General features: G+C 43.5%; 2 protein-coding genes and 4 pseudogenes across 2 annotated transcripts; 2 read left to right on the top strand and 4 right to left on the bottom strand.

Moving 5' to 3' along the window:
* Nucleotides 1–29,051: 29,051 nt before the first annotated feature.
* LOC126458614 (ribonuclease Z, mitochondrial) lies at nucleotides 29,052–163,831 on the bottom strand. Its single transcript, XM_050095780.1, has 11 exons — nucleotides 163,383–163,831; nucleotides 151,182–151,368; nucleotides 117,082–117,364; nucleotides 107,317–107,577; nucleotides 75,885–76,029; nucleotides 71,207–71,488; nucleotides 62,800–63,006; nucleotides 58,952–59,267; nucleotides 52,908–53,097; nucleotides 45,444–45,667; nucleotides 29,052–29,261 (listed from the first exon to the last, which is right to left on the bottom strand). Exons 1-11 carry the CDS (start codon nucleotides 163,673–163,675, stop codon nucleotides 29,112–29,114), a joined length of 2,538 nt encoding a protein of 845 aa, XP_049951737.1. The 5' UTR covers nucleotides 163,676–163,831; the 3' UTR covers nucleotides 29,052–29,111.
* Nucleotides 163,832–237,853: 74,022 nt separating this feature from the next.
* LOC126456684 (uncharacterized) lies at nucleotides 237,854–1,093,979 on the bottom strand. Its single transcript, XM_050092426.1, has 5 exons — nucleotides 1,093,339–1,093,979; nucleotides 729,945–729,997; nucleotides 365,086–365,201; nucleotides 247,080–248,337; nucleotides 237,854–241,614 (listed from the first exon to the last, which is right to left on the bottom strand). The coding sequence occupies exons 4-5, from the start codon at nucleotides 248,141–248,143 to the stop codon at nucleotides 240,636–240,638; spliced, it is 2,043 nt and encodes a 680-aa protein (XP_049948383.1). The 5' UTR covers nucleotides 248,144–248,337; nucleotides 365,086–365,201; nucleotides 729,945–729,997; nucleotides 1,093,339–1,093,979; the 3' UTR covers nucleotides 237,854–240,635.
* LOC126459572 (5S ribosomal RNA) lies at nucleotides 407,135–407,252 on the top strand (annotated as a pseudogene).
* LOC126458825 (5S ribosomal RNA) lies at nucleotides 735,707–735,824 on the bottom strand (annotated as a pseudogene).
* Nucleotides 858,504–858,621, bottom strand: LOC126458887 (5S ribosomal RNA; annotated as a pseudogene).
* On the top strand, nucleotides 1,080,575–1,080,692 carry LOC126459393 (5S ribosomal RNA; annotated as a pseudogene).
* Nucleotides 1,093,980–1,130,689: the final 36,710 nt, after the last annotated feature.

Below are 1,130,689 nucleotides of genomic sequence, written 5' to 3'. Positions count from 1 at the left end.
ATCCTTTCTTACATCTCTTGGATTCTGTATTTGTCCCGCGTCATTATACGAAGTATTTCTTGTAAAGGTAGTGTGAATTGAGATAGCATGGACATTATTTGGGAGAATGCTTTTTTATGCCAGCATATGGTCTTGCTTTTACACAAATAAAATAGCATTTGGTCATGCCTATCATTGCTAGACACCTGTTCACAGCTGAAAAACTAGATTGAATAATGGAGCTCTTGCTACTGACACACTGGCTCGGAAATGTTTAAGGGGAGACAGGTGCGAGCCATCTTCCTATGCCAGCAATGCTAATTTCCAAGGTATTCAGGCACTGTTTCTGAACAAACTATTAAACATAGAACCTTGAAACTTTGTATGCATATTTTCAGTAATAATTGCTTTAATCTAGTGAAAATTCAGGCACATCGAATTTGTAGAGACCGTCTGACATTTTTTCAAACATTTGGTTCTTTTATAAAATTTATAATTGTTTTTGGCCTACCTCAAACGAAAGACATGCACAGTGCCAAATGTGCATGTGTTTGTTCACCTTATGGGAACCTTTATATTTTATGAAGTAACAGCCTTTTCATGAGATGAGAAAACATTTTATTTTCCAAGCACAGATCAAAAACTAACAAGAATAAACAACTCGTAACCGCTAGACCACCACGGCCGGCAAACAAAGGAATGCGAGAGAGATAAACATTGACCTTGTCAAAGGCATAAGTGTTTTTTGACTTTTTTTAAAAAAAATCTCACGAGATAGAATAAACTGATCCTACTTTATTAAGCAATATCTTGTCAAAAGCCAAGAAGCGATTGTTCTTAATGTTCTAGCTCCCTTCAGTACGTAATAAGTGTTTTTTGACTTTTTAAAAAAAAATCTCACAAGATAGAATAAACTGATCCTACTTTATTAAGCAGCTCCCTTCAGTATCTAATAAGTGTTTTTTGGCTTAAAAAAAAAATCTCACGAGATAGAATAAACTGATCCTACTTTATTAAGCAATAGTGTTTTTTTGGCTTTTTAAAAAAAATCTCACGAGATAGAATAAACTGATCCTACTTTATTAAGCAATAGTGTTTTTTAGGCTTTTTTAAAAAAAATCTCACGAGATAGAATAAACTGATCCTACTTTATTAAGCAATATCTTGTCAAAAGCCGAGAAGCGATTTTTCTAGTGTTGTAGCTGCCTTCAGTAGCTGATAAGTGTTTTTTGGCTTTAAAAAAAAAAATCTCACGAGATAGAATAAACTGATCCTACTTTATTAAGTAATCAGTAAAAAACGAAATTGAAACATAACAGCAAAAGCTTATTAGAACACAGAACTGCTTTATTATCTATGCCTCGAAGTGAAGCCATTAAGATCTATGACTAAGGAATGACGTTATGACGTCACACACCACAACACGCTTACGTCACGGGTCAAAGCCGACGAGTAAGATCGGAGGTTTCTGTTGACCCGGCTAATGTATGTAAGGCTCTGAGTACTTGTGACGGAGTATTGTCGCCCAAATCTTTGTATGCGAAAATTTTTTGTAGTCGCAAATCTGGTGACAAGGTATAATGTTGTATGAGAGCTTCCTTTAGCACAAAGTAATTTTGTTGCGACAAGGTTTCTTCTACTTGCTCTATCACTTCTAAATTTAGATGTGAAACCACTATATTAAATTTGTCAATGTTAGACACCCCACGCTGCCGAAATATGCATTCAGCCTGCGTAAACCAAAGCTGGGGACGCGTCGGCCAGAACGCGGAAAGCTTAGCATTTCCGTGTCGCGCGTAGGTACTCCCATCTTTTGCGTTAACATCTGTCGTTCCGTTTTGTGGCGAATCAAAGGGCATGGACCGCGATCCTTGGTCGAACAGACTGTAGTCTTCAATCTTGATCCCACTGCCCCATGCTTTTGTCTCTGAATTCATTATTCTCGTCGGTATATATATTCTTTATGCTTCTGCTACGATTTTTCGGGGTCACCACTATGTGAGCCTTTATATATGAAGTAACAGCCTTTTCATGAGATATGAAAACATTTTATTTTCCACGCACAGATCAAAAACTAACAAGAATAAACAACTCGTAACCAAGCCGACTACGGCAAAGATAAATATCTATCAGCTGCAGCTTTCACCCGCTGTTTTTGGCGCAGTGGATAAATGACGTCGCCACAACTTGTCATGGAACAACTGCACAAAATTTCAAGGTTCTGCGGCTAACCATTCAGGAAATAATGGTACCTACAGGATAAAAAATGTAGTTTTGAGAAAACATGCTTTAAAGTTTTATTTGTATATTATTTACAAATTTTTGTTACAGTACATACAATTAATTTTTCCTGCACCATATTCAGCATCATCTGAATTGTAGGCATCCTCCCTTCTTTTAGTCTTGGCTCCTTCTTTTTATGTCTTCTTTTGTGCAATTGAGAGCAGCTATGGTCTCTTTATGAGTTCTGGAAAAATCGATATCACACAACCCCAGTCTAGTGTTTGCACGTGCATTTACTCCAAGTCTCTCCAGCACCTCAATTTTTCTTGATGTTCCATTATTAAAACACAAAACAGCGTCTAATACCCCAAATTTTAAAGTTTGATAGTGTATAAAGACCATTTTCAGTAGTCAATTCCAAATTACAGAATTCAAACTTTCATTCAAATTTTGAGTTTTTCCATGTAAGCACTTTGTGAGTAGATCAGTACTAGCCAAGTCCCTAGATATAGTTTTTATTGCACTCATAACTGCTAGAGGTAAAGTGTGTTTCAGAACCGTTTGGGCAAAGGCTGTGTTGTGGGTCTTCATCACTTGATACTTTATGGAAAAATATTTCCCATACAGATCTTCTCATATTTTCCAAATCATTACAGTTCCTTCTTATGGCTAACCCATAGTAAACTTGCAGCTTGTCTATTTCACAGTTTGTAAGATGCCCTTTCCTCCAAGTTTTTTTTTTTTTCCATCTTCTAATTTGTTTCCTGCCTTTTCCTTTAGAAGCTTTCTCAGCCTTGAGCCAAGTCTTTTCTGAACATGTCCTGTGCATTGTAGTTTTGTAATCTGAACGTCAGGGCAATATGGCTTCTCTTTGCAGACTTTTGCAAAGGCTTTACTGTCACCATCACCGAGATATTTCATGTACATGACACCTCTTGCACTGACAGAGCGCTGAAATATTTTTCATACTCCAGTTACCTCCATACCCCCACTTGGTCCACTACAATTTTTTTCACAGATGTGTTTTGCTGCTGGGTCATTTTGACAAACAAAGCAAAATTTACTCATCACTTCTACATCTAAAACTTTTCCTGTGTCAAAAGATGTGACAGAAACGATGCCATTGAGAGAGATATGCTCTCGTTTCTGCCATGAACAATCAAAACAAGCTGTTATGTGTATGGAATTATCTTCGGTGTTTTCATTTATTGCTTGCTGAGCTGTTGCTTTCATTGACAAGTTACACACCTCACTGACAGCTGAACCAATGACTTTATTATAAACTGAAAATCATGTGGGAGGCTGAGGAACAAATGAAAGTGCACAGAAAATCTTTCCTGTGTGCATACCTTTACCTATTGATCTGAGTCCATATACAAGGCGTATATTATTGTCATATAACTTCGTTGGACCTAAGCTAGACATCATTGTTGCCACAGTATATTTGCACTTAGCATATTCTGAAACTAGCTGACTCACAATACCCTTGCGAATATTTCTGTTCTCTCAAAGATATACCACCACACTCCTTACATCGTGTACGTGAACTGATAAATTCACTCAGTATCTCCCAAGTCAGTTATAGTATTTCCACAGTTTTCTCTGTTTTGAAGGTTTATGTGACAGTCAAACACAGAATAAAGTTTTACTTTCAACTTTATTCTTGATGCGCTTAACGAGTTGCTTGTTGGAAGTACCTAAAAGCAGACGTTCTTTTGCTATTTTGTCTAAAACTGACATGGTGAGACTGTGGCTGTGTACAATTAATGTAGGTTGATCCTTACAAGGAAGAAGACAGCAACCAGCCACTATTAATACTGCTATTTATTTAAGTAAATAGCACTGTAACCAGTTTTGAACTGACAAGTTCGTCATCAGATGGCTGTTCACAAGATTTACAAGATGCAATTTACATAATCATCAGTTTTCAATTTTCATTCTTCCACTGTGGCGAAATTTTCTTGGCGTGTTGGTGCCTTATGGTAGAAAAGTGGTGTTAGAAGCACCCTATGTGAACATAACTAACCTCCAAACAATGAAATACAGAGTAAACAAATATGTGAGGTTAAGTGGTTATGGTACTTACATAGAAAATTCTGCGCAATTTTGTTGCGAAGTTGCAGTGTTGTATTTTTCAAATATTCCAAAATAAAAGCAGCACTTATGTATTTGCCACATGTGAAGTTGATACAAAGATTGCAGTTTTACAAATACAACAGTGCCAGAGATGTTCTCTCTGAGATATTACAATATACAGATTGCTTTGATTTCACAGTATGACTGTTTTTAAAGAATAGATGTAACATAATGAACATTAAAACACAAAGATAAATCTTACATTATGAGCATATAATATTACAGATGAAGTTGACTGATGTAGTAATCAGCTTGTGTGAATGCTACTTACATGGTATTATGTAAATACTGTGCTATATACAGGGAGCAACATAGAGGTGAAATAAAATGAATAATGACAGTAACACTTATATTATCATATGGTGCACTGAAATTTTGAATCAAGTATAGTTGCAATAAAGTATGACTAAGGAGGCAGCTATATTTTGGAGTAAAGCATTGCCAAAAAAAGTTCTTGTATTACAATATATACATTGCTTTAATTTGACAGTGAAAATTTTTTTCCCAAAGAATCAAGGTATCATTACAAGTATTTATATTACAAAGAATAAAGGTTACACTGTGAGCATACCATATTCAGTGAGCATTAATTACAAATAAATTGGGAAAATGTTGTGGCCAGTTTGTATGAATGTTACTTGTATGGTATTGTGTAAATAAAACGCCATAAACAGGCAACAACATATACACGAGATACATGAATGATGTGACAGTAGAAATTATATTAACGTAGTATGGCACACTTTTTTTTTCTTTTTTTTTTTTTAAATCAATTTTTACAGTTGCAGTAATGTGAGACTGAGCAGGCAGCCATATTATGATGTAGTACTTTGTTTGGATTATTGATTACATATAGTTGTTAAAAGGAGTAGCATTTATTTATGTTTTAAACTTAATAATAGGTGAGTGAAATTTTGTTGAAAGGTTGCATTGGCTAGCTCTGTCTGTTCACTGAGAATATGCAGTGATTTGCTTTCATGTGTATGTATCTCTCTCTCTTCAAGCAGATTGATGAGGCTACCTTTCTCAGAATGATGCAATATTTGGCTGTGGTCTTCAATATTTCTTACTCCATGTTTACTGAGAGTTGTGTGCATTGCAAATGCAGATTTTGAAGGATTGTTCAAACTTATAGCATCTAAATGTTCTTTGAATCGAATTTCAAAGTTTCTCCTAGTCTGTCCAATATAGAAGCAGGGGCATTTTTGGCATCCGAGTTTATATATGCCTGATCTTTCGTATGGGGAGTTGTTATTCTTTGTGTTACAAATGGTTAGCTGCTGAAGTTTATGGTTTGTGTGGAAGCTTATGTTTGTTTGTTTTTAAAAAGATTACTTATTTTACGGGATATGCTCCCTAGAAAAGGAAATTACATATTTTCTGCTGCTTTCTACAGACTTTTTGTAGACTGCATAGGTGTCTGGTGTGAGGCTTTGTTGTCTGCTGTTTTTGGATTTTTTGTGATAATTTATCAATCATGTGAGGGTTATATCCATTGTTTAGAGCTATGGTATTGATATAGGTTTCTTTATGTTGTTCAACTGGTTCCAGAGGAATTTTATGCAGGTGATTAAGCAGGGACCTGAAGTATGCCATCTTATGTTGGTTTGGATGGTAAGATGAGCTGTTGATGCACAAATCTGTAGCTGTTTGCCTTCTGTAAATTTCACAGTGATGTTTCTGGTTTTTGCTTGAAATTTTTAAATCTAAGAAATTGATGCCATTATTGGATACATGTTCAACAGTGAATTTGATGTTATTGTGCATGCTGCTCAGCTTGGTTGCTACATTTCAGATGTTTTACGACCCGTGGCTCTACCCTTTATTCTATCCCTGCAAAACCCTACATTTCAGCAGGATAATGCACAACCGCATGTTGCAGGTCCTGTACGGGCCTTTCTGGATACAGAAAATGTTCGACTACTGCCCTGGCCAGCACATTCTCCAGATCCCTCACCAATTGAAAACGTCTGGTCAATGGTGGCCGAGCAACTGGCTCGTCACAATACGCCAGTCACTACTCTTGATGAACTGTGGTATTGTGTTGAAGCTGCATGGGCAGCTATACCTGTACACACCATCCAAGCTCTGTTTGTCTCAGTGCCAAGGCATATCAAGGCCGTTATTACAGCCAGACGTGCTTGTTCTGGGTACTGATTTCTCAGGATCTATGCACCCAAATTGCGTGAAAATGTCAGTTCTAGTATAATATATTTGTCCAATGAATACCTGTTTATCATCTGCATTTCTTCTTGGTGTAGCAATTTTAATGGCTAGTAGTGTACATACCTTTTATAGTAGATGATTTTGCTGTTGATATGACTTAGTTTTGAAAAATGTGTGCTGTAAGTGGTTAATGTAAATGTCTGCTAACTTCCCAGCTAGGCTGCTACCCATTGCCAACCCATCATTCTGTTTGCTGCTTTCATTACTTGTGTACCGATTTCCTCTGAATCTTGTCTTTGGTGGAAACTTCTTTATTCTCGGCATTTTCTTTGCAAAAATGAATCACAACAGCAGTTCACGTGTGTAAATAAACAAAACGAAGTGATCACTGTCTGTTGTCAAATTACGTTCAATTGTCACCCTGATTACAGTCTGGAAAACCATTGAAATGTAAATCAAGGATACTAACATTGTAAGGGCATACCATGAGGTCATATGCACGAAATATCACAGTAACACGAAAATGGATGTGGCATTTGATGGACAACATATTGTAAAATTGACGATATCTTGGAAAATTAGCATCAGATTTGCATGAAACAAAGCTCATTTTACAAAGACAACTACAAAGTATTATTTGAAATGTCCATAAAAGAAATTTTGATTTTTTTGAGCTGATTTCCCGCATGTCTCCCCCTAAAAGTTTAAGCTTTAATTCGTGACTAACAAATTCTGTAATTAACTTGTTTCTTGCTCCACTTGAAAGAAAGTCTTATGCTCCATGTATTGTCGGGATCAACTGGTCATGTTAATCTAATCTAGGGAACAATGTGGCCAAAATGAAAATGTACTTAATGTGTTTATTTGTGCCACAAATATGATGTGACATTCACCCAACAAACTGTAATACTAAATAATTGAAATATGCATTCATGGTTGGAAACAGTAATTTTGAAGTTTACAATTTGAAGTTTGGATTAATGACGTTATAATCTTCCAAAATAATTAACATGCTGACAGTTGCGACTGCCACAATACATGAAGTACCTTGCCACAATGTTTGATATTTACATGAACCTGGTTCAAGTTTCTCCGTACAAATTTTGTTAATACAAGTTTCAACAGTCATAAATATTTTCAGATATAAACTATATTTCAGCATATTTCATTCAACTAAATTGTTAAAACATGTAAACATTTTGTTGTGTACAACACAAGATAATATCTGGTTCTATGATATGGTCTGTATCAAAGTCTTTGTTAAGTGTCATCCCACTCTTAATTTACAAACTGCAATAAAGTTAAGTGGCAAGATTGGAGACCATGAAAGGTGGCCCAGCTGCTTGAATTGGGAAAGTGTGTTCTGTACTTTGCACTGTTGGCACATTTCCTTACGGTGGGTTTTTTTTTGGTTTTTTTTTTTTTTTTTTTGGGGAGGGGGGAGGAGGCAGGCATGCGTGCAGGAGCAGGATGAAGAAGATAAGGGAGAGGGTGAAACCCAGTGCCAGTATTTAATAGCACCAAGGGGGCTGCTGAGCTTAGCGTCCCCATCCAACAGACACATCACCATCAACAGTATTGCATGCCCTCACTTCGAGACATGGGAGAGTTTTGGAATGTAATCCATGACAGTGCAAAGAAAACGCTGCCAACAGCTTGCGGCATACCTGTTGTCACCCAGCCAAGTACTGGCCACACCTGCTCTGATGTGTCCACTGCAGCACAATTGTTGGGCTCAGCTGCAGTGAATATGTTAAGACTGAATTAAAGAAATTTGTTGGACTACAGAGAAGAGTTTCTTCAAAATATTCCTAAAATTTAGGTTGTTTACTGTTAGCACTGTCATACAATGTATATTTCATAATGCAGGCACTTCCGTGATGTAACAACACATTCTAGGCACCTACACAACATTAATCAAAAATGAAAATTTATAGTTATCTAATTGTACTAGTTCATGGAATTACTGGGTGGTGGGGTTGGAATGGCCTTCTTGGAAACCATTATAAAGGAATTAGACATGTTTTCAGGGGTCACATACAACTGGAAAAGCTGAGTAATTAATAAGCAAGAATAGAATATACACTGATTAGCTAAAACATTATGATCCCTGCCCACCATGATGTTGGTTTGGTGTTGGGGAATTATTCTAGTGGTGATAGAAGCCACAATTTGAGGAATCCACTGACATCAGTGACTTGTCAAAATGCAGATTGTTACTATCTGGCTTCTGGGAATGAGCATCTTGGAAATGACGAAGCTGGTTGGCTGTTCACACGCTACTGTCACGATTATCTATTGGATAGCCACTCCTCATCACAGAACATGAAAGTCAGAGGCTCATTAGCTCTGTACAGCAACATAGGTCGCAATATGTGGTTGATCGGATGACAGAGTATGATGCTGGTGTCCTGGAGTACATTGTTGAACATTAGGCTCCGCAACAGATGAGCCCTCCATGTTCCCATGCAGATCCCACTACATTGCGACGTACAATTGTATTGGGCAGGGATCATCAGGATTGGACCACGAGCCAATGGAAATGTGTCAGCTTGTCAGAAGAATGATATGATGGTCATTTCCAAATGCACCATCATCCAGGCAAATGGCTGCTCAAAATATGCACCACATCATGGACACAAGCTGCTGGGCCCATTATTACGCTATAGGTGACGTTGACCTGGGCTTCCGTGGAACCACTAGTAGTAATCAAAGATATGACTAACATTATTGTGGACCTCCATGTCATACCTTCACTGAAGGCGACGGTACCTTCCAATGAAACATACTGCACACTGTTGCACACCAGCTCTTAAGTTCCAAACCAACTGTCCTATAATTTACGAGAATTGCGAGACCTGTGCATATACATCTGGTGCCACACATCTCCAGAAACCTCCCAAGGACTTGCCGAATCCAAGCCCAGCAGAATTGCTCATGTAGTGTGTTCCACAAGTGGACCAAGATGCTGTTAAGTAGGTAGTCATAATATTTTAGCTGATCAGTGAACAGTCATAAAAGAGTTAAAATTACTGCAAGATGTTATGAAAACTGCATCCCAGTGAGCATCAGTAGGAACTTGAATCAGATCAGGCATTTGAGAAATATATTTTTGTTGTGAATATAGATATCTTAGATGGGCGAAATACCAATAAACTTAAAGAAGAATGTGACAGTTCTAAATCTGTGAGTCATTAGTTCAATAAGTCATGTTAGCTGAATGAAAATTATTTACTGGGGGATGGAAAGACTGGTAGGTGCCAACCTGAGGAAAGTCAGTCTGGTTTCACATAAATGTAGAACATGCGAGGCAAAATGCAGTGCTTTCTGTTCGTATGTCTATTGTTGTGCATTAGCAGATACACCAAAGTGGCACACAACTTTAAAGCATTGGAAGCGATTTTCTGCCAGCTATCCATGTTTTACTTGCAGACTATCCAATTTCCCAAGATGGCAATGCCTCACTGGGCAAACATTAAGTCCTACAAATACTCCCAGTGTTTGTTAGTTAAAGAGTCTGTAAAGTAATTGTGTTAGTTGCTGCAGTATATGCAAGGCTGTGGTGAAGCATACTTGTCATGCCATTGAGCTGCCACTACTGTAGTGTGAGGTTATCACCTATTCACCAGCGAAGAATGGCAACTTTGTATTCACATTCCAATATACCACTACTGCATTCAGTTGCAAGTAGAGGGCAATAATATGAGAAACTGTAAGTGAAAGCTGGATACAGAAGATGCTATCAATAAGTGAACAATGAAATGTATTGTACATTTTAACAATAAATGAAAAATTGATTAGTTTGAATAAATTTTGTTGGAAAGAATGATGAATGAAATAAAACTACTTTAATAGCTATAGCTGCTGGCCAAGATCTCATTGCTATTTCAGTCATTTGCTTGGACCATCAATGGTTCTATTGCTATGTTGAGACAGTGGGCTTTGTGCCTAACTGTTTTCAGGGTTTTTTATACAAGATTCACCGAATTCCTCCAGACACTTTGGAGAACACTTTCCATAGACAACAGTAAGGTATAGTTGATTTTAAAATAGTCATCTCCTTTGCAAATTTGTTACTTGACAAATCCCCAAACAAGTTCAATGGCGTTGAATTCACAGTGTGCCACAGGCAACCACAGAAGTTTAATTTCCTTGTCCAATGAGTGCAATACACTTTCCAGAAGGTATTCTTGTGACCTGATGTATGGCCATGTGCACACCAGTAGGCCACCTTTAGTAAATGATGTGGCATTATTACTTTCCAGCTATTCACTAATAGAATCCTTTCTCCATTTGATACAAATATTTCATGATACTGGCTTTTATCATTGTGCACTATGAGGCTTGATCTAAAACAATAGCAGATTTGTTGGGTAAGTTTTCGAGAATGCACCCAAACTGCTCACAGTGCCCTGCATCTTCTCAGAATGATAATACATCTACATCTACATCTATACTCCGCGAGCCACCTTACGGTGTGTGGCGGAGGGTACTTATTGTACCACTATCTGATCCCCCCTTCCCTGTTCCATTCACGAATTGTGCGTGGGAAGAACGACTGCTTGTAAGTCTCCGTATTTGCTCTAATTTCTCGGATCTTTTCGTTGTGATCATTACACGAGATATATGTGGGCGGTAGTAATATGTTGCCCATCTCTTCCCGGAATGTGCTCTCTCGTAATTTCGATAATAAACCTCTCCGTATTGCGTAACGCCTTTCTTGAAGTGTCCGCCACTGGAGCTTGTTCAGCATCTCCGTAACGCTCTCGCGCTGACTAAATGTCCCCATGACGAATCGCGCTGCTTTTCGCTGGATCATGTCTATCTCTTCTATTAATCCAACCTGGTAAGGGTCCCATACTGATGAGCAATACTCAAGAATCGGACGAACAAGCGTTTTGTAAGCTACTTCTTTCGTCGATGAGTCACATTTTCTTAGAATTCTTCCTATGAATCTCAACCTGGCGCCTGCTTTTCCCACTATTTGTTTTATGTGATCATTCCACTTCAGATCGCTCCGGATAGTAACTCCTAAGTATTTTACGGTCGTTACCGCTTCCAATGATTTACCACCTATGGCATAATCGTACTGGAATGGATTTCTGCCCCTATGTATGCGCATTATATTACATTTATCTACGTTTAGGGAAAGCTGCCAGCTGTCGCACCATGCATTAATCCTCTGCAGGTCCTCCTGGAGTACGTACGAGTCTTCTGATGTTGCTACTTTCTTGTAGACAACCGTGTCATCTGCAAATAGCCTCACGGAGCTACCGATGTTGTCAACTAAGTCATTTATGTATATTGTAAACAATAAAGGTCCTATCACGCTTCCCTGTGGTACTCCCGAAATTACCTCTACATCTGCAGATTTTGAACCGTTAAGAATGACATGTTGTGTTCTTTCTTCTAGGAAATCCTGAATCCAATCACAAACCTGGTCCGATATTCCGTAAGCTCGTATTTTTTTCACTAAACGTAAGTGCGGAACCGTATCAAATGCCTTCCTGAAGTCCAGGAATACGGCATCAATCTGCTCGCCAGTGTCTACGGCACTGTGAATTTCTTGGGCAAATAGGGCGAGCTGAGTTTCACATGATCTCTGTTTGCGGAATCCATGTTGGTTATGATGAAGGAGATTTGTTTTATCTTAGAACGTCATAATACGAGAACACAAAACATGTTCCATTATTCTACAACAGATTGACGTAAGCGAAATAGGCCTATAATTATTCGCATCTGATTTATGACCCTTCTTGAAAATGGGAACGACCTGCGCTTTCTTCCAGTCGCTAGGTACTTTACGTTCTTCCAGCGATCTACGATAAATTGCTGATAGAAAGGGGGCAAGTTCTTTAGCATAATCACTGTAGAATCTTAAGGGTATCTCGTCTGGTCCGGATGCTTTTCCGCTACTAAGTGATAGCAGTTGTTTTTCAATTCCGATATCGTTTATTTCAATATTTTCCATTTTGGCGTCCGTGCGACGGCTGAAGTCAGGGACCGTGTTACGATTTTCCGCAGTGAAACAGTTTCGGAACACTGAATTCAGTATTTCTGCCTTTCTTCGGTCGTCCTCTGTTTCGGTGCCATCGTGGTCAACGAGTGACTGAATAGGGGATTTAGATCCGCTTACCGATTTTACATATGACCAAAACTTTTTAGGGTTCTTGTTTAGATTGTTTGCCAATGTTTTATGTTCGAATTCGTTGAATGCTTCTGTCATTGCTCTCTTTACGCTCTTTTTCGCTTCGTTCAGCTTTTCCTTATCAGCTATGATTCGACTACTCTTAAACCTATGATGAAGCTTTCTTTGTTTCCGTAGTACCTTTCGTACATGATTGTTATACCACGGTGGATCTTTTCCCTCGCTTTGGACCTTAGTCGGTACGAACTTATCTAAGGCGTACTGGACGATGTTTCTGAATTTTTTCCATTTTTGTTCCACATCCTCTTCCTCAGAAATGAACGTTTGATGGTGGTCACTCAGATATTCTGCGATTTGTGCCCTATCACTCTTGTTAAGCAAATATATTTTCCTTCCTTTCTTGGCATTTCTTATTACACTTGTAGTCATTGATGCAACCACTGACTTATGATCACTGATACCCTCTTCTACATTCACGGAGTCGAAAAGTTCCGGTCTATTTGTTGCTATGAGGTCTAAAACGTTAGCTTCACGAGTTGGTTCTCTAACTATCTGCTCGAAGTAATTCTCGGACAAGGCAGTCAGGATAATGTCACAAGAGTCTCTGTCCCTGGCTCCAGTTCTGATTGTGTGACTATCCCATTCTATACCTGGTAGATTGAAGTCTCCCCCTATTACAATAGTATGATCACGAAACTTCTTCACGACGTTCTGCAGGTTCTCTCTGAGGCGCTCAACTACTACGGTTGCTGATGCAGGTGGTCTATAGAAGCATTCGACTATCGTATCTGACCCACCTTTGATACTTAACTTAACCCAGATTATTTCACATTCGCATTCACTAATAACTTCACTGGATATTACTGAATTCTTTACTGCTATAAATACTCCTCCACCATTGGCGTTTATCCTATCCTTGCGGTATATATTCCATTCTGTGTCTAGGATTTCGTTACTGTTCACTTCCGGTTTTAACCAACTTTCCGTTCCTAATACTGTATGCGCACTATTTCCTTCAATACGAGATACTAATTCAGGAACCTTGCCCTGGATACTCCTGCAGTTTACCAATATTACGTTAACTTTTCCTGTTTTTGGTCTCTGAGGATGGACGTTCTTTATCAACGATGATAATGTCCTCTCTGGTAAGCCGTCAGGTATTTTATCGTTTCGCCCAAGGGGGGGTCCCTCTAACCTAAAAAAAACCCCCGTGTGCACGCCACACGTACTCTGCTACCCTAGTAGCTGCTTCCGGTGTGTAGTGCACGCCTGACCTGTCTAGGGGGGCCCTACAGTTCTCCACCCAATAACGGAGGTCGATGAATTTGCAACCATTATAGTCGCAGAGTCGTCTGAGCCTCTGGTTTAGACCCTCCACACGGCTCCAAACCAGAGGACCGCGATCGACTCTGGGCACTATGCTGCAGATATTAAGCTCAGCTTGCACTCCGCGTGCGATGCTGGTTGTCTTCACCAAATCAGCCAGCCGCCGGAAGGAACCAAGGATGGCCTCAGAACCCAAGCGGCAGGCGTCATTCGTTCCGACATGTGCTACTATCTGCAGCCGGTCACACCCAGTGCGTTCAATAGCTGCCGGAAGGGCCTCCTCCACATTACGGACGAGACCCCCCGGCAAGCACACCGAGTGCACACTGGCATTCTTCCCCGACCTACCCGCTATTTTCCTAAGGGGCTCCATAACCCGCCTAATGTTGGAGCTCCCTATAACTAATAAGCCCGCCCTCTGTGACTGTCGGGACCTTGCCGGAGAATCGGCCACTGGCCCAACAGGCGAGGCATCCTGTGGTGGCTCGGAAACGATGTCATCACCACTAGGAAGCACCCCGTACCTGTTGGAAAGGGGTAAGGCAGCTGCCACGCGGCCAGATCCCACCTTCGCCTTTCGGCCAGGCACGCACGAGCCCACCACTGTCCGCCATTCACCCTGGAGTGATGGCTGACCGGTAAGATGCTCACTGCCGGAAGACGCAGCGACATCAGGGGTTCCATGCGATTCCAAGGCCACCGAAGTAGGCATAGGTCTCACCACAGTTGCCCCAACGCCACCACGAGCCGACGCCTGCGCCTCGAGCTCGATGAGCCTAACAGACAAAGCCTCCACCTGCCCCCGAAGAGTGGCCAATTCTCCTTGCGTCCGCTCACAACAACCACAGTCCCTACACATGACTATGTTTACCCTACAAGCGAACGGTGTACTCGCCTTATTAGCAGCAGGAAATCGAAGTGCTCTCTCACTGACGGTCTAACCGACACTGAGCTGTTCTAACCAAACAAACAAAAGCCTGTACGATACGAGGGTCGATAGCAACGGCGATACTGTACACTACACTGTTATTAAAATAAACGGTTGTGTCTAGTAGGCACTCAAACACGCAAGAAATTACAAAAATAAAATAGTAACTACCCAGATAACTGAAAATAAGTTGTACCTGTTTGAAGCTCGCAAAAATGTGTAACAAGCGAACGGTGTACTCGCCTTATTAGCAGCAGGAAATCGAAGTGCTCTCTCACTGACGGTCTAACCTTCATTTTGGCCAATAAGATATAAGCCAGCATTTTGGATGAACACATCTTATGATGATTCTTTTTCCAGAACTGGATGGTGTTTGAATGAATCCTTCCTAGCAGTTCCTTTCTTGAACATTTCCTCACTGATAGTCATATACATCTTTTGATGCACAAGGCATTTCTTGTTTCTGTCTCTCGTTTCTGGAATGATTTGCACCATACCAACTCTCACCAGCATAATAATATTCAGTCCAGTGTTTTGCACAAAAACTCATCATTCTATTCTGTTACTCTTGTCTTCCATCAGCACTGGTGGTTTTTTAACTGTTTGTTTCTGAAGCAAATTTCCGAATAGCACACCAAAGGATTCTTTCACTCATCTCGGAAAAGTCTTTCACTTCAGTCTTCAACTTTTTCAATACAGCTGCAACTTTTGGAAACTGCTTTTCCACACAGAAGTTGTAGATTCACCTCCTTATGATTCCTGGTGTAAACTCGTCCAATGCAAACTTCTGCCACCTGATAGAATTCTTTTGTGGTACAAGACATGAAGTTTCTCTAAATTCTCCCAAAATTCACTTTTTTGTACTTTCACTAATACCAAGACATTCAGTAGTTCTCTTCACTGGCTGTGATACGGAACTGCTCATGCCCCGCTTTTTTTCAGCCTCAAAGCAAGCGTGCACACTGATCGCTATAGACTTTTCACAACTCCATAAATGACGCATGGTTTCACACAAGTACCTGTACATGGCAACTAATTATGTTACGAGGACTGTCTCACTCAAGCATTAACAACGAGTAAGAGCAAGATTGTTGGTACCTGACAGGAAGCCCTGATGTAAACACTTCAACGATGAAGTGGAAATGCTGTTCAGAGGTCTGGCAACATAGCATACACAAGCACGCAACACAGAAAGACACATAAGCAAATAAATTAAAAGAGGTGTGGTGATATAAGCTCTTTTTTTGGATTTATGTGCTTTAAAAAAAAAAAAAAAAAAAAAAAAAAACAGCTCTAAAAGGCAACTACAGAACATCCAATCACACTTTTCGTCCTGTTAATACGATCACCATCACGCAAATGCGGCAGTCTACACCCGTCATTATTACAACAAAATGATTAATTGGAAAGCAACAAAAGTTCACCTGTAAGTATAGAATTATTGTATCTTTAAACCATGCCACGGAAATTCTCTCCCTTAATTATGGCCTGACTTCTGTGACTCCTCAAAGTGGACACTTGCCAAAAAATGCTCAAAAAGCCATGCTTTCTCTTAAATATTGCCACATATGTAGACCTCATTGCAACTAAAATGTAATAGTCATACACATAATAGAAGTAGGCATTTCTGTGATTCTGAGAAGGTACAATACGTCAATGTTCATCATGAGATGTAATGAATATGAGCTCAAAGTCAGGGGTCAATCATTATGAAATGGATGGAATGGTAACTCTTACTGGCTTGTGGTTGTACTGGAGATACGAAATCTGCCAGATGAAGCTTGAAGTTGTTCTTTGAATAACACCCAATAAAACCCAGAGTAAGGACAATGTCCACTGGCATACACGACAGATTAGCACTACCTTGTGTGTTCGGTGCTAGTGTTACACAAGTCCTTTGGTATGAAGCTGGTAAGCTGTGATGTAGTAGTGGTGGACAGCTCAAAGCTTATGTAGCTCTGAGAAGAGTACGAGCTTGAACTGGCAGCCCTGATGATAATTGTCAACACTGGGCAGCCAAATAAGATTCTGACAATTGTATGAACACACCTGCTGTTGTTACCAGCAAGTATGTCAACAAAACACCGTGGCTGACGAATATACCTGTAACCTTCTGATTGCGGCTGTGGCCGACCAGACCAAGGTGGACATGCTGTAACCGAACTTTCGGTATTTTGTGCTGCCCCTGCTTTGGATGTAAGTGTCACCCAGTCTTGCGGTGCCGGTAAGCTGTGCATGTTTGAGTCCACAGTTTGTAGTCCACATAAGGCTAGATAAATTGGTCCATGACAAGCTTAGCAGTAGGGCATGCCCAAGGTGTGATAGTCAATGTAAGCTATCAAAGAGAACCTTCCTCATAGATAGCAGAACTAGTGAGCAGTGTTGTTGTGTCACACCAGACTTGGGTGGTGGAACCAGGGATGGTGTGCCACTCCAGTTTCAATCCAGTCGTAGTATCTTGTAGAAGTTCATAGATTTGCGGATCCTGTTGTTGACCTGTGGTGGGATCTTCATAGCTGATGGTAACCAACAGTGTATTGACATGAGACAGGTAATTCATGACGACAACATCTTTGTTATTGAGGTGCTGATTATCAGTTGTACATTGTCCGACAAAACTCAGGTAATAGAACCATCATGGAGAACTGTCTTTTGAGGATTGTGTATGGAATTCACTAGCAGTCAGTGGTCTGTGGAAAATGTTTGTGGCCTACCCTTGAAGTCTTCTTAGAAGTGCTCCATGGACTTTGTAAGACCACTAGCAGCTCTCTGTCTTAGCTGACTTCTTACGGTGAGACTCAGCTTTTGTGAAAAGAAATGTAACAGCTTGTGGTCACCTGTAACCATTTGCCAACTGCAGTTTCACTTGTGTCCTAGGTAATCAACAAGGGAGCTTCTGTGACAGGATGGGTTAATATTGTGGTGGCTTGTAGCAAGCTGAGCATAATGTGGCCGAAGGCCTGTTACTCTCTGAGAGTTCGAATTGGAGTGTGTTTTTCAAAAGTGCTACCAGTCCTTTTAGCCTAATGAGCGCATAGGGAGTCAAAAAGAATGGGGTATTACGGTTGAGCAGCTCCTTATAAGCCATACATGTCTGTAGTCAGTGCTAAGCGATGCTCAAGGTTGTGTAAAGAGCAACACCACTGGACAGTGGATGACTGGACATGAGCATTGAATCATGTTATCCCTGTGGCAATCCAATGGAAGGGTTTGGGTTTGGCAGATGCCTGGAGAATGTTTTCCAGCATAATGTCTAAAGTGAACACTCAAGTATGGAGGAAATGGTGTTACAGTTTGGGGGGGGGGGGGGGGTTCTTTGTTTAGGGTGTGATTGTCTTAGGGGCATATGGAAACACTAAATGCAGAAAAGGTTGTGTTCTGAGTACAGTACAGGAACAGTTTGGAGATGACTGCTAGTATTTGTATGACAATGTACCTTGTCATAAAGCAGTAAATGTGAGGCAATGGTTTGTGGACAATGACATCCTGAAATGGAGTGGCCTGGTCATGGTCCCACTCTGAACCCAAAGGTACATCTTTTGGATGCGTTAGAGGTTCAACAGTGCTCCAGACATCATATTCAACATCACTACCTTCTCTGGTTTCAGCTCTTGAGGGAAAATGGACTGCCATTCCCCTGCAGACGTTCAGATACCATACTGAAAGGATCCCCAGCATCATAAAGGTGAAGGGTGGACACACATTGTGCTAATGTTCACTAGCACGTGTCTACATACTTTTCATTGGATAGTGTATGTGGCAATATGTGTGCTCTCTAATGGCATTTGTGGCTAATAATGAAAGTGGTCTTAGGATGAAATGTGCAATTCACAACCAATATATTAGAAGTAAAAACAATCACCAAATAAATATCTTTACTTGAGAGTTCAGAATGGTGTATTATATGGTGATGCACAAGTCTGTAAAAAGTTACTTGAAGACTTCAGGTAGGAAAACCCCTATCCAGAAACCACCCCACACCTAAAATAATACTTCAATACCTACTTCTACTCTTTACCAGAATATTTTGACTCAGAAATGAAAATTCCACACATTGTAATATTTACATTACATACATTCCGACTTCGCCTGTATTTAGACAACTGATAAAGTGTTTTGTATGTTATATAAAAGTATTATTTGAAGTACATACAAGGTTAAAACAGCAGCTGAACGGTGGAAGTGGAGCAGTGGCCTTTTTCCAGAGTAGCTGTTTAGTTTTTGTAGTAGTTCCCCCAATTACCAGCATGTGTAGATGAGTACTAGTCATAATTTGTTGTTGAGTATATTTTACTACAGAAGCAGCCTAGAGGGGCGGTTTCACCTACTAATGTGTAAGTTATTTAGTTTCACTTCCCTGAAGGCTCTCCTTCATGATGGTATTCAAGCAAGGTGATGTATGTATGAATTTATATTCCACTTAAATAATAAATCTATTGTAGTATACATTCTGCAGTGCAAACAAACAACAACTGTAGTACAGATTACACCTACCCACTCTTGACTACAACCCTGCTCAATACAATTCTGAACCACCGGACAGACAATCCGCTCTGATTTCTTCGCCTCTATATTCTCCTTGTCAAGTATTCAGAATGTGCTTCCCTATCAGTATTGTGTTCTTTACATGAATTGTTAATAATTTTACCTTCAGATATGTACTGGTCATAAAGGAAATTTGAAATAAAGAATATATATTTTTTTAGTGTATCATTAAGAGCCCTTCACACTTCGCAATAACTGAGATGCTATGCTTGGACCCTTTGAAGAAATACGTCAAACTTTTAAGTGAATCCAAATAACACAGTGTTACTGTCATTTTCTCTGTAGAAATGTAATGTATTTATAATTAGTGTTTGGTTTCTTTACTATTGGTTCAGTCATGAGCATCCTCAGAAATTTATCCAGGGGGCAGCAAGACTATAAACTGCCATTTTTATGTAAATGAGTTGCCAGTTATCCCAGAGAATTTATGGTTAGCCAGGGTGTATGACAATTCTTTAATGAATAGAAACTCGGTACTCCAGATTCCAGGTTTACGCCTATGGGTACAATCAAACAGACCAAACTCTGTACTCCAGATTCCAGGTTGACACCTATGGGTTCAATCAAACAGACCAAACGTTCGAAGTATTATGACATGCAATAAAAATGTTATAACATTCCGTCACTTTTATTTGGTGTCACCCAACTTCTGGTTGGTTCGATGTGGCCTGCCACCTGCCACAAATGCATCTCCCATGCTGACTACTACATCTCAGAGTAGCACTTGTACCCAACATCCTCTTATCTGTTGGATATAATCTCGGCACGCTGCTATAGCTTTTAACCTCTAAAATTCCCTCCAGTACCATAGAAGTCATTCTCTGCTGATGTAATGTATGTCCTATCAACCCATCCCTTCTTCTTGTCAATGTTTTCCACATTTCTCTCATTGGGATTGGTTGAACCTCCGCATTCCTTATTTGCTCCGTCCAACTAATTTTCTACATCTCAAATGCTTTGCTTCTTTTCTTTTCCACTATTCCTGCAGGCAGTTACTCACTAGCATACAACTCTGAGCATCAAATGTACATTCTCAGAAATTTCTCTCTCAAATTAAGGCCAATGATGTTCGATTCCAGTAGGCTTCGTTTGGCCAGGAATGCCTTCTTTGCCCATGTGTCCACTTTTTATGTCCTCCTCACATCATGCAGTGTTGTTTTGCTTCCAAGGTGACCTAATTCCTTCATGGCTCCTGATGTTGATAGGTTTCTCACTAATCTCATTTTTACTCCTCATTACTTACGTCTTTCTTCAGTTTACTCCCACTCCACATTTTGAGATCAGTAAACTGTTCATTCCCTTCATGTGTCCTCGCTGAGTTTGGCAAGGTCATCAGTGAATCTTATTATGGGTATACTACTGATATAAATTACTTAAAAGATTATTTCCACAATATTTCTTTTGGCTTTTCATTGGTGGTGTCATCCACTGATTACGTTTTCTTTGTTTTCCCACCTTCAGCTGATGACAAAAATCTGCAAAACCAACAATTACAATTTTCAGAGTTTTGTCTTCCATTTTTACTAATGTGCAAACTCAGTGGTACAATGTTGTGCACCTACAAACAGACTGTTTCATTCTGCACAGTTCTGTGCACTTCTACATTGCCCTGTGCCACGTGTTCGTACATGGCGTGCCAAATCCACACTCACAAATAATATGGCTAATGTCTGGTCTAAAATGCATCTCAGAATCAGATAAAAACTGAAACAACCATTTTATGACTTTGGATACCAGAAATCAATACATTATGCACTAAGTCTATGACACTAATACATGAATAAAGAATCATAATACATCCATCTGAAGGCAAGAAAGAATGTTGTTGTTGTTGTTGTTGTTGTGGTCTTCAGTCCTGAGACTGGTTTGATGCAGCTCTCCATGCTACTCTATCCTGTGCAAGCTTCATCATCTCCCAGTACCTACTGCAACCCACCTCCTTCTGAATCTGCTTAATGTATTTATCTCTTGGTCTCCCTCTACATTTTTACCCTCCAATGCTAAATTTGTGATCCATTGATGCCTCAGAACATGTCCTACTAACCGGTCCCTTCTTTCTGTCAAGTTGTGCCACATGCTCCTCTTCTCCCCAATTCTATTCAATACTTCGTCATTAGTTATGTGATCTACCGATCTAATCTTCAGCATTCTTCTGTAGCACCACATTTCGAATGTTCTATTCTCTTCTTGTCCAAACTATTTATTGTCCATGTTTCACTTTCATACATGGCTACACTCCATACAAATAATACTTTCAGAAATGACTTCCTGACACTTAAATCAATACTGGATGTTAACAAATTTCTCTTCTTCAGAAACGCTTTCCTTGCCATTGTCAGTCTACATTTTACATCTTCTCTACTTCGACCATCATCAGTTATTTTGCTCCCCAAATAGCAAAACTCCTTTACTACTTTAAGTGTCTCATTTCCTAATCTAATTCCCTCAGCATCACCCAACTTAATTTGACCACATTCCATTATCCTCGTTTTGCTTTTGTTGATGTTCATCTTATATCCTCCTTTCAAGACACTGTCCATTCCGTTCAGCTGCTCCTCCAGGTCCTTTGCAATCTCTGACTGAATTACAATGTCATCGGCGAACCTCAAAGTTTTTATTTCTTCTCCATGGATTTTAATACCTACTCCGAATTTTTCTTTTGTTTCCTTTACTGCTTGCTCAATATACAGATTGAATAACATTGAGGAATTCGTGTTAGTATTTTGCAGCTGTGACTTATTAAACTGAATAGTACATTACAAAATTAAACGCCTGATCTCTAGCTGAAGAAATTTTTCATGAATAGTATTTAACTCGGTTGCCTTACTCAAGAGTTTTTCTCAACCAGAATCTTGTACACGAATAAACAAGTCTGTGATCACATAACCTCAGTTATTTGTTTTGTGCGTTATTCCACTGCTCTACACCTCTTCCATCAAATTAGCAGCAACAGAAATTAAGCTTCAACTTTGTCTGCAGTAACCACATTGCATAGTAGTTCATATGTGCAGAATCTCTACCTTAAAATTTCATCTTTTACTAGTGCAGTCACAGTTGTTATATTTTAGAAGAAACTTGCCACAGCTTTAAGAATACGGTCCTACCTCATATGAAACACTAGTAACCTTTTAAACCTTAGGAATTGGAAGGAACCGGTAATTTAGTCAACTGAGCCCATGGTACAGTTCAGCATGTATCCCTGTCAATTACTGAGAACAGAAGCAAAAATTATGTACATATTTTACTTGCTGAAAGATACTATATGGAAAGACTGTCACTGAATATTAATGCATATTAATGAAGTAAACCTGTTCTAAACCTACACGTCACTTTGAACATCACAGTTCTTTAATAGGAATGATACTATTGCAGCTACTACATCTTTCATTTCCTATGACCTCTAAACTGCTTCAGCAAATGAATAATTGGGAACCTATGATTCAATTTATTTTAACCAATTACACAAAATGACTCCTCTTTAATGGATCTCCAATGTGGCAGTACTTGCAAACATTTTTTTCTTGTTGGACACAAATTACAATAAAAGAACCATAAAATATGGTATTGTATTTCCAGAATCATGAAAAAAGTAGGTAGTGTGTGTGGCCTGTTTTACATCAGCCCTTTACAATACATAAGTAATGGCATGCTTCTGGTCAGACATGATTAGAAATGAATCCTTAAGGCTGGAGAGGTGGCTTGATGTTAACAAGTGCTAATAGTTTAAAATCATGTTGTTACTTTTACTGGCCTTGTTGCTAAGGAGTACAGGTCTATAGAAGGTAATGCACATATGCATCACGCAGCAGTAAAGAAGAAATTTCTTGTAAATGAAGATATAGCTTGCACTGTTGTTATATAGACATGTGTGTTAGATATCTATAGACCAGTGTTACTTCCAAACACAGTTCCAAAACTATTCCGATTCTGAATCATCTCTTTGACTGAAAGGAAGAAGTGGCTTTGTAGAATAATAATTTTTCACACTAATTTAGTTGTTAAGGCAGTGATTTTCAGATGATTATTTCTTGTATGTATTTTTGTACCAGGAAATCAACTGTTAACTAGTATATTCTTCCCTGTTCCATGTCGGAAAGCCTAGCACTTACTCAGACCCACGTTCCTGGGATTCTGGCACCCTGTTACAGATTTCTCCTCTTTTAACTACATCTAATTTTCTGACACCAAAGTAAATATTAGTAACAATACCATATGACATTATTATGGAAAGGGTGTCACCATATAGAGGAGATGTAGAATTGCAGACAGACAGACATACATTTGAGTCTTTGACCACAAGGCCTTCTTCTAAAGTAGCAAACACACAGACAGATACGCAAGCACAACTTACACACACATGACCACTGTCTGTGGCCACTGAGGCTGGACTGCATAGTGTGTCTGCTCAATGGGAAAGCAATCTGTGGATGGAGGGGAGGGAGGGGGGGGGTAAGAGAGAGGTTGGAGAGGGGAAGGGGATAGTTGGGGAGTGGGGAGGGGAAGGGAGTGCAGCGATAGCAGGGTAGGGAGGGAAAGCATAGTGCTGCTTGTGGGAGCAAGGTGGGGGACAGGGTAGGGTTGCTAGGTGCAGTTGAGAGGTCGCAATGGGTAGAAGCAAAATGGGAGAGAAGCACACAAGGTGAAAAATTAGTTTATAGTTTCACAGGTGGCACTACCTTAGGTCGGATAGGATACGTCTTTGACTGGGCTGAAGTAGGTGGCAGTGGGAGGATGCATGGGACATGTCTTAAGTCCAAGTCTATTGCAGGAGTACAAACCATGAGCCGAGGGGTCTGGGAACAGGGGTAGAGTAGCGATGGACAAGGATATTGTGTAGGTTTGGTAAGTGGTGGAAAACAAGTGTGGGACGGTTGGGGAAGACAGTGGTTAGAATATTAATCATTTCGGGGTATGACAAGAGGTAGTCTAAACCCTGGCAGAGAATGTGATTCAGTTGCTCCAGCCCTGGCTGGAACTGAGTCATGAGCGAAGTGCTTCTCTGTGGCCACATGGTGGTTGTGTGGGTGGTGGTAGGTGACTGGAGAGGCAAGGCAGACGAAGTCTGTTACTGTACATGGTTGGGTCAGTAATTTAGGTCTTTGTAGGCCTTGGTGAGACACTGGGTATATTTGTACAGAGACTGGTCACTACAGATTGCAGTTGACAAAAATATTGTATCTACTGAGGTCGAAGTAGAGAGTGATTGTGAAGTTATCTGGACACGTTTAACAGGGCTAGGGGAAATAAAGTTAATTGTGGGATGTTATTACTGGCCACCAGGTTCCACCGTGACAGTTCTCGAATCATTCAAAGGGAGTCTACATTCTGTATCGCAGAAGTACTCGGATCATGCTACCTAGTATAGACTGGGATGTCTTTGGATTCATTATAGGTGGTACAGACAAGCCATCGTGTGAATTACTTTTGAATACATTACCCGAAAACTGTCTTGAGCAGCTAAATCGATAGCAAACACGAAATGGAAATATTTTAGATCTAGTAGCCATGAACAGACCAGACCTCCTCGAGGGTGTCAGTGTTGAGACAGGGATTAGTGATCATGATGTTGTCATTACGACTATGGTTACGAAAGTTGAAAAGTTGGTCAAGAAGGCTAGGAGAGTATTCCTACCAGAAAGAGCAGATAAGCAGTTGTTAGCATCCCACTTAGTAAATGAATCGACTTCATTTACTTCCGGTACAATGGACGTGGAAGAATTATGGGCACATTTTAAACACATTGTAAATCACACATTGGACAAGTATGTGCCAAAAAAGTGGGTTACAGACGAAAAAGACTCACTGTGGTTTAACAGCGCAATTCGGAGAATGCTCAGGAAGCAAAGGCAGTTGCACTCGCGGTACAAGAAAGATCGGGAGAATGAGGACAGGCAAAAGTTAGTAGAGATTCGTGCTGCTGTAAAAAGAGTGATGCGCGAAGCATTCAACCACTACCACTGTCATACCTTAGCAACAGATCTTGCTGAAAACCCAAGGAAATTCTGTTCTTACGTAAAATTGGTAAGCGGGTCGAAGGCTTCCATCCAGTCACTCACTGATCAGTCTGGCCTGGCAACGGAAGACAGCAAAACAAAAGCTGAAATTTTAAATTTAGCATTTGAGAAATCTTTCACGCAGGAGGATCATACAAACATACTGCCATTTGAGTCTCGTACAGATTCCTGTATGGACGACATAGTGATGGATATCCCTGCAGTTGTGAAGCAGCTGAATGGGTTGAAAATAAATAAATCTCCAGGTCCTGATGGGATTCCAATTCAGTTTTCCAGAGAGTACTCTACTGCATTGGCTCCTTACTTAGCTTGCATTTATCGCGAATCTCTTGCCCAACGTAAAGTCTTGAGCAATTGGAAAAAAGCGAAGGTGACGCCTGTATATAAGAAGGGTAGAAGGACGGATCCTCAAAATTACAGACCAATATCCTTAACATCGGTTTGTCGCAGGATTCTCGAACATATTCTCAGTTCGAATATAATGAATTTCCTTGAGACAATGAAGTTGCTGTCCATATGTCAGCACGGCTTTAGAAAGCATCGCTCCTGTGAAACGCAACTTGCCCTTTTTTCACATGATATCTTGCGGACCATGGATGAAGGGTATCAGACGGATGCCATATTCCTTGACTTCCAGAAAGCGTTTGACTTGGTGCCCCACTGCAGACTCCTAACTAAGGTACGAGCATATGGGATTGGTTCCCAAGTATGCGAGTGGCTCGAAGACTTCTTAAGTAATAGAACCCAGTACGTTGTCCTCGATGGTGAGTGTTTATTGGAGGTGAGGGTATCATCTGGAGTGCCCCAGGGAAGTGTAGTAGGTCTGCTGTTGTTTTCTATCTACATAAATGATCTTCTGGATAGGGTGGATAGCAATGTGCGGCTGTTTACTGATGATGCTGTGTTGTACGGGAAGGTGTCGTCGTTGAGGGACTGTAGGAGAATACAAGATGACTTGGACAGGATTTGTGATTGGTGTAAAGAATGGCAGCTAACTCTAAATAAAGATAAATGTAAATTAATGCAGATGAATAGGAAAAATAATTCTGTAACGTTTGAATACTCCATTAGTAGTGTAGTGCTTGACAGTCAGGTCGATTAAATATTTGGGCGTAACATTGCAGAGCGATATGAAGTGGGACAAGCATGTAATGGCAGTTGTGGGGAAGGTGGATAGTCGTCTTCGGTTCATTGGTAGAATTTTGGGAAGGTGTGGTTCAGCTGTAAAGGAGAACACTTATAAAACACTAATATGACCTATTCTTGAGTACTGCTCGAGTGTTTGGGATCCCTATCAGGTCGGATTGAGGGAGGACATAGAAGCAATTCAGAGGCGGGCTGCTAGAGGTAGGTTTGATCATCACGCGAGTTTTACGGAAATGCTTCAGGAACTCGGGTGGGAGTCTCTAGAGGAAAGGAGGCGTTCTTTTCGTGAATCGCTACTGAGGAAATTTAGAGAACCAGCATTTGAGGCTGACTGCAGTACAATTTTGCTGCCACCAACTTACATTTCGCGGAAAGACCACAAAGATAAGAGAGATTAGGGCTCGTACAGAGGCACAGAGGCATATAGGCAGTCATTTTTTCCTTGTTCTGTTTGGGAGTGGAACAGGGAGAGAAGATGCTGGTTGTGGTAAGAGGTAACCTCCGCCACGCACCGTATGGTGGATTGCAGAGTACATATGTAGACGTAGATGTGACGGCCAGGGTGGCTACACTGTATGGAAGAGACACCTCAGTATGGAATGGGTAATAGCTGACAAAGCAGAGGTATTGCTGGTGGTTGAAATGTTTGATACGGGTGAAGGTACTAATGTAACCATCCTCGAGGAAGATGGTTTGTTAAGTTGAGGATTACCAGGTGATGCAAATAGGTGAGCAAGTATTGAGGTTCTGGAGGAATGTGAATAGGATGCCCTAACCCTCAGTCCAGATCATGAAGACGTCAACAATGAATCTGAACCAGGTAAGGGGTTAGGAATTCTGGGTGGTTAGGAAGGAGTCCTCGAGATAGACCATGAATGGATTGGCATAGGATGATGCCATGCGGATAGCCACTGATGTACTATGTATTAGTTTGTAGGTGATACCTTCAAAGGAGAAGTAATTATGTGTTAAAATATAACAATATTATGAAAAGGAAAATTGCCACTCACCATATAGTGGAGATGCTGTCACATTTAGGTACAACAAAAAGACTGTCACAAATAAAGCTTTCAGCCAGTAACGCTTTGTCAAAAATAGAAGACACACACACACACACACACACACACACACACACACACACACACACACACACACACACACACACGACTGCATTCAGTTGCCTGAGACTGCAGTTGTGTGTGTGTGTGTGTGTGTGTGTGTGTGTGTGTGTGTGTGTGTTTGTGACAAAGGCCTTATTGGCTGCAAGCTTTATTTGTGACAGTCTCTTTGTTGTACCTTCGTGTGACTCAGCACTTCTGCTATGGTGAGTGGCAACTTTCCTTTTCATAATATTGATACTCTCCATCCTGGATTGTGCGAGGTCATAGTTGGTCATGGTGACCAGGAAGGTTATAGTTTCGGAGTCAGTAACATGTTGGGAAAGGTAGTGTTCAGTAGCAGCAAGGCGAAGGCCATTAGGGATGTTAGTCTAGAGAGAACTGGCATCAATAGTGATGAGTAGGGCACCATATAGTGAAGGAAAAGGAACTGTAGAGGGTTGGTGGGGAAAAGGTTGCGTAACAGCTGAAAGTTGGTCCACGAGAGCAGAGATTTTTTCATCGGGGGCACAATAACCAACTAATTGGAGCATCCTGGTTGGTTGGTTGGTTTTATGGACTTGAAGAAACATGTACAAAGTAGGAGCAGGGGGAGTGGTAGGTGTGAGGAGAGAGATATGCTCAGGGAAGAGATTCTAGTGTGGGCCTAAGGACTTGAGGAGAGACTGGAAATGCTGTTGGATTTCTGGAATGGGGTCACTGTGAAAGGTTTGTAGGTGGACAAATTTGACAGCTGGCAGAGTCCCTCCTCCAGCTAATCACTGCGGTATAAAACTACAGTGGTGGAGCTTTTGGTGGCATGTAGGACTGTACGGTTGGGAACATATTTTAAGTAGTGGAATGAGGTTCTTTCTGCAGATGTAAGATTGGTTTCCCTGTTGAGTGATTTGGGGAAAGATGGTGGAGCAAGGTTTGAGATTGAAAAACTCCAAAATGTTAATAAAAGGTGATTTTGGGGCAGTGGGGATAGCTCACAATTAGATGGTGGGGTGAATTGAGTCAGGCAGGATTCGACATTGGCTTTGTGTTGAGTCTGATTGGGAAGGTTTGTGGTGAAAATGTGTTTCCACTGTAGGGACTGGGGGAAGGTCTTCAAGAAGACCAGCATGATCAAATTTGGTGGGAAAGGTAAAGCCTTTGGAAAGGACTGATAATTCTGTGGGACTAAGGCTTTTTGAAGAAAGATTCATGGCTGTGTTTTAAGTTTATTTAGTTTCTGATAGGGAGTTTCTGAATGCGTGGTAAAAGTAGTAGGTCTGTGAGCCAGGGTTTGTTGGCTAAGGGGGATATGATTCTTAAGACAACAGATATGAAAACAAAAGTTTCACATAAATACAAAACAGATTTTAGAGCTTTATTTCTGGTATGAACAAACATGCCATTCATGATTCTGACTGCTTTTGCTGAGCAGCACGCTCAGCGCGCAGTTGACGTCGTACAGCTCGCTGTTCCAGTTCTTCGTAATCTTCAGCAAACATCAGCTTCAGAACAGGGTAAAACAAAGGTAGCACTGGCAAGTCTCCCAGTCGAACCTGAGAAAAGACTTACAGGTTAATCTTCAGCTGCAGCCTCTTAAACTTAGCAAAAATATCATTAAAAGGATAATTAACTTAAGGAAATGGTAAAATTGGAGAGACAAAGTGGCTAGCCATTAATTACCTTCAGGAGACATTATTCTAAATACTGCTGATGAACACATTAAAAGTAGGGAAAAGGCTATTACCTACCTTTTGGAACTATTAATTCCTTCCCCTGGGAGGAAGAGGAGACAGATCTGGTAATGTTTGGAAGAAGAAGAAGATCATCCCGACTTCAGGTTGAGAGAGATCCACATGTTCTGAGGAGAAGGGGAGAGGAAGATAAAGGGTGAAGTGTCAAGAGAGTAAGAAGTCATACATAGTACACTGGTAAATGCCGTGTCAAGGTCAGTCAGTAAACAGGTCAAAGCCAACTATTCAATCATTTCATGATCATAGTGGCACTGAAATGGAGGATGACAGAGACAGACCAAATACTAAATTCTGTTTTCTAAATTTGTTTTATGGCAGAAGAAGGTGTAGTGAAGGAATTTATTGTAAATTAAAATATAATTGCAGTGTTGCTATATAGAAATGTGTGTTAGGAATCTATTGACCAGTAATTCCTCTGAAATCCACTCCAAAACTGACAGCTGACCCTCAACATAAACAAATGTAATGTATTGTCTACAAGTATGTAGAAATCCCTGATACTTTTTAATCGTCAAATAAATACTAAAATGAAATATGATTTTGAAGTAAGCAACCATGGGACAGAAATCCAACTAAACTGTTCAACAGAGGGAAGAAGACTGGACCTGATGGGATATCATATGACATTACGAAGAGTAAGTAAGAGAACTTGGTCCTCTTCTAGTAACAGCCTACCACAGGTTGCTGGAGCAAAGAAGCATTCCAAGTCATTAGAAAAATGTGCAGATCATTCCTGTTCAAAGAAGGGTCATCAAACAGAAAAACTTAACTATAGACATATATTGCCGACATTAGTCCATCTTGCTCTGGATGATGCTGATGTAAACAGCATAACTTCGATTTCACATTCTCCGATTTTACATTTTTTGCAATTCTATGTCACAAATTCGTAGCTTCTGTGAAAAACCCATTAACATCAATGCTGAAAATTCCCCAATTTTACGTTTCTTGCTAGTAAGGTTTACTTTGATTCTACATTTTTACTCAACATCATGCTTGACTTCATCCTGTTTTCTTCTTCATTTGATGTGACTGAACAACTTGTAAGTGGCACAGAAGACAGATGGTTTGCACTGCAGGTGGTGGCAGAGTTAAGGGGTTATTTTAGGCCATTGTGGAGAGGGGAGATGTGAGAGAGGAAATGCTGACATAATCTATGATTGGCATTGCCAAAATAACTTGCAACATTTAGCTTCACCCACAATTTTGATACAAACACTAGGTGGTCGTGGCAGCAAAGGAAAAATAGGGCGGTCGATGTGAAGTGTTCCAGACCGAACCAATATGTGACGAAGGGGTCCAGCCCCCACCTTTTCTTATGCCACTTATAACTCAGTCTCATCATATTGTACGTATTTCTGATGTACTATATTCAGTGACTATATCACTCATTAACCTTTTAAATTCAAACAATAATATGCTTGGTCATAATCAAGGAAATTGGCCATTTCTGGCTAGTGAGCTCTTATTGGCTGGTGACTTGTTACATCACCCAACAGCCAACGCAGCCACCAGACCACACTAATATACATAAAATGAGCTTGCCTGCTGGATGTGTGGAGAGGGGGAGTAGTCTTTCAATGATGTGAGTGCAGGCAGGGGTGAAAGCATTTTGTGAAGTGCTGAAAATATACTTTTTGCGCACATCATGTGCTGTGGGACAGATGTGACACAGAAATAGAACAAGGGTTTTGCAATAACATGTTTTCAAGACTTTCATGTTCAAATGTGACACGATAAAGTTGCGACTACATACACTACTCATATATATACGAGTACTTTGCACCACACACTGTAGATCGTAGAGATTGGCAGCAATGACAGAAGGCTGAAACGAAACTGTAGCACTTGAGCTTTCTTGTAGATTTACATTTTAAACAGTGTACAGCCTACTTCTAATAAGCTTGTAATTGTAACTGGGGAAGTAAACTCATTTTTCATGTCTCTGTTTCTCTCACTGAGCATAGAATAACACTTTTTTGGATTGGAGGATATGAAACGCAGTGAGCATGAAGTGCGGCTCATAAGAAAAACATTAAACAATAACAGCAATGGTGACAAAGTTTGTTATTATGCAGATGCCCACATTTATGCTATTGGTTTACCACTTAGCTGCTGTGATATTTTATATTTTTCTTTTCAACTTTATTTCAGTTAAAGTAAAAATTACTGTATGTCCTAACATATTTTACAAAATTGACGAAGACACTTTAACGTGTAGCTGCTGAAAATTTTCATGTCCGGACCGATTCCTTTTCGCTGAAGACCACATAATCGTATTGTATTTACAATACTTCTTATATCTACACAGAACCCATCACAATATCACCTTCCAACCTAAACTAGACCTATGTTTATAGCACGCAATCTGATATTTTAATTTTGAAAGTATTTCACATTCTGGTGCACCATTTCTAACACACCTTCCAACCTGACCTAAACCTACTGTTTGTAGTGTGAGAGATAATATTTTAAGTTTAAAAGTATTCCACATTACGGTGTGTGATTTTTAACAGCAGGTATGATTTCCTTCAGCTGCTATGTGTAGACTTTGGAAACATGCTGATTTGGAGTCTTGCAACTATTTTACTCATACTTGCAAACTTTATATTTAACAACATACATTTTTATTTCAAATTGCAAAACACTGCTAATACAAAATGCAAACAAGGTAAAACAAGTGCACTATGTAATATACAGTGATGAGTGAGGACCAAAGGCCATGTACTGTTGACTGCACAGTGCAGACCAAAGAATTTACATGGTGTGTACATACTCTGGACAGTACTGGCTCCCCTATTGTTGGGGGAGTGAGCACTTGGTTGCTGTGGAGGGGGCTGACTGGGCAGGATTTGTTCCAGGTCAAAAGCTACTGCTAACGTTTCTTTCCTAGCTGGACTAAGCTGCTTTTATGTGAAAGCCAAAGGCCAAACTCAAAACAAAAAAAATGACAAACACTCAGATTAAGTGATGAAAGCCCCCTGCCCAAATAAAATGCAAAACTAAGCCTGCCATGGCAGTGTCATCTGTTAAAAGGGCAGGGAGTGTATCAGGCTGCGCAAATTTCTGCCTGAGCACAGTTAAAGGGGACAGGCCAACAAAATGTGGACCACTGTCAAAGCCAACCCACAACGACATAGAGGCGGGTCCTCATGGCGCAGTAAATAGCTGTGTGTCAAGCGGGTGTGGCCAATGCGGAGCCAACAAAGGACGACTGATTCCCTGTGAGTGACTCGCATGTATGACCGCCACACATTCCTCGTCTCCTTGATAGTACGGAGTTTGTTTCGTGTGGTCAGGTTGCACCATTCAGTGTCCCAAATCTCGAAAACTTTGCGGCATAAGACTGCTCGCAAATCAGTCTCCGGGAGGCCAATGTCCAGAGATGGTTTACTGGTGGCCTGTTTGGCCAAGCGGCCAACATGTTCATTGCCTGGTATCCCAACATAGCCTGGGGTCCAAATGAAGGTCACTGAGCGTCCACTCCTGTAGAGGGCATAAAGAGACTTCTGAATTAACAATACCAAAGGATGCCTAGGGAAGTACTTGTCGAGGGCTTGTAGGCTGCTTAAGGAGTCACTACAAATGACTTAGGACTCACCAGAGCAGGAGCAGATATGTTCAAGAGCGTGATAGATGGCAACCAGCTCTGTAGTGAATACGCTGCAGCCAACCAGCAAGGAGCATAGTACTGTATGGTCAATGTGAGCGTAAGCAAAGCCAACAACACTGTCGACCAGTGAGCCATCAGTGTAGATGATGTCTGAGCCCCCAAACTCGCTAAGAACAAAGAGAAAATTCCGGTGGACGACCTCAGGTGGGACTGAGCCTTTGGGGCCAAGCAATAGGTTCAGTCGAAGCTGTGGCCGAGGTATTGACCATGGAGGGGTATGGGAACGAGGCTGCTGTAAAGGTGGTAGGGGGAAAGTGTCAAGGTCATGAAGAAGTGACCGAACACGGACAGCGAAGGGATTCCCAATTCTGGGCCGCCGTTGCAGGAGATGGACCGCCGTGTTTGGGAAAAGAAGACAGTAATTTGGGTGGCAAGGTGAACTATGGATGTGTGCGGTATAGTTTATGAGTAATAGTTGCCGCCGGAGCCACAATGGAGGAACGCCCGCTTCTACAAGGAGGCTGTTCACGGGGCTAGATTGAAAGGCTCCTGTAGCGAGGCGAACTCCACATTGGTGGACAGGGTCTAGTAGATACAGTACAGAAGGGGCGGCTGAACCACACACCACGTCTCCGTAATCAACACGGGACTGCACAACAGCTTGGTACAGCCACAGTAGTGTACGACGATCAGCACCCCAGTCGGTGTGGCTCAGGCACTGAAGGAGATTGAGATGCCGCCAGCACTTGTCTTTAAGCTGACGAATATGGGGAACCCAACTTAAGTGGGCATCGAACACCAGTCCCAGGAAGCGGTAAGTCTCCACTACGTCTAGTAGTTGGTCATCAAGGTAAAGTTTGGGATGGGGGTGCACCGTACGGCGGTGACAGAAGTGCATCACACAAGTTTTGGTGGCCAAAAACTGGAAGCCGTGGTTGAGGGCCCGTGACTGCGCCTTCCGTATAGCCCCCTGCAGATGGCGTTCAGCTACAAAGTAGGAGAGGAGCAGAAAGAAATACAAAAACCATCAGCATAGAGGAGAGGAGAGACTGACGATCCTACTGAGAGCGAAAGACCATTGATGGCAATGAGAAAGAGTGGGACGCTCAGGACAGAGCCTTGCGGGACCCTATTCTCTTGTGTATGGGGAGCACCATGGGAAGCACCAACGCGAACTCAGAAAGTGCGATAGGATAAAAAGTTCTGTATAAAAATCGGGAGTGATCCCCGAAGACCCCACTCATGCAGAGTAGCGAGAATGTGGTGTCGCCATAAAGTTGTATCGAAGGCCTTCGTGAGATCGAAAAAGATGGCGACGAGGTGTTTTCGCCGGGAAAAGGCTGACCAAATGGCAGACTCCAGGTACACCAAGTTGTCGATGGTGGAGCGTCCTTGGCGAAAACCGCCCTGGGACGGAGCCAGGAGGTTCCGAGACTCAAGGAGCCAACTCAACCACCGGCTCACCATGTGTTCGAGCAACTTGCAAAGAACATTGGAGAGGCTAATGGGGTGGTAGCTGTCCACCTCCAGTGAGTTCTTGCCAGGTTTCAGAACGGGGATTACGATGCTTTTCCGCCATTGCGATGGGAACTCGCCCTCAACCCAGATACGGTTGTAAAGGTCTAGGAGGCGCTGCTGGCAGTCCACCGAGAGGCGTTTGAGCATCTGACAGTGGATGCGTTCTGGTCTGGGAGCTGTATCAGGGCAAGCAGCTAGAGCACTTGGGAATTCCCACTCACTGAACGGAACATTGTACAATTCAGGGTGGCGTGTGTGGAAGGAAATGCTCTGACACTCCAACCACTCTTTCAGGGAGCGGAAGCAGAACTCTAAGCAAAATGCTCTGCTAAGCGGTTTGCAATGGTGTCGGATTTAGTAGAGACTGCTCCATTCAGTGAAAGCGCAGGGACACTGACGGGGGTCCGATAGCCATAGAGTCACCTAATCTTGGCCCAAACCTGCGATGGTAGAGACATATCTTTCCCAGCACTCCTGCTTGTGTTGGTGAATGATGTGGCAGGCCTGCGCACGGAGCCGTTTAAGCTCAATGAGGTGTTCTAAAGAGGGATGCCACTTGTGACGCTGGAGTGCCCACCTGAGATCTTTAATCGCCTCAGCGATCTCAGGCGACCACCAAGGCACAGTCCTCCGCCGAGGGGACCCAGAAGAACGGGGAATGGCAAAGTCTGCGGCAGTAATGATGCCGGTGGTGGCCGAGTGAACCACTACATCGATGGCGTCATTGGAAAGAGACGCAATAGTGGCAATGGAGGAGAACAAGTTCCAGTCAGCCTTATTCATAGCCCATCTGCAGGGGTGCCCAGAAGAGTGACACTGTGGCAGTGACAGAAAGATTGGAAAGTGGTCACTACCGCACAAGTTGTCGTGCACACTCCAATGGACAGACGGTAAGAGGCTAGGGCTGCAGATCGAAAGGTCGATTGCCGAGTACGTGCCATGTGCCACACTGAAATGTGTGAAGGCACCATCATTTAAAAGGGAAAGGTCGAGTTGTGCCAATACATGCTCAATGGTGCTGCCTCGGCCTGTTGCCACTGATCCACCCCACAGAGGGTTATGGGCATTGACGTCACCCAGTAACAGGAAAGGTGGTGGCAATTGGGCAATCAGCATAACCAGGACATGCCGCGGGACATCACCATCCAGTGGAAGATACAGACTGCAGACAGTAACGGTCTGAGGCATCCACACCCGAACAGCGACAGCCTCTAAAGGTGTTTGTAGAGGGACAGACTCGCTGTGAAGGGAGTGAAGGACGTAGACACAGACACAACCAGATACCCTTTTGTAAGTTGCCCGGTTCCTATAATAACCCCGATAGCCACGGTGGGCAGGGATTCGCATCACCTGAATCAAGTTTCTTGAAGAGGAATTCACAGGAAAAGATGAAGGCTGAGAAGTTGCCTGAGCTCAGCAAGATGGTGGAAAAAGCTGCTGCAGTTCCACTGGAGGATAACACTGTCCATGGCTGAGAAAGGCGTGAAGGGACTGGAGAGGCAGATTACGCCGCTGGGTCACCTGCTGCCACCTGTGCAAGTGCTATCCATTGTGTTTGAGGGACCGGTGATATCTAGGTCCTCAGTGGACACCAGGATCTCCACCTCATCCTCAGACGCAGAGCTTGAAGGTTGCGGTGGGGTGGGTGCCACCGCACATTCCTTGGTCTTAGAGGTCTTTTTCTTGGACTTGGCTGGGAGGGCTTCACCGATCCAGTCTCCAGGACAGAGGAGGAACGTGAAGCCCTAAGACCAGCTGGTTGTGGGCAATTATGCCTCTGTCGGGCGTCAGCCTTCCCGCTTATGGAAACCTGGGAAGGGAGGGACCCAAGGGACCCCTTGCGAGCAAGAGGAGCCCAAGAAGGTGGACGCTTCTCCGGCTTAGAATCGGGTACGGACGTCCCCTACGGGCAAGGGGGCATGTGTTGTATGGTTCGGTGATCCGACTGGAATTCGCTGAACGGATGGGGCTAACACAGCTGTTGTAGCAGCGGCATATGAAGATGTCATTCGAACAGGATGTAGTCAGTCATATTTCCTCTTAGCCTCAGCATAGGTCAGTCGGTTCAGGGTCTTATATTCCATGATTTTTCGTAAGATCCTGCACTCTGGTGAGCAAGGTGAATGATGCTCTCCACAGTTGACACAGATGGGAGGCAGGGCACATGGAGTATTGGGATGTGATGGGTGTCCACAATCTCGACATGTGAGGCTGGAAGTACAGCGGGAAGACATATGGCCGAACTTCCAGCACTTAAAGCACCGCATCAGGAGAGGGATATAAGGCTTGACATCACAATGGTAGACCATCACCTTGACCTTCTCCGGTAATGCATCACCCTCGAAGGCCAAGATGAAGGCACCGGTAGCAATCTGATTATCCTCCGGATCCCGATAAACACGCCGGGTGAAATGAACACCTTAATGCTCTAAATTGGCGCGCAGCTCGTCATCAGACTGCAAAACAAGGTCCCTACGGTAAATAATACCCTGGACCATATTTAAACTCTTATGGGGTGTGATGGTAACGGAAACATCCCCCAACTTGTCACAAGCAAGTAACGTTCATGACTGGACAGAGGATGCCGTTTTTATCAGCACTGACCCAGACCGCATTTTGGACAAGCCCTCCACCTCCTCAAACTTGTCCTCTTAAATTCTCTACGAAGAACTGAGGCTTTGTGGACATGAAAGACTTACCATCAGCTCTCTTACAAACCAGGAACCGGGGCGGATAACTGTCACTGCCATCCTGAGACATGGTGTGGCCATGGAGGGGAACGTTTTGGGATCGTATTTCTGAGCGTTAAATTGAGCCCGAGAACGCTTAGAGACTGTTGGCGGCTGGCCACCAGTGAAAGAAGATGTACCATGCTTCACTGCAGGTCATCCACCCTGATGCCACCCATTCCTACCAAGGGCCCTCCCCACAGGCGCCACCCAGCCTCAGCAAGGACCACCTGGCAGGATGGCCATTGCTGGAAGTCCCGATGCCCCAGGCAGATAGGCATCTACTCCTTGGCATACGTAGGGAGTTAACGGCGCAGGCATCAGCAGAGCGATCCCTGTGTTGTCAGGGGGCTACAACTAACAGGGTACATGGCGGCCCCACCACAATGGACTGGCTACCGTGCTGGATATTAGGTGACAAGTAGTCCATGGTCGTCATCTGTGCAGAAAGTGGCACTGCACATTGCATGGCGGAAAGTGCACACAGAAATGTATCCATGTCCAAGAGATGGATAGTGGGCAGGACTGCAATGCAACGATGAATAAGCTGGCAAAAGGTCTCAATGCACAATGGACGTATTGCATCAAGTAAGGCGCCCTTCCCCAATTGGCTCACTCTTCGGAAGAATTGAGAGATATGGAGGTCAAACCCCAACAGGGGACCATCACATAAAGGCCGAAACATTTGAGACTCCTTTTAGTCGCCTCTTACGACAGGCAGGAATACCAGGGCCTATTCTTACCCCCCGAACCCGCAGGGGGGTGCTCCTCCTTGCCTTGAGCGTATTCCAAACCTGTCCTCACCTGCAACAATTGGTTCTGCCATGTCCACAGGCATGTGTGTTATAGAATGTGTGTGTGTGTGTGTGTAACTAACTTCTACTAGAGAAAGAGCAAGAGCTCAAAAGCTAGAATAAATAGTTTTCTGTTGCATATCTCTATGTGCCACACATCAGTCACCTATAGGTGAGAAGTTAATTATTTGGAATTCATAAACGAAAGAACAGGCAAAAATTCTGAGATCTGCTAATAGAAATCTTGAGAAGTCTCTAACTGAAGGTGGTCTCCAGAATAAAGAACACAAGAAATTTTTATTAAACTTACAAAGATAACTTAATGATGTGTCTACTGCAAAGAGCATATTTTAAAAGAGAAAACAATAAAGAAGCTATTAACAATAAATAAAGCTGTAAAAAGCTCATCAACCATGAGAAACCAGTTAACATCTTTTGATAGAGTAGAACCTGAAATTCTTTTCCCAAATTCAAAACCACCAGATAAATTGAAATTGAGGATACAAGAAAAGAATCCAAAATAACAAGGCTTCTGGAGAGGATCCAGTTGTTGCAGCAATGTGGAAAAATGTCAGCAATGACATAATTGAAAGAATTTCAAAATTTCTTGGAGGAAATTTGGGAAACAGAGAAAATTCCAGAAGACTGGAAATGCACTCTCACACATTCATTGCCCAAGAATGGACACAAGGGAGATGTTAATAACTGTAGAGAATCTCTTTAGTGGCTGTTATGCACAAAGTCCTAAGCAAACCCCTTCAAAATCACTTCGAGGAGAAATTAAACCTTCAGTTCCATAAATGCCAAGGGGGATTTAGAAGAGGCTCGACACGCATAGAACAGATTATGAATCTGAACCTGTTCACAGGAACCATTTGGCAATAATTAAAGAAACATTGACAGGAACAAAGTCCAAAATAAAATGAAAGTAGTTATTAACATCTCCCTTGTTTCTTTTCTTAAGAAATGAATGTGTGGGAGTGCATTTCCAGTCTTCTGGAATTTTCTCTGTTTCCCAAATTACCTCCAAGAAATTTTGAAGTTTTTTCAATCATGTCATCGCTGGCATGTTTGCACATGTCTGTGGAGAAATTTCAAACCGTTTGAAATAACAACTGGTGTAAGACAAGGTGATGGCCTCTCCCTATTGCTCTTCAAGCGCATTTTGCAAAAGTTAGTAAGGGAATAGAATCCTCTACTTCAAGAAACAGGTATCCCAAAAATGAGACAGAGATGTAAAAACTACGAGGGCTATCCACAAAGTACATTACGTTTTGGAATTAAAAATAAATAAAGTACTGTAAATTTTTTTAATTATATACAGATGAAAGCCACACTTCAATACTACTTTTCTACATAGTTGCCATTTAAATTAAGGCACTTATCGTAGCGATGGACGAGCTTGGAAATTCCTTCATCGTAAAATTTGGCCGCCTGCGCCTTCAACCACATGGTTACCTCTTCTTGAAGCTGTGCGTCGTCATCAAAACGGTGCATAGTCAACCGCTTCTTCATTGCTGGGAATAAGTGGAAGTCGCTCGGTGCCAGGTCGGGACTGTACGGCGGATGAGGAAACAACTCCCACTTAAAAGATTCGAGAACTTCACGAGTGGCATTAGCCGTGTGGGCCTGGGCGTTGTCGTGAACCAGCAAGATCTTTGAGCCCAACTTTCCCCTGCGCTTATTTTGTATTGCTCTTCTGAGGTTGTGCAGAGTTTGGCAATACCTTTGAGAGTTTATTGTAGTGCCTCTTTCCAGAAAATCCACAAAAATCGTATTTCTATCGGGTTACTGATTAACCATGTGGTTGAAAGCGCAGGCGGCCGAATTTTATGACGAAGGAATTTCCAAGCTCATCCATCGCTACAATAAGTGCCTTAATTTAAATGGCAACTATGTAGAAAAGTAGTATTTAAGTGTGGCTTTCATCTGTATATAATAGAAAAAATTTCCAATACTTTATTTATTTTTAATTCCAAAACGTAATGTACTTTGTGGATAGCCCTCGTATAATCTCAAACTGAACCTTCTAGCTTTTGCTGATGACTTTGTAACATTATCGAAAAACGCTTGTACAGCAACTGAGCATATCAAAGAAAAAGATGCAGCTGGAAAGACTGCATTTTTTTTTTTTTTTGTTGACAAGACAGAATTCATAATGAAAATTAAAAATGCTCAAAACTTCCTAAGATACAGCGGACTCAACTGAGTGAATAAATTTAAGTACATAGGGGAAATAATACAGCCAAATGGTCTACATAAAGAAACAAACAATAATAGAGCTCCGAAAATGGAAATGGCTTATCAATTAATGTAGGAAATTTACCACAAAAAATCACTCTCAGTAAAAGAGAACGCCACAGCACTGTCATAAAACCAGAGTCCCTTTATGCAGCACAATGTTTTTTTTAATTAAAAAAAAAAAAAAAAAAAAAAAAAAAAAAAAAAAAAAAAAAAAATATTGGAACTGAAGAGTTGGAGAGAAAGGAAAGCGAGGTACTAGAGGTACTACTGAAAATATTACGTGTACAAAAGGAGTACATAGATCGGAAAAAGTAAGGAAGAAATCTACATCCAAACAGAAAAACTATCTGATACTCAAGGGAAATGAGAATTCTGTTTTATGGTCACTTGGTTCAAATGAACCCCGAAAGACTGACTAGAAAAATATTTGAGCATTTTGACAAAAATAGCAATGGGAATATAAGCTGAAGCAATGAATTAAAATTTGTGCCACGACCAAGACTTGAACAAGGATCTCCTGCTTACTACACAGATGTGGTAATCACTACACTCCAGTAGCACCGTGGCTACTACAGCTGCATGGACTACCCGATCCATGACCTTCCCACACCCTCAGCCTTAGCAATTCCAACAATTTAAGAATGGGAAAAAGGACTGAAGATGTGAACTGAAGTTTATGTTAGTGAGGGCATTGGACTAGGCTAGTCGACACAGCTATGGTAGCTACTATGTCACTGTCGTGTAGTGGTTGGCACATCTTCCTAATAAGCAGAAGACCTGTGTTCAAGTCCCAACTGTGGCACAAATTTTTATTCATTACTTCAACTTCTATCCTTACCTGGGACTCCAGATGTCTCCAGGAAAATGTAATTCCACCAAATCAGTTGGTTCAGGGAAGTAGAAAAGGACTTAGCAGCAATCAACATCACAAAAGCAAAAATTCTAGGAATGCCATCTTTTCGAAATAAGATAATGAACTTCAGAGTGTTTTCAGCAAAAGGTCAGAAAGTGCATCACTTTATGGACTGATGAAAGAAGAAAACAACACATCGAATGAAAGAAGAAAGGAGTACAGTGAATGAAAGAAGAAAAGAGCACAATGAAGGAATGAACAAATACTGGCAAGATCGAAAATCAGGAATGAAGACAACATCAAGAGGAAGTATGTGAATATACTGCTGACAAAATCTTCTTGGCCTTCAATTTGGGTGGCTGCATCAAAATTCTGCAACATTTCGATGAGTGTCACTTTCATCATCTTTTGGCAAAGAGTTAAGATTGCGATGAGTGTCATTCTCAACTTCTGGTGAAACGTCGAGGCCACCATTCGAGTCTCGATGAATTGAGGCTGGCCCAGAATTGCAAAGTGTCAACTACTGTTTATGTTCTTGGCATACAGCTGTTAGTGCTGGGTTCCATGCTCATTTTGCTGGTAGTTCTCGTCCCATGGTGATAAGATTGTCATGGAGTCTTATCTCAAGCGATTCCTTGAAAAAAGTCACTAGCTCAGCACAGAATTTTTGTTTTCTCAAACTCAAACACATCTCCCTTGTTGAGCCTGTGTTCTGCCACTGCTGATTTATCACTATGTCCCAGATGTGTACGGACCTAATGTGTTACGTGCAGTGTTGTGAGATGCTATGTACTGGTGGCCACACTCTCAAGGAATGCTGTATATACTGGGTACTTATAGCTTGTCCTTTACTGTGCCTAGCATATCTTTAGTTTTTGTGGTGTTCAAAAGATGGCCTTGATGTTTGTTTTTTTCCAAGGATTTTCACAATTCTGGCTGAGGGAGGCCTAGTATGGGGGAAGAAAAGTAAGTTTCGCTTCCTATTTCTCTACCTCTTCTCTGAGGATGGCTGTATTATTAATTTTCTTTATGCATGTCTGACGCATGCTTCACTGTACCCATTTTGACAAAACACAGATCTAAGGTGTTGCAGCTCAACTGAGAGACTGTCTTTGTCACAAATAGCACATGTTCTGTGTACTAGGGTTGTAAGAAAAGTGTATTGCTGAGCTGGATGATGACAGGGGTTGAACTGGAAAAAACACACTGAAGATCTGCTGAAACGTTTGAGTTCAGCTACTTATGCTATTAGGGTCAGTGCAAATTTTGGCAATATACATCTCAGTAAATTAGCTTACCACGCCTATTTTCATTCTCCGCTTTTGTATGGCATCATATTCTGGGGTAGCTCATCATTGAGTAAAAGAGTGTTCATTACACAAAAGCGTGTAATCAGAATAATTGCTGGAGCTAATCCAAGATCATCCTGCAGACACTTATTTAAAGAGCTAGAGATCTTCACTGTAGCCTCACAATATATATATTCACTTATGATATTTGTTATTAACAATCCGAACAAATTCAAAAGTAATAGCAGTGTACATGGCTACAACACTTGGATTATCTTCACAACTCAAGGTTAAATCTAGCTTTGGCTCAGAAGGGGGTAATTTATGCTGCTACAACAGTCTTTGGTCACTTACCCAAAAGCATCAAAAATCTGACAGATAGCCATATAGCATTTAAAAGGAAATTAAAAGAATTTCTTAATGGCAACTACTCCTAGTCATTAGATGAATTTTTGGATATAGTAAGTGGGTAATTTCTCCATCCCCCACAAAAAAATTAAAAATATCAAGTTTCATGTAATATTTTGTGTAATGTAATATCTTGTATAGACACCTTTTATTAACCTGACACGTTCCACATCATTGCGAAGTGTCGTATTCATAATCTTTGGAACAACTACTAATCTAATATAATCTACAGCTCGTTGCACAAGGGTACAGATCTGTGTTACTTCACACGATTCATAGATGACCGAAATCGGAGAAAGTGGTTGGTTACTATGTAATTTCAATAAGAAATTACTTGTATTTATCAATGTGAAGTTAAATACAAAGATAATTGGAGGAATTGCATAATACTTCAAAGCAATGTTTTAGCTCCCAAACTGGTGACAAACTATACAGTAAGATATCCTGTAGCAACATTTGAAATAATTATTCAGTGTGAACACATTATAAAGAGTTGCACTTTGATAAGGCATTCAAGATACTTTAACTGCTGAAAAAAAGTATTCTGGCAAAGAAAAGCCACACAAAACAACAAACAAAATTTAATTACAACAAGATGGTAACAAACGGTGTCTGTGGCACTTTACCAAATGGCTTGCAAGATTGTTAGTTTGGAAAAGTACACACTATAAAATCATAAACCACCTCAAACTACAGCAGCTATTTACAATAACGAAATCACAAATCAATCATATTTATTATAGGGAAGTGAATGGCAGCAGTATCTAAAAATAGACATGTACAGCACCCCAGTGTTCTATATGATTACTTGTGAAGAAAAGACTAAAGTAATACTAAGGAAATACAAAAGTATAGATAAAGAAAATGTCTTTACAAAATAGCAGCACAGATAGCCATTTCCAAACAGTCATAAGGAAGTGGGGAAAAATTAGGATTCATTCTGGTAACTGAATGAAGCTACATTACCAAAATAAATTGGAAGAAATGAAAATAAATGCAAAGACTGAAGACTTCATATGGAGGAACATGTATCTCAATGTCCAATAAAAATGAAAAACATTGTACAAGAGATATACGGGGTGTTCAAAAAGTCTCCGCAGTGCCGTATGATTGTTAGCCGTGCGTGCCGTATACCGCAGTGAATATACCAAAATGAAACTCAGTGAAATAAAAGTTACTAATTTATTGGATATTCATTTTTACTTACAAATTTTCACTTTAAATGTTGACAGTGTCCCCCCAGTTGTTGATTACACAATTCAATTCGTCTAATCATGTTCCAAACACAAGCTGTAACATATGTTCTGTAACAGAAGCAGTGAAAGTGGATATTGCAGTTTTCAGTTCATCAATGCATTTTGGACGCTTTTTATAGACAGTTGCTTTTGCTGCACCCCAGAAGAGAAAGTCAGGTGGTGTTAGGTCAGGCGATCATGGAGGCCAAAGTCCCTGTGAAATTATGCGACCACCAAAAACATCAGCAAGCAGTGACATTGAAATGCAAGCTGTATGCGCGGTTGTACCATCTTGTTGAAAATAAATGTTCAGTATTTTTTATTTCACTTAACACAAGTTTCCTATGAATGGGTAAAGAGTATCACTGCAATATAGTTGTGTGTTTATTGTTTCATTGAAAAATACAGGACCCACAATCCAACATCTAGAAATTGCAATCCAAACTCCTATTTTCACAGAATGAAGTGGTTCCTCATGAATACACAATGGATTTACAGTACTCCACATACGAGAGTTCACATACCCGGATAAATGAAACCATGCCTCATCAGTGAAAAATGTTTCATTAAGAATATCCCTTCAATTTTGTTGAACAAAAATTTTGAACCATTGGAAATAAATCAGTCTCTTGCCATGATAAGTATTTTTCAGTTCTTGAATGACTGTCACTTTGTATGGGAAATGTTCTAATTTTTTCCTTACAGCTGTGTGGGCCGTTCCGACACTAACATTGATTTCCTGGGCGAGTTTTCTTACTGAGTTGTTTGGACTCCGGGCATTTTATCGGAAATATCGAGTAGTTTATCCTCAGACAAAACGCTAGGATGACCACTTCTCGGTGCATCTGTCACTGAACCTGTACTTTGAAATTTGTTAATCAAATCTCACACAGTATCACGATAAGGGAGTGTTGTCTCTGGGAAAAGTAAATTAAATGTTTGACGAACTGAAACTGTGTATTTACTGCCAACTTTGAACACCTGTTTGACTAAAAACACAAATTCTTAAATAGTTATTATTTTAACAGTGACAAAAACGAAACAAACGAACAAAGGAACTAAACCTAAAGGTTCACGTCAACACGTAACAACACACACCAATGATACCACTGACGCTGGCCGAGATAAACTAAACAGTGGAATGTTGGGAGAGTCCACCTGAAGGGAAGTAACCCAGGCAGGTGAACAATCATAAGGCACGTGCAGCTAACAATCATATGGCACTGTGGAGAGACTTTTTGCACATCTCGTATAAGCAGCTGTTCTGTGTCTTATACATGTATGTACAACAAATTACACACCTGCATGTTGTCAAAAGCGATGCCCACATTAGATGTAAAATTGTTGTTAAAACGTGGTAATTTTGCATATCTTTGGCTGAAATGGGTCAAAATAGTGAATTTTGCACCCATTTTCTGACCAGTTTCTATTGCTTCTGATGTCGTAGAGTGCATCTTTAAGCGTGCCTCAGAGACTAGCTCATCTTCCATGGTAGCTTCATGGATGAGAAGATCACTGTTCTGACCTATGGACAGCATAATATTTTTTTCAATCATCACAGTAGTTGCATTTTTAATATGTAAGCTTAGGAATCCATATATTAAACTACATTGTAAATATTGAATAAAAAAGAAATTGTGTATATTAACTTATTTATCTGACTATAAGATGATATGAATGTAATGATGATCCCTTTTTTAAAGTGGTTTCTCAAAAAAAAAAATTATTCTCAACATATTCTGACTAATCAAAACTACAAAGTGTTTTATAGATATAAAGTATCTATCTAAAAAGTTAAAATTATACCTATGCCAAACTTATGCAATCTATTAATTTTCTACATTTTTCTAGTACAAGCAGAAATAAAGTACATAAAAAGAAATTACTTGCATAAATTTTTATCTTCACTTCCTTTATTGCTTACTACCACAGTCATTCATTTTAATGACAGTAATACCAATAACAATAACAATAACAACAACAACAATAATAATAATAATAATAATAATAATAATAATAATAATATCACACCACCACCACCACCACCACCACCACCACGTTCAATTCCATGGGAATGATTCTGTCCCATGACCCTGATGCAATCCAGGACAGAAAGAAGTTTAGCATTGGCCACAATATCAGCGGTCTTTTTTTACTGGAGATCTAGATTTCCACTGAGAGTGCAGCTATTATCAGTGTGTTACAGGTAGTCAAATAGTCTCACATAATTATAGCAACACCAATTCCAATATAACTTAGGCACGTACAAGTTTTAGTTGGACTAATGCTTGTACATGCCTATGTTATATTGGAATATGTTTTGTTACAATTACATCATTCTATATGATTACCTATAAATGCTGATCAAACAATGAAACGGCCATGCTGGAATATCAACAATATAAGGAAAAGACAGATTGTTACTCACTGTGAAGATGACACATTGAGCTGCAGACAGGCACAGTTAAAAGACTGTTACACTTTTAACTTTCGGCCAAAGCCTTCTTCAGAAAAGAAACACATACACAAGCAGGCGCACATCACATCCACACGACTACCATCCACGGCAGCTCAGACTGGAACGCCGGTCCGAGCTGCCAGAGCTGGCAGTCATGTGTGTGAGAGGTATGCTTGCTTGTGTGAATGAATGTGAATGTATGTTTCCTTTTCTGAATAAGGCTTTGGTCGAAAACTAAAAGTGTAACAGTCTTTTAATTGAGCCTGTCTGCAGCTCAATGTGTCATATTCACAGTGAGTAGCAATCCTCCTTTTCCTTACAACAATATTAGAGAAGGAAAGTTGCTACTCACCATATAACGGAGAGGCTGAGCCGCTACAGGCACAACAAAAAGATTCACACAATTATAGCTTTCGGCCGTAAGGCCTTTGTCAGCAAAACACACACACACACACACACACACACACACACACACACACATTTGCAGCCTCAGACAACTGAGACCACACTGCGAGCAGCAGCACCAGGGCATGATGGGAGTGGCGGCTGGGTGGGGGTAAGGAGGAGGCTGGGGCAGGGAGAGGGAGGGATAGTATGGTGGGGGTGGAGGACAGTGAAGTGCTGCAGTTTAGACAAAGGGCAGGAGAGAAGGTGGGGGGAGGAAGTAGCAGAAAGGAGAGAAATAAAAAGAAATTAAAAGACAGGGTGTGGTGGTGAAATGACGGCTGTGCAGTGCTGGAATGGGAACAGGGAGGGGGCTGGATGGGTGAGGACAGGGACTAATGAAGGTCGAGGGAATGTAGGATGTACTGCAGGGAAAGTTCCCACCTGCGCAATTCAGATACGCTGGTATTAGTGGGAGAAATGTCCTGCCCACTTTCCTTCCCACCCCTCCTACAGTGGTATTCCACTGTCCACCGAACCTTCATAATACATTCATCCATACTTACACAACCTCTGCTCCCAATCCCTTACCTCATGGCTCATACCCCTGTAATAGACCTAGATGCAAGACCTGACCCATACATCCTCCTACCACCACCTACTGCACTCCGGTCACTAACATCACCTATCCCATCAAAGGCAGGGCTACCTGTGAAACCAGTCACGTGATTTACAAGCTTAGCTGCAACCACTGTGCTGCAATCTATGTGGGCATGACAACCAACAAGCTGTCTGTCCGCATGAATGGCCACCGACAAACTGCAGCCAAAAAACAAGAGGACCACCCTGTTGCTGAATACGCTGCCAAACATATCTCAATGACTGTTTCACAGCCTATGCCATATGGATCCTTCCCACCAACATCAGCTTTTCTGAACTGTGCAGGTGAGAACTTTCCCTGCAATACATCCTACGTTCCCGTAACCCTCCTGGCCTCACCCTTCGTTAGTCACTGTCCTCACCCATCCAGCCCCCTCCCTGTTCCCATTCCAGCACTACACAGCCGTCGTTTCACTGCCACACACAGTTTTTTAATTTATTTGTATTTCTCTCCTTTCCGCTACCCCCCCCCCCCTCCCCCCCGCCCCACAGACACACACACCTGAGACTGCAGACGTGTGTGCAAGTTGCGTTTGTATGATTGTGTGTATGTGCACGTGTGTGTTTGTGTCTATTGCTGACAAAGACCTTAATGGCCAAAAGCTTTTGTTGTGCCTATCGCGACTCAGCATCTCTGCTATATGGTGAGTAGCAACTTTCCTTCTCTAATATTGTTACATTCCATCCTGGATTTTCCTTATAACACACAGACAAGAACTGCACTGTCAGCTGCAGCAAAATAAGACAGATGATATTATAACCAATTCTGACCTTCTCTCTGTCCTGGAATAATAATAATGATAATAATAATAACCACCCCTACCCCACCACCATCATAGTTATTGTCGTAGTTTAATCTGCATATTTAATGTGACTCTGTACTTTTCAAATGATGAATTTGGGGAAAAAAGCTCGTCTTATAGGTGAGTACCTATGATACTATTTTTTTTATTTCTATAAAATTGTTTGCTCGCTTTCGCCAGTACCAAATGGTCACTGATGACAAAAATATATACTACATATATAGAAAGCCAAGTTCATAACAGAAGCGAATATATGATCCAACAATCCATTTTCTATTCGGAAAACTGGCAGACAAAGAGACAGAAATTCTTCTTCTAACGTTTCACTGGAAAAATTGTATACACCAAGAGATATCACTTGTTATCATAACGTTTGTTGTACGTTACAATGACATTCATCATACATGCACCGATACTAAAGTCATAATCAAATGTTTCATGTACAAGCTTGAAATGTAAGGCACAGACAGAAATCTCACTCACTCTTGATATCATTCACCTTCATACTATCCACATTCTTAGCTACATACTACTACTCTCTTATATAGGGTGAGACGATGTGTGTGAACTACATATTAGTATAGCCAATTTTTATTCATTCTATGTAAATAACAACACCCGATCACTGGCCAATTCAATGTGACAACGTTGTTCACAGCTACTGTATTCCGATTCACTAACAATGGTGGTCCGTGCATGTCGAGGCACAGATGTGGACTCCAGAGTTGCTGGTTCCAAGTGACAATTGCAGTACACGCATAAGGGGCTTTGTGCTTAGAGAAAGCATGGATCCTCAAAATTATGTCTCTTACTTGATTATGTATATCATCATAATCAGCCATGACAACTTGCAACAAATGGAATAAAAATTCCCTAAATAAGTCAGTATGACTACACTTAATGCTCGCAATGATTAAGACATTCACAGCTGTGTGCTGAGAATACTACTGAACGTTCCCTGGCTGTCACAGAGAGTACACTGTCAGGTCTAAGGGTGAGCCTAAACTCAACTGACACTGTTTGTGACTCCAACTATAATTTTTTTTTAATCCTACTTCAATTTTCGCAGACTGCTAATCTGTCATAACAGAACTGAATTGTATCTGTAAGATTATACTCCTGAACATCCTTTATGGCCAGAGCTGCAATTGAAGTAGCAATTAATTCAACAGTCTTAATCAAAACACCACTAAAAATTCTCTATGTTTATTGTGTTTATTTTGCACTGTCGTATTAAATAAATCCACCCAGAATGTTATGTAAAACTTTGCTCTAGACTGTTGAATTTGAAGGCAATTTGCTAAACCTTACTGAGAGAAAAGGACTTATACAACTGTTACACAGGTACCTGTGGATGTGTTACAATGTTTCATCCACTACAACATTTGAAGCTTTACTGAGCACAGAGCAACTTAATATTCTAGAAACAGTGTAGCCAGGCCTCCAAAAAATGTAACAATATCTACTTGACTACACTAGTTGCTATGATGACATCTTGACATCACTGTCGCTGGGTGCCTCATGTGGAAAAATGGAAATGTCGTGTGGCTAGGGCCTCCCGTCGGGTAGACCGTTCGCCTGGTGCAGGTCTTTCGATTTGACGCCACTTCGGCGACCTGCGCGTCGATGGAGATGAAATGATGATGATTAGGACAACACAACACCCAGTCCCTGAGCGGAGAAAATTTCCGACCCAGCCGGGAATCGAACCCGGGCCCTTAGGATTGACAGTCTGTCACGCTGACCACTCAGCTACCGGGGCGGACGCCTCATGTGGAGATTAGCCCATCTTGGTTTCCAGCATTTTGACATAGGTATTTGAGCTAGTTCACAAGTTCTATCTGAAGTTCACTATACACAAGAATGAAAAACAAGAAAAACACAGTGTTAATGTTTGTGTGATGTACAGATTAATCCTTTTGCTTCTCTTGGTACCATAGGAAGATGCAGTGAAAGTTAATATTTCAACTCAAATGGCCTTTTGATATTCATGGAAACAAAAGTGGGTAATTAACTGCAATAGCAGTTTACACCTGAATAAAGCTGAAAATAAGAGTGGCCGTGATGATGTGTATAAGGTAAGATTATGCATGTGATTAGCTGAGTTTGCCATAATCCCACATTCAGTTAAAACAACAACTCTTATTATTGTTGTTGTTGTTGTGGTCTTCAGTCCTGAGACTGGTTTGATGCAGCTCTCCATGCTACTCTATCCTGTGCAAGCTTTTTCATCTCCCAGTACCTACTGCAACCTACATCCTTCTGAATCTGATTAGTGTATTCATCTCTTGGTCTCCCTCTACGATTTTTACCCTCCACGCTGCCCTCCAATACTAAATTGGTGATCCCTTGATGCCTCAGAACATGTCCTACCAACTGATCCCTTCTTCTGGTCAAGTTGTGCCACAAACTTCTCTTCTCCCCAATCCTATTCAATACTTCCTCATTAGTTATGTGATCTACCCATCTAATCTTCAGCATTCTTCTGTAGCACCACATTTCGAAAGCTTCTATTCTCTTCTTGTCCAAACTATTTATCGTCCATGTTTCACTTCCATACATGGCTACACTCCATACGAATACTTTCAGAAATGACTTCCTGACACTTAAATCAATACTGGATGTTAACAAATTTCTCTTCTTCAGAAACGCTTTCCTTGCCATTGCCAGCCTACATTTTATATCCTCTCTACTTCGACCATCATCAGTTATTTTGCTCCCCAAATAGCAAAACTCCTTTACTACTTTAAGTGCCTCATTTCCTAATCTAATTCCCTCAGCATCACCCCACTTAATTAGACTACATTCCATTATCCTTGTTTTGCTTTTGTTGATGTTCATCTTATATCCTCCTTTCAAGACACTGTCCATTCCATTCAACTGCTCTTCCAAGTCCTTTGCTGTCTCTGACAGAATTACAATGTCATCGGCGAACCTCAACATTTTTATTTCTTCTCCATGAATTTTAATACCTACCCCGTATTTTTCTTTTGTTTCCTTTACTGCTTGCTCAATATACAGATTGAACAACATCGGGGAGAGGCTACAACCCTGTCTTACTCCCTTCCCAACCACTGCTTCCCTTTCATGTCTCTCGACTCTTATAACTGCCATCTGGTTTCTGTACAAATTGTAAATAGCCTTTCGCTCCCTGTAATTTACCCCTGCCACCTTTAGAATTTGAAAGAGAGTATTCCAGTCAACATTGTCAAAAGCTTTCTCTAAGTCTACAAATGCTAGAAACGTAGGTTTGCCTTTCCTTAATCTTTCTTCTAAGATAAGTCGTAAGGTCAGTATTGCCTCACGTGTTCCAGTGTTTCTACGGAATCCAAACTGATCTTCCCTGAGGTTGGCTTCTACTAGTTTTTCCATTGGTCTGTAAAGAATTCGTGTTAGTATTTTGCAGCTGTGACTTATTAAGCTGATAGTTCGGTAATTTTCACATCTGTCAACACCTGCTTTCTTTGGGATTGGAATTATTATATTCTTCTTGAAGTCTGAGGGTATTTCGCCTGTTTCATACATCTTGCTCACCAGATGGTGGAGTTTTGTCAGGACTGGCTCTCCCACGGCCGTCAGTAGTTCCAATGGAATATTGTCTACTCCGGGGGCCTTCTTTCGACTCAGGTCTTTCAGTGCTCTGTCAAACTCTTCGCGCAGTATCATATCTCCCATTTCATCTTCATCTACATCCTCTTCCATTTCCATAATATTGTCCTCAAGTACATCGCCCTTGTATAGACCCTCTATATAATCCTTCCACCTTTCTGCTTTCCCTTCTTTGCTTAGAACTGGGTTTCCATCTGAGCTCTTGATATTCATACAAGTCGTTCTCTTATCTCCAAAGGTCTCTTTAATTTTCCTGTAGGCGGTATCTATCTTACCCCTAGTGAGATAGGCCTCTACATCCTTACATTTGTCCTATAGCCATCCCTGCTTAGCCATTTTGCACTTCCTGTCGATCTCATTTTTGAGACGTTTGTATTCCTTTTTGCCTGTTTCACTTACTGCATTTTTATATTTTCTCCTTTCATCAATTAAATTCAACATTTCTTCTGTTACCCAAGGATTTCTACTAGCCCTCGTCTTTTTACCTACTTGATCCTCTGCTGCCTTCACTACTTCATCCCTCAAAGCTACCCATTCTTCTTCTACTGTATTTATTTCCCCTATTCCTGTCAATTGCTCCCTTATGCTCTCCCTGAATCTCTGTACAACCTCTGGTTCTTTTAGTTTATCCAGGTCCCATCTCCTTAAATTCCCACCTTTTTGCAGTTTCTTCAGTTTTAATCTACAGGTCATAACCAATAGATTGTGGTCAGAGTCCACATCTGCCCCTGGAAATGTCTTACAATTTAAAACCTGGTTCCTAAATCTCTGTCTTACCATTATATAATCTATCTGATACCTTTTAGTATCTCCAGGGTTCTTCTTATTAGGAACTAAAATTAAGTTCTTACCTAACTTAATGAGCTGTGGGCAAGGCATAGTATCTCCTGAGTACGTTATCTTCCAACCGGATGAATGAGTAAGTGCGACACCAAACGCATTTGGGCAGTGTTTGACAGGCACTGTGCTGATATCTTTCATTTCTAATGCTTCCATGAGCTTTTTGGAAGATTCAGCATCCAGCCCAAATTTTTCCATTTCCTGCAAAGATGGCCATTCATTATGTAACTGCCTTCAACAGTAACTATGTAGAAACTGAACAACTAGAACAACACTGCACAGATCACTTCTTAAGAAATAATTACAAGAATGAAGTTTTATGAGACGATGATGTAAAATTACATCAACACTTTTAAACTAATGGAAATGAGGCAATAAAAATGCCCAATTCAAATAAGATGTAACAGACGTATTCTTATTGAAGGAATCATTCAACAGTTTGTTCAGTGCAATTTAAAGAAATATTGGGAATTCTAAATTATAACTGTTGATGGTGGTTTGCATTCTCTTTTTCTAAATCTGAAATGTGTAACATACAAACAGATGTTTTTTTTCACTTACTTTTGGCCAACAACACAATTTCTGATTATTCATTCATTAGGTTCTCCAAAATTCTAATGTGAAGAAGAGCCTTCAGGGATGTAGAATGAGTCCAAAAGGCAGAAGCAGCCAATGTAGGCTACTTCTGTAAAGTATACTAACACTTACTTACAACTAGTGCTAATCTACTCAGACGGTGAATTACAGGAATAACTTATAGGAATTTTTAAATAATGTGCATTAAAGCCACTTCTCTTCCTCTTACACTACCCTGCTGCTGTTTTTATTTGTTACTAATTTGTGTTAAGTATTTATATATTTTTACTGATTTTAGAAGACTGTCAGCTTCCTATACATTGCAAAAGTTAAAACCTGTTTAAAATGATCATGTTAACAGGAAATTACACCCACATATTGAAGTATTCTGATAAATTATGGATGCAGTGGCTAATAACATACTTTCTTACTTTACTTCTTAGTATCTGAGGACCATCACATTTCTGTGCCATGTCTGCTGGCAAACTATTAAAGACTTTTGCATCACAGTATAAAACCTACATTGGGAACTCTACAACAAGAACACAAAATCTGTGTGAAAAGCATTTATGCTCCTAGTATTGTTGTTGTGAATTTCACAGTTAATCCTAAATCCACTATTATTATTAACCCCAAATATCATTAGAAGGAAAATACTTGGGGAGTTGAGTGTAAGAATCCCAAGATTCCTACAACATGTTCACTTATTAAATTTACACTACATGCTGCACACTTCTGTAGAGTAAATAGTTTCTTAACCTGGCTACATTGTTCTTGAAGATTATGCCACCAGACTGCACCCCGACTCTGCAGGTCAACAGAATTAGAGTTCAAACCAGGCAGATCTGAACTGTTTCTCAACTTATCCATGTGGCAGACTAGGCACTTCACACATGGACCTTCATTTATGGTGTGCGCACTGATCTCCACTTTTAATACCCGTATTTCATTTTCATTTGTTTTGAACTGAATAATGAGTTTTGTTATTGTGGTCTTCGGTCCAAAGACTGGTTTGATAGAACTCTCTAAGCTACACTATCCTGTGCAAGCAAGATATAATTTCCCAAATTCGTTTTTGAAAGAATTAAACAAGCATTAACACATTGGCATCTTACATGAGCTTGCCAAGGCCTTTGATTTTATAGAACTTAAAATTGTACCAGAGTAAAAGCATTCCATTTGCATGGCTGGAAACACATCTCAACAACAAAAATCTGAGGGTCACATTAACAAGTAGTACTATACGACATACTGTAAATTCAGAGTGCAGAAAGATTAAATAGAGTGACCTGCAAGATTTGCTATTTGTTTCACTCTTATTGATGACAAACTGAAGGACCTTTCAGAAGCTGTAGTGTTTGCTGATCACTCATGCATACTGCCAAAAACCAAACATTAGTTTTACATAAAACTCATTGTTTATGGTTACTGGTTATGAACAGTAGAGTAAAACATTGCAAAGTGGCAGGGAATTAAGGAGATGGGCCCTGTATAAGTTGAAAGAAATAGACATTGTTGAGAGTTTCTGAGGAAGCATTAGGGAATGATGGACTAGAATGGGGGAAAGGAATACAGTAGAAGATGAGTGGGTAGCCTTGAGAGATGAAATAGTGAAGCCAGCAGAGGATCAAATAGGTAAAAAGACAAGGCCTTGTAGATATTCTTGGATATCACAGGAGATATTGAATTTAATTGATGAAAGGAGGGAATATAAAAATCCAGCCAATGAAGCAGATGAAAGATAATACAAATGTCTAAAAAATGAGATTGACAGGAAAGTGCAAAATGGCTAAGCAGGAATGGTTAGAGGACAAATGTAAGGCTTTAGAAGTATACAACACTAGGAGAAAGACAGATACTGACTACAAGAAAATTTGGAAGGCCTTTGCAGAAAAGATAAGCAGCTGAATGAATATCAAGAGCTCAGATGGGAAACCAATCTTAAGAAAAGAAGGAAAAGCTGAAAGGTGGAAGGAGTATATACAGACTTTATACAACGGAGATGAACTTGAAGGCAGTACTGTGGAAAGGGAAGAGGATGTTGATCAAGGTGACATGGGAGATATGATATTGTGAGAAGAATATGACACGGCACTGAAAGACTTAAGTTGAAACAAGGTCTCGAGTGTAGGCAACATTCCATCAGAACTACTAATAGCCTTGGAAAAGCCAGCCATGACAAAATATTCCACCTGGTGTGCAAGATGCATGAGACAAGTGAAATACCCTCAGACTTCAAGGAGAATAAAATAATTCCAATTCCAAAAAAAGCAGATGCTGACAGGTGTGAACATGCCAAACGATCAATTTAATAAAACTATCAATTTCATAAGTCATGGTTGCAAAATACTAACACAGATTCTTTACAGAAGAATGGAAAAACTGGTACAAGCCAACTTTGAGGAAGTTCAGTTCGGATTCTGGAAAAATTTAGGAACACACAAGGAAATACTGACCCTGCAGCTTATTTTAGAAGAATTTTGAGAATAGCTGGGCTACAATACATTAAGCAAAAGGCTATTTACAGCTTGTACAGAAGGCAGACAGCAGTTATATGAGTTAAGGGGCACGAAAGGGAAGCAGTGGTTAAGAATGGAGTGAGAGAGGATTGCAGCCTATCCTCGATATTATTCAGTCTGTGCATTGAACACTTAGTACAGGAAACCAAAGAAAAATTTGGAGTAGGAATTAAAGTTCATGGAGAAGAAATAAAAGCCTTGAGGTTTGCCAATGACACTGTAATTCCGTCAGAGACTGCAAAGAAATTGGAAGAGTAGTTAAAAGGAATGGGCAGTGTCTTGAAAGGGGGATATAAGAAAAAGACAAAAGCGGAGATGCTGAGTCGTAGATAGGCACAACAACCCATATGACACCAGAGAGGACGGGGCTGTCTATGTCCAAGGCATACCAAAAGCACCATGGTAAACACTGCCTATTTACATACAAGATAATGGAAACAGACAATCCGAGCACTACTTCCTGCAGAGGGAGCTCAAGTCACGGCCTGCAAGATGTATCACTACACCAAAACCTGATTGGCTGGAGACAGCTATTTAGGGGCTAGAACCAGTCCCGAAGTTCAGTTCACTCCAGATGCCGACCTCGTGGACTTCGACTGCTGAAGATTACGTCTTCGTCTCTGAATTGTATGGAAAATTAGAAGTGAACTTTTGTTTGCCTCAATTAGGAGACTTTTACTGGCATCGTTGTTACATTTCTTTGGTTGTTCAGTCATCAACCTTGTAAACACACATAAATAAAAGTCAAGTTTGTGAAAAATTGCAAATTGTCAATCACAACACTATGGGTGATGGGCAACAGGCAGATTCCATTCTTGTAGATTTCCGAAAAGCGTTTGACACAGTGCCCCACTGCAGACTGTAATTGAAGGTACAAGCATATAGAATAGATTCCCAGATATGTGAGTGGCTCGAAGACTTCTTAAGTATTAGAACTCAATATGTTGTCCTCATTGGCAGGTGTTTATCACAGACAAGGATATAATCAGGAGTGACTTACAGAAGTGCAATAGGACCACTATAAGTTTCTCTACACATAAATGATCTGGCAGACAGAGTGGGCAGCATTCTTTGGTTATTCGCTGATGATGCTCTGGTGTATGAGATGATGTCAAAGTTGAATGACCACAGCAGGGTACAAAATAACTTCAGACAAAATTCCTAGTTGGTGTGATGAATGGCAGCCAGCTCTAGATGTAGACAAATGTAAGTTAATGTGGATGATTAGAAAAACTAACTCATTATGTTTGAATACAGCATTAACAGTGTCCAGCTTGATAGTCACATCGTTTAAATGTCTGGCTGTAGCATTGTAAAGCAATATGAAATGGAATGTGCATGTGAGGATTGTGATAGGGAAAGCAGATGATTGATTTATTGGGAGCATTTTATGAAATTGTGGTTCATCTGTAACAGAGTCTGTATAAAGGATGCTAGTGTGACCTATTCTTGAGTGCTACTGAAGTGTTTGGGGTCCACACTAGGTCATATTAAAGGAAGACACCAATGCAATTCAGAGACATGCTGCTAGATTTGTTACTGGTAGGCTCAACCAGCATGGAGATGCTTTGTGAAGTTGAATCGGAATCCCTCGAGGGAAGATGACACTCTAATCACAAGGTAGTATTGTGGAAATTTAGAGAACCAGCAAGTGAGGCCAACTGCAGAATGATCCTATTACTGCCTACATACATTATGCCTAAGGATCATAATGATAAAATACGAAAATTAGGGCTCATAATGAGGCATGTAGACAGTCGCTTTTCCCCTCGTTCTATTAGTGGGTGGAACATGAAAGTGGTACAGGGTACCCTCCACCACGCACTATATGGTAGCTTGCAGAGTATGGATGTAGATGTAGATTATGGGAGATGGGTCAATAATAGGACCCCCCTGCCTATCTTCACTTTTATAAATCAATGTTATAACGAAAGATTTCAGTCCTTCAGTAAATATATCTCTACTCGTTGAGTTAGACTAACTTCATTGGGGCACAATCGTGCCAGCAAAAGAGATCAGTACTTTGGTTAAGTCCTGTGGCTTAATGATTATTGTGGATTCTCTTATGGCTGATTCAGGAAAATGTTGGTGGTGACTGCAATGACTTTCAAAGTAAACCTAATGCATCTCTTTCTACAGAGTCGAGCTTTTTCACATTTTTAGCATTCCATGTAACCATGCTTCACAAATCTTTTCAATACATGTCATGACATCATCCCATATTGCAATTATATCATTTTTACTTGTTTAGACCCAGCCAAACTGTGTGTTGCACACTGTATGCTACAAAAACTTCTTAGCACATTAGAATTGAATGCCAGACATGGGTTCGAATTCAGAAACTTGCCTTCTGCAGGCAATGCTCTTACTGACTGAGCTGCCTAGCCACAAACCCAGGTCTATCCTCATAGTTTCACTTCTGCCAGTACATCTCTCCTACCTTCTGGTAAGAGCACTGCCTGTGCGAGGCAATGTTCCTAGCTTTGTCTGGCACACTGTTTTAGTCTGCCAGGAAATTTTGAAACAGCATAAACTTCATTCATGAGTGAAAGATTTATTCTGAAAAGTACGCTACAAGCATAGCACAAAAACCAATTTTTTATTTATCGAAAAGTCCCCAAGATGGTCTCTGAGCACTTACGTAACAGCTGCTTATGTAACACCAGCAATGGCAGCACTGTTGGCATTTACAAGCAGTGCGAGACACTGAACCTCAATCATTTAGACCTTGCGGTCTGTTCACCATCAGGAAGAAAGAAAAATGCATGAAACACTGAATGTTCATCCATGAAATGAGAAGTAACACACAATAATACATTGAAATGAAGAGTAAAAATTAACACTTATTTTCCCATGGTTCACAGCACTCTACTCATTTCTATTATCCTCAAAATATACATACTTAAGAATAAATAAACAAAATATTAGCTTTACTTTAACATTCTGTAAATTAACAGTACCAGAGCAGAGTTTGGCACAAGTTGTATTTCATGCAACAGAGGCTGAAATCTCCTGTGGTAGAAGCTGAGCCAGGCCATTATTTGTTTAGGAGCGAGAACTATCAGAGGTGGAAAAGAGCTGGCGCCTGCAGCCCAGTATGCCCTTCGCCGAGCATGAATGAGGCCCACCAAACCTAAATGGTGGTCTGCATGTAGGTGGGATACGTATACACACTGAAGTTTCCGCAGTATTTCTTCAGCACCGTCCACACCATAAAATCGCCACAGCTGACCGAGGGTGCCTTCACCACAATCGAGCATCAGTACTTTGGAGTCACTAGAATGTAAAAGGGACAAAGTAAATATTATACTAATCAATGTTAAGCACTTCAGAAAATTAATTTAACTTCAACCAAATACATTAATAATGTGCACACATTTACATGCATACCCCATAAAGCCACGATGAGTAAATGGTAAAAAGATATCCTGTACCGGCACCGTTGTTAATCACATTGCTGTATCATCAACAAATTTTACAAAGAAACCGTGCCATACATACGTCTCCAACTTTATGCCCTTTTGACCGTTTAACCCTCCCGTTACCAAGCTTTTTCACACCTCTATTTTACCAAGCGGGGTATTTGGACTACCCCAAAAGAGTTTTGTGTTTTATTGTAATATTTGTTCTCAGATTTCGTTATTTCCATTGAATGGGTTTATTTAGTATTGAAAAACAGCTTTTCAGGTTATTAGAAGTATTTAATCAGATCACAGATACAAAGCACAAAAAAAAATTATATCTTTCACTAAATTCAGTACTCAACGAACAGAAAATTAATAATTATGTACCTCAACAGTCACTGCAGTAAAATAACACAAGACATTTTTCAACTTTTCAGTCAAGTACATTTTTGCACTGCATGCACTTCACAGTAACAGTTTCTTCTCTGTGTATATTACAAACAGGTTTCTTGCACGTTACACAACAGACTCTTGTTTTCCGATCTTCGCTTCTCTTGCAATCTTGACATCGTTGTGGCGTTGGTAACTTGGAACACTGGGTCTGGATCACTGCTGTAGGAAATGCAATACCACAAGCTTTCCGTGCATCTTGTACATCTTTATGAAGACCATTGATATTTTTGGCTCTCTCTTCCATGTTGCCTTTGCTGAATCCAAATGCCAGTTAAGTCGTGAAGAGTTTACGTTGGCTTCGGTTATTCTTCTGCCATTCAGGAAATCTCTGAGTGTACAGAATATATGCATTCAGTGCTGCAATATCTATCATTTCCATGAAGATTCTTAGTGAGCACCGCCTCGTTCCTCTAACACAACTGTATTCTCTTGTAATTTTGTCCCCATTATCTACAGCACCTTTGGTTTTGTTGTAGTGCAGTATGATTTCGGGTTTGTGTTCACTTTCTTCACCACTCACTTGTTCTCATTATGCTGAGTAGAGAGTAGTATTACTGCCGTTCCCTTCTTTGGAACATAGGAAACTAGGGTCAAGTCATTTTTGAAACCAAACATTGAAGAGTGAACTTCTCTCTTTCTGTTTAGCAAGAATTCCTTCGGAATCTCTTTCTTATTGGAACACAAGGTACCAAGCAATGTCGTGTTTCGTTTCAGTAGTTCAACAGCCAATGGAAAATTGGTGAAAAAATTATCAGTTGTTACACCATGACCGTTAGTCAGAAATGGTTCCATCAGATTCAAAACAACTCTCTGCCCTTGATTCACTTCCCGAGTATTGTCCACCATTCCTGTGTAAATTTGGATCCGTAATAAGTAAGATGTCTTCACATCAGCACAAACCCAAATTTTAATGCCATACTTTCCAGGCTTGCTCTTCATATAAACCCTAAAAGGGCAGTTTCCTCGGTACATTGCTAATCGTTCATCAATAGTCACGTATTCATAAGGATAGAAGTTCTTGCACAAGTTAGATTGAAATTTGTCGAACACTACCCTGATGGCTTGTAGCTTGTCCTTGGTTTCTTCAATTCTCTGTGCTCTTGTGTCTCTGTTGTCAAACTGCAAGAATTTCAGTACAGACAAAAATCAGTTTCTTGACATGGCAGCAGAAAAGAATGGTCGCCGAAAGGCAACATTACCTCCCCGTGGATCGGAAACACTTGTGCGATGTCCACGAGTTCAACCAGTTCCTATTAGAATTGCTAGTATAGTGTACACTAAAGTTGCATTTATATCTCTCCATGTCGTTTTGTTCGAAGGATGAGCTGCATTCCACAAAGAAATTACTCGTTTGGGTTCCCTGTTCGTTTCTTCTACAATGACGCTCACGATTTCCGGTGAGATAAATAACAGAAATGACTCTGTTATTGTTTTGATTGTTTTTCCATCATTTACTGGGCCAGGTGTTACGTTCAAAATGTTGCGACGTTGACGCCACCCACCTTTTGGTGGTTCACTAGAAAATTGTAGTCCACTTCTAGAAACAAACAAATCTCCAGTATCTTCTTCTTCTTCTTCTTCTTCTTCATCCTCTTCTTCTTCTACTTGTTCACGTGAATGTGTAGTGTCTTCTGATATTTCATCATGGTCTTTGTCAAGAGGTTCCATATATTCATTCAGTTCATTATCAATGTCTCATTCATTTTCATTGCCACAGACAGCAGAATTGTATAGAATTTCCATGATCTCTTCACTAGAAAGCCCCTTGGACATCCTTACTTGCGGGTGAAATACTGACTCGTGTAATGTCAGTTCAACAGTGAACGTCAAATTCAACTCAACAATAGTAACCAGCAACAATAACAAACATTGGATCTATGGCAAAACTCAACAAAGAAGATGAATGACAGATATATTTCGCAAAATCATCCTTTTCTACAAATAAGAAAATAAGACGTTTCATACCAAGTGGGGTAGTCTCACAATCCCACCAATAAATGACTTGAATAACAATGATAAAGCCAAAAAATTAGACAGTCATGAGTGTGAATTCAACGTCAATCATTTTAGTACAAAGTCATGAAACCACAGGCATAAGGTCCTTCAGATAACATTATTATAGGGAAAAAAATCAACCTGGGGTAGTCAGAATACTCCGCTCGGTAATGCGAGGGTTGAGAATTCTTTTCATCAGGTTCACATCAAGAAGATACTACATGTCAGTCATGGAGATTAACACTTTCAAATGCCTTACAAAACTAAGTAGGCAAAATCTATTTGTCCTGTTGTATATCGATCTACACAAAATTAATGTGAAGCGCATCTGTTGCCTTTCACTTAAGTTCATTGTCACTATTCCTGCTGTAGTGATTACAGAACTATCCAATGCCACTAATTTGTGTTCATAGCTGTGGGTGTCAATTCGCTTCACTCACCATTGCTTTGATGGGATGGCAGGACTACTTTCATAATGCCCTATTTGATATTACACAGAATCAACAATATAGCAGGACACTATAAAAGTCTACTAGACTTTTACATTCCACATTAACCTAAAAACTTATAATTTGTATCTCTTTAACCTAACAGTTAAAATTGAAAACAAAAATATTTTAACAGAAGTGTCAATCACAGCAACCTGTGTTCTTCCTGCCATACTTCAAACTTGCGAAAATAAGCAGTTTGATAATAAGCGGATAAGACCTTGAAAAATTCAACACACAAGCTACATGAGGAAACACTAATAGATGCTTTTCTTTGAACAGAACTTCCTTATACTTCCTCAACAAAACATTGCAACATTAAGAAGGTCATTGATGACAAGACAAACAGCAAAGAGAAGTAAATGATAAATGGGAATAATTAGAATTTTTGTGAAGTTGTGACATCTTTGAGCTAAATAAATTAAATTCATTCCTGTGTCATGATTTCAGTACCTTAAATCCACTCACCTCACTTCCAAGACAATTCCACTTGTATTTCTAGTTTTATTTGGAATGCAAGAACCTGTTCCAAGAAAGACAATCTTAGGATATGGTGCAATGTCTTTGTCATATGATTTTAACTGATCTTGCAATTCAGCTAGTGCTTCCGAGAAACCTTCAATACCATTTATCTCTTCAATAAAAGATTTAACATTTATCTTCACGGTAGATTCACTAGAAGAAAAAAATCGAATTAGCCCTTCATAATTTAATATTTATAGTAATTATTGTTATGGCTGATTGTTATCAGTATATCTAATCATTACACAAATACATTTTTAAATCTTTCGTAAAAATTATGCAACATAAAGAATGAAGATCAAGGTGAGAATGGGAACAAGCCTATCATATTAAATGTAGATGTGCGTCCCCCCGGTAGCTGAGTGGTCAGCGCGACAGAATGTCAATCGTAAGGGCCCAGGTTCGATTCCCGGCTGGGTCGGAGGTTTTCTCCACTCAGGTGTCAAATCAAAAGACCTGCACCCGGAAAACGGTCTACCCAACGGGAGGCCCTAGTCACATGACATTTACATTTTAATGAAGATTAGTAAAACTCAGGCACATTGCTGTGTGTTGTAAGTGGGCGAGAACATTGTTACAGGATGGCTCAGAAGTCCAGCATTCATAGTAACTGGGTACAAAGCATTTGTAGTTTGGCAGGCAACAAGTAAACACAGGAAGGTGGAGAAAGAAAAGAACAGACACTGAACTAAGTAATGCAATGAAGAACAGTAACAAAGGGATGAAGCACTGGGCTGTAGGGCAGAACAGAAGCAACTAGTGAAAATGAAATACTGGAAAATTCCGGTAAGTGCTCTATACAACAAATTAGTTTACATTTAAATGTGTGTGTTTTCTGTGCAGTGGCTCCAACAAGTGGTGCATAGCAACCTAGCCTATTTCATATTGTTATTTCATCCTGGGTCATCCATTGTTTAAATGTAGATAATGAACATAAGCCTGTCATTATATATATAAAATAGTTACCAAGACCCGATCAAATACATTAGCTGTCATAAACTTGGAAAATAGAACAGGACATGTGTCTCCAACAAATACTGATATGTACTAACTCATTACACACTGGTGCGAACAAGTATTTCAAAAATTACATATCCGAAAAGTGTCTCACTGCATTTTGACATAGAAAGAAGAGAGCAAATAAACTAGAGCTTATAAATAACTGCCAGAATGTTCTTATACATGATGGAAACATGTCATGTTCTGATTATGAAGATTATTCAGATTATGTATTTGTCAACTTCTTAATAAACACCTGTGTTTGTTATAATATATTTTATTTCTTTCCTCACACTAACCTCACTCTTGTTATTTACTTCCATGATGGGTACATTTTCTTAAGAGAAATGACAAGTCTTGAAATCTGTTTTCATGTCCAAATGTATTTACGTGGTTTTGACTTTACAACTTAAATGCTAGTTTACACCAGAAATCACTTGATATACATTACTCATATTTTTTGGTATCACTTGAAAAATGGCAAACTGTGATGCAGTAACAAGTTTTAATTTTTTGTGAGACCTTACAGATTGTCAGAACCATGGTTTTAACTTTTAATAAGTTCATAGAATGAATTCTCTATTTAGAAATTGTAACAGGTAACTTACATTTTGTCTTCGTTACTATATGTTTGTTTCACATTTTCACCCTAACCAGTACTAAAGAGCATCATACTAAATGCGTGATCCTCATCTATGAGTATTACATTCAAATATAATTGTAAGTTTTAGATCTGCTGGCCTTAGTTCTACAACAGCTTCTTTGTTTCTTTTAACAGATGATTAGCAAACATCACACACATTATAATGATCTTCAGCCCTAGTATCCTAATATTCATTAGAAATTCTACATTATTTGGAGAATGTATACAGCAATTAGCTCATTTTGGTCTACTGAACGTTTCCTTAATGACTGACATCTTCTATTGCCAAAGTAGAATAGCTGATGTTATTGTCAGAAAAGGATATCTAAATGAATGACACATCAATCAGTTTGATCTGAGAGAAAATTATAATCCTCCAAATACAATTTTTGTATTTCATCACCATTTCTAATTGTCATCTGCACTCCCCCCCCCCCCCCCCCCTTCCATATGCATACTTTTCTGAGGGAAGCACAAACACTTTTCAGTAGTAGTTCAGCTGAGAAGTGTTAAGCACAAGAGCAGAACTCAACAGTGCATACTTGAGAACTAGGTTAACAAACTAAAGTACAGAACTGTCATCTGAAAACTAAGCTATTGCCCGGGAATGCATCATGATTAATAAATACAAATGTCAGGGATTAGTTAGAGAATTTTTTGAAAGGCAATAGTATTTCCACTGTGATTGTATAATTGCATTGAACCAAACCTGAAAAAAGCCAGTTACACCATTTCTACATCTACAAGTACAACCATACTGTGCAAACAACTGTGAAGTGCATGGTAGATCGTACATTTCATTGTACCACTTATCAGGGCTTCTTTCCACTCCCTCGGTACACAGGGCATGGGAAGGAGGACTGTCATAGCGCCTCTGTGTGCTCAGTAACTAGTCTACTCTTGTCTTCACAATTGCTATGGGGGCATTAAGTAGGGAGTTGTAGTGTAGTCATATATTCCTCCCTTGAAGCGGGTTATTGAGATTTTGTAAATAATCTTTCATGAGTTGGATGGCATTTATTTTCTAGTGTCTGCCATCTCAAGTTTTTAGCATTTCCATGACACTTTCCCATGTGTCAAACAGTCCTGTGACCTTTCATGCTGCCCTTCTCTATGTAAATTCAATACCCCTCCCTCCCCTCACCCGAAAAAAAGGAAAAAAAAAATCACTCCAATTTGGTGTAGATCTAACAAACTTGAGCAATATTTTATGATGTGTCACAAGTATCTTGTAACCAATCTCCCTTGCAGACTGATAGTATTCCCCCAGAATCCTACCAACAAACAAAGGCCTGCCATCTGCTTTACTCAAGATTGAGCCTATTTGATCATCCCACTTCATGTACCCACAAATTGTAATAGCCAAATATTTATATGAGTTAACAGATGCCAATTGTGAACGTTTTAAAGCAAGTTACCAATCTCTGAGCCACTTTTAAATCTTATCAAGATGATCAGAAATTTATGCTTTTTTGCCTTTTTTCTTTAGGTAATAGTTCATACAGATACTGTATCATCAGGATAAAGTCTGAGATTACTGCTAGTACTGTCTACCAGGTCAATGTTTGAGGTACGAACACATCACAAGATCTTACAACAGATGTATGTCTAAGATCTTTAATAAGAGTACCAGTAGTATGGATTGCTCCCTTATTGTACACTCGTGTGAACTGTGCTTTCTTCCAACTGCTGGACACAGATATTTGTCTGGGGGCTCTACAGCACATTATGGTTAAAAAGAAGAGGTAACTACAATACAAATTCTATATGGAATCTGATAGGGATTGTTTAGTTATGATGCTTTCATTGGTTTCATTATGATGCTTTCAGCTGTTTCTCAATGCCACTGACATTAAATCTACATCACTTACATTTGCAAGAGTGTGAAAATTTCACTGGGGCAGTACTCCCAGATTTTCCTTTGTAAAGGAACATTTGAAAATGAGGTCCATCATTTCTGCTATAGCTTTGCTGCCATCAATTTCTGTGCCTGTGTCATCTAAAATGTGAGTGGACACTAATTTGTGTGCCACTGACCACTTTTATGTATGACCAGAATTTCTTTTGGTTTTGTCAGGGGTTTTTCCAGTATGATTCTACAATGGTAGTCACTGAATTCTTCATGCATTGCCCTACTAACAGCCAAACATTTCTTTTAGCCTTCCTCTGTCTATGACCCTATGCGTTGTTTTACACATGCCGTGCAGCAGTTGCCTTTAGTTTACAAAGACTGTATACTACGGAGGGAGCACAAAAATCATGAATACTCTACTAGGTACACATCTATTAAGCACTTGGTCAAAAATTTTCTTATCTTGTGTCATAGTTCCTCTAAATGCTCCTGCCCAGAGGTAAAGGTTTCAGGTTCCTCATTGGCATTAGCACTACTGCCTCTTTACCTATTTTAGAGAACATGTAAATATTTCTACTGGTTTTAGTTTGCCTGTGGAACTATGGTAATCATTTTTGCTACAACCACCTCATGATCACCAATAACAGTTACCATGCAGACATCTTCGACGATGTCCATTCTATTTTTTTGCGATTAGAAATAATATAGGACCATCATAAGTGGGCTTCAAAATCATTTGTTTCAGGCAGTTTTCTGAGAAGGCATTTAATACTGTTTCACAATATGTCTGTCACACCCACTACTTACAAAACTGTTGTTGTTGTTGTTGTTGTGGTCTTCAGTCCTGAGACTGGTTTGATGCAGCTCTCCATGCCACTCTATCCTGTGCAAGCTTTTTCATCTCCCAGTACCTACTGCAACCTACATCCTTCTGAATCTGCTTAGTGTATTCATCTCTTGGTCTCCCTCTACGATTTTTACCCTCCACGCTGCCCTCCAATACTAAATTGGTGATCCCTTGATGCCTCAGAACATGTCCTACCAACTGATCCCTTCTTCTGGTCAAGTTGTGCCACAAACTTCTCTTCTCCCCAATCCTATTCAATACTTCCTCATTAGTTATGTGATCTACCCATCTAATCTTCAGCATTCTTCTGTAGCACCACATTTCGAAAGCTTCTATTCTCTTCTTGTCCAAACTATTTATCGTCCATGTTTCACTTCCATACATGGCTACACTCCATACGAATACTTTCAGAAATGACTTCCTGACACTTAAATCAATACTGGATGTTAACAAATTTCTCTTCTTCAGAAACGCTTTCCTTGCCATTGCCAGCCTACATTTTATATCCTCTCTACTTCGACCATCATCAGTTATTTTGCTCCCCAAATAGCAAAACTCCTTTACTACTTTAAGTGCCTCATTTCCTAATCTAATTCCCTAAGCATCACCCCACTTAATTAGACTACATTCCATTATCCTTGTTTTGCTTTTGTTGATGTTCATCTTATATCCTCCTTTCAAGACACTGTCCATTCCATTCAACTGCTCTTCCAAGTCCTTTGCTGTCTCTGACAGAATTACAATGTCATCGGCGAACCTCAACATTTTTATTTCTTCTCCATGAATTTTAATACCTACCCCGTATTTTTCTTTTGTTTCCTTTACTGCTTGCTCAATATACAGATTGAACAACATCGGGGAGAGGCTACAACCCTGTCTTACTCCCTTCCCAACCACTGCTTCCCTTTCATGTCTCTCGACTCTTATAACTGCCATCTGGTTTCTGTACAAATTGTAAATAGTCTTTCGCTCCCTGTATTTTACCCCTGCCACCTTCAGAATTTGAAAGAGAGTATTCCAGTCAACATTGTCAAAAGCTTTCTCTAAGTCTACAAATGCTAGAAACGTATGTTTGCCTTTCCTTAATCTTTCTTCTAAGATAAGTCGTAAGGTCAGTATTGCCTCACGTGTTCCAGTGTTTCTACGGAATCCAAACTGATCTTCCCCGAGGTTGGCTTCTACCAGTTTTTCCATTCGTCTTTAAAGAATTCGTGTTAGTATTTTGCAGCTGTGACTTATTAAGCTGACAGTTCGGTAATTTTCACATCTGTCAACACCTGCTTTCTTTGGGATTGGAATTATTATATTCTTCTTGAAGTCTGAGGGTATTTCGCCTGTTTCATACATCTTGCTCACCAGATGGTAGAGTTTTGTCAGGACTGGCTCTCCCACGGCCGTCAGTAGTTCCAATGGAATATTGTCTACTCCGGGGGCCTTGTTTCGACTCAGGTCTTTCAGTGCTCTGTCAAACTCTTCACGCAGTATCTTCTCTCCCATTTCATCTTCATCTACATCCCCTTCCATTTCCATAATATTGTCCTCAACTACATCGCCCTTGTATAGACCCTCTATATACTCCTTCCACCTTTCTGCTTTCCCTTCTTTGCTTAGAACTGGGTTTCCATCTGAGCTCTTGATATTCATACAAGTGGTTCTCTTCTCTCCAAAGGTCTCTTTAATTTTCCTGTAGGCAGTATCTATCTTACCCCTAGTGAGACAGGCCTCTACATCCTTACATTTGTCCTCTAGCCATCCCTGCTTAGCCATTTTGCACTTCCTGTCGATCTCATTTTTGAGACGTTTGTATTCCTTTTTGCCTGTTTCATTTACTGCATTTTTATATTTTCTCCTTTCATCAATTAAATTCAATATTTCTTCTGTTACCCAAGGATTTCTACTAGCCCTCGTCTTTTTACCTACTTGATCCTCTGCTGCCTTCACTACTTCATCCCTCAAAGCTACCCATTCTTCTTCTACTGTATTTATTTCCCCCATTCCTGTCAATTGCTCCCTTATGCTCTCCCTGAATCTCTGTACAACCTCTGGTTCTTTCAGTTTATCCAGGTCCCATCTCCTTAAATTCCCACCTTTTTGCAGTTTCTTCAGTTTTAATCTACAGGTCATAACCAATAGATTGTGGTCAGAGTCCACATCTGCCCCTGGAAATGTCTTACAATTTAAAACCTGGTTCCTAAATCTCTGTCTTACCATTATATAATCTATCTGTTACCTTTTAGTATCTCCAGGGTTCTTCCATGTATACAACCTTCTTTCATGATTCTTAAACCAAGTGTTAGTTATGATTATGTTGTGTTCTGTGCAAAATTCTACCAGGCGGCTTCCTCTTTCATTTCTGTCCCCCAATCCATATTCACCTACTATGTTTCCTTCTCTCCCTTTTCCTACACTCGAATTCCAGTCATCCATGACTATAAAATTTTCGTCTCCCTTCACAATCTGAATAATTTCTTTTATTTCATCATACATTTCTTCAATTTCTTCGTCATCTGCAGAGCTAGTTGGCATATAAACTTGTACTACTGTAGTAGGTGTGGGCTTCGTATCTATCTTGGCCACAATAATGCGTTCACTATGCTGTTTGTAGTAGCTTACCCGCATTCCTATTTTCCTATTCATTATTAAACCTACTCCTGCATTCCCCCTATTTGATTTTGTGTTTATAACCCTGTAGTCACCTGACCAGAAGTCTTGTTCCTCCTGCCACCGAACTTCACTAATTCCCACTATATCTAACTTCAACCTATCCATTTCCCTTTTTAAATTTTCTAACCTTACAAAACTGTAACTATCCCAATCAACTGTTGGGCAGTTGATGATATGACTGGGGAACACATACCAGTGAGCTGAGATATTCTCATAGGTTTTTGGTTACATCTGAGAATAAGGACTAAATTGTAAAGTTTTTGCTCACCCTTGATATTGGGAGTCTCACCCAAACAACCTCACATGTAGTATCAATTTTTCTCTTAGTGGCTATGAGTTTGCAGTCTACTGCAACAAATACAGCTCTCCCATTTCCCATTAGTCTATCATTTTAATATAAACTCAGATTTAGGCAAAACACTTCACTCTTATCAATTTAAGGTTTTTGCTATATTTCTGTGTCTAGTATTACGGGAACTCCACTGATTTCTACGAGTGCTTCAAACTCTTGTCATTTCATTGCAAATGCTTTGGTAGCTGATCATTAGTATTTTAAGTCTCATCTACAGGGGCACTGGATGTTACATTGATACTTTGTAGTCTTCTAGGTTATCCTATTTGGACTGTATGGAGAATGGCCTACTCTAATCAAAAATTAACCTTGTATGCACCCCACACACAGTCAGCCAAAGTAGGACCCCTCATGTGTAGTACTCCCCTGATCCATGTAGGTGGAGCCTTCTGTCTTTGCAGAAAAGTGTGTGTGTGTGTGTGTGTGTGTGTGTGTGTGTGTGTGTGTGTGTCTACTTTCGTATTTCTTTTTATTTTTAAAAATCATAATTGCTACACTCTTATACACTGACCAATCTCTTGTCTACAAGACAGGTGGTTGATTTTTGTTATGCCATTACTTATTCATATTGTTTCCAGGTTTCCCACTATAGTTTTTAAAACATTTTAATGTTCTTAATTTTAAATTTTACTCTCGGTTAATTAGAAAATATTAGAAATTGGGAGCAAAAAACATCAAACTTTATCATAATAAATCATAATAGTGTTCATCAAACTTTATCATAATAAATCAAAATAGTGTTCATCAAACTTTATCATAATAAATCATAATAGTGTTACGTATTTTCGTGGACATAAATGTTTTACAAGCAAAAGTATTATCACAAAAAATAAAAAATAAATAAAAAATACCATGATTTATTTAAACTCAATTAAAATAAATTCAATCAAATGTAAAGATGATTTTGTTACAAAAGAATCGTGTCCCTCCGCAATGAAGTTTCCTTTATTCAACATCTCGTGTGAAAATAATGGGAAAATCAAGGGGTACACAAACCTGTCTAGCATCCTGTTCGGCCTTAAATTAACCGAACACAATGTCCTGGCCTGTATTACATTCTGTTGCACAGCTACTGCAGTCGGTGATGATGTTGTTGTCTCAGGTTCCACTTCTTCATGGAGTATCCCAGAATCATTAAGCAATGGGAAGATAAATGGATGAAGCTGGTGCAATTTATTCTGGATGCGATGCACTGCTATGCTTCCTGTACAAGTACTTCCTTCATTAATTGCTAGGTGGAAAGTACTTTGTGAGAATGCATCCATCCATTTGCGGTACCTGTTAAAATGACATATACATAGTGTCTGAGCAGTCTTTTTTGGACAGTGAATTCTATAAATAGTTCAAAATTGTGAAAAGGTTATACTTCTTGTGTGTTCATGGTATGATCAAATTGCAAAGCAGTTTCTATTAAGGACAGACTCTTCTTTTTCTGTTTTAGTAAAACTCTTGCTCACTTATCTGTCACACAAAAGAAATAAATGCTGTATCATTCAGCACAATGTTTCATTACTGTTTTTATTTACATACAGATATGTCAGGGCTAAGGGAAGAAGCATGGAGGGAATTGAACATAGCTCCGAAAGTGAAGGCTTCTATCTTGTTGTTGTTGTTGTCTTTAGTCCACACTACTCTATCCTGTGCAAGCCTCATCTCCAAGTAACTACTGCAACCTTCACCCTTCTGAACCTGTTTACCATATTCATCTCTAGCTTGATCTCCCTCTATGATTTTTATCCCACTTTTCCTTCCAGTACCAAATTGGTGATCCCTTGAAGCCTTAGAATGTGTCCAACCGACAAATACCTTCTTCTAGTCAGGTTGTCCACAAAGTTCTTTTCTCTCCAATTCCATTAAAGCACCTCCTCATTAGTCACGTGATTTACCCATTTTCTCTTCAGCAGTCTTCTGTAGCAGCATATTTCAAAAGCTTTCTAGTCTAAACTATTTATTGCCCATCTTTCACTTCCATACATGGCTACATTCTACACATATCCTTTCTGAAAAAAAACTTCGATACCTAACCCTATACTTTATTTTAAAAATTTCACTTCTTCAGAAACAGTTTTCTTGTCATTGCCAGTCTACATATTATATACTCTCTACTTCGAAAATCATCAGTTTTTTCCTGCCTGCCCATATAGCAAAACTCATCTACCACTTTAAGTGTCTCGTTTGCTAAACTAATTCCCTTGACATCACCTAATTTAATTAAACTTTATTAAATTATTCTTGTTTTGCTTTTGCTGAAGTTCATCTTATATCCTCCTTTCGAAACAATGTCCGTTCCGTTCAGATGCTCTTTCAAATCCTTTGCTGTCTGAAAGAATTACAATGTCATCAGCAAACACCAAAATTTTTGTTTCTTCTCCCAGGAATTTAATTTCTACTCCAAATTTTTCTTTGGGTTCTTTTACTGCTGGCTCAATGTACAGACTGAATAACCCTGTCTCACTCCAACCCTGTCTCACTCCTTTCTCAACCACTGCTTCCCCTTCATGCCCCTAAACTCATTAACTGCTGTCTAGCTTCTGTACAAGCTGTAAATAGCCTTTCGCTCACTGCATTTTGGCCCAACTACCCTCAAAATTTCAAAGAGCGAACCACAGTCAACATTGTCAAAAGCTTGCTTTAAGACTACAAATGCCATATTTGTTAAGTTTGTATTTCCTTAACATATCTTCTAACATAAGTTGCAGGCTCAGTATTTCCTTGGCTCGTACCAATTTTTCCATTCTTCTGTAAAGAATGTGAGTTAGTGCTTTGCAACCATGACTTATTAAACTGATAGTTTGGTAATATTCACACCTGTCAGCATCTGCTTTCTTTGGAATTGGAATTATTTTATTCTACTTGAAGTCTGAGGGTATTTAAAATGTCTCATACATCTTGAAAATGAGGTGGAATATTTTTGTCATGGCTGACTCTACCAAGGCTATCAGTAGTTCTTACAAAATGTCACCTACTCTGAAGTCTTCGTTTCAACTTAGGTGTTTCAGAGCTGTGTCAAATTCTTCTCACAGAATCGTGTCTCCCACGTCATTTTCATCTGTATCCTCTTCCCTCCTACGTTATTGCTTTTACGTTCAACTCCCTTGTATAAATCCTCTATATACTCCTTCCACATTTCAGCTTTCCCTCCTTTGCTTAGGATTGATTTCCCATCTGAGCTCTTGATATTCACACAGCTGCTTCTCTTTTCTCCCGAAGCCTCTTTAGTTGTCCCTTAGGTGGTATCTGTCTTTCTTCTAGTGTTATATACTTCTAATCCTTACATCTGCTCTCTAGCCATTCCTTCTTAGTCATTTTGCTCTTCTTGCCAATCTCATTTTTTTGATGTTTGTATTCCCCTTCACCTATTTCATTTACTGCATTTTTATATTTCCTCCTTTCATCAATTAAATTCAATACCTCCCACGTTAGCCAAAGAGTCCTACTAGGCCTTGTCTTTTTAACTATCTGATCCTCTGCTGCCTTCACTATTTCGGGGGAGGAGGAGGAGGAGGAGGAGGAGGAGAAGATTAGCGTTTAAAGTCCTGTCGACAATGAGGTCATTAGATATGGAACAGAAGCTTGGATTAGGAAAGGATGGGGAAGAAAATTGGCTGTGCCCCTTCAAAGGAACCATACCGGCATTTACCTGAAGCGAAATCACGGAAAACATAAATCAAGAAGGTTGACTGCAGGTTTGAACAGTTATCCTCCCGAATGCGAGTCCAGTGTGCTAACCATTGCACCATCTAGCTTGGTTTTCGCTATTTCATCTCTCAAAGCTACTTATTCATCTTCTACTGTATTTCTTTCCTTTCTTGTCAATCGTGACTAATGCTTCCTTAGAAATACCCCGTAACCACTGGTTCTTATCTAGGTTCCGTCTCCTTAATTCTCTACCTTTTTGAAATTTCTTCAGTTTCAGTCTCCAGTTCATAACCAATTAACTGAGGTCAAGGTACACATGTACCCCTGGAAATGTTTCACTATTTAAAACCTGGTTCCATAATTTCTGTCTTACCTTTATATTATCAATCTGAAACCTTCCAGTATCTCCAAGTCCCTTCCAGGTGTATAACCTTTTTTCATAATACTTAAACAAGGTGTTAGCGATGATTAAATTAGGCTCTGTGCAAAATTCTACCAGGTGGTTTCTTCTTTGATTCATTTCCCCAATCCATTTTTCACCTACTATTTTTCCTTCTCTTCCTTTTAGTGCTAACGAATTCCAATTGCCCAACACTAGTAAATTTTCATCTCCCTTAACTATCTAAATAATTTCTTTTGTTTCACCATACATTTCTTCAATCTCCTCATCTGCAGAGCTAGTTGGCATATAAACCCTTACCACTGTGATGGATGCAGGCTTTGTGTCTATCTTGTCTACAATAATGCATTCACTATGCTGTTCATAGTAGTTTACCTGCACTCTAATTTTCTTATTCATTATTCAACCTGCTCCTGCATCACACCTATATGATTTTGTATTTTCAATCTTGTATTCAAGTTTTTCCTCCTGCCACCAAACTTCACTAATTCCAACTACATACAACTTTAATCTATTTTCTGACCTACTTGCCCGATTAAGGGCTCAAACATTCCATGCTCTGATTTTTGGAACGCCAGTTCTGTTTCTCCTGACGATGACATCCTTCTGAGTAGACCCTGCCAAGAGATCTGAATGTGGGACTATTTTACCTCCAGAATATTTTACACAAGAGGATGTCATCATAATTTAATCATACAGTAGAGCTGCATGTCTTCAGGGAAAAATTAAAGGCATAGTTTCCCCTTGCTTCCAGCTGTTCACAGTACCAGCACAGCAAGGTCATTTTGGTTGATGTTACAAGACCAGAGCAGTCAGTCATCCAGACAGTAACCCCTGCAACTACTGAAAAAAGGCTGCTGCCTCTCTTCAGGAACCACATATTTGTATGGCCTCTCAACAGAGGCACCTCCAGGATGGAAAGGTGGTCAAGCACTGGTCTTCATGTCATTTATCAAAAATTGCCCTGCAGTTCTAGACTCCAACTGTCAGTGCAGCTATCATAAGTGTGTTATAAGTAGTCATGCAGACTGAACGTATTTGTAATGACACACATTCCAATACAACTCAGGCATGTACATGCATTAGTCCAACTAATGCTTGCACACGCTTGAGTTAGACTGGTATGTGTGTCGTTATTATTATGAAAACAATAAGAGTGATGTGGATGGCTGGAATCAAATGTCAATGTCAAAAACAACAAACCAAAGGTTTTGGGAGGGAGGGAAGCATGACAAACCATGAGCACAGAAGAGGTGTGAGTGGTGAAGACAAGTGTAAAGACAAAGTTTACAATATTTAACTGGTGCTACTGATCAAGAAGCGAAGTAAGTGAGGGTGGAGGAGGGAAGAATTCAAATGAGAGAAATGGAAATTACTAGATCCCTCCTATTGCTTTGCAGCATTTGTTGTGGTAAATATGCGAATGAAACACTGACTCATTCCTGAAAACGTATGCTTTCTGTTTGATAGAAACACGTGTGAAATGCTTGTATAGACCACTCTCCAATTTTTCTATATTCTTACAACCCACTGGGGCTGAATTTTTAACTTTTCAATTTAAGAGCCAAACTAGTGCATGTATGATACAGGTCAATTACTAAAATTGTTAAGAAATTCACAAAAGAAGTAACAAACCTTACATCGTTCATGACCTCTGGTGGTGTAAAGTGTACAACGAGGTAAGCCAGATCTTCGTCCTTCTCTGCTACTGCTTGATGCTCTCGAAACATGGGGTTATTGATGAATGAGTCCAGAAAGCTATCAGATGGACATTCCACAACTGCAAGCAAAATTCACTGTTGTTTTAAAAATTTTTAAGATTTTTTCATTTCAAACATTATAAAATTGGAAAAGACAAAGGGCTGAATACCCTGTTTGTAAATATGAATTAGAAATTTTTAATGTGGAAAAATTACTTTCCATTCAGTGTGTATATACATTTGTTTGGGGAGGGGGGCATCAATTGAAAGCCATTCCATGTTGTTTATGTGCTTGTCTATTCTTGTAATTCCGCCAGACGTATTGACGAATTACCCGATACAAATATATATATGTCCAAGTATTACTGCTGAGGTTGACATTTTTACCTTGTTTAGTAGAATATGTAGTGGTCACCTTTACATTTAAAAATGAAGCTTTGGCTATTGAAGTCATGTGCAGATTTATTTTGAAGAATTCAGAAGGGCAGGGCTGGGCAAACAGTACTCACATTCAAACAGGCTCAAGATTTCCCGATATGCAGAAATGCTCAATACAGTATCGGCATTGCTTGAACAATTAAGTGACATTTGCTTCAAGTAGTGCTATTGCATGGGATATGCAAGAAACTATGAACTAGCCACAACAACACTCTATTGTTCCGCTTAGAATATGACAGTTCTGTGAAACACAAGAGGACATAGTACTAAATTCTATCAATTTACTTACAAACTCTTCTTATGTTTGAACAGATTTACAATAAAATTTGTGGATGCCATATACAAACATTAATGCTGCTTTTTAAGTAAAGATAACATTCAAAAGCTGACATGTTGCCCTTCAAAAAACAGTATTCGATTTTGAACCCAGATCAATGTTTTATTTAATTATGAGAGACTGTAATGATAAGGGTTGCAAAGGAGGAATACGGTCACTGTACAGGTATTTGAATGAATGAATGAATGAAAATAGCCTGTGTTGTCCCACTGAAGGCAAAGGCCTCCTACAAGTGGCAGTATCTGCTTTTAAAGACTCGCGTGTTGAGCTAGTCTGCATAAGAGGGTACCACACTCAATGCACACTACACACTGAATTACACTTGATTACTTAGTTGTAGTTTCTCCTTTCAGTTTCTGGCTATGTTGGTCCACTGTCTTCCTGCTTGTTTTATCAATAAGTCTGACTATTTGTGTCTTGGTCTTCCTGGGAGTCTCTTGCCGATGTAGGGGTCTCATGTGGTAGTTCGTGCCATCCATCCGTCATCTTGCAGCCTCGCCACGTGGCCGCGCCATTTCCATTTGGTCTTCATAGCCTGTTGTGCTATGCCTATTGTTGCTGTCATCTTGTGTATCGAGGTGTTCAATATTATGTCTTTCAGAGAGATGCCAAGGATCTTCCTCTGCATTTTTCTTTGGGATATCTGTAGAGTGTTTCTCCCTTTGGCTTTGAGAGTCCATGTGTGACATCCGTATAATAACACTGGAAAAACACAGCTTTTGGGTGCCTCCATTTTGAGCCTCCTATTCAAGGTTCTGTCTAGCAATATGAACTTTAAGGCCCAGAAAGCTTTCCAAGCTAAGGAAATTCTTAGTCTTATTTCTTTTTCCATTTTGTTGTTAATTATTTGGCCTAGGTACATGTATTGTGATGCACACATTAGTTCTGTTCCTTCAAGGTGTACTGGGGTTTCTAATTCATTTGTCATTACTTGTGTTTTAGATTTGTTCATTGTGAGTCCTACCATCTCGATTGCAATTCCCTCGCAATTTTGACGAAGAGGACTATGTAGTCACCGAACCTCAAATTTGTTAGTCTCTTGCCGTTGAGGCATATTCCGTCTTTCTTATTCCATTTTAGTTTCCGGAATATGTCCTCCAGTATGCAGGTAAACAATTTTGGGAAGATGGGATCCCCTTGTCTAACTCCTCTTTCCACGCGGAAAGGTTGGCATGTCTTTTCGGTTTTAACTCTAGCAAAGCTGTAGTTTTGAATGTTTCTTAGTAATTGGATGTATTTTGCTTCTACTCCTTGATTTCTTAGTGCTTGAAATATGTTTGGGTGTTCGACGGTAACAAATGCTTTGCTGTAATCAACAAAAGCAAGGTATATTTTGAGGTGGTGGTGATCTGATTTTTCTATTATCTGATTAATGGTTTGAATATTTGTCTAGTTTTGCATATTCTTCTTTATCCCTGTCTGAATATCTCTAGTTTTTAACATTGTCGACCTGTGGTCAATTAGCTGTATGGTACTCTGGCTTAATTTGCTTCGACTTTTCTTCATTTGCTCGTCTTTGCTTGTGTCCTTGTGAGCTTGGTATATGTATTTTCTAGTGCATTATACACTTCTTGTGTGTGTGTGTGTGTGTGTGTGTGTGTGTGTGTGTGTGTGTGTGTTTTTACAGACTTCTGGGCTCCGTATCAGTATGTTCCTTCCTTGTTTTCTTCTTTGTTTAGTGTAATTCCACAACCTCTCCTGTTGCTCTTCTTGTGGATCAAAAGAAGTGAAATCAGTGTATTAATGTGCACTCAGGCCAGAAATCTGAATTTCGTGATTTCTAGGTATCCAAAGGGAATTCCCACTTTGAAGGCTTTTTTGTTTCCTAATGTGTGTAGTTCCTCACATTCTAAAGGACCCATTATTCCGTTATTTAACAGATTTTTTATCACTATTTCATTCATAGTGCTTTTCTTGAGATTGCTGATGTATAACCATGGTGTTTTGTCTGCTGCTTGCATGTCCTGGTCCTTTTTCGTCCCTTTTATGGTGTTCCTGTGGTTCGTATTTCTTCCTTCATGTCTTCTTTTCCATGTGACTGTTTCCCATTGCTGTTCCTCCTGTTCATTTCCTTCATTTTGGGTTTCTTCATTTTGGTACTCCCCTTCAGGTGCTTCTTGTTGTTGTTGTGCTTTTCGTCCTATTGGCGGTTCCATTTTCTCTCTATTTTCTTCTGATCCTATTTTTCTACCATCCCTCTTTAATATTTCAGTTCCCTTCTGTAGTGAGCGCTTTTCCTCTTCTATGGTTTTCTTCACTTATTCGACTATTATATTTCCTAGTTTCCTTGTGAAGAAGTCAATTATGTCTTCTACTTTTTGTGCCATCTTTTCGACCTCTGTTGGTTTCTCGTTTTTCATTTTTATTGTTGCTTGATTCTTGCAGGTACATGCATCTGATTGTAAATCTGTTCCGCTTTAAACCTCCGTGGACTCCTCTTACCTGGTTTCCGTTTCATGGTTTCTGTCAGTAAGAGCAGCTGCCTGTACTGCCGTTTCGTGTTTGTCATTCCTCTCTAGTCTGGCAGGTATTAGAATACTGGGTAAAAATGTTATCGGTTTTTAACCAGCTTTAGAACATGGTGGTGATATTCACAGGAAACAATAAGGAAAATTAATCCAGAATGAAATAAATCATATTAAACTGTAACTGCTGTCGCAAGAAAAAGTTAGAATGGCAAGAAGCACCATGGAGATAGTACCAATAGACATTAGTAGATGGGGGTATGAGTGTAGTTCGAGAACCGGACTGAATCGTGACTGTGATCTTTTATTTATGTTTTAGTTGCTGTTGTTACATATGACTTAAACACTAGAAGATATTGCACATAAGAACAAAATTCAAACCGAGAAAGACATCTTTTAAGACAGCTGTCATGATGTTTCATTGCAGCAAAAGTACAGACAGCAGTCATACAGAAATCGGTCTTTTCATGAAGAGTCTGCATACTATGACAGTGAAGTTGTAGGATTGTTAGAAGGAATAGATCCCCATCACACAAGAGCATTTCATACTAAATTTTACTTATCACTTATACAATCATTTCACTTCTACATTCTCTGCCACGATTGTTCATTTATTTAATTTATTTTTTATTGAGATACATACATAAACCCCTCTCCTGCAACTCAGGTGTAGTTAGTAGAGTTTTTGCATAATTATTGTAATATAAAAGTAAAACACGGGCAATGGAGTGTAATCCAGTTAAATCAATTGGGGCTGACAGAATTTGACAGGGATATGTGACACTACAAGAAGCTGTTGTGCTTTGTTATTTGAGTGCCAAGAAACTGATGATGAATTACAAACAATAAGCTATTCACACAAGAATGGAACAAAAGATAATGAAATGTGGTGCTACAGAAGAATGTTGAAAATTTGATAGGAAGAGTGAATGACTAACAGGGGGTACTGAATCAAACTGCGTAAAAAAGAAAGTTGTGGATAGTTTGACTAAAAGAAGGGATCGGTTGACAGGACATATCCTGTGGTATCAAGGAATCATCAATTTGGCAATAGAAGTAAGTGTAGGGGCTAAAAATTGTAAGAGAAGTGCTAAACTTGAAAACAAAAAGCAGGTGCAAATACATGTATGTTGCAGTAGTTATGAAGAGAAAAAGGCTTGTACAGGTTAGACTAGCGCAGAGAACCATGTAAAACCAGTCTTTGGACTGAAGACCACAGCAGCAACATTGTCATTGAACATTTTAATTAATTAATTAAAAAAAAAAAAAAAAAAAAAAAAAAAAAAAAGCACACATGACAACATAAACACTGCCTAGTGATGTCTGTTAACGCAAGCAGCATGACAGTTCATGAATCCCAAGTTGTGTATGTTGACACATTCTGTGGCGTAACAGTTAGATGCACACATTAAATAATACTTGGCAGTATTATAGCTACATTTAATACTACAATAATATTTTAATACATACACATGTAATTGCAGTTTAATATGAAACTGGTATTTAATAAATGTGATTTTTCTAAAATCAGTGTATGTAGATCACTTCTTTTATGTGATTCCAAACACACTGAAGACCAACTCTGTTATCCATCCCTGTCCTGGGTCATTCCATGCCAAGTGGTCTAGAGGTTCCCACATGACCCTCATGGATTTTGATGAAATTTTGTATGAACATTCATACATGTTCTCAATGAACACTGGTAAAATTTCAGTTTCAGAAATTCAATACTTTCAGAGATACATTCACTCGTTTAAGTCCATAGCACAGCTTTCTATAGTGCGTCCTTGAATTTTCAGCAACTTTGAGATGAGATATCTCTGTAAGTATTTGTATGAAAGAAACAAAACTTGGCCATCTTATACAGCTTCTAAAACTCTTTAAAGTAAAATATTAAGAAAAGGATTTCTGAGCAATTTTCATGTAGATAATTTGAAGCAAAGTTGGGCAAAAAAATAGCTGTTAAAAAAATGTGAACTTTAGTTTTTTGTATCTCCAAAAGTAATTGTGGGATGTACATGAAACTTTGCACACCATAACTCACCAAAACAAGGTCTTAGAATATAAAATTTCATTCTCCTATTGCTTTCCATTATTCACAAATCTAGGATAAAGCTGACGATTTTTCAAAAAGTGCTAAAATGGGTATTCTTAGTCAAATTTTTCAAAAAAGTGTTTTCTCCAAACTCTTCTAAGCTATGGTCATTAGAAAGAGCATATTCTAAACTATCTAGAAAAGTGGATTTGGTTTTGCAATGCAAGCATATAAGGCCCTAAAAAGTAGCATCATCAAAGAGGCGCACTGGAAGTTCGAACACATTTTTCTGGCACTCAAATTATACCTAACGTCTTTTATTTTGCCTTACACATGTTTATTAATGTCTGGGATAAGTGAAATAAGAAGTCCTGATGAATAGGACCCAGCTTAAGTTCGAATAGCAAAAGAATAAAAATAGAAACAATGTTATTTCTTAATTGTCGCCTCCCCCCCCCTCCCCCCCCCCCCCAATCTCTCTCTCTCTCTCTCTCTCTTTTACAAATGAGAAGAGTTTTATGCAGATGAACACTTACGATAAAAGCAGAAGGGCTACTTCTCATAGTTTTGAAGTTTTTCTGACAGTCTCATTGCCTATTTACTAGATCTTTTTATTTCAATTATTCAAGGCATTAATAAATATTTATTAGGCATAATAAAAGGTTTCAGGTATAATTTGAGTGCCAGAAAAATGTGTTCAAACTTCCAGTGCACCTCTTTGATGATGCTACTTTTTAGGGCCTTATATGCTTGCATTGCAAAACCAAATCCACTTTTCTAGATAGTTTAGAATATGCTCTTTCTAATGACCATAGTTTAGAAGAGTTTGGAGAAAACACTTTTTTGAAAAATTTGACTAAAAATACCCATTTTTAGCACTTTTTGAAAAATCGTCAACTTCATCCTAGATTTGTGAAATAATGGAAAGCAATAGGAGAATGGAATTTTATATTCTAACACCCTGTGTTGGTGAGTTATGGTGTGCAAAGTTTCATGTACATCCCACAATTACTTTTCGAGATTAAAAAACTAAAGTTTGCATTTTTTTTAAACAGCTATTTTTTCGCCCAACTTTGCTTCAAATAATCTATATGAAAATTGCTCAGAAATCCTTTTCTTAATATTTTACTTTAAAGAGCTCTAAAAGTTGTATAAGATGGCCAAGTTTTGTTTCTTTCATGCAAATACTTACAGAGATATCTCGTCTCAAAGTTGCTGAAAATTCAAGGATGCACTATTGGAAGCTGTGCTATGGTTTCAAACAAGTGACTATATCTCTGCAAGTATTAAATTTCTGAAACTGAAGCAATACCAGTGTTCATTGAGAACATGTGTGAATGTTCATAAAAAATTTCATCAAAATCCATGATGGTCATGTGGGAACATTTCTCGATATTAGACCACTTGGCACGGAATGGCCCTCCTATGACAATTTTACAACTACTTAAACCTTGATCTGTGGCCTGAGTTGGGTTGCCAGATTTTGTAAAATAAAATAAGTGACAACTCATTATCTGTTTATAACAATACTTTCAAAACTAAAACACACTTATATACATCACACAAAGAACTACATAGCCCCTATAGACATTTAATAGAGTGCAAAAGATATTAATAGTGTGGAAGCACACATCTAAAGAAAACAAGAAGTACATATTTATCGTTTTCAAGGACTAGTAAATCAGATTCAGATTGACTCAAATTTATTTCACTGAGCTTTCAGTTCTTTTTACTATTTGAATATCATTCTTTTTCCGATGAGTCTTTGATATATCTTCTTCATGAAGACTAATGGAATAAGAACATACACTGAACCATGCTTGAATCAGACTGGAGACGTTACGGAAAACAAACTATAACAAAGTTGTTTTTCAAGAAGATAAGTTTCTAGCTTATATTTATTCCATAAAATATAATTCATAATAGATTTGAATACAAAAGTGGAGAATTATAACTCTGTATAAAAAGTAAGTGGAGGAAAAAAATTTAGGTGAAAAAACAAAGAATCCATTAATAACGGAGTCTCTGTTAATTCTACACCTGAGTGACATTCTAAAATGCTACCTAATTACATTCTTAGTTATAAAGCCTGGCTCTCTATTGCTGAATGAAGGAAACTCTGGTTTCAAAAGTCATATGTTACTTGAATTTATGTTTGTCACTCTGCCTTCTGCAATGTCATAAGATAAGATTTTTTTTGTCCACATTTTAGTCTAGTTTTGAATTGACATGGATTCATTATACGTATTTTTAATTACAATTACAAATAAAAGTGGAAAATACTAGACAGGGGATAAAAATATGAACTGAGGAAAGATAAACAGTAATTTTACACTGGGAAGCAGCGAGCAGTGATAAGGTACTTGAAAACATGATGATTAATATTGTCAGACAATCAACCTTGCTTTCTTCTCCGAGAGTGTAACCTCACCTAGTTCCTTAAAACATATGAAGAACTCTATGCCATTATTAAGGATTATCTAGTTTCTATTAACAATAAATCATTTTCCATTACATCTTTGTCGGAGTCAAGGCTATTCCTAGGCTACCTGCTTTACTTCCCATTCCTTACTCATAATTAGTCGCACTACAAAAGCTCTGAGCTATACCAACGTAAATAATTATGCTGTTAAGAGAATTGCTGCGTTTGAAAGCAACAAGGAATTAATCATCACTTGCATAAATAGTAGGAATTTAAGGAGATGGGACCTGGATAAACTGAAAGAACTAGAGGTTGTAGAGTGTTTCAGAGGAGGCATCAGGATGGAAATGGAAGAGGATGCAGATGAAGATGAGATGGATGATATGATAAGGCATGAAGAATTTGACAGAGCACTGAAAGATCTAAGCTGAAACAAGTCCCAGGGAGTAGACAACATTCCATTAGAACTACCGACAACCTTGGGAGAGCCAACCATGATAAAACTCTTCCATCTGGTGAGCAAGATGTACGAGACTTCAAGAAGAATATAATAATTCCTATTCAGGGTGTATACGTGGACAAGGAAAAAAAATTCCCGGATTTCCTGGTTAAAAATACACTTTCTCCCGGGTGAAAACATACTTTTCCCCTGTAAACTGACACTATATTTTCTCTCGGAACTGTATAACTTATAAGTCCTTTGAATGGTTGTGGTTTTATACCCGGGAGTAGAATTTCCCGGCGCTTCAGAAAACTAAACACAGGGGGAAAAAACGCGTTTTGCAAATATCTTTGATGTGCAGCAACATGTATGCATTGAAATCTAGATTGCGATCCGCTTTTGTAAGCCAGTCATAGCTCATGTCACGTGATCTCGCCAGCCGATGACCGCGGGTATTCAGAACTTAGGGCACGTGATGTAGTCATCCAGTAGCAACATCACTGTTAACTAGCGCGAACGCACAAACAGAAGAAGTCAATGGTTTAAATAAATAATACATAGTGTTGCTACACGAAACGCAAAGCTTTCACATATAATATTGGTCTGTAAGATCAATACGCTGCAAGAGAAGCTAAGCTTTCACATACAATGTTGGTCTTTTATGCGCGTATTACAATTTAAGATATATCACATAAATGCGCCCGTAAGATTAGATTAGATTAATACTAGTTCCATGGATCATGAATACGATATTTCGTAATGATGTGGAACGAGTCGAATTTTCTAATACATGACATAATTAGGTTAATTTAACAACATACTTAAGTTAATATAACAACTATATTTTTTGTGTTTTTTTGTTTTTCTTTATTTTTATTTTATTTTTTTAATTTTTTTTCTTAATTTATATCTAAAAATTCCTCTATGGAGTAGAAGGAGTTGTCATTCAGAAATTCTTTTAATTTCTTCTTAAATACTTGTTGGTTATCTGTCCGACTTTTGATACTATTTGGTAAGTGACCAAAGACTTTAGTGCCAGTATAATTCACCCCTTTCTGTGAATAAGTTAGATTTAATCTTGAATAGTGAAGATCGTCCTTTCTCCTAGTATTGTAGTTATGCACACTGCTATTACTTTTGAATTGGGTTTGGTTGTTAATAATAAATTTCATAAGAGAGTATATATACTGAGAAGCTACTGTGAATATCCCTAGATCCTTAAATAAATGTCTGCAGGATGATCTTGGGTGGACTCCAGCTATTATTCTGATTACACGCTTTTGTGCAATAAATACTTTATTCCTCAGTGATGAATTACTCCAAAATATGATGCCATATGAAAGCAATGAGTGAAAATAGGCGTAGTAAGCTAATTTATTAAGATGTTTATCACCAAAATTTGCAATGACCCTTATTGCATAAGTAGCTGAACTCAAACATTTCAGCAGATCATCAATGTGTTTCTTCCAATTTAATCTCTCATCAATGGACATACCTAAAAATTTGGAATATTCTACCTTAGCTATATGCTTCTGATTAAGGTCTATATTTATTAATGGCGTCATACCATTCACTGTACGGAACTGTATGTACTGTGTCTTATCAAAATTCAGTGAGAGTCCGTTTACAAGGAACCACTTAGTAATTTTCTGAAAGACAGTATTGACAATTTCATCGGTTAATTCTTGTTTCTCAGGTATGATTACTATACTTGTATCATCAGTGAAGAGAACTAACTTTGCCTCTTTATGAATATAGAATGGCAAGTCATTAATATATAATAAGAACAACAAAGGACCCAAGACTGACCCTTGTGGAACCCCATTCTTGATAGTTTCCCAGTTTGAGGAATGTGCTGATCTTTGCATGTTACGAGAACTACTTATTTCAACTTTCTGCACTCTTCCAGTTAGGTACGAATTAAACCATTTGTGCACTGTCCCTCTCATGCCACAATACTTGAGCTTGTCTAGCAGAATTTCATGATTTACACAATCAAAAGCCTTTGAGAGATCACAAAAAATCCCAATGGGTGGTGTTCGGTTATTCAGATCATTCAAAATTTGACTGGTGAAAGCATATATGGCATTTTCTGTTGAAAAACCTTTCTGGAAACCAAACTGACATTTTGTTAGTACTTCATTTTTACAGATATGTGAAGCTACTCTTGAATACATTACTTTCTCAAAAATTTTGGATAAAGCTGTTAGAAGGGAGATTGGACGGTAATTGTTGACATCAGATCTATCCCCCCTTTTTATGCAAAGGTATAACAATAGCATATTTCAGTCTATCAGGGAAAATGCCCTGTTCCAGAGAGCTATTACACAGGTGGCTGAGAATCTTACTTATCTGTTGAGAACAAGCTTTTAGTATTTTGCTGGAAATACCATCAATTCCATGTGAGTTTTTGCTTTTAAGCAAGTTTATTATTTTCCTAATTTCAGAGGGAGAAGTGGGTGAGATTTCAATTGCATCAAATTGCATAGGTATGGCCTCTTCCATTAACAGCCTAGCATCTTCTAATGAACACCTGGACCCTACTATATCCACAACATTTAGAAAATGATTATTAAAAATATTTTCAACTTCTGACTTTTTGTTCGTAAAGTTTTCATTCAATTTGATGGTAATACTGTCTTCCTGTGCTCTTGGTTGACCTGTTTCTCTTTTAATAATATTCCAAATTGTTTTAATTTTATTATCAGAGTTGCTATTTTTTTAATAGCGACATAAACGATATTCTGGGCTCGAAATTCATGTAAATGGCTCGTCATCAAAGAGTTGATCTTTAAATGAGAGTCAAACGCTCATCGTACATTATCGCACATAGTTCCGGTGTAACTGTCAGAATGGTACTTTGATGGTAACGCTTTTCAAACCATCATTAGGAATATTTTCCCGTGACCTGTTAGAAATAGGTTCGTTTCCGCGCGCCAGATGACAGGTGTCACGGCGCTTGTGCAGCTACGATGTCATAGGGAGCCCGTATGTTCGTACGTGTAAAACATTAAAAGATCGTACATTATGTCATAAAAGAAACAAGACATCAGAGGATACTCCAAGGGCATCGGAATTCCGTGACCCATATTAAAATGTGCACATTTAAAGTGCACATTCGTATGTCCATATTCCCAGTTAAGTAGGCCACGACCTGATATTAAGCTTTTCAATGTGGTTTTCGGGACGTAAATTTTCTTGGAGTACAAGTACTGTGTTATCTCATGTTTGGTTCTTAATTATGGCATAATGCCATACGTGCTAGAAGTTGAAAACGTGCACTTGAATTGCAGCGAACAGTGTCTGAAATTAAACACTTCGTTTCAAATATATTGTCTGCCCCAGCGGAAAAGATTAACAGAAGTAAATTTATTTAGCAAACCGACAAAAATAACTTCACTGTGCTGCAAGGCAATTTATGCTTGACTGTCAGAAAGGTGGAAACCAGAAATCTGTTTTGTTTTCAATTTGACATGAGAGTAGTAAACGAAGAGGAAACAGCAAAATCACTAAATGTAAACACAGGTCACATAGAGACTACCCACTTCCCCACTCTAACACAGACTGCTCTGCGTATCAGCCCCGGATCTACGGTATTTCCGAACCGGCAGAATACCCCGCCACTCGCTCGAGCGTTTGAGATAGGACGTCGAACATTTTTTTTAAAAAATCGAATTTTGAAAAATATGTTCATTTTGTAGCGCACATCTTTCTGAAGAGTCTGATGCATAAAACATATGTGTTCGAGGAAACGTAAGACATGCTATTTAGTCTTAAGTGTGCCAGAAGTGCAGTGCCACCCCTCTTCACTCAGCATTCTTCTATCGCACGTCACTGTACATCGCTCTGTGGAACTGAAATGTGTATATTTTGTAATGGATGCCATCAAACCACATTCAGGACAGTGGAAATTAAAACGTCCTCTGGTGCCTCTCCTGCTTACAATCGGTCGGTTTGACATCCTGTCCCTCCTTTTTTTATATAGATATATTTAAAAAATGAACACTTCAGAAAATTTGCACTCTTTATTCCCTATCCGCTAACAATTTGCTGCTTTGTGTGACATTAAATTAAATATAGGATACATAAACCCAGTAAAGACATGAGACAAACAAGACAATACACATTTCTCCAGTCCTTAGCTCCTAGAATTTTTTTCTCTTTAATCTTGCTACAGTTTTACATAGCGTGCTTTCCTTTCTGCGAAAGAATCTATTATCTCATCAAAGTTCGTCAAACGTTTTGCTACATGAAAAGTCGTTGTCTAACAATGAAAAAGCTGTTAATGCAAATAGGATCCAAGACTGGTGTGGTTTTCCAATCTGATTACGTCTGTTTTGTCACTGTCTGCTAGATAAAAAAAAATTAGCCTTTCTAATACTGCAACAATTGTAATACACACCAAATAGACGAGACTGTTTTGGCACAAACGCCTTTTTTGTAACGACAGAATATAATTCACAAAGTACCAATATCAAATACCTATTAGGCATCCTATAAGCAAAAAGCCTTACGTTAGGAAATAGTTTCACACTTCATTCATACGCTCCAGTTTCTCAAGTATGAGATCGAAAGGTACTAGTACAAATTTTTTATACAAATTTGGAATCGTCATATTGTTCCATAATTTGTGTGATGTCCCCGTTTCTTCTCCTTCCTCGTTCTAACAAACAGTGTTGTTATCACTAATTCTGTAACTATTCCTGCCAATGTCAAAGCTTCTTCGCAGGTTAACTCCACTAACTCTGCCAGAATTACCGATTTAGTTATCCCGCGATTATTCTCCGGTTAGGCGTTGCTACAACGCGTTTGCCGCGCTTCTTCCACAATAGAATTTAAAGCGGCTGCTAGCCGGGGACTGTACAACTGGCCCTTACTAGTACAGCGATCTGGCCAAAATTTTTCTGTCAAAATTTCATTTTCTTGGATACAACGAGAAGGTGATACGTAATCTTTCTTACCTGTTATTCGTTTATTTCCACTCCTGTAGTCTGAATCTATGGACTTAGCTAGTAATTATAACAACGCTCGTCATTCGCAAACCCAATCAACCACACAATCAGACAGCGGTTGGCATTCATCCGTTCGGCCTTACTCCGCTCAGCTCGTGTAGCACCTTTTGTCTGTAGGAAAGTTTGTGTCTCCATGCAACGAGGATTCCCCTGACAGAGACATCATGTACACTATGTACGTAAACACAAATCAACTTACGATTCATTCAGAAATCAAGTTAGAATGTGTTCAAAATGTTCAAAAACCAACAGGGATGCCTTTCAAAGTCATGTGAATAATCGATAGACTAACGTGCGCTGGATGCTAGTTGCTTTGTGAAACAAGGATTTTTCCCTCAAGAGTATGAATTTTCCCCCCTAGAACTGGGCCTGCTGCGCATGCAAGAATCTGGTTGCTTGGGCGTTCCCGTAAAATTTTTCCCGGTAGGATCTAGCTGCCTGCTGCGACTGCTTACACAGCCGACAGCCACATTTCTGTAGCCAGACGCGAGAGAAAGTACCACCACTGTGGTACCACTGAACTGCGCACGCGCATGATCCCGCTCCTAACTGCTAAAACGAATCTCATGTAAACAGTTGTGACGTCATGCTCGTCGGAAGCAATTTGTTGTTACGGAACATTGTATAGTCTTCCTAAAGCCTTTGACACATTTTGCTGTTGGCAGACTCTTGTATGAGCACTGTGTTTTGTTGCTGTATATGGTGCATTTACTTTGCTATTTAAGTTTTATTTTCGTTTTTTTCTCTCGTTAATGTTTTATTGCTGCAGTATTATTCTGCAGTAATATCCTTTGTTAGAGTATCGGTTCTTACCAGCCAAAATTACAGAAATTTAACTGAAAACAAAAACAACGAAAAATTCCCGGAATTCTAAAAAATTCCCGGGTTTTTCCCGGTTTTTTCCCGGATGAAAAAATTCCCGGGCTTTTCCCGGATCGTATACACCCCGCTATTCCAAAGAATTCAGGCGTTAACAGGCGTGGAAACTACCGAACTGTCAGTTTAATAAGTCTTGGTTGCAAAATACTAACACGAATTCTTTACAGATGAATGGAAAAACTGGTAGAAGCTGACCTTGGGGAAGATCAGTTTGGATTCCAAAAAAATGTAGTAACACGTGAGGCAATACTGACCTTACGACTTCCCATGGAAGATAGGTGAACGAAATGCAAACATGTCTATAGCATTTGTAGACTTAGAGACACAGGATGCATAGGCGGACAAGGGGGAAAAATAAAAAATAAAAATTCCAGAATTTTTCTGATAAAAAATGTACTTTTTCCTGGGTAAAGTGCATTTTTCCGTGTTAAGTGACAGTATATTTTCCCTCGTTTTACAACTTATCAGTCTTTTGAATGGTTAAGGTTTTAGACATCAGTGTAAAACTTCCTGGTACATTAGAAAAAAAACACCAACGTGGGGGGGGGGGGGGGGCGGGGAATATGTTTTGGAAAGATCTTTGATGTACGGCAATATATACACTGCACATTTTCGTATTACGAAGGTATATATTCAAATTCCACCAAACACAGCATGCTAGTTTCCAAAGCACTGAAATCGAGATAGTGACGTGCTCTTGTGAGACAATCATAGCTCATGTCACATGATCTCACCAGCCGATGACAGTAGATATTCAGAGCATGGGCACATGATGTAGTCAGCCTATTGCAACATCACTGTTAAGTAGTGCAAATACACATATTGTTGTTGTTGTTGTTGTTTTGCTGTTGTTGTCTTCAGTCCTGAGACTGGTTTGATGCAGCTCTCCATGCTACTCTATCCTGTGCAAGCTTCTTCATCTCCCAGTACTTAGTGCATCCTACATCCGTCTGAATCATCTGCTTAGTGTATTCATCTCTTGGTCTCCCTCTACGATTTTTACCCTCCACACTGCCCTCCAATGCTAAATTTGTGATCCCTCGATGCCTCAGAACATGTCCTACCAACTGATCCCTTCTTCTTGTCAAGTTGTGCCACAAACTCCTCTTCTCCCCAATTCTATTCAATACCTCCTCATTAGTTACGTGATCTACCCATCTAATCTTCAGCATTCTTCTGTAGCACCACATTTCGAAAGTTCTATTCTCTTCTTGTCCAAACTATTTATCGTCCATGTTTCACTTTCATACATGGTTACACTCCATACAAATAATACTTTCAGAAATGACTTCCTGACACTTAAATCTATACTCGATGTTAACAAATTTCTCTTCTTCAGAAACGCTTTCCTTGCCATTGCCAGTCTACATTTTATATCCTCTCTACTTCGACCATCATGTTATTTTGCTCCCCAAATAGCAAAACTCCTTTACTACTTTCAACTGCTCTTCCAGGTCCTATGCTGTCTCTGACAGAATTACAACATCATCGGCGAACCTCAACATTTTTATTTCTTCTCCATGGATTTTAATACCTACTCCGAATTTTTCTTTTGTTTCCTTTACTGCTTGCTCAATATACAGATTGAATAACATGGGGGACAGGCTAAAACCCTGTTTCACTCCCTTCCCAACCACTGCTTCCCTTTCATGCCCCTTGACTCTCATAACTGCCATCTGGTTTCTGTACAAATTGTAAATAGCCTTTCGCTCCCTGTATTTTACCCCTGCCACCTTTAGAATTTGAAAGAGAGTATTCCAGTCAACATTGTCGAAAGCTTTCTCTAAGTCTACAAATGCTAGAAATGTAGGTTTGCCTTTCCTTAATCTATTTTCTAAGATAAGTCGTAGGGTCAGTATTGCCTGCGGAATCCAAACGGATCTTCCCCGAGGTCCGCTTCTACCAGTTCTTCCATTCGTCTGTAAAGAATTGGCGTTAGTATTTTGCAGCTGTGACTTATTAAACTGATAGTTCGGTAATTTTCACATCTGTCAACACCTGCTTTCTTTGGGATTGGAATTATTATATTCTTCTTGAAGTCTGAGGGTATTTCGCCTGTCTCATACATCTTGCTCACCAAATGGTAGAGTTTTGTCAGGGCTGGCTTTCCCAAGGCCGTCAGTAGTTCCAATGGAATGTTGTCTACTCCCGGAGCCTTGTTTCGACTCAGGTCTTACAGTGCTCTGTCAAACTCTTCACGCAGTATCTTATCTCCCATTTCATCTTCATCTACATCCTCTTCAATTTCCATAATATTGTCCTCAAGTACATCACCCTTGTATAGACCCTCTATATACTCCTTCCACCTTTCTGCTTTCCCTTCTTTGCTTAGAACTGGTTTTCCATCTGAGCTCTTGATATTCATACAAGTGGCTCTCTTTTCTCCAAAGGTCTCTCTAATTTTCCTGTAGGCAGTATCTATCTTACCCCTAGTGAGATATGCCTCTACATTCTTACATTGGTCCTCTAGCCATCCCTGCTTAGTCATTTTGCACTTCCTGTCAATCTCATTTTTGAGAAGTTTGTATTCCTTTTTGCCTGCTTCATTTACTGCATTTTTATATTTTCTCCTTTCATCAATTAAATTCAATATTTCTTCTGTTACCCAAGGATTTCTACTAGACCTTGTCTTTTTACCTACTTGATCCTCTGCCGCCTTCACTACTTCATCCCTCAGAGCTACCCATTCTTCTTCTACTGTATTTATTTCCCCCATTCCTGTCAAATGCTCCCTTATCCTCTCCCTGAAACTCTGTACAACCTCTGGTTTAGTCAGTTAATCCAGGTCCCATCTCCTTAAATTACCATTTTTTTGCAGTTTCTTCAGTTTTAATCTACAGTTCATAACCAATAGATTGTGGTCAGAGTCCACATCTGCCCCTGGAAACGTCTTACAATTTAAAACCAGGTTCCTAAATCTCTGTCTTACCATTATACAATCTATCTGATACCTTCTACTAGCTCCAGGATTCTTCCATGTATACAACCTTCTTTTATGATTCTTGAACCAAGTGTTAGCTTTGATTAATTTATGCTCTGTTCAAAATTCTACCAGACGGCTTCCTCTTTCATTTCTCTCCCCCAATCCATATTCACCCACTATGTTTCCTTCTCTCCCTTTTCCTACTCTCGATTTCCAGTCACCCATGACTATTAAATTTTCGTCTCCCTTCACTACCTGAATAATTTCTTTTATCTCATCATACATTTCATCAATTTCTTCATCATCTGCAGACCCAGTTGGCATATAAACTTGTACTACTGTAGTAGGCATGGGCTTTGTGGCCATCTTGGCCACAATAATGCGTTCACTATGCTGTTTGTAGTAGCTTACACGCACTCCTGTACTTTTTATTCATTATTAAACCTCGTTTTTAAATTTTCTAACCTACCTGCCCGATTAAGGGATCTGACATTCCACGCTCCGATCCGTAGAACGCCAGTTTTCTTTCTCTTGATAACGACATCCTCTTGAGTAGTCCCCGCCCGGAGATCCGAATGGGGGACTATTTTAGCTCCGGAATATTTTACCCAAGAGGACGCCATCATCATTTACTCATACAGTAAAGCTGCATGCCCTCGGGAAAAATTACAGCTGTAGTTTCCCCTTGCTTTCAGCCGTTCGCAGTATCAGCACAGCAAGGCCGTTTTGGTTATTGTTACAAGGCCAGATCAGTCAATCATCCAGACTGTTGCCCCTGCAACTACTGAAAAGGCTGCTGCCCCTCTTCAGAAACCACACGTTTGTCTGGCCTCTCAACAGATACCCCTCCGTTGTGGTTGCACCTACAGTACGGCCATCTGTATCGCTGAGGCACGCAAGCCTCCCCACCAACGGCAAGGTCCATGGGGGTAGGAAATACACATATAGGAAAAGTTAATGGTTTAAATTAATATACACGATGTAGCTGCAAGAATAGCTAAGCTTCCACATATAATATTGGTCTTTTTTTGCCTGTGTTCCACTTTAAGACACATCAGACAAATGTGACAGTAACATTTTAAATAATGACATAAATGTCTGGTCTTCTTGGCTCGAAATTCTTCTAACTGGCTAGCCCTCAAAGTGTTAAGCTTTAAATGAGAATCAAATTCTCTGTGATTTAAGAAATTCAAAGCACGTTTGCACACGTAACATAATTCATCTTTTGTAAAATGAAATTTACTTTGAAAGTGAGGCTTTTCAAGCCATCATTCACAATATTTTTCCACAACCTGTTAGAATTCATTTCAGCAGTTATCAGAGTGTCAGAAAATGGCATTACTGTGCATATGCATCTATGACGACACAGGAAGCCCGTATGTTCATACATTTATAGCATTAATCTTAAATTATGTCATAAACAAAGTAGGACATCAGAGGATACTCCAAGTGCATCGGAATTTTGTAAACCATACTAAAATGCATAATTTGGTTTAAAGTGCACATTCGTATGTCCAGATTCACGAAGAAGGCCCCAACCTGATATTAAGCTTTTCAGTGTAGACTTCGGGATGTAAATTTTCTTTGAGTACCAGTACTGCATTATCTCATGCTTGGTTCTTTATTATGGCATAATGCCATATGTGCCAAAAGATAAAAACGTGCACTTGAAATTCAGCAAATAGTTGACACTAGCCAACAGTGTTTCAAATAAACAGACTGCCTCTGCAGAAAAGATTAATAAAAGCTAAATTTCTTTGGCAAATTGACAAAAATAACTTCATTGTTCTGCAAGGCAATTAATGCCTGACTGCCAAAAACCTGGAAATAAAATTGGACAATAAACTAGTAACAGCCTTCCATAATTATGTAAATGTATTTTAATTCACTTGATAGCTCCCGGCCACAGAAATCCGTTTTGTTTTCATTTGATGTGAGAGCTGTAAATGAGGAGGAAACAGCAAAATCACTAAACATAAACACAGGTCACGTGGAGACTACTCCCCTCCTCACTACAAATCAGACTGCTCTGCGCATGCATATGTCTGGTAGCTTTGGTGCACCACAAAAAATTTTCTGGATAGCATCTGGTTGGTTTGGGGTATAAAGGGACCAAACTACAGGGTCATCAGTTTCTTTTTCCTCAAGCAAACAAGTCTCAAGGGAAAATAAATGAGTTGGGGGAAGTAAAAGATCGTAAAACTAATTGGGAACCACACCAAAAGAAAAAACGAAAGAGGCAAACCAAAGGGGGAAACGGACATTAAAACAAAAGGTAGAGGAAGGTAATAAAATCACAAAGCAGATGGCCTGGGCTGGCTGATCAAGAGGATGAAAAAGAATGCGCTGGCCACTCTGCCACATACTAAAATCCCCAGCCTGAAAGACAAGGCGAGAAGTACACACATAGGGAAAAGATAAACACCAAGGCAAACAAAATCAAAGAAACAGTAACGAAGAAGTAAAAAGGAGGATTGGTGCAGCTCTAGGAGCAAAGGCCAGATGCCCAACCTTAGATTGTACGATAAAAATCCCCTCATGAATGAAATGTAAAACTAAATCAGCCATGGAGGCTTTGTCACCCAACACCATAGGTAGGGTGCTGGAAAGGTTAAAAGTCCACCACAGAGCGGCTAAAATTGGGCAGTCCAGCAAGAGATGGACAACAGTCATACAGGAGCCACAGTAACACCAAATTGGGTCCTCGTGACGGAGGAGGTTACCGGGTGTGAGCCACGTATGGCTCATGCAGAGCCGGCAAAGGACAACAGAGTCCCTGTGAGGGTCTCGAATGGATGACCGCCAGACATTCGTTGTCTCCTTGATAACACGGAATTTATTTGGGGTATTGACGGTGCACCATTTGGTATCCCAGATTGCGAAAACTTTGCGGCGAAAGACCGATTGGAGATCAGTCTCCGGCAGGTCGATCTCCACAGTTGGCTTACTGGTAGCCTGCATGGCCAGGCTATCAGCAAGTTCATTGCCCAGTATCCCAACATGTCCGGGGGTCCACATGAAGGTCACTGAACATCTGCTGTTCTCAAGGGCATAAAAACTCATGGACAGTCATTACCAAAGGATGTTGAGGGAAGCACTGATCGAGAGCTTGTTGGCTGCTTAAGAAGTCACAACAGATGACGAAGGACTTACCAGCGCAGGAGCAGATATGCTCAAGAGCACGACAGGTGGCTACCAACTTCTCAGTGAAAACACTGCAGCCATCCGGCAAGGATGACTGTTTAGTATGGCCAACTTCAGTGTAAGCAAATCCAACAAGACTGTAGACAATTAATCCACCCGTGTAGACTGTTTCTGAGCCCTCAAACTCATTGACACGAGAGAGAAATTGGCGGCAGAGGGCCTCTGGTGGAACGGAACCTTTTGGGCCTAGCAATAGGTCCAGCCAAAGCCATGGCCAAGGTATGAACCATGGGGGTGTACATAAGTGGACTCACAGGAAAGGTGGTAGAGGGGAAGCATTGAATTCATTAAGAAGTGACCAGACATGGACAGAGAGGGGATTCCCAGTTCTGGGTTGCTGCTGTGGGAGATGGATCACCATATTCAGGAAAAGGAGGGCAATTTGGATGACAAGGTGAACTATGAACGTAGGCAGAATAATTTGTAAGTAGTACTTGCTGCTGGAGCCACAATGGAGGAACACCAGCTTCCACAAGGAGGCTGTTCACGGGGCTCTTTCAGAAGACTCCTGTCATGAGCCTAACTCCACAGTGGTGGACAGGGTCCAGCAGATGCAGTGTGAGGGCGATGCTGAACCATAGACCAGGCTCCCATAGTCAAATACAAGGACTCTGTGCAGCTGCAGCGGTGTAGGATGATCAGTCGGTGTGGCTAAGGCACTGAATAATATTAAGATGCTGCCAGCACTTGTCCTTAAGCTGATGAAGATGGGGAAGCCAAGCTAAATGGGTGTTGAAGACCAGTCCCAAAAAGCAGTAAGTCTCCACATCATATAGTAGTTGGTCATCGAGGTTAAGTTCTGGATGCGGGTGGACAGTACAATGACAGAAGTGTGTGACAAATCTTGGTGGCTGAAAACTGAAATTTGTGAGTGAGGGCCCATGACTGTGCCTTTCCAAGTAGGTCACTGTAGTAGGTGTTCAGCCACACCAACAGAAGAGGAGCAGAAGGAAATACAAAAAATATCAGCATATAGGAGGGGAGAGACTGACAACCCTACTGCTAATGTGAGACCATCGACAGCAATTAAAGAGAGTGGGTCACTCAGGACAGAGCCCTGCGGAACCACATTCTCTTGTATATGGGGCGCACTGTCCGAAGCACCAACACAAACTCAAAGTGCGGAATGACAACCTTTGTCAGGTCGAAAAAGTTGGCAGTCAGGTGTTGTCGCCAGGAAAAGGCCGATTGAATGGCAGTCTCCTGGTGGACCGAGTAGTCAATGGTGGAGTGCCCTCGGCAAAAATTGCCCTGGGATGGAGTCACAAGGCACTGAGACTCAAGAAGCCAACACAACCGCAGGCTCACCATACATTCTAGTAGTAGTAGTAGTAGTTGTTGTTGTCTTCAGTCCTGAGACTGGTTTGATGCAGCTCTCCATGCTACTCTATCCTGTGCAAGCGTCTTCATCTCCCAGTACCTACTGCAACCTACATCCTTCTGAATCTGTTTAGTGTATTCATCTCTTGGTCTCCCTCTACGATTTTTACCCTCCACGCTGCCCTCCAATACTAAATTGGTGATCCCTTGATGCCTCAGAACATGCCCTAACAACTGATCCCTTCTTCTAGTCAAGTTGTGCCACAAACTTCTCTTCTCCCCAATCCTATTCAATACCTCCTCATTAGTTATATGATCTACCCATCTAATCTTCAGCATTATTCTGTAGCACCGCATTTAAAAAGCTTCTATTCTCTTCTTGTCCAATCTATTTATCGTCCATGTTTCACTTCCATACATGGCTACACTCCATACAAATACTTTCAGAAACGACTTCCTGACACTGAAATCTATACTCGATGTTAACAAATTTCTCTTCTTCAGAAACACTTTCCTTGCCATTGCCAGTCTACATTTGATATCCTCTGTACTTCGACCAACATCAGTTATTTTGCTCCCCAAATAGCAAAACTCCTTTACTACTTTAAGTGTCTCATTTCCTAATCTAATTCCCTCAGCATCACCTGACTTAATTCGACTACATTCCATTATCCTCGTTTTGCTTTTGTCGATGTTCATCTTATATCCTCCTTTCAAGACACTATCCATTCCGTTCAACTGCTCTTCCTAGTCCTTTGCTTCGAGTAGCTTGCACATAATATTGGTGAGGCTGATAAGACGATAGCTATGAACATTTAGAGGGTTCTTACCAGGCCGTAGCACTGGGACGATGATACTTTCCCCCTATTGTGATGGGAATTCGCCATCACTCCAGATGTGGTTGAAAATGGCAAGTAGGTGGCACTGGGAATCTATTGACAGATGTTTAAGAATTTGAGAATGGATGCAGTCTGGGCCAGGGTATGTGTCAGGACAGTCAGCAAGTGCACTGAGAAATTTCCACTCACTGAAGGGAGCATTATACGGCTCAGGGTGGCATGAAGCAGAAGAGAGGTGTTGTTGTTACATCCCCTGTTTGAGGAGATGAAAGAGGTGGTGGTAATTTTCAGATGCAGAGGTGAAAGCATAAAGCTCATCAAGACGCTCTGTGATTACATCTGCGTCAACAGATACAGCTACATTTGTGGAAATTCCAGGTACACCTGCAGGGGTCTGATAGCCGTAAAATCTGCGGAGCTTAATCCAAACCTGGGAGGGGTAGGTTCACGACGTTCCAATGGTGGAGCCATAGCGTTCCCAATACTCCTGCTTCCGTCATTTGATGAGGAGGCGAATCTGGGCACAAAACTGTTTGAAGGCATTGAGGTTCTCCAGGGTGGGGTAGCGCTTATGACGTTGGAGGACTCGCCAATGGTCTCTAATAGTCGCAGCGATTTCTGGCGACCAACAAGACAGTGACTTTCACCGGGGACAACCGGAGGAACAAGGGATTGCAGATTCAGCTGCAGCAATAATGGTATGAGTGATGGCGTGGACCACCTCATTAATGGTGATAGTGGAGGTGAAAGTGTCCCAGTCAGCCTTGGGAAGAGTCCATCTGTGTAAGCGCCGAGATGAGGGACACTGAGGTAGGGACAGGAAGAGTGGAAAGTGATCACTACCAAACAAGTCGTCATGAGCTCTCCAGTGGATAGATGGGAGAAGGCCAGGACTGCAAACCCAGAAATCTATGGCCGAGTTCGTGCCATGTGCCACACTGAAATGCGTGAAGACACCTGTTTAGGAGGCAAAGGTCGAGTTGAGTTAGTAGGTCCTCAACATCTTTGCCATGGCTAGTAACCTTGGTTTCACCCCACAAAGGGTTATAGGCATTAAAATCACCTGGAAGGAGGAAGGGTGGAGGGAGATGCGAAAAGAGTGCAGCCAATACATGGGGCAGTGCATCACCGTCTGGAGCGAGGTAGATATTACAGATGGCAATTTCCTGCATTGTCTTCACTTTGACAGTCACAGCTTCAAAAGGCGTTTGAAGGGGCACAGATTTGCTACACACAGAGGTAAGGACAAAGTTACAAATTCCACCTGACGATCTGTCACAGGCAGGACAGTTTTTGTAGTAACCCCGATAGCCACGAAGGGTGGAGGTCTGCATTGCGGGAAACCAGATTTCCTGGAGGACAATGCAAAAAGGAGGTTTAATACATAAAAGTTGACGTAACAGCCAGGTGGGAGAAAAGACCACTGCAGTTCCACTGGAGAATAACACTTTCTGTCATCTGGGAAGGCATGAAGTGACCAAGAAGGCAAATTAAGCCTCAATGTCACATGCCACCACTGGCTGAGTGTTGGCATCCAGTGCCACTGCGGCCGAGGTGTCGGTGAGATCTAGATCCTCAGGGAACGCCAGAATCTTCACCTCATCCTCAGACTCAGACGCAGAGCCGTGGGGGAGTGGTAGTGCAGGGGCTACTGGAGGCTCCCGTTTCTTAGTGGACTACTTCTTTGATGGTGACTGTCACAGGCAGGACAGTTTTTGTAGTAACCCCGATAGCCACGAAGGGTGGAGGTCCGCATTGCGGGAAACCAGATTTCCTGGAGGACAATGCAAAAAGCAGGTTTAATACATAAAAGTTGACATGACTGGGGGGGCTTCTCAGAAGTAGTTTCAGGGACAGAGGAAGAACGCCTCCACAGGGGACACCACCTTAACATAGCACTGTCTGGTGGGTGAGGTGGTTTGCGTGCTCTGGATCCAGAGGGCTATGCCAGCAGTAGCGTAGCTACCAGCAGTATCACCCATGCCGGACAGGCCAAAGGGGAGGAGTCAGACGAAGTGTGTCCCACAACGACCTATTATTAGCCTGTCTCCTATCCTATGCTAAACCTCTCCTTTTTCCTTACCATTATCAAACCCTTGCCAGGGGTACGGCAAAGTCCTTAACGGCAGCTACGGCGGAGAAGAACATCTTTGGTACGGCACGGCTGGCGGAGGAGGCATCCTTTCCCTCCTAAGGGCAAATGAGGAGTGGAACCACTGCCTTGTGATGAAGAGGGATCTTCAAAGGCTGAGGGAGTAAACCCTGAAAGAAAATCCTCGGATGTGTTAGGCTTAGCAGGCCAGCAGGTGAGAAAAAGTTGTCATTGCTTTCAATCAAAGAACGACCCTCGGATTAAAAATACCTAATGTAGACAGCACTTCTTGTTTCCCTGGAACGAATGACAGCTCTTCACAGCCTGAAGAAAAATCAGTTGCGAGTGGGAATAATAAATGTAATAACCTTGACAGGAAAGACTGAAGACATTGTAGACGTGATGGAGAGGAGAAAGATTCATATCCTTGGATTGAGCGAGACCAAGTGGAAGGAAAAAACTCTAAATTGCTGAGAGGAGGGTACAAATTATACTGGTAGGGTCACAATAAGAGGCAAAAAATGGAGTGGGGTTTGTGTTTCACAAAGACATTGACCCAGTTAAAGATGTGAGCTTTGTAAGTGAAAGGATAATTAGAGCAAGAGTGAACTTGGGAAAGAATAGTTTTACAATACTCCAAGGGTACACACCTCAGCAAGGGCCCAGTGAGGAAGAAAAAATGAAATTCTTTGACGAACTGGAAGACTAAGTAAGAGAAGATAATGTTATGATAATTGGGGATCTGAGTGCTCAGATAGCCCCAGATAGAAATGGATATGAGGAGGTGATGGGCCCTTTTGGATACAGAAGATGAAATGTTGAGGGCGAAGAAATTCTAAATCTGTGCATAAGGAATCATGTTCTAGTGAAGAACACATTCTCCAAGAAACAAGATAGCCATATGATTACTAGATTTGGCTGGGATGGCAAATATAAGACAGTTATAGACTATATATTAACAGACAAATTAATTGGAGGAAAAGAAAGGGACACTAAAGTCATACCCAGTGAGCACTTGGGTAGCGATCACGGGTTACTAGTAGCTGATCTAAATTATAAGATAAAAAGTTTGAATGCTGTACAAAGAACACCAAAAATTAAGGAGTGGAAGTTGAAAATCTAGTAGCACAAAAACTGTCAAACACTGAAAGGCATAGTGTAGAGGAAGAGGGGAACCTATTAAAAACATCAATAGTCAACAGTGCTGTGCAGATATGTGGCAAAACAAGGTGACAACACTGGAGAAGGAATACTGACAAAAAAAACTCCAAGCAAAGAAAATTGTGAAATAAGAAAAGGGGAAGAGCTGGGAAATATTCACCCAGAAACTAGAGCAGGATAGCAAAGGGAACCAAAAACTGCTATATGGGTTATTGAAAAGTAAAATATCTGATAGAGAAGACATAAAAGCGATTGAAACAGAGAATGGGGATATTATCAGGGACATGGAGGGTATCAGAGAAGAGATGAATTATTTTGAAATCTTACTGAATGGGAAAGGTGCATAAGAAAGTGACACCAAAGGGGAAGCGATGTCCCTAGCATTTGGGGGGAGGGGGAGTGATGCTCCCAAAGTAGAAGCTTTGGGAGCAACCGACGAAGACATTCCCCCAGCCAGCTGGAGGGGGGGAGGAAGATGGGTGGCCCTGAGAGCCCACTGGAGGAAGCTTAGGTGAGGGGCATAATGGTGTCATCAATAGTGATGCTGCTATAGTGGCAGCATAAATATATAGCATTCAAATGGGGTTCAACCTTTCGAATTTTAGTTTAGCCTCAAGGTAAAACAGCCTGTCCAGGGTCTTGTACCCCATAATTTTCCACTCCTTTTGGAGTACTGGGCAGTCCGGCGAGCAGGGGGAGTGGTGCTCTCCACAGCTGACACAGGTGGGAGGAGGCGAACATGGAGTATTCAGACGCAGCAAACGCCTGCAGTCTCTACATGTGGTGCTGGAATTGCATCGGGAGGACACGTGCCCCATTTCCAGCACTTAAAGCACCGCATAGGGGGAGGGAGGTAAGGTTTGACGTCACATCAGTATACCATCACCTTGACCTTTTCACGTAACGAATCCTTCACAAAGGCTAAGATGAAGGCACCGGTGTAGCCCTATTGTCTTTGGCCCCCTAAAGGTGCGTTGAAATGAATGCCCCATCGTCCCAAATGGGCGCATAGCTCATCGTCAGTCTGCAACAGGAGGTTGCAATGAAAAATAATTCCCTGGACCATGTCGAGGCTTTTATGGGGAGTGATCGAAACAGGTATATCACCCAGCTTGACACAGGCAAGTAACACCCGGGACTGGGTTGGGGATGCTGTCTGAATCAAAACCAACCCATTGCGCATTTTGGACAGTGCTGTCACTTCCCCAAACTTATCTTCCAGGTGCTCAACAAAAAAAACAGAGGCTTCATAGACTGAAAGGAGTTCCCATCAGTTCTGCTGGACAATAAGTATGGAGGCAAATATGGATCTTTGTGTTCTGTAGTCCTACATTCTTCCCATATTGTTGCTAGGGAGGGGAACAATTTAGGGTCATACCTGTCAGCATTGTAACCAACCTTCCCTTTCTTAAAGACCACTGGGGCCATTTGGTCCCCATCAGAAGATGACTTGGTCCGCTTCATTACGGGTCATCCACCCTGATGCCATCCACTCTGATCAGGGGCTCCCCCACGTGCACCATCCAGCTACAGCAAAGCCCACCTGGCACGATTGTCTTTGCCGGGAATCCTGATGCCCCAAGAAGATGGGCATCTACTCCTTGGCACACATGGAGAGTTTGGAGCTCTGGCATCAGCAGTTCAATGCCTGAGTGTCAGGGGGCTACCACCACACAGGTATATCACCCAGCTTGACACAATGGGCTGGCTACAGTGCTGGATGTTGGGTGCCGAGAAATCTAATATTGTCTTAGGGTAAAAGATGATAATGGACTAGGGAAGGAGATGATGTATCCTGTAAGGTGTCCTTTCCCAGATGACTGGATTGCAGGTGGGGGTGCAGATCCAGGATGATATGATGTGCAGAAGGTCTAATTGCTCACTGGATGTATGGTGCACTACGTAAGGTGTTCATCCCCAAATGGCCCACACTTTGGATAATTCTGAAAGAGGTGTAGGTGAAACCCTGAAAAGGGACCACAACTGATTTGGCCAAAAAGTTGGAGAATCCTTTTACTCACCTCATACGACAGGCAGGAATACCTTGGGCCTATTGTAACCCCTGGGTCCACATGGGAACAGCGTCTGGCTGCTTGTTGCTACTGCTGATACACCTAACAGCCACACTTCAAGTAGCCAGAAGGGGGAGAAGGTACTGCTCATACACGGCTCAACTGCTCATGCGCATCAGCCCACGCATGAACCTAATGTAAACCGTTGTGAAGTTACTCTCTTCGGAAGCAGTTTGTTGTTATGGCACATTTTGCTGTTGGCAGACACTCGTTAGAGCACTGTGTTTTGTTGTTGTAAATGGTGCATTCCCTTTGCAACTTAAATTTTATTTATTTATTTTTCCCCTGTTTATGCTTTATTGCTGCAGTATTATTCTGCAACAGTGGGCTTAAGTAAAATTCTTTGCTGGAGTATCAGTTCTTACCAACCAAACCAACAAAAATTTAACTGAAAAGTAAAACAATGAAAAATTTCAAGAATTCTAAAAAAAAAATCCTGAGTTTTTCCTGGTTTTCTCCTGGATGAAAAAATTCCCAGGGTTTTCCCAGATGTGCTGGTTGTCCCTGGACATATACATCCTGAAAAAGCTTTTGACGATGTCAACTGGAATACTCTCTCTCAAATTCTAAAGATGGTAGGGATAGAATACATGGAGCAAAAAGCTACTTACAATTTGTGCAGAAACCAGATGGCAGTTGTAAGAGTCAATGGGCACGAAAGGGAAGCAGTGGTTGAGAAGAGAGGGAGACAGGGTTGGATTGTAGCCTATCCCCAATTTTATTCAATCTGTGTACGGAGCAAGCATTAAAGTCAACAAAAGAAAAATTTCGAGTATGAATTAAAGTTCAGGGAGAAGAAATAAAAGTTTTGAGGTTTGCCAAAGTCACTTAGTCTGCCAGAGGCAGCAAAGAGCAGTTGAACAGAACAGACAGTGTCTTGAAAGGAGGGTATAAGATGAGCATCAACACAAGCACAATGAGGATAAAGGAATGTAGTCAAATTAAATCAGTTGATGCTGGGGGTATTAGATTAGGAATAAGACACTTAAAGTAGTAGATGAGTTATGCTGTTTGGGCACCAAAATAACTGATGATGGCTGAAGTAGAGAGGATTCATAATGAAGGCGGCAATGGCAAGGAAAGTGTTTCTGAAGAAGATGTAAAGCCGGAAATGCATATCCTCCTATTTCCATCTACTGTACTATAAATTTTTTCCTTATTTTGTTACCTGAAGTTATGACATTTCTGTGTCTTTATATATTGTAATTGTTTTACTATTTGTATATATGTACATTTATGCATTTATGTCAATGTATAATTAGTTTGTTTTGTAAACATTATTTGTATTTTTACACTAGGTCTGGCCTAGGGAAAACTATGCTATCGAACGATTACATCAATAGGTCGTGTGGAGAACCAAAGTGTTTAGGATCTTTGGTAGTGAACTCTGCCGCGTGGAGTGCGGGCAGAGGGGGAGTCTGGCTGGAGTAGGGCGGTGGAGCAGGTGTGTTGTGTGACGCTCCCGCGAGTTGCCGCACTTTCGGGGTTTGAGAGCACGTAATTGCGCTCGACTTGCTATGATAGTTTCTGACACTGTGTCGCGGACGGGAAGCTTTAGCTGGCGCACATCAAGAGCCCGTTTCGCCTGGTCACCGTGTCGAGAAGAAGGCGCGTCAACATCCAGCTTTTGCAACAGCGACGGCCGACAATGAGTGACTGTCGCCACCTCCTCGATCGACGACTTCAAACCTTCAATCAACCAACAAGGAAGACTGGAAGCACGGAAAGTTTTAGAACTGTATGGCAGACCTCAGCTTTTCAAACTATTCCATTAGCAAAATACAGCAACTTAGCATGAACCTTTGTTGCTCATTGTCCCAATTGCATTACCAAGCAGGGTCCCCTCCTTTTCCGGAATGAACCCGAGTGTCGTTGAAATTCAAACGCCAGCATTAAAGTAATATCATTCCATTTCACTGCTTTAATTTCAAAGTTCAGTTAAAGTATTCATAGCTGGCTACAATATTTAGATTACACAGGCACAAATTATGAGTGCGAGTTTTGTTACCATATTTTAGCTTACCTGTGACTGCAGCTCAGCTTGGTACGTACTAAATTTTACTATTGTTAATCAGAATCATTTAATTCAAGTTCAAAGTTAAATCTCTTATTTCTAAATTGCATAGACTCAAGTAGCTTTTGAAATGATTGTTGAGGTAGCCCAAGACTAACCTCATTTTATTGAATTTCGTCACTAAATTAACTTTCAATTTTCCAGTTTTATTAATTTTTTTTTGATAAATTAAGTCAGAGTGTAGCGAAATTTATTACTTCTGACAAACATTCAGTTTTCACACGACACGTGTCAACCTTCAGTTGCCACGCTTTTAGTGCTAAATATATGTGCATTAAACTTTCATTTTCAGTTATTATAGTAGTTGTCCATGGGACTGGCGACCGTAATTTTCCCAAAATCTCAAATATCTAATTAACGCCAATTAATTGCTAACGTAACGACTGCACATTTACTTTCTTTATTAATTTTACCCCTTTCTCAACATTAATTTCCACCAATTTCATTTGCATTTTTCCTTTCATTTAGATGTAACCCTTTCCTCCCTCTTTACCGACAAATTAACTTCGGTGACAATTGCTTTTCCTAAATTTCCATTAGGTGCATGCGCTTTAATTTTTCACTGTCATTAAGGTCGATAAGTGAGGGGGAGGTTACAAAGAGAAGCATTGAGATAGATTTAAGTGTTAGGAAGTCTTTTCTCAAAGAATTTTTATGGACTGTAGACATGTATGGAAGTGAAACATGGATGATAAGTAGTTTAGACAAGAAGAGAATAGAAACTTTAGAAACGTGGTGCTACGAAAGAATGCTGAAGATTAGATGGGTAGATCATGTAACTATTGAGGAGGTAATGAACAGAGCTGAGGAGATGAGTAATTTGTGGAACAACCTGACTAGAAGAAGGGATCAATTGGTAGGACACATTATGAGGCATCAAAGGGTTACTGGAAGGAAGTGTGGGGGTAAAAATCATTGAGGGAGACCATGAGATGAGTACTGTAAGCAAATTTAGATGGATGTAGTTTGCTGTAGTTACTCGGAGATGAAGAGGCTTGCACATGATAGAGTAGTGTGGAGAGCTGCATCAAACCAGTCTCTGGAATGATGCCATAACAACAATATTCTTTATATTATAGTTACTCAACCCACATGTAAAAATACCACCAAATGAAACCTTATGTTAATATAACATTCTTGTTGTACACAAATGAATCAGCTCCTCCAACACAAAGGCTAAACTTTCAACTGTACAGGTTACAGGCACCACACTTTTATTCCACACCTCTCACTCTTCCTGGTAAGCATGCCCTTTTGCAACTATCATTTGCAATTTCCCAGATTTCAATATTCTATCTGTTCTGTTGCTTTAGCTATCATAATGCTCTGCCAAATGTAATAAACGTACAAAACATGTTAATATTCCTGAGACAGTTAATAGTGTTTTAGTTCTGACATACATTATGGATATGTCTAATAATGTATGTAGTTTACAGAAAGACAGTATTTGCATACAAATATACATTACGTTATATGTCAATACAAAAATCTCTCTCTCGTTCTATTAAACACACAAAATGATCTTATCCACCACATATGACATCCTTAGTATTTATATGCATTAGTTTCTGTCTTGAATATCATACTCATCATCATGAAACTATTTTAATTTGCATCAAAATGACATAGAATTATTTTTTTTATGTACTCACCAAGGAAAACAGGTCCTGGGTCATCCGGAAAGCACACTTCAGCTGACTTTACAACTGATCCATCCTCTAGTTCAACATCTTCACCAGATTTCAGACGTCCAAGTAATGGGCCTGGGGGTACTCCTTTCTCAACACATTTTTCTAGATTGAGGCTTCCTGGGCGAGGTTTTAAACGACAGATGTATGACACTGCCATACTGCAAACGGAACTGATGGTAGTAGCTTTAGGTGACTCTGGACTCTTACATAGTCTCTTGCGGTCTGGAATGGAAACAGTCTGGCTAGTATATATACTGTTGCAATGAAAGTGGTAGTACTCTGATGTACTGGTACATGGGGAAAAAGACTTATGACAAAACTTACATGAAGAGCCTTTGGTTTTAAGTGATTGGAATGGTATTTCTCTTTTAGCTAATCTGTGAGATGAAATTCATAGAATTGTATGCAGTTCATCAAGTCCTACAATGAAATGTTGGCATCAAAGAACTTGAATGTAAGTCCATCTACTTGATCATTTGATAACTGCTTAATTAGTACAAATGTGTACTGCAGAAGGAAACTGTTCTTAGGTGCTCCAGGGAGGATGGTGATTGTTGAACAATTACTGATGCAGTGGGATCACCAAAAATCTGTTACACTGACAGAAATGGAAAGTATCACATAGCAAGCACCTTGACTGCTACTGTGTCTTTAGACCATATGCCACACTTCTCCAACTTTTGGATGTGTAGAGCTACTGGGTGTGACTGATATGGTAATTGTTTAAGGGAGGCTGAATGTTCTCCAATAAAAGACAAGAATGGTAAATCTTGTTGTCAAACCCTTTGTTGGCAGGGTAGAAAAATGGCATATTCCAGAGGACCAATGTAAGATTCCACAATGCAGTTCATACCTACACATCTTAAGGAAAGTATAAATCCTTGATTGGCCGGCTCCCTCCCTCAATTTGTCACCCATTTTGCGATAAATGCGAATATAGGTGTGAATTCTGCTTCAAAATGCGAAACTTGAAATCTACATCTACATCTACATGGATACTCTGCAAATCACATTTAAGTGTCTGGTAGAGGATTCATCGAACCACCTTCACAATTCTCTATTATTCCAACCTCGTATAGTGCGCAGAAAGAATGAACACCTATATCTTTCCGCACGAGCTCTGATTTCCCTTATTTTACTGTGGTGATCGTTCCTCCCTATGTAAGTTGGTGCCAACAAAATATTTTCGCATTCGGAGGAGAAAGTTGGTAATTGGAATTTTGTGAGAAGATTCCGTCGCAATGAAAAATGCCTCTCTTTTAATGATGTCCAGCTCAAATCATGTATCATTTCTGTGACACCCTCTCCCATATTTCGCAATAATACAAAACATGCTGTCTTTCTTTGAACTTTTTCAATGTACTCCGTCAGTTCTATCTGGTAAGGATCCCACACCGCGCAGCAGTATTGTAAAAGAGGACGGACAAGTGTAGTGTAGGCAGTCTCCTTAGTAGGTCTGTTACATTTTCTAAGTGTCCTGCCAATAAAACGCAGTCTTTCGTTAGTCTTCCCACAACATTTTCTGTGTGTTCCTTCCAATTGAAGTTGTTCGTAATTGTAACACCTAGGTATTTAGTTGAATTTACAGCTTTTAGATTAGACTGATTTATTGTGTAACCAAAGTTTAATGAGTTCCTTTTAGCAACTCACAAGGTGGAACATGAGAGATGTGGGGTCACGATATCTACATGCAACTGTGGACACCATAGTTGAATAAATAAGCACAGCAAATCATCTAGTAATTTATACCCCTGAAATCTATGCACAGTAATTATTAACATTACTTTTAATTCTTTTATACAAAATATTAATCCTACATTTTTACAGCTTGACAGCTTCAGATACTAGTTTACATTGTTAACTTTTCGTAAAAATCTTTGTGAGAAAATGGTGGCTTCGCCATTATTTATAACCATTCTACCAGTTTGATTAAAGAAGTAGATTGTGCACATTAACATCAATAATCTTGAGTTTTATGTTTTTGTAGGGATGGTAAAAATGGGTGAGACAATCAAAACCAGATTGAAAAATTTTACTGTACAAGTGAAACTGTTAACTACATATCATTATCAACATTGAGTCACAAGAGGAAGATGAGATGAGTAAGAGTTGAGAATGAAATTGACCTAGACCTTTTCTGAGGATGATTTTTGTGATTTGGTGGAAAACTTAAATTAGAATGGCCATGCAGAGTGATTTCTATCTCCCTCCCCTGCCGCTGACAACTGATGATGAAATAATGCTCTTTATCAATATTCCTAAGTAGATGGCTTATATGCTAGCAAACATTTTTCCTTCCTAAACTGTAGCTACATACCAACTTTCAACACTCTTCCTGCTCACATTAATTGTCTTTACCCAAATAAATAACTACCTACCCCTGGAATATAATCATTAGAGGAGTTATACAATCATGGAGCCCTGATTGCCTACCTTTTAGATTTCCTTATGTTAAAGGACCATTAGTCTCTGGTCATTTACTCAAATGCATGCGTGGCAAAATCACAACAATATCATCTGTTAAAATTCCTTGGAAAATATAATTCTTTCTTTCAGCAATTTTTTAACTCAGTGCATTTGCAGTGACACTGACTTCCCTCTCATTTATGGTCTACTCTTCAGCTACATTAAACATGAAGCACACCCTCTTATTTTGACTACCCAAGAAATGCTTTCTACAACATATTATACGACTAACTCCACTTGCTACAATTCCATTCCTTAAATAAATAATGGTTCTTGTTTTCCATTATACACTTGATCACAAGCTTCCTATTGCCTGACATTTCAAGGTATCTACTCTTTCCATTAGGTCACTGGCATTTGTTGCACACCTGATAGTTATGCTTTCTTCTCCCTTTCTTTGTATAGCCCAGCATTAATCTTTCCATTCCTCTTTGATTTACTATGAATTTTCTGACTCTGAACACAATGGACATGTCTCAAAGCCATAATTTATTACTGGTAGTACACACTGATAAAAAACCGTTTTCTTCAACTCAACTGACTTCTTACACATAAAAACTGACTAGTATCTTCCGTAAGCTTTCCACACAAATTTAATATGTTAAAATAATTATGGTTTTAAGCCACCTTTCATATTTTAAAGTTGACTAAAACAGACATATTCTCCAAACTTCTGCACTTGTGTACATCCAATATATATTTCTCTTCAGTGTCCATTCACTTAGCATGATCTTTGCTTTATAGTAATTCATTATTAGACTAACTTCAGAGCAGACTACAGCCACTTCACTAATTAGTATCAGAAAGTTGTTCTATATTATCTGCCCAGAACAACACCAGGAACAAATTTTTGGTTATTTAATCTCTTTCTCAGAATACAGATTCTATTTGTTTTCCAATTAAACTCAGACACAGCTTTTCTAGGACTGCTGAAAATAGTTTCAGAGATACAGTCTCCTTGTTTTACATCCTTTTCAATGGTAAATTCATTAACTTCTTCAACAACATTCATAAATGGTGTAGAGGTATTGCATATGTTATATATGATTTAATATGTCCCTGATTTACTCCTTATTCTGTTAAGAGCCTCAAACAGAGCAGGATGATTGATCAAATTTAATGTCTCTTCAAAATCTATAAAGGCAAGGCAAAGAGGTAGGTGTTCTATTATTTGTTTCGTGTAGAGTGAGGATATGGTGAACTGTAATAAATCCTGTGCGGAACTCAGCTTGCTCAATGGGCTGAGCCATGTCAACTGCAGAGTTCAATGTGGTAGTCAGAATTCTAGGGAAAGCTTGTACAGTTTGGACAGAAGGCTGATAGGGCAACAGTTCTACATAATCTGCACATCACTACTTTGGTTGTGTGTGTGTGTGTGTGTGTGTGTGTGTGTGTGTGTGTGTGTGTTTGTGTTTTTGACAAATGCCTTGTTGGCTGAAAGCTAACATTCTGACAGTCTTTTTGTTGTGCCTTTCTGTGACTCATCATCTCCGCTATATGGTGAGTAGCAACCATCCTTTTCATTATATTGTTATATTCCATCCTGGATTTTCCATTGTTGATATTACCTATATTTTTTCCGTTTTCTGATTGTACAGCTGTAGTTATTTAAGATAACTTCACTACCTATAGTATTTTATTTTTGTATGTTGTACTTTTTCTGTCTTTTATGAGGCTAAGAAACAGGTCAGCAACACTTTGATTGCAGATCTTTTTCTATCTAAATTATCTACAAAAATATATGGCCTCCCTTACACACACTAGGTTCCTCCTTACATTTACATCTACAATATGCAAGTGTGGCACAGTGTACACATGATACTACTCATACTATCATTTCTACCTTTCCTGTTCCACTCACAAATAACACATGTGAAGAATGACTGTTGGCAAGTCTCCACAGGAGATCTAATTTCTCTGATTTTTCCGTTGGTGATAATTTCACAAGATGTAGGTGGGGGGATCTAATACGTAGTCCGATTTCTATTGGAATGTCACTTTCGGACACAGTTCTGTGTCTTTTGTGTAGTTCACCAAAACACATTTTCCAAATCTCATTTTATTTTATACACAGACGACCCCTTGATTCCAGAACACTGTGAGCCTTTCATCTTCTTCAACAGTTATGTTAAGCAGTTCCCATCCAGAGAGATCATATTATCTGCATTTTATTACCAAAAGAGGAATTGTTTACACTGCTAATGCTAGACAAAGGCAAGTTAAAGAAGTAAACACAAGAGGAGCATACAAACACAAAAATGAACATGTTTTGAGAGATCTTCAGTGCACTGTATCACTGAAGCTGCTTATTTTCAGAATACAGAAGTATAAACACTAAATCCACCAAATATGGCATGATAGCTTCGGAAATCATGAAACTGAGATTTCTGTGTCTGGTGTGGTTTTGTTAGACAACCAGAACACAGTGCATGGATCTCATCAGCCAATCACAACACACACATGGCATGTGATGTAATCAGCCAATCATATCATCACATTTTCAATGTGCAAACACACAAATGACAAAAAGTTTTAAGCGCGAGACAGGAATAAAGTAGATTTCCCAAAGTAACATACAGAGTGCACAATACCAAGCAAAGTGATGCTGTAACATACCTTTCTTAGTGAGGAAAGTGATGGTGCTGACTTCCCTAGTCATGCTTGCATGCAGCATTCTATGAAAGAATTATTGCATCACAGTTCCACTGGGCAGGTAAAGTTTATCCACTTCAACAAAAAAGTGATGTAATATTTCTTTCAAGTGATATGTTCCGTGGAACATATACTCAGCTATGTAATGCACATAACGTTTGGTCTTTCTGCCATATCAAGGGATGCTACCTCTGACATCTTACAACATTCTCTCCACATTCTGTGTGTGAAGAGAATGATCTTTTGGATCTACAAAGTTCAGAATATGGTTCACTCGAAGGTGCTGGACCTCTAATACCTAGAGCATTTTATGAACTGAAGCAGCTGCTAACAAATGTCATCTGAGAGGGGGATCTTTTCTTAGATTATTCTCATCAAGTCTCGTTTAGTTCGAAATTCAACAGGCTCAAGCAAGAATTTTTTCAACCCTCACTGAATTTTACCAAACACCTAATTTTCAATGATTTCACAGTCTTTGCTGTGTTTCCTTTTCCCATGTTTTACCTTGTCTATTTCAACCATTACTCATGCCCCCCCCCCCCCCCCCCAACTGTTATGCATTATTTATCTCCTGCTCAATACACAGTTCATGACAGGAGGAAGACAGTCAGTCACCATGTGCGAACACATTCCAAAATTTGTGAGAAGTCTCGCCATCTTTGGACAACAAATGGAGACACACATGGCAGAGAAGTCAGAGATTTTTTAGACTATCACTCGCAGAACACCGAACTGTGTGCAGATCCTGGCACTCTGCTTGAACATGCATTGCACATTTAGCATGCAACTACCATTCCACACCCTCCATCAGCACTAGAAATGGAGAGTACTTGTTCAGTAAAAAATTACATGGCATACGGCACCTGCTTTAGTCCATTGGCTGTGGTAGTAAATCATACTTCACCCATCATGACCATAATCCACAAAATCCAACTTCACCTAGAAAGCACTAAAGGCACTCCATTTTAAAGACTGAACAAAAACTAGGGAATGATACTTGCCTTCAAATGGGCCCAAATTTCACAATATGTCACAGTGCTTGATACGTTATTGACTTTGGTTGCACAATAACATCACATTTGACTTATATGGAGCAAGCGCTATGGATATGCTACAAACTAGCCATGACAAGCTATAATTCTGCTTAAATACTGACAGTTTCCTGAAACAAATTTACTAGCTAAGTTACAACAACTAGTTGTCTCCACAAATTGAAGTTGTGCTCTTAGTTTCCTGCCTATCCATACCCTCATAAAGTGCAATATATTTTGGAAAATAGCTGAATATTCTTGACAAGCAAGCAAAATTAGACATCTCTTTGCTATGTAACAAGCTACAGTTATCAGTACATCCAGGTTTTATAGCTTTCACATATGTTGGCTTCACCAACTAATAACCAAATTGCAACCTTCCAACCTAACCTCAACCGTGGGGTATGATAGTGATAAGTTTATCACCACAACAAGATTTTTGTGCCAATTCAAGCTGTGCTCCCATCTCAGCCTAACCACATCCTTGGAAATCGCATGATAAAAAGAAACATTTTCTTTATAGCAGGTGCACAGCAATAGATTTGTTAAAAGAAGGTGCCATTTTCCACTTTCACTACAGTAATTTTATTTGTTCACAATTAGTTTCATCCTTCTAGGCCATTCTCAAGTGATTTTGTGGATCTGTACAAAATAGAATATGTTATATTACCTCCAAGAATAGAAATGTAATTAAGTGAATGTAAATGATTTTAAATACATTTACCTCACAATTTATTTTATATACTTCAATATTTATGTTTATTTTATTTTTTACTCTTATTTCTTGCTATTTTTTAACTTTCCTCAACAATAGGCATATAGTCACAGTATTTGAAATTATTATTCCATTTATTACACGTTTAGCTTTACTCTTTGATCAATATAATACCTTTGTAAATGTCAAGTTGTCAAGCCAAAAAGATAGCAATGAATAGAAAACACAAATTTAAAGATGGCGACAATGCAAAACGCAATGTATAGTTTTCTGTTGCAGATAAATACATTTAAATTAGGTTTACAGTAATACAATATATCTATTTTGTACAGAACCACAAAATGACTTGAGAATGGCCTGCATGGCTGAAACTAGTTATGAATGAGTACAATTAACATAGCAAAAATTAAAAATACCACTCTCTTTCAGTAAAAACAGCCTAACTCCACTCTGGACATTGGACGTATTCAGAGACCAGCAGCCAAATATATGTGTCAACGAAGAATTTAAATGTCATTGCTTCATTTCCAGCAATTAAAGCTGTGTTGTTACATCCAAACCTAACAATACCCTTCAAAATGGTGATATACAAACAGCGACATACGAGGTCTGTTCAAAAAATTCTGAAATCTTCTCCACAAAATTTTTCTACACTTACCTTTCACTTATTGTGTACAGTCTCCTTCGAAATACTCTCCTCCACAATTGATGAACCACTCCCAATGCCATTTCCACTTCTGCAAGCAGTCTTGGTAGGCCTCTTGCTGGATCGCATGAAACGCTGTCTGCAAATTTTCTTTTATCCTGTCTATCATTGCAAATATTCATCCTTTTAATGAGGTTTTCAACTTCGGAAATTATGTTTCTCTTAAGAAACATCTCGTTCTCACTGGCACGATCCAAAAGCTCTTCATAGATTGTGAGATGGATATCTTTCCGGTCTTAACTTATGAGCTGTGGAATGAACTTGGCAGCAACATAATGCATTCCAGGATGCTGTGTCAGGATTTCATGACATGATCCAACTGAAATGTTACATCCTTCTATGATCTCTCGGACAGTCTTCAATTGCCATGCACAATTTCATTGATGTTCTTGACATGAGCGTTGTCGGCAGACGTCGAAGGGCATCCTGAACGAGGGTCATCTAACTCCCATCTGGCCATTTTTAAACTCTGTGAACCATCCGTAAGACCGAGTGTGGCTTAAACACTCATCGCTGTAGGCTTGCTGCATCATTTGATGTGTGTCTGTCAAGGTTTTCTCAAGTTTCACACACAATTTAATGCAGATGTGTTGCTCCTCTAACTCTGCCATCTTGAAATCCGCAAACTGTGCAACACAACATTCCTTATTACAGCACTGAACAATAACTAAGACATACAACAATGAAACTTCTGTCAGTTACACATTAAACACAGGCATGTGCAATGGTGCCAGCCACATTTTGCTCCGATACACCATTGGCAAAAAATTACAAATACTGTGGAATATTTTGAACAGACCTCATACTTCGGGAAAAAACAGCCAAACATTTCTCGCAAACAGAATAGGAATGTCATTGCTTCACTCAGAGCAATTTAAGCTGTGCTCTTCCATCTGAGACTAATCACATCCCTGAAAAAGCATCAGCCAATAATTGCGACAACCAAAATTACACATGAAGGCAAAGCTCTGCTTGCTTCTATACTGTGTGTATATTAATTTGTGTATGCACATGAAGAAGAAGTCGTGTTATAATTGGCTGAGTTGGTCACACCTGCTGTGCTCGCTGTAACTGGCAGGTAGCAGCAAATCGAGCCGCCGCCATCTTAATTTCAGCGTTTTGGAAGCTATTTGGTGGATATTGTATTTAAACTTGTGTATTCTAAAAACATGCAGCTTCAGTGATACAGCACATTAAATACCTTGTCAAGGTGTGTTGTTTGCAGTATAGTTTGTTTATTGTGCTACAATGGCAGAAAGTCTGATACCAGTACATAAAAATTTTATCCACAGAAACAGATACAATATTTACCATACTTCATTCACATGTGACATAAGTTAAGGCAAATGATGAAGGCATGAAATATTCTCTTTCTTGTACAAGGAGCTTGTGGACAGTGAACGGAGCGAAATGCAATTATACTGAACAGGAAAATCACAATCGAGGTATGAACTGCAGCACCCAGTCATTTATTTATGTTAAACTTTACCGACCTGTGGTGTTTTCATACACATTTATGGATGGTGTACACTTAGAAGTACCATAAAATAGTTATTAGTTCTAATATTTGTTCTTAATACCTGCATTTTCTTCTTCCTTTTAGTGTGATTATAGAAATGTTAGCATACTGTTTTGAACAGTTTGTAGGTACTTTACAAACAAGTTTAAAGGGTTGTGTGAGAGCTAAGAAGACATATTAGATCTACTACTTGTTATGTGGAATAACTTAAGTGTATGTCTTCTATTTAATAAGTGAATACATCCAAAATCAATAAAGTATAAAAAATAAATTTGATAACATAAATAGTGACTTGTTACTGCAAACCCTTCTTCATGAATGTAACAGTCCTCCATCCATTACAGAAAAAGATCATTGTTGCAGGCATTGAGCACTCAGATGATGAAACCTCATAACTGAGTGACTTTATTTGCAACATCTCTTCCCCAACACTCGCCCTCATAAAAAAGAGGAACAGTGATTTCAAGGACAATCATAAGTTTGTCATGAGTGAGTGCCAAGATAGTTTCGTGCTTTGCCATTGATGGATACACAATCTACCAACCTCAAAAGTTGTATCCTACAGGATTCCTTTACAAAATTTCTCTCCTATGACAAAAATACAAATATTTACAAAATATTTTCAAAACAATTTTACCTTTTGATCTTGAAGAACTACGAGCACGTTTTTTCTCATGTGCGTAATAATCAATATCATCTGTCTCATCTGATGAGTTCCCATCAAGTATACTAGAAACATTTCTTGAGTTAAAAGTGTTTGTTATATCAGACTTGTTTTCATCGTCTAACTGGGCCTCAAATATGGGCACATATTTAACAGTCATGACATTGTCTTCAAATTCTTGATTCTGCAAGTCTGCCAGCTGAACTGTTAAATCTTTCAGAACTACAAATCGACGTGTTGCTGAAAATATTTCATCCTACAAAAAGAAGAAATGTTATTTTAGAAATACAGACATATAAATTTACATTATTTCTTTTACTATTAACATTGGGTAAGTGATAGATAAAAATCCTAGGACTGCCCGGAGATCGAATCCAGACCTTTGGATTTGTAATCCGGCATTTTACCACAGAGCCACCAAGTGTAAATATGAAAACTAAATAATGGTACAAAAAAAGACAAGTATTCAATGAACAGACACAATATTGGAGAGGAGACAAGCATAAACGAGGGTTGGAACTTTAATAGTGGCAACTATTTATTTACAGCTTGTATAAAATAGATAAATGTTTCAAAGTTTTACTCACCTTCAAAGTAGTTACCAGCATTGTGTATAACCCGTTGCCAACAATATGGAAGTCGTAGGATACTCTTAGCAGTGCCAGTTGTGTTGACAGTTTGAGCGGTGCAGTCTATTGCTCGACAAATTTGTAGCAGTTCCAAAGTGAATGCTGTGAAGTGTTTCCTTCAGTTTAGAAATCGAGCTGAACTAACGAGGGCTTAAGTCAGAGGAGTGCAGTAGGTGGTATAGCACTTAACAGCCCCATCAGTCAAACTAATCAGTAACAGCTGGCACTGTACATGCTTGAGCATTGTCCTGTAGAAAGAGGTCAGGTCCTGCAGAAAGTGTCATCATTTCTGTCTCTATGCCATTCATTTTTGGAACACACTCTACAAGCAACTTAGAAGCAGAAGTGATAACACTTTCTGCAGGACCTGACCATCATTTTGCAGGACAATGCTTAAGCACGTACGGTGCAAGCTGTTACTGATTTGTTTGACTGATGGGGCTGCTAAGTGCTATACCATCTACTGCACTCCCCTGACTTAAGCCCTCGTGAGTTCAACTCGATTTGTAAGCTGAAGGGAACACTTCACGGCATTCACTTCAGAACTGCTTCAAATTCGTCGGGCAATAGACCGCGCCGCTCGAACTGTCAATACAATTGTCACTGCTAAGAGTATCCTACGACTTCCACATTGCTAACAATGGGTTATACACAACGCTGGTAACTACTTTGAAGGTGAGTAAAACTTCGAAACACTTGTCTATTTTATACAAGCTCTAAATAAATAGTTGCCACTATTAAAGTTCCAACCCTCGTAAGTAAGTGTTATCCACTTATTTCATTTTTTATTCCACCTACCAATAACCAACCAAATAAAGATGCATTAGATTCATTTTGGGAACTGCTGCATACCCTATCAACAGACAGTTTCAAAAATACAATCCTTATTTTGGTCACAGAATTTAATGGAAACCCAGCTCTAAGCAAAGAAGGGAAAGCAGAAAGGTGGAAGGAGTATATACAGGGTCTATAAAGGGGCGATGTTCTTGAGGACAATATTATGGAAATGGAAGAGGAGGTAGATGAAGATGAAATGGGAGATACGATATTGCGTGAAGAGTTTGACAGAGCACTGAAAGACCTAAGTCGAAACAAGGCCCCGGGAGTAGACAACATTTCATTAGAACTACTGACGGCCTTGGGAGAGCCAGTCCTGACAAAACTCTACCATCTGGTGAGCAAGATGTATCAGACGAAATTCCCTCAGACTTCAAGAAGAATATAATAATTCCAATCCAGCAGGTGTTGACAGATGTGAAAATTACCGAACTATCTGTTTAATAAGTCACAGCTGCAAAATACTAATGCGAATTCTTTACAGACGAATGGAAAAACTGGTGGAAACCGACCTCGGGGAAGATCAGTTTGGATTCCGTAGAAATGTTGGAACACATGAGGCAATACTGACCCTATGACTTATCTTAGAAAATAGATTAAGGAAAGGCAAACCTACATTACTAGCATTTGTAGACTTCGAGAAAGCTTTTGGCAATGCTGACTGGATTACTCTCTTCAAATTCTGAAGGGGGTAGGGGTAAAATACAGGGACTAAAAGTCTATTTACAATTTGTACAGAAAACAGATGGTAGCTATAAGAGTCGAGGGACATGAAAGGGAAGCAGTGGTTGGGAAGGGAGTGAGACAGGGTTGTAGCCTCTCCCCGATGCTATTCAATCTGTATATTGAGCAAGCAGTAAAGGAAACAAAAGAAAAGTTCGGAGTAGGTATTAACACCCATGGAGAACAAATAAAAACTTTGAGGTTCGCCGATGACATTGTAATTCGGTCAGAGACAGCAAAGGACTTGGAAGAGCAGTTGAACGGAATGGATAGTGTCTTGAAAGGAGCGTATAAGATGAACATCAACAAAAGCTAAACGAGGATAATGGAATGTAGTCGAATTAAGTCGGATGATGCTGAGGGAATTAGATTAGGAAATGAGACACTTAAACTAGTAAAGGAGTTTTGCTATTTGGGGAGCAAAATAACTGATGATGGTTGAAGTAGAGAGGATATAAAATGTAGACTGGCAATGGCAAGGAAAGCGTTTCTGAAGAAGAGAAATTTGTTAACATCGAGTATTGATTTAAGTGTCAGGAAGTCGTTTCTGAAAGTATTTGTATGGAGTGTAGCCATGTATGGAAGTGAAACATGGACGATAAATAGTTTAGGCAAAAAGAGAATAGAAGCTTTCGAAATGTGGTGCTACAGAAGAATGCTGAAGATTAGATGGGTAGATCACATAACTAATGTGGAGGTATTGAATAGAATTGGGGAGAAGAGGAGTTTATGGCACAACTTGACTAGAAGAAGGGAACAGTTGGTAGGACATGTTCTGAGGCATCAAGGGATCACAAATTTAGTACTGGAGGGCAGCGTGGAGGGTAAAAATCGTAGAGGGAGACCAAGAGATGAATACACTAAGCAGATTCAGAAGGATGTAGGCTGCAGTAGGTACTGGGAGATGAAGAAGGTTGCACAGGTAAGAGTAGCATGGAGAGCTGCATCAAACCAGTCTCAGGACTGAAGACAACAACAACAACAACAACAACATCAACAATTTAATGGACACTAAAAAGTGATAACTTTACTGGTAGCCAGTAGAGTTACCACTTTGTAGTGCCCTGAATGCTGTATTTTTGACACTGTGAATTATTTTAGGAATAAAGCAGACAACTCACTGAAAGGCAGAAGTACTGCATCAAACAAAAAGTACAAAGCTAGACCAGCTTTTGGAATGTACTTCCTTTTTCAAGCTCAACACACACACACACACACACACAACTATTGGGTGGGGGTTGGAGGAGGCCAGTGAGGAAGGTTATAGGAGTGAAGGATGGACTGTAAGGATAACTCCCACCTGTGCAGCCCAGCAAAGCTAGTGGTGCTGGAGAGGATCCAGATGGCACAAATTGTGAACCAGCTAATGAAATCTTGCATGTTATGCTCTGCTGCATGCTGTGCCACTGGGTGGTCCACCTTGTTTTTGACAACAGTTTTGCAGTGGCCATTCATTCACATTAGCAGCTGGTTGGTTGTCATAACAGTGTAAAACACTGTGCAGCAGAGTGGGTATACAACATGGCAGCTTTCACAAGTGGCCCGGCCTCTGATGGGGTAAGGTAAGCCTCTGACGGGACTGGAGTAGATAGTGTTGGGTGGGTGGTTTGGGCAGACCTTGCATATGAGTCTTCGGCAGGGTTATGATCCCTGTGGCAGGGGATTGGGGGTGGGAGTGGCATAGGGAGGGATTAGGATGTTGTTGAGGTTGGGTGGGAGGCAGAACAACACTTTGGTAGGGGTTGGAAGTATCTTGGGTAGGATATCCCTCATTTCAGGGCATGATGATAGGTAATCAAAGCCTTGGTGAAGGACATGGTTCAGTCTTTCCAGTCATAGGTGGTATTGGGTGACAAGAGGGTCGCATCTTTGAGGCTGGTTCTTGGGATGGGTGTGAGGATCAGGTGTGTGTGTGTGTGTGTGTGTGTGTGTGTGTGTGTGTGTGTGTGAGGATACAGCACAGGAGACCAGTTTGTGAATTTGGTCTGGAGGGTACTGCCTGTCTGCAGGCCTCTGTGAGGCTGTTGGCATACTTGGCGATGGAGTTCTCATCACTGCAATCCATGGCTGTATGGGAGGGACTTTTTTGGTGTTGAAAGCGTGGCAGCTGGCAAAATGCAGGTACCGTTCATGATTGGTGGGTTTTATGTGGACCAAGGTGTGGATGGAGCCATCTAGTGGAGGAGATTGATGGGTGGAGGAGGATCAGGTGAAGTGGATGGAAGAGAAGGTGTTGAGGTTATGGAGGAATGAAGATAATCTGTTCTGGCCTTGGGTCCAGATTATAAGGATGTCATCAATAAACCTTGACCAGACCAGGGGTCTCAGGTTTTGGCAAGCTAGAAATGTATTCTCTAGGTTGCCCATGAAAAGGTAGGCATAGGAGGGTGAAGTGTGGGTGTCTATAGCTGTGCCACAAATTTATGTAGTTGGTTAAGTGTACAAGGAATGAAGTGGTGAGTTTGGGATCTGCAGGGCGTTGGAAGGGGTAGTGTTCATTCACGGCAAGGTCATGGGTGTGAGGTATGTTGGTGTATAGGGAGGTTGCATTAGCAGTGATGCGTAGGTATCCGGGAAGTAAGGTTGTGGGGATGGCAGAGAGCCGATGCAGAAAGTGACTAGTGTTGATCAACAAGGGCCCACCTTGTTTTGGTGGGGGCACTGTAACCAGCCATAATGGGCCATCCAGGGTTGTTAGGTTTGTGGATTTTCGGGAGAATGTAGAAGGCTGGTGTTGATCAACAGGCGTCGAGTTTCTTTTGGTGGTGGCACAGTAACCAGCCATAATGGGGTATCGACGACTGTTAGGTTTGTGGATTTTGGGGAGAATGTAGAAGGTAGATGTGTGGGCTGTTTTTGGCTTGAGTCGGAAGATGAATTCAGAAGAGAGGTTGTGGGAAGGGCCTAAGGGGTTCCACGAGGATTGCAGGTTATGTTGGACTTCATGGTTAGGGCTATTTTGTAGATTTTGTAGGTGGATGTGTCGCACAACTGGAAAAGGCCCTCTGCCAGGTAATCACTCTGGTTCATCATAACAGTAGTGGAACCTCTGACTGCCAGGATTATGATCAGGTCAGGGTCCATTTTCAGGTTGTGTAGGACAGTTCTTTCTTCTGTTGAAAGGTGGTTGTTCTGAGAGAGGAACATGGGGAAGGTGAGGCCAGATTGGAAGTGAATTCCTGGAAGCCGACCAGGGATGGTTGGGTGGGAGTGTGCGAGGGTCACAGTTGGATGGTGGTACGAATTGGGACAAGCTAGGTTCTATGTTGGGATTGGATTGGCTTTGTTTGGAGGGGGTTGGTGGCAAAAAAGTGTTTTCACTGAAGGGAGCAGCAGAAGTCCAATATGGTAAAACCTGGGAGTATGGCTGAATGTGAGGCCTTTAGATAGCACAAACTTCTGTGGGACTGAGGATTTTGGTGAAAAGGTTAACAACCGTGTTATGGGACTGTTGCAGCTCTGGATTTCATGGAGCATTGGTAGGGAGTTTTGGAGGATTTGGTAGGTTGAAAACGTCAGCTAGGAAAGATCTGGGCGCATGAGGTGTTGATGAGGAACAAAACCGTGGATAGGATGGTGTTGGATAGTAGTGCCCCAAGGCAGGAGTAGGATGACAGCAGGCTGCATAATTTGTGGAGGTGGTGTTTTTAATGTTCTTCTAGGCATTGGAGTGTCAGGATTTCAACATGGGTGATGAGGCGTAGGTAGTGGAGATTGCATAGTAACGGTATTTTGCAGAGGGAACTGAGGTGGTTCAGGGATGCTTGCACCCCAGTGACGTGTTTTTGTAGAACCAGATTTGTGACAGTAATACACAGGCAAAATCTGAAAAGACGAAGATCACTATGAAAAGAGAGGTGGGAGTCACAAATTGAGATTTTTATGAGCAGATCATTCAGGGGAATTCCACGGCCTAGACAGCATTTAAGGAACAGAATTTAGGACAGGGTTTTGGCTAGGGATATTGAAACTTTTCTGAACTGGTGCAGATAAATAGAGCAGGGTGTGGGAGGGGGCAGGAATAGTGCTGGGGAAAGAAGTTGGCACTGGAAGTGGTGAGTAAATGTGTCAGGTGGTTAAAGTGGGAGTTGAATAATGTTGACAGGTGTAAGGAATGAAAGGATTTGCGTTGGGACAGGGGGTAGTGTTGTGACCAGGGTATACCTAATTGCGCGTGATATGTCATCACATGGAAGAACCCTGGAGATACTAAAAGGTATCAGATAGATTATATAATGGTAAGACAAAGATTTAGGAACCAGGTTTTAAATTGTAAGACATTTCCAGGGGCAGATGTGGACTCTGACCACAATCTATTGGTTATGACCTGTAGATTAAAACTGAAGAAACTGCAAAAAGGTGGGAATTTAAGGAGATGGGACCTGGATAAACTAAAAGAACCAGAGGTTGTACAGAGATTCAGGGAGAGCATAAGGGAGCAATTGACAGGAATGGGGGAAATAAATACAGTAGAAGAAGAATGGGTAGCTTTGAGGGATGAAGTAGTGACAGCAGCAGAGGATCAAGTAGGTAAAAAGACGAGGGCTAGTAGAAATCCTTGGGTAACAGAAGAAATATTGAATTTAATTGATGAAAGGAGAAAATATAAAAATGCAGTAAGTGAAACAGGCAAAAAGGAATACAAACGTCTCAAAAATGAGATCGACAGTAAGTGCAAAATGGCTAAGCAGGGATGGCTAGAGGACAAATGTAAGGATGTAGAGGCCTATCTCACTAGGGGTAAGATAGATACCGCCTACAGGAAAATTAAAGAGACCTTTGGAGATAAGAGAACGACTTGTATGAATATCAAGAGCTCAGATGGAAACCCAGTTCTAAGCAAAGAAGGGAAAGCAGAAAGGTGGAAGGAGTATATAGAGGGTCTATACAAGGGCGATGTACTTGAGGACAATATTATGGAAATGGAAGAGGATGTAGATGAAGATGAAATGGGAGATATGATACTGCGTGAAGAGTTTGACAGAGCACTGAAAGACCTGAGTCGAAACAAGGCCCCCGGAGTAGACAATATTCCATTGGAACTACTGACGGCCGTGGGAGAGCCAGTCCTGACAAAACTCTACCATCTGGTGAGCAAGATGTATGAAACAGGCGAAATACCCTCAGACTTCAAGAAGAATATAATAATTCCAATCCCAAAGAAAGCGGGTGTTGACAGATGTGAAAATTACCGAACTATCAGCTTAATAAGTCACAGCTGCAAAATACTAACACGAATTCTTTACAGACGAATGGAAAAACTAGTAGAAGCCAACCTCGGGGAAGATCAGTTTGGATTCCGTAGAAACACTGGAACACGTGAGGCAATACTGACCTTACGACTTATCTTAGAAGAAAGATTAAGGAAAGGCAAACCTACGTTTCTAGCATTTGTAGACTTAGAGAAAGCTTTTGATAATGTTGACTGGAATACTCTCTTTCAAATTCTAAAGGTGGCAGGGGTAAAATACAGGGAGCGAAAGGCTATTTACAATTTGTACAGAAACCAGATGGCAGTTATAAGAGTCGAGGGACATGAAAGGGAAGCAGTGGTTGGGAAGGGAGTAAGACAGGGTCGTAGCCTCTCCCCGATGTTGTTCAATCTGTATATTGAGCAAGCAGTAAAGGAAACAAAAGAAAAATTCGGAGTAGGTATTAAAATTCATGGAGAAGAAATAAAAACTTTGAGGTTCGCTGATGACATTGTAATTCTGTCAGAGGCAGCAAAGGACTTGGAAGAGCAGTTGAATGGAATGGACAGTGTCTTGAAAGGAGGATATAAGATGAACATCAACAAAAGCAAAACAAGGATAATGGAATGTAGTCTAATTAAGTGGGGTGATGCTGAGGGAATTAGATTAGGAAATGAGGCACTTAAAGTAGTAAAGGAGTTTTGCTATTTGGGGAGCAAAATAACTGATGATGGTCGAAGTAGAGAGGATATAAAATGTAGGCTGGCAATGGCAAGGAAAGCGTTTCTGAAGAAGAGAAATTTGTTAACATCCAGTATTGATTTAAGTGTCAGGAAGTCATTTCTGAAAGTATTCGTATGGAGTGTAGCCATGTATGGAAGTGAAACATGGAAGATAAATAGTTTGGACAAGAAGAGAATAGAAGCTTTCGAAATGTGGTGCTACAGAAGAATGCTAAAGATTAGATGGGTAGATCACTTAACTAATGAGGAAGTATTGAATAGGATTGGGGAGAAGAGAAGTTTGTGGCACAACTTGACCAGAAGAAGGGATCGGTTGGTAGGACATGTTCTGAGGCATCAAGGGATCACCAATTTAGTATTGGAGGGCAGCGTGGAGGGTAAAAATCGTAGAGGTAGACCAAGAGATGAATACACTAAGCAGATTCAGAAGGATGTAGGTTGCAGTAGGTACTGGGAGATGAAAAAGCTTGCACAGGATAGAGTAGCATGGAGAGCTGCATCAAACCAGTCTCAGGACTGAAGACCACAACAACAACAACAACAACAACAACAACATGTCATCACATGCCTGAAACAAATTCGATCGTGCATCATTTATCGTCATGCATGAGAGATATAAGGAAACAAGGACAGGCAGATCTTGAGTGATATATGAGGGAGGGAGGATTTTGAGTTTCTAGAAGTGTGTTATGCTGTTATCAGGAGTCACACAGCACGTTGATTTGTATGCGCGGCTCTTGTAACAGATGCGGCTGATACTACAGGGTGTAACAAAAGTTGTGTGTGACCACATGTGTTGCAGCCGTTACGGAGTATATCATAAAGTCAAGGGGGAAGAATGTAAGAGAAACAAATGGATGGCTAACAGAGGGGAGATAAATAAAGGGGACAGTAACAAAGGATGGACAACATGAGATTTGGATATAAGGGGGCCAATAGGCCCTGTAATAATGTACAGAAAGTTCTGGTTGAGAATCACAAATTATTTAGGAATATTGAGATGACTCACCAAAAGGTAGCAGCACTGTGTCAACAACATGTACACAAACAAAAGGCACAGAGCTCTACTAGCTTTCGGAATGCACTTCCTTTTTTCCTTTTTGAAGCTGGTAGGGAAAAAAAGGCACTCCCCCCCACACACACACAACTGTCTTCCTACATTGTGCTCAGTCTACAGCCAGCTCTTTTCTTGGTGAGTATACTGGGATAAGGTGGGAGTGTGGTGGATGGAGATGGGCAGGGGGGCAGATATGGGGTTGGGGGCAGGGGGAGTGTCAAGCAGCTCATAGGAGAGTGGGGAGCTGTCTATGGGCTAGCTAGGGGTGCAGGTAGAGGGGGCAGGTGGCACACAGCTGGGCATGCGATTTCATGGACTAGGGCGTGAGATAACTGCACACAATTTGTTGATGTGGGGACACAGATTGGGCGGTGTTACTGTGGCAGGAGATGGTGCATGCACACATGCATGCAGGTGCGCACATCCACACTCACATTCATGCCCGCCCCCCCCCCCACACACACACACACACAAACACCAATTAGGACGTGCTCTAAGCATAGCTCCCATCTGTGCAGCTCAGAGGAGTTGATGGTGATAGGAAGGACCTAAGATGGCATGGGTTGTGAAGCAGCCATTGAGATCTCACATGTTGTGCTCTGTTGAATGTTTTTGGCAACGTTTAGGCAGTGGGCATTTGTTCTAGTTGATGGCTTGTTGGTTGTCATGCCAATGTAAAATGCTGTGCAGTGGTTGCAGCAGAGCTGATACATAAGATGGCTGTCTTCACAGTGGCCCGGCCTCTGATGGGGTAGGATAAGCCTTTGACGGGACTGGAGTAGATGATGCTGGATGATTGGATTGGGCAGGTTTTGCATCTGGGTCTTCCACAGGGATATGGTCCATGAGGCAGGGGATTCCAAACCTGGTTCTACAAATACACACTTCACTGCACAGGCATCCATGAACCACATCCACTCACTCCGCAAAATACTGTTACTATGCAATCCCCACTGCCCTCATCACTCAAATTGACATCCTTATACTCCAACACTTAAAGGAACATTTCAAACACCACCTCCACAAGTTATCCAGCCTGCTGACATTCTACTTCTGCCTTGGGGCACCACTATCCAACCCCCATCCTACCCACAGTGTTCCTCGTCGTCAACCCCTCACAGTACCCAGATCCAGCCTAGCTCATCTTTTCAATCTACTACAACATCCAGAAAGCCCCTACCAACACCCCACAAGAACTACAGCTGCAACAATCCCACTACACTGTTAACCTTCCCACCAAAATCAACAGCCCCTCAGAAGTTTCAGTCCCATCCGAATGCCTCACATCAGCTCTACTCCCAGGTTTAACCATGTTGGACTTGTGAATGACCTACTCTCCTTCTGCCACTCCCTACAGTGGAAATACTTCTTTGCCACCAGCCCCCCTGCAATGAAAGCCAAGCCAATCCACTCCCAACATCGAACCCTGCCTGTCCCAATTCGTACCACCATCCAACTGTCACCCTCCTACACTAGTGCCTAACCATCCCCTGGTCACCTTCCAGGAATTCCTAACTTCCAACTTGGTCTCACCATCCTTCCCTAGATTCCTCCCTAAGAACAACCACATTTTAACAGCAGATAGGAATGCCCTATAAAACCTAAAAATGAATTCTGACCACTGTTTTGATGCACCGGGGCTACCTGGCAGAGGGCCTTCACCAATTGTCCAACATTTTCACTTACAAGTTCTGCCAAAGTGACCCTGTTGCAGAAGTCCAGCTTAACCTCCAATCCCTGCTGAATTCCTTCTGCCCTTCCCACAATCTCTCTCCTGAATCCATCTTCCTACTCAACCTAACAATAGCCCACTCCATTGTGGCTGGTTACAGTGATCCATCAAAAGAATCTTGGCCCTTGTTGATCAATATCTCCAACAACTGTCCAAAATCTAGCCTCCCACATTAAAGATACCAACCATTTCCTGCACCAGCTCTCCGCAATCCACACACCCTTACCTCTTGGATCCCTACTAGTCATTTTTGGTGTAAACCCCATATACACCTAAGTCCCTCACACTCATGGCCTTGCTGTGATTGAACAGTATCTCTCCCAATGCCCTGCAGATTCCAAACTCACCACTTCATTCCTCGTACACCTAACCAATTACGACGTTGGTTCAAAAAGTTCTTGGAATCACCACGAGAGGTCAGTGCTAGTGCAATGAGTTGTTCACATGATATTCATCGGACTGTTGCCTGTAAACAAGTGCCGCACCAGTGCTCTCGGAAGAGAGCTGTGGCGGTGACATGGCTCTGTTGTTGTTCTCACATAGTGATTTGAAAAGATGGGAAAAAAAAAATCGAGATGCAAGCAACCACCTCGAAGCAGCAATTCTGTGCAGCTGGAGAGGCTTGTGTGTTCACGTGAAGCTGAGGCCTATGCTGGCTGTGGGGACCTATGGTCGGTAAGGTCTTGGCCGACGGACCAGACTAAGTGTGATCCACAATGATCTGTCATCCCACATTCATTCCTTGTCCTTTCCCAACTCCTCAATCCCCAACCCAAGGTGTGATGCGATCCGTGCCAAGAGATGGGAAGATGTGTCGTGAATGGAGCCTCAGGGATACCGGGTGAGCTCCCTGGGTAATTTTTTCCTTGCGCCGCATGGGGTTTCCATGGTGTGGACCGATTAGATCCCCAAGTCTTGTGGGACCAAAATTGACACCAAAAAATAGCAATACTGAGGGGCAAGTTGAGACCTCAGACACCCAAACACAGGGGCTGGAACCAATGAAACCATCCCCTCAACTGAACAGGGGTACAGACCTGTTCCAGAAGTGGGAATGGTTACTAAGAAGTTGGACCAGATTAAGATTAAAGACATGTTGGAGCCTGAGGTGAGCAAACTTCTTAGAGAACAAAAGCTAAAGGAAGGAAAAGAGTGGCTTCCTAAATAAAAGTGGATGGGACTAAAAGGGCTTGAGCCCAAGACCTCTAGGAAAAACCTGTCTCAGTACGAAAGGGGTGTACAAATCCCTTCTACATCAAGGACAGGCAGTAAGAGAACAGGGGAGGAATCTAAGACTCCCACTTCGCAGGATAAGCATATCCAGAAAAAGCCAAGGCAAGAAATATGGAAACAGATCTATAATACTGCAGTCTCGGTTTGTAAGATGGCGGTTATCCAGCAAGACTATCCACTGGTCAAGATCACCTTGCAGCAGGAGCAGCTCATGCAGATGGCTACCTTTAAGAAGATTCGGGGGACGCTGGCCCAGGACCCAAATTCAGGAGAGTATCCGGATCACGATGCTCTTGATTTTTGTCTGTGAAGGGGTGGGTAAAGTGGACTGGCTTAAGGAAAAGGTGCCCCTGATATCATCGTGGGAGCATGTGAAGCTGCTGGTAAAGACAGCAACTGACCTCTTCAAAAGCACAAAGATATTAATCTGGGTACCAAAACTCCTTAAGGATATCTCTCCAGAGACTCTGACTGAGCAAACAGGATCTCAAAACTCGAAAGTCTTGACAGAGGATGGGAAGGTAATCAATTGGAAGCTTGCACCATAGGGCCAAACCCTTGTGGTGGAAGTCGGAGAGAAGTCCCTGAAGGCAATGCGGGAACAGGACCTGAGACTATTCTTGGGGTTCTCACAGGTTGCTGTCAGGGTAACAAAGACATCAGAAGTGACAATGGTGGCAAGATGGAGACTGAATGTGCTGCAGATAAATCTGCAACACAGTAAAGGGACCATTGTTGTCCTGAGTCGTCTTCTGGGAAGACAAGAAGTGGACGTGGCCCTGATTCAGGAACCCTATTTATATAAAGGGGGTGTATCGGGTCTCGGCGGCACTGGAGGTAAGCTGGATTATGCTAGAAATGTAAGAAAAGTTATGCCAAACAATGGCATGTGGCTTTAGAGCCATCCTCATCAGACCACATGTATATTAAGTTTGAGGCTGAAATGGGCATTAGACAGACTATGTTCTATAGGAATCCCAGGAAAACGGACTGGGAAGCATATAAGAGGGACCTCGACTCAAGCCTATAGGAAGTCAGCACTTCAATAAGGAATCTAGTACAGTTTGAGGAGGTAACAGAGGCAGTGACCTCTGTCATCATGACCTCATACCATGACAACTGCTCAATCACCAAGAAGTGCATGAATAGGAATGTAGCTTGGTGGAACAACAACTTGGAATCACAGAGGAAACAGGTACGAAGACTGTTCAACTGTGCGAGAAGGAAAGAACAATGGGCAGAATATCAGGAGGCCCTTGTCAAATACAATCTTGCAATTAAGCAAGCAAAGCAGGCGGCCTGGAAGGTATTCTGTGAGGAGGTAGAGGGTACGGCTATTCAGGCCAGACTTCACAAAATCCTCACTACGATACCCACTAATCCAGGAGGAACTTAGGGAAAGAGGATGGGGAGTATACAAGGACAGCACATGAAATGCTGGAACTACTACTCAAGGCTCATTTTCGTCAATGTACTCTGACAGACAACATAGACCAGGATGAAATCCCTGTGAGAATCATTTTTCAGGTATTTGAAAGGGGAACTGGGAATCTGCCAGAGAATGTATTGACCAGAGTAAAATCCAATGAGCGGTGAGAACATTCCAACTGTTCAAGTCACCTGGTGCATATGGAATTTTTCCAATGCTCCTGCAACAAGCAGGAGTGAACTTAATAAGAGTCCTATGCAGGTTATTTAGGGTTAGCTTAGCAACAGGAATCATTCCTATTGTCGGGAGGGCAGTGAAGGTTGTCTTCATTCCAAAGCCAGGGAGAATTGATCATACCAAGGTCAAGGATACAAGACTAATCAGCCTGTCCTCCTCACTTCTTAAAAAATTAGAAAAACTGGTCAACATGCATGTTAGAGAGAGGAGGTTAACTAGGGCCCCTCTACACATACACGAACATGCATGCCAAACAGGAAAATTGTGTGAAATTGTACTTCACCAACTTGCACTACACTTTCAGGAAGTAGCCCTCTGCATCTTCTTGGACATCAAAGGGGCTTTTAGCAACACGACCTTAGAATCCGTGGTTAAGGCAGCTGAGGTGCATGGCTTGGAGACCACCATTTGCAGGTGGATTAGAGCCATGCTCAGAGGTAGAAAGGTAGAAGCCACAATGATGCAAGAAAAAATGGTAATCAACACCACCAGAGGCTGTCCACAAGGAGTGGTCCTGTTCCTCTACTGTGGAACCTTGTGATGAAGAACTTATTGTAGAATTAAACTCTAGACAGTACTTTTGCCAGGGACACGCAGATGATCTTGTCATAGTAATACTTGGCAAATTTTCAAGTACAGAGCTATGGCACAAGCAGCATTGAACACTGCGCAAAATTGGTGCAGGAAACAGGATCTAAGGGTCTGTCCTAAGAACACTGTTGTAGTACCACTTACAAGGAAGCAGATCCAAGGCAAATATTGGAATCTCCAGCTTCTTGGTGAAACTCTACCAGTGAAAGGGATAGTGAAATATCTAGGGGTAACAATGGATGAGAAACTATTGTGGACCCCTCACGTAAGGAGGACCTGTTCCAAGGCAAAAGGTACTGAATGCGTACCAGGAGAGCTTGTGGTAAAAACTGGGGCTTCAGCCCCGAGAGTATGTACAGGATGTGCACCACACTAGTAAGACCTATGATCACTTATGGGGCAATAGTGTGGTGAAAAAAAAAACTAGGCCAGCAAGTAGCTGCAAGGATCTTGCTAAGGTGCAGAGATTGCCCTGCTTTGCCATGGGACGGGAACCATGCTGAACATGCTCCCATTACTCCTGTCGGTGAAGATGGAGGCAGCAGCTGGAGCACACAGGCAAAAAACTGGAACTCACTGGGGTATCCAGGATCTCTCAGAAAAATACTGAGTGAGGTAGACATAGGTATGTTTGGGGAAATGCCGGCTGACTATATACTAACTCCTAGCTGCTTCAACAAGCCTTTCAATGAACTAACTAGAAGTAGAGGGCTCTGGGAGAACAAATTTCGACACCATACTGGTAACTGGAAGTATAGAGCTCTGGGAGAACAAATTTCAACACTGTATTGGGGACACAGTCTGGTTCACTGACAGTTCGAAAACTGACCAAGGTGTTGAGGCCGAGGTATATGGAGTGCAGCCTAGGCTGGAGAGTGCAATCTCTCTAGGGAAGACGGCCACTGTGTTTCAAGCAGAAATATCTGCTAGCAGGGTGTGTGTGGAGCAGGATTTGTGTAGGTGCTACAGAGGTCATAGCATTTCATTTATTCAGACAGCCAAGCAGCCCTGAAAGCACTGGCAGCCTCTGCAACAAGATCAAAGATTGTGGCAGAAAGCCACAAAGTCCTTGTGGAGCTAGGAGAAAGCAATAGGGTAAACCTATTGTGGGTCCCTGGTCACTCAGGGATTAAAGGTAATGAGAAAGTCAATAGGTTGGCCAAGATAGGGGTGATGACACCCTTTATTAGACCAGAACTTGTCCTGACAATCACCAAGGCCATGATCAAAATAAAACTATGAGACTGGACAAAGAGACAGCATGTAGAATATTGGGCTAAAGTCCAAAAGAAAAAACATGGCAAGGTATTGACGCCGAAGCCACGTTCTAAGAGAAGTCTCTCAATCCTGGACTTGAACAGGAGAGAAATGAAACTCATGGTTGGACTATTGACAGGCCGTGAGAATTTAAGAAAAACACCTACATATTCCGTAGAAACACTGGAACACGTGAGGCAATACTGACCTTACGACTTATCTTAGAAGAAAGATTAAGGAAAGGCAAACCTACGTTTCTAGCATTTGTAGACTTAGAGAAAGCTTTTGACAATGTTGACTGGAATACTCTCTTTCAAATTCTAAAGGTGGCAGGGGTAAAATACAGGGAGCGAAAGGCTATTTACAATTTGTACAGAAACCAGATGGCAGTTATAAGAGTCGAGGGACATGAAAGGGAAGCAGTGGTTGGGAAGGGAGTAAGACAGGGTCGTAGCCTCTCCCCGATGTTGTTCAATCTGTATATTGAGCAAGCAATAAAGGAAACAAAAGAAAAATTCGGAGTAGGTATTAAAATTCATGGAGAAGAAATAAAAACTTTTGAGGTTCGCCGATGACATTGTAATTCGGTCAGAGACAGCAAAGGACTTGGAAGAGCAGTTGAATGGAAGGACAGTGTCTTGAAAGGAGGATATAAGATGAACATCAACAAAAGCAAAACAAGGATAATGGGATGTAGTATAATTAAGTCGGGTGATGCTGAGGGAATTAGATTAGGAAATGAGGCACTTAAAGTAGCAAAGGAGTTTTGCTATTTGGGGAGCAAAATAACTGATGATGGTCGAAGTAGAGAGGATATAAAATGTAGGCTGGCAATGGCAAGGAAAGCGTTTCTGAAGAAGAGAAATTTGTTAACATCCAGTATTGATTTAAGTGTCAGGAAGTCATATCTGAAAGTATTCGTATGGAGTGTAGCCATGTATGGAAGTGAAACATGGACGATAAATAGTTTGGACAAGAAGAGAATAGAAGCTTTTGAAATGTGGTGCTACAGAAGAATGCTGAAGATTAGATGGGTAGATCACATAACTAATGAGGAAGTATTGAATAGGATTGGGGAGAAGAGAAGTTTGTGGCACAACTTGACCAGAAGAAGGGATCGGTTGGTAGGACATGTTCTGAGGCATCAAGGGATCACCAATTTAGTATTGGAGGGCAGCGTGGAGGGTAAAAATCGTAGAGGGAGACCAAGAGATGAATACACTAAACAGATTCAGAAGGATGTAGGTTGCAGTATATACTGGGAGATGAAGAAGCTTGCACAGTATAGAGTAGCATGGAGAGCTGCATCAAACCAGTCTCAGAACTGAAGACCACAACAACAACAACCTACATATAATGAGAATAATAAAAGAGGACCCCAAATGTAGGAGATGTGGAGTGGGAGAGGAAACTGCATCACATTTGATCTTTGAATGTGAGACACCGGAAATTAAAAGACACAGAATATTCGTATCAACCAGACCTGAAGAAATTGTGTCAAGCAAAGCACTGATAAAGGATCTCCTTGCACTGTTCAAGGGCATTGGCTGGCTTTACTAGAGACACAGGGAACGATACAGCACAGTAAACTCTGTTTCAGTGAGGGCAGCGGGGGGCTTGGCCAATGTTGTTTTTGCTTCCCTAATAAAATAAAATCAAATCAAGTACTTCGTAAAGATAGGTATGAAAGCAAAGGACATTCATTCATGCCGATTTCCAGAGTACACTGGGGGACTCTGCCCCTTCATATTCAACTGTTGCCAAGTGGACAAATGAATTTAAATTTGATCAGGAGAGCTTAGATGATGATCCACGCAGTGGTCAGCCAAGGTGTGTCACAACTCCAGAAATCATTGCAAAATTGCACAAAATAGTGATGGAGGATCGGAGACAAAGCGCATGAAATTGCTCAAGCTTGCCAGATGTCATCTGAAAAAGTACATCACATTTTAATTGAAGAATTAAAAATGAAAAAATTATCTGCAAGATGGGTGCCGCTACCCTCGACGCTGGATCAATGCGCACCCACACACATGTGCTGTTGCCGTGGAAAAATTACACGAACCGAGATATGAATTGTTGCCACACCCGCCTTATATTCAACTGATATGACTCCATCAGACTTCCATCTCTACCCAAAACTGAAAATTTTTCTTGGTGGATACAGATTCACTTCAAATGAAGAACTGATATCCAAAGATGAGAACTATTTTGCAGGCCTGCAGGAAGCTCATTTTCAAGATGGGATCAAGGCACTGGAACACTGCTGAACCAATTGCATTAATCTACAAGGAGACTACATTGAAAAATAAAAAGTTTCAGTGAAGTTCGTACTTTTTTTTTTTCTATTCCGTTCCGAGAACTTTTCAAACCCCCATCGTACATCCTAATCCATAACTACTTCACCCGTGCTATGCCAACCTTTTCGTAGGCCAGCTACAGGATACATTCCTTGCTCCTAAATATCCCAAACTCATGGTCTGACTCAGGTTTATTGATGACATCTTTATAATCTGGACACAAGACCAGGGCACCTTATCCTCATTTTCCACAATCTCAACACCTTCTCTCCCATCCACTTCACCTGGTCCTCCTCCACCCATCACGCCACCTTCCTAGATGTCAATTTCCTCCTCTTAGATGGATCCATCCACACAAAGGCCTCTGGACCAAATTCACAAACAAATCTCCCATGCCATATCCTCACACGCACCCGATTCTCACACCTATCCCAAGAACCAACCACAAAGAACCACCCCCTTGTCACCCAATACCTCTCCAGACTGGAAAGACTGAACCACGTCCTTCATCAGTTAATCCATTCCTATGCTACTCTCACCCCCAATCCCCTGCCACAGGGATCATAACCCTACGGAAGACCCAGATGCAAGGTCTGCCCAATCCAGCCGCACAGCACTATCTACTCCAGTACCGTCAGAGGCTTATCCTACCCCATCAAAGGCCGGGCCACCTATGAAAACAGCCATGTTATATACTAGCTCTGCTGCAAACACTGCACAATGTTTTACAGTGGTATTACAACCACCCAGCCGTCAAACAGAATGAATGACCATCGCCAAACTGTTGCCAAAAACAAACTGGACCACTGAGTGGCAAAACATGCATCATAGCACAACGTGTAAGATTTCATTCGCTGCTTCACAATCCGTGCCATTTGGATCCTTCCCACCATCACTAGCTTTCCTGAGCTGCACAGGTGGGAGCTATCCTTACAGCCCATCCTCCACTCCCATAATCTTTCTCCACCCTCCCCCACCCCCTCAGCTCCAATAGTGTGTGTGTGTGTGTGTGTGTGTGTGTGTGTGTGTTTGGGCACATGCGCGCTTGCGTGTGCTGATGGTGCATGCAGGATCTAACAAAATGAATGGTGTTTCTGACGGTATATTAACATTGCACTGACTTTCCTGAATTATGCTTCAGCTACCTTTGAAATCAATGTCATGCCTCATGACAGACTTAATTTTGCTGTAGTAATTAGAGAGCTATTTCACTGTCTAGAGTCTTTTCAAAAAATTTTTAAGAAAGTCATCTATGATAGATGACTTTATTTTCTGAGCACAATTTGTTTGTCGTCTCCCAGTTTGGCTTCCTAAAATACTTTTTTTTATCAACAAGCTGACATAATAAATCCTATCATCCATGTGACAAATACTTCCATGTTTCAGTTTTTCCTGCTCTATGCCTTGCCGTTGGTGGGGAGGCTTGCGTGCCTCAGCGATACAGATAGCTGTACTGTAGGTGCAACCACAACAGAGGGTTATCTGTTGAGAGGCGGGACAAACGTGTTGTTCCTGAAGAGAGGCAGCAGACTTTTCAGTAGTTGCAGGGGCAAGAGTCTGGATGATTGACTGATCTGGCCTTGCAACTGTTGTGACTCGCCGATCTTTCAAAGTGCCGCCACGCAGTTACGCGCAGCAGCCGCGCCACCTAAGTGGTCAAGCAGCCAGCGGCCGCCAGACTTGGACTCAGTGCTGATTTGAATGTTACCGTGTTCACATGTCTTGTTTTGTCAACTTGCTCTGTGACTTACATGTGTTGTGCCGTTTTGATATATATGTGTTCAACTTGACGTTACAACAATTGGCGACGAGGTAGTGAATTTTTCTTTTTCATCGTTGACCCACAGGTTTCCATGGCTACTTTAGAGCAACTATTGCAAGGTCTCATTGAACAGCTAATGCTTCCCACATCGGCGATTCGCGATTTCGTCGCGGCATTCAATGCGGGCCGTTTCTCGTCGTTGTTTATACCTCCTTTTCCTCCTTACGACGAGACGGCGGAAGACTGGTCTGATTACGAAAAACATCTTCGACTACACTTCTTGGCATTTCATGTCACAGACGAACAAACATTTAAGTCTCTGTTCCTTTCATGGATTTCACCTCAAATGTATCAATCGTTGTCACAATTGGCTCCTTTGAAAGATCCTGCATCTTTGTCCTTTGCTGAAATGTGCTCACTTCTGTCCGTATATTTTCATAAGCAAACACATGTGGTAGCCTCTCATGTTGCCTTTTATCACTGTCAAAAACAACCGAATCAATCCTATCGCACTTGGGCTGCTGAGCTTCACGGCCTCAGTCAAAAGTTTTTTCGGGCTCGGCCCATTCCTGTGGCCCTTCGTGATCAGGTAAAACGGAAGCTGGAATGTCTCACTATTTCAGGGGTCTTGCTTCCTGTCACTTCCAGTCAGTGGTCCTCTCCTGTCGTCGTCATTACTAAGCCCAATGGTGATATTAATTTCTGTGGCGATTTTAAAGCCACTGTAAATGCGCAATACCTCATCGACACTTACCCTATGCCCCGACTTGAAGAATTGTTCACTAAACTTGCGGGAGGCCAGTATTTTTCTAAACTTGACCTGTCCGAAGCTTATCATCAACTTCCTCTCGACGCTGCTTCCCGGCAGTTTCTGGTCCTTAACATGCCTTTCGGCCTCTATCAATATCAACGATTGCCATTCAGGGTTGCCAGCGCCACTGCTCTCTTTCAACGATTCTTGGAACAATTGTTGTTCCCTGTCCCTGGGTGTATCAATTACATGGACGACATTGTTGTCACTGGCTCCACCCACTGAAGAACATCTTCAGAATCTCCGCACACTTTTTCATGTCTTACAGACTGCCGGTCTTAAGTGTAATCTTCAGAAATCACAATTTTTTCAGGCATCTATCACGTACTTGGGGTTTCAACTCTCTCGGGATGGTATTCGTCTGCTTCAGCAAACTGTCGCTGCGATCGATGCCCTTCCTCGCCCTACATCTGTTAAGGAACTGCAGGCCTTCTTGGGGAAAATAGCACACTATCACAGGTTTTTACTGTGTGCTGCTTCGGTGGCTCAGCCGCTGCATCGCCTGTTGCATAAAAATGTGCCTTTTCACTGGTCGGCGTCATGCGATGCAGCTTTCCAGAAATTAAAGACTATGCTGAAACAGGCCCCGTGCCTGGCTACTTATCGACCTGGCCAACATCTCGTTCTTGCCATGGACGCCTCTCAATACGGGGTTGGTGCAGTCCTTGCGCACCATTTTTCTGACGATTCTGAACAACCCATTGCTTATGCCTCCAAAACGCTCACGGATGCCCAACGAAAATACTCTCAAATTGAAAAAGAAGCTTTGGCCATTATTTATGCTCTTCATAAGTTTGGTGTTTTTCTCTATGAGTCCAAATTTCATCTTGTTACAGACCACAAACCACTTGTTTCCTTGTTTCATCCATCAACGTCACTTCCCGACAAGGCTGCACACCGCCTCCAGCGTTGGGCTCCTTACTTGTCTCGTTTCAATTATGAGATTCATTTCCGGCCGACGGCTCAACATGCAAATGCTGATGCACTGTCTCGCCTTCCCATGGGTCCTGATCTGGCATTTGATAGGGACAAACTTTTGTGTTTCCACCTGGATGTTTCCGAGCAGTGGGTTGTGGACGGGTTCCCCATCACCGGGGACCGGCTGGTGGCTGCTAAGGGTTCTGATCCTACCCTCTCCCGGGTTTTACGCTGTATTCAGAAGAGTTCGCCAGATCATCCGTCTGCTAAGACTTCTGATCCGCTGCGAACTACTACGCTTTGCATTACCGCCTCACGGCTAGGGATGGTGTTATCCTCCTTTCCACTGAAAATGCTTTGACGTGTGTTGTGGTACCTGCGTTTTTGCATGCTTTGGTCTTGCGCCTCCTTCACCAAAGGCACTGGGGTGTCTCTCGCACAAAATCTGTGGCACGCCATCATGTGTACTGGCCCGGCATCGACTCTGAAATAGTGCACATGGTCGCTGCCTGCGGCCCTTATGCGTCACAGACCGCCGCCCCGAAGTCATCTTTGTCACCGTGGCCTTCACCTGCAAAGCCCTGGGAGCGCATTCATGCTGACTTCGTGGGACCTTTTTTAGGTACTTATCGGCTCCTCGTAATTGACGCCTACTCTAACTTTCCTTTCATTGTCTGTTGCACGTCGCCTACCACCGCAGCAACCACAAGTGCTCTTGCCCACATTTTCCCTTTGGAAGGCCTTCCCTCTACTCTTGTTACTGATAATGGTCCGCAATTTGCCTCTTCCGAATTTGTGGATTTTTGTGCTGGTCATGGTGTCATGCATGTCACGGCCCCTCCGTTCCATCCACAATCCCCTCCGTTCCATCCACAATCAAATGGTGAGGCTGAACAACTGGTCCGCACATTTAAGGCTCAGATGAGGAATCTCCTGACTTCTTCTGCTGCTGATGATGCGCTTCTCCAATTTCTGGCTTCTTACCGTTTCACTCCCACGGGTGACCACAGCCCGGCTGAGCTCTTACATGGCCGACAGCCCCGCACACTACTTCAACTTCTGCGGCCTTCCACTTCACGGTCACGGGTGCCTTCCCTCGGCCGGTTCACCGCCGGCGACCTTGTATGGGTATGGGGATATGGCAGGCGGCCAAAATGGAGTCCGGGCCGCATCTCACGACACCGTGGCTGATGCCTGTATGAAATCCAGATGGACACGGGTGTTGGAGTGCATCATTCGGACCAGCTTCGGCCTCGTGTGCCAGCAACACCTGTTCCAAATGCCACTACACCACCTTCGGCTCTACCTGATGCTCGGGATCTTGGCATCTCTCATTACTCACAATGCAGCCCTCTCACCGTCATCTCGGTGCCAGCACAAGAACGGTTGCCACCAGGAGACGTGCCCATGCAGGAACCGGATGACCATCATCTATCAGAGCAACTCTACTCGCCTCCTTCTCCTACGGATGCCGGCACATCGCCCATGTCTCCTGTTATATCAACGGGCAGATTGGTGAACAGGGCCCCAGCAGATTCGACCCCTACGTCTCCTGTCATCTCAACCTGTTATCATCGGGGACACTTCCGTCCGTACGGGAAGCCTCCTCCTTGAGACTTTACGGCAAGTCGAACAACACTTATGGACGTTAACAATCTACAGGCCACCTCCATCAAGACCAGTGCAAAAAATTCAAAGGGGGGAAAAGTGTTGTGACTCGCTGATCTTTCAAAGTGCCGCCGCGCAGTTACGTGCATCCTCTATATGCGGCGCTGCCTGCCAGCCATGCAGCAGCCGCGCCACCTAAGCGGCCAAGCAGCCAGCGGCCGACAGACTTGGACTCAGTGCTGATTTGAATGTTACCGTGTTCACATGTCTTGTTTTGTCAACTTGCTCTGTGACTTACATGTGTTGTGTCATTTTGAAATATATGTGTTCAACTTGACGTTATAACAGTAACACTAACCAAAACAGTCTTTCTGTGCTGGTACTGCGAACGGCTGGAAGCAAGGGGAAATTACAGCCATAATTTTTCCTGAGGGCATCCAGCTTCACTATATGGTTAAATGACGATGGCGTCCTCTCGGGTAAAATATTCTGGAGGTAAAATAGTCCCCCATTCGGATTTCTGGGTGGGGACTACTCAGGAGGACATTGTTATCAGGAGAAAGAAAACTGGTGTTCTACGGACCTGAGCGTGGAATGTCAGATCCCTTAATCGGGCAGGTGGGTTAGAAAATTTAAAAAGGGAAATGGATAGGTTAAAGTGAGATATAGTGGTAATTAGTGAAGTTCGGTGGCAGGAGGAACAAGACTTCAGGTCAGGTGAATACGGGGTTGTTGTTGTTGTTGTTGTTGTTGTGGTCTTCAGTCCTGAGACTGGTTTGATGCAGCTCTCCATGCTACTCTATCCTGTGCAAGCTTTTTCATCTCCCAGTACCTACTGCAACCTACATCCTTCTGAATCTGCTTAGTGTATTCATCTCTTGGTCTCCCTCTACGATTTTTACCCTCCACGCTGCCCTCCAGTACTAAATTGGTGATCCCTTGATGCCTCAGAACATGTCCTACCAACCGATCCCTTCTTCTGGTCAAGTTGCGCCACAAACTTCTCTTCTCCCCAATCCTATTCAATACTTCCTCATTAGTTATGTGATCTACCCATCTAATCTTCAGCATTCTTCTGTAGCACCACATTTCGAAAGCTTCTATTCTCTTCTTGTCCAAACTATTTATCGTCCATGTTTCACTTCCATACATGGCTACACTCCATACAAACACTTTCAGAAATGACTTCCTGACACTTAAATCAATACTGGATGTTAACAAATTTCTCTTCTTCAGAAACGCTTTCCTTGCCATTGCCAGCCTACATTTTATATCCTCTCTACTTCGACCATCATCAGCTATTTTGCTCCCCAAATAGCAAAACTCCTTTACTACTTTAAGTGTCTCATTTCCTAATCTAATTCCCTCAGCATCACCCGACTTAATTCGACTACATTCCATTATCCTTGTTTTGCTTTTGTTGATGTTCATCTTATATCCTCCTTTCAAGACACTGTCCATTCCATTCAACTGCTCTTCCAAGTCCTTTGCTGTCTCTGACAGAATTACAATGTCATCGGCAAACCTCAAAGTTTTTATTTCTTCTCCATGAATTTTAATACCTACTCCGAATTTTTCTTTTGTTTCCTTTACTGCTTGCTCAATATACAGATTGAACAACATCGGGGAGAGGCTACAACCCTGTCTTACTCCCTTCCCAACCACTGCTTCCCTTTCATGTCCCTCGACTCTTATAACTGCCATCTGGTTTCTGTACAAATTGTAAATAGCCTTTCGCTCCCTGTATTTTACCCCTGCCACCTTTAGAATTTGAAAGAGAGTATTCCAGTCAACATTGTCAAAAGCTTTCTCTAAGTCTACAAATGCTAGAAACGTAGGTTTGCCTTTCCTTAATCTTTCTTCTAAGATAAGTCGTAAGGTCAGTATTGCCTCACGTGTTCCAGTGTTTCTACGGAATCCAAACTGATCTTCCCCGAGGTTGGCTTCTACTCATGTAATCATACAGTAAAGCTGCATGCCCTCGGGAAAAATTACGGCTGTAGTTTCCCCTTGCTTTCAGCCGTTCGCAGTACCGGCACGGCAATGCCGTTTTGGTTATTGTTACAAGGCCAGATCAGTCAATCATCCAGACTGTTGCCCTTGCAACTACTGAAAAGGCTGCTGCCCCTCTTCAGGAACCACACGTTTGTCTGGCCTCTCAACAGATACCCCTCCGTTGTGGTTGCACCTACGGTACGGCTATCTGTATCGCTGAGGCACGCAAGCCTCCCCACCAACGGCAAGGTCCATGGTTCATGGGGGGGGATATGGGGTTATAAATACAAAATCAAATAGGGATAATGCTGGAATAGGTATAACAATGAATGAAAAAATAGGAGTGCGGGTAAGCTACTACAAACAGCATAGTGAACGCATTATTGTGGCCAAGATAGATATGAAGCGCATGCCTACCACAGCAGTACAAGTTTATATGCCAATTAGCTCCGCAGATGATGAAGAGATTGATGAAACGTATGATGAGATAAAAGAAATTATTCAGAAAGGGAAGGGAGACGAAAATTTAACAGTCATGGGTGACTGGAACTCGAGAGTAGGAAAAGGAAGAGAAGGAAACGTAGTAGGTGAATATGGAATGGTGGTAAGAAATGAAAGAGGAAGTCGCCTGGTAGAATTCTGCACAAATCATAACTTAATCATAGCTAACACTTGGTTCAAGAATTATAAAAGAAGGTTGTATACATGGAAGAGGCCTAGAGATACTCGAACGTTTCAGATACATTATATAATGGTAAGACAGAGACTTAGGAATCAGGTTTTAAATTGTAAGACATTTCCAGGGGCAGATGTGGACTCTGACCACAATCAATTGGTTATGAACTGTAGATTAAAAATGAAGAAACTGCAAAAAGGTGGGAATTTAAGGAGATGGGATCTGGATAAACTGACAGAACCAAAGGCTGTAGAGTGTTTTAGGGAGAACATTAGGGAGCGATTGACAGGAATGGGGGAAATAAATACAGCAGAAGAAGAATGGGTAGCTTTGAGGGGTGAAATAGTGAAGACGGCAGGGGATCAAGTAGGTAAAAAGACGAGGGCTAGTAGAAATCCTTGGTAACAGAACATATATTGAATTTAATTGATGAAAGGAGAAAATATAAAAATACAGTAAATGAAGCAGGCAAAAAGGAATACAAACGTCTCAGAAATGAGATTGACAGGAAGTGCAAAATGACTAAGCAGGGATGGCTAGAGGACCAATGTAAGGATGTAGAGGCTTACTCCACCAGGGGTGAGATAGATACTACCTACAGGAAAATTAAAGAGACCTTTGGAGAAAAGAGAACCACTTGTATGAATATCAAGAGCTCAGATGGAAATGTAGTTCTAAGCAAAGAAGGGAAAGCAGAAAGGTGGAAAGAGTATATAGAGGGTCTGTAGAAGGGTGATGTACTTGAGGACAGTATTTTGGAAATGGAAGAGGATGTAGAATGAAGATGAAATGGGAGATATGATACTGCGTGAAGAGTTTGACAGAGCACTGAAAGACCTAAGCCGAACAAGGCCCCAGGAGTAGACAACATTCCATTAGAACTACTGATAGCCTTAGGAGAGCCAGCCCTGGTAAAACTCTACCATCTGGTGAGCAGGATGTATGAGACAGGTGAACTACCCTCAGACTTCAAGAAGAATATAATAATTCCAATCCCAAAGAAAGCAAGTGTTGACAGATGTGAAAATTTTTGAACTATCAGTTTAATAAGCCATTGCTGCAAAATACTAACACAAATTATTTATAGATGAATGGAAAAACTTGTAGAAGCTGGCCTCGAGGAATATCAGTTTGGATTCTGTAGAAATGTTGGAACAAATGAGGCAATACTGACCCTATGACTTATCTTAGAAGATAGATTAAGGAAAGGCAAACCTACGTTTCTAGCATTTGTAGACTTTGAGAAAGCTTTTGACAATGCTGACTGGCATACTCTCTTTCAAATTCTGAAGGTGGCAGGGGTAAAATACAGGGAACGAAAGGCTATTTACAATTTGTACAGAAACAACCAGATGGCAGTTATAAGAGTCGAGGGACATGAAAGGGAGGCAGTGGTTGGGAAGAGAGTGAGACAGGGTTATAGCCTCTCCCCGATGTTATTCAATCTGTATATTGAGCAAGCAGTAAAGGAAACAAAATAAAAATTCAGAGTAGGAATTAAAATCCATGGAGAAGAAATAAAAACTTTGAGGTTCGCCGATGACATTGTAATTCAGTCAGAGACAGCAAAGGACCTGGAGGAGCAGCTGAACGGAATGGACAGTGTCTTGAAAGGAGGATATAAGATTAACATCAACAAAGGCAAAATGAGGATAATGGAATGTAGTCGAATTAAGTCGGGTGATGCTGAGGGAATTAGATTAGAAAATGAGACGCTTAAAGTAGTTTTGCTATTTGGGGAGCAAAGTAACTGATGATGGTCGAAGTAGAGAGGATATAAAATGTAGACTGGCAATGGCAAGGAAAGCGTTTCTGAAGAAGAGATTCAAGTGTCAGGAAGTTCGTTTCTGAAAGTATTTGTATGGAATGTAGCCATGTATGGAAGTGAAACATAGACGATAAATAGTTTGGACAAGAAGAGAATAGAAGCTTTTGAAATGTGGTGCTACAGAAGAATGCTGAAGAGGTATTGAATAGAATTGGGGAGAAGAGGAGTTTGTGGCACAACTTGACTAGAAGAAGGGACCGGTTGGTAGGACATGTTCTGAGGCATTGAGGGATCACCAATTTAGTATTGGAAGGCAGTGTGGAGGGTAAAAATCGTAGAGGGAGACCAAGAGATGAATACATTAAGCAGATTCAGAAGGATGTAGGTTGCAGTAGGTACTGGGAGATGAAGGAGCTTGCACAGGATAGAGTAACATGGAGAGCCGCATCAAACCAGTCTCTGGACTGAAGACCACAACAACAACATGCTTTATTAGATACAAAGCTATCTTTAGATACCTATGGCTGTTTGGATTCCATCCCAAGATGTTCCACTGAACAGATCATGGCACCCAAAACAAAGGAAGTATAAATTACAAGTGTAATGCTTCTAAACTAACTTGTATTGAAAAATTGTAGTACTTTTCTGCAGGCTGAATGAGAACATTTATCAACTGTTCATCATTTTTTGGCCTTTTCGGCTGACCACAAATAAAACTAGGATCTACTTCATATTTTTGTTATATCGGATTTATTGGATAAAAGTGTATATTTTCTTGTACACATCATATTTCTGTCCAGAATCTTGGACAGATAGATGAGACTTATTACTACTGTGGAAAAATATTGCTGTCTCTTTTCTTTGCATTCTGATCTGCTTAATATGACAATATTTGACATATAATTCGTAGATATTCTTTGATGTTCCAGATTAAGTTACTTACATTGAAGAGTATCACATTGAATGCAATGACTTGGGTATGGTGGAGAAGTAGGTAGCCAGCACAGTTTCTATTACTCAGTTGGTGTTGTGAAAATTAACACACTGGCTCTCAGAACTAATCTTCCCATGCTGTTTTTCCCAGTGTGTGTCAGTACTTCCTTCTGATGCACAGGGCATCTGCAGGAAATATATCTCGTGAATTGTCTTGGTTTCTGTAGCAACTTCTAATAAATAATACATAGCACATTCTTTGCTTGGACAAACACAGATATTTAGATATTTGGTATCAATACATTCACTGTGCATTCACCCAAGAAAAAAGTCTTTATATTTGGAGTTTATATCTGACAGGGGTGCAGCTGAGTGGGGAAGTTACAACTTAACAGGAAGTCATACAGTCTCATATAATGTGTTTTTAACATCTGATAAAATTCCATGTTACTACTAAAATGAAATTACAGGAAATTAAGAAGCAGCCGTGTGCATAAGGGAGGCAAAGATAATAAATGATGTTTACCCTTTGATAAGTAAATGAAAGGCGAAAATATGAAACAGTAAAGCACAATATAAAAGACAAATCAAAAGAAGGTGCAACAGACAAATAAAATGAAAAGCAACCTGCGCAAAGAAATTGAAATATAACATTTCATTAACAGCAAATACTAATATTACGCATCAAATAAGGAGCTGCAATGCCTTCTAAAATATCACACACACACACACACACACACACACACACACACACACACACACACACACACACGCAACTTGCACACACATCAGCAGCCTCAAAGAGCTGAGACCACACTGCGAACAGCAGCACCAGTGCATTATGGGAGTGGCGACTGGTTGGGGGTAAGGAGGAGGCTGGGGCGGGGAGGGGGAGGGATAGTATGGTGGCAAACAGTCAAGTCTTGCAGTTTAGATGGAGGGCAGGAGAGAAGGTGCGGAGGGGGGAGGGGGTAAGTAGCGGAAAGGAGAGAAATAAAAGAAATTAAAAGACTGGGTGTGGCGGTGAAATGATGGCTGTGCAGTGCTGGAATGGGAACAGGGAGTGGGCTGGATGGGTGAGGACAGTGACTAACGAAGGTTGAGGCCAGGAGGGTTATGGGAACATAGGATGTACTGCAGGGAAAGTTCCTGTAGTAACCAAAACCAAATGCGGGAACGCCTTGGGCTGCGGATCAGAGCCGCCAGGCGGGGAAGCGACCAGCGGTGGAGCACGCACCACCGGGTAAACACAGGACGAGTTGGGTGACAGACCAACGACAACTGACAACAACCGACCACGACCGACTATGACCGACACAATAAGGAAGAGATAAACAACGGAGGCTTGTGGAAACCACAACATCAAACACCAACAGTAAATCCACTCGGAACCAGAGCCAGGCAAATGTCAACAACAAGCAACGACCAGAACGCAGTACCGCCGAGATAGAAACGAAATCCAGAGCGAGTACTAGACTGACTGGACTAGGGCAGAGCGGATCCCTGTATACGAAACCGGAGGGAGCGGCTATTGGCCACTGTCTGCACATGGCGTAGCGGTGGTGCCCTTGCTGCGTGAGAGCCGCTGCGTGGAATAGCTGCCGCGGAGGCGGAGCTCTCTATGGACTGACCACGTCCATTTCTTCTGACGTGTGTTCGACTTCCGCAGCGGAAGGTGCTAGAGTTCCCACCTGCACAATTCAGAAAAACTGGTGTTGGTGGGAAGGATCCATATGGCACAGGCTGTGAAGCAGTCATTGAGATGAGGGGTATCATGTTTGGCAGCGTGTCCAGCAACACCGTGGTCAACTTGTTTCTTGGCTACAGTTTTTTGGTGGCCATTCATGCAGACAGATACCTTGTTGGTTGTCATGCCTACATAGAATGCAGCACAGAGATTGCAGCTTAGCTTGTAAATCACACGACTGGTTTCACACGTAGCCCTGCCTCTGACGGGATAGGTGATGTAAGTGACTGGACTGCAGTAGGTGGTGGTAGGAGGATGTATGGGACAGGTCTTGCATCTAGGTCTATTACAGGGGTATGAGCTATGAGGTAAGGGATTGGGAGCAGGGGTTGGATGAGTATATTGAGTAGGTTCAGTGGACAGTGGAATACCACTGTAGGAGCGGTGGGAACGATAGTGGGCAGACATTTCCCATTTCAGGGCACGACGAGAGGTAGTCGAAACCCTGGCAGAGAATGTAATTCAGTTGCTCCGGTCCTGAATAGTACTGAGTTACGAGGGGAATGCTCCTCTGCTGCCGGACTGTGGGACTTTGGGAGGTGGTGGGAGACTGGAAAGATAAGGCACGGGAGATTTGTTTTTGTACAAGGATGGGGGGATAATTACGGTCAGTGAAGGCTTCAGTGAGACTCTCAGCATATTTTGAGAGGGACTGCTCCTCATTACAGATGCGACAACCATGAGTGGCTAGGCTGTACAGAAGGGACTTCTTGGTATGGAATGGGTGGCAGCTGTCGAAGTGGAGGTATTGCTGGTGTTTATTAGGTTTGATCTGGACGGAGGTACTGATGTAGCCATCTCTGAGGTGAAGATCAACATCTAGGAAGGTGGCTTGTTGGGTTGAGTAGGACCAGATGAAGCAAATGGGGGAGAAGTAGTTGAGGCTCTGGAGGAATGTGAATAAGGTGTCCTCACCTTCAATCCAGATAGTAAAGATATCAATGAATCTGAACCAGGTGAGGGGTTTAGGATTCTAGGTTTTTAGGAAGGATTCCTCTAGAAGGCCCATGAATAGGTTAGCATAGGATGGTGCCATGCGGGTGCCCATAGCCATAGCACAGATTTGTTTGTAGGTAATGCCTTCAAAGGAGAAGTAATTGTGGGTGAGGACATGGTTGGTCATGGAGACTAGGAAGGAGGTTGTTGGTTTGGAATCCATAGGGCGTCTGGAAAGGTAGTGTTTGACAGCAGTAAGGCCATGGGCATTAGGAATGTTAGTGTACAGGGAGGTGGCATCAATAGTGACGAGCAGGGCACCATGTGGTAAAGGGACAGGAACTGTAGAGAGTCAGTCAAGGAAATTGTCGGTATCTTTTATATAGGAGGATAGGTTCCAGGTAATAGGTTGAAGATGTCGGTCTGCAAGAGCAGTGATTCTCTCAGTGCGGGCACAGTAACCGGCCACAATGGGGCATCCTGGGTGGTTGGGTTTATGGACTTTAGGAAGTATGTAGAAGGTGGGAGTGTGGGGAGTGATACAGGTAAGTAGAGAGATGGACTCTGGGGAGAGGTTCTGGGATGGGCCAACGGATTTGAGTAGTGACTGGAGATCCTGCTGGATTACTGGAATGGGATCACTGTGGCATGGTTTGTAGGTGGAAGTATCTAACAACTGACGGAGTGCTTCTGCCATGTAATCCTTGTGGTTCAAAACAACGGTGGTGGAGACTTTGTCAGCAGGCAGGATTATAAGGTCGGGATCAGTTTTTAGATGGTGGACTGCAGTTCTTTCTGTGGATGTAAGGACAGTTTGCATGTTGAGGGATTTGGGGAATAACGTTGAGGCGAGGTTCGAGGTTAAGAAATTCTGGAAAGTTAATGGGGGGTGGTTTGGAGGCAGTGGGGGTGGGTCACAAGTGGTTGGAGGAGTGAACTGAGTTAGGCAAGGTTCAATATTGGTCTTTAGTTGAGTTTGATTGGTTGGGTTGGTAGCAAAAAAGTGTTTCCATTGTAGGAACTGGGAGAAGGAGAGAAGGTCTTTAACTACTCCAGCATGGTTGAATTTGGGAGTGGGGCAAAAGGTGAGGACTGATATTTCTGTGGGACTAAGGCTTCTGGAGGAAAGGTTCATAACTGTGTTGTGGGTCTGTTTAGGTTCTGGGTTCTGTGTGGTGGTTGGAGGGATTTTTGGAGGGTGAGGTAAATGTAGTAGGTCTGCGAGACAGGATTTGTCAGCTGTGAGGGAAGTTTGGAGGTGGTTGTAGAAGTGGTGGGCAGTGGTACTCCGAGGCGAGAGTAGGAAGTGAGTAGGATGGAGAGCTTTTTTTTGTGCATGTTGCTCAAGTTCCTGCATGGCAAGGGTTTCAATGTGTGTTCTGGGTTCCAGGAATTTGGGATTGCATAGCAGGAGAATTTTGAGGATGGAGAGGAGATACTGCAAGGAGGATTGGGCTTGGTTGATATGGTTTTGCAGGACTACGTTGGTGAGGGCTACGGATTGGTGGAATCTGAACAGGTGGAGGCCATTGCGGAAGGAGGGGTGGCAACCAGAGACGGGTAATTTGATGGTAAGGCCATTAGGGGGGATTTCATGAGCCAAGCAACAATGCAGGAACAGTATGTGGGACTGAGATCTGGCTAGGAATAAGGAAACTTTTCAGTATTGATGCAGATGAAAGGAGCATGGATCCATGGTGGTGCAAAAAATGCGAAAAATTACGTAAGAAAGTAGGATTACGACCGAAAAATTATGCAAAAGTATGCCCAAATACGAGTGAAAAGTACAAAAAGGACGAAATTGATGCACAAGGGGGGAAAAAACGAGATGAAATCTGAGCAAGACGACGATAGTGAAAGGCGAAAACTCACCAAAATTTGCGAGAAGTCACAAGGGTCAAATTAGAAAATAACTAATCAATAAGAAATATATGTATATTACTGTGGGTAGCAGGTTAAGGGTGGATAGGCGTAAGGGGGATGGCAGATGTGACTGAAAGAGGTGGATTTAGTGGGTGTGAACAGGCATAGAATGGGGAAAGTGTGGGGGTGGGGAGAGATCATAGTTAGAGATGTAAGATCCTGTGGCACCGGAAAAGTGCGGGAGACAACACGCAAAAATCTGGGAATTGACACAGGGAGCGTGATCAGTTTGAAGGTATAGGCGTGATCAGTTTGAAGGTATAGGCTCCATTATATCGATGGGAGTAATGTGGGACCTAAGGTGCTGCACTAACAATCAGTGTGGTCTTGATGCCGTCTGTTGCGCGCAGTCGAGACGGTTGATACAGTGTGGCTCATAAGTGGAGCGTGCAGTGCGGTTTGTAAGGCAACAAGAGAAACACAGGAAAGAAAAGGAAGAAGGAAGGAATGACATTAAGTATAGCAGATGCAAAAGAATTTAGTTACAAATGAAAACAGCACAGGGTTAGGATCGAAGGAAAGCTGTCAGGCATAAATCAAACAATGGAAAATCCAGGATGGAATGTAACAATACCAGAGAAGGAAAGTTGCTACTCACCATATAACGGAGATGCTGAGTCGCGATAGGCCACACCCAGTCTTTTAATTTCTTTTATTTCTCTCCTTTCCGCTACTTATCCCCTCCCCCCTCTGCACCTTCTCTCCTGCCCTCCGTCTAAACTGCAACACTTGACTGTCTGCCACTCCCACCACACTATCCCTCCCCCTCCCCACCCCAGCCTCCTCCTTACCCCCAACCAGTCGCCACTCCCATCATGCACTAGTGCTGCTGTTCACAGTGTGGTCTCAGCTCTCTGAGACTGCTGATGTGTGTGCAAGTTGCATTTATGTGAGTGTATATGTCCACTGCTGACAAAGGCCTTAATGGCCGAAAGCTTTAATTGTGTGAATCTTTTATTGAAGCTATCGCGACTCAGCAATTCTTCTAGATATTTTCACTTGTATAAATTCAGAAAACAATATATACGAAACTTACTGTTCCTGGTGGGCCATGCAATATAATTTCTGGAACTCCTACATCCTGTATTGTCAGGGCAACTCCAGGTAGTCCTCCGATGTTGTCCCATGAAAGGTGAGTAATAAAAATATGTTCTAGTTTAGACAGCTTTGCTTTGTGCTCATGTGCCAGTCGCTGAGTACCTTCACCACAGTTGAACAGGTACCTAGAATAAGAAGTGGATAATGTAGATGTGTAAAAGCTAGGTTAGTACATCATTCACTTCAAAGACCTAGAGTAAGGAGATCCTCGGGGATGTAGTCGACATTACATTAGGTAAAGAAATCATTAACAGTAACACATATTTACAAAACAATTCATATGCTAATGGTTCCTTCCACAGGCAGCGAGAGATGGCTTTCAAGAAAGTGGGGGCAAGGGGAGAGAGGAGGAGGACAAGGAGCAAGACAAGGACGAGGATAAATACTGTCACACCTGTCTGTTTTCACCAGTGATGTCATAGTGGATTCAAAGATGCAACACATCCCAGATTTCAATGTGATGACGGACACTTGCAAACATTTCCATGGAACCAAAATGTATTCATGAATTATAGAGTCACACGAAATTCTTAATATAAATAACCCATGAACCATGGACCTAGCCTTCAGTGGGTTGGCTCACGTGCCTCAGCAATGATTGCAGCAGATTGCTGTACTGTAGGTGAAACCAAAATGGACAGTTTCTGTTGAGATGCCATGCCAGACAAACATGTGGTTTCTGAAGAGAGGCAGTAGGCTTTTCAGTACTTGCAGAGGCAACATTGACTGATCTGGCCTTGTAACATCAACCAAAATGGCTTGCTGTACAGGTACTGTTGATGTGTACACATCGACGTAGCACTTATCGATCCCATCTGGCATAAAGTTTGCCTATAAAGTGAGCGCCTGAGGCGAGCCACAAGAGAGAGAGAGAGAGAGAGAGAGAGAGAGAGAGAGAGAGAGAGAGAGAGTGAACACAGAGCCGCTAGGAGGCATGAGTCGCGCGTGCACTGTGTTTGGAAGCACGCTGGGTGGCAGACTAAGCTGGCAACGCGTAGAACTGAGACTGTTGCTACTGGCGTTAGTGATTCTGACATTCAGTGGCTGATGGGACTCTTGAGTGGACAGCCTTGTTTCTGCTCACGACGGCACTGGAACCATGGACAGTCTTTTCTTTGTGAGTAAATTTCAGCCCATGTACTGTGGTAACAATGCTTCTTGCTGCCTCATTCAAAATTCTCATCAGCTACTTCAATCTGTGCTGTGGGTATTGCCAGCTGCCAGTCCTGAACAGTTTCCTTAGTAGTGAAATGGCCATGTTTTGATGGTTTATCAAGTGTGGTTAAATTTTTTTGTTATTTTATTTACTGGACGAATTAGTTGCTTGAAGTTTTCCAGGCCATAGTTTAAATTGTCATTATTGTCTGGCCTGTATTCCCTGAGCACGCATAAACACGTTTTTGAGGCTTGTTGAATTAAAACCATCTGTCTGTGTGTTTTAGAAGCTTGTCTTGTTACTTTGTGTTCTCTCCCATTTGTACAATGACCTGTCTGAGGAGACGAGCGAGCTGGCCCTGTAGATTGTTGGAGAGTAAAAGGGCTCCTGCCAAGAGCGGCAGTTCATGTGTAATGTAAGGAAACCTGTGTAATCCTGCTTTAAGTATACACCTCCAATTATAACCATTATCTCTTGATGCATTTGCAGTTGTGTGAGTGGTGGCTTAATGTTAAAACCATGAGTTTGTTTAATGATCCTGTGTTGAATTATTACAGAAGTTAACTCTACAGCCATTTACTTGTCAACTTGAATTTGTTTTAGAGATTTCTATATTTCATTAGAGTAATGTTTTCATGAGTAACTTTGTCTTATAATTTTACACTCTATTTCTTTTTTTTATTTTTTATTTTAATTGTGAGCTCATTGGTAGAGTAAGACCAAAGGTGGTATTCTGGCCTAGCTATTTTTCTAGTTGAAGTACCAGCCTTGTTGGATTCTGATTGCTTTGGTAGTGGTTGTTTAAATATTACTGCTTGGTAAAATATGTTTTAGTCTTTTATTATTTTAATAGCTTGCCTAAAAGTTTAACGCTAATGAGCTGATGTTTGTCTACCCTTGCTTAAGACCAAGTCCGGAAGCGCAATCATTCTGTATATATTTTTTTTAATACGTACCAAGGAATGAAACTTGCTCAGAGAGTTATATTGTAATAAAGTCAATTATGTTTGAGAATTGTGGCCTAGTCCTTTCATTAACTGAACTTTTCCTGTGCTAGCGTAAAGTTGCACTACAACTGTGAAAGCAAGAGGAAACTACAGCTATAATTTTTCCTGGGAGTGTGCAGCTCTACTGTGTGATTAAATTATGATTAGATTAGATTAATACTTGTTCCATAGATCATGAATACGACACTTCGTAATGATGTGGAACGTGTCAGTTTAATAAAAGATGTCTGTACAAGATATTACATTACACAAAATATTGCATGACACTAATGTTTTTTTTCCCCCTCCCTTAATTTATATCTAAAAATTCAGCCAATGAGTAGGAGTAGTTGTCATCTAGAAATTCTTTTAATTTATTTTTAAATGTTGGTTGGCTATCTGTCAGGCTTTTGATGTTGTTTGGTAGATGACCAAAGACTTTTGTGGCAGCATAATTTACCCCTTCTGTGCCAAAGTCAGATTTAACCCTGCATAGTGAAGATCATGCTTTCTCCTGGTGTTATAGCTATGCACACTGCTATTACTTTTGAACTGGGTTGGATTATTAACAACAAATTTCATAAGTGAATATATATACTGTGAGGTTACTGTGAGGATCCCTAGATCCTTAAATAGATGTCTGCAGGATGACCGTGGGTGGGCTCCAGCAATTATTCTGATTACACGTTTTTGAGCAATGAATACTTTTCTACTAAACGATGAATTACCCCAGAATATGATGCCATATGAAAGCAGTGAATGAAAGTAGGCATAGTAAGCTAATTTACTGAGATTCTTATCACCAAAATTTGCAATAACCCTAATAGCATACGTAGCTGAACTCAGACGTTTCAGCAGACCATCAGTGCGTTGCTTCCAGTTTAACCTCTCATCAATGGACACACCTAAAAATTTTGAAAATTCTACCTTAGCTACAGACTTCTGTTCAAAGTCTATATTTATTACTGGAGTTGTGCCATTTACTGTACGGAACTGTATATACTGTGTTTTATCAAAATTTAAAGAGTGTCCATTTGCTGAGAATCACTTAATAATTTTGTGAAAAACATCATTTACAATTACATCACTTAGTTCTTGGTTTTTGGATGTTATTACTATACTTGTATCATCAGCAAAAAGAACTAACTTTGCATCTTCATCAATGTGGAATGGTAAGTCATTAATGTATATCAAGAACAGTAAAGGACCTAAGACCGAACTCTGTGGGACCCCGTACTTGATAGTCCCCCAGTTTGAGGAATCAGCTGTTGTTTTAACATTACATGAACCACTTATTTCAACTTTCTGCATTCTTCCAGTTAAGTATGAATTAAACCATTTGTGCACTGCCCCCCTCAAACCATAATGATTTAGCTTATCTAAAAGAATTCCATGATTTACACAATCAAAGGCCTTTGAGAGATCACAAAAAATACCAATGGGTGATGTCCGGTTATTCAGAGCATTTAATATTTGATCAGTGAAAGCGTATATAGCATTTTCTGTTGAAAAGCCTTTCTGAAAACCAAACTGACATTTTGTTAGTACTTTATTTTTACAAATATGGGAGGCTACTCTTGAATACATTACTTTCTCAAAAATTTCTGATAGAGCTGTCAGAAGAGAGATTCGGCGATAGATGCTGACATCCGACGTATCCCCCTTTTTATGCAATGGTTTTACAATGGCATATTTCAGTCTATCGGGGAAAACACCCTGCTCCAAAGAGCTATTACATATGTGGCTGAGAATCCTACTTATCTGTGGGGAACAAGCTTTAAGTACCTTGTTGGAAATGCCATCAATTCCGTAAGAGCTTTTACTTTTCAGTAAGTTTATTATTTTACTGATTTCAGAGGGAGAGGTTGGTGGAATTACAGTTGTTTCAAACTGTACAGGTATGGCCTCTTCTATTAGTAGCCTTGCCTCTTCTAGTGAAGATCTAGATCCTATTTTCTCCACAACATTTAAAAAATAATTATTGAAAATATTTTCAATTTCTGATTGTTTGTTAGTACACTTGTGATTCAGTTTTATGGCACTACAGTCTTCTTGTGCTCTTGGTTGCCCTGTTTCCCTTTCAATAATATTCCAAATTGCTTTAATTTTATTATCGGAGTTACTGATCTCAGACATGGTACACATGCTTCTGGACTTTTTAATAACTTTTCTTAGTACCGCACAATAGTTTTTATAATATTGAACAATTTTGGGGTCAGTACTCCCTCTTGCTGTTAGATACAGTTCTCTTTTACGGTTGCAAGATATTCTTATTCCTTTAGTTAGCCAAGGTTTTTTTATATGTTTTCTTGGAATTATGTTTAACTATTTTCTTGGGAAAACAATTTTCAAATACCCTTAAAAATGTATCGTGAAATAAGTTATATTTCAAGTTTGCATCGGGTTCCTTATACACTTCATCCCAGTCTATCTGCTGTAGGCTTTCCGTAAAGTTTGCAATATTTATATTGTTAATTGAACGCACTGCTTTGAAATTCTGATTTGGTATACTGCATGGAGCTATGTCACGTACTGTAACTAACTGTGCACCATGATCTGAAAGACCATTCTCAACAGGGTAAGCATTTATGTCCTTAAACTTACTTGGTCTATAAAAAAACTTACTTGGTCTATAAAAAAGTTATCTATCAATGTCCTGCCTCTTCGGTAAAATATTCTGAAGGTAAAATAGTCCCTCATTCGGATCGCTGGGCGGGAAGTATTTAGGAGGAAGTTGTCAACAGGAGAACCAAAACTGGCATTCTATAAATTGGAGTGTGAGATGTTAGATCCTTTAATCGAGTGGGTAGATTAAAAAATTTAAAAAGGGAAATGGATAGGTTGAAGTCAAATACAGTGGGAATTAATGAAGTTCGGTGGCAGGAGAAACTGGACTTCTGGCCAGCTGAATACAGGGTTACAAAGTCGAACACAAGTAATGCAGGAGTGGGACTAATAATGAATAAGAAAATAGCAATGCGGGTAAGCTTCTATGAACAGCATATCAAATGCATTATCTAAGCAAGATAGAGATGAATCTCACACGTGTCACAGTAGTACAAAGTTATATTGCCAACTAGCACTACAGACAATGAAGTGATTGAAGAAATATATGATACGATAAAAGAAATGATTCAGATAGTTAAGACTGATGAAAATTTAATTGTGATGGGGGACTGGAATGCAACAGTAGGAAAAGGAAGAGAAGGATGAATAGTAGGTGAATATGGACTGAGGGAAAGGAATTAAAGAGGGAGCCACCTGGTAGAATTTTGTACAGAGCATAATTTAACCATTGCTAACAATTGGTTTTAAAATCGCGAAAGAAGACTGTAAAGGAGGAAGAGACCTTGAGACACCAGAAGGTTTCAGATTCATTATGCAGGGTGAACATTAATAAAACCGACAAACTGTAGGGACAGATTACTGACTGGAAGTAGAGGGAGAAAAGTTCTATGAAGATGTGTCTGGAAATCCATTGTTGCCTAGGTAGACAGTACTGATGAATGAAAGTTACTCTTGCCACAAGCTGTGTGTTCCTTGAGTGCTGCAGGATGTGTGATTGACACAGTGTAGTTTAGCAGCTGCATGGTCTGGTATTCATGTCAGGAACAAGCTGAGATGCTGTTTGTGTCTGGCCAAGCAGGTGGAAATGGTTAAGAGGCAGCATTGCTATACCAAAACAATTACCCTCACAGACACCAACCACATCGGACAACATGTACAGCCATTTTTTGCTGTTTGTAAGATCATGGGTTCTTCCAGACAGACAAACATGCAGTGAGGCTGCAGACTGTGTGTACACCAGATTTGGAGAACTGGATTCTACAAGTTCCAGACTATGATTATGTATATCTTGCATGACAACTGCTACTATCCCTATCACCTACAACAAGAGCAAGGATTATCAGCATGGGGTTTCCCTCTACAGGAAAGATTTTGTTGATGATTTTTGCACCAGACCATCACAATTATGGTTTTCTGACATCAGTCCTCTTTACTGATGAAGCAACATTTACTAGAACTAGCTTCATCAATATGCATCATTGTCATCTTTGGGCTACAGACAACACTCGGGGAAAAGTTGAAGCATCTCATTGGCATCAGTTCAGCATCAATGTGAAGGCATGGATTCTAGGTGATCACGTAGTTGGACCAGTTATTATTCCACATCGCCTCGAGGGAGGAATGGCCAAAATGCACAAAAGAGTGTGGCAATCCATGATGCAGCACGTGAACACATATGTGGACTCTGGCTGCAATTTATTAATTATGAACTTAGATTAAAACTGAAGAAAATGCAAAGGTAGGAAATTAAGCAGATGGGATCTGGATAAGTTGATAGAACCAGGGGTTGTTGACAGTCTCAGAGGGAACATTAGGCAAAGGTTGACTACAAAAGTAGAAAGGAATACAGTGGAAGATGAATGAGTAGCTTTAATATTAATGTGCTAATAGTAAACTGCAGGAGCGTCTACAGAAAGGTCCCAGAACTGCTCTCATTATTAAACGGTCACTACGCCCATATAGTACTAGGGACAGAAAGTTGGCTGAAACCAGATGTAAACAGTAATGAAATCCTAAACTCAGATTGGAATGTATACCGCACAGACAGGCTGGACAGTGAAGCGGGAGACGTGTTTATAGCGATAAGAAGTGCAATAGTATCGAAGGAAATTGACGGAGATCCGAAATGTGAAATGATTTGGGTGAAGGTCACGGTTAAAGCAGGCTCAGACATGGTAATTGGATGTCTCTATAGGCCCCCTGGCTCAGCAGCTGTTGTGGCTGAACACCTGAAGGATAATTTGGAAAATATTTCGAGTAGATTTCCCCACCATGTTATAGTTCTGGGTGGAGATTTTAATTTGCCGGATATAGACTGGGAGACTCAGACGTTCATAACGGGTGGCAGGGACAAAGAATCCAGTGAAATTTTTTTAAGTGCTTTATCTCAAAACTACCTTGAGCAGTTAAACAGAGAACCGACTCATGGCGATAACATATTAGACCTTCTGGTGACAAACAGACCCGAACTATTTGAAAAAGTTAACACAGAACAGGGAATCAGCGATCATAAAGCGGTTACGGCATCGATGATTTCAGCCGTAAATAGGAATATTAAAAAGGGTAGGAAGATTTTTCTGTTTAGAAAAAGTGACAAAAAGCAGATTTCAGAGTACCTGTTGGCTCAACACAAAAGTTTTGTCTCAAGTACAGATAGTGTTGAGGATCAATGGACAAAGTTCAAAACCGTCGTACATAATGCGTTAGATGAGTATGTGCCAAGCAAGATCGTAAGAGATAGAAAAGAGCCACCGTGGTACAACAACCGAGTTAGAAAACTGCTGCGGAAGCAAAGGGAACTTCACAGCAAACATAAACATAGCCAAAGCCTTGCAGACAAACAAAAATTACGCGAAGCGAAATGTAGTGTGAGGAGGGCTACGTGAGAGGCGTTCAATGAATTCGAAAGTAAAGTTCTATGTACTGACTTGGTAGAAAATCCTAAGAAATTTTGGTCTTATGTCAAAGCGGTAGGTGGGTCAAAACAAAATGTCCAGACACTCTGTGACCAAAATGGTACTGAAACAGAGGATGACAGACTAAAGGCCGAAATACTAAATGCCTTTTTCCAAAGTTGTTTCACAGAGGAAGATTGCACTGTAGTTCCTTCTCTAGATTGTCGCACAGATGACAAAATGGTATATATCGAAATAGACGACAGAAGGATAGAGAAACAATTAAAATCGCTCAAAAGAGGAAAGGCCTCTGGACCTGATGGGATACCAGTTCAGTTTTACACAGAGTACGCGTAGGAACTTGCCCCCCTTCTTGCAGCAGTGTACCGTAGGTCTCTAGAAGAGCGTAGCGTTCCAAAGGATTGGAAAAGGGCACAGGTCATCCCCGTTTTCAAGAAGGGACGTCGAGCAGATGTGCAGAACTATAGACCTATATCTCTAATGTCGATCAGTTGTAGAATTTTGGAACACGTATTGTGTTAGAGTATAATGACTTTTCTGGAGACAAGAAATCTACTCTGTAGGAATCAGCATGGGTTTCGAAAAAGACGGTCGTGTGAAACCCAGCTCGCGCTATTCGTCCACGAGACTCAGAGGGCCATAGACACGGGTTCACAGGTAGATGCCGTGTTTCTTGACTTCCGCAAGGCATTCGATACAGTTCCCCACAGTCGTTTAATGAACAAAGTAAGAGCATATGGACTATCAGACCAATTGTGTGATTGGATTGAGGAGTTCCTAGATAACAGGACGCAGCATGTCATTCTCAATGGAGAGAAGTCTTCCGAAGTAAGAGTGATTTCAGGTGTGCCGCAGGGGAGTGTCATAGGACCGTTGCTATTCACAATATACATAAATGACCTTGTGGATGACATTGGAAGTTCACCGAGGCTTTTTGCGGATGATGCTGTGGTGTATCGAGAGGTTGTAACAATGGAAAACTGTACTGAAATGCAGGAGGATCTGCAGCGAATTGACGCATGGTGCAGGGAATGGCAATTGAATCTCAATGTAGACAAGTGTAATGTGCTGCGAATACACAGAAAGAAAGATCCCTTATCATTTAGCTACAATATAGCAGGTCAGCAACTGGAAGCAGTTAATACCATAAATTATCTGGGAGTACACATTAGGAGTGATTTAAAATGGAATGATCATATAATGTTAAAACTTCCTGGCAGATTAAAACTGTGTGCCCGACCGAGACTCGAACTCGGGACCTTTGCCTTTCGCGGGCAAGTGCTCTACCAACTGAGCTACCGAAGCACGACTCACGCCCGGTACTCACAGCTTTACTTCTGCCAGTACCTCGTAAAGCTGTGAGTACCGGGCGTGAGTCGTGCTTCGGTAGCTCAGTTGGTAGAGCACTTGCCCGCGAAAGGCAAAGGTCCCGAGTTCGAGTCTCGGTCGGGCACACAGTTTTAATCTGCCAGGAAGTTTCATATCAGCGCACACACCGCTGCAGAGTGAAAATCTCATTCTGGAATCATATAATGTTGATCGTCGGTAAAGCAGATGCCAGACTGAGATTCATTGGAAGAATCCTAAGGAAATGCAATCCAAAAACAAAGGAAGTAGGTTACAGTACGCTTGTTCGCCCACTGCTTGAATACTGCTCAGCAGTGTGGGATCCGTACCAGATAGGGTTGATAGAAGATATAGAGAAGATCCAAAGGAGAGCAGCGCGCTTCGTTACAGGATCATTTAGTAATCGCGAAAGCGTTACGGAGATGATAGATAAACTCCAGTGGAAGACTCTGCAGGAGAGACGCTCAGTAGCTCGGTACGGGCTTTTGTCAAAGTTTCGAGAACATACCTTCACCGAAGAGTCAAGCAGTATATTGCTCCCTCCTACGTATATCTCGCGAAGAGACCATGAGGATAAAATCAGAGAGATTAGAGCCCACACAGAGGCATACCGACAATCCTTCTTTCCACGAACAATACGAGACTGGAATAGAAGGGAGATCCGATAGAGGTACTCAAGGTACCCTCCGCCACACACCGTCGGGTGGCTTGTGGAGTATGGATGTAGATGTAGATGTAGAAGAGATGAAATAGTGAAGGCAGCAGAGGATCAAATGGGTAAAAAGATGAAGTCCAGTAGAAATCACTGGATAACAAAGAAGACAATGAATTTTACTGACAAAAGGAGGAAATATAAAAACAAAGTAAATGAAGCAGGCGAAAGGGAATACAAATGTGTAAAAAATTAGATTGACAGGAAGTGCAAATGGCTAAGCAGGAAAAGCCAGACACAAATATAAGGATTTATAAGTATATTTCACCAAGGGAAAGGCAGATACAATGTACAGGAAAATTAAAGAGGCCTTTGGAGAAAAGAGAAGCAGCTGTATCAACATCAAGAGCTCACATGGAAAACCAGTCCTAAGCAAAGGAGGGGAATCTGAAAGGTGGAACGAATACGTATAGGATCTATACAAGGGAGTTGAACTTAAAGGCAATATTATAGAAATGGAAGAGGACATAGATGAAGATGAGATGGGAGATATGATACTGCGAGAAGAATTTGACATAGCACTGAATGACGTGAATTGAAACAAGGCCCCGGGAGTAGACGACATTCTGTCAGAACTACTACCAGTCTTGGGTGAGCCATCCATGACAAAATTCTTCCATCTGGTGTGCAAGATGCAAAAGACAGGCAACATAACCTCACAATTCAAGAAGAATGTAATGTAAGAAGAAGGCAGATGCTGACAGGTGCGAAAATTATCATTTTAATAAGTCTTGGTTGCAAAATACGAACATGAATTCTTGGGACTAGTGTAGCAGGGGATACAACCTGTCGGCTTTGGACAATCACGTCACAAGTCGCCAAACGAGAAGCGATTCTTCTTAGTGTTGTAGCTCCCTTCAGTAGCTGATAAGTGTTTTTTGGCTTTTTTTAAAAAAAAAAAAATCTCACGAGATAGAATAAACAGATCCACTTTATTAAGCAATCAGTAAAAAAACGAAATTGAAACATAACAGCAAAAGCGAAAATGGTAAACTGCTCTCTGGCGACTTGTGACGTCATTGTCCAAAGCCGACGGGTTGTATCCCCTGCTACCCTAGCCCCAAATTCTTTACAGAAGAATGGAAACACTGGTAGAAGCCAACCTCAGGGAAGATCAGTTTGGATTCTGAATATGATAGGACCACATGAGGCAGTACTGACGCCATGATTTATTTTAGAAGATAGGTTAAGAAAGGGCAAACCCACATTTATAGCATTTGTAGACTTTGAGACAGCTTTTGACAATGTTGACTGGAATACTCTCTGAAATGGAGAAGCCATTAAGGGTAAAACACATGGAGCGAAATGCTATTTACACCTTCTATAGAGGCCAGACAGCAGTTATATGAATTAAGGAGCATGAAAGGGAAGCCACAATTGAGAAGGGAGCGAGACAAAGTTGTAACGTATCCCTGACATTATTCAATCTGTACACTGAGCACACAGTAAACGAAACAAAAATTTGGAGAAGGAAATTAAGTGCAGGGAGAAGAAACAAAAACTTTAGGTTTGACAATGAAATTGTACTTCCATCAGAGACTAAAAAGGACTTGGACGAGCAGATGAACAGAACTGTCTTGGAAAGAGGTATATAAGATGAACATCAACAAAAGCAAACCAAGGATAACAGAATGTAGTTAAATTAAGTTAGGTGATGCTGAGGGAATTAGATTAGGAAATGAGACACTTAAAGTAGTACAAGAGTTTTGTTGTTTGGGTTGCAAAACAACTGATGATGGCTGAAGTAGAGAGGATATAAAATGTAGACCAGTAGCGGCAAGGAAAACATTTCTGAAGAACAGAATTTTGTTAACATTGAATATAAAAATTTTCCGTTAGGAAGTCTTTTCTGAAAGTATTTGCATGGAGTGCAGCCACGTGCTGATGTGAAACATGGATGATTAACAGTTTAGAAAATAATACAATCTTTTGAAATGTGTTGCTACAGAGCAACACTTACGTTTAGATGTGTAGATAATGTAACAATGTAAATGATATGTGATCATGTAACCTGCACAAGATGTAATTTTAACTCCAAATAAAGTCTCATGACAACCACGTTCAGATGTCGTCAGTCATGGCAGTCAACACAGACTCTGCTACAGCATGGCTTGTTTTCAAAGCTATCTTTGCCATTTCACACAAATACTTAGAACCTATCTCAACATTAGCTCCCTTCCCTACTGCTTGACAACCCACCCCCTAATCGGTCCACTCGTTGGTGAGATCTTTAGAAAGTGACCCTATCTCCTCCTTAATCTAAGATCAGCAATTATTTTAACATGTTCCCTTGTAATCTGGTTCTCGTTCATCTTTCAACACTTGATCACGAGATCTAGCATGAGACTCAAGTTTCTAACGAAACGACTCTTTTTTTTTTTTTAAAGGCAGTCAGTCATTAGACGATAAAATTTTACTTCATAGAATTGCATTTTTAATATGTATATTTACGTACCTTGACTGATCCGTGAATACATACAATGACCGCGACGTCCCTTTTGCACCACTTCCAAGTACTTTAATGCTAACTGTACCAGGCACATACTTCTTCCCTTTTTCTTTCAGCTTTTGTCTCTGCTGTTTCAGGACGGCGGTATGGTTTGGAACTTTCGGCATGTTCAACAATAAGTTGTTTAATGTTTCTGACAGCCTACTCTGGCTATATGAAATAAGTGGTAATTTCAAAATTCTGATAATATTCTGGTTCAAGATTACCTCATGAAATTTGTAATGTCGGAACATATGCATTGATGTTTTGTAATTCTACGGCTACCGTGGTGGAAATAGGATAAGATGTCGCCTAAACGAAATAACAGTCATTTTGCACTAAATTTCAAGCCCCTCGCATCATTCAAACTAAATTTCGTACACCACATTGAAGATTTCGCAAAGGTAATATAACACTGTCAATGTTTACATCTTCAAGAGTTTAGCGAACCTCCTTGGAGTTCTCTGACCAAAGATTTTCTCTCCATCAGTGGTTGTAAGCAAAGCTAAAAACAAAACAAACTAGGAAGGAACGGAAGTACATGTAGTGCTAAGGAAATAGATGGGTGGTATAATCTGATACCAATAAAAGCTGTGTCGTAGTTTAACAGACTCTGAACAAAGAAATCATCAGTTTAGTTTGTACGTGATGTGTATTACTACAATATTGCAATACTACGTCTTGTGACATCAACCAGCTGACTGAGAACTGTCATGGACGCTGAAATAAATAACTTGCTGGAGGCGAGACCTATCCGTTTTTTCTAGGAGGAACATACATCAAACACGCAGGAAAAACTGACACTTACAGAAATAACGATGTCGGGAAGTTATTACTTTGTTATAGTTGGCCATATGGACAATCCAGTGTTTGAAATGGAATTTACACCAGCAACGAAAGACGTCAAGAAAGAAGATCATAGACACCTCAATCAATTTATTGCCCATGCTGCCCTTGACTTAGTGGATGAACATATGTGGAAGACAAACAGTATGTACTTAAAGTCCATTGATAAGTTCAATCAGTGGTTCGTATCAGCGTTTGTTACTGCAAGTCACATGAGGTTTGTTATGGTTCACGACGTGAAGAACGAAGACGGCATTAAGAACTTTTTCATGGAGATGTATGAAACATACATAAAATATCTAATGAATCCGTTTTATAAGCCGAATACTCAAATTCATTGTCCATCATTTGATAGGAAAGCACAGTTGTATGGGAAGAAGTATTTGACAGCTTGAAGTTTACTACACAAAGGAATATTGTTCACTGTTCATAGTAATGTGCAGTTCAGTTCATTTATCGGCTAATGGCGTTATTACCTTAATATGTAGATTATTGTACCGTACATCTACCTGTTTGAAGTGATTGCTATTTGTACAGAATTTATAATGTGTGATATATTAAATAATGCATTTCTTGCTGCTCACATATTTCTACACTATAATATTGCTAAAACGCAAAATTGTCGTAGTTGTCACCAGTATCATTACTATGAATCTTAAATTTATGGACAGTGCAACTGATATTTCTGAGTTATTTTTAAATTTCCAAAGACAGCCTATATTAGGTGAATGGTTAATTGCAGGAGTACTTGGATGAAGGATACACCAGACTGAATAGCCAAGCAAATGCTCGACTACTTTGATGCTAAGTGGTACATTAATGAAATGTTGTGATTGCCTAAAAAGAGTTTAAATTGGAACACTGTGGATATTCTTGTCATGCTGCAGTTCCTGTCCTAATCAAAAGTAAACTGACCATGTGTTTCTACTAGCTTAGGAATAGGGAATTTCTTCCATATGACTACCTTGACTTCAGTGGGCTTGCTTTACAAGTTGTCACTTATTTTCAACTTTTGATAATTCCATGTGGATTCTTGCAGGTTCAGTAACTCCAGTTTGTGTGATGGGATCAGTGTAGTAAGAGAATCTTTTTCTGGTAGAAAGTGTTAGTTGTGAAACTAAATTTTCTGTTTGATAAGTTACTGCCATTAGACTGTCAAGAGTTGCAGTGAACTGTAACTCTGAATATGCTGTAATCCTCATAAAAAGTGTCTGTCTCTGTGGAAAGAAAATGATGGCAATGTTGTGTTTTTAGGAGTTGAGCAGTCTCCTGTCATCCTTTCTTCAACAGAGCAACACTTTCATTTGCCATATGGTACTTTGTGAAACATGTACAAGTTCTTGCATTTTCAGCAATAACTTTTGGTAAATAAGCCATGTTTTGTGGTATGTAGGCCTTAACGTATTTCATACTACTTTTTTTACTGTGCTTACTTTGTCATGTTCACAGAACTTTGTCGTATGATGATGCTGAGAAATTCCGTTCTACTGAAGGAATAGAAAGTTATTATGTGATTTTTGTAATTTTGGAATGTTGTGTTCCTGTGTTTATACTGGGTAGTAAATCCATCCGAAAGTAATACAGATTTTATGCACAAGTTAAAAGTCCACACATCATAATGTGCCAGATTCATTTCTTCGCTAATGACAACTATGGATAATATCATCCACCCAGCTTGTGCCACACCTGCTGTATCCAGGCAACTGTTTTGAGCAGTGCTGCAGAATATTTGACAATGTCTGCTTCAAATTTTATATTGGCACACACAAGAATAATTTTCAGCTACATCAATCTAAAAATAATAATAATAATAATTACAAGTACCATAGCAGATTACAAAGCAGCTTCAAATATTTGGATTATGGCTGTTTATTTAAAAAGGCTTCGCATTATTGAAGAGAACGTACTGCAGGCATATATTTGAAATGGCCATGAACTATATTGTTCTGAAAGGTTTTTTTAGATGTTTCAAACCAGATTCCACATTCATAATGTGCTAAACACTGCAAAACTAGTGAATTTGGCAATACAGACATTGGAGTGAGTGCTTTTCATAGTAGGTATCAACTTAAATACAGTGTGAAATATAGTGAAGGAGATTCATAGAATCAGAGGTGAGGAGCAACATATAGCATTAGCATTAAAAATTTAGCATTTCGTAACTGTTGTGAGTATGCTTTGGGTTTGTTGATTCTTATCGGCACAATATTTTGGTAACATTGCCCATTTAAATATTCTGCCAATAACACAGCAATCCGGCAGCATATCTGTAAGAACCTTTTATATAAGCAACACTGGCTAAACAAGATCTTACATTTCACAACTGTTACTGAAAAATTTAAAGTTATTTGTGTAACCAGTCACTGATCACTGGAACTTTCCCAATTGGTTGAAATAAGCTGAAGTTTAGCCTCTGTGTAAAAAAGGGTGTAAAGAAAGATCATCAAACATCCAACAAATTTCAGTTTTGCCACCATGCTCAAAAATGTTACACTTCTTGACCATCTGACTACCTATAATCAGCATTAGGGAAACATCCAATTTCACCCATCTGCTTGACCCATAATGTCATCAGTTGGTGGAAACACCTACTTCCAGTGTATACAAAATGGTGACGATGTTGTCAATACATACACATGCCAACAAACGTGAACAAAAATAAAAATGACACAGGAACATCTCACTCTGATAGTAAAATGAAACTAATGGGGCAACTGCTAGAAGAATGGGGTTTAGGATGGGGATAAACTAAATATATAACAAAACACAGCACTATCTCAATACAAATATTATAAAAAAAATTCTCTTCTTACAGCATGATGCTACAGCCACAAAACCAGCAGGAACCGTACACTTCATTTGACCTATATAGCTCAAATGAAGCCCATGACACCAAAAAACCAACATCTGCAGCTGTGAAATCCAGAACCAGACATTTCCCTTGACCTTTAAATCTCAAACGCAGTCTTCGGTACCTGCTGACAAACCCCAAATAAAAAAGCCACAAACTTCACACATCCGCATAACTTACAAAACACCACCGAAACTAGAACACAACTATCTTAAAACCAAAGAAGCCCCATATCCACTAGCTCAACTAAAACACAACTGAAATACTAATGATAGAAAACAGACAAAATATCACAATTATTATAGAACAAAAAGAAAAAAAAAAGACTTACCAAGGAAGGCTCCTGACAAATTCACTTTGGTGTGTGACCCACTGACTACCCAGACTCAAGTAAACCCATGGTACCATAGTGATAACCAAGACTCAAGTGAACCCAGTGCTCCACGTTAAACTCAACATGTCAATATCCGTCACCAAAGGTGCCATCAAATGCAACAGGACAATATCTAGAAACACAAACCAAATCAAAAACACTGCGCCATAGTGATGTCACACACACCACCACCATTACATCGTGGGTCACAAGCAGGCAGGTGGAATTGGATACTTCCAGTGATCAGTCTGTTTTCTAATCATAGTTTGGATTTTTAGTAGGTTTCATTATTGAAAAGGTTATTTACATTTATAGTGAGAATGTAGTACATAAAACAGCACACTCAGTTTAGGTCTTAGGCCTGTTCAAAGTGCAGACTGCTACCCACAAGACAGTACAAGGAGAAATCTACAATTGTTATTGCCTGATCCTGATAATTCTGCTGCTTGTATGTTAAAGTACTTGTAGATTCTCATTTGGCTTCACAAGGATTGAGTGGATCCTACACCAGACTCCCCTACCTTAGAAAAAATCTGAGAAAGTACTGGGACTCGACCTCAGTAGAAGAGAGTCCCATGGTAAGCTATCATTCATTATCCAACTCTGAACTAATTACATGTGGTGTCCCAAAAGTTCCCATGTTAAGGCCCTTACTTTTTCTTATGCATGTTAATGATCTTTTTTCAGTGACCTTACCACATGTTAATACTTTCTCTTTGCAGGTGATACAAGTCTTGCAACAAAAATCTATTCAAATATACTTTTAGAAAATGTGGTTCATAAATATTTCGTGGACATTAGAAAATGGTCACTAAACGTTGGAAAGATGCACTATACATGGTTTAGAACCTCTAAGAGATTTCCTCATTGTCAGCCACAAGAAGAGGCTGACAGTGTTAAATTCTTGGGATTATAACTTGACAATAAATTCAGTCAGAGGAGCATATCACAGAACTGCAGCAGCATTTAAACAGTTTTTATTTGCAATAAAGATTTTGCCTTATTTACAGTTCAATGATGTCATATGGCATCATTTTTTAGGCTTTGTTATCTTGTCAGTTTCCTGAGTGCAGAAGCATGAATACAATTTATTGGTGGTGTAAACTCAAAAGCACCACACAGAAGTCCAGTCAAGGAACTGGGTATACTAACTACTACTTTACAGTACATTTATTCATTAATAAAATTGACCATAGGTAGACTAACAGTTCAGTTCATGAAAACAATGCAACAAATAAGAATAATCTATATGAAGGTTTAAAGTCAATTTGGTCCTGAAATGTGTCCATTATTGAGAAACACACATTTTCAGTGACTTGCCAGCAGCCATAGAAAGTCTAATTACTAATTAAAATGAGGGGACCCCAAACAATTTATTGGTGGCCAACTTCTCTTACACAACTGAAAAATTTCATAATAGAGTTGTCTGATGTATATATTAATATTAAAAATAATATCAAATAACATGAGTGTTATGTCAAATCTGACTTGTGCATGTCTTCAGAACAGTAATGTGATCACTGTAAATATGTGCTGTAAATTGCTTTCCATTTGTTGATAGGTGTCTACAGTATCCTAAGAATTATCCTATGACTCCAGTGTTTATACATTTACTTGTCTTTGACAGCTTTGGCATTACTTCTTAACTATTTCACTTAGGGTCTGTTTAAGAAATGTTGGTGTATTTCTTTCTTGTAAGTATAGTAAGGAAAGTTCTGGCATAAAGGAGACCACTCATCAAATAGAATAAGCATTAAGTTAGGTTAGGGTAGCTAGCAGCTGGCTTGGAATGCAGGAGGGAGGGGTGGCAGGTGCGTGGGCTAGGCATGTGATGTACTGGGTACCAGAGCTGTTAAGGGGTGGGGTTTTATGAAGATGAAGTGGAGGTGTGGATTGGGAGGAGTGATAGGACAGAGGAAGAGGAGACCGTTGAGTTGAGTGGGGGGACAGTGGGATTATGGAAGTAAAGGATGTGTTGTAAGTGTAGTTCATAAAAGCTGGTGCTGGAGGGTAGAATCCCAATGGCATGGATATGTTGTATGCAGCAGCATTTTATGTCACAGGATGACTAACCTTGTTCTTGGCCACTGTTGGCAGTGGCCATTCATTCTGGTGAACAGCTGGTTGGTTGTCATGCCCGTATAAAATGCTGTGCAGTGATTGCAGCAGAGTTGGTAAATGACATGGCTGCTTACACAGGAGGCCCTGCCTGTGATGGGGTAGGGTATGCATTGACAGGACTGGAGTAGGAAATGCTGGGTGGCTGAATTGGATAGGTCTTCCACAGGGATATGACCCATGTGTGGAGTCATTGGGAATGGGAGTGGCATATGGATGGACCAGGATGTGTTATAGATTGGGTAGGCAATGGAATACCATTTTAAGAGGGGTGGGAAGATCTTGGGTAGGATGTCCGTCATTTGAGGGCGTGATGATAAATGGTCGAAGCAGTGGCAAAGGAAATGGATCAGGTGCTCCAGTTGAGGGTGAAATTGAGTGACTATGGAGGGAGGTGCTCCTATGTAGCTGATTCTTAGAGTGGTATGAGAAGATGGCACAAGAAATGTGTTTGTACTCTACTTTTTGGGGCAGCGCCTGTCCATGGAGGCCTTCATATGACCTCCAGCCTACTGGCCAAGGCAATTCTCATCACTGCAGTTATATCATCCTCAGGTGGCCAGGTTGTTTGGGAGTGATTATTTCATGTGGGAGAGGTGACAGCTGTCAAAATACTGGTACTGTTGGGGGTTTAATGTAAAATTGTGTTACATTTTCTTGTTTTACGGCATGTTCTGCATTCTTTAGATCTCCTCACTGTTGATCTACGGAACAAAATGTATATACACTGAAGGGCCAAAGAAACTGGTAAACCTGCCTAATATCGTGTAGGGCCCCTGCGAGCATGCAGAAGTGTTGCGACATGACATGACATGGACTCGACTAATGTCTGAAGTAGAGCTGAAGGGAACTGACACTGGGAATCCTGGAGGGCTGTCCACAAATCTATAAGAGCATGAGGGGGTGGAGATATCTTCTGAACAGTGTGTTGCAAGGAATCCCAGATATGCTCAAAAATGTCCACATCTGGGGAGTTTGGTGGCCAGCAGAAGTGTTTATACTCAGAGGAGTGTTCCTGGAGCCACTCTAGCAATTCTGGACGTGTAGGGTGTCGCACTGTCCTGCTGGAATTGCTCGTCTGTCAGAATGCACAATGGACGTAAGTGAATGCAGGTGATTAGACAGGATGCTTATGTACATGTCACCTGTCAGAGTCATAGCTAGACATATCAGGGGTCCCATGTCACTCCAACTACACACACCCCACACCATTGCAGAGCCTCTGCCAGCTTGAATAGTTCCCTGCTGACATGCAGGGTTCATGAGGTTGTCTCCATACCCATACACATCCATCTGCTCGATACAATTTGGAACGAGACTGGCCCGACCAGGCAACAAGTTTCCAGTCATCAACAGTACAATGTCGGTGTTGAAGGGCCCAGGCCCAGGTGAGGCATAAAGCTTTGTATCGTGCAGTCATCAAGGGTACATGAGTGCATCTTCGAATGATGTTTTATTGAATGGTTCACACACTGACACTTGTTAATGGCCCAGCATTGAAATTTGCAGAAGGATTGCATTTTTGTGACGGTGAACAATTCTCTAGTTGTTGTTGGTCTCGTTCGTGCAGGATCTTTTTCTGGCTGCAGCGATGTCAGAGATTTGATGTTTTACTGGATTCCTGATATTCATGGTGCACTCGTGAAATTGTCGTACAGGAAAATCCCCACTTCATCGCTACCTTGGAGATGCTGCGTCCCATCACTCATACACTGACTATAACATCATGTTCAGACTCGCTTAAGTCTTGATAACCTGCCAATGTAGCTGCAGTGACCAATCTAACGCTGTGCCAGACACATGCTGTCTTATATAGGCATTGCCGACTACAGTGCCATATTCTGTCTGTTTACATATCTCTGTATTCGAATACAGATGCCTAGATCAGTTTCTTTGGTGCTTCAGTGTCTAACATAACTCTAAAACGAATCAAAACTTTCTACTGACTGCATTACAAGTTTTATTGTAATCAATGTACATTTGACAGCACAAAAAATGGTTGTGGTTAAAATTTGAATTATGTTCCATGTTACACAGGAGCCAGTTATGTTACAGGGTGTACTTATCTGCTCACAAAAGTAGAGAACACTTGTAATTGTGAGTGGAGTAGAAGTATTAACACATTTTTGACACTTACCGTAAGGATACACCCACTTAAAACAACCAAGAAAATTGTGCCACATCTGGTGTAGCACTGCAGATCTACTAAAGTCAAAGGTGGTAAGAAATATTCAAATGTGACAGCTGCTGCATAATACACTCCTGGAAATTGAAATAAGAACACCGTGAATTCATTGTCCCAGGAAGGGGAAACTTTATTGACACATTCCTGGGGTCAGATACATCACATGATCACACTGACAGAACCACAGGCACATAGACACAGGCAACAGAGCATGCACAATGTCGGCACTAGTACAGTGTATATCCACCTTTCGCAGCAATGCAGGCTGCTATTCTCCCATGGAGACGATCGTAGAGATGCTGGATGTAGTCCTGTGGAACGGCTTGCCATGCCATTTCCACCTGGCGCCTCAGTTGGACCAGCGTTCGTGCTGGACGTGCAGACCGCGTGAGACGACGCTTCATCCAGTCCCAAACATGCTCAATGGGGGACAGATCCGGAGATATTGCTGGCCAGGGTAGTTGACTTACACCTTCTAGAGCACGTTGGGTGGCACGGGATACATGCGGACGTGCATTGTCCTATTGGAACAGCAAGTTCCCTTGCCAGTCTAGGAATGGTAGAACGATGGGTTCGATGACGGTTTGGATGAACCGTGCACTATTCAGTGTCCCCTCGACAATCACCAGTGGTGTACGGCCAGTGTAGGAGATCGCTCCCCACACCATGATGCCGGGTGTTGGCCCTGTGTGCCTCGGTCGTATGCAGTTCTGATTGTGGCGCTCACCTGCACGGCGCCAAACACGCATACGACCATCATTGGCACCAAGGCAGAAGCGACTCTCATCGCTGAAGACGACACATCTCCATTCGTCCCTCCATTCACGCCTGTCGCGACACCACTGGAGGCGGGCTGCACGATGTTGGGGCGTGAGCGGAAGACGGCCTAACGGTGTGCGGGACCGTAGCCCAGCTTCATGGAGACGGTTGCGAATGGTCCTCGCCGATACCCCAGGAGCAACAGTGTCCCTAATTTGCTGGGAAGTGGCGGTGCGGTACTGCGTAGGATCCTACGGTCTTGGCGTGCATCCGTGCGTCGCTGTAGTCCGGTTCCAGGTCAATGGGCACGTGCACCTTCCGCCGACCACTGGCGACAACATCGATGTACTGTGGAGACCTCACGCCCCACGTGTTGAGCAATTCGGCGGTACATCCACCCGGCCTCCCGCATGCCCACTATACGCCCTCGCTCAAAGTCCGTCAACTGCACATACGGTTCACGTCCACGCTGTCGCGGCATGCTACCAGTGTTAAAGACTGCGATGGAGCTCCGTATGCCACGGCAAACTGGCTGACACTGACGGCGGCGGTGCACAAATGCTGCGCAGCTAGCGCCATTCGACGGCCAACACCGCGGTTCCTGGTGTGTCCGCTGTGCCGTGCGTGTGATCATTGCTTGTACAGCCCTCTCGCAGTGTCCGGAGCAAGTATGGTGGGTCTGACACACCGGTGTCAATGTGTTCTTTTTTCCATTTCCAGGAGTGTACATTTGTAGCTCAGTGACATAGTTAGAGGTCTAGTAGACAACTGCCTGGTGACAGGGTTTGGTTTCTATCTGTCACTGTACAATTATTTTTTCATTACTCTGTTAATTTGTTTAGCCTGTATAAATCACAAAATTAATAGAATAGACAGTTCACAGTTCTTATGAAGATATTTTCAGCCCTCAAAAGTGCACAGCATCTGGTTTCTTTACATTTGATATCCCAACCAAAGGCCATCGACTTGAATGACTGTTTGCAATCTGTGAGGAAGGGAGTCCACAAGGTGCGTAATGAATTTTCCATTTTCTGCTACCTCTTCAAAGGCAGTTACGGTGACTTTCTGAAGATCATTGGCATGGTGTCAGACCAGTTTTCTTGCCTGGCCTGTTTTGTCTTTGCCCATATGCTTTCAATAGGGCTTAGGTCTGGTACAGGATGAGGCTAAATGAGAAGAGGAATCTCGCTCTGTTCGGCAAACCACTTCTACGCCATCACTGACATGTGGGTAGGAGACTGTTTGTGCTGGAAACAGGTTTCTTCATCCAGATATATACTCATCACACTGATGGGACCATAATGTTACTCTTAATATGAGTATATCGGGCAGCATGTATTCTGTGAAGCTTTCCACATCCATGGGAACACATCCAACTCTAAATAGCCACAGACACTTGGCCACCATGCAATGACACATGGATGTGTTTGGAGTCAAAATGAGCACCTTGTAACCTGTGTATTCATACTGGACCACTCTTTGCTGAGGACAATATTGATTCATAAGAAAATGACATGTTGTGCCCATCACAATTCACACTGTCATGTGTAAATGTTCGCTAACCAGTGTAGTCAATGATCATCACAGAGTTACTGCTTGGTGACTGCTTATTTGCTATGTTATCCAGGCTCAAAAAACCAGTGCCAAACCATATCCATTGACCCAGGAAAAACAGTAGTATCTTTCAACTGCACCACATTTTAAAAAAAGGATTTTGCTGTGATGTGTTGACAAGTTCATTATCCTGGACAGGTGTTACATGCCGAAGTCCATTCCCTAACACTTACAGAATTCTCGAGTATGTTGATAATGTTTAATCCACCGTCATGCAGTATGCTCAGGAATGCCATACTGTGCCCCAGCCTGCGATGCCATCAAATTTTCTTCCTCCACAAGAGCAGCGACGTGGTCACAAATGGCCTGTTGATATGACATGGTGCATGAATGATGTGACTCGCCTGCAAGTGATGTGGTGCTGGTGCTGTTGCTCATGTACTGTCATTGGTTATTGTAAAACAAATGGCGTGCTTGCAGATGTAACTCTTTGTGACAGACTATCAATCTTTTAGTGTATAATACCAATGAAACTGAATAATTCTCCCATATATGCAATAGAGGTAGTAAATATAAGTTTTTGGCTCCAGAGAGCCAGTCTCCACTAGAAGTGACTCTTGTTTATTTACAGCCACAGTTCCATCACGTTTTCTGTGGGAAATCAGCTGTCACAATATAGAGAGAAAGAGTAAATCACATGGATTTGAACATGACACTTTGTGTGTAAAGTTTGCATATTGTTTATTCAGCTAGAGTTATCATTTGTGAAATTATATTTATTTAGTTTACATGCAATATATCTATAGATAATACCAGCATATTCTGCTTGCAGATTTTGTACCTTCTTGGAACAGATCTGGAATATGGACAAGACAGTTTTCTGTACTTTTTGAACTAATATTTCCTTGTCTGCATGTTCCCAAGGTAAATAGAAAAAATGTACCATGTTGCAGGTCTGGTACAGCACTGATATAAATTATCAGTGCTGTACCAGACCTTAACTCTGGATGAAATTTTTATGCTATCAAGTTTATGTGCCATGACAGATGTTCTGTTTGCAGGACTTATCTAGAGTATGAAAGAGTTATTACAAACGTAATTAGGTGCAGTGGGGGTTGACTTTATAATTTCTCTTTTCCTCGCATTTATAAATTTCATGTCAGTCACTCTCCTTTAACAGTTTTTGTATTAGATTCATGACGGTTGTTACATAGCTGTTCAAAATGCAAGATTGACCATGTAACACAACCTAGCACAAGGTTTGCTATTGTGCATTAATGGGAACTTCAGAATGGATTTTATATTTGTATGAGGGTTACTCACCAAAGAGAGGAGGCAGTGAGTTGTAGTTGGACACACACAGAAAACAAAATTAGTCAGCTTATGTAAAATGTTTTTCTTCAGAGCTAACAAAAGTATAGAAAGCTAACAATTTATGATATTTTCCAACATACTTGGCTGCTACTCAGCATCTCTTCTATTTCATGATTTTTATCCATACCCAAATACTTATCTAAAATACATATTTAAAACACCTTAAAATGAATTGGAGTTGTTCTTAAGGATGTGAAATAAGTGTAAAAATGATAACAAATTTATAGTTAATATGCACAGTAATTTACCACATACTGAAGTACACGCCTGCAGGTAAGAAAATTTTTAAAAAAGTTTACAAATTTTATTTCCATTAGTCATATTGCTGCACCTGATTTATGTAAAAGTTTAATGTTGGACGGTACTCACAATTTGTTATTTTATAACAATAATGAAAATTCATGGATGGAACAAAATGTAAAATTAGGGACAGACAACCACTTGTCTGTGATGGTTTGTGTGTGGAGCACTGAAGAGTTGTCAGGAAGCAATGTTCATGCTACCTTTTGAGCTTGCTCTTTTTCTAGTGAGAGCACACACAGACACCTAAATGCCAAGGCAACAGTGCTTATTGTTTATTGATTATCGAAAACTGTTATCTGGCCAGAAGGAGATGGGAAGGGGCTAAGGAAATATTCAAGGAGGGAGTAATGGGGGGAAAAAAGCAGGTTTTTTAACTTGTGACTCAGCAGCTGCATAGCAAGATGAAAGGCATACAGAGAGTAGAGTATATGAGATGTAGATAGATGGAAAAGGAAGAGGAAAAAGTAGAGGAAAGTGGAGATGAAGGGGTAGACAGAGAGAGGACCAAGAAAGGAAGAGGGGTAAAGGGAAAGGGGGGGGGGGAGAATGCCCATAAGAAGGGAAGAAGAGTGGTGGGAGAAGGCAGTACCCAATCTGGACAGGGGAGTGGCGTGGACAGAAGCAAGAACGGAAAAGGTGAGGTGAGGCAGTGGGAAACAGGTTAGCGCAGGTAGGCCTACAGGTCATAGGAATGCAGGTGCACAGGATATGGTGGGAAGATAATTCCCCTGTGGGAAGTTCAGAAAAACTTTTGGTTGGAAGAATTATCCAAATGCCCCTCACAGTGAAGGAGTTGTTGAAGTCATTTGTGTTGTGATGTGCAGCATGACCAGCAACTGCATGAGCAAGGTTCCTACAATTTGGCAGTGGCCATCCATGCAAATGGACAGTTGGTTACTTGTCATGCCCACATAGAATGCTTAGTTAAACACACTTCAGGTATACAGTCCAACATTGGAAGCAGATGATGAAGAGAGAGAGAAAGTATATGAGGATATTAAAATGGGTAATTCAGTATGTAAAGGGAGATGAGAGTTTAATAGCCATGGGGAATTGGAATGTGGTTGTAGAGAAAGGAGTAGAAAAAGGGTTATGCGAGGATATGGGCTTGGTAGTGGGAATGAGAGAGGAGGGAGATTAATTGAGCAACAAATTTCAGGTGGTAATAGCAGAAAGATCACTGCAAAGAAGTAGGATATGGAAGTATTAAGGAATGAAAAGATACACTTTGAGACTATAAATAATGTGGTAATGATTAGCCCAATAGGCATTTCAGTTGAAGAGGAATGGACATCTCTAAAAAAGGCAATCACAGAAGTTGGAGAGAAAAACAAAAATACTAGGAAGATAACAGTGATGAAACCATGGGTAACTGAAGAAATACTTCAGTTGATTGAGAAATGAAGGGAGTACAAAAATGTCCAGGGAAATTCAGGAATGCAAAAATACATGTCACTTAGGAATGAAATAAATAGTAAGTACAGGGAAGCTAAGGTGAAATGGCTGCTTGAAAAATGTCAGAAGGATTGACGTAGTATAGAGAAAAATCAAAACAAATTAAAAGCAAGAGTAGTAACATTAAGAGTGCAATGGGAATTCCATTCTTAAATTCAGAAGAGATAGTGGATAGGTGAAAAGAGTACTTAGAGGGCCTCTATCAGGGGGAGACTTATCTAATGACATGAAAGTACAAAAAATACGAGTTCACAGGGAATAGATAGAAACTACAGCATTAGAATCAGAATTTAGAAGAGTTTTGTAAGACTTAAAATAAAATAAGACACAGGAGATGGATAATGTTCCATCAGAATTTCTAAAATTATTGTGGAAAGTGGCAACAAAATAATTACTCACATTGTTGTGTAGAATGTATGCGACTGGTAACATACCATCAGACTTTCAGAAAAACGTCATGAACACAATTCCCAGGACTGCATGAGCTGACAAGTGCGAGAATTTTGAGGATCTACTAGATGATGATCAGTTTGGCTTTAGGAATGGTAAAGGCACCAGAAAGGCAGTTCTGACATTGTGGTTGATAATAGAACCAAGACTGAAGGAAAATCAAGACATATTCACAGGATTTGTCAACTTGGAAAAGTCATTCGACAATGTTAAATGCCACAGGGGGCTCGTCACTTTTTAGTGAGTTCATGCTTGACTACCACGGGGTCCCAGCCTTTGCAACATCTTTTCCATTCTGTGCTGCATGTCTATCCTGTTGTATTCCTTTCCCCTCCCTTGGGGAACATGTCTGGGTGTTTTTGAGAATATGTTCGACATTTTCAGTAATTGACATAAGAAGGGTTTCGCCATTGTTTTTCGTTCCTTTTTTCCTTTCTTTGTTCACCTTCTCCTATCCTTCCTCCGCTTCGGTATTTCAGGCTCCTCTTTTTCTTCTTCCTCCCTGTGTGTTCCTGAAGACCGGCCCACACATATGAAATGTAACAGGTGACTCGGTAACACGTAATTCTCAGCCCTGGGTTGACAGGTATGGTTCGCACGTGCCCCCTGTACAGGCCAGGCCAAGGAGGGGTGATTCCCTGGCTGCTACCTTCCCAAATTGCCAATTGGTCCCTCTGTCTGATGTTCAGGAGGTGTGACCTAAGGTGTGAACAATCACCTAAGGCAGGTGAAGCCCCCCTCTCATGGGGGGTGGGATCCCCAGTTGGAAGGCACACCATTGGAGATGCTGGCAATCAAGGGTAATTTTCTCGCAATGAGCCAATCATCATCTTTGTAGTCCACATCTACCAAATGTAAACGGAGTGAAGGTCCCAATTCAAAGGCTTTACCAGCTGCACCAAGGTTCCTCATGGTTTCACTGACTTTGCAATGGTAAATCTGTCTCTTATTCAGAAAGGTGGTGATGCAACTGTTGGCCCTGTGAAATCCTGCTCTCATTTATGCAATTGTACTTTACTTTTAGAGATTACTTACGATTCTCAGGCACAACAGCCGCTTTGCTTCTACCCTGTTCGTGCTGAGGCCCATAGATCTCTGAATTCTTTCCATGTTGTTATGTACACTAGGTTGCTTGATGGTCTGAGTGAGGCAGAAACCCAAACATACCACTCTGATCAGGGTGTAATTGTTGTTCATCAGGTGATGAAAAGGGTAGATGCATCCTTAGTGCCCACATGCACTCTTTTTCTCACCTTTGACAGAGTGGTTCTCCCATCCAAGATCAAAGCAGGCTAAGAAATTACCACAGTCCGACTGTACATTCCGCACCCAATGCACTGCTATCAGTGTCATTATTTGAATCACACCCAAATGTCTTGTCAACACCCGGCAAAATGTGTAAACTGTGGTAGGGGTGCACACGAGAGCAATTGTCCAACCCCTCCTCCCCGCTGTATCAATGGCAATGGTGACCATGCCGCCTCCTCTCAAATTTGTCCCATGTATCTCAATGAGCAGGCTGTCCAGATCTGGATAAATGAAAAAGTGCCTTACCTGGTCCCTTGCAAGTTCTACCACCTGTGCTCTACCATTTGGCACTTACAGTACTGTTGTTGCTACATCTCGCTCCATGAAGGACATGGCCATGGAGACATGCTGCCTCAAATTCAGCACTGCTGTTGTGAGTCACCCAGTGTCATTACAGCATTGCCGTCTCCTCATCCAGCTGTGCAACAAGCCACCAAACATTCGCCTCCTGAAGCGAAGTCCCCTGCTACACAATCAGCAGGCCAGAAAGGACAGAAGAAAAACTACCACGAAGACTTCCTATGTCCTTCCAGGCAACAAACATCTGTATCTTCCTCTGCCAACTGGAAAGGCTCCAAGAAGTCAAACAAAGGCAAAAGGTCTTCACCTTTGCCGACTCAGAGATGCTCTTCGACAGTGTCGCCATGTGATACCCTAGTCTGGCCAACTTCTGTGTTGCAGGTGTGCACCGCCAACCTGTTTTCTGCCCTGAACTCCGCAGATCGACAGAAGCAGAATGCTGATGCCTCAGTGGATCTCATGGAGCAGTATCGTCTAGCCTCAGCGCCCTGTTACAGGGAGTCTTTGAAGGCTGGCATTCGGCAGCTGCCGAGGTGACACCCCTTCATGTTTTTCCTCCTCCCCTTTCCTCATTATGACTTCCATTTAATGGAACGTTCATGGCCTTCCATCAAATAAAGAGGATTTACAGCTGCACTTAGATTCGCAGCATCCGCATTTTCTCTGCCTCCTGGAAACAAAATTTTGTCCTCACAACCGCTTTGAGCTCCCGCATTTCTTCCCAGTCCATTTTGACCTTCTGCCTGATGACGGCATTCCATCTCATAGAGGAATCGTGCTGCTCATACAGGATGATGTTCATCGTCAACTCATCACCCTGATTACCCACCTCCAAGTTGTTGCAGTTTTCCTTTTCTTCCTCAGTTGATCTTTTCCCTTTATACCATTTACATTCCTACATTATTCGACATCACCAGGTCAGACTTCCTCCAGCCTATTGGGCAGCTACTTCACCCCTTTCTGCTGCTAGGTGACTTTAATGCGAACCATCCCTTTTGGGGTTCTCCCAGAATGTGCCCAAAAGATGCCCTTTTGGCTGACCTTCTCAATCAACTTAAAATTCTCTGCCTTAACACAGGAGCACCCATGCTCTTTTCAGACTCCATGCATACGGATCTGTCCTTCTGCACTGCGCAGCTTGCCGATCGTCTCGAGTGGTCTGTTCTCTCTGACAAATACTCAAGCAACCATTTCCTGTACGCTATCCATTTGCTGACTCCTAAGCCAACTATGTGCACACCCAAATGGCTGCTTAATAAGGCCAACTGGAGGCTTTACTCCTCCCTGGTGACCTTCGACGAACTACATTTCCCCAGTTGTGATGACCAGGTAGAATATCTTACAAACATTATCCTTACTCCTGCAGAATGTTCCATTCCTCACATTTCCTCTTTACCACGCTGTGTCCTAGTCCCTTGGTGAACTGAGGGACACTGTGATGCAATTCACATGCTGATACATGCTCTCTGCATTTTTAAGCATCATCCTATGATGGCGAACTGCATTCATTATAAACAGTTGTGTGCACGGTGTCGTCATGTTCTTCAGGATAGCAAAAAAGCTAGTTGAATTTCATTCACTAGTTCTTTTAACAGTTCCACTCCCTCGTCCATTGTGTGAGCCAAACTCCGATGGCTCCCTGGGACCAAGATCCATTCCCCAATTTCTGGCCTGACAGTAGCAGACAATATCATAGTAGATCCTACTGCTATCTTCAACACCTTGGCCCGCCATTTTGCAGAGATTTCGTGCTCCTCCCACTATCATCCTGCCTCCCTCCACCAGAAAGGAGTGGAGGAGGCTCAGGCGATACCCTTCTCTTCTCAGAATAGTGAGTTCAACAATGCTGCCTTTACTACGAGGGAGCTAGGCCACTCTCTCACTTCACTCCGATCCTCTGCCCTAGGGCCAGACGATGTTCACATTCAGATGTTGCACCATCTTTCTCTTGTGGGCAAGCACTTTCTGCCTCGTACATACAACCACATCTGGGCAGAGGGTACGTTTCCCAGATGTTGACATGAAGCCACTGTCATACCCATACCTAAGCCTGGTAAGGAGAAACACATTCCTTCTAGCTACCATCTTATTTCTCTCCCCAGCTGTGTTTGCAAGGTGATGGAACATATGATTCATGCCCGACTGGTGTGGTGGCTCGAGTCTCAATTTACTAACCACTGCACAGTGTGGATTTCGAGTATGCAGCGTGGATTTCGAGTATGCCATTCTGCAGTTGACCATCTCCTCACTTTGTCCGCGCATGTAATGAATGGTTTCCTGTAGACATCTCAGAATGTGGCTGTGTTTTTCAGTTTGGAGGGAACCTACGACACCTGCTGGAGGACTGGTATCCTCCGTACTCTCTACATTTTCAGTTTCTTTTGCCACATGACCCGTTCCTTCAGGAATTTTTAAGAGACTGATTTTTCATGGTATGTGTGGGTTTGCTTTGTCAAGCATCTTTATCCAGGGAAACAGTTTGCCTCAGGGTTCTGTCCTGAGCATCATCGTCTTTGTTATCACCATTCCCTATAACGGCCTGTCTCCTGCCGGGCATCTCGGGCTCCCTTTTCGATGATGATTTTTTCATCTATTGCAGTTCTCCATGGACTTGTCTTCTTGAGCGCCATCTTCAGTGAGGTGTTGATAATCTTCACTCATGGAGCATCGACAATGGCTTTAGTTTTTCTACTGACAAATTTGCATGAATTTCTGGCAGCACAATTGGTTTCTTCCACCATCCTTACATATTGGACCTGTTGCTTTTCCGTTCTTTGAAACTACGAAATTCCTGGGCTCGTGCTTGATAGGAAACTTTCTTGATCCTCCCATATGTCTTACCTGGCAGCCCGCTGTATGTGGTCCCTCAGTGTTCTACATGTCGTCAGTGGTACTTCCTGGGGAGCAGATCGAATCACCCTCCTCTGTTTGTACCAGTTCATTGTCCATTCAAAACTAGACTATGGATGTTTTGTTTATGCATCTGTACATACGTCCCTATTATGCTGTCTCAATACTATCCACCATTGTGTCATCCGTTTGGCCATCGGCGCCTTTTACACTAGCCCAGTTGAGAGTCTGTATACAGAAGCTGCCAGACTACCACTGTCCTCAAACTGTGACCTTGTTCCTCAGCAGATATGCCTGCCATTTGTCTGCCATGCATGGCCACCCATCCTGTGCCTCCTTCTCTGACGATTCCTTTGCTCGGCAGAGTGGGGCGCGTCCCTCTTCTCTGTTCCCTCCTGGAGTTCGCTTTCGGCTCTTGCTCCGGCAGCTTAACTTCACTCCGCCTGCAACTTTCCAGGTGGGTGTGAGCCCTTCACCATCTGGGCTTTGCGTCGTGGCCTCGGTTTATCTTGGCCTTCATTTGCTTCCTAAGGACACTACTCCAGCCTCGCTCTATTGCCTTCAGTTTCACGACATTCACACGGAACTTCCTGATAGTAGCTTTGTGTACACTGATGGCTCTTGGACTGACCGTGGTGTTGGGTGTGCCTCCGTCATTGCGACTGACATTTTTTGGTATCGACTTCCGCAACACTGCTCAGTATTTACAGCAGAGCTCTTCGCCTTGTATCAGGCCACGCAGTATGAGTATGTTGTCAGAAGTGTTTGTTCAGATCATGTTTTGCCACATTTTGTGAAAGTGCATGTGAGTTGAAATAGTGAGTGGAGATTTGTGAAAAACTGAATGAAAACAATGCACTAAATAGCATGAATGAAAACAATGCACTAAATAGCAGTTGATCGAGACACCAACCAGAGACACGAAACAGGATTAAAAATTTTGCAGGTGACTTGCTGTCAAAAAAACGATGAAAACAAGCACTAAAACCAGTGTATAATAAAACAGTTCAGTTAGCGACGTAATTTTAAGAAATAAAAATTTGACCCAAACAAGATGATACTTAGGTGTTGAAACATGTCTGGGTAAATATAAAAATAAACTAATTGTGTTTGCATAAGGCTGAATTTCAAAACAACCAAGTTTTTAAATCGCAAACATGGAAGAACATAAAGAGGAGCTTCAAACAGTAGTAAAATGAGTGCCATGCAGTACATCTGGTGACACCAGTGTTCGATTTGTGCTTTTACCAGTGGGGGGGATGTCTTAGGGGGTTAGTATAATTACATATGTTACTAGCTCGGACCATGGTGTTACCTATGGTTCAACAGTTATTTATAAATAGATGTTAATGCTGAAACTCACTATTCACGTGTAAGCACTATCAGAAAAGCCATCCCTTGTTATATCTTTAAAAGTACATTATAAGTAAAGCTTATTTACAGAATCATCTACATACAGGTATACGAGGGGAATTCAAAAAGTAAAGGCACATTTGTGAAAAGCTGTACTTATTCTGATGATAGAAAACTGAAACATGCATTATTTTTCTACGCAACCTCCCTGGACTTCAATGCAGTTTTCCTGACGTTTTACAAGTTTTTTTTATTTCATCAGAAAATACGTTTATCGTTTGCATCTGTAACCAATTTTGCACTGCAGCAATGACGTCTTCATCACTTTCAAATCTTCTTCCCTATAGTGCTTCCGTTAAGGGTCCAAACATGTGAAAATCGCTTGCAGCCAGGTCTGGACTGTATGGTGGATATTCCAGCACCTCGAATCTAAACTCCTTTATTGCATCAGCTGTCCGTTTGGCAGAATGTGGGCGAGTGTTATCTTGCTGCAGGATGACACCTCTTCACAGTTTTCCACGACATATGGATCTGATTGCAGGTTTTAGTTTCGTAGGCAACACATCCACCATACAATACAGACCTGGCTCTAAAGCCTTGTTTACGCTGGGGCGACGTCTTGCAACATTGTGGCATGCTACGGAAATGTGGCATGCGTCGTCTTGTCGTTTAGTTCTAAATGTTTTGAAATGCTTACCTACTACATAACACTTTTTCAAAATTAATAAGCAAACATATTAATAGTATTCTGTACTAAAAACTTTCAGTGTTCGGCTCCACAAATTTAAATTATATGTGAAGTTTTACTCCAGTGCGTGGGAAATAAACATCTCAGGTTGGGATGCATAAACTAAAACCAGAGGAGGGGATGGTCTGATGCAGAGGGGGGGAAATCCCCCCCATCCCCCCCTGCAAATCGCACACTGGGTGACACAGGCTTTTCAATCGTGTCATCTGCTCCAACTCTCTCTGTAGCCTTTAAAGCCTCAGTGTGCTGTACACAGTCCATCCCTTAGTGCAACATGTCCATGAAAGCTGTCACTCGCTCACTCTTGGTGGAGCCACTGTGATGTTTATGGGGGTTACTGGTCACATCGGTCTGACAGGAAACGAGGCCACTGCTGCTTCTGCCAAGGCTGCAGTCTTTGTACCTCAGCCTGCTATTCTTATAGTCCCTCCGATGATCTCTCTGCTGCTGTCTGTCAGCAGGTGGTGTCACTTTGGCATCACCCCTGGTCCTCCCTTCATGGGAACAAGCTCCGGTTTATTAAAGTCTCTCCCAGCGACTTGGACGACCTCCTCTCAGCCCTCTTGCTAAGAGAAGATCATTTTAGCTAGGTTGCATATTGTTTACCATCTTTTTAGCTATTGTTATTTGTTAAGTTGTGCGCCTCCACCATTTTGTGCTCAACCTTTGACAGTCCACCATTTCCTGATGGAATAACCTTTTTTAACCACTTACATTCTCGTTTATGTTTGCCATTTGAGTTATAGGCCATTTTAGCGAACAATGCGCAGGCTGTTGACCACGTTTTGCTTTTTATCTGTCGTTGCAGTGTGGTGAAAGCCATTTAATTTTTAGTTCGGGACCTCCTTTTCTCTTTGGTGTATCTTATAGACCTTTCTTGACGTCCCTGTTTTTAGCTGTCTTCTCTTCTGTCTGTTGGTATTAATGTATTTTCATTTTTAACTCATCCCTTTGTCTTCGTTTTCTACAGTTTTGACTTGGGCGTGTATGACCCTGGTTGTATTTGTGCCCTAAAACAAAAAAGAAAGGTTGAAGAGTGGGATTAAAATTCGAAGAGAAAGGATATCGACGTTAAGATTAACTGATAACATTGCTATCCTCACTGCAAGTGAAGATTAATTACAGGATCTTTTGAATGGAATGAACAGTGTAATGAGATCAGAAAACAGATTCAGATTAAATTAAAGAAAGATGAAAGTAATGAGAAGTGCAGAAGTGAGAACAGCTAGAAACTTATTATCATAATTGATCATAATGAACTAGATGAAATTAAGGAATTCTGCTACCTAGGCGCAGAATGACCCCTGAGGGACGGAGCAAGGACGACGTAAAAAACAGACCTGCACTGCCAAAAAGGGCATTCTTGGCCAAGCGAAGTCGACTGGTATCATATGTAGGTCTTAATTTGAAGAAGAAATTTCTGAGAAAGTACATTTGGAGCACAGAATTGTATGGCAGTGAGACATGGGCTATGGGAAAACTGGAACATAAGTGAAAAGAAGCATTTAAGATGTAGTGCTACAGAAGAATATTGAAAATTAGATGGACTGATAAGTTAAGGAGTGAGGAGTTTCTCTGCAGAATCGACGAGGAAATGAATATATGGAAACCACTGAAAAGAAGAAGGGTTAGGGTGATAGGCCATCTGTTAATACATATGGAAATAACTACCATGGTACTAGGTGGAGCTGTAGCGGGTAAGAACTGTTGAGGAAGGCAGAGATTGGATTTCATTCAGCAAATGATTGAAGACATAGGTTGCAAGTGCTATTCTGAGATCAAAAAGTTGGCACAGGAGGAATTCATGGTGGCCCACATTAAACCAGTCAGAAGACTGACTTAAAAAAAAGTAACATAGCTGATATATAATATGGCGGCATTCATAAGTGGCCCTGCCTTTTCTGTATCAGCTATGCTGCAATTATTGTACAGAATTCTGTGTGGTAATGAAAAGGAACAACTGTCTACTTATACGGTTGACAACCATCAAACTGTGGCACACCACAAACATGACAGTCCAGTTTTTTTTAAAAAAAAAAAAAAAAAAAAAGGAGAGAGAGAGAGAGAAGAAGAGACTTCAACAGGTGCTTCACAATGCAGGCCATTTGGATACTTCCTGCCAGCATAATGTTCTCTGAACTTCCCATTTGGGAATTGTCTCTCCAACATTTCATGTGCTCTCGCTATCCCCCTGGCCCAAACTTCCACCAACCTATTTCCTACTGCCTCACCTTAATCCTCTCTTCTGTCCACATCATTTCCCTGTCCAGATCATGTACTTACCTCTTTCCCTCTTCTCCCCCATGCTCTCTCTCTCTCTCTCTCTCTCTCTCTCTCTCTCTCCTCTCCCTCTTCATCTCCACCTTCCTCTCCTTTTCCCTCCCCCCCCTCTGCTCCCACTTCCTATATCTCTTTTGTGCTCTGCCCTCTCTAGTCTTTTCATCTTGTTGTGCAGCTGCTAAGTGATATCCCAAAAGTCCTGCCTCTTTCCCACTACCCTACTTTCCCCTGCATCCTCCCCTACCTGCTTCCCTACGTCCTTCAGCCCAAGTAACTGCTTTCAGTCACTGACAGTCAATAACCAGTGTCACCATGGCCACAAAAGTGTGTGCTTGGGTGTCTTTGTGTGTAATTGTGCATCCTTTATTCCTTAATATGTCTATACTTTCTTCTCCTCTACAATACCTACCTTCAAAACACTACCGGTCATCCTCTGTTACGAATCTGAATGGCCACTTTTGTAACGGCCCTCCAAGCTAAGTACAGCTTCCACCTCATGTGGTGACAGCCGCCTATCCAACATTTAATTCCACTGCTGTTTATAATGTTTTCTCTACTACTGACTCCTGCAGCCCAACCTGATTGTTAGCCGATTGCATGTGTTTGTTTACTACTGTATTGTGCGATCACATGTGTTTATTACTGTCACAGTGTATGATCACACATGTTCATTTGCAATAATGCATGTCAGTTTGTGATAGAATATATTTATTTATGAGTGCACTCACTACTTCATGCTTCCTTAAAACTTTTTCTCACCTTGCCTCTAACTCCTACAAAGATCTCTGTATAGTATCCACCATTTATTTCCTTTATAACACATCGACATTAGTTTTCACCTTATTTTCAACCTTTTGCAACTATTTTTCAGTCACTATTATTTTCTCCCAACAGTCCAACCATGAATCCCTGCTCTTTCTACCTTCATCATTTCTGAAAACTCTCCTTTGACCTTGAAAAACTACAGTCACACACCTCTTTCTAAAATCCTGTCTGGCATGGGGTATCACACCTAATGGGCTGACCATTAAAATTGTTATCCTATTGCAAGAACCTTCACCTTTCCAAATTCCATCAGTCCCTAACCCTCACCAGTCTGATCCTTCATAATCATACAAAGTGCAAACTTTGGTTGACAACCTCTATTCTCTTCACAAAACCCTTTCACTTAGTGACCACAACTTGCTAAAAGCCATTAGTGTAATAGAAACTCTTATCCTTCAATGACTGGAACAGCATTTCTAGCAGCATCTGTCCCACCTACTCCTGTCTTATGCCCACATGGGATTATCTATAGCCAAGAAAGGGCCTACCACATGATCCAACACCCCCAGCCTTCCGGTCCTTGTCAACCCCTCAGAGGGACTCAGCTATGCCTTGCTGACTTACTCCAGCTTGTACATCACCAAAAACTTACTCTGCCCTCCCCGAAACACACTGCTCCTGAACACCCATCCCGTAGGACTGTTCTCAACATTTCTGCCAAAACTCTGAACCCTACAGAAGTCTCAGTACTTTCTAAACACCGTGTCTTCAGCCTCAAACGTAAGTCCAACCATACTGGACTTGTAAAGGATTTTCTTTCCCTTATTCGTTCTGTCCAGTGGAAAAATTTCTTTGCCACATACCCCACTGACAACAGCCAAACAAAACCCCCGCATAATTGTTTAAAACAGTTCCATCCTCCCTCCAAACATGATCCTCCTCCCAGTCCACCCTGGCAGTCTTTCAGGAATTCCTTACTTCTAGCCTGGCCTCACCTTTCTTTCCTAAGTACCTCCCCAGTCAGTCCATCATTGCTTCTGTCGAACACACAGCTATCCATATCGTAACCTGAAAACGAATCCAGACCTTATAATACTTCCCACATCCAAAGACTCCACCACTGTGGTCATGAATCATAGTCACTATGTGCTGAGGGTCTCTGCCAACTTTCCAACAACTCTGCATACAAACCTTATGACCGTGATTCCATTCCAGAGGACCAACACAACCTCTAGTACCTCCTCAAGGCCTTAGGCCCCTTCCAAAACCTGACACCTGACTCCCTCTTCCTCCCCACACCAGCAATCCCCCACACTCCTACCTTCTACCTATTCCACAAACACAGTCCCACATATCTCCCTACTGTTCGTGTCTTTGTGGGTGAATATTGTGTTCCCACAGAACGAACATCCGCCTTTGCTGATAAACACTTCCAAACTTTCGTCCATAACCTCCCATCCTCCATTCAAGACACTGTTCACTTTCTGCACCATCTCTCTACAGCAGGCTCATCCAAGAATTGCGCCCGGCGGGCGTGCCCGCGCCCCGCGGGCGGAAGGCAGTGTAGTTCAGCGCCCTGTCCGCGACCGCGTGTCGCTAGTGTCGCCATAGGAGCGAGAGAGAGAGCTACGGAGCGAGTGAGCCTGCACACCACTGCTCTGCACTGGACTGTCATGCGGTCAGATCCCACGCAAACAAAAGAACAGAGGAAGCGCACCTCTGTAAAAGAGGCTGATGAGTGGTAAAACAAGCAAACAATTTACCATTTAGGTAGCAACTAGAGTAACGCTTTAGACAACAATATCCAAAACAAGAATTGAAGAACATCTTACAAGGGGAGGCCGCCAATTGTGAAATTCAGATTCAATTCATATTGCGCATAATAAAAGCTCATGGCCAGAGGTGTAATGTGGCAAAGCACCAAGATGCACTTCTCAGCTGTTGTCGAGAAAATCGACAGTTAAAAGAAACCGTTGCAGTGAAATACCCTCTACGATTAATAACTTTCTACAGCGTCGTGGTGCAGCGGTAAGTGCTCATGCATGCTTGTGTCTGTATGTGTGGATGGATATGTGCATGTGTGCGAGTGTATACCTGTCCTTTTTTCCCCCTAAGGTAAGTCTTTCCGCTCCCGGGATTGGAATGACTCCTTACCCTCTCCCTTAAAACCCACTTCCTTTCGTCTTCCCCTCTCCTTCCCTCTTTCCTGATGAGGCAACAGTTTGTTGCGAAAGCTTGAATTTTGTGTGTATGTTTGTGTGTCTATCGACCTGCCAGCGCTTTTGTTCGGTAAGTCACCTCATCTTTGTTTTTTATATATATATATATATATATATAAGGTCTGGATTCGTTTTCAGGTTACGATATGGATAGCTGTGTGTTTGACAGAAGCAATGATGGACTGACTGGGGAGGTACTTAGGAAAGAAAGGTGAGGCCAGGCTAGAAGTAAGGAATTCCTGAAAGACTGCCAGTGGTGGAGTCTTTGGATGTGGGAAGTATTATAAGGTCTGGATTCGTTTTCAGGTTACGATATATATATATCTGTGTGTGTGTGTGTGTGTGTGTGTGAGAGAGAGAGAGAGAGTTGTATTTCACAGATATTATTAATTGTCTTCATAATGTTAACCACGTATAGTTAACGGAAGACGTAGAAACGATATTCCGAAACGAATACGTATAGCGTAAGTCAAACATTCGAAATAGAATAGAGACCCCACGAACACAAATTTGCTGTGGCAGGTATGAAATATAAACTACGTTACTCGCTCGTTACCCTTGAAGGACAGATGTTGAATGGGCCGAAACGAGCCGCCGCATAACAGCGTAGTTGCCTGCTAACTTCGAAAGAAGGTAGATGCGGTCCCTAGCGCAACTTATAACATCGTCGAAAATCAGTGCGGACGGGAGAGCTTTGGTACACCCTGTTAAACAAACGTAAAAATGGAGGCGGTACAATTGGAGAGCGATCCGCCTTCACCAACATGCTTAAGCAATTCATTAATAGTATACAAAAAACTAATAATAAAAAAAAAATTGCATGGCGCGAGTTTCGATCCGGCGACCTTCGGATTTCTAACCCGAGATATTACTGCTGCGCCACGACGCTGTAGAAAGCTGTTAATCGTAGAGAGTATTTCACCGCAACAGTTTCTTTTAACTGTCGATTTTCTCGACAACGGCTGAGAAGTGCATCTTGGTGCTTTGCCACATTACACCTCTGGCCATGAGCTTTTATTATGCGCAGTATGAATCGAATCTGAATTTCACAATTGGCGGCCTCCCCTTGTTAGTTGTTTTCTGACCCACAGGTTCATTCTATTAGTACTGCACATGCACACTCATCATATGTACAATAGGCATCTTCTGAAAGTTTCTTAAATGAACTAGAGTCATAAATATTCTATTTCAGAAATAACTTTATGTAAGGGATATAGAGTCTCATTCTTACTGTTAGCAGTTACAAGTAAACATTTTTTGTTATGCTTCGGGCTACATCTCCTTGTATCCCTTTTCAGAGTTTAGAAATTGGATCCTTAGTTTGCTGTTTTGTACATAATAATTTTAGCCGACCAAGTTTGAAAACTTGTTAAAAATAGAATTGAGGTTATAAAGCTCTTTAATTCTCACAGTCAACATTGTTAAAGAAGACAATTAACATTATACACTTTTTTTCTTTTTCGAGGAAATGGTTTCGTCAATGTTTGGTACAATACTCCCTGAGACTGATAACCTCAAAGAATTAGTCAAATTTTTATCACCAAGTAATGAACGATTCTTAGTTTTAGCAAGCTTTAAAACAGAGGAAAAGAGCTCACAGATATACGTGGAACCAAACATTGAGAGAACTTAGGCCACTTGCTTGTGCAAAAGAGGATATTTCTCTTGTGGAAGACAGCTGTAAAAGTCATTCAAAGTTTTACACATGAGAAAGCGGTCCTTCGGGCGGATATCACACTGCAGGTCAATCAGCTCTAGTTGAAGAACTTGTGAGACGTCCTGTGCCGAAGGCAAACGGGCTAACAAATATATATGTAAGGCCGATTGAAGCTCACTTATCTCCAAAACCTGTTTTATAACCGTTCTTGTAATTCGCAAATAATTGCAACATAATCTGAAAAATCCACATCTTCTTTAATGCTGTCTAGTGCAGGAAAGTGTCCACAATTCTTCTTGCGCAATTGTTTTCCCCACAAAATAAGTGGTTTTTTTTTTTTTTAAAAATGCTTGAATCGTCTGCACTAAATCAACTGCATAGTGATTTTCCTGTTGGAGTGAAATGTTCAAAGTATTTAAATGACCAGTAAGGTCACTCAAAAAAAGCCAAATTCGCCACCCACTTAGGATCTGGACGTCCTTTCATTTCCAAAAATGTATTTATTTCGCCCCTCAAGGAGAAAAACCGATGAAGCACCTTTCCTCTGCTCAGCCATCTTACTTCGGTGTGGTAGGGGATGTCCGGGTATTCCTCTTCAATCTCAGCTAGAAATTCTTTAAATTGGCGATGTGTGAGTCCATGCGAGCGAAGATAATTAACTGTTCAAAGAACTGTGTCCATAACATTTTATATGTTGACAATCTTCACACAAAGTGCCTCCTGGTGTTTCAGACAATGGACTGACGTGAATAAGGAACAGCCAACTTCAGCCATTTTTGACCTCAAGTAACTCAGAAATCCAGTGTGTATCCCTCGTAGCACAAGGGCTCCATCCCTTGTTACACTGGTCAGGCATTCCCATTTTAAACCGACTGACTCAAACACATTTTCCACAGCTAGAAAAATATCCAAACCCTTGGTTGTGTCTTTTAATGGTATAAGATTAAGAAATTCTTCGGTGACACGCAGATTGTCGTCGACACCTCGAATGAACATGGCGAGCTGAGATATGTCTGCAACGTCTGCGGACTGTTTAAGGGCGATAGAAAGTGAAATGAAGTTTGCCGCTGTCTCCATTAATTACTGCTCCATATCTGAGACCATATTTCGACTCTGTGAGCAACAGTTTGATGCGAAAGAACTATTTTTTTCAAATTTTTCCTTGAGGTCTGGTGGACAAATACAAGCCGCCGAGTCTACCAGGCAATCCTTGATGAGATGCCCAGCAGCAAAGGGTTTCCCTGCTTTCCCAATTCTGAGTGATCATTTGTAACTTGCGCACAAACTTTGTCCACCTGTTTCCTGCTCATACCACGCCAAAAAAGAACATACAATTAACTTTGTACAATCCTGTTTTTAAAACACTTTTATCACTTTAACAATTAATTGTTTCATTCAGTAAAACAAATAAAAAACTAACAAAAAAGATTGGTTGTAGATGCGTTTTCTCCCAGTTCCGCTTAAAAGGAGAGCGATGGGTGGTCACAAAATAAATTTTTATCTATTGCAATATTTGCGTACAGCGGCATGGCGAGGCTCGGCGGGCAGTCTGCATGGCCAGCTAAGCGACATGACTCGGCCACTGTGACAACATAGGAATTCGCCCTCGGCGCTGGCCGCGAGCAATCGCAGGCGCTAGCGCCTCAGGGGCACAGTTTGGACGAGCCTGCTCTACAGTTTCTGTCCAATTACCACCAGGAGAAAGAAAACTGGCATTCTACGGATCAGAGCATGGAATGTCAGATCCCTTAATTGGGCAGGTATGTTAGAAAATTTAAAAAGGGAAATGGATAAGTTAAAGTTAGATATAGTGGGGATTAGTGAAGTTCGGTGGCAGGAGGAACAGGAATTCTGGTCAGGTGAATACAGGGTTATATATACAAAATCAAATAGGGGTAATGCAGGAGTAGGTTTAATAATGAATAGGAAAATAGGAAACAGGAATGCGGGTAAGCTACTACAAACAGCATAGTGAACGCATTATTATGGACAAGATAGATATGAAGCCCACGCCAACCACAGTAGTACAAGTTTATATGCCAACTAGCTCCGCAGATGACAAAGAGATTGATGAAATGTATGATGAAATAAAAGAAATTATTCAGATAGTCAAGGGAGACAATTTAATAGTCATGGGTGACTGGAACTCGATAGTAGGAAAAGGAAGAGAAGGAAACGTAGTAGGTGAATATGGAATGGGAGCAAGGAATGAAAGAGGAAGCCGCCTGGTAGAATTTTGCACAGAGCATAATTTAATCATAGCTAACACTTGGTTCAAAAATCATAAAAGAAGGTTGTATACATGGAAGAAGCCTGGAGATACCGTAAGGTGTCAGATAGATTATATAATGGTAAGACAGAGATTCAGGAACCAGGTTTTAAATTGTAAGACATTTCCAGGGGCAGACGTGGACTCTGACCACAATCTATTGGTTATGAACTGTAGATTAAAACTGAAGAAACTGCAAAAAGCTGGGAATTTGAGGAGATGGGACCCGGACAAACTGAAAGAACCAGAGGTTGTAGAGGGCTTCAGGGAGAACATCGGGGAACTTTGACCTCTGAGAGGTGAAATAGTCAGGGTAGCAGAGGATCAAGTAAGTAAAAAGACAAGGGCTGATAGAAATCCTTGGGTAACAGAAGAGATTATGAATTTAATTGATGAAAGGAGAAAACATAAAAATGCAGTAAATGAAGCACGCAAAAAGGAATACATACATTTCAAAAATGAGATCAACAGGAAGTGCAAACTGGCTTAGCAGAGATGGCTAGAGGACAAATGTAAGGATGTAGAGACGCATATCACTAGGGATAAGACAGATACTGCCTACGGGAAAATTAAAGAGACCTTTGGAGAAAAGAGAACCACTTGCATGAATATCAAGAGCTCAGATGGAAACCCAGTTCTAAGCAAAGAAGGGAAAGTAGAAAGGTGGAAGGAGTATATAGAGGGTCTATACAAGGGTGATGTTCTTGAGGACAATGTTATAGAAATGGAATAGAATGTAGATGAAGATGAAATAGGAGATGTGATACTGTGTGAAGAATTTGACAGAGTACTGAAAGACCTAAGTTGAAACAAAGCCCCGGAAGTAGACAACATTCCATTAGAACTACTGATAGCCTTGGGAGAGCCAGGCCTAACAAAACTCTACCATCTAGTGAGCAAGATGTATGAGACAGGCGAAATACCCTCAGACTTCAAGAAGGATGTAATAATACCAATCCCAAAGAAAGCAGGTGTTGACAGATGTGAAAATTACCGAACTATCAGTTTAATAAGCCACAGCTGCAAAATACTAACCCGAATTGCTTACAAATGAATGGAAAAACTGGTAGAAGCAGACCTCAGGGAAGATCAGTTTGGATTTTGTAGAAATGTTGGAACACGTGAGGCAATACTTTCCCTATGACTTATCTTAGAAAATAGATTAAGGAAAGGCAAACCTACATTTCTAGCATTTGTAGACTTAGAAAAAGCTTTTGACAAAGTTGAGTGGAATACTCTATTTCAAAATCTGAAGGTGGCAGGGGTAAAATACAGGGAGTGAGAGGCTATTTACAATTTCTACAGAAACCATATGGCAATTATAAGAGTCGAGGGGCATGAAAGGGAAGCAGTGGTTGGGAAGGGAGTGAGACAGGGTTGTAGCCTATCCCCAACGTTATTCAATCTGTATATTGAGCGAGCGGTAAAGGAAACAAAAGAAACATTTGGAGTAGGAATTAAAATCCATGGAGGAGAAATAAGGACTTTGAGGTTCACCTATGACATTGTAATTCTGTCAGAGACAGCAAAGGACCTGGAAGAGCAGCTGAACGGAATGGACAGTGTCTTGAAAGGAGGATGTAAGATGAACATTGACAAAAGCAAAACGAGGATAATGGAATGTAGTTGAATTAAGTTGGGTGATGCTGAGGGAATTATTTATTTATTTATTCTTTGCCCATGGACTCCAGCTGAAAATCCAGCTGAGAGTATTGGGTGTGTCATACAATAGCCTATTAACATCAAACTTGATTTCAATATATATATAAATGAAACAAATGATTAAACAGAAATAGTCCATAATCATACAAAGGTTTTACATGTTTCACATTATACGTACACACAAATAAAAAAAACATACAGAAATGATAATTTTTACAGGTACATTTCAGTAATGATATATTTAAACACCATCTTAGTATTCACTCAAACTGTATATACATTTCTCTGTGAGATATAGTTTCAAATGATTTTTAAAACATTTTAGATCTGTTTCTTTTTTAATGATTTTGGGGAGTTTATTAAAAAACCTTTTGCCTGCTTCTTCTGGGGCAGTCATAGACAGTTTTAGATTTCTGTTTATCATGTAGTAATTTTCATTTCCTCTTGTACCATGTTTGTGTACATCTTTATTTAGGAGGTGTTTATCACTTGACCTTACCACCATTATGCTTTGGTATATATACAGTGAATATACTGTCATAATATTATAGTGTACAAAAGCTTGCCTACAGGTCTGTCTTGGTGGTATTTTTGCAATGCATCTCACTGCCCTTTTTTGAATTGTGAATATTCTTTTTAGGTAGCCAGCTTGTGCATTTCCCCATATATGAACTGAATAAGACAAATGTGGGAAGACAAGTCCATAATACATTGATCTGAGGACTTTATCATCCACAGTCTTAGCTGTTTTATGCATGATGAAGATCTGTTTGTTTATCTTTTTACACAGTGCATCTATGTGCTCCCCCCATGCCAAATGTTTGTCTATTATAGTTCCTAGAAAATTTGTGCTGGTTACTTCTTTAATAGTCTTTCCATTTATATTAACATTTATATTATAATTTTCACTGTGCTTGGTCTGAAATACTACATTCATTGTTTTAGACTGATTCATAAACAGGTTGTTTTGTGTTAAATATTTATTTGCATTTTCAATAGTCAGGAGTGCTTCCTTCTCAAGCTCCTCCTTTGTGTCAGCTGTGCAAATGATTGTTGTGTCATCAGCATACATTATAAGTTTCTGATTTATATAGCTAGGGAAGTCATTTACGTAGAGTATAAATAGTATTGGCCCAAGCACAGATCCTTGCGGCACACCGTGTTTAACTGTTTGTAATTCTGATATGTAGCTTGTTATATCTCCCCCACTAGTATGTCTGATACTGTGCATTGTTTCCTATTTGTAATGTATGATTTAAGTATGTCATAGCATTTTCCTCTAATTCCATACTGATATAATTTCATCATTAATTTTGAGTGGTTCACACAATCAAATGCCTTGGATAGGTCCATAAAAATCCCACAAGTCTTTTGCTGCCTGTCAAGTAAATTAAGAATGTGCTCAATTATATCTGTTGATGCTGTTTTTGTTGACTTCCCTTCTCTGAAACCATGTTGTGATGAATGCAGTATACTGTGCTTTGTTATAAAACTTACAATTCTGTTCTTTATTATCATTTCATAGATTTTAGCAAATGTTGAGATCAATGATATTGGCCTGTAATTTCCTAATTCATCCCTGTTCCCTTTCTTAAATATTGGCTTCACTTTACTTACTTTCAGTGAATCTGGGAATATACCTTCTTCTATCGCAGCATTCAGCATGTGTGTCAATGGTTTTAATATACATTCTCTGCATTCCTTTATGAGATGTGATGTAACATCATCCAAGCCAGAAGAGTGTTTAATTTTAAGTTGTTTTATTAGGTTTGACACTTCTGCATCTGTTGTAGGTATGAAAACCATAGTATGATTTGTATGTGGGGGGTTTAACAATTTACTTACTGCATTTGTTTTATTTTGACTTATTAATTCGTCTGCTACAGTAATATAATATCTGTTAAAAGTATTGGCTACTTCTAGAGGGTTTGCGTTGCTTTTCCCACTCATCAGTGGGCAGATGTCCTCTGCCCGATTTGTTACTTTTCCTCTCTCTCCATTAATGAACGACCATAAACCTTTTGAGTAGTTCTTTCCCTTATCTATAGACATCCTGATGAATGATGCTTTAGTTTCTCTGATAAAACTACAGTACTCTTTCTTTTTTATTTTATACAGGGTGTTGTAGGCCTCATTATTTTTTTGTTTGGAGAGGTCATAATACACTCTCAGATTATTTCTGGCATGGATTACTTCTCCAGTCACCCAGCTTTTCTTTTTTTGTTGCTGTTTGACAAGCCTTTTAGATTAGGAAATGAAACACTTAAAGTTGTAAAGGAGTTTTGCTATTTGGGGAGCAAAATAACTGATGATGGTTGAAGTAGAGAGGATATAAAATGTAGAGTGGCAATGGCAAGGAAAGCGTTTCTGAATAAGAGATATTTGTTAACATCGAGTATAGATTTAAGTGTCAGGAAGTCGTTTCTGAATGTATTTGTATGGAGTGAAGCCATGTATGGAAGTGAAATGCGGATGATTAATAGTTTAGACAAGAAGAGAATAGAAGCATTTGAAATGTGGTGCTACAGAAGAATGCTGAAGATTAGATGGGTAGATCACATAACTAAAGAGGAGGTATTGAATAGAACTGAAGAAAGAAGAAATTTGTGGCACAACTTGACTAGAATAAGGGATCGGTTGGTAGGGCATATTCTGAGGCATCAAGGGATCACCAATTTAGTATTGGAGGGCAGCGTGGAGGGTAAAAATTGTAGAGGGAGACCAAGTGACGAATACGCTAAACAGATTCAGAAGGATGTAGGTTGCAGTAGGTACTGGGAGATGAAGAAGCTTGCACAGGATAGAGTAGCATGAAGATGTTAAGGAAATATTTTTGTTTTTAGTTATAGATAAATATAATCCTGATCCACAATTATTTCATTTTCAAAGGCCAAATCTATAAATAAATCAATGTTACTGTCTTGGGCACTCATATGGCATCCTAAGCCAACTTATATAAGGCCATCTGGATGAATCCTTCCTATCCAATCAACACCTAAAAGCGCTTGTCTGTTTCAGATTCGTTGATGACATTTTCATAATCTGGATTCATTACAAGGACAGCCTTTGCTCTGTGTTGCATAACCTCAACACTTACTCCCAAAACCCCTTCACCTGGTTCTTCTTTGTTCAACTAGTCATCTTCCTAAATGTGTGATCTTAAGCTTTCCCAACTAGTTGACTGTCTGTAGTGTTCTTGGGTGTCCAGCCAAGTGCTGTCATTTTTATGACATGATATTTTGATGACACCTTGCCATCATTTTCAGGTGATACCTGTCGAATTTTCATATTCACTACATCCTGCTCCCATTATACTGTGATCACTCCCTACCCCTTCCACCCTTCAGTTGCTGCCGTGTTGGATAGAGCGGTGGGGAGCTGGGTACAAAACCCATGTCCGTCAGTGCTTCTGTAGTGCCCTTCAGGTGAGAAAGTAACTCTCGGTCGACATTGTGACTTTAGTAGGCTGAACAACAGGTCCCATGCTTTACATAGGGTTTAGCCACTGACTGTATTGTTCATCCTGTTGTCCACTTGGCTTTCAGCAACCTCCTTCAGAACACAGTTCCAAAATGACGAGATCTGTCTTGACACTTAAGTTTCTTCATACTTCTTTGAGTCCCCCCTAGCCATGCAATCTTCTGCAACTGCAGATTTTGTTGGTTGCTTAAGTTTGATTCGTCTTCTTGTTCCTTGCATCTTTCTTTTGAGTATTCTCACATTCTGTCGAATGTATGCCTTACCACATTTACATGGAATACAGTAAACGCCAGGTTTATGGAACTGCAAGTCATCTTTCACCATACTAATAGTGCACGCATTTTTGGAAGTGGATGGAAAATGCCTTTAATGTTATGTCGAGCCAGGATTCCGCCAATTTTGTTCACTTCTTTGCTGGCTTATGGCATATATGCCATTTTCTTATCCTGCTCATTGTGTGTTATTTGCTATGCCTGTACATTCTACCTGCAAGCATGTCTTTCTTTGTACAATACTGTATGGCTCTGTGGTACCAATGTGTGTAGCACACCCTCACATTGTTAAGGATGGTGGCAGATGGAAGTGTGGAGATAGAAATCGGGGTGGGTGGCTTTCCTGTACACGCTATCTGCTGTCAGTTTTGTGCTTGACTAGAAAGTGAATTCGCCATTCTCCTCCATCTCCATGGTGATTTTGATACTTTGGTGCAGAGAATTCAGATGTGGGAGGAAATACTGAAGCTTTTCATTGCCATGTGACCACACTACAAATGTGTCAACAATATATCTGAATAAGCATGTAGGCTTAAGTGCAACTGTTTCCAGAGCTTTTTCTTCAAAATCCTCTGTAAACAATTTTGGCACAGCTGGTAGCAGAGAACACCCCATGGTGACACCATTTGTTTATTCATAACAATAAGTGATGAAGGGAAAGAATGTTGATGTGAGGACAAAGTTGAAGAGATTAGTCATCTTTGGGTTGAATTTCTTCCTGATCAATTTGAGGGAATCAGCAAGTGGCATGTGGTGAAGAGGGAGACCACATCAAAGCTCACCGTAACATCGTGGTCATGAAGGCTTAGTTCTTGCAGCTATTGAATAAAATGCACACAGTTTCTGATGTGGGCTTAATACTGTCTTTTTTGGTCAGCTGATACATAAGTGTGGCACTGTTGATCACAATTGGACATAGAGGAACATCTTGTTTGTCACACTCCTCGAATGGAGGAGTAGGGGGATTGTTCTGAAGTATATTACTGTAATACCAGTGACTGATGCGCTGACCAACAGACATAGAGGGTATATCCTAAGCAAAGCTGGCACACAGTGCTCAGCCAACTAAAATCATAGTGTCAGCTGAGAAGCACTTTCATGTGTGACGGGTGCTATAAAAGCACTGAGGGACCAAGCTTCATCCTTAGCCCTTGACAATCTCACACCCCATCACTTCAGCCGAAGGCGTATGACCAGAGAATGGGTAAGAGATGGGGAGCGTTGGCAGTATAAAGGAGGAGGGATTTATTGAAGAAGCTCATTCTATGGGTATCACCTGAAGATGAGAGCAAGATATGCTGTTGAAATGTTGTGTTACAAAAATGCCTGCACCCATCTGGACACCCAAGAACAGTAGAAACAGTCAAGCCTAAGATCATATGTCAGATTCCTCCACAGGGGGAGATATATCAAATACTTAAGAAGCTGAATAAGCCTTGTGACAGCAAAGAGCATTGACTCAGCTCTCTTGCCTTTCTGACGAGGTGCCATGACTGTACCATAATACCAACATCACAAGGTTCTAGTCCAGCTATAGTAAGGGAAAGGATCCAGTACACACATCATTGACTGGACACAACAGCTAAAGAATTTCTCACACTCAACTTAGAGATGGCTACTCTACGCATGCCTGATTCTTGGGAGTAGGTTGATGCAATCGCTTGGGCTGGGCTCAGATGGACCGATCTCCATACAGTGCTGCTACCGAACAAGTCTCCAAGCTTGAACATCTGGCAGGAAGAAAGCAACAGTTGCAAGAAGGGCAACAATAAACTGGCATCAGCCTCACAGGGAAAGAGATTTATGACGCAACAAAATCAGTTCTTGGAGACGGACTCAACTTCATAGCAGCACCAACTGCTGCCTTTATCAGTGGTATATAACAAGTAATTTCTGCTCTCTCCAGTGAGAATGGAGAAGACACACATCAGCAAATGTGCTGCATGCTCACCAGAGCCGAACCACTGAGGATGAACATCATGGAGGTGGAAAGAACTCCATTCAAATGATCCTGAAATAGTCATTCTACCTGTGGACAAAGAGAATGCTGCTGTACTACTCCTGCTGTCAGAGTACAATAGCAAAATTTACAACCGACTCAAGGATCCAGCATACACAAAATTGAAGGGAGACCCAACCAGCAAAGTGAAGAAGAAGACCATTGAGCAGATATGGCAGCCCCTGTTGAAGGAAATCATCAAGAAGCTTCGACCGTGTGCTGCTACACCGCCCAGGCTCTATGGTTTACCAAAGGTTCTCAAACAGGATGTTCCTCTACGTTTAATTGTCAGCAACATTGGCACACCTACGTACTGACTGGAGAAACATCTAATGCCATTATTAAGCCCTTATGTTGGTAAATGTCAGCACCACATCAAGAACTCTGTACATTTCATTCAATAGCTACAAGAATGATACCTCAATGACCAGGATGTTACAGTGAGCTTTGATGTGGTCTCCCTCCTCACCACATGCCACTTGCTGATTCCCTCAAGTTGATCAGGGAGAAATTCAATCCAACAATGACTAATCTCTTTGAATTTGTCTTCACATCAACATTCTTTTTCTTCAACAGTGACTGTTGTGACCAGATGGATGGTGTTGTCATGGGGTGCCCTCTTCACCAGTTGTGCCAAAATTGTTTATGGGAGATTTTAAAGGGAAAACTCTGGAAACAGCTGCATTGAAGTCTACATGCTTTTATGGAAGATTTTGAAGGGAAAACTCTGGAAATAGCTGCATTGAATCCTACATGCTTTTTCAGATATGTTGTTGACATGTTTGTTGTGTGGCCACATGGGAGTGAAAAACTTCAGGATTTCCCATAACATCTGAACTCCCTGCTCCCAGTTTCAAACTCACCCTGAGGTGGAATAGACCTTTGTGGACATCTTAGTCAAGCACAAAACTGACAGCACTAAAGGACATTACATGTACAGGAAAGCCACCACCCTCACTGATTTATATCCCCACACTGCTAGCTGCCACCATCCTTAACACTGTGAGGGTATGCTACATATGTTGGTACACAGAGCCCGTGCAGTATTGGACAAAGGAAACCTACCAAGGGAACTCAACTACAGTAAGGATGTATCCAACAACAATGGGTATGATGGGAGATAAAATTGATGTGCTTGCAGGCAGAAGATACAGGCACAGCAAATAAAATATGATGAGGAAGATAAGACAATGGTATATATGCCAGAAGCTGGCAAAGCAGTGAACGAAATCAGCAGAATCCTGGCTCGATGTAACATTAAATACATTTTCCGTCCACCTCCAAAAATGTGTGCACTGTTAGGTATGGTGAAAGATGACTTGTGGTTTCAGAAACCTGGTGTTTACTGTATTCCATGTAAATGTGGTAAGGCATACTTTGGGCAGATGGTATGGACACTCAAAGAAAGTTGCAAGGAATAAGAAGACATACCAAATTTAAGCAACCAACAAAATCTGCAGTTGCAGAACATTGCGTGGCTACAAAGGACTCAATATAAAGTATTAAGAATAAGAAGTATAAAGACAGACATTGTCATTTTGGGACTCTGTTCTGAAGTAGACTATTGAAATACATTCAGCCAATGGGCTGTTCAACAGAGAGAGGAGAGTGGCTACACCCTACGCAAAGCTTTGGACCCAGTGCTCAGCCAACTAAAGTCACAGTGTTGGCTGAGAGCACTTCTGTGCCTGATGTGGAATACAGAAGATCTGAGGGGTCTGGGTCCATGCCCAGCCTTCAGTGATCCTGTCCCCTCCATTCCACTTGATGCTGCATGCAATCGGATAGTGGGGAACTGGGTGTGGAGCAATCGCACTATAAAGGAGGCAGGATGTAACAAAGACACTCATTCTACAGGTATCACCTGCAGATGATGGCCAATTGTGCTGTTGTCATATCAAATTACGAAGACAACTGCACTTGGCTGGACCCCTGAGAACGGTATCAACGTATTCCTAGATGTTGATCTCCATCTCTCAGATAGTTCCATAGGTACATCTGTCCTTATCAAGTGCACCAACCACCAACAGTACCTCCATTTTGAGAACAGTCACCCATTTCATATCAAAAAATCTCTTCCTTATAGCCTCATCACATGCTGGTGCCATATCTGCAGTGGAAAGCAAGAGTGTAAAATCATACTGACTGCCTTACCAAAACCTTTATTGATAGCCAATATCCTACCCAGCTCATCTATAAATGGATCACCCATGCCATCTCCAACTCTGACACCAGTAAACATGTTAACCAGTGACTGATCAACTCTCCTTTGATCACACGATACCACCTCAGCGTTGAAAAGCTCAACCACATCCTTCAGCAGAGCTTCAACAATCTTCTACCCACATGACCCTTAGTAGTCTTCCACTGCCCATTCAACTTGCAGAATGTCTGGAACTATGTTGGAAAAACTGTAGAAGAAAAAGTGCTGATAGTGAATTGCTGTTTGATAAAATAATGAACAATTTACACCAAACTACAAAGAAGAGACAAGTTTGAAATACTTGCAATGATTCTGAATACTGTAACACTTGTCTTACTCTGACATAACAAATAATAAAAGTTCAAAATTTCAATAATGTGTTGTTAATATCCATATTTTTGTCATTCCCATGCAAATCATAAAGAGGACATGTTCCCTTTAATAATTTAGTAATCTAATACTTAGTTCGAATTCTTCAGGGGAGATGAATATTCACTCAGACTTCAAATTATACAGAATGTGTAGCTATCTTTATAAATCAAACAGAGTCATGCAGGTAGCACCAGTTAAATCATGTTGGCAAAATTTTCTTGTGAGTTACCTGTTCTATATTTTGCCTTCAAAATAATCATCTAATGGACAATACATTTTGTTTTCACAATGATTACATTACAACTTCTTTTCAGAAAAAAAAACCAACTACATACTACCCAGACAGTTTTCATTTACAGTAATTGTTACAATAAAATGTATTATACCATTAGTCATTGTAAGCAAAAAAGAGAGAGTGATAGCATTCACATTATTATCAAACAAATTACTTTTGTAGCTTTTCTATAAATTTATGTAAAAATATAAAAAGTTAAAGAAAATATTATTGCAGGTTGTAGCATAAGTTTTATATAATTTCATTTTTAAATTACTAATTATTAGAATAATTTAACCCATAATAATACATTACTTATACTTGAAAATTAATTTATGGATGTGTTTTATTATTTTATTGCTGTCATTGTTGATATACAGTGTGTCAGTAGACACTTATAGTGTTGAAGTTGATTTCATCACAATACTCAGGTTGGCATGTAATGTAGCAGAACTGACACTACATCAAGAACAGATCAATGCCAGTTCTATTGCAAACTATGGTACCCCTATAACCCACTGCATGTATGAAGTACATTCAGTTTTCTGCATTTTGTATCAATGTTACACATATAATGCATATTGCCTCTTATTTCAATAAATTTGCATGAATAATGTACTGTAACGATCTTTGTAGTTGCCAAGTAATGTAAATAAACACAGCTACTGATATATTTTAAATACTAGAACAAGCAGTAATAAATGTACCAGATAGTACATAACAAGCTTATAGCAAAGACATGAGAGGAACATTTACTTTTCACAATATTGAAGTAATAACATTTTTATGTAGAGCATTGTTTGGACAAATAAGATCTCATATTTGCACAAGTTAGCCAATGAAATTCTATTAAATTATCATCAAATATGAAAATCCATACAAAATTGTATCTGCTTTTGCTAATCAGCCATTCAAAATTGTAAAATATTAATTGTAATTTGTGAAATGTACTCAAGTGTTTGATGTTCTGTAGTTTCCGAGTGGCAACTCCTTCCCCAGTGGAACGGCTCTGGTGAATGCTGACATGCCTTGTTGTAAAATTATACAGGATGAGTCAGGAGGAAAGGTACATGCTGTGAGGAGTGATAGTATCAGCGCTTCTGAACAAAAAACTTCATATGGACGTATGCCCTATTCCGAATGGTTTCCAAGATAGAACACATTTAATATCACTTTTCTATGTTTTTCTTGAATAACTCAAAAACTGCATGCTCCAGTGAAAATGTGTCGCAGTACTAAATTAAACTGTATTAAATTTCCTACAAAAAAGGTCCTATTCAATTTTTTTCTCTAGAACTAATGGTTTGTGCGAAGAGAGTGCGAGAATGTTGAAAAACTCACTCAACGCGTGTGTGTTGTAGCTCACATAGTTTTTGTAGGCCAATCTGACGAGTTTCCTGACTTGATAGACCACAAGTGTCATGTATCAAACTGTTCATCGCAGCTTGATCTACACTACTGTGGTACATTGTAAACCTCAAATTGGCCTAAAAAAATTACGTGAGCTACAACGCATGAGCATTGAGTGAGGTTTCCAACATCCTGACGTTCTCTTTGTAAAAACCATTAGTTCTAGAGAAAAAATTGAATAGCACCTTTTTTGTACGAAATTTAATATGGTTTAATTTTGTACTGCGACACGTTTTCGCTGGAGGGTGTGGTTTTAGAGTTATTCAAGAAAAACGTACAAAAGTGATATTAAAAGTGTTTAATCTTGGAAACCGTTCGGAATAGGGCATACGTCCATATGAAGTTTTTTGTCCAGAAGCACTGATACTATCACCCCTCATAGCATGTTCCTTTCCTCCTGACTCTCACTGTGTAAGCAGTAACTCTGAAAATAAATACATTTGTACTGAATGCCTACTGAAACCAGATTACAACAGCTTACAGATAGACCATGTCCACTACATAGTAGTTTGAGAAAGATCAAGAGTCAGCTCACATGTCATCTGAGTCCTCAGTCACAATTTGACACTTTTCACACATGCATCTAATAATGATATGCTTCTTACAAACAAAACTCTTACATGAATCACATTTTATTGCTGTGTTAATATTCTTGGCCCTTCCGCTAACAACACAGCATCCTCATTTCTTAGGAGAAAGCTCCTCAATTTTCTCAGATGTCACCAGGTACTTGAAGGAACAGCATAATATCCTTAGGAACACTCGAATTTTGGTTCTTTCTATTAGATGCACTTTTGTGAGATCATAAGTCAGGTTCTTCAGGAAAATCCTCCTAGCAACCCCATGATTTTCTCCAGTTGATTAAAAAAGTTTCTGAGCATTAATGCCTGCAATGTCCATTATAGTGAAAAAGATTACCAAAGGCTGTCTTCTTGTTATACAAACCATGTACCACACATCTGGTTGACTGTACCCGCAACACCCCCGACCCCTTTGTGGTATTGTAATCTAATATGCTATATGGCTTTCAAGAATCCTCATTGGTAGCACATTAATCATTCTTAGTTTACAGCATCAGAAACCCTTGTTCTTCTTTGGCACATACAAAACCAATGTCATATCATTCTTATATCCAAAGAGGGACAAATCTGGTGCTCCAGCCTTCCTTAGGCAAGAATTTCAAGGGAATTTATTGTTTATTCTGAGTGTCCCAATAGACATAAACCTTTTCTCTCACAGTGATGCAGCAAGGGGCAACTTATGTTGCAATTGTCCAGTGTTATATTCCTGTTGGATTCCTCTACATGACTCACTGGTCTGTGAACAATTTCTGAAGCTGAATTTCAGACTCTGTTGGGTCTTTTAGGCTGCTTTCCATAAGATACCACAATGTCGCTTGTAAAAAATGTTTTCTTATAACAAAGTCCAAATATCTTAATGCCATATTTGGCAGGTAAGTTGGGAATATATTGTACAAATTCATGACAATCCCAAGAGGTTAAAGTTTCTCATCAGTGGTTACAAACTTACTGAAATTATATGTACTTTTACAATTGGTCACAAACTCATCCAAAATTGAATGTACTGCAGCCATCTTATCAGTTTTCCTTCTCTCTTCTGTGGTTGTTTTATCATCAAAGTGAACACAACTTAGCAGGAAAAGGAATCACTTGTAGCTGTGACAGCTCTTACAACTTCAATTCGTGATCCATTGGTACTCCACAGTTCCATCACATTCATGTGGCTAGCTTTCTTCATCCTGAAAAGGTAAAGCAAACCAAGGAGTGCCAATATTTCACTTCTTGTCATTTCTTCGTAATCTCTTTCTCTCTGATAATCATAAAATTCTGGTTTGAGCTGAATGTTTTCTGTTCATATATTTTACAATGTCATCAATCATTTCCATGCTAATTATCTTACTGAACCCAGAAATCTAAGTTGCTACACCCTCGCTATAGCTGTGGGTCCTGGAAAAAATTTTATAATATTTTTACTTTCTGGTGTGCTTGTGGCTGAGCTAACAGTTTTCCTCCATGTAGAAGTTTTGTCCCTTCCCACAAACCGTTCACCAGTAGAACTTGACTGACACACATTATCTTCAGTTTCATATGAGTCATACTCTTGTTTACTTTCGGTGTCATCATCACTATGAATAATTATCACCTTTTCCCCACCAGTATACTGCCTACATCTTTGTTAAAATCTAAATTGTCATTCATGAGCCACTCAAGTTCCTCATTAGTTAAACACTTTCTTGCCCTAAAATAAAAAGTACTAGTGAGCATGGGTCATAGGAATAATTTAACTAAAACATAACAATATGTTTGAGGAAGTAACATAATACTTACATGACTAGTTGCACCGTGCTCTGAGTGCACTGTTGTGACATTATTACACAAAATTTCCTGTTAAGCAAATTATTTAATACTGAGAATTACTAGACTGCACAGAAAAATAGTCACGATACTGAAGGAATAGCTAGAGTTTGAAATGTCTCCATTGTTGCCAACATGATGAATACAGTTTTTATGTAAGTTTGGTGCACTCTGTACTCTGGTGTGCCTGCTCTAGGATTAAATGTGCCATTTAAACTGGTAACATTTCAGACAAATACAGAATATTTTTAAAGAAAAGGGTTTCTTCTCAGAGCCAAACTTGAAAAGAGGGAAGAAATTGAAGCCTGAATTAATTAATTTGGGAATTATTTTTTACCAAAATATGGAAGATGTGGTAAGCATTGAGAAAAAGCAGCGTGGAAGAAAACAGTTGATTTTAGGCAATTTACACAATATTTATTCAAATTTTAAAAGTGAATATCTGGAAACTAAGGCAGGTTTTTCTAACTTGTGTTCATTTTCCCCCAATTGGTGTTTTTCATGTGTTGACAACCTATCAGTTATATTTGTGCACCTTTCATCAGAACATAATTTCACTAATGGATGCAGCATCATTAATTTCTTCATGGACGGGTTTCTCAGTCTCATTTAGAGTATACAGTGTCATTTGAAGAAAACTGTAAAGCTCTCCTAAAAATCCTAGTATGTGAAAACATGATGTCCATATGAATGCTCTGGCACAGCAGTGAATGCTCTCCTAAGAAACACTGTTATGTTTCCCAGAAAAAAATAATTGAAAACTGTGATGAAGATGAACAATTGAATTTCATCAGTTGGTTTCAAGTGTCAGAAAATAAATTATCACATGTATTCCAAACTTTATTGAGGGTCAGAGTTGGAAAAACCTATTCTACATTCTTATAATGCCAAGTCTCACTCAAAATATTGTCAGCCACTTAAAGAATCATTTTATGTAAACATTGCCACAGTATCAAAGAACTCTCTGACAACTGTATCCAAGATCCTATTAAAATTAATCTGAAAAATACTGAAAGTGAAAGATTAGCTTAATGTCTTTGTGTTTTATATGACAACATGAAACTGACTATACAGGGTGTCCCACTCAAACCTCTCTGATTTCAAGGACCCGGGAGAGAAAAACCACAGTAATATGACAATGAAAATTGCACTAAATTGTAGAGCAACTCATAGAATTTATATTCCCACATCAGAAGTGCCAAGTATCGTCCCCAGAGTGCAGCATGGTCATATGAAGTGAAAATGGCAACTCCACAGCAGTGCGCACAAGCAGTAGAGTGGCTCGCAGAAACAAAATCGCCTATTACTGTGCAAAGAAATTATCGCCATGTGTATGAATGTGATCCATCTGATTTGAAAACAATTAAGGAATGGCACAGGAAGTTTCTGGCTACAGGAACTGTACTGAAACATTCTGGCAGTACATGTTACAGAGTTTCAGAAGAGACAGTGGAGGACATCAGACAAACATTTCTCAGAAGTCCATGTAAGTAAATTTGTCAAGCATCTAGGCAAGTTGATGTACCTCGATCAACATTGCATTGTGTAGTTCACCAGCGTCTTCTTATGTGTGCCTACAAAGTGCAAATTCTGCAACATCTGATGCCGAACAACAAACCACGCTGACAACAATTTGCTGCAAATATGCTGCAGTGTATTGATATGGATGCCAGCTTCCTGAAAAGATGTTTATCCTCAGATGAGGCAACCTTTCATCTATCAGGAAGGGTTAATAGGCATAATGTTCAGATTTGGGGTTTGCAAAATCTGCACATTATCATTGAACGTGTTTATGGTAGCCCTAAACTAAACATCTGGTGTGGGCTAATGCATGACAGGATTGTTGGACCATTTTTCTTTGTGGGAATGGGTCAGTGTATCTGGACATGTTGAAGTGTTTGTGTGCCCTCAGATACAAGACTTGCAACCGAAGATCATTTTTCAACAATATGGATCTCCGCTGCATTGGTCAACGGCTGTTCGCAAGTTCCTGGATAGGAAATTTTCCAATCGTTGGATTGGACGCGGAGGTCCTATTGCCTGGCCACCATTTTCACCTGACATTATATCGCTTGATTTCTTCGTGTGGGGATTCATGAAGGAACATGTGTATGCGACCAAAGTAGATGATATTCCTGCATTGCAACACCTTATCACTAATGCAGTTGCAAAATAACAAATGAAATGTTACAAAGAACTTGGCAAGAAATTGAATATAGACTCAATATTCTTCGTGCTACATATGGTTAACACGTAGAAGTGTACTGATGATAAATACACTCCTGGAAATGGAAAAAAGAACACATTGACACCGGTGTGTCAGACCCACCATACTTGCTCCGGACACTGCGAGAGGGCTGTACAAGCAATGATCACACGCACGGCACAGCGGACACACCAGGAACCGCGGTGTTGGCCGTCGAATGGTGCTAGCTGCGCAGCATTTGTGCACCGCCGCCGTCAGTGTCAGCCAGTTTGCCGTGGCATACGGAGCTCCATCGCAGTCTTTAACACTGGTAGCATGCCGCGACAGCGTGGACGTGAACCGTATGTGCAGTTGACGGACTTTGAGCGAGGGCGTATAGTGGGCATGCGGGAGGCCAGGTGGACGTACCGCCGAATTGCTCAACACGTGGGGCATGAGGTCTCCACAGTACATCGATGTTGTCGCCAGTGGTCGGCGGAAGGTGCACGTGCCCGTCGACCTGGGACCAGACCGCAGCGACGCATGGATGCACGCCAAGACCGTAGGATCCTACGCAGTGCCGTAGGGGACCGCACCGCCACTTCCCAGCAAATTAGGGACACTGTTGCTCCTGGGGTATCGGCGAGGACCATTCGCAACCGTCTCCATGAAGCTGGGCTACGGTCCTGCACACCGTTAGGCCGTCTTCCGCTCAGCGATGAGAGTCGCTTCTGCCTTGGTGCCAATGATGGTCGTATGCGTGTTTGGCGCCGTGCAGGTGAGCGCCACAATCAGGACTGCATACGACCGAGGCACACAGGGCCAACACCCGGCATCATGGTGTGGGGAGCGATCTCCTACACTGGCCGTACACCACTGGTGATCGTCGAGGGGACACTGAATAGTGCACGGTACATCCAAACCGTCATCGAACCCATCGTTCTACCATTCCTAGACCGGCAAGGGAACTTGCTGTTCCAACAGGACAATGCACGTCCGCATGTATCCCGTGCCACCCAACGTGCTCTAGAAGGTGTAAGTCAACTACCCTGGCCAGCAAGATCTCCGGATCTGTCCCCCATTGAGCATGTTTGGGACTGGATGAAGCGTCGTCTCACGTGGTCTACACGTCCAGCACGAACGCTGGTCCATCTGAGGCGCCAGGTGGAAATGGCATGGCAAGCCGTTCCACAGGACTACATCCAGCATCTCTACGATCGTCTCCATGGGAGAATAGCAGCCTGCATTGCTGCGAAAGGTGGATATACACTGTACTAGTGCCGACATTGTGCATGCTCTGTTGCCTGTGCCTATGTGCCTGTGGTTCTGTCAGTGTGATCATTTGATGTATCTGACCCCAGGAATGTGTCAATAAAGTTTCCCCTTCCTGAACAATGAATTCACGGTGTTCTTATTTCAATTTCCAGGAGTGTAAATTAATTCTTTGAGATGCTCTACAATGTGGTGCATTTTTCATTCCCATATCTACTGTTTTTTATTCCTGGGTCTTTGAAATCAGGGAGGTTTGAGTGGGACACACTGTACAGTCCACAAGGAACCATGGGAGTACATATACTTATAGTTCTTGTTTTTTTTTATGATGACTGTGCAGGACAATACAAATATTAATTTAATTTATACACCAATATCTGCATTATAAAGGTTATTATGTCAGTGCTGTTGGTCACTCTTTACAACTAGCCATGGAAAACTGAGTGTGATTTCGTAGGAGGTACAGTTAAAAAATTATCATGAAAGGAAAGTTTACTAAGATCTCTAGAAAATCAAATGTTATCTGCATAATTTTGTAACATTAACATCACCAAAGTTACATTTTATTTCTGAAGAGGCTGTAAGTCAGACACAGTCTAACTTTGCAGAATTTCAAGCACTTCACGGAAACAGAAATTTCCACAACTTTAAGCCATTAGATGTTTTAGGAAAGTTGGAAGCAAGGCATGTGAGTAGTGATGTGGAGCTCATTTTGAAATAAAATTTAAGTAAGAAATTGATTCCCATCGATATATGTAGTTTGTAAATATTCCAATGTGTGGTACTTTGGGATAATCCCTGAGTTAAATACAACAGAACATGATTGTACTGTCCAGTTTATGCATCTTTCAGAACCATCACAATCATTCCATTGGCCCAGTGAGAGTATACTTGCCCAATTCTAATTTATCATATACCGTCTGTTGTTGGATCTCCCGAAACAAAGACTAGATGAAATTACAAATTTTCACAGGTGTGAACATGCTCTATTCAGAAAGAAAAGTTACTGTTATGAATTACATTTGTTGTATGTAGTGCTGAATTAATTTGACCTAATTTTTAAAACACTGTGGGTTGAGTCTGTTTATTTTATATGTTTAATAACTTCAAATTTCAATTTTCTCAAAAGTATATTCTTCTGGACCTTTGAAATTATGGCAGTTTTCTTAAATTCTCAAGAAAAATTAAAACTATTATCTTTTACAAAACAAAAAGTAACAGATGTACGAAAACCATTAATTTTATTTTCCCATCCCAAATGACATCCATTGCTTAAGAGAGAGAGAGAGAGAGAGAGAGTGTGTTGTGTGTGTGTGTGTGTGTGTGTGTGTGTGTTTGTGTTAAAATGTGGTATGGTTATTTATCATAGGGAGAACAAAGAAGCCAAGTTTTGTACAAATGTGTGATGGCGGATGAGAAATTCCTTTTTTCTGGTTGAACTGATATGGAATATTCCTGATTCCAGTTGTATCTCATTGATGTTGCAGTCATGCAATACTACATTTTCACATTTTGTGTAATGCATAATTTTACACTTCTGAACAGTTAAAGCAAGCTGCCTATCTTTGCTCTTCTTTGAAATCTTCTAGAGTTCTGTCTGAATATATGAGCTGCTATTTCATATAGTACTTCATTGTAGATAATGGAATCACTTGCGAAAAGTCTGAGATTACTTTTAATATTGTTTGTCAAGGCATTAACATAAAATGTGAGTAGTAAAGATACTGGCACAGCTACCTGGTGCACACTTGAAGTTACTTCTACACCTGTCAATGACTCTTCATCCAATGCAACATGCCGCGTGCTTCCTACCGAGAAATTCTCAATCCATTCACAATTTTGTTTGATAATGCACATTGCCACACTTTCATTATTAACTTTTGGTGTTATACGGGACAAATGCTTTTCAAAAATCCAGAAATACTGCATCCATACGATTGCTTTGATCCATGGCATGTGACAGAAGTGTGAGTTGGGTTTTACATTACTGATGTTTTTGGAATCCATACATGTTAGCATTGTGGAGATGTTGGGCTTGGTGGTCTAGAGGTAAAGTGCATCACTGGAAACTGAAAGGTCATGGGTTCAAATCTTGGTTGACCATGAAATACTTTAGACTGCCTTTAACCTAACCTTCACCTCTCAATGATGTGGAGATTCACCAGAAATGACACTTTTTTTGGATGCACTTTAAACTGTAGGTTCTCTTTTCTCAATACAATTACTGGGCTAGGTTATGGACACGTGCATTTCTGAAGTAGCATTCAATTGAAAGACTTGTTCTTTGAATTATTATTCTGGTGCTGGTCATTCTCTTCAAGGTACCACATTTCATTTGAGCTCAAAATGCTGTTGTGGTCTTCAATCTGAAGACTGGTTTGATGCAGCTCTTCATGCTACACTATCATGGGCAAGCATCTTCATTTCCAAATAACTAGTGCAGCCTACATACATTTGTACCCACTCATTGTACAAGGTCTGTTCAAAAAGTTCTGAAACTTTGGAGAAAACATTTTTGTGTGATTACACTTTACTTAACTGGGTATGGTCTCCTCTACAATTGATACACCACTCCCAATGCCATTTCCGTTTCCAGAAGCAGTCTTGGTACACCTCTTGCTGGATTGCATTTAGTGCTGTCTGCAATTTTTTTTAAATCTTGTCTATTACTGCAAATCTTTGTCCTTCAACAAGGTTTTTTAACTTTGGAAATAAAGAAAAGTCTACAGGGGCCAGGTCTGGACTATGAGTTCGTTTTTTGTGCAATAATCACGCACCAACAGGGATGAATATGTAGGTGTATTATCATGATGCAAGAGCAATGTATTGTGTTGTCACGTTTCAGGCCATTTCCTTCTCACGTTTTCTTGCAGACATTGCAACACGTCCTGATAGTACCATCGATTAACAGTTTGTCCTTGTGGCACAAATTCATGATGAACTATCGTTTGAAGTCAAAGAAAACTATCAGCATGACTTTGATGTTTTTCCTGACCTGACAAGCTTTTTTGGTCTTGGAGAACCTTTCCCAACCCATTGTGAAGACTGAACCTTGGTCTCAGTATCGTAACTGTAGACTCATGTCTCATCACCAATTATGATTCTCTTAAGGAGCATCTTGTTCTCATTTGTGTGATTCAAAAGGTCCCAAGATGCTGTGTCAGGATTTCATTACATGATGCAACTGAAATGTTACAATCTCTTGGGCAGTCAGTCTTCAATTGGCAGGCACAATTTTGTTGACGTTTCTGACCTGAGCATCGTCAGTAGTCATCGAAGGGTGTCCTGAACATGGGTCATCTTTAACTTCTGTCTGGCCATTTTTAAACTGTTTGAACCATTTGTAACACTGGGTATGACTTGAGCACTCATCACCGTGCACTTCCTGCATCTTTTGGTGTGTCTCTGGAAAAGATTTCTTGAGTTTCACACAGAATTTAATGCAGACGCATTGCTCCTCTAACTCTGCTATCTCGAAATTTGCAAACTGTGCAACATAGTATTCTACTCAATAGAGCCAACAACAATGAAACTTCTGACAGATGCACATTAAACACAGGTGAGTGCAGGGATGCTAACCGCATTTCACTCCAACACACCATTGGTGCGAAATTACAAATGTTCTAGACTTTTTTGAACAGACCTTGTATTTGCTCTACAATCTGCTCCTCACCCCCCCCCCCCCCCCCCGCCCCACCCCCCCCACCCCCACTCCCACTCACTATCCTCCAATACTAAACTGAAGATTCTCTCATGTCTCAGAAGTTACCATCCAGTCCCTTCAATTAGTTAAGTTTTGCCATAAATGCCTTTTCTCCCTGATTCTATTCAGTAATACTTCATTATTTACATGATCTACTCATCCAATCTTCAGCATTCTTCTGTAGCAACACATTTCAAAAGCTTGTTCTCTTCTTGTTTCATTTCTGTACAAGGCTACATTTCTAACACCGCTGTTCTGTATATCCAGTTAAAACATCTTTGATAAAATATTGTTGCTGACACATTTGCATAAAACAATCTCGTCAAATGAACACAAAGGTACTACGAAAAAATAAACACTATAATAACCTAAAAGTTTTCTCAGACAATTTTGGAAGAGGGTTAGCTATAAAACTGAAAACAGATGATGCAGCAGGAAAAATACCACCTCTGCAGTCCTTGAAATAGTTAGACATTAACTGCATTTGAAAGTAAACAAACAGTCTCACTTGAACTTTATGATCTGAGTAAGGCATTTGATTGTATCCCCTTTGACGTCCTTGTAGCTAAACTAAAGTATTATGCTATAAATAATACAGAGTTGGAAATATTCAACTCTTATTTAAATAACAGGAGACAATTTGTGTCAGTTCAAAATAGACACTCTTCAATGAATAATGTCACATGTGGTGTACCTCAGGGCTCTGCCCTTGGTCGTTTCTTCTTCATTGTTGCAATTAATTATTTGCCATCGTATGGTGGGCCTGAGTCAGTTATCTGTTATGCAGCTGATACAACCTTAATCAACACAGATCGAGATTTAGCAAAGATACACCAGAAATCACAGGACACTCTAACGTTAACACTAAACTGGTTCTTGGTTAACAAACTTCTATGTAACCCAGAGAGAACTCAGCATCTGCAGTTGGGACTGGCTAATGAGGTAGAACCAAAATCCATAAAACTACTCAGAATACACATTGATTTCAAACTTAACTGGCAACCCCATATCAACCAGGTCTGAAAAAAATTATCAAGGGTGTGCTATTTCATCTGGAAAGTGTCTGATCTAGTGAGTAACAAATATCTCAGAACAGCTTACGTTGGACTTTTTCAGTCTCATATATCTTATGGGCTGTTACTTTGGGGCCACTCATGTCATGTCAGTGATGTACTACTGATGCAGAAACAGGTGCTACGAATAATGTGCAAGGTTGGTCCAAGGGAGCACTGCCGTCCATTATTCATCAAAATGAAAATAATGACAGTAATAAATCTTTATATTTATGCATCACTGAGATATGATAAAAAAATAAAATAAAATAAGAAAGAACAAAATTTAACACCAGAGAGAACATACACTATCATGACACCAAAAACAAAGAGAGTATTGACATTCCTAGACATAGGCTATCGAAAACAGGCAACCCACACAAAATGAACTGTTAGAAGTTATTTAACAAATTACCACACATTGCACTCAATACATCTTTCAATAATTTTAAAAGTAAACTGCACAAATGGTTAATAGACAATTCATACAACAGTCTCTCATAATTCTTGGATACTTGTAACGTAGGAATTGAGTTTTAAGTCTATGATTGCAATACTGTACAATTGATTAATGTAGCATAAATTATTTGTACTTGTAATGTTAAAAAAATGGCTCTGAGCACTATGGGACTTAACTTCTGAGGTCATCAGTCCCCTAGAACTTAGAACTACTTAAACCTAACTAACCTAAGGACATCACACACATCCATGCCCGAGACAGGATTCGAACCTGCGACCGTAGCAGTCGCACGGGTCCAGACTGTAGTGCCTAGAACTGCTCGGCCACTCCGACCAGCACTTGTAATGTAAACGCTAACTAATATAGTAACTTATTATGTATCTTGACATCATTATAAAGCCTATTTCACTGCATGTGGTCATTGGCAAAAAAAGAATCTGAATCTGATCCAAGTAACCAAGTTGAGTGTTCTCCCCAACATAAACTTCAAGTACTTAGCATGCCGCTGCGCGCCGCTGGGACCTGAGAGGGTTTCGAGGTGTATCGTGCAGGGGAGCTCAGCCTCCTCCTGTTTGCAGAATAACTGAGCGAACGCTTGCGTGTTTCATCAGCTTGTTTCCCCCCTACATTGTCACTATTGCCAGGGGCCTCCAGCATTGGAATAACACCCCAGTGCTGGATGTAATGGGGAAGTCCTGTTTGAGCATTGTGCACTTTGTTAAAGAGAGTCCTTCCCATGACAAGATTGGAGGATATTACAGAAGATGAGTTCCAGAAATGTTACCATCAATGGCAGAAGCGCTCAAAAAAGTGTGTGCAATCAGAAGGGAACTACTTTGAAGGAGACAACAATAAACTTGACTAAAACGTTAAGCAACATTTTTTTCACATCAGTCTCATTACTTTATTGTCGCACCTGGTACACTGCCAGAGAAAAAAATTAGTACTCCTGGAAAGACGAAGCGATGACAGTATATTCCACCTGGGGGACAGCAGATGTACCGATAATGGTTTCAACGTCGTCTGCCAACAGATAGCCTAGTGGCGCAGCTTCCAGAGCGCCACCTGTGTTTACTGTTTAATAGGGAGTAACGCTCACGAATTGAAGGCACAGTGTGGTGAAACATCTGAAGCAAGCAGGTAAACACGTCACGGAGACGCATTTGTGCTTCTAACACCAACAAACATCAGTTTTCTTGTAGTTCTCGAAAAATATTGAAAAATATAGGCGATTTAATATCAGTTCATCTTTAAATTGTGTTGCCGTGTGGTTGTGGCCCCATCACATCCCTTCGCAGCGCTCCGGCAAGCGAGTGCGGCAGCAGTGTCGGCGGCAGCTCGGGTGCCTGCGGACACCGGTTCACACTCTCAACGTCTTCAACAATCTTCGAAGAAAAACTGTGAGTAAAATGACAACGGCCAACAGAAAAACTACCGTACAGTGTATCTCTGACAGAACTATAGTTAGGCCCTCACCATTTGAAATTAATGAGTGGATCTTTAAAGAACTCGTAATTGTAGAATACGATATATTTGGTATTCAAGTAGATATCACACAGAACTCTGGGTTATAAGATTTAAAGATGCTAAAATTGTGAGAAACTCATGACTGGAGTTTTCAATACATGCAAATTCAAGCATCTTGATGGTCCAGTCAGTAATGTTGCTGTAGTACATGCAGGTTACGGAATCCGGAATATAAAAGTTTATAATGTATGTTTTGAATACCCAGATGAGGTCATACTGTTTAAGGTACTGCACCATTTCGGAAACTGAAAATGACAAATGGTCTGGCACTTTCGGATATCAAATCGACAGTGGTGTGTGAAACACTCGGACGGAATTAAAAAGACACATTCCGTCTTACGCATCAACTGTGGGAAATAGAGTGTTTATGATTCCCCATGTACCATGGACCTTGCCGTTGGTGAGGAGGCTTGCGTGCTCAGCAATACAGATAGCCGTACCGTAGGTGTAACCACAACGGAGGGGTATCTGTTGAGAGGCCAGACAAACGTGTGGTTCCTGAAGAGGGGCAGCAGTCTTTTCAGTAGTTGCAGGGGCAACAGTCTGGATGATTGACTGACCTGGCCTTGAAACATTAACCAAAATGGCCTTGCTGTGCTGGTACTGCGAATGGCTGAGAGCAAGGGGAAACTACTGCCGTAATTTTTCCCGAGGGCATGCAGCTTTACTGTATGGATAAATGATGATGGCGTCCTCTTGGGTAAAATATTCCGAAGATAAAATAGTCCCCCATTTGGATCTCTGGGAGGGGACTACTCAAGAGGACGTCGTTATCAGGAGAAAGAAAACTGGCGTTCTGCGGATCGGAGAGTGGAATGTCAGATCCCTTAATCAGGCAGGTGGGTTAGAAAATTTAAAAAGGGAAATGGATAAGTTAAAGTGAGATACAGTGGGAATTAGTGAAGTTCAGTGGCAGGAGGAAAAAGACTTTTGGTCAGGTGAATACAGGGTTATAAACACAAAATCAAATAGGGGCAATGCAGGAGTAGGTTTTTAATGAATAAAAAATTAGGAGTGCGGGTAAGCTACTACAAACAACATAGTGAATGCATTATGGTGGCCAAGATAGACACGAAGCCCACGCCTACTACAGTAGTACCGGTACAAGTTTATATGCCAACTAGCTCTGCAGATGATGAAGAAATTGATGAAATGTATGATGAGATAAAAGAAATTATTCAGGTAGTGAAGGGAGATGAAAATTTAATAGTCATGGGTGACTAGAAATCGAGAGTAGGAAAAGGGAGAGAAGGAAACATAGTAGGTGAATATGGATTGGGGCTAAGAAATGAAAGAGGAAGCCGCCTGGTAGAATTTTGCACAGAGCATAACTTAATCATAGCTAACACTTGGTTCAAGAATCATGAAAGAAGATTGTGTACATGGAAGAATCCTGGAGATACTGGAAGGTATCAGATAGATTATATAATGGTAAGACAGAGATTTAGGAACCAAGTTTTAAATTGTAAGACATTTCCAGGGGCAGATGTGGACTCTGACCACAATCTGTTGGTTATGAACTGTAGATTAAAACTGAGGAAACTGCAAAAAGGTGGGAATTTAAGGAGATGGGACCTGGATAAACTGAAAGAACCAGAGGTTGTACAGAGTTTCAGGGAGAGCATAAGGGAACAATTGACAGGAATGGGGAAAAGATGTACAGTAGAAGAAGAATGGGTAGCTCTGAGGGATGAAGTAGTGAAGGCAGCAGATGATCAAGTAGGTAAAAAGACAAGGGCTGATAGAAATCCTTGGGTAACAGAAGAGATTATGAATTTCATTCATGAAAGGAGAAAATATAAAAATGCAGTAAATGAAGCAGGCAAAAAGGAATACATAAGTCTCAAAAACGAGATTGACAGGAAGTGCAAAATGGCTAAGCAGGGATGGCTAGAGGACAAATGTAAGGATGTAGAAGTGCATATCACTAGGGGTAAGATAGATACTGCCTACAGGAAAATTAAAGAGACCTTTGGAGAAAAGAGAGCCACTTGTATGAATATCAAGAGCTCAGATGGAAACCCAGTTCTAAGCAAAGAAGGGAAACTAAAAAGGTGGAAGGAGTATATAGAGGGTCTATACAAGGGCGATGTACTTGAGGACAGTATTATGGAAATGGAAGAGGATGTAGATGAAGATGAAATGGGAGATACGATACTGCATGAAGAGTTTGACAGAGCACTGAAAGACCTGAGTGAAAACAAGACCCCGGGAGAAGACAACATTCCATTAGAACTACTGATGGCCTTGGGAGAGCCAGTCCTGACAAAACTCTACCATCTGGTGAGCAAGATGTGTGAGACAGGCGAAATTCCCTCAGACCTCAAGAAGAATATAATAATTCCAATCCCAAAGAAAGCAGGTGTTGACAGATGTGAAAATTACCGAACTATCAGTTTAATAAGTCACAGCTGCAAAATACTAACCCGAATTGCTTACAAATGAATGGAAAAACTGGTAGAAGCCGACCTCAGGGAAGATCAGTTTGGATTCTGTAGAAATGTTGGAACACGTGAGGCAGTACTTTCCCTACGACTTATCTTAGAAAATAGATTAAGGAAAGGCAAACCTACATTTCTAGCATTTGTAGACTTAGAAAAAGCTTTTGACAGAGTTGAGTGGAATACTCTATTTCAAAATCTGAAGGTGGCAAGGGTAAAATACAGGGAGTGAGAGGCTATTTACAATTTGTACAGAAAGCAGATGGCAGTTATAGTAGTCGAGGGGTATGAAAGGGAAGCAGTGGTTGGGAAGGGAGTGAGACAGGGTTGTAGCCCCTCCCCGATGTTATTCAATCTGTATATTGAGCAAGCAGTAAAGGAAACAAAAGAAAAATTTGGAGTAGGTATTAAAATCCATGGAGAAGAAATAAAAATGTTGAGGTTCGCCGATGACATTGTAATTCTGTCAGAGACAGCAAAGGACCTGGAAGAGCAGTTGAATGGAATGGACAGTGTCTTGAAAGGAGGATATAAGATGAACATCAACAAAAGCAAAACGAGGATAATGGAATGTAGTCGAATTAAATCGGGTGATGCTGAAGGAATTAGATTAGGAAATGAGACGCTTTAAGTAGTAAATGAGTTTTCTATTTGGGGAGCATAATAACTGGTGATGGTCTAAGTAGAGAAGATATAAAATGTAGACTGGGAATGGCAAGGAAAGCGTTCCTGAAGAAGAGAAATTTGTTAACAATGAGTATAGATTTAAGTGTCAGGAAGTCGTTTCTGAAAGTATTCGTATGGAGTGTAGCCATGTATGGAAGTGAAACATGGACGATAAATAGTTTGGACAAGAAGAGAATAGAAGCTTTCGAAATGTGGTGCTACAGAAGAATGCTGAAGATTAGATGGGTAGATCACATAACTAATGATGAAGTACTGAATAGAATTGGGGAGAAGAGGAGTATGTGGCACAACTTGACAAAAAGAAGGTTCTGGTTGGTAGGACATGTTCTGAGACATCAAGGGATCACAAATTTAGCATTGGAGGGCAGCATGGAGGGTAAAAATCGTAGAGGGAGACCAAGGGATGAATATACTAAGCATATTCAGAAGGATGTAGGTTGCAGTAAGTACTGGGAGATGAAGAAGCTTGCACAGGATAGAGTAGCATGGACAGCTGCATCAAACCAGTCTCAGGACTGAAGACCACAACAACAACAACAACATGATATGGAGGGTGTTACAAAAAGGTACGGCCAAACTTTCAGGAAACATTCCTCACACACAAATAAAGAAAAGATGTTATGTGGACATGCGTCCGGAAACGCTTAATTTCCATGTTAGAGCTCATTTTAGTTTCGTCAGTGTGTAATGTACTTCCTCGATTCACCACCAGTTGGCCCAATTGAAGGAAGGTAATGTTGACTTCAGTGCTTGTGTTGACATGCGACTCATTGCTCTACAGTACTAGCATCAAGCACATCAGTACGTAGCATCAACAGGTTAGTGTTCATCACGAACGTGGTTTTGCAGTCAGTGCAATGTTTACAAATGCAGAGTTGGCAGATGCCCATTTAATGTATGGATTAGCACGGGGCAGTAGCCGTGTCGCGGTACATTTGTATCGAGACGGATTTCCAGAACGAAGGTGTCCTGACAGGAAGACGTTCGAAGCAATTGATCGGCGTCTTAGGGAGCACGGAACATTCCACCCTATGTTCGCGACTGGGGAAGACCTAGAACGAGGAGGACACCTGCAATGGACGAGGCCTAATGCATGACAAATTTCATGAACTAAAACTTCAACTAGATTTCTCTGGTATTTTGGCATATTCCAATCAATCTCCTAGTATCATCCATATGCATCTCTGCTGGATTATTATGCAATTTGAAAAATAAAGCCTGACCATTCTCATTACCTCTTACATCTAGATCTTTTGAACGTTGGTGACCAGATATTTAATACATGTGAAATTGCCTTTTATGTGTAATTAAAACATCAGGATTACTGCTATCACAAAACACTATATATCAAAATATTTTTGTCATTAACTAAATGCTGCCTCTGTTACTTCTAATAATTTTTTATTTGCTCCTTTGTAATCGTGTTTTATATTTTTTATTCAGTTTATACATATTGGTTCTATAGCTACCAAATGTATCTTTTATGCCACATCTAGGCCTATTCATAAAACTTGAAGTCTCTTCATTTAATCCACCATTTATCTCAAGATTATGTCTTAACTGAAATAATGTTAATCCTTCCCAGCATCATTCACTTGCGTTGATCCAGCTGTTGATGGAATATCTAAATAACCAAAATCATTCAAGTATTTTATTGCTTTACTCTATCATCTGCTACTACTATTTCCACAAACAACAATAGTAGAAGTACCTTCATTTATATAAACTTAACGTATTATAAGATGTGATGATTCTAAGTAATATTTCTGATAAAAAAGTTCTCTATTAAATCTTTTATCCATTATAGATGAGGATCACTGTGACTGTGACTAATAAAGGGTTCTCGATATTACTGCAACCACTCTCCTTTTGTTTTATTCTTCAATTTTGTTATCCCTTTACCAGTTTCGAACCACCTAGCAATTTGTCACTAGATGATACATATTTATTGATTATTTGCAGGAGTGTGGGAGTTGTATAGCTGTGGCAAGATGTAGAATGTTTATTCATCTTGCAACAGCTACATGCCTTCCACACTGCTGCAGACTATCAATAAATATGATGATGAATCATTGGGTGGTTCAAAACTGGTAATTGCATAATAAAAATTGAAGCACAAAACAAAAGATTACTGGTGGCAGTAATTTCAAGAAAGTTTTCTGTTAGTTAGGATCAGTTATAAATCTCATCAGTAACAAGTTTGCATACAGTGGTAAGCAAATATTTGTGATTATTGATGAAAAGAATAATCCTAAAGAAATGTATCAATGTTAAATAACTCACTTGGAAAATTTAAATAAAATTCGAGAAAATCATATATAAAATTTACAGGAATAGTTGATAACACTAGAGGAATAAGTGACAGAGACAGAGAAATAGGTACATCGCTGCCTCACATTATATCCAAAAAAATTCAGTAAACCTACACTAGAGATCACCATCATCATTATCATTTAAGACTGATTATGCCTTTCAGCGTTCAGTCTGGAGCATAGCCCCCCTTATAAAATACACTAGAGAATGAAAGAAAATTTACATTGTTGGCTATGGTAATTATTTCAATATTTTGAATGATTATACATAAGAAGAGTTGATTAATGGTATGATTAGTATTGATCATACTAAGATAGTGTAGCAATTGCAGTGATATCGACTTCTGAAACTTTTATGATTTATTGATTATTGTATTTCATTGTTTTTGAAGCCTGACCTAAATTCCAGGTGTCAAATCTTTGGCACCTGCGAATTGTAATTACAATCTTTAAATAACATTTCTACACATTGGACAATAAGAATGGTCTGTTAACCATTTATGAACACTTTAGTTACGAAATATAGGACTTCATTTTGATTTCACAAATTGATGATTTTGATCGATTAAAGATAGAAAACATTTGCTGCCTTCAGGCTGCTCCATTATTTCATAAGGTGCTTTATTTTTTGTTTAGAAGATTTAGATAAATTTTGTCATTTCAAAATGCTATCCCAGCCAACTTTATGTTTCAATTCTGTTATAAAATGTTCAGACAATACTTGATCATTTGATACACCCTCCCAATTTAATTTGTCTTCAAACTCTCTCATAAAATGTTCAGATATATTTTGCATTACTGATATAGTGTTTCAATTTATTTTGTCTTGAAAGTCTGTCACAGAATCTTCTGATAATTGTTGTCCACTTGAAATATCATCCCAATCTGATTTGTCTTCAAAGTCTCTCATAAATCTTCAGATAATTTTTATTATCATATGATATAAATCTCCAATGTACTTTATCCTGAAATTTTCATATGAAGTCTTGAGATAATTTTTCATTCCTTGATACACATAGTCAATCTAATTCATCTTTAAATTCTTTTATTAAATTTTTACTTAAGTCTTGTTGTGATATTACATTCCAGTTTATTCTATCTTGAAATTCTTGGATACAATCCACAGGTAAATTTCGTTTAGTTGAGACAATATCCCAATTAATTTTAACATTAAGTTCTTCTACAAAATCTGTAAATAAATTTTGATGTGATATATCAGTAGTTCCTGAATTTATTTTGTCTTGAAATTCTCTTATATAATCTACAGATAATTTTTGTTCAGTTGATTAAATAACTTTACTCCTACTTATTTCAGTTTTTTAATACAATTTATATAACTCTTCAAAGCATATATTCCAAAAATCATAATCAGTCCATGCAATAAGTTCTTTCTTTTTTAGTCTAGAATATCCCTTTATTCCCAATTCTCTTGCTATAGCTTTTAGATATTTTGCAGTAGATTTTGTCTGTTTATTGTTTTGTGTTTGTGGTTGATGATGATGATGTTGATGGTGTTGATTTTTGTGAGATCAATAAGTTGTTATTTTCTCATTTTAGAATATCCTCTACATCCTAAATCTTTTGCTCTAGTTTTAAATTAACTGACTTTAATAGCTTGTTGTTTATGAGATTTATTTTATAATAAGAAAATGAAAAACTGTGTATTTGCAGGTAGTAAATATTTACAAGCTGTAATTATGCTAATACTGCAGAGGAAACAAATTATGCCCATGAAGGTACTACTGTTTTCATGAAAACTTTGTGCACAGAAAAAACGATCACTGAATTTTTTAAAAACGTGAATTGATCATGAATGATAGTTCATGTTTATTATATGATATTCCCAAGTTCAAATATCTGGATGTGGCAAATTTTATATTTTTTATTCATTTTGGCTGATGTGAGGTCAACATCTGAAAATTATTCAAATATCAAAAGATTACTTACAATATTTTAGCTTTTTTATATGGACCTCTGGAGGAAGAATATTCTCCCATGAGGATTTTTAAATACCCTAAAAGAAAGTGTTGCTCACAACTGATATTTATATTTCGTTAGTTATGGAACAGAGGATATGAAGGGATCCACTGCAAATATGAATGTTATTAAAACGAATATCATTAAATCCTTAAGAAACTACAATCTTGACTATACTAAATTAAAAGATGATAACAAATTATACAGGACATGAAAAAAATAATAAAAAAGTAAAATAAGTCCAGTTTTATTAAGTTTTTAAATTATTACAACCTAGATCACACAGAAATAAAATACAATGATTCCCTTGCTTTAGAAAACAAATTTATTCAAAATATTTTTTCCTATTCAATTTTGTTTCCTTATAAATGAAACCAATTTCAAGTACATCTAATGGTATATCAACTATCATCAATATATTTGAATTTATTCAGAACAACATGAATATTTATAACAATAAAGAAGTGCTTGTGATCATTAATAAAGAGAATAATCCTTGGTTTAAAACAAAGGATGTTGAAGAGATTTTTGAATAAGAAGATGCTGATGATGCACTTCGAAAACATGAACAGTGATGATAAATAAAGCACAATTTGAAAAAGTATCGAGGCCTGATGGTTCATCAGGACCAACTTATAATGAAAAAAGAACCATATTTGTCACTGAATCTGGGCTATGCAAGCTGATATTCTCATCAGATTTGCCCCTTGTTGAAAAGTTAACTAAATTGACAACAAAAAAAGTTTTGCCATCAATTCAAAAACATAGCAGGGTACAAACTACAAGAAACAAATGAAAACTTACAAGAACAAATTGAAGATTTACAAATTGATAAAGAAATGTTTTTGTGTGCAGAAGACAAGAAATTCAAAACTTAAAAAGACAAGGGGAGAAGTTGTACCAACTGCAAATATTGATTTGAGAAAAGTGTAATTAGGTTTGTTGTTCTACAATTATTTGATGATGTATTTGGGTATGGTACTATGTGATTAGACGGCAAAGAAGAAAGTTACAAACACAATTATATATACCTGTCAATATACATCCAAACTATAAAGAAATAAGAAGAATAAAAAATAATCCAAAACCAGTCAACGTGAAGAAGAATTAAATCAAAATATTAATTTTTACATAACAGCTTTTAATTAGTTGACAGATATATTGAGCAACAACTTTTCAAGATGTAAGAAATCTTTTATAAATTAGTTTTATATTTTTTACCTAACTATTCTGCAAGTTCTCAAACCCCAGCCTTTTGTCATAGACTTTATCTCCTTTCTTTCTCAATTTTTTTCAGTAAGATATATATTAGGAAAATTATGTTTTGTAGCTCTTGTTCATATTAATCTCCTTTCACTTCTTCTCCACCCATTGCCATCAGAAAATTTCTTTTGACCAATTAGCAGTATAATTTTTTCGAAAAGTCTTTTAAGTTTACTAATTCTAACTTTATCTTCCGTTTATAATTTTGGTTTAACTTCGGATGAAATGGCAGTTGGCTTATAATTTTTGTCATTAACCTCATTGGGCTTAATTTTTGTTGTTGAATATTTTGTATTACTGTATTTATTAAATGGTTTTATAACTTAAAGTACCCACTTATAATTTCCTTGAAAAGCTTATAAAAATTGATTCATACAGAAAATTGAAATATCCACATTAAGGCAGATACACATTTAAATAGAGTTAATATTGAAAATGTTGTTAACTGTGTATGGATCTAAATGATAGTATTGGAAGTGTGCTTGGATTTAGTGGCCAAACTATTCTTCCTAATGAAAGACTGTTGCTAACAATGTTCCTAAATTTGTTCCATTCAAGCTAATCTACGTAAGTTTTGATCTAGCTGATGGAATGTTTGTGAAGCATACTGATCACTTTCACCAAGAAACTAATATTATTGCTTCATGCAAGCATAATGCTCAATTTGGTGGAGCACTAATTCACGAACCACATTATCCTATATATATTCCAGTCACAATAAAATTCGGGATTTAGAAATAACTATAACTGATGAAAATGAAAATTTAATTGATTTCAATTGTACTTGTCTGACAGTTGTTTTAGAATGCTCTAATAAAATTTGATCATTATTAAATGAATGAGATTGAAATCTACGAGTTTTACTCATTACCTATGAGTGAGAAAAGTAAATATAATCAAAATGTTCCTAACAGGCTTAATGAAATGCACATCCATATTGTAGGTTGGTGGCTCTATCCTAATTATAGTCAATTGTATATTATCTTTAGGATTGTTAAAGCTGATGGACCTGATTACCCAACATATAATGGAAAATACAGTAAAAATTAATCAATTATTACATAGTAAAACTATTTGATATTACAACCATGAAGAAAGGGTATTTTGTTTTATCTAGAAGCGAACATCATTTTATTTTATCAACAGGTGGTGGTTAGTGTTTAACGTCCTGTCGACAACGAAGTCATTAGAGACGGAGCGGAAGCTCGGGTTAGGGAAGGATTGGGAAGGAAATTGGCCGTGCCCTTTCAAAGGAACCATCCCGGCATTTGCCTGAAACGATTTAGGGAAATCACGGAAAACCTAAATCAGGATGGCTGGAGACGGGATTGAACCGTCGTCCTCCCGAATGCGAGTCCAGTGTGCTAACCACTGCGCCACCTCGCTCGGTATTTTATCAACACTTTTGTTGCATTTGACTTCATTTCTTGCTGATAAAATAAGTGTGGAACATCATATACTTAATAATGGAAAAACAAACAGCACGAAAAATGAAGTGCATTATCAGCTTGGAATGCTTGGTAGATTTTTAAAAGATTATAGGGGGCTACATTACAGGGTAATCTTTCTGAAATATTTATGTGGTCTTCAAGTGCTGCACATACTGTTCTTACATGGTCTGATTATAATGATGTTGGAATTAAAATAAAAGCCATTCTTCTATATGAGGGTAGAATTGTTGTAGATCCTATGGAAATTCGTGTTAAATATGAACCTAGTTATGAGCTTGACCAATGAGAAAATATTTGTAAAAATCCAAAAATTCTGATACATATTTATGAACTACAAACTGTGGTAGTCAGTGCATTGAGTGGTAAGAAGAATTTTGATTTAGATATTATGAATTTCTATAACTCGGCGGAATTTGATATACCTTACTTTGTATTCGATACATTTCAGGCAAATCGAAAAAATAATCAATTGTTTGATTCATCGTTATCTGATCACATTAAACTATACTCGCTTTATCTTATGAATGAGAGGTTTTTCCGCAAGAAATGAGGAACTTAGACCCACCAAATAATTATTTGATGGCTTTCAATTCTTTTATGGATTGTAAATGAGATACACAATTGACAGGTGATGTTGGTATAAATCCATATAATTTCATAGTGAATTATCCAATTTATTTCACAAATATGAGTTGTAGAAAGAATGTAGTTGAACTCAGAAAACAATGATGAAACTTTGTGCAAACTTTAATGATAAAATTCCTGCAGCTACACTTGCTTACATAATTATGTGTGGTAAAAAGAGTCTTTCATATGATGCACTGCACAGAATATTAAGTGAAAATTTTTAATTGTATAAATGAATAAAAAACATTTCCTTTGCAAAGCAATAACAGTATGATATCTATTATTATTTCTCTGGATATCCCTTTTCGTGTGGATTATACTAGCTTTTTGTATTTTTAAAATTGGTTGTTATTTGGCTGAGAAATAAACAAAAATTGATCTATTCTGGAGCTCAGAAGTGGTGCTGCCAGTATGTAGGTACTGCTTGTGTGAAACAAGTGACTCGACTGGTTGAATCAGTAATTGTGCATGGCTGCCACACTCGTTTATCACTATCAAACCACAGTTCCCTCTGTGTCTCTTCCACGAAAGATAAGCTTGTCACACAGTACTACTTCAGGGAGTTGCTAACAGATGCCCCATTTTGTATTCTTGAATCAACTTTGTCATTCGAAATCCAACAACATATACAATTTGTAAATGGTTTCTGCTAGCCAATATGAGCATAGCTGATACTTTAGCTAATCGTTTGGGTGGTCATTACTAAACCCTTTGCTGTCCTGCAATCATCAATAACATCTGGCAGCTCTTACGTGGAGCACAGTAACCTATATACATAAGAAATTGGGACAGTAAAGTGTTGCAAAAAGAAAAAACTAACACAACAGCAGCACCAGAAAACACGTGGGGGGTGAAAACAAGAAGCAACCAAGAAACATCAAGAAAAAACCGTCCAGGTTTCTCTGATCTGGCCTGTAGTTTTGTTAAATTTTATTAATAAAAATTTTTGTGTGTAATTGGTACCTCTATTCGAGGAGCTCTATAATGCAAGCAATTTTAATTAGTTTTTAATAGATTAGTGAGCTGGAAGTAAATATTTTGTATAATGTTATTGGATATGAATATTTTAATTCTGGATGAGGAGAAAAAATTGGTATGGAAATTAAGAATGAATTAAAAATTCTTTTGCCAGAGAGGTATTTGAAATTAATAACTAACTGGAATTTTCAGTGTTTTGAAGATGGACACATTAAATTGAGTTACAATGAATTAGAGAAAATGTAAAAAAAAAGAATTTCATGATTAGAAATTTTTAGTTTCATTGAAACTGTTTATGATCTGCTGCTGTGCTAGCGCATTTTCTCCTCTCCCAAGTGCACTCAGTGTGCTCACTTACTACTGATAAAATAAAAAATAGAACATAAAAGTATGTATTACACCCAAAATTGGTCATTTATCTATCTACTGACAAAAAGAATGTTCAATAAAATATAATAAAATAAAATAAAAATGTCTATGCAGGGTGTCAAATTCTTGACAACCTGGAAATTGTCATAAATAAAATTACCTAAAACTGGTCATTTCCCTGCTTATTTACTTTTTTATTATTCTTAGACTGAGAAGAATCAATTGAAAGAAAGTAAGAAAGTAGGATAAATTTATAGATTCAGGGTCATTTTTTCCGTAAGAAAAATAACACAGACTGCGTTTCTCAGTCTGGGGGACGGCTGCTGGGAGTGTGTTATTTATTTATTTATTATTTAGCTTGCAAGACTGTAGCTTTACTGTAAGAGCAAGTGCCACATAGCAATAGTCTATTAAAAGAGAGTCTGACAGCTGTACATAACAAACCTTGTAGAATACTCAGCTAAGAGACGAGGCCGCTGGACAAAGTGTGGATGGCCTTTGTTCATTCACTCTACAACACATACAATGTGGGTGTTGTATGTAAATGGTATGTTGAAGCTTAAGTCTATTTTTCTCAAACCAGGATCTTGTTAAAATGATATCCCCCGTATCAGAATTCTGTTTGAAGAAATGTGCCAAACAGGTTTAAACCATTTCCTACTACAAATTTCGTAATGCAGCAATTTGGCCACTGCAGTGGGGGTGGGGGGTGGGGGGGTGGGGGGTGGAAGGCACTGATGAGACACAAAGGATGGCTTATGTAGAAGTACACTTCCAGACGCTACAGAGAAAAGATTATTATATATGTTGTGTATGTCTACAGTCTTAATTATATACTTATAAAAAAAGGAAGAGATTGTTAGGCTACACATATATTATACAGAAGCTGTACTAGTATTTTTTCATATTTCCTAGTAGTATTTACAGTACACCCCATGCTTCTCTTGTGATGTAAACTGGTAAGCATCAGTTCACTTACTGAAGTGCTAAAATCTTCAGTTCTACTCGTATACACACAAGAATGTAGGGAGAATAGTTTATGACATGCTCCTTCTCTCAAGCCATTTTATTAATGATATTAGATTAGTGGAGTGTGATTTTTCAGATGCTCTTTATTTGGATTCTGAATGCTGTGGCAGTCTTTACCAATACCTGTGAGATGTTTATCATACATATTTGGAATCATAAAATATTTGGATGTAACCACCCAATGCAGTCTGAATGAATGATTCCATAAAACTAACTGCAAGGAGAAAAATGCAATAAACATGGAACACATATCGACGCTGTTAACATCACGAGGAGACTGCCGATAAGAGGGTGTGGAATATAAGAGGAAGAAAGTGTTCTATGTGCATGTGCAACGAGAGTGGCAAAGACCCAGCAGCAAATATCCAGTGACTTACCATTAATATAGGAATAGAATAGCAGTGGGCTCTTCATTTATTTATGTGCAGTACCTTAGATGTAGCTGTAGCAATCATGCTCTGCAAATTCTCTACTAGATACAAGCCACTGAAAATGTATTTCAATGCAAAATAGAAAAAAATGAAGTTGCATTCCCTCTTGACGTTATAGAGTCTATGAGATGAAGATGTAGGACTTCCCTGTTAACGTATGTTGCACGAATTGTGTGTAATACCCTACACCATACATACATACATACGTAAATAATCAAATTCTGTAAACGACACTCGACTACAAATAAATAGGTTTATGCACGTTTTCTCCTAACCTGTATACCCTCGAATCACATAAAAACAAAATCATGCACTCTTCCTTCTTTTACTTTTTGGACACAATTGCTTTCCTTCTTTGTACTGCAGCTAATCGTTCATTACTTTCAGTATGAGGAATAGTTGGTGAATGTAATGCTGGTCTGAACACCAGATCAGTTTATACTTGTATGGTGATAATGTGATCATTACATCACTTACAATTACGACTCCTAAAATTAGAACACATATTGGCACTACAGATGAAATCACAGTACGTGGATGGTTTGTGATGTTCGATGCGTGTTAGTTGCTGATGCTGTCACCCACATATCAGAGTCCTTACTGCTCTAATGCTGCAAATGCATGTCTGTATATGTGAAAATGTGTTTAGTCCCCAATCAGTTATTGGCAATAAGCTGCCACAAAATACTTAAGATTACACGTCTGGACAGATCTTATCAGAATTATTTAACACATGCACGACACATTTCAGGGAATGAGTCCGATTTTTAGGTGCATATTTCGTGTATTATTCGTAGTGTGCGTTTTCCAAAGTACTGCAGATGATGAGAAAGGAAGTACACTCAAAGAGACTGATAAATAATACCATGCAATGGGAAGTGTATGCTTTCCACTTGTTATGTATGCATCAGGCTTTTTTAGCTCCGACTTGGTGAACCACCTTTGCCCAGCTCCAAACTCACCAAGAATAGTCTGTAATGTGTGTAGGAAATGAGACATGGAAAATGTTACACAAGGCTTCACAATCTTAATGAAGGACCATAAAAATTTTATTATTGATTTTTAGCTTTCGTTTTTTCTTCTTAGAGAATTATCATAGGTATCAAGGTTTGTCAATGTATTGTAGCAATCAATGTGAGGGCAGTCCTTGCAGAATGGTATGCGATATACGATTGTCACCAGAAGCTTATGGTACATCGCTGTGTATGTAGATAAGATGCAGATGTACTAATTCCATCATGGTTAAGCTGGCACCAGAAAACAATTTGTTGTACAATTTTCATTGGCAATGTCACAGCAGGTTTTATAGTACGCTCGATTCAAATTTTTTGAAAAATGTTACTGTACAGATGAGCTTTGATAGTAGTAGTAGTGAAATGTCAAGGCGATTAAATGTTAATAAAGAGTCAGAACAATATCTTTCATCCCATAGATCCTCATGCATACGAATCAATTACACCTCTGCGGCTCAGTATACATGTTAAGAGTTCATTCTAGTGTTGAACCAAGCAATGCGTGATTTGCGTTTAGCACAGAAGGCTACCCTAATGATAACACGTCCACAATCAAAATGTCTGCTCATTCTTACCTGCTACTCTGTTCTCAGATCATGTCAATAATACTGATATCAATCTGGCAGCTTCTTATCATTCTAGATCACTTTATCCCATCCCGAACTCCATCACGCATGTTTTTCTGCAGTCGGTTTATCGTTTGGGTGTTAGAGCAGGTTTCTGCAATCATTTCTCAAGAGCAAGATGTTTGTCTCTTGAGAAAATTTGTCGTACACATCTAGCATTTACTAACAACTGTAAATCAGCAACAAGTTGAGAAGGATAACGGTTTGTGGCCCTTGCTTTGTGCAAAAGGAACCGTTTCAGTGCCTCAAGTATTTTTCTACTTAGTCCATATATACCGTTCTGTCCATATTGTGTGTTCAATCTAATGAAATTATCAATCACTGTAATTGAGCAGATCAACTTCTTGCCAGTTTAATGATTAGAGTCCCGTTTCCTTGTACACACTGCTTTTTGCTTTTTCCTCTCATGATGACTGTTTACCGAATGGCATTGTCACAATCGTGGTTTATGTGTTAGACTGCTCTAACGCAGTCTTGCAGAGGCGTCATTGGTCAATAATGCAGACATTGTGCTAATTGTATCACTTTGGTTATCTGAATTGTTGTTAAAATACCACACCGTGCTAAACATTTAAAGTACAGTTTTTAGATGCGCCTTTGATTGGCAACCTGGGAAAGTGGCAGAAAATCGGTCAAAATCATTGTGAAATTGTAAGTGGCAGTAAGAGATGATCATGTGTTGGAGTTCTTACAGAAAGTGCCATGATGTCGTTAAATCACAGTAATTCAACTGTGCCCCAACGAATTTCCAAGTCACACACTTTTATGTCTAAATGTCTTATGTCATAAATTATGGTAATATTTATCTCAATTTTTAAACACATTAACTCTACAGCTGATCTCTCTAATGAATCTTTCACTACAGAATACAGTACCCAAATCACAAGGCTCACACAACTAGAATAGTAATAAAAGGGCGAGGAGGAGGAGTTGGTTTTCTGCCTTTTTCAAGTCATCCTATTGGTCTAAATAGAGGAGAGGGAGGTGACCTTGATTTTAATTTCCGTACTGGTACAGTGGAGGTGTAACTTTGCACTGGGGCGTATCTTGACATGTAGCAGGTGTCTTGTTACATCCTGACGTTGGTTATGTCACACGTAATTGCCCAAGAGGTATGGGTGGCAGATGCTTCACCAACTGATGCCTACCTGCGGTTGAGTCGGTGCTGATTCACTACCGTCGCCAAGAGAACAACAAATATTGCAACACGCTTTTCTGAAAAAGATTTTCTCAGATCGTGGCAGAGTAGTGCAATTTTTATTAAGTTGACTATCAGATTGCAATCGATAGCTTAAATATTTTTTATTGTTCTGATTGAAAACAGTTGCAGTTTGTCCGGCAGTTTGAGTAGTGTTTTTATGTTTTTCAGTGCTGTATAATAATTTTGCTTGGTGTTATTTCCGAGTGGACGTCACTCGAAGTGTGACTAACAGGAACAAAATTTGTACACAAAATAGAGTACTTTCTCTCTGTAACTTATTTGTCTATCTTATAATCTGCAATGGTTTCTACAAGTTAGGTAAAAAGTGCAAAATAGAACGATTCTATCAACAAGATCTCGTAGTAGTGGTGGTGGCCAGCCAGGTTACAGGCACACACTGCCATGCGCTGACCTGCACTCACCTGTTTGATCTGGCGAGTCAGCGAGTTCAGCGGCACTGCAGTGTGTAAACTCACCTGCTTTCGTTTCACTACACAAGCTCTGAGGCTGCACAGCATCTGGTGACACATTCGTACATTCTGAATGGAAGGGCATGTCAGGGAAGAGGTTGACTGGCCAGCAAATAAATACCAAACTCGTCTGGTAAAAACAGACTGTATTGTTGAAATCTTGTATCTTCCAATTAAGTCTGATTTATATTCAGATTCTGTCAGTGAACTGTAAATATTGTACTGCCTATTTTCCAGCGTAGTACACAGTAATTTATTCTCTACCTAATATTACATTACTACACAATATTATTTCATAAGTAAGTGTGGACATGGAAATGAAATATCACTGACACATGTTAAATTTGCCATGTAGGAACAATCATTTGACAAGAATATTCTGATTTTATATTTGTGAGTTCTGCATCTAGGAATTTTCACAATTAGTATGTGGGAGTGACAAGTCGATGGTCGACAGGACACTGAAAGATTCTCTTGTGAGCAAGTCCTGCTTTACGCCATTTTGTTGTTTGGTGCAGTGGCTGGAACCCAAATTCACAACTTACAACATTACACATATTTTTATTTGATACGTAATGTTTTGGATACCGTCAGCTTATTTGAAGTTGTTTCTTGTTTTGAGTTGCACACTTCTATCAAGTGAATAAATTTCGACAACACAAGTGTGACCGTACAGACAGAGAGAGAGAGAGAGAGAGAGAGAGAGAGAGAGAGAGAGATAGAGAGAGAGAGAGAGAGAGAGAGGAGTGGGTTGAGTTAATCAGTTTCCCTCCTTCCTATTCCATTCATGTGTAATTGAACACAAACCATCACACCTCCATGTAGGCCTGGTTACCATCGTGGCTAACATGAGAGACATAAAACGGAGGAATTAATATACTACCTTAACTGTCTTACAATATCTGCTCCAAAAATTTTAAATATCAGCTCTTCTACGTTGCACTGTGTTTACCTTGTCGTGTCACTCAAGAATTTTGAATGTTTCTGGGATACCAACATTGTATTAATAAAGCCTAAGATTTAATAGTTAGTACATAAGATGATTACTTTTAGAAAACTTTTTCTGTGCCTAAAGGTGTATTCATAAGGTGTTAAAATAGATAATTTCTAAAGGCATTTTTAATTTCTGTAGGAAAAATTTTTTAGTCAGTCAGATGTAAGATACTAAAATGATTTGTGTTTAAATATGTAAGCATTCCTGAGTAGCATTCAGAATCATGTTTATGAATGACATTATGTGATGCGAATTAATTCCCTGACTCAGTTGTCACCAAAACGTATAACCACACACATTACAAAAGTCATTGAAAAAAGGGGCCAAGAGTATGTCTACTATGTGATTTCCAATCCAATTTATCAGAACACACATCAGGAAGTCTTCAAGATGCTCTTTTACATATTGCTTTTCCTTAGTCCTTTACTGATACTGACAAGGGTACATCCTATCTGTTTTTTGTGTTATCTTTTGCTCATTGACACCTATTTTTAAAATGTTTATGTTGGTAATTCCTTCATAGAGCTTATCATTATATTTGTGTCATAATTAAACATTATTACTTATATGATGAAAGGACACTCAAGTATACTGTAAATAAGAGTAAATCCAATCTTAAGCCCCATGACATACCAATAGCACTTTGTTCCTTGTTAGCTATCTAAACTGATAGAGCTGTGAAATGTTACACTCTGCTTCCTATTAGGTAAATATCAAGTAAACCTGTTATCAGTTTACTGACAGTTCAAACTTTCAATATAAAGCAATTTTAATTGATTGAAAATTTTATGTTTGTAGTAGTGTCCAACCACTTTTGGGTACATTAACTTCAACAGAACTTTTGAGAGAAATTGAAATAATTCCATTTACTAATTCTTGATATCTATTTAATACATATTTTAATTTGTTCCTAAACATACTTTGCCTGTGTAGTACACGGAATGTCTTGGGAGGAAAAGCAAAGAGTAGTATATAGTATGCAGTAATTGGTACTCCAGCATACAGTCAGTACAGTTTGCATATACTGCTTGCACAAAAACACTTAAAACTGATGAAATCCTGATAAATGTCCTCTTCAGTGCCTGTAGATGTTAAAAGCTCATTGCAGTTACATGAAGAATCTCTCTGTTTACTGTTAAATCTGTCTCTCTTTGATGAAATCACTGTTATGTCAACATTGTTTCTTTAAGGAATTTCTTGAAGGAGAGAATAAGACTGACACCTCAGTAATTCCATAAAAAAGTGAATGTATATTTAATTGTTGGTTATGATGTATAATCTTCATTTGTGGATCCATACCCTTCTGCATGAGATCTGGCATTTTTCATTTGCTGAAACCATCTCAGAAATATGCAGTATGAGAAGTACATAAATGTTGCTGTTTATGTAAATAATTTTCTTTTTCTAAGTCCATTTGTTGCCTCAGCAGCCAGCACACTTCTAGCACAGTTCTTCATTACATTGTGCCATTTTGGAGGTCAAAATGTGACACCATTGAGGCTACTGCCTAGTAATTTGACAGGAGAGTAATGAAATGTATATATGAATGCTTAAGTATTGTCACTATCCAGTGAGTGAGTAACGTGTCATCCATATAAGATGGAGTGGTCCTGTTGTGAGGCGCCTTATTTTTGTGTTAATTCTTTATCACTGAAACATTTGACAGTGAAATGTAGTTGAAGATAAAATCAGTATGTGGTAATATGTAAGGGTTTTATGACATCTGTGCACACAAATAAACATATTGATCTCGCAGTTCTGTGACTGAGATATTCAGAGAAAAAAAAAAAAAAAAAAAAAACGAGATTGATTTGCCTCTATTAATACTCTCCTAGGGTTCTGCAAATAAATTGAGACAATAAATAATGTTGGCAATAACATACGGCATGGTGTGTTTGGTGTAAAAATATAAATGTTGTCACATACTCAGTGTAGAGGGCTATCTTTGCCTGTCTTAAGTACAAAATGATTGTTGCAAACAGATAAAAATAGAAATGTGGAGTAGTTATAGAGATCTCTGAAAAACACGTCTACAAAGGAGTATGACATTTGCAAATATTTTATGAGTTTCAAACATTTAGCCTTATTAATGAAAGTTATTTTGTTGTGGGACAGTAAATAAAAACAGTCACTAATTGTGTAAAAATATTATTAATCTGGTAAAAAAGATACAGTTGTATGTAATTTGAAGGACATTGACACTCTTTAAGTTTTAACTAACGCTAAGAAACAGTTCACTTATTTCAGTCTGTTCTGTATTTTATTATATATTTTATGATATGGAAAACAGTGCTGCAATCATATATGCATAGCCATAAAAATCTTTATTTTCTTTGTATTTTAATATCTCATAAATAAAATATCTTAAATTGTATAACAACATTTATTACACATATATAAACATTATATAAAAATATGAATTGGCAACAAATGTTTGGCCTTCATAACTGCTATACCTAATATAATTACCTCAACTGATTGGGAAAAATAGTATACATATTATAGGATTTGTCTAAATGATCTCACTCATTACACCATTTTCACTTGATATGCACCACTGCTTCACCTCAAACACAAGGATGATCAGTTATTTACTCTCTTTGTGATTAAGTCTTAATTTTCAATGACAGTTTGATATGTTTGTGCTTTGTGATGTTGAGATGAAAATGTCAGTTGCTATTAAAGTCTGACAAATACTCTGGTGATCAAATGGGCTACAATAAATAACGTGATTCACAAGAGAGATAGTGAGTTTCTTACACAGTCACGAAAATAATTTCAAGGAGAAGAATATGTCATTGCTGTGTGGACATGTGGAGAAATGAAAGTGATACTTATAGTAAATATAAACTGATAGTTGTAGCTACATAAAGTAATCTCAGTTATGCATATTTAAAACAGTATGTTTACTCCCAGTGTACTGAACAATATTATGAAGGAACTACCAGCAACAGTTTAATCATAGGCCTGCTTTGTAAGGGTAGTGTTTTCTTTGCTCTTTTTTGTGAATGACATGGAGGAAATAATTCTGCTGAAATATCACCCAGTGTTGTATATGGATTATCAAATACTGGAAAACTACAGAAATTACTAACTATACCAATAACCATGACCACCAAAAATAGATGAATTATAAAATTTTGAAGAATTTATGGGGCTGTGAAATTATCAGTGAAATGAAGAAAGATGCTCACAACAAGAAAAACATCCCCAGTCTTCCAGAGGCAATGCCATGGTGTACACACAGAAATACTTGGAACTGCTGGCTTATATGAGTAATGCATTAAACAGCAATTAAGTTGAAATTAATTGTGTGTGTGTGTGTGTGTGTGTGTGTGTGTGTGTGTGTGTGTGTGTGTGTGTGTGTGTGTGTGTACAGACATTGTCTATGAAGTGATGAATATGTTATTTTAGAGAAGATAAGTACCTACATTTATAATACTGATTAGCAGATCACACCTTGTGGCTGAAATAGGTTCTCATCTTTCAAGAAATAGCTATCATAACTGCACTCAATTGTACTGGAGTATGTTACAGTTTCATGTCTAGACATGTCAAAATTTACTGTTTTGGATATGATTTCTGGAGACATAGTAGTGTTGTATGATATTTTTGTACTTATTTGTGTTTAACAGCTTCAATTAGTTTCTCTTTTTAAAATCCAAATATATTTTTATGGCACATGACTCTCTCAGCTTTTTTATGCAATGCTTTTATGTTACTGAGCTATTACAAGTGATCCATGTCAGAGAGGCAGTTAACAACACAGGCAAATTAGGAGTAGGTAAGTGCGGATTTGCACACATTATGATATCAAAATATTTAGTTATGCTAGTGATATTGCTATTACTAGTTACACCAGTGATATTATTATTGTTTTGCACCGATATGTGGAACTCAGAAGTACTGAGAACATTATAAGAAATCGTAATAAGCACAAACAGTAGTTGCTTACGTTCATTAATCTATGCAAACGTAATATACAGAGTGTTCCAAAGTTTTTGCATGAAACTTGTGAGGGCGACAGATCACGTGATTTGGAACAACTTTTGCTAGAGGTGCTTCCCCAATGCTAGGCGTTTTTTATTGTATTTGCGGGCCATAGGATGATGAGATTTCACCGAACGAGCAAGACGCATAACCAGTACAAGATGGCCCCCAGCACTGTGAGGAAGCGTCAGCGACCATTATGTCTCTAACGACAGTTGCCCACGACGTGATCGATCACCACTAGAGTTTGATTTATGTTTGAAACACCTTCTATTTGTGATAACTGAATAAATTTGGTTAACTATGAAGCTGGAGTCGAAACAAACCATCTGAGACACTTTCCACTTTATTGAATGATTATTTTTCTGTCACATTGCTCCACACACTAGCATATCTCAGAAAAGCAGAAGGCATTACCTTATGTCAAGGATGTTCTGGTCTCACTATGGAATTTCTCCACATGTTACTCTTTATTCTTCATATGATTTTGTCGTAGTTTTCTGGAAAGAATATTGTAACAAAATTATATTTTTCTTTTTCGAGTAGTATAATATTCCAGCGCTTATGGAAGAATACTGACATCTGTGTTTTCAGCAAAAATGCTTGATAAAATGTGAACGAGTCATTTTTGTGCTACTCCGTGAAGTTTTGGACAGTGGTTTGGTATGGTCATCTTCATCGCCTCCGCCGAAATTATCGTTGTGATATAATTATTTACATTTATACGAAACTTAAAAACAAGTATTAAATAATAACAATAAAATAATAATAGTAATAATACTGAGAGATCAGCAGGAGTAAAAAGAAAAACGGGACGTTTATAACTTTCCACACTTATTGAAATTCACAGGGGCATCTATAAACTAAAATATGCAGTGTAGTTTATATAAAATGCACTGTGTGTCCACGAGATAAAAAAAAAATTACATTTGCTAATAACAGTGACGTAGTTGGTGACTCGGAAATACGGACTGACCTACAAAGCCAAATGCTCTGAAGATGGTAACATTAGTGCCAACACAGCCACTGGACAGAAAGTCTGTTTCGGAGCCTGCTGCGACCGTTTTAGAGGAGAAGGAGCCGTCCGAGCCGCAGTAATCACGAGGCCTTGGGGGCGGCGTACCGGTTCTTGTTGGTGGACGGCTTGGAGACGCCGCTGCCGCCTCCGCAGCCGCTGCCGCCGCCTCCGCCTCCGCCCGGTGTCAGATTCTTCTGCGCGATGTGTGTCTGGTAGTGCTTGGCGAGGTGCGCCTTCTGGCGGAAGCTCTTGCCGCACAGCGTGCAGGAGAAGGGCTTCTCGCCGGTGTGCGTCCGGATGTGCACGTTCACCGAGTACTTGTCCTTGAAGCCCTTGCTGCAGATGCTGCAGTAGTGCAGCGAGCGCTCCTTGCGCGCGCCCGGCGTGCTGCCGGCCGCACCCTGCTGCGCTGCCCCCTTGGCCGCGGAGCTCTGCTTCTTGGAGTACTTCTTGGCCCTCGGCGGCGCCTGCGGCGGCGGCGGCGGCGGCGGCGTCTGGTGCTGCGGTGCGGGCGGCGACGCCAGCGCGTGGTGGTGCGGCTGCTGGTGGGGGTGGTGCTGTTGGTGGTGGTGGTGGTGCTGGTGGTGGTGGTGGTGCTGGTGGTGGTGGTTCAGAGGGATCAGCGCGAGCCCGTCGTGGGTGGGTGGCGGGAGCCGCGCCATGTACATGGACGCGTGGTGCTGGTCGTGCGGCTGCTGCTCCATCACGCAGAACCGCTTCGCCGACTCCACGACCTCGTTCGTGATGTTCCGTATCTTCTCGTCGAAGCCTCCCGGGAACGAGAAGAGGATGTCGTCGACGCTGGTGGCGGGCGGGGAGTGGTGGTCGCCGTCGTCGAACATGGCGGCCCTGCCCGCCGGCCCGCTGTCCAGCTGGAGGTGCTGCACCAGCGGCTTCTTGTCGGCGCTGTCCTCCGCCGCCTCGGGCACGAACACCGGCGACTCGGCCGCCGTCGGCGTCTTGGAGCCGCTGCCGTGGCTGCCGGGCGGCGTGGACAGCGCGCGGCGCAGCTCCGTGTGGCCGTCCTTGAGGCAGTCGCTCTTGTGCACGCCGTTGTACCTGCACAAGGGGCAACGTTCTCTCGTTAGTGGCGCAACTGAGCTGTGGCAACCGGGGCGCGTGTTTCCGAGGGCCAGCACTTTTGTCACGGGTCAAAGAAAAAGGACAATGGAAGAGTGGGAGGGGAGGGAGGACGCAGAAGAAGAAGAGGAGGAAAAGAAATGACTGGAGACCGATGAAATGAAAAGAGGCAAAGGTGTGTATAAGAAAATCGTGAGTTCGCACTAGACTATGTTGAGTAACAGTTTTCAGGAAAATACATGACCTCACAAGAGAAACTGGAATTTGAATTATTGTTGTTGTTGTCTTCAGTCCTGAGACTGGTTTGATGCAGCTCTCCATGCTACTCTATCCTGTGCAAGCTTCTTCATCTCCCAGTACCTACTGCAACCTACATCCTTCAGAATCTGCTTAGTGTATTCATCTCTTGGTTTCCCTCTACGATTTTTACCCTCCACGCTGCCCTCCAATGCTAAATTTGTGATCCCTTGATGCCTCGGAACATGTCCTACCAACCGCTCCCTTCTTCTAGTCAAGTTGTGCCACAAACTCCTCTTCTCCCCAATTCTATTCAATACCTCCTCATTAGTCATGTGATCTACGCATGTAACCTTCAGCATTCTTCTGTAGCACCACATTTCGAAAGCTTCTATTCTCTTCCTGTCCAAACTGTTTATCGTCCATGTTTCACTTCCATACATGGCTACACTCCATACAAATACTTTCAGAAACGACTTTCTGACACTTAAATCTATACTCGATGTTAACAAATTTCTCTTCTTCAGAAACGCTTTCCTTGCCATTGCCAGTCTACATTTTATATCCTCTCTACTTCGACCATCATCGGTTATTTTGCTCCCCAAATAGCAAAACTCCTTTACTACTTTAAGTGTCTTATTTCCTAATCTAATTGCCTCAGCATCGCCCGACTTAATTCTACTACATTCCATTATCCTCCTTTTGCTTTTGTTGATGTTCATCTTATATCCTCCTTTCAAGACACTGTCCATTCCGTTCAACTGCTCTTCCAAGACCTTTGCTCTCTCTGACAGAATTACAATGTCATCGTCGAACCTCAACGTTTTTATTTCTTCTCCATGGACTTTAATAGCTACTCCGAATTTTTCTTTTGTTTCCTTTACTGCTTGCTCAATATACAGTTATTAGGGTCATTTAAAAAATTCTGCGCACACTTTCAGACAGAAATGAAGAAAATAATTTATTTTACAAGATACGTATACAGGCCATCAATATAATCACCATTCTTGCTCGTGACAGCTTCCCATCGGTTTGGGAACGTCTGTACTGTGCATAGGGCATCATCATTGTTGACCTGCCTGTTTACTCAGGTCACCTCACCGGAATTTTCACCAATTGTAACAAAAGATTTTTCACCGAGTTGTTCCTTCAATTTAGGAAACAAATCAAAGTCTCGTGGGCTCATATCAGCACTGTATCCCTACGGTTGGTGAGGAAGTATTTGCCATCCATATTTGTCGAGCGTTTCTATCACTGGCTGGGCAGTGTGCGGTCTTGCACTATCGTGCAAAATGAGGTCACCAACTGCAAGTATGTCAGGCCTTCTTTGACGAATTTTCGGGCGCAAAACATCTTGCAGAAGCAGCTTGTGGTACGCGCCTTTTACACATGTCTCCTTGGCCACTCTATTTGTAGCTATGAGTCTATTCATGTCACACGCAAAGATCATCGTCAGTTTCATCATTGAATGTTGGCGGCATAACTTTTTTGGGGGTGGAGAGACGGAACTTTTTCATTGTGACGACTGAGACTTCAGTTCTGGCTCAAAATCTCGTATTCAGGTTTCGCCAACTGCAATAACCCTTTTCAGAAACTGTTCTCCTTCTGTTCGATAACACTGAAGCAATCTTTTTGCGATTCTTTTGCGAACTGCTCTTCCCTCAGGTCATACGCAACCCATCTGGCAGCAACTTTTCTCCTCTGCAACTTTTCCGTTACGATTATGTTAACTGAAGTGACAAAAAACCTGACCTCGTATGCAGTTTCCTCACATGCTTTTTTGTCAATCCTCTCCCAAAATATCATCAACAATAACTTGAGAGGTGTACTCTGTTCCAGTTGATGGCTCTCCACTTCCTGGGTTGTCCACAGTGCTCAGCCGGCCTTCGCGGAAACGAGCACACTACCGTGATACTGTGCTACGGTCCAGTACACTGTTCCCGCATACTTCTCTCAAAGCGTTGTGCATTTTCGTTGCGTTCTTTCCACCTAGGGATTCGATTTGGTTGCAGAAACGCTGGCTGGTCACTCCGTGCAACCCGACCTGACTCGATTTTAGCTTCTATTTTAAAAATGAATTATCCACTAGACAGTAACGCGAACCAGCAAACACGAACGTCACGCCTCAAGTCTCGCAGACATTCGTCATGAATTTCAACTTGATGACGCCACCGTAACGGTTGTGCTTTTGCAGTGAGCAGGACTTTTGAAATGACACTCGTAAAAGAAGAGCAGCAGACTTCTGTACTGTAGTGGATATTTTTATAGATATTGCAATCCTATGACATTTAATGACCAATGAAGACTTTAACAAAAAGAGCAAAAACAGATTTGCCAAATGCGAGCTTAAAATAATCAGTCCAAAGACGGAGACAGAGAGTGACCTGTGACAAATGATCACCCAGAAGATATCACAAAAGATTGCAGAGCCTTTGCAACATCAGTAACTCAAACTTAAGAAGATTACGCACGTAGGCAGACTGCTGCGACCGGAATCAGTTAATATAAAAGTTCATTAGGGTTTGAGCTGCTTCATTGTGTACAATAACTTTCACTAAAAAACCGTTTATTGTTAGGTAGCAGTGTCTTTCCTTTGGGTCTAGCAACTGAGAAACTGATTAGGAACTACGTAGACGAATGTCCACTTTTATTTAGTTATAACCCTTCTACTGGGCATTGCATCACGTCACAGTTTAACAAAAATGCTATTTCGACACACTTCCTACTGTCAAATGAACAGGAAATTTTATTTGAAATTATTCAAACTTACAATTCTGAAGATAGTTACAATGCCACATCCAGGCAAATGTAAGTGGACATTCTACCGCACAGTACATCAGGTAATATACGTTACATACCGCCTTTTGCGACTCTAATAAAAGACTTTTTTTGGACCATATTGGGCATTTCGCTTTATTTCAAAGCATTCTCAGTTAACACTGTAACAATTTGGATTTTATCACAAATCTGCTTGTCAATCCGTAAACAGTTCTCATGTTGTTACATTACTACTGTTAGACAATATTCAATTATAATCATTAATTATGATCTTTTGCTTCCTACGTCGTTCTTAATGTTCTTCCACACTTAGATGCCCGATTTTCAGAACACTGTACTTCACTAATGCTAGATATATTTACATTTTCTTGCTGTGTAGATACATTTACACCTTGTGTAGTTTGTTTTGATATTGTATGGTATGACAGTCGTTTGTTTTGTTTCCAATGGTTGTGGGAGTGTGCGTGACCTTATATTTTTTGACTAGTGTGTGTGTGCGTGCGTGTGTGTGTGTGTGTGTGTGTGTGTGTGTGTGTGTGTGTGTGTGTGTGCAATCAGTTCTGGGTTGAGAGCTGAGTTACGAATTTTAACCTTAGATTACTGAAACCTCGTAAAATTTACGATCTCAGTAGGGTATAAGTCAGGACTTTTGTAGTATTTATCAAACCATTGGGGATCTAATAACTGTACTTAAGTAATGTATAACGTGTAAAATATGTCTTCCCTTGAATAAAATTTGGTGTAGTAATATTTAATTGTTTAGTAGGAATGTAGAATTTTCCCCTCTTCAGTGTTACTAGGGTTAACTTGACAGAGTCACTGAGAGTGGTGTAATGTAAAACATGAGAACTGCTAACGACCCTGACAAAAATATTTGAAAAAAAAAAAAGTTCTTGCAGTAAGCACTGAAGATCTTTTGCAATAAATTGATACTCTTATGGTCTAAATAAGACCTATTACAGTCGCAAAAGACAGTATGTAACCTGTATTACTTGTATAACTGCGAATGCTTAAGAAAGGAGGCCTAAAACCAAAAAAAGACATGTACAGTACATCAATTTCTCCATTGGTGGACGAATAGCAAAAGCATTGCAACCGTAGCCAAAATCGGCAGTTTTTTCTATTTTGTAGACGTATTTCTCTAAAGTTATTACACACCACTCTTACAGCATTACTCCCAACCAGCTTCCACAACAGATATGTTATCCAGAGAGGGTCTCCTGCTCTCTAACTGCGACAGGAAGTCACCTGGCCATGGAATGGGCTATGAACTGTGTGTTAATTGTGCTATTAAAATCATCGCACGTGCGTAAATAACCATTTCTTGACGATGACGACTAGCGTTACACAGTTGCTTGTGGCATTTTCTCGGTGACTTTCGTTTCTAGTAAGCTGTCGAGTTTGTTCTAGAGACAATAGAGATAGTTCGGTATAGGCTGCCAACGGAAAACCTTAGGAGTAATGGTCTGTATGCATATAAATGTGGTTTCGAACTGAGACGAACATCCTTAGCTAGTACAAAGAGGTGCACAAATTCTTGTTCCAACCCTGCCTGCCCCTTTCTCCCCCGCATCCATTAAAGCAGCTCAGCCTGTCACAGCGGAAACACAAGAGTACGTCTGTACTGAAGCACACCGGTCAAAACAGGGCAACTTGGCTTTCCACAAGCCTGGCAAATTTCACGGGACCCCGTTCAGCCTGCTGCATCTGACCACAGCTTGTTCTATTAATCCATCGTGACTATAGAATAGCCAGCTATATGTTTGCGTAGATAGTTTCACTGCAGCTTAGTTATCTTAACTGTGGAAGCAGCAAGATGGGACAAACCAAACTTAAGGGAGACTCAGGAGAAATTAAGAACTGGGAAATATGCATCAGTCACGAAACAAGACTCAAGTCCGGCAGGTGAAAAGCTTTAGTGTGTTAGTGACACAGCTTCAGACAAATAGGTAGGTGTCTCACAATGCATTTTTGTGTAAAAAATATACTAACCACACATTCGGAAACCTCGAGTACGTTACGATGTGTTTGTAAATTTGACCAAAAGTTTCGTCATTCCATAAATATTTTCAAAGAGGACAAGCAGTTAGTGGGTGAAAAATGTTTGTCAATGTGTGCTAAAGACTTGAGACAGTACAGAGGAAAACAACTTTCTAAATTTTGGACAAACATTGTTGGCAATAGAAAAAACTGGTGCAGTGGATATTAAAAACTACATTTGTGTAGTATGCAACGCAGTGGAAAGAAAACATAGTATGAATGAAAAGATTCTCTTTTTCAGACATGAGGGTTTTACATTAACATAATGTGAAAAAGAAAGTTCTCGTTTGTTAAAATGCATTTGTGGAAGTTAAAACGAACTATTTTGACCACTTAGAATGAGTGCGGGGAAAAGACTCCCAAAGAAATGAATAAGATATAAAATTTACCTGTTCAAGAAGGCCCCTTTGCCTTGAAGCGCACTCCTCAGCAGCGAGTCGACATTGGTGCCGCTGTTGTTGTCGCCAATCTTCCAGTCGTTGTTGTTGTTGGAAGCCGCGGTCTGGCCCGTGGCGCCACCAAACGTTTCGGCGTCGCCGCTGGTCTCCATCATCGGCGACGACTCGGAGATGTGCTCGTAGCTGTACTGCTGCTGCTGCTGCTCCGTCTTGATCTCGTGGGCCATGGCCTGGTGCGGGCTGAGCGTGCTGGCGTCCTGGTGGCTGTGCGGCTGGTGCGGGTGGTAGCCGTTGGAGTGGAAGGGCGGGCCGCTGGTCCGCGCGTGGCCGTCGCCGGGCACGATGCTGAGGATGGCGTCGATGTCGAGCGCCGCCTGCGGCTGCTGCGGCTGCGGCTGCTGCTGCTGGGCGGCCATCTGCCGCAGGCCGGCCTCCGGGGCGCCGCCGGCGGGGGCGGCGGAGGCGGCGCCGCGGTCGCCCTTGGCGGCCGCCGCCTCCGGGGGGCGGTACCACGTGGCGGCGGCGGCGCCGGCCGGCTGCGGCTCGTTGCCGTGCAGCACCGTCAGCGTGTAGATGGCGCCGTCCGTGTTGCCGCCGCCGGCCGCCCCCGGCCGCCCGCCGCCCCCGGGCGTGGCCGCCTCCTTGTGGCTGGACGAGCCCGACGCGTCGCTGTCCTGGCTCCAGCAGTACGTGTTGAGGTCCTCGAAGAAGGCCGTCTCGAGGCGCACCGTCTCCTTGTCGCACTGCGGCGGCGACGACCAGAAGCCGTGCTCGGAGAAGGCGAGCGCCCCCGGGTCTCCGCCGGCGTTGGCGGCGCCCGCCGCGGACGCCATCACCAGGTGGTTGTTGTTGGCCTCCTTGAGCTCCTGGAACGCACCCATCTGGGCGGCGCCGCTGTTCACCGAGGAGTTCTCGATGAATATGCCCATGGACTTCATCAGCGAGCGGTTGAAGGTCAGCGCGTGCGGCGGGTCACCCACGTCGGGGGCCACGACGAAATCGAAGAAGTCCGTCTTTGATATGTCTTCTGCTCTGAAAGCTTCTGTGATATCCATTATCACGTGGGATGGGGTCCTCCAACAAATGTGCGTTCTGGTACACGGAAGACTCTCCAGTGTCAACTCTGCTCTGGATTCTCGGTGTCCTCCGCCTCTTATTCCATAACGCTGCGATCGCTGCAAGCGAGGTGGTGCTGTCTACGTCAGCGGCAAAATGCAGTCACGCCTTTCTCGTTTCATCACGTCTCCACCTGCGAAACAAACAATGAACTGTTATAATTTTTGTTTACCTTAGCAAAACTGTTTTCTGATGTAAACACATTATGTTTCGATTTAAGGAAAGAGTATAAAAACACACAGACTCTATTGCAATGTAATTTAGCCAATGTAACTACAAATGTGCATTATCCAGCAAATAACACGCATTCCATGAAACCGAATACAACTGATGCTCTGAAAATAAAGACCAAAGTTTGAAAACAACTATAAACAGCATTATCTAATATCAGGATCATTAATAATCAATTCGTTTCAAGTGATCAGAGAACTCGGTAATTTAGGAGTAAAGGGAATCGAAGAAAAATTTGGAGTCAGAAGAAATATAAATCCTCAGGTTTGGCAATGGCATTGAATTCTGTCAAAGATTGCAAACGACTTGGATGAGCAGTTGAACGGATTGTACAGTTTCTTGAAATCGGGATATAAGATGAACATGAGCAGAAGCAAGACAAGAATAATGGAATGCAGTTGAATCAAATCAGGTGATGCTGAGGGAAACATTAGGAAACGAGACACTTAAAGAAGTAGACAGATTTTGATATTTGGGCAGCAAAGTAACTGATGATGGCCGAAGTAGAGTGGATAGAAAATGTAGTCTGGCAACGGCAAGAAAGGCGTCTCTGAAGGAGAGAAATTTGTTAACGTCGAATATAGACTTCACCGTTAGGACGTCTTTTCTGAGGGTATCTGTCTGGAGAGTAGCCATGCATGGAAGTGTAACATCGGCGATAAACAGTTTAGACAAGAAGAGAACAGAAGCTTTTGAAATACAGCGCTACAGAAGAATGCTAAAAGATTAAATGAGTACATAAATAGCTAATGAGAGTTACTGAACAGAACTGGAGAGACAAGAAATTTGTGGTACAACTTGAGTAAAAGAAGGGAACGGTTCATAGGATTATCAGCTTAGTACTGGAGGAAGTGTGAGGAGTAAAAATCGTAGAGGGAGACCAAGAGATGAGTACAATAAGCAGATTCAGAAGCATGTAGGTTGCAGTACCTATTCGGAGATGAAGAGGCTTGCACAGGATAGAGAAGCATGGAGGGCTGTATTAAACCAGTCTTTGGACAGATCACAACAACAACAACACAAAGTCAACTATGGAAAGGCGATATAGTTCGTATCTCTCCTTGGAACGCGTGAGCTCAAGCGCCCCCCCCCCCCCCCCACACACATACACAAACACATATACACCAAAAGGCTCACATGACGCCAGTCTGTAATATAAGACTATTCGGCATCGTCACCAACAGAGCATCACGCTAAGAGGAGAACGTGGGTTTCACAAATGTCGACTCGTCTCAATTAAACATGACGTGAAAAGTTCAACTGCTTCTGCCCTCGTACCAACTACACGATGTTCACTAAATAGACAATCACAAGCACTTTAGAAACATGACTTCTGCTAATTATTATTTAGTAATAATAGACTACAGAACTTCAATATCCAAAGCTAGGTTAGTGGAATTTTGAGTTCATTTGGTTATCAGTAGATTTCACCTTTCGCGCACTACGACCTCTTTCCTCGCGGTGTATAAGAGCTGTGTCTTAAGTGTATCTGTCGAGTACAGGTGACTGAAAAAGATGTGTGTATAGTGTGATATCATTTTTGTACTCCTTGATAACAAGAGAAGGGAGAGGTTGAAGCCTAGTGTGTCTCGAGTAGCATTAAGGAGGTCACCGAACTTAACCTCAACAACGTAGCACAGCTGCATCAACGGTCTCGCTAAGCCTTCCCTCTCCAAGACGCAACGCGAAGGTGTTTGGAGCTTGTTTCAGGACAGTCCGGCCATCAGGAACTTAATAATATCGGTCTAATATTCCGAAATACTTAGTGCAAAGATCACTAAAAGTGATTAGCTAGAGTTTCTCGTGTATTTCAATTAATAATCATAACAGTGACGATACAACCTAATCTCAAATGTTCGCATTTAAAGATGTATTATCAAATATGGAGCAAGACCTATGGTCGGTCTGTAGTCCTCTGGACGAACGGCTTACAAAAAGGCGTGTGGGTCTTGGAAACCCAGTTTAGTGCCATTTATTTCTACTGAATTTGATTCCGTTGATTTATTTACTCTTGGAGCCTATCAATTTTACGAGATCCCATCGGATCTGAGAGGAGGCTTCATTGAATGACATGTTAGCGGCTGGTGTAGGACTCATGGATACTCCAGAACGCGTACTGAAGCCGTGCTACCAGACAAAATTTTTGATTACAGCAAGTGAACGCGTTTCGTCGATCAGTTCATGTTTCTGGACGCAGAAGCAATGAATCGACAACCGAGTTCACCTTTGCGATTCGGGAGACGTTCAATGACGGGTTTCAGTTGTATTTCAGCAATAACAGGAAAACGGTACGTTTACGAACAATAATTCCTGTTCACAATGACACCTCTTTAGTCCCTATTAGAAGCTCTTAAACTGCATGTTTGGGACTTCACGAACATCCCAAATTCAACTGGCTCTGACACAGAGAGTTTTCGGGCTCCGGTCTCGAGGTTCTCAGAATTACTCTTACGTCTGTGGGAAACAGCGAAGTTCCTACCTTGATGCGAGGAGATTTGGATCTTAAGTGAACGGTGCGCGCAGCCATATTAACGTAGCGAGTCTTCTCAGTGCCGAGTGGAACAGCACCTGTCCTACTACTGTAGATACGTATATCGGCCCGACAATTCGTTTGACATGAGAGGCAGTGAGCAGTGCGCCATCCAAACTTCACGGCTGTGCGCATGCTCACCATATGTGGATAGCGGCCAATTAACCGTAGCAGACGGAAAAAGCCCTACACGCACAGGCAACGCAGCTACTGGTAGAGTGCGTTCTCGCACGTGCATACCCGTGCAAGAAAGCGTGGATGCACCTGTGTTACGAACGCCGTTCCTGCAGGGTTCTGGGAGCTGCTCTCCCCTTATGAAGCTTCCTCGTGTCCAGGAACGTACACCTACCTACAGCAGAAATGTATCTAGGAGGCATCGTAAGGGATACAGAGGCAATCAGAAGGCTGCCGGTCGCATATGGAGGGTTCGAGCGCTAGTTGTGGGAGAACTTCAAACCCCAAATTACGTCGTGCGAGGGTGGAGAGGCAACAGCATGGTGAACTAATGCCTTGAGCTACGGCAGTGGCTGATGTAGAGGAGACTGATGAGAGATTCGTCTGTCGCCATCTCCAATACTCGTTTCGTCAACTGATGCAAGTTTTATGTTGTAAATACCTAGATTCTTTCTTAGCCCCTTTCTTACCAAAGTGAGCTGGTATTTAATATACAGTGTAGTAACCTCTTTACTGAGCAGACCCATTTTCGGCCGTCCCTAGAAGGCCCTTAGGTCCGTGGCCACTTTGAGGTTTTTCGAGAACAGCAGATTATGTGAAGACACCAGTTTCACCCTCTGAGTTCCATTCATTCCCGACTCATCAACAGCCATCAACCACAAGTCCATACTTCGTAAGTAGTCATTCCACTCTTCCAGTCTACTTATGTAACAGGACATCTACATTAGTATGAAGACAATGATTATGGTCACGGTGAATAAGTCTACGCCTAGAAATCACCTAGATTTTGAACCAGGCACTGAGGGCTCACTGACTATGGTTCAAATGACTCTGAGCACTATGGGACTTAACATCTGAGGTCATCAGTCCCGTAGAACTTAGAACTACTTAAACCTAACTAACTTCAGGACATCACACAACACCCAGCCATCACGAGGCAGGACTCTAACCTGCGACCGTAGCGGTCGCGCGGGTCCAGACTGAAGCGCCTAGAACCGTTCGGCCACACCGGCCGGCCCTCATTGGCTATCCTCTGCTAAGATTCGTTCTCTCCTCTGTCGACCTTGCTGGTGGTACTTCAAGCCCCCACCACCTTCGTCTCAAATCCGTTTCACGAAGACTGCACAGTGTCAGACTGTACTCCCAGAAGTCAGTGCGATAGCTTCTCCAATTCTCACACGTTTTCATACCAGGTACGGCACTAAAGTGCATATAATTTTTACCCGGTTATTTTCATAAGACTTGCCCTTTAGGCAACCATTGCGGATTAGACCTTACAAGCTACATAAAAAACGCTAGCCTGAGGTTTTTGAATGGTTTCCCGAATTTTTATGGAGTCCCACAAGCCTCCAACATCTATAAGAACAGTTTACATTAATATTGAGCTCAGTGCTACCTAATTAAAATAAGCACGTAACAAAGAAATTATTATTGCGTAATGCATTGGAAGTGTGTTAGTGAAAGCACCTACAGCGTTGAGTTACGCGTCATTTTCGCTGTCTTTTGAGTCACTGTACTCACGCGTGTCGTGAAGAGGGTGTTGAACGTCGTGATGAGGCCGAAATGGCGGTGTTATTAAACTAATGCTGGTTCATTATAACAAAGATTCTAGCTAGTAGCTGCTGCGGATATGGTTGGGAGTATGTACTGGGATGTTACAACTAGTTTCAAGTTGATCACTCATAACAGGTATATAAAAGTGTGACCTCAGACGGTATAATCAATCCAAGGGCATTATGTATCTTCGTAGAAGGGCCAGTCGAAAATAAACGATATTATACGATGATCATCGGCTCCACCACCATCATAATGAGCGTCATCATGCGTCGTGATCCTCCTCTTTACGTCTCACCCAGCATTTTTATTTTGCTCCTTCTTATTTTCTTCTGCCCTTCCACTGTTGTCAGCATTCCTTTTCCTCGCAGTTTTTGTCTCATCTAATTTGTTTTCCCCTTTTAAAACAGGGTTACGAGAGTTATGCGTTCTTTTCCGTTACTTCACTATTTCTCACTTTGTTCATCTACTTTACTTTATCCACATTGAACTAACGTTTCCCTCAACTCTAACGCCATCCTGCGGCATAACAACCGTTTAGTTTCCTGGAAAGCTTGCTTTGCCATTGCAGTTATTGATTTTATTTTCACTTGTCCAGTAATCAGCATGGTTCCCAAATATCAGTACTGTACAACCTGTTCTTTGTCATGTTCTCAAATCACCTTAGTTTTCTTTGTTTTGGTTTTCGTTCCGTTGCGTTACAATCCTTCGTTAAATGTGGATGGTGTTATTTGAAGAGCTGTCGTTTTATCTTCAAGCAGTAGCATGTCAGTAACAAATCTGATGCAGTTGATCTTCCGACCTCCAATGCTTACTCCTTCCATCTCTACTTCTAGCGCCTCCAAAGCATCTTTTTTTTTAGATTCCCTCTTTGCATATCCATCAACTGGGGCTCTCAGCTGTATTTTGTTAATCGTACGCTAGGTAAATCTCCTCTCTTCTGTCTTTAATTTAAGATAGCCATATCATTGCATCAATTTTGGCAGTAAACCAATTCGGTTTTTTTGTGGTTAATCGAAATCCGCGAATGCCATCCAAACACAGTGACGTTTTGGAGTAGATGGCGTATGCGGATCCCGATTAATCAGAGCACCTATATGGACTTTCTGAAGATGAGATTGTACAATACGGTAATGGGTCAAGTAACATGATGTTTTTTGAGTCATTGGGCTTCTGACTGGTTTGATACGGCCCTCCATTAATTCGTCTCCTGTGCCAAACTTTTCATCTCACAGCAGCAGTTGCGACATTCGTCCTCAATTATTTGCTGGATGTATTCCAATCTCTCCCTTTGTCTACAGTTTTTACTCTCTACAGCTCGCCCTAGTGCCATGGGAGATATTCCCTGATGTCTTAGCAGATGTCCTGTCATACTGTACAGGTGCAGACAGATTGAGTACGGGAGTCCTTTATTTTCAATAAAAGAAAAGGGAAATTTTTTTTAAGTGCGTGAGCTATGGATGGCAAGGGATCTTCACAAAGCCGTGCTCGGGCCCTGGGTTGGCGACACATCAGATTTTTCGAGTATGTGCCGCTATCCCACGGCTTGTTCACGTGCTCGACGAACAAACAACCTTTCTGCTGACGGGGTGACGCTTAGGGAAGCGTCGCTTGCCTAGGCAGAGCTCCTACAGCAGCCAATCAGAAAGGTCCGGGAGATCACGTGTGAGCGCCAGGCCCCTGACGAGATCAGGCGCATTGGCCGGTTGCCTCCGTGCACTTTTCGAGCCCCGGCTCAATCTGTTTGCGCCTTAGGGCCGCTAAACTCACATAATGTACCCTGGCCAGGTCAATCAGTAAATGTTTTCTCAATAAACCGGAGTTGAAAAATTAACACTTGTTCTTTTTTAGACTCCACTTCCACCTCAGCCACATCCTGACATGCACAATACTGTCCCTTCTCCTTGACAGTGTTCTCCATGTATCCCTTTCCTCGCTGATTCTGCCGGAGAACCTCCCCATTCCTTACCTTATCAGTCCACCTAATTATCAACATTCTTTTGTTGGACCACATCTATTCTCTTCTATTCCGGTTTTCCCACGGTTCACGTTTCACTACCATACGTAAATTCTCAGAACTTTCCTCCTCAAAGTAAGGCCTATGTTTGATACTAATAGACTTCTCGTGACCAGGAAAGCCCTTTTTGCCACTGTCAGTTTGCTTTTCATGTCTTCCATGCTCCGTCCGTGATGAGTTATTTTACTGCCTAGGTTGCAGAATACCTTAACTTCACCTACTTCATGATCACCATTCCTGATGTTACATTTCTTGCTATTTTCATCTTTGCTACTTCTCATTACTTTCGTCTTTCTACAGTTTATATTCAATCCATATTCTGTCTCATTAGACTGTCAATGCCATTCAACACATCATGTACTGCTTCTTCACTTCCACTGAGGATACCTTCACTTTCACTGAGGATACCAATGTCATCAGCGAACCTTATCACTGATATCCTTTCAGCCTGCATTGTAACCCACTTTTGAACGTTTCCTTTTTCCAGTCATTGATTCTTCAACATCTACATTCAGCAGTAGGGACGAAAAACTGTACCCTTGTCTTACACTCTTTTTAATCCGAGAACTTCGATCTTGGCCTTCCAGTCTTATTGTTGCTTCTTGGTTTTTGTACATACTGTATATTACCCATCTTTCCCAGTAGCATATTCCTATTATTCTCAGGATCTAGAACGTGTTGCACCATTTTACATTGTCAAACGCTTTATCCAGGTCGACAAATCCTATGAACGCGTCCTGATTTTTCTTCAGTCCTGCTTCTAAAACCGCGAAGTCGGAACTGCCTCTCTGGTGATTTTTCCTTTCCTACAGCCAAACTGATCGTCATTAACACAGCGTCAATTTTCTTTTCCATTCTCACGTATATTATTCTTGTCAGCAGTTTCAGTGCACGAGCTGTTAAGCTGACTGTGCGATAATTCTCACACTTCTCAGCTATTGCTACCTTCGAAATTCTGTGACTGATGGTTTTCCGGAAATCTGCTGGAATATCGCCATTGTGATACATTCTACACACCGATCTGTATAGTCGTTTTGTTGCCACTTACTCCAGTGATTTTAGAAATTCCGATAGAATGTTATCTACCCCTTCTACCTTATTCGATCTTAAGTCGTCCAATGCTCTTTTATATTCTGATTCTAATACTGGGTCCCCTATCTCTTCCCTATCGAGCCCTGTTTCTTCTTCTATCGCGTCACCAGACAAGTTTTCCCGCTCAAGTGGCCTTCAGTGTACTCTTTCCACATACCCATTCTCTCCTCTGCATTTAACAGTGGAATTTGCACTGCATTCTTAACGTTAGCGCTCTTGCTTTTAATTTAATCGAAGGTTGTTTTAACTTTTCCATATGATGAATCAATCCGTCCGACAACCATTTCTTTTTCGATTTCTTCACATTTCTCATGCACCCATTTCGCCTTATCTTCCCTTCACTTCCTGTTTATTTTATTCCTGACGGACGTGTATTTCTGTACTCCTGAATTTCCCTGAACGTTTTCGTATCTCCTTCTTTCGTCGATCCATTGAAGTATTTCTTCTGTTATCCATCGTTCCTTCGCAGTTCCCTTCCTTTTACCTTAAATTAAAGACAAGTGAGTCGAAATTTACCCAGTGTACTTTTCTTCTAAACGTCTTGAACAGAAAAAAAAAAAAAGTTTATACGCAACCAGTTAAAGACACTCTTCGGCCAAAAGCGTGGTGGGTGTGGTGCCCACAGGCCCGTACACCAACAGGGCGGGCCCCGTCGATATGCCCGAGGCGGCAGCCAGGGCGGCTTGTAATTCGCCGCATTAATTACGAACGACCCGCCGGGACAAGAACACTTTGCAAAAAAGAATAAGAAGGAAAATGAAAGCGAAGAAAAGTGCCAGAAACTGCTCACCAAATTGCGGTTGTGTTCCGACCGGAGATATTTATTATCATTGGAACTAGCATGGCGGCTGCGATAAAAATTATGTAGATTTTATACCCAGCTTATCGCAGCGATGACTAAAGCAGTATTAGCTGGCCTGTCCACTGCTGCGACGCTATTAACATAACTCGAAGACAGGGACCAGGTGTTCCACATCGACAGTTTAGCTCGGAGAGAACGTCGTTACGGGGCGTCGCACTGGAAATTACGGAACACAGGCCGATAAAGTGGAGTATTCCGAAATCACTGGTCCCGTAGATTAAGCTGCTGCGATTAGCTTTCTATACACCATAAATTACAAGCAGCGTTTACCGCCTTATAAGTAACCTCCTGATCGTAATAATAAATCGCAAATCGCCAATCGGTGCGGCATTTGTGACGGAGCACGGCGGAAACAATGAAGTCCTGAGTGCAAAATACCCGTCACGTAATACATACGACTACTTGACAGCAAAGACCTCTTCCACGATGTTCACGCAGACTCGAATATGCAATCGTGCTGCATTTGTAGCAACAACACTAAAAGGATACAAAGAGCTACAAAAATAGCCGGTCTATATGTTCATTACAATGCATAAAGAACAGATTTCATCATTCAGTTTGGTTAATGAACTTGTAGAGGAACAGTGACTCCAGTTCAAGTGAAGAGTCCATCGTGCCCTGGAGGAGTGTGTATCCATCAAAATAACTAAAACTCGTCACCATGGCCGAGGTCGATAATGGACTCCTGTGCAGTGCTGCTCGACTTGTAGGCAGACGGATTGTGCTCAGGTGGTGGGGAGTAGACTTCCATCGACGGTATGGGACACACAGGTGCTGGCGCCAAGTTCTCGATCGCCGAACCTTGTGCCAATGTCCTGGCTTAAATTTAAAAACCTTCCGCAGTAGCATGAGGCGATGTTGATGATGATGATCTGTGTCGGATACTGACAGCAGACTGACGATTCGTACGAGGGCTACTCCGGTCAAGTGTGACTGCCTGTTCCGAGATTTCGCCTGATTTCATGCTGCCCGCATAACGTAACTGTCGTCCATTTCCTTCTTCGTGACCATTCTCGGCTGCACACTGCAGGGGCAATGAAAAACCTCCCGCAACATTTTCGGTGGGAAGTGTTTTGAGTTTCGTCTCTGCTCACACGATCCGCTGCTCATGGCGACAACGGCTTGGCACAGACAACGAGCTGCAGACCAGCGTACAGAATTGCAAAAAGCACAGACGGCTGCCCTCTGGAAAGTTGGTACAATGCTACGACAAATCTCAAAGTCGGAGCGGCGACTTTGCAGAGAAGTAGCAAATAAAACGTTTTTGATTTTCACTGTGGTTTCCATTGCGCAACCGATCGGACTTAATAAACGAACAGCCCTCGTATGTATGGTTTTTATGAGTAGCCTTTGGCAGTGTCTGGATGGAGAGGACGAAAAACTATTACGTCCTTCAAAGTTACCTGAATGTTTCCATTGCATAGGTAAGAAATAATATAAACCACTGGAAGGGGTTTATGTTTATGTCACTGCGTCTCTCGACTGGACATGAGTCGCCAAAGTATCTCGGCTTCTATACTGACAAGAAACCTAAGTGGACTTTCTGTATTTCTGATGCAAGTAGCTATTTAACTATGTCACTTTCTGAAATGGAACGGTCTCAACACCTTCCACTGAACGAGAGTAACCGATAGAAAATTTATTACGGCCATGTTTTTAACACACGGTCCGAGCCACATCTCTCTCTCGCTCTTTCTCTCTGTCCCCCCCCCCCCCCCACCCCTCCTTTGTTTTACCCGGTGTCTCTCCTATGGATCGCCAGGCGCATTTTGTCTGGGGTTTCAGCAGATGCTTGCAATTCCGTTTACGCAACCTGTAGCTGGTGTCAACCCCATCAAATTCTCCTCTTCACGTCTTTCATACGACGCCCAGGGTTGTGGGAAAGAGTCGGTTTGTTTCCCATTACAAAGAAAATTATTTTTAAACAGGAATTTTAAATGCCTGTTCGATACAGCGCTCCCAGATCGGTCTAGTGCCTTTTCCATCTTACTGATATATATTAACAGATTCTTCTTTGGAAACAAGCTAGTTCCATTCATTCACGGCACACTTGCCGTTGACAACAATAATCCCCACTGTACTTTTGCTAGGCCTGTTAGTACACTCAAGTAAAACGAATATCATGGGACCACTCGGTCGAATGGCCACGTAAAATACCACTTTAAAAATGATTTCGTTTGTAACGGGAAACAACTGGCGGTCTTTTATCGACGCTAGATGGCGTATGAAAGACGTTATGCGCAGCCTTTTTTTTTTGCGCTGACTCCAGCTAAAAGTTGCAAAAACAAAATTGTGAATATCTGCTGAAACGCCAGAGAAAATGCTCCTGACGACTGTTAGGAGAGACACCCAGTATATATAATGCGTGTGAGTGTGTGTGTGTGTGTGTGTGTGTGTGTGTGTGTGAACGCGCCATGATGCAAATTACCCCATGGTTTCGATCGACCTTTGTTACGAGGCCCTTATCGGGGTTCTGTTACACATTTAACAGCATTTTATTGGTGCTTCGTGTCAATAAATAATGGCAGCTTCAAATCCTGCCAAAAATGTTATAGTTCAACATTATCTTTCCCTTTTTATTGATCAAAGATTGTGGTTTATATTAGTGATTCCAGGTAAGGAATTGCTCTAGACATATTGCATTGCGGAAGTGCATCTCCGGTATTAGTCTTAAATATACCGTTACAGAGAAATTTTGTGCAACCTTAAGCAAACACCGTTCACCACCACAGCTTGGATAATGTCGGTATATCACAAGGCGGGTCGACATCTGGTTGTCTTTTCTCATCTTGGGTACGAAGGCAGAACCAGAAGTGAACTGAGAAGCAACTGACAAGTAGGCAGATTTGGCACACACACGGATACATTCCTGCACCTAGAACGGCACCTCTCTTCTTACAGCAGCCGTGAACTGTGACAGCTCGGAAAAAGTCGCTTGTAGCGGATGGCTATAAATCAGGACTGAGGCCGGCAGCCAAATTAGAAGTATTAGCGCTTAGCTCGGTTTTCTGCCTGGGAATACCGAAACTTTCTACGCCGTGCGTCTGCCGTTCTTAAGCGTGTCGGAACGGTGAGCAAAGGCGGGCAGGTGAAAAGCTCTGGAGGGAAGACGAAACAGAACGCGACGGGGTGGGACGTGGGAGAGAAGTTGGGAAAACCCCAACCAGTGCACGGATCTAAAAAGAAAAGCGTAACCTTGAATTGAGAAGGCTTATGCTCTCCGGACGAGTTATTTGTAGCAAATACAGGTTTTCCTTTTTTTGCTAGCAATAATTTTAATCAAACCTTAGGAAAGGCGAGTGACAACTTCTTCGTTACAAATTACCTGTAGCGGTTTAGCTTGTGCTGTTGCTTCCACGCTTATATTTGATGCTTGATTGCCTGTTGGAATCTTATAGTGCAGCTATTTCAGAAAACTGACATTCATAGTAGAAGTCCTATTAATGCTGCCGTTTTATAAAATAACGAAATTAAAAAAATATAAAACAAATGTAAGCACACCGGGAAAAGAATGGATCACCCCCATGAGAGACCACGGTAATACCGTGTAACATCGCTTCTCGCATTGGTAATGGTCTCGGTTCCGTGGGCACAACACTATAAAAGTTTCTTCAGGATGCCGTATCCAGGTGAAGCAATTCACTGATGATGATACGCTGCAGAGTGACCAAAAGTATATAGCTGTTGATTGCTATTTTCCACCCGCCATTCGAAAAAGTCTTAAAAGGAGGCCAAACAGCAATGGGATTTGTATATATTTTTAAAAAAAATATTTGTAGTACATGAAGTTCAGAACTCAAACGTCAATTGCCAAAACAGTTCAAAGGAACTCTCAAAAATTCTCGAGGAAAGCGACTTTGAAATAACCCGTGTGGCACTGTTGTTAAATGTTCACCTGCCACGTGAGTGGCACACCTTCGATTCCTGGTTGATGCTAATTTTCAAACAAAGGTGCATTTTCTAAGAGCACATCCGTGAAGCGTAAAATACAGTGATGAAAAAAAAAAAATCCCAAGACCAAGAATGGGTTGTGCGAGATAAACAGAAGTTGGTAGGCTTGTTTCTACATCTGGAAGAGTTGTGCGAGATAAACAGAAGTTGATGGGCGTGTTTCTACATCTGGAAGAGTTGTCTATTCAGATTTCGCGCCATTCGCATAAGAGCGGCGCCGGTAGCGGACTATGAGGATGCAAATCAGATTTGCCTTAAACAGGCGCTGTACCGGCTCTATTGACCGGCCGAGTGCAACAGGCATTCAACATTCTGGCGATTACACCAGTTACTAATGTACCAGAAATTCACATTTGCAACGGCTTTTCTTGTGCTTACATTAACCTGTGAAACTGCAACGTTAATCACTTAAATATACTACCTAGACAAATGTGTTCCCGAAAATTCATTACTCTGCATTAGTTATTTCTTGGTGATGGGATTTTTTCCGCCAGTGTACATAAAGATGAAAAAACAAAAAATAATTGGTAGCGGTCTAGACTGGCAATTAATGTATCTCTGGTTCGTATCTCATTTTGGTCACTACTTTTTTCGTTCTATTCAAATACACACCTGTTTTAAATAAGAAATCCACCAGACATCCGCTGCTTAACACATATCTGTCATTTTACTGAAAAATGCACGTCTTCTTATATTTATTTGCATACCACACACAAAAATCCAATTTTCATTGCAAATATAAATTCTTATTTAGTGATCTTTGATAAAAGATTGTTAAAAAAACAGCTATATGTATTTTATGCTTGACGGAAAAGCTAGAAGAAAACTCACCTTTGTTTAAAAATTTGCATCAACTAGGAATCGAACGCTGACCACCCACCTTGTAGATGACCGTTCTATCACGGAACCACATGCCACAGCGAAATGTTGTCCTTTTTTTAATGAATTAAAGATGCTCCGAAAACTTCAAAGCTGATTTTCTTAAGAATTTTTGAGAGTTGCATCACTTATCACAAATACAAAAAAAAGAAAGTACAAAAATACAGTGTGACTGAGATTTGGTGATTTAGGGATTTGGGAGAGACTCGACGTGTGATACGATTCCTGTGCGTTCATCGAACGCGGTGCGTATGCACGCATCTGTGTTAACACGGCAGTTACCTCGAAAGATGAGAGTGTCGACAGCGACCATGAAACTGGTTGTCTACAAGAAAGTAGCGACATCAGAAGACTCGTACGTACTCCAGGAGGACCTGCAGAGGATTAATGCATGGTGCGACAGCTGGCAGCTTTCCCTAAACGTAGATAAATGTAATATAATGCGCATACATAGTGGCAGAAATCCATTCCAGTACGATTATGCCATAGGTAGTAAATCATTGGAAGCGGTAACGACCGTAAAATACTTAGGAGTTACTATCCGGAGCGATCTGAAGTGGAATGATCACATAAAACAAATAGTGGGAAAAGCAGGCGCCAGGTTGAGATTCATAGGAAGAATTCTAAGAAAATGTGACTCATCGACGAAAGAAGTAGCTTACAAAACGCTTGTTCGTCCGATTCTTGAGTATTGCTCATCAGTATGGGACCCTTACCAGGTTGGATTAATAGAAGAGTTAGACATGATCCAGCGAAAAGCAGCGCGATTCGTCATGGGGACATTTAGTCAGCGCGAGATCGTTACGGAGATGCTGAACAAGCTCCAGTGGCGGACACTTCAAGAAAGGCGTTACGCAATACGGAGAGGTTTATTATCGAAATTACGAGAGAGCACATTCCGGGAAGAGATGGGCAACATATTACTACCGCCCACATATATCTCGCGTAATGATCACAACGAAAAGATCCGAGAAATTAGAGCAAATACGGAGACTTACAAGCAGTCGTTCTTCCCACGCACAATTCGTGAATGGAACAGGGAAGGGGGGATCAGATAGTGGTACAATAAGTACCCTCCGCCACACACCGTAAGGTGGCTCGCGGAGTATAGATGTAGATGTAGATGTAGATGTAGAAGAAAGAACAACACTAGTTCTCCGAGAATGCTGAAATGAACATCCTATCATAGAACTATCTCCGACCTGGACCTCACCCCACACTCAGAGGATTAAACACTTCTAAGAGCCATCGATGTATTCACTGCCTTGCGTAAGTTGAGTGAGGCGAAATCGTGACTGGTTGGTATAGCTACTTGCTTCTAGTAAGCTACTGTCCAAGTTTTTATATTGTCTGGCTCGCTGAGGAAGTCTGTCTTTACGTGCTGCTGTAAGCAATGGTTTTTGAGAGCTTTATTTATTCTCATATAAGGACATATTATATACACAGTTATGACTATATTACTTTTGCTCACAAGGGAACCTCCCCATCGCACCCCCCTCAGATTTAGTTATAAGTTGCCATAGTGGATAGGCCTTGTAAAACTGAACACAGATCACTCGAGAAAACAGGAAGAAGTTGTGTGGAACTATGAAATAATAAGCAAAATATACAAACTGAGTAGTCCATGTGCAACATATACAACATCAAGGATACTGTGAGCTCAAGAGCGCTGTGGTCACGTGGTTAGCGTGAGCAGCTGCGGAATGAGAGGTCATTGGTTCAAGTCTTTCTTTGAGTGAAAATTTTAGTTTTTTTATTTTCGCAAAGTTATGATCTGTCCGTTCGTTCATTGACGTCTCTGTTCACTGCAATAAGTTTAGTGTCTGTGTTTTGCGACCGCACCGCAAAACCGTGCGATTAGTATATAAAAGGCCGTGCCTCTCCAATGGGAACCGAAACCATTTGATCGCAAGGTTATAGGTCAACCGATTCCTCCACAGGAAAACATGTCTGATATATTCTATACGACACTGGTGACGGCATGTGCGTCAAATGACACGAATATGTTGTCAAACCACCTAACTTGTACACTTGGCGAATGGGTAAAAAGATTCTTCTACCTTGCCCGACTTAGGTTTTCTTGCTGATGTGATAATCACTCCCAAAAAAGTGATGAAAACATAAAGAGTTTGTCACATAAACTGAAAATAAAAAAAATAAACTTTTCAATTGAGAGAAGATTTGAACCTGGGACCTCTTGTTCCGCAGTTGCTCACGCTAACCACGGGACCACGGCGCTCCTGAGCTCACAGCGTACTTGATGTTAATTATCTTGCGCATGGACTACTCAGTTTGTATATTTTGCTTATTTTTTCAAAGTTCCACACGACTTCTTCCTGTTTCCTCGATCGATCTGTGTTCAGTTTTTCAAGGCCTATCCACTGTGCCAACTTATAACTAAATCTGAGGGGGGTGCGATGGGGAGGTTCCCTTGTCAGAACATTGGCCGGCCGGAGTGGCCGAGCGGTTCTAGGCGCTACAGTCTGGAACCGCGTGACAGCTACGGTTGCAGGTTCGAATCCTGCCTCGGGCATGGATGTGTGATGTCCTTAGGTTAGTTAGGTTTAAGTAGTTCTAAGTTCTATGGGACTGATGACCTCAGATGTTAAGTCCGATAGCTCTCAGAGCCATTTGAACCATTTTCAGAACATTGGACACTTCCGATGCATTTTCCGCTCCTCGATGAAGTTGTTCTCAGTCGGCAGTGAAGGATAAGACGAACAGTCTTTTCTTCTCAACAGTCGCACTGAATATCTTCTCGACCAGTGTAGCCCCCCGTCTTACCCAAGACTTTTGACCTGCCAACTCAAGCTCGCAGTTTGTTCAGAAACTTCAGAGTCACCCAGTTTTCATCACAGTCAGAAGGTAGGGTCTCTGAAACTCTATTCCAGCCACGGACAAGGTAGGCCGTAGCCCTCCATAGTTGCTACCCAGAATGCAGTTCCCTTCGCACTGTTGGCTCGGCAATTGGTTGAGATGGACCTGCAGTCACGGAAAGCACCAATTCGTTTCGGGTTTGAACTAACTGTCATCTCTGATACCCATCGATTAGGACCTTCTACAGACGATTTTTCTCACTTTGTGTTACGCAGTTGCGAGTGGTACAGCAGTTCTTGTGGACAAGTTGGGCAGTTGCCGTCGATTCTCTGTGTCTGTCAATTACATTTACGGTGTGGTTACGCGTACGCGGGAAGCCGACAGCCCTTTTCTGCCATTCTCTCTCGTCTCCACGTCGACGCCCCTTACTCCGTTCAGTCCACGCAACCGACTGTCACAGACACACCGCGTCAGCGACATCAGTTACGTCAGCTGCGGAGGTCTCGAGTTTCGCAATTTCTCGACTACATGTGTATGCTATTTTAAACAAATACTAACAGGTTGCAGTGAAAGTAGACGGAGGTGCGCGGCAGTGTGCGGCTGGCTGGATTGCCGCGCGCGGCCGGAGGCGCGTGGGGCCGGTGACGCGGCCGACACACCTACGGGCGGGTCCCGCGTGACGTCACGCGCCCGCCGCTGACTGACCTGAGCCAACGTCGGCGACCGGTCCGGCTGGCCGCCGCTGCATCCGCGGGCGCTGACCGCCGCGCCGCGCCGCGCTGCGCTGGCATGCGGCTCCGGGCCTGCGCGCCGCCCCTCCCCGATTCAGCTCTCGCGGTCACTCCGATCTTCAGTTTCGAACCGGAATGCTAGCGACACACGACGGCGGTATGCTGTAGCAGAGCAATGTTACAGGAGGCGGCATTCCCATAGCGCTCCTCGTGTTTCTTGCTGTCTGCGTCAAGACACGATGTCTGACACCACATCCAGCCTCGACACGACCGTACGTCCCAGCAGCTACCTTCCAGACGGATACAGAATACCTTCCTAGTAGTGAGACAGCAGGAAAGAGGAAAAAAACATTAACTGTCTTCCGTGGACTGACAGAGCTACTTGGGGCACGGATGCATGTTTGAAGCGTGTAGTTACTGCATGTCAGTCGTCGTTTGTACAGAAACAGAGTAAAAAAAAAGACAGACATGAATGCGTAGACTGAACTCGAACACCGGCAGCAAAATTTTGTTGATTGTTCTCGGATATGTTCGGTGTAAAGAACTAGTAGTCCCCAGTGTTTCTTTTCGGAGCTTCTACATCTACATGTATACTCTGCAAATCACATTTAAGTGTCTGGCAGAGGGTTCACCGAACCATCTTCACAATTCTCTATTACTACAATCTCGTATAGCGCCTGGAAAGAACGAACACCTATATCTGTCGGTACGAGCTCTGATTTCCCTTATTTTATCATGGTGTGCGTTTCTCCCTATGTAGGTCGGTGTCAACAAAATATATTTCTATTCGGAGGAGAAAATTTGTGATTGGAATTTCGTGAGAAGATTGCCCCGCAACGAAAAACATCTTTGTTTTAATGATGTCCATCCCAAATCCTGTATCATTTCTGTGACACTCTCTCCCCCATTTGGCGATAATACAAGAAGTGCTGCCCTTCTTTGAACTTTCTGGATGTACTATCTGGTAAGGATCCCACACTGCGCAGCAGTATTCTAAAAGAGGACGGACAAGCGTGGTGCAGGCAGATCTGTTACATTTCCGAAATGTCCTGCCAATAAAAGGCAGTCTTTGATTAGCCTTCCCCACAAAAATTTTGATATGTTCCTTCCAATTTGCCGGCCGCTGTGGCCGAGCGACTCTAGGCGCTTCAGTCCGGAACCGCGCTGCTGCTACGGTCGCAGGTTGGAATCCTGCCTCGGGCATGGATGTGTGTGATGTCCTTAGGTTAGTCAGGTTTAAGTAGCTCTAAGTCTAGGGGACTGACGACCTCAGATGTTAGGTCCCACAGTGCTTACAGCCATCTGAACCTTCCAATTTAAGCTGTTCGTAATCGTAATTCCTAGGTATTCCTAGCAACAGCATTTAGTTTGATTTCTTAACCCCATTTATCTTCTTGTCTTTATTGCACAAAATATCTCCACAATAGTGCAAATGGGACTGTATGCACTGTGTCTTGTTTGGAAACAAACTTGGTCCACGCACTCAAGGCAGTTGATGTTGAGAACAGTTATCCCCACTACATTCTTACCCCTCAAGATCGCTTGCAGAACTGCTCTGTACTGCCTCGGTTTTGTTTTCCTACCAGTGTATGCTGTGTGTTAGCAGTGTGGATAATTTACTAACGAAGAGTTGGCCAATGTGCACCTCGGTTATAGGTTCACTGCATGCAGTGCAACAGCGGTACTGGCGTATTCCACATTGCCAGCAACAGTGTCACAGTAATTTTGCATCTGTGGGTTATTAGATTACTGTGTGTTTTCTGTTCTACATTTTGGTAATTGTGTATTAGAGGATTTTTCATTGCTGCGAGGGTATTTTCATAGAGACATAGATATTTGTGGTAACAAAGGGAATAAATCATAACCCCAGTACTATACTACAGCGAGCCACTGGAGACCGCGGCTCCCACATATAGGCATACACATGTGCATACACAGAAAGTATACCTGAACAACCCCCGAAATTTTGCCGGCACAGTTTTGGTTCATCCTGTATGCATGTGTCTGTCTGGCTGTAAATGCGACGAATGCATTGAAGGTAGCTGAGAGGAACACTGGTGAGCTAGCTGTCAGGTCGGCTAGCCAAACCAATTTTTTTTAAATTTCTGTTTCTGTGACAGATAGAAAAAAATACTGTATCTGTTTGCTGTAAGCACAACGGAACATATTAAAACACTCGAGAGGTACTAGGTCTCTGACACATGTTGCACTTGCATGTGACGGTGTTTTGTGGAAACCGAACGGAATTTGACTGTATTCAAAAGTTCTTAATAAATATTGAGGACACTACAGCAAAATGTTGCCTGGGGAGGAAATGCTTATTGTTACAATTTAAGTAATCGTTCCATGACGACGCAAAAAAGAAATTATCTCCTGCGACCACGACAGGAAATGAGACAATTTGGGCTTTTTCGGAGGAGTCCAGCAATCGCTTCTAACGTCCACTGTCTCCCTACGGACTGTGAAACAGCGGGGTGAGGGGAGGGCGTACGGGCTGCAGAGTAGCGACGTAGATTCTTATTGTCTGAAACCTCTCCTGTTTCGAGGTATGATGAAGTACGCCGAGAGAGCAGGGGCAGTCACTAACACACTGATTTTGTACTGGGAAGGAACGAGGTTCAAAATCCTCTCTGTTCATGGAGGTCTGAGATTTCCAGGGTTTCTGTAAGTCGCGAAAGGCATTAATGCCGGGAAAGTTACATAGAAAAGCGGCATTGCTGAATACGTTTACCAACCTTTTCCATTATCTGTCACTAACGACGTTGTTATAGATAACACGTTTCCCATTTTCGTGTGATGAAGTGTTGTCCGAGGACAATAACTCAAAAACGCAACCAGATCTTACCAATATCCCAACACGGTATTAAGAGTTGCAAAAATTCTAAAAGAATGTGGAGTTATTTAGTTTTTTCGAAGTGTAAAAATACAATACAGTTGAATTGCAGAATTATTGCCTCGATTGGTAAAGGTATCCGAGAATACGAAATATATGGTAGCATAATAAAGGTTCAGTGGTAGCTAAAAGAATTGACAGGCCAATACCGACAAAAAAAATAAAAAATTAAAAAAAATGAACTGACCTACCATCGAAGTAAAATTTGACTAAAACCCATCTTAGAAAATTCCAAAAATGGTAGTGTTTAGTCTCTGTCGCCTGTGAAAGGGCAACAATAAAAAAAAGTAAAAGTCTGAGGCACAACGCTCTGGCCGGACTATCGGCCTAAGTGTAGCCGGAGTGCAGGCTTTGTTAGCCGCGGCACTAGGAGGAGCAGATTTGGTGGCCCATCATCCCGGCCGCCTTTTACCCTCGAGAGAGACTCCCTGTACTTATTTGGCAGCCTTGTGACTGGACCTGCGGCTATCGTGGAGGGACTGAAACGAGGAAGAATCCCCGTCCCTCTGCGAGATTGAACCGGGGGGGGGGGGGGGGGGGTCTCCAGAGCCGGAATCTAGTGCTCAATCCGTTAGACCATCACGAAACAACAGCAGTAGATTTGGAAAATAGAAAATGCAGTGGAACTTGTGTCAAGGACCTGGAGTAAGGCCGTGTGCTTAGAATTTACTACGATATGTACTCGTGAGTTTGAGGTCATTCTACTACTTGTAATAAGCTGTGCTTAGTAACCCACTCAATGTAGTACGGGGACATTATTCTGACTGGGGAGAAACCACCTACAGGGTCCCCCAAGGGTCGATCTTAAGACCACTATTATTCGTCGTTTATGTAAACGATTTTCGTTCTAGTATACCATGAGCAGAATTTCTTATTTTTCCTGTTAACACTAGTATTGTCCTCAATCCAAGCATACATGCAGAAACAGAAGAAATGGTAAAGAATTTCGTAAAATTGCTCATTACTGCTTTTCTGCGATTGGGCTCACCCCCAGTTTTAAAGAGACCCCACGTATTCAGTTCTGCACACCTGGAGGCGGGCGCCGACGGCCCGGCCTTGCCGCGGCGGCCGCACCGCCTCCCGTCAGATCACAGAAGTCATGCGCTGTCGGGTTGGTCCAGCACTTGGATGGGTGGCCATCCGGTCTGCCGAGCGCTGTTGGCAAGCGGGGTCCACTCAGCCCTTGTGAGGCAAACTGAGGACCTACTTGACTGAGAAGTCTCGTAAACTGACACACGGCCGGGAGAGCGGTGTGCTGATCACATGCCCCTCCATCTTCGCATTTAGTGGTGCCTTTGGGCTGAGGATAACACGGTGGCCGGTCGGTACCGTTGGGCCTTCGTGGCCTTTTCGGGCGGAGTTCAGTTTAGGTTTTACATCAAGAGGTACTACAGCAATGATAAGTGTCACACATTGTGAGGAAATAATAAATATGGTGGAAACTTCAAAATTCTTAGCTGTCCATATTCATGAGAATTTATACTGGAACAAGCATATTTTGGAACTCTTAAAACAACAAAGTCAGCTACATTTGCGCTTAGAATGATAGCAAATCTTGGGGAGAGACAAATCAGTAAGTTAACATATTTCCCATGTTTTTATTCAATAATGTCATATGAAATAATGTTCTGAGAAAACTCATCTTCAAGAAAGAAAGTATTCATTGCTCAAAAACTGCCTGTAAGAATAATATGTGGTGCTCACCCACGATCATTTTATACACATCTCTTTAAGGAGTCGGGCATTCTGACTACTGCTTCACAGTACACTTATTCCTTGATGAAGTTTGTTGTAAATAATCCAGTGCAATTAAAAATGGACAATGATGTACGTAATTACAATACCAGAAGGAAAAATGACATTCATTACTACACATTAAAGCTGCCTTTAGCACAAAAAAGGGGGCGCACAATGCTGCGAGTGAAATTTTTAAGTCCGCAGCTCGTGGTCGTGCGGTAGCGTTTTCGCTTCCCACGCCCGGGTTCGATTCCCGGCGGGGTCAGAGATTTTCTCTGCCTCGTGATGACTGGGTGTTGTGTGATGTCCTTAGGTTAGTTAGGTTTAAGTAGTTCTAAGTTCTAGGGTACTGATCACCATGGATGTTAAGTCCCATAGTGCTCAGAGCCATTTGAACCATTTTTTTTTTTGAAATTTTTAAAAATTCTGATAGACAGCAAAGTACAATACGAAAACAAACTGGAAAAGTTTCTCCTTGCCAACTCCTTCTAGTCCGAAAAAGTATTTCCATTATTGTAATGTATAAAAGGTGGTGAGAAGGGATTACTAACTCACATATTTATTTTAAAAAATCTCATAAATGGTTAGCATGTTGCCATATTCACAAATCAATTTGCTATGAGAATGTAAAATGACTCACTCCGTATCATTGCAATGTATCGTGCAAAATGAACCATAGAACATGAAACTAACAAACTGGTAGCTATTGTAAATGACATAATAATTATCAATACAGGTGTTTAGACTTTTTTGCGTTGTTAATAATGTTTAATCCTCAACATGCGACGTACATACTGGCAGGATATATAATTTAACACAGGCTTTGGAGTATTAAGAGTTCAATCTCGAGTGACATCCTGCAGACAGGACATAAAATTTTCAGTTGATATATTGTTTGGGCACGAAACAGAATCGCCCGAACTCAGGCGTTCGGTCAGGGCGTTGCTGGCACCTCCTTCACGGGCGTCTGCGCTGTGACGTAATTCCGCGCGGGCAGCAGTGGCCGACCCACTTATGTGAGCTCAGAACCAGTTCCAGCCAATGGCCGCTAACGCGTCGCTTCTGCACCTGTGAAGTCCTTGAGCATCCGCCGGCGAAGAACGCCTCCTGAATTTAGAAGAGACTTCCCTCTTGATACTTTTAACGAAGTATCGGCCGATCCGAAACCAACAGAAATAGAGAAAGATCAGCATTCAGAAACATTTGCAAAGACTATTTACATTTTTCACCCAGAGGCGGCACGGTAATGCTCCCCGAGTTTCATCAGTTGTTATTTCAAGACATTTTCTGCTTGATACAAATAGACGTTGCTATTGGGTGATTCGAGAGCAGACGAAGAGCACTTTACACTTAGTGGTGTTGAATTTATATCCAACTGTGACCTGTGTTACACCAGTTAACTGCAGTCTGTGGCTAGTTTGCATTGTTGTCTGCCATTGTAGTGTTGGGCAGCGGCAGCTGGAGTGAACAGCGCGTAGCGTTGCGCAGTTGGAGGTGAGCCGCCAGCAGTGGTGGATGTGGGGAGAGAGATGGCGGAGTTTTGAAATTTGTAAGACTGGATGTCATGAACTGCTATGTATATTATGAGTTTTCAACACTATTAAGGTAAATACATTGTTTGTTCTCTATTAAAATCTTTCATTTGCTAACTATGCCTATCAGTAGTTGGTGCCTTCCGTAGTTTGAATCTTTTATTTAGTTGGCAGTAGTGGCGCTCGCTGTATTGCAGTAGTTAGAGTAACGAAGATTTTTGTGAGGTAAGTGATTTGTGAAAGGTATAGGTTAATGTCAGTCAGGGCCATTCTTTTGTAGGGATTACTGAAAGTCAGATTGCGTTGCGCTAAAAATATTGTGTGTCAGTTTAAGCACAGTCTTGTATAAATTGTTCAAAGGGGACGTTTCACATTTAATGTTAAATAGAGGTCAAGACAGACTACACGCTTGGAACGGACAAGAATGGGGACGGAAATAGATCGTGTTCTTCTTAATCGGACATTTTTCTTTGACTAATTCTGGAAAGCCACAGAAGACTTGAATCTGAATGGCCGGACTGCGGCCTGAATACTGCTTCTCCGGAATGTTAAGCCCATTTAAGTTACGGGCAGCCGCAGCCAAATTTCCACACTTTCAATGAGATGATCCGCACTTGCTGTAAAATACTTTTTGTTAGAAGTCACGACCGCCTTGTCTGCTGCTGCTGCTCGAACACCTTCGTGCCCGCGGCGCGGGTCCGGTATCCCCTTCATTTCGACAATGGAGTACGGCTATTTGTTTACAACTTGACGTCAGTGGTGAGGAGTGGCCCCAAGGCAGTTACCTTCCTGCTATGACTTGTTACAAAGAATCTCTGTCACCTGAGGCTGCGTCTTCAGTTGACGCGAAAGCCTTTGTGTCTTTTAATGCAAGGTATTTTACAGCCAGTGTGGATAATTTCATTCGAAAAAGTCCATTTAACCACACCATCTCTGTGGGCTTCATCATCGGCATCTATCACATGTATTTCTGATTTTTATGAGCAACCCACAGCACGTTGTTTTCTCGTTTTATGTGACTTTTACATCACATTCCACATTTAAATAATGTTACCAGGTAGAGGCTCATAACCGTTTTATGATTCCGAGACCAAAGCGAACTCTGTAGTCGACCTGTAGAATGGAGGAAAATATGTTGCGTCTTAACACATCTATCCCACATCTTATTGTTAGAAGTACCATCCGAACACTTGTTGCTATCATCACTTGTTGCGAAAATGATGCTTTTTCTTCTCCATTCCCTCTATGGGGGATGCTTGGCGAACCCCGGAGATTATGTTAGTACAAATTATCTTTTGGTTTTATCTGACCTTTTAATTTAAAGAAGCATATTGTTCAACCTCTGTGCATGATATGAATGTCAGAACAGTGCACGGAAAAAATGAAGAAAATAACAAGGAAGTAGACTAGGAGGTGAAGGTAATCGTGTGACACAAAAGGAAAATAATGATGGCATCTCCTCAGAGCAGGCGCAGACGTTTCTTTACCACTCTTTTGCTGCCAATGAACTGGATAAGAAACCAGGTGTTGGAGAAAGCCGATTAAGTCGACGTGAAGACGATCTAAGAAGCAAGAACGTGCAACTGAGTTAGTGAACTGGAAACCGCTGCTTGGAGCAGGTCTGCTAACGGATACTAACAGCAATAAGTCGTCAGAATTAGAGCAAAAAGCTAAGAAATACGGTCGGAGGCAGGTGACAAAGCATGGGGTAGCACAGATTTTGCTATTAAAATCCTATATTTAATGTTTTATTTTCTTCAAATTATCATTCACTTCTGCGCACCAATGTTGAAATATTAGCTGCTGTCTACGTTTAATTCCCTTAAGAAAGAGCCATTCTGTCAGGGAGACAATAAATCTAAAGAAACCTGCTATCATAATTTGGAGTAACCACCATAAAAAGTAGTGTTAGTCAGTGATCAATGTCCCATCGCTGACGACGATATAAGAGACGGCAAACTCGCCAGTTGCTCCCACAGTGCAAACAGCAGTATTTACGTAAATTCGATAAGAACTGTTATATGAATAGCGACGTCCTCTGTATACTTGCCGTGGAATACTGTTTACTTATGCATATGATATGAAATACGTAAATGTCGCAGGTCTTCATGACTTTCCAGAAAGTAGAACAGAACTATTGAACGGTGTCGTGGTGACGCCATGAAACTCATACGGACAGAACGAAAATTTCAGCACTCTGCTTGTGTTTCACAGGAACGCAAAAGCGAAATGGTTCACGAGCCACGTATGCTGCTGTCGCCCCCAGACGCTATCTATTAGCATTTTAAATAGTTTCTGTGTACAGCCACGAATGGACCACCTAATTTATGATAGTGAAAACCCACCAACCAGCCACGATTGCAAGTCCGATCACATTCTTAAACAGTCACATTCTTAAACTTGTCAGCCGCTCTCTACCACAACGCATGTAATTTTCCACATCCGACCTTCTCCTACAAGTACAAGGCTAAAACCCTTCCTACAAGGCCTGAAATGCTTTTTCGTATCATATAGGCGCACCATTCCATCTGAACAACTCGCTGTGTCTTAAACCCAAGACAGAAAATCTGCTTCATCACAATTGTCCTCCAAAATATCCAGCCTTTCGAGCAACCCCATATCCTTCAAAAAGTCAAGGTGACTGCTCGTCCTGTAATTCATCTACATCTACATCTACATCCATACTCCGCAAGCCACCTGACGGTGTGTGGCGGAGGGTGCCTTGAGTACCTCTATCGGTTCTCCCTTCTATTCCAGTCTCGTATTGTTCGTGGAAAGAAAGGTTGTTGGTATGCTTCTGTTTGGGCTCTAATCTCTCTGATTTTATCCTCATGGTCTCTTCGCGAAATATATGTAGGAGGGATCAATATACTGCTTGACTCCTCGCTGAAGGTATGTTCTCGAAACTTCAACAAAAGCCCGTACCGAGCTACTGAGCGTCTCTCTTGCAGAGTCTTCCACTGGAGTCTCCGTAACGCTTTCGCGATTACTAAATGATCCTGTAACGAAGCGCGCTGCTCTCCGTTGGATCTCTTCTATCAACCCTATCTGGTACGGATCCCACACCGGTGAGCAGTATTCAAGCAGTGGGCGAACAAGCGTACTGTAACCTACTTCCTTTGTTTTCGGATTGCATTTCCTTAGGATTCTTCCAATGAATCTCAGTCTGGCATCTGCTTTACCAACGATCAACTTTATATGGTCATTCCATTTTAAATCACTCCTAATGCCTACTCCCAGATAATTTATGGAATTGACTGCTTCCAGTTACTGACCTGCTATATTGTAAGAGAGATCTTTCTTTCTATGTGTTCGCAGGACATTACACTTGTCTACATTGAGATTCAATTGCCATTCCCTGCACCATGCGTCAATTCGTTGCACATACTCCTGCATTTCAGTACACTTTTCCACTGTTACAACCTCTCGATATACTACAGCATCATCCGCAAAAAGCCTCAGAGAAGTTCAGATGTTATCCACAAGGTCATTTATATATATTGTGAATAGCAACGGTCCTACGACACTCCTCTGCGGCACATCTGAAATCACTTTTACTTCCACCTCTTGGAAATGGTTGTTATCTGAAGTAGATAGTGGAACAAAGTGGTGAATAGCAGACCACAGCTCGCTAGCCCCACCCAGTGGTGTCAACCAAAGTGAAAAAGGGACGAAAAGGCACACATGGCAGAACTAGCTCCATCTGAATGGGATCTCTCAGTACTTCACCCTTCAGCCTGGTCACTAGGTCTTTCGTTATCCCAGAAATGACCAGCTCGCGCTGAATATTAAATACGGTGGATACTGGAGCAGGAATGACCTGGAAGTACCTGCAAACACGGGCGGCTTGGCGGGGAGACTGGAGGGAACGCCTGGCAGGCTCCGTCAAGCATCGCTTGAGGAAGGCATTTGGTCGCCGTCAGGTGGATGAAGAATGCTTAAATACTTTTTCGATATAAACAGAAGCCGCAATAAATTCGAGAACCATCACTCAAGGAGAGAGTGGTGCGTCGTTGACAGCAGCCCACTTCGTAAATGATGGCAAAACTGGTGACTATTCCATGTGTAGCAGAAGAAGAACCGAGAACTGGAGAAGTTGTTCTATGAGGAGCGATCAAAAAGTTTCTGTTCGAAGGCCGTACAGTCCGGAAGCAGTATGCCAGTCAGGCAAAACCGCTTTGAGCATTGGAGCAATCATCCCACAGACGCAACAGGTGGCGGATACCTGTTGCTAAGATACCGTGACCTGCTGCGCGAATTAGTCCTTAACTGCCTGCCGCACATCCTCGTTCGACAGCAATCATCGAGCTGTCGAGGCCTTTTCCAGGGGACGGAACGCCTGGGGAGAGACCAGGACTACAGAGAGGGCGGGTGGGCACTCGAGTGTCTCCCAGATGGACGGCGTCTTGTGTCGAACCGCGACCAGCTCGGAACTTGGCGCACCATTCCACAACGATGTTTTTCAACAGGCATCCTGTCCCACACACATTCTTCATTCTCTGATGGATGGTCTGCCGGAGATTGTCATTCAGTAGCAAAGAAAAGAAAAACAAAGCGTTTGTCCTGTTTGGACGCGTTTGGTAATAACGTCGCCATAGCTCACGTTTCGGCATTTAGTACACGCACGTCGGAAAGACAAGAATCGCACACTAGTCCGTTGCCTACATCTTTGTGCTTGTATGCTCGCTTCGGAGTTGCGCTACGTTGCGTATAAGCTGCGGCGATGCCCTTAAACGGAACTTTTTAGATTACCCCTTGTATTACAGGTCACCAATGCACGGCACTTGTGGAAGAGAGCAGTGGAGAAAGAGGTGCGGCATAGTAGAGACAACAAAATAAGATGCACAGTTCCACGGCCGCCGGATGGAACGAAAATTTGTCGTCCGATCGACCTGGTCATTCCCTTTGAAGTAGACCAGGCTGGTGAGAATGTCGGGAAATAAGAGACTCTTACGCCATATGTTGAAATATTATAGGAAACTGCTCTCTGCAGCAAGTGTGTGTGTGTGTGTGTGTGTGTGTGTGTGTGTGTGTGTGCGTGTGTGTGTGCGTGTGTGTGTGTGTCTGCGTCTGTGTGATATAACGAAAACTGTGCACACACTGAAGAGCCAAACAAACTGGTACACCTGCATAATACCATGTGCGCCGCAACACGACGTGGTATGCACTCGACTAATGTCTGAACTAGTGCTGGAGGGAACTGACACCATGAATCCTGCACGACTGTCCGTAAATCTATTGGAGTACGAGGGGGTCGCAGATCTCTTCTGAACAGCACGTTGCCAGGCGTCCCACGTTTGCTCAATAATGTTCATGTCTCGGGAGTTCGCTGGTCAGCGGAAGTCTTTAAATTCAGAATAATGTTACCTGAGCCACTCTGTAGCAATGCTGGACGTGTGGGGTGTGGCGCATTGTCCTGCTGGAATTTCCCAAGTCCGTCGGAATGCACAATAGACATGAAAGGATGCAGGTGATCAGACAGGATGCTTACGTACCTGTCACCTGTCAGAGTCGTATCTAGACGTATCAGGGGTCCCATATCACAACAACTGCACATAACCCACACCATTACAGAGCCTGCACCAGCTTGAACAGTCGATGCTAATATGCAGAATGCATGGATTGATGAGGTTGTCTCCTTACCCGTACACGTCCATCCGCTCAATACAACTTGAAACGAGACTCGTCCGACCAGGCAACATGTTTCCAGTCATCAACAGTCCAATGTCGGTGTTGAGGGACCCAGGCGAGGGGTAAAGCTTTGTGTAGTGGGGTCATCAAGGCTGGACCAGTGGGCTTTCGGCTCCGAAAGCCCATATCGATGACATTTCGTTGAATGGTTCGCAGGCTGCAACTTGTTGATGACCCAGCACTGGAATCTGCAGCAATTTGCGGAAGGGTTGCACTTCTGTCACGTTGAACGATTCTCTTCAGTCGTCGTTGGTCCCGTTCTTGAAGGGTCTTTTTCCGGCCGCAGCAATGTAGGAGATTTGATGTTTTACCGGATTCCTGATATTGACTGTAGGCTCGTGAAATGGTCGTACGGGGAAATTCTTACTTCATCGCTACCGCGGAGATGCTGTGTCCCATCGCTTGTGCGGCGACGATAACACCACCTCCAAACTCACTCAAATTTTGATAACCTACTGTTGTAGCAGCAGTAACCGATCTAACAAATGCGCCAGACACTTGTTGTCTTATATAGGTGTTGCCGACCGCAGGGCCGTGTTCTGCCTGTTTACATCTCTCTGTATTTGAATCCGATGGCTGTACCAGTTTCTCTGGCACTTCAGTGTGGATGCTGTGTCTAAATTGTGTGTGCTAAGTTTACAGTTTTGGAATCCTCTGAACAGTAGTAAGCAGCACCGCTCGCATCGAGTACCGAATGGAGAAGAACAGTGGGTCAGCGGCGGGACAGAGCCGCAAAACGGTGCTGGCCACGGCGAATGTCTGGCTGGCGGCCGGCGCCCAGGGGGGGAGAAAGCGGCTGGCAGGCGTCACTCTCGTCACACGGCGACAGCAGACAGCCGACAGCCGACAGCAAGACAGCCGACAGCACGACAGCGGCGTTTAGCGCGCCGGCCACCGGCCACGTCTTCCTGGCCACTCGGCCCTCTCCAGCCGCGCCACAGGTTGTCTTTCCTTTTTCTCTCCTCCTGTCGGACGAACAAAGTGCGCGGTTTCGAAATATGATGATGTCCGAGCCGTAAGCCGAGTGTCCCGGAAGTCGCGTCGCTAAGCAATTAAGGACGATTCGTACTGGGTGCGGAAGTGCAACGTCTCGTGATCGGGGCAAGCCAGAATACATCACTTTGCCCTGAAGTCGAGACTCGGTGTTCGGTTATAAGGAAGGTCTCGTCCGTTGCAAAGAAGATTGGGTTTTTGTCTCAACATTAAGGGGGGGGAGGGGGTTATGGCTTAATCCAGCGTTTATATTTTCGGCTAAAGCCGAGGAGGAGGCTACAGAGTTTTTAAGTTATGGCGTGCTGAATTTCGAAGTTCGAGTAGGCATATCTCAAAGATATTCCCTTGATCCCTCTCTTGTTATCCTCACATAGTAGTATTAAATGTGGTGTGAATTCAGACCTACATCTGTCTTGAGAAAAGCAATTAAAATAATCAACAGTGACAAGAGCACGAATGTCGACTCTGCAGGAGCGCCAATGGTCCTCTTACTGCCGCGTGTCACTGTCCCAAGCGCGAGTCACACGTTGACCTGACCGTGACAGCAGAGGATAGGCCTGCACTGGACCAGGCGGCCACGACATGTCGCTCGCCTCGGCAGCGCAGCTCCCCGACATTCCGGCAGCCAACTCTTGGCGTGGTCTGGAGTGACGTTTACGTTCCGTTACGTTGGCGCTTAGCTCGAATGTGGCCATTTAAATTACAGGGCAATCGTTTAGTGCCACGTGACGTGACGGTGATGTTATTTTCAGTGTGAATTGACAGTTAGTTATAAACTAGTGCCTCAGAACTCTGGCCACATTTCAGAAAAAATTTAACAGCGAAGCTGACTAAATGCGATTGGCACACAACTATTTACTTAGTTCTAAACTGGTTTTCGGCTTCTTAAATTCATTTGAAGGGTATGAAAGCAGAAGTTGAACGGAAGGTAGAAGGAAGAAATGTAGGGACAGGTTTTGATACGAGCATGGAACACAGGTGATCAGTGATGTGTGCTGCAGTAACTATGCTGAAATGAAGAGCACAGCTGGTCTGGCAAGGTACAAAAATGGAGCGCTGCATCAAACCACCCTTAGACTTAAATTCTAAACGACGAGTCAATGAAAGAGCCATGGCTGCGGATATCACATGTGCAGCTTTAATTCGGAAACACGCTTAATTTTTTGTTCTTTCTGTTGAACCCTTCCGTACAGTTTACATTGACCCCAGCGCTGGAGTACCCAGTGATCAAAAAGTCAGTATAAATTTGAAAACTGAATAAATCACGGAATAATGTAGATAGAGAGGTACAAATTGACACACATGCTAGGAATGACATGGGGTTTTATTAGAACAAAAACAAAAAAAATACAAACGTTCAAAAAATGACCGACAGATGGCGCTTCATCTGATCAGAATAGCAATAATCAGCATAACAAAGTAAGACAAAGCAAAGATGATGTTCTTTACAGGAAATGCTCATTATGTCCACCATCATTCCTCAACAATAGCTGTAGTCGAGGAATAATGTTGTTAACAGCACTGTAAAGCATGTCCAGAGTTATGGGGTGACACTGGCGTCGGATGTTGTCTTTCAGCATCTCTAGAGATGTCGGTCGATCACGATACACTTGCGACTTCAGGTAACACCAAAGCCAATAATCGCACGGACTGAGGTCTGGGGGCCTGGGAGGCCAAGCATGACGAAAGTGGCGGCTGAGCACACGATCATCACCAAACGACGCGCGCAAGCAAACTTTCTTTTTTCTTTTGGTTCTAATAAAACCCCATGTCATTCCAAGCATGTGTTTCAATTTTGACCTCTCTATCTAGATTATTCCGTGCTTTATTAAGTTTTCAAATTTGTACTGACTTTTGATCACCCGGTACATCTTCTCACTACCTCGGTTCCTTTCTGATATTTAATTATACAGAAAGGAAACTTCAAACATATTTTAAGATATGATCTTTGTTAATGTTTTCGCCTTTCATTGCGTTACAGCAACTGCAATTATTCGTGCAGACACACTGCGTCGCTAGTACACGACCACTATGTTTCGAAACCTCTGACGTGTGTGACTCGTCGCCTTGATTAATTTATACAGTGACAGTAGAGCATTGCTTTGGCGCTGATCCAGCTCGTGCCGTTGGCGGATGGAAACATGGAAGCAGTCGCTGAAACCAGTTTTCTTCCGGCCTGAATTGGAGGCCCGGCCACTGCCACACACGTGACAGTATGTAAACGTCGACCAATTGGCAACTGTCCGAAGGCCTACCACTTAGAGGGCGGTGTGCCTTGGACAAAATGAGTCAACGTGACGTCTTGGTGACCCGGCTGCCAAGGATTGCAGCACCAGTGTTCGTCCCGCTTTTAGCCATTACCTCGCTCTCTCTCTCTCTCTCTCTCTCTCTCTCTCTGTCCCTCTCTCGCACACGAGACTTTACGCAGAGCTTCCTCTGCAGTCTCACATATAATCAGGGATCTCTGGAATCACTGTCTGTTAGTTGATGAAAACAACAGGAAGAAAGACAAACCTAAGTTCATAGCGTTTTTAGATTTAGAGAAAGTTTTTGGCAATGTTGACTGGAACACATACATTAAAATTCTGGAGGCAGCAAGGATGAAATACAGCCAGTGAAAGCTTATCTACAAATAGTGTTCAAAACCGTAATGCAGTTATAAGAGTGGAAGGACTTGAAAAGAAAACACAAGTTGAGAAGGAGACTTGTTTGTAGCCTACCCTCGATGTTAATCTGAACATTGAGTAAACAGCAAATGAAATCAAGAACGAGTTTGGAAAATACATTATTCAGGAAAATATAATTTGAACTGTGAGATTTGCCGATGACAGTGTAATTCTGTCAGAGAAGGCAAAAAACAGTTGAATATCCGTTGAAACGGAATGAATAGTAATACTTAAAATAAGGTTAATGAAATGTAGTCGAATTAAATCAAGAGATGCTGAGGAAATTTGACTGGGAAATGAGAGGCTGAAAGTAGTGAATGCGTTTTGCTATTTGGGAAGACAAATAATTAACGACAGCCGAAATAAAGAGTATACAAAATGGAGGGGGGCAACAGCAAGAAAAAAATTTCCGAAATGAGAAATGTGTTAACGTCGAATATAAATTTAAATGTTGGGAATACGTTTCTGAAGGTATTTATTTCGAATGTAGCCTTTGACTGAAGTGTGGGCGATAGTTCAGACGAGAAGAGAACAGAAGCTTCTGAAATATATTACTATAGGAGGATGCTGAAGTTTATATGGGTAGATCTGGTACCCAGGTACTGAATCGAATTGGAAGGAATAAGTTAATGGCACAGCTTATCTCAAAGGAGGGATTAGTTGCCAGGACACGTCCTGAGACATCGAGGAACCGTCAGTTTCGTAGTGGGAGGAAGTGGAAGGGGTACAAACTGGAGAGGCAGACTAGGGCCTGAATACAGCAAGCCGGTTCAATTGTATTGGGCTTGCAGTAGTTACCTGTGACATGAAGAGGTTTATACTGGATGGACTAGTCTGGAGAACTGTACCAAACCGATCTCTGAACTAAAGAACACAACAGAAATAATCAGGAAGGCAATTTCTTACCCCATAGAATATGCAGGGTGGTCAGCAACAGTTTGAAAACCTTGTAAGAGTGTTGCAGGATTGGTTGAGCTGAGACTAAAGCGTTGACCCTGCAAATGAATGGAATAGGACCTTTGTTCTGTAAATTATCTGTAATTTCTGCAGGCAACGTTTCCCTACACGTCGAAAAATCATACTGTATACAGAGAAGAGCAGTCTTTGTCATCCCAACGTAGGGCACTACTTTTGTTTGTGGCGAACATTCTCTGTCTGGAGTAGCGTAGTGGCTTGAATATGAGACGTACATAGAACTTCAGCGGTGCTCCATATGTTCATAACTTTGGTATCAGTCGACAGTGTGGGACATTGTCTAGCATCTTTCGGTAGGTACGAAATCTACAATTGGTTCGCCTCTTACTTTAAGAACAGAAAGCAGAAGGTAATTCTCCGCAATATTGAGAGTGGTAGTGATGTTCAGTCCCAATGGGGTACTGTTAAGTGGGGCGTTCCCCAAGGGTCGGTGCTGGGGCCACTGCTGTTTCTTATTTATATAAATAATATGCCTTCTAGTATTACAGGTAATTCAAAAATATTTCTGTTTGCTGATGACACCAGCTTGGTAGTGAAGTATCTTGTGTGTAATATTGAAACAGTATCAAATAATGTAGTTCATGAAATAAGTTCGTGGCTTGTGGAAAATAATTTGATGCTAAATCACAGTAAGACTCAGTTTTTACAGTTTCTAACTCACAATTCAACAAGAACTGATATTTTGATCAGAGAGAATGGGCATATTATAAGCGAGACGCAACAGTTCAAGTTCCTAGGCGTTCGGATAGATAGTAAGCTGTTGTGGAAAGCCCATGTCCAGGATCTTGTTCAGAAACTACATGCTGCTTTATTTACCATTACAACAGTATCTGAAATAAGTGACACTTCAACACGAAAAGTAGTCTACTTCGCATATTTTCATACGCTAATGTCGTATGGTATTATTTTTGGGGGTAATTCTTCTGATTCAAAAAGGGTATTTTTGGCTCAAAAACGTGGTGTTCGAGCTATATGTGGTGTAAGTTCGAGAACCTCTTGTCGACCCCTATTCAATAGTCTGGGAATTCTGACATTGCTCTCACAGTATATATTTTCTTTAATGTCGTTTGTTGTTAGCAATATTAGCCTATTCCCAAGAGTTAGCAGCTTTCACTCAGTTAATGCTAGGCAGAAATGCAATCTGCATGTGGAATGCACTTCCTTGACTCTTGTGCAGAAAGGAGTGCAGTATTCTGCTGCATCCATTTTCAATAAGCTACCACAAGAACTCAAAAATCTTAACAGTAGCCCAAACTCTTTTAAGTCTAAACTGAAGAGTTTCCTCATGGCTCACTTCTTCTATTCTGTCGAGGAGTTCCTGGAAGAGCTAAAAAATTAAGCAAATTTCAGTGTTACATTGTTGATTTTCTTTATTTAAATTTACGACTTGTCACCTGAATATGTTTTTTTTATATTTCATTTTATCTGTTTCTAATATCGTGTAATAATTTCATGTATTGACTCGTTCCATGACCATGGAGACTTCTCCCTAATTTGGTCCCATGGAACAATAAATAAACAAATAAATCTGCCTCTTTGCTTGCTCGGCATTTAGAGTGATGGATTAATACAGGACTACTTAGAAGTATCTGCTGGAACTGAGAAGATGACTACGCGAAAACGAAGAGGAATACGGAAAAATGTCTGACATCAGTGGACACAGCATGTCTCCGAGTTTCGATTCGTAATGCGCGCCGAGGCACAGTTGTACCAGGGGCAGGCGTGTCGAGACACGTATAACACTTTGTAGGCAGATGAAATGGAATGATCACATAGGTTCAGTCGTGGGTAAAGCAGGTGGTAGACTTCGGTTTATCGGTAGAATACTGGGGAAGTGCAACCAGTCTACAAAAGGGATTGCTTACAAATGAGTGCGACCCACCCTAGAATATTGCTCAAGTGTGTAGGACCCGTACCATATAGGACTCACTGGGGATTTCGAACGTACGGAGAGAAGGTCAGCGCGAATGGCCACAGATTTGTTTAATCCATGGTAGAGTGTCAAAGACAAACTGAAGCAACTGAGCTGGCAAGCTCTTAAAGGCAGACGTAAACTATCCGAGAAAGTCTATTAACAAAGTTTGAAGAACGGGCTTTAAATGATTACTCTAGGGGTATGCTAAACCCCTACGAATCGGTCACGAAGGGATCGTGAGGATAAGATTAGAATAATTACTGCACGCACAGGGGCATTCGAACAATCATTCTTCCCGCGCGCCATACTTTAACGGAACAGGAAGAAGCCCTAATAACTGGTACAATGGGACGTACCCACTGCCATGCACCTCACAGTGTTTTGCAGAGTATAGATGTAAATGTTGGTGTAGCAATCAAGCGCTCCATATTGTCGCATCGAATCAGTCCGCCCTAGTAGATATGCAACCCAATGAACACATTTCCAAAGCCGGCTGCTGTTGCGCCTTCCCAGGCAATTCTAGTCAGTGACTTTATTGAACTGCAAACACATATGTGGTCCAGTCACAATAATGTAACCACTGTCTATGTTCGATAACGACATATAATAACCATTCACAGACAGCAGGTAGCAACACTAGCAGTGGAAGGTTGTTGTTGTTTTGGTCTTCAGTCCTGAGACTGGTTTGATGCAGCTGTCCATGCTACTCTATCCTGTGCAAGCTTCTTCATCTCCCAGTAGTTACTGCAACGTACATCCTTCTGAATCTGCTAAGTATATTCATCTCTTGGTCTCCCTCTACGATTTTTACCCTCCACGCTGCCTTCCAATGCTAAATTTGTGATCCCTTGATGCCTCAGAACATGTCCTACCAACCGGTCCCTTCTTCTAGTCAAGTTGTGCCACAAACTCCTCCCCAATTCTATTCAATACCTCCTCATTAGTCATGTGATCTACCCATCTAATCTTCAGCATTCTTCTGTAGCACCACATTTCGAAAGCTTCTATTCTCTTCTTGTCCAAACTGTTTATCGTCCATGTTTCACTTCCATGCAAATACTTTCAGAAACGACTTCCTGACACTTAAATCTATACTCGATTTAACAAATTTCTCTTCTTCAGAAACGCTTTCCTTGCCATTGCCAGTCTACATTTTATATCCTCTCTACTTCGACCATCATCAGTTATTTTACTCCCCAAATAGCAAAACACCTTTACTACTTTAAGTGTCTCATTTCCTAATATAATTCCCTCAGCATCACCCGACTTATTTCGACTACATTCCATTATTCTCGTTTTGGGGAGGGTATGTATTGTAGATTGTGTCAGGGACACGCGAAAAACAGCGCAGTCGTTGTCGTAATGAGTAAACTGAGCGATTTATGTGACGTCCAAATGGACATGATCATTGGATTTCGGGACAAGGAGGAAGAATTTCTGAAACGTCTAAGTTTGTAAGCTGTTCGTATGCCGCTGGGGTCAAATGGCGCTGTCCAAACCCGGCGCCGAGGCAACTCCAGTGCACCACGAGCAGTAGGTGACAGGTGAACGATGGCTGCGCTGCGGAAACGTGTGTGTGTGTGTGTGTGTGTGTGTGTGTGTGTGTGTGTGTGTGTGTGTGTGTGTGGGTGGGTGAACAGACGAGCAACTTCTGAGCAACTGATCACCCAGAGGAACCGAGGCGCTGCCAGTCCTGTCTCCTCAAAGACCTTTGAGTGAACGTTTGTGTGTGTGTGGGCCTCTTGTAGCAGGCACCTTGTTCGTGCACCCTAGACGACTGATGTTCATCGACGACGAAGGCCGCAATTTGTGGGCCAGTTCCGCAACTGTACGTCCACTGAGCGGTGATGAATCACTTTTTGTGCTCCATTGGACAGATAGTCGTCGGCGTGTACGGCGTGCAATGTCTGGAAGCAAACCGGGAGGGTGCGTTGTAGGCTGTGGAATGTTTTCGTTGCATTCTCTGGGTGACCCCGTCGTTCTGGAACACACAGTGGATCAACACAAGTATGCATGTATCCTTGGGGCCCGTGTCCACCCATACATGCAGTTTTTTATTCCTCAGCACGATGGCATTTACCAACAGGACTGTGCAACGTTTCACTCAGCTCGTAGGGCGCGTGCATAGTTCTAAGAGCATCACGATAAGTTTACCGTTCTTCCCTGGCCACCAAAACTCCCCGGATTTAAACCCAGTCGACGATCTGTGAGACTACCTAGATCGGGCTGTTCGCACCGTGGATCCTCAACAGAGAAACGTAGGGCGGTTGGACGTGTCACTGGAGTGGGCTCCACGTCTCCGTCGCTTTCTTCCAGAATCTCACTGACTTCTTCCCGCTATGCAAAAGGTGGTTACTGAGGTTTTTGACCGGTGGTCAGATTAATGTGGCTAGAGAGTGTATTTACGTTTATCATGTCACAAATGGCGCCCGTACTGAGCACCTGTGTTGTGAAGAAAAAAGTTGGAGAGGTGCTCTATCCGCTGACATGTCTTGCTGCTTTCAAGCAGTTGCCTTCTGAAACCCAGAGGCTACTTATGAATATCTCTGCAGATAGGAAAGTTCTCAAGCTACGGCCCAGAGACTGTACTTCGTAACCCAGGTTGATGACACATGTTCATGTTGTTGTTGTGGTCTTCAGTACTGAGACTGGTCTGATGCAGCTCTCCATGCTACTCTATCCTGTGCAAGCTTCTTCATCTCTCAGTAACTACAGCAACCTACATCCTTCTGAATCTGCTTGGTGTAATCATGTCTTGGTCTCCCTCTACGATTTTTACCCTCCACGCTGCCCTCCAATAGTAAATTGGTGATCCCTTGATGCCTCAGAACATGTCCTACCAACCGATCGCTTCTTCATAGTAAGATGAAATTTTCATCGCCAGTATTTTTCCGATAAGGAGAGTAGACGTCATAGCGTAATGGTCTTGACTACCATATTTTGCGCCATTATCTTGTCTTAAGAAAATTTGCATCATAATATCCACATAGCTGTGAGTGGTGAACTATTCTGCAGACATTAGAGCAAGCGGAGGCTCATAACTGCGTATAACATTTGATGGCTCATGGCACAGGCCCACAGTACCCGGCCTAGTGACTAGGTCTTCTTTACTCTGACCATCTCATGATAACGTCCGTCTTCGTAGCTGACTGGTCACAGTAGATGGCTACCAAGCGGAGAACCAGGGTTCTATTCTCGGTACTACCAATGACCTTTCCTTGGTGGGAGGTCCGGTACGGTGTGCACTTCGCCACTTGAAGCCAAATGAGACGCTGTTTCATATGCAGCGGCTCCACGGCCTGGAAAGTCTGGAAAACATCTGGGAAAACGGTGTGCTGAACACATGCGCCTCCAGACGGCACCTGCATGACACTGCAAGGCAGAGGATGACAATCCTTGGTAGACATCCCTTGCACCTCTACGCTTATATGATGATAACGCTATGTACGAGGTAAATACGTCGCTGAATAACGCAATGCCATACCGCAGCTTTTCCGCTGGCCATGTTTTCCACTCTGTAGTGTCTCCTGCAGTGATGGCAAGTGACAATCCTCGAGATGATTCGTCCATGAGTTTGGCGGCTCCTTCGACAATGGACTTCAAAAAATTAATCATCCACACGACACAGAAGTGCACTCCACTCTTTATAACAGGCTGGAGAAGGCAACAGCAAGCGACTTCTACTAGTACTTTGTCCAAGACAGCTATATAGAATTCTTGTCACTCGCCTCAACGTTCAGTTTATCAAGTGGACTGGCTCTCTACTTGGTGTGCTCGACGTTGGGAATCCAAAATATGAGTATGGCTGATTATCGATACTATCCCAAGTACACTACTGGCCATTAAAATTGCTACACCACGAAGATGAAGTTTAACCGACAGGAAGAAGACGCTGTGATATGCATATGATTAGCTTCTCAGAGCATTCACACAAGGTTGGCGCCGGTGGCGACACCTATAACGTGCAGACATGAGGAAAGTTTCTCAACCGATTTCTCATACACAATCAGCAGCTGACCGGCGTTGCCAGGTGAAACGTTGTTGTGATGGATGGTGTAAGGAGGAGAAATGCGTACCACCACGTTTCCGACTTTGATAAAGGTCGGATTGTAGCCTATCGCGATTGCGGTTTATCGTATCGCGACACTGCTGCTCGCGTTGGTCGAGATCCGATGACTGTTAGCAGAATATGGAATCGGTGGGCTCAGGAGGGTAATAAGGAACGCCGTGCTGGATCCCAAAGGCCTCGTATCACTATCAGTCGAGATGACAGGCATCTTATCCGCATGGCTGTAACGGATCGTGGAGCCACGTCTCGATCCCTGAGTCAACAGATGGGGACGTTTACAAGACAACAACCATCTGCACGAACAGTTCGACGACGTTTGCAGCAGCATGGACTATCAGCTCGGATACAATGGCTGTGGTTAGCCTTGAGGCTGCATCACAGACAGGAGCGACTGCGATGGTGTACTCAACGACGAACCTGGGTGCACGAATAGCAAAACGTCATTTTTTCGGATGAATCCAGGTTCTGTTTACAGCATCATGATGGTCGCATACGTGTTTGGCGACATCGCGGTGAATGCACGTTGGAAGCGTGTATTCGTCATCGCCATACTGGCGTATCACCCGGCGAGGTGGTATGGGGTGCCATTTGTTACACATCTCGGTCACCTCTTGTTCGCATTGACGGCACTTTGAACAGTGGACGTTACATTTCAGATGTGTTACGACCCGTGGCGGCTACCCTTCGTTCGATCCCTACGAAACCCTACATTTCAGCAGGATAATGCACGACCGCATGTTGCAGGTCCTGTACGGGCCTTTCTGGATACAGATAATGTTCGACTGCTGCCCTGGCCAGCACATTCTCCAGATCTCTCACCAACTGAAAACGTCTGGTCAATGGTGGCCGAGCAACTAGCTCGTCACAATACGCCAGTCACAACTCTTGATGAACTGTGGTATCGTGTTGAAGCTCCATGGGCAGCTGTACCTGTACACGCCATCCAAGCTCTGTTTGACTCAATGCGCAGGCGTATCAAGGCCGTTATTACGGCCAGAGGTGGTTGTTCTGGGTACTGATTTCTCAGGATCTATGCACCGAAATTGCGTGAAAATGTACATCACATGTCAGTTCTAGTATAATATATGTGTCGAATGAATACCCGTCTATCATCTGCGTTTCTTCTTGGTGTAGCAATTTTAATGGCCAGTAGTGTATTTGTAACGTCCAGATTTCGAGATTAGAGACATAACTTGTGGACATGACTACTAATTTAGAACGTGAATGTTTTCCGATGTTGATATGCATTGCCTCCATGAGTTCATTAGGTTTCTTTTGGGTTTTAGTTGTATATTTTATTTTGTAACAGCAAATATGAACGGTAACGCTGAAGGCGTTTGAGGAAGAAAACCACTTGGCCTCAATGTCTTCTACAAAGGGCCGCGGGAGTGACGCCGATTTCGATATTGGCTTCATGCAGCTGGAAATTCGGTGCAAGTTTTCACGGTGCGATGATCAGAGAATTGCTACTTAGGGAGGTTATTGTTGTTTCATGACGCGGCAGAACTCGCGACTCACGAACGGCGGCCCCCGCGTTCTCGGAAGAGCCAGGTGGTCGGCTGGGCGCTGAGCCGGCCATCAGATGGCGAATAAGGCGCGACCCGCCCGCGCGGAATTAGGCTGATACCCGCCGCGGCTAATTGTCGGCCCCTCGGCGCGCCTCTGCCATTACCGTAATTACGAGCGGCGGCGAGGGGAGGCCCCGGCCGGCGAATTAGGCACGTGCGGTGCAGGACGGCGGCAGCGAACCTCGGAGGTACGTACGCGACACGGCGTGGCGGGCGTCCTCCGCGTGATCGACTGTTCGTGCGGAAATGCGCCGTCGTGTACTTCTCTCTACTGCGGTGGCTGCCCTGTAAGCCGGCAGTCTCGGTTCGCTATTCAGAGTTCGAGTCATAAGAAAGTTTTCTCCGCGCACCGTACAGAGCTGTCTGCAACGGACTGTTTTCGTTATACACTCTTCTAAAGAACGTATAACGTTGAAGCTTTCACGTAAACATAGTTTTACCAAAAGTATAATACAAAACTGATGTTCACTATGCTGTACTAGCACAGAGTGCTGGTAACCGGGCTAACTTTACTCGTCCAGCTTCTGTAGATGACAGTAAACGAACAGAATTATAAGGAAAATGCACATCTGTCGTCCAGTCAGTCGGCTTCAGTTGAAGCTTCGTGCGAGTCCAGTGTGCACCAACAAACAGAAAGAAAAAGTGGTTCAAATGGCTCTGAGCACTATGGGACTTAACTTCTGAGGTCATCAGTCCCCTAGAACTTAGAACTACTTAAACCTAACTAGCCTAAGGACATCACACACATGCATGTCCGAGGCAGGATTCGAACCTGCGACCGTAGCGGTCGCGCGGTTCCAACGAACAGAAGGTAGAAATTTTACGCATGACAGAATGACGGGTATGCATTTCTGTTTGTTTACCGGCAACGCCATATCATCTTGTTTACGAGAATGGCTCACTGTGATGCGTTTTTGAGCTGCTTTTGAGCACAGGAAGTGGATTACAAAATAAAAAATATAGAGTCCTATATAAAAAAGAGGTACTCCAATTCATACCTTGTTAACGAACAAAATTACAGGAAAGACAGTCATGCTGGTTAATGTGCCCCTGGTGGCTAAGAGACATTTGCTTGGTAGTTTCTTATTATGCTGTTGGGTAAAAAGTTATTTGGGGTGGTAAACGTAAATGCTGCACCCTATATACACTGACGGAAGAACAAAACAGCAACACCAAGAAGGAGTTGTGAAACATAGATGAAAGTAGGTAGGCCTGTTCCTACACCTGAAAAATGATATCTATTCAAATTTCTCCCCTGTCGCATAAGAGTGGCGCCAGGAGCACCTCTATGAGGATGCAAAGCAGGTTTGCATGTCGTGAGCGTTAGTTACCTCTGAGATTGGACATGGTGAGTTTATATTAGTCAAGAACGCCTTTAAGGCGACAAAGATGCCACTATCAACACCGCACTGCGTTTGAACTAGGTCGTGTAATACGGCTACGAGAAGCTGGATGTTCCACTATGGGACTTAACATCTGAGGTCATCAGTCCCCTAGACTTAGAACTACTTAAACCTAACTAACCTAAGGACATCACACACATCCATGCCCGAGGCAGGATTCGAACCTGCGACCGTAGCAGCAGCGCGGTTCCAGACTGCAGCGCCTAGAACCGCACGGTCACAGTGGCCGGCGAACGGTATCCGTTCTTATCAGCTTATCATGAAGGTAAAAGCACGTGAAGTTGAGGGAAAACTATTTTGTCTTCTTTTGCTTTAGAGCACTTACGAAGCCCATACTGATTGAGGAGTGTACGAACCAAAACTATTGTCTGTCTCGAAAATATTATAAGAATATTAGCTTTTGGATGCCATTTTGTAACGTTCCGTTCTCCAGGTGGTATCAGGAATTAGTTTTTATAAAATGTTGATTAAGGAAGATGTGCGAACACTGCCGTCACACGGTCCATCGCCAACAATCAGAGCGGCACCATTCTTGTTATGGTGACGGTCTGAAAGCCTTTAAGGGATCCACGAATAGACAGCTGGATGCAGAAAATTACTACGCTACGTAAGAGGATACTGACTCTGCAGCTCCATGTTCTTTTGTTCTATTAGCGCCTTCGAATAGCAGCATTTTGGTCAAACCTGCGGACATAACTCACGTTTTCTTCGATTGTCTCAATTTCTTAGTCTACGTTATTACTTACCGTTTGATTTTGAACCTTTAGACAATGGATTTAGATCACCTGTTTTCTGTCGACTGTGTTGGACGTCTATCAAGCATTTCGAAGTCAAAATGACATCAAGTTTTACTTTTTTGTGGAGCAGGAAAGTAGGTAACAATTGCTGTGTTTCCGAATTTGCGAAAAATGCAATGCGGAACGCGATAAAGCGCCTAAAATGCTAATCTGAGTCGACGATGCACAACGAGGCATTTATTGATAGTCGATGTCTTACAATAGTAGTTTTCAGTTAAGTGGTGGATATGTCATCTTACACAGTCTCTGCTTTTAGGTTGTGCTTGATATTCGCAAGTGTTGATAAAGGCCAAATTCTTCGCATAATATGCATAATGCATTACTCTTTCTCTTACGCAATAGTGACCAATGAGCTACCAACTATTTTACCGTACACTTCCGATTAACTCTATCGCTGCCCAATTACTTCACCCTAATTCGACGCACAAACCTGCAAATTATCATACGCTACTGCTAATAGTACTAACAACGGTGACGTGGTATATTTCCAGTACCAACACTTGTATAAAATCCGAGTAATACTTGCATTTCTTTTACTTAACGGGCATTCATATTTTATACATGTAGTGATAAGCAGCTGGTATACGTTTCAACTGGTTCGCATGAGAGAATAAATGTGCTGCTGAAAACAAGAGGTTTTCCGTCTGTAACAGTCCCCGAGCGCAGCCACGTTAGCAGCGATTACAACTTCGTTTGTACGAGATGTTCTTGATAATCGCACACATCTCCTTATGAGGCAGGAAAAATGTGAGCACTGCGGACGGAGATGGAATTATGAGAACCTATCGACACGACTGATGCCGACCGTTGTCGGCGTTCCCCCGCGGTCTATTGAGCGCTGAGCGGCGGACAACTTCCTCGCCCGATACGTCAGACCCATTTATCTCCCGGCTCGAGCGTAAAAAGTACCCTTTGATCCTCGCCGAGTGCGACACTCTCCTATGCTGCACGTCGCCTCCATTACTGCCCTGGGACGCCAGCTCGGACGGACAATTGTTTTCACAGCGGCATGCTCCTTCTCTCCATATCCGTCGGCGGTGGCGTAAGCCGCGTAACGCACAGTGCGGAGCGAAGCTCTCGCTTTACGCTCACAGCAGATAGCAACTCATATCAAACTTCGCCTGGACGTTAACGGCTGCACGTTCACCCGACGTGCAAGGAGCGTTGCCGTCATCAGAAGACGGCATTCGACGACTGACACTCGTGGAAATAGCCAATTGAGGTGATCAAGGGTAACTGCTAGTAGATGGGACAACAGCGGAATGAACCAATGAGTTCCAAATTGACATTCCATGCCATTAATGCGATGAACTCTCTATTCTTCTTTCTCAATAATTCCACCCCTCATTTAATCGTCGGCTAGCACCTATATCTGCGGCGGGGTGCATTTCCTAGCGTTACAACGTCGTATTAATCCGAACTTTCTGGCTCACAACGCCACTGTCTACAGAAAACTAACGTCGCCGGATGACCAGAAAATGTAGACTCAGTGTTTCCACGTGGTGTACCGAAGATAGCTATAAGCACTCGTGGGCTCTGTCAAAGATGATTTGCTGCTCCGAAAATATGGAGTTTACAAAATTCCATGTGAATGTGGCCTTTCTTACATTGGACAGACAACTCGTACTGTCCAAGAAATATGTACAGAACACCGGAGGTACACACAGCTTTTACAACCTAACAAGTCAGCAGTGGCAGAACACTGTACTGACACTGGTCACAGTATGTTGTATGACAACGTCGAAATTTTGGTAACTACATCATCTTTTTGGGACTCGATAGTCAAGGAGGCAATTGAAATTCGCTTGACGTCGAATTTAATTGATAGAGATAGTGGTTTCAACCTTGATAAATCATGGAATCCGGGGCTTGCTGTAATAAACTCACAAAGACGCCGTCACAGTGCAGCTCACAATGATATATCGACATGCCAACACAGATAGACTGCGGCGTCATAGATGTAACTCGCGCATTGTGCACATCTCTGCCGCCGACCAACGTCTCTAGCGCATTAGCATCTGTGGCCGCATACACGAGTATAAAGGGACAAAGCGAGCAGTGGAGCGGCAGTCTTGCGGCTCACTCTGAAGATGGCTGAACGTTATACGGCCGAAATATTAGAAGAAGAAGGAGGAGAATTCTTGCGGCTGCACATCCGAAACTTAATAGGACAGAGCTTTAAGTAGTTTGGATAATTAGAAGGTGGAACCTACAATAAAGAGAAGGAATCCAACAGTGTCCAATTACAAGCGGTAAAACAAACATTTAGTGGTATCAAACAAACAAGTGTAATAAGTAGAAACGAAGGCTAAAAATATTTGCTTGTACAAAATATTCTGTGCCTTTTTGGCCTCTTGACGTTTGGATAAATGCTTGAGAAGTTAAGCTTCTATTGATTTACAATGCTGTCAATGTTATTCGATATTTTTTCCCAAGATTTACCGTAACTGATGTAAAACCAAAAAGAAGACGACAAATCTCCACCGACAAATAAAGTACGTATCAGTACCAGTGATTGCCAGTATTTAACTAAAATATACGAGGGGCGTTCAGAAAGTAAGCTCCGATCGGTCGCGAAATGGAAACGACTATGAAAATCCGATAAAGCTTTGCACAGATGTGTTGGGTAGTGTCTCTAGTATAACCCCAGTTAGCATCACGTCGCTCTTCTCATTTCTGAGCTCGCAGTGAGTGCGTAAAGATGTCTAGAAAATAGTGTCTGCCGCCAAGTACGAGGGTCTGGTGAGAAATTTCGCCTGAAGCTATGCAGCTAACATTACATAACTGTCGTGCTGTTTCGTCTTCACGACAATTCTCAGCCGCATTCTGCAGGGGCAATGAAGATGCTCCTGCATCGTTTTCAAATGGAAATGTTAGATTACCCACAATACAGTCCGCAATTGTCTCCCCCTGAGTTTCATCTCTGGTCACATGAACCGCTGTCTTTGAAGACAACATTTTGACACAGACAACGAGGTGTAGGCCAGCGTGGAGAATTGGCGGAAAGCACTGGCGGCTGCCTTCTATGATGAGGCTATTGAAAAGTTGGTACAACGCTATGACAAAAGTCTAAGTCAGAACGGCGACTACGTAGAGAAGTAGCTGAAAGGTGTAGCTAATTGTTACAAGTAAAACATTTCTGATGTTCACTGTGGTTTCAATTTGGCAATCAATCGGAGCTTACTTTCTGAACAGGCCTCGTATTATAATTTGCTGTACTGAACTCATGTACACCTAAACAAAAAGCGTCTATGAAAGCGAGCTGCACTTGGTGTAGGCGAGAGAACGGGCCAGGGGCCGCAAAATCGGCAGGGGGAGCAGCCCCCAGCAGAGTTTGTGGGAGGCCCGCCTCGCGTAGACACACGGCACCACGCCGGAGGGTCGGGCTCGACAGCGCCTTGAAAGAAGCCACCTCGACGCCAGATGGGCCCAAATCACAATGCGGATTATATTTCCAGGCTGTGCTGGGACAACGGAGACTGTTTTTAGTGAGGTGTGCACGGTTCGGGCATGCGTGCCGTTTTTGGCAGAGTCCTGAAAGATCACCTACTGCGGACAGAACTGCAGGAAGTCAGAATTCGTTCAAACACAGGGGTCCTGAAAATAACATCTTAGAGACTGGAATGGGAACAGAAAAGTTTATGGCGCATTTGAAACACGCGAGATGCCGACACCACGTTCAAGGCCCACAAGACAGAATGTTCAACAAGACGTAAAGACAGCTGCAGTTGAACTAATTCAGGAGTAATAAAGGCTGTTCTTACAGAGGTCCACACTTACTGGCCAGCACACGAACGCAGACATAGGGAGGGAGAGAGTGGGACAAAGCTTTGGAGCGCGAAATATAACGAATTTGAAACTGGATAACCAGCTGAAATAAGAGCAATGGAGGGAGACCGGGGCCTTTTAACACAACTTGCAATATCTATCCTTCAACCAGTCATAATTACTTGACGATAGAAAAATCCAGAGAGACGAATCTTCCACGTCGAAAGAGAACTGCAGCTGTTGAAATATGTCATTGATTTTAAGGCAACAGTTTTAATTGCAATTTTATTAAAAAAAACCTTTATTACAATACCGAGGACTGTTCGGATTTATATATACAGGGGCAGCCATGTTCTTGGCATGGGGGAGCAGTGTCTTGGAAGATATTTTGCAAGAAGCATGTAACTGCTTAAGTAAGATGTATGTCAGTGTTGTAAGCATGTCAGTATAATTATGAAGTGATTTATAGTAAAGGTTCTGAAACATAATGTTTGTACTGATCATTCCGGGTGTAAAAACCATGCTACAGTCAACAACATGAGGCTGCGGCAGCAGCAGATATAAAGCAAATGGATAAGTATACGCTACAAAACTCGATGGGTAGACTACACTTTGGAGACGACATGGTTCCCATCCGCCTGAGATGAACTCAGATGCAGACGCAAGTTGTAGACACAGAGCTAATTGATTTTGCAGTCGCTTCAGCTGCCACTTGCAGATTATGTATGTGGTGAGATCCATCTGCAACAGCGAGGCGATCTGCAGGCAACATTGATTCGCTTCAGTGATTTGTACGTTCGTTCTGAAGAACTGTTTGCAGTTACAGGTTCAACATGCTTTCAACTCCGGCTACAGATGGAAACGCATAACATTCTGCAGTGTTTTCTATATTTACAGAGTAAGCAACAGCGATCACTGTACGACTTATGTGAATATACACGGTCCAGTCCCACTAATGTGGCCAGCACTTGCGTTCAACGTCTACGTGCAACGGCCATTCTCAGACAGGTGTGTAAAGTGTGTCGGGGGACGCAGAAAACAGTGCTGTCTTTGTCGTAATGTGGAAATGGAGCAATTTATCTGACGTGCAAAGGGTCACGATCGTTGGCTTTCTGGCCAAGAGTAAAAGCGTTTCTGAAACACCTAAGCCTGCATACTGTTCACGTACCATTGTGGTTCCAAAACCAGCGCCGAAGCAACTGCGGTGCACCACAGGCCACGGGTAACAGGGCTGAGGGCGGTTGCGGAGCTGTGCGTGGAGAAACAGACGTTCAACTGTTGGATGCAACCGACCGGCGAGATGAACCAGGGGGCTGCGAACAGTGTCTCCTCAACGAGTGTTGAGCGAAAGTTGCCGAGTATGTGCCTCGTCCGTGCACTCATGTTGACTTCTGTTCACTGGCGACGAAGCTTGGGATTTGCAAGCCGGTACCACAAATGAATATCAACTAAGGGACGAGTGGTGGCCTCTTCAAGTGCATCGCGTTTTACGCTTCATCGGACAGATGGCCGTTGGCGTGTACGACGTGAAACGGCTGAAAGCGAACACCCTGTAACAATTGTCTCTCGGTGGAGCGAGCATTACCGTCTGCGGAACATTTTCGTAGCATTTCCTAGATGACTTCGTAATTCTGGAAAGCGCAATGGATGAGGAGAAGTGTGCATCTATCCTTGGAGACCAAGCGCACCTCTAAATGCAGTTTGGTCAAATGGCTCTGAGCACTATGGGACTTAACATCTGAGGTCGTCAGTCCCCTTGAACTTAGAACTACTTAAACCTAACTAAGCTAAGGACATCACACACATCCATGCCCGAGGCAGGACTCGAACCTGCGACCGTAGCCGACTGAAGCGCCTGGAACGGCTCAGCCACCGCAGCCGGCTTGCAGTTTGCTTTCCTTTGGCGCTGTGGCATCTACCACTAGGACAATCCAGTGCCACACACACACACACACACACACACACACACACACACACACACACACACACACATCTCCTAGTGAACGTGCGTATTTCGAAGAGCATCGGCACGAGTTTATCGTACTTCCTGGTCACCAAACCCCCCGGATTTAAACCCAATCGAGAATCTGTGGGACCACCTCGCGCCGTGGATCCTCAACCGTGAAATCTGTTGCAGATGGCCACGGAACTCGAGGTGGCATGGCTCCAGTTCTTGTCGCTATCTTCCAGAATCTCACTCACTCTCCTCCTGCACGTCTCGCAGCTTCTGACAGGTGACTGGACAGTGTAATTGTTTCATTCACATATGCGTTCATTTGATTCACATTCCAGATCCCTTGTTCAGGTTTGTCAAGGTATTAGGTTATTACTGTCAGTGACTGTTAAACCATTTCTTTGGAATTTACGTGTAACAAACTCAGGTAATTTCGTAGCAGAACGAATTTCCTTACCATTGTTTTGGTGGATGGCTATTCACTTATGTCAATATACCGGGCTAAATTAGTATGTTCAGTTAAATATTCATTATAAAAGTAAGTCAAACCCAGCGACAGCTTACATCATCGTCAGGAGGGAGACGTAGCAGCTAAACATGAAAACGAAGGAGACTGCTGAAATTTCGAGATTTTAGTCGAACTTGATACGGCAAGAGAAGCGAGGATCCAAAATGCGGAGAGGAAGTTAAGAATGACGGCAATCCAGAAGAGAACAATCTGAAAATGGATAATGGCGATTGTTGGAGGAGCACTGAATTTAGCTGAGTAGCCGCGCGGGATTAGCCGAGCGGTCTTTGGCGCTGCAGTCATGGACTGTGCGGCTGGTCCCGGCGGAGGTTCGAGTCCTCCCTCGGACTGTGTGTTTGTCCTTAGGGTAATTTAGGTCAAGTAGTGTGTAAGCTTAGGGACTGATGACCTTAGCAGTTAAGTCCCATAAGATTTCACACACATTAGAACATTTTTTTTCTTTTTTAGCTGAGTATTTACTGACGTATTACGAAGAGTAGTAGCCAAAGGAAAGCAGTTGTTCAAATAGCTGAAGCAGTAAAAAACGGGCTGGCCGGGGTGGCCGAGCGGTTCTAGGCGCTACAGTCTGGAACCGCGCGACCGCTACGGTCGCAGGCTCGAAGCCTGCCTGGAGCATGGATGTGTGTGATGTCCTTAGGTTAGTTAGGTTTAATTAGTTCTAAGTTCTAGGAGACTGATGACCTCAGAAGCTGAGTCCCATAGTGCTCAGAGGCATTTGAACCATTTAGCCAGTAAAAAACGGCAAGAAAGAGTGAAAAAAGTGGATACATTTTGGTGGATAACAAACGAATGACTGTCGATTATCGAAGACTGTTTATGCCTCACTTATTGGTGCTGTTGTTGATGGTACGGTGGCAGATGCAAGTCAAAGGAAGCTAAAAATAGTGAAACCTACCAAAAAGATATTTAGTGGTACGTTGCGTAAGGAGGCCTGGCTGGAGCAGCAGGATCGGCCGCCGGCGGCCGGAGCTCGCTGCAGCGGCTGGAGGCAGGCTGGACGGCTGGAGCGCCGCCGCCGCTACCGTACGCCCGCCTCCGGAACCGGTCGGACAACATGCTGGATGCACCGAGCCACTCGGGCCGGGGCAAGAAAGTAAGAGCAAACACGGGGCTTCAATTAGGCCAGCCCGCGGGCCCCCGAGGGTCGCCTGCAGTTATTAATGTGGCACACGCTGACGGAACAAAGTACACGGCGTGCCGCAGGCTTCTTCCTGCTCCGACCGTTTCTCTCGCAGACTCGTCATCTTGACAATGGACTGTGGAAACAGTATTCGCTACTGTCATGCAGAGCGGTGCAAAAGGCGATCTTTCAGTCAGTGGTATTGTTTTTAACTCTTTTATGGTTTCGTACCTCAGTCGGGTGAAACGGAACCCTTACTGGATCACTTTGTTGCCCGTCTGCCTGTGTGTCTGCCGATTGTTGAAAACTCTTTAGTCATGAACTGGTAGACAGGTCGTGTTGAAATCTGTGTCACATACTAAGAGTTGCGGTAACTTGGTGGTGTAACAGTTGAAGCTTCTACAGCAAAGCAATCAAAAGATAAGGCAATTTATGTCACATACTCGGAAACTCATTAATCAAAACCTATACGGTAATTTCTGCTGACCTAGAATCATGAAAACTGATGCAGCGTCATGAAATTTGATTCACCAACACTGTTGTTGATAACAATCAGAGCGGTACCTTTCTTGTGACAGTGATGATCTGCAAGCCTTTAAGATAATGAATAACTACTTGGTTGGAAAAAAAAATAATAATAATACGACGTTACATATGAGGATACAGACTCTGGAGCTCCATCTTTTTTTTTTGTTTTATCACCTTCTAATGGCAGCATTTTGATGATAACACGCGGACAGTCTCACAGTAGAAGTTGAAGGAAAAATACAAAACGGTTCAAAAATGGTTCAAATGGCTCTGAGCACTATAGGACTTAACATCTGAGGTCATCAGTCCCCTAGAACTTAGAACTACTTAAACCTAACTAACCTAAGGACATCACACACATCCATGCTCCAGGCAGGATTCGAAACTGCGACCGTAGCAGTCGCGCGGTTCCAGACTGAAGCACCTAGAACCCTCGGCCACCGCGGCCGGCGATCTTTCCAAGTGTTTGACTGTGTATGTAATGTTACTTCCTTAGAAAAACTCAAGTTTTATGGTACTGATTGCTTCAGACACACCTGATTTGAATCATACTTAACAAACAGAATGCAAAAGGTTGCGCTGAATAATTCATGCAATACCGGAAAGGCAGAAAATTTTGATGACTTGAGGGGGGGGGGGGGGGGGGGATATGATCCCGAAGGGTTTCAATTTTGGGTCCACTCCGATTCCTTAGATATGCACAGATTATTCTAGTTTTATAATAAATCCCAATAGAGAGAAAGCAAAGGAAGACTTGCTGAATGATATTTTTCAAAGAATTTTCAAGTGGTTTTCCGAAGATTGATTCTCCCTAAATTTGAAAAATAACTCACTACATTCAAATCTGTACAACAAATGAAATCGTACCAACAGTTGATTTAGCACATGAGGAGCAGTCAGCAAATAGGATAGAATGCTCCTGATTTTTGGGTGTACATCTTGATGAAACCTTGAGCTGGAAGAAGCATATTACTGAGCTTCTCAAACAATCAAGTTCAGCTACTTTCGCTCTCGGGAACAAATGTATCAACCTCCTGACATATTTTGCATATATCCCTCAATAACGTCTTACGGAATAATTTTCTGGGATAACTCATCACTTAGAAAGAAAGTATTGCTTGCAAAAAGCCAGCAGTAAGAATAATATGTTGTGTTCACCTAAGGGCGTCAAGTAGATACCTCGTCCTGGAGCTCGGCATTTTAACCGCGCAGGCACAATACATATCTTCGCTAATGAAATTCGTCATAAATAACCCATCATAATTTGAGAAGAACAGTGATGTTCATTACTTGCAACACTAAATGGAAAAATGACCTCTATTACCCACTGCTAAAGTTATCAGTGGCTCAGAAAGGAGTTCAATATGCAGCAACAAAAATTTTTGACCATTTGCCCAATAACATACAACGTCTGACAGGTAGCGAACAAGTTTTAAATCTAATTTCAAATCATTTCTCCTGCACAGCTCTTTCTATTCCACTGATGTATTTCTTCTTAAAAATTGGTAGCCAGTATAAAAAAATGAAATGGTGTTGAATGGGTAGGACTAAAAACAACGCTAATCGTTCATACATATCCTGTAAACTGACTTGTTCTATATCATTTCGATAGCAGACTCTTTCAAATGATCTTTGTAATATGTAACTAACTGTCTAACTGACAGTCTATCATCCACGCAAATCGTTAATAAATTAACAGAAAGGGGAGAAATGATAATGGTACCAAAAGTTCAGTGTCTCCCGCCACGCAACATGAGATGATTTGTGGAGTATAGGTGTACATGCAGAAGTCAGCATAAACCTGAGGTTAAAAGACCGACGTCTAATATCCTTCAGTCGAATCAGTCTCATTCCTGGCTGTGTCACTGCGCTAAACGTATCTCCCAAAACAGGCCACACTTAGTCTGACGTCAAAGACAGATGCAGTTCTTTCGGTGCAGTGCGTTAGACACTACACTAGTGGTATATTAATAATTTTTACTTATGGACCGTCTGACAGCAACTGAATAAAACACAATTTTAGTGCCATACGCGTTTCGCCATTATTTTCCGCAAGGCATCATCAGTGGCAGATTGCGTGGACAATTTCCTACATATTACGCTCCTGTTGCATTTTTGGTGTTGTTCTTCTTCTTATGAACGCCAATTTGCGGTTTTTTTCCCATTCCACAACACTATGCACTGAACGCTTGTTTTAAAGCAATGTTTTGGTTTCTGTTACCGACTGTCAAATGATTGTCAAATGACAAATGTAGGAAATTGTCCACTCAACCTGCCACTGATGATGCCTTGCAGAAAATAAAGGCGAAACGCGTATGGCACTAACATTGTGTTTTATTCAGTTGCTTTCAGACGGTCCATAAGTAAAAATTATTAATATACCGTAATATTACACGCAACTGAGGAAGACAGGACTATAAAAGTTGAAGAACTACACTAGTGGGGTCGCATCCTGCTCAGACAACTGTTGTTCGGCTTTTCAGAGGTTTCACATTGAATGCACCTGTATGTAAGGTGATCATCTCGACCAGACCCACTCGGAACCCGAGCTTCAGTGCGAGTCCAGTGGACAGGAACACACCGTATTGCGTTATTTTTCTGTGTTATATAGATTATAATCTGCTGAAATTACAGTTTATCCTGATGTTTGCGCACGTGTTTACCTTTCAGAAGCCACGTACATTCTAGCGATGCAACATCCATTAACCTAAGTGCATATGTACTTGAAAAGACCATTTAGTCGAAATCGAATAAGTTATTTTATTTGTGACGACAGAGAGCCTATCTGGAAACAAGACTTGTTTTGATAACTGTGACACTACGTTACAACTATACACCAACATAGTATTTGGAAGTGGCGAATACAGTAGTTGCGAAAAGACCTATATTACAGCGAGTCACTCAGCTACCCACTGAAACCATAGCTCTAAAACACACCAGGGCCTTAGGTCTTGATTGCTTGCTTCGGAAGTTCGGATGAGATTCGTATCTTCCAACATTAACGACCACAGCTTGGCTGTGTCATAGGGTACAAGTCAGATCTTGCCATGAAATTCAGTTTTTTTTTTGTTTTTTTGGTAAATGTAACGTGTGTAATTTGAAACACCACACTGAAAGCAGTTCTCTGCAGAGCTTAACACTAACTGACATTCGACGTAAGGCTTCCGTAAATGCACCGCAGGCATTTTGCTCCATCATCTCACTACGGGTTCATGAACAAACCCTGCACTGTGAAAGCAGGTGTGAGTAGAAAGAGGATGCGTATGTTTCACGACCGTCCAGAACATAAAGACCTCGAAGAGTACCGGTGCACCACCCAAGAAGAAAGTCAGGCTGTGGAATTCGTTGAAAAGAGTGCCGGGGGAGCTACGGACAGCTTAGAGAAACAGAGCACCATGGAAGAGGGACAGATCTTGTGCGGATGTGACGGACTTCAGTCAACGTTCCCCATAATGAACTCACTCTTTGTTTCCTGTAAGCACACTTGACTTATCCAAGCAGGTTTAGATGCCATCAGCAGAGAAGTAAATCTTTGTAAATACTCTGTAATTGATTTATGCACTGTATTTTTTATTTCTAAGTTGCTATTCACTTATTCTACTCTCAGCAATAAAGTAGGAAAGGAAGTGATTTCTGGAGAATTCCAAAGCTTTCGTTTTGACAAGGTCACCTCCGCTTACTTTCCTTTGCTATGACAGCAAAGGCGATCCTGATTTTGACGAAACGCTAAATTCTCTGCTTTTCTTTATTTTTAGACATGGTTAAAGCCATAAAAACACTGTAGCGAATCATTATGATTACGGTTCACAGTCTAAAAGATTGCATAACGTATACCCTACACATTAATTTTTACTCTACATCGCGTCAATATCAATAGTCATGCTGGCGATTTCTTCCCGTTCCCAGCAAACGATGGAAAATCTGATACTCGAATGTGGGCCAGGAGCTGTGCAAATCAAAACGGAAAGAAAAAAAGGAAAAAAAAAGAGAATGGACCCTCCCTGCATGCTAATATCAGCGCCAACAAGGGTGATTTACCGTTCCCATCAAAGAAGCCTATCAGTAGTGGTCCTTTTCTTTATGGACTGAACGTACCGTCGGCGACGAGGTAATTACTAACTCGGAGTGGCAGGAAAGTGACAAGGAACGCGCCGTGACTTTGTTAAAGGAACCAGTCCCGCCTGAATTCATTTTCAGAGACACAAGGAAACGAAAATCAGAAAGTTCGGACCGGATTTCGCAGTCGATTTTTCCTGAAACGGGTCCAGAGAGTTGCCCAATCCGCCACATCGCTCGGCTTCTCATTAATTGAGCAAAGAAGAGGAATGAGACACTTACATCATCTGGTAAATGTGTTCCGAAAGTGGAGACGAGTGGAAGATGATGTCGACGGTAGAGCTGATAGCGAGCGTCTGGCGAATCATTTGTCTTTAACCACCGTCATTTAGAGCCGTTACATCCTGTAACACCTCTGAAGTCTACGCACGAGAACAATAAAAAACTTGTGACAGCAATAATTGTAGCGAAATTTCTCTCCTGAATGTCAAACGACAAATGGTGACTGATTTCAGTAACATCCCCGTTCCTTCTCTGCCTCTTAATAAAACGAAGCTCCGTTACCTAAATCCCCCCTCCCTCGTAGCTCACCAAAAATTTCATCCCCGTAAATACAGTTACGACGTTGGAAAGTGCGCGACCTGACTATGTATGAGTCCGGTGACTCGCTCACTTGCTACAGAAGGGGACGGACAAACGTAGTGTACGCAGTTAGTCTATTTAGTATATCTTTTACATTTTCTCAGTGTTCTCCCAACAAATCGCAGCATTTGGTTCGCTTTCCTCACAACTTATGTACGTGATAGTTCGAATTTAGGTTATTAGTAATTGTAATCCCTAAGTATTTAGTTGAATTTACAGCCTTTAGATAAGTGTGACGTATAGTGTAATCGAAATTTGGCAGATTCCTTTTAGCACTGATGTGCATGATTTCCCACTTTTCTTTATTTAGGGTCAATTGCCACTTTTGCACTGTACAGATATCTTGTCTAAATTATTTTACAGTTGGTTTTGATCATCTGATGACTTTATAAGACAGTAAACGACAGTATCATATGCAGAAAATCTAAGTGGCGGCTCATACCGTCTCCTTAATCGTTTATATAGACCACGAACAGCGTGCCTTGGGGAACGCCAGATATCCCTTCTGTGTTTCTCGATGACTCTCAGTCAGTTAGAACGAAGTGTGATGTTTCAGATAGAAAATCACGAATCCAGTCGCACAAGTGAGATAATACACGAGGCACGCAATCTGATTAGAAGTAGCTTGTGAGGAACGGTGTCAAAAGCCTTCTGGATACCTAAAATTATGGAATCAATTTGACATAATTACTTCGCAAGAATAAAGAGCTAGCTGTATTTCGCAAGAACAATTTTCTCTGAATCCGTGTTGGATATTTGTCAATAGATGGTTTTGTTTGACATAACTAATAATGTTTGAACATAGTACATGTCCCAAAATCCTACTACAAATTGATGTCATTCATACGGATCTGTATTTCATCCGATTAGCCTACTCCTACTTCCTTTCTTGAGTATTGCTGTAACCTGTGCAACTTCACTGTATGTAGGTACGGATTTTTCGAGGAGCGAGCGATTGTATATTATTGCTAAGTATGAAATTATTGTATCAGCGTACTCTGAAAGGAACGTGACGTATAAAATCTGGAACGGAGGTCTTGCCTTTATTGAGCTGCTTCACTGTATCGAGAATATCTACTTCTGAGTTACTTATGTTGGCAGTTACTCTTGATTCGAATTGTGGAATATTTGCTTCGTCGTCTTTAGTGACGGAATTTCTGAAAAGCGTGTACAGTAAGTCTGCTTTAGTGGCACTGTCATCAGATGCATTACCACTGCTATAGCACAGTAAAGGCATTGATTGCGTGTTGCCGCTGATATACTTTACATACTATCAGAATCTCTTTGGGTATTTGTCATATCTCGAGGCAGAGTCTCGTTGTGGAAACTATTAAAAGCATCTCGCATTGAAGATCGCACTAAATTTCAAGCTTCTGTAGAACTTTGCAAATCCTGCATGTTTGCGTTGTTTTAAATTTGGCATGCTTTTGGCTTTGCTTCTGCAACAGTGTTCCGACCTGTTTATTTGGTATATAGCTCTCAATTGCCGTCGACATTATTTGTCTGAATTTAAAGTACATTTAGTCTACACTTACGTAGACAGATCTTTTTTTCTTTTCTTTTCTCTTTCTTTTTAATTGGCTTTCGGGACGAGCCCACACAGCCATCTACAGAGTGAAATGTGAATTATGACGATACGGACGTAAGGACAACACAAAACCCAGTACCCGAGCGGAGAAAATCCCCGACCCGTCCGTGACTCGAACCAAGGGCTCTTCCGTTAGGAATACACCACAGTGACGGCTCAGCTACCAAGGCGGACACATAATCGGATTGGAAGGAGTGGAGACTGCCTCTTCGAAAAGTGGAAGCGAATTTTTATCTGCTTTTTTTAAAACAGCTCTATTTTGCATTTATTTTGGTGGATTTGGATGTTAAGTATTCAGTCCTGCTACCTTATGGCAACTGAACCCTGTATCCAGCATGATGCTGCCTTTCTGCTCAGGATTATTTGTAACATGTTTGGAGCTTTGTGGTAAAATCCTATGGGACTAAACTGCTGAGGTCATCGGTCCCTAGGCTTACACACTACTTAATCTAACGTAAACTGACTTACGCAAGGACAACACACACACCCATGCCCGAGGGAGGACTCGAACCTCCGACAGGGGGAGCCGCGCGAACCGTGGCAGGGCGCCTCAGACCGTGCGGCAAAAGAAGGAAATCATCGTGTGGCATTGGTGGCTGTTACATGTTATTCGTGCTTACGTTCTGCATTCGTATGTAGGCTAGTGGCCGATATATGTTAGAGAATGTCGCACTCCTGTCCTCAATGTTTTGGCCGCACTTGTCGTTGGACATGGCATTAAAATCAAGTTACCACATTCTCGATACGAATTTGGGATCGAATTGAGGTATTTTCTTGCTATCTGCAATTGCGGTGGATATCTTTTTACTGATGGCAGAATATACGCCGAGAGCTAGAAGTGATTGTGGGAGAACCTCTGAGGATATCTAGTGCCAAAGCGAAGTTGTGAGTCAGCCCGTGAAGTGTGTTCGACTGGCTCAGTTGTTAAGAGTGCTAACTGTGTAACGTTGGCATTTCGGTTCAGGGGCAGCCACGATTTTTACAAGGTGTAACAAAAAGGAAAGAGCGAACTTTCAGGATACACACAGAACAAGAAGGTGTTACTTGGACATGGATCTGGAAATACTATTTCTTTCATCACGTCTACTCGTACTTTTTCTTTTAGTCAGTAAATACAAGTACGGATGGTATGTGGCAACACGTGACGCGAGCGGTACCGGCGAGTAACTGCCGCCGCCCGCCGCGCGGCCCGCGTCCACTAGGAGGAAAACCGCGGTCACGTTTCATTCGCCAATGAGCACCAGCCACAGCAAGCAACACAGGTAACAACAGGGGACAGCCGACTCCCACTCCCTACACAATAGCAATCTATTGTAATACAGTTCCGCCTCAAGCGCCCAATCTTAACAATGAAATGAAATGATCGCATGGCATTGTTGGTCGGGAGGCCCCATGCGGGGCAGTTCGGCCGCCGTATTGCAAGTTCTTTTTAGTCGACGCCACTTCGGCGACTTGCGAGTCAATGATGATGAAAGACACACAACAACCAGTCATCACGAGGCAGAGAAAATCCCCTACGCCGCCGGGAATCGAACCCGGGACCCCGTGCGCGGGAAGCGGGAACGCTACCGCAAGACCACGAGCTGCGGACATCTTAACAATGACCGTTTAAAACTAAGTCGTAACGTCGTGCTGAGTGATCAGCAGTGACAAAATATAACCAGCTCCACACAGCTAAAGCGCTTCATTAGACCAAGAAGAAGGCCGCTATGGCCATGTCCGAAACGTCGGTTTCTCCAGCACCGGTTTGTTTTCCCATTATGGCGCAGTACGATACTCAGAAAGCTTTTGTGTCAATTTTTGCGATAATTTTCTATACTCAATACATTCGTAGTTAAAGGCGAATGGTGGTTAGGGGACAGATGTGGGAGAGATGGGGAGGGAGAACTCGTGTGCTGAGTTTATTTGATTTGCAAATACGCCAGCTTTCTTTCCTACCTCCGAGGTTTCTCTCCCTCCTGAATCGTTTTCTGCGGCTCGGTCCTTGAGCTGTGGATGCGCGTTTAGCACAACGCCAGAGGAAAATAGCACTGTGACATTTTCATCGGACGTGGATAGATGTAGTCATAAACGTAGGGCCGTTTTGTTCTTATCCTCGTAGCGATGAGGCGTAATTCGCAAAATGAGCGTTTTTGACAAGTCGGCGGCTTTTGCACAGGCGAGGGAAAGCCGGGGATCTCGTGTGCGCGTGCGCGGTACAGGTTTCTGCCTGTTTAACGACTGGCCGGCGATAAGCGGCGGTGTGTGGGGCGACCGGAGCGGCGGCGCCGTTTCGCCGGCAGGCTTTTTCTCGTTGCTGCGGAATGCCGCGCGTACGAGACCGCCGCTCGACCCTCATTAATCTGTCGATCTGGCCGCCGCCGCGAAATGGACATAACGACGAGGTGGCGTCTGCAGCGCACAAGGAAAGCGGTGCACTTCCTGCTGCCTGCCGTGGCTCGCGTTGCGACATTCCCGCAGCCGCCGGCCCCCGCTGCTTAATTAAACGCCCATAGCGGCCGCCGTAATTGGGTCCTTATGTGAGCTGTCCACCGGGCACGTGACCCGCAAGCGAGACGAGGCTGCCCGAGCCGCCGGGTCGGGTTCGAACCCGAACGCGGTCCCCCGCGGTAGTACCTGTCGGCAGAGCCGAGCTCCGTACTTGTTCTTCGACTGAGGTAACAGACAGCTCGTTGTGATAGCTCCTAGCGTTGCCAACCACACCCATTCGCAGGATGTCACAAATATTCCAAGACGCAAGACTGAAAAGAATTCCTAAGGGACCAAACTGCTGAGGTCATCGATCCCTAGACTTACACACTACTTAAAATAACTTTGTTGTTGTTGTTGTGGTCTTCAGTCCTGAGACTGGTTTGATGCAGCTCTCCATGCTACTCCATCCTGTGCAGGCTTCTTTATCTCCCAGTATCTACTGCAACCTACGTCCTTCTGAATCTGCTTAGTGTATTCATCTCTTGATCTGCCTCTACGATTTTTACCCTCCACGCTGCCCTCCAATGCTAAATTTGTGATCCCTTGATGCCTCAGAACATGTCCTACCAACCGGTCCCTTCTTCTAGTCAAGTTGCACCACAAATTTCTCTTCTCCCCAATTCTATTCAATACCTCCTCATTAGTAATGTGATCTACCCATCTAATCTTCAGCATTCTTCTGTAGCACCACATTTCGAAAGCTTCTATTCTCTTCTTGTCCGAATTATTTATCGTCCATGTTTCAGTTCCATACATCTCTACACTCCATACATATTTTCCAGCTGTGACTTATTAAACTGATAGTTCGCTAATTTTCACATCTGTCAACACCTTTCTTTGGGATTGGAATTATTATATTCTTCTTGAAGTCTGAAGGAATTTCGCCTGTCTCATACATCTTGCTCACCAGATGGTAGAGTTTTGTCAGGACTGGCTCTTCCAAGGCCGTCAGTAGTTCCAATGGAATGTTGTCTATTCCCAGGGCCTTGTTTCGACACAGGTCTTTCAGTGCTCTGTCAAACTCTTCACGCAGTATCGTACCTCCCATTTCATCTTCATCTACATCCTCTTCCATTTCCATAATATTGTCCTCCAGAACATCACCCTTGTATAGACCCTCTGTATACTCCTTCCACCTTTACGCTTTCCCATCTTTGCTTAGAACTGGGTTTCCATCAAAGCTCTTGATATTCATGCAAGTGGTTCTCTTTTCTACAAAGGACTCTTTAATTTTCCTGTAGGCAGTATCTATCTTACCCCTCGTGAGATAAGCCTCTACATCCTTACATTTGTCCTCTAGCCATGCCCGAGGGAGGTCTCGAACCTCCGGCGGGAGGGACCGCGCGATTTGTGACATTGCGCCTTGAACCGCCAGGCCACTCCGCGCGGCCGGAAGACTATCACTTAGAATCTTGACCACTGACGAAGTGAACATGTGTCAGATGACGTAAATATTATGACGGCTATACCGTTATAGTCGTGGCCGTATTTTCAAACGTAGTCAATTTTGATTACCAGAATATGCTACATGAGAATACAAAATCTATCGAGTTACAACTACGATACTGTCCCAGATTGATAAGAGAAATATCTATCGGAAATAAAACGAATCGAGTGTCGAGGTGCATAAGACACGCAGGACGAACTCAAAAAAAGGAAATATTATTGTGTGTGCAGACTGAAGCGACGAATGAAAATTTATACCAAGGCTGGGACTCGAGCCTGGATCTGCTGCTCTGTAGGCAGGTGCACTAACCACTACGCCACCCTAGCACAGAACCTTTGTACAAGTGCACGGAATACCTCCTCGACTGAAATTGCCACTCACGCCTCGGCCAACTTGGTGTTCCTCCTAAAGTCTAACACCAGTGCACAGGCTCTCCGGCTGTGTTGCTGAATAACACATCAGCATCGACCGAAACGGGGGATCCTGCCTGAAGGTCTTTGCGACCATGCACTTTCAATTGGAATTTTGAACTATGTATCAGCAGTAAATTGACACATTATGACAGGAACATTTACAGACATTTATCAGAAAGGAAATGGATCCAGTAAAGCAAAAAAACACCACGTTGCAAAGTTTAAATTTAAAAGAAACTGAGGTAAAGAAAAAAGACTGATGAATCGATGCCGTAATAGAATTCCAGCGTAAATGAAACAGATAATATTATGGTTTTCGTAGAAAGCAAAGTACAAAAAAGTAGTAATTTACCTCCAAATCAAGGAAAATACTATAACCGATAGACATACAAAGACGTCACTGTGTTCTACAGCATCCTCAGTGGATAAGCTTAGTACGCTATACAGAAAATTAAGATCAAAATTCGCGCCAAGAAATAACGTCACAGCAGCCATTGTCATTACTTCAATGGCCAAAACCGATTCATCTTGATCTCGACGGGCCGTTACAGATAAAGCATGAGCTCGAAGGACAAAACAAGAAGAACGATTAGAGTTTAATGTACCGACGACAGCGTCATAATTAGAGATGGAGCACAAGCTCTGATTACGAAAAGGTGGGGAAGGAAATCGGCCGTGCTCTTTTCAAAGGAACGATTCCGGAGTACGCCTCGAGCGACTTAGGTAAATGACGGAAAGCCCAAATCTGGATGGAACAGTCGTCTTCCCGAATGCGAGTCCAGCGCGATCACTACAGCGGCTCCGCGATCAGTTTTCTAGAACCCTCCCTGTTTCCCGGTGATATCAAAATCTGCGACAGAAAGTGAGAAGAGAGACGTCCCGAAATGTCGTGGAGATCTTACTTACAGTTCAACTACAAACGAAAAGGCCCTGAAAGGGGTGCGAAGGGAAACATTAATGTTGTAGGTGGCTGAAGTCCAAGAACATTTCCCAGTGAACATTGCCATAGTACTTTTATTGTGTCTCAGTTGCTGCGAACCTATACTGCTACATGAATTATAGGCCTATAAAAAGAGTTGTTAATAATGATTTCGTACGGCTCAATTATACTGACGGAAAAAAATCACAACCCCAAAAAAATAATTACATTAATGTAGAGTAATGAATTTCGGGAATATATTTGTCTGGGTAACACATTTAAATGCCTAACATTGCAAGATCACAGGTTAAAGCAAACACGAGATACGCCTCTGCAAATGTGAAATGCTGGTACATTAATAATCAGTGTTACAGCGAGAATGTTGAATGTAAACATGAATGCACTGTGTTGTACAGGTGGTGGTGGTGGTGATTAGTGTTTAACGTCCCGTCGACAACGAGGTCATTAGAGACGGAGCGCAAGCTCGGGTTAGGGAAGGATTGGAAAGGAAATCGGCCGTGCCCTTTCAAAGGAACCATCCCGGCATTTGCCTGAAACGATTTAGGGAAATCACGGAAAACCTAAATCAGAATGGCCGGAGACGGGATTGAACCGTCGTCCTCCCGAATGCGAGTCCAGTGTGCTAACCACTGTGCCACCTCGCTCGGTTTGTACAGGTACCAGATGTCAATTTGTGGGATGAAGTTCCATGTCTGTTGCACTTGTCGGTCAGTATAGGGACGGTTAATGCTGTACGACGATGGTGCTGGTGGCGTCGTTCCATGATGTCTCATACGTGCTCGACTGGAGGCAGGTCGGGTGATCGAGCAAGCCGAGGCAATAAGTCGACACCTTGGCCAGCATATTGGGTTACAATACCAGTATGCGGGCGAGGGTTATCGTGCGGAAAACACACCCTGGAATACTGTTGATGAATGGCAGCACAACAAGTGAAATCAGGAGACTAACGCACAGTTTTGCAGCCAGCGTGCGTGGGATAAACACGAATTCGCACCTCAGACCATAAATCCGTGTGTAGGGTTAGCGTGTTCAGCACGCGGACAAGTTGGTTGCAGGCACTCAACTGGCCTCAAGCTAACCAACACAGGGCCATCACTGGCACCTGGGCAGAACCAGTTTTCATCAGAAACCACAACAGACCTCCGCCCTGGCCTGCAATGAGATCTCGCTTGAAACTGCTGAAGTCCGAAATGAGTGTTGTTTGGGATCAGTGGAATGCACGCTACAGGGAGTCTGGCACGGAGCTATAATTGAAGTAAGCTATTTGTAGCAGTTCATTGTGTCACTAAGGTGCCAACTGCTACTCAGATTGCTGCTGCAGATGCATAACTATGCTCCAGAGCCATACGCCGAACACGATGGTCTTCCCTCTCGGTAGTGCCACGTGGCCGTCGCAGGAGACCGTACATTCTGGTGACCACCTCTGCCAGCAGTCATGTACAGTGGTTACGTTCGTGCCAAGTCTTACTGCAGAATCGGAGGTGGAACATCCAGTTTCTTGACATCAGTTCAGACTTACTGAGGTGTCGGTAATGGCGTCTTTGTCGCCTTAAAGGCGTTCTTCACTGGCGTCAACTCACCACGTCCAGTCTCAAAGGTAACTAGCGGTCGCGACCGTTACAGCATGTATTTAAAGCAAGTGTTATCTTTACCGTCATAGTGTCGCTACTAGCGTCACTTTTACACAACTGTCGCGAAAGTTTAATAGACACAATTTCTTCAGATGTAGAAACAGGCCTACCAACTTTAGCTCATGCTGTACGACTTCTTCTCCGTGTTGCGATTTTTTTTTTCAGATGTAGAAACACGCCTACCAACTTTAGCTCATGCTGTACGACTTCTTCTCCGTGCTGCGAATTTTTTTTTTTTCGTCAGTGTATTTCGATTGGACACCACTTAGGCGACTTGCCTGCCTCTGAGACAGCCCAGATATCTCACTTATAAACGGTGTCTGTAGTTTAACGTGAAGTCGGAACCACACGTCATCCCCTGCGGGTCCTCACACCGTTGAGACATGAATGCTGTGTTACAGGGATTGGATCCTGCGATTTCTAGGTTTCCAGACACACGCTAAAGCACCGGGCCCGACCGCAAGTTCTCGACATGTAACAAGTTAAAAAAACCAAGAGCTGGACCGCGACACAGGATACATAGCTAGAGCAGTCTGCCAACTGTGCTGTCCGTAAACAATCTGAATCAATGCTTCAGCTAATAGCAGGCTTCCACTAAGGGCGTCTGAACTTCGCAGAAATCTCCCTCGTTGCTGCGGGGCTCACAGGAGAGAAATATTTGTTTCTTCACGGCGTCAGTGTTGGTACTGAGTTAGTTTTCTTTACTCTTCAGGGTAGACGAGAGGCAGGATCCCACCTCAAAAATCACGTTCACAAATGATGTCAACTTTTGCAGAGAGTGAGATCAGTTTCTTTCGGAATCGTAGGTGACATGAGGATTATCAATTTCTTTCCTAAAATCTTTAGTCCGTTATGACGATCAATTCTGGTTCGCACCCAAAGACGCGTTCCATAACGTCTGTAGCCGAGGTCTTCCGGATACGTACTGAGCTAAACGGTTCTCCAAATCCGATATTTGTAAAAGAGCGGTTTGCAACCATCTGAGGAAGCCATAGTTCTTTATCGTTCACCAGTACTTTTTTTTCTTTTTTCATTTTGTTCGATATAGTTCGTTGCGTTTGGTCTGGGCGGACGCCACAAGACATTCGTTCAAGTTGATCGTTGGTTCCTTCACTCAGTTTTTTTTATTACATGTACTCGAGGCACAAGCATAATGTTTAGGCATCGTCGAAGTGTCACATAAATTTTTAACGAACTGCAGCGGGAGGTGTTACAGAATAGACGTGCAGAGCCTTACTGTTGGTATTCCAACAGCCGTCGTTCCAAAATGAGTCACAAAACACACTTTCTTCAGCGTATTTCTCATGAATTACGCATGGCGCTGCAGTAAGGCAATTCGGGTTTATATATTATTCAGTGAAATGTATGTGGACAGCTTTTAGCGTACATCGCCTTTTGGTGACTTTAGTTCTCTACTGGGCATACTTTCAGTAAGGTATCCGCATGTCTGTGGCAGCCCACTAGTCCCCAAAAGCTGAAACCGAAGAAGGAAGTGTTGTTGGACGCTGCACTCTGAAACGAAGTCTACATTCTAAACTCATCCCAAAGGTGCTCCTTCGGCTCATGTCAGGACTCGGGGCAGGACAGACCGTTTCAGGAATGTTATCGTCCAGAAACCAATGTCTGATAGCTGCTGCTTTCCACAGGGCGCACAATCATGCTGGTACAATCATCATCTTCGAACCCTACTGTATGCAGTACAGTGCTGTGAAATGTGGTCATAACCTTCCACATTCAGCATTTTCTTCAGCCTAATAAGAGGACCATACTCAATCACAGAACCGTAACAACGTCTGCTCCACGCTTCCACACACAGTGTCAGCTAACGTCCTCCACACATTTGCCAACCCCATTTGTCGGATTGCCACAGGGTATAGAGTGATTTATCGCTCATTTCCAGCCATCCACTGTCCACTGGCGTCTCTTAGCAGTGGCTACGTGGCTCATGAAGAGCTTCTCGACCAGTATTTTTAACCCACTTTGCAGAGACATTCTACTGGCTGGACTGCAGGGAGCACTCTGGAACTAACGAGTGGTTCCCTCCTCTGATTTCACGCAAATTGTAACAGCCTTCCTCCGCAATGCTCCATGGTCCCCGTTCGTCAGTACATCAGGTCTCTCTGGTCTAGCTTTCTTTACGATTGTTCCTTCACGTTTCCACTCGACAATCTCATCTACAACAAGCGACTTGGGCAGCATTAAGAGGACGGAAATGCCCCCCCGGTGGATTTGTTGCTGAGGTAACATCCAGTGGCTAGTCGACGTTCGGAAGCCGCTGAACTCACCTGACCCATCCATTCTGCTGTACCTGATTTTCTGCTGACAACCGAATACCGATCGCCGCCTTTTAGACTGGCGGATCCGACTCTTGTGGCATCTAGTGGTCAATTCCGCATTACGTAGGGGGTCGACACACTTTTGATCAGCGAAGTAAGTGGCATAGGAAAGAGATAAAATGGATCCGACACATTATGTACTCTTCACCACAATCCGTGCATGGCTTGCGGAGTAAAAAAAAAAAAAAAATGACGAATTGAAGATGTTTAGTTCCTTCCTCATCATGAGCGAGAGTTGGTTTTTCGGCGCTCTTTGCCAAATGCATTCTCTTAATTTGCGTTTTGTTTCATCCCCGCACAATATCTATTATTTCAGATGGATGTAGAGCATAATCCTGTAGCTGAAACTAGCGTTGCCTTTGGTCAGACTGTGTCTGTTGGCAACGAAGCGAAATAAGTTACTTTGAATAACACGATTCTCGCTATCTTGCCCACGCGCTGCACGTTATTCTGGATTCGTACGCTAAATAGCGCCGTGATGTGAATTACATTTAGTATGTGGAAAGCTGCCAGCTGAGAAAACGCTCGCCGGCCTTGCGACTACCGATATCCATTAGAACTGCGGAGTGAAACTGCTGTGTACAAAGGAAAAAATCCTCAGGACGTCATTTGAGCTGAAGGAAGCCGAACGGCGAAACTGTACATTCGCATCTATTCCATGTCCTCATTAGACCTGGCACCTCTGTTTCCTCGAGAGTCGGTTATTTGCTGAAAAGTGTGTCATGCCAGCATTAATGCGATAGTTGCACTGAAGGATGAAGCTAAGGAAATCACGATTTTCACCGGAAGGAGACTGCAAGGGACCTTCATGCCATGTCATGAAAAGTTATTAGTTAATAATTTATGTCATAAGACAAACCCATTTCGAAGATTTCACTTTTCAATACTGTACTGAGATTTCATAACGTTTTTAACAAGTTAATTGTTCCGAATGCATACAGGTTACTATTCATAATGATTACAAAGACAGGAAAGTCAAATTTGTTCTTTAGTATTCCGGTGGTGCGACGCTGTATTATTTCATCAAAAATCAAGTGTAATTTGCTCCAAAATTTCATTCTTCACATTTTGTACTTCTTGCTTTTTCAACTAATTTTTTTGCACCGATGAAAGTTCTCAAACAGAAACTTCAAGTTGTTCTCATTTACTTCTGTAAAAGAGAACTGAGACCTCTTTACCAATAGTTATCGCTTATGTCTCTATGTTTCTCATTCAAAGTGGTTTTTTGAGAGAAATTTTGATAAATCTGATTATGAAATAACCATAACATGTCCCAGTGTGCTATTTAGTACCTTCTACGCTTCTCTTTAATATTAATCAGATTTCATTTTTACTTGTCGTATGTTCGAACTATCCGTGAAGTACAAGAAAATCCGGGAAGGAATATGGATAGGCGTTAGAAGCCAATTTTGTATTTGTGGGTTGTGTAAAGTTATTTCTGGCTTCAGGTTATGGCAAGCTAATTCTGTCTTCTGTGAAAGAACGCCATCTACGTATTTAAATATACACAATATGAATTCACTGAAAACCATGGTAAAGTACGTAGTGGGGATTAATCCACTAATATCTCCCATTCAAACGCGGAGCGAAGGAGAAACTGACTTTCTGTATGCTTCCTTTTGCGCCCTGAGTCTGAAACAGATATAAAGCATCACTTCAGTTTCCTTCAAGTGCTATTCAGATGGATGTACGGGAATGCCGTACAGTATATATGTACCTACGTTTTCTCTATTAACAGCGGAAGTAGCGATTTAATCAGGGAGCTATTAAATGGTGTACTTTGATGAGGTAAAACTGATTTGTATCCATTAAAGTGATTGATTCTGGCAGAACTTTGCTTACCATTTTCGTTTTGTATGAGTAAGGGTTCCGATTTGCTCGAACATATATCTTCACCTAGGTCTTTTCATCCTTGAAAACGCTACTATACGCGTTGGAAACGACCAGTGTTGAGAACGCAGTGTTCAGTTCGCATTCAGTGCTCGCAGTAATTAAAGGTGCAAGCAGCCTCTCACGTGCTGCGTTTAGACGCAGCCCATCACGCGTGTGGCGTGTGACCAATTGAAGTGTGGAGAGCTGTAGACAGACCCTCTCTGGCTAAAGATGGATATTTCAAGCAACGAGTAACAAGGCTAATTCATCATTATCAACTCGATGACAGCAATATTATAAAGTATACTGGACATTTTTCTTTGTCCCGAGTTGCTGATGGTGATACAATCACGCATCTGCGTAACCAGCAGGTTTATTACACCCCTTCCAATGCGGAGGCTGTAATTCTGCCGCAGTGTCAATTTGTTCCCTCTTGACTTTAAATGAGAGGCGAGACTTCCTTTCATTACTAGATAAAACGGGAAGCGCGTCTAAGCACCTACGTATTTTCTCACTTAGCGGAAGTGTGTACAAATTGAAAGTCACTGTACAGGACGTGAGTCTTGAGATAATGTGGTCACGTCGCTCAGTTGCGCTATTACCTCATATGTCACAACTACTTTTATGTAAACAGTCTCCATGGAATTTCAGGCAGTTCTTACCTTATTCGAAAAACTTTTGTTAAGTTAACAATATGTTGTTACGAAGGAACTGTTTGTAAGTAAGTAGATACGTGTAGAGCTGTATGTGTCGTCACTGTTATTAGATTTGGGTTCAGTTGACAGGAATGGCAGAAGCGACCACGGCCAGTTTAAGTACCCATCCTCCGAATTTCCTCCAGTGATTTAGGAAAATAATGGAAAACAGAAGCAGTTTCGGCGCAGAGGAACCTAAACCGTCCTCCTCCAGAGGTCAATCCCAGTGCCTCATATACGGCGTCATTTCATCTGGACGATTGCGACAGAAAACTCCAAAGTGCAAGGGCGGTGAAGTCACGATAAAGGGACGCCTACAATAATCTAACCTTACAAGGAGAAAATTACATGCTACTCGTTGTACCTCAATCTCGTCCTGCAATATGTAGCATTAAGGTTCTGGTAATACTGCATCGCCCGTTTGCAGAGACAAGGTTATGGAGGGCTAATTAGAACTATTTGTTATTTGACACTGACGTGACGCCTTGGAACTCTCAGTAACACACACCTACAGTACGCTGTTGAAAATGTGTCGTAACAAAGCGCCATTTCATAGCAGCTGATTCACCAGCAACGAGTGCCATTTAACAGTTAATAATACACTACTGAACCCTGCCAGCCGCCTGTTTGCTGTCGCTCACTGCAGCGGGCGACAATGTGCTCTACCGGACGTGTCGCACCTAGTACGTCAACGCTTAACGGCGCACGAAAGGCGTCAACTAACAATTAGATTTAATTACAGTGAGTGGAAGTTAACGAGGCCACATGTAACCGTCTGAGGACACCTGGAAATAGGCTCCATAGGTGGTGAGCCACTGAATTCGTACAGGAACTTGTTTCAAATTCTAGCCACTCTCTTACTGGGTTTAGAACTTGGCTGATTTAGACGGTGCTCTCGATGACCTATTTGGTTTTACAGTCGATCGGGAAGTGCCCAAAGGATACCGCTGCGGCGATCCCCATCATCATGTGAGAAAGCTACAGATTCTGTTCAGTGAATGCATAGCACGAGTGTGACAGGCCACGAGCCCCAGTTACGCAGAACCACTTACTGTCGAGTCCAGAATCCCTCCCTAAACATGCCAGGAACGAGCCCAAGATTAATTTAATAGGTCCAAAACGAAAACCAGGGCTCTCCAGGTTCTTAACGTGTTAGGAGCCAAGTATAAAACTCGCTGGGTCATCAAGGGGGACTATATTCCTAACACCCTTTACGGGCAGTTCTCCCAAGACATAAGACATGTGGAGATAACTTTCTGTCCTGCACGTGTCCTTTTGCAGTAAGCGACTGGGTGAAAGGAACTGAATTAAGCGTCCATCTCTTCTGGGATCTCAAATTCTTCAACCATTATTCATGGCTATCCTTCGAGATGCTAGAAAGCAGTCAACAATCCGCAATAGGCTCGCTAAATCTTTACGTACTCGACAGCGCAAGCGCTGCCTAATATGTTCCAAAACGCCATGGTTCAAATGGCTCTGAGCACTATGGGACTTAACTTTTGAGGTCATCAGTCCCCTAGATCTTAGAACTACTTAAACCTAACTAACCTAAGGACATCACACTGATCCATGCCCGAGGCAGGATTCGAACCTGCGACCGTAGCGGTCGCGTGGTTTCGGACTGTAGCGCCTAGAACCGCTCGGTCACCTCGGCCGGCCAAAACGCGATCCTCCAAATGTTCATTGTCAGGAATTTGTTCCTTAAATTAAGACCTGTATTTGTTACTAGGAGACTTCTCTTGGCCAGGAATGCCCTTTTTGCCAGTGTTGCTGCCTGGGTAGCAAAATTCCATTCAACGGGTTCTGTAATTCTTCTTCATTTTCACTGAGGATAACAATGACATGAGCGAATCTTAACGTCGATATCCATTTACCTCGAATTTTAATTCCGCTCTTGAACTTTTCTTTTATTTCCGTCATTGCTTCTTCAACGTATTGAATAGAAGGGAAGAAAAACTGCATCCCTGTTTACACCCTTTTTCAAATGGTTCAAATCGCTCTAAGCACTGTGGGACTCAACATCTGAGGTCATCAGTCCCCTAGAACTTGGAACTACTTAAACCTAACTAACCTAAGGACATCACACACATCCATGCCCGAGATAGGATTCGAACCTGCGACCGCAACAGCAGCGCGGTTCCGGATTGAAGCGCCTAGAACTGCTCGGCCACAGCGGCCGGCTACACCCTTTTTAATCCGTGCAGCCGCGCGGGATTAGCCGAGCGGTCTAAGGCGCTGCAGTCATGGACTGTGCGGCTGGTCCCGGCGGAGGTTCGAGTCCTCCCTCGGGCATGGGTGTGTGTGTTTGTCCTTAGGATAATTTAAGTAGTGTGTAAGCTTAGGGACTGATGATCTTAGCAGTGAAGTCCCATACGATTTCACAGACATTTGAACATTAATCCGTGCACATCATTCTTGGTCTTCCTCTCTTACTGGTCCCTCTTGGTTTTTGTACATATTGTATATTACTTATCTTTTCCTACAGCTTAGTCCTATTTTTCTGAGGATGTCCTACATCTTTCATAATTCTACATTGTCGAACTCTTTTATTAGGTTAACAAATCCTGTGAACGTGTCTTGATTTTTCTTCAGTCTTGCTTCCATTATCAACCGCAACGTCAGAACTGCCTCTCTGGTGCCTTTCTTTACGTTTCCCGAAGCCAAACTGATCGTCGTCTGACACGTCCTCGATTTTCCTTTCCATTCGACTGTGTATTCTTCTTCTCACCATCTTGGAAGATTGGACTGTTAAGCTGATTGTGCGAATATTCTCCCACTTGTCGGCACTTGTTAACTTCAGAATTGTGTGGACGATGAAACTTCCTGGCAGATTAAAACTGTGTGCCGGACCGAGACTCGAACTCGGGATCTTTGCCTTTCGCGGGCAAGTGCTCTACCAACTGAGCTACCCAAGCACGACTCACGCCCCATCCTCACAGCTTTAATTGCGCCAAGTTCGAGTCTCGGTCCAGCACGTAGTTTTAATCCGCCAGGAAGTTTCATATCAGCGCACACTCCGCTGTAGAGTGAAAATTTCATTCTGTGTGGACGATGTTATCCGAAAGTCTGACGGTACATCGCCAGCCTTTTCGCCAGTTTTCCCAATGACTTTAGAAATTCCGATGGAATTTTATCCAGCTCCTCTGTCTCACTTGATCTCAGGTCTTCCAAAGCTCTTCTAAATTCTGATTCTAATACTGGATCCGCTATGTCTTTCCCATCGACTCCTGTTCCTTCACCTCTTACGTCATCGGACAAGTCTCATAGATGCCTTCAGTGTACTCTTTCCAGCCATTCACTGTCTCTCTCTCTCTCTATTAATGCTGCCGCCGTTGCTTTTAATTTCACACAAGTTATGAGAGCTTGTGGGAGTGCGAGGTGACTTGCACGTCAAAAGGAGCGCGAATATGTTCGCATGCCAAAATTTTTCGGATGTATTTTTAAAGGTGCTCAAGGTGGTAGAATGAAGCAGCAGCTGGTACCGCACTTTTCAGTCAGTCTTTTATTGAACAGCAGCGCATTCGCCCTTTATCTGCTCCGATAGGAGCTTTTTGCTCTGGTCCCTAGATGTCTAGGTACCTCCCAGGCCGCACTCTGGACGCCTCCAGCAGCGTTCAGACAGCCCCGTCCAGGAAGCCGCGGCAGGGTCCCAGAGAGGCCCGGGATGTGGGAGAGTGGTACGTGGCCGCGGGCCGCGCTCTCGGGAAACGCCCGCGGCGACAATTAGCGCGGCGAGAGTGGTGGAGGGGGAGCCCATCGGCCGCCGGCCGGTGTTCGCCTAATTTAGATGGTGCAGTAGAAAGCCGCAGCCGCAGCCGCGAAGAAAGTGCAGCCGGCCGGCACCGCACGGCACCGCATGACGCAGGGCTCGCCGCCCCATACCACACACCTCCCCCCCGCCGCCCCCACGGCCGGCGCTGTCCGCCGATGCTGCTGAAAGGGCGGGGCCGCTCCTGAAAGCCCGTGCATCCGCCGCATGCCGCCGTAAATAACACCGCCACGTGCCGAGCGACGACGACGCTTCAGAACGCGCGCTATCAACTTGTGTCAGGCCCTACTCACCCTGTGCTGCCAGTGAAAGATACACGGAAGTTTCTCAGCCACCTCTGATTCCGCGAGGAATTGCGTTGCAGTGCGAGGGTAGACCGTACACTGATCAGCCAGGACATTATGGCCACCTACCTATCGGGCAGTCTGTCCTCTTTTGGCACAGGTAACAGCGGCGACGGCCTTGGTAGGTCGCTGCAGGGTGTTGGCACCACGTCTGCACACGCAAGTTACCTAAATCCCGTAAATTCCGGGAGGGGGGGGGGGGGGGGGGACAAGATGAGGTCTGAAGCTCGTTCCATCAGCCCAACGTTCCATCGGGTTCAGACCTGGCGAGCTGCGGGGAGGGCGGCGTCTGGGGAGCCAACACATCAAATGGAACCCGCCACTGTATTCTTCTAACCACTCGATCACACACCTGGTCTTATGGCATGGGGCATTATCTTGCTGAAAACTGCAATGAAACATGATGGTTATGAAGGAGCTACGTGGTCACCAACCAGTGTAAGCCTTGGCGGTCATGGCGCCTTGCACGACCTCCACCGGACTCACGAATGCTCATCTGAATCTTCCCCAGAGCATAATGGAACCGCGCCCAGCCGGTCTCCGTTAGGTGTCAAGGAGCTGTTCCCCTAGAAGACGACCGATTCGCGCTCTCCCATCGGCACGTTCAATAATATATAGGGATTCGTCTCACCGTGCAACACTCTGCCACTTCCCCAACGTACAGTCCGATGGTCACATGACAGTTTCAGTCGTAGTTGCGATGTCATGGTGTTACCACTGGAACATACACTACTGGCCATTAAAATTGCTTCACCAAGAAGAAATGCAAAAAATGGTTCAAATGGCTCTGAGCACTATGCGACTCAACATCTTAGGTCATAAGTCCCCTAGAACTTAGAACTACTTAAACCTAACTAACCTAAGGACATCACACACCCATGCCCGAGGCAGGATTCGAACCTGCGACCGTAGCAGTCCCGCGGTTCCGGACTGCAGCGCCAGAACCGCGAGACCACCGCGGCCGGCGAAGAAATGCAGATCATATACGGGTATTCATTGGACAACTACATTTACCAGAACCAACATGTGATTATATTTTCACGCAATTTGGGTACATAGATCCTGAGAAATCAGTACCCAGAACAACCACCTCTAGCCGTAATAACGGCCTTGATACGCCTGGGCATTGAGTCAAACAGAGCTTGGATGGCGTGTACAGGTACAGCTGCCCATGCTGCTTCAACACGATACAATAGTTCCTCAAGAGTAGTGACTGGCGTATTGTGACGAGCCAGTTGCTCGGCCACCATTGACCAGACGTTTTCGATTGGTGAGAGATCTGGAGAATGTGCTGGCCAGGGCAGCAGTCGAACATTTCCTGTATCCTTTCTGGCCCGTACAGGACTTGCAACATGCGGTCGTGCATTATCCTGCTGAAATGTAGGGTTTCGCAGGGATCGAATGAAGCGTAGAGCCACGGGTCGTAATACATCTCAAATGTAACGTCCACTGTTCAAAGTGCCGTCAATGCGAAGAAGAGGTGACCCAGACCTGTAACCAATGGCACCCCATACCATCACGCCGGGTGATATGCCAGTATGGCGATGACGAATACACGCTTCCAATGTGCATTCACCGCGATGTCGCCAAACACGTATGCGACCATCATGATGCTGTAAACAGAACGTGGATTCATCCGAAAAAATGACGTTTTGGCATTCGTGCAGCCAGGATGGTCGTTGAGTACACCATCGCAGTCGCTCCTGTCTGTGATGCAGCGTCAAGGGTAACCGCAGCCATGGTCTCCGAGGTGATAGTCCATGCTGCTGCAAACGTCGGCCAACTGTTCGTGCAGATGGTTGTTGTCTTGCAAACGTCCCCATCTGTTGACTCAGGTATCGAGACGTGGCTGCACGATCCGTTACAGCCATGCGGATAAGATGCCTGTCATCTAGACTGCTAGTGATACGAGGCCATTGGGATCCAGCACGGCGTTCCGTATTACCCTCCTGAACCCAGCGATTCCATATTCTGCTAAAAGTCATTGGATCTCGTGGGCACGTTGTAGGTGTCGCCACCGGCGCCAACCTTGTGTGAATGTTCTGAAAAGTTAATCATTTCCATATCACAGGATCTTCTTCCTGTCGGTTAAATTTCGCGTCTGTACATGTCATCTTCGTGGTGTAGCAATTTTAATGGCCAGTAGTGTAGATGGGTCCTCGGTGCGCTAGGTGTTTAGACACATTTCTCCTCTGACCAGCGTCAAAGTCTGATGTTAGTTCCGCCATAGTTCGCCCCTGTCCTGTTTCACCAGTCTGCTCGAAATGCGGTTTCACGTTAGTTTCTCCACGTGCTCAAGGCACTCACCCAGCACTCCTCGAACACCGACAACTCTTGCAGTTTCCGAAATGCTCCAAACTCACACAGATTGCGCGCCTTCCCCGCTCAACACACGGACAGCAGTCTCGCTGATACTACAGTCACCATGGGTGTGTCTCAGTACTCATTCCTCGCCGGGCAACGCTGTTGTCGCCTGGATGGGTTTGTATGGATGGCAGGTCGGAGGTCATAATTTTCTGGCTGATCAGTGCAGGTACAAGAGGTTGACAGAGTTAAATTTCTGGTATTACAATCGATAATAAATTCAGCTGGGAGAGGCAAACCACAGAATTGCTGAAACACTTAAACAAGTCTATATTTGCAGTAAGAAGTATATCAGATGTAGGAGATTTGAATATATCGTATGGGAACATATTTTGGGGTAAATCGTCAAACTGAGCAAAAGTTCTTAGAGTGCCAAAGCGCGTAATGAGACTCATTTGTGGTGTAAATTCAAGGACACTGTGTACGAACCTGTTCAAGGAATTGTGTGTTCTAACCACTGCTTCTCAGAATATTTATTCCTTAATGAAATTTGTTGCAAATAACATGTCTCTATTTCCAACCGATAGCTCGATACATAGTATCAACACTAACAATAAAAACAATCTAAATAAAGACCTAAAATCACTAATCTTGGTCCAAAAGAGGCCTCCAGTATTCAGGAACACACATTATCAATAAATTCTCAGCAACCATTAAAAACTTTGTTTCAGATAAAGCACAGTTTAAACAAATTTTGAAAGACTTTTTGATAGGCAGCTCCTTCAACTCTGTAGATGAATATCTTAACAGTGACTGTTAAACCAGCTTAAGTAAAAATGTCTGTTACAATTTAGTTTTGGCACCACTTGGTCACAACACTCAAGATTGCGTATTTTGTGCATCACAAATTTATTACGAGTGGATAACTACGTTTCATTCTGAAAGTGTATTAATTCTGCAAATGTTAGCAGTACCAGTTTACTGTAAAGTATTCACATATTTTGACAGTTTCATGACAAATGATCAGGGGATTGAATATTATATCCGAATTTTCTATGCTTTCTTATGTTACGTTCTGATGTGTTCCGCATCCATCTCATTTTTTAGTCTATAGAACGAGAACTGAATCTAATCGAAACTTGGTTTAGCAACGACGTTGCTTTAGAATGCCCACAGTCGACTTGTGTTAGTGAAGCTACAACGAGCTGTAACAAAACTTGTTTCCCAGGCCGTGATCTATGGCCGTTAGAGGCTTGATGCAAAGACTGTGTAAAACCCTGCAGTCACGTCAGTGTGACAATGTTGTTTTGCAAGTCTACATTTGTTTCGAAACACTGAAGGCGAGACGTAAATTGCAAAGTGATAATCTGCTCTCGCTTGTTTTTGTTATCATTCTGGATACGTGACTACTGGTAAACGGCGTTTCGACAAATGCGGTGTTCGAGGATATTTGAAAGCTTCGGCCTATTCCAGCCCCGTTGACAGTGTCTTTGAATTCCGGGAAGGCACCGAGGAGGATTGCCAACGCATTCTGAACACGCTTGAGATTTTTGAGCGAGTACGGGCGTCGATGGAGACGTGCCTCAGCCTGCCTTCACGTGAATGGGCGGCTATAGAGGTAGCTCGGCTCGGTATGTCTGCAGGGGACTTCCAGCAGTGGTGGATGTGGGAAGAGGGACGGCAGAATTTTGAGAGCGGACAATCTGGACGTGTGTCCATCAGAAAAAGGAAATTTGTAAGAGTGGATGTCATGAACTGATATATATATATATATATATATATATATATATATATATATATATAATGACTTTTGAAACTATTAAGGTAAATACATTGTTTGTTTTATATCAAAATCTTTCATTTGCTAACTATGCCTATCAGTAGTTAGTGCCTTCAGTAGTTAGAATCTTTTATTTAGCTGGCAGTATTGGCGCTCGCTGGATTGCAGTAGTTTGAATAACGAAGATTTTTGTGAGGCAAGTGATTCATGTAAGGTATAGGTTATTGTTAGTCAGGGCCATTCTTTTGTAGGGATTATTGAAAGTCACATTGCGTTGCGCTGAAAAAAATATTCTGTGTCGGTTTACTGTTGATCACAATAAGTAAAGAGAGAAATGTGTGAGTACGTTCAGTATTGCTCAGCTGTTTGAAAATCAAATAACGTAAGAGGTTTACCAGCACAGACATTTATAAATTATTTCCAAGGGGACGTTACAGTTGGAACAACGTTACGGCAAGTGTCTTAAGTCGGAGCGGCGAATATGTAGAGAAGTAGCTTGGAAGGTGTAGCTAACTGTTGCAAATAAAACATTTCTGATTTTCAGTGTGGATTCCATTTCGCGACCGATAGGACCTTAATAGTCTAATAGTCGTCATACATCTGTTAACTAAGTATTTCATACTGTATGAAGTGGTGGCTGCACATTCGCAGTTATTTCGAAAATTGCCAGTTGTCGTTCTACTTTTACTAGAACATCTTTGCATTTACTATCGTACATTTTCATCCGCGACAGATTTCGGTGTTAATTATATTTCCTACAAGAGCACGAGGGATCCTGTTAGATGTTCTATTGGTCCACTTTTCTATGATGAAAATAGGCATAACAACATGGAGTGTATAAAGTAAGTACACTTAAACAAAAGCACATTGTGAACATATAATTCACAAAGTGTAGTAGGTAAACAAGATTGTTATTTTATCCATGTCGGGCATAGCATTGAAATTGTTATCGATGTTGTAGCTAAGCACTGACTAAGGCTCAAACAGATATTGCCCTAACTGAAGCTGGGTGAAAGCCGGAAACGCATGTTAACTTAAATAAAAATACAGAAGAAAGTGCCCGGTTGCTGTATTTATTAAAATAACTTGTGATGTATTTCGAAGTTACTAGGTTGCCTAATTGCGGTCGTCTCACGTAGTGACTTTTATGTCATGGAATGCACATTAAGGACAACTGTCAGTTTAATTTATAATTACATCGTACGGCAGGACTTGGGAAATTAGGACCAGACTCCTGGCGCTCCCTTCGAGTTGTTACGAAAGCTGCTACGGAGGACTCGCTCGTTTCTGTCGCGGTGATCACAAGAGTGAAAGAACGTAGAAGTAAAGTCGCACCATTTTCCTCCTCGCCTCTCATTGTCAAGGGTTAGTGTACACGAAGCGTGGATAAAAAACGGACATCTCTCGCTGTGCAGCAGAACATCGCCCGCTGAATAGCAATTTGCATGTGAATATAGTACGCCGGCGGGAATATTATTCATGAGGCTCGGAGTTAACATCGCACCGGGTACTCGCATGCTGCAGTAGGCCCGGCCGCGCTCAACAGCGCCGATCTGGCACCGTATAATTAACAAGACAAGCTCGGCCGCGGGAGAAAACCGCGCTGGGAAATCTGACGTGTGAGGAGGGAGGCGCGGGGGTGGGGAAAGGTTGCACCGGTAGTGCACGCCGTCTCTGCTCGTTACCTCTCTTTTACCTCCCATTACAAAGTGAGCGAACGATCGACCGCAGAAGAGAGGAGGCGAGTGCTAGCGTAGTAGAGGCTGGCGGGTAATTCTCCTTACAAGTACACAGGATCAACCCGAACTCTCCGACAGGCATTGTGAGGCTGTCTTGGGATACTTTCTGACTATGTTAACACAAGGGACCAGCTGTCTTCGGTGGCGTGTTACAGAGTACGGTGTCGGCCGTCATCCGGTCGGACGCACTGCTAACGTACGACTAACACTACCCGAGACAAAACGGAGCAGTAGTGAATGAAGACTTAAAGTAGGAGCTACTGTCGTCAACAGCAAGTACCGTGAATGAACGGGACAACTTTGTTTCCAAAGAAGAAGCTGTTAGTATATATCGATAAAACAAATATCGCACTACACTGATTTCTTACTTATGTCTTGTACGTTTGGTGCTCTGCAGCTACAAATTTTAAATATGCCATATTATTAATTAATTGCTCGACAGCATCTGCTTTGTGGTAGTATTTTATTTCATCATACTAGTTTAAGCCGCTACCCATGGTCAGTGGTATCTGTATTACAAATAATACAGCGGAAATTTCGCTAGTATACTTTAATGAAAACACATTTCTTTGTTAGATTAACAGAGGTAGTACAGAATGTGAACAACCATCAGTTGTATAATGGAATGACGACAGTGAAGATGTGTGCCGGACAGAGACTCAAAGCCGGAGTTTCCACTTTAAGCGGGAGGGGGGAGGGGCAGGGGGGGGGCATTCATTACTCATACTCATGAGCGACGTGGAGATATAGCTTTGCTTGCAAATACGTGCGCCAATGCATACCACCCTACATCCGCCACCGCGACACGGCGGCGCCGCCACGAACAAAACGAGATGCAAGCATCCCGTCTCCGGAGCTCCAGCGGCGGGTGTATTCAAGTTCGAACATTCGCGGACTGAGCCTATTTTGTGTGTTTTCCAGTTGAACAACATTTACAGGCTTTCATAGTGGCCAGGGCTCGTTATCAACTGAGTAGTTATTGCATTGAAAAGTGACAGATTAAAAAATGGCTCTTAGCACTATGGGACTTAACATCGGAGGTCATCAGTCCCCTAGAACTTAGAACTACTTAAACCTAACTAAACTAAGGACATCACAAACATTCATGCCCGAGGCAGGATTCGAACCTGCGACCGTAGCGGTTCCAGACTGCAGCGCCTAGAACCGCTCGGCCACTCTGGCCGGCGAAAAGTGACAGATTTATAAATCTTTCGTATCTGTATATAATTCTACATTCAGATCTATTGTTAGCAACAGACGCTGCAAATTCAGGAAGAAAATTATGTGCTGTTTTCTATTAGATGTACAATAAATTAATAGCCGAATTCTCTGTTCATGAACGACATCTGTTCCTCGCTCTTGTATCCACTAAAGAACCACGCAGGGTGCAAAGTAAGTCATAAGACAAATAATGCAGTTATAATTTATTCGGTTTGTGAACCAAGTTACCTTCGATTCTGTGAAAATACTTTAAAAACAGTGGAAAGCCAGTAATTTGCAAACACGGAAACGTTGGACCGCTCTGAAGCGCATTTAATGAATCAATTCACGACATGTATTTCGACCAACTCTTCATGAGTAAACCTTTTAATATTGCTGTGTATCACTGTTAACGTACGATTAACACTACCCGAGACAGAACAGAGCAGTACTGAATGCAGACTTTAGGGTGAAAAGTAAACTACGAGTTACTGTCGTCAAAAGCAAGTACCCTGAATGAACGGAACAACTTTGTTTCCAAAGAAGAAGCTGTTATTATACATCGATAAAACAAATATCACAGTACACTGATTTGCAACCGCTCTATTAAATGGGCACGCAAACCTCCGCTTTAAAAATAATTTTGTTTGTAAAGGGGAACAAACCGACGCTTTCCGTCCACTCTGGGTGTCGTATCAAAGACGTGATGAGAATTATTTGTGTAGGCGGCCATTCTTCGTTCCTGCGGCACAAACGCTACTCGCACACACATTATGTAACTAGCGTACAGGGCAGGATACTTATTAACTGAAAGTCGCTGCCTGCATGGCCAAAGGAGCTTTGCATCGTTCTCCTTAACGACGAAGGACGACAATATGATAGAGATAATACAAATTAGTAGTGGTATTATGTATATTCCACGATGTATTCCAACGGTAATCTTTCCCTGTAGTCAATTGGGAATGATAGCTGCACATATTTCATAAAAAAATTCCGTATGCTGATTACACATACGTGTATACAAATCATGTAATAGCATTGTTGCATGAACAGTGTGAAATATTGTCATTGGGATACCCTAGAGCACATCACATATAAAGCAAATTCAACTACAATTAACTGAAAAACCACTTACGCGTAAAACACTACAATATACACTATTACGTAACTTATTATAAGAAATATGTGCCTTTTGCGTAATGCAGATGCTGCTCATGGTGGACAACGTCCGAAACTAGTCCTGTGAAATAAAATACTACCACAAAACAGCTTTTTTCGAACAGTTAATTAATAATATGACATACCCACTAGTTCTTAATTGTATTATTAATGAAGGAAATAAATTCCCTAAACGTGTCTTTGGTTACTAGTAATTTTCGCGAATAAAGCTCGCGTAAAATTTTTCACTTACTGCAAATTTTTCACTACTATCTTCTTCGTAAAACGAAGCTCAGTGTCAGTCGCAATAAAAACTTCTGCCCAAGTGGGAATTTTGAGATGACAGCCTGCTTAGGCGTAAGTGTTATTGCCGCTGACTTTGAACTCTGTTTTACGAGTTCTGAGTTTTGAGCTATGATAGCACCAGCCGGAAATCAAAACATGTTACTTGCTTCATCTGACGGCACGCATCCACTGGGAATACATCATAGGAGACAAATGGTTCAAACGGCTCTGAGCACTATGGGACTTAACATCTATGGTCATCAGTCCCCTAGAACTTAGAACTACTTAAACCTAACTAACCTAAGGACAGCACACAACACCCAGCCATCACGAGGCAGAGAAAATCCCTGACCCCGCCGGGAATCGAACCCGGGAACCCGGGCGTGGGAAGCGAGAACGCATCACAGGAGACACTCAACCCTTTCCTGGTTACAATTCATTTTGCACGTAACTGAAATGCAAAAGATGAGGAACTGTAGTCCTTTGTGCTAAATAATACACTTTCACTACCAAAAAATTTTAAGCTGACCGATTTTGAAAATCGGCGACGTGGGACCCGTGTGTACAACGAACCTAACAAAATTCAGGTTTTCATGTGAACCTAGCATTTCCAGGGCAAAATTTTTTTTGTTTTAAAATGATTTTACCAGGATGACTACTATGGAAGAAAGTGTAACAAATAAGCACAAAACACATTTATCCTCCTGACAATAAAACACATGAAATGTCGGACACAAATTTTCAACATAACATTTGAAGGTGATTTTCACGTACCACATACCAACTTTTCTGCATTTTGTGAAGATTTCTCTGGCATATACGTTTCACTACATACAAGTTACATAGAACTACCAAAAAAAAATTGGCTCCAAGCACTGTGGGACTTAACATCTGCGGTCATCAGTCCCCTAGACTTAGAACTACTTAAACCTAACTAAGCTAAGGACATCACACACATCCATGTCCTAGGCAGGATTGGAACCTGCGACCGTAGCAGTATCACGGTTCTGGACTGAAGCGCCTAGAACCGCTCGGCCACCGTCGCCGGCCCTAAAACTACTGAGGTACGTACTAATGTTTCAGATCACTATATATGATGTTTAAGAAAACTCAGTTAGATACTTCAGATATTCTTGAATGGAAAATATGGTGATTCGATCTGATTTTCGTGGAAGAGACGCAATGTGACAATGATGATTCAATTTGATTTTCATGAAAACAAACGCAATTCGCCATCAATAAACACAAACATGCTTCCGTAGTATTTTTCTCCAAATTCCGAAGGAATTCCTACATGCTAGCACTAGACAGGTATGAAATATAGGCATCCAAACGCTCAAAACGGCAAATTATTTCAGTGGGACATATGTGTCCCATCAACAACGACAGGTTTAATGTGGTGCAGCTGGGGACGCAGCGGCTTAGGGCTTTCGCTCTCGGGATCCGCACGAATACCCCGCGGCTGCAGCCTGGGGGCGTGCATGTGTCCGAGATTGCGTGCCTCTGTCTGCTGGCGGCGTTGCGTGCGGAGTGCAGGCTGCGGGAGAAACCGTGCGTTGCGGGAAGCGTTCACCGCGAAACGTTTCTTGTCTCTTGGCGGTAAGCTGCTAATTCAAAGCACAAATAAAATAAGACTAGGCATCACTGATTAATGTAATGTTCCATCTTGCTTTTTTAAAATTCTATTTTAACAGCTATACAGCTTTGATCTCTGGAATAGGCTCTTTTAGTTTATGAAGGTAGCAGGGTTAAAACGCAAGGAGCGAAAGGTTATTTACAACTTGTACAGAAACCAGGTCGCAGTTATAAGGGTCGAAGGGCATGAAGGTAGTGGTTGAGAAGCGAGAGACGAGGTTGCAGCCTATGCCCAATGTCATTCAGTCTGTACAATGAGCAAGCTTTTAAGGGAAACAAGAAGAAAGTTAATTAATGTTTAGGGAGAAGACTTTGCAGTTTGCCTATGACATCATAATTCTGTCAGAGACAGCTGGGGACTTTCAAGTGTATTCGAACGGAATAGATGTTATTCAATTTGTATATTGAGCAAGCAGTGAAGGAAACAAAAGCAAAATTCGGAGTAGGTAGTAAAATCCATGGAGAAGAAATAAAAACATTGAGGTTCGCCGATGACATTGTAATTCTGTCACAGACAGCAAAGGACTTGGAAGAAGTGGATAGTGTCTTGAAAGGGGGATATAAGATGAACATCAACAAAAGCAAAACGAGGATAATGGAATGTAGTCGAATCAAGTTAGGTGATGATGAGGGAATTAGATTAGGAAATGAAACACTTAAAGTAGTAAAGGAGTTTTGCTATTTGGGGAGCAAAATAACTGATGATGGTCGAAGTAGAAAGGATATAAAATGTAGACTGGCAATGGCAAGGATTGCGTCTCTGAAGAAGAGATTCAAGTGTCAGGAAGTTCGTTTCTGAAAGTATTTGTATGGAGTGTACCCATGTATGGAAGTGAAACATGGACGATAAATAGTTTCGACAAGAAGAGAATAGAAGCTTCCGAAATGTGGTGCTACAGAAGAATGCTGACGATTAGATGGGTGGATCACATAACTAATGAGGAAGTACTGAATAGGATTGGGGAGAAGAGAAGTTTGTGGCAGAAATTGAGTAGAAGAATGGATCGGTTGGTAGGGCATGTTCTGAGGCATCGAGGGATCACCAATTTAGTATTGGAGGGCAGCGTGGAGGGTAAAAATCATAGAAGGAGACCAAGAGATGAATACACTAAGCAGATTCAGAAGGATGTAGGTTGCAGTAGTTACTGGGGGATGAAGAAGCTTTCACAGAGTAGCATGGGGAGCTGCCTCAAACCAGTCTCAGGACTGAAGACCACAACAACAACAGGTAGTGTATTGAAAGAAGGATATAAGATCGACATTAACAAAAACAAAATAAAGATAATGGAAAGTAGTCGAATTACATCAGGCGATGATGACAGAATTGCCGGCCGTGGTGGCCGAGCGGTTCTAGGCGCAACAGTCCGGAACCGCGCGACCGCTACGGTCGCAGGTTCGAATCCTGCCTTGGGCATGGATGTGTGAGATGTCCTTAGTGTATTTACGTTTAAGCAATTTTAAGTTCTAGGGGACTGATGACCTTAGAAGTTAAGTCCCATAGTGCTCAGAGCCATTTTCTTGCTGACGCAGTTACATTAGGAAATGGGATACAAAGAGCAGTAGATGAGCTCTGTTATTTGGACACTAGAATAGCAATGGCGAAGAAAGCGTTTCTGAAGAAGAGAAATTTGTTAACAACGAATATGAGCAACTTATTGTACAAAACAGAAAACGGAGAATCTCTCTGTCGTAGAAACAGTAAAAAAATGAACTTGAATTGACATTACTGAAGGGAACTGCTGGAATTAGTTTTACTAACCAGGTTGTGTACAAGGTAGCCTCTTTTTAAGACGGCAAGAAGTCTCGTGTTAAATTGAGTAAGTAGAATTGCTGTGTTTGCTAGCCGACTTCTGGATAACTGCGCGCTTCTTTGGCGCGTTCTCTCTGTGCGCTTCCTCATCCGGATTCCCATCTCTGTTACGAAGTTAGTAGGTCTGCGCCAGCCATGGGGTTTAGTCGTGTGTTCCGGCCATTTCCACGGTAATTGCTGTATTTAATCCGCTGCCAATTTGGCCACCGCGCGCTGCTCCGCAGAGAAGCGCATTAGATCAGAATTTCCCCGTGCAGTCGCGCAGATGCTTGCTAGGATTTAATAGAGGCAGAACCGCGGAACGGTCGTTCTCTTACGGAACTCGTATTTATCTGCGTCCCTCGTTACACCCGGTATAAAAAGTGAGCGGCCATCGTGTCCCGGCAGACTGTAATCAGTCTGATACGAATTTTCCACTGTTTATCTTCTCTGCGGCGAAGACGGCAGTAGAAAGGACTGTCTTCATTTAATTTACTTTTTGGTTGCGTTTCTGCTCTAGTAAAGTAATCTTCTTTTTTCTCTCCTGGAATTCTCGAGACGGACTTAAGATCGAGATAAATGAGCATATTTTAATAAGCAATTTCTCTAGGTGTGAGTCGAACATACGTGCAGCTACCTTCATATTAATGAGTACGAGACATAACTATCACCTCGCAAAAATCAGGCTGCTACGATGAATCGTAATGATTACGTTTGTCCTCCTCTAGGCATTCACCGTTCAATGCGACAAATTTTCCCAACGATGAATGTCTTCATGAAGATCTTAGTTGTAGAGGTCTGCGTTTTAGCTGTTCACGAAATGATCCACTTCGAAAATTATTTCGTTCTCATTCTGGAAATATCCGCCATGCAATGGTTTCTTCTTTCGAGGAAATAGGAAGTATTCCCTGGAGGACTAATTATTATAGCATTTTGGGTAATACGTTTTTACGTTGGGTAGCACCTCCAAGTGCGCAAGGCTCAAGCCAGCCATTAACACTCATTTCGCTCTGGGCAGCGGGTCAGGTACTAAGCGAACACCACATTACTCGACCTGGCCTCCAGTGGCTGTTATCGGAAACACGCGGTGACTTTACGGTAAACAAGTAGAGTGATGACTGGGGAACGTGCTTCGCCCTGAATGATTTTAAGATAGTTGTGCACGTACTGTCAAGCCGTTCGTCGTATCCTAGTGAAACAGGGCGACAAAAACTCACGATAAGGCGACCGAAGCTTCCTCGCTCTCACGTGCAATAATTTTGTGGTCAACTAATACTGAGGTGTGCACGTGTGGCCGTAAAAAAGTCTCTACTGACAGGCTTTGTCCACTTGGCGGTGCAGTTCCAACTGTGCGGGGAACATAAAGTAATAAATAATGTGATGCGCTTGCAGGATGACCACTAGACGCAGAGAAAAAGCTACCTACACGCTGAAGTGAGTACATATTAAGGTAACAATATCTGTACCTGTGGTGTGCGTACTGTAAGACCTTCGGTACACACACCATCAGATTATTTGATTCGTCGCTCTAACGAAGTAGGCGAGTGTCAGCAATATGTCTCGTGGTCTTATCGTGGCGTGTTTATTTTCTGCCGTTAGGTCAGACGATAGAAATGCCACTTGCACGCTTAGAGTGGCAGATTGACGGTGACCATCTTTAAACAGAACTTGATTAATTTTCACACACATTTATTAAAATAATAAAAAGCATAGAAATTACTTAACTTGATTCTGGATGCTATTTACAATTGACAATCTGAAGTCCCTTTGGTCTTGGTACGTTAATCTTATTCTCACATATCTCTGATACTTGACAAAGTGTCTATACATTTCTCTTCATGGCTGTCTACAGGAATATGATTAATCTTATTAGGCGCAAACTAAAACTAGACTACAGACTAATGCAGACTGATGCAGACTGGTGCAGACTGACTAATCGGAGGTCTGTACTCTCGTTATAATACTTCGAGCGTTCAGGTATCACTGCGCGAATGTAATCCGCGAGGAGAAAAGGTTCTACGTTAGCAGCAATCTCATTGGCTGCGTGACATATTAATAAGCGGATCGGCGGAAGCAGAATTTGGTCCGTCTCTAAGGCAGCGCCATCTCGTAGTGCGGAGACGGACGAGCGCTGCGCCTGCGCTGTTGTGCTTAGCGGGGCGCGCTCTAGTGGGAAAGTTGTGTACGCGCTGACTACGCGGAACTATGTACGCAACAGTACCCATACCCCATCCACCGATAAGTGCAAAGTCAAAAGCAACATCTTTCACAACCAGTCACCACTTTGTATCGGCCAAGTCTTTCTGACAGCAATCCCTCCGTCATTTACCTTCACGGTTCACGGAGTGTGGAAAACCTAAATCAGGATGGCTGCGCGGAGAACAAGTCTGCCGCCCTCCCCAATGCGGGTCCAGTGTCTTACGACTGCACAGACTCACGCGGCGCTCCTAGCGGCGTGTACATCGAACTGCTATGGTATTTCAGAGTTATTTCTTTTACGAGTGATTACTGGCTTTCGCAACTGCTAATCAGACACAATTTGGAGAGCTCCATTAAAAACGAGTTACAGAAATTACTACTAAACCTGTAGCTGTAATTCGGTCTGGAAATGGGTCGAACTAGCGGAATAGCCTAGCATGGTATTTGTGCCACGTCAGGACGTAAAGTTATAACGCAAAGCGATTTGGAAAGCGCTTGCCGTACCGATAAACAAGCAATCAAATCTCAAAGAATCCTGTGTGTATAGAGGATGGTGCCCTAATTAGAAACTTTTAGGCAGGTTGGAACTGCGTGCCCGATCTGGACGAGAACCTGGAACTTTTGCCCTTCGTGAGAAAGATCCCTAGCGACTGATTTCATGCAGCAGGGCACTTGAACGCGTAACGCAGAGCTCCCTGCTTTGTGTCGCGGTCTGGCACAGTTTTAATCTGCCGTGAAGTTTCAAGCATTTTAATACCTGTGAATGACTACAGGTTTGACGATTCAGCACATTGGTAAAATAATTTCTTACTCTGACGCTTCCAAGATATTAGTCTGTGATAATGCGCCTGCCACCACTTATAGAGGATTTAGGATATTCTGTTTTGGTGGTGCCATATCAGATATCATCACTATCCCATACTATCCTCAAACTTCGCTTGCAGAATGTGTTAATAATATCCTCAAATCAGCGCTGATTACCTATCACAGCCAATCTGAAGAGCAGATCAGGCCCACAGCGAGCAAGCAGGCAAAATTTCTCCCAAACTCTTGCCACGTTTTGTTAGAGCACGTGAAATTCTAGAGTTGCCCTTCCCAATTAGTCTCCTAATTATAAATGTACTTGCCGGTAAATCCCACAGGAAAGGTGGAGAGAGTCAGTAATCAGAATGAGATTTCAGCGGAGTGTGCGCGGAGTGTGCGCTGATATGAAACTCCCTGGCAGATTAAAACTGCGTGCCGGACCGAGCAAGTGCTCTATCATCTGAGCTACCCAAGCACGACTCACGCCCCGTCCTCACAGCTTGCCCGTGAAAGGCAAAGGTCCCAAGTTCGAGTCTCGGTCCTGCACACATCTTTAATCTGCCAGGAAGTTTCATATCAGCGCACACTCCGCTGCAGAGTGAAAATCTCATTCTGGAAACATCCCCGAAGCCGTGGCTAAGCCATGTCTGCGCAAGATCCTTTCTTTCAGAAATGCTAGTCCTGCAAGGTTCGCAGGAGAGTTTCTGTAAAGTTTGGAAGGTAGGAGACGAGGTAGTGGCGGATAGGTAAAGCTGTGAGGAGGGGGCGTCAGTAGTGCTTGAGTAGCTCAGATGGTAGAGCACTTGACCGCGAAAAGCAAAGGTCCCGAGTTCGAGTCTCGGTCCGGCACACACTGTTAATCTGCCAGGAACTTTCGGACTCAGTAATGTCAAGATGGTCCTTCTTTAAAACGAGGAAACTATTTTCTCGCCGAGCTCTGTCCAGTGGGACTATCCCTATACACCGCGCAAATGTTTCCGGTCGCCTCCGCTGCTGTCATAAATCTATTGGGTTCAAACAGAAGAATATGTTGGAAATGTTCCGATTTCTCTGCTTTGGACTCCATTTTTCTGGCGCAAACAGCTCCACTCACTACCTCGAAATGACAAAGTGACAGTATATGAACTCAAATAACAACAGTGAAAATGACAAAACAGAAACGTTTCGAACTTATGCACCAACCTAATACGAAGCCACTCGCTTTCTACGTGAATGGAATGCACTGGACTCTCACTTATATACCGGAGTACCGGATGAATCTTACCTGTGCTATATACCATAACTATAGCTGTCGTCAAGCTCCACGGGTAACTGCAATCCGGCGAAGGCCACTGGACCTGATGGGATACTAGTTCGATTTTACACAGAGTACGCGAAGAAACTTGCCCCCCCCCCCCTTCTTGCAGCGGTGTACCGTAGGTCTCTAGAAGAGCGTAGCGTTCCAAAGGATTGGAAAAGGGCACAGGTCGTCCCCGTTTTCAAGAAGGGACGTCGAACAGATGTGCAGAACTATAGAACTATATCTCTAACGTCGATCAGTTGCAGAATTTTGGAACACGTATTATGTTCGAGTATAATGACTTTTCTGGAGACTAGAAATCTACTCTGTAGGAATCAGCATGGGTTTCGAAAAAGACGGTCGTGTGAAACCCAGCTCGCGCTATTCGTCCACGAGATTCAGAGGGCCATAGACACGGGTTTCTTGACTTCCGCAAGGCGTTTCATACAGTTCCCCACAGTCGTTTACTGAACAAAATAAGAGCATATGGACTATCAGACCAATTGTGTGATTGGATTGAAGAGTTCCTAGATAACAGGACGCAGCATGTCATTCTCAATGGAGAGAAGTCTTCCGAAATAAGAGCGATTTCAGGTGTGCCGCAGGGGAGTGTCGTAGGACCGTTGCTATTCACAATATACATAAATGACCTTGTGGATGACATCGGAAGTTCACTGAGGCTTTTTGCAGATGATGCTGTCGTGTATCGAGAGGTTGTAACAATCGAAAATTGTACTGAAATGCAAGAGGATCTGCAGCGAATTGACGCATGGTGCAGGGAATGGCAATTGAATCTCAATGTAGACAAGTGTAATGTGCTGCGAGTACATAGAAAGAAAGATCCCTTATCATTTATCTACAGTTTAGCAGGTCAGCAACTGGAAGCAGTTAATTCCATAAATTATCTGGGAGTAGGCATTAGGAGTGATTTAAAATGGAATGAGCATATAAAGTTGATCGTCGGTAAAGCAGATGCCAGACTGAGATTCATTGGAAGAATCCTAAGGAAATGCAATCCAAAAACAAAGGAAGTAGGTTACAGTACACTTGTTCGCCCACTGCTTGAATACTACTCACCGGTGTGGGATCCGTTCCAATATAGGGTTGATAGAAAAGATAGAGAAGATTCAACGAACAATACGAGACTGGAATAGAAGGGAGAACCGATAGAGGTACTCAGGGTACCCTCCGCCACACACCGTCAGGTGGCTTGCGGAGTATGGATGTAGATGTAGATGTAGATGGAAGAACCAACAAAATGATGAACTATCTCTGTTGTAAATTGTAGAGTAGGGACTGTAACAATGAGTCTGCCCACAGGGTCGTTTGTATATTATAAAGATGACCTTCCCAGTCAGTCACGTACACGATAGATGGGGGTAGGGACGACAGCCAGAATTACTTATTTGCAGGGCACGCCGCTACCTGTGAGGGAAACGGTTTGGTGGCGGAGAACAGACTTCGGATGTTGTGGCATTATGAAAACTCGTCGTCACAAGAGCTGAAACATGTGGCGGGGACAGGCACGTCGCGGCCGTTACGTAACGCAGTAACTTTCTTTTCCAGACATCGATAGCCGGCCCGGACAGAGGTGCCGGAGCACCGTCGGCCGCAGCGACCGGAACCGCCGGCCCCAGCACTGAGCCGCGAGGACTTCCTTGTCGCCGGAGAAAGCGCCCGCCCGCACCACGGGCTGGCTGACCCGCGGCGCGCTTCCTGCCCTTGCCGGCGACGGACAACACGCTGATTTCAGGGCGTAAGCCACGGAGGAGCAGCCGAACTGCTGGGAAGGGACACGACTCCACAGAGGCCGCCGCCGGTACTGTAAGGAGCAATCCGCTCGTCTCAGAAAACCGCGCTTTACGCACTGGGTATGCTCCAGACTCCACCTGACGTACATCGCAAGGACGCAATTCCCTCACAGTCATCTCCGCAGGACAGGCATTAGAGACTCCCCAACTAGACTGTGCCACTCCGTATGACACGAATTACGTGTAAGTCGCACGCTCGTTTCGTGTGGGCGGTTCTGTGATCATTAGAGACGGGCAAACTCGTTCATCCTTGGGAACTAGTTCACTGCTGATCGTTCTTTTTTGGGAACCGTTCATTTTTACTCGTTCACCGTTCATTTGTGCTTGGTATATGGTTCTTATAAAAAAACCGAAAACTAGTAGTGTAGGTGACTGAAGGATGGAGGGCACCAAGAGGGGGCACTTGCCTCCCCCTGGAGTATAGAGTTTTTATTCATTACAGAATTCTTACACAGTTTTAGAAGTAATTTCTGTGATTCTGCGGAACCTCTCGTTTAGCCAACTGTAGCGTTGTGTGGCTGATCGCAGGGAAATAATATTGGGTGGCGCACGGAAAACCGGCCCCGAGTACAGACTGCTCGCCAATTACGGACGACGTGTTGCCCGTTACGAGCAGATACAACAAACAGACAAACATGTAATAATTAGGCAGTGAAGAAATAACAAATTAGTGCAAACAACAGTGGCGATACAATCGATGACGATGTGTAGAGAGCTGGAGAAGAGAACATGAAAATCTCACGCGACGTGCATGAGCTATAGCACATGTAGTCTTGTAAACCTTTTGGTGGCTGTTTCCCAACTTAATAGACCACAAGTGTCTCGTATAAAATTCTTCGTTTCGACTTCCACTACACAGCTATGCTACGTTGTAAACAATAATCGTTTACACCCTATATATACTTCACTTTGTCTCTGAGTTCGTAGGCGAAGTAGACTTTATGGAAGCATAAAATAAAATGTGGTTTTCTCATCATACTTGCGTCACACGCTTAGTAAAAATTAGGTTTTTATGTTGCATTATTAAAGTTAATGCAGCAATAATAAGAATAATAATTAAGTTCGCAGTAATAAAGTTTTTGGTTCGAAAGCTCCTTCTGAACAAATGTTTTTGAGATAATAAGTAAATACTATTTTATGGCACTCTATGTCTTTTCAAATGGAGAGGCACCGCTTTTCCTACTGAGCTAAAATGACCCATATCCCACTTCTTTTTTTTTTTTTTTTCAAAGAAACCAAACTAGCAGGTAATGCAAATTGGAAACAACCAAACTTAAAAATAATTAGCCTTCCTAAATGTAATGTTTTGTATATGAAAGATACACGAAAATCATTTTATATGAATTTTCTTACACTAAAAATTAAGCAAATTGTTGAAAGTTAGTTGCTAAATCAAGTCGATGAAACCAAAAAATATATGAATAACAAAAAAAAACTGCCTAGTTATAAGTATGTCTTCTGCTGTTCATCGATATAATGAAGTGAGCTGATATGCCCTTTTGTTACCTGAAAAGACGTACCTATTATATACAACGTAATTTTTATGTAATTTACGTAACTATAAAATACTTTTTGATTACTGGTCGTGGACGCTGAATAGCCATACCCCAGTGCAAGAACAGTTTGGAACACATGTAAAACAGGCGAGCGCAGTGAACGAAACGAACAACTGGATACTGAACTAACTAGGAGCAGTCGGCAGTGGAACTGAGACAGGTGGTCATGCGAAGAACGACGAGTGCGGCCGAGGGAGACCGAGACTGAGACGAGCACGCGACCGAGGCTGGAACGACAACTGCCGAAGTGACCGCCGCGACCGAAGTGAACTATGAATCGATCGTTCCTCGTTCCCGGGAACTATTAGTAGACCACCGCGACCGAAGTGAACTATGAACCGATCGTTCATTGGAATTCGTTCCTCGGTCCTTTCGTTCATGTTGGTGAACCGTTCTTTGCACCCGTTCGTTCGCGAACTACCCATCTCTAGTGATCAGCAAGTCACTGTGTGAAAGAAACTAAACAGAGCACCTAGATTCAGAAGACGCCGTTGGTGCGTATGTTCTGTGTCTTCACCTGCGAGGAATTCATCCGTCATAGCGTCTCGTTACGAACGGGATGAAATTCGCACCAACTTCATCTCTGTCAGCGCTAATTTGTATTCACATGTTGCACCTTATTTAAGAGGATCTCTGCTACTAAAATCTACAACATTTATTGGAGCAGGCTTCACCGTAGCGACGTCTGGAGCTATTTAATGTTCAGAGGTTTCATATCCACTTAATCCAACATTGTTCAAGAACTTGTGTTTTTACTGTTTTATTCCACAGATTGTCAGAATTGTAAAGCAGTTCTCCCTTGTATTTGGCGGAATCTGTTGCTGGGCAAATTAAAACTTGGATGTTCTTTTTAGAGGAAAGGGTAATTGCATAGGCGCGATACGTGCAATATAAAAGTAAACAAAACTGACCATCTAGTGACTGACGAACTATTAACGTCTGACAATCTCGTTACTTCTTTTTAGACGCACATAGTTTCACCTCTTACGTGGAGCATTGCATTTATTTTGTTTTATTACTTTTCGGCAATAAAATTCAAAAGAATTTCTTGAGGGATAGCCATTTTTAATAACGAAATAATTCGAAACAAAAAATTTTGACAGCTACTCTTTCCTTAGTACTAGGAAGTGTTTCTGAAACGTTAATATGAGCACAAAGTGTCCAAAGATTAGAGTAATAAAATAGGCAGTAAAAATATACAAGCACACTGTAACACGCTCATATGTAATCCACTTTATTGCCAATTTTATTGCTACGTGAAGTCGGTGTGTCTTTATGGCGATATTTTATGGAAGAGGCGTTAAGCAGTGTTAGGCTGCCATCTCAGTAAAATGTCTCTTTTGGTGAGATATAGGCTAATCCAAACTGTCATTCCGCGTAACTATTTTAATGACATTTAATCAACGCTTTTATTCCTGTGGGTGATTAATGTGAGTGTTCTAGCAGAGGCATTGCTTTTAGAAAAGATATTCGATTCGGTGTGTATTGTTTGAATGGAGTCAATGAGTATTCGCAGAAAACGGGCTGTAGGCGATCGGAAGTCCGAGTATTGGCTCGCGGAGTTGTTGAAGAAGCCATGATTCACAATCAAGTGTGCAGCTACAGATGGAGAAGAAGAAATATTTGTTAGCACCACTGTAAATAACAAAAGGGAAACTGTAAAAAAAATCTAGTGTACATAGTAACCACGATATGTGCATCTTCCCATCGTACACAATTCCTGTGTGCATTAGTGAGTCTACCGGATTTGAACAAGGTTGACTGCAGCATGCATAAATCGACTTATAGCTCGAACTACGATGTAATTACGACGTGATTTTTAATACATGCTGACCCGTGAATGCTAAAGATAGGAGGCGATTCATAAATATTTATTACCCGCCCCGCGTACGGGAGATAAATTTTGCTTATATAATATTAATGGGTCTAATAAATTCACATACGCGTGTAACAATTCACGCTGGCGGGATCGGCCACGAGAATCGGTCTTCGCTGCGGGGAAGAGCGCCTGACGTGGCCCAGCACGCGTGCGTGCGAGGAATGCACGATCTGCAACGGGTGGCATCCGGAACACGCGCGCGAGCTGTAATAGGTGTAGCAGCAGGAAGTATTCCAACATTTCTGAGGCATTCGCATCCCGATACAGAAGACATGGCGCAGTGTGTTCGAATATGACGGCCAACCATAAAAGTTCTCTCTAGAGACGGACGGTTGCTTTCTCTCTTACCGGATTCGCCATTAGCATAGAGAGACAGAGCCGAAGTGTTGCTCAGAGTTTGTTATTAATCGAAGGCAGCAATATTAATGAATAATCGTGACAGGTTTAGGAGTTACGGAAACAGTATTTGATTTGTGTTGAACAAGGAAAGCGAGTCTTAGGATTTATGCAAATGCAGGCCTCAGCGAACGCAATGAGTGATTGAACACGTTCTACAAGGGAATGACTCATCTAAACACCTGCTTCATGATCTCCAGTCAGATGGCGTCACTGGCAGCGTGCGATCTCTTAATAATTTATAAGAGAAGTCACTGCTGGGCGGCTCGCAGGGGCGTCAGAAAAACAAGCGATGTTTACTATGGACACGGTTTGATTTATCGTCGAAAGTGGAGAACCCTGATCCTACGTCTGCTTTCCCCTTTGTCTGTGTGAATTACGTAAGTTCGTCTGAATAACGCGGTTGTCAGTGTAAGTAGGCGGAATAACGCAAGTGAAATGTGTCTGAACGATAGTCCGATTGTTCTGAGTACCATCGATGGCTAATGCAGGATATTCAGAAACTGTAGTAATAACCCATTGAAATAGCAAAGAAGTAATACAGAGAGGTCCAAAAAAAGTATCCACTGTTTAAAAGTCCATAACTTGCAAACTAATTGACGGAGTTGTCTCATTTTTGGTGAAAGTGTAGCTTAAAGTCCAACTTAAAGATATCACTGTAGGCGTTCGAAATGGTCACCATTAACATCCACACACAAACGATGCCGCCGAACTGCAGCACGAACTACTGACTGCAACACGTGTTCAGTTGGATGTTTGCACATGAATGTACGATGAATTCTCGAAGTTAATCCAATGTGCGTGGCTTTTGTCGATAAACGACGTCCTTTAGTGTTCCCCACAGGTAAAAGTCCAGAGGAGTTAGGTCTGGGAAACGTGGTGGATACTCAACAGCACCTCTACAGCCTATCCATCTTCCTGGTAGATTTTCGGCGAGATACGCCCTAACACGATTTTGGTAGTGGGCTGGGGAACCAATCTGTTGAAAGTAAACTCTTCCGTCTCCATACAAGTCTCGGATGTCAGGTAAAATGGATGTCTGAAGCTTCTGAAGATACACTTCACCGTTAACTGTGCCGTCAAAGGAGAATGGCCCAATCAAGCCCCAGTAAGACAACCCACACCACACATTTACTCCTGGCAAATTCACGTCTCTGTCTACATGGACGTTCGGATTTTCAGCGGCCCAGTAGATGCAATTGTGGCGATTTACTGTACCATTGAGTTTGAAGTGTGCCTCATCCGACCACACAATCATCTCTGCGAACTCTTCATCGTTGCGCACCATGTTAGTAAACCACTCGCAGTACTCCATTCTACGATCTGGGTCGTCCTCGTTCATTGCGTGTAGCAGTCGTTGGATGTAGCACTTCCGCTTTGCTGTCTTCTAAATTCGCCGAACACTTGAGCGACTCACTCCAGTTTCACGGGTACACTGTCTCACAGACTTCTGTGGTGAGCGAGTGAATTGTTGTAACAGACGACGGGAGTTAGCTGGACTTGTTACTGTTACAGGTCGACCAGATCGTTGTTTATGTACATCTTTAACACAGCCTTCGGCTTCAAATTTTTCTCGAATGCGACGCCGGCCATGGTGGCCGAGCGGTTCTAGGCGCTTCAGTCTGGAACCGTGCGACCGCTGCGGTCGCAGGTTCGAATCCTGCCTCGGGCATGGATGTGTGTGATGTCCTTAGGTTAGTTAGGTTTAAGTAGGTCTAAGTTCTAGGGGACTGATGACCTCAGCTGTTAAGTCCCATAGTGCTCAGAGCCATTTGAACCATTTTTTTCGAATGCGACGAATCGTTAAACGTGTCGGTGGCTCCGTTTGATACTCATTTCGCCATTGCCGTTGAACCGCATTAATGTTTTCGTACTTAAAATACCACTTCAAAACTGACTTCCTTTCATCGAATGTAAGCCTTGCGCCATCCATGTTTACTCGAGTAACTAGGTGCAACTAAGAACAAAACACTGACTATCTGGCGACTGTCATCTGACAAAACAAAACAACGCAATACAACGCTTGTGTGGCGAATGCCGGAACTACAAACTATTACACTACCAAAGATGAGACCACTCCGTCAATCAGTTTGCCAGTTATAGGCTTTTAAACAGTGGATACATTTTTTTGGACCCCCTGTATAGTGGTCGAGTGGGGTTCAAATGCTAATAGGGCTATTCCGATTACAATTTTCCACAGTTTTCATACGAGTAAAATTACCGAATGGATACTGTGACCGTACCGTCAGCAGTCCATTCTCATGTGTTTCAAGTTAACAAACGCTTTCTCTGTAACGACTTCTGTTTCACGAGGAGTCAAATTCTGTCTCAGCTGCTGCTCCTGCTGTTTGGTTGGTTGGTTGGGGGGGGGGGGGGGGGGGAGGGGACCAAACAGCGAGGTCATCGGCCCCATCGGATCAGGGAAGGAAGTCGGCAGTGCCCATTTCAAAGGAACCATCCCGGCATTTGTCTGAAGTGATTTAAAGAAATCACGGAAAACCTAAATCTGAATGGCAGGAAGCGGGTTTGAACCGTCGTCCTCCCGAATGAGAATCCAGTGTGCTGACCACTCCGCCATCTCGCTCGGTGCTCTGGTCTGATAACGAGTTTAATTTTCAGTAAGGATCGGTGAAACGCGTAAGAAATCGCTTCTAAAATAATTAAGTAGAGCTGATTAATCCCGAGATCAGCTGTACGAAGTTATAATAGGAAAGCATGCTTGAAAGTAAGGCCTCCAGGTTTTTAATGTGAAAAGTGTAAAGGCTTTTTAAATTAAATAAGCGTTATGAACATTCTACATCTTAATTGTTTATGTCTAAATATTTATTTCTCAATTTAGTCACCCTAGGGCCGAACGTATTTCCCCCAATGAGAGACAAGTTTGTTCGCCGCAACCTCATGTCTGTTTGCACCGCTTCATACTATCAAAATGAAGTCCTCGTAAGTGTTCCTTAAGTTTCGGAATGGGCCCTAGTCGGGACGAAAAAATGGTTCAAATGGCTCTGAGCACTATGGGACGTAACTGCTGTGGTCATCAGTCCCCTAGAACTTAGAACTACTTAAACCTAACTAACCTAAGGACATCACACACATCCATGCCCGAGGCAGGATTCGAACCTGCGACCGTAGTGGTCACGCGGCTCCAGACTGTAGCGCCTAGAACCGCTCGGCCACTCCGGCCGGCCTAGTCGGGACGGTATGGAGGATGATCGATGAAGTGAACCCGAGGCATCGGACTGTTGTGGGTGTCGCAGCGCTCGTGTGTGTGTGGTCTGGCACTGACATGGTGAAGGAGAGCGGGCTCCGTGTGTGGAAGAGTTCTCCGAATTCGAACTTCGATTGCGGCACGCTGATTCTCACGCTCCGACACAACAAAAAACGGGCAAGTCGTAAGTCTTCTACATCTACATCTACATCTATAATCCGCGAGCCACCTTACGGTGTGTGGCGGAGGGTACTTATTGTACCACTATCTGATCCCCCCTTCCCTGTTCCATTCACGAATTGTGCGTGGAAAGAACGACTGCTTGTAAGTCTCCGTATTTGCTCTAATTTCTCGGATCTTTTCGTTGTGATCATTACGCGAGATATATGTGGGCGGTAGTAATATGTTGCCCATCTCTTCCCGGAATGTGCTCTCTCGTAATTTCGATAATAAACCTCTCCGTATTGCGTAACGCCTTTCTTGAAGTGTCCGCCACTGGAGCTTGTTCAGCATCTCCGTAACGCTCTCGCGCTGACTAAATGTCCCCATGACGAATCGCGCTGCTTTTCGCTGGATCATGTCTATCTCTTCTATTAATCCAACCTGGTAAGGGTCCCATACTGATGAGCAATACTCAAGAATCGGACGAACAAGCGTTTTGTAAGCTACTTCTTTCGTCGATGAGTCACATTTTCTTAGAATTCTTCCTATGAATCTCAACCTGGCGCCTGCTTTTCCCACTATTTGTTTTATGTGATCATTCCACTTCAGATCGCTCCGGATAGTAACTCCTAAGTATTTTACGGTCGTTACCGCTTCCAATGATTTACCACCTATGGCATAATCGTACTGGAATGGATTTCTGCCCCTATGTATGCGCATTATATTACATTTATCTACGTTTAGGGAAAGCTGCCAGCTGTCGCACCATGCATTAATCCTCTGCAGGTCCTCCTGGAGTACGTACGAGTCTTCTAATGTTGCTACTTTCTTGTAGACAACCGTGTCATCTGCAAATAGCCTCACGGAGCTACCGATGTTGTCAACTAAGTCATTTATGTATATTGTAAACAATAAAGGTCCTATCACGCTTCCCTGCGGTACTCCCGAAATTACCTCTACATCTGCAGATTTTGAACCGTTAAGAATGACATGTTGTGTTCTTTCTTCTAGGAAATCCTGAATCCAATCACAAACCTGGTCCGATATTCCGTAAGCTCGTATTTTTTTCACTAAACGTAAGTGCGGAACCGTATCAAATGCCTTCCTGAAGTCCAGGAATACGGCATCAATCTGCTCGCCAGTGTCTACGGCACTGTGAATTTCTTGGGCAAATAGGGCGAGCTGAGTTTCACATGATCTCTGTTTGCGGAATCCATGTTGGTTATGATGAAGGAGATTTGTATTATCTAAGAACGTCATAATACGAGAACACAAAACATGTTCCATTATTCTACAACAGATTGACGTAAGCGAAATAGGCCTATAATTATTCGCATCTGATTTATGACCCTTCTTGAAAATGGGAACGACCTGCGCTTTCTTCCAGTCGCTAGGTACTTTACGTTCTTCCAGCGATCTACGATAAATTGCTGATAGAAAGGGGGCAAGTTCTTTAGCATAATCACTGTAGAATCTTAAGGGTATCTCGTCTGGTCCGGATGCTTTTCCGCTACTAAGTGATAGCAGTTGTTTTTCAATTCCGATATCGTTTATTTCAATATTTTCCATTTTGGCGTCCGTGCGACGGCTGAAGTCAGGGACCGTGTTACGATTTTCCGCAGTGAAACAGTTTCGGAACACTGAATTCAGTATTTCTGCCTTCTAGGAGGCAGGCCCATCATATGGCTTAACCGATACTGTGCTAAAGGCTGGTAACCTATACAGAAGACATTCACTGTTACTCGTCAATGTCATATACAGAGGAAGCTGGACAGATTTACAAGACGGCGGCGTAGACAAGCATTCTTTTTTTATGGCGAGCATACTTTGGAGCAGAGCAGATGTACGGGGAGACAATTACTGAACTACTTGAAATAAAATCGTCTTAACTTCTGAATGAGTGACTGTGTGTCGTGCAATGTCCAGTTACGGAATAATAGATGCGATATTCCTCGATGGCACGGTGGCTAACGAACGGGACTTGAAAGTTTTGAAAGAGGATTTCATCCCCCATTATCCAAAGTGACTCTGATTTCGACAAGATGTGGTTCATGCAAGACGGAGCTCGACCGCGTCGAGGCAGGACAGTGTTTGATGTCCTGGAGGACCACTTTGGGTACCGCATTCTGGCTCCGGGGTACTGAGAGGCCACTGGCATGAGCCTCGACTGGCCGCCATATTCTCCGGATCTGAACACATGCGACTCTTTTTTGAGGGGCTACATTAAAGACAAGGTGTACAGCAATAACCCCAAAACCATTATTATTATTATTATTATGCAGTATTCTGCCTAGTGGCAGGTCCATGTCTTCGTACGGACAATTTTTGATTCCACTGTTCCCTGTCTTCAGCTTCTTCCTTCAGTCTGTTGTATCTCCTTCCATCTTTCATGTCGTCCAGATGTTGAATTCTTCTTCTACCTCGTCCTGCGTTTCCTCTGAGTTTCCCTCCGATGACATCATGTATGAGTCCCTCGTGTCTAAGTACATGTCCAATCCAGTTGGCCTTTCTCTGAATAATTGTACGCAGAATACTTCTCTTCTCTCCTACTCTTCGATGTACATCGTCATTTTTTATGCAATCTGTCCACTTGATCTTCTCCATTCTCCTCAAGCACCACATTTCAATGCTCTCTAAGTATTTTTTCTCCTTCTTTCTCATGATCCATGTGTCTGCTCCATCCAGTGCAATGCTCCAGTTATCAGTTTTTTCCTCAATGGCAAACTCAACTTGCTGGTCAGCAGAGTCCTCTTCTTGTTGAAAGCAGCTTTGGCCATGGCGATTCTTGCTCAGATTTCGTTGGTGCAGTGGGCATCCTTTGTGATAAAACTCCCCAGGTACTTGAACTGATTAACATTTTACAGTTCCCGATTGTCAACAGTTATCCTGAAGTGTTTCTCACGTTTTGATATGCGCATCACTTTTGATTTCTCGATGTTGATTTCCATGCCGTATTTCCTTCCCGTTCCCACCAAATTGTTCGTCATGTGTTGCAGCTGTCTCCGATTTTTGGCGAGCACTACCAGGTCGTCTGCGTACTTGACGGTGTTAATGAGACGTCCTCCTACTTTGAAGTTCCCGCATCGTTTCAGCGCTTCTCTCGCCAGGATTTCTCCGTACAGGTTGAAGAGACTTGGCGACAGACAACATCCTTGTCTCATTCCCCTTCCTATTTCCACACTGTTCGTTTGTCCATAGTTCAGTCGTAGCTTTACCCTTTGTCCCAGGTACAAGTTCCTTATAAGTCTCCGATCTCTCCAGTTGATTCCTATTTCCTTAAGGATGTTCATCAATATATTCCAACTGATTCTGTCGAAGGCGTTCTGCCAGTCTATAAAACAAGCGCAAACTTTTTCGTTAACGGCCAGAACCCCGTCTGACAATATCCTCATCATGCGAATGGCGTCTCAGGTCCATTTTCCTTTCCTGAAGCCAAACTGGTTCTTCTCCCATCACTTCTTCAATTTTGTTTTCCAACCGTCTATTTAGTATTCTTGCAATGATCTTTGGCACATGCGATATCAGACTAATTGTTCTATGATCACTACACTTCTTTTTCTTCTCAAGAGTAACCATTGTTGAGCTGTAAACACCCATTCAGGAGGTCATCGACAGCATCGATGTTCCGACACTTCAGCGCATGCAGTGATGCAGAATTTTGCTATTCGTCTGCACCACATCATCGCCAATGATGGCAGGCATATCGAACATATCGTAGCCTAAATCCGAGTATCTGTAGCGAGGTTTACATGCGGAATAAAGTGTGGTGCACGCCGTAGTTTGTAACGAACTTACTTTTTATTCGTATAGTCCAATGACTGCCACCCTGTGTAAAGGCGACCCCGGCTCTTGCTGGCGGCTGCCCCAAGGCCCCAGGCCGGAGCGCCGCCGGCTGCGGCCCTCACAGGCGCAGCAGCCGCAGCAGCAGCAGCCCCTGGCCACAGGCCGGCGAGGCGCGGCCAGATGCGGCGCGCAGATTGTGCCGCTCTGCCGCCTGCTGGCCGGTCCGGTCCTAGCGCACGCACCAGGCGTGTCCCACGGCACTCCGCGCCGCCACAGAGTTTATTAGCTGTTGCGCCGGCCCGCACCCGCGGCTCTCGGGAAAATGGAGACTTGCGATCCATCTCGCGGTCTGCCTCACACTAGGGTTAATCACGCACCGGGTGATTCAAAACGGAAGAACAGATTTCAATTATCTCTTATAGCCAAACTCTAAAAGATAGAAACACAGTGCGCACGTCAATACAGAGAGGAACGTTAAAAGTTTTGACAACTTTTACTCTGTTCTTTGTTCGAAGGAACTTAGCGACTAGCCCACAAGAGAAACTATTTTGGGTGCTGGAATCTGCGCTAAGTCAGTCCATTGTTGAAGTGCAACGTCCCATTTCGGAATTGATTCAGCAAGAAACCGCCTCTGCACAAGCAGGTTTACGACTGAAATACAAAATTATTGGAAGTTAGTTGCATACGCAAAGGGAAGAGCACTGGTCGGCCACGCACGTCTGATGAAACTTTCGGACGTATCCGAGGTGCGTGCACACGGACTCCTCGCAAGTCGGCCAGGCCAGGGACTTCAGTTTACTTAAACAACAGTGTGGCGTCTTCCGAAACGACGCCTGCGTATCAACCGTTACGAGTTGCAGTCACTGCAGCAGCTGCGCGCCCGCGACCATGGCATGACCGTTCTCCAGGATATTGCAGAAGACCCTTCTCCTGAACGACTCATCATTTCGCACGAATCGGCTTTTCATCTAGCGCCGGCCGTGGTGGCCGAGCGGTTCTAGGCGCTACAGTCTAGCCGCTAAGGTCGCAGGTTTGAATCCTGCCTCGGGCATGGATGTGTGTGATGTCCTTAGGTTACTTAGGTTTAAGTAATTCTAAGTTAAGTCCCATAGTGCTCAGAGCCATTTGAACCATTTTTTCATCTAGCAGGTAAAGTAAACAGCCATAATGTAAGAATTTTGTGGTCACAGAATCCTTCCATGGAAGAGACTCGCCGAAACTGAATGTGCTTCGTGACGTTTCTGCTCAAAAATTTTCAGGACGTTTCTTTTTTGCGGAGGAAACTGTGATATGGATGTCGTACCTGGACATGCTGCAAATCTGGTTGTTTCCTCAACTCCATGAAGATCCCACGTTGATTGCTTTTGGCGTCCTAGGTCACCGGACCTCACACCTTGCGGTTTGTCTCTGTGGCAGTTTGCAAAAAGAGAGAATCTTTCTCCCCCGTATGGCAGCTGCTCTTGAAGAGCTGGGAAATCAGATTGTTGCAGCTGTCGATTCGATATACAAGGCCCTGCTGATTCGTGTGTAGAATAAAGTGGACTACCGTTTCGATATTTCTCGAGCAACGCATGGTGCTAACCGCGAGTGTCTGGTACAGTGTCTGTGCGAACATAAAAGTTTGAACCTCCCTCTATGCGGTGACACGCACAATCTGTTTCTATTTTTATAATTTGTCTGTAATAAACAACTGAAAACTATTTTTTCTTTTTGAATCACCCTGTATTTACAGTGCGAACGACGAGTCACCTACCATATCGCTGCTCGTCTGCATCTTATCCCAAAGGGGCAGGGGGGGGGGGGGAGGGTGCTCTCAAAGTCTTAGTTGTCAAATTGAAAAAAAGAAGCGAAATTACTATTTTCTGTCTTTATGTTAGTTGTCAGTATATGTCTGTAAAGGGAAAAAAGCCATATATTCTCCGGGAGTTGAAGAAAAGTGTACTCACGTCGCGGAGATGACATCATAGAACGAAATCAGCTACCTGTTGTACAAATTGTGCTATGTAACTGGAATAAAGACGCAAACAGTACTTAAGCTCTTCGAAAGAGAAGCCAGACAATATGGTGTAGCCCATCGATAGAGTATAGCATGATGATTAGTTTTTGGCAGCAGTGGACATGTTGCAATCCAGACGGCTAAAGGAGTCATCTTCCAATGCCTGATATGGCTGATACATTGCTGCTGCTGCTGCAGGAAACGAATTACGGCACGACACTCTGCTTTGTCAGTGAGGTGAGCCATTTCGTTTTCGTTCCGCTAGCGGCTTGCTACGGTGCTGTGGTGTGGAGATTTCAGTGTGTACCAGGACTGGAAAGAATGTTTACTCTGCAGCGGAGTGTGCGCTGATTTGAAACTCCCTGGCAGACGAAAGCTGTGTGCCGGATTGGGACTCGAAAGTGGGACCTTTGCCTTACGTGGGTAAGTGCTCACCGATTGAGCTATTCAAGCTTTACACCTTTATGCCCGCCAGCACTTCACCTCCTACCTTTCAGGCAGCATACCTTGCATGTCTAACACATGTGGAAGAAAAGATACTGCGCGCGACTGCTGCGGTCGCAGGTTCGAATCCTGCCTCGGGCATGGATGTGTGTGATGTCCTTAGGTTATTTAGGTTTAAGTAGTTCTACGTTCTAGGGGACTGATGAGCACAGCTGTTAAGTCCCATAGTGCTCAGAGCCATTTGAACCATTTGAAAAGATACTGCAGAGACGTGATTCAGCCACAGCCTCGGGGGATTGTTTGCAGGATGAATTTTCGGTCTGCGGCCGACACTGCGCCGACCTGGAACTCCCTGGCAGATCACAGTTGTGCACCAGACGGGCACTCAAACCTGTGACCTACATTCGACTACCAAATCACCACACAGTTTTAATCTGCCAGCAAGTTTCTGTATCAGAACGGCAGACATATGTCTGATATATATATATATATATATATATGAGCTTTAACTACTCTCATTTTCTCTATTGTGGTTCTTCTTGGAAAAGCTGACACTAGAATTTTTTAGGCATATCTGTAACACTCTCGTACTTACTAAACCAATCTGTGACCAAATGTACTGCTGTTCTTTGGATATTCTTCTTTGGATCTTCTCTGTTTCCTCTGATAGTCACATTTTTCCTCTACATTGTTACTAACAAGAGCAGTGACAACTGAGTAGAAAATCACTCTGGCAAAGAACACACAATAATGAGCAGGACTCGAACGATAGGTTCAGCAAGTGTTTTGTAAGCCACTTTCTTCACATATGAGACACATTTTCTAAGCTGTCTCCCAATAGACCTCAGAAAGGCGCCTACTTTCCCTACAATTAATTTTACCTGGATGTACCATTTTAGATTCTACTTTCCCTACAATTAATTTTATCTGGATGTACCATTTTAGATTACTACGGACACATACTCATACGTATTTCATTGTTATTCTATTCGGTTACTGACTACCAATCGTGTAATCGAAAAACAGTCTTCTAGCCTCTTTATGTGCAATACACTCGACGAGAACACACTTCCCTTGTAGCTCCTTTCATGAATAAGCGGCGGGGATTTCGCGGGCAATTGTTTCACGTCTATCAGTACCAAGATCGAAGACCAAATTTCAATTGCACTCATTTCCATCCTGTTTAAAACCAATTGCTCCAGCGAGTTGCAGATTTTTGGTACGAAAAGATTCTCTCATTTTCTTAAAGATATAAAAGTGCAGAAGAGACAGCTGCAACTGAGAACATCTTGGGAGAGAACCATCGAAGACAGAAGAGTCACCAACAACCAACTGGACGAGTATGTAGTAGGTGCAACGAGCATATATCCCCCTATTTATTTCATGCGTTATTTCTCAGGGTGCGATAGTCCTCGATTCGAGTCCCCATGTGCGAACATCTCAGCAGATTTTTTTTTATTCTAATTGCATGCTAAAGGAGACAGCAAAGGTCATCAGTCTCCTATTCAATCCCCGCTCCCAAAGGACAGAAGCAGCGTGCCTAATCTGCCTGCGTATGGAGTCATTCTGTGTGCAAATGTGAGAAAATGTTCTAAATGCTTGAGTGGCTTCTGCGTGAGGCGTAAGATGGTGATCAGAGCGCGTCGGAAATTTCGTAACGACAATGCATAATGTTTTGAGGGTGAAATGTAAGCTCGTTTGTCATGGAGAAACCGGACAATCTGATGGAAGTTAAATATATTAGTGATCAGCGAAGTGAAGCAGAGACAGGAAAAATGCGTCTGGTGAGGTCAGTGTGCGAGCGTTTGGCGTTACAGGAGTTGCATTCGTTAGAAAACAACGGGACTCCTAACAGCTGGCGTTCGGGCCGAGTTTGAATCCGGCTGCTCTCGAATACCTATCGTGCCTGTACTGCTGCACCAACCAAACCCGTCTGCACGCTCTTAGATTTAATTATTGGAATTTTGATACCGCAAAAGAAATGCAGCGCTAATGGCGTACGTCACGATTCCCTTTGCTGTTTTCTTGTAACCTTCTCGACATCTAAAGGCGTTTGTGATGAGTCATGTTGATAGTAATCGTGTTATAAACTTTATATTTACTTGCGACATATTTCGTATGAAATTAAAAGTACATTCTCTATTTTTTGTCGACACAGTTTTACTATTATTTTACATGTAGTCCAGCAGATTTTTCTATTGCTGATTTAATTAATGCCGTAAAACTGTGTATTTCACTTAATCCACTGGTTTATCTTGGTAGCTTATAATCACAATCCTCTATCGCCTGTCTCATGTGTGATTAGAGCTGATTGGTTTGCGTCAGGTCTGGCAGTAATATAGAGAAATGCGGAAAAGCCAGCTGTGCTGTCTGCATCACGAACATCAGAGACATTCGTCCAACAAAACATTTGACTAAGCACGCAATTATTCTGTCATGTGGGACGTTACTTCTGACGCAGCGTTTACTGCTGAATACAAGCCGCCGAGAGAGGCAGTTACTGCAGCAAACATCGTGACTGAGTACTAAGTGAACACTTGAATTCGGTTTTTCGAGTAACACTTAACTCTGAATACTGCTCGCCAGCTACTAGAGAGCGAGATGAGTGTGGCATGGAACTAAGGACGCGACAAAATATCTTTTTGTAGTTTATAAGAGAAGAGATGGGAGACGCTTGGAAAACGCAGTATACGAACAGTAACGCAATGCGTCCCAGGTGCGTTAGCAATGACATGCGGATGCAAGATATCCTGTCACGTAAGTACGATGTGTTCAAATGGTCAGGTGTATTGGCAAATAAAGCAAACGTATCGTTCTGTTTGAAATCACCTGCTGCAGTTCTGGCTGTGGGCACTCACCTTGTGTTAGTGAAGCACCAAAGTACCAAAACGGGGAACAGATTCCAGTAAATCTATTTATTGTTCTTTGCACGAAGAAATGACCTCTACCAAATCACTCGACAGCATGTGAAAACAAAGTGGAAATATACTAAAAATGGAGAACTCTACTTGGTAAGTTGTGCTATAGTTACTCTGTGGCTCAGTCGTAGCGATAGTTTTCGTCTATCGTTCGAGTCAAGTTGTTTGACACCTATGTAGCTACACACACTGCTTGCTCAACTTCAAGTGTTCAGTCCATCCATACGAGGTAGAGTTCGTTTGCCAATTATAATGTAACATATAAGACCTCTAGTTGGAACTAGAACGCTCTTTTGAATAGAATTGGTAGGCAACACATTATTGTATTTGAAATGAGGATAATTTTAAAAAAGACGAAACTGATGAAGAGCAGTAGAAAGGAGTGTAGCGACTAACTTGGAAAAGACACACTAGAAGTAAATGAAGAATGCATGATATGTCTGCGAGACCAGACAGAGGTAGGAGAAAAAACTTTCTTTGAAAAAAATAGGTCCTAAAGTTATCGAATAGTGGTGTAGTAACGACGTAGAAATTTCTTAAACTGTACGCCTGAAGCGCAGCATTTTTTTATTTTTTATTATTTCTTTTAAAATTTTTTTTTTGGATGCACGAAGTGAACAGAAGGACGTTACGAATTTAGCGTGCTGGTGATGTAAGAAATGAAGAAGTACAGTGAAGAGTATAAGAACGATGTATGCAACCTTAAGAGAGAAGGGGAATGTTACTCGGTGTGTGCTTAACTTGACAGTTAACACAGCGACACCTGGGGACCATCGTAGAGGCAGACAAAGTCTAAGGTATAAAAATGATCATTAGGAAGTTGCAAGCCATAGGAGTGCATATATGAAAATATTAGCACAAGTAAAAGAAAAGGGTATTGACGTGGTAAAAAAAAAGAACGTACCGTATCTCACCGTGTTGGCTTTTACGTATCCCTAATCAGCATCATGTTCCCGAAACACAGACGTTAATAGCGGTGTCTGTTATGCTGCTAAATGTTGAAAGAGTAAAACCTCGGATGTGTTACGAGAACACACCAGATGATAGTTCTGACACAGAAAGACTACACTTACGGGGATATTAGCTGCAAATTATGCAGCGTATTTCCTTTTCGTGACCAGTGGAGACGTTGGTCGTAAATTGAGGAATGTACTTGCTTTTACTGGGCGGCGGTGAATGCGAGAAACTATTGCTTCACCATCTGCGAGACTCTAAACGGAGCAAGGCAACACTCTTCTAATGCAACACGGAAAACACTCAGCCAACATTCCAAAGAAACTTGACAGAACACTATACCATCCGGCTGTCGTCATCGCATTTGTCTGGTAAATATGACAGCTTGTTGAAGCCCGGTGGAAAAACAGAGAACAGTCATGTTATGTCTCAAAGGCACGAATTTCGGTGAGGACATCGCCAATTCTCCTCACGCGAAAACCAACGACTGGATTTCAGAAGTAACTTAAGTTCCAAAGCCACGGAAATAATGTCAGAATGTTATCACCGAAGTGAGACAATAAAATGGCACAGGAAATCGGATGTCAGTGGTGGTTGTCACTGAGCTATACTCGTATTCAGCAATGCAGGGTTATTATAAATACAGTTTGGAGGGGGGCTCCTTTCCAATGTTTACATTTAACTTAAAGTATTTTCTTTCAACTTGCTTGTCCTTGAGTGACTCCCTCTTACAAAAAATGTGCTCAAACGTCACAATTTTTCATCTTAAAGTCGGTGATGCGTAAATGAGTTTGTCTTGTGACAGAAATTTGATCTGTGAGATCTCACAAGTGGTTTTTCGACGATGGAAAACGTATCGCTGCAGCGTGGCTTCAAGCGTGTTAAGATATTCCATGGATTCAGTGGATAAGTAATCAGTACCTAAGCACACAATGAATCCTAGCAGCAACATCCTCTGTGATCATTAATACTCCCCACTCCACTTATTACTATTGCACAATGAAAGATTCACTGGCTATACGCACAAATGAAAAAGAGAAGGAACGCAGCGCCAAACGCAGTTCATAACCATAGACCGTTTACACTATCAGTGATGTACTGAGTGGGTCACTTTGTTTCTGAATACCAAAACGGTTTTTAATTGCAGCTGCATCGATGATGATCGACTAGTGTCACGCTTCAGTGCAGCAACTGAACTTTAATGTATAAATCCTTGCAGTTTCAAAAGTAGTAGAGTACGTTACTTTTTGTTTTTATGCGGGTATTTACTCCTTTTTAATTTGTCACTTACAAAAATTGCCATACAGTGGCACTTGAGCTTATTGACTTGAATACTGTTTTACGAATACCTTGTTACAACGACGTTTTTCAACTGAATTGCTATAACCGGTTTACAACTGGGAGTTGAACCTCTAGGCTAACGTCTTCTGAATGTGAAAAGTAGGTTTACGACTTAGTTCCTGAGCTTTCGGCCGATGAAAGCTTTAATACCAACCACGATAAATTTCTTGTGGTGGGCAGGAAACAAACGAGATCATTACTCCACAGGAAAAGTTGACTAGAGGCACTAGATCACTGTTTCGCTCAAGTTACGATATCTTACAAATATTGTTTTAATGACAAGAAAAAATATGAGATGTCTCTCTTCGCCAATATTTCATGGTTTTACGCATAGAATAAAATACTTTTTCCTAGCACATTACTAAAGCACTCTAGTCTATACCTGCTTATAATCAGTTGCAATTTAAGCAATTTCTTTCGTCAGAGATACTGAGATATTCCACTCCATTTAGAGTTCAACTTCCTAGATCTGACTCGAGAAGTGCATGCACGTCATCTCTATTTTTTAAGTGTGTAATATGTCTTCCTCTTATTGATTGCCTCCTACGAATAGTGCAGCGGCAAACTTTCCGGTCTCTCACTGCCCATGCGTTTGTCATTGTCTACAGTTACAGTTGTGTCAATATGCTTTAGACCATATAACCACAGCTTGTCTAAAAGGAGGGATCGGTTGATAAAACACATCCTGAGGTGCTTAGGAAACGTTGGTTTGGTAATGGAGGGAAGCGTGGGAGGTAGGAATTGTAGAGGGAGACCAAGGTATGAATACAGCAAACAGGTTCAAATGGTGTAGGTTGCAGTAATTATTCAGAGATGAAGAGGACTTTACGGGATATAGTAGTGCTGAGAGCTGCATAGCTGGCAGCCACAAAACTCCTCTGTTTACTATATCTGTTTGTAATGCATTTCGAGCTCTGGGAGCCCATCTTTTTGAAATTAATGGTTAACTTACGCATTACAGTACTGTTAACACAAAATTGTTAACAGCTAAGAGTGATGTTTGGCATTTCCGCTGAAAATTCTGGTGCCAACTTATCTGACGTATGTTACCTCGCAGTCACATCTACGATGTTTACTGCACAGTATTGTTGCTGCCAGTCACCATTATCCAGCCGCACGGTAGCTTCAACTGTGTTATGGTCTTCTATAAATACAGTGGAAGAGTAAACAGTGCCTAAACGCACAATGAGCCATAGTTACATCATCTTCTATGACCTCTGATACCGCCATGCAGGAATTATCACATTTGAGACAATAAACCACTTTATGTCCACCTTACGATGACGGAAATTTTTAAGCATATGAACTGTGCTACATCATGTAGTACGTTACTGGCCTCTTGTGGCCTGGGGCTAATTTTAACTGTCTCCAATATCAAACATTGAGGAGCTAATACAAGATAAGCTAGTGGAATACTTTTTTCGACTTGTGTGTGGGAACAGGTCTACCACGCAGACATAAATAGTTTTTAAATATATCACACATTTACCGACGCACCTGTTAGTAATGTAACAGCCACGAGATACTTGGCTGGCGTTGCTAGGCTTGAAAGCTACTGTTGTTTTCCCTGTTTGTGAATTGAAGTTGGATTACTAAAACTCCGTCTTCTGCGAAACACATTATATTCGTTGTTTCTTTACCCAGGCGTGTTTCGACATCTGTAGTATCAACGATCAGTTTGGCTTTAGAAAAGGCAAAGTCGCCCGACAGGCAATTCTGACGTTGCGGTTGATGTAGGAAGCAAGACTAAAGAAAAATCAAGACACGTCAGTAGGATTTGTTGTCCTGGAAAAAGTGTTTGACAATGTAAAATCGTGAAAGATGTTCGAAATTACGAGAAAAATAGGGGAAAGCTATAGGGAGAGACGGGTAATGTGCAATACGTGAAAGAGCCAAGAACGAAGCTCTCGGATTAAGAAGGCTGTAAGACAGGGATGTGGTCTTTCGCTCTGCTGTGCAATCTGTACATCGATCTGTACATCGAAGAAGGAAGAATGGAAGTAAAACAAAGGTTCAGCAGTGGGATTAAAACTCAAGGTGAAAGGATATCAGTGACAAAAGTGGCTGATGACATTGCTATCCTTCGTGAAAGTAAAGGACAGTTACGTGATCCGCTGTATGGAATGAACAGGCTAATGAAAACAGAATATGGATTGAGAGTAAATCGAAGAAAGGCGGAAGTAATGAGAAGCAGTAGCAATGAGAACAACGAGAAACTTAACATCAGGCTTGTAGTCACGAAGTAGATGAAGTTTGGGAACCCCACTACCTAGGCAGCAAAATAACCCATGACGGACGGAACAAGGAGGACATCAAAAGCAGACTAGCAATAGCTAAAAGGGCATTCCTGACCAAGAGAAGTCTACTAGTACCAAACATAGGCCTCAATTTGATTAAGAAATTTCGGAGAATATACGTTTGGAGCAGAGCACGGTATGGTAGTGAAACATGGGCTGTTGGAAAACTAAAACAGAAGAGAATAGAATCATTTGAGGTGTGGTGCTACAGACGAATGTTGAAAATTACGTGGACTGATGAGGTAAGGAATGAGGAGGTTCTGCGCAGAATCGAAGAGGAAAGTAATACAAGAAGAATGGACATCTGTTAAGACATCAGCGAATGACTTCCATTGTACTGTAGGGAGCTGTGGAGGGTAAAAACTGTAGAGGAAGACAGAGATTGGAACATATCAAGCAAGTAATTGAGGACGTAGGTTGCAAGTACTACTCTGAGATGAAGAGGTTGGCACAGGAAAGAAATTCGTGGCGGGCCACTTCAAACCACTGAAAAGACTGATGACTCAAAAGAAAAAAAAAATGTTATCTACGTTGAATAACATTTTCTTTCGATAAAAATATTATACAAAATTCAGGGTTGGTTTTCCATTTCACGCCTAAAAACTATACCATGTGCATTTTTATTTTGTTTTAATGGCTCACCTGAAACGAAATTTAAGACCTACATTTTTCTAAATCTCGATTGTATATATGAAAACGCGTGATACTAGGTGAGAGAGGAGTGAAAAGGATTGAAAATCATAGCCTGTGACTGCAAACAACAAAGAGAAGCCACTGTTATGCGAATGGGAAACTTAGCACAAAACATGAACCACTGTTACTCTCGGAAAAAGTATTCAAAAATAACAACTGTGAGAAAGTATCGTTTCAAGTATCACAATACAACCATTTTGCTTACTCGAGAGATCGTTTTGGTGTAGTTAGGGCTAACCAGTGGATTAATGGTTTTGTACATCACAGCTTCAGACTTCTAAACTGTGATGGCAGTACCATTATGATAACGGAAAGAATAGTTTACTACAGCAAACTTCTAACTGATATGAAGAAAACTAAGGATCCTAGGAAGTTATAGGGATACTTCTCTAATGAGGAGGAAATGAAAAGTTTTTTGGAATATTATATATAACTGTAGCACCACTAATAAGAACTGAATTGAGAATTTTTATTTTCATTTTCATTTAAGAAGTATTGTCCAAGTGTTAGCATACTTTTCGTGTGAAAATTGGACAGAATTTATTGGTACTGTAAATGTTTAAAGTAGATACACAATTGAGTAAATGCTATGAGTGGAATTTTGGTTTTTCTTAAAACAAGAGTAAAATGTTGTTCATTCAGCTTTGAAATCCCGTACGTCACACAGTCTTAAACTTTCGTATAGGGAATTTTGAAAATAATTAAAGTTGATGTCATACTTCTATGACTCTCTTAGACAAGTATTAATTCTCAGATGCAAAATAGTTTATAAATAGTTTTTAGTTTATCCAGCAATCAGTTTTACCTGTTTTCTCACAAGTTTACGTGGCGTGACTTACAGGGATTGAAAAATATCTGATTGAAATGTAGTTTCAGGTGACTAACAAAATAAAATTAAGAATGCACATGTTATTGTTGTTAGACATAAAACAGAAAAACCAGCCACTAACTTTCCAGATTATTTTCACAGAAACAGAATGAGACCTACTGCAGAAGATAGGTAGGTCTCGAAACAAATTTCGGTCTGGAACCGTAAACAGAAATACATTGTGCTCTGCAGAAGGCGGAGTTTTTATAAACCTGAAATTGCTGGTAATTTAAATTGTAAGTTGTTTAGGTTACAAAAAAAAAAAAAAACTAAATATTCCCTTCGGACCATTAGTTCGTTACCTCAAAATTCTCAATTTGGGATCCTGTAGCATCTGCATAATTTTTAGCCGTAAGCATAGCAATACCAAGGCATTCTAAATAGCACGCAAAAATCAGAGCGTGGGAGGGAGGGGAGAAGGGGTACCACAAAAAATTCATTTTGTTGAACTGTATTAAAAACACGCTTGTTGAAGAGGTCGAGATACGTAAGTCGGATCCAAATTCTGAAAATACTTTTTAGGACACTCTTAGCAATAGCGACGCACTATCAATAATGCGTACTATCGACTTTATGACCATCACAAAAGATAAAAAATATTTAAAAAATCCATATTTCGTTCACTGCTTTGGACCTCTACTCTCAAAACATGTAAGTATGGCCCTGAACCTGGAAATACTGAATACGACATTCGTCAGGGAAAGTAATATCTGCTTCTGAGACTTAAATCTTTGGGTTAAGTTTAACTAAAAAATTTAAAACGTTATGGAATACCGTAGAATAATTCATTAAACACAATAAATACACTGCCGTAAAAGAATTAGTACTCGTGGAAAGACGTCGATGTTGATCCGATGACGACATACGCCACCTGGGGTTAGCAGATATACTGGTAAAGGTTTCAGGCTCGTCCGCCAGCAGATACCGTGGTGGCATAGCTACCAGAGCGCCATCTGTGTCTGCCCTTTAGTAGGGAATGCTCGTAGCCAGAGGGCTGAGTGTGGCGCAAACGTGTGAAGCAAGCAGGCAACCGTGCCACAGAGATGCACTCGTGCTTGCTGCAGCCAACTGAGCGATCCTGAAACGGGGGCTGGTCCTTTCGTAGAATTACAAGGTTGGACGTGCTGCGCCAGTTGTGCAACGATGCCGGTACCAGCCGTAGGTGAGATTCTGGACGTCCACACAGTATGGACGCCGTCACAGTCGTCGTACCGTAAGGTCAGCAGCGGCGGATCGTACAGCTACCACAGCACAGGTAAGAGGGCATGGGAGTCCTGACGTGTCAACACGAATTACTTGTGATCGGATTATTAGCAGTGGGAGTACGGGCACACAGACCTGTAGCTCGTCTTGAGTCACACAACAGCATCGACGCGCACGGCTCGACTGGTGCGTCAGAGGGTCAGTTGGAAGATGGAGCGGCGCGCCGAGGTCTTCAACAGTGAAACCAGATTCTGCCTGCACGCGTACGACGTATATCTAGTGACGGCTGTCTCGCACAGTGCATTCGTCCAAGGCACACTGGTCGCATCGCAGGTCTTGTGGTCTGGGGTGCGAAGAGCTACAACTCTCGTTCACATTCGGCACGTGCAGAATGTTGTTAGATCCGTTCTTTTGCTTTTCTTGCAACAAGAAGGTGATTTGACATGTGGGATAATCGGGTCTACTGCCGGATGTTTGTGTCGCTCTGGCAAAATATTTCGGCCACGTAACACCGGGGAAGAGACAACACATTACATGCAGCGCCAGGCGGGCGCGGACGGCAAAGAGAGCACCCAGCGCCCTCTGGGCATAAATACTGGACAAGATCCTCCAATACGGTAGTCTCAGGTAGCACCTGAAGAAGGCAACGAGTTACGTGGCCGGAATATTGTGCCGGAGCGACAGAAACATCCGGCAGTAGATCCGGTTATCCCACATGTCAAGATCTCGCCGGGAAAGCCTGAAGAGTTACAAGAAGGTGATTTGTTGTTCCAGTAAGATAACGCTCACCCATAGACTGTCTGCGACATTCCAGGTGCTCAGCAAGGCGCGCAGCAACTTCCCTGGCCACTACAATCTCCGGACATCTCTCCAATGGAGCACGTGTCGGATATGATGGGACGGGAAGTGACTCGTTCGTCTCGTTAACCAACAACTCTTACAGAACTACTTGAACAGGTCGGGCAGGCGTGGCATAACGTATCCTGGAACAGTATTCGCCATCTACACGATCGACTGGATGCCACAGTCAGCGCCTACATTGCCGTCCGTGGAGGCTGCACCATCTATTGTACTGATGTGGGTGTTTCAGCACGGATCGATACCAAGTACCTCACAACCGTTGTGCTACTGATCTGCAAATGTAATTATTTCATGTACTCCATATGCAATGTTGCGAAAATAAATCTTGAATGAACTGGAAACCTCCAAAAGGGTGTGCCAATTTTTTGCGGCAGTGCTTCGTCTCAAAATTTTAAAGTACAACGTAACTGACTACGTTACAATATTTCCAAAAGGTGGTACTGCGAGGCTTAACATTAGGACGTCTTGTACAGTAATAGTTTTCATACTAAAATGTAGAGTTTAACGGCCGGAAATGTCACGTCCAATATAATTATCCGGGCTGTCATGCCGTGGTCGGTTGATGAATTCTGTGTCAATTCCCAACGTTTTGTCCCCGTCTGCGGAGGACATCTTCAAGTGGGTCTGTAGCTCGATGGAAGGTCCAACACACCCGCTGGCTCGCTACTGACTGACTGAGCCAGTGGGTGTGCTGGACCTTCCATCGAGCTACAGACGCACTTGAAGATGTCCTCCGCAGACGGGGACGAAACGTTGGGAATTGACACAGAATTCATCAACCGACCACGGCATGACAGCCCGGATAATTATAATGGACATGAGTAAGAGTTTTCATCCACAAAGGCGCTTCGTGTGGGTACGACTGGTTCGTTTCCCTGTACAGTCTGCTGCTCGGAGTTTTTTAGGAAGCCACGCGTCACCCACAGGAACAGCAACGTCCGCGCCGTGATCCAGCGCGCCAGCTGCCGGCCCGCCAAGTCCATCAGAGGAGCGGCGCGTGACACCGCGGGCCGGCTAATTAGGCGACCCGCCGCCCCGCCCGTGCTTTAATTAGGCGCCGGCTTTGGGCTGGAGCACAGTTTTGTTTAATTAAGGCGGTCGGCCGGCGCGTGCGCGAGCGCAGCCGGGGAAATGAGTCGGCGCGCGGACCGGGCCACTGACCTGGATGCTGCTGCTGGCCGCCCCGGCTCTGGTGATGCGCTAAAGCCGGCCGCTCCGAGACCTCCGGCACACGCCCATGGAGCCGCCTGCTCGCAGCCGTCGGCCGACGTGGTCGCCTGCAACAGAGGAAAGCCACCTAAGGGTCTGCGCCGACGAGCAGTCGCCTTTTACTGCTGCAAAATGCGCTCCCTCTCTGTCCGATCAGGTCTCGGAAGGTTGGTTAGTTAGTCACGTGTTCCATTGATCCATAGCACGGAAAAACCTTTATGATGTGGAACGCGTCAAATGCACAAGAAATGCGCACAGGAAACAAGCTTTTTTTCCCCTTTGTAGTGTTATACCTAAATATTTCTATTATCTATCCCATTCCCTTAAATGCCACAAAATTCAAGAATTCATCTACGGTATAGAAGGGGTTGTCAAGGAGATATCATTTCAATTTGGTTTTGAAACTATTACTACTGTCTGTCAGACATTTTATTTCATCGGGTAATTTATCAAAAAGTTTTATGGCAGCATATTTTACCCCATTCTGTGGCAAACTTAGGTTAAGTAAAGGATAGTGTAGGTCTCTCTTTTTTCTGGTATTGTAATCATGAATGTCGCTGTTGATTTTAAACTGGCCCGTGTTCAGAAAAAATGTCATTACAGACTAAATGACTGTGAAGCAGCTGTAAGAATTCCTAACATTTTAAACAGATGCCTACAAGATGTGCGACTATGAACGCCTCACATTATTCTAACTGATTTCTTTTGAGCACTGAAGACCTTTTGCCTAAGCGTTGAGTTGCCCCAGAATATTATTCCGTATGACATCAGAGAGTGGAAGTACGTAAAGTTTGTTAGCTTACTAATTTATACATCCTCAAAATTAGCAATTATTCTGATTGCAAAAGTTGCTGAACCTAGTCGCTTTAGGAGATCCAGTTAAGATTCTCATCTATATGTAAACCCAAAAACTTAGTATGCTCTTCCCCGGCTACTGACCGACCAGAGCTCGGTTCATCCTCAGCCGACAGGTGTGTCTGGATGCGAACGTGGAGGGGCGCGTGGTCAGCACACCGCTCCTCTGGCCGCTGTCACTTTTCGTGAGCAGTGTCGCTACTTCTCAATCAAGTAGCTCCTCAATTGGCTTGAGTGCAACCTGCTTCCCAAACGCCCTCGGCAAACCCACCAAGAGCTAGCCAAGCCCTGCAACGCTTACCTTCGCGGAAACGGTGTTGCCACTGCGACAAGGCCGTTGTCATAAAATAAGCTCATCCCCCCAAAAATTTGTCACTCCTAGAGAAACCGTTACACGCATCATTTATTCATTCCAATTTCACCCTGGAATGATAAACACCTGGATTCGGTTAGGGAGCGAGTCCGTACGGTTGTGCACGTACATAATCATATCCATGTTAAGACACTCACTCAGGATTTGATCGCCCAGTTCCGCCAAATTTTGGGGGATGCTGATATCGGCGTTTTCAGAATGAGGTTTTCACTCTGCAGCGGAGTGTGCGCTGATATGAAACTTCCTGACAGATTAAAACTGTGTGCCGGACACACACTCGAACTCGGGACCTTTGCCTTTCGCGGGCAAGTGCTCTACCAAGTGAGCTACCCAAGCACGACTCACGACCCGTTCTCACAGCCTTTCTTCCAGGCGTCCTAGTTCTGCAAGGTTCGCAGAAGAGCTTCTGTGAAGTTTGGGAGGTAGGAGACGAGGTACTGGCAGAAGTAAAGCTGTGAGGACGGGTCGCGAGTCGTGCTTGGGTAGCTCAGTTGGTAGAGCACTTGCCCACGAAAGGCAAACGTCTCGAGTTCGAGTCTGGGCCCGGAACACAGTTTTAATCTCTCAGGAAGTGTCATATCGGCGTTTTATTCGATGCTCCATGTCCCACAGATTTTCTGTGGGTTTCAAGAAATCGGACTTCGTAGGCCAATAGAGATGTAATAAGGTGGGGGAGTGTTCAGAAAAGTAGTCAAGTTTTCATGAAATGTACGTGCAACTGCATGTGTGGACAACCATAAGCTGTATAACGCAATGACGACAATGAAGATTTCTGCCGGGCCAGGACTCCAACCCGGATTTTCCGCTTGTCGCGAGCAGTCACCTTACTATTAGGCTGTCCGAGCAGGCTCCACAGCTAGACACAAACTTCCATATGTCGTCAAAGGCATATGCAAACTGCACTTGCACGTTCATTATATATACTCCCGTATGGGGCAGGCCTTTTAATTGAAACTATTGCACACCGTTATCAAGCTGACGGTTGTCCATATTCGCAACTGCGAATACATTTCAGGTACTTCATAACGCTGTAGTCGCCGCAGTTCTCACTTCTTCACACACGGATCTGTGTCCGAAGGAATATTGCATCGTACTTCTCAACAACACGGGCACTGCAATGTCGTAGTCACCTATTCCCCAGACCGACGAACTTTGCTGTTGTCGTCTTGAAAAATAGTGGTATCAGTAGCACACTCGTCGTGCAGGCAGCACCCGATCATTCAGAATGTTCAAATAAACATACCGGTTCATGTCAGTAACCACATCACCGAGCGGGCCCATCTTTTGTTGAGTAAAACTCCCCCAGAACATCACAAACCCACCTCTGACTTCAACTTGTCCTTGGACACATTGATGATGAAAAGCTTCATTAAGCCTTCGCTGCACTCGACGATGTGCGTCATATGAATATAGGCAAAAGCGTCATTCGTCTCACGAATAATGGGAGCAGTATGGGCCTAATGAGCCTAGGACACCCCTGCCAGCCCTTGTTGCGCGGTGTAGATAGCAAAGTGTGACACGTAGGAAAAGCTTCAAAATGCCATTGTTTTTATAGCGCACGCAGATATCATTCTTTCCCTGTCCAACAGTGGAGCCAACTAACCACAGTTAATATTTGTTTTTTATATAGGCATTTGTCCTGGGTATTAGATGAGAGCAGGCTGGGATTTCGACACTTTGAATAAGTGTTCGACAACTGATTAATAAACAACCAGGAATGTATAGGTTAATAATCAGGTCGTATTGAGTTACTTAACATGCGTTTTCGTACACTGATGTGACAAAAGTCATGGGATAACGTACGCGCATATACAGATGGCGTACACGAGGCTGGTTCAAATGGCTCTCAGCACTATGCGACTTAACTTCGGAGGTCATCAGTCGCCTAGAACATAGAACTAATTAAACCTAACTAACCTAAGGACATCACACACATCCCTGCCCAAGGCAGGATTCGAACCTGCGACCGTAACGGTCGCTCGGCTCCAGACTGTAGCGCCTAGAACCGCACGGCCACTCCGGCCGGCTTACACGAGGTATAAAACGGCGATGCATTAGTTGAGCTATCATTTGCACGGGTAATTCACATGAATAGATTTCCAACGTGACTATGCCACACGATGGGAGTTACTAGACTTTGTAAGGAAATGGTACCTGGAGCTAGACGCATGGAACATTCCGCTTCGGAAATTCTTAGCAAATTCAGTATTCTGAGATTCAAAATGTCAAAAGTACGCCGAGAACACCAAATTTCAGGCATTACCTCTCGCCACGGGCAATTCAGTGGCCGACAGCCTTCACTTGATGACCGGGAGCCGTGGCGTTTGCGTAGAGTTGTCAGTGGTAATAGACAATTTGTAGCCATTCATGGACTTCACGTTCCCATGACAATGCGCCAGGTCACAGGACCACAACTGTTCGCCATCTGGCTGAAGAACATTCTGGACAATTCGAGCGAATGATCTGTCCTCCGAGATCGCCTGACATGAATTCCAGCGAACATTTATGGGACATAATCGAGAGGTCTACATCTACATCTACATTTATACTCCGCAAGCCACCCGACGCTGTGTGGCGGAGGGCACTTTACGTGCCACTGTCATTACCTCCCTTTCATTTTCCCGTCGCGTATGGTTCGCGGGAAGAACGACTGCCGGAAAGCCTCCGTGCACGCTCGAATCTCTCTAATCTTACATCCGTGATCTCCTCGGGAGGTATAGGTAGGGGGAAGCAATATGTTCGATACCTCATCCAGAAACGCACCCTCTCGAAACCTGGACAGCAAGCTACACCGCGATGCAGAGCGCCTCTCTTGCAGAGTCTGCCACTTGAGTTTGCTAAACATCTCCGTAACGCTATCACGCTTACCAAATAACCCTGTGACGAAACACGCCGCTCTTCTTTGGATCTTCTCTATCTCCTTCGTCAAACCGATCTGGTACGGATCCCACACTGATGAGCAATACTCAAGTATAGACCGAACGAGAGTTTTGTACGCCACCTCCTTTGTTGATGGACTACATCTTCTAAGCACTCTTCCAATGAATCTCAACCTGGCACCCGCCTTACCAACAATTAATTTTATATGATCATTCCACTTCAAATCGTTCCACACGCATACTCCCAGATATTTTACAGAAGTAACTGCTACCAGTGTTTGTTCCGCTATCATATAATCATACATAAAGGATCCTTCTTTCTATGTATTCGCAATACATTACATTTGTCTATGTTGAGGGTCAGTTGCCACTCCCTGCACCAAGTGCCTATCCGCTGCAGATGTTCCTGCATTTCGCTGCAATTTTCTAATGCTGCAACTTCTCTGTATACTACAGCATCATCCGCGAAAAGCCGCATGGACTTCCGACACTATCTACTAGGTCATCTATATGTTGCTGTGGTTGTGGTGTTCAGTCCTGAGACTGGTTTGATGCAGCTCTCCATGCTACTCTATCCTGTGCAAGCTTCTTCATCTCCCAGTACCTACTGCAACATACATCCTTCTGAATCTGCTTAGTGTATTGATCTCTTGGTCTCGTTCTACAATTTTTACCCTCCACGCTGCCCTCCAATACTAAATTTGTGATCCCTTGATGCCTCAGAACATGTCCTACCAACCGGTCCCTTCTTCCTGTCAAGTTGTGCCACAAACTCCTCTTGTCTCCAATTCTATTCAATACCTCCTCATTAGTTATGTGATCTACCCATCTAATCTCCAGCATTCTTCTGTAGCACCACATTTCGAAAGCTTCTATTCTCTTCTTGTCCAAACTATTTATCGTCCATGTTTCACTTCCATACATGGCTACACTCCATACAAATACTTTCAGAAACGACTTCCTGACACTTAAATCTATACTCGATGTTAACAAATTTCTCTTCTTCAGAAACGCTTTCCTTGCTATTGCCAGTCTACATTTTATATGCTCTCTACTTCGACCATCATCAGTTATTTTGCTCCCAAAATAGCAAAACTCCTTTACTACTTTAAGTGTCTCATTTCCAAATCTAATTCCCTCAGCATCACCCGACTTAATTCGACTACATTCCATTATTCTCGTTTTGCTTTTGTTGATGTTCATCTTATATCCTCCTTTCAAGACACCATCCATTCCGTTCAACTGCTCTTCCAATCCTTTGCTGTGTCTGACAGAAATACAATGTCATCGGCGAACCTCAAAGTTTTTATTTCTTCTCCATGGATGTTAATACCTACTCCGAACTTTTCTTTCATTTCCTTTACTGCTTGCTCAATATACAGATTGAATAACATCGGGGAGAGGCTACAACCCTGTCTTACTCCCTTCCCAACCACTGTTTCCCTTTCATGTCCGTCGACTCTTGTACCAGCCATCTGGTTTCTGTACAAATTGTAAATAGCCTTTTGCTCCCTATATTTTACCCCTGCCATCTTCAAGAATTTGAAAGAGAGTATTCCAGTCAACATTGTCGAAAGCTTTCTCTAAGGCTACAAATGCTAGAAACGTAGGTTTGTCTTTGCTTAATCCTTCTTCTAAGATAAGTCGCAGGGTCAGTATTGCCTCACGTGTTCCATTTATATATATATATATATATATATATTGTGAAAAGCAATGGTCCCATAACACTCTCCTGTGGCACGCCAGAGGTTACTTTAACGTCTGTAGACGTCTCTGCATTGAGAACAACATGCTGTGTTCTGTTTGCTAAAAACTCTTCAATCCACCCAGACAGCTGGTCTGATATTCCGTAGGCTCTTACTTTGTTTATCAGGTCAGTTTATGCACGATACCCTGCGCCGGTCACACTTTCGCAATTGTGGACGTTTATAGAGGCAACATGGCTCGGTATTTCTGCAGGGGACTTCCAACGACTTGTTGTGACCCTACCACGTCGAGCTGCATGCAGACGTCTTTTTACAATGTACAGTCCGCCCCGGTAGCTGAGTGGTCAGCGTGACAGACTGTCAATCCTAAGGGATAAAACTGGCCCCAACCTGTTGGCGCCAGTTATGACTGCATTATGTTAACGTGAAAAAAAAAAAACACCCACACACACAACGATGGTAAACACCGAAACCGCCTCAGATAATGGTCCTTCGAATGGTCGACGCAGGAGAAATAAATACCGCCCACACTGGCAGAAATGGTCAAGATTATATGGCTTTCTGCCAGGTTTATGATGCGACACCGCGTGCTGCAGGGATTGTGATGCAAATTGTTTTTGCTGTCTCGATACTTTTCTTATCCCTAGGACAGCACAATTGTACAAATAAAGATTGTTTGTTTACCTGCCTTCCTGTTCACAAAAAAAAAAAAAAAAAAAGTGGTCGCATTGTTGGACCATAAAGCGGAGGAACCGCGTTTTTATTTTTATTTTATTTTATCAACAAAAAAAAAGGTAGAGCACTTGCCCGCGAAAGGCAAAAAAAAACAAAAAACAAAAAGCGTAATGAGTAGCCTGGAAAAAAAAGGGCCCGGGTTCGATTCCCGGCTGGGTCGGAAATTTTCTCCGCTCAGGGACTGGGTGTTGTGATGTCCTAATCATCATCATTTCATCCCCATCGACGCGCAGGTCGCCGAAGTGGCGTCAAATCGAAAACCTGCATCAGGCGAACGGTCTACCCGACGTGAGGCCCAGCCACACGACATTTCCATTTTTTACAATGCACAGCCCTGACCGTGTCAGGGTAGCTTTCGTCCTGCCCCCACAGAAGGAAGAGTGCAGCGCCGACCACATCAGAACGGAGGGGGCGTTATAGGAGGACAGCGTGCGGCCGCCCCGTTTGCAGCGGGGGGCGGCTCCCCTGGTATCCGGATGTGAGCGGCGGCTGTGTCGGGCGACACGCTCCCCGCCCCCGCCCCCGCCCCCCGGCGCCTGCGCGGCGAATCTCCGCGGCAGCTCAGCCCGCAATTCGCCGCGGCGGCGCCGGCGCCGCTAATGAGACGCGGGCCGCGGCAGGTGGGCGGCCAGGCCCGGCCGCGCCCCTCCACCTCCACCTCTGCTCTTCCTGGTACACCTGCCGCAAACCGGCCGGCTCTTCGGCCCAACCGCCTCATTCTCCCGTGTGTACACTACACGTATCGGACTGTTCTGGCGCACAGTCGGTCATTTACACGATTGGCAGCACACCAGCTCCAGGCGCCCAAACGTTACTATTCATTCCCTGCTATCGCTGATAGTTGCTTCCCAGGTGGCAAGTGGATAGTCGCTAACGGCTGCCTAAAATGTCGGAGATGGTTCAAATGGCTCTGAGCACTATGGGACTTAACATCTATGGTCATCAGTCCCCTAGAACTTAGAACTACTTAAACCTAACTAACCTAAGGACATCACACAACACCCAGCCAACACGAGGCAGAGAAAATCCCTGACCCCGCCGGGAATCGAACCCGGGAACCCGGGCGTGGGAAGCGAGAACGCTACCGCACGACCACGAGATGCGGGCCCCAATGTCGGAGATGTTATTAGCGAACAACAGTTTAACATCTCGCGTAGAAAAGAGACCACGTCACACATACCTATAATATAAGAAAGTAGTACTAAGCCACTGAACTTCCGTTCACTATCAGTTACATATTTCTATCAGTTACATATATTTATAGCAGAGCACTGGAGCGTACTCTCAGTTCAAACATCATTACCTATCTTGAATACAATAATATTCTTCATGGGAATCATCGTCGATTATGCGAAACTGAACTCGTACTCTCAATATACGGACCATGGACAACGTATCAGTTTGTTACTGTGTTTACAGACTGTCGCAGTGTTATAACTGAATATTATATCAACGGGTTATGAAGACGACAAAGTTCCTTGGCCCATGTAACCAGGTTCGCGACATTAATGAAGTCTGGAGGCAGTACATCATACTCGACTTCAGACTGTAGACACTGAAGTAATACGTACTGTTTCCCGGAGCCTGTAACAGTGCTATACGTTAAAGACTTGACGACTATATTAGTTGCAACCTTGGTGTTTTCACAGATTATGCGGGACTGTGCGCAAATTATGTCCCCTAAATGTTGCTATGAGTTTCTGTGAGACCTCGCCAAGATATAAACCTGATCCCAAGACTGTTAAGTTGCTCTTGTTGCCCAAAAATGTAAACCTATGCACTTCATGAAACCTGAAAGTGTGCTATCCTTTCACCGTAAGGTTACTGCGTAACAACTAAAGACTAACATGCCATTGGAAGTTGCATAAAAAGCAATTGTCTGTCAGTACCAGACTGCTGCTCCAAGCTGTGAAATCTGTATTACGCTATGTCATCTAGCATGTGGAAGAAGTGGCGTGCGGGTGGTGACAGCCTCGTCAGACAGGCTCGTAACTGTAACACAAATGTTGCAAATTCTACCTGGAGGACTCTCGAAGACAGACGCCTCTAATCTCACGAGAGACTCCCCAGAAAAGTTCAAGAATTGTCTTTCAAAGCGGAAGCTACGAATATTCCTCAGTCTCCATAACCCATCCCAAAGAGAACAGGCAGATAAAATTAGGCAAACAATAACTCGCGCGGATTTCTGCCAATAAAGAGAACACCAAATTGTATACACCCCTGACATCAAATCGAGTGCTTTGTTTACAGACGAGACTGCCTTCACAGAGGAAGGTACGATCAGCAGCTACAGTAGACTTTTCCACTAGGCGGCAAATCCCACGGTAGCTCGTGTGTTCCAACGCCAACAGAGATTTACCATAAATGTGTGGTTGGGCTGTTGATAAACTATCCATATACTGATATTTTTCCAGTAAGTATCTATATATATCCGCGATAATTTTCCCCGATATATTGATATCGAAATGCCAATATCGAGTGCCGATATTTTTATCTTATATTATATTTTTTTGCAGTTTTCGGTAAATATCTGAAATTACTCTTTTGAAACTATAGTAGAACACAATTTTGCTTTCACTGTGTGAAGGGGTCTTACTATTTTTTGAGCTTTTATCACGTACAGTCTTTCTCTCTGACTGTGTCAAACAAGTGCAAGTGGGAATGGGAAGAAGAAGAAGTTCGATTTCACCGGGAAAGGGGGGGGGGGGGGGGTGTTGTGGTGTGAATAGAATAACAAGATTTCCGATGTTAAGAAATAGCACACCAGTTGCGTTAAAAATTGACTTTTAACGCAACTAGTGTGCTCTTTATTCGAACTGGCATTCTTCAAAAACTGTTGCTGAAAATGATGAACGAAAATCTAAATGACATGACTGGCCTTTGGGGTGGGCGGAGACGTGTGAGGAGAAATGATGACGTAATCGGCGCTCGGCGCTACCAACAGAAACTGAAACTTTTAACTTGACCCGCAGTTCTGACGGTACAACTGCTGTGTGTCTGGTGTTTACAGAAATGAAAAAATAAGGATGTCGACATGAAGTGTTCCGGACGAGTCCGGTATGTGGCGAAACCGAATGACGGACCCATCGGACAGCTTTTATTGTCCCGCTTACAGGCAGTTACCATTTTTAGCAAAGTGGCTATCGTCAAGCGTGAACGTGCACAGTTTCCCTTTTAATTCCTGTTCTAAGGAGGATAAGCAGGCTGCTAACTTGGTGATGTACAAATAAATATGCAGGCTGCTGTTTCTTACGATCATCTGATTTGGCTGTAACTTCTGCTTAACGTGCTCCGTGGAGGAAATTACCGCATCGTTGTTTTGGAGGTACTGCTGGAAATGTTTGAGAACGTCTTGCTAGCAGCCAAGCAACGATTTTGATTCCAGAATGACGGGACTCTACCATAGTTTCTCTTTAGTGTCAGAGGACCATCTTTTGCCTAGTTGTTGACTGAGACAGGTGTGGGCCAGTAGTGTAGCCGCAACGTACCCCCGATATAACTCCTACGAAATTCCTTTTGTGTGAAGGGAAGTGAAGGGAGGTGTGGGGGGAGGGGGGGGGGGGGGGCGAGAATGAATCGTTTGGTGTACGAAACACCGACAGACACTCCAGGCAGCTCAGCTTCTGACATCCGGATACGGGGCCTCCTGCTATTCCTTCCAAAGGGGACAGACGTACGGTGTCAGCTCTTCCTGTCATAGTACCCAACTTTAATACGGTGTCGGGTGCTACTCGTATTACATATGACAGCAGGAGCACTCTCGTGGTTATCCCGCGCACACTGACTGCAAAACTGTACGCCAGTCTGGTGATTCGATGTGCTGTGCTACCATTCATGAACAGCATACCAGGGGGTATTTTCCAGCAGGATAACACTCTCCCACATACCGCTGTTGTAACCCAGCATGCTCTACAGGGTGTCGACTTGTTGCCTTGACCTGCTCGAGCACCAGATGTGTCTCCAATCGAGCACATACGGGACATCATCATACGGCAAATCCAGCGTACTCCACAGCCAACATGACCGTCCCTGTACTGGTCGGTTAAGTTCGACAGGCACGGAACTCCATCCACAAACTGACTTCCGACGCCTGTACAACACAATGCGTGCACGTTTGTATGTCTGCATTGAACAGTTTGGTTGTTACGCCGGTTATTAATGTTTGACATTTGCAATGGCGTGAGTCGTGCTTGGGTAGCTCAGTCGGTAGAGCACTTGCCCGCGAAAGGCAAAGGTCCCGAGTTCGAGTCTCGGTCCGGCACACAGTTTTAATCTAACAGGAAAGTTTCATATCAGCGCACACTCCGCTGTAGAGTGAAAATCTCATTTTCAGAATCTCAAATGGCTCTGACCACTGTGGGGCTTAAGTTCTAAGGTCATCAGTCCTCTAGAACTTAGGACTACTTAAACCTAACTAACCTAAGGACATGACACACACCCATGGCCGAGGCAGGATTCGAACCTGAGACTGTAGCGGTCGCGCGCTTTCAGACTGAAGCGCCTAGAACCGCTCGGCCACTCCGGCCGACAAAATTTCATTCTAATGGCTTATCTCGCTTGTAGTCTTGCAATGTCAGTCTCTACAATATGTTAGTTTGACAAATGTGTTCCCGTAATTTTATTACTCTAAAGTAATTATTTTTTAGTGTTGCGATTTTTTCAGTCACTGAGCAGCAGGAAAGAGAACGCTAGAAGTGTCTAGGGGGTCATACGGTCAGCGCTGTGCCCTTCTCCGTAAGACAGGTGTGCGGAAAAAATCGTCCTCATTTGGAATCGACAATGATGTTGCAGATCGCTACGGATAAAAGAGCGCACGGATGACAGAACTGTGTTCTGAAAGCGACTAATCTGGCCGCTGAAGCGGAACCCACACAATGGGCGAGCAGGAGGCAGAGGCATCTCCGGCGGCCGGCAACAGACCCCGCGCGGTATCGGAAGAGCAGCCGGCCGCCCCGAGCCTTTGTTGGAGCGCCGAGACAATGGCGAGCGCGCGTGGGCGGGGTCTCGCCGTCGCCGGCCACTGGCCGCGCTTCTTCGGTCCAGTTATTAAATATAAAAGCGCCTGCAGCGGCGCATCTGCACACCCCAGATGAGTATCTGGCGGACGCCGTGGTCCACCTCTCTCTCTCTCTCTCTCTCTCTCTCTCTCTCTTCCTCGCTCTCTTCCGAGCCTCCCCCTCCCTGCGCGCCTCTTTCACCTTGACTCAGCGAATCTCCACTACTGCGGGCCGCCTAGCAGCTAAATAATGACGGCGGAGCGCCGACAAAAAGACATTTCTCTCGCGGACCGCTTTTGTCGGAAATTAATAAACCTCTCCGGCGGAGAAAACAGCGAGTCACGGAACGTCAATAATTGTAAACAGGTCTGCTGGCGGACATTCCGACCCCGCCAGCGACGCATGTGACAAGACGGCGGCGAGAGACCGCCCCACTTTGGATCGCATTCTGCCGCACAAACACGGCAGCGGCGACAATGGGCGGACACCTACGTGGACGGCGGCGCAATCCCCGTTCACGGTGACCGCAGTCAATTATTTATTTTGCGTCCCCTGTAAACGTGTACCTTTGTGCCCGCCCGTGATTGCGGCCGGACGAGAAGCGTGCGACCCGATTTGGGCTGTCCCCAATCTCCACGAAAGGAGCGGGCTCTGAGTGCATTCCGGCGGCGGAGCGGCGTGAAGACGTCTCGTTAGGCTGGCAGCTTGCTTCTTTTTGTGCCACCAGAGAAGCTGCTCATCACACCGTACTCGACAAACTCGGCTTTTTGTACGTACTTTGTTCCCCGCATTGCTGTGCAATGCACGTTTGTAGCAGCGAGACCATAAATACTTCCCCACAAATTCTTCTGGAAAGCAGCCTTAAAGTTGTATCTGCCGAACTCCCGACCTTTTGCAGCCAAGGAAAATCAAATATTTTGCATTTCTTATCCCTTACAACTGCCTTTACTGTGACCACATATTAAGACACCAGATGCTGTTCGCTATCTAAGACTATTAATAATGCCTGGGAACTGATGGAAACTGCCTACGGCAGTTCTTATTTTTAGTTGACGAGGTGAAATCTCCATTAATTAAAACTGCCGGGCTGAATTGCCGTGGTCCATATATAAAACTTCTTCTCCTTCCTGACGTTTCGTTGCCTGCTGCGGGCAACATCTTTTGAGGTCGCCGACTCACCTCAGAAGATGTTGCCCGCAGCAGGCAACGAAACGTCAGGAAGGAGAAGAAATTTTATATATGGACCACGGCAATTCAGTCAGGAAGTTTTAATTAATGAAGACGCCGGCCGTGAAAGCTTACATGTTATGATAAGGTGAAATTTGTAGAGACAGGTGGCTGTTGTGCTCGTATTGACGTGGAGTGGCCAGCTTAGCAGTATGGCACTTCTTCTTTTTCTTCTGGCTTTGTCACGCATTGGCGCAGGGTCGGCACGGTTATCAAGGGATGATTTAAAGGGGAACCGGACGGCCTCCGTGTCGCCACCCCGTTACACTTCAGGACGGAATTGTGTACCACGACTCTCTGCCGGTAGTGTCCGAAAGTTTCCTAAATGTTTGCGAATCGTGTAAATGACCCAGGACTTGGGTGCCGGCTGCTTTCACATAGTGCGATGTGGGAAACCAACCCGCTCAGCGCCCCCCGACCCGAAAGCAGCGCTTTAACACTCTCGGATGTGTGAGCTGGTCGACATGACACTTATACATGTATTAAGAGAACATTTGTTTCTTTTAGTGTATGTAGTTCCTTAACAGCCTTTTCTCCTTCGTATAATTTCTTACCAACTCTACAAATTCGGTCGTTGTTTCTCTATATTTACTGCATCTTCATGGATTACGACTATCGTCAAGAACGGTGCAGGGCAGAGGGAATCACAATTCTGTTTGCTCATTAATGCTATCGACAAGAGATATTCTATTCACCTTTCGCCCTTCGTGTCGAGCAGCTACGAAGCTTCGCAGTCCAAACTTCGCAAAGCTGTCGAGTAATTAAATATCATGTATTTTACATATACTTGTTGATAGGACAAATGCACATTTTGATCAAAGTTTTGCCTCGTCTGCTTATTACGGACTAGGAGTCGCAGAAGCAAAAGAATATTGCGCTAAGGATAATGCGAAGACGGCAACTAAACACCGATTTTGAACAGCCTGAGTAGTTACGCGAAACATCTTTAATATTGCTGTACTTGAAACTAGAGAGCGTTCGCTTTCGCCTGAACACAGACTGGCGTGGTAACACTTCCACGTAAGAGACTGTCTTGGAAATTTCGCTATTGTCTGCGTCGAATCGATTTTACTTCTGACTGATAACTCAGAGGAACATGAGTGGACAGCTGCTTAAACATTGTTGGTGGTTAACAGTAACGCATGAAGTCCACACTGATCGAGGTCTAAAACGCGGGCGAATCATTTCTGGGAAAAATAGTAACTGGTGAGGACACTCGCTGTTATCAGTACAAACCTACCACAAAGCGACAAACTGCAGAAATTTGCATCGAAGGTCAACGCTTTTACAACATAACTGACATTCAGTCCAATGAGTTAACAACATCCTAAAGAAAGACGTGCGTGATAGTCTTACGTGCTTGTATGAACGTTCTGTGCGTTGTACTCAAGTGGAAGGAAACTATGTAGAGCACCTGAACCAATTTAAATCAGCATCTTAATCTTAACTTTTTTCTGTTTTTAATTAATGCAATGGCTAAACCTTTTGGACAGACGGGGTATGTTTCACCAAATGCCAAACCTCTTAAGAGTCTTTTATGGAATGGAGGCATGTCATTCCGTCAATTGTGATACGTTTACCACATAGAAATATTAAGGTTACTATTCTACAGGAACGTATCAGTTTTATCCTTTCGTTTCGTACTTACAAAAACACAGCTCTACACTGCCAAGGCATTCGCGAGCTCAATTTAAAGGTGTGAGAAAGACAAGGCAAATCATATCCGCTAGGGAGTTACCTAAGAAACATCGCAGTATTTTTGCCCTGCACTTCTACATTTTCACTGATTTCGGGGCTGACTTCCACCTATGCAGCAAGGTCAGCTAATGACGACATAACCGTGTTGAGCAAAAGTCTGAGGTCACTTTGTAGTATTGTGCAGGAGGCGTGTGAAATGGCCGCTGACGACTAGCACCAAAGAACGGTTTTTACCTGCTGTGAAGCGTATTCTAACGTCTTTCTCGTTTTCGTGTCGCCAGACTCCCTATTAGTATTATACAGGCTTCGTATTCATATTAGCTCTTTTTAAGTGAATAGCCATATAACACTAGTTTCCATTGCTTTATTTCTGTCTGACATTGAGTGTCATTGTGGAACGCAAAAGCACTTGCTTAGCGGGTAAGTCTAAAAGAAGGGGTCCCTGCCGATAACGTGTCAACTTTCATATATGCAATACCGGGAATTGAGACATTCACATAAAAGACGACATTCAGGATACGGTTCATTTACGCTGGTAGGTAGAAAACTGATTGATTGACGAAAGTAATGGGATAGCGATACACACGCATACAGGTGGCAGTAGTATCGCGTACACCAAATATAAAAGGGCAGTAAATTAGTGAAGCTGTCATTTGTAGCCAGATGGTTCGTATGAAATGGTTTCCGACATGATTATAGCCCCACAACGGGAATTAACAGACTCTGAACGCAAAATGGCAATTGGAGCTACACTCGTGGGACACTCCGTTTCGGAAATCGTCAGGGAATTCAATATTCCGAGAGCCACAGTATCAAGAGTGCCGAGGGTACTAAATTTCAAGCATTACCTCTCACCACGGACAATACAGTGGCCGATGGCCTTCAGTTAACGATCGAGAGCAGCGGTGTTTGCGTACAGCTGCCAGTGCTAAGAGACAAGAAACACGGCGTGAAATAGCCGCAGAAATTAATGTAGGACGTTCGACGAACGTATACCTTAGGACAGTGCGGAGAAATTTGACGTTAATGGGTTTTGGCAGCAGGCGACTGACGCGACTGCCGTTACTAACTGCACAACACTGCCTGCAGCACAACTCACTGACTCGTGACCGTATCAGTCGGACCCTAGACGACTGGGAAACCGTGCCCTGGTCAGGTGATTGTCGATTTCAGTTGGTAAGAGCTGACAGTAGGGTTCGAATGTGGCGCAGACCCCACGAAGCCGTGGACACGAGCTGTCCACAAGGCACTGTCCAAGCCGGTAGTGGCCATGTAGCGGTGTGGGCTGTGTTTACATGGAATGGACTCGGCCATCTGCTCCAACTGAACCGATCATTGACTGCAAATGGTTATATTGGGCTGCGATTTTTCGATTCATAAATCGCTATTGTTGAAATTGTGAAGGAAAAAGGAATGCAGGAACGAAAATTAGAACATCGAGATTGTACTTCACATTTTAAGTGGACTTGACTGTAGACTGTCCACAGTAAGATATTGCAAGGTAACTTCTGTTTGATTTAAGAGGGACACATTTAAAAAGAAAATCTCATTGTAGAAGGGACACATTCTCACGAAGACAGTCCAGTTCTGTAAGGTTCAAATGGCTCTAAGCGCTATGGGACTTAACATGTGAGGTCATAAGTCCCCTAGACTTAGAACTACTTAAACCTAACTAACGTAAGGACATCACACACACGTCCGTGCCCGAGGCACGATTCGAACCTGCGACCGTAGCAGTCGCGCGGTTCCGGACAGAAGCGCCTAGAACTGCTCGGCCACAGCTGCCGGCCCAGTTCCCTAAGCCCACTGCCATTAAAGAAAAGGCGAGGATCGAGGAATTCATTGTGGCCTTCAAAGAATTACAAGGATACTTTTGTAAAGATTCTGAGGACACTGTCAGTCTCACATCTGTTGCCGAGCTGTTTTCTTCAGTTGAAAGCTTCCCTGCGCATGTGCAGGCGTAACTGATTGACCTTCAAGGTGATTCCAGGTTTAATGACAATTCTTTCTCAGTTAAAAATGTCCAGGACATTTATAGTACCTTCCTCAGGTATAGCATCCAAATCATCGTAATGAGGCTGCAAAAGTGCTACAACATTTCGATCAACATATTTGTTTGAAAGACCTTTCTTGATCTTGGCACTACATAAGTCACGATTAAGTGGAAACTTGAGAGCGAAGCTGTGCAAGTGTTTCCATCTTATCTGTATGCCGAAAATCTGAACGAGATAACTGTTATATTTAGTCTTCAGCGCGCCGACTATAATCAAAGAATACTGAAAATCTGTTTCGTTTGTGACCTATGTTGTTGAGAAATACGAAATATAAAAGCAAGTAGTATGCAGTGCGACTGCACTGCCATTTAAATGCGGCGCGTTCGCAGTTTCCCCTCTCCCCTCTCCTCCTGGTCAGACAGGGTGGTGCGACAGTGGGGAGGATGTGAAGCGAGGCTGACCCCCTTGGCCGCCCCTCTGCTTTTGTAAATAAGAATTAACACGTTATCATGCATGATGGAAATCCAGCACAATTCAGTCTTAGCGTTCAAGACGCGATAATTGGTATCTACCATGACAGACGGTTAGGTAGAGAAGGACCAGTTCCATCGCCTGCTCGTTTTCCAACCGCAATCTTTTAATATATTAGTAAATGCGTCGGCACGTTAAACAATTTGTTTAAGCAGCATACCATCCGGATGCAGAAATTCTTAATCGACGGGTCACAGAAGCTACAAAACCATTCGAAACCATTCGTGATTCGACGAGTGCATGCGTATCTAGAACCATGAGGAGGACGTTTCGAGCATTTATTATGAGTTTCAATGTTGATGAACTCGAATCACCTAAATTGTAAACTTCCATAATAATCTAAAACGAAGGATTTTCGAGAATGTACACTACTGGCCATTAAAATTGCTGCACCACGAAGGTGACGTGTTACAGACGCGAAATTTAACCGACAGGAACAAGATGCTGTGATATGCAAATGATTAGCTTTTCCGAGCATTCACACAAGGTTGGCGCCGCTGGCAACACCTACAACGTGCTGACATGAGGACAGTTTCCAACCGATTTCTCGTACACAAACAGCAGTTGACCGGGTAGCCTGGTGAAACGTTGTTGTGATTCCTCGTGTAAGGAGAAGAAATGCGTACCATCACGTTTCCGACTTTAATAAAGGTCGGATTGTAGCCTATCGCGACTGCGGTTTATCGTATCGCGACATTGCTGCTCGCATTGGTCTCAATCCAATGACTGTTAGTAGAATATGTAATCGGTGGGTTCAGAACGGTAATACGGAACGCCGTGCTGCATCCCAACGGCCTCGTATCACTAGCAATTGAGATGACAGGCATCTTATCCGCATGACTGTAACGGATGGTGCAGCCACGTCTCGATACCTGAGTCAACAGATGGGGACGTTTACAAGACAATAACCATCTGCACGAACAGTTCGACGACGTTTGCAGCATCATGGACTATCAGCATGGAGACCATGGCTGCGGTTACCCTTGACGTCACATCACAGACAGGAGCGCCTGCGATGGTGTACTCAACGACGAACCTGGGTGCACGAATGGCAAAACGTCATTTTTTCGGATGAATCCAGCTTCTGTTTACAGCATCATGTTGGTCGCATCCGTGTTTGGCGACATCGCGGTGAACGCACATTCGTCATCGGCATACTGGCGTATCACCCGGCGTGATGGTATGGGGTGCGATTGGTTACACGTCTCGGTCACCTCTTGTCCTCGTTGACGGCACTTTGAACAGTGGACGTTACATTTCAGATGTGTTACGACCCGTGGCTCTACCCTCCATTCGATCGCTGCGAAACCCTACATTTGAGCAGGATGATGCACGACCGCATGTTGCAGGTCCTGTACGGGCCTTTCTGGATACAGAAAATGTTCGACTGCTGCCCTGGCCGCCACATTCTTCAGATCCATCACCGATTGAAAACGTCTGGTCAATGGTGGCCGAACAACTGGCTCGTCACAATACGCCAGTCACTACTCTCGATGAACTGTGGTATCGTGTTGAAGCTGCACGGGCAGCTGTACCTGTACACGCCATCCAAGCTCTGTTTGACTCCATGCCCAGGCGTTGTCAAGGCCGTTGTTACGGCCAGGGGTGGTTGTTCTGGGTACTGATTTCTCAGGATCTATGCACCCAAATTGAGTGAAAATGTAATCACATGTCAGTTCTAGTATAATACAGGGTGTTTCAAAATGAACATACCGGTTTTAAGGCGTTGTAGCATTTATTACGTTCAACTTACAGTTGTAAATAATACACCGAATGAAAGAGCAACTCAGACAGTTTTGTTTGTATACCTGTGCGCAGTGGGAAGAATGTGTACGACAAAGAGTGACTGAAAAACGTGTTGAACGAGTGCGTGTCTTTCTCGCTTAGCCCCAAGAAATATCCCCGCGGAAAGTTTATGGGCCTTTCTTTTTCTGTTAATCAACTGCAACTGATGTTTCTTATCTTGATGTGCTACAGCTATAGCCCGTGCCTCTATGGAAAGATGCTGAACAACACATCTTTATTTGGGAGCAAGATGGTGCGCCGGCTCACTGTCATAACTCAGTACGTGACTGGTTAAGCGACGTTGTATCCGACCGGTGGATTGGGCGTAAGGTGCCGGTTGACACAGCATTTTATGCACGACCTTCGCATTCACACACGATCTGCCTCCGATACCAGCTGATCTATCCGACTTCAGAAACAATGTTATTTCAACAGTTACTCCTGACACATTGACCAAGGTTTCAGAACAACTCGTCCATCGCCTCGATGTGTGATCACTGTCCACACTGAATAATTGTAAGGAAAAACTGTTTGTGTTTCTCTTTCATTTGGTTTATTATTGATAATTGTAAGGTGAATGTAATATGTGCTAAAAAGCCTTAAAACCTGTATATTCATTTTGAAACACCCTGTATATTTGTCCAATGAATACCCGTTTATCATCTGCATTTCTTCTTGGTGTAGCAATTTTAGTGGCCAGTATAGTGTATTTCTGAAACACCGAGTGCACACTTATCACCATCGTTAACACTCTTGCTCGAGGCAAAGAATTGCGGTACTGCAGTGTCAAGTCAATGAGGAAGGTACGCTCCGCCGGCTGAAATTGCGGAGGCACAATTTAAATTCACGGTGCACACTAACGTATTATCCTCAGGAGGATTACGGCATGTTTACTTTCGGGAATGGCAAGTGCGTAGAAAAACAGCAGGTGTGTTCTGAATATATAGTGCGGTGGCGTACGGAAACTGTACCGCTACGGACGCGTGTAACGGCGTCCCTCGCCTACGGCCGTAGGCGCGTGAATCCGCGCCAACTTAAATGCAAATCCGGCGCCGGCGCGCCCAGCACGGCCGAGCGACGCACGCCCCCAAGGCGCCACTCCTAGCACGGCCGTGGCCACCCGGACCGAGATGTCCGCGAAAGTAGAACTGAGCCATCTTCCTCCGGCTGCTTTCCTTTTTCTCTCTCTCTCTGGCCACCTTCCTCGAGTTTTCTTTAGGACCGCCTAACACGGTGAGGCATCCTACTTTCCTCTTATTGCCGCGCCATCCCGCAACTATTACTGCGGGCCGCAGGGACAGGAGAACTGCACGTAATGGTGTAAACAGCTTTCTGGGAGCGGCTACTAATTTTTGTAGTCTGCTACGCGTGTCGCCTGCGCGTAGTGGGCTCAGTATTCTGATGCGGAGAGGCGTGAGGTAAAAATTTCAAAGCTTCTTTCGTGGCACCCGCCTAATGGAATGTCGTGCTCACAAATAATAATAAATGGTCAAAATTACAGTCTATTTAAGATTACGCTTCTCTGTCAGAACATATTCTGTAAGAGGCATAGGCAAAATACGTAATACACTCAGCTTCTCTATTGTGTGTTATTCTCAACAGCTTTTCTTCTCCTGTTGTGGCATTGATTTGTTGAGACACTAACTACTGAATGGTTTCTTGTATCTTGTGGGCGAAAACATTGGCAAAAAAAAAAAAAAAGGCAGGGTATTGGCTACGTCGATATGGTAGAACCCGAAAGTATACGACTAAAATATTAGTGGTGATCATCTAGAGCACGTCTTATCTTCTGTAACAAAGGGTAATACTAAAAAGCGATATGAAAGGGGACGCTCATGTATTACAAAAGGGAAACGGATGATGTACATCTGTCAGAAGGGTTCAGGGAAAGTTCAGATCATCTGGAAAGCAAGTCGCATACAAGGAGACAGTGCGACCAGTTCTAGAGTACTGTTTCAACAGGGTGGAGTCCTTATCAAGTAGACACGACAGTGGACTTCGAGAAAGTCAGAGATGAGCTGCTTAGGATCGTAACAGATCGATGTATCCAATACGAAAGTGTAGCAGAGATGCTCCGGGAATTTAAATAGTAGTATATGAGGGGGGAAAAAAAGGACAGTTCTTTTCACTTGACAACACATGCGTAGCTTTCTTCTTCTAACAACTTGTGTTGCTTTAACTGGATCTTTGCCAACTGACGACTCTCACTTCGCCGTAAGTCGCTTTTGTTTGCTACATGTTATTAATTTTTGTTTCGAGTACTGGCACTGTATATACTTTTATGTCGCTTTACGACTGTCTTTGTGCATTCGTACGCCCTTTTCCTTTCAGAAATTGATCGACCTGACGATGACCTAAAAGAGGGTTGGACCCTGTTATTCGATAAAATAAAAAAGCGACTTGACGCCATTTGTCTTTCTAGACATTAGAAGTCGTCAATGAACCCTGCAGACATTATGTATTCAGTTACGACATTTTAAACTAGAAATATATAGAGGTATTAAATTGGGTTTACAAAGTTAGGGAAGATATTCTTCAGGTTTCAAGTCTTAACATTTGAAAACAGTTCTGTCCAATGTACTGCAAGACTCTACTGGCATTACGGCTATACTTTACTAAATGAGTGTTTGATATGCACCGAGTATCCTTTCTCGATATGCAAATCGCTTCTCTATGATTCAGACGTAGGGCAATCATTTAAGTACAAGCAAACGGAAGGGAAGACTGGCCCTGACATGTGAACCGCAGTTGTGAGTCTTATAAGAACGTAAAATGTGACAGTAGCATTGTGCACCGATGTCTAATGGAATGAGACAGGAACTCAGAAACTTTATGATTTATTGACAATACAGCTGACTGTAGAATACCACCAAACAAAAATAAGTAAACAATTCTGTCTCAGAAGAAGTGAGGGCAGAACCTAACTTCACGGAAGAAAGTACGTTAAACTGTTACTGTGAGCGTTATGTGTCAATAAAAGGGTGGAGTTTACCCTAGTAACAAAGCTCCGCGCAGAGTCTAACTGAATCTAACCGTGGGGTTGTTCTGATTCTGATGACTGCATCGCATTGGTAGAGTGTTCGTGAGATTGTGAGAACACCCAACAACAAAGTCATGGCCAAGAGGTCAAAGACGAAGCGTGAGCGACTGACACCAAGTGAGATCAAAGCGAGCCATTCCCTGGCAAGTGTTGCTCTCCCGCTGTACCGCTGGGCAACGCAACCGAGGCTAAACGGTGCCAAGCTGGGAGGAGCCGGCAGTGGGTGTTGGTCTGCCGGGTACGCATCGCATCGGTTTCTGCGCTCTGCTGCTCTCTCCTGATGTGTCTCCCAAGACAGTTTCATCCCTAATGTCTCTGAAGGAGACTCCGTTTATAAAGCCTCTGAGAATTTGCGCTCTCCACTTCCGCCCTCAGCATTAGATATCAGACGTGCAACGAAGGTAAGTGACATCATGAAAAGAGTAAATATCTTGAAATGAGAGTGGTCTGGTCATGTCGCTCTAAGAAAGGATGACAGATGATCAAAACAAATACTAGATTGTAGACCAGTTTTCCAAAAACGCCGGAGGAGGGGGGAAGGGGAGGAGAAGGGAAAGGTGGGAGGGGGAGGGGGGGTGGAACTACAGGACAGATGGGACACAGACTTAAGAATGTGTGATTCAGTTGGCTATACGAAGCTCAAGATAGGCAGAAATGGAAGAGCCTGTTCAATAGGCGTTCGGAGTAGGACAGAAATCCGCTAATATTCATATGCGCATAGTACGCAGTGACTAGAATAGTATTATTTCTAGGAGGAGATATTAACCCCCACGTAGCATCAATGAAGGACAAACGGAGAGGATACACTATGTACTTTTTCCCCCGCATCGTAGAGTGCCTTGTGCACTACGAATGTAGATTGTGACTTTTGTTCACTTACTTTATAATATTTTTGTCTACGTGTCAAGATAATATCTGACAATTTCTTACATCGTCAAACATGAGTTTACCTGCACGTCTCACTTCATAGTTTCCGTGTACTAAACGAGTATTCACATTGGTTAATCCAGATGTTTGTTTGCCTTTTATCTGTGCCACCCACACTCGACATGAGTTCTCTGATGGCTTGGCGATGTGTACACTATTGTCATAATTAACTACTGTCAGCGGTGTAGCGAAGAACAAATGTATTTGATACTAATTTACTCAAGTTTGGTTCCACAATCCAGATATCGTCTGAATGACTGATTTTTCCGCTAATACTTTGCATTTAGTGAAAGTGTGAGCCGACGTCGGCTACAGAAAAACCTTAAAATAGTTTAGCAGATGCACAGCAATGAATGTAGCTCACACGATATTTAAAACGTGGAGCAGTACTGATCAAAAAGCGATGCACATTTCATGTGACGGTGGAAGAAAGACCTAGCACTCGTAGTAGTTAGGCATTTCAAACCCCCGTTCGGTCAGCCACATTTAGTTCCGTGTTTTCCCTAGTAGATTACGGTTAATGGCAGGATGGTACCTTTGAAAAAGAAAATGTCGATTCCGTTCTCCTGTCCGAGCTTGTGCTGCAGTGACGTCACCATCGATAGGATGCTACACCCCTAAATCTTCTTTCCATCCTTTCTTGCACTAGTAAAGGGAGGATGGCGCTAAGAGTATTGTGAACAGTAATACTGAAGTTTTGCTGGTTCTGTGCGAGACATGTAGTGGCGCTGCACAGATACAACATAATTTTGCCGCGATCTCTGCTACGAGAATAGGACGGAATTTGCGAGACGAGCCGTCTTCCTCGTTGCTCTTCTAAATCTTAATATTCCTGGAGACGAGCCGAGTGCTTTCCTCAGATGGCCATGCAGGAGGACTCGGCGGGCCGTGCAGGGCACGTTTAAGCAGGCGGTGCGCTATTCACATGTAAATCGCGAGGGAAAGGGCGCCGCTGTAGGTGCGGGGGAGAGCTGAATGGCAGCTGCCGCCAACTCAGGCGAGGCGCCGGCCTGCCCAGCTGAATCGGCTGCAGCTCGTCCTCTTTTACTTCCCTCTCTTCTTTGTAGCAAACTGGCTGCTAATTTCTTTCCCTTGTGGCAAGCTAAGGTCCACAAGTTAGAATGAATTTGCATATACAGGGTGTCCCATTTATCTTGACCTCCAAAACCTACTTTCTGTGGAGTAGCAAAACAAAAAATCTATCAGTTGAATGTTGTTTAGCTACCAGGGTGAAATTAGCAAATATAATTGCATACGGACACGATTACGGCTTTTTAAAAAATAGAACGATATTATTTTTTATTCGGCAGTCCAATTCCTCTCCTCAAAACCTGTTCAAAATTGTATCACAGTGTACCATTCATGAAAAAAAGAAACATTAAAGCAAACAAAGTGGAGGTGTCCAAGGTGTTGAAAGTCGTCTACTTGCTGGAGTTCACAATAAAGAAATGGAAACACTAGGAAAATGCACGCCTGTCATTCATTCATTCGTCTTCAGTTGAAGGTTCGAATGAGTACACTGTACACCAACGAAGAGAGTGTAGAAATCCTACTCATCTATAAAGAATGTAATTTATAAGAACAGTAACTGCAATAATAATAATCTTTTTTTACAAAACGGGTGCCGATAGTACAGTACTTCAAATGGCTCTGAGCACTATGGGACTTAACATCTGAGTTCTTCAGTCCCCTAGAACTTAGAACTACTTAAAACCAACTAACCTAAGGACATCGCACACATCCATGCCCGAGGCAGCATTCGAACCTGCGACCGTAACAGTCACGCGGAGTACAGTACTGTAATACAGTTAGACGAGATGTTGTGTACAGGCAAGCCACTATTTCTACCTTGCCTCCGTTGGTGTACATTGTACTCACTCAAGTCTTCAACTGAAGACGGTTGACCAAATGACCGGTGTGCTTTGTCCTTGTGTGTTCATTTGTATACTTGCAGTTCCAGCTAATAGAGAGCTACTTTGTACTGGATACCTACACTGCACTGCAGCAGAGTCAAAGTCGGAATTTCCGTTGCATTTTTAAATAACGTCATTTCCACATGAATGGTACACGATGATATATTTTTGAATAGATATTGAGAGGAGGAACTGAATTACCTAACAAAAGATACAGGGTGCGATTTAAAAAAAAGGAACATACCGCTGTTCATATCTTCGTAATCAACAAAGTTACAAAATAGGCACCCACGCCGACCAACGTCGAGCCTTGCTGGATGATGTGGTCCGAGACCTGTTCCGCACTACATTCAGGACTATCGGCTATATTCGATTTGTGTAAGGCAGCTCTGGTTCCGGCATGGCCTGTTCGGAACATTTTTGAGAACCAAATCTTACCACAGAAGTGTTTTGCATGTAGAGCCGAGTCACGTAAAAATTATTGTCACTGGATGAACAAATGCGTCGTTTCCGCTGCATCTGCATGTGACCTTATTGTGGGTCTACCTGTCAATTGACTGTGGCCCCACTTACAGTAAATCTTCTTGCATAGTCAAGACCTCGGAGCTGCTAGGAACATAACAGTGTCGCTGTGGTCATTACGATGGAAACCTATTTCCATCTCTCCTCTCGTGAATTCTCCAGGACAAAGGATTGATGCTGCAGCAGGACATCTTGTTACCAGACCGTTCCACGGGAATACTAGCGTATGGGGCGAACGTTTTGACGTGGATTTTACAGTTACAGTGCTGTTTGAAGGCACAGCTCTGGGGAGGCTACATAATTTTTTCTCCTTTATTATTTCGTTTTATTCATTATATTCAGTAATAAATGACGCTCCATTAAAATGTTACAAATATGTCTATCTGAACATAAATGTTGCAATGCATCTATATTTGTGCTTGCTATAAGAGAATAAAAGCATAGCACCTTACTTTCGCCACACTATCTCGGAATTCTGCACCCAGGTGACACGCAGCCAAAGCGGACTTTATGACAGAGAATGCTTAGTAGAATCTGATTCTCAGTTGCGTAAGTTATGTATCACGTGGTTTCTATTTAAAATAAAATGTTGTTCCACCTAGGTGGCAGCACAATTAACCTAATATGAAAAACGTATGTTTTGGGTGGTATGCGTATACTTTTGATCACATAGTGTATTTATTTAATTTTCTCTATCCTCCGTTTGCCACACATCAGTAATGGTACAGGGAAAATCTTTGTCAACAGCTTTTTTGAATTTGAGATGGTCAGTATATTTAATTTCATCCTTTTTACCTCAAAATACCACATGTGCAATTAATCACTCTTGACTAACACACTTAAGTTCATTCAGTCTAATATAACGAGTTGATTCCATGCCCATTAAAACTGTTTACATAAGTATTTAGGTCGACAATCCTGCATTTAGGTGTACATCTAAATTATGGTGCCCCTGCTCCTCCGCCATACTGGTACACAATACTTTGCAAGACAATGTCCTGACTTATTATTGTTAGATGTAATGTTTTCTCTTCTTTGTAGCGAAAGCTACCATCATTCAACCTGCGTAATGGAAATACTATAGGTGTTCCTTGTTGTTTCAGACCCGACTTCCCATCTGCTAAACAAGAGAAGTGTTGTGCGGGCAGTCTTAGTGCCTATATACATACACTCCTGGAAATGGAAAAAAGAACACATTGACACCGGTGTGTCAGACCAACCAGACTTGCTCCGGACACTGCGAGAGGGCTGTACAAGCAATGATCACACGCACGGCACAGCGGACACACCAGGAACCGCGGTGTTGGCCATCGAATGGCGCTAGCTGCGCAGCATTTGTGCACCGCCGCCGTCAGTGTCAGCCAGTTTGCCGTGGCATACGGAGCTCCATCGCAGTCTTTAACACTGGTAGCATGCCGCGACAGCGTGGACGTGAACCGTATGTGCAGTTGACGGACTTTGAGCGAGGGCGTATAGTGGGCATGCGGGAGGCCGGGTGGACGTACCGCCGAATTGCTCAACACGTGGGGCGTGAGGTCTCCACAGTACATCGATGTTGTCGCCAGTGGTCGGCGGAAGGTGCACGTGCCCGTCGACCTGGGACCGGACCGCACCGACGCACGGATGCACGCCAAGACCGTAGGATCCTACGCAGTGCCGTAGGGGACCGCACCGCCACTTCCCAGCAAATTAGGGACACTGTTGCTCCTGGGGTATCGGCGAGGACCATTCGCAACCGTCTCCATGAAGCTGGGCTACGGTCCCGCACACCGTTAGGCCGTCTTCCGCTCACGCCCCAACATCGTGCAGCCCACCTCCAGTGGTGTCGCGACAGGCGTGAATGGAGGGACGAATGGAGACGTGTCGTCTTCAGCGATGAGAGTCGCTTCTGCCTTGGTGCCAATGATGGTCGTATGCGTGTTTGGCGCCGTGCAGGTGAGCGCCACAATCAGGACTGCATACGACCGAGGCACACAGGGCCAACACCCGGCATCATGGTGTGGGGAGCGATCTCCTACACTGGCCGTACACCACTGGTGATCGTCGAGGGGACACTGAATAGTGCACGGTACATCCAAACCGTCATCGAACCCATCGTTCTACCATTCCTAGACCGGCAAGGGAACTTGCTGTTCCAACAGGACAATGCACGTCCGCATGTATCCCGTGCCACCCAACGTGCTCTAGAAGGTGTAAGTCAACTACCCTGGCCAGCAAGATCTCCGGATCTGTCCCCCATTGAGCATGTTTGGGACTGGATGAAGCGTCGTCTCACGCGGTCTGCACGTCCAGCACGAACGCTGGTCCAACTGAGGCGCCAGGTGGAAATGGCATGGCAAGCCGTTCCACAGGACTACATCCAGCATCTCTACGATCGTCTCCATGGGAGAATAGCAGCCTGCATTGCTGCGAAAGGTGGATATACACTGTACTAGTGCCGACATTGTGCATGCTCTGTTGCCTGTGTCTATGTGCCTGTGGTTCTGTCAGTGTGATCATGTGATGTATCTGACCCCAGGAATGTGTCAATAAAGTTTCCCCTTCCTGGGACAATGAATTCACGGTGTTCTTATTTCAATTTCCAGGAGTGTACTTCGTATTTTCGCGTCCCCTTATACTAGCGAAACGCCAGTCACAAGTATTTTATAGTTCATGTTCCGAAGTAAGGGAGGATGAGTGTACTCCAAATTCCTAAGCGCAGAAGAAATCCTTTTTAGCCGGCCGCGGTGGTCTCGCGGTTGTAGGCGCTCAGTCCGGAACCGCGCGACTGTTACGGTCGCAGGTTCGAATCCTGTCCTTAGGTTAGTTAGGTTTAAGTAGTTCCAAGTTCTAAGGAACTGATGACCACAGATGTTAAGTCCCATAGTGCTCAGAGCCATTTGAATCCTTTTTACCCTATAAGCAAAACTGAAACATAATCTAATTAAACTAAGTGTACAAAAAGAGTTAATGAAAGGCAACACTGCCTCACAAAGACATAAAATCACCAACGTTCGAACTGTGTTGGGCACTGTACAGTGATTTAAATGTGGCACTGAACATTCCGCATGCACAGCTGCAACTAGCGGAGATGAAGCTGCGTCTGCAAAGGCCAAGACCAGATGGCCACACGTCACACTGAGGATGCAGAGCGACTTCACTCGTGTGCAGTGGTTTGGTGTTCCAGCGGTAGCACGTCCTACTTACTGGAATGTAAACTAGGGGGTGCGGCATCAGGCAGCTCTCACTTTAGGCCAGGGAGAATACTACCGTCACAGTTCTGGATTACCTAAAGGGTTAAAGTGGTTTACAAATTTCAGTATCCGTAGATGCGGATGACGACTTGCAGATGCGAATCTTATTTTCCTTATCCGTGCATATCTCCTGTTTTGTTTTGTACCAAGATGTGTTAAGAGTATGTATTCTGCACACTCAAAGCTACAGAAATTGGTGGTACACTCTTTATTTTTGCAGGTGCCTCATAGAGACAGAACCACTAGCCAAACACTACGGAATCTCATCTGAAGGTCCTCAGGTAAACCAATAGTCAGGCCCGAAACTAACAATGTAGAAATCTTTCCCCATTTAGAACTCAGTAATACAAGGGGCAGAAGTTGATAAATGAAAATGTAACAGACCACTGTTGGCCACACTTAACAAACTATATACAGACACTTTCTCAAAGATAACCTTATGCTCAAGCATCTCATACTGTTCAAATCTGTTTTCTCTTACCGGACGTTTTCGTTTGAGCCTATATCAGACATAATGAACACATATGATTTAAAGTGGGACACGCAAGCTGCAGATGTGATTTAATGTCTTTGTACAGTCTGGAGTGTAATATAAGTTTTTAGATTAGAGGTTTTAGCATGTTGCGGAGTGACCATATCGTACATTTTTAGTTCAGGAGAGTCGCGTTATGGTATGCGAGGAAACTGTTTTTGATTGTTGTTCGTCTGAATCCAGAATGACTGCGCATCTTGCTGGCTGTCACTATTCATTACAATAGATGTAGCAGAGACTTGCAAGGAAGTGTCGTACATGACGTGAAGAGCCCATGTCACACTTTGGAGCAGGTAAAACTACTTCACAGGCGGCTGCAAGTCGCTTACATTTTATTGGCTCCTGTACACATATTTCAGAAGCACAAAATAAAATTACCGCATATATTATATCGCTCATCTTCAGCAAATAAAGCAGAAAGAGAAAAAATAGTATCAAATGTCTTCCGCCACACACTGGCACTCGCCAGTGATGTACAGATGTTGTGAAGAAATGCATCGCGTCACTCGCTGTGCGGGTGCAAAGGTCTTATGTTACCTCTCAAGAAACATGTTTGTCAACGAAGCACTCCGCTTTCGTTCATAAGGTGCAGTAAGTACCACAGAAGATATTCTGCTGTGAAAAAAGCTATATGCGTAGAGAGACTCGAACACTGCCTCGCAACCAGCAGCAAATTATGCCGGCCACTAAACGGTTGAGGCTACTTGTGAAGCAGTTCCACTTACAAAGGCGAGAAAGTGACCCAGAAGCAATTTCAGCCCGCTTGCAGCAGTAAAGATTATTGTCTTGCTGTAAAGGGAGCAGGAAAGACTCAGACTTAGACCAGCTGGTGGTACGGCGGGAATACCGCCACGTGTAAATGTGCGCAGAACCAGGGAAGGGAGATGAATATGGCGCCACCTTTAGCCCTTGCAGATGTGAACACACCCTCTAGGAGGCTCCGCACTGAAGTTAACTGGAAGTTTAGTAAATAGTCTTTTCCTTATTGGTTACCAGCAGCTCTTTGGAATGCGTTCTGTATTGTTTAGGCAACAGCCGGCTTGAATGTTACCTCGAAATGAGTTGAGCTGATATACCAGACCGTCTCCGATCGAGATTCTGTACGACTGAACGTGAACCACGAATAATTACGAAAGTCAGCGAAAGGAGCTGTACCAATGTTTAAAATAAAACTCGGAACGCCGAGAATACGTTAAATTGTCTCACTCACTACGAGATCGACGTTTTATTGTGCTTGATACTGATTATGAACTTCTTAATTTTTATGTTGGGCATTGAATTAAAATTTTCCCACACAGTCAATCACATTGTGTCAGTAAGATGAACAATTGTGTATAGACTGATTTCTAGTAAACATTACCTTTGACGACCACGCTGTGCAGAAATATGAATGGCACGTGACTTTTTGACGATACAAGGACAATGTATCCACGTCTGCTACTATACCCGCCTCCATTACTATACTGTGGATGCACTTGAGAATGGGCAGTATCCGAAACTGGTAGCGCAAATAAAATAATGTAAAACACAGCTTGGTGGAACAATGTCCTCCTTCAAACTGGCGCTGTCGTTTAACTTTTAACTACAAAATAATTATTATTGCGGAAATGTACAGATATATCCGCAGAGATCCACCTCAACGCAGCCTTTCATCCGCAAAAACCTAGGATGGCCTCGGATCTACGCAACTGTGCAGACCTGTACCAACAGCCACCATTAATTTTGCAAACAAGAAAAAAATTGCAAGGTCCATTCAACAAACAACTGGAAAAGCTGTATAAGAAATACAAAACTTCGTCAGAGTTTGCGTTTCTGTGTTATTTATTGATCGTGTCCTACAACTATGGGAGGGGGCTGCCACGCCTGCTTAGCGAACGGGATGCTGGGAATCAGTGAAACAAGATGACGGAAACCTTGCGGCTTTTCAACAACGTGCACAACGAAATGCCTTTAAATTTCTCTCAGCTGAAGGTCTGAAATGAATCGAAATACACCGCCGGCTGGCTGTGTGACGTGGTGAAAGTTGATTAAGTCGAAAACAAGTGTACGAGTGGGTAGATAATTTAAAACGAGGTGTAACAAGTGTTCAAAATTCGCCACCTCCGACTGTCTGTGCAGTCACGGAGAACAATATTGCGAGAGCTGATGAATTGATACGGGAAAACAGGCGTATTACGGTGAATGATATTACAGCAACGATGAAAATTAGTGTCGGATCAGCCCACGATATTGTTCATGATCTACTGATGTTCAAGAAAGTATATGCGAGGTGGGTTCCAAATTACTTGATATCGTAAGTCTGTACATAAAGTAGCAAACCACATTAAGTACAGCCTCACGGTGGCGCCACTTATCACGGTATAAGTGTATATTTTTATTTTTTGTAATTATGTACCTTACGATTTTGGTTGGGGTGGCTTTAAGTATTGTGGGCTAGCATGAGACTTTTAATTAACTTATACCGCGATAACACTCGTACGGACATCGACTGCCCCGAAGTACGTACGATATAATACACAGCGCCCGACTCACCGCCTTCTAATAAATAGTTTGCGTAACCGCTGCTATTTAGAAAAGCAAATATGCGTATTCTTACGCAAACTGTAATTATTAATATGAGTCTCAGGGGCTACTGGTTATTCATGCACCAAATTACATAAAGATTAACTGAGATATTGCGTAATGTAATGATTTTCAATATTTCTTTTTCATTATTTGCAAGGCAAAACTGGAGAGAATCTCGTTTGCCGTTAGGCGGCCGAAATGAAACATACTGAACTCACTCAGTATTCTAAATATTACGAGAACGGAATATAAAACTCATTTATTTTTCAACGTAATGCCCCTCAACTTCTATGCACTTACGCCAGCGGTGGACAAGCGCAAAGTACTCTTGGAGACGCGTGTGTAACCAGTCATGCACTGCTGCCTCAACTTACTCATCTTCAGCGAACCTTCGGCCACTAAGACCTACTTTCAGTGGGTTAAAGATGAGACATTCTAAAGCTGCCAGATACTGGAGATATGGGGTGGGGCAAGCAGATGAATTTCAGATCTTCGTGCACAAATCGACGCGCCTTTCATTTGTGATTGTGACGGTACGTCACATAAATGGACATTTGGAGAAATAGAAAGGAAGTTTTTGTTATGAGAACTGTGAATTATAAATTATTTCAAGACTGTCTACGTGTGCGCGATCTGTAACAAATAGTAAAGAACGTATATTATTATTATTATTATTATTATTATTATTATTATTATCAAAACACAAATATCGATGTAATTAACAAAACACAATTTTTTTTTTGCTATAATCTCTGTGTAACGTAGGCCATGAAGATCAGAGACAATACTTTGATTGAACTAGCTCTCCTGTTTTGTTTCGTGTTGCGGTAATCCGCCATTGTAGTGCTGTCTGATAATTAACGTAAGTTTTATCTATATTTTGAAAAATATAATAGAAATTGTAATTAGAAAGTGTGTATTATTGACTTAGTTGTCACCTCTCATGATTGCAACCATTAATTATAATTAACAAAATTTTTACAGAACTTCGTAGTGCAGGGGGTTCGTCTCCTCTAGCAGGATTTAGTCGGCCATTACGCTGATTGTATATTTAATTAAAATTTCAAGTCATAATATTAAATGTAAATGCGAGAGACTTCTGAATTTTGATCTTTCATTAATTTCAAAGTTAAAAAGAGTCAAAATAGATTCTTTACAAAATCCGGTTTATTTATTGAATGACCCTTATACAACGCTCCACGGCCCGTGACGCGGCTCTCCCTGTCTCTCTCTCTCCGCCCTGGTGCCGCCCCTTCCCCTCCCTGGAGCAGGGTCAGCTTCCGCGTGGAAAGCGGGGGCGCCGGCGCAGCGGGGTAGCCCCGGCGCTCCTCTCACCCTGAAGTGTGTTAAGGAGTCGCTTCAGCTAGGAGCACCGAGCACCGGCCACTTCTGGCCGCTCCGAGGCCGGCCGGGTACAGTTACCGCCGCCTCGCACACATCTGCACACTCACCACGGCCCCAACCTATAAACTGGCTGCCAGCTCTAGCCGATCCGCTCATCGGGGGCAACCCATTTGTGTAGGCTGCATTCGTAGTAGCTCACGTACACAAACAGACTACTACTTCTGTGCGGGGAAACATCCGGCCCACTGTAATAAAGTACTGTGGATTTGTCTCCTTTCTTGTGCACCTTCAGATCGGCAAATGGAGCGGGGGCTGCAATCAGAGGAAGAAGAACCGAGACTGAGAAAGGAAAAGACGAGCCAAGAATTGCTTATTTATGCTACGCAGTCCTGTTCTTCGGATCTGCAGACTCAGATGGAAACACGGCATCAGGCGTATTTCGATTTCGTCAACAATAATAATACGATCTAGGTCTCTGAAAGCAGGGATGTGGAGCACATTTCGTTCAAATGTGGCACGACTCGGGCGCGGCTAGCTGTTGTAACAGTCGAGAAGAGGCGCTCGGAATTAAAGCTGTGAGGACAGGGCGTGAGTCGTGCTTGGGTAGCTCAGATGATAGAGCACTTGGCCGCGAAAGGCAAAGGTCCCGAGTTCGAATCTCGGTCCGGCACACAGTTTTAATCCGCCAGGAAGTTTCAGGCGCTCGGAACATCAGCGACACACCCGACTGACAGGACCGAACCGATCAGCTGTTGCCGAGCTACGCGGACTTACCGACCGTGGAGTTTGCTGCCCTACTGCAGGTGCCACCTCCGACCAATCGCTTCTGCACCGTGGCGTTTCGGACCAGAGCCCCCCGCCACTGCTGTAAGTAGGCTGTTTAGGTTCTTATATTGGTAACGCCATCGCCACCCAGCGCTCTGTCTGAAAATCACTGGCTGTGCTGTGTGCAGTCTGTGGCTGGTTTGCATTGTTGTTGGCTATTGTAGTGTTGGGCAGTTGGCTGTTAACAGCGCGTAGCGTTATGCGGTTGGAGGTGAGCCGCCAGCAGTGGTGGATGTGGGGAGAGAAATGGCGGAGTTTTGAGAGCGGATGATCTGGACAGAGACAGTAAATTTCTAAGACTGGATGTCATGAACTGATATATATATATATATATATATATATATATATATATATATATATATATATATATATATATAATGACTTTTGAACACTGTTAAGGTAAATACATTGTTTGTTCTTTATCAAAATCTTTCATTTGCTAACTATGCCTATTCGGTAGTTTCAATCTTTTATTTAGCTGGCAGTATTCGCGCTCGCTGTATTGCAGTAGTTTGAGTAACGAAGATTTTTGTGAGGTAAGTGATTCATGAAAGGTATAGGCTATTGTTAGTCAGGGCCATTTTCTTGTAGGGATTATTTAAAGTCAGATTGCGTTGCGCTAAAAGTACTGTGTGTCAGTTTAAGCAGAGTCATTTATAATTTTTCTAAGGGGACGTTTCACTGCTTGTTAACTGCAGCGGATTTGTTCCAGAATGAAATATTTCCCTTTGCAGCGGATTGTGCGCTGATACGATTATCTTTCTGTCAGATCAAAACTGTGTGCCGGACGGAGACTCGAACTCGGGACCTTTGCCTTTCGCGGGCAAGTGCTCTACCGACTGAGCTGCCCAAGGGTGACTCACGCCCCGTCCTCACAGAAGGCAGGAGACGAGATATTGGCGGAAGTACAGCTGTGAGGAGGGGTCGTGAGTCGTGCTTCGGTAGCTTAGTCGGTAGAGAATTTGCCCGCAGAAGGCAAAGGTCCCGAGTTCGAGTCTCAGTCCGGCAAACAGTTTCAATCTGAAAGGAAGTTTCATCTCAGCGGATTTGTTGTCATCGTGCGAGGCAGTGCCCTCGCAAACATCCTTCTCTCCAGTGCAAATTCGTGCGCTACTCGCGATCTATATAACGTATAATGGAAACGAAACAGAAGCCGTGTCTTTTGAATGGTGGTCATCGCTACCAAGCGCACAGAAAATTGTTTGCGCCGTGAATTCCGAACGGAGAAAGAGCCGAGACCGTTTAAAAGTGCAAATGGCAGAATCATGGCTGAACAGTAACATTCTAGACCACTCGACGAAAAAGATACCCAAATTAAAAAACGAAAGTGTAACTGCGGCAGAAGGTTTTGCGAAGAAAAAAAAGAAAGTTCGACTTTCCCCAATTTGTGAATAGGAGTTTCAAGATTTTGCAGATAAAGGTATAGATTTCGTAGCAAATATGTAAAATTATGAGAATTCCAAGACTAGTTTGTGTAGAGCGAGCAAACAAGTTTTTAAGACGACCCAGAAATACGGCTGTAGTTCGGACGTTCAACTGAGCGAAGACATTTTGAAATTAACTGATGCTGTTAGTTTTTTGAAAATTGATGTTTGGTGCTGCCATGGAAAAAAACTGATGTTCAGTTGAGAAGAGGCGGAACATATCATGTGAGATAATGGAACGTTTCTTATTGACGGGATATTTGACAGCTGTTCGAAACTTTTAGAACGAATTTGTACAAAACGAATTTGCACGGAAGAAGCGACGAAATTGTTTCCATTTTTATTTGCCTTACTCTCAGATAAAATTCAAAATACGTATGTACTTCTTACACATTCTTAAGTAAGATGCATGCGTGATTATAGAAAACTGCAGTGTTAGACTTGGAAATGGCTACAATTAAACAGGTTATCTGAAACATCCCTTTCCGTCTGCAGTTTTCTCTTCCACCAATGTCCGTGGAAGAAAATAAAACAACGTGGTTTAACCGAGGAATACAGGGATACAAGTCCGACTGTTTGCCGCATGTGTTCTGCGTTAGCTGTACTGCGTTCGCTGTACTGCTGTTTTCGTTGGCCAGTCCTGTTGCAATTCAGCAAAAGAAGTCCTTTCTACAACGATTGTATTACACCTTCTGCAGGTGAATTTGAAGAAACAGGAGCCCCATTAGGTTGTACCTGTTGATTGTAGGCTTACGAATAACGAAGTAACCTTGCGACCCTCGCGCGTGATGTGTTCGTATCTAACGTCTTGGACGAAGAGCACCCTTTTGCACATGTAGTGAGGCTCGATATATTATGACGCCAACTTAGACCCAGTCCTATTCTGTGGACTACTCAAAACGGCTGTCAAGTAGAAACATGAAAAGTTCTGACGTGTTTGACTTTTACATACATCACAGTAACGTGTACTGTCTCAATGTGTATACAACTGTCAGTGACCATTGAATACCTGAATTCTGCTCTTAGCGATCGCATCATAATCTTTTAGCTGTTGCAATTGGAGAAATTTATGTTAACAATAACATGTATTTAACCGTTTAGTTGTGGGAATCTCGTTCTGCCACTAGCGGATGAGATCTTTATTAACAGTTTGTACGGTGGCATCCACGAAGAAGTCGTTATGAAAAACAAATCAAGAAGAGCGTTAAGTGCCTCTCTTTTTCCCAGAGGAAGGTACCGGTAGTGGTCTTAGCAGTTTCAGTCCCGCAGCGAGGCAGTGGGCGTAGCTGCGATGAGAATTTCTGCCCAATTACTTCGAAATGTAGGATGAGATTACGGTAGGAATCAACAGTGTATTATTTTCTAGCAGTCTGCTGGCAATTTCCGGAGAAAAATGTCACAAACACTGTGCCAGTTTTCACTGAAGTTCGAGCTCTTCTTCCCTCTTGAAATGAAGTCAGTGCGCGATATGAAGAGCAACTTTGTGCTCACAGTAAAATTCACCGGATTACCTCCTCGTTGTTTGAGGGCCAGTTGGACTTGTGCTTCGCGTTTAGAGCAGATTTTCCAACAAATTACTGCTTTACGGCTCCTGCGCTTCGCGCCGCGCGGGCACCGCTCGTTAACGGAGAGACCACTTGGTCACGCCAGTGCTCCAGGGGAATTCCGGGCCGGCACTCGGGCTGATGGAAGGCCGCGCCGCGCCGCGCCTCCCACGCCTGGGGCCATCATCTGCCGTTTCGGCTTCCAGCAGCAACGTCATCATCGTCATCGCCATCCCAGTGAGAAAGCTCCGCTCCGCTAAACCTGCTACGGCACTCTCACTGTGCATTCTCGGCAGGCGAGCACGCCCTTACGCAGAGCTATTTTCTGTCAGCGCCGCACATTCGTCGCATTATTTATTTGTCAGTCACTTCAGGGAATTTGATCTGCTAATGGATGGGGAAACAGGTAAATATCGCGCGTGCATGAATAATGTAGGTCAACTAAGCCGTGTTATGGCAATTCCGTCTCACTGAGTTGGACTGGAATCTAGGAAAGTACTGACAGACGTATGTTTTCTTTAATTTTTTTATATTTTTGTAAGAGTGTACGGTGCGATGTCTCGAAAATATTGAGACGAACAACTCAAAAATTTAACCTTTTTTTTTTTTTTTGGTGTGTTTCCGGCGCAGTAGTTCAGATTCTGCTTGCAAAAAGACAGCTATCCGGAATCGAATCTCAATCCAGCAAACAAAAGTTTCTCACAAATGAGGAAAATAGTGATGTATGCATCCTTTACATTCACTTCAGTGTGCAACGATACTTTGAATTAACGGAAATTAATCGAAAAATAACAAACATATTGTGTCAAGAGCGTTCCGCACTGCTTACCCGACTGAGTCAGCCGTCCTGAGTTTCTAAATCGTAAGTTTACAAAATAATTCTTTGGTAATGTCGGCCATCACCAACGGCTTATCCAGTGGTCTATAAAATTTCTTGAAAGCTGTCGGATGTTTGTACGTTTCTGCCACGATATTACAGTACGGACTCTTCTGATCAACTTCAGTTATATCTTAGAAAAGCAGTCTGAGTTCCTCTTTTGATCGAACAATCAATACACTGGAAACGTTTCAAACGTCACAGCTTTCCCAAGCATTGCTGAATGTTTACCAACGTACAATAAAGTAAGTTTTTGTGATGAATGTTTATTAACGTTATTCACATTTTTATTTTCGTTTTGACATTTTACAGTTCAACGTTTAATCACGTGTTACAGATACGTATTTCCAATGCAAAAACAAATCAAAATAAAATACGAAACACTAAGCTGTAAAAATGAGCTGACATAGGCCTGGTCCTTTCCTGCGTTCGGATCACAGTCATGTAGAATTTTTTGAAATAAATTTCCCCCATTTGATTGTTAATTGTTCCTTTATTTTACAAAATCATGATTTCGACTATATATCAATTCTCAAGTGCATGTTGAAATGTTAAAATATGTCTGACCTGTCTGTGACATGTCATCTTCGAAAAAACATATTTCTGGTCTTATAGACCGGTTTTTGTATTACAGCATATGCGTAGATATCGAAGATACGTAATATGGCTGACATTGTGCACAGTGAAAAACCATTAATACACAGTATGGCGTATTTAACAGCCAATATATTCCTGTGACCTCAGCTGATGAACAGAAGTGGCGATGACATATCACAGGCTGGTCAGACATATTTTGACATTTCAGCATGCACCTGATAAATGTCTATAAATCCGAAATCGCGATTGTGTGAAATCAATGAACAATTAATAGTCAAATGGCGTAAATTTCCGTCAAAAAGATACACCCGGTTGTCATGGAAGTACCGTTGTTAAGGAATTGCTACAGAGAGCTACCAACTGTTGAAATGTATAAATAGAATACTATGAGGTTCGTCACAAAGGTAATAGTTGACTGACAGAAAATACTAGTGTCTTTAATGATGAGCTTCTAATTTAATTTGATTTTCCTTTTTAAGCGGACCAAATGCCAGTAAACTGAGTCTTGGGCAACGAGCTAGCTCCTCATATTGTTGCTTCCTCTTGCGTGACGATTAAGAATGCTTGACAAAATTGAACACTCCCACCTTCCGCGAGTTATAATAGACGATTCACTTTCGAAATGCAAAGGAATAAGCCTATAATGCGACTCAATTTCACCCGGAAATTGTATGACGTTTACAAGCCTTCAGCATTGGTGGAAAAGAATCATGGTGTCGAGTATCTAGGGAAGCCCGTACAAATGTGCACCACTGAGGTGGGAGTGAACAGCCAGAGATCAAACAGGAGTCTTGTTGAGCCAGTAATGAAAAGAGGGCCGGAAAATCGCCACTTCGCAATTAGTCAACTTGATACGGTATTCTGGATAATACGAGTAGTACACCAACTGTTACCGAGGAACGTAATTATAGACCCGACAATCAAGGCCAACACTCTTTCCCCCACAATTTACAAAAAAAAAAAAAAAAATGGCTCTGAGCACTATGGGACTTAACTTCTGAAGTCATCAGTCCCCTAGAATGTAGAACTACTTAAACCTAACTAACCTAAGGACATCACACACATCCATGCCCGAGCAGGATTCCAACCTGCGACCGTAGCGGTCGCGCGTTTCCAGACTGTAGCGCCTAGAACCGCTCGGCCACCCCGGCCGGCCACAATTTACAGTCCGTAGCTTAGAATAGTTACAATATTGATCACGCAAACAATAGCTTTCTCCTACAGCTCAAGAAATGTCTTGTTTCTCAACATTCTGCAAATAATGAAGTGGTGGAGATTTATGAACCAGCAAGTATCAAAAAAAGTAAAATTGTACTCAGAGGGGTCTATGGCTCCAAAGTTGTATAGAATTTAATGCAGAGCAACAGGAAGTAAATCTCTTTGTGTTGCATCTCATAATTAATGTTTCATCCGTATAGTTTACGAACGTTTCTAGTTTTACTGGTGTTTGCTTTCGGAACACGCCAACAACGGCTTCAGATTAAAACTCTCAGCGACAGGGAACGAGAGCAGTCTCTTTGCCAGGTGGTCACAAGAATGTAGCGTTTGCAAACTGCAAAGGAAGTACCCCTAGACAATGAATATAAGGGAACGTAATCTGACCATGGAAAAACAAAAATATGTGAAATTAATAAGCAAGTGACTCGTTGCTACACGTATCTGACAGTAATTACAGTTCGCACCGCTCAGAGAGAAAGTTAGAGCGAGATACGGAGAAGAACAGCCATTCATCATGGAGTTGTCGGAAATGTAAATGGATGTTTACTAATTAAAAGGGCGTCTGTCCCGCTCCCTCCTTTGTAACACATTTTTCGATTGTAGCTATTCCTAGATGTCTTGCAAAACTTTATACGGCACTACGAAATCCACCATGAAATACGAGTTGCACAATTACCACGTCTCCCTGAGACGTGAGTTTTCTGGTTTTTTTCCACGCCCCAGTTTTTTCCCCCTACCAAGAGTGTGGTAAAAGAAACTTCAACTCACGAAGCTAACGGAATACATTTAAAGATAAACTACGAAATTCGTTCTGGGTCTGTTTTGTTGACGTGACGCTGTTGGGGGACGGTTGCTTCAGATGAACCAGCAGTGCAAGACATTCACAGAAACAGGCTGGAATAATTCCGCTTATCGGCAACAGAAGAGAAACTAGTTTGCTTCCTTTGTAGCGCTTTTCGTTTGCGTTTATTAAGGTCGGGTAGGACTGATTAGCCACGTAAATCTATGGAAGATGAGTGCTTCTCGACATCATGCATATGCTTGTGGAATAATGGAGTCAACGGCATCCGGTACACTTAACAGCGTTTTGAACTTCCTCCAGCTATTTTGTTTTCTTCCAGATATAAACATTCCGAACTCTTTACGCAGCACACATAATTAGTTTTGGTAATGTGGATTTATGAGGCTGAAAGTAACCAACTGGGAAGTGTAATACACCGACGAGCTAAAACATTATGACCAGGTACAGGGAGAAGTCGGTGTTATTTTTTGCGAAATTCTGTGTTATTTTTGTCAAATTCACTGTTATTATTCCGGATATGGTGTTTTTTTTCAAATTTGGTGTTTTTCTTTGCCAAATTAGCTGTAATTATTTTTCCAAATTCGATGTTTTATTTTGCAAAATTTAGTGGTTTTTTTGCCAAATTCTGTTATTTTTTTGCCAAATTATGTTATTTTTTTGCCGAATTCAGCGATTTTTGCCAATTTTGGTATTATTTCTTTGACAAATTCGGTGTATTTATTTCCAAATTTGGTGTTATATTTTTGCCAATTCGATGTTGTTTTTTGACAAATTGGGAGTTATTTTTTACCAATTTCGCCGTTATTTTTTGCCGAGTTCGGCGACTTTTTTGTCAATTCGATGTTTTTTGCTAAATTCGGTGTTACTTTATGCCAAATTCTGATAAAGTCAGTGATTGTTATTCAAAATTCGGTGTTACTTTTAGTCACATTCGGCGTTGTTTGCGTCCTCACATCAATGTTTGTTACATGGGAAATGAGACGTTATGTGGTTATACTCGAACGTCAGCTTAGGAGATTAGTAGACAAAATGCAGCTTCAACATTCACTATTTACAAGTTACGAATATTAGAAAACTGTCGTCCTCAGAATCATAAAACTTTCCTACGGCAAAATTACAACTTCCGCGATATCTGTCACAAATCGCCGATTTCACGTAATGTCACTAGAAGCCGATAATTTTGTGCTATCGTTTTCACGAAATTTTTCTGACCCTAATTACGACCACTGTTCGCCACGAGAATGAATGCGGCTGTGACGTTGCGGGCAAGCGAAAAGTTGAGGAAAGCATACCTGTGCTGCAGACACGAATGGAGGAGAATCATTCTAGCGGACGATACGAGCCGCAAATGGGGAAAAGCGCTGACATAAGCGATTTTGACAAATGGCACACTGTCATAGTACAGAACCTGGGGACGATCGTTTCTAAAATGACGAACCTGGTCGGCTGTCGGTTTGCTTCTATCTTGAGCACCGGTGGAAAGTAGTTGAAGGACGGTGATACCACAAGTAGGCGACAACATTTTGGACGTCCACGCCTCATCACTACACGTGGAGGTCGTAGGCTTGGCCGCTGCGTAAAGTAGGATAGGCGGCAATCTGTGGCAGATCTGGCGCAGTGCACAATGCTGGTACAGGCACAGGCAATCCTGAGATCATATTGCTGGAGTTCCAACGCACACTACCCTTAACCATGTTGACACAATGACGTCATAAATTAGAAATGCAGTGGGAACAAGATCATGGAAACTGGACCAGAGATCAATGGAAACATTTCTCCTTGTCGGCTGAATCACGTTTCTTGTTACTCCAGCTCGATGGCCGCGTCGGGATATACCTTCATCCATGCATACGGCTGGGCCAACGGCCTTGCCGCAGTGGATACACCGGTTCCCGTCAGATCACCGAAGTTAAGCGCTATCGGGCGTGGCTGGCACTTGGATGGGTGACCATCTGGGCCGCCATGTGCTGTTACCATTTTTCGGGGTGCCCTCAGCCTGGTGATGCCCATTGAGGAGCTACTCGACCGAATAGTAGCGGCTCCGGTCAAAGAAAACCATTGTAACGACCGGGAGAGCGGTGTGCTGACCACACGCCCCTCCTATCCGTATCCTCAGTTGAGGATGACACGGCGGTCAGATGATCCCGATGGGCCACTTGTGGCCTGAAGACGGAGTGCTTCATGCGAACGGCTGCAAGGAAACCTACAGGAAATTAGTATTGTGCTATCGAAGACATTTACCTGGGCTTCAATGGAAACTGCGGTACCATGGTACCCTAACAACTATGGACTACGTGGACATCATTTGCGGAACACCTGCGCCCCTTCACGTATTACGTCTTCCCCGACGGCGACCGCACTTTCTAGCAGGATAACGGCTCGCGTCACAAGAACTGAATCATGCCGCACTGGTTTGAGTTGCACTATAGTGGAGTCACGTTGATGTCTCGGCCACCGACTTCGTCTTATTTGCATTCGATGGAACACATCGGGACGGCGTCAGGCGCAGCTTCGCACCCAGAAACAAGTGGCTGGCAATTTACGGGAACTGCGTGACCTGTGCGTAGACGTGTGGTACCGCATATCTCTGGAAACCCACGTAGAATCGCTGTTGTGCTGCGCTCCAAAAGTGGAGCAACAGTATTAAGCAAGTAGACATAATGTTTCACCTCATCAGCGGATTATGTGTGTGTTTTCAAGCACAGCTGTTAGACGCCTGGTTCTACTTCTGCCAAACTTAGCAGAAATACGACTTAATGTCATGACACAGTTGGAATGGAGGTGAAATACTTACAGCACCCCTAGCCTGTCGAGGGGTATGATGGCGGAAAGGTGGTTACATACACGATCAGCTTGCTTGGGCAATTCCAGTGAACTGTATACGTCTGCGACAAAACATAGGGCAAAGAAGTTGCACTGTAACACCCTTAGTAGAGGGCAAGGGTTTGAAGGCGACGGCACGTAAAAATTATCGAAAACGATTTATGTTTGTGATGAACAGTTTTCAAGATGTCTAGGCTGGTTCCTGATGACCCTGACGAAATGCAGCCTCTAGGGATGGTATGGCGGTGGCTGGTGGTGACACGTAAAGCATAAAGATGAAACGCTTGGAGTAATTTCATCCAGACCTGTTACACTTATGAGTTAGTATCCGAAAAATAGATTATGTGGCAGTTGTACTCGTATAGCTGGGGTTGCGGACAGAGAAGGGAACTAGGGTAACATCTGAGCATAACTCAAGAGCTCTTGAAGAAACATCAACCAAATTTAGCTTTTGGATGGCTTACTATCCATAAAAATAATAGTGTTTCGACGTGAGATACCCAGCACCTATAGAAATGGTGGCCGGCTTGGAGGTGACAAGATAAAAATAAACTATAGCTAGTTAGATGTTCCATTGTTGGTTTGAACGATTCTTTTATGGAAACTATGTGAAACGAGCCAGTTTACAGTATATGTATATGCGATTAGTGTTAACATCAATGAACACATTTTTTAGTCGTATTAATTTTTTTTACAGAATTCCTGTTTTTAAACAAAAATTCGTTCAAGGAATAGAAGGAGTTGTCGAGAAGGAATTATTTTAGGTTAGATTTAAAACTGGCTTTGCTACCTGTCAGATTTTTTCCATTTTTGGGCAAATGTCAAACATTTTTGTTGCTACATATTGAACTCCTTTTTTAGCCGGTGACATTTTTAATAACGGGCTTTCGGTTTTGCTAGACTAAATGGTGACGGCTCCGATGACATTCAACCCATGGAATGCACGTAAGAATTTGTAATTTGTTGCCGGCCGAAGTGGCCGAGCGATTCTAGGCGCTTCAGCCTGGAACCGCGCGACCGCTACAGTCGCAGGTTCGACTCCTGCCTCGGGCATGAATGTGTGTGATGTCCTTAGGTTAGTTAGGTTTCATTAGTTCTAAGTTCTAGGGGACTGATGACGTTAGATGTTAAGTCCCATAGTCCTCAGATCCATTTGAACCATTTTTGAAGACGCATACTAGAGTGCAAAAACTGTGTACTATGCCAAGCACAAACGAGTTTGTCATTTTTTTCCTCTTCGGATGTGCTATGTGTCCATGGCTGGTCACATTAGGTGCAATAGCAGTAAATACTACGGAAACAGAGCGCGCGCGCACACACACACACACACACACACACACACACACACACACACACACACACAAAGTGAGAAAGCTGTTTCTTTTTTACAGTTCGTGAAAACTGTCTCATTGTTACGAAACTGACAACGGCTGTGCGTAAAATAAATAAATAAATAGTTGGGAGAGCATAGACGGACATTCCAATAATGTCCTAGGGTGCAAGGGAACCTTCTGTAGTTGACTAAAAACACTGTTTATTGAGCGTAGTGATTCGTCCTTTATGATGGGGTGATAGAACTCCTCGGAGTGAACGGGGTATGTTTCTGCAACAGATAATGTCCACCTTTTCTTTCATTCCACGTTATTGTGTAATACGCGAGACAACAGACAGCGAAAATTGTTTATACGATTGATAATTGTAGATATACGTTTTCCTACGTACACTTTTCGACCAGAAATCGTCCGTAAGCGCATACGACATTGTGAGCTGTTCAGGATGTGCAATGCGCCGTTAAAAACGAAAATTAAATCGGGAGTATAAAACTAGGCAAATCCACAGTAGCCTCCGATGTAGATATTTACTACTCTGTTGTTGTGGTCTTCAGTCCTGAGACTGGTTTGATGCAGCTCTCCATGCTACTCTATCCTGTGCAAGCTTCTTCATCTCCCAGTACCTACTGCAACCTACATCCTTCTGAATCTGCTTAGTGTATTCATCTCTTGGTCTCCCTCTACGATTTTTATCCTCCACGCTGCCCTCCAATACTAAATTGGTGATTCCTTGATGCCTCAGAACATGTCCTACCAACCGATCCCTTCTTCCTGTCAAGTTGTACCACAAACTTCTCTTCTCCCCAATTCTATTCAATACCTCCTCATTAGTTATGTGATCTACCCATCTAAGCTTCAGCATTCTTCTGTAGCACCACATTTCGAAAGCTTCTATTCTCTTCTTGTCCAAACTATTTATCGTCCATGTTTCACTTCCATACATGGCTACACTCCATACAAATACTTTCAGAAATGACTTCCTGACACTTAAATCTATACTCGATGTTAACAAATTTCTCTTCTTCAGAAACGCTTTCCTTGCCATTGCCAGTCTACATTTTATATGCTCTCTACTTCGACCATCATCAGTTATTTTGCTCCCCAAATAGCAAAACTCCTTTACTACTTTAAGTGTCTCATTTCCTAATCTAATTCCCTCAGCATCACCCGACTTAATTAGACTACATTCCTTTATCCTCGCTTTGCTTTTGTTGATGTTCATCTTATATCCTCCTTTCAAGACAGTGTCCATTCCATTCAACTGCTGTTCCCAGTCCTTTGCTGTCTCTGACAGAATTACAATGTCATCGGCGAACCTCAAGGTTTTTATTTCTTCTCCATGGATTTTAATACCTACTCCGAATTTTTCTTTTGTTTCCTTAACTGCTTGCTCAATATACAGATTGAATAACATCGGGGAGAGGCTACAACCCTGTCTTACTCCCTTCCCAACCACTGCTTCCCTTTCATGTCCCTCGACTCTTATAACTGCCATCTGATTTCTGTACAAATTGTAAATAGCCTTTCGCTCCCTGTATTTTACCCCTGCCACCTTTAGAATTTGAAAGAGAGTATTCCAGTCAACATTGCCAAAAGCTTTCTCTAAGCCTACAAATGCTAGAAACGTAGGTTTGCCTTTCCTTAATCTTTCTTCTAAGATAAGTCGTAAGGTCAGTATTGCCTCACGTGTTCCAGTGTTTCTACGGAATCCAAACTGATCTTCCCCGAGGTCGGCTGCTACTAGTTTTTCCATTCGTCTGTAAAGAATTCGTGTTAGTATTTTGCAGCTGTGGCTTATTAAACTGATTGTTCGGTAATTTTCACATCTGTCAACACCTGCTTTCTTTGGGATTGGAATTATTATATTCTTCTTGAAGTCTGAGGGTATTTCGCCTGTTTCATACATCTTGCTCACCAGATGGTAGAGTTTTGTCGTGACTGGCTCTCCCAAGGCCATCAGTAGTTCTAATGGAATGTTGTCTACTCCCGGGGCCTTGTTTCGCCTCAGGTCTTTCAGTGCTCTGTCAAACTCTTCACGCAGTATCGTATCTCCCATTTCATCTTCATCTACATCCTCTTCCATTTCCATAATATTGTCCTCAAGTACATCGCCCTTGTATAGACCCTCTATATACTCCTTCCACCTTTCTGCTTTCCCTTCTTTGCTTAGAACTGGGTTTCCATCTGAGCTCTTGATATTCATACAAGTCGTTCTCTTATCTCCAACGGTCTCTTTAATTTTCCTGTAGGCAGTATCTATCTTACCCCTAGTGAGATAAGCCTCTACATCCTTACATTTGTCCTCTAGCCATCCCTGCTTAGCCATTTTGCACTTCATGTCGATATCATTTTTGAGACGTTTGTATTCCTTTTTGCCTGCTTCATTTACTGCATTTTTATGTTTTCTCCTTTCATTAATTAAATTCAATATTTCTTCTGTTACCCAAGGATTTCTACTAGCCCTCGTCTTTTTACCTACTTGATCCTCTGCTCCCTTCACTACTTCATCCCTCAAAGCTACCCATTCTTCTTCTACTGTATTTCTTTCCCCCATTCCTGTCAATTGTTCCCTTATGCTCTCCCTGAAACTCTGTACAACCTCTGGTTCTTTCAGTCTATCCAGGTCCCATCTCCTTAAATTCCCACCTTTTTGCAGTTTCTTCAGTTTTAATCTACAGGGCATAACCAATAGATTGTGGTCAGAGTCCACATCTGCCCCTGGAATGTCTTACAATTTAAAACCTGGTTCCTAAATCTCTGTCTTACCATTATATTATCTATCTGATACCTTTTAGTATCTCCAGGGTTCTTCCATGTATACAACCTTCTTTCATGATTCTTAAACCAAGTGTTAGCTATGATTATGTTGTGCTCTGTGCAAAATTCTACCAGGCGGCTTCCTCTTTCATTTCTTAGCCCGAATCCATATTCACCTACTACGTTTCCTTCTCTCCCTTTTCCTACACTCGAATTCCAGTCACCCAGGACTATTACATTTTCGTCTCCCTTCACTATCTGAATAATTTCTTTTATTTCATCATAGATTTCTTAGCCGGCCGCGGTGGTCTAGCGGTTCTAGGCGCGCAGTCCGGAACCGCGAGACTGCTACGGTCGCAGGTTCGAATCCTGCCTCGGGCATGGATGTGTGTGATGTCCTTAGGTTAGTTAGGTTTAAGTAGTTCTAAGTTCTAGGGGACTGATGACCACAGATGTTAAGTCCCATAGTGCTCAGAACCATTTGAACCATAGATTTCTTCAATTTCTTCGTCCTCTGCAGAGCTAGTTGGCATATAAACTTGCACTACTGTAGTAGGTGTGGGCTTCGTATCTATCTTGGCCACTATCTTACTACTCTATGAACAGAAATAAATTCGTTTCTGGCGCGCTAACTGCTGAAGCGTGACAATAAATCAAAGCCAGCGCCGGATTTTTATTTTTTCGTGTCGTACCGTGTGTAGAACGCATTGCGCTCTATAAAACTCAGACGGACGGACATAAATCAGTATTAATAACTGCGTGATTAATGCAAGGCCGGGCAGGCAGCACGCCAACAGGTCGTGAGTGTATCTATAGCGCAGAAGCGGGAGTGGGAGATTAGCAGAGGACGCGGGGGAGGGGGGGGGGGTCTTACATTAGTGGGAATGCGTCGGCGAGATTCGTTTCGAACAGGGAGGGCGGCCACCGTCGTCGGGATCGCGAGGCTGCCCGCCCGTAACAATGCAGCGCCGTGCGATCAATATTTATGAGTGGCGTTCCGGTGCGCGCGCAGCCGCCGCGATCCCGGCCGAGCCAACCTGTCAATTAGCCGGCATCGTCTGAGGCTGTCCGGGCAGCTCGGGTCCCGGGGTTCGGCCGCTGATTGTCTTCCGCGGAGAAACGGCGCAGTCGACGGAGCTACACGGTCCGGCAGCTCAGCGCGCGGTTCAAGCGCGCAAAGACTTCCGCGTAGCACCGTTGTTATGAAACCGTAATAGGTCGCGTAAGGGAACTGCAATGCATAGCACACTACACCACTGACCTCTTTAACGTTTCAAGAGATTCTTAGGCACGCACAGGTCTCATCTAAAGGAACTGAACTAACGATAGACATTTTTGGTTTTATATCTTCTCTGAAGGCGGCAGGGGTAAAATACAGGGAGCGAAAGGCTATTTACAATTTGTACAGAAACGAGATGGCTGTTATAAGAGTCGAGGGGCATGAAAGGGAAGCAGTGGTTGGGAAGGGAGTGAGACAGGGTTGTACCCTCTCCCCGATGTTGTTCAATCTGTATATTGAGCAAGCAGTAAAGGAAACGAAAGAAAAATTCGGAGTGGGTATTAAAATCCATGGTGAAGAAATAAAAACTTTAAGGTTCACCGATGACATTGTAATTCTGTCAGAGACAGCAAAGGACTTGGAAGAGCAGTTGAACGGAATGGACGGTGTCTTGAAAAGAGGATATAAGATGAACATCAACAAAAGCAAAGCGAGGATAATGGAATGTAGTCGAATTAAGTCGGGTGATGCTGAGGGAATTAGATTAGGAAATGAGACACTTAAAGTAGTAAAGGAGTTTTGCTATTTGGGGAGCAAAATAACTGATGATGGTCGAAGTAGAGAGCATATAAAATGTAGACTGGCAATGGCAAGGAAAGCGTTTCAGAAGAAGAGAAATTTGTTAACATCGAGTATAGATTTAAGTGTCAGGAAGTCATTTCTGAAAGTATTTGTATGGAGTGTAGCCATGTATGGAAGTGAAACATGGACGATAAATAGTTTGGACAAGAAGAGAATAGAAGCTTTCGAAATGTGGTGCTACAGAAGAATGCTGAAGCTTAGATGGGTAGATCACATAACTAATGAGGAGGTATTGAATAGAATTGGGGAGGAGTTTGTGGCACAACTTGACAGGAAGAAGGGACCGGTTGGTAGGACATGTTCTGAGGCATCAAGGGATCACAAATTTAGCATTGGAGGGCAGCGTGGAGGGTAAAAATCGTAGAGGGAGACCAAGAGATGAATACACTAAGCAGATTCAGAAGGATGTAGGCTGCAGTAAGTACTGGGAGATGAAGAACCTTGCACAGGATAGAGTAGGATGGAGAGCTGCATCAAACCAGTCCCAGGACTGAAGACCACAACAACAACATCTTCTCGATGTACCTCTGTGACTGAAGTCATTAGCATTCGATGATCCTATGACAATCGACGAGCAATCTTCAGTCCCCACTTGTGAGACTGATTTTCACCGCTGAAACTTGATCGACAGGTTGGGCGAATTAAGTCTTTACGCAGAGTCCTGAGTCTGATTCTAAATCTTTTCGAAGCATACTTTGGGGTTGGAGCGCAGCACGCTGTTAACAGTGGTTCGTACACCACGAATGGGGACCTTCGTCTGTTGGCCTACTTCGCTTTCGCTGGCAGCAGTGGGCTATGTAATGGTAACGCAACTTTCTTTCGTGTGATTTTAGGCTTTCCGAGCTTATGCTGATTCTGAAATGTTATCGGATTTTCAACCGGGCGGCGTCGCGATAGTCCGACAAGCTCACTTGTTGCCATTTTTAGGCCGTCCTGAAGGCTCAGCTTGACTAAATATCGCACTTTCTGGACGACGCCTCCCAGCTAAATTCCCGAACATTTCAAAAACTTTCTTTTCAATTGTGCATTTATTTGTAACGGTGGAAACACGCCCGCATTTCAGTAAAGTCACAGTTATTCAGGTTATCTAGTTCGCACCAGTCGCTGGGAGGCAATGGAAGACTGGGTCTACTTACCATCTTGCTAATTCAACACGGCTGCCTGGCAGCAGTCGCTTTCGTAGATGGAAGCAGGAAACCTGGTTCTCAACATATTTCGGCATTTCAAATTTAAGATACAAAATGCCAATTATGTTTTATTCTTATGGTTTTTGTAGAAACGTATGACAGAAATACTACATTACAGTCAAATACATCATACAAAAAAAAAAATTTTTATTCCACTTTCAGCAGAAAGCGGGGAATATTTATCTTGATATCGTAATGAGTTACTACAACGTGTTTCAGATTCCTCGTGAAAATTTGTAAACTCATATGCTCGGCATAATGCACATATTTCTTGAACGTCTTGTAACTTAGCCGGCCGCGGTGGTCTAGCGGTTCTGGCGCTGCAGTCCGGAACCGCGGGACTGCTACGGTCGCAGGTTCGAATCCTGCCTCGGGCATGGGTGTGTGTGATGTCCTTAGGTTAGTTAGGTTTAAGTAGTTCTAAGTTCTAGGGGACTTATGACCTAAGATGTTGAGTCCCATAGTGCTCAGAGCCATTTGAACCGTCTTGTAACTTAAATCCAGTGTTATTTCTCTACGTCATACGAGTTAAACAAGAAGGTGACGAACTGTGTTACATTTCCCTGTACACATGCATTGCTCTCAACTAATCCGTTAGAGGTCGGCAACTCGCGAGTGATATTCGACTTGAAATTCACATATATTACGGAAGAAGTCTCCTCCCAAAAGAATAACCGTTTCTGAAGACATATTGTAAACTGAATCCCGCTATATACATCTCCTGCAGTTAGGCTTTTCTGTTGCACATTGCTTTGTGACAGGGAGTTGTTTTTTTTTCCACCCCAGAGTTCTTCTCCATCGACTACCATCCTGTTAAGCACACTGGTTAAAAAGTTCATATTTATATATACAGTATCCCTTGCTGTCGTTCGTCGCCTTATTTAACGCGCGCACTGGAACCCTTTTATCTAACACCAGAGTTCATGTAGTTTGTCGTTCTGAATTTAGCCCATAATTGACGTTCTTCAATATCATATGTTGAATGCTAGAATATGCTACTCTCTTTCTCTGTAATTATAGATTATGTATCGCTAAGTTGTTCGTAGCGTTTTTCTGATTTTGTGGGAAGTTTTGTATCTGAATACGAACTTGCCATGTCCTCAAAATGAACACGAAAGAGACATCTACATAGCTTTAACAATTGAATCCACCGTCGAATTCCTCTCGCTCGAAACGATAGCAGAAGAAAAGGCATCCACCGTCGCCGCCAGCGTGTTGGTGTTGGTTCGCTCTGCTGCTTTCCATTTACGTGTCTTAGCCTTCTTACCAACTGAACAGCAAGTAAGCCACATAAATGTGCTCGTTACAGCTTGAAGTAATTGTTAATTTTGGCTTTACCTCAGTTGAAGCACTTGCGTAACGCCGCACAGCCGTCCACGCTGGAACATTAAATTCAAGGTTAACTCTCCGGTACGAACAAGTAGGTGATTTATTCTCAGTGTGTGTGTGTGTGTGTGTGTGTGTGTGTGTGTGTGTGTGTGCGCATATGTGTGCGTGTTCTCAAGGGCATATCCTTCAATCTACGAGTACAATCATGAACAGTGAGAATGTGGTCAGATCGGGGTCGCCGTTAATGTATGTTGGTTTAGTCTAATTGCAGACCGTCCTTCGCTGATATCTTAATCCAATAAGACATGAAAAATCCACGGGAGTATGTAGGTTAATTCATTAACAACCTGATACGTTTTATGACATCCAGCTGTTGTCGGGTTTAACTAACAGCTCAAGAACTTCGTCCGCGAGTTAAGATGGGTACTCATACTGAGGTGCATGTCACTGATGTTTAAACAAAGCTTTCTTAGCAGTTTAATGTTTCTCAGTCAGTTGCCGAACACATCTTAATGTCGTGCCACACATACACTTACCGACTAATGTTGAAGTTAGGTCGGTACGTATGTTAAGCAGATACGCCGTTGCGGAGTAATTTTATTTTCCTTTTAATGCAGACGTTGACACTGCTGACTGGCGGCAATACTAAGTTACTGCAGAGGTGATCAAAAATTCCGGTAGCCTCATATTGCCACTTTTTTGAGGTGAGACCTGGTTTTGGGAAGATTAAAGAAGGTTCATTTACTTTTAGTGTCGTAGTAATGGATATTATTAATGCTGCTGAAGCGATTTATTTAGAACAAATTTCACTAGACGTCTTTTGTTAAAAAGCTCGTCTCTTCAGAGAGATATGTGCAAGATGGTATTATATACCATTGCAGGCTTTTGTGCAATGGTGAGTTTCTTTCTAAAAGATATCGGTAACTTAATCCAAAATATTACCCCAGAAGACAAATGTAAAAAAAAATAAAAAATGGCTTATTGATTTGTTTGTGTTTTTGAATCGCGCCAGTTTTATATTACCGTGATGGCGAAGGTCTCTAGAAAGACAAAAAAACTGCACTTTTTTGTTACATTGTAACTACTTTTTATCGGCCGTTTAATGCGCACACATCTCTTAAAGCTTATAGTTAATCACAAAAGTCCGTAATCTACACTGGTAGCTATTAAAATTGCAACGATACGAAGGCAGAAGGCGACAAACGTCAAATTGGCATGGAGTGTACTAACACGTGACGTGATGGCATGGAGTGACATTGGCTGTGAAACCCATCACCTGTAGTTTGCATAACTGGTAATTTGGACAGCAAGAGTTACGTGCGTGTAATGTTGAGGCTGGTATCTGTGCTCTATTTTCGAGGTCGCCATGATGTTAACTTTCAACAAGATAATGCAAGACTCCTTGTCGCCCTTGCTGCCCTGCCTACTTCGATGCAAAGACTCATTGAATGTTGCCCTGGCCAGCACGTTCCCCAGGTATCTCAAACATTATAAATATCTTATCAAGGCTTAGAGTGAGAATGGCATGTTACTATTCGTCAGACACTGCAATTGATCAATTCAGGCACAGAACGATGGAATGCAATGTGATCGAATCTCAGTTTCATTCTATAGTCAGCCGGGTTGGAGCCATCGTTGCTGCCAAAGGTGGCTACCGCGTTCTAAATTTCGCATCCTCTATGACCCCAAATCATCTAAACGTTCAGTCATATATTCCTTCTGATCCGCATGTGTGATCTAGTGACTAGCGTCGCTGCCTCCAGATCTCTGGGTGGCGAGTTCGATTCCAGCGCGCCTGAGGCTTTCTAAGCTGGACTGGTTGTTTATGTCTTCCTTATCATTTTGTCTCATCTTCATCGACGCACAGGCCAAGGAAACATGTCGGTACTCACCAGAGCGTGTTGGGTTACAACAGTGGTACGTGGACGAGGTTTATCCTGTTGGAAAACACCCCCCCGATCGTCAGATTGACGTACAAATTTGCAGTCAGGGTGCGTGGGATAACTACGAGAGCGCTCCTGCTATCATATGAAATCGCACCCCAGACCATAACCCCAGGTGGTAGGTCCGTTGCGTGTAGCACGCAGACGGGTTGGGTGCAGGCCCTCAGCTGCCCCCCTCCTATCCAAACACGCGGCCATCACTGGCACCGAGGCAGAACCAGCTTTCATCAGGAAACACGAGAGACCTAAACCCTGCCCTCCAATGAACTCTCGCCCGACACCGATGAAGTCGCAAATGACGGTCGTTTAGGGTCTCTGAGTTGGAGCTGTCCTTGACGTAACCGATTTGTAACAGTTCGTTGTGCCACTGTGGTGTTAAATGCTGCTCAAATTGCTGTTGCAGATGCAGTACGACGTGCCAGAGACATACGCCGACCAAGACAGTCCTTCCTGCCGGTAGTGCGGCGTGACCATCCGCAGCGCGACCGTCTACATCTACATCTACATCTATACTCCGCAAGCCACCCAACGGTGTGTGGCGGAGGGCACTTAACGTGCCACTGTCATTACCTCCCTTTCCTGTTCCAGTCGCGTACGGTTCGCGGGAAGACCGACTGCCAGAAAGCCTCCGTGCGCGCTCGAATCTCTCTAATTTTACATTCGTGACCTCCTCGGGAGGTACAAGTAGGGGGAAGCAATGTATTCGATACCTCATCCAGAAACGCACCCTCTCGAAACCTGGATAGCAAGCTACACCGCGATGCAGAGCGCCTCTCTTGCAGAATTTGCTAAACATCTCTGCAACGCTATCACGCTTCCCAAATAACCCTGTGACGAAACGCGCCGCTCTTCTTTGGATCTTCTCTATCTCCTCTGACAATCCTACCTCGTACGGATCCCACACTGATGAGCAATACTCAAGTATAGGTCGAATGAGTGTTTTGTAAGCCACCTCCTTTGTTGATGGACTACATTTTCTAAGGACTCTCTCAATGAATCTCAACCTGGAAACCGCCTTACCAACAATTAATTTTATATGATCATTCCACTTCAAATCGTTCCGCACGCGTACTCCCAGATATTTTACAGAAGTAACTGCTACCAGTGTTTGTTCCGCTATCATATAATCATACAATAAAGTATCCTTCTTTCTATGTATTCGCAATACATTACATTTGTCTATGTAAGGGTCAGTTGCCACTCCCTGCACCAAGTGTCTATCCGCTGCAGATCTTCCTGCATTTCGCTGCTATTTTCTAATGCTGCAACTTCTCTGTATACTACAGCATCATCCGCGAAAAGCCGCATGGGACTTCCGACACTATCTACTAGGTCATTTGTATATATTGTGAAAAGCAATGGTCCCATAACACTCCCCTGTGGCACGCCAGAGGTTACTTTAACGTCTGTAGACGTCTCTCCATTGATAACAACATGCTGTGTTCTGTTTGCTAAAAACTCTTCAATCCAGCCACACAGCTGGTCTGATATTCCGTAGGCTCTTACTTTGTTTATGAGGCGACAGTGCGGAACTGTATCGAACGCCTTCCGGAAGTCAAGAAAAATAGCATCTACCTGGGAGCCTGTATCTAATATTTTCTGGGTCTCATGAACAAATAAAGCGAGTTGGATCTCACACGATCGCTGTTTCCGGAATCCATGTTGATTACTACAGAGTAGATTCTGGGTTTCCAGAAACGACATGATACGCGAGCAAAAAACATGTTCTAAAATTCTACAACAGATCAACGTCAGAGATATAGGTCTGTAGTTTTGCGCATCTGCTCGACGACCCTTCTTGAAGACTGGGACTACCTGTGCTCTTTTCCAATCATTTGGAACCTTCCGTTCCTCTAGAGACTTGCGGTACACGGCTGTTAGAAGGGGGGCAAGTTCTTTCGCGTACTCTGTGTAGAATCGAACTGTATCCCGTCTGGTCCAGTGGACTTTCGTCTGTTGAGTGATTTCAGTTGCGACCGTACATTCTCTTGACCACTTCTGCCGGCAATCTGGTACAGCTGCTACATGCCTGTCAAGTCTTCGTGCAATATCGGAGAAGGAACGTCCAGCCGCATTACACGAATTCGTTCACACTCATTGAGACAGTGGCGTCTTTGTTGCCTTAAAGCCATTCTCGACTAACATCATCTCACCATGTCCAGTCTCAAAGGCAACTAATTCTAAAGACCGCTACAGTGTGTATTTAAAGCAAACTTGATTTGCATCCTCAAAGCGGCGTTACTAGCACAACTCTTATGCGCATGGAGAGAAACTTTGAATAGCCATCATGTTTCAGATTTAGAAACACGTCTGCCAACTTTCGTTTATGTTGCACAACTTCTTCCTGTTGGAGCGATTATTTTTCGTCAGTGCAGAAACACTTGCATCCCAGACGGAGTCTGCCGGCCAATAATGCCATACGATCATTTCGTGTATTGTTCGTGCTGTGGTGTATAGGCACAATAAGTAAAATTCCGCTACTTGGTATCCTTCCTGGAGATGCAGTTTTAATGATCAAGTGCGTATAAAGAATGTCGCCCATGGGCGACAAACAAAAGAAGAAGAGGTTACAGGAGAAGAGAAGGAGAGAAGCCAGAAAGGAAGGACAGTTTCTGGGAGTAGCAGAGGAAAACTCTGCAGTCGTACAATTGTGGTAAGGAGATAATAAGAATCACGCGTCATTACTGCGGCAGTCGTTGTTCCTGCTCTCCGCGTCGGACCTCACAGGACAGAGACAGCCGTCTCTCGGCCGCTGCCGTCCGGCTAATTGGCGCACCTCCGGTCCCCGGCAGGAAGCCGTAATAAGAAGAAGACGGGGAGAAATCCATTGCGGACCCGGCGCGCCGCCCCGCCATTCATTCGGGCCGGCGGCGACCCGCGGCCCACGCGCCGGCCCCGCTTTTTGCCGCCAGCCGTTCTGAATCGCGCGCATCCTCCTACAGGTCGGCCGCCGGATGTGCCTGCCCACGCAGCCGCAGCCGCAGCCGCAGCCGCAGCTCCTGCCCGCCTTCTCGCGAGCTGTCGCAATCCCATTTGGATTTCATGTCGCCGAAAATGACTTAGCACGTCAGAAAAAATACACTACTGGCCATTAAAATTGCTACACCAAGAAGAAATGCAGATGATAAACGGGTATTCATTGGACAAATATATTATACTAGAACTGACATGTGATTACATTTTCACGCAATTTCGGTGCATAGATCCTGAGAAATCAGTACCCAGAACAACCACCTCTGACCGTAATAACGGCCTTGATACGCCTGGGCATTGAGTCAAACAGAGCCTGAATGGCGTGTACAGGTACAGCTGCCCGTGCAGCTCCAACACGATACCACAGTTCATCAAGAGTAGTGGCTGGCGTATTGTGACGAGCCAGTTGCTCGGACACCATTGACCAGACGTTTTCGATTGGTGAGAGATCTAGAGAATGTGCTGGCCAGGGCAGCAGTCGACCATTTCCTGTATCCAGAAAGGCCCGTACAGGACCTGCAACATGCGGTCTTGCATTATCCTGCTGAAATGTAGGGTTTCGCAGGGATCGAATGAAGGGTAGAGCCACGGGCCGTATCACATCTGAAATGTAACGTCCACTGTTCAAAGTGCCGTCAATGCGGACAAGAGGTGACCGAGACGTGTAACCAATCGCACCCCATACCATCACGCCGGGTTATACGCCAGTATGGCGATGACGAATACACTCTACCAATGTGCGTTCACAGCGATGTCGCCAAACACGGATGCGACCATCACGATGCTGTAAACACAACCTGGATTCATCCGAAAAAATGACGTTTTGCCATTCGTGCACCCAGGTTCGTCGTTGAGTACACCATCGCAGGCGCTCCTGTCTGCGATGCAGCGTCAAGGGTAACCACAGCCATGGTCTCTGAGCTGATAGTCCGTGCTGCTGCAAACGTCGTCGAACTGTTCGTGCAGATGGTTGTTGTCTTGCAAACGTCCCCATCTGTTGACTCGGGGATCGAGACGTGGCTGCACGATCCGTTACAGCCATGCGGATAAGATGCCTGTCATCTCGACTGCTAGTGATACGAGGCCGTTGGGATGCAGCACGGCGTTCCGTATTACCGTTCTGAACCCACCGATTCCATATTCTACTAACAGTCATTGGACTGAGACCAATGCGAGCAGCAATGTCGCGATACGATAAACCGCAGTCGCGATAGGCTACAATCCGACCTTTATTAAAGTCGGAAACGTGATGGTGCGCATTTCTTCTCCTTACACGAGGCATCACAACAACGTTTCACCAGGCAACGCCGATCAACTGCTGTTTGTGTACGAGAAATCGGTTGGAAACTTTCCTCATGTCAGTACGTTGTAGGTGTCGCCACCGGCGCCAACCTTGATTGAATGCTGCGAAAAGCTAATCATTTGCATATCATAGCATCTTCTTCCTGTCGGTTAAATTGGGCATCTGTTGCGCGTCATCTTCGTGGTGTATCAATTTTAATGGCCAGTAGTGTACTTGCAATTTTGTCACCGTGGCAGCAGATGCTTCTCCTGGTATGTTATGGGACTGCGCTGTACAGATTCTATCATAATTAATAGCGCAAACTGACACGGTTGACACTACCTGAAAAAAATTAAAATCCGGCAAGTCATGGTAGAATGTCAACGTATGGTTCAAATGGCTCTGAGCACTATGGGACTCAACTTCTAAGGTCATTAGCCCCCTAGAACTTAGAACTAGTTAAACCTAACTAACCTAAGGACATCACACAAATCCATGTCCGAGGCAGGATTCGAACCTGCGACCGTAGCGGTCTCGCGGTTCCAGACTGCAGCGCCTAGAACCGCACGGCCACTTCGGCGGGCTAATGTCAACGTACACACAGTTGGCGTGTATGGGAATAATTAGAGCTGTAATTCTTTGTGATGCGTGGAACGGTCGCCACAGTGCATTAGTGTTGTTCGTGTCTGGTGTTTCTATCACGCTTCGGATGGAATTTAAGAGGCGTGAGCAGCGCCAGATGTTGAGTGATCACTGTGAAGGAAATGCTGCGTACTAGTGTAAGTACTAGTGTGAGACAGCGTTATCAGCATCTGAGACGACTGGAAATGGGCTTCAGTGCGGGTCTCCATTTGGCAGGCTGGTTGCATTCGAATGAGGCAGTAGGCCTGACGTCGCACAAACTTGTATCGTGAAAGCACGCATAGTTATCGTCAGGGATCCGGACGAGCATGTCTGAGAAACACGATGGAGGATCGCCCTGTTGTATGACTGGAGCACATCGCGACCCCTTCATATCCGGGGCTGGCATCGGAGAACAAGTGCTGGACAGGTAATGGACTTCCTGCACCATTGGTCAGGGACTAGCAGCTGCCAGGCTAGACAATTTACCGTCCCATGCGCAGGTGCCGTTAATGCCACAACATAAGTGGTTGCTTTTGGAATGGTGCCATGACTCGGAAGTCTCGGAAGTATGGAATGCGTTCTGAGCGGACTGTGTTCAGTAATCAATCGTCGTCGTGAAGTACTTGGGATGACTGTCGGCGACGAGTGTGGTGGCGGGCGACACTCGGGAAGGTCCCTTTCTTCCATATATATATATATATATATATATATATATATATATATATATATATATATATATATATGGAGCTGTGAACTGTAAAGTCTTGAAAAGGTTTCGAGATGATCTGGGGGTGTTTGAAGGGATTCGTAGGTCACTACGGAGTCGAATGCAGTGCTGCATCCTAATGTGACGACGACACGTGGAACACCACCCTTAACAGGTACGAGTATACAATAAACTGTAATACCTTATGTAATGAAGTAGTATGGCGTTTCTCGTTAAGACAGGCCGTGCACGAAATTAGATGGCGGCTTAATCGAAAAGTTTAAGTTTCAAATACTAACTAACACAATATTTGATACTGAAGTGAGTTGTGGCGCATACTACGCATTCGGAGTTATCACGCAAACGTCTGCTTTGCCGACACATTTTATTCGAACTTATTGTTTCTGTTCTCGTAAAATTTCACACGCGTAAGTTTTAGCTATTATAAACAGTATACCGACGATTATCTTCGGAGTCTTTCTCTGCGGCTTGCAGGTATAAAATCGTCTTTGACTTCAGGTCCTGTGATTTCGAATAAAATTCCCCAGCTCCCCACAATTGTCTCCGCAGTCGTCACAAGCAAAATCACAAAGCTGACGGGCGAAACCTCCACCTGCCTGGTGCTGATACTGGGGTCACTGCAGCAGAACGTTTACCTTGATCTTTTATCTCCACCTCCGTTGGAATCCATTTCCGGCCATATGTCTCTCTCAGGATCGTTTCCTGCCGTTTGTTCCCATATAGCAGAACCACTCTATACAGAATGATAACTCACAAAGACAGGCCAAAATACAGCAGTAATAGAAGATTGGGGTAATTTGAGGTAATGATGTACGAGGGACCGTCAAATGAAAATCGAACACCCGCCACAACGGGACCATTCAATTGCTCCATTCAGAAGTAATCAGTCACCACAAGCACTAAGAAATGCACCCCACTGCGAGACGAGACGATCAGTTCGTGTTTCGTAGGATGCGATCGGCCGCTGATGAATCCACAAACGCACCCACTCTGGCACTTTCTCGTCCGACTGAAACCGACGGTCATGCAAGTCTTCCTTCAGGTCTCCAAAGATGTGAAAATCGCGAAGTGAATGATCCGGGCTGTAGGGCAGATGTTGCAGTGCTTCCCAACCGAATCGGCTGAAGCGTAGCATTCGTCCGATAGACAGTGTGGGGGCGGGCGCTATCGTGAATTCCGTCCCACAACATTCCTGGGCGTTGTGAGTTAACGACCATTGCGCTCTCATTTAAGTATATGGCCGAAAGAGTCAGCCTTCAGGAATTGTGGAACGAACGCTGTCGTCCAGGACCGGATGCCACAAAGGACGCAAATTCACCACGAGAGGGGGAAACTCACAGGCGTCTATTGCCTATTGAGGCATAAGCGCTGTAGTGTGCGAATGAGACAGGCGAGAACCTACGTTATAGGAAACCCAGTAGAAGCCTTTGTGGCCAAGGAGACGTTAAATATGGCGGACCTAAGATCAGCCATAAAGGCAAACATTTATGAAAACTATTTAATTCTGTAGTAATGCAGGGAATCAAGCCACAGTAATGTTAATCTGCCATCCTCCATAAAATTCCACGGCGATCCCAATAAAACTTGAGTAATAATCATATCTCTAATAGTTTAGGATTTACTGTTAAAGTAAAATTAACAAGTTTTGTAAGAAAGACCTGAATGCTAAAATGTGAACGGTTTGGTCGATCTTAAAGATCGGCATTTCTTATAGAAGCGCATCATTAAAATGATAAACGTTGTAAACATCAACTCTGTAACTTTATTTTTTTGAAAGATATAGTAAATTTAAATTATCAGTGTTTTCAGTTAAGCATCAGATCATCATTTCCTCCACACAAAACACAGTGAACGATGACAGCATGACACCTTATTGAATCATCAGGTAATAGAATATTTGTTGTAAAGCTTAGTGCATAATAGTTACTTTTGTTCCTTATTTATTTATCAGAAAGCACATTGGTGCAAAACTACCGGCCGTGACATTCAAACCTAAGAAGGAAATTCTATAGGTTGTAACTAAAAGAATTTAACGTTTATTATGTAATGGATATCATTGTTACTTTATTTAGAACGTGAAAGTGGTCAAGCTTTGTTTATTTACATATGTTAAAATGTAAAATAATGTAGAATAAGGTGTAGCCAATCAGATGGACGGCTTCAGGAAAGGGAACTGCCCTAGTCAGTTGAGCGAAGATGGTCGGCGCGCGGGAAACGCGGTCGGAGACGGGCAGAGGACATTTCTGGTCTAGACACCAAAGAGGACAGTTCGGGTGGAGACATCAAAGTGTACAGTTCGGATTGAGACGCGAAAGCGGACAGTCGGTCTTTTGGCAGTTAGGAAGTGTAACGACTTAGAAAATTTCGCATTGTGTGGTATGGCGGGTCTTAGTCTCTGAGCAGTGAGCAGCTGCGCGCCTGGTGTGAACTCTAACTCTTCGCGTATATAACTTGTATTTCGCTGTGAGATTGCGAATGATCGAACTGTGTCAAATGGACATGCGCTCGAGTGTAACAGTAACTTTAAATACGACCACTTTCGCTATTAGTTTGCTTTCTGAATAAAAATTATTCTAACCAAATCACAACTGTGAGGCCTACATCATTTATGGGCCGTTAATTTAGTTCCCGATATTATTATTACTCTTATTATATTTTATATTAACTCTGTATTTCGCAAACTTGCTATCAGCCAGACAATTTACCCAAAGGGTCACAAGAATCTAATTTAAGGAGTGTAATGCGACACTTGCGGTTCAACCCCTAGACGAGTTTGAGCCAAGACATTTCGACGAAGAGGAACCGCATATGAGCCCGAACGTCTTTGGGATGTCAGCTCGCAGCGTTTTCACTTTATGGTGCGTCGCAGTTTCTGCAAGTGTCTTCACAGCACTACGCATTGAGTGTGGTTCCACCCTCGAGGAACTGGACGAGCAGGGGCAGCACGCTGTTGCACGATAACTGCCACTCGGACGAAGGCTGCGCTTCAGTGGTTCAGCCGGAGACAGTGCAGCACTCTCCGTACAGCCCGAAGCTTCAGCCGTGAGATTTTCACGCATTTCGCGACTTGAAGAAAGACTTACGTGGACATTAGCGTAAGTAGTACGAGGACGTGCGAGAGTGGGTGTGGTTGTGGATCCTGCCGCCCTCGTTACGCGAAACAGAAATTGATCGTCCTGTCTCCGAGTGGGATTAATGTCTTCATGCGTGTGGCGATTTCTTTCGAATTGAAACATTCCACGATACCACTGTAGCGCGTGTTCGGTTTTCAATTGAATGATTTTAGCACCTGCTAAAAAACCGTCTTTGAACATTCCTTCAGTGAGTAGGTTCTTTTCATAGTACGTTTGCTCAGTCACGCAATAAGAAAGACGAAACCACTCAGACACCGATTCGGAACTTCCCCGTCAGCAGATTTCTTTTTTCCCTCCTCCTCTGGAGCCGGCGGGATGGGAAATCCCAAGCCTTCGGCGACATTGCCCAACACAGCGCCGAATTATCGCGCCCAGTAGTAGAGCTCTCTACGGAGTTCTTATTTACGAATTTGCCAGCAGCAGTAGGAAATTTCCTTAAGGATTACGCATCAAAGACTGAGACTTGAGTCTCCAAGAGTTTCCCTGCAAACATGCACCGATGAATTACACACGTGATGATACTGTGCTCAAGATTGCAGACAGTAAAACACAGAGTAAATACAGATTTTTTAAAAAATGTACATGTAGTGAACTGTGCATGCAGATGTCAAGAATATGATACGCCGTACTGTAAAGGGTAACTAGGATATGCAGGCTACAAATGTATCGTCAACACAAATTAATTATTTTCTCAGAGTGAAAGAAAATATGTTACAAGCAAGGGAAAAATGTTTGAAAACTGATAATAAGCAAAAAATACGAGAAGTGTTACCATGAGTATGAAATATATACTTGTATCATTCCTTAGTCGCATAGCTTGTTGTTAGTATCTCCTAAGTTTCGTCTCAGCAACTGAATAAAGGGCTGTTTGTTGACTGCTTTTTGTCTTTTCAACTTCATTAATTTGTAGCGCTATCACTTGTCGCATGTGACTTCTGCCTGAGTGATGTGTATTATACAGTTTGTTCGGGGAGAAACAGCAGCAACAAATCAAATAAAGGAATATTCTGGAAGTGTGGTTATCTGTTCGTATACTTCCGAAAGTGAATGAGATAAGCCTATTTTAGATCCTTTTGTTGTGGAACACAGGTTTGTCGTATTCTTTTTTTCGTTTGATCTCAGGGCTTCTGGACGGCACTCAATACTTTTAAAAACGAGGGTTATCTGTCTACTCAGATATTCCAAACGTTATCCGCTGTACTTAACTCTACAGCCGACGCATACACATAGATACTGTATGCATTTATGCAAAGTTGACAACTTAGCGCAGGGGGAAAAGTGTAGCCACGCGAGCTGAAGGACATAAAGTAATAGACGCCGAAGTGAACTTGTTATACAGAAAAAGAAAGTAAACAAAGGTATGCCGTGATAACCGCAAGGAGTGCCTACATGCTACAAGCACTATTACCACCACACAATCAAGTTCTTTTGACAGCTAAATACGTAGATATTATGCTAATACCGGCGATTTATCAGTTTTGATCGACTTTCGTGTCGAACTGAAATATAAATCGCGATTATCCCACAGCTTTGTCTTGCTCAACAGCGGAATAAAAAAGAAGGAAATGTGTTCGATTAATTCGATGCGGAAATGGTGGGACGCTACTGGCGAGCACTGATTGCCCCGGATACCATTCTGTTAGTATTGATAAAAAAGAACCTCTTCTCGCTTCTTCAGTCTGTCCTTCATAAAAGAATTTAGCTTTCCTCATCCCAAAATGTTGTGCGGGTGCTTCCCTTTTTTTTCTTTTTTTTGCGTGTATTCCCGTCTCTGCCTCCCTCTACAGTTTTTACCCTCAACAGTTCTCTCTGGTACCATGGAAATTATTCTCGGATGTCTCAACAGACATCCTATCACCCTGTTGTAAGTAGGCTGTTTAGGTTTTTATGTTGGTAACGTCACGTAGCGCTCTGTATGAAAATCACTGACTGTGCTGTGTGCAGTCTGTGGCTGGTTGGCATTGTTGGAACATTCGCTATTGTAGTGTTGGGCAGTTGGATGTGAACAGCGCGTAGCGTTGCCAGTTGGAGGTGAGCCGCCAGCAGTGGTGGATGTGGGGAAGCGAGATGGCGGAGTTTTGAGAGCGGACGACCTGGACGTGTGTCCGTCAGAATAGCAAAATTTGTAAGACTGGATGTCATGAACTGATATATATATATATATATTATGACTTTTGAACACTATTAAGGTAAATACATTGTTTGTTCTCTATCAAAATCACCGAGCGAGGTGGCGCAGTGGTTAGCACACTGGACTCGCATTCGGGAGGACGACGGTTCAATCCCGTCTCCAACCATCCTGATTTAGGTTTTCCGTGATTTCCCTAAACCGTTTCAGGCAAATGCCGGGATGGTTCCTTTGAAAGGGAACGGCCGATTTCCTTCCCAATCCTTCCCTAACCCGAGCTTGGGCTCCGTCTCTAATGACCTCGTTGTCGACGGGACGTTAAAACACTAACCACCTACCTACCTATCAAAATCTTTCATTTGCTAACTATGCCTATCAGTAGTTAGTGCCTTCAGTAGTTAGAATCTTTTATTTAGCTGGCAGTATTGGCGCTCGCTGCATTGCAGTAGTTCGAGTAACGAAGATTTTTGTGAGGTAAGTGATTCATGAAAGGTATAGGTTATTGTCACTCAGGGCCATTCTTTTGTAGGGATTATTGAAAGTCGTATTGTGTGTCAGTTTAGTGATGATCAGAATAAGTAAAGAGAGAAATGTCTAAGTACGTTCAGTTTTGCTCGGCTGTTTGAAAATCAATTAACGCAAGGGGTTTACCAGCACAGTAATTCGTTAATTTTTCTAAGGGGATGTTTCACTGTTCCTCCATCATGCCTGCATTTTTCATATATTCTTATCCTCTCCGATTCCGCGCAGAGCCTACTTCATCACCTTATCAATCCACCTAATTTTCAACATTCTTCGTAGCACCAGTTCTCAAATCTTCACTTCTCTTCCGTTCCGGTTGTCCTACACCCCACGTTTCACTACCATATGTGCTCCAAACATAATTTTCAGAAATTTCTTTTTCAAATAACGCCTCTGTTTGATGTTAGTAGACTTCTGTTTGCCAGCCATGAGTGCCTGGCTGTCTCTATTTTACAATCAGTATCGCCAGTTTCCACGACACGTGAATGAGTACTGGTACACTCCTGCATCGGCCCTAACATCTTACAATCTAAATCAGGATCAGATCCGAGAGGCGCTAAACTACTTCCGTAAATACAGTATTTATGCTGCTTTCACTCTTACCGTTTTTCTAAGTATATGTTGTTGTTGTTGTGGTATTCAGTCCAAAGACCGGTTTGAGGCACCTCTTCATGCTACTCTATCCTGTGCAAGCCTCTTCATTTCCGAACAACTACTACAACCTTTATCCCTCTGAATCTGCTTACTGTATTCATCTCTTGGTCTCTCTCTACCATACAGGCACCACGAACTTGGGCCCTCTGGGATGACCGCTCGCACCGACTCCCTTCGAATGGCGTATTAATGACGAGAGCCTATAAGTCGGCCAGCCAGGACGTGGTTTTTGGGCGATTCGCCACATCCGACTAGATGAATGTTGAGCTGGTACCCACGTCAGGCATCAGTTATATGACTCGCAGCAAAAATTTAGAGCACAGTCCACAGGACAACACTACACGCAAATAGATGGGGTCACAGGGGTGGGGGAGGGGGAGGGGAGGGGGGGAGTCTGGCAATGGAAGGGTATCCGATCACCCTCTACCACCAATAATGTCAAATCCACATTATCATGCCTACAGCGTGAAGGAACGAGGAGAAGGCCAAGAAAACGGAGGAGGAGAGGAACCATGGATTTCACAGAGGTGGGATGACTTGCGCGCCTCAACTACGCAGACAGCCATAAGTGTAACCACAACGGAGGGGTATCTGTGGAGAGCGCAGACGAGGGCAGCATGCTTTCCAGCAGCTGCAGAGGCATTGGACGACTGATCTGGTCTTTTAACCATCATGCCTATGCGAACGGTTGAAAGCAAGAGGAAACTACAGTCCTTTTTCCGATGGCAGGCAACTGTATAAAATATTCCAGGGGTAAAATAGTCCCCCATTCGGACCTCCAGATGGGAACTACATAGGAGGAAGACATCAGAAAAAAAAACTGCCGATCAGATCGTAGAATGTTAGATCCCTTAATCGGACAGGTAGGTTGGAGAGTCTAAAAAGATAGATGGATACACTGAATTTAGATACTGTAGGAATCAGTACAGTGCAATGGCAGGGAGAACGGGACTTCTGGTCAGGAGAGTACAGCGTTATCAACACAAAATCAGATAGGGGTGATAGAAGAATATGTGTAAAAATGAATAAGAAAATACGAATGTGTGTAAGATACTATGTACAACATAACGAACGCGTTATAGTAGCCAAAATAGACACGAAGCCACCTTCACCTCAGTAGCACAAGTTCATATCCCAACTAGATCCGAAGATGAAGAAATTGAAAGAATGTATGATGTAATAAAAGAAAGTTTTCGTATAGTTAAGGGAGGCGAAAATTTAATTTAATGAGTGACTTGAATTCGATAGTAGGGAAAGAAACAGATGGAGAAATACTAGGAGAACATGCACTGTTGCCACCAGGTAGCATTTTATCCAGGGCATAATTTAACCATCGGTAACATTTAGCTTAAGAACCATTAAGGTAGACTGTACACATGGAGGGTCCTGGGGACACTGAAAGGCTTCAGATTGATCATATAATGACAAGACGGAGAGACTGAAATAAAACGGAAGTACTTGCAAAAAGTTAGGAATTTAAGAAAATGAGACCTGGATAAAGTGAAAGAACCAAAGGGTGTTAAGAGTTTCAGAGGGAGCGTCAGGCAACATTCGACTGACACAGGAGAAGAGAATACAGTATAAGACAATTGGGTGACTTTGAGAGATGAAATAGTATATGCAGAAGAGAATCATATAGATACAATGCCTAGTAGCAGTCCTTAGATATCATAGAAGATTCTGACTTTAATTGACGAAAGGAGAAACTATAAAAACGTAGCAAATCAAGCAGGCGAAAGGAAACACGAAAGTCTAAAAAAATATTGACACAAAATGCAAAATTGCTAGGTAGGAATAGCTACAAGGCAAATGTGTAGCTGTAGAAACAAACATGGCAAAAGGAAAGATAGATGCCGCCTCTAGGAAAATTAAAGGTACTTTTGGGGATAAGAGAAGCAGCATAGATGGCAGGTCAGTACTAAACAATGAAGGGGAAAGTGTAAGGTGGAAGGAATACATAGAGGGTCTATGTAGCGGTACCATCTTTTGACAGGGACTGGGTGACAGGACATCTGTTAAGACATCAGGGACTTACTTCCATGGTACTAGAGGGAGCTATAGAGGGCAAAAACTGTAGAGGAAGACAGAGATTGGAATACATCCAGCAGATAATTGAGGACGTAGGTTGCAAATGCTGCTCTGAGATGAAGAGGTTGGCGCAGGAGAGGAATTCATGGTGGGCCGACCAAACCAGTCAGAAGACTGAAGACTCGAAAAAAGTAGTGGGGGGAACGAGTACGATATTACAGCTGAAGAAGTTATGATACTGCAAGAAGAACTAGACAGGCACTAAGTATTATTGAGATCCTTGGGAGGGCCAGCGATGACAAAACTCTTCCATCTAGTGAGCAAGATATACATACTTCAGACAAAAGAAGAATGTAATAATTCCAGTTCAAAAGAAGGCAGGTGCTGACAAATGTGGACAATACTGATTAATCAGTTTAATAAGTGATGGTTGCAAAATATTGACAGGAATTAGTTGCAAGAGAACGGAAAAACTTGAAACCAGCGTCGAAGAAGATCAGTTTGGGTTCCGGAGAAATGTAGGAACACGTGAGGCAAGACAGACTGAAGAAAGGCGAACCTAGATTTATAACCTCTCTGGATTTAGCAAATACATTTTCAATACATTACACGTTTTGAAATTTAGAGAGTGACAGCGATAAATACAGGTATCGAAAGGTTACTGACAGTTTGTTCAGAAAGCAAAGTGTAGTTGCCAGAGTTGAAGAACGTGAAAGGAGAGCAATGGTTGTGAAGTGTGTGAGACGGAGCTGTAGACTCTCTCCCAAGTTATTTAATCTGTACATCGAGCTGACAGTAAAGAAAATCAACGACAGGTTTGGAAAAGGAATTAAAGTTAAGGGAGAAGAAATAAAATCTTTGAGATTTGCTGACATTGTCATTCTACCAGAGACGGCACAGGACCTGGAGGAGCAGCTGAATGCAATGGATAATGTCTTGAAAAGAGATAATAAAATGAACATCAACAAAAGGAAAACAAGGATTATGCAATGCATCCGAATTAGATTAGGAAATAACACACTGAAAGTAAAAACATTTCGGAAAACAGGAAATTGAATAACATCTAACATAAATTTAATTGTTAGGGAGTTGATTCTGAAGGCACTTGTTCTACAAAAGAACGGTGAAAATTAGATGGGTAGATCGAGTCTTAATGAGGATATACTGTGGAAAAAGAAAAATTTGTGGCACAGCTCGGTTAAAGAAGGCATCGGTTGATAGGGAAAATCCTGAGACCTCAAGGAAAGTGTATTTGATACTGGAGAGAAGTGTGGGGGGTACAATTGTAGACAGACAACAAGGGACGAATACAGTAAGCAGACTGAAATGTGACAGTAATCCAGAGACGAAGACGTTTCCACAGGATAGACTACCGTGGAGAGCTGTATTACGCCAATATTCAGGCTGAAGACCACAGCAACAACATCACCAAATTTTATTTTCATCAAGATTTCATACCTGTTTTTACTTATTTTTCTTTCCTCTCTCACCTTTTATACAGTGCCCGCAAAAGGCGGAAGTCTTTTGTTCGAGCTTCAGTCCGGCACACAGTTTTAATCTGCAAGGAAGTTTCATATCAGCGCACACTCCGTTGCAGATTGAAAATTTCATTCTGGACTACCTGCACCTCCCATGATACTGAAATTGTGTGTTGGTTTTTGCAATGGTGAGAACTGGAACCATCTAATGCAGTTATGTGAAGGCACAACTACCTGCGATTATATTCAAGCGAGACGTTACGACAGCACACTTATGTCGTAATTTCTGGTAAATAGCGGACAAAATACAATAGCGAAAGCAGATGTTGTTGTTGTTGTTCTTGTTGTGGTCTTCAGTCCTGGGACTGGTTTGATGCAGCTCTCCATGCTACTCTATCCTGTGCAAGCTTCTTCATCTCCCAGTACCTACTGCAGCCTACATCCTTCTGAATCTGCTTAGTGTATTCATCTCTTGGTCTCCCTCTACGATTTTTACCCTCCACGCTGCATTCCAGTACTAAATTGGTGATCCCTTGATGCCTCAGAACATGTCCCACCAACCGATCCCTTCTTCTAGTCAAGTTGTGCCACAAACTTCTCTTCTCCCCAATCCTATTCAGTACCTCCTCATTAGTTATATGATCTGCCCATCTAATGTTCAGCATTCTTCTGTAGCACCACATTTCGAAAGCTTCTATTCCCTTCTTGTCCAAACTAGTTATCGTGCATGTTTCACTTCCATACATGGCTACACTCCATACAAATACTTTCAGAAACAACTTCCGGACACTTAAATCTATACTCGATGTTAACAGATTTTTCTTCTTCAGAAACGCTTTCCTTGCCATTGCCAGTCTACATTTTATATCGTCTCTACTTCGACCATCATCAGTTATTTTGCTCCCCAAATAGCAAAACTCCTTTACTACTTTAAGTGTCTCATTTCCTAATCTAATTCCCTCGGCATCACCCGACTTAATTCGACTACATTCCATTATCCTCGTTTTGCTTTTGTTGATGTTCATCTTATACCCTGCATTCAAGACACTGTCCATTCCATTCAACTGCTCTTCCAAGTCCTTTGTTGTCTCTGACAGAATTACAATGTCATCGGCGAACCTCAAGGTTTTTATTTCTTCTCCATGGATTTTAATTCCTACTCAGAACTTTTCTTTTGTTTCCTTTATTGCTTGCTCAATATACAGATTGAAAAACATCGGGGAGAGGCTACAACCCTGTCTCACTCCCTTCCCAACAACTGCTTCCGTTTCATGTCCCTCGACTGTTATAACTGCCATCTGCTTTCTGTACAAATTGTAAATAGCCTTTTGCCCCCTGTATTTTACCCCTGCCACCTTCAGAATTTGAAAGAGAGTATTTCAATCAGCATTGTCAACGAAAGTAGATAACGAAAAGAATTATGGCCTCAGATATTTTGGTCCACACACGAGACTCAGAAATAAGAATGAAAAATTTTAGAACTACTGTAAGAAACCTAGATTTCTTGATAAAGATGTCATTTAAGTTACCAAAATTAACGCTGTCCCTCCGTTCGGCCTTCTCTGTCACCAGCGTATGTCTCGATTCCAAATAGGTTACTAAGTCATTCAACTTCCAGGTATATGCAGCAGCTGTTCCCCTGCGACGCTATTACGTAAATCAATTTTCGCGCAGTAGCATTTGACCGCAATCAAGTTTCATCATAGGCGATTATAAAATCCTGACGTTCCAGTCCACGCGGAGGCTGCATTTATACAGGCCCCAAATACAGAGTGACAAATTGGTCTTACTTCTAGCGTTTGCGTGCTCACCAAAATGCCGGTAGCGATAAAAGGAGACATAAATCAGAAGAGACTCGCGCTCCGGTGCGTAATTACGGCGGCGCAGCGGGGGTTTACAGCTCGGCGTGTGCAATTTGCGGGGCGCGGCAGCGCCGGACCCCGCGATGGACTGCGGGCTTGCGACAGGTTGGTTGGTGACTCTGCGCGGTTCCGCGTTACGCCTCCGAGCCGTCCCCCGGGGCGAGCAGCCGCCGCCGTCACCAGCCACCGGCCACCGGCAGGCCGCCGCACCTGCGCCGGTTGCTCCAACGAAAGCGTACGGCCGGAGACGAGCCTCTCCGCTACAGCGGCCGTGTAACAGCCGCTCCAGAACGCGGACTACGTTTCCAGCGCGGCCCTGCCTCACCACTGGACGAACGGTTTAAACTCTAATTACCTGGTTGCGGGACTGGGTCGAAATCCATGCACTACACACAGAGGTGACAAAAGTCGTGGAATACGTTCTAATATCGCGTCGGATCTTCTTCTACCCGACACAGTGCAGCAACTCGACCAGGTATAGATTTCTCAAATCGTTGGAAGTCCCCTGCAGAAATTCTGAGCCACGCTGCCTCTATAGCCGTCCATAAAAGCACTCCGTATTCAGGCCACGAGTGGCATACAGGGACCGTCCGACCGCCGTGTCATCCCCAGTGGAGGATGCGGATAAGAGGGGCATGGGGTCAGCACACCGCTCTCCCGGTCGTTATGATGGTATTCTTGACCGAAGCCGCTACTATTCGGTCGAGTAGCTCCTCAATTGACATCGCGAGGCTGAGTGGACCCCGAAAAATGGCAACAGCGCATGGCGCCCTGGACGGTCACCCATCCAAGTGCCGATCACGCCCGACAGCGCTTAACTTCGGTGATCTCACGGGAACCGGTGTAGCCACTGCGGCAAGGCCGTCCGTCCATAATTGCGAAAATGTTGCCGGTGCGGTATTTTCTGCACGAACTGACCTCTCCAATATGTCCCATGCCTGGCGATTTGGGTGGCCAAATCATTCGGTCGAATTGTCCAGAATGTTCTTTAAACCAATTGCGAACGACTGTGGCCCGGTCACGTGCTGCATTGACACTCATCGTTGTTCGGAAACACGTCTACGAATGGGTGCAAAAGGTCTCTCAGCAGCCGAACATAACCATTTCGAGTCTCGCTTCAGTTGGACCAGAGAACCCAGACCATTCCATGTAAACACAGCCCATGCCGCTATGGACCCACCAGTAGCTTACAGACTTCCTTGTTGACAACTCGGATCCTTGGCTTCGTGTGGTCTGCGCCAAACTCGAACCGTACCGTCAGCTCTTACCGCCTGAAATCTGGATTCATCTGACCGAGCAATGGTTTTCCAGTCGTCTAGGGTCCAATCGATATGGTCACTGCTGTTAGCAGTGGCGCTCGCACTGGTCGTCTGCTACCATAGCCCATTAATGCCAAAGTTCATTGGACTGTGCTAAAGGCTGAGCTCGTCGTACCTTCCACATTGATTTCTGCGACTGACAACTCTACGCAAACGCCGCTGCTCTCGGTCGTTAAGTGAATACTGCCGGTCACTGCGTTGTCCGTGGTGAGAGGTAATGTCTGAAATCTGGTATTCTCGGCACATTCTTGACACTGTGCATCTCGGAATACGGAATAAAACAATTAACAAACAATTCTGCTGGAGGAACATCGTGAACTGAGCATTATACCAGAGTCTGTAAATACCACTACAGTTGAAAAGTTCTATTATTATCACGCAACCGGTTTCGGTCTCTTATACGCCCATCTTCAGATCTCGTAACTTGGTGCTGTGACCCCCATGTGCACCAAGTTACGACACCTGAAGATGGGCTGTAAGAGGCCGAAACCGGTCGCGTGATAATAAAAGAACTTTACAACTATAGCGGTGTTTTCAACCTCTGCTGACCTAACAATTTCCGAAACTCAATGTCCCATGCGTCTAGCTCTAACTACCATTCCAGCTTTAAAGACTGTTAATTCCAGTCGTGGGTCAATAATCACGTCGGAAACCTTCTCATATGAATCGCCTGGGAACAAATGGTAGCTCCACCAACACACTGCCCTTTTACACCTTGTGTATGCGTTACAGCTACCGTCTATATGTGCACCTATCGCTATCCCATGCCTTTTGTCCTCTCAGTCTTGAACATCCATTCAGACACGTCACCCCAAACATACATGCGCCTTGCCGTCTGCCTCTCCAAGCTAAAGATTGACTCCCAACTGTCAGGTAGAAAGAACCCTCCTATAATTACATATCTCGCCAAGTACAACAGGTGTTTCCTTCACGTACCCACTTTAGAAATACTCCCCCACCCTTCCATCCCAAATAACCTTAACCAGGATAGATACATAGTGACTAGAGTTGTAAAACTACCGTAAGATACAATACACTATCGTAAATAAGTGCACACTACGGTACTTTTCCTAGTAGCATTGGTCAGTTAAGGTCGTAATCACGTTACTCATACGTTACGTGTGTTGCATGCCTATCAGGCGTTACCTCATTTAGATCGCCTTGTTTGCGTATACGATCAGTCCCTTACCGTACTCCCCCAGAAACTGGAAGCGATGAACCGTCTAGAAACTGGGTGAGGTTGTATAAAGGGGCGCGTAACATGTTACTTAAAAGTAAACAGTGTTCATAACAAAATTGAAACTGTCAATGTTTAATTCCGTTTTTATTCGTAACCTGTTGATCTGTAACGTGAAATAGAGGGGTGTTGTAGTAAAAATGTATCATACAGCGCTAGAAACGCTCTTTGCTGACAGAAGGTAAAGTTAAAAAACGCAAAACAAAACCATATCAAAAATCGCTTCAATACTTCGTCCAACTTATAGGAAACATGTTTCTCCTATTCATAAACAATCCGCGTTTATCTATAATAACAGGAAACTCCCGCCTTTGTTCATGATAAAGAATGTTCCACTGAGTACGAGATAACCACAACAATTATATAGATTTTTCGCTATATTTGTGATTTGTACATGTAAATGGTACTTGCATCAAAAGTAATTAGTTTGATTACACAAAAGCGTAAGAAGTTATGCCGATTAATTAATTTTACAAAACCCAATTTATATTTTAGAAGGACATAAAATACGCAATGGATTAACACTGAACGATGTGCTGTTCTAACTACTGTATGTGCAAAACAAATAAACAAACAAAAATCAAAGAGAAGTCGTCGGCTCCCAATTTCTCTCCCATACATTCAATTACGTTTGTTTCCCTGCAAACGCTACCCGTATTACCGGTAATCCCGCCACTTACTACGCCATTTATGTACTACACCGAAACTCCAGACTCGTTGTTTTGGTAGATCGCAACTCTAATACCGCCTCTTCTCTCAAATTGCTCGAGTTATATCCGCAATTCCATCGCAGACCACCTATCTCACTGTTCCATACCAGCTCCTCCGAACTTCTCCTGACTAAATTTACTTTGGAAATATCCACTCGCTGCTACGTTAGCTTCATGAATAAGCAATATCGTCGAGCACAATCCCCCTTTCGTGTCCTAATCTCGGTCTGAGACTCTCACTTGCTCCAGTAACCACGTCTTCTCGTTCATCATGAATCCTCATATAACATCCGTAACTCAATTGTCCGCCAGCCACGTCACCACTGCTCCACACACCATCCGCCAAAGTTCTCACATTACTTGCGAAGTACTTCTGGTGCAAGGAAGCACCACCAGCACCAACATCTTCCTTCATGAATAGCCTTACATGTAGTACAGGGCGTCCCGGGAAGAGTGTTCATTATTCAGGGATGCGACACGAACATTCGTTCGAAGCAAGAAAGCCTACAAAACATTGTCTCTAAGATGCATACTCGTATCTTAGGAGCCCTGAGCACTTCTTCATCTTCGATAAAGTGAAACAAACCGCTGCTACTGCATGCTCTTCGCTTTCCATATTTTGAGAGGAGGTAGTATGGACATAACCAGAAAAAAAGTTCAGAAAACATGGGCTCTAAAAGGTGTGCCTTAGGAGCTACTAGCACTTGTGCAGTAAAAATGGTTCAAATGGCTCTGAGCACTATGGGACTTAACATCTGTGGTCATCAGTCCCATAGAACTTAGAACTACTTAAACCTAACGAACATAAGGACATCACACACATCCATGCCCAAGGCAGGATTCGAACCTGCGACCGTAGCGGTCACGCGGTTCCAGACTGAAGCGCCTATAACGACACGGCCACACCGGCCGGCACTTGTGCAGTAGCTGAGATGTGTTTCACATAGCAAAGACAAACATCTGCTCGTAGCTATTAAGTTAAGGACTTTAGAGCCCATTTTTACTGGACATTTTTTCTTATTTTGGTTTATACTGCCTCCTCCCAAAATATGTAAAGGAAAGAGGTTGTAGTAAAAGAGATTTGTTTAATATTATTTAAGATGAAGAAGTGCTCAATGCACTTAAGGTATGCATTTCAGAGCCCATGTTTACCAGATTTTTTGCTTCGAATGATCGTTCCTGTCATATCCCTGAATATTGACCATTCCTCCTGGTGCACCCTGAACATACCAACAAAGAAACTAGTGACAATTAACCACAAACATTAGAAATTTTATAGCTACTGCTTGTTTATATTCCTAAAAGTTTTCACTCGACCCTTTTCCTGTCCTGCCCACCGTGTGTAGTGAAGACTATGCGTGTAGTCGATCCTTAACTGGCTGGCCACTTCTCTCGCAAGGCAATACTTAAGGTTGTAGCAGGTGATGTCTTGTTCCGTAACTCAACTGTCTGCCTTGTTACCAGTTAGTCCATTGAAGGAATATGTTTAAGGAAACATGAAGAGACCTTGCGAAATAAAGAGAATAGGAGTTAATCGAAATCCCGTGGTGTTTGCTTTTATTTTCTGAATTGTTTCATCATCATTTGATCTTCAACAGCTACGCCAGCCTGGTGGCACTGCAACTTAACCAACATCATCTCGCAGTAGTGAAATTAGTCCTAAAGAACAAATTGAAATTTACGGTTAGTACGAAGTGCGTTCAATAAATAATGCAACACATTTTTTCTTGGGCACCGTGAAATATTCTCGCTTCTGTCCCTATAGTTTCAGGAAGTTATGGTAGGTGGCGAAGCTGTACGTAGCCTTGAAAATGGCGTCCGTAACGGAGGTGTGTTCCAAGCAGAGAGCCGTCACTGAGTTTCTTTTGATGAAAAACAGGAGCCTCGCAGATATTCGCTGGCGCTTGCAGAATGTGTACGGAGACCTGGCAGTGAACAAAAGCACGGAAAGTCATTGGGCTACGAGTCTGTCATCATTATAACAAGGTCGCGCACACGTGGCCGATTTGCTGCGTTCCGGCCGGCCGTGACTCCTGCAGTGTTGGAAAGTGAGGATGCACTCACATGAGGTGATCGACGGATCTCGACCAGGTAGCTCGCTGTGCAAGTGGACGTCTGCTGCTCACACACTCGTCCACCGATTGGGGTACTCAGAGGCGTGTGCCCGCCGAGTTCCCTCTCCACCTAACAGAAGACCGTAAAGAACGGTTTCCGTCTCTTTGGCCGAATGAAGGATGCACTCTGCGGAAAGTCGTAAGTGTGTGGCGGGGAGGTTATTGACGCAACAAGGCATTGTCCCCGACGTCGACCAGTAAACTGGTACCGTGCGGGCGGGCATACATACCCTCCCAATAAGGTGGGGTGAAGCCGTCGCACTGAACGGAGACTTTGTTGAAAAACAGGGTTTTGTAGCCAAAAGACTGGGGAATAATATGCTGTATTGGAATCTTAAATAAAACCAAACTGCTCTTAAAAAAAAAAATTTCGCTGCCTTACACTACTGGCCATTAAAATTGCAACACCAAGAAGAAATGCAGATAATAAACGGGTACTCATTGGACAAATATATTATACTATAACTGACATGGGATTACATTTTCACGCAATTTGGTTGCATAGATCCTGAGAAATCATTACCCAGAACAACCACCTCTGGCCGTAATAACGGCCTTGGTACGCATGGGCATTGAGTCAAACAGAGCTTGGATGGTGTGTACAGCTACAGCTGCCCATGCTGCTTCAACACCATACCAGAGTTCATCAAGAGTAGTGACTGGCGTATTGTGACGAGCCAGTTGCTCGGCCACCATTGACAAGACGTTTTCAATTGGTGAGAGATCTGGAGAATGTGCTGGCCAAGGCAGCAGTCGAATATTTTCTGTAGCCAGAAAGACCGTACAGAACCTGCAACATGTGGTCGTGCATTATCCTGCTGAAATGTAGGGTTTCGCAGGGATCGATTGAAGGGTAGAGCCACGGGTCGTAACACTTCTGAAATGTAACGTCCACGGTTCAAAGTGCAGTCAATGCGAACAAGAGGTGACCGAGACGTGTAACCAATGGCACCCCAAACCATCACGCCGGGTGATACGCCAGTATGGCGATGACGAATACACGCTTCCAACGTGCGTTAACCGCGATGTCGCCAAACACGGATGAGACAGTCGCGATGCTGTAAACAGAACCTGGATTCATCTGAAAAAATGACGTTTTGCCATTAGTGCACCCAGGTTCGTCGTTGAGTACACCGTCGCAGGCGCTCCTGTCTGTGATGCAGCGTCAAGGATAACCGCAGCCATGGTCTCCATGCTGATAGTCCATGCTGCTGCAAACGTCTTCGAACTGTTCATGCAGACGATTGTTGTCTTGCAAATGTCCCCACCTGTTGACTCAGGGATCGAGACAGCCATGCGGATAAGATGCCTGTCATCTCGACTGCTAGTGATACGAGGCCGTTGGGATGCAGCACGGCGTTCCGTATTACCCTCTGAACCCACCGATTCCATATTCTGCTAACAGTCATTGGATCTCGACCAAGCGAGCAGCAATGTCGCGATAGGATACACCGCAATCGCGATAGGCTACAATCCGACCTTTATCAAAGTCGGAAACGTGATGGTACGCATTTCTCCTCCTTACACGAGGCATCACAACAACGTTTCACCAGGCAACGCCGGTCAACTGCTGTTTGTGTATGAGAAATCGGTCGGAAACTTTCCTCATGTCAGCACGTTGTAGGTGTCGCCACCGGCGCCAACTTTAGGTGAATGCTCTGAAAAGCTAATCATTTGCATCTCACAGCATCTTCTTCCTGTCGGTTAAACTTCGCGTCTGTAGCACGTCATCTTCGTGGTGTAGCAATTTTAATGGCCAGTAGTGTACTTCTTATAGACCGCCTCTCGAAGACTTGCTCAGGCGGGAGTAATGGTCACTGTTTAGTGTCACAGCTTCTCACAAGTAACTACTTTTTGCGTCTTACTCTCGCTACTTTTAAGTTAGCGTGGTCGCAAGCTTTGACATCGTTCCGTAATTTGGCGAGATGGATCCGCAGAGCTGCAACCGACTTTAATAACCTGTCATCAGTGTTGCGGGTACAGCCGCCCTAGGTGCTTCTTTTTTTAAATTTTTTTTGTTTACGCGCCGTGGGGCGTATGCAAGCCTGCAGTGCAGGCGGTCGTCTGCCGCGCAGGAAGCCGTGCCCGCCGGGCAAGTGTGGGCCGCCGGCCGCCATCAGAGGGGCCGGCCGCCCCATTACGGGCAGACGCGCCGCGACCAATCGGTAATAAAAGCCGCAGCCGCTTATTGTTTGCTCGGAAACTCCATAAAACACCGGCAAGTGTTGCCGGCCTGTGGCCCGCCATTTGCATTCCCGCAGCGAATGCTTTCTTACGGCATTTTAACAACCGCGCCCTGCCCTCTGATGCCGCTTTCGTTACGCAGACTTGGCGATTAGGCATTGTCTCTCTCTCTCTCTCTCTCTCTCTTTTTCTTTCAGTGCCTTTGAATAAGAGTGTGCTTATAAGCCTCCACTTTAGAGACAGAGACAGAGAGAGAAAGAGAGAGAGAGAGAGAGAGAGAGAGAGAGACAGCTATTTTCTTGGAAGAGATGATCAGGATGGTAAGAATAGCGATTGATAAGGTAAGATAACGGACTGCCACTACTACAACATTTACGCTTCGGGGAATGTCTTCTACTGTTCCCATACACCGGAAGCGAAAGCTGTTTCCATTCTCCCTGAACTGATTTCTTCTGCGAGGTTACGACAGACTCGATAAACTGGAAGAAAAGATCGTTCGCACTTACCTACCAGCTGTACCGGTATGAAATCAGCGTTTCTTTTGTGAAAATGAAACACTAATTTTGAATTGAAAAGTAAAAACACTTTATTCAAAGTACTGACCATTGATTTCTATACATTTTGACCACCTTTCAAAATGGCTCTGAGCACTATGGGACTTAACATCTATGGTCATCAGTCTCCTAGAACTTAGAACTTCTTACACCTAACTAACCTAAGGACAGCACACAACACCCAGCCATCACGAGACAGAGAAAATCTCTGACCGCGCCGTGAATCGAACCCGGGAACCCGGGCGTGGGAAGCGAGAACGCTACCGCACGACCACGAGATGCGGGCCTGACCACCGCTCTGGCAATCTGTGGACACGACGCCAATAGAAATGTTCGTCTTTTGAAGCAAACCAATCAGACACCCAATTTTCGACTTCTTCGTAGGAATCGAAGTCTTCCTCAGCCTATGCGTGTCCCATTGATGAAAACAAATGGTAGTCGGAAGGGGTCAAGTCTGGTAAATACGGTGGGTGGGCTAGCAACTTCCAGCCAAGTGTTTTGATTGTATCCTGAACCAGTCTTGTTTTGTGTGCAGGTGCATTGTCGTGTAAAAAAATTAATTTGCCATGTCTTCTGGCCCATTCTGGTCTTTTTTCAATCAATGAATAGTTCAAATTGATCATTTGTTGTCTTAGCGATTAGTATTCACAGTTTCACCGGATTTTAGAAGCTCATGATACACCACACCTTTCTGATCCCATCAAACACAGAGCATTGTCTTCTTGCCCGATCGATCTGGTTTTGCAGTCGATGTTGATGGTTGTTCCGGATTAACCCATGATTTTTCCCGTTTAGGATTCTTAAAATAAATCCATTTTTCATCGCCAGTAACAATTCGATGCAAAATTGATTTTTTTTTTTCATGGCTTTGAAGCAAAATTTGACAAATGGATTTTCGGTTTTCCATCTGTCTTTCATTCAATTCACGTGGCACCCATTTTCCACACTTTTGGATCTTTCCCATAGCTTTCAAACGGTCAGAAATTGTTTGTTCTGCAACATTTAGCATTGCTGATATTTGCTTCTGACTCAAAGTATCATCTTCATCCAATATTGCTTGCAATTCGGCGTCTTCGAACTTTTTTGATGGTCTTCCACGTTCTTCATTTCTTACATCAAAATCATTATTTCTGAACCGTTGAAACCATCGTCTGCATGTTGCTTCTGATAGAGCATGATCACCATATGCCTCGACAAGCATTCGATGCGACTCTGCAGCACTTTTTTTCAAATGAAAACAAAAAATTAATGCTTTCCGCAAATCATCACTTTCTGGTACAAAATTCGACATTGTTAACACGATGAAAACATATGATGTTGTTTGTTCCATGACTTGATGTATACTAAATATCTTTGACAGATGTCATACCAACCAAACAAAAAAAATTAAGGCTCGTTCACAACAAATGTTCCCTATCGACATATTTGTATCTTAACGCTCATTTCATACCGGTACACCTGGTATTATTTTAAATACGGGAAATGTATTCGCAGATGAGAATATTATCGATCATCGGCTGTATATTGGAATGACGACAGTGAGAATTTGTGCCAGACCGTGACTAGAACCCAGATTTCCCGACTTTTGCGAACGGCCGCGTTAACGACTTCGGATATCCGTGCACGAATCACAGCCATACTTCCGTACGTCGTCGCCCTTGTGTCACAGTGTGCATTTGTACATTACGTATGTTCCCGTCGAGGAAGGCATTTTTATTGAGAGTCGAGGGCCTGGTATTGGCGAATAAATACGAAATAACAGTACCAGTGTTATTAAAACGTGTGATGCTATGTTCCTTCGCATATGCATCCATGTCCTAAGAACATTGTATCGTACTTTTTAACAACATAGGCACTTCTCTTTCGTATAATTTTATGTCGCACTTTTTTCTTATGACTTTGTATCGCAACGGCGCGGATATTAACGGGTTAACTGAGATGGGACGTGGGCTACAGCCTGATATTCACGCAGTGGAAGTTGAGAAACCGGAGGATTCGATCTGAAGCCATTATTTTCCTCCCGGAAGCGGCGTTTTAAGATGCGCGACTGTCCGGGCGAATATTTTAAAATTCGTGCTTTGCTGAACACTTACCTTGTCTCGAGCATTGCTCATTCTCAAGTTCATTTGTAAACATAATAACACACTGGAATCAAAAGTAAATCAAATACATTCTTCCAGGAACGTTTAAAATATGTTCTATCATCCTGCAACAGATGAAAGTTAGCGACTTTGGGATCTAATTCCGTCCATCCATTCTCTTGCACTTATTTGTAATTACGAGTGGAGGAAGTGGATGATGATGATGATGTTTGGTTTCTGAGGCGCTCAACTGTGCGTATATCAACGCCCGTACAAATTCCCAATATTTACACAGTCCAATCTCGCCACTTTCACGAATGATGATGAAATGATGTGGACAACACGAACACCCAGCGCCCGGATGGAAAAAATCCCCAACCCGGAGGAGCAGGAGATTAGTGTTTCACGTCCCGTCGACAACGAGGTCATTAGAGACGGAGCACAAGTTCGGATCAAGGAACGGTAACAAAAACTGCTTGCCTTCGCTGTACAAGTATTACGCCGAAAGGCAGCAAAAGAGAGTGTAGTCTGAAATGGGCGCGAGTTATAAACCTGTAGCGGGTATGCGAGAATTCTCCCTGTCCAGAAGACTTAAGTTACAAGTTTGATCACCTAGTGACAGTGGGACAAGTCGTCGACCACAAAGAGAAGTCTACTCGAGGAAGGGGCAGAAACCTGATAATGTTGTTGTCAAAGGCTACATAAAGATATGACTTGCACTCCTGGTTGTTGTGACGTATGGAGAATTATGCACAGCCGCCAGCACCGGAAGCTCAGTGCTCCACATCCGGCTGAGTTGCGAGCTCTTCGTCCCAGACTTATCTGTGAAAGAGACATAAATCACAGATCGGATCTCCTACGTCCGCTATGATGAATCGTAAGTATCGGTCTCTAGCTCATCGCCGTACAGATAGGCGGGGGAGAACTTCCGCCTGCTGCCAAGTACTCCAACCCACCGTAATCTCTTCAGGAGCACAACGTAAGGTGACGTTAAAACTAAAGCGCAGACTGCAAACTACTGGCTAGGGTGGAGTTTTCAGAACGTTGTTAGCAAGGAAAAGAAACTTCGCCGGTGTGGAACAGCTCCAATCTCGGTAACAGCTGAGGGCAGCCCTTTGTTTTCAGAATGTCTAAGGAGCTTCCATGGTCCATTGTACAGGAATGCAGTTAATGCCGTAAGCCCCGAACCCGCTATTAAATGTCCATCGTGAAGCATCCCACGTGTAATCTCTGTAAAATGATCTGATCGGCAAGCCTACCAGATGTTCCTGATACTGCTGCATTATAATCTACACGAACCGTTTAAGCAGGCGCCAAGTGTGGTATCCGTTACCGTAACTGCCATCTAAAATTTTAAATATTTCTACTTAGACATGTAAAACTGTTTACAGGAAAAGAGACACATTACAGATGCAGCATTTGGATCACTAACTCTGAGAAGATAGAAAGCGTAATTTATGTTTTCATAGAGGAAGACACACCAGCCAAATGATTTTGTAGAAGTCGAGAAGAGTTTGCTGCTTAAGTTTTTAGCACCCATGAAACAAGTCTTGTTTTATGCTGTGCGTACTTTGTAATTTATTACTGTATAAAACTTATCGCTATGCGTTTCGAGCCTCGGTTCATCATAAAGCAACCATCACAATACGTACTACCTTGTAACTCTCTGAACGTTTGTCTAACGAGTAGCGGAGGGTCGAAACCCATGGTGCCTTATTTTCCAAAGAAATAAATTACACACAGCATTAAGTATTGATTGCCTTATGGCTCGTTGTTCAGTTACGAACTCTCTCTCTCACCCAAAATTGCAGCGATTTTTTGCTATCTATGTATCAATAAATGATTGACAGTTACGAAGTGCGATGGTAGTCTTGGTCGTTACCGCTAAAAAAAAAAAAAATTATCACGTTTAGGGAGCTTGAACTGCTGAAAGCAATGCGTCAAATGTTTTGTTGGGCGCACAATTGCGCTTAGGAACTAGCTACTTGCCCACGGAGTGGTTGGGTTGCACTGCAAATGCATGTTTGTGACGAAAGGCAAACTAACGTGAAATTGCACTAATCCACGCAGCTCCATCTCTCACGTGACACAGGCTGCAATCTTGTTTTATTAGAAGATGAAATACAATAACATACAGCATTAGACTTCACAGAAACTCTAGATAATCGTCAACCTTTCTCAACACACCAAGTTTTCTAGCGATCGTTCTTTGCTAAGTAAGAACAACCATTGTCAATCGGCAGTGGAAAGTAGTTTACAAGAAAATTATTTTTTGGGCATCAACTGTGCGTAACATAAAAATATTTATAAATAAATGCAAGTATACAATAAATAAATAAACTAAAGTAAGTAATGAGTGCGTTATACGTGAAAGAAATGCCGGGAAGAAAGTGATCCTCAAAAATATATGGACAATTAACAGATATATACACGATCCGAAACAGCAGCTAAAGACTGTAAACTAAAAACTCTAAACAATATATCGCAGAAGAGACCAAAATTATGCAACAGTTGTCCAAAACAGTGTAAAACGATACCAGGAACAACCAAACTACTGCGCATATCCCGTAGAAGTGTGTCCCTAAATATGAGTAAAAATATCACTTAAATCCAGCTAGGTGGTAGTAGTAAATCCGTACACTTGTAAAAGACAATGTCCTGACTGACTGCCTCCTCATCGCCCATCCCAAACTTAAAATTTGGAGAGGCTGTTGATCTCATGCTGTGGGTGTCGTTTACGAAGGGATTTTTCGAAACTCTACGAATGTTTCTTTCGTATACAATTGGAAACTCTATTGATCGCTCCTGGATATCTGATGATGGATAAATTCCGAAACGCATCTTTCGACCAATACAGTCATTCCCTGCCTGATGTTTGACTTTTACTATTGCGACACAGGTAGCCTGAATGCTGAACTACTGATCATTATAATAATGGTCGCGCCGCGCGGAGTAGCCACGCGGTCTTGGGCGCCTTGCCACAGTTCGCGCGACTCCCCCCGTCGCAGGTTCGACCACCACCATCAATAATGGTCGCCTGGTACCTGCATGACTGTGATACATTTGCATTAGAGACAAAGAAATGTGCTTAGAGATGAAAGTTTCAGTGGAAATATCACCACAAGAACGCAGAAGGCATGATTAACAAACACCTTGGACTTCGGCTAGCAGTATCGCTTTTTGGTCAGAAGCACATTCGGAAAACACCACGTTTCTATGCCCTTAATTAGCTTGAAAAGTTTAGAAGATGTTGCAATTTGTGAACAACATGAAAATCCGATTAAAAAAAAACAAAAAAAGAATCTGTGTAGGCAATACAGCCGGCTCTAAAATAAAAACTACCAGTGCCACAGCTATTTAGATAACGGGCTCTGTCTCGTTACAAATAATTTCATTCCATTTAACGTCCTTTCAGTTGCCCCTGCTAGTTACTCCATTTCTGTCACATCCAAGTCACGAAAAATATCGTCTGCCGCAGCCGCTTTGTGGTCTTACACCATGTTCAGGTTCGTTTTCTACAAATACACGTTGCGGCTGACTTGGATATTTACTGCATTCCTTACACAAGTGCTACCGAGACGAAGATCACATTAACTAAATACGCACACAAATTCCCATGCGGCGGAGATCATGCCATTCGTTGCAGGAAAATATCGGCACGGTACAGGTATTCAGTGACGCCCACTGCAAGCAGCGTTACCGTAGCTCCCTTACAGGCGAACGTTCCTCTAATAAAGTCGTCAGCTAAATAAAGTGGCGCATTTAGAGACGCGGCTTAGAACTGACCGTCCGCTCGCCTAAATTTTCCCTTCAGACCCATTAAATTTCACGACGTCGGCCATTGCGCGTGCCTTCAGAAATTGCGCTGGATACATAAACGAGATAAACAGCGCGATCATAGCGTTGGCAGAGGCGAGGCCGCGAGAGGCTAATGCGATTACCATTACTGGTAACAAGGACATTTATCAGACGGGGCGCGATTCCTTTGCTGAAAGCGACAGTGTGTGTGTGTAACGCTTTCTTCCCATACCGAGCTGGCAGCAGGCTAGCCGGCGAGGGCTTAGCGGCCGTGAATCAAAAGAGGTGATCAGATTTACTGTTGCCGTGACGTCAGGATTCTTAGCACGAACTTCTTATTGACTTGGTCGCATTTCAAGCAAGCGGTCTAATCGATTTAGTGAAACCCTGAGAGTGACATAAAACATATTGGATATGACATTTGCGATGTTCTGGTAGCAGACGCTTATACTAAAGAGGACTGCTTCGTGAAGTAACAAGAATATGTTTTAGTAGAGAAGTGAGTAGACTGTCATTCAGATGGTCTGAAAACAGTAGACCTGCGTATTTAGCGTATTTTCTTCTCCGTCACTGTACCGTCCTTAGTATCTTCCTTCCTCTTAGTCACTGTTAGGTCCTCTAAAAATGGAAGACGTAAAACAAATCGGGGATACTTCAACTATTCCGACAGAACAATAACAACGGATCAGATTAAAAGCTGCTATGTAACTGACGAACACTACATAACTGTTTTGTATAAGGGGCAGTCAAATGAAAGCGAGACACATGGAAAAAAATAAGTTAACTGTTTATTATTTCAAAAATAGTCGCCATAACTGTTACTACATTTATGCCACTGTGAGACAAGACGGTAAATGCTTTCGCCTTCACGGGAAAATGTTTGCGGTTGCCTGCTCAATCATGATTGTACCCAGCGGTGCATCTCTCCGGAGCAATCGACGACTACGAATGTCTCTCATCAGGGCTGCAAAAATACGGAAATCGTATGTGGAGGGATCATGATTGTTTGGAGGATGCTTGGGCACACCCACATGTTGCCAAGGTTGTTCCGCTGGGAAGCCCTCACAGACCCACCATACAGTCCCGACCTTTCCCTATGCAATTTTCGTATTTCTGGAGTCCTGAAGAAAGAAATTTGTGGCCGTCAATTTGCTTCGGACGGAGAGATCACGCCTGGATGTAATCATGGTTACATATGCAACCGCAAACATTTTTCCGTGTAGGCACTGAAGGTCTTGTCTCACAGCAGGATAAATGAATGAACAATTATCTTGAAATAATAAACAGTTAACTTACTTTTTCTCTATCTGTCTGGTTTTCATTTGACTGCCCCTTATATTTAATAATATTAACAATGCACGAAGACCATATCGCACGTCTGTTTGTAACAGCCATTGCCTGATATGTACTATTCTTGCAAGATATTAAGTTTTTAGCTATGGAAATTTTTTTTTTTTTTAGTTGAATGTGCAGCATGAGAGTACCACGAACTACAGAGAAAGGCCATAACGACTAAATATATTAATCACGCTCACAGTATTTTTGTATACACGTTTAAGCCTCAGAAACACCTAGAGGTTCCCTAAGACACTTCAGTTGAATGCCAGGGTGTTTGTTTCCACAAATCTACGACCTATTGTACCCTTCCTTCTTGTCGACTGCAGGGATCTAATGAAGATACTGCCTCCTAAAACTTAAAATTTGATGCTCTTCTGGAATGGCGCTGATGCTGTCTTTAATAGTGAAAACAATTGAGAAGGACCTTAATTTCAGGTAAATTAACGTTACAACGCCGCTGTGAATGTCGAAGCCACCAGTAAAATGCCTTTCTTGCAATACTTGTATCAGAGGTCCGTCCAAATGCAAATTACGTAAGAATGAATAAAACATGACCAGATTTCTTTCATCAGTCCGTAACCTGAAACGAGAGCAAGACTCCATTGTAAGCAAATTTTAGGAAATCAGTTCTTTTTAACACGGAAGGTTTACCGAATTATTGTATTGTCGTGAACCCGTTCTGACGCAGCGATAAATATCAGCTTTCCTGCACCCGAAGGCGAGGTTCTCTGACAGTTCTTTGTCGTACATTTTTCAGCTTTAATCTCAGATGCATAGAACAAGGCTCGAATGAGATTTATAAAAATTCTAGAGATAAAATTTCTAGACTGCGGAGTTATTTGAATGGAAAAAACACTTCTGAAAATAGGTAGGAAAATCTCAGGAGAGCAGAACAAAAAATGAGGAATGCAAACTGCAGATACGAGACCACTAAAACATGAAGAATGGCTATCCGGTTCGTGAAACTATTCTCTCAAATGTTTCAAATGAATTACTTCAGCAGAATTAGGACGTCGAAATCATTCTTGGTAGCTTATGAAATTCTTTTATTATTACTTGTTTTAACCACACAATGCACGTTTCTTTACACTCTCCAGACGGAAGAAACAAACGAAGAAAGTATTACTACTTTCCAATGAGTCAATTTCCTCAAATGTATCAGTAAAACGTCCCTAATAGAAATACGGGAGTGGCTGTGGTACTCGTGTTTGCGCTGTTTCACAACGTATGATCTATTAAAAAGGACACGTTACGTTTATTACCATGGAGTGGATCTTTAAACGCTCCAGTTTTCAAATTCTCAAATTTATCCTTTTCTAATGAACCTATTTGTATGAAAATACTATTAAATTTTAAACGATATTAAGTTACTACGTCACCTATTGAATGTAGCTTTAACGCGAGACTTATACGGGGTTGAAAGATGTTACTCTGTGAAATCGTTTGAAAGTAGGTACAAAGTCCGCAGAACCTTAGGAAACCTAATGGGAAAGTCAAGGGTACTGTTATTTACGCTGAAAAACCATGGCGTAGGGAGCGTTTCAGAGTTACGCTGATTGTTGCCCGAAATGTCTTTGTTTTAGGAGCATGAGATATCATTGGGTACTTTAATGTGAGTCAACATCAAGGCCAGAGTGTGTCTGCCTACGTATTTGCTTTATACTGCTATAACGAACACTAAAATGGCTAAGTACAGTCAGTGTACCTAAACTGTAATGAAAACCAAGAGTTCTACTCGCCGTCCCGAAACGCACGCTATAAACAGATGAGGTAGAATGCCGCTGTAGGCTGGAGCGTCATATGGTCCACTGCTGATTCAGATTCTTTATTAGTCATTCACCAACAGTCCACGCAACAGACTTCGTCGAGACACTCATTAATTTTACGAAAATAAATTTTACATTGTTACGCTTCTATTGGACATTTCCGAAAATTCTTCTGATGAGTAAAATGGGTTAGCTAACAAGGAGTGGTGGTGGTTAGTGTTTAACGTCCCGTCGACAACGAGGTCATTAGAGACGGAGCGCAAGCTCGGGTTAGGGAAGGATTGGGAAGGAAATCGGCCGTGCCCTTTCAAAGGAACCATCCCGGCATTTGCCTGAAACGATTTAGGGAAATCACGGAAAACCTAAATCTGGATGGCCGGAGACGGGATTGAACCGTCGTCCTCCCGAATAAGCTAACAAGGAGCCGTGTAAATTTATCTTACAACATTTGATTGGCATGCTTGGGAGTGTTTAGATAATTTGTTATACATTCTGATTACCATGTACAAATGGCTATTATTAATTTCTGCTAATCTGTTTTGTAGTAAGAGCAGAGAAGTACAGGTTCTTGTATTATAATCATTTCTTTGATATGTTATAACTAAATTAGGTATTTCAACAAGTGTATTATAAACACTACCAAGAATACATAAAATAGTATCCTTTGATATCTTGTACTTGAGGAACAAGGTTTATAATGTATTCTGCTATCTATCCTTACCATTACTCTGATTGCCTTCTTATGAATCACAAGAATTTCATTTTGTTTTTTCCTACTTCCCCAGAGTTTTCGTTCATACCTTAGAATAGCCTGATGTAGGCAAAGTGCCCTGTCCTTGCACATTCCAACGTGACACATGACATCGGTCCCTTCAGCAAATACATTACTCTCGATAACCTAACTATTATGTGTTCACTTTAGAGGTTCCTTGTTAGTTTCTTGTCAAATACGATGCCCAAGAACTTAACATATTTCTGTTTTGCAGTCTTCGAAAGACTGAAACACATATTGGGATATTTTTTACATTTAATAATACACTGTTTACATTAAACCACGATGCTGCACTTTCAGCAAATACATGCCGTTGACAAGGTTTTCAAATGTATGATTTGAAGACAGAAAAATTTTATCATCCCATACATGTAAGTCTTTATGTCTGTACTTTCCGGTAAGCCACTGATCTGTACAAGGAACAAAAAAGGTCCTAATTTAGATCCATGTGGCTGTCTACGTGGAACGTCAAGTGCGTTCATACCTGGCTTCCTGAACTCACCACTTGCTTCTTTTGTTGATGTGGGGTTTGACTGCTTTTCAACTTTTACCAGAAATTCTGCAGTGCTCAGTTCAGAGAACACAACAGAGTGGTCCACACTTTCGAAGACTTTACTCAGATCACTGGAAGTTACCTGTTTGTGAGTATGGTCCTCGATTGCTGATAAAATGCCTCTCGGTAGATGTTCTATGGTATGCACAGCTGATATTTCCTTCCTGTAACGAAACTGTGAGGTACTTAAAATCTTTTTTCAGTTCTAGTTAGCAGCCACTGTGCTTCGTCCCACCACTACAACAATCCGCGACCCCTGTTAGCAACACACCGATGGCTGGCTCACTCCGGCAGAGGCAGCTGCGTCTGAAGTGAAGTAATCACGGTACTCGGCGACATGTAAAGGGCCCAGGACCTGCGCGAGTGCCGTCGTGATCAAACGCCCCGCTGCCACGCGTCACGACTGTCATGGCGACAAGCAATATAACCTCTGACGACACCCTGATCGAGTGATACGCGCAACTATTCCATTCGCCGTAGCAACGGGAACTGTCTCCCTGCGACGTAGCGAGAGAGGTTGCGCAGTAGCAAGGCCCTGCCCCGCACTCGCGCACTTCGAGTCCCAGCTTCAGATCACCGTCCGACCATTCAATCTCAGGCTTTCTGTCGTCTCCTTACATCGTTTATGGCGAAATAACTAAAACTGAACAAGTGAGCCGCAAAACTACAACCAATATGATGCGGATTCATCTGCTGTGTTGTTGTTTATTGTTGTCTTCAGTCCAAACACTGGTTTGATGCAGCTCTCCACGCTACTTTATCCTGTGCAGGCCTCTTCCACCCCGAGTAAGCGCTGCAACCTACTCCTTCTGAATCTGCTTATTATATTCATCCCTTCGTCTTCCTCTACGATTTTTACCCTCCACGCTCCCCTCCAATGCTAAAGTGGTGATCCCTTGATGCCTTAGAATGTGTACCACCAACCGAGCCCTTGTTCTAGTCAGATTGTACCACAAATTTGTCTTCTCCCCAATTCTGTTCATAACTTCTTCATTAGTTATGTGATCTAATCTTCAGCATTCTTCTGTAGCACCACATTTCAAAAGATCATATTCTCTTCTTGTCTAAACTGTTTGTCGCGCATGTTTCACTTCCGTACAGCGCTACACTCCATATAAATACTTTCAGAAAGGACTTCCTGACATTTAAATCTATTCTTGATGTTAACAAATTTCTCTTCTGGAAACGCTTTTCTTATCATTGCCAGTCCACATTTTATATCCTCTATGCTTCGACCATCATCAGATACTTTGCTTGCCAAAATAACAAAACTCATCTGCTACTTTAAGTATTTCATTTCTTAATATAATTACCTGAGCATCATCCGATTTAATTAGACTATATCCCATTATCCTCGTTTTGATTTTGTTGATGTTCATCTTATATACTCCTTTCAAGACGCTGTCCATTCCGTTCAGCTGCTCTTCCAAGTCCTTTGCTGTCTCTGACAGAATTACTATGTCATTAGGCAACCTCAAACTTTTTATTTGTTCTCCCTGGACTTTAATTCCTGCTCCAAATTTTTCTTTGGTTTCCTTTATTGCTTGCTCAATATACAGGTTGAATAACATCGGGGAGCGGCTACAACCCTGTCTCACTCCCTTCTCAACCACTGCTTCCCTTTCATTCCCCTCGACTCTTATAACTCCCATCCGGTTTCTGTACAAATTGTAAATAGCTTTTCGCTCCCTGTTTTTTACTGCAGACACCTTTAGAATTTGAATGAGAGTATTCCTGTCAACGTTATCAAAAGCTTTCTCTAAGTCTACAAATGCTATAAACGTTCTTTGATGACGATAGTTGTCTGTTTTTCTTCTTATCTCTTGATTTCTGCTGTACTAAGTATAATAAACGTGTTTTCTCACCCTGTTCCTGTCCTTCCTTTACTGTGCTTTGTGACGTCACTGCCGCACCAGGAAAGCGTTTCCGACCATGTGTTGATGGGTGGTTTACCATCGTCTGGGTGTACTCTATCTCTCCTAAACGTTTATAACCGCTGTGCTGAAACACATTGTAGATAGTTCATCCACAAAGTGAATCTACAATCTCGACGATTTTCGCCTCTTATCGACAACGAACACAGCAAGATACCTGCCACGAAAATTCCAAGAGTTTCGAGAAGGTTTTAGTTTTAAATTTTAAGTTTGCATTTTTGTGTATTTTCGCATTTTTATCGTATTTCCTGAGAAGATGGTGTCTTAACAGAAGGACAGACAGTCAGACAGACGGATAACACAAGACAACAATATTTTTTCCCTGTAATTACAAATTAACACTTTTCAGATTTTTCACTTTACTTGCATTGTGAAACCTTGCTGCTTGCCAAATTTCATGATTCTAGATCAACGGAATGTTCTCTGTAGGTTTTGATCAGTAAGTTTGCGAGTATCAAAATTAGCGACACAAATGGCCATATCTTTTGATTGCATTTACTTAGAAGCTTACGTTTTTTACACCGCCAAGAAACCATAGCACATACTACGCCACATAAATTTGAACTTGAGATCCATATCCGTTCCTGAGAAAAAAGGACTCTTAACAGTCGAACAGACAAAAAGACAGGCAGGTGGACAACGAAGTGCTCCCATAAGGGTTCCGTTTTCAGAAACTGAGGTACGAAAAACTTAAAAACTACGCAAATATTCACTACAAACTCGATAAAATTAGGAAGTGGTACAAACATTTGCTACTTTCGTTAAATGTCCAGAAATGTAAAATTGTGCATAAAATATAAAAGTATATTATCTTGTTATTACAATATCAATAAGTTACAGTAGGAATCAGTCAGCTGATACAGACACATGGGCGTCACAATTCCTGGGGATGTAAGATGGAATGGTCACACTGACTCAGTGGTATGTAAAGCAGGTGGAAGACTTCGATCCACCGGGAGGATACTCGGAAAATGCAATCAACCTACAAATGAAATAACTTAGAAACAATAGTGCGACGCACTCTAGAATACAAAAGACAGGACGGCAGGAATCGTGACAGATTTGTGTGATTCACGGGACAGCTAGACGGATACACTAAAAAACAGACATCAACGCAAAAGCCTACTTACAAATTTCCTAGAACCAGTATTAACTACGGAATAAGGGAATACACTACAGCCTCCTACGTATCGATCCCGTAGGGGGCACAAAGACAAAATTGTACTAATAGCAGAGAAGACAGAAGGATTTAAGCAGTCATTCTTCCCCGCGATGCATGAGCGAATGGAATGCGAAGACACTTTAATACATAGTACAATGGGAAGTACTCTTTGCATGTACTGCACATCGGTCTACAGAATACTGATGTAGATGTAGACACTGGGACGATTCCTACGCCGGCCGCTGTGACCGAGCGGTTCTAGGCGTTTTAGTCCGGAACCGCACTGCTGCTACGGTCGCAGGTTCGAATCCTGCCTCGGGCATGGATGTGTGTGATGTCCTTAGGTTAGTTAGGTTTAAGTAGTTCTATGTCTAGGGGACTGATCAGCTCAGATGTTGAGTCCCATAGTGCTCAGAACCATTTGAACCATTTTTGAACGATTCATATGAGAAGGACACAGAAAATTTCCTCCCTCCTTTTTAAGGTTCCATATTTCAGTCGGTGAAAGCGGAACCATTATAGAATGACATTCTGTTTTGTCTGTTTGTCTGTCTGTCTATTTGTCTGTCACTTCGACTGTTCAAATTGTTCAAATGGCTCTGAGCACTATGGGACTTAACTTCTAAGGTCCTCAGTCCCCTAGAACTTAGAACTACTTAAACCTAACTAACCTAAGGACAGCACACACAACCATGCCCGAGGCAGGATTCGAACCTGCGACCGTAGCATTCGCGCGGTTCCGGACTGAGCGCCTGAACCGCTAGACCAGCGCGGCCGGCTACTTCGACTGTTAAGACACCTTCCTCTCATGCATGGGTAGAGGCATCAAGTTGAAATTTCTGTCACATGCTGTCTCTTGGTGATATAATAAATTTAAGTTCCTAAGTAAATGCAATAAAAACATATGGCCATTTTATTGATAATCGCAAACTCACTCACTCACTCACTCACTGATCAAAACCTATAAGGTACTTTCCGGTGACCTAGAATCATAAAATCTGACAAGAAGAAAAGTTTCACAATACAAATAAAGGAAAAAATCCTGAAATTGTTAGTCTGTGGTTATAGCACATAAAAAAATATTTTTCTTGCCATTACAACCTTTCATTGCATTCTTGATCCTTCAAAAATGTCATGAGCTACTGCGGGGATTTTGATCTGGTTTTCAGTAATACGTAGAGTGGCTCACAAGGAATGTTTGCATTTGTTATTTACACATATTTTGTGTTAACTGGCTGAGCTAATGAAGTAAATCCCCTGCAACTGTGAAAACGATGTCACTGGCATCTAGCGGTGACAGACGTAAGGAGGCCCATTAGCGCACCACGCCGACACTAGCATAGCACGTCTGTTACGAACTGCTCACTGTGCATTTCCTACAACGGTGATAATATCTGTGATATCAGTCCTCCTGCTTAGCTCAGTGGTAACGTGTCTGCAACCATCGGCCGAACTTTCCTGGATGAGGCCTGCCGGCCAACAAGGTCACACGATCATTTCATTTCATTTCGTAATGTTAGAAAGCAAAGTAATACCGGTAACTGATGCAGCATTGCAGTTGTATAGTTTCGGATAATGAGGTTCTGATATCTCAAAAAATATCCGTTGAAGCACTTTACAGAACAGTTCGACATATATATAAGAACAGCAGCCTTATGGCCGGCTGTACCGATTTCTTCTCCGGAGACTATCGTCAAATCTTAGCAGTAATCTTAAAAGGGATGAGAGCAGACGTCAACGCATCTGCCATTACCAATTAGAAGCTCTGTTAATAGAACACCACTATTAATAAGATAAATGAAAATTACAATAGCGAATGCCGAATTACATAAAAAATTTGAACTCTTGCAGTTCCCAAGACTGGCATCTTGCCAGTATCGATATCGGTAACAGGCAAATATGGTCAGGATTCTCCATTCCTGGAAAGAGTGAGCTATCTATACACCACAAATATTATGGAAATGAAAAGTGTTACTGGTGTACGGTTTTCGCACTAGTCAGGAGGTCGTATTGATACCCAATAAAAATTGTAATAATGGTTAGAAAGTGTATTTTTTCAAAGATAGCACGGGGTCCCGGGTTCGATTCCCGGCGGGGTGAGGGATTTTCCCTGCCTCGAGATGACTGGGTGTTGTTGTGTCGTCTTCGTCATCATCATTCATCCCCATTACGGTCGGAGGAAGGTAACGGCAAACCACCTCCACCTCCACTAGGACCTCGCCCAGTAAGGCGGCGAGGGGTCTCCCGCTTCGCTCCCCTATGCTCTGTAAAGAAGTGTGGGACTCATCATCATCATCATCATCACACTTTTTAGATGGAACTATGCCCATTGAAATTAAAAAACTAAAAATAAGTGAAATTAGAATGTCAGTGGCGTTTGTTGCAGGATTCTTGTGCGAGTCGCTTACGAGATATGGTGCTTTGAAAAGTTTCCGCACCAACACTTGCAACGTACCGGTGGTAGCAGACACTAAAAAACTGCACAAGTGCATGCCCTAGTTATGTGAATTCTGACGAATAACGAGACAGTGTAGCATCACAGGTTGTTTTCAGAATGACCACCGGCAGCGGCAATGTACGCTTCCAGTCTGGTATGGAAGACTGCTGCACACCTGCTAGCATTTCAGCGGAGACGGCCAACCAGGTTGCAGTGGTACCTCGTTGGATATTGTTGACTGTAGCTGGTATGTCCTTGTAGACAGTTTCTTTCAGTTTTCCCCACAGAAAGAAATCTACAGTCGTCAAAAGCGGGGGACGGGCGGCCAAGGTACCGGTCCTCTGCATCCAATCCGACTATTCGTAAACAATTCATGAATACTGTAATACTTCTCGCATTATGAGCTGGTCAGCTATCACGTTTGCGCCGCAGGTTCTTCCTAGTGTGCAGAGGAATGTCTTCCAGCATCCGTGAAAAATGGTCTGTTAGGTGGCTGCGATACTTCTGCGCGTTCAGTGTTTGATCTATGGAGGACGGTCCTATGAGCTGACGGTTCACTGTCCCACAGCATCCTGTCTTCACGCCCGTGTGCAGAAGTTAACATAAATCTAGTGATCGTTTCCATGAAGCGCTTGATGGAGAGAGGTGTGATAGGGATGCAAGCTATGTCGATGGAGAATGGGTAGGAAACTTGCCTGACTCGTGCCACTTAGCCGTGCGATTGCACGAGAGCTAACACCCAGATCAACTCCAACAGTAGCAAGAACATTAATTTCCCCCTCTTCTGCCGTCAATTCTTTCCTGCTGTTACGTTTTCTGTGTGTTACAGTACCACATTTAGGTAATTGGTTGAATAGATTGATAAATGATTGCCGAGATGGGCGACGTCTATTGGGATACCTTGCCGAATACACCGTGCGAGAACGAACTGCATTCTTCCTACTCTCTCCATACACCGTGGGCGTGTCGGCTTTTACTGCACTGACAAATGCCGCCTTCAACGACCTGCCGTTTGGACTGGCACACACTAATCGACTAGTAAGTAGCAGTATGCTGAAAGAATGCACAAGCACACTCTCAACAAACAGAACAACATCGCACCTGGCAACTATGCAGATTGAATGACACAAACAAGTGTCGGAGTGCAAACTTTCTAAAATACGATATCTCCTAAACGACTCGCAATAGATTCCTGCAAGAAACACCACTGACATTCTGTTTTACCCTACTTTTAGTTTGTTGATGTCAATAGGCGTTGTTCCATTTAAAACTGTATTTGCACTAAAAATACACTTTCTACGTACTCTAGCCTCTGAGTACGAATCCATTCTGTGAGAACCGCACATGAGTATAGCACTTTCAATTTTCGCAATATTTATGTTGCAGTTTTTAGGTGAGTCACCCTCTGCACGTAATTAATTTTGTACGAAATCCTCGGAGCGCGAGTCTTAGTAGCACTTGTTACGTTTCGTTTTTCTCCTGTACCAGCTCGTATCCCATCTGTGATGAGGTCGCTGTCGACGGGATGTTAGCCTCCAATCTTTCTTCCTCGTTGGAGCGTTAAAGGTGAAGTACGTGCCGCGCCTCCTTACGAACACGAGTACACTGGTCAGCCACGAGCGGCCGCTACGAGCGTGGCGGATGTGTCGCGGCGCGGCGCGGCGCGGAGGCGGTGTCCGCAGATTTACGCCGCCTCCCCGTGTGATGTAGCGGCGAGGCGGCCGGGCTTCCCGCATTGCCCGCTGCCAACAGCTCGCTACCGGATACGGCCGGCCGCCGACCACGTGCCGTGGCTCGGCGTAGGGCGATTCCGGCTCCTGGCGGGAAACCCATTACATGGCCCCTACCCCGCTAATCGGACCATTCTGCCTGGCGTTACGCTTTGTCTATTCTGTGTCAAGAGCTCCGAGCGCGGCGGAAAGCTCGAATTACACGACTATCTATCGAGTACACAACCGACTGGACCCTGTAACTGCCAGCGGTGGCTTGTTCCGTAACCTGCTCAGTAAGTATACAGCCACAAAAGAGCCGCCGCTCGCGGTGGCCGACCGGTTCTAGGCGCTTCAGTCTGGAACCGCGCTACTGCTACGGTCGCACGTTCGAATCTTGCCTCGGGCATGGATGTGTGTGATGTTCTTAGTTAGGTTTAAGTAGTTCTACGTTCTAGGGGACTGATAACCTCAGATGTTAAGTCCCACAGTGCTCAGAGCCATCTGAACCATTTGAACAAAAGAGCCTCTATATTTAAGCTCTTGCACCTGCTTACTCGTTCGCCTGGTAGCTACAGTTCTGAAGACCGTATCTGCATACTGTCCACGGCGGAACTCTGAAGTGTAGCGAAGATACTGCAACCAGGCACGTACTGGTTACACTTCAAGCGTTTCAGCCATCAAGTTTCTGAAAGCTATGAGGTAGAGGCGCTGCAAACCTAGCGAATGTTCCACACGTGACGCAGTAGCTTACGTTGTGGTTCTGCCTTCAGTCCAAAGACTAGTTTAATGGAGCTCTGCATGCTAGTCCACACACACACACACACACACACACACACACACACACACACACACACAGACAGGCACCTTCCATTACAACATTACGATTCCTTGATGCCTCGGGCTGTGTCTTATCCGCCGATCGTTTCTTTTAGTCAAGTTGTGCCTTTATGTTATATCTCCCAGATTCTATTCAGTATCTCTTCATCAGTTATCCGATTTGCCCGTCTAACCTTTAAAATTTTTCTGCAGCACCACATTTCAAATCCTTTTACTTTCTTCTTTTCTAAACTATTTATTGTTCACATTTGACTTCGGTATATTGCTGCATTCCGGGCAAAAAGACTTCCTACCGCTTAAAGTTACATTACATGTTAACAAATTTCTGTTTTTCGGAAAATGTGTCCTTGTTATTGTCAATTTGCAGTTTATTTCCTCTATACTTCAGTCATAGTTATTTTGCTACTCAAATTACGAAACTCACCTACTACTTTTAACGTCTCACTTCCTAATCTAATACCCTCAGAATCACTTGATCAGCCTTATTTTACTTTTCTTGATTAAAAAAAAAAATGGTTCAAATGGCTCTGAGCACTATGGGACTCAACATCTGTGGTCAAAAGTCCCCTAGAACTCAGAACTACTTAAACCTAACTAACCTAAGGACATCACACACATCCATGCCGAGGCAGGATTGGAACCTGCGACCGTAGTGGTCACGCGGTTCCAGACTGAAGCGCCTTTAACCACACGGCTTGATTTTCAAGTTACAATTTCTTTTCAAGACGCTATTCCATTCTTCTAACCTTCTAAGTCATTTGCTGTCGGTGACAGAATTATAACGTCATCGGCAAACCTCAAAGTTTTTATTTAACGTCTCATTTCCTTATCTAATTCTCTCATTATCATCTGATGACTATCCTTTTACTTTTCTTGATTTCTATCTTACTATCTCTTTACAAGACTCTATTCCGTTCAACTCCTCTTACAAATCTTTGCATTCTACGACAGAATTACAAAGTCTTTGGCAAACTCCAAAGTTTTTATTTCTTCTCTCTGAACTTTAATTTCCTTTCCAAATCTCTCGTTGGTTTCCTTTACTGCTCGCTCAACATACATATTGAATACCTTCAGGAACATGCCACAGTACTGTCCCTCTCCCTTCTCAGTTACTGTGTACTGCTTGTGTACAGCTATTAACTGACTGCAGTACTGAACGCAATTAGTCGGTATCTATTATGTATAATTCGGTAATAATAGATTTTAAATGGCGCTGCTCGTACATAGCGTAAGAACTGTTGGTTATTTGTAAAACATTTCGTAAGACGAGTTACATTAGCGTTTAAGGTGAATAAAACTCCCAAAGAGCAATGGTCCTTATTGCCAGTCTTCACACAAATAAATCCTTACGACCAGGACAATGTATTTATACAAATTCGGTCTAATTCAAAGATGTAGGCATAGATAGGAAAGAGTAGATTTTTTCCAAATCAAGACTATACCGAGTGAAATCAAATAGTCCTACCTCCTACCCGCCACTGGAAACAAAAACTTATCAAGATCTATATTTGAGCATTTGTGAGACACAAGAAACTCCTGCTTCATTAGATATTACTTGAAATAAACCCACAGCTTTTCTAAGATCGGTCAAACTCCCATGGTAGTCTATTGACTACAGTAACTCAGAGAAGAGAAAGGTAACAGAATAATGATAACTGTAATTTTTATAAGAAAAGTCATAAAATCAATCGAATAACACTGTTCTTACATCGGGCAAAGAATGTCGTAGCAGGACTTGGAGAGGTTGGAGCTGAAAGTCGATCGAATAAACATACACATCTACAGACATTTACGCTAGTACGTAACGCTGGAATTTTGTGATTTTTACTTTCTTCAAATAGCTCTTTTAATAACGATGAAGCTAGCTCACGAAGTGAGACGTTATAATATACTGTATCTCTGTCACTTTTATATGAATGGGTGCTTTCTGTTCATTCGGACATGTCAGAAAGAACAGACACCGCTCATTCGTATAACTGACACACGCCCAGACGGGCAACGGATCCACCTTCTTCAGTGCGGATGCGCAAATATGGCCGACCCCCTCTGGGACCTCAGACTAGCGAAGAACATGGAGGAGACAGAGACAGTACACGGGTGACGCTCGACGGGAGTGTGGGTCGGCGTGCCGAGGTGGTCCACGCAGTTGTGACAGCGTTGCAGTGTTTAACGCACCTGCCTAGCAAGCAGAATATCCCTGGTGCGAATCACGGTCCGATACACATTCTCACTCGTCGCGCTGATTTCGCGTAACATCCCGATACAGCTGACAGCAATGATCCCCTCCCTTCCCTTTCCTACCTTCCTCTCTCCAACTTCATTTTACATATAATCTGTCGCTTTTATTTCGGAGGGAAAGAGTTGTATCTTTTTTCTGAAAGTTAATCAATATGAATAGATTCTTCATGATCTGTTAAGCTAACAGAAGGCGATAAACGTAGAAACAAACAAAAAAAAAAAAAAACTTCTTGTTCATGTTGCTGTGTTATTCATTGCAATTCTCGGAGACTGTAGCTGCCGCGACTTCCTGCATCTGTTAACAATTACGCCAGAAATGCCTGAGTGTGCCCGTTCCTCTCTTAAAATACGTTTACCTCCGGGAGACACTAGCTGCGGTTCAAATGGCTCTAACCACTATGGGAGTTAACATTTGAGGTCATCAGTCCCCTAGACTTAGAACTACTTAAAACTAACTAATCTAAGGACATCACACACATCCATGCCCGAGGCAGGATTCGAACCTGCGACCGTAGCAGCAGCGCGGTTCCGGACTGAAGCGCCTACAACCGCTCGGCCACAGCGGCCGGCACACTAGGTGCGGATTTGAGTGCTTTTGAAACAATGAGTAATTTCACATTTAAATAACTTCCATTGTACCTCAAATATCCGCTTTCCTAAGTTGACTCCCTTTCACTCCACGTTAATTCATCTTTCGGTGACACCTATTTAGCATTGTAAACAAATTTTCCTGATCTATAGAGCGTGATAAACATTTTACGTCTGATCGAGCTTAATAATTTCTCGTGCAAGGATTTCCAAGACGTGGAAATTGTTTCAAGGTTAATCAGACACAAAGGTTTACGGAGAATGGCCGTAGAAGTCCTGTTAGTGTTCTAAGGCTCTAAAGACCGGCAACTTTATCAGTTTATACCTGATACACATCGGTGTGAAATTCGCTGTAGGTCAAGGAATTTTTTTTAGCGGCGAAGGGAATGGTGATTTCCTTAACGGAACTAATTTCGGCTTTGGCAGATCTGAAGACCTTTCGCGGGCAGTTAGCTACCAACTTCGCAGTTTGGGCTCGGCTCACGAAGTGCTGTCGCAGATTCAGTTCTACATGCACCTCTCATATTTTTCAAAACTCCTCGGGACTTGTTCCGCACGCCTTGCAGGACTAGCTCTATCTGGAGAAAGAAGCTAATGGATAAACACAAATTCTGTCACATTTACATAATGTCAGAATGTATGTATCGATGATCAGCTGATAAAATAAAAATACGTAACGAGACAATTATTCGTCAAATCATGCGTATGGTAGTTTATGTACTTACAATTTCTTCTTTCATTGAGAGTGATACTATGCCGTTATTGTTGTTCATTATTTCCCCTCTTCATAAAGTAACTAGGGAGAGTCCACAAGCGGCGCGGCTGCTACGATGGTCAACTCAACTGTTGGAAAATGGGCACTAGGAAGATGGATATGGGAGAGTTATGTGTGTAGTGACTCCATATGTTAGATTGGATATCAGTGGGTATCGTCCAGTTCCGCTGAAAATGAAAAAGGGTACAAGGACCCGGGAATAATACGGGCTCCGTGGTGTTTTGAGTACGTACAGAGAGCATTTAGGGACTGTAGAAGGTAAAGCCAGCGTAAGTAACGGTGTGTGTACATCTCTCTGGAATATAAAGAGATCCTCAAAACTTAGAAGGATCGTATATCATGTAACGATAGTGTTGGTTAGAATGCGGAGGATCATGGATTTACAGATGTAAAACGTAGAAATAGGTTGATATATATACTTGCGAACAAGGGCAAGTGTGTTAGGATACTCCACTGATATCACATTTCGACGTAAAAATAATTATGAGATAATCAAAAAGGAAGGAAAGAAGATCAGGTCCTAACATTCTGTTGATGAGGTCTTCAGAGAAAACACGCAAGTCTGGATATATAGTGTCATCTACAGGGTAACTGGCTACCAGGGCAAATTTTGCGCCTTCTGAATCATTCCCCCCCTTCGTCGACATCTCCCCTATTTATGTTTATTTCTGCTTATTCTGCTTATTCGGTTACTGGCATCATCACTACTTTACAATGAACTCGTAACTCTTTTTGTATGATACGGTTCACAACATGATACAGAAGTCCAAAGCCATTTTTCTTGCAGCAATAACGCTATTCTTTTTGTGTTGCTTAATTATTGATCAGTGCAAACCCGTGACAAACATAACGACAAACGCAAATATAGACACGCTCTCCCACTTCCGTTTCGTTGGCCTACTTGACGTGCGAAGAGTGTAGCAAGTTAGCGGGAAACAAGCGTCTCCGTGCCAGGGAGAGATGAGTGTATATCGAACTTCAGCTGAAAACAGTCCGTTCCCAATCGCCTACGGATTTCCTTTAATGCATATCAATGCCTTTTCCGTTATGGTGCCCTTCAATCCATTGCTGTTTCGTCATTTCTCTTCTTTTTCTTCTTCTTCCCCTTCTACTTCGTCCTCCCTTTCCTCTCTTCTTTGACCACTGGTCGTTTTTCTCGCCCGTCAGATTCCTGCTCACATACGGAAACGACGTCCAGTGTGTGCACATGTCCCCGCTGCCGTACCCTAATGACGCCACTGCGCACGTCCAAGGATGGACTAGAAAATGGCGTGGTCTTTTGGCAAAAATGTAGATTTGGTTTCACCACTAGTTAATTTGTTATCTGCACTTAGGAGACCAGACACATAGGAGGTTCGACGACGTTTAAAGGGGGAGCCAGAATTTGATTGATTGTCTGGTGGGATCAGGAAAGAAATGTTATCGGGAAACCGAACCAAGCAGATATGAGGAGACAGTTTGGATACGTCTGCAGTGTAAAAGTTGAGGAGGAGCAACCATTACGGAGCTGATATAATTACTTCAGTATTCCCGTGAATAAAGCTGAGATCCCTATATATATTTCACTTTTTACGACGACATCACGCTATTGCTTTCTTTTTTTAAAAAAAAAAAAAAACTCTTTATTGATACAACAACAACTACAACATTAAACTCAATTGAAAACAAGTTTGATACAATGACTCATAAAAAACAGCAAACATTGTTTGATACATATTGACCCACCACCTTACAAAATTAGTGGGTCCTATTATGATAAAATTTGAAAAATCATGCAGCTTATTATTATTATTTTTATTGTTAATTGGCACTAGCTACGGACAGGGTTAATCTAACTACGTGACTACTTGGTTAATCTATGACTAGCTACTCTGCAGCGATTACATGTGTGCCAGATGATGTTTATAAACCTACTGTTAGGCCTGCTCACTGAGCTAACCCCAGCGAGCGTGCCCCTGGCACTGGGCTGGCCAATACTTTTATTTCGCTGCAGTCCCTACCTATGTTATTTGTTGTTGGTATTCTAATTCTACATTATTCGGTATATCTAGTTCCTATAGAATCTAGTGCGTACGTCAAGTCCGGGAAAGGTGCTCCTGCTCTCCTAATCCGATAACGCGGCGGATTCCAGCTGTGTAACAACTGGCCAGTTCCGCGCTCGGCGGCAACTGCAGGTGCACCTGAGTCTTTATCGGGTGGTTATTTGTCCTATTGGTTCCTAATGAAGTCCCTCAGAATCTTTTTAGAGATTGCATTAGCCAAATTGTTGAGGACATTGAAGGTCTCAGCACGTCGTAGTAATGTATATGGATCTCTATTTGGTAACTGATTTCTTAGTTCTAGCCCCACGTCGTCAAACAACGTACAGTCATAGACGACGTGTTCGGGTGTTCCCTGTTCGGGTGTTCCCTCCAGAGCACCACAGTCACACGCTGGCGTTGCCTGTTTACCAAATCGACATAAATATGTCGGATATGGCCCGTGACCTGTTAGAAGGTGCAGCAGACCTCTACTTGGCTCAAAGTAGCTCATTTGTAGCCGTTCTTTGATATTAGGTAGTAATTGGAAAACCCTCCTTCCCGTTTCCTCACTTTCCCATTGCTGTTGCCAAAGTTCTTCCCCCCTTCTCTTTATTGAGTACTTGTCCCCCACTTGTACCCCCATGATTTCCCTGGTTTTATCTATTTTCCCTTTGGAGACCCAGTACCACGCCCCCTGCTCCCTAATTTTTATATCTAGTGGACATAATCCTATTATTACTAACAGAGCCCCCCCAGGTGTTGTTCGGTAAGCTCCTACAGAGCGCAACAGCATGTTTCGCTGCACCCTTCTAACAGTCACTGCAGGCACTACCCTCGTGAGCCTGTGTGCCCACACCCCACTGGCATATCTGATCAGAACTTAGAACCTGTAGAACAAACTTTGTTGTTGGTTGCAATAAAACCTGTTATGCCTGGGTGAGTCGTCAAGTTCGCCGTCAATGACTCGCTTAGGCAGAAGAGATTTTATTTTAACTGATACCGAACATTGTTTTAGAAGTTTCAAATTTTTATCTATTGACGGCAGCAGAAGAAACGTCGTTATAAATAATGATCTATCTTAAGTGATGGTTTTATTCACAAAAATCCAATGATTGCAGACTCATTTAGGAAACTAATTTTCTTTATTAATACTTGCTTTAGTAGTTTTCTTCTCATTATTTTCGCAATCTAGCATGCACTAACAGTTTCGTTCTTCCCGGCCGGTCGTACGCCTTACTTTGGAAGCGATGAAACATTACAGTGTAAGGTTGTTAGCCACGGAGCACTGACTCGCTTAAATAAGAATGTGGAAGGAAATAGCCCGTGGCCTTCCCCTATGGATCTTTTTTTTTCCTGCAACATACGCCCTCATTATTTGCTGGATATGTTCCAATCTCTGTCATCCTCTACAGTTTTTACCCTCGACAGCTCTCCTTCTAATACCATGGAAGTTATTCCCTGATGTCTTAACACATGTTCTGTCATCCTGTCCTTTCTTCTTATCAGCGTTTTCCACACGTCCCTTTCCTCGACAGTCCTGCGGAGAACCTTCTCATTCCTTACCTTCACTTAATTTCAAACATTCGTCTGCAGCATGTAATATTTCTGGCTTAGTCAGCCGTCATATTAGGCTCCAAGAACCTCTTCCCAGAGCAGTGGAGATGCAAGAAGTATATAGATGACGAAATGTGGTGTGACGTACCTGTGACAGATGTTAGATTCGGTACCATACCCGTGAGAGAGACCGCCTGCACAATGCTACTGCTCTGTGATTGACTGCTGTGTTCGGAGCAAGGGCGCCAAAACGTTGAAGTATAGTTATTACTATTAGTTAAACTACTCATTGGAATGATTTCACTTTTTAATATAAATATCTCTCAACAGCTGAATATCAGTCAGTCATCTTAAAATTATTAAAAACAATTTAAATCAAAAACAAAAGACTGACGAAATTACAGACGAAGCACTTCGGAAGCGTTCGGGTCACGCCTTTTCTAGTATGGCGCGCGCAGTGTTTCGGGCTGTTCGTCTCTCTGGATTAGGCAGTCGAGAAGAACAGACATGTTGTCTGTCGTAGGATGTGTTTCCAATTTTTATTTAAGTTCCTGTTCGTCATTCTGGATTAGGTAGTCGATATGTACAGTCATGTTGTCTGTGGCAGGATGTGTTTGCTAGTATTCAGTATTAAAAGATTCACTCCGGTAGTCATGAGGCACAGACACGTGCCACAAATAGTGTAAAGATACATTTTCGTAAACATTGTGTTTGATCATGTACTTTGCTGTATCAGAAGGTGTTGTATTAAGATCATGTAGTCTTCTCGTGTGGCTATATTAATACACGCGAGTGGCATCCCAAAGAAGTGATACATTATTTCAGAACAGAACCTCGCTAAAAGTCAGTTTCAGCCTCAAGATACAGAACCTGCGACCTGCGTGCTGCTTTCTGCGCTGGGGACATCAACTTGAGGACAGCAGGTTAGTGGACTATAACAGAACCTTAGTATTCCACACAGTGCAGTGGAAACAACTAGGCGCCTCACGCGTGCTGAATGCACAGAACAGATGTGCTCAGTGACACGTCATCTGCAGTAATGCAGAGGAGGTAAAGGAGGATGACCGTTATTAACACCAACAATCAATTCATTCTTCCTTTGTTGCCGTAAGCACCACATCACAATGGCTTCCATTCTCTTCTGTTCGGGTTTTCCCACGGCCCATGTCTCACAACCACACAATGCTGTGCTTCAAACATATATTCTCAGAAGTTTCTTCCTCAAATTAAGGCCTATGTTCGATACTACCAGACTTCCCTTGTCCAGGAATGCCCTTCTTGCTAGTGCTGGTCTGCTTTTTCTGTCCTCTTTGCTCCGTCCGTCATGGGTTATTTTGCTGCCTAGGTAGCAGAATTCCTTAACTTCAACTATTTCGTGATCCCAAATCTAATGTTAAGTTGTTTGCTGTTCTCGATTCTGCTATTTCTCATTACTTTCGTCTTATTTGATTTACTGTCAGTCCATATTCTGTACTCACTCATTCACGGAATATTCCTAGCAGTTTCCTTGGAAATGTGAGCGCCGGTCGCTCGCCGCAACCCCCCTCCCACCCGTCATCCCTCCCTCCCTCTCCACCTCTCCACCCGCAATGCCAGTCTGGTGCCGTAACCACTGCACCACCCCCTCGGCGAGTTATTGGGGTCCTTACCTCAGCAGGTAAGGACAATGCGGCAGGAACGGCGCGCTTGGCCAGGTGTTGTGGCGGCGAGTGCCGGGTGGGAGGCAGGCAGATCGGAAGATCACCGGCAGTCGGTCTGTGTACAGTCGGAGGCCGCACAGCCCCGCCCTTCGTGGTCTCGCCTTTCGCGGCTCGGCGTGGGCCCCGCCCCTTGCTCCTAGGATCAAGGCCCACCATTAACCAACAGCCCAGCAACAGCACCTCTATAAATAACGCGACCTATGAAATCACTCCGCGCCACAAGTGAAGTCTCTTACGATCATGACATGCGTAATCCCGCACGAGTTACGGCTTATGCTGCGTGCCGTTACAAGTATTCGACCCACGATCTCTGTTCGCTCTCTCGATACACCAACATCGCAGCGTCAGGTAACGGGAGTTGACTGGCGTGCCCTGACAGAGCAATATCAGTAAAGTCATAATGGTAATTTAGCAGACTTTACAGACAATTCAGGCGTTCTAAATCACCTGTATTTATTTATACAAAAAATCCTTTATTGTTCAAAGACCACGCTAAAGGAGACAGCCACGTTGAACTGATGTTTCATTCATGCGTGCGGTGGACGTCGGCAGAAGACATACAGCAGTCTGAGGAAACGTCAGACATTTACCAACACCTCTTCAACAATAGAAAATGCATCATTGACGATCGCAGGTACTGTAGTTCCATCCAACAATCAATCAATCAGAGGGTGCCTGCGGAGTTAAGCCGACTTAAGGGTGTCGCGAAACGATCGTCTGCTGTTAATGAGGAATAATGTCGGATAAAAGCGGCGTATACATTTCGAGTACGTGACTGAAACCCAAAAACAACACTACTCGTTATGTCAGAATTATGTCTTCCATCATATCCTGAGCTAGTTGTAATCTGGAGAGACCTTGAATGGAAGTCCAGAATAGTTTCAAATTATGTTTCCTAAGAAGAACGAATTAGGTCTAACATTAACGTCAAGATACAGCTGTTGCCCAATGAAATCGTTTTATTTGGAGTGTTTCCCAATTTGTGCCTTCCATGTGTCCAATAAATACATACTGCAGTGGTTGTCACCTTTCACTCAACATCACATTCTCTTTTATTCGACTGTTGTTTTAAAATGTTCTGTTTCGCCTACTCAGATATTAGGAGTTATGTTTCATCGAGACGGCATTATTTTATTCTTTAACGACGTGTTCGAAGCGATAAACATTAGTGACATGTTAAAACTGTCCGGATCTGGTATACCGTTCTACCCTGCCGCAAATGTTCATTTGATCCGTTATTCAGAGATAGCGCAAATCTCAGTGTTCAACTCACAACAAATTAAAGTTACCTCTTTCCACAGACCATGTTTTCTGTTATTGTGACACGTACGGCTGTAGGCGTACAGAGGCTATGATACGCTGTCAATTAAGAACAAATTATGGAAGCAACAAGTGAACATCGATTTCCGATAGAAGTTTTAGACTTTTCTTTTTTCTTACAGCCTGCTTTAAGATTAAAATTCATTTTGATAGCGGAAATAGGAAAGAAATTAATCTGGCTCGCAAATATTGTCTCACGTCGGCCGATACAATGTAGAACACTTAAGCTGTTCGTCAGAAATTGTAGCGCGGAGTTTATGGAGAAATGCATCGGCGGAGTTCTTTATCTACAACCAACTCGAAGGCTGCAGCTAACAGTACATACATGAGTACTAGTCAATTTACTTTTTTTCGCTTCTTCCTTGTTACTGTACATATTATAAAACGGAGATGCAAGTAACTTCGGAAAATATTGAGAATGCTACATTATGAGGTAAAATAGGAGCTCTCCCTTAAACGAGAAGGGGTAGCAGTACAACTCTCAATAATACGTCATCGAATTTTTTAAATTCTGCTGATGCATTACCAACAAGCCGTCGAATTTTTGGATCAGTATCGTTGATGTAAATTCATGGGTTCACGTTTATATCATTTTACAATGAACTCAAATCACTATCGTTGATTTTAATGGTACAAGCAAAGAAGAAGTTGGAAGAACTGAAAATACGTTAGGATAACACGCTATACGTGCTTGTTGCAGTTGCTTACCTCAGCATTTCCACTCAGGCGAGATGTATTTTTCATGGAAAATCTTAGCAGAGTGCGTAGCCTCACTAATTGGGGTCAGGGGGGGGGGGGAGGGGGGGGGACGGGGAGGGGGAAGGAGGCAGCCTTCACATTCTCTTTTATTTAAAGCAGCCTTCGTTCGTATATCCTTCCAGGTATTCTAGGAGAATGACAGCTGAATGAAAATTTAGGCAGCTTAAAACAATCTGTTAAATTTATTAAGGTCATCGGCTGTACGTCGGTGCTCGGGCATTTCAACTACCAGCTTTATCGCCTCCACCGGTACCACACCGAATTTCATCCCTCTCTGAGAACGCGTGATAAATGTTCCCATTAACGCCGTCTATTGTCCGGCCGATTGTGCAACCGAATTAGCGGCACTTGTGAAACTGTATTGGATCGTGATTCGAGGCAATCACACGTCATGACTAGACCAGATTTGGAGATACTAATTGTGTTGGCTGTATGTCGATTTCACCTGCCCAAACCACTCTTCGATCATTTTTCGCTGTCTGATTTCAGGCCCGTGACTTTCTCGACTTATCCCGGGTCTGCATTATTCCAGGAATTTCACTATACCTTCCTTAAACAATGTCACCGCCACGCATGCTTTTGAGCGGCCGTGAAACCCCGTCCAAGCAATAATGCTCGTGATGCTTTTTGACTCTGTACAGGTGTATTACTTTAGTAATCGTTCTGAACCACACATGATCATTTAATTGGGTAATAATTGTATTTATCACTTTATATTTTACTGGATTTCGCGCGATGTTGCCATAAAACGGCGCAGACTTCGTTTTTTGTCTGCCTCCGGTCTACTTGTGTGACGGTTTTATACTCAGAATGTAGAACTGAAACTGACATATTTGCTTCCTGAGAAGCAGAGGTAATAGAAAATTCGTAAAGAAAATCTCTTAAACCCTGTTCTCTGAAACGTGCATAATTTATGATTACATAATATACAGGGTGGTCAGAAATAGACTGAAAGCTTCTAAGGCTGTTGCAGAGTAGGTTGCGCTGAGTAATAATTGTTAAGAAAAAAATTTCTTTTCTATCTACTATGATTTTGATGACTTAGTGTACTGTAAAAATGTGTAAGTGCATTGTAAACGAATTTATTGATCTGTATCTGTACTTACTCTTTATACGATCCGATGCATCCCCGTTCGTTACTACTACAGAGCCACCTGGTGGATGAACATAATATCTGTAACGTTTACTCCAGATTCTCAGTCTTTATTCGCTGTTAACTGAACGTGAGCATTTGTACTCGACGCACTACGCGTGGTTTTTATGTAACAGCAATTTTACTAATTATATGCCTAGAATTTTCTAGAAATGTCTCTTTACAACGTGGCACGATATATTGTGCACGTGGACGAGATTCTTTGAAGTGTAGCGCGTAAGGCACGTTATGAATCCATTTTTAAAAAAGGTTTTGTGGAATGTCACACCTGAGTTGTATAAGCACATTCTACTGAAAACTAGGTCGGTGCTTTACAGATCAGAAGATGGCAACATAGTTTCCCGAAACCGACAATCTAAATAAATGCTCTACAAAAGTGATCATGGTTGTGTGAAGATTTTTACTCCAGTTTTCAAAACGTTTTGGGATGAAGAAAGAGTGAACGTTTGGTTGGAGATGACTTGACCACTAAAAAGATACTATTTCGACACAAAAACTGGATACTAATTTAAAGAACACCGCATCTGATCTTCCTCTACATGTAAATCTACGTCCACGCTTTGCAAACCACTATGAAGTTCATGGCAGAGGATACTTCCGACTGTCCCATGTATTAGAGTTTCTTTTTGTTTCATTTGCGCATGGATGGTGTACAAATCACTGCTCAGGTACCTGTGTGTGTGCTATAATTAATGTAATCTTGTCTTACCGGAGCAGCAGTTAGGAAAGGAGGCACCGTGCCATATTCCTCACATAATACTCGTTCTTCATATTTTATGAATAGGCCTTTGCGCGACAGTTGATATCAGTCTTCAAATTTATTTTTGAGAGGGAATGCCCGTTATGGATTTTTGAAGAAATTATGTTGAAAGTGACACATCTTGACTGTATAATCCTATTTTAGTTATTGAAAGTTCAGTCATGCTAGTGGAGGGTATAGGCCATAAGTTAACTGCATAATACTATTTTAGTTATTGAAAGTTCGGTGCCGGCCGAAGTGGCCGTGCGGTTAAAGGCGCTGCAGTCTGGAACCGCAAGACCGCTACGGTCGCAGGTTCGAATCCTGCCTCGGGCATGGATGTTTGTGATGTCCTTAGGTTAGTTAGGTTTAACTAGTTCTAAGTTCTAGGGGACTAATGACCTCAGCAGTTGAGTCCCATAGTGCTCAGAGCCATTTGAACCATTTGAAAGTTCGGTCATACTAGTAGAGGATATAAACAGGGCCTTTGGTAGTTGTTTTTCTGCCTTAGCAGAGAACTGAAAAATGACCCCCCCCCCTCTTGTTTACTACCGCCGGTCTCCGCAGTAACCAACCCCCCCACCCCTCCCCACGCTTTCCTGCTCCACCAACCCCAAAATACAACGGCACAACAAGGCACAACTCCTATTATAGTTTTAATCGGTAGGAACGGTGACCAGACGTTCTCATTTTGTGGGGACAGTTCTCAATTGATGCAGGAGAAATAATGAGGAAAGACAAAACAAAACGAAGGACTGAGGGAGGTGTGGCACCAAATCGCAAGACGATCGCAGGTCAGCATACGAGTCCCGCTCGACAGAGATGAATAAAAGGGATGTTTGTATCCGTTTTGTACTCAATAGGGACTGCTTTAGTTTTGAGGGAGCTAGAGACAGAGAGTTTTCTTTCGTCAAAGACTTATTAACTGTTCCGTAGGCTTTTGAAAATAATTAGATGTTTTAATTTTTGCACTATCTCATTTTTTCTCCTCATTTGGTCAATTTTTTCGCTGTTTGATTTGAAATTAATTTGTTCCGCCCTTTGTCGCCGCTAAAATTTTGCCGCCCTGGCCAGCCGCCTAGTGTTGCCTAATGGTAGAAACGGCCCCGGGTGTACAGCTTTTGCATAAAGGCGTTGATGTGAACAAAGTGGTGGCTTCTGGCTACTCGGTACAGAGGGGAAGCGTAAAACAGTGGCCGAAGGAAGGCCTCCGCGGCGATACATAAAGTCTTTAAAACAGTGGTCTAGCAGCAGCAAATAAGGAAAGAGAAAAAAATGAAAGCGAAAAGAACAAAAACTGAAAGCAGCCCGAAGACAAGAAGGCCAGCAACAAGGAAACTGTGAAGCGCAGGAAAGACAACTCTAGAAGAACTCTTTTTGACGGCAACGACGATGACACAGAGCGCATGTACGGCGAAAAGAGAAAAAATCATATTCAACGCCAGAGGAGCAGTAGTTTAAGTAGCAGTTGTGCTCCCACTGGACTCACGAACTCTGTACAGGAATTGAGGAAACAAATTCGAGTTTTATTTGTGAAAAGTGCAATTCGAGTCATGTTTTTGTATCCTTTACTGCTGAGTTTATAGCTAAGTGGCCACTTTGGCCGACGTGAGGGGGCAAAGTGTCCGCTTTGCCACTTTGTAATAACTGCATTGTTGACAGTACTTACTTTGATTCTGAGACGATTAAACTGTTACGGATAGTACCTGAGAAGTTGTGGATTGTAATCAGTGGTTTATATATACGTATTTCCGCCTATTGTTAGTCTGCACAAAAAATATGAATACCCTAGCCCGGCCACTTTGCCCGGATCTCCCCCACGAGTCTTCTGATTCCAGTTGTGATTCGTTGATTACGTAGCTTTTTTGTTTGGCTAAGTGCTCGGTTTCACACTTTTGAGTATTCAAAACAATTTTCCAACCTTTGCTCTAGCCTGACACCTTATCGAGGACTGGTAGGTGAGAACTCCCGGCTGGACAGAGGTGCCCCGCACAGCTAACCTCGTCTCGGCGCCGCCGCTCGGCCTCTGGGCTTGCAGCCAGACGGTGGCGCCGCCACGGCTGCGGCGGACGGACGCCGAAGCGGGCTGCGTGACCGCGCGGAACACGATTCCAATTTGGGCGCGCTCTTTAGTGTAATAGGCTGCCGCTCGCCGGCCGCCGGCGGCTGCTGGTCGTCTAGAGTCGCCGTTAGCGTCCCCCCCCCCTCTCTCTCTCTCTCCCCCTCCCCCTGTGGTTGTTTTTCTGGGAAGAACGGCGAAGCCACGGGGGCGCCGTGCACCTCAAATTACAGGCTCGCGCCCTAGCCGACCGTTACTTTTGGGTGCCCGTCTATCGAGATACTCGCTGCGCGGAATCTCCTATTTATATCGTTACAAGCGAAGCATCTTCGCCTTTTTCAAAAAGAGCTCAGCATCAAATCAGCACAGCCCCTAGAGACGCTCTGGTACAACTACAAACTGTAACCAAATTGTGTATTTTCTCCCTAGAATGTCTTTCCTATCTTGACATCCCTGCATATCTGTTACACCGTGGTTCTTGGGTGACCTGTGTCATATACTGTCCTCTTTCACAGTTCTTACAACAGTTCCTTACGTTTTTCCTTATGCAATTAAGTTAATGTGTAGTCTACTAAAGGGCGCGTTGCAGTGTACGTTTTGAATAAAGCCGGGAGCGCATCAGAAACGTAAATGTTTGCAGTAAAACGTGTGTGCAAGCCACAGCAACCTAACAAGACATAGTGTTCACAAATGAGCAGGAGAAAAAGCGTGTCCAACACAAAAACAACAAAAACACGTTTGGCACAAACTAATCGCCAAATACTACAATAATGACACGGTTTAGAAATTTACATCTGTGGCCGATTATCGCTGGCAGCCACAGGAGGCACACAATGCGAAATAAAAGAGAAATATAAGAAAAAAAACCAATGAGGATGTCACAACCGTGGTGAAACACATGTTGGGTGTTAAAGCAAAACAATAATTTGTTTAATTGTAAAAAGGAGGACCCACCCTTAATTTACAATTATTTTCCGCAAACACAGGTACTGAGCTCAAAACTGCAATACGAATGTTCATGTGGTCCACAGATCTCGAGGCGCACTTGTTTACGACTACACATTTTATGCAAGTCCAGGTGAGTGTCCACCGCAACACGACACTGCTTCCGTGACGCGGTGCACGTCGGCGCATACGGACTCGATCTCCGACCTGGTGCAACAAGAGGTGTAACTCACCCCACAAGTCGACTCGTTTCCACTGATCCCTGTTCCAACCTCGATGCCCTCGTGCCCACTGCAATTGTCCTTGACGTCAAATCAACTTGGAAACAAGTAGGTATCGTCTCCTGCGGAGCCCCACGTACAAATAACGTGCGCTGAACTGCGAGCACTGAAGCAATTTTACCCGCACCAGCGTTTTACTCCTTCGTGAGATCTGCTACAGGTCACCACCTATCCCACTTTACAGAGCGAGCAAGACGTTCGATGAGGAGGCTTCGACGTCCAACACATTTGTCACCTACTCTTCGTTTCAGAGTCCTTTAACCACTTTGCGTGTGCTCGGGACAGTAGCATGCGGACACTTGACCAGCTACCTCGTTTCTGAGATTCCTGTTCGAATTCGCCGTGTTATAGCGATGCGAGACTTGGAGAAAGCTTTTGACAATGTTGACTGGAATACTCTCTTTCAAATTCTGAAGGTGGCAGGGGTCAAATACAGGGAGCGAAAGGCTATTTACAATTTGTACAGAAACCAGATGGCAGTTATAAGAGTCGAGGGGAATGAAAGGGAAGCAGTGGTTGAGAAGGGAGTGAGACAGGGTTGTAGCCTGTCCCCGATAGAAACAAAAGAAAAATTCGGAGTGGGTATTAAAGTCCCTTGAGAAGAAATAAAAACTTTGAGGTTCGCCGATGACATTGTAATTCTGTCAGAGACAGCAAAGGACTTGGAAGAGCAGTTGAACGGAATGGACAGTGTCTCGAAAGAAGGATATAAGATGAAGATCAACAAAAGCAAAGCGAGGATAATGGAATGTAGTCAAATCAAGTTGGCTGATGCTGAGGGAATTAGATTAGGAAATGAGACACTTAAAGTAGTAAAGGAGTTTTGCTATTTGGGGAGCAAAAACTGATGATGGTAGAAGTAGAGAGGATATAAAATGTAGACTGGCAATGGCAAGGAAAGCGTTTCTGAAGAAGAGAAATTTGTTAACATCGAGTATAGATTTAAGTGTCAGGAAGTCGTTTCTGAAAGTATTTGTATGGAGTGTAGCCACGTATGGAAGTGAAGCATGGGCGATAAATAGTTTTGGCAAGAAGTGAATAGAAGCTTTCGAAATGTGGTGCTACAGAAGAATGCTGAAGATTAGATGGGTAGATCACATAACTAATGAGGAGGTGTTGAAAAGGATTGGGGAGAAGAGAAGCTTGTGGCACAACTTGACAAGAAGAAGGGACCGGTTGGTAGGACATGTACTGAGGCATCAAGGGATCATAAATTTAGCATTGGAGGGCAGCGTGGAGGGTAAAAATCGTAGAGGGAGACCAAGAGATGAATACACTAAGCAGATTCAGAAGGATGTAGGTTGCAGTAGTTACTGGCAGATGAAGACGCTTGCACAGGATAGAGTAGCATGGAGAGCTGCATCAAACCAGTCCCAGGACTGAAGACCACAACAACAACACAGCGATGCGACCTTTGTCGAAATCGTTTACGTCAGTGGATATCCGAAGTTGTGCCCCTACTCGCCTCTTCTCCGCTTATGCAGGGTGTTGCAGAAATGTTGCGACGAACTTCTAGAGGTCGCAGAGAGTGTCTTGAGGAACAAATCGAGGGCAGGAACCTGTGATTGGCAACGTCAACGAATGACCTTCGGCAGTAAACGTGACTGTGTACGCTGTCGGACCACACGTGGAACGCCTCTCAACGTTGTCCTCCATTGGGTCAGGCCGACTGGTAGCCACGACGGCCACAGGAGATGAAGATGCAGCTGGCTGCTCCGTAGACGGGCCTTGTCCCCTACGAATGCGGTTCTCTGCTGCCACGGTGGATGACTGTTTCTCCTGGCATCCTCTAAAATATACAGGTTGTGAACGCTACATTCATGGCATCTGCGAGCATTAAACTCAGGTAGAGGAACAAGCATTCCGGACGCATATTAAAGCCCCCTTCACACGAATACCAAAAAAGCCATTATTGGTGGGCAGGACTGAAAGAAAAATGTAGAGTCCCAGGTGAAGAAAATGAATGTGGTCTCCGACAAAATGTTCCAGTTAGTTGAAAAGGATCTGCAATTAGAGATCTTGTTCCTGAAACTGACAAGGATCCTGGCCGTGATCCCAACATTCGGCTGTCGTAGTAAATGTGACAAATGAAGGTTTTTATAAAACAGGAGCCAAAGAGGGAATTCTAAAGCATTTGTACAAAAGGACACACTTCATAGCATACAATAAATCTCTCTTAAAGTTCGTACATGTTCTGGCGGACTAATAAGTATCTCTCTGGAGTAACAGCAAACCGAAGAAAGACGGAAGAAATGAGAATAGCGAGAAGGTTAACATCAAAATTGGTGATCGGGAAATAGGCGAAGTTAAGAAATTCGGTGCCTTAGAAGCAAAATAACTCATTACGGACGAAGCAAGGACGAAATAAAAAGCAGAAGAACATCGCTAAAAATGGTGTTCTTGGCGAAAAGAAGAATAATAGTATCAAGCATAAGCCGTAATTTGAGGAAGAAATTTCTGAGAGTGTGCGTTTGGAGTACGGTATTGTATAGTAATGGAGCAATAGGAACGGGAATGTGGTGCTACAGCAGAATGCTGAAAGTTAGGTAGACTGGTAAGGCAAGGAAAGAGTGGGCGAAGAAAGCAACGTACAGAAAACACTGAAAAGATGATAGAACAAGTATAAATCAACAGATAGAAATGCGTAACTGAAGGAAGTTGCCCAATACTGCAGGACTTTATCGAAAAAGATTTTATTTTTAACAGGACAAGATGTTTATCGCTTCATCATCCTGTTATGTCAGTATGTCATTTTACGAGTTTATTTTCCTCCTGAAGATGATAGATTTATATTTGTCGAAACCAAGGTAAAGGGTTAGTAAGCCTTTAATTGTGCAACAGGTGGGCTGTTATTTTCCACACCTTTCAATGAAGTTTCTGGTATTGGCAACAACGAGGACGCGACGTTCGGGGTTGGGCCGCGGCGCGCGGCGCGCCCTCGGCACGTGAGCGAGTCCTCTCGCCGGCCGCTCTGCACTGCACCGCCCCGCCCCCACTCGTCTGCCCCGCCTGGGTCAATGTTGAGGCCGGGAAGCGGCGCGGCTCCCCTTCACCGCAATTACGGCCGGCCGCCGCCCGCCGTCCGCTTCCCAGATCCCGGCTCGGCCTCTCTTTGTGTACCTAATGAATGCGTCTGAACTGGGACACCGCGCCGCTGCCGATCCGGAAGGCCCACATTCCGCGCACATTCCAGGGGCGACTGCCGGGAAAAATCGTCGTGGCTTCACTACTCGTTATTCGATGTCTCTACAAATTACTTACATTTCTCTCCGCTGTGGGCGGGCCGAATTGGCGACTCCTTATTTACGGCATTAAAAAATTGCGCAAAATTGGAAAACAGTCTGCATTGCAAAGTTATTTAATTTCAATAACACGTTTTGGGGTATCACTAGATTATGCAAAAGTAACTGGATATGAAACCCATCCGTCACACAGTCATGAAGAATGAGAGATTGACAGTATTCATTATGACTCTACGACGGATCGGTTTCGTATCCAGTGACTTCTGACGATGCCCCAAAAGGACGAAACGCTTTAATGAAATTAAATAGCTTTTGTTACCCAGACTGCTTTTCAGTTTGAAATAATACGAAGCGGTTGCTGTTCGAAGCGGCCAGAATGGAATGAATAAAAGATTGCATTTTAAGTTAACAATAGCAGATTTTTTTTAAAAAAAGCATATGATTCGACTGACAGGGAAACGTTATTCAACTCCAGAATCAATTTTCACTCTGCAGCCGAGTGTCTTTGTTGATATGAAACCTTCTGGAAAATTAAAACTGTGCGGCGAAAAGCAAACGTCCCGGATTCGTGCCGTGGTCCGACATACAGTTTTAATCTGCCAAGAATTTTCATTATTCAACTCCTTAATAGAGTTTGAAGCTGACAACAAACCAGTTGCAGTCGTAAAAGACACACTCACAAGTACAAAATGCAAGATTAAATTTTTATGTACACCCTCCAACGTTTTTGAGATCAAAACTGGTGTAAGACTAGGATATGGACTGTCTCCACTCTTGTTCAGTTGCCTACAAGATAACTTTATCAAGGAATGGAAGAAAAGAACAGAAAAGGGAGGAATTTATAAAAAAAAAGTTAGAATTGGGAGAACAGGGGATAATCGAAGAATTTATTGTTCGGACTTTGCGGACGATCTTCCCATCTTGCCGCTAAATCTGCTAAACGGCTTCAAAAGCAGACGTATGCAAATCTTTTGAGAAAAAACAGTGAATACTACAGATGCGAAGGAGATATCAAAATGCCTGAACTGATTATGGAAGAATAAAAAAGACTACAAAATTTAAATATTCGGATGAAATAATCTAACCAAATGCTTTGTACAAAGAAACAAACTTAATAAGGGCGAAGGAATAGAAGCGGCTTTTCAATTAACACAAAAAAAAGAAAAAGGAAAAAAAAAGAATGTAACAAGAACCCAATAATCGAAAATGCAATCCTCCGGTTGTAAAATGCTCTCATTAGAACAAAACGCTTGTATGCTTCAGAATCCAGCTCGTTAGATACAGACAAATGACTACGTGGAATATAAAAGGAGGAAAGGAAAATAATAAAAAATATCTTGAGACCAAAATATGACTATGTAAAATGGAAATTAAGAATCAGTATAGAATGAGATTTTCACTCTGCAGCGGAGTGTGCGCTGGTATGAAACTTCCTGGCAGATTAAAACTGTGTGCCCGACCGAGACTCGAACTCGGGATCTTTGCCTTTCGCGAGCAAGTGCTCTACCATCTGAGCTACCGAAGCACGACTCACGCCTGGTACTCACAGCTTTACTTCTGCCAGTATCTCGCCTCCTACCTTCCAAACTTTACAGAAGTTCCCCTGCGAACCTTGCAGAACTAGCACTCCTGAAAGAAAGGAGTTCGAGTTCGAGTCTCGGTCGGGCACACAGTTTTAATCTGCCAGGAAGTTTCAATCAGTATAGAAGTTTATGAATGAATAGAAAGAACATTAGACACAATGAGAAGGAGAGTAATTGTATTCTATGGCCACATAAACATGATAGATGAAAGATTAATAACAAAAATAATTTTCAACTTTTTTACCGGAAATCCAAAAGCGTCAATGACGTGAATTAAAGAAATTAAACCAGACCGGAGGGAAAAGGAAATAACGGGAACAAATAGGAGAAAGAGAAAAGTTCAGAGCAAAAGTAAAAAGAATCAACGGCTCCCAGGAGAAAACAAAGAAAAAGACAGACCCAATGTGGACGAGAGAAAGAAGAGAACAACGTAAGGATATAATTAAAAAAACTATTGGAAAGAAAGAAAGGAGCAAAGAAAGAAGGCGTTAGTTATTTCGTGTAGCTCACAGTAGGCCAAACAATCGAAAAAAATTAAGGTAGAAACACGTCGTGATGTTTATAACAAAAGGATAGTCCTATGACGTGAATTACATATTTTTTTATATACGATGTGGAGTGCCATTGTAAGTTTAAGAGTTTGGAACAAGAGTCGAATTCAACCATAAGAAGTCTGAAACCGAAAAATCGTATTGTTGTGAGCTCCTTGTAACTGACGGGGTGGGGGTGGGGGTACTTGTGGTGCTAGAAGTATCGGGGAGGGTACTGTGTGAAAAAGATTGTGAATGTCTGTGTGTGAAGGAACTGCCAGATAGGACATGAGCGTTAGGAGGTGAGTGGGATGCCAGGCAAGCTAGGATAAGGTGGGTTAGAGCTTTCTTTGAGATGGGATGGAATGGGATGGATACAGTAAGTTATGATTATGTGGAAGGATAGATACTGGGGATGAGTTGATGGTCTGGGAAGGTAAGGTGATTGACACCGCGTTGAGGAAGGATATGGAGAGTTTGGAGATGAAGAAGAGGCGGAGTGTGTAGATAGATGTGCGGCAACAGGACAAGGTTTTCAAGAATGGGGGAGATGAAAGTGCATAGGAGAAGTGGTCTAGGCGTTTGAGGGAATGTGGGAAGAACCATCCAGTCTGATGCACACGACGTAGCTTCATTTTCCCGTTTTTGGTAGGAATGTGCTGCAGTGAAGTGGTTACTCTTTCGGATCGTGTACATAGTAGTACGGGTCACGTTTGAAAGTTAGGGTAGTTTGCTTATATTTAAATGACAGCAGCTCAGAAAAAAGCTGTGCAAATGTAGGGCCATCTGCAGTAACGAGTGAAGAAAAGGTTAGACAGTGGTGTCCACTATTTAGAACGATGAAATCATGCGCCAAGTGGATGAAAACTTGAAATGTGATTGGCAGTGGGTGACTGGTGCTGTGGCCAGTGAATTTCCTCGTACTGGGCGTACCGCTATGAACACTAAAGTCACGAAAATGCACGGATATCGCAAACTATGTGCAAGTTGGGTATCGAAAATGCTTACCAACTAACACAAAGAGTAAAAAATTGTAAGCAGATCAACGTTTTTAGACCGCTGTCGACAAAGTGAAAATGATTTGTTACGAATAACGCGACGTGAGTATCCTGCAACAATGGTAAATCAAAATAAATATCAGTAGAATGCCTTTATTCCCACCCCTCAGTTAAAATCTTCTTTTCAGAGTAGCATTTACTCTCAATGTCCTCAGTTATTTTTTGCGTATATTCTAATCTCTGTCTTCCTATACAACTATTGGCCTTTACGGCTCTCTCTATTAACGCATTTCCTATAACTCTATCCCTTCTCCTAGCTAGTGTTTTCCATATACTCCATTCCTAGCTGAATCGTTGAAGAATCTCCTCTACTTTCGAACTACTTAATTTTCTGCATCCTTCTTCAACACCGTTCAACACAAATCTGTTCTTTTCTGGTTTTCACACAGTCCATGGTTCATTTGTAAACAATAGTGCATTGCAGGTGTACATTCTCAGAAGTTTCTTTCTAAAGTTAAGTCCTTTTTCTGCGAAGAATCTGCCTGCGTTAGTCTGCTTCTTATATTATACTTTCGTCGTCCATCGTGCGTCATTTTGTTTCCAAGCTAGCAGAATTACGTCTCTCTGTCTACTACATGATCCCTAGTTGTGATGCTAGCTTTTCCATTAACCTCATTTCCGCCACACCTCAGTACTCTCGCTTCTTTAGAGTTACTCTCCGTCCTTACACTGTGCTCTGTGGGAGTGAAGAACGAACTGTGTAGGTGCGTCCCAAAGGTTCGGTTTACAGGAAAAGAACCAGGCATCATTACGAAATAAAAGAAACGGAAAACTCATTCCTACATGAGAATGAAACGATAAGACTCCTGAAATAAAAAAGGTTTTGATAAAATGGAGGAGGTTGAACACTGCGACTACGAAATGGAATCCAAACAAACCTGAAGCTACTTCGACTTCAGATCTATCAAATTACCCTGCTGCAGATTGACCGAGCGAGGCGGCGCAGTGGTTAGCATACTGGACTCGCATTCGGGAGGCGAAGGTTCAAACCCGCATCAGACATCCCGATTAAGGTTTTCCATTATTTCGCTAAATCGCTTCAGGCAAAGGCCGGCACGATTGCTTTGAAAGGGCGCGGCCGACTTCCTTCCCCATCCTTCCTCAATCCGATGGGACCGACGGCCTCGCTGTTTGGTCCCCTCCCTCCCCCCCCCCCCCCTCCCACACACAAATCAACCAACTAACCAACATAATGATTGAGAGCTAAAATGTGTTCATGAGCAGTTCATTATATAACTTTGTTCTGTTAGAAACATAATAAACAAATACTAATTACTATACCTTTAGGAATTTTTAAATGAACTGTGTATTTTTTATACGTACTATGATTACTGAGAAGATTTTACCAGTTTTTAATTATATTTTATACGGAACAACGCCTCGGATAACTACGGTATTGTTTAGTGGCGATAGATGTGGAATAAATTTCCGGTTATAATGAAGATACGTTGTTTTCGGGCATCAAAGTGATAATCTTCAGATATCTAAAGCTAAAATATGTGTCTCGTTGAAATAATCCTTCTAAAGGCGACTAAAACACGATCAGAATTAAACAGGCATAGAAATTTCAACTTATTTCAATCCTGCCCGATGTTTGAAACGCTGGAAAAGGCTAAGATAAGACAAACGTATCCGTAACCCGGCAAGGAGTGGAAATGTTGGCACACCTGTTCCGTTACGAGAGGATCCTCAGCGCAGCGCAAGCGCCGTACTTGCCCTCGCAGTCACTGCCGCGGCTCTAAAATAAATTACAAGAAAATGGCCAGGCAATTAGCGTTTAACGCCAGTGAGAGAGTTGTTGGGCCATTATGTAAGAAACTATAACGGTCCGTTTGACCTAATACACAGACTGGGACAAACTTACGACATTATGCAAGGCTTTATTGTACAGCTAAAGGCGCTGTATTTTGCAGGAGTGAATTTAAGCGATCTTTTGAGTTCGTAACGACTCGCTTAAGAAAGAATGGGTGCACTTGTACAAGACTATCGCATATTGATCACTATAGCCGACTTCTTGAGAAGTTTTTTTTTTTCCACCCACTAATTCAGATTGCAGTCCTGTTACACCTCAACACCAAAGAGGCAACCACTACTGTACTTTGAGGTGTCTGTAAGAAAGTGACACCTAAAGTAAAATTAGTGGTAGGAAAGGTCCCTCTTATATTTTGTATGTTGTTGGGGAGGGGCAAGGGGAATCTCCGTCGGGAGTATGCGACACGTACAGGTAAATGGTGTTCCGTCGTTTCCCTTCCAATTAAGGATCACCGAAAACACCTGAAATCACTGCTTTGTCTGCTAAACGTTTGACTCTCTGTTTCCATGAAATATATTATAGTTTGTGGCTTACATCTGGTGTATCTGCTGTAGAAACTTCCATTTTATTGTTCTTTTTTGTACGTTTCATTCCCTGCCGAAGTGGCGAAGATACTTTCAACCACATTACACCGGGAGCGGGACATGTGGATACCGAAATGAATATGTTGTGGACGTAGTTGCCAACTGCAGTATGTTGACTGATAAAAAGTACAGCTTTACCACAAGCTTGAATGGAATCGCGCGTACGAAAGAGTGATTCGCTGTATTTTTTTACTGCAGTGTACCTGTCACGTGTCTATTTCTCTGAGGCAAATTCCTCACTTCCTAAGTTCTCTCTCAGATGTGGGTCTGGAAGACATATTTTGATACAAACAGGTAGACATACTATGTACAGTGATGAGAAGTTTCATAATCAGCACTGGGAGTTGGAGTGAGTAGAAAATCTATGATTTTTCCAGCATACGCCGCGGCAGTGTGGGGAAACGAAACGGACTCGTTCGCCCAGAGCCGTGCACTACGGCAGGCACACGGCACGTCACGTGCTAAGGGACTTCACACAGCGCAAGTGTCAGGTGTGTCACCCGGTCCTCCCCCCTCTCCCCAGTCCCCCCCCTTCCCCCCCCCCCCCCAGTCCCAAAAAAACAGGCAAGAATTTCAGGACGTTGCACGATCCTCGGACAAGAAGGTGTGGAGGTTCCAAAATAGTCATATTCAGGCGTTTGGACACATAATGCATTGTAGTATGAATACAAGATGGTCAGGACCGCTGACAACACAATTGGTATCTTAAAAATGAAGTAGTTAAAGGATCATAATAGCAGACAACCAAAGGTAATGGACAAAATCGACAAAAACAACCCAGCAAGTTGCAGACTTCGACACAGATCAGGGCGTACAGACGAAGTCAATGCGAAGACTCTGCTGCTGCAGCCTTCCTTGCGTGTACATCAGAACATCGTGAATGCTTGTCCGTTATTATGATGTGTTTCTCATGTTATGGGCGAGTATGGACATGATGATGCATGCCGACATATGTTTCATACCTCTCGATGAACACTACAGTAACCATCACTCTAACGCAAATACAAAATTATGTTCAATAAATAGTATCCTATGACTAAAGTATGAACGAATCCCAGTTTTTTTGTTTTTTTTTGTTATTTTTTTTATTTTTTTTAGACGCTACCCCCTTTTTGGACTACTTTTTCCCCTTAAAAAGCCCCTTAGGAAAATGGAACTAAAAAAATAAATAAATAAAAAAACCTAAGTGCCACCGCCACTTGTCATATGCTTACATTTAGGGAGCGTGTACAAATGAGAATTCCTTAGAATCAGTCAATTCATATAAATGCCTGTTCATAACAATTTGTAGAGGTATGAAGTGGTATGCTGACATAGGGTCTGTCGTAGGTAAAGCGAGTGGTAGACTCGGGTTCATTGGTAGGATACTGGGAAAATGCGGCCTGCTTACAAAGGTGACTGTTTACAAATCACTCGTGCGACCCATCCCAGACTGTTTCTCAAGTGTGTGGGATCTATAACAAACAGGGCTAAAGCGGGACGTAAAACGTATACAATGAAGGGCACCACAAATGGTCACAGGTTTGTTGTTTGATCCATGCGAGATGATAGGAAAGCCAAACCGGCTGGCACTTAAAGACACACGTGAACTGCTCCGCAAAAGCTTGCTTACAACATTTCGAGATCAACTTTAAGTGACAAAGCTACAACCACGTACGTAAGGTTGCCGTAGGGACTGCAAAGACAAGAATTCACTAATCACAGCACGCAAAGCGGCAGTTGTGCTTTCTTCCCAACCCCTATATAGGAATGGAATGGAAGAAGACCTGACAAGTGCAGTGGTAAGTAACCTCTGCCATGAACTTGAAAAGTCTCTTGCAGTGTACTACCTGATCACGATGTTATTGCACTGTGGCCGTTAACGGAAACACGCGGTGACGTTACATTAAGAATGGTAGGGCGTCAAACGGGCCAACTTGGAGCAGGAGAGGCACCACAGGACATTTTAATTTCCACTGGCCATACTTTTACAAATAAATTCATAAAACTTTATCAGCATGACCAGGAAGGATTCAGGATTCACACTCGTAGCAGTGGAAGTTCAAAAACATAACAAAATACATTTTTATACATGTAAAATTTGATTACTTTTTCACTTACTATTGACTGCATTTGTTGCTGTAGGTACAGTTTCCTTCATACGTAAGAGAGATTCTTCGATGAACTTTGCACAGCATACGAACCATACTTTCAGGTGCATGAAAGTCTAGAATTTATTTACTTTCTGGAAAAATGAATGAGCAGTTAAAATAACTCAAATTTTAAAGTTAATTATCTCAATTTTTACCACAGTTTTTAATAGATTTGGAAAATTCTTGACTTTCATGCACCTCTAAGTATGGTTTGTATGCTGTACAAAATTCATCGAAGAATCTCTCTCACATACGAAGAAAAGTGTACCTATAGTAACAAATGCAGCCAATAGTAAGTGAAAAAATGATGAAATTTCACATGTAAAAAAAAAATTATTTTATTATGCTTTTGAACTTCCGCTGCTATGAATGTGAATCCTGAATCCTTCCTCGTCATGCTGACAAAGTTTTATGAATTTATTTGTAAAAGTATAGTAGACAGCGGAAATTATGTCTTGTGGTGCCTCTGTCGCTCCAAGTCGGCCCGTTTGACCTCCTACCCCCCCTTAAACAAGTATAGTGGTGATCAGGGAAAACGCACCGCATTGTAAATGATTTCAAGACAGTTATCCATGTACTACCAAATGGATCGGCGTGTCCTCATGAAACGTTACAATAAAAACGCACGATAAACCAACCGAAGCGCTCCCACTTCAAGGTGCAAGAATATTGTGGTCGACTGATACATACGTAAATAGATTTAGATGAAGATGTAGAAGGATTGACGGCAGTCTCTTATGCTCTCACCATATACTGCAGGTAGTTTTGGAATATAGACCAGAAGGCATAAAATCAGATGGTGTGACACAGGACGCTCTGTGGAGGAGACAACTTCTTCGAGTGTTAGAAATCTGCCAGCTTCCATCGAACTGTCATTGCCATACCTCTCAGCATGGACGCCGACAATGGGCAGCGGTGGCGCGTAAGGCGAGATTAAACAGAACACGACAGCTATTACAGTCATTGTTAAAGTGGACGCAATCCTTCCGGTAATGCCGTACTTCTTACGCAACGGTCTCCCTCTCTCTCTGTCACGAAGCCGGTGAACAATCAACGACAAAGAAATTTTTCGGCTTGCTTGTCGGTTGTGTCGGCTGGCTTTGCAGGGACAATGCTACGCAATTTCTGCTGCTGGGGACTTTTCTTCATCGGCGCGCAATTAACCGTTTTGAAGGACTGTACTGATGAAACAACAGCTGTAGTTGAGAGGAAGAGGGGGAGGGGGGGGGACACACTGTACTCGCTTCGCCCACCTCCGCCGTCCACTCGGCACGCACAGACCGCGTTCTGTCGCAACTCTTCCACGGCGAGCGCTGGTAATTCGGTAATGCTGAGACGGTGAGCAGGCACGGCGCGGAGAATTCCAGCCCCCCCTCTTGCGCGCGTGATTTTTCGATTCGGGGCTACCGTAATACGTTTTAATGGTCGGTCACTGCGGCGTGGGGTAATAGCGGCGGCAGGCAACCCGGATTTTCCACGCTCGGACGTCGGTTGGTGGGCGATTTCGTGATAAAGCGAACCCGCCGTGCTGTTGCCGGCCGGGGACGCCGTCCCGGGGAATTTTTCTGCGCCGGCGACCTTACATTTAATTGAACTTCTGCTCACGAGCGCGCATTTCAGACGCCGGACTGCCGCCGCGAATGTCGTTTCATTCGCTCATTGTAGTCTAAGGTCGCGGGCTGTTTTCATTATATTCGCTCCTGATCTAGTTCTCTGCAATTGCGGGGCGTAGTGCGCTCTATCGCGCGTGACTTCTCTCTGCAGATAACTGGCACAAATTTGTCAGAAATTTGAATATAAAAGAACAGTCTGATCAGGAGACAGTAATATGGGTGTGCCCACCCTTTGCATTTCTGACGACTCGAACGCTGCTGGTTCTGCTGGGGATGCTTTCAGTGAGGCGTTCGGAAACAGAGAAGGTAGTGATGTTGGACGCTAGGGTGTCGTGCTCTCACCCCTAAGGTGATCCATTGGGTTCAGGTCGGGCCTTTGGGCAGATCAGTCCATTTCAGGAGTGTTACCGGCCACAAACAATTGCCTTACATATGCAGTTTTATAACAGGCTGCATTGCCTTGCTGATACAGTCAGCGTTCCCGAAATGTTTCTCTACAGTACGCAGTACACAGTGCTGTAAACTGTATTCATATCCTTCCGCATTTAGCGTTCCCCTTAGCCGTTTTATCCGACCACACCCCAACCATGAAAAACACCCCCGAGTCGTAAAAGCACCTCCTCCGTACTTCACTTTTGGCACTACAAGTGGTAGCAGGCAAAATCCTTCAGGGTTGAACCAACCCAAACCCTCACATCGGATTTTCCACATGCTGCAGAGTGATTCGTCATCCCAAACCACTCGTGTCCAGACATCCGTTGTCCAATGACGCCGCTCTTCGCAGCACCTAAAGCACTGGTTAGCACTGACCACAAAAATGTGTTGATCATCAGAGATGCTGAGCCATCCTACCTCTCAGTCATTCATTTTAACTCCCCAGCTGGACTGCATCTGGTGCCAGAGCTCACGATTGATTTCTTCCGCTGATGTCGTGCGAGCTTCTACACCCACGCTCTGCAGTGCTCCAGCCCCCGTGCGTCAGTACGTGAGGCGCGTCTGCTGTTGGTTCAGCTGCGGTTGTCCCTTTGCGTTCCCACTTTACAATCACAACGGCTGACTTGGCTGGCTTAAGAAGTGTTGGGATATCCCTGTGGATTTGTTACTGCGATGGCATCCAACGAGTGCTTCACTTGCGAGGTCACCGAGCTCTCCTGACCGACCCCTGTGCCATTAACTTCTCCTCTGCTGACGTCACAGTATTCCCCGCCTCCTTTTATACTGGCTGGTCCGGCTCTTGTGAAATCTAGCACGTAGCGGCGTTTGATCGGAAAGTCTACTGTCACACCGCTTCTCAGGAAAGTGATGTAGATGTTCTTACGGACAGAGATCTGTCAGGATATGAAAAATGCTATCCTCAGCGGCAAGTCTCTTAACTACATCCGCAACTCTTCTAACCGCATCTACGTCTACATCTACACTCTGCAAACTACCGTGAGGGGAATCGCAGAGGGTAAGTCTCAATGTACCATTTATTAGGGTTTCTTCCTGTTCCATTCACGTATGGAGTGCGGGAAGAATGACTGTTAGAATGCTTGGGTGGCGTACAGAAATTATTCTAACCTTATCCCCTCGACCCCTATGTGAGAGATACGTAGGGGTTGCAGTATACAGGGTGTTACAAAAAGGTACGGCCAAACTTTCAGGAAACATTCCTCACACACAAAGAAAGAAAATATGTTATGTGGACATGTTTCCGGAAACGCTTACTTTCCATGTTAGAGCTCATTTTATTACTTCACTTCAGATCACATTAATCATGAAATGGAAACACACAGCAACAGAACGTACCAGCGTGACTTTAAACACTTTGTTACAGGAAATGTTCAAAATGTCCTCTGTTAGCGAGGATACATGCATCCACCCTCCGTCGCATGGAATCCCTGATGCGCTGATGCAGCCCTGGACAATGGCGTATTGTATCACAGCCGTCCACAATACGAGTACGAAGAGTCTCTACATTTGGTACCGGGGTTGCGTAGACAAGAGCTTTCAAATGCCCCCATAAATAAAAAGTCAAGAGGGTTGAGGTCAGGAGAGCGTGGAGGCCATGGAATTGGTCCGCCTCTACCAATCCATCGGTCACCGAATCTGTTGTTGAGAAGCGTACGAACACTTTGACTGAAATGTGCAGGAGCTCCATCGTGCATGAACCACATGTTGTGTCGTACTTGTAAAGGCACATGTTCTAACAGCACAGGTAGAGTATCCCGTATGAAATCATGATAAGGTGCTCCATTGAGCGTAGGTGGAAGTACATACTGACGAAACTAAAATGAGCTCTAACATGGAAATTAAGCGTTTCCGGACACATGTCCACATAACATCTTTTCTTTATTTGTGTGTGAGGAATGTTTCCTTAAAGTTTGGCCGTACCTTTTTTTAACACTCTGTATATATACCTACAGTAATCATTTAAAGCCGGTTCTTGAAACTTTGTTATTACTCTTTCTCGGGTTAGTCTATGTCTATCTTGAACAGTCTGCCAGTTCAGTTCCTTCAGTACCTCTATGACACCCTCCCACGCATTAAACAAACCCGCGACTATTCGTGCTGCCCGTCCCTGTATACGTTCAACTTCCGTTACTCGTATCTGGTAGGGTCCCACACACTTGAGCCACATTCTAGAACCGGTCCCACTAATGATTTGTAAGCAATGTCCTTTGTAGACTGATTGAACTTCCCCAGTGTTCTACCAATAAACCTGCTTTACCCGCGACTGAACTTGTCTCATCGTTCCATTCCATACCCCTACAACGTGTTACACCCAGGTATTTGTACGAGTTGGCCGTTTCCGGCAGTGACTCACTGATGTTATAGTCATAGGATACTACGTTTTTACGTTTCGTGAAGTGCAAAATTTTAAATTTCTGAAACTCATCCGCAGATATTAAAATACTCTAAACAACTTTATCCTAGTCGGTACCCTGGAACTCTGACGGTGGGCGTGCAACTGGCCTAATTTTTGTCTATTGAAGTCGGACCTTGTAATTCACATTCCGTAGACTAAGAAGGTAGGGCATAGATCATTACCACATTTTCAATTAGCACAATCTTATTCTTGATGCGTTCTTTAAATTATAGCGTTTTGTCATAATTACTGAAATGGATTTCGTGCAATTTTCTGCACACTGTTTCCTCAGCACTGGAAAGTCAGATGAAGTAATGCTGCAAGTTGTTGTCACGTCTTGGGTTCTCTTCAGTGTTAGCCATATAGTTTGTTCATAAAATGTCCGGTGATTCACTATATTGTCAAAGTATGTTAACACGCTATTCTTCTAAATGTACTAAGCGTTGCATAGTATGCTTGTCAACATTTTTAAGAGAAATGTTGACAGCATCACTGATTTTATACCGATCGTTATTTACTAAGAGCTGCTATTATCTGGTGATGATGAAGAAAAGCGAATTTGTGTATTGGTAAAATCTTTTAAAATTTTAAATTTTTTTTTAAATTTTAAAAGAACATTATTTTTGTGTAATTTGATTCACAGACAGGAGTCAGATCACGAAGAGAAGATTCCAGTGGATGGTGTATTCTAGAATCACCTTCATGTCACTTTGTCACAGCTTTCGGCGATTACGTAAGTGACCACTTATAATGTAAACGAAACAAGAATTACTCGTGTGTAAGGCAGCTGCTGGTGCGACGGTAACAGGAAGTGCGTGTAACTGTGCATCTGTGGCACTCACCTGTACAGTGTCTTGGTTGATACCGACGCGCCACATCTTCCTCAAACACATTAGCGAACAGATATTGGAAAAGGCTAGTTTTGACTAATTGTTTGCCGTGGTCTGATAAAAAAAAATTTGGACAGAGGATGGGTTGATGATAAAAGTGCTAACAAAGAGAAGCAGCTGAAACAAGAACAATGCTAGGCCAAAAATAAAATTTGGGAATTGTAAACAGAGGAAAATAAGTACTACGTTCGCGGAACTGCAAGTTATAATCGAAACAAAGGCGCCCTAAGAATCGGTCCCAACGAGACTAGAAGATTTATTTCACCCTTTAAATTTATCGTTTTTAAACATAAATTTCTGATTTCGAAACATTTTTCCAAAATTATGTATCTGTAACGCAATGTGATGCGAAAAAATGATAAAAAAAGAAAAGAAGAATTTCCAGACAAGTTGCCTTTTGACACCAAAGAATGTTTCAAGTAAATACTAAAGAGAAATGAGGGAGAATTTGGTAGCAGTCAAATGTTAGTTAATCTGTAATTTCACCATAAGATCCTTGTGGAATTTAAAATAAGAAGGTTGGAATGTATGTAACGTGAGAACGACCTTATTTCATGGAGGTGTTCTGCCGCAATGGGAAATGACAAGTAGAAAAAGTTAATGAATACAATCTCTCGGTTTTGTAGCCGAGTCAATCCGCGGTGGGTCCGTGATGTTTCGTGGAGACTACTCTCTCTTAGTTTTCACTAGGGCAGTAAAACAAAAAAAAAGAAGAAGACACCGCTTCTCGAGTAAAATAACTCAGTTTCGTGCAGTATCTTGCGCTAACATTTCATTAATTCGGACACCATAATGTCGGAACGTGTATTCGAAATGAAAGCGCCCGTAATAAGTATTTAATATTCAAGCAAAATACAACCAACACCTCCACCAATTTGATAGCGTGCCTTCCTCGCGTTAAGACGTTTATCGTACGGGTGACAAGTATGCTGGATCAGGCTGGATTTAAATCCTAGCGCAGACGTTTGGTTCAGATAGTTCTCGGGTTTCCAATCGGATAAGCTAGTTGAAAAGGAACTAGCTTTTCATGAGTGTTATCCTCACAAACGGTTGGCGAAGTGCAGATACACGAGGCTGCTGTAAATGACACATACCTTTTCAAAGCTCTATGTTTACCAAAGTATTTCATGTAAAAATATGATTGTAGCATGAATAGAACCGTAAAATCACCAAATCTGCATTTTGTACTCTAAAAAAGTTCTATGAGTGCCTCTGGGAGCGCGTCACATATCCAGGGGGTAGTCAAGTTCGTTCCGTACCGTATTAGCAACATGCTGTGAACAGTCATCACAGCAGCATTGCTGCGTTCTCTGAGCCGTCTCAGTATTCTTGGCAGTGGGGGCGCGTAAACACGGTCCTTAAAGTACCCCTACAAAGGCGTTAGGGCAGGCGACCTGGGAACACAGTCACATCATCGTCACCAATCGCACAATAAAGCGATGCAAAAGTTAATCGTTTACGTTGCGACGAACGTCCATGATCTAATGAGGTGGAAACTTTCGGAATCAGTAGTCAGTTGTGGAAACAATCACATCTGCCAAGTATCAAGGAAAGAGGCACCCGTCACAGCCTTCTCACAGAAGAAAAACTCTTTTCTTGCTTTGTTGCCATTTTGTCAAGGAACTGCACTCGTAACGCAAAGTGGTGAGCATATTGCAAACTGGGTGAGTTTATGGTTCTATACAAGCATCAGTCATATTTGTACATGCAACACTTTCGAAAATGTAGACCTTTGACGACACGTGGATAATTTATAGCACCCCAGCATTTCTCACCGTAACACTGAAGATGTCTGTGGCTGCTCCATGTTATGTGTACATGTAACGAAAAGTCGGGCATATACAGTAGATAACAACATCAATATCGTACGTCAGAGAAGTCGCCGACAGCAGATGGACGGAAGGCGGCTACACCTTGCAATAAAATTGCCCACCTGACGGACAATCGCCAATCCACAATCTACAGGCGGATGTGTTTCCTCTAACAATAACCTAACGACGGAGTGTCATGCGCACTATCTGTAACTTTTGCTTGGGTTATTTGTAATTTAGCTATTTCTGTATTTTATTTCGTCGATGCAGATTGGCAAACAGCCCGACATTTGCCGAGAAAACTTTGTCAATCAGTCTAAAAACCCAAGGACGCCCGTTGTAGCAGTGTACCAGTCATTAAACCGGTAATGGGCGTGGCTCACCGTCCTGCCTCGTTAACGTATACGAACAGGTGGTCCATTAACTCTTTGCGTAAAGGTGTACGGACAGGAGTATTCGTTTTGCATTCTATCGTTACCAACCAGATCAGCGCTACCTCACACAAAGGCAGTTGCCTCATTCTGCAATCTAAACGCATTCCTGGCAACAGTGCTGGATCTCGTAGCATTATCATCAAATCCTTGACGGCGAGGATTAAAATTTATTGTGACAATACAATTAGTTTCTGGTCTAGTTCGAACCATTATGTCGCAGAAATAAACACGGTTTTCTGCAGAAGCTACGTTGGCTGTATAGATTACAATCGTCGTCTGTTACCTCACAGCCAGGAAAGGTTCCAACATTGTATATCTTACACCATCACTCCCATGTAGGGAGCGCCAGTGTTCTGATATGGACTGGCTGCTGAATGACTATGATGAAACCCGAGGCCGCAGCGTGTCTGAATGGAGCATGTTTCGCGTTCCCGGACCGGACAGCCCGGGCCGTACGTCATCGGCTGTGTATTTCAGCGCCCGGGTCGTATGCCCATTTTTTGCGCCGCTAATGCGATCCGTCGATTGGACACGCCCGGCTCCGTGTGACTGACACAGCATCGATAGGCCCCTATTTTGTCAGCCGCGCGCAGCATGACAAGGGTCTCCTGTCGTGCGCTGTAACACGATACCGCCTACCGGTAGCCCCACACTTCTTCACGCGGCGGTTAAGCAATTCGTACGAGCGTGACATAAGCGTTTTGTCTGTCCGCCCGGAAATGCTGACCTACATTTTCAAATGTTACTTCTCAGGAAGTGCTTTCCAGGCTGCGTGAGATGAAACTACATATTACTGAACACGAACAGACATGCTAGACGTTCTGTACAGTTATGCGCTGGCGCACAGTGAACGGAATAAAGGCTTGTGGAATATGAAGACCCGCAGGAAAGTCGTGCCCCCTGGCCCACGAACACCACGCGACGTCGACCGGCCGCCGTTCCACCCTCTGGCACGCCGCGTCATGCGGATGCGGTACGGATCTTAGAAGTCAGGGGGCTTCTCAGTAAAACTGGCACCACGAGGCTGAGTGCACCCCTGTCCAGTTCTCCCACCAAGGACAAATCCCTCGAAGCACCGGGAATCGAATCTGGGTCCCCCGCATGGCAGCCACATACATCTACATCTACATCTACATTGATACTCCGCAAGCCACCCAACGGTGTGTGGCGGAGGGCACTTTACGTGCCACTGTCATTACCTCCCTTTCCTGTTCCAGTCGCGTATGATTCGCGGGAAGAACGACTGTCTGAAAGCCTCCGTGCGCGCTCTAATCTCTCTAATTTTACATTCGTGATCTCCTCGGGAGGTATAAGTAGGGGGAAGCAATATATTCGATACCTCATCCAGAAACGCACCCTCTCGAAACCTGGACAGCAAGCTACACCGCGATGCAGAGCGCCTCTCTTGCAGAGTCTGCCATTTGAGTTTATTAAACATCTCCGTAACGCTATCACGGTTACCAAATAGCCCGGTGACGAAACGCGCCGCTCTTCTTTGGATCTTTTCTATCTCCTCCGTCAACCCGACCTGGTACGGATCCCACACTGATGAGCAATACTCAAGTATAGGTCGAACGAGTGTTTTGTAAGCCACCTCCTTTGTTGATGGACTACATTTTCTAAGCACTCTCCCAATGAATCTCAACCTGGTACCCGCCTTACCAACAATTAATTTTATATGATCATTCCACTTCAAATCGTTCCGTACGCATACTCCCAGATATTTTACAGAAGTAACTGCTACCAGTGTTTGTTCCGCTATCATATAATCATACAATAAAGGATCCTTCTTTCTATGTATTCGCAATACATTACATTTGTCTATGTTAAGGGTCAGTTGCCACTCCCTGCACCAAGTGCCTATCCGCTGCAGATCTTCCTGTATTTCGCTACAATTTTCTAATGCAGCAACTTCTCTGTATACTACAGCATCATCCGCGAAAAGCCGCATGGAACTTCCGACACTATCTACTAAGTCATTTATATATATTGTGAAAAGCAATGGTCCCATAACACTCCCCTGTGGCACGCCAGAGGTTACTTTAACGTCTGTAGACGTCTCTCCATTGATAACAACATGCTGTGTTCTGTTTGCTAAAAACTCTTCAATCCAGCCACACAGCTGGTCTGATATTCCGTAGGCTCTTACTTTGTTTATCAGGCGACAGTGCGGAACTGTATCGAACGCCTTCCGGAAGTCAAGAAAAATAGCATCTACCTGGGAGCCTGTATCTAATATTTTCTGGGTCTCATGAACAAATAAGGCGAGTTGGGTCTCACACGATCGCTGTTTCCGGAATCCATGTTGATTCCTACATAGTAGATTCTGGGTTTCCAGAAATGATATGATACGCGAGCAAAAAACATGTTCTAAAATTCTACAAGAGATCGACGTAAGAGATATAGGTCTATAGTTTTTTGCATCTGCTCGACGACCCTTCTTGAAGACTGGGACTATCTGTACTCTTTTCCAATCATTTGGAACCCTCCGTTCCTCTAGAGACTTGCGGTACACGGCTGTTAGAAGGGGGGCAAATTCTTTCGCGTACTCTGTGTAGAATCGAATTGGTATCCCGTCAGGTCCAGTGGACTTTCCTCTATTGAGTGATTCCAGTTGCTTTTCTATTCCTTGGACACTTATTTCGATGTCAGCCATTTTTTCGTTTGTGCGAGGATTTAGAGAAGGAACTGCAGTGCGGTCTTCCTCTGTGAAACAGCTTTGGAAAAAGGTGTTTAGTATTTCAGCTTTACGCGTGTCATCCTCTGTTTCAATGCCATCATCATCCCGTAGTGTCTGGATATGCTGTTTCGAGCCACTTACTGATTTAACGTAAGACCAGAACTTCCTAGGATTTTCTGTCAAGTCGGTACATAGAATTTTACTTTCGAATTCAATGAACGCTTCACGCATAGCCCTCCTTACGCTAACTTTGACATCGTTTAGCTTCTGTTTGTCTGAGAGGTTTTGGCTGCGTTTAAACTTGGAGTGGAGCTCTCTTTGCTTTCGCAGTAGTTTCCTAACTTTGTTGTTGTACCACGGTGGGTTTTTCCCGTCCCTCACAGTTTTACTCGGCACGTACCTGTCTAAAACGCATTTTACGATTGCCTTGAACTTTTTCCATAAACACTCAACATTGTCAGTGTCGGAACAGAAATTTTCGTTTTGATCTGTTAGGTAGTCTGAAATCTGCCTTCTATTACTCTTGCTAAACAGATAAACCTTCCTCCCTTTTTTTATATTCCTATTAACTTCCATATTCAGGGATGCTGCAACGGCCTTATGATCACTGATTCCCTGTTCTGTACATACAGAGTCGAAAAGTTCGGGTCTGTTTGTTATCAGTAGGTCCAAGATGTTATCTCCACGAGTCGGTTCTCTGTTTAATTGCTCGAGGTAATTTTCGGATAGTGCACTCAGTATAACGTCACTCGATGCTCTGTCCCTACCACCCGTCCTAAACATCTGAGTGTCCCAGTCTATATCTGGTAAATTGAAATCTCCACCTAAGACTATAACATGCTGAGGAAATTTATGTGAAATGTATTCCAAATTTTCTCTCAGTTGTTCTGCCACTAATGCTGCTGAGTCGGGAGGTCGGTAAAAGGAGCCAATTATTAACCTAGTTCGGTTGTTTAGTGTAACCTCCACCCATAATAATTCACAGGAGCTATCCACTTCTACTTCACTACAGGATAAACTACTACTAACAGCGACGAACACTCCACCACCGGTTGCATGCAATCTATCCTTTCTAAACACCGTCTGTACCTTTGTAAAAATTTCGGCAGAATTTATCTCTGGCTTAAGCCAGCTTTCTGTACCTATAACGATTTCAGCTTCGGTGCTTTCTATCAGCGCTTGAAGTTCCGGTACTTTACCAACGCAGCTTCGACAGTTGACAATTACAATACCGATTGCTGCTTGGTCCCCGCATGTCCTGACTTTGCCCCACACCCGTTGAGGCTGTTGCCCTTTCTGTACTTGCCCAAGGCCATCTAACCTAAAAAACCGCCCAGCCCACGCCACACAACCCCTGCTACCCGTGTAGCCGCTTGTTGCGTGTAGTGGACTCCTGACCTATCCAGCGGAACCCGAAACCCCACCACCCTATGGCGCAAGTCGAGGAATCTGCAGCCCACACGGTCGCAGAACCGTCTCAGCCTCTGATTCAGACCCTCCACTCGGCTCTGTACCAAAGGTCCGCAGTCAGTCCTGTCGACGATGCTGCAGATGGTGAGCTCTGCTTTCATCCCGCTAGCGAGACTGGCAGTCTTCACCAAATCAGATAGCCGCCGGAAGCCAGAGAGGATTTCCTCCGATCCATAGCGACACACATCATTGGTGCCGACATGAGCGACCACCTGCAGATGGGTGCACCCTGTACCCTCCATGGCATCCGGAAGGACCCTTTCCACATCTGGAATGACTCCCCCCGGTATGCACACGGAGTGCACATTGGTTTTCTTCCCCTCTCTTGCTGCCATTTCCCTAAGGGGCCCCATTACGCGCCTGACGTTGGAGCTGTCAACTGTCAGCTACGAAGGCCTCCTACAGGGAATGGCAATTAATCTTCAACATAAACACATGAAACGTACTGACCCTTAAATAAGCAGAATCGCCCATTGTTGTTTTACTGCATTATTGAGGAAGAATCACAAGAGAGAGTGACAACTTCTTTTATTATTAGTTTCAGGCAAAGCCCATTTCACCACACATAATTTTGTGTTGCAGTGATGCATACAGGAGATTTGCCTTACATCATTACAGAATATAGAACATAATCTACTACATAAAAACAAATAATATAAACGTAGGCAAACAGTTATGTGAGATTATACACATAGAATATGAAGCCACTCCTAAGAACGTCAGGCGCATTTTCTTTCGTATTTCTGCAGATATTTGCAATTTCGTTTTTGCAATGTCTAGCAAATAAGGCATACCACGTGTTTCATGCAACACCCAGCGTCCCGTTGCATAGAAAACGATTTTTTAAAAGCGGAACGTTTCGTGCGATCCCAGAGTAGTCTAGTGGGATATTCGTTTTACTAATATGTATTAATAGGAGCAGGAAACCACTAAAAAACAGTACTCCAGCATACACTGAATAGCGCTGCTGCTTCGCGGTAGCAGACAATGTACAGCACTGCGATACACAAGTCGTTGGTGAAGTACTGGTTATTCTTTAATTTTAACGTCCCTGTTAATACAGGGTGGCGCAGGGGAACGGGAAATTTTGAACGTTACAGTTGGCAGCACTGTAGCGCCGGCAGATGTTCGAAACTTTGCACAATTGATGTGAACGCATTGCCATTTAGTAATCATGGAGAATTGGACTGGTGCGGAACGTGCAGTAGCTGTGAGAGCGTTTTACAAAAATGGTGATAGTGCGACTGCCGCGCAGAGAACATTTCGACAGCATTACCAGCTTGGACGTCATGGACGTGTCCCATCTGCGCATGCGATTACAACGTGGGTGCGTAATTTTGAAGTAGCAGGATCTGCCTTGAAAAAGAAACCTCCAGGTGGCATTCCAACGGTACGTACCCCAGAGAACATTGCAGCTGCTAGAGCTGCAATCGAGAGAAGTCCTCGCCGCTCTGTTCGACAGCATGCATCTTCGCTAGGGGTTAAGCGACGAAGCTCACAAAGAATATTGCACGAATTGGACTTCCATCCCTATAAGTTGCAGATTGTACAACACTTACATGAACGAGACCCAGCGTCACGTATGGAGTTTAGTAGCTAGATATTGGCTAAAATCAACGAGGACGCAAATTTCCTTGGTAACTTATGGATATCAGGCGAAGCCCATTTCCACCTGAACGGATTCGTGAACAAACAGAATTTTCATTATTGGGCACAAGACAATCCTTGTGAGTTTCACCAGCGACCACTACATAGCGCCAAGGTCACAATATGGTGTGCTGTATCATGTCATGGTGTTACCGGCCCTTATTTTTTTCAACGTGAGGATGGTAGTGCAGTGACAGTAACATCCGCTCGATATGTTGAAATGCTTCAAACATTCTTTACACCGAGACTGTACGAGCTTAATCTTAACGTCGAAAACATGTGGTTTCAGCAGGACGGAGCCACGTCACATACTGCTCGACAATCGATGGCAGCAGTTCGTCAATTGTTTGGAAGACGCATTATTTCACGTAACGGTGACATTGCATGGCCTGCGAGATCCCCTGATCTTAGTGTGTGCGACTTCTGCCTGTGGGGATATCTTAAAGGCAAGGTGTACCGTACACGTCCTGCAACAATCCACGAACTGAAGGAGAACATTGAAAACGAAATCACTGCCATTCCCCAAAATTTGCTACACCGCGCATTCCAAAGTTTTCATAACAGACTGTTAGAGTGTGAACGCCGAATCGGAGCACATCTTTCCGATGTCATCTTTAAAAAGTAAAGAGACACTTTTGGACATTTTGATTGTAAAGACATACTGAATAATGGCATACTGAATACATTCACTTTCGTTAATAAATTACTAGTTTTATGAATTTATTCATGGAAATGGGTCTAACGGAAGGTAAACTTCCGCTTTATAAATAATAAGTAATTTTGTTCGTAACGGGAAACAAACCGAAACTTCCCACTGATAATGAGCGTGCCATGAAAGACATGGCAGCGATATTCGTTTGCGATGACTCCAGCTACATATTGCAAATACTGAATTACGCATAGCTGCCCAAACACTAGACAAAACGCGCCTGACATCTGCTGGAAGTGACACCCAGTGTATGAAAATTTTAAAGTTCCCTTTTGGAAACACGAATCCTTGAAACTAATGTTACTTCAACTTACTCTAAAAGAAAAATAATGCCTAATTTTTGAACTGTCGTATAGTACACTTGTTCTTACCGTCAAATGCATCTGCAGCGCTACCAGCAGAAAGAAACATATGAAACTAGTTGCTAGAAAGGCAGATGCAGAAATCAGTTGGTACCTGAGAACTGCACGTCTAATTGTGGGATGCCTACCAGGTAAGATTATCCCTCCTACGCATGCCGTAAGGTGGCTTGAAGACCACAGGTGCGTATGTGGAGAGGTTATGGCGGCTAAAAGTCCGGGAACGCTCGTCAGAAGAAGAACACAGCTACATATTACTTTCTGCCGCATTCATCTCGCGAAATGGCCCCGTCAGCAAAAACAGAAACTCATACAGCTGCTGTTCCCCCGTACCATTCAGGAAGAGAGAGGGAAAGGGAGTCTTACGAAGTATCTTCCGTCACACACCGTATATCACACGAAACGTGCTCCTCAGTGTGATTTGTGACCCCGCAGTACCGTCCAGCGGCAATAACTGTCGGCCATATCTGGCGAGTTAACCACAAACTGGGTACGAAAACGGACGCTCGTAAAACAGAAGTTACGTTAGCGATCGGCACCTCCGTATGCCTTTGCTTGCTGTGCTAATTACTACTTTTGAAATTGCACAACCGCTGCGCCTCTTTCAGTGTGCCTATTTAAACACACATTTGTTCCGTCGTCCACATACGTTGGTCATTCTGTAGTTTACACCACAGAGAATTTCGACAGACTCTGCCACTGCTGTAGAGAGCAACCTTACAATTCATCGATCCATTTTCCCCGGAAAGTCCACATACTGGAACAAACGTACTCCGAAAGGAGAAAGCTTTTATTTATGTACAACATAAAATAGTTCAGAACATGTTGTTGTTGTGGTCTTCAGTCCTGAGACTGGTTTGATGCAGCTCTCCATGCTACTCTATCCTGTGCAAGCCTCTTCATCTCCCAGTACCTACTGCAACCTACATCCTTCTGAATCTGCTTAATGTATTCATCTCTTGGTCTCCCTCTACGATTTTTACCCTCCACGCTGCCCTCCAATACTAAATTGGTGATCCCTTGATGCCTCAGAACTACATTTTATATCCTCTCTACCTCGACCATCATCAGTTATTTTGCTCCCCAAATAGCAAAACTCCTTTACTACTTTGTCTCATTTCCTAATCTAATTCCCTCAGCATCACCCGACTTAATTCGAATACATTCCATTATCCTCGTTTTGCTTTTGTTGATGTTCATCTTATATCCTCCTATCAAGACACTGTCCATTCCGTTCAACTGCTAAGTCCTCTTCTGTCTCTGATAGAATTACAATGTCGTCGGCGAACCTCAAAGTTTTTGTTTCTTCTCCATGGATTTTAAGTGGAGCGTATCTCTCTAAATTTATTATTACCAATTAAAAGAGCCGCGAGCGTGCGAAAGTGTGTAGTAGCGGCGTTTTCCCGGCGGCCCACTGCGCTACAGCGCTGGAAAGCGGTGACCGTCGCAGCGGCCAGGGCGTGCTGGAGGTGGTCTCTTAATTGTGGCATCAGCGTGTGATTAGGCCGGGCGGCGCGGCGGCGCGCGGTTCGTGCCTGAAATTGGAAGGGCGGCCGCGGCCCGCGCACGCGACCTAATTGCCGACGGCGACCCCTCCCACCCTCCCCCTCTTTCCCCCACCACCGCAGCTGTGGCTCGCCGTCTTTGGCCGAAGACGGATGACCGCCGGAGCGCCGGCTGTTGCGCCCAAATCGACCCGTACGCTGCGGCCACTTTGGCAGGCACCCCGCGAGGATATACTGTACACAGAGGCGCGTTTATTTGATACATGTGCTCTCAGCAGACAGAAGCGGCTGCTACCAGGAGCTCTCACGAGTGCTGTTTACAAGACACGCTCTTGCACTTGCAGCCAGTTCCTCGACAGCAATGGTCGTGGACGAAGGTTTCGCAGGTCCATTAGAGTCTCTGTTGCATAGGCCTTTAATTGTGTAAATCATGGAATTCTTTTAGGTAAGCTAAGTCATTATGGTTTGAGGGGGGCAGTGCACAAATGGTTTAATTCATACTTAACTGAAAGATTGCAGAAAGTTGAAATAAGTGGTTCATGTAATGTTAAAACAACAGCTGTTTCCTCAAACTGGGGGGCTATCAAGTACGGGGCCCCAGAGGGTTCGGTCTTAGGTCCTTTACTGTTCTTGATATACATTAATGACTTACCATTCCACATTGATGAAGATGCAAAGTTAGTTCTTTTTGCTGATGATACAAGTATAGTAATAACATCCAAAAACCAAGAACTAAGTGATGTAATTGTAAATGATGTTTTTCGCAAAATTATTAAGTGGTTCTCAGCAAACGGACTCTCTTTAAATTTTGATAAAACACAGTATATACAGTTCCATACAGTAAAGGGCACAACTCCAGTAATAAATATAGACTTTGAGCAGAAGTCTGTAACTATGGTAGAATTTTCAAAATTTTTAGGTGTGTCCATTGATGAGAGGTTAAACTGGAAGCAACACATTGATGGTCTCCTGAAACGTCTGAGTTCAGCTACGTATGCTGTTAGGGTTATTGCATATTTTGGTGATAAGAATCTCAGTAAATTAGCTTACTATGCCTACTTTCATTCACTGCTTTCGTATGGCATCATATTCTGGGGTAATTCATCGTTGAGTAGAAAAGTATTCATTGCTCAAAAACGTGTAATCAGAGTAATTGCTGGAGCCCACACACGGTCATCCTGTAGACATCTATTTAAGGATCTAGGGCTCCTCACAGTAACCTCACAGTATATATATTCACTTATGAAATTTGTTGTTAACAATCCAACCAAGTTCAAAAGTAATAGCAGTGTGCATAGCTATAACACCAGGAGAAAGGATGATCTTCACTATGCAGGGTTAAATCTGACTTTGGCACAGAAAGGGGTAAATTATGCTGCCACAAAAGTCTTTGGTCACCTACCAAACAGCATCAAAAGCCTGACAGATAGCCAAGTAACATTTAAAAATAAATTAAAAGAATTTCTAGATGACAATTCCTTCTACTCATTGCCTAAATTTTTATATATAAATTAAGGAGGGAAAAATAAAAAATAAAAAATAAAAAAAATAAAAGAACAACAACTTAAACATTAGTGTCATGCAATATTTTGTGTAATGTAATATCTTGTACAGACATCTTTTATTAACCTGACACGCTCCACATCATTACGAAGTGTCGTATTCATGATCTATGGAACAAGTATTAATCTGATCTAATCTAATCTAATGTGTCAGCAAACGCGAGACACAAAAGAATTACACAGGGTGTCCCATATAAAACCGGCACGCCTCACGCCTGAGACTCATGTAGCTACCTACGTACAAGGGATACGCTGGAAGTGATGGCCACAGACGTCCAGGCGTCGCTGACGTCGTGTGATGGCGTTACCAGCAACACGCTGTAATTCTGCAGGTCTAATGTTGTTTATTTCTCTGACAATGTTCCGTTTAAGGTCGTCCATTGTGCAGCGATTATCAGCATACAGTCTGCTTCTAAATAAAAATCACAAGATGTCAGGTCCGAGGACTTTGTGGACCAGAGGCGTCTACTGACAAGCCTGTATTCAGGGAACACGTTGGGGACGTGGGCATACTTTGGTTGGATGTGTGAGCGGTTGCTCCGTATTGTTCGAAAACTGCATACATAACTGTGCATAGATAGACTCGAAGATATCTAGGTACGGCATCTGGCACTGTTTAATGGTTCAAATGACTCTGAGCACTATGCGACTTAGCTTCTGAGGTCATCAGTCGCCTAGAACTTAGGACTAATTAAACCTAACTAACCTAAGGACGTCACACACACCCATGCCCGAGGCCGCTCGGCTTCCGACTGCAGCGCCTAGAACCGCACGGCCACTCCGGCCGGCTGTTTAAAGGTGTAATTGAAGAATGGGGGCCAACGATTCACATGCCGGACAACGCACATCAAACATGTATCTTCTCTGAGCGGAGAGGTTCTTCGTGCAGCTACTACCAGTAGCTGCAGTTCTGGCTGTTTACATAACCTGAAAATGTTCAAATGTGTGTGAATTCGTAAGGGATCAAACTGCTGAGCTCATCGGTTCCTAGACTTGCACACTACTTAAACTAACTTACGCTAAGGACAACACACACACACCCATGCGCGAGGGAGGGACTCGAACATCCGGCGGGATTTGTGACATGGCGCCTACAACCGTGCGGTCACTCCGCGCGGCTTTACATAACCTGAGTAATGGAACCAGGCCTCATCTGACGTGAAGTAAAGCAGGGGGTCCAAGTAACTATTACGAGTTGATACTAACAGCCAGTTACAATAAAGATAAAATGCAAGACAGTGTTCCCACTTCACATTCAATTCTTCTAGAAACGATTAACCGGTACGTCAGGTTACTGGTTTTATGTGGCACATCCCCACATCTCTCGATTACCTTATGCGTAATAATAGAAATTTCTCTTTCCTTCTGTCATCATCTTTTCTCTGTATAATCTGGCAGCCAACTTCAGCCGTCCTCATACGGGACGTGAAAGAGAACCTGGACGAGGTTTTTTGACATCACAACGTGAAATTTCCAAAGAGTGAGATGCAGAAACAGACACATCAGAGTCTGCAGCGTGGAGAGAAACACGACCAATCAGATGCAAGATCGTTTTGTACGTCACAAGTAGAACTTAGGATATGCCACATTGGATTACGTAATTTTGCACTTGAAGCCCGTATTTGGTGGTTATTATTTTATAACTTACATGCTCCCGTAATTGAAGGTTATTATTTTATAATGAATATTTATGTTATATCAAACCCCGGAAAACTGAGAATCTCTCGAAAAGATGTCGTTGGTGGTACGACTTTTTTATGAAACAATAACGAGAAACGCTGGTAAAGAGTTTTCGTGTTTCGTACTTTTTGTTTTATTACTTTTGTGCTATGCAAGTAGACCGCTTGAAGGAACCGGCGCCTTGAGGATTTATCAGAAGTACGTCGTTGCCGGCTACCGTTTCGTGACCGAGCGAGGTGGTGCAGTGGTTAGCACACTGGACTCGCATTCGGGAGGACGACGGTTCAGTCCCGCGTCCGGCCATCCTGATTTAGGTTTTCCGTGATTTCCCTAAATCGCTCCAGGCAAATGCCGGGATGGTTCCTTTGAAAGGGTACGGCCGACTTCCTTCCCAAATCCGATGAGACCGATGACCTTGCTGTCTGGTCTCCTTCCCCAAAACAACCCCCCCCCCCCCAACCGATTCGTGTTTTCTGAAAAATTCTGGAGCATTCTCATTGTTTTAACACAAGTATAAGGTTATTATAAATGACTGAAGCGATTTTACAAATCTGCTGTATCTAATTATTTGACGTATTATCAGAGGTGCAAAATATGCCTATCTATCTGTTCAAAAGCACTGTTGATGCGAGCTGAAAGTTCTGGTAGGTTTATTGGTACAGGAGGCCTAAGCACTGAATCTTTCACGTAACTCCACACGAAATAGTCTTATGGGATTAGGTAGGGAGAGCGTGGGGGCCGTGACATTTGCAGATCATCAACCCCTCCACGACTGATCAATCGGTTATTCAATTCCCTTTTTAATGATTCACGGACATCGTGGTGGAAATGGGATGGAGCAAAATCCAGTAGGTGGATGACGTCCACACTGTGAGTCTCCGGCAGTGGCATGAGCTAGTTTTCCAGCATCTCGAGATACACGTGTCCTGTAACGGTCTTTTAGCGCAAGAAAAACAGAACGTAAGCTTTAAACCAGGAGACTGCACAGAACACATTAACTTATGGTGAATCTCGAATGTGCTGCTCGGTAGCTTGGACAATGTCTGTCCCCCAGATTCGCACACTGTGCCTCTTTACCGTGCCACGCACAAAAAGTGTTGCTTCATCACTGAAGATGAGTTTCTCAGAAAACCCACCCCATTACATAAGCTGTTGGAATTGTGCCGAAAATTCAAAGCGTCTGACTTTGTAATTGGTAGTCAGAGCGATTAAAAATTGCAAGCGATAAGGCTTCAGCTTCAGCCGTTTCCTTAAAACCTTCCAAGCGGCCCGCTGTAGTGTGTTCAGCTCTCTGCTTGCTCTGGTCGTCGACTGTTCTCATGTAGGAAACCGAAGTGCGGCTGCAACAGTACAAAACTTTCTGAGTTTTTCTATGAGAGAGTTGAGTAATTAGTGTAGCTATAGTGAATTTACGAAATAGCTTCAGTCATTTATAATGATCTGGTATGTTCTGGAAGAAAGCAGGCGTTGACAGATGTGAAAATTACCGAACAATCAGTTTAATAAGCCACAGCTGCAAAATACTAACACGAATTCCTTATAGACGAATGGAAAAACTAGTAGAAACCGACCTCGGGGAAGATCGGTTTGGATTCCGTAGAAACACTGTAACACGAGAGGGAATACTGACCTTACGATTTATCTTAAAAGAAAGATTAAGAAAAGGCAAACCTACGTTTCTAGCATTTGTAGACTTAGAGAAAGCTTTTGACAACGTTAACTGGAATACTCTCTTTCAAAATCTGAAGGTGGCAGGGGTCAAATACAGGGAGCGAAAGGCTATTTACAATTTGTACAGAAACCAGATGGCAGTTATAAGAGTCGAGGGACATGAAAGGGAAGCAGTGGTTGGGAAGGGAGTAAGACAGGGTTGTAGCCTCTCCCCGATGTTGTTCAATCTGTGTATTGAGCAAGCAGTAAAGGAAACAAAAGAAAATTTCGGAGTAGGTATTAAAATCCATGGAGAAGAAATAAAAACTTTGAGGTTCGCCGATGACATTGTAATTCTGTCAGAGACAGCAAAGGACTTGGAAGAGCAGTTGAATGGAATGGATGGTGTCTTGAAAGGAGGATATAAGATGAACATCAACAAAAGCAAAACGAGGATAATGGAATCTAGCCAAATTAAGTCAGGTGATGCTGAGGGAATTAGATTAGGAAATGAGACACTTAAAGTAGTAAAGGAGTTTTGCTATTTGGGAAGCAAAATAACTGATGATGGTCGAAGTAGAGAGGATATAAAATGTAGACTGGCAATGGCAAGGAAAGCGTTTCTGAAGAAGAGAAATTTGTTAACATCGAGTATTGATTTAAGTGTCAGGAAGTCATTTCTGAAAGTATTTGTATGGAGTGTAGCCATGTATGGAAGTGAAACATGGACGATAAATAGTTTGGACAAGAAGAGAATAGAAGCTTTCGAAATGTGGTGCTACAGAAGAATGCTGAAGATTAGATGGGTAGATCATATAACTAATGAGGAAGTATTGAATAGGATTGGGGAGAAGACAAGTTTGTGGCACAACTTGACAAGAAGAAGGGATCGTTTGGTAGGACATGTTCTGAGGCATCGAGGGATCACCAATTTAGTATTGGAGGGCAGTGTGGAGGGTAAAAATCGTAGAGGGAGACCAAGAGATTAATACACTAAGCAGATTCAGAAGGATGTAGGTTGCAGTGGGTACTGGGAGATGAAGAAGCTTGCACAGGATAGAGTAGCATGGAGACCTGCATCAAACCAGTCTCAGGACTGAAGACCACAACAACAACAACAACAACAACAACGCCCCACTTGTACTAGTTATTTATTCAAACTACGACAACTTTCGGGATTTAAGAGTCTCATCTTCAAGTGTATGAAATTATGGTATTTTGTAACACGTAACATGCGGTCGATACCAATTGGTGCAAGAGCTCCAATCACTGGATATTGGTGGAAAATGTCCACCGCCGGACAATCGCGCGTTTTTTATGAACGCCAACCGCTAATCACATGGCTCGAGTTTCCAGAAAGCGACACACTAGATTTGCAACGCGGCCGAGGAGTCGCTGTAGCCCTCTTGACTTTGTATAACTGAGGAAGTAAACACAGAACTTTTTAAATACCTACTAAAAGAAGCTTGCAGGAGCGTTGTAGATTTTTATTTTTTATGTTAATGACGGCAGCAAAGGAAAATACAAATGGAATAGAAGAAAGCGATACTAACACCCACAGAGGATCAACACGGAATACAAACTTTATGCGAAGATAATAGTAAAACAGAGAAGTATCGTAAGCAGAAATGACTCGAAGAACATACAAAATGTATGCTAAGATAGTAGTAAATCAGAGAAACATCTTAGACATCATGTAACTCGAAGAACAAGCAAATTTCCGCAAACGCAGGTCCTGCTCGGATAACATTTTCTTACTGGAACAAAGAACAGAAAAAGGGAGAGAATACTCATTAAAAACAGACGTAGTCTTTATGAAGTAGAGCACAGATTATGATAATGTTTGCAGACAAAAACTATGGAATATTACGGAGAAAAGATGAATACAACTGGTCGAAGTTATCCGAAGAATATATACAGGACAGACATGAATGTAAAGCTAGAATCTGGAAATATTGCCCAAGAAAATATTAATAAAGGTACAAGACAAGAGTATTTTACGTCGTCGACACTTTTTTTAGTCACAGAAACACCCAGAGAAAAAGTACGAAAGGACACATGGTAAAATTTTGCAATGTTATGGCATTTCCCTGTGAACCATACGAAAGAGCAAACTGAGCAATGAACGCTAGAACATATCTTAAGACTCCAAGCAGCTGAGATAAGATAACTGAAACAGTCCAGGGAGTAACAAGAAGATACATTAAAAAATGAGATTATCTGGAAGAATGTAGGAATCCACAATTTAACCGTTTTAGTTACAGTGGTTTCTGCATGAAACCAGCACTTCAATAATTTTATTTTGAAGCATCAGTGCCTGTAGAATGAAACCACCGATGCCGTTGCAAGACATAGAGACCAAGTGGCATACTGAGCAACTTGTACGTATGTAGTGCATTGTAGAAGTCACTTCAGCGTTCAAAGCAACAATCGGCACGGAGGTTGCTTCGTGATTGTGGGAGATTCTGCCATGTGATTTTTTTTATGGAGGCCACATTGAGGCGATCATTGGCAGTGAAAGTAAGTATTTCTAAAGTTTTTGTAAAGTAATTTTGAGTTTGTTCTACTGCTTTTATGAGTCGTTTCGAAACGAAACCACTGCGGCAGTATGTATTTTCGATACAGAATTTATTAAATTTCAGAATCATTTTTGGTTGTTAATTTAGGACTATATTTGTTTTAGACGTTGTGAGTATATGGAAATTTCGAGATGTTGGATTTTGTCGAGGAAACATGCGAATTTGCTTTCAAATATAGCACATGAAGCGATGGGTAGTTGGAAATTGTATGACTCAGTAGTTCCAAAGTGAAACCGCTTCCTTAAAATAACGGCTTGTTTACTTTTTGCCATTTTTTTCTTGTATTCGTTGCTTATATGATAATAAAAGTTAATTCAGCGAAAAAATTTACAATAAGGTTTTTTCATGTTGTTGGGACTCAAACTGTTAAATGAAAAGATTAAGGAATACAGAAAAGAAAGAGAAAAAAGAACAGACGCTCAAAGTATTTTAAAGCAACTGCCACAGTACATCCCTAAACAAAGAAGAAACTTCGGTAAATTTGAGAGAAGGCGGATGGATCAAGAAGTCGCAACCGACGGACTGGTCTAACTCTTGAGTGAGGAGAAGAAGAAGAAGAAGAAGGAGGAGGAGGAGGAGGATAGTTATTTTATTAGCATCCCTGCTTTGAAGCTGACGACAAGAGTTGTTAGTATTATGATTCGCTTACTGCAATGTTTACAAAGTGTATGTGACACAAACACGACAGAAAAAGGAGCCTTTGACCCCTGGAGGCAGTCTCGCAGGTTACGCGACTCATAAATGCCTTATCAATTCAGATAAATCCAGCTGATGATGCAGATTAAACTTCTGAAACGCGTAATGAAAATAAATTGGGAGTGGTAAATATGTCGTTTTAATAGGAAAACTTTCAATATTAAGATCGGAAGCCGAATCTGTGATGAGAAACATATCATCAAAAATATTTCATTCCATTTTGACATCAAGTTCGAAAAGTTTACCTGCAGCTCTCGCGCTCGCATCATTACCTCGAGCAAAACCTCGAACCAGCTGTCGCACAACGCCGGCCTGGCCTGCCGCCGGAAACCACGTCTTCCCGCGACCGCGAGGGGGCCAACAGCTGGCGAACGTCAAGCGCTAACGAGACGAGAAAAACTGAGAGAACATCATCTTCGACTGTCGGACACATCAAATCACATGGCCGGGAATCAGCTCACGTTAGAAGAAACACGCTTCTGGGCTACGGTGTTCGTTAATTAGCATAACCTTGCATACTGTATGAATAAATTACCATACGCTTACAGGCCAGCTCCCACTGAGTCAGTCGCCTCTCCTCGCTGCGGCGGTTGAAAGCGCGGAGTTGCTCTCGATTCTGTCTGCGAACCGCTGCGTGTCACCTTCCACAATTCTGAACCGTCTGACATCTGTTTTGACCCCTCTCCTCGCTGCGGCGGTTGAAAGCGCGGAGTTGCTCTCGATTCTGTCTGCGAACCGCTGCGTGTCACCTTCCACAATTCTGACATCTGTTTTGACCGGCGGGCGCTATAAAGGCAAGTTGTTCGGCTAAGTGTGTTCTTGTACTGCACCTTTTAGCGTCTATCCACAGCATGAATATGTCCGAGTCTGTTTTTATGAAGACTGGTTAGGAGTGGCAGCTTCAGACTTTTGTCTTTTTGAATTCAAAGTGATGGCGAATTTAAGTCACGCTTCATAACAAAATAAGAACAAAAATGAACAGTCCTGAATCTACATCTCACGAAACAATTGAAGATGGGAAGTGGTGAAACAAGACGGTGGCAGTTGTACGACTAATAATTTCTGTTATTTTGATTTATAACGGAGTGAGTGAGTACCGTGCGGCTGCAGCTGACAGGGCCATCAATAGCAAGTGAAACGTAAAATGTAAAAGATGATGACATTTCTTTTTCAGTACAGTGTTGTTGAAATGATTGTATGGCATTGTGGGCCGGGAGACCCCATGCGGGGTTGTTCGCCGCCGTATTGCAAGTCCTTTTTAGCTGACGCCACTTGGGCGACTTGCGAGTCAACGATGATGAAATACACAGAACACCCAGTCATCTCGAGGCAGAGAAAATCCCTGACCCCGCCGGGAATCGAACCCGGGACACCGTGCGCGAGAAGCGAGAACGCTACCGCAAGACCACGAGCTGCGGACAGTGTTGTTAATATCGCTGTTACCATTGGATCACGCTGTAGATTAAATAAATGTAGATACGACCCACGACCAGCCAAGACATAAACACGTCCCCTCTAGAATAACTGAGAATGAATGCAAAACAATAATGGAAACGCAAATAATTCTCCAAGACACTTCCCGGTAGAACGCCGTCATATTCAGGTTGAGACCTACCCTAGTATAAATACCTGTCAACTGACGAAATATCAAGTGGTAAGAATCCCAACAGAACGTTATCCAACAATATCGTCGCGAGGTGCTACGTTCCTGTATGAACTGTGCGCATTGTTTTCAGCGTTCCCGAACAGTATTACACTCTCTCACTTCTGTGGCGAAATATTTCACCATCTATCCTAAGTGGCACGTTATATTTTATTGACATATATATCTAAAACTACATCTACATGCTCGTACATACTGTGCAAGAAACAATACTGAATGAAACTTCCTGGCAGATTAAAACTGCATACCGGACCGAGACTCGACCTCGGGACCTTTGGTTTGCAGGAGAGCATCTCTGAAATTCGGAAGGTACGAAACGAGGTACCGGCGGACGTATGGCTGTGAGGACTAGTCGTGAGCCGAGATTGGGTACCTCAGGCGGAAGAGCACTTGCTCGCGAAAGGCAAAGGTCCCGAGTTACAGTCTCGGTTCGGCACAGAGTTTTAATCAGCCAGGAAGCCAGTTGCCGAGTGAAACTTTCATTCAACAACACTTCACATGGCGCAGGGTACCTCATGCCACTGCTAGTCATTTCCTTTCCTGTTCCACTCGCAAATGGAGCGAAGGGAAGAACGTGCCTCCAAAAATGGCTCTAAGCACTATGGGGCTTAACATCTGAGGTCATCAGTCCTGTAGAACTTATAACTACTTAAACCTAACTAACCTAAGGACATCACACACACCCATGCCCGAGGCAGGACTCGAACCTGCGACCGTAGCGGTCGCCCAACGTGCCTCCGAGCGAGCCACATCTCTTATGTTATATTCGTGGTCCTTGCATGAAATGTATGTCGGCAATGCAGAATAGTTTTGCTTTCAGCCGTAAGTACTGGTTCTCTAAAATTTCTCAATAGTGTTTCTCGAGAAGACTGTCGTTTTCCTTCCAGCGATTCCCATAAAAGTTCACGAAGCATCTCCGCAATAGTCGCGCTTTCATCGAACCTACAGGTAATAAATTTAGCAGTTTAGCTGTGAGTTGCTTCGTGTCTTCCTTTAATCCGACCTGGCGGGGATCCAAAACATTAGGGCATTGCTCAAGAATGGGTGCACCAATGTTCTGTACGCTGTCTGCTTGGTAGACGAGCTACATTTTCCTAAGGCTCTCCCAATAAACCGAAGTCGACCATTCATTTTCCCAATTACCGACCAAAAGTGCGCGTTCCATTTAATATCGCTTTGCAACGTTACATCCAGATTTTTAATCAAGCAGCAGACCGCTGACACTGCATTAGAATATTACAGGATTGTTTTTCCTACTCATCTGCATTAGCTTACATTTTCCAACATTTAGAGCGAGCTCCCATTCATCATACCAAATAGAAATTTCGCCCAAGACCTATGTCGTGTATCCTGGTACAGTATCCCAAAGACAACAATGTTCCGTACAATGCTGTCTCATCAACGAAGAGTTGTAGATTGCTCCTAGCGATTCGCGCAAAATTAAATTCAGTAAATACACTGCTGGTCAACACTGCAAAGGTGGCATGCAACAAACGTCAAACTGGCACGATGTGTTCTTTATGCTTAAATATGAAAATTATCACCATTTCAGCGCAGCCAACAAAGAAACTAGGAGTAATACCATCTACATTCATTGTCTCAGGTGAAGAAGAGAAAAAGAAACCGCAGCAGGCGTCTCATTCAGGAAAGGCATTTGAACGTGTTTCTGAATTTGAGAAAAAACAACACTGAATTGGTTAACACAAAATTTTACAAAAAAGTAACAACGAATTTGGGAAAAATACAACAAATCTGGCAAAAAATTAACTAATTTGGCAAAAAACAAATTTAGCAAAGAAAAGAACCCCATATTTGGAAACAATGAAACAAGTAAACACAAATTTGGCAAAAATGACAATTTTGCAAAAATAGTAACGAACCTGACAAAAAATAACACTAATATTTGACAAAAAATAAGACCGGATGAGGCAAAACATAACACCGACTTTTGCCGTAAAATAATACTTTTCCTGTTCCGACGTATCTGTCATACAAACTCATTTAGACGATTCGCAGCCGGATTAGAACTAGCGTTCCTGTCCGCGGCAGCAGCGCTACGCATTAACTTGCGCCCCCTCCCCTGTATATCCACAAATCCACATAGAAATTTAATCATGTGTTCTTGCTACTGTACTGTTTACGCAGAATAAGTAAAGATTCGTTATTCGCTATCGCGCTTCGCGTTAAAAAATTTAATGGTGAGCAGTGTAAAGGATGAGAACGCCTCTGAGAGGCGCGCCCGCTAAAGCGTCGCTTCACGGTTTCGGGAAAGAGGGGATGCCCCGAATCGAATCCGCCTCGCGGATTAACCCTCGCAATACCGGCGGATTTTCAGTTACGTCTGTTATCAAGGGAGGAAAGGAAGCTACTTCATGCTCACCCTAAAATAATTTAAAAATTGTTGACTATTGTTGACTTGTATCAACAACACATGTTTTAAAGAGGTACTGATATGTAATTAGGGTCCAGAACTTTCTCTTTCAACTCACTCTTAGAAATACCAATGCAACTTTTAGTATCGCGTTTGACTTTTGTCGCAACATATTTTTCGAAGAGATACTAATGTCTAAGTAGAGAGCCGCGCGGGATTAGCCGAGCAGTCTAGGGCGCTGCAGTCATGGACTGTGCGGCTGGTCCCGGTGGAGGTTCGAGTCCTCTCTCGGAAATGGGTGTGTGTGTTTGTCCTTAGGATGATTTAGGTTAAGTTGTGTGTAACCTTAGGGACTGATGACCTTAGCAGTTGAGTCCCATAAGATTTCACACACATTTCAACATTTTTTTCTAAGTAGAGTCCTGAACCTGAAAATAATGAATATGACACTCATTGCAAAAAAATCTACTGATGAGGTTGTAGGTTGTGGTAACTGAAAACTTTAAAACTCTCGTGAAATCTAATGCAAGACTTCATTAAAAATAAATATTTTTTTAAAATTTTTTAAATACGAATTAGCTCACTAGATTACAATACTTGTAGAAGGTGGACACAAAGCTCGCTCTCCCTTTCCTCTCCCTCTTTCGTATTGCAAGGGTCAATCGACGAGGTCTAGCGAGGCAGCCAGCCTGAGTCTGGTTTTCAGGCGGTTTCCCACATTGCGGGCTGGGACCCACATACGGCCTGTGAAACACGGAAACATTTGGAAATCGTTCTTATACTTTCACACGACGGGCAGATGGGTTGCAGTGACGCTGTCTGTCTGGGGGGGGGGGGGGCGTCAGGAGGGGCACACACCCAGGAAACAACTGCCAGGAACACTGCCAAAACACGTATAAGAAGGCTGACCCCTTTTAGGACGGGTAAAAGGCAACCAAGAAAAAGGGAAGAAGAAGTGTGAAGACTAACTGCTGCAGTAGAGAAGTGTGTAGGTTTTCGTACCGACATGTGGATACTCTGCACAAAAGGAAAAAGAAACACACGAGGAGACAGAGGCTGGGAGGTGGTACCGCGTGTGGAGTGCCTCGGCGTGGCTGCGCAGCCGGCCACGGCTGAATACCAGGTCCGTGTAAACGTGACTGCTGCCCGCCCGCAGATCGCGGTTGCGCAAGCCGACCTCCCCCAGGGCGGATTACGAATTGTTGACTAATCACGGTCGCCGAGCCGGCGCTAACTCGATTTCACATTCTGTAAACGCTCGCGTGGGAACTCGTTCACTCAGAATAACAATGGCCAGTAATTCACTTTCAATGAATGACCAGGCGCGACCGAAGTTATTTCTCGGGTACCGTTCCAACGATACATTGTATTATTTCCCAGCCGAGTTTTATTGAATTCTGATCGCCGTTCTCTAGGCCAAAATGTTTGTAATTCTGCGCTATGCAAATGCAGTATCACATACATAGTGTATTATTTCTCCTCTTTTGCGAAAGCCCCAACGTGTCCGTCTCTCATTTGAGAGGACGCGATGACTGAAAAAAATAAAATAATGTCGTTCTGAAATGCCACTGGCAAATGCCTGAAATTTAACTTGGCTAAAGTTCAGTTCTTAATTGTGTATTGTGCTCTTCCCTATAGTAACACGTATTCAGTATGATTACATGCCAGTGATGTCAGGGAATCCTGTCCAAAGAGACTCAAAGTGATATTTTGGTTGCTGAAAAAATTAGCACAAAAGGAATTGTATTTGATGACCGGTCTCAGCCTCCTGTCGTCCTCCGTGAAGACTAGAATTATCTAGAATGAAATTTCCACTCTACAGCGGAGTGTGCGCTGATGTGAAGCTTCCTGGCACATTAAAACTGTGTGCAGGACCGAGACTCGAACTCGGAACCTTTGCATTTTGCGGGCAAATGCTCTACCCAGGATGTGGCTAGGCCATGTATCCGCAATATCCTTTCTTCCAGGAGTGCTAGTTCTGCTAGGTTCGCAGGAGAGTTTCTGTGAAGTTTGGAAGGTAGGAGACGAGGTACTGGCGGAATTAAAGCTGTGAGGACGGGGCGTGAGTCGTGCTTGGGTAGCTGAGTGGGTAGAGCACTTGCCCGCGAAAGCCTAAGGTCCCGAGTTCGAGTCTCGGCCCGGCACACAGTTTTAATCTGCCAGGAAGTTTCATAGAATTATCTCATTACTAGCGAGAGTCAAAAATAAGCATGTAGATGTAGCAGAGTACTACAGTCATATGGATCGTAGTACATGGACACGAGTATGGCATAAAGACACCACACAACAAGTGCAGACATCATGCAGATCGTTTGACGTTCTTATACCATATTTGTACATGTACTAGGATCCATGTGGCTACAGTAATACGCTGCTTACGAGGGGTGTCCAGTAATTAATGCAACGCATTCTTTTTCTCGGAAAAGAATTCGGTTAAACTGTGGAATTTGTTGTGAGATATCGAGGAATGTTCACGCTTCAGTCTCTACAGTTTAATAAAGTTCCGGTAGGTGGCAGCGCTACATGTTGTCTTCAAAATGGCGCCTGCAACGGAGGTGCGTTCCAGGCAGAGAGCTATCGCGGAGTTTATTTTGGCGGAAAACCAGAGAATCTCAGATATTCATAGGAGCTTGCAGAATGTCTACCGAGACCTGGCAGCGAACAAAAGCAGGGAGAGTCGTTGGGCGACGCATCTGTTACCATGGGAACAGCCGGCCAGTGTGGCCGAGCGGTTCTAGGCGCTTCAGTCTGGAACCGCGCGACCGCTACGGTCGCAGGTTCGAATCCTGCCTCGGGCACGGATATGTGTGTGATGTCCTTAGGTTACTTAGGTTTAAGTAGTTCTAAGTTCTAGGGGACTGATGACCTCAGCAGTTCTATAGTGCTCAGAGCCATTTGAACCAGGCTTACCTTATGAACGTCGCGAATTAGCGATTCGTTCCAAAACAAACCACGAAGGATGTTCCGTGTTCATTTACACTTTATTTTGCTCCATCATTTATCATGCACTATTTGGCTCGTCATTAGAGTTACAAGTATGTAGTGCTTTGGTCTAAGTGCGGGTGGTAGCACAATCACTAGAAGTGTAATCTCTGTCCACTACATCCCTCTTTTCCAACAGCTCTCGTTACGTGAGTGGACAACATGACGTGTGAGCATTCAGGGACAGCGCTGAACGACGTGATTCCTGTGGGAGGAGGGTGCAAACACTGCGGATATCCACAGCGCGTGGGCGGTATGCGCTCTAGCAACACGACAACGCCCGGGTCGGAAAACCGCGAGTGCCATCGCTGAAACTGGAATCCAGATGCTGCCACACCCACCGTATTCTGAATTGGCTGCTTCTGGGCTATGAAGAAACCTTCGCACGGACGTAATTTCGCAGACTTCCAAGAACAGCAAACAGCTGTCCTGTGCTCGTTGCAATAGAGTCCAGAAAACTGGTTCGGGATAGGCCTGCAGAAGTCAGGAGAATACGGTGGATGCTGGAGTACACGGCACCCCATTTCAGGTACGGCAGCCGTGGTTTCCCGAGCTACACGAGACCGACCGTTGTCGTGTTGGAAGAGCACTTTCCGTGATGGGGCGCTCTCTACACACACTGTCACTAACTGCCCGCGGATTGTGATTCTCCTGCTACCACCTACGGCTAGACCAAAGTACTACATACCTGCAGCTGTACTGATGAGTCAATACGTAATGCTCCTCATATTTTATAACTTTAGATGCGGACACAAAATTCACATAATAGGGTGCTCACAAACATGTGATAGAGTTCGATGGCCAACGGCATATTGTAATTGGATACTGATTGATATTTTTCTCTTTGTTACGTGACATTAAATTCTAATTTTGAAGGTGATGTTAACGTTCACTACACCAGGCCCAACACACAATATTTTCTCCATTTTGGCTACCAATCAACGTTTATATCTTTTACGGAATGACAATGGCGGCTAAAGACTCATATAAGCTGGAAAGAACGTTCTGCATCATTTTGAATTGTCACGAGAGGAAACGTTGCTTATGTCTTGTCTGGCGGAGGGTGGCGCCTACATCTTTGAAATCTACCACAATGATCCAAAGGTAGCAAAGGTAGTGCAAGCAAAATACTTCAGAAGAACATTTCCAGTACTGCGCTACTCATTTCACAGGCATGCACAAAAGTCTACAGAATATTTTTAAATTAAGAAATAATATTTTGCTATTATAATTAGATGCTTCAGCAATGTAGGGCCTCGGGGTTGTCTAGTGTTTGACGAGCGTCATTCCTATTATGTTAATTTTCCTTATCTTTATTGGCCTTTGGCTGACACCATACACGCATGCATGGCACGTACACAACAGTTTTCTCAGAGTCGACCTTGTGGAAGCACGTATCGATACCAATCTACCGCCATATCAGAGTTCGCAACAGAATTGCAAGTTTCCATCCAGCACTGATAGTGGTCGTGAGGGAGTCGGCGGACCCAATGGAGCACTCCCGCTGAGCCACGCTTCCAGAGGCCCTGCACTACGAGTGCCCTCTGCTCTGCCGACGCGCAATACAGGGCGGCTACTCGGCCCATTCGCGATCGGAGATACCACACAACGCAGACACGCTAGTCGCGGCACCACCACCGTATTCGTGTTCAGTACTGAGAGACTCTTCCGTGTTAGCTTTGAGACAGACGGACTTTACATCCTGGTGCAGTGTCTGTAATTAGTCTTCGTTAGCTTGGACAAGTTAAGTAAATCTTCTATTTGATTTGTTAACTTGTTCGCTAATCATTTCTGCTCCTGTCCAGCTTTCATAAGACGACAGTTGCCGCACCACCCTGGATCGCACGTCTCCTTACCGTTGTGTACGAAGTCGCAGACAACAGACTGCACTGGGTTGCACGTTTAAGGTTTTCGTACAAGTGTTGGTACACGCTTTCAGATGTTGAACCCGCGACTGTTTCACGAGGTTTCGTGAAAATTGATTGTGCAGAAACATTGCGGAAAGCGCCTAAGAACAGGGTCATAAGACACCGAAATTGACTCCATTACGAAGTGAACAATGTAATAATAAAAACAGCTGAAAGGCAAATCTGACTGATACAGCAAAAAAAAAAAAAAAAAAAAAAAAAAAAAAGTAGCAGCTGACAGGCTGCTGATGCGTCTGCGTCTGTGATGGGACCTACCAAGTCAAAGTTATTGGCAGGTCAAGTAGAATGTTGTGTAGGACACTATTAAATCTCCTACTGGACACACAAGCCTTACTTTTTAGTGAGCACCACGGAAGGAATGAATTTGTAGGCTTCGAGAGCTTTTAGAAAGGGTGAGCAGGTTTTTTTTAAAAAAGGAGATTTGTCTCGCCCTGGTTGTCGCCGAAGAGAAAATGGTTTTCGGTCTGTGCCCATCCAACCGTCTCAATAGCAGAAAGACGACACGACAGCGTGTTTGAGGCGATTTTCGAGTCAGTGATGGTGATACGAATGTAAGGGCAACACAACACTCAGTCCCCGAGCGGAGGAAATCTCCAATCCGTCTGGGAATCGAACCAGGGTGCGTTCAGTTAACAATCTACCGCACTGACACCGCAGCTATCGAAGCGGACGGTCTCGAATTTTGGAGTACGAATAACGCTTTGCGGGAACGCGAGGATTGTAGCGCACTTTAGAGCCAATAATTACAATGATTCAACTTTCTTTTTTCCTGTGTGGTTGACTGGTTACGATTATCCCGTATACTTATACGCTTTCGTTAAAGAGTTATAAACGTAGCATACTGCACTGTGAAGAGAGAGCTGTGAGGAATAAAAAAAAGTACATCGGTTTTAATGCATGTTTTGTGGGATACTGCTGGTACGCAAAACATGTACAAAAAGCGATGTGAAAAACCGTCGTACACAAACTTAATGCGCCTGAGAGACGTTTATTAGGGTTAATAGCTACATATACTACTTTGTAGTACCAACAAAGACGGGAAACGATATTGGGGACGATAAGCGCTGAGAAACGAATACTGCTTCTAAGACGAACTCTCACATAAAAAAGAAGGTTAAGTTCGTGAGCTGGTTGCTGACTCCCGTCTCGGCAAAGCCCTTCCTTCAGAAGAGGCAGGATATGTAGATTGGTATGCAAATGGCGCTGTCTCCTTCCCACGTGGACAATCCTGACGGCGGCGGCGCGGCTGCCGGAAACCATCTCCGCGTAATGGCCGCAAAACACAGACCAGAGCGGAGTGCTGACTTCTGCCCGGCCGCCACGGTAATAGCCAGACATCCGCTGCTAACCGAGCGGGGGGCCGTCCGTGTTGGACCGCGCGGAAATCGATTTGCCGATCGGAGCGCCGATAGAAGCAGCAGACAAGCGAGCAGTATCGATACCTCCGTCGCGGCGATGAGCGATGTCGATAGCGATCAGGCGCACCCGGTGGGGAATTCCAGCCGTGACGGACAACCTGTGCTGCCGAAAATCGTGTCTCTGGAGGCGAGCAGTAGCTGACGATGTCTGCGGTTTTTATCTTTAGGGCACGGGGAATCTATGCCACTAGCTACCGTTAAGGACTGCAGCGTTCTGTGAGATATCGAATGACACACTCATACAGGGTAAATCCAGGATAGACGCCATAGCCTGTTTCATAACCTAATACACAAGAAACTCGCTACAAATTGCCTTTTCAAGTAATAAAAAACAAAAGCCGACTTCGTTTACAAAGGTATACCAGATCTTATAATGACTAAAAATTATTAAAAAATATGTAACACTGGGTCGTCCTCCGTGAGTATCAGGGTTAGATCGCCAGACATGTAACGGATACATGCCCATCAGACGAAATATTTTAAAATCAAAGAGAAAATTATAAATTAACTTTTAACATTTAAAAATATTTTACATAGATATTAATTGTAGGCAAATTACATCTTGAACAGAACCGCTTTAACATTTTTATTATCTCGTTGGAACATACTCGTTTTATACAGAAAATAATGAGAAATCGTCTCACTTACGCAGTTACTTGAAACTAGAACTAAGCCTGATTTATGAAAAGTAATGTTTACTTTATAGGCTTCTATTTTTTTTAAATTGCATTACCACATCGATGGCACACATTAACATATGATATGCAAGATTCGTATAGCCAATGCTTACACCTGACACACTGAATCCACTCGCAGGTTTTATCGGTTTTTGAGTAGTTTTCCCCGCAACCACTGCACCCGTCCTCTTCTACAAGAAGTTTGTCACTTGTCTCTTCCTTGCAGTGAACTTCATCTGACGGGTCTGAAATGTCTGAAGCATCTTTAACCTCCCTGATTCGAGCCTTTTTCACTTGTCTTTTTTCCCAACAGGACTAATTTTTTTTCTTTTGCATCATCTTTCAATTTTAACTTTTTAATGTCTCCTTTTGATGTCAAGTTCGTAGCTTTAATTTTTCTGGGCCAAGAGTGTTTATTTTAGGTTCGTATCTAGCGGGCAAAGGTGAAATATTGTTCAAAATTTTTGTGAGGGTGAGTTGATCCGTTTTGTTTGAAATCACAGGCCAAACAGGGCTATCGTCTGCTCTTGTAGAAGGTCCTGGTAGAGGTGACGTTGCTCTTTTTTTCAGGGGATTTTTGGCTACATTTTTCTGCTGAAGCAGAGTCGGTGGATCTAGTAGGATTACAGCTTGGGTAAAAGAGCTCCCTGAGTGGAATTCTGGCTCGATGACTCGATGATATCTACTCTAGTCAGGGAATGTGGCAAGGCTGACGAGTTCCCGGCGGGGTCAGGGATTTTCTCTGCCTCGTGATGGCTGGGTGTTGTGTGCTGTCCTTAGGTTAGTTAGGTTTAAGTAGTTCTAAGTTCTAGGGGACTGATGACCCATAGATGTTAAGTCCCATAGTGCTCAGAGCCATTTGAACCAGCTGACGAGTTGCTGTCGTGGACTGTTTGGCCAGATACGTTGATGTTTTGATTTCCTGTGAGTCTATCTGGATCACTTCCAAAAGTGTAACCCGGAACTGCCATGGGTATCAAACGGGTGGATTCCCGTTGCTTTGAATCCCCAGTGTTGCAGCTTCACTCCAACAATCTTGTACTAGCTCGCCAAATTGCAATCTTCCTATCTTTCGATCTGGGTGATTCCTTTGCGATTTTTCAACGGCAGTGAAAAATTAAGCTTTAAACGTATGACGAGAGAACCAGCGGCGGCAGATAATTGGTGGTACGGCTGCGGAGGCACATAAAAATGATACAATTCATCTCGGCAAATTCCAACATCAGTGCCGAGCTAGAGTGTGAAGTATGGCGATCCCAAATCAACGTTACTGTTCCAAGGGGTTTGCGGGGTACAAAATGATCCCTTACCTGTTCGAGAAAGATCTCATCATTCACCTAGGCAAATTTCTTTGACGTGACAACTTTTCTTCGAAGTGGCATGTTGTCCCCCCACTCCTTGTTTTGTTAACTCCGTTATGAGAACATGAGGAGGAAGAAACATCCCTTTTTAGCTACAACAGCATGTGGTCGGCTATTTGACGGAAGGCATGTCTCATCCATATTAAACAAACTTCCTGGTTTATTGAGCACACCATTTCCTTTCATTAGGGTTGAAAGTAAGTTGAAATATTACTTGACTTCATCACGATTCATCCCCTGGACTCTGGCCAAAGATACGCCTTCAGATTTTCAAAATGTTCAAATGTGTGTTAAATCTTATGAGACTTAACTGCTAAGGGTTGGGTTGTTTTGGGGAAGGAGACCAGACAGCGAGGCCATCGGTCCCATCGGATTAGGGAAGGATGCGTAAGGATGTCGGCCGTGCCCTTTGAAAGGAACCATCCCGACATTTGCCTGGAGCGATTTAGGGAAATCACGGAAAACCTAAATCAGGATGGCCGGACGCGGGATTGAACCGTCGTCCTCCCGAATGCGAGTCCAGTCTTAACTGCTAAGGTTATCATTCCCTAAGCTTACACACTACTTAACCTAAATTATCCTAAGGACAAACACACACACCCATGCCCGACGGAGGAATCAAACCTCCGCCGGGACTAGCCGCACAGTCCATGACTGCAGCGCCTTAGACCACTCGGCTTCAGATTTTCGAACACTTATATCTGGACCCCGTGATAAGAACAGTAGTAACCAGACATTTTCCTTTTTCTTTATCAAATTTGCGTTATAGGTCCACTACTTGAATCCAGACAAGATCTGGGACCAATTGGATTTTTTAAATCATGTTGTTGTTGTTGTGGTCTTCAGTCCTGAGACTGGTTTGATGCAGCTCTCCATGCTACTCTATCCTGTGCAAGCTTCATCTCCCAGTACCTACTGCAACCTACATCCGTCTGAATCTGCTTAGTGTATTCATCTCTTGGTCTCCCTCTACGATTTGTACCCTCCACGCTGCCCTCCAATGCTAAATTTGTGATCCCTTGATGCCTCAAAACATGTCCTACCAACCGATCCCTTCTTCTAGTCAAGTTGTGCCACAAACTTCTCTTCTCCCAAATCATATTCAATACTTCCTCATTAGTTATGTGATCTACCCATCTAATCTTCAGCATTCTTCTGTAGCACCACATTTCGAAAGCTTCTATTCTCTTCTTGTCCAAACTGCTTATCGTCCATGTTTCACTTCCATACATGGCTACACTCCATACAAATACTTTCAGAGACGACTTCCTGACACTTAAATCTATACTCGATGATAACAAATTTCTCTTCTTCAGAAACGATTTCCTTGCCATTGCCAGTCTACATTTTATATCCTCTCTACTTCGACCATCCTCAGTTATTTTGCTCCCTAAATAGCTAAACTCCTTTACTACTTTAAGTGTCTCATTTCCTAATCTATTCCGCTCAGCATCACCCGATTTAATCTGGCTAGATTCCATTATCCTCGTTTTGCTTTTGTTGATGTTCATCTTATATCCTCCTTTCAAGACACTGTCCATTCCGTTCAACTGCTCTTCCAAGTCCTTTGCTGTCTCTGACAGAATTACAATGTCATCGGCGAACCTCAAAGTTTTTATTTCTTCTCCATGAATTTTAATACCTACTCCGAATTTTTCTTTTGTTTCCTTTACTGCTTGCTCAGTATACAGATTGAATAACATCGGGGAGAGGCTACAACCCTGTCTCACTCCCTTCCCAACCACTGCTTCCCTTTCATGCCCCTCGACTCTTATAACTGCCATCTGGTTTCTGTACAAATTGTAAATAGCCTTTCGCTCCCTGTATTTTACCCCTGCCACCTTCAGAATTTGAAAGAGAGTATTCCAGTTAACGTTGTCAAAAGCTTTCTCTAAGTCTACAAATGCTAGAAACGTACGGGCTTTAATTTTCTCTCCAGAGTTTACCTGGGAATATTAAACTCCATGTTTACTTTATCACTAGCACTTTTAAGGCGTTGTTCTTTCCAAGATCACCTAGAAGGGCTGGCCTTTCGAATGTACTTATTTCGTGACAATCTCATCAAAATAAAACAGACAACACGTTTGTGGAATGTCCCTATGATGGATGGCCGTCTTTCCCGATCAACAGGGAGGGATGGCAGTAGCGCTTCATCAAACGTGGGGGACGCAAACTCAAACAAAACCTATGTACCGGTATGCAGTTAGACCTAGACAACTCTAAAACTAAAGTTTCTGTCCCTACTGACAGCCTAATTTATGTTTAAATCGGAATGTTATAACATACTACAAAATTTCATGGTATAGTGTAAGCTAAAGACATGGAAATTACTTACTTGTAGTTGAAATAAAGAGTCATCCGGAGCAGCAACAATTACTCACGTTGGGAGAGCTGTATAGCGAATCGTGGAAGAACTACTACCGTTTGCCATCTCTTCCGTATAGCCGTCTGTTCCGGGTTTTCCCTATACCTCTATAAGGTAAAGATCTCATTAAACCACGGTGCACCGGATCATTTTTCACGTCAACAAACGAACGTCAGGGAAGTAGTGATAAAAGCACCAGGACTATCAGGGATCGAACACATGACGTTTGGATACATTGTCACTTTACCACTGAACCACACGTACGGTGCTCTGTAAACACGAGCCGGCTGAAGTGGCCGTGCGGTTAAAGGCGCTGCAGTCTGGAACCGCAAGACCGCTACGGTCGCAGGTTCGAATCCTGCCTCGGGCATGGATGTTTGTGATGTCCTTAGGTTAGTTAGGTTTAACTAGTTCTAAGTTCTAGGGGACTAATGACCTCAGCAGTTGAGTCCCATAGTGCTCAGAGCCATTTTTTTTGTAAACACGAACTAAACAATAATAATTTTATTGGTACTTACAAATGGAGGGGAGTGGGTAATGTCGAAAGCTTAGAACAGTTCAAGGCTTCTTCACATTTTGGCTGGATACGTTGGGCCCTTAACTCCGTTGTTCGTTCACTGTATATGGTATTTTTTCTTTTTTCTTTGTTTTTACACTGCTGTGGGAAAGAGCAGAAACTGTTGACGATCCACAGTTGTACGAAATAAACGAAAGCTAATTCACTGACTGTGAATTCCTTGACATCAGTTGTATTAGGTAGGAATGCTGTCGATCAGGGGATGCAGAGGGGTGTGGGCTAGGAAATGAGAGACTAAAACCAGCAGATGGGTTTTGCTATTTGGGCAGAGAAACGACAGATAAACATTCATGGCAGACCGGGACTCGAACCCTGATTTCCCGCCAATCGCGGGCGGTCGCCTTAACCAGTTCAGCTATCCGTGCTATCCGTATTCCATGTAGCTACGAAATTTTATACATTTGCAAATAAATAAAAGTTTTAGTTGCATTCTACAAATTTTACGCTTGACTGAAATTGATAGTGTCTTGAAAAGAGCTTAAACGATTAACGTTAACAAAAGTAAAACAAGGGTAATGGAATATTGTCGACCAGGTTATGCTGAGGGGTGGAGGCTTCTACTGTCTGGGCAGAAAAAGTAACTACGGCCGAAGTAGCGAGGATATAAAATGCAGACCAGCAATGGCAACAAAAGGGTTTGTGAAAAAGAGAAATTACGTAACATATAAATCTAAGCATTAGGAAGTCTTTTCTGAAGGTATTTCTCTGGAGTTCAGCCATGTACGATAAACATATTAGACAAGAAACAAAGCTTTTGAAATGCGCTACAGAGCAGTGCTGTAGGACAAATGGGTTGATCACACTGGTATAATTAATTGACAGGTGCTGAACCGAACTGGGGAGTGAAATTTCAGTCATGACTTCATAAAAAGAAGGGATCGGTTCGCAGGACAGATATGGAAGCATCAACGAATCGTCAGGTTTTATATATTCCATTACTTTTGAATACATTATGGGAACAGCAGTGATCAATGTCTTGTAAATAATTACTATTAAAAACAGTCTTGATCACGATTTATTTTATAAGGTGACCGGTTTCGACCACTACTGTGGTCATCTTCAGACCATTGAGTGGAAACCCCTTTCTGTTGGAGAATCACAACAATTCTCCAACAGAAAGGGGTTTCCACTCAATGGTCTGAAGATGACCACAGTAGTGGTCGAAACCGGTCACCTTATAAAATAAATCGTGATCAAGACTGTTTTTAATAGTAATTATATATTCCAGTCTTTGTCTGCCTCAGTTATTTGTATACTCTAGCACTCGCCTAGCATTCCTGGATGCCGAAGTAGATGCCCATTAATCTCCATTCTTCTAGTAAGGGTATTTCTGCACGTTTTGCATCACCTTTTATTTTTACGACTTCGTATTCTTCGCATTCTGTCGAGTTACTTTTTACCATTGTTCGATAGCAACACATTTCCAGTGCTCCAGTGTCTCCTTCTCCGGATTCTGATGTCTTTTTCTCTGGGTGCAGTGCTTCAGGTGTACACTTCCGTGGTTGCTTGAGCAAATAGTGTGAAATAGGTTCAGTTCAACAGATACTGTTAGTATTTAACTACATCATCCAAAGTATCCTGAGGCGCCTATGCAACGCGGAACTGGACCACTAGATGCCACGACAGACGGATCCGCCTGTATAAAAAGAAGAGCCAGGGGGGGGGGGGGGGGTATTGTGTTGTCAGCAGAGAAGCATACAGAACAAAACAGTTCCGTCAGGACAGCTTAGTGACTTCGAACGTGGAGCACTCGGTGTCACTGAACAACAAATCCATCAGAGGCATTTGAACCCTTCTAAAGCTGCCCAAGTCGATTGCTGCCGATGTGATCGTGAAGTGGAAACGCAAAGGAACGACCGCACCTAGAACGAGACCAGTCAGGCCTCCGACTTGTGGACAACGGACGTCGAATATTGCGGAGGGTTGTTGTAAAATCTGCTTGAAATAAGCGGAAAGATTCACTATTGTGCTCCACAGAGCAAGCAGCTAGTTAGGGAGTTATAATGACTGGTGTCATCTGTTCACAAGCCACATATTTTTGTTGTCAGTGTCTGACGTGGTATAAATGGCAAGGTCGATGGACAATGCATAAATGGGGACCAATAATTTTAGGCGATGAGTCCTGTATGCCCCGTGAAAAAACCGATGAAAGTGTTCGGATTTGGCGAATGCCTGGTGAAGTGTGGTTCCCTCTTTGCGATTAAGAAAACACTAAATTGGTGGGACACGAGCACATTTTACGGCATTGTGTACAAAGTGAACAAACTGTTCGAAGGCGATGGCTATATCAGCAAGACAATACACCCTGAAATAAAGCAGAATCTGTGGACCATAACAGTCCTAAAATGAGGTAGCCTGCCCGACTTCGCACCAGACCCCGGCGTCAACATCTTCTCTGGTTTCGGCTCTTAAGGAAGAATGGGCTGCCATTCCTCTACAAACACCGAGACACCTCACTGAAATCGTCCCTAGCGTAGTCCAAGCTGTCATACAAGTGAAGGTTGGACACACCCCATATTATGTCCAGTAACAGGTGACGGGCTAGGTTTCATCAGAATGTATGGCGGAATTATGCTCGAAGGATAAATACAGTTTAGTATGATAATGAACGTGACAACGGCCTCTCCTGTCAACCTCTTTGTGTTAACGGTCACTCCTAGCTCAGCCCAGCTATTGATCAGCAGTTCAGTAGTTGTGCCAGAGTCAAATACGAACGAGACAGATTTAGGACTGGAGATGTCATTTGGTATTTGCTCTAGCGATGTGTTTTGTTTGCTTGTTTATATACGTCGAAGCGGTAGGCGTTTCAAAGTTTCATTAAGCGTGGTTTTTGATAGGCGTCAGAACGTGCACAGCAAAATTAGGGACATTCACAAATGATACTGAGACAGGTGATTGCGAATATCTTTAACACCACATTCGCTTGAAACAAGCTATGGAACTGGTAACACTTTCCGTGCGAATTGCGTGCGTGTTGCGAGAATTACTGCCAGCAACTCAAGGTGAGCAAACATGTGGAGGTCAAGTTCCCAAGAAAAAATGCCAGCCACGGTGGAAAAGCGGCTTCAGCACTTTGTTGCCGGGGCGTGTTCGCCTTCCGTGTTCTGGTTCTAAACTTCTTTCAAGGCCAGCTGTGTAGGCTTCGTTGAGAAAGGGGCATACAGGAAATTTTGAGACTGCAGACCAGATGAAATAGAATCTGACGCTGTCGTGTGTAGATCTGAAGTTCCAAACTTCTTTGCATTGCTGACGAATACTTCAGGTGTCTTTTATCGACTCATACCGTGGCTCGGAACTGTATCGCTAACGCCCGAAATGAAAACATGTTCTTTTACTGTCAACGTGGTATTCTTTGAATATGCTGCCACCACGTGGTGTGCCTTGAATATGCTGTCACCATGGCAGGAACATTTACGATAAAATCGTATAATTATTGCTGTAACGCTGGGATGAAGAATATAAGCAAGCGATGTTATATGGAGTCGTAGTGAAATGAACTACAATCATTTGCGCTGATATTATTGTACCGTCAATAGTGAAATCAGTATTGGTCACAGGGAACTGATCGGCGCTTTGTCGGAACACTGCTTGTGGTACTGGCCGAGGTTACTAGAAAAAAAAAGAGCACATAATTTACCTCGGGACGTTCAGATTGGTGTCTGAGCACATCTTCCTCGAAATGAGGTACAGGAGTCTTCATAGTCAGGAGGAATATAATTACAAAGAGAGAGCTATAGAGGCATCACGTAGGCCATACTTTAACTAAGCGCCTTGTTAGGGGTTGCTTCCTATCAGCTGAAGGCTATACTAGCTTCCTACTTGACGTCCCGATCAATAGTGGACGAGAGGCCTCTAGAGACTTGTTTCAGGCCGCGGATCGGCGCTAGTCTCGACTCGCAGGTCCAGCGATACTAGTGCGGACAGCGGCCGATAACTGAAACCCCGGACGTCGATACCACAGCTGCTGCCTTTTTGCACCACAGGTTTCCTAAACCTTCGCAGGCTCGGCTGCTGGGACGGCGGGCTTTTCTGTATTCGTGTGCGACTCAAGACCAAAGAGGAGGCGCTCCTTTTAAACTTGAATCTTTTTAACGAGCGCCGCCGTACTGAACAGTTTATTATTGTTCTCAGAATGACGACAGCTGAAACATGCTTACAGATTTCGGATCCTCTGTAAGTAGGGAATTATTATTATAAAGTTTCTTTCCTTTCTGTAACTACCCAGATCAATTCGCGGTTGAGTTTTTAGGCGCACAGAAATAAAATTGATATGGAAATTATGGATAGATCAGCAGTTTGTTCTTCACCAAAAGGTCCCAGATTTGTCACCTGATATCAGATTCCTTAAATACTTCCCTGAGAATTCCAAGTATGAAGAGGAAGACGGTGTCAAGAAGCTCCTGATAAATTAATGGTGAATGCGAGGGGGGCAAAATGCCACTGTATCTTTCCTCTCAGCTGACCTATATACCAGCCATAAGTAGCAACTTAACCACAGTTTTTAAACATCAATAATTTGTGTGGAATATTATTCATGTAATTAACACTGTGAGATTGATGAAGGTTTCTCGGGTCTCCAGCCGGGTGGTAGCGTTGATATCCCGCGACGTTTCGGGAAGTGTCATACTACCCATCTTCTGGCCGGGAAAGCCTACAGTCACAAACGCTGTGAGATATTTAAATATTTTAAAATTTTTGATTTATGAAATTCAATAACTTTCATTTTCAGTGCTAGGTATGAAACGCACAATTCCCTGAGATTTCTCTGATTTGTCCAGGTAAAATGTAATTTCCTGAGAATTCCAGGTTCTCCAGACGAATCGCTACCCTCGTAAGACGATGTGTTATGAGTTGGTTGTACACAACCTGAGGCGTGAAGGAATCGTCAATTTGGTAATGGCATGGGGGCGGGGGGAATTATGTAGACAGGACTGACGTGAAAACCTACATGAAACTAGTCTTGTGACTCATGACCACGACTACAGCAGCAACAACAACGACGCTATCTTCAGTGGGGTTGAGAAGGTTTCATTTTTCACTAGCATCCCGTCGTCAGTGAGCCTACCTCGAATCAAAGAGACCGAGCGAGGTGGTGCAGTGGTTAGCACACTGGCCTCGCATTCGGGAGGACGACGGTTCAATCCCGCGTCCGGCCATCCTGGCTTAGGTTTTCCGTGATTTCCCTAAATCGCTCCAGGCAAATGCCGGGATGGTTCCTTTGAAAGGGCACGGCCGACTTCCTTCCCCGTCCTTCCCTAATCCGATGAGACTGATGACCTCGCTGTTTGGTCTCTTCCCCCACACAATCCAATCCAACCCAATAGAATCAAAGACGGTGCGCTGCGCGCGCGGTGTATTCCCCGAGTGGACGCGGCAGCTGGGCTGGACTGGGGGCACGCTACACCTGCACCTACACCTACAGCTACAGCTACAGCTACAGGGGGAGTGGATGAGTGGATGCCGCCATCGCACTCGGCAGGTGCTTTATTCGAGTTCCGGCTGGCCGCAGTCGCTGCCGGCATTCCCCCGGCCGGCCGGCAAGATATCATCGCCGATGCCGGTTGTGGCTGAGAGCCCTAACAAAAGCGACGCGCTCTTCTCCCTACAAGGACGCGCCAGATAAAGAGAAAGAAACCTGCCGAGTAATTGGTGTTGACTCGCCGCCCGCACTTCATTACGTTTCTATTGTACTTACCTGCTGCGCGATTGGTATCCCAGATCGCGCGCGCCTTCCTTTATTTCTGCTCCCTCTTGCTTTTTTTTTTTTTTTTTTTCGTCCTCTTTTTTCCGCCGGACCCCGCCGTTCATTCGGCAGGTCCCGCGAATATCTTTCACGCTCAGCTGGAGACACAACTCTTCGGCGACTGCGGCAGCTCACTTACCTGGAACACACAGATAAGAGCTCGGTAAGGAATCCGACGTATCTTACAGTGGCTGCGCACGCGCGTGCAATTAGCGCGGCTGAGTTACGTTGTGCAGTGAGATTTATTCCACTGCGTCTCAAGGGATACCTTATTGTCTCCTTACCCCGGAATTTCGGGTTTATAGACTCGTTCACAGCGGACGTATTTGAGGCATCGAACAACTCGTTCATGTTTACTCAGAAGGAAACATCGCCAATTCCCTTGAATAAGGTTAGGGGCGAAGAAAACTGAGGAAGACGAGGCATAATCGCCTGCACTTGTTTTCTTTGAGGCAGCCCACGTCATTTAGCTCCGCTAATAATAATTGTTTTTTGTTACGGGATAAACACTGCTCTCATTATATTTGACATGTTAAACCGTTCTTTCTAACCGACCCAACCCATTAAAATTATAAAAATGGATGTACGTGTGTGTGTATGTGTGTGTGTGTGTATGTACGTTGCACATCTCCACCTAAACCACTGGACTGATTGCAACCAAACTTTGTACATATAGGCCTACCATTTGTTTCTGTGGGGTAAGACCACCATTCTAGCAAAGGGCTGGAATGGGTAGTGTAGCCCATAACGCGAGACGTTCCATGCTTTAGCTGCCCGGTATTTCAGAATGAGAGCACTTCTAGACTTGCAACAAACTGTACACATAATTTCAAAGCTTTACGAAACTTTTTCTTGCTGACGATCTCCTGAAAAAGATGAAAGGGAAAACGTTTGTGGCATACTACAATTTCCTATTCATGCATTACAGCCACCACATGAAGCATGACGTTTTAATTTATTATTTCTATACTAACACCTGGACTCGTGACAAATTTTGCTGCTAGGTGAATGTAGCAGGAAAATTACATCATTGTACTACACTTACTTCAAGAGATATGACGTCATAAACACAGAAATGCCTGAGGAACTGCCGCATCGTGAATGAACTTCTTAATTTATTACTTATTTACTTGATACTACGAACTCTGTTCACAGTTCATTTGGCAGACAGTAGATACATACTCGTATGCTTATGAATGTGCCTGGAAAATTATATCATTTCACAGCACGTAGTTTAGGAGTTACAACGTCATAAACATTAAGCTATGTGAAAATGAGGCTGCACGGCGAAATTCGCTAGACATACAGCTTAACACGTGCACAACAAATTTGGTACACATATTAGTTACGATCTGGAAAGAAATACTGTAGGGCAAGAACGAAAAGCCTCCTACTGGGGTGAGTGTGGAGAGAGAAGGCAGCACGAGGAGAAGCACAGACAGCGAGGGAGAATGAGCATAGGGACAGATAGGAGAAGGAGAGGGACATACACAGGGGACGGGGAAGTAGACAGAGAAAGGAAAGGGGAGGAAGAGACAGGCGGAGAGAGGGGAGGAGACAGATGAACAGGGAGTGGCATCACGAGGCTGAACGGAGTTGTATCATGCACATCTATAACAGCAACAATGTTTCACAACAATGTTTGATAACTTACACGGTGTAGAATTGAAGTACGATGCACTCACGAGTACTAGTAAGTGTATTTCTTTTATGTATTTATGGAACGTGAAATTCAGAACTCAAGTATCAATCGCCCAAGCAGTTAGATGCAACTCTCGAAAATTCTCGAGGAAATCGACAGAGCGTTTATAATAACCTAAAAATTGTCATTTTTTTCGGTAGGTTGCGTAGCTGTGTGGTAGAACGCTTACCTTCCGTGGTCGGGGCTCGACTCCTGGCATCGGCAAACTTTTAATCAGTGGCACATATTCTACCAGCGTTTCCATGAAGCATGAAAAAATTAATTTGTAAGGTTTTTAACAATCTTTTATAAAAAGGTTGCTAGTTAAGAATTTATGTGTGCAATGAAAACTGGATTTTTGTGTGTGATACATAATTAGAAATAAGAAGATGCGCGTTTTCCATGAAAAGGACAACTAGAAATTGTTAATCAGCATATATTTGATGAATTTCGCATTTAAATGACGTTGGTATTCGGACTGAATGAGAGAAAATACAAGGAAAAAATAAGGACACTGGAATGAGACTCGAATCAGCGATACCAGTCTCGAGTGTCACCGATTTTTTCCGTATTTATGCATCACGGCAACGCTTGTAGAACATTCACGTTTGTTTAAAAATATGCATCGGCTGGGCTTCAAACCCTGGGCCACTACATTCCAGCATACACTCATTAGAATAGCAACCTTTATTTGGGATATTAAAGAGTATCTAAAAATTTCAAGGCAGTTTTCTCACCGGTAATTGAAAGTTCCATAGAACTGTTTTGATAGACTGATATGTCCGTTCTGGACTTGGGGTGACATAAATAGAAACAATTACAAAAGGGCGACTGTTATGAGGTCCCATTGCAGGACCAGAACACAGATCTGCATAGTATGATTATGTGAGAGTGTACATGGTGTGAATGCTGTATCTTTCAGTCATCTGCGCCTTCATTCGGTAAAATCTATATTTTTTCTAATTTCTCTCCTAGTGCAGCGTCATTCACCCCTCTGTCTCGCCTTAGCCAACTTCCTGCGGTCTGATGGTCCCAGTGGACTTACGAATCATGTCGTGTTCGTTTCTGGCAGCTGTCAATTTCCTGGCTGTGACGTTTTCTGCAGCCGGTCAGGCCTCGGAGCGGAAAGCAACTTAAATGTGTACAGCTTTAAACGAAAACTGGTTTTTTTTTTTTTTTTTTTTTTTTTTTTTTTTTTTTTTTTTTTTTTTTTTTTTTTAGGGTTCCGTACCTCAGTCGATAGAAAAGGAACGTCTATAGGAACGGCTAGAGGTATGACGTCGAAATTTATGTCACATACTAAGCTCTACGGTGCCTTGGCTGTGTAAAAGAGCTCAAGTCTCCAAGTCAACACAGTCATAGGAAACGGCCATTTATGTCACATATTTTGATGCTTGCAAACTCATTCATCGAACCACTGACCTATAATAATGAAACTGGCGAGCAGCAAGCTTTCGCAGTAAAAGTAAATGGAAAAATTCGAAATATCGGAAGAAAAAAAATTTTGGCATCTATTATCCGACAGTGTCCCCGTTTTCTCAGGAAGGTAGTATATAGAGAGGTTGTAACAATGGAAAATTGTGCTGAAATGCAGGAGGATCTGCAACGCATTGACGCATGGTAGCAGGGAATGGCAATTGAATCTCAATGTAGACAAGTGTAATGTGCTGCGAATGCATACAAAGAAAGATCCTTTATCATTTAGCTACAATATAGCAGCTCAGCAACTGGAAGCAGTTAATTCCATAAATTATCTGAGAGTAGGCATTAGGAGTGATTTAAAATGGAATGATTATATAAAGTTGATCGTCGGTGAAGCAGAAGCGAGACTGAGATTCATTGGAAGAATCCTAAGGAAATGCAGCGCGAAAACAAAAGAAGTAGGTTACAGTACACTTGTTCGCCCACTGCTTGAATATTGCTCAGCAGTGTGGGATCCGTACCACATAGAGTCGATAGAGGAGATAGAGAAAGTCCAACGGAGAGCGGCGCGCTTCGTTATAGGATCATTTAGTAATCGCGAAAGCGTTACGGAGATGATAGATAAACTCCAGTGGAAGAGTCTGCAAGAGAGACGCTCAGTAGCTAGGTAGGGGGTTTTGTTGAAGTTTCGAGAACATACCTTCACCGATGAGTCAAGCAGTATGTTGCTCCCTCCTACATATATCTCGTGGAGAGACCATGAGGATAAAATCAGAGAGATTAGAGCCCACACAGAGGCATACCGACAATGTTTCTTTCCACGAACAATACGAGACTGGAATAGAAGGGAGAACCGAAGGAGGTAGTCAAAGTACCTTCCGCCACACACCGTCAGGTGGCTTGCCGAGTATGGATGTAGATGTATAGACGTATCAAGTTGAAATTTATGCACCTCAACAGGTATGGGAAGGGGAGGTTGGAAAAGCTTATAGGTGACAGCATAGGTGGGGTTGGTGGGATCACTCATGGGAAAATTCCTGCAGTAGTGGGTGTTAGAGCTGCACCTTTTTTAGATTGAAGTCAGCTGATAGGTATTCCTGCCTAAGGGAAGTCTCTCTAACAACGGAATCACTTTTGACGAAGCTTAGGTATCCGAGTAATGAGGGAATTAGTATATTTCATCAAAATATACAAGGTATTAGAGATAAAGTTAGTGAACTGCTTATAGATGTTGACTCTGAAATTATTGGTATATCTGAACACTTCTTAAATAAGGAGATAATTCAGAGGCTTCCTTTACCAGGATACAGGTTGGCTGGCAGCTTTTCGAGGAGCTCTTTGCGGTGTGGGGGTGTAGCCATGTATGTGAAAAACGGCATCCTATTTGAGTCAATAGATGTTTCAAAGTACTGCACTGAAAAGGTGTTTGAATGTTGTGCAGGTGTGGTTAAATTTAACGGAGCTAAACTTCTAACTGTTGTTATTTATAGATCCCCAGACTCCGATTTCACAACATTTTTGCTAAAGCTAGAGGAGGTTCTTGGTTCACTTTATAGGAAATACAAAAAGTTAGTTATATGTGGTGACTTCAATATTAATTGTATAAGTGATTGTGCAAGGAAGAGGATGCTGGTAGACCTCTTTAATTCATATAATCTTATGCAAACCGTATTCTTTCCAACGAGAGTGCAAGGGAACAGTAGAACAACCATAGACAACATTTTTGTTCATTCCTCATTACTAGAAGGGCATTCTGTTAGCAAAAAGGTGAATGGCATTTCAGATCATGATGCACAAATTTTAACTCTAAAAGATTTTTGTGCTGCAACACGTGTTAAATATAGTCATCAGCTGTTCAGGAAAGCTGATCCAGTTGCTGTAGAGACCTTTGTAAACCTTATCAAGGAACAAGAGTGGCAAGATGTTTATAGCGCTGATGCAGTAGACGATAAATATAATGCTTTCCTCAAGACTTTTCTCGTGCTCTTTGAAAGTTGCTTTCCGTTAGAACGTTCAAAACAGGGTACTAGCACAGCCAGGCAGCCTGGGTGGCTGACTAGAGGGATAAGAATATCTTGTAGAACAAAGTGGCAATTAGATCAAAACGTTTGAAACAGTCAAAATCTAAATACAGCAGCCCATTACAGACAGTATTGTAAGGTGCTTAAAAATGTTATTAGGAAGGCATAAAGTATGTGGTATGCAGATAGAATGGCTAAGTCTCAGTATAAAATTAAAACCATATGGTCATGTGGTATGCAGATAGAATGGCTAAGTCTCAGTATAAAATTAAAACCATATGGTCAGTCGTAAAGGAAGTTGCTGGTCTGCAGAGACAGGTCGAGGATATAGAATCAGTGCGTAGTGGGAAGGTCCGTGTTACTGATAAGTCGCATATATGTACAGCATTTAATAATCACTTTCTGAATATAGCAGGTGAACTAAATAGAAACCTAGTCCCAACAGGGAATCATATAGCGCTCGTAGCAAAAAGTGTTCCGAGACTGTTACAATTAAATCACTAAAGACCAAGAACTCTCATGGGTATGACGGGGTATCTAGCAGAATACTGAAGTATTGTTCCATGTATGTTAGCCCAGTACTTAGCCATATCTGTAACTTTTGCTTTAGGAGTGGTCGGTTTCCTGACCGATTAAAGTACTCGGTAGTGAAGCCACTTTATAAAAAGGGAGACATTGATAATGTTGAAAATTTTAGACCTATTTCTATGCCATCGGTGTTTGCTAAAGTTATCGAGAAGGTTGTATATACAAGGTTACTGGATCATTTAAATTCACATAATTTGCTGTCAAATGTTCAGTTTGGTTTTAGAAATGGTTTAACAACTGAAAATGCTATATTCTCTTTTCTCTGTGAGGTTTTGGACGGATTAAATAAAAGGTTGCGAACGCTAGGTGTTTTCTTTGATTTAACGAAGGATTTTGACTGTGCTGACCACAAAATATTACAGCAGAAGTTAGACCATTATGGAGTAAGGGGAGTAGCTTACAGTTGGTTCGCCTCTTACTTTAAGAACAGAAAGCAGAGGATAATTCTCCGCAATATTGAGAGTGGTAGTGATGTTCAGTCCCAATGGGGCACTGTTAAGTGGGGCGTTCCCCAAGGGTCGGTGCTGGGGCCACTGCTGTTTCTTATTTATATAAATGGTATGCCTTCTAGTATTACAGGTGATTCAAAAATATTTCTGTTTGCTGATGACACCAGCTTGATAGTGAAAGACCTTGTGTGTAATATTGAAACAGTAACAAATAATGTAGTTCATGAAATAAGTTCGTGGCTTGTGGAAAATAATTTGATACTAAATCACAGTAAGACTCAGTTTTTACAGTTTCTAACTCACAATTCAACAAGAACCGATATTTTGATCAGACAGAATGGGCATATTATAAGCGAGACGGAACAGTTCAAGTTCCTAGGCGTTCGGATAGATAGTAAGCTGTTGTGGAAAGCCCATGTCCAGGATCGTGTTCAGAAACTAAATGCTGCTTTATTTACCATTAGAACAGTATCTGAAGTAAGTGACACTTCAACACGAAAAGTAGTCTACTTCGCGTATTTTCATACGCTTATGTCGTATGGTATTATTTTTTGGGGTAATCCTTCTGATTCAAAAAGGGTGTTTTTGGCTCAAAAACGGGCTGTTCGAGCTATATGTGGTGTAAGTTCGAGAACCTCTTGTCGACCCCTATTCAAAAATCTGGGAATTCTGACATTGCCCTCACAGTATATATTTTCTTTAATGTCGTTTGTTGTTAGCAATATTAGCTTATTTCCAAGAGTTAGCAGCTTTCACTCAGTTACTACTAGGCAGAAATCCAATCTGCATGTGGAATGCACTTCCTTGACTCTCGTGCAGAAAGGAGTGCAGTATTCTGCTGCATCCATTTTCAATAAGCTACCACAAGAACTCAAAAATCTTAGCAGTAGCCCAAACTCTTTTAAGTCTAAACTGAAGGGTTTCCTCATGACTCACTCCTTCTATTCTGTCGAGGAGCTCCTGGAAGAGCTAAAAAATTAAGCAAATTCCAGTGTTACATTGTTTATTTTCTTCATTTAAACTTACGACTTGTCAAAAAAATGGTTCAAATGGCTCTGAGCACTATGGGACGCAACTACTGTGGTCATAAGTCCCCTAGAACTTAGAACTACTTAAACCTAACTAACCTAAGGACATCACACACATCCATGCCCGAGGCAGGATTCGAACCTGCGACCGTAGCGGTCGTGCGGTTCCAGACTGTAGCGCCTTTAACCGCTCGGCCACCTCGGCCGGCTTACGACTTGTCACCTGAATATGTTTTTATTATATTTCATTTTATCTGTTTCTAATATCGTGTTATAATTTCATGTATTGACTCGTTCCATGACCATGGAGACTTCTCCTTGATTTGGTCCCGCGGAACAATAAATAAATAAATAAAAGGTCACGTGTTGAGGTCTATTTTCCCTTGGCTGTGTAAAATGCGGAAACCTCCAAGTCAATGTAGTCCAAAGATACGGCACTTAATGTTAAACGTTCTGATACTCGCAAACTCATTCATTAAGAACCATAGGATACTTCCCGCTGACCTACAATCAAGAAATTCGGAACAAGCGAGATTTCACAGTACAAGTAAAGGGAAAAAAATCAGAAAATTATCATTTATAATTATATCACACGAAAAAAAACCCTTTGTCGTTTGCTATCCGTCTTCCAACTTAAAATCAACTTTCTAGAATGAAGTCTTGCATTTTTTTTTTTTTTTTTGGGACTTAACTGCTAAGGTCATCAGTCCCTAAGCTTACACACTATTTAACCTAAAGTATCCTAAGGACAAACACACACACCCATGTCCGTGGGAGGACTCGAACCGCCGCCGGGACCAGCCGCAGTCTTGCAATTCCTGGGGTCGATATCTTGGTGGGAGTATCAATACCGATGATGGATAAAAATCGTCGCGATATTCAAATTCCGGGATGGATTTTATATTTTGTGCAGAACCTTCACAACGTTAGTCCTACTCGCAGCTGGTCAGTTTTTTTAGAACCTCTTGACATTTTCGAGACGTATGTTTCCGTTTACCATATTTTTCAAAAGTTACTAGAAAACTTGGAAGTTAATTTGTAAAGAAATAATAACGTTTTCAGTATAATGTTATTTGGAAAGGGGATGACATGACTCCACGAACCCCCCATTCACTCCTGTATCACCCCCCCCCCCCCCTGGAATCCACGCTTTCCCGCACCCCAGGGATGGATATGCTAAGGCCGCCTCTGTGTACCGACTATCCGGCAAGCCAGCGGTGGCACTGCTATTTTCAGAGGGTAAATCACGTTTGTATAGCGGTGATGGGACCAGAATCCTCTACTGATCGGGGTGTGTTTACCGGTAAATCAGACGGAGCGGGTCCCGCTGGCGACACGTGGCGAGGTTTCTCCGTCGCGCTGGGAGTAGGTAATGGTCGGCGGCCACAGCCCCAGATATAGCTGGCCCGGCTGCGACGGCGGGTATTTTCGGTGCCCGAACGGGCCGAGGCGTTTCCGATCGCTCGCCAAGGGCTGCCGTGTCGGATAGTAAGTTTTTTTGCTCCTGTGGGGCGCGCCATTGTTTTTGGAGCGCGGCGTGCGCGGTCGTTAAGTTTTACGGCGGCCGGCGCGGCGCGGCCTTGCGCAACTCGGCCGCCGGCTGACGGCTGACGGCTGCCGCTGAGGCGGCGGGCAGCTTCCGCCGTAGCCGCGGGCCGCGGGGAACCAGCGGCCGTTGCGTCGCTCGCTCCACTCCTCACACACATTTACGAGGGTGTGGCGTATCAGCTAAAGGGGAGGCATGGAAGGTAAATCAGTCTTTTCTTTTTTTTTAATTTTCACTTGCTGACAAAACTGAAGTACGCGAGCTTTTAATTGTTTACACAACGTGTAGCTCAGTCTGGTTACATGGAAAAGAAGGAAAAGAGAAAGCGCCCGTTTCTAGTATGTATGGGAATCGGATACACGTCCTAACCTCCCCCCCCTCCCCTCTCTCTGTCCATCACCTCCTCCCACTCTTTTTGCCCACTATCTCTCCTCTCCCCTCTCTTAGTCGATCCTCTCTCCTCTCCCCCCTCCCTCCATCTTCTCCTGCCCCTCTGTCTGTCCATTCCCCCCTTTCTCCTCTCTGTGTACATTTCCTCCCGCCCTTTGTTCGTCTTCTCTCTCTCTCTCCTCTCTGACTTTGAACCTCGTTTATTGTTGTTGCAAGTTCAGATTCTGTTGTAAATTCTTTTCATACGCCGACAAGCCAGAAATACAAGTTTCCTGCGAAGAAGAGAACTTAACAACAGATTGCTGTACATGCAATTTATGCTTAAAAATGTGAATAATGAGAAGAAGTGTATATCGGAGAAACAGTTAATCTAACGATTTAAATGCCTCGGTATCATAGCTGCGTCAAACGTTATAAAACTGCACATTTTTTACGACACAGCATTCTCTTTCTCGCAGTCGCTTTTAACACAAACCAGTACACAATTCTTTAAATTTATATAGATCGAAAATTTGATAGAGTATCTTTAAAAATTTGAAGTAGATCGGCCAAGAACGTATCGATACTTTTGCTAACAAGATTTTCCAGTTATATTTACATTCTTCAAAGCGATTACTAGAAAAACGTGTAAAACTTTGAAGTAAATCAGCCATTTCTTTTTTAGATTTTTGGAACAATATTTCCTCTATGTGTACACACGTAAAAACATATGACCTATATCTCTCCGACTGTTCATTAGAGTATCATGTAAAAATATGAAATAAATCAGTTAATAAAAGTGGAGGTTTTTGGTGACAACGTTCCCCTCTTATATGTTACATATTTGTTTATATATTACATATATTTAATAATAGCTATACAGAAAGAAGCGTGTATTCTGATCCAACGTTGTTTCAAAATTTCAAAGCAAGATATGAAGAACTTCCGCAGATTCATGATTTTGAACAAACGAACTTGAGATGTCTGCTAATAACCCGTTTATATTTACCATATGGAACTCCAGTAGGTGTATAAAAAAGTGCGCATGTTCGTACGCAACTTTCAGTAAAATTTCAAGACTATCGACCGACTATTTTTCGAGTTTTTCGAGCCCGAGCACACGCAGGCTGAATTTATATATATAAAGATTTATGACGACTAATATCCCTTTAAAACATTCACAGTACCGATTACAGCAGCTGATTACCATTTTCAGATGTGAATTATGGGTTAGCAGCTTCGTCAATACATGTAACAATTCCGGTTTTGAAGACAGCAGTCAAGCGCTGAAACCGCTAAGCGACCTTGGACGTAATAAATAATCATCCATCCCCTTTATGTGGCTCGTTGTCACCCTTGATCAGGAAAGTGTTGCTCGACAAAGCGAACCGCGGACCCCGTCGTATCGGGAATAGCTTGGTCGCGTGTCTAGATACAGCCGTGTTTCAGATCAAAGGGGTTCGTGTTTATGCCTCGCAGTGCAAGGGCGTCGTTCGTAAGGGTTCCTGTCGCAGGTATCTCAGGGAATTAGGTTGCTGTTCAAGTAGCCAACATTCTAACTCCACTACCCAGCCCTTTTCGTAGGAATATTCTATCACTCTGGCACGAACATTGCTTTTATCCCCGGAGGAACAAACTCTGAACAATTAAACCCCATCCTACGGGTTGGGCGACTTTGTTTTGGCTGCCTCGTTGCGAGGAGGTAATTTTGACTAGACTACGTTTACTCAGAAGAATGTAAAACTGGTAGAAGCCGCCCTCGGGGACGACCAGATTGGATATCGGAGAAATGTAGGAACACGTGATGGAATACTGGCCCTACGACTTATCTTAGAAGATACATTAAGTGACGTTTAAGCATTTGTGGACTCAGGGAACGCTGTTGACAATGTTGCCTGGAATACTCTCTTCTAAATTCTGTAGGTAGCAGGAAGCGAAAGCCTATTTAAAATTTGTACAGAAACTAGATTCCAGTTACAAGAGTGCAGGGCATGACAGGGAAGCAGTGGATGAGAAGCGAGTGAGACATGGTTGTAATCTATCCCCGATATAGTCTGTACGTCGTGTAAGCAGTGAAGGAAACCAAAGAAAAACTTGAAGTAGGAATTAAAGTTCATAAAGAAGATATATAAAAGCTTTGAGGTTTCTGTAATGAGGTTTGTGTAATTCTGAACGAAAAATGGTTCAAATGGCTCTAAGCACTATGGGACTTAACATCTGAGGTCATCAGTCCCCTAGACTTAGAACTAATTAAACCTAACTACCCTACGGACATCACACACATCTATGCGCGAGGTAGGATTCGATCCTGCGACCGTAGTAGGCGCGCGGCTCCGGACTGAAGCGCCTAGAACCGCTCGACCACAGCGACCGGCAATTCTGTAAGAGACAGCAAAGGATTTGGACTAGTAGTTCAACGGAATGGACAGTGTCTTCAAAGGAGGATACAAGATGAACATCAACACAAGCAAAAGAAGGATAATGGAATGTCGACAACTTAAATCAACGGTCTTGTGTGGCTGTGCGGTTCTAGGCGCTTCAGCCTGGAACCGCGTGACCGCTACGGTCGCAGGTTCGAATCCTGCCTCGGGCATGGATGTGTGTGATGTCCTTAGGTTAGTTAGGTTTAAGTAGTTCTAAGTTCTAGGGGACTGATGACCACAGATGTTAAGTCCCATAGTGCTCAGAGCCATTTGAACCATTTGAACTTAAATCAGGTGATACTGAGGGAAGTAGATTAGGAAACGAGACAGTAAAAGTAGTATAAGATGGGAGTTCCGCTAGTTGCGCGGCAAAATAACTGATGATGGCTAAAGATAAACTGTGGACTGGCAATGGTAAGATAAACGTTTCGTAGGGAGAGAAATTCGTTAACAGTGAATATAGATATAAGTGTTAGGAAGTCTTTTTCTGAAGGTATTTGTCAGAAGCGTAGCCATATGTGATAGTGAATCACGGACGGTAAACAATTCAGAAAAAGAAGAGACTAGAAGCTTTTGAAATGTGATGCCACAGAAGATTGCTGAAGATTAGATGTGTAGATCGCGTAACTAATGGAGAGATACTGAGTAAAATTGGGGAGGCAAGAAACATGTGGCACAACTTGACTAAATCGTAGAGGTAGGCCAAGAGATGAAAACGGTAAGAAGATTCACAAGGATGTAGTTTGTTGGGTTGTAGTGGTTCTTTGGAGATGAAGAGCCTTGAACAGGATAGAGTAGCATCAAAGTAGTCTTCGGACTGACTACGACAACAAGAGCGACGTTTTTGTAGCCGTCGTCAACCGTTAACCGGCGATCCTGCACCACATTGCTGTCAGTGTATCGAATCACTGACTGTGCGGTACTCTCTAAATCACTGTCAGTTTTTTAATCCTTCTCATTTTAAGACGTTTTATCATATGAGCTATGCGAGATGTCAGCAGATACATCATAGGTTACAGAACCCAGAAATTCTTACCGATCGGCTTGTTAAAAAAGAGGCAATTGTTCATTTTACCTTTCCGCCGTGATTGTTGTCTTTTAATTAACGTTCCAAGTTCACCGTCATTATTTGTTATAGCTTATACCCTCCTACTACCACCGTTTAGGCCTGTGGGGGGTTATTACTCCCTAAGGGACAAAATTTAATTTGGGGGGAAAATACAAGAAGGTTCAATTGTCACGAAGCTAAATAATTTTTCGCAGATTATTACGATTATCAGTATTTCTTGTGACCATAATACGGATTACATAAGTTCTCAATATATTTGGTTTAAACTAGAATTAATGGGTGGTGCAATGTAGTGTAGGTTACGCCTGGTGAATCACAGATGTGGACATCTTCCTCACATTGTCTAACCCACTACACACGTACATTGCACCATGCTAGTATAACAGTAAAAGTGAGACATATATATCACGCATGCTTAAATATCTCACGAAAATACATTCTCCTAGTCGTAGGTAGTTCCCTCAGTGGAACAGAAATTACTTCATTATTCGTTTCGCAAGAATAAACGAACTGACTGACAACAGAACACAACGGTAGGTGTCGTAATGGCTGCAACAGTGATGAGAGGCCTACATTATATTAATGTTGTTATTGGCAGTGGCCAGACGCGGGATTGGCAGACTGAAGTCTCACAATTTCTGCCATCTCAGGAGCATGGAGACCAACAAGCAAGTGATTTACAAACAGCAGACCTAGGTATAGTGCACTCCTTCCACTTTGGTTGAATTTCAAGTAGGGGTGCAGGGTATGCGTGAAGCAAATGTCGTTAATTGCAGTCAGATGTGAAGATCTCCGAAGGGCGGGGAACCACTGGTTTAGGTTCATATATGTTAACTAACTTCAAGAACCACGGAGTCCCGATTTGAACGCTTATGACCTTGCCAGTTTTGCGCCTTGAAGCACCAACAAACAAAGAAACAAACAACCAAACGGAATTGGATCGCGGAAAATGAGACGCGGGCAAACGCCGCGGTTTGCTGTTAAAATCATTAAATTCGTTGACGTGTAGATGGAGAAAAACTGACAGACTGAAATAAAGAAAAAAAAATGAAAAAAAGCCTCTCGGAGGAAAGCAGTTCTGACAGAACAAACGATATATCATTTACACTAGATTTTTATGTTAAACTGAAGCTGTAGAAAATATATGATGTAACTTATTCATCCCCCCAATTCGTTGGAACTTGCAGGCTTCCAACGAAGCTAAATCGACTATGACCGCTTAGTTGAAGCAACCATGTAAATGGTAACAAGTGCACCTTCAGTTAACGAATTCACCGTCGTCTGCTAAACATTATAACGCGAGATAAACTAAACTTATTGGTAGATACAGGAAAAACTAAAGAGGAGTGGTAACTCTGATAAACAGTCGGCTAAGTCGAAAGTGAGTACCGAGTTTGGTGTACTTCGACATAACACAATGTCAACGAAAGAATTCCGATGGGAACTGCGCGAACAACAGTTATGACAGAGCAGTTATTACTAAGAACTTTGTACGCCCCGTGAATGCAAAGAAGAGGCTTCAGTTATGCAAGTGGTGTAAAATCTGAACTATCGACCAGTGGAAACATATATTATGCGGTCTATTTTTACATCCTGGAAAGAAAGCAACTGACTGCTTCTAGTTGTACACGTTGGAGGTTCTGTAATGATTTGGAAGGTCTGATCCTCCTTGTCAGTTGGTTCTAAGGTTGTAACATAAGTAAAAGTAAACAGTAAGATAAGATACCCTTAAATATTATGTCTTCAGACCCAGAATTTTATTTCTCTAATTAAGTGCTATTCATTTAGGAGCTACAGCCCCATTTTCAATCAATTCGTGTCTTTTTGGGAATTACGTGAGCTTCAGTGCATCATCTTCGTTCAACCAAGATTTTTGTTGCCGTCACTGATGAAAAATTGCACTTTGCATTATGCAACATTCTTAATATATTACATTTATCTGTTATAGAGAACTAACAAAATATTACATAATACTGCGTGTAAAGCTGAAAACAGTCAATTAGCTTCAGTACTACTGCGACTTCATTCCTATAACGTAGCTATTTTTTACACGCTACAAGGAAAGTAATAATAACTGTGTTGATTAAAGATACGTATGCACCTGAAACCGTAATACTGTCCCTCTTAGCCTGGCGACATTGAATCGTTACCAGTGGTGGGCAATTTACTTCGAAGAAAAAGAGAAAATCGTCTTGCATGTAAATGAGGTCACCAATAAGAATCCTCGGATGATTCCCTTCAGATAACATTAGTGTTTTGCACACAACTCGCAATTACCGGAGAAGGGAGAAACTTCAAAGAACGATGAGTGTTTCTTCTTCGCCTTGATGCTAACACAACTGTTGAATAATTTAACGAATGAAAGTATCTTTCAGTAAAAACTATAAAACTTCTCAGTATCTCATCTTTAATGAGTTTCTTTAAGTCAATGATTGCTAGCCCTTTGTTTGGTGAATATATTTAGCAGCATAAACGTCTGGCTGGAACGCAACAGCGGACACAGTTAATAGCAAACACTCGGTTGTAAAGCCATAAAGAAATCAGTGCTGTCTTAAAGTAGCCATATCGTACGCCTACAGGATATGCCTTTTTAAGTGGACTTTAACCGCAATTGACTTCAAAGTTATTGAAACATCTTGCTATAGATTAAACCTCATTTTTATTTTTGTATTCAACATGGCAGAAGGCGTCGCTTGAATGCGGAAGAAACGAATGCCACTGAAAAACGTTTTGCACTCTTTTACGACCCGGATAACCGTTCCCTATTTCGAAATTGGCTACAAAATTTCATCACTACATTGAGTAACTGCATGTACAAACGTATCCTCGAAGGCTGCCACGCACAAATGATTTTCAAGGCAGCATTACTTACTTCTGATGACGAATCACTTTCCATTTGTAGTCGTACAGAACTGTGTAGCGTCTGTTACTTGGAGCGTGCGTACAAATTGATCTTCATGACAAGCGAAAAGGCAGCACAAGTATTAAACTGTGCTCTTTGGATAATGTCATGTTCTTTAGTGGCGGATTTAATAAGCTACGAATATGTTCCTCGTCCGACTGGAGAGAATGTTTCTCGTTTCGTTTATTACGAACCACATGCATGAGAAGAGTTGCATTCTGTTTCAACTTGCAGGTGTACTTGGTTTCTAACATTAGCAATTGTTAATCACACCTGAGAAAATTTTTGTAGAGAACGTAACAATAATTTCAAGCTTTAAAGTTTACAGACAAAGAAGAAACAATTTCCCAAGTGTTCTGTGTAAGCTGTTACACAATGTGAGAGCTTAAGTGCTAGCTAGATATTCTCCACAGTTTATTAAGCAAAAACATCAAGAAAGAGTGGCCGAGCGGTTCTAGGCGCTACAGTCTGGAACCCCACGACCGCTACGGTCGTAGGTTCGAATCCCGCCTCGGGCATGGCTGTGTGTGATGTCCTTAGGTTAGTTAGGTTTAAGTAGTTCTATGTTCTAAGGGACTGATGACCTCAGAAGTTAAGTCCCATAGTGTTCAGAACCATCACGAAAGACGTTTGAGTTCCCTGTATCCGACGCTCTAAGTACATAGCGAACCATCTTCGCAAATAACATCTTAATGAATTCGTGCTGCCCTTGACGTTATGCAAAGCACGACTGCACCCCCACTTTCGTCCAAAAATAATTGTACTTCTATTAGTAACTGTCTAAATTGTTGGTTAAGTAAGGTAAAAAATCTGCATTTATTTCTCGAATATGTTTAATGAATTTTTTGCGAGTTCGATAATAAAGAACATTGTCATAACTCAGATTAAGTCTTTTAATGACAAGTTGCGTTATAAAACTTGCAATTATTATTTCAAGTTTTCCGAAGGCCAGCAGCTGCAATTAACGGGTGGCACGCCGTTCTGACAGCAGAAGGCGGCAATTTGCTTCTCATGTCGAACACTGCGTGACTTGCATACGGGTCCAGCCAGAGACAGAGTCAGTCGAGCAGCCGTTACTCGTGAGCGGTGTAGCTGGCACGCGTCACCGTAGTTGGCGGCCGGGAGGTTAGGATGCTACAAGTTAAACTGTCGCTGTAAAAAAAAAGTGTAACGTAGACAGTAAATTATAACAGAATAGCAGTGATTAGTTAACAGTGTTAATACTTCTTGTAGGTCCATCTTTTAGAAAGCCTTAAAACTAATTACAGAACAATAGAATGCTGAGTTCAAATTTTGGCAGAATTGGGATGATGGTGAGTTAAGAAAGCTTAGGGTCTAGGAGATTGAAATGGTCTAGCAGCTAACTGTCATTTCACGCAGAACATTCTTCTCGTCATGATTTGCAAAAATCTTGGTCACCAGAGTAGAGTTATGATCTGTATACAGAATAACTCTTGCACTGGAAAAAAAGAGAAGAAACTGATCTTCATATGTGGTGGTTACACTGAACTGTACTCAGTTCATCTAAAGATTGTATTCTGTAATTGTCTGAATTTCTCATTTATTTTTCGGCACAAACAGCAAATATCGTCTACCACTTTTAATGTCTTCTTTGTTAATCAGATTCGCTTAGCATTACCTGATTTAATTCGACTACATACTATTATCCTTGTCTGATCTTTATTGATCTTTGTCTTACAAACAGTTTTCAAGGCATCAACCATTCCACTCAACTGAGTCTCCTATTACTCTGCAGTCTCTTAAAGAACCACAATGTAAGTACAGCCATTATAGACTTTCATTTGTTTTTTTTTTCTCAGTGAACTTCACTTTATTTTCCAGATTTGTTCTTGTTTTGCTTTGCTGCTTTTTGTCTGTGGAGATTGAATATTATATGCACATTACTCATACAGTCTAAAATACCGGGTGATCAAAAAGTCAGTATAAATTTGAAAAGTGAATAAATCACGGAATAATGTAGATAGAGAGGTACAAATTGACACACATGCTTGGTATGACATGGGGTTTTACTAGAACCAAAAAAATACAAACGTTCAAAAAATGTCCGACGGATGGCACTTAATCTGATCAGAATAGAAATAATTAGCATAACAAAGTAAGACAAAGCAAAGATGATGTTCTTTACAGGAAATGCTCAATGTGTCCACCATCATTCCTCAACTATAACTGTAGTCGAAGAATAATGTTGTGAACAGCACTGTAAAGCATGTCCGGAGTTATGGTGAGGCATTGGCGTCGGATGTTGTCTTTCAGCATCCCTAGAGATGTCGGTCGATCACGATACACTTGCGACTTCAGGTAACCCCAAAGCCAATAATCGCACGGACTGAGATATGGGGACCTGGGAGGCCAAGCATGACGGAAGTGGCGGCTGAGCACACGATCATCACCGAACGACGCGCGCAAGAGATCTTTCACGCGTCTATAAATGCTTTTTTTTGTGTTCTAATAAATACTCACGTCATTCCAAGCATGTGTGTCAATTGTTACCTCTCTATCTTCATTATTCCGTGGTTTATGAAGTTTTCAAATTTATACTGACTTTTTGGTCACCCGGTATTATAAGCTGCCATTATTTAACTGGTTTCCTACTCAGTTTGTCGGTCATACTGCTGGAATCTACACAGTAGCAACCTTCTTGAGCGGTTTTTTTATCTGTCAGCAATGATGCTACTGACAAAGATACCAACAGCAGACTTTAGATTGTTCCCGTGACGTTGTTCATCCGCGTATCGGAGCAGCTGAAACGGCTCGTCTCTGCAGCCGCTTTCGGTGCTGTTCTGCTGGCGGACAGAATGAGGACAGGCACGCCGAGCGCGGGAGCTCCTGCCACGGTCGCCAGTTTTATGTGGTCCTCCCTCGTCCGGAGACGCGACGGCAGACGCACGGCCCCAGCCAGTCACGCCGCCGGTAATAGCAGGTGAGGCACGCGCGCGCATGCGCACATCCGCCTACCGAGCCGTTCGTCACGCGCACGCCGTGCTGCGCCGCTATCTTGATTGGCTGTAATTCAACACATGCGTCATGATTAGAATTACTAAATAACCCCCTCGGACTGCGTTATCGGCTGCTGAGCCACGAGTGCAATCTGCATGGGAAATAACCTATGAACTTTCGGCGCAATAGAAGAAAACTGACCTCGTCCTTCCAATAGCATTGTACATCATTCATCGGACAGAAAATATGTGCGTTATTAAGAGATCTCTATCGGTCAGAGACGTAATTTACGGCCTGAGAGGCTGCAGAAAATACTGTATTGGGAGGGGGGGGGGGGCGCGATTAAAGGGACGAGGAATATTTTGACAATTTCTTTGAAGAGCCATCGGCCTACTGCACATCATCTACATCTACAACTACACACGTACACCTCAAGCCATCGTACGGTGCGTGGCGGAGGGCACCTTGTACAGCTACTAGTCGGTCCTTTTTCCATTCCACTCACAGATAGAGCGAGAGAAAAACGACTGTATATATGCCTCCGTATCAGCCCTAATGTTTCGTATTTTACCTTCCTGGTCCCCAAGCGAAATATATGTTGACGGCTGTAGGATCGTTTTGCAGACAGCTGCAAATGTAGATTATCTAAATTTTCTCAGTAGTGTTCCTCGAAAAGAACGTCGCCTTCTCTCCAGGGATTCCCGAAGCATCCTCATAATACTTGAGTGTTGTTCGAACCCACCGGTAACAAATCTAACGGCCCGCCTCTGAACTGCTTCGATGTCTTCCTTTAATCCGACCTGGTGCGGATCCCAAACACTCAAGAAATCGAAGTCAACCATTCGCCTTCTCTACCTCAATATTCACATGAGACGTCGGATTTGACAGTAAAACATCAAAGATAAGAGTTGAGAGAAACTATGCATTTATCGGAGTAAGAGCCGTTTTGTGCTGAACTCTCTTTCCGACTAGCGACTACTTCAGAAACGGCAACTTTATTAGTTACTAGAAGCTTAGAGGACTACACTGAATGAACTAAAAACTGTTTGTGTAGTTTCCTTTTTGTGCATCATTTCCCCTCACAAAAACGTGTTGTATGCTCTGAGAGCTAATAAGGTCTTGCGAATGCTACACATTTGACAGAGTAATTAATGGACGATGTATAGCACAGTTTCATACTGTATTCCAGAGTGGTAACTGAACCTCAACAATTTTTGGGAAGCGTTATGCTCGGGTTTCGATTCCCAGTCTTTATAAATCTGTTAGAAAAGTTCAATCAGAATATTCTCCGTTCGTTTTAGTCGCCCTGCTCTTGTTCAGTTACGAATAATCCTATTTAAAGGAAAAATGTATGCATTGTTTTTCCGGGGGGAGGGAGGGAGGGAGGGAGGGAGGGAGAGAGAGAGAGAGAGAGAGAGAGAGAGAGAGTGGGAATACTAGTTAATACTAAAAATACAGCCATTCGAAGTTTAAAGAGAGAAAGTAGGTAGCGCGAGATGTAAGCATTTCTTGCTGTCCATTACATCTAAGTCCTACCCGTTGAACGGTATGTGCTGTAAACACCTACAACACAGAGGCATTGTTGCAATCAGCTGGCAGTATTCCATATGCTACAATCTGCCCTTACCGAACGTCAGAGATCTTCCATTTCTCTTCATCTAGGCCATCAAATTTCGCGAATAAATACGTAATAAAAAATCTGGCCTAATTGCCATGTCTGGCGACTGTCAGACTGCGTCAACTCAACGAGTTGCTGCTCAGAAACATAGATGATTCATATATTTTTACAATTATCCATTGACTTCGTCGAATTGGGCTGCATCTGGAGAAGGAAAATAACAATTTCGTTGGCTATAATTTCAGATTATAGTTCTTTTGTGAACTCCGATAGCTAAACGGTTTTCAAAGGCTCACAAGAAGGAGCGAGTCATCGGTAGTCTAGAAGGTGACCGTGGACACGTACTCCATCTGCCAAGGGCAGCTTTTGTGGAGTTGATGCGCATAATTTCCGCGCCGCTGCGCCGGCGTGTTCAGAGGGACAAGAGAAGGAAAGCGATCCTCGATAAGGCAGTCCTTGGACCAGTGTTATACATTTGACATCTGTATCAGTTCAGGTGTCATTCCGACAATTACGGCCTCGACTATTTCTCCTTTCTTTGCGAGCAAGGGCACGCACTTTGTCCTTTCGAGTCCTGGGACCACATGATACAGCAGCAAAGAACTTTTCTCTTCCAAACTTTCAGTGCTGAGCAGTTGGCCTTCAGTAACTTCTAGAGACGCACAAAATTTCTCGTCTATAGTATAAATGCAAATGCAACGTGATCTCGAGGAAGAATGAACGCCGAAGTCGCATAACTGCCACAGTGCACTCTTGACAGAACGAGGCGTAACGGATGAGAATCGTCACCACGATAAATTACGTTGCGCACCAGTCTAGAAGCTTCGCGCATATGCACGAAAGTTATTGCAAACACTAGTTAATCCTTAAGATCCCACTAACCATCCCGCTGTTGCATCGTAACGTGCTGTTTGTCAAAACCTTTCTTTCAACGGCGGGATCAAATAGTTTTTTATCTAATCTTGCATTTGGATGAAGTCTCCAACGCCAGACGGAACGGAACTTCTTTTGAAATGACACAACAGAACGTTTGAAATCTAATTATTTCCTTTCCCGTATCTAGTATAAATGCAGACGCTAACCAGGAGACGGACAGATGTCTCCAGCGATGAACAATAATGCTATTTATTTTTCTTTGTTGTTATCGCCCCCAAATAAAGTTTTTCCAAACAGAAAGTATTTATTTGCTTCTGATAGGAAAAATTAATTTTGGAGTCTCCAGACAATTACTCTATCAAACTGAGAAGGATTTAGATAAAAAAATTGCTTTCTGTAGTCAATGGAAGTTTGTTAAAAAGGCGATAAACGTAAGATAAGGTATGTTAATATAAGAAGAAAGCTCAATAAGAATTGAGTATGGCATTGGTGGTATTACCCTGTATTCATACTCCCGAATTAAATTCCTAAACATACGGACATGAAGTAAGATGAAGTCGGAATAGAAGGTTTCTTATTTGCTGGGATGTTCTAGATGAAAGTAAAATGTGTTTTAAAATGACCGCGAGTCTATTCTCGATGTTAGGGCATCTGCGCTTTATCGAAGCAGTGCGAAAGAAAGGTATGGAAGAAATTATAGTCATGCTACCAGAGTTATAACCGGCCGGTTCAATAAGAACTTTCTTTGCTTACTCGAACGACACGTAGAAGGGAATGACTAAGTGTATAAATGGCGCTGGATGGTAACAGCCGTTCCAACTGTGAAGTTTACTTTAGTGTTCACTGGATTGACTCCATACGGTGCTTCAGAAGTAAAACTATTTTCGATAGTTTACATGCTCCCACGACTTTGGAATATTCTTGCGGTTGTTGGTCTTTGACGTCAATATATTGTGTTACGGAGGGGAATAGCGTATAATGAAGGGGATGAATGCACATAGATAGTCGTGTCGAGAAGCGCCAATTTACCGCGGAACAAACTAAACTGAAGTAGACTTGTCTGCTGTGACCAGTCGACCTTAAAGAGTGTACAGATTGGTTGTACAATGCAAAAATGGGCAAATACTGACTTTCGTTACAGGGAACGATAACTGGCGACAGAGACGCGTGCTGCGTTGCAGGGAAGCAGAAGCCGTGAGAAAGAAATGAAACTGTTGGGTAAAGCGCTACTTACACATCTTCACTCAAAAAGCTCAGAGACGGACAACACCGATCAAGTGCAACGGACGCTGGTGCAAAATCATCATCTTTCTCTGCGACTGGTATCAGAGGAATTTGAGATCAGTAAGTGCGGTGCTGAGGCCGTCACTAAAGTTTTGAGTGCGGTCAAGATTTGCTCCCGATTCGTTCAGCGCAAATGAACTGGTGAGAATTGGGCAAAACGGATGGGAATTGCTAAGAGATTATTCCACAGAGACGTGAACTACCGTCAGTAGTTATGAGGGTGACAGTTCAGTCTGGAGTAGGTCAGGCAAGCGTCACAGCCGCACTGCGGAGCCACTGCTTCACGTCAGGAGGATCCTCAACACGGGTATTCCGGAATACACATCCCTACACCTATAAGTACATCAGTACGCCACAAGCGTGAAGTGTGAAGGAGGATACTTCTCATAACACTAACTGATCCCCCTTTCCCAGTTCCGCTCGCGAATGGCGCGTGGAAGGAATGGCAGTGCGTAAGCCTCTGTATTAGCTCTAATTTCTCGTAGTGGTTTGGTGAGATGTGTTTGGAGGGAAGCAACATGTTGTCTACTCTTCCAGGATGGTAATCTCTCGAAATTTCACTAGTAAACCTGTCCGTGACACACAAGCGTCTCTCTTGTAGCGTATGCGAACGGACTTTGTCTATAACACTCTCTCGCCGACTATACGATCCCACGAGGAAACATGTCACTCGCTGTTGGATCTTTTCTATCTCTTCCCTCAGTTCTATCTGGTAACCGTCTCAGACTGATGTACGATACTCAAGCGCCTTAAAGCCACTTCTTTAGTGGGTGAGTTACATTCTCTCAAGATTGTTCCTATGAATCTGTTTTATGTGGTCATTCAACTTCATGTCACTCTGGATAGTTATTTCTTGATATTTTACAATAGATTCTACATCCAAATTTTGCCATCAATAGTGCAGCAGCACCAACAGTGGATTTCTTTTCCTCCGTTTGTAGTCCAACCTGAATATGCATTCCATCGTTAGGTGTGTCTGGGATACCAATAACATCTACATCGATTCAATGAAAGACGCCCATGCTTGGCGAATCGCTAAGCTGCCCTACCACAAAATCACGAAATAGGGAAACGAGTGCCAGAGGTATGGTAAGGAAGTCGGGGTGGCAAACATTAGAAGGAAGGCGTTTTTCTTTTCACGAAATCACCTGCTTTCTCTTCCGAATGGCAAAATATTTTGTTCACTCCCAGCCACTTTGAGTGAAAAGACTGTTGCGATAAAATAACAGAAATCAGAGAACGCTCGGAAAGATATAGACGTGCGCTTTTCCTATGTGCTGCTCTAGAGTGAAACCGTAGAGATACAGTCTCACAGGGGTTGTGTGAACCCTCTGCCAAACACTTATGTGTGAATTACAGAGTAATGATGCAGAGATAAATGCAGGTATAAAGTTTTACTACATACAGACAACAGCCACGATTCACTTAAATGAAGAACATGAACCACCATAGCCGTGTAATCGTAGAAACTAATTTCAAACTACTAGTTTCGGTGCAACACTTACGCCATCTTCAGGTCCACTATAAACGGAAAGAGCACTTGTATTTCTTGGCCCATGTACCGTTGAAACCATATAATACTAGTTGTCGCGAACTGCGTACATCAGCAGTGTATATTCTACAACGTGTTCTCACCTGTGTGACAGTGAAGACAACACGTTGTAGACTATACACTTCTGATGTATGCAGTCGACGACAACTAGTGTTATATGCATTATAGAAGACATGGGCCAAGGAATGAAAGTGCTCTTTCGGTTTACAGTGGACCTGGAGATGGCGTAAGTGTTGCACCGAAACTAGTCGTTTGAAATAAATATTCGTGATGATACCACAAAGCGATTCTCTTAGTTCGAACAGATGGTTTAGCCGACAATTTCCGGCAGCTTTATAGACGCTGCCGAAAGGTTACTGGCTTGTCATTGGAGGTTAAGTTCGATGACAAATATTCAGCGAAATTTTTATACTCGCGTTATTTGTCGAATGTAAATGTGTAGTGTAGCTGTTGGCGCAATCTCACTGCGGGGTACATTTCGTCTCGGTAGCAAGGCTCGATAGAGAAAGTTTTCAATGTGCGAAAATCTGTGCAGCGAGATGCTTCCTGGACCGGCACGTCCACACCGAACCGTCCACAGGAGTCGCAGTCAGACGCAGTCCGCGGGTGTTCTGTTACACGCAGCCGGCGCACGAGTCGGCTTCCTACTCTGCGGCAGAGAACTTTCGCGAGGGCGGTGTCGGGTGTTATCGGGAAGTGCAGCGGTAGAAATGCGGCGCGGCACACGGCCGCTGGCGGCGTGCGGCGCGCTGTGCACGCGGCGCCTGAGTCAGAGCGGCGCAGCCCGCGGCCCAACAGCCGAGGACCGCGGGATCAAGGCTGGCCGCGTCGTTACACAAAAGCGCAGCCGGCGCTCTGCCGATGTGGGTCACGCGAGTCGTGACGACGCCGGCGCTCTGGCGAAACGACGCGTCCCGATCAGCCGCGGCCCTGATGGACGGCGTCCGCTCTGGCTGCCTGCCTCCTGCCACTGTGGCCGCGCGGGGGAGGCAGCGGGTGCGAACTCGGCAAGTGAAGCGAAGGGAGGGTGTCCACTCGTATTGCTCACTCTAGGCCAGATGTACGCTCAAGCAAAATAAAAAAAAATCGTGACACCAAAAAATAATTAATGTACAGTAACAATATTTCGGGACTACATTTGTCTAGGTAACATACGTAAGTGATTTACACTGCAAGATCACACGTTACTGTAAGCCACCTGGGATAACCGCCAGGACGTTGAACGCAAGCATGCATTCTAACAACCCTACCACAACAAAGGGCAAAATTTAATAATGGTTCAAATGGCTCTGAGCACTGTGGGACTCAACTGCTGAGGTCATTAGTCCCCTAGAACTTAGAACTAATTAAACCTAACTAACCTAAGGACATCACAAACATCCATGCCCGAGGCAGGATTCGAACCTGCGACCGTAGCGGTCTTGCGGTTCCAGACTGCAGCGCCTTTAACCGCACGGCCACTTCGGCCGGCCAAGTTAATAATGATTCTGGTGTTGCTCACGCTGTTAAATACTGCATTTTCGGGCAACAACAAAGTTATTATGTGGCAGGTATCATTAGAGCACAGTTAATAAAGTCATTTCATGTAATAAAGAATAAACTAGGCTCTCATCTTTCCGGGGTTCCAACGCTGGTCTCGTTGTAAAATCATGGCTCAATCGTCAAAAATCTAGATGGTGATGATTCCAAGCTCGGATGCAAAAAGGCCTACGTTTTATTCTGCTATATTCAAAAGTTTTGTAGATGCGCTTCACAAACCATTCTTGAAGATTAAACCTTTAAAAGTTAGGGCAATAGTGATGTAAAAAAAAAAAAAAAAAAAAAAAAAAAAAAAAAAAAAAACTGCACTCCGAATTTAAGTTACACTTCCTTTTTATTGCTTTTGTTGCAATATCTCGTAACACACAAAACATCACTTCACAATACAAAACATACTTCAAAACGTTTTTCCCACTGTTAAAGTTCACATTTTGTAAGCTGACTGCGTTATGCGTCTTTCCAACATAACGTCCAAGACCTGACCTTCTCATGGTCTGACTCTCCAACAACTAACAAAATAATCGCTTACGCGCCCAAAAATCAGAGTTACAAGTAGGTCAAAGATCATAGTGACAAAAGAAAGAATACACTTAAGAATAATATCAATGCAACATAAACATATCGGTGTATCAAAGTACCTGCACATTAATGAAATCAAATCTGAATGTTGTCTCAGAAATATGTCAAGTACCTTGCAGAAACACAGTAGAATATTACTGGTATCGAGAGGTTCAGGTGAGGGGCCGTAATGGTTACGTAATTCAAGTACCATTACAGCATTGCGTTGTACAGGTGCCTGATGTCACTTTGTGGGATTGAGTTCCATGCCTGTTGCACTTGGTCGGTCAGTACAGGGACGGTTAATGCTGGCCGTGGATGAGGTGGAGTTGTACTCCGACGATGCCCCATACGTGTTCGTTTGGAGACAGATCTACTGATTGAGCAAGCCAAGGTAACGAGTCGACAATGTAGTGCATGTTGGGTTACAACAGCGGTATGTGGGCGAGGTTCATCCCGATGGAGAATACCCCCTGTAATGCTGTTAATGAATAGCAGCACAACAGGTAGAATCACCAGACTGGCGCACAGTTTAGCGGTCAGACTGCGTGGTGCGTGGCGTAACCACGAAATTGCTCCTGCTGCCATCCTTAATCGCACGCGAGTCATTAACTCCAGTGCGTGTCACACACAGGCAGTGTGGTTGCAAGCCCTCAGCGTGCCTCCTCCACACGACCATCACTGGGACAGGGGCAGAACCTGCTTTCATCGGAGAACACGACAGACCTCCACCTTGCTCTCCAAAGGGCTCTCGCTTGGAACCGCTGCAGTCGCAAATGCTGTTGGTTTGGGGTCAGTGGAGTGTACGCCACATGCCGTGAGGCTCGGTGCTGTCCTTCAGGTGACCGATCTGTAGCAGTTGGTTGCGTCACGGCGGTGCCGACTGCCACTCACACGGCTGCTGCGGGTGCGGTACGCCGAACACGGCCTCCCTCCCTCTTAGTCGTCTTTCGACCCCACTGTCTGCTGGCCACCGCTGCCAGCCATCACGTACAGTAGCAACACTCCTGCCAAGCCTTTCTGCAGTATCGCAGAAGGAGCATACAGCTTCTCGAAGCCCTACTAAACGGCCTCGTGCAAACGCAGTGAGGTGTTGATAGTCGCGTCATTGTCGCCTTAAAGGCATTCTTGACTAATGTCAACTCACTACGTCCAGTCTCAAACGTAACTAACGGTCACTACCGTTAATAAATGTATTTAAAGCAAATATTTGCATCCTCATGGTGACGCCACTCTTATGAGACTGGCGCTAAATTTTACTACACGTTATCTTTCACATCTAAAAACACGCCTACCAACTTTCGTTTTGTGTCGCACAACTCCTTCTTAGTGTTTCAACTTTTTTTCCGTCACTCTACATATCCTCATCTATACTCTGCAAACCAATGTGAAGTGCATGGCAGAAGGAACGTCTCATTGCACCAGTTATTACGGTTTTATCCCGTTCCACTCAAGTATGAATTGCGGGAAGAACGATAGCTGAAATGTCTCTGTGAAAGCTGTAATGCGTCTTATCTTCTGTACACGGTACCTATGGGAGGAATACGTGGAGGATTCTAATGTATTCCTTGATTCATCATTTGTTGTTAGTTCTAGAAACCTCCAACCTAATTAGGCTGCCACGATACTCTTTGGCTCTATCTTCAGGCGTTTGCTAATTCAGTTGTTTCAGCATCTTCGAGAAACTCTCCTATGGATAGAACAAATCTGTGACCATTTGACCTGCCTTTCTTTGAATCTGTTCAATATAGCCTGATAGTTCTATTTCGTACGGGTCCCACACACTTGAGCAAGAGCAATCAATTAAAAATTTGTAATACACTTAACACGGCTTCTTGTAGTGCCTACGTAGCGGGTCAAAGTGCCAACAAATAAAAAAATGGATATAGACAAAATATGCATTCTACGTCGCAATATTTTTCTTCCAATTACGCGTTTCTGCAGACTGCTATAATAGAGTATGTGCTTATACCACGTACAATGATGTACTGTTTGACGTAATACGTTGTACTGATTAAGTTAGTGATCTGACAATGGCAGTCGGTCCGAACGGGTAACTATAACTAGAAGTAATGTTGTGTAGTGTAAACTAAAAATTTTATGTACGAGTGTATCATGTAGAGGTCGCAGACGTCTACAAAAACTGTCTTCCATTAATATATACATTCAATTTTGCTCAAGTCTTCAAGAAAAAAATAGAGATGCAACGGAAACAAGTGCTGAGAAGTAGGCAGCTCTTGTTGACGCTGCACGCCTCAGGGACAGCTCACACCTCCGCCTGAGACCCACTGTACCTACTGCACAAGTTTGAACACAGATTCTTCTCCTGTTGCAGGCTACCTCCGTGGCGTAATGGTCAGCGCCGCTGACTGCATGTGTGGAATCCGCAGGCTCAGGTGGTCAAGCGATTTTTTTGCTGTGTCCAAGGTCAAGAACAAGGGCTACTAGATCTCTTGACGCTCTGTGATAAGATGCTGTAGTAAATAGGCAGCAGCATCGACACGAAACTCTCCGAGCTGGAGTTACATCCCACGCTTCGCATCTTGCAGGGAATCACACCACATTTACTTTGTCTCCCGTAGTGGAGTCCAACAACAGTACGAATTTTGATTTAAAGGCACTCACATTTAAGTGAACGTGGCCTTAACGCTAACGTATAACATTAATTTAAGTGGAGTTACTACTCGATACAATGTGTTACATTAAGTTTCTTTCTGAAATTTAGGCCTTACCCCAGACGCCCCAATAAAGTTTCTATAACAAGTAAACGCTTGTTATTTAGCAATGTATGTTAGTATTCACGAAGTTGTCACTTCATCACATAACAGTCGCAAACCTCTAGCGCCACCGTATGTACAAGTTAAACACGCAGATTTAGCCATGTACCAAGATCCGAAGACCTTAAAAGTCAAGGTGACGTATACGGAAGCTCTGGGAAATTACGGATATAAACGAATAATTGAAGTGCAATGCAGTGACGAAAAAGACTGATGTACTGTTCGGCAATATTTGAACTACATGTTTGATAGCTCCTGAGAAAACCCCAACTGACGCAGTGGAGACGTAAATATGCTGAAGCTGTATTCTGAACATACTGAATTCAAACGCTTGACCGGTTGATTTAGATTTCCAGCAGTTTCTCCATTTCACAACCACCAGTATTGGTTCTCTACTCCATTTCCTTCCAACCAATTTATACGATATCGACAAGACGCAAAACTTTACTTTTTTCCCTTCTTTCTCCATTTCCTAGCTTTCAAATCTGATACCGTGTGTGTGAAACACAGTAAACATTACATAATTGATTGTCACATAAATCTGTCGGAACCACTGTGGAAATACAAAAGCGAGGAGCGTTTACCAACCGAGACAGATGTTCGGAAAGTAACGGGTGTATTCGCGTCGCTCGTTACCGGTCAGGGATGGGAGCACAGTGTCGTCACTTCGCTCGTGTCGTCTTAGCTCTTGCACTGCGCTGTCGTCAGCAGGACTCAGACCGGCCTTACTCCTTCACACAGGACTCCACTGCGGGCGGTTGGTGGCTGTGGGAGTGGAGAATGAGACGGAGTGGCTGAGCGTGGGCCGTTCCGCTCCGGCTTAGCCGCTCGGCCGACGCAGCCCGCGGCCGACGCGGCGTGCAGGTCCCGGGGCGGCTGCCACTGACTCGCATGAGTGGCTTAGTAGGCTGGCCAGGCTGGCCGTTCGTTCACTGCGCCGCGGCTCTCTGTCGCTCGCCAGCATCTCCCCTACGTGGTCTTCCTCTCGCGCTCAACGTGTAGAACGGCCTGTCTTTGTCGCTGTGTTCTCTCAAGCAGCTCCGAGACCGTATGAAAGACATTTGTTACTTTTTGATATTTGTCGATGCAGGAATTTAGTAGTTCTCTTCGAATAACATTACAAACAAAGATAAGCCATCTACAAGGTAATGTACTGCGCGTCATCTCAAGTATTTGCTATAAACTTGCTTTTCTAGAGAGGTGCTTGCCATGTTACGTATTGAAGCCTCCAAAAGAAAAAATAAATAAATAAACTCTAAACTCCTCCCAAGCAGGCCATGAAGCCCCAAGCGTACCGACCGGCCGCCGTGTCATCCTCAGTACGTACACAGGCGTCACTGGATGCGGATATGGAGAGGATGTGGTCAGCACACCGCTCTCCCGGCCGTATGTCAGTTTACGAGACCGGAGCCGCTACTTCTCAGTCAAGTAGGTCCTGAGTTTGCCTCACAAGGGCTGAGTGCACCCCGCTTGCCAACAGCACTCAGAAGACCGGATGGTCACCCATCCAAGTGCTAGCCCAGCTCGAGAGCGCTTAACTTTGGTGATCTGACAGGAACCGGTGTGACCACTGCGGCGAGGCCGTTGGCAATCGTTACATCTACATCCATACTCCGCAAGCCACCTGACGGTGTGTGGCGGAGGGTACCCTGAGTACATCTATCGGTTCTCCCTTCTATTCCAGTCTCGTATTGTTCGTGGAAAGCAAATATAGCACTCTTGAGTTTGTTCTCTTCGCTTAGCTATCCTATAGCATTTTTCTTGTTACGGTCCTATCCTAACTCAGCATGCTGACCCTTTACGGTTTTTTTTGTATAGTAACGCTACCAAGTAATATCGTTTCTCTCACGCGACTTAGAGGAAGGTTTGTCACGTCTGGTTTACTTGTTGCCAGAATACCCACAAATACGAATACTCCTTAGTACCAACTACAGGGATCAGTTTGCATTTCTAGAGTGTTTTACTGGTACTTCTTTTGCTTAGCCTGCAATTAACTCCCAAAATATGAAATCGAATTTCCCTCTTTATTTTCCGTTCCAACGTCTTCCAAGCATTTCGTTAAAAATTCTAAATGCGCTGTCTCACACATATTCTGAACGACAAAGTACTAAATAAGAGCGACATAACATGGATCTTAAAGTAGCTTACGTCTCAAATTTCTGAATATAACAAGGCGAGCGTCATACTGGGAGATAACATCCATTACAAGTCCCGCCAAGGGAAGAAATGTTCAGGAGGGAAGGAAATTTCAGTCGTAATGGAGACAATAGCGATTTCCTGTTTTGAAGGTACCTTATTTTCCCTCCCAATAACGACAATTTCAGTACAAAATTACCAGTTTCTACCGTCACCGGCCGTTCTCAGATCATGATTATGATCACGATACACAACTGTATTCTCGTTTGCTATCGCAAATCACTTTCAGACTTCGTACTGACGTTATCTCCGAGACGAATCAAATCTTTCCAAACCATCTACGTCACTAAAGCGTTGTTACTTTCATCTTTCTGGCTAAGTCAATGGAGCTGTAAAACGTCTGTTCTCAAACAAATTATGATGGCCACGCGTGTTAGGTGTTTCAGCTAATGTGAGCCCTGAGTTTCTCCTGGCGTATACAATTTTCAAACAACTTACGGGAATTAAACCAGGTAATATTTTCAGCGACCGCCGATATTTCGGCGGGAGTACACCCCGCCATTTTCAAGACACACGCGGTCGCTGAAAATACTACCTGGTTTAATTCCTGTAAGTTGTTTGTTTCAGCTAATGTTCTTCAGAGCTTCTTTCACTGCGCGTTGTAACCCTTACAAACGCAAAACACCATTTTGCGTTCATCTAGAAACTGTCCTTTTTTCTGATCCTTACAGGAGTGAATCATATTTCAGTAATCTTCAGGTATCTAATTATTTTAAGTGATTAAAGAAAGAGAGAATAAACGAAAAGCAGACAGCAGAATAGACTTTGAAATATTTTGCTCATTTAGACCAGAAAAATCATTATGATACTTTCGCTCTGTAGTATTTAGACAACAGATTCAATGATTCATTATTATTTCGATATCGTATATTTTAATTCATGAATGACGGGATGATGACACCTCATGAAATCGTGATCAGTTGTAGTTATAATTGTGAAAGGCAGTCTGGGTTATCAAGTGATGCAAACGACGTATTTCTTAATTATAGCGAAGATTATAAGACACAACTATTAAAACTGGGATTATAATTTATCTCACATCTGCACTACCACAAAGCGTTTGTAATATTTCCTTAAGCGACGGGGAAGTTCATTAGAAGTACGTTTATGAGTGAATTCATTACTCGGGAAGTGACACATTCAGACCCTTTCTTGCCTGCTGGCCTTTTCATGGTCAGTCTGAAGATTTTATTGCTGCTCCTGAGTTTCTCTCAGTATCTTGTTTTTTTTTTTTTTTTTTTAGTTAAAAGTATCTGATTTTCCTAACTAAATTGTGCAAAGCTGTATTCCTGTTACTTTTATGTTTAAGGGCAAGACATACATAATTTCACCTGCTTCAGTTTCTTCACGATTCGAATATGAAGTATAAGGCATTGTGAAGCTTCCTAGCAGATTAACACTGTGTGCCAGACCAGGTTTTTCGAACCTGGGGCCTTTGCCTTTATCGGGCAAGTACTCTACCAACTGAGTATACGAGCGCAACTCACTACCCGTCCTCACAGACTTACTTCTGCCAGTATCTCATCTCTTACCTTTAAAACTACACGGAAGTTCTCCTGCGAAACTTGCAGGACTAGCACTTTTGGAAGAAAGGATAGTGCGGGGACATGGCTTAACTATAGACGGGGGACTGTTTCCGATTACAGTATATCCGTTAGCACTGGAATCCTTGTTTGATGATCTGTAGACAGAATGTGGACTAACTACGCTTCAGCGATGAGTTTGTTGAAAAAGTCACTGAAACAGGGCTTTTCTTCAAGCTCCAGTTACAAAAAGTTTCCGAATTTACAGAGAATTTCTATCATAATCTCAGTCTTTGAATTGGTATCGTTTAAGATAAGGTAGTCGTGCCTTCTAAGTCTCCAAAATAATGAGTCCTGCATCAGATTTAAAAATATCAAGGCTAATACAGATTTTTCAACTTCACGGGCCTGGATGACATGTAGCAAATCTTAGACTGCGTAAAAGAACACGTTTTAGATAATCTAAGTAGTAGGAAACTCTCTTAACGATGATAAATGAATTGCCCGTTTCAGCGTATAAATCATACCATAGGTGAAACGAGACCAGCAATTAGAACAAATGAAAACTGCAGAACGAGATCTGAAATAGGGTTTAAACTACAGGGATTCGTGCTTCGTTTTTCCACCAAGCGTTCGGTCGAGCGACAGCAATTAGAGGCCGAGGTGTTGGATGGCGGTAATTGCGGAGCCACCAAGAGGCTAACGGGAGTGGTTGTACGAGATAAATGGAGCTGATAACTTGATTTGCAGGCGGGGCATCTACTTGGTGATATGACTTGAATTCACTAAACACGCTGCAGATATTTTTTTATTTTCTCGAGAAAATTAAAGCAATAGAATATCAGTAGACCAGGGACTGCTCCACTGAAATGTTACTACAATTTTTGTTGTTATATTTCACTGTCAAGGATATTCGGTATATGGTTTTGCAAGAAATTGGTGTGAACTCTTACTTAAAATAGATTTTCTTCCAGAATACTTATTGACTTTAGCTAGCGTGGCTGTTCAAAATGGTTCAAATGGCTCTGAGCACTATGGGACTCAACTGCTGAGGTCATCAGTCCCCTAGAACTTAGAACTAGTTAAACCTAACTAACCTAAGGACATCACAAACATCCATGCCCGAGGCAGGATTCGAACCTGCGACCGTAGCGGTCTTGCGGTTCCAGACTGCAGCGCCTTTAACCGCACGGCCACTTCGGCCGGCAGCGTGGCTGTTACTAGAGAGTTTTTTGAAGTTATTACTCTATGAGTTTTTGTGAAATTTGTTTAAGCGTTATAAAGCTACTTCCTTGCCTACATCTATGCTATATGAAACAATAGTCTCTGAATGTCTCTGCATGCGAATTCTGTGCAGGATATCAGGATGTGCAGGATCAGGATCACGGATGTGCTTTCCTTCAGGCTGTGTCAAGGAAGAGAAGTGATTCCCGAAGGGCGGACGTTTGGAAGGGCTCACAGGTTAACGCAAGCAACATTCGACAGGCGTATGTGTACCGTGATCCTAATGTGTTGTGTTATTCTGAAGTGGGGGTATCGAGGAAGCACGAAAGGATTGATCACACTGGTAGGTCGAAGGAAGTGTGATAGTTAACATAACACTGCAAATCCGACTGTAGAAACCAATATACAACGCTGAACCTGACGGATGTCTGACAAACAGTTTTTAGCTGTGAGGATTTTGGCTCTAAAAAATTAGTTGGAAGCAATGTAATTTCTAAGCCTGATAATCCCACTATAAGATTGGATTTATTAGTTTTCGCCTTTCGTAGAATGCACAATTTTTGAACGTATTTCAAAGGATAATATGGTTCCTACAGTGTGGCGGTAGTTTGGAATCAGATCTTTGCTGTACAATTGTGACAATGATGCAGTTGATTCTGAAATAACCTTAGATCATGGTTTTTAAAAAAAACCGCTGTGTTTGTTGGAACACTGAGCGGTCTATGGGCGCTGCAGTCATGGACTGTGCGGCTGGTCTCGGCGGAGGTACGAGTCCTCCCTCGGGCATGGGTGTGTGTGTCTGTCCTTAGGATAATTTAGGTTAAGTAGTGTGTAAGCTTAGGGACTGATAACCTTAGCAGTTAAGTCCCATAAGACTCCACACAAATTTGAACTTTTTTTTTGTTGGAACAGTCTTGAGAAAGTCTCGGTCTCGACCTCTTCAGACATCTTTGGGACGAATCAGCGTGATAGTTGTGTGCCAGATTAATTCCTCCAAACAACGAACAACTGTTCGCCACACTCGAGGAAGAATGCAGACAAATTCCGTCTTTAGAACATCAGAACTTAGAGCGCTATGGTAGCTTAAATGCCGTCACAGTGAACAAAGGAGGCCCATAGGCTTACTTTAATAGTTACATTTTAGCATTCAACAGTAAAGTGTGCCCGAAGGTTTTCTGCCTTATAATTACCTGTTGTTTCATAAATACCGCTCAGTTTCTCTGGGTGTGAAGGAGCGTTTAAGAGAATCAAAAGTATTGAATACGTTTCTGTCTATGTAAAGAGAAGGAAAGCAAGCAGTTTGCATTACTGCTGTTTCTTTTTTTTTTTCCCTCGTCATTTGCAAGCAACTCTTAAGTCATAATCGACTTGCGATGCACAAAAGGAAAGGTAGTGCTGTCGTTCAGTGTGTTTATTGTGATCGGGGCAGAACGAAGCAATGTTGTAACAATCCTCATTATGCTGTTCTCGCTCCGTCCAGGCTGTAAACATCATGACAAGTTGCTCTCACATTGTTAACAACCCGCGGCAAAGCATTTACCTGCCATAGCGCAAGCGAAGGACGAATACACGACTCGTTACTTGCACACGTTTGAGCATTATTCTTCATGTACACACAAGACGCGTAATAATGAAGAAGCGCCAGGTTCTTTTCGTAAAGATATAAAAGCCCGTATACCGTTCATTACATCGAGCGTATGGTGCTGACTTTAATGAGGAAACCTTTTGTTGCTTTCACGTGGAGAGTTATCACTCAGCAGAGATGGAAAACTCAAGGGGTACAAAGTGTTTCTGATTGCAAATATTGCATCTGAAATTTTTGCCGTTTGAGAAACACTAACAGATAGAACTTTCCGACGTTGCTGCAGATTAGATAACTAAATGCTCTTTTTCATTTTTATAGTTGATGGACTTGTCAAAATCGAAACGACTGAAGAGAGAAAGAATTCCGTTACTGAAAGATAAGTACAACTTTGGATATTTAGTGTGGTGCACATGAAGAGGTGAATAGGTAAGCACAAAGTATGTCGAGATGGACGACGACATCAAACTGATCGAAAGAGAATTCCAGTGAATTTTATTGGCGTCTGTTTTAGGCGACAGACAAGTCGCTTCAGTCTATACTGTAAGCGTCGGAGGTAAACGAACCGCGACAGCCGATCGGCCACGACCACGGGACCGCCGGAGCGCGTCCTCCGTCTCGTAACGCCGACTATGTCAGCGTGGCACAGCCGCCCCGGGCGCCTGCTTGCCTCCGTGCCGCCAGGTTCGAGGGACCCCGGAACCCTGTGGACACCGGAGACCTGGGGAGCGTGTTCCGCCTCGCTGCTCGTTCCCACCGAGCGTCGCCAGCGATGGCAGCGCCGTTATTATCAGCTGAAAACCTAACGGAGGCACTCCTGTGCGCCGTGGAGAAGCATTACTTCACTTGGCACCACTTGACACACTTCCCATATTTTAGTTTGTCTTTATGACTAGAAATGAAGAGAGCATTTTATAGGAGCTAGCCGCTTCTCACTGTTTTTAATGTGTACAGCTTACTTACGGATTTGTTTTAGGTCCAACCGAAGGAGGTCATTAGAGATAGATCTTCTTTTCGCACTATTTTCTAGCATTTGGATCTGTCTGTCCCACTTCACTCGTCGCCTCCGACTGCAGTTCCTGTGTTACCCTGACCTGGTAACTCAAACGCAACATTTCGGAGATTATTTACTGATTTCTGAGTATTTTAGTAGAATGGGCTCGTGTTCTCCGTTGGTCCGTTAGAGGGTTCTGTGAATATATCGTTAGAATAGTGAAAAAGCTTATAATACTCAATCACCAAAACGTACAACACAAAACACAGCGCAGAAGTGCTGCGACGTGGTTGGTGTGACTGCGGGAAGAGCTGAAGCCCATCGTCGTCGTGCATCTATTCCACTCATACATGTGTCGCATGTCAGTCACATCATCAGTTGTCGGATAAAAAAACAAAGCCGAGACAGAAGCGAGTAGTATTGGATGCAAGCTTAAGGACGAAGAGTAAAGTGGGCATTAGGTTTACGGTTGTCAACAGCAAGAGTCGTGACGGAATCAAACATACAAGGCGAACATTAATAAAACCGACAAACTGCAGGGATCCCGTGGACACCTGGAAATGCATCGTTGCCTAGGTAATTGGCGCTGACGAAGTTTCCCTGACCACGTGTCGTGTGACCCTTGGGTGTTGCAGGCTGTGTGATTGACACAGAGTACTGTAAGCGGCAGAACGGTCCGATATTCGTGTCGGGAACGAGCCGAGGTGGTGTCTGTGTACGGCCGAGCAGATGGAAACGGTCGAGAGGCATCACGGCTGTACCAAAACAAGTACTCTCACAGACACAAACCACACCACAGGACATTTCAAGCCATTTTTCGGCGTTTGTACGATCACGGGTTCTTTCAAGCAGAGGAACGCGCAGGGAAGCGGTGAACCGCGCGGACACCAGATTTGGAGGACCGGGTTCTACAAGATACTGAGACGAGTCCAGGTACAGCACAAGCTCCAACCAAGTCCCCCGCCAACATGGGTGTAAGCCAAAGTACGACTGTGTGTATCGTGCACGACAAGCGCTACCACCCCTGTGATCCCAGGGAGGCCAGTTTGAACATCTGTTGTGGCGTGGGCGCGATGCAGCTCTGGACTGTGTACCGAGACGATTTGTTGTCGTTACACGCACACCGTCCATTTACGGACACGTGTTCAGTGGACCTATTCTTCTCCATTTTCAGTTAGTAATTCGTCCCTGCACTTTCTCGGTTTTATTAATGTGCGTCCTCTATTTGTTTCCAAACAAGGCACACAGAGCATAATATCGATATTTGCACCACTTAACAGATATTTTCACTGAAATACATGTAGAAATGTCCACCTCATTAGCTGAGTGGTCTGCGCTGCTGACGGCTATGCGGAAGGCCCGGGTTCAAAAAAAATGGTCCAAATGGCTCTGAGCACTATGGGACTTAACATCTGAGGTCATCAGTCCCCTAGACTTAGAACTACTTAAACGTAACCAGCCTAAGGACATCACACACGTCCACGCCCGAGGCAGGATTCGAACCTGCGACCGTAGCAGCTGCGCGGTTCCGGACTGAAGCGCCTAGAACCGCTCGGCTACAGCCCCCGGCCGGCCCGCGTTCCATTACCGGTGCTGCCGGGAGTTTTTCCTTGGTTGGAGGACTGGTACGGGATGTACTGAGATTCGAGAGGTCAACTAAGTTAGCGGCTACAAGGTGAAGGGCGTGCCACGACCAGGAAAGCAGTGTGCCGACCGTATGCCCCTCCGTACAGTATCCGATGACACCATTGACAAAGGATGACTCGGCGGTCGGTCGGACCCGACTGGTCTGTCTATAGGTAGATACAGAACATTAACTTACATATAAAAAACCAATGGGTGTAAAAAATCAAATATGCAGTTACTATGCAACGAGTCACTAGAGACTATGGGTCCCATCTACCAAAATATAAAATACCTTTGAACAACATCAACGTATAAAATGCTCTTGGACAACATCTGAAATTTTGTCGACAGAGGTAGAATTCGCTCTGCTTATGAATGAGTAGTTGCTTACACGTGGCACAGTTAAATTAGAGTTTGTCACTGTTTGGTGTACTGTACCATCAGATTTATGCATAATTCAAGATGCTCTTGCACACAACATAAGTAACTTATTACGAAACTATGTGCGAAAAGCTGAGTCGTAATTGGACATTCTCTGGAAATGATTCAAGGAAATAATGAACGATATGAATTCATACCGCCTGTGGAGATTGGTTCCCCATCAAATATGAGATAAATGTCTTATCCAATAAGTAATTTCAGTCGTTGATAATCATAAATAGTCATATGGATATTCAATGTTTTGGGAATTCTATCTGCAGATTTTGCTTGCTGTTAAATAAAGAATATTTATTCTATAGCAAATACATAAGTGAGACATTTCTTTGTTATGTTCACTGCTCATAGAAAATTTTACGTTCAGCAGCAATCCCCAAGTGCTCACGGCTAAGGATATTACAACATGGCGTTATGAAGGTAAAATCTAAAGAGGACATCTTAAAACTCGAGGACCGCCAGTAAAGTATTTCGAAGATTGGCGCACTATTAATTAGGGGCAGTAACGCAGCACGATTTATTGCAACGTCGTCTGTGAGCGGTCTCGATTCAGGCCAAAGGATTTCATCACCTGTCGTCCACGCTTCAGTTGGAAAGAACTGAAACGAAGCAAGGTGCACGTTATATCGTGCTTTCGTCGAAACGGGACCTACTACGTTCGTTGCGTAAGCGTTTCTTTGTAAACTTGTCGTTGTCATGCTACTGATTGCAAAACTCGCAGGACAGGAATGCGATAATAATTCTGTCGTCTACAAAGAAGTTTAACAGGAATGAATTGAAAACAACTATCCCTGATTTGACGGTACGTCCATTTAGTTTGAAGTTTTTTCTGCGGCAGATGTTTTTAACAGTGTGTATGGTCTAGGATAAGAAAAAGATAAGATGGTGCTGCAACTGATCGATTTGTTGCAATAGAGCACTCTAATTTTGAAGACAGTGTTTGTGATGGCAGCATGGAAGTGGTAATAGTTATATAATTGTGTTGTTGATTTGGGTTGTGCTTGGTACAGTGTTAATGGTATTAGTGGCAGGGACGTAAGTGAATGCGGCAGTGTAAGGAATGGAACTGTGGATCGCGGAAGTGGAGGTGGTGCAGAGAGAGATGAAGCGGTAGAAGTAGTTGCGTAGATTTTGGTGCAGGCGTTGAAGTAACAGTGGTGGTCGTGACGGCTGTAGTAGAGGTGGTAGTGGTGATTGTGATGGATGACATGGGTAGGGGTAATATTGGTGACGGTGATGGGTGTGGTGTTGGTGACGGTAACAGACACGATGGTGGCGATTGTTGCGTCTACTGCTCACTAATATCAGCGATGCACGATAGAAGCGGTACACTCCATAAGACCGTACTTCACCACACGTCATCGTACCTTCTTGTAGATCAATTATTCAGTTGTACTAATATTAGTGGCTTGCCGCCTGATAGCGCCAACAGGGCATAATTATGCTGACAGACAACAAATTTTAATATTCCCCTGTAGCCATAGGGTGACTTAGTGAGAAAAAATGTCAGAGTACAAATCGAAAAGTGCAGCATTCAGTAGACAGATGTTCTTCCTCAGGCTGGTTGACTCTGTGATTAAGGAACTTGACTGACAGTTGACAAAGCTAATCTTTAACCGGTCATAGGGCATTATATTCACTCTAATTATCCAGAACAGCGTAATACGGATGCTGGAAAGGTTCCTATTAAAAAAGTTACGAATGATTTTCTCTCAGTGACTGTTCAATCCGAGCTTGTATTAAGACACTATTAAGACAGCCGTCACCGATTCAGTCAACCCTTCTTTAAAGGTTTTTATTAAAAACGAAATTGCTCCAGCTGTACTTAAGATTTTATATTTACTTTGCTACTAGTTTCGACGTTGCGTCGACGCCATCTTCAGGTCTGTACACTTTGATGAAATCAGTTGTGTGTGGCTCAGTCTAGCAGTCCGCGGTGAGACCAGCGCGTGTACGAAGAAAAAAGAAGAGCTTCTTTAAAGGTGTTCTCTTTCCAGCACCGAACATGATAACCTTATACAACATGTTGTAGAAGTGAAAAAATCGAAATGCACTGTGGTTCGGGTTCCTCCACCCCACCGCCTCTCGATAACCTGAGGGAGTGACTTATTTCCAGGTCGGAGGAAGGCAACATGCATATGAGAATAAATCACTGTGGGGTTCAAACTAAAGATGACGTGCCTCTTGTCAGAAACGTTGTAAGGGAGTTTCTGGGTAGGCTGCGCTGAGAGATAATTGTTAAGAAAAAAGAATCGTTACGTTGCGCCGTTTCCGAGTTAATTAGCATTGAAATTGGCGAACCAGCTGTTGCGCGCGAAAATTCAAGCGGCGCGCCAGATGTAATTAGTGTCGGATGTTCTCGTAGAGTAGAAGGTAGCGCAGCGGGCTCTTCAGACTTTGGCTCGGGTTTGAACCTTATTGCCGTCCCACGACCAATTTTTATGATGCTCTGTTGTTCGGTTTTACGAAACCAAACGAAGAGCAGGTTTGGCGAGCCGCTTGAATTTGCTCGCGCAGTAGCCTAATTGGTTAACTTCAACGCTACTTAAGACGGAGCCGGCCGGTGTGGCCGTGCGGTTCTAGGCGCTCCAGTCCGGAACCGCGCTGCTGCTACGGTCGCAGGTTCGAATCCTGCCTCAGGCATGGATGTGCGTCATGTCCTTAGGTTAGTTAGGTTTAAGTAGTTCTAAGTTCTAGGGCACTGATGACCACAGATGTTAAGTCCCATAGTGCTCAGTGCCATTTTGAACTTAAGACGGAAACGGTACAACGTATCGAATTTTTTCTTATTAATTCATCATTTAAAAAAAAAAACGTACCCCACAAAACTTTAACGAGCTTTTCAGACTGTTTCTGACAATGCTGTGTAAGCTAAGACAGTCATTGAGAGCCTACGAATGCTATGTCTTTCCGCAACTGTAACGCGTTGCAGGTCCCTTCTCGAATTATTTGCACATGCGATAATATTTACGTCTTTGGTTTGTCGTGTTGAGTTTTTCACTAGCTGGTACTACATTGCGTCACACTTGCCGGACCGAGGCTGAGCATACAGTAAGGCAGGGGTGTTGCGGAAGCATCGAAGAATGTTTCTGTTGGCAAATATAGTAGTATAAACAGTGGGAATGTGGAACGACTTTCATCGGCGAGCAAATGTCAGGCGCAGGTGGACGCGGCCGCCTTCCGGTGTCGGTGCTCCGGTTACGTCAGCGGCCGGCGACGCACGAGAGCGCCTCCTAATGACTGCGCCAGGAGTTGGTTCAACCCGGATCTGGCTGGCCGGGGCTGCCGCGGCAGCAGCCTGGCGGAGGCGGGGCGGGGCGGCGCCGGGCCGTGCGTCGTTGTGCAAGCGCGGCCGTGCAGTGGCGGGGGTGGCGGGGGTGGCGCTCCCACCGTGGCCGGCCGGCACCCTCTGGCCAGCGTCGCTTCTGGACGACAACACAGGTCCAGCCGCGGCATAGCAACTCCGAAACTCTTACCTGCCCAGCAGACTCCAAACTTGCCGAAGACCGCCATTAAGTCGATGTGACGCGAGCCGTGGCATTCAGTGTGCAACGCGCTGACTCGATGTCCACCGTTCTGCTGAACGCTCAGAAGCCACTCGGCTCGTGCACACGGTGCGTGCGTTCCGACGTGGTAGGAGCGACCGCAGCGCGCTTCAGCTGATGTTCGCGGCTACACGTTGACGGTCGCGAACTACACTGTACAGACGAGTTCTCGAAATGGACAAGCGTAAACCTGCTGCGATGACTTTAAGCCGCCCTCACACGGGGCGAGGCAGCTGACGTCGAAGTGAACGCGTGCGCCAAAACCGACTGCACGAGACACAGCTCCTGCATCCTATTGTACTTACTGTTTAATGTGACCTGCCTCGGTACCTTTGTTGTTTTGCGAGTGCAGTTGTCGGCTGCATCCTGCTCGCAAATCATTTTCTCTGTGAAAATGGATTGGGGTAAAATTCCAACGTTCGCTCTAATAAAACGCACATTTCTTCCATTGTTCCTATGCTATAGTGTTGGTCTGTCTGTAGCATTCATAAATAAAAACTTCAATACACACGAAAATGTTAGAAGGAAAAGGAAATTACAACCATCGCAGCACAGATAAGAGCGCTTGTCAGCCCAGACATGTCGGCACGAACTGTTCCGAACTGGGTACTGGCGGCGCGACTACGGATACCCCCACTCCTCTGGTGCGGTTTCCTCTCACGCCACAGCATCGACTGATGCCGCCGAACGATCACTTGGAATGGCGCGCCACGGTCTTCAGAGATAAAAGCAGATACTGCCTGCACGCAAGTGACTGCCATTTGTGCGTACGACGTAAGTTAGCGAGCATTGTCTCTTAGAATGGATTCGTCCTGGACACAATGGCCCCACAACCGCCCTCATCACCTGGGGCTCGACTAGCTAGAATTCTCGTTGCACTTTTGGTGTTTCTGGAGGATGCTAACCAGCGCTCGGTACGTGCAGAATGTTGTCTCGCCGTTCTTGCAACATGAAGATGATGTGTTGTTCCAAAAGGGTAATGCTCGCCCACACACACTGCTAGTGAAACTGAACGTGCTCTGCAAGGCGTGAAGCAGCTGACCTGGTCAGCGTGATCTCCGGCCAGTAGATCACGCGTCGGGGACGACGGGAAGAAAAGTGACTCGTGCGACTCGACAACCAGCGACTCTTGCAGAACAGGTGGAGCAGGCGTGGCATAACGTATGCCAGGACAGTATTCGCCGTCTGTCACGATCCACTGAATGCCAGAGTCAGTGCGTGCTTTGCCGCTCTTGTAGGCTACACCACATACTAGTAGGGTGTTTCAGCATAGTTCGACACCTACTACCTCACACCTGCTTGTGTCACTGTTCTGTAAATGTAATCATTTCATATACTCCGTATGCACTGTTGCAACAGTTAATCTTGTGTGAATTGGAGATATCTAAAAGGGCGCACAATTTTTTTTTCCAGCATTGTGTACAAATCAATGTGTTTACATCTTTGTCAGAGATAATCAAATGTTTCAAATGGCTCTGAGCACTGTGGGACTTAAGAGCTATGGCCATCAGTCCCCTAGAACTTAGAACTACTTAAACCTAACTAACCTAAGGACAGCACACAACACCCATCCATCACGAGGCAGAGAAAATCCCTGACCCCGCCGGGAATCGAACCCGGGAACCCGGGCGTGGGAAGCGAGAACGCTACCGCACGACCACGAGATGCGGGCAGAGATAATCACTGGTACATATTTAGTAATATGTAATAGAACTTAATTTCAAAATTTTATGTTCAAATTTTAATATTGTTCTAAAGATATGGCTTACAAATATTTAAGGATGAAATAATTAATTTTAATTGACGCAGTTTTTATACGGACATTTCCTTTCGTACGCGATGATAACGATAGCGTCTGGTATCGTAAAATTCACAATGTGTCTTGGGCTTGATTACATTAGATCTACCATCTATCACAGTGCCATCGAAACAACACTTACCTCCCGGCTGTCACTGCCAGCACATCACCGTTCCTTTTCTCAGGAAACAAGTAAACTGAGTTATTATTTTTTATGAAACCACCGCTCCTAGACGCCACGACGCACAATTTGAAAACCCCTGCATTCGCTGATCGCACAACTGTTACGAACGCTCCGTAAAGAAATGTTGCCTCGGAGTCCCGCAGTGCCGAGCCGTGTTACGAGAGAACGCAGGTGTCAGTAGAGAGCCTGTGAGTACGGGAGAAGGCGACCTCGTGCGCCACGCGGCGGCAGATGTTTTGTAAGCGGCGCGCCGGCCTCCCGGCTTGTCCCTGGAGGTCCAGCTCGCCTGCCTCCGCTGTGGGCGGTAAATCACGGCTGCACACAATGGCGCGCCCTGTCTCGCGAGCGCTGACGAACGTCTCCATTGCGCGGCGCCCCGCCGGCGCTGTTCGCACCCTGCCGGCGCGCCTGTGTGGTCTGCGGTCCCCCTGCGACACGGAGGGCCGTCGCCCGCGGATCGCTCGAGAAATGAAGTGCAGACGGCAGCCGTTTCGGCAGCTACTGATTGAGAGAATGACTGTGCCGTCTTGTATGACAGCAGGGACAATGGCACGTCCATTAGGCGCGGCTCTTTAATAACAGATTGTGTCCCAACAAAGTGACGCTGTTAATACCTAATCGACGGCTGCTGCCGCTGCATTGCTACTGGCGTGTAAGGGAGCGCGGCGGCGTACGTCGCCTTCTATACGACATCATTAAGAGAGTTGAAGTCAAGTCGTTTTTGCATATCCATTCCTTGGAAGAAATAATTCATACTGTCAAAGTTCTCGTTCCCTCTAATAGTATTACAGTACAGGAAGGAAGGAAGACAAGAATTTAATTCCTCATCTTTGGATGATCGTAAGGACATGCTGTACGACATAAACAGAATTCCCAAAAGATTTCATGTATGGCAGCTCTTTTAAATGCGGGCAAGTGAAAAAGATAATCACCGTAAAAACGAGAAAGAAGCCGACAGTGTCGTATTATGCTGGAGCACTTGACATCTTGTAAGTTTTTACAGCTAATACTAACAAGTGGAACTCTCCAGCACTCCCCCTCAGATTCAGTGATAAGATGGCCCACTGGATGGTCCGTAAAAAACTGAACACAGATCAAGCGTGAAATTAGGGAGAAGCCGTACTGAACTGTGAAAAGAGAAGCAAATTAGGAACAGTGAACGGTCCAAGCTCAAGAAATGCAACCTCGAGCGAACCGGCAGAATCCTGATCGTGGCTGTGTCGTCACGGCGTTGGACTGCAAAGCGCAAGATGTGTGTTCAAATCCCTCTCATGTCCCATTTTTTTCACAAAATTATGAACTGTCTATCCGGTTGTTGACGTGTCTGTTCTCCTTCTGTACACTCGGCAATTCTCATACTGTACACTGGTTGCAGAATATGGGTCGTGTAGTATGAATATACTATCGTCGCAAGCAAATGTTAAAAAATGGTTCAAATGGCTCTGAGCACTATGGGACTTAAACTCCTGAGGTCATCAGTCCCCTAGAACTTAGAACTACTTAAACCTAAATAACCTTAGGACATCATACACATCCATGCCCGAGGCAGGATTCGAACCTGCGACCGTAGCGGTCACGCGGTTCCAGACTGTAGCGCCTAGAAACGCTCGGCCACTCCAGCCGGCACAAGCAAATGTGATGAATTGTGAGGGCAGGCGAGATGCTGAATAGACCTCTCACATAAACGAAAACAACAAATAAACGGGTCGGAACTAAATTACAACAAAGGAATTCAAGTGTCAAAACTTCCAAAACGGAACGCGAGAGTCATAACGTGTGGTACTTGTGTAGAACAAACAGGAAGTACGTATGTCTGAATGTCCCTTCCTTACACCTCGCTGTTACAGACGGACATTACACCACGACACAGACTCAAATCCGAATACATCGAAGAGACACGTCAATGACCGGACGGCCAGTTTACACCTTCGTGAGAAAAAAAAGAAGGAAAAATGATGAAAGAGGGAGCTTCGAATACGGATCTTCCTTTTCGAAGTCCAACACCGTTACCGTATTACCACGACGGCATAGTTCTTGAAGTTCGCTCGATGTTGCCAATCTTCAGCTTGGACTACTCACTATTTTTATTTACCACCAAATCTAAGGGGGCTGCGACGGGCAGTATCCCTTATAACAAGCGACATGAAATGGAATGAAAACAAAATCTGTAGTCGGGCAAGTAAATAGACGACTGAGTTTTGTTGTTAGTTTCTCGGAAACTGCGGTGCATCTACAAAGAAAACTACACTTCAGACGGCAGTGTAACCGATTTTTAGCCGGCCGAAGTGGCCGAGCGGTTCTAGGCGCTCCAGTCTGTAACCACGCGATCGTTACGGTCGCAGGTTCGAATCCTGCCTCGGGCGTTTGATGTGTGTGATGTCCTTAGGTTAGTTAGGTTTAAGTAGTTCTAAGTTCTGGTGGACTGATGACCTCAGGAGTTAAGTCCCATAGTGCTCAGAGCCATTTGAACCTTGTTTAGCAGGCTTGACAGCAGGTACTGAGCGATTTCAGTGGCGTGATGCTAATACTGTAAGAGGTCGGCAGAGCCAGTATCCAATACTGGCCGTGAAATAAGATTCCATCATCAGTTTTTGTACACGTTGTAGCGTAAAATTTCTAGTCACCAGACCTTGCGTCAGTTTTTGGCTCAAATTTCAAACTCCTCTACAATGGCATACAGTGTAGACCGATTAGCACATCTAGACTGGAGCACGAACGCTATCTGCGGCTTGAGCAGTATATAATCAGCAATAAACGAACACCAGTTGACCGTGGTAGGTCAGTTTTCAAAACGTTCATGTCCTTACCAGGCAGCCATGGATACAGCAAGGGAAAACAAGAGAGGCTACCAAGACTGTTAAATGCCGCAGCAACGTGAACAGGGAGGGTGACTACAAGCGACCGTCTTGACGGCTCTCGGCAATCCGACTATAACGGGGCATCTGAATTCGCAAGGCGTCAGAATACCTGGTCCAAGAGAAAAAGAATAAAGAAGCTGCCAAAACAGAATTTTAGGGTGCCACTGATTACGTCTTGTACGTGACACTGCGCTTTGTTGCCAACTGCCGATTCACTGCTGGCTGCCTGTGTACTCTAGAGCGGGGGTAGTCAACCTTTTTTCCCTGCCGCCCACTTTCGTACCTCTTTACCAGCAAAATTTTCTAGCCACCCACCGGTTACATAGTAATGGTGATTTGTGAAGTAGGAAAGTAAATTTACTTTATAAAATTTATATAGCAAAGTTACAGAAAGTTAAAGCATATAATACTAATTACTTACAAAATACTTGTCAAAGTGTAATGAAAACTTAAACCCGTCTTTAAAATCTCCATTGCCCACGGCCCACCATGGAATCTGGAACGTCCGAATGTCGCAGACAGGGACAGATTAACTAACCACTGCTCTAGGGCAACACAGTAAGCTGTCTCGCACAATCGTCTCACCACAGGCATTTTAGCTTCGTAAAATTCAATCACGAACCAAAACGGTGACGTATTTGTAACATTCGAGAAATGAAGTAATATAATACAGTAATAATTTCGTGTGGCTCAATAGCCTAATGCGGCTCTTTCAACTGGACACCACTCGGGTGACTTGCCTGGCCCGAACCTACCCCAGTTATCAAACCGGGAAAAGGGCGCTTCAGTGTATGTGCGTATCCTACCCATGACTTTCGTCACCGGTGTACTTTACACTGAGGACTACCGTGTTCTGCGCATTCGCCGTGTTTCGGCGTCCGACCTGCTTATCGCTAAACGTGGCTGTCGTTTCTTGTTGGATATTCTTCGTGTGGTGGGCAGCATCTGGCGAGGTGAGGCCTCCGCTGTGTCTCCAGCTGCGACCGCCGTGGCGAGGTGCGCCGCGGGGCATTAGCGAGTGCGGCCGGCAGAACGCTTTACATACGTTTCGCGGGCCGGGCTGTCGCCCGCGCGCGCGCGCGTCTCCGTGACTGGAAACGCGTTACAAGTGCTGCTGGAGCGGCGGCGGCGGCCCACGTTTCATTCGCCTGCCGCGTGTCATTCCAGTGCTCCCGTTCCGGAGTCGCGGTGAACGCTTTTAAGGTCAGCCTAGTAACTGCTTCGTCCACTTAACGTTCCGTCCCGGTGGGGCCCCAAAGAAACTCTGCACCACCAGCTACGAGGAAGAAAAAGTTTCAGCCTTTTATACTGTGAATAGAGTACGACCAACAAGGTCGGCTTTCCAGTTAGAATTAATCAGTCAGTTCGATTGCTTTACTAAATCCAGCATGTGTTGTAGCAAGAATGTGATCCAATGCAATAGTCACAACGTCCTAGTGACATGTCTGTGATGTAATTGTCACTTTATATCCTTTAAGCGAATTACTTTTCAATCTATTTAAAGTATATTCATTTCTCTAATGCGACAAACAGAATACTGCGAATGAGACTTTCTTGTTGCATTGTGCTGCTTCTCACCTGCTACCTTCTACTACTGTCCCCCCCCCCCCTCTCTCTCTCTCTCTCTCTCTCTCTCTCTGTCTCACACACAGACACATACACACACACACACACACACACACACACACAAATGAAGTGTAAAGTGTGCCACTGGAAAAATACTTTCAGTTTATACTGTCAAATATTTTCTTCTCCAAAAACCGTTCTCCCTGAAAGGAGACAATATTAACCACATACTGTGCCTTAACTGTTTAACCTAGCACCTACATGAATCTTACAAAAACAAAAAATATGGAATACGTAAGGAAACAGTTACCTGTAGTTATTATTTGGATTAGAACACCTTTAACTTGTGTCAGTAAACGGTTGCTATGTTAGCCCAATGGAAAATTTCGATGTAGTATTTAATAACCTAAACAAGTAAATTAGAACTGAGCACTGACTGATTATCGTCTACTGAAACTGTTACTCCAGCCACCAATTTTTTTCCGTTTATGGCAGCAGACTAATGGTGCGACAGATCATCGCTCACTGCTACGGTTTATTCGTCCCTCTTCCGCCTACAGTTCTTTCTAAACAGAACACAGCGCAGTTTACGGTGCATCGACAGCTAAATACAAAAGCTGAAAAAGAGAAACATGTACACAGTATGACGTAGTAACTAGTCACTTATTTTTATATTCTGTTATTCATATTGTTGAATCTCGCTGTGATATAAAAGATGGCAGATAGTTTATAAAGATTATGTTTTCTTAATGAGAATCTGCTATGCCCACATTCTAGTCATTTAAATGAAGGACTTAATTTATATTTTTGTTTCTCTTTAGCTTTATTTCAGTGGGGTGGTGGGCGAATATTTTATTTATTCCAGAAGTTGTCCCCCTCCGTTTAAAAATGTTTGAGTCGCTGACGTTTTTATTCCTAATGTTAAACTCTTCAATGTTAACATAATTGCCGGCCAGAGTGGCCGTGCGGTTCTAGGCGCTACAGTCTAAAGCCGAGCGACCGCTACGGTCGCACGTTCGAATCCTGCCTCGGGCATGGATGTATGTGATGTCCTTAGGTTAGTTAGGTTTAAGTAGTTCTAAGTTCTAGGAGACTGATGACATCAGAAGTTGAATCCCATAGTGCTCAGAGCCATTTGAACCATTTGTTAACATAATTTTAGAATTGTGACCGGCCGTTAACGGTAAACATTATAAGCTCTGTCACTGAATTTTGTTCCTTGGACAACTAACGTTGCTAAGACATTAAAATGGAAGCACAAGTGGAAATACCGGGTGATCAAAAAGTCAGTATAAATTTGAAAACTTAATAAACCACAGAATAATGTAGATAGAGAGGTAAAAATTGACACACATGCTTGGAATGACATGGGGGTTTTATTAGAACAAAAAAAAAAAAAAATTGCTACACGCGTGAAATATCTCTTGCGCGCGTCGTTTGGTGATGATCATGTGCTCAGCGGCCACTTCCGTCATGCTTGGCCTCCCAGGTCCCCAGACCTCAGTCCGTGCGATTGTTGGCTTTGGGGTTACCTGAAGTCGCAAGTGTATCGTGATCGACCGACATCTCTAGGGGTGCTGAAAGACAACATCCGACGCCAATGCCTCACCATAACTCCGGACATGCTTTACAGTGCTGTTCACAACATTATTTCTCGACTACAGCTACTGTTGAGGAATGATGGTGGACATATTGAGCATTTCCTGTAAAGAACATCATCTTTGCTTTGTCTTACTTTGTTATGCTAATTATTGCTATTCTGGTCAGATGAAACGCGATCTGTCGGACATTTTTTGAACGTTTGTATTTTTTTGCTTCTAATAAAACCCCATGTCATTCCAAGCATGTGTGTCAATTTGTACCTCTCTATCTACATTATTCAGTGATTTATTGTTTTCAAATTTGTACTGACTTTTTGATCACCCGATACTTGCCACATGAATGTAGAAACGAGATACAGCTTTCCGTAACGATTTAGAATAGCACAGCCTCGCAAGCGCTGTGAATGATTTCCTCTGTTTAGATTTACGTGAGCCATTAGTAGCAGTATGTGTTAACAGTGAATTCATTTACACCCAGTAATCAAGTTGAGATACTCTCTTGCTGCCTTTCATCGAAGAAACGCTGACGTCCGCTGCAAACACCGTTGTTAACGGATCACAGTCATACGAGAAAATGTTGTCCTCCGTGGCTGACCTGCAATTCGCCACAAGTTTGTCGAAGCGGGAAATATCGATTATCACTCTCGAACGCAGAGTAAGAGCATGTTAGCATTCTCTCCGGCAACAACTGTTACGGCAACTACAAGACGGAAACTACCGTTAATCGCAGACAGCAGATTTGATATCTTAGCAATCAAACAAAGGCCGCCAGATTAAGAGCTTGTGGCTGAGACGGACATCTCGGCAACGTCTCCCTGCCATCTGGACTCCTCCTCCGCAGGGCGCAGAACGCCTCCGCTGATGGTTTGCCACGGGTGTCACACGTGTCCCTGTTCCTCGGCGCGTTGGTACGGCCAACGCTGGCGCGCAAACAACAATTTGCATTTTATGCTGGCCGGCCGGTTTCCCTCGTTACCATACCAGTGATAAACAGCAGTAAAGCGCCGTAATGAAGCGAGCAAACATTTGCCGGCGCCAGGAAAAGCCATCTCGATTCGAACTGGAAAAAAAAAAGTACTCGGCGGGGCAGCCCGCGTGGCAGCTGTCAGGCTGGAGCGAGCGAAAGTGCTCGGCCTGGAAGCGGCTGCGCCCCCTCCTCCGCTTTCGTTGCGGTGGGCCAGTGGCCGGCGTATTCGTATCGCCGCTGCGCGACGCTACGTTTCTAAGTGATTCAGCAAGTGTGAGTCGGGAGAGCTGGTACAAAAGCAAGTCCGGTGTCTCCAGCAGCCACCAGAAACATAACCCCGATGGTTTCCGGCTTCTTAGATAAGTAGATGATTTTATTTTTTGTCAGTTATTACTATTTCAGTTTTCCTTTCAGTTTTCCTGCTCGTATATTTAGACTCGATCTGGAAATCGTACATCTCGTGGGAAGTGGAAAGTTCCAGCATATCTCTGCCAAAAGACGCATCGTGTATGAGGCAGAGGCCACATTTAGTTGACCACTTCGACAGAACTCAAAGCCTTACATGTCAGAGCCTAGCACAGAATATCCCAACTGATGCTCATTTGTGCAGGACGAGTCTGTCGGCACTGCTTTTCGACGGGAGACTTGGCGAATGATAAGTCGTCAACGAGCAGAGGCAGTCAAGCAAGGATGAGGTCACGCCCTTCGTCACTGTGGTCATGTCCGAGACATGAACCGCATTTTCGAGACCACTGTTGCTGTACACCTCGAAATCTGTTAAAAGGAAATAAACGTGACTTAGTGCTTTAGCGCGGTATTGACCCGATTTGCTGTACACAGTTGATATTTTCGGACACGATAGTAAAGAAGATCCACTAGCTGTCCTGCCTCTTTACATTTTAGTCACTTCTGATGACTTGAGAATTACCAGCAGCTTGTAACCTGTATCTAATGTAGCACGAATTGGCCAAAGCCCAGTTGAGTATCTTAATACTGTAAAATCTCCAGAGCAGCAATCTGTTCTTGAGACTGTAACACCGCGTGTCTAAAGCTGATAAAATGAAACCAAAAGTGTGCCATTTATTTTCGCCATTCTGGGTGATTTGAACACTGTGTCTGATGTAAGAAGAGGATAATTCCGGTCGAAATAGCAACCAGTCCACGCTAACCGTCTTGACACATTTCATTTATTCTTCTATGAGATTTAAAGCAACTGCACATTAAACTTCTAGCGTGATATTTATAAAAATATTCCTCCCGAACCGCGTGCAAACCGTCATTTAACTACGCTGCTAGAGGAAACAGTTCACTTTAGAAGGATTCTACCAAAATACGTACAAATATTGTATCACGATATCACAAATTTTCACACAATCTTCCGGAGTCTACAACAAGTGAAATAACGATTCTGTTCTAGAAAACAATTTTTAAGTCAGACGTCCGCCTGTGTCATTTGTCTTCACCGTCGCGACAGCTCTGCTTGTGGATCTTTCCTTTTAATGCCACCTCCACATGATGAGCCCGCAGCGACGTGAAAACTAGCTCAGGAAATAAATAGTTCAAGACACCAAATAGCGACTGATTGTTGTTCGAATGTGTCTAAAATGGAATACCAAAGTATTATCAGTGAGTGAACCAGTTCTAAATAATAGTTCCCGAAATTTGAAAAAGAAGCACAATGAATGGAAGATTACACAGAAGCTACTAATTTTATGGGAATAATTTCCGTGGAGAGTACAGTTAATATCCGTAGGGGAAAACTTTCAATTTTATTCGAAATATTTGTCATTTCTGGCTTAAATATGTAGTCTCTACTTGAAGCCTAATTGGTAATGGGATACAGAGGCCGCAAGACCATTTAAATGTCTTATAAATTAGTTTTCTGCATCCAGGTTCCTGCATTCATTTTAGTGTTGTTCTGCTTCACATACTGCTATCGTTGACAGTATGATCTAACGAGACACGTGTATGCTTAGTAAAAACAGACGTGAATCGCGCAACTAATGCAAAAAATAGATTCAGTGGAGATACTTTATGTCTCTTACTGACGATGTTACATGCCTTAATTACTATATAAAACAAAACCAACCGTTCGGTTATAAATTTAAACACACACATCCAAGTCGTATTTTATTTTTGCAGAATGTGAGATACGTGTTATTGACAGAAAAATGCTAAAATATAGCAAAATTTGATAGTGCCATGGTATCCATATTTTCCTGCTAGCACTGAAAGAGTTTTAGAAATGAAGAGAAAAGAAATCACTGGTCGCTTTGAAATGGGTTCCTCCTGCTTTTGCTTTATTAACAGCAGGACATGGATTCTCGTAGTGAATGCCGTTTTATATGAGCCTCGCCTCTCTGTACCCTTCCTTTCTCCCTATTGTTTGTCCTATTTCTCTTTCGTCTTTCTCTCTTGTCTTCCTATGATTCTTTAACTATGCAGAATGATGACAGAAAGATGAGAAGATTTTACCAAATGTCGCTTGCAGTACCGAACGTGACTCTACTATCATGCTGCGCAAATCGGGATGTATGTGAACGAAACAGAAGGGGAGAGGGGGGGGGGGCGGAGAGAGAATGGATTTCTGGGAGGGGTTACACAGACGGTGGGGAACTGTAATTCGTGGTAATGGAAGGAAGGGACTAGAGTGTGGAATATAACGTTGTCTGTAATTGCGTCACCTAGAGCGCGAAACCTCTTCTGTCTGATGTAAATGCGAGTGGCAAGGAGAAAACGTTTCGTAATTGAGCATTCCTCACGCGCTACACTTAAGTGCAGCTTTTTGACACCCACTTGAGAGAGTAAAAGCACTGACTAGGCAATCGTCTGCATTGTGCAACTTGAGCTCGTGAGAGACAGCCGAGTGCAAACGAATCATGTTCCACATAGCGCAACATTGTCGCTTCGGAAACAAATGTTAGTATCTTCCGAATGTACGTACGTACTTACCGACCAAGAAAAATATGTGCCTGCAGGAACAACGGTGTTTCCAGTGTGTCTTTGTTCCTACTGTTTTTCTCTCGACTGAATACGGAAAAGTTGAATACGTGAAAGTTTTATAGTAGTTCCGAGAGAATAATCGGACGGTTCGGAAAGGGCGATAAAGAATGCATATTTAGGAGCACTGTTTGGTTCCTCTAAAGTTTAATTACAATATTTCAAAAAGAAATGTCCCATAGCTAGTCATTTCATCTTATTCTTATTAACTTCTCATCGCTTGTTCAATCGTCGCTGATGAAATAGCAGTAATTTATGGCTAAACAGTGATGCTGAACTCTGCAGCTGAATGCCGTCGCACAGAATAAACTATACCAGTTGAAACTACGAACTACAGAAACAAATCACTTATACGTATTACATTATATGTTCCACTACGCGTTTCGGAGTGTTGTACTCCAATCATCAGATCGATTTATGCCAATTAACAAGATATGGCAGTACTGACGCACAACTTTTGTTTAACTGCTGACACTGCCTTTCATTGGTCACAGGCTACATTTCCAGTCGTATTTACGTCGCGTATACTTTCTATAAACTGAACTAAGCTAATACGCCCATTGTTACTTAGTTCAATTTAATACGACTTCATCAGCAATCTATGGCTACTGAGGACAGTAAACTTTTTAGCTGACGTGAATTTCCATGATGATGCACTTGCAATACTCCAAAACGGCAGTGGGAATTATAATATAATACATGTGACTTGTTTCTATAATTTGTAGTTTCAATCGATATTAATATCAACATGCTGAAGACCAACCTACAATGTTCGCATATAAGGAGTAGACTATATTTGAAATTGCAAAAATGGAAAAGAAAAAAAAAGCCCACAAGCTGCAAAATCAAATGATCGCGCTGTTCATGGAATTTCGACGTGTTGTGGATCAAACACCGTGAAAAGATTTTCCGAAAGATATCTGTGGAAATTCTTGCAAATTGGAAACTTGTGATACGGTCTTATGAGACCAAAGTGCTGAGGTCATCGGTCCCTAAGCCTACACACTACACACTACTTAATCTAACTTACGCTATGGACGACACACACACACACACACACACACACACACATGCCTGAGGGAGGACTGGAATCGAACCTCCGACGGGGGGGAGGGGGGAATTGGAATTCTTGCCTTACTGGGGGGGGGGGGGTGGAGGGGTGTCGCCGTTGTTTTGAAAAGAAGTCTGTTTATTCTTGGTAGGAGTGGGTTGCGCAACATCGTTACGAATCAGTGACACTTCCTGTTACACTATTATTTGCCTCCTCATTGGAATATGGGTGTATTATGACTAAATTTGAAACTGCAAACCAAACTGTAATGTACTCACCGTGAAACGGTCACTGGTGACCATCTAGTAGGTTAACGGTGGCCCTATTCCGGTAATTCTGCAAACGAACATGTGCCTCGTCACTCGAAAGCATAATGACACCTTCTACATCTACATACGTACTCCGCAAGGCACCATATGACATACAGCGGGGGCCGCTATCAAGATTGAACTTACATGCTTTGTAGGAGGCACTAACTTCCAGAACAAATGTTATCTTGTACCGACGGAATTTAAAGTCCCCATGAAGAATTCTTCTATTACTTGGATATAGTGCGCCAGCATACCTCATTGTGGTATGGCTTAGTGACCGCGTCAATGCGTTCAGGCTTTCCACTACTGCGTTTCCGTCCTGTTTTTATTTTAATTTTTTTTAAATGCAGACGCAGAAAGTTACTCATTCATAGCAGTTCGTTTTCCTACAGGGAGTAGACGCATTTCAGTTTACATCAAAATCGCTACAAAATAAACGCTGCGCAGCGATAACGAAATCGTTTTACAAATACAAAAAAATATTCTCTTATTTTTTTAAGTTAGATTTTTTTCCTTTCTCTAGTGCCTAGTGGGGTTTCACTGTATGAAAAAATGAGTTTTGTGTAACCTGGGCCCCCACAAGTAAAAGCGAAGCCATGCCCCTAGGGCTCTACATTTCAAAAGAAATCGGGAAGTCACAAAAAAATCTCTCTTACCTGTATCTAAAAAGAAAAAAAATATTCAGTGAAGTAGCTGATTCAGGAATTACTTTCTCTCAATTATAAATTTGTTTATTAGCTTTAATAATTCAATGTGTAACACCATTACGTACAATAATTGTGAGAAAATCAAATTTTACTTTACAAATCGTTATTCTTTGTCAAAGTCTCTTTTTTATGCTCTGGAAACTTGTGTCGATAGTCGTATAAAATTTGAAGCACATACTGCTACCATTCTCCGTTTCACTGCACCTTGTTTCTCCCCCCCCCCCCCCCCCCTCCTTTTCTCTCTATGATAATATAGAAGTTCCAGTTTAGTGACTAGGTGCACGTCAACGAACTATTGATGCTTCAGTGCACTGACTCTTTTCATTTCAGAATTAAAGTACTAAGGGTACTTTATTATGGAGGCAGGTACTATAAATGATTTATCAGTTTTTGTAAAGCACAAGAGAGGATCATAACTGACAACATATAAAAAAACTATCAAAGAGTGAGGAAATCTACACAAGGATTCCTTATAATTCTCGCTAAGTTGCTATTCTCTCAAAATATCGCGAAAAATATCGAGACACATCGACTTGGTTCGAATGTTACACCTTTTCGACAACAATTTCATATATATGTGTTACCTACGAGGTAAATACTAGAGGTCTTAAAAGTTTTCAATCGTAACACATGCTAATCTCAGAATTCCCGTATTTAATCCTGTTCTTCCAAAACTAAATGCTTTAACTTAGGACTGAAGACCCCAATGAGTGAGATTTTCATAGACACCTGTAGCCTGCTCTTTTCCAGTCTTAGATGGCAATGCAGGGACTCCAAGAAATTTCTGGGTAACACAATTTGAAAGAGTCACCGGAGTTTCTGTACTTTATCATTACCTGTTAATATTGCCGGCTGGAGTGGTCGAGCGGTTTTAGGCGCTTCGTCTGGAACCGCGTGAGCGTTACGGTCACATGTTCGAATCCCGCCTCGGGCATGGATGTGTGTAATGTCCTTAGGTTAGTTAGGTTTAAGTAGTTCTAAGTTGTAGGGGACTGATGACCTCAGAAGTTAAGTCCCATAGTGATTAGAGCCATTTTTTGTTAGTGTTGGTAATAATTTACCATCCAATAGAAGGTTACAGCCTGAAACGTCCTATTCTTAAATTGTTTCTTGGTTTCTTTTCTTACATATTCCCTCCGGACTTGAGAACAGAATTACAAATTTGATTACAAATTCATCGATATCTTGACCTAGGGCTTTGACTGTAGCTGTCAGGATGCAAACAACTTCCCTGCTGCTGATCCTAGATTTATCAAAGGCAGCACTAGACGTGAGAGTTGCTACTCTCATACGGCACTAATACTTTGCTAGGGTGATGCTTTCGTGTTTATGGATTTTCCGATTTAGAAAGCCTTTCCATTGACTAACTGAACCCAAATTTCGCACAGCTCATTTTTATTTTGAATGGAACCAAACTGCAGGGTAGCCTAAGTAAATTTATAATTTAAAAAGCACTTTAATATTCATCCTAGCAATTCATGATGGCTTTTAAAATGATATCAGCGGCACCATCATGCATCAACACTCATTTTCACTGATCGTTGTGCCAACATACCAATATATACTGCATATTTTGATTCTTGTCAGTCCCTGTACTCGGCATTCCACTTTTTTTTATCTGAGTTGACAAACAGTGCTTCCCCAGTCCTCAAATCACAATACGGCACTGGGCCACCCTTAATGTAGTCGTACGTTAGACTAAACTGTTTAAATCCGACGCGTCTGTTTGGAATTGAGTCTGTGAATTCAGATGTGAAACAACGGCAGTGTTAACGTCTCAATGCTGACGCGTGACAGGTGACCAGGTCTCCTTCTGGTAACATTTGTCAGCCGGTCACCTTCGTGCCCGTTAGAACGGAAAAATGCGAAGACGGCCGCGCTGCTACCGACGGCGGAGGCTGGCAGCGCCGATGGTGAGATGCTTGTCTGGCAGAGTTGGTGCTGGCAGCAGGCTGATCACATCTCAGACACGGCCTGTAGAGAGACAAGACCGCTGACAGCCCCACAAATGTCTGCAATTTGTGTTGCGCGGCATTATGTTCCTCGCCTTTCATATCTGATCTTACGGCCTGGTGCCTTACTTTTCGAACAAGGCTGTAAGTCTGCAGTCGAGCGTACAACGGAAACGCCGCGTTCTGGAATAGAGACCGCTAAGGGACGACTTAGCGGCGAACGTGTTTCGCAGACGTGTAGCACTGATTCACATCTGTGAAGAATACCTATACCTGCTGGGCAAAGCGGACATATTTAACATTATTAACACATTCTGAAACTCGCCAGTTCGTTCGATCCGTATGTCAATGAGTGGCAACTCTTACACACACACACACACACACACACACACACACACACACAAACAAACGAACACAAAAACACACACACCACCAATTACTACATACAAACGAAAACATGGACGAACACGCGGTAACACCGCGAGAAATGCATATTTGAACATAAATGCAAATGCTTGCCAAGCCTGCAGGTTTCGGTGTTGTATTTGACCAAAAGCGGTACCTGTGCAATACGTTGCAAGTTCTGTGTCGCTGTGGGTGCCTTATGTCGGCTCTAAATGAATTCGGACGTGGCAGACTGTTGGCTGGTGCTTCCGTAACCAAGGCAGCCCAAGTGTTTGGTCTTTCAAAAATCACCGTATCAAACATTTATACCGCGTGCAGGGAAAGCGGAAAAACATCACCCACTAAGTGTCAACGTTACTGAAAGTTTATGTAGAGTGACCGTGACGGACGGTCACTGAAGAGGATTGTGACGAAAAACATGAGGACGGCAGCTGCAGAAGTCACCGCAGAACAGAATGTCCTACCCGTGCACACTGCCAACACCGAGACAACACGAAGGGAGCGCCAGAAGCTCGGAACTGCTTGGGCCACTTGGAATTCCAAAATCACTCGTCAGTGACGCAAATGTCCGTAATAAGAATACGTGGCACCGAAGCCACGAACCTGGCCTGTGGGGCAATGGAAGAGCGCCATTTTATCGGATGAGTCCTGTGTCACACTGTTTCCGACTTCTGGCCGAGGTTACGCCCAAACAGTGACACGTGGCTGGGGTCGGCGGTGATTTGGACACCCATATCGAGGTATTCCACTGGCCTCGTGGTTAATTTACTGCCAAGGAGTACGTGACCATTTTAGTGACCATGTCCATCCCGTGGTACAATGTGTATTCCCCCAATGGCGATGCTTTGTTCCAAGACGAGAGGACACGAGAGGATAAACGTGGCACTGTCCTGGACTGTGGGTACGGGGATGAATTGTCGGTCTCCACTGGGAATTAGGGTTTCTTTCCGTTCCATTTGCGTGTGAAACGTGAAAAGAAGACTGTTTGAATGCCTCGGTGTGTGCTGTTTCCGTTTTCGTCACTGATGTTATTATGCTCCATGAACTACTGTTACTGATGAAAACTTACTTTCATGTCCTTTCGCGCCGTATGAGCTGGCGCAACGGACTCGATTTGTGGAGGGCCATCCTGATTCGGTTTACTGGAGTTTTCTCTTGTTTCTTTCGTGCTTGCACTTCGTCTATTGTGCTCCGTGTCGAAAGGAAGACGAATTTCACGTCTAAACTTATCTTTCTTCACCTCCTTCACCCCCTCTCCCCCCCCCCCCCCCAGTGTTAATTCTCAATTATGTAAATTAAAAGCAATTTTTCAAACTCTGCAGTGCTAGGACGCTGAAACTGTTACTACTCGCAAGACAGAACACGCCGAATTTAATCGCTTAAGATCAATAGGGCGAATCTGAATTCTACCAACCAATTTTCGGAGGTTGTTCACGGTATTTTTTGAGTACTTCGATACAAGAGACACGTGTTTTCCGGTCACTCGTTACAGATTAAATTATGAGTTATTCGGTTCGTTATCCGAATTACCTTTCATTACCTTTCAAGTTGTGCAAATAGCAAAAGAGAAATACCCTGTAATACGCAATCACGAGAACTGCAGTGTATCACTGTTAACGCACAGATAACATTGCCATAAAAATAAACACGAGATAGAACTGGTCCGCACGGAATGCAAACTTGAGATTGAAGCCTGAAGTTGGCGTAACTGTTGTCAACAAGTACCGTGAGTGAATGGAAAAAGTTTATTTCCAAACAAGGCACACAGCGCATATCATTGACATTTGGACCACTCTGCATTATAGATATAAAGATAAATATTGAGGAACAAACGAAATGGCAGTTCTTCTGTAACGAACCAGCGCAGATCATAGGTCAGTTATACCAAGACAGTCAGAAAATTATACACGTATTTGCTTTATTAACGAGTACTCTCCAACATTTCATCCTACTAGTGATTTTAAATTCAAGCTCTCCTACGTTTAAAAAAAAGTTTAGGAAGAAGAGGCCTTTCCGTTGAGGTAAGTAAATGAAATGGCTGCGCGTTTAATTTATTGTATTTGCGTTGGTGGTATCAGTTTTACGAATATCTTGATTTTGAGGTCTTTCCAAGTGGTTTAAGTCTTTAAATTGAGAGAAAAAGAAAAGAAATTTACCTGTACCTGAATAGTTTTTCAGTGATCAATATATCGTCTCCTCACATAGCTCAGATGTGTTCTGTCATACAATGAGTTGTGTGTCACGAATAGAGCAATGCTGTGTGTATGACGAAAAGTTGGAGTCAGTAAGGTGACGACAAATCGACCACGGATTAATACTGTACCGGATGCCCCACATGAGCAAACAAAATAACTTTTTATCTACGAACAAAATTAAATAATGTTCCAAGCAAGTATCATTTAGCTACCAGGGACATTAACCAGCACTGTTGCCTTTTTTATAAGTTTGTTCAAATTGAAGATATGAATAGCAGCACGTCTTATAAAATTCTACCTTATATTTTCTATTCTGTAACGCACTTCGTCTTCTCAAGACATGTTCAAGAAAGTATCACGGTGTGCCATTCACGTAAACATAAAGTTATTAAAAACGTAACAAGGAACTTGGTCTTTCCTGCTCTAGTTCACAGTGTAGATATCCGGAGTAACATAATTCGTCAACTTGCAGGAGTTGAAAATAAACAAATATAAATACATGGAAAATGCACACCGGTCTTTCAGACATTGTTATCCCGGGTGCCTGCACTGTGAGCTGGTGCAGAAGAGTCAAAGTGGATTTTGTGTCAAGTTTTTAATAATGTCAAGTTTACGTGACTGGCACACTGTGATACTTTTTTGAACAGGTCTTTAGGAGATTAAGTGAATTACAGAATAAAAATATAGGATGCAGTTTTAAAAAAGGCGACTTGTTCTTCATATCTTTGTAATGAACAAAGCTACAGGAAAGGAAAGTATGCTGGTTAATGTCCCCCAGACAACTGAACTACATTTGCTTGACACTTCTGGGCATAAAGTAATCTGAGACGGTCAAGAGAAATGGGACACCATGTACATGGAAGTGAAACGCTTTGGGTCGGAATTGAGACGTACCACACTGCTGTAAAACTTGTCACAAGTAAGATATTGTTTGAACGCTCTATGTTTCTCTTCGCTGACCACGAAAAAGTACGAAGGGACATCGGGTGCTACAGACGGAGTGCTGTCTTGGCGTGAGGACGACGACCGGGCTAGCGGGCGCGCTCGTTGGCCGCGGAGCAGCGGAATGGGCAGGCGGCGGTGTCGGCGCGCCGCCGCCCGCCCGCTCGTGCCCACGTAACTCAGTCTCGGCACGTGCCTCGCGAAGCCTGTTCGGCGATTGATCGCAGTGCCTCGGCACACCGGGCCCATCGCTACCCTTAAAAGGCGCTCCTCATTACTCTGTTGCGCTTTCGCGTCTGATAAAACATCCTTCACGATTTCGCCGGGGCGATAATGTGTTAATGCGCCACCTGGACTGTCGCAATAAAGACTTTACTTGGCACTACAATGTACGTTCTGGTATACCGTTGTCGAAATTCTGCTAACGTCATTATTACGTCATAGGTAATCCTTATATGGCCCTTATACGTGCCACAACTAGAAATTACTCCTCGTATTTAGGGCCATACCGTGACCCGCAACCCCCTATGGCTAGCTGTGTATGGATGCGGTGTTGAGGATGAATATTTGTTCGATGCATATGTATTCCTTTGGCCCGAATGATATGATTACTTATTTAATTCAGCTGAGGAAGTCCAATAATAGAATAAAGTTAAATCTTGAAGTGCTTGCGGTTAAACCTTAACCTTCCTTCCTTTACATGGCGTAACAGCATGGCAAAATAATTCGCCAGAACAACTACATCTACACCTATACGCCGCAAGCTATCCTACAGCGCTTGGCATTTCGGAGGATTACACCTCTAAGTGGGTCTATATCGACTTATGAGGCACGGGTGTGTGGAGTGTGCAGCTTTTGTGTAGCCTGTGGGACTGTTGTATCACTATAGTATCCCCCATCTTCCTGTTTCATTCACATACACTACGCGGGAAAAATGATTGTTGGTAAAGCTTCCTATAATGTGTAATTCCTCTGATTTTCTCGTCGCAATAAATTTGTGGGAAGAATGTAGTACCACGTAATGTGTCCTGGGGCCGGCCGTGGTGGCCGAGCGGTTCTAGGCGCTACAGTCTGGAACCGCGCGACCGTTGCGGTCGCAGGTTAGAATTCTGCCTCGGTCATGGATGTGAGTGATGTCCTTAGGTTAGTTAGGTTTAAGTAGTTCTAAGTTCTAGGGGACTGATGACCTCAGATGTTAAGTCCCATAGTGCTCAGAGCCATTTGAACCATTTGAATGTGTCCTGGGAAAGGAGCAATGGCGATCGATGGTTTGCTGTTGCCTTCCATTGTTCCACCCCTGTTACCTGTGTGAACCTGTACTAAATGAATACCTGTGATAGGTATTAGTGCAGCGCAGGATGCTGTTATGGATATGAGTAATATCACTGGGTGAAATCTGGCGTCAGTACATCCCTAACCTTTTCGTACAGACAAACTAATGTCCCAACCAGTTACGATTAGGGTGGTTGAGGAAATTTTCATCAGCGCTACTTAGCCGGCGAGGGAGGAAGATTTCGAGTCCAGATACACCTGCAGTGACTAGTGAAGTGAATGCACACTTATGACTCCTGTTGCTCCGATACTAATGGAAAATGGTGACGTCAGCTGCGAAATGTTTTGTTATGGAGAATAAAAGATATTACCTAATTACTTTTCTTCCACTCAGTTGTGTTTATGTTTTTATTTATTTTCAGTCGATTTCGAAACTGTAGGAGTAAAGGCACATAACAGCCCAGATCGCAGCACCTCAAAATTTCGAGTTGCTCAGTCCCCGAAATATTGTTCTCAATATGAAAACAACAACGCAGCTAAATGCCGTGAAGTACACCACTAGTGTTCTGTTTATTGCTTGACAGAATCGCCTTTTATGACGCCATCACGACTGCTTTCGGTCCACAACGGCCATCTTCACATGGGACCTTCAGTCCCTTTTTATAACACTATCGTAACCGGTTTCGGCCCACACTGCCCATATCCAGACGCCACCCACAGCATGTGAAGACCGCCGTTGTGGACCGAAACCGGTTATGATCGTCTCATAAAATGTAATTGTGTCAAAAAATAGGCAGCACTTCATAATGAGTCAATCATCGACCTCCTTAAACGGAATGTCGTTTTTTTCCGAAGACTTGTAGTTTCGATGGTCGGTGATGCTTAGAGTATATACTTGCGATGGTCTGTCACATCGGTAACACTGCTAAAGTGGTGCAGATGAAGCAGTAGTTTCTTCAAAATCGAGTGCAAATAAATTAAAACAGCAAATACCGTCGACTGTAAAGGAAGTATATGTGGCGATAAAACAGTTCCTGTTTGAGGGCGCTGCTGCAGCTGCATGCGACGCAGCGCGACTCCGATGCGGGTATATAAACACCGACATACAGGCAAGGGATGTGTGAGTGCGGTAAATGCGGAAACGTGTACGATGACGACGTTATTACCAAATGCGTCCAAAAAGGATTGATCCGTTGCTGTTCTTTCCTTGGTTGCCGAAGGACAAACACCGGATGACATCCATTAGAGAATGAAGATTGTGTATGGGGCAGCATATCTCACGAAAACCACTGTTCAGCAATGGTGCGGCAAGGGCTGCCGCTTCATGACAACGTGCGTCTCCATATCGCAAATGTCGTGACGTAGAAGTGACGCCAGCACAAGCTGGAGAGACTCGAGCATTCGCCCTATATTCCTAACCTCTCCCCGTGCGCTCATCATGCCTTTGGTCCTTCGAAAAAGACGTTGAGGGTCGACGATTCTTTTCGGACGAAGCTGTGCAGCACGCCGTTACGGAGACTGTGTTCAACCAACTTACAGAAGCAGCCGGCTGAAGTCGTCGACAACCGCAGACATTTCGACAGGAGCCCACCCTGCCATTTTCAAGGCATGCCTTGTTCATGCTGAATAGAAACTCAGGTCTCACAGTTACGGACTTCTTCACGCAGCAGGGCACGGTGTTTTCTCAACGTGATGCGTCCGTGGGATGACTCTCTCGACGCTCATGGCGAATTTGCCCAATTAACGAATCGAGTCTGGCCTTCGAACGAAAAGTTTTTGATCGCCCCTTACAATAAGAGGAAATTCTTTATTCCCCAGAAAAAGTTCTGTTGACTCCTGCATCGGATGCGGATGTTTAGTTCAGTGGCTCCGTAGAAGCTATTCGATATACCGAAACAGGTCTCTCTATATTTGTCATGTTGCCGCACCGCCCTTCATCATTCTTTCTTTCTTTCGCTATACCGCCTTTATCCCGCATAGTGCGCAGGGTCGGCAGGGTTAAGTACGGATTTGGCATAGTTAATTGTAAGGGGGTGGCCGGATTCCCATCCTGCCGCCACCCCATACCCCCCCCCCCCCCCCCCCCGTGCCCCGTGACGGAATTAGTGTACCCCAGCTGTCTGCGTCAAGTGTAAATCGTGAAATAGTGGGAACGTGTTTCAAATGTCTGCGAGTCGTGTAACTGAGGCGGGACCTGGGGACCAGCCCGGTATTCACCTAGTAGGATGTGGAAAACGGCCTAAAAACCACATCCAGGCTGGCCGGCACACCGGCCGTCGTCGTTAATCCGCCGGGCGGATTCGACCCGGGGACGGCGCGCCTACCCGAGTCCAGGAAGCAGCGCGTCAGCGCTCTCGGCTACCCTGGCGAGTCCGCACCGCCCTTCATCTGTGATCCCACAAATATTGGCACCAAAACTTCTCTGTACCAGTGCCATACTGAGATGGTGACCTCGGTACATCCACTTCCAACATCGTCGCTGGGAGGCTTGTGATTTAGCGGTCTTCGACAGTGGTGGTGATTTTCCAGGCGGTGGGGATTATCTTCTATCCCGCAAAGGGCCTGCATTGTTGACCTAGTTTGACGGACAGATGTCGGCACGGAGGTGAACATCGCTCTCCGGTAGCAGCTCTGCTCACGCGCCGCAGTGCCTGCGACACGACACGTCAGAGGAGGCGCTGCTGCCGGAAGCCGCCAGCGCCGCACTTTCCGGAGCGAGCCGGCGGGCGTTCGCGCGTGGGCGGATGTTTGCGCGGCGGCCGGCGGTGATTAGCGGCGATGCTGCGCCGTCACAGCCGGCACTGTGCGCGCCGTTCCCACGGCCGGCGGCCAGAAGCCGCCCTTTGTGCCGCTGTTAGCGCCCGGGCCGCGAAAGCGCGTCCCGCTCCTGGAAGCGACGCTGGGAACGGCCCGGGTTCACGCGTGCTCTGCCCTACACGTGCGTCAGTCTCCCTCCGGACAAGTTATTTCCACAGGGTGCGGGAGGTGACGTTAAAACAGAACATTTCGATACCACTTTCCTCAATGACTCGATTAAGGAAATGGCGCACTTCATTACTGTACATAATCCTTGCTACGCCAACCTACGCAGAGTAGGTGGACGGAGAACAGCTCTCTGCGATTGCAGAAAATTAGTAACCCCTGTAAATATCGTGCTTAATTTACATCAAATGGAGGATCCTCCTGTAAGAGTGTGCAAAAATTTAACAGAACATAGAGCATGCTCCACTAAACCCGTGGTCGGAGAAGCCAGCTTAAGGAGATAATAGGACTTTAAATCAGGTTACAGTGTATTTTTTTATTTACATTGTGGTGTCACCGGCAGACACCACACTTGCTAGGTGGTAACTTTAAATCGGCTAGCAGTCCGTTAGTATACGTCGGACCCGCGTGTCTCCACTATCAGTAATTGCAGACCGAGCACCGCCACACGGCAGGTCTAGTCTAGAGAGACTCCCTAGCACTCGCCCCAGTTGTACAGCCGACTTTGCTAGCAATGGTTCACTGACTACATACGCTCTCATTTGCAGAGACGACAGTTTAGCATAGCCTTCAGCTACGTCATTTCCTACGACCTAGCAAGGCGCCATATTCAGTTACTGTAATTATTATGAACAGATAATATTGTGAATCATGTACCGTCAAGAGCGTCGTTCATCATTAATGAATTAAAGTTAAGTATGAAACTAATTACGTCCGCTTTCTGAATTCTGATTCCTTGTCATGGCTCAAATGGCTCGGAGCACTGTGGGACTTAACATCTGAGGTCATCAGTCGCCTACAACGTAGACCTAATGAAACCTAACTAACCTAAAGGCATCACACACATCCATGCCCGAGGCAGGATTCGAACCTGCGAGCGTAGCGGTCGTGCGGCTCCTGACTGAAGCGCCTAGAACCGCTCGGCCACACAGGCCGGCGTAAAGGACCACCCATTGCAGTCCAGCGACCTAGAAATACAGCACTGAGGTGGTTGCGGACATCCACACTGAAGTGAGGCGGTGAGCCGTCGTGTTGTATCCACATTCTCTCACGAACAGCCGAGGGGACAGTGTAAATACGATAAAACAGAGCCATTTTACTGACAAGTAAAGTAAGCAAAACCTGCATCATCACTTCCTAGTGATCAGGCTCTTCCTCCTTCATTCCTTGTAGGACATAAAGAATAGACATATAAATAAACAGCTTAGTATGTGTAAACTTGCACGCATGTTGGTTGTACATGAACAAAACTGCAATGCTTGACAGAGTGGCAGACAAGTTTACTTCCGCATCTCCTTAACTTGGCTTCTCCGACCCCAACTTCCCTACCTCAAATTATTCAATGGAGCATTCTCTACGTCCTGTTAGATTTTTGCACGCTCTAACGGAAACACTCTGTACGGACTGGATTACTTGCACTTTGACGTGATTGGTCGAGATACCGAAGAACGGAAGTTGATCCTGCTGCCAAATATCGAGCCTACTGCGGTATCAGTTTTACGATAGGAAGCAAAGAGATATTGATGCCGAAGAATGGGACATTATACCTAGTAACCAAATTGAACAAGATCATAGAGAACTGCTCTAGCGACTGAGCTATACAAGCACGACTCACGACCCGTCCTCACAGCTTCAATGCTGCCAGTACCTCGCCTCCCACCTTCCAAATTTCACAGAAGCTCTTATTTCTTCCAGGAGTGCTGTTCTGCAAGGTTCGCAGAAGAGATTCTGTGAAGTTTGGAAGGTAGGAGACGAAGTACTGGCAGAATTGAAGCTGTGAGGACGGGTCGTGAGTCGTGCTTGGGAGCACATTTGGTAGATAACTTGCCTGCGAAAGGCAAAGTCCCGAGTTCGAGCCTCGATCCGGCACACAATTTTGATCTGCCAGTAAGTTTCATATCAGCACACACTACGTTGCAGAGTGAAAATCTCATTCTGGAAAGATCAAAGAGGTTCGGAGTGCAGGCATACAGAAAGAACAGCGACAGTAGAACCACCTCGAGGGGAAATTCAACAGGGAAATGGTGAGGTGGAAAGTTAATCCGACGTTCTAAGTTCGGAGAGACATGGTGGTGATGATCGGAATGGAACACGAATGCCATGGTAACTGAGGTATTTTCCGGAAGGAGGTCCACAGGTCTACGTGCCCTTTTTCGGAAAACTGTTTAAAATTAATCAGCGGGCTGTACAGAGCTTTCTACCTAGGTTTTGTTTTATTATGTTAAAGCTAGAGCTCTTAATGCATGTGCGCACAGCACTTATGAACAATTTAATGTGATGGGTGCTTACGTGTAGGTCAGCTTACTTGGATCATCGGCAGTTGGTGTCGTGTTTACATTACGAAGAAACCTGTCGAGGGTCCGCAACAGTAAATAGTAGTAGTGGGTAGGAAAGGACAACATTCTTATGACAGTTGTGCAACGTGTACCTTTTTGAGGGTTACCTGATCGTAGGTATTATGAAGAATAATATTACTGTCACATTTTGAAGTGTTCTGAAGGTTAAAATAACTTTTTTCGAAAGAAATGTTTGCTCATTGTAACCTCCTGACAATGGTTTATGGGAAAAGGCCTATAAATGTTTATCAGAAACATTATTCTTCACATTAAAAACATAGGTTAAAATATCCAGTATTACGGAGAGATTTATTTAATAATAGTACACATTATACTAAAACATACTTGTATTTTAGAATCAGGTTGTTATTCAAATATATTATTTAAACTGTCCTATCTGAAATAACCATTTTCTCTTGTGAGCCTTTCCTCCGGAAAATTCCTCAATTACTGCTAGAATATGCTACATTTGAGTGTACAGTTATATTAACAGCATATCTAGAAACGTTTAGGCACAGGACCTCCAATAGCGGTGCAAGGGCTGGAGTGCTGCCGAGCCACGCAGGATCACTGGCAGTAGCCTGTGTGGATAATTTTTTCTTTGACATCTACTTCACTCTTCTTCCTTTGTTTCATGGTCACATGTACACATCTTTCTGTTTAAAAAGCCGTATTATATATTCAGTGGTATACTGGAAGAAATATAGAATATAACGACTTACCTCAGAATCGCAAGACGTCTAATTCAGTTTTAATAGCAATAAATAATTAAATAAATAAAACGACTTGTCAGCCACATTCCAGACACAGTTAGGGTATTCCATACGAGCATGCGCCCAAAAATCAGGATCCAGATGACAAACGAATGGATGCAGAATGCAAGGTATTCGACTCAGACAACGCCAAGTGCCGCCTCTGGAGTTGCCTGGCTACCAACAGCCCCGATACCAGTCTGCGATCGCCGCACGGTGCTCCAGCCCTTTGCTCGGACTCTTTGACATACTGGATTTCGCTGCCATAGTTAAAGGACGAGAAAAACTTTACGCTGTTGAGAATTCACACTGGTGTGCCGGGACATCGATTCGAATTCTCAACTGTAGGAAAGTGTATACTGTTACACGTAAGATGTTTCCATAAGGAATATTTCATTCCAATATGGATTGTACACTGTTGAAATATCTTTTGGACAGATTCTAATTATGTGCAGTATCGGAACACGAATCCACATATTTAACCAGTGCTCTTACGAATTGAGGTATCGAGACGACCGTACAGCTCAATTGTTAAAAGCCTCTGTCACACTGTTTTAATTCACCGAAAGGTTTCATCTCATACAGTACTGAGGTCCTCTGGTTCTCCAATGCTACGAATGGTGAACGAAAGACATTACAGCTGTTTTCTCGCGTTACTGTTTCCCTTTGAAAAATTTCTCGTTTTTTTAGAACATTTTTAAATGACTCCGTTGTCTGAAATGCTGTTACAGGCTCAGCGTTTACTTAAGAAAACAACGGTATGGTGCGACAAAGAAGTTCCTGCATTAACGGTAATCCATACGCGGTGGATTGCTAATTTTCTCTGCCATTCTAACTCGCTGGCACGCTGAGAGAAAGTCGGTGCAGTATGAAGAAGTCGGGCCACCAGCACCCCAAGGCCCTATGGCTGGCAGCTGCGCTGGCGCTAGCTGATAATTGAAAACACGCGTGCTTTACAGTCAGCCGGCACTTTCTTGTTTGATGCGCCTCATAATTCTAAAATTACGTGACATACAATTAACATTGTGGTTGATTCATAAAGCCTCTCATCTGTTAATGTTTTCGCAACGTTTTTCGCTTTGGGCTGAAGGTGACGTCAATAGAAGAAGTAAAACAATGCTTACTGTGTTGTAACAAGTACACTTCGCTTTTACCATTCGTAGCCGATGTTGCGAACAATACGGAAAAGTTTCATTACCAAATCCTAGCATATTAAACCGAGACGCGAACGTGAAAGCGTCTGGAGGCGTTATGTCCTGTCTGAGCTCAAAAAATGTTCCGAGAAAGTGTCTGCGATAATCCAAGCGCAGTTGAACGCAAACGCAGTTAAGTTAGACAACCTAGAAATACAGGAACTGAATGCAACACAATAATTTATCCATACCGTTCTCTAGAAACACGTACATCTCTTCGGTTAAAAATGAGAAACATTCATGCTTTGCAAGCACGTCCGGGAGGACGTTTTAACCGTAGCTGTCTGACTACGAGACCAATGTCTTACCATTGTCCCACCTCGCTCGACAGCATGTTGGAAGTTCTCAACAACGGTTGATGTTGCCGCTTTGTGGATACATTTCTTCGGCAAATGGAGAAGCCATAGCGAAGCAAATGACTGACCGTATTCAAAGTTTTGCTACAACCTTAATTTCAAAATAAGGATCTCTTAGGAGTTGCTGAAGAAATATTGAAACGTGTGGCCAAAGAAGGAGATAACATAGACGTTCTGAAGGCAACTAGAGAAGCACCCATCGAAGTCTGAGCAACGAAAATTAGAGCTATTTATTACATAATTTTCTATGTCAACTTGAATCAGCACTATGTCGTCCTTTAGGAACTTCCCGTACATTTTTGATTTTTGGATGGTAAATTCTACTTCACACATTTTTTTGCGTTGGTAAGGAGGTAATAATAACTTAGATATTTCAAGTCTACAACACATAGCTCTGATAATAAATTTCGCAGATGGCTTACAAATTTGATAATGGACGCAACACGCATAACAGATAAATTGTAAACGTTACTACAATATGCGATTCACACTGCCAAAAAAAATTAGAAGACCCTATTAGGTGTTTCCAGTTCACTCATAGTTTATTGTTCCAACGGCGCATATGGAGTACACGAAACGATTACACTTACAGACGAATAGTACAAGTAGTAGTCTGAGCTACGATGTTTCGAACCACTGCTGAAACAACCACATTCATCGTGGTGTTGCCTCCACAGGCGGCAATGCAGGTGCTGACTCTGGCCTGTAGTGGGTCGTGACAGATGGCGATCACTGCCCTGGACACGTCACGCCACGCCACGCCACGCCACGCCACGCCTGCTCGACCTGATCACGTAGTTCTGCAAGAGATGTTGGTTGACGAGTCGCACGAGGCACTTCTCATCGCTTCGTATCCCACAAGTGGTCAGGAAATCATGCTGGTCAGCGAAGTTGGCGCACGCCTTGAAGAGCACGTTGAGTTTTACTAGCAGTGTGTGTACAAACAAGCATTTTCCTTTTGGAACAGCACTTCACCTTCGTGTTGCAACAACGGCAAAAGAAGGGATCTAACAACATCGTACACGTACCGAGCGCTGCTTAGCGTCCCACCCAGACACACCGAAGGTTGACGAGAATTGTAACTTATCGCACCCCAGACCATAAGGCCATAAATGCTCACCAGGTCTAAGTCGTACACACAAATCAGCATCACTTGCGTACTGGCAGAATGTGCTTTGATCGCTGCAGACCACGGTTCGCCGTTTCATGTTCCAAGTGATCGTCTGGCGGGACCAGTCGACCCGCGCACGTCGACGCTGTTGAGTGAGTGAAGGCCGGCTGGAGACGTGATTGCCCATAACTCTACTGCTAATAATCGGTTATCAAGAGCTCGTGTTGACATGTGTGGGTTCACATGACGTCTCATATATGCTGTAGTAGCTGTATGGTCTGTCACTTGCGGGATTACAAACAGAAAATGTGATGAGTGTCCCTTTAACCACGTACCGTCTGACTCAGAGTTGAAATATTGACAGTTTTGGCTGGTTTCGTGGTCTAGGGGCTGGGATACGTAGTTGCCACATTACAAGCCAAATACTGCTGGGTCTACCGTATAGAATATGAATGTACACATGAATCGAATGGTTGAAGGTTCCTATCACTCGGAAATTTGGAATTTTGAAAGTGACATAGAAATTTATAAATGAAAGATTGCAATTAAATAAAACCTACAGGTACAATTTTTAACGACTTCAAATGACGAGTACGATAGCAGAAGTACCTTTAAGAATGCCATTTATTGCTGCAAAACACTTATTGGTGTCGCTGGTCCAACAGTTAAATAGAATATAGGTTGAATAACAGGGAAACAACAGATTCCTACTTCGCGTAATTAGTTATAAACAACATAGCACGCGAGATATTCACCTCTAAGCCCATAGTACGTCTTCACTGCAGAAGCCACGGAAATATCACAAGTGCACAAGTAGGCACTACGAAATATTTCTATCTCCAGCGACCACGCGCAAACTGCTCAACACTATCCAACGTAGTTCCTGCGACGGACCTTCGTGTTCCCAGTCCAGCACCCCTTGTCCTGTCCAGCGCTCCTTCCCCACTTCCATCCAGTGTCCCCTTAACGAGCGCTGTGGTTGGCTAGAGAGTTCGCGCCATTTCACTCAGAAACATATTGAAACACATACGAAATACTGGTATTACATTTAAATAACTTGAAATTAAATAAATATTCCTACGGCTGGACCATGAACACGCTCTAACACCGATTATTAAATACATAAACAAATCAAATAAACATATATCACAGGAACAGAAACAAAAGGTAGGCCAGTAGCCTAATGTGTCTGTGCTTTCTAAAACACAGTAAATATTTAACTGATTTGTTCATGAATAGTATATATCGGATGTAAAGAAAGACATAGACGAATAAATATATTGATAAGCATGCTGCTACCGTGTTTTCGTGCAACTGTAGAGTACTTATGGCCGACGCAATCAATAGTATTTGCGCACTTTGACCTTCAATAACTCATGTACTATTCAAGTTACATGCCTGCAGTTCTTACCAATTTAGATTTACACTAATAGCTTTCTAAAAAAACGTCGACCGACAAAACCGGATGAACCGTTTACATTTTGGAAATCTGTTGCTGGGTGTTACTTGTGTACTTTACAGTCAGATACTAAACTTTAAACTAATAAACATATTGAAAAGCTGATTACACCATCAGAACCGTCGTGCAAGTAATGGTAATGTACGTGTTTCTTTTTAAGGTATCATGATTCCTCTGGCCATTATTAATTTCTACAGGAGCTGTGAAATGCCTGCTATTATGGTTTCACGAAGTCCGACATCTTTGGCACTCCCGGCAAACAAGTCTCCTTCATCGTCTCAAAGTCCTTTCCTCGTCACAGCGTCAACATGGGATTCCCAGCCACGAGGTCGGCCTGGACCACGAGCTACGGCTGCCCACCCCTCTTGCTCCGCCGATACTCGGCACCACGCGACTACAGACCAGCCGCGGCCGGCCGAGAGGCCCCGCAAGGCCACGCCAACTCCGAACTCAGAATATTTTCAGGGCGCCACAACTCGCCCGTTGCCTCACACACTGCTGCCCCTGCATTACCACGATCATGGCGGGCGCCTGTGCTGTGTGGACTCCCAGAGCTCGTATAGGGGTGCGAGACAGTTCACGTAGCCACAGACACCAGCATCGTTGCACACCTGGCGCAGTACGGCCAACTGAGTGGCAGTTCTCCGAAGGGACATCCCGCCACTCGCAAGTCCACAGTTAGACGCCTTTCAGACTCGCTCAGTTGGCTGCACCAAGTACGAGCTGGTGTCCGTTGCACGGTTGCCTGCTTACACCACGCTGCGCCCTCTGGCTGTGAGCACTGTTCCCTGCTAAAGGGCAGACACAGGTGGCGCTCTGGTAGCCGTCACACTACGCTACTTGTTGGCGGACGACGCTGGAACCATTACATCTACTGTCCCCCCAGGTGGCGTATACCGTCATCGAACCAAAACAGACGCCATCTTTTCAGGTGTACTAATATTTTTTCCGGCAGTGTAGCTGCCAGTCCTGTAAGAACATATTTTTAGATTATTTTTCATTTTTTATATTCTATATATTCTATAATATAATTAATAGACTGGCAATGGCAAGGAAAGCGTTTCTGAAGAAGAGAAATTTGTTAACATCCAGTATAGATTTAAGTGTCAGGAAGTCGTTTCTGAAAGTATTTGTATGGAGTGTAGCCACGTATGGAAGTGAAACATGGACGATAAATAGTTTGGACAAGACGAGATTAGAAGCTTTCGAAATGTGGTGCTACAGAAGAATGCTGAAGATTAGATGGGTAGACCACATAACTAATGAGGAAGTATTGAATACGATTGGGGAGGAGTTTGTGGCAAAACTTGACAAGAAGAAGGGACGGGTTGGTAGGACACGTTCTGAGGCATCAAGGGATCACAAATTTAGAGTTGGAGGGCAACGTGGAGGGTAAAAATCGTAGAGGGACACCAAGAGATGAATACACTAAGCAGATTCAGAAGGATGTAGGTTGCAGTAAGTACTGGGAGATGAAGAAGCCTGCACAGGATAGAGTAGCATGGAGAGCTGCATCAAACCAGTCTCAGGACTGAAGACAACAACAAGAACAACAATATTCTGCTGGTATTAATTTTAAGACGCAGAGGTGAGAGCGTTGAATTAATAACGTTGTGTTCCAACCTCCTATACATTAAAGGAGGAACAAGTAATTACATCTTAATGCTCAGCAAGCACACTGATTTGCGAGCTGACCAAATTTGAAAACTTAACAATAGTGCTAACACGAGGAAGAACTAATCGTTAACGGAACACACCGTACGCGTCTTTTATTAATTTTCTCGTGATTTAAAGTCTCTCTGTGGCCGGTCGGTTGCTAATGAAGAATACCTCGTTAGTATTCACGGTGCTGGTGGGGTTTCTTACGCGGAGGACGCGCCTTCGCAGTAGACTGCCGTTCTGACAGACGGCTGAGGGGGCCAGGCCGCCGCAGGTTCTCCCGCCGGCCGGCTTTATCTGGCGGCGTGCGCCTCTCCCGGCAGCTATTATAACGCCGGAGTCGCTGGCCACCTCGCACGGTTCTCCCTCGTTAACTATCTCGCCTAGCCGCTTTCCGAGCGCCCAGCCTGCAGCCAACACCTTAACGAGGATCTACGTCAACGTCTATATAAATTACACAAATGAGTAATATCTTCAGCGTTAAAACAGTATTTCCACACATGCTCCGACTAGTGGGCTCATGAATGTAATAAAAGCGATGGCATAATGAAATCGAACCGGGTTATTACGATACGAAATCCACATATGGGAAGAGCAGAGTTCGAAAGCTAGTCTAGCAATCCAAATATTGCATTCTTTCGTCAGTCACACGCACTCAGGAAAAACTACGATCGTTTGTTACAGGTGACTGCAACCGGTTTCCTTCCTCAGTCTTGTGTGGATGAAATAGTACCCGGAATTCAGCTACCTCGATTTCCACGGTATGATAATGAATTGCTGGCTCTTATTCCAAGTCAACAAACTGTCATTCCGCATCACAGTGTGCAACTTTGCGAAGCTGCCTGACGTATTAAAACTGTATGCCAGACCGGGAATCGAACTCGTGTCCCTCTCTGGAAACGTGTGTAGATGGTTCAAATGGCTATGAGCACTATGGAACTTAACTTCTAAGGTTATCAGTCCCCTAGAACTTAGAACTACTTAAACCTAGCTAACCTAAGGACATCACAAACATCCATGCCCCAGGCAGGATTCGAACCTGCGACCGTAGTGGTCGCGCGGTTCCAGACTGTAGCCCCTAGAACCGCCCGGCCACCCCGGCCGGCAGCTGTGTAGATGGATCGTGTGTTGTGCTTGGGGTAGCGGAATTGGTGAGATCGTTTCTCACGAATTGAAAGGGTTGGTGTTCCATCTCCGGTCCGGCACACAATTTTAATCTACCATTAACATTCATTACCTCCAAGTGTGCAAGATACGAGTTTTTATTATTTTGTAACTTAAAATCTCAAACTTCCGGTATTAATCTGACTTACTCGACAACGATCAGAAGTAGTCGTACATGTTCCACGGAAACTCGTAGAGATTCCATGAACGCATGTCTACTTCCTGCAATTTCAGTAACGTAGCGGAAGGAACTGCTGAACTCGTACAGCTAGATTCCAACTCATCGGTGTAGCAATCCGTGTGGGGCATCACAAACCTGAAAAAATTACCTAGTGAAGATTTCGGCTGATGCAGAGTCGTCAGGAGCGTTTGTAAATCAAATTCGTGGTCCGGCTCACAGACCGGCCGGAGTCGCCGTGCGGTTCTAGGCGCTACAGTCTGGAACCGCGTGACCGCTACGGTCGCAGGTTCGAATCCTGCGTCGGGCATGGATGTGTGTGATGTCCTTAGTTAGTTAGGTTTAAGTAGTTCTAAGTTCTAGGGGACTGATGACCGCAGCAGTTAAGTCCCATAGTGCTCAGAGCCATTTGAACCAACCGGCTCACAGTCTGAACTTCTATGGCAATCGTGCTTCCGAAAATACCTTCCTGAACATCCGGGGACCTTTGTCATCTATGAACTACGCCGTTACTTACACGTAGCTCTATGAAGCCTAGGAATGTTGTGACTGTCTTGGTTTTCCAGGCAGGACAATTGTGAACCACATCACGTCAAACAAGACAATCACGTCGCACGATGCTTGAAATAACGCAGCTGATCATAGGAGGGTGGGAATATGTTTCGTAGAATAATCAGTGCCAATACATGAACTGAGAAGTGACAAGGTTGATGACTTTTGCGCAAGCCGCAACCGGATTGAATTGTGAGGCAGATACAGCGGTTTTTGTTGCTTGTGTAGAGGGTTTGGCTTTCTGAGTCTTCTGAAAAAGAAAAAAAAAAAGACATTCGTTAGATGATAAGACTGTACCAGTGAAGCACTGAGTTCACAAAAGTCATGGGATAGCTATCTGCACGTATACAGATGGCGATAGAATCTGACGCGGAATTGTAGTTGGAGCTAGACGCATGGGGTATCCTATTTCGGAAATCGTTACGGAATTCGATAGTCCGAGATCCATAGCGCCAAGGGTTTGCCGAGGATACCAAGTTTCAGGCGTTACCTGTTACCATGGGCAATGCAGTTGCCGACGACAGCCTTCAATTAACGATCGAGAGCATCGGCGTTGTCGGCGCTGACAGACAAACAACATAACATGTGGCTATTGACGTAAAACATTGTATTTGAAATACATACCTATTCAGTTACCTTGACCCTGAATGTACTCCCCTGCTCTATCCCTTCAACGCCCCATGCGAATTTTCCATGTGTGGAAAACAGTATCTGGTCCCGGCGGAGGTTCGATTCCGCCCCTCGGGTATGGGTGTGTATGTTTGTCCTTAGGATAATTAGGTTAAGTAGTGTGTAAGCTTAGGGACTGATGACCTTAGCAGTTAAGTACCATAAGATTTCACACACATTTGAACATTTTTCGGAAACAGTGCTGGAAGTCTTCCTCTGTTACTCTTTGACGGCGCGTGCCGCTTCTTTACTGCCTCAAAGGACTAAAATCTTGTTCCTTTTAATTCAGATGTCAGGTTAAGGAGTAGGTAAAAAGTTGGTGCAGTGTCAACCGAATGAGGTGGGTAGTCGAACACTGTAATGGTGGATTTCGCTGGAAAATTCTTACCGGACTATGATTTATGAATCGGTGCGTTGTCTTGATGCAGAACCCATGATTTGTTCTTCCTCAATTCGTGTCGTTTTACCTCTAATTTTGTCTACAAGTTGAACAAGAATCTCAAGTTAGTAATGTTGATTAATAGTTGGACATTCGTCACATGTTATCACTCTTTCCAAGAAATTAGGAAGAATTTCAGTGGTATTCAAATTTCACGAGATTATTTTCGTTCGATCGTGAGAATTTTTGGCACCAGTACGCAAACACTTTTCTCGTGCTAAATTACTTGCGTAAAATTTGCCCTGCACGTTGTTTGTCTATTCCTACACTTGATCGAATACTCAACCGACGGTCAGATCGCAACGAATTAACCTACTTTTTCGACATTTTCATCCGTTTTTGATGTTGAAGGCCGTCCCTGAGTTGAGTCACCTTCAGCGCGTTCTCAGCCACTTTGGAACTGCTCGACTCTCTCAAAAACTTCCGTACGAGATAAAGGGTCTTCGCTATACACTTCTTTTTAGTAAACGACAGGTTTCAGTGTCAGTTTTTGACGTATCATGTGAAACTTCACAATTCCTTATTCTGTTAACACACCTATCATTTTTCCGGCAAATAAAAATAAACAGTTCTTACACAGATGAAGGCCACGATCACGTTGATTCATCTACGGACACCAGAGATGCCGAAATCGACTGAGGAGACTTCATGCTTCGCAGCTGTTGGTCGTTCATCTCTGGCACACGGATATTTATACTGTAACAGCACCAGTCGCGTTATTTTACAGATACACCTCTTATGCAGGCAATACGTCGCGTAACTATACTGCGTGCCGCATACTGCTGGAGTGCGACAATCCTGCCAGGTGGTGCGATTGTCAATCCGTGGGACGCCACGGAAGCTACGAGGAACGGACGAACAGAACGTTTGGACGTGCGCCGGCGCTCGTGCGTGTATGTGTGTATGGGAAGGGAAGGGGAGAGGACTTGGGGGGGGGGAGGGGGGCAAATAAGACAAGTTTCGTGGAGCCAGAGATGTGGCGGGGTACGCGGTTGCGTCACGCGGGGTTGCGCTATGTTGGCCGCGTCTGGCTGCAGCTCTTATCTGTGAGCCGAGACGGGACGGGAGGGGACGCTCGGCCGGGTATCGGTCGATGAATATCAAGCGGCTCCAGCGCTGGAGCATTACGTAACGCGGCTGACTGGAGAAACGCACCAGCCGCGCGCCGGTGGCTCTCCCCGTGTCGTCACTTCCTGACAGCCGCGTCGGCCCAACGCCTGAGTATTGACAGTCTTCTGCAGCCTCAGGGCCAGGACTCGCGATACGTGAATAATAGCTGCCGCGTGGGCGGCGGCTGTTTCTGCACGCTCCTCTCGCAACACAGGAACAAGGTATGAGTGGATACCAAATCGTAGAATTCTGCTGGCGTACAAAGGCCACACAAACCTCAGGGAGTAGAACGTTGGTATTTACAGGGTGACAATTAGTGAACTGTATGAAACAGAATCGTCATAACTTCTGAACGGTTTGCGACAGGACGTTCAAACTGCACAGCTGGCCGCGAGGCATGATGGGAATTAGTATGGACATGCACATGCTTTAGCGACGCAGTCCACTTTCGTTAATATGCAGAACTGGTGCGTTTTGGACACTGAGAACCCGCATTTCGAGATCGAGAAAACCTCAATGGGTGACTGTTTAGTGTGCAATATCCAGTCACGGAATAATCGGTGCGAGTTGGTGAATTTGTGGTAAAATCTTATAGGACCAAACTGCTTTGGTCATCGGTCCCTAAGCTTACACACTACTTATTCTAACTTAAACTAACTTACGCTATGGACGACATACACACTCATGTGCGAGGGAGGACTCGAACCTCGACGGGAGGAGCCGCGCGGACCGTGGCAAGACGCCTTAGACTGCTGGGAAGGGTAAGTTTTCATTACTGCTAACAGTTTCCACATTCCAGGACAATTACATTGCTTGCCGCGGTGGCCGAGCGGTTCTAGGCGCTTCAGTCGGCAACCGCGCAACTTCTACAGTCGCTGGTTCAAATCCTGCCTCGGGCATGGATGTGTGTGATGTCCTTAGGTTAGTTAGCTTTAAGTAATTCTAAGTTCTAGGGGCTGATGACCTCAGAAGTTAAGTCCCATAGTGCTCAGAGCCATTTGAACCATTACATTGTTATCGTTTATGTCAGGCTGCCTTCACATGAAATTTTCTACTGACGTTTACGGCAGGTTACACTCTGACCGACTAAGCTGACATGTATCTCATTTATGGGAAGGCACAAGGCGATAGCCAAGCAGCAAGGGATCTGTATGCAGATCAGTTTTCAGGGAGGAGGTTAACAAATCATACCTCACTACACAACTCGTTTGAAATAACTGGATAATGTGATTACTGTGGTTTTCGCACTATTACAATGCGGATACATCGACAATGATGTAGTATCATCACATATTGCCCTTGTCAACCGAGCATATTGTTTCCTATCACTTCACTGAAGCTCCACATTTCCGCTCCGATGACGAAAAGGGAAGAACTTTCAACAGCACAGCAACTTCTAAATTGGAAAGATGATCGTAACTACCGCATGTCTCACTGCACATTGCTCCAAACATAAATTTATCTTTTTGCCAAATAACACCTCATTCATGGCGCTTGTCAATCTGTTGGTCTCCCAATTGCCTGTTACGTGGGTACGGTTCCTACTGTCCTTTAAACATCCACTGTACAGAAATGCATCTTGCAGATAAATTACGTTGCTGGATCGTAGAGCAGACAAATTTCCATAAGTTAAAATCATTATTGTTCGATTTTGGCCGTTCAGGCAGAAGTGCTCCTCTTGTGAGTGTACTTGGAATGGAAAAACACCGAACAGTGTCAATAAAACCAGTTTAAGAAACAAGCTACTCATAAATTTCAGTTATTAGTCCAGGTGTGACAAGGCTAGGCACCTGTCTTCACTGTTGTTGATAGTTATGGTATCATTTTCTAATTGTCTTCACAGTCGGAACAGGTAAGATTCAAAGAGGAACCGAGCGATTCATCACCCGTACGTCTTGATTTAGTAAGCAGGAGAACGGTTCTGTGGGAGACACTAGTAGAAGTCCATATTGTTCTGCACCACTACATTCTCGATTTTCATGCGTGAAGCAGAGCTCTGGTGTATTCCTGAAAATCAGTACCACCTTGTCGGAAATGCGAAGTTTATCAAGTCACAGAACCATACAACTGGAAATATAAATATCAGAATAAATTCTTGATGAAGAATATGATACTTTCCCTAAATGGGAGCATATATGAATCCAACAAACACCACCAGCACTACAAACCAACTTCAACACCCGCAGTAAGCCAGCAGGATTCATTATGCCTCGACGTACTTGAAGAAAGCTACGAAACTGCATAAAACGATGAAGTATGCAAGGACTTCCTATTCAAATGAAAAAAAAAAATACCCGGCTTATCTTGCAGCTGCGGCAAACGACGCCATCTAACACATCGTGCAGCAGTGTACCACAATATCATATCCGGGTGATGCGATGAATTTCCTGACACTGACTCTTCATGCCGTTGACAGCACTGAAAAATTAAATTTAATGCTATGGTATCAAATACACGGGGTGGACAAAATATGGAAACATCAAAGGCACAACACATTACCATGCCCAACATCGCGTAGGGAACCCGTTGGCATTCAGAACAGCTTTCAGTGGTCTCGGAAAGATTCGTTCACGTCCTGTATGGTTTTCGATGGAATTTTTTGCCGTTCCTCCTGCAAGATAGTGGTAACTACAGGGAACTATGATGGAGGTGGATAGCGACCACGCCCCCTTCTCTTCAAAGTAGTCCACGAAGACTCAATAATACTAACATCTGGTGATTGTAGTGGCCAGTGTAAATGCGATAATACATTTGTCTGCTCAGAAAACCAGTCCACGGCTATGCGAACTGTGTGAATAGAAGCCCATTATCTAAGAACCTAGCATCACCATCCTGAAAAGGGACAGACCTGATGAGCGGAAATGCTCACAAAATCCTTGGCAGTAATACGATCTTCTAGAGTAACCATGGCGCCCGTGGAATACCACGATATAACTGCACTTCATCACCGAATCCCCGTCATGTTTTTCTCTTGGGACGTAGACATGGTTCCAACTCATCCTGAAAGTCTTGTTGATGCTGACGGGGTTCACGAGTGCGACATCCAGTTTTTGCATTGACTTTTGCAGCTGTCACCCTTTTATTTTTCATCTCAGTCTTCTTCAGTGGCCGTCAGTCACGATCACACAACACACACTTTGGTGACTTAGCGGATGATGTTTTACCGTTTTCCCTGTATGCGGTACAAATCTTCGACATGGTGCTTCTCGAAACACCAAACATTTCAGCTACATTGGTTATGAAACCACCCACCACGTGAGCACCAACAATCTGGCCACGTTCTAAGTCACTTAGCTCCAACATGAATCGATCACAATTATTCAGAACGCTATTCTGACCGCCATAATACTTGCAACATATTTAGGACACAGCACAGATGATCGAATACAGCAGCACAACCAACAGCCTTGGGTAGCATCTGTGTTTATGATCAAGCATGCGTTTCTCACGGTGTTTCCATATTTTTGTCGAACCCCCGTATGTAATATATTTTTACACTATGTGTAATTAGTAACGTTGTTTTATATACAAAACATAAGGTATAATAATACCGTGTTTTCCACCGTAAGCCAAATAAATGAACAATACCCCACACCAATGACTTGACTCCATCTCCATCTTTCACTTCTGCCTCTGGGAACACAACCTGCAAAGCGAAATGCATCTTCTCGTCCTCAACGAGGACAGAGTTGAGTCTGAAGATAATAGTCAAGCCGCGTGGAGGGATCGTGAGATTGAGAGGCGCCGCAGCAGCTTGCGAAGAGAAAGAAAGTCGTTTATAATAGTATGCGAACACTTTACGAGTTTCTGCAGCGGAGAGAAAGTGTAGAACTTGGTCACTTGCCAGCATTACGGCTGAGCGTAAAGGAAGGTATATCACATCCTGCCTGTGTTAATATGTTTAGCTTCAAGCGGGTACTCGTATGTCATAAGTCTTCTGCCAGACAGCTTTCGTATTCTTCAGTTATTTCTTTTAAATTGGAACACTTTCATTCCAAATTACCCAAATGAAGTTTTTACAACTTTTGATTGCATCTGAGGTCAAAGAAAAAGGACAAGCTACACTGTAAAGAAGGAAGTAATAAACTCGTTAATTAGGAAGTATTTCAAGTTCAGGCTGAAGTACTGCATTCGAGATGAAGCCATGAACAAGCATACCACTTTATAAAAAATTGCGGAAAATCACCCAAAGCTCTCGTTTACCGATGATAACTACAGCTATATCTGATACTTAGCCTTCTTTTACGTGTATTTTTAAGAGTTCCCAGAAAAACGCTCATTTACACCCAATTCCATAACTGGGAAGTGAGCGATACCGTTGAAGCTCTGTTACGCGGCTTCTTTTTTAGCACAAATATGAGTGGATCACTAGTGCCTCAGCATAAATTAATTCTGATATGGCTTGGGATAATTAGCATCCTATAAAAGTCTTAGATAACTCTATCCACGCTTGACTTGGCTGCATTTGTCAGAAGACAACAGAAGTGATTTGATGCGGTACGTAGAATTATGTGTTGTTTATTAGAAGGCTATATTTTCCTGTCTGCATTCTCGCTCGCTACGAGCGTTCACACACTGGATAGCGGTAAATTCTGCGTCATGCCAGGCACGTATACGTGGAGTGCTTACTTGCTCAAGGACGAGTAAAATTTCCTCGCTGCAACTGAACTCGTCAGTGGATATACGGAAGCAGTTTCTGAGCAAATACTGCTTCCAAGCTATGAATTATGCATACCACTGTTTCACAACGAGTTTCTTGTCGGTGTTCTTTAATAAACATGCGAATATATATCGAGTTTCGAAATATGTTTCCCCTCTCGCTCTCTCTGGCGCTTCCTCGCTCTTTTTGAGCAATCACTCATCGAAACACAGTCAAATACGGCATCTCCTTTTTATACTCTTTTGGGATTAATTTATGTCATTTTTTATGTATTATGCTTTGGTTTTGCCAGTGGAGACTATACGTTGCTGAAAATTATCACTTTTCAGGACTTTTAAGCATACGAGAACTTTGTATCAGATTCCGTTGTTATATAGTAGATGTGCAACGAACGATATCGAGCATTCAGTAGGAGCACTTTGACAGTTTATGATCTAAAGGGGGAGCTTAGTGAAAGGCACATTCCAATGGTACTCAACAAAAAATTTCACGTTATTCGTCCGTAGTTCTTAATTTATGTTTCCATGGTGTCCGTAGTTGCTGTATAATTACCTGTGGTGTTTCAAATCGGCACATGCAAATACTAAAAATGGGTATCTATTTTACCATATGTATTTCTTTTATCAACTTACAATAGACGAAAATTCAACCACTGACGAAGTGCTAAAGGAATAAAATAAAGGAAATGCTACAATAAATACGCATTTTAGTAACTGTTCAGACAGATTATAGGTACCTAAAGTAATTATTCATCTGAAGATTCACACAGCAGTCAACAGATCGCTGACAAACAACATGATAAACACACGAGTTACAGTAGCGAGCAGCAACTAAATGAAGATGAATAGAAAACTTCTGTGACGTCAGGAATACCGGTATAGAACTGGTTGTAGCATCACAACTTCTTAGCCTGTCCAAGGAATCGGAGAGATCAGAGGATTACGGAGATCAAACAATCTGAGGTCTCCGTTCTAAGGAAGTCAAACAATTTGCGGTTGACTGTATAGTCATCCCGTCGACGGGGCGCCAAAATCCGGCGAGGACCGTAACGTGTTGTCAGCAATGTTCTGGTGCCTACAAGGTCCGGAACAACTCTTAGAAACATATTCACCTGTTAGCTGGTACAGTAGCAGTGGTAGCTATCATTAATTTGACAAATATATCCAAGTTCAAAGCACACAATAAAGGAGAAGACCCAAAGCGCGCCTACTCCGCTCTGGCACGTTATTCTGCTCTTTCCTTAAAAAGGTGTGGTTACAAGTTTCCATAAAGTATTCCTGGACGAGATTCTAAGAATACACCATTTGCGGTGTAGATTGCCTCTTTGTCGAAGAGTTAAAGTTTCAGATATGTTCCGAATGTTAAGAAATGACACTTTGGATACGAGAACGGTCTCCAAAAGAGTTAACTCCAAGAACGTATGCGTAAGACCACCCTCAAGATAAACATTGTGTTTGGTGCCATTTGCAATTAGTGTGCAGGCAGTGACCCTTTGATAAGCTTATGTCATACTGGTGTCAATCTTTTACTGCACCAAAGTAGCTCTTCCTATGTGCTTTACGACGCATAGTGCTAAGTGGGGTCTACACGCTGCGCCTGTACAGTTGTTTATTACTGATTTGACACGTCGTAAAAATACTGAAAGAAGCTCCGTGTAGCAGAAAAGAATAAAAGGTGTTTTCCTTGTCTTTTCCTCTTGAAGCAGGTAGTTCGAGTCATTCAGAAGCAACTGACAAGCAAATAAGGAAAACATTGCGAGGTGGTAATAGCGCGGGTTAAGCTTATCATGGACTCACGACAACAGAAGAAAATTGTTAAATGAAGATCCCAATCATTAGTGTATATCATATATATTTCACGTGTAATACGGCCCAAAGGTGACTTACGTATGCGGTAGGAGAACATGTACTTACCAGCTTCAACCTGAAATGAAGTTCTCAACATCAAATAGCAACCAGTATCTTAGAAAATACGGCTTAGTGTGCACATGGGCGAGAATTTCATCTCAGTATCTTTTCGTGGATAGCGCAATAGGTAGACCTTCAATTACACATCAGGTTGGTTTATTCTTTGTAATATTTTTCTTCCTGTTTTCAAGTGGGCGTGTACAAGTTGCGAGTACCCACTGTCTTAAATATGTGTGATGATGGAAGAGTTTGAGTCTTGGAAAATATATCAGTTAGCAATCAGTTTAAGCAAAAACTACCTCTATGTATTTAAACGATACGCTGTGTTTCTGCTGTTCACCACCAACGTTGTAATCGCATACATGGGGCCTCTCTCGTTGCAACGGGTATTATCTGGATTTTAAGTTAATGATAAAGATATCCGCAAACGGAAGGTTTGTTTCAACTCTACAGAGCTCTGCTAGACGTACTCTTATTGGATGTGGAATGCTCTTGCCTTGCTCCTATATTTTGATCTGAATAACCCCGTCAGTTACAGAGGGACCAACAGTTTAATATGGAGTACGATCAGATTTCCCATTTTAACATATTGCTGTTAATCGGGAACGGAGCGAGGGTTGAGGATTGAATCTCTGTCTTCGGAATTTTAGCACGACGGGGAGCCACACGTATCACATTTATGTTTTAAAGCAGAGAGCTGCCATTACTTACACACTGTTAAAGAAGAGCTGGTTACTGTTCAGTCGTTGTAATAAAACCTCATTATCATTCCAAACACTTCTTAGTAAATTCTAGTCATGAGTCAGGAGTCGTTTTCACTGGTGTTATGTTAGACTTCATCTCAATGAGATTAATGGCTGGAATCAACACTCGAAGTTGATGAGGTAAGAGCTACAGTAAAGCAAAGTCCCACACGTTCTGGCTGTAGACGGGACAATCGGTCCCGACTGAGCACCATGTGATTCTTTCTCGGGGGGGGGGGGGGGGGGGGGGGGGGGGGAGAGGGCATATGTGGGTCAGCGGCAGACTTCACCCTCAGTTTCTTGACCTTGGAGCCGCTACTAATCGGTCGAGTAGCTCTTCACTTGTGCACACGGGGTGAGTGCACCCCGCACCAGTCCTCCAACTGCGGAAAAATTCCTGGGAGTACCGGATATCGACCTCGGGTCCCCCGCATGGCAGTCAGCCGCGCTGATCATTTTTTTCTTTCTTCTTTTTCTTTTTTTAAGCTGAAGGTTTGTGCAAAAGTGAGTCTGTTGCTTACTTTTTCTTTTTCTTTAATTTGATGCCGTAACTGAAGAAAAAGTTTGGCTTGAGCGAAACTCGGAATATTTTATTTTATTTACTTTTTTTTTTTTTTACTTTTCGCAAGCAGTCACCTTAATCATTTAAAAAAAAAATTTTAACTTAAGGAAGTAGAGCGATCAGCATCAGGGTGGTGGAGACAGGGTGGGCAGGGATCTAAACTTGAGACCTGGCCGCTGTGCCTCCCCATTCCTGTCCCTGAACGCCACTCCGACTGTAATTTAATTTAATTTAACTTTTATTTATTTATTTATTTTTTGTCTTTAACTTCAAAATTTAGGATGTAATTTTAATAAAAATTGTTTTCGTTACAGGGAAGACATTATAAATGATTTAATAACATAAATCACCTCAACACGAAATAAAATTTAATCGCTTGTACTTCGTGCGCCCATCTTTCAACACACGGATCAACTCAAAAAATCTAAGGACCAATAAGAGCATGCAAATTGCTTCAGTTATACTGCTTAAACAACAATCACGAAGGAAGTCAAAATAATGACGAAAAACAAATCCTGCACGTCATCTCACGTGCGCTTCCCACCTGCGGACGACGTTCATAACCATTTCGCCTCGTGTCGAGGTCCACTAGGGAGACGTCCTCTTCCCAGTGCTCCCCAACTGTGAAGGGGGTCTACGCAGACACTGCGCAAATAATTTGCGTAGAGTTGCTGATGGCGAGGAGTGTGCTCAAGTGTACTACGATTATCTCGGAGTTATTGCCAATAGCCAAGAACTATCTTCTCACCATCGCAGAGTAAGTGGTAAATGGATATGCCTTTCAACAGTGTAAGAGTGTGAGTCTTCGCCTTCGGGAAGCAGGGATCCTCGGGGCATAGGAAGAGCTGGGGGTCAATTGTGTGAGGCGGGGCGCGAAGGTAACTGGCAAGGATCTTCCGTACCAGCATCCGTACGTCAAACGCTGTTCCACGTGTCGAACGGCGTTCCATCACTGGTCTGGGAGGTGCGCAGAGGGAGAATCCGTCGGCCCAGCAGCGTGCAACCTGTGTCTCGTGTCACGTATCTCCGGTCGACCACATGGTACCGCGTTGCTCCTTCCCGTGTACGGAGGAAGAGCTGCTGGACTGCTCTCCGCAACGAAGGCCGCAGTGTGGCCGGGTTTTTACTCCCAGTCACACTGCGAGGGACAGATATCACAGTCACTAGCAAACGCCCACGCAGCTACGGATGCGGGCACTGGTTACTGGAGTGATCCTGTAAACATGAATAATGCTTTGCCGTGACCTTGACTGAACAACCAGTGCTATTCCAAAGAGCTTACTCACAGACTCGCCTACTTTATTCTGCACTGGGACACATGTATTATCTGCAGAGAAGTCGTTTCCCTAATGATGCAAGGTGTGTTTAAAACGTGCTGGAACGGAAAAGAACAGTGGTTAAATTTTTGACGCGCTTTGTGGGTTTATGACTATTGTTGCATTACGCAGCGAGTGAAACTGTGTTCGAGCGGCGGCAAGGTGGTCAGGTGGGAGAGATGGCTTTCCTGCGACCCTCAGACGTTGCGCCACCTGGAGCTGGAGCTGGAGGCAGAGCGCTCTGTTCTGAGGGCATTTTTTCTCCACGTGGAGGCCGCACAATAAAGCAGCCGAGCAGCCTGAGGCAACGGCGATGACGCACAGCCTTACTCAGCGCCAAGTTTCTTTCCCGGAAAGCGCGCAGTTACTCGAAAACACAGCGCCGGCGAGTAACGGTAACCGGACAAAAGGTGCACAATTGGACAAGAGGCGCGCGAGCACAGGTGTCGCACAAAAGTCCTTCTCGGCTGGGTTTCCTTCTTTTTGTTTTCTTATTCGCCGCCGCAAGGAGCGGGGGATAGGTTGCTGACAGACGTAAGCGCGTTTTGATCTACTGCAGCTGTCCTCGGCAGGAAATTAAAGAGCTGTGCCTGACAAATGCCGGAAAGGGCCACCCATGACGAGGAGAAGGACGGCGGTGTTCGAAACGCATTAGCCGCAGTCCCGGGCGGGCAGGCGCTCACCCGCACACGCGACAGATTCGCAGGCTCGCTGATGCCGTTCAGATTTCGTACCGCTTCGGAGAAATACGGCACTTCGAAGAATCCGAGACTGCCAGTCATCCCACGTCGTCACGCATCATTCCACCTCGTCATGCACCAAATGAGAGAAGACGGTGTCACGCCTCAGTTTTGTGGTCGGAGAGCGCTCGTTCGTGGGTATCCACAACGACCAGAAATGAGAAAATGGACTGCAAACTTACGCAAACAGCTAGCGTATTACTGTTAATTACATCAAAGAAAGTGGCAAGTGACTCCTTGGAGTCAGTCACTGAAGTCATTTGTAAAATTAATACAGAATTCACCTCACGATGGAAGTGGTTCAAATGGCTCTGAGCACTATGGGACTTAACATCTATGGTCATCAGTCCCCTAGAACTTAGAACTACTTAAACCTAACTAACCTAAGGACATCACGCAACAGCCAGTCATCACGAGGCAGAGAAAATCCCTGACCCCGCCGGGAATCGAACCCGGGAGCCCGGGCGTGGGAAGCGAGAACGCTACCGCACGACCACGAGCTGCGGACGATGGAAGTGGAAAAAATGGCAGCTTCCCATTTTTGGGTTTCATGCTTAGAAGAAAAGCTGGGACACACTGTCTGCGTCACATCTACTGATGCAACTCAGTTATATTTGCAAGCAAAAATCTGTCATCACCTTGCAGCCTGCCAAGTAAGCTACAACATCTAAGAACGGTCTTCTGACAAATTCGTTGTTCTGAAGAACTTATATAATGTACTGCAGGCAAAACGAGTTCATTCCAGGCAGGTAACTCAAGATACGGAGGCGTCCACTGCAACGGCCTATTCGTGGCGTCTCTTGAAGCAGCTTCAAGAGATACGACATTACATGCGCTTGCAGTTAGCCGACAAAATTGAGGAAAGTGTTAAATGCGGTCAAAGATGTCTTAGGCTTAGAAAACTTGGCATATGTAAGATTCCATGTCAGTGCAGGAAGTCTGATGTTGGGCACACCACGTCACACTGCATAAGAAGACTGTGTCAGATACCATAGACAAACATACATGGGGCACGTGACATATCACCAATAGCGAAGCACTGCCCAATCACAGCGTATGTTTTATGAAAAGACTAATGTTGTATCTTCAGCATTATCGTTCCGGGATTGCGTTTTGAAGGACGTTTTACAATTCAGTACGCCAGACAATCTCATCAGCAGGAGTAAGGAATTCAGCGCTGGTTGGCATTCTCCTAAAACGGGAGAAACAAGATCCTCCGATTACAGAGCCGACAAGGCGCACTGCAGGGTATTAATTCAGCTCACAACCACAGAAACGCCCGGCAGCACAGTAACTGCCACTGTTCGCGCGCGGAAGCCTTTTCTACAGGCTACCGGCAGGGTGCGCTAGTTTCGTCCAACTCTGAGAACTTTTCCGAACATACGAGATTCCCCCTCGTAACCCATATAAATGTACAATCATGATTTCAGCCTATGACCATTAAAAAAGAATGCAATAACTCTAGGCAAAACAAGAACTGTTACTGTACATTAACTTACATTTAAACTTTATAGTGTTCACATAAAAGATAAGCTTAACAGAATTATGCAACTAAAAATAAAATGCGCGTCTTTATAGCAACGCTAAATCACTAAATGGGCACCTGAGCATACTTACACTAAAAATTTTAGGAGACTGCGCATTATTAAAGTCAGTATCACTCAAATAGAGTTGCAGCTGAATTAACGATATTGTGCATTCGGAACACAGATGCCACTGAAATGGGTGAGATGGATAAGATCTCTGAGATAAAGCCGTGTTTAGATTTATGGTGGCAGATAGCTATTGTAGTTTGATTGCCGATTGCCCTCATGGCCCTATTCGCATGAGAGGAAACTACCAAAGAGGAATGGAACGAGGGTTGGACAGCACTTTAACTGCATATTCTCACAACATACCGGGATCTAAACTGTCTAATTTCAGCTCTACGCCAAATTTCAGCCTTGCAATGTATCAGGAGAAAAGTACATTTTATTCAAATACAGTAGTTTAAAAATTAACATGTTGTACCCGTTTTCATTTAGGAATGGGGCTGATACAAACTCAATTCCGTTCTGTCAAGTTCTTCTGTGAGCGAACCATTATTTAATTTGCTCGTAGTTTTATCTTGCGAAGTTTTTTATTGTTATTGAGATTAACATGCTTCAAGACCAGGTGTCACTCGCAGTAAGCGTCCGTACGTTAAGAAGCATTCCTCTATCCGACTCCTGTAATAAGACGAGACCATAGAAACTCTAAATCAATATACTACAATAGTCGTTCGGCACACGGGGCTAAATTAACCCCTTTCTGGCATTTATTACCCCCGGAATTTCCTCATTGTGATCAAGGATCGAAGTCACGACTTTCGGTTCAGCATTCACGAGGCCAACAGTTGGTCCACAGAGGCAGTCTTTGTGATAGTAACAGATAATTATGTTCTTTCATCATTCTCCTACTCATTCTCCTCCTCCTTGACGACGTTAACATAATAAAGTACAGACCACTGTCTGTCTGTCTGGGAAAACTTTCTTGTATCGCAACAGAAATTTAAGGCAGGAAGAATACATGATCATATGGTGAAATGCCATCCTTTATGTCATCCTTTATGAGGAAAAATCTGATGTATAACATTTCTTTATTGACCACTGTGATAAGTATCTGTTGCACATCTCCCTGTTATGAGCTTTGTGATCACATGGAATGGTATTTCGCGATCATGTTTTTGTAGGACTTTATATGTCGCGATAAGGCAGGAACCGGGTTTGCAGATGAAAGTAAACATTACCCTTGGATGCGTCGTGTTACTGGGCAGAGGAAGGTAATTCTACATCGTGCAGCAGATCATTGATGTTTCCCGACAAATTCACTATAACCCGGAGCCTTTTCTGAGACGAATACGAGACACGGAGAAGACTTAGCAGCTGTCCACTCCAATCTGCATTAGAAACAGAGAGAGATGAATTAAATAAAAATCATACATCCGCTCGCAGACTGTTATTGTTTCGTATCCACGACTTTAGTGATAATAATCATGGATACATGAATCAATTAATTAAAATGTCAATGAAGTTAATTAGCCAATTTGTGGATTAGGATCACTTTTCCCTGGTCAACTGAAAACACGAATGGCTCATCTTGGTGTGTGGCTATCGAATGTTTTGGGAGGAGTAATTTTCATGTTCGCCTATTAATTTGTTTAGAAAAGCCACAAAACAGCGGAAATCGATTGAATTTCCGAGGTGTTACTTTCAAAATCAAACTGTCCCGTTGGCCGAAAACAGTAGCCGATCGCTTTGCCGCCCCCGGTCAAATTGGCTGCAGGAATCTTTTTCCGTCGGAGGTGGCGCACTGCTAAGTTGCACCACAGATTTCAGAACTACAGAGAGGCTGTGTCGCTGCCCACTTCGTTGCAGTTCTTGGTCGGCTTTAGTTCGTGACCAGCAGTAATGCACTAGTCACCGTGATTCTGCGACACCTGCGTCGGCTTCCACAATCGTGGAAGCGACCGTGTGGAGGCTCAGGCAGTCTTACTCGCGACGTTCCGCAGTGCAAAGCTCGTGGATACTTCGCCCGTGATTAAGATGTATAAATATGCGATTTACACCACACGCTGCCAGCATTACAGTTCCACCAATGTGTTTTTATCAAGAACATATGTGCTTTAATTTCATTTCACTGCTTGTTAGCACTCTGTTGTTCCTCATGTACCCTTCATTATTTAAGTCGGTTATACAGACAACAGAATTCCGTACAAAAGTGATGAAGGCTGATGTCTCCAGGGTCCAGGGAGCAGAAGTTCAGCAGCTGGGACTGTTTTACCTACTGACAGGGAAACAGTGGCAGGCAGTTCGTCTGAGTTGCATTCCACCAAGAAACAACAGCAGCACCTACACTACGAGCTGGCGACTGCCTTACTCTTTTGCACATTTTAATGCGGGACGGTGAATTCTAATTAAAATATGATGCAGAAAAAATCTAATGCAGGCACCAGACTCTACAGTTTTATCCAACGGACGAATTACTATGAGGAAGATATTTAAGCCCACTGATCATAAATAGAGTACCGAGTAAGAAGAAAGGAACTTCTATCAAGATCAAATTTGGAAATTTGTGGTAAGGTCTTATGGGACCAAAGTGCTGAGGTCATCGATTCCTAAGCCTGCACACTACTTAATCTAAATTACACTAATTTACGCTAAGGACAACACAAACACACACACACACACACGCGCACACATGCCCGAGGGAGGACTCGAACCTCCAACGGTGAGGGGTGGGAGGGGGGAGTGGGGAGAGGGGGGGGGGGGGCACACGGCTCTATCAACATCAGGAATTACTCAATTTAACCTACGTTGTCTAGGAAAGTCGCCCACGGTGTTGAGTAATTTGCATAGATGGGATGAACAGAAAACTAGGTTCTACACAATACATGCGGCCACAACGCGGATTCGAATCGTATCAAGGTGTAATTTGCTGCACCCGAGAGAAACATGTCTCTGAAGTACACCACTAGTTTCTCTTATAATACTACAGTGCAAGGCAACTACCCAATACAAATACAACGTGCAAACTATCTTCTACGGCACCGCCCAGCCATTTCGCCAGTAAAATGACCGGAATGAATAGCGCGAATTGCGAGAGGTGAGAGATTAATGGGAACGCAGGAATGAAGAGATTGATTCACGCCCGGGGGGAAAAGGAAATGTAGTGGAGGGTCGCCTCAGACAGACCGGTCTGAATAGCGGCGAGAGAAGAAAACTACCGCAAGTACGCGGAGCCCGTGTAATGAGCAAAACTGATGATATCTACGGTCTATTAGGCAACGACCGCTTCAAACCGCTGTCGACCTGACCTGCCGTCACGGGGCGAGCAATTTATGACGCGAGATGGGAGGAGAAGAAAATAAAAAACAGAAAATAAAAGGCGACTGCGGCGGCGGCTGCGGCGGGCAGCGTATTTCCGCGTCGCGGATTTCTCCAGCCGGCAGCCGGGCCTCCGCCTGCGCCTGCGCCTGCGCCTCTTCTGGTACATTTGGTGGGCCGTTCCCAGCCGGGCGGCGGCCCGGGTCACACGGGTCGCACGGCTGCCACCATAACAGTAGCTAACACTCACAAGTATGGCTCACTGTTACGCTACCAAAGTTTCTTTGGGGTTCACAGGTATAAAATAACGTCGTGTGGAATAACTGTGTGTATTTGCGCCTTTACGTAGGATGCCAGGATGAATATTTCACTCTGCAGCGTAGTGCACGCCGTTTTGAAACTTGCTGCAAGATTAAAACTGTGTGCCGGATCGGCTCTTGCCTCTTGTTGAAAATGCACCTACTGACTGAGGCCTCTTCAGTCCAGGGATTGGTCTGAAGCATCTCTCCACCCTCCTCTATCCTGTGCATCATCTCCGAATAACTACTGCAACCCACATCTGTTTGAACCATGTTACAATGTTATCCCTCGGTATCCCTCTGCAACTTCACCACCACTTCCACACACACTCCTTCCCCCCCCCCCCTCTCCCCCCAACCCAAATACGAAATTTTATTATCCTCCGTGTCTTAATTAGCCGATTCCTTATTTCAGTCACGTTGCGCCATAAAATTCTTTTCGTCCCCAATTCGACTCAGTAACTCTTTATAAATTACTGGATCTGCGCATCTAATATTTAGCATTCTAGTCTAGCTAGTGCCGCGCGAGGTGGCTGCGCGGTCTGGGGCGTCTTGTGCCGGTCCGCGCGTCTCCCCTAGCCAGAGGTTAAAATGGTTCAAATGGCTCTGAGCACTATGGGACTCAACATCTGAGGTCATCAGTCCCCCAGAACTTAGAACTACTTAAACCTAACTAACCTAAGAACATCACACACGTCCATGCCCGAGGCAGGATTCGAACCTGCGACCGGAGCGGTCGCGCGGTTCCAGACTGAAGCGCCTAGAACCGCTCGGCCACACAGGCCGGGCCTAGCCGGAGGTTCGAGTCCTCCCTCGGGCGTGGGTGTGTGTGTCGTCCTTAGCGTAAGTTACACTAAATAGTGCGTAAGTCTAGGGACCGATTAACTGAGTAGTTTGGTCCCACAGGAGCTTACCACAAATTTCTTGTCTAGCAATACATTTTGAAAGCTTCTGCTCTGTTCTTGCCTGAAATCTTTATCGCCCAAGTTTCATTTCTCTACAAAACTACACACCAGGCAAAAGCTTTCAGGAAAGACCTCCTTACATTTAAATTTCTATCTGATAAAAATTTTGCCGGCCGTAGTGACCGAGCGGTTCTAGGCGCTACAGTCTGGAACTGCGCGACCGCTACGGTTGCAGGTTCGAATCCTGCCTCGGGCATGGATGTGTGTGATGTCCTTAAGTTAGTTAGCTTTAAGTAGTTCTAAGTTCTAGGGGACTGATGACCTCAGAAGTTACGTCCCATGGTGCTCAGAGCCATCTTTTTTGATAAAAATTTTAATTTCTTTTTTTAGTTTTATATTGTTTTGAACTGCAATTTGTTACAGTTGCACAAATGCTGATATTAAGCTTAACTATTATCAATGCATCCTTAACATGATCTACATTTAACAAAAAAATAATTTTACAAAGTAACAATACAAGTTTCATTTTTGTATCCCCAAGGACATATTTTTTTAAAAAAAACCTAAATTAATTTAACTTTTTTTGCACAACATTTTCTTTGCAAATCCTGAAGTTTAAGAACCTCTTGCGAAACTAAAACTTTTTCTTGGTTAAATAAAATTTTCTATAACCCATAGTCTATGGTGAATTCTATTCTTCTGGTGTCCACTAACTTTTTGATAAATAATTCTGTTAGCCTAATGGCTTCCTTTAAGCCAAAATCTTTTAACAAAATAAAATATTTGACTAATATTTTTGATGAACCCACATTCAACTTGTTCTTTTTCTCTTTTTGATCTTGCGACATGGTCTTCCTTCGCAGCGTTTTGTGCCACTATGAAATAACAACGATTATTAGGCAATTTTTTAAGATGGTTTGATATTTGGTATTCTGCCTCTGTTTTATGAATACTGAGGAACCCTCCTGTATTATGTGCCTTTACCGTGTAAAAAGTGCAATGTGAAATAAGGCAAGTTTGACTTTTGTTTTTGCTGCCGCAGACAGTTTTCAGTGCGGCTGTAATATGCAACTGTTCTCTACCTGTTGTGATACCGTTATATTTATCGTAGCCAAATTACGTATTGTACATTTCCGTATATTTATAGGCTCTTTATATGGGAACAAATGAACTGGGCTAGCTAACATATTGCAGATGCTGTAGATCATGATCCGTGCCATGTACTTTCTCTTCATCGTGGGGAAGATTCCCATAACCACGTCGAACCAAACTAACTGAACGTCGATTGTTAAATAAAATTAAAATTGTGTATGTTTTCCCATATTGATTCAAGGTAATCTTCGAATACCTGAGTTGCACAAAATGTAGTGTTATGTTCTTCGTTAAGAACTGTCATGTGCAGGTTGTAGATAAGCTCAAGGCTTCGTCTCTAGCATAATTTAATTCGATTCCACATATGCATACCGCTTTCCCACTTTCCAAGCCTCACAGACGTTCTGCTGCACGCCTTGCGGGACCGGCACTACTGTTTTGAAACTTCTTGGCAGAAGTAAGGTCGTGAGGGGGCCGTCAGCCGTGTCTTGATAGTTCAGTTGGAAAGAGCATTCTGCGCGAAACGCAAGGTCCCGGGTTTGAGTCCCGGTCCTGACAATGTAAATCCACTGTAGCCAATGTTGGAATCTACAGAAACGTAACTAGCTGAAGAGCGAAGAGAAACGAGAACAATGCAAATGAACTGTCACGACAAATCTACATTCGAATACCTACGTGCTCTTTCGAACGATTCGTGTATGTTAGATTTCACTCAAATGTAGATTTTTGTCATGATAGAATTATTGTCACGAATGTACATTTTGCGATGGTTCACTATAGCCGGTAAGAAAGAATAATAATAGTAAAGAAAGAAATCCTATACTTCCCGCGCACAGCTGATTACCGCTTATGAGTTTCATATTACCTTGGAAACTGTGAAATAACTGTGTACTCTGGATGCAACAAATAAGAAAAGTAGCAATTCATTACGTAACATGTGAGACCTTGGTTCCATCACACAGGTGTGGACGTTACAGAGAAACCTGTTGCTGAGGAAGTTGCCACAAACGTTCGCGTCAATATCAGCTCGTTACTCAGAACTCAAATTGGCCCTTTTCTCCTTTACTCGTTCATTTTTAGCAGTGTAATTGGTACTATATTCTGAGTGGAATTGAGATCGGTGTTACAGCAGAACGCACAAGGCAGTGGCAAGTAACGTTACGGACCAGTACAAACGACTTCTCGGCGTGATTATCAAGGCAGCCGGTTGTCAACAACCTTACTGGGCTTACGGTAGCTGTGCTAGAGCTGATGCGGTGGCTTTCACAGTGACTGGAGGAGCTCGAAAAGTGTCATTAGTAGCAGTTTCAAAACTGCGCCTAGGTGGACTACTGTTCTTGTTGTGCCAAGCATCGCATAATATGGCGGCTGTTTCTGTAAACAGTTGAAGGTTCCTTTAGAACCAAGGAGTATGTCTCTTCCTCATAACACGCGAAGTATTTTGAAATGTGACCACACTTCCGTAAGAAATAACTGAAATAAAGCCCCATAATCGAGTGTTAAACCATTTTGATGGATTACAAATATTAAAAACGCACTCTGACAAAAATGTTTGTTACAGAAGTTAAAAATATAATCCAAGGCACCGAAGAATTATCGTTAAGATGTTCGTTATATATTACCACATAAAATAAATGTACACTCAAGTAGATAAAAAATTTCCTCGGTCAAGTCCAATGACGGAGCAATTTGGGTCGTTGGCAAAATTTTGGTGCAGCTGGAGTGTAGCATTAATGATCTACGCGTACAGTGACACCATTCAGGGAGAGAGCTTCAAATACGAATGTGTGAAGTATCAATACATTTTCTTATATTCCAGACGGAAGACAGGTTTCGTAGCGTAAGGTAGTTATTCTTTCAGTGCACATACGAGGCAGATTTACTTTCATAGCTAAGTAGTCCAAATTACACTCAAGTAATGAATACAGTTGGAAAGGAGATATTTTTTAAATACAACAAACCTATAATTTCAGGTGTCGAAAGTTACGATTGTCATTAATAAGCCGTTTTCAATTGGAGTGACGTTTATTGCTTTGCAAAATTTTCTGTTTTCCAGAACGATATTGGCATTCTCAAGAACTACAAGGTCATAACTGTCATCAGGTTCCGTATTTCTCCTGGGAGTTATTGAGCAGCCTATACAAGTACTAACCGTATTCTCGAATTTATTCCAGGATATGATGCTTTGAGAAACACCTTTGTTGTCTGTTTTGTATGTCGCTAGTACCTCTGAATGAATTAACAGGTGCAATTACAGTGCAACTTTTTTCATTAACGATGATCCATATAGGCTATATGGGATACTGATGATAAAATGTTAAACCAGCTGGGTTCTAAACATTTCTATCTGGAGGTAGAAAAAAACTCAGAACAAGCTGAGGACAAATGAGTGTGTAAAGACATCCGACAAAAATATTCCTTGTACAGTATTTTAGTTCGTTTTTTTTTAGCTTTATCCCTCGGTACACTTGCTGCTTGATCCTATATTCCTAAAATTGTCACATACAGGATTAGTACCTTAGCTAGGACTTAATAAATAGTGCTGTGTTTTAATGCTGAATCCTTTTTAATTCTACACTTGCAAGATTCATTTCGTGATTATAGCTGTCACCATTAGCTTCTACAACCGAAAAATGCAGAAACGTTTTATAATATACGATAATTAGCCTCTGTATACCGATCTTTGCCATCCAGAATGGGTAATTTTTTTCACGACATGAGTTTTTAAAGTACCATGGACCTGCAGTCCGCAGCGGATTTTCTCGAAACGTCTTAGATTACGAATAAGTGATTTATGGGCTGGGTATGGACACTCCTCACCGTCACATGCTGAGACATCCAAATGTAAAATAGTGCAGGGCGACTGTTAAACATCATGTGGATGTGTATGTAGTCGTGAGCCAACTCGCCGCTTCCTACAGTCGACAAGTGGTAAACGAGGAACTGTGTTACCACCGCAGTTAGGTTTATCATCGAGAGGTGCTGTTTCAGTTATCAGCAGTTTACGTAGTGATGTATTCTAGTTTAAACGTTGTATCTTCACACTACTGCGACTCCTAAGTGGCGAGTTGACCCGCAACCACTTCTAAGTCCACGTGATTACTCTGCAATTTACGCTTAAGAGCCTGGCAGAGGGTTCTTCGAACCACCTTCAGACTATTTCTCTATGGTTCCAATCTCTAACAGCGCGTGAGAAAGGAGAACACTCAAATCTTTTTTTGTGTACGAGCTCTGTTTTCTCCTATTTTATTACGATGATCATGCCTTGCTATGTTGGGCCGGCCGCGGTAACCGAGCGGTTCTAGGCGCTTCAGTCCGGAACCACGCGACTGCTACGGTCGCAGGTTCGAATCCTGCCTCGGGCACGGATGTGTGTGATGTCCTTAGGTTAGTTGGGTTTAAGTAGTTCTAAGTTCTAGGGGACTGATGACCTCAGATGTTGAGTCCTATAGTGCTCAGAGCCATTTGAACAATTTTTTTTCTATGTTGGCTGGCGACAGTAAAATATTTTCGCATTCAGAGGAGAAAGTTGGTGACTGAAATTTCGTGAAGAGTTCTCCCCGCAACGAAAAACGCCTATAACGATGGCCACCCCAGCATCTTATGGTATCCGTGACACTTTCTCCACTACTCCACAACATTATCTATGTGATCATTCCAATTTAACTTGCTCGTAATTTTAATTCCCAGGTATTTAGTTGATTTAACAGTCTTTAAATTTGTATTATTTATCGAGTAACCTAAATTTAACAGATTTCTTTTCGCACTTATGTGGAGACCTCAAGCTTTTCCTTATTGAGACTATTGTCACTTATGGCATCATGTAGATATCTTCTCTAAATAATTTTGCTATTGGTTTTGATCTTTCAGTGACTTTACGAGACGGTAAATGACAGCATCATCTGCAGACAGTCTAAGAGGTCTGCTCAGATTGCCCGCTAAATCGGTTATATACATCAGGAACAACAGAGAGCCTCCTAACACTTTCTTGGGCTGTGACAGGTATCACTTCTGTTTTACTCGATGATTTTCCGTCGATTACTACGTATTGTGACCTTTCTGACAGGAAATGACGAATCCAGTAGCATAACTGAAGCCACGCAATTTGGTGAGAAGTCTCTTGGAAGGAATGGTATCAAAAGCCTTCTGGAAATCTAGAAATTTGAAATTGAGATCCCCTGTCGATGGCATTCATTTCTTCGTGTGAATACAGAGCAAAGAGCATATCGGGTACCTATTTGAGAAGATACTAAAGTTTTCTTTGCACTGCTCAGCAGTTGAATCATCTGAGGTCAGCAAAAGGAGCCAACTGTTAATTGATTCCGATTGCCTTGTACAGGCAGTACTCGTACTAATTCACAGGAACTACCTGCTTCAGTCTCACTACCAGAGAAACTATTTCTAATAGCAACAAAAAGGGTTGACACCATCTGCATTTAATCTATCTTTCATGAACACTGTCAGGTCCTTTGTAAAAATTTCAGCTGAACTTATCTCCGGCTTTAGCCAGCCCTCGCTACCTGTAACGAGTCGGTGCTTTCTGTTAGCGCTTGGAGCTCTGGCTCTTTCTCAACACAGCTGTTTACAATTTTCTACCCTTTTGCTGTATTCGTCATGCACCCTTTGAGCGTGATACCCTTTCTGTATTTACCCGAAATCTTATAACCTAAAAAAAAAACCGTCCAGTTCATTCCAAACAGGACCAGCTACTAATTGGTAAACACGTCATCTCTCGTTGCAATTGATTTATTTATTGACAAATAATGATCTGTACTGGCCTCACGGAACAGCATTATCAAGTGGAGGCTCGGTGAAGCGAGCCACATCGAATACCACATGACGCACTTCACTACACCGAGTCAAGAACGTGCTTGGACTTGATAATGGCCTTCCACGAGACCGAAACCGATCGTGATTTGTATCACAATCAAGGTGATACTGAAAAAGTGAAAAATCACTTTTGGATCAACATGTATGACGACTTTTTGAAAATGACTTGGCTAAGATTCGGAAATCATTGCGTGGCAAGCGTTTCCATAATGACGACGGGATGATTTTCGAAGTATAACGTTCCGTGAAAACTCAAAATGCGGATTTTACAACCAAGGTCTCCTCCAAGTCTACCATCCTAAGGAAAAACACGTAACACTGAAGAGCGAGTATACAGGGATAGACTAATGTGCGGCTGACACTGAAACGATACGATGTGCTACACGACACGCTGCAGCAGAGGTGGCGCCACGCGACGCGACGCCACGCTTACCGGTGCGACACGCTATACCACGAGTAACAGGACAGCACGACTCACGCTTGTGTTGCTGTTTCAGTTGCAATCATGACCCCTTCCGAAGAGGGCGTTTTTGTATGTTACCATTATTTAAAGTTCATAAAACTAAAAAAAGAAATAGAAGTACAGGATGCACCCGCATAGTGCTATAAATATGAAACATAGTTCGGCGCCGGCCGGTGTGGCCGAGAGGTTCTAGGCGCTTCAGTCTGGAACCGCGCGACCGTTACGTCGCAGGTTCGAATCCTGCCTCGGGCATGGATGTCCTTTGGTTAGTTAGGTTTAAGTAGTTCTAAGTTCTAGGGGACTGATGACCTCATATGTTATGTCCCATAGTGCTCAGAGCCAGCCATCACATCAACTAGAAATTTTGTGAGAGTCATCTCGTATCCTCCTCTGTCACTCAACTTCCACCCCTTCCCACACATCACAGCGTCGTCAGCAGTCGACCGCAGGTTGCTGCTCATCCTGTCCGTCAGATAATTTACACTATGTGATCAAAAGTATCCGGACACTCACAAAAATATATGTTTTTCATATTAGGTGCATTGTGCTGCCATGTACTGCCAGGTATTCCACATCAGCGACCTCAGTAGTCAATAGACATCGTGAGAGAGCGGAATGGGGTGCTCCGCGAAACTCACGGACTTCGAACGTGGTCAGGTGATTGGGTATCACTTGTGTCATACGCCTGTGCGAGAGATTTCCACACTCCTAAACATCCCTAGGTCCACTGCTTCCGATGTGATAGTGAAGAGGAAACGTGAAGGGACACGTACAGCACTAGAGCGTACAGGCCGACCTCGTCTGTTGACTGACGGAGACCGCCGACAGTTGAAGAGGGTCGTAATGTGTAGTAGGTAGACATCTATCCAGACCATCACACAAGAGTTGCAAACTGCACCAGTACTGGAAGTACTATGACAGTTAGGCGGGAAGTGAGAAAACTTGGATTTCGTGGTCGAGTGGCTGCTCAGAAACCACACATCACGCCGGTAAATGCCAAACGACATCTCGCTTGATGTAAGGAGTGTAAACACTGGACGACTGAACAGTGGAAAAACGTTGTGTGGAGTGACGAATCACGGTATACCATGTGGCGATCCGATGGCAGGGTTTGGGTACGACGAATGCCCGGTGAACGTCTTCTGCCAGCGTGTGTAGTTGCAGCAGTAATATTCGGAGGTGGTGTGTTACGGTGTGGTCGTGTTTCTCATGGAGGGGGCTTGCACCCCTTGTTTTGCGTGGCGCTGTCGCAGCACAGACCTAGATTGATGGCGAGTGCATCATTCAACACGATCGAGCACCTATTCATAATACACGACAGTAACATCCCTGTAATGGAGTGGCCTACACAGACTCCTGACTTTTATCCTATAGAACACCTTCGGGATGTTTTGGAAAGCGGATTTCGTTCCAGGGCTCACCGACCGACATCGATACCTCTCCTCAGTGCAGCACTCCGTGAAGAATGGGTTGCCATTCCCCAAGAAACCTTCCAGCACCTGATTGAACGTATGCCTGCGAGAGTGGAAGCTGCCATGAAGGCTAAGCGTGGGCCAACGCCATATTGAATTCCACCATTACCGACGGAGGGCGCCACGAACTTTTGAGTCATTTTCAGCCAGGTTTCGGGGTACTTTAGATGAGATAGTGTATATACCGGGTGATGATAAAGTCAGTATAAATTTGAAAACTTAATAAACCGCGGAATAATGTAGATAGAGAGGTAAAAATTGACACACGTGCTTGGAATGACATGGGGTTTTATGAGAACCAAAAAAAAAAAAAAAAAAAGAAACAAAGTATGCTAGACGCGTGAAAGATCTCTTGCGCGCGTCGTTTGGTGATGTCAATTCAACTAAGTACCTGGTTGTTAAAATTACGAACAACTTCAGTTGGAAAGACCACATAGATAATATTGTGGGGAAGGCGAGCGAAAGGTTGCGTTTCATTGGCAGGACACTGAGAAGATGCAACAAGTCTACTAAAGAGACAGCTTACACTACACTCGTTCGTCCTCTGTTAGAATATTGCTGCGCGGTGTGGGATCCTTACCAGTTGGGATTGACGGAGGACATCGAAAGGGTGCAAAAATGGGCAGCTCGTTTTGTATTATCACGTAATAGGGGAGAGAGTGTGGCAGATGTGATACGCGAATTGGGATGGAAGTCATTAAAGCAAAGACGTTTTTCGTCGCGGCGAGATCTATTTACGAAATTTCAGTCACCAACTTTCTCTTCGGAATGCGAAAATATTTTGTTGAGCCCGACCTACATAGGTAGGAATGATCATCAAAATAAAATAAGAGAAATCAGAGCTCGAACAGAAAGGTTTAGGTGTTCGTTTTTCCCAAGCGCTGTTCGGGAGTGGAATGGTAGAGAGATAGTATGATTGTGGTTCGATGAACCCTCTGCCAATCACTTAAATGTGAATTGCAGAGTAATCATGTAGATGTAGATCGTGTGCTCAGGCGGCACTTTCGTCATGCTTGGCCTCCCAGGTCCCCAGACCTCAAAATGGTTCAAATGGTTCTGAGCACTATGGGACTTAACATCTGAGGTCATCAGTCCCCTAGAACTTAGAACTACTTAAACCTAACTAATCTAAGGACATCACACACATCCATGCCCGAGGCAGGATTTGAACCTGCGAGCGTAGCAGTCGCGCGGTTCCGGACTGCGCGCCTAGAACCGCTAGACCACCGCGGCCGGCCCAGACCTCAGTCCGTGTGATTATTAGCTTTGGGGTTACCTGAAGTCGCAAGTGTATCGTGGTCGACCGACATCTCTAGGGATGCTGAAAGACAACATCCGACGCCAGTGCCTCACCATAACTACGGACATGCTTTACAGTGCTGTTCACAACATTATTCGCCGACTACAGCTATTGTTGAGGAATGATGGTGGACATATTGAGCATTTCCTGCAAAGAACATCATCTTTCCTTTGTCTTACTTTGTTATGGCAATTATTGCTATTCTGATCAGATGAAGCGCCATCTGTCGAACATTTTTTGAACGTTCGTATTTTTTTTTTTTTTTTTTTTTTGTTCTAACAAAACCCCATGTCATTCGAAGCATGTGTGTCAATTAGTACCTCTCTACCTACATTATTCCGTGCTTTATTGAGTTTTCAAATTTATACTCCCTGTTTGATCAACCGGTATGTAGAAAAGAACGGGAGTCCTGTGACACAAATAGGCATTTCTCTATGCCTGAGTTCGTGTGTGGCGTAGGACGTGTGATTCGGTAATCTTGGTACGAGGTATCGCGCGACGTGCATTGTGCAGTAGCTGGTCTGCTGAAGTACGGAGGAAAGTCGCAGCCGAGCAGACGGGGCTCGGCCGGAGGCAGGTGCGCCGCGGCTGCGGGCCGGGGGCCGGAGGCAGAGGTGGCCGGAGGCGGCTAAGCCGCGCCGCGCCGCGCTCAGGCAATTACCGCCGCCCGGAGAAAGTGCGGCCGGCAGCGCCGAGCCGGGCCGAGCAGCAGCGCCCGCGCCGGCTCTCGCACCTGCGCTCGGCGGTCGCAAAGAGCCACAGTCTACATCGCGGCCGTAACTTGCTGCTTGCCGGATATGGCGATATTCCTTCTCCTGTTGTGTACGACTTCCAACACGACGGTAAAGAGAGGTGGGCTGCGGAATGGTGGAGCAGAAATCATTAGCGAACTAGTTAACACAGCAAACAGAGGATTTGCTTAACTTATGAGGGCTCTTTACACATAATGCCACAAGAAATAAGTCCACCTGTACAATAATAACGAGGATGAGGCTCTCTGAACTAAAGCACGAACGATGGCGTCAGAGGCAAGATTATGTGGCGTCTGTCGAGTGTCACGAAGTGAACAAGCTCTGACAAGGGAACCTCCCCATCGCACCCCCCCCCCCCATCAGATTTAGTTATAATAGTTATAAGTTGGCACAGTGGATAGATCTTAAAAAACTGAACACAGATCAATCGAGAAAACAGGAAGAAGTTGTGTGGAACTATGAAAAAAATAAGCAACTATACAAACTGAATAGTCCATGCGCAAGATAGGCAACATCAAGGCAAATGTGAGCTCAGGGGCGTCGTGGTCCCGTGGTTAGCGTGAGTAGCTGCGGAACGAGAGGTACTTGGTTCAAGTCTTCCCTCGAGTGAAAAGTTTACTTTTTTTATTTTCGCAAAGTTACGATCTGTCCGTTCGTTCATTGTAATAAGTTTAGTGCCTGTGTTTTGCGACAGCACCGCAAAACCGTGCGATTAGTAGACGGAAGGATGTGCCTCTCCAATGGGAACCGAAAACATTTGATTGCAAGGTCATGGGCCAACCGATTCTCCCACAGGAAAACACGTCTAATGTATTCTATTCGACACTGGTGACGGCATGTGCGTCACGTGACAGAAATATGTTGTCGACCCACCTAACTTGTACACTTGGCGAATGGGTTGCCCGATTTAGGTTCTCTTGTGGATGCGGTAATCAATCCCAAAAAAGTGATCGCATCAGACGGACAGATAATAATTGTCTGAAAATAAGAAATTAAACTTTTCACTCGAGGGAAGAGTTGAACCAAGGACCTCTCGTTCCGCAGCTGCTCACGCTAAGCACGGGACCACAGTGCTGCTGAGCTCACACTATCCTTGATGTTGCCTGTCCAGTGCATGGACTACTCAGTTTGTATATTTTGCCTATTTTTTTCATAGTTCCACACAACTTCTTCCTGTTTTCTCGATTGATCTGTGTTTAGTTTTTCAAGGCCTGTCCACTGTGCCAACTTGTAACTAAATCTGAGGGGGGTGCGATGGGGAGGTTCCCTTGTGAGTGCAAGTGCAGTGTCTGGCTGCCGCCGGTCGTCCTACGTCGCCGCGGCAGAGGGCGCCCGTGGTCTAGTGTCTCTGGAGGCGTGGCTCGGTGGGCGCGTTCAAATGGGTCCGCCGGATCCCGCACCACCGCTGTAGGCGTCTGACGGAACCGTGCAGCTCCGTTGCCAACGTGGACGCCCGTGGGGTATCGACAGTTCCCTTACTCTTACTCCCATATTTTCATTATAATCTCTCTGCGGATATCGCACGACCGCCTAGCATAGCTTAACGTGCAGCCTGCTAGCTCGAGGGAAAATGGAGGTGCCACATCCTGTTAAAAGCGTACTCCTGACACTCGACCGTTGGTCGGGTACTATAAGTAGTCGTAAGGTTTAACTATCACCTCGAAAAAACGAAGTTAAGTGTTGTGAATTGGCAGGAGCCAATTCACGGAGTTTGGAGGAAGCCGAAAGGCACGCGTTTAAGCTCACGCAGGCTGGCGTGAGGTCTGGAAAATGACAAGGAATTATAGTAGCCAAAAATAGTACATAGCTTCTGGAATACTTAACTTTAATCCATAATTGGAGAACATCGCTCTTGTTGATACATTAATAACAATCTCAATATAAACTGGTAATGGCGCCTTGCTAGGTCGTAGCAACTGACGTAGCTGAAGGCTATGCTAACTATCGTCTCGGCAAATGAGAGCGTATTTGTCAGTGTAGCATCGCTAGCAAAGTCGGCTGTACAACTGGGGCGAGTGCTAGGACGTCTCTCTAGACCTGCCGTGTGGCGGCGCTCGGTCTGCAATCACTGACAGTGGCGACACGCGGGTCCGACGTATACTAACGGACCGCGGCCGATTTAAAAACTGCCACCTAGCAAGTGTGGTGTCTGGCGGTGACACCACATTAAGTAATGAAGTTTTTGTGTCATTTCAGGTTTACCTGCCGAAGGGAAATCCTGCAAAGTTTTCGAGAATTCAGCTGGGTGGCGTCGACCAAAACGCGCGATATTTCGGCAAGCCAACGTCTTGCGATCTTCACGCTTTTCTGGTGACCGAGTAGTAAGCTCTGGGCGCTGTCTTTAACTTGTCGCTTGTTTGCAGGTCATGTCTGCTGAGCCACGCGGGGTAGCCGCTCGGTCTCGGGCGCTTTGCCACGGTTCGCGCGGCTCCCCCGTCGAAGGTTCGAGTCCTCACTCGGGTGTGGATGTCTGTGTTGTCCTTAGCTAAGTTAAAGCTAGATTAAGTAGTGTGTAAGCCTAGAAACCGATGACCTCAGCAGTTTGTTCCCATAGTAAATTACCACAAATTTCTAATTTTTCATGTCTGCTGTCCCGGTACACCACCAAACACGTGCGCCGTAGTACTGTAGGACGCGGCTAGAGAATCGGTAACAAAAGCACGCAGCCTATCTCCACTTTACCAATGGGCCAATGGGGTACACGGAGATTACGGCGTCTACTACGACTGCAAACGTGCCAAACGAACAAAAAATTCACATTAAACTCCCTGTGCGTGTACCGCCGTGTGCTTTTGCCGGACGAAATAACACTCGTCATCACAGTGGTGGGTTCTCAGATTTACTTTTGGAGTAGGCCGAGTTCATATTATAACACACAGGAAATATTAGATCACTACGTTATCGCTTGAAAAAGATGAAATTTTTGACTTTGAATCAGTCATTGCCACAGGAATGTCACGATCAGGTTGGTTCAGCTGCACTTACCCCTGCGGTTTACGCAACCCGCGTCGCCTTCAAATACCACGCGCAAAATTTTCACATTGTTCGCTACGTGCAAACTATCATAGTTACAGCAAAAATAAACCCAATCATTTTGTATGAAATTTAATGTAGTTAGATTTTGTTCAGGGATACGTTCTCGCTAGAGGCTGTAGTTTCCGAATTAGTCAAGAAAAATTACGGAAGTGTCATTCAAACGAGTTTTCTTGAATAACTCGAATACCGTGTCCTCCAGCAAAACGTTTCTCAGTATAAAATTTAACTGCACTGAATTTCCTACAAAAACCTCCTGTTCATATTTGATGTAGAACTAACAGTTTGCACAAAAATCGCGAGATAATACGAAAATCTCGCACATGGTTCGCGAAGGCGTTCCAGGTTGCATAGAACCCAGCAGTGAACACTAGCGTATCACTTGATAAAGTACAGGGTAATAGTCTCTTTCCCCAAAGTACTGCTGGCTGTAAACTTTGCTGTAGTTCTGGATGATACAACTTTCTCCATGCTCGCTGTGGAGAAACAATGCTGCCGCCAGCGATGATTGCAGACTGGGCTGAGCGACTTTCCGCTCAGACGTAAGCGTGCACCCGCGGTGGGGTATGGAAACTCTCGACGGCGTGTCTACACCAACGTCTCTCTTTCGTTGTTGCGTCTGGCAATGACTGTGCTTGCTGGTCGTTCCATCTCGAGGTACCAAACTTGCTTTAGGACGTCGTTTCTCGGACGACACCACAGCTAAAAAAAAAAAATACTGAAATAACTGATGTTCCGACCGTGAAGCAGCTGTCTTCCTCGGGAAAGCCTGTACGCTGGGTAACGCCGCTAAAGCAATGCCAAAACGTCGGTTATCTCAGCATTTTTAGCATTTTAAGTATTTTATAATACGACTCACCGGTACTCCTAGAAGTATTGTAATGAGACTGGTACCAACCGCAAAATCCTGGGATTTAAAACAAAACATTAATTATGCTTTACTTTCTCGGTGCGATAATTAAAATTTCGTCACTAGCCTTCATACACAGGCCAGCACGAGTGTAGCTTTTAGGCGGTTTTCCACGCTCATTAAAACAAATGCTGAGCTGGTTCTCGGTACTTTTGTCAGAAAATACGACACTCAAATAATTAAAACACGATAACACACAGAATGAAGTTCGTATGATTCTTAGACAGAATGGGCACGGATTTCCCTCCCTTCGGTCAGTTGACGAATGTGGCGGCAGGAAGAGCATCCTACCAGAAAGTTGAAACGGAAGTTAGAAATGCCAAATCGTAAAAACAGTGAACCCCATACGACAGGATAAACGCAAAGAGAGAGGGGGAGAGAAAGGGGGGGGGGGGGCGGCGGCTGCGGATATCTCCTGGATCACAAGCCATCACCTCAATCACCCCTTGGACATCCACTGCTGGATAAGACCTTGTCTTTTCTCTGCACTGTGGTGTTCGGCCATACACCTACCTCTTATGTTTTCCAGTATGCAGTTAACTTCCATTATGCTGTCATCTTGGCTACTCCGTTCCAGCTGCACGAATACACTAGAGTACCGCTTTCTGAATATCTTCCACCGTCTCCACGGCTCTCGTCAAAAAATCATCTCCTTCGTTTTGAAGGCTCGGAAGAAACTTTTGGCTGATCGTTCCTCTCTGTAGTTCGCGGTCTTCGTTGGGAGCCAACGGGCACAAACTTTTCGATAACCATCTTTGAAACGCTGCATCCGCGCAGACATCTCCGTGGATACGTTGAAGTCTGAGGTGAATTTCAGCAGCAGATTTTCCCTCTTTGGCAAGAAATTCAGTGGCAGCACGTTGTCGAAACAAAACATCGATGTCCGTCATCTTGGAAGTACTGGCTATGGTCACGTGATAGACGCTAATGACTTCACAATACGGCAATACGTGGTGGAAAGTCTTTAGATCACTGTCCTGCAGTCGTTTTTGTTACATTGTTGTGATTTAATTTCAACAACGGACTGCTCACGACTTCCAGTATAAATGAACAGACATTGGAAGCGGTTTATTCTATTTTTGTTGTTGTTCAAGCTATCCGAGGGAAAGGAATAACCAAAAGGACTCCTAGTAGAAAACACCTCTTCAGTACGCAGATAGAGGATGTCACCAACCATTCAGAATGCTGTTCCTAACGCAGGGATTAACTGTAGAGTCGAGTTTCACCATTCGAAAACACTAAATAATAAAGCTGCTGTCGTAATAACATAGAGAATATTGGCAACCATTCGTCTCACGGCCACCGCATTTACTGCCGTGAAACGCCCCCTGAGCAGTCCGTGACGTGTCGAGAGGGCGTGCGAGGCTACCTACTCCACTCCGACTGCTGCTGCTGCTGCTGTTGCAGCTGCGGCGAGCGCACGTCTTCTCGCCGGCGAGCCCGCGACCAGTTCGTGGCTGCTTTATTGGCGCCGGACTGCACGCCAATTATCCGTACCAAGCACGCTCTCTATCCAAACCGCGCGATCCCCCAGTACGTCGTCCTCTACTCACTTGCGAAATTGAGAAGTCTCGTGTCGGAGCATGATTTGTGGTGGGTCGCTGGGAAAATCTTGTTAGCGAGACTTGTGGAGCTGGTACATCAATTGCTCATAGTTGCGGTTGTTTTGATTTACGGGCACAATAAACTCGAATCAGGAAACCTGAGCACGTTTTGTGGTTTTACGCTCGTAATACGCACTCGTTTTAGGGCGTTTTCGATTTTGTGAGACCTGTTTAGTTTTTTGTTGCTGAATCATACAGTAATAATTATTTAGATTAAAGTTCAGTCTTGATCACGTTATGTCTGTTTTAATGGGTAACCGGTTTCGATTTTTTCTATAAAACCATCATCAGACCCATTGGCTCCCTTGGGTTGGTAGGTGGAGCTCTCCTTGCTGCTGTGCAGTCAACTGATCAGTTGACTGCACAGCAGCAAGGAGAGCTCCACCTACCAACCCAAGGGAGCCAATGGGTCTGATGATGGTTTTATAGAAAAAACCGAAACCGGTTACCCATTAAAACAGACATAACGTGATCAAGACTGAACTTTAATCTAAATATAACAATTGATCACTGTATTCCAAAAATGTTTACCAAAATTGTGATACAGTAATAAGTCCGTACATCAACCAAAGTTTCTTATAAACCAATTCGGATTATTTTGCGACAAATACTTTCGTAAACGCCAACCTCGTCAGCAAGCAATGTAACACCGCCGTTGAATTTTGTTATTATTTTATCAGTTACTTACATATCTCTACATCGGGGACAGGCTAGCAACAGCCTGGCTGATCCATTAAAGAAATTGTAGTTTACACACAAAAACAAACAGTAAAGATAAAATATCTGGTTGAAATAGCTCCGAGCACTATGCGACTTAACTTCTGAGGTCATCAGTCGCCTAGAACTTAGAACTAATTAACCTAACTAACCTAAGGACATCACACACATCTATGCCCGAGGCAGGATTCGAACCTGCGACCGTAGCGGTCGCCCGCCTCCAGACTGTAGCGCCTAGAACCGCACGGCCACTCCGGCCGGCCGATAAAATATCTATCATGGTCTTGTGATGCGTGTGGTTCTACAATCTATAGGGATTGTTGTGGTGAGTTTCTGTTAACCGTGGGTGAGGTACTTCGAATGGAGAAGGATTTAAAATGAAGCTATGCAAAAGAATGCGATAAGTGTATGGGTGAGTGACATAACAGTTAGGACTTCGGTGTCGGAAAGTGGGTATGATAGATTTTGGGATGTTGTGACGTCCTGGCAGGGGAAACTTATTAAAATTACCGAGGTAAGGATTTGGAGATAAAAGGTGGGACACGGCAGCAAACTAGCGTTTCAAGACTGGGGTGTACAGTGGACGTTGCCGTTCAAGTTTTTACGGTATTCAGGACACGAGAAGAGATTGGATTATGGGACATGCGTGATGAGCCAACAGCTTTCACGATACTATAGGGAGACCTAGGGGGGTAAAAGAAGAAGGCAGAGACTAGAACATATATGACAAAAAGTTGAGGACATTGGGTCGATACAGGAGAGGGAATATTGGGAGTTCTCTTTTTAAACGATGCACCACTTCAAGCGCACCGACGCCCCAACGAGACGTTTGATCTGCAGTATGTGGAATCTGCAGTTGAGGCCTAGCTTGCGCCCACTCATTCATATTACCGTGAAGATGAACGTATATGTATAAAATAGTTCAACAACTTCGGTAAGCAAGAGCTTCACTTTCTTTTACACCATCGTGATGTCTATGCTGTGGGCAGTCACGACTTCGTAAGGGTATCACCGTTGACGATGCTCAATCTACGTAATAGATTACAAACACGTATTTCCGGTGGATATCATATCAACAAGGTTCCAGTACGTAACGGTTCGTGCTAGCAGGCGGGGGTGTTCCCCCCCCCCCCCCCCCCCTCCATCAGATCATGCACGCCTTGGTAGAAGCGGGAGAAGCATTTTTTTTTTCATTTAATAATTTTCGGGACGTGCCCATACAACCATCCCAACAGTGGAATGTCAGTTATGACGGTACTAACGTAAGACATCACTCAATCCCTGAGCGGAGATAATCTCCGATCCGGCGAGGAATCGAACCCGGGCCCTTCGATTGGCACTGAAGGCTACATAAGTCACACTCAGAGCCAGTGAGTTAGTTTAACCTTTCAGAATGTAATTTTCAGTTGTGGTTAGACGGAGTGCGTGCTGTGAACGTGTGTTTGAGACGGGTTAGCGACAATTTGCTTGTCTGGAGAATAAATAAAGTGTTTCTAAATAACGCCAAATGGTGACATTAAGGCCTGTACAGGAACAGTCACAATATCAGTAGACCTGCACGACGTATTGGGGTGATGTAACGCTTTTGCTGATATGTAGACGTTGGAAGCTACTTCTTGTTGTATTTCTAAAATATCATTAAATATAGATCTCTACGAGCGTAGGAAGCAGTGCTTAAATCGGGTTCAGGCACATGGAAAAATTTAATAATAACCTATGTATCTGGATGTAATCGCCAACCCTCTTCCCTCATTTGTCCGATAGCCAAAAGACCTATTAATTATCTGGGGTGCGTTACATTTTCCAAGGTAAACGAAAGCCACGAACACGGAAGCTGAAGCATATTATCACACCTCGACTCACCCGATCTTAGTCTCACAGAAGAAGCCTGGGAGTATCTGAATCGGAGAGTGAAACGTAGCAATCATCATTCCCGCAGTATGATAACTCTCCGGAATGCAGTCATCAATGAGTGGCTTCAGCTGGATATGGCACATACTAGGTGAAAGCTATTATTCCGTTAGTCGCCGGATTGAGGCCATTATAAATATTATGCGTATGATATTACACGGATTTTTTCGAGAGTAGATGGTTTACAAAAGGAAATTGTGAACTATATAAAATGTATACACAATGTAATATGAAAATATCTTTTGTAAAACCCAATAAATGGCATTTTGGGGAAAATATTTAGTGACAACTAAAACAATAATTAATGAAAAAAGGAACAACTGAAGAGAGAAAATATTTTAACTATCTTACATGTAAAATGCGGTGTGAATACGAACACCATATGCAGAGTAAGTTGAATAGGTTGGAAGTATCTTTGAAACAATTAATAAAACTGTAAAACATAAAAGACAGAAAAACAGTCGCACTGCAATCTCTATTATATGGAAGTGAATCGTTGGTATTGAATAAATGACAAGTAAAACAAATACAAAGAATAGAAATGAGCTTCATTAGAGCGGTGAAGCGACGTAAAAGGATAAGTAGAGTACTAAATTAGATATTCGAAACGAGTTGAAAATTTGCAGTGTGAAATAAAAACTGTACAATAACGAAAAGAAAGTAAATGAAAATCTACAAAGAATGGATCCAGAGAGAATGTCACGTCAGATAAATAACTTTAAACCAAAAGGGAAAAGAGATCGTGTCAAAACGAAAGAAATATGAGAACCGTAACAGGCCCGATTATTGGTGTAATACGGAAAGTGCAGAACAAGAACAAAATGATGATGATAGTGATGGAGTTTAGAGGCGCTGTTTACACAGCATTAGCCTCATACCTCCTGGGGCAGACTACTTTTTTGTCCAGTGGGCTTACTACGGAGACAGATACGGTAGGTAGTGGATAAGGGCTAGGTCGACATGTGACGGAACAAGAAACTTCCTGGCAGATTAAAACTGTGTGCCGGACCGAGACTCGAACTCGGCACCTTTGCCTTTCGCGGGCAAGTGCTCTACCAACTGAGCTACCCAAGTACGACTCACGCCCCGTCCTCACAGCTTCAGTTCCGCCAGTACCTCGTCTCCTACCTTCAAAACTTCGCAGAAGATCTCCTGCGTACCTCGCAGAACTAGCACTCCTGGAAGAAAGGATATTGTGGAGACATGGCTTAGCCACAGCCTGGGGGATGTTTCCAGAATGGAGGTGACTGAACAGGCTGAGAGGCACATAATGAAAGGCAGACGAAGTCAGGAAGGACCATCGGACGTTTAACTGTGCGACAGCCGACGCCTGGAAGCGCCTCGGCAGGGCTGACAGCTTTCCCCGTGTGCGGGTGGCTCCGCTGCGCCTGCCCTCGGCTCTGCTGCTGGATTGAGGCCGCGCCGCGCCGCGCTACGCCCTCCGACCATTCCTTATTAGCGGGTGCGCGCACGAGCGCTCAGCGCCACTCGGCTCTTAATGCGTCCTCGTCATCGCCGCTGCCGTTCGCTTCTGCTTTTATTTATTTTCCTCCTCGAGTCCACACCCCTCTCTCTCTCTCTCTCTCTCTCTCTCTGCATCCTTTTTTCTTTATTGCCGCCTCCTCTTAACGGCTCGAACACAGCGCGCAAAAACCGTGTCTAGCCGGCGGCTCGGCGGAGTTGCGTGTGCTAGGAGTATGCAATCGCGACCAGGTGGTGGCTAGGCTGGTCTCTTCCGCGCCGAGCCGCCGCTGGTATGCGCCTCCGTGCTCCGTTACTGCGGATACCCGTCTCATAGAGACTCCGCTACTGTTTAGAGGTTACTTTTCACGCCGCGAGAACAGAACATTTTGACTGCGAAATGAAACACGAAACTGACTTACAATTAGTTCAAATGGTTCAAATGGCTCTGAGCACTACGGGACTTAACTTCTGAGATCATCAGTCCCCTAGAACTTAGAACTACCTAAACCTAACTAACCTAAGGACATCACACACATCCATGCAGGATTCTGGTTTCCTACCGCTGATTCGTGTCACAATTGCACGCGACTTCGATCAAGTAATTCGCACTCTTCATTACGCGCTTCTTGGGCCTAGGGAGCAATTGATGAAGATCGCGAGCTGAGTGATCGAATTATCGTGTAATGTCACGCGGATTACCGGCAGAAGACCTGAGTCTCCAACGCGGTGACTATAGTAACGTTCCTACACGGCTGTTGGCACATTTCTGCATTTTAGACGTCCGCTCCTACGGCGAACGAAACGCGGGGCAGGTTGGCGGTGCGGCAGAGCCGAGGAGAGCCGGCGCAGCCCAGCGATGCCCCGCAGATAGCGGGCCCGGCCTGGCGGGCCACGCTCGGCTCGGCCACCTGTCCACGGCCGGAGCGCGCGCTATCGCTCTTCTTGATCGACGACGGCCGACGCGCCGCATATGCAAAGCTCCCTCCGCAGTGCGGCGCTAAATCGTCCCACTGGAAGCCCGCAGCTGCCGGTCTGCCGAGTCGGGGAGAGCCACATAACTCCACTGACGACAAGTCGAGGCGCGCCGGTCTTACCCTGTCTACTTTCAGCAGTGAAGCAGTGATACACTTTCCTCCTTTCTGTACATTGAGCAAGCAGTAAAGGACACAAAAGAAAAATTCGGAGTACCTATTAAAATCCATGGAGAAGAAATAAAAACTTTGAGGTTCGCCGATGACATTGTAATTCTGTCAGAGACAGCAAAGGACTTGGAAGAGCAGTTGAACGGCATGGACAGTGTCTTGAAAGGAGGATATAAGACGAACATCAACAAAAGCAAAACGAGGATAATGGAATGTAGTCAAATTAAGTCGGGTGATGCTGAGGGAATTAGATTAGGAAATGACACACTTAAAGTAGTAAAGGAGTTTTGCTATTTGGGGAGCAAAATAACTGATGATGGTCAAAGTAGAGAGGATATGAAATGTAGACCGGCAATGGCAAGGAAAGCGTTTCTGAAGAAGAGAAATTTGTTAGCATCGAGCATAGATTTAAGTGTCAGGAAGTCGTTTCTGAAAGTATTTGTATGGAGTGTAGCCATGTATGGAAGTGAAACGTGGACGATAAATAGTTTGGACAAGAAGAGAATAGCAGCTTTCGAAATGTGGTGCTACAGAAGAATGCTGTAGATTAGATGGGTAGATCACATAACTAATGAGGAAGTATTGAATAGGATTGGGGAGAAGCGAAGTTTGTGGCACAACTTGACCAGAAGAAGGGATCGGTTGGTAGGACATGTTCTGAGGCATCAAGGGATCACCAATTTATTATTGGACGGCAGCGTGGCGGGTACAAATCGTAGAGGGAGACCAAGAGATGAATACACTAAGCAGATTCAGAAGGATGTAGGTTGCAGTAGGTACTGGGAGATGAATAAGCTTGCACAGGATAGAGTAGCATGGGGAGCTGCATCAAACCAGTCTCAGGACTGAAGACCACAACAACAACAACAACAACAACAACAACAACAACACTTTCCTCCGACGTATACATCGAGACTGTAAGGCGAAAAACTGTAATATTCCGTATAAGAACACAGCATTCCTCGGCGAATTACGAGGGGTGTTCAATAAGTAGTGCAACGCTTTTTCTTCGGCCTTCTCGGTTGAAAAAATGCGTAATTTGTTGTAGGACTTCGTACTCTTCAAAGTGACGTCTGTAACAGAGAGTTTCTTTTCTCTAAATTTCGCTGGAATTTAGACCATGCCATACAAATACGGTTCTAGTGCTTTAGATGCTGAGCCATTTCGGTAGGTTACTTTAGTACTACTGGTAGTATTGTTGGTAAATAGTCCTTCCCTCCTTCGATGTAAGAATCAACTACACCCATCACAATCGAGAAGACAAAACGTTTAACGTCTGATCCGTATGGAGATTCGGTTTAGTGTGTTTCACGTACTTGAAGTACTCACTGAGGTAAAAGGTTAGTCGTCTGACAGAGAGAACACTGACCATCTCTAATGTGACCTAACATGCTGCTAGTGAGAAGAAATATGAAGTGGTGGGCGCTGATTCGCAAATTTTTGTGTATTACGGAAGCCAAGTGTAACTTAGTATAACACAGTTCGTGTCAACACATAGTAAAACACTGCAGAACATCGAAGCACACAGTGAGTGCTTGAATTTTAGGACGCAACTGTGCTTCACCAAGAGAACTGCCACAACTCACACTTCGCTGAAAGAGTTTTGTAGTATTACAGCACGTTTAAAACCACACACGTCTTGCATACATAGTTTACAACAGTTGCATCACACTTCACGGCAAATCGTGCGATAGGTTCCTCTGTTTTTCCTTCAGCTCCACACTTGTTCCGTGATCGAAGATATAGCAACTAGTTTCAAAGCTATTGCGCTGATATACGCTGTGAATTGCTGGGTAATCCCTTGATGCAGGTTCCAGATACGTGTCTCAATACGATTTAGCAGCTGTTTGTAAGCCCACTGGTATTCATATATGATAATATCTAATATACTCTGACGAATAAAATGCAGAATGAACACACATGGGCGAATAAAGACAAACACATTTAGCAGTAGTTAAAGTGGGAATGTAGCAAACAATTTAGGATACTAGAAATAACGCAGTAAGGTAGACAATAAATAATCGTAAAATATTAATTACATAGGCTTAGCACTTTCTGACAACTCACTGCCACCATGGCAAATGTCACCAAAAAAATCGTATGTCCTTTCTCTCCTCCTCCTCCTCCTCCTCTTTCTATCCCGGCTCCTCCGTTTCCTCTCTTTCAATGTAGTTGGCTCGACAAGAGAACGTGTAGGGGTTCTCTATTGCGGAGTTCGAGTCCAACAACGTACGGTGAACGGTGTACTCAGAAACTCTTGTGCCCATACCAGAGCTGTACTCTGCTGTCAGGTCTGCTTTACATAGTGGATGAGCTCCTGACCCCCACCCTGCGTGTTGGGGGCTGGAAGACCAGCCCTTTGTCGCCTTTTCGTGGGTTTACTGCGCTTCAGTCACTTTCGACAGATGCTCGCGCCAGTAGCTCGTGAACAGTCGATCATCTTCGGACTTTCCGAGATTTCCATACGCCGAGCCATAACAAACTGCCCTCTGTCAAGTCACTTGCGTCAATGCGTTTTCCCGTTTGCGACACGTATCGTCATCAAAGTGAATCCGCGTTTATCTCTCCTCCACTTATATACTTTTCTTACCATGTCAGTGTTCGTAAATTTTTGACACATCGGTGTACGTAGATGCAGACCACAGCTTCTTTAACCCTGGGTTACCAGAGATCCCGCCCCTCGTACGAGGACTATTTGGAAAGTAAGGTCCGATGGGCCGTAAATGGAAACCGCGTTGAAAATCAAAACCGTTTTATTTGCTACAGTTTGCTACACCTTCCAGCTATTTCTGTTTACAGTCGAACTCCGACTTAGACGTGTGTCGTAACTTTGTACCGACTTTCTGATACTCTCGTCATAGAAGGCAGCCAATTGTACTTTCCGCCACTTCTCTACGCTGGTCTGCAGTCCACTGTCTCCGTCAAAATGTTCTCTTCATAGCCAGCACTTCATGCAAGCAGAGATGAGCGTCTGAGGGAGCCAAATCGGGACTGTACGGCGGGTGATCAATCACTTCCCATCGAAAACGCTGCAGGGATGTCCTTATTGCCCCTGCAGTGTGCAGGCGAGAATTTTCACGAAGAAGGAAACGCATGACAGGAAAGTTGTGTGGGGTTGCATGAAATCAGGCGAAACCTCGCAGCGGACACCCGTACTTGGTGGGAGACGCTATTGTTGTAGGCACCTTTACGTGCTCAATGTGTGTTCAGAACTGAAAAGAGCGGCGTGACGCAATCGACACACATATTAGGGACCACGTCCAACATACCTGTGCAAAGCTTCATCGGATTTTCACTGCTGCGTAACGTAACCTATCAGACCTTACTTTCTGAACAGTTCTTCCACTGGCGTCTGACGTGGTCAGTATCGGAAGACGCCAGAGAGAACATCACTAATGTATGCTAAGTCCGTATCGACATAGGATTCATAGAGCGCTACACCTTTGGATGATAGAAATTAATCTGTACAGCACTTTTCTGGTCAACGCTGACAATATTTTGTCACTTAACGTAATCAATACTCAGCAGTGCAACGAAGATTATACTACACAACATAGTGCCCATGGGCGCCTGAAGATGGCGGCATGTTACAGAAAGCAGTACATTGTAATGCTTCGAACTGTTTACTACACAACGTAGTTTACTACAATATGAGCATCGGAGTAAAGCGGCCTGTCATCGTACCACGTCGTCTCAAAGCCCTTTCGGTAATAGAATTGGCTTAGTACGAAACGTGTATAGTTTCTGTTTCTGTTTCTTTCTCTAAAGGCACACCGCCCTCGTGATGGTATCGCACAGTGCAACTCAGTTTCCTCGGACTGGCAATGCTGCTGCGCCGGGGTATTTCGCAGGAACAAGCGGCATTTGGGAGAATAAAGAAATAACTGGAGGTCGCGAAGCCGCCTGGGCGCGTGGCGGGCGTGGCCGTTTCGCAAAGTGTGTGGGCGTGTCCGCGGCCCGGCCGCGTGTCCATCCCCTCAATGGCCTTTTGTTCGGCCGGCTGGCCGGGCCGTGCCTCGTGACGCAAGCAGCCGGGGGCCGCGGGCGGCGGGGGAGGCGGGCGTGACCGCCGCGGGCGCAGCGGCCTACCCGTGGGAAAGTGACGCAACGGGCACACCGCCGGCTCGACAAGTGCCGTACGTCATGCTAAAGTAATGCCCGCGTGTATTTACGTGGCCGATTATGCACAGGGCATCACAACCACTGCGCGGCCTGCAGTGGTCGCGGGTCACCGAGCACCGTGCAGCCCCGAGCACTGAGCACTGAGCACTCGCAACAGGATACGACGTCCGGTCCGTCTCGTGAGGGGGATCTGCAGGGACGAAGCAGTAGCTCAAGGACAGTTCAAGGAAGGGATTATTTATCTTTATAATCTCTCCTTCGAGATATGCCACAATTTTTTTTAAGGGAGGGGGGAATGAACCACCACAAATTAAGACTGAATAACAGGGGTTTTTACCAACATGTTTTTAAATTCTTTTTATCTAAATGACGAATCGGAACTGCTTAATTTTACACAATCCCACAGATGATCATATACGGTCAGTTTTTTATCATTGTTTTGGTATCTACAATGTCCCTTGCATATGCCATAAGGGCCAGTCCTATCTTCATACATCGTCCATATCTTGCCATCTTTTTAAAGTTCTTCTGGTCTTTCTTCTGCCTGTTGATCTGCATTATTGTTTTTTTCTTCTTTTTTGCTTCTCTTTCATCGTCTATTCTTCGTTGCCACTTTCACGTTTCCTCCTAATTATCATTTGTGGCGAATATTTTCAAATCTTTCTACAGGGTGAGTATGGTTTCGCGTGATGTCACCGAAACTCCGAGAACGGACGACGAGAAATGTTACGAAATAGTGCGTTACTAACGCTGTTTGTTTTGCGTCTCTGTAATATACCTACAATGGCTCCGGATTCATTTATACGTCGAAAGTGCCAAACGACTGGTACTACCATACGAAGCAATGAAGAAAGCTATATGGAATTTTAATTCGAGGTGTATTCGTGAATGTACAATAAACACTATTCCAAATGCCATTTTTTTCATTGTGTTGTACCTTTGGATGACTTTTGTATAACCATTTTGTATTGGCTAATGAATGTACTGGTTCAGGAGCACGCGCGCTCACACACACACACACACACATACACATGCCTGATTGAAGTCTCTGCATGATCTTCGTAAAAGTTCAAACCACATATATGCCCGCAATTACATTCACGCAGCCAAGGTGAAGCATGCTATTAGAGCGATTTATGTTCCACGCACGACTGCCTGATGTAACTTACGTTCAGAGAAAGCGAGATTTTGGTTACATTATGTTTGGAGGTCATTAAGGTTTAGAAGACAATAGGTACGTCCTTGCTCGTACCTTTCTCTTTCTGTGTCCAGCAGTTTTATTTGGACTGCTGGCCCGGGTAAAACTCGACACATTCTTTCCTTTTCAAGTAGCAGTTACTCAGCTACACTTCACTGTTTTTAATTTGCTTATTTATGGTTTTTCTTTCTTTCGAGTAGTTTCATGGATGCATACTCGAGTGCTCTTTCTTGTAATCAGCCGAGCGAGCTGGCATGACGACGACCCACAGTCGCAGCCTGTGGGCAGTGATGTCGCCAGGTTATGGCTCATCAATGTGGATGAATCTGACAAAGGGCTCTCGAGAACGGGGTTGCGACCGTGAAACTAGACGCAAAGAAAGAAAGAAATTAAGGACACATAATAAAAACAATAAATCGTAGCAGTGGGAGTGTATTTTCCAGAAAAACACTGCGTAAAATGGTGAAGAAGATTATGAAAAATTGGATGGAATACGAAGGAAACGGATGTGAAGAAAAGGGATACATTTTGGCGTTTGGTGTTTGTTATTTGGGCGCCCCTTCATCGCCTTGGTGGAATAGAAAAGATATTTGTGAACCCCTCGAACCGGACTCATATCCGGCTTTTCACTCACTAGGCAACTTTGCTCCATCATTAGCCTCTCGTGCAGTGACAGGCTGGAGTCACGTGGTATAGAGGTATTCACCGCGTTTGAAGGGTTAACTTGTTCACAGCAGTTTATCACAGCCCGCCAGGCGCAGGGCAGCGACCCCCACACCGCCCTGGCTAGCGCGGTGGCTCTGTCACATAACGCTGTCGAGTCGCGCTCCATCCCTACGAGAGAGAGACGGATACGCAGGAATACTGAAAATTACTGCGGCGTACAGCATGTATTGTGAAAACACGTGGTGTAAAAAGCTCTCAGGTTGTTCTCTCGACTACCATTAGTAAAATTTTACAGAAATTAACTATCGAATTTTGATTATCACACTCTTCACTGTGTGTCTTCAGTTTATGTTGTAATAATCCATTACATCATTGCAACGTAAATCACAGCTGCACTGCGTCCGCATAATTTAACATACTTAAGCAAGGAGGAAAATTTCAGCGCCCCGTATACCACGTGTTTTTCACTACATACAGCAGTTTCTGATAATACTCAAAACATAACACCTCCATTTAAGTATAATTGTAATCCATGACCTACTAGATCCAGAAAGAACAATGCTCGTCTAAAGTTCGATGATCCATAAAAGAAAATAACAGAGTTAAGAGAACTCCTCCTTGGTCGCCGTACATAAGCGGCGTCTGTAAAGCTGCTGGAAACTAGCAGCGAAAGTTTCTTCTGCAATCGATCGACACATTGACGTCAAAAGTATGTTTGCAGAAATGTGATACAGACGACAGTTGAAACCATTAGCGTCACATCTCCCGCTCACACGAGTCAGTGACTGCTGCCAGTAGCTCCCGTGTATGTTGCCTTTCGCTTGGCAGTCAATTTCTGGCATAAGTCGCTCGATAACCCCAACTGTGGTGAATGTTGGAATTAATTAGGTGATCGCTAATCACCAGTTCTTCCTACATTCACCACGAGGTCGGCGCTTTGTCATACGCTGCAATTTTATATCGATAAAACTTTTGAGCGTCAGGCAGAAAGCACTGCTTCCTTTTGCATTCCGAAAGCGTTTAAAGTAGAAAAATGTTCTCTACCGACAGGCTGTGAACAGAACTTTAAGAAAGCAAACAAGGCCACAATGTCAGAGTTTTATAAAACGGTAGGCGGCGCCAGATCGTGCAAGATAATGAAATTTCGATGTTAGTGAAAGAACATTGGTTGGTTGTTTTGAGGAAGGAGACCAGACAGCGTGGTCATCGGTCTCATCGGATTAGGGAAGGATGGCGAAGGAAGTCGGCCGTGCCCTTTCAGAGGAACCATCCCGGCATTTGCCTGGAGTGATTTAGGGAAATCACGGAAAACCTAAATCAGGATGGCCGCACGCGGGATTGAACCGTCGTCCTCCCGAATGCGAGTCCAGTGTCTAACCACTGCGCACCTCGCTCTGTGTGTGAAAGAAGACACAAGAAGACAGCACGCACTAGATGAAGTTTCTGCACAGACAGCAGTTACGAAATAAAACAACGAACAGGGCGATTCAGCTACCACTGCCTACGGTGTTTATGCGACCCACAACACCTTCGAAAACAATGCACGAGGTGTCCAAATTCTCGCGCTCTTTACACGCAAGCCATTTCTTCTACAGATGACCTTTTTATAGGAAATTCAATATAGTTAAATTGTGCGCTGGGATACATTTCAGCTGGAGGTCACTGTTTTCGGGTTGTTAAAGAATAACGCGTTTGCAGGTTGTTTTTGTATCTTTTTCTCGAATAATTCGGAAGTACGTATACCAGTACAAAATTTAATTACATTACATTTCCTGCAAAATTTCTTGTTTGTTTTTTCTTTAGGACTAATAGTTTGTGCATAGCGAGGGAGGTTGTATGAAAATCTCGCTCGTGGTATTTGAAGGCGTTGCGGGTTGCATAAAACCCATACTCTCCAGTACGAGAACGCGGCAGCAGCGGCCCCTGTGTGAAGAGGACATAAGCACCGCGACCGACTGGTGACGCCCCAGTTAAATAGCAGCGTCAACGCTAGATACTTCACTTGTACTCTATGTTGCACACGCTCGGAATAGTCTGTACTGAAGAAGATTGCTTATTTTGTATGTCGCCCTCTACTTGCGGCACATCTGTGTAATTGCAAAAGTTAAGTATTGTAATTACCTTTTTGTAATAAAACTTGTTAATACGATATGTTTGAATGTTGTCTAGCCATCCGACTAAGCAGGCCTCCTAGACACCACAGTCTGGCTTAAGCCGTGCTTGGATAGCTGAATGGTATGGCGACTCCTTGCGATGAGCGGGAAATCTGGGTTCAAGTCCCGGTCTGGCATAAATATTCATTGTCGTCATTTCATTATACAGCTGATGGTTGTCCATGTTCGTAACTGCGAACACGTTCAATGTGTGACAAGGTGAGTGTCCTGCTGTAGCGGCCTCTGGCTGCAGCCTTGCTTTTCTCTTCCCCCCTCTCCCCTCTCTGTCCGCCCCCACTCGCACTGGCAGCACCAGGCACGACTGCGGTCGTAGCGTTCGCGGTAGTGGATTGCTGTCTCACGAGGCCTCTCCTACACTAACTCAAATACGTCACTTCCCCCCCCCCCCTCCCTCCCGCCGAGCACTGCAGCGTCACGTACGAAAGATAACTTTCCCACAATTACTCACCATTGCCGTTAGTAATGATTACTAATAAAATAATAATGAAACAGTGCACATAAGAACACTATTAGTGTTTCAACCTTAGCACGAAATGTAAACAAACAGCTACATACTGATGTGACCTGACGACTGCGGTCTGATGTCGACAACCTGTCCAGTACACAGAACTCACTCTATAGATATTCTCTGAGAGTCTTCACCGACACAACACTTACGAAAAGCTGTCCGCTCAGTAGTTTGATAGGGCACAGGCCGGCCCTGTCACGCTTCAGGAGCCCCCAGATCGCCGGCTGCGAGAGAAACTGGAGCTCGCGACTTCCTTCTCTAGAGCTGTGTTTACACCGCCCGAAACACTACTTAGCGATTCGTCACAGCCGGCGAGATCACTGCGGAGCAGACTGTATCAGCTTTTCCGTTACGTAATGCGTGCACTTCTTGCGGCAATTTGTTTAGCGGCGGCTTTCCGAGGAAGTGGCTGGCCGCGCCGCGCGCCCGAGGCTGAGTTCCAGCTGCTCGTAGCTGCGGGCTGCCGCAGCCGCAGCCGCAGCGGCTGCCGCCGAAGCCGAGACCCGATCACCAGACCGCAGAGTTGCCGCAATGCGGCGACTGTACTCACTTTGTTGAGACGAAGTCTTCTGGGAACACTAGCAAGAGTTGAGACCATCTGGCAGATTACAACTGTGGGAGCTACTTCCGCAAGTTTGGCAGGACTACTGCGAAGTTTGGAAGGTAGAAGACGAGGTACTGGCGCAAGTACAGCTGTGATGGAGGGTTACAGGTCGCGCTTAGGTAGCTCAGTTGGTGGAGCACTTGCCCACAAAGGCAGAGGTCCCGCGTTCGAGTACCGCTCCTGCACACAGTTTTAATCTGCCAGGAAAATTCATCCTGGAAACTAGCAAGAGTTACCTCGAAACATAGTACGAAATACAGACGATCAATCAGAAAATTCAGCCTCTAAATGGATTGGATCAATCCAGTCACTCTGCAAAAGTCAACATGTTTCATGGACTTACATCTTTTTCTAATATACTCGAAAAGTTATGTACTGAACAGTAGCAACATAGCACATAACAGTTTTGATTCCAGAAGGGTTGCAACACTGAGAATGCTCGCACGCAAAATACTACTAACGTTAAATAACCGTATTTTTTGTGATCTTTCCAAAGCCTTTGATTGCACGGTTCACGACAATCTCTTTGAAAAACTTAAGTTTAAAGACATTGTGGCTTTAAGAACAACTGGTTTGAATCACACTTACCAAAAAATGCAAAAAGTTGTGCTGAATAATTCAAAAAATGCTGGAACGAGAGAAAATGTTGGGGGTTGGACAGAATATATGTCAATGACCTTCCACCTATCATTCATCAAGCAGAAGTGGTACTTTTTGCAGACGATACATGCAACAATAAATCCCATTAGAGAGGAAACAACAGAAGAAATTGTTAACGGAAATACACTTTTCCTAAGTATTCAGAACATAGACTATATTCTGTGATACCAACAATTCATGCTGCTCATCAATAGGAGCAGAACACTACAGAATTTTTGGCGTACATATTGATAAAAATTTTAACTAGTAGACACAAATATATTACTGAGACACTCAAAACATAAATTTCAGCGGCTTCTGCTCTTTGTATAAATGCTAACCTAGGAAACAAACGAATCAGTCAGCTAACAGCTTTTGCTTAGTTCCACTCAATAATGTCTCATGCGATAATTTTCTGGGAGTAACTAATAACTTAAGAGAAAGAATTGACTGAACAAAAGCGAGTACTAAGAACAATATATCGAGTGCAACCATAGTCATCATGGAACTCCCTCTTCGAGGAGTTAGGCATTTTAAACTGCACCTTCACAATACTTGTATTCGCAAATCAAATTCATCGTTAATAATCCATCAAAATTCGAAAAGAATAGTGACGGCCGTACCTATAATACTAGACAAAAGAAATTACCTTCACAAAAATCATTTAATATAACAGGTTTTTGAAACGATCTAGAAAGTATAAAATAGTTTCTCCTAGCCTCATACAGATTCATAGCCCCATATAGACAGTTCTGAAAACATGTGTTTTTGAGTTTCTAATAGCTATGGTAATACTTGTAAACTTGACTAACGTCGTTAAAGAAGATGCAATAATCGTGAACAACATTGAAAAAGACGTTACACTTCAAGAATTAGGTACGAATGGAGCGTAAATATCATTTTTGACAGTGCTGTGATAATGCAATTAAAAATGTAAAATTTAACATAGTAAATAAATATTCGGATATATTTTCTGAATAATATAGTATAAGGTCTCTGGTGTCTCGTTACAAAATAATAAGGTAATTACAAAAAATTACAAAAATAATGAGGAAATTACAAAATAATAAGGTAATTACTATTTATTCAGTTTATTACCCCATTAGCATTGTTCCTGTGAACATAACTTCACATTAATAAAAAAAGCCTCTAATAATCGATCGAAAGTGCATACAATGCAAACCGCAGAGTTCTGTAAAAACAGGTGAAACACGGACTCTGTCGTGTGGTTGGCGTCGACGCGGGAGCAACTCAGCATGGAAACCCACGAAGGGAAACGAAAATCTCGGGAAGAAGGTACAAGTTATGTGGAGCAAGGGTGAAGCTAACATTAAACATGGCGAAATAGTCCATGACATAGTCAAGGCCGCTGCTCGATTTGGCACATTTAAAAACAACTGATTACCGACACCACATCTGAAAATTATGTTAAAGAGAGGAAGAAGGCAACAACTGTAAGACGAATATCAGTCATCGATACGCAGTAAAGGAAAATATTACGGGAAAAATAAAAAAATAAAAAATACTCTGAACACCCGGGTCCCACACAATTAAGACGAACAAAAAGTTTATAAGTTCCATCATTCGCTTCAGATTTAATGATATATCGTTCCGCAGCCACCTTCACCGAATACACGTTCGGGATAATTATGGGGAATGCGATTGAGTAACAGTACGATGGATCAGTCACATTTTTTTTTTCGAATGTTAACTGTGTGCAAATCCGAGATGAATAGCGAAATAGTTTTCAGGTTTCATAACAAAAGCTTTTCTTAAGTGATACTGATAATTTGCAAACAGAAATTCCTATTCCATTTTCTCTTTGATCAAAGGTTTAGCCACTAACGTCAAGCGTTTTTGTTTACAGGAAAGATCTTCGGAAAGCGTCTGTAGCAGTCGGGAGCGGAAAGTCGGGACCAGCAGCTGCGGGAAAGACTTCTGGTTCGTGTTGACAGGACACAGCAAACACGCAAAAGTTAAAGTATGCCACATTCGTTGGACGACATAACCCAGTAGTTCTGCCAGATAAACATGGAGGCAGTTCACTACTGAAACGTTTTGTGCACCACATGATCAACTCGTTTTGTTCAGTCGAAGCAGCTCCAGCATTTCTAAGACCCAGGAAAAAATTCTACAGTAGATATGATAATGAAATTGCACTATGTGCCAGAGCACCTCAAAGATTTTATTTCATAATCGTAAGTATACAGCTACATGTGGATCATTTGTGTTACGAAGAATATCGGATCTGTATTAGTTTCCTGTCAAGTTCTTCGTAACATGTCCTCGGTCACTGTTGCAATCGCATCAGTGGTACGACATCTTAACATAGGAACATCGTTCACTCTGGTTGCCTACACGCAGTCCTCCATGAGTCCGTACAAGCAGAAATCCAGCTGGGTAACGCTAGCGGAACGTGGTACCTAGGCAGTGGGTCACGCGCGTCCCATCCAGCGACTGGGAAATTTCGTACCCAGCAACTTGCGATCACCCTTTGACCAACGCGACGGAGCTACATCTTGTTCAGACATGAGGTTGCGTAGCAGTCTGATACCTGAGGCTATAAAAACTGTTTCAAACTGTCCATATACAGTGACCCAGTCACTGTTTTCTGCCAACAGTCCAACAGTACTGCCGCGCATTAACCCACACCAGACGTTAAGTTTAGGGCTGTCACGAACATGTTCATTAATAGCGTCCGGATGTTGCGAGCCACAAATCCGAACATTATGGCGATATACCGTTCCTGGTACATGAAAGGTTGCCTCACTTGACAATAAACATATCCACAGGAAGCTGGCTTTCATATGAATACGCTGCGGCATATCCGTTGCAAATTCTCGTGGCCACGGTTTGTCGTTCGGCATCGGACGTTGCAGAATTTGCACTTTTTAAGCATACAAATAAAGACGCTGGTGTACTTCAGCAGACGATGTGACGTTGCTCGGGATGCATTAGGTTGCCTAGATGCCTGTCAAACTGAGTTACGTTGGGTTCTGAGAAACGCTCCACCAATGACCTCCACTGCCTCTTCCCAAACACCACGACGTGTCCTATGAGAATGTTTCATAACACTTCCAGTTGCCAGAAAGTTACCGTACTATTCGTTAATTGTTTCCACGCCAGTGTAACATACCCACACAACCTATGATAATTTCCTTGCACAATAATCGGCGATTTTGTTTCTGCAAATCACAATACGGCTTCCACACGCTGCTCTGGAGTCGCCATTTTTACTCCATGCGATCTTGCTGCACTCTGGCTGCATTGGGAACGCCTGAAGGGTGCATATACATTCTTTGAGATGCTGTAGTATATGGCTCATTTTCATTATCATAGCTACTGTCTTTTTTTCTCCTGGGCCTTTGAAATGTGGGAGGTTTTACGAATTACTTTCACATTTTCTGAGTTGTCGTTTGTGAGCTACTGAAAGGCAGAGATACTTGGAAACTGGAAATTTGTGGTAAGTTCCTATATGGGACCAAACTGCTGAGGTCATCGGTGCCAGCGATAGTTGATTTGCATGATAAATAGTATGTTGACTTTTTGATTTCTTTCAATATTATTTGTAGGTAGATTGATTTTCTGCGTACATCGAAATGTCACCCTGTGTAATGGATGACAGAGGTACTGAGCCGCAGATCAGACGGTGCTAGGGGGACGTACGGCGGACAGTACGATTACCAAAGTATCGCAGCGATTCGCTAAGAGCCAAGTGAATTGAATGGTTATACCATTCTTTTGGTTATACCGATTTTAATCACGTAGTTTGTCGAGAGACCTACTGATACCTTTATTTCTGTTTCACAAAGCAGTGTTCGATTTTCTAATTTGCACGCATGTTATTCACGGTTCGTCCACATTAATTGTGGATGCACGTATTTCAGGAGCTATAATTACTGTACTCTGTACAGCGGAGGCAATTTCCCCGACCCAACGTTCTGCGACTGAACTCTGACAGGTATGCTCAGCGAGCGCGCAGCACTTGGCCGAGCCACGGTAGTTACGGGTAATTCAGTGTCCGGCGTAATCACGACCATTCATCGACTTCTCTTGGGAAAACATGACGGCAGCGGGCAAGAAGGCCGTCCGATTAACGCGGGTCGCCGGCGTTTTCGCCGGTATTCTTCGGTGTGCCGTCAGGTACCCCCAGAGCGAGCAGCCACGTGCAGGGAAGGAAAGGGAAGGCAAGGCAAGGCAAGGCAAGCGGAGCGGGCGGCAATTTTCGCGTGCTTTATTACGCCGCGCGCAGCCATGTAACGGGAGGCGATCGCCGGCAGCCAGGAATGCGTTGCTCTCCATACAATGGGGGCGGCCGGCCGCTTACAAGCCCTGCTATATAGTAGCAGCCGGCGCGCGCCTCACCACCCATTATCCGGGCGAGACGTGACCGCACCTGATCCCCCCAATACGTCACCTCTCCGCTGGCCGCAGACTTTAATGGCGCGCTTTCGTTCCAGCAGGTACGGCTGCACCGGGTTGGATTCCTTAGCCGTGGCCTCGGAGCAAACTCAGGTTTGTTATTATTGAGAGGTAAAGGACTAATAACAGAAGAAGGCGGGAGCGTGGTCAGGCGTTCGGTGCCGTGTCCTCCAGCGACGTGTATACCAGCGTAAACAAAGCACTCCGTCTTCAGGCCACGAGTGGCCTACCGGGACCATCCGGCCGCCGTGTCATCCTCAGAGGAGGATGCGGATAGGAGGGGCGTGGGGTCAGCACACCGCTCTCCCGGTCATACGGTATGATGGTGTTCTTGACCGAAGCCGCTACTATTCGGTCGAGTAGCTCCTCAGCTGGTATGACGAGGCTGAGTGGACCCCATACCAGGATAAATGGCTCTTGATATGTCTGGTGGACATGTGTTGCCTCCGAGCACAGTGCCGTTTCGATATCAGGACAAATTTCCTGATGGCAAAGTTGTCATATCACTCTAAGACACAGAAAGCTACTTCGCGTCAGTGACGTTCCAGTACACTCGTTAACGTAACACAGGAGAGAGGAATTCGTTAATACTGTGACTATAGTTCACAGTGTATAGTTATAGTGAATGGTTCGAATGGCTCTAAGCACTATGGGACTTAACTTCTGAGGTCATCAGTCCCCTAGAACTTAGAACTACTCAAACCTAAATAACCTAAGGAGATCACACACATCCATGCCCGAGGCAGGATTCGAACCTGCGACCGTAGCCGCCGCGTGGTTCCGGACTGAAGCGCCTAGAACCGCTCGGCCACAGCGGTCGGCAGTTACAGTGAGTACTTATAGTTTATTATGTAGGTATGGTGTCCGTTCTTTCAGACATGCATGCCCGAAACAACAGACACCATACCTGTCCTCGTATATGCGATTTGACGACAAATCGGTCTTTCGGTCAGATGCACAATAATGTTCACCTCCCGCGGGGATACGGGAGGCCGAAGAGGAATAATGGACAGGGGGCACAAAACTGCAGGGTGCAGCACACGGAGATTTCATTCAGACCGTAGACGTGCTCAAACAGGAAAAGCGATTAAGGCGGCCGCTCGCGTACAGTGGCATGTGTGGGTTCGAGTCCCGTTACGGGACAAATTTTCATCTGTCGCCGTAGAGTTATTTCAATGCCCCCGAGCCGTGGCGCTCGTTACTGGCGCGCCAGTCTCTTGGATGTCCATTATCGATCCTTCGATGTTTCTTATCTTTGATTGCCTTGTTGTTTTCCGCATTCGCAGGGCGAGTGGCAGTTAACGTTTTCTCGGGTTACCTGCTGAGACGCCGCGAGGTACGAGGTGGAAGCAACCACGTATATGTGGAGTTGGTTGTACGCGGTCTGCCGGTTCAGCATGGAGGATATGTGTTGGCTGCCTGCCTGTCTGCTCTCCTGATTTTGCTCGCCGTGTCTTGCGACCACCTAGCTTGGGTTGCTGCTTGGTGTATCCTACACCAGTCATACCGGACGTCCAGCAGAAGTTAAGCAGCCTCGTGTTTCTTTTAAAGAAAAGGGGCTAATGTATAAGACTTCTTGTAACCAATTTTGGTGGCCTCTTAAGTCGGCCTTAGCATTTACACTGCCTATGGGTAGAGCTTTATAATCTTTTGGGGGTTTTATTTGAATTTTCTCTTTGGGGTTCCTTCCTTGTGCTTGGTTAAATGTTTATTTTTATAGCGGGAAGTGACTCCTGGTTAAAACTCGGAGAAGGTGTTTGATGTTACTGCCGCCTCCGGCATTCGTCTTTTCAGTTAAGTGTTGTCATCCCTTCGAGCGACTTGGTGTCACTCCTCGTTAATTAATGCTGGTTTATGTGTACTTAATTTTGAATTGGCCATTTGAATTAATATTTTGGAGCGCAGTATAGCTCTAAGGCAACCTCACTGTATACCACCTTGTGCCCCCGTCTAGTACCTTAACTTTCAGTGGCACGAGTTAGCTACACTAGCGGTTTCACTGATGTGCTCCCTTCAAAATCTTGTCTTGTATAAGTTTGCCCCATGTGTGTCTGGGAACACAGAGATGAGCTTTAGTGGAATCTTCATTTTGGATTGGCTTCCACTGAAGAGTCTGAGTGGAGCGTAGTGTGTTCGATTTGTTATTCATTTAATTACTGTAAGTTTGTTTATTGAGTGGGGAGCAAGACATTTAAAGACTGTTGGTATTAACTCCCCTAGTTGCGGGGTGTTGCTAATTCGTTCCAAATGGCCTACTACTTATTCAATGGCAAGGCTGTTGATTAGTTGGTTGCTATGAATACAAATTCACGCAATTAATTTGTTACCGAAATTGGTTAAGTGTCTGTGTCGTGATTCAATCACTAGCTACGTGTTTGAGCTAAATTGATATAAACCTTACATTGCCTCCTTAAAATTTATTGCCAGCAGAAACCCTTAAGACGACTAAGTTTTGTCACTGCTTATGTTAATCTTTACTGGGAGCAATATGTCATGTAGTTAAATTTTGTCTTAAAATGTGTATTTCTCTGATGTAATAAGCGAGTGATAAAAGAAAAAAGCAAAAGGGGCCTGGTCCTTCCCATTGCGTCCGGTTTGTAACACATATCAGCCCCATTGCTGCCAAATTCTGAAATTTCTTTCGCCAAGTTATAATTTAATTTGTCTCGAATGCCTGAGTATAGATTACGAGTGCTGTTCCAGGAATACTTTGTATCTGAAATGAAGCGCACGGACGTCCAGGCGCGTTACCGCGCCGCCTCCGTGATTCGCAGAGGCGCATCGGCGCCGGATCTAATCCAGCTGGAGGGTGCCGGGCAGCCTGGGTGCGATTTTTAGGCGGTTTCCCACTGGGCGAATACGCACCTCAGTTACACGATTCGCATTCATTTAGAAAGTTTTCACATTCTCTCAGGGAACGGGTGGCCGGTTGGTGATATTGGCGGGAGGGGGAAGAGGGTCGATGGGGGATGAGGTGGTAGGGGAAAGGGTTGGTGGGGTCAGAGTGTGGTCGGGGAGAAAGGTGCCGAAGTGAGGGGAGCAGTGGGGAGGGGGTGGAGGGGAGGTGGAGTGTGTTCCACTAAAAGCATTGTCAAATCCAGTAAATGACATGCCGACCCTATGAAGATACAAGATAAACGCCAGAGTCGCTGAGAACCCTAGGAAACCTGGGCTCGATGGTGTGCAGACCTTACCAATTAGTAACTGCGTCCACACTCGCCGTGCCAATGCTTCGCCTCTGAAACCTTTACTGTGGGCACTAGACGGAGATTTTACTACAGCTGTGAGGTGGCTGAAGGTGTAACTCTCCTTAAGGGTGACTGCTGACAGCTTTTCAGCTGCTAGGTACAACTGGAAACGAACTAGGGACACCTGAAAGTGAAGAAGAAGAAGAAGAAGAAGAAGAAGCAAATGTTCTTCTAAGCAGAAATGTAAGTTCGCTACACAACGTAGCCCTTCGTTAATCAGCAGAGATTATTCAATAACAGGCACAGTTAACGCAATTTTCCTTAATGCGCTTTCCTTGGCATGGTGCACTTAGCCACTGAAGAGTTTGTGCTGCTCATAAAAAGCTGGACTCGATCAGCTAAGGCTTGGTAGGTATCTAGATGGTCTATTGTGCTTGTAATTTACTCACCTGCTGCGTGTTCCTTGTCTCTTACATCCCTTCGAGATCAGTGAGTGTCTCTCTCGTGGGAGGCACTAGTGGTCCAAAGTTTACACGTCACTTTTACGTAATAAAGCCATTTCTTAACTGACAGTGCACTTTTACCACAACAGCATACGATCAGTTCAGAAAGTGAAATATTTTAGAAATATTAACAGAATCTTCCGTCGGTTCTTGGTAGAACATTATAATAAATAAAAAGCACCAGCTTGCTTTTGTTCTACAATATTGTAGAACAAAAGCGACTGGTGCTTTTCATTTATTATATTCTAGAAACACTGCGAACTGTCATCGGGAAGCTTATAATCAAGTCGTCTGGAGGAGTGACATTGTAGGCCAGTGCTCAATTGCACATTCCTTAAGTCAGGTTACCACACTTGATGTACTCCACGATCAATATTATGCTGATGAAATATCACGGTTATACCCCGCAACCTCACTCAAGGTATTTAATTATCTTTGTTACAAATTCATGTGTTAATTCGGCTATACCTTACTGATTAGCTGTAATAACTACGAGTAGAGCATAAGAGACAGCAAAGATTGAACTTCCACCGACTGAGTCCCCCACGAGGCATTCTATCATGCTCCATTGTAGTCAGCGGTCTGGGTTCGAGTACGTCCGACACTAGGGTTTACTTGTCACATATAGTCAACACAGCGTATACTCCGCGAAGAGTACAATAGTTTCATCTGAATTCACAGGACGCCTCAGACACCGACACTCACGGTGCACCTGTTGTTCTCTTTGTATTTCTTGTGTGTGACGGGACAGCACGTCTCCGTCTAACACGACTGCAAGTGTACTTGCGTGTGGATACGGGAGAGAGTTACAAAGCCACGCTCCTCGTCGCACTGGACGCCATCAGAGCGAACCCAAGCGCAAATTCGACTACGTTATTCAACTTCAAGCCCATATAATTTTGGTTACGTTATGTCGAAGAAATTATGCAATCTGTTTGTAGACTGTAACCTCCCACTAACTAACGCGTAGACATTGTGACTCGAGATGATGAGTCCATCTCGTCATCTCGTAAACATTTCACGATTGCTGAATACGGTTCTCCAGCTCGACCACACCTCATAATTCTCTTTTATATGCACCCTTTAGCCATTGGAGTTTGCTGTCTGATATAAGAACTATGATTACCGACGATATTATTGTGAGGCCAGAGCTAACTTCTACTTGGCAACCAACGGTATGAGCTCTGGAGGAGAAACTGGGACGCGGATACGTGTACAATAGCTCTGCTTCGCTCGCACTTCGGTACCGTGCGAGTGCATGAAGCATTCTTGACGCTGATTGCCGAGCGCTATAGAGGCTGCAATTCACCGACGTTACGGTGTATGCAGCCGACAGCTGCACAGCCTTCGGTCAACGGGCGCCTTGCGGTCAGACTGTAAGTGCCGGCCGGCTGTCATAATGTTAGCGGCAGTGACCGGCCGTGCTGCGCGTGACACGGACGAGGCAACTCGTTCTCCTTGCACCGATGCCATACTCGCAGTCTCGCCATGTCTTACTGCAGTCACGAACACGCAGGTAAAACGCCACCTGTCTCCGTAGTCCATACGTAACAGGGACATTACAGTTCTGCGTGTCAACGGTGCAACCCTGAGGAAAACGTGACTGCTGAGATCCCAGATTGATCGGCTAATCGGCTACAATTTTCTTCTTCTAGTTATCCACGTCACAAAAATCACTAGTGAGATTAACGAAGACACATCTTGAATTCTGTATTGTTTGTAGTGTTTTTCTCCTGGAGTAGCTCCCTTGGAACACCATTCTGACTTTAGTTCTGTAACAGCTTTATCATTCTGTCAGTATTTTCGTCAATCGTCAGTTCGAAGATCGTTTTGAACACCACCGTACTTTACTAGGCACGGTCTTGTTAAAGGTGGTAGGCCAGACTGCCTTTAACTGACATACCGAGCCAGTTATGTGGGGTTGAAAATTTGTTTGGGTACCTGGCTACAGCTGTGAGACATTTATAGAAAATAATTTTATTTGCCATCAGCTGTATAAATTATATTTATTCTTGACCGGTTTAGGTTGTTTCAACCATCATCGATTGGAAGAAAAATTATCAAAAATGGTTCAAATGGCTCTGAACACTGTGGGACTTAACTTCTGAGGTCATCAGTCCCCTAGAACTTAGAAATACTTAAACCTAACTAACCTAAGGACATCACACGCAGACATGCCCGAGACAGGATTCGAACCTGCGAGCGTAGTGGTCGCACGGTTCCAGACTGTAGCTCCTAGAACCGCACGGCCAGAAGAAAAATTATAACATCCTTTAGTTTTAAAATGGATGTTTGTCATATTGGACACTTTCATATGCCAAAAGTAACAATCACACAACGTGGAATCCAACGTAACAAGATTTTCACAACACTTGCACAATATGTTGCACTCTGGCGCTATACACCTTCTCGTCGACGTCTCTGGTGCTGATATTGAACAAACTGTGTAAGCGGCCTGTTAATAATAAATTGAACATTATGCTTTTCTCACTTGTTTGACATTTTCTGCCAACATCACGTCCCTAATCCATTACGTACGGAAACATTTTCATATGTTTTTGTTGCATTCACAGCGCTATATTTGAAGCTGGTGGCCAAAACTGGAACTAATTTTTTTCCAGTTCAAATCAGTTCCGCATTAGTGCGTGTGTACAAAGCTTCACTGCCCAGGGTGGTTACAGCCCACACTAGACCCCTGTGAGTAGCCACACTTCAATTACAACCACACGTTACATAACCCTAATATCAGTGAATTGTTTCATAGAAGGTTATATTCTGACAATTAGGGAACGATGGGGCGCTCATGAAACAAACGGACCCACGTGATCAGACAACAGGCCCCTTCGTCCTTCACCGGCGAGGGACGAAGACTTACCACGAAGTATCGTTCAGGTCATTCTAACAAGAAGTCGGGAACGATAGGTCTCTATAGTGTGTTGCTAAGGGTAAAGGTCAGTAGCAGTGTCTGTACGTGAACATATCTGTACATCGAAAGCGGACAGTACTTCTGCTACCACTATCTGTTCCGCCCTCCCTGTTTTCATTCGCCAACAGCGCATGGAAAGGCTGGCTGCCAGTAGACCTTCTTATTCCCTGTAATTGCTCGGATTTTCTTGTTGTGGTTATTTTGCGAGACGTATTTGGGAGGAACGTTGGATCCTGCCTACAACGTGGTAAGTGTCCCAGACTGATGTGCAGTATTCGAGACTCGGTCGGACGAGTGTTACGTAAGCCTCTCCCTTCGTCGATGAGTTATATTTTCTTAAGATTCTTCCCATCTATTTGAGCCAGGCATTTGCTTTTTCTACAGTTTTTCTATGTTGCCATTCTGCTTTAGGTCGCTCCAGTTGGTTACTCCTAAATATTTTACAGTAGTTATCGTTTCTAGCAAGCTGTCGCGAATAGCGTAATAGTACATTAGTGGTTTTCTTCGACCATTTATGGGCAATATGTTACACTTACAGTACTTAAATTTCAGATTCAACTGCCAACAGTTGTACCAGTCATCAATCCTCTACGGTCCTTCTGCAGATCGCTGCAGCCTTCTGGCCTTGGTACTTTCTTATAGAGGACTGCACTATCAGGGAACAGCCTCACGGACCTAGCGACGTTATGCGCTACATCATTTATAGTCTGTGTAACGGGTAGAATTGCAGATATTTTTATACGTCCACGCTTAAAATGTACACGCATTACAATTTTGGTTGTTTTTTCTCTGCGTCTAAGAGTCTTCCCACAAACACCTCATAAAGATTGGACGTCCGCGACTGTGCAGAGAACGTGGGGTTCGAAGACTTGTCTGCTCTGTAAAGTAGGACAGATGGTGGCAGATCTGTGGCACCAGTGCCGAAAGAGCACAATGCAGGTGCACACGCAAGTTTTTCGGAGCATACCGTCCATTTTACTTTGTTGAACATGGAGCTCCGAACTAGATCACTCCTACATGTTCACGTGTTGACCCGACGACACCGTCAATTACGACTGCAGTGAGCACGGGACCACTGGAATTCGATCGTCGATCAACGGAAACGTGTCGGCTTTTCGGGTGAATCACATTTTTGCTACACTAGGTCGATGAGGTGAACGCCGGCTCGAAACGTGCAGCGCGCCACGGACGCAGGCTGGCGGGGGCAGTATTATGCTACGGGAGACATTCTCCTGCGCTTACATGGGGCCTGTGGTAGTAATCGAAGACACGCTGACAGCTGCATCTCTTCGTGCTTGATGTTTTCTGGGACGGCGATGTCATCTTTCAGCAGTATAATTTTCCGTGTCTCGGAGCCAGAACCGTGCTATTTGAGGAGCATTACAGTGAGCTTACGTCGATGTATCGACGACGAAATTAGCCTGATGTAAGTCCTACGGAAGCCATCTGGGTCACTACTGGGAGCCATCACCGCGTACACAAGTCAGCGGCCCGTTATTTACGCGAATTACATGACCTGTGCGTTTGCCCCCTACCTCCACAAACCAACAAACAGTCGAATCCCTGTTGTGCAGAATCAGGGGTGTATTTCGTCCGAAACACGGACAAACAAGCTACTAAGCAGGTCAACCTCAGTGTATATATGTATATAGAAAATGACAGCGGTCCTATTACCCTTGCTGGAGCACTGCTGACGCTACTCTTGTCTCTGATGAACACTCTCCGTCGAGGACAACATACTGGTTTCTATTACTTCAGAAACCTTCGAGCCACCCGCATATCTGGGAACCTATTCCGTATACTGGTACCTTCATTAACAGTTTTCAGTGTGTGTGTGTGTGTGTGTGTGTTGCGCCGACTACGGCAGACCTAGGCTGGGCCGGTGAGGAGCTGGGTGCCGCGGTCTCCCGGACCGGACTGGACGCCCACCTGCTGCAGGCAGCTGACCGGAACGCCGGCCGGGCCGCTATTAACGGACAGCCGTCACACTCGGCCGGGATGCGTGCTGCACCCCTGGCCTGACGGCTCGGGTGTCATCGCCCACCGTCTGCCGAATGCTCTCAGGAGTAAAGCGCACGGTGGGAGAAAATGAACCGCACTACCACAATTGCTTTACCGCTGCTCGGAAACAGAGCAAACACATAATCCAACTGATCATTTCCCACGGCACTCTCTGTGTAAGTTAATAACATTCCCGCACTAACCATCGTGCCTGTCTAATAACCAGGACACCTGCTGCACTGAGTTCCGGACGAGTGCTTGCCGGCTACTGGCGTCGCCAGCCAAATGGGGCACCAAAGACTCGACTCGATCCCGTATCCTTCTCATCCTCTACATATCCCTCCCTTGGCTCGAGTAGCAAGTTTGCCTAAGCTTCATGATCCGTATCGTGTAATTAGGGTTACTGACTCGGCTGCAGGTAGAATGCAGCCGTGGCACTAGAAGAGGGAGGGTCGCAAGTCCATCGTTCCAGTCACGTTTTATCGCCGGTACTCATCTCGTAGCAGGCTGACTGGACCCGGGGGCGTCCTGGGGGGGGGGGGGGGGGGGGGACTGCAACGAGGAAAAGATCCCGGGTTGAACTGAGAATCTTCAGATCCAGAGCTCAGTGTTCTGTCCGTTACATAAAGGGAGCCGTGGAAAACATAAATCGCAAAGGTTCGCCGGAAGTCCAATGAGTTAACCACTTCGAAGCCACACACGGTTGGTTTCGGAGCTCAATGACCACAAGCAATATAACTGAAACCATACCGTAAAGTATGTATGTAGGTGAACAGATTTACGTTTTGGTAAATGGCCATGAATAAACGTAAGAGAAATCGCTGTCTGCTTGCATGGTGATTAACAATAAATTATGCAAATGCTCCGATGCGTCTAGGGCAGTTGCTGTATCGGCCACACTAGCATGTATCTGACGGGTTCCAGCAGTTACTCAAGTCAAGTGAGTCCTGCCTCACTCGTAAACTAATGTTTAACCACCATATCGTGCCGAGCTAAAAGTCGATAAAAAGCATCTTGAAGTTAACGTCATATTCTTTCGTCGTAATGCTGGTGGCGACTCCACAAGCCTTGAAAGAACACTCCTCTGTGCGCCATTCCGCACCCCCACCCCTCCGCCACCGTAGTCAAACGAGGCCGAAGCATCGGAGGAGATTCCGGAAATGGTGTGCTCCATACGACAATGACCTCTCGATCAGTGTGTGCATCGAACCACTCTCACATTGTTCAGGAGGAGCACAGAGGTAGTGCATTATTCTGCTGAAGATAAAGATCTCTAACAGAATTCTGTAAGCGAACAAAGATGTGCAGATGATCCGCGGGAAGACTGCTAGTGTATTCACCATACCTAAAGCAACGAGAAAATGAACGACAAATGTTTTACGCGCTCCGCGTAGCTCACTGCACTCGCCAAACGGACGCCGTAGGACGACGCTCTGGGTTGCAACATCACGCGCTCACTGCGCATCGCCACACCATCCGCCTTCTTACTCACACAACCATAAAAATACATGGGAAGCAGTCTAAGCCACTCAAGACGGGTCTCACACACCAAACCGTTCTGACTGAATAATGGAATCAGTAAGTCAACGGGTGGTGTCATCGAGGTTTCACCTAATCCACACAGTCCCGGCAATTCCTGTTATCACTGAGCGAGTTGGCGCACTGGTTAGTACATTGGACTGGCATTCGCGAGGACGACGGCTCAAACCCGCGTCCGGCCATCTAGTTTTAGGTTTTCCGTGATTTCCTTAAATCGCCCCTGGCAAATGCGTGGATAGTTTCTTCGAAAGGGCACAGCCCGTTTCCTTCCCCATCCTTGTCACAATCCGAGCTTGTGCTCCGACACTAATGACCTCGATGTCGACGGGGCGTTAAACCCAATCTCCCTTCCTTTCCTTCCAGTTCCTGTTATCGGATACGGGTAGAATAACGTTAATGTTTTTTTGACAGTCTCGTGGGGTCTTATTATGGTGTACCTAGCGTTCGAAGAGAGACAGCGCTTCTGGGATGCCTGGCTGCTGCTGCACGGGAAGCGGAGCCCTGCGTGGCGCGGCTTCGGCGACCCAGCGAAACGGCCGAGGGGGTGGCGGGGGGCGAAGACCGCGGCGTGGAATCGTTAAGTGCGGCGGCCGGCGCGCCGGTAATTACTCGAGACGGAAGGTCCGCATTAAAAATCCGCACCGCTAATTACGTCATAACTTACACAGCAGCGCGGTGGCCCACCGGCGAATTGCCTCGCCGGGAAATTCCGGAAAATTGCCGCGGGAAGCTGGGGCCGCAGGACCACGCCGCGCCGCGCCTCGCTTCCCAGCCCGCGGCAGCGCCGCTTTCCGCTTTCCAATTCATTTGCATTTCGTCTGCCGCGGCCGGAAGCGGCGGCCAACGAGGTGGTCGTAGTGTGGGCGAGCTATACTCTACCGGCGTAGTACTTTTATGGCGTCTGTCCTATAGTGTTTCCTGTATCAGACCTTAAAACTCCTGATGTCTACACGCCTGTCAGCCGAATTAAAATTATTTTAGACTGAAAGCACCTTCAGTTCGTGGAACTTTTTTTTCAGTAAGGGACACACTGAAGTTAACTAAAGCTGCATGGTAAAATAAATAAATTAGTAAATTTAATACCAGTATGTAAACAGTTATAATAACATTTAAATTATTATTTAGCAACTATGTGCGGCACCCCATCTCGATTTTGCACATTACTCTGTTTTTGTGAAATTGCTCACTGTAAGTTAATAACTATCAAAACATGTGTAGTAGACTGTACACTACCGAGTTTTAGTATTTATGGTGCTACTGCTCTGTTGATGCCACTCTAACACCATTACTCCGTGGATCTTCTTTATGATACGTGTGATAAATTTTTGCTTGCAGTCGCTTTTTGAGACGCTGTCACCGTTTCGGGCTACATAATGTCGAAGAGCAAATATTTTTCTTTATGTTACGGATCGCAACCCGATTCTTAGCAAAGAAGGGAAAGCAGAAAGTTGGAAGGAGTATGTAGAGGGTCTATACAAGGGCAGTGTACTTAAGGACAATATTATGGAAATGGAAGAGGCTGTAGATGAAGATGAAATGGGAGATATGATACTGCGTGAAGAGGTTGACAGAGCACTGAAAGACCTGAGTCGAAACAAGGCCCTGGGAGTAGACAACATTCCATTAGAACTACTGATAGCCTTGGGAGAGCCAGTCCTGACAAAACTCTACCATCTGGTGAGCAAGATGTATGAGACAGGCGAAGTACCATCAGAATTCAAGAAAAATATAATAATTCCAATCCCAAAGAAAGCAGGTGTTGACAGATGTGAAAATTACCGAACTATCAGTTTAATAAGTCACGGCTGCAAAATACTAACGCGAATTCTTTACAGACGAATGAAAAAAACTAGTAGAAGCCGACCTCGGGGAAGTTTGGATTCCGTAGAAATATTGGAACACGTGAGGCAATACCGACCCTACGACTTATCTTGGAAGCTAGATTAAGGAAAGGCCAACCTACGTTTCTAGCATTTGTAGACTTAGAGAAAGCTTTTGGCAAGGCTGACTGGAATACTCTCTTTCAAACTCTGAAGGTGGCAGGGGTAAAATACACGGAGCGAAAGGCTATTTACAATTTTTACAGAAACCAAATGGCAGTTATAAGAGTTGAGGAGCAGTGATTACCAAGGCAGTGAGACAGGGTTGTAGCCTCTCCCCGATGTTATTCAATCTGTGTATTGAGCAAGCATTGAAGGAAACAAAAGAAAAATTCGGAGTAGGTATTAAAATAAATGGAGAAGAAATAAAAACTTTGAGGTTACCCGATGACATTGTAATTCTGTCAGAGACAGCAAAGGACTTGGAAGAGCAGTTGAACGGAATGGATAGCGTCTTGAAAGGAGGATATAAGACGAACATCAACAAAAGCAAAACGAGGATAATGGAATGTTGTAGAATTAAGTGGGGAGATGCTGAGGGTATTAGATAAGGAAATGAGACACTTAAAGTAGTAAAGGAGTTTTGCTGTTTGGGGAGCAAAATAACTGATGATAGTCGAAGTAGAAGTCATTTCTGAAAGTATTTGTATGGAGTGTAGCCATGTATGGAAGTGAAACATGGACGATAAATAGTTTCGACAAGAAGAGAATAGAAGCTTTCGAAATGTGGTGCTACAGAAGAATGCTGTAGATTAGATGGGTAGATCACATAACTAATGAGGAAGTATTGAATAGGATTGGGGAGAAGCGAAGTTTGTGGCACAACTTGACCAGAAGAAGGGATCGGTTGGTAGGACATGTTCTGAGGCATCAAGGGATCACCAATTTATTATTGGACGGCAGCGTGGCGGGTAAAAATCGTAGAGGGAGACCAAGAGATGAATACACTAAGCAGATGCAGAAGGATGTAGGCTGCAGTAGGTACTGGGAGATGAAGAAGCTTGGACAGGATAGAGTAGCATGGAGAGCTGCATCAAACCAGTCTCAGGACTGAAGACCACAACAACAACAACAACAACGTAACAAGTGCACTGAAATTTTTGTGTTATAAAATTTTAAAGGCATTTTATATTTATGTCGATTTTCACGAATTATGCGCCGATTACAATGTAAATATGCCAGTTATACATGTAATATACTGTACTTTGCTTCACAATTTTTACTTTCAGTATTTATTCAACAAAATTGCATTTCACTACAGCGGCCACTGGAACTAAAAATAGTATAAAGGAGAATATGGGATGTCAGTTGTTCCTGAGTGTGCCGTAACTACCTCACGATGAACGGACTCTGTTTGGAAGCGGTCATACCAACGGAGAGTAAACTTATGTAAATATTACATCTATTCAGTAAATTTCATCGAACAATTTCTCCTCATAAAGTAATCACTACTATTTTTAATTGTATGACGATAGGGTGACAAATAGAATTTCAACGAACAAAATTTCAGCGTAGCCATCATGCAAGAGCGAGTGCCCAAGTCAGTATCATATTGCAATGCAAATACAAGTTAGTAGCACGACTGGGTATTTTAGTTCTTTTGGTGCGACCGCCGACGCGTAGAGTAACCGTGTTGATCACCACCCCACTGATAATGCCATGGATAGTGTGAAACACAACGAGCAAGCCTGAGATACATATTAAATATAAATAAAATATGTTTACTAGTGATTCGTCATAGCTACATCGGCCGCTGGAAGAAACATCAACACTGCGAACTAGTCACGCTTTTGTAACAAACTTGTGAACAATCGGTTGACGGAAAGAAAAGTTGAAAGATCGAGAGTGAAATACATACATGCCTACCAGACTGAATCCCATACTTGGCTCGAGCACAACATGCAGAGCTCACTGTACGCGTACCCATACTGCCTTGAGTCTCAGGTCCAAGTGACGGAAGATCTTGCCTGAGTTAGCATGTCTCTTGGTGAAGACAACGCCATTCAACTCAATAATACGTTCTCGTCTACTCCTCCAACACTCTTAAACATCATCATCATCCAACACTCTTGTATACCTTAGTTTTATATTTATCCAAACACTTTCAGTTTAGCACTGCATAATTTGGTGCTGCTTTCATTTTTAGAGGAGGATCAGTTTCCTATCTTGCTCGCCTATGACCACTCGTAGATTACTTGACAAGACGACTGACTTTGGTACCTCAGAGGTCAGCGCTTGTTTTCAAATTTCAACATTCGACGACGAACGCCAGGACATTAGAGAATGCTTGGGATGAATATTTTATACCTCCCTCACAAAGTGACTATTCGCAGTTCTTGGAAGTGTTCAGTTGTCTGTCTTAGTGAACCTATATAACACGGACAGTTGGAGTGAGTTATTCTTGCCCCAGTAGTCCAGACCAGTTGTGTACTTCTGGCCATTGAAATTGCAACATTAGAAATGACAGCAAGTAACGAAGTCTTTGTTGTGGGTTGGCAGGAGAGCCAACACCGTATTATTAGAGGAAGCCGAAAGGCACGCGTTTTAGCTCACGCAGGCTGGCGTGAGGTCTGGAACAGGACAAGGAAATTAGACTTTAGAAAAACGGACGTAGCTGCTGGAATACTTAACTTTAATCCATTAATGATGAGCGTCGCTCTTGACGGTACATTATTCATAATCTCAATAGTAACTGGTAATGGCGCCTTGCTAGGTCGTAGCAAATGACGTAGCTGAAGGCCATGCTAACTATCGTCTCGGCAAATGAGAGCGTATTTGTCAGTGTAGCATCGCTAGCAAAGTCGGCTGTACAACTGGGGCGAGTGCTAGGGAGTCTCTCTAGACCTGCCGTGTGGCGGCACTCGGTCTGCAATCACTGATAGTGGCGACACGCAGGTCCGACGTATACTAACGGATCGCGGCCGATTTAAAGGCTACCACCTAGCAAATGTGGTGTCTGGCGGTGACACCACATTCTTACTCGTCGTCCAATTTGGCAACCTTGACCTGAGAACGCCGGCAAGCGGATACGCCAGCCATCACACCGTACGCAGCACCAGGATTCGCACGACAAGACGACGTGGTCGTACTTCTGTGTGCTGTGTTGCCGTTGGGCGTAGCAGTGTCGGCGCGTCGCCTCAAGGCAAGCAGCAACAGCCGTCGCCATGCTGAGTCTCCGCTGTGGTCCTGAAGTTGTCGTACAGTTCTCATGAGTAGTTGCCTTATTGCAGAAAAAAAAAACGGTTCAAATGGCTCTGAGCACTATGAGACTTAACTACTCTGGTCATCAGTCCCCTAGAACTTAGAACTACTTAAATCTAACTAACCTACGGACATCACACACATCCATGCCCGAGGCAGTTCCAGACTGTAGCGCCTAGAACCGCTCGGCCACTCCGGCCGGCCCTTACTGCAGACTTTAGGTGCTTGGTGTCACCGGCCGAACAATATGTTTAGGTCCGAGGAGATACTACGCGACGTTGAGTGTGCTCTCCTGAAGCCATCGATTCCATACTCTCGTGATAGTTCTGGGATACCGAGTGACGCCAGCAGCAACATGGTTGAACAATAAACTGCAGTCTCCATAGGCCAGGACCATGCTACTGTCGAATTGCAACACGTGGTGGTAAACGTTTCTTCTTCTTCTTCTTCTTCTTCTTATACGAGGAATATATACTAATCAGCCACAACATTATGGCCACCGAGCTACTATTGAAACAAACCCGTTTAGGCGACAGCAGCTCCACCTGACAGGGGACGTCGGCCACACGAATGGTGCATGTGAAATCACTGAGGGTGTTATCCGTGTGTAGATTAAGAAAGGCGCGCTATCTATCGGATGAGCCGAGGGCAGGTTGTAATGGTTCGGAGGCTCGGCACTAGCATTTTGGTAACTGCATGACTTCTCGCGTGTTCGAGGACTGCTGCGGTGAGTGTCTTCACACATGTTGAAACCTAGATGAAACCACTTCCAAACGTCGTGGGGGTCGGGTGGACGTCGTAAGCTGGACACACTGGGAAAACAGGACAGGAGGCGAACTGTGGCGGATCTAACATCAGACTTTAATGCAGGGCAGAGTACGAGTGTGTCTGAACACACAGTGCACCGAACACTCCAAACGACGGGCCTCCGCAGCTGACGACCCAGGCATGTGCGAATGTTAACACCACGACATGGCAACTACAACCGGAATGGGCGCCGGCCGGTGTGGCCGAGATGTTCTAGGCGCTTCTGTCTGGAACCGCGTGACCGCTACGGTCGCAGGTTCGAATCCTGCCTCGGGCATGGATGTGTGTGGTGTCCTTGGGTTAGTTAGGTTTAAGTAGTTCTAAGTTATTGGGGACTGATGACCACAGATGTTAAGTCCCATAGTGCTCTGAGCCATTTGAACCACTTTTTGGAATGGGCGCGCGGACATCGGCAGTGGACGTCGGCGCAGTGGCAGAGCTCTGCACGGTCTGACGAATCCCGCTGACTCTGCCCAGCACGAGCCCTTCCTCCTCGTCGGTCAGTGACAGAGAGTAATGCCGTGTGGAGCTGCAGCACGGCTCGCCGCGTCGGCGGTGTCCGGAAGCCGCCGCCCTGAGCTACGGCCCCCGGCCTCCTCTCTGCTCTTCCGGCGCTGCGCGTCGCGGCGCCGACGCAGATGCTATCGGCGGCCCCCGCGCCGCAGCCCTGCATAATCGAGCAGGGGCCGCGCCGGCCCGCATGTGAATGCGCCTCCTCCCGCCTTCGGATCGTCGTCGCCGCTCTCTCTGTCCGCTCGTGGACGGCGCTGTCGACTCCGCAGTCGGGCGGCAGAACTGCGAATCTGATCGCACTAGCTGTTCTTTACGACGTCGACTGTTCGAAGAAACCAGTTGCGCTGGCTGCTCATTATCTATCTGGAACGGGTCATTTCCTTATCGACAGGTATTCTGCGGATGTTAAGTAGTCTAGATATATTTTCAAGAATCTTAAGAGGTGATTGAATTTCCGACCGTTGGCAAACCGAGACTGGACTGGATTGCGATTACATCTTTCCACGTCGTTTGAATATAAACTTCGTGTAGACTAGCGGAAATCTGCTTATTTATCTTTCCAGTGTGCCCTATATCTGCTGATGATAGCTACATCTCGCATTCACACTGGTTGTCGGTCTTAGGACAGACATAACTGCGATAGTCCATCGACTGAACAAATTAAATACATCCGATCGACTACAGTACTGCTTCGGATTATAGCTGTCTGTGTACGAAGAAGGGAATGATCCTGAAATTCTTTTCTTTCTGATGAAACGTGGCTTCATTTGTCGGAATACGCCAACTCGAAGTAAGATCGGCACCGGAGTTCTGAAAATCCTAGTAAGTTACATCAAGCGGCTCTGCGCAATAGTTGCTTGGAATCAGCGCTACGCGAATAACTGGACCGATCTTTTTGACCCAAGTCATACTTTCGAATGGTACGTGACATATATTTTGTGAAACGTCCCCTTAGAAAAATTATACATGACTGTGCTTAAACTGACAGACAATATTTTTAGCGCAACGCAATCTGACTTTCAAAAATCCCTACAAAAGAAAGGCCCTGACTAACATTAACCTATACCTTTCACAAATCACTTACCTCACAAAAATCTTCATTACTCGAACTACTGCAATACAGCGAGCGCCAATACTGCCAGCTAAATAAAAGATTCTAACTACTGAAGTCACTAACTACTGATAGGCAGTTAGCAAATGAAAGATTTTGATAAAGAACAAACAATGTATTTACCTTAATAGTGTTCAAAAGTCATTATATATATCAGTTCATTACATCCAGTCTTACAAATTTACTGTCTCTGATGGACACTCGTCCAGATCATCCGCTCTCAAAAATCCGCCATCTCTCTCCCCACATCCACCACTGCTGGCGGCTCACATCCAACTGCGCAACGCTACGCGCTGTTAACATCCAGCTGCCCAACACTACAATAGCCAACAACAATGCAAACCAGCCACAGACTGCACACAGCACAGCCAGTGATTTTCATACAGAACGCTACGTGGCGTTACCAATAAAAAAAACCTAAACAGCCTACTTACAATGCGCCAATTTTTCAGAGAACTGCCAGCTAACGAATAGGTTCAAAAATGATTCAAATGGCTCTCTATGGGACTTAAGTTCTGATGTCATCGGTCTCCCAGAACGTAGAACTACTTGAACCTAAGTAACCTAAGGATATCACACACATCCATGCCCGAGACAGGATTCGAACCTGCGACCGTAGCAGTCGCGCGGTTCCAGACTGTAGCGCCGAGGACCGCTCGGCCACCCCGGCCAGGTAACGAGTAGGCCTATGATTATTTAAAGCCGTACAATGCAAGAGCACACTCCGACAATGCACCTATTTATTGCAAGATTTTTCTGATGACAGGATGATTCCTATTACGTTTCCTTCGAAGAAAGACACCATTCCACCTGTATTTTGTATTTCATTAAGCGCAACTAGTTTCGCGCTTGGGCCATTTTTAGAGCATCTATAACACATGTGGGTACATCATCCTCGTCAATTACAAATCACGTTTCATGCGTTGATTATGCAGAGTGCGTGATCTAAAAAGTATGGCGCGATAGTGTTTGCGAGAAATATGGAACCAACAAACATTTAAGAGGCTTCCTTTCATGCTACTGTCGACGAAAGAATCTTTGAACAACGACCGACGCATTCATTTGACACATCTCCGACGTTCGTCGATCCGTGCTGTGGTCACCTGTGATGCTTTCATACGACGTTCCATCCATATCGAACTGTTGCCGCCTCGTTCCATACCCGTTCCATATACTGCGGAAGAGATAGATCGCGGTAACATGTGTGAGCGAAATCTCTGCAGCGGATTGCATCTGTATGTCTTCTGGTCTACAGACGTAAGGAACACAATCTCTGATTACCAACACCTTCCTGAAAACTGAGGTTAACACTGTCGTTAATAATGTGCAACCCTCCGATACGAGTTTCATAGACAGACAACAGGTTTTTTGTCGGCATCTACTGTAGTCGGCGCATGTTGTCTGTCACTGTGATCGTTTCCAGTCGTCCAAATGTTGGGCAGCACCAGCTGCTTCTGAACAAAACTGCTTGAACAACGAAAAAACTCATTTTCGCTTCTGTGGAGTATACTTGCACCGAGTTACATGTGAATGTTTTTGTTCAGCAATTTCCAACGGCATAACATGATGTTCATTTGTTAAAACATCGCAATCGGAGATTTTTCTCCGCAGTTACCGCGTTCGTTCACCTGCAAAAGACAAATTCGCTCGCCAAATTCAGGCTCAATCACACCAACTCACTTTTAACGCAGTAAGTGTTCTTCACAGGTGCTGCGCGAAGAGATACAAAATGGCGGCCTATTGTCTGCTTTAGAAACCAGCACAGACTTCCTCAAAATAAATTAACTTGGAATTATCTTACCGGTAGTCAGATACATCGCACAGTTATTCAACGTCATAGCTCGCTTCAACGAAGCAATGTGTTCTCCCAAATATTTCTCCAGTACAAACCACATCTCATCGCTCCAAGCAACACCAGTTCACTCCACTGGCATAAGACTTAGAAGAGAACGGCTGACGTCCTTTTCGAACCAGAAGCACGTGACAGATGCTACCGCCAAGCCCTGTGGTTGGCTGAGAGCCGGCAGAACCCTAAAGACAGTTTGCGATGCAGTGGCCGTGCAAAGAGTTTACGAACGTACCAGATCGGTACATAATGAAAGCGATTACCGTCGAGACGCCGTAAGAAGAAAATGGTTCAAATGGCTCTGAGCACTAAGGGACTTAACATCTGAGGTCATCAGTCCCCTAGAACTTACAACTACTTAAACCTAACTAACCTAAGTACATCACATATATGCATACCCGAGGCAGGATTCGAACCTGCGACCATAGCGGTCGCGCGACGCCGTAAGAAGATCAGTGACAGGTCGCAGTGCTATTTCCGGCTTTCAACCGCGAACTGCTAACGGCTGCAGGCGTAAACAATGACCGTATACAGAGCTGTGACAACAATGAGTCGTTTTAACAGAGGCGTTTACAAAATCGCGTTGCGTTATTGGTTAAGGTAGCCGTGTAAAGTCGAGGCTCCCAGCCCACTGCAGCTGTGAGGGATCAACTTAGGCCAACTCAACTCTGATTTAATATCTCAGAGACATTGTAAAGTAAACTTTATGGATCTGGGATAAAGATAAAATAGGTCTAGATGGTGAGAGAATGAAAGATTCAACAGCAGACGCCTTTCAAGTTGCGATGTAAGGGATTTCGCGAATTACCGTGTTCCGCGCTGCAGACAACTACGCCCGGACCGTGCAGTAGGGGTTTCCTAGCTGTAACGGACGCCCCCGCCTCCCGCCCCCCCCCCCCCCCCCCCACCGCGCAGGGTCACGGAACGCCGCCCTGTTCCAGCGAGGATGCCGGCGCGTCCGCTCCCCGGTAGACGAGCAATTAATCCGCCTGCTCCGAAGCCGGCCCGTTAGGGGCACGATGCAGAATTTCGTTATGACCGTGAAAGGCGGCTCCCGCGTTTCGCTATGCCGCAGCCACCCTGTAACGGTGCGGCGTAATTTCAGGAAGTCGGCAGCGGCTAACAAAACGTGGCCGCAAACAAAGGGCGGCGGCCCGCCGTATATGGGGCTAGCGGCGGCGGTCAGAGGCTGGGGGCGGCCGGCGTCACGGCGCCCGCGTCACGCCCCCGGCGCCTAATCGCCGCCTTCCGCTGTCCCCACGGAGCGGACCGCCGGCACAAGACGGCTCCGAATGACGGCCCCAGCATCATTTGCTTTTACCCGCTCCTTGTACAGAGAGAGGCACATCGGACTGCGGCGCACAACTAGGAGGGGTTTCCACTGGTCCAGATCCGAGAAAGCAATGATTACTGTAGCTTAATATACGTCGATATTGACCTCATTGGAGATACACTACTGGCCATTAAAATTGCTACACCAAGAAGAAATGCAGATGATAAGCGGGTATTCATTGGACAAATATATTATACTAGAACTGACATGTGATTACATTTTCATGCAAGTTGGGTGCATAGATCCTGAGAAATCAGTACCCAGAACAACCACCTCTCGCCGTAATAACGGCCTTGATACGCCTGGGCATTGAGTCAAACAGTGTTTGGATGGCGTGTACAGGTACAGCTGGCCATGTAGCTTCAACACGATACCACAGTTCATCAGGAGTAGTGACTGGCGTATTGTGACGAGCCAGTTGCTCGGCCACCATTGACCAGACGTTTTCTGTTGGTGAGAGATCTGGAGAATGTGCTGGCCAGGACAGCAGTCGAACGTTTTCTGTATCCAGAAAGGCCCGTACAGGACCTGCAACATGCGGACGTGCATTATCCTGCTGAAATGTAGGGTTTCGCAGGGATCGAATGAAGGGTAGAGCCACGGATCGTAACACATCTGAAATGTAACGTTCACTGTTCAAAGTGCCGTCAATGTGAACAAGAGATGAGCGAGACGTGTAACCAATGGCACCCCATACGATCACGCCGGATGATACGGCAGTATAGCGATGACGAATACACGCTTCCAATGCGCGTTCAACGCGATGTCGCCAAACACGGATGCGACCATCATGATGCTGTAAACAGAACCTGTATTCATCCGAAAAAAAGACGTTTTGCCATTCGTGCACCCAGGTTCGTCGTTGAGGACACCATCGCAGGCGCTCCTGTCTGTGATGCATCGTCAAGGGTAACCACAGCCACGGTCTGCGAGCTGATAGTCCATGCTGCTGCAAACGTCGCCGAACTGTTCGTACAGATGGTTGTTGTCTTGCAAACGTCCCCATCTGCTGACTCAGGGATAGAGACGTGGCTGTACGATCCCTTGCAGCCATGCGGATAAGATGCCTGTCATCTCGACTGCCAGTGATACGAGGCCGTTGGTATCCAGCACGGCGTTCCGTATTACCCTCTTAAAGCTACCGATTCCATATTCTGCTAACAGTCATTGGATCTCGACCAACGCGAGCAGCAATGTCGCGATACGATAAACCCCAATCGCGATATGCTACAATGCGACCTTTATCAAAGTCGGAAACGCATTTCCCATCCTTACACGAGGCATCACAACAACGTTTCACCAGGCAACGCCGGTCAACTGCTGTTTGTGTATGAGAAATCGGTTGGAAACTTTCCTCATGTCAGTACGTTGTAGGTGTCGGCACCGGCGGCATCCTTGTGTGAATGCTCTGAAAAGCTAATCATTTGCATATCACAGCATCTTCTTCCTGTCGGTTAAATTTCGCGTCTGTAGCATGTCATCTTCGTGGTGAGGAATTTTAATGGCCAGTAGTGTAAATCTGAGTGCATTGTTGCAAAAATCCGAACCACATTATTCTGTAATGGTTTAGGATAGTCACATAAATGAAGAATACCAGACAAGTGTACAAAGTTTCTCCGGAAGCCGAGCCCAAAAGTCAAGTTAAGATTTCTTAGAGGGACATTTCACAAACTGTGTTCAGTAAAAAAACACCGCCGCAGCTTCATCTTTATTTAATTTAAAAGTACGACCGGTGCAGACCTGAATAGAATGAAACCGTGAATACCTGGGATAGAAAGAACGCCAGATCATCAAGGAACCAGAAAAAAACAGAAAAAAAGCTCTGCCATATATTAGTGGATCAGACGACTGGAGTACAGGGCAATGCAGCGGCTGGCCGCAGACTAAGGCTGAAACCGACGTTGGGACACTATTATAGGAGGCGCATACCCAGAAGGAACAATAGGAATAAGGTGCACACGAGATTACAAACACAAATGCTTGCAACAGTCAATGTAAACTGCGTACTATTGGAAGACATAAATGACGTAAGGTAGGAAACTACTAAAAATGTCAAACTCTTTGAAAAAACTAAAAGGAGAGTCATCCATGAAGCGTCAAACCCTAAAAGGACCCAAAGATGTGGTGCTGGAGAAGGGGGGGGGGGGCAGGGAGAGACAAACACCGGGTTATCGACTTATCCACTGATATAGTCAAAATTAGCGCTAAGATCGCTTTATATTCCAATTCAAAAGGCACGGCAAATTTCTAATTCTCCTATGATATTAAGATAACTCTCCTTACATTCCCTGTGAAACACTGGAGGGTTGGATGGAATACTGGTAACAGAATGACCCTTCTCAGAAAAATGCGTACCCAAAGCCGAATTAGATGCCGAGCCAGGTGGATGTTCCCTAAACCCGACCAGAAACGTTCTGCCGTCCCGCCGACGTATTTCTACGGGCTGTCGTTACACGCAGTTCAGTAAACCACGAAGAGTTGAAGAGATCATCCTTCACTTTTCACTGTGTCCGAACTTCTGTCCCTTATTCCTAGGTAAGAAATATGCTGGGACTATCTTGCGAGTCGAAAGCGTGTTTGCCAAATCTACATCACTCTCACCACGAAGACTTTTAGCTGTGGATGTCCATTGCACAACTTTTGATTTCACGAACTAATGCTGGCTGCACACTTTACCTAATTCTCGGTTAAGTCTAAAGTTAATAAGTTCATCAAGAAGGCGAGTGGAGTTTTTATGCTGGAAAGAGCAGATAAGCAGTTACTATGATCCTACGTAGACACTTAATTCATATTGTTTAGATCAAATATGGTGATCGTAGAGGAATTATGGGCAAAGTTTAAACTAACTGAAAATTAGAAAGAGGATTAAGGGCGGAAAAGACCCACAGTGATTTAATATCAAAATTCGAAAAATGCTGAGGGAACGGAGATTGTTACGCTCTTAGACCAAAAAAGAGTGCATAAATATCGGTAGGCAAAACGTTTGCAGAAATACATGTCTCCATAAAAAGACCGATGCGCAAAGCGCGCAATTTCCGCCGTCATACGTAAACGAAACATCTTCCCGATAACGTGAGAACTGGTTCTCCGTAATGTCGTTAAGTGCTTCGAAGGGCTCTGGGGCTTAAGTATTTTTTAAGTAATAGTAGCCAGTATGATGTCCTGGACGGTGAGTGGTATCGCCGGTAGTGTTCCAGGGAAGTGCGATGGGACCGGTTTTACATAAACGAACTGATGGAGAGGTTGGGCGCCAGTCTGTGGCTGTCCCGGGATTTGCCGAGCGGCCTCAGGCGCTGCAGTCATGGACTGTGCGGCTGGTCCCGGCGGAGGTTCGAGTCCTCCCTCGGGCATGGGTGTCTGTCTTTGTCCTTAGGATAATTTAGGTTAATTAGTGTGTAAGCTTATGGACTGATGACCTTAGCAGTTAAGTCCCGTAAGATTTCACACACATTTGAACATTTTTTCAGCGGCTGTTTGCTGACGGCAGCGCACTGTGCCGGAAGTGTCGTTGTCGAGGGACTGTAGGAGGATACAGGGTGCCTCAGAATTTCTATTTTGTCTGATGAAAGGCAGCTTCCCCTAAATGCAGAAAACCCTAGGTTAGCGCAGATGAGCAGAAAAAAACTCCTGCAACGTTCGACTACCATATTAGTGTATTATGCTTGATGAATGGCGAATTGGGAGAATTCTAGGAAAGTGTAACTCATCTGCGAAGGAAACCGAGTACAGGACTGTTGTGACACACACTTCTCAGCACTGCGCGAATGTTTGGGATCCCTATCAGATCGAATTAAATGAAGACCCAAGTATTTCAGAGCCTTGCCGCTAGATTTATTACCGCTTGGATGAACCCGAGTGTTACGAAAATGCTACGTGAGTTAAAATGAGAATCGCTGGAGGGAAAAGGACGCTCTGAATTCGTATGGAGGCGTATGGACGGTCGTTTTTCGCTCTCTCCGTTTGCGACTGGCACAGGAAAGAGAATGGAATGACTGGTAGTGGAACAAGTTACCCTCCGCCATGCACTGCATGTGTCCTTGCGGAAAGTGTGTGTAGATTTGAATGAAGGCTGTACCATAATTAATAGCGAAAACGAACACATGTGAAAATATAAGATAACAGAAGCAAAAACGTTCCACTGAACGCAAACGTGCCGTTTCTGGGGGATAACTGCGAATCTGTATGAAATACGGTCCCAGTCAGTACAAATATATTTGGAATAGAAACTTTTCTATTAAATTCCCATCTAAATCACCCATGGTTGGGGGGTTGGAGGGGGAGGGCAGTTTGTAGTACACATATGATAGGGAACAGGCAGATTTTGTTACTCGCGTAAGAAGGCGTCTAACGAGAAGTACATACCATAAATCTGGATAAGAAGTTGGACCCTGTCCCAAAGCTTATCAAGTTAACTTTACCTCTGTTTCATTAATTGTCCCCCACCGTGGCTGGGTTTTCAGCGTTTCTGACTACCGCACAGAGAAGCCGTGTACGGTCTGAAGCACTGCAAAGGTCTGCTAAGCCGTACAGGGATAAAGGGATGAATGGTCGGGGCAGTAGAGAGGAGAAAATTATTGGGGATAAAGGACGCAATATGCAGCCCAAAATGCTGAGAAACATGTGAAATTAATGGAAAGAGAAGCTAATGAAACAGACTAAAGAGTCTTAGGAAAATGATAATAAAAATCATAATGTACACATTGTATTGGAAAGTTTGTCATATTACCCGAATTCATCATTACTAAGGCCAGTTCGTGCAATTTTCATGCTGGAGTAGAAAACTTACTTTGTCCGACCTCTTCACAACACTGCCGGGACGAATGTTTGACGAAGAATTGTATAAACTCCCAGTTTAGATTATTTAGTACCTATAAATATCCTCGTAGTAGTCAATGAAAGGTGTGATAAAGGCAAGAAAACTTACTAATTAATTAATTTGTTTATCATTCGTATTTGTCAGTTTCGGCAGCGGTACTACAGCGACCTAGCTTTCATTTCCTCGCACACATTCGGACCATCCATTCATAAAAGTGTGAGTGTTCTGTTTTCAAGTGTAACTGCATACTATCAGTGACTACGATAAGGACGTGTAGAGTGCGCAGTTCGTGTTTATACCGTTCATGCACACACACACACACATACACACACAAACTGTGAGAGGGAGGGAGGGAGGGAGGGAGAGGGAGGGAAAGAGAGGGTGAGAGAGAGAGAGAGAGAGAGAGAGAGAGAGACGTGCATACCTGTCTTGAACACCAACAAGAAGAATTAAACATCCACAACTGACACATGGAACTCTCACGCAGTGAAGTATGTGATGTGTCGGGGTTTGGTACAGGACATGGCACGTAGCTTGGTGATCAGCACCTTTGACCACCAAATACTAGTTATGAAAATTTAATAAAAGACGATAATTCGAAGTGGATGCCTCTTGTTCGAGTGCTACCGCTCTATCGTGTGTAAGAGATGTAAAATGTGGACGGAGGTTGGGCAGTGGGTGCGACTCTGGACTCATATTCGGCAGAACCAAATTCAAACTTCTGTTTAGTCATCCCGATGTCGGTACTCCGTGCCCGTGAGAGACAACTTTCTTGCGAGTCCCCCAGGAGTCTCAAGACTGAGCTACAGCAGTGTCTCTAATAATCTCGATGTCGACTGGCCGACGCACTTGTCCCTCTCCACCGCCTTTGTTTTCAAGCGATTCCGCGCCTATCGCACACGCCTACATGTCTATCTGTCACTGCCATCTTCGTGCGTCCATCCCGGCCTCGTCGTTAACAACTAAGGAGGGACTCCGATGGAAATCAGATATGAGGATGCCGCCGAGATTACAGCCATTACAGGGTATCTTCTGTCTTCGTTCTCGGTGCTCGAGCAGCGGTAGCAATTTCCTTCTTATGTATACGGAGATCTACCGCGTTACATCGAAAGTAGATTTGTTTGCGTTCGGCCTTTCCAATTGGTCGCGTAATGAACACCTGTTTCATCTCCGTAGGTCCGCTCGGGCAGTGTGTCCACTGGGAATCACGCGGTAAACTCACGAACAGCATATTTCAGGGGCTGATTTAGCGCGGACGGAGCGTCTCCGCCGCCTTAAGCCGGTGGCAGGAATGTGCGCAGAGGTCCCTGCGGCCCCGGGCGAAGTCGTGCAGGCAGGACCGAAGCGCGGCTTGCTGGGCACGCCGCGCATTAGCGATTCAGCAGCCATTAGGCGGCGGGTCCGCTGACGGACTGGCTCAGCTGGGCCTTAATGGCGACGCCGCCGTCTGTAGGGATTGCGCCATTCCGGCTGGCAGCCGAGTGCCTCCCTGTCTGCCAATGGGCGCTCCCCACTCGTATGCGCCGAGTCGGTACCCACAAACGTAAGCTTTAGGAAAAGTTTTCATTCGTCCAAGCGTCAGGGCTGTTTCTAGGTGGTTTGTCGCCCTACCCTAGAATTCAAAATTGACGCCCCCTCTTTTTCACTACCATCGGTCTCCCCGATATCCTTCTCCTCCCCTCCGCCCCCACCCCCCCCACCTCCATCGCCACCAACAATGCAAATCTCATATTATACTTTCAATCATTAAACTAAGGGGACCAGTTTTAGGCGCTACAGTCTTGAACCGCGCGACCGCTACGGTCGCAGGTTCGAATCCTGCCTCGGGCATGGATGTGTGTGTTGTCCTTAGGTTAGTTAGGTTTAAGTAGTCATAAGTTCTAGGGGACTGATGGCCTCAGATGTTAAGTCCCATAGTGCTCTGAACCATTTGAACCATTGTTTTTAAGGGGACCAGACGTCCTCTTTTTATGGAGACATTCCTCAATTTTCATGCTTTGTTCTCAATTCCTTTAAAAAGGGTCGAGGACAACAAATGTCCTCAACTTCTTAATTCTGTCCTCTTTCTTTTTAATTTTTTCTCTTCCATTTTTTCTCCTCATTTGCTGTTTTTTTTTTTTTTTGCTCTTTGATTTGAAATTAATTTTTTTCCATTATTTTCCTGAACAAATAAAATTTTGCCACCCTGGGCGGCCGCCTCGTCTTGCCTAGCGATAGAAACGACTCTGGCAGGCATGCTAATGTAATATTGCCACAGAGACAAAAAAAAGGTTAAAATGGCTCTGAGCACTATGGGACTTAACATCTGGGGTCATCAGTCCCCTAGAACTTAGAACTACTTAAAACTAACTAACCTAAGGAGATCACACACATCCATGCCCGAGGCAGGATTCGAACCTGCGACCCTAGCGGCCGCGCGGTTCCAGACTGTAGCGCCTAGAACCGCATGGCCACTCCGGCCGGCTTTAGAAAACATCTCTCATACGAAACCCTTCTTACGATGTTCTCACTCGACATCCTCAAAGCCATGGATCTAGGTAAATAATGAAAAACTTCTGACTCGGTGCACCAAACTTTATTAGTCAAAGTACAATCACAAGTCAAAGTACAATCACATGGGGTATCGAACGAAATTTGTGGCTGGATAAAAAAGTTCTCGATAGGGCGGCGCAGCATGTTATCTTGAACAGAGTGCCATCGAGAAGTGTAGGAAGCCAATTCAGGCGTAACCCAAGAGAACTGTGTTGGGCACTTCCTATTCATTCTGCATATTAATAAACTGGCAGGCGATATTAATAGCACCAAGTTTGTTTGCGTGGCCGCAAGCTAACACATATTCATTCTGAAAATGAAAACCGCCTTTTTCTTGCAGCAATGTATTTTATTTATTCCAGACGCGTTCCGCCTTTTACTTTAAGGCATCTTCAGTGGAATATTTCTTCGAGTTTTTGGCTGGAATCTGCGTTTCCTCTCATCTGGTCACATGGTGGACGTCGCACTATTTATTGATAGGAAGAGACATAAAGGGAACAACTAGTATTTGCGACACTAAATCGCAATTTTCCTTAAAATGTCTACAACTAGTGGTAGAAGAATAATAATGCTCCGCAGCAATTAACGCAAAGAACACGAAAATTGTGAAGAAAAAGTTCGTAGTGTGAGAATGTGCTTGTGTTTCCTCAGTGAAGTTGCAGAGCGACCCCCAGCATGTCATCAGATGAGAGAAAATGAGGATGCCAGCCAAAACCTCGAATTACTATTTCACTCAATATGCTTTAAAATAAAATGCGAAACGCGTCTGGAACAAATAAAATTTATTGCAGCTACAGAAGGCCGGTTTTTATTTACAAAATGGTTATTAATAGCAATTTAAAATTTTTTGCAGTCGATACAGTCATCTAAAGGGTGGTTCCGTGAAGATGTTACAGACTTTCAGGAACTACCTGTATGGAGGAAGGGACCCTGGTTCAAAAACGACTGAGTCGAAAATTACAAGAGAAAATTTTTCTGGCACATCTGCCAGGAGACCTCTTCTTCTCCAAGCCCTTTGGTTTCCCTATTTATGGAGGAGGTAGTATGTATCAAAACAAAAAAAAATCCTAGTAGACATGGGCTGTAAAAGGCACTCCTTAAGAGTTATGGACCCCTTGTTTAATAGAAGAGATGTGATTCACATCGGCAAAGATATACAAGTGTTGTTCATAGCTTTTAAGATATGCACTTTAGAAACCATGTTTACTGGAAATTTTTGTGTTGTTTTGAGCCATACTAGCTCCTCCCAAAATAAAGAAAGCAAAGAGCTTGCAGAAGAAGATGTCCACTGTCAGTAGTATCAGAACTATTTTCTCTTATGGCTTTGTACCCGGTCGTTTACATCGTTTTCCGGAGCAGGGTTCCGTAACTCAGACTGATACATTTACCCTTCTCCATAATGCCTGAAGGTGCGTATCAACATCTCGGAAACGTAACGTTATGCGTTACACAACACGTAAAAGTTTAATGTTTTAAAACTGCAATATCAATAAGTCACATCTGGAGTTAGCTGGTGTAAGTATTTGGGTGTAGCAGTTTGTAGGGATATGAAAAGGTATTATCACCTAGGCTAGAACATATGTAAAAGCGGAGGACGTAGATTTCCAATCATTGATAGGGTATTAGGAAAACGCAGTCAGTCAACAAAGGAACTGCTTACGAAACACTCGTGCAAATCGTCCTGGAGTGATGTTCAAACATTTGCAACTCATGCCAGATAGGACAAATAAAGGGTATTGAATGTGTATGAAGGAAGTCAGTACAAACGTCAAACGCTGGTCTGACTCACAGGAGGAAATCCTGGAAAAATTGAAAAATCAGAATTGGCAGACGCTTAATGATAGATCCCCAGTTACCCAGCGAATGCCCACTTACAAAGTTTTAAGATATGTCGTTAGAAGAGGAAATTAGAAATGTAGCACTGCTCACTATGTGTTACTCTCGCAGGACCACGAACACAAGTTCGGACTAAATGCAGCGTATACCCATTCTTTCCGCGCACCATACGCGAATGGAATGCGAGAAAACTGTAATAGAGGCACCATCGGAAGTACTCTCTGCCGTGCACTTCACAGTAGTTTGCAGAATACGGGTCTAGGTACAGATGCAAACTTGATTTCCTTGTAATTTGACATATGGAAGCTACAATCTGCCTAAATAGTGTTTCAAATGTAACAATTTGCATGACAGTTTGATAGTGACGCAGCTTTTTCTACAACTTGTTTTTTTTTTAAGCTTTAGTTATTAATATCAGTTCTCGAAGACCAGTTTTGATTTCACACGAGCTCTTACGGCAGTTCGTTTGGCATCTAAAGTGTTGATGTTTGCACCATAAACTGTACTTTCAGCATTTCACCCTGTGAACGTTAAGTTTTGTAATAATGTACTGTTGGAAATTGGAAGTTTGTGGTAAGGTCTTATGGGACCAAACTGCTAAGGTCATCGGTCCCTAAGCCTACACACTACTCAATCTAACTTAAACTAACTTACCCTATGGTCAACACACACGCCCACGCCCGAGGGAGGACTCGAACCTCCGACGGTGGGAGCCACAAGGACCGTGGCAAGGCGCCTGAGACCGCGCGGCTACCCACCGTGGCAACGTACTGTTCATTACACTTGTTTAGCCAGTGAGTGCTGCAGTAAATGTCACAAAACGTCTTATAAAAATCGAAATTCGAAAGACTGGAAACAAGTGCTAAACTATCACATATCACACGACTGCGCATACACCGCCATACTGCCTAAAATAGTTGGTGCTTGCTGAACTTTAGCCAATGTCCAATACAAAAAGTTATGTTATCTGATTCTTCCGTCAGTTCTTAATAGAACATCACAATGAGTGGAAAGCACTATACTGCTTGTGTGCTGCAGGACTGTTGTACATTAGATCACGAGCAAAATGAGTCCTGAAAATAATCGTTATCGTAGGTCGAATACAACGAACAGTTTAATTTCACGAGAGGACGGAGCTCTAAAGTACCAGTCCTCAAAATCAACCAACAAATCAGGCGACGTAAAAGAAACTGGTCCAGTGTGCTCAAAGAAGGCACCTTGTCAGGCCACGTGAAGAATAAAAGACAAAGAAAATCTCACACTACAGATGAAGTAAATACGAGATACTTTGTTGTTTGGAAAGAGGGTTTGAGGGCGCAACGAGATTTTGTTGAAAATAAGAACTGTTCTGGAACAACTGAGACGGTTATAAACCATTCACAGGCGGCAACGATAAAGAAACGTGGTGCTCCAAGGTGACTTTTGCAGCCTTGCACAGTATTCGCTAGATTTTGCACCATCACATGGGAGCAGCAGCGGTGGTGCGTGAAATGTCAGACAGGGTTGTTATTTACTGTGTACTAGGCGTGTGTGCTGAGACAGATAATTGCAGAATATCACCGGGCGGAATTCACGCTCGCACTTGTTTGCTGCGTCAGACAGACGTCTGAACAATACAGCATTTTACTCTAGGAAGTGACGTTGCATACGTTTAGCTTTGGAACGAGTAACATAAACGAAGGCCTCTAGGTAATGTAAGGATACAACGCAGGTTTTTGCGCAAGGAGGTATATGAAATGTAGAAAGCACAGGAGTGAAATAGCAGATATAAGACGATAAATTTCTTTACGAAGACAGCATTATTCAAGATCTGGCACAGGTGTTTAACAGTACTTCCTAGTGACAGTTCGTAAATACTGATGTAACCGAGTAAGACGGCACAAAACACTCATATTCAAAAACAATGAGATTTACATCCTTATCTGGTCGTCCGCATTTGTCTTGTTGTGACTGAATGCCAAGATGATATCACTGAACTAACGATAGTCAACTTCTCTCCCGATCCTTGTCCATTTCAGCTAGCGTAAGCAATTAAATATGTATTGGAACATGCTTTAAGAATAATACTACGACGCAGTAAAGAATAAAGCCTCCGAATGTTTATGTGAAAACTCTCAAACGTTTTTAAATAAAGCAAACGTTGTTAACGCTCTACGTCTTTATTTATTTCCCAACATAGTCACCTTGGAGACGAGCACATCCCAACGAGAGACCAGTTTGTTGACACGGTCACTGCAGTGTGTTTGACTCCGTTGCCGGAGCAACAACCTCACCTCTGCTTGCACCGATTCATCACTACCAAAGTGAAGTCGTCGAAGGTGTTCTTTAAGTTTTGGAAACAGAAAATCGGATGGGGCCAATTCGGGACTCTGTGGAAGATGATGGATGACAGTGGACCCCAGGCGTCGGACTGCTGCACATGTCGCAGCGCTGGGTGTGGCCTGCCACTGTCCTGCTGAAGGAGAGGCTCTCCGTATGTGGATGAACTCTTCGAATTCGGAACTCGATCACAGCATGTTGTTTCTCACGCAGCGACGTAGTTACGTTACAAAGCCTCATGTTACACACTACAAATAGAGGGCTGCAATTATGTTGACATGAGCCGGCCGCGGTGGTCTCGCGGTTCTAGGCGCGCAGTCCGGAACCGCGCGACTGCTACGGTCGCAGGTTCGAATCCTGCCTCGGGCATGGATGTGTGTGATGTCCATAGGTTAGTTAGGTTTAAGTAGTTGTAAGTTCTAGGGGACTGATGACCACAGCTGTTAAGTCCCATAGTGCTCAGAGCCATTTGAACCATTTTTATGTTGACATGGTTCAAATGGCTCTGAGCACTATGGGACTTAACTTCTGTGGTCATCAGTCCCTTAGAACTCAGAACTACTTAAACCTAACTAACCTAAGGATATCACACACATCCATGCCCGAGGCAGGATTCGAACCTGCGACCGTAGCAGTCGCGCGGTTCCGGACTGAGCGCCTAGAACCGCGAGACCACCGCGGCCGGCTATGTTGACATGAAAAATAATGATGTAGAACGTTAATAACGTTTGTTTTAATCAAAAACTTTAACAAATGTCCTTGTACTAGGATAATGAATGGTTATAAAACATTTTTAGTCTTCGACTTCTTGCAAAGAACTTCTTACTACCTTAACTAGGATTTGAGTTATATTATGTGAATACAACAAACGACGCTGTACATCCTAATGGTAGCATCAGTAACGCATTCAGAGCTTATCAGGATGATTTTCAGCCGCTTCATCGACGTTCGGAGGAACACGGAACTGACGAAGCTGCTAGAGCAACTCTAGCTGAATCGTCTAATATACAACGTGACAATTACTGAACTATATGAAGCAAAATAGTCGTAACCTCTGAACCGTTTGCGTTAGGACGTTCGAACTGCTCGGTTGTTGGCCGCGGGGCGTGATGGAAATTAGTATGGTCAATGTGGTTTGGTTTAGCGACGAAGCCAACCTTCATTTGGATGGGTTCGTTAATAAGCAAAATTGGCGTATTTAGGGTCTCTTCACCGACAACGGGTGACTGGTGTGCAATGTCCAGTCACGGAATGATCGGTGGGATATTCCTTGATGACACTGTGACTACCGAACGGTACGTGAAGGTTTTGGAAGACGATTTTATCCCCATTATCCAAAGTGACCCCGATTTCGACAAGATGTGGTTCATGCAAGACGGAACTCGACGCCATAGAAGCAGGAAGTTGTTTGATGTCCTGGAGGAGCAGTTTTGGAGCCAGATTCTGGCTCTGGGGTACCCGGAGGTCACTGGCATGGGTCTCGATTGGCCGCCATATTCTCCGGATCTGAACACATCCGACCCCTGTCTGTGGGGCCATATTAAAGGAAAGGTGTACAGTAACAATCCCAAAACCACTGCTGATCTGAAAACAGCCATTCTGGATGTCATCGACAGCATTGATGTTCCGACACTTCAGAGGGTCACGTAAAATTTTGCTATTCCTCTGCGCCATATCGTCACCAAGGATGGCAGCACATTGAACGTCGTAACCTAAATCCTAATATCTGTAGTGCCGTTTACATGTTGAATAAAGTGTGTGCACGCCGTAGTTCCTAACTAATTTACGTTCTTTTTCATATAGTTCAACAGCTACCACCCTGTAAGAAATAGACCTGTTGATCCACGATCTTACACACCGGAAAGCTCTTTATATAGCAGTGACAATGTAGCTTGGAAGAGCTACAGTGCTGTTCTATGCAAAAGGACATTCTTGTCGAGCAGAATCTACACGACGAATTCCTCCTGAGTTCGTTACGAACAGTGAACAATGTAACAGACAGACGCTATGGAATTAAAGCTACTTGAAAAAATCACGTATTTGTCCAGTATCGGTGACGGAGACAAAGTCCCTACATTTCGATACACGATGTCAGCAAATGATTCGTTGGAGCACTAGTGTACTCTCCTCTAAGAAATGTTATTATTGGACATTTCTACCTGCTGGAAAGAGCCTTCCTGGGAAGGAGGAAGACAGAACGTGAAACTAGGTACTAAGGTTGTGATCGATGGAGGTAGAGCATCCGTAATGAGATCAGTGGTGTCGATGTCCTGTTAGCGCTCTCCGCATGACCTGCCACTCTGACTTCTTGCCTGATCCTCAAAATTCGCGTGCATCTGCGTAACAGACTGCACCTCGAGACAGCACGCAGTTCATGATGTATTCCAGCGACCGTAGTTAAAACGAACATCGGCCGCGTAGCGTTGAACTTGATTTCCTCCGTAAAATTTCCATCCTCTAACGACGTTGTTTGGCAGAGACAAATTGACACAAGAGCTGAACAACAATTCACTAAGTTCTTTTTTACTATTTGGTTAATATTGTTCTTCACAATTTTAATTCTTTACGACACGTGCCTGTGATACCTTAGTAACATAATTTCACGACATGAGTCTGTGGTGCTTCGGTAACATAATTTTTTCTGAATAACATATCAACTGATGTCGTGTATTATGCCGATAAATGATTCCCAACAAATTTCTATAAAGTAGCAAGCCATCCGATGCAGTGGCGTGCTACAGTGTATTAATTTATCTATAATCAGTCAAAAGACTGAGTCACGGATACCATTGCATCAAGATTAATGTCTCAAACGATGTACGCGTGTACAAGTGACAGATGGTGCAGCGATGATAATAATGTGCTTTACGCTAAGGATGGTTCAAATGGTTCAAATGGCTCTGAGCACTATGGGACTTAACTGCTGTGGTCATAAGTCCCCTAGAACTTAGAACTACTTAAACCTAACTAACCTAAGGACAGCACACAACACCCAGCCATCACGAGGCAGAGAAAATCCCTGACCCCGCCGGGAATCGAACCCGGGAACCCGAGCGTGGGAAGCGAGAACGCTACCGCACGACCACGAGATGCGGGCTTACGCTAAGGAACGATCCTTTAACCTGACGTAATGGTTTCCGTGACTGGAAAATGGTTGCTTGTCCGAAACTGGCTATAGATAAACATATACACGTTACAGTCGCTTTTGGTGGTTTCGAGATTTCGCCCTATAAATAAGAGGATAATTATTGCTATTTGGGGAGCAAAATAACTGATGATGGTCGTAGTAGAGAAGATATAAAATGTGGACTGGCAATGGCAAGGAAAGCGTTTCTGAAGAAGAGAAATTTGTTAACATCGAGTATAGATTTAAGTGTCAGAAAGTCGTTTCTGAAAGTATTTGTATGGAGTGTAGCCATGTATGGAAGTGAAACATGGACGATAAATATTTTGGACAGGAAGAGAATAGAAGCTTTCGAAATGTGGTGATACAGAAGAATGCTGAAGATTAGATGGGTAGATCACATAACTAATGAGGAGGTATTGAATAGAATTGGGGAGAAGAGGAGTTTGTGGCACAACTTGACGAGAAGAAGGGACTGGTTAGTAGGACATGTTCTGAGGCATCAAGGGATCACAAATTTAGCATTGGAGGGCAGCGTGGAGGGTATAAATCGTAGAGGGAGACCAAGAGATGAATACACTAAGCAGATTCAGAAGGATGTAGTTTGCAGTAGTTACTGGGAGATGAAGAAACTTGCACAGGATAGGGTAGCATGGAGAGCTGCATCAAACCAGTCTCAGGACTGAAGACCACAACAACAACACAATTATACAGATTAATTGAGGAGCTGCCCGACAGAAGAGCAGTAATGCTTTCGACTGCCCAACTCGAATGTTTTCGAGAGTTTTTAATCAAGTTGAGAGCAAGTAACTGGGTACAAACTTCTTCCTCTACCCCAGAAGAACTGGAATTAATCGTGTGCTGTTTTGAAGTCCATAATGAGAATTACAAATATCCACGCAAACAATGTACCACAGGGTTTTTTTTTTCTCACCGCACAAGGTCGGCAGGGATTTCATGAAATGCTGCATCCTTGCGGTCGCAATGATTTTTTTCCTGCACGTGTTGCTGTTATTTCGATAGCCAATTGCAATCAACAGAGTGGAGTGGTTGTAAAGAGGTGAAGACAAGCCAGTCGCACAAGCGCCCGCGACCTGTCGCTGGAGAAGCACGCGGGGGTCGCGGCCACTGCAAACAATGGCTCGTTGCGCCGACAGCACGTCACTTCTTGCAGCCAGCCTGTCACCCAATCAGCAAACGCAGTAGGGGCCGCCGCCTTTTTACGATTCTGCGGCCGTTTCTCTCGAATGCGGAATCTCTGAAGCAGAGGCACGGGTAGGCCAGCAAATGAGGCGTTCAGTGGGTCTTTACGTTAAATGAGGTGGCAAAGCACGCCATTAACATTTCTTCCTCCCTTCCTGCGAGCGCGCAGCCACTGCGAGAGCATCGGCGAACGGTCGGTGGAGTGCTAAGGAATTCCCAAGACGCTTTCCGCTATCGCTGTGGGAGAATCATTGATGCTCCTGCCGTACTGCCTCGGTATTGCGCCTCTGTTACAACACTGACGTTCGAACTAGTTTAATTCCGGTTATGTGACATTGTCAGCAGGAGAGCGATCTCTGAATTAGAATAATTAATCTTCTTAATAGATAAGTTCATTTACCCACATCGCGGTGAATACAGTGTATATAAACAACTAGTTTCGGCAAGTTGAATTGCCACCTTCAGATCATCTACATGCTTAGAACATTGTGCCACTCTATGGAGTACACTGCCATTTAGTCACGTGTAACTGGCTAAAGGAAACTGCACGGATAGAGTGTCACAATGAAACTAATTCGAACGTCATTATCGTAGCAGAGGCGAAATACCGAGGCAATACTGATCAGCCGGAACATTATGACCACCGAGCAATTATCGATATAGGTGAGTTCAGGCGATGTGAGCGTCACCTGGCGAGGAATGACTGTTAGTGAGACTCGGCGTATGTAGTATCAGTGAGCGTATGTAGTATCCGTGTGAGTAATCGGGAAGGCGCGCGATCTATCTCAGTTTGACCGAGGGCAGAGCACTTCGGAAACTGACGGCTTGTCGGGCGTTCGAGGAGTGCTGCGGTGAGTGTCTTCAACAAGTGGCGAAACCGAGGTAAAACGACGTGCAGATGTCGCGGGGTTGGCCGGTAGCCCTCACTACAGGAGTTGGACGTCTTAGGCTGGGCACACTGGTAAAAAAGGACAGGCGGCGAGCCGTGGTGGAACTAACATCAGACTTTAACGCTATGAAGAGTACAAGTGTGTTTGAACACTCCTAACGGTGGGAGTCCGCAGCCGATGACCTATGCACGTGCCAATGTTAACACCACGAAATCGGCAACTGCGACGGAAATGGTCACGTGACCATCGGCACTGGACGTTGGCGCAGTGGGAGAGCGTTGCACGGTGTGATGAATCCCAATACCTTCTTCATCATGCCGATGGGAGGGTGCGAATCCGTCGTCTTCCGGGGGAATAGCTCCTTGACACCAGTACTGAAAGACGGAGACAAGCTCCGTTATGCTCTGCGGAACATTCGTGTGGGCGTCCAGGGTCCCAGTGGAGCTCGTACAAGGCACCGTGACGGCCAAGGAGTACCGTACACTGTTTACAGACCGTGTTTCCCGACGGCAGTGGCATTTTGCAACAAGATTATGCGTCATGTCACAAGACCAGGAGCGTGATGGAGTAGTTCGAGGAACACAGTGGCGAGTTTCAATTAATGTGCTGACCCCAGCTCATCAGATCTGAACCCGATCGAGCACATCTGGGACGCGCAGTTATAGTGTTACATAATATTTCTTTAAAAATAGAACTGACCCGCCAGTGGCATCACGTTACTAGACTGCCCTCTGCAAGTCTCCGTATATACTAAAGACGGGATGTAGAACGCCGCTAGTTACCTAGCACGTGGACGCCATGTCGACAGCGTTTAAAGTTGCTACGTCGCTGTCATATTGCTTTCGGTTCGGCAGCGTCTGTTGTACACCCCAGACGTCTTCTGTCGGGTTCAGATCTGGCGAATTGGGAGGACAGTACATCAACCACTGTGTTCCTCGAACCACTCCATCACACTCAGCATCAGAACTCACCACTCCCCTCCCTGGAATCAGGTGACCTGTGTGTGAAGACGTGGTGCCGGCTCCCTCCGGCGACTTACCAACGCCTCGATCTGGTAACTAAACTACTCTAGTAAGAAGATTACATTATTGTCCTGTAATTCCGTTTAATAATGAAAAGAACTGAAATTCTTCCAATCCATATGTGGCATACAGCAAACCAGTGCTTAACAGTATTGGTTAAAAACAGTCTTGGTTGCAATTTTAGTTTTTTTATTTATCAACGACGCGGTCCGCTTATTTAGGCATCTTCAGGTTATCTTTTCTAGATGGACGCGAGAGGCACCAAGATCTGCATAACAATGAAAAGAATAATTCTTACACTGCTTCATTCTACTCCTCGCTGAATGTAGTCGGACGTCTATCATTTAGAATAGATACCAACAATGTCCTAAATAATAAGGAAAAGACACCATGCGGCGCCAGTCTGATATTTATCAAACTTTGTGAAGAAGTTAATCACATTACGGGCGTTAAATGACTAAGCTTATATTCCATTTGTAACTGATGATCATCATCAGTAACAGAATGTGGTAAGATCCCCATGGGCGCCAACACACTCTTGTGTCCAATATGGCAAGGATGCAAAAAGTCAGCCAATGTCATCTCGACGAATTTCCAGTTGTTCCTAAAAGACATTTTATTTCAGTTCGTGAAAATTGCTGGCTCTTGACTGGTATGACAATATAAAGCTTGCCATCGTATTCCATACACGCTCTATGGGTGTCAGATCGGGGGACTGAACAGGACAGTCTAGTGTCTGTGCATGTCCTCAGGACATCCGCGTTGTGTGAACTGCAGTGCGTGCTCTTGCATTTTGCGCTGGAATATGACATTTGTCATCTTCGTCAAAGAATTTCCTGCCACATACTGGTAAGCGTTCAGACTCCCTTCAAGAATTACCAAAGCAGTTCTGTTGCCACATCCAATAACTCCCTACACGATAGATGGAGAGGTATGTATCTCAAGAATCGATCTTTCCTGTGACCCTCCGGCCAGGTCGTCTACGGACACACCGGCGTTGATGTGACCATCAAAAGCAGAAGAGAGACTCGTTGCTCAACACCACGGAATGGCACTAATGTCCCAGTTGACTATGAATCTGCACCACGAACGCCTCTGTCGTCTGCTGTGTTATGTCAGCGGCGAACAATGCCTGGCAACTCGATTTCTCAATACAGCTTGGGTAATCTGTTTCCAAGAGTTTGTGGTGACAAGCTGTCTGTAATCTCTGCCCTGATTTCAGCTATTGTCATCCATCTGTTGCTGCGCGGGATTAGCCGAGCGGTCTTAGGCGCTGCAGTCATGGACTGTGCGGCTGGTCCTGGCGGAGGTTCGAGTCCTCCCTCGGGCATGGGTATGTGTGTGTTTGTCCTTAGGATAATTTAGGTTAAGTAGTGTCTAAGCTTAGGGACTGATGACCTTAGCAGTTAAGTGCCATAAGATTTCACACACATTTGAACATTTTGAACATCCGTCTGTTCCTCAGTGCAAATTGAACAATTCTGCATTCTCATCATGTAGTCCTGCTGGTATGATTTGTAAATTAGCAAATTTGTGCTAACGACTTACGGGACCAAACTGCTGAAGTCATCGGTTGCTAAGCTTACACAGTACTTAATATAACTTAAATTAAGGACAATACATACACCCATGCCCGAGGGAGTAGTCGAACCTCCGGCGGGGGCAGCCGCGCGAACCATGACAGAGCGCCCCAGACCGCACGGCTACCCAGCGCGGCGAAGTATCTGTACTTACTCTTCGTGCCAAACTGTTTTTTCTCGTCCATTTCATCACAACCCATTATGCAGTAATCGCATTAGTGCCAGCTGTCGTGTTTAATGCCCTCATTGAACAGCAACCGTTTTTCCAAATGGCTCTGAGCACCGAGGAGTACGATAAACCACAGTACAATAGATTGTCGACAGTTGACTAATGAAAACTTACCCTTTATTTACTCTTGATTCTGAGCTGTTGCCTTTTATAAATGAGAGGACATTGAAAGTATTTGGACGATGCAGAAGCACACGGGATGCCACGGGAGTAAAAGTACGCCACCGTGCTCAGAACCATTTTGCAGAAGGATGCCTGAGCGAAGTCCACGGACTGGACAGCACTTTGTATTGCCACACAGCGGCATCCAAAGCATTGTGGAGGAACACAGATAGGATCTTCTGTGGCACAAGTCCCCTGCAGCATAACATTTTACAGCCCGGGAGAGTAGGAAGAGGAGGAACTTTCTAGCATACGGCGCTATTGTGCACAAAAACGCCAAACTGCGTTTTTCTCTAAAGCACCGGACACCACCCCAACTTCTGGGCCTTCGAAGGCGTGAGAAGCCATTGGACATGCTGACTTCACAAAAACCAAATGTTTACGTGATTAAGACCCATAGGGATTGGCTAACATAAGTAAACAAGAGTTATCCAGAGAGGCTCTGTCGTGCCGACAAGGACGACGTCTTTGGTCACAGAGAGAGACAGAGAGAACGCATATTACTGGTTAATGGAATAGACCATAGCCCAGGGAAGGGATTAGGATGTTCTAAGGAGCAATTTTATCGGTTGGTGCTTGGAAGATCTGAAGCCCAACCAGGATGAATACAGTAAGAGAGACAAAATGCGGCAATGCGAGGCTTCGTTTTAGAAAGCGTGAGATCAGAAATCACTTCAGCTTATTCATCTTGTTCGTCAGACTGCGCTGAGAGTCGCTGATGGTCTGCCGCCACTAGAGCCGATATATCAAGGGACTCCTGCACAGATGTGAAGCTTTTCCGCACTTCGCTGTTGGTGAAGGTCATTGTGGCTGTCAATGAATGATTCTGCAGCGAGTTCAGCCTCCACCTATGACACTATGGTGAGATCCAACCCCAACCGTGAGATGATGCGTAGAGAAATTATAGTCATTACATAACATTTCGATGACTTCAAGATTCACTTAGCAGTCCTGTTTTTTGATTCAGTGAACAGTCTGCTTTCACTTCAGACCACAGGTGCGAAGTACCATCAGCCTTTCGATTAACTTCATGACGATCACTGGAGACTTCACGATTCCAATTAATTAACTTGTGCAATTACTCACATCCTTTCCCCTGACCTCATGGTTGGATGTGCCGAGTTCTTATTATATTAATACTGCCATTGTTTATCAATCGTTTATGTATAAATTTATCAAAATAAACCGAAGTAATTATTATTCTTGTTTCGTTTAGTAGTTAAAGGTATCCTACTTCATTATTTTTGAGTGTGATTAATTAATGTGTGTCAGATACAGAGATACAGAGCCCACTTCCACATTTTTTACATAAATTTGCAACCGCCCCCCGACCCCAACAAGTGTCCACTTGCACCGCATACCTCACGCAAATAATTCGACCTTTCTCAAAGCTCGAAAGATCACGACAAACTGAATGTGCTTTTCTTCTGAGAATGCTGCGTTCTAGTAACGTTAACTACACCTAGTACCGATAGTATATTCATAACATTCTTCGGAACGGCTTTTTCCTGTACTGAGAAAAAGCTAGGATAACGATGAAATTTTAATCAACATATCCCACAGGCACAGAAATACTGGAGTATTATTTTGGTGCCGTTATGGTATAACACTACTCATTCCCATCGTTGAAATTACAACTTTTTGTGCTTGTTTTGCTATAATGAAACTGTCTCGAAAGTTCTGAGAGTATTTCTCACAGATGTTCCATGTAACAAATCTGGAAGCAGCTTCTCAGTATCAGATGCAGCACACGTTCATATGGGGAGGTGACTGACGTACACATCTTCCAGCTGAATGAGTTTTCTCCCGTAACAGGGTCAAGAATCTCGAGAAACGGTTGGCTGCTAGCAAGTAGCCACTGGGTCACCCAGCACCGCCGTGAATCGAGACAACGGCCACAATTCGAGATAACTGCAGACGTACGGCTGCCGCGGATGGCGCCGGAGGAAGATAATCTCGTGCCATCTGCGTGTTGCTGCTACCGAAGACGAACGCAGCCATTGTCTTAAGCAGTGAGTCCGCAGACGTGTACCAGCGAGCCCGCAGCAAACAAAAAACTACGTGCAGAGTCGAACAACGGAACACGGCGGCGGAAATGTACGAGGTCCGGGCCAACAGCGGCGGCGCTCAGACAGCCAACAAGGGGCAGGCCCGGCGGGGAGATGCTTATCGCCAGCGATTCCCCGCCCGCCGCGGAAATTAACTGGCAGCCGGCCGGCGCCGTGTTGTTGTACGTACTCGTCGGCCAGAAGTGGGGCGGGCTCTGCAGGAGACGGCACGGTGAGCCGGCCGGGGCGCGGCCCGCTTCCGCAAATCTGGCAGACGTTTCTCCCAACGAAATCCTGCGCTCCAGTTCATTACGCTGTGTTCCAGCAGCACTCTTACGCCTTCTGGTGCTGGGTGTGCTTTCAGAGTGCGGCGTATCACGCCTCACTTTACTCCCGGAAGTGCAGGACATTACTGTCATTTCCCTGCCACAGAAGTTGTTCACACATCGGATGGGGATTCCCTTCTTCACGATCTTGTTCGTCAACATCAGTTAATTCCTGGAGGACAGCGCGTGAGACGAGGAGAACGAGTTTCTCTGCTAATCTTTGTCAAACTATTGGGAACACCATTGATCGCAATGAGCTAGTAATAAAATATTATTCCGAACAGTCTTAATCGCATAAAACACAATCTTATTCGTAAGTGCTGACAGGTTTTGACCCGATGCGTATCATCTTCGGAACATACAAGTACGACTTAACAACCAACGCAGATATGAAGACCATACGCAGTCGAGCCGAATGCAGAATGGTAGCATCTCTGACCGCTATCGATAAGTCGTCGAAGTCGCTAGTACCCAGCGGGGCCCAACAACCAATCCTTGGTGTACACGAAGTCCGACAGAGGGCAGACTAGTAACATGATGCTGTTCTACATCTACATGGTTACTCTGAATATCACACTTAAGTGCTTGGCACAGGGTTCATCGAACCATTTTCATACTACTTCTCTACCATTCCACTCTCGAATGCCGCGTGGCAAAAAGGAACACCTAAATCTTTCCGTTCGAGTTCTGATTTCTCTTATTTTATTATGATGATCATTCAAAACTGGCTCGGAGCTCTATGGGACTTAACATCTGTGGTCATCAGTTCCCTAGAACTTAGAACTACTTAAACCTAACTAACCTAAGGACATCACACACATCCATGCCCGAGGCAGGATTCGAACCTGCGACCGAAGCGGTCACGCGGTTCCAGACTGAAGCGCCTTTAACCGCACGGCCACACCGGCCGGCTATGATGATCATTTCTACCTACGTAGGTGAGTGTCAACAAAATATTTACGCATTCGGAAGAGAAAGTTGGTGATTGAAATTTCGTAAATAGATCTCACCGCAAAGAAAACCGCCTTTGTTTCAGTGACTACCACCCCAACTCGCGTATCATATCAATGACACTCTCACCCCTTTTGCGCGATAACATGAAACGAGCTGCCCTTCTTTGCACATCTTTGGTGGGTCAATTATGTTTTAACGTAATGTTATGAAAAATTCAGAACATATAAATTGTTACTTAAATATAACTTGCGATGATACCCAGCTTAGTATTAAGATTTATATTCATACTGTATGACATTTATCGTTCACGTGGTTTCCCATTGGCTAAGGATGTCTACGGTGACAGGCAAGGGTTGGGCTTCTACTGTTTAACTCCATGAAAGCACCACATAGTCAGCAGTCGAATCAATGGGTCGTGTCCACGTTTCCTGGTCAGTGCTATCGTCTCCACACGACATCACTGGGTATAGGATCGTAGAAATTATGTTTAACAGGATGTTGATGACATTACCTGTTACCCTCTAATCTGTTACTACTTAGAAATAAAACTGTAATATTTTATTACGAGTTTCTTCACCCTGAAATACTGAAAGGCAAGGACTGACGTTGTCCACAGTATCATTCACCGAAGATGAACAAAAATTATATTCATCTTACCACTGTTCCTAAGTATCGTTTCCATCGCATTTGATAACCCGCTACTGCACATGTAACAGCTTCGTAACACGACGTTACGCTATAATGCCACCAAAAGGAGTGAAAGACAGCTAGTAAACTTTTTTCTCCATCTATAAGTAATACTAATGTTGCTATTAGTCCGACTAACAACTTCGCGAAGCACCGTCGGTCAAATAGTTAAGTCATATTGTGTTAAGACATCGAAATGTATACATCCGTCATTCGCCATGCTGGCGCGATCGACTCCTTGTGCCTGCAAACATCGTTAGCGCATGGCGCACACTCAAGTTCGCTACGGATATACGCAGTAAGGGTGTTGATATACATCGATATAACGATATATCGATATGTTTTCTAAATATCGACGTGTGTCGGCGACATTTTCTGCCACTATATATGGATATCGAAATGGCAATATCAAGGGCCTACTTACAACAACCAGCCACAATTAATACTGCTATTTATTTGGGTAAATAGCGCCGTTACCGGTTTCGAACTGGCAAGTTCATCATCAGACGGCTGTTGACATGATTTTCAAGATACACTTTACATTATCGTCCGTTTTCAATTTTTATTATTCCACTATGGCGAAGTATTTTTGGTGTGTTGTTGCCGTCGAAAATTCCGCGCAACAACACACCAAAAATACTTCGCCATAGTGGAATAATAAAAATTGAAAACGGACGATAATGTAAAGTGTATCTTGAAAATCATGTCAACAGCCGTCTGATGATGAACTTGCCAGTTCGAAACCGGTAACGGCGCTATTTACCTAAATAAATAGAAATAGTAATAGTGGCTGGTTGCTGTTTTCTTCTTTGTAAGAATTAACCTACATTAATTGTACACAGCCACGGTCTCACCATGTCAGTTTTATACAAAATAGAAACTGTAACGTTTAACTTCACCACGCAATTTTACGCTACCACTACCATGTCGCTGGCGTTGGCAGGGATGAGAAAAACTGGGAAGTGTTCCGGAAAAAACCGATACGTGACGAAACCGAACGACGGACGCCTTTTATTGTGCCACTCACATGCAGTTACCATTGTTAGCAAAGCTATCGCCAAGTGTGAACGTGCATCGTTTTCCTTTCAATACTTGCTCTAACGGGGATAGGCAAGCTGCTAGCTTGTTGATGTACAGAATATTTAATAATAAATCACGGTCGTTGGTTGACTTCTCGGGACACGAGTTCGTGTCCTCGATTTGTTCCTCAAGCCACCCTCTACAATTGATTGCAGTTTCTGGGACACCCTGTACGCCGTCAGTACAAAGTATGCAGAAGTTCACGGCTGATTTATTTTTCGCAAGCAGTTAAGAGGTTAAGAGACTATAGTTGCTGCCAGTGCGAACGTAGGACTGCCGGCCTAGATCTTACATGGTGCACAACTTCTAATTTCATCAGTGCTCTACTGCTTTCACTCATCGATATGAAAACTTCGGCCGGCCGGGGTGGCCGAGCGGTTCTAGGCGCTACAGTCTGGAACTGCGCGCCGGCTATGGTCGCAGGTTCGAATCCTGCCTCGGGCATGGATGTGTGTGATGTCCTTAGGTTAGTTAGGTTTAAGTAGTTCTAAGTTCTAAGAAGTTTAGTCCCATAGTGCTCAGAGCCATTTGAATCATTTGAAAACTTCGACTATGCGTTCCTTTATGTTTAGCGTAGAAAACCACAAAAATACTGTGTTGTTCATGTTAGTAGTAGCGGAAGTGACGAAGACTAACGTTTAAAGTCCTATCGGCAGACGGTGCAGAAATTCATATTGAGGACGGATGAGAAAGGAAATGGGCTTTATGAAGAAAAGTTTCCTGCCAATTTTTTACACATTACGTGCCCAGAAGTATCTTGTGCATATCTTGGATCGATTACACCAGTCGTTCCTTGGTCAGCAGTTCCGTGTTTATTGGCTTCGTATGATGGTTGGTCTAATACAACGCAGAATCATCGGCGAGCCACGTGCTTTTCTTGCATTCGAAAGGATACTTAAAATACCAGTTTCGTTGTTGATTAATTACCAGCTATTGCTGCTGTGGCATATGTAGCGTGCTATTACATTCTGCATATTATTACTTCGTTTACTTTGTTTGTGTCGAATATATTACTGGTAAGACGTAAGCAGGTCGTGATACACGTGGGTGAGGAAGAGGAAGGTGGCACCGCAGTCTGCTATATAGATTCGTTATGGTATCATTATTATTTTTGTTTCAGATAAGTATTGTAGTAAAAGTTATACAAAAGTTTAAAATCTGAGAAATTCTCGCGAAGACACTGGGCGCAAAACTTTTTAAAACCTTCTTGACTTTTGCTGTTTTATTGTTTACTATTAACATTATATCTGAAAAACATGTAATGTAAACTTGAAACACATTTGACATTGGTTCTCTACAGCATAACGTTAAGTTGCGTATTATTCCTACACTTGCACTGTAGATTTATGTATAAGCATTGTCTCTCATCTATTATAAAAACAAAAGATTGCGTATTAACATTTGGAATTTTCAAATGACTTGATAATGACCTAATATAAAATGCGGTTCGTGAGAAAAGAACAAATGAAACTTCCTGGCAGATTAAAACTGTGTGCCCGACCGAGACTCGAACTCGGGACCTTTGCCTTTCGCGGGCAAGTGCTCTACCATCTGAGCTACCGAAGCACGACTCAGGCCCGGTACTCACAGCTTTACTTCTGCCAGTATCTCGTCTCCTCCCTTCCAAACTTTACAGCTCCAAAATAAGCAATTGGAGAGGCTTTTCATTAGTTCATTAATTAAATGGATGGTACTGAAGTAGACGCCCATGCATAAATCATGTAATTGGTTCTATGTTGAATGTTTGTCTGCTAATAGCGTCTTGTAGCATACTGAAACTGCTGATTGATCGAATAACCTTTGTTTCCCGTTCTCTGTATTAGATACCACTGATGATGGATCATGAACGGTAGCGGTTTGGTAAATGAAGTATAACCGTTGAAGCTGGTTAAGGTGTATCAACAAAGCGTTATTTTTTTAAAAAAATAAGGTTTTTGTCTTAAACGACTTACGGGATCCATGAAAATTATAAATGTGGATAGCCGGACGGAGAACTGAAACCCTTTCGTCCGAACACGAACCCATTGTGATAGTTACTGCTACACATCGTTCGGCACCGACTTGTTTAGCCATAACTTACCTGTAGCGGTGTTTGTGCGGCAGCTTGCACGCAAAAACCCATGGTTTCCATCATTGCAACGAAACAAAGTAAATGTGTGTGTGTGTGTGTGTGTGTGTGTCTGCCTGGGCGGGTGGAAGGGACAGGAAATGGAGGGCGTAGGTGCAGTAGGCGCAGGCAGTTATGAAAACGCCTTCGTGTCGTCTAACCTGCGATCGCGGGAAGCCTCTGACGAACACCTCAGGCCTTAACACCACACTTCTCTTTATTATGACCCTTACAGAACCGAACGGCTAAACGAAACTGCACCAACAACTCTCGACTGTCGTAAAATGACATTACACAAGAGCATTGTGATCGAGTGTTCTACTCTGATGGATGATGAAACAGAAAAGGAAACTGTGGCATATCACGAAAAAACGAATCTGAGAACTACTTCCGAACATGTAGGTGTTCGAACACCAATCTTTTTCAGACTACGGTATCTGTTCCTCAACACACTGAACTCGTAGCTCCGAGAAGCACTTAGTTCGCGCTGACCTCAGTAACTGCCGGATGACACAAGAGGTACGAATTGCATAGTCGTGGCACAAATTAGGGGCCGGTACAATGCACGCAACTGTCTCCTTCTTCGTCTAAAGTAGAATACTTATTAATATACGAAAAGATTTTTCCCAGTCAGTCCGTTTGATTACAAGGCAATGTATACCGCTGTGTAATTCTGCTCATGATTGAAAATCATCCTATTTCAGCTTATGCTCTGTGACAAAGGCAGAGCCAGAGTTTCAGAGGATCCACCGAGAGTTGGTCACTGTCAGGTATTTAGCACTACCACAGTTCTTAGAGATACAACAAGGAGTGCATCATAATGCCATAGCCAGGTTTATAGCACAAGAAGACATCGCAGTCGAAAAGGAGTGCTGGCCACTGAACTTAATTCACGGACTAAATTATCTGGTTTCATACAAACCAATGGTTAGCTGTCAAGAGTGTCCAGTTGTTTAAGTGAATTCACGTAATTTTTTCAAGTTTAAGATAAATTTAACGAACGTATACCCTAAAATGTACGAATATGTATGATGAAGTTCAAATATTATCCTGCTGTATTTGTCAGTCCTATTAACTTTTGATGGCTAAAAAGTATATATGTTAGAAGCCAACACAAATAAGTAATACCCTGTAGATAAAAAAACTTTAGTCTCTATGTCGTTATCATTTTACCAAAGAATTAAACTATACAATAATAGCATATTTTTAAAGAACTCTTTCATACTGATTTTCATCTTTTAAATACAAATAATTTATACTCGTCCTTGGAACTGAATTTTGTTTAGCAATAAAACGTGGTACAGTTATTTGCTGTTTACGTCTTCAGTGATCAACGATACATTTCATTGTTAAGCCTATTAGGAAACTATCAGCCATTTTGTTTAAATTATTTATTCATCGCTCAGTAGTTTTTGTAAATGATCATAGCGTAACAAGGAGTTACACTAAAAGAACCTTTAAGGACTACTACATAGCCAAATAACTCAAAACAAAGCAATTATACACAACACATTTAAATAAACAGCAGAGAAACCAACACAACAGTAATTTTTGTTACGGATTATTAAAGAAGTCTAAACCAATCGAGTGGAACATATTTGGTTACTGAACAAAGACAAATGTAATTGCAATAAAGGAGTAATATCTAGTAGATATTAATTAGCAATAGAGACAAGTTGTCCTTAAATATTCGTCTCAATTGGGAGTAAGAAGGTTTTACATGCACAAATAATAGACGTTTTAAAAAGAAACAATGTATTCCGATGTGCACTGCTTAATGAAAACTCATGAAATTCTTGTTTAAGGTAGCAGAGGAGATGAAACAGAACTTTTCATAGTAATAGGCAATAGATACGAATGTCTACAGAAACTCAGGGATACAAAAGCATTTCAATATGCCTCAAAGGAACTTTAGATCCTTTAATATTAACTTGCAACCCGTTTTGAAACCAACACTGCAACGTTCGCTCTATGTAGGCCAGCACGAGGACAGCATGAATGCCGCCCGCTGCTATCTGACTGAATTATCTTGTCAGCGTGGGGCTTTTAACGGCGTAATATGGGCTATGTCTGATTTCAGTGAAAAAGTAATAAAATTTTACGGTAATAAATAAGAATTTACTCTAACACAGAGTGAAGAGGCGTGAAATTGAATAGCTATATAATTTGGCGCATTGCTCAAGTATTTAGATTGAAAGTTGTTACCTAATCAATGCCGACACGTTTTCGTACTTATCGAGAATAACAGGGTTCGATTTAACATTATTCCAGAGTAGTTAGCACGAAAATGACTACGCAGGGCAACTAATATCATGACTGAGCGGAAAACCTGGCGGTGAAAATACCGAACCGGCATTTCGGGAGATTCGGGTACGACACTGGATCACCATGCCGGGCTTGCAGAGGTTTTCACGCGTGCCCGAGCTAATGGTGCAGAGCTTTCTTATGGAGGAGAAATTGCAATTCCGTCTACATCCGTAAACACGTTACACGAGGACGGAACGTACAACTCGTCTGCCTGTGCCGCCCACTACAATTTCTTTTTCTTTACAGTCATTACTGACTCTCTCATTACAGTTCATTCCGTGACCAGTTTGTTTGCTTCTCTATCTCTCCTAGTAGCTTCGAACATAAATCTCATCATTTCTCGCTGAGCAACACAAAATTATCAACTTTCACATTAAAAGACCACATCTGACTGTCGTAAGTCAAAACTAACATAGTCATTGTAAAACGAAGAAAAGGAAAACTGAGAATTACCTGTACGAGACATGTTCTGCCAGTTAGTCGCAATTTGTATCTCGCCTCGAAACGTTGTTTATCATTTGATTTAACGAGATTCACGACAGCACCATATTTGTAGTTAATCATTCAAAAAATATTTTTTAATTTATGAAGTGTGAAAAAGTTACAACGTAATAAGAATTCTTATTATCAGATTAACCAGTCTGCTCTGAGTAAAGAAAAAGAGAAGTGACGATATTTTTATCAGCTAAAAAAAGGAAAAAGAACAAGACGATATGTTGGAGCTAGTACTTGTCATGCTATGAAAATATCTCCTACTTAGAATTCTGAGAAAGATTCAAATATTAAACATTTAAATAAGGAAAACTTATATATCAATACTGAATATACAGGGAACTTGGATGCATATTCAGTTTAATAAAATCTTTAACTTGAGCAATATCTCAGACGCTGAGTATAAAACATATCTCTGTTTACCGCTATAGCGACAATGTAAATAACAAATTAAGAACAGCTATCCTATGTCGTCATGTAAACTGCTTCTTTCTCTGAATACTTGCTAAGAAATCTTTTCCCACAATAATCTGTAATAAAAGAGTTTTACAAGGAAACGTACAAAATGCAATCTAAACTTGCGTTACTTTGGTACGTTCGAATTGGCGAAGAGCATCTCATTTTTCTCAGCTCACGTTTGGATACACCGTTAAGATCGATTAAGAGGTTTGTGCATTAGCTGCTGGATAACATGGGCGTCCCTGGAAAGTCACATATTTCGACTTCATGGTCTAGTTTCCCGCCCTAAACGCGTCGGACATTTCAACCAAGGGCAGATATGGACTCTTAAGCGCTTTTATGTATGTATAACGTGTCTGAGAACAACTTTAATCGAGAGGACGATTTTTTTTCTTTTTATTTTCTGCCTTTATCGGCTTAACGACGCGGTTGCCACAGGACTGGACATGCTGGAAATCGTGTTATAAGAACGTAACAAGTCACGCGTCAGGGTATTTGGATGTTTTATGTCCCTCAACGGCACTATTCCTTGTGAAAGTAAAGAGTAGAAAAACGTTGCGCGATTACTTCTTAAGTTTTATAGTCTACTATACTGGAGAGGGCCCACAGAACAACTTTCAGGTAAATCCTATCGGCATACTCTTTGACACAATCACGCGCAAGTTTCCGCTTAAGCTTGACAGTGCAGTGCTTCGCATGGTCGTATCGTAAAATAAGAAATATGTTTATTCGCTTCATGTACAGCGAAACTCGTTAAATATTGCCTGTAAGAAGTAAATGTTTCATTCTTGTTCAGTTGGGGGGTTTGTCTTAACAACACTGTACGTACTATTTCAAAAACTTCATTTGCCTGCTTGTCTGAGAGGTAGTTTATGATCTGATGCTGTTAAATATGCAAATGAGAAACAAATAATGAAACTGATGAATCGAAAATAAAAGTCCACGGTAAACATTTTATACTGCACATCCATGAAAAAGTGAAGGTAAAGACTGAATTTATGTTGAAGGAAGTAAAAGAAAAAGTAAACGTAAACTAAACACAGCGTATACGGAGCCACCTTCTGAAAAAACGTAAAAGCTTTTGCCACGATTGCAGGAAACGCAATAATGGATGAAGGAATTGGCAAGGATCAAGTACATTGCGATCCACAGCTCGCGTTCGGGAGCAACAAGTAGTAAATGATTACAGGTAACTAAACAGCTGGAATCTTCAGTTTTCTGGAAGTTGGCTATGTAGGTATAATTTGCAGGCAGAATGTCAGCTGGGGAAATATACATCGTCGGAACGAGAGTGCCATAGATACCACGAGGCAGTGGAGTGTAAGTACACTAAAGCACAGCGGTCATTTCCTTTAGTAAAAATTTCGTTAAGTAAATATCCGTTATTTCCGCTAGCGCAATGACCCTAGCGTCCAGACGCAAGTGTCCAGAATATATTTTTCCTGTAATAGCAGGATCTGATGATGGACCTGCAGTGGTTTTAAAACTGCTTAATTATACAGTAAATTGTATAAAATTCAAATAGTGACTATAGCATGTTACACCGACATAAACCGACAATTTAAATCACTACTGTAATTCGTCATCCACAGTTTATGGCTGGAAGTTGGCTAAAGGAATCATGAATCCTGCAACTGTCTGCTCTACCTACTACGGTAGGGAATGAAACATGAATAGTAAAAATTAAATAAATAAAAATAAATAAACTCTCACAATCTAGTTTTCTACAATGGAACGAGATGCAGCGGTCCTTTATTCTTGGCTAAATACGGAATTATAAGTTTCGAGGACCTCTGATTGTCTGCCTCGTCTGAAAAAAGAAAAAAAAGAATGCCAACCTTTCTCCTGATACACAAACTGAAATCATAACCTAGAGCCGGCCGGAGTGGCCGTGCAGTTCTAGGCGCTGCAGTCTGGAGCCGAGCGACCGCTACGGTCGCAGGTTCGAATCCTGCCTCGGGCATGGATGTGTGTGATGTCCTTAGGTTAGTTAAGTTTAATTAGTTCTAAGTTCTAGGCGACTGATGACCTCAGAAGTTAAGTCGCTCAGAGCCATATGAACCACTTTGAACCATAACCTAGATTTCGAAACAAGTAAGAGCCACTATTTTCTTTTCTTATCGCAAGCAGTGAGCCACAAGTCTTAAATGATAGCAGAGATCGCATCCTCAAAGGGTGCTCCGGCAGTATTATTTATTAACGACTACTTTTGATCACGGATCATCATCAGACCAACACAGAGTTGTAAATGTGGCACAGAAGAGCAGTTCGTTCACGTCTGACATACAAACCAAACCAAAGAGCAGACTGTATTCAGTGTCACGACTCAGACAAACACTTCCGAAGGCTGACATCAGACGTACGGTTAGAGCCATGATCCTCAACGGAGCAAGCTCTAGTGTTTGGCTTGTATGATGTCAACAAACTGTACTTCTATGCTACATTTATAATTAGATGTCGATCTGATGATGCTGTGAGATCTAAATTAATCGTAAATAAATAAATTATTTTGTACAGAAACCAGATGGCAGTTATAAGAGTCGAGGGGTATGAAAGGGAAGCAGTGGTTGGGAAGGGAGTAAGACAGGGTTGTAGCCTCTCCCTGATGTTATTCAATCTGTATATTGAGCAAACAGTAAAGGAAACAAAAGAAAAATTCGGAGTAGGTATTAAAATCCATGGAGAAGAAATAAAAACTTTGAGGTTCGCCGATGACATTGTAATTCTGTCAGAGACAGCAAAGGACCTGGAAGAGCAGCTGAACGGAATGGACAGTGTCTTGTAAGGAGGATGTAAGATGAACATCAACAAAAGCAAAGTGAGGATAATGGAATGTAGTCGAATTAAATCGGGTGATGCTGAAGGAATTAGATTAGAAAATGAGACGCTTAAAGTAGTAAAGCAGTTTTGCTATTTGGGGAGCAAAATAACTGATGATGGTCGACGTAGAGAGGATATAAAATGCAGACTGGCAATGGCAAGGAAAGCGTTTCTGGAGAAGAGACATTTGTTAACATCGAGTATAGATTTAAGTGTCAGGAAGTCGTTTCTGAAAGTATTTGTATGGAGAGTAGCCATGTATGGAAGTGAAACATGGACGATAAATAGTTTGGACAAGAAGAGAATAGAAGCTTTTGAAATCTGGTGCTACAGAAGAATGCTGAAGATTAGATGGGTAGAGCACATAACTAATGGGGAGGTATTGAAGAAGAGTTTTCAAAAAAATGGTTCTGAGCACTATGGGACTTAACATCTATGGACATCAGTCCCCTAGAACTTAGAACTACTTAAACCTAACTAACCTAAGGACATCACACAACACCCAGTCATCACGAGGCAGAGAAAATCCCTGACCCCGCCGGGAATCGAATCCGGGAACCCGGGCGTGGGAAGCGAGAACGCTACCGCACGACCACGAGCTGCGGACGGAATAGGAGTTTGTGGCACAACTTGACTAGAAGGGATCGGTTGGTAGGACATGTTCTGAGGCATCAAGGGATCACCAATTTAGTATTGGAGGGCAGCGTGGAGGGTAAAAATCGTAGAGGGAGTCCAAGGGATGAATACACTAAGCAGATTCAGAAGGATGTAGGTTGCAGTGGGTACTGGGAGATAAAGAAGCTTGCACAGGATAGAGTAGCATGGAGAGCTGCATCAAACCAGTCTCAGGACTGAAGACCACGACAACAAACAAATAAATTATTGAGACTGGAGATTTTGTCGGTTTGAGTATCTCATTCTGAATTTTATTTTTTTATTAATGAAAGTATTCTCCTGTGGAGACACACGGAGTGTTATTACAGTGTTCAACTGCGAAAAGCACGAATAAAGATCTTTTGCAGCGCGAGACGTAGGGAAACAGGGTCAATAAGGTTCTGGAGAGGAGCGACACGGGTGTGGAGCGATGCCGACTCCAGTGCTTCGGTCAGCTGCGCCAGGTTTGTCGCTTGAGGATCCGTGACGCGAACAGCCCGACTGAGGTGACCACACAGATTTTCAGTTGAGCTTAGGTCTGGTCACTTTGGTGGCCAGGGATGAAGGTAAAGTTATCCCTGCTTTCCGAACTACACACGTACACTGCTAGCTGTGTGACGCATTGCATTGTCCTGCTGGCAGATGCAGTCGTGCCGAGGAAAAACGAACTGCGTGTACGAATGGACACGGTCCACAAGGATAGACGCACATTTGTGTTGATCCTCTGCGCATTCCGGAATTACGTTACATTCCCCAGACCATAATGCTGTCTCCTGGTTGCAGCGTGTTTGCTTTCAGACGTTTAACATCGCACAAGCCTACGGCCATCTGTCCGGTGGAGCATAAAACGTGATTCATCTGAAATGGCCACCAGTGGACGTCCAGTTACGGTGCTGGCGTGCAGATTGCAGCCTTCGTTGCCGATGAACACCAGTCATCTAGGGTGCACGAACCAGGCGCCTGCTGCAGAGGCCCACTCACACAAACGTTGGCTGGTCGGTTGTTGAGGAGACTCTGCCAGCAGTCACTTGGTTCGTCTGGGCAGTCAGTTGCTCAAGAGTTGCACGTCTGTTCAGCCGTACGCATCTCCGCAGTCATAGTCCACTCCTACCTGCTGCAGCCCTCGGCGCCGGTTTTGGATAGCGCCATTTTGTCATGCACGGTGTACTTCAAACACGACGGCACTTGAATACTTCACAGACTTAGGCGTTTCGGAAATGCTTCCACCCTTGGCGCGAAAGCCAATGGTCTTACCGTTTGGGACGTCAGATAAACAGCTCCGTTTCCGCACTCGTGTCCCGTCTGTGAGTAGTTACTGCACGGTTACTGCACATTGACGTCAAACGTAAGGCGTGGTCACATTAACGCAACAGAACTGTGTATTTCGTATCCTCTATAACTCTGATGACAAGTTCCAATCACTCGAGTGTTAACATCTTGGAAAAGGACAATCTGACGGTTTTTTTTATTTTTTTGTTTTGAGGGTTCCAGAAACTGATAATCTGTATATCCATTAGGGATATCGATCGCAACTCAAATGAGCCCGTACTACACAAAACAAAGTAGTAAGAACAAGGAGTCACCCTAAGATGGTAAGGTGCTACCATAACGCGTCGTGTACAAGCCAGTAAAATGACTGGGCCACGGTCCGAGACCTGTGATCACTGATTACCACCAGGGAGTTCTTGCCCGGTAGGCGCTTAGACTTAACGAAACAACGCCGAGAGTCGCTTACTTCTGTTTGTAATTCTTGCCGTGCCTCCACAATGAAAGCCACGGAGAGACCTAATCTCTGGATCGGAGGCACGTAAGGCGTAGGAGGAGAGACGCAGTGAGCCGCTTCGGCAGCGGCGGGCACCGTGATTTCACCCCCTTACGCAACGGCGGGGGAGTCTGCGATGACGCAGTGCGTACGCCCCCGCCGCCGCGCCGGCAGTATTTATGTGCGTGCACAGCGCGGCGTTCCCCTCGTCTGGCGCGGCACGAGGAAGGGAATTACGCTTCTTATCTGCGCGCGGCCGAGTCCGGCCGCATTGCCCAAGCGCTCACGAGACGCGGCCCGCGCAGCTGCCTTCATTAAATTTCTCCCGAGTTCCCGCAGACGGCGCTTTTTCCCTTATTAAATTAAGACAGTAGATCCGGTCCTGCGCTCGTAGAAATGGATCCGCGCGGCCCCGCATTCCCCACGCCGGTAAATGCCGCTGGAGTTATCGAAGTCCCTAGGCGGACCGCAGATGAACGCGAGTTGCTACTCACGCGAGTTCTTTACCGCATTCCAGCTCAGAACACGCCGGGTCGTTACCCACCGTATCGGTAAATGTACTAGTTCCCATTTGTTTTATGGCTCGTATTAGTAACAGTATCACTGTTCTGTTCAAAAACTCTTATCTTGACTGCTTCGTGTAAGGTGAAGCAATCTACAATGAGGCACTGAGAACTATAAGGGCCCAAGACACAGGCATAAAGTGCCCATATGGAAATGTGGGAGTGAATGTCAGAGAAATCGATGAGACAGCTTTTCGCGAATGTCCACATATACAATGTTGGCCCGCAGCACAGACATCCTGCTTCACCATAAGATCAACAGATAACACGAGCATGCATACAAACTACAGTCTCAAAATCGACGGCGGGACGGTGGTGTGTCTTAGGCCTGCCCTTATGTTTCTGAGTGCCCGATTCTTAAGTATGTTGTTTGGCTATGCCCAAACGTATTTCGACAAAGTTTTGCCACTGTCAAAAATGGTTCAAATGGCTCTGAGCACTATGGGACTCAACTGCTGAGGTCATTAGTCCCCTAGAACTTAGAACTAGTTAAACCTAACTAACCTAAGGACATCACAAACATCCATGCCCGAGGCAGGATTCGAACCTGCGACCGTAGCGGTCTTGCGGTTCCAGACTGCAGCGCCTTTAACCGCACGGCCACTTCGGCCGGCTTTTGCCACTGTCACACACCTTTTATGTCTTCTCTTATTTTTACAACTTACATCCTTACTGCACCCTGAATCGAAAACAAGAGCAGTAGAAATAACACGTGGTCTAGGCTAAAGAAAAAAAAAACCTATTATGATCGAGAAACTTTATCGAAAGACTTTTGAATACAGGCGGACTTGGGAATTTAAGAAAATGAAATAAATAAATAAAAAATAAAAATAAAACAAAAAATAAACATCACAGGCGCTGGTAAACCACAAATGAGGAAAAAACGTTGCTGGTGTCCTATTTCAAGGAGTAACAGAGGTATTCACTCTCCGTCGATTTAGGGAAACAACGGGGAAACCTATACTTGTAGGGTGGACGGGGATTTGATGTTTTATCCTACTGAACGTGAGTCCAGAGTTATAATCAGTGTGCCATCCGGGTCGGTTTGCAGAGACAATTTGTAACGGAGGTCGCGAACTGAAATAAGCTGCAGTGTGGTTTTTCGCACGGATTTCTGCGGTCTTTGTGGGAACGCTTTATATACATTATACGGTTGCCTTCAACTTCAAATAAAACTTCGTGTCCCACCTCCCACTCGTCTGCAAACACAGACGCGTCTTGTGACGAGAAATAGTTCGTACCATCGTTGGACTACATCGTAGGAGGCATACGAAGTCCAAATTGACCATCGAACAGCAAAAACAATGCTTCATCGCACGTATTCAGTCACACGTTAGATGTGATCGTTTACTGATGTCACCATGTTTTCCAGCAGCAGCTACGTAGACATTTGCACTATGTAAGTAGGCTGTGTAGGTTTTTATGTTGGTGAAGCCACGTAGCGCTCTGTATGAAAAACACTGGCTGTGCTGTGTGCAGTCTGTGGCTGGTTGGACTCATTGTTGGAATATTCGCTATTGTAGTGTTGGGCAGTTGGATGTGAACAGCGCGCAGCAGTGGTGGATGTGGGGAAGTGAGATGGCGGAGTTTTGAGAGCGGATGATCTGGACGTGTGTGTGTCAGAAAAAGGAAATTTGTAAGACTGCATGTCATGAACTGAGATATATATTATCAATTTTCAGCACTATTAAGGTAAACACATTGTTTGTTCTCTATCAAAATCTTCTTTCATTTGCTAACTATGCCTATCAGTAGTTAGTGCCTTCAGTAGTTAGAATCTTTTATTTAGCTGGCAGTATTGGCGCTCGCTGTACTGCAGCAGTTCGAGTAACGAAGATTTTTGTGAGGTAAGTGATTCATGAAGGGTGTAGGTTATTGTTAGTCAGGGCTGTTCATCTGTAGGGATTATTGAAAGTCAGATTGCGTTGCGCTAAAGTATTGTGTGTGAGTTTAGAAATGATCAGAATAAGTAAAGAGAAAACAGTCTCAGTACATTTGGTTTTACTCAATTGTTTCTGTATCAAATAACGTAAAAGTTTAGCACCACAATCATTCTTATTTTTTCTAAGGGGTGGTTTCAAGTAGAATATGCAACCAAACACGGATGTAACATCAAAGACTCTTCGCTTGTACACTGAAGTGACAAAATTCATGGGATACCTTCTAATATCGTGTCGGACCTTCTTTTTCTCGCCGTACTGCAGCAACTCGACGTGGCATGGATCCAATAAGTTGTTGAAAGTACCCCGTAGAACAGTGAGACATACTGCGTCTATAGCCGTCCATATTTGCGAAAGTGTTGCAGGTGCCGAATTTTGTGCACGAACTGACCTCTCGATAACGTCTCATAAATGTTCGATGGGCTTCATCTCGGGCGGTCTGAGTGGCCAAATCATTTGCTGGAACTGTCCAGAATGTTCTTCAAACCAATCGCGAACAGTTGTGGCCAGGTGACATGGCGCGTCGTTGTGTGGGTACAAGAACACCACGAATGGCTGCAAATAGTCTCCAACTAGCCGAACATAACCATTACAGTAAACAATCGGTTGAGTTGGACCAGAGGACCCAGTCTATTCCATGTGAACACAGCCCATACCGCTGTGGAGCCACCACCAGCTTGCACAGTGCCTTGTTGACAACTTGGATCCAGGGCTACGTGGGGTCTGCGCCACAGCCTACCCGTACCATCAGCTCTTACCAGCTGAAATTGGGACTCATCTGAGCAGGCCACGGTTTTCAGTCGTCTACGCTGCGCCATAGCCCATTAATGCCACATTTCGCGCCCACTGTCCTAACAGACACGTTGTCGTATGTCCCACAATGATTTCTGCGGTTATTTCATATATTGTTGCTTGTCTGTTAGCACTGACAACTCTAAGAAAACTCTGCTGTTCTCAGTCGTTAAGTGAAGGCCGTTGGCCCCTGCGTTGTCCGTGGTGAGAGATAATGCCAGAAATTTGGTATACACTTTTGACACTGTTGGTTTCGGAATACTGCATTCCCAAACGATTTACATACTGGAATGTCCCATGCGTCTAGCTCGAACTAACACTCCGCGTTCAAAGAATTTTAATTCTCGTCGTACGCCCACAATCGTGTCGGAAGTCTTTTTCCAAATGACAGCTCCGCCAACGCAGTGCTCTTCTATACCCACCGCCGTCTGTATGTGTGCACATCGCTGTCCCGTGTCACCTCAGTGTACATTTGTCCATCTCCGTGGATGGTTTGATAACATCCGTGGCAACCTGGGAAATGGTCATTAAATGTTCTAACTTTACCGCTGGATTGATTTATTCATCAGGTTACACGTTTCGGAAAGCTCTTCTATTTTGAAGTGTGGCAAGGTGAAATATTTACATCAGTTCCATGAATGCTTTGCCGAGAAATGTCACGATACACGGTCTTTTGTAACTACATGGCAAGACATGTAAAATACACCTGTCACAACATGATCGGAAGAACAGGCCTCGTTAGCAGCGACTCGCTCATCGTGGTGCTTCACTTACTTGACGGTAAGATCACAAATTTACGATTATTGTTGGTGAAAAGACAAGCTTGTCATGAGCTTCAGTCATCCTGTGTCTCACATTTTTGTTTCTTCGACGGGCCCTGAAAGGAAGTTCAGTATTATAGAGACGATTCGTTGCAGTAAACATTAGCGGTCTTGCCGCAGAGTGGCCGTTAACAGGCTTACTCAACGAGCAGCACGTAAGTGCTGTTCCGCGGGCACGGACTGGGGCAGAAGCGACTCGTGCCTAACTGCCTCATTGTCTGCGGGACGTAACGGCGCCGCACGACGCTCGCCGCTTGCCGCCCCCATTGGGCGAACGGAGGAGACAGAAAAACCGGCCGCAGGCTTACCTTCTTGTCCCCGGGTCTATACTGCTAGTCTCTACGAGCATCACGAACACCTCGCTGCAGGGCGTGAGTTGTTTCTTCCCAGTCGAACTCTTCGTTGCCGCATCTCCAGCTAAACTAATGTTTTTTCTTCTAGACGCGAAAATGACAGGCGGTGTAGAGTTACTTTATTTCTGAAACGTGTGCATAAAAATTCCAGGTCAAGATCGCAAAAGTTCCTTTATTGATTACTAGTTTCAACTCAATGGTGAGCCATCTTCAGTTCAGTAAAAATTACTACTTAATTCAGGGTATTACACTTTAGAAAACCGGCGTTCTACGGATCGGAGCGTGGAATGTCAGATCCCTTAATCGGGCAGGTAGGTTAGAAAATTTAAAAAGGGAAATCGATAGGTTGAAGTTAGATATAGTGGGAATTAGTGAAGTTCGGTGGCAGGAGGAACAAGACTTCTGGTCAGGTGACTACAGGGTTATAAACACAAAATCAAATAGGGGTAATGCAGGAGTAGGTTTAATAATGAATAGGAAAATAGGAATGCGGGTAAGCTACTACAAACAGCATAGTGAACGCATTATTGTGGCCAAGATAGATACGAAGCCCACACCTACTACAGTAGTACAAGTTTATATGCCAACTAGCTCTGCAGATGACGAAGAAATTGAAGAAATGTATGATGAAATAAAAGAAATTATTCAGATTGTGAACGGAGATGAAAATTTAATAGTCATGGGTGACTGGAATTCGAGTGTAGGAAAAGGGAGAGAAGGAAACATAGTAGGTGAATATGGATTGGGGGACAGAAATGAAAGAGGAAGCCGCCTGGTAGAATTTTGCACAGAGCACAACATAATCATAACTAACACTTGGTTTAAGAATCATGAAAGAAGGTTGTATACATGGAAGAACCCTGGAGATACTAAAAGGTATCAGATAGATTATATAATGGTAAGACAGAGATTTAGGAACCAGGTTTTAAATTGTAAGACATTTCCAGGGGCAGATGTGGACTCTGACCACAATCTATTGGTTATGACCTGTAGATTAAAACTGAAGAAGCTGCAAAAAGGTGGGAATTTAAGGAGATGGGACCTGGATAAACTAAAAGAACCGGAGGTTGTACAGAGATTCAGGGAGAGCATAAGGGAGCTATTGACAGGAATGGGGGAAATAAATACAGTAGAAGAAGAATGGGTAGCTTTGAGGGATGAAGTAGTGAAGGCAGCAGAGGATCAAGTAGGTAAAAAGACGAGGGCTAGTAGAAATCCTTGGGTAACAGAAGAAATATTGAATTTAATTGATGAAAGGAGGAAATATAAAAATGCAGTAAGTGAAACAGGCAAAAAGGAATACAAACGTCTCAAAAATGAGATCGACAGGAAGTGCAAAATGGCTAAGCAGGGATGGCTAGAGGACAAATGCAAGGATGTAGAGGCCTATCTCACTAGGGGTAAGATAGATACCGCCTACAGGAAAATTAAAGAGACCTTTGGAGATAAGAGAACGACTTGTATGAATATCAAGAGCTCAGATGGAAACCCAGTTCTAAGCAAAGAAGGGAAAGCAGAAAGGTGGAAGGAGTATATAGAGGGCCTATACAAGGGCGATGTACTTGAGGACAATATTATGGAAATGGAAGAGGATGTAGATGAAGATGAAATGGGAGATATGATACTGCGTGAAGAGTTTGACAGAGCACTGAAAGACCTGAGTCGAAACAAGGCCCCCGGAGTAGACAATATTCCATTGGAACTACTGACGGCCGTGGGAGAGCCAGTCCTGACAAAACTCTACCATCTGGTGAGCAAGATGTATGAAACAGGCGAAATACCCTCAGACTTCAAGAAGAATATAATAATTCCAATCCCAAAGAAAGCAGGTGTTGACAGATGTGAAAATTACCGAACTATCAGCTTAATAAGTCACAGCTGCAAAATACTAACACGAATTCTTTACAGACGAATGGAAAAACTGGTAGAGGCCAACCTCGGGGAAGATCAGTTTGGATTCCGTAGAAACACTGGAACACGTGAGGCAATACTGACCTTACGACTTATCTTAGAAGAAAGATTAAGGAAAGGCAAACCTATGTTTCTAGCATTTGTAGACTTAGAGAAAGCTTTTGACAATGTTGACTGGAATACTCTCTTTCAAATTCTAAAGGTGGCAGGGGTAAAATACAGGGAGCGAAAGGCTATTTACAATTTGTACAGAAACCAGATGGCAGTTATAAGAGTCGAGGGACATGAAAGGGAAGCAGTGGTTGGGAAGGGAGTAAGACAGGGTTGTAGCCTCTCCCCGATGTTGTTCAATCTGTATATTGAGCAAGCAGTAAAGGAAACAAAAGAAAAATTCGGAGTAGGTATTAAAATTCATGGAGAAGAAATAAAAACTTTGAGGTTCGCCGATGACATTGTAATTCTGTCAGAGACAGCAAAGGACTTGGAAGAGCAGTTGAATGGAATGGACAGAGTCTTGAAAGGAGGATATAAGATGAACATCAACAAAAGCAAAACGAGGATAATGGAATGTAGTCTAATTAAGTCGGGTGATGCTGAGGGAATTAGATTAGGAAATGAGGCACTTAAAGTAGTAAAGGAGTTTTGCTACTTGGGGAGCAAAATAACTGATGATGGTCGAAGTAGAGAGGATATAAAATGTAGGCTGGCAATGGCAAGGAAAGCGTTTCTGAAGAAGAGAAATTTGTTAACATCCAGTATTGATTTAAGTGTCAGGAAGTCATTTCTGAAAGTATTCGTATGGAGTGTAGCCATGTATGGAAGTGAAACATGGACGATAAATAGTTTGGACAAGAAGAGAATAGAAGCTTTCGAAATGTGGTGCTACAGAAGAATGCTGAAGATTAGATGGGTAGATCACGTAACTAATGAGGAAGTATTGAATAGGATTGGGGAGAAGAGAAGTTTGTGGCACAACTTGACCAGAAGAAGGGATCGGTTGGTAGGACATGTTCTGAGGCATCAAGGGATCACCAATTTAGTATTGGAGGGCAGCGTGGAGGGTAAAAATCGTAGAGGGAGACCAAGAGATGAATACACTAAGCAGATTCAGAAGGATGTAGGTTGCAGTAGGTACTGGGAGATGAAAAAGCTTGCACAGGATAGAGTAGCATGGAGAGCTGCATCAAACCAGTCTCAGGACTGAAGACCACAACAACAACACACTTTGTCACAATCTGATGTGGTCACATACTCACTAAAGTAAGTCGTCTTGTCTGTACTTTACCTTATTTAGCGTGTACATGGCAACAAGAGCGATTCAGCTCAACAGATTGTGAACTATGTATAATGCCTTATTCGCACTGAATTAAGTAATAATCTTTATTGATAAGAAGATGGCTCGTCGAGGGGCTGAGACTAGTCATCAATAAAGGAATTTTAGCGATACTGACCTAACCTTTTTAACCATGCATTTTAAAATAACAGATGGTCTGTCTTCGTATTTGAAAATGTCAAAAGACAACGTACTGTATTTCACTGGCAATAAGATTGAAACATGTAGGAGACTACGCTTCTCATTTGCTTAATTTGTAATAGTACTAAAAATTATGGTCTATACTACGAGAAACTCATGTGCTGCTCACAAAGTGCGAAGCACTACCTACTTGCTTCCCGTGCACAAATTTTACCCCACTATGATAGAGTACGTTCCAGGATTACGGCATTGAGAAAAGGGTGTATGAGTTTATCATCAGCTCGAGGTGGGACAAAAATGGGTAAAGAAGTACACAGTGGCTATTTACAAAAATCTGCATTAATCTGAAGTTCTTAAAAAAGACGACAAGAAATGTAACGAAGGATGGTTGGATGAGTATTCGAACAGAGCTCCTCCGAAGTATCAACCCAGTCTCTCTTTACCACTGCTTAATCTTTCTCAGCCGGCCGCGGTGGTCCAGCGGTTCTAGGCGCTCAGTCCGGAACCGCGCGACTGCTATGGTCGCAGGTTCGAATCCTGCCTCGGGCATGGTTGTGTGTGATGTCCTTAGGTTACTTAGGTTTAAGTAGTTCTAAATTCTAGGGGACTGATGACCACAGATGTTAAGTCCCATAGTGCTCAGAGCCATTTGAACCATTTTTGGATCTTTCTCAGGAACATGGTCACGGCCATTAGTTTTGCTGGCTTCACATTTCTCCCCAGAGCAGTTATTAAGAACACAGACTAAACAACGGCATACACAGTTGTCTCCATTTCGGTGAAGATGGAATCTTGAAAATCTTGAACTTCATTTCCTTACGATATCTACTTTGTCTTTTTCTTACAGCACGACCGGCGTCAAGTACACACCATCATACTTGACGGGTCAAAGGACTATGCCAAGCATTCAACAACAAATCTGCTATAGGTCCACTTGTCGCGGAAACAGTACAAATTATCTACGCCTATCGCAACATCACGGCGTGATACAGTCATATTTTCTTAGCGTCCACACTGTAAACAGAAACTGCCGAAGTAAAGCGTGGAACGTTTTTCCAACCTGCTGTATCACGTCTGACTACGAGCTACAACCTACGACACTAGGAAAGGGACATCACGCAAGAGCACCTGGAGACACTCGTTTCATTCAGCCATTACTAAAGCAGTAACTCTGTGACTCACGTTAGACGTCGACCGGTTGAAAGCGAAAGTTTTCATTCCTGCAACGGACAACGTTTTGAAACTCCGGACGTAAGAAGAAGAGAAGTGTTGCATAAAATCTTCGTTCTCTCTCTGTAAATGACACCGCCAACCTATTTATGTATTTTAATTGTCAAATAGGTAAGATTTGGTTTCGTGTTTGGATCAGGTAATTTCTAATCGCATTTCCCAGTTTCTAAACCGGGTCGTTGAAAATACTTATCACTAGTGAGATTATATCTGGAGAACACTCCGAAGGCAACTCTTTCAACGTAAAGACGATGTTCATTGAAATCAAATTTGATTATCCTTAGACCTCTAGGAAAGCTAAACTCTAGGAACAAAAAACAGATGTACTTACCTTACAGCAGTAGGCTGCTGCTAGCTTCCCGTTACGATACGATGTCTGGAAACCTGAAACAGCAGCAGAAATCAAGCGTCACCGCGTGTCGTTCATACATACATGCATTAATACTTGTTCCATATATCATGAAACGACATTTCGTAATGATGTGGAACGTGTCACTTCGCACTTTTTTTTTACAGTTGCTACTTCATAGGCCTATCTAAAAATTCATTTTTCAATAGAGGTAGTTGTCACTCAGAAATTCTTTTAATTTGTTTTCAAATGTTGGTTGGCTGTCTGTCAGACTTTTAATGCTATTTGGCAAATGACCGAAGATTTTTGTGGCAGCCTAATTCACCCCTTTCTGTGCCAAAGTCAGATTTAACCCGGAATAGTGAATATCATCTTTTCTTCTAGTGTTACAGCTATGCACCTAGCTATTATTTTTGAATTGGGGTGGATTATTAATTACAAATTTCATAAGTGAATATATGTATTGCGAAGGTACTGTGAATATCCCGAGTTCCTTAAATAAATGTCTATAAAAGTGATCATGGTTGGACTCCAGCTATTGTTCTGATTACACGCTTTTGTGCAATGAATACTTTTACTCTTAATGATGAATTGTCCCAAAATATGATGCCATATGAAAGCTGTGAATGAAAATAGGCGTAGTAGGGTAATTTACTGATATGTTCCTCAACAAAATTTTCAATAACCCAAATGCATAAGTCGCTGAACCTAATGGTTTCAGCAGATCATGGATGTGTTTCTTACAACTCAATTTCTCACCAATGCACACTCCCATAAATTTTGAATATTCTTCCTTAGTAACAGACTTCTGTTCATAGTCTCTACTTATCAATTGTGTTATGCTATTTACTGTACTTAACTGTATATACTATGTTTTATCAAAATTTAGTGAGAGTCCATTTGCAGATAACAATTTAATTATTTTCTGAAAGACTTTATTTACAATTCCCTCAGCTGATTCTTGCTTTGCATATTCACGAATATAGAGTGGCAAGTCATATATTAAGAGCAATAATGGACACAAGACTGAACCCTGTGGGACACCATTCTTGATATCTCCCCAGGTAGAGAACTCTGCTGCTTTTTGCAGACTATCTGTACTGTTAATTTCAACCTTTTGCATTCTTCCACATAAATATGAATTAAACCATTTGTGCTCTGTCCCACTAACATCACAATACTAAAGCTTATCTAGAAGAATTTCATGATTCACGCAATCAAAAGCCTTTGAGGAATCACAAAATATCCCGTTGGGTGGTGTTTGGTTACTCAATGCATTTAATGTTTGATCAGTGAAAGGATACATAGCATTTTCAGTTGAAAAGGCTTTCTGAAAACCAAATTGAAACTTTGTTAGTACTTCATTTTTACAAATAGTTGATGCTACTCGTGAATACATAAGTTCAAATATTTGTAAAAAAGATATCATATGTGAGAAGACTGGTTTGTTATTTTTGCTGAACGCTACGGTCGAGTCCAGAGAAAAACAGCTTTTCACGTAAGTAAAATGTAGCAACTATTCTCTCCTAATTCTTACAGGGTGACCAAAATAAAACTGACGCCAGAAGTTTGTTCATGATTTTGGGACAAAGTATTTCAAATAGCAAATATATCATTAAAAAAAAACCGAGAAAATCCGAACATCACGAAGTGCTACTAAAGTGAAAGGCGGACTGCAAAAGAATCCAAGAAATCGCGACTGGGTCAGCTGTGAAAATGGGAATGAAGAGAGCTTTGTGTCTGTACATTACGAAAAAAGACCTGCATCTTTATTATTCAAATATTTATTTTGTGGACGAAATAAAGCTTTCAGAATAATCTTCTCACGTTGAGTTCTGCCAGTGATTGCTGAATGAAGCAGTATCGGCACTTTTTCTGGTTCAGCCTGTTTGGTTATGCGAATTAACAAAACATGCTCTATAGTGCAACGAAAAATTCTCAATAGGTGGACCAGGTGTTGTATAATGTTAAGATTAGTGTTTGATACAAAATTTCTGGTCTAGTTTTACTAACCTTAGTCTGATAACGCGGAGAAAAAAAAAGAAGGACTACTGTGTTGTAAACATTCCTGAAATTTGTGGACGAACTAATAGTGAAACATAATTTTCCAGCACTTCAACAAAACAGAAGACGCTATGCTGTATGAAGTCAGATGTGATACTCTGTCGCTAGTTTTGGAAACAATCATTCTTGTCATAAGTCTAACCTAATCGCCTTGAACCGCAAACTCTCTCCTCTTCTTCTTCCTCCCACAATTGTTGTCGACGTAACATAGTAGAGGTATGAATTGGTCTCTCCTGGTAGGACTGAAAAAACTGTTCACAGCGATTTGGAATTGATGAGCTTGCTTAATTATTCAAGGAGTGAGTTGTGTTCTCCGGAAATGATTTAGGCTAAACTTAATCTGAGTGGCAAGCTGGTATTTGTATCTCGCTTCTGGACAGTAACGGGTCAATCTTAAAACAAAGACACAGGAGAGTAATAATTTGGGTACGTGATAATGGGGGCAGGTGGACGGGTGCCACAAGACAAAAAGCGAAAATGAGGATGGGTCAGAGAAACAGCGGGAGAGCAGGAGGTAAATATGGAGGCAGATGGAGACAGCAAATGTGTACGGGGAGAGAGAAAGAGATACGGTCCTTTATTTAGAAAAACTATAATACTGTGCAAAATATAATTTTTATTTCGTAAGCACAACCGCATTCGGCAAACAATTTTACGCTTCTTCCGTTTCGTCATAGTATTCTCATAAAGATAAGCTTTCTTAGAAACAGTGTAATCTCTTATAATCGTGGAATCTTTAAAGCTTTAAATCATTTTAATCACTCCCTTCGCTCATGTCGCCAAATGTAACCGCAGTTTCACTCGCCAGAAAAGCTCAGAAGAAATATTCGCAACAGTCTTCAGATGACGGGAAGAGATATCACAGGAAAAATGTACGTACGCAACTTTAGACTAGCTTCAATTACCTCCTGTCCGGCACAGCGGTTGTCATTAAACGTAGACGTCGCTAATAGCAAGGGGTAACGTGAGCCAAGGAGAAGAAAGACGGCGAAATCTAACAGAGGCGTTGCTGCCTCCATCAAATAATTAAAAATGATGCTAACGCATGTTGAACAGCTGTTTCAAATTGAATGACCACAAAAATTTGTTCAGCGGTCTAGTGGGAAAAGGGTATCGTCACTCGAAATATTTTATTCTACCTAAAAAATTTGACGAAGACGATCATGTTGCACACGAACGTAGATGATGTGTATGAAAGAGAAATTGTTAACAGTTGCTGATTCCACTTGTTTGCCATCGCTGGCTTTCCACGCTCGGCACTTCTTTCATCAAAATCTTCTGAGCGTCGCCTGTTGTCTTTACTTTTTCCGTATTACTTTACAGGATGCTTTCTCTTACGCATCAAAAGTTTTAGCGCAGCGAAATAACACTCTCTACAAATTACACAATAGGACTTTGTTCGAATTTTCGTAGCTGAGCGAAGAGTGGGAGCCGGCCGGAGTGGCTGAGCAGTTCTAGGCGCTACAATCCGGAACCGCGCGACCGCTACGGTCGCAGGTTCGAATCCAGCCTCGAGCATGGATGTGTTTGATGTCCTTAGGTTAGATAGGTTTAAGTAGTTCTAAGTTCTGGGGGGCTGATGACCTCAGAATTTAAGTCCCATAGTGCTCAGATCCGTTTGAACAATTTTTTTAAGAGTGGGGAACCGACATATGGGTTATCAGATCGATCAGTGTGAGTCTAGTTTTGAAAATAATGTACAATAAAAAATTATTTACTCTTAAGTAATCACGATAATAAAGAAAAACTTAATTAGGGGTTTCAGGGTAAGAAATAATTCACATAAAGAGACTACTAGCTATGTAAATAAGGTATCAGAAAGTGCATCTGTTCACGACATAGTTATTTGGCTCTTAAAAAGCTACAGTGGTGTGCCATTTTTAAATGTGAAAAGTGTTTCCTTCGAATGAAAAACAGAAGACATTTTGAAAGGAAATGATGTGTCAGTAAGACAGGCTTATGAACGAAAGAGAATACAAAGAAAAATTGAAAAAACAGGTCAAATGTTTTGTGAAATGATTTGTCTAAAAGTAAGAAATAAAATAGATTAAAGAACATTTTTGGCGCCTCTGAATGATGCGCGAAATCCTGTGGAGCAAACGAGGTGCGTCAAATGTTTCTCTAATCTGTTCCATTTCTTACTCTTAGACAAATCATTTCACAAAACATTTTATTGCAATTTTCAAATTTTTCATGTGTTTATGCAAACTTTTTAAATCTCATTGTTTCTGTATTTTGTTTCAAGGCATTTTACTAAACTTGTGTCCTTACTAGTATTTGATTCGTCCTGTCAACCCTACCTACCCTCTACAAGCCCACCCTGTAACGGGCTTCTTACCTTTTACTCATTGTTGATTTCTAATATGAAACAGATGAACTCTGTAAGGAAAAAAAAAACACATTTACCATATAAAGCTAGAAAAAGCAACTTCCTCAAAAAAAAGTAAAATAAAAAAAGCGAAAAGGAAGTATCAAACATCCCTTCAGTAGATTGTCGAGCTTACATAAAACATGTTTTTGTTGTTGCTAAACAACTGCCGCACTCATCAATAATGGGAAACTCTTGACTCTTGACTGTGAACGCGACGAATGTTTTATTGAATACAAAATAATGACGATATTCGTACCTATTTTTCGTGTTTGTTCATAAAGAGTAATTGCTTCGGTTACATAAAAGCGCAGGAGGTACGTGAACAACTACTTTTTATTACTTATGATAATCAATTTATATTTTGTAAGGATGTAAAATACACAATGGAGTGAAGCTGAACGAAGTTACGTGCAGAACAAAGAAACAGACAAAAAACAAAGACAAGTCGTCAGCTCCCAGCCGATCTCCCACAGATTCGGCAGTTTCTTTCCCTACCAGTGCTACCAATTCTACCGGTAGTCCTACCACTTACTACGTCATTTATGTACTGTACCAAAACTACCGGACCTCAACTCTGTACAGTACCGCCGGCTAACGTCAGAGACGGCTGTCACGTCGGCCTCCAGAGATGCTACGCGATGCGGCCGGTGACATTTGACGAGCGGCGTGGTACGACGCACGGAGCGGCGCCGCGGCGCGCTAGCGCGCACCGCTCGACCCGGATTCGCGTTCTGAACAGAGCCCGAGCGGCACTTCTGCCGGGACGCTGGGCAACGGGCACGCGTCACGCGGAAGTGACGCAGCAGCAAGCGAGGCTGCCGAATAAGGTCGCACCTATACAGGGCCAAGCCAGACTAAACCGACGAAATTGCGCGGCTACAAACTGTAATAGTTCTGATCCCAACTCAGCCAAACAGTAACTAGATAATCGGTTTCGGTTGACCCACAATCACAAACCATACAGTGAGGTGACAGATTAGTTTAGTCTAGTTATATCATGTTCCGTAGATCATTTTCACGGTTATTTTATCGATATGATGTGGAACGAGTCACATTACAAGATATATACACACACATGAATAGTTTTAATATTGATATTAAAAAAAAATCACTCCGTCTTCACGCCACGAGTGGCCTACCGGGACCATCCGACCGCCGTGTCATCCCCAGTGCAGGATGCGGATAAGAGGGGCGTGGGGTCAGCACACCGCTCTCCCGGTCGTTATGATGGTATTCTTGACCGAAGCCGCTACTATTCGGTCGAGTAGCTCCTCAATTGGCATCACGAGGCTGAGTGCACCCCGAAAAATGGCAACAGCGCATGGCCGCCTGGATGGTCACCCATCCAAGTGCCGACCACGCCCGACAGCGCTTAATTTCGGTGATCTCACGGGAACCGGTGTATGCATTGCGGCAAGGCCGTTGCCGTTAATATTAATATTACTGGAATTAGTTCTACATATGCAACTACATTTAGAGGTACCAAATTTTTTTATCGTATCTCACTTCCTTTTGCCCGACGTACTGCAGCATCTCGACGTGACGTGGACTCAACATACTGTTTGAAGTCCCCTACGGATTTATTGAGCCATGCTGCGTCCATACCCGTCCCTGATTGGGAAAGCGTTGCCGGTGCAGGATTTTGGACACGCACTGACTTCTCCATTACGTCCCACGAATGTTCGGTGGAACTCTTGTCCGGCGATCTGGGTGCCCAAAGCATTCGTTCGAACTGTCTACAACGTACTTCAAACCAATTGCGATTAACTGTGTGGTGTCACCGCCAGACACCACACCTGCTAGGTGGTAGCCTTTAAATCGGCCGCGGTCCGGTAGTATACGTCGGACCCGCGTGTCGCCACTGCCAGTGATTGCAGACCGAGCGCCGCCACACGGCAGGTCTAGAGAGACTTCGTAGCACTCGCCCCAGCTGTACAGCCGACTTTGCTAACGATGGTTAACTGACAAATTACGCTCTCATTTGCCGAGACGATAGTTAGCATAGCCTTCAGCTACGTCATTTGCTACGACCTAGCAAGGCGCCATTATCATTTGCTATTTATCTTGTGATGCATGTACCGTCAGACCGATGTTCACCAATTATGGATTAAAGTTAAGTATTCCAGAAGCTACGTACTTTTTTTAATAGACTCAACTCCTTTAACTGTTCCAGACCTCACGCCAGCCTGCGTGAGCTTAAACGCGTGCCTTTCGGCTACCTCGTAGTGGCTTGGCTGTCTCGCCAAGTCACAACAAACTGTAGCCTAGAGACGTGTCGCTTTATTATTCATAAAAGTTCCATCGTTGTTCGGGAAAATGAAGTCTATGGATTGGTGCCAGAGGTCTCGAAGTAGCCGAACATAACCATTTCCAACCAAGGGTCGGTTCAGTCGAGCCAGAGGATCCAGTCCATTCTGTGTAAACACAGCCCACACCACTGTGAACCACCATCAGCTTGCACAGTGCCCTGGTAGGTAGGTAGGTAGATAGGTGGTTAGTGTTTAACGTCCCGTCGACAACGAGGTCATTAGAGACGGAGCCCAAGCTCGGGTTACGGAAGGACTGGGAAGGAAATCGGCCGTGCCCTTTCAAAGGAACCAGCCCGGAATTTGCCCGAAACGATTTAGGGAAGTCACGGAAAACCTAAATCAGGATGGTTGGAGACGGGATTGAACCGTCGTCCTCCCGAATGCGAGTCCAGTGTGCTGGCCACTGCGCCACCTCGCTCGGTCACAGTGCCCTGGTGACTACTTTGGTCCGTGGCTTTGTGGGGTCTGCGCCAAACTCGAACCCTACCGTCAGCTCCTACAAACTGAAGTCTGGACTCATCTGACCATCATGTCACGGTTTTCCTGCCGCCTAGGGTCCAAACGATACCGTCACACGAGCCCAGGCAAGGCGCTGCAGGCGATGTCGCGCTGTCAGCAGAGGCACTCGCGTCGATCGTCTGCTGCCATAGCCCATTAACACCAAATTTCGCCGTACTGTCCTACTCGATACGTTATTATTACGTCCCACATTTATTTCTGCGGCTATTTCACGCACTGTTGGTTGTCTGTTACCACTGACAACTCTACCGAAACGCCGGTGTTACCGGTTGTTAAGTGGAGCCGGTCGACTACTGTGTTGTTAGTTGTGAGGAGTAGTGCGTAGAAATTGATATTCTTGGCTCAATATTGACACTGTGGATCTCGATCTCGGAATATTGAATTCCCTAACGATATCCGAAATGGAATGTCCCATGCGTCTAGCACCAATCACCACTCCGCGTTGAAACTCTGTTAAGTCCCACGGTGCGGCCACAACCACGTCTGAAACCTCTGCACACGATAATCAAATCAGTACAAATGACGGTTCCGCCAATGCACTGCCCTGCTACACTCTGTGTACGCCATACTTCCGCCACCTGTACACCCTATCGATAACCCATGACTTTTGTCACCTCAGTGTGCTGTAGTTGTAACTGGTACCACAAGCATCACATAATATCAGCCATCAAAAAACCATTCCTATGAGTAATTTGTTAAAGTTACACTTAAGGGGATACGGAATCGGATTTTGGGTTAAAAAATCGAATTTTTTTTATTGGCGTATTATATTCTGCCATGTTTCCTCTTTAAAATGACGTATCATACATAGCCCTACTACAATTATAACTATTTTATTTTTATATATTTGTGAGATCGGGTATTGCGCTTTAGTTATACACGTCTCTCGTGGCTGACCATGAACTTTTTGGCAGTACCTTTAAAGTGACATGAATTCAAATATCCCGGTTTCCAGCGACTATTTATACACTAGTTGCCCGAAAATGTTTCTCTCTGGTTTCCTCAAGTTACTCTTTGACTTTGTGGCGGGACTGTTTTGTAAACAGTGTGATATAAGAAAGTAGTTGTTGTTGGGTTATTTCGTATTTAGTGCTTCATTTTTCGCAGTGAAAATGCCTAGAGCTAAAGCAAAAGTATTTAAAAAGCGTGTGAACTGGCAAAAGAAAAGAAATAATGATTCATTAGCAAAGCAAAGCAGTTCATCATCATCACTGTTGGAAAATGTGAATCCACTTATTACTGATTTGCCGAACGAACTTACACCAAATGAAAACAGTGCTTCTCATAAAAAACTAAGAGATTTGGAAGAGAAATATAATTTACTTGATAGAGGGAATGAAGTTTTTGAACTCATTGATACGAATATATTGTGTGAAGCTCTTGAAAACAGTTTGTGCTGCAAAAAATGTCATGGAAACGTTTCTCTGAAAGTAGAATCCCATGTTGGCCTGGCTGCCCAGTTTAATTTAATATGCAGTGTTTGTAAATACAGCTGTAAGTTTCCAAGTTCGGTTTCAGTAACTGTAAATAATGGATACAAGAAAACTGAACTTTATAGTGTAAATATTAGGTTAGTTTATGGATTGCGAGCAATTGGTAAGGGCAAAGCAGCTGGTGATATGCTATGTGGTGTTCTAAATCTTCCAAGTGCACCTTCAAAGTTTGAAGCTTACAATTATGTACTAGGATCTGCAGTTGAAGATGTAGCACAGAAGTCAATGCAGGTTGCTGTGGAAGAAGCAGTGGAAGAAAATGACGGCAGTCGTGACCTCACAGTGGCGTTTGATGGCACGTGGCAGAAAAGGGGCCACACCTCCAACAATGGTGGTGTAACAGCAACCTAGTGTTAATACTGGCAAGGTTATTGATGTTGCAATAATGTCTAAATACTGTAGGTGCACAGGCAGGCTGAAAAATGAACACAGTGATGACTGTATTGCTAATTATTATGGTAGTAGTGGTGGCATGGAGGTTGCTGGGGTGAAGAAAATTTTTCATCACTCTTCACAGTGGTATAATGTTCGCTATGTCAAATATCTGGGAGATGGTGACTCTAAAGCATTCAAAGAAGTTTTGGAAAGCAAACCATATGGGAACAGTGTAAATATAAGCAAACTTGAATGTATAGGACATGTGCAGAAGAGAATGGGTGCCAGGCTGAGAAGGTTAAAATCAGTTATGAAAGGGAAAAAACTAGATGATGGGAAAACCTTGGATGGCAGAGGAAGATTGACTGATTCCATAATAGACCACATTCAGAACTGCTATGGCCTTGCAATCAGGCAAAATACAGGCAATCTTGAAGAAATGAGGAGAGCTATATGGGCTTTATATTTCCACACCGCATCCACGGATGAGCATCCACAACATGGTTTGTGCCCCAAAGGTGAAAACAGCTGGTGTAAATACAATAGGGGACTAACAACAGGAGAGAAATACATTCACCACCACAGTCTACCATCAGCCATCATGGCAGAAATAAAGCCCATTTTCAGAGATCTGGCTGACAGAAGTCTTCTGATGAAATGTCTTCACGGAAAAACGCAGAACCCCAACGAGTGCTTGAATAGTGTGATATGGCATCGTCTCCCAAAAACAGTGTTTGTCGGAATTAATACACTACATTTTGGTGTGTATGATGCTGTGGCAACCTTCAATCTTGGAAATATAACTAAATGCCAGGTCCTTCAAAAGTTGGGTATGTGTGTTGGTTCCCGTACGGTACGTGCTATGTTCTTTTTAGATCAGCACAGACTAAGGCATGCTGATAATATAATCAAGACATTAGTGAAAAAAGCAAGACAGGTGCAGAGGGGTGCCAAAAGAAGACTTGAAGATGATTATGAAGACTGTGAAGGGGGTATTAGCTACGGATCAGGAATGTTTTAATCTTCTTTCTCCGTTTCCCGTAAGTTTACTTTTTACTTCATCTAGGAACATTATCTCAGGTACTGGTCAACCTAGAAGTCTGAAATTTTTATGACGTAGTGACATAGGTCCCTATTACATACTGAAACAACGATTTTTTAATTACTTGATTTACAAAAGACTTAGGGGTGATAGTCTAGTAAAAAGCGATGGAAAAAATTTACTTGAAAATAAATGTACAATATCTCTGTAAGAAAATACTTTGACAATAAACTGTTGTTTCAGTATTGTTGTAACATATGAATGCACATACAGTAAAATTTTTACCTCTCTGTCTCCAGTAGTTTGTGAGAAAATGTTCCCTATAGTAGGCATATATTAACATTGCGGGGATAGGTGATTCCGTATCCCCTTAATCATATACAACGAGAAGGAGACACAGTTATCTAGTTATTTACTAGCTTAGCACACACTGCTTCGCTGACGTACACTATATGGTCGGGACACATTATTATTATTATTATTAGTTTTTCTTTAATCGAATTTTTATGTTGCCCACAAACTGCATTATTTTCTGAACTCTTCGCTCCAATTAAGGCGATAGGAACATGGTGTTTTCCTGATGAACTTCTGACCAAAAAGCGACTCTTGAAGCTGGAATCGGAGATCTTTGTTAGTCTTTCTGACTTCTTGTGTTGACATTTCCATAGAAACTTTTAACCTCTAAGACATATTTCTTTAGAAGTCAAATACCGATTTTCGTAGATTTAGCTTCAAGAATGTTCTGATATCGATAACTAAATGTTTTCATAAAACATTGAGGTTGGAACTCGAAGAAAAAGCACAAAAACGTGTTTCTTAATTTATAATCAAGGAGCCAAACACAGCGTTTCGGAGATTTAGTTTCAAAAATGATTTCGTAATGACATATTTCGATAAAAATGTTGATCCCCTATTTCACCCCTAATGGGTTGAATGTCCAAAAACACAAAAATACGCATTTTTTAAATTTCTAACCAAGAATGGAAATACAAATTTTCTTAGATTTAGCTTTAACTGTTTTTCATAATGAAATATTTCCATAAAAATTTTCATCCCTTATTTCCAAAACCACTGAAACACGTATTTTTTTAATTTCTAACCAAGGAGCCAAATACCGATTTCCATAAATGTAGCTTTAAAAGTGCTTCATTGGTATTTAACTTTTTTTAAAAATTTTCACTTGTTATTTCACCCCTTTAATGGCTGAATTTCCAAAAACGTTGAAACACGTATTTCTGTAACTTCCAGCAGAGAAACCAAATACCAGTTTTTGTAGTTCTAGCTTCGAAGTTGTCTTAATAGCGGTATTTTACGAAAAACCTTTCTTCTCCTCCTTCACCCACTCACGGGGGGGGGGGGGGGGGAGGGGGGGGTGTTTCGAAAAATGTCTATAGTATAAGATCGACACACTTTGCAATATAAGATCGACACCCTAGCGGTTCGGGATGGGCGATGGTGAGTCAGGCATGTTACATGTTACATTGCGATGAAGGGTATTGAAATTTGTGAAAAATAGTACAGGTCGCTGTGTCTCCTTCACCTGACAGTGTCAGGTTTCCAAAACTGTCGGAGATTGTTCCACGATAATTTCTGAGTATTTTGGTCTGAGACACCTATGGTCCTCGGAGGATCGTTGCAGAATAAGAATGTAATTACGATTTATTATAATGATTAATGAAAACCACCGCAGCTGTATTATTAGTCGTTTATTGTGTTACGATCGGCTTCATTCATTGAACGTCTTCAGGTTGCCGAGTTGTGCTGAAGTCATTACACAAATGATCTGGCTATTGTCTGTAATGTAAAGACCAAACCCAAAAACACTGATCACAAACATTGTGCAGACCGCCTGCACAAGTGTGGCGAGCAGCGTCTGCTCGCCATATTTCTTCCAGGCGGTCGGCAGATTGTTTACGATGAGCGCCTGTGGATTTGGTCTTTACATTACAGACAATAGCCAGACCATTTGTCATGGCTTTAGCACAACTCGGCGACCTGACGATGTTCAACGAACGAAAGCGATCGCAACGCCATAAATATGTTTAAAATAACAGCTGACGTGGTGTTAATTAATCATTAACATTAGTGTCAGCTGCGGTGCTAACCACGATCAATATTATTACGATTTATTTGGATTTCTAACCTCACTACTTCTATTTCTGTGAAAGCAGAGTCACAAGAGTGAAAAAAACCTACAAAATGTACTCATCAAAACTGCTGTGTACCTCTGTTAACGCATGCCTAAAACTACCGAAGAAATAAACTAGACGCAGAACGGAGTATCACTGAATTCAAGCTTGAGCGAGAAGAGTTAAGAAGGCATTATTGTCACCAACAGAAAGTTCCGTGAGTGATGTCGCCGGAGACCACATGGCCCTTCTACCAAATTACTCGGAAAATATCTCTGAACAGTCTCCGAAATATTGCCTGTGGTGTTCGGGCTCGCACTGGTGTAGCAGATTACGTCTTTGGGAGACAGAAGATTTATGAGTACTGTGTATACTGTTTAATATCTCGCGGTCGCAAGCGTTTCCGTAGATAACCTCTAAGGGCCAAAATACGCGACGATCGAACGAATGAACATTCATATCATTTTACTGCATACCCCATCCAGTTTTAAAATGGCTGCAATATTGTCTTAGTGAGATATTATTGTTAATATTTTATATGAGTCGCAGCTGCAAATGATTATGGCCGTTACAGGTCATCTTCAGGTCTCTGTTGGTCGGTTACTCCGCATCATGGCACGTTCGTCGCCATAAACAGCTGTATCGGCATTGTAATATTGGGCAGGAGAGTGTCTGGGGAAGTCTACACGGCGCAGACATGTACCCTACTGGGTGTCCTGCAGAGTTCAGATCAGTCCACAACCTCCAAGCCCAATGCCACTACTGGGAAAATTGTCGTACAAAACATCTGATCGCAATTTAGTCAGTAAATGAGGATCAGGGTAGCGGCGTATAGCTTCTAATCAGACAGTGCACTAGCGTATACCGCTAAATTACTTCGACGTTTCTTAGTGAGTGAACATAAGGCAACGTTGATGATCAGGCGATCTGCTGGGGACGCAAATTCGCCTCCCCCATCCGCACTTTTCTAGAGGAGTAGGCTATGTGCCGGAATAGCGTTTGACTTTATTCCTTAATTTGAGGCCACAGTCGCACAAAGCGGGGCCAACACCACACAACACAAACACGGGCGACAGTAACTTCACGGTTGCTAAGAACACTAATACATTAATAAATGAGTCGCGACAGTAACGCAGAATCTCCACCTTTCTCCCTCCGCTCAGCCAAGTACAATACTTTCTCTCACTTTTAGTAGAGGGCCAAGTGTTGCTACTGTAATATTCCTCTGTACCTGCAACTTCGTTCCACGGACAGGTAAGCGGACAAACGAACAAAAGAACGAGCAAACACAGAACAGGAATGCGTAATAGTACTAAATATTTGCGGTGTAGTGAACTTTTTCTCACATCTGGTTCCCTCGTTTCGTGTAGCTAAATCTAATCTCCATCCAGGATATGAATCAGAACTCCAAAGGACGCTTCTCCAAACGACAATAGCAAAATCGAGTTATCATTATTTAAGAAACAAAATGGTTCCAGTTGTTTTACAGTCTTCAATGTTCTACAGTAATCAAAAATTGTTCAAATGGCTCTGAGCACTATGCGACTTAACTTCTGAGGTCATCAGTCGCCTAGAACTTAAAACTAATTAAACCTAACTAACCTAAGGATATCACACACATCCATGACCGAGGCAGGATTCGAACCTGCGACCGTAGCGGTCACGCGGTTCCAGACTGAAGCGCCTTTAACCGCACGGCCACACCGGCCGGCTCTACAGTAATCCACTCCTACGATTGTGTGGCAGCTAAAATCTGAGGCACGATCAAAAAAGTTTCTCTTTGAGGACGTTACTGCAGCGTATATGAAACCCAACGGCACTCCGATGCGGGTACAGAAGCAAAGACATGTACACTGAAGAGTCAAAGAAGCTGGTACACCTGCCTAATATCGTACAGGGCCCAGCGAACACGCAGAAGTACCGCAACACAATTTGGCATGAACTCGAGTAATGTCTGTAGTAATGCTGGAGGGAATTGACACCATGAATCCTGCAGGGCTGTTCATAAATACGTAAGACTACGACGGGGTGCAGATCTCTTCTGAACAGCATGTTACATCCCAGATATGCTCAATATGTTCATCTCTGGGGAGTCCGGTGGGCAGCAGCCGAAGAGAGTTACTGGAGCCACTCTGTAGCAATTATGGACGCGTGGGGTGTAGCATTGTCCTGCTGGAATTGCCCGAGTCCGTCGGAATGCACAATGGATACCAATAGATGCAGGTGATCAGACAGGATGCTTACGTACTTGTCATCTGTCACAATCGTATCTAGACGTAATAGGGGTCCGATATCAAAACAACTGCACATGACCCAAACCATTACAGAGCCTCCACTAGCTTGAACAGTCCCCTGTTAACAAGCAGGGTCCATGGATTCATGAGGTTCTTCTCCATACCCGTACACGTCCATCCGCTCGATACAACTTGAAACGAGACTCGTCCGACCAGGCAACATGTTTCCAGTCATCAACAGTCCAAAGTCGTTGTTGACGGGGCCAGGCGAGACGTAAAGTCTTGTGTCGTGCAGTCATCAAGGGTACACAAGTGGGACGTAGGATCCGAAAGCACATATCGATGATGTTTCGTTGAATGGTTCGCACGCTGACACTTGTAGATTGCCCAGCACTGAAATCTGCAGCAATTTGCGGAAGGTTTACTTTCCTGTCACGTTGAGCGATTCTCTTCAGTCGCCGTTGGTCTCGTTCTTGCAGGATATTTTTTCGGCCGCAGTGATGGAGATTTCATGTTTTACCGGATTCCTATCATTCGCGGTACACTCGTGAAATGACCATACGGGAAAATTCCCACTTCATCGCTACCTGGGAGATGCTGTGTCCCGTCGCTCGTGCACCGACTATAACACCACGTTCAGATTCACTTAAATCTTGATAACCTGCCACTGTAGCAGCAGTAACCGACCTAACAACTGTGCCAGACACTTGGTTATCTGTGTAGACGATGCCGACCGCAGCGCCGTATTCTGGCTGTTTACGTATCTCTGTTTTTGCATACGCATGCATATATCAGTTTCTTCGGCGCTTCAGTGTAGAAACGGGGTTAGTATGGCCCGCGAACGGAAACTTTTCGATCGCCCCTTATCTTACAAATCGTCTCCCCATAACATACAGGAATCACGTGGACTTCCATAGCCATTTACTTCCAGCCACATGGTAGATTCTTGTAGAACCTAGGTGATATGCGTGCCAAAGGCGGCTGTTAGAGGGATAGCCATAATGTTATAGTTGATCAAAACCTAACTTCAATCAAAACACCACGCTGTTACAGTATAGAGGATGGAATTCAGAGCATGGCAAATTCTATCTCGATGGCGTGAATTCTCTCACGTTCACTGCCTGTTTATCTGGAGCTCGTACTCTCACACACGCCTCATTGGCTGACAAATGCCGCATAGCCGCTGCAGAATGAGAAAACGCGTCAGCTGCGAGCCGTGCTGAGAAAGGGCCACAGGACGGAACGTGAAATACTAGCCACGTGTGTAAAGTTATGTGTCGCTAGGAAATGGTAAGGATCACAGAGCGAAATACATATTTTTCTAAAATAAATGCTGTCTGATCTCATTTCGGGAAGACGTTGTGAACCGTACATCAGTAAAATACTGTGTCATCCCGTATGGTGTACACAGTCTACATGCTGAAATCACATGCTTTCCACCTATAACAACTGTACGACCCTGAAACAAGTCACTTTTTCCTGTTTAAATGGCTAGTGGAGATATTAAGAGAAATAGGAAACATAACTGGAAATACGTAGCAAAGTAAATTACCTCTCTGTTTCACTGAACACGTCACGCTTGAAATTAATCCGGTCTTTCGGGCTAAAGAGACCGTTGTTTCACAGCGTAAAAAACAGCAGCAGTTGGCTGGAGCGGAGTTAATTACGATCTACGCGCTGGCCTTGTGCTCATTGTCCGTGCGTTGCCACAGCGACATTCCATTTGATTCGAAACTTGCGGAACGATGCGAAAAGAGCTGCAGTTGTCCTTAGAAAGTCGCGCAAAGTCGTCAGACGCTTTGCGTCGAGTGCAAGTTATGCCTTATTTTTTTCACAGCAGTCTCAAGCTTCACTCGGCGAACAAGTGAGCTTTAGTTGAGTAAACCTAAAAGGTCGGGAACAGCATACCCGCTGCAAACTAGTCTGCTCCGTAGGCTTTGAAACCTCCGCTTAGAAAAATTAATGAATTACTGTGCTGATAAACCTCTTACGTTATTTGATTACCAAACAGCTGAGCAGAACTGAACGTACTCAAGACATTTCTCTCTTTACTTATTCTGATCAACACTAAACTGACGCAACGCAACGCAATCTGACTTTCAATAATCCCTACAAAAGAATGGCCCTGACCAACAATAACCTACACCTTTCATGAATCACTTACCTCACAAAAATCTTCGTTACTCGAACTGCTGCAGTACAGCGAGCGCCAATACTGCCAGCTAAATAAAAGATTCTAACTACTGAAGGCATTAACTACTGATCGGCATAGTTAGCAAATGAAAGATTTTGATAGAGAACAAACAATGTATTTACCTCAATAATATTCAAAAGTCATCATATATATATATATATATATATATATATATATATATATATATAATCAGTTCATGATGTACAGTATTACAAATTTACTCTTTATGATGGACACACGTCCAGATCGTCCGCCGGCCGGAGTGGCCGTGCGGTTCTGGGCGCTACAGTCTGGAACCGAGCGACCGCTACGGTCGCAGGTTCGAATCCTGCCTCGGGCATGGATGTGTGTGATGTCCTTAGGTTAGTTAGGTTTAATTAGTTCTAAGTTCTAGGCGACTGATGACCTCAGAAGTTAAGTCGCATAATGCTCAGAGCCATTTGCACCATTTTGAACCAGATCGTCCGCTCGCAAAACTCAGCCATCTCTCTCCCCACATCCACCACTGCTGGCGAATCACCTCCAAATGCGCAACGCTACGCGCTGTTCACATCCAAACTGCCCAACACTACAATAGCGAATATTCCAACAATGCCAACCAGCCACAGACTGCACACAGCACAGCCAGTGATTTTCATACAGAGCGCTACGTGACGTTACCAACATAAAAACCTAAACAGCCCACTTACAGCTTAGCCACTGAAATTTACAGCCGGAATGTGGCCCTCACGGATACAAGTCGTGCGGAGTGTAAGAAGCCCTGTAATCTGTATTATTTCTGGTTTTGCACCAGGTAAGTCGTAGTAGCCGAGGTTTCATCTTATCCTGGAGCTGCCTAAGACTAATGTGGACAATTGCTTTTGTCTTTTGTTGTTTCCCGTGATTTCCGTGAATTGATTAAGGGAAATATCGCAATGGTTCGTCTGTAAAGGGCACGGCTCTATCTCTAGTAACCTCGTTGTCGATGTGATTTAAACGATAATCTCCCTTCCTTCCATTCTCGTTCATAATGCAAGTGAAGCTTAAATAGTAAACCAATTGTTCAAGCATATCAAGACTCCACCCTAGAATAGTGTTGTGTATAAACATACATAGGATTTCGTATGGAAACTTTGGACTGCTTTTCTGTTCTGAACTGTTACTCGTGGCTGCACTGTCACATCAGTGGTTTTGTTATGATGAGTTAGTACATCTCTCACACGTGTGGCTGTTCGGGTGAGCATAGCTCGTGATGTGCTCCACGCTCCCCTCCCTCCCCCTCCCCCTCCCCCTCCTCCCAAGCTGTCACAACGCACGATGCTTCGGCATGCACAGCGTCACTGCCGAGCAATGTGTACAGTGTGTACACAGGGGCGTAGACAGTAACGCGCGTTTATGCATTGTGCTACTGAAGCAGCTATACGTTATAGAACATTACGCAGTAAATAGTGTGGAGGTGTGGATTAAACACACTGAAGATTGTATAATCATCGCATTCGTTACTCTAAATCGTACCACGAAGTGCGTATCAACCAAGTAAGTAATTTCACAAATATGATAAATATCTAAAGTGAAAGAATAAATAGCTTCTGCAAAGAGCAAATATTTTTCCGTTATTAGCGTAATACTATTCAAATCAGTAAGCATCTTGTACTACACACTTGCTAAAGTAGCCTATGTTCTTATTCAGAATTCAAGCTACCTCCATATCAAATTTCATAGAAATCGCATCAGCAGGTTAGTTGTGAAACCGTAACAGAGCACACTCCGCTGCAGAGTGAAAATCTCATTTTCGTAACAGAGTTACTTTCGTATTTATAACATTAGTAGAGATAAAACTTTCAGTTACGATATCTTTTTCCCGTGATCCGAATTTTATGAAATGAAGCCTTTACGGTGTCCCAAGCTACAGTCAAGTTACCTGCGAAAACTCCATGAAAATTCCTCTAGCAGTTTTGGAGAAGCATGTTTGAACAGACGTATACGACAGTTTTACAGTTTTATTATTAGTATAGATAACAGAGAGTGAGTGGACAGGAGGAGCCTTTCTGTAGCTCGTGAGCAAATTAGGCTAACTGTGTGACAGCGCTGCAACAGGTAGATAACGAGACAAGTGCTGCAAAAGTCAGTTTTCCTATTGATAGCGGAGTGAAAACACAGTGGGCAGTCTACAGCACAGTACCGACGAGGTAACCGACATCTGACTGTTCGATCTTGTACATAACTTGATTTCTGTATAGGAGCAACTGTACGTGGTGTATATGTGAATGACAACCTACTTGTTGGTTCACTGAGTGCTGAAAAGGTCGCCCCTAAATCCTGTCTAGGTTGACAAATTCTTCACGTTTATGGAAAGAAAGCAGAATACGAGAGTGCTGAGAACGAATAATAGCAATGCTGTTTATTCCAAGTAACAAGCTAAATGCATGTACGTGAAAACACCAGAAATAATCTTGTGGCTAATGTCAGATAACTGTGGCGAAATGCAGGAAGACAGGCAGAGGGTGACGTTTGGACCAAGACATGAACAAATTAAACGTATTCTGCATAAATAGGCGGGAAGACCCGTTATTGTGTGATTTCAAGACTGCCAAACAAACACTGGAAGGAGTCACAGCCGTCAAATACCTGAGAGTACACATGCGGAGCGATTTAAAGTGCAACAAAGACGTAAAACTAATCGTAGAAAAACAGGCAGCAGCCTGAGATTTATTTTAAGAAGCCTCAGGGGGCAGCTAGCAAAACCATCGTTCGAGCGATACCTGCAAACTACTTTTCAGTCTGGGATATTTTCCAGATACGACTAATAGAGGTAACAGAGAATACCCAAAGAAGAGCAGCGCGTTTCGCTACAGTTTCGTACAGTAAGCGCGAAAGCATCACGGAGATGCTCCAATGGCAGACGCTATGAAAAGGGTGTTATGCATGACGGAGTGGTTTACTGTTAGAATTACAGGAGTGTTGTTCAAAAAATGGTTCAAATGGCTCTGAGCACTGTGCGAGTTAACTTCTGAAGTCATCAGTCGCCTAGAACTTAGAACTAATTAAACCTAACTAACCTAAGGACATCACACACATCCATGCCCGAGGCAGGATTCGAACCTGCGACCGTAGCGGTCACTCGGTTCCAGACTGTAGCGCCTAGAACCGCACGACCACTCCGGCCGGCGAGTGTTGTTCCTCTGCGGGTCAAGCAACACACAGGTGGACCGGGTCAAAGTGCTGACGTTTTTATATGTGCTGCCTTAATATGTACACACGTCAGAGTGTTGGCTGTTTTCTCTCTCTGTCGAACAGTCTTGGCACAAACACGTCACGAACCTCGCCACCCGACGTTTTCTGCATTCTCTTATTGCACCACTATGTGGACTACGCATGTCTATACTAACCGTTTTACGTTCACGCGTCCATTCTTCGAAACCTGATCTCGCTTTAATGACTTGTCACTCCACATATACTTGGAGGTACTAACCAACCTAAAAACATACAACTTGTAATGGGAATAATTATTAGTCTGCAAATGACGTATAGTTGATGTAATGTTGTTCAGTACACCGTCCTTGTTGTTCAGTACACCGTCCTCAGTCAGCAATAGAAATATCTGCACTTACAGCAATTACATCCCATACTGCTTCCTGCAAATTATATCAGAAGAAAAGGTTCTGAAGGCAAAAATAGAGAGATTCCTGCTCACACGGAAGCTTACCAACAAACGTTGTTCTTCCCGCGCGCCATTCGAGACTGGAACTGTAATGGTAGAAAGTGACAGTGGCGCACGAAGTACCCTCCGCCACACATCATAAGGGGCTTGCGCAGTATCCATATAGGTTTAAAAATCGGTAAATGGTGTGAAACAATTTTTAAAATGTAGGTAGTGATTTGTTGTTAAAAATCTCTACTGATTCATAATTTTAGTAATTGAAATCGTAACTAACGTGACGATCGTCGACTTCAGCCTCGCCGTGGCCTCTCGCTCTGTCAGTACGCTCTCGACAGCGACCGCAGGCGTTTCATTAGGCTCTGCGAGCGGAGATCAGCTCAAGGCCGGGGGACCGTGTATCACCACGGCGGCGGCGGCGGCGGCGGCGCGGGGGAGGATTAGCATCGCTCACCTCCGCTGGCCGCCCTGATTGGCCACTTGGTTGGGCGTGGGCGGCGCTGCAATTAGAAGGGCTCCGGCTCGCTCGGGCCAACGCCTCGGCCCGCCTGTCGCGCGAGCTGCCAAGTACTGCTCTGCTTCCTCATCAGCTGTTGCGCACAAACCGGTCCTTGAAGCGCACAAAATAGTTGTTGTGCCGCGGTATCTTCTTTTAAGGCCACATTTTTATATTTAAAATTGAAGAAATCGACTTATACTGAATGATTAGCTTTAACGTAACAACTAAAATAGTCTCTGACTTTCACAAGTAACAGCTGCATTCTATCGATTATATTGTACCGTCTTAACTTACCTTTCATCCAAGGAAAGAACATGGTAAGTTATTGGATATACTGATACGTGCGAATTGTTATGCACTTATTCCATCCTCGTAATTTCTATGGAAACACTAATTGAGGATGCTCAAGGATATTCGTATATTATGTCCCAAAAATCCACTTCCGTTATCGAGAAATAAACTCGTCTGATTGCATACTGGAAGTGCCAACGAATAACTTTTGGTGGGAAGATTGAAATAGTGTGCAGTCCGCCCCACTACAATACGGAGCTGTACGAAGAAGTTGAAGTGTATTCGAAGTGGAAAAGCCTATACTAACTACGGGGAAAGCGTTGTGATGCATACGCAGCAGGTATTCGTCATTGCGTTGTTGGTCTATAGCTATGTGCTTAGTTTTTGTTTCCAGAAGATTTGTCAGTATAATTTTCAATTATCTTTTCGCTTTCAAGTCCGTTACACATCACAGTATTTTCGACACAGCTTCCTGCACGGCACAAACACTGCGACCTTTCCTCTATTGTTTTAACCTGATACCATCGTAAGTAGTTGAACAGTATTTCAGTATAGGCCGTACATGTGCCTCACATACCATCTGTATCACAGACAAAATGTTGGTTATGATCTTCAAGAAATGATCTGTCATTTGATTTCACTACGACTAAACCTATGTGACGTTTCTATTTTACATTCCTGCGCATCCAGTTCATGTTGTCTTCCTTATTCCACCTACGAGGCTTCTTGTGCTGACAGAACTTGGAACACTGGCAGAGTGCCTTTAGCTCATCACCATCACTCATTATCAGCTGCTGCTTGTACCTTTCTATTTTCGATTCCCTTTCCCTCTTTTGATATATATAAGATTTTTTATCAATTTTATCATGCCGACGTTTGCTCTAAGACAATTCTACAGGGAAAGAGTGACTGCAAAATCAACGCTAACTTATAAAGAAAGAACATCCTGGTACTTCTCGGAGATAACATGCTGGCTTACAACTTCTGGAAATAAAAGGATATTTGTCATTTTTATTTTCGCAACAACTGAACCTGAACTAGCATGCCACTTTAAAAACAGAAAGAGGACATCATCATCATATCATCATCATCATCATCATCATCATCATCATCATCATTATCGTCACCGTCGCCATTATCATCATCATCGAAGATAAACGTATGTCTTATCGCCGAGAAAGTGTACCGAAGCTATTGAGTCAAAATGGGAGACCATAAATAACCACACAACAGGGCTACTTATGATTTACTTACTGTGACAGTGAATATGTGCAACAAATGGAAATTTCACAATGTGAACATAAGTTAGGAGAGTGACACTAACGAGACACAGATATATATATAATAGAAACGTTATTTTACTCTGAACGGATGAGCCTCCAAGTCACAAGCCATTATGGCCACGATTGATTTATGATTTGTGGCTGTGACCAACAGTTAATGAACCTGAACTTTCCTAATACCCTGTAAAATGATGCCGTTCCATTCTCAAAGAGCGACTTCCTGGGTCACTACCCACTATGAACGCGACTGATTTACGGTTATGGTAAGTGGGCTGCGAGCCGATAAATCGACTGAGACTTTCCAAATAGCCCGTGAAATGAGACGGTACTGTGCTCTCCCAACTCTACTGAACCGAGATTCGCTGAAAAAATTAAACCATTATATTTTTCTATATAAAAGAGGAAAGGCAGTCCAGGAAAGACACTTGACTTGCAGTTAACATTAATGCTGTGCGGAAGTTGGTGAATTCACTAAGTAGAACGACACGACAGAAGAAACTCCTCGCCTTACGTTCTTGTTGACCATACGAATATTTTAGTTGACCATACGAATATTTTCATTCATGCCCGTCAAAACGTTTGTTTTACTTGTTGCGTATGTAATATCGACTAATTGCTACTCTCAGTGATAGATAATGGGTGCTACAGCACACATTGATGAAGCGGTTGAATGACAAAAATTAGGAAAAACTAAACCATCAAGGAAATGCCATTTATGCCTCTACCTTCTTTGAGTGGAATTTTACCCACGTATTCCACTTCTAGGGCTCTCATTGTGTGCTATGGCCTCTATTACTTATTATTAGGAAAAAATCCTTTTATTTTATGATCAAATGCCTAAATCGATGTTGTTATTTTGGCTGATTTGGTGTTATATGTTGGTAATTCGATGTTATTTTCTGCAAAATTAGTCATTCTTTGCCTAATTTGGTGTTACTTTTTGCTAAACTCAGTGTCACTTTTTTCATAAAGTCCGTGTTGTTTTTTCCACAATCAGTGCACCTTTTTGCTAAATTTAGAGCTGATTTTGCCAACTTGAGTGCTGTTTTTTGTCAAATTGGGTATTATATTTTCACCAATTTCGTTTTAATTTTTTGCCAAATTCCGTACTTCTCCACATTAGATGTTTTTTTTTTGCCAGATTCGGTACAGTGTCTTGCCAAATTTGTTGTTTCTATCAAATTTAGTGTTTTTGCTTAATTCAGTGTTGTATTTTTGGAAAATCGGAGCCGGCCGAAGTGGCCGTGCGGTTAAAGGCGCTGCAGTCTGGAACCGCAAGACCGCTACGGTCGCAGGTTCGAATCCTGCCTCGGGCATGGATGTTTGTGATGACCTTAGGTTAGTTAGGTTTAACTAGTTCTAAGTTCTAGGGGACTAATGACCTCAGCAGTTGAGTCCCATAGTGCTCAGAGCCATTTGAACCATTTTTTGAATATCGGAGTTCTGCCGAAACTACACGCTATTTTTTTTATCCATTTTAGTGCCATTTTCGCCACCATATCAAAGTTCATTGCACTGGAAACAAACACTCGTTTTAAGATCATGCACAGTCGTCAGTGAAGGCTTCACGCATTGTTCACTTGGCTGCCAAACGCGTTTCATCCTAAATCTGTCTACAGTGCTATGCTTTGTCTCACACCTACTGCGCAGTAATCTCTGTTTCTTTAGATGCCGCATTCCATTGTCAGAGGTATCAGAACGGGTTTCGTTTATAACTTTCAACTCGTTCGTTTCGGATACAGGGGCCCTTACCTGAAATTTATACGTTTGTGCTCCTCCATAATCCTTAGAAGTTTGTAACATCATCACGGGATCAACCCGTGTATTATACATACATTTACAGATACCGACGCCTATAACAATGACGATCTGTAGCATCGATGGATAACGTGTCCGGACATGAGTCCATATCTAAAATTTGATCTACTAACTCCCCTGTACAACCTCTAGAAGCCTGTAACATGATTTGTGAAATACCCTGTCTATTTGCACGTGCATGTCTGCAGTCCTGACACATACTGAAATTGCAGGGGCTCGGTAACGAAGCACGCCGCTGCAGGAGGGAAAACAATATGCCGCAGACCACTGATAAAGTGCCGTGTAGTAATTCCTACTCAGCGTCGGTTGAAAAACTGCAGCTGTCTCAGATCTGTCCAGAAAACCTCCTTAGTAGTCCGGGTTGGCGTGACACAGCTGCAATATCCGTGCTTCTGCCGAAAAACAATTACCGTACCGCACTTTATCGATGGTCTACACCGTTTTGGTTTGCACTTATTGCGCTGGGATTTTCCTGTGCACCAGGACTGTAGATATGATGTTCCTGGAAACCAACAACCAGATAATTACCTATCTTAATTTTTTCCAGTTCTCAATCGAAACATTGTGACTACCTCTCGTAAAATATGTATGTAATCACAAGCGGAAGTATTGATTTTCAAAAGCTTTATGAAGGCTGTGGAATTTTTAGTTTAAACATACTGCTACGTTGCGTGCAGACTGCCGTGGCACGGTGATGCCCAATGATACGAGGGGTTACTACGGGCAAGCTGTAATAGCTGTTAACTTCGCTATCGAGTATTATTTTTTTTTCCTTTTGCGTCTTTTTACGAAAATTGCAACTGTCGCTGGCGGGAGAGACAGGCGAGGTCGGCTCGCTTAACCGGCGTCTGCCGCGCCCGGCAGGTCGCCAGTTGTTTTCACCCTCGATAGCCGCCGCTGCTGCCCATCACTCGCTGCGGATACCAGGCTTTGCTGCCTCCCGAGACCTCTGATTAACAGCGAGGTTCGCGTGCTGCTCGATTGCAAGTAATTCCTGAACCGGCAGCGTGGTGGAAATCCGAGGAAAAAAGAGAGAGAGAGAATGTAGAGGAAAAAGTTGGTAGTGGTCGGGATTGATGTTTCCCCGGCTAAACGAGTGCGTGTCGTAACTGTGGCAGCGGCGGCGGGTGGCAGGGGACAGGTTTCCCGGCGGCTATAATGCAGCGGCTATCCTCCGTATTCAGGGGGACCGCTTCCACTTTCTCGGCACCCCGCCGCCCACTGATTGCAGAATTATCGGCCGCCGACTGCCGTCGCGGTCCGCCGCTGGGTGCTGTATGTGCGGTGCGGCCGCGTCCCGGCCAGCCGCTGCTCCTCGCTGCGGGCGCAGCTCGGCCACTTGTTGTTCCCCCCGCCCCCACCTCTTGCTTCTACTCCAACTACTACCCGATCACTCGAGCCTCGAAGCCTAAACGACGGCGCGCCGCGAGCAGCAGTGTCGCTCAGAGGTTTGTCTTTTTGCTTCGCTACGCTCCGCCTCCCTCGTTTCGCTCTGCGTAATGGGCGAATTAAGCAGGTGGCCCGCCGTCTCTGGGAGAAAGCACAGCGTGTCACCTACTCGGATGCGGGGTCATTATGGGCTGTTAGAGCCGGGGGACCGGCCTGCGTTCCTCCGACCACGCTTTTACTCCCCTGCCGTTGCAGGCGATCCGGCTAATCCACTCGACCAGTCGGCGGTATCGTCCGGGACGAAAAATGCGAAACCCAATAAAAAGTACCCTCCGTACACGCGTTATGGAGGATGTGGCTCAAATCTACATTCATCTACATCTACATCTACGTACATACTCCGCAATCCACCATACGGTTCGTGGAGGAGGGTACCTCGTACCACAACTAGCATCTTCTCTCCCTGTTCCACTCCCAAACAGATCGAGGGAAGAATGAGTGCCTACATGCCTCTGTACGAGCCCTAATCTCTCTTATCTTATCTTTGTGGTCTTTCCGCGAAATATAAGTTGGCGGCAGTAAAATTGTACTGCAGTCAGCCTCAAATGCTGGTTGTCTAAATTTCCTCAGTATCGATTCACGAAAAGAACGCCTCCTTTCCTCCAGAGACTCCCACCCGAGTTCCTGAAGCATTTCCGTAGCACTCGCGTGATGATCAAACCTACCAGTAACAAATCTAGCAGCCCGTGTCTGAATTGCTTCTATGTCCTCCCTCAATCCGACCTGATAGGGATCCCAAACGAGCGAGCAGTACTCAAGAATAGGTTCTATTAGTGTTTTATAAGCGGTCTCCTTCACAGATGAACCACATCTTCCCAAAATTCTACCAATGAATGCGAAGACGACTATCCGCCTTCCCCACAACTGCCATTACATGCTTGTCCCACTTCATATCGCTCTGCAATGTTACGCCCAAATATGTAATCGACGTGACTGTGTCAAGCGCTACACTACTAATGGAGTATTCAAACATTACGGGATTCTTTCTCCTATTCATGTGCATTAATTTACATTTATCTATATTTAGAGTTAGCTGCCATTCTTTACACCAATCACAAATCCTGTCCAAGTCATCTTGTATCCTCCTACACTCACTCAACGACGACACCTTCCCGTACACCACAACATCATCAGCAAACAGCCGCACGTTGCTATCAACCCTATCCAAAAGATCATTTATGTAGATAGAAAACAACAGCGGACCTACCACACTTCCCTGGGACACTCCAGATGATACCCTCACCTCCGATGAACACTCACCATCGAGGACAACATACTGGGATCTATTACTTAAGAAGTCTTCGAGCCACTCACATACTTGGGAACCAGTCCCATATGCCCGTACCTTAGTTAGGAGTCTGCAGTGGGGCACCGAGTCAAACGCTTTCCGGAAGTCAAGGATATGGCATCCGTCTGATACCCTTCATCCATGGTTCGCAAGATGTCTTGTGAAAAAAGGGCGAGTTGCGTTTCGCAGGAGCGATGCTTTCTAAAGCCGTGCTGATACATGGACAGCAACTTCTCTCTCTCAAGGAAATTCTCCCAGGTTTATAATTTCCATTTCCTGAAACCGATGGCAAATTCAGACGCATAACGGGGCGGTTCCCGCAAACTGGTCACGACCGATGTCCTACCTAACATTTGTGCTCCGTCTCTAATGTGAGCGTCGTCGGCAGGGAGGTGAGTCTCAGAATCAGCTGCATTTTCATTAGGTTCATAAACAGCAAGGTGACCAGTGTGGCAGTTACGTAAGCACTTTGCTAACATACTTGCGCGGTCACGGTACCAACAATTTCAAGACGAAATATGATCAAAGTAAAGAGCAGAAGGGATACTGGAAGAACCAAGTTTCTCAGAATGTCTACCTCCTTTTCTGTCTACCGCGATTGACAAATCTGTTGCAATAGAATATTAATTATTCGGTTTATTAAATCCCTTCGCATCTAGGAAAACAGAAACTAAAATTTGTGTCAGAGAAATAACACCGATTTTCCTGAGAAAACCGCCAAAGAACACCAGAAATTTATTACAAAAGTATGTTGGAATCACTACGAAAAACGTAGTCCCACACACGGCGAATGAGCGTAGGAAGTAGAAGCAGGAATCCTTCATTGCCATCCTAGGCAAGGTTCTAGTGGAGGTGTTTGCCGCTACCTGCCCCCAGCGTGTCATGAAGCGTCGGGCGTGTAGCGCTGCGTGTGTCGTGTGTTTGGCTGCGACGAGTACTTGTACAGTGCAGTGCTGGGTTCCTGTTGCTGTGGATGAATGGAAGGCAGAGGGTGAAACCCGATACCGGCACCACTTAGCACCAAGGGAGTCGCCGAACTTAAGGCTCCCATCTGACGGACGGATCGCCTTCTGTAATGCCGAATGCCGCATGCCCTATGTTATTCAGACACTATGGAGAAGTTTGGGACCTAATCCAGTAACTGGCGCAATGACTGGTGCTCAGGAACTTTATGTCTCCACCTCTCTTCCCCTTGTCTGCGAAATACTGGCAGTGAATGTTTTTCACCAACGGGGTTCGAAACCGCTTCCTTCCGAGTCGAGTACCATTACTGGTGCGAATAAATAATGGCTTCTTGCCTGACAATTCCTGCGTGGACACGAAAAAATGACAGTTTCAATATTTGTAAGAAAAACATATCGTTGGAGGGCCTTTTTCCAGTATAGTACACGTCACTCTGTTCTGCATCTGTTTTATCCATTTCATGTTTTTAAATTAGGAGAAAATGTGAGAAAAAACTATACAATGAAGGCAGCTACAGTTTAAATCTCTCTACATTCAACGGTAAACTAGAACCTTATAAGCTTAAATCGCATAGTAGGAAATGTCATTAATCGCAGCGTTATCTTCTAGAGTCGTGATTGGAATATCCTAAAAACATCTACTTTGAAATATATAAGGATATCCGTAGAGTAGAAATACGGCAGAAAATGATCACTCCATGTAAACTTGGTTAGCGCCAAGACAATCAGAGTGGTATACAACTTTAATCGGCGTCAGTACAGCTGGAAGGGAATTAGGAGTCTTGTGTATAATAGTGGCACTTGTATACACTGCAAAAAAACTGATAGAAAGAGGTAAGAAGTGACCTCCTGTATTGAAAGTAAACAACTAACAAAACATAATTTAACTTCTGTTAGCGCTGCAGCAGAAGAAATAGCAAACAGCTACACACACCTTGAGCAGCTTTGCGGAAGAGCGCACGATGAGTGGTGAGGAGTGTAGTGGGGTGTGCTGAGGCTCCACGCAAGAAGAGTTTGCGACACTCGGCACCAGAAGTACCGTGGAAGGCCGAACCAATCACCGGCCGCGGCATCACGCCCTCTGGAGTCGCAGCGCCATCAGGAAGGGAGATCCGCGCTTAAGTGACCGCGCACGAGCAGAAGCTGCCCGCTGCGAGTTCAAGTCAGTCCAAGTCTGACAGAATGTTCGTCGTATTTTCGAGTCGTCTGGTGAGGCAGAAACAGTGGCCGATAGGCAGACAACGGTTAGTCTTCAGTAGAAACAGAGCAGTGGATAGAAATATCGTGCATGGACAGAGACCGCCTGCCTAGAAATGTAAACGAGTGCTGTTAGTTTGGAACTGTTCTTAGAATAGTACATCAAGACAGGTGACTGGTTTTCTTCCGACTTTAGTTCAGAGAATGTTATTTAGTGTGTGATCACGGAACTGTAGTCAACGCGGGACAGACAGGCCAAATCTGCATATTACAACTGCTGTAAAGAGTGTTACCAAAGTTGAGTAATATATTTCACTATTTACTATTCTGTGTTACTTTCATTGTACGTATGATACCCTAGTACCCAAGCATCCGTCCTATTAGGACATCTTTATTACACCTCTTAGCGTCAGCGAGATATTCATCAGAACGGACGCCTCCACTCCAGCACAAGGACAGAAGCGATTCTGCTGTTGATTTTGTCCAGTTTCAAACTCTCTCTCTCTCTCTCTCTCTCTCTCTCTCTCTCTCTCTCTCGCCCCTTTCCCTTTTGCATACACGCATCCACAGTCGGGAGAGAAGTATTAAACAACATCAACTTACGGAAGAGTTGCACCAGGACAAGTCACATACTTGGTCCGCAACTGCTGTAGATACGCCCGCGTGCCGAAAGATATTTAAGCTCACACGAAACGAGAACCACCAGAATGTTTTATTTGCTCACAAAAAAGGAACAGGTAGGAAGAAAGAAAAGAACTAAAACATAGCAACCACACGGGAACTTTGAGAGATCGATGCCTGTCCAAGTGTAATTAACTGCTACTGGCTCTCGAGCTACAATCTCGTGTGCGTGCATGTGGAAGCTTCGCTCAAAGACGGACTGACGGCAGCAGAGTAAGAAAGAAGTGAACTGATATTGTCCAACCTCGAGTACTAATCAATTATATGCTCTTCAACAATTTAACAGCTATACTGATTTGTTCTTTCCTAATAATCTCTCACATTCTGCACTCGACGAGAGTTTTTTTTTAATTTATAGACGAAACCGCAAGCTAAGTGCGGATCTTTCCACGTGCTTTCGGACTCACGCAAGAGCTATTCCTGCTAACCGACTGTTATTTATAACCTCAATTCGTTAACCTGTGCCAGACTAGAAAGCGCGGGTAATTAGTATACATCAGCTCGAGCTGTCAACAGCTAATGAGGACCTGCAGCCATTAATCACCGACGCAACATCCGCGGATGACCCGCAACACCAGAATGCATTACACAGTTTTTGCCACTAGATAAAGAAAGAAAAACTCTCATCAGCGTCCAAACCTAAGTTTGAGTAGAGTAGTGGCACTAATGATATTTCGTGCTAGGATTACTGAAACAAACACTAGAAATAAGGAAAAAAGAAAATTTATTTCTTTTATTGCCTCATCCCTCACCGACTGTAGTTCTATGCTACACGAGCCGAATAACGGTGTAGTATGGCTCGAACGAAACAACTGCAGAGCAGCACACCCACTACGCAACGCAAGGATGGATAACTGTTTTGCTCCACAAAGAACAAAATGTCGTTAAGCAGAAAACAGGAACAGACTTTTGTGTTGTTGTTGCGGTCTTCAGTCTCTGCTGGTTTGACGCAGCTCTCCAGTTAGGAAAACAGTAATCCATGCAAATGAAATACCGTGAAAAACTGGAGAAAAATACGTCTGAAAAATTCAAAATGTGGTCCTACAGAAGCAGATTAAGAGTAAGATAGAAGGACGTAGCACGAAACCAGCAGTTGCTAGAGAAAGTAGTGAATAGAATCTAGCAGGACGAGGAACAGGCTACTGAGACGTCGACTCAAGGAATTCAGGGAAGATCGCTTTGCAGTGGAAAGAGCTGTAGAGCTAAGAAAGGAGCGAAGATTGGGGTTTAACGTCCAGTCAACGGAGATGGCATTAGAGCGGATCACAAGCGTGCATTGGAGGATGGTGGGGAAGGAAATCCGACATATCCTTTTCCAATAAATTTCGCGGTAGTTGTCTTAAGCGATTTGGGGAACCGACGAAAAACCTAAATCCGGATGGTCGGATTGGGAACTGCGCAGCTGTCTGTTCTATTGCGAGTCCAGTGTCTTACTAGTGCGCCCTCTCGCTCAGCATCAGTAAAAGAATTGTAACACAGACAAGGGTTAGAATATAAGGTATATAAGCTCGAGGATGTTGGATGTAGTAAGCGACCAGTAAGCTCGAAGAAAGCTCATAATGGCTATTGTAACTAGGCCTTCGTACGATATATATTCGATAATGACGTTCGGCATAAATAATCTATCATAATTTCAGAGGATCAGTAATGTCGAAAGAAAAAATGTACACTCCTGGAAATTGAAATAAGAACACCGTGAATTCATTGTCCCAGGAAGGGGAAACTTTATTGACACATTCCTGGGGTCAGATACATCACATGATCACACTGACAGAACCACAGGCACATAGACACAGGCAACAGAGCATGCACAATGTCGGCACTAGTACAGTGTATATCCATCTTTCGCAGCAATGCAGGCTGCTATTCTCCCATGGAGACGATCGTAGAGATGCTGGATGTAGTCCTGTGGAACGGCTTGCCATGCCATTTCCACCTGGCGCCTCAGTTGGACCAGCGTTCGTGCTGGACGTGCAGACCGCGTGAGACGACGCTTCATCCAGTCCCAAACATGCTCAATGGGGGACAGATCCGGAGATCTTGCTGGCCAGGGTAGTTGACTTACACCTTCTAGAGCACGCTGGGTGGCACGGGATGCATGTGGACGTGCATTGTCCTGTTGGAACAGCAAGTTCCCTTGCCGGTCTAGGAATGGTAGAACGATGGGTTCGATGACGGTTTGGATGTACCGTGCACTATTCAGTGTCCCCTCGACGATCACCAGTGGTGTACGGCCAGTGTAGGAGATCGCTCCCCACACCATGATGCCGGGTGTTGGCCCTGTGTGCCTCGGTCGTATGCAGTCCTGATTGTGGCGCTCACCTGCACGGCGCCAAACACGCATACGACCATCATTGGCACCAAGGCAGAAGCGACTCTCATCTCTGAAGACGACACGTCTCCATTCGTCCCTCCATTCACGCCTGTCGCGACACCACTGGAGGCGGGCTGCACGATGTTGGGGCGTGAGCGGAAGACGGCCTAACGGTGTGCGGGACCGTAGCCCAGCTTCATGGAGACGGTTGCGAATGGTCCTCGCCGATACCCCAGGAGCAACAGTGTCCCTAATTTGCTGGGAAGTGGCGGTGCGGTCCCCTACGGCACTGCGTAGGATCCTACGGTCTTGGCGTGCATCCGCGCGTCGCTGCGGTCCGGTCCCAGGTCGACGGGCACGTGCACCTTCCGCCGACCACTGGCGACAACATCGATGTACTGTGGAGACCTCACGCCCCACGTGTTGAGCAACTCGGCGGTACGTCCACCCGGCCTCCCGCATGCCCACTATACGCCCTCGTTCAAAGTCCGTCAACTGCACATACGGTTCACGTCCACACTGTCGCGGCATGCTACCAGTGTTTAAGACTGCGATGGAGCTCCGTATGCCACGGCAAACTGGCTGACACTGACGGCGGCGGTGCACAAATGCTGCGCAGCTAGCGCCATTCGACGGCCAACACCGCGGTTCCTGGTGTGTCCGCTGTGCCGTGCGTGTGATCATTGCTTGTACAGCCCTCTCGCAGTGTCCGGAGCAAGTATGGTGGGTCTGACACACCGGTGTCAATGTGTTCTTTTTTCCATTTTCAGGAGTGTATGTAGTCACAAATTTTTTTTTTTTTTGCCCGCATCTCGTGGTCGTGCGGTAGCGTTCTCGCTTCCCACGCCCGGGTTCCCGGGTTCGATTCCCGGCGGGGTCAGGGATTTTCTCTGCCTCGTGATGGCTGGGTGTTGTGTGATGTCCTTAGGTTAGTTAGGTTTAAGTAGTTCTAAGTTCTAGGGGACTGATGACCATAGATGTTAAGTCCCATAGTGCTCAGAGCCATTTGAACCACAAAATTTTTTAATCATTTACCCAGTAACTTAAAATATCTGACCGACAGTGAAACAATTTCTTTTATCTAATTTGAAATAATTTCTTCCCGACAATTCCACCTGCGCTATACAGAATACTCGATTAAAAACTAATAGCATGTGTAGTGTAATAGACAAATTCATCTACTTTGTCGTTAAATTTGTGTTTGCTTTTAACATGAAAACCGTCGCAGACTAACACGCATTTCTTTCAAATTTAAGTCGCCGTGCTATTTGTAATTGTTTTGTTGTTGCGGTCCTCAGTCCGAAGATCAGACTGAACCAGCTTACTGCATTCATCTCTCGGTATCCCTCTACAATTTTTACGAGCCCACCTCCCCCCCCTCTCTCTACCACACACACACACACACACACACACACACACACACACACACACACACACACACATATCCCTCCATTACCAAACTGGTGAATGCCACAGATTCTGTCTTATCAAATGATACCTTCTTTTACTCAAGTTGTGTAGCATAAATTTCTTTCTTACCCAGTGTTGTTCTGCACTTCCTCTCTAGTTATTCGATCTATCCACCTAATCTTCAGCACCTTTTCTAGCACCAGATTTCAAACGTTTCTATTCTTTCTTGCCTGAAACGCTAAACGTCCAGACGTCCACGTTTCCCTTCCGTACAAGACTACAGGCCGTACAAATAGCTGCAGAAAAGACTTCCTTGCATTTAAACTAGTATTAAATGTTAACAAATTCTTCTTTTTCAAAAATGCTTTTGTAACTGTTAACAGTCTACATTCTATATCATCTTTAATTCGGCCATTATCCGTTATTATGCTGCTCAAGAATCTAAAGACGCCTACTACTTTTAGTGTCTCATTTCCTAACCTAACTCACACAGCATCGCCTGATTTAATTGGATACATTCTATTACACTTGTTTTATTTTTGTTAATGTTCGTCTTACAGTCTCTTTCCAGGATACAATCCATTCCGTCCAACTGATAGTCCAAGTCATTTGCCGTTCCTGAAAAAATTACAATGTCATCAGCTAACCTCAAAATTTTCATTTTTTTCTGCTTGAACTTCAATTCCGTTTCATTATTTCTCCTTGGTTCCCTTCACAGATTGCTTAGCGTACGGACTGAATAACATCGGTGATAGGCGACAATCCTGTCTCACTCCCTTCTCAACTACTGCTTCCCTTTTATATTTTTCAATTTTTGCAACTGCAGTCTGCTTTCTGTACAATCATAAGTAACCTTTCTATCTCTATATTTTATACCTACTACTTTCAAAATTGCAAAGCGTGTAGGTTCTCGGAGTGTTATATCTCCTATGTCGTCTTCATCTACTTTTTCTTTTTTTATAATATTGTCCTAAAATTTGTTTCCTATATTTAGACTCTCTGTATTTTCCTTCCACCTTTCAGCCTTCCCTTCTTTGCTTAGTCCTGAGCTCTTTAAATTCCTACAACTACTTCTCTTTTCCCTGAAGTTCTCCTTAATTTTCATATAGGTAGCATCTATCTTTCCCCTTGTCAGGCTTCTTTCTATAAACTTTCATTTGTCATCTAGCAATACTTGCTTAGGCATTTTGGATTTTCTCTCAGTCTTATTTTTAGACGCTTGTGTTCCCTCTCGCCTGCTTCAAGCGCTGTATTTTTATATTTCTTCATTTGGTCAATTAAATTCACTATCTTTAAGGATTTCTACTAGACCTTGATGCTCTGCTGGTTTCACTATTCCATCTTTAAAAACTATCCATTCATCTTCTATTATATTCCTGCTCGTGTTTCAGTCCATTGTTGCCTAATACTCCCTCTGACACTCTCAACAACCTCTGGTTTCTGGAATTTATCGATGTGTGATCTTAATTTCCAACCATTTTGCAACTTCCTTTCTCTTAACCTGCAGTTTGTATCCAATAAATTACCATTGGAGAGCACATCAGCTTCTGGAAATATCTCAAAGTCTGAAATCTGATTTCTAAATATGTATCTTACCACCACGTAATCAATTTGAAACCTTCCTGTGACCCTTTTCTACCTAATAAACTGTAAATGAACAGGGTGCACCCAAGCACATAAAAAAATCAAATTGACTCATTCCACATCGATAGAATTCATGCAGATGAATGTCCGTAATACATAAATTAATTAATTAACTGTTGGATGTAGTAAATACAAAGACGGAAAGATTAGCATAGGATAAACAAAGGGGAGAGCGCAATCGGTAGACCGAGATTTGAAAAAATTACGTAATATATAAAATGAAACATTTTGCTTAGACTTTTTGTGGTTACTGAGTGATTCACAATTTTGTGGTACATGACAAAGATTAAAAATAAATTTATCTATTACATATAGAGATATGTACGAGAGAATGTGAAGTGAGAAAGAACGAAGAAAATGGTTATTCGCGCATTCAAGATACTAAAGACATGAGTCTGTGGTCCCCCATGGCAGAAGTTGGACACTACTAGAAGAATAATCGGTTGTTTAGATTATTGGAGTCTATCATCTTGTTGATGTCGATATCATTAAAATCGAGGAACAAGCACGCAATAAACACGCATGAGGAAGGAAATTGCTGGTACCAGTGTTTAAGGGTCCGTCCGGTCTGTTGTAGGAACCGTCAGTCCACGAACTCGTACCGGAACCGGGCATCTCCCAGCTTCTTAATCAAAGTACTACTCTACTCGGTAACAACAACTTATATTTTAGCTTTTGGCGTTATAACTGAGTGATTTTTGTTAGAGCTGGATAACAAGGACCATCACATTTCTTGAGTACTTCGACGATAGCAAGGATTGTACAGACCGCGAATTTGCTCAGTTTCTGTAGTAGAGGGACAGCAAATAACTGGTGTATCCCTCAACGACGTGAAATAACGCAGCATATTCGCAACAATAACAGACCAGAATTACGAGAAAGAAATTTTACGTCTGCGTACATCGTGGGGTACCTTGGGCGACATAGTCCCATCAGTATTAAGACGTTACGAGGCTTCTAGCCTTCATCGCGAGGCCAGCGTCTTTTGTTGTGCCTGACAGACGTTATCGCATTTACCTCCTAGTCTTTGTCTCTCTAGGCAGCAGTTTATGGTGAAATAACTGCTGCGCTTATACTATCATACCCAAGTTTACCTTCATATCACTGTTGTGGTCAAGTGATAATCTGATTTTGATAGTTACAATTATAGATACTCAACAATTGTTCAAACGATTCGCACAAACACAAACACCATGGCCGCGCGGGATTAGCCGAGCGGTCTTGGGCGCTGCAGTCATGGACTGTGCGGCTGGTCCCGGCGGAGGTTCGAGTCCTCCATCGGGCATGGGTGTGTGTGTTTGTCCTTAGGATAATTTAAGTTAAGTAGTGTGTAAGCTTAGGGACTGATGACCTTAGCAGTTAAGTCCCATAAGATTTCACACACATTTGAACATTTTTGAACAAACACCATGATTATTCCACTCTTTAAACTGCGAGATACTATCTACCATAAGCACACCAAACAAAATACAGGGTGATTCAAAAAGAATACCACAACTTTAGGAATTTAAAACTCTGCAACGACAAAAGACAGAGCTAAGCACTATCTGTCGGCGAATTAAGGGAGCTATGAAGTTTCATTTAGTTGTACATTTGTTCGCCATTTCAGCCAATAAAGTTTTTGGTCCCTTTTTCTTCGAAGGTGCTACTGTAACTGGACTACAGTATCTGGAGATGTTAGAGAATTGGCTGTTCCCTCAGCTCGAACAAGAAGCACAACAATTCATATTTCAGCAGGATGGAGCGCCACCACATTGGCACTTATCTGTCCGTAACTACCTGAACGTCAACTACCCGAGGCGATGGATCGGCCGCCAGGCAGCCCGTGACAGAGCACTTCTTCACTGGCCTCCAAGATGCCCTGATCTTACCCCCTGCGATTTTTTTTTATGGGGGTATGTTAAGGATATGGTGTTTCGGCCACCTCTCCCAGCCACCATTGATGATTTGAAACAAGAAATAACAGCAGCTATACAAACTGGTACGGCGGATATGCTACAGAGAGTGTGGAACGAGTTGGAGTATCGGGTTGATATTGCTCGTGTGTCTGGAGGGGGCCATATTGAACATCTCTGAACTTGTTTTTGAGTGAAAAAAAACCTTTTTAATACTCTTTGTAATGATGTATAACAGAAGGTTATATTATGTTTCTTTCATCAAATACACATTTTTAAAGTTGTGGTATTCTTTTTGAATCACCCTGTAGAATGCTGGGTAAAACTTAAGCACGAAAGTAAATTTCATGATGGGTCACTGCGGAGTAACATAGCTTAATGAAACTTGGACCATACATGGAAAGAACTGCTACAATATGATACAGAATGTAACTGAAAGAAATACTCAACTGCTCACAGCAGTTGACGTTCACCGAGTCGCAACACCTACTCCGTTCAGCACCACCGTCTACTGTCAATGTATAAAAGGCCTCAAGATGCTCACATTCTGAAGAAGCCGGTAAGCACTGTAAATAAATATTTTATTGTGGTCAAGACTGTTTTTAATCCATTTTTAAAGATTTTTTAGCCAAACCACTATTTTTCTCCACGAGAAATGTTTTAAAATATTAATGAGATGTCTACTGCCTGTTGGTTATAAGACGCACAAAATAAAAAGGAAACTAAGGTAATGGTGTACACTGAGAGTAAACATGCTGGACGGCTGAATCATAGATTTAGTCAAGAAGCTTTTGAAGAAGTGGACCCACTTCATTTTTCAGAAGCAGAACAGATAAAGAAGCTGGGAGGACAGTGGATAAGATAGAAGCGAAACTACAAGGAACCTTTGAAATGTGGTGTTCCAGCAGGTAGCTACAGATCACGTGAATTGATCGAATAAAGACCTTCAACGCGACAACGAGGAAACATGCCCAATAAAGAATATAATGAATCTAAGAGTTAAAATGCGACGAGTCGTTGCTGAGGACTCTTCTTGAAGGAATCATCGCAGATACAGTCTCAAATATGAGCACACAAGGCAGAAAGTTGATGGAGGATACAGCAATTACGATGAAACGAAGAGAACGGGCAAGCGGCAAGTGTGAAGAAGCACATAAAGCCTACCTTAGGCTGCGGTCACTGTGGCACCGAAATCGAGGCATTCGGCCAAAGAGCGGATTCTACCGAACACGTCTGATCTTTTGAAATTAGTTCGGTAGTACGTGTGCGGTCTAAACGTATTCGATCTCAATGCCCGAACGTACAGACTACGAACGACGGTCGGTAGAATTCAGAACAATTTGTTTTCTTCGGTCGAAACGGACGACGATCCCACACGCAAATCATGAGTGCGAGAGATTTTTTGGTTCGTGCGTCCTGAGGATTAAGAACATAACAACAGGGATGGTCCCACACTCTGTGGTGTGTAATCATTACTTCATTGGAAACCACAAGTTTCGAGCAACGTAGAAATTTAATAATGAGTAATTCAACGTTATACTGTGTTACATTATGCCTGCTCTAAGGGTGTCTACCAAGTTCAGCCTCATGTCTATACTTAAAATGTTGCATGTCAAGAAGGAAACATCGGTATCGGAAATTTTAGGCCTATATTATAGTCTCAAAAAATTATCCGTTCGAGTGAGAAAGTGGGGGTATGGCAATTCTGTTGCTTAAAGTTACTGTAGTGGACTTTTTATGCGTTGTAGAAGGTGGACGTTAGCTCGCTACGCATTATTAGTTCTGCCTACTAGTGTTTTATGGCAGTAGGGTGCAGATTCTGTTACAAGAGGTGGTTTGTGGATGTGTCGCATGTGCTTCCTCTTTTCAGTTATTTAGGTGTCTTCTTCCACTTGTATGCAGAATGGCAGTCACTGAAGGTTAACTGACACTTGTCTGTTTTGCTGAATTTATTTGAAGTTGCGCAGAGTGTTTGTAATCTTGCATTTCAGTGTCACCATTGCGAGGATGCAATAGACGTCTTCTCTCCCCATCTCATAAATTTCTAAACCTTGTCCAGCTATCACAGTAACTGCGGATAGAATGTACAGCGCTCGGCACGTTAGAACAGGTTCTAACCTTCTGGACGGAACAGATTCTCTTCTTGAAGGAATGCGTTCTAACCTCGTTGATCCATCCAAAAACTGACGAGAGAGATCCGACACACTGTGACCAAGCGGTCATCCAATACGATCGGACAACCTCTGGCTACAGCGTCTAGCGACCGCTGTCGATGAAACTGTGACCGCAATATTAGCGTTAATGACCGAAACAACAGGTAAATCTATGAAACGAGGTGGAACTGTACGTAGGAACGATTTTATATTTAAAAAATGGAAATGCATTTTTTTTCATCTCGTTGGCTTGATTCAGTCACCTGTCGTTAGTTCACAATATTAAATTCATGTGTTCTATAACTTCGTAACACTGACGGGTGGCATGATGAAAAGCAACACCGCCGGCTCACGTCGTCCTGAGCGGTGATGTCTACGGGGAGCTGGTGGTGCGCTGCGGGATCTTTATGGCTCAACTCGGAGAAACTCGGCTCTGGCATCTGACTTTTTCCGCCGTGTCGCATTATTTTGCTGACATGTCTTACGAGATCCACGTATTCGGGTGAGTTTATTTCTTATTCTGCGCCGGTCGGCCGCTGCAGCTGGCGTTGTTGCAGGAGAAAGTCGCCTCTCGTAATTTGTCCCCGCACTCCGACGGCACGCATTTTCGTATGCTGGAGCCGCCAAAAACGGGTGTCTCCAGGAAATAAACGCGCAGCGAGCAGACTCGCGTATTCGACGCACGCACGTCCGCTGTTAGGACCTCACCGCCTGTTCGAAAACTGGACCGCGTCGCCGGAGCTGCTTCTGCCACTTTTAATTCGACTTCTTCTCTTCAGTCGCCGATCGGCGGCAATTAGCTGGGCGCGGCACGTCCGCCGATGGCGAATTATGAAGCTGTAGGGCGGGCTGTCACACGGGGGCCGCGGCAAGCCACGCCACACCTACACGGCCGGTGCTCCCTCTGTGCGCGGTACGCCTTCCAGGAACTACCGGCAGGGAACCGCGCTGAGGAGTTGATCGCTCGCTTGAAATCGATAAATCCCATCTGGCCTTTCAGAGACGTACCCACTCCAGCAAGTGGAGTAGAGAAAAACAGCTGCAGAGCCCTGCGCCCTGTTCTCCACGACGACGGCAGCAATTCCAAAAGACAATGAAAGCGATTAAAAGACATCCTGAACCATCATCGCTCAACCGCTGCCCAAAACTCGTGGAAATTTGTCAGAGCTGGGACCAAGGCGAGCATTTCTCACACTGTGGTGTCCCGTATGTGATAAACACGATTGAGGTGAGGTGCCTCAAGGCATCACACAATCATCAGTTGTCCATGGATAGTTCCTTGAGCCATTATGACAGTTCAGGAGGGATTCGATGGTTCATTGTCTTGCATAGCGTACAGGTCGCCTGCTGGGTGCTGACAGATGAGGACGTCTTCACACAGTTGGTTTCTGTATTTCTCGCCAGTGGGATACGATGTCAGACACTTTAAGGGCGTCATTGGATCCAAAGTAACAATCCCCAACAGGAAATCTCTCTGACAGCTGCCCTAAGAATGATATATTGGAAAGAGGATGCACACCTCGTGTGATTTTATAAAGGTTCGCATCTCGTCATAGGCACGTACCGTGAAACCGATCCAGGCGACCTTTCCCCATGCTTCGAGCTCCCGCTCCTCTGCTGATTTTCGTGCTCCACTCACGTCCGCTCAGCATTAGTACACGTACGGGATGGTAGGTCCCGTTCCTCCCAGCAAAGAGGTGCTTCTGAATGACAAGGTTGCTCAAGGATTGCTGTTCTCCAACACTGGATTGGCCACTATTTAGCGGCTCGTCTATCCCCTGTTTCAGTTCGGGGTTGTTAACGTTAATCCCTGTCAAAACCTTTGTTGTCAGCAACAACTGAATCGAAGAACTCTCGGTACATCCTTAAACAGGAGTCACGAGGAAAGTCCAGTGTCTGCACTACCTGAGAGGTGGAATCATTTAGGAATCGGGTACCTACGATCTGGCCGAAATCCAAATACAATAAATTTTGAACGTAGTAATTCTGCAAAGGGTGTTAAAATATTTATTGCGATTGAAATTTCGACACTTTGTCGTTTTTAAACATACTAAAAGGAAATATTTCCACCCAATTAAAATACGTTGGAGTTAAAAATAAAGTAAGAGTGCTTTTAAACTGAAAATACAAGCGTACTTACAGCGGATGTTAAAGCGCGCTTACGGCATGACATGCTCGATTGTAATTCCCTACAGTCGGAAGCCAAATATGCATTTCCAAACACCACGTAAGCGCGTGCCATATGTCAAGCACAGTAACAATCAACAACCATAAAAATAAAAATTGCATCCTCAGTACACACCGAACGTGGTGCTGGGATTACAATCACCCGCAAAACGACAATGGTGTAAACTTGAGACTGAGAGGATACACACATCAAAAAAAGTTTTGCATCACCCCGGTTCCCAGAACTCCTGAATATGGACTTTGACTGTGGATATTGTATGACAGACACAATCGCTTTGATTGTTCAGAGATATCACTAAACCCGCCCAAAGGCGTAAAAACCATGCATGAGCAGCGCCTATTAGACGGAGAGGGTCCGACAGCCGATCAGTTCCGTTGTCTGTAGTTAAACCATGCCTAGACTGTCAGTACTGCGGTTCGATCGTCTTCGCATTGTTGCTTTGAGGCGTGAAGGGCTCTAACAAGTGTCCAGGCGTCTCGGAGTGAAGCAAAGCGGTGTTGTTCGGACATGGAGGAGATACAGAGAGACAGGAACTGTCGATGAAATGCCCCGCTCAGGCCGCCCAAGGGCTACTCCTGCGGTGGATGACCGCTACCTACGGATTATGGCTCGGAAGAACCCTGACAGCAACGCTACCATGCTGAATAATGCTTTTCGTGCTGCCACAGAACGTCATATTACGACTCAAACTGTGCGCAATAGGCTCCATGAAGCGCAACTTCACTCCCGACGTCCATGGCGAGGTCCATCTTTGCAACCACGACAACATGCGGCGCGGTACATATTGGCCCAACAACACGCCGAATGGACCGCTCAGGATTGGCATCACGTTCTCTTCACCGATGCCTTCAACGAGAAAATTGTCGGAGACGCGTTTGGAGGCAACCCGGTCAGGCTAAACGCCTTAGACACGCTGTCCAATGCAACAAGGTGGAGGATCCCTGCTGTTTAGAGATGTCATTATGTGGGGCCGACGTACGCCTTTGGTGGTCATCGTAGGCGCCGTAACGGCTGTACGAGACGTGAATGTCCTCCTCCGACCGATAGTGCAACCATATCGGCAGCGTATTGGCGATGCATTCGTCTTCATGAACGACGCGTCCCCATCGTGCACATCTTGTGAATGACTTCCTTCAAGAAAACGACATCGCTCGACGAGGGTGGCCAGCATATTCTCCAGACATGAAACCTGTCAAACATGCCTGGGATTGATTGAAAAGAGCTGTGTATGTACGACATGACACACCAACCACTCTGAGGGATCTATGCCGAATCAAAAAATGTTCAAATTTGTGTGAATTCCTAAGGGACCAAACTGCTGAGGCCATCGGTCCCTAGACTTACACACTATTTAAAGTAACTTATACTAAGAACAATACGCACACTCATGCCCGAGGGAGGACTCCAACCTCCGGCGGGAGGGTACGCCGAAGTCGTTAAGGAGTGGGACAATCTGGTCCAACAGTGCTTGACGAACTTGTGGATAGTATGCCACGACGAAAACAGACATGTATCAATGCAAGAGTAGGTGCTACTGAGCATTAGAGGTACCGGTGTGTACAGCAGTCTGGACCATCACCTCTGAAGTTCTTGCTGTATGGTGGTATAACAAGCAATGTTTGGTTTTCATGAGCAATAGAAAGGGCGGATATGATGTTTATGTCGATCTCTATTCCAATTTTCTGTACAGCTTCTAGGTGAGTCGATATCACATTGTTTGTAAACTGAGGACGCACGACTGACGAATGTGAACGGGTTATGAATAGTGATGTAAAAGGAATAAAACAAGTAAAACGATGAACGCAAATGAAAAATAAGTAAACCGTAAGCACGTCCACATCTAATCGCAACTGTTATCTAATATCGTAAAAATGGAGTGACTTGCCCAGTCACGGTAAACTACGCCTCAAACAGGAATGTAGGAGAGTACACAATCCTAAATATAAATTAAAGGTAGAGCTCCGTATTCGTAAAGCACGCGCATACAGTCAGACATGGTGCGTAATACCACGCACGTGCAGTGTTTTTTGTGGAAATATCTAAGAGAGTGTAAAAGCAGCAACTGCAACACGGTCAATGCGCCGACATCGAGCGTCTTGGCACTCGACTCTCACGACGACATCCCAGTCACGTGACTCGCCGAGTACTCCACACGCCGTGGCGGGAGGAATTCTCTCTCTCCCTCCCTCTCTCTCTCTCTCTCTCTCTCTCTCTCTCTCTGTCTCCCTTTCTATCTCTCTCATCGTATGTTACTACAAAGGCCTGCGTATACACAACAGTGAGGCGTCCTGATACACCGCTCCCTTTCTCTCCGGTCAAAACGTTTTTTGTCGGTGTCCCCCACCAACTAGCTCTCTTTTCGCAACAAGTCAACTGACGAAGATAATGCGTGCCTGGACTAAACCAGTCGAAAGTCTCTATCGAAGTGCCAGAGAGCTACATTCATTCCGTTTGTGCATGTGTGTGTGTCTTTTGCTCTTGCAGTTACAAGAGCGACCAGCAGGTATCCTGAAAGCGCAAGATTGGTTACAGCCTCGAGCACACAATGAATACGGAAATAACCACGTCGCTCGCGCGACAGAAGAAACGCGTGGAGAACCGTCCGTTCAGTTTGTCCATCTGTGACGGGCGGTGGAGAGTTCTCAAACGGCTTTTGTGGCGGGCTTTCCTGGAGCCGACGGAAAAGTTCGGGGGGCCGCGATGTCGGGTAGACAGCGGCCAGCGGCCAGCGGCGTGTCCTGAGAATTTGAGCGACTTTTTGCCGCCGCCGTGCGGCGACCACGGAGCGGTGCGGTTACGACAGAGGCGCGCCCGCCGCCCCGGAGGAAGTCGTTGGGGCCGACGCGACACGCCCGCCGCCGGCCGGCGTACATGCTCGTACGCCACGCCTCGAGTGGGCCGGGGAAAATTGCTCTCTCCTTGTAGTTCCCGGCAAAAGTCGAACGAATGCCGCCGGTCAGTGGATTAAAACGTTCGCGGCAGCGGCGAGAAAAGCTCGCGGCCAGAGTAGCTGTAGCTACTAAAACGTTCCTTCCTTTCGTCTGTACCTCGGAGCTCCCGTGGCGTCACAGGAAGTCACACTCGCGGCCGCGTCCAGAGTCCACGCTCTCTCACCGGACGTGAAAACGCACGTGGACGAGGAGATGGTGACGTCACAGCATGGAATTCCACGTTCCGCTACACCGCGGAGTGTAAAATAATCCGACGTGTCAGATTTTTGCCTCATGGAAAGGAGCGTGGGTCCGCAGCTCATGGTCGTGCAGTAGCGTTCTCGCTTCCCGCGCCCGGGTTCCCGGGTTAGATTCCCGGTGGGGTCAGGGATTTTCTCTGCCTCGTGATGACTGGGTGTTGTGTGACGTCCTTAGGTTAGTTAGGTTTAAGTAGTTCGAGGGGACTGATGACCTCAGATGTTAAGTCCCATAGTGCTCAGAGCCATTTGAACCATTTGAAGGCTGGCAGCAACGCCGCCCTCTTCTTTCCAGTTTTTTTTCGCCTTTTGTTTCCCAAAAGATTCTGGGTTTTTCTTATTCGTTTAGTAGAAGTATCATTTCAAAAGTCTATGTTATTTACTATAATGAATGTATCTGATGCAATTCTCGTTGCAATGGCCAACGATTGGGGTGTTTCCCCAGTGGATACAAATCTTAACGTGAGTGCCAGTCTACGTCTGAAAGAAAACACAAGTTGTACACTGGATGATTTTACTATTATTATACTTTCTGTAAAATATGTATACCGATATCTCGGTTTACGGACTGACTCGTGTTTGTATCTTCCTGGTAAATAACTTTCTCAGTGATGGTCAGCAGCTTCCAAAAGATCTCCTCTTCCATTCGAATGAAATTACCAAAGAAATTTATGTGATGTAGTTCGTTATTTCAGAGTGTAGGTAATCAATGCACTATCGATAGTATGGATATGATGCATGCGCAAGTTGACATGAGACATTATATCATAATTAAACTTAAAGACGGAAATGCGATGAAAAATCGGTTGAGTTAAGGAATAACTTCAGCTAATATGCAGCCTTGGTAGATGTACAGCTTTACGTAGCGTTCCTGTACCAGCAATTCGCTGTGCAAGCCATCGACGAGTTCAGAAATTTTCTCCGCTCTTCTTCGACAATCGCTAACAGAGTTCACGCCGCTATTTTACGCGTGTCCATTTTGGTAAAGGAACGGCGGTGTTTGAAAGCCAAATAAAACTGACGACGGCCGCTGGGGAGCAAATCACGTTAAGCGGCTCGTCCCGTGTGCCGGCAGCGCTGTCCCTCGTTACGCCTCACGTCCCGTGCGCATCCACGTCAACGTTAGGCGCCACGTCCTGTCTGACATCTGGAAACTTTCACTTCGTTTCTGGAGGTAGCACTGAAAGCTTTGCACAAGGTAATGGATTTTAGCGTTTTGATTTTTTTCACATATCTAGATGATGTCAATACCATTATTGAGAATAATGGACCGATAAACTCGTAGGGGCGAGCCATACACGTCTGTTTTCATGTCCTGTAGGAAAAGTTGTTGCACATAATAATATGTACCTGTGATCCTGCAGTCTAATAGTCGATGCATTGGCTAGAATTGCGAATTAATAAAATAATCGGAAATATTATATAAAAGATAAATAAACAATTAGTATAAGGCTCTTATTTTAACCTCTGAAACTGATGTAGAGGGCACCACAGAATTATGTTGAATAATGTTTATTCAAGTAAGTAATCGCAAATAAACGGAAAGTGGTTCTACAGTTACCAATCATAAAACGGCCAGAAAGATAACACCATTAACATGCAATAAAGTAGCGTTGAGTACGTTACAAGAATGGGAGCAGATTACCCAAGCTAAATAGTCATCCAAGATGTCAGAAAAATTAAGTCCATTTCGTATTCACAATAAACGAAATTTTCGCCAGCTCAGAACAATTCGGGGTTCAAATGGCTCTGAGCACTATGGGACTTAACTTCTGAGGTCATCAGTCCCCTAGAACTCAGAACTACTTAAACCTAACTAACCTAAGGACATCACACACATCCGTGCCCGAGGCAGGATTCGAACCTGCGGCCGTAGCGTCGCGCGGTTCCAGACTGAAGCACCTAGAACCGCTCGGCCACACCGGCCGGCAACAATTCGGGGTTCAGCATGCCGATTTATACATCAACATACTAGGTATAAAGAGTAGATACCTACGCTCTGTCTAGTTTTAATTCCGTAATGCAAGCGAAAAAGTTGAAGTTCTGAACTGGAGGACATTCGGACTTCTCGAAAGTTAATATCCCTTCGAAAGTCATTCTAGCGGTCGTTCGCCGCCCAGAATCTATCACCTACACGACCAAATATCACACGCTACATCAGACAGGTTTGTCTTCTCCATATTTCGACGTAGAAGTGTCCTCAGTCTCTCCCTTGAGCGCACCGCTCAAAACCGTCCTGTCTGCACTTGACTCTAGTTTGTTTGTTGTTGTGGTCTTCAGTCCTGAGACTGGTTTGATGCAGCTCTCCATGCTACTCTATCCTGTGCAAGCTTTTTCATCTCCCAGTACCTACTGCAACCTACATCCTTCTGAATCTGCTTAATGTATTCATCTCTTGGTCTCCCTCTACGATTTTTACCCTCCACGCTGCCCTCCAATACTAAATTGGTGATCCCTTGATGCCTCAGAACATGTCCTACCAACCGATCCCTTCTTCTGGTCAAGTTGTGCCACAAACTTCTCTTCTCCCCAATCCTATTCAATACTTCCTCATTAGTTATGTGATCTACCCATCTAATCTTCAGCATTCTTCTGTAGCACCACATTTCTAAAGCTTCTATTCTCTTCTTGTCCAAACTATTTATCGTCCATGTTTCACTTCCATACATGGCTACACTCCATACGAATACTTTCAGAAATGACTTCCTGACACTTAAATCAATACTGGATGTTAACAAATTTCTCTTCTTCAGAAACGCTTTCCTTGCCATTGCCATCCTGCATTTTATATCCTCTCTACTTCGACCATCATCAGTTATTTTACTCCCCAAATAGCAAAACTCCTTTACTACTTTAAGTGCCTCATTTCCTTAATCTAATTCCCTCAGCATCACCCGACTTAATTAGACTACATTCCATTATCCTTGTTTTGCTTTTGTTGATGTTCATCTTATATCCTCCTTTCAAGACACTGTCCATTCCATTCAACTGCTCTTCCAAGTCCTTTGCTGTCTCTGACAAAATTACAATGTCATCGGCGAACCTCAAAGTTTTTATTTCTTCTCCATGAATTTTAATACCTACTCCGAATTTTTCTTTTGTTTCCTTTACTGCTTGCTCAATATACTCTAGTAGTGTTCCAAAAATGCCAAATTCTCGTTGGCGGAAGGCTATCCCCACCAAAAATACATAGTTCTTGTCTCCTACAGACATGATTTCAGCCAACTTAACTGCTTTCGTACTAAACTAACAAATTATAACAATATTTAATAAAAAGACTGCTATAAGCATTTGATGAAACTCAGAACATTTAGAATAAGTATAAATAATGTTTTGTTCATAAATAAATAATCCAGTATTTCTGTGCATATGCGCTCAACTTAAACGGCAATCAGATGTTGTAAAGTATTGGTTAAACAATTACTCACACCCACATGACAGAAGCACCTTTTAGCACTCTTTTCAACTGCGGTGCAAGCTAATAGACAGGATGAACTACTTTTAAATTAAAGTGGGTTTTAATATCAACTGTAATCAACATCTAAGTAAAGTTACTGGCAGAAATGGCAAAATTTTTATTAAATAACTACACAAGTATTCACGATATGAGTCATTCGTACAGCTTTCATTTGGTGTGTTGTTGTGGACAATACCATGTTCTGACAGACATTTGTATAATGGAAAAGATGTAAAAAAATGTAATAAATCAAAAAGCGAAATCAGTAGAGACGTGTGGCTTTGAAGAATGATAGCTATAGTACTATGCTAACATCTGAGGCATTGTTTGTTGAAAAGGCACGAAACGTTTAAAACTTGTTAAATTCAAGGTTTATTGTGAAGATATTCAGTAACTGTAAGTTACTAATAATTTTTAACATTTTTATGCAGCGACAGCAACTGATATTGTTTATATAAGAATATACAGCCTACAGTTGCAGGTTAACTTTATCGTTTACCTAGGTTTCAACGTTAGTAATAACGTCTTCTTCAGAACCTGCAAAAAGTTAATATTATAATGCGCTAGTAAATTATATTAGATGTGGTCATCCTACAGGATGCAACGTGTAGTACTTACATAAAATATTATTTAAAAGTTTGCCTAAAGCAAGCCATGTCCGAAGTCAACTTTATAAAACTTGATGAATAACCATAAGGTTTTGTCACTTCTATTAAACCAACTGTAGCAAATTCACTTTAAGCCCGTTGTACGGGCCTCATCGTGTGACTAGAGACTGCGGACCGCGAGGGCTTCGCGGTCTGCCTCACAGAGGGCGGCGCGCATGCGCGAAACGTATAGAAATCAAACTCTTTATTACGCACGCGTCGGATAACATTTTTGCTATGAATTAATTTTATTCTTTACTGTTGTAAGTTAATCACAGTATCCAGCATGACTACGTTTTACATTCTACTACAGAACCTTATAAACTGACCAACAAATCTCGTATGAACATCTGTAGGAAAGGTTCTATTATTACAGAAACTGTAATGGTCACATGCATTACGAATTATTGTAAACCTAATATAGGCTGGAAGCCTTCGAAGTATGTCCTATTTTTTAGATACAGTTGATCGTTCAGTAAATTGTATCTGTAATTAGGTCTGCATAAATTTGTAGTTCCTCAAGCGTGTCAAGTCTATGGCCCTTAACGTCAAGATGTAGTAGCTCTATGTCACGTAAAGGTTTAGGTGTATGAGCCATTTGCACCAGATGTTCCGCAAAGGCCGACCCCAGTGTTCCTAGCCCTTTATTGCAAAATGTTCTTTAAGCCTTACTGCTATGGCTCTGCCTGTTTGACATATGTAATAACATGGGCAGTAATCACACATAATCTTATATACGCCTGATTTCGCTGACTTATCACAGTCTTTCTCAAGGGAATGAACCAAATTTTACTTTAAACTATTACTCGTCGAGAAGGAAATTTTAAAACCTGAATTTTTCAACAGGCGCCCTATCTTGTAAGAGACATTACCTTTGTAAGGAACCGACAGCCATTTCTTGGTCTGATCTTGGGTTTGCGTATTTGTGTTTACTAAAGTCGTTGTCCTTTTTCGCATTTTCTTATGATATAACTGCATCACTATCTTTGGATCATAGCGATTATTCTGTGCAATACTCTCGAGAATTTGTAATTCTTTTTCGAGGTTGACTTCTGACAACGGGATAGAAATAGCCCGATGGATACTAGAATAGAAAAACGCCATTTTACGCGTCGATTCAAGCCACCCCCAAGCGCAGTTGTAAGCAGCCGTGTTTCAGGCTGCCTTTGACGCTGTCACCGATACACCTGCTGCCCTCCGGCCACACGAGCAGCCGCCGCCCTGACTCCCCCTGCCGTGGCATTATGTACGTGTCTGGTCGCGGGCCTGCCCCCGCCCACTCGCATCAAGCAAAGCAAGCGACTTCACGTCTCCTCGATATCCACGCTAGCCGGTGGAACGGTCTCCTCAACACGCATAACGTTACATGGTGCTGCTGGTGGTGATGGCAATGGTCGTTGCTTTTGTTCAGTACAGAGATAGTCCTGGTGATGAGAAAGATGGCGTCAGTGCGGCATGTTGATCCTAATGGTGGTGGAGTTGTCAGTGCAGTAAATGGGTTGATGTTAGATAGTGGCGTTTGTAATGAAGAACTGGAGAATCCGAAAACTGTACACTGGTACCCAGAAACCCGAGTACGGTTTGCGGATAGGCGCGGTGCCTTCCGGCAGTGACAGCAATTATGAATGGCCATAGAGCGAGCATGGCTCAATGTTTCTGCAGGGGTCTTCGAAAAGACTTGTTGAATCCATGCATCGTCGGATTGCCCGCAGTGCGCGGGCAAAAGGAGATCCGACGCGATATTGGTAGGTATCCCATGTCTTTTGTCAGCACAGTGTATATCTGCAAGGTACAGCCAACGGCGCTACGCAAACGGAGGCAATGGCGACGAAGTCCGGAACGCTCGGGTGGCGTCGGAGATAAATCAGCTGGCGTGGAGGGTGCGCTCCGGGCGCATTCCGGCGCTCGCCCGCGCGACATCTGGCGGACAAGCCGGCGTGACTAATGACGGCACGCCAATGCATGTAAACGAAATACTTCGGCGGCTGCGGCTGCGGCGCCAGCGGTTGCCGCCGTGCGCCGGCAAAAAGCGCAGCGCCGGGCGTATCACGGCGGCCCCCGCGGCGTGTCTGCGCAGCGTTCATTACGGCGTCCAGCCCGAATACGTTAGCCCGCTGAAGCCCTCAACACTTGTGACCCGCAATGTCATCCACAACAATTTCACCATTGTTTGGGAACGTGAAATAAATGAATGGCTGCAAATGGTCTCCACGTAGCCGTACATAACTATTTCCATTCAGTGATCGGCTCAGGTGGACCAATGATCCAGTCCATTCCTGGTAAGCACAGGCCACACCATTATGGAGCCAACATCAGCATGCAAGTGCCTAGCTGACTTCGTGGGTTCTGCAACTCACTCTAACCCTCTCATCGGACGGTTTTCCAGACGTGTAGGATCCAACTAATATGGCCAGAGCCCAGCAGAGGCGCTGCAGGCGATGTCGTCTTATCAACGAACGCACTCGCGCCGGTCGTCTGGTCTGCAGCCACAGCCCGTTAACACCAAATTTCGCCGCACTGCCCTAACGGATAAGTTCGTCACAAGTCGCACTTTGATTTCTCCGGTTATTCCACGCAGTGTTGCTCATCTCTCACCAATGACAACTCTACGCAAACGCCGCTGCTCCCGGTCGTTAGGTTTAGCGGTCGGCCACTGCGTTTTCCGTGGTGAGAGGTGATGCCTGAAATGCGGTATTTTCGGCACGTTGTTGACGCAGTGGAATATTGAATTATCGACTTCCGAAGTGTAAAGTCCGATTCGTGTGGTTCCAACTATCATTCAGAGTTCAAAGTCTGTTAATTCCCCTCCTCCAGTCATAATCACGTCGGAATGTTCTTCACGTGACACACCTCAAGGTGCAAATGACAGTTCCGCCAATGTTCTGTCCTTTTATACCTTGTGTACGCGATACTATCGCCATCTGTATGCGTGTGCATCGCTATACCACAACTTTTGTCTCCTTGTAACGCGAAACCATTGCACATTCTCCCTCTCTCTCGCTATATCTTTAACAATTCGAAAGCAAATGACATTTTCTAGTAGTTTTCTTGTTTTCTTTCTTTCACCTTTTTCCCCTAGGAGTTAGCCTGTTTCCCTTCGCTTCCTGTATGTATTTTTCTCATCTCAGCACAGGCCTTCCTCTCCCTCTTCTAAGGAGTGACTACCAGTTTAAAACCATCCATAGCGATGTATGAGTAGGTATTCTTGGTACGTGCCCGTACCTCTGAAGTGCTTTATCCTCCAAAGCTTTTATTATGCAGCACGTCTGCTGACTTCCTATCCGTACCTCCTCGTATCTTATCTCGCCAGCTTAACTGCAGACATCTCATATTGTCCGTTTCCACTGTTCTAATTTTCTCCTTAACTTTCCTTGTTTGAGTCCTCATCTTAGATCCGTACAGACTATGTTCTCCACCACACTGGAAAATACTCTTTTCTTAGCGTCGTGCCGAAAATCATTATTCGATATTATTCCTTGCAAAGCTTTAGTAGCTCTCTTCCCCGTTGCTATTCTGGAACCAATATTCTTTTCAAATGTACCGGTGTTACTTATCATTGCTCCCAATATCTGTAGCTTTCGCAGGATTTTATTTCTCCTTCCTCTGCGTCAGTTTTCCCCAAATCCTGTCTTGTTCAGATTTCCGTAGAGAGAATATTTGAACACAGCTATTCAGAGATCGCTCAAATGTATGAGAGCCCTTTAAACTAACAACAGCTTGCGACTCATCATTTCCTGGTCGTGGCTGTGCGCCCATCCTGTTCGCTACTGTTCGCGCTAGGGCCTGTTTCCGGTAGCCGGGACGGGGCATTCAGCCTTTCAAAAATGTTCAAATGTGTGTGAAATTTTATGCGACTTAACTGCTAAGGTCATCAGTCCCTAAGCTTACTCACTACTTAACCTAAATTATCCTAAGGACAAACACACACACCCATGCCCGAGGGAGGACTCGAACCTCTGCTGGGAGAATCAGCCTTTACGTCATAGTCTAATCTATAGAATCCTAAGTGGTGTGTGGCCAGGACCTACAGTGCTAGCTTAACGACTGTCTGCTGACTGCGAGTGTTTTCCTGTATGTGGTGGAAATAAACTTGGAAAAAATCCTGGCAGGAAGTAGGTGATGGCTGAAAAGGGTTATTAGCATGAGCAGAAAATGGCCAATTGAAATAAATGGAGGTAACTGAATTGTATTTCTGAGACTTGTTGGCTGAACGCGATAAAAAGTAATTTCGTGTAACAGATTTTCAACTTGCTAAGTCCTGGAGTCGGCCGGTAGTCTTCAGGGGTGGAAGGAGCCAGCCGTGGCCCCTGTGAGGGAGGGAGGTATGGGGGTAGGTGTTGTTCTAAGTGTTACGTGAATGAAGTCAGCAATGACTTTTCCTCAGTGATCAATGAAGTACTTCTTCCGGTACGGAAAGCTTTGAAAGGATTCGAAATTGTGTACTGCTGCGCGGGAGAAAAATTCTTAGTGAGTCGTTCGTATCCGGCCATTTAAGAGAATGTGGCGTTTCCTTGCGTGAGCGTCCAAGTGCCCGGTAAACCTATCATCACCACAGATAGTATTCTTTGTCACGTACTAAAGAGAGATTTATGATGTATATTTGCTGACGTAGAAGAGAATGGTTTACGGGGTTTTTCAAACGACATGCCATTGTTTGGGACATTTGCAACATACAGGTAGGTATATGCAACTTAAATCATCTTTACGCCATAGATTACGCAAGATTAAGGTATAATTGTCCTCAACGATAAAGTTAGTTTGAACGTCGTAGTACTTTACTTGCTATGCTTGTATTGGTGGGTGTGTCGCCTTGCCTTCCTGCTGCCTTTGTACTTTTTCATTCAGCCATTTATAGGGAGACCTAGAACGCGCTGTTGACCGTGTAGACCGAACAACAGTGCAACGTGGAAACACAGTTGGTCAGCATTACAGGAGAAAAGGTGCTCTTTTAGTATGGTATTCTACTTAAGTGCTGTACAGATTACGTACTTCATTGATGGGCCGAAGAAAATGACACCACGTACTAGTCGACGGCGGTGATAGCTCTCCTGCTCTGCATTTTAAGTCTGAAGATGGCGTAGTTCGACCGAAACCGGTCATATCATTAAAATACCTCATGCACACTGTACTCTGTTTAGAAAAAGAAATGATTAGCATTATGGATCTGTAACTGATATCTAACTTTAAGAATAAATCATGTTGTGAAGGCACCCCGTCTCCGTCCCCCTCGTGCTTTATTAGACCTTCTAAACGTCGTGTCTCGCAATCGAAACGCACCTGGATATTTTCCTGGACAATCTCTCTCCCCGCTGTTTCTATTTTAGTCCATAACAGAGAAAAAGTCGTACCGGGAAAACCCTGTCGAACGAGCAACCGATCAACCGTACTGTGACGTGCTCGATGGATGACAAGTCAGGCAAAAGTGCAAGCTAGGGAAATAGTCTTACCGGCTGTTCTTCGAGGAAGGTATGCATTTTCCTCTTCATGTGCTTCTGAGCGCCGCAGTAGCGAAAGGTAGCGTGGTTCTTAGACACACACCTATATTCATCATACTGTGTCACGAACACTTTGCGAAATTTACCTTTACTTGCTCGGATGACCTTGGTGTTGTAAACATGCACACGTCGTCTGTCGGAAACTACCATTATTTTCTTGTACGTAAAGTGGCGAGACTGTGAAGAGATTAACGTGTCTGATTATCGCTACTCGGATCAATATGCATTCTCTGTCAGTCAACTACCTGTAGACAACTGTGTTCCAGGAACACGGAGCACACACAAACCACAGAGACAAGTGAATGATTTGTCTTCATTAAAAGCGAGGGCATAAGACAGGTTAATGACGTGAAATATACCTCTTTTCTCGCTAAGTACCACTTATGTACGTAGTGAACTCTATCCATATGGACGGAAAATTATCGGACGACTATAAACTACTAACTACTTCTTTTTGTTAACGTAAAAGATTTATTACTTGCTGAGAAATGCACTGCTAAGATCCATACTTAAGGATCTTAACTAATACTAGCCAAGTAAATGAATTTGAAAATTAAAAGAGTAGGGTATATAATCTTACTTCAGTATTCAAGTTTCACATTTTCTTAAAAAGAGACACAAAAATTTAAATTCTCGTTTTGTAAATTTATACCGTGATCATTAAGTTGCAAATAGTAAGATCTATGATGATCCATAAAATTCCGAGCATGCAGCCGCATAAATTTGACTTCTTCTTCTAATATTTCCGCTGAAGACCGTCCAGGCGCTGCAAATGAAACCAACTGTGGATATAAGAAAATCAGAAGAAGACAAGGAAAGTTTTAAATCGATGGTTTTTCTGCCATAGGTAGGAAGCCTATCGTCAAAAATAGGACGGAGCATGAAGTGAAAGTTATTTTCCGCCCTCCACCATAGACAGCAGCACTCCTGGGTACTGTTGAAGATGATATGGTGCTTCGGCAGCCTGGGGTTTACAAGATCCCCTGTGAGTGCGGCTGTTCATTCATCGGACAGACGACACGTACTATCCAGGAGAGATGCACAGAGCACTGCGGGTACACCCGGCTCTTACAACCTAGTAAATCTGCGGTGGCCGAGCATTGTATTGACACTGGGCGCACTATGGCGTACGGTAACGCCGAAATTTTAGCCCCGACTTCATCCTTCTGGGACTCAGTAGTGAGGGAAGCAATTGAAATTCGCTTGGCGACGAATTTAATTAATAGAGATACCGGCTTCAACTTGGACAAATCTTGGAATCCGGCAATTTCTGTAATTAAATCACAAAGACGTCCCGACGGTGCAGCTCGCAGTGGTACATCGATATCACTGTGCGGATCGACTGCGCAGCCATAGATCTATTTCCATGCGTATGCCATACGTCTTTGCCGCCGACTGACGTCTCTGGCGCCTTGTGTATCTCTGTGGCCGCATGCGCAGTGGTGTGGTTCACGGCTTTAAAATGATGGAGCAAGTGCTGGAGCGTTAGTCACCTCGGCTCACTCTGAAGATGGGTGGACGCTATTCAGCCGGAATATTAGAAGAAGAAGTCAAATTTATGCGGCTGCACGCCCCAAAATTTTATGGATCAGTATTTTTGCCGCGAAAATATTAAAATGCACAGTAAGATATATGATATTCATTTGTATCAAACGTACAACCGCGGCTGCTAGCAGAAGTTATACCGATATGGTAAATGTACTGCTCCCTGTGGCGAAACAACTCTTAGATAACATTCGAATCTACATCCCGCCACAGCCGCAGATTTCCCAAACTGGATGCTATGTTGTGACGGTCCATAAAAAAGTCAAGTGTCTAGCCTCTACTCACACAATCTTTAGTCTTGTGGAAAACGTGGTATCATAAACGCTGATAAATCGTTAAGAGTCGTTCACATGATTACACTCGTCGGTGGACATTGCACGCAGGCTAGGATTCAAAATGAGAGTATTGCTCTTATATCTTCTGCCACTGATAGTCCTAAAATAAATATACTGAAGACTTTGTTACTGTAAAGAAGTTTCCACAAATTTCCAAAGTAAACTTTAAAAATACCTTTTGTTTCTTTAATGAACGAAAATTCTTCAAGGCCGTGTTAGATGTGTTCAGGTCTCTTTATTAGGCAACACAAACAGTTTCACGGCTTTATAAGTGCATGTTCTGGTGATATTGTGAATTGAATGCCAAAAAGATTTTTATAAGATGCTGATAATATTTAGTCTATAACAACAACAAAAAGGAACAGGTTTCTGTTTATTACTTTTCACTTTACAAGGCTAGAGAGAATGTATGTTATCCCAACCGATGTGTTGCCTAACTTCTTAAAAGATTGATCATCGCATGCCTAAACTTGGAATTTGTACACCATAATCCGAACGTGGAAAACGTCAAAACTCCTTAACTAACAACATACCTGGGAACGAGAGTAAATGACTGCACACTACTGCTATGGCCTGTTGTGGGGTTGTGAACCACTGAGGGCTACGGGGGGACGAAGCTTCTCCGTCGCTTCTAGGTCCCCGGTTTAATACACAATACACACAATGAATGAAATATGGCATAGAAAATATATGAAAATATTTATAAAAAAATATTTAGTCCTTGTATACTAAGCAGGCCTTAAAACAGCAATACACAACCAGTATGCAAGATATGAAGGTGGTCGCGTCGGGGAGTTCAGGCAATCAAAAGTAGTCAAAATGCTACGGTGCTTCAGCTCAGTTTGGTTGTCTATAACGAAGACTGTTGGTTTCCAAATATAGTGTTGTAGGCTTCGCAGACGGCACGATATTCGTGAGCTGAGAACCACGATTTGCCTTCCGCGGCCGCTTGCGCACGGGCAGTTCGGGTTGGCGTACGCCGCCAGCGGCTGTGGAATGTAGTTCCCAGTAGTACAGCTACGAGTGCGTTAAATGGAAACGATGTCGGAGCGTCGGTAATTAGGGATAGCACGCAACGGCGGACTCAGCGCCCGGCTGGCAGGCGCGTCACGGTGCGGAGCGCACGGTCGCCCGCGTAGCCTCGCAATTAAGGCGCACGCTTAGCATACCGGCTGTCTCTGCGCAGTCACCCCGACAGGGGTGCCGGTGTTTGTACGACCGGATACTTCCTCTTCCTTCCTAGATACGTCTCTGCGACCGTGGTCGATAGCATCAGTGGTCGACTGTCGCGAGAGGTTGAAACGTGTCTGTCAAAAATGTTGCACATTACTTGATATTTTCATTCATTACTGCACCTCCAACTATCGATGCGTTTCTTGGCTCAATCAGCCCAAAAAAAGAGCACTGATGCATGTTTATTTCATTCTAGATTAACTGAACAATGCAGACAATCTGTATTATGTATCTCTACCTATGTATTTACTTATGCGTATTTATATTCCCACGGAAGCCCTCAATCCCAGTTGCAGTGCTTATATTTTGTGCTTCCGCATTTCCTTTCTTTCCCTGTTCTTTGGGTGGGAGCGTGTGTTCAGTTTCTTTATTCCAGTCGTAGTTAGCATTGCAACACCTTGCTCTCTGTTGTAGTCACCTTGTGCCAAACTCAGTGTTCAGCTAAGGCAGAGAGGTTTGAGGCCTCTCAGTAGTCATTCGACAGTGGTCAAGTCGGTGGCAGAAGCGACTCCTCTGGTCACTTCCTGCTACCTGAAAATTTCTTTTCTTCTGAGAGCTCGCACAAGCATTTGGCGCTGGGCTGTTGGTGAGTCTGGATCCTAGCTTTAAGAGTGAGACTGGGGATTTCGACTTTAGATGAGGTTGTGTATGTTTTGAAGTTAACTGAAGTGTTTTACTGATTTTCTTTTTTAAGGCATTAGGTTTGGAATCACGTTTACTAGTTTAAAAGGAGTGGTCAGTGTTGTTATTTCCAGGTTTCATTAAGATTTTTTGGTTTACCAGACCTTCTACATCTACATCTATACTCCGCAAATCACCTGACGGTGTGAGGCGGAGGGTACTTTGAGTACGTCTATCGGTACTCCCTTCTACTCCAGTCTCGTCACCTTGTGGTGCGGAAATGCATTCCACGACGAAATGCTGAGGTTTCGATAGAATGGTGTCTCCTAAGTATGGATGCGCGTGCGAGTGTACTCTCGTGTGGATGTGTTTCCATTTCTTGTTGTAAATTCGTTTCTTCTCGGTTGTGTTAGAAATTTCGTAACTTTTCTCTGTGTTTCACACCAAGCGGTAGCAAGTACCTTGTATGCGGCTTCAGCGCTATCCGATCTTACTTCCTACACTGAACCCGCGTGACATTAAATGCTCAGCGTGCTTGAGCGTTTTTTCGTGTGTTTTTATGGTCTCAAATTCATATCTTGAATACGCGCATTGGTCGTGTAGACCATGTGTTCAGATGAGTCAAGTGAGCTATCCACTCTTCGTACTCATCGTTCGTTCATTTCCACTGCAGTTCTTCTTATTTTATAATCGTGCAGCGTATCTATTTAATTAATTCGTTTGTAAGTATTTGGCTATTTTGCTAGTATCTCACTTTATCGAGTCTTGGATCCGCGTGGTTCCTTTTTGCATTGATTGCTTTGCTGGAGAATGCTCTGTGCTAGTTTACTTACTCTAACGTTACCCAGAGGACACGAGTCTCTTGGTCATTAGTTACATTGTGAAGGACTAAGTTCATTTAATCTCTCTTCTTCCAGTGTGAATCTCGTGTGCGTTGGTGAATTTACGATATCCATCTTTTAATTTTGTATGAATCTCATCAAGATTACCCTGTTGTCTGTTGAAACGATTTCATTACATAAATAAAGGCAAAACGGCAAACTTTAATAGAATTTTTTTCTTATGCAGTATTTAAGTTTGTGTTATGAAAATGAACTGAGATAAAGTGTAATGACTGTTTCTGAACACAACATCCTCCTTCGTCTTCAAAACTATACTGGTGCTTCGAACCTAGAGTTTCTAAGTCGCAGCACTTCTTGCAGGCCTAATATTGTCATGTTTTTCAGTGAGAGTGTAGTATATGATTTCAAGGTTAAACCACTTGTTACCTTTCATTAAGAAAGAACATTCCCCATGATTAATTTGATGTCAGCTCATGAATTGATGAAAGCAATTAGATCTTTGCAACGGAGGTGTATCAAAGTCATTAATTAATTACCTTATTGTAATTAAATTTTCCGAACTCAGTTGGGTGGTGATCATGAATAACTGATGAAATGCGTTATGTCTGAGCCGACCTCAGAGTTACCCAATTCTTCAAATAGTAAGTCCGAAGTTCCCATTTATCATTTACAAGTTCCCTCTGGCTAGGATCTTAATATAAGAAAGTTCACATGAGTAATTTAAGTTATCAGATGGAGGGTGAATCCGGTGGTTAAAACAAACTATTGAGAAAAAATTGAAGCAAGATTAGGCATTTATGTCCAGTCCGTCGAGTACACAGACAGAGAAGTAACTCGGCTGGGGAAAAGATGGGGAAGGAAACAGACAGTGTCTCACGTTGACCATCCATGCATTTGCCTTAAGCGACTCAGGAGAACCATGAATAAACAATAGCTGGATGGCTGTCCTCAACAGGAAATTTACTTTAACACTATCGTGCGTAACCAGACAGAGTATTGGAGATGGTATGGTATTGTCTTCCTCCGACCTCTGAAGTGTCAGAGTGAGAACGTAAGCGTGACGGGGACTCCGAACTACGGTGCAGATTGCTTTTCTTCGCACGTACAAATTAGAGTCCTAACAGAAAAAATCCTCGAATTCGTTTCAATGGACTACAAGTAAATATATTAACGTAATCGTAGTATAAGTAACAGAATTTTTCCGTTCTAGTCGGTCGATACACTGAAAGAGGTGGCAGAGTCAGTAACCTGTCAGAACTGCAAGTAGAGAAACGTGACAGAGCAGAGTATGCACGAAGAGACAGCTGTCAGTTTCATGTACATTTTTCTAAACGTCTTTCTGTTTCATTCCTTTACAATGATGACGTCTTTTCAGAACTCCAAGGCTCGCTGACCCTCATTACCTCATTTTCGGGAGCGTCTGCAGCTGCTAACGGAATGCGGCGTCCGCTCGGGACTAGCTAACTTAGCAGCGTTTTGTCATCTGTTACAGGATGTATACTTTCTAACCGAAAAATAAATTCGCTGCTCTGGACGGTTATGTTAGTGTACGGACTGATTCAGCAGTGGTAAGCAGGACCCAACAAGTATCTCTTCAATAATACGCTGAACGTCTACGAGAAAGTTATTGCAGATTTTTTTTAAACTGATTTGTTTGGGGAGAGTTTGAGAGCCTTTAATGCACCTAAACTATCAAATATGACACGTCTGAGGTGATAAATAGTGATTTAGAAGTATCAAAATGGTTCAAATGGCTCTGAGCACTATGGGACTCAACTGCTGAGGTCATCAGTCCCCTAGAACTTAGAACTAGTTAAACCTAACTAACCTAAGGACATCACAAACATCCATGCCCGAGGCAGGATTCGAACCTGCGACCGTAGCGGTCTTGTGGTTCCAGGCTGCAGCGCCTTTAACCGCACGGCCACTTCGGCCGGCTAGAAGTATCAAGCAGGCACGGATTACGATATGGCAAAAAAGCACCAGATTGTTTTAAATGAAGACTCGAGACAATGGTCACGACGCTACGGCGCGCCGGCAGCTCCAATTACTGATACTGCGTGTCGTGGCGGTTCTGCTGCCCTGCAGGCTCCTGTGTTCCTCGGGTGCAGGTGTTCCGTCAGGCGACTGACCTGAGGAACTGTGAGTGTTTCGAGATGTAGTCACCGACTAGGGGGAAAGCCACATCAAACAGGGTTTTAATAGAAATTCCAGTAATTATGACGATTTTACTAATCGTTAATATGCCCTGTCCCGTAACACCAAAATCTGACTAATCAGAAGAAGTCGAGGGGATAAACTCAAAACTATGACAGCAAGCGAAACTTTCACCAAAGTCAAAGAGTAATCTGACATCCACCGAGTAAGTAAAGTGTCACTAAAATCTATATCAAGAACCTTTCTAATTAAGCACGAGTCTACATCAGCACAGAATACTTCGTAACCATTCAATAGAAGCAATCCTCCACGTCGAAATTACTGATCACTTCAAACACATTTCAGAATCAGTATCGCTCTATTTATGTGCTCTCTGATGCCTGCCATATTCTTGCCCGGGCGCCGTCTACTTGCTTTTCGTAGCCAGCTGCCGGTCCCAAGACCGCCAGCATTGTCCAGTTATTCATCTGCAGTGTAGATGGTCGAGTCACATTAACGTGACCACCACCTTGTAATGCGAAAACGGAACGATTTATCAGACGTCCAAAAGGGCGTGATCATTGGGTTTCGGGCCAAGGATAGAAGCATTTCCGAAGCGGCCATGTTTGCTAACTGTTGGCGTGCCGGCTCGGTTGAAGTGCGCCGTGCATAACGGCGCTATCCAAACCTCGCGCACCACTGGCCATAGGCGACAGGGGTGAGTAATTTAGCTGCGGATATGTGTACGCGCAAACAGACGTGCAGCTGTTGGCCTCCCAGGTGAACCGAGGCCTACGACCGCTCAGCGAACGCCGCTGCGCTCGGATCCCCACTGCGGCGCCTCGCTCCCACCCACGCTGACTGCTGCTCGTCGGCGACGAAGGCTGCAATCTGCACGCCAGTACCACAATCGGACCGCGGAGGCGACATGTGTGCTTTTAGGTCGGTCACGTTCAGTCCTTCATTGGACAGACGGCTACTGGTGTTCTAAGTAGGCTGTTTAGGTTTTTATGTTGGCTCTGAGCACTATGGGACTTAACTTCTGAGGTCATCAGTCCCCTAGAACTTAGAACTACTTAAACCTAACTAACCTAAGGACATCACACACATCCATGCCCGAGGCAGGATTCGAACCCGCGACCGTAGCGGTCACGCGGTTCCAGACTGTAGCGCCTAGAACCGCACGGCCACCCCGGCCGGCTGAAAATCAAATAACACAAGAGTTTTTCCAGTACTGTCATTCTTTACATACAAAGGGGAAGTTTCAGTGTGTACGGTATGAAGCATCTGAAAGCAAACTGTCAGAAGGGTGCAGACCGGCGGAGGGGCAGTTAAGGTATAGGAAATATTTTTGTGGCATTCCATGGCTGATCTCGTCATTCTGTAACCACAAGTACGCCTCTATCCTTGGGGACCACGTCCACCCCTACATGCATTTTGCTTTTACTCGGCACGATGGCATCTGCCAGCAGAACAAAACAACGTGTCACACGGTCCGCAGTGTACGTACTTAGTTCTATGAGCACCAGTGACTTTACCGTACTCCCCTGATTTAAGCCCAAGCCAGAATCTATAAGACCCCCTGGATCGGGCTTTTCTCGCCGTGCATTCTCAATCGACAAACATAGCGCACGACACTGGAGTCGACATGACTCCACGTTCCTGACGCTGCTTTCCAGAACCTCTCTGACACTCTTCCTGCACGTATCGTGGCGGTCCGCGCTGCAGAAGGAAGTAATCCAGCCTTTTGGAATTCTGGTTCAATCACTGTGAAAATACACAAATCCAGTCGCATTAATGTGACCACCTGTCAAGACGGTCACTTTAATGTGTCTGGATAGTGTATTTTGACACTGATTAAACATAGAATCTCCCCATTTTGGACCACGGCGGCGCTCTCGGCTGTCTCTTTATCAAATATCAAGCCAGCAGATCGCGCGGTTGGTTTTCAAAGTAAATTACCACGATCGCGATAAAGGTCCATTACAGTGTGTGCAGAGTGGGCATCTTTCACAGATTTCAGCGGGAAACTGCACTGCCTGCTGGGGACGTTGCGTTTGTCTCCGACGTGGAAAGACACGCTGCAGGGTTATGTGGTATTGAATCAAGTGGTGTGTTGCAACGGGTCAAGGATTACCGGCTCGACACCGCCGCTGTGATCGATGTCCAGAGCCGCTAATGACGCGGATGCAGGCTCCCACGGTCGGTGGCTTGGACGCCAGCCAAACAGCTTTTCAGGTCCGCGGCGCGTCTCGGGGAGAACTGCTGGCGTCCAGTATGACACATTAAATGACGTAACACGGCCCGGGCCCTGCCACGACGTTACACGCAGCGGAAAATGTCGTCCCCTCTCTAAATAAGGACGTTGATTGATGCTCTGAACGGTGGGAGGCCATCGGCTTTAAAACTAAGGCAGTAAATATTATATTTTTAGCTCACTAGAAGGAAAGCGCATGTCAGAAACTGACATCTGCTCTCAGATATTGTCTTAAATACGATACAGCTAGTTTGTAAATAGCTGTTACGTGACGAGCCAGTAAATTGATCTACATTCAAAACGCATATACGTGAGGTAAAGGTATTTACGTCCGTGTCAGCGGTAATGGGACACACGTCGTAAAGGCGATCGATGCACGCACTGTAAATGAATCCGGAATAGCAGCGAATCATACAAGTGGATTGCAGTCTCCTCTTTACACAAGAGATCATCCTATAGTCAGTTTGTGTTTGGATCTGTTGTCGTTCGTCTACAACACGTAACTCTCTTACATTCAAATCCATTGCAACAGCCCATATTTTACAGATTTGTATTATTTCAGAAATTTGTTAAGAACAGTAAAATTGACATAGAAGTTTTCTTCGTGTGGTACTGTGACATATTATAAAAAACTATTACTGGCGAAACCTTTATAATATGACGCAATACTATACTCAGAAAACTTGGTGAACTCATTGCGGGCACGCGGGCACGGAACCCTATGAAATTATACACTGAAGAGCCAAAGGAAGTGATACACCTGGCTGATATCGTGTGGGGCCCACGCGAGCACGCACAAGTGCACCAGTAGGACGTAGCACGGAGCTGACTAATGTCCGAAGTAGTGCTGGAGGGAACTGACACCATGAATCCTGCAGGGCTGGCCATAAATCAGTAAGAGTACGAGACCGTGGAGATCTCTTCTGAACAGCACGTTGCAAAGCATCCCAGACATGCCCAATAATGTTCATGTCTGGAGAGCCTGGGGACTGGCGGAAGTGTTAAAGCTCAGAAGAGTGTTGCTACAGCCACTGTGGACGAGTTGGACGTCGCGTTGTCCTGCTGGAACTGCCCCAGTCCGTCGGAATGCACAACGGATATGAATGGATGCAGGTGATCATACAGGATGCTTCCATACGTGTCACCTGTCAGAGTCGTATCTAGACGTATCACGGGTCCCATATCACTACAACTGCACACGCCCCACGCCATTACAGTGCCTCCACCAGCTTGAACAGTCACCTACTGACATGCAGGGTCCATGAATTCGTGAAGTTCTCTCCATAGCCGTACATGTCCATCCGTTTGCAGTCATCAACGGTCCAATGTCGATGTTGACGGACTCAGGCGAGGCGTAAAGTTTTGTGTCGTGCAGTCATCAAGGATACACAACTGGGCCGTCGACTCCGGAGCCCACTGTGATGAGGTTTCGTTGAGTGATTCGCATGCTTGCACTTGTTCGTGGCACAGCAGTGAAATCTGCAGCAATTTGCGGAAGGGTTGCACTTCTGTCACGTTGAACGGTTCTCTTCAATCGTCGTTGATTCGGTTCTTGTAGGATCTTTTGCCGGCCGCAGCGATGTCGGAGATTTGATGTTTCACCGGATTCCTTATATTCACGTTACACTCGTGAAATAGTCGTACGGGAAAATCCCCGCCTCATCGCTAACTCGGTGATGCTGTGACCCATCGCTCGTGCGCCGACTATAATACCTCGTTCGAAGTCACTTAAATCTTGATAACCTGCCATAGTAGCAGAAGTAATCGATATAACAACTGCGCCAGACACACTTGTTCTCTTATATAGGCGTTGCCGATCGTAGTGCCGTATTCGAGCTGTTTACATATCTCTGTATTTGAATACGCATGTCCATACCAGTTTTTTGGCGCTTGAGTGTAGCAGTAAAATTATGTATACAATTAGATTTACAAACACTGGTAATTAAAAAGAGAGGCGAATATTTGGTCGTCTTCATGCTGGCTGAGTGGTGCGGTGGCCACTTTGCCTTTGACGCCTGAGCAGGGAAGGCTAAACTGCCAAACTGAGCAACCGGCTAGGGAGAGGCGCGGCAGTATAGCGTCCCCGCCACCTGCAGGTAAGCCAGGGCCCCGGAAGGCAACAACCTCACTTCCGCGAAAACTGCCCTTGTCCTCCCTGGGCAGACATGTATCTCCTAGTGAGACTCATTGACAAGATGACCCTGAGACCACACAGAGAGAAAAACGCAAAGCTTTTCGCACAAGCACACATGTCCAATATTCACAAAATATCAGTTACGAAATAGTCTCAGAGAATGAAACACGTCGCAGCTGTTCTTCACGGTACCACTACAAGCTTATTAAACTACCGTTATATCTCTATTATGTTTTTTGTGTTATAATGATTCGTGCCATCCACCTGCTCAGAAAATTTAGATCGCATCGTGCTCGCTCATGAGACAAGGGTGAGCTTTTCTCGGCTACGATGTGAGCAATATTTGAGAGCAAGTATATAGTTTGTTATACTCTGTATTCAAAGTAAAATTTTAAATCAGTTTTCGTAGTACCTGTATTTTGCTTCATTTTCATTCTCGTTTTAGCATTAAAATGTAGTACATGCATTACTTTAGTGAAACCTATTTTGTAAGTAAAATTTTTTAATAGAAGCCCTGCGAAAAAATTTTACTTTAGCTCTAATATTAAACTATAATATTTATCACCATTTTTAAGATAATAGCGATGATGAAGATTACTATCACTCAAATGGTTCAAATGGCTCTGAACACTGTGGGACTTAACTTCTGAGGTCATCAGTCCCCTAGACTTAGAACTGCTTAAACCTAACTAACCTAAGGACATCACACACATCCATGCCCGAGGCAGGATTCGAACCTGCGACCGTAGCAGCAGCGAGTTTCCGGACTCATGAGCGTAGAACCACTCGTCCACAGCAGCAGGCAACTATTATTATTATTCATATTGCTATTAGTGTCATTACTTCATTATTACTCTTTGATTAGGATGTGCAATAGCGCATTCTTTCTTAATGGTCACACGTTTCAGAAAGCCCTAGCTTCCGTGCTCTTACTTCAGGCTGAAATGCGACATACTAAATTCCATGAGCGCAACCTACACCAGACAAGTGAATAGAATGGTAGACGCAAAGAACGCACTAGTTCAAAATTACTGTTTTCGTAGATGACGTCAGCTCAACAAGTTTGACCAATGGGATGCGTCAATTACAGAAACAGAGGGTAACCTCAGCTGCTAGCGAACGGCGTTGAAATAGTTGCCTACACAGTGCTCATTGTGTCATACTTCTGTTTCCTTTTTTGTAAAATATAAAAAGATGGATGTTTATGGTTTGTTTGCGACAGCAATAACTACGTCATATACGACAGGAATTTAGCTGTCAGGCAAGTGTATGCCACGGTATCAGCCGCAGTCTTTGTCAAGGAACCATTCCCGCTTTCGCTTTAAGTGATGGAGAGAAACTGTGGGAAAACCGAAGCAGACGAGGATAGCAATCTTGTTCATCCCGAATAACAGTCCGTTGTCTCAGTCGGTACAGCCACATCGCTCCTTTGAGGACTGAACCGGTACCGAATAACGATAAAAGGACTCGACGAAGATGAAGAGGCTTAGAAAGCATAGCACTGGTGTTTGTAAAAGCACAGTGCTAATAAGCTTAAAGGACGAAGGCCGCGGTTATTGTCAACGGACAAAGTTATTTTTTAATAGCAGACAGAACAGCGTGAAGACCCCTAAGAGGGACAAACACCAGTGCATCCGTGCGGAACTGTCTGTAGCAAAGAACAGATGCAGGAGAGAGCCGTAGGGAGAGAAAGCGACCGGACGGAATTATTAGCGCGGATAATTACGGCGCGTTACAAAGGCAGCAGACGGGCGGAACGATTGGCTCAGGGCAGAAGAGATGGGCCGTAGCGGAGCCGCAGCTCCGAGCCCACACTTCACAGCAGCTACTTACACACAGCGTGTATCACACTTAGCTCACTAGCCCGTGTCCTCGCATTGCAAACGAAAGCACTCGGATGTATCTACAAAGAACGGACTGATACCGAACGTTTAGGACCCTCGGATTACGAGAAGTAGACATCGAATTCGCGACTGTTGTCACGATTTTACGTTATATTGTTAAATTGTTTAATTTATGTAGTATAACGAGATGAACTTTTGCTCTGGAGTGAAATGCGGAGAATAAATCTGTGTGCCAGACCGGTACTTGAGCGCAGAACATTGCCTTTCGGGGGCAATGTCCTTACCAGCTGAGCAACCCAGGCACGACGACGGCCACCTGCCCTCACAGTTTTACTTCTGCCTGTACCTCTCATCGACGTTCCACGAACACAGAAGTTCTGCAGTGTGATTTGCGGGCCTGCACCTCTGTGGGGAGACGGATTTGCCAGATGTTAGGGGATCGCTGCTGCCAGGCTAAATTTTTACTGCGCTGTAGCGAATCTTCCCGCAAGGTATGTGGGAGGACTTGTGTAAAATCCGGCACTATTGACAGCAATAAAGCTGTGAGGGTGGACCGCGAACCGTAACTCGATAATTCACTTGGTAAGGACGTTGCCAGCAAAATGCAAGGTTCCGGTTTAGCGTCCTGTTCAGGCAAACACTTTTAACTTGCCAGTAAATTTCATGTAGTACTTAGCAGTACTTGCCAGTATGGGACACAGTAAGGGCAGTAGAATCTGTACTGGTAATGAGTCTGTCGTACATACGATATCTGACGGAAACGAAACGAGACTACGTCAGTTAGTGAGGAATTGTTTTTCGTAGTGGGTTAGAGCGCAACTGGTTTTCGACATTGCTGTGACAAGTCTGAGCCTGCCTAGCGGTCTGAGGAGCTGCAGTCATGGACTGTGCGGCTGGTCCCGGCGGAGGTTCGAGTCCTCCCTCGGTCATGGGTGTGTCTGTTTGTCCTTAGGATAATTTAGGTTAAGTAGTGTGTAAGCTTAGGGACTGATGACCTTAGCAGTTAAGTCCCATAAGATTTCACACACATTTGAACAGTGATGGTCTGATGTGCTAATTCATTTCATAGCAGGGCCCCTTTAGTTGCCATCAGAGGCACCGTTACAGCACAGCGATACTTTGACGATATTCTACGCTCCTTTTTGTTGCCCTTCATGGAAACGTATCCTAGACTGACTTTTCAGCAAGGTAATGCCCGTCCACACACGGCAAGAGTTTCTAGCCAAGCACTACCTTGGCTAGATAAATCGCCGGATTCCTCCACAACTGAGAACGCCTGGAGCATTATGGGCAGGGCTTTCCGGCCAGCTCCGGATTTTGACTATCTAACGCGCCAATTGGACAGAATTTGGCACGGTATCTCTCAGGAGGCATCCAACAATTCTGTTAATCAGTGCCGAACCGAATAATTGCTTACATAAGGGACAGAAGTGGACCAACGCGTTTATGACTTGCTCAATTTGTGAACCTCTTTTTATTGAATAAACCAACCACCTTTTCTGAAATTACAATAATTCAATAATTTATTTGCCTCTACATCTATCGCTTCTACCGATTTCCGTTCCATTCGGACAATTCCTCTTTGGAGCGCCTTTTTTATTTTCTTATTTTTTCTTAGAGCGTTTATGTATAGGGAATAGGAAGATTGAATGAAGACATTTGTGGACTCGAATGTGTCCAACTTCGAAGGTGACAACCACTGAATAAACATATCTGATAATCACATGAATTTATAATTCCAATTTCGTTTCTCTTATCAGACGTCTAACACATCTTTTGTCAGAGAACAAGAACATGTCGGTCGAAAACTCCCCCACTGTTAATGAGTTGATCAGTTTTGATGGAATTCTGCATTGCATTAGGACGCAGCTTATGGGCAAGAAACAGTCACACTCCAATTCAAAAAAATGGTTCAAATGGCTCTGAGCACTATGGGACTTAACATCTATGATCATCAGTCCCCTAGAACTTAGAACTACTGAAACCTAACTAACCTAAGGACATCAGACAACACCCAGTCATAACGAGGCAGAGAACACTCCAATTCGCCTGAACAAGTAGTTCCTAAGTCTATAGTTCTTTTTTCTTGCAAATTGGGTAGTTATGTTGTACTTGATTACGTGAGTCTCGTTCTCAGTATACAAAATTCTTCTAAACTGCCCTTGCATCTTTTGGCCTAGGATAATATGGTAAAAACGTGTCGCTCCATTATCGAATTTATAATCAGTATGAGTAGAATATATATGCACAGGCCCAATGGTAGAGCGTGTTAATGGCGAGTGACTGAGGAGGAAGCAGTTGGTGAGGATCAACTAACTATTCGAGAATTACGCATAACTCGATAGAAATGTGGATGTAACGAATGCCACATTTTCGAGATACGTGTCGTGACTCGAAGCTGGTGTCTGCTATACTCTTTGTGCTCCGATCACGAACTTTTTGCTTTCAAGAGTAAAATAAAAAGAAAAAGAATTAGTGTCGTTATGATGAGTACGAAGTGTTGGAAAAATGTTCGTAATGTACGCTTGTATTAAGAACGTTAAGTGTTTATTTGAGGTCTTTACGATGGACAATGCTATTAGTCTGTCCTTGTAGGTTGTTGTTTATGTTAGGTTTCGAGTTAATTTTACGATTTATTTAGTTGCGTGTATCGTGTTCTCGCTACGAGCGCTCATAAAAATATCACACGCGATCAAGGTGTTGCGACGGAACGCTAGTCGGTTGGGCGGCTGCCAGTGCTGCTAGATCCGTTACTAATAAAGCGAAGCGGAGCTGTTGATGCGGCGTGCCAGTCGACGGCGCTTCCACCTGGTCCCGTTCGCGCTTCGCGTGCCTCGAGAGCGTCTGGCCCGGGGGCCGGAGCCGCCGCAGGTCGAGCGAGGCGACAGCGCGGCCAGCCGGCTGTCGAGCCGTGGTCCTTGAGCAGGAAGCGTTGTCGCCGGGGGCGTGCCCCCTGACATTCTGCCGCATTGTTCCCGCGCGCCCAAAGGTCAGCAGGTGGATGCGGCGGCCGGCTCCTCCACTGGACGACACCGGCTCCCAAGGCCGTCGCTGCTGCGTCTTCTCGTTCGGTACCGACACACTCAGCTCTGCTCCATCACTCTTTCACACCACTGGATGACATAACAGACTGTGAGACGTTGCCAGTCCATTGAACCCGAAACTACCGACCGTCCAACGGAATCATCCACTACATATGATCCGACCCCCTCCTCTTCTAAGATCGCATCTCGATTTAAGCTTCTCCCAAATTCTAACACGCACTCTAAATCACGCAAGCGTTTCATTCTGCATCCACTCTAATCCACCTTTCGGATGACAACACTTCAACCGGGCAAGTTTTTCTGAAGAATCTGCGCTATGCCTCCTGTATTCCCAGCTATGCGATATGCAGGGTGATTCTTACTAACGTTTAAAAAACCCCGAAGTGATGTCTATGACGACGGAACAAGTAATTTACCGTAAGACACGTGGGGCTGCAAATTTCGAGAAATACGCCAAAAGTGGATGAGAAATGTTGAACATGTGACGTCACCAGATGACATACCTCGCCGCACGTGCAGTGGTTGAGCGTATATGTCTCTCGCACATGATTATCCCAACCAGAGTCAAGCATTCACGCCGGCGCTGCTCTGGTCCTGCGTGCACGACTTCGGATCGGGACTCAGGTTTCGACTCTTGTGTCTGAGAGGCAATATTCTGTTACATACGTTAGATAGTTACGGTATTTACATTGAGGAAAGATTGGCTACTTTATTTATCGATCTCGGGGTTCCACTGGTTTACTGCGAGGTACAGTACAACAAAAACCTAGCGCACTGCCTCACATGCAAACGGGTATAAGCTTCCGAATTGCATCGCTACCAGTAAATGACCGACGTTTTCTTTACTGAAGAAAATACGTAAACAAAGGGGCAAATGGAAAGAAACACAAAATACAAGCAACTTTTGCTTTGGCACAGCGAGGAGAATAATTTTGTTAACTTACACGTTTACAAAAGATCACTTTTACAAAAGGGGTTCGAGAAGAGAGTAGCCTAGCAGAGCGATGTGCAGCACCGCCCCCTGCCGGCGAGAATGGGATCGACAAGCCCAGCCGCTCCACGTGTGGCTTGTCATCCAACCAAACATGTTCAACACTTGTCGCCCACTTTTCAGGCATTTCTCGATATTCGTCGCCCAATGTGTCTTGTATTAAATTACTTGTTTCAACGTCATTAAGTCACTTCGGGTTGTTTTAAACGTTAGTAAAAACCACCCTTTATGTATTTTCTTATACGACTTTACAGCTTATGTAACCTCCGCCAAACATGTCACAGAATGTAGTTGTCACTGACCGCCGTGGAGGGCAAGTTTATGGATGTGAAGTGACACGGGAATGTGTCGTTGGTTTACTTTCATGAGCCAAAATAAACTGAGTCGACCAGTTTGTATCTATTTGGTACTGCACTATCCAAAAATGGATTGTCAGGCTAAGTGATATAACATGATGATTATTGAACGAGATGCCTAGCCCGTTACTTCATGATCACGTGACAAATGACGCACAGGCTGGACGGAGTGGCACACATCGTTGAGGAGTTGACAGCCGTGTGTGCCGTGGTATGGACACGTACTTCAAGCATGCCAAGATAGAATAGCAAAACGCGGGTTTCCGTTGAAAGTCGACAATAAACGACCAAATGGAGACCGAGACAACACTGCCTAGTTACCCAAGAGAACGGACGCCGTTTCAATGCAGGACCAACACGGTACCAGGAAAATAACGTAATCGAACGATGAGGCTCGACATGCATAGCGGTAAACTCTAAATTTGTGTTTTATAGAGGCGAGTGGGAGTACTGTGAGTGAAAGGTGGAGCTGTGCTGGAAGCGCAGGTACTGCTGAGACGTGCGTCCGGTCCCCCGCGTATACGTCAGCGGTCACGTGCGGACAGCTATTAGTTAGGAGCGCGTTTCGGGGCCTGCTTAGCATAAGGCAGCGCCCGCCGCTTGTAGATGTTGTCTCCCGGCTGCTCATTGTCTGCCGTAATTGAATGCCGCCGCTAAATGCCTACCTGGTCGTATACCACCGGCCGCCGCCGCCGCCTTTCGCTTCTTGCAGAGACCTGCGTGTGGGCGCGTGATTTGGAAGAAAATGAGTGCCACTGAGAGGCGCATTGACCCAAGTAGTGATACGAGTGCATTTCAGTATACAGCCACCTGAATAATTTTTCCCGCTTCCATCGTCTCCTCGAGCCAAATTTGTCGTCGCTTCGACTCCAAACTCGATGTGGGTATCGGCTTTAAATGTGTAGTTGCACCGTACGTCCACTATAAATATTACAGGATACAAATATCTAAACGTGTTGGTTGATATGATAGGAACGAAACAAAAGGACTTACGAGGCGTGGATATGGATTTTCAATGTACCGCCGCACTTTATGTCCTCTATAAACGTTAAACGATTAAAATGTCTAAAAATACGAATTACGTACGAACGAAATAGAAGCATTTACTTGGTATCAGAGACTTTCAGAATCCTAATGAACTGCTTTTTTTTTTTGGCAAAGCTGTCAACTATAATCCATACTTTGAAGAAGGTGCTGATTTACTGTCGAGGCCCGGTGCAAAAATTTCTTCATTGAATAACCAGTTTCGGTCCACGGAACATTATCAGTTTCACAAAACATTTACATCATGCAAAGTGATATACAATCAACGGCGTAAAATACTTAAATCCAGGAATTCGTCACTGTTGTCAAATACTAATATAAATTATAAAAATTTATTATCATCAAAAGCACTACAAGTGGATCCTACATGGTACCCATGAGTGTCTCATCTCATGCGAACTGATCGGATCTTATCGTACTGCTTTGTAGTTTATAGCACCCCTTAGATTTCATGTTCCTCCTCTTTGGGAGAGCATGTGGCAACAAATGGTAACCATAACATATTTTCCTCGTATGTGTTGGTGGTTGCAACACACAAATTGCACGAAAAATGGACTATAAAAATGTGTAATTTAGAGTTTACATGAGTGTAACGTATTTTGCAAATGAAACGTGAAGTGCAAAGGAATCAAATTTGACTCAAGAAAAACGAGCTTGTAAGGAAAACTAATAAAGTTGCCATTGAGTACGCTTTGTACTTCATCCTCTTCTGACAACTAAAAGAAAAATCAGTTATCATCATAATTGGTGAAAAGATACACTAAGCAACAACTGCTGCTGAAAATGTTTACCCAGTGATGTGAAACGCGAGCAGTGAAAAAATTTATGAAATGTGAAACAATCAAAATAATATCAAAACGGAAGATAGCCAATCTAACAAATACGAAAATTTGGGCTTTTTCTTTCTTTTCTTTCCTTCTAGAGCCGAAAACATTTAGAAGGGGGATATCTATATATAAATCTACCTGGCTACTCTGAAAATTACACTTAAGTGCCTTGCAGAGGGTTCCCTGAACCCCCTTCACACTAATTCTCGATTATTCCAGCCGCGCCGTCTCAGGTGCCTTATCACGGCCCGTGCGGCTGCCCACGTCGGAGGTCCTAGTCCTCCCTCGGGCATAGGTGTGTGTGTGTGTGTGTGTGTGTGTGTGTGTGTGTGTGTGTTGTCCATAGCATAAGTTAGTTTAAGTTAGATTAAGTAGTGTGTAGGCTTAGGGACCGATGACCTCAGCGGTTCTGTCCCATAAGACCTTCCCACAAATTTCAATTTTCTGTTATTCCACACTCGAACAGCGCTCGGAAAAAAAACGAACATCTATATCTTTCCGTGACAGTTCCGATCGTTTCTCCCTACGTAGGTCTACGTGAAGAAAATATTTTTGCATTAGGAGGAGAAAGTTGGTGACTGAAATTTCGTGAGAAGATCCCGCAGCAACAAAAAACGTCGTTGTTTTAATGATTACTGCCCCAAATCATGTGTCGTGCCAGTGACACTCTCTCCTTTATTTCTCGATAGTACAAAATGTGCTGCCTTTTTTTGAACTTCATCGATGTACTCCGTTAATTCAATGTGGTGAAGATCCCACACCGCACAGCAGTACTCCAAAAGATGATGGCCAAGCGAAATGTAGGCAGTCTCTTTAGTAGATGTGTTACGTCTTCTAAGTGTTCTGCCAATAAAACGCAGTCTTTGGTTCGCCTTCCCCACAACATTTTCTATGGTTTCCTTCCAATTCAAGTTGTTCGTAATTGTAATTCCTAGGTATGTAGTTGAATTTACGGCCGTCAGATTTGTGTGATTTATCGTGCAACGGATTCCTTTTTTAGCACTCATGTGGATAACTTCACACTTCTCATTATTTACGGTCAACTGCCAATTTTCGCACCATACAGTTACCTTATTTGAACCGTTTTGCAACTGGTTTTGATCTTCGGATGGCTTTACTAGAGATAAACGACAGTATCAACTTCGAACAACCGAAGACAGCTGCTCAGATTGTCTCCTATATCGTTTATAAGTATCAGCAGAGGGCCTACACCACTACCTTCGGCGGAAGCCAGAAATCACTTCTTCTTTACTCGATGACTTTTTGCCAGTTACTACGAACTGCGACCTCCCTGACAGTCGCATAACTGAACCGATATTCCATAAGCAGATAATTTGATTACAAGCCAAGTATGAGGTACAGTGTCAAAAACCTGCACTATAGTAAGTTTCTATTAATTTTCAGGTGTTGCATTCCATTGCGCTGTCTCTAGGACAGTTCATTTCCGCCTGTTAGGAGGTAAATATGAATGCTGAGGGTCTCCGCTTGTTGGTGTGTGGCCGGAAGACGACTGCCCATCCCGTCGTGCTCGGCGCAGCTCTCTGACGTTCCGGTGGAGCGGCCAGCCGCTGCGCATGCCGTGGACTCGCTTCCCGGAATCAGAGGCGGCGGCAATGTCTCCGGTGACAATAAGGAGGCGAGGCGTGCGGCAGGGGCCGGCCGCTCCAGCGGCGGCCCGGAATCCGGGCGACCGCACCAACTGGCGACCCTGCCAGGATCCAGCCTGCCCTGCGCATCTTGGGCTTCTGGCGGCACTGCAAGTTCTGCCGCACTAAAAGGGGTTTGTGACCATCCGACTTCATGGTTTAAGGCGCATTAGAGCCCTATGAAATGGAACTGTATGACTATTTCGATAAGTTGAATGACAGCTTAAAATCTCTGCTTGAGTCACAGTACCAATGCACAGGGACTGTTCATTTCAGGTGCTATGATATTTTCGAATCTTGGAGGAAAAAGTCTTGATAGTAGTGAGCCATCCAGTCAGTTTTTTTTGTTCTTCGTACAGAAAGTGTGGCGTCTGAGTCTGTCACTGCAAAAATTATTATTCCAGCCACTACACTAGCAGAAAAGGTTAGATTTCCTCAACTGAAAGTGGCATTGGGTATCATGAAAGTTACAAACGCAGGCCGAATGGTTTTTCAGAAGTTTCTAGTTTTTAATAGCTCCAGGTAAATTTTCTGAAGTTGTTATCTCGTAAATAATGAAACAGTCCCAACTACAGAGAAGTAAATAGTCAAGCAGGGTGCATGACCAAAAGGTCAGTTGATCTGTGGTATATAACACGAATTAATGGAATGATCAAATTTTGCACAATCTCCACAAGTTATTAGAGGAGTTGAGGAGTCCTACCCTGGATTCACTCAAGTGATGCTGGGCGATTTAGGTATCCTACAGAGTGAAGGTGTAAGTTTTAAGCTTGTAATTTCTGGCTTCGTTACAAAACTGTTGCAAGACACAAGAAAGCATTCAAATAAGCAACGCTTGATGCAACGATGTGTAGCTCTCCTTTAATATAAGCGGAAATAATTTGGTAATCTAAAAAGGCGAAATAACTATAATCAGGGGTACCTATACAGTGTGATTTAATGAGTCATTACGAAAATTCGAAGATAGCGGGTTTTAATGAGCGATAAACAGTTTTTTGAAAACAGACGGCTATATCAAACTTCCTGACAGCTTAAAACTGTGTGCCGGAGCGAGACTCTAACTCGGAACCTTTGTGTTATGCGGGCAAGTGCTCTTCCAACTGAGCTACCCAACCACGACTCACGCCCCGTCCTCACAGCTTCACTTCTACCAGTACCTCGTCTCCTACCTTCCAAAATTAACAGAAGCTCTCCTGCGAACCTTGCAGAACTAGCACCCCTGAAAGAAAGGATATTGCGGAGACATTGCTTAGCCACAGCCTGGGGGATGTTTCCAGAATGAGATTTTCACTCTGTAGCGGAGTGTGCGCTGATATGAAACTTCCTGGCAGATTAAAACTGTGTGCCGGACCGAGACTCGAACTCGGAACCTTTGCCTCTGGCGGGTAAGTGCTCTACCAACTTTTTTTTTTTTTCTTAATCTCATTTTGTTCACTTTTGTTCGTTGCATCTGCTCGGGGCGGACGTCCTAAGACATCCGTTTAAGTTCGTTGTTGATCGATTAGCTCAGTTTTTTTTATTACAGAGGGGTGCTAACCCTCTGACCGAACACGCTGAGCTACCGTGCCGGCGACCAACTGAGCTGCCCAAGCACGACTCACAAGCTTGATGATATTGTTGAACAGCATGTGAAATGAAAACAGCTACTTGAAGAACGAGGTCTGAAATCTTAAAATGACACTAGCTTGCTAAAGTCATTCAAATATATTTAATTGAATTGAATACTTTCTATTGGGTTAGTAAAATACTTTTAGTGATAAATGTGAAAAAAGATACGTAAGGAAAAAAAACCTGTTTTCCACTGACGAATGTGAACTGATGCAGATCCGCAATCACGTCACTTACCTGTAAAAAAACACGGAAAGTTTGTTACTAAATTTTGTCTGGATAAAAGATACAATAATTAGCTGTAACACTGATTTTGCAGTTTAGCAGACAAATGTCTTATTTGAAGGCTGCTGATTGGCACGTCTATGGCTCTGAGCACTATGGGACTCAACTGCCGAGGTCATCAGTCGCCTAGAACTTAGAACTATTTAAACCTAACTAACCTAAGGACATCACAAACATCCATGCCTGAGGCAGGATTCGAACCTGCGACCGTAGCGGACTTGCGGTTCCAGATTGCAGCGCCTTTAACCGCACGGTTGGCACGTCTAACTAGGAAGCAAATCATGTCATTGTAATACACATAGATACACTGGATTAGTACTTACGTATCACAGTTTTATTACATCTTTGGTTTTTATGTCGTGATAGGTTTATGTTTATATTAGAAAGCTTTTCCACAAACGGTGCCTCGTGAAAAGAACAGTGACAGAGTTGCGCATTTTATTGTAGAAACACGGGGTTGAATGGCAACAGATGGTCTTTTAGAAGCTATTTGTAGTACATTTCTAACGTCAGGTCTTAAGCGAAAAAATAAATGGTTCAGTTGCATCTCCAGTCGTTAACATATTCCTCTCTCGTGTGATAAAAATTGTGTATTATTAGCAACCGATTAGGATCACCACAACAGGAGTAAGTGAGCGTATTAATTTACGCGTAGTAATTTTAAAAAAATAAGTTCGCTGCTTTACTAATGAGCCACTGGTTGTCTCAGTTTCGAAATACGATGCATTGTCATTCTGCTGAGAGAACTGCTCGGCATTCACAGGTCGTGATTTAATGGTACTCGACATAAAACCTGATGAACACGAAAACTACACTAGTGTTTGAGTGGTCTACGTGTTTTTGTTTACGAAAGAATCTATGCCTGGAAATCTGATTTTCCAGTCCAGGCTCCGACACTCGTGTATGGACTCTAGCGGCAGCTTTAGCAGTACACCCTCAGAAAGTAGCAATCAAAAGAACGACTTCCGGAATTTGTATATAATTAATGTGACCAGTTTGATTATCGATCGATTAGTAATTCTTTAAACTCTGTGTCGAATTTTAAGAATGTTCTGCTTAGAGAAAAGAGAGAGAAACCTAACAGATAAAATACACAAGAAAAGGGCTATGCCCTGATGAAATTTCAGATTTATGTGACTGTTAATTACAGCAGTTTTAAATAACTGCAAATGGTGACTTTCTAACAAAGAGAGGACGCGCGGACACAACGGAAAGTACCTGAGCGTGCGCGGCTGCTGCAGCTGAAAGCCGGGTGGCGGGGACACACACGTCCGCAGTGTGGATCACTGCAGACGACTCTCATCCGGATGATGGATGAGGTCGGCAGAGTCCCAGTCCTGCGTGCTACGGCGATCTCGCTTTGTTCGAGACGCTGAGGCTACACAAGGTCTCGTGCAGGAGGCCACAGTCAGCACAGATCCTGAGTACCGGTGATTCGGTTTAGTGTCTTCAGTGCGCGCAATGGGCGAGCAAGGCGGAACACATGTGGCGCGGCATCAGCAATCCACGTGCCGAGGTAAGCTCGTGCTTGTGGTGGCGCTGGTTTAACTTCGTTCTCTCTTTCCCAGGTAAATCCTAGACCTCCTGTAAGCTCCCGCTCGTCTTACGTTTCAATGGACATAGTGTTTTTCTCGTCTTTCCCGGCTGCTTTGACCCGACCGGCACGAAGTCCTCTCCCGAGGCAATCTATTCATCTTACAGTTGCACTTGCATCCAGTGTCCTCAGTTACCTGTTGGATGTATTGTAATTTCTGTCTGCCCATATAGTTTTTACCCTCTACTGCTGCCACTGAACTTATTCCTTGATGTCTTTACAAACGTAGCAACACCGTGCCCCTTCTTCTTGTGTGTTCTCCATATGTTCCTCTTCTCACTCATTCTATGAAGAACCCACTAATTTCTTATCGGTCCACCTAACTTTCAACATGCTCCTTAGCACCACATGTCAAACGCTTCGATCTCTTGTTTCCAGTTTTCCACACAGTCCATGATTCAATTCGTTACAATTGCTGTGTTGCGATCGTACATTGTCAGAGATAGACTTTTTCTGGCCAGGCATGCCCTCTTTCTCCGAGCTAGTCTGATTCTTATGCCCTCCTTGGTTCTTCCGTCATCGGTAACTTAGCGAAAGGAAGCAGAATTTTTCCACTTCGTCTAATTCGTGGTCCCCAATTTTAATTTTAAGTTTATCGCTAATCTGGTTTCTGCTACTCCTAATTACTTTTGACTTTGCAATAGTTACTGTCGGTCGTATGTTTAACTAAACACAATCGGAAATTATGTAGAGGAAGAGGGGGGGGGGGGGGGGGAGAAACTCACATCAGGTACACACTGGAAGATTAAGACGTGCGACCGTGTGCGTAGTGCCCATTTCATTTAAATAAAGCTTAGTTATTATTTGGTAAAAGAATACATTGTCCATAATAGGCTGTATAGCTATACTTTAATATTTCTTCTGCGTTTGGTCAAATTCGACTCTAAGTCATTTTGCAGCATCTACAAAAGTAAATGAACAGAACATGGGGGAGTATTACATTAGAATATATGCACTGTGGATATAATTAATCATAACTGTAATTGTGTTTACATTGCATGTAGGCAGTCTCGTTTACTTATTCACAAGCAGCACGCTACATGTCATACGTGTTGTGGCATACAATGGAAAAAGCCGTTCCATATGTTCATCCATACTTGGAATAATACATTTCCAATGCAATCTGAGACGAAAACACCGTGCTAGACGTAAATAACCACTTCATATCATGTGTAAACTAAAAGACTTTCAAATTCAGAGTATGGCAGAAGTCAGTTTTTCTAATTTCTACCAAAGTCTATACTCAAATATAAGATAGATGACTATCGATAACGTACCTCTGTCTATATTATGGATAGTCATCTATCTTATCTTTAAAAGAATACTTTGCTAGAAATCAGTACAGGCGATTTCTTATACAGTCTAAATGTGGAAGTCTTCTGGTTTACACGTGAGATGAAGAATATAGTGTACTGCTCATGAATAAGCAAATAAGACATCGTATATGGAATGCAAACACAATTTCAGCTATGATTAGTGATATCCACCATGTACATATTCTAATGTAATACTTTTCCGTGTTCATGTATTTTAGTAGGTGCTGTAAACCGACTGAGAGTCGAAACTGGCCAAAACACCACAACAAATAAAGGATAACTACGTAGCCTACTACGAACAATGTTTTCCTTCACAAAATTCTTGGAAATATGAACAAAAAATTAATTATTACTCATATCAGGTCACATAGGTAAAAAAATACTGTTGGTTTATGTTCAGTAGTTCATATAAACAGAATATGTAGACATAACTAATGTTTATTTCAACCCAACAATTGCAGTTGGAATTCGGGCTCGTCACTGTTGTGACAATATATTATACTCTGGTTAGAGCTAATCTTCAATACTCTGCGTGCAAATCACTTAAATTTATATGAGATATTCACACAGGACAATTACTGTTTCCTATCATTCTCACGCCATTCTGAATTTTAAGCACTTGAGTCACTTAAGAACTGAACACTACTTCCCCAATTACTCCTTAGTAACGTATTTTCCTCTGTATTATTAGTGTCTATCCTTTCGTTTATCATGTTTGCCCTGTACATCCGTTATCCGCATTAATTTCACATTATATATTCTTAAATATTCTACGTAAGGCAATTCATTACAATTTTGCCCATCCCTCGAATCCATAACCTTGTACAGTCTGCACTAGAACGGCCAACGAATGTCCGTCCACCACTGTCCCAAATGGTACGCTAACACGCTTTTAGATTCTAGCCATACGTAAGTGGATAGATCGTCACATCGCGCTGTTTTAATTGTGACGTGATGTTCTGTGTGTAAATGTTTGCTTGATCAACACGCACGTGCGTGTGTGGCCTATTCCACTGTTGTATAAATGTTCTTTGGCACGTACCGCGCCGCGCGGGGTCGCCGTGTCGTCTTAGGCGCCTTGGCACGGTTCGTGCGGCTCCCCCCGTCGGACGTTCGAGTCCTCCCTCGGGCATACGTGTGTGTGCTGTCCTTAGCATAACTTCGTTTAAATTAGATTAAGTAATGTGTAAGTCTAGGGACCGATGACCTCAGCAGTTTGGCCCCATAGAAGCTTACCACGAATTTCCAAAATTTCCCCTGTTGTTGTTGTTGTGGTCTTCAGTCCTGAGACTGGTTTGATGCAGCTCTCCATGCTACTCTATCCTGTCCAAGCTTCTTCATCTCCCAGTACCTACTGCAACCTACATCCTTCTGAATCTGCTTCGTGTATTCATCTCTTGGTCTCCCTCTACGATTTTTACCCTCCACGCTGCCCTCCAATACTAAATTTGTGATCCCTTGATGCCTCAGAACATGTCCTACCAACCGGTCCCTTCTTCTGGTCAAGTTGTGCCACAAGCTCCTCTTCTCCACAATTCTGTTCAATACCTCCTCATTAGTTACGTGATCTACCCACCTTATCTTCAGCATTCTTCTGTAGCACCACATTTCGAAAGCTTCTATTCTCTTCTTGTCCAAACTAGTTAACGTCCATGTTTCACTTCCATACATGGCTACACTCCATACAAATACTTTCAGAAACGACTTCCTGACACTTAAATCTATACTCGATGTTAACAAATTTCTCTTCTTGAGAAACGCTTTCCTTGCAATTGCCAGTCTACATTTTATATCCTCTCTACTTCGACCATCATCGGTTATTTTACTCCCTAAATAGCAAAACTCCTTTACTACTTTAAGTGTCTCATTTCCTAACCTAATTCCCTCAGCATCACCTGACTTAATTTGACTACATTCCATTATCCTCGTTTTGCTTTTGTTGATGTTCATCTTATATCCTCCTTCAACTGCTCTTCCAAGTCCTTTGCTGTCTCTGACAGAATTACAATGTCATCGGCGAACCTCAAAGTTTTTACTTCTTCTCCATGAATTTTAATACCTACTCCGAATTTTTCTTTTGTTTCCTTTACTGCTTGCTCAATATACAGATTGAATAACATCGGGAAAGGCTACAACCCTGTCTCACTCCTTTCCCAACCACTGCTTCCCTTTCATGCCCCTCGACTCTTATAACTGCCATCTGGTTTCTGTAAAAATTGTAAATAGCCTTTCGCTCCCTGTATTTTACCCCTGCCACCTTCAGAATTTGAAAGAGAGTATTCCAGTTAACATTGTCAAAAGCTTTCTCTAAGTCTACAAATGCTAGAAACGTAGGTTTGCCTTTTCTTAATCTTTCTTCTAAGATAAGTCGTAAGGTTAGTATTGCCTCACGTGTTCCAACATTTCTACGGAATCCAAACTGACTTCCCCGAGGTCGGCTTCTACCAGTTTTTCCATTCGTCTGTAAAGAATTTCCCCTATCGATGGTAAAATACTCTGTGGCGACGAATCCAGCATTGGTAGTGTTTAATGAACTTCTGTCGCTTCCTGAGCCGTGCTGTATGAGAAAGTATGGTCGAACACGTGAGGGAACTTAATTAATCGTGACGGTGCTGTCGAACCTGAGTCCACCTTTATATACGCAGCGTAATTACTTGTTGGATTATTTACACTCATATCGCCGGATGGCAGAAGGCCACGTCAGAAGGAGCTGGCCCTGGGGGAAGGGTCGGCGCGTGGCAGCCCGGCAGGCCGGCAGGGCGTCGCGACGCCAGGTGCTGGACGCGGACGGCCCAGCGGGGCGCCATCTGCCCACAAGGACGCCGGCCGCCGCCCGCCGGCCTTGGCTGCCGACGCTCAGTGGCCGCGACAATTCGACGCGTCGGCCGGCCGTAGCCAGTAGCCGTCCGCGAGGCGCAAAACAGACGGCCGCAACCCTCCAGCTGCTGGGCGCAGAAGGTTGGCCGGCCGGTAGGAGGGAACGAGTTCCACTGTGGAGCGAAGTACAGGTTTAACGCGTGGGACGAAGGTGTCCGAGACTGGTGAATCCGTTCATGAAAACGGGAAAGGAGCATTGGTCGAATCACCGTTTGAACGTTATTTTCGTTTGTTGAAGGTGTTAACGACATGCAAAATCCCAATCGCGCCTGCGGACAGTGTATGTGGGGTACTGGTCAGCAGATTTACTCGTAAACATTTTATTGGCAGATGCGGATTAACCCGCCGTACTTCCATACTATCAAATCAGACTAAATAACCGTCATCAGCGTCGCTTTACGCTTCATACGGAGTTAGATATATCTCCACATCTACGTCATCAACTTCAGTACTCAGTAAACCATATAATGGTGTGTGGCGGAGAGTACTTACGGTACCACCATTTGGTCCCCCCTTCCCTGTTCCTTTTGCGAATGGGAAGAACGATCGTCGGTAAGCCTCTGTATTAACTCTAATTCGCGAGACGTTTGTTGGTTTGACGACCGGCTCTTCCCGGAACGTACTCTCTCGGAATTTCAATTGTAAACCACTCCGTGATGCACAGCGGCTCTCATGTAACGCCTACCACTGGAGCTCGTTGACTATGTTTGTTACGCTGTCGTGTCGATTAAACGACCCTAGGACGAAACGCACCGCTCTTCGTTGGATCTTCTCTATCGCTTCTACTAGTCCTGCTTAGTAAGGATACCAGAGTGATGAGCATTACTCAAGAATTTATGAAACAAGTGATTTGCAGGCCACTTCCTTCGTGTGTGAGTTACATTTCCTTATGATTCTTCCTACGAATCACAGCCTAGCATCTGACTGTCCTACTATTTGTTTTATATGCTCATTCCACTTAAGATCGCTGCGGATGTTTTCTGTTAGGTAATGCATGGCAGATACTGTTTCCAATAATCTGTCGTCAGTGGAGTATTTGTAGAGTAGGGGATTTCTTCTTCAATGAATGTGCAATATGTTACATATATTTAAGTTCAGAGCCACTTTCTGTACCATTCACCAATCTTCTGCTGGTCCTTTTGCAAATAGGTACAGTCCTCTGGCGTCCCTACTTTCTTGTTGATAACCATATCATCTGCGAATAGCCTTACGGAGCTTCCGACATTTTCTACTATACAACTTATATGTACTGTAAACAGCTACCTCCCACCTTTACTTCTGTCGATTTTGTTCCATTAAGAACGACGTGTTGAGTTATCTCTGAAAGAAAGTCTTGCACCCAGACGCCGGTCCCGTTCGCTGAGTGGTTCTAGGCGCTTCAGTCCGGAACTGGGCGACTGCTACGGTCGCAGTTTCGAATCCTGCCTCGGGCATGGATGTGTGTGATGTCCTTAGGTTAGTTAGGTTTAAGTAGTTCTGAGTTCTAGGGGACTGATGACCTCAGATGTTAAGTCCCATAGTGCTCAGAGTCATTTGAACCATTTTTTTTTGCATCCAGCCACAAGTCTCGCCCGATACCCGGTAACCTCATATTTTTTTCACTACTAACTGAACATGCAACACTTTCAGTAAGATTCCGAGATCCGACCACAGGAGTGTAAGATGTGCTCTCCTAAACAGTTAAAACACCGCCTCCAGGAGGCTCCTAGCTACTTCCGCCGATAACCTTTACAAAACAGGACAGGAGTTTAAAGTCAACAGGGAAACAGAACTCAAAAACCCCACACACTAATTTTTACGGACACAAAAGGAATTATTGATTTCAGTTAAACCTCGCCAAGTCTCATTCGTTCACTGAACACCATGTTAAGCGAGCTGCTGAATTCACTATCTGACTTGAGGGCTCAGAGTATGGAACACGTCCGTGGTCGCTAAAGTGCAACACTCACCGTAAAAAAAGCCGAAATGACTAAACTGAACACTACGCCGGCGTACTGAACTTTAGATTCTTGCAGCTTTTCCATATTTGAAAAACAACTTTGTTGATCATACTGTCTTTGTGTAGACACATACGACTAAAACGCACTCAGCTGTTACTGTTATCTGTTTGACGATTTTTGGTGCTATGGTCGTTTTATAACAGGCGGTGTTAGGTTTCTCCTGTTGCTTTATGCTGTTCTTATTACTAATTGTACATGTGACTTCTTGTAAGTTTTGTGTTTGCCAGCCATATGCTGATGGATACACCATTTGGTGGCTTGTCCTTACGCACTTTAACTATTACTGAAAACAGCATAATGGCCGATGTTTTCCAATAGCGGTAACTAGAAAACAGAACAGTCGTCAGCGAAAATATTGTCATTTCAGAGAAAGGAAGGGAAACGGCTGATTTATGCCGAGAAGAAAGCTACTCCTTTGAGAAAGAAGTTGTTCTGATTGAGACCGGTCAGGTGTCAGTCTTTTCCACAGCAGTATGGCTGAAATGAAGGAGATCAAGAAACATTTGGTGTTACAGAGTGGTACAGCCAAGATGCTGAATGTATCCTAATCTGATACCGCAGTTATGTAGGGTGATTTCACCCCAGGACCGGTGCACTGTTACTGGGTCCGATGATGTCGTTAAACAGAAGTAACAACAGTTCTTTTCTCTCACTGACAAGACACATGCAGGAATATAGACAAGACAGTAGCCGAAACGACTTCCTCACCGGCAAAACGTCGCTAAGAAACAACGAGTGCAGTTTTTGCTGGTAGGTATTAAAATTTACTGCGCCCCTTTCTGCCCCGGGGCAGTAAGTCGGCGGTTTACAGGCGAAAGTGCTGAGTAAGGAGGCGTTGCGACAGCGGGCGTGCGCACACCTGCTCCCTGGAACCCCGGGGTAGCGCGGGGCAGCGGAGCGTAGCCGCCGCACAGCCTCACAGCCGCCGGGTGGTGCTGTCGGTAGTGCTCCGCGGATTTACACACACAATAAGGATGAAAAAAGGCTTAGCAGCACACAGGCCGCCGAAAATGGTTTCTCTGGAGAGAAATGTTGGTTACTCTGGGGAAAGAGAGAACAGTACCGCACTGAGGAGGCGTGAAAGTTGGCAGTGCAGGCACGAGTCGCTTGTCAGTAACATTTCTTTGTACACGTCTTAACAATAAAAGTATAAAATTAAATTTCTTTTACACTGGGCTATATTGCAAAATGCCAACGTTCACGGCCAGAAATCTCACACTTATTTAAGTATTCAAAGCTATTGTGCATCGGACGAATGAATTTCCTGTAGAAACCTAATGTTTCGTGCCGTCTACGGAGGACACCTTTTAAGGATTTGTAGCCTCTGCGAACGTACGATACAAACCGTGGCTCGCCACGCAGTTTCTACAAGAAATTCATTCGTCTACGGCGTTATAGCCTGGAATATTTTAATTAGTGCTTACACTGGATTGCGAACTACGATGTAGTCCCAGCCATTACATATTTCATAGTATGCGTACGGAAGCAATTTAAAGTGGAATGACCACACGGAACTAATCCATAGTAAGGCAGAAGCCAGGCAGAGTCACTTGAAAAATCCTCAGGAACCATAGACCACCTATGATGGAAGTAGCTTACGAAACCTCCTCCTTCCGGTAGCTGAGTACTGCCTTAGCAGACAGGATTGATATAGGAAACAGAAAATATTCAAAAAAAGAGCAACAAGTTTCATTACAGGTAAGCGCGAAAGCGTCAAGGAGATGCTCAGCCAACTGCAGCGTCAGAAGCTACGGCCGAGCCGCTGTGAATGAGGTGTGGTTTACCGTCAGAGTTCCGAGTGCCTACGTTCCTACAAGAGTAACAAACAGTACATTGCTTTCTCCTGCGTGTATCTCTCGAAAATATCGTGAAAGTAAAGTCAGGGAGATCTGGGCACGCAGGAAGGCCTACCAACAACGCTTCTTCCCGCGCAACATTCGCGAGCGGGACAGGAAAGAGGGTACACGAAATACACTTGGTAACACGCCGTAAGGCGGCTTGCGGAGTATAAAAGTCAGCCGGTGACACCACATGAGCAGTGTTAGAGGGCGAAAAAAGTTGTAAAAACTCCGTCAGAAGGGGGAATGTAGACAGCTACAGTCCAACTTTATTGCTATAGCTCAGCAGAACAGAAGGGATTATCACTGAGTACTACAACAGCTCAATAATTGTATACTTTGTTATCAAAATGACAGCGTGGATCCAAGAAGGGAATATCGACAGAAAAATGTAATTTATTCTTTTGTGTGTCAAGCAACTGCACGACAAAATAATGTCAGAATATACCTACTTTGATTTAACAAGAGCTTGTTTCGACTGTGCTACACGCTTGCTAACTTTGAGCATTATACAGCTAGGTAAAAAGCTCAACAATCCTTCATTTCGTGTGCACTATGCAGCAGACAGGAAACAGGAGGAATCTACACCAGAGGCATCAACCAGGGAACGGATATGAATCTGATTTTAATACTGTTAAGTGGGAGGTACCACAGTGTTTGATTCAACGTCTACTACTTTTCTCTATTTATATCAACGAAATACAATGCAATGATTGAAAAAAAATATTGAGATGCCCCAAGTGATGTTTTAAAAGATGCGGGCTGTAGTATACTGATTTAAGAAATTCGATAGTGGATAACTCCAGCTCGAGCGTTACAGGAAACGGATTATCACATACCTGCAGTGTATACTCTTTATGGTAGAGAACTGTCACAGAAGCAGACTGTCATTATCACAGGTTTAGTTAAATAATTAATAAAATCAACCATTTTAAATACTTAGAGCTGATGCCAAATAAGAAGCTTTCTTTGATGTATCACAATCTGGATGTTGGGCAGAAACTGAATCATTGCTGTCTTTAGTATAAACTTAATCTGTGCTAACAATGACACAGAAATGCTACATATTACTTTCATCTTTTCAGTCTATCTCTTATGGTAATGTGCTTTCTGGAAACTTTGTGCTTTCGCATAGAATATTCTTAGCCCAAGAAAGAAAGGTGACAGCAGCCTGTGGAGTCAGTTTGCGGACTGTGTACTCGTAGTCTTTCGAGCACCACGCGGTCCTAAGCCTGCTATGACAGGCCCGTTTGAGTAGCTCCTCCTCGAACCATTAGGGCAGAGTAGCTTCAAACACGAGAACTTATTAGAGGTGAAGAGCGCGAATTAAATTTCATACAGATATTCGGTAGTCATTATGTTACAAGGTATAACATTCCGTAGATCTGAAAGAAGGAAGACATACATGAGCGTTAGACTAATGAATCTAAATTCACTTTTGCAGTATAGCAACAAGGTAACTTTTGTGTTAGACCTGATGCCACTGACGGTATATGGTATATTACTCAGAAGCAGGTTGTTTCGCGAACGCCACGAAATAGCTCTTGCGCTGCTTTGTGTGCAAGGTACGGGGAAGGGGTTCGGGTAAATCGTGAATCAGACGAACACCCTTACGGAAAGAAATCAGTCGCTATCTTGCTTAACCAGTCATCGTGGTAATCACCGATTTTCGATGAGGGAACTCAGACACTTTGGCTGCAGAGGGAGCTGTCGACAGGCACAGAAGTAGCTTTAGGAATTTATTGCGGAAGCCTAATAAAACTGCGATTCTTCACAATATAAATGAAAGATCGATAATGTTATTTAAAAATGTTTAACATGTAGTGCAATTATGAATATGTGACTGTGTCTGAGGATATGAAAATGAACAGATGTGTCGGTTCTGTTGACAGCAAAGCAATGACGGGCCTCTGTTCATTGCCATCGTCATCGGCAGCAGTTATGTGACATCCACTGTTGGATCAACGCCAGCCTCAGATTTTACCGTGCATCATGGTTTTCAGCTGTAAGCAAACATCCATGTTGTTTTCTAATACAATCTACACGCCTTCCGTTATCCCGTTGTCTCGGTCTTTTCCCATATTTTAGAATTCGCCGAAGAACTTCCTCGAGGATCCATTATCCATCACCTGGCTACATGTACTGTCTAGCTACACTTCACTTTCACTATTGTCTCAACCACATTTTCGACTCCTGACAGCTTCCTGGTCCATTTGTTTTCTGCTTCTCCAAATAATTACCAATCTCCATCACCCATTGCTCGTGAGAATCACTCACAATTTCTGAATGGTTTTCACATGACGTCGTAAACGTCCATGTCTCAATGCCATATGCCAAAACTGGCAATGCATGCTGAGTGTAAACACTGCTCTGGGAGGCACCCTGGATGGCAGCTTTGAAAATCGGGCCATGTACTCTGATTGTGAGCACTGCTTTGGGAGAACGTTGGCAGTTTCAAAAATCCACTGTTATATCTTAGGGTACTGGGAAACAGTAACATTTTTTAATTGCAATGGCGATTGCTAGGGAACGTGCTCATGTGGCCTATGACGACATATCAGTCGTTCTCACAGGATCCATGCGAGATTTAACTAACAGGATGTATCGAGAGCGTAGGCCTACTAAGAGTGGCCACAGTGATTAGAAGCTAGAATTTTACTCGAAAGAGTACAGCGGAATGCTAATAAATGCGGACTGGCGGATAACGCCACGAAGATGCCGATTATACCGGAGAAATCTACTTACAAAATTTAGCAATTATTTCTATATCAAAATAAACTGGGAATAGTGAATGTCAAATGGTTCAAATGGCTCTGAGAACTATGGGACTTAACAGCGGAGGTCATCAGTCCCCTAGAACTTAGAACTACTCAAACCTAACTAACCTAAGGACATCACACACATCCATGCCCTAGGCAGGATTCGAACCTGCGACCGTAGCGGTCGCGCGGTTCCAGACTGAAGCGCCTAGAACCGCTCGGCCACTCCGGCCGGCCTAGCCGGCCTAGTGAATGTCACTGACGTGCAAAGTACACATGCAAGCCGACAACTGATCTGCACTGAAAGTCGCCTGTCCTGAATACAGGGACAAATGAAACGGTAGGCTTCTGTTTGTTGCTTAATCGTTGATAAACTACAATTTATCTACAGAATAGCCGGCCGCGGTGGTCTAGCGGTTCTAGGCGCTCAGTCCGGAACAGCGCGACTGCTACGGTCGCAGGTTCGAATCCTGTCTCGCGCATGGATGTGTGTGGTGTCCGTAGGTTAGTTAGGTTTAAGTAGTTCTAAGTTCTAGGGGACTGATGACCACAGATGTTAAGTCCCATAGTGCTCAGAGCCAGCCATCTACAGAATAGAAGATGAGGAAGTTTTAGATCTGACATTCCTTCGACAACGAGATGCTTAGGGACGGGCACAGGTTCGCTTGCGGCAAGGAAATCGGCCGCTTTGTTTTCAATGGAACTATCTCCAAATTTAATCGATTTAGGGAAACTACAGAAAATTGATATCAGGTTGGATTTGAAATACTGTCCTTCCGAATACGAGTCTAGTGAATAAACAACTGTATTACCATTGTCTGCATCACAAGAGTCCATTTGCTTTCTACACTGGACTACTCGAGTATATGAGACCTGTGGTGTCACCGCCAGACACCACACTTGCTAGGTGGTAGCTTAAATCGGCCGCGGTCCATTTAGTACATGTCGGACCCGCGTGTCGCCACTGTGTAATCGCAGACCTAGCGCCACCACCAAGGCAGGTCTCGTGATACGAGAGAGCACTCGCTCCAGTTGTACGAGAACCTAGCTACCGACCAGATGTACGAAGCCTTTCTCTCTCATTAGCCGAGAGACAGAATAGCCATCAGCTAAGTTAATGGCTACGAACTAGCAAGGCGCCATTTGTATCAGTGCCTATAGCTTACGAGTATTCAAGAGAGATGTATTCCAAGGACTAATAAAAAGATAAGTAATAAGCATCTACATACTTTTCTTCTTATTCATTTATAAGTTCTGATGTTCCAGACTTCACGCCCGTCTGCGTTAGCCTTGCGTGCCCTATTGGCTACAGCGTTAGTGTAGCTTGCATTTTCAGCCATCTAAACTTCACGGTGTCGGCCCAGATACCGACACAACATTGGCGACGAGATATAAGAGTCTTTCTGATTGCTTACATTTAATTGTGTCATGGCTTCGCCACATTCTCCAGATGTACTGTCCGAATTTTATCGCTTGCAGAATCAGCAGACGCAGGCGTTACTGGATGCCCTTGGACAGCTCGTCCAGGGTCAACGTACCATTCAAACCGATGCGGCCGCCGCCGCTTCTTCGCTACCGCTGCCACTAAACGCTGTTGCACCTCCCTTTCGACCATACGTGGCAGCCGATGAGACCTGGCACGAGTGGTCTCGCCAGTTCAACTTTCATCTAGCGGCCTACAGAATTCAAGGTAATGAGCGGCAGCCGTTTTTGCTTTCTTGTGTCGGTGTGTCCACATACCGTGTGATAGTGAAATTGTTTCCCCGACGCGACGTAGCAACTCTGTCCTACGAGGAAATTTTGTCTGCATTAGATGCCTATTTCAAAGAAACAGTTAATGTGGTTGCAAAACGGTATACGTTCTTTCGTACAAAACGTACGGCCGGTCAAACTAATAGGGAGTGGGTAGCAACATTGCAAGGTCTTACTAGGGACTGTGCCTTTGAATGTGACTGTGGTCTTTCTTATTCAGATACAATGGTGCGTGATGCAATTGCACAGAACGTTTCTGATGTTCGCATACGAGAGCAAATTTTGAAACTAGTTAATCCCTCCCTTCAACAAGTGATAGACATATTGGATAGACAGGACACACTTGACTGTGCTCAGGAATCTTTTGAAACTTCGCCAGCCGTGTGTAACATTAACCGGCCCGCTGGACGCGCTGCGCGGCCCGGTAACCGGGCCTTGCGCACGTCGACACAGCGGCCGCCGCGTACTAAGCCAGGTGTGCCGCGCCAGCACACAAATGCAGTGAAATCATGCCCGCGGTGTGCTAATAGACATTCGCGTGAACATTGCCCGTCACGCCAAGCTATTTGCTTTTTCTGCAATAAGAAAGGACATGTTCAAAGTGTTTGCCAGAAAAAGCTCAGATCAGACAATCACAATCATTCCAGGCCCTTTGCTTCGCGCCGGAATCGAACCAAGGACACTCAGGCTCGTGGACCTTCGCCTATGGACATTCATGTCGTTAATTCCACTTCGTCCAGTGACACTTTCTCTAACAGTAACTGTGATCGTCCCACAAAAACTGTGCGTCGACGTCGCCGGAAATCACGTCAATTAGCAAGTGATTCTGTACCAGTGTCTATTCAAATTGCACAAAACAGTCGCTTTTGTCGTCAGCAGGACAATAAACTTTTTGTGGACTTAGACTTTAAAGGCAAAGTGATACCATTCCAGCTCGATACCGGAGCTGCAGTTTCATTGCTCAATCATGACACGTACAAACAACTGGGCAAACCTCCGTTGCGTTCCGCAAATGTTAAGCTAACCACATATTCAGGACAGACAATTCCTGTGTTAGGACAGTGCAGCCTTCTTGCAACATACAAGGGACAAACAAAACTTGTGTCATTTTACGTTCTTCGTTCTTCTTCTGCAGTGAACTTGTTTGGTCTCGATTTGTTTCAGTTGTTTAACATGTCTATTGTAAATCAGGTCCTATCAGTGAATCGGACTGTGCCTACAGACAGTGTTTCTCGGCTGTGTGACGAATTTGCAGACATTTTTGCACCGGGCTTAGGTTGCGCTAAAAACTATGAAGCACATTTAGAACTGAAGGTAAACGCGCAACCGAAATTTTTCAGGGCGCGCAATGTTCCCCACGCATTGCGTGATGAGGTCGCAAGAACGTTACACGATCTCGAATCACAGGGTGTAATTGAACGTGTGCAAGCTTCTCTCTGGGCCTCACCCTTAGTAATTTTGCCAAAACCTTCCGGAAAATTGAGACTTTGCGTGGACTTCAAGGCCACAGTGAATCCACAGCTAGTGACTGCTACTTTTCCTTTGCCCCGCCCGGAAGATCTTTTTGCTAAACTGTGCCCGGGAAAATATTTTTCAAAGTTGGACCTAGCCGATGCGTACTTGCAAATACCGGTGGACGACGAATCCCAGCGCGTATTGGTGGTTAACACGCATCTTGGATTGTACCGCTTCAAAAGACTGCCATTCGGGTGTGCATCCGCCCCTGCCTTGTTTCAGCAATATTTACAAACTATTTGTGCGTCGGTCCCTACTGCAGCAAACTATCTGGACGATATAGTGATCTCCGGACAGACAGAAGAAGATCATCTTGCGAACTTACGAACATTATTTCAGGTCTTGCGGCAAAATGGTCTTCGCTTGAGGAAGGACAAATGTGTGTTTTTTGCTCGTGACTTACCATACCTGGGACATGTCATTAATGCCCAAGGCATACATCCGAGTCCGGAGCACCTCCGTGCCATACAAGAATTGCCTTCCCCTCAAAATGTGAAACAGCTACAGAGTGTGTTGGGTAAAATTAATTATTACAATAAATTTGTGCGCAATGCCTCTTCCATTTCAGCTCCGCTTCATCGCTTACGCCGTAAAGGTGTTCCGTTCGTCTGGACGACGGAATGTGAACGCGCCGTTCGCCAGTTGAAATCGGCGTTGCTTTCTAATACTTGCCTTACGCCATTCGATCCCCAGAAACCCCTTTTGTTGATGGTAGATGCATCGGATTTCGGGATCGGTGCTGTGCTTGTGCACAAAGTTGGCTCCCATGATCGCCCTATTGCCTTTGCGTCCAAATTGCTCTCGTCTGCGCAACGAAATTATTCACAGATAGAGAAAGAAGCTTTGGCTCTCGTGTTTGGTGTTACTAAGTTCCATGATTTCTTGTATGGTATGGTCGTCACTTTACCATCATCACAGACCACAAACCTTTGACATCGCTTTTTCATCCGACCAAGCCTGTACCTCCACGTACAGCGCAGAAATTCATTCGCTGGTCTATTTTCCTCTCGCAGTACCGCTACGATATCTTGTATCGGTCCACTGCTAAGCACGGAAACGCCGATGCGTTGTCCCGTTTGCCTGTTGCTGAGGATAAAGCATTCGATTCTTCCGAACTTGCTTGCATGTTCATTGATTCGGAAACCGATGAAGTGGTCGAATCGTTTCCGATTGATTTTCGTCGTGTCGCTACAGCCACAGCTGCTGACCCTGTCCTTGCTACTGTTTTACGTTTTGTTGCTACGCAATGGCCTTTGTCAAAGTCTCGGATCGAGGATCCGTTGGTTCGCCGATTTTTTGCTCACAAGGAGAGACTTTTTGTTCGACGTGGTGTTTTGTTGTTGCGTTCTGATAATGATCAGTCCAGAGTCGTGGTCCCACGTTCGTTACAGTCCTCTGTTTTACGGCTTCTTCACCACGGACATTGGGGTATAGTGCGAACGAAACAACTTGCTCGTCAGCACTGTACTTGGTTCGGAATCGATGCTGCGATTACGAATATGTGTTCTTCGTGCCCGGCGTGTGCCGAACAACAGTCCGCACCGCCGCGGAAAGTCTTTGCGTGGCCAAAAGCCACTTCCCCTTGGCAACGCTTGCACATAGATTTTGCTGGTCCATTCTGGAATGCTCGATGGTTGGTTCTGGTCGACGCCTTCAGTAATTTTCCTTTTGTTGTCCGGATGTCTTCCGCGACGTCCTCCGCCACCATCCAAGCGTTGTCTGCTATCTTTTGCATTGAAGGTCTTCCGCAGACTATTGTTTCCGACAATGGCCCACAATTCATGTCCGCAGAATTTCAGTCATTCTGCCAGGCCAATGGTATTCAACATCTGACATCCGCGCCGTTTTCGCCTCAGTCCTACGGTGCCGCTGAACGATTGGTCCGGACTTTCAAGTCACAGATGTTGAAATTGAAAGAGTCGCATTCTCGGGAGGACGCATTGTTGCTCTTTTTGTCTTCGTATCGCTCTCAGCCCCGAGATGGTCGCTCGCCGGCTGAGTTGCTCCACGGTCGTCCTCATCGCACCTTGATGTCTTTGCTACATCCGCCGCATCAGGTTCCTGTGCAGCGGCAGACTCCTGCTTTTGCTCCAGGCGACGTTGTATTTTATCGCAACTATCGAGGTTCACGGCGTTGGCTCGCAGGGCGCATTCTTCGCTGCCTCGGCCGCGCGATGTATTTGGTTTTGGGGGCCTCTGGTGAGGTGCGTCGGCATCTCAATCAGCTGCGCCTCTGTCGTCGCTCGGGTTCTGCCGCTCCCCGTCTGCTTTCAGCGACGGTGCCGTCCGGTCAGCGCCCTGGGGACCCATCTACTGGCTCGCCTCATCCCCAGGTGTTACCGACGATGCCTTCCATTTTGCCCGATGGCGACGCGCCGCCGCCGCCGCAGCAGCAGCAGCCGCCGCCGCCGCCGCTTGTTCTCCCGCCGGCGCCGCCCGCATTCGACGCTTCGTTGCAGCCGCCAAGCGCCTCCCAGGGTCACGCGCCGCCGATCGCTTCCCGTGACCAGCTGTCCTCCGCCATGGAACTCCAGCCCGCTCCGGACCACATGACGTCATCGCGCGTCGGCTACCCCGACGCAATGGAGGTTGATCCTTCGGTCCCTCCTGTCTCTTTACGGGCGCATACACCGCATGTTGACGTGCACCCTGGGCTAGTTTTTCAGGCGTTTTCTAGCTCCCCTCGGACCGAATGGCCGGGTGCGGGTGGCACAGCCTCGCCTGTTGTTAGGCTCCCCACCTCATCGCATACGTCAACATGTGGTCCTCCCCACGGCGGGCGGAAGCCTTATCACACGACCGTTCGCCGATTTGCGGGGGAGGAATGTGGTGTCACCGCCAGACACCACACTTGCTAGGTGGTAGCTTAAATCGGCCGCGGTCCATTTAGTACATGTCGGACCCGCGTGTCGCCACTGTGTAATCGCAGACCTAGCGCCACCACCAAGGCAGGTCTCGTGATACGAGAGAGCACTCGCTCCAGTTGTACGAGAACCTAGCTACCGACCAGATGTACGAAGCCTTTCTCTCTCATTAGCCGAGAGACAGAATAGCCATCAGCTAAGTTAATGGCTACGAACTAGCAAGGCGCCATTTGTATCAGTGCCTATAGCTTACGAGTATTCAAGAGAGATGTATTCCAAGGACTAATAAAAAGATAAGTAATAAGCATCTACATACTTTTCTTCTTATTCATTTATAAGTTCTGATGTTCCAGACTTCACGCCCGTCTGCGTTAGCCTTGCGTGCCCTATCGGCTACAGCGTTAGTGTAGCTTGCATTTTCAGCCATCTAAACTTCACGGTGTCGGCCCAGATACCGACACAACAAGACCAACGTTGGATACTTTTAACACCCCTGAACTGTTGCTAGTACTAACATTCATTCCTCAGATTTGAAACAAAGCGTGTTCGGAAGCACTGTATACCGAGCATGATGACACACGCACCTCTCTAATAGCCTCTCCTGGTGTCGTCTTCTGTTGCTAAAATCGGTAACCAGCTTTCAGTTCCCTGTCCTGACAGCGACCTGGGCATCAGATGCCCCTCACACATGCAGGCTGGTTGTTTGACGTCTAACTTAAACATTGTGATTATGATCAATCTACTAACAGATATTAAGAATGGCTGAGAAGTTCACAAAGTTACTAGACAGACAAGACATAAAAAGTAAATTAGCTCAGACAAAGAGGGCATTCCCGGCCGAGTGAAGTCTGCTAATCTTTAGCTCACGAGGCGTAGATCGCGCGAGAAATTTAGAACTCGCTCTACAAGGTCGGCTCTGGCGAAATAGTTCCATACCCGCCCTCCCCTCCTACCCTCCATAAATTGCTAGTCCTGCAATGTTGAAGTGTCTGTTGTATTTTCGCCTTCTTTGTTTGTTGTTGACAAGTGTTGGTGAGACGCACTGGGATTTCCTACACCCCGCCTCGTGAATTACGTACCTATTTTCTTCACTATGGTATATATAAAATGTGTTTGCAGGAAAGCGTCAATTTTAACGATCTTAAGTTTGATGAAATTGTTAGTCGGTGGATGGAGGAATGCGACCGCGATACAGATCAAGAAAAAGACGAAGAAGTCAACGATTTGGCAGTAGCAGTGATGACAATACTGCTATCGGGCAAGGGAATCACTCAGATGTAGAATTTCAGGATAATAGTGACGGGGACCTTTCTGTTACGCGAATAAAATAGTTAAAGACTTATTTAAAATCAAAGGTGTTCTGAGTGGTGCTAAAGAGAAATGTAGATCTCAGGGTTGAATGCCAATTTTGCAGACTTTCTTTTTGTATCTACTGAGTGTAATTTTTATGTGCAAGTTTAAACCCTGGAATTTAGATTTGTGCTAAAATTTACTTGCTACAGAGATACGTACTACAATTTTTCGAAACGTAAAGTTGAGCTTTCTAACAGTTCCATTTCGAAAACCGCAGAAAAGTATGTGATTTTAGGTGATGAAAATCGAAATACGGCAGGTTTTGTGTAAAGCGATAAAATCAGTAAGGAGTATTTAAAGAACACTTAAATAAATATGAAAGTAAATGTTATGACAACTTAAATTAGAATTTACATATGTTTTACACACTAAATCACAATTTGAACGTTGACGACCTACAGACCCGCTCTCACAGTGTACGCTACAGGAAAGTCACCTCTTAAGTTAGACGCTAGTACCAAATATCGGCTTTAATCTGAAGAATAAATTTCTGGGACTGTATATTTGGTGCACAGCATTCATGTGGTAGTTAGTTATGGATTCTGGGAAAAATCGTAAAAGAAGACGAGTTTGATGTATGATGCTACAGAAGGATGTTGAAAATTAATTGAATCGATAAGATAAGGAATGAGGAGGTTCTGCACGGAATCTGCGAATAAAGGGACATATCACACCCGTCAAGAAAAGTGTCACAACCCAAAAGACAGCAATTTTTAGTTTATGTCACTAAAAATACGTGTGAAGCGCCCCAACGTGCACGAAAACCGTCTCATCTCTGTCTCGCAATTTGTCCGTTTGAGGGCATTTGTGTCAGTTTTGCCGCGGGTCTCCTCCTTCACGATTCGCCACGGCAACAGCAGTGTCGCTTCAGTGTTGGTACTGGCCGGCACATCCTGAGATGGCTCATCTTTCATGTATCTGGTGAGAGGAGTGAAAATTTTCCATGTCACTGATTACTGCAATGTCTGTTTTATACAGTGTCTATATCTTGCAGTACAATGTCCTTATTACACGGATACATGCCTAAAGCGACATAATCAGTTTTGTCGGTTACAGCTGTTGTACCGGCACATATTACGAGATTTCGTGTGCTGCAGCATAGATGAAAAATAAAATGGAAATTTCTCTTACGAAGAAATTTCATATTCAGTCGCTTTTGTCAGCGATATGTATTCCTACTCTACATAAGCCAATTTACGATTCTACGGTTTCGTGAACTGTGTTCCTTAAACTTTACGCAACTAAAGTTCCTTATGAAATTGTGTTAATTTTCTTAAATTACAATTTTGCATTTTGTGTTTTCTAATAAAACAATTTCAACCTGTTTCTTCCTTTTTTGTTCTAACTTACGTATTAATTTTGCCTGATTTAGGTTCGAATGCCACATATTACAGTACGTAAAAAAACCTTTATTACTTGTGGGGGGAAAAGTGACGAAAGTATTACGTGAGAGATCATAATAAAAACAAAAAAGTTTGTAGAAAAATATGGAAAGTGACACAACTCAAAGAACTAATTAAGAATCGCCCGATAACAACTCACCCTCGACGAGAACAGAAATACATGTCCATATTACTGTTGTATACAGTGTAATTGAATTCACTGCCTGTTGTGTACATTGTTCCGCGTAGTCAGCGCGTACACAACTTTCCCACTAGAGCGCGCCCCGCTAAGCACAACAGCGCAGGCGCAGCACTCGTCCGTCTCCGCTCTGCGAGATGGCGCTGCCATAAAGACGGACCAAATTCTGCTTCCGCCGATCCGCGTATTAATATGCAACGCAGGCAATCAGATTGCTGCTAACGCTAACGTTGAAACTTTTCTCCTCGCGGATCACACTCCCGCAGTGATACCTGAACGCGCGAGGTATTATAACGAGTGTACAGACCTCCGATTAGTCAGTCTGCATCAGTCTGTAGTCAAGTTTCAGTCTGCGCCTAATAAGATTACCACATTCCTGTACATAGCCATGAAGATAAATGAATAGACACTTTGTCAAATATCCGAGATATGTGAGAATAAGATTAACGTACCAAGATCAAAGGAACTTCAGATTGTCAATTGTAAATAGCATCCAGAACCAAGTTAAGTTATTTTTATGCTTGTTATTACTTTAATAAATGTGTGTGAAAATTAATCAAGTTCTGTTTAAAGTTGGTCACCGTCAATCTGGAACTCTAAGCGTGCAAGTGGCATTTCTATCGTCTGACCTAACGGCAGAAGATAAACACGCCACGATAAGACCACGAGACATATTGCTGACACTCGCCTACTTCGTTAGAGCGACAAGTCAAATAATCTGATGGTGTGTGACCGAAGGTCTTACAGTACGCACACCACGCTGCCAAAAATATTTACTTGAGATTTAAAGGAAGTTTATACCATTTCAGCTTATGTTTCTTAGAATTCTTTAAGTCGATTTTTCTCAAGTATCGCATTTTTGGGTTGTGTCACTGTCCTTGCCGTGGACCGATATAAAACCGACCAGAAGAAGGGACAGAATGATGCTACGTGTGTTAAAACACCAGGGTTTAGCTCGAATGGTACTAGATGGAACTAAAGAGGATAAAAACTGAACAGAAGAGAAAACGGAAGAGAAGACAGATAGATATTGGAATTATGCGACAAGTAGTTGAGGATGTAGGGTGCAGGTGCTGGTGCAGACGGGGATCCGTGCTGTCCGCACCACGATTGATGGTCCCTCCCACTCGCCTGCCTCTTTTGCTCGCCTCTGCCGCCCGGCCTGCTGCTCCCACACGCGGTCGCCCCCACCCGCCGCCCACGCAGCCCCAAGCGGGCGGCGCTCGCTTCCGCCGGCGGGCAGCCCTCGCTAGCTTCCGGCGGCTGCCCGCTGCCCGCTGCCCGCGGCTTTTGCGCAACGGCCATATCTGCGGCGGCCGCGCGCAGCTCAGCCCGGCCCGTCGAAGTGGGCCAGAGCGGCCGGCCGCCTTGAGCGCGCGTCGATAGCAGATCAGAGATCGACCGATTTGTCGCGCGTTGCGGCCAGAACAATGCATGCTAATGGCGGCGCGGCGCGCCCGTTATGACTTACTGCGCATGTGCAAACACTCTGTGTAGATACGCTGCGCCGATAGCGCTGTTTGGGCATATAGGCAGTTCCTGAATTTCGCCTGCGCCGTTAGCTCTGGAGGCGTGAACTTTCTGCGCGCCGACTCCACTGTTTCTTCCCGTTTTCGTCGATCGTTTCGGCAGGAGTGGAAGGCACTTGGGCACCCAATCACTGTCTGACGCGTATCTCTTGCACTCTATCTACGGTCAGATGCCTCTGCGCCTAGTATTGTCCCTTCGTTATGAACTTCGCTCCAATTCTTGCTTTTGCCAATTCTTTCATTTACAACACTATGTTTCCTATCCACAGTCGTCAAACTAAACGAGGAATGTTTAAGTTTGTTTTGTTCGTCTGAAATGTTACTTCTAAAGTGAGTTGAAATTTGTACATGCTAAGAACCCGTATTTTGATTGTATGCCTTTGAACGTTTCAGCTGGAGGAGAAAATGTAAAATCTGTAACGATTTGTGAAGTCACGTTAGTGTTTACTGTGTGTGAACCTGCTAAACAAAGTATGTTGTAATGATGTGATATCGCAGAAAAAAATAACAGCCGTTCTTCTGCCGTCTTCACATTGCTTGCTGTCTGTCACTATTTTCTGATATTTTGTACGCACCAAGTATATTTGTCATATATGCTACATCAGTTGAACGATTACTGTTAATGTCTGATATATCACCGCGTGATTTACTTTGTCACCTATCCGAATCCTTTGTAAGTAGGCTGTTTATGTTTTCTCTATGTAAGTAGCCTGTTTATGTTTTCTCTATGTAAGTAGGCTGTTTATGTTTTCTTATTGGCAACGTTACGTAGCGCTCAATATGAAAATCACTGGCTGTGCTGTGTGCAGTCTGTGGCTAGTTTGCATTGTTGTCTGCCATTGTAGTGTTGGGCAGAGGCAGCTGGATGTGAACAGCGCGTAGCGTTGCGCAGTTGGAGGTGAGCCGCCAGCAGTGGTGGATGTGGGGAGAGAGATGGCGGAGATTTGTAATTTGTCATGAACTGCTATATTTATATATGATGATATCAAGGTAAATACATTGTTTGTTCTCTATTAATATCTTTCATTTGCTAACTATCCCTATCAGTAGTTAGTGCCTTTAGTAGTTTGAATCTTTTATTTAGCTGGCAGTAGTGGCGCTTGCTGTATTGCAGTAGTGGGAGAAACGAAGATTATTGTGAGGTAAGTGATTTAGTGATTTGTGAAAGGTATAGTTTAATGTTAGTCAGGGCCATTCTTTTGTAGGGATTTTTGAAAGTCAGATTGCGTTGCGCTAAAAATATTGTGTGTCAGTATAAGCACAGTCATGTATAAATTGTTCAAAGGGGACGTTTCACCTTCTCAAGCAAATATTAGTCACTGCCTTTCTAGATTTTACTTCTGGCTTCACATAAGCTAGGTTGGTAACGAATTACTGGACGGTGAACCACCGAAAGCCAGTCGCGTTCTCTCGTTGCATATTTATTTAAATAAAATTAAGGTGTCCCTGTGATACTTCGCACCGATCAATTTTTTGTGAGACTTGTAGTAAGTTGATCTCTCACCCGCTGTCAAACGAGGCCGTCAAACAATTTGTTCACTGGTCTGATACGCAAACGTAAGAAAAGGGAGTCTTTGAGGTAACAATTATGAAATGAATGCTTTTTACCTCTTTAGTGCTGCACTATAAGGTGTACTAAACAATGTTGCGACCCCTATCTTCATTTGGGCTATCTTTTGGGTTGCAACGAACAAAAATGAAATATAACGCTTCACATAATCGCATTTCCACACGATGTGTTTCGTGTTTTCTGACGCGGACTTTAGGTACACGCGGGACCCTGGGAAACTGCCTGAAAACCACACCCATTCTGAGCGATGTACGACGGCAGCTAATCCGGCGTGACGATTCGATCCGCGACTAGCTCTGCACACTAAATCGTAGCTGGCAAACTGCACATTAATGTATGCGAGCAGGTAGCTATTGCTGTTTCATTGCATTCTCTAGTGAAAATTCTACATAGGAGCCGCATATTTTGTCGAATAGCACACATGATAAACCATAAGGTTTTGTTTCATTCTGGTTGCATTAAGTAGCAGTAGAAAGCATTTTTCGTTCAGCCATCTATGTAGCTTCAGTGTGTCTTTTAACTGAAGAAGGTATTTCTACTGTAGCGACTTTCGATCGCTGCAAGTACGACAAAGATAAGTAGTCATTAACTCAACATCTGCTCAAAACTGTACCGAAGAGGAAAGGATCGTGGATCTTTTGCGATTCCTGTCCTATTCCAAATTATGCGAAGGCACTTCCACACGAAAAATTCGTAATAAGTCCTTCCGAATTGTTACTGAAATACATTGGTCAATTCCGATTTGAAAACGGTCGTCAGAGAGATATGCATAACTATAAGTGGATCCTGTTGACGTCAGTCTGTTGTGGAGTTGTGGAACGTTTTGAGATATCCATCGAACTATGTATGACGTGAAAAATTTTATTTCTTTCATTATTGTTGGTAGGATGGTAAGGAACCGTTACTGTGTTCAACAGCAAGTATGAGGAATACTCTGTGCAGGTCGCACAACCAGTCTGATTTATAAGTTCGAATTCTTGCAGAAATCATTTCCTTGTATCACTCAGTTTAGTATGTCCTACATGCCAAGTAACACCGTCGCTGCAGCAGATTTTCTGATACCTTCCCAGCTAGGCACTCACTATGTACAGCCGATAGAGATAATTCGGAATGAATCACGTGTTGACTGTTGGCCGCCGCCAAAGAGCGTCGGCCAAACCTCCGTGCTGCCTCTGGCGCCGACATCCTGCTGCCTAGGACGTGTCTCCTTTCTAAATCCTTTGTGGAGTTCGGTTCGGAAGGATAACATCACATCTCTAAAGAGCTGACCTACCAGTCAAGCCAAGACTGGCTGGTCACCTCGCAAACCACCTTGGGTGCTCCCAATTGTACCCCGTACAAGGAATAAATGTCATTTTTGCGGGAGAAGAATATCCGTCGGAAAGCTAATATTTTTCTCTTAACTTCGCTCGCCAACCGGTTTCGTGCCACATACAGGGTGTCTCAGGAGCAATAGCTAGTATTCAGGAGTATGACAAGAACGATCATTCGATGGAAAGAATCTGCATATTCATCTTCCCTGCTGTGAACACTTTTACTCAATAATTGCTCATAACTCTTAAGGTATGCATATTAGAGCCGACGTTTACTAGTGTTCTTTTCTTCGAATGATCGTTCCTCTCATATCCATGAATATTGACCAATCCTTTCGGATACCCTGTATATGACCAGAAATTGATAGTAGTGTTTCATACACACTGAAAGGAAAGAAACTGGTACACGTGCCTAATATCGGGTAAGACCCCCGCGAGCTCGCACATGTGCCGCAACACGAAGTGCCATGGACTCGACTAATGTCTGAAGTAGTGCTGGAGGGAACTGACTCCATGAATCCTGCAGAGCTGTCCATAAATCCGTAAGAGAACGAGGGGGTGGAGATCTCTTCTAAACAGCACGTCGCAAGGGAACCTAGATATGCTCAAAATGTTAATGTCTGTGGAGTTTGGTGGCCAGTGGAAGTGTTTAAACTCAGAAGAGTGTTGCTGGAGCCACTCTGTAACAATTCTGGACGTGTGGGGTTTCGCATTGTCCTGCTGGAATTGCCCGGGTCGGTCGGAATGTACAATGGACATGAATAGATGCAGGTGATCAGACAGGATGCTTACGTACGCGTCACCTGTCAGAGTCGGATCTAGACGTATCAGGGGTCCCATATCAGTCCAACTGCACACGCCCCATATCATTACAGAGCCACCACCATCTTGAACAGTCCCTTGCTGACATGCAGGGTCCATGGATTCATGAGGCTGTTTCTATACCAGTACACGTCCATCCGCTCTATTCAATTTGAAACGAGAGTCGTGCGACCAGGCAACATGTTTCCAGTCCAATGACGGCGTTAACGGGCGCAAGCGAGGCGTAAATCTTTGTGTCGTGCAGTCATCAAGGGTACCCGAGTGGGCCTTCGGCTCGGAAAGCGCATACCGATGATGTTTCGTTGAATGGTTCGCACACTGACACTTGTTGATGGCCCAGCATTGAAATATGCAGCAAGTTGCGGAAGGGTTGCACTTCTGTCACGTTGAACGATTCGCTCCAACCGTCGTTGATTCGGTTATTGCAGGGTCTTTTACCGGCCGCAGTGATGTCGGAGATTTGACGTTTTACAGGATTCCTTATATTCACCTTACACTGGTGAAATGGTCGTACGGGAAAATCCTAGCCTCATCGCTAACTCAATGATGCTGTGACCCACCGCTCGTGTGCCGACTGCAACACCACGTTGAAACTCACTTTAATCTTGATAACCTGCCACTGTAGCGGCAGTAACCGATCTGACAACTGCGCCAGACACCTGTTGTCTTATACAGGAGTTGCCGACCGCAGCGCCGTATTATGCCTGTTTACATATATCTGTATTTGAACACCCATGCCTCCATCAGTTTCTTTGGCGCTTTAGTGTATGTGAAACGAAGTAATTCTGCCACATTACGCAGATTTGATAGTGAAAATACAAACTTCAGTAAGGGTTGGCAATTAGAATTAACAGAAAAATTTTAGCTGTACGGTAGATATTGTTTCCCTACAATAAGAATATACTGCTATTGACCCAATCGAAGCAACCATCATATTGGAAAGCATCAAAAATAAATTTAGTTTTGATCAATAAAAGCCATCATCTTATGATTTAATGCCCCCGTTGTGAATGCCCACATCCTGACCATTCCGACCACGCTCCATGGGCACCTGCTGAATAGGCTGACTTATTTCATCCGTGTTCCGAGAACACGCCTAATTCGGCTGTTACCACTGTTACCCGATTCCCGGTAAGAGTGAGAAACGAGAGGTACAAGAAAATTTCACCGTCGAGTGGCCGGGCCCTGCAAGAAGTGGCGGCGCCTCCGGAATGAGCTGCCCAATGCTTCCTCGCCCGCGTTTCTTGGCGAGTCGGCGCCGTTCCGTTTCCCAGGAGTGGGGCTGGGCTAGCGGTGAAACCCGAGCGGCCGGGGTGTCGGGTGGCGTCCGATGAGACGAACGCAGCGGAATGGGGTCGTCCGGGGCTCGGCGGCCGCCGCACCGCACCGCACCGCACCGCGCGGACAGTGTCCGGCGTCACCCGACACCTGCCGAGGGCGCACCGACCGCAGGAAGCGCCGCGTTCTCACACGCCGGCCTGGACACACCAGGCAGACGACGCCGCTGGGGAGAGAGTGCGACACCCTCGACGTCTGTGTTCAGTGGCACCGGTGTATAACACGTATACGCATAGTGCGGGGTTGCAGTGTTAGTTGTAACAAACCTTGCCTCCTCGCATGTTAACCGAAATGTTCGATTCCGTATAAATTTTGGCCAGACTTGGGTTTATTTTCATACTTAAATAATACATTTCTCATCTGTACATATTTCGGAACATAATGATTGCCAAATATTTTTATCATTCACGTCAATCAGTTTCGTAATATCGATGTTGTACTATGAAAATTAGTAATAACAATTGTCAACTTAAATGATAAAAAAATAACAGTAAATGTAATATTTTTCATATAAACAACGTTTCTGTCTTAGATCATTATTTTTTTTAACAACCACAAATGGAAGCGATTTTATAAAATAAAATATTTTAAAATATTGTCAAAATTTGGAACCATTTTTGTTAATTCTTAAGGCTATACTTCGCACTGATTAAACAATTAAAAGCAAGAAGTCTTTATAGGAATCTGAAGCTGACTGTATATTGCACAGTAGTGAGACAAGCGGTGATGTGTAGTTTGGAGAATGACGCAAAATGACGAGGAGTTGTTGCAGAGATGGCAAAGGAAGATACTTAGGGAAATCTTCGGGCCAGTGAATGGTAGGGGGTTTGGGGCAATCAGAAATAATGAGATCAGAGAGTTGGTATAACAAACCAGATATCGTGACAAAAATCAGAAGTAATAGACTACACTGGTTGGGACGTGTAGAAAAATTGGTGGAGAGCAGCACAAACAAGGTAGTTTTCAAGGGAAAACCAGGTGGGCGCCGTATAAGGAGCAGACCAAGGACCAGATGGCTAGACAACTTGGAGGAGAACTTAAGACGAATGGGAGTTAAAAGATGGAGAGTCAAGGCAGCCAGCGGAGAACAGTGGGTGGAGATTGTCCGGAAGGCCAAGCCCCTACACGGGCTGTAGCATCAAGGAGTAAGTAGGTAAGGCTATAGTTCATCACTTAAATAATTATTTTCAGCCGGCCGCTGTGGCTGAGCGGTTCTAGGCGCTTCAGTCCGGAACCAAGTGGCTGCTACGGTCGCAGTTTCGAATCCTGCCTCGGGCACGGATGTGTGTGATGTCGTTAGGTTAGGTAGGTTTAAGTAGTTCTAAGTTCTAGGAGACTGATGACCTCAGATGTTAAGTAGCACAGTGCTTAGAACCATTTCAATCAAACTTTTTCAGAAAACGAGATATAAATTAAATCTGAGAAACAGTTTCAATTACGACAGTCATTTGAATACTAATTTGGAGTATATCCTGTTCTGGACGGTACTGAAACTGGTTTCGAAAGATATATAAAGATTTTTGGCACCAAGCGCGTCAAAATGGCTTTAGTACCTTTTCAATTTGGAACATATTGCTCTCTGATCGATTATATTCTTTGTTTGGCTCAAGAAAGTTGCACAATGTATATTTCAAAAGTGTCAAATATGTGATGGTAAATTGTGTTTCGAGAACATACTTTGTAGAAATAAAAGAAGGAAATGACTAAATAGAACATAATGCTCCAGTGACTTGTCATGTAAACTGCCCTGTACAGGAACAAAGGAACCAGCCATGACACTGAGACCGGCTTTGCAAGATAAGTACTATTTTTCTGCAAATACAACGCATCTGCTCTTTTATATATTTTAACAAGACAGTTATTACAAGGTGATAACTGTGCTTCATAATACATGGACTGTAAGTAAGGGAGAACATTATACAGAGATTCACTTGTCACGGTTATCAGAGATCATATGACGCTCAGGAGGCATGTCTGTACACTAGTGCGACTCTGCAAGCATTAACTGTGATGAGTTTAGAGCTGAGCGGTGTTCACACCACACAGTTTATGGCCCCACCGACGGTTGTGTAGTACCGCTGAAGAGTTTCAGTCATTTGAACGTGGGCCTGCTGGAAGCTGGATGGAAGTATTTACGGACTGCTGCACTTGTTGGGCACAGTATATCGGTGGTATGTTTTGCTCTTTTCAACAGTGGCCTGTGCAACATTCCCACACCTGCAGACCAGGTTCTGGAGGTTCACGCAGTTATACACGCACCTCAAGATCTACACACAGTGCGACAGGCGGTGGGTGACCGAACATCATCCGGGGACGAAGTCTGGGCAGCACGCTGCAGCTGCTGTGCCATCATTGACCACTGGGAATCGTCTGACCCTAACATGGTTCTGATCACGTGTGACTCTGGCCAGGGTATCACTGACACCACGACACCACCGAGCGTGGCTGCTCTGGTGTCGTGAAACAGTTAACTGGATAGTGCAATGGCGTTCTGCTCTCTTCAGTGGTGGCAGCAGGTTTCGTCTGTATGCAAATTATGCGTGTACACGCCTGTGGCGCGGTCCTGGCGAGGTGCCCGCACCGCAGTGCAAACTTCATGGTGTGGAGCGCCATCACTTACAGCTAGAGGTCACATTTGGTGTTCCTGCAGGGTAAAATAATCAGTGACCGCTACGCTACACAGGCTGTTATCCCCGTGCTTCTGCCATTTCTTCGACAGAAAGGTGATGTGCTTATACACCAGTACAGTGAAAATCCACGTCGACTGAAATCGTATGGGACGGATGAAGCGGGAACTTAATCGTTCTCCGGGGCCTGCAAGAACCACTGCCGAATTACAACAAAAGGCACAAGATGCTCGGGGCAGTCTATCACATGATGCTATTCGCCACCTTTACGATCGTTTGAACACGAGAATACACGGCTGTTACCACCAGAAAGGTGTACCCTGTCTATTGATGCGACTATATTAGGTGTATTGTGCTGCCACCTACGGCCAGGCTCTCCATATCAGCGGCCTCAGTAGTTATTAGTCATCGTGAGAGAGCAAAATGGGGTGCTCCGACGAACTCACGGGCTTCAAATGTGGTCAAGTGATTGAGTATCATTTGGGTCATACGTCTGTACGCGATATTTCCACACTCATACACATCCCTAGGTCCACTGTTTCCGATGTGATAGCGAAGTGGAAACGTGAAGGGGCACGTACAGCGCAAAAACGTCCAGGCCGACCTCGTCTGTTGACCGACAGGGACCGCCGACAGTTGAAGAGGATCGTAATGTGTAACAAGCAGACATCTATCCAGACCATCTTCACACAGAAATTCCAAACTGCATGCATCAAGATCGACTGCAAGTATTATGACAGCTGGCGGGAAGTGAGAAAACTTGGATTTCATGGTCGAGCGGCTGCTCATGAGCCACACATCACGCTGGTAAATGTCAAAGGACGCCTCGCTTCGTGTAAGGACCGTAAACAATGGACAATTCAAGAGTGGAAACACGTTCTGTGCAGTGACCAATGACGGTGCACAATGTGGCTATCCTATGGCAGGGAGTCGGTACGGCGAATGCCCGGTGAACGTCATCTGCCAGCGTGTGTAGTGCCAACAGTAAAATTCGGAGGCGGTGGTGTTACGGTGTGGTCGAGTTTTTCATTGAGGAGGCTTGCATTCCTTGTTGTTTTGCGTGGCACTATCACAGCACGGGCCTACATTGATGTTTTAAGCACCTTCTTGCTTCCCACTGTTGAAGAGCGATTCGGGGATGCCGATTGCATCTTTCAATACAATCGAGCACCTGTTCATAATGCACGGCCTGTAATGGACTGGCCTGCTCAGAGTCCTGACCTGAATCCTATAGAACACCTTTGGCATGTTTTGGAACGCCGACTTCGTGCCAGGCCACAACGACCGACATCGCTACCTCTCCTCAGTGTAGCACTCTGTCAAGAATGGGCTGCCATTCCCCAGGAAACCTTCCAGCACTTGACTGAACGTCACCGTATTGAATCTCAGCATTACCGATGGAGGGCGCCACGAACTTGTAAGTCATTTTCAGCCAGGTGTTCGAATACTTTTGATCACATAGTGTATGCAGTGCTGGGCAATCAAAGTGAAACAGACGGAAGAATGGGAAATAATTTAATGCTACTTATTGGTGTATACAGCATAATAGGAAGAATAGACGATTTAATGTCAGGGCTGCCATACCTGGCAGGCTTAGTAGGTGTCGAGTCTAACTGAGCTTAGATGGGAGATGCTTCACATCTGCAACAGAGTTCATCTGCAATAGTGACTGAAGAAGGATGGCCTGTCAGTCTTTCGGAACCTTATGACTGAGGTCTTCATGCGCTGACTTCAGCAACAGTCGAACACTGTATCGAGGTTGTGGTGTCACCGCCAGACACCACACTTGCTAGGTGGTAGCTTTAAATCGGCCGCGGTCCATTAGTACATGTCGGACCCGCGTGTCGCCACTTTCAGTGATAGCAGACCGAGCGCCGCCACACGGCAGGTCTAGAGAGACGTACGAGCACTCGCCCCAGTTGTACGGACGACGTAGCTAGCGATGCAACACTGACGAAGCCTCGTTTATTCGCAGAGAAGATAGTTAGAATAGCCTTCAGCTAAGTTAATGGCTACGAACTAGCAAGGCGCCATAGCAATTAATACTTATCGTATGAAGCATGTCTCATCAAGAGCGATGTATCACAAGGATGGATTAAAGTTAAGTATTCCAGGAGCTACGTACTTTTCTTTATAGCATTCATTACGTATCCTGTTGCAGACCTATCTCTATTCTGCGTGAGCTTAGCGCGTGCATTTCGGCTACTTCCGAGTGGCGTGGTTGTCTTGTTACGCCACAACAGAGGTAGATCAGGACACCACGGACAGAGCAGTCGCTGTTGCGTTACTGTGTTGAAAATATCACAGGGACATCAAAGACAGGGCACAACCATTGCCCGTAACATGTCCAAACCTTACACCTGCTGTCCAGATTACTGGATACGCGAATCGGAGGTAATCATATGTTTACTCAGTGGCACCACTTTCTGTCATGCTAGATGTTGGGCTAACGTCTTACTCAGTGACTATTTCTCCCGGTCTACGCACGTTCGAATTTTGCACTTGGCATTAAACAAAATGGTATTAGCTTATGCAGAAGACACAGCACTTGGGTTCAGAGAGGTGGCGAACCCAGTCTGCAAGAGGATAATAATTGGTACTAATATTTCCAGGTGACGTCTACAGATTACACACATCCTGCCATTTCATCTCTCAGACACAGCAGTCAGGTGACGATACATTATTACAACTTCAGTTTTTTATTGAAATATCGACCCTATATTTAAAAAAACTGCATGTAGAAGGACCGGGGTTTAATCTCCCGACGACATCGAGGTCAGTAGAGACGGAGCACATGCTCGGAATATTTCAGAGATAGGGAAGGAATTCAGCCTTTTCAAAGGATCCGTCTCAGAATTTGCAGGGGGCGATTTTATTGAAATCACAGAAAACCTAAATCTGAATGGTGGATTTGAACCGTCGTCCTCCCGAAAAAGATTACAGTGTAAAAAATAAATAAATAAATACAATAAAAATAAAAAAACTGCAGTCAGTATGTGTGCTTACATATGCCCTACAGCTTAAAGTAAATTTAGCCAACACGTATACGAGTCGTGAGCTGTGCTCAGATCAAGGGACCACAACGAATTTTCGCCATGTAATTACGGTTGCGGATCCGGTGCTAGACGACATAACTATTGAAATAGCTTTGTTCCTTTTCCAGCTAACTACTAGACAAAAACAAGCACGTGCCTTTCGAAATTTGACAAAGATAGATGTGCATATACCCGATCCCATGTATGTCGGTAGGACGAATTTCCACACAGCTGGTATTCCTCACCAACTGACACAGCCTTTTTTAAGTCAGTCGCGAAAAGTGAGCGGAGTACCAAGTCCTCGAGCCCAACCTTCGCTCCCGGTGTCGGGGCGTTCTCGCCTGACGGACAGGTTCGACAGCGCTCCCAGTCGGCGGCGAAGAGCGAGCCGGAAGGTTTAGGTGGGAGGGCCCGCAACAAGAGCAGGCAGAGCCAGCCGCCTGGCCGATCATAATTTCCGCGCCTTAATTCCCGGGGCTGTGTGTCGTTGCAGGGCGCCGCACCGCAGCTGACCATCTGCCAGGGCGGGCGCACCTCATAAATCTCTGACAGCGCAGCCGCGGCGGGAGGTCTACCTAGCAGGGGCAGCAGCGGCCGAGAAGAAAGCGCTCGACACGAATGCAGCGGCGACTCACACGTGCATTGTGGTGTGCTCCGGACTGGAGTAGTACGCATCGCTCTAAAGACACGCTCGTGAGCATTAATTTCTTGTAATATGGATCCAACACTTATGTTAAATTTTAGAATGATGACATGTACGTTTCTAGCTGCTCTTATTTAACTTTTGAAATTTCAGAATTTTCTATCATTTTCAAGCATATGATCTGATGTTGTATTATGTCCAAGAAATACGTTAAAACAATGTTTCGTAATTGACGTCATATCTGAGGAACCGCGATCTCGTTATAATAAATAAACAAACACTGTCCGTCAAACCACTGTTGACAAATTGCGCTTTGCGGCCGCAAAATGAAGGTGACCGTAGGGCAGACTGAAACAGGCAGACGGTAGTAAAAAGTTTCCATCTAGGCTGTCTTTGTTCATTTATTATAAAAATAACTTTGTTGTGGGTCTGTGTTACTCTTGATGGTAACATAGGTGTTGATTATTATGAGCTGTTACTCACATGCAGGCTGAAGTTAGGTCAATTTGGAGCAGAGATAACAACGTCGTCGTCAACAACAAAATTCCACAGTCGTTAATAAACACCAGCGACTACATTGGTATTAAGAGCGACAGTCCTACAACGACGTCATTTTAACATATTTCTGTGACATAATGTAACAGCAAATCTTATATTAAAAAATGGCACAAGTGCCAAAATTTCAATAGTAAAATAAAACAGCTAAAAGTGAATATGACGTAATTTAAAAGTCTTTCATGAATGCAGTCATATGAACATTTTAATTATGACTTGATTTTCGAGGGACTCAGATATATTAAACCGGCTTATATTTTTAGCGTATTGATATTTCCGTAGTAAAACTCGTCAAATAATTCAATGCGTGTACATGAATCAGTAACTACTGTACGAATATTTCGTTAATAGTCGTGGCGTGTCTGCAACGTTTTTTCGTCACGACACACATTTACTTCCAGTCAGTTCAAACATCGCCAATGGTAAGTTTTTCTCAGTTCTTTCCCTTCGAATGCTACACTAACCTCTTACCTATGCGTCGGTCCTCAAACTGTATACCTTACCTGAATCACGCTACGTTCCATATACGCTGCAGCAATTCCATCACACTGCAACTTTCTGTTCGCCCCTTATATTACAATGTTCCCGTCAAAGAAGGGAGTCTTTTTGTCATAGTACTAAACACTGAACGTTACATCTAGTCCACGTAATCGTTTTTGCTTTAACAGCGGGTGACAAGGCACAGAGTTTGCCTACGGAGACTCCCCCCTTTGGTTGTACGTGTAGTTGAAAGAAGCGAAAAAACAAGAACAATTAACGTGAAATGAGTCTGGTTTACAATTTCTTCTAAATCAGACGTGGAATACGGCTAGAAATCTTAAAGAAAGCAGAGCAAAACTCTGGTTTTAAATCACATAGGAAGCAGATGTGTTTTTTTTTGCGATGTTTGTTAATACACGTAATATATGCTAAACACAGAATTAATAAAAACCCATAAATAAATGGGTGAGTTCTAATTTCTCTTGATGTAGTGCAGGGTTTAGAGTGGGGTTCAGACTGCTGGTTGTACGAGCGTGGTCTTTTATTTTCCACCGTTTATTGTAACGTGGAAATGTATAACAAATTAAGCAGAAATACCTTCCAGATATGAAATTTTAAAGAAACAATATTCTGCCCAGGTTTTCCCAGGAATTCTTCTTACTAAAAACAGACACAGAAAAGTAATAATATTAATAATAATAATAATAATAATAATAACTGATTCTAAACACATCGAAACATTCTAAAAAATTCGCCCATATATCAGTAGTGGACACCAAGCAAGAAACTTTCTCCCGAAAACTCGTAAAATAAGCTGCACTCGTCTCTTCTCCTCTCTCTCTCTCTCTCTGTTTTTCTCTCTCTCTCTCTCTCCCGTTCCTGAACAATATAGAATAATCAATACACAAGTGGAGTTACGAGTGCCACATTTTTCCCTAGTTCTCAAAGCTGTTCATGTTACAGTTAGCTTAAAATACTGTGCTCAATACATCAAGTTTCCCGTTTCAGGTCGATAAATACCTTACTGATGAAAGGAAATATAAATGGTACCAAAATAGAAAATTGTGCACGAGAGCGACAACATGTGAAACAAAGTAGTGCAAGTTAACCGTCGTAGAAAACGATCGCTCCGTTCCCTCTTGAAATCAGTTTTTCATCAGACTATCTTCTACATGCCTAAACCTTAAGACTGGAAGTTGGTGGCCATTGACAACGGTGGTCTTACAAAATGGTGAAGTTAACAACAAAATCAGCATGACTCTTGATGAAATTAATCGATTACTGATAGCAAATGTAACAGCAACTCTGGCGTTCTTTTTCATATCGATAGAGGCTGAAGTGGCAGACGAAAGGAGACTACCTAACATCCGCATAATGTGGAAGGACAAATTCTGCAATCCTCATGATATAATCGAAATACAATTAGCAATAAGCACAAATTACAGAAGAGATTCTAGCGAATATTTGACATGATTGATTGTGTATGAGATCAAACATTCTGGAAACGTGGTACGCGGTAAATTTCTCTTTTTAGATGAGAAAGCAGTACAAAATTTAAAAAAATCATTTCGGTAACACACTAGCTACAGCTTCGTTTCTGTTCGATAACATCCAACATGAGGTCTTTTCCTGGCAGAATCACCCTGTCGTTGGCTACACCAGAACGCTGCATTGAGGTTCACGACAAACACCGCAGTCAGGGCACCGAATAAGTGCATCCTACAAAACGTGTCCTTCCTCATTGTCTTGACATTAGCTAACCTCAACTCGTCTACAACTTCAGCTTCTGTCGTGTAGAACAGCGTGCCACAATTACCGTTAAGTGCAGGTGAAGCTGTGTGCTGGTAGCAGTAATCCACGAATTTCGTCACGCAGTGCTGCAGGGTTTGCTGCTAGCTTTGTCATTTTTTAAGACTGCTCGTTGTCAACACTTCGACCAGCTTCCAATCCTCGCTGGAGCACGCATTCCCTAATAAGACGTTGCCGAAGTGTGTGCCACTTGCGATCGCGTGTTGGCGTTGGAAGTCGAAACCTGGCGTTTTTGTTTGAACCGCTTTATACAAGACAAAGGTGATACGCTCAGTGAGCCCTTTTATCAAACCAACTCCGCAGTTCATCTTTCGAGGATTTTTCTGTTGACCCACAATCCACACTCGTTTGTTGTGCCACTGAATATTAGTTTAAATGAACTCACAGTTCTCTTATCGTCTCGTGTTAACTTACACGCATTCGTCATTTGCAGTTGAATTGTACCCCAAAACAGACTCTTCCCCTGTATTGCACTTTGTTAACAGAACGAAAGGCACTGTGGTTAACACAATGGATTAGCATTGTGCTGCAGAGCAGGTTAGCCCCCCAGGTATACACTGAGACGAGAAAAGTCGTGGGATAGCGATATGCATGTATAAAGATGGCGGTAGTGTCGCACACACAAACCATGAAAGGCCACTGCTGTGACGGAGCTCTCTTTTGTACCCAGGTAATGCAAGTGAAAAGGTTTACGACGTGATTATGTCCGCACGACTTTGAATGCGGAATGGTAGTTGAAACTAGACGCGTGGGACATTCCATTTCGGACATCGATAATTCAATATTCTGATGTCCACAGCGTCAAGAGTGTGCCGAGAACAGCAAATTTCAGGCACCACCTAACGCCACGGAGAACGCAGTTGCTGACGACTGTCACTTAACGACCGACAGCAGCGGCATTTGCGTAGAGTAGTCAGTGCTAACAAACAAGCAACAATACGTCAAATAACCGCAGAAATCAATGTGGGACGTACGACGAACGTATGCGTTACGACAGTGCAGCGAAATATGGCGTTATTGGGCTATGGCAGCAGACGACCGAAGCGAGTGCCTTTGTTAACAGCATAACGTCTCCTGCAGCGCCTCTCTTGGGCTCGTGACCATATTGGTTGGACCGTAGACGACTGGTAAACCATAGCCTCCTCAATTGAAATCCAGTTTCAGTCGAGAAGAGCTGATGGTATGGTTCGAGGGTGGTAAAGACCTCACGAAGCCATGGAGCCAAGTCGTCAACAAGAGATTGTACAAACTGCTGGTGGCTCCATAATGGTGTGGACTGTGTCACCAGACCACCGCTGTTCGCGATTGGTTTGAGGAAGATTTCGAACATTTCGAGCGAATTATTTGGCCACCCAGGTCGCCGGACAAGAATACCATCGAACATTTATGAGACTTAATCGAGAGGTCTGTTCGTGAACAAAACAATGCATCGTCAACACAACCCTCCCCCCCCCCCCTCCTCCTTTCGCAATTATGGACGGATATAGAGACAGCATAGCTGGCTGGTAGAATTTTACGCAGAGCATGATTTAATAGTCGCCATAACTTGGTTTAAGAATCATAAAAGAAGGTCGTATATGTGGAACAGACTTGGAGATACCGGAAGGCTTCTAATTGATTGTATGTATAATGGTTAGATAAGATGTGGACTCTGACCACAGTTTATTGGTTATGAATTGTAGATTCAAGCTGAAAAAAAACTGGAAAAGGAGAGAAAATTAAAGAGATGGAACCTGGATAAAATGAAAGAACCAGAGGTTATTGTGACTTTCAGAGGGAGCATTGGGGAACGACTAATAAGAAAAAGGGAAAGAAATGCAATAGAAGACAAATGAGTAGCTTTATTAGATGAAATAGTGAAGTGAGCAGGGCATCAAATACGTTAAAAGACAAGACCTAGTAGAAATCCTTGGATGATAAAAGAGATACCGAATTGATTGATGAAAGGGTAAAATTTGCAAACGTAACAAATGAATCAGGCGAAAGGGAATACAAATATTTAAAAATATGAAATTGACAGGAAGTGCAAAATGGATAAGCAGGAATGGCTACAGGACAAATGTAAGGATTTAGAAACATATTTCACTAGGGGAAAGATAGATTCTACTTACAGGAAAATTAAAGAGGCCTTTGGGGGAAAGAGAATATCAAGAGGAAAAAGAATATCAAGAGCTCAGACAGTAAACCAGTCGCAAACAAAGAAGGGAAAGCAGAGAGGCAGAAGGAGTGCAGGAAGGTCTATACAAGGGAGATGAACTTGAAAGGTATGTAATAGAAAGGGGAGTGAACGTAGATGAAACTCAGATGGGAGATATGATACATACTGCAAGAAGAATTTGACACTGATATGAATGATCTAACTCAATACAAGGCCGCGGGGGCAGACGATATTCCGTCAGAACTACTGATAGCCTCGAAAGAGCCAGCCATGACAAAACTCTTCCGTCTGGTGCGCAAGACGTACGAGACAGGCGAAATACCCTCAAACTTTAAGAAGAATGAAGTAACTCCAATTCTAAGCCAACCAGTTGCTGACAGGTGTGAAAATTAGTGAACTATCAGTTTAAAAAGTTATTGTTGCAAACTACTAACACAATTCTCTGCAGAAAAGTGGAAAAACTGGTAGCAGCCGACCCTGGTGAAGATCAGTTTGGATTCCGGAGAAATATAGAAACATGCGAAGCAATACTGACCCTACGGCTTATCTTAGAAGACAAGTTACGGAAAGGCAAAACTGCATTTACAGCATTTGCAGACTTAGAGGAAGCTTCAGACAATGTGACTGGACTACTCTCTTTGACATTCTGAAGGTAACAGAGGAGGTAAAATAGAGAGAGCGAAGGGCTATTTACAATTTGTACGGAAACCAGATGGCAGTTATAAGAGTCGAGGGGCACGAAAGGCAGGTAATGATTGAAAAGGGAATGAGACAGAGTTCTAAACTCTCCCCGATTTTATTCAATAAGTACATTGAACAGGAAGTAAAGGAAACCAATGGAAAATTTGGAGTATGAATTAAAGTTCAGGGAGAAGAATTAAAAACTTTGAGGTTTGCCGATGACATTGTAATTCTGCCACAGACGCAACGGACTAGGAAGAGCAGTTGAACGGAATGGACAGTGTCTTGAAAGGAGGATACAAGATGAACATCAACAAAAGCAAAACAAGGATTATGGAATGTAGTCAGATTAAATCAGGTGTGGCGAAAGTAAAGAGGATATAAAATGTAGACTGGCAATGGCAAGGGAATCATTTCTGAAGAAGAGGAATTTGCTAACATCGAGTATAGATTTAATGTCAGGAAGTCCCTTCTGTATTTGTATAGAGTGTAGCGATATAAGGAAGTGGAAGATTGACGATTAAAAGTTTAGATAAAAAGAGAATAGAAGCTTTCGAACTGTGGTGGTAGAGGAGAATGCTGAAGGTTAGATGGGCCGATGACGTAACTAATGAGGAAGTACTGAACAGAATTGGGGAGACAAGAAATTTGTGGCACATCTAGATTAAAAGAAGGGTCGGTTGGTAGGACACATTCTGACACATCAAGGGATCAGCAATTTAGTATTGGAGAGAAATGTGTGAGGTAAAAATCGTTGAGGGAGACCAAGAGATGAGTATAGTAAGTAGATTCAGAAAGATGTAGGCTGCACCAGTTATTCGGAGGTGAAGAGGCTGGCACTGGATAGAGTAGCATGGAGAGCTGGAGCGAATCATTCTTCGGACTGAAGACCACTACAACAACAGCTAAACATATTTCTGCACGGGACTTGTTAAGTGCTGCTGCATTGCTGCGGGCGACAAGATATCAAAAGGTACGCCATGACTTTTGGTACCCCAGTGTTAATCTTCCCTTGTTTCCCATAAAGTTCTTATTACAACTGACAAAGTGATTCCTTAGAAAAGAACAAAAGACAATTCCCTTCACTTTTTCATCAATTTCGAGCTTGAGGTCTGGCAATAGGGACCTGTTTGCCGACGTGTTGTTAAACGTCTTTCTTCTCGTTTTTTTTTCCCTGCCAGTTGTGTCATTTAGACTTAAAACATAGGGAGAGAGAAAGGGAGAGTTCACTATTGTTGAAGAGAGAATTCCACCCTCTTACGTAAATTGGAGGAAGAGCTCCACTTTTCCAGACGCTGAACCACAGCAATGAGCAGCGCCGGCTGGCTCAGCGAGCAGCGTCATCACGAGCTGAGTACCATCGTTAGCGTAGAGATTTCACTTCGGCTCTCGTTTGCTTTACGACCGGGAAAGCTAGAGATTTTCTCGAGGAAACAATTTCAATAAATAATAAAAAGAACCGGCGTATTTCTTTCTTAGGATGCGCAGCCCATGCTTCGCAAAGCTCATTCCGGAGATGACTGACGGCAGCAGCAATAAGCAGCTGCAGCACAACAAAGCCGCGAGAGTTGCCGCCGACTGCTGGATGGCGAGGGGGGGGGGGGGGGGGGGGGAGGAGGGGGGAGCCGCTGCCGACGCAGCTGTATCAGCAGCGTGAGATCACACGGGCGCCCACTCTCTGCTGCGACACGGCAGCAGCTAAACGCAGAAACTTACGTCACTCAGGAACGTCCTTCTCTGGCGTTCGATAAAACACCCCCCCCCCTCTCCATTATTATATTTTTCTTCATACTTTAGACTTGCGTCAGCGTGTGTGTGTGTGTGTGGGGGGGGGGGGGGGGTACGTGCGCGTCTCAGCTGTTACTTTACGTTGTGTTCTCATCTTAATTGTCCATGTGGTGCATTAATTCGTGAGCGGTAAAGATTAATCTGGACGGATGCGAGCTTAATGTGGCGGAAAATTGGTAGCAATGCACGGCCCGCTTGCCAGGGGGCGCACTGTACTCCAGTCATTACAGCGCGAGCCATATGCTGTGCTGCGTATCATGCATCTGTGGCTCGACTGGATTCGCTCGAGCTTTTGCTTTCCCCAGCTTCCATCTCCTTCCATTTCTCTCTTCTCTCGTCCTGTTCACCGTCCTCTATTCCAATGAAACATTCTGTTTGTGTTTAAGGCAGTTACATTATGGTTAAGTAATAACAATCGAAACGCACGAAAAGAATTTAGGATTATCCAAAGAGAAGTCTCTTTTTTAATGTAGTGTAACTACATCACATTATTCAAACCGTGGTTACATACATAGTCACCAAGAGAATGTTACTGTGTGGATGGTGATACTAAATTTTCTATTATGTAGCTTTTCTTGTCAGTTTCATAAAGTGACCGAGTGACTCTCTCTTGGATTCCATGTGGAATAGTGAATTGGCGGTAGTTTGTGACGTCACACTGGTAGTGAATAAGGCATAGAGGCAGACACGTGAAACAGGATACAAAGAGAATTAAAGGAATTTATGGAGATTTGATGCCTATGGGTAGAGATACCCAGCGAAAGCAGAGCTCACTTGTTACAAAATACGTCAACGTGAGTTAGGGACAGGTGCCCCCGCCAGTACAACGATCGCTCCTCTGTTTACCTTAGTGCATGTTATGAAGAAGGCACCAGCCACGCCTAATGCTCTGTTGTTGGATCTTTCAAAAGTGAGCTGCCCGTGGTGTCTACACTAACGGGGAAAATTACAAGATATACTGAAACCTGTACAAGTTTTAGTCACTTTTAACAACGAGACGCCTCCAATGTTGTTGAAATCTTAATGCGACGAAAATCGTTCACTTGCTTGTGTTTTATTACTAGTTATCACTGAGCTCTAGCTAAAAGACACCTCCACAGATTCAATGAAATTAGGAATTAGATTTTTTGAATCTTTTTAGAAAGAGAATCTAATGCTCTGAGCAAAAAGCCGTAACGTAAATCCATTGGGTATCCTTAGTTCAGGGTTTTAAAGAGAGAAAATAATACTGACACCTGAGAAGTATGTGTTTTGGTCATAGTGCAGAAGATCAGAAAAATACGCTCACAATTTCAAGGCGATGAGCAACAATCGTCCGTCCAGAAGGTTCAAACTGATCCGTAAAAATAAGTGAAAATATTAATGTCGCCACTGAAATTTGAAATGGTAACGCATTCGATCAATAACAGCAGTCGTTTCATATAAGTTAAGGCATAATTACATATTTGCTTACATAATCTTTCGGGGTATCCCAACAAATACAGCGAACTTGGAATCGCTGAAGCCATAGCGTTTCTCCTCTTACTCGCTGAACCAGCGTCGTTCGATTGCGTAGTTCAGCGCACGTTACGGAATCCATAGAATTTAAGTGGTTTTGGGCACGTGGCATGATTTGAAATCGCTTTATAACACCTATAAGGACTGTACATCAATCCAATAGGAAGATATTTATCATAAACTGTACGACATAATGAAGTATTTGCAAAGGGGCACTCGTTGCCAACCTACACAACAAAGCCGCAAAGTATGCGTGTTCCTGGGCTCATTCCTTAGCAGTCTACATCTACATTTATACTCCGCAAGCCACCCAACGGTGTGTGGCGGAGGGCACTTTACGTGCCATCGTCATTACCTCCCTTTCCTGTTCCAGTCGCGTATGGTTCGCGGGAAGAACGACTGCCGGAAAGCCTCCGTGCGCGCTCGAATCTCTCTAATTTTACATTCGTGATCTCCTCTGGAGGTATGAGTAGGGGGAAGCATCCAGAAACGCACCCTCTCGAAACCTGGATAGCAAGCTACACCGCGATGCAGAGCGCCTCTCTTGCAGAGTCTGCCACTTGAGTTTATTAAACATCTCCGTAACGCTATCACGTTTACCAAATAACCCTGTGACGAAACGGGCCGCTCTTCTTTGGATCTTCTCTGTGTCCTCCGTCAACCCGACCTGGTACGGATCCCACACTGATGAGCAATACTCAAGTATAGGTCGAACGAGTGTTTTGTAAGCCACCTCCTTTGTAATGGACTACATTTTCTAAGGACTCTCCCAATGAATCTGAACCTGGTACACGCCTTACCAACAATTAATTTTATATGATGATTCCACTTCAAATCGTTCTACACGCGTACTCCCAGATATTTTACAGAAGTAACTGCTACCAGTGTTTGTTCCGCTATCATATAATCATACAATAAAGGATCCTTCTTTCTATGTATTCGCAATACATTACATTTGTAATGCAATATGCGACTGCAGTTAATTACCGGAGTGGCGCTGTTTCAAGGCACGAAACAAAATATAGATTTACGAGACTGTAGGAGTTTTTCCTTAAGACTTTGTCAGAGCAGTATCCTGCGTTAAAACGAAGTGTTTAAGCTTTAAATAACGTGCTGAATGTGACACGCATTTCAAGCCTAATGTGGTTTGCCCCTTCACGAAACTATCTTTGCATTCTGCTACACATGGGTAACAAAATAGGACAACTGCATGAAACTTCTGACACGAGAGCGAGCAATCATATAAAAATTTTCTTTGTCATCAGTTGGCTTATAGCTGCCAGATTTGGTAAATTGACCTAAATAATAAAACTGAATTATACACGTTGAGCACCGATTTAATAAAAAAAATTCTTTCTTAACAAAATTAGGGCAAACTTGCAAACTGTATCTGCTCGAAATAATCTCTTTCCCATTTTTAATAAAGAGTACTGGAAAACAGTTGGTCTAGAAACTTCCAGAGACCAGTCATGATGTTGAAAGGATGCTCTAGCTTCCTTCAGAACACAAAAACCCAGCCCCATTCAGTTCAGCGCACACTTTTTCTTTGAAAATAGAAACTCAGATGAGGATACTGATTTCACTCCACTAGTGCAGTAAAGTTTCTTATAATTGACATAACGGGCTGTTTCAGTTTATGGGAGCTTGTTACACTCCGCAGACCGCTGTTAAGTTGTATAATTACCGGAAGCCTTAAGTACACCGCACAGCGAGGAAAAAACCACACAGTGGAGTGTTCCATGGAGCTTTGAATAAACACAAAAGAGTGCAACACCTGGGATGGAAGCAGTTAACTGACATCACCTTTTTCTGGAGATATTCGCTGTGTGGCTTGCCAATGCTATTTGCTTCAAGCCTAGGCGTAAAACTTCGTTCTCCTTTCTGGGGTTTCACGTAAATATTATTTATCGTAACAATACTAAACAACGGGGAATAATAAAAAGGACTCTGTGATCTTTCTTAATACTTTCAAAAGCAGAATCCAGTAAACGGAAAAGAACTATTAATATTATTATTATAAGTTGTATAAGTTGTTACGAGTCAACTTAGTACTTTAATACTGTTACTGATTTCTTCGGAAGTCAAATATCACTACAATAAATCTCTTTCGCATAGTTACACTCTTATCATTTCACTTGAGCCGTCACTTAGGAAAAACAAACACGTATTCACGGATATTGTAATTTTTAGCTGCTAGTGTTGAATTTGTTTTTGTCGTTTTTATGAAATGATGGCTATTACAGTGATACTGTTTAATAGGTTTATCAATCTACATCTCAAGATTGACTTAGTATTATGTACTATACTAAGACTCCTACCATATCAGTATCATCTGCGCCTGAATATCGTCATCATCATGTTTCGGGTGCATTAGGCCTGTTACGGCTGCATATAATGATTAGTCAAGTCCTTCTATCTGGTTGTGTGCCTCACTATTTCCTCGTTCTTTCGGTTTGGATTGTGTACCATTTGTGGTAGTTTGTCATCATCCTATTGATGGGACCTTCCCTGTATGTTTTCGTTTAGAAAAGTTAATCTTTACTGTACGACACACAAAAGTTTACACGATTCACAGACAGATGGCTGTCTTGACTCATTCCCTTAGGTTACGTCGAGGACTGTGGCATTAGGAAGTCCATAGGGCACATCCTGGAAAATCAGACTTGTGCTAGAGGATAAACGCTTGGGAGAAGAAATAATCCTAATTCTGCCCCTATTCTGCATTATGCTTTCGATCATGTCTTGTGTATCCTGGTACATATCTGAGAAATCACATTTCCTCGCCCTAGATTCTTCTTATGCCCTTTTTTTGTTGTTATCCATGTTTCACTTCCATACATTACGACCGCGAAGAACAATGTTCTGTAAAATTTCAGAACTGTCTCTTTACTTACCATCGTTTCTAATCCTTCGTCCAATAGTACCCTTCATTAAGTGAAATATCTTTAATGTTAAAAATCTGTTTCGTCTTCATGTGATGTATTGCATCCCATGTGTTATACATTTGTTACTTCCTCTATTAGTTTGTAATTTATTACAATTTTGGATCTAATTTTACTTTTCCCATAAAATTCCATCACCTTTGATTTGTTATCAGACATCCGCAAATAGTATGAAGTGCATATTCTTTATAGTTGTTATGCTGCTCTTTGTAGACTATCCTGACTGTTAGCAACAATTACATGGTCATTTCATATAATATTAATCAGTATGTATGTTACTGTACAGGTAAGATAGTTGGTAAGTCCTAGAATTAACTGGTGAAACCTAAGATTTACCATCGCGGTGTGGTAGAAGTCCGAAATTTCTGATTACTTGCATATATTTCGAACTTCTATCAAGAGACATTCGTAAATCTTAGGATTTACCAATGCAAACAGGTAAAAGCTGGACCTAAGACTCCCGCCTCCGTCGTGCAGTTTCACACAAGTGTCATTGTTGCCAATTTTGTGTTCAGATAAGTTTCTTTGTTGGCAGTCATGAGTTCTCAGTCCGCGCACCGCTGCGTGGCTTCAGAAAGGGTCGAGCATCGCGCGTACGGTCGTCTTTCCGACTCGTCTTATTGGCGTTTCTTCTGCAGCTTCGCATCAGAATGAGTGATGGTATGCGTAACAGGTTTTATGAACTTCTAAGTGAATCAGCGAATAATAAGAAGAACAACAATTTTTATGTAACTGGTGAGCAATATAATATTCTGTTAAGTGAAGTGAAAAATGCAAAAATCGTTTCCAATAAAAACTCTGTTCACTTCAGACGTTTGAAGCGATATGATGTTCTCAACATCAGAGGTGAAGAGAAACACCTGTGTCTGCTGGAAAAGAAGAAATTCGTTATTACGTTCGTTTTGACGAACTGTTTAACGTACTACATGAGACCCACGTTGCCATATTCCATGGCGGCCGAACACGGATGATTGTGGAACTGAGTTGGAGGTACAAGAATGTGACTGTTGAATCAATCGTTACCTATTTGAGATTATCTGAACCATGTCAGCAAAAGCAAAAAACATTGCAAAGGGTTGTTGTAGTGAAACCTATCATACATAGTGAAATGAATTCACGATGCGAGATTGACTAAATCGACATGCAGGCAAACCCAGACAATAAGTAGAAGTTCATACTTGTATACCAAGATCAATTTACAAAATTTGTCATCCTCCGCGCACCAACTTCGAAAAGGGCTGATGAAGTAGCACATTTTTACCACATTCCGTGCCCCAAGTATCCTTCATTCTGATAATGGTAGAGAGTTTTGTAACCGAGTCATTCAAAGTTTATGTGGGTTGTGGAGTGATACAAAGATACTCCACGTGAAGCCGAGGCACGGTCTCAGGGATCAGTCGAACTGCAAATCAAGATATCGAAAATACGTTACCACCTTGGATAGAAACAAATGAAACTTCAAAATGGTCTGAAGGACTGTGATTTGGGAAAGCAATGAAAACTAGGGCTTATCATGAAGGGATCAGATGTTCACCATACGGAGCCATGTTTGGGGTTCCTATGAAAATGGGCATTGCGACCTCAGTTGCTCCACTGAAGAAGACTTGGGAACGATGTTAAACACCACTTCCACCGACTCACAGGAAATTGAAAATGACGGCCAAGAAATTGATGCCAGTGAATGAGGTACTGGAATAGAAGAAACGGAGGTGGAAAGTGCGTCTGCAACAGGTGAGGAGCCACGTGAGACACGGGAGTTGACGACAGAGACACTGGCACCAGCTGACGGTTGTCATGACACGCTGACAGCTTCAACAGTGTTAATAAAGTGAAACGGATCCGAGGAGCTGCCAAAGAAGGCCTTCAGTTGCAGACAAAGAAAATGAAAGCAGCCTCATGTAACGAAACTCCAAAACCTTCTGTTGGACAGAATGTCAGAACCAAAGTACCTGATGTAGGCAGAGCAAAACCTGATGCAAAAACTGTAATAGCAATGGTAATAAATATTCAGGATAACGAATGTTTTCAACTTGGCACCAAAGCTCGTAAACTGAAGTCATTCCACACTAGGAACCAATTTACATTGTGCAAGGAAAATTTATCAAAGACGAAGAAACAGCAAGAGAAGAAATTAGTCTACAGGAAGTGGCTGCCAAACAATCTTTTGCTGTAGGACAAGGGTTCAAAAAGAGCAATTCCTTAAATAAGTGTCCAACTAAAAAATGCTTGTGTAAATCGTCTTCTATATTATGTAATTCGAAAGGCCACAACAGACGGCCTTGTTGTAACGAAAATTAACGTTCACAAGGTAACATTTTTGACAATATTTTTCACTAATATGGAATATTGCTCATTATGAACACATTGTAATGCTAGAATGTTTAAAATACATAAATTTACGATGAATACAAACTATTTCACTGATTGCTAAGCTGATTTTTTTTAATGAATACAGTTTTACCAGTTGATATGTGTATACCCTAAGATTTACCAACATCTCTCGGTAAAAGTTCGAAATCTACGGATGTAATAAGAAATTTCGGACTTTTACCGCACCGTAATGGTAAGTCTTGGGTTTCACCAGTTAATTCTAAGATTTACAAATCATCTTACTCTTACAGTAACATATACACTGAATTATTAAGGTTAAATGAACATCAACTAATAAATATACTGGAAAAAACTGTAACTGTAGAAACCATCCGAATTTTAAACGCAAAGTAGATTATCCTCAGTGTCCTCCATCTATTTGTGACGCAGATCCGACTGACTGAGAAGGACGAGACTACATATGAAATTATTACGACACGCATATACTAACTCCTACTGTCGGAACCACAGGAATTCGAGAATCGTGGCCTCATCCTCACAGTGAACAACCGGCTTCTTCTGTGTGGTCTCAAACTGGGCCACACGGAATGCAAAGAGAAGGCAGCAGTCACACCTGCGACCGCAACGCCACCATTAGCAGCCGAGTGCGGCCGCAGTGGCAGGAAGGAGCACCAGCCACTGGACTGGGGCAGCAGGTGTGCAAACAAACATCTTGTGAGTGCACCGGGCCGGGCCGTCTGTCAGCTGCGCCACGCTCCTCACGCAAACCCGGCGAGCTGAGGCAGCGGCCAGCGCGCTGGCCTCTTACTAACAAAGACCGTCCGGCCACTGTAGGTTCCGTAAATCACTTCAGGTAACAGCCGACATTATCCTGATTTGCTGCATCTCTGCCGTTAACAGGATCACCTGTTTTATCTAAATTAAGTGCCTCATTTCCAATTACAAGGGAAGCATATAACAAGAGGGGCCACAGGCGATTTATCCATACATATTAAAAAAATGGATGGACGTTCGAAATCTGCTTCTAAATCATTGGATCGATTTCAGCCAAACTTGATACACATATCACTTACTGTCTGCAATAGCTGTGAGCGTCACAGGCGAGGGGGTGGGAGTGACAAAAGAGTGTAGCCCACGAAACGCCAATATCCATATTTTGGGAATGGCAGCATTTAGTGTTTTGCAACAGACTTTACCCTTCATTTCAAAATGATGAAAGAGAAATAAGTTTATAGATTCTACGTTTTCGCTGTTCATGGAGTAAAACTGCTCCATGCATACGACGTTTTAATTTATTACTTCTTTCCCGCTGAGTGTATTCGCAACGAATTAATCAGACAATATTCACGTATACCACTGATTGTACCAGCGAAATTATATCGTTGTACGACACATAGTTGACGATATATGACGTCATAACGACTGAGACGCATGAAAAACCACCACGTCATGCGTGACGTTTTAACATATTACTTTTTTGCCACTGACTCTACTCACAACAGAGTTAGCGAACAGTAGCCACGTGTACCGCTGGATGTAACCTACCTGCAAAATTACGTCATTGTACGATACTAAGTTCAGGAGATGCAACATCGTAAACAGTGACCTACATGAAGATGAGTCTACAGGGCGAAATTCGCTACAGATGTGTACAAATACGTGTGAAATATGTTAAATATATGTGAAATATATTTGACGTGTGCATTCACGGGCAAAACCACGGGAAAAATGCACATACTAAATCCCGGGAACGATTCCAATAAAATTTCCTACGCATATTAGTTACGAACCGGAAAGAAATACTGTGGTGGTAAGAACCACCAGACTCATTTTGGGGTGGGAATGATAACGCGGAGAGTGAGCAGGGGAGAGCAAGAGATGAACGGAGAGAGGGGAGAGGGGGAGATGGAATTGGATGGGGGAGGAGCAGATGGACAGAGAGTGTGGGGTGGAGAAAGTCGAGAGAGAGAGAGAGGAGCAAGGAGGAGGTGAACCAATGGAAGTTCGGAGTAAATACACACCCACGAAATGCTGGGCACTAGCTAGTGCTGGTATAAAATTCAGTCAGCCCCTTTTTGAATCTGATACAATTTATTGTGCCATTAAGTAGTTTTCGGTTCACTGCAGGCTCTTTCTCAAATGAAGGTTTTACAAGAAAGCTGTTTTCTGGACCATGTGTACCTAGGCCAGCGTCTAGCTAGCTAGTTTTTAGCTCCACATGTTCCAGAAAACATATGTCCTGTAACATTTTCATCTGATAACGAGCGTGCAGTGGCTCTAAACTAGTTAGCGGTACAACAAATCGAATCAAATTGAAAACCTGACTTGGTGCATTTTGCACCTACTTAAACCGACAATTTAAATCACAGTTGTATTTCGTCATCCACTAAGCATAAAAGAATTTTGCCAATCTTTCGCGTAGTTGTAGCACATACTTCGATGTAATAAAGCTTGCTCTAAAACAGTGCTCTTTCTAGCGGTTTCGAGCTCCAGAAATTTTTGACCCTGTTGAATATCATACGGGATGGCCAGTCGCTGCGCCCCAGCAATAACGCAGCAGGCAGGGGTGTCATACTGAAAATCCACCCGCACTGCGTCCCAGCCATGTAATGTTGTATCTTTTCATAATCTTCCACCAAAATCGTGTGTCGCTATAACGAATCACGTATCCGCGGAAATAAAATCGTGATGCAATTAACTTTCATTTATCGGTACATACATAGGTGTACTGCAATGAAGTCATAACAGGCTATATACCTACTTTGAATAACTCTCTTTCTCTCTCTCTCTCTCTCTCTCCCCGCCCAAACAGGCCATGAAGCCCCACCCACCGGTACCGACCGGCCGCCGTGTCATCCTCACCCACAGGCGCCACTGGATGCGGATACGGAGAGGCAGCACGCCGCTCTCCCGGTCGCATGCCAGTTAACCAGACCGGAGCCGCTACTTCTCAGTCGAGTAGCTCCTCAGTTTGCCTCACAAGGGCTGAGTGCACCCCAACTGCCAACAGCGCTCGGCAGACCGGATGGTCACCCACCCAAGTGCTAGACCAGCCCGACAGCGCTTAACTTCGGTGATCTGACGGGAACCGGTGTTACCACTGCGGCTAGGACGTTGGCCTGCTTTGAATAACGTACACTGTAATTGCTGTACGTGGATAAACGTATTGATAAATAAACTGTTTCATCGTGATTCCTTATTATAACGCCGTTATTTATACCAAGTCATGAATGTTCTACAATGATTATCATTATCATTATTATAATTATTGTTCGTTTCCGAAGAAACACGATCTGCTGTATCGATATAAGCTTGTGGTGGAAGATTAGAAAAAATTAAAGAACTGACGGTGCCGGAACGTGGCACCACTGCTTCCAGTCTGCTGCCTTAGCCGGTTGCGCTACGGCTACTGCTGGGCGGCTAGCTTTCTCGTATGGTATTCAGCAGGATCGTAAAACTTTGTTTCTCGATTTCTCTACTACTTTTGAAAAGCGCATCGTACTAGCGTAGCTTTTTTACATCTAAAGTTATCCCTATCAAATAAAAAAAAAAACAATTCAGTTATTTATGAGACGCAGAGCGACACATTGGTTCATTCAAGATCTTAACTTCAATATCTCTTTGGTTTTTGAATTTCCTGTCATTACTCCAGCTTTTTTTGTATCCTACCCTCTTAATAATTTAGTGTTTTCTAAAGTAAATTGCTTTAGAGACTATTACATCAATTTCTCGATCTCCAGAAATTTGTTATTTATTTTTATTTTATTGTTTCTCTGTTACTTCAATTTATGACATTTCTGTCTTTATTCCAGAAAAAAAAGGACATGTGGTGGAGGGTGGAGGCTCACATTGTTACAAAAGAGCGAAGTGACGCAGTGGCAGGTCTTTCGGCTCGGATTAGGAGGCTATCAAGATTTACGTTTTAATTGTTTTCCCTAAATCGCCGAAATGGCAATCCTTCCTCAATCTGAGCTTGTGCTGATCTCACCGTCGAATGAAGTTTAATATCCAACGTCCTACTAGACGGTACTGTAAAAAATATACGACGTAGTGAGAGCAGCATCTGTAGAGGCGTGACTGGATCGTGCGAAACTTTGTGATCCAGTTTTCTCAGTTTCCATGTAGCTCTCATATTTTTTCGATGAATTGTCTTTCTTTAATTCGTATTCTTTTTTTCTTCGCAATTTCGTTCTGCAACTGCACTTGGCACCTGTCAGTCTTTTTCTGTACGAGTTTCTTTCACGAAAGACTGTTTACTTACGTATATGACAGTTCAAGCGCTTTTTGAGACAGTGTAATGAGCTGGACACCCTCATTTTTTTTGTTTTCTCTACTCGGTATTCGAAACTGAACGATTTGTAAAACGGACTACCGAGTGTGACCTTGTACTAACAGAGTAGCTATCGCGTATGGTGGTGCTTCACGTAAATAAAATGGTATCGAGAAAGACTGAATTCATTTGATTGAGGAACAATGTGTGCGCCGTATGTTCCATGTGTGATAGCTTCTTAGTGAAATACACCACGTCCCAGAACCTGAAATGAAATTCATTTTCGTTATTTGCATAACAATCAGGTACAACAGTTCAATGATTTACCCAGTCACCTCTAGACGTGTGTTAATGACGAAGCAAGCATCTACTAGACTTCAGCGTAGTTAATATAGATTATCTGTAAGTTTTTTTGCGATAACCTATAATTTAATAGTTACGTCTTAAAATGTCATTTATTATTATTAGTACTATTGTATTAGCATCAAGTGTGACAGGACAGTGCTGGATCACGCGAAGATTTATGATTCAGTTTTCTCAGTTTGCACGCAGCTCTCATTTTTGTCGAATTCTGTTTCTGTAGTTCTTATTCATTTTTTCTTCGCAGTTTCGTTCTCCGACTGCACTTGGCATCTCACAGTTTCTTCTGTATTAGTTTCTTTCTAAAACGTCTGAGAAATTTATACATTTTTTGTATGTTTATGGCCAGAATTTATGTTTCAAATAATGACATAACCAAGCAGTGCATTATGCAGTCCTAACACTCTACCGGCTGAGCTATTCTGGCTCAAACTCGACGATCATGGTATAGCTGCAGGGTGAGCGAGTGACTGACATACCGTAATTAGTGGCCTATGGCTCCTATGGCGACTTCACCAACTTACAGATCTAGTCAAAATATTACCATTTCATATCAGCAGGCAGTCTAGACATGAGCGTATTAATCAAATAATACGCTCGCAGTACTAGAACTACGCTAATGAGACAACATGCCACCCGCCTGCGTAGGCTAAGTTGCTTATGCACGACAGCTGTTAACCGGTTCGGACGCCGAGTTGGAGACATTTTTTATCGCCAGTATCCCAGCAAGGACAGGAGGGGTAGGGGCGGAAGCATTCAGCTAATCACACTTTGCGTCACAGTTCCAAGTTAAATTTGAAATAGCTACGCAGTTTCTAATGTGCTGCTAGAAAGTGACGCTATTAATGATCCGCGTCTGTGTCCTCAATGGCGATCGCTACGGTGCTATGAAAGAGTGTAGGTTGTATCTCATCACGCAGTTTCCCTCCGCCTCCGTTCTCCCATCAACGACAACACAAACTTGATAATACTCTTACACACTTTCATCACAATCACCGATGCTAATATGAGTTAAATGCACTGAAACTAATTGAAAAGAATGGACTGACGGGAATGAAATCAGTAACATCAGTATGGACCTACAGTGTAATGAATATGTCTGTAATCACCGGATAAGCCACGCGGCCCTCCACTACCTCCTTTCCACAGCGGTGCTGTTTCCGCACACGCGAAGGCAGAACGTGTAACAGTAATTGCTGGAAATCATAGTCGAAAAAATCAGACAATGAAATCTTCAGCCGGCCGGAGTGGCCGTGCGGTTCTAGGAGCTACAGTCTGGAACCGCGTGACTGCTACGGTCGCAGGTTCGAATCCTGCCTCGGGCATGGATGTGTGTGATGTCCTTAGGTTAGTTAAGTTAAAATAGTTCTAAGTTCTAGGGGACTGATGACCTCAGAAGTTAAGTCCCATAGTGCTGAGAGCCGTTTGAACCACTTTACAGCACGCTGTACAATCAACAACAGTAACATTTTGCACAACATTCTCCGGCACCAAGCATGAAGCTATGTTTGGTATGCGGAAAATTTTGAGTATTGTGCAATTACGTTCTGGAGGACAGTTGAGCAGGAATCAGAAATGCTGCTGTCGTCCTTAGTGGAGTTAGAGATGTAAAACAAAGGTACTACCTTTTTGACTTATTTAGCAGCTTCAACGATATTTAAATCAAAACATGACATACTCGCGCTTTTTTACTTCTTAGTATTAGTACCCATGTCATGCAATATAGTACATTGTGTGAAGTAAAGTAAAGTGACACATGATGTCTTGTCGTATAACACTGCACAGACCTTCATATCAACCAACATGGCATTTGTCATGTCGTGCAATATGACACAACGTGTCATTAAATTTAAGGATGGACGCATTCCCACTCTGGGAAACTTTCTGTTGTAGATGCATCCCCACTCTCGGATGCTTCCTATTGTAGGTGCATCCCACACTCCAGAAGCACATAAATTTGTGTATTCGTTCTTGGCTGAGCGGCTGGTCCCCGCAGAGGTTCGAGTCCTCCTTCGGGCATGGGTGTGTGTGTTTGTCCTTAGGATAGTTTAGGTTAAGTAGTGTGTAAGCTTGGGGACTGATGACCTTAGCAGTTAAGTCCCATCAGATTTCACACGCATTTGAAAATTTGAACATTCAGTCTTGTTAACAGACGAGGCAACGATTGGAAGAGATGGCATATCATATTTCCGCAGCCAAAACATATGGGCTGATTGCAGCCCTTATTCTACTGTATATTCTAGACATCGGCCTCAGTTTAAAATTAATGTGTGGGCTGGAATTGCAGGTGACTGCCTGGTAGGGCCATACGTTCTCCCATCTCGCCTTGCAGGTGATGTCTTCAGAGACTTTATTCAGAACCCCCTCCAGAACCTGCTAGATGTGCCCATGCAAAGAAGAAAGTCAACAACAAAATAATTCACAGCTGGAGTCCCAATATTCACCTTTATGGAAGCAAAAATCACTAAACTAAGTGAAGTTAGTCGGGGCTTATAGGCAGGCGAATGGATGGTAGAAGGCCGAAGGAAGTTCCTTGATAGTTTACGGTGATAGTCTGCACTGGTCTCCTAGAATCTTCACGAGTCTCATGGAGCCTCGATGAGATGAATATTGGGACTCCAGCTGTGAATTATTTTGTTGTTGACTTTCTTCTTTGCATGGGCACATCTAGCAGGTCCTGGAGGGGGTTCTGAATAAAGTCTCTGAAGACATCACCTGCAAGGCGAGATGGGAGAACGTATGGCCCTACCAGGCAGTCACCTGCAATTCCAGCCCACACATTAATTTTAAACTGAGGCCGATGTCTAGAATATACAGTAGAATAAGGGCTGCAATCAGCCCATATGTTTTGGCTGCGGAAATTTGATATGCCATCTCTTCCAATCGCTTGATGGAGCTCCAGCACATTTCAGTCTCAGGGTTGGAATTGCATTGGATGATACCTGCTATGACAGATGGATTGGTAGAGGAGGATCAGTTCCATGGTCTGCACGTTTCCTCCACATCAGCCTTTTGGGTTACTGTCCCTGTGGGGCAACTTAAACGATTGAGCTACGCAGCTGACCACCCAGATACAGAAACTCACCATCGATGTGTCATGGAAGCCTGCGTTCCCATTGGAAACCGGCAGGGAGTATTTGAAAGGGTGTCCGTGCTTCGACAATTGCATGCGTGTTTAGAAACAAGAGGAGGACATTTCGAGTGTTTATTATGAGTTTGTGTGTTGGTGAAGTACAGTCGCCTAAGTCGTAAATTTTAGTTACTAACTCGATAATGAAGGATGTTCGGACATTTGTTTGTCTGTTTTCTCTTGTTTCGGTGTAAGGAAACTGTCTCAAAAGTTTGTACAGTATTTTCGAAACACCCTGTGTACGGCGACGCCGCTGAGAAAGGTAGCTCGTCGTTGCCTCCCAGTCTCGGAGCAGGACCACGTTTCCAGAAGTAAGAGTGAGTGTCTTTTTCTCGCGCCTGCGGTGTAAAGCGACGTAATTTCAGCGCGTGTAGCAGCGGCTGACCTTTGGCGCGCCGGCACGCAGCTGCCGCCCCCCCAAATCACACCCCGAGGAGTCCGCCGGCGAGACGCGGTGATTAGCTGCCATAAATCGGCAGCGGGTCCACCGTCCTGGAAATCCGAGTGCGCACAGCCGCGATCGCGAATTAATGCGTTCCGTTAGCGCGCGCCAGGTTTCTGCCAATTAGCGGCCGTTACTGCCGCTCGTGATGCACGGCGGGAGCGCGCTGTCGCGGGCCCTCGTAGGCCTCACACATTCTGCCCCACATCCTGCTATTACTGCCGCGCCGGGCGTTACTGCAGCACACGACTCTGTCCAGTCGCGGAAGTCAGACGCGGTGGTACGCTGGACCTTCGCTTGCAGAATTACGACAACAGCACTGCAGTTCTCTTTCACTTCAATCTGTCTCCGTCAATAGTCATTTCACACTCACTGGTGGCTAAAAGGCCTCTGGCGGAACCTTTAGCAAATGACAGAAAGATCCGCGAAATCGGTCAATGACTATATTTACTTATTTATTTACTTTCGACAGGCGCGGAAACAGATAACGAAAAAAATATTTAACATAGGTTAAGATCTCCTGAGTGATTAGTAAGCGTCAGTGTCCTCTTAAAACTTCTTCTTTAATACTCAACAGATGGAAAGGACTTCCACGAGACTGCTGGAGACTAGAGACTCCTGGAGGCTAGTGCAGATTCCGAGAGAATATCGAAGGCTCCAGAAGTCTAGTAAATACTTCAGGACATTCGTGAACACTCCACGAGACTCACGAATACTCCAGGAGACTCGTGAAGACTCCAGGAGTTTTCTGACAACTCTAGGAGACTCGTGAAAACTTCATGAGACTCATCGAGGCTCAATGAGACTCGTGAAGATTCTAGGAGACCAGTGCAGACTATCACCGTAAACTATCAAGGAACTTCCTTCGGCCTTCTACCATCCATTCGCCTGCCTATAAGCCCCGACTAACTTCACTTAGTTTAGTGATTTTTGCTTCCATAAAGATGAATATTGGGACTCCAGCTGTGAATTATTTTGTTGTTGACTTCTAAGGTTACCTGCACACTGATTTTCCGCTCAATCAATTTCGAAGCCTTTTACGGCTTCTCCTTTACGAACTTTGTCAGAGTTATCGAAGTCGTATGCACTCACAATTCTATCCTATTGCGATAACACAGCATCCTCCTATGTGTATACCATTTCGTTCACTGTGTCGAAGTGACTGACGGTGAAGTCGTAAAAGACTTAGAAATCGTTTTCAAATAAAGTAAATAACAAACACAGTTGAGTGGAAAATTAGTATGAAAATACGTTTTGTGGCTCGTAACAGATCATTTGCCTTGCGGTTATAAATTCGTCTGCTACTCCAATCTGTTCACTTACCAATATTTTTGTTTTTCACCGTAGCCGACATTTTTCTCTCGAAAGAATCAGCAGATGCACTGATACGTAAAATAATTCTGATTTATTGTTCAGTCTCAGTTACATATTTTTAATCACGTTACATGTTTCGATCACTCTCGATGACCTCCAGATTTGAAACGAAGTAGAACTAAACACGTAGCGCCTAATATTATGCAAAAAGTAGAGAAAAGCGTTGTGTATAAATCTAGAATTTACGTAAGTAACTGAGTCAGCAACCCGTCTTGTGTATTCAGAACCTCATCTCGGAGTACTGTGTTTTGCAGTCGCCTCCTTTTCCTCTCCACTTTTCCCTACCTCCACCAGACACCAGTTTAAAATACTGACTGTAATTTCAAAGCACACTGCTGTGATACGAAGTCCTGAATAGACAAGACAGGTTGTTGACGCAGCTTCATAGATAATTTCTACGTTTATCTACAATTCTTTTTGTTCTTATTTTAAAATATTAGACGGTCCGTATTTAGTTTTACTTTGTTTTGGATCTGAAGATAATCGAGAGTGATCGAAACTTATCATGTAATTAAAAATGTGCAACTGAGGTTAAACAATGAATGAGAATTACTTTAACTTTTTTTGTCTTGTTTTCCCGTATTTCCGTATGAATTCACAACTTGAATCTCCACAGTTCAGTTTTCGAAAGGCTTTAGCATTTAAAGTTCATATGTCACTGCCGTAAGTCAAAACTGGTAATTTATTTTTGAACTTCTTTTAATTTTAAAAACACACCTGGCTATTTTTGCTCCTCTATATATTTTTTGCTTTCTGCACGTCCAGTTGTTGTCTTCAACTCCGCTGAATACGAGGCCCCGTGAACTGGTCCAGCTATTAATTTATTTCCATTTGGTCCATGCTGGGTGTGGGGGACGCTCGATCCTGCCTCCTCTGCTGCCACCTCTGACATCCCTCCTTTCTTCTGTTTTGACTGCTTTTAAGCGGTGTGCCTCTTTTCCCTCCTCTTCCGTTTCAGGAATAGTACTCTGATGGCTAGTGGGTGCTGCCCTACTTTTTAACGCTCTGCCTGTGATGGATCTGCGGCGGGATGACTGTAAAATTGACGTCACTTTCGCACTTAACTGTTTCTCTCATCTTGTTTTATTATTGACGGTCCAGCCAATATCCATTACATCTTTAGCCTTTCCCCTTTTAATTTTCTGGATGTCTTGAATAGAAGGCATTCTTGGTTCTATAGCTGTCCTCGCCCTTAATCGAGCTGGCGGGGTTGGATGCCGGAGGAGTTTCTCTCGTCATGAGTGAGCCCTGAGAGACCACTCGTCTGCTCTAATCTATGTACCGATCCAATTCATACGCCTTTACTTTTCTGTAAATCGCTAATCAGCTCTGGTCTCAGTATTGCCTTTAGTGTCTCGCTTTTGCCCTTGTCATGTACTTTCCTCATACGATAACATTTATGGTGGACGCACTGCCACCGAAGACGTTGATCGAGGAACTGTTTGACTGTTTACCTTGGTGTTTAGTCTCTTACAACACCTCCCCCCCCCCTCCCACAAGCCCCATCCACCGCAAACAAATCGATTACTCAATCAATCCATGTGGCCATTCTGATTTAGATTTTCCATGATTATTTATATATCCTCCGTATTTTTCGTTTAATAAGTATTTCATCAATTTTTTTCCCCATCCTCCTGTCTCCTGTCGTGAAGTCTAGTGCCATGATGTTTAACTCAAATTACGAAACAAAGCTCCTGGTTATTCAATATGTACTGCGCTCGTTAAATTGGCTGTGATAGGCACCTTATGCTTATGCAAATCAGACAGGAACAAGTATCCAAAACTTCGCGCCGGGGCGGCACTACTCACGTGGTTACAGATTCTATCAATCTAGAATCTAAGGAGCAAAATGCGTGTGTTACTGCGCTGTGTAAGAGTAATGTGTTTGGCCGCAGTGTTAATTCAGCGCGCTACCGGTGGTCGTTTGTTAGGGAAACGCTTGTCTTACGTCACGAGGTTGCAGGGACTTCTCGCTCGCCACGGCTCGGGCACCTGCTGCGGGCGAGAGCTCGTTGTCCGTTGTGTCTAGCCGGCTGCCATAACGAGACCGCTGCATTCGTAACGCTGTCTCGTTACACAGATAGCCGATCTGATCCCCGGCTCAGCACCGCCGCATTAGAGCATTTCGCGGCCCGTATAATCGTAATCGATGCATCGGCCTCAAGCTGATACTGTCCCCTCGTAGAAGTGTAAATATTCGCCCGGCACCACGGGCATCCAGCCACGACGCCAACCCCTTCACTTTCACCCGACAGTTGTGACGCGTACAGTGGCCAAGCTCTGTCCTTTAGACGCAGCTCTGCAAAGCCAAAGCTTTAAATCTGAACTTCGGGAGGTTTGTCTCGGTGTAGTGATGCAGGAGGCTGCTCCTACAATTAAACGCTGCGCTCTTGTAGAGGTAGTGACAAAAATAATAAATTCAGGATACAGTATAGAGACTGATGCGAAATGTACAAGTAGTATCTCGACTTAACTGCCATATTATTTCTTTGTGAAGAAACGGGAACGGCTACTCTTCTCAATGGTACAGACTCGTGAGATAAGTCGTGTTACAAACAGTGTCGCAACCACGGTAACTGCCACACAATACCACCTGTCAATATCTGCCCTCTTTTTCTCTTTCTGTGTAATCCTTGTTGCCATCTAGCCGGTTTATTTGTTTATTGAAAAAATGGTTCAAATGGCTCTGAGCACTATGGGACTTAACTTCTGAGGTCATCAGTCGCCTAGAACGTAGAACTAATTAAACCGAACTAACCTAAGGACATCACACACATCCATGCCCGAGGCAGGATTCGAACCTGCGACCGTTGCGGTCGCGCGGTTCCAGACTGAAGCGCCTTTAACCGCACGGTCACATCGGCCGGCTGTTTATTGAAATCAACGGGGTTTACAATAAACTAATAGGTACACATTTCAGTAATACTTTTTCGTTTGATGCAGTTTAAAACATGTAACGGCACACTCCAAAGTCTCATTGCTTGCTATAACATCGCGATTCGTTTTTCATTGTTTCATTCTCGATCAATGCAAAACCATAACAAAAACAATAACAAATGCTTTATACCTTCGTTGCGTTGGCTCACATGGCATAAAGAAGGCGGCTCAATTTAGAAACTACAAAGTAGAAAAAGGACGGAACACAAGCTCGGATTGGTTCAAGGATGAGGAACGAAATCGATCGTGTGCTTTCAAAGGAATCGTCCCGGCAATCAAGGAAAACCTATATCTGGTTTGAATCATCGTCCTCCCGAGTGCGAGCCCAGTGTGTTGACCATTGTGCCACCTCGCTCGGCCTGAATATTAGATTCAAGCACCTCTGTACCAGGAGAACATAAATATTGTGGAAGGGTTGCTCAACACAGTGCAGTCCTAGTCATATGGTTCAAATGGCTCTGAACACTATGGGACTTGACATCTATGGTCATCAGTCCCCTAGAAATTAGAACTACTTAAACCTAACTAACCTAAGGACATCACACAACATCCAGTCATCACGAGGTAGAGAAAATCTCTGACCCCGCCGGGAATCTAACCGGGGAACCCGGGCGCGGGAAGCGAGAACGCTACCGCACGACCACGAGCTGTGGGCGAGGCCTAGTCTCCTGATGATTCCCTTTCATACATCTCCGCTGCTTTCCAATTTCTGTGCCATTTGCAGCCGCATGGCCCATGCGCTCGCCTCACGCAGACGCCGGTCCGCCATTTCTGCGCGGTTTGCTTTCCACCGTGGAAGACTTGTTTCAAGAAGAAATGACAGTTCTCGTCTGACGAACATTTATTCAGGACGATAGCTTCCACTACAGAGCACGATCATGGTACAAAAAAGTTATGTACCGTTGAAGTATTACATTTTAATAACCTCTAAAAAAATGGACGGATCAGACAAATTTTATGATGATTATTAGCTATTTCATGTGCAGTTGGGGTGATATGAGACCCCTGATACGTCTAGATACGACTCAGACAGGTGACACATGCATAAGCATCCTGTCTGATCACCTGCATCCATTCATGTCCATTGTGCATTCCGACGGACTTGAGCAATTCCAGCAGGACAATGTGACATCCCAAACGCGCAGAATTGCTACAGACTGGCTCCAGGAACACCCTTCTCAGTTTAAACACTTCCGTTGGCCACCAAACTCTCCAGATATGAACATTATTGAGCGTATCTGGGATGCCTTGCAAAGTGTTGGTGAGAAGAGATCCCCACCCCCTCGTACTCTTACGGATTTATGGACAGCCCTGCAGGATTAATGGTCTCAGTTCCCTCCAGTACTATTTTAGACATTATTCGAGACCATGCCATGTCATGTAGCGGCACTTCTGCGTGCTCGCGGTAGGCCTACACGATATTAGGCAGGTGTACCAGTTTTTTCTGGCTCTTCAGTGAAATATGATGTAAGAAAAAGATACCGTATGTGGGAAACCGTGTTCCGATGTAAGAGAGGGCACTACGGCCCTTATCAGGCCAGGCTAAATAAATAAATAAACAAATAAAAAAAATGAAGTACATGGTCAACCTGTGCAGCAAATGGGTTCGAGAAATTTATTACATGCTTATTTTGTAATAGTAAATGTGTGTCATACGTAACGTCTCAAATTTTATAAGTTTAAATTTTTACTTGTACGTCTGAAGATGACCGTCTGAGACGGTCGAAAAGGGCCATCCTTAAAGACAATTGTGATTGTGTCAATAATGATCGTCTCTGGACGATATACAAAAATGTAGTACTTTGTGAAAAAATTATTTCTTTTTCCTCTTCTCCTATCTCCTTCACCTTCCCTCTAAGGCATTTCTTTTCACTATTTCATTTTTTCGCCCGTCACAATATTACGCTCACAAGACAACGCCGCCCCGACTACCATACCCTGGTCACGCCACTGGCCGCTGTCACTAGTGGAGATGGGGTGTATAGGACAAGTCCTCGGGTAACCGCGAGCCTCCGTTTGCGAGTATCGAGAGGTTGGCCGTGCCGGGTGCGGCCTGACGTCACGCAATGTGCGGCCGTGCCCGGACCCGGGAGTGTAGTGGAGCGGAGTGTAGGGGGCGCGGCGCAGCGCGGCGCCGCGCGGCCGAGTGGGACGCAGTCGCAATCTCGCGGCAATTTGCAGCCGCGTGGCCCACGCAGCCGCCCGCTTTCCACGTCGGAAGGCTGGTTTCACGGGGAACTGACAGTTCTCGTCTGACGAACGTTTACTCAAGACGATACCTTCCTCTACGGAGCACGTTCAGGATACAAAAGCGATGTACCGTTGCCGTAATATTTTTCAATAACGACGGACGATCAGTTTACTAGACAAATGTTGTGATGAATATTAGATTACAAGATATTATAATGTAGTATAGTTAATTTTCCGCCTCAGAGAACAAGTGACGGACGGTGTGGTTAACTGGATCAATGCAGCTATCGTTTCCCCTGAACAGAAGTATCGTTAGTAGGGTTTAATATAAACAGTTCACAACGAGCTTATTGATGTAGACCATTAGATGTTTCATAATCAGCGGAAAATGCGAGTACTCTCTGGTTTATTAAAAGACTGACTGAAAAGTGGGGTACCAGCTGCCTCCTCGGCACCTTTAAAAATTTTTGCAAAAATTTTGGCTTGCGAAATTTTCCGCTGGTTCCCTTCTTTTTCCTGCTGCAGCAGGGCATGTTACTCCCATGTCACTCTTATGAAAAGTACTTTTATGGGTGAGTAAAATTTTGATAGTTTACTTATGTGAAATTGAAATAACGCAAAAATATATAATTTTACACGTCATGCCGGATTTTATGGGCACAGAAATACTGCATGTACTTCAGTACTGCAAAAACATATGGTTCCCAGAACTCTTCCAATGACAAAGCAGACACTTAACAGTATCTTTCTCCATCCTACGTCATTTTATAAACTAAGTTTTCGCCTCACACGTGCGTATTTTCCGGGTTGCAAGCAGAATAACTTTGAACCTCTGTGTCTTGGAAACGAATATCAAGAAAATTTTCAGCGTTGTTCGAGATCATAAGAACTGCAGCCGTTTTCTGCGTATAGCTGTCTCGGAATCCGCAGCTCGGTTTTGGTTTTTCGGGTTTTCTCAGGAATCGCCCACGAGTTAAACGGTACTCAACAAGCCTCGTAAGGCGCACAGTAAACCATATCTAATGCAAAAAGAACCAGTCGATTTGCTCCAGTTGCCCAAACTGGAGAAGGTGTGTAATAATTAAACTTTGACCCTGCAATGGAAGAAAGCGTGCAACATTCAAACTTTTACTCTGTAATACTGGACAGTTACAGAAAGACGATCCTTCTCTTGGATATACAAATGGTCCCTAGCGCAAGGGCTATCCAAAACACATGACGCTACCTTTACGTTATCAATAGCACCCAAGTTATGATCTGTGAAAAAATTCCGTTTTTATGCGTGATGTTTCGGAACATTACAGGCTTCTACGCTGGAACAATACACAGATACGGCTCTTTGTGCAGTAGTTTATAGACTTCCCATCCAAACGTTAAAACCAAATCCTTGACAGTTAACTGTACGTGAAGATCTATCCGGGACACAACTAGCATTTTTCCACCGCAATCGCATTTAACATCTTGAAGTAACAGAATGATGAACGAAAATAAAAAGAAGGAAGATGTGAAATACATCCATCGATATCTCTCGCGGACTATCGTACAGTGTTCAGTGAGGAGTACGTACTGCACCAGTCTCCTTTCTTGCTTTTCTTTCCTCTCTTATTCCTTGCGTCGATGGTGTTTAGCAAGATAGACTTTTCGAATCCACGTCCGACCACCCAGATAAGGTTTTCCGCGATTTCCCTTAATTACTTAACTCGTGTTGGGATGGCTTCTTTGAAAAGTACACGGCGAATTTCTATTTCCATGCTCGGTGGGGACTTCTGTTCCATATCTAATGATATCGTCGTCAACGGGCGTTAAAGTCTAATGTTAATTCCTTCGTTTTCAATTTATTGAGCATGCAAATGCAAAGTAGTTTCATACAGTAAACACAGGACAAATAAGTGAACATTCTTTTTACAATGCTCATTGAAGTTATTTCATTTCATGTGGTGTAATCACTGTAAGACAAATCTCTGCATGACGGCACTTAAGCACAGAACAGGACATGAGAACGACGTGAGGACGATCCAGTATGACAAGATGCTACAGGAAAATAGGTTCACGCTTTAGTACACGTGCATTCATTACTAATCGATCAAGGACGTTGCCCCCATATCAGCATAAACTGTCGATATATAATGTTTATAACGTGTAGCGTGGCCAAACGACAGTGAAAGTGTCTGTTCTTAAGAATAATCTATATTTTATGTACTACTTTTATTTGTGCTCGTAAGTAAAAGTGGATGCCATGAATCACATAAAAAGACACCAGCAAGAACTAGAAGAGCCTTAAGACGGATTCATAGGATTCGAAACGATGTATACGTACTAAAACTTTTCTAAGTTTGAACATTAAAAAAGAAATTTATATCAGTTTTGATTTGGATTGCCACAGTCACAGCTATCTGAAACGCAACAGGTGAGTCCCGGTCCGACACACTCTTTTAATCAGTCAGGATTCGTAATGGATAAGACAAAGAAATTCTCCTCTTTAAAGTGAACGTGAACTCAGCAAACAGGGATCGTACGAAAGTAAGTTCACTCTGTTCGTCCATGAGTGGAGACAAAGGCATTCAAGTTCGTGCTGTTTTCCTTAACTTCCGGAAGTAATTCAGTACGGTTGCGCACCGTGACCAAAACACGAGCTTACCGAGTATCGGACCACATTTGTGATTGGATGCAGGACTTCCTTGCAGACAGAACTGAACACATTCCTAGCCGAAGTGAACCGACAAATGTAAAGGTAATTTCGGGAGTACCCCAAGGCTCGCTGTTATTTGCAGTTTATGTGAGTGATCTAGTGGATTACCTTGAAGACTCGGTGAGGCTATTCACGTGCAATGATGATGGGAGTTGCCAAATTTCTCAGCTGCGTTTAGGTTGTACTCACAGCGTCGTTGGGACAACTAACTCATTGCACGAAAGTTCTGCTTGCACTCTGGAACTGATACTTGAATTCGTGTCCCTTCACTAGTTTACACACTGTCGTCTTTCATTATTTCAAAAATCTGCGAAGCTTTTCTCATCAGCAATAACTATTCTCTTCTTGCGTGGGCCCATGGACGCAGCGTTCACAAGTAGCCGTCGTATCTGCTCTGGAAGAATTCTCCGCGTACCGCTTTCTGTGCTGTTTTTGTAGAACAACAAGACGCACCCATTTCGATACTGAGCGCAGCTCGGGTTCTGGACCGCCTGCTACCATGTTCCGGCTGTTCCGAGTAAACACTGCCGTGACTGAGTTTGCCGACTGACGCACGCCGGCGGCGGTGGGTCCTGGCGGGCTGTCACCTCGCCTGGGCGCGCGCGTGAGCCGCCTCCGCGAGCGGGCTCCTGGGAAACCCCGGACACCTTGGCAGGCGCGCGCAAACACGCCGTTGGCAGGCGCTGATCGCTGCGGGCACCGCATTTCTGGCGGTTCTGGCGCGTCGGTCCGCACTTCGCGCGCGTCGCAGATCGCTCGATCCGCGTGAAGCCCGTAGGCGGCACAGCCATCACTCCGCTCGCCTTTCTGGCCATCGCAGACAAGTGGAGACAACCTTTTACGAGCACCGTATTTCGTAGACTTCAGTTTAGGGCTTGAACTACAACGTATTTGCAAAAGTTCTGAAAAATTCACAGAGTTCCAATGAGGGCGAACTATCTGTGGCTGCATTACTGGTGTACCTGCAAAATACTTCCCAATCTAAGCACATCTATGCGAATGTAAAGCTGCTGTCTCTACTTTCATGACAGCAGATTTCGCGTAGGGGAAAACAAGCGCAACTCTCGTAGGAAACCAAGTTTTTGAGCGTTGCTCTTTAGTCTATGGCAGGTAGATTAATAGGCATAGCACATAAACATACTTGCAAGTTGATGGTGTTGAGACAGCGACCAGCTGGTGGCTGGTTGCTGGTTGCTGTCTCAACACCAACAACATTTGTCTTCAAATAACAGCCCCGGTCTCCAACCATGTCATCATATGAGAAAATTGCATACTTGCAAGTAATCTTCAGGATCTTGGTCATAAGTTCCCGAGCAGCCGACAAACGTTTTTTAGCATCCGACATACAGGAACGTACAAAATTCTGGACGAATTCTTCGTCAACAGTGCCGACATCCCGATATAGCTCTCTCTGCTGTTAATATAGTACTCTTGGTAATTAGAATGCCAAAGCACAATTAACTGACTGCATTCCCACGTGCTACCCAGCAGGATATGAAACGCTCAGCCTATAAATGTGTGTCACTGTGTAACCCCTACATATACAGTATGATAATTATTTAATAATGCGAAATAAAATCGTCATAACTTCTGAACGGTTTGCGTTAGAACGTTCACTCTTCACGGTTGGCCGCGGGCCATGATGGGCATTACTATGTGAATATGGTTCGGTTTAACGACGAAACCCACTTTCATCTGGATGTGTTTGTCAACGAGCAAAAGTGGCGCATCTGGGGGACTGAGAATCCGCATTTCTCTTCACCTTCAACGGGTGACTGTGTGGTGTGCAATCTCCCGTCACGGAATAATCGGTGCGATTCCTTGATGGCACGGTGACTACCGAACGGTAGGTCAAGGTTTTGGAAGATGATTTCGCCCCCTTTATCCAAAGTGACCCTGATTTCGACAAGATATCGTTCATGCAAAACGGAGCTCGACCCCATCAGAGAGAGAGAGAGAGAGAGAGAGAGAGAGAGAGAGAGAGAGAGAAAGAGAGAGAGAGACGAAGTTCATGTCCTGGAGCAGCACTTTGGAGACCGCATTCTAGCTCTGGGGTACACAGTGGCCGCTGGCATGGGCCTCGATTGGCCGCCATGTTCTCCGAATACGAACGCATGCGACTCCTTTTTGTGAGGCTGTATTCAAGACAAGGTGTACAGCAGTAACCCCAAAACCATGCTGAGCTGAAAACAGCCATTCATGAGGTCATCGACAGCATCGATGTTCCGACACTTCAGCAAGTCCTGCAGAATTTCGCTATTCGTCTGCGCCACATCATCGCCAAGGCTGGCAGACATATCGAACATGTCGTAACCTAAATCTGAATGTCTGTAGTGACGTTTACATCTTGAATAAAGTGTGTGCAGGCCGTAGTTTCTAACTAATTTGCGCTTTTTTTAGTTCAACAATTGTCATCCTGTATGTGTCTGAATGTTGGTGTATCTACACGTATGGCTGTAATACCCAGTTCTGGTTCTTGTATACTGTTCTCATGTTCTGTCTAGGTGGTACGTTTAGACCTGCACAAATAGGCAATTCTATATCCGCAGCTTTTAAAACATAGGCCGCATACAAACGAATATTTTGTTTACTATGAATGAAACACAAACAACACTGGTGTTTCGTTCATAATGTATAAAATATTCTACCAAGAACCGACGGAACAATCAGTCAATGTGAGCATTTTATAGTTATTTTAGACACGCAGTCATTAATATGGATTGAATCGGGAATATCCGAAATGTCTACCAATGATTACCAGTAATATTTTTGTAACACACCACCTCTGTGGATCCTGTGTTACATTTTCGTCTCGTTTGCTCGTTTCAATACACTGTGAATGTAAAATCTGTCCTTTGTTAAGCCTAAACTGACGTATTGTATGAATTGTCCAACTGTTGCTGAGATGGCTGCATGGGCACCTTCCGAATGCCAATAAATTAAAAAAATAGATTAATAGGTATCGTCAATAGAAAAATCAAAGAAAAGCTGTACGTTTCGACACGGCTTTGTTTAGTCAGATCGAGTGCATTATAGAGACACTTATCCAATCCAAAGCGTAAGCTGTTAAATGTAAGATGTTAGGCATAACATGCAAGTGACACATCGTTTCGTCCCGCACGGTATATCTCACTGCGTGACTACGGCGAGATATTGCTTAGCTTACGCAAGTGGAATAGAAAGTGCTAATATTCCACGGAGAACTGTTCTCCAAAATGGTGAGACACATCCTGTCCCATATCTATTGTGCATTTCGAAATATCTGTGCAGATGTAAACGTTGATGGAAACTTACAGACGGAAAGAGGGGGAACTCTAAACTCACATGAAAGACTGATAATCTCATTGTGCAATAAGAGCAGATGTATGAAAAAGCATTCATGTGGAACTGTTACTAAAAAAACCGCTTGAATTGGAAGAGAAACATTCAATGGTGTAACGAGCACAAGATAGGGACTGTCGACTAACATTACTCAGTACAACAAGATCTCTTTGAGTATGGCAATCACTACACGATGTGTGTAACCCACACTCCCAACTCTCAAGAACACCGATGGTTCTGTAATGACTTGGACTACCATGTAGCGTTTTTCAGTGGTTACTATGGTCACAATGAAAGAAAGTGTAATGTGTGTGTGTGTGTGTGTGTGTGTGTGTGTGTGTGTGTGTGTGTGTGTGTGTGTGTGTGTGTGTGGGACTGTTGTAGGTCCTCACATTCAACAGATGGCGCAGGCATTGTTTCCGGCAGTTGAATGCATCTCACAAGACACATATTCAAAAATGGTTCAAATGGCTCTGAGCACTATGGGACTTAACATCTGAGGTCATCAGTCCCCTAGAACTTATAACTACTTAAACCTAACTAACCTAAGGACATCACACACATCCATGCCCGAGGCAGGATTCGAACCTGCGACCGCAGCAGCAGCGCGGTTCCGGACTGCAGCGCCTAGAACCGCACGGCCACCGCGGCCGGCGACACATATTCCCACTGAAAAGAAAAGAGATCATAGTTTAAAAACACACCAGTTCGAACTGGCGAAGGATGGGGAACGAAATTGGCTGTATGCTTTAAAAAAGAAACTATACCGGTATGTTTAGAGAAATCACAGAAAAACAAGACATAAATGGCCGCAAGAAGATTTGAAACCCTATGTAGTTGCCTCTCACACGCCAGGAAGTTACCAAGATTAGTACGGTGAGCATTAAATTTGATATAACACGTCTACCCTGACTTGTATAAAAGCCACATTCGACTATTATGTTCTGCAGCATTGGTTCATTTTACCCTTTTAGAGTACGGTGGTATGGAAACATTTTCTTTGAAAGCAGTTGTATTAATTTCGGTGTCAGCCACTTACTATATAAGCGTGGCGACCACTGTGCGTTTTCAGGTTTCTTCGGATAGCTAAGACTGCACAAATTCATATTAAGATGTCGGCCCCCTTCCTTCGCCTGCCTCCGCCCCCACTCCCTCCCCTTTCCCCTCCTCCCACTATCATGGCTGGGAAATTAATTTAATTTCCTTCTTCGAAGCAGGAAACGTAAAAGCAGATATTGTCACGGGCTATTGACCTAGAATTTCTCCATAAAGACAGATATGTGCCTCGGAGTGATGTAGTGGGAAACAGTTTTAATGTTCCACTAAAAGCTGAAACGCTGGTCACGCCGTATTTAACACTGTAACCACACCGGAGAAAGCGGTGCTCCCGATGGGACACACATCATTACGACAGCCCCGCTGCCACTTCCTCACTCTTTTTTAGTTTCAGTCCTTAAATTCTTTTGTCGGAGTCAAGGATCCTCGTATGAAACCGCTGCTTTTCCTATCGTCAACTTTACTATCTGTGGAGACTCAAGGAGACTGTGGCACGGTAGAAAGGACATCCTTTCCTTTTCATACTTTCCTCGAGGCTCTTGTCTAGAATGACTCATTTATTTAAACCATCAAATCGCACGGACTGCTTAGCATCTTGCAAAATATTTCAAAACATTATTTTCCAGTCGTCGGTAGCTCTTCAAAAGCAATATCCTTTACATTATTACATTTATTTATTTTAATAGTGTAAAAATTTGAATGAGAATTGTCTGTACTATATCACCTTGCAGTCGAATATTTAATCTTGTCCTCGTGAAACAGAAAAAAAACCAATGTATATTTCTCAGATTAATGTAAAATTCCGTAACATTACTATGGAATTGTGTGCCGCTTTTCGTCTATTTAAACTTCCAGGCAATTAAAAACTGTATGTTTAGGGGGGAGGCGGTGGGTGGACTGCGGGGGAGTAAACTCGAATCCGGACCGTTGTTCAAAAGCAATACCCGCGACAAAAAGCGGCGGAACATACTGCATGCATAAAAGTAGAACAGAAATATTTTCTCCGAAAAAAAAAAGGCCAGTAAAACTGGAAGGAAACGAAACAGCTTATACCAACGGAATGGTCTCAGGAAAAACCATTTCTCCAACTTCTATAGTTTTATTTGTTCAATCTTGTATAAGGGAGTTGGGTAATTCTGTCACTTGGTTTTTCGCCAGTTAAAGAATATCGCAATGTTTTAGACGCGAGGGAAGCAAATGGCATGTTTCGGAAGCTGCTTTTTGTCTACAAAGATGTTTGCTAATAAAATAAGTCTATGTTATAAATTCCAGAATATTTATTATCTCATTGATGTCCTTATAAGTTAGAGGAAATACGAATAACAAACGATAAGGTACAAGGGCGAAGCGGATGATGACTTACTTACTTGTCGGGCGGGGGGGGGGGGGGGGGGGGGCTGGGGAGGGGGGGAGGGGGGAGGAGGGAATGCAGCAGAAGTACTGGAAAAGAAAATTTGAAAACGACGTAAAACAACGATTATGCAAACCTGCAAAGTACAATATTCAACGAAGAACACCTTCCAGGTTCGTACATATCTGTTTTATAGGAACCAAGAAGATACATCGTATGTAAGCAGTCGTTGTTCTCACGCAGTGGAACAGAAATAGTAAGTAATATTGGCTGCCATACCGTGACAAGAGCCTTGTGACACGTACTTCATCTAAACTGCAGTGTGCAGATGTGGCGCAACGTGCCTTGTCTATTCACACAGTTCTCATAGGACACGCCTCACGAAGCACAGCTGAGAGAAAATCGATGGACTGAAAAGCCAACGTGCCGTTTCGGAAGGGGGCGAAGCTGTTGTCTGCCTTCCAAGCAGCGTGGCTGCAGCCGACCCAGTCTTGCGTGGAAACAATCTTCGCTTTACTCTTCTCGGTATGATAGTCACAACTTCGAGACACAGTACCAACAGCATTTTCAAGAATCCTTACTTCAGATGTTTCCAGCCTTAACTCAAATAATTCCGGAAATATTTCTTCCGTACTTCGGTTGTTCATGATGCGCGCTGCACGTTTTTACTAAACTCCCTTCTTCCGTGATTCTCAACATTTTACCCATACATCGAATACATGTGCGTGTGGCGTGTAATCAAGACGGCTCTACAGTTCCATTACATCTGCCAAGTGAGATTTTTGCTTTTACTACTCAGTTTTTCTTCTGTTACTGAGAGAAAATACACGTCGATCGTGAGGATAGTTTCGAGCGAGTCACGAAATTCAGTGAAGGCCGTTCGAAATCACTGCGAGAAAGGAAAGTATGATTTCAGTACCTGCAAGAAGGTGGAGATGAAAGTGGACTATTGTTATTGAAGCACGAACACAGCAAGTTTCCGATCACAGCAGTTTATATAAGAGATTGAATTTCATCTCTCGAAGGTGACGCTGCGAACTGATAAGGGTGCTAAGACGGGTGCTTTGAGCCGGACGTGGTGATCAAGTGCGAATTCGCTTGGTTCTCATAACAGAATTATGCGCTGTAACATTTTATCGGAAACCCCAATGGAAATCGATAAAAATACCTAAAAAACAGACCCAGAATATTGCGAACACAGGATAGGATGATTAAAGAAATGAAAAGAAACTAATATTTTAGACAAATTGTTTTACTAAGACGCTAGTAAATTTTTATTTCACAATGAGACAAGGAAACCAACAAAATTTATTTAAATGTGTTTCCTTCTCTCAGAATTACTAAATTAATAAGAAATTACGTAAAATGCTTGTATATTGAAAAAGGAAGGCCAAAGAAGAAGTAGGTTTACCCTTCTCATAAAAATCTACATAAGTCACGTCGGGGATCTTGTTTTCACTCTTGTGAGTTACACCATAGTAAAATGTTGGTGGTGCTATAAAGTCTACAAAAACAGCATAAATACATTCTATAGAAGATTCAACGAGCCATGTTCGGTACCCATAACAGCGGAAGCAATTACTCGTGAGTTTCAGGCAGTCCAGCTAACACAATAACTGCGTGTAGGGAGTTGGAGTACAATCGTCGAGGAGCTCTTTAGTCACCGCTAAGCGACGTTTGAGGTGGTATGTAGTGCGACTCCACTGATCGGAAACAGAGTGATCTGGAGAGATGCGTTTCCTGCCGTCCTGCGTAGTGCCAACAGTGAAGTACGGAGGAGGTGGTATTACGATGTTAGGTTCAAGTTCCCATACTGCGCTTAAGAAGACGCTAAATGCGGACAAAAAAATGGTTCAAATGGCTCTGAGCACTATGGGACTCAACTGCTGAGGTCATTAGTCCCCTAGAACTTAGAACTTGTTAAACCTAACTAACCTAAGGACATCACACACATCCATGCCCGAGGCAGGATTCGAACCTGCGACCGTAGCGGTCTTGCGGTTCCAGACTGCAGCGCCTTTAGCCGCACGGCCTAAATGCGGACAGACAAGAACTTATTTTTTACAGCATTGTGTACTGTTCACAGTACAGCAACGTTTCGGAGACGGTGGTTGTATCAACATCACAATGCGCCATGCCAAAAAGCAGCGTCTGCGGGACAATGGTTTGTGGACAACAACAATACCGAAACGGACTGCACTGCTCGGAGTCCAGAGCAGCACCCAGTGGAACGCCACTCGGATCAGTTGTAGTGTCGACTTCGCTGCAGATCGCAGCGTCCCACATGACACTTCCTTCTCTGGTTCCGGATCTTGAGGAAGACTAGGTTGACATTCGTCCACAGACATTTGGATAACTCATTGAAAGGGTCCCCAGATGAGTTCAAGGCGTAATAAAGGCGAAGGGTGGACACATCTCATGTAAATGTCCGGTAATAGGTGTCTAGATACTTTTGATCTGATAGTGTGCGTGGTAGAGGTTATACTAAAACTGTAAAAAAAAATTTCAACTGCCAAGACCTGCTAATAAATACTTCTTTATTCACAGAAGGTTTAGATCTTCAAGAATGTGGTATCTCAATCATTTACAACAGTTTATGTGGCACTACTTACTCAAAATGTTGCTTTCTATAATATAAAATGTACCCAACTGTAATATATAGGCGAAGATTGAGAGTTTTCATACATTTTATCGTCAACTGTGTAATGTATTTTACCACTTGACAGCGGTGGCACCATACTTTTAATACTGGCACGTAAGATGTCGTAAATGACTTTGAGTGAGATATCTGATGATGATGATTTCAAAATTGGAGTGAGTAAAGAAGACTTTAGTAGCAGCTCTTGGCTGTTGAACGTAACATTTTTAAATATGCTTACGAACTATGACAGTAGGTATGATGTTCTGCGTGTTTGAAGGTGCTCGTAAGTGGTCGAACGTAAACGTAAACTCTGACCAGATGCCCTGGCGCGCTCATCGGCACCGACCGACCGCCGTGTCACCCTCTTCCAATGGCATCATCGGATGCGGCATGGACGGGCGTTGGGTCAATACTGCGCTGTGCCGGCCGTTGCCAGCTTTGGAGCCGCTGCTGCTCGATAAAGCAGCTCCTCAGTTGGCATTACGAGCTCGAGTGCAGCCCGTTGCATTGAAAAATGCCTGACAATATAGGGAATCGAAGGCGATCCTCCGCATAGAAGCCAGACGCGCTAATCACTCTGCTACGGAGGCAGATAGTGCTGTGGTATAGTTTCTTCTAACCAGCTTTCTGTGAGTAACCAAAGTAAATCTCTACATACTGGAATTGGTCGTTTTACCAAAATATCAGCCGACATTGGCGTCGACGTTCTGGGTGTAGTGAGTGAAGAAACGCGAGTGAACTGTCGCTCGCCACGGGCATTCAGCAGAGCCCCCGCGCCGGCGTTTCCGCGTCGACGCCCACTGGTGCTTTCCTGTCACGCGGCACGCGACGTTATCTCAGCGGAGAAAGCCGGCCGGCGGCTCGCGTAATGAGAGCTCGCCGCGGCTCGGACACGCGCCATTCGCGGTCGTCAAGTCCGGCCGCACATGCGGCGTGTGCGCATGTCAGCGCGAGCCTGCGTAGCCGCCGCAATTAGATCAGCCGCGGACCTTTCAATTACGCCACAATACGCGCGCGCGTGACGAGCCTAACGTACGGCACGAGAGGGCGATTTACACGCGGCCGCCGCGCCGGGCACGGCCGAGTAATTGCGGGAGAAAGCGGAGGCGGACCGGCGGCCGGCGGGCCACAGCCGCCCCCGAGGAGGCGGCTGGCGGCGCGGCCGCAGTCACGGCAGCAGCGGGACGGGCCTTCTTCTGCCGCCGCTGCTGGGATTAGCCGAGCGTTAAGCCGCCGCCGGTCAGAAAACCGGCGTCTCGATCCGGTTGACGCATCCAACCGAACGGGGACGGCTCTTATGAAGCCACCCGGGCGGTAATGAATTTTCTTCTCTCCGGGCGGGATCTTTTACGGGAAGCAGCAAGCCGACGAGGAGAATGTGCACAGACGGATCTCTGTGCCATCCGACGGCGGCGCCTGGAATGTGTCAATCGCAAGAAAGACCTCTGCGCTCGATGACGTACACAGCTGGTCGCTAAAATCGCAAGACCACGAAGGCGGCATGCAATAAAAGTCAAAGTGCGCTACGTAATTGGTTATGTAGGTCTTTAACATTTCGGTACAACCGTGCAAAGTAGGCAGGAATAATTTCGCCAATCACATTGGTGTGACATCAACGTGCAATAATCAACCACTCCCAGACGGCAGCAACGGACGGTATTCAAAGCGGAAAATAGTGCAGCGGTTGCCGTTAAGCGGAAACGGAGCCACTTACCTGACATCGAAGAGGGCACGATCATTGGCTTTCGGGCCAAGGGTGGAAGCATTTCCGAAACGGCTGTTTGTAAATTGTTTGCGTGCACGGTTGAAGACTGCTGTGCACGGCAACATGGCGCCATCCAACTCCGGCGCAACTGAGGTGCACCAGAGGCCTACGTGACAGGGTGGAACGACGGCTGGGCAGAGACGAACATCTCTGGAGCAACTGACCGCTCGGGTGAGCCGAGGTGCTGTCAACAGCGTCTCCCCAGCGACCGCTGAGCGTCTGCGCCTCTGCAGCCGACGCCTCGTTAAGGGAGGGGGGGGGGGGGGGGGGTAGGACGTCAAACGGGCCGACTTGGAGCAGGAGAGGCACCACAGGACATTTTAATTTCCACTCTCCATACTTTTACAAATAAATTCGTAAAACTTTAACAACATCACCAGGAAGGATTCAGGATTCACACACATAGCAGTGGAAGCTCAAAAACGTAACAAAACACATTTTTTACATGGGAAATTTCATCATTTTTTCACTTACTACTGGCTGCATTTGTTGCTATAGGTACACTTTTCTTCATAAGTAAGAGAGATTCTTCGATGACTTTTTCACAGCATACAAACCATACTTACAGGTGTATGAAACTCTAGAAGTTATTTAATTTATAAAAAAATGAATGAACTGTTAGATTTTAAACTTCATGTTTAGAAAAAATTCAAGTTTTATAGTTCATTATCTCAATTTTTTCCACAGTTTTTTAATAGATTTGGAAAATTGTAGAGTTTCATACACCTGTAACTACTCTTTGTATGCTATGAGAAATTCATCGAAGAGTCTCTCTTACTTAGGAAGAAAAGTGTACCTATAGCAACAAATGCAGCCAGTAGTAAGTGAAAAAATGATGAAATTTCACATGTAAAAAAAGGTATTTTCTACGTTTTTGAACTTCCACTGCGATGAATGTGAATTCTGAATCCTTCCTGGTCATGCTGTTAAAGTTTTATGGATTTATTTGTAAAAATATAGACAGTGGAAATTAAAATGTCCTGTGGTTCCTCTGCTGCTCCAAGTCGGCCCGTTTGACGTCCTACCCCCCTTAACGCACCCATTGTGTATTAAACCGGGGACCCAGAAACGACGGAGTGGCTTCGTCCCGCCGTAGCCTTCAGTGGACCCCCACCCCCCCCCCCCCCCCCCCCCCCCCCCCGCCGCGCGAACGCCTCATACCAGACGAGTGTAGCCCCAAATGTGTGCGTCGCAGAGTAGTTATGGTGTACGCGTACATGGAGACAGTGTTTGCGCAGCAATCACGGACACAGTAATGCACCCGTGCTGACTGCTGTTCACCGGCGAATCTGCACGCCAGTACCGCATCTGGACGTCCACTGGTGAGTGCCGACAGGTGGCGCTTCCAGATGATTCACATTTTGTGCTCCATCGGGCAGACGCTGTTGCCATGTAAGGCGTGAAACGTCTGAAAGCAAACGAGGAGGGAGCGTCACGGTATGGGGAATGTTTTCGCGGTATTCCGTGGGTGATTTCCTCATTCTGGATCAGCACACATATGCATCTATCCTTGCGAGGCTTGTGCACTCCTAAATGCAGTTTCATTTTCCTCTGCACTGTGGCACTTACCAGCGGGATAATGCGATGTGTCTCACAGGTCGCAGCGCACGTGGGTGGTTCGAAGAACAGCAGAATAAGTTTACCGTACTTTCCCGGCCACCAAGCTACCCGGCTTTAAACCCAATTGAGAATCTGTCGGACTACTTGGATCGGGCTGTTCGTGCCATAGATGGTCAACCGCTAAACTTAGCGCAGCTGGAGTCGGCGTGGCACCACATCCCTGTGGGTACCTTCCGGAACTTCATTGACTCTCTTCCTGTGCGTCTCGTAGCGGTCCACGTTACAAAACGTGGCTATTCACGCTTTTCGCAGGTGATCACAATAATGTGACTGGACAGTGGTTTCTGTAAGGAGAAATTTAACAAAGGGTCTCTAATTTAGGAACCACATTTGAACATTCCAGGACGAGTGTGAAAGGTAGGAGACGACGTACTGGCAGAAGTAAAGCTGTGAGGACGGGGCGTGAGTCGTGCTTGGGTAGCTCAGTCGGTAGAGCACTTGCCCGCGAAAGGCAAAGGTCCTGAGTTTGAGTCTCAGTCTGGCACACAGTTTTAATCTGTCAGGAAGTTTCAAGTTTCACATTTGAACATAGATTGTGTACGATAGGCTCGTGTTATGCCTCGTGCAGAGATGATAAATTTCTACAAGTCTGACTGCGAATCTGACAGCGACTGTATAATAGTCAATAGAAAGCGCAGTTTATCGTTCCACAATTATGCTGTTCTCGCTACTCGAGATCCCAGGACTGTGATGCAAATACTGAATTCGATAGCTACAGGAGAGCCATATTCAACTCCTTGTATGATCTCAGCACCCGAGGATATTGTTTGATCGGTTGTGAAGTATCCCACGTCACGTACCTTGAGCCATGTAGAGGGTTTGCTGCAGCGACACAAATAATTGTGCACACAGTGCGACGACGTCTCGAGTAGCACCCTCATGAGGAAGCAGCTGTCAGCCGCGCCACAGCCGGCACCAAACGACAACTTTGGACACGGCAGTGGCGCCACATTGTCTTTACAGGTAAGTGCAAGTTCTGGGTGCACCAACACGTTGGAAGCATCTCTGTGTGGAAGCTCCCAGCAGAACAAATGTTACCAAGCCTGCACTTGCCGTCGCTATACGGACTCACTACTTGATGTGAATGTGCGAGGTGCCATTGGGTGCAAATAGATCATCTTTGGTTCGCTAACAGGTCATTTCAACAGAAGATGTTACATTCCTTAAGGATAGTGGCTCCACTCTGTCTGTGACTCTGTCTTTCTACAGCACCGGACCCAACACTGAATGTTGCACAAGCTATTCCGACTGTCCCTTGCCAGTGCGTTCCCCAGACTGCTGACCCTTCGATGGCATGTGGTTCTTGGCTGCCGAGAGACCACCACGCCACCACTCACGGGCCACTAACATCGATGAACTTCGGGACACAGTTGAAGCAGAGTTGAAAGACGACTTGATGCACAGCCAGATTGAAGCCTTTGTTGCTTTCTGTAGTAAATATCGCATCCTGTGTACCATCAAAACAGCTGCAAATTTAATCACGTCTTTTTCCTACTCTCCTCCACATGCACAATAACTAAAATCTCCTTCTATACCATTCTTCCTGGTGTTGCAACTTTAATCGCGAGTAGTGTACTTCTCATACTACAGGTTCAGCTAATGGAAGAACAAATATTACACGATAAATAGGGAATTATGTTTATATGTAGCTGTTTAATCTCATACGAGCAAAGACATGAAAGTCAATCTTTTGAGGGCCGAATAGATCGAGAGCATTACATATTTCTTCCTAGAGAAGATTGCTTGCAAAATAGAGGTTTGATGCAGGGAAAAAGTGACCTACTGTAAGTAATGAGGCTACACGGCTTCCCGTTGTTCAGTGTATCCGGCCATTATGTCCCTTGGAGAACGGCGGCAATGAAAAAGGCAATGCCTCTCGTATACACATAATTTTCTTTTGCAGTGGTGTAAGGAAAGTACAGAATCGCCTTCCTTTTGGTAATTTCATACCTGAATGGCGTAGTATTACGGGTAACGGCAGATCCATTTTGTGCGCCACTACAGCAGCGCATTGTTCTCTACGGAACAGGCGCTTCGGTAGTGGATCGACGTGAAGCAACAACAAATTCACCGTGCTGAGCCCACTATAGAGATGTTAGCTGGTAATTTGTAAAGCAGCACCCGCCAGCGAATTTGCTACGATCGTCTGTCCAGCGCGACAGCAAATACGTGACTGCTGGGTCAGGGAACAAGAGCAAAGCTGTCGTTACGGCAATGAGCTCGCTCAAAGAAGAAATTGATTCCCTGTCGTGAAAGGAGCTTACCGATTTGTCGCAGCCGTCACCGGCGGCTCCGTTCTCCATCGGAAAACTCCCGCAAGTGGTTTAGTGAAGGCTCCCGAGAGGGAAGGGGTGTTAAATTACACTAACACAAGTGCAGCGCGCTGCGGGAAAGATTTGACCCACTTGATGTTGCACTACTTTTTCGTGTTTAGCCGTTATACAGTATTTCTTGGTGAAGAGGGACATTGAAGATGAAATATCCCATCGTATTCATGACGTGCGACGCTACAAAAAACGGGCTTATCTAAGGAAAATTTACGAAAAAAAAGATTAAATGTGCAGTTAAGTTCATACGAACATACTATTTGAGACGAATATCGACGTTATAAGGTAATCTGCAAGGGATAGCAATAAATAGGAAAGCACTCGTTGAAATACATACATTGAGTATTTCATAAAGTCTTCAAAGGATGAAAACCAAGTTTTCCGCTTGTGATTATATGCAAAAGAGATACGACAATTAACTTTATCTACCGAAAAATTAAATATTGAGTACAATTTGTACAGGGTGAGCCACCTGAGCTCTTCATCTGAAAGACTTCCGGAACCGGTGATACACCGTAAGTCTCTTTTCACCGCGTAAAACAGTAATCGGTTTCATGTTCAAAACAGATAAATTCTATGTTCTACATAATGAAATTGCTCCCAAACTACTAATCGCAGTTTGAATACTGAAAAGCTGTTAATTCTTCTATTTTACGATTATAACAACAGCAGCTGGAGATACTGTTTCATTTGAAAAACCGAAGCTGATACTGATATCTCTATAGTTAATATGGCTATGAAAAGAGAATACACGGCATTGGGTGAGGACTTTTTTGTAATTCATTAGAGTGTAGACAGAATTATGACATCTTAAATGGTTAAGGAAATCTCTGTGGTAAACAACGTAGGGGACCCACCACCTTTTATGTATATCCTGCATCAGCTCGTTACACGCCACAGCTTAATGTAAACTAGTACCTGCCAAAAGAAGTGTTAGACGTGTCTTCCTCGCATTTGGATGCAGTACTGCCTTCGAGTCGGCACTTAGCTACGAATTCTTTCACACAGCCACACATCGTCTCGTAAATATTGACAAGAGTGTACAATTCGCAATTGCAGTTCTTCAACCGCATCAGTGGGAGTACTGTACACTGGGCTCTTTGGTTGTAGCTCGACAGAAAGATCCAGAGGACTGAGGCCAAGTGATGTTGTTGCTATCGTGCGGCCTCCGCTCGTCATATTCGTAAAGGTAAGTAAAATTAGGGTAATAAAATATAGCTGAATTAAATGAAGCGATATTGAGGGAATCAGATTACAAAATAAGACTATATAAGTTTCAAATGAGTTTTGCTACTTAGGGACTTAATATAGCTTGTGATAGTTAAAGTAGGGAGCATATAAAATGTAGACTGGCAACACCCAAGAAAATCATTATGAAAAAGAGAAATTTCTTAAGATCTAATATAAATGTCAGTGCTATGCAGTATGCATCTGGAGCGTAACCTCGTATGGAAGTAAGACTTGACGGTAGACACATCAGAGAAGAAAAGAACAGAGGGTTTCGCACTGGGTGTATTGCATTACAATGCTGAAATTGGAAGGGTATACCGGGCAAGTATCGAGGAGGTGCTAAATGGAATTGAGGAGAAAAGGAATTTATTTCGCAGCTTACCTAAAAGAAGACATAGGATGCATCGTTTGTGAGGCATCAGGCAATCGTCAGTTTGGTGTGTGGGAGGAGGGGGAGAGGAAATTGTTGGAGGAGACAGAGGCTTCACTGGAGTAAGTGGATCCAAGTATATGTAAATTGCAGTAATTTTGCAGAAATGAAGAGGTTCGCAAAGAGTAGGCTTGCGTGGAGAGCTGCGTGAGAACAGTTTTCAGGCTGTAAACGACAGCGTAGCAAAAGCAGGACTCATTTTCAATTTTTATGCTGATCACATTGAAGAGAAATACCGATCTTGTTATGTACGTAGCTCATTATACCGCATGGAAGGAATAATTGATTGAGACAGGTGTGACTATAAGTGGCGTCAACATCACGGCCAGAGGAATAGATATAGAAAGAAACAGAGCCAATTAGTAACTAGGAATAATCTCCGATAGAAAGGCAAGCCTACATTACTCGTTAATGAAGATTGTCGACACAAGACGTATGGTCCATATAATAAAAAAATACGAGGATGTACTGAAAAGTAATGCCTTCGAATTTTTTATGTGGCAACTCTTAAGGCTTTACAAATAAAACAAATGTTACTAGCGTTCTGCATCTTTAAACTTCATGTCTACATATTTATTTCTCAACATAGTCACCGTGGCGACGAACACATTTCTTCCAACGAGAGAGCAGTTTGTTGCGCGACCGCTACGGTCGCAGGTTCGAATCCTGCCTCGGGCATCGATATCCGTGATGTCCTTAGGTTAATTAGGTTTATGTAGTTCTAAGTTCGAGGGGACTGATGACCTCAGTCCCATAGTGCTCAGAGCCATTTGAACCATTTTTGAGCAGTTTGTTGATACCATCACTGTAGAATATTTGAGTTTGTTGACGGAGCCACAAGCTAACCTCTGCTTGCACCACAGCATCACTACCGAAAAGTAAGTCCCTCAAGGTGTTCTTTAAGTTTTAGAAATAGATGAATATCGGATGGGGAAGTCGGACAGTATGGATGATGATCGACGACAATGAACCCAAGGCGTCGGACTGTTGCAGGTGTCTCAGCGTTCGTGCGTGGTTTGGCGTTCTCATGTTGAAGGAGGTGCTGCTCCATGAGTGGACCGACTCTTCGAATTCAAAACTCGCCATGTTACACGCTACAATTCAGAGGCCTCTAACGGCAGAGGGCTGCACATATGCAGACATGAAGAATAAAGACGTATCAGTCTACCACAATATTATTGCACCTGGGAGTCAGGGTGGTTCGGTCGGTTTATCGTGGATTTTCATCGTAGTGACGCCATTCACATGCGATGCTTTTTCCCTGGTCGGCACTGTACTTCTTTATCGTAGCGTCACCACGTGTTTCAGATAACGGCCACGGGAGGCCAAATGCAATAATATCGTGGTCGGGTAGTAGAATGATAATGACGTTTGTTTTATTCAAAAAGTTGTAAGAGATTTCGCATAAAAAATTTGGAGGTATTTCTTTTCAGCATGCCCTTACATTTATATCCGGTCTCGTAGACATTCATATCTGGTCTCATTTGCTACGAATACTCTCTGCTGTAATAACATGGGAAACTCTGTCACAGGCGTGCTGACACATATGTATCCCACGTCTCACAAGTAAATGCCTCCTCTTTTACTGTGCTATGATGGCTAGATACAAACTAGTGGTAATACTGCTGTAATGTCAAACTGGTGAGACGGTGAGTTGCCATCTGTGTTGACGCAACGAAGGCCTGTGACACGATTTGTACAGCAAGCGGGGGCAGTACTCGGTCAATCTGCTGTGGAGTGAACACTATCGAACGTCATGGCAATAGTGCAACTGCCCTAATATCATGTTTACAAAGCAAGAGCAACATTCTGGGCTCAAACTGAAGTTCCAGGGACTGGGTGAAGCATGTGGTGACGCAGCGTTGCTATACAGCACATTCGCTCGATGGGTTAAAGAGTTCAGATTTGGCAGAGATGTCACCCCTGTACAGGACGACCTCACGTGGAGGACAAAACAGTTCAACACCTTGCTTCCTTGCTGGACGCCGATCGCCGCTGGACTACACGTGAGTTAGCAACAGAAGTCAGAATAGGCCCCAAGGCCGTGTTCCACGTTCTGCTAGATATTTTGGGATAGCGCAAAACTGCAACACTTTGGATACTCCACGAAATGACCGAGATGCAACAATGGCACAGCTATATCATGGTTCAAATGGCTCTGAGCACTATGGGACTTAACATCTTTGGTTATCAGTCCCCTAGAACTTAGAACTACTTAAACCTAACCAACCTAAGGACATCACACAAGTCATCACGAGGCAGAGAAAAGCTATACCATCGCACAGTATTTGTTGGGCCGGTACCAAAGTGAAGGTAGCGACTTTCTTTGACTATCTACGAAACCTGGGCGCACTCGTACGAACTCAACTTGCAACGTCAGTCCAATGAAGGGAGGCATCCCGGGAAGTGTGCGCTACACCAAGTGCCGTGAAGGTGATGTTTATTGTGGCGTATGACAGTGATGGCGTGATACTGAATCACGCTGGACCACCAAAGGTGACGGTGGACGCCGCCTAATAGTGCACGTTCGCGCAACACCACCTCCATCCAGCCCTCAGGCGACGACACTCCGTGGAACAGCACTCCATCATCCTTCGTGGCAATGCACGACCCCCACACTGCTGCTGGTGCCCAGGACCTCTTGTGCCGCTGGCAATGGGCGAGTCTGGAACATCCGCCGTACTCACCCGGTACGAGTCCCTGCGACTACGAACTCTCCGTCAAAGTGAAAGAACCACTGCGAGGGATCCGGTACAACACCAGAAACGACGTCACCCACACCACTGGGCGGTCAGTACACGTCGCCAACAGATGCGCGGATGCTGTACGACACCTTCCGGACATTTGGCAGAAGGTTGTAAATAACGGTGGAGGTTATATTGAAGGTGTGAACTAGAAGTACCGCTGTCAATAAAATCATTTAAGAGAAAAATAATAGTTGTCACTACATTTAATCCAGCCCTTGAACATGCATGGAAGGGCTTCAAGTTTCGCTTTATAAGTTCTTCGCGGTTACCGCTCTGGCACTTTGGGAGGAGGGGGCGGGGTGGGGGGATGAGGCGAGGAGCCAGGAAGTGAGTGGGGCCTGACAGGTGGGGGGGGGGGGAGGGGGAGGCGGGCGGCACGGTTCTGGTTTCTGCCGCCAGGCGGCTCTGCCCCCACTGTGCTGCGGTAACACACGCCGTCCCAGCTGGCGCGGCCAGCCGCACAAGGGCCTCCGCCGACGTATAAAGCCGGCTCTTTATGGCTGCGGCGATCACAATAGCTGCCTGTTTACGGCGCGACGCCTGCATACACCGCGCGCTCGCCCGGTGCCAATTACAAAGCAATACGCGCCGCTACTGCAGTACAAATACGCCATTTTATGGAGAAGCACTGTGCCAATATTGATGGCAGATTCCTTTACTTTCGCTTCTACTTCCTCCTTACGAGTTGCATTGTTTTATTTTGTACGACACTATAAAAACATTTTAGTTGTGGATGCTCAGCAACTTTCAAGTCGATTAGCTCGCAGAAGGTCAAGCAAAGACGGTGAATACGATCTACTTTATGTCCTTCTCAAGGAGTTAAAAAAAACTGAAAGTCTGGAGATTTAGCATTTGCTGCTGCAATGTAAACGTGTTTCTGAATACTTTAAAGTGAGGTTTGCCTCACCTGAAGGTTGCCTTGGTTCTGTTACAGCAGCATTCTTTTACGTTACGTACTGCACAATGAACCTTCAGTCATCATTTCGTGCCTTGCGTGGGAGGAGCGAGGAGGTCCGCAAAAAAGGGACGACGTTATTTTTTGAGATGTTGTTAATAGTTGTTTAGTTCTCTTTTCTTCTAGCTATTTAATAGAATATGTTTAAAAAAAGGAAAAATGGAATCCAGTTTTCTTCCAGTTTGGGAAGTCACTTACAGTTAACTGCAATCTTGGTATTCAATTGAAGCATAAATTTCATAGCACATACCAAGAAATTCAGGAAAGAAAGAGTATCGAAAAACTAGCTTGCCATTTTACATTGACTGTTATGTTCTATAAGTTGACCTAGTGATAAAAAGAGTGTTCTGATGCAGAAGGAAACGAAAAGAAAAGGGTGACCAGAAGCTACGTGCAATCTGCGAAGTCATGCAATTCAGCTCCATCTTTGTAATCAACGACATTTCAGTAGACTGGAGACAGACACGACGATTGATTGTTTTGAACACAATTTATTGTCCAGCTCAATCATACCAATGACGTGATTTTGCCGGACAATGAATTGTTTTCAACGCGATTTGTTCGTTTGTGAGATAGCAATGGAAATTGACAACAGCGCCTAGGTAGATGCCGTACTAGCTGACTTCCAGAAGGCACTCCCCTGTGTTTACACAGAACAAAAATCGAGGCTACATTATTTGAGAAGCTTCTGGAGACTGCTCGCGTTTGGTGCTGGTATATATAAGGAAGTCTAACGTCAGAATATTGCTCCGAAAAACAGAAGCATCTGTAGAAAATAAAAGCGTATCGCAGAGCTTGGCAATTAACTTCGAACATAAGCAAATGTAACTTGCTACACGTAAGTAAATGAACAGTGCGTTATTGATTTGATTCCACCACTGGCGATGGAGCACTGATAATGTGCACTGATCATAAGTGAATTTATGAATTTGCTGTCTGGAGTTCTTCAAGTGGAAAAACTCATTAAAATCATTTGTAGGAAAAAAAACAAGACACATTAAGATGGAATGGAAGAATCGTGAGAAAATGTAATTAATTATGAATGAAGCTGATCACCAAACCTTTGTCCGACCCACTCATGACTATTACTTATCAGTCTTGGAGGCGCGCGGGGTAGCCGCGCGGTCTGAGGCGCCTTGCGCGGTCCGCGCGGCTCGCCTCCGCCGGAGGTTCGAGTCCTCCCTCGGGCGTGGGTGTGTGTGTGTGTCGTCCTTAGTGTGAGATAGTTTAAGTTAGATTAAATAGTGTGTAATCTTAGGGATCGATGATCTTAGCAGTTTGCTCCCATAGGCTCTTACCACAAATTTCCAAAATTTTTCGTTCTTCGCAAATAGGTTAGTGAGAGAGAGATGGAGAAGATCTAAAGAAGAGCTGCACCTTCCCTAATGGTTTCGTTCAGTAGTAAGTGCAAGAGCATTGCGAACAGCTCATCAAACTTCACAAGCAGACATTGATTCAGTCGTTCCAGAAACAAGCAACGTATTACGTCTTTCAACATCGCCTATATCTCCTGAAATTACCATGAGGGACAAATTCAGAAAAAATCGAGCTCATACGGTGGCTCAACAGAACTCGTGTTGTATTTAATCTGTTTTGCTCAAAAGCTATTTCTTCATATACAGTAATCTCACGCAATGAAAGAAACGGGACATCAGTCTGACTACATCACAAAATATGAAACACAGTGTAGCCTGTTATGTAAGCAAATTCTATAAAGATGAGCGAACAGTTTTGGGAGATGATTAGTATACGAAGTACGTTAGTGAGGTTTCAGCATTCAATAAAAACCACTGCCAAAAGAAAAGCTCTTCAGATATTAATGTACCCCTCTATAAAGACGTATATACATTTGACACTGGAACTAATCTTGGAACCAAGAGCTGCTGTAAGATAAAAAGAATTCTTAATTTTTAAAAGATTGTATGCTGTGATTTGTTGTTTTTGAGTGATTGTGTTTATGAAATTCTATTGGTGACTGTAGAATTTTCTATTCGACGAGGCAGGAATCACAGCCTGGAGAGGGTGTAACAGATGTAAGAGAGGAAATGTTACCATTTCAAGTGCCAAATCTGGCATTTGTCAGGAGAGTAGAAAGACAAAAAAATGGTTCAAATGGCTCTGAGCACTATGGGACTCAACTGCTGAGGTCATTAGTCCCCTAGAACTTAGAACTAGTTAAACCTAACTAACCTAAGGACATCACAAACATCCATGCCCGAGGCAGGATTCGAACCTGCGACCGTAGCGGTCTTGCGGTTCCAGACTGCAGCGCCTTTAACCGCACGGCAACTTCGCCGCCAGTAGAAAGACCGTACATCTCTTTTTGTATGTAACTTATTTGTATGGAAAAAGCTGAGGAGGTATTCGGAGACCACAGAACTATGGTCTTCATCTCATCACTGTAAAGAGTAATGAGAGAAATTAGAAAACAAACAACTTATTCGTTTTAGGTGCCTTGCCAGGGAACTGACTGGCTCTAAGTGCTAATAAGAAAGATTTATTTTCTAGTGCCGTTAATACTGTTCTGATCCAGCGGGGTCAGGGATTTTCTCTGCCTCGTGATGGCTGGGTGTTGTGTGCTGTCCTTAGGTTAGTTAGGTTTAAGTAGTTCTAAGTTCTAGGGGACTGATGACCAATGATGTTAAGTCCCATAGTGCTCAGAGCCATTTGAAAATACTGTTTTGATAACACGAGTAGAGAAATATTGCAGTAATATTTTGACTAGTAGAACTGTAGTTCAACGAAAACCATGTATCACATTTTTTTTAAAGTTTTCACAAGAGAATAACAAAACTAAATTTAAGAAAAAAACTTTCAGTGTTGGCTTCTGATTCATACACAACTCCTGTACTTGGATCATTTATCACAAAATTTGCTGTAGAACGCCCTGTGCTGTTTAGGAAGAAACGAATTTTCAGAACATTTTCCGCGTACACTTCGTACTGTCTGTTCAATTCTCCAACGTTTTTCTACAACATTTCTACTAGTTTTTAAACCCAAATTATCTCCTTCCGTCTCAAAAATGGTTTATTGACACAAACGAAAGCTTACGAGAACTCTCCTTACTGCACGACCTGCGCATCAAATGAACGGAGTGAATGTCGACACCTGGCACTTCTGACTCCAGACGGAAGTACTATTTGTCATAAAGACCATGGGGCGTGTAATACTGAATTGATTAGGCACCAGGAATAAGTCTAGAGTCATGCAACATTGTACCGACAACACAAAAGGTCTGAAAACGTGTTCTGTGAAAAAGTAGCATTTGTAACGTTTGACACGTTTTATTAGTATCCATGAGACCTACTCTTAGTCTATAAATAGCAACAAATTTCTTTTCCGCTGAACGTCGAACTGAAGAAGCAGAGATGGTGTGGAATCTGTTGCTGGTTCGCCCCGTAACACGTGCGTGTGCCGTTAGTGTTCATGTCCATTCCGTTTCCGATCTGTTGGTGTGTGTATTATGAAAACCACTGTACGGTAGCAGTACGCCGGTGGGAAGGGAATGCAGCACCATTAAGATCGTACTCCTTCCCGTGCACTGTTCACGAACAGGACAGGAGAGGTGGAAATGACGTCGGTACACGCTCTTCACCCCACACCACAGCATTGCTTTCGGAGAGAAGAATATAGATTCAGTATCCCACATACAACCCTGTCATTAGAGACCGAGCACCAGCTCATTTAGATGACGATTGTATAATGGATGGGCAATGGTCTTAACGGACATACCTACCCCGGCATTTAGCTAAAAGCATTTTGCGGAGGCCGCGGTAAAGCCGTCTGCATGGACAGTGCATTCGAATGTTGAACGATGAGCGTGCTGAGTTTCTGAGGCCACAGCGTGGAAAAAGCACACTGGGGAGTCTTTTCGAACATGCAGAGCAATACCTAGCTTGACAGATGTTCTGAACGTGAGTTTGAACGTTGGACGTTGGACGCCACTTACGTGACAAGGACGGCACAGCGTAGCGGAACGCGTTATTGGCTTTCAGTTGAAGGCCATGTGTATGTATGCCGTTTCAAAGCCTCAAAAGATTTAAGACCTCTCGAAAACCCGTCGTTAATTCAATGATATGCTGTAATAAAATGATGGGAAACTCCATATTGATGGTTAAAGAATTATTGTGACTTGCGTGTTATGAAAAGATATCGTTTCATGGTGACGGCACACTAAGGATCTATAAGAAATGAAACGTTGTTGGTAAAATTTGATATAAGTAAATGTCAGTTAATAACATATGTGCGACTAAAGTTTTCACTTAATATATCTATGATTAAAGCTTTCCGAAGACGCTAAGATGCAAAGTGTCGTCGTACTACAGTTTTGGTCGGTGTAGCGTAATGAGTAGAGTCGTAGTAGAATTGTGACGTATTGGGTTATGAGTTGCTAATCCGCGTCTCAGTGCATCCAGAAGCCCTTTCTTGTAGGCTTCGCGTTTTGTATTAGGTTCTGATAACATCCGATGTTATATACATTTAAGTGGGCTCTTTCTAAGCAGTGAGTTTGTTCGATTGGCTTTGTCTATAAGACCGCTTGCACTACTTGCAGTAAGATATTTTGCATTTTCTTGTTTTAATTTCTGTATTTCACGTCTTGTAAAGATTCTGCTGCATTGCTGATAGGAACGGTGATCAAGTAAGAATGACCGCAGCATTTTTCTGAAAGGTGAGAACGCTGAAATAATTTTTACCTTATATGGAGAACTATTGTAAATTTGTATCGCACTGTTTCTCATGAAAGTTTTATAGGCCTATGTCCTTGCTGACTGGACATCGTACTTTCCTTCTTGCATTATAAAATGTCCATGGATATCGAAGTTTTTATTTATGTATACTACAGGCAGAATAACGTCAGTACCATATAGACAATGGAGGAAATGTGCGTTTTAGTGGAGCTAACGTAGGAATTTTATGTTCACCGGTTTCGTAAACTGTGATTTGCAAGCCAGATACACCGGAAACTGCCGCTGGAGCGCGCTGCGATCCCATGTCGCGCGATAAGCACCCGTATCGCATGCACAAGCTGCTTTGTTTCTGATCGTTCGCCAGCATGTTGAACTCGGCACGGTCGAAGTTGACGTTCGGCAGCACAGTCCGTGCGCCGACGGCTCAAGTCTAACTCACGATGGCCGAACTGGAATACGTGCCACCTCGCTCAGTCAGCCGCGAAAGGCACAGCTTGACAAGGAAAATACGTCGCTACCACGACAGATGCGTTGTAAGAGGCTCTTCTGGCTTAATAACTGCTTATAAGGTTCTTGGTTGCAATACAGTTGAGAAAATAATAACATTCGATGATAATGATCTAGAAAATGTCGCTACAGAGCTGACTCCTTTAGGTTTTTCCTAACAGAGAAAGAGAAGTGAGCGCTCTCTGCTAACTGCTACGATGACCTTTTTTTCCCCGTCAGTGAGCACGACAGCCGATCATAACAATGCGAATTCCTTTGCCTCCGAGCGCTAAATCGTCAGTGTTTGTGGTGCTAGTACGACTCTTAAGCAGCTCCACGAGCAACGACAAGAAATGAAATCTGTGGGAAAAGATTTTATCGCTGCGGTGAACGTTCGTCTGCGTAACGACGTTTCCGTTTTGTGGGTCACGATTCGCGAGCAATAAGCGGCCACATAAAAAGCGTCCAGCTGCGGGCGGAGTGCAGCGCCGGGCAACGTCCGCCGTGTCTAACGAGCCGCCGCAGCACTCGGCTCCCTGTCTGCCTGTCTGCTCGCCGAGCTTCAAGTATGACGGCCGAAGCACTTGCCTGCCGCTCGCTAGCTACGTCGCGCCGGTCCGTGTTCTTTTTCTGCTCGCGGAAACAGCAACCAGATCGTGTCACGACTGCAGCCCCGCGTTGTCAGGGACACTTTTTTCCCCCTCCCTGTGTTGGAATCCGACACATTTCCTCTCTCCCATCCCCACGGTCCTGCTGGAAGTACCTGTAGCTCGCTTGTCGTCCTGCGTGGCCGTTGGTTTCCGGGTGAAAAATTTACAGGCTTGCAGAGTCTTTTTCTCGCAGCATCTTTTTCTTTAATTTGTTCGATATAAATCTGTGCTGGAGATACTAAACAAATTCCCTTCTTCTCTCTCAGTCTTTCTGTACAACCGAGCATAATGCGTCGACGGTTAGGCCGCTGAACCCGTAATCGCGGCGAGCAGCTTCTAAATTCGCGCTCGGTCTCTAAACGGGCAATTTCTAAAACGATGATGTAGGTGCTTGTTAAGAAAAAAACAGGCGACTCTAGTTTATTACGCACAAGTACGGATATGCTACAATATAAGGGGCGTTCAAAAAGAAACGAGCCGGACGCATTATTACAGAAGCCAGTACCTGTATGTTACAAGTATTGACCCTGGCTGTTGGGACACTTTGTAAGGTGGGTATAATTTCGCACCTTACAAGCACTCATCTACATACTTTGCCGTGATTGACAACCGGAATTAGGTATCATTTGATAGGCTGCACTTCGTATATATGAATATTTAAAGAAGACTGATATTGTCACGTACACCTTGTAAATTGTTGCTAACGTTTATTGCATGAAAGGCGACGGAGTGTCTTTGTTATCAAAACGGCGTAATTAATGATTGCTTATACTACTAGAGGTTGGAACGCCAATGGAAATGAAACGGCAGGCATAGCTCAAGCACTGGGTGGAAAAGCCCGCACAGGTGTGTTGGTCCCGCTTGACACAGCAAGTAGCCAAGATGGCGGTCGGGACACCTGGGCGCTGAAGCACAATACAGCGGCGGCCGGCCGGCTGGGAGCAGGGTCACAAGGATAACCGGATAATACTTCGGAAATCTTCGACGCAGCAGAGACGAACGAGGAAGCGTTACCTCGTAAATCACGCAGGCTGCGTTGTTTCCCAGGATTTTTACTCTGTGAAGCGTACCATTGTATCTATTCCTAATTAACGGGGATACGTATTTCCTCGCAAACTTTCCGCGCTGGAGGACAAAAGACTAAAATATGATTCGCTTTCTGCAGTTACGAGGCAGGGGAGCCGAGCTTTGCTGGAAAGCGAGCGGTGGAGAGAAAGTGGTCTTCCGTTTTGAGCGCCCGTGTTTGACAGTTGCTCAGTATCAGCTTTGTTGCTACAGTAGGTCTTGCTGTCTTTGCTCTCAGGAGATTTTATAGTTAGAACGGTTGGGCGCTGTACTGTTGCGAACTTATACAAATCTGGACTTCGCCTCGAGGTAGGGAGTCGTTGTTGAGTATGCAGCATTCAGTGATAGGGAGCACTTCTTCTGTCTTTAATCACGTTGAGACGTTATCTGAACTCCGTTCTTGTCGCTGGGAGTTCGCGTTTCTCGTCTGTAGAACACAGAGAGGACAAGACAGTATTAGATTATACTACTCCGAGGACCCTCTTCTGCCATCCTCGTGATTGAATGAGGTTTTTTTTTTTTATTTTGTGGCTGGAGTTCTTCCGTCGTCGCAGACGTGTACGAGAACCATCGCTCCGACGCACCAGACGCAGTACATACGGTGATACTGTTAATTGCTTCGGCTTATTAGGGCTATAAAGCTAAACAGCTGTGATCATGTAAATCTTATTTCCACTGAGGTTCCACACCACTGCAGATCATGTTTGAAAGTAGTGACTTCTAGTGCTTGGTGTATAGGTGATGTCAGTCATCTCGCTTTACTTATATTAGATCGCATAGGGGCAGATTTGGGCAATTGCTCAATCATATTAGTTAGCAAATTCATTTGTATTTCTTTGTGTCCATTGGAAAGTGACATATAAACATTTGTAATATATAAAGGGGTTTTAGTCTATAATAAATGTATAAGCAGTAACAGCATTTACCATTTTGTAGTTACTAGTTCCCTTAATCATTCATTTATGTTTATGTTGTAATTTATATGTTGAAGAGCAAGGAGGATGAGGTAATATCATCATTAAGAGATCCTGAGATCTGCTTCAGGGGGTAGTCACACAGGGCCAATTCTTCATTTTCTCGCTCAGTATTTCCAGTTGCGCCCATTGACTTTTACGCCCGCCTGGAGTAGCGCCTTCGAACTTCTCCCACTGTGACACAAGGCGGTGAATGGCGGTCTCATAAAATTCCCGGGGCTGCGATGTGAACCAGTTCCGCCCGTACAGCTGGACGTCGTCGTCCACACGAGTGCACGAAAGGCTAGGCTGACGTTCTTCTTTGACCAAGAAGGCCGGCCGAAGTGGCCGTGCGGTTAAAGGCGCTGCAGTCTGGAACCGCAAGACCGCTACGGTCGCAGGTTCGAATCCTGCCTCGGGCATGGATGTTTGTGATGTCCTTAGGTTAGTTAGGTTTAACTAGTTCTAAGTTCTAGGGGACTAATGACCTCAGCAGTTGAGTCCCATAGTGCTCAGAGCTATTTGAACCATTTTTTGACCAAGAAGGCCCCCTTGTGATTCACTTACTGAAGCACGGGACAACAGAGAATGCCCAACTTTACTCGTCAACCTTGACCACCCTTCGCCAAGCGATCAAATCAAAACGACCAGGCGATCTCACCCATGCGGTCATTCTGCTCCACAACAATGCAAAGCCTCATACGGGGAAAACAGTCGCGGCACTCCTGCAGAAATTCAAATGGGAGGTTTTCGGCTACCCTCCATACAGTCCGGACCTCTCCGTGTGTCATTACGCCGTTTTCGGTCCCCTTAAAAAATCTGTGAGGGGAAACGATTTACTTCGCACGAAGACGTCCAGCTGTGCGAGCGGACCTGGTTCACATCGCAGCCCCGAGAATTTTATGAGAGAGCCATTCACCGCCTTGTGCCACAGTGGGACAAGTGTCTCAACAGCCAGGGTCAATACTCCTAACACACAGGTACTGGTTTCTGTAATTATGCCTCCGGCTAATTTCTTTTCAAACGCCCCTTATAATACCGTTAGCGTCACTGTAGCCCATATACATTGTACGGGGGTTGGACAATTGGACAAAAACATGGAAAACCAAAAACACAACCGTTGGCATTCAAAACAGTTTCCAATCGTCTCGGAGAGTACAAAAACAGATCGTGCACGCTTCTGAAGGGAATCTTCTTCCTGCAAATTAGTGATGAGTTCAAAGTTTAGGTAATGGTCATAGGGTCGGATAGCGATATATCGATCACGCACCCTTTTCTGCAAAGAAGATCACAAACACTCAGTAATGTTGAAATGTAGTGCCTCTGGTGGCCAGGAGAGATGCGACATTTCATTAAAAAAACCTCGATTACGCGAGCTGTGTGAAGAGGGGCCATGTCGTCTTGTGGAACAGAATCGCCATTGGTGAACGAACATTTTACGATGGAGTGGATCTGACCAGCTGAGACGGTCAGCTGGTGGTTGACAGCAACGCGACCCGCACAGTGGCCCAAACCAGCACCGAACCACCGCCACGTTTCTCTCTCGGGATGTAAACTTGGCCAGGACTTGGAAACATTGTCAAACAAATCTCATCCAGCCGGATGAGTTTCTTCCATTGCTCCATAGTCCAAGTCTTAGGGCTTCGGCACCACGTTTTCCTGTTACAAGCCTTCAAGTCACCGATGTGTCGTTTTGGAATTCCACCTCGCCCTGAAATTCCGTGCTTATGCAGGTCCATTCGCGTCGTTTTGGTGCTGACGTGATTCAAGAGTACGATACTCAGTTGTGCAGTGATTTTTGCAGCTGTCGTCCTATTATTTTCCATCACAATCCTCTTCAGCGACCGTCTGTCACGATTACTCAACACACACTTTCGTCCGCGTTGTGACGTAGCAGATGATGTTTTTCCTCTTTCCCCGTACGTGGCATAGATCTTCGATACTGTGCCTCTTGAAACACCGAACTTTTCGGCTACCTTGGTGACGGACCATTCATCATATGAGCACCAACACGTAATGCACTCCCAACTACACAGAACAGTGTTCTGATCATGGCCGTCATTTGCACCGTATTGAAGACATTGCACAGGTGCTTTTCGTCATCAAACACAACAGCGCAACACGCAGGCTTGGCCAATAACTGCATTTATGTTCAAGCATGCATTTCTCGCGTTGTTTCCATATCTTTGTTCAACTCCTGTATAAGCGCCGAAAACCACAAACATCAAAGCCCTGTTAGTATCTAAAGGCTTTACGAAAGATCCGTAATGAATATTTAAAAATATTTCTTGAGTTGCGGAGTCAATATCGCGGAGTAAAAGTGAGAAGAGACCGGTAGAGAGTGCAATGAACTTTTGACGTCGTAGATCTATAGAAGTAACCTCTGTCAAAATTTCTGCTTGCAATTTTTTGCACATACGTAGATGTGGCAAGTAATATTGTAGTACGATGGAAATCACAAGCGTTTTCGGGTAATCGAGATTCAAAGTCTTGCATGCCTGTTTAACACCATAAAGGAACAGTCATCAATCGACTTTATTTACCAAAACCGGTTTAATTAAGAACTGTCACTGCCTGAGATTTGACGACAGTTACGTACATGACAACCTATATATTAACTGATACGAGTGTCGTTGCTATAGGGAAACACAATATGCCGCTGATGATAAGTTATAAACCCGAAAACGTCATGACCTCGCCGTTTACTCCCATAACCCCCCCTCAGTCAATCAAACCTCAAAATCGATTTCGATAAACAAACATTTGTAACTCAGGTAATGGTGTATAGAGAATGCCCTTTATTAAATATTTCAAATCTGCGGAGCACTAAACATTCAAGATCTTTACATCAACAGACGTTGATAGCACAACCGGCTACGTGTAATGAAGATACGTCAGCGAATCGCAATGAAATGACCATTTATTTATCGTAACATTAATGCACGAATCGCAGTGAAGTCATACCTGCCTTTACATGCTTTGAGTGCGGTACACTGCCTTTCAGATACGTGTATAAATTATCGATAAATAAGTGATCATTTAATCTCGGTTCCTTGTTTTACATCGCCACGAATGCACCACAATTATCACTATCATTGTTCTTTCGTTATAGCTCTACGGCTATTTGACGGAGGATTAGGCGAAAAGGAGTGGCGTGCCTGGAGCGCAGTGCGCTGTGCGCAGTGCGCTGCCGACTCAGCCGGCTGCGCTAACGACTTTACTCGGCGGCCTACGGCTCTCGTGTGTTATTAAACAGACTCATAAAACTCTGAACCTCCATTACTCGATAACGCCTGAGAAGCGCATCCTCCTATAACAGCGGTCGTGCGTACTAAAGCGATGCGGAAGGGAAGCAAACGTACTGACCAGCTGGGTGTGTGCATCCACCCCTCGCGAGGCCTACGAGTCTAGTTTACGCTGCGTAAGCCTCTTCACCTCCGTGTAGTTAATGTAAGCTACATCCGTTTGAACCTGCTTACTGCACTCATCCCTCGGTTTCCCACTACAACTCTATAATTTCAACCCTCTCCACACACTCCTCCATCCCCTCAACCCCCCAACGCCACTTCCCACTGATACCAAATTGACAATTCCTTGATGCCTTCTTTTAGTCAACTTGCGCTATTTTTGAAAGAAGCTGTCACTACAGATTTTACGAATTGTATTTCCAGAAAGCTAATATATTCCACTGACGACCAGCAGTGACACAAGATAAATTACCTTCTACAGAAGAGTGAGCACTGAATTAAGAGTCAGGTGACAAATTTGTGGATGCATAAGCAGGATCTACATCACAGCATCAGATTTACATAATTAGGTGCTGAATTTACATAATAAGCACCATCAGGGAAGAAATGGAAGTCAGAACTCGATATCGATGTACTGAGACACGTATTCATAAACACTTGGCAAGAAAACATGCTTCAAATATTCATCAATATTCACTTCCTCCTTTCCTCGACTTTCCTTTACGTCTTTATTACCTTTCCTTTGACCTCCCCATGTTATGGGAACATTGCATACCACTGATTACTTCAAGAAGAAAAGATTAGGTCAATTTGTGAGAAAAGTAATAGGAAAATGAAATGCTGCTGTGGTTGGTACATAATTGTAAATTCATTCCGAGATGCCTTCATAAGTGTTTGTCCCATAAGGACACATTAGCACGTCACGCCTCCAGTAACTTCATAGTTTCTACTCTTGCATCATAGTAGTGTTCCTGGTCTTGTAGCAGGCTTAGCGGAATGAGGTTACGGATGGTGCCGCGAAGCTCTCTAAACGCTTACTTACGGCCCGGTCGCGATCTTTCGGACCTGCGAGGCTGGCCTATAAAGTGCGATGATGACATTTACGATCGGCGGCGCGTGCATGCGCCGAACTAGTCGCGGGTTTCTCTGCCTACGACTGTTAACGACGGCACGTTTACAGCTCAGAGCTGATTACTTAGCTGGGTTGCTCCATTTGGCGAAACGGCGTCTTTCCATTAGTCCTGGCAACGGAATCCAGATCATCGCCAGTCAGGAAGAAACAGTGCAGCTGCAGCTGGCGTTGATTCCTAGATGGCTTGACTGGTTGAAACCTTTTTTTAGTTTGTACGAGGCTTCAATGGAGCACGTGAGCTATGAGCTATGGTTATGGAACCAGCACGTTTCGTTACAGGTCCACTTAGTAGGCGCGGAAGTGACACGGAAACGGTCAGCCATCTGCAGTGACAGGCGCTAAAAGAGAGGCGTGCCGCATCACGTTACTGTTTACTGTGAAAGATCCGAGAGCGTACCTTCCTTGACGAGTCAACCAATACACTGCTTCCTTCTGCGTATATATCGCGATAATACCATGAAGATAAAATAAGAGTGGAGCCCACACGGAGGCTTACTAAGCAACCGTTCTTCCCGCGAACCATATCCGACTGGAACAGGGAAAGGGCGAAGTGGCACTGCTACACAAAGTACTCTCTACCACACATCGTAAGATGGCTTGCCGAGTACAGATGTAGATAAAAACGCAGCACCAGCCATTATACTCAGCTCTCAAAATAAAACAACAGTCTCGGTAGCAGAATTGATTTTATTGTTTTATTTAATCACGACGTGCGCGTTTTGCCTTGCAAGTCGTCTCCACATTGACGAGTGTAGTGTTGTTGCCACAGCTGGGGCGTCGGCAAAAACAAACTGCCTTCTTCACATATAGTAAGTATGTGCTCACGTCATAAGGTAAAAGCGGAACACCCGATAACATTTTTAACATATGATGTGATCACATATTTGCTTCGACTTATTTTACTGTGTATGAGGACGGCAGGCTATTTTTACGGACGCTCTAATTGTTGCACCCAAAACCCACTCAACAAAACTACTTTGGTGACCAATCTGAAGATGCCTCGTATTAGGCAAAACGCGCATCAGGAATACGGCAGTAAAATAAATTCTGCAAGCAAGACTGTTGATTTCACCACATACTGCATATTGGTTGTTATATCAACACGCCATGAAGTGCATATCCTTTTACAATGAAATACCATTTCTGCACTCTGAGGTGATCCATACTAGTTAGGATAGGTTTGCAGCGCCAAGTAAACCATCATCCTCATAAGCCACATCCGCAGCCAGATGAAGGCCTCCTCCATAATGTTCCACACATCGGGCTCTTCGGTTACACGCTTCTTTTCTGTCACTTCCATTATTCACGTATCACTAGGTCATCTTTTGCACGTTTTCTTATCTTTTGGAGCCAGCAAAGTACTCTCTTCGCCAAACTATCATCCTTTGGTTTTATTACAAGACTCATCCACCTCTGTTTCATTTTCATTAGTCATAGCTGCGTCTTTCATGCCACTTCACCATTATGCCGCTTTTGGCACTAAAACTCTGTGTGATGTGAAGTGGCAGGAGCCAATTCACGGAGTTTGGAGGAAGCGGAAAGGCACGCGTTTAAGCTCACGCAAACTGGCGTGAGGTCTGGAACAGGACAATGTAATTAATATAGCCAATAAGGTACGTTGCTGTTGGAATACTTAACTTTAATCCATAATTGGTGTACATCGCTCTTGTTGATACATTAATAACAATCTCAATATAAACTGGTAATGGCGCCTTGCTAGGTCGTAGCAAATGACGTAGCTGAAGGCTATGCTAACTATCGTCTCGGCAAATGAGAGCGTAATTTGTCAGTGTAGCATCACTAGCAAAGTCGTCTGTACAACTGGGGCGAGTGCTAGGAAGTCTCTTTAGACCTGCCGTGTGGCGGCGCTCGGTCTGCTATCACTGACAGTGGCGACACGCGGGTCCGACGTATACTACCGGACCGCGGCCGATTTAAAGGCTACCACCTAGCAAGTGTGGTGTCTGGCGGTGACACCACAGTGTGTATCACTGTCACAGAGTAATTGTGGTGAGAGTATCGAAAGCGCAACACCGGCGACTTTAGGGTGGCAACAGAACTGCACGTTTCTGTGAGACCCAGCGGCTCTGGACCACGGGCGCCGCCTGCCGCCTGCCGCCTGCCACCGCGACACACAGGACGGCCGGCGGCGGCCGCTCACCCCTGTCGCACACTTGGAGCCCCTCCACTGCTGCCCCATCGCTCGGGCTCAAGTGCAGCCAGCCTCCTTCTCGTTGACGTTGAGAGCTCGACTCTACTTCTTGCTGTATTTTTTGTAATGAGTCTTCGTATGCTTGGAGAAATCCGGGTTAAGTAAATCTTCTATTTGCCGTGTTATCTCGGTCGAGATGATTTCTGCTCCTGTCCGGCTATCCTACGACGACAGTTGGCACACCTGTCCTTACCGTGGAGTACGAAGTCGTACACGACAGTGATACATGCTGATTGTGAACCTTCCGTTTAAGACACCCCAGATATTTAAATTCCAAAATTCTATTTGCTTTGTTTATGTAATGCATTTTATTACTGACGGTAGTGATGCGGCTTTTATTCTGTTTGACGTGACAAATTTCCAAATTTACTCCAAAGAGTGCGGCCAGTTTTCTCAGGTGTACCAGGCCAGTAGCTGAGAGTGACAAGGGCAGCACCGCGCCGCGCTACGGAGAGGCCGAGTCCTCCCTTACTGGGGCAGGAAGTACGCAAACAGCGGCGCGCATGTCCCGCGTGCGGTGCGACGAGTCGTAACCGCCGACGTCACGACCTCGTATTTCACGTCGCGGCGACGCCTCTGCGGAACTCTGCAAAAGGGCATTCACGCCCGGGCCCCGTGTCCCGCTCCGTGTAGCGCGTGTCGCGGAAACAGACGTCACGCGGGCGGCGGCGCGCTCTCGTCGCGTCACTTATGTTAATGCGGCGGCGCGCTGTTGGCGCAGACAATAACATTTGTCACGCGGGCGGCCGCAGGTGCCTCCCCAGGCGCTACTGCACTGCGCCGAGAGGGGCCGCGCCCGCCCACCGTGCGTCGCCACGCACGGCACCCACACTCCTCACACCTACACGCACGACGTACAAGAGACGAGAGGGGACAATCAGAATGGAAGACCGAGAACAGAGTGCTCCGATTAGAAAGGGTATAAGACAGGGATGTAGCTTCTCTACCCTGCTGTTCAATCTATACATCGAAGAAACAATGACGAAAATAAAATCTCGAGAGTAGAATTAAAATTCAACGTGGCAGGATACTGACGATAAGATTCGCTGATGACATTGTTATCCTGAGTGGAAGTGAAGAAGACCTACAGACTCTGCTGAACAGAATGAACAACCTAATGAGTACAGACCGTGGATTAAGAGTAAATCGGAGAAAGAAGGAAGTAATTAGAAACAGCAGAAATAAGAACAGCGAGAAACTTAATATCAGGATAGGTGATCACGAGGTAGATGAACTTTAGCAATTCTGGTACATATGCACCAAAATAACCCACGTTGGACAGAGCCAGGAGGACATCAAAAGCAGATTAGCACTGGCAAAAAGGGCATTCCTGGCCAAGGGAAGTCTAATAGTATCAAACAAAGGCCTTAAACTGAGGAAGAAATTCCTGAGAATGTACGTTTGGAGCAGAGCGTTGAATAGTAGTGAAACGTGGTCTGTGGGGAAACCAGGAAAGAAGAGGATCGAAGCATTTGAGGTGTGATACCACAAAAGATTGTTGAAAATTAGGTGGACTGATAACGTAAGGAATGAGGAGGTTCTCCGTAGAATCGGCGAGGACAGGAATGTATGTAAAAAACTGACAAGAACAAGGGGCAGGATGGTACAACATCTGTTAAGACATCACGGAACAGCTTCCGTGGCATTACAACGAATTGTAAAGCGTAAACACTGTAGAGGAGAACAGAGATTAATACATACAGCAAATAATTCAGGACGTAGATTGCTAGTGCTACTCTGAGACGAAAAGATTGGAGTAGAAAAGGTATTCGTGGCAGACCACATCAAACCGGTCAGAAGACTGATGACTAAAAAAGAAAAAGAAGCGAACCTCAGATCTGATACTGTCCACACGTCCTAAAGGTACGGCCACTTCTGCTATACTTTTCACATTATGTTGCAACGGAATTCTGGTTCTTCTGTTAGTCATGTTCCACCTAAATCGTCTACATGTATACGCACTTCATCGGAGAGGAAATGAGAAATAGTTGCAATTGTGAAAGGCGATACTGACTGCTAGGAAGAAAGATTTCTGGTGAAGATGGAAGGAGAGAACATTCCTTCCGACAGAAAGCGTACTGATCTGGCAAGAAATCCGAGGAGACTTTACTGCACTGACACTACGCAGGAACGTTTATTTGCACATTACTCATCACATTGATCTGCAGATATAATTTCATATAAATCAGTGAACCGAGTGTGATGCGATTCGCACATCTGTATGTACTGCCGGGACTCGATAACGTACATAAATTTTTAAATATGCCCAGTAGTTGTCAAGAGAGTATGACATGTGACCAGATCAATTGAAAAGCTGTGTGAATCACTCTCTTGTGAGAACCACAGGTTATAATGTAGATTCTCCACAGCACCGTTTTCACACAGGTGTAAAACGTGTAGCGTCCTCTTAAGCACCCTAGTAATGCAATTGGACATTTTTACTATGTAATTTCACCATCGCTTAAAGCGCAATCTTCTACCGCAAACCTTCTCCGTTCCAGGAGAGAGGTGGTAAAGACGGTCCAAGAGAACAGCAATGCGACAGTGAGAGCTCATTATATTAACCAACTGACATAAGCTGTGATTAAGATAAAACAATTCTAAGAGTATAAAGGTTAACGTATCTAAAACAGGTTAGAAACGGTTTGGTCGATGTATCACAAACAAAATGATGAGTCATTCTGTGAAATTGGTGGCAGCTGCTTCCGGCAGCCTGTTAAACGTGACTGTGAAGTATAAATCCTCGAATAATTGGCTCGCGCATTTGCTGACCATTTCGTCTGTGCTAGTAGCTTTTGAATGCGCGAAAATTTATTCTTATAAAACATTATTTCGGAAAAATAGGTTATTGGGATCAGAAACGGTATTGAGAGGAACTATTTTGTGAGTGAGTTTCAACAGCAGTAACCCATTTTATGAAACGCATGACACAGAAATTTTGTTATCTGCTAATCCAGTGGGTATTATAATTTTCTGTGGGAAAGCACTTTTGCCTTTATAATGCGCAACTGTCAATACTTTATAAGTAATTTTTGGTTTTCCATGTCATAAATTCTTATGATATATGACATATACGAGGGCTATTCGTAAAGTAAGGTCCTACAGTTCGTGAAACGCAAACGCCAGTGAAAATCCGGTGAAGGTTTGAACAGATGTGTCTGGCTGTGTCTCTAGTATGTCTGTCGATCTCGTCACGTGGCTCTTTTAAGTTACGAGCACACAGTGAGCACGTAGAAACGCATAGGACGGCAGAGCACCACGGCGAGTACGGGTGCCCGCAGGGAGGTTGCGCCTCATTTCACGCAACGTCAGATAACGTACTTGCCATGCACCTCCCTCTTCACGACACTCCTCGGCCGCAAACTGCACCGGCAATTAGGACGCCCCTGCAGCATTTTCGCTGGGACCTGTTTGATCACCCACAATACTGCCCGGACTTGGCTCCCTCTCCCGCTGACTATGAAGACAACATTACCGCATTTTGGCACAGACAACGAACTGCAGACAAGCTTAGAGAAGTGGCTTAAAGCACAGGCGACTGCTTTCTATGACGAGGGTACTGGCAAGTTGATACAACGCTGCCACAGATGTGGCACCTGGAAGCTGTAGAAAAATGTCGCAAATTTATTTTTTATTTTTACTGTGTTTCGATTCCACAACCAATCGGACTTTACTTCCGGAATAGTTCTCATAGTTACTGGTTGAGTCTTCTAGGAAAATACGCTCTCGGAATTTCAGCCGGCCGGTGTGGCCGAGCGGTTCTAGGCGCTTCAGTCTGGAACCGCGTGACCGCTACGGTCGCAGGTTCGAATGCTGCCTCGGGCATGGATGTGTGTGATGTCCTTAGGTTGGTTAGGTTTAAGTAGTTCTAAGTTCTAGGGGACTGATGACCTCAGATGTTAAGTCCCACAGTCCTCAGAGCCATTTGAAGCATTCGGAATTTCAACACTATACCTCACCGCACGACACAACAACTCTCTTGTAGTATCGGTCACTGGAGGTGGATCAGAATCTCCCGCGACGCTTACATATTTATTGAACAAACTTATAATAAAACAGTCTCTTCTCTTATCTCTATCTATCTGGTCTCCATTGAAACTCAAGTGTCATTCGAACGAAGATTTTGTAGGTTATCTCCTTCGTGGATTTGTCACGTACCTGGGAAGAGAGGAGGATATGAGGGTTAGGATACACGAGCAGACTTAGGTATATTCCTCGCACCAATCTTACACAGTTTAGAAACAATCGGGTGTTGCGTCACTAGAGGTGCTGGTTGACCGGGAGATGCTTTAGGCGACGAAATAAATGGACGTGGTTCAAATGGTTCAAATGGCTCTGAGCACTATGGGACTTAACATCATTGGTCATCAGTCCCCTAGAACTTAGAACTACTTAAACCTAACTAACCTAAGGACATCACACAACACCCAGTCATCACGAGGCAAAATGGACATGGCTAGATAGAAACTGTCTGCTTCAGTCGCCAATGAAGGACGACGGAGGTCGTATCAGGGTCGCTATTTCAGCCCATGTAAGCATGCCCCTCACGACAATATATCCACCGTTTAGATCCACCACAAGACGTTTTGGCTGTAATGAAAGATTTGAAATACTTCTCTGGCCCTCCAGCTTCGTGTATCTCGACGCAATTTAACGCCTGAAGGAGCAGCTTGAGCACAGTGTCGGTAATGTGGGTCCTCTTGCTTCTGCATGACATCAGTGCTGGTGGAGTCAATTCCAACTGGCCTAGCCGCTGCGTGTGCTGAAATCAGGGGGGTGCCGGCCTGCGCCGTCAGCGGGCGGCTCGCCCGGGCCGTGCTGATTGGTCGTGAGATGCGGTCCTCCGATACGGCACGAGCGGCCGTCGCGACCTTGCAGCGAGCTCGTACATCCGCGGCACGCAGATGCCCGCGCGCCGATACGGCGCTCGTTGCGTAAACCTGCCGGCCGTGATTACGTCGTACGGGCACGCGTTGCAGGGAACGTGGTAGGGCGCACGCAAATTGAAACACTGCCGGACATCTGAAGGTAAACGATCTGCTCTGCAGACGTCGGGCGCTTTCTGCAAGGTGCAGCAAAGCCGGCGCAATGCCGGGGTGTTTTACTGACTCGGGAAGACTAGCTCTTTGTATTAGTGGGTGAGCAATTGCTGGAAATGCTTCGTATTGATGCTGTATTCCCGTGGGCAGGATCACATTAGATACACGAACACTTCTCGTGGACTGGCTCAAAATTGCTCTCCCACGACCCCACTCCGAAATCCAAACTTTCGGAGGTGCTGATCGTACGTTGGTCTAAAAGTTCTGTGGATAACGAAATCGGAGGCGAGGACTATTCGTAGAAGGCAATATAACAGAGCTCAGGTACGAGCAAAGATCTCGAAAGAGACTGGCGTCTACCTGCCACATCATGGGAAACGCTCAGTCGCATTGATTTTGTACAAATACATCAGTTAGCAGAAATAATCTACAGTATATTCGCTTTACCCTTTGTGGCTGAAATACAGTATTTCTAGGCAGAAAGGGTACGAGATCTATTATTTACTCAGCTTTTTGTCACTTGTTGTGGGGTTTGTATTGTGCAGAGGGGAATCGATTCGTTCTCATAGCCTCTGCAGATTGAAAGCCTCGCTTATGAGTCAGTCACTCTCCAGAATGTACCACTCCGGAGACACAGCTAATTTCGTACACCTAGAAGTTTCAACACGAGTAGTCCGAAAACTTTACGCAGTCGTGGCAGAGTTATCGCTGTTTCAGGACAATTTGGGGGCGGGGGGAAGAGAGGGAGAGGAAAATAAAAGGTACTACTCTTGGGGCTGGGAGTCTGGCGTGGACGTCGATTTTAAAGAGTGGAGATGTTCGCGTCACTTGGTGAAGCGAAAGCTGCCACATGAACCCTCCGATGTGAATAATTTAATATTATTGAATGAAGAAAGTAACGTTCTAAGAAATTAATGGTGAAAAAAGGAGAAAATAAAGAGAAAAGTAAGAAGAAAGAAGAATCTAGCTATTACTATTACGCCAGCATCACTTGACTACGCGTCATCCCTTTATAACTTTCATTGGTCGGTCTCTGTCAGAGCTACAAAATGAGTACATATAAAAGCTAAATTGAACAACTGCTGTACCTCATTCGATAGAAATCAAAGAAAGAGAATAAAATGATCCTAGATCCTAATACTTCTTGGAGGTTATGAGCTTGAGTAACTATCGAAATATAAATATTTATATTCTTATTTATTCGAGATGATTTACGTGATAGCATTTGAATATAAATAAACAGGAATCGGGACCGCGAATGTAGCACAAGGGAAGAATGAGCTAATGGCAACCCACATCTTTAACGAATGTCTTAAATCTTGTGCTCATCTCTTGTTCTCATCTAATCTGAATGCCACGTGTGTCACATAGTATCTCGTTTTCCTGTTGCTCATCCCTAAACAATGTGTCCGAAGCATTTCAGTGATTTCATATATTGTTATCGGTGATAATGTAACTAAAACCGTGTGGTGTTATGCGACGTACTCCTCTCGAATATAATGAAGTTGAGACGCGAAGTCGTGTCGAACCATAATGTAAATCAAGAGTACTTCTTATATCACTGCTGAATTGGTCGCTTTAAATGAACAGATCTATTGTTACCCAACAAATTATATATGAGGCGTTTAGGGCGTAGCCTATCTTCAGAATATCGTACAAAATGAGTTCGCACAAAGTATAGCGTCACATACAACCGTTCTCACCATCTGTGTTCAACTGATGGCATTTTGAAAATGTGTTACGCCTGAAACGCGTCGAGTGTAATTTATTAAACACAAGTGATTTGTTCATTAGAACCGACCCATCCAGCACTGAGGCAAGAAGTCTCCCTGCCTTTGGAATATGGCTAAGATAGCGCTGAGCTATCCCAAGGACGGGTCACCATTAACAGACACATCGAAGATGATACTTAAATAGCTCAGAGTTTTGGCATATTATCTTGTATAAAACCACGCCATTGTTCTCTTGCAGGCATAATGCTGGTAATGGAAATTTCATTCGGCGCTGCTATTCAAAGCGGTTACACCCCAGTCGAGGGATCTCGGCTACAGGGACGGATAGATACATCGTTACTAAGTACCCACGAAGTACTGTCACTGTGTCCTAACTTCAAACAATTTGTGTGGGCAGTGCTTTTCCCATCATATTTTGAGATCTCAGTGTGTGGCAGGTGCGGGCCACGCCCAGGTGGCACCGCAAGCGCGCCTAACGCGCGTGTCCGAGGCGGCGGGCGGGCGGCGGCTATCTGGCCGGAGCGAGCCGCGCCTCACACAGAACAGAGAGACACGGGGCGGCGAGCCAGATGCCGAGATGCGGCCGCCGGCCACTTTGTCTCGCGGCTGCTATCTCGAGTGTGAAACAGCCTCCCAGTGATTGATCGATCGGCCGGATAGCGAGGTGAGTGTAACCGCCAATGGCACGCAGCCGATCGGAGCCGCGGTAGGGCACCTTGCGGAACTGCCGGGAGGGCGTTCCGTGGCGGGTCACAAGGTCACATGGCGCTCACTTGACCGCCAGCGTGTCTGATCAATGCCGGCGCCTTGGCTCTACAACTGGCGATAATGCAGACACAGTCTACTTTCGTAATGTGCCAAATGAAGCACACGTCGTCACAGACTCTTCGTACTACACTACTGGCCATTAAAATTACTACACCACGAAGATTACGTGCTACAGACGCGAAATTTAACCGACAGGAAGATGCAAATGATTAGCTTTTCAGAGCATTCACACAAGGTTGGCGCCGGTGGCGACACCTACAACGTGCCGACATGAGGAAAGTTTCCAACCGATTTCTCATACACAAACGGGAGTTGACCGGCGTTGCCTGGTGAAACGTTGTTGTGATGCCTCGTGTAAGGAGGAGAAATGCGTACCACCACATTTCCGACTTTGATAAAGTCTAATCTATTTTATTTCGTACTTTAGACAAATCATTTCACAAAACATTTGATCGTTATTTTAACATTTTTATTTTCTAATTTTGTTCGGAAAATATGAAATGTAATCTATTGAAATATCGATCAATGTCCTATTGCTCTTAAGAGAAGATCTATCAGCAGAAACCAGAGAAGTTTCAGTTTATGCTGTGATTTGATAGTTATTGACACTTCATTTATGTACGTATTAGCAGCTGTTCGTGAAATATATAAGTTCTCCCTCTAACCATCAATTAAGTTTTCCTTAATCACCTTTATTACTTTCAAGAAGTTAATACTTATTTCGCAAAACTGGACCTCGAGCAGGTCAATTTGATTACCCATTTGTCCATATACCAGTCTTCGTTTAGCCTTGAAAATTTGTAAAAAACCCATTGTGTGATTTCCAATTTGACCAAAGACAGAAAGCACAGATGGAATTGGTGAAACAGAAAGCGGAGAGATTAATTACGAAATGGATAGCCCGCAAATTGTAAAGGTATGGTAGGAATTAGGAAAACGCTACTAGATTGAGATGTGGTCAGCAAACAACGGCATATTGTCATAATTATAGTAGCCATTGTAATTAGTTGCAGAGGAATCTACAAAATTTTTAATGAGACCGCGGACAGTCCCTTAGGTGCATATAAATACTGTGCACGTAAATGTTTTGACAGCCCTCAGGTCGGCTGGGCAAAACCAGCTCTCGTGTTTAATGATGCAAGAGCACTGACGTCTCAGCGAACACGTAAGGTACTGGTCAGGGCAGGCAGGTCCGCACGTGTTGTGCAGCTGGCCTCGAGCAGAACGCAAGCGCGGCGAGACCCGGGCCACAGTGATAAACGCAGCGGTCGGCGCTAAACAAGCGGCCGGCACGCGATGCCACCGAAAAGTGGCGGCCAGAATGCGTGGGGGCAACGGGAGTGCTGCGGGCGGCGCAGCACGCCATGTGCGTTGTCCGCGGCAAATCGCTACCAGGAGCCGCGCCCCGTACACACAGCTGTCAGTTTATAGCGGTCGTAGTGTCACGAACACCCACTAAAAATCTCGTAAAGCCCATTACTTACCGTAGTAGAGAGAGAGAGAGAGAGAGAGAGAGAGAGAGAGAGAGAGAGAGAGAGAGACAGAGAGACAAATAAGAAAGATAGAATTGGAGAAGAAGAGTAGAACACGGAGGAGCTGTGGAGGGAGGGAGGCAAGGGAGAAGTTATGAAAATTAACAGTTTAGGGTATTCGACAGTATGATTATCAGAGACAGAACACTAGCTCACTAGAAAAATTTGGGGGAAGGAATGCGTCACTTGCATATGGAAGGATTTATCAAGATATTCGCCTAAAGTGATGTACGAAATCCTCAGAAGTCTTAAAAAGAAGGGTATCCTTACGCAGATTTGTATGCTGCCCCCCACCCCCTCCCCCCACCTTGTGCCACTTATGTATAGTATTTTTTTATCTAAATCGATAAGAGAGATGGGTAGGTATGGGAATGAAGAGAGAGAGAATGAAAAAAAAGGGAAAAACAGTGACCTGGTATAAGAAGGCTCGCTCCAAATGTCCGTTGCTTTACAAACTACACGTCGCCTTTCACCGTGTCTCTGGTCAAATTAACATTTGGAACTGTCGATGACAGACTGCACCACATTCCACACTGCTTATTATTACTGTAAAATAATTATAACTTTACGAACATTGACGTCGAAGTCATTGCTGTTCCATTTTAAAATAATTAATATGGATAGTGGATGTCCAATTTCTTTCTTTGTAGCGTCTGTAGCTCTCCATCTCAGAACATGTTTTAAAGCCAAAGTCTCTACTACTCTCGCCTTAAATAATAGCCTCTCCGCACACATTCCGGAGACGTGAGACGTGTGGTCCAGATCTCCGTCCAGCCATCCTGATTTTGTAGGTCGGTGACTTTCTAATTCTCTAACGAAATAGTGCTTAATTTCAATACTGAAGGGACCTTAATCAGTAAGCTTGCTTTGATCTTCCAGAAACAATGGTAAAATGTGATGGATCACAGGTAATAGGCGAAAAAGTATCATCTCTATATTATTGCTGTACTTTGATCACGAGTTGCTAGTAATATTTCGAGGCTGTGTGTGTATCTGAATCCATGCAATTCATATTTTGGGACACACCTTTCACCCCAGTATAACAAGAAGCATTTTCAGTAACAATGAGTGTTGCCGATGTTGTGCGAGGTGGACAGGGGTGGATATAGTTTAAGTGTTGTGCTGACAAATCGCTGTAACGGTAGAAGGGAAAGAATAAGTGCACTCTTAAAGCAAGCGCTGACACTGACGATGCTTCTTAATAACTCTTGCCGCAAAATATAAATATTGTTCAATTATCCACATACATGAAATCAAAACAATTAATTTAGCAGCATTACTGCTTTCAGAGAAACTTTTACTGGAAGTTAAAGGGAATATGCTTCCAGGTTGTAGGAGCCTATACTATAGAAACGTCAAAGCTATAGCCCACCTTTCATTTTACGGACACAACAATTTAGGTACAGCTTTATCTGTGCAAGTGACAGACAAATGGGCGTTTCAACAGGAAACCTGCTGTGGACTATGTGGACGCTTTTCGTTGCCGGTCTCCACTCCCCAGAGGTAACGCAGCTGCCACGTAAATTGGGGGTCATGAGTTTGGGACCCTCTTGAGCGTTACTGTGTTTACAACACAATGTTCGTTTAGAGAGCCCATATCTATAGATTCTTAGTTACGGTAGTAGTCACCAAGTTTTAACGCGAAAAGATAAATCTGTGTCCATGATATTTGTTGATGGTGTAAGTCCTTCTCTACATATTTTCCCTCTACACATTTTTCCCAATAATGGATGACTTGACGGAGCAGTGACTTCTTCAACTGAGCAAAGAGAAATAAACTGTGTGAAAATCATATCTTCGTTACTCTGGAAATGTTTGACAGGCAATGACTTCTTCATCTCCGTAAAGAGAAAGAAGCCATTATGTACCACGTTAGCACGTGTGACTGTGTGCCCAGCATCACCTTGCGCGGTGCTGGTTGGATTATCGGCTATTTCGGCAATGGTGAATCCACACGGTTTCCCTGTTTGCTTTGCTGATTCGTCCCGGTGTCATTGTGATACACCCAGCACTCATACAGGCTGATGAGACAAGTAAATAAGTCGTCTAGAGTGGCGCGACACGCGTGCCACATTTCCAGTCGCGAGACCCAGCGGGCAACCGACCTATGTCGTAATCACTACTACGTGGGAAAAAATGAAAAAGGGCCAACGACAGATCTTAACTTTATACATTATCGCCTCCATTGTGGTACGCTGGTCTTCAGGCACCACTTCGTTTGCCATTTCATTGTACGACATTCACGCCTCTCTGACCACACTGGAAGCGCCTACGCCACCTAAGCTCTTCGTCATATGACGGCGGTGCCAGACTACTGTATACCGCCACCACCAATTAAGCATGGTTCGCTGCAGTATTGTCCCGCTTCAAATGAAGATACTCCACTTTACCAATGATTTGCTCCATCTTGTTTTGGCTTATCTAGAGAGAGGTGGGGGGCGGGGGAGGGAGGGGGGTGGGTGGATTTCTACGGTGTTGTGGCACTAGGATTTTAATGTGCATCAGGACCGCAGATTTGTAGTTTAATGTTCTCCAGACGATAATAGCAATCTCATGCTTACACCTGGTATGTACGTAATGGCCCTCCTCTAAAGGAGACACACACGCACACACACACACACACACACACACACACACACACACACACACACACTTGTACATATACACACACTCTCGCACACGCGCATACATACATACACATGCACAAGCGCAAGAGCTGCGTGAAAAAGAGGAAAGGTGGGACGGTTAGCGCTCAGTGTCTCGTGAGCGTCACGGTGATTTGAGATGGAGCAATAGCTGATCAGCCTATGGGACTGTTCCATCATCTGAAAATTTTTTTTAGTCGTAATGAACGTATCACTCGCGATGCAGACGACCGTGAGGTGGCAGTGCCAGGTTGTGATACCAGGAGGGGATGACAGAGGCGCAGACGGCACAAAGTGGCCGCTGGAAGCACAACCTGGGCTGCGTTCCCGCCGTAACGAGCCTGATGAATAGGCGGGCGCCTTTGTACGGCCCCAAACAATGCCCCGCCTCGCGCTGCTCGCACAATGCGGCTAATTGATTACCGGTTGTTGGAGGCGGCCGTGGTCCACATTCTCGTCTTCGCGAGTGGCGCATGACCCTCGTACGTCAATGCCGGATTCTCTGTTCCCATATGATGAGCAGAATTATGTTTCAAGTTGGCGAATCAGACGATTAGACGTTCTTCTCTCGTATTTTAATGACTTTTTTTAGGGCATACATAGCGTGTGACAGTTGTCAATCATCGAATCTGTGCCTAATCGCCGGCCGGAGTGGCCGAGCGGTTCTAGGTGCTACAGTCTGGAACCGCGAGACCGCTACGGTCGCAGGTTCGAATCCGCCTCGGTCGTGGATGTGTGTGATGTCCTTAGGTTAGTTAGGTTTCAGGAGTTCTAAGTTCTAGGAGACTGATGAACTCAGTAGTAAGTCCCATAGTGCTCAGAGCCATTTTTTTGTGCCTAATCATTACAACCAGCACGTCATGACATATTTTAATGGGTTTTCTTCTAACTTTCTGAAATACTAATTTGGAACTGTTTTCCTTTACGTACCCCACTTTGTCAAGTATATAAACTTTTGTGTAGATGAGAGCGTTGATTAAAAGGAAGACAACCTAAAAATCAAGCGACACTAACTGAGATTCGCATAGGACTAGATCTTTTTTGTAAACCGTATTTCACGCCAACTATGAATTATCATATGGTATCCGTACTGATGCACCGTGGAAGAAACAACATACAGGGACTGTCGAAGTAGAAAATGTGTATCACACACGTAATGTGCTATTCGAATGCCTAATATATTTCTTTCGTCATATAAGTTACCTGATTTGTGATGTAGTAAATCATTCATTCCAACTCTACGCCTGAAAATTTAATACAACTTTTTTTTTTAACAATACTAATTCCTATCTTAATAATAATGGTACATTTCAAAGAAATTCGCAATCATCTGTTTATAAATTTGCTGTGATGGAAGTATCGGGTAGGAACGCTTTGTGCACAAGACGGCAGTACGATAAGTATCATGTAAATTTTGTTAAGCTATGGAGATATGATAAAACTGTCTTTAAGTTGAACCTCTGCACAAAAGAACGGTATGGTTGAAGGGCTCTGAATCCAATATATCTACAGACACTTCCCTGTACACTGAAGTACGTGGAAACAATTGAGGGACCAATGATAAGCGAGTTTCATTCTGTCGCTAAGATGTACAATATCTCAGACGTGATTGAAGAATGGTGGATTTTACTCTGTAGTATATTGATTAAGACTGATATTATTTCAGCCCCTCTGATTAATTAAACGCTATAAACTGAGAAAACACAATGATGGCAGATACTGATCTCGCTTGCGGATGTCGGTAAATCATAAAATGAAAGTTCAGAAAATAACGTCTCGCTTCTAATTTAGAGTCAACCACGTAAATACAGGCGAACAAAGGACGCCGCCTTAGTAAGTATCGAGGTATTTTAATCTACGCACAGAGCGGCGACTTTCTCCAGTCTCCCACTTTAATTACCTGCCGCTCTACATTTTAAAGTTATTAATAAGACTATGGCTTCAAGGAAACATGCCTGAGTCAATAGTGTCCCACATGAGGTTAAAGTTTTCACTGAAGCACACTCCAGATATCCTGCTTATTGCTTATCCTGCATTCTTTCAAGAATACACACAGAAGCCTGCCAGTGAAAAATATATCATGGAAGCAATTATGGCTACTTTCGGAATGCGAATATACGAATCACAGCAGGTTTACTTGAGAGCGAATTCGGAAAAACAATCAGGGTCGTTGAAACTAGTAAATTATAGGTTTTTGAAAGTCAGAATGGAATCTGACAGCCGATGAACAGAAAACAACGTAACTGCATTAGCACGAGTAGCGCTTTCGCTGCACAGAAAAAATGTGACATCGAAATATTTTAGGAGTCTTGGAGAGCGAAGAGGCCATCCGTCTACCTCTGGCTTTCCTTTTTTGTAACTGTCAACAGTGACGATGCAACTTTAGGAGAACCAATTTCTGCAGACGAAAAAGAGAACCGTGCCCTCCTTCTCGATGAAGCATTCAACCGAGGACACGCAGCTTCTCTTCGCCTACAATACGTAAGCGCGAAGCTAACTGTAGCCGGACCTCCTTTGCCGAGTTCGGACATTCCACAGGACAGAGGTCTCGCGGAATTCTATCACCGCCGACTTCTGACAGGTTTTTCGGCACAAGTGGAACGAAGATGCAACAGCTGCCCTCTCATGAATTGGTGGCCTGCCTGCTCGACATAAAAACCCCAAGAATTACCTTCAGATATGCAAATGTGCTGCGGCTATGAGATTTTGTAATTGTTTCTTGTAGTTCTTAATATCACTGACATTTTGTTACGTCATTAGCTATGAGAGCGTTATGAGAAGAAATCCACGATACATGTTACGACGTAGGACCAAGGAAACATATGAGTTAAATGCATATTATACTACATAGTAGATTCATGTAAATGTTCAAATGATTAGGATCACAGAACTGTACATGACTGAGTCGCATGGATCTCTTGTCTGGGACACCCCGAGCAGTCACTGGAAACGTCTTTCTCACTATGAGGAATCGTAGTACATTTCCGTCACCAGGTGTGACAGCTGTGTCTTAAATATGCTGAGCGTGACAATAATGGGCCTGTGTATAGTTTAGTGACTGTGCCGTATCATAATGAGAAGAAGGAGAGGGTGAAGACCGGTTACTGGCCGCTGTCTACTAATGATAGCACTGGAGGGCGGGCGGGGGGACCGTGTGGTTCAAAACGTCCCCAGCCAGCGTGCGGGTCATTATCAGTAGTGTCAAAATGCCCTCGCGCCACGAGGCGCCACGGAGAGGTCATGGAATATAATCCCGGACACTGGCGTAACGATTGACGCCCCCTTCCTTGTCCCCCACGTCGCTGAATGTTTGGCAGGCACTGTCAGGATTACTGACTACCTCCAAGGCGACGGCCACCGCCCAGGCGACCTCTGCTTCGAATAAGGAGGTCCATCTCCGGCTTTAGAATTCATCATAATGTGAAGTCCCCGCGTGTTGCAATAAGAGCCTCTGAACGTCGTGGCAGGCAATCAGCTATTGGTTGCTTTCCAAAGAAATCATTCTCCATGCAGTTGGAGACGACAGCCTCAATACAGTACTGCAACTTAGTAACGAACAAGTTGCCGACAAACAAAATACAATGGACGTTATATTAGGCAAACGTACGAGTATCGAAAGCAACGATAAGTTAGACGTTGTTGTTCGAAGAAGCCTTTCATACTTCGGCATTATCTTGATGACATGTGCCATTTAGATTGGCTGAATGACGCGGTGTATTTCAGGTTCTAAAGGTTCTGTAACGTAACGATTTCCATTCAAATTGCTCCCAACACACTGGTGCAATGTACGTATATTATGTCCGATGGAGTCACAAGCATTGCACTTGGAGTTTGTCGCGTCCTAAGAATGAGTATTGCCTGAGACTGAGTGACAGGGTTTGCGAGAAGGGAATTAGCCGTTTGGTCTATGTGACAGGGAGTCTCGACCCGCTGTAATGTTAAATCACTAATTATTAGAAAGTGAGTTGAAATAACCTCAAGTAAAAGCCTTCTGCAACTTCCAGATTTATTCAGAAGACAGTTTCAGCTCGTGCTCTAGTTGTCTTGAAGGAGCAGTACCTGCAAAGAGAGCAGGTCTTACTACAGAGACGGTGGTTGCCTAGCTGTATTAACAGAGCCCACAGAGTTCCCCGGCCTCTCGCCTATGCTGATACTACTATCTGCCTAGCCGTGTGTGTCTGCTCTCCTGCTCCTCCCCGCCTCTCTGACTTCCACCTGGGAGCGTCCTGCCTTCCACTTTGCTCCCGCCTTTCCCTGACATGGCGGGAATCCGAAGCCCTCTCGCTACCTCGTCGGCTCTAGTTGTACACTGCTCTTCAGTAGTTTTCCAGAGGTCGGATGGAGGAAGAGAGGTGGTTCTCCCTATATGGTCACACGCTGCGTCCTAAGCCAACCACTGGCCTGTCATGAAATACCGGAGTACCTACAGAGACCCTCTCTCTTTGTCCCTCTTATCTCACGCTCTCTAGCCAGGAAATGCTGGCCTAACTATTGCTGTCGATGTCTGTACTGAGTGCAGTGGGTACCCTGTGTTCATAGCTTATAGCGTTATCACTTTACGTGGTCACCCGACACACTGGCGTCTGGTTGGCCCGCCGCTTGCCCTGTGACCTTTCCTTACCGTGTCCCAAGGCTTCTAAGGCTTAACGTTATTCTCCACTTGCTATTATTTGTCTATTTTACAGGACTTGGCCGTTTTCTGTAGTTACAACTTTGTGCGCAATGCTATCTGAAGATATGGGCTGCCACACTGTGAGCAACAGTGTAGCGTCTAACACGTATGTGGCCATTTCCAGAACACAGGTTGAAGTGTGAATCGTTTGGGAAAATAAAGTTTCTCCACTCGACGCATCCTTTTGTGGGTTCTGGACGGCAGAAGCTGGAACGAATGGGTGTGACACCATATCAGTTCTCGGGAGAAAACTTCGAATAAACATCGCAGGCAAGTCCATACCTTCTGCGCCAGCGTCCAAGCTTTATAAGTTGTACGATGCCTTATGAGCAAGTAGGCCACATGGAAGTGCCGCGGTTACACTCTTTGTATTCTATGAGTCGACGTAGCGAAATGGCGCAGTGAGTGGCACGCTCTACTCTTATTTGGAAGAACGCTGTTTCGATTTCCTGCCGTGTCAAATGAGCTCGTTGTTGATGGGACGCTGAGCCGTAACATTCTCCCTGTCACACTGGATACGATGGGGGTTCAAATTCGTGTCCGACCATCCCGATTTCGGCTGCTCATCGTTTCCTGAAGCCCCTTGAACAAACTGCCAAAAAGGTGGCGCACCACTCCGGGAAGTTAAACCCGAATCTTTGTTGCTTCCGTCAGAGTCGAAACTATACAGTATGACGCACACATTCCTAACACTGACCTTCCGTGACACATGACAAAGAGAGCTGTCGGACACTCTTTTCCGCCGCCTCCATGCAGTCTTAATCATAAATTGCTTGTACGCTGTTACAAGGTTCCTCAAAGTTTGAGTTCATTCAGCCCATTCTCTTGAGATGTTAATGTGATTAGAGAACCGGAGGAGTAAAGGTTGTAATCTTTTTTAAACTTTTTATTTTACGAGATACGTAAGCAGAGACTTTTGTATTTGCGTACCTTACTCCCGCTTGAGGAAAAAATCGTCTTGGAAGAAGTTCTATATTTTTTCACCCAAATACTGTAAAACCAATATCATAGAGTTTCTGCTACACGTACCAGAGATCTTACAAAATTCATTAATAAAATTAATATTGTTAGTTTTGTAAGGTTCAAAACATAGTTAAAAATTAATTTATGTTCCACGTATATTTACACGAATTAATGTACAGGAAGAATTGGAATGCAATTAATATTCAGAAAACAGCCAACCTAACGGTTGCGTTTTACCTCGTGTGGCGGCTTCTGTTACGTCAGTAGTTTATGTGCCAGCATAATAAAATCCAAAGCTGTGAGCATTTATACTTACGTTAAATGAAATGTGCGCCGCCTGTATCAACAGAATTTTTAACTGGCAGTACGTATTTATTTCCATCCGTATATCTACATCTACACACATACTCCGTAAGTCAATGCACAGTGCATGGCGGAGTGTATTTCGTAGTAATGTTAGCGATTTTCTGTACTGTATCATATGCATTTCTAACAGTTACCAGTGGCTGCCTCAGCATGATCGCTTATCTAATTCTCGTGGACCGTAAGCGAGATAAAGAATGGTGGCAGTAGAAGTGTTGCACAGTGTTCCCCGAATACCTGTTCTCCAAATTTACCCAACAGGGTCCCGCGAGAACGTCCCTTTTCGTCTAAAGATACCCATTTAGGTTACCCATCTATCTGTTATATTTTACTGTGAGCTGTACCAACCTATTATAATACTAGCGACGCGCTTCTAAATTCGATTTTTGTTATCGCGCCCACTTCATGACTCCAAACGGCGGAGCAGTACAGCAGGATTGTTCGTAATAGCGTCTTGTGTGTGATTTCCTTGACAAGTGCACCAATCTTTTTCAGAAAACTTCTTACAAATCTTAAGTTTTTCACTCACCTTCCCTAATACTAATACTATTGAGCAAAATTTGTTTGAACTCCATGGCCGAGATGAGGCGACTTATTCTCGTAAAATGCAACTACCCTGATAAAATACTTTTCAGTGCTAGAAAAATAAGATCCACGGTTTTTTGGGCATGACTGAGAAACCGTTATCGCCCTATTGACACTGCTCTTCAGCCGAGGGATTTTTCATTTCTGTTTTACATTTGCGTTGCCCGTCAGTTTGGAGTAAGCGGCGTGGCAGCCCCCCGCAGTCGCGGCTCTCCGCCGCCCAGGTGGTCCGCCCCCGCCGCGCCCCCGACGTCACCGGACGCTCAGCTCACTGTGCGGTCCGCCTCGACTCATCTCGCCACCTGAATCGGCTCTTGTTTACCGGCGACGAGCGGTCACGAAGCTGCGGCCGCGGCCCGCCGGCAGTCGTTAGCGGGCGGCATTGTTCGCAACAGCCTGCCCCTCTATTACTCAGCACTCGTTCGGTTTCTAGCGTAACCCAATGTTCCTGAGCTACTCCACGAATCCCAATATCTCTTCGTTAAGAACTACTTGAGAATTTCAGACGTACCTGTCTACAGTAAGAAATATTTACTCACAAATACATTATATTCACCCCGGTAAAGAGCACTTGTGTTTGCTATTAAGGAAATAAGGACAGTCAGTCGTTGTATGTACTGTACCTTTGTTTTAGCCGACTACTTGCAACGAAACGTTGGCTCCGCAAGTAACACATGCATTAAAGTTCTTCAAATGTTTCGAAACTGACATTTGGTTTCCACCAATGAAGACGTTTATTTATACGAGGAGTATTCGGAAAGTAAGGTCCGATTAGGTGCGAAATGGTTGGGCAGTGTCTTTAGTGTGACTGTCGATCGTTTCACCTCGCTCTTTTCAGTTCAGAGCGCAGAGTGATGTAGAACTGCCTAAAACAACGGTGTTTCCCTCCAAGTATGTGGATCTGGTGAGATATTTCGCCTGAAGCTATGCAGCCCACATAACATAAATGTCATGCGTCGTTTTCAGCCGCGTTCTGCAGAGGCAATGAAGACGCCCCTGCAGCGTTTTCGATGGGAAGTGTTTGATCACCTACAAAACAGCCCTTAATTAGCTCCCTCCGTTGTTCATCTCTACTCACATGAACCGCTGGCTACGAAGACACATTTTGGCATACACAACGGGAGACCGACCAACGTAGAGAATTGTCGGAAATGACAGGCGGCTGCTTTCCATGACGACGGTACTGCAAAGTTTGTACAACGCCACGACAAATGCGGCGACTATTTAGAGAGGTGGTTGGAAGGTGTGGCCAACTGTTGCCAATAATACATTTTTGATTTTCACTGTGGTTTTCATTTCGCGACCGATCGGACCGTACTTTCCGAACAGCCCTCGTATAAACCACCGAAGATGGGCCATGTAAAATAGGAGTTTGGTAAATAACATCCAATCACATGATTTCTGGAGTCCCAGGTTCGATTCCCTACCGGATTGCGGATTTTCTCTGCCTGGGACTGGTTGTTTGTGTTTTCTTCATCATTTCAGCATCATCAAAAATCAAATGGTTCAAATGGCTCTGAGCACTATGAGACTTAACATCTGTGGTCATCAGTCCCCTAGAACTTAGAACTACTTAAACCTAACTAACCTAAGGACATCACACACATCCATGCCCGAGGCAGGATTCGAACCTGCGACCGTAGCGGTCGCACGGTTCCAGAATAAAGCGCCTAGAACCGCTCGGTCACAGCGACAGGCTCAGCATCATCATCATCATTCTTGACAGTGGCTAGATTGGACTGTGTAAAAATTGGGACTTTGTACGGGCGCTAATGACCGCGGCGTTGAGCGCACCACAAACTGAACGTCGTCATCGTCCTCATCACACGATTTCTGTACAGCCGAGAGCGCACCCAGTATCTCTGTGTCGCGGCCTCGGCGGTGTCGGCGGTGGCGGCGGTGGTGAGTGACAGTTTTCTAGTTGTGCAAAACAGAGGTGCAGGAAACGAAGTACATTTTCTGCAAAATAATACTAAAGACTATTGAGTAACCGTGTCCCCTAAGCAAACAACATATCAGTGCTATAATGAATACCTACTACAAACAATGTATTTAAACCAATGAGTACAATTTTTACGTGATTTGTACACATTATTTTGCAGTTGCTCAGTTAACACTGAGATATAAGGGAATAGTTTTATTATCACATTTTAGTTGTTTCTGACATCGGCTGGTAGCACGAGAAAAAAATCGTGAATAGAAGGCTCAACGCCACTGGAAACCCTCAGAACACGGAGCACTTTTACACTCTTGGTGCGAGGCGTGTAGTGGCGAATGGCGAAATTTTACGACAAATGGCACCGAGTACCCTTGCAACTAGTCAATATGCGTTACATTTCTTTTATTGATACGTCTGTGTATGTGATAGTGTTAATGCGGGTTCGGTTTGCGAAGATCATAGCTGCCCTTTGTTACACTGTTGTATATAGCATATGAAGGAGCTGAGTACCCAGAATACCGGAGATAACAAGTACACTTGTTAGTTCAGCAGGCTAGACACTGAATAAATGTTACAAAGTCTGCCACGTTTACTACTGAACAATGTGTGTGACACTGGGATATCTAAATAACCTACGAAAGATATTTTACTATAAAAATACAGCGACCAGCCACTTTTTTTAACGCATTTTATTTATGCCAATATGCATTTCGGGTTTGCACCCATCTTCAGCTGGCAAATTACATGTATCTTCAGTGCAGCTGGCGTGTGCAAAAGCAACTATTCCAATCATTTACTTCAATTTCGCGAGTTTAAAGTTACGCACTATCAGTTGTTCATTTTACTTACATTCTCCTCTCCTTGTTTTTTCTTCGCATTTCTTCTTTTTTGTAACAGCACAAACACTTTTAGTCACGCATTTTACACAGGCGCAATGCGTTATCCGCCATATTGTCGACTGACAGGTTTTTTTTTACATACAAGCAGTTTATCTATGGACAGAGTTATATTTTACGAAAGTTTTGAGGTTCTAGCTGAGCAACTGTTTACTAAATATTGACTTGGGTGATAGAAGTATTCTAAGTACGATGTATACTAAGTTTCTTTTTTTTTTGTTACTTAGGCAGTATTGAAGCAAATAAATTAACATAACACATTTATACAAAGCAGTAATTCATACATTTACAATATAACAAAGATAGAATTAAGATTTTTATGTTGTATATTATTACATGCATTTGTTGGGTTTATATTAGATTATGTTATTTCTTGATTGTGCTTAGTAAGTGGTCTGATAAGTAGAGTGTGGAACTTTTTCAGAAATATTCGGTTTGGTAACTCTGTTTGGTCGTTAAGCATGTCAGAAGGGGATGCATGTTTCTGTGAATAAATTTCGATTACTTCTAGGAGGTTCAGTCTTTTTCCTCTGTTGGGTAGGTGGAGAACTTGTAGGTTATGGGATATGTCTGTTACTTGATGTTCTTCTTCTGCTACATGTTGGGCAAATGTGGATTTATTTAAGTTTTTTAAACGAAGAGCATCCATGTGTTCTCGAAAACATATGTTGAAGTTTCTCCCTGTTTGGCCTATGTATGTTTTTGGACATGAGTTGCAGTTAAGTTTGTATATTCCTGATTTATTGTACGGTTTGGTATTATTTTTAATGTTATGGATAGCTTTGTCCTTTATTTTGTTATTTCTATAGTAGCTGATTCTGATATCTGTTCCTCCGAACAGGTTTGCTATTTTATATGACAGTTTTGCTACAAATGGCAAGCTTACATATTTTTCTTTTGGCTTTGTTGTGGTATTCTTTAATGCTGTTTTGTTATTGTATTTAGTTATGTGGGGATTTATCTTAGAATTTAGTTCATCTATTAATTTTGGATTGTAACTATTATTGTAAGCAATTGCTTTGATGGTGTTTAGTTCTTCTATTTGGTCAGCTGGTTCTAGTGGTATTTTGTGCATTCTGTTTAGCATTGCTCTGTGTGAAGCCATCGTATATTTATCCGGGTGGCAGGATGATTTATTAATTGTGTTATCTGTGTATGTTGGTTTCCGGTATACTTGAAATTTGTGTTTGTTGTTGGAGCTACTTATGCAGAGATCCAGAAAGTTTAAACCTACTTCTGTTTGGTGTTTTACAGTGAAGAAGATGTTCTGATGCATTTTATTCATTTCTTTTGCAAGGTTATCAATTTCTTCTGCTGTGCAATCAAATAAGATTATTATATCATCAACATACCTTTTGTAATAAATTATCTTGTTTATTATCTGGGGTTTTCTTTAAAAAAATTACATTCTAAGTTATTGGTGAAAATATCAGCAAGCAAACTGGCAAAGGAGCTACCCATAACCAGGCCCTCTTTCTTCTGGTACATTTTGTTATTAAAAGAAAAGTACTGGGTTCCGGGTTAGTAGCTTATAATATAAATTATTCTGTTTTACGGAGAAGAAATAGAAAAGAGCAAAGAAAAATAAGTGAGACTACTGCGCCGAGAGTGGTCAACGTTTTCTAAATCTCTTTCTGTGCGCTATAGATTAGAGGAATCGTCTTATCTTCTAGTTTCAATAAAGAATGTCGTCACGTCACACGATTGCCTCTGTAAGAATTGTGGTTTGGCTAACTTCCGAAATGTCGAAGTGAGATGCATTTCTGGTCCAGCGTAAGTGCGTGCGTGATTGACGGTGAAAGACGTCAGGTAGCGGCCACGGCTTCGCAGAGCAAACACGCCGACGGCGCCGCACCTCGGCCGACGCTACGCTCTGAAAAGCCGCCGCGGCGCCGCCTTTGATGGCAGGTTTTCCCATTCCATCCCATCCCACTTTACACACCCCTGTGCTCTCGCCGCTTCGTTCTCCGCAGTGATTAAACGTCGCCTTTCCTACAGGATCTTCCACATCCGTCCCGTCACACTATCGTCGGCATTCGAAAGGCAGGTCAGTCGACAACGGAATGCTGGCCCTACATCTCGCCGATGGATCCATTTAGTGCTTGTCACTGCCTCTCATCCGCTGTAATACCACAACAGGCTAGGGTATTTTATTTGAAATAAAATGTCGAGGCAAACAGCAAAAACGTTCGATCAAGAGACTTTTGTTTTATCCACACTTTTGACCCCGTTACATACAAATAATTAACAGTGTGTCAGTCTTTTTATCCCCCGAAGTGACCCTCTCTACCCGTCGTATAATTCATATATGTCAATGGACCATTACTTTCCCTAACTTTACCGCTGGATATATTTCGTAAACCACATAAAATACTGACGAACCGATTCCACAGACCGAACGTGAGGAGAGGGGCTAGTGTAATTGTTTAATACAAACCATACTAAAATGCACGGAAGTATGTTTTTTAACACAAACCTACGTTTTTTTAAATGGAACCACGTTAGTTTTGTTAGCACGTCTGAACATATAAACAAATACGTAATCAGTGCCGCTTGTTGCATTGTAAAATGTTAATTACATCCGGAGATATTGTAACCTAAAGTTGACGCTTGAAACCTCCGACGTTCAGTTGCGTGTTGTAACAAAGACGGACCACGGTCGGCGAGCAGCATCTGCAGGGACATGTTTACGATGACGACCGTGTTCACGAGTGTGGCTGTAGTGCACTGTTGTGGTTTGGTCTAGCTGTTGCAGTGTCCGCATGTAGCGCTTGGTGCTATTGTTATTCTGCATTCGTCTCCGCACGCAGACCAACTGTAGTACACCGTGTTAACAGACGTCTGTGATAGTGTAATGTTGTAGGAACTGTGACCATGGTGTATTCGAACTCTGAAAAGGTGGAGATGATACTCATCTATGGCGAGTGTCGACGAAATGCAGCTGAAGCCTGCAGGGTGTATGCAGAACGGTACCCGGACAGAGAGCATCCAACGTGCCGCACATTGCAAAACATCTACCGCCAACTGTATGCAACAGGTATGGTCGTAGCACGCAAACGGGTTCGTAACAGGCCCGTCACAGGAGAAGCGGGTGCAGTTGGTGTGTTAGCTGCTGTTGCCATGATCCCACACATGGGTACACGGGACATTGCGAGAGCCGGTGGACTGAGTCAAAGTAGTGTCATGCGCATACTGCATCGTCACCGCTTTCACCCGATTCATGTGTCGGTACATCAGCAATTACATGGTGATGACTTTAATCATCGTGTGCAATTCTGTCAATGGGCATTAACAGAGAATGCGTTGCAGTTCTACCTGTTTACCGATGAAGCGGGTTTCACAAACCACGGGGCAGTGAATCTACGGAACATGCATTACTGGTCTGTGGACAATCCTTGCTGGCTCAGACAGGTAGAGCGACAGCGACCGTGGACTGTAAATCTATGGTGCGGAATCATTCGCGACCACCTCATTGGTCCTCACTTCATTGCAGGGGCCCAAACAGCTGCAACATACATCGCGTTTCTACAGAATGATCTGCCAACGGTGCTCGAAAATGTCCCACTGGAAACGCGTGGACGTATGTGGTATCAGCATGATGGTGCACCTGCACATTCCGCAATTAACACTAGGCTGACCCTTGACAGGATGTTCGACGGGCGTTTCATAGGACGTGGAGGACGCATAAATTGGCCAGCCCGTTCTCCTGATCTTACACCTCTGGACTTCTTTCTGTGGGGTACGTTAAAGGAGAATGTGTACCGTGATGTACCTACAACCCCAGAGGATATGAAACAACGTATTGTGGCAGCTTGCCGCGACATTACACCAGATGTACTGCGGCGTGTACGACATTCATTACGCCAGAGATTGCAATTGTGTGCAGCAAATGATGGCCACCACATTGAACATCTATTGGCCTGACATGTCGGGACACACTCTATTCCACTCCGTAATTGCAAACGGAAACCACGTGTGTACGTGTACCTCACCCCTCATGGTAATGTAAATGTGCGTCAGTGAAAAAGACCAATAAAAAGGTGTTAGCATGTGGACGTAATGTGGTGTTCCAGTCTCTTCTGTACCTAAGGTCCATCACCGTTCCCTTTGGATCCCTACGTAATTCGGTGCTCTCCGATACACACGATCGAACAGCGGAGGAGTGGTACTCAAGCGTCAACTTTAGGTTACAATATCTCCGGATGTAATTAACATTTTACAATGCAACAAACGGCACTGATTAGGTATTTGTTTATATGTTCAGATGTGCTAACAAAACTAACGGGGTTCCATTTAAAAAAAACGTAGGTTTGTGTTAAAAAACATACCTCCGTGCATTTTTTATGGTTTGTATTAACCAATTACACTAGCCCCTCTCCTCACGTTCGGTCTGTGGAATCGATTCGTCAGTATTTGATGTGGTTTACGAAATATATCCAGCGGTAATGTTAGGTGACTCACCCTGTATATTTTTTGCTCTTTAGGTAACGTGACAGGCACAGTCTAAAGTAATAGACATTGAACCTCTTCCGAGAAGATCAATCGACTCTCAATTTATTCTTGTTCACTCTTCACCTCTTTTTCTGCAACATCGCATAAATCTTTCACCAGATACTCAAGCTGTCTTGGTGCTAGTTTCCTCGCAATAATAAACCTACAGTACATACCAGATTTGTGTTGTACAGGGTGCTCCAGAACTCCAACAGCAAAACTTCAGAAGTAGTAGCATGGACCAAAACAAGAAAAAATATCTGCCGAGCCTGGGCTCTAAAATCCATATCTTAAAAACAATAATCACTTGTTCAGCAGAAGAAATGTATTTCATGTTTCAGAAAACGTTTAACGGACGCTTTACTGTTAGTTTGGTCCATACCACCGCCTGTCAAAATAAGGAAAGCAAAAAGTTTTTTTGCTTTCCATAGAACAGATATGTCTTACAGTAGCGTAGAAGAGCATGAGCTGTCAGCTCTTAAGTTATGCATTTTAGAGCCCATGTTTACTACATTTTGTTTTATTTTAATCCATTGTACCACCTCTGAAAGTTTGTTGGTGGAGTTCGGCTTCAACATATATAGAAACGTCAACTATGTGAACATTTCTACTTCGCACATGAAGTTCTGGCTTACTGGTTGCGCCAAGAAAATCAACTCTAGTAACAGTTTTTGTTGTAGCAACAGGGATTCATTTTAAGCAGTTAACTTTCTTGTTGCACGTAGAAAACCACAGAGCACGAGGCAACTTTTACGTAAAGAGCATAAAACTTCAACTTTGGTTAGTGTGGTTGTTTGACGACCCAACGAAATTGTATGCACTCATCTGTTACGACCGCACGTTCTGTGGTCTCCAGCTCTGCCGAAAATCCGTATTTGATGTCTCTTACCATGAGGTACTCAGCATTTTGTTTGCTGCTATACTTTCTACGTACACGCTATTGGTTTCAAAAAATGATTTTACAGAAAGCGTTGCTTGAGGTTTGAAAATTTCAGTGGCTAGTCGAAAAAACATTATCACCAACGACTGACTGATTTAACAGGGATAATTCCTTTTTATCGACTCTGGTCTGTAGAAACACATGAGAAAGTTAAAAGAACCTACGTACATAGTAATTTCCGAAAGTATTTAGATAGCTACAGGACTTTAATTATTAAATTTGGAGTAGTCTCATGGATGAAAGCGATGCTGACGACGGTTGTACAGACCGATTTTACATAAGGGGCTATACGGAAAGTAAGGTGCGATGGGGCGCGATATGGAAGCCACAATGAAAATCCGTTGAAACTTTGCACAGATGTGTTGGGTAGTGTCTCTAGTATGCCCGTCGATCGCGTCACGTCGGTCTTTTCATTTCTGAGCGCACAGTGAGCACGTAAGAATGCCTAGAAAATAAATGTGGCCCACCAATTGTGAGCTTCAGGAGAGATAACTCGCCTCATGTCGTGCAGCCCTCTGCAGGGGCGATGAAGATGCTCCTGCCTGTATAGTGTTTGAGGACCCACTATACAGCCATTAACCGCTCGCTATGAAGACAACATTTTGGCACAGACAACGAGCTGTAGACCATAGTAGAGAATTGGTGGAAAGCAGAGGCGACTGCCTCCTTTGAAGAGGGTACTGGGACGTTGGTACCACACAACGACGAATGTCTAAGTCGGAGCGCCGACTACGTAGGGAAGTACTGGAAGACGTAGCTAACTGCTGCAAGTAAAACGTTTTCCATTTTCACAGGGGTTTTCATTTCGCGGCCGATCGGACCTTACTCGTAGATATAGTAGTACAGAGAATTAATCCGGGCGCGCCAATCAACGCTTCCGAGTAAAGCCGCGGAACAGTACATCGCGTGATTTGTCTCGAGAGCATCATTTCGGGATCAGAGCGTGCGTTCTGGCCGCGAACGCGAGTGGTATTTCGTGCAGCGGCACGGAAGGTCACGCGGCACTGACTACGGGACTTTTTCAGCGTGTAGTTGTAAAGCTGTGCGAAACCGTGTTATAGGACCATCTCGAATACAATGCTAGACTGCTGTGCTAGAGATGTCTTGTTAAAAGTATCTTGGCATTTATTAGAGGAATGGCTCTAAGCACTATGGGACTTAACATCTTAGGTCATCAGTCCCCTAGAACTTAGAACTACTTAAACCTAACTAACCTAAGGACATCACACAACACCCAGCCATCACGAGGCAGAGAAAATCCCTGACCCCGCCGGGAATCTAACCCGGGAACCCGGGCGTGGGAAGCGAGAACGCTACCGCACGACCACGAGATGCGGGCACTTATTAGAGGACATTAATACGGAGTATGTCAACTCTTCGCCTTTATGACAGCTTGAACTCTGTTTCAATGACCTTAAATGAGGTGTCTGAATGTCTGTGAAGGATGTCAACCAATTCTTCCCCAAGAGCCGAAACCAGGGAACGTAGCGATGCTAGACGCTGCGGTCTCGAGCAAAGTCGTCACGCTAACTCAATTTAATTGTGTTTGATTGGGTTCAGATCCGGTATCTGGTGAGGCCACTTCATTTCAGGAACGTTATTGTCCACAAACCATTGCCACAGAGAAGCTGCATTATGTCAGGGTACGTTGTCATGGTAATGAAAAGAGTCATTGTCTCTTAACTTTTCCTCTATTGCACGCAGTACACAGTTCTGTAAAATGTGTTCGTATCCTTCCGCATTTAGCGTTTTCTTAAGTACAATAAGGATACCACACGCTAACCACGAAACACACCCCCGTATCGTAACACCAAATCAGTTTCCAGTCGTTCACGGAGCCCGTCTTTCCATCACGTCTCTCGTCGCGTAGCAACCACTACAGAAATGTGTGGCTTACGAGAAGCTGGTCGACCATTCCATCCCATTGAAGAGGTTGAGCTACAGTAGTCGAGCGGTCTTTGTATTAGCCGGACTGATGGTGACTCGGTGGAAGTCACGAGCGATTCCTTCCGATCGTTTAATTTCATTTTCGGACATCCTCGGCAATCCTCGACGGTCCATGTCCGCCAGAACACCAGGTCTGTATGGTCCTGTATTAGCACTGGTTGTTCCTTCGCATTTCCACTTCACAATCACGTAACCAACAGTCGACTTGAGATGCTCTAGAAGTGTTGAATGTCACTGGTTCATTTGCCACTCAGATGACATCCAGTGACCAGTCCACATTCCAAGTCACTGAGCTCTCGTGACCGGCTCACATTGCTGTTACCGCTCCTCTACTGACAAAACAGCGCTCCCGCATCCTTTTCTACATCTCCATCTACATACATACTTCGCGAGTCACCTAGGTGGAGGGTACCTTTCACCACTATCAGTCATTTCCTTTCCTGTTCCACTCGCAAACAGAGTGGGGGGAAAACGATTGCCTATACGTCTCCGAACGAGCCATAATTTCACTTGTCTTGTCTTTGGGGTCCTTACGCGAAATATATGTTGGCTGCAATAAAATCATTCCGCACTCAGCTTCAAATGCCGTTTCTCTAAATTTTCTCAATAGTGTTGCGCGATAAGGACGTCGTCTTTCGTCCAGGGATTCCCATTTGGGTTTCCAAACATCTCCGTAATGCTTGCGTATTGATCGAATATACCGGTGACAAATCCAGCATCACGCTTCTGAATTGCTTCGATGTTTTCCCGTAATCCGACCTAGTAGGGATCTCAAACACTCGAGCTGTACTCAAGAACAGTTCGCACTAGAGTTCTACACGCTGCCTCTTCTATCAGGTAGACCACACTTTCCCAAAATTCCTGCAATGAAAGCGAAGTCCATCACCCGCCTTACCGACCACCGTCCTTACCCTCTCGCTTCATTTCATATCTCTTTGGAGCATGCCGGCCGAAGTGGCCGTGCGGTTAAAGGCGCTGCAGTCTGGAACCGCAAGACCGCTACGGTCGCAGGTTCGAATCCTGCCTCGGGCATGGATGTTTGTGATGTCCTTAGGTTAGTTAGGTTTAACTAGTTCTAAGTTCTAGGGGACTAATGACCTCAGCAGTTGAGTCCCATAGTGCTCAGAGCCATTTGAACCATTTTTCTTTGGAGCATTACAACCCAGGTATTCAGTCGAAGTGACTGTGTCAAGCAGTACACTACCGATGCTGTATTCTAAAACTGTGGGATTGTTTTTCGTACTCATCTGCTTTGACTTATACTTTAAACCAGAAATTTTGTCTAAATCGTCTTGCACAGTCTCCTACAGTCACTGACCGAGGACACCTTCCCGTACACTACGGCCGCAGCTCGCTGCTTACCCCGTCCGTCAAATCATTTGTATATGAGGAGAACAAGAGCGTTCCTGTCACACTTCCCTGGGACACTACTGGAAATACCCTTGTCTCTGATGGAAAACTTACAGTCGAGGACAACGTACTGGGTTCTGTTCCGTAACGAGTCTTTTAGCCGCTCAGCTATCTGTACGCTCGAACCTCCGTTAAGCCTGCAGTGGGGCACCGAGTCAAACACTTCCTGGAAATCCAGAAGTATCGAATCCTCCCCTGTTCTCCTTCGTCCACTGTTTGCACAACATCGCGTGGGAAAAGGGCAAACTGAGTGTGCTGTGCGACGCTTGCTAAATCCGCACTGATTTGTCGATAGAAGCTATCCCGCTCAAGGAAATTTATTGTGTTCTAAATGAGAATAAGTTCAAGAATTCAGCAGCAAACTTATGTTAAGTATATTGGTCTGTAATTTTTCGGATCCGTTATTTTACCCTTCTTATATAAAAGAGTCACCTGCGCTTTTTTACAGTCGCTTGGGACTTCACGCTGGTTGAGAGTTTCGCGATAAATGCAAGCTAAGTTAAGGGGCAATGCCGCACAGTATTTTCTATGTAAGCGGAATGGGATTTCATCCGATTTTGGCGACGTGTTTCTGTTGCTTCTCTATTCCAGGGATGCCTATTACTCTGTCCGCAAGACGTGAGTCAGTGCGACTGTGAAACGACGGTTTTTTTTGTACCATCTTCCTGTGTGAGTGACTTCTTAAACGCGAAATTTAGAACGTGAGCTTACTTTTGGATGTCTTCTATTGCTACACTAAACTGGTCAACGAATGGCTGGGCAAACGACTCCGACCTACTTAGCAATTTTACGTAGCGTCAGAATTTCCTCGGACTCTCGGCAGTGGTAGTTGTTAGCTTCGCGCTACGATCATTTTTACAGACGAATTTCTACTAATTTTTGTCTGCCGTCATTTGCACGTTGTTTTTTCAACCGAGAGTTAAAAGTCTCTGCTTGCTCTGCATACTCCGAATCTTGTTGTTATAGCAGTGGAGTTTCAGCGTCTGCTGACACCAGCGGTGTCCGCATGCTTTTGATCATACGCCGTACAGGTTGTGCACTGCGCAGGTCTCCTCTCTCCTCCTCGTGCCCCACGAGCCGCCTCGCTTCGCCGTGCAGACTGCGGCTCTCGGCTGCTGGGCGGGGGCGTCCGTCACGACTAACCGCAGTGCGGCGCGGCGCGGCGCGGCGGCGGCTCCTGTTCTCCCTGTGAGGCCGGACATTATCGGCCTGCGGACAGCTTTCCGGCACCGCGCCGGCCGCAGGCACGCTCCTAACTTGTCATTTTCTCGATGAGTTTTGGATTGAAAACTGTAAATGGCTCTAAAGGCTCGAGTTCGAGGCCGCACGTTTCTATTAGTCGGCGGCCGATAGGTCGCGTTCCGGCCGCCGCTACCTCACAGATTTTTACGTTACAAATGCCGATGCACCACTGTGCTACACTGCTGTAAGGGAGATTACCTCTTCTCGTGCGTTTTGCCTCCTGTGCTTCCCTACGTCGCTCCTAAGACCAAATCAGTGCCTCAGCGTACCCCAGCAGGTGTGCGTGTTCTGCACCGAGGAATATGCACACATACAGACGGCGGTAGCATCGCATACACCAGGTATAAAAGGGCACTGCACTGGCGGAGCTGACATTTGTAATTAGGTCATTGAAGCGAAAAGGTTTCCGACGTGATTATGGCCGCGCCGGCCGCTGTGGCCTAGCGGTTTAGGCGCTTCAGTCCGGAACCGCGCTGCTCCTGCGGTCGCAGGTTCGAATCCTGCCTCGGGCATGGATGTTTGTGATGTCCTTAGGTTAGTTAGGTTTAAGTAGTTCTAAGTCTAGGGGAGTGATGACGTCAGATGTTAAGTCCCGTAGTGCTCAGAGCCATTTGAGCCATTTGATTATGGCCGCACTACGGGAAGAAACAAATTTCGAAAGCGGAATGGTAGTTGGAGCTAGACGCCTGGGACATTCCATTTCGGAAATCGTCAGGGAAGTAAATATTCCGAGATCCACAGTGTCAAGAGTGTCCCGAGGGTACCAAATGTCTAACATTGTCTTTCACTGCGGACAATACAGTGGCCGACGGCCTTCGCTTAACGACAGAGAGCAGCGGCGTTTACGTACACGTGTCAGTGCCAACACACAAGCAACACTGCGTGCAGTAACTAAAGTAATAAATGATGGACGTACGACGAACGCATCGGTTGGGACAGTGCGGCGAAATGTGGTCTTAATGGGCTGTGGCAGATGTCACTACCTTCGCTAAAAGCACGACGTCGTCTGCAGCGCCTATCCTGGGCTCTTGATCCTATCGATTGGACCCTAGACGGCTGGGAAACCGTGCCCTCGTCATGTGAATCCTGATTTCAGTTGGTACGAGCTGATGGTAGGGTTCGAGTGTGGCGAAAACACCACGAATCCATGGATCAAAGTTGTTAGCAACGCACTGCGTGGTGGCTCCATAATGGTGTAGGCTGTGTTTACATGGAATGGACTGGGTCCTCTGATCTATTCGGCTGTTTGAACACCATTTGCATCGATTCCTTTTTTTTTCACGTTCCCAAACAACGATGCAATTTTTATGGATGACAATGCGCCATGTCGCCCGGCCACAATAGTTTCCAATTGGTTTGAAGAACATTCTGGACAGTTCGTGCGAGTGATCTGGCTACCCAAATCGCCTGTCATGTATCCCACCGTACATTTACGGGACATGATCGAGAGGTGAGTTCGTGCACAGAATCCTGCACCGGCAACACTTTCTCGATTACAGATTGCTGTGGAGTCAGCGTGGCACAGTATTTCCGCAGGGGACCTCCAACGACTTGCTGAGTCCACGCCACGTCTAGTTGCTGCATTACGCCGCCCAAAAGGGGGTGTCACACGACTTTTGTTACCTCAGCGTAAATAGAGCTGGGAGATGACTAATTGCCTCTGTTAGGACACCGTAGAAAGCCTACGATTAACTTCGATTTTCTAAAATATACATTCATGTGTGAGTAAGTAACTTGGATACTGTAATAAACTCATTTATAATTACAAGTTCAAAGTTTAATAACATATCGTTGCGCAAGCGCGAGAAGAGCAGCCGTCATGGTCAGCCGTTTCTGTAACAAAATGAAAAGGCCTTTTTATGTCACACGTCGAAGTACTTTTTCCCACTGTAGAATCAAACTTGTCGACGTCTCGTTCTTCGCATTCGCGAAATGGCCAGCTCACTGTCTTTCCAATTAAAGTTCACTTTCCAGCATACCAATGTCTGTAATCACGGATCGGATGTCATTGCTGCTCCCTGATTTTATCGTCAGACCTACTATGGACATTCCACAGTGTACTGAAAACGAGCAAGCATTAATGCTTGAGTGAAGTTAACGCAGAGTATTAAAAAAATGCTAATGAGCTATGTAGATCTGAGTGAATTTTGTATGCTGAAGTGACTGCAACAAGTACTATGAATATATCGTCCAAATGAAAAAGGTGAGTGTTATATTAAGTACAGAATCAAAAACAAAATAAGTTAAATAATTATTCAAAAATCCTGATCGAACGATTAATTTATTTGAAATTATTTAACACACTTCAGCGTTTTCACCACCGTCAGAAAGTAGAGGTAAAGAATGTAGTACATGAAGAAGTACAGTCCCCCAAAGGATAACTTTAATCAGAACGTGGACCCAGTATCGAATACACGTGCTACCATTGTGCTTTGAACATCATAGGAATTAGCTACATTGCCTAACAAGGCAAAGGGTGGAAAACGAGACTCTCAGGAAAGATGGCAGTTACCGAGAAATCATCATCTGGGGGCAGTGATAAAGGAATCACAGGTTAACGTTCGACAATACGAAACCCAACTCACTGTCAGCCACATGAGGCTACATCCCAGCAACATCAAGCGCGAGTACCGCGAAAGCCAGACCGTCAAGCGTCTGCTCCAGTGTTCAGCGTCCCCTTCTACGTCTGCAGCTATATTCCACATCCAACCTTACGGTATGTGGCGGAGGGTACTTCTGGTATCATTGTCTTTTATCGCTTTCGTGAATGGCTCATGGGAAGAATGATTGTCCGTAAACCTCCGTATGAACTATAATTTCTCTGATTTTATTATGGTGGTCATTTTGCGAGACGTATGTGGAAGTAACATGCTGCTCGACTATTCTCGGAACGTACGCTCTCTGAATTTCAGCGGAAAACCTCTCTGTGAAGCATAAACGCCTGTCTTGCACCCTCTACTGCTGTGACTGCATCTCTGTAATGCCCTCGCGCTAACTAAACCATCTCTTGAGGATACGTGCCGTTCTTCGTTTGAGCTACTGTGCGTAACAGCGCGCTATTCATCAGCTTGTTACTATCCCAGACTGATGAGTAATAGTCACGAATGCGTCGAACAAGATTTTCGTAGGCCACATCTTTCGAGGACAAGTTACATTTCCTAAGATTATTTCTTCGAATTTCAGTACGGCATTTGTTTTTCCTACTATTTGATTGTGATCACTCCACTTCAAATCGCTCCGGATGATTAGTCGTAGGGGTTTTACGTTAGTTATGGTTTCTAATGATTTGTCACTAATCATATATTCGAATGGTAGCGGATATCCTCACCTATTTATACTGAATACGTCACATTTTGTTATTTTCAGGGTCAATTGCCATATCCTCCAATCATCGATTTTCCTGAAATTCACTACAGTCTTCAGGTGTTCTCACTACTGTACTGAAGGCGGCCTGTTCCAAGCTATACCGTATGTACTCGATGCTGCAAAACTATTGATCGAAACTGTTGTAGTATACTTTTTGTGTTTCATATTTGATATTTGAAGTTTCGAAAAGGAGTTTATGAAACAAGAATAATAGTAATCAACGGAATTCGAAGCGGCTGCTTGCAGGTTCAGCACCGTAGTGTCACTACAGTTCAACTGCACAAACGGAAAATCAGTAAGTGAAGTCTGCTCGAATATGCCTGTCGGCGATTTGCTGCGCGAGGAGCGTATGTCTGCGTCCGACTGCCGGTCCGCCACATAGGAGAACGGAGTTCGTCTCAGAGCACGCTCCACTGTAAAGGGGGTGACGTCACGACGTCATTTCGGGAACGCCGAGTGTTCCGGGAGCGCACCAGCAGAATCTGGGGTACGGGAAAGGCGGTCCTCTCTGCGTGCGAAACTGCGCTATTGCATTCTAAGTGTTGCTAAAGGGCGGCAGCCTTTGAGCGTGGGGGCGCTAATGGGAGGCGGTGCCTTCGCCGCGACGCGCGAACGCGAACTGTGGTGGGGGAGGGGGGGCAGTTGGGCCGCTCAGCGCATCGCCGCACAACAACCCAGCAACACCACTACACCGCCTGTAGCCGACGCGCCGCTTTCTTCGCCGGTCGTGAAGGTGCACCTCTGTCCTGTGACGCGCTAGCGGGAGAATAGCTAATTCACGTCGTGTAAATATTCTTCCTTTTTGTCCCGCCGTGCCGTAGAAAGTTGCACAGGGAAAGCAAACGAGTGATTTGTGGCCAAGGGCGGGGACCTTGCTGTGTATCTATCTATACATTTCTCGGCCTGCCCACAGGCACGGCGTTCTTCGCATCTTCTTTTCAGTAACAGAACAAAATGCGCTGCCCAGTGATGTGACCACCCGCCAAAAGCCCGAATAACCACCGCTTGCAACGTGGACAGCAACGAGACGTGCGGGAAGAGAGTCCGCGAGGTTCTCGGAGGGACCGATATGAGTGTGGAGCCGTGCCACTCCAGTACCGTGGTCAACAGTCCTGGGATTCTCGGCTGAAGATGTATGGCGCGAAAAGCTAGATCGAGTTGGTCCCACGGATACTCGATTGGGTTTTAATGCGGGGAGTCTGAAGGCCAGGGGAGTACGGTGAACTCATCATGGTGCTCTCTGACCCATGCAATGTACATCTGGAACTGTGTGACACACTGTGTTGTCCTGCTAGAAGATGACATCGTCATAAGGAAAGGCAAACTACACTCCTGGAAATTGAAATAAGAACACCGTGAATTCATTGTCCCAGGAAGGGGAAACTTTATTGACACATTCCTGGGGTCAGATACATCACATGATCACACTGACAGAACCACAGGCACATAGACACAGGCAACAGAGCATGCACAATGTCGGCACTAGTACAGTGTATATCCACCTTTCGCAGCAATGCAGGCTGCTATTCTCCCATGGAGACGATCGTAGAGATGCTGGATGTAGTCCTGTGGAACGGCTTGCCATGCCATTTCCACCTGGCGCCTCAGTTGGACCAGCGTTCGTGCTGGACGTGCAGACCGCGTGAGACGACGCTTCATCCAGTCCCAAACATGCTCAATGGGGGACAGATCCGGAGATCTTGCTGGCCAGGGTAGTTGACTTACACCTTCTAGAGCACGTTGGGTGGCACGGGATACATGCGGACGTGCATTGTCCTGTTGGAACAGCAAGTTCCCTTGCCGGTCTAGGAATGGTAGAACGATGGGTTCGATGACGGTTTGGATGTACCGTGCACTATTCAGTGTCCCCTCGACGATCACCAGTGGTGTACAACCAGTGTAGGAGATCGCTCCCCACACCATGATGCCGGGTGTTGGCCCTGTGTGCCTCGGTCGTATGCAGTCCTGATTGTGGCGCTCACCTGCACGGCGCCATCACGCATACGACCATCATTGGCACCAAGGCAGAAGCGACTCTCATCGCTGAAGACGACACGTCTCCATTCGTCCCTCCATTCACGCCTGTCGCGACACCACTGGAGGCGGGCTGCACGATGTTGGGGCGTGAGCGGAAGACGGCCTAACGGTGTGCGGGACCGTAGCCCAGCTTCATGGAGACGGTTGCGAATGGTCCTCGCCGATTCCCCAGGAGCAACAGTGTCCCTAATTTGCTGGGAAGTGGCGGTGCGGTCCCCTACGGCACTGCTTAGGATCCTACGGTCTTGGCGTGCATCCGTGCGTCGCTGCGGTCCGGTCCCAGGTCGACGGGCACGTTCACCTTCCGCCGACCACTGGCGACAACATCGATGTATTGTGGAGACCTCACGCCCCACGTGTTGAGCAATTCGGCGGTACGTCCACCCGGCCTCCCGCATGCCCACTATACGCCCTCGCTCAAAGTCCGTCAACTGCACATACGGTTCACGTCCACGCTGTCGCGGCATGCTACCAGTGTTAAAGACTGCGATGGAGCTCCGTATGCCACGGCAAACTGGCTGACACTGACGGCGGCGGTGCACAAGTGCTGCGCAGCTAGCGCCATTCGACGGCCAACACCGCGGTTCCTGGTGTGTCCGCTGTGCCGTGCGTGTGATCATTGCTTGTACAGCCCTCTCGCAGTGTCCGGAGCAAGTATGGTGGGTCTGACACACCGGTGTCAATGTGTTCTTTTCTCCATTTCCAGGAGTGTACATCCAGGGGTAGACATGGTCCCCAAGGATAGGTGCATGCTTGTGTTTGTCTGCAGTGCCTTCCAGAATACTAAAACATTCCCCGGGCCGTAATGCTCCCTCCTCCAGCATGGACCCTCCAGACGATCGTTACAGGGCGTCTGCTTTCAGACGTTTCACGTCGTACAAGTCAACGGCCGTCAGTCAAATGGAGCACAAAACATGATTGGTCTGAAAAGTCACCTGTTGCCACACAGTAGACGTCCAGCTACGGCATTGGCGTGAAAACCGTAGCGTTCATCTCTGACGGGCACCAGTCAGCGTGGGTGCGTGAATTAGGCGCCCACTGCGGAGGCCCACATGCATCGTCGTTCGTAGAACGGTCGTTGAGGAGACGCTCCTGAGAGCCCCTCGGTTCATCTGAGAGGTCAGTTGCTCAACAGCTGCACGTCCATCCGCCCGATCACATCTCCGCAGCTGTCGCTCGTCGCAGTCAAGTATAGCCCGTGGTGCACCACAGTTTCCTCGGCGCCGGTTCTGGACGGCACGGCATACTTCAACCACGGCGGCACGCGAACAGTTTATAGAATTAGCCACTTCGGAAATGCTGCCATCCTTCGGCCGATAGCCGATGATTATGCCCTTTTGGACGTCAGATAAATCGCACCGTTTCCGCATTACGACAACGCCTGCACGGTCATCCGCGTCCCCTTCGACACGCTTTATATACCCCCCACTGCCAGTGCTGCCACCCACCGTCTGCGAGTGGTTATTGCACGATGACGTTGAACACAGGCGATGCTCACATTGATTCGGCTGGACCACGTAGGTCGTACACTGCACAGGAAGCCCCGGTTAGCGTACAAATGCTCTTCCATTTCAAGATTACTTGAGACCACCATTACGTTGAACTGCTTCAACATATTATTTTGGACGAGGGACTCTGTTTAACGCCACCATTTTTTCTTCTTTAAGAAATTTCGCTCTTTACATTGCTATTCCCGATATTTTACCTCATCATTATAGTATTAATATGGCTATCGGGTCTAGTGACTCAGAAGTTATGTGACAGACGACTGGATTCAAACACCTGGAGCTAGATTCCGGTCGGTCTCATGACTTTTGTCACTTATTTCTTGTGCCGATGTCTGTCGATGTGAAAAATGCCAGGTTGCACCGTGGTTTGGAATCGACGTTAAACAGTAGGTCCCTCTACAACTGGGTCGGTCAGGCAGTTCAAAGATTTCGAGGAAGGCTATGCCATACCATCTCAAAGACCAAACCTAGTAAAGCATTATATCATTCAAACCGACCTCCTAGTTGATTATACCATTTCTTGATAAAGACGAAGAACTAAATTGCCATTTTCGCTCAACACAAAATCTCTCCGCTGTTGGAAGTCCGTCCCATTGCTTGTGGTGGGTCGACCGTCGCGTGGGTAGCTCCTGTTAATTGGCCTCTCTTGTAGATGTTAAGAGGTGTGACCTACGTTTAACTCTCTCCGTTTCTTGTTACAAACATTCCTAACTACATAAATACATAACAACACCGCGCAAATATTCATCACATTAACGACGCAACTCAAGCACACGCTTGATCAAAGAAATGTGATTCCATTTCAATATGAAAATTAATTCCATATGTTCAGGACACGATTAACAACCAGACGACTGAATCTCTTTTTCTCTCTGATTTACAGCCTTTACAAACAACGGTCTACCGATCTTGAAAATGCTAACACGATTCGATAGTTTCCTCTGTACCCCGTGAGAAATTGCTTCGTGGGCGTTATAATTAAATTTTCGCTATCTTAAACCCCTTCCCCCCCCCCCCCCCCCATGAAAAACAAGTGACAATGAAATTTTTTGGAAACATTTGTTAAGGACGTGAGGAAGAGAAAGAAACTTGGCACGTTCACGTTCCAGGCTGTAAACGTTACTCAGCGTGCTGACCATCTGCATCGACGGTAGTAGCAGTATGGTATTCTGCGTTACGGCAGGTCTTGTCATGGTTTAAGCCTCTTCCACTTTTATCTGTCCATAGCCAGTCTCTTCATTTCTGAATATTTGCCTCCTTTGATATTGTCCAGCATTTGATATTTTCTTTTTCCTCTCCCCCATTTTCCCTCCACCATCCCTTCTATTCCTTCCTTCAATAAACAGTCCCACCTCAAACAATGTCCAATCCAGTTCCGTTTTCTCTTTCTGCTGACTTTCAGCATGTTTCTCTCTTCTCCAACCCTTCTTAATACTTCTTCATTCCTTACTCGGTCTTCCCATTTCACTTTTCCATTCTTCTCCATATCCACATCTCTAGTGCCTCCAATCTTCTTTCATCTTCCTTCCCTACACGTTCATGGGATGGCATCGACAACAGCTACCCTAGAGATTGCTCTACTGCTGCCCGAAGCATCTCAGATGGGATGCTGGCTACCTACCTCGCTATGCTCATCTTCAACCAATGCATGTTAGCGTCCCCTTGATAAACGCTACCCTCCAGGTAACCCCAAGACCAGAAATCACACGGGTTCAAATCTGGCTGCCTTGTTGGCCATGCAGCTTAGAACGGCCGGTCAGTGGTTCCGACTTCTCCAACATTTTACACAGTAACCAAATGACCTCACGAGTAACCTGAGATGAAACTCCTTTACTGATACGAAGAGCTGCAGCACAGTTGCTGTTGGACACCTTCACGACTAAAGGCCTGATCACCTTGTCCAGACCTATGTTGATTGGGTGCAACTACAACGCACAGTGGTGCCTGTGTTTCAACGCTAGGCCACCGTACCAGAACCGGCGCCTAACGGCAAGTCACGACACGAACACCACTAACAACGCAGAGCCTACAGCGCGCAGTCTGAACATCATCCCTATGAAGTTGGCTACCCATACGGCAAACAGTTTTCCGTCTACACTTGCTGAAGTAGTGAAAGCTTAATTATAGCCACGCTGTATATTCAGGTGAAAAACTAGAATCACTTTTCTCCAACACATTACTGATTGATGCCATCCTTCATTTAATACTGACAAGAGTTGTTATTAACAGTTTTCTTCCGGGAAGAAATATATTGCAGTTTTAAACTGTCTTATCTTAGACAGATATCAACGAACGAGTAGCCATAGAACTCAATTTCTCTAACCCCTCTGTGAATGAAGGAAGGTTTTTGCAAGGACCTGGTAAACCAAAGATACTAAAAATATTTAAAATATTTTAACTGGTGATTTATTTATCCCTTGACTTGACGATCATTTTGTGATAAATGCTTCTTAACATAATCTCTTTGGAGCATTATTAATACACTTTTTACATTTAATGCTTTTAACTAGATATCTATAGTATAAATATCGAATACTAAAATGTTGAATGAAACAACTCTTTCCACTGATGTTGCTATATACGCAATTATTACTTCACATTTTAGGAGTCCTCTTAATCAAATTACCTCCCCTATTTCATTCTACATTTTATCCATAAACTGATTTGATGCTGTTACACGGAATACAGTTGTTCATACATCATATTATCATGAACTGCTATCCTTACCACAGAGTCTTACTAAATGTTCTGTGTTTTGGAACGTACTATTTTTCCCTGTATTTATCACCCTGTGGTCTACATGGGACTGCAATAGGATTATTTACACGTTTCTCTCGCTTATAGAAATTATTTGACAGTTTAATGCCTCGACAATAAACTGGACAGAAACTAAGAGATAATCACTCTACAAGTAGTTGTGTTCCTAGACAACGGACCTCTGCTGTGCGACGCGTACATGGATGCACAATATTCCAACTGTGTAAGAACTCAAGAGCAGCAACACCTTGTTACCGTCCAGTTTACGTGAAATACAAAACAAATGTAACACAGGATTCACTCGCACCTTCAGTTGTACTCTACTATATACATTTACTCTCCATGCTGAACGGTTCTAGGCGCTTCATTCTGGAACCGCGCGACCGCTACGGTCGTCGAAGGTTCAAATCCTGCCTCGGGCATGGATGTGTGTGATGTCCTTAGGTTAGCTAGTTTTGAGTAGTTCTAAGTTCTAGGGGACTGATGACCTCAGATGTTAAGTCCCATAGTGCTCAGAGCCATTTCAACCATTTTTTTTCCATGCTGAACATGTTCATATGTAAGTGTTATTTGCTGCAGGGCAGGGCCCTGAAGAAAAGATTTGAATTGCATAAGAGTTTCGAGTGACAGAACTGGAAAGAAAGATGACATCTATTTCATCAGGATTGATTAACTTGTAAAACCGTATTCTATTCTGTATTCCACTTTTCAAGACCTTACCTTAAACAGACACAAAAAAAGAAAAAAAATTGTCAGCATTCAACAGAACTAGTAACACATAAGTAGGTCATTCCTTATCCTATTTCTTCTTCTTTGGAAATGTTTCTACAGATAACTTGTGGGAAAGCTGAAATAACGATTCGTTGGATGTGTAAGCTTAATTTTGTATAGAGATGTCGGATGACTGGGTGACGCTATTCTAGTTTGCATGTTCATAGTATAGCTGTTTATTAATATTAAATTATTTTAAATTCTAGACTGGCTGCTTTTTTAACTCACTTAATTCTTCAAGTTCTAGCTCTTGTTGCGTAGTTTTGATAGTAAGCAAACTAGAAAAAATACTATAGTAGCATCCACTGCAGCAGTACTTGTCCAGAGGAAGAAAGGAGACCGTAGTGACAATGGAACGTTCAAGGAAGTATAAATTAAAGTGCATACACATTGTTTCCGAAAAGAAACATAATACTACTAATACAACTACTAATAAAAATCGTAGATTGCGTTCGTTGCATTCCCAATGTTCGTATATGGCTTCTAATTTGTGTATGCCTTTGGCTCGATTCTCTCCCAGTTTGCTCTTTATCACTGGAAGGAGAAAGCACTAGCGGCATTCTCTAGAGCCACAATGCGTTACGTAAATCATGAGTGTGGCTTTGGAATTCAAATCGCGTACAACGCAAATGCACTCTAGTTTCCCTAAGTAACGCTAGGCAAGCTCGTTCTGTGTAATTGCCAGTAACGTATGTGCACGATAAAAATCAATATTCGCAAAATGATCTATTAATTTCACCCTACGTATTTCTAAGCACCGAACAGCTTTGGAGCTGTTCCCAGGGACATGCGAACCTGTAATTCCACTGTGTGAGTTACGCAGGTGCGTTCAGTTTGAGCTAAGTTTTATAACGGTTGCTCGCTTACAGAGAACTATGAACACCACATTTCATGTACTATGTCGTTTCTGGTTGAGCTTTTGGTGTATGGGTATAGAAACGTCTGTCCAATGCATTTTATATACGAGGGAGCTGATGTCCGTTATTTTATTTTAACAGCGGCGGCCAACGCTGGCATGTGAGTGAAATACAGTCTCTCTCTCTCTCTCTCTCTCTCTCTCTCTCTCTCTCACACACACACACACACACACACACACACACACACACACACACACATCGCAAGGCAAACTGCTTGGCTACTTGGTGGTCATGAAGTTGATAAGCAAAAGTAAAAATAAAATACTCGTCATTAACATGCGCTCTATAATTACAAACTGTTCGTATATCTTTGTCGGCACGAGAAAACTGTGCCAGCCAACCTGAATTATCTGTTGCTCAGTACTTGTGAGAACAGACATTAGTAGTTAATCAGGAGAAAGGGATGATTACGGATAGATGGGTATGTCTATGAAATTTTCACCGTCTGTGAGATAAGACATAAAAGGGCTTGGAGGATCAGTTGAACGGAATGCAGAGTCATGAAATAAGTTACAGGACAAAAGCCAATAAATGTAAAATTAGAGTACCGAACCGTTGTCGAATTATGATGAATTATGTTGGTTGGTGATTAGATCAGGAAAACAGAAATTAAAAGTGGCAGAAAAGTTTTTCTATTTGGGCAGCCAATCAGCTGACAGGGCACAAGAAAACCTCTTCTGAAATAGACGAAATTGTTAACATCAAGCATTACATGGTGTGGCCCCAGGTGTTCTGCCAAGTTGTTGTTTCCATTTTACGCACAGCATTTTGAAGATCGACTGAGTCGTCTTCTTCAGAGGCTACGACTTTTGCTGTTATAGACTGATTGCTGCCCTTACTTCAGCCAGACTGTGAACTATTGTTGGGTTCGAGCCACTATTTAAAAGCCAAGTTCGATTCCACCGACAACCACGCCCTTTTTGATGCCCTTTTGTTTTTCAGAGCCTGCTATGATATTCAGTGAAATGCATATTCTCTCACCGTTTTCAGGCTCTGGTGGAAGTCATGGCCAGCCAGATCTGAATAAACTCAGATCTGTGCTCCAAGCCATGTATAAACTGAAACCTATGTCCCTGTTGATTAGGTTTTTCTGTCACCTCTGTCTGGACAGATTCCTTAATAATGCTACCTCAGAAACTTGGCGTCTGCACTACCATAATGGTTTCATCGTTTTCATTTCATAATTATATTCGAGGCAACGTTCGATGACAAATGGTTTGCTTGATTGTTTTAACCTGCTCTGATGTTCCTTGCATCTCTCCTCGGCTGTTCTGAGAGTATATGAAAGGTAAGACATGCCACATTTGCACGGAATGAGATGCACATCAGACTTTTGGATATCTAGATCGTCTTTAACAATACAAAGAATACTTTTCTCTCACGTGAAAGCAGCGAAGTACAGGGAATGCCATGTTACCATTGGAGTCTGCCGATCTTTCCGGATATCTGGACAACCTAAGGAAGATAAGTGATTTCAGGCTCCTCTTCCTCGGTCTGTCTCAAACTGTTTCGCACACTGGCTTTGTTGATCTGAGTACTCATTCTTCCGGGGCACTATTCGTGGGAGTAATTCTTTGGCCAGGTTCTCGTTGTCTGTACGTGTTCGAGACCTATGGTTCACAGTCTTCAGCACCGAATTTCTTTGTGATGGATGATGATGGCTCGAGGAGTCGAGATAGTCAGTGTGAGTAGGGTTCTACATGCGCTGTGACCAAACGATCCGTCCCTTCTTCTCTTAACTAAAACATTGACGGAAGACAGTAATCCCTCTCTCTCAAGTTCCATTGTGAATTTTATATTACGATGGCTAGAGTTTAAATGATTCATGAACTGTTTACGTTTTCGACTCCACGTGGACACACTACGCTGTGTCGCCCACGTACCGTTGGTTTCAACTTGGTGGCCTCTAGTGCCATGGTAGGTGATAACGGATTACCGTTGCCACGGCATCTGGTTGCTCATAATGTTTTCCGTCGAACAGGAAAAATATTGATGTCAGAATGTGACTAAAGAGCTCTGTGGAGCAAACGTCGAAATTTACCGCAATTTTTAAGATCTCACTGGCCATCACATCCACCAGAGCTGGAAAACCCTGTGAGAATTTGCATTTCACGGAATATCAGTGCGAGGTCTGAAAAAACAAATGAGCGTCAAAGTGCGTGGTGGGTTCCGGAACTCCAAGCCGGCTATATACAGCAGTACACAGTACAGTCCGGTTATAGTCCATGCAGCGAGTACACATGCAGCAAAACTCACAGAATCTGAAGAAGGCGATAGCGATCGTCGCCGAATTATTGAGTATAAAATGAAGGAAAAGCGCGAGAAAACATCCCGGAAGCACACCATTCATCAATCGCATCGAAAAAACCTGAGAGATCACACAAAATATTGAAGAAATCCTTTGTGCAAGTATTTGTCTTTGTTATAGCCTTGTATAGACGTGAAAGGTTGGCAGTATACAGTACAGACGGTAAGAGAATATTTTGAAAAGTAGTCCCACAGAAGGGTGTTGAAGACCAGATGACTAGATTGGATAAATTAAGAAGAGGTTGCTGAACCGAATGAACAGAAGAGACCTTTATGGCGCAATTTGACTACAAGAGGAGGCCGTATGATAGCATCTGTCCTGGTTTAGGATATATGCCATCAGCCCCTTAAATCCTTCTGAGACGAATGATGGGATGGTTCTCGTGAGTAGAACGTTTTGGTATTTATGCCACTAGAGACTTGTAGGAAATGAGTGTGTGAAATTATGATGGACGATGCCGAAATACAAAGAATATTTCACTATTTCTCCTTGTACAAACCGTAAATTGAACGAATCAATTTTTTGTCTCGCTTACAACGGATGCATCCTCTCTACGAGAAAATAAAAGAGCGCAGAGAACTACTGCAATCAGGCGTTTTGTTTCCATTCACTAGAACGTGTTCCTCCCTCCAGCTAACTTCACAGGCTTTCCAAGAGCCGCTAAGCAATCCATGTGAGGAAACAGGACGTAATTTTTTTTCTCTTTTGACTTCATAATGAGCTTTATAAACAAGGGCAGTGACTACTTCCGTTACTTCAAGACTCACAACAAAGCGCCTTTTGTACCTGCCATCTGCACGCGGAGATAAGCTTAATTAAAAGACGCTCCACAAAGACGAAGCAAGCCGTTATAAAGGCATACGAACAGGGGCGGCATGCCCTGCCTCCAGGGAACGTGTTTACATGACAGAGGCGAGTAAGGGAATTGAGATGCAGACCAGAGGTAAGCTATTACGGTCCAGTTAAAAATACTTGTAGCCATAAACCGTCGGGGTGTTCCTGTGTCTGCCAAAAACAACGAAAAGAAACTCTTTATCTACGTCTGCTCTCCGTACGTCCCAGCACAGTGTGATGTGCAAGCTATATAATGTCTTCCCCGTCTAATGCCATTCATAAATGGTGTACGAGAAAAATGACGGAATGAGTGATTTCATATGTCTATATTATACCATTATACTCATTACGATAGATGTACGTGGGAAAAAGCTATTTATTTTCTTAATTGTTTTGTACTTCTGTAATTTTCTAACACACTTCTTTAGTGTAACCATGAGCAAGTAAGATGCTTCCTGGAATGTTAACTGTCAGAATTTGAAGATCAAAACTTAATATGGCCGACATCTTCATAGCAGTGCCTCGTTCCGGGCTTTGTTGAGCTCTGATTTAACAAACCAATATTCACGCAGCCCTTCCGTGAACGACACGTGTCTCTTCTGCATATTTAATTCACTAAGGACGCCGTGCTGACGTATAACAATCGGGAGTCACTCGGAAAATAGTCTCGTAAGTGGCCAACTTCATCAAATTTTGTTTTCTTGAGATTCTTCCAACGATCGTTAGGTTCACATGCGTACTCTATTGAATTATATTTTTATGCATTCAATCTATCTTTCATTGGAGTTTTTAACGTACTTACATTGTCACGATTAGGGTGACTGATCTCCGATAATGAAGTCAAATTGTATTGTGTGTTTCCAGACTTTAAACTTATGTACAGTGAGAGATAGTTACCAAAGTCTGTGTGAAACATAGAGGCTACCAATGTTTCAGGTGATGTAGGTAGGTGGTGGAAGTTGATAGTATCATAGACAATAAATGCTGCTATAATATTTTCCATCTGAATAGGATTGTTAAATTTTCTGAATTATTACGCACTGAGACAAAAATAAAATAAATGAAAATTTTGTGGAATATTATAACAGTATCTTGCCTTCTACACTCATAAACTTGCTTCATCAGTGAAGTTCTTAGGATTGAAAAACTATCGCGTTTGAAGGATGTTGTGAAATGGAAATGGCGGCGATCTGTGTGAAAGGGTGACTGTACTACTCCTACGACGCATTTTTGGGAAACTACGAAAGAGGTTCACCGCGAGACTATATGCTAATTTGCGGAGAGACGACCCGACGGATATTTATTTGTTTTGTCGTTTTGTAGCGACAAGCTAAGGAAATCAGATTACAATTATTATCTTCGCAGATAACAACTGCTTCGGTGATTAATGAAAACAGTTTGTCCAGAAAACCGCCTAGCAGCCACGTATGAAATTTCTCTGGCCGCTTTCGTACATTTTTCGCGCGCCACCGCAGCCGACTAACCGCTCGGACACTGCGTCGTGAATGTCAGAGACTGCCGCGGGGCGGCGTCTAGAAAGCGTGACGGCTGGGGGCTCGTGAGCCGCTGCTGCGGCACTCAGATAAAGATCCAGAAATACTTCAGGCTCGATTTCACTGTCAAATTCTCTCGTCACAGGAAGTACAGGGGGGAGAGAGGAAGAAAGAAAGAGAAAGAGGGAGGGGGGGGCGACACAGCAAAGCTAGCTGCTACTACGTATCCCTTTCCCAAGTTTTCTTTCTTCTTCGCGCCTACAAAATTTTTTGTTTTTTCATTTCTTTAAAGCACATGATGAGGTTTGTCGTCATGCTTTAATATATATATATATATATATATATATATATATATATATATATATATATATATATTTTTGTGGGATCTAAAATTTAAAAACCTCTCTCACACCGGCCTGATTTAGCTTCACTGATCAGTATAGTAAAAACATGCGTATGTTAAGGGGATTTTCATTCTCAAAGCAGGCTTATCACATTCACACAGTTCAATACTGTTCTATCCTGATTAAATTGAGCTTAACTTAAATTGCATAAGGCAGTGAAGCAATTTCGAAGTCTCGGTGCGACGAAAATTGTCAGTCGGTCTCCTGAAAACATTTGTAATAATTATTAACTTTCGGTGATCACATGGGCAAGACCGGAGATCTGCTGGTAAGACCGTGTTTGCCTATTTATTTGAAGTAACTGGACATCTTGAGCATACAAAACGGCAGGTTCGTCCGGTGTAAATCAGACGTTTCACACTGATCCCGTGCAACACAGCGTAGTACGCAGACACTGTCAACAATAATGAGTTAAATAATACGCCAACACACTTACTTTGGTTTAGTTCATGTATCAAATTCCTTCTCATACAGAATCTCCTCAAGATGGCGACTAGCTCAACAATACATGCATATACATCCTCCTTCTTTCACGGCTAATCGGCAAGATCTCTATCATTCTTTTCATAAGAGAAAACATAGATAGCAGAGAAGCTATTCCATGGAGTAAATGGACGCTCTAAGGAATAATAGGGCTTGAAACTACTCTGCATTGATAATCATCGTATACTAAAGTTTAGGAATCGGTAAGGTAAGACGAGATATTTCGAGATATGTACTGAGTTACATAATTTATAAAATTTCTGTAAATATCGCGGAGAGACCGCTGCAAGAGACATTACAATGTCATTGTCATTACTCACGCGACAGAAAGCTCATTTAAAAATTACAAGAAGGTTACGGTGCCAGCTCTGTAACTGCCTCTAGCAGTTATTCTGGCGTACAGCACAGTGAGCGGTCCCGCATAGCAACCAAATTAACGAGTCCTTTTGAATTAGGCAATAATTTTATTTTAAAATAAGGCACTCTGCGCTACATATAAAGTGGAAATCGACATATGGTACGCCTCATGTAGGGGGTTCCAGTTGCAGCAGCGAATTGTTCAGGAATCTATGGATCTTTGTTTTACGTTTCCTGTCCCTACAAAGTTCTGAAGTCCACTGTTTCCAGAACACGGTTGGCCGCTGACAGACTTCACTGTTTTAGTTATTTATCGTACGAAGTACTTCTGCATCAGAATAAATAAATTAACGTTAGATCTAGGAGTAGGCAAGTGTTTCAGTTCTTTCTTTTCCTGACCAACTGTTTCGATATCAGAGGACGTTGTTCTATGAAGAGAAATATAAGAAGCAGTCAATTATAAAGAAGGAGCTATCGTTGACCATTTCTCCAATTTATTTGCAACGATTTTATTTGAACGAAGCAAGCTAGGTTTGAGTTTAGCGTCCCGTCGATGTAAACGTCATTCGAGACTGAAAACCAGTTCAGTTGCTGAAGCAGGAAGTCGCGCGTGACGTAGTGGTGACCTGCAGTGACTTTGGGAAACCACGGGAGACACTAAATCAGGATGACCAAGGGGAATCTGATTCTACTCTCCCTGTAGTGCATTGTCGTATACATTTTAACACTGATCGGATGATGTTATTGGAGGTGGGACACTATTTCCATTATCCGTGTGGATCTATAGATCACTACGGAACCCGAAACCACTGTCCACAACTGTGCATCTAAAATAACTGTGCATTTAGAATAAGTGTGCATCTAAAATATACCAAAAGGATTTCCAGCTGCACAGTGAAATAACGGTGTGGCCGGGCTATCTGGAAAGTATAAAGAATATTTTTCCGTTGTACACATATATAGATTAGGGGACGCTGTGGCGTTAGCTTACGTGGAAGTAAACATGGAATGGAAAAAGCCCGAGTTTATTAATAATATTGTTTGCTATATCAGTAGCGTACAAAATCAGTGGCACATGCGTCAGTATATTTCTCTCAGGCTCGCTTGAAATTGCTTCTACTTCTATCGATGACTCTTTAATCCCGATAACATGCTGCAGCGTCCCTGCCAATAAATACTCACGTACAGCCACTCGGTGGTGTAACGTGATAGTTAAGCGATCGTATCAGAACAGTATTCCACGTAGCGGCTATCCGTTACGGAGGCATAAGTTACCGCGTCGGTAGTAGAACAGGTTGCCACACCTTGACCCTCAGCCACGGAGCTAGGCAAGCTGGCGTCTCGGCAGACTGACTGTCAGCGCCGAAGCGCTGCCTTCCTTCCAGGTGGAACCGCGCTCTGCAGAACGGCCGTGCTTCGGCGACTGTGCAGGGGATGTGGAAACCACACGGAGAGCAGCGGGGCCGCACATTCCAGCCAGGGACGGAGCGAGGCGGGTCGCCGCTTGCGAAACGGACCGGGGTGCGCTGCGAGTACTCGCCGCGGTCACCGACACGCTGCAGCGGCCCGGCCCAGGTAGGTGGCTGTGTGCAGCCGCGGCCGCGACCGCGGCCGCCGCTGATCAGTCCACAACTGCACGCTTTCTTCTGCTACTTCTCTGCTTCGAAAAAGTCAAAGTTTGGATGAAGCTGTTATTTAGACGTCGCTGCACATTGGGCAAAAATCCCGAAAAGGCGGTCATAAATGAAAAAAAGTCCGTAGTTAAGAAGTTTCGTTTAACAGGTTGGCTAGAACAATATTATAACTATTGAATCCCGGTCTTACAAGCGGCCAGCTATTTCTTCCGAAGGTTCAATTTCGTTCGGATGAAATTTAGATGTTCAGCGAAACCAAGCCGATTTCTTTACAATGGAGGATATTACAGAACACTTATTTTTTTCTTTAATCATTAAAAAATTAGTTTTTCTTAATTAACTTCTTGCCGGACTTAAAGCAAGAAAATTCTAAAACGCAAAAAAAGAAGAACAAGGGAGAGAGAAATTTACATTCCAAGCCATTCAGTCTTCTTTTTCATTCCTTGTGTTCTGTTATTTTTAAGGATCAGCCTTAAAATCAAGCTACTAGCCACAGCTCCGGCTATGAGCATTTTTTTTTCAAGTTACAGTTGCAGAATTCCATTATTTACACTGAAGAAGTAGAAGCTAGCGTCGAAGAGTTTCGAAGCTACGCCACTGCAACAGCCAGGCATTATATCAAAGAGTGCTCATTGTACAGTATGTCAATAGCAGTTCGTAGACACTTGATCCACGGACCCGACATTCCACACTTTTGCCAATAGGTCAGCTGTCGGAAGTTACACAGGACTCAACAAACAAGTTAATAAGACAATATCTCCTAAACTTTGCCCGAAAGTCTTCTCGGATGAAAAATGTGGAGGATGTGTTCCGGAGACTTCTGGAAACAACCGATCCCCACATTTCTTCTTTGCGGAAATCATCTCCTAGGAAAGCTGTTACCCTCTTGATACCTGCTGCAGAGCATTACGACGATTCAGAAACTGAGACTGATGAAGAGGATACAAATGTCGGCGAGGAACAAGATGAAGAAGGAACTGAAGAAGAAGAACAGGAAGCACTAGAGGAAGAAGATTGAGAAGATACATAAAACATTCAATTTTTGTTGCTAATGCATATTTTCTGTAATAAAGACAGTAACAGAGGTAGTTTTGTAACGAAGTTTAACACAAATATTATAAATGTTCACCGAAAACACATTTTGTCCATTTCATTAATTTTTTCTAGATTATTTTCGCCATATTGGATCCGCCCTTTTGAATTTTTCAATTTTGATATAAAAATCTGGAGCAATTTTAAAATTTTGACAGGGTTTACAGGATTCTGGCCCATGCACGGCGCCATGAACATACCCTCACCGGATGAGAGGAGGATTAGTCGATGAATGATTTATTGTTTCTTTATTTATCTGCTACCTGAACACGCAAAAAAGGACACGGATCGTATGACTGAGGAACTGTCGCACCCCGTTAGTGCGCAATATTAAGTGCATCCTCACAATGTGGCAAGCTTCATAGAAAATGTGAAACTTAGTGACAGAGTGGACTAGCAGTTTACTCAAGTGTGTTGTTGTGTACAGCGGAAAAACATTATTTGCGAGGAATATTACAAAAGAAAGGAGCCTGAGGCTCAATATGTTGTATTAATCGTGACCCTCTCCAGGGCATTTGAGACCACAAGCGTCTTCATTCATTTCGAATCCGAAAAGTCTGTCCACACGTGGGACACTCTCTCCTCCAGCACGACAGCGTCAGACCACAAACGAGCGCTCCATCTGCAGCAGTTCGACAACTTGGATTCTGTGTCATCGATCACGTTCCATACAGTCCCGACTTGGGCAGCATCCGATCTTCATCTGTTTCCAAAACTTAAAGAACTTCACTTTGATAGTGCTGAACAGGTGCAAACAGAGAAGTTGTGACTCCGTCAACAAATTCAAACATTCTGCAGTGACGGTATCTCTCGTTGGGAGAAATGTCTGCGTAGTCAGGTAAAAATGCCGAGGTATTACTAATCGACAAACGCTGAATTTACTGGCGTGTAATTTTTTAAACACGAACACGTTGCTGTTGAAAATGTGCCCCATAAAGTTCAACAGTGTAAGAAATCTAGGGACTATTATCTCTTACTTTCTAAACAATATTTCCTTATATTTACTTGGAACGCTTGGAACACACGAGAATTCCATGTGGGTACAATATATTTCATTCAAATGCTGTCACTGGCTTGCTTGGTTAAGAGTCAAGTTGTGTAATCGAGAATTGGAATGAACTCCGTAGATGAAATGCAACGAGATAGTTCCTTTGTGATCCGAGCGCGTTGCCACATACTGGTTTGTCTATATTTGTAAAGTAAACGCGGTAGTTACTTAGATTACGCAAAGTTCTCATACCGCGGTCAAGCAAGTGTATGTCTTGCCTACATCTAAACGCAGTGTGGCGACTCGTTGGAAATGTCCTTCAATCAATGCGAAGTCCCATGTGTGAGAGAACTAAAAACATTTACAAAACTTTCAGTTTGGGGCCGATCCCTCCATAATTCCGTAAGGCTCCTCAAAGTGACAGAGTAACCCCCAAAACACGAGAGCAAATGGATAACTTGAAACACATTCACAATCGGTAGTTTTCGAAGGGAGCTACGAAGATGGAAAAGCAGGATACATCCCTCGAGTTAGACCCTTCAGTACCTTGATCCATAGCATATTACGTATCACGTGTTGGAACGAACTATGTACTCTGTCACGTGTACTTTTGAAATAGAGAAGGAAATACTGGAAACTCACAATCGAAATAGATAATCGTAGGACCATTGAGACAATATGAATTGTTCGTCATATTTGGAGTACTTATTTTGGTTATGTTACACAATTCCTGGACACCCCTGGGACCTTCACAGATTCTCTAGTTTATTCCCAACATGGCGGACCAGTTACCGTGATGCCCTGCATGACACATGGTGCCGTCTTCCGTCTTCCAACCGAGACAATTTCAAGTTCACACACGAGGAAAGTTGCATAGGTAGAGATTGGCAAAATTTGTGGGCACCAAGGTCCCTCGATTCGACTCATTTAGGCTTTTTCTTGAAGGAGTACCTGACTTTGTGCAATATGAGGAGGGTCTAGTTGCACGTTGCAGAGCTAGGTGGTGCAGTCGATCAACACACCGGCCTCCACATTAGGAATTTCGTATTTTCCCTGAATCGCATAAGACAAATGCTGGGACGGTTATTTTGAAACCGACACGGTCCTCTGTCCTCCTCAAACCCGAGGATGTGCTCCGTCACCAATGACCTCGGCGTCCACTAGGCGTCGAACTCTAGCCTTCCTTCTGCAGGCTACCAAGTCTTTCGCGACGGAGTCCCTGGCGGATAAAATGTTCTCTGCTAACTCAACACGTAAAATTCGGATAAAATAGCAGGTTTTCGAACATTGCTTCCATCAAAAGTCATCAGGAACTAAATCTGACTGTCGTGGAGCTGACAGGCTTTCTACTTTTACAACCAAGGACAACATCAAACTGGCTAGTTTATATCTTGATTACGTCACAAAAATGCAAATGCCGAGGTGCGTCCATAGGTTACAACGACGAAGTCATTTGAGACCAACTAGGTTTGGGGAACGACGGGCAAGTAAATTGGCCATGTCCTTTTAAAAGGAACCATAGGGCATTTGTCTTGAGCAAGTAAGGGAAACTAAGGAAAACCAAAATCTGGAACGTAGAACGTGGATTCCTTTTCCTGGTTGCACAGGTAATGCAGGCAACAGAAACGATCACACTTATGCAGGCATTTTTTAACAAAGTATGAGTGTTCTCAAATCTAGTAGGCTTTGTACGTAACTTCGTCAGAAACACCAACATTATCGAGAGAATTAAAAATGTGACTCGATTTTCTTTCCTGACAGCATGGAAACGACCCATTTTTTCACTTACATTCCCTCTTAACTTCCGTCTACAATCGATAGAAACGTATAATACAAATTTTGCAACGCATTGTATTGTTTAAATACGAAGCCCCTAACACAAGTAAATATAATCATTGGACTTTCACGTTGATTTGCATTTTTCGCCAACATTTAGCAGTTACCAGGTTTAGCTTTTCCGCATTGTTGATGCTTAAAGACAATATATTTAAGTTAGATTGTAAATAAAATCATACCAGTTACTAAAAATTCATTCTGACAATGTTACTTAAGGGAAATCAGTTTTCTGTTTTTAAGCTGCGGTTAAGAACATTGTTTTCTCTGACAAAATAAACTTAGTTTCCTTGTAAAGAAAAACTGATAATGCGAGCTCTAAGAAGAGACTCATCTTTAATCAACCGTATCTGTTGCTGCAGCATCGAACTATGTGTAACCGAAACGAGTTTAGGAGAAAACTTCACAAGTAAAGCAATTTTCACGTAATGAATGTTAATTAACCTCCTTTTCATGCTTGGCTACAGGCATAATGTGGGCTAGCATGAAGGTGTGTCGCTGTCAACTTTCTCGTAGAACTGGAATGCTGTGACGTTGAGAAGTGCCTCTGATGTTCTATTATAGTTCAATACACATGAATTCAAAACAGTTTGGGTGCGCTACGGAAACAAACATCTTCGGCCGTGTCTGTGGGAAGTAATCTAAATGTTGCTCGTCAGCCATACCTATATAGCCGATCCTATAAATGATGTCAGCAGTTCTCTAAGGCTGTTAGCGATCCTATAAATGATGTCAGCAGTTCTCTAAGGCTGTTAGCGTACGGTCGTTCATAGAGATCTTCAGTGAGAAGAGCGATGGTGTACGGGAAAAGTGGCTGAAAATTTGGTATTGCAAACCGACGACTGACTTCAATCATCGGACATTGGCAAAGGATCATAGCCACCGAATCAGACCAGCCTCGATTCATATAGAAGCGTACAGATGACCGATTTTCCCACCTATTAACGGTGACTGGAAAACACGTTATAAAACAGACAAATGAAGCAGGAATATGGATAGTACAATCGTGCGGTGACTTGTAGAACAGTAACGTAGATGTGCGCGCAGATGCATGTAGGTACGAGTACACTGCATAGGAATTTCTTTTAATAGCCTAGTACTACTTCGTTGGTAGCATTTTATGAATCTTTGAAAGATGTATATTTCGCCAGACAAGAAGCAGATTCTCTCGTTTTAAAATATTTCCAGTGTTTTGTTGTCCGCACAGTGAACGCCGGCGCTCGAAGCTTGTCGGCGCTTAACGTGTTTCGGCGCTGTGCTTCTTCTGGCGCCTGCGCGTCGCGCTAGGTATCGTTTTTTATGGCTGTCACCTGCGGTCAACACTGATCTCAGAATTTGGCCGTGAAACCACAGACTTCTGCGGACGAGAAAGAAAAGTCGTATTTCTCACAAAATTGAGTGGCTGTCCAACCACATTTCTTCGTAAGATCTGAAAAAATGGGCCTGAAGTTTTACGTTAACTGGACAATGGCAGCATCGGGGAAGTTTGGGAACTTTGACATACCGGTTACCATAGGTGCGCAAGTTATTATCTTTTTTCAACAGTCTTCGAGAAAGACGAGGCTGCTGCTGCTACTTCGCTGCTCACTTTCCTCAAAAAGATTTTTATATCTTCTGCTCTCCTTAGGAATCGGATCAAAGACTACATGTCTTGTTTTGGATAGCAACATAGCTGCAGCTGAATCTACTGAATATGATACTGATTCCCTGTTAACACCCAACAGTATTAAGCTATTTTACACGCTTATGTTTCCAATGTAAATTCATCTAGAACAATCGCGAAGCCTGTTATTTACTGAACTGTCATTCACCAGTTATTAATACAAACAAAAGTCGAGTTGAAAACACCGACACCTGCTAAGAGGAATCTATTTTGCTACCAAGCTGCTGATCATCCTCAGGTCCTTGAGTAACACACAAAACTAATTTGTTGGAATCACTGTCTTTGTCACATAATATTCGTGACCAGTTTCGGCTTTATAGGTATCATGGGACCAAAAAATGTTAACGTTGTGTGGCATAGTTAGCTGGGATACCCCGCAGGGTGGTTTATTCGCCTGTCGGAAAAGGTGTCTTATGACGTAGTAGTCTGGGATATCCCACAAGCTGAGTTCATACGCCTGTCGGGAAAGGTGTCCTTCCTTCACAGATGTCGACAGTTGTGTCGTATGTGTATTCGCAACGTCTCGGTGAGTGCAATGAGTGTGTGTATAGTGTAGTATGATGATAATGATGATGAGAGAAGGGAGAGAGTGAAACCTAGTGCTGACACACAGCTCCCGAGTTTACATGTCCTCACTTCATGAGAAGCAGCGGAGAGCGAGGACGTTTACGTAAAGATTGGTGATCACGAACTTCGTGCCAACACCTCTCCTTTACGTGCCGCCCAAACATCGGCAGCGAAAATGTCTACCACCACCAGGATTCGAACCGGCTTTCGGATTTCCTTCTAATCGAGTGCCACTGCACAGGCGTGCGTGAGCCACCTTGACTACGGAAGCGAATCCATCAGCACCGAGGCGCGAATCAGTACATCAGGCATGTAGGCTACACAACTGACAGAACTAGCACTGTACTCATCGGATCCAATGATGGACGCCCCGCCGTAGTTGAGGTCGCCAAGGAGAATCTCTAAGCAATAACCTGCTTCAAGAAATCGCCATGGTATTTGCATAAAATTGAAAGAAATCACGATGGCTGTACTTGGATGTTAAATACTCAGCCACTTCGGTGTCTTGGTTGAAAGATTTGCATTCTAGCCATGGTCGTGTTTTTGTCCATTCACTTTCTCGAGACCAGAGTAACACTTCTTACAACCTGTGGTGTCCGCAGCTCGGACAACGGGTGGTACCGTCGTGACTCGCCCGCGGTACCTCCCAGGCTGCTCTGTGGCCGGCAGCGCTAATCGAACAGACGCAGGCGGGTGCGACCCCGCAGGTGCACACTGCCTGCACACGTCATTCCGCCGCAAACGCGAGATGGCGTAATCGAGAAAATACGTGCGCCTGTCGGCAACTTTTCTACAGCCGGGCGGCGCGGCGGCAGGCTGCGACACTCCAGTTTGTTGGGATAACGCGCCTAACGGTGCCTGCGACTCGTGTCTACGACGTGGTCACAGTTCACCCTCACAGAATGCAATAAAACTAGACTCGCTTGCTGTGAGAACTCGTGCAGTGGAACAACGAGTTTCTATAACGCGGTGTCTCCAAGCGTTAACTACCTGGCAAGCAGCTCGCAGCAGGTTACAATTACTAACCGGCCGAACACGGGGTCGGCATTCCTTCCACATCCTCTAAACTCACTAACCCTAATCCAACATCCTCGCATTTCCCAATATTTCCTTGATCGCCACTTCCTCTAAATTCTTCAACTGTTCCAGAATCCCTAAATACTATCGCTCCTAACTCGATTCTTTGCCATTTTATTTAATTCCCTTCTCTCGGTATATATACTGACCATCCACGCATATAAGATATCTCCGGGAAATGATATAGCATATACTCTACAAGTTCCCCCGTAGTACTGATTCTTGATGCAATATCAAACTTATGATTGTGTATTAAGCAAGAACAAAGCTCCTCGGCGTGCCGTACATGGCGTCAATATTAAGAAAAGTTCGTTTGTTTTGCAAGTATATACGAGTAGCACACTATAACGAAAATTTAACTGTTAGGAGACAACTTCGTTTAGCGTGTGTCTTATTCAAATCGATAACAGTGCGGTTATAAAAATATTTTTGGCAATATATCACCAACGAAATCATTCAGTTTTGGCGAATATTCGTAAGAAACCTCCTCATTTTCAACAATTAAGACGCGGCCGGATGGACTGAAACACGAGCGTACTTCTCTTGGAGATGATACTTTTGAAAGACATTTCAAAACATTAACCAGAGACAAAAACAACGAAAAACTGCACAATAAGTTTCTGTACGATCGGGGATTAAAGAGGTTAGAAATAGCTGCAGCAGGTGGCATATCAGAAGACAAGGTACTAAGGTACATGGTGCATGACGAAGTGACTGGAAGAAAGCTCTATATAACATGGCTTTCACATTTGTCAAACGCGAACCAAAACAAACCGCAAAAATAAATTTCTCATCCCTGTTTGCATCGATTCAGAAAGAACTCAGCTGATATTGTGCCCAAATTTGTTACTGTGAGACTTGGATCTCACATTCCAAGCCAGAAATAAAATAACAAAGGAGTGGATGAAGACAGGTGAGGCTGCACGGAAGGCATTCAAGTCGAAATTAGCTGCCAAGATTACAGCTGGTAGTGTTAGGAACACAAACAGGCTTTCTACTATTGACCACATTGATGAAACAATGACTGGCGACTGGTACACATATCATCTGGAACAACTAGATGAATGCAAAAATATACTTGTGGAAGGTCTGGGTAGAAAAGGAAAAAGAGAAAGTAATTTTCCATTAGACAATGCATGTGCCCAGGAAAGTGTTTCGGGAAAACTAAATACTGAATTTGAAACTGGGAGGAAATTCTCCATATTCGCCGTATTTGTCACCCTCTGAACACCAGCCATTCTAACATCTAAATATGTTTATGGGTCTAAAGCGTTTTTAGTTCAATCTAGAGGCTTAAACTCCTATCGTTGGACCTTACAGAGACCATCCAACGTTGCACTTCATCGATGGAACCTACCAGTTACAAATACTCAGGACAAAGTGCATTGATTTGCATGTGGTTAAGGTAGAAAAAGTTCATATTTCACTTAAAAAATGCAGTTTCCCACAGGCCGGTAGGGAATTGTCACCTTGACCTCGGTAATCCCTCCGCTTTCTCTCCCAACAAAACACTCACCGCCTGATCATATGGAATCTATTTTTCGAATTACGAATCAACTCATCATCTACCTGAACATACCTTTGGTAACTATTAAATCAATGGAATCAAATTTTCTGTACTTCTCCACAACAATCCTGGGGCTAAGGGATTAGCACCTCAATCAGTTTCAGAATGACAATCACAAATCAAATTCTAACCTACTTAACGGGTAGTAATATGGCTTCTGAAGAGGACTCACGGCCTGCTGGAACCATTCCGCGGAGGTGGAAAGTAGAGTGTGCTCCAGTGGTGGAGTGGGTGTAACAGCTTGCAGTGGTGTAACACGTTGAACAAGTTGAGGCGGCGAGACGGTACGGAGGGAAAGTGTCGTAGGAGGCTGGCAGTATGCAAAGTAAGTGAACACGACCTGCCGTCTAGCAGGCAGCATCAACGCCGGGTTTTATAAGCACCCTACATTGGCCTCTTTTTGCATGTAACAACTGTGCGTGTAGCTATGCAGGTACTTTATATGTTCAGAGGAAACATTTCCAGGTATTGAGGGGTAGTTTACCAACGGTTGACAAATTACGTATGAGGGTTTCCCATAGCTGAAAGTGAAAAAACTGTTACATTTTTGCATTCAGATTGCTCGAAGAGTAAAGCTGGTTAGTTTTATGTTAAACACTGGTGATGCCAATACCGTAAATGTAATTATACGCTTCCAAACATGTCTGTAGTATTCCGCTTCCCATAGGTGTGCAGAGCGGTCCGCTGGAGCTAATTTCCTTTTTCTTAGATTGTTTTCTTTCGCTGAGATTTACTGCTGGCTAAGATTGAGTATCTAAGGGTCTCTTCTGATTGAGAATCCAAACCTCGTTTCAGTGTTCAGACGGTCAGGCTGGTCTAGGAAAGGGAGTGTGTACGCGCCGCTAGAACGTGAAAATTTTGCCGTAGCTAATCAGAGAATCAACTCGTGAGAATAATACATTAGATGTTCTGGTCCCCAAAAGGCCCGAACATTTCGACTCAGTTGTGTGCAACAGGGAATAAATATCCATAAAGCCGTCACAGTATCAGTGAATAGGGCTGTAAATAGGAACGAAAAGAAAGATAGGAAGATATTTCTGCCTAGTAACAGCGACAAGAAACAGATTTCAGATTACTTGAGCGGCTGAGACGCAAACTTCATCTTCGGCACTGACAATTTAGAGCATGAGTGGACAAAGTTCAAGAGAACTGTACAATACGCCTTGCACAGATATCTCGCCTTAGTTCAACAGCTGTGCTACAAAGCTGCTACGAAAGAGAGCTTCACTGCAAATTTCAACTTAGCCACAGCCTCACAGACAAATAAAAACTGAATAAAGTCAAAATTGGTGTAATAAGAGCGATGCGTGATTCGTTCACCGAAATCGAGAGTGAAATTCTACCTACCGACTTGACAGAAAATCCTGCGAAATTTTGCTCTTACATTAAATCAGTAAACCGATTTAAATAATCTGTCCAGATACTCTGCGATCATGATGATATAGAAACGGTGGAAGACTCAATTGTTCCACTGAGGAAGATCGAACTGGTGTTTCTCCTTTAAATGGATTCATTAACGCTAAAACGACACATATCGAAACAAGTGATCATGGTATAGTAAAGCAATTGGAAACGCTGAACAGAGGAAAGGGGGATACCAACACGATTGTACACAGAGTATGGAAAAGAACTGCGTCCACTTCTAGCAGCAGCGTAGCGTAGGTCGGTGGTGGAGCGAAGGGTTCCTAATGACAGGAAAATAAGAGCAGATCATTCGCTTTTTAAGAAAAGGTCCTCCAACAGACGCACAGAACTGCAGGCTAATTTCTGTGACGCCGGCCTGTCGTAGAACTTCATGCTCGCGTATTATAACATTCCTCTGTAGGAACTGACTTGGATTCCGAAAGAAGAATCATGTGAGATCGAAAAATCAACGTACATCGACGCCCAGGTTGATACTGTGTTGTTAGGCTTGGGGAAGGCGTTCGATACACTTCCGCATTGCTGGAAATAAACATAAAACGGTCATACGGAATATCAGACTAGCTGCGTGATTGAACTCAAGAGTTTCTAAAAAGCACACAACATGTCATTCTAAACAAAGAGAAATCTTCAGATGTAAAGGAAACTTGGAGGATACTGCAAAGAAATAATATAGGACCACTACTTTTCACAACGTATACAAACGACATAGAAGATCACGTAGGAAGTTCCACGAGGCTTCTTATCGGTGATGTTATTGTGTACAGAGAAGTCGCAAGGCTACAAAGCTACTGCGAAATGCAGGAAGGCCAGGAGAGGATCGGTGCTTGTTGCAGGGATTGGCAGTTGATCCTCAACGTAAGGAAACTGTGCATAAACAGGCATGAAGGCCCATTATTGTTTGATTATATCGCTGAAATACAATCATTGAAAGTGGTCAAATCCAGAAAATGTCTAGGAGTTTGCGTACGGAGCTGCTTTACGTGGAACGGCCACATAAAAGTAATCATAGTTGAGGCAGATGCCGGACAGATTCTTTGAAAGAATGCTCAGGAAGCGTAGTTTACCCACGAGGGAGGCAGCCTACAAAAACTTCGTTCCACCACTGCTCGAAGACTGCTCGTCAGTCTGCGATCCGTCTCAGGTAGGATTAATAGATTAAATAGAGGAGATCCAAAGAAGAGCAGCACGTTTCGTCCCAGGTTCATTTAGCTCTGCATCACGGCGTGGTTTACTGTTGAAGTTTCGAGAGCGTACGTTCCTAAGCAGAGTCAACAAAGCCGGCCGCGGTGGTCTAGCGGTTCTAGGCGCTCAGTCCGGCACCGCGCGACTGCTATGGTCGCAGGTTCGAATCCTGCCTCGGGCATGGATGTGTGTGATGTCCTTAGGTTAGTTAGGTTTAAGTAGTTCTAAGTTCTAGGGGACTGATGACCACAAATGTTAAGTCCCATAGTGCTCAGAGCCATTTGAACCATTTTTTTTTAGAGTCAACAAACATAAGTTATTACTTCCTCTCACATATATCTCGCGACAAATCCACGAAGTTTAAATAACAGAGATTCAAGCTTACATGCAGGCTCACCCACAATCATTCTTCCGGCGAACACTCCATAACTGGAATAGGAAAAGGGGAAAGTGACAGCGGTACAGAAACTGTTATCCGCCACGCAACGTAAGATGGCTTGAGGAGTACAGATGCAAACATACATACATTTGTTTTGTAAATAAAAACCGCCTTGCAGCTTTTATTTTAAAAAAAATTATATGCTTGCTGCGGATTATGGTCACGCAAACAAACTTGCATATGTAGACGTAGATGTACATGTAGAATATCAGTTGCGTGTTGTGTTTCTGAGATTCTGGAGTGGAAGCAGCTGTGCGCTCGCGTAAATGAATGGGGAGGCAACATCCATCTTGGCCCGTGTAACAAACCGACTACGCTCAGCTGTTGTCATGGACGAGAACCATCGTTTTCAATGTGGTATGGCCGTTGAAAATAGGCAGATCGTTGGCACTTCTGCTCACTCATTCCATACGGTTTCATCGTTATTTCAGCCTAGTGAGCTACTGCCCTACTCTGTATTGTGCGCCGGAAGATCACCATTCCGCATCTCAGCGTATGAAACCAAATACTCGCCTGAATCCGTCACAGTTAACCGTGGAAAGGTATGCCTATAGGTAATTCAAGAAAATGATTTGTGTTTTTAGTCATTGGTATGACAGTTTTAGCAACGCTTGGAAAAGTAAAAAAGATACTGAGCTAGAGTTGCCGATGACTAGGTGAGGAGATAGTCATAAATTATGCTGATCGTGAATTGTTCTCAAGATCTTAACGCAATAATAACATGGGTCATCTTCAGTTGAAAGCGAATTACTGATTGTACGAGGTGTGAAAATTCCTTCTTCTTTTCTGAAGACCTCTGATATAGGAATTTTCTAGTACTTTATACGATTAGGTTACAATTACTTAAATTTTTCATAATTATTTTTAAAATAAATACATTTTTGGCGGAGGACAGCTGCTCTATGAAATCAGTTTGTTAGTTTGCATGCAGTTCACACCCCAAGATATCTCCATCCGTTATTCTGTCACAGCCACGGTCTAGACTACCTGGAACGTGTATTCGGTAACGAAAGCTGTGGAGTTACCCGTGAAGTTGCCTCTTAACGGAGCGCCGTGCTTCTCAGATGATGTCGCGGGCCCCGCCCTCTCGGCCACAGCTGACGGATCACTGACATCGGCGGACGAGAAATTGGTGTCCGGCGGAAGCCCCTGACATTTCGCGGACCGCCTGGAGCCAGACTCCGGCGACGTGCGCGCCTCGGCTCTCCTTGACCGACGGACGAGCGCTCCCCGATTCGTCGCTTCTCTCTCAAAACGACTCTCTGCGCTGTCTGTTATGAGACGTGCGACGATCAGCTACGATGTTTAAGTTGATTTTTCAAAACGATGACTGGATCACGATTAGTCTGTAGTTCTGCCAAAATTCTATTCCGACGTTGTCAGAGTGCAGTATTTGACAGTGCTATGTAAGACCTTGAAATTCGATTTGTTTCTTTTACAGCTGATGGTGGGTCGCCCGGTTGACACAATTACTTTTAAATAAATATGATAATAATATTTAAAATGTTTCTTTCGGTCGTTTCTGACTTCACTCATAAATAAATTATTCTTATAGATAAGATACAATAAGTTTAAAAAGAGTGCACTGAAGAACCAAAAAACTACGTGACCTGCATTTCTAACTTGACCGGCTAAGTAAAGCATCACAATTGTAAACTCATCTGATAAATAACAGTAAACTTGTGCATTGATAATCAGATGAGTTTTGTTTTTAATTCGCTTCACGGTATTCTCATTGGTGACATGTTTTATCAAGTAGGCCTTCTTCTACGGTAATTTTCGGCAGATATCTCTCCTCATCTATGTCCTTTTTAGTACCTCTTTACCAAATCTTCAGTTATTGTTACTCACAGGAAACACTACAGCCGAACTACTTCCAGTTTCTTCCTTTCCATTTCTCTTCCTCTCCACGATTCACATCCGTACTGTATAAATCCCTAAACGGACAGACGCAATGTCTCATTCTAGAAATACCAGATCATCCATGCCATTACCGATGATGTAATTGTCGCAGCGATACAGTATCCATATTACGCCCTTGCCGTACTTTGACGAATCCATCTCGTGGAAGCAAATGCGGACCAAGCATAAAAATCACGAGTCACAGTCACGGGAACGAAAGTCGGGCTAAACCTTTTTTTATATGTAGGATTTAACACTTTTCAATATTTACTTTATCCAAAAAACAATATACACTCGGAGAAGCAAAACACTTTTGCATTACCCAGTAAATATAGCAAAAGGTAATGGTAAAAATGTGCAACTGCTGGACTACGAAAAGCATGGAAAACCGTCACTAGGCGAAACACCGGCTGCAAGCGCAGAACCCAAAGTACGGAGCGAAACGACGTGGCAAGGCGCGCAGTCCTAACTGACGTTACATCTACCACAATGCTTTCGAAACTACCATGCCATGCAGGAATAGTAATTTTTTAGAGTTGTAGGTATTTTCCTATTAGAAATTCGACTGAGGGGAGCATTTCTTCTTGCAATTACATTTCTTGTTGACAATATCTACGCTTAGACGTCGTGTTATTACATTCCCTCTGAAGAAGTCACATCTGAAGACGCGCGCGAAGGTTATAATTTCTATTAACTGTTTATGTGTAAAAAATTGTATTTATATTGTAAAGTACAGTTTGAAATACTAAGTTTGAAATCTATATATAAAAAAGAACAAGATTTAAATTAGTGTTAACGTCCAAAAAGGTGAAACAAATAAACGTGTAACTACATGAGTGGGCGACTGTTTAGCACACCACGCTGGCCCGTTCCGCGCGCCGTCTCCAATCACTTGGGCACAGATTTCGTCGAACTGAATACTGCGGAAAGGGATTAATAAAGAAAGATAGAGAAAAGTTGAGCGGATGGCAAATGTTAGTATTAACGCTCGACTAGAGAACAAATATTCCAGCTGATTACGGTGTTGTACTGCGCCACATTTGAATTTTTACCGTGTCTCTTTAAGGAAGCTTTACGAGTAGGTAAATGCGTAATTTGTGTTTTATCACTATATTTTGACGCTGAAACAGTCAAGGGACACCGCATCACTGAAAGCAAATTTCCTTTATTTGCTGCGTGCCCGAGGCATGACTGTAGTACATCGTACGGCGCGGCGGGCAGGCGACATTTAAGGTCGCGGCTTTAGCACCTTCTAACGGTCCCAGTGTTTGCTCGCACCACGTACTGCTGGCACCACAAAACCACATTAGCGGTCTTGATTTAGCGCCTCTCACAGGAAAGCCTTCAAGAAAAAGTTGAATACCTGTAGACCATTAGCAGAGAGAGAAAGCTTTCGATAATGAGAGTGGTAACATTACACATTTTTTTCCACGTGTGAAACTTGCCGTAGTTTGTCCACTGTTCAGCTACATTCTGCAACGATTACGCGTCCTTGGAAACCGAGTTAACTTATTTTGAGTATTGGTGTCTTTTATTTTCCATTGTATTTAAACGAGCTATTCTGTAGTTCTGGTAGCCCAACCAAAAAAGTCAATATGGAAATTGTCGGCCTGATACAAGCTGATCCGTATAATAATAGGTTTATATTTGCTTTAGAGTTCTCTTTCCAGTTTTTTGTCTTTAGGGAGGTGCGCATTCAGACAGCTCAACAGTGCAATGTCAATGATGACGATACGAACTTAAGGACAACACAACACACAGTCCCCGAGCGCGAAGATCTCGGACCCGGAGGGGAATCGAACACGGGCCCCTTCGCTGAGCCATCCGCCGCGCAGAGCGCGCAGATCGCTCCAGAGCTTGTTGCTGTGGCCTCCAGCCGCACGTCTCACTTGTTGCAGCTGTTCCTGCTGGTCTGTCCTGTGCAAGCCTCTTCATCTCTGTACAGATACTGTACCAAGCTGTAAGACGCTTCTATTCTTTTCTGAACTTTTTATGGCGCGATTATATAAATCAAGTGTCAGCTTCATCTGTGGAATTGTTTTAATTATACGGCTGTTTAAGGCGGACGCACTGTGTACGTTTCGTTGAAATGGATAAACTGAATTACGGGGTAGTAATAACTAAGCTTCCGTTACTTGAACTAGTGAAGGCGGAAAACTATTTACCCTATGTGTACCCATCTTTATAGGAACGATGTTCAGACATGTAGCTGCAGGATTTCCATTATTAGCCGTATCTGTGTCACGATTTGCCGTTAGGCGACGCGGGAGGAGCACTTGTGTGCTGCTTCACGGGTACGCACAGGGTGAGCACGTCTTTCCCCACAAAGCTGTTTTCTCAAAGCAACAGCAATACTGCCGCAGGTCTTCACGAGTAAAGATGCGTTAGAGGAATACGGGGAGGTCGTGTCGTCTCTTCACACCAGCCTTGAAGGACATGATTCGAAAGTTCGAATTAACTGGTGATTCGTGAACTGCTCGTAGGAAAGGCCGACGGCCACCTGCGCCAAAACTGTTGAAGGAGTTACTGGCAACACGGCTGAGAATGCGGGACGCAATGTGCGTTCGTCGAGCAGAGCACGAGCTGTGTCACTATAGCTCAACGTTCCACGGTCCACCCTTCGAAAAGTGCTGCGAACAACTGATGAAACAGCATCTCTAATGCGGTTTCAGGCTGATATGGATTCAGATTATCGCCCCACTGAGCAACGTTTATGACCTGTAACGCAAACACCGGACGCAGTCGCCGTGCGGTTCTAGGCGCCACAGTCTGGAGCCGAGCGACCGCTACGGTCGCAGGTTCGAATCCTGTCTCGGGCATGGATGTGTGTGATGTCCTTAGGTTAGTTAGGTTTAATTAGTTCTAAGTTCTAGGCGACCGATGACCTCAGAAGTTAAGTCGCATAGTGCTCAGAGCCATTTGAGCCATTTGTTAAGTCCCGTAGTGCCATTTGAACCGTTTGATTATGGCCGATCTTCGGGAAGTAACAAATTTCGAAAGCGGAATGATAGTTGGAGCTAGACGCCTGGGACATTCAATTTCGGAAATCGTCTCTATTCCCCCTACAACATTGTGTTATGTTGTAAAAAGATATTGTTTTCTTTTCTACTCTTAATTTTCTGTGTATTTGTACACACATAAAAAAAGTTTTGCATCACCCCAGTTCCCAGAACTCCTGAAGATATACGTTGACTGTGGATATTGTATCACAGACACAGTCCCTTTGACTGTTCAAGGATCACTAAAGCCGCCCAAAGATGTAAACAATCATGCATATGCAGCGCCTATTAGACGGAGAGGGTCCGACAGCCGATCAGTTCCGGTCATTGCACCACGAAGGTGGTACATGGCTCGTGTTGTCTGTAGTTCAACCATGCCTAGACGGTCAATACCGCGGTTCGATCGCCTCCGCATTGTTGCTTTGACCCAGAAAGGACTCTCAACAAGGGAAGAGTCCAGGCGTCTCGGAGTGAACCAAAGCGATGTTGTTCGGACACGGAGGAGATACAGAGAGACAGGAACTGTCGGTGACACGCCTCGCTCAGACCTCCCAAGGGCTACTACTGCAGTGGATGACCTACCTACGGATTATGGCTCGGGGGAACCCTGACAGCAACGCCACCATGTTGAATAACGCTTTTCGTGCAGCCACAGGACGTCGTGTTACGACTCAAACTGTAAACAAGTGGCTGCATGATGCGCAACTCCACTCCCGACGTGCACGGCGAGGTCCATATTTGCAACCACGACACCATGCAGCTCTGTACGTATGGGCCCAACAACATGCCGAATGGGCCACTCAGGATTGGCATCACGTTCTCTTCACCGATGAGTGTCGCATATGCCTTCAACCAGACAATCGTCGGAGAAGTGTTTGGAAGCAACTCAGCCAGGCTGAACGCCTTAGACACACTGCCCAGCGAGTGCAGCTAGGTGGAGGTTCCCTGCTGTTTTGTGGTGGCATTATGTGGGGCCGACGTAAGCCGCTGGTGATCATAGTAGGCGCCGTAACGGCTGTACGATAAGTGAATGCCATCCTTCGACTGATAGTGCAACCACATCGGCAGTATATTGGCGATGCATTCGTCTTCATGGACGATAATTCGCGCCTCCATCGTGCACATCTTGTGAATGACTTCCTTCAGGATAACGATGTCGCTCGACTAGAGTGGCCAACATGTTGTCCAGACATGAACCTTATCGAATATGTCTCGGTTAGATTGAAAAGTGCTGTTGATGGGCAACATGATCCACCATCCACTCTGAGGGATCTACGCTGAATCGCCTTTGAGGAGTGGCACAATCTGGACCAACAGTGCCTTCATGAACTCGTGGATAGTATGCCACGACGAATAAAGACATGCATCAATGCAAGAGGACGTGTTACTGGCTATTAGACGTACCGGTGTGTACAGGAATCAGCAGCACCACTTCTGAAGTTCTCGCTGTATGATGGTACAAAATGCAATGTGTGGTTTTCATGAGCACCAAAAAAAGTCGGAAATGATGTTTATGTCGATCTCTATCCCAATTTTCTGTACAGGTTCTGGAACTCTCGGAACAGGGGTGATGTAAAACTTTTTTTGGTGTGTGTATAAATCACTGTAAGTAAAGAGGACCACGAACTAAAATGATCATGTTGACGTATTTTTCACCGAGGAAGTACATTGTAATTGTGAAACAGACTTATTTCTCGTCACAGCTACGGATCATAATTATGATACTGAGTTTAGTTGATCGACAGGTAAGTAATTAAATTCAGCACACGGTTTTACGTCGGAGGAGTCAGTGTCACGAAAGACAGATAGAGAGAGGTGAGCGGGGGCTCAAAAATGTTCAAATGGCTCTGAGCGCTATGCGACTTAACTTCTGAAGTCATCAGTCGCCGAGAACTTAGAACTAATTAAACCTAACTAACCTCAGGACATCACACACATCCATGCCCGAGGCAGGATTCGAACCTGCGACCGCATCGGTCGCTCGGTTCCAGACTGTAGCGCCTAGAACCGCAAGGCCACAACGGCCGGCGAGCGGGGGCTCGATAAAGGAAGTAAAGTGAAATATTTGAACATTCAGTGCCGAGAATCAGCGTTTCCCTGATTTTCATTTTCCTTTACAGTAATTTTCGAGCAAGTGGCCTAGCATAAATTTGAACCACGTGTCGATAATTGTGCCCGTATAAAGAGTGTCGGCCGCATAATCAACATATTCCGGCGCAAATGTCATTACTCACGGCACCGGAAGACAGCCCTAGAGTCTCTTGGGTGGTCGCGCGGGGCTAGCGGCCAGGCTGAAAGCGCGCTGCGTCACAAGTTAATTATTCGGCCGTCCCTTCACGGCTACGGAGGCAAGCGGGGTGCGCGGACGGGCGGAAATCCCGCGGCGGCAGCTGTTTGGGCGGCTCATTAGCGCCCTTAGAAAGCGCCATGTGTGCCGACGGCCGCCTTTATGTTGACACGCCGCATCAAGAGCTGCCGCGTTACGTAATGCACGCACAGATGGTCCGCTCCTTCGGGAGACGCAGTCGTCCTTTCTACTATTCATTTGTCACGGTTAACATCAGAACATCATGACAAACATTGAAGAATCGCTGTGGTAGAAAGGAAACTTAGGTTGCTAAGTGGTTATCAGCTTATGACCTGCACAGGAATTCTCTGACAATTAGGACTTCGCTAGAAAAACGACCGGAACATTAGCTGGTTGCAGCTCCAACATGCACTCAAAGTTCTTTGGTAAAAGTCTTGATTACTTTTACATATTCTGATTCTGTGTTGTTTCCTTTTTTGATATCTTGCTAGAGTTGGAGTCAACTGACTCGTACGAGAGCAACAGAAACTGTTCTTCATATGTTTCGTATCGAGAATTCTAACGAGAAAAGTATCCTGTGTACTTGTCTGATTGCTTGCTTCTAGCTTCTCAGCGTTCCTCGTTGACTTGTCTTGTATGTTTTGAATTGGGTTCGGATCATCGTTTAATATCATATGCACAACTGTACGCAATGGGCACCGCATGTACTGCTCTACGGAAAGTGTTTAACTGGTTCTAGAAAGTACGACAAATACTTTAAGAAATCCGATTAGGCACATGCTAAGAAATTCGCTTATGCAAATGATGACCTGGTTCCCATCTCCGCCTCACAAAATAAGATAAGCAAACAGTGAAATACGGTGTCACAAAGAACAAAGTCACAGTCTGCGCTCACCTCATCCGTCCCACTGGCTGGCGAGAGTGTAGGGCATCCCGCCACAAAAACAAATTAACGAATATAAAACAGCGGACTTAGTACGGCGGAGGTAAATCCAAGGAAACGGAGACAGGTACGTCTAAAACTTTTTCACGCTTTTATACAATGTTTTCTCTCCACCTCTTTTTGCAGTCAGACAAAAAGAATGAAATCCGTCAGTAACCTCAAGTCGCAAGTAGTAAACCTCAGATAGGATACATTTAATCATGATGCATCATATAGGTGTCTGGACAAGCTAGCAATCTTTCATTTCTCCACTCTACCCTAATAAGTGAGATTTTGTTCGACCACTTACCTTCAACGTTAGATTTGTTTACATGAGTGACTTGCTTTCATGGCACGAAGTACACAATTTGGCACCTGCAGTGCATTGTAGACACAGATATATTTCTAGCATTTGGTAGTAAATATGTATAGTAGTAATAGCTATTTCACTCTTTTTGTAATGTTTCATGTTAATCGAGAGTATACGTAAAGAGAATTAGATTGATTTTCCAAAATTAAGGGTAAGAAACTGTAACGAAAGAAGAAAACATAGTAAACTAAATTGTTGTCAACAATGAGACCCTAGGTGTCCACAGGATCAGTGTTACAACGCAGAGGCAGATGAGATTTGACAGATACACATGGCGAATTTCTATCGGAAAATATGCCAATAAAATCCAAATATGGTGAAATCTTCTCATCTACTTTCATTGTTTATCTACTTAAATTCATTTTCTTATGAATAAACAATTCACCATCTTCTATTGTATTTTAGCACATTGGAAGTGTAGTAAGTGTGTAGTTGATTAATCGGAAATGACATAAAATCGAAAATACTTTATATTTCATAGTGGACACTTTAGATTTTAGATTTGCTGGGGTGCAGACTAAAAATAATTTTATAAGTTACTGCATGACTACTAGTATTTATTGATGGTTAAACCCTTTAGTACAAAACCAGTGTTTCTTTTGTTTTGCATGAAGGCCAGATAGCCATAAAAAACAATTTTTAAAAGTATTCCCTTACTGTATTACACGTTTCATATGAGCACACTGTATCAGAGAAAAGCCTTTCAGGTTGATGAGGATCGATCTGATCTCTCGTCTTGTTCCAGTCGTGTTCCCTGCTGTGGTAAACCATTTCAAGATGAAACGGTTATTACACTTTGACAGGCATGTACAGAACGCGTTCTAGTTACATTCAATTTCTTATCTGGACATTAAGATGTAGGCTTTCCGTAGTTTCCCTAAACTGCTTACGCTGAATGAAGGCAAGTTCTTTTCAACAGAACAGGCAGCATTCCTGCACGCTCATTGTCAAATATGAAGTTTTGTTCATTTTAGGAATAGTATCTGGCTTGACGTTTCTCATCTTTTCGAGATCAAGAAATTAATGGATATAACGGATTCGCAACTAAAACATCTTTCATGAATTAGAAATAGTTCATCAAATATCACTTCCCAACATTTCATTACTTTAGTCAGAACAAAATATATCTCGGAGAGACAAAGTCTGCTGTTATAGGCACGTTTCAGTTTAAAGGATCAGAACAATAATGAGCGTAAACGAAACAAAAACAAACGACTCCAGACACTTCTCATGCATAAGTAAGCCGAAACGGTATGTTACTTCCGAGCAGGTTAATTACGTCAGTAAACTTACCGTCTGCAAGAGAGCAAGAGACAGTGCGCGATGGAACTCCAAGTTTCCGCCTTCCAGGCGTACGAACAGCAACACGTTCTACGCCCGACTACAGTCGATACTTCGCTAGTGCAAGGGCGATTCCACAGCAGCTGCAAAAGCGACTCGACTGGATGTGCGGCACTCACCTGTAAATGAAAGGAGAAGGAATTATAGACATCGACTTTGAAAGGATCGACTTTTGTCATTGACGCATACGTGCGCCTGGCAAAAACGTTGAGACTGCCATGAAATACGATCTCCGCCTGTCCACCTCTAATAGTTGATGAATGTGAGGCTTTAATGAAACGCTACTGCTGTCACCTTAGCTGTTCACGACAGAAACAAATTTCTTGCTTATTTTCGCCACAACGGTTCTCACTTGATTACTGGAAAAAAAGCAACGTGCACTGTCTCATTTCACGATCTATCTTAGAGACGGCAATTCAAACAGAAGAGCGATTTCTAGTTTTCGACGGTCGACGTTTCTCCGTCATCTGAAACCTTTAGACATTTCTCACATTTAACATTTCCGCTGTAACTGATGGAGGGACGGAGAATGGTATAATGTCTAGAGCGTTCAAAATTTAGCATAAAGCCTTCCTAGTTGTAAAATAAATAGAAATGGAAACAAAATGAGAATTTAACAGAGACCCTGAAAGCCAATATCAATTAACAATACGCGTAAGTCGATAGTTTCTTTGAAACAGAATTTTGGAATGAATGCACTTAACCTGGAAATGTATTATGCAGACTGATGCTGGAGGAGCGACTTTTTTGACGGAAAGCTCAGGATGCGTATTGAGATACGGTCCTGAATAAAACATTATGTATCAAATATATGATTGTTGTAAAAGCTCGAAAAATATTTTCTGAGCTTCTCTCGGTGCTTTTATTGGAACATTGTCAAGTAGCAACCATCGGATAAAATCCGCCAGAGGAAATCCCTTTAGAAAACTGGGAAGCAGTTACTTTATCGTCACGGAAATATGTAGGGTAGTATAATCATAAAATTGGGTGTAACAGCTACGCAAAGAGGAAAGACCTGGTGATGGACGTAAAAAATGGAGGACAGCGTCGAATCAAATGAATGATGATTATAAAAATATTTTATTAATGCAGGTAATAAACTCCTTAAACGAATCGTTTAATGTATTTTTTAATTATAACATTGGTGACATATTTCGGCCACTGCCATCGATACATTCAAAACTTAGAACTAGTGAAAGGAAGTTCAGTTTTTGGTGGAATAACATCTACTCGTCTGGACTGATGCTCTTTCGTTATAGGGGAGTGTCGGGCAGTAAGAGCGAGAGAGCAAAAGCGCACACGCGGGTAAAAGCACGCATTCGGTCGGGCAAGCTTTCGCACGTGAAGTTCTTCTGTAGTATTCACAGAGATGTCTCATATCTTGAGAAACCGCTAAATTATCTTACCACCATTTTTTACAGTTATCACTCCGTATACAGTCATAATCAAAATCCTCGGGAAATATAGTTTTTTACTGAATCCATCTTGTAAGGAGCTACGATCAATTTCCTTTTTACAGAACGATGTATTTTTCTGTTCTAGAAGATCTGTTTTCTTTCTCTCTCTTCCGTTCGGTTCTTCTTCTCCTCCTTCAGTATCTGTTCGAGAGCGTTCTTTACCGGTGTTGAGAAGAGGGTTTCAGATCTCTGGCCCACCCGCTTTGGCAGAAGTCACATGTCAGAAACGGACGTGTCTCTTTGCACACTTGTGGCAATGATTTCTAGCACTCCCGAAGAAGTTCCTTCGTAGGACTACTACCATCACTCGCGTAATTATACCCGTATGACCTGCAGCTGTTGCACAAGAAGGTGCAAAATCTTTCGCCAAATAAACGCCAGGACGCGGTACTCCAAACCGCTCCTGCTCTACTGTTGCTGCACGACAGAAGGAGCATTTGTTGAAGTTCCGGTGTGGTGAGCACTGCAGTTGACAAGCGCGTCATCAGATCCCATCGCATGGCAGAGAGCTGCTACCCCATGGCTAAAGGAACACTACAATGTTCACCTAACACGTAATGCAAAAAACAAGAATTTTATCTTGGAACTCATCCATTGCTCCATGTTTGCACACAAAAACAACCGTATGGGAGCTGTGGGTCCGCCCTGATGCAAAAGATTTTTGTTGTTTATTTATTTCCAAACTACTTTCAGCGACAAATATGGCTATCATCATTCGGTTCTTTAACTGTTTTACAATATTTTGTAACTATGCTACCTCTGAATGTTTGAGAATTAAAGAATCCACTAATGATGGCAATATTTGTAGCTGAAACTAGTTTGGGAATAAATAAGTGAAAAACAAAAGTGTTTTCATCAAGGTGGACCCCCAATTCCCGTAATGCAAAAAAGTAAACGGCAGTGAGTGTTCGCATGAAACTGCTTAAATTACGAGGTACGTATGTCCCTTTTTTTATGTGAACACCAAGAAAGAATACAGCAGCACTAGCAAGTGTCTGCTCTTTACACCACAACGCACAGTTACAATGGCTCGCCAGTGCCCTTTTCCCGCTAAGTGCAGCCAACGAAGGAAAGCTTGGACGATGCGCACCCTTGATCAGTCTCCCTTATGTTTTACTGCAAATGACACAGAACTCTCTTTCACGAGCTCTTAAGTTTTGTATCTGATGATAGCACTAGGCAAAACAGGTCACTAACGTGATAGATAAAAATGTTCCTTACAGCGATCTAGATAATATTATTCGCAAAAATAAAATAAGAATATAGCAAATATTTATACAAAATTATGTATATAACGTAAAAAGATCATTAGAATGAAAACAGAAGAAAAAGGAGAAAACGCTAAAGAACCAACTAAATTACGATTATGCTACATCGGGGAAGAGGCCACTTAATTGCAGGAAACAGCCATTTACCAGCAGAGACAGTGAAAGGACGCCTTTTCGCAAGTGGAGGCGGTAATTGTATGCGGGGTACTGGAGCATCCTATTAGGGGCCGAGGCCGCAGGCGTGCCAGGTGGTCCGCCCAGGAGGAAACACAACCGGTTCACCGGGACGAGGGGAACACGGGAAGGCAAACTGCACTGCAAGGTGAACGCAGAGGGCCATATGCGTGAGTAAGAGCGCTCACCTCGAAGGCGAGGCAACAGTTTAAACACAGAAGCCACATATTTTGCAGACGTGCATATTAATGAACGAGAAGTGTACTTAACTTCAATTACTGCGGGATAAATATATGACTTAGCTCAGGATTCCAGACCACATTCTTCCTTCCTGCTCTAAAGATGAGCTTTGCATCAATGTACGGTTGTTTGTAAAAGACGAGAAAGCACTATATTGGTAAGCTTCATCAGCTTGAATTTCGTTGTGACGTTACTGTCACATATCGCCATGCGATATTAATTAATTTTCTGTCTCTACTTCGCGGTTATTTTGTGTTTGAAAAGGTAGCCTTATGCCCTCCACGCGGGGACGATGAGCTGCTAGAAACGTCTACACGGCCTCTTTAGCCGGCAGAAAGCAGTCTGCGAATCTCATTAGGTATCCTTTGGGGATACGGGCAGTGTTTGTGGAAGTCGGGTAGCGACCAGCTCCTTCGGCTTTTGAAAGCCCGACCACTGCCTACAGCCAGTGTGGTCAGTGATCGCTGCGGCCGCCCAGGAAACCCCAGACAGTAAATGGGCACGTCATTTTTTTCATTTCTGTGCGAACATCAAAGAGCAAGACACAGCACCACCATCCGACCAGCGCTGGTGAGTAAGTTGCATTCGCTCTAAAAATCTGCTTCAGCCAATAGAATTGTTTCGCTCTAGACAATATTCTTGTCGTGTAAGGGTAACCAATCGTGAAGACAGTGCTTCGACCCAGTATCAATTTGCGGTTAAAAAGTAAGTCTTGTACATAAAAGAAGGGAATTTACGTGTGATTTCCTTTGTTTTTTCGTGAGTTCAGCCCATCATACTGGCAACAGGAAGGAGTCGTCCCCTCCGTGTCGAGTTTCTTGAAATAGGGGGAGTTGGGAGGAAGCAAGGAAGTCAGGGAAATTGGTGGCCGGCTACTGTCTGGAGAAGTAATTCTGAAAGGGTCGCGTCCTAGCTGCCGTCTGGAGTTGTTCGTCGCACTTTGCTGTTCTTAAGGAAATTTAAGTTCGCAATCTGTATTAGCACGATCCATATTCTGTGCTGCTCGCTTTCTGTTTTGTTTCTAACACGCAACTTGTGTTGTCGATTTGATTTATTGTAGACTGTAATTTTTGATTCTTTAACTTTAAATTCGTGAACTGCACAGATAAGGAACTTGGTGCTTTAATCTCCATGCAGTCGTCTAGCTAAATTTTGGTGTCTCCCAATGTGTTAGCGTTTCTTTGTCTGGTTAATACAACATACTAACTTTGGTCTCTGCCAATTTGTTGTTAATTTATTGAAGCATACAGGCCAAATTAACTCCTGTTACATGCATACTTGACTTAAATTTCAAGATACTTTAACTTTTTCTGGTTAGCTGCACCATTAAAGATAAATGGAACCTGTTGTACACTCAGTTGGTTACGTTCGTAGTGTCCCAATTGTCCTTGTGCACAGTGGCCAAATACAAAGACAGTTTGCTTATTATTTTGTGAAAGTAACGGACATTGCTCGTCTTGTATTACCACGATTCGATTTCATTAAGTAGGAAGAGTTGAGTCCACTTCCTCTAGAAGTATAAGTTGATCGTGGGCTGGTATTAGTTCACAATCTAATCACCAGACTACGAAATTTCATCGTACTCACATGAACAGATAGTCAAACACTCACTAGGTTTTCACACTTTTACCTGAGACGAATTTTTCCTGAAAGAAAAAAAAATTAGCTATAATATCGCGGTTCCAAACATGGTTTTCGGAGGTTTCTCTTCTTTGTAGACCCCCCTGCAGGAACTGGAAATCCCCTGTTAAATATTCCCGAATATGACCACTGCCGTCCCACTACCAACTCGCCTCGCATTTGGCTCAAAAGATGCTCTAATAGGGGCATGGTCTCAAACATTTCGCTGTGCCCTTCGAGGGAGAGAATGAAACGTATTACATTAAGATTGTTCCTTACAAAAACCTTAATCGAACCATTTTTATTTCACAGACACAGCTTCACTCTCTGCATTCCCGAAGTCTTACTTCCCTGCATACATGCTTTAGCAACAGACGCTTCTGACACGTTCTACACCAAGTTTATTACTATCGATTTTTTACACCCAGCATAGTGGGCGGATCACTAACCCCCTTTGGATATTCCTGAAGTTAATTTTACATCTGACAGTTTCGGCTCGTTAAGAACGACGTATTTCTTGATCTAATGACAAACCTGGTCCGATATTCCGTAAGTACATATTTTGTCACTGTGTTCCTATGAAAGACAAACACACACGCACACACACACACACACACACACACACACGTATATGCAAATGGCAGGCTCAACGAAGTACACAAATGCATTTTTCTATATTTTCGAAAAAGGTTTCCATGCCATACCACACTGTCTACTGGTTGCCAAAAGTCAGTCACAGTGTGTTACAAACAAGCTTGATGTTCGAAAAATTCTTACTACAATAATCCAGATTCTTTTCTTTTTTTTCCACATCTTTCCCATATCCTTACAGAGATAACACTGGTAAAAACAAATCTTATATATACTTGCTGAGATATGGACAGTTTTGTTTGTGTTGACAACGGTACCGTGTGGTGTACACCTTTCGACTTTTTTACGGTTTCTCTTATTAGTTGTGTTTGTCACTGTACTTAGTTCTCTGACTCTCGGAGCGTCGACAGACATAGCAGATTCAACCTTCTCTTTCATTAGCCATTCTCTACAGATAATATTCATGTTGTGTTGGCATTAGAAGAGGATTAGTGATTCCGTGGATAGTGGTGTTCTGCTATGACCTGCTATAACTTAGGCAACGGAATTAACTACCAGGCACTTGTCATTATCATGTACGTTGGACGACATTCTAAACATCTCATTCCACCTAAAAAAAATGAAAAAAAAAACTGTTCAGTAGCTTACTTACACGGACAAGAAATCATTCTAGATCTCACACAGTTTGCACACCGGTTACGCAAAAGCGAATGAAAGACGATCCTGAAATAAGTGTACGAAGAATTAGAGATATTAAAGCTATAAACTACTTCCCTGCAATGCCTGTTCTACACGAGCAGTTACTGTAACAATATTACTTACAGCTCTTAGGCCACAAAACCACGGTTGCACGGTTGTCAGATGATTCTAAGTTGCCAGAGGATTCTAAACCGGAGCGCAGCAGATCCGCAGTTCAGAGCTTGCATCTGATCCATGGATGAAGCGGAATTTACACAGAATGTGGCGTTATACTGCCTGACAACACAGAAGTGAAGCACGCAGAAGACACGGTCGGATGTGAGTGTAACTTCGTACCGTACACAACGTCAGCGGGTATGGAAATGATTAGAGCTCCAGTACTCTGTGACAAGTACAACGGCATTAGTGTTGTTCGTGTTCAGTGTTGTTACCACCAATACAGTGTGCGTGAACCGCGACAGATCTGGAGACATCACTGTAAAGGACACACAGACGTCACGTGAACGCGTGGGACAGAGTCATCGGCACCTGACACAGCTTGAAAGTGGTATCATTGTGGGTCTCCCTTTGCCTGGCTAATCGAATCGTCCCGTATCCAGATACGTGGGGCATTCACATGTAACAGCACCCTCATGTCGCACACCGTGGGAACGTGAAGCCTCGTACTCGTCGTCAAAGTCTGCGGTCGACCACATCTGACTACAGCAAGGGAGGATCGCCATACCCTGTTCCAAGTTACAGTCGCTCTTTACTAAAACTGCGGTTTGATGTTTTGGCACGATAAATAAATGGCGTACTAATCCGTGGGGTTACCGGTAGTACTGCCAGCATTGGTAGGGAAAAATCGTGAGAGAGGAAGTGATTGTTTGCTTTGCACGTAATTGCAACCGCGTATCGCTCAGTGTTACTCCATTGTGTATTTTATATCCTTACAAAATGTAAATTGCATTTTATAAGCAAAAAACAAAGTTAGCTGCTCGCACAATCTCTGTGATTTTATGTACGCAAAACAGTACTTTTGCGAAAGTACAGTTTACGTGCACAAACACAAAAATTGCATGTAATTATTGTTTTATTTTCTTCAATACCATGTTCTTCACATTTTCAAAAAGACAAGAGTTTCCTTTTATAACTGACAACTGCGGAAGTTGTTTAGCAATAACAGAAACATCTTCGTATAAGCTCGACGAAATATTGAAGTAATATTTGATATGTTTTAGTTTTAGATTTTTTAAATTATACATTTTTTTCAGGAAATTGCATTCTATCGCTGTATGATAAATCCTTGTTTTTGTATTTTTATTACAACATCGCTCTGTTTGATGTTACAAATAAACAGTTTTCAAGTAGAATCTGAGTTAAACAATGACAATTTCAGTTTCACTGTAAATACTTTTTATTTCTAGCGAATAGACTGGAGAATAACTACCTAGAACAAAAATGTTCCTTAGGTTACGTGTCCCTTAATATATCCGTATTCAGTTTAACCGCTTCCGGTCTCCAGGTGAAGCTAGTAAGACTCCTTAAGCCTACACAAACAAAGCAATCGAAATGGGGTAAAGACCAATGGGTATGTAACACGCCTAAAGTTCAGGTTACGCTATTATGTTAACTGACCAAAGCTACTAGGAAAACTACCGTAGCCTCCGCTTACGTCGGATAGTCTACGGTAATTTGGCAACTCTACACCAGGCACATTGTAGCCCTTTTGAAATCTGCACCTGACATCCGAGAACAAGCTACGGAATCCCTGCGGCATTGTGTGTCGTCCGGCGCCAACGGCCAGAGACTAGCAGCTTCCAGCCCGGGGAGTTACAGTAGTCCCATGGCGACACAGACAGCTACAGGAGTGTCTGGAGTGGTGCCACGACGGGGACCCACGAAGGGCTGACGAATGCGGCTGCGTCGTCATCGGTGATGAATCACGTTTCTCAATTACCCCAGGTGATCGTCATCAGCAGGTATGGTGGCGACCTGTGGATGTAAAGCTCGACCAATGGATCGTGTTAAAAGATGTAGAACAGTTTAAGCGGCCAAGGTTCACAATTAACTACAGAGCCACAGAAGAAGAAGAGATAATCTTCGACATCGAGTGTTTACGAGAGGCAAGTGAACTGTGAAGCATCCTCCTACACATTCGGCTTTACTATTTTACGACGTGCCAGCTGTGTGTGTGTGTGTGTGTGTGTTGTGAGAGTGGCGTACTATCGCCTTCATCAGTCAGCGAGAGCGTGGGAAGCTTCCCCGCCGTCTAACGGTTGCTCCGAAATCCTACACGGCGCGAAAATGCAGAGAGCTGAACGCGTTTCCGTCACGGCGCGCCGTCTGCCGGGGCCGGGGACAAAAGTGGACGCCGGCGGCGCTTCTTGCCGGCCGAGAGCGCTCTTCTTGCCGTACAAGGCTGGCCGGGCCGCGACGTGAGCGCAGCCGGCGCGGTTCTCACCTCACCTGGCGCGGCGCGGCGCGGCGACACTTGCTGCGGCGGCGGGCCGCGCGCTCCCGGCCGCCTCCTGTTTTGGCGGAGAGAACGCCTGCCGGGCTGGTACTTGGACGCGACGTGCGGCGTCGGTGTCGTTTGTAACACCTTCAAACGGCCCCGCGACACCGCCGCACGCCCGTCTTCTGGGAAGTGGCATCTGGGGAACTGCGAGTAATTACCTTCTGCCTCTGACACTGTTGCTATCCGAGGCAATGGATACTGGGCAAGAAATGCTCGACGCCTGCTCTACGAGAAAGCTTTCAGCCACATCTCGGCACTGAGCGTACGCCTATACTTTACTAATTGCCGAGAGAGAAACAGCGGTGGTTGAAGCACACAGGGGGATATATCGCGATTTAAGACGCTACGGCTCTGAAATAAATCTCAACAAAACAGCAGGGTAACAACAGTCCAATCAGGATGTCGACACTGAGTACTAGACGGTCTCTCAGGAGAGGAAGCTGTTTGCCTACTTGTTGTATTTTTGGTAACCAGTCTCGTGGCTGATACGATGCGGTCCGCCTCGACTTCCTCTCCTGTCTCAACCTTTTCGTCTCACAGTGGTACTCGGATCCTACGTTCTTAGTATTTGTTGAATGTTCTCCAGTGTCTGTCTTGCCCTGCACTTATTAGCTCTTACTGCTGCATTTTGTGCCACGGAAGTTATTCGTTGGTACCTCATAGACGTCCTGTCATCTTAGCCCTTCTTCTCGTCAGTGCTCTCGCGTATTCCTTTCCGTGCCGATTCTGTTGAGAAATTTTTTATCTCTTATCACTCCGTCTGAGTTACAACATCCATCTATAGCATCACATCTCAAATGCTTCGATCCTCTTCTTCTCCGGTTTTCCCACAGCACACGATTTACGTCCATACAATATTGTGCCCGAGACGTTCACTCCCTCACCACGGATACGTGATAACGCATCTTGCGGCGTCTTAAATTATTCCGAGCCTCTTATATGTGACTTACATAATCGACTCTGTGCTATTCTATATATGAGGGACGTTTGGTAAGTAATGCAACACGTTTTTTCTGAAAGCAGGTTGGTTTTATTCAGCATTCCAATACACCATATTATTCCCCATTCTTTTGGTTAAAACCCCTACTTTCCTACATAATCTGCGTCAAGTGCGACACCCTTACGCGACCTCACCTCGCTAGGAGGGCCCGTATGCCCGCTTTTCTTTTTTTGTTAATGCACGAGCACGAAATCAGGACCTATTACGGTAGTTTTCTTACAACGCTGAAGAAAGCAGCCGAATGGGACTATTTAGCTAGACGTTTTCAGAAATTTATTTCGTTCCTTTCAATTATTCTGTCGATGAAACTACCATTTTACTGAACTCATTGCTGGTACTCTAAAGAAATGAACATATTTGATTTTCTTTTCTGTTATTGATCGTTCCGGAAGTCTGAGGCAGTGTTCATTGTAATAACACGTTTCTTAAGCTTTAAATAATAATTTTATTGTTAAATTAAGGACACAGGCTATAAATACAATATCAATCATCTCGCCTTACATCCTCGTGTGTCTCTCAGAAACTGGAGAATATGCTACAAAGTATGTTCTTAGCAACGGAAAAGAATATTTACTGCTGCTGTTCCATGTGTTTACTCATTTTTGCGCATCAGTTTTTCAACCGTTGTATGGAAATTAGTTTGCATCTTTTCGCGGGCAAGTTGTAGGTAGATGAAACTGGCAGGCCATAGTGAAACGTTATTTGTGCGAGCTTCTGGATCAATTGGTAGATACTAAGGCAACAAAACCACAGGAAAATAATAATATGAAATGTTCCTTTCCAGCTGTATGAATATACTTGAATAAATGAGCTACGTACAAGAATTTTCAAGTTCGCGTCCTTACACTGACAGCTTGTGGTATGTTTGAACTTGAAGAGCGACTTCTATGGCAAGTAAGATGTCAGGCGCAGCGGTACAGAACGGCTTTGTTCTAGTCCGTTTGCCACACAGCCAAGGTGATTGTTACTGGCTGAGAAGCGGTTTCACAGACAATTGCTCTTTAGCTTGTTTTATTCGCGCCAGAATTTAGTTCGGATCGTCTACATTTACCGCAGGTTGCACACGTAGGAATGCCGCGCTCTTGTCATTGCAAACAAAAAAAAAAGGTACGCGGAAAGTCTCGCAAACGCTCTGTTCCCATAAATATAAGGTAGCCACACGTGAGTCTGCAATTACGTTTTCGAATATCTGACGCGGTTGGAAGACCGCAGTAACCGACATTATAACAGTAATTTTCTTTGTGTGTACTAAGACGAATAGTGGTCTCCATGTCGACGCGGTCTGGTGTTGCAACCAGAGCGCTTAGCGTTACTCTTGCGAAAATCACACTTACCATTTGTCATTTTCAGACTCCTGAGAGATACCTATCAACAGATTTTGATAAATAACGTTTTGTCTTCATTTATCATTATGCGAATTCACAGTTCTTATGTACAATGTCCTATTAAACTACAGGCCAGTCACTGAGAAATTCGACAGATGTAATGAAAATTGTTTCGTTAGTATATGGTCAGAAACAAATAGCGATGGAATGTTACTGGCTGCTTTAGAGCTAAGTCAATGAATATGTTTCCAGGCTTTCCACTGTCGGTAAGTAATGGTTTTGTACTAAAATTACTGAGGGGCGTATGACCAAAATATGATTTTATAACTCGACTCAGTAGTCAGGAGGATTCAGCTACGTTATTCACCAAAAATATTTCCGAACCAGTTTAAGGTACCGTAATTCTGTATTCAGCCAGAAGACTAAGAATTTTTTGCACTCACTGCAATGTCATTCTTGTTTGGCACAGTCAGTCAGGCCACCTTTGTGGGTACAAAACTGTTCCCTTTTGCATTCTTTCTGCATTCTCCGTAAATAAGTAACACATCTATTTTCTGTCATTCTGAAAGACATTCATTTTTCAAACTACCCAGCACTTGACACAAGTGAATGAAAACGACAGAATGAAAGCTACATTTCTTTGGTGCCCTTTTTAACCCGGTATCACAGCGGTGCAGCACTCTGTTTCCTTCTTATTCGACGTGACGTATTTATTATTGAGTAAGACATTAATCAGTTTCTAAGTCAAAACAGATAAATTTCAAGTTCTAAATATTGTATTTTCTCTGAAACTACTAACTGGGTTTTCAAGAGTGAAACACTGTTGAATTTGTCTCTTTCTGAAATTCGCTACCAAGGGCTGTAATTATTAAAATTCCAATTCAAAAAGCAAAGTGGATGCCGATATCTCTGTAATTCGTATAGCTATGAAAAGAGAATGTAGCGTATTTTGCGACGACTTTTTCACAGTTCATTTGAGTTCAGGAAATATCCGAGCTAAACAGCTTAAGTGGATTACTTGGTATGAAGGATGATTCCGTGATGATGTTGCAAACTTTCGGGGATGATGGACAAGGGAAAATGCATCAATTTGAGTTAAAGGACCCCGGCCCGGAAACGACTCGAAAATTATAAGGGAAAACCGTTCTGATACATCTGAGAATGGAATACATGTACCGGTACTTTTGTTGCTAATATTGCAGGGTAGGCAACTTTCAAAGTAGATAGTACTGACCAAAAAGCAAGAAAAAAAGTCCAGTAAACATGGACCCTAAAATACATACCTTACGATCTGTGAGCACTTGTTCATCTCCGATACTGAGACATATCTACTGAAAGCTCTTAGATTTCCATACTTTTGGAGGAGGTAGGAAAACTGGAAATAACTGTAAATATGGGCTTTTAAATGCATACTTATGAGCCATGACCACTTGTTCATTTTCACTACTGTGAAACACATTTCTTCTCCTGAACACGTGCCCACTGCTCTTAAGGTAAGAATGTTAGAGCCCTTATTTACTGGAAAACTTTTTGTTGTTTTGATCCATACTACCACCTCTCAAAATATGCAGACAAAAGAGCTCGCAGTAGGGAAGTTTGATTCACAATATCGAAGGTGAGTAAGTGCTCGTATCTCTTAAGGCATGGATTTTTATTTGACATTTTTTTTCTTAGTTTTGTCCTGTTCTACAACTGTAGCAGCAGCAGTAGTAGTGCATTTATTCCATTGTCAGAGGAATATATGTTTAGAAAAAAGACGTTGACTTCCAACTTCCGTCTCGATAGTTTCAGGACCAAGGTTCTTACCTCAGATCGATACATTTACCCTTCCTCATCATTCCTGAAAGTTTGTAACATCGTCACAGAATCACCCGGCATACTAATAAACGGAAACAACAATCTGCGGAAAAAAGGAATGTGTGAAAGAAAGGCTGTTCACAAAATATAGTTCATTCAGATGTTAGCAGCATGAAGATGTATCTAGCTTACAGCTGTTTACTGGTTGGTAAATATACTAGAGTTTAACGTTCCGTTGACAACGAGGTTTTAGAGACGTAGCAAAAGTTCTCGTTAGGAAAGGATGGGGAAGGAAATGGACCTTGCTCTTTTCATTGGAACTTTCCCGGCATTTGCCTTAAGAGGTTTAGGGAAATCACGGAAAATCTAAATCTGGATGGACGGGGACATGAACCGTCGTCCTCCACAATGCGAATCGTTTGTGCTAGCTTTACCACTGTGCCATCTCGTTCGGTATCTATTCCCCGACAAGCACGTACCATCGTTTAGGTTATTTTCAACTTGATACGGACACACGTTGCCAACATTTGCCCTATACCGTTAACAAGCACTGCACTTAAATTTAGCCTACGTAACGCTGTAGTGTAGTTACAGTGCCCTTATGTTATGAGTTGCGTGCCTCATATTTCAGCGTTTAACTCGTATCTATGAAAATGCAGAACCACAACCTGCGAATTGTGGAAGAACAATATACGAATTAATTAGGCACGAGAACCGTCGCACCACCCACTTACTGCGCCAGCTACCCGCGAACAGCCCCACTCAGCCTCGGCGCAGCAGCACCTGCAGCGTGGGCAGGCTCGTGGTCCAGTCGTCGGCCAGCGTGCGCTACGTGCAGGGGCAGGGGCGCGGGTAGGCAGCCCGCGCAGCGCGAGGGCGTGGCGCTGCCTGCCGCTGACTCAGGCCGCTTGCGAAACACCGCCTCGCGCGGCGCGGCGCATCTAGCCACCGCAGTCCAGCCCGTGCGCGCCTGCAGGTGAGCTGCCTCCACGTGCCAGCGAATTACTGCTCGTTCGATTAGAACGCAGTCACTTTTGGCATTCCCGCCTGTACAGTGCAACTACTCAGCTGAATCCTAGATAAGAGACCCACAACCGTCACAGTAGCTGACAAACAATCTGCAGTATTCATCCCGGAAGCTGGAGAATCAGGAGGAGCCGTATTATACGCTATCGATTTATCTGGCCCAACTGTCTGAACAAAGTTTTAGAGTTGTACACAGATGACATTGTACGGAAGAGTCTCGATAATTCGGGGTGAAGGCAACAGGGGCCACTGCGAACAATCGAAGACTGTCGAAGTTTATGTGAGAAAAAGAAATAGAGCGATGTTGAAAAGAGTACAGACATCAAGTTATCAACTATATTTCAACAAGTATGTCAAATGAAACAGCTTTCAGCTGTCTGGTTTCCAAATTTATTTTATTTGGCTACCAGTTTCGGCAATTTACTACGCCATCTTCTGGCTCCTGACCGACGTTCAGGGAGATTCCACCTCGGTTATCGTCAAAACAGGGGCCAGAAATACTGGTATTCGTAGATTTCTGCTTGCTATAGCGATCACTTCAATCTTCATCTGCCGGCAGATCCAAACCGCGGAGCCGCTGCTACTCGGTCTGGTATCTCCTGAGCTGACGTCACGCGGCTGATTGCACTCTCATGGTCGGTTTACCTGTCTCAGAAAATTGAAATTCTAATCATTTACCTACCTGCTAATCGCGCGTACGAGTACAGAGTTACATAAAGATCATGTGTTAGGTGCTTCATTTTCTTTGTGAGCCAGTCCATGCTGCCTTAAATCGGATAAAGATTCTGAGAAAGCTAAGTAAACAACCTAATTCTGTGTGGAGGGTACGTATGGACAATGGAGAAAATTGCAATGAAATGATTGGAAGTCTTTGCAATGGGGCGGTACGGGGCACAAACCAGACGGATCGATTGAGTAAGGAATGGAGATCTCGCGCGCCAGTGAGAAAAAATTCTCAATAAAGAATGTAATGAACCGAAAAAAACAGAATGTTTGTTACATGTTACTACACGACTGTAATGCATAGGCTGGAGGAAGCAGATTACTCCATATACCTGTATATAAAAGCAGATTCCTGGTGACGCAGGCAAAAATTTTGTTAAAATGAAGGATGTAGAACTACTTTACTTCCGCTACTCCTGTCCTACTTTGAAATCTTCAAGGAAGTTCTCCTGAAAATTTTGCGTGTCTAGTACTCCTCGAAGAGGTCTGACACACAGTTTTGATTTCACAGAAAATTTCAAATCAGCGCACATCCCATCGACGGCTAGGAGATTCATTCTAGAAGCAATCCCTTAGCCTGTGGCTAAGCCATTCTACTGCAATATCCTTTCTTCCATGAGTGCTGGTCCTGCAGATTATGTAGTCGAATTTCTGTGAAGTGAGGAAGGCAGAAGAGATGTGAAGCTCTGAGGGGAGGATCGTGAGTCGTGTTCCGGATAGCTCAGCCAGTAGACGATTTGCCTGCGAAAGGCGAATGTTTCGGGTGCAAATCCCGGAAGTCGAGTCCAATTATTTGTAGTTTACATTGGTCATATATATTTCTCACGTTACAATACTGCCTTATGATCAGTACTTATGACGGTATCTCGTTAACTGTATAAATTGACAAATATGTTCACATTTCTCGTAGAACTTGCTACTAATTCCAGTCTTCTTAGACTATTATTTTTTCGATGCTGTCATCAACTAACAAATGTAATCTAAGACCGCTTTCATTCGTGTGTGTTACAGCAGAGCGATAATCTCCCGCAAAATCTCAGTAGTCCTTACGTTACAGCTTTGGTGGTGCAGGTGGAGTACGAGATATGGGAATGCAACCGTGAGACGCCGCAGAGAGAGAAGCGTCGGTCAGGGAGCAGCGACCACCAAATGCCGCGGACCCAAACCACCAGAGAAGTGCGATCGCTTTCCGTACCGACACTTCTTCGCCCCGATCAACTAGGCGAAAGCGTGACAAACTCGTTAATATCTCCGAGACGAACTGACAATGAGCTATAATGCCTGCCGACTTTCTTCAGTCGCGAAGATGAGTGAAACGGCCCCCCTTTGTGCCGAGTCAGGCCCGGCTCCGGCGGACACGGGTCGGCTAACGCGATTGAGGGGGGCGAAGTCGGCGCCATCATCAATCATACAGCCCCGTCCGAGGCTCGTGCGCAAAAACTACGCACTTCCCCGTGGCTGCTTCGAAAGGCAGCATAAACAGGCCAACTCTGCCTTCATCCTCACCAGCTCATAAGAATGGTCCTATGGAAAATGATTACGTGACAAGTTCGGACAATCTAAGAAGAGTTTAGCTCTACAGGAAGAAAACTGACTCTGCTGATACTAGTACTTAACATAGATGCAAGGAAAAGGCAGGCTATCCCCGAACGTTCAGTCGATGTCGAGGACGACAGAAACGAAAAGGTGTCTGACTGCACGACAATGAGGAAGAAACTCAGCTGTGGCCTTGTTCAAAGAAACATCCAAGTATCGTTTCATGTGGTTTAGTGGCGTAGTCCCTAAGACACTGGTCCTGCGTTTGAACGGAACGAGGTACAAATACTATACCGGAAAAACAGAATTTGGGTTTTCTGCAGTTTTCCTACATCGCTCAAGCGGAATACCGTTGTGGTTCCTCTGAAAAGTTGGCGGCCCAATTATTTATCCATTCTTGTCCATTTCTACCTAGTGTTGCATTCGTAATGCCCTTCTCTTAAAGTGGTTGAGTTATCAAAGAATGGGCAAACCAGAATAACTGGAAAGGAATTTGAAAGCCTCTCTTCTCCAATGCGAACTCTTCACATCAAACACAGCGACACGATGTGTAGTAGCTTCAGAGAGGTGGCTGGATCAACGGAAATGGTAATATTACGCAGGTGAAAATAGGGGGCGTTTCAAACTCATTGCATCAGATGTCCAGGAGTGATAGATTACGCCATGGGGAACGTCTACTGTTAGAGGTGAAATGTTCGCTGACGCTGTGACCAATGGGCAGGATGGCATAGAATGTTGCAGGGAGTCCATTGCTTGTTGCCGGCCGCTGTGGCCGAGCGGTTCTAGGCGCTTCAGTCTGGAACCGCGCGACCGCTACGGTCGCAGGTTCGAATCCTGCCTCGGGCATGGATGTGTGTGATGTCTAAGTTCTAGGGGACTGATGACCTCTGAAGTTAAGTCCTATAGTGCTCACAGCCATTTGAACCATTTCAGATTAACAAAGATAAGTGGCCATTTCATTAGTATGGGCCTAAATCTGTTTCATCAGCCATGGTGCCGTGGAAAAGACTGACGAAATGAAAAGCTCTTTGGTGGCGTTCCACAGAAACAGATTTTCCTAAGTCTATTCACGTCCTGCTTTATCAGTTGTTTTCATTGCTATAGCAAAACGGCTTTCTCAATTCGTTGTACTAATCTGTTATCGCTTTGAAAAAAAAACCTGTAAAATCTAGGTAACTTTTTGACAAAGAAGAGCTTTTTTTGGCGTTGCGAAAAGAAACAACAAAAGTACGTTTCGTGATTTCATCAAGAACAGTTCGTTACTGTTCATACTTCACTGAAATCATGTAAAGCAAGTAGCTTTTCGCGATAAAGATTCGGTACCTCACTTCGGTTTCCAGTTTCTAATTGAAGGTTTCTCGAACGAAACAGGAAGGTATTTTTTTGTGAATGGCCATATGATGCAATTCTTTCGTTAACCATAAATTTTCTTTCTGAACAAGTTATTTAGTGCTACACTTGTTGGCTAACTGCATAAGAGTTATTATGGAATGACCATTACAATACAGACAGTGCACAACAAATAATTAGTGTAAGTTGTGTAAAACAAACAAGTGGAACAATGTAATTCAAACATGCAGTTCAATCACTTTAAGATGCGTTAGTGTCTTCGGAAAAAGAAATGGCTTGAGGATGCTACGCTAAACAAATGAGTAAAAAAATTCACCCAAAACTGGCTTAAGTATTCCACAGAGATACAAGTAAATGTGTCAGACCCTCTTGAGAACTTCTGTTTTATCCTACAATGCACATCAATATAGTTTCCCTCTTTATCCGGAAATGTTGAAATAATTTTTCATGGTTTTGCTCGAGTACTCATCAACAAATAAGAAGAAACTGAGTATTTACAGTTGTAAAAACGTTTCAGTTGTCCACCGTCTGGCTGCTACCTTATACTTTGCTACCTTCCAGAGGCTTTCTTCGAGTAATGCGAAACGCCTCCGGGAGGACAGAATTGCGTCTGGTACCAGCCCCCAGGTGCAGAGCCGCTCCACTTTCATTATACAGCGCTTCCTAAATGCAGCACTCCGTAAATACTGTTCATTAGTCAAGCATTGACAGCAGGAAGCATTAACATACGGAGTGGGGTTGATCGCAGAGTTGGCTTCGCAGTGCTCAGAAAATAATATGCCCGTCGGTTCTTCCTGCCATGATTAATAGCGACTCGTACAGGGAACTGTTTGGTAGATCAGCTGTAGAGATACGTACTCATGAATAACTCCGGATATTATCCTGCACTTACCATTGGCAATGTAAAATCAACAGTAATGTGGAGTGGAGAGAATGTTGGGCCTCTTATGCCGCGGGCACTGGGCAAAAATTGTTTCAGCTATTATGTTCTCATTCCTGGCTACTGCGACTTCCTGTTGTGTACTCAGCTATATTAACGATTACTTTTCGTTGTCAAATCAAACGGTGTTTCGAAGATGTCGGTACCTAGAAAATGTTATGACATGGAAGTAGAAACTCCTCGAAATGCAGCTATGATGCAGCAGAGTTTGACCAGAAAATGGCACGTAATAATCACTATCAATAAAGACGTATAAATCCGTAACTCCGCTAGTTAACGACACGAGTATTTTGGAACTGTACCATGCAGCAAACGTGTACAGTCACCAATTGCTCTTTAAAAAATGTAACGGGTAAAAAGGTGGACTTCCGCCCGCTACTATTACAACGTTGAACCTTTTTCCATATGTTTTGGCAGCGTCAGTGAGGAGTTTATTTATATTCTCCTTGAAGTATGATGAACAGTTATTGGTAGGTTTTTGGACGAACTGTTTTGATGAAGTTACGCTCTGGTCATCTCAAGGAAGTTCGACAAATTTCAGGATGGGATTTCAGCAGGCCGCTACATCAAACGCTACAGAATTTCTTCCGACCGAGACTGTAGGCAGAATCATTATCATCCAGAAACGGATTGGTTCCATGTGAGAAGAATGCTGCTGTATAAAATGTCTCCTTAAACGCCTACCGTAATTTCATCATCGACAAATCTGACGCAGCTGAGGCAAAATTCAGAAAAATCAAATACAGAGCATTACATCTTGTGCACGATGTGCAATTGTTGGGACAACACACACGGATAGACATCTTTTGCTAGACGTTTCCCAAGACCACACACGCTCACCTGAATACCACATTACATAAGTCTGCATCTAGACCCATGGCGCCCAACCTACAGTACGATGTGTGGCGAAGGTTACGTAGCTTTATCAGAAGAATTTTCCTTCATTTCTATTTCATTAATGACAAATATTCAGCAAGATGAATTGTCGGTGCATCCGCCCCTCCCTCAAACCCCCACCTCCCTCTACGCCTGGCCGTCCGCTGTGGCCGAGCGGTTCTAGGTGCTTCTGCCCGGAACCACGTTGCTACTACGGTCGCCAGTTCGAATCCTGCCTCGGGCATGGATTGTGTGATGTCCTTAGGTTAGTTAGGTTTAAGTAGTTCTAAGTCTAGGGGACTGATGACCTCAGATGTTAAGTCCCATAGTGCTTAGAGCCATCTGAACCCTGTACGCCTAAATCTCTCTAATTTCACCATAGTGATCATTACGTGACATGTTTGTTGCAGGAGGTCACGTGTTTTGAGTGTAAGGCTCCACGCGATGCAGAATTGTTTGCTTGTAGCATCAACCGCTGTAATTTGTTAAGCAAGACTATCAACACTGGCTAAGCCTCCTCGTGACGAATCGTGCAACTAACGAGACTCTAAACTCTGTCAATCCAACACTCGTCTGAAGTGTCGTTAGGAAGCACACGAGACATAAAACACAATGGCTAGAGCGGCAGGAAAATCCCCCCTACTCCGGAATACGCTGCCAAGATCATAACAATTGCGCCAGGTGGCGAAGTCAGTCCTGATGGAGTCACTATTCGATTTCCCTTGTAGCCAAAGGCTTAGAAAAGTTAGGAATTTCCGTACGTAACGGATGACTAATCGGTACTGCGTGCGTGCAGCAGAGCCACATGTCCGGAGTGAATCTTCCACTCGTGCCGAAAGGGAGGGATAGTGCTAAAAATTGCATGAAATCAGCCGGAGGAATGACTGCTGAGTTCCAAACAGTTTTCAGCTTTCCAGCTAGCACAGTGACGATATACCATGCGCACTTCGATGGACGGGTTTGCGTTTCGCAAGTGCACGGAGGACCTGCCATCAAGTGTTGAGCCAGCCGTCAAATACCAGAGGTGGTCGTGTTACAATATGGAGTGTTTTCCGCGGTTAGGTAGCGGTCGCGTTGTGGTACTTAAAGTGAATGCAAATTACGGAAGAATGCGGACACATTTTATAGTTTGTCTCCTGCGTACAGTAGAGGAACAGTTCGGAGACAAGACTTTATCAGCATGAGAATGCACCGTTTCATAAAGCAGCACCTGTGAGACGATGATACGCGTGCAGTAGCACTAGCCTGCCCAGACTCTCGATGTCAATCCACTGGACTACCTCCGGAATGAGTTAGAAGGTCTACTTCGCTTCAGATCCCAACGTCCAACGTAACTACATTCGCTCGGTTCGAGTCTTGAGCGAGAATCGGATGCCATTCCTTCACAAACGCACCCCATTCAAAGTGTCACCAGCGGAGTTGAGGCCACCGTAAAGGCAAAGGGTTGACACAGCCCATATTAATGTCCACTAATAGATATCCGCATATTTTTGACCAGATAGAGCAGGTCTGGCGACGAAGCTACGTACCCAGCCGGGAACGAAGCAGGGGCGGCGCCGGGTGTTGGGGGGGATATAGCGTGCCAGTCGCTCTCGCAGGCTCCCAGGCGAGCCGTCCGCAGTTTTGCGGCGCGCAGGTAATTTGCAGAGAGCCGTAATAAGCGACCGAGCCTTGTCCGCTTGCAGATACAAGGCGACAGCCGCGGGCGACCAAGGTCGGCAAGACTGCCAGTCGGGAATGCGTGTGCGTGTGCGTGTGCGTGTGCCGGTAGGTGCGCACCTCGATTACGCGCCTAGCGCTGCGTCTTACGGACCTAGCCACCCACCTACGGCCGCCGAGCGCACACGCAGTCCGCTGGCAGTGTGGTCAGAGTGAATCAGACCACAGCTGTTTTTGTGCCGAAGGCTGTTTTCGGCCTTCTTGCATCCTGAGCAGGTTTCACTTTCGACCCGAGACTAGGCTGCTAATTGCTACAGCTCTCCTAACCTTCCGTGTTGTCCAGGATGGAAATTTCTTTCTTATGTTCCACGATAGATGGGAAAATACACGAGTTCTCACTGGACAAACCCTGTTAGAAGCGAGAGTGTCTATGAAAAGCACGGGCGTTCAGAGTATCAATAGGGAAGTGAAAATGACATCAGTCGTTCGCAATCTTGAGTCATTGTTACAGCGCTTTTCTGACTGGCTAAGGCCTTCTTGCAATAGTTAGACAGCAGTGTTGTCGTTCTTGAGGCGATTTAAGGATCCCTTCTTCTTAGTGGCCTGAACATATTTCTCTCTTTCGCTCTTACACTCATAAAAGAATTTACCTAAAAGGGTATAGCCACCTAGAATAACTTCGGAAGCATGGTAGTAGCTGAAAAGTTGGTGGGACAAACGTTGCGGGGGACAACGGGGACCATAATATGACGTTGGTTTTTTGTTGCTAGGTGGGGTCGCTTCAGAGATATGGTCAACTGTGGTTTTTCTTTTCTTTTTTTTTTAAGTGGGATGCTATGGTTTGGTTCTTAATTTCTGATAGCGGCTATCGAGACGAATCCAATTATGTCTAACAGTAACGTCTTTGAAGGTCAACGAAGGTGGCATGAACGTCCATTTACAGAAGGTGTTTGAAGTGATGACCATTGGCATCAATGCAGTACTGCAATTTTGTTATCATGGATTGAGTGGTGTTCCGTATCGCATCGGCACTTATCGAAGCACATCCTCTGATAATTCTCTCTCTTCATGTGTAGTTGGAACGTCTTTATAAACAATGTCTTTTACGAATCCCTACAAGAAAAAATCCGGAGGCGTCAAGTCTGGTGAACGAGCGGACCACGACATATCTCCTCCGCGTCCAGTCAACGATTGGGGCCGGCCGGAGTGGCCGAACGGTTCTAGGCGCTACAGTCTTGAGCCGCGTGACCGCTACGGTCACAGGTTCGAATCCTGCCTCGGGCATGGATGTGTGTGATGTCCTTAGGTCAGTTAGGTTTAAGTAGTACTAAGTTCTAGGGACTGATCACCTCAGAAGTTAAGTCCCATAGTGCCCAGAGCCATTTGAACCAACGATTGGAGAATTGTCTCTGCAACTTATTTCTAGCCAACAGCGAAAAATGTGCCGGACACCCATCGTGTTTGATACCACATTCTGTTCCTTGTTCCTAAAGGTGTTTCTTCCAATAACAATTAAGTCACAGAAACGCAAAGTCAGTGAGGAAAATTAGAGATGAGAGTATTTAACAATCTATCCAACAAGATAATGCTCTCTTTTAATTTTAGCAAACAAAACCACAGCTGGTCAAATTCTTTGCAAGATGGTGCACCCGTCTGTATGTGCTTAAACATATGAAACGACCGATTGGAGGTCTGCTCTCTGGTTCTGCCGCGGATTACAGCTGTAGTGACGTATACAGTAACGCTCCTTTTTGGGAGTCTCGTTGTTGGGAACACTGTCCCTCGCCGTCGCTGTAAGTATGGATGTGTGGGGCCAGACTTGATGCAAATTACAGCTCGCGGCTCTCGAAATTTAGCACTCGAATCTCCCAGTGACGAAGCTGGCTGATGCTGCACGTAATTTTCTGCCGAAATGCTAAGCGGTACCTACCGCGCCAACCACAAATACGTAGTATCACGTTATAAATCACTTTCGAAACTTGTACTTGCCCTGTCACACAGTATGCTTGCCGTGGATAGTGAGATTAGACTTCTGTAAATGGAGCAATGATTAATCGTGGCACATTCTGGAAATGGAAGTCTCACGTAATTGAACCAATTTACTTCTATTGCTATCAACGACGAATGGCAAGGCAAAAGGTTAAAGGACGCGTAGGACTGGGTTACGAGTAGGCCCTTCATTTACCGTCTTGGTTCACTGGCTACGGAAATATGGTGTTATTACTTACTTTTCACCTGTAATTTTACTTCGGTCAAGGCAAATTAATACTCAACTACCTGTACAAAAACACTATAAGGTTTTTGACCTAATTTACATTGAAGAATACACTTCTTTTACGTGCATTATCTGTATTGTTGATGTCAGTAACACACGATACGACTTCCCTAGATCTGAAATTCAGTAGCTGTAACATTAAACTTTCATTCCTCGTACGCCTCACTTGTTCCGAATATTCATATTTCAACTTTTTATCATGTCAATAAGCCCAATTCTACAAAGCCACCGTCTGATATCTTCGTTTTTCTGCCAGTCGAGCTTTCTTACCTTTAACTCAGGAATCAATTTCAGGTGTTTGTATTCGTTCTTTCAGCTTTTTAGTGACTGTCTAAATCTCATTTCCATGTGTCAATATCGACATGGTTATGGTTTTGTAGATAACAGTAATGGACGCAACAACCAGCTTTACTAATTACGAGAACACACAAAACTCATTTAGAGATCCTTCAAATCGTGACAGGGAATTTCCTATCAAGAAATACATCTAGAAATAGAACATGATGGTGTCTTTATGGAAAGGAAAGAGAAAGTACGCGGCTCAAAGAAACTTCACAGATAGGTGCAGTTTTATGTAGCCTTTCCTAACGTCGTTATTGTTGCGAGTCTGTCTGTACTGTCCTCCGCTTTTCGTATCTCGTGTCGGTCTTACAGTCGCCGCGTAACTACATTATACGCAGTACCCTCTGTTAACTCTAGGCACATCGCGGGGCTGCAGCCGTATTGTACGTGCTCTGACTCCTGTAACCTGACCGCAGTTTTTGTTCCGGCACAGAGGGTGCAACCATTAGCGGCTGTTCAAAACCATTCGACGAAATTCGAAAGAGATCCGAAGCAGCAAAATTCGCTTACCCTTTTTCAGCTATCCAGTGTGGTGGTCAAGACGGGTAGGGGGAATGCAACTTCAACTTGTGGGTGGATAAAACGGCAGGGGGCTCCTGTAAGCCCCCCTCCCCCAAGTTCTGCAACAGCCTCTGTGTCGCCCACGTACATCTGTTGAGCTAGAACAGCAGCGAAGCTCAATGTGTGTCAAAGTTACTGACAGATACGTTGGTAAAGTGCTCAACAAAGATGCCTAGGTGGCACTGAGGGTTTTGCCGAACTAGAGGGTCTCAGAGGGATGTTTTGCCGTTTTATTCACCCACACGTTAATGTCGCACCACCCCATGATCACGCCACAGGACGGCACGAAACAGGAGAACTGAAAAGCATAAACGCCCTATGCTGCTTGGGATCACGTTCAGATTTCGTCGAATGGTTCTGAACGGCCTCTGGTGGTTCCGCCCTGTACACCAGAACAAGAACTGCTGTCGCTCTTCACTCCGAAGGTAGCGTTCTCGCTTCCCGCGCCCGGGTTCCCGGGTTCGATTCCCGGCGGGGTCAGGGATTTTCTCTGCCTCGTGATGACTGGGTGTTGTGTGATGTCCTTAGGTTAGTTAGGTTTAAGTAGTTCTAAGTTCTAGGGGACTGATGACCATAGATGTTAAGTCCCATAGTGCTCAGAGCCATTCACTCCGAAGGGATCGGATGGCGCTCAGTGGGGTTGCAGCCCCACGATATTCCTAGAGTAGGGTGAAACGTCCGGGGGTGCCAGCAGAGTGAAATGTTGTCAAGGACGTGTTGCTGTTGCTCAGCGCACTGCGAAGTTTCCTTTTAGAGCGAGAAATGTGTGGGAATCAACGTCCCAAGGGATGGGGCTGGTTTCATGAACTGTGTTTATGCCCCCCCCCCCCCCCCCCCTTTCAGGCCTTTTCGTGTCGAACCTGAGTGGCAATACGTCGCAAATATTATCCTCGGACACCTATAAGAAAACCGTGGGATTTCAGTGCTTCTTTTCGTGGTTCTTACCTCTATCGCAGACATAAAAAAAGGGATGAAATGTGGGTAAGAGAGTATGTGGCGACCTTCCCATCGTGTGACGCGCCACGACGGCGTTGGGTAGAATTTTGATGAAATTTCGTGCGAATGTGATGTCGTCAACCCAGCTCACACCTTACATTATCTGATCTTCTTTCGCAGGTGTCGACACCACGCTGCCTGAAGCGCCTCCGAGAGCGAGCGCAGCGCGGTGCGGACACCGTCCGATGGCACGATTACAGAGGAGCTCGTGGGTACTTTTGAGCCAGATTTCAAGCTTAAGCCTCCAAATGCGAAACGATTAAGCTGTTTTGAAAAACGTTATCCTTTAATTTTTTAGTGCAGTGTAGATTCCTAGAGACGTGGGAATGAACCAGTCTACAGATTTTATCAAGCAAGAGATAGAAATTACTAAAAGAAAGCAATCACGAAAACAAAGACCATAAATCAAGAACTTTGATTTTTTAAACACGCGTGTGAATCGAAACCTGAAAAGTTTAGTTGTACATCTTCACCGAGAGACGGTGAGTCGGGGTCGGGCCGCAGCGACACGAGCGCGCGCCCGCAGGACTCACGGCTACAAGCGGCGCCCGCCGGCAGCCCAGCCTGTCCCTGATCCACTTCTGCCCTGGCACTAACATGCGCCCGCGTGTGTACCGCCTGCGGTAATTGAAGCTGAATATCACGTTTCCTCGAGTGTCCACCTCCGGCGTAATTACTTGCGGTGTTTGGAAACTCTATTTTTCTAGCCGCAACAGCCGCGAGTAGGCTGGTGGAAAATCGGCGTGTGGAGTAATATCTGCATTCAGTACGCATACCTCAAAATTACTTCGGTGTAAAAATTTGGCACAAGTAATTGCTCTCAGAAACGGAGTTCGTGCTCACTGGAGGCCGCAATGAACGTACTCTACTGGATAGTATGAAATATTTCTGCTGAAATATTGACGTAGATATATCATCACAGGCGCACACAGGATATTCGTTATCCCGTAGGCTGCTAAATTGGTAAATTAAAACTAAAAGCTTAAGTGGACCAATACGTACATCGAGCAAGGTAAAACTCACGTACTGTGTTCGCCAGGACAGAAATAGCGCGGTATCATTGTGGTTAAGTTGCTGCACTTCCGAAGGAACTGACTTTCACTCTCTGTTCGGTCGTCCATTATTCGGATTTATATGGTTTCCATAAATCGCTTAATGTGGTGGGGATGACGGTCTCACCGTACGAGCAACATGTGGCGACAATAGCGTACATCCCGAGCCCGTGATATGAATGACGTGAGGTCGGCGTCGGCCGGTCCTTAAGCGCCAATCATCCCCCCAACTGGCCACCCCAATCCGTGGGCCTACGGTGTGTGCGTACTCATCCCAGTTTGCCAACTCGGTGATTTTGACGACATGTTTACTCTGTAAAATATATCACCTCATAAAAAAATTAGCCATCAGTAAAATAAAAAAGTTTTATTGTTTTCTTATTATAGGAAGCGTGAATATTATCAAACTTCATAGTTTTACTTCATCAGCGCCTATTTTTCTTTCATTTCATAATCATATGCTGCAATAAATATGAATTTACCTCCCAAAAAAGCTTAAAACCTATTGTTCCATAAGCTTAACAAAATCATAGCTTCTAGGTTCTTCATTTCTAAAGACCCACGCGACTTTGCGACACAGAATACTCCAAGTTAATTATCGACATTGAAAATTCTTCCACATTAAATTAATACACACATTTTTAGTTGGTTGCTTGTTTTGGGGAAGGAGACTAGACAGCGAGGTCATCGGTATCATCGGATTAGGGAAAGACGGGGAAGGAACTCGGCCGTGCCCTTTGAAAGGAACCATCCCAGCATTTGCCTGGGGCGATTTAGGGAAATCACAGAAAAACCTAAATCAGGATGGCCGGACGCGGGATTGAACCGTCGTCCTCCCGAATGCGAGTCCAGTGTTTAACCACTGCGCCACCTCGCTCGGTATCACACATTTTTTGGTAATTATACACTGATTCTTAAAAAAAGGATATTTTGATTAGGCAATGAACACTCAGTTTTTTAGGAAAGACTCATACCATGCACAGATCCGTTGAAATCATCTTCAAGAAATGTAATACGCTCAAGAAAAAAGTAACTTAAAAAAATAAATTCAGCCGATTCTTGAGTATTTGTCATCAGTCTGGGACCCTTACAAGGCTGAATCAGTGGATGGTAGATAGACAAATAGAAAGACAGAGAGAGAGAGAGAGAGAGAGAGAGAGAGAGAGACATAGATAGATAGATAGATAGAGAGAGAGACAGATAAAATGAAAGGCGTCGCAGTCATAACGGAATCGTTTACTCTACGCCAGAGCGGTACAGACATGATTAGCAACTGCAGTGGTAGACGACGGGCCGTGCATCATCCAGAGGTTTGCCGCTGAAATTCTGAAAGCGTATTTCCTCCAACGAACAAGTCATGAAATGACGAGTACGACAACATATAATATACTGCTATGCGTCCCGAACACGTTTCTATACCAAAATATCGGCATGTGTCCAACAAAGGCATTTCAAAAAGATGAACAACACACAGCTCGGTCAACATCACAACAAGTACAGAAACAACAGTGGACGTCACTTTGTTGCCCTCTGTCCTCCCCCTCCCCCCCCTCCCCCCCCTCCCCTCCCGTCGAGTGCATCAAGGTTATATTAAACATAGTCTGTCAGAGACACCAAAGGACGTGGAACAGCAGTTGAACGGAATGGACAATGTCTTGAAAGGAGGATATAAGATCAACACCAACAAAAGCGAAACGAGGATAATGGAATGTAGTCGAATTAAATCAGGTGATGCTGAGGCAATTAGATTAGGAAATGAGACACTTAAAGTAGTAAAGGAGTTTTGCTATTTGGGGAGCAAAATAACTGATGATGGTCGAAGTAGAGAGGATATAAAATGTAAACTGGCTATGGCAAGGAAAGCGTTTCTGAAAAAGAGAAATCTGTTAAAATCGAGTATAGATTTCAGTGTCAGGACGTCGTTTCTGAAAGTATTTGTATGGAGTGTAGGCGTGTATGGAAGCGAAACACGGACGATAAGCAGTTTAGACAAGAAGAGAATAGAAGCTTTTGAAAGTTGGTACCACAGAAGGATGCTGACGATTAGATGGAAAAAGAAATTAGTGGCGCAATCTGGCTGGCTACTAGAAGACCTCTGTTGGTTGGACACATTCCCAGACATCAAGGAATCGCCAATTTATTTCTGGGGGAAGTGGGGGGAGGTAAAAATCAAATAGCGAATATTAGATTACTTCAGTAACTTTTCTTATGAATACAGTAAAATTGCTTGACGTTCCATCGTATTGACAATCGCCGGCACGAAGACAAGTAACGCAAGGGCAGCACAGTACTAGATCGGTACTAGGAGAGCACTCCGACAGCAGTCCTTAGTGATCCATATCCACTGCTCGTGTGGACATAGTATATAGAGAAAGACACTGACTAACTGCTTGTCGCCCATAGCTTCCGACACTTTCTTGTAATACAAAGTCAAGTACTGTCTATCTTCTTTATTATAATAAAAACTATGACTGTGATTTGCTCGAATTGTTGTATAGCATTCCGAGAACGCAGCAGTATATTGCTCCCTCCTACGTATATCTCGCGAAGAGACCATGAGGATAAAATCAGAGAGATTAGAGCCCACACAGAGGCATACCGACAATCCTTGTTTCCACGAACAATACGAGACTGGAATAGAAGGGAGGACCGATAGAGGTACTCAAGGTACCCTCCGCTTGCAGAGTATGGATGTAGATGTAGATGTAGATCCCGTAGTCATCCTATACGAGACGAGTGGGCAGGACCCCATACCTGATGACGAGCAAAACACGCTCGAAACGTTTAGGCACGTATTACAGTGAGACGTAAATAAGTAATCTGACTGGCAAGAGAAGAAACCCAATAATGTCCCTAAAACATTTGTTCTTACTGAAGTGCTGAGTATTTTCTCGAAGGTAGTCCAGGAAGCGCTTGGCACGGCCTGGCCGCGCCGTGCCGTCCTGTCCTCTGCTATCCTACCGCGGCCTAACCCCGCCAGGCTATCGCGATGGCCGCAGAAACCGAGAGTGCCGGCCACACCCGCAGCTCGTGACTGGCCCCGGCGCGGGTCGGGGGTCAAGCCGCGGAGAACGTGTTCCACGGCGCACACGTAACCCTGTCCTTGCGGGACCGCCGCGCCGGCAAAATATTGCTCGAAAATTGCCCGATCCGCGCTGTGCAGCCTCGCGTTTCAGGCGGGCCGTATACGACCGCGCGCGCACGCTCCCACCTATAACTGCTCGTTTTCCGATTACCCCACTTCTGCGCTGATTGGTGACCCCAGATCGAACGCCGCCGATTGCCTCGCACGCATGCGAGAGGCCCGCTAACAAGAGCACAGGGAAAGAGGTGGGGCGCTTGCTCTGCAGAACTACAGCGGCAAGAATAGTAGCCGACGCTACAGTGTAACTGTACAGTGCTGGTGCGTACTTCAGTTAAAATTTCCGAGCTGAGCGGCTGTGGTCGAAGTACTAAACGGCTCACTAAAGTTTCATACCGTCTACGTGAGACGTCTCCCACTTTTCCATACATAATTCGCATTCCTCTGCACAGTGCACGGTGAACTGTACATTGCACCAATACTCTCGATTTTATTTTCTGCTCCGTTCGTGTATCGAGCGAGGCAGAAATGGCTGTGTGCTTCTGTAGGTGCTCTAATCTCTCTCGCCCCATCTCCTGACCCCTTCGCCAGGTATACGACGGTGGCAGCTTAGTGGTCCCACATTCATCTACGAACAAAGGTTTTCTAAATTTACACAACAGTATTTCGCAGCAGTTAACTGGTTTTTCTTTCAACAATTCCCATTTAAGTTCCCCGAGCGTTTGCGTCTCACTTTTACATGAGCTGAACTATGTTAGGTTTACGTCTCTGAATTCAGTCAATGTCTCTAGCCACACTAGTATCCCGTAAGCGATTTCTTTACATATGCACTGCGTTCTCCCAAAATCCTTTCAACAACTGTCTCTTCCATTCGCCTTCTGTGATGTGGATGTTACGTGATCGTCTCTTTTTATGATCGTGATATGATGTCTCCCAGAGATGGCGATAAAACGGCAGTGAATAGATTCATATTTTTATCACAGCCTCTCGTCCCGGAAGCGATCAGTGTATAAAGATATGTGCTAGAAATTCTGTATCTTAAAAGGATTTATTGGGTCGTTCTCTTGTCTGTTTTTCTGTTCGGTACAAACTTTGCAGTTGTTTTTAAACTACCTTCCTGATCAGCTACGGACTTGAAACTGTCAACATAGCTAACAACTCGATGACAATGCAGTATTAACTCTCTTTCGTGTATGATGTGTCGCGGGTGATTTTTTGTCTGTCTGTTCATTTCAAAGCAACATCCCAATGAGACAGAGACTCGAAAGATTCATCGTAGCTCAGAACTGGATGACAATGCAATATTAAAACGCTTTCTTGTCTGGTGTATGGTACTATGTACTATGTTTTTCTGTCTGTTCGACGTAAATTTTGCATTTCAATTTAAAGTTACTTCCCAGTGAGCTACAGACTTGAAACGTTTAACATAGTTCAGAACTGGATGACAATGCAGAATTAACTGGTTTTGTTCTGTCGTGAGTTCAGAACTGCATGACAATGGAGAATTCACTGGCTTTGTTCTGTCATGTGCGCCAGAGGGTACATTGTGTACCATTGCCATTTCCCCCTTTTCCTGTTCCAGTCACGAATGTCTCGCGATGAGAACGATTACTGGTGAGCCTCTGTGTGAACCCGATGATCTCTAACTTTTACTTTCACGGCCTTTTCGCGACACATACGCAGTATGAAGCAATAGTCTATACTGTCTGCGTCAGGTGAACAGAAACTGAAATAATCCTGAAATTTATAAATGCCTCTGCTTTAATCTCACAAAAATCTTGAAATTAACTGAGAAGTTTCAAACACACATGACTAAAATGCAGAAAATAATTATATCAATAAAATTTATTTAAATAACACGTTTTTAAAAAGGACTAAAATGTACAAAATAATTTCTCCTAGCCCCATACAGATTGCAAATCCTATACAGATAGTTCTGACGATCTGTGCTTGTGAATTCTTAACAGCTATGACAATAGCTGTAAAATTTAAAACGAAATATGTGAGGTTCCTGCAGTAGATAATAATTACGAGTTTAGAGAGTAGCTGTCGTTGAGAAAAATCACACAGTACTTCGTACCATTTGCAGCCGAGTAAAATGAACTGTTAGTGACAAGTGAATTACTCATGTATCATACGTTAATTGCACGTACACATCTTTCGTTTTCAATTTTAAAAGCACAATTTTTCAAGACAATGTGTACTGGATTAAGAATGTGTAAGGGGCTAGGCGAAATTATTTCATAATTTATAGTCCGTTTCAAAAGCGTCTTAAATTAAAAAGTTTCTTAATTAAATAATATTTCAGCTGTTTTGGGTTATTGAGTACTTTGTCCCATTAAGTGCACAGGAAAGAGTATTTCCGAACACGAATCTCTGTAGCCACTGTCAGAGTGTCGTGGAGTTGTGTGAAAAAGTAAATAGCGAGCAGAAAAACGTCTCATGTCCTTATGAAAAATGGTATTCGACTACTCCAGTTCCTTAGCGGGGCACTCCGTCTCGCAGAGGATATGATTCCAGTGACCGTCCTCCCACTGAAACTTCTATTGTGAGGTTAATCTTGGTATCGTTTACCGATATATTTGCATACCAGACGCTGAGATCAAGCCGTACGTCGAGAATTGTTGTCGCCTCATCAGCGTCGGGATTTTATCAGGAGAGCTACACCCCCTTACGTCCCCCACTCACGCTGTCTTGTGCAGGCAGCGCTGAGGGGCCGGGTCGGCTCGCAGTCAGCCGGAGCCTGGAAACCAGCGAGCGTGACCGGGTCGGTGCGGAGTGGTTTGGGAAAAAGCCAGAACGGGTTTGCCGGCGGAGCAGACGGCGGGCGGGCGGCGCGGCCGCCGGGGCGACAGATGGCCCGGCCGATCTCCTTGGGCCGCGCCGCCCCACACCACCCTGTCAAGGACGGGTCGCGCCCGCTCCTGCCCGTTTCTGAACGCTCCCGAGTCGTCCATAGCTCCGGAATAGTAGTTACTGATGTTTCACAACGGTGGACAGCCCATAACAATCATTTCAGAGCAGACGCAGTGTGGTATTTCGTAGAAATTCATTAGGGGACCGATTTTAGTCTGAAATCACTCCACTGAAAAGGCGATAACTGTTTAGTCCCATGTAATGTACATTACGGGGAACTTTCATTCAATTGTAGTTCATCTTGGGCCCCTGGAGACAACTGCAAGTAGCACTCCCGCTGTACAAACTTAATTATCTGCACAAGTGTGGTGTGGTGGGCGCGTTTCTATTTCGGCGACTTGCCTGTCCCTAACCTAACCTAGTTATTCAACGGGCGTAACGCGACCCACAGCTTAAGGTGGAATCCAAAACACGTGTTGTTTCTGGTGATTCAACACGTCGTTGAGAGGTGAAGCTAGGTTAAAACGAAGACTGAAAAATCCATGGTCCGAGCGAGATTCGATCGTAAGACCTCTCCGTTTCTATGGACGCTCTTGTCACGTTTTTTCTAACCATCTACTTCGTCGTCACGTTTTGCCATTTACGTCTTTATCACTTTTTTATCTATCTATTTATTCGTCATTCTTTGTCATTTACGTCTATCCGGATGTCAGATAACATCTCTTGAAGTTTATCTTTGAAAACTTCACTCAGGGTTCTTTATTCCACAATGTGGCCACGTCCTTGACCACCTAGCCCACCAAGACCGACTCCTGTATGAATAATTCCCCTACAGTTTGAGGAGTAATTTTACAAGTATCGAAATATGACACCAAATTTAGTCGATTCATTTGACTGCCTTTACTTGGGAGGTTAAATTATTTACACGCCAAGGGACCGTAGACCTTAGTATTTGACACAAATTTGAACTTGATACCTCCATCCGTTCCTGACAAAAAGAAGTGTCTTCAGAGACCGAAACAAACGTAAAAATTAAAAAAAAATTCGATACTATAACAAAGTAACAATTTTCGGATAACTTGTACTGAGAAAAACCACGTTTCTTGTTAGGTTTATTGAGTCTAGGTCAACGAGAAGTACTCTATAGGTCAGGGATGTCCAAAGCAAATATCAGTGTGGCTCAAGAACTCAGCATCCACCGCAAGATCGGTAAAAAAAGGAGAAAAAGGAAAAAATCTATCAAATTCTTCTCTTCGCTTATTGGTCCATATCATTCCGTTCTGTCTCCTTCTCTCTCCCTCCCTCTTTTCTTTTTCTGTGCGGTTTTGCTAGTGTTAGGTACAATAAGGCGAAAGTATGCTAAAGGTTAGACATCACAGCAATAGGCTTTGATGAATGAGTTTAGGAGTATCAAAACATGCAACATAAATGTTCGTGTCTTCTGACTGCAATGGTTTAGAAGCTTAAGTAATTCACACCGCCGACAGTCTGTAGGTTTTAGTATCTTACAAATTTCAAGTTGATACCTCTACGAGTTCCTGAGAAAAAGCGGTGTAGACAGATGGACGGAAAAAAGTGATTCTGAAAGGCTTCAGTTTTTACCGACAGAGGTATGTAAACCTAAAAAGAAATGCAGATCATTCTCGTCATCAAGCTGAATCGTCGGGCAGACGAACCTAGTTACAGGCTTCTATTGACGATGTCAGTACGTTGTACAAGTAATGAACACGTTTCCTGCGCGTGTGCTGCGGCCTTTATAGAAATAGAAACTATCCTCTGAACCTCCGTAGGAAGCAACCCGGACATCGCAAACAGCGGTCTCGTGAGTTCGGTCCTGTCGCCTGTTGGATCCTGAAGACTGCAGCGACGCTTAGGTCGATGCCGTCTTCCTTGACTTCTGGAAGGCGTTCCAGGCGTCCCACACTGTCTTAACTAAATACGAGATAACGGAATATCAGTGCAGCTTCGTCCACGAATTGAGGACTTCCTAGCAGATACACCATCTGATCAAGTATCCGGACACATATATTGATGCGAAATTCACAACTAAATGTCCTGAAGCGGACGCACTAGTACAAAGGATGAGGGAGCAGTGTGTTGTCGGCATGGAAGCTGTGACGGCAGTGTGGGTCTGTCAGGAGAGGTGAGTCACTGTGAAGGCGGACTAGTACTGGATGTTATCTGAGGTATATATAAATCTGGGACATTTCAATCCTTCCAAATCATCCCAAGTTGAATGTCCATTATGTGCCCGTGAAGTGCTATCGCAAAGGAACAACTACGTGGACCTAACGTACAGACGGACAAAAACGGTCGATCATTGCATGGGGTAGTTGTACGAAACCGCATGAAATCAGCGAAATGAACCTCCAGGTAACAAAAAGACTGTGCGGAGGGAGTCGGGGACAGTGGGGTGCAGTGGCTGAGCCGGCCCTCACGTGTATTGATTGATTCTTGCGCAATCGCCTTGGCCGCTTATTACGTAGGATCAATGAAGCTAACAGAACTTCAGAGAAGAGCAGCGTGTTTCCTGACGAGGGGTGAGCTGGCAAGCTTGAGAGCGATACAGCGGTGCTCGTCCGACTCCAGCGGCAGACACCACACGAGAAGCAATGTGCATCACGCAAGAGTTCACTACAAAAATTCTAAAAGCCTAGCGACGTATTACTTCCTTTAACATACCTTTCCAGAAGCGACCGTGAAGGAAAAGGAGGGAAGTATGCGAGCTTTTACAGGCATTCTGTCTGTGCTGCATTCGCAAGTAGAATACATAACTTGTGGAGGGGTGACTGACACTGGTACACGAAGTATTCTCCACCATATAATTACGGACGGCAAATGACAATAGAACGTGACGCGTTACAACATGGCCGTAAATCTCAAAACGTTGAGCCATAGTGGCGAGCGATGCGCTCTGTCCACTACCAGGATTGGGACAACCTTTTCGTCTGCAGCAACTAGCAGGCGAGGGATATCCCGACGTGTACGTTGGGTCTTGGGATAGGTCCTAGACTAACCAGGCTATAGATTCTATGCCATCCGATGCTTCAAGGGATTTTCACTCACAAAACATTGCGAAGCTTAGAAAGTAATTACTAATAACGAAAGATTACCATCACTAAATAAGGACTCGTAATTAGCAAAGTAAAGGACGGAATCTATGAGAGTACTCGTTGCAGAGTCAAATGCCAATCGCTTTTTAACCCGGGAGATAACTGTCTGAAAATTCAGTTGTTAAGCACTTTTTGAGACCTGCTCCAGACTCAGTAACTCGGGAAGTCGAACGTCGATGTACCCGAAAGTGTGGCGCTCTGCGCGGCTGGGGGTGAAGGTGATAGTTTTTCGATCAACAGAAAACTCTGATGTCGAGAATTTTATAAATCAGAATGTGTCCCGGCAACTTCCGGTTCAACAAGAGCTCTACTGTGCGTCCGCAATCTCGGTCAGAGAGATGTGCGTCGCCGATGAGTTTAGAACTTTTTCGAAGTGGTTTTCTAACAACGATTGGTGAAAGTTGTACTTGCCTGATCATACATTTATGTCTTACTCAATAATATAATGATCAAAAATGCTTCTAAAAAAATTATGGAATGTAAGGTGAACATTATTACACGGGTTTTGTGGAAATACGAAAAACGTGAATTTCTTCCACGAGTGTACCCTATTTGAATCTTTTGGAGAGGATATCTTGCAGGTATCGTTATACTTGTGTTAGACGAGGGTAGTTGGAAAATAATAGTTATTATGGAGCAAATTTTTAGTTCTGTTTCGTGCTGTATGTCAGTTTCGATGATTTTTTATATTATCTTGTTAATTACTTTCCTGAGGTAGAGTCCACACTACTGCTATGAATGTAAACAAAATGTAATGGACGTTCATAACTAAGTAAGACAAAGTAAGTGTAGCACTTCTTTAACTACACCACAATTTGAAAGAATTCGGTGAAAGATATGCTTAATTTAAAACTAATACCGAAATACAGTCGCCTAAATCTCACAATTTCACATTCCTTCTTTCTACATTATACGTATTTCGCATTTATTAGACCTTCGAAGATCTCAAGTCTCTGTCGTTGTTGAAATTCGGCAAACTATAGTCAGACCACATGTATTACACTAGAAACGTTGTACGTTTGTCGCAAGATGAGCATGACCTAGTGACACTAATGTAGAGTCGGCAAACTTTGACAGTGCTGGCGATCGCTATGGAACTACATCCATTGCTAGAACTTCTTCCAGCAGATTTTTCTGGACTGGTTTCTGATATTCCTTCGGAGAGGGACAGACCAAAGAATTCTACGACGTACAGCGGCACAGCACTGAAGCGTGCAAGGACACCACGAAAACAATGCTCCGCCAGAGCTCGTGAACTTTACCGACAGCTATAAAACTCGGCCTTCGGGGAAAACGCCCCGCCAGTATCTACAGATCAGGCGATCGTGCGCTACATGGGACGGACCGACTTGGGCGCAGAAATACCCCAGAATTTCGAGATACGTGCGCCCGTGTCCGTGCAGGCAGCACCCACGTGTAGAACGCTTCAGCGAGATTTCACGTGAACCACGAAGAAAGAAGGCCGAATTATTTGTTTTAGTGGCTTTTTATCTGACAGCCCGAGGAAAAGCTCATCCAAGCATAGCGTTACGGTTTCAAGACTTAATAATACGTCTGTAAGCAACAAACCACCCATGAAAAGAGCGCTTATTCAGTGGAACACGGAACAGTTAACTTGGAACGAAGATTTTGTCAAGGAGAGTAAGGAAGCGTTCGATTCGTGGCCACGGAAGTTCCTTTATAAAGTACTTTCCGCTGTTGTTTTTCATTCTGTTGACCGATGAATTGTCAATAAGAGTTGGGCTTAACTGGTAGTTGGCATACTTTTGTGCCATAATGTCTCCTGGCCTTCGTCTCAAACCACAAACTGAAATTTTGTGTTATAATGCTTTTCATATCTTCTAACCACAGTCAGAGGGAAATGTTCAGTAATCTTAGTGCACTCGGGCATTATCAGAAAGTAAAATATTTCGGAAAGGTATTGAAAAGCGTTATAAAACAAGCAGTTTCTCAAGACATGGTGTATGCTCAAAATCCTAGTGTAACCGAGTGGCTGTCAAAAGTGTAGATGGAGAAATAAAGATACAAGATTAGAGTAAACGGTGAATTGTCAAGAATTCAAAGCAAAATTAGTAATTTGACAAGCTGACAGTCTTCCTCCCCTCCCTCAACCTTGATTAGTTTAGTCCTACAACGAGCGTGAAGGCAGGCTTGGCTACGGGAGTCTGAACGGGCCTAGGCTATGGCGCGGACATAAAGAGCAGAACACAGAAGAGTTCGAGCAAAAGTCGAGAGCACAACTAGAGAAAGCCAAAGCTGATGGTCTGGAGGCAGACGAGGAAAAAATATCGAATATGTCAGAGTCATCAGAAGCAATAAGGATAATAGCAAACCACAAATCGATGCAATTGCCTTTGGAAAGTTGAAAGATTAGTGTCTGGGAGGTTAGCTGAACCATAAAAATCTGACGGATCAAGAAATACTGTCAAAAATCAGACACACAATAGAGTATGTTCTACAGATAGTAAATTGCTCAGAGATAAGGGTTCTTCAAAGAAAACCGAGATCGTGAATATTAAAGAACTATCACCTCCACACGCCAAAATTTTTAAAATACGAAAAATAAATGGTGAAACTGTAGGTGAAGTGTTGAAAGAGAACGTGAATTGGATGAGACCAACGGAAGACCAAGCCAAATTAGTATCAGAAAATACTTTGCTAAGAGGGAAATATGTGAATATGAAAGAAGGGCCATCGTTGCAAATAGTAACACCAGTAACAGTTTTGAAATATATACTTCATGTTACTCGTGAAAATCGTAAGTATTGCCTGCATAGACGTCTGAAATACGAGAATCATTTCTCTTGTTAAGTTTGTTAGGTCATTTACCGCACAGAGCGTTTTTCGGTCGATAAATGTCGCCATTAAGTATGAAAGTAGAGGAGTTTCGTCAGCAGTTAGTTGTAGGATTGTTTGTGGCTTTTACTGAGACTCACTTTCAGCAACGAAGCTGTTTGTGAATGCGAAAAAAATTTATAATTGCGTGGTCAGGATCCCACCTTGAACCGTAGCTCACTGTGTACATGGCTGCAAGTATCTGATTTGACGAAGGAAGAAGACAAGGGCGTACAGGTAACTCTAGTTGGGCTGTTCTTAATAATGACAATCAAACCAACTCTCAGGCGTTTGTAAATGACTTCGCATTCGCCACCGACTGCATTATTTGTTAGTCTACAGCATCCAATATTGCAATTTAGACCTTAAGTAATTATTAAGTGGTTGTAGTGCTGAAAAAGAGCTAAAGTCGGAATTGCAAAGTGGATACTGTTAATAAATAGTACACTCGATGGCGAATATGAAGTCATTAAAAATGTTCTACAAGATTGTGATGCCGCAGCAAATGCAGCTGTGTATCACACGTTTGTCTGACCCTCCCTATTTCTTTCTTATTAGCGTTTGATGGTTTTACGTTAGCGGGGTAGTCGGAAATATTTAACTATCACCTCGAAAAAATAAAGTTACGTCAATAATTTTATTCTATTTAAAGGTACACGTCCGCACCCTTTGGTAGTCACTGAAGTCACGCCACCATATCACGGCGGTAGAGGAGCCAAAACGAAAGTGTGCAGTCTGTCTCCATATTCCCAATGGGCTGCGGCATTTTAATTTGGTTGCTCTAGAGGCATGCTACGGTGCTATAGCGTGGGAATTACCAAGACTACAGATGTGTACTCTCCCCTTCTCATCCCCAAAACAAAGTGATAACTAATACTTAATAACTAAACGATGTTAAGAAGATCAACTAGGAATGTAGAAAAAAATGATTTGAATGTGTTGCGTCCTGTCATCGCAAATTGCGTCTAATATCGACAGTCCTCAAGACAGTGCAAAGTGAGGAGGGATTCGACCTAGGAGACACCGACATCGGCTTCCCTCGTCTGTCCAAACAAAGCCGAAGGACTTTTCCCATCTGACTCGGCCGCCGGCGTCCAACAAAGAACTCCCGCACGATTTAGCGACTTCTGGCGCATCCTTCACTGTTGCCGGCGCTATTACAGATGTTGTGATGGATGCATCGGCACCTCCCGAGTAACACTTCTACATTGTCATGTCCTGAATACAAACGGCCGCGCCGAGCACACTCGAGGCGAGCCCGCGTCCGGCATCCCGGCACGGGCAGCGGCCGCGTCGCCGCCTGATGGATCGCGCTGGGGCAGCCAGGCTGGAATGCCGCTCTCGCCGGCCCGGGGTCCCGTTCCCTTATTTTATAGTGGCTCTTGTTGCGTTTACACCGAGACGTGCTCATCTCCGCGAGAACACCGCCTGCTCTCACACTCCAGCGACTCCCTGATCGCGGCACCTGCCGCGCTACCGGCCACGCCGCTACACATCTCCACGGCAGAAAAACAGTCCGAGAGACCACATCTGCATCCGCAGATGTACTCTGTGGCGTAAATCGTGAAGTTTTCCCCTGGCTGTGAGTAATCGGTGAGATTTCCCAAGTGTCACAGGATGACGTCACATCTTGCGCGATGTTTCGGCTTACAACCATTTAGCCATCTTCAGATGGAGACGGCTGTCAGCCGAAATATCGTGGCGAGATGTCGGTGTCTTCCGGCGCAGTCTCGAAACTCGTGGAACAGTGTCGCGTATATTTGCAGGGGGCACTTCTCACTGTACCGGTTATTAAGACTTCTTTCTGTTCGCCTCACATAAGGAGCGCAGGCTCAATCATTGCTTAAAATCCTCTGTTCGCGCTGTAGTAAGTCTAAGCTTGTCTTCACTGCTCGTGCGGAACAGACAAGGGCTGTAGCTTATGCCCAGGTTCCTCAAAAATTACTCTTGAAACTTTGCAAGAGGCCTTCGCGCGATAGTTTGCGTATGTATTCGAGCCTTTGGCAGTTCAGATTCTTCAACATCTCTGTGACGTTCATATAAGGAGCAAACACCCCTGTGTCCGTTCGTGTCAGCTTTCTTTGTATACGTTCAATATAATTGGTTAGTTGTGTTTGGTATGTATCACAACACTTGAGCGATATTCTAGGATGACAGCACGAAAGTTTTGCAAGCGATCTCCTGAGTAAGTTGTTACCATTTTCCCAGAATACAGACTAGGTTTCACAACATCCACTAACCTCAGAAACCAAATTGTGACCAATAAGTGTTTCTCTTATAGAAATCCCCTCAGCTGCCGTTTAACTTTTAACAATTCTCTAACAGTCAGAGTGACTATTGGCGAAAACTAAACAAAATAAATAAATAAAAAGAAAAGCAGAGCTCTAGCAAACAGCACTTAACTAGAAAAATACTGGGAGCAGTTGTTTCTCCACAGGTATTACAACTAGGAACATTTCATCTAATGTCAACAACACACCATCGATACTGCAAAATTGCGATATATTGCTTTACGTTTCTTTCGGATGTTGAAATTTGGACTTCCTGAAGAATGTTCTCTCGCCTGTGTTTAGCCTGAATGTGGATCGAATTCTTTCACCACTAACTACGTGAATCTTGCCACTACTGATTTCGAGAAGTTACATTCACCAGTTTATTAATGGTTTTTTCATATTTTTAGTGTCACGTCCTGTTTTCTACAGACGCAGGACATTTCTCACCGATATGATGAGGCACTTAAATTCAACGTTTTTTAAATGGTTCGGTTCGTTTTTTTTTTTCACAGTTGATCAAGGCTACAATATTTTAGATGAAAGCAGTGTCGGCTGCAAAAAACAGTTTTGCAACCCAGGCTGTTTTCATTCAAAATATTCATAACCGATTGCTGCATCAGACAGCCAAAACGGAGTGGAACCAATAAGGCTAAAATATTCTAAAATTAGTTATTCAAATCGTTCTTATTTTAGTTACACTGCCTTGCACTTATTATTCAGATTTATGCACGTATATTTACACTGGAGAGAGCGTTTATTTGTAAGTGTAAATCGCTGTCCCGTTGCCGGTAGTCGTTACTCTCCGGCGACCTCCAGCAACGACCGTTAAGAAGTTGTCGTATATAGGTCTGTATTTCAGTGAAATATTCTGGATGCGAGACCTATATATTCTACTGATTTAGCGTACGCAGACCTCAGATAGCAATATGAAGCTTCACAGTAGACAGTAACTGCTCAGAATGGCGGCCATCAACTCAAGTTACAGATTCCGTCGCACTCTTCCAAATGCCTCTTGTGAGTTTCCAAACACCACATAAAGCTTTAAAATGACAGAGCACAGCAATCATTCGTCCTTTTATGTTTTAGATTTCCACTAATGCTTAGCCATTATCATTGCATTATTTCGTGGAATCAATGCATGTCCCAGTACGTCAGTCCCCTGTTGTTCGTGCTTCTGTCACAGTTCGTTCAAGACTACTCTTCTCTATTGACGTACTGGGACATGCATTGATTCCATGAAACAGTGCACTGATAATGGCTAGGCATTAGTCGACATCTAAAAAATAAAAAGACGACTGATTGCTGTGCTCTATCATTTGAGAGCCATATCACAGTCGTTGAGTGCACCCACATTCCAAATAGAAGGTAACTTGACCACAGAAAACTTTCTATCCTTAGATCTATCAAGTTGTTTGAAAATGTAGTATTATACTGGATACAGATAGCCTCACGAAGAGAAACAGTACATCTTCATGCGGGCGCCACGTATCTCGGACAGTGTGAATCGTATCTTTCTGACTCACAGGATGTGGTGCTATGTGACAGAACGACACGCCGATGAAAGACCAGCAAAAAGGCAGATAGATTGGTAAATACGGCGAATATAAAACATGGAGAGAAACAAATTTAAGTTCGTGTCTCTTGGCTTCGTAGACCTCATATCTCAAATTGTGCAGTTGCAAAATCACGAGTTTGTAGTTAATCGAACCAATATCCCCACATTTCATCGTATGTGAAGTGACGTATTTGATCATCACTCAGTTTCTTTAAATGTGAGTGGCAACAATAGTTTCATTTCATTCTGGGACAACTGCTGCACTATAAGCTCACTTACTCCTCTTCCTCACTCTGCTAGTGTTTTATTATTGTACTGCTATTAATCACACAGATGTTTACATCATGCAAGGGATTAGCTACTTCTATTCTTCTGAGACAGAACCTACATTACATCACTCTCTCCCCCATTTATTGCGTAGAATGTTCTCATATTGCTACATTTGTATCCTGTAGGAATAATCTTTTGCTCCTACCTTTAGCCAGACTTGTACCAATGTGGTTACGGGTTTCATCGGATTCAGATAAGCTGAACTTGACGGCCAAGACAGCAGCATGAGTTCACTGCCACGCTCCCCAGACCACTGCAGCACGATTCTGGCCTCGTGACACGGACAGTTAACCCGCTGCAACGTGTCGTCGCTGTTGAGGAGGACATCAACGTAAGGGGTGGCAGATGGTCGCTAGTAACGCTCACGTACAGGCAGTCGACAGCTGCCATGGTGGTCCCAGCACTGACCCCTGAGACACCTCCTACTTCACCGTGCCCCAGTCAGACTCCACGTCCTAGCCGGTTTCATTACTGTAGACAACGATCTACTCCTGCCCAACTGTGAGCTGCTCCTCTTATTCAGTAATGGTCCGAACTTCTGCAAATGCCTTAATTAAATCAAAGAAGATACCGAGCGTCCGCAGTCTTTTTTTTTTTTTTTTCATACGTCCTGTGCCTCACAGACAAAAGCGAGTACAGTGATTTTCAATTGTTAAACCACTTCTAAAACCAAAATGTACGTTTGACAGCAAATAATTAAAATGAAATGATTACTTACCCTTATATATACAGATTTTTTAATAACTTTAGCTGACTCCGATGGCACAGGAATTGGTAAAACTGTCCACATTATCTCTTTCTCCTTTTTTATAGAGCGACCTTTCCTAGAGAAAAAATTACAAATGTGGCTAAGAACTGGGCTAACACATGGACCACAGTGATTTATAGTTTCCTAGATACCTCATCGTATCCACGAGAGCGCTTAGCCTTCAGTGATTTAATTATTGACTCAGTCTCATCCTTGTCATTATCGTGGACGCGTATTTCAGGTAGCAATCTTGGGAAAGCCGTTTTCTAAGGGAGTCACGTGATTTCCTGTTGCACTAAACGTTGCGTCCTACCGGCCACCGTCTAAGATTACGGCACAGAAGCTTTGATCCCGGCGTTTAGAAGAGACCATCCAAGACTACGCCGTTAGACTGCGCCGTTAGTCAGTGCAGCCTTCTGGACGGGACTCATAAAGTGCATCCAAGGCCACCAGCGGAGAACCAGTCGCGGCCTGCAGCTGCGCGTCATCGCTGCAACATCACTTCTAGACACATACATTCCGTGGCACCGAACCAAGATGAAGTTCAAATTGCCTTTTGATATAATGCACAGATATTAAGTTCTACGAAAACGTATAGACAGGGGCAACGAAATTTTAATAGTGGACTATACTGATCTACTTGGAGAGTTCTAGTAACACAGTTGAAGGATTCAATGGCCTGTCCACACGGAAGTTTCTGTACACAGAATTCTAGTTTAGTTTTGAAAAAAATGTGGGAAAGAGCCACACTCTTTATAAGGGAAACAATTTATGGGTTTGAATGGCATCCGCCTCGGTTATCTAGTGGCAGCGTCATTACCTCTAAGTTGATGAACGTAGGCTCGACTCCCATCTCGTTTTGGGCATGGTGTGCCTTTTCATTCGTCAGAAATATGAGACATCTACGTGGTAGTTTCTCGCTCCCATACAGGAGTGAAGTGTCGTAGTGCGAACTGCAAGAAACACTAAAATCGTTGACAAGCCATCCTGATCCATGATCACCGAACCGCTGCCCATAACCCCATAACTGACATAGTTTGCCGAAGCTGTATCCAAGGAGCGCATATCTCAATCGAACGCGTCCCAGATGAGCTCTAAAGGATTGAGGTCAGGTGACCTGAAGGGATACATAAGTATCCCTCGGGTGTTTCTCAAACTGTTCTGGCACAATTCGTGAGTGATGAGCTGGTAGATTCTGTTCAGGTCGCTAGCAGGTGCTGTAAGCGAAGAAACGGATGCCCTAGTTTGGGTGATTTGTTCTTCTGCCGTTCATCGGTGAGAAACTAGAGCACACGGACGTATCAGGCGCCTCCCGTCGTCATCTCCCACGCCAGTGTACGTCAACCACACACTTAAGCGTTGTTTGTTTCCCGGAATCGGTGAGTACCAAAACGTATCGCGACTTATCCATTCACACAACCTAGTACCAAGTTTAGAACGTCAAATGATGGTGCAGTGCTGATAATCACGGTTTATGACGTCCAGTGAACAGAGATACACATTTGGAACAGCACTATTGACTATTCTACAGTGAGGAAATTATTCTAGATGGTACAGGTGCTCACTGGCTTGACCCCTGCCATTGACACTTTGTTGGCCACGGTTGTTGCTCTGACAGCAGTGGACCGGATCATAGTGCTGAAGGTCCACATTTGATACGGTGGAGCGTAAAAGGCCTAGTGGATTTACAGTCTTGGGTGGAGAGTGTGATGTACCGGACGCTCTGCACCTGGGTGCCGTCCCTTTCTTAAGGGACCGAAGACGTGATAATCGCATGGGAAGTGAACAGAACTGCAAGACGGGTGCTCCACTGTCTCTCTCTTGAGTCTACGTAACTTCTGCGCTACCACATTTGCGATATGGGGATGTGCGTCTTGTGTCAAATCGCGACCATCATCAAACTGGGCGTATCATTTCACAACGTGGTTTTCGCCAAACGTGCTGCCCAAATACATACTTCATTCTCCGATGTATGTCTACCGGTATGTTTCGTTTCGAGAGCCAAGGAAAGAATAACAGCACATTCGTCGCATTTACCGCACGCACACCAGAAAAACACGAATGTCACGCTAACCTTTGCCTACAAGTCGGTACTTATATACCCACATCGGAGCCGCCCAGCGTTGCATATACGTTGTAGTAACGCCCTCAAAAGAAAACTTTTTGATCGTCCATTATGAGAAGACTGGCTACGGACAGACAAAAGTGGAATAGGTTTAGCCCGTGACAAGACCTGCCATAAAACAGAATACCATGCTACTACTATTATACATTAGAAATGGTTCAAATGGCTCTGAGCACTATGGGACTCAACTGCTGTGGTCATCAGTCCCCTAGAACTTAGAACTACTTAAACCTACCTAACCTAAGGACATCACACACATCCATGCCCGAGGCAGGATTCGAACCTGCGACCGTAGCAGCAGCGCGGCTCCGGACTGGAGCGCTTAGAACCGTACGGCCACCGCGGCCGGCTACATTAGAAAACCATACCCTGGACTCCTATGTAAATGTTCACATAGTATAGATGAAATAACTTGGCAACTTGCTCCATTAATGCCTTTCTGCACGTGAGGCAAATATAGCGAGAGGTAAAAGCACTGGCTTTTTGAAAGAGATTTCCCTGGATTTATCAAACTAAAAACTCATATAGTCCAGATTGTGACAGTCGAACCCATTGTTTCAACCAGTGCGTCATCTCTCACGATAATGGTTGTTGTTGTTACAATAATGCTACTGATGGTGGCATCAGTGGTGGAAAAGGTGTCTGCAGTGGTTTAATTTGTGAAGGACATATACAACGAGCAGTAAACAGGCAGCTTCCACTCTTTTCATCTGAATGAGTTTGTTTGGTTTGTTACGAAATCGGAAGACTGTGGTACTGAATGACAGCAGCCCAAACTATAGTAAATCTACATCATGACAGCATGAACGCTGAACATCTACAACCCTCTAATTCTGCAACTTATTTAGTGTGTTTTTATGAGGTATCCGGAGAATTGGAGTCCCCTACGTTGGTAGGGTGCCAGAATTCGGATGTGTATTCTGAAACCAAGGTAGCACACCATTCCGTTCTGCATCAAAATACCTCCGTGTACGGACGCCTGGCGATTGCTAACCTAACGCAATCTTGCTCAATAAAATGATCTTGCTGACCGTAATGGGTGACAGTTTAGTGATGGCGTTAATATTACTGGTGGGAGTAACGACGTTAACATGGACCACCCCCTGCACGGTACGCAATAATGTGACTACCTGCTACGTTCGACATCAACGTGCAGGTCACAACACTTGCAGAGGATGCTACATAAAGCGTGCCAGGGGACAGTCGTTGTCGTAACGAGGAAACGGAGCTATTTATCTGACGTGCTGGATAGCACGATTATTGGGTTTCGGCTCAAAGACGGAAACTTTTCTGAAGCGGCTAAGGTTGTAAACAGTTCGAGTTCGCCTGGATTAAAGTACGCCGTGCACGGCAAGATGGCGCTCCCCGAAACAGGTGCCGAAGCAACTGTGGTGCACCACGAGCCATACATGACAGTGGTGATCAACAGCTGTGGAGACGTGTTCGGTCAAAAAGAGCAACTGATTACCCAGATGAACCGAGTGGCTATCAACAGTGCCTTCTCAAGGTCCGTTCAGCAAACGTTGTTGCGTGTGGGCCTCTGCAGCAGGCGTGGAATTCGCAAGGCAGTAACCAACTGAACGACCACTGATTGTCAGGCCTTTGCAGATAAATCACGTTTTATGGGCTTTCGGGCAGATGGCCTCTGGCGTATGCGGCCTGAAAAGTCTGAAAGCAAACACCCTGCGACAATCGTCGGAAGGGTGCAGGCCGGCGGCCATTCCTTGAGTCATCTCACCATTCTGGAAGGCACAACGGATCAATTCAAGTATGCATTTACCCTTGGATACCATGACTACAGCTACATGCAATTTGTTTTTCCTCTGACGGTGGCGTCTACCAGCAGGACAATGTAACGTGTCACATAAATCGCAGTGTACGTGCGTGGTTGGAAGAGCACCAGAATGAGTTTACCGTACTCCCCTTGCTACCAAACTCCCTGGATTAAAACCCAATCGAGAGTCCGTGGGACCACCTCTGTCGGACTGTTCGATCTTTGGGTCCTCAGCCGAGAAACCTATGGCAGCTTTCCACGGCACTGGAGTCGGCTTGGCCCCCACACCCCTGTCGGTACGTTCCAGAACTTCACTGACTCTCTTCCAGCACGCCGCGCAACCGTCTGCGCTGCAGAAGGCGGCTCACTCGGGCTTCTCACTGGTGCTGTATTACGGGGCCAGAAATACTGTTTCTCGACGCGTAATCTGAGACGTTTGGAAGTTCATCATCGAGCTTGCCCGGACTGCTTCCACGCTGCCCTCGACTGACAGCGAGGCGGTGAGAGCTGGCCGCGCGCGCCATTACGGCAGGAAACCCGGCAGCCGCGGCGGCCGTCTCATAAATGAACGCTAATTGGTCCCAAGAAAGAGCGGTTGGCCGCAGCCATTCCCTCCCGCCGTGATGACTCGCTCGACCAAAGGACAACCGACTGGAGAAAAAGTGGTCATAATTCGCCGCGAGAAGCAACAAACTCACTTCCCGGAATCATTACAGCGCGAGTAATGTGTAGCACAACTGCGGAAAGCGGGAAAGTGAAATCCTTCGTGACAAGTTATCTTCATTCTGACTGACGCAGAAAAAATATTGAAAAAGAAAGGTCTTACCTCCAGATTTAGCTACGGCCTCAGTCAACTATCGCAATAAATTTCCGCCGAGTGTGGGTCAGACAGGTAAACTTATTTGTGGGCGCTGCACTCTCCAGGAAAAATGTAGTACCTTCTATACACGCTTCACTCGGAACAGTACGAAATATGTGGAATATTTTTGCTAATGCCTATGACGTTCCATCACGTTACCTTCATTAACGTACATGATGGACGCGCATTATTACGGACCATCTAAAATGTTACACGTTTCATCCGTACCAATCTTTGTTTCTCGACTTGAATGACACCAACGTGAAAACGTAATGCGTACCTATTGTAATAATCTGTATTTCACGGCTACAGGACGAACATTTACTTTCTGCACGCTTCCAGAAAGCTATTCGCGTGGACAGAGTGAGGCGAAGCGTTAGTCTTACACTCTGGGGTCAAACTCATCAACTATTCTAAGCTCGTATGGCCAAGAAATGTTATGTCTTGCTATGGTGTCCTAAACCAATCAAAGAGAATGCTGGCGCGATTCCTTTGCACAAAGCCGATGTTCATTTACGTATGTATTTTCAACCGAGTCACGAGTAGCCACCACTTTCTGATTATAGTTTCACTGTTAAAAATAACACACTGTCAAAATGTTACGGTCAAGTCCCGAAACTCCGGCAAAACAATAACGAAAATAAATTGCTGCCATTTCTTCTTTGGTGTCACTGTATTGATATGCTATGCAAGACGTATAAACTCACGAAGACAGGTCTTTTTTTATATATGCACGCTTGTACCCTTGATCACAAGTGGATTGTAATGGTATAGCTCTTACATGTCAATGATGGAAATATTATTCATGGCGGATCTAATATGCAGCACAAATAAAATCTATGAAAGCCCAGCTGTGGACTTTATCTTAACGCCCTACAATCTGTTTCCCAGCGTTTCGTGTATACAATAAATTCTAGCTTAATTTTGCAATGTAATCAACTGTTACATCTAATACTACATTTTCGTGACTTAAAAAAGCAACGGGTTAAGGGTAAACAAAATCGGCTTTCTTTTATAGATTTTTGTGTTATAGTCATTATGTCATGAAATCTGTATTAAGTAGAAGATTCTCAGTCCTAGGAAACTTCTAAGACATCGACAGTTTCTGTAATATTTGTCATTAGCGACGAGATTTTTCTGAAGAGGACCTTCATCAAATTAACCATTTTTAAAATGGTTAATGAAGCCTTTTGTAGGCTCGAAAAGGAAAGTTTAAGGCTTTAAATTTTTACCCTCGAGAGTTTCGTATAATTCAGTATGATGCATTGGCCTAAAGATTAACGGCTTCCCACCTAACAGGAAAATCTCTGATCCAGGATCATTTATTTCCACGAAGTATCCTTTTCCCACAATGACTGTGCTCAATGGCCTACTCATTACTTGTTTAATATATTTCCCCCTACTCATTTCTTACATTCGTCTCCTTCGCCAGAAAGACATACTAAATTGTAACAGAACGTGATCCAGCGTGTTCAGCTGTAGTCATTAGGTTGGTAATGTTTCTTATGGCAACTTAATCAAAGAAATACAACGGCAGAAATACAAATGAGACTCTGACTTAAGCATTACACGTAAAAAGAGTGGAATGATGGCGTTAAATCACGGGACGCTCTCTAACTGTACTAGATTGCCGTCCTCAGGTGCAAGTATTTCCTGCCAACGTCGTAGGTGAACTTTTCAAGGTCACCGATCCAGACAGCTGCGGTTTCTGGACGACGCAGAAATACCCAGTGATACAGATTTGCGGTTCTACCGTGACCTTCGTCTTTAAATGCGCTTTACTCTTTTTTCCTCTAATTCTCGGAAAATAACGTTCCCCCTGTATAGATTTCCACGCGTGCAGCTGGTGTTTCGTAAATCTGGAATAACGTTTCTTCCACACAATCGCTGAAAACGTCTACACTGACGCACAGTACGTACTTTATATTGCCGGAAAGGCCACCTGGCTACCACGTAGGACCTTCTTAGTTCCGTACACCAGCGAAAATATAATACCGGGGAAAATTATAAACATATCACAAAGGAAATTTTCGCTCAACAGCTGAGTGTACGTTGTAATGACATTTCCTGACAGTAAATCTGTTTGTTCGACCAGGACTTGAATCCAAATATGACTGCTCTTCTCAGATCTCGGTCTGACAACTAAATCATCCAAGTACTGCGTGGAAAGCTACGCAGAAAATTATTCATCTGTGGAGAAAGGTTTCTTCCAGAAGGCAACGTACAAGCATACAATTATGCTTGTTGAAAACATGCCACTGCTCAGTCTAAAATTCCAATCTGCCATAATCAAAACTCCAGAAATGCTTTCAAACGTACCTTGCTGGCCAAATATCAGGAAGAAGAAGGTAATGGTGAGAAGTCTTTACCTGGTCCCGTTTAGCTGCGGAACGTCAGAGGCATGTACTAGCAACTCAAATCTTTACTCGGGTTGTGAGGCTTATTTTCATCGCACGAATAATACCGTCTAGATCGCTTAAGAGGTATCGGTATTCATCATGTGTTATGCCATAACGAAGGTAGGTGGCACGCACAATAACGCAACGCATCTTGTACTGATTTTGAAATGGAAAACTTGCGAATGAAAGGATCTGCTTTTCAATGTGGCCCCACAACTTAATAGCAGATGGAGTACAGTCCATTAAAAGTGCTCGAGGTCCGCAGTGGTTTCATTAGAATCCAAAAGTATTTTACGTGGCGATGGCTAATGAATAGCCGCTGAAACAGAGCTTCATTGTTTGCGAAACTGGTCATTATCAGATGTTGCACAAGGAAATGGATTTTCCATAGTTGAAAGCAGCTCTACAGACATGATAGATCCTACTTTTCATGTAAGGACTCAATATAAACCGCCTCAGTTGAGGAAGTGAAGTAAGATAGAAGCCACGGTTATTTTCTTTTTTGTCCTTCTCTGATATTCCTCATAGAGTTTGGAACTGACTGATACTACAGTCATAAGAAATGGAAAAACTGTTGCGTCTTGATACGTTTGGGAAAGAGTCGAGGCGAAAATGGTTTATGGAAGTGAAACGAAATGTACATCCGGATGATCGAAAAGCTGACTAAAATCTAATGTACATGCTGGGGAAGCTCGAAGGTTGTTAGCCTTCTAGTGACTAAGAAAAAAATACTTTTCGCACAGCAAACTTCGGACAGCATTGCACGAATACCATATTTGTTCGAGTAATGGCGCAAATTATTTCTCGTGCAAAAATTGAGTCCTGGGACTTACTGAACCGCCTGAACAGGGGTCGTCAGCTGTTTAGATACGGAAAAAGTTACAGACCCAGTAATGGAAAATGATTTAATGATGTAATGTTAAATATGTTATAACAAAAATATTGCCGGATTCTAAGGACGGAGAATTCATTTAAATTATCAACGACACGGATCGTTCTGTTTGAGGCTGCAGAAGAAAAAGTCAGTAGGTATAGCAGATGTGAATGAAATCTGTAGAGGGTAATTCCATGATGATATTACAAGCTTCCAGAGATGGTGGAGGAGGATGAATGAATCATTTTATGATAAGAGGTCCTGGTCCATAACGACTGCGTCGAAAGTGATAAAAGGAAAATATTCTGGTACCTCCGACAGTGCACCTCTTCTACTGCGAGCTCTTTGGTTCCCATATTTTGGGGTGAGGTAGTATCGACCAAAACGAGAAAAGAATCCAGTAAGCATGGGCCGTCAAGTGCATACTTTAAGAGCTATGAGCACTCTTCACCTTCATTACTATGAAACATATCTCTTCTACTGAAGAAGTACTCATAGCTCTTGAGGTATGCATTTTAGGGCCCATGCTTACTAGATAATTTTTTCTTGCTTTGGTCCATACCAACCCTTCCGAAAATATGGAAAGTAAAGAGCTTGCAGCAGAAGAGATTCACTGTCAGAGGTGACAGGAAGATTTTCGTTTATAGCTTCCGATTCGATCGTTTACTGGTCAGGTTTCATCACCTCAAGTTGATACATTTGCCCTTCTCCATCATCCCCGAAAATCTGTATCGTCATCAAGGCATCACCCTGTATAATACACATGGGAATAACGCAGGTGCCAGTGTTTTGTGGATCATTTCTCGTACACCGAAAGCCACGTGAGTCAGTGTCATTAGCGTGTAGGAATGAGCGAGGGAGAGGGCGGGAGCACGCTGGCTGGCTGGCTGGCACTGCTCTCTGGCCGGTACTAATTATGCCGGCGCCGCCGTGCAGGGTGTTTTGCGCCCGCCCGACCGCAGCGCGCACCACGGGCTGAGTGGCGGAACAGCCGTGGCTCGTTGCTCGGCCGGCGTGTCGTTCTGCGCTGCTCTTCAGTGAGTGTACGTCGCACTGAGCGTGTGAGCTTCTGGCCCCACACACAACTAACGAGCTGGGCTTCTATTCTTACATCAGCGAGCGAGGTGGCGCATTGGGTGGTGTCCTGGATTCGCATTTTGGAGGACGACGCACCCGCCCTTCCAGATTTAGGTTTTCCGTGATTCCCCCTTATCACTCCAGGCAAATGCCGGGATGGTTCCCTTGAAAGGGCACGACCGACTTCTTTCTCTGTTCTTTCGTAGACTGAAATTGTGCTGTAACGAGCTCGATGTCGACCGGTCGCCAAACCCTAATCTCCCTCTCGCTTCTTCTATTCTTACTGAATCATTGGAGAAAACGGTAAGGATACTCCGCTCATGAGGGACACAATTGATTTCGTCTTCACTCTACATGCATCGGCACTTTACGTATGAATTTAGTTTCATTTTATTTTATTTCTCTTCGCTTGCAATTTGTGACAGAGAGTAACACTTTTGTAGGTATTTCATATAAATTAGAGGTTATACTATTTATACAAACAGTAATAATAATTCTAGCTCATTTCTGAACCAAAAGCTTTTGCAAATCAATTTTCTGTTATCGCTTTACAGGTAAGGAAAGTATAATATCTACATTAATAATAATAATACCTACATTAATTTAGGATTACGGAGATTTTGTCTCAGAGAAACTAACATTACAAGAAAGCGATAAGAACTTACGATATTCCTGCTTAACTATCAGAGTACTGATGAAACCATATATTGTAAAAAGTCTTGCGCAAGTGATATGTTGTGAACGGAAACTAACAGAGAGGTGAAAATGCACGGTTCTTGCGATAAGATATGGTAAAAAGTGCTAAAAGCTATGGTTCCTTAGTATTATGAAAATCTGCGTAAAAAATTCTACCATAAAAACGATTAAAAAAAAGAGTGCTATGCGCTATTAGAATAATTTGGTCGTTTTGTTGTTGTCGCAAGTCTGTGCAACAGAACAGTTAGATAATCGTCTGCATATCAGAAACCATGCGCGAAAGGCTGAATACAAAGTCGCTAAAAATTCAGTGTACTTCCGCTAGTATCTAAATAATAAGAAAGTCACAAACTATAACATTATACAATTCTGAAACGTTAACGAAATCAGTATAGGCGTTCACGACGATACAACGTAGCAGAGCACACGTGAGATCTGGAATTATTTACCAGAAGGCGTCGTCCACAGACGGAACTAAATAAAAACATTTAGGACATAATCAAATGTTACTTAGTCGCAGCTCTTCGAAATGCCATTTATTCAACGGATAAATGGGACTCAGAAGTTGGGTCTTAATAAATGTGAAGAAAGACAGACGTTATGCTTTTAGTGAAAAGACTTAAAACAAAGAATCTCTTAAAAAGCGTTTTGACGCAGGAGACGGCGAGACATGGGTTTAAAATATGAATCAACTGAAAAATTCGTACAGATAAAATGAATTATACAAAATTTATGTGGAAAAAGTCCATTATGAAACAATCTAAAATATGTTTAAAAGGGTACTCCTAAATCTCTCCCCGCTAAAATAAAAGTGAAAATGCATTAATTACGCAAACAGTAAAACAAAAGCACAATGTTTGGTTGTTTCTCGAAGTAATACGTCCAGGAAGACAATAAACACTTTATGTGAGGGTTATATAATTCAACGGGAATCAGTTTCATAGAGTCAAGAGATGGTTAAATGCCGAGTTTGTACATCAACTTGCGGCAACTATTTGGTTTTGAACCGAATAAATTACATAATGGCCTCATCAGTGAGTCCAAGCAGACCCGTCTGATTCATAATGAAAAAAAAAAAAAGGCTCTGAGCACTATGCGACTTAACTTCTGAGGTCATCAGTCCCCTAGAACTTAGAACTAATTAAACCCAACTAACCTAAGGACATCACACACATCCATGCCCGAGGCAGAATTCGAACCTGTGACCGTAGCGGTCGCTCGGCTCCAGACTGTAGCGCCTAGAACCGCACGGCCACTCCGGCCGGCGATTCATAATGAATATGGCTTGATATTTAGTGGAGGTTGAGCTTTTGATACCTGGCGAGTCAATATAGTCTGTTCATCAGAGAAAATCAAATTAAAAGTTACGAAACCAAATCATTACAATGACATAGCTATTACTTCTCGCGATTGGTATGATGAATTCGACAAGAGTGGCACGTATTAAGACACGTGGCAGTATTGTTTGAAGTTAGTCTCTGTGTGGTGTTTCCGTCTCCTAACAGAAACTTCATTTTTAAACTGTCAAGCAAACAAAATTTGAGGTATGTGTGGGTGTGTATGTGTGTGTGTGAGTGTGTGTGTGAGAGAGAGAGAGAGAGAGAGAGAAAGAGAGAGAGACGTGGGTGGGGGAAGGAGAGACAGAGATGAGAAGGAGGGAAGAAGGTAGAGGAGTGTAATATATTGGGTTATTATCCTACAGCCGAATGAAAAATGAACATTAACGCAAGGGCAGCAATTTCAGTAACGTAGGAAATAATTTCCGTCACTCTGCCTCACGTCGTTAACGTATATTAGTTCAGGAGTTTTCAAACCGGAGGTAACAGGTTGGAAACTTTCTGCTCTAACGAATTTTCGTCTGTCTGTGGACGCTCACGAGAGGAGATGTGGCCGCCAATCAGTCGTGACTCCCATACTGTTCCGCAGTGTCTCGTGGAGTGATACAGGATTTGTAGTGCTCCTTTTGGTGGCCGCTAGTTCTGGGATCCCTTTGATAATGTTCGAGAGGAGTGGGCCGAATGCAGGAGCCGCGATGCGTCTTATTTTTATTTCCGTAATCACACGGAAGAACAAAGAAACAATACGGTCCTGCTTGTGCATATACCACTGTCAATACGATACTGACAGAGCATCGATCTCCCACATTGTCACTATTTCCAGCAACGAGATCGAGGATTCTCTTCACTTGGCTGCAACGATACGAGTCGCGGCCAGTGAGTAAATTTCTACAGTCGTCCCTGGCGGGGACACGGACGCACTCCGACCGCAGCGGCGCCGAGGCTCTGGAGCCCTGGAGGCGACCCGTGGCCGTGGTCGCCCGTGACCAAAGGCGCGCGTTCGCCACGGTCCGCTCCGACTCGATGCCACGGCCAGCCCTCCCGCTCGCTCCGTCTCCAGTAATTCACTGGACGCCAGGCTGAAGCGCTAGCGACACTACGGGAATACATTGCCTTGTAATAGGCGTCCTGTTTAGCAGCAGTGCCGACGTATTCGGAAACATATAATGCTATCAAATATAGCTAACTGAAAATCGCTCCTGTCTGAGCGCAAAACGTGCGAATATCGTCCTATGTATTTGAAAGATGCTTACTCAGCATCTTTAAAAATTTTCTTAAATATTTCACCATGCGGATACATTCGCGCTTTTTTTTAACGTGCAACTCACCTCAAATTCCCACAAACTCCCCTAACTGTAACTCACCCATATCCACTAGTCATCGCAGTAAGTCGCTCATAACCATCCACTTTCAGTTGTCCTTTCTCAGTCACTCATTCAGCCCAACTCTTTGTCATTCTCTCTTTGTATCTCTCTGTCTCCTGTGTCACTACCACAGTCTCCTTCCTTCTGTCCTACTACTACAGTCTCCTCTCACTTTCAGTTTCCCTCCTGCTCTCTCTTACTGCTAGTATCTCATTCCTTCCTTCCTACTGCTTTTGTCTCTTTTTACTGTCACTATCTCTCGCTTCCTCATTGTCATAATCATAAACTCTGTCTCTCACTATCACTGGTTCTCACTCCTTCCACATTTTATCCGCCCCCCCCTCCTCCTTTTCCACTCGCACCGGATTTTACGTGCGTATTTTATGTGTACAAGTAGGGTAACTTTGAACCTCTGCGTCTCGGAAACAGATAAAGATATGAAGAAAATTTTCAAGATTGTTATAGATCGGGACAAGTCGTAAGAATTTCAACCATTTGCTGTACATAGGTATCTCAGAATCCGCGGCTGGGTTTTGGTACCAGCAATTTGCTGCGGTCATTAATTATTTAGATTTCACCTCATACCAGATTTTACGCGTAGAAGTGAGGTGACTTTGACCTCTGTTTCTTGGGAACGGATAAAGATATCAAGAATATTTCAAGGTCATTAGACATGAGCATCTTAGGAATATATCGCAAAAGTTTCAGCCATTTGCTGTGCGTCGCCGTCTTGGTTTCCTCGGCTGTAGTTTGGTCCGCCCGTGAAGCGAAAATATAATAAAAAACGCTTTTCGTGCGGGTTTTCCGAGAAACCGCCCATGAGCTAACGGTGCCTACGTAAGTCCCGTCAAGCTCACCATAGACTACATCAAATGCAAAAAGAATCAACTGATTTGCTCCTTTTGCCTAAGCAGGAAGAAGTGTGTAATATTCGTGCTCTAACCCTATACTGCGGGATACAGACACTGAGATGATCATTCTGTTGGACACACAAATGGTCCCTAGCTGAAGGGCTCTCCAAAACACTGGATCGTACCTTTCTACCACCAGCAGAACTCGAGCTTTGATCACCAGAAAATCCCATTTCCACGCGTGGCGTTTTGGAACCCAGTACGCATGCTGTAGCATGCATACCGATACAAAATGCTGACTAAAGATTTGAGTCCTGTAAGTTTCGAACCACGGTCGGCAGGACGCGTTCACAGTGTTCATCTTCAGAAGTAAACTTCTTTTCGTGTTTCTTTACACACATCTTCAAGAGAATCCCTCACAGCACCATACTTTGGTACAACTCCTATTGAAGATGAGGTGATGCTGCTGTTTAAAAAGTTTTACGCCACGTGACGAAGGCCACAGAAGCTTACATCGCTACGTCACTCGAGTTCTGTTGCTTCACGTGGTTTAGCTGGTTCAATTAATGCTGATAAACTACTGAATGTACGACCAGACACTTCTTAAGTCAGTAGCTAGTAGCGGAAGAAGATGTACTACGTCCTAGTATTACTTTCTATTTATTGAAATGATTGTATCTCCAGGCATTCTGTGGCTGGTTGTAAAGTTCAACAAGAACTAAATTTATTTGTTTGAGTACGAAGTAACGTTTCAATATATAGTCTGAATACTGCGTTGTTAATGAGTCGAAACTATAGGAGCATTATAACTCATACCAGCTGCAGCTTAACTATAAAACGAAGTATATTTGCAGCCAGTTGTTCGCAGTTCGTTATTATCGTTGGAAACTCACTTGTTACGCAGCGACGGAAGCAGCGTGCGGGCTGACACGGAAATTATTTTTTTCTTCCCTGTCTTTCCGGAAACAACCATAAAATTTTATAATATGTAATGGCAGTTTTATTTCAAAGCCGGCCGGAGTGGCCAAGCGGTTCTAGGCGCTCCAGTCCGGAACCACGCGACCGCTACGGTCGCAGGTTCGAATCCTGCCTCGGGCATGGATATGTGTGATGTCCTTAGGTTAGTTGGGTTTAAGTAGTTCTAAGTTCTAGGGGACTGATGACCTCAGCAGTTAAGTCCCATAGTGCTCAGAGCCATTTTTTTTTACTTCAAATGTAAACCGCAGTACAAGCCTATAAAAGTAGCCCAGCCCTACACTCATACTACCACCTCATAAATTCATTTATGGAGTAGAAAGAGTTAGCAGAAATAATTTCGATCTGTTATTAAAACAGTTTTCATTGTCTGCTGAAAATTTTAATTGGCCAATTATTTTTTTGCCTGCAAACATTGCTTCTTGAAGTGAGCAGTGCACGGTATTTGTTTCCTACTGTTATTTTTACGAATAATACCATCATTTATAAAAGTCAAACTGACAGAAATCATAAAGTGCTTATGAACATTCCAAACGGTACGAATTAACTTAACTGATTATATCGGGCAGGGAGGTGGAGTTATGAGACTCTGGAAGCGTGTTCGGGAGAATGGTAGATAAGAAGGTTAATTCGAAAAGGGCTCGGTCGATTACCTCTCTTTCTCTCTCTCTCTCTCTCCCCCCCCCCCTCCCCCCACACTGATCTGAATTTGCACTCCGAATCTGATGACGGTATTGTCGACGAGATCTTGAACTTTAATATTCTTCTTTACTTCAACTGATTATAACTACGGAGCTTGCATAAACAGGGCGAATAAACAATATCTAAGAAGAAAGTTGAAGTTCAGTGTACTCATATAATCTCCTGGGTTCGCCACAGGATTTTCTTTCGCCATAAACGGTCCAGCTCTAAAGCTGCGGGGATGTCAGTCGTGCATCAGAATTAGCACCCCGCCTCACACTTGGAATTGCTGAGACCGGAAGTATACCAGGCTTGTCAACCCGCGAGAAGAGCGCCCGCCGCAAAAACAGTCGGGGCGGGCGAACAGGTTTCTCGGCTCACTGCATTTATTTTAGATCCGGGTTTCTGCCACCCAGATGAGAGATGCTGCAAAAAGTTGCTCACCTGATCGCCTATAAACACATCAGCCATGCTTCACTCAGTGCATTGACCTGTTTCCTGAGGTCAGCCGGCTTTCCAGTGCTGCCACGGTCGGGCGCTCAGCACACCGAAATGTTTCAAGACAGAAACAATCATCGGTGAATGGTGTCAGCCAACGTTTGCACTGGACGCTGTGAGGTAACTGTTCGCGAAGGAAAGTATCCGTCTCGGCGCTCCCAATCTTGGTATCGACACCATCTTCCGCACAACTGAAAACTATTGTTTGTGCTCTCATTTCTGATGAAGCGACGTTAAGATCTCCGTGCTCGTCTCCTGACTAGCCACAAGTTCCACATTTTTATGTCGTAGAGAGAACCGCGACAACTGTGTCAACAATAATTTTCTTATTGAGGAGTGGGAAATAGCAATGTTTCTTCCAAACATTACAAGTTTCGGGTTTGGTTCAAATGGTTCAAATGGCTCTGAGCACTATGGGACTCAACTGCTGAGGTCATTAGTCCCCTAGAACTTAGAACTAATTAAACCTAACTAACCTAAGGACATCACAAACATCCATGCCCGAGGCAGGATTCGAACCTGCGACCGTAGCGGTCTTGCGGTTCCAGACTGCAGCGCCTTTAACCGCACGGCCACTTCGGCCGGCAGTTTCGGGTTTACGGGCAATACATGCTCAGGTGTGTTCTTCTTACAGTGTAACTCAGCGGTTTAGTAGCTAAGTAGGAACTAAGGAAGGAACTAATTCTGATTTGAGTTTCCCACGGATTCCCTAAACCACTCCAGACTATATCTGCGATGATTCTTGGCTGCCAACTAACGTAGCAATTATCCATGCATTCGCCAGGAACTACCTCGAGTTTGATCATGAAATAAAACGCGACAAGATCAGAATCGCGGTGCAATCGTCAAATTTCTGGGACAGCCTAACTAAGAACTCTGTCGAACGTAGAGACGCAGTACGGTTTCAGTTTAAACAATGCTTGTGATCCGGCACTCTATTTATTAAGATCTTACCGATTACCCCACATACAAGAGCTGGGAATCGTTGAAAATAGGTGCGTTTATGGGATGTCAGTGCGGGCTCTGAAAAACAAAGTGGCATCAAAGGGAAGCCGCCGTAAACTGCGGCGAAACACCACAGTACGCCGCGGTGACAAACGTCATGCGGAAGCGGTGCCACTACCGCGTACACGAGGTGTAAAAGGGCAGTGCGTAGGCGGAGCCTTCAGTTGCACCCGGGTAAACCATGTGGAGAGGTTCCCGACGTGGTCATGGCCGCACGACGGAGTTAAGACTCTGAACGCGGAATGGCAGTTGGAGTTAGAGGCGTATGACATTCCACTTCGGAAACCTCAGGGAATTCAGTGTGCCGAGATCCACAGTGTCAAGAGTGAGCAGAGGATAACAAATTTCAGGCATTACCACTGACTACACAAAGGCCGACTGCCTTCACTTAACAACCAAGAACAGCGGCGTTTGCATAGTGTATCAGTGCTAACAGCCAAGCAACAATGGTTGAAATAACCGTAGAAATCAGTGTGGGACGTGACGAGGAACGTATTCGTTAGGACAGTGCGGGAAAATTTGGCGTTAGTAGGCTATGGCAACAGACGATCGACGCGAGCAACGACCGAGGTCTTTGCTGATAGCACGACATCGCCTGCAGCGCCTCTCCTCGGCTCGTGACCATAGCGGCTGGACCCAAGACGCCTGCAAAACCGTCGCCTGGTCAGATGAGACCCGATTTCAGTTTGTAAGAGCTGATGCTAGGGCTCGAGTGTGGCGCACACCCCAGGAAGCCATGGACCCAAGTTGTCAAACGAGGTACTGTGAAAGCCGGTGGGGGCTCTGTTTACATGAAATTGGACTAGTTCTTCTGGCCCAGCTGAACCGATCATTGACTGGCAATGGCTGTGTACGGCTACTTGGAGGCCATTTGAATGCATTCATGGACTTAATATTCCCAAACAACGACGGAATTTTTTGGATGGCAATGTCACCGGACCGCAATTGATTCTGGACAATTTGAGCGGATCATTTGATCTACATCTACATCCATACTCCGCAAGGCACCTGATTGCCCACCAGATTGCCCGACATGCATCCCACAGAATATTTGTGGGACATAATAGAGATGTCAGTTCGTGCACAGAACCTTACACCAGCTACACTTTCGCATTTATGGACGGCTGTAGAGGCAACACTGCTCAATATTTCCACAGGAGACTTCCGACGACTTGTTGAGTCCATGTCACGTCGAACTGCTACATTACGCCGGTAAAAAGGGGGTTGGCCTCCATATTAGGTGGTATCAAATGACTTTTGTCACCTCAATGTACTTCATAGTGTGGTTGGAGTCCTGGCAGCTAATATGAATAATAACACCTTTTACAGCAGCTGAAGGAAACAACTCGGTCGATCGTCGAAATATTTTGCATAAAAACAGAATCAACAACTCCGCTGAAAAACCGAAAGAACAGTATTAGCCAAACACGCCGAGAAAACTTGGTACATGGTATTAACAGATTTGAAAGTCGTGCTCGGTAGCCAGTAGCTGAAGAGGATCGTCGTAGTGGTAGGTCAGCAACACGGCCCTCTCAGAGCTGCCAGATGGTAAACATCGTACGTCAGAAAAGTCAAAAAAAAGCCGTCCGTTGCGACTAACGTGGAGGTGTGTGGCCGTCTATAAATAGACGCGGCAGGCAGAAGCAACTTGCGCGTCATCCACTGCAGATACCGTTGTCAGCACAGCCGGGCAGTCTGCAACCCAACAAGTGGCCCAACACTACTTCCTGCAGATGACTACCTTAAAAACTGCGGTGGCCTCTAGCATAGCTGGACTCTCACCTTCACGAATGAGGACGTCCGTCGTGCGAGCATATTCGATCTTAATTGCAGAAGATGAATCCAGCTGTCGTGAGGCAGTCACTTGCATTCTCAACCCTGTCTTCTTAGAACATTTTCCCATTTCACTGTTTAGCTAAGTGCGCTCTGTGTAACTTGCCCGAGCGAGGTGGTGCGTGGTTGCCACACAGGACTCGCATTCGGGAGGACGACGGTTCAAACCCGCGACCGGCCATCCAGATTTATGTTTTCCGTGATTTCCTTAAATTGCTCCGTGCAAATGCCAGGAAGGTTCTTTTGAAAGGACACGGGTGATTTCCTTACCCATCCATGTCACAATCGGAGGTTGTATGCCGCGCGGTGTGGCCGCGCGGTTAGAGGCACCGTGTCACGGATTGCGCGGCCCCTCCCGCCGGAGCTTCGAGTCTTCCCTCGGGCATGGGTGTTTGTTTTGTCCTTAGCATAATTTAGTTTAAGTAGTGTGTAAGACTAGCGACCGATGACCTCAGCCGTATGGTCTCTTAGGAATTCACACACGTTCGAACAGAGCTTGTGTTCCGTCTCTAATGAACTCGATGCCGACGGGACGTTAAATCCAATCTTTCTCCCTTCCTTCCTTTAACTTGTCGTTATTGGTACTGTCACAGCACATTGACGGCGAATTATCAGAATATTTTTTTGGCTTCCGCTAAGACAAGCTAGAACTAATATCAAAGTAACGAACGAGCTTCTCTGGAGATGCACTGAACCACCTCACACACGAGTGAAAAATGTCCAGTTACCATTGAGACGAGATTTTCTGTCTACGACACAATAGCACACTGGAGAAAAGTTAAAATTGCTTGATAGACTAACCACTCCAACACAGACGCCGGTCTTCGACGAACAGTCTCTGCCAACACAGCACCACGAATAGAAATAAGCACTTAACGCTTCCCTATGACTTCCATGTAATGCATAGTCTCTCGCTCGGTATTTTAAGGGTAGTGTTGTGGCGTAAGAAGACAGCTACGCCACACTGAAGTAGCCGAAAGGCACGCGTTAATCTCACGTAGGCTAGAGAGAGGTCTGAAACAGGATACGTAATGAATGGTAGCAAGAAAAGTACGTAGCTGCTATAATACTTAACTTTTAATCCATCATTTGTATACAGCATTCCTTGATGATACAAGTGAGACTCTATCTTAAAATGGTTAATGGCGCCTTGCTAGGTCGTAGCCATGGACTTAGCTGAAGGCTATTCTATCTATCTGCTCGGCAAAGGAGCGAGGCTTCGTACATCTAGTCGCTAGCAATGTCGTCCGTACAACTGGGGCGAGTGCTATTCCGTATCTCGAGACCTGCCTTGTGGTGGCGCTCGGTCTGCGATCACACAGTGGCGACACGCGGGTCCGACATGTACTAGTAGACCGCGGCCGATTTAAAGCTACCACCTAGCCAGTGTGGTGTCTGGCGGTGACACCACAGGTAGCGCACTAAGAAAAATGATACAACGATGAGTTTGGCTTCTCTCCTTCATCAGTTTCGTCAGATGATCGCTGCAATGCGTATTTGGAGTGAAGTTTAGAAGAAATGTAGAGGAGTTGATGCTAACCTGATGTTGTTAGTCAGCCACATGTAAACGATATTTCCACATTTGTTAATCATTATCGTTTACTGGATAGGAATTGACATAGTCCACCACTACCGAAAATTACTGTCAACTGAGACAAATCAAATTTCGTCTTCCACATTAAATACAATTTGCAGGTCCTAGCATTCACGGATCCTTGTAGCTACTGAAAAGTATGAGAAATTTATATTCCACCTCTCCCATGCCAGTTCCTCCTTATTCCTCATTACTAATCGAAAACAAAGATTACTATTGACAAAACTTTGAAATTACTAGTATGGCTTTAATAAATGTTCCTCTGAATCACTAATTTAGATCGATTGATCTCGCTGTTTAATAAAATTTCCACAACGTTAATGACTACAGACTTCCAGTTATATTCATTGGCTAGTTAATACAAAAACGACTGGCTGTACAGACTGCAAGCCTGAAGGCAAAGAGCAAAGCAGGCATTACTGTTGTCAACATCAGGTTGCGTGAGTAAATAGAACAAGTTTGAATCGTAGTCCGCATCGTCGACATTTGCACTGTTCTGCAGATATTTTACGAGCAATACAGACACAAAGGTAAATGAAACTTCCTGGCAGATTAAAACCGTGTGCCGGACCGAGACTCGAACTCGGGACCTTTGCCTTTCGCGGGCAAGTGCTCTACCAACTGAGTTACACAAGCACGACTCACGCCCCGTCCTCACAGCTTTAATTCCGCCAGTACCTCGTCTCCTACCTTCCAAACTAGAACACTTACCCGCGAAAGGCAATGGTCCCGAGTTCCAGTCTCGGTCCGGCACACAGTTTTAATCTGCCAGGACGTTTCATATCAGCGCACACTCCGCTGTAGGGTGAAAATTTCATTCTAGAAAGAAAGGTAAATGGATGTAACAAATCAAACGAAACGCAGTTACTGTGTAACAAACCACCTGAGACCATGGGTCCTTCCCTTACGCCAAAATACACAGATAGTGTCCCTGAGAAATCTCCGAAATTTTGTTGATGGAACTTGTTCTCACCCTGTACAGATAGGTATGTAAAAACATAGCATTATATAATAAGAATGGGTATTTAAATACGCCTTATGAATCACTCCAAGGTATATATTTCCCGCGCTCTTTAAGTGTATCGATGCTATCGCCTATGTCATTTCTACGAGAAGCATTTGGACAACTGTGGCGGTTTATAATTAAGACATTTATCAAGCCTGTCATACGACAGCGAGAAGGACAACCTGTTGGAACGGGCTCAGAATCGGCTTTTGGAGACTCTCCAGGCGGTTGATTCATTGCCGGCGGGAAACGAGAAGAAAAGCACGTGGTCCGCCGCGGTATTTCTGGAGCGTGGTCCATTGTCGGCGGCCGGGATGCGGCGCTAGGCGCCTATGACGTCACGGATGGGTCTCGGAAGCAGAAGGCCGCGCGCAAGGTCGCACACATCCGGGTCCCGCTACGCGGGGTTGCGTCACCGCGGCGAGCGATCCGCCGCCCCTGTCGGCCGCAGCGCGTCGCTGGCGCTGCTGCGCCGCCGGGCTGGTCACGCCCACGCGAGTGGGCGCTGACGTTCAAGGGCGCACCGCACGTCAGGTGGCCGCGCCGAGCGGAGGCGGCGCGGTCGCCCATCACTCTCTGACGACACACTTTAACGTGCAAGGAGGAAAGGGAGGTTAGGGTTTAACGTTCTGTCGACAAGTAGGCCATTAGTGACGATCGTTTAACGAGTTCGGAACGCCATATAACATTTCTCCAGTGTTCCGTCAGAGATGGTACAGTTGTTAAGACAATGGGTTTGTACTCGGTTGTGTATGGTTCAAATCCCCCGGCCATTGAGACATAGGTTTACCGCGATTTCCTTGCATCGCGTCGCACAAAAACCGAAGTGTTTTTATTTTTTTAATTTTTTTTAAGCAAGAAAAGACCACTAACTTCACTACTCATGCTTGTCCAGTACGAGTTTGAGCTTCGTGATTATTGACATCGATAGGACATTACAATCTATTCTTCTTTGTTTCGTGTCTCATTCAGAGCTGGTTTGAATCATACTTGACAAACAGAATGCAATAGATTGTACTTGAATAATTCAGACAGTGTCGGAAAGATAGAACATTGTAGTGACCGCCCGTAAAAATCACAAAGGGAGCCCCACAGGGTTCAATTTTGGATCCACTCCTATTTCTTATATACGAGGTGCATTCAAGTTCTAAAGCCTCCGATTTTTTTTCTAATTAACTACTCACCCGAAATCGATGAAACTGGCGTTACTTCTCGACGTAATCGCCCTGCAGACATACACATTTTTCACAACGCAAACGCCATGATTCCATGGCAGCGGCGAAGGCTTCTTTAGGAGTCTGTTTCGACCACTGGAAAATTGCTGAGGCAATAGCAGCACGGCTGGTGAATGTGCGGCCACGGAGAGTGTCTTTCATTGTTGGGAAAAGCCAAAAGTCACTAGGAGCCAGGTCAGGTGAGTAGGGAACATGAGGAATCACTTCAAAGTTGTCATCACGAAGAAACTGTCGCGTAACTTTAGCTCGATGTGCGGGTGCGCTGTCTTGGTGAACACAGCACATGTGCAGCCCTTTCCGGACGTTTTTGTTGCAGTGCAGGAAGGAATTTGTTCTTCAAAACATTTTCGTGGGATGCACCTGTTACCGTAGTGCCCTTTGGAACGCAATGGGTAAGGATTACGCCCTCGTTGTCCCAGAAAATGGACACCATCATTTTTTCAGCACTGGCGGTTACCCGAAATTTTTTTGGTGGCGGTGAATCTGTGTGCTTCCATTGAGCTGACTGGCGCTTTGTTTCTGGATTGAAAAATGGCATCCACGTCTCATCCATTGTCACAACCGATGAAAAGAAAGTCCCATTCATGCTGTCATTGCACGTCAACATTGCTTGGCAACATGCCACACGGGCAGCCATGTGGTCGTCCGTCAGCATTCGTGGCACCCACCTGGATGACACTTTTCGCATTTTCAGGTTGTCATGCAGGATTGTGTGCACAGAACCCACAGAAATGCCAACTCTGGAGGCGATCTGTTCAACAGTCATTTGGCAATCCCCCAAAACAATTCTCTCCACTTTCTCGATCATGTCGTCAGACCGGCTTGTGCGAGCCCGAGGTTGTTTTGGTTTGTTGTCACACGATGTTCTGCCTTCATTAAACTGTCGCACCCACGAACGCACTTTCGACACTTCCATAACTCCATCACCACATGTCTCCTTCAACTGTCGATGAATTTCAATTGGTTTCACACCACACAAATTCAGAAAACGAATGACTGCACGCTGTTCAAGTAAGGAAAACGTCGCCATTTTAAGTATTTAAAACAGTTCTCATTCTCGCCGCTGGCGGTAAAATTCCATCTGCCGTACGGTGCTGCCATCTCTGGGACGTATTGACAATGAACACGGCCTCATTTTAAAACAATGCGCATGTTTCTATCTCTTTCCAGTCTGGAGAAAAAAAACCGGAGGCCTTAGAACTTGAATGCACCTCGTACGTGAATGATGTTTCACATAACATTCAGCAAGTAAAATTGGTACTTTTTCCAGATGGTGTTAGTGTTATAATAAATATCATTAGAGAGAAGGCACAGGGGAGGTAGCAAATGATATTTTCCAAAAATTATTAAGTGGCTCTCTGAAAACTATCCCCAAATTTTGAAAAAAACTCACTACATTCAGTTCTGCACAACACACAGTCATACCAATAATTGAGTAGCACATGAGCAGGCGTCAGTAAATAGGGTACAACGCTATAAATTTTTGATTTTACATATTGATGAAAACTGTAACTGGAAGCATATTACTGAGGTACTAAAAAAATCAATTTGACCAACTTTTGCTCTATGCATAATTGCTACTCTTGGAAACAAATGTATCAACGTCCTGACATATTTTGCATATTTCCACCCAATAATGTCGTACAGAATAATATTCTGTGGTAATTCATCAGCTAACAAGAAAGAATTGCTTACAGAAAAGCAAGCAGTAACAATAAAATGTGGTATTCACCCACAGAAGTCACGTAGGTACCTCTTCAAAGAGCTAGACATTTTAACTGCACCTTCACAATGCATATTTTCGCTAATGAAATTCGCCATAAAGAATTCCTGATAATTTAAGATGAACAGTGATGTACATACCTACAACACTTGAGGGGAAAAATGACATTTACGACCCATCGTTGAAGCTGTCAGTGGCGCCGAGACGAGTTCAATGTGCAACAATAAAAATTTTTCTTCAGTTGCCCGTTGTTGTTGTGGTCTTCAGTCCTGAGACTGGTTTGATGCAGCTCTCCATGCTACTCTATCCTGTGCAAGCTTCTTCATCTCCCAGTACCTACTGCAACCTACATCCTTCTGAATCTGCTTAGTGTATTCATCTCTTGGGCTCCCTCTACGATTTTTACCCTCCACGCTGCCCTCCAATACTAAATTGGTGATCCCTTGATGCCCCAAAACATGTCCTACCAACCGATCCCTTCTTCTGGTCAAGTTGTGCCACAAACTTCTCTTCTCCCCAGTCCTATTCAATACTTCCTCATTAGTTATGTGATCTACCCATCTAATCTTCAGCATTCTTCTGTAGCACCACATTTCGAAAGCTTCTATTCTCTTCTTGTCCAAACTATTTATCGTCCATGTTTCACTTCCATACATGGCTACACTCCATACGAATACTTTCAGAAATGACTTCCTGACACTTAAATCAATACTGGATGTACAAATTTCTCTTCTTCAGAAACGCTTTCCTTGCCATTGCCATTCTACATTTTATATCCTCTCTACATCGACCATCATCCGTTATTGTACTCCCTAAATAGCAAAACTCCTTTACTACTTTAAGTGTCTCATTACCTAATCTAATCCCTTCGGCATCACCCGATTTAATTTGACTACATACCATTATCCTCGTTTTGCTTTTGTTGATGTTCATCTTATATCCTCCTTTCAAGACACTGTCCATTCCGTTCAACTGCTCTTCCAAGTCCTTTGCTGTCTCTGACAGAATTACAATGTCATCGGCGAACCTCAAAGTTTTTATTTCTTCTCCATGGATTTTAATACCTACTCCGAATTTTTCTTTTGTTTCTTTTACTGCTTGCTCATTATACAGATTGAACAACATCGGGGAAAGGCTACAAACCTGTCTTACTCCCTTCCCAACCACTGCTTCCCTTTCATGTCCCTCGACTCTTATAACTGCCATCTGGTTTCTGTACAAATTGTAAATAGCCTTTCGCTCCCTGTATTTTACCCCTGCCACCTTTAGAATTTGAAAGAGAGTATTCCAGTCAACATTGTCAAAAGCTTTCTCTAAGTCTACAAATGCTAGAAACGTAGGTTTGCCTTTCCTTAATCTTTCGTCTAAGATAAGTCGTAAGGTCAGTATTGCCTCACGTGTTCCAGTGTTTCTACGGAATCCAAACTGATCTTCCCCGAGGTTGGCTTCTACTAGTTTTTCCATTCGTCTGTAAAGAATTCGTGTTAGTATTTTGCAGCTGTGACTTATTAAACCGATAGTTCAGTAATTTTCACATCTGTCAACACCTGCTTTCTTTGGGATTGGAATTATTATATTCTTCTTGAAGTCTGAGGGTATTTCACCTGTTTCATACATCTTGCTCACCAGATGGTAGAGTTTTGTCAGGACTGGCTCTCCCACGGCCGTCAGTAGTTCCAATGGAATATTTTCTACTCTGGGGGCCTTGTTTCGACTCAGGTCTTTTAGTGCTCTGTCAAACTCTTCACGCAGTATCATATCTCCCATTTCGTCTTCATCTACATCCTCTTCCATTTCCATAATATTGTCCTCAAGTACATCGCCCTTGTATAGACCCTCTATATACTCCTTCCACCTTTCTGCTTTCCCTTCTTTGCTTAGAACTGGGTTGCCATCTGAGCTCTTGATATTCATACAAGTCGTTCTCTTATCTCAAAAGGTCTCTTTAATTTTCCTGTAGGCGGTATCTATCTTACCCCTCGTGAGATAGGCCTCTACATCCTTACATTTGTCCTCTAGCCATCCATGCTTAGCCATTTTGCACTTCCTGTCGATCTCATTTTTGAGACGTTTGTATTCCTTTTTGCCTGTTTCACTTACTGCATTTTTATATTTTCTCCTTTCATCAATTAAATTCAATATTTCTTCTGTTACCCAAGGATTTCTACTAGCCCTCGTCTTTTTACCTACTTGATCCTCTGCTGCCTTCACTGCTTCATCCCTCAAAGCTACCCATTCTTCTTCTACTGTATTTATTTCCCCCATTCCTGTCAATTGCTCCCTTATGCTCTCCCTGAATCTCTGTACAACCTCTGGTTCTTTTAGTTTATCCAGGTCCCATCTCCTTAAATTCCCACCTTTTTGCAGTTTCTTCAGTTTTAATCTACAGGTCATAACCAATAGATTGTGGTCAGAGTCCACATCTGCCCCTGGAAATGTCTTACAATTTAAAACCTGGTTCCTAAATCTCTGTCTTACCATTATATAATCTATCTGATACCTTTTAGTATCTCCAGGGTTCTTCCATGTATACAACCTTCTTTCATGACTATTAAACCAAGTGTTAGTTATGATTATGTTGTGTTCTGTGCAAAATTCTACCAGGCGGCTTCCTCTTTCATTTCTGTCCCCCAATCCATATTCACCTACTATGTTTCCTTCTCTCCCTTTTCCTACACTCGAATTCCAGTCACCCATGACTATTAAATTTTCGCCTCCCTTCACAATCTGAATAATTTCTTTTATTTCATTATTCATTTCTTCAATTTCTTCGTCATCTGCAGAGCTAGTTGGCATATAAACTTGTACTACTGTAGTAGGTGTGGGCTTCGTATCTATCTTGGCCACAATAATGCGTTCACTATGCTGTTTGTAGTAGCTTACCCGCATTCCTATTTTCCTATTCATTATTAAACCTACTCCTGCATTACCCCTATTTGATTTTGTGTTTATAACCCTGTAGTCACCTGACCAGAAGTCTTGTTCCTCCTGCCACCGAACTTCACTAATTCCCACTATATCTAACTTCAACCTATCCATTTCCCTTTTTAAATTTTCTAACCTACCTGCCCGATTAAGGGATCTGACATTTCACGCTCCGATCCGTAGAACGCCAGTTTTCTTTCTCCTGATAACGACATCCTCTTGAGTAGTCCCCGCCCGGAGATCCGAATGGGGGACTATTTTACCTCCGGAATATTTTACCCAAGAGGACGCCATCATCATTTAATCATACAGTAAAGCTGCATGCCCTCGGGAAAAATTACGGCTGTAGTTTCCCCTTGCTTTCAGCCGTTCGCAGTACCAGCACAGCAAGGCCGTTTTGGTTATTGTTACAAGGCCAGATCAGTCAATCATTCAGACTGTTGCCCTTGCAACTACTGAAAAGGCTGCTGCCCCTCTTCAGGAACCACACGTTTGTCTGGCCTCTCAACAGATACCCCTTCGTTGTGGTTGCACCTACGGTACGGCTATCTGTATCGCTGAGGCAGGCAAGCCTCCCCACCAACGGCAAGGTCCATGGTTCATGGGGGGGGGGGGGGGGGGGGTGGTTCAGTTGCCCAATAACATAAAATAAATTTAATTTAAAATCATTCGTTCTCGACAACTCCCTCCACTGACGAATTTTTACTTAAAAACTAGTATCCAATAAAATAAATAAATAAATAAAAAATAAACTTCGTTTTTAACTGTAGCTACACGAGTAGGAATAAAATGGTAATGTGTTCATTAATGTTAACACTAATCATCTCAACATATCCCGTAAACTGACTCGTCATTTCGATAAAAGAATCGTTCAAATGATTTATGTAAATGTAACTAACTAATGCATAGTGATACGTCAAACTGTCGCTGTGAAGACCAGATCTTGCATACACACTCCAGAGCAAGTGCAAGCTCAGTCCTACCAACAATTATAGAGTTCTAGTCGATGGCCCAGTTCCGTCATCGTATACCACACGCTGGACCCACGGTATCACACTAGCGAAAATTTCCAGTGTCGAAACGTCATCGAAGTCAGCAGGCCATGGGGAGAGTGCGCTTGGATACGTGGTTGGTACTGCTGGCATCGCGGGAGCGATTGTTTCGCTAACACATGTTTTCACATGCCATCATAGATTTTTATATATTCCGGCAGATGACATGTAACTTTTGTCTCTGGCAGTGAGATCAAATCCTATGTGTTTAGGGTTCAGTACCTCAATCGGTAAAAACAGAAACTCTAATAGGATCACTTTGTCGTCCATCTGTTGTATCTGTCCACCTGTTAAGGGCCATTTCTTTCAGGAACGGGTAGAGGTAACTACCTGAACTTATCTCGAACAGTAAGTAAAAAATTTAAGCTTCTAAATCAGTACCGTCAATAGGTACGGCCATTTATTTCACACATTTTGACACCACTCATCAGAACCTACACACGAGCTGTCTCTATACGTAAGTTCGCATGGAACCCTAAGAGCGTGGGTCTCGCTCACAGTTGTCCCCCCCTCCCCCCCACCACCTCTCTTTTGCTCCACTGGCGGACGACGTGTACAGTGCTGTCGTTTGTCGGGGCTGTGTCTTTACATGAGCAAATCACGTTGATTTAGATACGAGGAGAGGAGTGAGTGAGAAGGAGATGTACTTCGTCACATTCACACCACATCAGTGGCGTCCCGTTTCCACTCGACATTTGGACACCCACGTTCTGTACAAAGAGTTCCATGTACTTATGGAAACTTTTAGTCTGTAGCTAGCTCTTCGTCGAGTGTCTACGGTGGTATGTTGTCTACAGCGATGTGGCGTTCTTCGGGGTGATAAGGAGGTGAGTATTGTTTTTATTGAGATCGAACAGGGCGGCAGTGCAATGTTTTTTACACATAGAATACTGTACATTCGACAATTACATCTTATGATCAATCTCTGTCGGTACCAAGCGCCTAGCGCGAAGAACGAAGGAAGATTAGGGTTATACGCCTTGACAGAGACGAACTAATTAGAGATGGAACACAAACTAGTAGAGGACGAGAATGGGAAGGAAACCAGAAGTGTATTTTTCAAGGGAAACATCTCGGGATACGGCTTGTGCGATTTAGGGACACCGCGGAAACAGGATATCACTTTAGTGAGAATGAGATTTGAACTCAGCCCCTTTTGAAAGCGAGACCAGTGATTCAAGTATTGCTCGGTCGGTCTATCGCAGGTTGGTGCTATTACAAATACACCCAGAAGTTTGTGAAATGCAGTTTGCTCTAGACAAACGAAAATGCTTCATCTACAGCGACCCAAAATGACTTTGTGGTCTTAGGTGTTTCTGAAATTGGCATCGTAGACTTTCTGTAAATTTTAGAAGTAATCTGTTAGGTAGGTCCACCTGCTGAATATATCACAATCTTGACGATGTTGTTCCTTGCGCTTGTTTTCCCTCTAAATTCTTCGCAGTATGAAAGAGAACAGTTTAGTTTGACCATTAGACATTTTAGATGATTGATTTTATGAGACCTATTCAACGTTCAAGCGACTCCTTACCACTTTGCTGAACGGGCAAAGGCACATTGCTATGAGTTACAGGTTGGTCTGCGAATGATCAGGATCATAGTAAGTAAAAAGTCTTTGAAAGAATGTAGATAATATCCTCAATTTCTTCACAGCTTCTTCTTTGGGCAAAAGGTGGAAGTTTCGTCTTCATACAGTAATTTTCTGTAAATGAAGCTCTGCTTTATGTATACAAACGTGTAATTCTAAGAAAAAGCAGTAGAACGTGATTACACACTCTGGGAAGAGCTACCACATAATTTTCTGGGGGAAAAGGAAAAGTTTTATTGCTTCTTTTGAGTGCAGTACAGGTACGATCTTACAAAAATGGCCATTTCGCTTTACCGAGTTGATGGAGCACATTATTTAATTGAAAAGAGAAAAGGAAGCAAGCAAAGAGGAAATAATTGCTATACCAAAGATTTCTTGAAAATAAAAAAATTTAAAAACAGAAAAAAATAAAGTATAAAAGAAATGTAACAAAATTGCATTTTGTTTTTGATTATTTAATTTGTGAGTTTTGGCCTATCACAAGTAATTTGTAAAGGTTAAAACTGAAAAAAGCGCACTTATAATTATTGCAGATATTGCCTGTTAACTGTAAGATATGTCTCACGAATGTGATTAACGCCTTGGTTTGGGAAGTCCAAAAAGGGACTACGTCACTGCTACAGTTGATTGCGGTTGAACGCGCCGTCAAGAATAAGTTCATTACAGGTGCAGCACTAACTGACATTGGTCAAAGATGGAGCAGTAAGTAAGTCACGTTCTTTTCAAACGGAATTCTCGGCCTTTGTATTTCTCTGTTTAGGAAAGTCACGGGGCGCACATTTTACAGTAGTTTTTGTCTACCACTCTACTCCTAAATTACTTCTTGTCTCACGATGTGTCTTGGCCGATACGTGTGCGTGACTTTCACCAATCAGCGCGAGTACTTTCTTTACAATGCAGAAGACGAAAGCTACAAATGTGTATGTGAAAGACTTGACATAGCTCTAAGAAGACAGTAGATCTTTCTTGCTAACGTTAGAGGAAGATGGTTCAAATGGCTCTAAGCGCTATGGGACTTAACATCTGAGGACATCAGTCCCCTAGAACTTAGAACTACTTAATCCTAACTAACCTAAGGACATCACACACATCCATGCCCGAGGCAGGATTCGAACCCGCGACCGTAGCAGCAGCGCGATTCCGGACTGAAGTGCCTAGAACCGCTCGGCGACAGCGGCCGGCTGCTGAGGAAGACAATAACATTGCAGTAACGTGAAATTGTATGGAGAATTGGTTTGTGGGGACGTAGGGCAATGACAACAGAATTCAAAAGAATATAAATTTGACAGGTAATAATGGCAATTTATTATTATTCTGTTCATGTACTGCGCTAAATGTTGACTCTCCAATGATGTCTCGTTAGATGTAAAACAGGACCAGAAAGCTTTTATGTTGCCGGGTGAAATAAATTCACACATAAATGAACGAGTTGATAGCAAGTAATATTTAGAGAGAACAGGAAGAGTCGATGAACAGGAATCGATGAATCATGAAATGCGTTCACAGCGGAAGAGCACCACATCCCCAGTTGCAGAATGGAACGACCTCCATCACTCCCGGACATTCTGTGCAGCACGGGTAGACCTCAGCTGCGTCACACATCACTCAAGTCCTCAATATAGTACAGGGACACGACAATAGAGTCTCGCACAGCGCTGAGTCACTGACTTACTGCAGCTGAATATCTGTCGGTGTAACCTTCCTGTTGTCTCACAGGGATTTGTGGCCCTCAGAATTACCATTTAAACCGAGTTGGTGAGCACAGTTTAGGGAATTAGAAGAAAGCAGTGAGCTTTCAGTTGCTTGAGAATGCAGCCAGGTGTGTGAGCTGCGTTTGCGCGCACGCGCGCGGTGTGTGTGTGTGTGTGTGTGTGTGTGTGTGTGTGTGTGTGTGTGTGTGTGTGTGTGTGTGTGTGTGTGTGTGTCTGACTGTATGTGTATGTCTCTATTGTTGACGAAGGGCTTATGGCCGAAAGTTTTTATTGTGAGAGGCTTTTTGTTGTGCCTATCTGCGACTCAGCATCTTCGCTATATGGTGAGTAGCAACTTTCCATTTCATAATACTGAATTAGAAGAAAGAAACGTTTTAATACTAAGATGCTAGCTGTAGGAGATTTAGAGTGTCTCAAAACTGAATTTTATTCCGTGGAAAAAAGTTATCAAAACAGGAAGGAACATTCTCGAATAACCGGCACACTTCAAAAAATGGCCCTGAGCACTGTGGGACTTAACATCTATGGTCATCAGTCCCCTAGAACTTAGAACTACTTAAACCTAACTAACCTAAGGACATCACACAACACCCAGTCATCACGAGGTAGAGAAAATCCCTGACCCCACCGGGAATCGAACCCGGGAACCCGGCCGCGGGAAGCGAGAACGCTACCGCACGACCACGAACTGAGGACCCGTCACACTTATACATGCGTTTTGCCTATCATTTATTTAACAGCGAAGTCTTCAACACGATTTTATGAGATGTTTCACAGTCTGCTTTAGAAAAGTATTAGTATGCACTGTTCGTATCTTATTCATTCTTTATTCATGACAGTTTTCTGTAACGACTCCGAACTAACGTGTATAGAAAACGAGTACTTCCAAGTTCAGAAGAAAAATTAGACAAGTGAAAACCATCGATGACGGTATGATCAGGAAAGGTAATTAAAATAAAGTTCTATAGCCGATGTCACTGAAGGACGCTGTAGAGAAGTTTTCGAGACAGAAGTGGAAAAACTGTGGTGTCACCGCCAGACACCACACTTGCTAGGTGGTAGCCTTTAAATCGGCCGCGGTCTGTTAGTATACGTCGGACCCGCGTGTCGCCACTATCAGTGATTGCAGACTGAGCGCCGCCACACGGCAGGTCTAGAGAGACTTCCTAGCACTCGCCCCAGTTATACAACCGACTTTGCTAGCGATGGTTCACTGACAAAATACGCTCTCATTTGCCGAGACGATAGTTAGCATAGCCTTCAGCTACGTCATTTGCTACGACCTAGCAAGGCGCCATTACCAGTTACTATTGATACTGAGTCATGTACAGTCAAGAGCGACGCTCATCATTAATGGATTAAAGTTAAGTATTCCACCAGCTACGTCCGTTTTTCTAAAGTCAAATTTCCTTGTCCTGTTCCAGACCTCACGCCAGCTTGCGTGAGCTAAAACGCGTGCCTTTCGGCTTCCTCTAATACCCGGTGTTGGCTCTCCTGCCAACCCACAGCAAAAACGTTTCCCCAACTTCATGGCTATAAGGGTGGAAAGTTGGTAGCGTACAGTTTCTGATGACTCACAAGGGAACCTCCCCATCACACCCCCCTCGGATTTAGTTATAAGTTGGCACATTCGATAGGCCTTGAAAAACTAAACACAGATCAATCGAGAAAACAGGAAGAAGTTGTGTGGAACTATGAAAAAATAAGCAAAATATACAAACTGAGTAGTTTATGTGCAAGATATGCAACATCAAGGAAAGTGTGAGCTCAAGAGCGCCGTGGTCTCGTGGTTAGCGTGAGCAGCTGCGGCATGAGAGGTCCTTGGTTCAAGTCTTCCCTCGCGTGAAAAGTTTACTTTCTTTGTTTTCGCAAAGTTATGATCTGTCCGTTCGTTCATTGGCGTCTCTGTTCACTGTAATAAGTTTTGTGTCTGTGTTTTGCGACCGCACCGAAAAACCGTGCGATTAGTAGACGAAAGGACGTGCCTCTCCAATGGGAACCGAAAACATTTGATCGCAAGGTCATAGGTCAACCGATTCCTCCACAGGGAAACACGTCTGATATATTCTATACGACACTGGTGACGGCATGTGCGTCACATGAAAGGAATATGTTGTCGACTCACCTAACTTGTACACTTGGCGAATGGGTAAAAAGATTCTTCTACCATGCCCGATTTAGGTTTTCTTGTGGATGTGGTAATCACTCCCAAAAAAGTGATGAAAACATAAGCGTTTGTCACATAAACTGAAAATAAAAAGTTAAACTTTTCACCCGAGGGAAGGCTTGAACCATGGACCTCTCGTTCCGCAGCTGCTCACGCTAACCACGAGACCACGGCGCTCTTCAGCTCACGCTATCATTGATATTGCTTATCTTGCACGTAAACTTCTCAGTTTGTATATTTTGCTCATTATTTTCATAGTTCCATACAATTTCTTCCTGTTTTCTCGATTGATCTGTGTTTAGTTTTTCAAGGCCTATCGAATGTGCCAACTTATAACTAAATCCGAGGGGGTTGCGATGGGGAGGTTCCCTTGTCAGAGTCTCATGGAGCAAGGTATGTCACATTAATCACACAGGTAATAACTGCACCCTACGGTAAAGAAACAAGGGCAACAGACCTTACTTGAGCCATGAGATATTGGAGATATTGAGTGGCTGCTTGCCACTGGTAACAGGGGACAGAGAATGATACAGATATAAGAGGACCGTCATTTGATGGTGTTCCTGTACTTCGAAAAGCGCATCCTGGAATGATGAATCACCATGCACGTTTGTACATGCCGGCGGTAGTGCATGGGTGCATCAAAACCATGTGATGTGTTGCATCCCGATTCATGCAGGAACTGCACGCTTGTGTGTGTGTGTGTGTGTGTGTGTGTGTGTGTGTGTGTGTGTGTGTGTGCGCGCGCGCTTGTGAATCAGGTTGTTCGCCTAAAGTACGATCTGCATCTTCAGCAAGATAATGTATCCCTCATTCACTTTCGATTTGGTTTAATAGTGTCTGAAAAACACTACATGGAGAGTGATTTTGGACCTCCATGTTCACCAGTTTTCACGAGTTATGGGCGGCAGTTGAACAGTCACTGTTCAGGATGGGTTCCTAAAGCATTCGATGTCTCAAGTAATCAATGCCACGAAGCGTCGCCGCGGAAAAAAAAGGGCTCTACGTGTCATTGGGTAACTATATCTGATTCAGTTGATCTTTATTATATTTGCCACCCGAACCCACGAAAATGATTTGAAAGTCCTCTGTTTCTACATGTACAACTAAGATATTATTCGGCCTGGAGAACTTCATTAGTAAACATCATTTTGTAAACGACGATTAAGTCTTCTATTCACGAAACTGTGATTGCACTAACGGAATAAAGTCTGTTACAAATGGTGTACTTCTAAGGGCCTGCAAGATATATGCCAGACCTCTAAGCGAAGCAATGACACGTATTATCCGTCAAACGTAGGTCAGAGTAAGAAAAGTGGCAAATCATTTTTCCTCTACGACTTTTCCAAGAGAGGAGTACGAGATTTACCACATCGCTGCCACGTTCGGTAACGCGTGGTCATATTCAGACTTTCTGATGACTTGCACCGCAATTGACTTGTTCCAGCATTAGCCACAGTATCCAGATAGTGTTTGACACTGATGAGAATTTGTAAGCCCTCACATCCCTGCCAAGAACGTGATGGAATTTCCAGACCGACGACAGCAAGCCGCAATTACAAACAGTGACTGTGACTGTGAATAGGATTTGCAGAGCAAAGTAGCACAAAATTCTAGCGTAGCCGCTTCACGGGCTGGTCTTTTATGCGGTGTGCGGACGCGTGAATTGTGGCGCGGCTCAGTCCACGATCACGACCCGCCAACAAAGGCGGCCCGCCGACCGCACGACCGCCTGTGTGCCACAAGCGTGCGTGCGCTGCCTGCCCGCGCGGCTCTGCGCTGCAGCTCCTTCGAGGCGTGCACGCCGAGCATCGCTCACCTGCACCTGGGACATTAAATGCACGCAGTGCACGTACAGAAAGAGGACGCGTAGTAATCAAAACTAAGCTGTGAGTCTTCATTTTACTCGGCAGGCAGATACCGCATCCAGTCAACTTCACGTGTGGCATGAATGAGTTCTTATTTTTCTCCTCTATACCTACAGACGGGCTTCCCAAAGGCGATACGCTCGGCAGTCTGATTTTCAGTTCCACAGCTGCAGGCGGCCGATCATTAGATGGCCCATTTTACTTCTGACACCGCACGATATCCCTTGTTAGTACGCACACTTTGGAGTCCATCCACAGGGGACGGGGTAGCTCAAATCCTGGAAGTCTAGCTCTGTGCTTTTTCTGAGCACATGCTTATTCCATTTACTTTCCAGGCTGCAAAGTTTGCATTGTTCTTCACATATGCTGGATTTCTTGATATTATTTTCACGTATAGAGACCTGCGGTTCAGAATAATATGAATTGTAACCAGTTTGTTGCGCTATGTGTTTCCAAATTCTCGTGTGGAACTACTTTGCTTCTTGAAATGTGGTGCGGCAGTGAGGCCTACATTTGTTATGTTGGATCGCTCATATTTGTGTCAGTTAAATGTTGTTGGGAGCTAAAAGATTTTTGTGAAAATCTGACGCAGTGGATAATATGGGGTGGTTTGCAGTGAGAAGACTGTTGTAACCAATTTGCAGTTTTCCGAGATTTCCTTAAATAGCAGAACGAATGCTCAAATGATTCCTTTGAAAAGGACATGGCGTTTTCTGAGCCAGTACACCAACAACCGGCCATATTGCCCCACTACATCTCAAGAAGAAAATTATTTTCACGCGAGACTGAAAAAGTATTGCACGAGAAATATGTACCAATTGATGCTGATATTCTGAACCGCAGATCCTTATATTTGAGAATAATATCAATAAATCCTGCACGTCTGAAGGACACTCACTGCAGAAGTCTACAGCCTAGATAGCAAATGCAATGAGGAGTGGTCTCCGTCGGACTATGAAGAAGCGCAGCGTTAAACGTCCTAGGATGTGACTGTTCTCGTCGACTACAGTCATTATCAAAAGTGTGATTATAAATCGCAGACACCGTACAACGTGTATAAGTAATGTGCACGGCCATAACTTTTATCTATCGAGAAAAAAACTAGCAACAATTTGTTATGTGCGTACCTGTTGTAACAGAATTACGGTGTGTGACGTTTGTCAACGTTTAAATTCAAACACTTGGCAAAAGTGGCCAAACGTCAAAATTGAATCTATCTGCACAACGTAATTTTACTTCTATTATCGCGTAACAGCATTCTGCTTTCAAACTCTAGACTCCTATTTTACATATTACTTGACTGTTTATGCTAAAGGATCCACAGCAAGCAAGCGCCGTATCACTAATTTTCTCCGCAATGCTTTTAAAATTAGTGTACCTCCAATTAAAAAAGTCTTATTCCTCTAGAAAGATCTTCCGAATGTTAAGTATACAGTAACACAATCACTTGCTAAGAACTGTCTCCTAGAGGATTTTTACGATACCCGGGGTATCCACGTTGTACCCTCTAGAAAGCTTGCGCCTGTCGCTGCTGGTTCAGTTGCGTCTGTTGCAGCAGCCGAGGTCTGGGATGAACGTCTGTCTACCAGTATATGGTGTGTAAAGATTGGAGAATACCGACTCTCATTTACAGCGCACGTTGATATAAAAGACAAAAATGGGAGTACAGCTTGCAGGTTAATTAAAGAATCGCTTTTTATTGATATGTACTGGAATTTACGACTCAGGAGTGAAATGAGAATTGACATTTTGTCCGTCGCTTATGAGAACACCATTCTAAAGTCTTTAAACGCGAAACTGCCTTCGTTACTTGTAATACGGTTGTCTTTATGAGCAGTGAATAGAGGAGAAGGATGAAACTGACAAGTGCCTAACGAAATGGTGCAGTTGTGAGATACAGGATTCGCCTTGGAGAGGACAACGGTTCAACGTCCAGCGATCAAGATTCGGGTTTCCCGAGATTTCCTTATGCAGTAAAAGGAATGCTGGGGTGGTTACTTTGAAAAGGACATGGCCGATTTCCTTCTCATGCCCTGTATTTATGGTCTAACTGCAGACGGGACATAAAATTTAACCCTTTTTTCCATATTTTTGTTTTCACGTTAGCAATTGCTTATGAGTGGTGAATGTCGACATTGAGCAGAAAGGTGACGCACGGAAACATTCAGTAAAAAATTAAGTTTTGGGTAAAAGCCTTTGATATAGCTGAGCAGTTAATTGCAGATGGCAAGATTATGCTTGTTTATTTTGTGTGACTCTGCAACGTACAAAACGTGTCGTTCTGGTTGAGGAAGATACTCCATTACCTACTGTGTCCCACGAGTGATAGGACAAGTCTCTTTCCACTCTCGAAGTGAAACCATCATTGTACGAGACTTGGTCGTAATTCTTCCGCACAAAAACTCTGTTACGGTCAGGAGGGTAACTTTCATGGATTTAGACACTGTTAAGAGCAACATTTATGTCCCAAGTGAAACGAGCATTTATTTCATGGTTGGGATTCGCTTGCCGCGTCACCAAATGCTTAGTTGAGATCCGCCAGCTGGTATGATAATGCTCTCTCTGCGGCAGCGATCGGTAGCGGCTGCTGTGCGATGGATCTCATTGTCTGGAAATTTTTGGAACAAATTTGTTGTGTATCCGCGTTTCGCGTCACTGATTTTTTTTCCGCGCGGCTGGTTGCGGGACAGAACTAATGACATATTTCGCCACGGACGTCAGAGGCAAAGAAACCGTGTCGAGGTGTATCGGTCGCAGTACTCGACCGTGAAACGCAGATGGAGCACTCTGCCGAGTAAACACTGCAGGCGGCCCTGGACACCGAGGGCGCTCGTGCGTTTGTGTTTCCCAGATGGCGCGTCCGTTAAAACACTTGTCGCCGCTGCAAGCCATTTCTCTCGGACCGTTTCAGTGTGATGGTTTCCGGATCCCCTATGCGTTCTCACGAAGCTTTCCAGAGAAGTCTTACATCAAGTGAGGAAGTGACTAGCCCCCGTGGGACAGCTAAAGGCGACGGAGGATTTATATGGGATGCAATTTTCAAATGGTTTTCCGCCTCCACTTACAAAAATGTCCAGCTAACATCAATTTATGTCCGATATACGTATACAAATAATCACAATGTGAATATAACGAACGTTAAAAATACGTCGTTAATGACATCAAGTACGTATGACAGGAATATTTGTCCGTTGCCCATGTTATTTTTTTTTTCCATTTGGATAAGGAGTGATGGACGAGGAATCGGGTAACACGTAGATCAGATCTGAATAGAAAATGGTGTAAGGAGTAATTAATATTTCCTACTGGTTACCAGAAGCGGAAGTCAAAACGTTGCGTGAAAAAGTTACGAACTTCCTTCTCAACCTACGGCTATACTCTGCGAATGCTCTGTACAGAACACGGCAGAGGGTACTTTGCGTACCACACATAAACAGTTACTTTCCATAACTTCCATGTAAGGAGCGTGGGAAGAATGATTCCTTACGTATCTCCTCCTGCAGTATTGGTTTTACTTCCTCACAATGCTACGCTCCAGACATACTGGTTCAGAAACTTTTCCCATAATTCTGTAAAAATAACCAGTACCAGTGTGTGTTGTCCAGAGATCATGGTGCCACACCAGTGTTGGCAACACATGTCGATAGCACAGACGTTAGCGAGGTCTAGCTGCATCCGTAACAACGTATGGGAGACGCTCCTGAAGACTGCACCTCCCCCTCAACACAGCAGCGCCCACACACCGGAGGTCAATATAGAGCCGAGCATGGAAGCGCTCGCCCCCGTTCCTGCCCCCATCTGAAGGAGTGAACATCATAGTGTGGGACCAACAAGCTGTTAACGAACTTGTACCGTCGTAAATGTCAAACCCTGCACCTCAAGAGAACTGTTTATTAACAAGTACATCAAGTGATGGCTTGCTAGTCAATGACAGTTCTAAATTGTACAACAATCCTGTGGCAAAGAACTGTGTCAAAGTAAATCTTTTATTCACTAGTGTAATAAAGTGAACTAATGTTTCACCTGTTCTACTTTGATGAGTCTTCTCCCAGAGCAGTCCAAGAAACCGCAGTTGTGACTGGACGAAAGTAGTTTCGTCTGGTCATAACAACCGGTACATCTCATGACCATTCTCATTTATATCCTTCCTACTGAAAAGAAGTGTTTCATTTCATTTTTTGTTCTCACCATTTAAGATACTTGTCAAGTTACTACTCTTCTGTCTACGATTTCAATCGTTTTCATCCATGTTTTGTGTATTCCTACATGAAATTGTCAGCTGCGTTGCTTGTACATTTCATTAGACATTTCTTTTAACTCTTCCACAGTTTCTACCAGACGGCTTATGCTCTCCACGAACCCCCCACCCCCTTTTGAGTTGAAATACGGTTCTCTTGAAGTTTTGTTTTTGTTCCTATTCAGAACTTTTGTTTCACCTCTTCCATTCTATTACAAACTGGAATCGAAAGTAAACGACATTATTGGTCTTGTGACGTTGAAATAAATGACCTGGCAGCAGATTGGAATTGGAGTCGTGGATGTCAGAGTACAAACTCCGTTACCAGTTTTGGGATGCTCTCGCACCATTTTCGACAAAAATATACTCTACGTAATATTTATTTCCCTATTCTCTCAATATTGATAAACGTCCGATGCAATATACGTACCATCCATAAGCTACAACTATCTCATATTTTTCTTAGCACTAGAACGAATTCATGATTTTTCACTTCTCTTGCAGAACTTGGTTCTGCAGAAATTGTAGGCTGCTAGTCTGTCTGTGTAGCAGCATTCGTGAGAAAGAGCCACACAGACTGAGCAAGTCAGCAACGTGGTGGTCCACCTCTGACCATTATTCAAGCAGTTATTTGGTTTGGCATTGATTGAAAGACTTGCTGCTGAGGGATACCGTGCCAAATTCTGCCCTACTGGCGCCTTAGATTGTCAAAATGCCGAACCGCTCGAGGGACGTAGTGCGAAGGGGTTTGCAAGCACGGAGACGAGCAGCAGGAACTCTCTCTCTGTGTGCGGGAGGCCACTGTCTTGCTGAAACGTAAGCACAGGGTGGCAACAAAACAGGGTGTGGAATATCGTCGACGTACTGCTGTGCTGTAAGGATGCCGCGGATTACAACCAAAGAGGTAAAGAGGGCACCCCAGACCATAACTCCTGGACTCCTGGTTGCCGGGCTGTGTGGCGGCCGGCAGTGAGCTGACCACCCCCCAGCGCCGTGCGGGGTGTCTCGAGACACCTCTTCTCTGGTCATCGGAGCTCAGCGCGAAGCGGACCTCATCACTGAAGACAATTCTACGGCATCCAATGAGATTACAAGCTGAGCGTGGTCGACGCCAATGTCAACGGGCTTGCTGGAGTACAGGGGTAAATGGTGGTCGGAGCAAGACGCACCGTGAGCCGCCTATTAATGGCTTTTATGGTCACTGTAGCGGAAGATGCACGTCGGATCGGCGCTAATGATGAGTGTGGGGCTCCGAGTGCCTCTGTGACGAGTGCTCGGTCCCTACGTTGCGTCTTACCTGCAGGTCGGCCGCTTTCTTCTTGACGCTGTGTTCGGGCACGGCTCACTCATTCCTGTCAATTCCTGTCAAAATCTTCGAATAGCGGGGTGGGTCCCACTCAAATGTCGAGTGATTTGCCAACTACTGCAACCGGCTTCTTTGAGCCCACTACACGTCCACTCTCAGACGCTGACACCTGCGTGTATTATTCACCCGCCTATCTGCGAGGCATAGTTACTGTCCGACTGAGTATTCAGAATGGAATTCTCGAATAATTTCTGCCCTGGTATCGCCTCTCACGTGTTTACTGTCCTTGCCAGATGGGCGGTGAAATTACGCTGCAGCGTCACACATTAAACCATCGGCCGCCAAAGTTTACAGTTTGGTATTTTCCGTCGATGCGTGTATGAAGATCAATTTGTAACCAGTTTGCATAACTCCTTCGTGGTGAGTCGTTTTTTGTCATAGAGTGTATTTTTTGAAGATAAACTGATCTTCACGCAGTTCCTTTACAGTTTGTCCTTACATTCTCCTGCATATTTTGGCCGAGTATTTGTAAGTGATAAATGTCCCGTGAGCACCTCACAAACAATTTTACCGTAGGATAACCAAACGTACTAGGAAGAGATGGAGATGGAGGAGGTAAGAAGCGGGGGTGAGAAGAGGAGGGGAGGAATGAGTGGATGATAAACGAGGAAAGAAGACGGACAGACGGGAAAGATAAGCAGGCTGTCAGTGCCGAAACGCCAGCAGAAAAGTTTCCGTGTGACTCAGCAGGCTAAGCCGGCCTCCCGGCGAGGAGAGCAAAAAGCGAAAACCGTAATGCCCAGGTGGAGCGGGCGCGGCAGGCGGGTGATCCAGCCCGAGGCGCAAACCGGTCAAGCGCGGCGCTCAAGGATGCTCCAAACGGCGGGCTCTCCAGCGCCGACTTGCCTGCGGATACGGCTGTACCGAAAACAACGCACGTTCCTGCAAAGTACACTGCGGAACCCGCTTTCACTTCAAATTCGCTCAAGTGTCAAAACCGAAACCGAGTACTGAGCCAGACGGCGTAGTAGCTAAGGCACCTCGAGGAGATTGACTCAGATCACTCCCTCTGCGAACCTGTCACCCCCGAATTTCTCCAGACACCTTCCGGCCGTTCTCATTCAACGATTTTGTTACACGGTGTACGGAGAAAGCAGGTATGCTTCTCGTAATCGTTAACGAGGCTCCAGCGGCCGTCTTTATCTGAGCCGGTTCCCCGGCTCTGTTGGCCTAGATGTCGATGGAATGTTAGACTTTACCCAACCTTCCTTCTGAAATGAGCTCTGTGTACAAGCTGACTCCTTTGCTACCCACCGTCCGTTATTTATTAAATTTCATTTATTCTTTCATTTCTTCTCTTCACAAGGAATGTGCTACAATTTTTCAGATCCACTTGGTGCATGTTATCTGTTGCACAGAAACTCAAATAACATCTTTACTAGCAGGAATCACAGGAATATGCGACGTTAACATACGCAGATGGATCACTAAATGTGACAGAAAATGACATTCTCTGAAGCTGAATCTCAAGTCGAAGCTCATACGCACATAGTTGCCCACTTATTCCTTGAGTTACTTTCCTTTTTAGATGCGAGAGAGAGAGAGAGAAGCAGTATTACTTGTAGCTGCACATTTTATTGTGACGATCGTTGAAAGGGGTCAAACTGTGGCCTTGCTAGTGGCGGAATAGTCTTTCTGGAAGACTACCACACAACCTGGACGTGCTGCGTCGGTTCTGCAACGATGCTGATATGAGTGGTCGCGTGAACACTCTCACGCCCGTAGACTGCGTTGTGGACGTCAGCGCGGCGCTGACGCCCAGCTGGATCGTCGTGTTGTTAAGGGCAGCAGTGGCAGATCGTGCAGCTACCACAGCACAGGTAAGAGGTCTTGTGAGCAACACGAGCCGTTGCCAGCTGGTTACTATCAGTGGGACTAGGGGCACGCGCGTCTTCCACTCAAGTCACAGCAGCGACTGCTGCCGTCAGATCACTTGGATTGAGGCGCCGTGATTTTCAGCGGTGAAAGCAGACTCTGCCTGCAAGCCAGTGAGTTGAGGTAAGTGCATGCGACGTAGACCTGGTGAGTGCTGCTTCGTAGAGTGCATTCGTCAAAACACACTGGCCCCACCTCAGGCCGTATAGTCTGGAGCGCGATAAGCTACAACTCTTGTACACCTTCGGAGTTTCTGAAGGAGACGCTAACCAGCACTCGGTATACGCAATCGCTGTCAGACCCATTCTTTCGCCGTTCCTTCTGCGGGAAGGTGATGTGTTCTTCCAATAGGGCAATCCTCGGCCACATAGACAAGATGTGCAGCAACGTCCGTGGAAAGCACATCTCCGGACTTGTCCTCAATCGAGCACTTGTAGGCTACGACGGGACGAAAACTGACTCAAGCGACTCGTCAACCAATAACTCTTACAGATCTACGTGAACAGGACGAGCAGCCGTGGCACGCCGTATCCCACGACGGTATTCAGCATCTTTATGTTCTACTGGTTGCCAGAGTGAGCGCCGGCACTGCCGCCCGTGGACGCTACACGACGTACTTAATATGAGTGTTACAGCGTAGTTCGGTACCTGGTACCTCAGAACCGCTAGTGCTGTTGATATGTAAATATGATCTTTCATGCACTCCATATGCACTGTTGTAACACAAAACTTTAGTGAATTGGAAACCTCTAACATGATATACTACTTTTTAAGGGTAATGAATACCTTCAAAACGATCTGCAAAGTGGGAGACTGCCCTCGAATGACCTCCGCCCCTGTCGTTTCTTGAATGAGGGTGATCGGATCAGATTCTGTGGCCACCACCTCCGAAGTGTCATTGAAACAATTGACCTCTGGTTTTATCGTCATCCACGCTGCACAGGCGCTCGAAGCAGTTGTAGTGGTGATAGCAGTAGTATTAGTAGTATAGTAGTTGTTGTTGTAGCAACGAAGAGCCGCGTAGTGGCGGCAGTGTGGTGGAGTCGGCCGCGTCGTGGGGGAGGGGAGGGGAGGGGTCGCAGGTCGCCGGCCTTGGAGCACCTCCAAGGCTGGGGCATAGGTCGCCGCCGGCACGACCGCGCGCCCAACTTGCAAGCGACGCGAGCCGCCTCGGCAAACGCGGCCTCCGCTCCCGAACACTCGCTACATGCTTCCTGCGAAGCCTGTACCAAGACGATGTTCACGTGCGTTGAAACAGGTACGTGTCTGAATCGACGTCAACAAGAGTCCCAAACCAATTTACTACTTGTTTCATAGGGAGGCTCTGATAGGTATGGTAGGAACTATCCTATGAACAAAAATAACTCGCAACGATGCCGTCTGCTGTTACGAGCTCCTGCTACGTTTCGGTTATGTTTCGGAATTGACTGCATTTCCGAACTGTTAGTGTTACAACCACACAATCATTCTGATGTAATCGATTGTGGTCTCGGGATGATACAACCTACGGTTACTTCAAATATGTGGACTTTCAGTAAAAATGTGAGGTAATTTTGAAAAATTTGGTGAAAACCACTGAGCCTGGAAAGGTAGGACTACTCACTGTTTACCAAAAAAAGAAAGAGGTCAAAATAATTACCCCAAAACAGTGAGGACACGAGTTAAATACTGACGATTCCACTGTGTACCTGACATTTTCTTAATTTGTTGGCTTTCGTAAAGAGCTCATACAACCATCTCAACACAGGAAATATTATGTTACAATTGGTTTTGATAAGTCATGGTAAACATTATATGAACGCTTTCAGAGCAGATTTTTTTTCTGGAAGCAAGATAGTTTTTCTTTGTGTCGTAATGCTCTTAGGTGATTTTTTAATGATTTTGGGTGCAATATTTATGCAAAAACATGTATCCGTTTTCAAAATATAGTTTGTACACTTGGCTTCATTTTATGGACTAAAATAATTAAGAAAAACTCTATTGTAATGAATAGTAACATAATCATTCAATAATTATCGTGCAAAGCAACAATAAAAATGTTCAATTATACAATAGAATATACCGAACCAACAACACCTGTGTGTTCTGGAGGTGATGAGCTCGCTACTGCACTGACTTGCCGATGTTTTCATAGTGATGCCCAGGAGTCGGCAGCACTTGCGCACGGTGAAATGACTGAACGTTCACAAATGCGTACCTCAGGTTCCCACTGGGGAAAAAGACTTCTGTTGCAGCGAAGGCACAGTAAAATTAATATACACGATTGTGGCGAGAGCGTCTGAAAGGGTTAAATCTCACCCTGGTACGATGTAACATCGTAGGATTAACAATGGAACTATTCGACATAAAACAACATTTACAATCAGAATAAACGTAAACGAATACACAAGACGAAAATGGAACACAGGGTGCACAGTGGTAGTATCCTATAGAAATCCTACAGGTAACACATAACAAATGATAAATCGCCTTTGGTAGTCATTTGGGCTATTCCCAGTTCAACTCACATTAATGACTACATATGTAAATTAACAATAAAGTGTTCTTTGTATCTCCTGTGAAAATTGTTTCGAAAGCTGCGGGTAGAGTGTGTAACTACCACGTATTTTAACCGACAGTAGTATGGAAATGATACAATCTACGGTTATTTAAAAAATGTGAAAATATGCGGTAATTTTGACAAACTTAGTTAAAATCAGTGCGTATGAAACTGTAGGAGTATTAACTGTTTGCCAATAATGTAAAAAATCAAAATAATTGCTTCAAGATAAAGAGGTCAACTGTTTCTTATGGACACTTCCAATGCGTAACTGATTACCACGCATTTGTACTTAAAGCCGAGTAGTAATCTACTTTTCGCTATTAAGTTTCTGTTTATTTCGGAACCGATTGCCTTATTTCCGAATTATTAGGCTTCTGATCACACGATAAGTGTGACATTTTATCAGTGCATGAGAGTGTTGACAAAAACTGTTAGTTTGTTGTTAGTTTCCTGAAAAACATGTTGCAGTTTATTGTTCGTATGCTTATCATCAGTTATGTTTACAGGGGTAAAGAACTGTCAAATAATTTGTGTTGTACTAACAGTGTACAATAATCATTCTTCCATGCATAGGCTCCCGATGTAACTGATAATAAGTCGGATGTTCTGCGCTTTCACGTAGCCATGTAGGCTTGCTTCACATTTCAGGATCAACCCATCCATCACGAAAAGACTGTTCCAGTACTGGCGATGAGACACACCATCTGAATTGGCCAATCGATCCACTACCTTTACTTCATTGTTTTAGTATGTTTATGCACCATTCTACCAGTAGCTGCTACTGACACACACGTCTGAAACGTAAAATGATACTTATATTTTCTCATACTTAATTTCAGGCTCACTCATAAATCATCTAGTTTGTAATCGGCTGAAACAGGTGTGGGACCTGCCACGGAGTCCGAGCAACGGTTCGGAGGATTTATGTATCGGAGGTTTTCGTTCCCGCTCAACGCCGGATACATCGCTTGCGTCGTACTTGAAACTCCAGTGTCAGTCTTACGTTCAACAGATAATGATCAGTCTGTATCTTACTACCCACCTCCACAGCCGACGCGTATCACACTACCGGTTGGGATTACACTGTATTTAACAGGCCCTTCCTATGTCGGACTTTGTGTAGAAATAATAGGTTCCGTAGTCTTGAGGAATGCCTTTTTCTTAACGAATTGCTGGAGCAGTATTCCTACATGATAAAGCTTTTGGTCGCTCTGGACAGACACAATTACGTGTAAAGGAAATTTCACGGATCAAATTCTGAGGCCAGTGTTTGCGCCGTTAACTGGGAGACTGCGATTTTTTATTTGTAAAATTGATGTTTTTGTTGTACAAATAGGATCCATTAATTGATGATCTTTAAATTATTGGGCTTATCCACTTCATATATTTAGTGCAGAATCGTTGAACTTCTCAATTCTTTCTATAGCATTCCTCGAAGACAGTTAACAAGAATGTGTAGGTTCCAGCATACTTCATTAAGTCACAGCTGTGCGTGGTGTGTGTGAGTGTATGTGTGTGTGTATCATCAACCGATTCGCGGAAGCTACACGGTATTTAGGTTGCAATTAACCGCATTCTTCTCATTAGCAGCGAGTTGGGACGTGGCGGATAGTTTCTCTGGCCAACAGAAGCGGTCATCGAGCCCGGCACTCCCTACAAAGAAGAGATCCACTGGAGTGTGGAAGGATTTGCGGCGTGGCGGCAAGAAATTCATGCAAGTGGCGGTGTCGGGAAGTCGTTCCGGTTTTCTGGGTCTAGCGGCTCTGTGAGACGTCCTCGACTTACTTTTCAGTACGAAGCCGTCCGTTATTCCAACATCTGTCACTGCAGTTTACTGTCTATATGGCATACATTTCTGAAATCTATATTTATTAGCGATCAGATTACGATTTTGGTTTGGAGGTTTAGAGGAGGAGGAGGAGGATATTAGTGTTTAACGTCCCGTCGACAACGAGGTCATTAGAGATGGAGCGCACGCTCGGGTGAGGGAAGGATGGGGAAGAAAATCGGCCGTGCCCTTTCAAAGGAACCATCCCGGCATTTGCCTGAAGCGATTTAGGGAAATCACGGAAAACCTAAATCAGGATGGCCGGAGACGGGATTGAACAGTCGTCCTCCCGAATGCGAGTCCAGTGTGCTAACCACTGCGCCACCTCGCTCGGTCGGAGGTTTAGAGTTTTGGGGAAGAGTAAGAAGAGAATATTGCTAAAATATATTATGCAGATGCTATTTGTCTCCCATCCACACTTAAAAATGTAGAAACGTATATACTAGTTACAAAGTCATGTAACCTGTATCCCAAAAGATATTTACACTGTCATACGCGTGCTTCTGTATTTTTACCTGTGTACAATCATGCCAGAAATACGCCATCACGCGGTGCTATTATGGTGCTCATTAACATTAGTATGAAGAAGCCAATTATCAGTATGCAAAAGTATCATATTTCCCAGTGTTACGTTACGTCACTGTCCTCCTCCGAGCATTAAACTGCTACCTTTAAACTAAAAGAATACGCTACGTTTCTCTCAGTAACGACTCTGAGACTCAACGCCAGTACCCATTCTCCCGGGGCCGTTAATAGAGAAGTTCGGGACTCATATTCTTGTTCGGCTATCCTGAAGTAGATTTTCCTTTGCGAATGATGCAGTGGTTCCTTCAGCAAAGCTACGACTTATCTGTTCCGGCACACTTTTTCAACTGAGTGTGTTCTCAATCTCCAGTAGCCTCGATGTTGACTTCAAGCTTTACGTTTCCCTTTTTTAATGGTCCCACAGCATTGTGGGAGATCTTTTAGTAGTATGTCCAGCAGCATGCGAGATTTGGAGAGGGATTATGACAAACTGGAGGTTACTAGACGCTAAGTGAAGCGTGCTGTGTTAGCTGATCTGTCGGAAGAACAGCCGCTTAAGGGAAGTGTCCGGCTTTGAGTCCCAAATCGGCACAAAATTTTAAATTGTTACAAGTTGTCAGCTCTACGCTTCGTGAAATCTGTTTAGCTACTTGTAAAGTCTTAACGCGCTTTTATCGTGGAGCAGTAGTGGAAACGCAGCTTAAATGCTATAAAAGAAGTCTATACTCAGTCATCAATAGTCAACAATAGTATATAATTTTACATTTTCCTCTTTATTCTGAACACGGGTTAAGAATAAACGGACGGAAGGATGTAAGTAGTGAGGAAAGAAGGGAAAAGAGAGTAAGAAATTCCGACAGATATTTAAGGAATGAAGAAGGAAATCAGGTGTTATTAAAGGATAATTATAGAAGATGTATAAGGAAGAGTCAAAATCATACAGCTACATACGACGAGAGCTTACATTGAAAAAAGCACCTGCTTGCAATTATAGAACTTTTCTGAATGTATTTATTTCTTTTGGAAAGTAGACATTCTTAGGAAATTCGTATGTAAGCGAGACTTTGGCTGTGGAATCGTGTACGTGTGATTTCGTAGAAGAACGTTAAACGTAAAGTAGGCAGATGAAGTACAAAATAAAGAGGTTTTGGAATATGACAGGATTTCTTTGGTATTGTTTCATGTTTCGTGTTGTCCAATTTGGCTGTGATTTAGCGAAGCCAGTGAATAATGTGTGTGTGAGAAAATCGGTTGTGGAGACGGACTGATCTGTAGCGCAGTCAGAGGTTTAGGTTAGGTTGGAATATTACAGTCTGGCTATGGTTTAGCGAAGGTGAGTATTGCGACTGGAGAAAAACTGGCTGTGGTGACGGACCGATCTTTAGCATTACCCAATGATCGTCTCAAAAACTCTATGCCGTACTCTCGAAATGTCTGATTCCTGGCTTTGTGGTAACGAGAAACCTATGAGTACAGTGGAAATTTTATGCAATATCGCGTATTATATGATCACATGTTGCACAAAATATTCCATTATGCCCCTACGCAATTTCATAAACACCATGACGACGTTTATCGAACGCTACTTTATCATTGATTCGCCATTTTGTCTAGTAATCAGACTTATGATTCATTGTGTTCACTTCCCATCATTCATCGTACAATCAGTTTCCATCTGCAGCCGGCCGTGGTGGTCGAGCTGTTGTAGGCGCTTCAGTTCGGAACCGCGCGATTGCTACGCTCGCAGGTTCGAATCCTGCCTCGGTCATGGATGTGTGTGATGTCCTTAGGTTAGTTAGGTTTAAGTAGTTCTAAGTTCTAGGCGACTAATGACCTCGGATGTAAAGTCCCATAGTGCTCAGAGCCATTTGAACCATTTTTTTCTCATCTGCAGCACACAACGCAAAAGTCTCCGACGCCGTAAGTACGCTTTTACAGAAGAAACTCTGTAACGTAGCAACGATGACGTTGCCTCGAGCAAACGTATCTCCTCGCTCATCAGAGTGAAAGTGTATTTGATGGCACTGCTAGCAAAAAATTATGTACAGTGAAGAAAAACGTACGTATGAGGACATATTCCTAAGTTTTCTTTTGGGATACTTACTACGTTATCACTAACTCACTGTCATGTCTTATGAAAAGTTTTTAATGTGGTAACATTTTATAACACAAGAGAAAACAGTCATGTTACCCAAGAAACAACCTAACTACTCAATACTGTACTTTCTTGTGTCCAAGGCAACATAATTCTTTATTTAGCGCACAGTGAATTATCCAGAGAAGACTAGGGAAGTGACGTGGTCGGATTCGTCCTCACCCGGCAACGTGCGATGACGTTATCGTGTCGTTTATTATTGTCTGGACCGGCCGACCAGTTTTTCAAGTTCGGTGACTTAAGAGCAACAGCTGTCCGAAGGCCGACTCGCGCTGCTTGTTTCAATTACAACTTTTCACGTGGGCGTGTCACGACAACGCGGTCTGCGTGCAGAATGACAGTGCGCCTTCGTTCTCAGTGCCATCCGATACTGGCGTGGGTGCGGCTCGCTCTCAACTAGTTAACGGTTTAGTAACGATGTCAGTTCCGAACGCACAGGCGACCAAGTATGACGTTTCGCATCAGGTATCACAATTTGTTGTATCGTTGATAGATACTAGCTGGCAATACACACTTGCACCTGGTTTGTTTATGCCAACGGAGAACTTCAAAAAAACGGCTCTAAAGAGCGCTACTACAGTCGATGTCGAATGACTTGGGTAGGTTGCCCTCATACAGGAGGCATGCCTCTCATTGCCGAGCGGATCCATTACCACTCAGCGTACGGAACAGAAAGTTTTCGTGGTTTATTGAAGATGAAGGGGGCGAAACGATGAGTAACATGTGAGTCCCGACAGTGCCGTGTGCCGTCCTGTTGCTCCTTAGGGACACCGGGGCAGGCATTCGGTGGTAGTGAGGTCTGCCCTCCCCGGAGCAGATGCTGGTGTCACTCCGTCGTCCATTTAGGGGAGTAGCCGACAACAACATGGTTGCTTAAGGCACAGTGACTCACGACGGCAGTTTTTTTTTTTTTTCAGCACGTTCCTGGCAGGAAGCAGAGCTTTGCAGAAGATTGCTGGTAGTGGGGCCACGAAATGACCATGAAAATGCTTGCTTTATGTTCCTCAGGCTAATTAGTTGAAAGGCCTGAAAGTTGAGGCTGTATATAAGAGTTTCTTTCTCGCGAAACAGGGGCTCGGTTAGCAGTCCGCCTGGGTACAGGAGGCAAATTTTAAGTGTAACCTTTCTGAAGCTCGAAGTCCCAGGTGAACAATAAAGTTATTTTTCCAACATGGAATGCCTACAAGAATTCAACAGTGCTTCCTGTGTGAGAGTGTGAACCTTTGATTAACAATTTCTGCTTGCTTGTTCCTTGTGTTCTGGTCAAAGTGCACACGCCAGGTAGGCTCGGTGGCAAGAGGCCTCACATTAATGTGTGGAGCTAGTAGCTAGCTTGAGGCAGCGCTCAGTGAAAAAGACAAACTCAGTTAGATACAAGTGAAAACAATCATAAATGAGGAAACACCGTCTGCATCACAGCTGTTGATTACCGAAAACAGTTTTCAATCTGCGCTGCTGATCATCTGCACCGCAAAGTGCAGTTTGTCCGTCGGCACTTTGTTGAGAATCGTACTTTGTGGCCACAGACCCGAAGACGATCTGGAGCGTAGATTGAAACCGGTAGTCAAAAATAGGAAGTTGTGTTTCACACACTGTTAGTTTATTTATTATAACAAAAGATATTACGTATTCTAAGATGTAACGTCAATTATGGAACCAATAAATTACCTTCGTTTCTGTGGAAACTTGAAGTATGGTTATCGTGAAGAGATTTACTGCTCAATTGTCGAGAGCATATCTATCAATTAGAATCAAGTAACGGATTAGTTCCTTCCATATGTTTCCTACCATCGGCCATCACGATTAAATGAGGGAAACTGGAGTTTTTGCAGAGGTGAATGTACCTGCAAAACCGTTCTACTGGAATAGACGTGAAACAGAGGGTGAAGGTTTCGGGACGCATACGACTTTCCTCCGTCACACATCGTAATGTCGCTTTAAGAGTAGAAATGGAGACGTAGAACGTAGATGACATAGTCATACGATGGTGGTAACTATATTAACCTCAATCTTGTTGCGAGGGTACTAGCCGTAGGACGTGTGTAGCTATAGCAGCGTCTGGTTAGACTTACGTGGGGCACATTAGTTACGTTCTGAGAATCACCACTCCAATGAGAGGAGATTACAGGTGCAAGATGCGATTCCACTCCCACCGCATTTCAAATTCCACGTTCACGTAATTTTTTCCGTCTTTGCATTTTTATATTATTTTGCTAGCTGAAGAACCCGACGTTTCCCCTCTATTGATTTTGCCAGTTTTCTGTTAGAAACGAGACCTTTACATGTATTCCTGTAGTGGACCCGGTGTGAGATGATACCTGACAGTTCCCGTGCGCTGAGCGCAGCTCCTTCAGGTGTCCGCAACGCGATACTGGAAACTCCTCTATGATAACGCCTCTTCACAGCTCTATAGATGGCTATCGTTTTCGGCTACAGCTGCTGGCGCCTCGCACTTGAAAGCTGTGAAAAGCTCTGCCAGGTTTCGGGGTTTCCTTCGAGTTAACTCGACGGTAGCCGTGTCTTAGCAGTAAAGAATAAATGTATTGAAACTTCGTGAATGACGCTGCATTCTTTCACGCGTCTCGGGACTTAAGACGTCATATCTCTAGAATTATGTGCCGTGCAATGATATACTTGTATAGATATATTGAGAGACATATGTGGATACTGTGTGAGAAATTATGGTGCAAATAGAGCTGGTAGGAAAGAAGTAACAAATTTAAAGCTCTTGCATGATGCGGCAGTTTCTCACGCATATCAGTGTTTATGACCTAATATTTCCTGATGTATGTGTTATACAATGACACAGTTTACGAGGCGTAGGTGGATACTGTCTGCAAACTCTCCTGCCAATAGTGCTAGTAGCAAAGAGCTAATAAATTTAAACATCGCGCACACTGCGACAGATTTCTCATGCATCTCATCGCTTACGACGCCATATCTCCGAACTATGAGAGATAGGGCAGCTCTTATCCCGACAGCGATTGTTGCCTGACGGTAAGATATATGTGTATCAAGTTTGATTGAAATTGGTACGGTGGTTTAGGAAGAGATTTCGAACACACACACACACACACACACACACACACACACATTTTTATAATATATATGAATGCAAAACTGCTCCTGCTCCGTAAAAATCCACATGGATAGCACAAACAGAGATCCTGCGAAATTCAGCTCGCTTTGTTCCTTCATGAGAACTACAGCGCCGTAGACAAAGACAATCGGGTTACTGCCATATTCCTTGAATTCAGGATGGCATTTGACACCCCGTCCCACACTGTCATTTGGAAAAAAAAAAAAAAAAAAAAAAAAAAAAAAAAAAAAAAAAAAAAAAAAAAAAAAAAAAACGAGCTTATAGAGTATCGGGTCAGATTTTCGAAAGAATTCAACACTTCCTTGCAAACAGAATTCTACATGTCTTTCTTAATGGAACGAAATCGACTGATGTGAAGGTAATTTCTGGAGTGGCCCAAGGAAGTGTAAATGATGTAGCAGAAAGCGTCGGATGCTCTATAAGGCTCTTCGCAGATGATGCGGCTACCCACAGCAAAGTAGCAACGCCAGAAGATAGTAACGATGTGCAGAACGACCTCCAGAGAATTGATGAATGGTGCAGGCGCTGGTAGTTGACCACGAACGTAAATAAATATAACATATTGCACATCCATAGGAAAGGAAATCCACTAATTTGCAGCTACGGGATTGATGACAAGCCACTGGAAATAATATCTGCCGTAAAATATCTAGGAGTAACTATCCAGAGCGACCTTAAGTGACAACATAAAACAAATACTGGGTAAAACGGATGGCAGACTCGGATTTATAGGAAGAATCTTACGGAAATGTAACTCATCCACGAAGGAAGTGGCTTATAAGGCGCTCGCTCGACCGATTCTTGAGTACTATTCATCTGTCTGGGATCCATACCAGATAGGACTGATAGAAGAAATGTAGAAGATTCAACGAAGAGCGGTACACTTCCTCACGGGATCGTTTAGCTGGCCACAGACCGTTGCGGAGATGTTCAACAGACTCCGTTGGCAAACTTACAAGAAAAGCCTTGTGTGTCAGGAAGGATCTGCTACTGCAATTAGGAGACAGCACTTTCCGGGAAGAGCCGGACAACATATTACTTCCCACAAATACGGCTCGCGTAATAACCACGAAGAGAAAATTCGAGCTATTGGAGCAATAGAGAGGCTTGCCGACAATCATTCTTCCCACGCGCTATTCGCGGCTGAAACAGGGTTGGAGGACTCCGTTAATGGTACAAGAAGTGCCCTCCGCCTCACACCATTAGGTGGCTGTCGGAGTTTGACGTAGATGTAGGTAATAGGGAATTTGCAACCGTTGTTATCAGTTTGATTCTGTATCAGCTCTAATTTTTGCGAACTTTACGTAAGGTGCGAGCGCCTTGTAAGGTTCACTGCTCACAGAATAAGCCCGAACAGGTGTTTAACGTGGGAGGGAAGTGCGACAGCGCCGTCCAGGACAAGCAGGCGGCGGCCGTCGCAGCCGGTGGGCTGGAGCCGCCGCAAGCGAGGCTGGAGGCTGGTCACGCCCGCGGCGACCACCCGCGGCGACATTGGCGGTCGCCCGAGGCTGCGGCCGCAAGTTCTCTGTCACAGTCCCGGTCTGCTTCCAGCGGCGCTACCTTATTGTTTCAGCTGAGCCTTGTCTCCAGTTCCGACCAGTACAAAAGGCTCGTCACTGATGCCGCGGATAAACTTTGTAACATATCATTGTTAATAATAGGTTGGTGCATTCGTCCGTAGCGTTTTTCCACAAGTTTAATAAACACAACAGACACACATAACAGACACGTAAGTCATTAATAGTACACTGAAGAGCCAATGAGACTGGTATAGGCATGCGTATTCAAATACAGAGGTATGTAAACAGGCAGAACATGGCGCTGGGACCGGCAATGCGTATATGAGACAAGTGTCTGTCGCAGTTGTTGGATCGGTTATTGCTGCTACAATGTCACGTTATCAAGATTTAAGGGAGTTTCTAAGTAGTGTTATAGTCGGCGCACGAGCGATGGGACTCAGGAGCTCCGAGATAGCCATGAAGTGGGGATTTTCCCGTACCACCATTTCACGAGTGTACCGTGAATATCGGGAATCCGGTAAAACATCAAAGCTCCGACAACACCTGCAAGAACGGGACCAATGACGACTGAAGAGAATCGTTCAACGTGACATAAGTGCAACCCTTCCGCAAATTGCATAGATTTCAATACTGGGACATCAACAAGAGTCAGCGTGCGAACCATTCCAGCTATTTACATTTACAACTATATGCTTATGGTATTTACTTACATTTATAAAGGACAATCAAATATTTTTCGCTTGAGGGCGTTGCTGCATTGTATATGCAACGTAGCGGGGCTCCAATACGTGTATCTATGTACCGACATGTACGTAGGTGAGTGATTAGGATGCATTCTTATCTTTTCTGCATGAGTGCAGTAACTGCGGAAATGTGAACTATGGTGACGTTATTACCAAATGCGCCGTACGCGATCGCCGTGCTTTTAGTTTTTTTGGTGGCTGCCGGAGGACAAGCACCGGTAGACATCGATCGGAGAGGGAAGAACGGTGAATTAGTTTGGATATTGCTCTTCTGTTTTTGTTCTTTTCGCCATTGAGAACATTTTCAGTTTCACTTATGCCCTTCTCTATGAAATATAATAACACAATGCGCCCTCACACCAGAAAACACACCCCTCAACACAGAATGACACACCATAACATACCACAAACAACTTACACACAAGATTAGCAATATCTTGAAAAGACATAAAATTAATCTATTCTTCAAGATAAATAGGACAAAACAACTAAAGCTGTAACAGAAGAGGGGGATATATACAACAGATCAGAATATCTGGACACGACTGCAATAAATTTTAGCCTCAGGTACAAAGAACACGCAAGAGCATTCTGGTGTGAATCTATCCATTCCATATATGCACACAATCTAATAAAAGAAAATAACCCTCACACTGGGATAAAAGCAGACATCGCAAACTTCTGGCATTACAAAAAATGTAAGGGAATGATCACTCTGCGGGAAGAATATTTCATACAGTAGGCCACAAATAAAAATGAAAACATTCTCAGTGACCAAAAGAGCATTAAAAGAAGAACAACATTCAAACTAATACATACATAGCCACTCACCACCTACCTTCCCTCCATCCCCATCCCTACAGCTCCCATGATCCCTCAGTGAGCCCTAAAGCATGAGACAAAGAGCATGTGCAGTGTGCTACAGTACAGTTTGTGTGCAAAGAAACCTTTAACTGTTATACATCAGTTGCAAGAAACCTGTGCTATGCGAATTTACAACTTACAGAGCAACAGATACAATCATAAGTAGGTCATAAAGTGGGTGCAAGTAAAACCACAGCTATGTAGGTGTAAACAGAATTAGCTAGATTTAAATAGACTGCCAAGGATCACTACAAATCTCAGATCAAAATATGTGCTATTACAAAGGGCTTTCAAAAAGTTTTGCACAGTCGTCTCTAATTTTTTTATTTTTTGCAGGAGAAGAATGGAATTTTTTGAGAACATACTTGGAACATTTAGCTATAAGTTGGCATATAAAAAAATTTTCTTTTATTTACAGGTGAGCTATAATGGACCGTGAAGTAGATGTCAGGTTGCGACAACGGTCGGTGAAGGAGTTCCTCATCAAGACCGGCGATAACTCTGCCACATCGATTCACAGGAAGTTGCTCCCTGTTTATGGGGAGGACACAGTGGATCGCAGCAGTATTCAGCGGTAGTTGCAGAGGTTTAAAGAAGGTGATTTCTCTCTACTGGACAATCCACGATGCGGTAGACCATCGACGGCAGTGAGTGATGTGAATGAGGACACCATTGATCAAATCACCCAAAATGACAGATGTGTGACGACACGAAAGTTTGCTGAAATGACTCGTTTGTCATTGGGTAGCGTGGTATCACTGGTAGAGTCACGAGGGTACAGAAAAATCTGTGCACGTTGGGTACCAAGATTATCGAGAAGAGAAATGAAAACAATGAGGAAGAATGTGTGCGAGGGCCCATGAAGACCTTTACTGAAGAGTGGAAACAATGTTTTGACGGCGTCATTACCCAGGATGAAACACAGTTGTTTTTGTCCGAACCTGAGAGCAAAACCCAATCCATGGAGTGGCGTCATCCAGGTTCCCCTCGGAAGAAGAAATCAAGACGTTAACGAACAGCAGGCCGAAAGGTGATGGCTTCCGTCTTCTGGGATCAGTGTGGTGTCAGTTTCATTGACTTTTTGGAACCTGGCTCCACAATTAACCGGGACCGTTACTGTCACTGGACAATCTGCGACGTACCATCAAGACCCACAGACCACAGCTTCAGGGTCAGCTCATCAGACTACACCATGACAATCCCAAACCCCATACAGTCCTTATGACGCACGAGAAAATCAGGAAAATGGGTTGTAAAATTGTTCCTCATTCTCCCTACAGTCTGGACTTGGCTCCGTCTGATTTTTACCTCTTTGGTCGTGTGAAGACCCACCTGCGCGGTAAAACATTTGATAGTGAGAAAGACCTTATTTCCTGTGTCAAGCGATGGTGTAAAAGTCGATCCCCAGAATTTTACCAAAGTGCATTTACATCATGGAAAGAAAGTTGGGCCAGATGTGTCACATCTGATGGAGGCTACATTGAGTAAGCTCAATGTGTTGCTAAATGTTCCAAGTATGTTCACCAAAAATTTCATTCTCCTCCTGCAAGAAATAAAAAATTAGAGACGACTGTGCAAAACTTTGTGAACGCTCTTTATAAATAATTTTCTTTGTACCATATACCAATGATTTTCTTTCTATTACAGACCACTGAAGGCCCATAGTAATGGATCGGCTAAATATGTTTGGTACATACAAATAAATTCACTTGCAAAACACACAACAATTCTTATCCATATAATAAAGCATAATCCTATCTATACAATAAAGTGTAGTTGCCATTTTCTACATAATAAAGCACAATAATAAAGCATAACGTATCATTTCCCGGAACACGCCCATGTGCTCGTTTCTGTGGCTGTTGTGTACGCCAGGGAAAGTGGTTTGTTCCAGTCTGGAAGTAATGTGCTGATATTTCCTAATCCTCCTAAATGTGTATTGGCCACAGCTGTCTAGGCTGACTTCAGAGGTAAGACTCATTGCAGTTCCTGCCAGGAAGCAATACCTTGCTCTAACGGTGCAAGGAGGATAAGGAAATAAGGCCAACGAAATTGCCTAAATTGCCCTTCTGATTCTGAATAGCTGGAAGGCCTAAATGTTAAACAATTTCGCGGAGAGGTCTGGAGCTCTGAAAATGACAGCAGGCCTCTCTGGTTCAGATGCCGTCGTGTGCTCGCGGGGGCGTACGTCGTGCTCTGAGGAGTGTTTCTGAAGTCAGTAGTTGGCAACCCAGCGTGGTCAACCAAGCTATTTCTACACTACGGAAAGTCTACAAGAATCGAAAGTGGGCTCCAGTCAGGCAGGGTGGTTTTCTGCTTAGGTACATTCCGGTTTTCTAGGCGACTGTTGCTTTTGGGAGAGCAGGCGGTCAGTATCAGAGGCCTAAAATTAGCTTGTGGAGCCAAGCTACGTGCACAGTCGCGTTGTCAGACATCGAGACGGACTTGGTGAGGTTTAATAGAAATCAGTACATTAAATTTGTTTCCGTGGAAATCTGAGAACGACGTTTCCACTTTTACGTTATTGACACTAAGTTGTTTTCTTGTTTTGTTATGTGTAGATTTCCGGCGGAAATTATGAGTAGCCAACTGGAGGCGGTGTAAGATCTGTTAGCGATGAACTTATTCCAGTCCGATGCACTGATTTCGGTGTCTTTATGAAAATGATTGGAGTGCTACATGACTTTTAAATACTGACTTTGAAGTATTGAGAAATTTAACCGTGATTCGAGAGATAAAAGGAGGTTGATGACCCTTATTAAGAAGGATTTTAGATGTGCTGCAGCGCAGGGAAGTAATCTGGGTCCGGCAATAATCCATTCTGGTTAAATCTGCAGAACACTACGTCGCCATAATTTGTCTCGCGCGCCCCACATCGCAGCACACGGTTTCTGGCCGAGGCCGCGAGAATTATTTCGCATCACGCTGCAGGAGCTCCGAGCCGCCACGGACTAAAGGAACGTTTCAACTTTTCAGGGCTTTCTCCACCTCTGTGTATTTGCGCCCTTGCATGAAACAGACTCAAATACATTTAGCGCGTTCTAGCGTATATTCTCAGGATTATGAGATCAAAAACAAGAGGTGTATGTGCATACACACACATACAGGGTGTCTGCACAAAGAAACGTAAGGCGCATTTTCTCTGGCCGGCAGATATTTGCAATTTAGTTTTTGCAATGTGTAAATGAACTCGGCCCAAACAAATGCTGTTCACCACGTTTTCCATGTGACGTCCAGTGTCGAAGGAAAGCGTCTGTTTGTTTCCAGTTAGAAACAAAATGATTTCGAAAATAGAATTTTACGGTTCCATTCGATAGAGCGAGCCAATGGCCTTGCCGCAGTGGTAACACCGGTTCCCGTCAGATCACCGAAGTTAAGCGCTGTCGGGCTGGGCTAGCACTTGGATGGGTGACCATTCGGTCTGCCGAGTGCTATTGGCAAGCTGGGTGCACTCAGTCCTTGTGAGGCAAACTGTGGAGCTACTTGATTGAGAAGTAGCAGCTGCGGTCTCGTTAACTGACATACGGCCGGGAGAGCGGTGTGCTGACCATATGTCCCTCAATATCTGCATCCAGTGACGCCTGTCGACTGAGGATGACACGGCTGCCGGTCGGTGCCGATGCGCCTTCAAGGCCTGTTCGGTCGGAGTTTAGTTTGGTTTTTATTCGATGGAGGGAACCCAAATTAGTCTAGCGTGACATTTATTTTATCGATACGTATTGACAGGGACAGTAAAACGCGAAGGATAACCGGTACTCCAACATTAATTGAGCAGCGTTGCAGCTTGGCGGTAACAGAGAGCGCGAGGCAGGGCGGCGCACGACGTGGGGCGAGTTGGATGGGGTCTGCTGCTGGACTGCTGGTGACTTTTCGTGTTTAACAGTCGTTAATAACACACTTCAATATTGATGAAGCGAGTATCTCACTAGACTAACTTCGGACTGCTTTATCGAATCGGCACGTTAAATTCCCCATTAGAAACATTTTTGTTTGCAACTGGAAACAAACCAACGCTTTTCGTTGACACTGGACGTCTGATGATAGACGCGATAAGCAGTATTTATTTGGTATGACGACAGTTATACATTACGAAAACGAAATTAAATATATCTGCTGAAATACCGGAGAAAAGCCGCTTGACGACACATAGGAGGGACACCCGGTATATTGTTGCAGGGCACAGACCGGGACAGACAAACGAATAAATAAAATGAAATAATACTGTATCAATAAACATTTATAATAAGAACTGCACATCAAGAACTGCAAAAATAACGCATTACTAATCGGAAGCGAAAGCAGAGCACCTCTACGCAAAGGACTGTCTAGCGATGAGCTATAAAGTAAACAAACTGGAAATGGCAAAAAAAGTAAACAAACTGGAAATGGCAAAAAAAGTAAACAAACTGGAAATGGCAAAAGAGTCGTCGGAAAATATTACGTCAATAGGAAGCAAAGAAGACTGAAAGTTTAAAAAACACCAGTGGCGATATAAATCAAAATACAGAAAAATGTCACATGCAATAAGGCAAAGGATACTTATATTTTTAGACATTTCCACAATATGAATGACAATAGGCTGACAAAACAGATCTTCAGATGTATCTGGGGACAAAAATTAACAACGACCTGGATCCGAGAAGTTAAAAAAGATTTAGAAATACTCAAAATAAAATGAGATGAGACAGCAAAAAGACAAGCACTATTTGATCAAAAGCCCCTACGTAATGCGTAATTGATCAATAGACGTCACGAGAGGCGGACTTGCTAATGTAAAGTGAGGTGGGATGTATTTTGTCGCCGGCAAAGAAGCAGTAAAATCAGAAGTGGTCGGTCAGGAGACCTCAGCGAGTCAGAGTGTGAACTAGTCGTTGTATGCCACGTGAGCGGGAAATCTATAAGAGGCATTTCAACTGTTCTAAAGCTGCGAAAGTCGGCTGTTGGTGATGTGACTGTGAAGCGGAAATGCGAAGGAACGTCCACAGGTAAACCAAAACTAGGTACACCTCATGTTCTGACGGCGAGCGACCATCCAACATTGCAGGGGCTGGCTGCAAAAGAAATGGCATGATATCGGCGGAAGGGATCATTCTTGTGCTCCAAAGTGCTACCAGCAATCTAGACGGCAAAGTGACTGTGGGTGGGGGTTTTAAAGGAATGACGTAAAGAGGCTGAACTGCCCCTCATAAGCCAGTTAGTGCTGAGCGACGCTCGACGTGGTGCTAAGAGCGTAGCCAGCACACAGTGGATGGCGGGAAACGGGTGATCTGGAGTGGTCAGTCACGCTGTAGCCCTTGGCAGTCGTATGGAAGGGTCTGGGTTTGGCGAATGTCAGCAGAACGCCACCTGCCATCGTGTGTAGTGCCAACAGCGAAGTACGAAATGGTTCAAATGGCTCTGAACACTATGGGACTTAACTTCTAAGGTCATCAGTCCCCTAGAACTTAGAACTACTTAAACCTAACTAACCTAAGGACAGCACACACTTCCATGCCCGAGGCAGAATTCGAAACTGCGACTATAGCGGTCGCGCGGCTCCAGACTGTAGCGCCTAGAACCGCTCGGCCACCTCGGCCGGCTAGCGAAGTACGCAAAGGATGTTGTTACGGTACGGGGGTGTTTTTCGTGGCTGGGGTGCCTCTTTTGTGTACAGTATTATTCCTGAAATGAAGTGACCTGCCCAGAGTCCCGACCTGAACCGAATGGAACACCTCGAGGATGAGTTAGAGCGTCGACGTTGCTCCAGATTCCAGCGTCAGACAGCACTACACCTTCTCGTCCCTGCCCTTCAGTGAGAATGGACTGCCGTCCCTCCACAGACATTCAGGCAAATCATTCAAAGTATCCCTAGCACAGTTCAGCACGTCATAAAGGAGATGGCCGGCCGCGGTCGTCGAGCGGTTCTAGGTGCTTCAGCCTGGAACTGCGCGACTGCTACGGTCGCAGGTTCGAATCCTGCCTCGGGAATGGATCTGTGTGATGTCCTTAGGTTAGTTAGGTTTGAGGAGTTCTAAGTTCTAGGGGACTGACGACCTCAGATGTCAAGTCCCTTAGTGCTCAGAGCCATTTCAACCATAAATGCGATGGGTGGACACACACTATTTATTGTTCCCTAATAGGCGTCCGGATACTTTTGAGCAGATAGCGTAGTTTCAAGAGAAGGCTGTTAAACTTAGGATTGCTAGGGGGAGCAATGACAGAGAACGTGTAAAACGGTGTGAACGAAAAAGGGAGACATAGTGAAAAGGTTAAAGAGTACTGGAGGAAAAACAAAAAGCAAATAAGAAGGAACTGAAACTGCCACGTGGTCCCTAGATGGACGAAACGGAAGCAAAAAAATAAAAAATAAAATGAATGTCCAAGATAGCGGAAATGGTTAATTTCATATTGACAACGGAAAAGAACGGACTGTTATACTTGTAAATAACTGAGAAGCACAAACTTCCAAAAATACTCAGCTGGTCTCGGAAATTCTTATGGAGTTTAAAGAAGCCCTCCTTCTTCCGAGATATTTTTGTATACCTGAGAAGTCTAGTTGTAACCTCACTCAGATTCCATGCCAACTCATTGGAATGTCAGAGAAGTAAGCACTACTATGCTGGAATCCACAATTGGACTCATACCGTTAATACAGTATATTCGCGTCGAGCTCGCAGGAAGCGGAAAAATTGCTCAGAACGGGTATAACAGGTGTGGTTTCATAATAGTATTTCAAAAACAACCTCATAAAATAATTTATTTCTAAATTACAAGGAAACGATTCATGTAACGCTAGAGTCAGAAAGTGACAAGACCTACTTCCCCGCTAGATTAAGCGAATAATTACACAATTTTGACTGAGAATTGTCCCACCTAGAACGTTCTACAAAATATTGATTTAACGTGTCAATATTCTGTGTAAAACTTGTGTTTTGTGCCAGGGGATAAACGAGAAGCTGCAGCGGACGTATGGTTACTAGTAACAAAATGGCCCGATAACGTGATTTGGATGCGGAACAAAAGCGTGATTAATACGGAAACATAGGTTGTGGAATACTTAATCTGTACCAGTATATGTCAGTCGAATGATAACATTTTAATATGGGAGCATTACGTTTAACAGCCAATGAATTAGAAACAACCACAAAGAAACTTACATCATAATAGAACAGGATATAATGTTACGAGCACTTTTATGTATTGTGACAAAATTTGTGTGTCTGTCTGGATGGAATATAAACAAAAGTGATACGGAGAGGTTGTCAAAACATTTATACGTGCCAAAGTGCGTTAAAACACTTATCGAAGATTGTATACGAAATAGTCTTACGATATCAGACGTGTGTCAAGAAATGCATTAAGCTGTAATAGAAAATGAACTGAAATCATATTAAACAATTTCTTTCAGTCCTTGACAGCAGTTCTATGATGCGAGAAAAAAAGAAAAAGAAAGAAGGCTATTTTCTGTGTGCATGTGAATTAATTAATTGTACAACTAGCTGTAATTTTCGGCACCACACTCGCATGTATGCAATCGATTTTATTTCACACCAATACTGAGTGGAACAACCAAAAGGTTCGTCGTTAAATATCATGGTAAGCTTTATAAAATGCCTTGCAAATTTTAGCATTTTAGTACCGACGGGAAATCACAACACAGAAAAGAGCAAAGTATTTAAATGTTTCTCACCTGACAAAACATGCTGACGTAGTTGAATGATTGCAGCAGTTTTAGATGTAAGATGTAGGTATGTAAACTTCAATCAGAATATTTTTGTAAAAGACAGCAACAGTGTCAGAGAGAAGGAAAGAAAATTTAAGAATTTAACAGTGCTATTCACTTCTGGTATACTAAACTCCAAGTTCGATTTATGCGAAATGCAGCTTGATCTTTGCAGAATTTTCTGTCTGCAGAACTTAATCTCCTAATACCAAAGCTCTGAACAGCGAAAAAAATCAGAAAATAGTCAAAAGTCATTCATGAATATAATTCTGCGACACTAAAGCAGTTGAAAGACTGAAGGCTATGACGCCACGGAGAACGTAGTTGGAAAACGGTCTCGCAGTAAAACCCGGGAAGTTGTAAAATATTGCCTTGAACGAGGCTCCTTGGATGCTATGACATCAGAAATGATGAATGTGAGTAAGCGGCGGTCATACTGCGACGGAAACTTGGTAAGGCTGATCCACTGATTCGGCAATAACTTTATATCTCTGAGTCATTGTTTCATTTGTACCACGTCAAAAATATCACTATGATCTCAATTCCAGTTGACGTTAGCGTTTTAATATAATTTCTCTCTGTGGTTGACTTTAAAGTAGGGCTTGAAAGTTTTATGATTTTTTAAGATTTCTGTAGAGCTGTCTATTGTTTATATAAGGTTGTGCGCACAGAGAAAATTGCTTCAACTTCGATACTCGGTCAATAAGCCACAACACGTTACCCTAGCGGTAGAGGTTTGCAGTTAAAAGTTAACATGTTGCCATGGCACCACTTTTAAGAGTTAAAAAACTTTGGTTTCGCAATTACTTATGTGCGTCATTTCAATGAAACAATTTAAAGTCATCCACCACCTTCCAGGTGCTTAAATGTGGCCGCTCCAAAGTTTACTGTAATGGCAGTGAGCTTCTTTTGTATATACCAGCGCAAACATTGTCGAAAGTATTTTCCTGTGTTCCAGAAAGCGTAAGAAACTACCAGAAAAGTGATGACGTCAGTAGTATTACAAAACTGCCCACAAATACTATCTGGTTTTCCAAAGTATTATGTGGCAGTATGTTTCCATCTGTGAACAAGTGCATCCACATTCGCTGTCACACAATTAACTTTCCGTGACATGTTTTGACAGAAATGACTTTTCCCATTGAATTGGTACAGCCGTACGTCAATGAAGTCAATACCTCGAGAAAAGCAGAATCGAAGAAAGAATTACTTTAATATTTAAAAAGACATCGCAACAGAGATTTTTCTGTAGGGAGTTGTCAAAATGAATACACCAAACCTTAATTATAACTGTCTACATATCCGTATAAATGGGTATGTTGGTTCTACAACCTGAAAGTGAACATCAGAACTAAATGTGAGCTATTGCAGATCTGTAGTCAAAGTTTCGTGAATAATGTAGCAGGTGTTAGCTTTGTGGCTATTTTTGCGCAATGTCGTTACTACACTCATAAATGGTACAAATGGCTCTGAGCACTATGGGACTTAATATCTATGGTCATCAGTCCCCTAGAACTTAGAACCACTTAAACCTAACTAACCTAAGGACATCACTACACTCATAATGCTGGACATTAATTTGGAGTATCTCATCTGATGCTCCTTTTATTATGACAGAATATGTTATGTATATGTTTCAGCGTTAAATTCTTAGCTATCTTGTCCCCATGTTTCTCCAACTGAGTCCTTAATGGATTCAATTGGAGAAACTGTCCGAGAACAAAGGCCAGTAATGAAGGATTAGTAAAAACGAAAATGTGGGACGAATATTAAATATTTTCCAGTTAGAGTACTATCTGATGAACGACTATGTTCAGTTTAGATTGTGTAAACTGTTTTACATTTTAAAGTGCATTCTGCCAGTTTCAACTGAAGCTTTGCGTACTTGTGTAGCAGATGTTGGATAAAAGAGAGTTAGCAGACGTATTTTTGCGCGAGTAGCTATATTTGTTTCCTTGAAATGGAAACGGCCACTAGAATTTCGGCTCATGAAACGCCATTCAGAAGTTTTACTTGGAGTCTATATTACTATGATGGAGGAAAAATAATATTACCCCCTCTTTCTCCATTGGATCAGTCTCATTTTTTCCGGTATATATTAAACAGAGCATATCAGCACTAATCCAAAGTTGAACTGCGGCCAACCAGTTCCACACGCGCCCGGTCACGAGTCTACGTGGACGTTGCGCCAAATTTCACGCTTTCTACCGCTATGCAGATTCTTTATGTTTCAGCGAGGAGGGGAAATCGCGATCCGTGGCATCTCGCCGGCTGTGCGAGTTGGCCACGGCGGTTGGACATGCCCTCTGGATGAGAGTTTTTCGCAGCGACCGCCGGACGGCCTTCCGTGCTCCGCAGCATGTAACCACGCTGACATTGGCACAAAGCCTGACGTTAACAATTGTGCGGTTATCCTTGTTCCAGAGCAAAACCCATTTACAATCGAGGCGGCAAGCAGTGTGACAAATCATTGGACTGTAACCATTACCAAGGAGTTTCACTTGGCAATAGACGGAACTTCGATACTGCCGTTGGCCTTCTCGTAAGGACGTCAAATTCTGATAGTCGTACTTCTTTTCCTACGTTCCGGACAATCGTTCTCATTATCTGCAGTGATGTCGTATCAAGGAATAAGCGTGCGTTCTGAAACGGTTCTGAAGTTATCAATGAGTACTGCAAGCACGATACTGAACCAAGTAGAACTAAAATTGTCTGAATGGAATAAAAAGAGGGTAAATAAGATTTTCGTTTTACCATCGACCAAATTAATAGAAAACTGTGATAGTTTGATAAGTACTCTCATCGTAGTTTGAAGTATTGAATGAGTGGAAGTCAACGAAATGTTGCATATTTTCGGCAGATCCCTTGGTTACCACAGAAAATTTTGAAAATAAACGTAATGAATAACTTCTCTATACAATCACTTAGATGGGAAAGTATTACCTTTAAATCACATCAACTCTCTGAGTAAGTCAAAGAGACAAGAAATAGCACAGCTCATACGTTAGTTGATTGCTTTATAGAGATGAACAACTGCGAATAAAATATGACTGTTTAATACAGAACTGTACCACAGATTCATTATTCCGTCCCGTTAATGTTACATTTATCTCTCTACCAATGATTAAAGAATTATTCTATTCCTGCGCATAGTGTTCTATCTTACATATGCTTTACAACTAACAATATTTGACAATTTACTTTAATGAATCGTGAAAAAATTTAAATATCTTAAGCAGTAATGGATGTTATGTACTTAAGAACCAAAAAAATATTTGTGTTACAATATTACAGACGTACGTCTACTAATTCTCTTTCATTCAGCATCTGCTATACACATAAAGAAAGGTTCAGCAGGAACTAGCAAAACTTTATGAGTTGTGATAATATTTACAGTAGTACACTCTAAAATAATCATTCATGAAACTTTGTTCTGACTTGACAATATTTTCGTTTAACTGAGCCTTTATTACGGGCAGACAAACTGTTTTGTCTCAGGAGAGATGTAAGGGTGGATTAGTCAATTCAGGAGGAGAAATGTGGCGCCAAGATGACTAACACTTTAACATTGAGACCTATAAATACCAAGGAGACAAAAGTTGAAATTGTGCTTTTTGAATGGAATTTCTAAAATTTCTTTCTTAAACAAAGCTGAATCACATGAAGTTCCCCTATTTAAAATCATTCTTTACGAGTGCAGTAGCGTGAGTCGACAAAACCAGCCACAGTTAAACGTAATAGCTTTTACATTATTCACAACGCTTTGATTATAGAGCTACAATAACTCAGATTTACTTTTAACGTTTCTGGGCTTCAGATTGTAGAGCGAACGTAGATATTTATGCCATAATTTATCATTAAAATTCAGTGTATTCCTTTTGATAATTTTCTGTAGGAAAATTTCTGTTATGATCTCCTACTAAATACTACACTACACTAACAGCAATTCTACGATTTCATTTTTCTCGAGATATTAGTTTCATTGACATACTGTTTCATACGATTGAGAAAAATCATTATTGTCGTAAGACTTACATTGTTCATTTTGTGACTGCGAATACAGACGCCCTGTTCACCGTATTTATATCTACATACATTGTGTAAGAAAAAAACTATATTTCAGGTGCGGATTCACTCCGCCATGAAAGTATTGGTGAGCTATCCATCCATTAATATCTGCTAGGTCCTACTCACTTAAGTAGTCACTTACTGTTTAAACTCATCTTACCCCTGGCGTAAGTTAAGCACTAGTTCTCTCTAGTGTAAATTGTATTACTATAATAGCTACTTACCGAGAATGACTTTAATAAGCGAATTTTACAAATATTAAAAAAACCAAGATGTCACTGCGAGCTATTTAGTTAAATGATACGGGCAAGTGGTGTTAAAATTTAGCTTTTCATTTGGAGATCGGTTTGTGACAGCAACTACAGTGCTGGAGACTTCGATGAATGAACAGAAGACGAACGTATCAAATTCTCATACGCCAAAGAGACAGTAACGTTAGTAATGTCTTATTATAACAAAATGTACATACAAAATAAATTCTGCTTCACCGTAAATAGCTTTAATGTTGAATCTATTCTCAAACTACTTATATAACAGTCCGATAGTTGCATTGCAAATTAGTATACTTTTATTTATAATTTATTGCTATGTTATTTTTGGAAACAATTAAAATCGAAGACAATTTAAAATTAGTTTATATTAGGTAAGTGTTGTATACGCATTTCAGAATATTTGCGACAGCAGTCTAATCTGAAACGTTAATCCTGTTATATGTCTCAGGATTTTACACAAAGAACATTATATTGTGACGACGGTTAATGAAGCGCCCATTTTGTTTCTTATAAATGTCATTCAAAACATACTTCAAGATGAATCTAACGTTGAACGAAATGGACCGCAAGAGTCCTTAAACTTATCTAGTAGTCAGATTTGTGAATTCTACACAATCACCGTAGACAAATTCACACCTGTCATGGGAGCTGACTAAAGTCGATGTTGACAGTAAAATGGAGATAAAGTGGAAAATGAGACAGTTATAAGTTGATCTTCCAGTACGAGTATATGAGGGTCTGTTTTCCAAGTTACATGTTAAACTTACGGATTTATGCAACTCGTTGAAGAACAATTACTAAAAATAAAATAGCTTATATTGCTGTAATGCAGGGGGATGCAGGTGTGAGCTACATGTATGAAACGATACGAAACGCATAAATAAGTACGCAAACCTACGACAAAAACTGTAAAATTTCTGAACTTTCAAAAACCTGTGTCTTTCTGCACAATTTATGAGTAAAGTCACATTTTACAATTTTCATCTCAAAGTATTGCAAACAGTTTATGTTTAAGTACTGGTGCTACTGCCGTAGTTCAACAGAACACGGGCGGGATTGCCAGGAATGGAGTCTGCTGCAGTGTGTGGTCACGTGACTACGACGGCAGAGCTACTGCGGCAGGCGCTAGAATTACTGCGCCAAGTCCCGTTAGCTAACAGCTGATACGCCACGTGCGAGCTCCGTAATGTATTTTAAGGGTAGTCACCACAAACATCACGATTTCGGGAAATTCAGTTTGTCATCAATGAGTTAGCGTTATCTTTTGTCGAAAAAGTTTTCTTCAGAAAGTTACGGTACTACAGATCACTCTTTATCTCACTTTCATTAAGCGCTCAAGAAATAAGTAAAATAATAACAAATATTCATTATTTACGTCAGCTTGAAATATTTTGTGAAACGTATTCTATGAGAGTAGAAGGGGCTTCCTTTCCAACAAACTGTTAAATGCACCTCCACTTCCAGGAGAATACGTACTATCCCCTTGATGCTGTTGTCTCACATTTCTTCAAGTTATGACATATAAAAAGATTTCAATCAGCCACATTTATTAATTTATAGACGAATATGAAATCAATGTAATTCGAACGATTACAGTTGGTCACGAAACTTTTTCATCAGAACAACCAATTTGTAGAAATTATATCTTACGTATTATATCTCAGTTTTTAAATCACTACTACCATGAAATGCTTTCATGTAATTTAGAAAGGACATATAATCAAATTCAATATTTTCCATTGGAATACTTCCCTGCAGCTTAAAGAAATACGGCTCAACGTTTGTGTGTTTTCAAATGGCGGTGAATCAATTCCTGAATCAGTAAGATCCAGTTTCTGTATCAGTTAAAAAACCATTAAAATTCTTACGAGGGAGAGATAAAGTAAAGAGCTCCAGCCATTCAGAAAGTCTTCAATACTCCACGATTCGGTAAACAAGTATAGCATTTCAACCCTCATTGATTACTGTTCATCCCATACGTAAAGTAACTTTCATATATATATGAACGTGTAGTATACCGGGGAGAAATGGTAAGAAAATTTAATTGTAATGTAAGAGTTGTGTTCGAAGTGCAAACAGATTGCAGTATAAAGAAATCATGCTAATAACGTTAACCATAAGTAAACAATGCCGCATTCTTTGAGTTGACACAATGTAATACTGACTGAAGTTTGGATCGAAATCTAAAAGCAGGACGTGTCTACCTTAAACCTTATCCAGTTCACGCATAACCGGTATTAAAATTCGGAATACTTAAATGTCGTAATGAATAAAAATTCTTTTAAATTCAAGAGACAAATTTAGTTTGAAAATGTTACTCGTTATGTAGATAACAGGCAGCCTGCGTTCTGCGAGGAAAAAAAATTATAGCTATCGCTTGTCGCAATTGCTTTACCAAGAGTAAAACTGTGAGATAGTTCTTAAATGAATTTCATTCATCTCGGAGCGGAAATTTCACTTAAATATCTTTTCCATATATTCTGCGCTACGCCTGTTCATATGTATTCGCCTATGAGTTTCCATAGCCGTAAGCAACTAGTACCGCCCCGGCGGACTTCCCAAACATATTGTTGTCATTAACAGCAAACAATAAAAATAGCTACAAATGAAAGGCGGACAGTTCCGAACCTCTTTTGAATAAACTCTCACAAGCTGCTCGTCTTCTGTGCGTTCGTCGATGTCTCCATATTCTCTACTGAAGCCTTGAACAGAAGTATAGAGAGAATTACAGCTTTCTTGCGTATCATGTAGCTGTGTAGACAGAAGTGTATTACGTACAATCGAGGCTTGGTCAGTTAATTGGCTTTCGGCAAACGGCATCTAAATTAAGTCTGGACTCACATATCTACTTCACGGAATGGCATAAAATTAAGATACAGGATAGCTATTTCATTATAGATATCCGGACGTAAACTAGTTTTCATAACACAGCACCACAATGGATAACTACTATACCATTTTAGGTTATAAAAAAGTGCAAGAAACTATCGTGCTCAGTTTTGTTTGGACGCTCAGAGCCGCGACGGAGATGCGTCGGAGGAGCGGTCAGTCCCGTGAGTGGCTATGCATCCCGCGATGCACTCGCCTGCGCCTCGGCAGTTTTTCTATCGCTAGGTGTAACGGTGAGAATAACGGAACACTGCACCAACCCAAGTGAATACACGTCGTCTTGGACATGTAAACATGTATTTTTTGGATGCGCTTCTTAGTGTCTAATGTCGAGATTTCTTCACCTAGTAACACACTATTTGTTAATGACTCTCCTTGATTGAACAAGTCACACGATTTCGAAAGTGTTTGACAAACTAAATCGCTGTTTCAAACTAATAAGGAAACACAAAACTTGGCGTGTTTCAGCCTAATGCGACCAGAACGTTGAGCGTAAAGTTTGTTAACAATATTCATGGGGGGTCATTATAAAAATGTCATGTAATTAAGAGCAAAGTGACAATTACATACCTACACTCCACCCTGAAATAATCAACGCAGATCTGATCTTTGAAAATCGAACAAAATAGATTCTAGAAACAACTACAGAAATCGCAGTTTTTTGGAAAGTAAAATCAAGCTGGAATACCGGTATGAAATACTGAGCTCTTAATTAAGGCATAATGAAGGAACAAGACAAATTGGTTGCATGAAAGGATAATATGCTAATCAGTTTATCACATGGTAACTCAAGTTCCTTCACTTTCGACGGCGAATGCCTTTTTTCAGAGTAATTTTCTTTCAACGACTACGTAGGTTGTGTTGATTACGAGAGCCATCAGTGAAGCAATGTAAATTAAATTTTCACTGACAATAGTACATACAATCGCATGGAGGGATTCATTCTGTAGCGACCCTATGATTGACGTATATCAGAGATAAGTTGAATATAAACGGTGAGTGACTACGAGTGCTCTATTGAGGTGGAGCTCCGGAGATTTCAATGCATGGATAGAACAGCAACACATCCGTGGTGAAGGTTGCGGTAAGCGTATTTAATAATTTTTATTAACACTGCAACAGACGAAGAATTCCTCTTGTCTGTTAGGTGCTTACCTGTTCTACACTTCCGGTAGAGCCGCAAGGATGCACTCGGTAAGGAGCGTGGAGACGCTGCTCACTTCACAGCGCGGGCACTGCACTCGATACACACACACGTCTAGCGGGAAACTGTGGCCAGATAAGTAATATCGTTCCTTCTTCTCGTGTCTCCCCGTCTAATTTGGTCCTCCACCGTTCTCACTAGTTCAGTCACACGGCGTATTAGTTGAAAGTCAATTGGCACCTCAAGGAGAACTGTCAGATTACGTTGTTTTCGAAAGCTGTCATCACGTGGGTTGTGAAGTTTTAAGGAAAACTGTTTTGCGTGGGAGCAGAAAAAACATCCAAGGTGCAGATGAATTTAGTTTGTGCGCAAAACGTGCCTCGGTGGTTACTTCCGGTGCACGCCGACGACGTACTGACTGAAGCCGGCGACGCCGCGGTATTCCTTGTCCCCGCGAGAAGGTTCCGCCCACTACTGCACACAGTCACACACACACGCAAGCGGGAACAATGAGCGGCGCGTGGCAGCAGACCGCGGCTGGAAGCGTGCTTCCGCGCCTGGAGCGTCTTCCAGCCGGCCGCTCTCGTGCTCGCCGGTGGCCGAGGTCGCTGGCTGACAACGCTCCTGAGCCGGTCCGGTCCAGTCGTGGCGAGGCGAGTGTTCGGCGCGCCGGTTCACTGTGGCAACAACCTCTGGGCGAGAACCCGCTGCAGCAGCCGCGGCGGTGGCGGCGGCGGCGGCGGCGGCGCGCGCCACCAACAACACACACCTCCCCCACCCGCAATCGGCACCCAATCAGACCCAGAGACCTACATTCGCGGCGGCCCCCTCCCGCCGGCAGCTGGCCGGGTGGGGGGACGTCACGCAGCAGCCGGCCTGCCTGTGCTGCTGCCGCGGCGCTGGCGGATGCCGCTGTGGCTGGCAGCGCCGCCCCGGCGCACCGGCTGCCAGCGCGCCGCCAGCCCAGCCGCGCCGCCTGCATCCGCTGCGCCGCACCGACGCCGCCGGCGCCCCGGCCTCTTCGTGCACTTAACTCCCACACGTGAATCTTTTCCGCAGCCACCAACGCTCCCAAATACAGGATTTTTCACGTACTACGCAAGCACTGCTTTCTGGAGCCAATACCTCCGAAGGCAGGCGTCGCCGACCTGCGCACGACTCTTCGGGACGTTCCTCGGATAGAGTGGCAGGTGGTCTGCAGTTTTAAAGTCCGGGCGGTGTCAGGAGCGAGCGTCGGACGAGTGACGCCCTCGCTCCGGCCCGTTCCTGCGTAAACCACGAGCAACCGGGGCTCGTCCACGTTTCTGTTGTTCCTTCAGATGATCTGAAAGTAGTGCTCTGTCTTCTTGTTTGTGAAAGTTTTAAATACGTTCTATAATTTTCGTAATAGGAAATTAGGACAAACAGCACTTGCTTTAGAGGCACAACAAAAAGAAGCAACGCAAAAAAAGAAGAAATACGTGAATCCATAGTGTTTGGAAAATGAGATCAGTATAGGGAGAGTTTCGAACGTTATTTCTTCATCTCATGGTTGATGAGAGGAAGTTTTATGAATATTTTAAGATGACGCAGTACACCTTCAGTCAACATTTAAACAAACTAAAAGCAAAATTGAGAAGAAACGACACTTTCTGCAAACTATCAACTCCACACAAAGAACGCCTAATTGTATTTTTGAAGGTACGCTATGTGATCAAAAGTATTCGGACACCCCCAAAGACAGGTGCATTGTGCTGCCACCAGCTGCCAGGTACTCCATATCAGCGACCTCAGGAGTCATTAGTCATCGTGAGAGAGCAGAATGGGGGAGCCGCGTGGAACTCACGGACTTGCAACGTGGTCAGGTGATTGGGTGTCACATGTGTCATATATCTGTACGCGAGATTTCCGCACTCCTAACATCCCTACGTCCACTGTTTCCGATGTGACAGTGAAGTGGAAACCTGAAGGGACACGTACGGCACATAAAGCGTACAGGCCGAACTCGTCTGTTGACTGACAGAGACTGCCGAGATTTAAAGAAGGTCGTAATGTGTAATAGACAGACATCTATCCAGACCATCACACAGGAAATCCAAACTGTATCAGGATCCACTGCAAGTACTATGACAGTTAAGCGGGAGTTGAGAAAACTTGGATTTCATGGTCGAGAGGCTGCTCATAAGCCACACATCACGCCGGTAAACCCCAAAATATGCCTAGATTGGTATAAGGAACGTAAACATTGGACGATTGAACAGTGGAAACACGTTCTGTGCAGTGACCAATGACGGTACACAATATGGCGATCCGATAACAGGGTGTGGGTATGACGAATGCCCAGTGAACGTCATCTGCCAGCGTGTGTAGTGCCAACAGTAAAATCCGGAGGCGGTGTTGTTATGATGCGGTCGTGTTTTTCATGGAGGGGGCTTGCACCCCTTATTGTTTTGCGTGGCACTATCACAGCACAGGCCTACATTGATGTTTTAAGCACCTTCTTGCTTCCCACTATTCAAGAGTAATTCGGGGATGGCGATTGCATCTTTCAACACGAACGAGCACCTGTTCATAATGCACCGCCTAAGGCGGAGTGGTTACACGACAATAACATCCCTGTAATGGACTGACCTGCACAGAGTCCTGACCTGCATGGTATAGAACACCTTTGGGATGTTTCGGAACGCCGAGTTCGTGCCAGGCCTCACCCATCGACATCGATACCTCTCGTCAGTGTAGTACTCCGTGAAAAATGGGCTTCCATTCCCCAAGAAACGTTCCAGCACCTGATTGAACGCATGCCTGAAAGAGTGGAAGCTGTCATCAAGGTTAAGGGTGGGCCAACACCATATTGAATTCCAGCATTACAGATGGAGGGTGCAACGAACTCGTAAGTCATTTTCAGCCAGATGTCTCGATACTTTTGATCACATAGTGTAGATTCCAAAAGGGGTAAACCGAAGGTAAACAAAAAAGAGTGATTAAAAGATACTTCCTGGATTCTCCACAAGGGAGTGTGGAATATCAAGAACATGTCGCCTTTGCCACATACTGACGACGTAAAGCAAAAACGTCTGTTTGTTTGCAAAACAATGACCAACATTATAAAAAGCACTTGAGGAAATCTGACATCTGTCACAAAATAGAACAGAATGGTTCTTATCATCAAGAACACCTAGTAATACTGTCACATACGCACTGGCGGTGTGCGCTCTTGTATTATCCCGCATGACATAAAATGTAGATCTTTTCGTTACATGTTAAATCTGGGAAAAAAGGCAGCGGATTATTGATCTCAAACCTAGCAGACGTTACGGTCTGGTGCAAAAATATTGGTCCAATAATTCGTTTTGCACTAACTGCACACGGCACTCCTGTTTTCTCGTCGTATAGAGACTGTTGAGACTGCTGATGAGGATTTGCAGAAAAGACAGGAAATGACACATTCTTTCAAACATGTAGTGTCATTCCGAAAAGTTTTTATGTTGATATGACAGTGTAATACGCATTTGAGGGCTACTTCATTGTGGCACTACATGCAAAAGAAATTAACAAAATTCGCAGATACGTCTTTGCGGCAAGTTGACATCGCAACGAAATTCTGAAGAACTGACAGTGAAGCTGTGTCTCCTAAATGTGCACTGGCACAGTGAAACGTCACTGAAAAATTTCAGAATCAGCCTTTCCATAATGCACAGACAGCAATATCCTGCTACAGTTTTGACGCCGAGGAACAGTAACTGTATTGGTGTGTCAATGCACTGCCGTTACTGATGAAATGTCTTTATGGAATGTTTCATAAGACATTTTGACCATCTCATTTTCTACACCGCTCACATGCGGCGAACTTCTTCAGACTCTCCTAGAAGGACTGAGCATTGATTTTGGCATAAATTCATTAATTATCTGACCTTTAGATGTAAGCAACCTGTAGTCTGCATCAGAAATTTTATGTAGTGTGTAATTCCATTATTCATCCTTCGTAATCCACATCTAAATTCATATTGTGACGTCCTATATTATCATGTTTCCTTCTTTACCTTGCCTTTTGTCTTAAAGAATGAATGAGTATATGTATCTTCTCGGATTTGTAAGCTACGTGGCAGTCTAGTTGTTTTCCATCTGCTGGGTGTACAGTATAATCAACTTAGTGTTCTTTTTACGGGGGAAAAGAGGTCTGTCCCCACTGTGTGTGCCTTGTTTGTCAGTTATACTGATGCCGGAAACAACCCCTCTGGTATTTCCGTTTCACCTGGGTGGGATCACTGGGTGCTATCGCTAGAAAGGCCCTCTGTTTCTGGCTGTTGGTGAGTCCGTTTCTTATAGTTACTAAGCGCGGTCTTGCTACTTTAATGTCGTTGTGAATGTGTAAGTTCTTCAGCCTAACTGAAGTTTTTTATCTCCTTTTCCAGAGTACGTTCAATTAAAAGCATAATGTATGCCTAATGTCATGGATTTCGATTTACTCGGTAATATGGATTTGCCCTGTTCCCTTGGAACCTTGTGGCGTGGAATGTTCACCATCACGTGCTGATTAGGCCAAGTTAGGGCGATCTTTACCCTTTGTGAATGTGAGAATAATTGTATCTTCGTGTGCGTCCGTTTCTTTCTATTCTAATTTACGTGAGATTAGAAATATCGGTTCGTGTGTGTGTTTTTTCCTCCTATTTCCACGTGTTCTTCGTTCAGGGAGCCCTCAGTTCGAATATCTATATTTCAATGCGTAATCCTAATTAGATTAAACGATCAGTACCTATCGCTCTAATTGAGCACCCGTATTTTCATAAGTTTCTGGGATCTGAGTAACCTGTTTTGTTTGTGGGACCACGTGTTGCTTGAACCAGTGGGGCCTTTGGCTTTCCTAATCTCGTTGATCTATTCGCAGTTTCCCCGTGATTTATTCTAACTTTCGTAGTCGTGCATTCTTAGCTCTGTAATTTTGTGATGTTTATCTACTTCTAAAAGTGTTTCTCGATGAGTAATTTGTTCACACACGTCTCCTTTCACGTTCATCTTCGGTATTCTGGGTGCAAATTCCCGTACCTTATGTTTGTTTCAGTTGTTCAGTTGGTATAAATCTTTTTACTCTATTTGCATGTTCGTGGTGCTGGTTAATTTCTCTCCGAACTTTATCTTAATGTGTGAGTCCAATTTGAGTTCATGAGCCCATACGTTCCTTTTTCTGTCCATTTCACTTCCCCTATAGTTGGTCAAATGGACGATGTGGTATTGCCTTAACATGTTAAGGAGCATTATTTAATATTCAGGCACCAAACAGCTACTGAGCTAGTGTGTTCCTCCTTTTTTATTTTTACCAGGTCAATATAAGAATAAATTTTTTCAGTGACAATTAATACATCGTGTCATGTCGCATCCTTTTTAACTTACCACGCATTCACCTTCTTCGTAAAAAACAGTGACAGAACATTTTGCGTTGTTTCTACAAGTTGCAAAAAGAGGGAATAACTATTATGCAATACTGTATAATTTGGGAGACAGCCTTCAGCATCGGATCCCACAGCCCACATTTTATTAATGTTTGCGTATTTTATTGTGTGATTACATGCTTCGATTTTGCATAATTTGTCAGAGTTAAATGAAACCTATAAATCCCATTTATCTAATAATACGAAATTTTCCAGCCCGGGCCGATCTTCAGTAGCTAAAGAAGGGTTTGGGCTGGCGGCGACACTGTAAATTTCTAAAAGTTAATACTTCGCGTAGCACCGGAAACGTTTGTCCACCCACGTTTGTACCAGCAGTGGGTGCGTTACACTGTTTAAGTTTGCAGTTTGTGCGCAACTGTGTATGCAAGAAGCCACTACTTTCCAGTCCGTAGTGCTAAAGGGCGCAACGATCTTCTCGGAATTCTCTCCAGTACCGCTCCTAACTTTCCCCAGCCCCTCCCTTTTATTCGGCTAAATCCGATATGTCACTTACCACGCTCTCCGAGTGATACGCTGGAGCGTCAAACAGTGATCCGGCCTGCCGACGGCCGGTTTGGTTCCCGCTCCATGGCTGACCACTGCGGCCGAGCGGTTCTAGGCGCTTCTGGCCGGAACCCCGCTGCTGCTGCGGCCGCAGGTTCGAATCCTGCCTCGGGCGTGGATGTGTGTGATGTCCTTAGGCTAGTTAGGTTTAAGTAGTTCTAAGTCTAAGTCCCACAGTGCTTCGAACCATTTGAACCCGCTCCATGCTGGACACGTTACGTGCAATATGCTCCATTTCAATATTTAACTCCTCTCCCCTATTTTTCTCAGCGATCTGCAATTACATTGAGGTGGAAACTTCAACAGCATAAGGCCGATCATCTCGGAATATCAATTAAATCCACCTCATGCGTATGTAGCAAAGAGCATTCCTGTGTGTACCAGTTGAAGTAAATTCACTGATTTACAATAGATAGAGGTAAGGGAATGAAATCAAATAAGAATCAGTACTATCGAATGATCCCGGTAAAGAAACGCTCAGACATCCTCATTGTAGTGAATATACGGTGACTAACAATAATCTGCGCCTAACCGGTATCTGACGCCAGACGCTTTTTGCCTTAGCCTTTACGCTCTATGAAGACTTCTCCAGGTTTCATTAAATCAATCGTCATCGTCACTGCTTTCTTCTATTAATTCTTAACTATAAATCTTATGTTATTCACGAGGTCTCCCCACGCTCGGTGTACAGTGCTATAGATTTGTACACATACTCCCATATACCCAACAGGTGTCCACGAGACCAGTGTCATCTTTCTTGTGAATATTTCCACGTAAGTCCCCTCAGCAGTTCCATTCACATTCGTATAGGTTGTACCGACATGTTATGACCCAGCTCAAGCAATAGTAGTTGGAGGCGAGTTCAAGCTACGGGGTATAGATAGGCACATCTATGGATTCTTTGCAGGTGGTGAAGTACTTTTGAACAAGTTTTCCGAAAACTCTCTTGAGCAGCTATTTCGACATCCCCCACGCAATGGAAATATTTTATATCTTGTAGCTACAAACAGGCGGTGTCAGTATACAGACACCGGCGGAGGTTCGAGTCCTCCCTCGGGCATGGGTGTGTGTGTTTGTCCTTAGGATAATTTAGGTTAAGTAGTGTGTAAGCTTAGGGACTGATGACCTTAGCAGTTAAGTCCCATAAGATTTCACACACACACACACACACACACACACACACACACACACACACACACACACACACACACACACAGTATACAGACAGGGATTAGCGACCGCGATGTCATCTTAGCGACAATGGTTACTGAAGTTAATAAACCCATCAAGAAGGCCAGGAGAGAACGTTTGCTCGAAAGAGTAGATAAGAAGTTGTTCGCATCTCATTTCGAAGATGAAAAGACATCTTTCAGTTCCAATACGATGGACGCAGAGGAAGTTTGGGCAAAGTTTATGCGGACTGTAAATCGCACTCTGGAGAAGAAAGTGCCGAACAAGTGCATTAAGGACGAGAGAGGTCAACCGTGGTTTCGTAACAGTCTTCGGTGAATGCTGAGGAAGCAGAGACTGTTGCACTCTCGTTCCAAAAAAGAACGTGAAAATGACGACATGGAAAAATTTGCCGAAATTCTTGCACCTGTAAATGATCGATGCGTGAAGCATACAACTGCGACCACCTTATTTTAGCAAAAGAACTTGCTTGAGAAGCTGAGAAAATTCCCTTCCTACGTGACGTCATCAAATAGATCGAAGGCTTCTGTTCAGTCACTCGTTGACCAGTCTGGCTGCGCAATAGAAAACAGCAAAAGATAAGCTCAACTTATAAATTTCACGTTTCAGAAATCACTCACTCAGGAAGTTCGTACAAACACACCGTCATTTAACAATCGCACAGACTACCGCATGGAGGACATTGAGGGTGACAATTATTGAACTAGGAGAAATAAAATCGCCGTAACTTCTAAACAGTTTGAGCTAGGACGTTAAAACTGCGAGGTTTCCCGCGGGGCCTGATGGGAATTTGTGTGCTCGTGTATGGTTTGGTTTTTCGACGAAGCCCACTTTCATTTGCATGAGTTCGTCAAAAAGCAAATCTGGTACGTTTGGAGGACTGAGAATCCGCATTTCGCGATCGAGAAGTCTCTTCACCCCCACGGGTGACTGTGTGGTGTGCAATGTCGAGTCGCGGAGTAATCGGTGTGCTATTCCTTGGCGGCACGGTGACTAACGAAATGTACTTGATTGTTTTGAATCACGATTTCATCCCCATTATCCAAAGTGACCCCGATTTCGACAATATGTGGTTCACGCACTACGAAATTCGACCTCATCGCAACAGAAGAGTGCTTGGTGTTCTGCAGGACCACTTTGGGGACCGCATTCTGAGTCTGCGGTACCCACATGCTACTGGTATGGGCCTCGATTGGCCGCCATATTCTCCGGATCTGAAAACATGCGACTCTTTTTTTGGGGGGCTGTATTAAAGACAAGGCGTACAGCAATAACCCCAAGGTCGGCCGGAGTGGCCGTGCGGTTCTAGGCGTTACATGCTGCAACCACGCGACAGCTACGGTCGCAGGTTCAAATCCTCCCTCGGGCATGGGTGTGTGTGATGTCTTTAGGTTAGTTAGGTTTAAGTAGTTCTAAGTTCTAGGGGACTGATGACCTTAGAAGTTAAGTCCCATAGTGCTCAGAGACATTTATGAATAACCCCAAAACCATTGCTGAGCTGAAAACAGCCATTCAGGAGGTGATCGACAACATCGATGTTCCGACACTTAAGCGGGTCATGCAGAATTTCGTTATTATTCTGCGCCACATCATCACCAATAACAGCAGGTATATCGAACGTCTCATAATCTAAACCAGAATATTCGTGGTGACATTTAGAAGTTGAATAAAGTGTGTGCAAACTGCAGCTTGTAACTAATTTACGTTTTTTTCATATAGTTCAATAACCTTCACCTTGTAGTAATAGGCATCCCTGGTGTAGACAAGCAGCTGAAGAAGTTGAAAGCAAATAAATCGTTGAGTGCGGATGGAGTGCCAATTCGGTTTTGAGTTCATGGCAAATCTCTCGTTCAACACACAGTCCCAAGCGACAGGTTGCTCCGGCATATAAAATAGTAAAAGAACGGACCAGCAAAATTACATACCAATATTCTTTACAAGGTTTGCTACACACACACACACACACACACACACACACACACACACACACAGTACAATATCAGATAGGGACTGTGTTTGTTTGTACCGGCCACAAGGAGAATTGGCTGCTGGGGACTGCACTGGCCACGCCACGGTCAGCGGGCTCGCGACTGCTGAACGGTTCGTCTTCATTCGACACTGGGTGGCGGACAGAGCTGGTTTAGTGTGTAACCGGCTGGAAGGCAAAAGAGGGAAACGTTCGCACAGCTAGCTCCTTGCGCCTTAGCAACAAGTATGAGGTGCTACGCGGTGATGGTAACACGTCTGAGCCAGTGCGGGATGCCTCTTCTGTTGAGCCAGCGATCTATTTCCTTGCCCAGTCCGGGAAAGTGCAAGGGCGGGTATGCTATTCATTGGGAGCTCCAATGTTAGGCTGGTGATGGAGTCCCTCAGGGAAAAAGCAGGTTGGGCGGAAAAGAATCCCAGCGTGCACTCGGGTATGCCTACCAGGGTATTCGGAACGTGACGTTGAAGAGGCTCTGCCGGCCGCTATCGACCGCACTGTGTGCGATCGGCTGCGAATAGTAGTGCATGTGGGCACGAATGAAGGCTGACACTTGGATTCTGAAGCCACCCTCAGTTCCTTTCGGCGGATGGCTAATTTGGTGAATGGAGATTGCATCGCACGAGGGGTGCAAGCTAAGCCGACAATTATTAGCATTATATCCAGGCTCGACGGAGTCCTCCGTCTTGAAATAGAATGTGTAACGCCGGAAATGCATATCCTCGTATTTCCATCTATTGTGCTATAATTTGTTTTCCTTATTTTTGTTACCTGAATATATGACATTTCTGTGTCTTTACATATTGTAATTGTTTTACTATTTGTATATATATATATATATATATATATATATATATATATATATATATATATATATATGCATTTATGTCGATGTATAATTGGTTTGTTTCGTAAATATTATTTGTATTTTTACGCTGGGTCTTGCCTAGGGAAAACTGCTATCGAACGATTACATCGATAGGTCGTGTGAAGAATCAAAGTGTGTAGGATCTTTGGTAGTGTTAACTCTGCCGCGTGGAGCGCGGGCAGAGCATGAGTGAGTGTCTGGCTGGAGTAGCGAGGGGAGCAGGTGTGTGGTGTGAAGCTCCCGCGAGTTGCCGCGCTTTCGGGGTTTGGCAGCATGTAATTGCGCTCGACTTGCGATGATAGTTTCGGACATGGTGTCGCGGACGGGAAGCATTAGCTGGCGCACATCAAGAGCCCGTTTCGTCTGGTGACCGTGTCGAGAAGAAGGCGCGCCGACATCCAGCTTCTGCAACAGCGACGGCCGACAATGAGTGACTGTCGCCACCTCCCCGATCGACGGCTTCAAACCTTCAATCAACCAACAAGGAAGACTGGAAGCACGTAAAGTTTTAGAACTGTATGGCAGACCTCAGCTTTTCAAATTGTTCCATTTGCCTCGCAAAATTACAGCAACTTAGCATGAACCTTTGTTGCTCATTGTCCCAATTGCATTACCAAGCAGGGTCCCTTCCTTTTCCGAAATGAACCCGAGTGTCGTTAAAATTCAAACGCCAGCATAATTCCATTTCAGTGCTTTAACCTCAAAGTTCAGTTTAAGTATTCATAGCTGGCTACAATATTTAGATTACGCAAGCACAAATTAAGAGTGCGAGTTTAGTTACCGTATTTTAGCTTACCTGTGACTGCAGCTCAGCTTGGTACGTACTAAATCTTACTATTGTTAATTGTTCAGAATCATTTAATTCAAGTTCAAAGCTAAATCTCTTATTTCTAAATTGCGTAGATACAAGTAGCTTTTGAAATGATTGTTGAGGTAGTCCAAGACTAACCGTATTTTACTGAATTTCGATGTGCTTAAGAAAGAAAGCTTCTTATTAATTTCAGTCACTAAATTTACTTTCAGTTTTCCGGTTTTATTAATTCTTTTGCTAAATTAAGTCAGAGTGCAGCGAAAGTTATTACTTCTGACAAACTTTCAGTTTTCACACTACACGTGTCAGCCTTCAGTTGCCACGCTTCTAGTGCTAATTATATGTGTAATTACCTTTCTTTTTCAGTTACTATAGTAATTGTCCTTAGGACTGGCGACCGTAATTTCCCCCAAATCTCAAATATCTAATTACCACTAGTTAATTGTTAACGTAACGGCCGCACATTTACTTTCTTCATTAACTTTAACCCTTTTCAAAATTAATTTCCACCAGTTTCATTTGCATTTTTCCTTTCATTTAGATGTAACCCTTTCCTCCCTCTTTACCGACAGATTAACTTCGGTGACGATTGCTTTTTCCCAAATTTGCATTAGGTACACGCGGTTTAATTTTTCACTGTCATTAAGGTCGATAAGTGAGGGGGAGGTTACAAATGGAAGGTCTAAACCAGAGGCTCAGACGACTCTGCAACGGTATCGGATGCAAATTTCCCGACCCTCGCTGTTGTGTGCAGAATTGTAGGATTCTCCTTAATAGATCAAGCGTAAGCGTGCCCTACACGCAGAAAGCAGCTACCAGGCTATCAGAGTACGTGTGGCGCGCAAATTTTTTTTTCTTTTTTAGTTTACAGAACCGCACCCCCCCCCCCCCCCCCAAATATACCCCTTGGGATCAGACACGAATTGCCTGTCGCAGATTCCATATAGAAAAGGTCAATAAGATATTAGTAAACTACAGGTGCATCCAAAGAAAGAGCCCATAACTAGTATCGCTAATTGAAGACTATAATGCCCAGATAGTACTAGGAACAGAAAGTGGTTGAGACCTGATGTGAATATCTACGAAATCCTTAAGTTCACAAGAGAACATTTATCGTAAGAATAGCTTAGTCGCCAATGGTGCCGACGTATTTATTCCAGTAAGATTTTCGATTATGCGTAGCAAGGTTACCACGGATTCAAAATGTGAATTAATCTGGCTGAAGTTAAGTATCAAAGGTCGGTCAAAAATTGTGCTTTTTTTAGACCACCTGGATCGCTATCTATAGTGGTAAAGCGTTTCAGACGGATCTTCCAGAACAGCGTTAAAAATTTTGCTGACCATGTTGTTGAAATTGCCAGGTATAGAGGCCAGGGAGAGTCATGCCTTCAAAAGTGATGCCAGAGACAGAGATTCGTTTCGCATAAGTCTGAATGTGTTGTCGAACATCACTTCGGACAGATAATTAGAGAACAAATTCGTGAAGGTAGCGTCTTAGTCGTCCTAGCAACAGGAGACCTGAACTTACGAAATCACTTAATGTAGAGGAAGGTATCAGTGCATCGTAAGGGTGTGCAAGCATCTATGACTACGGGTATCACAAGGAATGTTAATAAAGGTAGGAAAATGTTTTTGCTTAGCATGAGTGACAGGATTACAAACTGCAGAATATCCTAGTAGTCATCATCAAATATTCAGTACTGCGGACGAAGATGTGGAGCGCAAATGGAATAAATTCAAAAGAATCGGTCAATATGCCCTAGATGAGTATGTTCCGAGCAAGGTTATAAGGGGCAGGAAAGACCGACCGTGGTTTACACTCGTGTAAGGAAATAGCTACGTAAACAAAGAGAACTTCATCACAGATTCAAGAGAGGTCAAAATTCAGCTGACAAACAAAAGCTGAACGAAGTGTAAATGAGCGTAAAGAGAGAAATGAGAGAAGCGTTCAATGACTTTGAAAGCAAAAATTTGTCAAATTATCTGAGCAAAAACACTAAGAGTTTTGGTCTTACGTGAAATCACTAAGCAATTCGAAATCCCTTGTTCATTCACTCAGTGACGATAATGGCACCGAAACGCACGTGAACTCAGACGGGGCCGAAATACTGAATTACTCGCGAAACTCTTTCACGGCGGGAGTCGTAACACGACTCCTCCTTTCAGTCATCGTACGGATGTCGAAATGCAGATATTGAGGTAAAAGTTCCGCGGAACAGAAGAGCGACTACAGCCGCCTAGTACTGGAAAGGCATCAGGATCGGATGCGTTACCTATGACATTCTACAAAGATTATGTGAAAGATCTTTGCTTCCCTTCTAGCAGCAGTTTATCGTAGATCGCTGGAGAAATGAAAGGTACTTAACGCCTGGAAAAAAGCGCAAGTCATTCCAGTTTTCAACGAGAGTCTTAGGACAGATGTACGTAATTAGAGGCCTATATCGTTGACTTCAGTCCTTTGTAGAATTACGGAACATGTATTATGTTCAAGGATTATGGCGTTTTTTGAGAACAAAAATATCCCCTATAAAAATAAACATGGGTTCCGCAAACATAGATGATGCGAAACTGAGGACGCTCTGTTCCTCCATGAGATCCGCATCGTTGTAGAGCACGGCGGCCAGGTCGATGCCGTGGGTTCCTCGACTTAAGGTGATGTGTTGGCAGGAGAGCCAACACCGTTTTGCTAGAGGGGGCCGAAATGCACGCTTTTATGCTCACGCAGTCTGGCGTGAGGTCTGGAACATCACAAGGAAATGAGAACGTAGAAAACGGACGCAGTTGCTGTAATACTTAACTTTAATCCACAATTGGTGAACATCTCTCGTTACTGTACAAGCTTCACAATATTAATTATCAAATGCTATGGCGCCTTGCTAGGTCGTAGCAAATGACGTAGCTGAAGGCTATGCTAACTATCGCCTCGGCAAATGGGAGCGTAATTTGTCAGTGAACCATCGCTAGCAAAGTCGGCTGTACAACTGGGGCGAGTGCCAGGACGTCTCTCTAGACCTGCCGTGTGGTGCCGCTCGGTCTGCTATCACTGACAGTGGCGACACGCGGGTCCGACGTATACTAGCGGACCGCGGCCGATTTAAATGCTACCACCTAGCAAGTGTGGTGTCTGGCGGTGACACCACATCAGGAATGGATTAGGCACCGTACCGTACTGCTGTTTAGTGAAAAAATAAGAGCTTACTGAATATCGGGCCAGATTTGCGACTGGATTCAAGACTTCCTTCCAGATAGAACTCAACATGTCGCTAAAAAACGGAACAAAATCGACAGATGTGAAGTTAATTTCCGAGTATCCAAAGGAAATTACCTAGAGAAAGCGTCGGGAGCTCTTTAAGACTGCTCGCAGATGATACGGTTTTCTATAATAAATTAACAATTATCGATTTGCAGAACGACCTGGAGACGAGTGATGAATGGTGCAGGCTCCGGCAGTTGTCTCTGAACGTACATAAATGTAATATTATAATACGAAAATCCACCACCGAAGAACTATGCTGATGATGGCAAATTTCTGGAAAAAGAATCCACCAATCCACCGTAAAATATGTAGGTGTAATTATCCAGAGCGACCCGAAGTAGAATGACCACATAAAACAAATAGTAGGGAAAGTAGACGCACGACTGAGAGTCATAGGAAAAATCGCAAGGAAACTTAAGTCATCCACGAAGGAAGTGGCTTACAAGGCACTTGTTCGGCCGATTGTTGAGTATTTTTTTATCAATCTCGTTTCCCTACCAAATAGGACATACAGAAGAGACAGAGAAGATCCAACGAAGAGCGGCGCGTTTGTTCACGGGATCGTTTAGTCGGCGCGAGAGCGTTACCGAAATGCCCAAAAACTCGAGTTGACGACGCTACAAGAGAGGCGTTGTACACTGAAAGTTTGAGAGAACACTTCCCGGAAGAGTCGGACAACATATTACTTCCTCCTACATACATCTTGCGAAAAGACCACAACGACAAAGTTGCAGAAAATAGAGCTAATATAAAGGCTTTACGACAGTCATTCTTCCCACATTCCAGTCGCGAGTGGAACAGGAAAGGGCGGAATTGTGGTACCAGAAGTACCCTCCGACACGCATCGTCAGGTGGCTTGCGGAGTATGACGTATGCAGATGTACATGTACTATGCTCCTTCACACTGTCATGTCGACGTATGCGTAATGTTGCAAAGCTATATTAAATGGAACAGACAGTTAAGGACGGTAGTATCGATGGCGAATTGTTCCCTTCCGCATTTTGGGACAATTTTAGGAAAGTGTGGTGCATCTGTAAATGAGACGACGCATAGACCCATTCTTCAGTACTGCTAGAGTGTTTGGGATCCCCCCCAGATCAGGTTAAAGGAAGACATCGAAGCCACTAACAAATGGCTCGGAGCACTATGGGACTTAACTTCTAAGATCATCAGTCGCCTAGAACTTAGAACTAATTAAACCTAACTAACCTAAGGACATCACACACATCCATGCCCGAGGCAGGATTCGAGCGTGCGACCGTAGCGGTCTCGCGGTTCCAGACTGTAGCGCCTAGAGCCGCTTGGCCAACCCGGTCGGCCACTAACAAATGTGCTGCCAGGTTTAATGCTGGTAGACTCCATCATCACACTAGTGTGACGGAGATGCTTCGACAACTCAAGCAGCAATTCCTGGAGTGAAGATGACGTTCTTTTCGTGGAATGCTATTGAGACAATTTAGATACCCGTCATATGAATCTGACTGTAGAACGATTTCACTGCAGCCAACATATATTTCGTATATGGACCACGAAGACAAGAGAGACCGGAGTTCGTACGGAGGCATACATGTAGTCTTTTTCCCTCGCTCCGTTTGCGAGTGAAACGGGAAAGAAAACGACTAGTCAGGCCGCTGAAAGAACATACCTGACAGTTCAGGCACGTGGAGCGCATTGTATGGAGGGGACATTCTAGTGCCAGTCCGAGCTATGGAATTCGTAAACGCTGTGATGGTGATGGCGTCCCGTTGCCACCACGACAACTCAAGGTCGCGGCTGTTGCTGTACTCAGTGGCCGCAAATAGCGGTGTTAAGTATCGTACTGTCAGTTTCAAACGCATATAATGTTACTAGAATGAAATTTTCGCACTACAGCGGAGTGTGCGCTGATATGAAACTTCTGGCAGATTAAAACTGTGTACCGGACCGAGACTCGAACTCGGGACCTTTGCCTTTCGCGGGCAAGTGCCCTACTGGCGGAATTACAGCTGTGAGGACAGGGCGTGAGTCGTGCTTGGGTAGCACAGTCAGTAGTGCACTTGCACGCGAAAGGCAAAGGTCCCGAGTTCGAGTCTCGGTCCGGCACACAGTTTTAATCTGCCAGGAAGTTGCGTATGATGTTGCTTCTACCCCAGGCAACAGGGAGATAAGCACGGATACTACCTTAAAGATTAAATGTCCTGAACTCGTACTTAATTTATTATGATATGAGGAAGCAAGTAACGGTGGACGTTCGTGGAAGTCGTGGAACGAGTACCTACCGCACCGAAAACTGGAATGGCCTCGGTGAAGGAAAGAGCGAGAGGAACCAACTGCTGCTCTTTTGACTGCACGACTAGAGTACGTGCTGCCAAAAAGAAGGAACTTGATAATTTTTGAGAGGACGCTATTCGGCGACATACATGTGACTTTTCAAAAGAAATCATTTCCGCTTTTGGCTATTGAAACATTATTTATGGCGACTGCAATTTCGACATGCTGTCATTTTCAAGTACCGGTTTTCAGAAAACAACCAGTCATCAAACATAATACACGCAATTATGAAACTGACAAACACTGAAAGTGAAAATTTTAAAGCTACCTACGTAGTACAATGCTGTGTCACGCGGCGTAAGAGCATTTGCATGAGGCATTGTATATGGTACAGCCAATAAATCTACAACACGCACTGCACAACACCTCTCTTACAGCGTCAGTCACTGGGATCTTCTCCCTGTAAAGTCCTTGCACTTAACAAACAAACCCACCGACCTTCTTCGCCTTTTGTCTACCTCCTCAATTAAGAGCCCCAGTCTGGCATTCAATATTCAAGAATGTGTTTTGGGAGGCCACTTCGTTTCTAGAAACACTACGTTTCTTTAGGAGTCATGTAGTGGATCACTCAGAAATTCGGTTTTCCTAAATCTAGTTTTATTTGTCGTTATTAATTAGGAAGCTACGGACGGTTACCTCTGTATATTTTACTGTTACATTGTCCCCAGTCATTTATAACCAACAGTGTAATCGAACTTCAGCGGGTCTTTCCATCTACTAATGCTCAATTCGCTACGTTTAATTACCTTGGAGATCAGCTGTCACTGCCTGCGCTAGTCGTCTCTCATCTGCAGGTCTTCCTGGATTTTGCTGCTGTTTTCTGGTGGTGCAGCTTCCCCAGGTACATCGTCAGTGAACAGTCGATAGAGCCTTACGACTTGATCAACCATCCACACGGTTCACAGCTCCTGGCGGGCCCATCGCTACCGACCGATCGCCTTGTCATCCTCCGCCAATTACGTCACTGGATGCAGTTTTTTTTTTTTTTTTTTTTGGGCGGGGTGGTGAGGGGGTGAGCGTGGGGCCAGCACACCGCTATCCCGAATATTATGAGTTTTAGTGACCTGAAGCGATTTCTACTCGGTTAAGTAGCTCCTCAATCGGCATCACACTTCAGGAGGCTGAGTGCATGCACCCTGTGTCATTCCTTCAACCGATGAAAAATCTCAGTTAATATCAGGAATCGAACCCCGGTCCTCCGTGTGGCAGTCAGTCGCGATGAACATTCAGCTACGGATACACAAGAGTCGATAGACCAAAACAAGAAAAAAAGGGCTCTAAAATGCATACCTGAGGACCTACGAGCACTTGTTAGTTTTCGCCAGTGTGAGGCACATCTCCTCTATTGACCGCTCATAGCTCTTTAGGTATTCATTTTAGAGTCCATGTTTACTGGACTTTTTTGTGTAAGGCACCTGTTACTAAACCTTGTCGCTGCTTTTTTGTGACAAAATACTTTTCCTAAAAAAATCAACCCTACTATTAACAGGAGTAAATAGGAGACGCGGAAACACGATCCACCCTGCTGTACAAGGTCTCTTGGGAATGTAAACGACGATACTTTTACAACTCACAACTATGTCAAGTTCAGCACAACGTCTTCTATGAAGTCTTACGTTCACTCATAGTGCTTCTCCTTTATCCGGTAAGCCTCTATTTAATCCACTAAACAACAGTATGGAACTGTATCTAATGCCTTCCGGAAGCCAAGAAACACGATATCAACCTGGACGCCAGTGTGTACAGCTTTCTGGATCTCATCGATGAACAGAGAGAGCTGATTTTCAGAAGATCAATAATTGCGGAATTCATGTTGGTTTTTAGGGTTCCATATCTCAATCGGTAAAAACGGAACCCTTATGGGATCAGTTTTTATTAGTTAGTTAGTTACCTATTTAGTTAGTTGGTTGCGTGTTCCGTTGATCGACCGCACGGTACGGTAGCCGTTATGATGTGGAACGTGTCAAGTGCACAAGCAATGCATATTTGAAACAAGATTTTTCAACCTACATATTACAATACAGAGTTAAAGACTAATATTTCTATTATTTACCCCATTCCCTTAAATGGCACAAAATGCATATACTATATTTATGTTATTCAATCTGTATATTGAGCAAGCAGAAAAGGAAACAAAAGAAAAATTCGGAGTAGGTATTAAAATCCATGGAGAAGAAACAAAAACTTTGAGGTTCGCTGATGACATTGTAATTCTATCAGAGACAGCAAAGGACTTGGAAGAGCACTTGAACGGAATGGACAGTGTCTTGAAAGGAGGGTATAAGATGAACATCAACAAAATCAAAACGAGGATAATGGAATGTGGTGGAATTAAGTCGGTCGATGCTGAGGGAATTGGATTAGGAAATGAGTCACTTAAAGTAGTAAAGGACTTTTGCTATTTGGGGAGCAAAATAACTGATGATGGTCGAAGCAGAGAAGATATAAAATGTAGACTGGCAATGGCAAGGAAAGCGTTTCTGAAGAAGAGGAATTTGTTAACATCGAGTATAGATTTAAGTGTCAGGAAGTCGTTTCTGAAAGTATTTATATGGAGTGTAGCCATGTATGGAAGTGAAACATGGACGATAAATAGTTTGGACAGGAAGAGAATAGAAGCTTTCTAAATGTGGTGCTACAGAAGAATGCAGAAGATTAGATGGGTAGATCACATAACTAATGAGGAGGTATTGAATAGAATTGGGGAGAAGAGTAGTTTGTGGTACAACTTGACAAAAAGAAGGGACCAGTTAGTAGGGCATGTTCTGAGGCATCAAGGGATCACAAATTTAGCATTGGAGGGCAGCGTGGAGGGTAAAAATCGTAGAAGGAGACCAAGAGATGAATACACTAAGCAGATTCAGAAGGTATGCAGGTTGCAGTAAGTACTGGGAGATGAAGAAACTTGCACAGGATAGGGTAGCATGGAGAGCTGCATCAAACCAGTCTCAGGACTGAAGACCACAACAACAACAACAACATATTTATAGATTTATTTATTCCTTTTCAGGAATTCATCTCTGGTATAGAAGGAGTTGTCAAGGATATATAATTTCAATTTATTTTTGAAGCTATTACTGCTGTCTGTCAGACATTTTATTTCATCTCGTAATTTGTCGAAAATTTTTATAGCAGCATAATTTACTTCTTTCTGTGTCATAGATAGGTTGCGTAAAGGAAAGTGTGTCTTTCTTTTTCCTGGTATTATAATAATGGTGAATGTCACTATTGTTTTTAAACTGGTCCATGTTGTTGAGAACAAATTTCATTAGTGAGTAAATGTTCTGCGAGGCTGTCGTAAGAATTCCCAATCTTTTAAAAAGATGTCTACAACATGTGCGACTATGAACCCCACACATTATTCTAACCACTTTACTGTTTGTCTATATGTTGAGTTACCCCAAAATATTATTCTGTATGACATCAGAGAGTCAAAGTATGCAAAGTACATTATCTTACTAATTTCTATATGCTCAAAATTGGCAATTATTCTGATTGCAAAAGTAGCTGAAATTAGTCGCTTTAGAAGATCCAAAATACGAATTTTCCAATTGAGATTCTCACCTATATGTACACCTAAAAACTTAGTATGCTCTATGTCTACTGACTTCTGTTGATGTGTTATATTTATTGAAGGAACTGTACTTTTTGCAGCAGAAAATTGGATGTACTGTGTTTTTTCAAAGTTTAGAGCAAGACTATTTGCAGAAAACGAATTAATGACTTTTCCAAAGACCTTATTTGTATCATTCTCAATTGGGGTTTCTTTTACTGGATTAATAACGATGCTTGTATCATCAGCAAACAGTATCAGGTCAGTTTCCTGTTTCAGATAGGAAGGGAGGTCGTTCACTTATATCAAGAACAGAAGATGACCCATGATCGAACCCTGTGGAACACCTAATGTAAATTAATCCCAGTTAGATGAAGTGGCAACTGACCCATATAAGGAAACGTTTTTCTTCCTGTTCTGCAGGTACGACTTTAACCGCTCATATGCTATCCCATTTATACTGTAGAACTGTAATTTCTGTAACATAATGTTCACAAATCAAATGCTTTGGACAAGTCACAGAAAATTCCTATTGGTGAAATTGTACTATTTGAACACTCTATTATGTGCACAGTGAAACTGTATATTGCTCTCTCAGTGGAAGAGCATTTCTGAAATCCGAACTGTGATTTACTAAGTATCCCATTACTGTTGAAATGGCTAACCACTCTTGAGTACGTTACTTTCTGGAAGATTTTTTGAAGATACTGTAAGCAAGAATACTGGCCGATAATTATTGACACCTGTGGTGTCCCCCTTTTTGTAGAGAGGCCTGACAATGGCATATTTTAACCTGTCTGGGAAAATACCTTGAGTCAGTGATGCATTACATATGTGACTCAGAACATCAGCTGTAATTGCTCCACAGTGTTTTAAAATCTTATTAGAGATGTAACTTACTCTAACAGAACATTTATTTTTCAAAGATTTATTTATTTTACTTATTTCACAAAACGTTGCTAGATGAAAGTTAATCTGACTAAATGTTTTTCAAAACAGACTCTTCCATGTACTGCCTGGCTTTTTCTTTTGAACTGTTCTCACCAGTTTTTTCTCCTACACTTAAGAAATGGTTTTTAAATACATTAGCTACTTGTGTACTGTTGGTTAGGAAGGTCTTGTTCTTTTTAATAGTAATACTACCAACCCCAGTGGTTACTTTTCCTGTCTCCCTCGTAACATCATTTAATATTGTATTTTTTTTTTATTGCTGAAGTTGTTAATTTCTTCTCTAAGATATATATTTCTTGATTTCCTTACTATTTCTGGATGTTTACTCGTTCTTGCTGTCTCATACAGTTTTCTTTTCCTTTCTGAAGACACTTCAATACCTGTAGTAATCCAAAGTTTCTTTGAAAATTTTGTCGTGTTACATACAGTAATTTTCTTTGGGAAACAATATTCAAAAAGGGATATAAATTTATCAAGAAATATGTTGCATTTATCATTAGCATTTGGCTTATTATATACAGTATGTACCCGTGGTCTAGGGGTAGCGTCTTTGATTCATACTCAAAACATCTTCGGTCCCGGGTTCGATCCCCGCCATTGCCTAAATTTTGATAAATAATCGGCATTGGCGGCCGAAGGCTTCCGGCATAAGAAGTCAGCCTCATTCTGCCAACGGCCTTGTCAAAGAGGGCGGAGGAGCGGATAGAGGTTCAGGGCACTCTTTTGTCCCTAAAGGCGGAAGCATCAGCAATGATCAACGACATGAGGATGCAGAAGGCAATGGAAACCACTGCAGTAAAGACACGTGTCGTGTATCCACAGGACACGTGGCCTGTATTTGAAGAAGTGTCATGATGATCTCTCCATTGGCAAAAGATTGCCGCGTGGAATGTCAGAAGCTTGAACGTGGTAGGGAAACTAGAAAATCTGAAAAGGTAAATGCAAAGGCTCAATCTAGATATAGTAGGGGTCAGTGAAGTGAAGTGGAAGGAAGACAAGGATTTCTGGTCAGATGAGTATCGGGTAATATCAACAGCAGCAGAAAATGGTATAACAGGTGTAGGATTCGTTATGAATAGGAAGGTAGGGCAGAGGGTGTGTTACTGTGAACAGTTCAGTGACCGGGTTGTTCTAATCAGAATCGGCAGCAGACCAACTCCGACAACGATAGTTCAGGTATACATGCCGACGTCGCAAGCTGAAGATGAACAGATAGAGAAAGTGTATCAGGATATTGAAAGGGTAATGCAGTATGTGAAGGGGGACGAAAATCTAATAGTCATGGGCGACTGGAATGCAGTTGTAGGGGAAGGAGTAGAAGAAAAGGTTACAGGAGAATATGGGCTTGGGACAAGGAATGAAAGAGGAGAAAGACTAATTGAGGTCTGTAACATGTTTCAGCTAGTAATAGCGAATACCCTGTTCAAGAATCACAAGAGGAGGAGGTATACTTGGAAAAGGCTGGGAGATACGGTAAGATTTCAATTAGATTACATCATGGTCAGACAGAGATTCCGAAATCAGATACTGGATTGTAAGGTGTACCCAGGAGCAGATATAGACTCAGATCACAATATAGTAGTAATGAAGAGTAGGCTGAAGTCCAAGACATTATTCAGGAAGAATCAATACGCAAAGAAGTGGGTTACGGAAGTACTAAGGAATGACGAGATACGTTTGAAATTCTCTAACGCTATAGATACAGCAATAAGGAATAGCGCAGAAGGCAGTACTGTTGAAGAGGAATGGACATCTCTAAAAAGGGCCATCACAGAAGTTGGGAAGGAAACCATGGGTACAAAGAAGGTAGCTGCGAAGAAACCATGGGTAACAGAAGAAATACTTCAGTTGATTGATGAAAGGAGGAAGTACAAACATGTTCCGGGAAAATCAGGAATACAGAAATACAAGTCGCTGAGGAATGAAATAAATAGGAAGTGCAGGGAAGCTAAGACGAAATGGCTGCAGGAAAAATGTGAAGACATCGAAAAAGATATGACTGTCGGAAGGACAGACTCAGCATACAGGAAAGTCAAAACAACCTTTGGTGACATTAAAAGCAACGGTGGTAACATTAAGAGTGCAACGGGAATTCCACTGTTAAATGCAGAGGAGACAGCAGATAGGTGGAAAGAATACATTGAAAGCCTCTATGAGGGTGAAGATTTGTCAGATGTGATAGAAGAAGAAACAGGAGTCGATTTAGAAGAGATAGGGGATCCAGTATTAGAATCGGAGTTTAAAAGAGTTTTGGAGGACATACGGTCAAATAAGGCAGAAGGGATAAATAACATTCCATCAGAATTTCTAAAATCACTGGGAGAAGTGGCAACAAAACGACTATTCACGTTGGTTTGTAGAATATATGAGTCTGGCGATATACCATTTGACTTTCGGAAAAGCATCATCCACACAATTCCGAAGACGGCAAGAGCTGACAAGTGCGAGAATTATCGCACAATCAGCTTAACAGCTCATGCAACGAAGCTGCTTAGAAGAATAATACACAGAAGAATGGAAAAGAAAATTGAGAATGCGCTAGGTGACGATCAGTTTGGCTTTAGGAAAAGTAAAGGGACGAGAGAGGCAATTCTGACGTTACGGCTAATAATGGAAGCAAGGCTAAAGAAAAATCAAGACACTTTCATAGGATTTGTTGACCTGGAAAAAGCGTTCGACAATATAAAATGGTGCAAGCTGTTCGAGATTCTGAAAAAAGTAGGGGTAAGCTATAGGGAGAGACGGGTCATATACAATATGTACAACAACCAAGAGGGAATAATAAGAGTGGACGATCAAGAACGAAGTGCTCGTATTAAGAAGGGTGTAAGACAAGGCTGTAGCCTTTCGCCCCTACTCTTCAATCTGTACACCGAAGAAGCAATGATGGAAATAAAAGAAAGGTTCAGAAGTGAAATTAAAATACAAGGTGAAAGGATATCAATGATACGATTCGTTGATGACATTGCTATCTTGAGTGAAAGTGAAGAAGAATTAAATGATCTGCTGAACGGAATGAACAGTCTAATGAGTACACAGTATGGTTTGAGAGTAAATCGGAGAAAGACGAAGGTAATGAGAAGAAGTAGAAATGAGAACAGCGAGAAACTTAACATCAGGATTGATGGTCACGAAGTCAATGAAGTTAAGGAATTCTGCTACTTAGGCAGTAAAATAACCAATGACGGACGGAGCAAGGAGGACATCAAAAGCAGACTCGCTATGGCAAAAAAGGCATTTCTGGCCAATAGAAGTCTACTAATATCAAATACCGGCCTTAATTTGAGGAAGAAATTTCTGAGGATGTACTTCTGGAGTACAGCATTGTATGGTAGTGAAACATGGACTGTGGGAAAACCGGAACAGAAGAGAATCGAAGCATTTGAGATGTGGTGTTATAGACGACTGTTGAAAATTAGGTGGACTGATAAGGTAAGGAATGAGGAGGTTCTACGCAGAATCGGAGAGGAAAGGAATATGTGGAAAACACTGATAAGGAGAAGGGACAGGATGATAGGACATCTGCTAAGCCATGAGGGAATGACTTCCATGGTACTAGGGGGAGCTGTAGAGGGTAAAAACTGTAGAGGAAGACAGAGATTGGAATACGTCAAGCAAATAATTGAGGACGTAGGTTGCAAGTGCTACTCTGAGATGAAGAGGTTAACACAGGAAAGGAATTCGTGGCGGGCCGCATCAAACCAGTCAGTAGACTGATGACCAAAAAAAAAATACATCTCCCCAATTAACATTTCTTAAGCTTTCTCTGAAGTGCTCTGTAGATACTGGGTTGAGTGACCTCACACTTTTACTTAATGGTTTCCGAACTGTACACCCTGTTAGGTTTTGTAAGTTAATCAATTGTGCATCATGGTCTGACAATCCAGTTACCACAGGGAAAGCATGTATTTGTTTTACATCCTTTTTCTGCACAAATACATTATCTATTAGCGTGCTTCTGTCCTGAGCTATAAGTGTAGGGGAATTGTTCATTGATTCTAAGTTATATGTTGTTAATAACACTTCTAGTTCACTTTTCCTCTCAGAATTATTTAGAAAGTTCACACTGAAATAACCACAGATTAATAACTTCTTCTTTTTGTCTGACAGACAGCATAATAGGGAGTCAAACTTTTTTGTGAACAGCTCCCAGTCTCCTAATGGGCACCTGTACACTGTTGCTAATATCAATACTACATTATCTAGCTGAAGTTCACATGCACAAACCTCAAACTGCTGATCAACACAAAATTTGCTTACTTCTAGAGTTCTGTATTTATACCCTTGTTTTATGAAAATGGCAACTCCTCCTTTATCCATCCTAGATCTACAAGTGTAAGATGCTAAATGATACCTACTTATACTGACACTATCCAAGCCCACAGTTACATGGTGTTCAGACAGACAGAGATTATCAATCTCATTCTTATTTTTGAGATCATGTAAACACACTAATAGCTTATCTACTTTATTTTTTATTCCCCTGATATTTTGATGAAGTAAGTTGATGCTGACCTTAGCTTTATCACTATTTACTGTACATGAAGTTTCTTTTGTTATATTTATCTTGATTGTCATCTGTCTGGACTTTGGCTTTAACCTAAAAAAAACCTGTCTGCCTCGACCCATTAACCACAGGGCTCACCCCTTATGTGACTGTGGACCCTTTTACAGTTTCTGCTAATAGAAATCTAACTTATTTTTCCCCATCCCATTCAGGTGTAGGCCATGTGTAGTGTATCCCCACCTACCAACAGCATTTGCTGGAACAACACTTATGTGAGATTTTTCTGGCGTCTGGAACATCCTGTTCAGCTCAGTGTTAACATGCCTTACAGCAGTGTTTACCCAGGGCTAATCATGGCCCTGAAAGACCTCCACACACTCCACATTTGTGTGCTCAGTTTCTGCTCCTATTTTATCCAGGTCACTCTTAATACTGTATCTTGGATTCATAGCCAGGCTGTTTCTTGCTCCCCCAACTATAATTACCTGATATTCCTTCTCAAAGTCCCTGCATAGCTGACCTAAGTTTTCTGTCACCTGGCTAACGATAGCACTTGGTTTCACAAAACTAGTGACCTGGTACCCTGCACGTAATTTCTCCTAAAGCTGCTGGCCCACACCCCTTCCATGACTGCTGCCTCTAAGCAGAATTCTTCTTTTCCTATTCTGGTATGATCCCGACCTGTCTTTTTTCTTTAAGCTAATATTCTGCTTCACCCTACTTTCAACTACAGCTGGATGAGGCCCTTCTTCCACTTCAGATACCAAGCCAAATTGATTTACTAATTGAATTTCTGGAGTTTTTTCAAGTGTTTCCCTTTTTTGCCCTTTGCTTGCTACCTTTTCCCTGTTCCCAGTCTCTTTTTCTTCCCTTAACCTACGTAATTCCAAGTTCGCGTTTTCTGATTCAGCCTTAAGGGCGCAAATTTTTGCCTCCTGTTCAGCGATTTTTCTGTCCTTTCTACATAACCTACACTGCCATGGAGGAGCCTCATTTTCTACCCTCGTTTCCTCGCTGCTACGTTTACCCGAATGAAAACATAAGTTAAGAGTCCACACAGAACACCCGGTCTTTCAAATTTCTATGGCAACCACCACATTTGTCACACCTGGTTTGATAGACAAACTTAACACAAAAGCAGAGAATAAGTTGGCGCAAGACTACAGTAGTTTCGTAACCTGTAGCCTGCTAATCCGTAAATAAACACTAATGCAAACTTACTTCCGAAAGTTTTCACTACCTAAACTCTGTATGCCTGACACGAATTAATTTGACTTTGATGCGATAACTCCAGTCAAAAACGAAAATCTTCACTCGCGCGAAATTTACGCCTAAAAAAACGTAAACAGAACTAGCGACTACCGGCCTTTTACGAAATACTTCCTTTTCGATCTAAATACGGTCAGAAAATCGAAACCTTCAATAGATAACCTAGAGAAGAAGCATATACACTAGTCTAAAACGTTATATTAACTAAATTAGCCCTTAATTCAATATTAATCACTTAACTTAGCGAGAGCTTCGTATAGGCGCGTCTGCCCAGCTCCAGAGATAATATATATGACAAATGCTATTAACTTAACTCTAGAAACCTGTGCAGGAGAACAAAGTGTCAACTGTAGACAACTTTTGTCCGTCTGTCTGTCTGTCTGTCTGTCCGACTTTTTCTCAGGAACGGGTAGAGGTGTCAAGTTGAAATTTATGTCAAATACCAAGGTCTACGGTCCCTTGGCGTTGTAAATAACGTACGCTTTTAAGTCAATCCAGTTCAAAGATACGGCCATATATCTAACAAATTTGGTATATGGGCAAACTCTCTCAACAAAATATACAGACGAGCTGCTGACATAACTGTAAAGTGAGTGTCTGGAAACTGAAAGATCGTGGGCTCAGATCTCCGTTGAGCTACGAATTTTCTAGTTTTCATTTGTACTTAGCCTTCACCTAAAAACGGGGAAGTGTCACCAGAAGCAACACACGATACACATTTCAAGTTAAACTGTATGGTCCCCTTACCCCGGTCGCACAGCTGCTGTAGGTTCCTGAAACGCAAGTCGCCAAAGTGGCGTCCTAGAGGAAGACTTACACCAGGCCAATGAACCCCTCTGTATGGAACCCTCGAGCTCGGGCATTCCTCGTGACTTGCCAGATTTTTAAAGAAGCGATTTCACTTTTCCATTAACATCATAATACGGAAGCATAAAACAAGTTCCATAATTCTACAACTGATCGAGGTCATCGATATAGGTGTCTTTTTGCACTCAGTTAGTGCCCTTTTGGTGCTTCAGTGAAGCATGGTGTTACACGAGAAGATCATCTTCTCTCGCCTAATCTCTCAGGTACCTCATCCAGTCCAGTGCCTCTCCTCTGTTGAGCAATCTTAGTTGATTTTCTATTCAGTAATCGCTTATCTCACTATCTGCAATTTCAGCATTCGTGATATGGTTCAAACGATATGACGTGTATGATCTTCCGCAGTTATTTTAATTTTTCAGAAGACTGAAATCTGTATTTCGGTCTTCTGTCTGTCATCTCCCGTTTTGTTGCCGATAATCTCACCGGTCCGCTCATTAACTGTACCTAAGATCGAAACTGTACCTAAGATCGGTTGGCTAAATTCTACCTTCGAAATCACTTAACGCTGGTTCCGCTGATCTGTGACTCTCATTGTCGCTTCGTTCGGCTGTTGGATGTAGACGAGTTTAGAGACGCTTAAATCTGTTACGAAGCTCTCTCTGCTTTATTGCAACTTTCTATTATGGCTGTTGAACCTTAGCAGGTCTTCCGCATCCTTCGTAACCGTGCTCAGCACGTAAGTGTCTAAGTCATATTGTTAAACGTAATCCATCAGTTTGAGTTCCACATCTTCGACTCCCGAGAAGAATGTTGTTGACTGCTAGGATAATTCTCAACTTATGCCCCGTCACATTTGGTAAGCATAAATATTTTCCTATCTTATGTAAGATACCTATCAATACTTGTAGCCTTTGATATTATAGCAGCATTAGGGTCTGTAATTCCTCCTCTACGTTAAATGATTCGAGAAACTTGGACTTATTAGCTACGACGACATCGAGGACGTTTTCCACTAGGTCTGTTGATATCATATCAATATATGGACATGAAGATATTTTTCCAACAAATATCAATATATACTGGCGATATTTTTGTCCGATACATCGATATCGAAATGGCAAAATAATTTTACTCTATATTTTTGTTGCAATTATCGTTAGATATTTTAAATTGTTCTTTCGAAATTGTAGTAGAATATAATATAACTTACTAGTTCCTCTGCTTTCATAAAGTCAAATCTTCCTCCTTGAATGTGTGAAGCAAGTACAGGAGACACAAAGAAGAAGCCCGATTGCACTGGGGGAGGGGGGAAGTGGGGTGTGAATAGAATAACACGACTTCCTATGTAAAGAAATAGCGCACCAGTTGTATTAAAAACAATTTTTTACGCAACTGGACACCGGCACTCTTCAAAAACAGTTGCTTAAAATGACGAAATAAATCTAAGTAACAAGACTGGTCTTTAGTGGACGACGAAATGTAAGGGCAATGCTGACTTAATCGGTGTTCGACATTACCAACAAAACAGCAATTGTAAGATGGCGAGAACTATGACCCTTACATGAGGTCATTAAAGATCACCTAACTCACTTTGAGCGAACAGTAGGGCTGAACAAAATGACTGACAAGGCACAATGCATCTTGTAGAGGGTATAGTATGGACATATTGGAATATTCATTATCGGGTGATGGTTTTAAAGTAATTCACACGACATGAAAACTTTGTGGAAACGTGTCGATTTACTGGACGCTAGTTTAGCCCAGGGAAGTACTCAAAACTGACCGTGGCCGCCAGGGGAGCGGCTAAGGGAAGCGACAATAGGCAGCTTATGGCGGCTCAAGCTCTGAGAAAGCGGTAACGGTGCGTGGCCTCCAGCTGCCTTAAGATGAGTGACAGTGAGTGGGTGGTTGACCCCGACTACATGCAGGTGTACCAGGAAACAGGCGAAGAACTTGTACGCCTGTTGATAAATGTCTGTCATCCCGTTTTCTGTGAAACATGCGAGAAAGCCATGCAAAGCTACGGTGGAGCGGTCAACAGAGGTCAAAATATGCGTATTCGTGACTATAGCAACTTCACGTTGAATTCACGGTCCACAGAATCCCAGAATTCCAGAAAACGTGGTGTTTGTGCAGACTTTAACCTTGATGGGTGGCCTTGGGGAGCAAAATAGAAGTTGAGAGGAAGGGAAATTTTGTGGGAATTTGTTCACTTCTCAGAGCAGGCATTGGTTGGCACTGGGAAGCGACACATAATTAACCCAACTTGCGCTGCAATTGGCGTAAGTGATTTTGCTGGAGGGGAAACCGAGGCGAAGAGTGGACTGTGAGAAGTCTCCGTAGAGGTCTTCTGTTCCCAGCTTGCCTAGAGTGCGGACGTGGCGTTCTTGACTCAGCTTGCCTGACAAAGAGTGAGCATCTCTGCAGTTTAGGACTTAGCAAAGGGAACGATTGAGCTTGGAGATAGGAAGTTTTGGTTCAGCTACGTACTGAGCAAGATAGTTAGGAGTGAATAGATGAGCGCGGCCTTGCAGCACCACGAGGTCGGCCGACGTCTACACAACGCCGCTCCGCCACGCCGAATTCGGTGATATTGCGCCCGCTCCGGCCACTGATTAATTTGTTGGATCACGTCGGCAAAGTTTCCACGAGGGTTTCATGGGACGTATATTGTAGAATTCTTCTCGCACTTCGCATTATGGCTGGGTCAGTGGTTAGGAATTACTTTCGATTTATCGCGCTTTACTCCACGCAAACGCAATTTATTACCACTGCCTGTTAGGAGAGTCATGTAATGTGATGATTGAAGGTCGTGAGTTAAAATAAATCTGTGGTAAACGACTGCATCTGTTTTCAATCAAGTAGTTGAAATCCCAAGTCACTTTCTTAATTAATTTTATATTTCAACATTTGCATCTGGTGTTCAATAGCTGAATATAACATCAATGTGCACCCCTTTTTAATTAAAAGGGATCAATGGTGAATCGATTAATGTCAACACTGCCACCGCAGTTCAATCAGGACCATATTACTTTCTTTGCGTTATCCGACATTGCAGCAGCAGTTTTGCACTCTCTGTTGATCTGTTAGTCAATTACCTGGGGTGAGCACACACCAAAACCAGATAAGTGATGGGTGGGGTGGTAGATATGGCTGACTCATGCCAGGATACGATATTTCGGGATTTGCTAGGAAGTAGTCTTGAAAAAGGAAATTTTTACGCCTGATCCATTGCTTAGCCATTGTTAATTGAAAAACGGGTAGCATTAGTTACAATAAGTTACAGTGTCTTCTTCATGTGCTGTCCTTTCAAATTGACATTTATAGGTGCCTATGCATTATATTTGTGATTTGTTGGAGTACTTATGATGTGCAGTGCCGTAATCAGCTGATACTAAGCACACAGAACACAATCATTGGCACTAGCCCTTTTTGGGGAATGCTTCATAAACTATTTGTTGGGTCACTGCTCACACCCAGTGTATCAATTTGTGTCCTGATATATGTTTTGCATTATCTAATTATTTAGTGTAAGGGGTACTTGGGTTTTGAGTTTTTGTGTAACATAAAAGTGCAAATGATAACGAGGGGAAAAGCCAAGACAACGGCAGAATGTAAGCAGACTGTTACTCGGGAGAACATGGGTGATAGTAGGGAAAGCTCTGCCGATGAGCGTGACGAACACGAGTTGCAACTTCCTGAAACTGCGTCTCACGACTGGTTTAGTCCGCTGAATAGCAAGGACGTGGATTCAGGCAGTGATACTGAGGGCTCGGGGGACGCAGGGAGTACAGGATTAATCTATAAGTATGGAAGATCCAGCCTAAGAAACCAGAGTGTGTTGGAACAAAACGGTGTCCGACCATTATCAAACGATTCATTCACAAGTGATCCACGCAAAGCACGGCAAAAGTAGGAAGGGTCATGTTATCGAAGCTACAAAGCCGGATAAAACGCGTCTAAGATAAGCAACAAGAGCGACCGGACATAGGGCCTAACGAGATGTTGAAAGAGGAGGTGGCGACATTAAAAAGAAATTTAGAGGACGAGGTAAAACGTCTCATTGCAGAGACATTAGGAAAGGAGAAGGGTGTAATTACTGCGTCGACGGAACCGTCACTTGCCGGAACACAGATAACCGCTTCACGGTGTGACAAAGTTGACACTATAAGCATCGGGAGCCACGCCTTCATTCACAGCTCTGAGGCAACGACCGAGGTAAACACGGACAGCGCGCAGCAGTCCAGTGAGCACAATTGCTGTCAGCTGATTAGATGTACCGAACAACTGTCGAACATACAGAGAGGGAGAGATGACGATAGCGTGTCGGAACGAATTAGTCCACGTCCCAAAGTTCATACGAATCGTAAGAACGGGCGAAATGATAACTAGAATGATGACCGGTTTGACTACAAGCATTTTGTATCAGTCCGAAAGTTCCATCACTACAAGGACGAAGGTAATAGCTTGCATCCAAAAACTTTTATGGGACAGTTCGAGTTATCTTTGCCCCTACACTGGCCATTGATGTACCAGCTGGATTTTGTGTGCTCCCATATGGAGGGCGCGACCGCTGAGTACATGAGAAATGTAGCGAAGACGAGCGTCTCGTTCGAAGAATTCAAAAATGCCTTCTTGGGCAAGTATTGGTCTAAAGAAACCCAAGAAAGGATCAAACAAGAAATTATGATGTCCAGAGATATGGAAGGAGCAGGGTACCGGAGTCCGGTCAAATTTTTTGAAAATATGACAAACAGGAACCAGTACCTAGACAACCCATGTAGCGGTGCGGAAATCATCAGATTATGCTACATGAAACTTCCCATCTCGTATCAACAATCACTTGCCGGTCGTTGTGGTAGTGATACTGAGATATTTAAGGGCATTTTGCGCGAACTGGAATTCGCATTTCAAGAGGAACAGGCGCGGGAGAAACGCCGACAGCGTGAACAAAAGAACAACCGTCGCAATAATGGACCTCAGTGGGATAGTAGGCCAGTGCCGAACTACAACGGCCACAATCAAGATAAGAGTAATGGCAACTCGAAAAGAAGGTACACGGAAGATGAGCGACACTCTCCGGTGCAACATAATAAATTACAAAGGACTTGGGGCGGTAATCAGCAGTCGGGAAGAAACAGGAATAATGGTTACCAAAATAACAACCAGGAAGAGGTCGAAGTCCGCCCTCCGAAGCCTGGTCCATCCCACCTTAACGGGCAGGATTACGAATGACTAGATCAGAGCGCGGATGTAGTAAATATAGGCTTAGAATGAGGATTTTTTCTGAAGTCTTGTTTGTTGTGTATGTACTGATCTTAGTGGTAGAATGTCTCGTTTATATGTACCTATATTTTGTGTTTTATTGTTAATAATGATATCTCGCATCTCGATGTTAAAAAAGTGAAGTGCACTAGATTATTTTGTAAAAACACATGATTAAAGAATGGAATACAAGTATTTCTGGGCGTACCCCTAGAAAAAGATAGCTTAGGATCTGTGTAAATTACAGAAAAGTTCCCGTAATTGTATCTCCGTCATTGGAGAACATATTTAAGGTGGCCAGTCCCGTAGGTCGTTACGATGACGCACCGACGCATCTCGTATGCCCCTGAATACTTAAGAGGTGGACAGCTATGCGCAGTTGCGTGAATTAGCGCACCCAGTGCTCGTTAAAATGAACCGGATGTAATCATCTACAGAGCGAACAGCAGCATTGATACGCCAGAAATACTTGTTGATACCAAGATAGTGTAACAACTGCGAGCGTGAGCAGTGAGCTATATTTGTGTTGTGCCATTATGACATTGCTAATCCGAAACATGTTCACAGGCCTTATAAAACCATTCGTGACAAAAGGAGAAAACGGGAAGAAAATAGAGGAGAGAAGAAGTGTCGCAATAGAACACGATAAAGGACGCTATCCAAACTTCCAACAAAAAGCTTGGTAAGACTGATACATGTCTAAGTTTGTTGTGTTTTATACATGTTCGCAGGCACAATAAGAGGGACGTGTGCCACATAGGGAACGCAGAAGAAAATACAATATTAGAGATAAAAAGAAGTAAATAGTAGATATGTAGTCGGGTTGGCCAACACCGTGTTAGTCGTAGGAATTGGTAGTTAGAAATGGTGAGGGGATCCTGTCCAGATAATCTTGATTCCCTATCCCTTGATTGCGTGTGTGTATGAACGACTGTGAAGGAAGTTGTCTTGTACATTTTTATGTTTATGTATAAAAAAAGTTCTGTTACATTTCTATTTTAATTGATCCTGAAGTTGATTTACAAACAAGTAAAATTATTCCTTTTGTAATTAAACCAGTTCACTGTCTTTAAAAAAAAGTATGGTACTGATGGTTAAACATGAGCACTTTCCATGTACTAAAATTAGTTGTCTTAGTGTGTTAAGGTGGCGTAACTGAGCAAGAGGGAGTTGAAGCTACGACACCTGGCACACCACACACGAGCTAACGAGGACGACAGCAATGAGGGTAGCACACAGCTGACGATGGTGATGGCATGCAGACCACGCCCTGAATCGACGGGAACGGTAGCCAACTCAGCAGCCAAGGAGTGGTGAGATCCAGCACCTCTGTGTACGACAAAGAGGTCGGTCCTGGTCTCTGTACACAGAGCGGATCGGGGGCAGCAATGAAGAGGTCCAAGAAGGTTTCTATATTTGTTGCTCGCCTCGTCAGGTGGAGCGACTGCCCAGCTGACCTTTTGTGCCTAATGACACCAACTTTTAGGGCCTGAGCAAAAAAATAGGCTCTTGTCTTATCACGGTCCCTCCCTTGCCCTAAAACGTCTACAGAAGGAGCAATAACCTGTGGCTGAGCCGCGAGAGGTCGCCGATCATAGATGCACCGATGGGGTCTTGTGCCTGTCGGACAAGATGTCAACAACGAGCTCTTAGGTGAGAGCCTTCCTGCCTCACGAAGATGCGGGTGCCTGTGGCGCCATCTCCGTAATCGAAGTTGCTCTCTTCTCAGCCGTTAGCCATCCCTCAACTTGCTAGTCAGAACTAATGTCACTTCCGTGCCTGCAAGAAACTTGTGCCATGTGTGTGAGTGTGTCAGTGTGGATTCAAATGAATAACATGCCCCTCAACGAACGTATTCATTTGTTCTATTTATGGATTATGTTATAAGAAGGTTATGATTTTATAAATGTGCCATTTGTTAAAACGTCATATATTTGTCATGCCACGTCTGTTTGTGTTAGAATAAGATTTCATACTTATACCTTCTTACAAATACACAACAGTGGTTGCTCAATACGCAATGATTCTTGTCATGTGTGTACACAATCCAGACAGTGGACTGGGCCAGACCTTGTTGAATTGTGTAGAGATGACACTTACACCATGCACAATATAAACGTCCAGAGACAGTGAGACAAAAAAAAAACCTTTATTTAGAAAATGTCAAACGGGCGTTCACATATAATTGAACGAGAGCAACCACTATCAACTTCACAAAATGTTACACAAATATTGGTCATGTATGTTTTTAGTAATTTAAGTAGAGTAGGGATGGATAACTGAGAGTGAATGGACCTTAAGTTATAATTGCGGGTCTTTCCATTCAAATGACAAGCACAGAGGTGCTTAAACATGTGTATTTGCCCTTTGCGACATGTGTCGTTGTAATATAATTGTAGTTTTCTTTTGAGTACTCTGACCAACAATTGTCTCAGGAATCGGCAGAGATTAAAGTAAAATTAGACTAAATAATGACCATGACTTTAACAGTAAATCCAGTCATTGAAGGCAGGTACCCTAGGAATGAGTGGGAGTTTGCATCTGAGAGGAGGCAGTGGTAATCAATCGCCCGTAACTAACCACGTGAACAGATTAACATAACAGTTATGGAAATATTAATTTTGTACCACAGGTGGTAACACCATAGGAGTCATCACCTATACTACAAAACTGATTTGAAGAGAGGGGCTATGTAAGATGGCAAGAACTATGCCGCTTACATGAAGTCATTAAAGACCACCTACCCCACGTTGAGCGAACAGTAGGGCTGAACAAAAATGACTGACAAGGCACAATGCATCTTGTAGAGGGTATAGTATGGATGTATTGGAATAATTAATGTCGGGTGATGGTTTTAAAGTAATTCACACGACATGAACACTTTTTGGAAATGTGTCGATTTACTGGAGGCTAGTTTAGCCCAGGGAAGTACTCAGAATTGACCGTGGCCGCCGGGGGAGCGGCTAAGGGAAGCGACAATAGGCAGCTTATGGCGGCTCAAGCTCTGAGAAAGCGGTAACGGTGCGTGGCCTCCAGCTGCCTTAAGATGAGTGACAGTGAGTGGGTGGTTGACCCCGACTCCATGCTGGTGTACCGGGAAACAGACGGAGAACTTGTACGCCTGTTGATAAATGTCCGTCGTCCCGTTTTCTGTGAAACATACGAGAAAGCTGCGCAAAGCTACGGTGGAGCGGTCAACAGAGGTCAAAATATGCGTGTTCCTGACTATAGCAACTTCACGCTGAATTCACGGTCCGCAGAGTCTGAAGCAAATCAGGTGAAGAGCGACAGAATGAAATACGCCGGCCTCCAATGGGAACGTAGGACCGAGGAATTTGAAGGACTCTCCTGGGAGTCAGAATTCCAGAAAACGTGGTGTTTGTGCAGACGTTAACCTTGATGGGTGGCCTTGGAGGAGCAAAATAGAAGTTGAGAGGAAGGGAAATTTTGTGGGAATTTGTTCACTTCTCAGAGCAGGCATTGGTTGGCACTGGGAAGCGACACATAATTAACCCAACTTGCGCTGCAATTGGCGTAAGTGATTTTGCTGGAGGGGAAACCGAGGCGAAGAGTGGACTGTGAGAAGTCTCCGTAGAGGTCTTCCGTTCCCAGCTTGCCTAGAGTGCGGACGTGGCGTTCTTGACTCAGCTTGCCTGACAAAGAGTGAGCATCTCTGCAGTTTAGGACTTAGCAAAGGGAACGATTGAGCTTGGAGATAGAAAGTTTTGGTTAAGCTATGTACTGAGCAAGATAGCTAGGAGTGAATAGACGAGCGCGGCCTTGCAGCACCACGAGGTCGGCCGACGTCCACACAACGACGCCGCTCCGCCACGCCGAATTCGGTGTTATTGCGCCCGCTCCAGCCACTGATTAATTTGTTGGACCACGTCGGCAAAGTTTCCACGAGGGTTTCATGGGCCCTGTACTGTAGAATTCTTCTCGCACTTCGCATTACGCTTGGGTCAGTCGATAGGAATTACTTTTGAGTTATCGAGCCTTACTCCGCGCAAACGCAATTTATCATCACTGCCTGTTAGGAGAGTCATGTAATGTGATGATTGAAGGTCGTGAGTTAAAATAAATTTGTGGTAATCGACTGCATCTATTTTCAATCAAGTAGTTTAAAGCCCAAGTCACTTTCTTAATTAATTTTATGTTCAACATTTGCATCTGGTGTTCAATAACTGAATATAACATCAATGTGCACCCCTTTTTAATGAAAAGGGATCAATTCTGAATCGATTAATGTCAACACTGCCACCGCAGTTCAATCAGGAGTCACAGGGCCTTATTACTTTCTTTGCGTTATCCGATATTGCGGCAGTTTTGCACTCTCTGTTGAACTGTTAGTCAATTAGCTGGGGTGAACACACGCCAAAACCAGGTAAGTGACAGGTGGGGTGTTAGACAATGTTCAGCTTCACTATGCAATTTTGACACTGCTACTGGTAAGTCACTCGCGTTTGAAGAAATGAGAAAAACGGGGAAGTCGACATGAAATGTTCCATACAAATCTGATATGTGACGAAATCGAGCGATGGTCCCATCGGACACCTTTTACTGTGCCAGTTACACCCAATTACCATTGTTAGCAAAGTGGTTATCGCCAAGTGTGATCGT

Source organism: Schistocerca serialis, chromosome 2 (assembly GCF_023864345.2).
Source record: "Schistocerca serialis cubense isolate TAMUIC-IGC-003099 chromosome 2, iqSchSeri2.2, whole genome shotgun sequence".
NCBI classification, from domain to species: domain Eukaryota; kingdom Metazoa; phylum Arthropoda; class Insecta; order Orthoptera; family Acrididae; genus Schistocerca; species Schistocerca serialis.
The sequence above is the reverse complement of the archived record's forward strand: the minus strand, read 5'-3'. Positions and strand labels throughout refer to the sequence as shown.

Coding starts and splice junctions, on each gene's coding strand:
- LOC126458614 (XM_050095780.1), bottom strand. CDS start 163,675: ATGCATATGTTCCGACATTACAAATTTCATGAGGTAATCTTGAACCAG. Junction 117,365..151,181: donor TGCATGGCCCACCAGGAACA/GTAAGTTTCGTA, acceptor TTCTTTTTGTAG/GATGAAATATTTTCAGCAAC. Junction 59,268..62,799: donor GGAATTGTCTTGGAAGTGAG/GTGAGTGGATTT, acceptor TTTACATTCTAG/TGACTCCAAAGTACTGATGC.
- LOC126456684 (XM_050092426.1), bottom strand. CDS start 248,143: ATGGATATCACAGAAGCTTTCAGAGCAGAAGACATATCAAAGACGGAC. Junction 241,615..247,079: donor AAAGGGGCCTTCTTGAACAG/GTAAATTTTATA, acceptor CCCCTTGTGCAG/GTACAACGGCGTGCACAAGA.